The sequence below is a fragment of the Falco punctatus genome, assembly GCF_963210335.1.
Source record: "Falco punctatus genome assembly, chromosome: 6".
NCBI lineage: Eukaryota > Metazoa > Chordata > Aves > Falconiformes > Falconidae > Falco > Falco punctatus.
This window is the reverse complement of record NC_137585.1, coordinates 11397907-12551339: the sequence shown is the minus strand read 5'-3', so window position 1 is coordinate 12551339 and position 1153433 is coordinate 11397907. Positions and strand designations below refer to the sequence as shown.

Sequence of the window (1153433 nt, the reverse complement as noted above, 5' to 3'; positions counted from 1 at the left end):
CTTTGATGTATAACAATTGACATTTGAAAGGAAGAGACCTTTCAAGGAGGAAGTTACAGTTGTAGATCCTCACTTTGCCAACATAAACAGAAAAAAACAGCTAAATAAGTGATAAACAGCTAAGTAAGAATAGTTTGACTGTACTGAAAAGCAGTATCACCAGTTGGGACAAACATTAAGCACCCAGTAGAAACGCCTTACTTTGGTGGATGTAACAGGAAGATTTTTCTAAGTGTCCTTTGTAATTTAGTTAAGCAAAGATACATAAAAATGTGCTACTACTGGATACCTACTCCAATATCAGGCATGTTCCAGGCATAATATTAAGTAGGGGGTTTAATTTTTTTTTCCTTCAGACCTCTATCATATTTTTAAAGTTTTGGGATTTTGTGTTTTTTTTTAAAACCAAAACTGAACCGGAGACCACGCATGCCAATACTGAGTTATAACTATTTGCTCACATAGTGGGTTTGTGTAGCAACGTTTTGGCAGCAGGGGGGAGCTACAGGGGTGCTTCTGTGAAAAGCTGCTAGAAGCTTCCCCCATGTCAGACAGAGCCAATGCCAGCCAGCTCCAAGATGGACCCAGCACTGGACAAAGCTGAGCCCATCAGCAACGGCGGCAGCACCCTGGAGAGAACATATTTAAGAAGGGGGGGGGGGGGCAGAAATCTGCACAACATTTGCAGCAGCAGAGAGGAGTGAGAACACATGAGAGCAAAAACTCTGCAGCCACCCGGGTCAGTGGAGGAGGTGCTCCAAGCACAAGAGCAGAGATTCCTCTGCAGCCCATGGTGAAAACCATGGTGAGGCTGGCTGTGCCTCTGCAGCCCATGGAGGTCCACGGTGGAGAAGATATCCACCTGCAGCCCATGAGGGACTCCACACCGGAGCAAGCAGATGCATCTGAAAGAGGCTGTGACCCAGTGGGAAGCCCATGCTGGAGCAGGTTTGCTGGCAGAACTTGTGACCCCACGGGGAACCCATGCTAGAGCAGTCTGCTCCTGAAGGATTGCGCCCCATGGAAAGGACTGACACTGAAGCAGTTCATGGAGAACTGTGGCCTGTGGGAAGGACTCATATTGGAAAAGTTCATGGAGGACTGTCTGCCATGGGAGGGACCCCATGCTGGAGCAGGGGAAAAGTGTGAGGAGGAAGGAGCAGCAGAAACCGCGTGTGATGAACTGACTGTAACCCCCATTCCCTGTCCGCCTGCGCCACTTGGGGGATGAGGTAGAGAAATTGGGAGTGAAGTTAAGCCGAGGAACAAGGGAGGGGTGGAGGGAAGGTGGTTTAGGCTTTAGTTTCTATTTCTCATTCCTCATTATTCTATTTCTCATTATCCTACTCCAATTTGATTGGTAATAAATTAAGCTTATTTCCCCAAGTCTGTTTTGCCTGTGGTGGTTATTTCTCTCCCTCTCCTTATCTCAACCCATAAGCCTTTTGTTACATTTTCCCTCCCCTGTCCCGCTGAGGAGGGGAGTGATAGAGCAGCTTTGGTGGGCACCTGACATACAGCCAGGGTCAAGCCACCACAGCTGAGCATGTACACACACACAGAGTTAAATGCTCAACATCCCTCCCAAGTTAATCCATAAAGACTTAAATCATCAACACCATCTTGAATTATTTTTTTAAAATTATTCATCAAGCCATAAAAGCCATTTTTCTGCCAAGGTAGACAGCCTCTTCAAGGAAAAGAGGGAAAGGAAAAAAAAAAAAAGAAAATAAGAGGAAAAGCCACCATTGAAGGACTTGGCAGACTTTAAAAATTCCCAAAACAAACACTGCGTCTCCTTAAGCTAGCATTTGTTAATAGTGCCACTGCATTCAGCCTTTTTTGTGTGCCTGTCACTAAGCAGCACATACAAACTGATAGTCCTAAAGTTTCCTGAAAAGGACAAGACCTGAACCTTTTACCTGGATCAGTCCCCCCACCCACCCACCTCTCCTGCTGCATTACCTCCTTATCATTGACTGAAACAGTACACAGTCAGTGACTGAAAAGAACATTCTGCCTATTTTAATGCAAAATCTTGAAAATCCTCACTGCAGCTCAATAAGAACCATTAGATGATCACTGGTTGAACCCTCTCAAAATCCTGCAACTAAAAGGAAAAGATTTAGTGTTAAACAGCAGCTGTATTTTCACTTAGCTATGCAGACATTTCATAGCCACTTTGCCATACTGGCTTATGTCTGGACATTTGAATAAAAATAGCTAATGTTCTTGCTTCTTACGCCATTAAATAAAGTGCACAAAGGCATTGCCAGTACTGTTTTTGCCCATGAAAGGCAATGGTCATTAATAGCTTGTATTTGCAGAAGGCTGTCAGAGGAACAGCATGCTTGAGCTTCCTCCACAGCTTTCTATAGGTTTAACCATACATGAGGCAGCAGGGGGGAAAAAAGACACTACGTATTTCCTCTTTCCAGAACAGGTCACACCTGCAGGAGATTTGGCAAGTCATGCAAGCCTCAGTTGGAGAAAAAGATTGGATTCCTGTAAATTTGAGGGGGCAGAAGGATGTGGGTCTCTTCCTGGGAAGCGCATCTTGGAAAAATGTGCAATGGCAGCATTAGTATTAGAATTTTTACACTTTCTTGACTAGTATCTTGGAGATTTACACTTGTGTTGCTATTCTTTTTCATCCATTTTATGCTTGAAGGAGTTAACTCTTTCAGTAATATTTTGAGAGGAAACAGGCAACAAATGGGCTACTCATACATTCAAGTCCGTGCTGGATAAACAGATTTTTCAGGCATCTTCAAATTGGGTCTACCTGGAAATTAGAGCAGACAGGTGAAGTGAGCCACAATGAGGAAACAAGCTTTGTCAGCTGGATGGTATCCAAATGTGGATCACCTAACAAGCAGAACAGAGGACTGAGTAGCTGACAACATGCTCACAACATGTCAACCATGAGAAGTCAGGGATTTTCACCTGCTGGACAAGCGAACTCACTCCACTGACCAGGAAAAATACATCATGATATATATTCAGATGAAAAGTTACAAGCAAGAAAAACCACAAACCGAAAGAAAAAAAGGAGATGATGAGCAACAAACAAGGTAGCAGAGGAAATTACAAACAGCTTTATTAGTTTCTCTAGGTATGCCCTAAATAAGTCTCCTACCACCTAAAAGAACATGGCATTTGCCAGCTCTCATAAAGATAGTGCCCATTTCCCTTCAGCTGCCATGTCTTCCTGAGATACGGGACTATGAACCTACAGACCAGTCACTGTTGATTACCCCTCTGCAGTAAGGCTTCAGAGCACTTGCTGTGTAAAACTCGAGAGCTTTCAGGAAATTGAAATGACACAGTAGCAGCCCGGGAGAAAGGGGAAGGTGGTACTGGTTCTCTTGCTATCAGAAGCCACTTGCCATCAACACAAAACTCCAGACAGACTACAGGAAGAGAAATGTTCACAGCCCAGCCTCAGTCTGGAGCACACCTGCCTTGCACCCAGGGTCTTGGGATAGACAGTGGGAGCCCTACTAAATGGTGACACCATTTGCTTTCTGCTAATCTGAATTCAATCCAGCATGTAATTTCAGACTTATTTTGACCTAATAACATGGCAACCCAATGCACTAAGATTACTGCTGTACTTTTTTGCTGGAATGTTCTTTGTCCTTGTTTAAAAACTGGCAAAGCATTATGAAGCTTTGCTGAAGATGTTGATTTCAAGATGAAGTTCACTCTGTTTGCTCCCCAGGTGTTCCTAGTAAAGAGGCTCCTATCTAAATACTATTTTAGAAAGGCACTTCTGAGTATGATGGGGTTGGAAGAGAGACATGTAACAGAAAGTCTCTTTCCCCTCCAGCTCTCTTCCCTCCCAGTCTACCAGAGTCTGAACAGACTTCCATGAAACAGTCAGGGACAGCAGAGCTGGAAAGCAAGAGGAAACAACGAGTCCCAAGCATAATTTGTAAAGAAAGAAGGAATGAAATCCCAGCACCTAAGCAGGTTCCCACCTGTAACAAAATACTTGTGGGAACTGTATAAAAGAGAGGTGCTACACTTATTCCAGATAGCATTAATACAATGAGTGGAAAGCAATCTCACACCTGTTCTTCAGGCAAATGTTCTTGGTGCTTAAGACCCACCTTTGAAATTAAGGCTTGTTTCAGTAGCGGGACTGTATACTGAGAGAAGCCCTCTGAAGCGTTCAGACTCTTTGCATGTATTTGAAGTTGCTATTCAGATGTATGGCTTCCATGCTTGAAGGGACTGTATAAACTTAGTGAAATATGCACTATTGAGAAAGTCACTCCCCTGCAAGCACCATCTTGCAGGTAGAAACCCAAGTCCTGACACGGGATTTGAGTCTTTAAAGTTTGGAGTGAATGATTCTTACACCTAGCAATCAAGAAGTAAAAACAACACTCAGGCTATTAAAAGTGTGGTGTTTATATCCCTAACATTATGAATTATTCAGCCTTTAAACATGATTTACTACTGGTTCAGTAGGAGCAGAACGTAGTACCATATCAATTATATCCGGAACTGCAGAATACTGTGGGGGGGAGCAGGGGGAGATGCTTTCCTACTTCGAGAGCAACACATGCTACACATGCAGAGCCAAAGCCTTCTAATCCAGCAGGCTGAATACATACTAGTTATTCAAACTCAAGAACGTGTGCATAAAAGGCATTTCATACAATTAGCCTCTGTTGTCCTCCTTGTTTTATGCTCTCTGTAAATTTCTCATTCCCATGTTGCTACATTACACACTCAGACCCATCTTTTTGTCTACTACAACACCTTCAGTAATACAAAAAACATTAGACAAACAGGTAAGGATGTCTAAAAGGAGAGTATTTGTACAAGCCACTGATCTATCATTTACTCAACAAACAGGCTCAATTAATAGATTATTACAGTAAAGCAAAATTAAGTGAAGCACAATGAAAACTGCTAACATTGTTTTAGTCTCAATATCATAGCTTTCTGTGTCATAGTTTTCTGCCAAACTAATATAATGGAACACAGTTATGATTTTATGAAGAAAATTTTTTAGCAGACTATCACTGTGGATGGCACCTGGAAAGATCTTACAGAGGACAAAAAAATACATTTATCCTCAACTAATGGAAGCCTCTTCACACATCCATTTACGTATCTTTATTTGCTAAAGAACTGACATAAATTTGTAACTTAAGCCTGAAACCAAACGAGACCACCAATTTACCTGAAGAGGTCTGGGCAAGCAACTGATCCTAGTTTCTGAGAAACAGGCTGAAAACTTGTAATACACAGGGCAAAATTAGTTTCAAGAACACAGTAAAGAGAAGCTGTGTAAGTTACTGGCCACTTATGGCTCATATTGTGACCAAGAAAGAGCCGAGATAACTGACTACCTCTCAAAGAAGGACCTTGTTTCAGCAGTTACTTTCATATACTCATGCAGCATAAATGTTACAGCTTTGGACAGTGCAAGCACAGAAAAACAGCAGCATGGCAGCTTGGGAAGGTCCATGGCAGGAGAGATGATTCTGCATCCCCGTAGCCCCACAAGAAACCTCCCATCACTGAGGCAACACTCTTTCCCCTCTTTCCTAGGCTCTGCTGGAGCATTTCATAGGCACACAAGATGGAAAGCTGCCAGCCTTCCCACAGCCAACTCCGAGTAGGTCAGTCTTGGCTCAGCAGCTGACCGCACAGCGCAGCAAAAGGAAACACAAGGCCTTGAACTCATGCCCATCTTCCCTCTCGTCCTCCATACACACAACCCTAGACATGGATTTTCTTTGATTGCTGAGGAATAGTAATTCACTGGTGGTCAACATCATCTCCACTGGAGACCATGACAGCTGCCAACAGGCCCCATCCATAAGCAAACCAAGAACTGCTCAGATTAAAACTTTGCAAAACCTGAGGTTAAGATGCCAAACTTTACCATTAATGTGTATTTATGGCTTCCTTCAGGTTTTATGGGAAGTTACAGAGTAACTGTAAAGGAAATTTCCTATTTAGAGCTGCCAAACTAATACCAATCTAAAGACCAGGTCCCACTAAGGAGAGAAGTGGCAATACAAACTTCCCTGTTCCCACAGCCATCTTCAGATGGCAGCAACACTGCAACACTCTGCCTCTAGCCTTGCTCCAGAGCCAGTTTCATATCAATCAGCTTTGGCATCAGGATGGTAATACTATTGCACCAGTGATAAAGAAAACCCTGAGGACAGGGTCCCCCAAGTAACAACTAGGAAGTAGCCTGAAGTTACAGTGTTTGTTTCACCTTCACGCAAATGACTCGCAGTCTTCAGTTAATCATTGGCTTTAATCCAGGCTGACATCCTGATACACATCACCAGGCCACCCATCACCTATGGCTTTTGATTCATGCAGAAAGTAGAGGCCACGTATGCAACTGACAGGCCTAAAGCATGACGTGCTACCCTTTGTTTATGAAGGAGGAAACCAAATAAATCACAGAAATATTACTGATATTGATATGATATGTAGTTACTGATATTTAAAATATTCTACAGAAATCCTATGCTAAATCTGGAAGCAATCCTTATGGAACTGCAGGGAAAGTGAACATACCATTTGATGCATCAGGGACACGGCTACTTCCCTATTACCCAGAAAAATAGCTTCTTGATAATTCTTCTTAAATAATCTTGGATGTACTATTACACAACCATGCACAGAATAATACAAGATTGCAAGAAACATTTAGTCATTTGATCAGCTTAACAACAAATCTGTAGAGACAAATTCAAAGGATTCACAGGCCAAACCCATGTTTTTTCCTAGGGGTGAAACAAAAGCAAAAAAGAAAAAGGAAGGGATGTGCCAATCCTTCCACACCTCATCCTTTGACAGTAACTACTCTACGCCATCTGGCTATTAAGGATTGTCAGCACTTGAAGAATATCCATGATGCTTTCCTGACTGCTCTTACAGGAAAGGGGTGGGGGGAGACAAGAAAAAAAAAAGTCCTAGAAAATTAAACAGGCATACTATAAAGTGAAAACTATCACCCTGCCTATTTTTTCTTGAGGGAAAAAATGCTTCAACTGTGCTTACTGTATTTCTTAGAAGACTTGAATTTTGAAAATAGTGAATATTCCTGAATAGGTCTGGGGATTAAGGTGTTGAACCTTGAAAAGACAGGTGACTGAGCAAACTCTTACCGCACAACGCACTGGAGCAGAGCTCACATGAAGACCAATGCAAGTAACAGAAATCAATAGCTCATTTGTTTTTTCGGCATTTTTTACGGAGGTCTAGAAAAGAGTCTGAACTTGCCCTCTGAGGGCTTCTTAAGGCTTACATGAATCTCTCTTAAAGGCAGGAGAGCAGCTGGCCCGTCCCGCCATCCACTCTCTAGTAACTCCATACGACTTCGCTCACTCTGTCTCCAGCTGCTAGCTGTGAATAGAGGCACAGGACTCCCGGGGCACAGTCATTTTGCACCCAAGGAAGGTGCACAGGCACATGGCAGATACAACCACAACTCCTCCCACGGGCTAAGGGCTGGCATGGACCCCAGAGGAGCCAGAGCTCCTAGTGAAATCCATTTAACACATTCCTGCACAGCTTCTGCCGATACCGTTCCTATGGACAGTTGAAGCTATTCTAGCTGAAAACAAACATCAGCACCAGGCTAGTTGCCTTTGCTGGAAGAAGAGTGTGCATTTTACAGAAATAGAGACAAATTGAGCTCACTTTCTTCTACAAAAGCTTTTCTGGTGTGATTTTGTTCCCTTATATCTGCTTAGGTAGCTAACAAAACCAGAGCTTCAGTAGCAGGAATGTATTTTTGTATCTTTATATAACAAGTTGCATTTTTAAATGCCTGGTTGGGCTTTCTGGACTTTTCTATTAAACCATACAGCATTTTGCCGCTACCACCTCTAATTAGCACAGGAACTGGCACCTTCTCTGCTGCTTCTACTTATTTGTTCATTTAAAAAGAGACTTTGAAATTGCGTATTAGGATATACTGAAGCACTATTGTATTAAACAAGCATAATAACCAGAGTTTATTACACCTCAGACATTTTTTTATAGCTTCCTTCCTAAAAATATTAATAAGTATACTCAGTAAATGCAGGATTTACTTTTGAATATCACTATTCTATGTATCTTTTTGTCATTCAAAATTAGAGCTAAAAATACATGTACACCCCCCTGTTGCATACTTGCTCCACATTCAAATAGAAACCCCCAGACAACCAACATAAACAACTGTGATGAAGGCCTCAATCTCCAATGGGCAGTGGGATGAAGACCATAAAAAGAAATTAAGACTTACTATTTTTCCACCTCCTCTCAAAACACAAGAGTCTCAAACCAACTCCCGTTTGGTCAGTTGTGACTTTGTAAACTCTGTATCTACCTCACCGCATGCTGCCAGGAATAGCATAAATCTCAAAGCAAGGATTACAAAACCATTTGGGGGTTTCGGTAGGGGTTTTTTTCTTTTAAGAACCCCAACACACATCCTTAGGAGTTGCTCCTAGGAGAAAGAGTTCAATCTGCTTTTAGCTTTCAAAATTAGCACAGATCTGTTTATTCTGCTGGGTATAGTCCGAATGTTTGAACAAAAAAAGTTAGTCATAAGTCAGACAATACAACTCGCCATGACTACACCCTTCACACGAAGGAAAACCAAAAGATCGACTTTCTATTTCAACCAGCTGAAACGACCATAAAAGTAAGTAAATTCTCATGGCTTTTCTTTTCTAAAAAAAAAAAAAAAAACCAACAACCAACCACCAAAAAAAAAAAACCCAACAACAAACCAGCTTCCCATCTGACATGTCACCAAATGGGTTTTGGCCGCTGAAAAATCCTACCATTGGTCCGGCTTTGCAGCAGGCACATCCCATACACCTTGTCGGGCTCGCAGGGATGCGCGCTCCCTGCTCACCGCCGCCGCTGCGGCGGGGGGGGCGGGATAACGGCAGCCGCGGGTACCGGGCAGGCCGCCCCCCGCTGCCCGCCGCGCAGCTCGGCTTGGCGAGAGCGCAACGCCAGGTTAACGATTTGCAATTTGCTTCACTCCTGGACTCCACGGCACAGCCCTCCATTTTGTCAACTGCCTCAATTTAAACGTCTTGCAAGTTGACGGCAAAACTTCCAACATTTCTCCGGGAGCCTTTCGGGGCTTTAAAGCATCCTCGCCCATTTTAAGCAGGGGGAAGCCTACTCGGGGCCGGCACTGTTTACTAAGTTTAGCAAGGCAGGCGCGCACGCCAAAGCTGGTCCTCCGCCTCCCCAGGCATCCCCCGCAGACGGTTTCGGGGCGCGCTGGAGTCCGGGCGCTCCCGCTCATCCCCCGGCGGCGCGCTGCCCCCTCCCGCGCACACAGGGCGCCCCCCCCCCCCCCCCCCCCCCCCCCCCAGGAGAGGCAGGTGGATATCGGGAGGTGAGAAAGGAAGGGACGAGGAGGAGGAGGCAGGAGGCACCGCGGACGGCAGGGTGCCGGCCGCCCCGCAGCAGGTAGGGGGAGCGCGGGGCGGCCCGCCGGTGCCGGTGCCGGTACCGTACCCCCCTCCCTCTCACCCGCGGTCCTTACCACCTGCGGAGGCGGCCGGAGCCTGCCCGGGCCGGGGCAGCGACCTGTCCGCTGCGGGCGCGCTCCTCCGGAGGTGAGGGGGCGGCGGGGAAGGGCATGCGGGAGGAGGGAAGGAGGGAGGGAGGGCTCCCGCCGCCCGCCTCTCCCTCACCTCCCTCCTCCCCCTCCCCGCCCAGCCCGGCCCGGCCCGGCCCCGCCGCGGCCCCCCCAGCCCCGCGCCCCCCTCCCGGGCCGGCTTCACGGGGCGGCCCCGGGCCAGGGGTCCCTGCGCTCCTCCCGGCACTTACTGTGTCACCCCCTGCCTCTCTGTCCCCTCGGCAGGGATAAAAGTTGTTGCCACCAGCCTCGCCGCTGCCGCCTGAAACAACTTTGTCTCCTTCCAGCCTCTGGGAAAGCGCCTCTTTTTCCTTATTCTTCAATTAAAAAAAAAAACAAAACAAAACAGCAATTTCTAAAAAAGTAAAGAATGAAAACTATATTCGTCTCTTTTTTTAGGAGGGGGAAGCATGAAGGTGGGAGAGAAGAGGAGGAGAAGAAGGAAACATTTGGCGCTTTCCCCCCTTCTTCCCCCTTCCTTCCCCCCCCAAGATGGCTTGAGAAAATTAAAAGGGGACGGGGATGGGGGGGCGGGGGGGCACTGAAAAGCTCGGGAGGGGGGAGAAAGTTTTGGGGTTTGAGGCTTTTTTTGTATGTGGTAGGTTTTGGGCGGGGGGTTGTTGGGGTTTTTTTAAAGCTTTCGGCTCCCAGAAAGCCCCAAGCGATTACAAACAAACGGGCAGAGCAGGCAGGCACAAGGAGGGGAGCGAGCGAGAGAAAAAGAGTTTTTTTGCTGGTCAGTAAACTTCAAGCTGCTGGGATGAGGTCATTGGTGTAAAAATAAAGCGATGGCGTCATTTGAAACCAATCCCAGTGAATGAACTCAGCCGGGGGGTGAAGGTGGGGGGAGAGGGAGAAGGAGAAAGAGGAGGAGCGGGGAGAGAGGATCCCCGCGGGGAGACGGAGGCAGCCGCCACTGTCGCGCAGCCCCGGCCGCGGGCGGCGGAGTGGGGCTCAGGCCGCACCACGCTGTCACCGGGGGGGGACACGCGTCCGCTGCCCCCGGCCTCCCGCCGCAGCCGCCGCGCCGGCCCCTGGGAGGAGCCGGGGCCGCGGAGCGATTCAACCGAGCCGCCGCCGCGGCCCTTCCCCGCCCCTCGCCCGGCCGGGGGGGGCAGGCCCCGCCCGCCCTGCCCTCGCTCCCCGGCCCGGCCCGGCCCTCACCGCTGCCGGCCCCTCTCCAGGGAAAGCCGTCCCGCCTCACCGTCCCCTGCCATCACCGCCGCCTCCGGGCGGCCCCACACCGAGGCCCGGGGCGGACCCGTCGCCGCGGGCCTCGCCGGGCATGTGGCGCCGCACGACGCCGCGGCGAGCCCTGTCCCTCCGCGGCCTCCCCGAGCCCGGCCGCAGCCCGGTGGTGCCGCGGGCGGCGCGGGGGTGGCTCCGTCAATATGGGCCTTCTGACGGCCTGACGCAGAACCATGGAGTGCTGAGGTGCCAGACCCTCCTGAGGCACTGGGGACGGAGCGCCCTGGTAGCTGCAAGGCATGTTGAGGGCCTTCACCCTTTAAATTACCTTGTCTAATTAATAAAAAGAAAAGAAAATCTAAAACCAGTAACTTGAGAAAAGTGAAAGTTAAGTCTAAACATACACAGAAATACAATGACTTTTGTTGAACAGCCATCTGTTCTGGCTGGTACCATTGTTAACTAGCAAGGTACATCCCTCAGGGATTTGGTGGGTCCCGCCTGTCTTAGGCACCCCTCTTCCAGGTACACCAACACACTCCGCAGCCATCCCTCCTCGTCACCAGGCTGGCTGTGCAGAGTGTCTTACACAGCACAATCCAAACTCTTGTTGGTCGCCTCTGCCGGCCTTCAAGTCCACAAACCCTTGGAAGACAGCACAAGAAAGAGGATTAACCACATGGGTCCTTACACTCTTGGTGGCTGCCTCTTCAAACAAAGCGCCTTAGGAAAGGCACACAGCTGTCGCCCACCGTAAAACAGCTTGTGTGGTTGGTCTCTCAGGAAGCAGGCAGCTATGAACAAATTATACGGTGGTGGGATCTGTCCTGGCAAAATTGGCAAAGAACCACCTTGATGAAGGGCCCAGCATTAAGTATTTGCAAGCTGCCTCTCATGAGGAAGCCATGTCGGCACTCACACCACGCAGTCACATCCTCTGCAACGCAGAGTGTGCAGGGGGGAGCGACAAGTCCTGAGAGAAGCCCAGTCCCCATAAAGCAGTGACAGAAGAAAGATCAAAAGCAGTGAAGAAATTGTGGTAAAGCAGTTTACGTTGGTACATTTGCTGTTTTGCACGTCTGTCTTGTACCAGCTAAAGAACAGTTTTGCCTTTTTTGTCTCAATTAACCAGTGGCCTTGATGATACCTTTTGCAAACCCCCAAAGTGCTCCCAGTACTGAAAGTCTGCACAGTTAACTGCTGGTTACCAGAGCTAGAACTGACCCATTTTGACGAAGGGGATCAGACAGCGTGCCAGAGAAACTCAAGGTGACAGCCAGTGCCCCAGCTTATTCAGACCAGAGAAGTGCAGGAACAAATAGTTCCAGCACAGTTATCCTCACAAAGAGAAGTGGGGAGCACTGGAGAGGGGTGCGTGGTGAGGAGGAAAGACATTTCAATTCTCTCTTCCTTTTTGTTGTCTCAACTCTGTAACACCTTACATAACTGTTCTTTTTTTTTTTTCCTTAATTAGGAGACCGAAGAAGTTTCCTCACTATAAAACTGTAAGAAAAAAAAAGTACTTGTGATCTTTTTGGAATATTTTTATTTTTAGCTGGAAAAAAAAGGATATATACAGAAAAGTCTAGGACAGCAAGTTGTAAGCGTTTTCTATATTGAGTCAGGATATTTCTTTTTCCTAATGTAACAAAAGGTGCAACTAAACCACAGTGATATCACAATTAACTCCTGCGGGTTGAAGTTATTACCAAGAATAACTTCTTATTTTCAGCTGAGCTTGAGCTGAGAATGTGATCTGGGAGAGCACTGCAGGGTGAAACTCTACAAGTTTGTTGCTAACCTGAAGACACAAACAGAAGGAAACTGAAGGCTCAAACTCAGCAGCATCTGACCTCACTTCATTGAGATTAGCGGCCACGTCCTTTACCTCCTGTTTGCAATGGGCAAAGTGTGTGTGTGTTGGCAGCTGACATGCCTCAGCTGGCAGGTGGTCACTTGCAAAGAAGCAGAAACTCATTTGAGTGTCAGAGTCTTAAGTCCAGCGTACCTTTTTGGTCTATTTCCCCCCTTGAAAGCCTTTCATTCCTCCCTACCACTTGCACAGCAGGCTCCTGGAAACAATCTGAACTGCAGGCACAAACCAGGGAGAGAGTCAGGCTGTTGTCTGTTGAACACCTGAGCCGTACAGAAGAGGGGCTGCCTGGCTCGGCTGGTGTCCCTGGCTGCTGACCTTCCCTCCCCAAGTTTTCTGTTGATTCCATGTAATGTGTTTTGCTGTGTTTCTGGCAAAGGATTTTTTTGGCTTCAGTGCTCACTGCCCGTTTTTGGCAAAACAGTACCGAAAGAGTTAACGTTAGCATCCTTTTCTTGTGCCTCCTTATCAAGCTCATGAGATAAGAAGACCTGAAGTGTCTATATGGGGTAAAACAAGGGCAAAAGACGTTATGGTGGCTATCCAGCAGGCTATGCAACAGCACTCGAACTTTGACATTCCCCTATGTCCTACCAGTTCACGTCCTGCTTCTGGCAGGAGCAGCTGTAAATCTGTCACCCCTCACTGCCCCTGTTGCTGGGGGGCCAGGGAGAGGGAATAGGTGGGTACTTTCAAGAGCTGGAGGTCATGCACCTTGTTGACAAAGGTTTCTCTTTATTCGTAAAAGCTAGCATAGCTTTTTGTCCCTTTTCCAGCTAATAGATTTTGTGGCACTTCACTTGGTTAATCAGTTAGCAGTGATTAAACAGGGGAAAGATGAATGACAGCCTTAGTAACGTCATCATGTTTTCTGCGCAGTGGAAAGGAGTGGTTTGCCAGAGGAACCTCTTGCGAAATAAGTGAGAACTGAACTTAACGCACAGAGTTTACCATGCTTTAAAATCCCCTTGTGAGTGCTCACTTCCTCCACGGGCTGGAGAGGGCTTGTTGAAGAGGTTACCATTGCCAGACAGCCCCCAGTTGCCATCACAACCGTCTTCTGCCAAAGGTTACTGCCTCTCCTACCTACCTGCAAGCTGCTCGCACAACCCCTCCCAAACTTGTTTCCGTCAAAGTCAACCAGAGTAGCTTAAGCAGTTTAAATAGTAGATGTCAGCTGAACTGGTTTGTTTTGGCTGAAATGGATTAGGGGAAACCCAAGTCAGCAGATGGGAAGTGAGGTGATGACCTTTTCGTGGACAGCTTCAGGGGCATTGGGTAGTTTGGCCTAATCTGCTTTCAGAGCAGACTGCTGTACCGGACATAACTGCTACTGACAGCTCTTCAGAGTACTTAAAAATAGAAGGGTTGCTGAGATACCCACATTGAAACATTCATAGCATTTTTAGATACTACTAGCTTTGTTGGCATAGAGAGCAGGGTAGGGCAGTCAGAGCAGCACAGGTTTGTGGAGAGCAGCAATGGGAACATCAGGGTTTGGAAACCAGCAGGAATAGAAGATGTAAGACTGAGGGTGGAGAAAGAGCAGAAGAGAGAGAAAAAATTGTGGACGGAGATCAGTGGGACATCACAGAGTTCAGTCTAGAGAGGAGGAATTTGAGTAGTGTGAGAAATGCAGGCATCAGAGCCATAGGGTGCAGAGTAGCAATGCTCGAGGGGAAACAGTGAGTTAACAACAACCAGTATCTCCCCTTTTTCTCTTCCATGTGTGCCTCAGACCCTGAGAAGCTCTACCCCTCTGGAGAATGCTTAAATCAGAATAGCCTCACTGCACCTGTTGCTGCAGGTGGTTTCTTACCTCTTCTTCCCCATAGCTTCTCCAGGACTGCCAGATTCATAGCACATCAAACAAGCTGGGGTTAGTATACAAGTGACGTTTAGGTTCAATGCAGATATGGGTTTTTAAGCTGGGAGGAATGTAAGACAAGGTAGAGCAATATTCTGTTCTCTGTAGGACAACAGTGGATTAGTTGGAGCAGTGGAAGAGGAAGGGAGAATTACAGGAACCAGAGTATCAGAAAGTACAGAGAAAAAGGAAGGAGAGCATCAGCTGTCTGCTTCCCTGTATCTCCTTAGTTCATAAATCCTATATCCATTACTCAATAGGAATTTACATGACCCCTGTCTCTACAGTTTCTGAGTACCCTTTATTTTTGTAAGTCTTTTGTGGGACAAGAGTATTATGATACCATGTTTTATGGATATAAAAATGAGTTACTGAGCTAAAGAAGGTAGTATAGCAAGCCGGCTGCAGATCAGTGTGCTGCACCAAGTTAACTTAAATTCCCAATCTAGCCACTACCTCATCCTTCTCCCTCTCCTCTCTTCCATCTCTCAAAAGAAATAGTAACTTTTTTTTACTTATGAGTAGTAAATGAGCAGGCACATTTGGTAAAATTAAGCACTTGCACACATTTGTTAGCTTTGTTTACAATTAGAGAGAGACATACAGACACACAAAGACTGTGAGATGGACAGCAGAAAACAATAAGAAAAAACTAAGGAAGAAGTAATAATAGTTTCTGATTCTATGGATGGGCTTTATAAATTTTAGGGGCTTTTGATCAATCCTAATCATCTTAAACAGGAAAAAAGCAGCTATTTTGATGGTTAAGTCACTTCTGTATGAAACAGCAAGATTAAGTTTTGAGAAGGCATTTGAAACTGGAGATCATAATAATTATTTACAGAAAAGGAGCATAATAACATGTTGTCATCAGGAAACCGAATAATGAAATACTGTTCTCAAGAAAAAGCAAGTTCAGACAAATCTACAGCAACTGAGAAACTTACCGAGAAAAGATGTTACTAGTTATCTAAAGAGAAAATATTTAAATAACAACAACAAAAAAGTCATACATTAAAAAACCAAAATCATAAACACATTCCAGAAATTAAGATAATTGTCACAATAAACACTCCCCTCACCTTTCTTTTAGCTCTTACTCACTGCTAGTCACTTGTCTGTAGGCTGGTGTACTTGCATTGAAATCAACTTGTAATGAGCTGTAAGCACAGATGGTGTAAATCATCATTGCTCAACTAACACTTAAGTTGCTATGCTAATTTATACTATCTGGAGAGTAGCTTTGTATGTTCATGTTTTGTTTGTGGCCAATGATGAATCAGAACTGAAATGTACTTGTGTTTATTCTGAGGTCAACATAAAATGTATGAGGTCTTTGACTATTCATATCCTTCTTTTTAACTACTTGAGTACTTTAAATGATGTGAGAGTACAGTAATTACAACATTTTAGACTTTTTTTTTTTCTGATAAAGAAATATTTTCTTAAGAGTACCAAGGATACAATGGAAAAGGACAGCATCCATAAAATGCTTTTAAATTATATGTGAAATGTAATCTGGGTCAATATAAACCATTAAGTACAAAGTTACTGTCTTGATAGCATGCTAAAGTTCACCATCAGGAAATTTGTTTAAAAGTTTGAATGTAAAAAGTGAGTGAGTAACCTGTGGTATTAAAGATCAGTTTATTCTTATTTATATTTATTTATTTTAAAATATTTTTATTCTCAAGACATGTATACAGGAGAAGAAATTTTCTGACAGTTTTAGAGTCTTCAGCATTTCTCGCAATCCATGTTGTCGTTTCTGCCTACCTTAACAGCTCCTGACACCTACAGATATCCTAAGCCTTGTGGATTTGATAGATTGCTGTTTATTTTATTTCTGTTTCTAAGGTGCAATTTGATTGTTGCAGTAATATACAACTGAAACTGTTGTTAATCAAACAGATTGTAGAAGAGATGGATTTCTCTTCTGTGTAATCGTTAAAATGTACTTAATAGGTAAAAAGAGCCTCATATCAAAAAAGGAAAAGACAGACAAGCCCATAATGGAAAAGAAAAAATCTTGAGTTCTAAAAGGGAAAAGAAAACCGTGTTAATTACTGTTTGTTGTTGCTGTGGGAAAGAAGGGCACGAGCACCACAATGACCTGCATTTATAAGCTTTCATTCATATAAAACTTTTAAGTGGATAACACACAGAACATCACTATTTTGGCCTCACAGTAAAAACATTCATAGAAATAAAAAGACTGTTAACTCTGAAGAGTGTCTTGTTTTCCTGAATGCACTGGTCAGAAAATTGTCAGTCTGGTACTAGCCCAATTGTCAACAACAGACAGCAGAGTTTGTTGAGAAGGACAGGTGAAAATATCAGGTTACAGGGAGAAGCATGTGAAAATTTCAGAGCATGCCATTTTTAGATATTTTTTTAGGATGCAAGGTTAGAATATGCCTATTTCAGTAGCAATCTGAGTTCGAAACTCAAAGGTGGAGGTGAGTTGAAGGACTGCTTGTTTATTTTTATATTGCCTTTTTGACTACCTTCCTGATGCTCAGGAACAAGCTGGCTTGTCTGCATTAGGTATACGTACAACTCTTTTACGTCAGGGGCGGGGAGGGGGGGCTGAAAATCTTGCAAGAACATTTCTGCTTCAAAGCAGTTTGCTACTTAATCCTTGTACCCAGGGGAAGAATCACTAATACATTTAAAAAGTTTAAAATTCTGGTTTCTGCTCACTCTTCAAAAAGAAGGGTAGAAAATCAGTGAGAGTAAAGCACAGGGCTGCAAATCCAGTGTTTTATTTTCTACGTGAAGGTCTGCCTCAGACTTCTTATGACTTATTTGAAGCTGCACCCACTTACCTCAGATATAAATTTGGCTTGTTGACTCTCCAGTCATTAAAAAATTGTTTCAAGCCTCTGATCAAATGATGATGAGTTCCAGATAAACTTATGCTGAAGAATGTGCATCTTTATGACCAATTGAAATCTAAACAGGGTATTATGAAATCAAATGGGGGAGAAGGTTTTTTAACAGGGGGAATTTCAAGTACAGGACATGACTTTCGAAGATACTATTGCTTGGCAATGCATAAGCTCAGAAGAACTTCCTAGACAGGAACATATGAGGACAAATTCTTTTGTGAGCCAGTCAATGGAGACATTTATGGGAAAATGGTAGATGCAATTTGAGTTCCAGTATATAAAAGGAAAAAGAAGGCCTGTTAGAAGGGCCTATCTAATTACTAAGTTGCAGAAATTGTATGTTTATTCATCTGTTACTTTGTACTGGGACTTGCAATTAAATGATGTCAGCTACAGTTTAAGAAAAATGGTTATTATAACCAATGATTCATTTAAAATACCTTCTTACCATACAGTGCCAGCAGGAGATCAGGATGCAGTTGCACAAACGCTGTAAGATGGATGTCACTGAAAGAAGAGCTTGGTCTCCAATTTGCTTTACAGCATGTGAATGAAAAGGGAGGTTTGAACCACTGCAGAGGAGATGGCAACATAGAAACAAGGGTGCACAGCAATTAGCAGGAAAAGAGTTGAACCAACCTGTGTCAGTGGCAGTCCCTACTCACAGGAGTGTACAGAGCTTGAGAAAACGGAGGCAGATGCCTTGGTTGAGCCCATCTAACAGGTTGCTGATGCCAAAAGGAGATGCTCTAGCTAACAGTTTCCTACCCTCTGCTTCTAACTGTGAGCTCCTGCCATTTTCCTTGCTGTGGATCTGGCATTGTTGTGATGCAATATGAGTCAATTCAGCTTGCTAAGCCAGCAGAAGTACAGTTACTCTTTTGACAGTCATTAGGTTGATGTTTGCCATCTGATGGTATTAAAAAAGATCTATTTACTATGACGGTGGTCAAACACTGGAACAGGTACCTAGAGAGGCTGTGGCTTCTCCATCCTTGGAGAAAGTCAGTGCTGAAAGGCCCCGAGCAACCTGACCTAACTTTGGAGTTGGATTTACTGTTGAAGTTGGCTCTGCTGTGTAGAGGGAGTTAGATCAGCTGGCTTCCAGAGGTCCCTTCCAACCTAAATTATTATATGGTATGGAGGGTGCAGTCATGGCTCCCTTATCTTGTATCCTTATTTTACACTGAAAAATCTCAGTACATCAATATCCCTGACTGAAAATTTATCTGTCAAACATTAGGGCAGTCTTGTCACTATTACGAAACTTCAGTATATAAATTTCTATGTATAAATGTCTATGAGCAAAGCTATTTCAGGAGGAAGTTTGAATGGTATAAGTCAGTACTTTGAAAATACAGATATCATAGGGTTGATCTCATTATTGCTAAACCAAATATATAAAGCCACATTATTAAATGTGAATTTATACTGTAAAAATTACTGAAGTAATTTTAACTGTACACAGTTAAAGTTTATAAACAAGCTTACATTTGTGTTGAAGAGAGACTAAAATAATCATAACAGTAATGTATTTTAACTGGTCCAGATTAATCTCAGTGGATGTTAAAAACATACTCAGATTCTGTCTCTACTTCATCTTCCTGTGGCATGCCTGTGATGCACACGGCTCCTGGATTTTATTGGACCAATAAAAGTTGTTGTTGTGCTTAGAAATTGGACTTTATTATAGTAGCTAATTACATTTACATCAATTTAGAGGCCCTTTCAAATTGATAGGGGTGTGAAAAAATGCCCTGGAATAAAATGAGTCAAGGCCACTGAAGGGATGAAGATATGAAATCCTTCAACAACAATAACAAAATCCCTAAAATGCATATAGAAATATATCTTCAAAATATCCCAGAGTCTATTCTCAGTTCCATACCTCCCTCTCCATAGCTGTCCATAAGTCGACAGTGACATGCACAGGGTATATTTACTTCCAGTTAAATGTTCCTCAGCACTTCTAGAGCGGTTCAAAAGGGCTGTATTTTACCATTCTCTTGTTTCTTCTCAGTTGTGCAGTCAGATTATGAACTTTATAAGGCAAAAATATACAAAGACAAAGCAACAAAGCCATCTGAATTGTTCCTGAATTATTATCATTCCAAGGAGCTTTATGATTTTTTGAAATTTTTAGATTTTATGCAGACTGTCAGCAATATGGATTCAGGGGCATCTGTCTTTTCTGCATTTGAGGACAAGTCAGTACAGCCCTATCCTGGTGAGTAAGGCATCTATCTTGTTTTCAGTGGTTCACACAGGTATGCTCAAGTGGTTTGAGACTCTAGTTTTTCAAACAGACTTTTAAATAGGTATGTGCTTCCTATGGCACTTCAATGTATTTCATTGGGAACATGGCCATAGACTCAACATTGTGTTCAGAAAGGAGCGCAAGCACAAATGCGACCACACTGCAAATTGCCTGGCAGCAGGGGATTTGCACCTGAGATGTGCTCAACAGATCATGCCTGTGTTGCCCTACAGTGCCCACCAAATAAATGCGTTGCAGAAAAATTGCCTAAGGGTGCTTGCCTGCACAGATTGTTTCTACATGGTGAGAATCCGTACTACGCTGGCAGTGACTGCAATGTGTCTGGAACTGCATGTTAGAGATTTTTTTCTATATTTAACATCAAGTGAGTTGCTCCAGGTACATACACAGCAGCACTTTTCTAGGATTCCTGGATGCCCTGAGACACATAGTAGTCGGCTGCCAAAACTGATGCAAGAAAATCAGGAACTGAGACAGACGAGACCTCCAGTGTAACTCACAAATTCCAGTTTAATTCTTTGAATTGATGTGTAGGACACCAGTCACCAACTTAAGTGGTAAATCAACCATTCTTTCTTGAAACTAGAAATTCAAAAATTGCTTGTTTTGTTTGGACTTAATATTCAAAATCCCAATTGTCTCTACAACGTGCTGGGTCTGATTGCTAGTTTAGAGCAGCTATCTCATTCCCCAGAGGTGTGTCTGCACTGCCTCATAGCTTCTATACTCAGTTGAAAATTATGTCCAAGTAGGAGTCCAGAAAGCAGAAAATGGCAGCTTGGCTGTATTCTACATTTGTGAACCTCTCTTGTGTCTGGACAAAGCATGGGTGGAAAAGGAGTGAACTTGTAAGAGATTCTGCCTGTAAAATTCCACACGGAGCAGAGCTGGTAAGAATCAGGCTTGCTCTTTCAGTACATCTATCTGCAAATAACTACAGTATAGTACAAACAGACATAAGAATCCAGTTTATTTTGGATGATTGATTAATGGGAACATTACTCATATACTCAGTGCATGACATTTCCTATTACTTGTTCATATCATTTGAGAGTTAAAGGATATAAATACTTAGGAATTTGCCACCAGTTGGGTTGACACCTGTCTGCTGAACACATTAAAGGGGGAAAAGGGTGAGTTGTATTCCATTTAAGAATGCTGCAGCTATCTGAGTGACTCTGAATAACATTTCCAACACTGTCAGGGGAAAATTTTCCATAGCAGTCTAAACACAGAATTCAGCAATAGGGTCTCTTCTCCCTAACATAGCTAGTCATTTAAAGGATGTTAAGAAAGTTGGAGGTAGACAGAAGGGAATGATTTCACTGAAGCAACTTTACAGTGCTCTGGGGCTGATGCTTCTTTCAGTAACACATCACTAGACAGCTAAGGATTATATATATGCAATCAAAGTGAACATTTAGCAAACAGCTGTTGATCTGTGTACCGATTCATTGCTTCCTTGGTTAATGTTTATACCTGACATTGTAGCTGTTAGTTAATAAATATCTCATTTGCGTGAAGAACTGGAGATGGTAAAAAACCAAAAAAAAATTAATCTATAACAAACACACACGCAAATCCCCACCTGCATTTCTTTTTGTAAAATACCTGTCAAACTGATGGCAAAGCTATTCTGTAGCATGACATCACCGAGTCCTATAAAATGACCACTGATGGGTCTGTTCACAGCATCTATAATTAGCTTCTTACCTCTAAGTTTCAGTGATTTCGAGCAGCAGACTGATGTAAATGCTTTAAACCAGCCTCTGGAGATGCCTTTGAAACGAAGCAGAGTAACGCCTAACATGGGCATCAGCATCACATACATATGTCAGCCTTTCTCCTGCAGCTCAACCTGGGCCTTAAGATCATGGAAAATGCATGGGTGGATCTCAAGGGATCCTGGGGAGGATGAAAGTGCCTCTTGCTATAGGTTTACTACCCCTGAATTACCTCACAGCATCATTTAGCTCTTTTCTAGAGATATGCCCCACTAGACAGAAATGACTAATGGTCCCTTGTGGAGTGCTATAGAGAGGGCGCAATTCAGGAATTAATAAAGCTTTAATGCACGCTGCTCCCGGGATTGACAGCAAAACTGTCAGAGAACATGCAAGAGAGGGTGCCGCAGAGAGCTTCTGCTGCATGCAGAACCACAATGCAGAGTCTGACCATGAATGGTTTGTAACACAAGACGGCAGAGACACACATGGAGAAAGCTATTTTATACAGTTTTCTGAAACTCTAGTGTCAGTCCCCAGTTCTGAGGGGACAATATAGTCCCCAGCCCCAAACTCTTAAAGGAAATCTGAGGTACAAATTAAAAAGAGGCTACTTGCTAAAAATTCGGGTAGCTTGATTTCAGTGTCCATTAGTGTTTCACAGAGCCCATTTCCTCCTTGCCTTGGATCAATCTCATCTGAAGTTTAACAGTATTGTAACATTCAAAAGAAGAAGTTCACAATATGGTTTCTGATTTAAAATACAGTCCTTTTAGACACAGGCAATGCCCCCCCCCCCTCTATTTTGTACTTTAATGTTTTTTGAAAACTGGACAGTATTTTCTAATTTTGATCTTATAATTACAGTTAATCCTCCAAATCTTCAAACAGTCACCACAAATCAATTATGCTTTCACATCAGAGATAGTCTGGAGCTTACATTTATATATATATTTTTATATGTGAACAAGAAGGAGAAAATTAGTAGATATTTATGTGCATTTGTAGTAAATTTTCTGTAATAAATTTTGGCAAAGGTCAGTCAGCTCAGCCAGTTCAAGCAAAGGCTCATTCAGAGAAGTGGAGTAGATTGTTGGCTGAAGGGAAGGGCAGGAGAGGCAATGAATCATGTATCATAGAATCATAACATGGTTTGGGGTGGAAGGGACCTTAAAAATCGTCTAGTTACACCCCCCCTCATATGGGTAGGGACACCTTCCACCAGACCAGGTTGCTCAAAGTCCCAACCTGGCCTTGAACGCTTTCAGGGATGGGGCATCCACAGCTTTTCTGGGTGACTTGTTCCAGCGTCTCACCACCCTCACAGTGAAGACTTTCTTCCCAATATCTGATCTAAATCTACCCTCTTCCAGTTTACAGCCAGTAACCATTGTCCTATCACTACATACCCTGGTAAAAAGCCCCTCTCCAGCTTTCCTGTAGGTCCCCTTTAGGTACTGGAAGGCCACTGTAAGGTCTCCCCAAAGCCTTCTCTTCTCCAGCCTGCACAACCCCAAGTCTCTCAGCCTGTCTTCACAGGAGAGGTGTTCCAGCCCTCTGGTCATCTTTGTGTAGGTGTGGGCAAGGGAAGAGAAAACTAGGTGGTTTTTTTCAGGAGATATTGGTGGAGTGGGAGCTCTGAGACAAGTCAGGAAGATTTTGAGAGCCAGGGAGGAGGGAGATGATGGTAGGTTAAGGGTCTCTGTGCTTTGTTCTATATCTTTCTAAAACAGCATGGTTTTATTTCCCCTGTATGGATGGGCAAGGCAGGCAGTCTGCCAGCTCCCAATAACCTGCTGTTTATTTTGCCTGTTGCCTTGAAATAGCCCTATGAATGAGTTTGTGTTATCTAGGAGCGTGTTCTTGATTTACATCCAGTTAATAGAACACTTTTTGTGGTGCAGCCTTTGATCCTGAAAGTAACTTTTGTTCACATGAGCAGTCTCATTAAACACAAATCCCATTAAACACAAATACAAGGCTCATCAGCAGGTACAACAATACTAGGAAATCCAATATGCTTAAACACAGTTGCAAAACAGAAGTTAGCTGGTATGACGCTGACTTAAGATGGACTGAGCAGTGCAGATCAGGGCAAAGCACTGTATTTGACAACCTGACCCTTCACATGAAACACAACTTTTCTGAAAGTAGTCAAGATCATCATGGAAGTCCTCTGACCCAGTTTCAATGCAAATCCAGCTTGCCATGCAAGTCCTTCGTTTAGTGCTCCAGCTATGCAGAAACCTTGTTTGTGCCCTTGAACAAGACAACAGTGTTGGACATAGATCAGTAAACATTTTGAGTGTGAGCAGCCCATGCTATAGAATCTGGGTCTGGAAAAAAAAAAAAAAACATTTTAAATTATTTTAAGTGTTGTGGAAAGCAACCAGAAATACGTTTACCAGAATGGCCAGCTACAGGCAGCAGTTTTTGGCTGGGCCTAATAGGTATGCATATGCAGGCATATTTGTTTGCGTAGGCCAAAGGGGAGAAGCACGTTGCAAAATATCTTAAGAACAAAACATGACACTGAGCTGAAGTGGATTTTTAAACCTCTTGAGAATGAACAATATGCTTTTTTACTAAACCAGTTGTGCACAGAGATCAATGTACACAATTAAAAGAAAAAGACTAATCCTGCTGTAAGTTCACCTCAAGTATTTCATGAATTTCACATGATCCACCCACTTTTTTCTGTACCTCTGCAATTACCATATCAGCAGCAATAATTCTCTGTTGTTCAAGTGCCAGATACAACATGGCTCTCACATTCCTGAACGTGGCATATTGTGCTGCTCTGTTTGTTTGTTGTTTTGGAACAAGATTAAATTTTATTCACTCGCGCACCGCACTGAACTTTAACCCACTCTTCGTCATCATCTTAATCAGTGATTTGTTTGTCTTACTTTTTTATTCTCAGTTTTTTATATTTAGTTTAAATTTTGCATGAAATCCATGTTATTCAAATGCCTTTTTTTACCCATTCCTAGTTTTCCTCTCTTATCTTATTTGGAACTATCTATCATACGCATGAAGTATAGGAGCATCTAACATTTTTTGCTCCCTTCTACCAGCTAGAAATTATGAAATAGCTCCTTTCCAACTGCAGTCTGAGCATTTTCATGTGGTATTTTAATTTACAAATAGTCTATCCCTTCAGCAATATAAAAGCTTCGTGAGCACTGTTTCAAGATTTTGCTTACATGGAAAAGTTAGTTTGGCTAGATAAAGCTGTAACTTTTCTCTGTGTGTGTGTGTATGCACAGGACAAGAGCTGATTATTCCATATTAACTTATTTTGAGTCCACTTTACTTGAGAAGTTAATTTGTAATACCTAAACAGGAAGAACTCCCTTGTAGATGTGACTTCAAGCATTTGTAATTACAGAAGGTGCTCATCTTGTCACAAAGTAGAACATTTAGTAAATATGAAAGCAAACTCTTTATCAACATTTAGTTATTCAGTGTATACCAAGTAGTCACAGATCAGGCTCCCAATGTGCTGTGCTTTTTTCAAACACTGATTAGATTTTAAAATCAGCTTTCAAAGGGCTTTTATTTTAAATAGAATTTTCTTTTAATCATACCAACAAGGTAATCAATCTTCTGTACTTGTTAGCATGTGCTGTTCATGTGTTTACCAGGTCTTTCAGAGCTTTAGCATATATAGCTTCTTTCTCTAATGTAAAAAAAAAAAAATAAAAGGTATACTTTTATCATACCTATATAAGCCACAATAAGATACAGAACATTAGGTAAATAAACATTTTTTGTCACTCCCCAGTGGCAAGTAATTTTGCTGATGGATATAAATGACAATATAAATGACAAGTTGAGGGTGTTCTCTGTGTCAGTATCAACAGAGAGTAAAAACTAGAAGACGTAGTTTTTTCTTGTATTTCCAGAAACGTTTCTTGGGTATCAGATTAAAGGGTATAGGAAGATGCACTTTCTTTATGGGTTCTACAAAAAACCCCAAGGGATTGGAAGACAGGCTTCTTGCACAGTCTGTCCCCCACGGCAAATGAGTTAGGCATCTCTATTAAAGCAGTTGGCATCTTGGTACATTTGCAAAACAAACAAGAAAATATCTTAACTGCATCCTTGTTTTCCCATCCCTGAATGAACTGATCTCAAGGACTCTGAATCTGCAGATGCCACAAATGGACAGTGGAGCAATACTGAGTCTTGATACTGACAGGTTGCAAGATTTATTCTTATTTCAGGCAGGCTTTCACAGCAACCTATTTCCATTTACCCAAATTAAAACATTTACAGTTCTAGAAAGAATAAACACCTCTTTGGGACGTATTGACATCACTGCAAATAGAAGCACATGGTGCAACATCACTCTGTGAATTATGTCTCTTTTTTAGTCACACTGACATAAGCAATAGTTTTTAAACTATTGCCTGATCACCAAACCCAGTTTATTTATATACCTCAAAGACTCTCTGGATCTCAGAAGCACAACCCTTCTTTTAATAAATACAATTCATTTGAGCAGGGAACGGCCAATAGTTACTGTGTAAGACAATTTTTGACATTGGGTTTAATACAAGGTAGTGTTTCCTTGGTGTGCATCTTTATGGTTTAGCAATAAAACCATCAGGATGTCTCAGAGAATTATTTAGGAATGATTGCTTACTAGGAATAACAGTAACGTGCAGCTAGCGAGGATGAGTTGGTCTAGTACATAGATCATCTGCCTTTACCTCAACCAAGGAAGTTTTACTTACAAATCTTAATTCACTTGGTGATTCTTTGGGGGTCAAAATGGTGACCTGTTAGACAATTTGAATAAAAGAAAATTCCCACTGGGTCAGACCATGGGTCTTAATTCAGTATTCTGTCTCTGGGAGTGGCAGGAGGAGATGCTTTTTAGGGGGAATATGTGAACTTGGCCTTTTTCTGTGCTCTGCTCCTCTCATATATCCCCAGTATCCCAACTGTTACATTAGGGGTCGTGGAGAACACAACCCTTTAGTACCTCTTTATGATACATAAATCTGCCTAATCCTTTTTTGAACCTGCTGTACTCTCCACCTCACAGTGGCCTGTGGCAGTGAACTCTGGAAGTTCACTATTTGCTGTCTAAAGAAGCGCTTTCTTCTGGCTGTTAAAATCAGTTTAAGACATCATAAGCTCATGCACTATATATATGTGCATATATATATAACACTCAATTGCATTCACAACTGTTCTTTCTGACAGACTCCCATTCAACTTGCATGTTCATATTCATCCAGCAGGATGGCATAGCCATTGTGGGAAAAACAGACTGAAATGCATATTTTGAGTTGTTCCTTGCTCAAATATGGAAGCTCCTAAGTTTAGAGAGGGAACTTGTGCTTATCCTGGTCAGAAGCTGAGCGCTCTGCTTCTTAAGTGATACAAAGCAGAATGGGTAGTGTGGGGTAATCTGGTGGAAGGAAAAGATGCAGCTATAACTTTAATTTGCTGGTTAAAAGGATTCTGGCTTTTCTGAATCAGCATCAGGGCTCTGTCTAATCTCAGTCCTCCACTCATGTTGCAACAGAGGGTTGCCTAAGTGAGCTATGTTGGCTCTTTGCCACTCAATATTTCCCTTCACCAGGGAAACCCCCAACTGGCTTTTAAAGCCAGCTTTATGGCCCCAGGATAGTGCCAAAGGTGGTATGAGGCGCCTTACCACCTTCTTCAAGAATTTGAAGGCAAAGATGGGGGAGGAGATCACAGGAGATAACCTAGGCAAGCTCACAGTGAGCTATTCCTTCCACTTTATTACCTGATGCCTCTTGCTCAACATACTGATCATCCCTGCTTTATTATTATTATTATTATTATTATTATTATTATTATATTATTTTTAAAGGGCAGAGTTGCAAGAACTGATTCATCATTTTTAGACAGGCGAATAGGAAGCAGTGTGCAAGCTGTCTTGTCTTCCACAACTGAAAAGCATGTAAGTTGTTAGAAAAAAAGGCTTCTAAAAGTGCTTTGTCTCTGCTATCCAGAATGCATATTCCTCCAAGAGGAAGGTCTGTGATTCAGGGGGAAAATCCCATGACAAAGCCTTTAGCCCTAACAATTGCATGTAAGAGAGATTAAGTCATGGGAAACTTTTGTGAATAGAGTTGCACGAATAAAAAGAAACATGCAGCAACATGAAACATGCCTAGCTTTGGATTTTACAGCGAACTTGGAGCACAGACCACGTTTACAGGATTGTTCGCTGGGGTACATGCATCTTCTGAGTGAGCAGGGGCCTAATTTTAAGGGACCTGGGGGGAACACACGATGACACACAGCTTGGCTTTACATCAGGAGCATTCAACAGGAACCTTTTCTGGTACATGTCTACATGAAAAGGAGAGGAAACATGGTATTCCCAAGGGATTACAGGCAGTGTTGCTTCAGACCTGGAGTGGCTCAGGATCTCAGGCCCAGCACTCCACGCAGTGCCCGAGTGACCAGGAAGGCTCAGTTCTGACTTCAGGAACTCAAAGGGCAAAACAAGGCAAAGAGCAGAAAACTTAAATTTGTTGGGTTTTTAATGCTCAAGCCATTACACGGCTGGAATCTGATTAACTGTAGCCATCACCAGAGGCTGCAGCGGGGCAGGGCTGCAGTCAGGTCCACCGGCCACTGTGGACATGGCGGCAGCACTGGTGGTGGACACGGCAGCAGTAGGAAGGACTGGAAGTTAAAATGAGGCCTCAGAGCGCGAGAGAGTCTGTACGCCCGACAATCGCCCACACGGAGGGCTGGGGACAGGAGGGGACTGGCAGCAGCACCAGGTGCCTTGGGCCGGCCGCCCCCCAGCTCCTAACGCTGCGGCCGAGGCAGACACCGCCTCTGCGGGAGCGAGGGGTGGGGCGGCGCGGCGCGACGAGCCGGGCCGGCCCCGGGAGCCTTCTGGGAAACGTAGTTCGCGCTCCCGGCGGGGCGGGGACCAATCACGGCGCCGCGTCTCTCCTCACCCCACCCCCCCCCGCGGGCCTCTGGGAGTTGTAGTTTTTCCCGCCCCCATCTCGGCAGCGGCCAGGGGTGGCGGGGCCCGGCAAGACTGCTCTTCCCAGCGCGCACCGCTCTGCCGCGGCTCTCCGGCCCGCCCAGCGCGGGGCGGGGCGGGCGGCTGTAAACAAACAGGGCGGCGGGCCATGGCGGCGGCTGCGGGCCGCGCTGGGGGACTGTGAGTGCTGGTGTCTGTCGGGGCGGGCGGCTCCGGTGTGCTCGCCGTGTGGGGCTGGGCCGGGGCTGGCGGCACACATGGATGACAGCAAGGTAAGGGGCTGCGGGGCCTGGCAGGGCCTGGGCTCAGTGTGGAGCCGAGGGCAGGCGGTGAGGCGGCGCCTTGGTGCGGGGAGGCCGGGGAGCCCTCCTGCCGGTGGGTTCAGGCTCCAAGCGGTGTGATGTAAACCCCCACAAAGCCCCGTCACGGGTAATAGACAGGGAACTGCGAGTGAGGTGAGTGCTCCCGCTAAAGGCTTTGCAAGTAAACTTCTCTGAAATCTTCTCCGGAAGGCCTGTGGTTTCTGCCGGCAGGAAGGAGGGGTTGTCCCCAATCTATCCCGCTGCCCCAATGCAGCACAGTGCTTGGATGCTGCTTCGAGTTTTTCCTTAAAGCTCCAGACACAGGCCAAAGGCCAGATACAGACCAGTGCTCTGGTGTGGTGTGGTGGGCCATGCTCCTATAGCACCCTGAATTTCTTAGATAAATAGGCAGAGTGGACGTGTGGTAAGGTGCTAGGGTAGGAGCTTGGGTTGCAGCCTTGTAATGAGTGTTGGTGCTTTGATTCTTCCTGCATTTTCATTTGAGAACGGCACAGTGGCATCCCTGAAGGTACAGTCCTCCATTTAAGTAGAGCAAAACAGCAGGTACACAAGGAACACCTCTTCTGCCTGCTTGCACCAGGGTGCCCCTAAAGCAGCACCTACAGGACTGAGAAAATAACTGTTGTGTCTGTTCAGTGCAGTGTCTTGCATTGAAACTCCCAACTGTGTTTGGGTATTTTAGCTCATTAGGGTGGTGGTTATGGTAGTACCCTGGATTTTGTGCTAGAGATAGCTTAAGTTCCCAGGAGTGAGCTAGGTGAAACCACACTTGAGGTGCACTGTGAGGCAGCAGTCTTCTGACTCATAATAAATTATGAGCTTAGCTTGAATATTAAAACTGGTCATGTTGTGGTCATGTGCCTGTGGTACCTTATATGTTCTCAAGCTACCTGGGTTTCTTCCCACTCAGATTTTACTAAAACAAAATTGCAATGCCTGTGCTGATCTGCCTTAATTCAAAGAGGGGAAAAATACTTGTAATTTCTTAGGGAATAAACGTAAGAATCTTAGAAGTGATTGATACTTTGGCAGTACAAAGAGTCTACAGAATTGATTGTAAGTATATGAAAAGTTTATGATGATTTGCCAATTCAACATGTATACTTTTTGGTTTCATCGAGGTCTTGTCTGAAATCTGCAAAGGAGGGTGGGGGAAATCTGCATCACTGAAGTCAACCAAATGCTCATCAACCAAATACTCACAACTGTGAGAACTGTATCAAAGTTTATGTAATAAGGGCAGTAGTTTAGAAGATCCAGAAGATGTAATTCTAGAGGCATGTATTGTTCGTCAGTATTAGCTGATCTGTATCTCCTTTAGTGTTAAGTATGCTTTGTTTCTCCTGTATCAGAATTAACTTATTTGTAACAGATAACTTTTGGATTTTTCATTTTTAAAATAATTTTTGGTCTCTTGTTGTCTTGAGTTCTGATAATCTGCGGGTTTTTTTCTGAAACCTTTTTGGACACATTTAGTAAATAATTTTTTTTACCCAGTCCATAAGACAAGTCTTTGCTCTTAGAAAAATGGATGTCAAGTGAATAGAAAAAAAAAAAAAAAAGGCAGATTGGAATATTTACTTTCCTTATCTTCAGTCTCAACTAAAGTTTTTTAGTATGGCATTTTTATTTAAAACTTGCTGCTGCAATACTTGTGAGAACAGTGGCATTGAAATGGGTCTTGCCCTGAACTAACTGGGTGCGGCTGTACCTAAGGAAAACTTTAAAACTCTTTGTAATCTCAGCAGGTTTTTTGTTGGGTAGTAATATGGGGTGGTATGGGATCCTCATATGTTCTACTTAAAATAGATGATATTAGTCATTAAGTGCCTGCTGCTGTGGAAGGCTTTGCTGTAGTTGTTTTGAAGGGCTGTGATTCCTTTCAGAACAAGTTCATGAGGCTGCAGGTTGCCCTAAGGGTTTGGTGGCTCCATTTAAGAGATCCTATTTCTCTTAGGAGGGCTCTTCCCATTGCATGTTGTTCAGCCAGGGTGAGGCAAGCACTATTTATACTTCATTTTATAGCCAGAGTGGTCTTACAGCTTGAGCCAGAATGTCCTAGAAGTCTTCTAAAAGTTCCACCGAGTCACGTTTTCCCCCTTATTGAGAGGGTTGGCCTGCCTGATCAGTCTTATCTGTAAATTGCACAAGTGTGACTGTGAAAGGAGTTTCCCTGCAAAAGCTGAGATAACTGAATTGCATTAGCAGTGAAGTAACCATTCTATAGCTGCATACACCCAATTTCAGTGTTTTCCTTCATCTGTGTGACATAATGTAGAATTGGGCTTGCAGGCTGTAATGTTTTCCCTAATTCTTAGTGCACTATAATATAGCCTTACCCAATTTAAGAGAGCATTAGAAAAAAGGTTAATTGTAACATATTCCTCAAAATAGGAAGAATTAGTAAGAAATAAAGGGAGAGAGAGCATATCTGAGCATGAGATCTAGAAAATGTAGAATGCGTCATTCTTAATCTTAGCAGCGGAACATAGTAATTGATTACTTTTCTGAATCGGAATGAAAATTTAGTGAAGTGCACCCAACAACTTTTTAAAGTGCCTTGCCTATCTCAAGGCAGCTGCTCAACTAGTCTTACAAAGGAATGTAAGAAAGCAGGCTTAAGAAAACCTTTTGTTACCCAGTTCTGATGACAGTGAAACAGTCCACTCTTCAGATTTTTAAAAGAGTAGATGTCAATCTCTTATACTTGTTTTAATTCCAGGTTAGTTGCTCAATTTTGAACAGACTGGTTCTTGGTTCTCAGCTTTCTTTTGCTTGTAAATAGCTGCATCCTCTAAATGGAAGAAGCAAATTCCTTTATACTTTCATCCCCCCAGACACTGTGGCTGTCGAAAGCCAAGCTGAAAGCCAGGTCTCCAGCTCAGATCGTTTGCTTTTCATCAGGCTGGTCCCATGGCCTTGGGCAAGGATGTTAGTCTTGAGGTCTCACTACTTCTAAACTTCCACAAACTTGCAATGTGTGAAGTGAAAGAAAAGCCTTTAAATAGGTGAGGTCTGAGTGTTTCCAGGTGTAAACCGAGTTTGAAAAAGCAAGCCCTCAGGAAAACAGTTTGTATGGAGCATTTATATTTATGGATTGAGCATCTGTCAGTGTCTTGCTCTGGTGTTCATACAGCCTTTCCATTTCGGGGGAGCACTTGGTGTTAGGGGAAGGGAAATTCCACAGCAAAAGGCAGCACACAAGGAGTTGTGCTGCTTTCCGCACTGCCCAGCTTTGAACCATCAAATACCCAGTTGTGTGTGATCCCCAGTCATAATTATGGGGGTGCAGGTGTCCCTTGGAGGGAGTGTGGGAGCAAGTCAGATGTGAAATCTTGTGCTTAAAATAGAGAGCTTGGTGGGTCTTTATTAATGAGATGTCCTCTAGCACATCTCTGCCTGTGACCCTTGCTGTTGTAGGTGACCAGGACCACAAAGAGAGGGGCAATCTCCCAGCAATCCTGGAATCCACTCTGAGGAATGCTTTCAACACCACAGCAGGGACTGAGAGCTAGTGTGGAGAGCAAAGCACAGGATGTGTTTTCATAATGACCTCAGTTGTTACGGAGGTGGGTTACTATGTTTTCACCCTTCAGGGCTTTTTCACAATACGCAGGTTTGCACAGTGCTGGAGGAGTCTTCCACCCAGGATAGTGTCCAAATGTAAAGTGTTCTCGTTACTGCTTGCTTGGAAATATAAAATAGTTTTGGCTATAATTTGAGATGGGCAATTTCACATCATCAAATGTTTTAACAAGTTGCTGCTCAGCATCGCTCAGATGATATGTCTGGTTCCTCACATTTGCAATAAGGAAGTAAAATGGATAAGCTTAAATCCTATAGAAAAGCTAGAACAGTTTTATTTCGTTGTTGCAGTGAGCTAGGAGGATGTATGTGGTAGTGTTAGCTGACTATCCCTGTTGCCTGCTTCAAGCTCTAACAGAGATAGGTTTAAAGACACGCCTGGGTTCTGTTAGTGTAAGCCAGGAGAACACATGTGGATGTTGGTGGATGTGCTTCCACACATGAGTCTGAGTCCTTCCTGGTGGAAGAGGAGGACTCTTGCCGGTTGAGTGGTAAGGTGGCATCTGGGTGATTGCTGCACAGTCTTAAGTAGCAATGCTTGCCCTGAACCTTAACACTTATGCACTTGTGGATGCCTGTGTAACACTTCATGAAAACCTGATATTTATTCCTAGCTTATGTTTTTTTTTAAAATAGACATTTCAGCAAAGATAGTCTTCTTTACACATCTGTGCTAAAGATTACATTCTTGGTACATTAATCGCTTCATATGATTAGAGTTTTAGGATTAATTTCTGTTGACATATCTGCTTAAGACTTAGAAAATGTTTGTTCACTAAATAATAGCTTGCATTTTTGGATCATTATTGAAGGCATTTTGTCTTCCAGTGAAAGTTAACTAAATAATCTGTGTGAAGCATATAAAATGTCATTCAATGGAGGAATAACTGATATATTTTCTAGCTGGGTTTTATACTGCTGCTGTGAATGGTATGCTGTGGCTTAGCTGATAAGGTAACTTCCTTTTTATTAGGAGACCTGTGACTAACTTGATTTGATTACTGGTCTTGAGAAAATGTATGCAAGTGTGAACAAATTCCTTCCTCTACTGTAATAAATGCAGAACTTGGGCTTTATTTTTTGCTAATCACTTTTATAGTTTTATATCAATTCTGTAGATGATAGTCAGCTCCATGCTAAGTTAAATTCTGCATACCTGTACCTTCAGCCACTAATGTAACCAAGAGTCTGCTCAAGATGGTTCCTTGAGCTGGATCTTTGGTACTGGTTGATGGAGCACTTGAGAGCTACTTGTGTCAGTAAATGAACTGAGAGCTGCTGGATTCTGAACTGGTCAATGCGATCAGCGTTGATGATCAGTAGTGGTGAACTGTGCTTCAGATAGGCTTATTTTAATCTTCCAAGTTGATCAAAACCTGCAGATGTCACAGTGAGGCCACCTTTATCACAGTCTTCTGAGTGGCTCAGTTCCTTGTGATGTGAATCCTGGTAGCAGTATTATGTATGTGTCTCCTTCCTAAGGAGGTCCTCTCCATCACACAATCTGGCAGTGTTTTTGTAGAGAACTACTGAATCCCTCTAATCTGAGGGCTTTTTATACATCCGGGCAAGTAACTGCAGCTATTTCCAATTCCAGATCAAGTAATTTTGTACTGGAACACTGATGTCAGGCAAGAATGATGTTAAAGATCTAAGTACTGTATTAAAAAGGGAAGGAGTTATGTTCTTCTATTTTCTGAAGTCTGAGTGAACTGAAATAGGAGCTTGGTCAGATTTCTGACAAATGCATGTCATAATTAATATTTCTATGACATATTTTATGATTAATATTGTTCTGGGTCTTGATTAAATATGACTTCCTGAAAAAAACCAAATCCCTACTGCTGAATGCTAATAGATCACATCCCTTTATAAGTTCTGGAGGAATACAAAGGGAATTAAAAAATGTTTGCTTGCTTGTTTCTTTTCTTGGTCTGCTGCCATGTTCAACATCAGCTAGCACTTCTGCTTTGTCTTCTTTCTGTCACATCAGCATAGCAACTGAGTAGGCAAACATGACTAGAAGCCAGGCAGATAATGTGGGATGGTGGCTGTCCTGGTTTCAGCTGGCATAGAGTTGATTTTCTTCTTGGTAGCTGGTGTAGTGCTGTGTTTTGGATTTAATATGAGAATAATGTTGATAAAAGACTGATGTTTTTAGTTATTGCTAAGTACTGTTTATAGTAAGTCAAGGACTTTTCGGGTTTTTAGGCCCGGCCAGCAAGAAGGCTGGAAGGGCACAAGAAGCTGGGAGGGCACACAGCGAGGACAGCCGACCTGAACTAGTCGAAGGGGTGTTCCATACCGTAGAATGTCACACTGAGTATATAAACTGGGGGGAGTTGGCCGATGCCTGCCAATTGCTGCTTGGGGACTGGCATCGATCAGCGAGGAGTGAGCAACTGTATTGTGCATCACTTGAGTTTTGGTTTTTTCCCTGCTTTTGGGTTTTATTCCTTTCTCCCTCTCTCTCCTTTTCATTGCAATTGTCATTGTTATTTTATTTTGTTTCAGTTATTAAATTGTTTTTGTTTCACCTCATGAGTTCTACCTTTTTCCAGTTCTCCTCCCTATCCTGCTGCAGGGTGGGGGGAGTTAGCAAGTGGCTGCTTGGTACTTAGCTGCCAGCTGGCGTTGAAACATGACAGTGGCAAAGGATTTATCAGGCCTTTTTTTTTCCCCGGCTGGGTTGCTTGAGGTTACAGAAGGAGCTTGTAAATATTGGTGAGGAAAAACTTTTAAGGATGCAGATTCGATTAAATTGCTTACCAAACTAGCTGTGCAGGGTGATGCCTAACTCTATGGTGCACTCCACTTCAGAAGCCACAAAGACAGTATGAGCCTTTTGGGATGGTGTGAAGGCAGATTATTAGAGTCTTACCACTTAAAGTCTGAGTTAAAAGGGAAGGAAGCTTTTCATTATTTCCATAGTCCTGGTGGTTAGAGCATTGGAAAGCAATGACCCAAGAGGTACAAGCCATTTTCCTCCCATAAGAGAGCTTGCGTGCAGGGCTGCTGCAGTGGTAAAAGATCTTGAGGGAGAGAGAGCAATTAGCATACCAATCTGTAGAAAGCTCTCTAGAGTGACTAATTGATAATGGTGGATCCAGGGTGCATTTGCAATGTGCAGAGCAGTCTACACCAGCGTCTAGTTTCCTTACAGATTACAAAGTGCCTTTAACAGGTTTATGTCCACATCGCTAGATTTGTCTGTAAAAATACACTTTTAAACTCAGAGTTTTTGTGAGCTCACTTGATTTCTTACTGGCATAGAGATAGACTTTCTCGCCCTTTGTATGTTTTCTGTGTTGATGTGACCCCCTACCTTGAAAAAAAGGCACCAGCTGCATATAAACATACATGAGATGCTTTAAAATAACAGGTCCTTAAAAAGAAATTATTTTGTGAGGTTGTGGTGTTGGATGGATTTAACCGCTGTGAAGCTGTGCTGCTTGTGAGTGCTTTTCATTGCCAGTGCCTGCCCCAGATGCTGGCTGTGGAAAGGTTGGGTGCTCTTTGCCCGTGCTTTAACTTGCTGGTTGTGAGAAACAATGTGGTAGCAACTATTCACCTGCCTGATGTTCTGGTGAAAGAGGGTGGCAGTGACATGCTCCTGTGCAGGACTAAGTCTCAAGCTGTTATTTTGTCTTGGTGTGCTGGGGCTCTTGAGAGCTAGGTCACTCTTCTAGAGGGTCAGAACGGAGTTGCAAAGGTTTTTTAAGAGAGCTGGAGTGTATGTCTCTACAAGACCTCACCTAGCTCTTGAAGTCAAAGGTATACTTCAAACTACCTTGCATTGGCACAGAAAAGTCTCAGGCGGTAGAAGTCTTTGAGAACTGAAGTACTTTGGCTGTAGTGTATAATGTAATATTCAGAAATCTTTCAAGTGCAAGTAGTAATAGCAAATTGTGAGAGCCTACATCCCCTCCTAGGGAGACGATGTTTATTTCTGACTCCTGCTGAGCTAGGAGTTTAAATCACAGCACACATGAGTGTGGTTCCATGGGAGGACAGAGCTGTGCTTGTCATGCCTGCAAGGGGACAGGCACTTTCCTTTCTTCGGAGCTTATTTCCCTCTTGGCCATGGCTGGTTGGTTTTATCCTGCCTTGGTGAATATAGGGTCTGAACAAGAAGATCACACGGAGGCCACCTTGGTGGAGCGATTACTCAAACTGTATTAAGCAGTTCAAATGTAAGAGAGCTTGATATTTTTTTCTTTGCTCTTCTAACTATATTGTGCTCATTTCATTTCATTATCACTAGAAGTCCATTAAGTACTTTCTGTTCCTCAGTTTGCTTATGGTAGGCAGCTACACCTGAATAAACTAGGAGAGGCAATATAGAGAGGGTAAGATTATGTTGGCATGTGATTATTGACTCACTTTCCAAGGGAAAAAAATGGCTCAATTGTGTGATCTTTTTTTTTTTTTCCTTCATTCTAGCACATCAATTCACTATGTTATTGTTTTTAGCAGCCTGCTAAGTTTGTAGAACAAGTGGCTTTGATTGTCAAAGCTGACTTGGTAGCATCACACAGTAAAAAGTGCCTTTTTTACGATGAACTCTAGTTTGAACAGTGCCTGTTAGAAAGTCTCATCTACATACAGTATAGTGAAACACTAAGCCAGCAGTAAAAATTCTTGTACGTAGGTGTGTGTGTTAGGTGTGTTTCTCCACACCCCCTCCATTCAAACAGTGTGGTCAGAATGCAAATAAAGAGAAATCCTCACTTCAGAGGAGAGATGGGGTGTGTGGCTGATGTAATGCTTACAGGGCGATACACCAGCATGCTGAGTTTCAGGCTATGTTTAAGGCTTTCTTGTGCCATGCTCTCATGTTAAGAGTAAAATATTTGGGTTGGGAAGCACAGAGTAAACATTGAGGAAGCTATTCCTTTTTTATTATTATTATTTATTTGTAGTGAGAGAAGCTTTCAGATCTGTTTCTTTTTTTAAAAAAAAAGACACACAAAGAGGGGAAAATTATTGCAAAATCTGCACTTCATAGGAAAAGAAACTAGGGGGTTACATTTCTGCAAAGGAGATGTAAATTAGGCACAGGGAGAGTTGAACATCAGCATAGGTTGCATGAGGAGATGCAAGGAAACAGTTTTCCAGATTGTGTAATCATGTTTTGAAGGTAAACATGGCCAGAGTGGTTAGGTATAGCTGGAGCAGAAGCAGCAGAGGTAGGACTCAGTGTAACTGAGTTCCCTGTTTAGTAAAAGTCCTCAGAAGATTCCTTTGAAAGAAATTGGGACTGAAGAAGCTCAGATGGCTAGTGAATAATTCTGACAAGTTGCATCTTTACAGTAGGCTGAACCTGCTTGTTTTATTACAGCAAACTAAATTTTGGATGCCGTTGATATAAATAATTATTTTTTTTATTCCAAATCAGTGTTTAACTCCATAATATAATATTTCTAGGGCTGGCAAGAATTAGGGCAGGGGTTGTTGTTAGTATAAAACCAGTTTCACTACAAGTTGACTGTCATCTTGGTCCTCTCAATGTCCCAGATATCCTCCTAGATAGCTGAAGTACTGGGGAAGCCAGAACCAGACACACTACAAGAGAGAAATGGAGGCACTGGAGAGAGTTCAGCAACAGGCCACTAAGATGAAGAAGGGACTAGAGCATCTTTTCTATGAAGAAAGGCTGAGAAGGCTGGGATAGTCTAGTCTGGAGAAGAGAAGGCTCAGGAGATCTCATCAGTGTGTACAAATACCTGTATTTGTAGGGGAGGGTGTAAAGAAGACTGAGACAGGCTCTCTTCAGTAGTATCCATTGCCAGGACCAGAGGCACTGGGTACAGACTGGAATACAGGAGGGTCCATCTGAATATCAGGAAATGTTTTTTTTACTGTGAAGCTGACTGAGCACTGAGGTTGTCCAAGGGCTTGTGGAATCTCCCTCCTCTGAGATATTGAAAAGCCGTCTGGACACAGTCCTGGGCAGCCAGCTCTAGGTGACCCTACTTGAGCAGTGGAGGGTGGACCAGGTGACTTCCAGAAATCCCTGTCAACCTCGACCATTCTGTGGAGCTCCTCCAAACCAGATTAGTAGCATTTACAATAGGACTGCTTAAGCACTGACTTCACTATGAAATCATATCCCTCTCTTTTGTTTTTGATGCTTTCACTGAAAACTTCATACATCACCCCCCATATTTCTTCTGTGGCTCCAGAATCAGTGAAAGTATATGCAAGATTATCTGCTTGAGATACCTGGTAGGCACAATGACACGGTTATAGCATTAATTTTGCAGAACAGGATCTTTACTGTACCCTTGCTTTCCAGGTGGTTGGAGGCAAGGTAAAGAAACCAGGCAAGCGAGGTCGTAAACCAGCCAAAATAGACTTGAAGGCAAAACTTGAAAGAAGTCGTCAGAGTGCCAGAGAGTGCAGAGCCAGGAAGAAGCTGAGGTACCAGTACCTGGAAGAGCTGGTTTCAAGCAGAGAGCGAGCCATCTGTGCTCTCAGAGAAGAGCTTGAAATGGTAAGAAACTATCCTTTAACTTAACCCTCAGTATTATTTGGGACCTGTCCTCATGGATTCTTGAAATCACTGTGACTGAGAGTGGGACTTGGCTAGCTGTAAGGTATCAAAACATCAGTAACAGATGCATTCAGCTGTTTGCCTACTTTGCATGTTGAATATGAACTTCATGTTGCAAGTTATCTGCTGGTTTTGAACTGGAAGCAAGCAGAGCAAATGCCATTGCATAGGAGCCTGTTGTCTCTGAAATGGTTGTTTTGGAAAACCTCTGACAGAGGTAGAAAGAGGTAGAGGGTGGAGATGTATTAAAATATCAAGGGGAACATATATCCACTGTGTGTCACTGCTTCCCACAGACCTTTGTCTCTGTTGGGGAGGTTGATTCTTGTAGGATGTTCTCTGTGTAGATGGTTGCACAGCTGCCCTGTGTTCCAGCACGTATAAGGTGGGTATCTTGGCCAAATAAACTGCATTAACTGAAGAAGAACGTTTCATCTGCAAATAAAGACTCGACTCCTTGGTGGTACTGAGATGCCATTGAAATTTCACTGGAGTTGAGGATATTGCGTTGACCTTGCATTAAGTTTGTTTAAATAGTCAGGGCTAATCACCACAAGTGAATAAGATTAGGTTTGGGTGGAAAGTCAGCTAACTGACCACAGGTGTGTTGGTGTGCTTCAGGGTTTGCCAATGAAGAATATAAAATGAGGGAACTAGGAATAAGGCACATGTGCTGTAGCCATGCCTTGCACAATCAGAAAGGACGTCTTAATAGTCAGTCAGCCCGAGAGTCATGTGAAATATTTGTTTTTAAAAGGCCATGAACTGGAACGGTATTCTGGCATGCCAGCAGCGAGAAAATGCACAAAGTGTTCCATGTTGTTTAATAATTACAGTATTCTGTCTAGTACTGCCACTGAGTAGCAGTTTATTGACTGAAACAGGATTTACTGAAGCAGGTATGCAACCATGGACACGTGCTTAGCTCATTAGGGCTCTGCAGTTTTGCAAGAGGCTTCAGCCCAGTAAATTCAAACCTTAAATGAATATACCGGAAGGTAAAGATTACAGCTCTGTTTTGTCTGCTAATGTGATCCTGGCTGTTTGCTAATGCCTAATGTGTTTGCGTGTTTCAGTACAAGCAGTGGTGCATGGCGATGGACCAAGGGAAAATCCCCTCTGAAATAAAAGCCCTGCTAACTGGAGAGGAGCAAGGCAAAGCACAGCAGAACGCGACCAAACTTGCCAAGGCTGGGAAGACAGAAGCAAACAGCAGCAATCCCTGTAAGTATTCAGCTTATGGTTAGTTCCTATTTTATTACATCTTTTGTGGTGTAGGAGGATGGCTGTGGTGTAGGAAGAAACATAAGGATGTGCTTTTGGGCACAAATAGTTGATTGAAGTAGAGAGCTTAGTGGGTGGTACAAAGGCTCTGTGTAATGTTTACATGGACAACACAGAAATCGCACTAGCTAGGAAGCGGGACGGTTATTTTAAAAGACGACTCAATCCTTGTGTTTCACCAAGGCCTGTGGTGACCTGTCAAGACCTGAGACCTTAATCTTTTACAGCATTTTTTTTTCCTAATGCAAGGTAAATGGAGCACATAAAACATAATTGAATTTTTAAAACTCCATCAAGAAAACATTATTCTAGCAGCAAGCACTCAAAAGGGAGAAATGCTTGACTTGAGATTTCCTGTAGAGTCTTCTTCCTGCCTCATTTGTGCTTGTCCAGGGAATGTAATAAGTTTCTTCTAGGAATTGAAATGTGAAAAGATCATGTGATATAAAGTCATATTCCTGATATGTACATGCAAAGGAACAGGGTTAAGGTGTAGCATGGGCAACTCATTACCTTACATCTTCTAATCTTGTAATATTGCATGCTACAGGTTAAATTACACTTTACATTTTTTAAAAACAGCAATTCCTAGCTTTCTGTTTTTAGGAAACAGTGTGAAAACCACATTTGTAACTGTAACAGTCTTCCTCCATGGTGCATCATTCACAGGAGGCCAATGCAGAACCTTCTACACTGCAGCAGCAATAGCTTGGTAGCTAGCAGAAGAATGCTGTTGTGAGAGAAGTGGATGCATCCCCAGATGCAGGGGGAAGGATCCCAGTCCGCTGTCTTCTCTTTGCTCCTCCCCACATGAAACTCTTTGATTGCAGTATTCGTAAGCCTGCATGGAGTGGGGCTTTTGGGGTAACAGGTGTTTGTGTGAGTGGAGCCTTGTTCTTCCTTTCTCTACACCACCCTCCCCAAATACAGCTATGTCAGCTTTTGGTCATTCCAAATAAGAGACGGGGGCTGCTTTTGTGTCAGAGCCCAGAATTACACTGGCTTTGTGGTTGGTAACTGTCATGGGAGTCGGTGAAGTTCTGTAACGTAAAAGCAAAAGGAGGATCTTTTAACAGCTTGGCTAAAGCCAAATGGAGTATCGTAGGTCGAGGAGAAGGGACTGATTCAAAAGCTTTCAGTAAGTAAGTTTAAAGTAATGCAATTTGTAACCTAAATAAAGATCTCTGCATCCTTTTATAATGCAGCATGTCTTTTATGTGATTGGGACTCTTGAGAGAGGTACTAGATACATTCCCTGCTTTTGTCCATACTTCTTTTGCAGGATGTATCTCCTGCCCCCCATGCTCCTGGTAAGATAGTCAAAGCACGTCCCTCCACCTTGCTTCCAGCAGTGGAACAACTGCCATCTCCTCCCACCAATTGTGCTCTGCTATCTTTCTGTATCTACCTACACCTTGGGCCCTAGTATCTTTCTGTGTAACTTAATATGAATTCTGCTGTGCTATCCTGGTTTCCCAGCCAAAGATAATGCCAAAAAGAGGTAGCAAAGAAAACAAGTTGCATCAGGTTTTTTTTTTTATGATGAGAGGTGATGACAAAAGTCTTGCAGGCTGATTTACTCATCCCAGATATTGACAGATAACTTGTCGCTTTCCTTAAACCGCTCTTTCTCCTGAATATGCTTTTTGCATTTATGTGATGCAATGTGGAGAGTGGAGCTCTCATGATTTTCAGTGGGGGTTTTGCTTGCTTATTCCGTTTTGTTTGTGATAATGTCTTTCTCTGTATTTTATGAAATGCATGGAACATTTTTTAATATTATGTTTTCTTCGTTTCATAGAATAAATATTATAATGAATGACTTTGCTAGACTGAATGTTGCCATCTTTTTGAGCTAATTGGGTCTGTTTAGGCTTATGTCAATTCAAGGTTAGTTGAAAGCACTGAAAATAATAAAGTGCCATATTTCAGTGTACAGCACGGTTGTTTTCAGAATTCCATTCTGAGTGCTCATATATTAATCTTTAAGGCATAGTTTAAAGTTTATTCTATAGACCCTCCACTCATGTACTTGGCTAGCAATTGATAGTAATGTTGCATAGACATGGAAAAATAGGAAAGGTTAAGTAACACTAAAGCAGAGATGGGGAGGATACAAGGGTTGCCCCCCCCCCCTTCCTCCAGCCCCCCCTTCCCCCTTCCTTATAATCTCTGAACTGCAGTTTGTCCTAAAAAATAGAACAAAGCCAACCCATAAATTTTGGGATAGTTGTCACTGTTGAATGCTTGTGTGTCCTTTTTCTGAATTTTCTGGAGGAAAAACCACCCTAGGCCAAATGTGCAGAACTATAGTCTGTGAACCTTGCAGTTGGATTTTGTAACACAATCATGTCAGAAGTGTAATACATTATTTTTTGTTAGAATTAGACTTATGCATCTACTTTCAGATGTAAACTATGTATTGTAATTAAACATGTATTTCAAATGTTATGTTTATACTTTGTGTCTTTCTGAACTGGGGATGTAGAAAATGTGCAGAAGAGTTGTGTGACCAGAACAGTTCCACTCAGCACTAGGTAATGTGGCAAACACAGCTCTTATCTCGCCAGAAATCCTTTACTTGCTCTCCTCCTCCACTCTTTCTTTGTTTCACTTTCTGTGATGCCAAATGAGAAGCTTCTCAGGAGTTACGTTTTCTTTTATGGAGGAAATGGAGAGGTGGAATTTCTCATTGTGATGAGCAACAGTTTTCATCTGTTCCCCGTCATGGTGGCTTCTGCTTCTTGGCTTAGCCAGCTGTTGATGTTACAGGATTGTGTTTGGCAAGCCTGGGCCCAGCTCTGTGGCACAAATAGCGGCAATCATGTTGTAACAGGTTTTTTTGTGCTTCATGCAGATGGGACAGGAGGCATGTTACAGCCTACATCATCTTAAATGGTTTCCTTGTTTGTCCTGTAAGCCAAAATATGCGTGACACCTAGTTAGAGGCTCTAACTGCAAGTTTCCAACCTTCTCCAAATCCTGTAGTTTATTTTGAAATGTAGGATTCTCGGCAACAAGCATTTGCATCTGTGACTTCCATCACATGGCAGATTATGCTATGTTATAAATGTTGTGGCCTTAGATGGATCTCAGAGTCTTTTATTTTGGAGTTTGAAGTTTTGCAGTTCCCCTTGAAAACTAAGAAATATTTGTGATTCATTTGCTACTTTGATGCTTACAGCCTTCACGTCCACTGAGGTCGCTCGTAGAAGTGATACAGGCAGGTTCTCTGGCCAGGAGTTTCATATAGTACCCTAAATAATGGAGGATAGTTTAGTCTTATCCTCCCTCTGTGTAAGATGGGCACAGCCTTCCACTCATTTCTCCTGCAGTGAGTGTGTGCAGCTGGTTCTTTCTCTCAAACATCGAAGAAAGGAAAAAAGCCTGGAAATGCTTCATTTTCCCACTTGCCATGGAAATCTAATTGTCAGCTAGAACCTTTGCCCAGCTAAAGGTGGGTATCTCTTGGAAACTATCCATAGTCTTCAAAAAATGTTGTCTGTAGTAATTGGTGTTTATGACAACGCTAAAACTGTGTTACAGTAAGGTGTAATAAGACTGAACTCCGTGCTGATGGCACAAGCAGTGTACAGTTACACTTACTTTTGGAGAGTGTAACCTAAGCATTTACCAGATAGTGGAAACTTCATAACAAAACATGCAATAAGTCTTGTGGGTTTATATGCTATATGTATGCTTTGTGCATAGAATCCTGAAAAATGAAGTGGATACATTTAATTGAGTTGTCACTTAACTGAGAAAATGTTGTAATTCTATGAAAAAAAAGTCTGCTTTCATAATCTGATAATAAGTGTTTGTCAAAGAATCTATATTCCATTAGCTGCTTTTCAAAAGACTGTTAACTTACTGTTAACATTATTAACTGTTTTTAATGTATTAAATGAATTTCAGAAAGCTTTTTCTTTACAGCTGAAACCCAGCTAGCTTTGCAAAAGTGTCTGTGACTGACTTGTTTTTCCTTTTTTTCCCATTTGCCTTTTAGGGTGAAGATTAATCTACATCACTAATTATTCTAGTTCTTGCTGGCATCCCACGAAGAGGTGGAGATTTGGTATCATAGCTCCATTTGCTACTTTCCAAGAAATCATAATCTCTACAATTAGCTATAAAACTACTGTTAATGTAAGGACCAAATGTTTGAGACTAGTCTAAAAATGCAGAGGAATCAGAGGAAAAGCTGAAATAAGAACCCTAGTCTTAGTTATGCTGAAGAGTTACAGCATGAGTGACACAGGATCAGCTGATGTAAAAATCCCTGTTGTAGGTAGGCAAGTCAAAACACCAGCTTCTAAGTGTCCTGCTATTAGTACCACTGAGCATTAATTTCTGTGTAAGTTATGTCAATAACTGAATTTCTTGTATGACTGTTGTGAATTTGTGTGAGAAAACAGAAGCTTCTACTCCACAGTAAAATCTGAGGTATCCCGTAACGAGTAGTGCATCAGTGGACTAAAATTCAACTGATGCTATATTTATGGAATGTGTAGATTTGTGTATGTGGCTAAAGTAGTAGAATTTTTAGTGCCAGTTTTGCTGTTGCCTTAAGTAATTTCTGCAAAAGCTGGTGCTTGATATTATTTATACCATTATTTGTATTTTCTTTATCTTACTTTAAATTGTAACTAGAAAATGCTGTTGTTCAGCTAATGATTTTCAGCAACACTTCATTAAAAAAGAAACTTAAAAAAAACCAGACAAATGACTCTTGCTTTCTTTTTTCCTCCATAAAAAGCACTTGGGATGTGGAAACTTTGCTTCTTTAAGTAGTGCAAAGTTAGCCCTCCTTTTTTGTGTCTGCCTGTAATTCACAACTGGCTTAATCAATGCTGGTAACTGCTGCTTCAAGCAATTCTTGTGTATGATCTCTGTATGTTAGGGTGGGCAATGGTGACATTCCTAACTATGCTGCAGCTGATAGGTATTCTGATGATGAAATAAATACATGAATAAGTGGATTATAAAATGTGCATTTTCAGGGACTGTTTTCAATGTGAATAGAAGTAGCTTGCAATGAAAGGTGACCTTTCCATACCATCTTTCTCATGGCAACTTTCAAAATATATTTTGATGAATTTATACAGTGCTGGTGACAGCACTGCTGCATATTCCTATGGTAGAGCATACCAGCAGTGTCCTCCAACTTCAGCATCTCCTTAATGTGGCATGCTCTGAATGCCTGCTGGTGTAAGAACAATTTGTTCCTACTCACTATGGAACATAGATCCTGCTGTGTTGCTAGGTCAGTGTTTTCTGTTTTGCATTTCTGGGCTTTTTCTTTCCTCTCCCTGTTGAAATATACTTTTCAGTATGCATTCCTCTTTCTCTACAGAAAGAGAGTCTTCTGTGAATCTCCTTTCTTCCCCAAGTGGCCTGGCAGCTGTTTTCTAAAGCTGTCAAGGGTTCCCTTTCCAGAGGACTACATACAAGCTTGAGTTAGTTATTCTGCTGTTTCTCTGTGCCTCTGCACGCATGCTGTACCTCACCCACTGACTCACACTGAATACACCTTCTGCATTTTAAGCTTTCAGTAACGTTAAATACCCCTTCTGCACTGCAAGCTCTTGATAGTATCACCCTTTGTAGCTCAGGTCCCACTTGTTTCTCAGCCTAGCGGAAGCGGTGCTGCTATCTGCTCGCCCCAGAGCGATTTTTTGCTTGTTCAAAAGTTCTTCTGTTCAGCTGTATGATCAGGAGGAAAACTGTTAGCAGACAGCAGCAGCAGGTGGCAATGATGATGATGTTCAGTTGTAGGTGTTGAGCATGTGTTGAAACAGTTCTGCTACTCACAATGTTTTAAGTCTAGTTTGTTGTGTTGGTTTTTTTTTCACTTGGAAACACTGAGGTTTAGATTATTGTTACTTGTAAAATTTAACTTCTGTAAAATTCCAGGTTGTCCGGCATGTTCACCAGCAACAGTATTTTCAGACAAAGGGGTAAGTTCAGCTTGGGTTTAGGGACCCGAAACACTCTATCGAGCTAGGGGGGAATTAATTTGTGAGAAAGTTTTGGCCCAAAGGCCTTTATCTCACAAGCATTAGCCAGGTAAGGTTTCGTCAGAGTACATAGGATAACAGTGTTAGCTTTCCATTTAAACCTAGAAACCTGTCAGGGATCTCAGACAGAGAAAGGAGGAGGAGGTATCACCTAGATTTCTGATCAGCTAATTACTCTTGTGACAAGTATTTGTGCAAACCTTCAGAAAACTCTAGCTTGCTTACACTGCAGGGATCTGTGGATGAGAACAGAGAGTGTTACCATTCTCACTTCAGCAAGCTGCATTTCTTGTGACTTCGTTCTTAGGGTTTCTCGCCTTCCAAAATAAAATAGTAATTAGCTTTTTAATTACTAGTATATCAATAGAACCAAAGTGGATTGCTGCAGGTGTTTGAGAAACAGCCAATTAACTACTTCAGCTTTTGGGATTTACATAATCTTGTGTCTTTTTGCAGTAGCTCCTTAATGTTGTCATCTTTTCAATCCAATGCCACTGAAGGAGCGGCATTGTTAATTAAGCTAATACTGTCTACATGTGCTGGCAGATAAAAAAGGCTGACTGACAGCTAGGGAATGATGATGAAAGTTGTCTGTTTTAATCCTCTGCCATGGGTTTCTTGCGGAATGAGCAAATTGCAGTTCTGTGGATGTATTAATAAAAATACGTAGGCAGAATGATGAATGGCCCCTTGTGACTGCTTGTATTTACCTTGCATTTTTTTCTGAATCATGCTCTTTGCATGAATAAGACACACAATCAAAACAAATGTGCCTGTTATTAACACAGCTTTGCCTTGGTCTGGCAGAAGTACTACCATCCGCTGTAACTTTAAAGATCACCTGTTAATAAGGATTAAAATTATTTTCTTTGTTACTATAAAAACTTTTTCCCCGTCTTCATTAGTATATAACTGTTTTCAGACATCAGCGAGAATTTTATAAAGTAGCAATTTCAGGTTAATTAAACAGGTTGGAGAGAAGTGCAGAGATTATCAAGGATGCTTCTAAGTGTAATTTCTTCTATGTATGCTATTTTTCTATCATGCTTGATTTGAAGCTCTACACGGAGATGGTAAGATTGCAATGGAGGATGAATACTGATGCACTCCAGTTTTATTTTCTGTTGTGGGGAGCTGACTGCTAGCCTTCCAAGGAACATGAGCTTTTATGGTCACAACTTTACTATAGCAAGGAACAGGGAAAACTCCTAGTAGTGTTTCTCTTGTAGTGATCAGGCTACAAGAAAAAAATAGTGTGGGGCCTGTGCTTGGCAGCAATCATTTGTCCTGTGGGTAGGTGACATTTGGAAGCCTGGACCCCTGCAAACTCTTCTTCTGCCCTCCAAAGAAAAATGTAACTTGAGTTGCTTTTCATTAAACAATTAATCTAGGGTTTCAAGCTCTCTTCCTACCTGCACACCAGCTTTTCTATTCAAAACCATTTTGCAGAGATTTGTCACTTTAGCTCCCTCCTTTGAAGATTAAAATATTGTTACCTGTGTCAGAAAGTATTTTTGATATTGCTGGGGCCACTGAAGGATTGTTTTCACAAACTCATTTTCCTTTGGCTGCGATTGGACTGGACCTATTTCGAGTCAGTTTTTGTTTCTTATCTGAAAAGCAGAAACTTCTTAAACTGCTCCAACCTGATCACTTGTAACCATACACTGAAATGATACAGAAGCTCATAGCTAGCATCACTAGTATCCTTTTGTTTTGCTCCAGTGTTTGGATGAAGAATTAATATATAGCAGACTTGGGTTTTTACTTCTATTTTAGTTTTAATAATGCTAATATATTCTGTTGTGCTGCTTTCATACATGGAAATTACAGAAGTGTTTGCATGTTAAAATCTCATGGGAAGGGATTTTGTCTGATGAAGTCCCTGTGGTCTGATTTCCATTGTGATTTTTGCCTTACTGTTCCTTTTCCTTCACTCAGTAACTGCAGCTGCCCCATTTGTGACTCCCAGAACCCTGCTGATGGGTAGGGGACAGCTAGGCTGTGGCTGGCCTTCAGGGATGCTGGCAAATTGACTGGTGAGCAAGGACATGCGCTGGCTGGCTGGTGCACTGCTCTCGGAGTACAGAGTGATGGAGGTCTCTTTTGCTTTCACCTTCAAGTGGATAGGTTAGTCGAGTTAGCCCTGGATTTGTTAGTTGTCCAAACTGCATTAGCTTTGTGACTTCCCTTTCAAACTGAGTTGGAGTTGGCAAAGGGACTTGCAAGTTGCTGATGCTGACTGACTGCAAACACAATTGCGTAAGTCCTGGTTCCCCAGCAAACCAGGCTGGTGGTAAGTCCCAAAATGAGCTTGTGTGTACCCAAGCGTCTGAAGGATTCTTGGTTCCAGTTTTACATTTTGGATCACTTTTGACTGGAGTCTGTCTAAGAGAGAAGAATTCTGTGTAACCAGAGTGATTGAAGAGTCTGGAGATTGCTCTGTAAAGCTGAAATCAGCAGCTCACTTATGCTGGAATTTCAAAATTTGCAGCTGTGTTATGCTGATAAATGAAAAACCTTTTTCTTCAAGGAGTTTTATACATGTATGCACATGGTAAATTTCTCAACAAAGGAAAAATAGATTATTTCCTCAACTAGCTCTTCTGAGATACTCTTAAAATACCTAAACTGAGAAAGTGGTTTCTGAAAGTAGCCTTAATTAAAACCGAGTATGTGAATGGTAAAAGTAGTCAGGTGAACTTGAAACCCTAGTATTCAATTTTGATGACTTTGACTTGGAAATAGGAGCATTGCCAGTCATTTCTTACACAGCCTGTGCCCCTATAATATTTGGAAAAAATTCTCATATTCTGTCAGTTTTAAAGGTCAGACTTTTACCATCTAAAGATTGTACATAAATTTAATTAGGATCGTAGCCTCTTGGCATAAACTCTCCTGCTGCAAGTGTATGGCAGAAGGTTTGGCACCATGGAAGCACTTTACAGGTGCCTCCTAAGAGACACCTGTGAATAGGATGTCCAAATTAAGTTATGCTCTTACGTTTCTTTTAAACCGGAGGATTGTTATTTTAAGTTAAAAGCCATGAGAAATAAAGTGTGATTTTAGGGAAACTTAGAAGAAAGCCACCCTGAGAACTAAGGTGAGAATGCTACTGGTCTTGCAATCACAAGCAAGTTGCAGGGAAAAATACTGGATGCAAGGAACAAGTTACAGAGAGTGCTTTGTAAAGGGTGAGGAATGCTCTTATTTCTAGATCGGTGTGGTGGGTGGGTAGTTGGTCTCTGTGAGGAGTTTTTTCTCTGTACAGATCGTTGTTTCTCCCTTCGCCGAGCAGGACATTACCTGGGAAGACTAAAGAGAGGCAGCACCTCCGAGGAAGCTTTCTGCATGCTAATGATGAAGTTGCACCGACTTTGCCTCTGTGTATGTGCAGTATGAGCTGGATCTGTGCGAGGTTGGTGGTATCGTACATCCCATGCACGCTCTGCTCATACTGCAAAAGCCACTGCACTAAGTACATCCTTTACACTTTTGCCACTGCGCTAAATCTGCAGAGAGTTTTGGTAGACTGCCGAAAGGGTCATTTTCAATCAAAGATGTTCCTCTTGTGTCCTTTCTCATGCAGAACATCCATGTTTTGTTCATGTATTCCTCAAATACCTGAAATACAATACTCAAATATATTTCAAAGGTGTTTACTGGTGTGAAAAGATTTTCTCTAATGGGGGAAAGAGATTATTATTTCCCTTGAAGACAAAACTACAAATGCTTTGATACCTTGGTAGGAATTTCTCATGACAGTTAACATGATCAACAAGCAGGAACTGGTCTTTGAAGACACAGCTAGGTGACTTGGCCATCAAAAACATTGCCTGGCTGTCAGAAGCTGGCTAGTGTTGGCACATACAGGTGGCAGCCCCTGCACGGGGGTGATGGACAGTGGTGTGGAGCAGTAGTGGAAAGGCAGCATGTCTGCCATCGCACCCAGGATGGGACCTCTCAGGTGGGTCTTAGAAAGGTGCTGTTGTAGGCTCCAGAGCCACCTTGTACTGCATCATCCTCTCTTGAAATATTTTGAAACTGCTCTTTATATGTCTATCTGACTGTTTTCTGGCTTGTGCTGAGGTGGTGGCTGCCTTCCGCTGGTGTCCTAAGGTTATGCATGGTTGAGCTCTGAAAACTTGATGCTTTGTGCCATAGGCTGGTGCTGGCAGTGCAGCTTCTGGTATGAGGGCCAAGGGCCACATCCCCAACGTCCTCCTTCTTAAGGAAAAAAGTATACAACCTCAAGACTTCATTATGAGAAAGATGTCCTGGATTAATATGAAAGACCAAGTGAATAACGTGTCAAGAGCTGTTTCAAAGTCTGCAGAAAGCCTGATGGCAGATCAGATCCAGGCAGTGCTGTGGGTTGGTAAGAAAATCAGGGCTACTCCTGCTGCAGGTACAGCTAACTGGCAAATAACCTGAAAGCTCGCTAACTCTGCATATCATTTAATCGTTTTCCTTTCTGTATTTGGATCAATACAGAGAGGTACTCTGCAGAGTGTTCTGCAGAGTATGTACGGCACTGGAGATGGTAAATCTCCAGAGCTGAGGAGGAATGCTCTAGTGCCTCTGAAATAAGATAAGTAATTACACCCATCTGTATGTGGCCTCTGCTCTGTAATTCTACATAGTCTCAAAAAAATTAAAGTCCTTGATCAGTCCTTCCTCCCCAAACCATGGAAACAAAAGCGTCTCTCACTCTTGTACATGCAGTGAAAAAGCTAGTGTCTGGCCAGGCATGAGACAAGGACAAATTAAATTATTTGATGATGTAATTTATTTTTTTTCTATTCCCTTGCAAATGGAGGAACAAATCAAGAGCTGTTCTAAAATGGTTGAGATGCTGGACACAAAGAAATTACTGCTGTCTGTGCCACACCTGAATTTTATCCGGGAACTGGTTGCATGAGAAAACTAAAAGACAACTTTGTGTGTGTTAGCAGTAGTGCAGAATAAATCCGTATTTTAGTTCAGGCTGCTTACCAGAAGGTGACATTTATATAACAATCTTCCAGTAGGTGTGTTATGTTTTACTAGAAGCCAGTTCAAATAAAGCTTATGTAATTTATAATGGCCTATTCCACAACACTCGCTAGGTTGAAAAGAGCCAACTAATAAAGACATATTAACTTACAGAATCACTTAGGGGGCTAATAACCCTTCCTTTGAGTGTATGGGTCTGGTTTCAATAAACTTCAAATCTGCTTTTTGTTCTTTCAAACAGGAAGGATCTGATATTGAGAAAGGCTGAGCGCTCAGAATTTCAGCTAAAATCGATGGCGTGTGTTCAACACCTTGGAAAACCAACTCCTAAATCAATGTCAATTAATTCTGAAGTCAAACTGGTTCAGTAGAGGAGACTGAAAAAACTAGGGGGGTTCTTAACTGGGCATATGGAAACTCTTAAGTCCAATTATGGGCGGTAGCCAGCTCGCTATCACCTCTGGGAGGCTGGTTGAAAAATAGGTTCAAGCAGTGTGTGTCTTTGCTTCTCACTGACCCCCACCCCTCCGCTGGAAATTTTTAAAATATGTTTAACCAAAAATCCAACTTTCTGCTGAAATAAAAAGGGGGTATGTAATTTGACAATTTGTAGTAGTAATTCCCAGGTGAAAGCCACTTAATACTAAAAGTAAATGGCAGCGATGTAATTTCCACTTAAGGGGTGTCTGCTTAATGGAAAAAAAAATGTTTAATGGTTGCTGCTGTGTCGTGTTCTTACACAGAAAACATTTAAGACTAAGGGGTGGATGGGCTGGAGATCCAGGAGTCCTCTTTCCCAGAACTGCTCTCTCACGGACAGGGTTGAGATGTGTTTGTCAATCAGGAGGTTTTGTTTGCTGAGTGCCGACCCTGCCCTAATAACTTCTGCCAGCTTCAGCCCACACCTGCACGCTGGTTTCTTTGCTTATATACATGCTCAGGGACATGCATGCCTACCCATGCAGGAGCAGTGGTTGGCATCCTCAGCACCTAACCAGCCTTTCTGGGTTGCAGGGGTGTCTTGAGAGCTGTATGAAGCTCCAGGAGCAGTGGTTGGCATCCTCGGCACCTAACCAACCTTTCTGGGTTACAGGGGTGTCTCCAGGGGCAGTCACCGGCTGTTTCCACATTAAAGCATGTCTCTTCCAGATGCCTTTATTTGAGTAGTGTTGCTTGGTTTAGTTCTAAAATTTCCTCACTCCTCTGTATGAGCCAGCACAGGCAGGATGCAGGAACAACTGCAAACCCACAGATGAAATGCAAAGAGTAAATTTATTCTTGTTAGTCCACTAACTGGGGGATCTCCAAAGCAGCACCCAGACAGAGGCACACAAGCAGGGGTGCAGGCACCACAGAGCTCGGTCCGTGCCAGAGGATCATCAAACCTGCTGTTTCCACGTGTATTTCAGGGATTTGTGCAGGCGTAGTTTACCACTGTGCTTTGCTCTTTCCCACAGCAGGACAGGAATCTCAAGCCCATTTGATAGGGTGCCTCTACCACAGGCTTATGTTACCGAAACGCGGATGTTCTACTTGTCCAACATACAAGGCTAAACAACAGGATGATACGTGTGTTTTTCTACACCTCAGCTGCAGGTCACTTGAGTGTATTTATCATCCTCCTTGCCAACCTTCTGTTATTTTCCCACACCCTCATTAACCTCATTGTTGTGTTAGATATCTCACTGAAACAATCTGTTGGCAATGAGGAGTTGTGAGGGAGTGCGGAGAGATTTGTTGATACCGATCAGGCAAATCCTGCAGCATTTTCCATTTCTAGATAATCCATGATCTTCCTCCTGAATTTCTGGAACCTCTGGGGCCTTGGCAGACCAGGTGGTACATGGCAGTTGGCTCAATGAAACCCATCCATCACCTGTCCTAAAATGATGGAAGGAGTGGAAATACTTCTCCTTGCTCTGGTGCCAGGTCAAGTCTCCATCCATTTCATTACAGGTTTCCAAAGTCAACCCTAAGCGTGGTGTAGCTGCCATTTTGACTGTCAAGCTGCCAGATACTTTCCGTCTTCAGCACTGCTGTCTTCTTCGGCTGTCACGGTGGCAGCACCAAACTGCCAGTGGCCGAGCATCACCTGAAGGGCTGGAGCTGCCAGGGCAGCTCAGGCAGCCTTTTCTCAGACACCTCTCCAAGAAGCATGGTGTTCACCAAGGCAGAGCCTGCTCAGCAGCCATGGCCAATGGGGTAAAGGATAGAGAGGATGGCAGGACTTGGGGAAAAGGGAAAGGAAGGAGGCAGGAGCGAGCATGTACGCATGCACCTGATGTGCAGGCACATCACTGCTCCTTTCGCTTGTGCTGTGAGGCAGAGGCTGGCTTTTCAGGGCGAGGGATATGTAGGCTGGCTGGCAATTGCAGCGGTGGGTTTTGTTTGATTGCTCTGTGTAAAGCTTTTAACCATACCGACAGCTGCATCATATGAAAGTAGAAATCAGGCAGGTTTATCGATACGGCCACATAAAGGGACAGCTGCATGGGCGAATTCCTCCAAGTTCAAATTCAGCTTACGTTAGTGAGAGCATGTTTTTACGGGGATGGTTTTGGCTAAAAGATGCTATACAAGCAGAGTCAGGCTTACTCTGCTAGGACTGTGACTGGGCTTTTACTGATATGGAAGGGCGGTTTGAGAAAGCCAGCCTCCAGGCTTCACTCCCAGTGACAGGGCTGGTTGGGCTCGTGATTTCAGGTCAGAACTGCCAGCTGTTTCAGCCTGGGGACATTGTGTCCCTAGCTGTTGTGCCATGACAGTCCTGGACTTTTCCTGGCCAGCCTGTGTAGTTTTACAGCTTCTGGGATGTGGGGAACTGCGGTTGAGTTCACAACAGGGAAAGCTGGATAGAAGTCTGTGGTTTCACACCCGCTGGCATGTTCTTTGCGCTTTGTGTGTGAAATGACATCTGGCAGACCGCGGGTCTGCGACGCGGCGCAGGCACCGTAGGGGTGGGCTGCCTCTCGCCCTCCCTTCCCTTTTGGCAATGGAGCAGGCCCTGCACGTGTGCCTGCAGCAGTGCTTTCCTTCGGGATCCTTAGTGGTCTGAGACCTGCTCCTCACCTGCGGGCTGGAAGCCAGCTGTGCTCAGGCAACATCCACTGGAACAACACCTCCGGGGTCCGACTGCACCAGGACTCCCTGCCTACAGCCTCTCTGGATACACCTGGACAGGACAGTGACTGTTGCAGCCTGTCCTGTCCATGATGCCGGAATAACGAGGCTGCCTCATGCACTCCCATTCACACAGACTTGAAGGAACAAGTGTCCTGGGTCCCTCTGCAGTCCTGTGTGACCTCGGGATTCATTCTGTTCAGTCCTGTTTCTTTAATGAAACTACTAACCAAAAGAGCAACTGTTGGGTTTCAGTTTTGCAACCCAACATTAAAAATAATGTTGCAAAGTTGACCTGGCCTGCTTACCCTAGGTCTGATTTCACTGTATCAGAGGTAATTAAGTGGCAAATCAAAACTAAGCATATGGCGATGTTTCAGGGAGGAACAATCTGCTTGGAACATGAACCACACAGAAGATATTGGTGTTGCCTGATTTTCAAGGTTGTCTCTCCTCCCAGTTCATGGGAATTTTTGCTAATGGCTTTAATGAGAAGTGTCAGATCCTTATTTAATGGGGATTTCTAAATTTGTGAAATAGATACGGGAAGTGTTCCTGCAGTCAGTAAGGGTTCTTGCAACCAGACTTGGTGTGGTAGAGGAGAAGGAATGAAGTTTTCTACCATACGTGTGGGAATGTTTCTCAACAAAGGAGTTTCCCCACCCACACTGCTAATATGAGAGCCTCTTCAGAGGGTGGCAGCTTGGGGCTCCACCACACGTGTGCTTCTGCTCCCTGCTGACGGAAAAGGGAGATACTCCAGTGTGTTTCATACACCCTGTAGTACTAGCCACTCTTTTTCTATTAACTTTCATTACTGCATCACTTTCAGGCCCCAGGCATGAACAGGAACCCAGATGTGCCACATTGGCCCTGAAAGCAGAAGAAAAAGATAATCCTTCTCTGAGGACGTTGTGGCTGAGGGTGTCTCTTTCAAACACACAACCAGGAGCTTGAGATTTTGAAATACGAGTTTGTGGAGGGGTAGCTGACACCTGTGTGTCTTCCACTGGTGAGCTTAACACCTGGGGTCCAAGTGTCCACAACACCTTGAGGATGACCTGAGTGTGAAATGCCTGCTGATAGTCTGGGTTTGAGGATGCTTGGCCAGGCCCCGGCTGCTCCATTCAGGTGCTCCAAGCAGAGCCTGGTCTGGAGCTGATTCTGTGCAAGAAATGAGTGAGTAGGGCGACACTCTTCACTATGGGAAAGAAGTAACTGAGAGAACGCATGGTAGAGGTTTACAAACCCAACACTGGCACAGAGAGAGTGGGTGGGGATCAACTACTCACCACCTACTGACTTTGTTAGAACTAGTTGAGAAGAAAATAGAAACTAGGAAGAAAGTGTTTGAGATCCTCTCAACTGAAAAGAGGTGAAATCCTTGATTCTCAGGCAAAACGCTCCTGAAATCTGCTCGGATGGGGCCTGAACATGAAGGGTGGGGATGCTTGTCCCAGCTTTGGGCCTTTGTGACTAGGCCCATGCTGGACCTGCTCTGGATTTACAGAATGGCACCAGTTTTTGGCAGCTACCCTGGGAAGAGTCTTAATTCCTAGCAGTGACTGCCAGAGGCTGTAAGGAGGTGGTAGGAGACCTCTCTGTAGCTTTCCTGCTCCCTATGCTCTATCCTCAAGCACTCACTGGTAGCTGCAGTCAACGATAGGATACTGGGATGGATGGACCACTGGTATGAGCCCTGTGGGACACTCCAGTCAACACTGTAAGACAAAAAAGAAACCTTGATAGGTGAGGGGTGCAGCAGCCTGGGCTGGAGCTTCCACAGCTCAGACCCATGGGAGCACACTGGTTCAGCAGAGTGAGAGGAGTTCACCAGCTGGACGCTAGTGCTGACTTCATTTTGTGAAGAAATAGTAGTCTGTGTTTTGTGAGTGCATCCTACTGTACCTCTGGGCAATACTATGGGAATTAAAAAAATAAATCAATTTTCCAGAAAAAATTTCCAGGAAAAAAAAAAAAGAAAGAAAAAATAATATATATATACTGTCTGTTTCAATAAGTATGGATGGCTTTGGGTGGATTTGTGCATTGATACACCATGGCCAATGGACAGGGATTAAAAAATGCAGTGCTTTTCCTTTCCCTTTTTTCCCTACATACAGAGAGTGTAAGAGCTTTTCTGTTTTATAAAGAAGTAATGCTTGTGATTCAGGGAGAGTAGCTCCAAAGAGAAGAACAATAACTGAAATGAACTAGACTGGACACATTAAAATCAATGCATTTAATAAAATAAAACATCTTTTTTTCTTCCCTAAAAGTTGTGTTAAAAAGGTTTAAATATACAGGGGTTCAACCAGGAGAGAAAGCTCCTTGTTCTGGGGGTACCTAGTAAATATTCAAAGCAATGAAGCCAACTAGACGAACGTATTTGGAGGATTGGACTGAATAGGCCAGGCAATCTTCTTTTCCTTTGCTTCTCTGTTGAAAGCCTCATAGATGGAGTCTTTGGTGACCGTTTTGGCAGGAGCTGAGATTTCTGCGATCCCAACGTGATTTTTTTTGGCTATCCTCGAACTGGTGGTGATGGTGTACGCGTTGCTTCTGTAGCATTTCATGGAAGACATGCAAAAAGTTTCTTTCATCCCTCGTCTGAAGTTTGCATTATAGATGGAGTAGAGGGTTGGCTTGGAAGCTGAAGAACTGAAAGAGACCCAGGTGATGGCCAGGAAAACTAAGGAGCTCTTTCTGTAGTCTGTTTCTTGCGGATGCCACAGCTGTACCACGTAAAAAGGAAGCCAGGACAGGAGAAACATGGAGTTTAACATCAAGAACATTTTGATGGTTTTCACTTTTGTTCTTGGGACGATATTCATTGTCCTCCTGACGGTCCTGCCATCGGTGCCTATTCTCCAAATGTACTTGATGATCTTCAGGTAGAAGAAGATAATGAGGATAGATGGGATCAAAAACACCACCAAGAGGTGGACAATACCGTAGATGGCTCCGTCCCAAGAATTGGGGAGAAAAAAGTTGCAGTGGTTGTCGCTGTTGTTGGAGTCGTAGAAGAAGAAAGCCGGTGATGCGAATGCAGCATCGAGCAGCCAGGAGGCCAGGATCATCTTCTTGGCTTTCTCCCTGGACACTTTGAAGCTCAGGGGGTAGACAATAGTGTAGAATCGATCCACGCATATGGAGAGCAGCACATACATCTGGACTCCAGGGGTGAGGTACTGTATGTACCTTACCAGCTTGCACATCACGTTGCCCAGCGTCCACCTGCCGTGGGTAAACTGAAGCAGCATGAGGGGCACGCTGGCGACACTGAGGAGGAGGTCTGCACAAGCCATGGAGACAACAAAATAGTTGGTGGTGGACTGTGTTCTCCTGCTCCTGTGGATCACTAAGCAAACGAGGGAGTTTCCAAAGATGGAAACCAGCCACAACGCTGCAAAAAGCATGCTGGCGGCTGCAATTTCCCCCAGCCTCAGCTGATAGGGCAAGGCAGTGTGGTTGCTGCCTGAGCTGGATCCTGTGGGTGACTCCATCATCTCGTAGCCAGCAGGAGGGATGGAGGCTTCTTCAGGGTAGCTCTTGTCCTGAGGCAGGAGCAGCAAGGTAGGGAGAACAAAAAGACCGCTGTTGTTATCCATGCTGTGGGCAAGCATGGCCACATCTTTTGCTTGGGCTGTAGAAAGAGAGAAGAGAAAAGGTTCCCTTTAACAAGTGTGTGTAAAAAACCTACCTGAACCGATGAAAGATAATATGAAGTAGTAGCTGTCCTGCTGAAAATAGCAAATTTCAGAGGAACGGTCAGAAACAGATGGTGAGACTGCAGCAGAGGCCATTAACTCTCATGCAGGTTTCTATTAGTGGCCTAAGTATTTTAGGACAGGCATTTCTGTCCTCTGGAAGACCGATGTCCCTTTCAGCGATCGAGACTGGTGTGCAGTTTCATCAGTGCTGGTGACCTGCAAACTGAGCAAGTGGAATATGCCCCATTGATCCCAGAAATGAGCTGCACTTCCCAGTGTCCATGGAAGTAGCAAACCCCACACACCAACAGTGTCCCTGCCTCTTTGACTAGATGGGAATTGGTGAAGTATATAGACACAGGAGGTGTTTCTTTTAGGGCTCTGTTAGCTGCCAAAGAGCTCACTACTACGGACAGATAGTAGTTGAGCTTGGGGAGGCTCAGCATTTACTCCTCTAAGCAGCACAGAGCAGCCATCCAACGAGGACTCTCATTGCTGACTGTAACACCACCCCTCCTGCTAACACAATAATCTGTCTCATTTTTAGATGGTGTTTTTCACCTGCATGGATGCTAGTGTGACCTCTGCATTTTTGAGCGAGTACTGAAATACGCTTCTGGGATCAAACTGTTATTGATCCGTTGTGTAGATGTATTACACGCACCATGGTACATTATAGCTATGGCCTTCTGTTTTAAGGAGGAGTGAGACAAATATGGATATGTTGCTAGACAGAGTTTCCAATCTTGGATTTAGCCAGATGGTTGGGTTGCTCTTAGCCTGTTACAGGGATAAAATGAAAAAATAATTTAGTGGCTATGCATATACAAACACTTTGCTGGGGCCTGATGTTCAGAAATATGTCCTTTCAAGCATGGTGACGACATGCAAAGCCTCTTATTAGAAACAGAAAGTCTGTTTCTGCGGGTATGTTGTGTGAATGCTTAATTCCAAAGTCTTGGTAATGTGCAAGTTAGATCAGGATTCAATTAATGACCAGAAAATTAAAAAAGTTAATTCCAGAAGCCAAATGGACAAGTTCAAAATGCCACTACCATCCTCCTCAGCTTTCCAAGTGATACAAATTCTCAGCTTTGCTTTCTGAGGTTTTTGTCACTGTTTTGCTGATGGTTTTTGCACTGCCTACTCTAGCTCTGCATCTATCACCACTTACTTTCTCCTCGCTTGCCTACTCACAGTGGAGCCTGAAAGAGCAAAGCCACTCGATGAATTTGGGGTCTTGGCCCTTCTGCTGTTTTGCATGTCATCTTCAATAACATAAAGCAAAAAAAGTAGTCGGACGCGGAAGAGGAAAAGAGGTATTAATTGCTTGATGTGGTTAGAGAAGATTTTTTTTACTTTACCTTTTTACACCCTGTATTCATTAGCTGCACTTCATAAAACATTGTGTGTCTCACGTGAAGAGGCTTGATGTACAATCAGCTGTACAGCACTGCCATAAATTTAGTGTACTTGAAAATGCAGTGTGTTTGGGAGCAGCACGGCACAGCTGCACGGACACAGCTCGCCTGCGTGGCTGCAGCCGGGCTGCTGCAGGACCCCGCGGTGCCTCTTCCACGCCTCACGCCGAGCCCAGCCACTGACTCTGCATCACCAGAAAGTGGGTTGATGCATGTGTCACCAGCACTGCTCCCAAAGCAGCTGGCCTTATTTAGCAGCTTTCACAGGCAGGTAGAGTCTGGGAAGCTCAAAACATGACTCAGGTTAAGTTGGACTCATAGCTGAAGCAGTTTGAGGCTAGTAAAAACTGGATTTGTTCCAGGGAGGCATATTATTTTGCATGGCACCCTCTGGTGAAAATAACACTCTGGGATATCAACAGTGAGACCCAGAAGTGGTTGTCGTGGTGGCCGAGTTGCCAGCCGCCTGCAAGGCACACTGCCTGCAGATGATACGTTGCCCCTTGTCCCGTTGCCTGCTGGAGGGCTGTGGGTGCTGCCCAGCCTGGCCTTTGCTTTCCCTTCATCCTTAGTTGCTTTCCCTCATAATTTTATTAATAGCTTTGCCTGGCAGATTATTCCTGGTTTCTCAGATAGCTCCTGCTTGCCTTTCCCCACCCTCCCCTGGGTGCATCTGCTCCCCTGGAGATACCCTGCTGTCATCAGCTGTCTGCAGGGTATTTGGGCTGCTGTCTCTGGCAGAGTGGCAGGACGTATTAACAGTACAGCCCCCTAAATTACATGTTAGAATTATCTGTAATAGAATAATACATGCAGAGCCTATTAACCAGATAGAAAAGAACAGTATGGGCCAATTTTGTTCCTTAATTTCCCTTCTTGACATGCAAAAGTATGTGCCATTTAAAAATAGCCTGCTGCACAAATTAAGAACAATAAGCAGATGAAATTTCTTGACCAATCCTGAAAAGTGGTGGAAGTCAGGTACAAGAGTGAAATGACCTTCTTAAACTGTTAAAATGTGCAGGCTGGGTAATACCGTTCTCATGATATTTCTTCTGGTGAGCCAAATCTGCTGTCCGTGGCTGTTCAGACCTGAGACATTATTTATGCAGGTGGATAAACCCAAAATAGTTACAGGGCTGTAGCACTCATAGTACTTCTTTACTGTTGCATTTTTGCCTAAAAGTCAGCCCAACCAGCGTTTACCAGAGAACTCAGGTTACCTGCAAACATGCCTTTGAGAAGACAGGGATTCAGCAGTCCCAGCAGAGAACAGTGTGTGACACCCTCAGAGCCATGCATGGGAAGCTAACTGGTGGGTGCCTACCAAGGAAGAAGAATGGCAAAAGACATATCCAGCTGTCTTGTGTTGGAACTTTGCTAACAGAGAAGGCAGCGCCTGAATGGAAGAAGCATTCCTGTGTGCCACCCTTTTCCAGAGAACATATGCTTCTGTTCAGAGCTAGAGTATCTGGTTACGTGTCTCTGGTGGTGGTGGTTTCCTCACTGTGAGTAAAACACAAGAGGCATCAAACGCAGGTGCAAGTAATACTATATTTTGTGATTCTTTCTTCCCTGGAAAAATCCAAAGTCATGCAGCACGCTGCCCGCAAGGTCCAGGTGAAAATAATAAAAGTGCAATAATAGGGACTTTAACTACCCAGAGCATAGAATTGCTCTGGTTGAACAGCAATTACTTGGTTTATTTTTTTTAAAAAAACTAAATGCTGATTAACTAATTCCTGCATTCCTAATCATAGAAAATTTTCCCTTCTAATGGACCAGAAGCTGATTTTCTTTTCTATTAAAGGGCCTCTGTTCAATTCTGTTTTTCCTAAGTGGCACTGAGATCAGGATCATACCTTGATTTATGTGGTGGTGCGCTTCTCCCCCTTCTCTGGGCTGTTCTATTACCTGGGAGCTGCTGACTGGGGCTTGGCACCTTGAGTAATGAGTTGGCTGGTTAAGCACCCCTTGACCCTACCAGTAGCTTACTTGGCTAAGGCAGAGAGTGGCACTGTCCATACTTGAACTCCCATCAACTGGTTGAAGCTTGGAATGAGAATGGAGACGGTCAGACAGGTGACAGAATAGCTGTCAGACTGGAAGAGGAATGCTTCATCGATCTGAGTTTAATCAACATTAGAAGTGGGAGTAAATTGAATCAAAATGGGGGCACTTTTGTCTGAATGTACAATGCTAGCCTAAATTCAAATTAACTACCTTGTGTGTGTATTGTTTCAATGTAATAATCCTGTTATAGAAGAGCAGTCTTTTAACTGCTGTTTCTTGCTATGCAGAGATGACTCTGTGCATATTGAGGCCATTTATTACTTCTGCTTCCAGCAGAAGAATGCGGATGCACATGCTTTTGTAGGCCCCCAGCTTTGCTGCCAGTTCTTTTCTCTGGTCTAGTGCTCATAAAAATGCTCAGCTATCTGCCCTGGTCCTCTTACGAAGGCTTTTCTATTCTCTGGGCAGCTCTTCTGAGCCAAGCCTGAAAATCTCTTGAGGTAAAGTATGTTCTTCCTCACTCTCTGCATTCCAGTGCACGGGGATAGAAAACATCTGCCCGGTTTTATCAGGAGAGTAACATGTTTTGAATGCAATAAAGCTTTTGAGATCCATATCTCATATGCTGCTGCCTGCTCCCCTGGCTCTGCCCAGCTGGTGGAGATTCCTGTTCTGCAGCACGGTGGGTGAGTAGCTAAAGATGCCATCACTAGAAGTGTGGATAGGCTGTTTCATGGATGACACTTTCAGTGCTGGTACAATCACAGCTCAACTTATGGTAAAAGCTTCTGAACTGAACTGATGATGTAAGCTGATATACATTACTGCATCTTGTATCAGCATCTGAGAGCCTAGCCTGTACTGCAGCATGAGGTCATGGGAGCTCATGACGGGAAATATGGGTGGAATCAAATACAGGAAGGAAATGTTCTTCGTTTCCAGCACATCTGAAGAATAGATGTTATACTCGGGTACTGTGTGCGCATGAATCTAAAGATTTTTCTGCTGTATGCTTGAGGAAAGTAAGGGCAAATAGACACTCTCTTTGCCATCAACCTTCGTTGACTCTTCATGTTCTTTCCTGAATACTTCAAAAAGGTATTAAAGCTAAGAACAAGGATATAATGCTGCCACACCTGTTGGGAGTGGGGTCAATCTATATATCTTGTACTGGGTGCCTGGGGACAAATCCTTTTTCAGCTTTATTCTTTTAACTTAGCTTAGTAAGCAGTAAACCATGCAGCAAGTAACTAGACCAAGAACAGGGTGAATATATTCCTTCTGGGTCTAGGAGCTCACATCTGGAGTAGCTACTCTGCCTGCAGACCCATAGCACTGGGTTTGAGGTGTGGCCTGGAGCCCATCCATGGGCCATGATTTTGATGAACATTCAGGGTTCAAAACTATGCATAAGTCACAAGTTACTGCCTACTGGCTGAGTCTCCTCAAGAGACAGTGCCATCTTTTGAAGCTTATTGTGGTGTGAAATGTTCTGGGAGCAATAGCTTTTCCCTGCATCTGAAGTCAATGGATTTTTCTCCTGTATTTGCTGTGGGTTAAGGCTGACATGCAGGCGGTCATTGTAGGTCTATTAACCTGAGGTGAGTTGCTAAAACCCAGTAATTTATTCATGCACCTAAGCCCTAGGAGTGTGTTTATTCCCTGCTGGTGGTGGGAAGGAGCCGTTATAGTAACTGCAGATTCCATGTATACCCAACATCATGCTCTGGTTCAGGGACAGACAGTGGTAAAATGTGATCCAGATTTGTGCTCAATGCTACACAGGTAGACACCCTTACCTCCTGAGCATCTGCAGGGTGAGGGGACAGGTGTAAGTCTTCAACCAGCTCTATGCTGAAACACATGTGGAGTTTGCAACCCTCAGATCTGTAGAAAGGATGATCTTTCTGGAGACATAGGCAAGGTCACTTGCAGTGAGAAGTTAATCCTCCAGTAGCTGTAGGGTAGGGTCATTCGTAAGGCCCAGGGAGGACACAGCCCTCCTTGGCGACAGACCTGGGCTGTGCTGAATGAATTGTTGGGTTTGCCATGACCTTTGGACTATCTGTTTCCCCAATCTGCCCGCTCTTGCCCACAGCCCAGTCTGGCTAGTCATAGGAGACACACACGGCGTGGTGCTCTGGAAACTACCTTATCAGCATCATGCGTGCAACACAGTGTTTACAAACAGGGACACAGTGGTTATAAGTCTCCTGTTACAGGTGTAACTCTTCTTCTGCAAGGGAAAGACCCACAAGAGTTTTTAAGTGTCTCAGAGCTTTATTCTATCCTCCAGCTGCTGTGACTAGTAGGCAACACTCTAGATCAGCACTGTTCTAAAAATGATGGCAGAACCATATCTGTGCCCTGTGGAGGCATGAAAAGTGGGAGCAAGGAGGAGAGGGACCAACCTAGTTTCCAACTCTGCTGTCTGAATAGGTTCCACCCATTGGAGTTGTCCAAGAATTGTGTGGAGAAGCTTGAAATATACCTTTGCAGGCTGCTCACCTTCCTTAACAGGGTTGGAGTCTGTCCTTGGACATGGCTAGGCTGGACCCTTTCCTGATTCAGAGGTTAAAAAAAAATATGCTCTCTCCCACACACTTAAACTTATTTTGGGCAACAACAGGCCCTGCCCACAACAGGGCACACTCTTCTGCTTGACGAGGGGAGCACAGTGCTTACCAGGGCTGGTTTGCCATGGTGGGTGTTGACAGGTAAGCTGTGGTGAATCTCATACTTGGCTGATTTCTTTGCCCATCCCTTGGAAATTCTCACTCTCTCCCTGCCAAGTGTCCTCTCCCCTACAGGGAAAACATGCCATGTGTATAAAGGGAAAAAAGCAGCTTCAGTGAGGCCTCCAGCAGCTTAGCTCACCCTCTCACTAGCAGGGAGCACAAATTCTCCTCCTAGGAGAACCTTAGGGTGGGGGGGTTTTGTTGCTTCTATATGAAAAGGTCATGCAGAAATTAATTCTTTATAATAAATCTTGTGAAAGCTGCTTTCTCACCACGTAAGAATTTAATATGGTAACAGAAATTTTACACTGGTACAAGCATTTGTGCTGGGATGTGAAAGTGCCTGTCATATGGCTCTTGACCCTTCTCAGTAATGTATATCTGGTGCTCACACGACACAGGTCACCTGTGCCAGAGAGATACAGTGACAGCAAGTGGAGTGGGATTATTAGCACTGGTGGCTAATAATCATGCCAGGGATAGAGTTGCTAGAGGTCTTAAGATGCTTCCTTCCAGGAGTACTTATCTGATAGGAATGAGAAGACCTGAATGAGCAGTAGGAGAATGTTTCCATGGGCCTCTGTCACAGGATGTGGCCATTAGTGAGACCATTTCATAGCCTTCCTATACTAACTTTTCTGGAGAGGCTGGGAGGGCTGAAGGGCATGCAAACCCCATAGTTAGGCTGGAAGTGCCTGGTGCAGAGATAATTGATTGTTGGAAGCAATGTCCCAGCTGAGCTAGGCTCAGGGAGGACAAAAACAGGTTATGAGAAGTCACTGAGTCAAGGCGCTTGCCTGCTGATAACCCCTGAGCTGGAGATGTCTTCTTGGGCAGAGGGGCAGCTGCAAGAACTGTGTTGGCTGCCTGTCAGATGGAAAGTCTAGGGAATGATGGAAGCTACTGGAATGGAGAAATCCCAAACACACAAGCGCTGCATCATGTGTTGGTGTTGGGAGAACTGTGTGTGTGGTGGGGAGGGGGAGCAGGCTCTACCTGAGGATGTCAGTGGGTTATTTTGCATTGTCTGATTGAAATTGCTCTCTAAATTGTTAAACACCTGAGGGAGGATGCCTGGTGGAGCTGCAAAGGAAATGCAGATGGAGATCATATGGTGTGACCCAGATGAGGGAATTGTACTGCACAGCTTTGCAAACAGAGGCTTCACAGGAGAACTGCGGGGGAGTAAGAGTCTGCAAGCTCTTACTTTAAGCTAAGGAGCAGGCTCCCCAAACGTGTCTAAGGTATAGAAATCCCTCCCCTTATTGACTCATCTGAGACCAGGATGTTTAAAATTAACTCATAAATCAAGCTTCCATATTTAGATGCCCAAATACAGATTGGCTTCTAAGGATGCTTCTGGGTTGGCATCCAATTTTTCTGCAAATGAAGCCGCTTGTTCAAATGATTAACAGTGGCTTTAACAACAAATCTTACAGAGCCACATTTGAAAATCTTTGCCAAAAAGAACTGGCTATGATTCCAGCCTCATACACACAAATGGCCTTTTGAAAGCAGAAGGCAGTTCTACTTCTCCCTTACTCTGTGGAGCCAACATATTGTTTGACATGCTGGAAGCCAGCTGGATAAATGCGAAATATTGCTATGCATTCTTAGAGAGTATGTGCCTGAATTAGCAAAAACAGAATTGCCTTCTTGCCTCTGTTGGCTACAGATAAGCAAAGATTACTATGCCTGTGGTGTTTCCCTAAGTAGCTCCCACACAGAAAAAAAAAAAAAAAAGGAGACAACACTTTCAGGAAGGATGATTTCAAATTAATGACTGAAAAATACAAAAGCAGCTGTTTAGTGCAATAACACGAGGGTGGAAGAAGCTGTTTGAATGTACCTAGGGACAGAAAAAAACAGATGAGCAGATCAGTCTGCTCTGTCTCAGTAGAAGTCATTTTCTACTTTCATTGAACTGATCATGTCAGGGGATTGTTTTAAGACAAGTGATAAAATTTAAAAATAACGACTATAGATTCACAGAATGAATATTTGTGCAGAAAATATAGATAAGCTTTCCCCAGTAATTCTCCACACCTCTCTGCTTTCAGCAGAATCAGTTTAAAATTCAAGCCCCACAAGAGCATTTCCTCCTGAGGAATGAATCCTCCTTGCTAAAACCCAAGGAATTCAAACGCACAGAAGTAAATACAGATAAGAGAAATTACCGGAGAAGATCATCCTGCTCGTCTCTGCAAAGCGAACTCTCCCTTTAGGCACAGCAGTGTTCGGCACAGCAGCTGTCCATCCACATATCTGCTCCAAAGGATAATCCCAGAGGCGCTGGTCTCGTCCTGTCGCTGTTATGCCAAGTGAAGGCACCTCTGGCAAGGTGCCAGCCGCGCTGGAACCCCGGGGTGTGTCCGCGTCCTTAGCGACCTCTGCCCGGCTGCCTGTGGGCGGGGTTGCCAGGGGACGGTGGGCAACGCTGCTCCTCTTCTGTGGCGGAGGGAAAAACGACGTTCCGCAGGGCTGGCCGCTGCCAACGGTTTCTCCACGTGTCATGTGGGACGCGGATCACGTGGCTGTCCCTCCCCAGGACCCCGCCGCCCCCGGCCCTCCGCGCCCCCGCCCCCCTCCGCCCCCCACGCCGCCGGGCCCGTCAGCACCACGGACAGCGGCGCGCGCCCGCGCCCGCAGCCCCGGGCACCGCCCCCCCCCCCCCCCCGCGGGCCCCCGGGACAGGGGGCGGCCCCGGGGGCAGGGGGCGGCCCCGGGGGCAGGGGGCAGCCCCGGGGGCAGGGGGCAGGCCCGGGGGCAGGGGGCAGGCCCCGGGGGCAGGGGGCAGGCCCCGGGGCAGGGGGCAGTCCCGGGGGCAGGGGGCAGTCCCGGGGGCAGGGGGCAGGCCCCGGGGGCAGGGCCGCCCCATGGCCTGCGGCGGGGCTCGGCTGCCGGCGCTGACGTCCTGGTTGCCATGGCGAGGTGCGGCTGCTGAAGAGGATGCTTCTCTTCCACCATGGTCGCCATGGGACCCTGCCGATTGAAAGAAACGGAGCGAATGAATAAAGAGAGGAGGTGGAAAGAATATTTAATCAGCTTCCTCTGGGAATGTGTGTTCGTTTGTTTGTTTTTTTTTTTTTTTTAAATTCCCATGCAGATACTGGAACTCTTTAAGGAAAAAGAGAAACCCGACTCTCTGGTCTCCCCATTTAGCACTGGGCACTTTTTTATCCCATGTGGAATGGCACTGACACCATTTCCTGACATTCTTTGCCACAGACACTTTTTCCAAGCCAGGCAGCAGAGTAACGACCCTCCCCAAGTCTCAACGAGCCGTCTCTCGCAAACACTTCTCCTACAGAGAGGCAGCGGCTCCAGAAGTTGTATTACACTTTAAGTTTAAGGAAGGAATGTATCATCTGAGCCCTGACAAACTTTATGCCTGTGAGCTAGTCCAGAAAATCATTCCATGCATGGATTTCTGCTACTTCAGGATTTCTCATGAGGTGCATGGGTAAGCTGAACCAACAAGGCTGATCCCAAGGCTGGGTGTTTTCCTTGGTTTCCCTCATTTTTCAATGGAGAACCCCAAGTATATTTTTATAATTTTTTTACTAAAAAATTTACAAGGCAGTGAAGGAAAAATACGGTTGCTTATTAAAAAACTACTTTCAAGTAAGAACATTTAAATAAATGGGTGTTTTTTTTACAAGTAATTACTGCAGTATAGTTTGATTTCCTATATTTTATATTTTTAAGCTACATTACATGCAATGGAGAAGGTATCCTGGGAATTAAGTCAGAAATATGGAATAGCTTCTATTCAAAGAATGGCTCGAATAGACTAGGACTGTTTTGCCCAGTTAGAAATGGGTAAGGTGTGGGCAGATTTGATAGAGTCAATGACACGAACAGTGTGAATAGGGACTATCTGTTCATCTTCCAATAGAAGAACTTGCAAGGGGGCATCAGATGAAAGAACCTGGTCCAGAACACGCAGAAAAGGGGGGTTCCTGGAAGTGTGGGTGTAAATCCGTGGGGCTTCTTGCCAAAGGATGTTGTGGATGCAAAATTTCATGTGAATTTGATGGGAGCTTGAATAAATGTTTGGAAAAATGCTAAATAGCTCTAGACTGTCCTAAACTAATAAACCACATCACTTTCCAAAAAATCATCTGAGCTCAGAATACTTGGAGGTTGGGAGAATTCTTGAAGAAAGTATTGTTCTGAGGTTCAGTGAGAGGTACCTTTATAACCAAGCCAATAATTTTATAAAGTTTGGGGTGGGAGTGTGACTTTCCAAATATGTCTACAATATACCTTGCCCAGTTAAAGAATGGCAATGGTAATGCCAGCTTGACATACACCAGCTTCATTTCCAGTTGTTTCACACCCTATAGTTGAAACTTTGCTGATTTTCCCCAGCAAGTTTCTGTTTACTGTTTTCTTCCCCGGTGTCAGAGGAAGATAATCTTATTTTTCACCTTCTTTCAAACTTGGTTTCCCTGGCAGTGAAGGACGGTGAAAGAAAGTTACCTGACACTTGTGTTGATGAAGTTTTTGCACAGGAACATGGAAACCACTGGACTGACTCACACAATCATTCCTCTTGTTTAGGGTTGCAAACTTTGACAGTGGTAAATGCATAATGTTTTGGAAGAAGGCATAAAAAAACGACAGCTGTTTTGGGGGTTCACTTTCTCTTTCTTGCCACATAGACATAAGGATCAAGGCTTGAAACATGTAGTGATACTAGTTTTTCATAAGCTTAGTTAGCATTATCTGCTGTAGTGGCTGCCTGAATTATTGGGCCTTTGTAAAATCCAGGTGCGTCATTTCGGTATTGATAAACTGGAAGAGGCGTGAGGATGCACACCACATTCGGCATATCCAGAGAGCCTGAAACATTAGTTGTTCTTATTATTTGGAGACTTGCTTCTCTGACAAGACCTAAGTGATTCCTCAAGCTTGTGCTGAATGACCCAGTTTATCCCAAATCTGATGTCCGTTGTTGCCAGAGCTACAGTTGCTGTTGATTATTTTGAAACTGCTTTTGCAGGGCAAAAGTAATTTTTGCTCAGCGTTGATGTGTTTTGAATTGTGCACTTGTTTGACTGGAAGAAAATCTCAGATTCATTTTTTGACACCTGTCACATTCCTGGTGAATTAAAGAAGCTTTTATTCCTGCCAGTGAATCCAGCAACAAACCCGGACAGAGACGCCAGGTCCCCCAGCTGACACCTGACTGCAGACAAAAGGACATTCTGTGCACTCAATGCTAGAAAGTTTGCTGGGAGGGGGGCAGAAAAATAAATTATCCAAAGAGATATGAGTTAATAGGTGCAAATCAAAATACATGACACGTTGTGTCTTCTGTGTATTGGGACCGTTATGCCTGAGATACTCCACGTGATACGTACGGAGTCTGTGTTTGTACAGTCAGGCAGTGGGAAAGCAGCTGTGATTTATGCATGGGGCCAAACTCTGATCCATCCTGAACCTTTTCATTTCGTTTAGTGGGACCAGGCTCTGGAGCTTGGTACACAAGGGTCATTAGCCCTGCAGGACTGAAGGCAGGACTGGGGTTGCACAAGAAAAAGTCAGGTTTGAATTCCTGCCTTGATTGATGCCTCAGTGCATCAGGTGCAGTTTGGGATACATCGCTGAACTTTTCTGGACCAGCTCTGCTCAGGAGCACTGGATTCAACTCGGAGTAACTCCACTGAAGCCATGTTGCAAAGCCTAAGCTGTTACCAGTTAAACATGTCTCCACTGTTTGTCCTAGGGCTGAACTTGGCTCAGGGCTTTGAGAACTCAGACCAGTGCATGAATGACTCCACGTTCTCTAAGAACGCTGCATTTCAGCCTGGTTTGGTTTGAGGGATGGATGGGTGACTTGGTATACTTCAGGCAAGATTCATCAGGACTTTTAGGTCTGGTGTAAATTGTGCTCCTAAAGGGTAGTCCATCAAGGGTTGGGTGGTTTTTCGGTTTGTTTGTTGTTTTGACCTGTTTAAACCCCAACAATGGTTCAGAAAGTAGTAAGAAATGTCCCATAGCTGAGCTAAAGCCATAGCTTTGCTTAGCTGTGCTCAGACCCATGTAAGGTTTCAGCACAGGCCCACGAAAAGAAGGTGAAATTCTAGGTTAACAAGCTCTAGGGATGTCTTATACCTGCTTGGTGTAGGAAAGAATAAGTTGCCTGGAGGAAATATGACTCACTCTTATTTGTGTTCAGAAAAGTGGAGGAATGTCTAGGTTTCTGTTTAATCAAAGCTGAATATGAACTAGTTTTCTTTGTCTCCTCACCAAGCATTGCATGCAAAGCAGCATTTACTGGCCCTTGAAGTTAATATACTGCATTACACATTCTAATAGGTCACATTTCATGTGACCTACAGACACGGAGTGCAGCTGAGATGAGTCAGATTTCTGTGTCTGTGGCTGCCACATCTCCTACATTCTTAAATTAATGCATATATTTGAAAAGGGGGGTAAGACTGATGCTGAAGAATTCATTCAGAAGCAGCGGTAAGATCTGTATCTGCTTTAAAGAGGAACTCATTTCCCTGTGGATACTGATCCTGTGCCTCTTACTCAGAGACAGTTTCCAATCCCACGGTGATGTCAAAGTCAGGTCAGCAAGATCAGGAACGAAAGGATTTCTGGCAATGCCAGTCAGGGAACGCTAAACGGGGGGGGAACTGTAAAGAATGCTACGGGAAGCACAGGAAGCATGGATAATCCAGTGCAAAGGAAAACAGAGTCAGAACTGATTATTTTAATCTGATACATGCTCTTGATTGAATATGAGTGAATGGGAAATCTTTTTTGGGATGTTTGGGTACCTACCTTCTACTCAGCAGAGCATAAAAAGAGCTTTTACTTTTCTGCTGCAGAGCAATATTTTTTTCTTTGCATTAGTGGGAGAGAGGTGACAGAAATTATCTGTTGTAAATACAGTGAGTCAGAGAACCACAGCTTAGTTTGGGGGCCTTGTGTAGACCAGAATTGGTGATGTGAGCTTGCCTTAAACCAAATCAAAACAATCCACATCAGACCCTGAATCTATAAATTGCTTTGATCTGCCTACCTTCAGATAAGGAGACTGGCTTCCACAGATCTCCTTAGAAAAACTATTTCCATTATAAGTTTAACATGCTTACCAGGCAGGATTGGTTTCCCACGGGGTTAACCTGACTTTATAGCAGCATCACTCTGCTGGACTGCAGAAATGTGAACTGGCTATACAACAACACGATAAAATGTAATACTCCTGATAGCAGGCTAATTTTACATGGATATGGAAGGTGAAGAGGATGTGGCCTTTAGCTGCTGTGTTACACCCCCTGGCTGTACACCCCCTCAGTGAGACCAGGTTGTGTCCAATCCTGAATGCAGCACAGCAGCATAGGGGGCTGCCCGGTTCAGTGCTGTGAGCGGGTGCACAGGAAGGACAGGTATTTAAACAAGTAATCTTACTACAGAACTGCCTCTCATTGCAGCCACAAAAGTATCCTGCCACATCCTGCTGAACAGTAGCTCTTAGTCCTCAGCATCTTTGACCCAGCTAGAACTTTACCCAGTGAGCCAAAAACGAACTAGGGATCCAGGAGGCGACACCTTACAGGCAGGCAATACAGGTAATTAGTCCCTTCAGTGCTGAAGTGTCTCTTGAAAACGGAATGGTAGCTTTGCTTCCAGCGTAGGCTTGCTGTGTTGAAGAGAGCGATGCTTAAATGAATTTCCAAAATCTGGGCCAAATTCTGACGAGCTCTGTCTTGTGCTTGGGGAAGCAGAAGCAAAAGGAAATGCCAGACATTGGCAGAGCTGTCAAATGACCTCTTAACCTGGTTAACACAGAAAGCATGCTCCTTACATGGCCTAGGCAAATAAAGAAAAAGGACATTTTTTTGAATAATCACTAGCCTGAACTTCAGTTTTCTCAGGAAGGAAATATAAACTGGAAAGATTCCCCATATAAACCCTCCCATAGGCATTTTTACATGTTCACATTTAATGCATTGGCTGTTTTCAGATGTTTTTCATAAAATCCTTGCCTTGTTATAATCAGTGGCTTCTCTCTGCTTCAGTGAAAGAGGGCCAGGGACTTCCCCACACAGCTTGAACTCCCATGAGGTCCCAATGACCGTCTCATCTTACGTACTTCCTTCCTTATCCTGCCTTTTTAAACATGTAGACACTTGCCTGTGCTATGATGGAGTTCATTCAGCAAATCTGGCATAGGGCTTAGGAGTTCTGTATGCTCTGATTATCCCTGTTCACACCCCTCTGGTCAAGCCTGGCTTGACCATCTGTTCCCTCCAAAAGATGCAATCAAATGTTTTTAGTGCGGAAAATACACCCAAGAAGTGCTACAGACATGCTTGCTTTCAGCCTGATGGCAGTGTCATTAAAATCAAGAAAAAGACTCCCACTGACTTCAGTAAGGAAATAATTTCCTACTCTGGAATTGTCTGCTTGATTTAGGCAAAGGAAGCAAGGTCAGGCTTTATCTTAAAGTGACTTATATAAATAACTTATTACAGGGTTAGTAACTGATGACTCAATTCTCACAGAGCCCAAAAGGTCAAAGGGTCATTCACAACAACTGATAAAACACCCTTGACTGATGTTCTCACAGCACCCATGATAAATGCTGCTGATAGGCATATCACACTTACCCATCAGTCTTTTATGAACTACTTATACATGCTGTATTGTTATAAATCTCAACTAGCAAAACAAGTAACTTCTGTGTCAGCAAGCTGTGCACAAAGTTTGGAAACTCAAGTCATTTTTGATGTCTGCAGAACACTCCTTTGGTGGATTGAATGTTACTTCAGTTGTGAAATATATTTCTGGGAAAATATTAGATAAGAAGCCTATTGTGTCATTAGAAAGCCAATTTTATTTTATTTTTTGGTTTAGCTTCACCATTGTAAATAGAAAGGGGAACCGATTTCAAACAAAAATATAACAAATGACAGACAAGCCCTGAGAATGGACACTAGGTTTTGCCACATTATTAGCTGTTTCTTCCCCTTACCTCTCTATTTGCTCTTAAAAGTGAGTGTGAGGCTATTATGCGTGTCTATTATAAAAATAGCCATCATCTGTCACTCACTAGGGACACCAGATTTTCTTACTTGAACAGATATGGTAATTTCTTTCTCCCCACTGTGCAATAAACTCTGAGGTTATTTGTGAAGCACTCCAGCCCTTAGCTTGAATCCTATCTCACTGGGAAGAGCCTAAATGGAGTCACCCCTTTGAAGTGCCAACAGCAGCGCTGCTGGACTCAGGCCCTTTGTCTTCCCTGGGAGAAGCAGTAGCTGCATACCAAATCCCAGTGTTAAAGGGAGAATGGGGACCCTGCTGATCCAGGAAGCTGGGGGTGACCACGGGGACACCGGCTCTGACTCTGTACCAAGCTGAGGGGCAGCAAGGCTTTGGGAGGTGCTGAGAACCAGGATGACCGGTTCTGCTTGCCAGGCACCTGGGATGAATTTGGTGGGGAGGCACTTGTGTCAGGATGTAAATTCCTCTCTGGAGCATCAGTTCAGCACTCAGGTCATTAATGCGCCCTGGGACAGGTTCAGGTTTTACTCCTCGAGCCACTTTCTTAAGGCTGCTAGGAGCCGGGAGAGGTCACAGAAGCATGCGGCTCAGGAACGTCTCTAGCAGTGCCCTGGCAGCTCTTAGCTTGCCTTGGGAAAGGATGGGGAAGGATACACATTGGAGGCACTGCCACCTCTCCCCCATCTCCTCAACAGATTTTCATGGTCATGACATTATGCATAAAATACGAGAGAGAAATGTCCTCCAACGAGACACAGAAAACAGTGGCCACGGGTGGGTATCATTATTCACTGTCTATACTCAGCATGCTTTTGGGACAGTGAGGTTCAAAGGGACCTACCTGTCCCGCACCACAGCCCTCCGGCCAAGGCGGCTCGGCGGCCGTGAGCGTGACTTGGTTTGTAAAGCAGAACAGAGATGCTGCCAGAGATCTGCCAGGGCTGCACTCTGCCTTCTGGGTGATGCTGCCTCGTGACTTGTCACACTTTCACCATGACAAAACCCCACAAGCGCTTTGCATCATTGCTCTACAAAAAGCTCCCTCCCCGAAGGATCCGTTTGCCGGCGGTGCGGTGCAGGGGCCTCGGTAAGAGAACCGATGCTGCCCTCCCGCGGCGCCGGGCGCGCCGTGCCGGGACCGGGCTGCGCGGTCCCACCCGCCCCTCCACGGGGTGTTCTGCTCCGGAGGGAAAAGGGAGAGAGCCACCAGGCAGTGGGATTGCCACACTGGGGTTTTTCACACCTCCTCCCATTCTGACATCTAAATTAGGTGTTTGAATTTGAAGCCCTACCTAGTAAATCGACTAAATTCACTAACTCAGCTTAACCGAGTTGTCACTGCCCTGTGGAGGAATTTGCTTTCTTCCGTCGAGTGGGTGGTGAACGCTAGGCTGGCAGCGCAGAGTCAGGAGCCCAAAGAGCCATGGGTGCCCAGCAGCCTTTGGGCAGTGACAGTGATGACCCAACCAGGCTTTCCTGAATCCCATTTTTCATCTGCATTGCCTATCTAGGGCTTCTCAGTGTCTGGATGGAGAAGGTGGTGGCTCTTCAAGAGGCTTTGCTGTCTCATTTTTCTTCCCTATTTCATATAAATACACCCATTCCCTGTACTAAAAATCTCCAGACCATTTCTGATGACCTGCATCTGCTGGCCACCGAGGGCCAGAGATGCCTGCACTGCTATAATGAGACTTCAGCAAGGGAGGATTTTTAGTAAAGGAATGTCGAGACAACAGCAGTTGCAGATTAAACGAATGTGCTATGCTGGGTGACAGCTGGCAAGCTGGGGAGGTGGCGATGCATTAAACGGCTAAATTCTGTACTAAGTTTAAGTCTGGAGTAACCGTCCTGAAATAAATAAGGTAGCTTTGGACTGACTCTGTTGTATTGAAGACCAGAAGCTGGCCTTGCAGTTATGTGGAAAAGTTCAGCAGGTAAAGAGTTTCAGGAGAAGTTCAATCAAGACAGTGTGAAATCCAATAGTTCCGACCAACCCTTTCTCCTCTTTTCTAGTAGCATTTCTGGTGCTGGCTTCTTACACCACGTTTCTCTATTTTTAGAGGAATTTATGGATTTGCTTTTATAAAAGATGGCCAGACTCTGCTCTCATTTATACCTCGTACACCTGCCTGTTTCAATGTAGTTCAGCTCTACTTGAGCTTCTATAAGCAAGATAAAGAATATCACAGCTGGGCTTGTTGCAACTGAGCCGCAGGTGAATGAAGAGGCTTGCCTGTTTCAACAGAGACCTCGAATGCTGTGAACAGAAAGACACCAGGCTGACTTCTGTCCTCATACACAAATCCTGCTAACAACAACATCTGAGGGTAAAATTTGGCATCTCTTGCCTCATCCCCTCCCCCAGCTTCATAGTTGGGAAGGGGAGCCAAGAGTCACAAGGAATCACTCCAGAGGGCAAGGCTGTTCTTGCTGGAGCAGGTTTTCTATTTTATTTTTTTACTGGATTTTAATGTTTATCAGATGTGAAGTTCATAGGAGGAATAATGAAGCCCAAGCAAGGTATTACTTATGATGAGAAATGGCTGGGCATGTAATTATGTTGGTGCTGAGGGACTATACTTGCAGCAGATTAAAATGCATTATATATAGTTAGGGTTATAGTTAAGGCTGGTTAAGTGTTGCTACCTTTGAAATAAAAATGGCATGTCAGCCGCATGGCCACTGTGCATGCTCTGTATGCGCATACTGACTTTAAGGGCAGCGAACAAATCTATAATGCAGCTCGCTGCTGCAGATTTCTGCTGGAGCCGTGAGATGAATTACTTGCCCCACCTACAGCAAGCAGGTCTCATGCTACCTCTTCCTCCGGGGCCTACATAATCTGGTGAAGTTCAATGTATGTTTCATGATGACAATGCTATTTCTTTTCTTCCAAACCAGCATAATTCAAAAAATGTCTGCTGATACCAGTGTCCCCAGATCTGGTTTGCAAATGAACCAAAGTTTTGCTGAAATTGATGGTGCTGTGCTGGTTTGTGCTAGCTGGTGCTCTGTAGCAGTGAAGTTACAGGAATTTTTAAGTTCTCAGGAAAGGAAAATTGAGACAGATGTCTCCCCTGTTGTTGTTAATACAGTCTGACCTTTTTTCCTGTACTTTCTCCTGTGTATCATTTAGCATGTGAACACTTCAGGGAAGAGGAGAGGAAGGAAGTATCCTTAATGGGCTCTTTCATGAAATAAGGTGGATTAGGTGACTATTTTTTTGCTGTAGAAGACTAGTTTCAACACTGCAGACTTCACTCTTTTAAAGTCTTTATCCCTTCCTTAAACTGTGAATTTGGCTTAGAAAGGATTAAAAGGTAGGTATCGATTTATACCTTTTTTCCTCTTCCCTAGCATAGTCTAAATGCCTGGGTCAGGCAACCCTGACAGTGCTAAAAGCCCTCTTTCAGTCTTTTAAAAAAAAAGCAGCCACAGGATATCAGTAGCAGGACAACAGGACAACTGCCAGGTCTTGTGAGACCTGAGTTTAGAAAGTCCGAGCTGGCAAAGCTGCCCTCTCGCGTATGGGGCACTGGCTTGCCAGCAAAAGCACATCTGGCCACGGCAAATATAGGTGCCCGGCTGTCTCTTGGGATGACAGGGGTTACCTCGGCGAGAGTTGCCTCTGGGTTGTGCTGCTTATACCTGGGTGAGCGTTCTGCTTGTTTAAGGTTAAATCCTACCTTCCCACTTACACTGGATGGGTGTATTTTTTTCAGGTGCCATGCTTGAAATCTGTAGGTACACGTAGCCTGTTAGGTGTGAGTCTCTGTAGATGGGAATGATGAATAATGTTATTGGAAGGGACTGAAAATTATTTGCCTTTAGTGCTTCTGACGTGACAGAGATTGGTCCCAAGACACCAAAGAGCTGGGCTACCAAAATGTTGGGAATCAAGGAGAGAAGGGCTCCTGGATGCTAACGTACAGACATGGTCTTTGTAGCACTAGGGACTACTTAAGCAGTCTGTGTGTCCGCCGTTATGTGTAAAGTATAGCAGCACTTACCTGACAGGGGTGTGGAATCAGGCCCACGTACTGCCAGTGGCTTGGGGAAGATGCCTTTGGCCTGCAGTGCCTAAGAGGCTCTGTAAGGTAAGTAATTGGTGGTGGGACAGTGGTGTGAAAGGGACAGGAGTGTAAGAGGTGCCTACAGGGGGCTTCAGGAGGAGGAGAGCAGGTGTGGAGGGTCTGCAGTTACAGAAGAGCAAGGCACTGGGTGTCCATCAGCACGTCAGCCTTTCATGGCTGCTAATTTGGACCCTGTGAGGCTGTACATGTGAGATGCTCGTCAGTTCACAGGTGGGAAGTGCCTCACTGGCAGCGTTTGGCTCTGCTTGGTCTCTTGGCAGCCTGAAGCTGTGTCCTTCCTCTCCCTCGTCTCCTTCGCTCCCTCCTTTCTCCACACAGTCACAAACGGCTGAGGTTGGCAGGGGTCTCTGCAGGCTGTCTGCTCCAACCCCTTGCTCAGGCAGGGTCACCTTGAACAGGCTGTCGAGGGCCATGTCCAGTCAGGTTTTCCATATCCCCAGGGATGGAGACCCCAGAGCCTCCCCGGCAGCCTGGCCTTGCCACCCACGCCCACCCCTGTGCACTCCCCACTCGGGTCAGCAGCTCTCAGTGAGCCCCAGCCAATGCGCCCAGGGCCACCGGCCGGGCATCCCGTGGGGGAAATACGGGGAAATCCAGAGGAAATACGTGGCCAACAAATGAGTGCAAGGGAAGAAATGTGACAGAGAAGGGATGTTTGGGGAGTTTCCCCTTAGTGAGTCAGAGTAACCTCACTGACGCTGGCTGTGCGCCGGGGGAGTTCTGCGACTGGTTAAAACACACTGAGCCCCTAACTTATTTAGCACTCTAGACAAGCCCCCCAGGTGTTTTAGGAAATTCATCCCATCCTGACTTTGCTGATATAGTGCTGTCTTGGACAGATGGCCTCCTCTCATGGGCCTGAGTTTGCCCATCCGTACAACACAGCTGGTAATGGTCACCCCCCAGTGTCCCAGGGCTGCCGCACTCGTTGCTCCATTCAGACCTGACCCAAGCCATCAGACGCAGCAGGAATGTAGTTGTTATGCCCTGGGATGGGGACGTTTTTCCAGTGCCTGTGTCCTTATCCTCTTTGGATTTACCTGCAAAAATGACACCTTTGCCAGCTTGTAAAGGCAGCCGATAAGTATAATTAAGGAGTGATGCTGCTTTTTATAAACAAGCTGTGAAGCCCATGGTTGCTATCTTTCAAGATCCAGACTAAGTAATTGAACGGCGCAGGTATAATCAAATCGCCTTGCACAGCTGCGCTGCTCTGCCCTGGAGGTGGCTGCATGCAGCAGGTGATTGACATGATTCACTTGTGCAAAACCTAGTTTCTGAGGTGGTGAGTTAATGAAGCATCAGTGGCAGCGCCAGATCAAGTTAGAGGCAGATGAGATTTGTTATCTGGCCCTGCCAGTGCTCTCCATGTTACCTCTGGGGAATTACAGCTGCAGCTGCTGGGAGATGAGCTCTGGGATCTGGGCTAAAGGAGCAACGAGGGGGTCTCAGTTCCTGGTCTCCATGCAGGAGACAACTTTTTCATATGGTGAATGAGGTGTTGTGCTGTGACATAACACTCAAGCTCTGTTACCCCGAGAAGGGAACTGAGTACAACTCTGCTTCTGTTTAATGACTCGCAGGGAGTCAAGGTCTGGCAGCCCTGGGAACAGAAGGTCTAAATGTTCCTTCAGTCTTTTGAATTAGGCATCACAGAAATATAAGTCTCTTACAGATGCTACGGTAGGTGGTCTGACTATAGCCTTTAATCCCTCTGTGCCTCAGCTCCCTCTTTTTAAAGATCCGGATAGGGATACTTTGCAGCCATGCTGGCAGTATAAATATCTCGGGGACTGTGATATTTTCCGGTATCTTGTTGCTGTGATGGCAAAACACATAGGCAGAACGTTACTATTTACTATTAAATTTCCAGAGCTGGCTTTTCAAACAAGAGAGTGTGTGTTTTGGAAACAGAGGGAGGGAGGGCTAGAGAGAGGGGCTTGCTCAGTCTGGCTGCGGGGCAGGGAACAGGCAAAGAGGCTGCTCCCAACCTGCCTCTCCGGTTATGGAGCCATGTGGATGGATTTTTGGGGGAAGCCTGTCCAGCTTACAGACAGCCCGCTGCTACAGCACTGAACCGAGGTCTGGAGCTAGGGAACAGAGGTATCAGGGAGCCTGTCAAAAAATACCAGGAATCCATCGTCTGCTCAAGTAACCTTCATGAAATAATAAAAAAAAAACCCAATCAGATGTAGTTTGACATTTCTGAGCATGAGGGATGAGCACAGGCCGCAGAAACTTTGGGGTCCTGCAGCAGAGCTCTTACAGGCAGCGGTGCTTTGGAGCTTTACCCTGCTGTACCCTGCAGAAGGCATGTGATTAATCCACTTAACTTGTGGGCACCAAATGCTTGACTTAAGGAGAGAAAGGATCTAATAGGGGTCTTAACACCTCAAGTGGATTTCCTGGCAAACCTAGGCATGCGATTTTTCTTACAGGGATTAGTTAGATTACTTGGTAGAAATGGAAATCAGGAGACCCAGGCAGGGTTAAAGGAGGAAACAGGGAAGAGATGGCGTGACTGCAAGTTTTTTCAGGGGCTGTGAGAAGGTAAGAATGTATTTTGAGAGGTGGAAGACAGATACATACTTTTTTAGTGAGGAAAAAGTACTGCTTTTTGAAAAGCCATGATATAAGAGGAATGGAAATGGAAGATATGTAGAAATATAAGGTTCTGAGACCAGGAGAATACAGTTATGAAGAAGATGTATAGTCAAGTGAGGAATAATGTAGCAGTGAGAAAAAAGATCTCTGCATATACAACAGGTAATTCTTACTTTTTGTTTATTATTTTCCTGGTAGAACATGGAAGAATCACAAAGGTGGCCCAAAATAAAATTGCCAGTTCATACCATGTTTCAGCTTCCATCTGGGACAACACTTTTGTTCTGTACCTGATAAGAAGCCTGCAAAATCTGCTCTGAAACTGAGGGATCATTTGATCCCTGTCTCGGTCTTAGCATCTCCTGCAGTTCACTGTAGGAGTGTTTGAGCAGTTGCTGACAGTGCCTCAGCCCAGACCCTGAGGCTGACTGACCTAGTGTCCTTCCAGTGAAACGGCACCAATGATCTTTAACAGCAGTTTGGAGATGTGTAAGTGTTGCTGGTATAGTATACACACACACACACACACACACGTTTGTCTGAGGAAAATATTCCCCTGGAGTCGGTGCCGTCCTGTTCTGCACCTCCAGCTCTTTCTTCCCCAATGGTGGAGCAGGGCAAGAGGTCCTCCTCCGGCTCCTCCATGGCCTGCCAGCTGGCTAGAGGGTGAGATGAGATGAAGGTGTAGGAGACGGGAAGGTTTTGGAAACCACCTCGGTATGCTGGATCCAGCAGAGATCAGTTGTGTGGCGGGCTCAGCAGAGGGAGCCTTCTGTTCAGTCCTGGAGCAGAGGAAGGGCACAGGCTTAATGCAGCTCAGAAAGAAAAGGTTGCTTTCCTTTTCCTCCCTCCTCTGGGACCCTGAGCTTGCTGCTGGGACTGGAAATGGCTAGTCAACATCACACAGTTCCCCTATGTGTGTCTGTTTCAAGATTTTATGCTGCCCATGCAGTTTATGAAGCACTTAGAGCCTGCCCCAGTGATGCTGTGCTCCAAAACAGCTCTCCCACCACATCCCTGGGGCAGCTGTCATTCTTCTGGCTAAAGGAAGCAATGGAGGAGGAGAGCTCCATATCGAGTCGGTCTGTGTTGTCCAAACTTGCTTGTTATTCAGTGAAGTTATAGCACTTTGAAACTGTTCAAACATCCTGCTGCCTGGCATTGGCTTTGCCACCAAAGAGCTGCTGAGGAGGGAGGCGTTTCTATTACACAGCAGCTCCCAAACAGCCTCCCTGTGTTAACCATTAACCTATTGCTGCTGCTCTTACAGGTCATTTTACCGTATCTCCACCTCTCTTGACACACAAGGAGACTATTTGGAGTGTAATGTGCGTTTTCTATGTCTTGCTGTTTCACTGTTAATTTTATGATTGAAAACTCAGGCTTTCAGCTGGATAAGTATTTTTAGAAAACACCTGCTTCCCTCATAAAATATTTTTGGTCAAAACCTAACATTTCTTAACTTTCATCTGAAAGGATTTCGTTTTTGTGACAGTTGTGATGTGAAAACATTTGATCCTCAAGTTAACACATTTTTTTAATTTTTTTTTTAACAATCAGGATTTTATTTTGGAAACTTCCTGTTTTCCAAAGAGTTGTGTGTTTAAGCAGATGGTATACCCAGCCCTGGTTCAACAAAAGCTGTTGATGTGCCAGGCCAAGAGGCAGAGAAGACAGTTAGCAGTGGTGCCTTTATGTCTGCTCATTGTTCAGAAGAGTAAGAGGTAATCAAAGGTGTCTTTAAAACAAAACCAGCAAAGAACCATTTTCTTGGTGATCTATGTAGCAGAAAATTTTCCCTGCTTCTTCATCCCAGAACTTCAAGGTCTGAAATGTTTTCAGGTAGGTCTTTTTTGTTCGTTTATGTGTCCATGACTTAACTGAGATGAAGCAGTTATAAAAAAGCAGTGTCAGTAGGGGGCAGGAGGTTATGCCCCAGCCCGAGGCATCAGACATGGTGTTCCTGTGAGCTCCCTTTCTGTTTTCCTCACTTCTTCCCTCTTTTTCTCTTTGCAGTGAATGAGGAGTCTGTCCCCTATGTGGTCCCAAATGGAGTTTTGACGCAGTAACCCTGCATCTAAAACTGGTTTGCCTGTTCCAGCAGGTAGGAGTGAAGACAAGCCCTATGAGAAAACATATTGGCCTGTCTATGATTTTAAACACAGTTTGGCATGTAATTTGATTCTCTTTAAAACATGCCAGCTGGTAAAAGACTAGCTCTAACAAGGATTTGAGATGAATCTCAGCAAGTCAATATGTTTTGAACGCATCTTCCTCCATTGTTTATAAAGACCCGTTGTAGAACAAGCAATTGTGGTCTCTTATGGTGCTGCCTGGTCTGCTGGAACACATGGGACACTTCCCAGTCTCTGTCACCATCCCGTCTTGCAGAAACACAGAGTAATAAACCCAAGGAACAGCTTGTGAGCCTCTGTCTATTGTATAGCTACGACCTAATTGAATAGGACAGAGTTTCCACCCTTAAGTAACAGCATCCATGCAAGTGCAGCTGCTTTGATGGATAGATCTCCTTGCAGAGATTGTGCTTTTGATCAGAGCAAGTTACAGGCATGACCATCTTGGGCAATTGCTGTCCTTGGAACAAAGTATGTACTTCAAAATGCTAGTGGGAGGAAAGAGGGACCTTGAAGCCCCTTGCCTGGTTCCCTCTAGCATAATTAGTTTGATTTTCCCTGCAGGCACACCAGATATTCTCACCTGACCATGGCAGCTCTCTGAACTTGAACTGGCTGAGCCTATGGGCTAAAACCTGCATGGACACTCTTACCTGGGCTGGCAGGCAACTTATCCCTCCAACAGAGATGGCTTCATGGTGTTCCCTCATGAATATGGAGAACTACCGTGGATTTCTGCCACATAATGTGTAAAGTCAGCACACTGAGTCAGGCTGTATGAGAAACAGAAGAAATATAGAGGGGCTGTTTACATAAACGAGTGAACAGCATGTTTCCAAGTGCCTCCCAGGTGCCATGCTCCTTCGGCAGAGGGGCTGGTTGAGGCAGGGCGCATCTCCATCCATGCACTTCACGCACCTGTGCTTCTCCTGCTCTTCTGCCAACCCAGCCTACAGGCAGCTCAGAGATGCCTTTGAGTCCAAAATATGAATCCAAAAATAAAGTTCTGTATGACTGACTGGCACAAATGTGCACCCTTGACTTGACCCCTGATGACTTACACATCCTGTCCCATGCCTGCACTGGTGGGCAGACCCCCAGGGCCCTGCTGGCACGCTGGCTGGCAGCACAGTGGCTTCTGTTTTAAGAGCTCAGCGCAGATGCATCATAGTTTATTTCTTGTAGCAAAGAACCACAGACCTGTGTGGCATTTAATTAAGGCACACTAGCAAATCCTTCAAGCAAAGAAGGCCTCTACAGGCAATGCCTGCTACAGACAGTGCTCAGCGCTTCTGAATGGGCCAGACTTTAACCAGAGCTGGTGCAGAAACCATGTGGCCCTACTACTGCTTTGGTGTGAAGAGCATATCAAGTGATGTAAGTTTGGATCCAGGGCTATGGCAGTATGGTTGTCCAGCTCCCAAACTGACCCACAAATTGCACTCATGTAGATGAGTTGCTGTTGAAAACCCCTGCAGCTTTTGCCCTGAAGGAGAACAAACAACTCTCTGTTTCATGGAAAGTGTGAAGCTGTGACCAGCATTTCTAGGAGAAAGTCAGGAGCATTTCAAGGTGAATAGCAGTGTGTAACACCAGCCCAAATTAGCTTCTTTAGCCACGCTAGCTACTAAAGGTGAAGAGGATGGGCTTGAACCAGGGATGTATCCTCATATATCCCCAGCTGCCTGCAGCAAAAGCAGCCCCAGTGGGCACCCCCGTGGGCTGGCAGGGCTCTTTTTCAGCTCCCTGCCTCAGGAGAGAAGGCCCAGTGCTTTTGCTTGAAGGATGCTCGTGGTTGCATCCCAGCTGGCTGAGGACTGAGGAGGGAGCAGGAGTATTTCATGGCATCAGCAAGGGAAGAGGGAACAGCTGGGCGGTGGATGACACCTCTGAGGAGTGGTGAGGGGAAGCTGTGAGCCACTGAGGGTGTCTGGCCGAGAGCCTGGTGGCCGTGTTAAGTGTAGCCATTGGTAGGCCATTTATAACGTGTTCTGCAACCAGCCACCAATAACAGCACTTACTATTTTTTTACAGCTTCCAAAGTTAGTTGCAAGCTGTGTTTGTGTCATAACATAAAGAACAGATAGTTATAGGATGAAAAAAAAAAAAACCCAGAAGAAAGGTGTTCCAGGGGTTTTGTGCTTTTAAAGTTAACAGGTGTTCCTGGTCACCCTGCACCATCTCTGTGAAAATATCTGCATATACCCGCTGAAATGAAGCAACTCCAAACCAACGCCTGTGAAGAAAATCCCATCCTTTGCTTTTGTTTTGTAGAAATGAATAGGCAATAAAAGCTTCAACTACGGGTTTTCATAATGATAGAGCGGGAGCTTTCACCACCACCCCAGTTTTGGACTGCATCTGATGCAGGCGCATGGAGACAGGGGACTGTTATTAGAGCTGCGTGAATAATCTACAGCAAGTAACTGAATAGAAGCGTTTGGCCTTTTTTCTGTTTGCAAACTATCTGTGAGCCTGTCTGGATGTTCTTGAATGTGTTTGTTGTTTGAAATAATACTGCCCATAATTTCTGTGAATAATCATTTATTTGTAGCTTGCCTACGAGCATTTAGACAGTCAAAATGTCATTTCTGTTCCATGGTTACATGAGTGCAACCCTGAGATTTCCACCGAGAGTACCCACAGTCATCAGTGGTAAATTCACTTGCTGTAAAAACCTGCTGAGATCTTTTTGGGAAATGTATGTTCATCTGCAATATTCATGGAAAAAAAGAAAAAGGGGGAAATGCAGTTAAATAACAGTCCTTTGCAAAACATTAAAAAGTATTTCCTGTGATTCTTTCTATGGCTAAACGGATGACTTAGGTTTTTACACTTTGCAGTCTGGAACCACTCAATCAGAAGTAAGTTTGCTTAGAAGGTTTCTGCTTCAGCCAGACACAGTCCTCTGGCCCTGTGTCCCCAAAAGGCATGCTGTAGTCCAGATCTGAACCACCTCCGAACTCCAGAAGTTGTGTATGAAATACTCAGGTCTCCAGCGGTCCAAGGACTGTTCAAAAGTGAAGAGCTCACCATTTTGTTTCTGAGTGGGGCTATCCCTGGCATAAAGGACCACCGTGGCTGCCAGGGTGATGATGTCCTCAGCAGAGCCTGCTGCCTCCTTCCTTCCCCTAGCCACAGCTCTGGGCACCAGCACCACTGGCATGTCACTCAGCTCAGCTCAGCACAAACGACCACAGCTCACCGCTGCTTCTTGCCAAGCTTTCAAGAGAAGCGAGTGTACCCTTTCCAGGAGGAACCTGGTGTACCAGGGACGTTTGCCATGTGCTCATGGGGCCAAGGCAAAGACAAAGCAAATGTCTCGCCCATGTGCCGCACAAGCCACAGGAGCTTGTGGGAATGCACCTGAATCAGCTGGGCAGCCCAGCTGTGACAGGGGTTTGTAACCTCCTTGCCTTCCAAAAAATTGGTACATACTTGGTGCCTAGAGCACTCCAAGATCTGCCCTGTTGCAACCAGCTGGCTAGCAGCATCCAAGCCAGGTCTTTGACAGCGCCAAGCTCTGCTAGCAGATCCGTGAGGAGCTTCTGTGTCAGCAGTGTCAGACTGCTGCCCATCTGCCCTGGCAGGACTGAAGGAGCTTTACAGAGAAGGGGATAGGCTAGGAACAGCTCTTGTGTTTGTTTTCACCCATAGTCCTTCGGTTATCTGGCATGGTTGGATGGTTTTGTGATAAGGACTCCTTGAAGGATAAATTGTATAGCCGTCTTAAAAAAGAAATAGTCAATACTATACACAGACTAAGTGCCTCCACCGCAATTTGACATTTATTTTCAAGGGAAGAAGTGATATTTTGCAAACCAAACAGTGCATTAATCCATTCTGGGTCTCTGCACAATTTTCTTCAATTTCTTTAATACAGACTTGTTGCTTATCCATTGCTTTCTGAAAAAGATGTACTACAGAAAATGATTTTTTCATCCAAATATTTCCCAGCTCCTGAACCCTCTGTTTCCGAACAGCTCTTCTCTGAACTGTTGTATGTGGGTAGGCATTTTCAAAACACTAGGTTTCTCTTGGCACACCAAAAAGCAGTGTGAACTGCCAGCTTTCTGTATCTGTGTCATGAAAATGCTAGGCAGATCGGTGCTCAGAACCAACCGTCCTCTTTCTTGCATGCCAGACAGCCCCAGAGCAATGGATGTTGTAGCATTTTAAAACAATTCTTTCTGCTATCTTAGAACTTTCTCAAACACTGCAATGTTATATCCATTTCACTTAAAATTTTCAATGCCATTTCACTTAATATTTTCAATGCCATCACGTTATCTACAGGCTGCTTAGGAAGCTAACCGACAGCAGGAGATCAGTAAATGACAGTTAAACCTAAAGTAGCATGGACAAAGGTGTGGACTTGGGTTCAGGACATGAAATGGGCTGTGCCCTTGTACAGCTCTGCTCTGTTTCCCTTCCCAGCCTCTGTCTTTACCATTTAAACCATAAACATGTTGAGCTTCGTACAACAGATGAGGAAAAGAAAATTAAGCTTATTGTAATGGGAGGGAGGAGAAAAAAAATCCCTGTTCTTTTCCTTCAGCCATCCTGCTCCTTCCCTGGTGTTTTGCTGGGTACTTTCATCCTCTTTTCTTCTGGGACTCCTGTACTGCCCCTCTTCCTTCCATTCCTTTGTCTTGTTTTCCCTTTCCCAGGAAGGTTTTAGTGGAGGGGAGTTGTTGGAGGGAGAGAATATCTGCCCATGGATCTTGTGGCCAGTACAGACTGAAATGAGATTTGTACTGAAGACGAGGCTTTTTTGTGGAAATGAAAACAAAAATAACTTTTTCTCATATTATTGACATTTTTCAGAGGGTATTGTCATTTGTAAAGTGAACTAAAGCCAGAATTTAGGCTTTGGCTATTGAACTGTTTTGACAAAAATTTGCCAACCTCTAATTTATTTTTTCAATTCTCCAATTAAGGAAAAAAGAAAGATTATTTCAAAGACTCTTTCCCACACAGCTCCCCCCTCCCCCTGCTTTTTTTTTTTGGTCAAAGAACCAATTTTCCACTTGCACTAATTCAATACAATCTTTTTGTTTCAGCAGCCACATTGCAGTAATGTTGAAAAACGAGTCCAAAACCGGCTGATTTAACGCTTCACTCATGGCTGTTTGTACCCTTTTCATAGAATCATAGAATATCTCAAGTTGGAAGGGACCCATAAGGATTACCAAGTCCAACTCCCTGCTCCTCACAAGACTACCTAAAATGAAACCATATGACTAAGAGTGTCATCCAGATGCTCCTTGAACTCTGACAGGCTTGGTGCCATGACCACTTCCCTGGGAAGCCTGTTCCAGTGACCGACCACGCTCTCACTGAAGAACCTTTTCCTAATGTCCAATCTGAACTTCCCCTGGTGCAGCTTCATTCCATTTCTCCATGTGCTGTTACTGGTCACCAGAGAGAGGAGATCAGCACCTCTCCCTCCACTGCCCCTCTGCAGGTCACCCTTCAGCCTTTCCTTCTCCAGGCTGAACAAGCCGGGTAACCTCAGTCCTGCCCCTGAGACCAGACACCACCTTGGTGGCCCACCCCTGGGCACTGCCTCTTAACAGTTTGGTGTCCTTCTTGTACTGAGGCACCCAGAACTGCACACAGTACTCGCAGTGGGGCTGCACCAGTGCAGACTGGGACAACCACCTCCCTCAAGCAGCTAGTTATGGTGTGCTTGATGCACCCCGGGACATGGTTGACCCTTTTGGCTGCCAGGGAACACCATTGACTCATATTCAACTTGCCGTCAAACCAAACCCCCACATCTCTTTCTGTGGGGCAGCTCTCCAGCCTCTTGTCCCCCATTTTGTATGTATAATCAGGATTACCCCATCCCAGGTGGAGAATCCAGCACTTGCTCTTGTTGAATTTCATATGTTTGGGGATTGCCCGGCTCTCTAGTCCATCCAGATCTCTCTGGACAACCTCTCCATCCTCAAGGATAGAGCTTCTCCTCCACAGCTTCTACTAGTTTAGTATCATTGGCAAACTTACTTAACGTACTTTCAATTCCTGTGTCCACAACATTTATAAAAGCATTAAAGAGCACTGGCCCTAAAATTGAGCCTGGAGAACTCCACTGGTGACTGTCTGCCAGTCTGATGTAACCCCATTTATTACATAAATCATTTTGCTTCACCTTTTTGCATTTGGTGGGAAGCATTTTATATACTCGAGTATCCCAGGCACTCTACAATTCTGCTTCAATGCTATGCTGTACCACTGAGCTGGGGTGCATTGTGTGGTCACCCCCTTGCACAGCCAGTTAAGAGCTGATGGTGGAGGGTCATGTATACAGCTACTGTGTGATCCAGGCGGAGGAAAAATACTTTTAAAATTGTTCCCAGCCAGTTAGTCTGAATGACTGTCTGTGATTTTGGCCCCTGTATGATGCATGTGTGAAAGGTAACAGAGCGTTGGGATTGATTTAAGCCTTGAAAAAAAAAACAGCATGAAAGGGTTGTAGTGACATCTTGGACCACAAGACCAGTGTTTAAGCTGTGGGCAGATTCCCCAGACTTCACCCCTTCCCCTCCTGCAAAGGAAATTAATTAATGTAATTTACTTACAAAACCTAACATTCTGGTTTTTTTTAAGTAATAAAAGGGCTCAGGCCACGTTTGAAAGCCAAGACTGTAAAGGGATGTGGTGTGGGGGGGTTGTCTCTCATGAAGTTGTTGAAAAGGGATGCAGAGGACCCTTGAACACAATGTTTTTGTGAGGAAAGGGGAAGATATATTTAAAAGCAACACTGACTTGCACCTTAGACATGCTGCCGGTGCACAGTCCATCTGTGTTTGCCTTGCTTCATCACATCACAAGCTGTGCTGGGCAGGTTCCACCAGGGTGATTTGAGTCTCTGGGCTCTACCTTAGCCTTAAAATACAGACACAATGCACATGCCTCAAGAAAGATAAAGGACATCAGTTCTGGGCAAGGTGAGATGCAGCTTTCTTGGTCGTAAGCCTAAGGTGTTTGGGAAGGGAGATTTGACATGGTGCACTGAGTCTGGGAAGCAGGAGGATGCAGTGAGGATATAGCAGGGGCTCCCTAGCGGCATGTTTTTAACAGCTGGTGATATTTAACAGTTGTTTTGTCGAATTGGACTGAACTGTCTCCAGCACACTCCTCTTTACCCGAGTGAGTTAGGAATTGTGCTTGAATGAAGCTGGAGAGAGGTTACAGAGCTTTACCCAGTGCTTAAGGCATTAAGTCACCTCCATTTTCCAGTGAGGACAATTACGCCAGTGTCATTTTACGAAGAAATGAAATGCAAAGGATGAGGTGGCTGGTTGACCTCAGTGCCCTACAGCATTAAGTTACAAGACCTTGTTTTGTGATGATGCCATGATTAGGTCACCAAGGAAGGTTACATTCCACTTCTTGGGCGTGATGGAGATTTGGCCTGAGATGCGTGCAGGGTTCTGGCAGCACCCACAAAAACAAGTTAATGATGGAGCCGGCAAAGTGAATATCTGCTTCCTTTTCATTAATTAGGAGCAGTTGGTTGCAGTGGGGCAACTTGGGCCAGGCTAGGAGAGTTATCTGCAGAATAAGGTTTTTGACTGTAATCCCTGCTAAGAATGACTGTGTTTCCTTCACAAGGGGCTATACAAGACCAAGCAGATTTTTCATGCGTTCTGCAAGTGTTCTCCAACCTTGTAACCTTCAGGTTTTGTGGCATGATCTGGAAATATAATAAAAAGAGGCTCCGGGTCACTCTGTGCTCGCCTGACTCTGAAGCGGCATTTAAAACCTGCCCAGTTCCCGTGTACTGTCACTGACTCTAGCAACATCATAAACTTTCTTAATATAAATCCAAAGATCACAAACTTGTCTTAAGTGGTCACTGATTAGTTAGAGACACAGCCCTGGAGCAGAGTTTGAACAGATGGACAAGATGGTCAAGACCAAGATACTCAATAGTCCTCGTGGCTCTGTCTCCAAACTTGTCCCAGCCTGTCCCAGCAAGGGTGTTTGTCAAGTGGGAAGAATGGGGAAAATCCAGCTTAATTGTTCATGTTGCAGTCTTCCCACTGGATGTATTTACACCTGAACAACAAGCTTTGTTATCCTTTTGATCAAGATGAGTATTCGCATTAGTGTCTGACAAGCAAGAGTGAGGGAATTCAGGAGAAAAAAAATCTTCATCCAACCCCAAAAGGCAAAGCTTTGTCCAGGTAAGTGGGATCGGTTGCTTAGCATTTGTTATGACTGAACAGCCAAATAAAAGGAGTATGTTTTAACTTGTCCCCTCCCTCCTGAGGGCAGATGTGGGGTTAAATCAGTACAGTTGGACATGATGACAAACCAGAGGGCCAAGAAGGTGGTGATGATATAAGACATGCTCACACAGCAAAGGAATAGGTGTGATTTCCACATGTGCCAGCTTGAGCAATGAGAGCAGGGAAGGGACGGGCACTGAGCTTTGCTGTGTGGTTGGGATGGGAGTCAATGCTTCAAAACTTCAAAGTATTGTGCTCTGTGCAGTTGCCTGAACTAAAAAAGGCTGCGTGGCTCACCTTCACTCTTAGGGTTAACTGTAAACTAGCTAGGCTAGGCTATACAAACAAGCTTTTATGTGTCTGCAGTTATATCTCCTATACCATCATCTTTCAACTGCAGAGACAAAAATCAATTGCTGGAATGCTCTTCCTGAAGGCCATCTGGATCTCGTGTGTTGGCGCTTCATGATCCTAGAAACACCGTTGAGCTTGGCAGGACTGGCCTAAAAACAGCAGTGCCTCAGGCCAGGATGAAGGTTCATTGACCAAATAGTGTGGAAGAAATCTTGGCTGTGCTTTAATTTATTGTCTTGCTAGTAAAGCTAGATGCATAAATCATAAAGATTAATAAAGCTGTTATGTCCTCCTTTTTTCTTATTTGCAAACTGTCTGAGCAATTTTCTCAACTCCATTTGTTATTCAGAATTTTTCACTGAGTAATTTCTGGAGATAATTCTTGTGCTTTTATCTTGTCTGGGAAGTTATGCTGTATCTGACATTGGAGCTATTTTCATTAGAGACATATATCTTTTCTTTTGTTGTTTCAGAATCACATTTCCCATGCTACCATTTGCAATTACAGATATGAAACTTGCTTTGTTTGACTGCTCCTCAACATCCACTTAGCACTGGCCATTTCAGCTGCTGTTGAAATGCTAGTAAACTGTATCACCCTTACATTTGGGACTAAAGACTATACACAGAAGCATGAATATACTTGCAGAGAAATTAGAAGAGTGAATGAGCATCTGTGAAGTTCCCTTTTTTTGGATGGATTTGCTATAATTTGTGTATATAGTTTGTATTTTGTCTGAGGACCAAACTAATGTGCAACAGAAAGGTTGTACACGTGGTCTGGTATGTTGATGGCACGTGTCGAAGCATGCAGCATTGCCATCACCCCTTGCTATTTGCTTACCAGACACTAATGTGTCAGTCCCTAATCAAAATGGCCTGTACAGGCACAGCGTAGACCTGAGAGACTTCTCCACTAACTAGAAAAGGCAGAAAGAAATAATGCATTATGGCAGCGATTGTTCAAACAGGGCATGTGTAATATAGTCATTTGAGCAATGCTGGCCCGGGTTCAGCAGGAATGGTGAGGGACAAGGCTAGCTGGACATCTGGTCCCCAGCTGGGTGGCAGATGCTCCTCAAGGGCATCCCAGGAGACTGAATCCCTGCAGATGGAAAGAAGGGAAAATGGGTACCCATCTTTCCAGGCCAGTGCTCTAACCAACAGGGGTGTAAAGAAAAAGGAAAAAGGCAGGAAGGTGAACTTGGACCACTACTTAATTCTGTACTTTAAAAGGAAGTGCTGTCTGCCACAGCCTTTTAGACGGAGCAGAATCCTGAAAATATACTCTGAGAATGGTTACTAGGTCAAGAGCCCCAGGGAAAAGAGGAGGAGGAATATTTTTTCCTTGATCATAACTGGGCTTAGACACTAAGCTGCTCAGACATCTTTGGGCGTGCAGAAATGGAGGTTACTTGCCTCCAGTATCAGGCTCCAGCTGAGAAAATGTTTCTCCAGGACACAGTTTTTTGGAACTGGGTATCCAAATTCCCTTGAGGTCTCACTGGCTAAAGCCTCTTTGACCCCATCTGATGTCAGTGTAAGGCTTTGGGGCATACTGCTCCAATGTGAGCAGAGCATTTTCTATCATGAAAGGAGAGGCTGGGACAGAAAAGCTGTTTGCAGAAAAACATCTTAGTGGAGGAATTTTACCATTGTTGTGGGGATAGTATATTTTACTGGGGTAATAAAGGAGAAATTTTCTGACAAGCCTGAAGTCTGGAGCATTCACCTTGAATTAAGCAAAGGGTGGCAGTTGGTGTAATAAAAATATCTGAACTCAAAAGCAAGCCAATGCATGCATGCAAAAACATTTGGCAATTGTTTAGTAGAACAACGACAGCCTTAATAGCACAGCATTAGGCAGAGGGCCAAGAGGCAAAAATATTTGTAAATAGGGTTTGCTAATTTTTTCCACTGGCAAAGATAGCAAAGAAGGAGGGGGGAATTAGTGCTCTGAAGAGACAGGCCTGGGAGCACAGGTCCCTCAAGGTTTATGAACAGAATCCCTCTGTAATCCACATCCCAAATGCAAATAAGATGTTTGTCTGTGTGTGCGTGCGTGCATAGCAGAGGGATATAAAGAAGACGTGGTAAGGAGGCATCCTTCCAGTTCAGAAACAGGAGCTGCAGGATAATAAGAAATATAGAAGGAACCTTCTGGCTCCCCCAAAGGATGCCAAGGCCTAACTGCGAAACCAATGCTGGCAGGTGATGCTGAACCTTTCTGCCTATGGATCCGTCCTTTTGAAGGCTTCTGATGGTGTTGATGTTTGGGAGCTGATGGGGTGGCTGCACCTGTACCCCAGCTCTCCTCCAACCCCACCAGGGCTTCCTCCTGCTGTGGCTGTCATCTTAGAGATGTACGCTGAAGCACACTGACATTTGGGAGGTCTGTAACGGGACCAGTCAGCAACTGGGCTTGGATTTACCATCTCTCTCTCACACGTTATTCGGAGCTGTCTCTTCCCCAACTCCTTTTCACTTAAAAAAAAACAACCCTCCTGAGCAGGTCCTGTCTGTTCTGTGGCTGTGGCTGCTGCTCATGCCCACACGGTGAACCTGAGCGATGTGCTGCTGACAGAAAAACACATGGAAGTCATCGGGGATGTCACTTCTTTAGACATCAAGGTATTAACCAGTCTTTGATTACAAAATAACAGAGCTCTTCCAATTTGTTTCTGGGCACAAACAGAAGCGCTTTTTGCAGGAGTGTCAAAGTATGGGCTGAAATTTTGGAAGAGTGGTCACTTGTCTCCTTTCTGACATTTGTTCATCAGATTATGAGACCTACTTTTGGGCCCACCTTTTGATCCTTGCCGCAGTAAGAATAAACTTGACTGAGATGCAACTTTCCTACATAAGAGAGCAGGCCATAAGATATTTTTTTTTTTATTTATGCAGGTTAATTGAATGACCTCCTCAAATTCAGCATCATACTACTCAAGTTTCATCTTGACCCTGAAGCACAACAACTCTTCTTTCTAACCTACACACATTTCAGTAGCCAGGTAGGTGATACTTTATCTTGACTGGACTTAAACTGGAGCCTTCTGAGGTTCCCTTTTGAGACAGAGCTTACCTGTCTCAGTTTGGCTTCAGCTTAGCCAAAACCCAGCTCTGAATAATTTGTACCTAAATAGTGAAAAGAGTCTTGCAACACACACTGTTCATGTGAATAACATAAACTCTTACACAAACCCAAAGGTGATTAATGATAAACCTCCTGTTAGCATTTAGCTCACAAAAAGAAATAAAAAGGCATCTTAAAGGTGACAAGAAGGAGCTAATGGGTGTTCTACACAAATAATGCTGGTATTTCAGCATTACCCTCTAAATAATGGTCTGGTGTTCTTCCTCCCTCTGAAATAATCTGAGCATGTATAAATGGGGGAAAAAAGGACAAAAAAAGAAGTGTTCAAGGGAGAGCTTGCACACCTAGCAGCATTTTCAGAGGGGACTGAGAACAGAGTAAACACAAAATGTGTTAAGCTGAAATTGTAACATGATGGGTGATAACTTCCTGCTGGCATATTTAGTTTTTCTACAGAATGTTTTGCACCAGAGAGTTCTTACTTTCATGAGAGATAAGAAAATGAGTGACTGTGTAGAAAACCTTTGGGCGTCCATCCCGTTTAAAACCAAACAATGCGCTGTATCCTTGCTGATGTACAGAGGTGAGGAGTGCATTCTTAGGACCATCAGTCAGTGTGATGAAGGTCCAAGCACAGATTTTTACATTTCCTTCTAACTTCTTTGCTGCATGCTTGAGGATTTCATATTTTGCCCTTCTGGCTGCAGAAGGCTGAACACGATTCCTTCTCCGGTTCACTGATGCTGCACTGCAGCTTACTACTTAGCTGAGCGTGCAGCACCTTTGCACCTTCCTGACTTTGGAGGGGCTCTAGGAGCCATGCAGGAACCAGGAAAGATAGGTGAAACATCTTTGGCCTCCACCAGACCTCTCCCATCCCTCTTTCGGCACATATTAGCCCTGGGCCAGTGAGGTGGTGATGTAGAATCGGCAGCGAGCCATCCAGTTTGGTCAGGGGCTCTGTAGCTCGTGTTTGCCTGCAGACTTGGGCTGCAGGAGCCTAGAACTTGGTCCTGGGAGTTCAAGAAATGGTATTTATTTATTAATGTATTTAATAAATATTGAAAGAGCAAAAGGTCATGGGCTGACCCTCATGCAAAAGTTTTGCCTTTTGCAGAGAGTACAGAAAGTTGCTTACAGGGAGATCAAGAAGCAAGCCCCTCAGCTCACTGATTTTGTGGCTTGTGACTGAATCCTACTAAAAACAACTTGTGATTTATTTCAGCTGCATAATAATATTACAAAGTAATAAAAATAAAGGCATATTTAATTATGTCCTTCCATTAAATGGTATGCCCTGGCTCTCTACCAATGGCTCTACAGACCTACTGGCGCCTGTGTCAAGACTCTTTCCTTCAGTGTGGGGAGGGACATTAAATACCATGATAGAGTCCTATGTGCCACCAGGTTATGCTGCACAATTCATTTCCATTAGGCAAGTCATTTTTTCCTTTCCTTGGCCATTGCAGCTTTGTTATGCTAATAAATACACTTGTATAGTGGGACCCAATTTAAACAAAGACTTGATATAGCAACTTTGCTGGAGACATCCAGAATGGGAGGTCTGGGTCTCATCACAGTCAAAGGTCTCTTCACTCACCCTCTCATCTTCATAACGTATCACTGCTCTCAAGCATAGATCTCTTTCAAGTCTCCAGAATGCATTTTTAGCTGAAAAAAACCAAGCGATCCCTGTTCAGAAGAGGAAAGGAAGAAGAGTTTTCAATTGTATGGGGAACTGGAGAAAAAATGAGGAGGAGAGGAATTACAATGGTGAGATAGAAATAATTTATCAACATCCTCCTTCTTAAAGGATCCAGAAACATGTTACGAACTGGATACAGATCAATTCTCCAAAAACACAAAATGGTGCTATCTCTTGGGCAAAAGCACAGTGGCTGTGCTTGCTCTCCTGGTGTGCAAGGCAGGATGTGTGGTGGATACTACCCCAAACAGTAGCTCAGCAGGGGAGGGCTGAGCAGGCAGGATTACAGTCCACTGACGGTTCAGAGTCTCAAAAGTGTTTCTGTGAAAGCACAAAGGCACATGCTTGTTAGGATCTCCATCTTCTGTCCTTGCTGAGCTATTTGGGATAGGCTGGAAGCTGCTCTCAAGCAGCCAAAGTGAAGTGAGCAGCTTTTCCCCATATGTACTACGACGTGCTGATCTGCTGCGGAAAAAGAACAGTTGCATGTGCTTTCACATCACATCACAGCTGCTGTGTCCACCTTGGGTACCAGAAGAGCTGCCCAGGTCGATCTGCTTAACCAGCCTGCCATGTTCCTATATAGAAGCGGCACAAGCAGACAGGGACATGCCAGAGTGCCTGGATGTCAGGAACAGTGTCTGAGTGTGGTGATGCTGGACTTCCCCTGCTTGAACAAATGCCAAATACACAGAGGAGGAAGGTCAGGCAAGGCGGCTGGCTTCAGACACAAAACCAGAGTCTCCAGGGCCCAGAGCTGCTGTCAGGGGCTTGCAGTGCAGACGTTGTGCAGTGTGAGACTAAAGCTAATGACCAGGAACGACACCGCCACGAAGGTCCTCAGTGCTATGTAAAGGGCTCAGTTCATCGCTGTCTCAAGGATGGTTTCCCACAAACCGAGTCACCAGCACCACTCTCTGTAGTGCTTGTGTTTTCCTTGACAGTTTTCCATCCAAGGATCCAGTAATGTTGACCTTGGTTAATTATTCCCAGAGGGAATGTATACGCACAGCATCCTCCCACACAAAGCTGTGCTGCCAGATGAATCCCAACCTGTTCCAGAGGTGGAGGAAAAGGAGCCTGGGGGCAGGGAAGGCAGCTCTGCCCACTTGCTGCTCTCTCTGAACGACCCCCCCCTCCACTGTATCATCTTGGTTTCCCCTGTTGACAGATCAGCCCTCAAATGACTTACGCTTTTAGGCTAGAGAGCCAAGTGACTTTGACACCTGTCACTCTTCCATTCACAAATCTGTAGCCATCACTGAATGTTTTATTTATTGTTCATCCTTTTCTTAGAAGATATTATTTCTTTAGTCATAGAAACAAAGGATAAACAATGACAGCAAGGTTTCTGCCAAGCATTTTTGATGCACTTCAGAGGCTGCCACTTCTCATGCCATGGTCGGATTCCAGTCATCAGTAGTGGAGTTCCTTTTTTGACAGCAGAAAAAAAAACATTCTTGAAAGTGCTACTGTATTCTGGCTATTCTGCTCTTCAGCGATGGTCCTGAGTGACAAGGTCTGTCCCCTGGCAAGACCAGGAAGCAAAACCTCATGGCTGGCAGACGGGGCTGCCCCTCCTAACAAACCCAAAGTGTTCACAGCATCTGTGTGCTTAACCGAGACCTCATGCTCTCTTGCTTGATTTCTCATGACAGCCTGCTGCTACCTTCATCTGACATATTAGCACAATGAGCATTTAATAACATGTTACATAATTATTACATATTCTATAAAATACAACGTAATTGGACCGACTACTTTATACAGAATTGACATGTTGTTTTAGAGCAGCTTCCTTTGCAGCCATTCCCCAGTCACAGTGCACTTGGTAAAAGGATCAGATGGTAATAATGAACACATGCTGGAGCAAAATGTTTAATAGTTGATATTTTCTTTATAACTCATACATAAGTAAGAAGGGGAAGGGGAAGGGGAAGGGGGAGGGAAAGGAGAAGGAGGAGGAGGAGAAGGAGAAGAAGGAGAAAGGAGAAGGAGAAGGAGAAGGAGAAGGAGAAGGAGAAGGAGAAGGAGAAGGAGAAGGAGAAGGAGAAGGAGAAAGAAGGAGAAGGAGAAGGAGAAGGAGGAGAAGGAGAAGGAGAAGGAGGAGGAGAAGGAGAAGGAGAAGGAGAAGGAGGAGGAGAAGGAGAAGGAGAAGGAGAAGGAGAAGGAGAAGGAGAAGGAGAAGAAGGAAGGAGGAGAAGGAGGAGAAGACGGAGAAGGAGAAAGAAGGAGAGAAGGGGAAGGAAAAGGGGAAGGGGAAGGGGAAGGGGAAGGAGAAGGAGAAGAAGAAGGAGAAGGAGAAAGAAGGAGGAGAAGGGGAAGGGAAAGGGGAAGGGGAAGGAGGAGAAGGAGAAGAAGGAGGAGGAGGAAGAGGAGGGGGAGGAGGAGAAGGAGAGCCCAGCATTTTTGCCTTCCTATTTTGCTTGTTACTAAAATTGCAGGTCTAGCCAGTTTTGTGATAAAAATACAAACAAACTCCTGAGAGCTGGGGGGGGGGTGTATGTGTGACTCAAGGAGTTTGGCTGGCTAGGTGCAGGACCTAACCTTTAATCTGCTTTGACTGCTCCTCCAGGACCTCTTTCAAAAGCTCTTTTTCTGCACTCTAATGTTCTGCCAATCATAATTTGTATTTCTGAATGCATGAAAGAATTGTTTCCTGTCTCTGGTGGAAAAAGGGATAAAAAAATAAAATTAAAAGTCAAACCGAATTTTTTTCTTTTAAAGCCTACCATGGGGGAAAAAAAGAGCCATTTCCATCATGGGCACAGTTTGGGTGTCTCTTTAAAAGCAATCGCACACGGGAGGTGTTAACAAGCCATGTGCACGGGGTTACATTCTCTTTTCCATTCAAGTGTCAGTTTTGCTAGCTTGCAATCAGAGGCAAATCAGTGATCCATGGCTGAACACATCAGAAAGGTATGATGTAATGGGTCCTGCGCTCCATCCATCCCTCACGCGGGCGGCAGAGCTCCGTCCCGTCGAGTTAATCATTGACATGAAAGAGTCGCCTGGGCACTGACGTGGGAGGAAGCTGGGGAGAGCAACACGTAACCCCACCGAGCTGGAACGGTGGAAATTTTCCTCTTGCCCAGCCACCGGAGTCCTGAGGAGGTGCTTGGCACTGCCAGCGAAAAAGGCTCTTTGATGGGAATTGGATGCCAGGTCCCTGTTTGGAGGTGCTGGTTTATGCGTAGCAGCTCCCCACCACCACTCAGCTAATCTCTGTTACATATCTACAGACAAAACAGCTACTTGGCATTGTGTTGCGGATGTCTGCAACTTTTGCCAGGACGTTGAACAGAGGCCAGGAACTTGGGTGGAGACAGGAGCCAGAAGGTCATCTGGGGTTGCTGCTCTTTGTTAGAGCTAAGTAAAGTTGTGAATGTATTAAGCCCCTTTCCACGCACTGTTTTTATTTTTTTCCTCAATGCCCTCAATAGTCTTTTTTTTTTTTTTTTTCCACTGGGCTGGATTCATGTACAAATATGCAAGGCAGAGCAGTCTGCTCATTTGCACTTAGCATGAGACTGAGTTTGAGGGTTTTTTTGAGAAAAACAAACCAACATACTCCCTGCAAAGGTTTGCTTTGTCAGAACAAGAACCTGGGTGCTTTGTCATTTCCTCACTTTCAGACACCGATCAGACACTCACCTTCACAAAACTATCAGATGATCTCATTACTGCTCCCTAAGAGAAGTTGGTTGTTGTTTTTTTTTTTAAAAAAAAAAAAAAAGAAAAAAAGCTGGAAGTGGGCTGAAGCAAATTGTGGCATTCTGAACTGCAAAGTTGCTGCTGGATCCTACAGCCCTGCTGAGCATGGGCATGCTGCTGGGACTGGTGGGGATGGAAAAATGGCACGAGTAAGATTTGTGTTTTATACAACTGATGTTATTAAATGAGTTCTGTGACTGCATGGATGTATCTGCTTATTCTGACCTGTAAAATGCCAAAGTTTACATATTTATTACTGAGTCGTTAGCATGGATCTCCTTTGTAAAACAGGCTGCAGATGAAAGGAGGTTAATAACCTCAGCAATCCAAAGTATGGTTTCTTCCCATGTCAAATTACAGCAAAATAGTTACTGACATGGAACCAGTAAACAACTTGCTATCAAGAAAATCATGTTACAGTCTTCTTTTTGGCACCACGGCAAGTGCATGGCTGGATGAACATGTGAAGTTCAGGGATTCATGGCAAAGCCTCCACTTCTCTGCTGAGACTGATGCTCCTGTGGCTATAGCCAAGCGGCTTCCACTGGCTTTTTATTCAGGTATTCTGTTGCCCATGAACATGTACCGTCTATCGAATTCTACCCATCCCCTGCTCCACAGCCTGGGGTACAACAGTCGTAAGAGATGTGTGGCTGAAGTTGACATCACCAGGCTTTTTGGTGCTGGTGAACAACCTTATTCTTCTCCAGGTCAGAAAATTTAGATGAGAACATCCCCATTCTGTTTTTCTTTCAGCCCACGTTTTTTAGGCAGTCCTTCCCCTGACAGATCCCGCACAGTAAAATAGGAAGATCACAGCATGGCCCTAAAACATCACAGCTATTCCCTGCAGCCACCGCTGCTGACCCTGGCATGGTGTGTTTGGGACAGGGTGCTAGCACACACTGCTGGCCACCAGCAAATCCCATGTTACCTCAGGTGTTTCCCAGATAGTGTGCTGTGATGGACACCTTCCTGGTTCTTGGCAGTCCCAGGGGAATTTGTGACACATCCTTTGCAAGGCCCCTCTCTCAGGAAGAGCTTTCTGTCGCTTCCTTGTTCCATGAAAGGCAACATGAGTGTTATCTGTTACCCATCTGCTGCTCCAGTTCATCCCTGAACAGGATTGCTCTGTATTGGGCAAAAAAAGTCCTCGTGTCTAAGATGCAAATACACCTGTATCTGTGTATATTTATATAGCAATATATGTGTACATATACATAATAAATAATAACATATGCATAAACATTTTATTATTTATTTAACAATAAATACATGGGTTTATATCTAATTTTTTTCCCTAGAGTCTTGCTGGATAAAAGGTGTCATAACACAAAAATATTTTATTCATGGCTGTTTATCCAGACCATGGCACCATTTTCTAGAGACATTATCTAATTCTAACATCTGAGAGAATCTTAGACTTAAGATTTTGCGGTAACCACAAATAACAAAGGGAAAAAGACTGTGGAAAGGTAAAAAGGCTGATCTTGATTTGCAGCAGGCAAACTAAAAATTCCCTGCAGTCTCAGTCCTGCAACCCAGCCTCTTTGTGCTGCTTCACTGTTTAGTATGGCTTCTTTTTTTAAAAAAGGACAAGACAAATTGTCTAGCCACAAGAATTTAAACAATGTTTTTAATCTGAGGGAAGAAATGTGCTGTGCTGCTTGGCTGCCTTTAAAGTCTACTATTGCAATATCTCAGCAAAAGGTGTATTCATAGAAGGGGGAGCTGTAACTTAATGTAGCTGCACTGTAAAGCTTATTTTTCCCCACTGTGCTTGATTTACAGTTCTCAATAACTTCTTTGCCATTTTTTGGCTGAGAAACCTTCAGAGGTGGTGTCTGCCGTGGAGCTGGGGGAGGTACACTGCTCCCCCTGGCATTGCCCCACTGTCCCACAGCCAGACAAGCCAGCTGGTAATTGATTCAGGTTTTTAAATAACCTGTGTTTTAAGAAAAGGGAAATTTCACTGCAGCTTTTTAATCTAAAACCATGGGGAAATGCACTGAACCGCACATATTTTTCTTGAACAGAAGTAAACTTTTACTTCCCAAGGGCTGGTGACATCTTGGTGCTCTTTTTGCATGGCTCAAATGCCCGACGAGCCTCTCCACCCCTCATCTCCAACTCTATCCTTCCTCTCTTAGCCCAACATACTCTGTTCCACAGGGTCCCGATCTTGCTAGTGAGATTTTGTCTGCATGGATCTGCAGGGCCACAATGGCCACGCACGAGTGGGGTGTATAAAATCCTGTAAAAGAACAAATATTCAGACAGCACCTCTCGTTCCCCATTAGGGGAGGCAGCACCAGATGCTGCTGCTGACAAGAGCATCCCTGTGCTGCTCCAGGACACAACCCAGCCCTGTGTCCCAACAGACTGGTAGGAGCAAAGGGGAATTGCCAGTGTTTCCCATTAATTTCTGGAGTTTCCCACTTTCCTTGAAATGCAAAAATGTGCATCTTGTGGTTCTTGGCCATATTAAGAATTTGATATGTGGTTTGTAAATTCAGAAAGATTAGTCATTCCTGGGTGCACACATTTTCTTAACACACATTTGGGAGGGTCTGTGCACTATGTCAGTGAAAACAGCTCCACATACAGATATAAATCCATATATTGTAAAGAAGGAAGACAGATGGCCTCTATTACCCCGTGTAACAAAACACAGGATGCAGATGATCCGAAACAATTAGAATGGAAGGTTTCCTAGCACAGAATTTTAAAGAGATTTCATTCATCGTATACCTTAGTGCATGGCTCCAGCTCCAAGGACATATCCGAGACAGGGACTGAAAAATATTCGTAATGAAATTTTTCTGCTCACTATAATGTTATGATTTTAAAGTGTAAAATTGCTTGACTCTTTAAAACCAGAAGCAAACACTATACATCACCCAAATCCTGTGAGTTTCCCTTTTACAGTGGAATCATGAGTGTTTCTCCACTTTCTTCATGCCAAGGGATCACCACAATTTTTTGGAAAATGACTCAGACCATTTATATTACTGCTGCCACAGTGGTTTCATTTACAGCAAACACTGGGCTGATCTTTGCACATCTGCGTGTTCTCTCCATTTTGCCTTCTTGCTGCTATGCTGTGAGAATACGCATGTTTTTTTTTATTTTTGAAAACACTTTTTAATTGGTATGTGGATCCTCTCCTAAAGTTTCAGGGACCACTAGAGGTCCCCGGCCAGTGCTGCAAAACACTTGTCTGGGGCACTGCTTTCCCATCCCCAGCTTACCTTGGCCCATCAGCACTGCAGTGGGACAAACTACCGTCTCTGGCCTCTTACCAATGTAACTTTGTGGGAATAAATGTTATGTTTGTACCAACCTGGGTAAAATATTTGTTTAGCAGGTGCATACGTGTTGGTTTTACCCCATCCACTGAAGCTGCTCAGCGCTTTGGAATGCTCCTTGCCTTTATGGAGGGGATTAGTGGGCAGTGTGAAGGTTATTATGCTAGAAACACAGCTGATCACATGAACCCGCCACTTCTCAGCACCTCCTCATAAGAGAAAGGGATGAGTTTGGAAAAGATCATGTGAAAGAGAGACCTAGAGAATCAGACCTTTAACTCCACATTTAGTTCCTGAGCTGGCTTTTTTTCAGAAGTGCTGCTCCTAAGCAACTCCTCCAGTTCAGCAGAAGTCATCGTAATAAAAAAAATCTGTGTGTGTGCATGCCATGTATTATAAATCACTTCATCTCCTATCGAAGCATGGCCACTTCTGGGTAAAAACACAGCAGATGTTTAACATGTCATGTCACAGCAGCTCTCCGTACCAGATTTCAGCAGGACAGGAAGAACACCATGAAACTGCAAGAAGGATTTAGTTAGGCGAGACGTAATTACCAAAGTTGGACTATGTCCAGGACACTGGGGCAAACCCTCCTGCCTTTGCAAATTTGATTTTAACAACTTTAATTTTAAACACCTGATAGTCGTATTTCTTGCCAAGGGAACAGATTGCTGAAAGTAAGAGGCAGCTTTTCCTAAGCAGAAAAATCTCAGAAAATGAAGAAAGTAGAAGGGGGGAAAAAAGTTTCCTCCGATATGGTTTGTGATACATCAGTGGGAAACCATCAAATATCCATTGCAGAAACACATTTTTCTGGTCTGTAGGTCAGCTTACCTTATAGACCCCACAGCCTGAGCCACTATTTTGTGTGTGGAAGTGATGAATTGTAGAAAGTGGAACAGCACAGGGGGATCAGTGTAGGGAGGCCAGGTCAGAGCAGTGCGGAAACAAAACAAGAACCTGCCTAAAAAAGAAGAAAATTCAACTTGTTTTGATATTAAAACATATTTATGCCCCGACATTTATTGATAACGTTGCAAATATCTACATCCAACAACCAAATGGTTCAACACACCAACTTGCTTATGTGGAATTCAACTGCATCTACAGCATAGCAACACAACAAGCCATGCAGAATGAGTACCTGAAAGAAAATATCTTGTATAACACAGACCCTCTGAATCTTGGGAGAACAGTTGTTGATCTTGGCTGCCCCTGAGATTTGCACGTGAGCAGAGCAGATAATTTCTCAGAGCAGTCTGCAAGCTTTGGAATAACTGATCCTGCTTTAGTGCAGGGAGATGGAGTAGGTGACTTTCTAGGTTCCCTTCCAGCCAAACATTCTGTGATATTAAGACCTACCCCCAAATCCTATCAACAAGGATCCAAAAGATAATGGCAAAATAACAAAGCATCTACCCTAGCAGTTTGATAGCTTCCCCAGTAAACCAATACTACCCTACAGAAGGGTACTTCAGAATAGTTTGCAGAGGAGATGATTTAAGTAGAAGAAAGCTGTACTTGCATCACCATGAATATAACTAAAATCATGTGAAGAATCACTTTTCCTGCTTTTTCACCCAAGTGAAACAATGTCCTCCAGTTTCTGCTGAAAGGAATTTAATGAAATAATCAAGAAATGGAAATAATCTCTCAGGTATATACAAAACATAAAAAACATAAGACTTGCTCTGTCCCGTTTCCAGCTCAGGCTGTGTTGCACATGGCACACATTTCTCTCGGATGGAAAATAATCTGAACTACTGATTTCTCTAACGCACACACTGGCCACAGCGTGGTACCAGCGGAACTAGGCTGTGGCTCTTGAGTAACATATGGCCCAGAGTCACGCATACAGCTTATATTCAAAACCAGGGAAGGAGGAGGGCTCAGGTAGAGGTAGTTGTACCTACTCACCAGGAAGCTGAGGTTACAGCCATGCTGTGGGCTCCTGCTGCAGGCTCCCTTCTGCTGAGCATTGCCTCCCACAGCTGCACAAGCCCTTACACCAGTGCTGCTGCCCTATCTGTAATGCTCAAAGTCTGAGCACATCTCCTTGCTTCTCATTATGAGAAAGTGCCCTGTTGGGGTTGGATGGATGGCCACAGACCTTTGCAGCCCATCAAAGTCACAGGTCAGCAAATAAGCCCTCAGCAGCCTTGTTGCAGAATTAGGCTTGGTATGCTCAGTGCACTGTTTATGCCCAGGGAGCAAAGCAGACCAAAGCTTCGGTGCACTGCTTTTTCAACCAGTTCTGCTGCCTCATTTAAAGAATGGGAAGGTTTAGACGCACCTACTACTAAAAAAAATATTATCATTCTAGTTTGCTACATACTGGCATATTCCCTTGTGCATGCCGTGTTAAACAAGAAAATGTAATTGACAAGTTGAACAAAATAATGAAATATTCCATGTTTCACTGTTTCTTCATCAGCATGGTAATTCAACAGATATACTTTATCTACGCTGTCGATGATGAAGCTCAGACACAAATCAGAGGTTTGTTGTTATTTTTGGCTGTCGCTCACAAAAAACTACAGCAGTAACCATTTTTCTTTATCTTTTAAAACCCGTGTATGTAGAAAGGAGGCAGCGGCTTTACACAACTAGCTGCTTGTCCCCTTATTCTGTAGAGTAACTAAAAGGACTAGTGCAAAGCACCTCAGCCTTAGTTGTCCTTTGGCGTAAATCACGGCAGTTCCACCATAGATGAGTGGAGCTGTAATACAGTGTACGTCAGGGTAAGGGAGGACTGGGCTCTCTGGTACAAGTATAAGAATTTCTAATTGCAGAGACTGGAATAAACATAGTATTCCCCCTACTTCTTTTGTGCTACTGTATATCCTCTTCTCCATATTTTGTCACTTCAAATACCATTAACAAATGTATAATTGGCAAGCAGAAAGACATCACCTTGTCTAACCAGCAGAAAACTCTTTTCTACCCTAACCCTGAACTCCCAGTCACAATCACAGCTATAAACATGGCCAGGCCAAATGTTCACCCATGGTCTCCACCATTCAGTCTGAATATATTGAATTCCACTCTAAGGCCAGTATATGCACTGACATCCCAAACCTGTGTTATTGGTAATTTTAACAATTGTTTTACGAATTCCTGTGACATTACAGTGTCTTGATTACAATGCATTTAAGGCAGACACTGCCTTTTAAATGTATGCTTAAGCATTGAGCTGTTTTGGAATTAATACGAAAAAAAACCCCTAAACCCAAACCCCAAAACTTCCTTGTTTCTTTGGGACACCAGTACATTGGTAGCCATTATTTCTCCTAATAAAAAGAAGCATCCCTTCTCCCCTTGAAAGACAAAGACTCAGCTACTGCATGATAAAATCGTGCATGGCCAACTTTAGAGCTTTTATGCACAGCCCATGCCACGCTGGTCAGAAAGTAATTCTGCAAGTAACCTTGCTACAAACTGAACAGTGTCATTGGTCTGCATTAAAACCACAAACACATGGGAAAACAGTGGTGTGATTTTTTTTTAACTGGAGAAAATCACCATACTTTAAGAAAGCAAAATAGATTAGACTTCTAGTCACAAGCAAAGTTTAAAAATAAACCCAAATATAGAGAAAGCCCAGTTGCACCCCTTTATGCTACACCTCAACAGCCTGAAAAGCTTTAATGGACTGGCCTGGCCCACAAGCACACCGAAGGCTCTGCAAGCAGCAGTTCCCTTTGACATCAGCTGGAGCAAGGTTTGTTCCTAACCAAATCAAAAATTCAAAGAGAGAAAATCACAGCTCATGACTCTCGCATGTAGCTGGAAACCAGCTCCAACCGTGCAATTTGCTGAATACCTCTATCTTGGCATACAGAAACAGACTGAAACCACTGTCTTGCGCCAACTGTTTTGTATGTCTAAACACTTGCAACACTTAATGGAAAAAAAAATGAAGCACACTAAACTCACCTGATGTTGCATGTAATGCAGGGTGTATGACTTGCTTACACTTCTTGTGTATACACCTGACACACACACACACACACACACACACACACAGACAGACACACACACAGACACACACACATGTTAATTTTTACTACCGAAGAGAAACCTTAGTTTGTTTAGGTTTGAGACAAAAAGCAGCAGTCCATCATCTAAAGTCATTCTAAAAACCTGACATTTACAGAGCTCTTTCCAAACGAGTTCACTAAACACTGCATGCATCTTAAGGCCATATGCAGCAGTATAATTTAGAGCGTATATTTTATAGGTTTCTTTTTCTGGTTTACCCGCTGATTATTACGTGCTGTAAAATTTCAATTATCCCAACTAGTCAGGGGAATAAAAAAGGGAAATAAAAAGTAGGTGATGGAAAAGTGTATGTTAATAAATGCCAAAGAAAAGCAGTCCATGCAACACCAAGACTGTTGCACGTGTAACCTTTCAGCATTATTAATGCCCTTTCTCTTCTTATAGAAAGATTAATAGTATGAACAAAAAGCACACAATGGCAATTAAACAGTCTCCCTCCTTCCTACTATGTTCTTACAAGCAGCAGGCATTTTAAAACGCCGTGGACAAATGCAGAGCAAATTTTACCTTCCTTTTCACTCATAGACCTAGACGGAAGAGCACAACCCAAATGAAAGGCTGGATTTGGCCCAGCTGGGAACAGGAATGACTTGAAAGATACAATAATATATCTGCAAATTTCTCCTCATAACATACAAGTTTAACAACGTAATTCTTGTGTGTGGAGCAGATATAACAGGGCTAAAATGACTGCTGATATAAATGGAAATGTTCCCAAATAATGTCAGCTTTCACCATTTACATCTCAGCATTTGGTACCCAAGCACTGCTACTTATGCCCTGAATAGTTGCAAGCACAAATTCTGTACCTGGATAAAAATCATGGAAAGGGCTGGGAATTTTTTGTACGGAGTCAGACCTGTAAAGCTGAGATGGTGAAACTTGGTAAGCTGTCCCTGCTAAAACCAAAAAAGAGGGTATGTAAAGACATAACAATATGAAAGACTCCAACTGTACAGTGACTTGTTCAAGCATGTTATTACACTTACACAATTGTTTTAACTGTTTACCACTTTCTCCCGTACAGTAATTTTCAATGCACATTAAAATGCTACCTCAGCCCATTTCTGTAGTGTCCCTACTTGCTTACCAGTGGTTTTTAAGGCCCGTAATTTCTCATCAACGTGATTCCAGCTGATCTGGCCTGACCCCATCCCAATGAAAGTATTTTCTCTTTTCAATGCTGTTGTCAGGAATACATCTCTGTGGGATGCCCCTAAGTGTCCACAGCCTGCACACCCAGTTTTTGAAGGTTGAGGAAGCTTGGCAGATGTTTCCAATCTCTCTGGTGCAGAGCAATCCTCAACTTGCTTTCAAGCAGCTGATTTCTTTGCAGCAGCTTGCATATTTGTTTTGATTCGCTGCTTTGCCTAGCAGTAATCTGGAGAATGACACATAAACAGAATTGGGGCTACAACACTGATAAGGGCTGCCTTTCAAGAAATCTCTCAGATCTCATTCTCATGTTGAAGAAGTCATTTAGACTTCTCTACAGGTCCTGAATGAACAAACCAAATACCTTTAGCATGTTCCACATAAAGCTATGTAATACCAAGCAAAACCAAGGAAATGGGCTGGCTTTTATCCAGTTGAGATCAAAAGACTTTGGACCCTCTTACACAAGCTGAGCAATGTGACATTTCACTCCAACTTTTCGATCCACGGCTGCAGTGCTTTGCAGGCAAAAATAGTTTGGGTCTTTTTCCCCCTTAAAAGGAACAGAAAATACTCTGTAAAATAACATCAGAAGAACAAGATATATGGGGCACTTTATTTCTTCTAATTAGATCAAACTGCAGATTCAAGGAGGACTGCATAAAACCTTGCGCTATCACTGAGTATGTAACTAACTCTTTGCTGAGAGAGTAAGCACTGTGGCTCACAGCGAGAACATCCATTACATTTTCATACATGCATGAGGCTGAATTTTTGTTTCAGGTGCAATTGTAAATCGACCTTAACTACAGAACTGTGATTACAACACAGGAGTTTCCCTGTGAGTTCCTTCCCTGCCTCCCACCCTTGCACAAAAAAATACATACTTTTTTCAGGTCCTAGGGCAGAGTTAGGTGAAATGGAAGCTAGATGATTATTTACCTTTAGAGTTAGTGGGATTTACCTCGTGTAAATTGTTTGTATTCATAGCAATGAATTTGCTCCTATTTCAGTTGAGGATGTGGGCTCCTCGATATTTAAACCTGAGCCTTCTATACAGTCAAATTGGCAACAACTACCAAGTCCTCGCAGCATGAAGTCTTGCATTAATTTCCACGCAGAACTTTATTGGCGGGATGACTGGAATTCTGCAGGCTTTCACAGCCAAGTTTGTGCAATGAGATTCCTGCAGCCAACTTTCTTAAGGATACATCTGCATGGCACAGCGCAATGGAGTGCTGTGGTAGCTGAGCTAGCCCTAACTTAAACTTCTGGAGCGGGATGTGATCCCAAGGAAAGTGTATTCTCCCAGGCAGGAGCATGCACTGCTAACTCGGTAGAAAAGCAAATCCTGCTGTTACTAGAACCCACTGTAGTCTCTCAGTGGAGCAACAGAGGGAAGGAATAGCAGTAAGAAAAAAAAGCTTACATTACCAAATGTAATCCTTACTACATATTTCTTCCTTCTAAAAGACCTCTATATAGCTATCCGCCATCTCATATTGGGAGAAGAAATGCATTAGGAATTATGCTTAGTAGATGAAATTCAGAAAAAAACTTAAACAGTCAGTATTCCCATTTGTGCCAGTGAAGAATTTCAGCAAGAGCCCAGCTGCTCAGATGCCCACACAATGGAGCCTGGTTTCAAAACTGATAAAGGCCCTTAAAAGCCAGGATGATGCAGATTCCCCAGAGCCATATTCAGAAGGTCTAACTTCCATCTCAGATGCTAAACAGAGTCCACAGAAATTGGCTGGTTTGCCTAAGGGACTCTGAAGAGCACTTGCACTGGCATAAGTAAGGCACTGAGGAGGATGCTGTCTGCAGTCCATCAGTTGGAAAGCCTGGCCACAGGGACCTAGGAGGGAAAGATTTCTGTTGTTTAAATATACCTACCTAAATACCTGCTTTCCTGTCCTCCCCATTTTCTCCCGAGCCATCTTGCATGAGCTACCTGCTTCAGAAGTAAGACCAGCTAGCAAAACCACAGAATTTTGACCAATTTTCTCTCCTTGACCTTTAGCATAGGAGGCAAGGATTTCTGAATGTCTCTCAGGAGAGCCAAGGTCTAAGTGCATCAGACCGAGGCAAGCCAAAAAGTTTGGAAGAGAAGAGGAGGGAAGGGGAGGGGAGGAGAGGAGGGGAGGGGAGAGGAGAGGAGAGGAGAGGAGAGGAGAGGAGAGGAGAGGAGAGGAGAGGAGAGGAGAGGAGAGGAGAGGAGAGGAGAGGAGAGCTGACATGGTTCACCAGCTTGAGGGGGGGAGGAAAAATGCTTATAGCCTGTATTGGAGCTGCTTTTTGAATTTCAGAATCTCCCAGAAAACAGAGCAGAACACACTGGGTCTGCAATGGAAAAGAAAGAATGGAGACGGAATACGTCTACGTAAAAGGCTTCGGAGATCGAAGGAAAAATCTGCTTTTGTACTGGTTCACACTCTGCGTGTCTGAGGAGTCAAATGCCACAAGAAAATTTCTGATCCTTCTACTCTGGAGATGCCACCATCCGCAAACCTCCACGGTTGGTTTTTAATATATCGGTATTTTTCTAATGGGCCACAGCTGTCTTTGAAAGTCTAAATTAAACGCACATTGTTGGATGTTAACGTGAAGTGTTACAATGTTCTTGTTGGCCAAAGCAGAGTGCAGATAACCAGGTTCAAATGCAACCTCAGATCCTAATCATGAACTAACCTTTCATTAAAGGATGGCAGAAAATAAATAAAGGGGTAGAAGCTTGGGCTCACACTGTACCTGTAGGCATGACTTTCGCTGGCTCTGTTTTGCCTGAATTCAGCTGTGCCAAGAGGGACAAGGTTCCTGCAGCCACAGGGAAACTTCTCATGCATCCTGCAGCTGGCAGTAAGAAGTGTGTGTGTGTGGGGGGGTGTTGTGCCTTTGAGAGAAGAACTGAGACAGGGACTGATCTCCAAACCTCACCAAAAGAGAAGACTGCAAACTGTTTTTCTGGCCCATCTTGCACACCCAGATTCCTTGAAGAGAAGGGTACTGGGTTAAACTGAAGTGTTTTCTTTTACAAAAACACATGTGGGAAAGTGTTAAACTGCGCAGCATGGTATTTTGGTTTCCACATCCCCTGATGAAATGTTTCTTGCCTGGAGAAAACAAAACGGAAGGAAAATATCCCCTGGAAATATCTGCATAATTTACTCCCACACACCTAGTGAGAGATTTACAATTGAACAGCAGTTCCCTCAAACCATCACAACATTGTGCTCTGAATTACACTTCTGTACTCCTACCTGTAAATTATACTGTTAATTAGTTAATGGCTGTAAAGTGCTTTGGAGAAGAAAAGAGCACTCATTAAATAACATTGTTCTGTACTCCAGTGTACAATGTTCCACTCTTCATTAATCTCCAACCTCTTCCTGAACCTCTCGCTAGCAATTAAGTTTCAAAGCCTCAAATAGCAAATTAGTCTATTGTCTGACTTAACTGAGATCAACATCACTGTTCAGAAAGTGTTTCCTGAAACCTTAGCTTCAATTATCTTCTAGACAATTTCAAGCCGGTGTTTCACATCAGATTCCCAAAAGAAAATCCTTGGTCTACATCTTGAAAACTTCAGTCCTGGATAAACCAAAACCTCTGTATGGACAAGGGAAATCAAATATACAGGATTAGATTTTTCAAACAAGCTCAAATCCCATTGAGAAGAGAAAATGAGGCGCCAGGTGCTCAGAAGAGTTTAACATGCAGGATGCCGAGGACTTTCAAAAACCTAAATCCCTTTTATGGGTGCTGAAACCTGCTCCTGGCAGCAGGTCCTGGTGAGAGGCATTTGAAAACCCAGCCCTTTCTGCCACTTGGCCAAGTTTAAGATCAACTTGTCCTTACAATTCCTGGTTGCCTTCACCAAGTATAATATCCAAGCTGAAGTTAGCAGGAGACCTGGCTATGTTCTCTGGTTTCTGGTTCTCCTCCCAAGTCTTCGCTAGCTGAACAGTGTTCTTTGTTGCGCTTGGGAAGTGGTGCCCATGGTCAAACCTATAAGCAAGCAAAAAACCCAAGAACTCCCATCTGACGGGCAACCTGTTTTCCTGTTGGGCTCCTGCTTGAGAAATCACCTCACTACTTTTCCTACACTGCCTTTTTAAATGCCTATCCCCCCTAACCATCCCAACTGCCCTCCCAGGAGAAGTGGGTCATTACCTTACTGCTCTGTGACAAGTCCTAAACAGACCCCCAGGGTCAGGAGGGTAGTTGTGGCACAGGACTTTTGAAAAACACAAGCCTCATGCCCATAGATTTAGTGTGTGCCTTCTTCCTCTTGCAGATGCTTCTTTGAAGGGTTGCACTTTCTTAAAGTAGCTCTTATGGGTCCACCAGAGAATTTCTAAGCAGCTGCTGGGATCAGATCTGATCACCTGAGCCACACCAGGGTCTCACACATGTGTCAACGATGTCTGTCCTCTTTTCTTCCCCCCCCAGAGATCCTCTGGCCCCTGTTTTCATGGACATTTTGGGTTGCTCAGACAGTGCCACCTGGGCAAATTGGCAACTCTTGCCCTCCCTGCCCAGGGGCCTGTTCCAGTGCTGCAGTGGTCTCCAAGCAACTCCCACCACACGGCTGCAGAAGAAGGCAGAGGCAACTTGTGGCCCTCCAGCTCTTCCCACTGCAGGAGCCCCTCAGCTGGCTTGTCCCAGAGGAAATCAAAGTTCCACTTCTGCTGAGTCCTCTCGATGCTTTTGCTCAATGTGCACTGTAAGTCCCGCTACAGCTGCTCATGGTCTGCAGGGCCAAAGAGGTTCCTCCGAGCATGGGTCATCTTGCCCAGCCTCCACTCCATCTTTTCTCCTCAGCACTGCTCTCCGACAAGCATATACAGCAGTGACTCCCTGCCAAGGAGACCATCAGCCACCCTTTGCATGCTTAGTTTAGTGGGCGCTACATACTCTTTCAGGGGAGTGTGGCACTAAACCTAGATACTTTTGATACTGCTACAGGAAACTTATTTTGAAACAAATTTATCCTGGTCTCCAGTCCAGGGTGAGAATTCCTGTCTATAGGATATGTCTATAGAAGGATGAAAAGGGTGAAAAAAGAAGGGTGAAAAGCCTTCACCACTTTTGTGCATCCTTATTTTAGTGTACACTGGGTGAGGGTTTGCTCTAAGGGGACAGAGATGCACAAAGAAGTGGACAACATCCCTTGAAGCAGTGCAGCAAAAGAAGGCACAGAAATGGTACTTGGGGAAAATGACCATGAGTATCACCTTAAAATGGGAAAGGGCCTGAAAAAGGAAGACTTTCAGGACAACAAAGGCTGATGGCAACCAGTGAAGTACAGAAGACATGTTTAATTTTACTCTGGAAGTGGTACCTCCTTCCTGACAACTCTTACTGCCATTTGTTTTGCAGTGTCAGCCAAGTTGGAAGCTAAAGATGATCAGAGCAATCATCTGCTTCTTGCCTGACATTTTCATTCCCTTTTCTTGAACCAGTTACCTGACCAATGGTCCCAGTCACAGATAAAACCACTGTCTTCCCTAAAACAGCAAATGCAATGCAAGCATCAGCAGGTGGATTTCCCAATTGCGAGCCTGGCACGGGGACTGAGGAGACAGAGTTTTCACCCTCCTCTGGCAGGTAAGGTGGGGACACGGCAAGATGTAGGAGAAGTATCAGGCATTTTGCAGATTTCATAGGCAAGAAAGTCATAAATAAACCAAATACATTCACCCACTAATTTCTGTACCAGGTCTTTAATTTCTAGAAGAGCTTGAAAACAGATCTTAAAGGTCCTTCAATTCTTTCTCTCTGTGGATCCACAACACTCAGCCCCACTCACAAGCCGTGACGTGTAGCAGCGGACAGGCTAAAAAGAAACCTCAGAGAAATATTAGCAAACAGCCAAATTTTGGATCTGTTGCGCTACTGCATTCTGAAGGGCGCAAAGAGTTTGGGGACATAGCTAAGAGAGGTCAACTGGTAGTCTGTCTAGACCATGCAGATGATCACACCAGCAGAGCTCCTTCAGAACCTCAAGCTTCAGGCTTGGTCTCCAACATCCCAATGGGTGCTTCAGCAGCAGCTGACACAAACCCAGAAGCGACTGGTGCAATCCCCCCCTGTATTATCTTTGCAAGGTTGTATCTAATCCACCTGAACTCTGAGCATCCCCTGGCAATCATGCCCCAAGTGCCTACTCTGAGAATGTCACACGGTAGCTTTGGTATCAAGAGCCTTTTAGCAGCAGGGTGGTGCTGGCACTTCCATGGTTCTGCACCCAGCCTGCCACAGGAAGCTCAGATACGGATGGATGTGGTTACCCCCTCCGAGGTGGAAGCTGAATGTCAGTTCTGCAGCTCATAACGCACCAGAGCAGCAGTGGTCCAAAGAGATGGACCGGCTCCTCCATCTATTTATAAATCTTGTTCCCTGCCCTTAATGGCTCTGAACCGGGGTCCTCCAAATACATGGCCCACAGCCACAGGAAATTAACCCTGAGAGTGCCAGGTCTGGGTTGCCCTTATGGTGCAGGGATCGATTTCCAAATGTTGGGCGTGGTTCTCTGAAGGTTGATTATCTCCCATGGAGCTCCAGGATGGGAAACAGAGTAGCCTTGTTTGGTCTGGGACACCATCTGGGGCTGATTGTTACATCTGACAGGCCTGCAGTGCCTCCTGGGCCCCAGCCAGGTCCCACCAGTGGTGCTGTGCCATGCTGGTTACGCTGGCTCGTCTGGCTTGAGCTTTCAGCACCCGGCTGCCAACCCCAGCAAACCTGGCAGGTGCCCACCAGATGCTCCTTGCTCACTGCAGGGCCTGGGAAAGGTGGAAAAGCACTTTTCCTGGGGAAAAGCAGCCGAGAGCACAACAAAGGTAATCCTCTAGGTGGCATCCAGAATCCCCAAACTCCACACAGAACTTTGCCATTGGAATATTCAGTGCTGCGCGCTGTCACCAGAGCTGGTAACAATCACACCTCTGCAGCTTCTTCATCCGGTGCCAAGCCCTCAACAGCTTAAAATGAGTTTGTTCAAAGGCAATTGGGTCTTAGGAAAAGGTCTAAGGAAACGATATGCAGAGCCTTGCAAGAACATTCCTCTGTGTTAGAAACTTCCCTCATAGGTGCTAGGAACTGTGTGATATCAGTGAATCAGAGTTAGCAAGAAAGAAGGTATTTATCAAACAACTATGGCCCTTCCCAACAGCACATTTTAATATCACATAGAAATGAAGTAGAAAAGACTCTACCCCACTCTGTTAATAATTTGGCTACTCCAGTGCAGCTTGCGAATTCAGTGCCTTGTGTTTAAGACTAATTCCAGGTGTTTCCAAGGGAGATAAAAAGCCTGCAGAGAGGATAATCACAGAATAACCTTTCCCTATGGAAATTTTCCTCCTAATGAGCTTAGCTATGTCATGAATCACAAATGCTTCTAACTCTTAACTTCTGTCATGTGCATATACTGCCTGTTGTCATTCCCATTTTTCACGGATGCATCCAGGGTGAAATCCTGGCCCTACAGATGTCAGTGCGAGTTTGCTGCAGTAGAACCAGGATGCAGCCCCTCGCTTTTTTCAGGACTCTTTCCAGGTCTTGGCTCCAAAGCTGCACCGTCACTATTCCCACAGCTCAGTCTGAGTTGTGTGGCTGAATCAAAACACCCATAAAACGAGACCAAAATGTTTCTGAAATGCAGAAACATTACGGGTAGGATCCCTTTTTTCTTAACCCCTGTGTTCCGCGCCACCTAAGAACAAGCTGTGAGCCTGATGCTGTCAAGTTCACACCTGCCCACAGACACATCCTAAGCCGAGATGCAGGACAAGTGCTGAGCGCCGGAGCTCCACACTGGCAGCAGCCACATTCTGTTTTCTCCCCAGTTCTGCGCTAGCTTGGATGAGCTGGAAAGAAACACAAACTTCCCAGGCAGCTCAGCGCTTGCTGCTTGCGTGGAATTTTTGGAGCACCAGAGGAACGTCACCTTGCATCCCTGGATTTCCTACCTATGCACGAGTTAAGAAAAGCAGATGACAGCAAGTAACGAAGCGAATGGTGCAGATATTTCATTTTCATTCTTTCAGTGAAGGTCTGTTTCCTAAATAATGTTGATACCGAAAGTTGCCAGCTATAAATCTTATTTCCAGGCTCATCGCTTGCCTGTGGCAGATGCTCAGGTACCTTCAGCTCATGCCTTTTTAAAACTCGAGCTGAAAAAAAGCACCTCCCCGCCGCCCCGCGGCGCGGAGCAAGCCCCAGCCCCCACCCCCGCCTTTAACACCCCCCACACACACACTCCGCTGCCCGTCTCGGCCGCCCCCCGCGCGGGGCGGTGCGTGCTGGAGCGGCGTTTATTCGTTATAACGTGGAACATCACGGGGCGTGCGGGCGCCGCGGGGCTGCCCACCGCGGGGGAAGCGGGACCGGGGCGGGGAAGCGGGACGGGGGTGGCGGGCCGTTCCCAGCAGCACGGGCCACGGCGGGGACGGGGCTGGCACTGCCGGGCGAGCGCCGGGTGGCGGCGGGGACGGTGCGCCGCGCCTCCGGACTGCGCCCCGCCCCGCGCCTACACCCACGGCAGCGGCGGCTGCGCGCCCAGCGGCCCCTCGGGGGACCGGCGACCTCGCCCCCGGGGCTGTGCCGTGCCTCCCCGCTCCCTCTCGGCCCCGGGGGCTGGCGGTGGCGGCTCCCGACCGGAGCTCACGTACACGCGGGACGCGCCTAGTGCCGCCTCCCCGGCAGCGGCGGCCGGGGCCGTTCGGCACCTCCGGCCTCAGGGCGCGAAGCGCGGCCCCGCCTCACGTGCCGCCGGGGCAGGGCGGGGCGGGGCCCGGCGGGCGCCTCGCTGGGCGGCAGCGCACGTGGCGCCGCGACGTGATGGAACCGCCCCCGGCGCGGCCCGGCGGTGCGGGGGGGCTCGGCCCGGCGGTGCGGGGGGGCTCCGGGAGCGCCGCTTCGAGGCCCTCGGCTCTCGAGGTGGTGGCGGGGAGCGCTGCCCGTGCCCCGGAGCCTTTCGTCGCAGCGAGACCTGCGCTGGGGCCCCGGGGCCGGCCGGGGGTGGTGGCTGGTGGCGGCTGGCTCAGGGCAGCGGCCCGGCAGGCCCGGGAGGAGGGCGCCTCTGTGGGCAGGGCCCTGCGCTGAGGGGTGGTGGGCTCAGCCGGGCGGGACGGGAGGGCCAGCGGGGCCACTGCTCTGAGGTGACCGGTTCCCTCGCTCGGTGGGCTTGAGGTGGAGCGTTGGTGGCATTTCCTCAGCTGCAGGTGGAAAGGTGCTGAGGGAATGGCCCTGGATTTCGGTGGCAGCTGGGCTGGGGGCTGTGGAAGGTCTGGGCAGACCGAGGTGCCACAGGGGCACTGAGCCCCTCGGGTGTGGGTGTCTGGGGTGGGCCTGGGCGCCTGTGGGTGCTCGGTGTGGGTGACTGGGGTGGGCCTGGGCACCTGTGGGTGATGGCTCCTGTGGGGTGCTCAGTTCCACATCAGCTGAGGTACCAAGGAGGTGCTGCTGGGGTGAGCAGGTCTGTGGCAGTCGTGGCTGCACACGGTCACATATGTTTATATGTCATCATAATCAACACTATATTTTCCTGAGTTTTAGTAACCTAGCATTTCTACAGAAGTAAAGTGTTTTTCATGTTTCACTTCCCCAGTCCCTCTCAGAAGACTTGTGAAGCAGGCTGCACAGTCCCTGTGTGGGAAGGTAGGCCTGTATTATTTACTCCATTTTCCAGGTTATGATATGCAGACAGAAGTGGTCGGGGGTTTGTTAGCGTTGGGGGGACTCCACCTCTGGAGTTTCCATTTCTGAATTTGAAAGACCTGCTTGTTTTTATTCTTCTGGGTTTCTATGCTCAGATCCAAGAGCAGGAAGAGAGGAGAGAACTGGAGAAAGGCTGCAGTTTTCTTTAGCTTATTTACAAGCCAGGCAAAAATACCATTAATGATCAGAACGATGAAGATTTTGGCTGAGAAGGGGATAAAAATATTAATTCTATGAGGACATGAGTGTTGTTAAATTTGGGCAGCGGGTCCCTTTTTCCCGTATTCCTCCATCCCCAGCGTTGAAGATTTACACAGTACTTCCATATTCCACCCCTGCGCATTACTCCTGCTAAGGCAATGCCAAAACTTTCTGTTATATCTCCCCCTTCAAAACCATTTTTAAACTCTTGATGGGGGCGGGGCTGGGGTGTGTGTGAACCGGACACCACTTTTTGCATTTCCTTGTGGATTGTGACTGTTCCCAGGGTGAGAGAGCTCTTGCAGCAAAACTTAGAAGTGAGGAGGGCAGAGCCAAAACCAGTGGTGTTCCTCCGCATCTCCCCACCAAAGGGTGGGCTGCAGCGCTGCTGGTAGCACTGGTCACATTGTCACTTTGTCTGCCTTCCATTGCAGAAGCTGGCATGCTTCACTACATGGTGTGGGAACAGTGTTGAGCCTTTCCTGTCAGAGGAGCCAAGAACTTCTTCCAGCTTCCATATAACCCCTCCTTCAAGCCCCTGGTAGCATCTTTACATGCCCCCACCCACTGCTTCACATGCCCTTGCTGCACACCCAAACCCACCGGCAGTGAACCTTTATACCCCAGCACGGGGAACAGCTCCGTTGGGACTGTGCAGTGGGAGATGGAGCATTGGGGGCTGGTGGAGGGCTGAAATCCCCTCCTCAGCCCTCCCACCCGTGGGATGGGGAGGCCTTTTTTTGCTTGGTTTTCCCTTGCAGGTATTCCTGTGCTAGTCCAGCATTTCAATGTTGAGGCTGCAAAATTAGAACTTTCATTTTTAAGGTTTAAAGGTAGCTTCAGATGGTAAGAAAACTGGCCTAGCAAGATGTTGCTACATCTTGCAAAGTGTTTTTTGGTTGTCCTTTAACTTTTAAGAGAGCCTTGTGTTTTAGGCAATTTTTTCTTGAGATTGTTCCTTTGTCAGATCACAAGCTATGAAACCGTGTGTTTTTCTGGCAACATTTGTTTTTATTGTAGTCTAGGTAAAGTAATTTCCTACGGAAGTAGCAATGCCATTTATGCTGGGGCTCAGTTTGTTTCACAGAAAACTGAACTCTTTGGAAACAGAATTCCGGTTTTTCTTACTGGATTTTGTTTTGGAAGCTCAAATTAATAATACAGTTTCTGGCATAGCTGTGTGTAATCGTGCCTTATCTTAGGTACATGGATATATTTGTGCCAAATGCTGTGAATCATCTTTTTAGCCATTTCCAGTCACGATCTGAGGTTTCATAAGATTATAAAGGCAATTCATGTTTAAGCATCACCTCATCCTCAAGGTTCTGCTTTTGGTTTGCAGCATGCTTTTTACAGTGGATTACTCTTGGAAGGATTGTTCTCGTGAGTTAGGTTTGCCATCCGATCTGAATTTCTGATATCTCTCGTGCTTTGATGTCTCTTGCTCTCAACTTGATACACAGCTACTGCCTTACAATTCATTGACAGCAGGAGAGGGTGGTGGGATGATGCAAGGGATTGCAGCAGAAAGAAGGCTGTATGAGTGTGTCTCTCTTCCAGTTGTGTACTGGTTGCATCCTCTGTTCCCTTTGATCCATCAGGATTGGCACTTCGAGATGCAGTGCTGCCTTAGTTCTAGATGGGAAAAGTACGTTAAGAAAGGCAGGAGTACTGACAGAGTAGATCTTTACAAAGACACTTTTTTTCTCAGTTGTGGTTGTGAAGAGCTTTGCAACTTCCTATTTTGGTGCATACCAGTAAGAATTAAATAATAATAAAAAATACAGTGTTTGTATTCCTGGACATTGTGTGACTCGGACCAAAAACCAAGGAAAAATGAAGGATGATGGTGGGATGAGACTGTTAACTTGAGGCAAGTGTGATAAATGCAAAAAGTGACAGCTACGTGATTATTACATCAGTTCTGGTCTCTGTGCAAAGCTAAGGGCTTGTATTTTCTGTAACTTGTAGCCTTCATGAAGTGTCAGTGAACCAAAAGACAAATTGCTGCATGACACCAGTGCTCTCTGACACTGTGTGTGCCTTGAAAAATGTTACTGAGTAAGTTCCTATTTTCAATTAACTGTATAAGTGAAAAGATAAATGGAGGTAGAAGAATCACAGTGCCATTATCTATTCACCTGTTCACTGGAGATTAATTTTCAAATAGGCTTAGGAGTATTGACTATAACATAAAACCCAGACATAAACACAGGAGAAATTAAGGGCTAGATAATCTTTCACACTCCATTTATCCTCTTACGCGGCATTTAAAATTCAGTCACAGAAACTAGACCCTGTAAGATATTGAGGGCATGGGAAGACTCCAGACTTTTTTCTCCCCCTCCACCCCAGAAAACAGGTTTTCCATTAGTTTTTGTATCTGCAGTGTTCCTCGCCTACTGAAACAAAGCTACTTTTACTTTCTGAAGAGTGAGGAAGATACTCTGTGTAATTTAGTTGGCATATAGAAAATAAAACTAAGTAAATTTTTAGCAAGCATACCCCGTATTAGGGATGGAGCAGTTACATGGTCTTTTGCCTGTTGACATACCCCTGAGCAGATAGAGCAAGACCAAATACTAAAAAAGAAAGCGTACGTATAAAACAAAGAGGAAGGTTACAGCTATAAATAACAAAAATATGCAGGTATAATGTAGATGATTGTGCAGGGAAAGGTGACACTGTATGGAGGAAAGGAAAATATTTGGTTGTATGAAAAGCTGGTAAATGCAAAAGCATACCTAGGAGCCTGTGTTTTTGGAGGGAGGTGAGGAGAGCCCACGCTGCAGGGAGGAAAAAGGATGGTCACTGTGGGTCCTCTCTGAGGGGAAGCGTTGGTGTAAGTAGCTTCAGCCTGGGAGGGAGTGACTGCTTGTGAGATGATCAGGACCTCCAAACTGCAGTTGGTGGTGCCCAGAGCTGTATAGGTGAGACAGCCCTGTGCTCTAACTGAATTCACTACTGCATGATGGAGGATGAGGAGGGCTGGGAGAGCAGAAGAAACAGAGAAAGGGTGGGTTTCTGGTAGAGAAATGTGGTGTCAGCTGGCTGGTTCCTCTGTCAGCTCAGCACCCCCACCCTGCCAGTTTAGCACCAGCAGCTCAGGGAAGCAGTGATGTCCATGCTCACCCCTCCATGTTGGTGGAGAGGAGCAGGAGAAGGGCTGAGATACTCCATCTGCAAGAAGTTAGTGACAATGTGCTACCATGGTAGAGCTGCCCACCCTCAGGGGCAGGTTTTCTGGGCACAGGCAAAGCAGAACCTAGGTGAAAGATGTCAACCCAAATTGACATCTCCTTCTCTCCTCTGATTCTTTGCTAGTTCTGTGCTTGATGCTCCCTGGTGCCCTCCCATATGGTCTTGCAGGTTGGGAGAGCCAGAGAGGAGAGTTCATACACCAGCAGGAAAGGCAGGCAGAGAGCGCTGCCCGTCTTGATCCTGCCCTGCTCTCCCTGGCACTCTCTGGGAGGACAGCTGAGAATCAGGCAAATGAAGGCAAAGGTGCACGAGAATCTGCTGTTCATTTCTGGCTGTGGACACAGGGCTTCCCTGTTACTGTGTTTGAAGGGGATGCCTGGGGCTGCTCTGTGCCACCCCTGAATCAAATCTTGGCACTCGGTCTTTGGGCAGCAAAATTCAGTCGTGCCTGCCTTTTGGTCAGTTTTTTTCTCAAGTGACAAGCAGCGAGACTACAAAACAAAGCTCCGTAAATTAATAGCGTGCTTCTGGAGAGGGTTTCTTGAGCTGTATATTGTAATTCCATCTGCCTTCATTCACTCTCATGCAGAGATGTCAATGGTGTAGGCAGGAGACGGAAACACAGCGCTTCTGAGCCTTTGCTTTTCTTCTTTCCCTTTTTGGGCAGCAGGTACTATAGCTGACCTAGATCTAGGCATTACCTGTTAAGTATACAGTGTAATGGAGTGTGCAGCATCTTAGCCATTGTCAGACCAAGGAGCATGTGCATCGGGATTATATACAGTACTCAGGGAGGCCTGGGCAGTGGCATGACCTCTTGCTCCTCAAAGCTGGTGGATACTGAACTGCCAGATAAATGGCCTGACCGCTTAGGCCTTGTTTCCTCAGGAGACCAGGATAAAATGGCAGCAGGGGAGTGATGTCAGATGTACTTTTCATTTTGGTTCCTTTCTTAGAAATTATCTTATTTTTCCCTACATGTTTAATGTTCTAATCCAGGATTTAACTGGTTATTTAATGTGGAAGCTACTGTGTGATGTTCCCAGTGAGTTCTGGAGAGTCTCACGGACCCAGCAGATGATTTATATAAATCAGTTTTGTAAAGAAAGCTTTTGGGATGTCTGCAAGTCTAATCATTATGGAGATCCAAAGAGTCTCACTAAGCTGCAAAGGTCACTTTGGGGCCAATAGCATCAAGTGGTAGATGGAGGGAAATTTTGCCAGGCAGGTTTTGTCCTGTGTTTGTCCTGCAGCGAGAGGCAGTCCAGAGCTTCTGTCTCTTTCCAATCCGACATCCAAATTTACCCAGAGAAGATGTGGATGCCTCATCCCTGGAAGTGTTCAAGGTCAGGTTGGATGGGGCTTTGAGCAACCTGGTCTAGTGAAAGATGTCCCTGCCCCTGGCAGGGGGGGTTGGACTAGGTGATCTTCAAAGGTCCTTTTCAAACCAACCATTCTGTGATTCTGAATTTGGCAGTAGTTGTTTTTCCCCTTTTTTCCACTCTCCTAAAGCTGATAAAAGTCTTAAGGATGTGGGAAGACCAAAGGGTTTCAGTTATTTTCTCTCAGATGAACACCAGTGCAACCAGGGCTCCGTAAGTTTGCCCACTCTCTTGCCTAGCAAGCTGACACACACATGATCTGCAGCGAGGCGAAAGCTGCATGCCTTGCCTGACCAGCTGGATGCCACCAGAGTATGTGACTGAGCCCTATTTGCCTTCTGCACTGGCACTTTAGTTTGGGTGCATTTCCTTTATTCAGCTACCAGTTTTCGCAAAACTTGTGAAAACATAATTTTCTTTGATATTTCTTCCCTTCTACCAAATACCCAATAGATTCCAAAGCTGGGAGGAGAGGTTTGACAGCAGGGTGGATGAGGATAAATCTCATTCACTTTGCAGAGCAGGCAAAAATGACAGCTGATAAGGAATGTGATAAATGCAGCACGTTATGGCTGTTACCTGCTCCCCATGCCTCTTTTTTCTGATTCATCCTCTTTCATACACATTCATATGTGTATATATGAGCATGAAGCCATGAAAAATAGGATGTAAATTAGAGCATCTCAGTGTCTCTCATGTTTGTCTGGGAGGCCTTTGAGATCTGAGGAACACAAGGTGGCCAAGGCCTCCCTACTGGAGACACAAGTGGTCATGGTTATTCTAGATCTTCTACTGCTTACTCTCACAAACTGGGGTATGAACTGGTAATGTGTCACTCGTTCCTGGTCACCTCTAGTCCGCAAGTGTTAGCTTGTTCCCTGAATTGGCTTTAGTGTGGGCCAGATTGCACACGCTGAGGTGTTGTCCTGCTGTGGTTAGGGGGACCACGTGCCAAGGGCTGTTTGCAGTCAGCACTGTGGAGTGAGAGTGCGTGAAGTCTGGTGCCCTCCATGCAACACACTTCTTCAACAGGCTTTGGACCCTTATTCAGCTGTACTGTACGTGCTCTCATGACACGCTCCAGGATGTGCAGCACTTCCCACTTAGAACTGAAAAATAAATCAATCATATCTTATGAGTACGATACAGGGCTTAATGGGCCAAGTGCTGCACTGCAGGGATGTAGGCAGTGTGTGCTGCTTAGCCATGCAATCAGAGGATGGTCCCTGGCCCTGTTTCGCTTAATGTTGTAGATGTTGCCTGTCTCTCCACCTGTGTTTTGTTAGCGGAAAGGGTGGGCTGCACATATACTCCAAACTTCATTCAAAGCAAAATGAGGCAATTCAGCTGTGATTGTGGATTTGTAAGATTAAAGCGTGCTTGAGTAAACAGTTACCTGTAGAAGCACAAAAAAGCCTATCTAAACATTAATCAGAATTATTTAATTTTTTTTTTACAACCTCAACAGCTAAATAATTTTTCAGTTAAATAATAAGTAAGATACTGCATAGGGCAGTTTAGTCCAGCACTAATTTTCTGAATGGGGCTTTAAACCCTTGGTGATAAGGGTCCTCTGGGGAGAAGTTGACTCATCGTGAGGAAGATGTGCTGGGCTGCAAGCTGCCTTTGGAAAGGCATTTACTCAGGCCTACTCCATGGAGTAGGCCTACGTGAGAGAGCCTCGTGTGGGCTGTAAGTCAGACGTGAGCTGTGCACCCACGTTAGCATGGGCGGTGCAGATCTGAGGTGGTGGACTCTGTCTTGCAGCTGAACTTGTACAGGGTGGCCTGTCATGGGAGGTCTTCCACAGCTCCCTGAAGACTACAGAGAACAATTGAAGTTTTTAAGTGTGGCACAGCTTCCTGAGGAGGAAATGAACTTGACATGGAGTGGTGGACCTTGCCAGCTCCAACCTCCCCTCTGACCTAAAACTCTGGGAAATGTTCTCATTATAGTTATTACCCAGTTATTACGCATTTTCCTACTTGCTACACATAGTGCCAAGAAGACAAGGATCAGTGTTTGTTACACTGTAGAAAACATTGATTAAAAATACGGTATCTTCCCCAGCATGGGGTCTGGGTTCAAAGTCGTTGGTCAGTGTTTGTAGTTCTGCGTACACTTCTGTCTGTCATTATGTCTGCAGTTAAGAGCTGGACGTATTTTAACAGTTAGATGTGGTATCTCTCATCTATTGAGTTTCTGCTAAAAGGGCAGAGGGATTGTGAGATGGAGCGAAATATGCTATATGAACATAGGAAACAGCCTAAGTCCAAGAAAGGCCGTAGCTCAGAGTCTGTACTGCGCCCCATTTTTCACCCATTAGGACTTTGAGTCTTTGGGAATGAAACTGAATTCCCCAAAGCTGGTGTGGATGGGATGGGTCAGCATAAAAGGGACTGGAGGGGGAGGAGTACGTGGTGAAGAGGTGACCTGCTGTTTCTTACAAGCTAGGGACTGCAAGAGACAGAAAAGATCCAGCACAACAGACCAACCTTTCCAGTGTGGTGGTCTGTCTGGTGCCGGCAGCTGGGGACCGCAGGGGCCAGCTTGGATGGTCACTTAGCATCACCTGAGTCCTGATTGTGAGGGAGGGAACTCACAGTGCAGACCTTCATTTTGTTTTGTGATATTAAACCCCCTTTTTTCCTTGTGAAGGCACTCATTTTTCGTCAGTCAGAAGAGCAAAAGCTTCTGTAACCTCCCTACCTATCAAAGCAGTCCCATGTCTGCCAAGTTTTTGAAGGAAGACCTGGTACTCAGAGGTGCGTTGAGGCTCCCACTGGGGCCAGTACTGATGTCATTGGGAGAGCCTCTGCTCAATTTTTACCTTTTTCCAGCAACTTTGTTCATGCCTGGGGCCAGGTGGGCCTGTTTTTGGTCACCAGGCTGCATCTGTGGCTGCACTGGCCAGAGCAGGGGTCCTCAAACTACGGCCCATGGGCCGGATACGGCCCCCCAGGGTCCTCAATCGGGCCCCCGCTATTGACAGAACCACCCACCCCCCCACCCCCCCCCCCCGCTGGGGGTTGAGGGGGGAAACCAAGCAGCCGCAGATGACTGCCTGCCACTTCATCCGTGCGCTGGCCCCCTGGTTAAAAAGTTTGAGGACCCCTGGGCTACAGGGAGATCATCAGGGCTTGCAGTCTGCATGCCTTAGCACAGTGCCTGTTGGCCAGCAGGTGAAAGAGTGGAGCTTTCCTCCTTGTGTAATGCTATGCAATTAGGTATACAGTGGGTGTTTTATGCCTTCCTCCAGAGCATCTGGTGCTGGTCACTGAGACAGGACGCCGAGTGGGATGAAGCATCAGTCTGCCCTGGTGTTGCAATGCCGATGTTGTTGTCTCCCTGGTGGGCTATCATCCTGTGATACCCTTCCAGCTGGTAATGTGCCCAGGACAGAGTTTTAGCACCATCCGCCGCTTGAGCTGCTTGCAGCCTCAGTGTAGCGTTACCAAAAATAAAGCCGTTTGAATGAAACAAGTGTTTGGAAACAAGCTGTCTCTCTCCTGCTCTCTTTCTCTCTTCCCCCCAAGGGTGACAGAGTGTGCAAGAGCAGAGGGAGGGAAGCAGCTTTGTGAAGGCTGATCAGGGCATGAGCCCTCCCTCTTTTCCCTCCTTCTCCTTGGGGAAACAAACAATTATGCTTACTCTGCACAGAACATACTCACCAAAAAAATGCCCTAGTGCCTTCATCTGCAAAAACAGCTCTCGGGATCAGTTTCCCATTCCTTAACCCATCACCTGACACGTTGAAAGAAAAGAAGAGAGTCAGGGCCAAACACAACATTAATCAGATTAGGACCTTTCTTGGGACTTCTTTATTTTTATTGCAGTTTCCCAGTTTCAGTTACTTACCTCATTTCTCCTGAACACCAGGGGCGATAGCCCAGACAATGGCCTGCAACATCCTTAACAGGGTAGATTTTCTGGTCTTCAGCCCAAATGTTTACTCCTAGTTCTGGCTAGTCCCCAGCCGAAGCAGTTGGCCAATTGGCTGGACATCTCTTCATACAGCTTATGCTTTCATCAGGGGCTGAAGTGAGCCTGTACTGTCAAGGGAGACAGCAGATTTTTTTTTTTTTATCCTGTTTTCACATTATGCACTCTTGAAACAGCTCAGCTGGGACAAGTTAAGTCTTGGGGGCATGTGCATTGCTGTAGAAGTGTCAAGGAAGATTAAAACCAGGCACAGAGCTATGACTGCTAAACTAACCCTCAGAAAATGCTAGGAGGGGAGCTTTTTGTCTTGGTGCTAGGTAGAGGTTAGAAACTGTGAGCAAAGACACCATCTGCTGCCTTTTCATTCCTACAGTGTGTCTAGAGGTTATAGGCTGGGTATACATGCTCTGTAGTACAAGAGAGAAGCATAAGCCAATTTTTCTCCATAACATTCAGCTAACTCTTCAGGCTAGAAAACGTCGCAGCAGCAGTGGTGGTATCAGTTTATTAGCACAGGTATGTAATGGAAGTACCATACCAACACTTCTTTCAGTGTTGTCCCTGAGCTCCCTGTCCAACTGAGCAGAAGAGATGGATATGAAATGACATCAGCATCGCTTGGTTAAAAGATGATGGGCTGGAGAAGGGAGTAAGGGGAGGTGAGATTAGCCTGCTAGCATTTCAAGTGTATTAAGACAAAGGCAAAGGTTGGAGTGTTTCATGTGGCACATTGTGAGTAACGAGGAGCCAAAGACTGGGATATAGGATATACAAAAGGAAAGTTTAGTCTCAGTTTCAGGAGAGATGTTCTGTGAGCTGTTAGATTGTTGACTAGTTTCCCAGGGGAAAGCATGAGGACAGAATTTTTTAAAACCAAATGGGGCAAAGAATGAGAAAATTCACAAACAAAACCAGTCCCAAACTGCCTGCCCCCCCCACCAGCCGCGAACAGCCAAGGTCCTTTCCCTTTTTTTCTGCCCTCTGTTGCTCTTGCTCCCCAGTTAGTTCCTCTGCTTTAACCCTTGTTTATATGAACAGCCACAGTGTCTCGGATGCCTATTAACATGGCATGTCCTCTCTCACTTGTTCGGCTTTCCTCCTGCTCTGTCCTGTTATGTTCCCCTTCCTATGCTTGCTCTCTCCTCTGCTCCCACCCCACTACCTGCCCCCAGGGACCCATCTGGGACCCCTGCTGAAAGAAAGGTTCCATCTTTCCTCCAAATGTTTGTGCATTTCTTGCTGAGGAGGACTGCAGTGTGCCATGTTCCCACAGTAGTGGGTCACTAGCCAGGAGACAGTTTTTTATCCCTACAGCTTCATGCACCTGGCTAAGAGTGGGGAAGACTGTTATCTGTACTTTGCTTATATGAGGAAGCTGAGAGGCGGCCAAGAGAAGAGGTTTACTTGAAGTGGCATGCGAAGGCCAGGAATGGGCTGACTCAGTTCTCTGGTATCCCATCGCAAATCCTTTCCACTGGCCCGTGGTTCTCGCACTCCTGTCTGACCTATCTGTCAGGAAAGTCTGTAAATGCAAGAGCACTCCCAGTGTGTTAGGCAGCACAGAGGAAAAAACATGATATGGAGGGAGATTAGATTTAGGTGTGATCCTGCAAACTTCCCTCTGGATTAAGCATTTAAACCATTGTTGCCGTTTCTTTCAGCAAACAAACAAGGCAGATGTAGCTTTATTTACCAAGTAAGGAAGTCTCCATAAAACATTCCCTAGATTTGAAGTAATCATGTTTTTCAATGGAATAAAAAAAAAAAATTAAAATTGGCATGCAGCATCTTCTCTTAAGTCTAGGCAAGAGGCACACATTTATTTCCAGTAGCAGCACACAGCGTACTGACTGTAACTAGGTGAGAATGCTAAACAGACCCAGTTTCTTTGCTGGCGTCTGAAAACAGGGATAAATCCCTCCACAGACAAAAGACAGATGGTGCAGGCATTGCTAAAATCCTGCCTTCCTAGAGTCAGAAAGCTATGCAAATCCAAAGGTTCAGAGTGTGAAAGATTGTTAATTGATTATTATCTTTTTGGGGTTGTTGTCATACTTTGCCAGTGGCATTGAGGTCTGTCAGAAAGCTTAGCCCTACGGGCAGGCAGAGTATTTTTCTGACGGTCTTAATTTATCCTTCTCTGGATGAATAATGCGCTGTTTCTCATGCAGAGGAAGGGAAGCCAGGCTGTTGTTACAGAGGTAGGAGATGCAGAAAAAAAGACTGGAGAAGGGAGTGGGTCAGCTGTTGTCTCCTGATGCATTGACTAATTTGTAGGGAGAGTGTGGAAATGTCTGAATACAAAATTGTGGATTTTATCTTTGTAGTGTTGCATGATACACTGCCTCTGTTCTGTGAGCACTGCGTCTCTGCCACTGTACCTCGCAGTGAAGCTGCTCCAGTACTGACCATTCAGGATGGCCACACACACCACTTTCAAGTCCACACTTTGTTGTGGGCTTGGAGCTGTCTGTCTGTATTCATCCCATGGCTTCTTCTCCATCGCTGTACAGAGTGCGCTCCAGGTTTTCTTCTTGGCATGTGGTGGCAATCCCTACGAAGAAACAGACACTAAGGGACAGGCAAGGGGACACCCACAGGTTCTTGTGTGGGATCCGGCTTTTGCGCATCAGTGCTGCACTGTCAGAGCACGGATCAAGCAGCACGAAAGGGCTGTGGTGGTGAATATGAGCAGGTTGTTAAAATGAAGCTGAGTCAGTGGAAGGCTGACTGGTGGCCAGGCTGGGGAGGAAAGCAGACTGGAAGAAGACCAGTGAAAGCAGAAGCACAGAAGGAGAGTGGGAGTAGAGATAGGAGATCTGATTGTCTTGCTGGGAAACAGAGATGAAAGGTGTGCCTTAGATAACTGGAAACAAAAAAAAAAGGCCTGGAACGAGGAACCAGAAATATGGATGATACAAAACAGGACAGCACAGGAAGGGCGTCTTCTGTAATGGTTTGCAAGAAATATCTGTCCAAGGAGCACGGCCCCCTCAAACCTGGCAGGGAACCAGAGTTTCCAGTTCTCCCCTGCTGACAAGTCTCTGTGAAACTCAAGGGCAGCGTGTCCCATCTGGCTGTAGTACAGGGACATCTTTTCAACTACCTGATGCTTAGCTCAGGTCACAGAGGTGTCTTGGATATCAGTCTTGCTGATGAGCCAGTATGGTTTTGCCCAGCCCTACCCTCCTTGCCACTTTAGTCTGTCATTCACCTCTTAACTTTGTCAGCCGTGGTGTTTACATATCTAGTACTTAATGTTGCGTTTAACAATGTGCATTGTCCTTGTGCAATGATGCTGTGCCTTGGCTTATGTAGCTGGTTCTCATGTCATGCTTCTTCACAGCTCAGAGTACATCTCAGATAGTTCAGCACTGCAGGTTCTCTCCTGTTGCACAACCCCATATAGCATCTGCTGTGACCCCGTCCATGTAGCATGCATATGTGAACCCATAAATGTGGATTGCTGGGACCAGTGATCAGCAGTGTGTCCTGTGAAGGGATGTGGTGGACAGTGGCTGCAGCACTGCACCACAACTGAGGTGTTTGTTGTTACCTGCAGGTGTGTTACTGTCTTTGTGGTGGATATTGTCTGCCTTGACTTCAGGAAGGCTTTTGATACTGTCTTCCATAAGAACCTCTTAGAGAAGCTGGTGAACTGTGGGCTGGATGAGCAGTGAGGTGGGTTCAAAACTGGCTGAATGTCCAGGCCCACGGGTTGGTGATCAGTCACAAGAAATCTAGTTAGAGGCCAGTAAGTAGTGGAGTACTCCAGGGGCCAGCACTGGGCGCAACACTGTTCAATATAGTTAATGATCAGGATGATGGGGCACAGTGTACCCTCAGCACGTTAGCAGATGACACCAGACTGGGAGGAGTGGCTGATACACCAGAGGGTTGTGCTGCCATTCAGAGGGACCTGGACAGGCTGGAGAAATGGGCTGGCAGGAACCGTGTGAAGTACAACAAGGTGAAGTGCAAAGTCCTGCACCTGGGGAGGAACAACCCAGTGTATGCTGGGGGATGCACAGCTGGAAAGCAGCTTTGCAGAAAAGGACCTGGGGGTCCTGCTGAACAACAAGTTGAACATGAGCCAGCAACGTGCCTTGGCAGCTAAGAAGGCTAATGGGGCCCTGGGCTGCATTAGGAGGACTGTTGCCAGCAGGTTGAGCGAGGTGATACTTTCTCTTTATCCAGCCTTGATGAGGCCACACCTGGAGTGCTGTGTCCAGCTCTGGGCTCCCCAGTAGAAGACATGGACATGCTGGAGAGAATCCAGCAAAGGGCCAGTAAAATGATGAAGAGACTGGAGCATCTTTCTGATGAGGAAAGGCTGAGAGAGCTGGGACTGTTTAGCCTGGAGAAGAGAAGGGTCAGGGGACCTTAACAATGTGTATAACCACCTGAAGGGAAGGTGCAAAGGGGATCCAGGCTCCACCCAGGAACCAGAGGTAATGGGCACAACCTGCAACACAGGAGCGTCTGTGTGAACATAAGGAACATTGTTTTACTGTGAGGGTGACTGAACATTGACATAGGTGGAGTCTCCCTTCTTAGAAATATTCAAAAGCCATCTGGATGCCCTCCTGGACAACTGGTTGAGCAGGGGAGTTAGACCAAATGACTGCCAGAGATCACTTCCAACCTCAACCAGTCTGTGATTCTGGTGTTCCTGGGACGCTCTCCTCTTTGCACACTCCCCTCCCGCACTGTAGTTTTGTGGCCTCTCTCCATAGCATGACCTGTTAAACCAGCTGGCCCTCTTCCTCCCTTCTTTCCCACAGCTGGACATGGGAGACTGAAATACTGGAGAGCCCTGAGTATTGAGGAAGACCTGAGAAGTCTGTAGTGCAGACAGTTGAGCACCAGCAAGTGCAAGTGGATGTTTCCAGTTGTTTCTTTGTGTGGTCAGCAGTGTTTCTGGAAAGGCATGTTTTACTTCTGTGTTGACTGATAAAACACCATCCAATCCTGTTAAGCAGTGCATCTGGGAAAACATTAACCAAGCCAGCCAGGTGGCCAGTTTCAGTGACTGACAAGGGCTTCCCAAAAGTCTTCTAAGAGCACTTTTTTTATTACTGTGTGACGTCAAAATTCCTTTGATCCTCCCAGAAATTGTATTGTGATTTCTCCCTTGTTTGTTTTGAAATGAGCCTTTCCCTCATTTCTCATTAGTTCAGGTTTTTGGTGGTACTGATGTGTTATTTTACAATCAAAGTGCTGAAAATCTGTATGGGGCTCCCAAAATGTGTCCAGAGTACAGGATGGGGAAGGAAACAGAAGAAGAAAATGCATTCTTTCACTTCTGCTTCTGATGCTGGAGGCTTCTTTCCAGTCAAAACAAGGCAATGTCAGGTTTACTTATCTTGGGGATCTTAGACGCGTTGTGCTTCAATAGCCCACAGGCAAGAGACCTAACCCTCTTGGTGCTGTGCTGAACGGAGGCTTGGCCTGTCTGACTTTCTTGGAGCCTGGTGACTGTTGCTCCACTTGAGAGCCTTTACAGCATCAAAACATTGGCTTATTTGCCACCTGCTCCCTCCCAACCTATAAAGGAGGATTGTGGGTTACTGCTATGCATCAGTTTCGTGCAATGTGACCACTGCCTCACATGTCACTGTTGTGTTCTTAGTTCTTTCCCTCAGTGTCCTGAAAGCTCTTCCTTAGTCATCTGGGGGTGGTGGTGGGGGGAAACCTCAGCCCTCTCTATTCACATTCTAATGGTGAATTTTCCAGCCTGGATTTTTTTAAGACACAAGCTTTGGATCCACTCTTGAATTTTTTGCAGTCATGAACAACCAGGTCAGGAAACCATGACTTGTAAAAAAGTGGGTCATTTGGGCTTCCAGGTTTGTGGCTCACTTCATTTTGCTGGCAGCCTCTGTAGCACTCTATCTCGGCTCCGCTGGGTGAGCCACAGCTGCTCAGCACTCCTGGAAACTTGGGTTGCTTACTGTTGGGGGATCAATAAACAGATTTAGATTCCTGATTCCTAACCCTCTAAATTTAAAGAAGGTCTTTCTGCATTTTGTGCAGCCAACAGGCACTGAACAGTCCCTGCTATTTGTAGCAAAATCATAAGAATAGGGTAAAAACCTGGAGGTCCCCTTGAGGTTCTTTGGAAAATCCAGAATATCTAAACTGAGTTCTTCTTATTTGTCTCAAAGGGATCCTTACGTGGTCTTTTGCATGAAACCATAGAAGCTTAATCTCCATGGTATTTTGCATTTACTCTTATGATCCCCTAACACGATCTTAAGAGTCGGAGCTTGACATGGCATTGTTAGCCAAAGACCACCAGTTTTCCTCCCAGGCCATCAGTGGCCATTTTGCTGGACAAGTAGATGTGTAAGGGCAGAGACACCCAGCCCTGGAGGAGATCCTAAAGTCTGCCTGGATCCTTGTTTGTCTTTCAAGTAGACTGATTTCACACCTTCACAGGCGGTTGGTCATTAGAAATATTAAGTGTCGCGCATAAGGGGAGGTTGGGCTGGGCAGCTCAGACCCATGGTAGTCCCTGGCTCAGTAGAGTAGGGGTGTCCAACTCGGGCTCCTTTTGGTAGTCCCAGCCATGGAGCTCAAAGCAGCTGGAGAACCTTACCCATATAAGGTCCTGTTTGCACTTGCTGTGGTATTAGGCTATTCTGGTTATTGCTATTATTAGTGCTGTGGCCATCCTGCAAGGTGATTAGCTCATGTCTGAGTCCTTGCAATTGGCTAGCATGTCCTTTGGAGGTGGTTTGGTTTCCCATAGGGACTTCCAGAAAGGTGCTTGGGAATCAGCAGCACAGTTTGTGGGGCACAGGTCTGGGGTCAAGCAAAGAAAGCAGATTCACAGGCTCCTTTGTTGACTCTCACTTGGGTGTCACAACACAGAGGCTCAACTCTGTAGCTAGAACTAAGGGAGATTTTGTTGTTCTTGTTGCTGTTGTGGTCCTACTTTTTGACCAAAGGTACTCTGTGTCTGTTTCCCTGTTGTACCTTACGTTATACTCTTCAGCCCCTCTTACAACTCTCCTGTCTGGTTGGGATCTCCTCTGACTTGGTCTTGGCTTCACAAATACCATACTCAAAACTGCTGAGGTTTCAAAATAAGCAGCAAAAGGAGGGGTTGATCTCTGAGTGGCAAAATTTGCTATTGGGTTTTGGTTATCTTGGAACAGGTCAGCCAGGTTGCTGGTTAGCACCACCACAGATTTCCAGGTTTCCCCCCACATGGCCAAGTTTCTCCCTTCTCTGCATCCTCCCTCATTTTCTTGTATTTTATACCCTCCCTGTTTCCCCCTCAATCACCAAGGTCTGAGCAGGTGGTGCCACCCCATCATGGCAGCAAAGCTGAAAGTGGGTCAGGGGAGAGGAGGGCGCTGAGACCTGGTGCTGCTTACTCAGCCAGTCCAAGGGGTAACAATGGGAGCCAAGTCCTGTCTGTTTTAATGCCTGTGCTCCCCTTGCACTAGCCTGGCTGTGTTTGAGGTATGGAAGCCATACAGCTGTGTTCACACTGCGCTGTGCCTGCTTGGCATAGTGATATCTCATGAAATTGCCGCAGGCCACTTCTGGGGTCTCTGTGTCCTTTTATTTTTAGATTGCCCCCTCCCTGGGTGTTTGCAGATCACGTGGCCTTGGTATAACCGTGGCTTTCATTGTTTCAGGTTTTTATGTAGGGAAAGATTTCACAGAGTGGCTCACGTACTCTTTGTGGTAGGAGGGTGGTGGCCCTACAGTGAAGGTGTTTCCTTTCGGCCTCACCACGTTAAGCCCACCATACCCTCTTGTTGCCCATATGATTGAGTGGGGATTTTGTTGCAGGGATGAAGGTGCTCATTGTCTCTTAAAATGGGGCATATTGTAAGGGGGGAAAGAGGGAAAGAAAACCAGAAGTACTTACCTCCTAACCCTGCTAGCCATAGCACTGCAAAATACTCACCAGGAAAGTCCCCATTAAATGCTGGCAGTCATGCAGGGATTTATGTTGTTGGTGCAGGAAATGAATGGCAGAAGAGCATGTCTCTGCAGAAGACCTGACTGGTTGGTGTAATGTAAGGACGAAACACAGAGGAGTCCCAGCCCTCGTTGATTTCTTCTTAGAAGTATGCCCAGGAGGGAAAACCAGCCATCCCCATGACACAGCTTTTTTTCTGTAAGTGAATTCTTTTCTTATCCTTTGAGGTGACTGCTTAGCAATTGCAGTGTGTTTGAGCACACTCAGTATTTCCAAACCAAGCCTCTTGTGTTAGGCTCTGAAATCCATCCCCAAACATCCATGCAAAAAATGATCTCCTTTCTGCCTACAGCCCGAGACCAGATAGCGCAGGCGTGGAAGGAAGGAGAATTCATTACCCCAATTCCATAAGATGGTGTTTGTTTTTTTTTTAATTTTAAGCTTTTTAAATTCAGATTTCTGCATCCCCGTATGCATGTTTTTACCCAGTCCCAGCACCCCTGTGATCTGGTGAGCTGTGCCTGTGCTGCCTGGAGCCCCTCCCTGTGCCCTGCATGCACTGAGGGTATCTCGCCATGTTCTGGGGTAGAGCCCTTTCCACTTGTGCTAACTGCTCGAGGACAGGCTCGTCTACTTGGCCGTGCAAACCCCCTGCGTTTCCCTGGCCCGGGAGAGGTTGTCTGAGGCTGCTGCAGGTGCGGGAGTGCTGTGGAGGCATGGCCGTCTCCCAGGCAGACAGGGAGCTGTGCCTGGACCCCATCCACACTACGCTGAGCAGGGCAGGCAAGTGTGCAGCAGCACCCAGCTAGCGAGTGGGCCAGCCTGCATGCCCACTGCTGTGTGCCAGCTCGGGATCCTTCCTGTGGTTATCCAGTTCCTCACCACCGACGGCAAAACGCTGCTGGATCCCCTCATCTCCTGTCCTCCTACCCAGGACAAGGCTTGATGCCGGGTTATTCTACATGTGCATTAGAAACTGGGATATGAATATGCATGTGAACAGAAATTATCTGCATCTTCAGAGGCTTGTATGAACCCTCCTTGTAAACAAAAACATGAATCAAGATCAAAAGCAATTTACCTCTGAGAAATGAATGGGGGCTTCCGAACACCACGCTGCTTTGTCCGTAAGCCTGCAATGTATTTGCTGCTAGTTTAGGGCTTGTTCCTGAATGAATATGTAATTTCTCTGAGGCCCATGTGGCTTCCCTAGAAAGACAGCTGACTTACACGGCGTACCAGCAATGTAACAACAACTGGCTTTGTGTGGCGAAAAACAATAAAGCAACCCTCTTCCTCCCCCAGCTCCCAATGGGCGAGCGCTAGGAATTGGTACAAAAGCCTCTGGGCTTGTTGTTTGGCAAGGCCTTCCCTTGGCCTCTCTAGGTTTTGGGGAAATGGGAAGGAGGAAGAAGGCTCTGCTTATTTCACTGACGGGTCCCTGAGGATGGGTGCCTGCCATGCACTCCGTGGCATTCGGCTCAGGGAGGTCTGATGCCCTCACAGCCTGACCCCTTATCGCAGCTAGCAAGGCCCCAGGGTTGCAAAGCATCCCTATAGATGCGTCAATTGGAGTATGTGGGTAGTCTCCCTGACTTTGAGGAGACTGTGGTGTGTTTAAACACAGGCAAGCTGCTAACATGCTGGATGGCTTTGGGGCCCAAACAGTAAGCTGTGTCCTGCAGGATGCTGTGTGGTGGTGACTCCCACTGGAACCAGGGGTATTTGAGGGAGCTTAGTGCTCTGGAGGATGAGGTCTTGTCTCCTGTGGAAAGTCTAGAGGTTGCTTCCCCACTGCTGGGTTCACTCGAGGGACCCTGTTCAGACCCATTTCCACTTCCCTGAAGCCCGTAAGCTCGCACCGCAGAGACCATCCATCCCAGCTGGAGCAATGCAATGGGGACTCATGGCCAGGGTCTAAGAAGCAATGGGAAGCCCCTACATATTCTGGCTCTAAGCACCAATTGCTATACTATTCATTAGGCATACATCATGATAAGCTAAAGTCTTTACATGACTCAGAGGTAAAACATTTGTGATCTGAGTCTTTGGGAAAAGAAGGAAGGCAATCTCAAAGTCTGAAAAGAAAGCTAACTTTATTAACAGCCATCTTCAGGCTGAATTGTATTTAGTGTCATATTAAATGATAATACTGTGTACTATTGTAGCACATAGCTGCTTAGAAATAGATTTAAAGAAAAAAGGAGAATGAATTACAGAACCCAGGGTACAGACGTTCAGCCAGCAGAAATCATCTTTCCTACATGGAAGTCCACCGAGTTGAACACTTCTACATCTGCTGACCTTCTGACCATCTAAATTGACTAGCACAGAATTAAATAATAACAATACATTAGAATACTTAAGCAGATATTCAACTACACTTTACAGTTACAAATCTGTTAGTACAGTTAGAAATCTGTGGTGAAAATGGCCTAGAACAAGACCCCATCACCTGAAATTGGCATGAGAACTGTGGTTGCCAATAACTTTTTTTGAGAGTTAGGCACTCAGGTATAGTTCAGTGGGGTCTTTGCCCCCAGCTCCCTGGCATTGTAGGCTTTAAGAATTTCATAGGTTATGTAGCAAAGCTATAACAGCATTTGAATCCTAGGGACTACACTTTAATGGCCAGCGGCAAGTACAGTAACAGCAATGGTGAGTAACTTCATAGATCTGCAAAGATAAGTGCCTGTTCTTTACTAGAGACACATTATACATGGATGTAATATTTTATTGTTATGGAGATTTTAAAAAAAGAAAGGTATATTGGCATAACTCTTTCCACTGAAGTACAGAGACCGTTTTCCTGGACTTGGAAGAGAGCAGCTTTTGGCCAGTGCCGATTGCTGCTAAAAATCCCACCAAAGGGAAAAAGTTGTGCATAGCCATGTCCAGTCATCCATCATTGTATGGAGTACCGATGGCTTCACCCTGCATGAGGCTATCGCAGCTGAAACAAGAATGTACCAAATGCTGCTCTGGAGTTACCCGATGGATGACAGAAGTTAATGGGGATTTTGGCATCACCACCCGCACAGCCACAATTCTGTCCATGGTTTTAAAAAACACTGAGGAGCTTTGAAGTCACAGGAACTGACTTTTTATGTTGCATGGAAGGATTTACTTATGCTCAGTGGAAAAAGAGGAGAGTACAGTGGAAAAATGCATGGGCTACCTTCCTCTTCATTCCTGATTTTGAGAAAATCAGATTTCTTCTGGAAATCAGACCATCTCATTCGGTGTATCAGACTGTTTCATAGTGCCTGGTAACTTCTGTGTGCTGAGGGCTGACATGCTTATCATTAAACCATTTAGTTCTGTCTGAGCCCTGTTCTGTAGTAGTCTGAGTTTGTCTTTCAAGCTCAGCTACATAAACAGTGAGCTTTGCAGGGAGGGACAGAAGGTCTAAAGTTGCTGTGGTGGTCGATGGGAAGCCCATGGAGGTAGCCAGTGTGGGTTATATTCTTTCAGATCTAAAGGAAAGGAACCAAATTTGGCAGCTGTGTTAGCGATGCTGGATGGAGCAATGTGTAAGTGCCAGATCAACACGTTCCTCATACTGGCACAGAAGATAATGGCTTGGGCATTGCTGCTGCTGCAACAAGGGCAAGGCTGAATTTTGTATGTGCTATGGAAAAAACTTTTGATAAATGAAACAAAAGCAGGGAGGAGGAATCTGTTAGGTCCTGATGATTTGGCATGACAGAGAGGGTTAGAGTGGTTAGCTGCAGTGGAGAGCGGAAGGAGAGAGGTGAGTAAAGACAGGAGGGTTTGGGGGGAGGGAGGACACATTTGGTCTTAGCTATACTGAACTTGATTTGTCAGGGAGAAGTATACAAAGGACAGGCAGAGAAAGGAGCTGGCACTGAGACATGGAGATGGGATAGGGAAACCCGTCCATCTGTGGCCCGCCAGCTCCAGGAGGGCAGTGGGAGAGTGAGGGAGGTGACCCCGAGGGACAGTGTGGGGCCAAGGGCAGGGCTGTGCTCCTCCAGCTGTCCTCCTCCGGCCCCCTTCTTTCTACACCTGTGGCAGTCCCCAGCCTGGGGGAGGTGGATGTGGGTGGGTGGGTGTGTGCATGTGCATGTCTGTCTGTCTGTCTGTCTGACTCCTGGTGCCCCCTCCACAGCATTTGGCTTGGTCACCACCATCTCTGCTCACTGACCTCCCCACCACGGATGGAGCTGGAGGCGTTTGCCCAGCAGGCAGTGGTGCTTTTCAGGGGCCTCTACTGCCACAGGGGGGGTTCAGACCCTGGGAGTGTCCAGGCGTTCAGTTCCTGCCACCCCCCAGGAGCTCCGATCCTTATGGGGGTGCTGGGCCTCCCCTTTTGGGTGTGATATGGGTAAAGGGGAACAGTCTAGAGCAGGCTGAATGATTTGGTCAAAATCTCTCTCAGTTTGAAATTGAATTAGCAGGAGATCTGTGTTTTGCTTTGTTTCTTAAGTAGAAACAGCTGGGCCGAAGGGATGGTGGGGGGAACAAAAAGAAGCTGCTTAATCAGCCTTACTTTCGGACAACTGCTTGGAGATCTCCCCACGGGGCTGGGTTCCTGCTGCCCATACAAATCTACTAGCATGTCTTCCCCCAGTTTTTATTTTTCAGTTTGAAAATGTAGGTCAGCGATAGATCGTAAGTCGCAGCATGCTGGAATATGTAGGTCAGGCAAACTGTACCAAGAAAAGAAAAAAAAAAAGCAATTTTACAACTGCTTCCAGCAGGAAAAGGCCACACTGGGAATTGGGCTTTTGAATGGGATATCCTCTCCCGATCCAAGTGCCCCGGCTGGGACGCCCAACAGTTTGCAGCCAAGAATAACAGAGGATCAGAGAAGGAGAAGGAGGGAGAAGGGGAGGACAGGGGTCTGACCAGCTCATATGACCCTCCGTTAGAGACTTATAAAAGGGGCTGGTACAAGCTCATTTTTCATGAGTTTTAATCCCTCCTGCTTATGATGCTGAGCCAAGGGTTTTTCTGGAGAATCTGAGTCACAAGGCTTGCAGCTGGAAAGAGAGGATTGATAGCAGCAGCTCAGCAGGCACAACCACGTCTGGAGAGCTGGGAGGGGAGCAGCAAAGCCACCGGTTTTCAACAACACCACAGTTGTCTTTGAAGGAACGGGGGAAGGGTGGGAGGAACACACCAAAAATATTAGGAAGGGGAAGACAGTGGTTGTCCTTATGTCACTGTTTCTGCTGCTGCTCTCAGGAGCTCCTGGAGTAGAGGTTTTTCATGAGCAGGGTTGTGCATGTGTGCGTGCATGTAGGGGGAGTCTGCTTTGTGATTTCACGGTAGGCTTAGCCAGAGGCATGTTTGGGAGCAAGGAGATCTCTTAAGAAGTGTGGTGTTTCAGCTCGTGTTTGCCTGTCTTTGGTTTTATTTGGAAATTGAGGGAAATAAGAGTTGTTTTTTTAAAAAAAAATAAAATGTGTTTTCCGCCTTATTCCCTTAAAAAAAAAAGTATTTATGAAGGGTGGAGTAAAAGAGATTTGGGGGAGAAGAGAACTTGCCAGCCACGGAGGACTGAGGCAGACAAGCTTCTTTCCTCATCTCCAGACCGTGCAGTATTTTATATAGAAAGAGTTTTTTGCTAGAGCTTGACTGGAGTCCTGTCCCTTGTGCTGCCAAGTCTGATACCTGAGCAGGAGAAGGGCGTAGCAGGAGAGATGCTTTTGCTCTGGCTCAGCCTCAGTGCATTCCCTCACGGTATGGGCTGGGCTTCCTTTAGGCAGGAGAGCATTAAAACTGTTTGGTATTTTTATTTTCACAAGGCTCTTTCCCACTTCCCATTGGGTTTCCATGTCTGTCAGTCAGTACTTCATTAGCATGACTTGTAGCAGATGCTGACAGGGACAAGAAGTGCCTGTGTCCTGTTACATCTCTTTTCCTGCTCTTGCTGTCCAACAGTCCAGAGCCTTATTTCCTATTATCCTTTTCCCAGGATAAGTGGCAAGGAAGGCTGTTGGCATACTTAAATCTTGTTAACTCTTAACAGGAGTCACCTGCATGTCTTCACTATGTAAATGGGAAGAACAGCTCCTTGAGTGTTAATCAGAACATGCCTCTCCTCAGTCCTCACTGTGGACTGTTGTGTATAGCTGGTTCCTTTCTAATTAATTTTTAACAGAGGAATCCTATGAGGCATATCTCATGCTGTGCTGGGAAAGGGCAGTTACACACCGGCACAGACCTTTCTAGAGCCCTCTCTCTGGTGACCATTGTTTACAGTAAATGAGTCCCTGACAGCTACAGCACTTGGCTTCTGTGGTCATGGTTGCATTACTGTCACCTGAGCAGAGGAATATAACCAGTTTAGACAGAAAGAGGAAAGCACTGGCTGCAGCTGTTTGGCCATTTTCTGGTTGCTTCATTCTTTTCTGCCACTTAAAGGAATTTTAATTCATATGGAGGAAGGAATATAATTGTCTATGTCATTGTAAACAAGGTAAACTCCAGGCTGCAGCCTGCCTTCATTTCAGGGCAGGACCTGGGAATGCCTGTCAGTGCTTCCTGCACCCTGCTATCTCGGCAAAGGATGCCAGGGCTCGCAGGCTGCTGCTGCCTCCTCCAGCACATCCAGGCTGTCTGGGCTCCTGAAGGACCAGGGCTGTGAAACAGCAAGCATCTGTGCTGCAGTGTAAGATACAGTCAGAACGGCTGGACTGCACACGACAGTGGCTCGGCTCTTCCCATGAGCTCCTTGCCATCCCACGCCAGCACAGCTGACTTCCTTGAAGTACTCTCAGTCCTGCAACTCAGCTGTGGTGCTGTTCTTATGCTAGATCTTCCCCCCATCCGTACCTTACTGTCACCTCTGAGCTTCCACTGTAGCACTTCCGGATCTGCCCTGTAGCCCCACTGTCCCACCTCTCCTGGGCTTTGCATGCTTTCCTCTCTCCTTCCTCTTTTTCCCAGCCATCCCAGTCCTGAGGGACTCTCCCAGTCCCGAATGCCCACGGAGCTCTGTATGACCCTACAGCCCTCTTGCACTCCCCATTTTGAGCGCCCTGCCGCCCCCACTAGCCTCCGTCAGCCCTCACCTGCACGACATTCTCCGTTGCTGTTCCCATCGGGGCTGCCCCCGTGGCTTTTTTGGCACAATTCATGTCCTGTCCTGCTATTCATGCCTCTTGGTTAGGTCGACACAGAAATGCGATAGTTTGCCTCCCCGACAGAGTTTCATGGGGTGAGGAACCAGGTAGTGTTCAGACAAAGAGTGCTTTCCCAAGAGAGGGACAGCCGGTGTGCTCCAGCTAGAGCTGCTGGAGCGGTTCCTTTCGCATTTGTTGACTTGTAGTTCCCAGCGCTAGAAAGGATAAAGTAGTATTTTCGCCAGTCTTGGAGCTTTTAAAAGTTCAGTTGTAACCCACTCAGGATCCTGAACAAGCAGCCTGATTCCTTTGCTTCTGGTTCCTCCTGAACCAGGAGCAAAGGCAGCTGTGGCTGTGAGCTTATTGACGGATGTTTTGGACTAGCTGTCCCAAATATCAAGTCTGAAGAGCTCAAGCAGAGCTTTTATGCCTTATTGTCTCCTTACATAACTAAATCCCTTTAAAATGTGGACCCGAATCCCTTTAGAAAGTAGGACACAGGCACCTATATCACCGAGAAATTGTTTGGAAATGGTTACTTGTGGTCTTTGTTAGGAGTCTGCGGCTCAGTGAATCTGTCTTAAGATATGCAGAGCTGGTTTGCCTCTCAAGCCTATTTTGCAAGTCAGGGAGGAAAAGTGACCTGAAGGTGGTGGACTGATAATAGGATAAAGCTGAGGCAAAATGGAGTGAACTGATCCAAGCCTGCATCAATTTGCTTTTAGCACCTGCCTTTGCATTAAAAAGCATAACAAGCAGAAATATAATGAAGAAAAGAAATGCCAATTCTTGAACTCTGAAGAAGCTAAAGGCAATATGGGGGAAAAAACTCCAAACAGTATTATCTAAATATCCTAAAAATGCATTAAAATTGAAGCCACAGTCACCAAGTGCATATGCATTTGTATATTCATCTGCAAATACCTCTATCTTCCAATGCCGAGTGTGAAATGGTAGTGTTGCATTGAGGCTGGGCTGTCATGATACTCCAGCCACTTTATTGGCAGATCACCCTGAAAGACCCGATTTTGAACTCTTAGTTTTACCCAAGTGTCTTATGAATTTTGTGGAACCAATCATGTACTCATAAATTAACCACAAATATATGTCAGTGCTGGCAAACTTGGAGCCTGGTCATTTACCATAAGGAATGCAATTGTTTGGGGAAATCACGTTCAAACCAGAATTAATAACAAGGAACAGCTATTCTACACCTGCTTCATACAAAGGTGGAAGAGTCCTACAATGCAAAGCTGTGGAGAATCAAGTTGACTTGATTTTTCTCTGTTTAACTAAATCAGACTTCTCGGGTATCTTCAAGACCAGCAATGAAATACCATAAGATCACATGGCAGGGGGTGTCTGATGCTTCCAGCCGTGTGATACAAGCCGTGATGTGTCTTAGCTGGGAATCTTACCTTCTGGTATGGCTCTTTCCAGCATTATCTATAGTACCACTTATGTTTAATGCCGTTGTCATCTGCAGTTCATACAAGCTGTTATGGTATGGAAAGCCCCTGTTGTGCTACGCTGCCTAAAAGCACGAGCCATGTCGCTGGCTGTTGGGGAATGTGTGCCAACGTGTGAATGTCATGTCTGGGATCCTGTGCACTGAACCTAACCTCATATCCTTCAAGGGTAGTAAATACTGATTTATACTACTTGTAAAAGTGTGAAGAATTGGTTCACTCATCTAAGGGCTGCAAATGTCAAAACACAGTAATTGCAGTCAGCCTGGAAACACCATGATACAAACTTTCCTATAGCATTCTAGCATTTATAAAGCAAGTTTCCAGTTTATCAGTGCAAATTACTCTAACCTCTCTGGGTTTAAAAGCAGCTTCGTCTAGCAGAGTTTAGATCAGAGGTCTACTATTTTACACCAAGTGCTGAGGTAACTGTAAAAGTGGCAACTTTTTTCCAGATGCCAGAGAAATTGAGGTTTGGTCAGAGTCCTGCACAAAGCTTTGGGTTGATTTGACATAAACCAGGTTAATTGAAATGGTCTAAGCAGTGAGTCTTTCCTAGTCCCTGTCCTTTAGGCTGGAATGTGTTTGGAACTGCTCATGCTGCCACATAATCAGGCAGACCTGGGGGGCTGGCAGCCTTTGCCAGGGGACTGAAGAGCAGCTGTGGACAAGCTGTAATTTCTTTGACAAGCATGGCTGCAGCTACAAGAAAATGTGTGTAGACAGTCTAAGGGCTGCAGTTACTTAAGTATCCCAATATGTAGATAGTAGCATCCCTGTATGTCTAGTTGGCCCCTTCAGATGACTAAATAATGTTAGAAAAGTCGTCTAAAATTGCTCCTGACATCCATAGGTAAGGTGCAAGTGATGCTTATTTCTGCAGGCACACAGTTAGACTCCTCAGGAGGTGTTTGTGAGAGGGCAGAAGGTGTTAAGTGAGGAGAAACTTCTGTGGTTTGCACATGGTATTTTGCAGCCTTCAGCAGGAGTTCATGGGGAACCAAAACCTCATCCAGAGACTGATGCTACAGCCATGAGCTGCTCTCACCAGGCCGGGGGAGAGTTGAGAGGGAGCTCACCTCTTTCTGGTTTTGCCTCTCGGAACAGAGGAAAACTGAAAATACTTCTGCAAAGCAGCAGCCCGCAGCCTTCCTCTCTGCCCAGCTGGGCATACTCTTTCTCTTAAACTTCCGCTGGAACTTTCTGTCAGAGAGACCCTAAATCTCAACTCTTCCTAACTGATTCATATGTGAATTGTTCCATGGTAGAAATATCCTGATCTTTTTTACAGTTTTTTGGGGGATGCCCATGCCCTTCCCTTCCTATCTTCCCCAGGAGCCCTGTCACCACAGGTTAGCTCTGTCCTGCTTCCCCGTCCTTGGGGTAAAAGTTAATGAAAAGTGGCTTCATACCACTGTGTGAAGACCTTTGCAGAGCTTTGAGGGGTGCACACATGCTGCTTAGGCCAATGTGAGTCCCAAGCCTGCAGAATCGGCAATGCCACACCATGGGAAAGATGTGTCCTGTTACACCACCTTGCACTCCCCTCCAGACTGTGCAGCAGTCTGTTGCACTGCTAAAGTGAGCAGATAATGTGAGGTGTGTGACAGCAGCTGCCTCCTGGCATCCGTGAATGCTTGGATGTTGGAAACCAGCAGCCACTGGCCAGTGCTGCCATCCTTCTTTGCATTTCTCTGCATTGACTTCAGTTGGATTCTTCTATTTTGGTCAGTTCTGACTGTTTCCCCACCAGGAGCTCCTGGGGAAAATTTCCACCAGCAGCTGGAAAAGAGATTGAGAGTCTGTTAGCACAGGATGCAAAGCAAAGAGTTACACCTTCAACAGTGGTAACAGTGATGTAAGAAAACGCACTTATTTTCGGCTTCTCATCCTGCAATGAGCTCAAGGTTGCCCTTGTAGAGTATGTCTCTGCAAACACTCCTTTTTTTTTGATAACAGCAACACAGGAATTCAAATCCACTTGTCATCAGCTCTCAGACAAGGCATGTCTTTCTTTCCTTATATTTTCCCAACTCTGAAAGGAATGAGCTTGCCGAGAAGATGCAGACCCAGCTGCCTGCAGTGGAACAGGGCTGCTATGTAGGTGAGAATGGCCTGAAGCAATCTGCATGACTTCAGCTTGCATTTCTATCCAGGGAGGTGGGGTAGTCTCCTTTCATGTTCCTTCGATGAGATCAGTGGGCGTACAAAGTGTTCATTAACAGCCACCTGAAATGATTATGACATTTTTCCTTTATAAGGCAAATATTGAAACGTCCTGGGTCTGATATTTCTATATTTCTCATTAGTGTGAAAATTAGCTAAAAATGGGCATCTATTTTTTCTCTGCTGGTAGGTGGAATAACAAACAGGTTGAGATAGTAGCTGACAGGATGATGCCTAAATGCCATGCAAACCAAAATTTCCTTGGAAGTGAGTTCAGGTTGTTATGCATGAGTTTTTTGAGTACTGTCCTATGGAAAACAGGCTAATCCCATTTCAGGGACAGTGGGACATTAAAGGTGATGAAAGGATGTCCCCAGCAAAAGTGCTAGTGCCCAGGGAAGCTGGGAGCAGAGTGGGGAACTGAGCTGGGAAATGAGCCTTTGGACTAGACCTCAGCCATCCTCTGTTTGCCTAAAGGAGCTTGGAGGAGGATCTGGCCCTTCCATGTTATGTGTAAATTCAATAATTAGCAGCTTGTTTGGGAGCTGAAGGGATTTCTTGGTACCCATGAAGGGAGTGATTACATGATATTTCATATTTTCAAAACAATTACCCATCCTCTGCACTCACAATTTGTAATGTATATTGCGTTGTTTACAGCTCATCATTCGAAAGATAGCAAGTCCCTGGGGGATGGAAGTAGAGGGGGAAGGACAGAGGAAGACAATCTAAATTCTTATTCCTAGTGTCTATAAAGCTAATCCTGAGCTCCTTGGGATAGGGTTCCCTTGAAGTGAGGGAGTTTTGCTTCAGCAAGAGTTCAGATCCTTTATTTTGTGTAAATAAATACAGGGAGGAAGTTCCAGACTCAGCAGTAGCAGGCATTGTGGAGCTGAGCAGTTTTCTCTGTTAGGAAGATAATATCTAAATGCTCTAATTATAGCTACAGTGCAGCATACTAGGGAAATCCCCACCATTACTCTTTAGTAGCTGCTGCTGCAAAGTTTCATGGTCTGAACCATGACCTGCTTGTTAACTTATTACAAGCCTGTCAGACTACAAACTTTTCTTTTGGTGCAAAAAATCATCCCTTGCGGACCCGGGGAGGGTCCTGTCTTGTACTGAGAAAAGTCTGCATTAGGACCAGTCTGAAGCTAGCCATTTCCAGGGGTGCACCGGTGGCCTTGGGAAGCTAAGGACCACAGAAATACTGATGATCTTACTCATCCACTTGACAAACAGAAAGTCTTGAGATCTTCCTGGGGCAAACAGACTTCTAGGCCACGTGTATGGCAAGCAGTTCAGTGTCTCCATTGAGCTTTTCTTGCCTTCCTCAACTCCTCTTCCATTGGTGGATCACTTCAGTGGTAATGCCTGAAGAGTTTCCAAAGTGGAGTGAGCCACCACTTTGCATGGTGCCCAACTGCGTCTTTCTTTCTCATACGAAAGAGCGAGTAGAAGCTGGGATGTGGGGTGTGAGGTCAGTCAACCCTGTGTTAACCCTGGGAGAGGCTGTGGCTCCAGCTGGATGCATAATTCTGATGAAACCGTGACCCAGGGGATGCAGCCCAGCACAGCTTCCCCAGCTCCCACATGTGGCCTGCACCATGTCAATGTGCTGCTCTTCGGGATCTGCCACCTCCTGTCTTTGGCACCTGTGCTGGAGGCGGCTGGCTCGCTGTTGAAAAAGAGCCTTAGTTTCAGATAGTTTGCAAATAGGGCCTCTTCAGCTGACTTCAGGGAGGTGCTGCTCATGTCTGGAAGATTAATTCTTTCGGTTGCTGCTTCTGTTTGGTGTGTACCGTGATGCTGAGGTTCGAGCACCATAGCACTGGGATGTGGCATTCAGGTACATTATGTGTACATGGAGCATGGTACATACAGTAAGTAAGCAAAGCAGGTTTTGCTGCTGTCCTGTAATCATATGGGATGGGTTCCTAGTTAACCAGGGTCTTAGCAATAGGTCTGATGCAATTTATGACATCCATTTAAAAAGCCATGCTAGTCTTGTAAAGAAGCCTTATTACAGAAGAATTAACCATTTGGCTGCTCTGGCTAAGGAAACAAATTTCATTTTTTGTCACATGTATAAACGCTTACTGAGGGCTTGAAATGAAACGAATTGATTCCTTCCCCCAGCTGAAAAGTTTGCATGGAGAGGATTACAAAACTGGGAAAGATGTGTGCCAGACCCCCAAATGATTTAGGAGATTGTTCATTAATACAATTCAGTTTCTTAAATCTTAGATTTCGATCTAAATTCCTCCACCTCTTGTGCTTGCATCTTGTGCTGGATGCAAACATCTCTATTTGTACTGCAAATACAGCTATTGCCTGTCCAGTTTTCCCCAGAAATACCTTCTTTTCCCACCTGAAACACTTACCCAGGTGAAATCTGAGGACTTTGGACTAAGATTTCCAGATGCCTCTGGGCTTGGTTGGAGAAGTTGTTTGCTGCACATGACTGTCATTTGTGTGGTGCCTCTTCAGTAAGTTCAGTGTGTCAGAGATCTTCTGGTGTGCTGCTAACGGGACATGCACACGCATCTCTCAGCACAAATGTCTGAAAGCTCCCTAAACGATTGCCTTAATCTGAGATGCTTAATGGCCAACTCCTGCCTGAACTCCAACAGATCCAAAAATGAGGCAGAGTGGTATGGATACCTCACAAAATACAGCACACCTGGTTTTCAAACCTGTCAGCAATGGGAGCCTCCTCTGATAGTTCAGTGATTAGCACACTGGACACCAAATTAGTTCCGATTTGTCCTAAATTCAGAGAAACGTTAACTTTCAGGAGGACATCTCTTCTTAGAGCTACACTACCATGCACCGGAGGATGCCAGATTCCTGGAGACAAAAAAAAAAGAAGCTGGGTTCTGTAGCCTAATCCTTTGGGTAGTTGCTGGGGAAGGAAAGCCCTTGATCTGGTCTCTGCTCCTGTGTATTACTTCTACTTTACCCCTTATGTACTTTCCAATATATTTTTGGTGGATAAAAATCAGAGATAATCTTGGGGCTGGGACAAAGACCGTAAGATTCACCAGTCAGTACCCCAGAGTACTATTTCAGTTCTCAGCTCATTGATGGTTAAGTGAATGTTTTGACACCGTTGTTTTGGAGAGAAGAAGATGTATATCCAGAAAAGCCTGCAGAGGCTGGTGGTTAGAGCATTTCTGAAGGTGCAAGAGTTTTAACCCTGCCATGAAGACAGCCTGGGCGTCCTGTTTGGGAGGTGCTCCTACCACTCACGTTAGGATCTGCTGTCCTTCCTGTTAGAAAAGGCAGTTGCAGATGCCACACTGAGTGGAGACCCCGAGCTGGTGCACAGGTATCACATCCTTGCTGAGCAGATGCGGCAGTTCAGCCTCCCAGCCCAGGCTCTGGAGTTTGGCCGGACTTCAGGCTGGCACCTGGGGTTGCTCAGCCACCTGTCAAGGCCTGGGATCGCCGTGTCCTGGCCACAATCAGAAATGCAGATCACTGAGGAGCTCAGCTGCTGGATACCAGGTAGGGAAAAGGGGGAGTTCAGTGGTGTAAGAGCCCAGGGCCTAAATTCTGTCAGCATTGTGGGCTACCCTGTCTTTTCTGGTGTAAAGAGTCTACCATAGTTTTTGTCTATAGCATAAGCTATATCAAATATTTCCTGTAGAAATTATTGTATGGCTTTTCAATGTACTTGTCCTTCTAATTCAGGGGTCCTCAAACTTTTTAACCAGGGGGCCGGCGCGCGGATGAAGTGGCAGGCAGTCACCTGCGGCTGCTTGGTTTCCCCCCCAACCCCCGGCGGGGGCGGGGCGGGGGTGTTCTGTAAATACCGGGGCCGGATTGAGGACCCTGGGGGGCCGTATCCAGCCTGTGGGCCGTAGTTTGAGGATCCCTGTTCTAATTATTGGTTCTACGTGATCATGTTAGTTATATTTATCAAATGCATTGTCGCAGCATATATATACATATGCATGTACAAGGATGCGTACACACACACATATATATATATTTGCATGTACATTAGTGCAAACACACATGCATGCATACATATATATGTATGTATACATATGCGGGAAAAACTGGGAGTTACTGATTTAGGTTGAATCCTTTATTATTCCTCAGTGGCTGATCAGCGCAGACTGAAGGCTGGGGATCTCCTCAGCTGTAGACTCAGCTTTCTCACAACAGAAATTCCCTGCACTCTGGCAAACACAATTTCCCTGGAAAGCGCCCCATGATTTTCACCCCTGCAATCAATAACCTGTGGCCTGCTCCCATAGAGCACGTAACCATATTAAGGTTTTGTACTTCAGTTGCATTTGTATCTCCATTGGATTTAAAGTTTGCATGACCATGTGTAATATCCAAGCAAACACAAAAGCTAATGCTGTAAGCTCCACCTGGCCAGATTCAATATTCAATGCCTGTGTGAATAGTAGCATTATTGTGTCAAGCAGAGTTTACAATGGAAATTCAGAGCAGCTACAGGTGGTTTGAAGTCAAACAAAGAAAAGTCCGTTTACTCAGTGAGCTTACTAAAACGTGGTTGCAATTCAGTATCAGCTGATGATCAGTTCTCTGAGATAAGCAACCATCTGTCACCCACCATGTGCTTTCAGTAAATAGGAGTTCTCTGCAGGCAGCCCCTGTGCTTTGGGATTCTCCCTGGATGTCTGCTCTGCTCTTCTCCTGAGATACGTATGGCTGGTAGGTAGGCTGCAGTCTTGGCCCTGCTCTCAGGCTTTCCAGAGAAGAAGGGAAGCTGTGTGACACATCAGGAGGAAGGGGACGCTGTAACCGAGTGGTGTTGGTAGTGGAAAAGAAATTGACTTGGTTGATGCAGGACTCTCTGCCCTTATTTCACTGGTATATGAGTACCTAAGCTCCTGCACAGAAAAAGCGAAAGTGTGGTTTATTGGCATATATACAACAGACCTAAATATCAGAACTAGAGCTCCCTCTTCAAACCCTGACCTGGTTGTGACACACTGTTCTGACACCACGCAGGTGTGATGGCTCAGGAGCTCCAACCAAGTCTGCACTGCTGTGCTGCTGCCAAGCCGTGCTAACCTCTCCAGGAACCGTGGTGGAGGACCCCTGGCTAGAGACCTCGGTGCGTGCATGTGTACGTGCGTGCGTGTGTGTAGTTGACTTGAAGCAAAAGTGGTAGCAGTATGAGCAGCTGCTGATACCACTGCAGTATCACTGGTTAGGGGCAGGGCTATGCCCTGCAAGGTGCACATCAAGGCAGTGTGCTGCCCAGCTCTTCTGCACCTTTTCCTCCAGCCCTGCCCCTTCTTTGCGGGTCCCAGCTCTCTACAGGTTTTCTCTGTGTCAGCACTGGGGGGCTAAGCCTGGAGGCAGGCCACGGTCCCCTTGCTGTCCCCCTGCCTCACAGTGTTATTCTCTCCCTCTCTCCCCCTAACAGGATGCCAAAGCAGGGCAGCGCTGAGCTGTGGGACCACAATGCTACAGGCTTGAGGCTGGGGTAGGGGCTGTTGTGGGGATGGTGAAGTACCAGTTTGTCCAAGAGATGATTCAAGAGTCCCGCTTATGCACCAAGGTGCAGCTTCCACCATGAGATTAAGTCTCCCATAGACAGCAGCTGGCCTCACAGAGAGCGGGCTAAGTGTGGAGCAGAGGCTTGACTGAGGGAGAGGGAAAGACTGACTGCCTCATTTGGACACATGCCCAGACCCCACTGACGTTTCCTCCAGAAATCCTAACAGTATTCCTGTCCTTTGGGATCACGGTGCTTTCTGAGTATTCCTGTCCTAAAGAATTTTAATGCTACGGACCACCTTCCACTGCTCAGCTTTACCAGATAACGCGATACTTGTTCCGTGTTGAAAGATGACACTAATTTTACTGGTTAAATTCGGGATTGGGCAGAATGCTTCTGCAGTAGCTGATATTATACTCAGGCTTGCTTAACTATATTTCATTTTCAGCTGATGGATTACAGTCAACCTTTATACATGCTTGTTATGGAGCGTTTTAGGAACACAAGAGGTAGGTGCAGCCCAGCCTCTGGCCTGTCTGCAGGCAGCCCCAGCACCTGCAGCCCCCAAGACCTGCCTGCAGTGAGCTGCTCTTGGATGGCCGTTGTGGAGCTGTGCACAGCTGTGCTGCTGACATGCAGCAGTACTGCCTAGGGCAGGGGTCCTCAAACTATGGCCCGCAGGCTGGATACGGGCCCCCAGGGTCCTCAATCCAGCCTCCGGTATTTACAGAACCCCACCACCACCACCACCCCCCCACCCCCGGGGGTTGGGGGGGAAACCAGGCAGCCGCAGATGACTGCCTGCCACTTCATCCACGTGCCGGCCCCCTGGTTAAAAATTTTGAGGACCCCTGGGCTAGGGGGTCATAAGCAAAGGGTCTTAAGGCAGTCAGTGTGTAGAACCTGCTTAGTATTGATGGGTTAGGAAATAATGGTTGAATTTCAGCTGTGAGATCATAGCTCTGGTAAAATGTCTTCTGCCTGGGCTGCCTGTGGCTGGTAGCTGCTCTAGGCAGAAACAGGGTGTCTCCTGTTGCCAACAACCTTTGCATGGCACTTGCCTTGTACCTCCTGATTTTTGATCCCACCAGTCCACTGGGGATCCCTTTGGAGTAGCGATCCCAATAATAACAAATGCAAATCCAGAAGAACCTTTCAGCAAGGCTCTAGTTCTCAGACAAGTCATTTCTGTTCAGGAAGACTGGCTTTGCGTTGGTGAGTGCCTCAGCCCACACACAGTGCTGTACTTTGCTCCTGTTACCATCTGCTTGGTGTAGAACAGAAGTCTAAAACCTGAATGAGATGCAGGGAGATAACAGAGCCAGCATCACTCCTGTGTGAACTGGTTGATAGGAAGGTATCTGCACCCAGAATTTCCACTGGTAGAAGCACTGACTGAGGTCCTGTCGTTTGTGTGATTGTATGAGAGAAGCCTCTGCTTGTCTGCATTTGAAACTTACTCTAATGCAGCTGCAGTGGACAGGGAGGCGGTGGCGGGGGGGGGGGGGGGCGGGGGGGGAGGCAGCGGAGAAATCTCTTGTGTAGGCAAGAGGAAGGAAGGCATAGTTGCAAGAGCATTAGATCTGAAGAGTCACTGGGCAACCTTGAACATCTGAGTTTCTGTTCCCCACATGGTAATGGGTAAACAGGACTGCCCTGCCTCACAGGAGCGCTGTCAGGATAAATATGGCAGAGATGTGGGGGTGGCACAGCATGCCGGAGAAAGGCCTAAAATCCAGTGGCCACACAAACTCTTGAGTGCATCACGGTGCTTAGCTCTCCTACAGCATCTTTCTTGTGTGAATTCCAAATGACCTACCAGACATCACTTACTTTAACCTTCAAAATATTTCTGGGAGTTAGTTATTAGGCCCCTTGTATAGTGAGGATAACAGTGGAGCAGCGCTTTCCAAAGAAAGTGGGAGTGGATTCAGTTTTCCTGACTCTCGGTGTTGTCCTTTAAACAGAGGAATTGCCTTAAGCTTCAAACTCTTTGGTGTTTGTTGGGGCTTTTTTTGCTTATACCTTTTGAGGAGAGGGGAAACGGCCTGGGTAGAAGGGTTAAGCTCAAAGATTTTCTAAAGGGCAGTACAGCTTTTCGCCTTTAGGACTTTACTGCAGAGCTATCTCAAGCTCAAACCTAGATGCTGTCCTTAATGCTAAGGTTTCCATACATAAGCTCTACCGCCATCAGCCCTGTCTGGCTTCAGAGAGGCTGAGTTATTGCTCTCATTTGTACGTCTCCTATGTATATGGAAGATGAAGGCTTAATTACTAAAATCCTTAATAGGGCCTCACTGTCTTCTTTCAGTGTTCTGCTGCATGTGTGGAAAAGCAGGCATATTCCTTCCCCCTCTGCAAAGACCTTACCAAAAAACCCGTGAGTGGATTAGTGTATTGTGATGTGAAGAACCACAGGCCAAACCCATATCTAATTGAATGTTGTAGGAGAAAGAAATTTTAGGGACCCGCAAGCCTTGGAAGGCTGCTAGAGGGAACATGGTCCTGGGGGAGGCCGTGCACTGCCATAGACACACAAAATCAGAGGACTGATGAGGTTGGAAGGCACCTCTGGAGATCATCTGGTCCAACCACCCTGTTCAGAGCAGGGTCAGATAGAGCAGGTTGCTCAGGGCTGTGTCCGGTTGGGTTTTGAACATTTCAAAAGGATAAAGGCTTCTGGCTTTTTTGGGGAAAGTTTAAACTTCCGTGCTAATCAGATTACTTGAGCTACTTTTGCAGTGAAGCCCTATCTTAATTTAAATTCAGCACAAGATGATAGTGGGCAAAATAGTTTTGATATCTGACAGCTGTTAGGAGACTATCGAGTGAATGTTGTTTGGCTTAACCTGGTCTCCAGTGGATAACTGACTAGGTAGGATGACAATCCATGGACTAGCTGGGCAGGAAAAAGAAATTAGAACTTTATCTTAGGCCGAGGCAGGCAGGATGCTGAAGTGAGCAGCACTGCATTCTCCCTGGACACCCCCCTGGGGAAGGAGGAGCAGACCCTCATGATTCTGCTCACTGGAAGCTCTCACCAGGGCTGTAGTTATGCAACATGTCACAAGGAGAAGAAAAACAAACGACTTTTATATCTCCTCACCCATCTGCACTTCCTCCTTGTAGACCAGTACTGCAAACACAATTATCGGGAGCATCGTGTTGGCAGTATTTTTAGTAAACACAAGACTCATGTGAACTTGTTCCTCCTTCTCCTTGTCCTTGTCCCCTATACATATGATAGACTGGAGAGTTTTCTGAGCAGAACCTTTTGAGGTTCCCCTATTTCTGCCTTCCAGGCAAAACTGCTTGACTATAACACTGCAAGCCTAGAGCTGACTGAAGGAACAACTGATTTGAGATCGAAGGAATAATTTCCCCCTTGAGTGCTAAGTGCTTCGCCAGGTTGGGATTCCTGGAGTTCCAGGGATTGCCTTGCTGTTGGGTCATGAACGGCTCAATACACAATAGCTGGCAAAGGAAGATGAGGAAATTCACAGGGCTATACAGGGAAAAAAATATAAAGTGTGTTTATTAATAAGGAATGTTCCCAAAGGTTTCCAAACTATCCAAAAATAGGCGCACACATTCCTAAGGACAGTGCAAATGTGTGTGGCAAGATCCTCCTGCTACTGTTTGGGGAGAAATGGGGAGGGAGGTGGAAAACAAATTGGAAAAGGTATTTTCATTCAGTTCTCTGGCATGGCTTAAGTAAGCGAACGACTGTTCACTTTTATCCTGCACCATCCCAAGAGCATTGCTGCCAAAATTTGTGTTCAAAGACTGGTTTGCACTTTGCCATCATCTGAGGTCTCTCCCTCAACCCCACTGAAGGGAAAAGCTGTCCGGGCTGGTTCCTGCCTGGTGCTTCAGGAATACAGGCTCTGTCCATCCCCCTAACCTCACTTCTCTGTTTCCTAAAATTGCTTTTTTTCACCAGTTTGAGTTGCCACTTAAACAGCATCTCTGGTTTTAGGATTGCATCTGCACACCCAGTCATAAAGTTCGTGATGCAGAGGGTGGCTGCTCGCCTCCATCCCACCTGTACGATGGCGTACGTTGTCCTGGTGGTCATTTTCCTCCTGACCTTTTCCTTCCCGTTCCCCCCCAGTTCAGAGTGACACCTGGTGCCTGGGACAACTCCTGCAGGGCTTGGCTCCTTTTCTCCTCTCTCATGCCACAGGCACATACATGCTTTATATAAAGAAGTGCCATATTTTGACCCAAAAATGTGATACCTGGACAGGGCATGGCCTTGGTCTGGGGGAATCTATCAAGAGAGGCTGAAGGAGGACCTTTGTTTGCAGATCATTCTCATCTACTGTTCTACTTCCAGCTCTCTCTCAAGCTGATTGAGAGCTTTCCCTGATTTTAATGTGAGTCAGGCTAGTGCTTAAATAAAAAGATTTCCTCACCTTTTTGGTCATAGTTTTCGATGTGCGTCTTCCTGCATTTCACCAGGGAGGTTTTCTGGCATGAAATCTGTTGGTTTTGTTTTGCAGAGGTAGGAGGTGTTCATAAATAATGAACTTAGTCCAGCCTAAGTTCTTTGTTGCTGTTTGCTGTATTTTTCATGTTTTATGTTCCCTTTTTAGATGGTTTTGAAAAAAGCAAAACAAAACCGAAAAGTAATTACTGAGTGTTTCCCCACATTTCACAAACTTCCTTTTTGAGTCATTGTTTGTGTGCCCTCCCTGGGAACTGGATTCTGATCTCTTCTGCTGTCTGGCTGACGTGTCTGAAATATTTTGAAATCTGCAGGATAATTTAAGCAAAATACGTTTCTATCCCAGCCTTGCATTTGGTATCATAATAATTTTTAAAACATGCTATCAGTGAATCTCTTGGGTAAATTCTGAAATTATTGTTCAATTACCTTTATCTGTGAGTTCCAGAAATTAGCATGGAATTTTCAGGAAGGGACTGTTTTGCATTCTGTTGATATATTCTTCATGCACACTAATTAATTTAAAAATAAAGAAAAAAGCCCTGTTCATATGGATGGGGGCCGGGCCAGGGACGATTGTTTAAAGATATGTGTACTAATTAATTTTAAAATAAATAAAGAAAAAAGCCTTTTTCATAGGGGAGGGCATGGCGGGGGGGTGGGTGGGGGGAGGAGGCAGCAGGGACAGTTGTTTAGAGGCTGCTGTTCTTTATGACTGTGATCTCCAGAATTCTCAAAATTGCTGCAGACTGTGGCCTTATGCCTCATTTCTTTTTTTAATGGCCATCCTCACATCAAGTGGTCTTGCAAAGGTGTCTTCAAAGAACAGTTATGAGTTTATAGAATCATAGAATCATTTTGGTTGGAAAAGACCTGTGAGATTGAGTCCAACCATAAACCCAGCACTGCTAAGTCCACCACTAAACCATGTCCCTGGCCACCACATCTACCTTCTTTTAAGTATCTGCAGGGATGGTGACTCAGCCTCTTCCTCGGGCAGCCTGTTCCAGTGCTTGATAACCTTTTTGGTGAAGACATTTTCCCTAATATCCAATATAAACCTCCACTGGTTCAACCTGAGGACATTTCCTCTCATCCTATTGCTTGTTACTTGGGAAGAGACTGACACCTACCTCACTACAACCTCCTTTCGGGTAGTTGTAGCAAGTGATGAGGTCTCCCCTCCTTTTCTACAGACTAAACAACCCCAGTTCCCTCAGCCACTCCTCATAGGACTTGTTCATGTTATGAGGCCGTCTCTTTTCGTGCCACAAGTACTCCCCCTTGGCCCAAGAAAGAATTAAAGACAGTGGAAAGATCTCAGTCATCCTTCCCACTCAGGGGCTGTCCAGGTTTCTTGTAAGCAGGGTGAATAGTAATAAACACAGTTGTACTTGAAAATTGTTGGTCCAACCTTGCTGAGTGAGATCGGTGCAATGCTGGGAATGGGCCACAGCTGGAAGACAAGAAGTGTCCACCTGGAGAAGAGATCCCATTGGAAAGATGTCCCTGTGGAAAGCTGGTAGGGACAGGCAACCATCAGTTCTTGCCTGCAGTGGATCCTGTGACCTGATCAGCCCCATTGGCACAGTGCTGTGGGAGGACAGATATACCAGAGGTGTCTCTTTTCTGACAGCGTTGGGCCATTTGTCCTCACTGCACACTCCTGTCAGTGCCTCATTTCTTTTTGTTTCTTTTCCGGGTCCGCTTCAAGCACTGCAGCAGCAATTATCTTCCGTATTTTCCTCACTTGCATTATATGCCATGTGTTGGACACTGCTCTGCTTCATGCTGTCCTCTGGGCAAGGTCTTCAGTGGCCACCCAGAGCAACCAGTGAGCCTCTGGAGGCTTTACCTCTTCCTAAGGGCTTCTGACCCAACAGTTCAGTCATTTACTGATGCATGTGGTTACGTTTCTGGGCCATGGAAGCTTTCTTGGTTTCTTAGATTAGTTTTCTGTCATTCAAACACGTTTCACACTCTGTTACATGAGTGCCTTCAAGGGATGTTGTCAGCATCGGGCTAGCAATCAACCACAAGACTGTTGCTCATGACTTCTGGCTCTTCACAAAACTTGATGAGCCTAAATTGTTGCAAGTCACATTCTGCCACGTTTTTTCATACTGATTTCTCATCCAGGATGAAATTTCTCATTGTGAAGTGCATCTGAACTTGCACGAGGAAGGCAATCTAAGAATCTTTACAAACAGTTGAATTTTATCACCTTACTGTTAATCCCCCTCCTCCAGACTGACAATAAATGCATGGTGAAGCATAGGTCCTACTAATACAAATAGAAAAAATTACGTTAGCTCCTAATTTTTTTGTGTGGAGTATAGGTTGGTAGAGGACATGCAGGCATAAAGTGATTTATATTCTTGTCCCAAATTCCTTGGCTTTAACCTAGAGGCTTTAAGAAACAAGGGTGGTATTTGCTGCTAGTAAAGCCAATGAGAATTTGCTATTTGCAGCTGCATTTTTTTTCATCCTGCAGTTTAGCAATAAACTGATTTTCCAAGCTTACATTTTTTCCCCAAATCACTTTAACGACTTCATGAGTAGGGGTGGAAGGAGTGGTGGTGGGATTTTAATTTAATACAGATTTGTGTTCTGTTTGGCTTTTATCAGATTCACTTTGAAATTGTACAGATGAAATATCTTACAATATCTGGGTTTTCTTTCATTAATCATGTTTTACATTCACATAAAAATAGATCCTGTACCAAGTAGTTCATGTTTATGCGCACTGTAAAATTAACTGGGTAGTCACTCTACACATAAATAAAGCATGTGCCTATGACACAAATTAAAAACAAATCCCAAATACTTCAGGTCCTGTCCTAGTATCTCTTTTTGGCATGCCTAACCATGGAAATCTTGTTAAACATGTTAGATTTACCATATGTCTTAGAGTTCCAGTTTCTCTATAGAAGCCTTGCTATCTAAATGGGTTGAGGGAGGCAGATGATGATTCAGGTTTTATTGGCTCCTCAGCCCCTCTGGACCACACCTGGGGAGGCAAAGGCTACTCAGTGCTGTGCCATGCCCTACCTGGATCTTCCTCTTGATCCTTGGAGATGCATTGTGGACCTGCCCTCTTCACAGGTGACCAGAGGTATACCCCAGCCCTAATGCTCAAGAGCAAGAGAAGGAAAAACAGTTCCATCTTTCAGAGTCACTGGTGCTGGGGCTGTATGTGTGCTTAAAGAGTACAGCAGCAGCTGAACGGTGCTGAGCAGGGGTTATAGGAGCCCATCCAGGAGCTGGGTGGTCTCTTGTGCAGTCAGTTTGATTTTAATGGGTTCGCCATTTGACCCGAGGAGACAACAAGGAGTGCAAATGGCAAGAAAAATTATTAGTGTGTAATAAGAGTCATTTAAGTAAATTGGTGACCCAAATAGACAGAGTAATGGGATAAAGGTTGGAATATTGGGTTTCTAACCACTGCCGTTTGTTTCTTACAGCATGTGTTGGGGAGGAGGTAAGAGTCCATAAGCTGACAATTGCCTTTACGATTAAAAGTACAGGCTGTGGTCAGAAGTGGTTCATTTTGGCTTGGCTGTGAGGAGCAGGGATATGTGTAAAGGGTCAGGTAAGCGGGTTTCTGAGCCTGAGGTTCTGCCTGTACTTGACAGTTATCCTCACTCTTACCCCCCCAGGACTGGGCATATTGCCTCCTTGCCTCTGGCTCGATACCTAGATGAAAGCCACCTGTTCAAGTTTCAACTCTATTGCGTGCTCTGTGGCCAAAGTGAGAGTGAGCTGTGTAGGAGCACCGGGCTGAGAAGAGCGTACGCAAAAGCTGAAGAGCGGCAAGGAGCAGCTTAGGCTGAGTGGGCAGCGTGGATACATAATTAGTGTCACTGTGGATAAACACCGAGTGATACATATGGGGAAAAGCAGTCTTACCTCACATGGAAAACAACGGACTAAGTGCTCACCGCTGTCACAGAGGAATGCAGTCATGGGCTCTAATACAGAAAACCACCCCCAGGATCAGCAGGGGTCAAAGACCTCATCTCATTTTAGGGTGCGAATCAGAAACCGTCACTCTACCCCTGTACAAATCTGTGTATGTGTGCCCACATCCATGAGCAGTTCTGCGATTCCCACCCTTGGAAAAGCTGTGCAGAAATGGAAAACATTCAGAGAAAGATAACAAAGGTGATCCAAGGCATGGGACAGCTTGCTTATAAGCAACGATTAATTAAGCCACCTCTTTTAAACTTCCCTAATTTGTCAGCCTTGGAGAGGATTGATTGAGGACACCTAAATAGAAGCCTGTAAACTCATTTATGTCTTAGAGAGGGTGATTGTTCACTGTCTCTTCAAGTACAAAGCAAAGAAGCTGTCAAGGTGACAGTTCAGAGTAACCAAGGAGGAGCAGCTCTTCCCATCAGGCGTAGCGAAGCCCTCAGCCTCGTTGCCAGCGGAGGTGGGTGTTAAGAGTTTACATAGGCTTAAGTGGTGATTGAACAAGTTTGCAGAAGGGAAATCCATCCTGGGTTATTAAACACAAAACCACCAGGAAATTCCTGAGTTTCAAACCATTAGAGTTTGGGAGAATACTCTTGGGGAAACAGCATTACAGGCTTGTCCTGTTCCTACATTCCTCACTAGGCATTTGCTTTTAGCCAGTGTCAGAGACAGGAAATTTGGCTAGATGGACCTTTCAACTGGCTGGTACTCTGAGCCTCACTACAGTCATCATCAGCATGCCAGTGTATAAATGTTTGCTAGGAACTGCAACATTCATCACAGAAATTAGAAAAGTTTTCTGCGATTATAGTCAACACATTTGGTTAATTTGAAAGAGTTCAGACCCAAATGAGTTCAGAATTTCCAGGTGATGGTTTTTCATCTGCCCTGGCAAATCCTGTTGGAAAGCAGGGGAATCTAGCGGCCTTGTAGCAACAGCCTTGTTCCCTCAGTGAATCTTTCCAACCACTCCTTACCTAGCTAGATACCCCTAGCTCCTACAAGTGGAGCTACAAGATCTAATAAGCAAGTTAAGTCTCCCTGATGTGGGGTGTCCAGGAAGGTGGCTGCATCAGTTCCACACTGGCACCAACGATGGCCCGCTTTCTCCCCGTTGCCATCATTTCTCTTTTACTCTTTTTTTGCTTTCCAAGGGCAGCATTAAGCACATGCATCGTTCAGACATAATGTTATATGTCTGCTTGCTGTCGGTGGAAAGTTGAGCATATCCACAATTGTTATTCTTGATGCAGAATTGAAGGCTTTTATTCTGGGCTCAGGTATGGATCATAGCCCATTATACAGCCTTGTCACAAATCAGAAACAGAAATTGACTTTCCTTCCTTTACAGGAAATCTAACCTTTGTGAAAGTGCTGAATACTTATAAATGGAGAAAGCCTGTGAGCTTGGTCCAACACTCTTGACCCCTGGCAAAACTTTTATTTCATAATGGGACTCAAAGGATAAATTACTCTTAATAGGAGGTATGAAGGCAAATTAAAATAGGGATGTTAATTTGGAGTGGGTGTAAATGGGTGTGACTCTTTTGAAATGGATGAAACTGCCCTCCCTTTCACCAAGTCTGGATTTGCCCCCTTCTCCCTCGCCACGCCTGTGGAAGAGCAGGTGCCATGCTCAGCTCAGGAGCCTGGGTGTGTGTCCTCAGCTGTCAGTCCTGCCCTTACCCTTTCTCATTACCAAAACAAAAACAAGCCCAGAGGAATTTAAACCTGCTGGTTTTGTTCTGTTAACAAATACCAACTGCAAACCTGTTTTTCTTGCTCTCCTGATGAGGAGGGAAAGACAGTGTATGGGCAGGGAACTGAAGATGAGGAGCTGCATCGAATTGATGTTTGCACTTGTGGGGAAGGGCGATTGGAAGGGTTAATCATGCCTGGTTTTGAAAGTAGCGGAGAAAAGGAGTATGACAGCAAAAAATATATTAAAAATAAAGCCAAAACGTAAAAACTGGCTGCAAAGACAGGCTTGGGCAAAAGCATTTCATGTGAAGAGTCATGCACACATATGGGATAAATTACCAAGAAAGGGCATGGAAACAAAACATCTTAAATGTATATTTAAAAGCAAAATAGCAAGGGGGAGAAGAGACATGGGATGTTGCTAAAGAAAGATGATGAGAGAGATGGCATAGGAGCCGGCAGGAAATGGTAGCAAAACAGCTGCCAGCGAAAGGGCCTATGGGGCCGATGGCGTTCGGCTCCTTTTGTTTGTTGGAGGCCTTGGTAGGACTTTTCCTGCTGAATTTAACGTGGAGGCACAGTGTGGTGTGCAGGGCATACACATCTGAGGACACAGGGGAGGAGAAGAGTGGGGGAAATGAGGTTGGGACAATGGAAAAGAAAAGCAAAACACCTGATCTCTTGTTCCAGGAATCCCTGTGGACTGCAGAGCAGGAGGAAGAAGAGGAAGGGAGTGAGTACTCTGCAAAATATTCCCCTTGGCTGCTACCCAAGAACTCCTATGGGAAACTAAGGTACTTTTGGCATGTGTGGTGCTAAAACAAACCTTATCTACACCACAAAAATTAGAGCTGCGTTGGTTATCTGCTTGCTTTGCCGAGGGTAGCTGTACTCGGGACTGTTCTGGTTCATACCTGTTCTGCTCACCACGTTCGTCCATGTTTCCAGGGAGGTCCTCATCGTGGCTGCAGAAACAGTGCTGAACTTGGTTTGTCCTCGTCTACACTTGCAGCTAATTCACATTCAGCCTTGGTGCAGCCGCTTCTGTTGCTGACACCTGTTGTCAGCAGTCGGTAATTTCTTTTTTTAGGACAAGCCTACATTGCCCTGGAGCTCAGAAAGGGCCTTAAATTAGACTTAATTCTATTCAGATGTAGTTAGCGGTATTTAATTAGCACAGTCCTGAAGCAAAAGTCAGGCTATTCCTTGGATCACTGAAGTGGATTCTGGATACTTTCCATATTGCTGCAGGAGTCTGACCTTTATTTTTTTTATCTTTAGCCCAAGAAATGTGCTGGGGCTTTTCAAGCACTTTCAGAGTAGGGGCCACATCTTAATAGACAGATTCCTTTGCAGATGGCTTCCTGCTCGTTTGCAATTGCAAAACTGCACTGAGGCAATTACCATGATTGCAGACATGGGAATGTGACATTAGGAAAGCATTTAATGTATTCTCAGCATCTGTTACAGTACTGCTGCAAATGGAAACCATGGGGAGATGCCAGCACCATGGGTAGGACTCAGCTTGCTTAACTTTGACTGACTAGAAGTTTGCGTCCAGTCTGGACTAGACATACAGGTACTCTCTGTAGATAGTGAACATACACAGGCATTTCCAGAGGCTGATTCACCTATGGCAAGTTGGTATCCAAGGGAAGAGGGATGACTTGTCCTCTGATGGTTCTCTATTTTCTGGGGAAGACAGTACTTCAAGCTAGCAATCCCATATTAGGCAGCTAAAATTAGGTGATTTGAGTCCTGTCCTCTGTGACCATTATGATTTTCACAGACCCCTGGAAATCACCCCAGAAATAATGACCCAGTGCTAATTGTACCTCCATGGTCTGTTAGCTGACAAACTATGAGATCTTCTGCTTGCCAGAAGAGTTCAGTTTATTCCCAGAAAGTGATGCAGGAGCTGGCAAGAAGATACTCTAAGTAATAAGAAGAAGGAGGGGTGGGGGCAGTGTATCAGCAGTAATACAGACAACCCCCAGCCTTCAGATTAAAAGCCTTAGCTGTGTAAACCTAGAGACAGATGCTCTAGGAGCTATTTGTTTTAACTTTTCTGCTTTTTCATTCAGTTTTTTGCCCATTTTCTCCCTTGTTTCTATGGCGATGCCTACACTACATGGCTAGAACGTCATCTTCCTCAAAGCCATTTTTAAATGGAGGTTCAGACAAGGCTACTGAACTTCTTATCTTAAGAGTCTGTTAGTTCTTCTCTGGCGAAATACTTTCATTTTGCATGACGTAATGAAATAGGAAAACAAAGAAACAGAGAGAATTAGTAGCATCTATGTACATTTTTAAAATGCCTAATTTTCAGGCCCTAAACATGAAAGAACCCCAAAAGGCAATGAGGAAGCCCCAGGTGGGGTGACCCAGGAGAGCTTGTGGGCTAAGGTGCAGGTGGGATCTGAAATGGGGGTGCTGTATGAGCTCTGTGCTGTGGGAGGGGATCCAGCCATGATTAGAAAGGATTGATTCCTCCTCATTTCTGGAAAGGAAGAGTTTGGGCACCTTCATGGCTGTGGGTCTTGAGAGGAAATAAGCATCTATCTCCCTGCAGTCCAGAGCCAGCTGCTGAAACAGCACAGACTCACCTGACCGAGCTGGGTATCCCAAACGGGCTGGCCACTGTAACGTAGCAAGGTTTTACCTCCCTCGTCTCCTCCTCCGGTGGATTTTGAGGCTTGTGCAGAGCTTGGGTTTGTTGGAGTTTCATGGTTCCCAGGAGAGCCTGCAGCCACCCACTGGCCGTGACTATCACAGGCTGTGAGAGCGGTGGGTCTCAGGCCAGAGCTTTTCATCTCAGTCTTTCCTATTATTACCTGGTTGGATCCTTGCTCGGAGTATTGGCTTCAGTGGACCTCCTCCTTACACATCTACCCACATCATGGAGGGCAGTGGGATCCAGCACCCTCACAGCTAGTGAAAACATCTCATTAGCTTTGGGGGTATCTCCGTCTCCTGTTGCCTGGAAATAGCAGCTTGACCACTGTCTGCAATACGATCTGTGAGGCAGGGACCTATCAAGGCCAGCTGGGGACTGGGAATCCCCTCCACGGCTGAGCACCTAGGGCCACATCAGATGCTACAGTAGCCAGAAGAGTCAGTGCCTTCCCCTGCTCCACCATCTATTAACCTGTGGGTCCTGCCAACACAGTTGTTGGGGTTGCACTTTGAATAACACCTGCGAACTACACTATTAAAAACCACTTTCTGTCCTTCCATTATTACGAATTTAACCTGGGGCACTCCAGTGACCTAGCTCAAACCGTGGGTTGCCAGACAGCAGCATCCACTCCACTGAGGGGGAAGGTGAAATCAGGGGGAAAATGGGCAGCTGGAAATGGTAGTGGTGGAGAAAATATAACATTGAAGCAGATTGTAAGAGTTCTGGGGTTTTTTTAAACAGCTTATGCCTAGCTTTTAAGAAGTTAGCCTGAAGCCTGAACTAATGTGATTTGTTTCAAATCAGCTGTTAGGGGAGAATGTCCTGCTTCTTTGAATTTAAAGTATCCTTGAATACTCTTAACTACTCAAAGTACTTTAAGTATTTTTGAGCTTTTAAGTACATGAGTCTGTCAGTGGGGGTTTGGCCCCTACAAACACTCTGATGGGGCACTGCCACACAAATTACCCCACTGACCTACCCTCTTCTCCAAACCCTCCTTCTCCTTCATTGTCACAAGCATTAGCATGGCTGTGTGCTGAGACAGGCTGGAGAAGAAGTCCTGGGGCTACTTCTGAGTTTAGTATCTTCTTTCCTTCCTTTGGTAAAACCAGGTTTTGGCCTCCTTCTCCCTCTTCCTATATTGTGAAAGTGCAACTGTTTACAGCAGAGCTGCAAAATCATCTGGATTATTCTCCCCTGCAATCTTTTATTTTTTCCTTATTTTTCAGTTTCATTTTAAAGACTTTGCTTAAAGGTGAGGTGGGAATGAGTGGTCAATGGTGGCAAAGGGCAGAAACCCCTTAAATCATCTTTCTGACTGTAGTGACGTTGTGAAGGGATCATGCAGCAAATGGTAATGTTTAACCATGCCCTGTTGCAGCTGGAACCAGGAACTCAGCTGTGGGTTGCTGGGCTTTTGGGGCTGAAGACCGTCCCTTTGCAGCCCCCCTGAAGCTGAGGAGCACTGCGTGCCCATCTTCAGACTACACCATGCCATCCAGTTCTTCTCCAGGTTTTTGGGGAGCTCTGTCAGGCTGTGGGGCATGTGGCTTGCGACAACTCACTTATGCAATATAGGCTCTATCTGCTTGCTGCTGCCAGATTGTGGAAATCTGCAAATAATTGCAAAGTCTGCCAGTTTAATTGAATTGTGGTGTATTTGCACAGATGGATGAAGTCTTCCAGGCCAATATTTTCCAGAGTGACTTAGCAATCTCTCATCTTTAAGGTGCCCAGTATGAGACACCTTAAAAGCAATGAGTTTCTGCAGATTTTTTTAAGAGAAACACCCCCAAACTGAAGTAATCCAAACCACCAAACACCCAGAAACCCCTTGCCCTAGAGGCCTTGAGATGAAGGATCTTTCATAGTAGCTTGATGTAAGCCAAACTAAATTAATCAAAATAATACAAGACATCTTAACACATCCTTTGTTCAGCAGAAATATCCAGTGTGAATGTGTACGTGTGCAGGCATCTTTACAGAAATTATAATGAATAAATGAATATTTGTGTGTTAAGGGAAGGAGGAAAAGAAAGACATTTTATTTCATGTGACAGTTGACTGTTGTTGTTGTTTTTTTTTAATAAGGTACAAAATGTTTCTGTAGAAAAGTGTCCCTGTGTGCTCTGGCCCTTTTCCAGGCCTAGAGCTAAGTACTCCCTGGGGAAAAGAAAGCATCCTACTTGACTTTCTGAAGTATAGGCTGTTATCACTTGTAGAAGCTGAAAAGGAAAAGAATCAAATTACTTATTAACTAAATACAAACTCTGTAAAATTGCTCAGAAATAACCAGCCCTTGGGGCCCAAGCTACAGATACTCGATATTTGAATGTGCAAAAGAAAAACAGTTTATTAGCATTATCATCAGCTTTTTCTACCAATAATTTGCAGGGAGGCAATAAAGCTGTAGTAGATACTGCTGTTCTCACTGAAAGATTCCACTAAATCACCCTTGCAAAAATAAACAATTTGTAAGAAGAAATAAATGGCCATTGTAAAATGTTGTTAGGAGCATGCACTGAAGTAGTACCAACCTAAAATCAACTCAATTAAATCAAAACTGTTGTCACAGGCTGAAAAATCATGTAGCTACATGATCTTGCTGTAATTATTATTGAGAATGTGACCTTGGAAGCCTGCATGATTGTAACGAAGTTGAGGTGCCCTAGTGCTGAAGTAACTTTTGAAAATAGGACCTCAGTTAGCTCCAAACCAATGCTAGTTGGCTTTGCAAAGTCTTCCCAAATGCTTCTCCAGATCATACGTTCAGAGTTGAAGTCAGCCCTTCACCTGTGTGAACAAAGTGGACCTCGGTTTCCAGTGTGAGCACTGTTTTGCTGTGTCAGTTAGTTTTTTGTCTTCCAGCTGATGGTCCTGAAGCCATGCTACTGCTAGGGAGTTTTGAATCTTTCCTTTCCAGTAGAATGAGTTCCTGGTACCTGTGGATAAAGAGGAAGTCTCATTAAAAAGAACCCCAACACATTGTTTTGGAAACCTCAGCGTTATTAAAACCCTGAAGCGACCTTGCACCCTCAGAGCAGTGTACTCATTAGAGCCCAGCCTCCACCTTCTCACCAGGCACCCCGAGAAGGCTTATTGCCAACCATCTCTAGAGCATTAGAGACAGGTTTTCAAACGTATTTAGACACCTGAATGCCTTTGAGGACTTGGCCCTGAGTTTTCAGTAGGCTTAATTTGGCCTGGTGGGTGGCTGACTAGCCTCTTTTGATTGCCGAGTGCTGAGAGTTGGGGTTTTTTTTCTAACTCTGGGGCTGAGCAATTCAACCACGGCAGAGTAAGGCAACCCGAAGGAGGGGTCTAGCAAGGTTTAGTAGTTTGCTCTAGAGACTTGCAAGGAGCATGTGAGAATGGGTTCCCCACTGGCCTCAGAAGCTTTGGCTGTCCTGAGGTTCTTCAGGCTCTCTTGAAACGATGGGGAGCTGTAGGCTCAAAAAGTGCCAGATGAGGGCTTCGATAAATTTTTGGTGGTTTTGTAAGGGCAAAGGAGTTCTGAGAGGTTGCACATGGCTTATGAGTACTGGAGACCACCAGGAACATAATAACTTATTTTAGAACCTTGTTATAGGGATGCAAAGAGCAGTTACTGAGTCAGACTATAGCTTTTGCTGCTTCTGTGTTTTCCCACCTGACTGTTGTGGGGGGAAAACAGCAGAAAGGGAGACTTGCCTGGGCCTCTCATAGTATCAGCTATGTTTTGTATGTTGCTGTTAAAGTAAGCTATTAAGTATAAACTACAATATTTGCAATGCCAACTTTGTCCTTTGCAAAAGTTTTGAGTGGAAGTTGTTTTCAAAAAGCCTTTCAAACTAGAGATAACGAGGTGACAAATCCTTTAAAGTGATGCTTTCAGGTACTTGTCTTTGAATAGATGTCCCAGTTTAGCTGCTGGCAGCCAGAACAAAGGGAGTAACCAGACAGCTTGTTAGAGTCAAAAAACACAGCAGATTAGGCCTCTGCTCTGAGAAATGTTTAACTCCTTATGAGGGAAACCCAGAACACATGCTGGTAAATATGAGGGCTCTCTTTTTCCATCCTTCTCATAAGCAGCTGAGGTCATGGCCCCAGTGCATTTTGCAATAGACTGGCTTTGGTGAAATCATTTTTGCCTTTTGGCTTGCCAGCTTACTCAACTATTTTAGGCATAGCTGGTTTAGATCAGCCATGAACGGGATTAGGAACACTGATGTTGATAATGGGGCCCAGCAGGCTTTTGCCCTGGCAAGACTACCACTGGTGGGGATGGGTGGTGGTAGAGCACTTCTGGGGAGGAACAAGGAGTTGTAGGTTTGGCTACTGGCAACTGGGCTGCAAATTCTTAGAGGGCTGAGAAAAGGAGGGGATGCTTTTGAACCTGATATGCAGGTTGCTTATTAGAGGATCAACTTAGAGACAGTTCTTGAGTTGTTTTGGGGTGTTTTTTTCTCCAGGTAGTATCGCCCAAAAGGCCACGTTTGTGTGTGGGGTCACTAGGATGACAAGATTTATTTTGTCTTGAAGTGCCTGTCACCTACCTTGTAATGATTTTCTTGTTGCCAGATGCTTGCAGAATCTACTCTCAATATTTCTCTGTAATAACATCATGTTACTGTAGGTTAATGCCCTGGCTTTTGCATCCTGGAGCTGTACAGTTCCCTTGCTGGGTTAATTAACAGGAACAAGAAGTGGTAAGCTTGAAATGTAATGGGTACTGTTGTATTTGTAATTACTCTGGCACCTAGAGACCTTGACTGAGATTGAAGTCCCACTGTACCCGGTACTGTTCAAACAGAGCGTTTCCAACAGCTTAAAGTCTAAACAGATTAGGAGAAGGGTGAGGGGAGAAATATATAGGTGCCAAGAGTTGCAGCAATGTGCATAACATGACCCAGGGAAGCCAGAACCAGGACTCAGATCCCAAGCCTCCATAGTAGTCAGTTACTTAATGCCATCGTTTTGCTGTGTGAAATGGGTCATCTCCCTTAAAGGGTTTAGAAAGTAGCCAGACCAGTTCTTCTGTTTATATAAGGAAGATGTTTGTAGACCTCTTGATCCTAAGGCAATTAATATAGCATATTGAGTGGGAAAAAAAAGAAAGAAAAAAGAAGAAAAAAAAAAAGGTAGGCCAGATTCTCATGCAAATGGCACCCAAAATGCCTAAAATTCTTACAGATGCAGATGGTTTTGTGTTGGGTTATTTTTTTTGATGAGCGGCCTCTTTGTGGTCAGTTGTAAGCATCACATTTACATAGTTCTGTATTTCTGAAAAAGCCTATTGCATAAAGTTGGGATCCTACCAAATGAAAACAAAACACAACACTAATGAAAAATAACAAGCTCTTCCAACAATGTTCAGTAACTGAGTTAGAGGTTAGTGCTGCATTCTGGAAAGAAAAAAAAAAATCCAGGCACCGTATAATTTCATGCACTAAAAACTTTAAACATTTCAGAAGAACATAACATATGACATAGGGTGTTTTTATTTAATGAATGGCTTTAAGAAATGGGGCCAGTGTCCCTTCTCACAGATGAATGCCTTGTGCCAAGAGCGTTGCTGTACAGTGTGTCATCACTTGGGAACCTAAAGAATTGTACTTGAGAAAACATTGCTACAAAATATCATCCCCTTCCCAGAAAGGTTCACTTCAGGCTTTGTAGGAAAACAGAACAACTCATTTCCACTGAATATAATTCATCTGTTGAGAAACTTTCTTAAAGGCATAGGTCGCAGAGCAAGTGGCTGGAAAACTGTTCAATCTCGTAGTAACAATAATAGTTCATCATCATTATTACTGCTTCGCTCTTGCATCACACTTGCTGTGCTCAGCAGAATTTACAAACACAAAGCAGTTAATCCTCACCGTACCCTGGTGATGGGGTAAAGTGTTGGGTGCTTCAGGGGGTCTCTGCAGAGGCGCACTCCTAGAGCTGGAGCTCCCCGAAGCAATTAACCTGAGCCGGGCTTGTCTTCAGCCTGAGGTACAGCGGCTGCCGAGGCAAGGGCCTTTCCGTGTGCCATAAGGGTCAGCCACACCACGAACCAGAGGGCTTTGTCTCATTTATTTGTACCTGAGAGGGTTCTGTGTGGTTTGTGTTGTGATTGGAGGAAAGGAAAGCAAAGGGAAAGGGAAAGGGAAAAGGAAAAGGAAAGGGAAAGGGAAAGGGAAAGGGAAGGGGAAGGGGAAGGGGAAGGGGAAGGGGAAGGGGAAGGGGAAAGGGAAAAGCATGTTTAGCTGCCATGAGGAGCCTCCAGTTAAGATTCTCATGTCAAAAATTTGCTATTCTGACAAGGGATGTGTGATGTATTAGGTGTGAAGTCTTACACAGATGGAGTTACACTGGCTTGAAAATGCTTTTGTTCAAATGCTGTGTTTTGTTTGGGGAAATGTGGCCAGTTTACAGCAAGTAATCGTTTTACTGATTGAAGCCCCATGTACCTCCACAATAGCCTTGTTTTCTGCGATAGCTCAACATAAGTGTGTGTGTGTGTGTCTGTGTTTATTTTTAGGGACTGCATATGAACATCCTCTTCCTTGTCCCTGGTGTGAAAATGGAAGTTGATTACCCAGAAAGGTGCATCGTTGCTGGCTGTAGGACACTCCCAGCTTCACCTGCTTCAAAAGCAGTTTAAGCTCGCTCTAATATTGCACTGCAGGCAAAATGGAAAAAAAGGAGAAAGAAAGAAAGAAAGAAAGAAAAAAAAAATGGTGGTCTGAGCCATACCAGGAAATTCTTCCCTGAGATAAAATCAGGGTCGTTTAGAAGGGCTGCTCCTTTAGCAAGTGAAGGTGGTGGCAAGTGGAGAGCTTCAGAGAGAAAAGAACAGGTAACTTTTGGTGCTAATAATTTAACCTGTATCTTCCGCAGATATGACTGTTGGTATAACCTGCCCTAGGGCACGGTGATATGGTCCAGCCCCCTTGCGCTACTGCAGAGGCGCTCTGACGGATTACCTGCCTTTTAAAACAAATCCCACTAAGGACACCCCTAAGCAGTACCCCCAGCTTACAGCCCCCTCAGCCGGTCCTCGCACCCAGATCCCATCCAAGGCTTCTGCAGGTGTGTGCCGGCGCCCGCACCCCTGGGCACAACCGCTCTCCACCTGCAGCCAGGGAAACAGCCGAGCCCCCCAGAAGCGCAGGGCAGCAGGGGTGAGAGCAGGGGCCCTGCCTGCCTGGGGGGGATGCTGTCAGGAGGGAGGCCGGGTCCTGGCGCCGGCCTGATCTCTGTCCTTAGGCTCCCTCTAGAGTTTACATCAAATGAGCGAAAGGTCTTCGACTCCGCCGGGCTGTGCCCTCTCTGGCAGCCCACCTGCCCGCTCCCCGTGCTCAGCCCTGCTGCCTGCGGCCGGGGGTCAGGGCGGGCAGCGGGAGCGGCTGCATGCCAGGGAGGCTGCAGGGAGGCTGCTGCACCCTGCCCCTGCAGCGTGGCACCGAGCGGGGCAGGCATCTCCTCGCCCCCCTCGGCACTGCTCTGCGCCCCAGTGCTGCAGGGTGAGAGCCCAGGACCTTCGTAGGCTACAGTGGCTCTGGGCTCCCTGACGGTCTCTGCTGCTGAGCCTCAGCGGGCCCTGATCCTGCCCAGAAGGGAAGGGCTCCTGGCGAGCATGGTATGGGTATCCCCGGTGCGCTCAGGTGGATTCTCGAGGCCTACGCCTCCGGTCTCGTGACGGCCTCACCCCGTGTCTCTCGGAGAATTTAGTGTTTGGCCTGAAAAACTGGCGGTGTGGGGGAACAGCATCGGCTTAGCCACAGCTGAGGTGGGTGAGAAGCAAACATTCTCAAGCCTCTGGCTTTCAAATGGGTCACGCCGTGCCCCTGCCGCCTTCATCCGCCACTCTGGAAGACTCATCCTCAACTCGGGAAGACACTATTATTCCCAGTTTCCATGCTGTTTGCAAGGGAATATCGAAAATCCCAAACAACGCAGATGCTTTCTGTGCACAGTTCAGATGTGCTGGTTCACTTGACAACCTTGTGAAGTGCCGGGGAAGGCGGGTGGCCGAGGCGGGCCGGGCAGCTTGCCTGAGCGCTTCTGGGGGAAACAAAACCAGGGAGCACGCTGCCAGTGGAGAAGCCCAAATGAGAGAGGAGCAGGGTACTGGGAAGTGAGGGGACAGGGTGTTCAGAGGCTTAGAGGAGCCAGGACATTCCTCACACAGACCTCCCCACAAACACTCCTCCCTCCTTTCTGGTTCACTCCTCCAAGTTTTGGTTGGGGTTTGGGGTTGGGGTTTTTTTGTGTTGTTTTCCTTTCTTTCTCTAATCCTCTCTCCCGATCTTTGGCGGCATCTGCAGCTTAAACGGCACCAGAGCGCGCAGAACCCGGCTGTGGGAGGCAGGAGCTTCGGGGTCGCTCTCCGAGCTCGCCCCCCTCCTCACCCCGCCCTGCTGCGCGGCCGCGCAAACCCGCGCACGCCTCCCCTCCGCAGCCCGCTGCTGTGCGCATCTTCTGCAAGACGATGGCGCTCTGATCTTTCCAGATCTTTACTCCGGGGCTGTAGTATTTTTTTTTTTTGTGTGTGTGTGTATTTTTTTTTTCACGCTTCGCTGCTACTACGGGCGGGCGCCTGCCTCTCTCACGATTTGCTGCAGCCATCGGGGGTGCCTGACTGTAAACAAAACACTTTAGATCATGGCAAGGTCGCTGCAGACACAGCCTTTTTCTCCTTTGCAGCCGCAGCGATTTAAGGTGGATTGCGCAGACCGCATCGGGGGGGTGGGGGTGGGGGAGCGAAAGGGCCGCGGGGACCGTGTGGCCGCGCTCGGGGATCGCGCTCGGTCCCCGCGGCCGCGGATGCTCCGGCCGCTTCCCCCAACCCCGGGGAAGGGGGGGTGGGGTCCGCTCTGCTGTTTTTGCGTTTTCTTTTTTTTGTCTCCTTCATTTTATCCCCTTTCCTGATCGTTTGTCCCAGCGCGACCCCAGCGTTTTCGACCGCGCGGGTTGGGGGCTGCGCTGCCCGCGGAATGGCGCGGAGCTACCGCGGCTGCGGGGGTACACCCCCTGCCTCCCCCCAGCCCCTCGGAGAGCGGGGGGTGGATGGCGGAGAAGGAATAGAGGGATAAGCCAAGGCACTGACCACTCCCTCTTCATTTTCTCTTTTGCTTCCAACAGTGGCTTAAATTATTCGCGCCCCCCCCCCCCCCCCCCCGCCCCTTTGGCTTTAATTATTCGTTTTCAATATACTTGTACAGCATCCAGGGGCTCAGTCCCAGGCACTTGTGCTAGGGGAGGTGTAAACAGAACGGGGAGGGGGGGAGGGAGAAGGTTCTTGTCCTACAGTGACTTGTTTCTTCTTTTTCCAAAGGCTGCAGATAACTCGGTGCTCTTTTGCACTTCAGTCGTGTTCCTGGTTGTTTACCTGTGGGGCACCCCATATTCCCCCCCTTCCCCCCCCCCCCCCGGTATGTGTTTCTCCTCCAGCACAATGTCATAATCCTACCGATGAGGGGTTTACTTTTTTTTTTTTTTTTTTTGTGGACTCGGGAGACAAGCTGTGATTCCCAGGGAGCAGAGGCTGGGAACTCCTCATGGAAGGAGTCACCGGTGGGACATTCCGCAGGTTACCAGTTGGCAGGCCCCCATCAGCAGGGTGAGCCCTGGGCACCCTCAGGGAGTCCCTGGACATATTTTACAGATCACTTTCTTAGCCTACAATCACTGTCTTGTTAGATCAACAAAACCAAGTGTCCCACACCTGACAGAGAAGGTGAAGACAAGTTTCAAATGGGACTTCCTTGCTGGTGGCTATGGAAGTCAAAGACAGGAAAGGCTGGAGAAACAAAGATGGAATCCTGCAAATAAAGCAGATGAATAGGCCCCACTTTGCCAGCTGAGGCAGTTTTATCATGGACTTGAAACTTCAAAAAAAAGCCTCAACTCTTGCAGACATGAGAATGTCAGCTTTAATTTTCTGTAAGTGAATTGCTAGAACTTGCGGTTGCTGTGAGGAGTTGGAAAACAACTTCTGAGAGCTAAAAAACCCGGCAAACAAATAAAAATAACATGGGTAATATTTTATTTCAACCTTGTGGTTTTTAAACCGATCTCACTTGTATTCTTTCGGGGTTTTTTTTGCCTGTGCACATCATGTTTTTTGAACTTGGGTCTGGCCATACTGCGATTACTCGGGTGAGTGGTGTGAGTAAAGGCCAGGGGCTACTACCTTGGAGTTGATGAAGGCAAGCAGACTGCTGTAGCCTGGGCTTGAATGCTGTGTAATGGTTTTGTCCCCCTCCAGTGTGTGCCAAGTTTGGCATACCAGTTTGCAAGAGCAACTGCAAGAAAAATTTCAGTCACCCATCCAGAGTTAGACCTCAAACCAGAGTGAGGCTGTCTGTGTATGGCACAGGGTAAAAGCTCTACGTCTTCCAAGGCCAGATCAGTTGATTCTTGTCTCAGCCAGTGAAACCCAGTTGTGTTGACCCCTGCCTTGTTGAGATAGGTTGTCACTGCGGTGCCCCACCCCCCCAGAAGAAGAATTTGGAGAGTGTTGCTCTGCTCTCAGAGGAGAGCTGTCCAGATGGGTTGGCACCAAGAGCCTCCAACCTTCTAAGGATTCCGTTCCTGAGATGTGGCACCCCAGAAAAGTCAAAACTTTCAGCACCTGAGGGCACCCACAGTGTCCTGCAGCGTGCTGAGGGGCTGCCCTGCCTGGCGAGGGAAGATGGCCATGGAAGGGGCAGGAGGTGAGGAGGACACCGTTGCCCTTATCTCCACCGTACCTGCTGCAGCTGTCCGAGGAAGTTGCTTAGAAAAATCCCTGGCTGTGACTCTCGGCTCATCTAATCTTCCGAGCACACAGACAGGACAAAACCGAATGCTTTTGTTTTCTTTCCCCTGCTTGCCGAGATCGAAATCCCTGCACAGGGTTGGGTTGTTTTTTTTTTTTTTTTTAGAGCCATTTCTTCACATACTCCTTTCTCTGTTGGGAAGGGAGCAAGAGGTGACACCCCCCACCCACCCCCCCGCCCCGGGAGCCACCAGCCCGGCGCTGCAGCCAGCGGGGTTGGGCTGCCGGTGTCCCCTGCCCCCCCCCCCCCGCTAGCTCCGAGCTTGCCCCTAACCCCGGACTTCGGGGGGGCTGCGTCGCCAGAGCCCAGCCCAGGAAAATCAGGGCGGTGGGAGACCCCTGGCACAGGAACGATTGGAAACGTACCCAGCCGCCACCATTACCCGGGCCTCTCGGCCAAGCAACGGGACGGGGTGGGTTTTCTGGGGGGTGGCGGGCCCGAATCCTGCCGGGCCCGGGCTTGGCGGGGGGGGAGGCGGCGGGCGCGGTGCCCTCCTACCCCGTCGCCCCCCCAAGGCCCGGCCCCCGGCCCCCGCCTCCCCTGGCCCGGCCCGGCCCGCTCCCGGCCCGCAGGGGCGGCAGCCGAGCCCAGCCCACCTTTAGAGCCGGCGGCGGCGGCGAGGTAGGGCCGGGCCGACGGGGCGGTGCCCGCCGCCGTAACCAATGGCTCGGCCCGGCTGTTTAAATAGACTCGTCCTGTCAATCATTTTCTTCTTCGTCAGCCTCCCTTCAATCGCCATATTGGGCAACCGAGAAAAGGGCTCGTCTCCCCTTGTTTTTTTCCGTCTCGCTTTTACTACGCGGCGGCGGTGCGAGCGGCGGGGGCATCGCCGGCACCGGCGGGGCAGCGCGGAGCCGGGGCCGCGGAGGGCAGCGCCGCTCCCGCCTGCGCGCTCCCCCCGCGCAGCGCTCCTCCACCCGCCCGGGCTCCGCGGCGGCGGCGGCTCTGGGGCTCATCCCCGGGCCGTCGCTTATGCAAGGGCTGCTCCTCGCCCCTTCGCCGCGGGCCGAGGGCGAGCGGGGCCGGAGAGCGGGGCAGCGCGGCGCAGAGCCGCCGAGAGATAAATAAAAGGCGGAGGGGAGGAGGAGAAGGAGGAGGCGGCGGCCGGGGGGGGGGAGAACAGCGAGCAAAACAACCGCCGCCAGAAGAAAGAGGGTGGGGGGAGATGTCAAACGTCCGAATTTCTAATGGGAGCCCTACCCTGGAGCGCATGGAAGCCAGGCAGTCGGAGTACCCGAAGCCGTCAGCTTGCAGGAACCTCTTCGGGCCGGTGAATCATGAAGAGTTAAACAGGGACTTGAAGAAGCACCGCCAGGAGATGGAGGAGGCATGCCAGAGGAAGTGGAATTTCGATTTCCAGAATCACAAGCCACTGGAAGGCAGGTACGAGTGGCAAGCCGTGGAGAAGGGGAGCTCGCCCGACTTCTACTTCAGACCCCCCAGGCTACTGAAAACTGTCTGCAAGTCCGCCGGCCGCCAGAGCTTGGATGTAAACGGGAATTGCCAAACCGTGGTTTTTGTCGGTTCTCAGGGAATCTCAGAGGACACTCACTGTGTAGATCAAAAGACTGATGTTTCTGAAAATCAGACGGACTTTGCAGAGCAGTGCATTGGGCAGAGGAAAAGACCTGCCACCGATGGTAACGTACTCTCGCGAAAGCGGCAGCGCTGCTCCCCGCCGGTGGCCGCGCCGGGGCTCTCGGGCCCCCTCCCCCGTGCCGCTGCCTGGCCTGGCTGCGGTGGGCTGTGCCCCACGGGGCACCGGCGCGGTGTGTTACCTTCCCTTTCCCCCCCGCCTCCTTTCGCGTAAAAAAGCCCAGGTGCTGTTTGCGGTCCCGGGGCAGTCGCGTTATGGCAGCCGGTAGATGATTTGCCAAGGAGAAGCCCCTCGGCGCGGCGCACCCCCTGGTCCCCCCGCCGCCCCGCTGCGGGGACCCGGCCCGCTGCCCGGGCGGGAGGAGGTTAGAGCGCTCACGCCAAGCAGAGGACGGACAGGGATTGTAGCGCAAAACAGCAAACTTGCATCTCTCAGCTAGGGAGAAGCCCACCTCCCCTCCCCCTGCTCGCTCTCACGTAGCTCATAGCTGACATGGGGATCGGGAATATTTCCCTCGGTCCCATCTAACCACCACCCCTCCACCCCCCCCGTGGATGCCGAGCAAACATCTGGAAGGAAAATATTTCAATATCACCCACCCCCTCCCATGTTCTTAATTTTCCCCTCCTAGATTCCTGTCCTCAAAATAAAAGAGCCAACACAACAGAAGAAGAGGTTTCAGAAGACTCCCCCAGTGCCAGTTCAGTGGAGCAAACACCCAAGAAATCAAGCCCGAGAAGACATCAAACGTAAAGCGTTTAGGTAGGTTCCCTATAGGCGCTGGCATTAGGATGCAAATGAGAGAGAAAGGGTGACCGAGCGGGTATCCCGCTCCTGCGGGGGGCGGGGGGGCTTCGGGCCCTCTGGGGTCGCTGCGGGGCCTTTTCTGTGAGGAAGGGTCCTTTCCTCAGCCGCTGAGGGCTGGGGGTGTGTTGGAGGCTGGGGGTGGGTCCCATAGGGCTTGGAGAGAACAAAACAAGGGCCGCAGCGCAGCGCTGGGCTCCGCGGCATCGCCCGGGCCGGGGTCGGGGCTGTGGCCGGGGTCCCGGCCGCGGTGGGACCGAGCCTGCCGCAGCCCTTCCCTCCCTCCTCGGGGGGCCGGCCGGGAGGCAGGGAAGGACCTTTCCCAAGGACCGTGCGGGTGGAGGGACGGAGTTTGAAAGGCGGCTGGTGCATGATGTCAGATGGCGAGGGGTTTCGGGGGGCTTCCTTTCCTCTCTGGCGTCCCCCCCCGCCCCGATTTGCTTTTCCACCTACCATGTCAGCGTTGCGGTCGCACGTCGCGGCGACCTCCCGCCCCGGGAGAGATAAGCCAAGGAGCTGGGTCTGAGGGGAGCCCGGGCGCTTTCTTTAAAAAATCGAGCTAGGCAGGGTTGCTTTTTTTTTTTTTTTTTTTTTTTTTTTTTCCTCCCCCTCTTCTTTTCCCGGTTGTTTTGGTGGTGTTTTAGACACGGGCAAAGGGAAGAGAGCGGGTTAATGGGAGCTGCGTTGTGCGCTTTTTTTTTTTTTGCCCTCCCTCCCCCCCCCCCCCCCCCCCCCCCCCCCCCCGCCCTTGTTGTTGTTTTGTTTTAAGGCGAGGGCTGGGGCGGAGGGAGTTGGTAAATTGCGCCGGCGGTTGCGGAGCCGAGGTTAGGAGCGAGGTTTACAAACACGATTTGCGATTGTGCAGAAAGAGATTAAGCTGTAAAGTAGAAGTTGCAACAAATTAGTCCCGCTGGCGTGCGCCGTGGCGGAGCGCGGCAGCGTGCGCGGCCGTGCAAATGCCGCTGCTGCCGCCCGCCGGGGGGGGGGGGAGGGGCGGGCCGAGCCCCGCGCCCGAGGGGAGGGGTCCCGCCGGCCGCCGTTTCCCCGCCGGGGGGTGCCGAGGGCGGCTGGCGGGGCGGCCCCGGGCGTGCGGGGGAGCGCGGGGGCCCCGCCCGCCCCGGGGATGCGGTGTCGGTTTGAACCGGTTATGCCGTGGATCGCGTTTCGACGTTTTCTAATCGCCTTCTCCCTCCCCGTTGCAGAGCGGAGGATGTTGCGTGTCCTCGTTCATCGGGTGCGGCGGGGGGCGATGAAGCGAGGAAGATGTAAAGTTGTAGTGGCAACGAGAATACATACCGCCGGCCTCCGTGGGATGGAGGTCCTGTACAAGCACTGAAAAAACAGCAGCAGCAAAACAACAACAACAAAAACAATAACACTAAAATTTTTAGGCACTCTTAAAAGACCTGCCTCTAAAAGCATTGGATGTAGCATTGTGCAATTAGGTGTTTCCTTATTTGCTTCATTGTACTACCTGTGTATATAGTTTACCTTATGTAGCACATAAACCTTGTTGGGAGGGGGGAGGGAGTGAAAGAGGGTGACCGATTGGAACTTGCTTTCACAATCTAGCAAGCAAAGAAATGTATGAAGAGAAGCAGTGTAGGTTTTTTATTACTTAAAGATGTATTGTCCCTTTAAGTGGGTCCACCGTGTTTTTTCTCCCCTCTTTTTTTTTTTAAATATACCATCGTGCTAACCCTGCTCAGAGCAGATTATTATAGGCCGCTTGTGAAATTTCTTCCTCCTGCGTTAAGGTGGGAGCTGCGATGATTCCGTTATGCAGTAGCAAAAGTCATGTCTCCCGACCTCAAATCCATATAGCAGGTCTGAATGCCTGTAAAAGTTGTGTAAAATCATCCAGTTGTTACATTGCCTTATTTCCTTGGGGGGCGTTGTGTGGTTCTTTTATTTTTTTTTTTCTTCTTTTAACCTAATCTGGAGGGCTTTTGCTCTGAATCTTGAGTGTTGTTTTCTGATCTGACCCACTTCCCAAAGTGTGTGTGAGGGAAAAGGGATACTACATCTTTAAACAGTATTTCTACATTGCCTGTGTACCTGTATGTAAAAATAAAAAAAAGAAGTTTGAAGTGTACCTGTGTACATAACTCTGTAAAGACACTGAGAAATTATACTAACTTATTTATGTTAAAAGATTTTTTTTTTTAATCTAGAAGACAATATTTTCCCCCATAAAGCCAAAGTGGCATGTTCTTGTGCATTTGTAAATGCTCTATTTGGTAGACATTTTAGGGGTTTTTTTTTTTGTTTGGGTTTTTTTTGTTGGGTTTTTTTTTTCCTTTTCCTGATAATTAATATGGCTGTGCTTAAAAGATTGCAGACTGAGCCAATTTAATATTTTTTTTTTTTGTAATGTGTGGGGGAAAAAAAATCCAGATTGATATTGTTTCACATCAAGCAATCAATAAAGAAAACTGCCATATGTAAGAAATATGTTCTTCATTAGTGTGTGTTTCAACCTCCCTCAGCCTGGCACTGGAGGAAATAGGGCTCCTTCAAGAAATAACAGCAAGTTTCCTCCGGGTATCTCTTCCTGTGTCTCCAGCGTAGGTGAAAGTAAGGAATGCAGCTTGCTGGCCCTGCCCTTGGTGCCACACTGGCTTTTCTTCACCCAAAGGGTTGTCAAGCTCTGGAACCCGCTGCCCAGGAGGTGGTTGAGTCACTGTCCCTGGAGGTATTTGAAAGAGGTGTAGATGTGGCGCTTAGGGACGCAATTTAGTGGTGGGCTTGGCAGTGCTGGGATAACGGTTGGACTCGATCATCTTAAAGGTCTTTTCCAACTTAAACGACTCTATGATTCTGCCCTGTGAAAATTTGGAATAATGTGCCCTATTAATGCAAAAGAGTGGAATTTCCTCTGTCAGTTTTTTTTGAAATACGGAGCTCGAGGTCCTTCTTGCACTTGGTCGTTTGACTCGTAAGGCTTAAACTCGAACCCGAACGAACACCTCCCTGGGCCGGGGAGCGACTAAACCTCCGGGTCTGTCCCCCGCCCCCTCCCTCCCCCCCCCCCCCCCCCCCGCCCCACGGCAGCGCTCGGGGGCAGTGCCGGTAACAATCCTCCATCCCTCGGCGTCGCATGGCAGTCCGGTGGATCTTCTCCCACGGCAGCGTTTATTGCTAACAAAGATGGCGCCTCGCACACCCCTGTCCCAGCAGATGCTGGTGCAGGCACCGGCGCGGCAGCGGCCCCCCCGCCCCGCCGCCGGGGTCCCGGGAGGGACCGCACCGCCCCCGCGTTACCCCCCCGCGCCCCGTGCAGCGGCCGCCGGGCGGGGATGCGCGGGGGGGGGGGCGGTCACCGTCGGAGAGAGGGAATGGCATCGGGGTGTGTGGGTGTGTGCGGGGGGCTGCCTGGCCCCGCAGCCTGTGCATCGCCGTGCCGCCCTGCCCGCCACGCCCGGCCGGCAAGGTGCGGGCATCCCCCCAGCCCCAGCCGCCCTCCGCCCCCCACCCACCCCGGGTGATGCAGAGGAGAGGCGTCCTCATCACTGGGGCTTGCGAGAAATAAATAAATACGTAAATTAATAAAACGGGGGCGGGCGGGGGGGGGGGGGGGGGCACAACCCTCGTGCGAGTCTCGCCCAGCGCTCACCCGGGTCCTCCCCCCGCCCCGGTGCAACGCGATCCTGTTGTTTATCCCGGCCGCGCTGGGTTAGCCCTGTCTCGGAAACCTCCCCGCAAACGCGGGGCTGCGCTGGCCTCGTGCTGGGGAGGGGCGGGGGGCAACACCCCCGCCCGCCAGCCCCGCTCCAGTGCCGGTCCCCCGACTCGGGCCGCTGGCAGCCCGCGCTGGTGCCGGGGCCGAGGAGCGGGAACGGGCACGGCCGGGGCTTGCCACGGGCTTCCCCGCCGGCTGCCGAGGCTGCTGCCCGCCCAAGCATCGCGCCCCCCCGCCCCGGTTTGGCTCCAGGCCGCCCCACGGGTTGGGGTGCGGGAGGTGGGTGCAATCCAGGCCGGCAAACGTGGAAAACCCTCGCAAAAACTAAAAACGAAAAAATATTTTTTTCCCCCCCAGCACGAAGAAAGTGATGACGATGGAAAATAAACCAGCGGCGCCTGCCCGGGCCGGCCTATCCCCGCGGCCGCCCGGCTGGGGGCGTGGGAAGGCGGCGGGGGGTGCCCGGGGGGGGGGGGAGGGCGACCGGGGGCGGGGGGGGAGCCGCCTGGGCGAGAGGCGGCTGCGGCAAGGTCAGTGCCGGCGCTGGCACCCCCCGGGCCGGGGCCCAGCCCCCTGCGCCCCCATGTGGGGTTGGGCTCTGTCCCGAGCGCCCCGCCCCGCCCGGGCGGCTGCAAACACCGGTCGTTATTTTTAAAAAAAAATATTTTTTTTTCGGTCGCGGCCGCTGGGGTTTCTCACCCCGCTCCGCAGGCGGGGCCGCTCAGCCGCGATCGCGCCACCCCGGGGAGCGGCGCCGGTCGCCCGCCCCCCTCCGCGCCCCGCCCCCTCCCCCGGGGGAGCTCCCGGCGGCGCGCGGGGCCGACGGCAGCGCCCGCAGCGGGGCAGCCCCGCCCCCGGCCCGCCCCTCCCGCGGACAGGGCGCGCGCCCGGGCCCGCCCCGCGCCCCCTCCCCGGGGGGCCGAGGGCAGCGCCTTGTTCCCCTCCCCCGGGGCCGGGGCTTGTGGCGGCGGAGCCCAGCGAGCCGCCGCGGGAGGAAGCGGCGCGCAGCGCCGCCACCGGGGGAAGATTTAGGGTGGCACGGGGCTGCGGCGCGACCCGCTTTTTAAATTTTATGCGCCCCCGTCCTCCGCCTCCTCCGCCTCCGCCGCCCCCTCGCCGCAGCGTTTCCTCCTCGGGCGGCTGGAGGCAACCTTGCCCCGCCGCTCCCCGCGGGCCGGGCGGGGCGGGGCGGGGACGCGGGGCGAGCTGCCAGAGTGGGCTGGGCTCGCCCCGGCCCCGCCCCGCCCCGGCCCCGCCCCGCGCTGACGGCCGCGCCCGCCCCGACTGATGCAATAAGGCGCGGCCGCCCCGCGCACGGGGCAGCCGCGGGAGCGCGCGCAGAGACTTCCCTCCCCCCCCCCCCCCCCCCCCCCCCCCCCCCCCCCCGCCGGTCACACGTACACGCAGATGTGCGCACGCTTGCGCGCGCCCGCCCCCGCCAGCTACCGCGCGGGAGCCCGCGCTCACGCGCCGGGCCGGGGGCCGTTGCTGCGCGCCGGCCCTTCCCTTCCCCAGGCGGGCCTGCAGGCGCGCGCTTCCCGCGCGGGGTGGGGCGGCGGTGAGGAGCGGGCAGGGTCCCGGGGCGGCGGGGCCCCCCACGGGCGGGGGCGCAGGGCTGGGGCGCGGCCCCGCCTTCCCCCCGAGGGGTGGCTGACACGGCGGCGCGGGGACGGGCTCTTCGGCGCCGGCGTCCCCCCGCGCCACGCCGGGAGCGGGCTGGGGCAGGGCTGCGGCCTGCCCCCGGGGAGGGAGGGAGGGTGGGCTGCGGGGTAGGCGCCGGGGGCCCTGGCCCTGGCCCTGGCCCTGGCCCTGCGCTGTGCGTCCGGCTGCGCTGTGGGTCCGGGCACCGCGGCGGCTGCTAGGCCCGTCCATAGGCCTTCCCCGCGCAGCCCCCGCTTGGCCCCGCTCTGTAAGACTCTCGTTGATCTCCTCTACCTCGGGGTCTCGGCTTCCCCGGCGGCGGGCACCGGGCCGGGGGCACGGCCTGCCCCGCCGTTGGCCCGCCGCGGTCCCGGGGAAGCGGGCCGCAGGCCTGCTGGCCAAAGGTTTTGCTTTCCCTTACATAAAGCTGCGCATCCCCACGCCAGAGCAGGGCACGACCCGTTCCTTAGCCGGAATGCTTTGGATGTGGATCTGACCTTTTTTCACTAGAGACGTTTGGCTGGAAGAGAAAGTGCTAACAATGTGTCCTTAAAGTCAGAATCGACACCCACCGCTTTTCAGATGTGGAACCAGCCCACTCGCCCTCAAATGGGGAAATTAACTGGCAAATGAAGTTTTCCGATGTCCATACCCATCTGTACATCTGAGTAGCTTCGCCTGAAAAAAAATTTGAAGGAACACTGAATTTCATTTGCAAAAGAAAACATTCCACTTCAGAAACATCAACATGTTTTGTTTCAACATCTTCGTATGGTATTTTGGTATTTTCAGCTTTTCATTTTAAGATTTCTTTATTTTTTTTTAATTTTTTTTTCTCCTTTTACAAAGTAATCTACTATTCTCTTGTTTGATTTGGGATTTTTTTTTAATACCCACTGAAAGAAAATGTTCACAGTATAATGGCTTTACCAAAATATGTGTTCTGCAGTAAAATAATTAGCTTATATTGGTTTGCCCTGTCCCCAAGTAAGATCTTTTCTGCTTTGATTTTGCTGGAAAAAACTTTCTGTTCTTTTTTTTTAATACGGATTTTTTCTCCCCACCTCTGATGTTTTGTTTATTTACTGAGCTGAAAAAAGGCATTTTTCACACTGAGTGGGTAGTATCTGCGTTTGTGGTTTGCCATGTTTCACTCAGGCTCAGCCACCTCCTCCGTCCAGGGAGCTTGTGTGCCTTTCGTCTCCTTGCCTGCTTTCTGCCTTGCCCACATCAGTCATTGCAAGACTCAAAATTGGGCAAAAAATAGAAAGGAATGTGGTTTTTTTTTCTCTCTCTCTTTTAATTTTTTTTTTTAATTTTCATTAAAGAAAAATAAATTCCTAAATCATTTTACTTAGGCAAACACATAAATGTAACTTTACCTATAATATAAATAATATAAAAATAATATGACATTATATAATGATAACATAAAAAGTGCAACTAAAACCAAATCACCATCAGGCTATCCACTCTTAATCTGCTTCTACCTGAAGAAACAAACCAAAACTGACAGCAGCCACAAAAATTCTCCCAAAGGAGGTTACTAGTGATGCAAAACAAGCACTAATAAATGACAGGTGAAGGAGCCGTTCTCGCTGCAGAACTTTGCCCCTGCTCCTTCCTTGTTGTCTTCTCTGTGCTCGTTGGGTGCAGTGGCACAGGGGCTGCAGCCCAGATGTGGTGGGACGCCTGGGCATCCCCTGGGACTCCTGGGGAGGCAAAAGCAAGAAGAAAAAGTCTCGCTTTAGCAGTGTGGACAAAAATTACTGCTGAGGTGAAAACAAAGTTGGGAGCTGACCTGCTCCCAGGTGTCCCATCATAGACAGGGACCTTTGCTATTTGTTCCAGGGTCAGTTTCTGGCCCCAAGCTGCCATTGCAGCAGGTGCACAGTGTCCCGGCCTCAAAAGGTTTACAGCCTGCAGCTTTAAGGAGAGCTCCTTCTAGTTGGAGAAGCAATATGGAAGCATGATAGATTCAAAGGAATGGATGGGTGGAGAGGACCAGGGCAAAATACAAATGTTGTCCCACAGTTGGCATGTGTCCCAAAGTGGCTTTCCTTTTGCAGGACACCTTCAGACTCTAGGCCTAATTCACAGTCAAGATGGGATCTAACTGAACTTGCTTTCTTTCGCAAGGAGCCGGCACGTGTTCATGTATGTCTGTCTCCAATTGAGATATACTCGAGTTAAACAGATACAGCTGGATTGACTTTTTTTTTGCCCTCCCCCCCACCCCCCGCCCCCCGCCGCCCCGAAACCAGGGGTGCAGCTGTGCAGTGAAGCGCAGCTGCCCTGTGCATTGCTGCCGGCGTGGGGACGACAACAGCTCTGCCTCCTGCCCATTCCCTGCTGCTCCTGCGCTCTGTCGTCCCTGGGGAGCAGGCTGTGGGGTAAACCCTCAGGACTCCCCCTATTCCCCAGCTGAGCCTGTCTTCATGTACCCTTGCCGTTCCTAATAAACCTTGTGAATCCACAGGTTCTCTGCAAGCTGTAGGGTCCTGTGGGGGCCATATCCCAGCGCTCTGGGCTGGGGGGGGAGTTCTCCAGCTCTGGGTTTTGAATAGGGAGTGTTGCAGCTGCAGCTAGCGCATTATGTGGTGGGCTGCCGCAGGCAGTGACACTGGTACTGGTGTCACTGCAGTGGAAGATGTCAGTTCATGGCTCTGCTAAGCCAAGCTGACCTGAGCGAGTGCTTGTGGCAGGCTGTGCTGGCGGGGGGTGCCCTGCTGCCTCTCGGCATCTTGGCACCTGCCAGCCGGTGCTGGGTGGAAGCGAGGAGCAACACACCTTGTGGTTAAGCGTTCCCTATCCACAGACAGGCTGTGCCAGTTCAGGCTTTTATACCTGGCTGTCCTACTGTGCCTGCAGCTGTTTGGAGGAGCCAGCAGGCAGGAACATTAGTTTCATTCCAATTTTATCCTTGGCCTCACATCTGAGACTTTAAGCAAGGATTCCAGTCGTGGGCAGACGCCCCATTTTGTGTGCTCCAGACGCTACTCCCACAAAGACCAAGCAGTCTTACATGGAGGCCAAAAACCCAACCATTGCCTGATAAAGCCTTTCTGTCATGACTGGCTCTACCCAGACTGAAACCAGGGACCTACGGGTGCAGAAAGGGCTCCCTGTCGCCCTGCTACCTGGGCAGGCTGGAAGAGCTCTGGAAGCATGTGGCTGTGCTCCAGTAAGCACAGTCGCAGCTGTGGTCCTCACTTTCCTTAAGGAGAGCAGCTGGAGGTCTGGATTTGACCATACTGTAACCTGGAGTCAACGCTATAAGCTTGGTAACATTGTAGACCACAAGCTTTTTTTTTGCTTTTTTTTTTTTTCCTGGAGTGAAGTAGTAAGTTGTTCCCATCTGAGTTGCCAACTCCTGCTGTATTTATTTTATTCTAGTTGGGGACCAGGGATCAGAAGAGAAGGCACATGAGCAGGCAGACAAATATAGATATTTATTTATTTTTATTAGTGGATTAGTGGAAGAGAGACCTCTACTGGCTCAGCTTGCAGAGCCGCTGCTGTACCTCAGCTGTGTGGCCAGCCGCAGCCAAGGTCTGCTGCCGGTGGGGTTTCTTGCTTGCCTTCACTTCACCTGCTTCGGAAGTTTCCTCCTGGGTCACAGGCATTTGCCAAGAAAAGCTAAGAAGCAACCTTTCACATTTTCCCTTCTTTTTAAAAAATCCGGTATGTAGGGAGGCACTCAGTTGCAATTGCTAGCATGTGAGTTTGTGGCAGGGCTCAGTGTAAATAAAGTAGCTTTAGAAGGCGATGAACCTTGGGCACTGAAGGATGGCAGAGAATTAGAGGCTTATTGGTGCTGGGGGACAAGGCAGCAGCATGTTTTCATCCATTGTATTGATTTCAGTTGCCTTTTATTCTCTTTCTGTTCTTCCTCCCAGCTGGCTGTGTAGTACTGCAATGCGGGTGGCTTTAGAAAGCATCTGTCTTGTGTTGGTGCTGTTTAGCATCTTACCTCTGCTGTCAGGCAGTTGGGTAGATGTTGACTCCTACCTGGGCCACACCTGGGGTCAGTAATCAGTGGATGCCTATCTTCCTGGGTTGGGGAAAAATTAATATGTAGATGTTTTGGGTTTTTTTTCTAGCAAAGCTATCTTTATCTAAGCACAAGTAGTGTAAAGGAGGGCTTGGTGTTTGCAAACAGGTGGAACTGGGTAAGCCACCGTTGTTGTTCGTGGAGTGTAAAGCCTTTAAGTCCTGAGCTGCCAGTCTGGCTGAAAGCAACAGAGGCAGTAGTTTCACAGCTGAGTCTGTACTGCTCAAACACTGGCTTCCTTCCTCATCCAGTCCACTTATTCCTGCCCTTGGCATTGCTGGTGAAGTTACTTGAGGAACTGCATCGGGGAATGGATCTTGCAGACATTTCCCATCTTCTCTTCTTTGTTGCTGGTTTGTGTGTTGGTTTTTTTTTTTTTTTTTTTCCCAGCTGGATCCATTTCTGGTCTAGTTTATCATGTGGCTGCACTAACAACCCGACCAGCACAGTGGGTGGGAATGAGCAAGCTGACAGCACTACCATGAAATCGCAGCCTGCGAGCTGATAGTGTCTTCTTTGTGCTTTGCAGTAAAACAGAAACTAAAACCTTGTGCAGGACAGCTACTGTCTATTCTACAGTGATGAGGTTTGCTAGAAGGTGCTGGGTGATCTCTGATACTGCAGCCCAGGGCTCTGCCTTTCAGCTTTCACCTCACATCTCTGGCCATCAAAATCTGTTCCACAAATGACCTGAGAGGTGCTTAGCTAGGGAAATAGAGGCTAGTGCCAATGGCCTGAAGTTTCTGTGTTGTCAGCCGAGGGATCTCCATTATGGAGGTATTTTAGAGAGATCTACTGAGTCACAGTTGTTCATTTTTTATAGGAAAGTAACCTCGTGCACTGGATGCAAAGACAGAGAAAGGTGCATCAGTGGCTTCTGGAGCTGCAGATTGCCATCCCTGTGAAATCCTAGCTTGCAACACGAAGCTTCTGTGATCCCCTCTGTCCCATGGCCAGCTCCGTGCCTTGCTTGCCATGTACCCCACCAGTAAGAGGCCCCTCAGCTGATGGACCTGTGAGATGGTACAAGCTCTAGCTGTCACATGGTGTGGCAGCCCTTCCCCCTGCATGTCTTGGACAACTTGGTGTAGCAGGTGCTCTCACTGTATCTTTCCCGACAGATCTCTGTAGCAAAAGCACTTGCTTGCTTTCAAAAAACAGTGGAAGAAGTTGCTCCATGGCCACCTTCTATGCCTTTTCCTTTCACCCTCCTTGTCTGTTGCCCTTCAACCAGTCACTGAGTGGTGAGAACACCCACTATTGTAGACATCAATTCTCTCTTCTGCCTGGGGGGGACTAAAGTTTCTTTTCTCTCTGGAGAGTGTTCTGGGTGCTGGATTCTTGGCTTGCCTGAGTCCTGCTGTCCTTGTGAGCTGCTCCATTCTCCAAAAAAGAGTGAAAGATTCACTGTGTATGGCCCAGAAGTCTTTTGGGCAGGGGCTGGAACATGGGGCTCCTTGTTCTGAGTGTCCCAGATGCTAAGTACTGAAGCCCTTTATTATTTTTTTTTCTTTCCTTTCATCCTTCCTCTCTCTTTCCAAATCTTTGAGGTCCCAGTGGAAAGAAAAGCTTGACAGAGCTGATCAGTTCAGGTCCTAGGAGGTGGAAGGCTCTAAGCTCAGCTAACCACTATAGCAGGTTAAACCTTTGCTATACTCATTTAAAATCTGACCTAAAAGCATGCCCCTACTTTCAAGAATTTACTGGACATCACTCTTTCCTGGTGCCATTTACTGCCCCGTCTAATCTGTGTTTGGACTGCCCCATTTATTTGAAATAGCCCTTGGTGCCACCACATCAAGTCCTACTTGTCACTCTCCTTGAAGTTTGACTCTGGTCTGAAAACAACAATGCTGATGGTATTTTACTTAGCTAATCTGTTCAGCACAAATAAGAAATTGGGTCTTGGGGTTCTTTTCTTGGGCAGCAACGGAGCAGTGTGCATGTCCCTCATTCATTCCCTATGGTTAGCGAGGGCGTCGCAGAGGGATTTGCTGGCTGACCGTGTTGTATAGGTGGTTTAATGGGTTTTAAGGAATCACTGCTGCTTCTGACAGAAACCTGCCCTGTGGTTCTGATCTCAGTGGCTTGAAATAGGAGAGTTAGATCAAGCTCATGTCTTTTGTCTTTATGTTCCAGGTTCCTGGTGGCTTAAACATCTCCTGCCTATAAAAAACCTAAATTCCAGTCTGAGGATCATTTTCAAAACCCCTGTTTTTCAGACAGAATCCTAGAATCACAGAGTGGTTTGGATTGGAAGGGACCTTTAAAGGTCCTCTAGGCCACACCCCCCTGCAATGAGCAGGGACAACTTCAAATACGTCAAGTTGCACAGAACCCTGTCCAAACTGACCTTGAATGTTCCCAGTGGTGGGTCATCTACCACCTCTCTGGGCAGCCCTCATTGTAAAACATTTCAGATCGAGGGGAACTTATAACCTTGTCTTTCCAGGAGACAGAGGGTTTGCCAAGGACCTGTCCAAGACCAAATGGTAGAAATTCCTCCAAGGAGAATCACAGACTTAGTTACTTCTTTCTGCTCTCTGTTTAAGGTATATTTCCTGGTGGTGTTTTCTCTAGCAAACATCTAGAAGCACCTTAAAAATAAAAAGCCAAAGTGAGACAAGCCACTGAACATACAGACCTTCCCTGGGCAAAAGGATGAGAGCAAGCAAGCAAACCACATGTGACAGATGTTAGGTATGTTGCTGAATGCAATTCTGGAAGCTGCTCAGATGCTGTGGTCAGGTGGGTGGTATTACAAACCTATCTGAACTAGAAAAGAGAGATGTTTTTCTAGTTAATGAAACCTATCTGGTAGAGAAAGCATGGAGAGGTGATAAACATGCAGCAGAGAGCTGCTGTTTGGGGAAACACTTTTTGGGGTGAAGCTGCCTTGTTGTGGTGCTTTATAAGTAATTGCTCCATCACTTTGGAGCCTAGGAAGGACAAGATGCTCTGGTGGCAGTGCTACTGAGGCAGGGAGACGGGCATGTGAAAGCCAGACCTGCTGTACCTCCCAGTACAAACTGGGTCCTACTACCACAACAGCCTGCTTGTAACTGAGCAGCCAGATACTTCTGAGTGTTTTTTTTCCCCTGATTTCTGGATGTCCTGCATGGCTTTTGCATGAAGCCCTGAATGAGCGTTGTGAATGCTCGCTTTGAGTAAGAGTGCTTTGTGCTTGCTCTTTGGTTGGTCTCTTCGTTGGCTAAACAGTTCAGTGCACTGAATTCCTCTTTCTGTAGTCTCTTATGTGCCTTTTTAAAAAGAATAAAACAATTGTTTGGTGGACCAACATTTTGTAACTGTGGAGAAGTTATGGAGGATAAAACATACACAAATCAGTATTTTGTCTGATGAGATGAAAAACTGTGATGTTGCAGAAATCCCTTGGCTGTCAGGCCTTCCCTGGTACAATCTCAGTGCTGAGGATGCTGTGATGCTCTCTGGGAAAGTTCTGTAAACCAAAAAAGGTCTCTGTTCCCCTTGGCCCACTGAGAACATGATCACAGCACTTTGAACTGAGCCTATGATCCTCTGTGGTCATGAGGCTCTTCATTAGGGCATTTATTTGCAGAACACGGGTCCTAAGTAACCATACGGGAATGCAGTTGCTATTTTAGGTAGACTGTAAGAAAGGGTAGGAGCGTACAGGGAGAGAGGTGGTGGGACCATTAGAATTTGAAGTCTTTGATCAAAAGCAATTTTTTTGCAGGGAACAGTGAACAAAACCAGGGCAGGGAAGTTACAAAAAAACATATGAAATGTAAATAATTTTTTTTTGTTTGCATTGTTTTTGAAGCCTGATAAATGTAAAGTTTTCTCATGTATGACAAATGGTTTTTCAGTCATGTAAGACAGCGCACAGGATGATGGAGTTTTTCCAGGCTGCCAGAGTGTCTTTCTGTCTGGAGATAGGTATTGTCACGTATGACCTTTCAGGAATACTTGATGGTAACCCAGGGTGGCAATCTCAAAAGACCAAAAGAAACCGAGGACACCTGGATTATGCTGAAGAATCAGCACAAAGAATTGCAGCATTTCTTGGGTCAGATGAGGGGCAAAAAAGCAGTTTTCACTTTTTGATTAGTACCCCACCAGAGGCTGGATTTCTGTAATTTTACAGGGATGCTCAGATTTGACAGATGGGCATTGATATTTTCTGTGGGATGTCAGTGAAGGTAGATAACACTCCATCTTTAGTCTACACTGAAGTGGATTAGAAATGACAAATGGGGACATGTGAAGGTGCTCCTTTAAGAAAATGTACAAACAATCTGCTCTCCCTTCCCCCCTCCCCCCCCCTAAATTTGGGTTGCCTATGTTTGCAGTCTGGGCCAGGGCCCCTCCAAAGACTTGCAGGAGCTCTGGCCAAGGCTAGGGAAGCCACTGATACTCCACTTCACTGCAATTTGTTGCCTCTTTGAAGAGCAGCTGTTGCCTTTGAAGTGAACTTTTCTGGGCAAATGAGTATCAACGGATAGGGTGAGATTTTGGCTGCAGATGGGCAGCAGCAAATTCCCTTCACAGAGGGGACCCTGCTGGCAGAAGGCTTGCAAGCCGGAGGTTCAGCTGCTCCACCAGCCACTTCTCACTGAAAATACGAAACAAGTGGGGATGAAGCAGAGGCGTAACAGAGCTGCTCTGTGTTAACCTCCTCCTGGCCTGGAGTCCTTGGGAAGGGTCGACTTTGCTGCCCTGCCTGGCACCAACTCCTCAATCTTTTGCTACCCCTCTGAGCTGATCTGGAGCTCAAGTAAAGGCAGAGTTTCAAGTCTAGGCTAATCTGCCTCCAGCGTAGGATGGAGTGGCATGTTGTGTAGGTTTTGTCTGTGTTACAGAGAGCTTACTGGGCAGGGCTGAGTCATTCCAGAGAAGCAGCGAGTCCTGCAAATGCTCAAATGTCTTTGTATTACCCTTCTGCCAGCTTTTGTTCCTGGTCTTTTTTTCCCCTCATCCAGTATGTCTTCTGCAATATGTCCTTATTTTCTCTGTGCTTTTCATCCAGCCTGCAACTGATGTCTGAATCCAAAACCACTCTTGCTGCAGTTTGTGCTAATATTCAGGGCTATTCCCTGTCACTCCGGAGGATCTGGCATGCGTCCCCCCTGCACCTGAGTGGCTGCCTCTGGCTGGGAGGGAGGTGGCCCCATCACTGCAGGTAAATCTACGAGACTGAGAGCCAGAGCCTGGCTTGTCATGTTGAGTGCCTAACTCCCAAAGGCCTGTCCTTCAAACTCTGGGTCAAGTGCCTCAGTACCTACTTTATGTGTGATGGTGCTGAGGTGTCAAGGTCTGCCCAGGAGTTCTGAGCATGGCTGTCTCACTGCCATGAGATCCTCCTATAGGTATCCCTCTGCGTGTCTCCTGGGAGATGCTGGACTAGGCAGGCACTCTATCTGCACCGAGCTGTTGGAGACTCATAGGGTGCTGCCACTGCTGGCCACCTCCTCAAAAACAGCACACAGGGCTGCCTGCCTGCCTGCAAGGAGATGTCGTTCTGCAGGCCTGAATGCTGAAACAGGCAGGGTGAAATCATACCTTTCTCATGAGGATTTCTCTTTTACCTGGGTCAGGCAGCTTCATCCTCACCGTATCTGGGCTTTGCAGCTGCCATGTAAGCGTGTAATTCCTCTTACGGATTAATGTGAGAGTCCAGGTACCTGAGTCAGACATTGCAAATACTGCTTGAGGGGGTGGGAAAGAATGAGAATTCAGACACTCAGGAAGGGAAAGTGTCATCCTATTATTTAGTTTGGTAGGATCATAAATTACTGAAAACATGAGTCTATAATATGAACTTTCAGACAGGTTTGGGTATGGATGTATATAGCTCTATATCATACACCTTGCTGTGTATGGCAGCCCTTTGGAAAGTGAAACCTGGGACTGGCCAGGTGGCTTTACTGATTTTTGGGCCTGCTTTGTACAGGGCAATTGCTAAAACAGGCTTGTTTGTGGATGTCAGGCAGCTCACACTACTGTTTTTATGCAGTGTGTCACAAGCACTGGGCTAATAGAGAAATGCAGCGGTCTTTGTGACCCCTCGAATTTGTCCTGACTAAGCATACCATTGCTGAATAAAGTGTATACGTATTGTTTTCAGACAGCTGTAATCCCTCTGCAGGCTTTAAGGTAATTTAATCTCTTGACATGACTGTGCAACTCCTGTTATTTTTAGGCACATACATTAAGAGAAGAAAAGGTCCATTTAATCTGAAAACATATTAACGAGTTTTCCTGCTTTCACAAATCTGAACCAGATACTGCAGGGAATAAACTGAAAGTCGTTAACATATGATTGCTATTTGATGGCCAGAATGAAGCAGTTTCATACCCACTCCTTACTGGCAAATACTGCAAAGCCACTTGCTACTCTTGAAGATCATATCAGCAAAGATTAAAAACTCACTGCAAATTGTGCAGAATCATACCCAGATTCTTTGCTGATACCAGCTGTCTGCCATCTGTGGTGTGCAGTGGACTGCTGGGCATGTGAGTGAGCTGGTGGGGATGAGGGAAGGGCCTGAAATTCTTACATCGATGACGTGTGTGGTGTGTTAGTGCCCTTCCCAACGATGCCTGAGGATGCTGAACTCGGCTGGCTCCTGTCTCTGGTGTTGCAGCCCAGAGGACTTGTTGCTGCCTGCTCTCTTGCTCTCCTCCTCCTCCTCCCAGCCTCCCAAGTCACTCAGGACAAGTGACAGTGGATCCTGTCAGGCTATGGGATGAAATTGGTGGCTGTGAATGTGGCCCAGATGCTGGAGCTTAGGCTCTAAGTCACTTTGGCACAGCAGGGAGCTCCTGTATCGCTCACCATGGTCCCTGTGCAAAGCTCCTTCCTGCCCCACCTCTAAAGGGGAGATGGGGTTACCAAAATCAAAACAGTTTCCTGAAGGAGGTGAGGATTTAGTTTCCTTCTGAATATTCCTAGCAGCGTTATCCAACAGACTTTGGGACATGTGATGAAAACCAAGAATGATGTTGTTCAGGCCTCCAGAGACTCTTCCAGGCTTAGCTTGGGTGGGAAGGTGAGGTTATGCATGCCAGGCTGTGCTCATGACTGTCTTCTTTGAGAATGAATGGGGCAAGGCAAAGGCGAGGGACAAAGTGAGAAAAAACCTTAAAGTGCTGCATTTCATGGAGTGGACTGTTGCAGCTAGCAGGAGATTGTTGATTGTTTGTTGAAAAGCCTCGCTAGCTGTGTTTGCTTTGGATACCACAAGTCACTGGGTCATGACAGGGACTGAGTCATGCTCCTCCTTGCAACGGAAAACACGGATTCATCGCTGTGGTGCTGTGCTCCTTGCTCAGGCGCACGGCAGGGCAGGCTGTCCCTTGGGAAAGGAAGGTGGCACAAGGTGGGAAGTGTGGAGGCCTTCCCCTTCAAAGAGTTTAGAAAAGTGTTTCTGTAGTGTGTTTTGCTCTTCAGGCATCCGTCCTTGGTTCTGGGGAGAGCTTTGCTGGAGCCTTGAAAAAAGTGGCGCACTGGAGTTCTCAGTGTCTGATGTGCTTGTGTTGCTGTGGATACAGGGCTCTATTTTTGTGCCTTTTGCCTAAGTTTTGCTTGCATCTTGCAAATTCAATGCATTTTTAGGATTTGTGCTCCTGAGTAGCTCAAAGCCTTGAAGTCACATCTTCTGCAGTCTCAGCGGGAGTTTAGAGCAGGCTAGTCGAGATGCTGTTCCCTCTGCTGCCTCTTCCTCTGGCAGAACAAAACGAGGTGGTGGCTTCATTTGGTTTACAGACGAGTGAGTGAGGTTTATAGTCTTTGTGGGTGAGAGATGTTGCAGCTCCCTTTTTTTAGCTCACACGGAGAAGCCCTCGGTAGAAGACCAGAATAATGCCAATAGCTGTCGGAGGCACTGGAGGGCTAGCACACAGATCAGGGTGGATCTACACTGCCAGGATACTAGTGCTGATTTTGGCCCTGGGCGCACAAAGCACAACCAAACACCTTTGTCTCTTGATTTTCCTCGGACCACTCCAGATTTAACCCTTCACTTTCTTTCTGCTGAGAACATTGACCTGTGGTGGCTCCAGATGCCAGCGGGTAAGGACAGCCACTGGGCACACCTAGCAGGGGAGCATACCTCTGCCTTAGGTGGTGGTAAGCCATTAACTCCTTCCTTTACAGGAGGGACAAGAAATTCTTTCCTTGTTGAGGGACAAATAAGTCTTCCCAGCACTTTTGGTCTGCCACACATTAACACAAGACTTAGTGTTACCCAGTAAATGGTGGAATAATAATAATAATGTGGTTACAGACCATCTGAAATGAAGTTGTGGGCTGTACCTGTCCCCGTGGGCTGCAGGCTCCTGCCTCCTGTGAAAGAGCGTGGGGCTAGTAAAGCGGCTGTGTGTGGTAAGAGAATAGGTGTATATAAGGAAATGGGCTTTAAATGAGAATTTAATTACTCATTTTTGGCCTCATATCTGAGCAAGAATAACATGAAAACCTGAAATTATGTACTTGTTGCATTCCAATACAGGGAAGAATGCCTCCAGTATTTGAAAATAATTCGAAGATAAATAGAATTAATACTTAACATATAAAAGAGACAGCTAATGTTTTGACAGACAAGCCTCCTCCTCAGAGCCAAGAACATGCATTACCTAAAGGAGGAAAATCCTCATTTGTACTGAAGGTTGCCAGGAGTCATAATTAAAGAGCAAAATTAGTCAAGGTGAGGATGGAATGAAGAGTAAAAAGATTGTTACTTCTTAGATAACCACGCAGGCATTGCAGAAAGAGCGCACAGAGTTTCAGTGATTTTTTTTTCCTCTTGATCCGTCTCTGTGTCCGTCAAAACATTCACTGCAGATTCCCTTACACTAGAAATGAAAATAGAAATGTCCCACTGAGCAAGTTGTTCTGCCATAGGTGGAAATAAGCCTACTTGCCCTCTGTTGTGTAGAGTCTCTGATGTCTAAGTAGGGGTGAGACGTTTCTTTTCTATTTCAGCAAACCCGTCAGTAGGGGCATCATTAAAGTTTCTTTTCTCTCCTTTGCCATCCGCTTGCATAGAGCGTGAGGGTTCGTGCTAATGTGGATACAACTGCCCCTCTGTCACATTTGATGGAAATTTCCTAAGCAGCTGAAAAGCTCCAGGGAGGGCAAAGGGGAAGGACAGATAACCGGAGATGTACGGACCCACCCACGGGCTAAATGGTTGCATAAAGCTTCGTTTCTTCAGGAAACCAGCCTGAAATTTTGCAGAGGCTTGGACCTGTTTGTAGGAGATTTGTTATTCTCTTATTATGAATGCAGCATGCTGGCAGTGATGACCCAGATGTTCCCAAAAGGCAGGGAAGGATAGATAACAGCAGTGCCATGGCCAGGGAAACAGTTAACTGGAAAGGAAAAACTGAGGTATTTTTTCTGTCAGAGAAAATCAGCGTCTTGCTTGGATATATAAAACACACAGCCTTCTCCACCTTACGCGCCTTTCACAGCGGCAAACGTGTAAATCTTTTCTTCCAGAAAGGAATCCAGATGCTCATTTACTTTAATTCTGGTGAAGATAAAATGGCCAAATTTTCTCCGCCTGGAATGTCTGCAGAAATACCACTGAGGGATTTTGGCTTGTTGTTTTAGATAGAAAATTGCAGAAGTCCTCCCATTTTTTCCTCTTTAGAGGCTGGACCAAAAATACATTCAGCAGTCGTAAGCTGTGGCATATTAATAGAAACATTTTCTCTATAAAATGTCTACTACTTCTAGAGGCAGATTTATACTATATAATCCACCATTTCAAAGGCTAAGGTCACCACCAAACATGTCAGCCCACCAGGATATCATAACACATAAATTACACAATCAATAGCACATGTTTTCCTCCTTTCTTTACCAATTAATGGATTTTTAAAGTAGAGAGCTTGGCTTACGTTGTTCCAATCATGTTGGATGGGGAATCCTGTTAAAAGGAGGATTAAACAAAAAATCAGTGTTCAAATAACCAGTAGAAGGCTGGTTTAAGAAGCTGACATCAACTCTTTTTTGAGCAGTGTTCAGCAAGTGCACAGGAGCATCAGCTGTACTTCCAGTTCTGCTTCATGCCTTCTGACAATTTTATTAATTCTTTAGAAAAATGAATGTATGTACTATCAGAAGATATTCCAGCTATTTTTTTTTTACTTCATCTCAAATTTGTAACGTGTTTTCATGCCTATGTACTCCTCATAAAACCATCTCATTATCCTTTACCTTCCCCATTCTTCTTGCAGATTCTGATTAGAGCATTCTTCTAATTTTGAATGGGATTAGGGCCAGAGCATGAGATAGCGAGTGATTTATATCAGTTGATGGGATTGTTCCAGCTTTTACCATGATGTTTTTTTGATAAATTAGCTATTTCTTTGTCAAGGTAATGGGAGTTTGAACCTGGCTCAGCTCTTTACACTAATAATTATTCCTATCTATTTACTTACTGAAGTGTAGGTATTTTGGGCTGAATTATGAACCTCAGCGGTCACTTATAAGGGTAGTCCCTTTGAATTAGTAGGCATACTTACTTGAGTGGGGGCTTATCAGTGCAGCTTGGCTTAATTTCTGTTTGCTTGCAGTAAATATTGAGAGCAGCATAAGCAATATTTCATGATGTTGATACCTGATCACATCACATGAAAACACATTTTTAAAAGTGCATAGGAAAGAGGGCCAAGCACAAGCTTACTTTCATTCTGGATTTCTTACCTGTTGCAGGCTTGGCTTTGTCACCTTCATTTTCTGCTTAGGATTTCTTGGATATAGTTAGTATTCTTAAACTAGAAAAAGTGCAAGAGAAACCAAACTCCCCAAAGCGAACCATTTCTGGGTCTGTGTTATGTGAAGGACCTCCCCGAGTCCCAGACTGGTTCATCAGCCAGTTTCCCAGAATGTATTCCCTAAGGCAGCCAGGGAGGCATCGGGGCAGCTTTCTCCAGGCTAGCCTTTCTCTGGAGTGATCCCTTGAAGGAAACATACACCCCAGTAGGTTTTGCTGTCAGCGGAGGTGAGGCTCAAGCAACCTGTTCTCATTTCAGAGGGACATGTACTCTTAAGGGACAGTCCCATTCCTTCTGTGTTCTTGTAGCAAAGCTTGGCCACTGTTAATGGAAGAGGTGCTGTACAGTGCTTGACAAAAGCAGAGGCTAAGGGTGTGGGTAGGAGGGAGGTTGGTGGGCTTGAAGGCACTGCTTCTCCAGCAATGCCTGGTTGGCACCAACTAGACTTTTGTGAGCTAGGAGCTTTTGGAGAGCCCAGAGCTTGGGAAGACGGTCCCCTCATAGTTTGACCATTGCTTTCCCCCCACTCCCCAATTCAAATGAGACTTTTCCCTTCTTTCTCTCGTGGTCCAGGCTCATGGATGAAGAACATAGGTGGAGTTTTCAAACTCTAAACAGCCTGCACAGCCTGAGGTTTCTGGGAAGCTTACAACATGGCTGATTTGGACAAAATCACACAGAGGCAGCAGGAGGCCTGGTTTTAACTGCACAAATGCCATATACCTTTTCCAGTGTGTGGAGCCATTACAGGATCCCCTCAACAGCTCTCTTCATACGTATAGTCTGTAACAGGGGAAAAACGTGGTTCTCCCCTAGCCTTGTGCTCAAAAGTGACTGAACCATTTTGCTGAAGCGTTCACCAAAACCACTTAGCCTGGGGCAGACAGCACACCTGGAAAAAATCCAGCTCAAACAGCTGAAATTTGGCAGAGTAGAACGCAAACTGAAATAAATTCTTCTCGTGGAAAAGTGTTGGGTGAGCTCTGATAGGCAGGGTTCCCCACTCCACTTAGCTGAGACACACAGGCAAACTATGCAGCTTACCATCTGCACTCATCAGCTTGGGTGTAGGTACTCTGAACAGCAAATTTTATGTATAAAAATATACATTCTTCTCTATATACATGCTGCATAGCTCCCTGCTACACAGGATTCCTGGCTGTGGATCAGTTGCATCACTCCCCTGATGTCATCCTGGCATATACCACCTCCAGCATTCTTCTCTGCCTGGGTGAACAGTATAGTCCAAGACTGTTTTTTCTTGTCTTTTTTTTTTTTTTTTTTTCCTTTCATTCCCCTCGCCTCCCCACCCCCCCTGGCTGGTTGCTGCCACTGCAGAAAATCAAAGGCAGCCTCACACATTTGTCTCTGTTTTTCATTTTGTTTTGCTACAGAAGTTAAAAAGAAAAGCTTTGGAAGGACTTTCTTCAGCACAAGTGAGGAAGCAGCTGTTTACCATGAAAAAAAGCCCATAAGTTTTGTGCTTCCTGAGCTAGGAAATAGCTGCTGTCACCACCACTATGGTTTCTTTGGACATTTATTGTGGCCTGGGAGATGGCTTGCTCTGACACTGTGGCACACTAGGCTGGAGGATGACACCAGGGTGGGGATGGGAGACTAGGCAAAGTCATGTGGCTGTGACTCACTGAAAGTTATTTTTCAAAACCTTTATTGAGACTGCGTGTCCAACAGTCTCTGCCAAGCCCTGTAAGAAATCTACCCTGTGTTATAGTTTCCTTGAAAGAGGAATGGAAGAAGCAAATGCTGTGGGAATGTTGGTCAGCAAAGCCTGTGAAACTGGTGGCTATGCCACAAAGATGGGCTGTTTCTCTGTGCAAAAGTCAAGAGAATAAAACCACTGTGACCCACTATCAATGTCGGCACGCTGTCTGCATCCCTTTTCTAGATAAATGGTACTCAGCAAAAGCACCACAGGTGATCCTTGTGCTGCATGTACACAGGGAGAGTGTCCTCCTGGGCAGGACCTCCTGCAGTCAGGGGCAGGTCGTTCTGGGAAATGGGCTTTACAAACATCTCCTCCTCTTTGCACAAGTAGAAACACAACAACACAGGAAGGGTTGCTCTCGTTTCCCAATTATGCCTGCTTGCTTCCCCATCTGGGCATCAGTGCTGATGGGCTCCCACACCTCTCTGCCAGAACTCAGTGGGCTGTGGCACCGTTACATGGGGCAGTGTGGAGCAGGCACCAACACAGAGGACTTCTAAGAAGGTTGATTGTAGCACTAACTGGATCTCTTAGCCCATGATAGTGAGAGACAGGGGTATCAGCAATGGTGGACAGCCAGACCTTTTTGGTGCCTGAGGCATTCACTTGCTGTGATTTTGCAACAGGCATTGCTTCACTTCATGTGCTCATCCTCATGATAGTCCTTTGAGGTCTTTTTTTATAATGAAGGAGTACCACAAAACATAACCATTTGCCCCAGGCAGCTGGGAGCCAGTCGTGTGCAATACTGGCTTGTCCAGAGAGGAGAATCGTCCCCTTTCCTTACCATGGTCAGAGCGTACTCTGGAGCGTGGCATCCCCACAGCTGCCCAGGCTGGTCCCATCAGCCTTGCCTAGGATGCCATGGCGTCTTTCCTTGTCCTGGTCCAACACCACTGCTGAAGTGTGACTGTAGAAGACTGGGCAGGGAGGCTGGGGCAGGAGATACATACCTGCACTTTTAATGTATGGCCTAACATCATGGGTCTCCAAGTATGTGGGGGGGCTGTGAAACCCACGTCAAGAGCTGTGTGGGCATTTAAGGTGTCTCCATATATCTTCATATACCATGTGACCTCCATTCAGTGATGCTTTGTGGCAATGGGGAAGGCAGGCACATACCACAGTGGTGTGGGACCTGCTCTGAGGATGAAAGACCTGTTGCCTGTAGGTTATTTTTGAGGCTGTGGAAGAGGTGTGTTGCTGGATGAGAATTTGACGGCCAGTCTCACCTGCCCTAGGCTGGTGTTTTACCTGTAGCCTATTCTTCCTTCTTTCTCACGAGCAAGAAGCCCTTGCATGCAGTAGAGTATAAGAGAAAGGGGAGTATAAGTGCACATCTCAGAGACGTGATTTGGTGTATCCTGATTTATTAAGTCCATCACTGCCACACCTGGAAGCAGAAAAGCAAAGAGAATCAGCTGTTGTTTCCTCTCACTTTTCTTCTGCTCTGCCCATGGGACCTGACTTCCCTCAGAAGATGCTCTAGGTGTGCCAGGCTCAGCAGGGACAGTGGATGCATTTCACTTTGAGGTCTGGTGACCCACCTCTTGGGAAAATCTTGCCTTTTTCCATGGAAAATGAGGGAGCAGTGCTGGACAGTAACTGCCACAGAAGTGTCCCTGAGGGGCTTGGGATCACTGTCCCTGCCACACGAGGGTGGCACATGGCAGGGATCTTCTCCCCTGTGCGGTGCTGTATGTCAGCCAGGCCCATGTAACTGATGGGAGCCTGGAGAGGAATGAAGGCAGTGGGCTCGTTAACATTGATAACATGCAGCTGTGGCCTTGCCTCAGCGGCAGTGGTTTGATTTGCAGGGATGATGTGCAGGTGTAGCTCGTTCCTGCTCAGTGGCTAAATAGCCCTGAGGAATGTAGAAGTGGGATGGAGGGGGGAAGGAGATACAGCACAGACAGTAGGCCCTGACCAATGGTAAGGCATTGTTGTAGTCTACTAGGTTTGATTGTGCTGCAGCAACTGGTGCCCTGTGTGAGGCTGACTGAGTTGGACTCTGGCTACAACAGGAGCCATGCTGGCTTATGCCAGTTTGAAGTCCACCCCTGGAAGCAGCCCACCTGTGGCAGACACCTTGAACATCTTTCCAGCCATTGCTTGCACAAGGTACCAGGACACACAATGTGAGTGCTGTAGGCACCTGTGAGTGGCATGGCTGACATGATGCTTTGTTTCAGCTTCTGCTTCATTTCCTTCTTAGCAAGGAAATCTTTCTCTTGAAACTGAAGTTTCATAATGAATATATGTTTGCTGAGATAAGGTTTGTGGGAGAACTTTGTTTCGTATACTGTTGAAAATACAGCTAGCTGAGAATATTTCAGAGTATTTCCTTTCTCTCTTCAGTGGGGGCAAAGGGTTGAAGTGTTCTCTGTGGAAAAGAAACATAATGTACTTATATTTTTTTTCCTCCAGAAGCTCCTGGTGACAAGTCCTTGAAGGATGCAGAAGTAGCTGTGTGCCAAGGGAACACAGGAGACCAGGTTTGGGAAACCTAACCCAGAAGCCTTTTCTTCACAAAGGGGAGAATGCAGGAAGAAAAGGCTTTAATGTAGGAAGTAACAAATTAGCAGGACCAGAAGATTGTCTGGAGGGAGGGAGGGAGGAAGATGGGGTGGGGTGGGGGTTGTGAGGGGTGGCTGGTGCCTTTACAAGCTGCTCTGAACAAAGTGCTGAACTTCCTGGGAAGTTGTTTGGGGTTAGCCAGCGGTCCCATTGCAGCCGTGCCTCTGGCTTGGAGACAGCCTGGGTGCAGGAGGGATGATGCCCTTTCTCTGTAGGCAGTTCACACTCTTCCTCACCGGTTGGCCAGCTGACATTGCTGGCTGATTGGGAAGAGAAGTGGTTTCCTCCTTAGTTTCCCCTCACCATGCGCTTGCAGTGATGGTGGAAGTAGGGCACTGGGGTCCTTCCTTTCTTCTCAGGGCTGCGATCCTGGACCTGTGGGCTTGGGCTAAGTCCCTACAGCTCTTGATGCAGAAGTAGCTGGAGACAAATGAGGAAGTGGTGGATTGAGCAAAAACCTTGTGCTAGAGAAATATTTTTCCAGAAAATCAGGGAAGGGGGTGGGGTGGGGGAGGCAGGACACCAGCGTCCCTGTTGCAGCAGCAACCTGTTTTCATTGTGATGCAAATATCTTCATGTAATTTGGGTCAGGTTCAGGTTCACCCAGTTCTTGTGGCTAGAACTGAAACCAGGATGTCTTCACTTTTGCTCACAGCTCTCAGTGCTCTCCTCTCTCGCTGGGGCTCCCCTGTCTCTAGAGAGACATCTCGGAGCACATCACTGACCTTAGCTAGGTGGTTGCGATGCTCCTCTTCAGTGGCTTTTTTTGCTCTGAATGGCTTGCTTTCTCCAGAAAGGACTGGTGGGAAGTGCCCAGGAGCACATGGGTGTGCTGTGATGCTATGAGGTTCTGAAAACTGGTTTTGTTCAGAGTTGCTCACATAAAGCTAAGCTGACACTGTCTGCAGTGCCTGCAAATGTAGAAACCAGCCCCACGGCACCAGATTGCAGTCGCTGAGACACTGCCCTGTACACCAGTCCAGACAGCTTTGAAAATACCGGCTGTACTTCTGGGAAACACCATGTACAGATTTGAACAGGAAATTTACTGCCTTCTTGCACAAAACTTGACTTCTCCTCACCCCCTGCTTGCAGTGAGCCTGTAAATGTTTAAGTCACCTCACTGTTATCCTGTGTGGGGTCTTTGTTTCTCGCCTCTCCCGCTTATGTTGACCTAGCCCCACTTCTCTCGCCGCACAGCCGGCATTAAACTCTGGGGGCACAGGGCAAAGGCAGGGCTTGGTCACTTCTTGCCCACCCCCCTTGGAGGGGATGACTTTTGCTGCTGTCTAATGTGGATTAGTGGGGCTCCCCTCCAGTTTCAGGCCCTGGGCAGTCACCTTAGTTGCTCTCTCCTAAATCTAATTCTGTTCCGCTTTGTCCAGATTATAATGCTCCCTGGAATTCATTTTAAATGCAGAGCAGGGTCAGGGGAGGCTTCAGGGACAGCTTGGATGCTGTTAGGGCTAGAGCTGTGCTAAAGGTGCTTCAGGCCTGTTTTGTGGAATTGGCTGTTAAAATCATAGCAGTTTCCTGAGCTGGCTGTTAAAACATCACCTTCAGCAAGCTCGGCTCCCTGCAGTTGCTGTTGTCTCTCCTGGTACCCAGGCTCCCAGGCTGGGCTCTGTGCATGATTCCTCTGAACCACCTCAGCTCAGACCTAAAAATCTCTGTCCCCATCAGTGGAGGGTCCAGTCCTTGCTAGTTCTCCATCCTGTCCCTGTCTCTTGTGCTTCCTTGCCCTGGCCCTGACCGAGGTGGCAGCTCAACCTGCATGGGTTCAACTCTCATCAAGCTATTCTGGTACACTGAGTGGGGATGGAGGACAGTGGAAGGGGTGCAAGTCTCAGTCTTGCATTTCAAAATCACCCCTTGCTTTGAAGGATCTGATCCCACTTTATGGACTCTCATATTTCCATAAAGCAATTCAGTTTCCTTGCACTTAAATGTAGCTGCTTCATACTGCACAGGAGAACGCTTTGGCAAAGGAGACCTAATGATTGTGCTTGGCTGAGTCTGCAGAGGGAATTTAGGTAGAGGGAATGTAATTTTTGGAGTTTGGCCAAGATATTGTGAGAACACCTGTACTCATGACATGTGCTGTGAGATAATCATTTGCAGAAAAAGAAAGCTTACACAGTAAAGCAGTGAGCACTAGGTAGGCCACTATTCTGGATGTGCAGCATGGTGAGTAATGTTCTGCCCTCTTCATCCGTAGGGAATGGGGTTTTAATTCTTTGTACATGACAATTGCATTTCCCTTCACAGAAAGAGGTAGTGGTCTGCTCTAATTTTGTAGGGTCCATGGGGAAGCTGTTGGTAAGTTCTCCTGAAATAACTCTGGTTTTATGGGCTTTGGTTTCACATATAATTAGAGGAAAAAAAGCAAAACTGGAATCTTAGATCTGTACAGCCTGAATCGGTAGAGACAGAGGAATAAAGGTTTCTTCATTAGGACTGGCTGTCTTCCACCCTGCCCCAGCTGTGACCCTAGGAGGTAAGGGGCTGAGTTAAAGTTTTGAAGCTGCAGTGCTCAAGATCCTGAGGTTCTAGTGGATACGCTGTGAAATGAGCTGGTCCTGTGGCCAACCTGAGGCTAAAGTCGTGACAACAGCTTCTTTGGCTTCTCTGTTGTTTTGTATCATCCCTAGCTCTTAAGCAGTCCCAAACCCAACCAATGTGAGAATTTTGCCTTGTTGACCATTTTTAGCTCTTCACAGTTATAATTTTCATCTCTAAAGGGACCTTAAAATAAGCTCAACAAAGAGGGGAAAAAAAAGTTTTCCTGTTGTGTTTTAGCAGTGGCTAGCCTGAGAGGTGGTGAGATCTGTAACCTAACTTGTATGGATGTGACTCATATCACAGTACAAATTATAAATGAGTACAGCTGATATCAGTCCCACACCTGATGTAATTTTGATCAGCTTTAGGATTAGCTTTGCCTGACAACTTTCATTCTTGGAACTGGATGACTTCTCAAAGTGAACAATAGTGTTAAATAATCTCTTACTAAATACAAAAAAAAACCCCAACTCCTCCAGGCTTACTGACACCACTAAGAAAGCAATTACCTTTTTGACTGGACCATGGAATTGCTGTGGGAATGAGTGACTTTTTCTTTTGGATGAGGAATTGCTGCATTACTCAGAGGGCATGAGGATGCTACATGAAGTGGCACTGGTTCTTGGAAACAGCACTGCTGGTATTTTTCCCCAACAAATTCAGGAGAATTCAGGGGGATTTCCAAAGAGGAGAATTGTGGTTGTAAAGAACAGTGGCTGTTCCAAACAGATAAATCAATCTCTAAACACAGTGATCCTCAAGAGAAATCGTGCTGTTTTCTCCCAGCTAGTAGTGAGATAACTATTAACCCCAACAAGAAGGATAAGAGGAAGTTCTTGTGATGAAATATTTACAAACAGGAAAACCCTTTGGTTTGTCTTTTTAGTACCTAAAGAAAAGTCTAATTCTGCTGTGAGGGAGGTTGAAGGCATTCCTTAAACGAGGGGATGAGCCTCCAGGTTTGGTCCATTTTCTTGAGCTCTTGAGACCTTCAAGGGTTGGATGAGTAGGGGGCATCAGGAACCCCCCAGCCAGGGAGCTGGGATGTGGGATCCCTGCTGCATGTGGAGATGTTGCTCTGTGCTGTCAGCTCACAACTGGTTGATGTTATCTTTGTTCCTTCTTGGGGGAACCATTCTGATACCTGAAACATCCTGGAGGGGCAATAAAGCAAGTGCAGGTCTTTCATGTTTGCCTAGAAAACACAGAACAATAGCAGCTCGGACCTTCAACATTTCTTGGAAGCTGCTTTCAATTTCCAGGACTTCTTGTTTGTGGTGATCTGCTACATATCTCTGAGGCACACATCTCCTGTGCTGTATGTAAATCTGCATCAATACATCCTAGATTCCTGTAAGCTCATAACCCACCCCCCCATTCGATTAATAGAAACCCTGAGTTCCTTTTTTAGCTTCCTCTGCTGACCACAACTCGCGTCATGAGTAAAGTCCCGCCTGCCATGTTGCCTGCCAGTGTGTGTGCATATGGTCTGCAGAACGTGAATGCAGCAAACCACTTCACAGCATTGTTGTTTTCTTTTGCTTTTTTTTTTTTTCCCTCTCAGTGGAAACTATTAAAGACTGAAAGCCTTTGCTAATAAAATTCACACAGCTGCTGTTGCTGCAGATGAAATCCTAACACCACAATAGGGATTTCCAGGCAGGGCTGCCCCCTTGCAAAGTGCACTGAAGAGGGCAATGCGTTTCCAAAGTGTGGAAAGCCATTGCAAAGACATGTCACTATGTGTTTAGCCCCCAATCTATGCAATCTCGGCAGTCAATGCAGGCTTGTAATTTCCTCCATCACCCCTTTGCTGCCACTGAAGCTGCCCTTCCCCCAAGCACAGCTATGGTTTGGAGGAGTTAGGTTCAGGTGCCAGTTCTGCCCTGAAGGTGGGGATAACAGAGTTCACCAAAGGCTCACATTTGGCCTGTCAACAGCTGGGCATTTGTCTTCTAAGCTTCCAGTTGCCTGAAAATGAGGTATTGTAATGGGAGTGCTGACACTACAGTGTGGTTCTGCTGCAGGGTAAAGGGGGGGGGAAGATGACCTCCATTCTTGCTTTTCCCCCTCTCCTAAATGGAGTTGAAAATGCTGTTTATAAAACAACATACACATAAAAATTAGTTCACAGGTTTGAGAGTGGATCCATCCAGAATGAGTGTTTGGGAGGAGTGGCTGGCCATGCTACAGCAATAACATTTTCTGTTGGATCCAGCTGGGCCAGGCTGGATAGTCTTTGTAGGGTGGCAGGTACCTCATCTTGGGCAGGAATGCTTACAGGGCAGACGAAAGGTCAATTTCCATGGAAGTCTCCATCTCTGGATTTCCTTCCCCTTTTCAGTACAAGCCAGTATTTATCTGTAGGTTTCCAGAGAACAAGTCACTTCTGAACTAGTACCTTTTAGTGCAAATATAGTCTGAGTAGCAGCAGTAGAAACTTTTCTGTCAAGATACTCAAGCTGTCAACACGCAGACATACGTGTAAGATTTCCAGGCCACAGGACTTTCAGTTCTTGTGTGGGATGATTTGTGCTAATTGCAGTAGGAGTTGCTTTAGGTGGCTGCTTGTACTAAAAGAGTTGGGGCAAGAAGATCCCTTGGGAATGAGAGAAGCTGTTGCCCTATTTCAGGGCCACCTGAACTTCAGCAGAGCCTCCCTGAACTTCACCATGGCTGGTGGCCTGCTTGTTGCCCCAAGTGTGAGATGTGGCCTGGCTGAGCCATGAGGCAGGTCTGGATTTATGCTAGGCGTTCTCTGCTTCTCGTGGCTCAAAGCATGCTTTATCCTGGTGCCTGATTTTGTACCTGCTGGTGATGGAACAAGAACGAGCAAAGGCCGTTTGTACAAAAAAGTTTGTACCTGATTTTGGCAAGTCAAGATAAATGCGCTGCTTTGATCTAGCCTTTACCTGGGCCTGGTAAGAGGTGTGCAAGTGTGAGGTGGTGTTGTCTTTCCCAATATTTTGCCACCTTTTAGTGTTCTGGGACTAAGAGCCCTCCCACTCACCCTCTGGAGACAGCACCTGCCAAGGAGGCTGTAAGCACTCTGCTGAGCCATTCACACCCCTTCAGGGTTGTCTCTCAGTTTATGCCCCTCTAGTTTAATGCAGGTGATTTGCATGTCTCATTTTGCTGCAGGTGCCGATTTGCAAGAATAATTATTTGTTTGAAGTGTATTCATAATTTTCTGACGTAGTGCCCCTTTTCAGAAGAGCGCTGCACCCTGATGCAGCAGGGGAGCATGTTGTGGCACCACTTAGGGAGAGGAATGGTCTTTAAATCATGTCCCTCGTCCTGACTCTTTGTGATGTTAAAAAATAAATAACTCTAGGAAAAAAACGTACATACCCCCTCCTTCTCCTCAGTAGTGTTTCCTAATTGTTTCCAAATCTGGTCCCTGAGCATTTTGATCTGGCTGTTAGAAACCACACGTTCAGCAAGACACTCCTGCAAGGCTTAAGGCTTCTGCTCCTGAGACCCAGAACTGGGATATGCCAGCTGGGGCCTGGGAACGTGATCCTGCAGCTCTTGTTCACACAAAGATTTTAGGCTTGCACCTGTACGGGGTGCAGTGCAAGCTCCCATCCCATTCAAGCGTGATTTGAACAGGGCCTTATTCAATGCCTGGCTTTTCACGGGGTGTACGGATGAAGGGGTAAAGGGAAAAGAGGACTAAGTGAAAAGAGGTGTTAATTGTCTTCAGCAGGAGTAGGCTTTCTTGCTCGGTCGAAGGCTGCTTGTTCCCCTAACGACTGCCTCCCCACTTGTGAAGTTCATTGCATGAGTTCGAGCCAGTTCTGACAGGTCCTGTCACCATCTTTCATCTTTAGCACAAATCCCTCACGTACAACTTCAGACCAGCTGTTATTTATTTATTTATAAGCGTGTAGGCCTGGCTTAATAAAACTGGTTATTAACATTGGATATTATTATTATTAAAAATTAAAGCTGGCTCTGAGATTGCCTGTTCAAAGTTTCTGCCTGCAAGCTGTGTTCCCTGCCACTGCTGCTTTTTCACCAGAGGGATGGACCATATTTTCTTCTCTTGGCAAATGGTGTCTCTGTTCCCCAGCCTGGATGCAGGAGCCTGTGCTCCAGCTTTCTGGGCCCATCACAGGATACTGGCTCAGCCTGCTAATGCCCAAGCCCCTGACAGCCATGGACATTTTGATTCCCAGGGGCCAGTTTCTGTTTTCCCAAGAACAGAGGGCTGCTCAGGTCAAAACATCCGAGCTGAATGGAGAGATCTGCCACCTCTTTAGGCCTCAGTCTGCCATTGAAGAAGAGGGCAGAGGTTTATTGCATCTTCTTTTCAGTCTTTTAGACAGAAGCTTCAGGCTGCTGACGAAGTGCTATTTGGCTTACTGCAAATCTGGCAGAGAGCGAGCCCTGTATCTCTTATTTACAGCTGCACTCCTAATTAGTTAGCAACAAAAATACATAATAAAATACAGCTTGTACTCAGACGGGTTCTGGCGAAAGCTAAGCTGAGATATAGTAAGGTAAACCTCAAGACTCTGAGCCATGCTGAAGGTAAATCCCACAGAATACAGAAAATTACCTTCACCCTGGGAAAATCAGAAGTTTGAAGGTGTTCTCCATGCAGAAAGCTGTGAAGGTAACACATCAGAGCCAAGACTAGACAAACATGCATAATGTACACATAATGAAGCCTCTGGATATTGAACAGGCTGGAGCTTGAATCTTTCCCACTGTGGCAACTCCTGCCTAAAATACATAGTTGTGATGACAAAGTCAGAGGATGCTTTCTTTTCAAAGCATTACTTTAAGAGGAGATGTACATCTTTTCCCATGTTTAAAAATAAATGCATGTGATATACCACCCTTGGTCTTACTGTTCTCTCTGTTTTGCTGGGTGTTTGCTAGGAGGATGTAGGGAATGCAGAAGGACCCAAATGGTCATGCATGTTAATGTCACGCTTCTGTTTTGCTTGGAGACCCACAGGAGGTTTGTGCTGGTAACACCCCAGACACGTCCTACGGCTAGATACGTGCAATACTCACAGCACAAGGCTGTGAGCGTTCCTACCCATTTCTACTGAATCAGCTTTCTCCTGTCTGGCTTGCTGTGACTTGGCTTTCAGGACATCTCAGACCTTGTTTTTGCCGTCGTGAAGAACCCTCTTGAGATTTATCCTATAGCCTCACTGGGAAGGTGTTCGTGGAGGCTGTCAGAAATCCAGTGTCGAGTCTGTTTCTGCCTCAGGGGACTTTGGCCCATCTCTGCCAGGTGAATGTGGTCACACCTGGGCCTCTGGGTGCTCAAACCTGGTCTTCTCAGCCCCAGAAATCAAAGCACTTGTGTATCAGCCTTAGCTAGTCTTGAGACAGGGAACTGGATGCCAGTTGTCTCATTCCTAGATGAATGCCTGACATACTAGATTGCTGTTGGCACTTGCTTTCTTCTCCTCTCACTTTCTGTTCTCTTTCTCCATCCCTGCAAGCAGTGTGGACATGGTGAAGTCTCCATAACTCAGTGCTGTGAATCCCATCAGTCAAAAACTCGCTGCTAGGTTTTGCAGTTTGCTGCGGTGTGCTGGCCTGCCTCACAGGTCTGGCCCGCCTCGCTGAGTCCAGCTCACCAGCTTAAGAACAAAGACCTTATTTCTTCTTGAGGCCCTGCAGAATGTTGTCTAGGAGTCTGTAGGATGTGGTGACTTGTTGTGGTCTCTTTTATCCTTAATTTTTTAACAAATTCTTCTTCTTTTTTTATTCAAGCATTTTCCAAAACAAAACAGCCCCCCCCCCTTTTTTTTTTGAGTGAGTCGTGCTGATAGAGGAGCTCAAGGCCAGTGCCATGTCAGATACTTGCCCTCAACGTAAGCGCTGCATGCAGATGCTCCTTGTTGCTGTGAATGAGACTTATCCCCCCTTGCAGGTGAGCCAGAAGAAAATTGGTCATGAATACTGGGAAAAAAAATGTTTAAAAATCTTCTGCTGGCTGGATTCTTCCTGTAGCTGTGAAATGCAAGGCCTCCCTTTTCATTAAAACTGACTCTGTTTCCCAAGCAGTGCCTCCAGGCACCCCCCATACAGATAATCATGCAGAGAGCTGGGATGGTTTGAGGTCTCCAGATGGGAGAGTCTTTTGCTTGAAAGGTGCTGGGGCCAGGGCAGTCCAGCTGGTTGGCAATCAGAGGTCATTCCCACCTGATGGCAAGCCTTGCAAGTTTGTGTGAAACAGCTTGGTTCTTCCACAGGTTGTTTTCCGTAGATTCAGGTTTCCACACTGTAAAAGCCACAGTCAGTAACAGCAGTGTTTAGCATGGTTTGCGTTCTGGCTGGGCCCGAGAGCCAAGCTTTGCTGTCCTGCCTAAGCCAGGGTTGGGTTGACACATGGAGGCAGAGTGTCTTAGGGATGGCCTTTCTGGTGCAGAAGGCAGCACTGGTGTCAGACCAGAATCAGACCGTACACTTGTGTCTGCTGCAGTCTGACTCCAGCCTGCTCTGGCAGAGGAATAAGCATCAGCCGTGAGGGACTCCGGTGCAACTGCCCTGTTTTAGCTTTAGAGGGAAAAGGAAAAGGACTCTCTGTGAGGAGTCTGATGAAATTGCCTGTTTCAGGACCAGCAGAAATGCTGCACCCCCTGCTTGCCTTTGGGCTTTAACAGGTGCTGTGATTTGGGCAGAGATTTCACCCCTAATCTGGAGAGGTGCTGTGTCAGTGTGAATGCTGCCAGAAACAAAGCAAAGTTGCATATAATCCTCTTTCCTCCGGCTGAGGCCTCAGGAAGCAGGTGTGCTGTGAGGATGAGCAGGTCTGTGAGGGGGAAACTCCCCCCAAAATTACAGAGGAAAAATACATGGAGAGATGAGAAAGTGAGCAGGAGATTAATTAAATGACGAGCAAGTTAGGAAAACAGAAAAACCTAGAGCAATTAGAGTATTTTTTTCCTCCTGCTTTACAACAGCTATGTCAGTATCTCACCTTTCCTTCACAGCAGAGCAGCCTCCTCTGTGAGAGCTTCAGCGGCAGGCATTGCATCTCAGATGAGAAGAGTCATCAACAAGGAAGGCTAGAAATATCCTCTGCAGACTATAAGATTTCAAAGGGAATGGTGTAAAGATGGTCCCCAGACAGGGCAATCAGGCATGGCTGGGCTGGGCCACCCAGGGAGGACATCCACCCCCCTGCAGCCAGTCCAGGGCTGCCTCCAGTGGCTGCCTCCAAAAAGATGGATGAAAGAGTTGTAGACTTGATGTACCCATCACACAGAGTGACCGCTCATCCTAACAGGGCTGCTCCTGGCAAGACTTGGTTTTCCCCACCAGTGTGGAGAAGCAGCAGCAGCTGGGCAAAGGCATTTCTGCCTTTTGTCAGCCTCGGGCAGAGGTTGGCACTGAAGGACTCATCCTGGGATCTAGTGGTAATGTGGCATTGTTAGAAAGGGAGGCTTTCACAAAGGAGGTGTTAAGAAAAAAACCCCACCAAAATGGAGAAAACAACTAAAAACCCTAGTGAGAAAGGTTCTAGGAAGAAGCAGGGGCTTCCCCTGGGGAAACTTGCTTTGGCTCTTATTGTTTATAAGGCATGGGAGTGTTTCCTCTGCTGTAGCCCGTTGACTGACTGTAGAAAATGCCCTCTCCTGCAGCACAATGCGTCCATCCTGCTCACAGCCCTCCCCGCCCCTTCCCTGTCCTTCTGCAGGTCCCCCACTCATGCACAGCAAGTCTTCTGCATGGTTTTAACCACTCTCCTTTCTGCTGTTTACCTGTGAACCTCTCCTTCTGCTGATTGCTGCTGCCACTGCCTCCCCTTTCCCTTTGCAGCAGGACCCTCGCCACAGCCAGGAGCATCTGCAAACCAAAGGCCCTTTCTTCCTCTCTTCTGCCCTGGGATTTGTGGGGTGGAAGCATTCCCTACTGCTCGGTGTGCAAGGCATGGCCCAGGGTGCCTGGGTGAATGAGAGGAGACGGTAAGGGGGAACGTCACCCATCTGGAGGGTTTGCATGGGTCCACAGTGCTGGCATGAGCTCCAGCTGCCAAAGCCTTGCCACAAAGCTGTCTTCCCATTCCCTTCCACATCAGCTAGTGTCCTGAGGCTTTGAAATCTGAGTCCAAACCATTGGTTATTGAGTACCGTTCCTGCTACAGCTGCTACTCCCTCCCCTTCCCCAGTCTTTTATTTCTCCTTCCTGGCATGGGCTTAGGTGGGCATGCATGACTTACAAGTTTTAATTTCCTGTGGGAAGCATTTCTTATGGCCTGCAGGTAGGTGTTTTGTTATTTTTCTTCCCCTCCCCTGCCTCCCCCATTAGGCCCTTCCTTAGCTTTAGAGCTTTTCTGTGCCCCTAACTGCCCCTTTTGAGATCCTGAGTCCCTTTGGATCTCATTTACTCGGGGATGTAACTTGACTTGTTTCAATGGTGTTAGTGCTCATTCATATCTTGGATAAATGAGAGGAAAACCAAGAGCCCGTTGGCTGTGTTTTCCTTGGTAAGTGTGGAAGAGCCTGTCCATGTTGATATTTGCAGTTGGGAAACATTCCGTACCAGTGTGTCCCTGCGCACAGCAGTCCATCTGGTATGGGAGACTGTGTGGAGGGAGGGAGGTGACATGGTTGGGACAGTGAAAACTTCTACGTTATTATGTTCTGCTGAAGAACAAAATAAGCTATGGCTCGTGTCACAGATGACGCAGGCAGGGATGCACACATGGCAGTGGTGCTGCTGCCAGCCATCAGCAGGGCAGGATGGATATGATGAACACGAGGGGTGACAGCACTCTGGGACTGCGGTCTCTCAGCTTTGTGGCAAGCCTGGAGCTTCGGGGAGCAACAGGAGTGGAAGTTTGCTTTAAAAATAGCTCTGCTGTTTTGCAGCCTCTGCTTTCATTTCGTCCCTGTGTGTGCAGTCTTTTAATTGGTTTGGACAGCTGATTTCCCCAACAGGCTGAGTCTTGACCTTTCCAGGGGGGTCAGGGGCAGCGAACTGTAATGTGTCACTGGGCTGCACTTACCAAAGGGGGAATGGATGGACACGTGGGCATGTGCGTGTATGTGTGTGCACTGCGTGTTTGTGCACCTCAGTAATTAAGAGAGGTGTATGTATATACATACATACATAGAGACACATCTATAAATATATATACATAGCTTGAGCTTTGAAATATGTCTCTTCCCCACCCAAATTTTTCCATCTGGGATCCCAAATGATACTCCTTTTTAATTTCACTCCAACCCACAGATTCCCTTGGCCCTTAGGAGGTAGGGTAAGACTTCATAAACTCATCCTTCCCCAGGACTCTCAAGGTCCACAGGGCCTTCAAACATCGCTTGTAAAGAGAATGTGTAATCATGGCCATCTTCAACATGTGTCCTGCTGCCCGCAGGGTCCTTTCCAGCTGTCAGAGCTGAGCATGTGGGTGCTCAGGGGTCTTGATCTGTCCATCTGAGCCCTGACACTGGCCTCCCCACCTGTACAGATTGATTCCCCCGGCTTACCTCGGCATAGCGGTGAGAAACTACAGCAGGTCTGTGCCACAGCTTGCAGTGCTGGGGAGTGGCAGGAAAGGAAAGCGCAGCCCAGCACACAGCTCTGGCAAACCCGCAGGGATAGGATAGTCCAGTGGTGCAGCTATCAAGCAGGTGAGAAGGGCAACATGAGCTGAGCCAGCACTGATGTTAACTTTTTATGCAGTCCTCATCCTGACAACCCATGTATTTGGTTTGGTTTATTTAAGAACGGTTTGGAAACACCTGACCTAGGTTGAGTAAAAGGCTTTAAATAGCTGAGATTTCTAACCCTACACAGAACTCAGTGCTCTGCATTGGGAAGAGATGTGGAGGTTTTACTGAAAACTAAAGCTTTTCTTTTTCTTTCCTGTTCTCCCTTGCTCATTTATTAGCTGCCTCTGGCTTGGGTACCTGCACAGCCCCACGTTCTGTTATGCAGATGCTCTCCATGCTTAGCAGCCCTATAAAAAGCCTGATTTGCAAATGAGCCAAGCATCTGAGCAGGTTCCGCTGGCTTCACCTTATTATCACAGGGCTCCTGCTCTAACCTACCAGTCAGACCCGACAACATCAAAGGCATTGCGTAGAGTCACACCAGATAAAAGCCTGGCCCACCTCTCTTGGGATACACCCATTCCCTGCCCACATAATGCTGCTTTCCCACCTGGCCGGCTGTGGGGTAGGGTGGGACCATTGCTCAACATGGAAGCCTCTGCTCCCGTTCCCTCTTTGCTGGAGGCATCCAAAGGCTCAAACACTGCCTTTGCCCGGGGCCATGCCTACAAAGGGAATTTCACTTGCTGCTTTCTCCTTTGCAGGCAGCAGCTGCTGATGCTGCCATGGGTGCGGAGGCGCAGGCGTGCTCGGCTGCTATCGCTCCTGCCGATGCCCCCTCCGCTGGGGGCTGGCTGGGCAATAAATGCCATGTACTGTGGACAGGCGTAGCGGGGTCTTTTTCTGCATCCATACAGTGCACTTTTGCAGGGACTTTTTGGACAGTAACATTTTGCCTACGGATTTATTGGAATCCAGCATGAAATGTCTGAAGTCCACTTTGTTCAAGCCCATTTTTTAACCTCGGGGTTGGAAAATTCCCACAGCTCTGGTCCCTGGCTGCTTTGCGTCCTCCCCATTTCCTGGGGTAAGGCGACTTGCTCTGCTGCCCGCTGGGCTGCAGTTGTTTCAGAGAAAACTGAGAGCTTTGCTCTCTGGGTCTCCTTTCCTCAGCACAGGGCTCGTCTGGATGCAGCGTCCTGATTTTATTTAAGTGAATTGGTTTTAAAAGCCCGGACTCTGCTGGGTTTCCTGTGAAATTAAATCTTGAAAAAAAAACCTGGCTGCACCTTTTCCAAAAAGGCCCTGCTGTCAGCAAAATGCAGCTTGGGGTAGCGGGGCAGCATCTCTGTGTGGTGTAACAGGCTGCCTACAGGCTGGAAAGGTATGAGTTTGCACAGCTTAGCTTATATAAATTGAACAGCAAGTGCCAGCAAACTGCAGCCATACGAGAGAGCCCGAAAGGTTTGAAGTGTTGCAGAACAAAGCTACTTTTATGATTTATACACTTGCCAGACAACCATCAAATTCTTTGCTGAAACTGGAGCTTCCCTGGTAGCACCACGAGGGCTGGCTGGCCTGCGAGGAATTCTTGGCATCAGAGCAGCTGTCTCAGAGTGGTACAAAGGGCTTTGCCAGTGTGAGATGGAGCTATCAATAGGATGTCTATCAGGGCAGGCAACAAATGGGCCGCTGGTCTTGGCTTCCTCCACCTCACCAGCCCCAGTGTGTGTGACATACAGTGGTAACAACCCCCTTGACAACTGTCATAACATTTCTGCACAAGGTGTGGTAGCCCCTGAGCAGCTCCTGCACTTCATAACAAGGTCTTGATCGTAGGCTGCACAGAGACAAGTGGCTGGAGCAAAGGGAGAAACCTATGGGGGGTGATGCCTCTGTGCAGGCAGGCTTCAGGCTGCCCACAGGGCATGGTGTTCTCAGGGAGCAGGCAGGACACTGATGGCCACTGTTGGTCCTTCCTGGCAGGGCAGAGCCAGCTGGCATGTAAGCGGTTGAGAGCAGGAGGGCATCCCTATGGTCTGCCCCTAGCAGCTGTAATCCAGGGAGATGGTCTGGAAGTCAGGTTTATATAGGCTTCTGCTCATGTTGAGAGTCACATCAGACCCTCAGCTTTGTTGTACTCCTGTTCTCCTGTGTACCCAGTGAGGAGGCTCTTACCTATAACCTTTCTGAGGTACCATTTCCTCCTGTGTAAAATGGAGGTGATCACATTCAGTTACTTTATAGCCAGGTGAAGCATCATTATTAAGGCATCAGGAAAGGTGAGGACTCCTGAAATCTCACCTGTTGAGTGAACTTTGTTCACCCTGCCTTCCCGGGTGTATGGCTTAATGGTAGGAGCTTGTGCATCAGTGCTTCCCTGGAGATGAGTGAGAGCCTTCAGCCCAAGGTCTCTTTGCTAGTGCTAAGCTTGTATGCACGGAGACGTTATTTATTTAGAGAACAGCTCTTATTGCTGCTGTTTTGCCAGAAAACATCCTCTGGTTTCCGCTGGCCTCTGAGCCTGCAGTATTAGAGATTATTTTCCACATTTGTTTGCACATTGCTCTCATTAATGCTTCCAGCAGAAGTCTGTGGGCACTAAAGTGAGGAGACAGGGCGCAAAATCAATGGCAGGCAGGCAGAAGGATGTGGCATGTGAAAGCCCTGCAGGAATGTGGCTGAATATCACCATAGAAGAAGTTTCAGAGGTTTTGCAATGGTTGTAATGGTACACAACCATTGGGGGGGCTGTCCCATCGGCTGCTGTGGGCTGACTGTTCAGATGAGAGTATTTCACCTAAAGGAAGGAGGCTGAGGTGGCTTGAAAAGTTTTACAGAGTGGGACTCCAGTTTCAGGCTGGCAGTATTCAGGATCTCCTGTACCCAACAAGGTGTCACTGGAGAGCACCAGACAAATGCACAATGATATATAAATAGCTAACTTTCTTCGGGCATGGGCTTCGGTAAGCCTGGCCAGTTCCTTTCTTTAGCTTTTCCTTGCAAAATATGTCATCTGGGATTTCTGTATCAGCTGGAATGACCCATTTTGCAGGAGTGTGATGGTGATGATGGTCTGTAGTGGACAGGGAAGAGGTGAAACCCATGCCAGAACAGCAACATGTCAGGCTATTTTGGTAGGGGCCGAAGTGGCAGAGTGGTCCCTTTGAAATAAGAGATTTTGGCTCAGACTCCCAGTGCATCTATTTTATAGGGTGAGGCAAAGAGCGAGGCCAGTTAACACATGGTGGAAGAACTGGTCCTTCCCATTGGGAACTGTTGGTTTTGCCCTGCTCACTCTGTTTATTTGCAGGCAGCTGACTTGTCCTCTTCTTGGCTATCTCATCCCCCAGCTAACGTAGACTGGCCATCTCTTCCATTTAAACAGAATCCAGCAGCATTTTGATGCCAGGGAAAATACCAAAATGTTGCTCTGAAAGCCACAAAGGATTCAATTATTTCCTGGAGACGATATGAAGCCTATTGAATTGCAGGAGATGGTTATCGGCTCTTATTTGTGGAGGAAAAGGGCCGGGAGTGAGTGGAATAGAAATCATTGTGCTTCTTTTGCCTATGAAAGTCACCCAGCTCAGTTCATAAAATTAAGTTAATCACGGAGTGCAGGAAGAGAAAAGGGGGACTGAAAATCTTGGCACATTCTTATCCTTATCTCTTCTGTTCTGCAGTGGGCCTGGGCTCCAGGCAGTGATGGCTGTGCAAAAGAGGAGCACGCTCAGCTCTGGAGAGTGGGAGAGGCAGGGATGTATCCTGTAGTCCTGCTCTCCACTGCTCCTGGAAACCAGGAGCCTCTCAGTAGGGCAAAATGTGTTGACTGCAAGGATGAGAGGGAGCTAATTAGCTGTCTGGGTGTATTATTAGGTGGAGGAGAGATGGCCGTTCTGGGAGAACAAGAGAGGAGGGCACCAAGAAGTCATTTTTTATGCCACTTTTTTAGCCTGCTTGCTTGTTTTCCATAAGAGCTGTCATTTTCTGATGATGGTAAACAGGAGATGTGTCTGGGAGACCATCGGGGAACAGGCTTACATAGCATGGGTTATACTGGTGTACCTGGTAGTAAACAGGAGGCATGTGGAAGCATGTGTGCATAATGCCTGCTGTACCAGACTGTCTTTGTGTGGGATTTCAAAATAGTTCAGAGACTTAATTGTGGTAAAAAAAAAAATAATCTTCGGTGTGTGGTATGGAGGATCTGGGAGAACATGCAATCTGCTCTTTGAGACAGCCTCCTTAGCAAAGGCTAGGGAAGGAGGCTTGCATTTATTTCACCAGTTAAAGCACCTGCATTTGGCTGTTCAGTGACAAAGCAGCTGCTCTCCTAGAAACTCAGGTTTTATATATGGCATTTGTACAGTCAGCCAAAAATAGCATTTGTTAGGTAGCCCAGTAACAGAGCCTGGTGCAAAGAGATCATAGCTTCTACAAAGAAGCCCAGATAAGAAACAGCTGATTCCAGAAGCATTGCCTGAGATATAGCCCTTAATCCTATTACAGCAGGCAGTGGCCTCTCCAGGTCTCCTTCAGTTTGCTGCTGTTTTGTATTTTAAACAGGCAGGAATTTCAGCTTGCTGCTTGGGAAGACACCTTTCTTTTTTAAGGAAGGAGGGCGAAAACTGACTTGCATGGTATGTGCACGTAGGGGCTTCTGAATTCTAGCAGCTGTTGTGGTCATGGCAGGGTTAAGGAGAAAAAGGAAGGTTCCTTTGTGTGCCAATAGGTGGGGATTGGAGCTCATTTTTCAAATTAAGAGTAACTAAGGAGAGAAAGCAATACCCTGATAAAGAGTCCAATATGGTGGGAGAGTCCAAGAACAAGAGATGCTGGCTTGGCTCAGCCTCAAGGACTTGTTCTTGCAGGGGAATGCTTGCAGGGATGGAAAACAAAGCATGCCTCTGCTCCCAGCAGGGCTCTGAGGCCCAGAGAACCGCCCAGAGCAGCCAGTGTCCTGGCCCAGAGTGGATGAAGCACTGATGCGAAAGGGCTGGCTGCCACGCTTACCCTCTGTCGCTTTTAGCATGGCCTGAGTCCTGCAGTGAAGCCTTCACCTTTACTACTCAGAAACCAGTGGCATCAGGTAAATCCTGGTGATGCCAGCTTGAGGGGGGAGCTTTTTACCCAAACAGACCTGTGTGTCCTAGTCTGGCCCCTGGTGAATATGGTAAGGTGGCATTTTTCTTGCCATACTTGCAGCACAGCATGTGCAAGGAAGCATTATAATGCTTATACAGACTCCCCACTGGGCTTGACTCCCCAGACCGTAAGGTCTGTGGTATCCATGGTCACAGTGAATCAGACCAGGTCCTGCCTCTAGGGTGCCAGGCTGAGACTCTCCTGCCGGTCCAGAGTGGACCGTTAAGACCCCTTCATGTGCTATTTTGACCATCCAGTGGACACGGGTCTTCAGGAGCATCTCCAGGCTCTGGAGGTAGCTGTAGACAGAACTGTAGTCCCACCAAAACCAGGAGACTCTTCTGGCTATGTGGATGCACATGCTTCTCGATCTTGAGAGTTTATAACATAAAATCTTGATTTTATGTAGGCATTTGTGTAGAGCCATTATTTTAAGTTGATCCATCACCGTTTTAGATTAGCTAGACCAAGCTCTAAGCACAAGCTTTCCTCCCCAGTCAGATCCAGTCCCATGGATGTTTTGGGATCCCACAAGTGTCTGGAGCTACACTGTGCATTGTTAGTGGCAATTTCAGGCTTGGGGTGTAAATTTAAGCATTTCGTTCACCAAATCAAGCATTCCTTGTTTATGGCGGTGTCCATTCTTCATTTACCTTCCTACTTCAAGGCTTAACATAGCAAATGCTGAAAATGTATCAGTTGGTCTTCCTGCTGCCTACCTCCCCACCCTCACTTCCTCCAGCTATTTGCTTTGACTTATTTGCTCAGGATTTGTTTTCCCTCTGACTTTACAAGTTTGCCTTGCGCAGCAAAAAAACTGCTATTTTGTTCTCTCTGGTATTTGGCAGGAAAACAAAAAGAACACAAAGAAGCAAAAGATAATCATTGTTTTTTTCCTGATGATTTAACACACAAGTGTTCTTTTTAGTGCTACTGTTGCTGGTGTGTTAAAGCATCTTCTTTTCTTAGGCATGCCAAGAGCTACTGCAGAGAGAAGAAAACAGGGTGTCTCTTAACTGTTCTTTCCTGCGGCTGGCAGTGGGCTCTAAGCTGAGACCTGCCCATCCGCCTGGTGCTTGCTAGCAAGGCTCCTCCACATGTTATTTTGGTCCAGATGATTGAATTGGACAGAGAAGCTTTTGTGCAGGGATTTGCAAAACCCGTCTCTTTGCTCTTCTACTCCAGTGGAAGTTGAAACAGGTGTGCTGGAGCCACTGTATGCATTGCATTTTTGTCTTTTTTGTGGTTCATGTTCCCATGCATTATTTTATCATATGACATTCCTTATTTCAGGTTGGAGGTAACCTTCCTCTCCTCAGGACATACAAAACGGTCGGTGAAAGATCCCTAGTGGCTTCTTCCAGATAACTCCCTAAATAACTGGGGGAGGACTGGTCTGACAGCAGGGTTGGCAGTTGGTTCAGGAGTGTATGTGAGCAGTTTGAGCCTCTAATTTGGGATGCATGCTTTCTGGTTTCACCCATGAGACTAACCTCTCTCATGATCATGATGCTTTTGCTTTCTTCTCCCCCCACCAGCTGAGACCAGGTGATGTACAGGGCACGCCGAGTGAGAAGGCAAGCCAGCAAGGCCAGCACGATGACATCCCCTAAGGGAGTCTTCTGAGGGCTAGAAAGAAGAAGCCTGGGGGCACAGGCTATTTTCTCTACTTTCTTTCTATAAGTCTCTCAGTCCTTTCCTGCCCGCCTCCCCCTGTGTGACAGAAGACGAAGAGTCCCTCACCTTCCTCTTACTGCACAGTGGGTAGAAGAGGCTCGCTCACAGAATGAAAGAAGAAGCAGGAAGAGGAAAATAAACAGCTGAGTCATTACTGAAAAAAAAAAAAAAAAAAAAAACCAACGACCAAACACAAAACTTCAGGAAAGGGGAGGACTGGATGGGGCTGGCCATGAAACTTCAAGAGAAACCACAACTGCGGCAGTGGACGTTTACAAAGGCAGTCCCTCTCCATCTGCGGGGAGAGGGCTACAATGGCTCCCACAGACGACACGGAGGGCACCAGGCAGCCCTTGCCCAGGGACAGTAGCAGCATTCAGCGCGTTCCAGCTGCTGAGAAATATGTGGAAATTACATGCTGTAAGTCAGCTAAATAAACAAGGCGGAAAAATGGCTGAGTCAGAAAAAGTGGACTATTAAGTTCAAATGCGTTATTAATTGGAAAACTGCTTAACACAGCTGGAGATCCTATGGGTATGGGTAAACAAAAATATGGTGAGGAGAGAACCAATTAAAGCACTAATTAGTCCTTTTAGGAAATCTTCCAGGTCCATTAATGATAACCCTTAATCGTAAGCTATGGAAGAGACAACTTATCTGTATTGCTGCTGCTGCCTTGAGCATTAGTCCTGTGTGTGTGTGTCTTGTCTTTTGTGTGTCTATACATAAATCACCAACTTCAGAAACTGTACACTTTACAGTGGCAAGTGCAGATAAATGAAAAATTCAAGACTTGGTCTTCCAACTACCCCGTGGGTAGTTCACCAAAGAATTATTAGTGGGATAGAATTTATGCATGTCCATTTTCTGAAAGGAAGGACTACCAGTTCTTCCCTCTCATTCCCACAGCAGCAGAAATAAAGCAGCAGTGCTGGAGCTGGAATTGTTTGCAAGAGCTAAGTATTAAGTATTAATAACCAAGTAATTATCATACCAATAACTATAATGAAAACCACAAGGTAGTGTTTCCAGAAGATTATGCTTTGCAGAGCTGGAAAGAGGTTTCATGCTGTCCATTGCCCTGCCTGTATGGAATATAGTTTCTAGGCTAAGGAATTCAGCAATCACTGACTTGAACATTCACTTGATATCAGCCTTTGCAGCTCTGCCTTCACCAATAAAAGCAAGTGTGGAATGAGTAGGGTGAGGGAAAACACCCATGTGCTTGCAAATAAGAACACCAGCCTCCTCGATTTCTATGTGGAGCTGTTTTTCTCTTCAAGTGCATCTAGAAGAAACCTTCACATGTTTATGTCTTGGACTGTACATGCCTCCTGAAAATAATAGTTTTTCAAAGTATAGTAAATCTGAATGAGTATGTGCAAAGGGTCACTTCTCCTGCTCAGAGACTATAAAACTTCTACAACAAACAGAAACATTATCAAGACGCCAGAAGCCGCCTTCTATGTTCGTGAAAATTATCTCAGACGATCATGTTGGTCTTTTGTCTTTTCCCAAATCTCAGATTCCTAAGTTTCCTCTGAAACAGTTTTATACTCCAGAAACAAATACAGTTTTAGGTTGCCATCCAAGTGACTGGTCAGATTTTCATTAGTTTTTGAACTAAACTGCATGTGGACCTTTGTATGCACCCATTTAGTTTGCAAACCCCAGGGCAGGCAAGCAGCACCTTGCTTTAAATAGCTCTACTGGCTGGAGTCCTACTGCGTGGAAGTGAAAGGAATGCTCTGTTCATCCAATGACCGAGGCTCATTCCCCTCTTTCCATGCCTGTACAGTTGGATTTCTAGGTCCTTCTGATGTGCGAGGCTCAGCTAAACTGCACCATGTGTGCTTTAGCAGCTAAGTTTGCCGCGCAAAACATGAACTCTAGAGGTGTGCTTCAAAGTAGTTTTCTCATGCTGCCTCGTGTCTTCAATTTTGTATAAAGTTCTGTGGAGTCTGCCAGGATGAGAATTTTAGTCTGGATGTCACAGGTTTTTTGAGAGCTTTTTTGAATAGATCTTTGCATTAAAGCATTTGAAAAAAATTAAAACAAAAGTTGTTGCAAGTTTTGAAGAAGAGCTACAAAGATGCATTTTTCCCACTACAGACTGGGCAAAAATACTGCGTCTTTAAACTTTTCTCACATTACAGTTTTTACCTCCTCCTTGATGTCTCATCTATAATGATCCTCACCTGGAATGGCCATTACTGAGTAGTGCAGTCCTGATGGGGACTGGCCGTGCCTGGAAACAGCAGCTCCTCTTTTTGCTTTGCTCTGCATTCACATGCAAGGGTGCTAGACTCCCTAGTCTAAACTTCCAGTTGAAATCAGGTGGGATATGTCATCTCTCAAGAAGCATCTGTCTGTCAGTAGTGACTGAATTCTTAATTTAGAGAAGATGCCAACTTTTAAATAGATGGCTCAAATTAGGTGAGGCAAATCCCACCCACAGGGAAGGTTTCTGATTAGTTGAAGCTCGTGCAGGACTATGGAAATGTGTGTTAAATTTTGCATTGTTGAGATTTAAAAAATGTTAGGAAAATCAAATACCTAATAACTGTGTAAATTATAATAGCCTAAAACAACCTTGCAAACCACTGGCTCATTGAAAAAAACATCATCTTACTGTGGTGGAGATTGCTCTATTTGCTTTCCTTTCAAGATGCAGCTGCAATAACAAGGCATATGTGATTTTAATGTGACACCATAATCTGTCAACCCTGAGAACTAGGGAGCAGGCCCATATAAGATAACTAGCTCAACTTCACAATGATAAACATGTCAAGATACAAAAATCAGTTCTTCCCTTACAAATGAGAGAAAGATGTCGTGTAATTGGAGATGTCGTGCTATGCTGGGATGAGCTACATTCCCACAATTAATCATACCAAATACATTATGTAGTAGTTGTTGCTTGAAGACAAAGGAAGAATAAATACTTGTGTAAACATGCCAAATACGAACTCTCCACAGATGTTGATTGCTGTACCATATTTAGCATGAAGCACATTGGTACGTGGAAGATAAACTTTACATCCAAGCAGAAGGATAGCTTGGAAAAGGACTTTTGAACCTGTGTGGAGGCTGCAGGTAACGTGGCCAGTGTTTTTTCTATGGTTCTTAGGAAACTGGATGTCAGGAGCTCTGCTATTGGCAGCAAAGAAAAATTTGCTGTTTTCTTGAATTTGGACTGTGTTGGGACCCTGGTGAACAAGACATGTTTGGCTGACATGTCTTATTTCCAACAGTGGCTTAGAAACTGAAGGCGAGTTCAAAAGTTCCTAACAACACTTCCAAACAAGAACTTTGTGAATACAATGCAAAAGCGACCATGCATATTTGCTGGAATAAAAAACCAAATTAGCTTCAAGCTGGGTTTGTGATTCCTCCCTGACTTGCATGTTTACTTTTCATTAATATTGATTCCTTCTGACCTTCAAGTGCCTTTTCCTCATTGTACATGCTTCACAGTGAATAGCTTACTGGCAATAATATTAATAGCAACAGAAAACGTTAACAATAGAGACTACTTGCATGGAGAAATGTCACCTTGTAAATAAAGACTTTTATTTTTTTTTTGCATCAGAAAACCTCATTTAGGGACCCAAAATGATATACTGTGTGACCTCGTATATAGTGAAGCTGACTGGTATTGCATGAATTTTGATATCATAACAAATGGCTGACAAGCAGTGCAGAGACATGTGATCCATCCTGAAAATGGCTCAGACATGAGATCGATACATAAGATTAGGAAGCCATAACCTCTAGATGACCCATATGGAAACAAGAACAAGGCTAAATTCAATGAGTAAAATGCTTGCTTAGGTCTAGCCAAAATGAAGAGGTTTAGCACTGATCCAGTTTTTCCCTTTGACTTTTTTACTGCTTCTCTTTGATTGCCTTGTCAGCAGCAAAGTTTCTATTCCCATCACCACCAGTGATTTGGGAGAGTGGTTGGAGAGTGCTCCAGGAGACACTTCTCCCTTGGCATCTGTCAGGGTTTCTGTAACTGTGTTGGTCCCATCCAGTCCTTGGACTGGGTTTACTTCAGCTACCTCCCTCTGTCCTCATGGGAGAGACAGCCAGGCAATGGCAAAAATCTCTTCCACCCCTGTTTCTGAAGTACCTGTTCCGGGAAGGGAGGCATTGCCTTCAGGACCCAATGTTTTCCCCTAGGTGCAATTGGAACCCAGAGATCCAGCCTCCTGTGCTGGGTACACTGCACACCTGGAGTGATATTCAGTATATCCAGGTCTTGATGTTCCTTTGCTGATTGATTTCTGCTCCACGGGCTAGCCTGTTCAGTACGTGAAATTCTCCTAGAAGGAAAAAAAAAATGCCTTTGCTCTGTTTTCCATGGGGAGCTCTTGTAGAATGAGAGTGGAGCAGCTTACTCTAAAATAGCTGTGCTAGGAGTCCTCCTGCCCTTCTTCCCAGGATGAAATTTGTTTTTGTTTTAGTACTATGGAAAAAATCCTCTTTCCATAAGAAGCAGCTAAACACAGAAATCTTTTACAGTCCCCTCATAAAGCTGTAATAAAATTTGCATGAGAGAAGAATTTGTGCTTGTTTATTTGGTGCCCTTTATACCCCCTATTGCCTAAAGCTAGCACATCTGACAGCAATGATGGGCTGTGGATATGGGAATAACAGTGCTGTGAAATCTTCCCCAAAACAACAGTGCCTGTGGTCTGATTTGTAAATACAAATGCCACGGTGTGGCATCTATCGCATAGGAACTGACTTCAGGGTTTTAAAAAACTAAGGCTTAAGGTTAGACTTGTATCGAATGGGGCAATCCCTATTAGGTGTGATTTTTTGGAAAGTGTCAGGCCACGAGACAAAGTGTGATGGATGCCCCACTTCCTCGGGCTCCTCGGAAGAATCCTTGCCCTCAGCTGCAAAAGTAGCTACTGTGAGCTCTGAGCGTTTAGAAATCGTATCACTAAAGATGTGGATGGAGGGCTGAGATTTTCCAGAGCCTTTAAGAAGTGTTCTAATAGACACTTAGGTTCCTGTGTTATTAAGATGCTTTTGAAGCTTTTACCCAGGAGAGACTAACTTTAGGCACCCACTTTCGAAAATCTTAGCCAGAGGGAAAACAAACCACTGATAAAAGTTAGACACAGTCTGTGTTTTGGAAATCTTCCCACAGTTATTTACACATCTGTGTATTATCTTGTATTGGTGACTGGTTTTTGAATGTGTATGTGTGGTTTGTTTGGTTTTTTTTTTTTACCGTGCACCTACCACAAACCTCAATTCAAATACCACCCAAACAACTAGGCAGTCACTAGCATGTTGGGACCTTATCCAGGGTGCCTGTGTTGTAGGGGATGAGCACATACAATTTAAACAACAGTCTCTTGAAGCACAGATGCACAATGGGCTGTCAGACTTCACCTGGCTCAGTTCTCACCACGTTGCAAGGTTACAGTTGCTCTTTGGATGTTGAAAGTGATGTGGTGAGCGCTCAGCAACAAGAGACACTGAAGCCAGCGGAGAAATCTGCTGTTGCAGAAAAACTTGACTTTGACCTTTCCCCATAACTAAGCTTCTTTTTTTTTACTTTTCTTTCTTTTTTTTTTTTTTTTTTTTTTTTTTTTCTTCCTTTACATTCTTTCAAGAATTGTGAGGCCCCAGAGACTTGACGGAAAATTCATACAGCTCAGGTCATTTTACCAGTCTGTGCAGCCATTCAGTCAGTAATAAACACTCTAGCAGGGCAATGATTATTGCAATAGTAGGGGGCATTCTAGCCAGCAAGCCACATGAAAATGATAGACAGTTGCTGAAATCAAGAGAACTACAAAGCAAAGGAACAAAAGCATAAGTAAGTGAATCATTAGGCTGGTCTCAGAGACGTGACATACCAAGTGCTGTGCTTCCTATAAATTTGGTGAGTTGATGATTTACCATAGCAGGGCTTTTCAGTAAAGAAAATGAAAACTTCAGGAGGGCTCTTCAGTTCCAAGAAATAGCACCAAGAGAAACATACCCTTTGTGTCACAACAGCTGACTTGGTATTAAAAGCATTGATACACTGAATGAGGCTGGAAAGAGGCTTCAGACCCTCTCATTCCTATTAGGGTTTAAAAGCACTAGTGCCAGATCCTGCAGTTCTTACTCAAGCAAAGCTCCCATTGATGTGTTCTTAATCTGGAAAAAGTCAACATGGATATTTATGGAGCTGTAGTGCCTAGGGGCTCTAATAAAAACTGTGCTAGACATTGTACCTATATTTAGTAGCAGCCAGTTCATGTCTCATAGAACTTGTGGTCTGCATAGACAAGACTGATAAACCAGATATGGAGTAGGAATTGTTAGTCCTGTTTTACAGATGGGAAGTGAGGGTTAGAGATTGCAGGGGGATTTTCAAAGCTGCATAGTGATGCTGGGTATTTATTTCCCATGCATTCTACAGGAACTGGACGTACAGATGCCTTGGTTGTGTTGAAAGGCTGAGCCAAACACAGACATCCCAGTTTTGGTGGGATGACGAGAAGTCTGTGATGGATGAGTAATTAGTTTAGATCTAGACATTCCAGACTAGTTTGCTATGCCAAGAACATCCATTTTTGGAGAGAGTTTGCCTCAAGTTAGGGCTGCAGAATTCTGACCTATGGACAATGGCTGCCATCAACGTATGGATATAAAAATAAATAGGTAGAAAACAAAGTGAGAGGGAAATGTGAACCCACAGAACCCTGATTACTCTGAAACCTCCTTTGTCTTTGGTGCATGTGGCTGCCCCTTTTTGCCTTTTGTGGAAGCCACCTGAAACCCACCACGACTTGACTGGATCACAACTGGATACGTAAGCCCAGGATGGATTGCTGTAGAGAACGCTTTTGAGTGAAATTTGGCAGCTGTGCCTGGAGTGCCTAGGTCCATAGAAACCTAACCTGTCACAGGAATTTCCAGGCCAATGACAACCACCATGTCTTGGAAAGAGACCAACACGGTGTAGAAAACAGCTTGGAAAATTGGAAAGGGTTCAGAAAAAAAGTTCATCAAATGATCTGAACCCTAGGAAATCTGCCTAAAGTTAAGAGTCAGCAGAAGCTCGTGTGTTTTACTCGAGGGAAGACTGCAAGCTGGTTTTATAGGAATGTCTGTATGGGCAGTGACTTTTGAGAAGAAGCTATCTGACCCCCTCACTGTAAAATTCTATGACTGAAAAGTGCCCCTGAACAAATCTGGGCACAAAGTCTTATTTATTTCGAGAAGGATTAATTTCACCACTAGAACAGCAGATTTGCCATCACTGAAAGATCTGATGGCAAACCTGAAGCTTTTCTCAAAGCTGTGCCCTTAACTAGGCAGAAGTGTTCGGTTCGATCCAGGAGTTACTTTGTCAGGAGCAAAGGCCCATGCTTTGTAAGAGTGTGGCAAGGTCGTTGCTGCACTTTTTAAACTCACAAGCTGGGAGCTTCAAATAGAAAAAGAATTTTATTAGATACTGCCTTAAAAATTCCTATAGTATTTCTTTGAGGTTGCATATTTCTGGTCCTCATACCAAAGACTTTTTGGATTGAAGCTTTTGCAGTGTACTGCAAATTTATTAGCCAGCCATTTCAGGCTAATGAGATCAGTTAATGTAATGGATACAATGCATACCTAAATATAATCAAATTAAGAATGCAGGCTCTTTCCTAACTATGGATGAAATCTGGAGAGGCCCCAAACAGGATTGCCTAATATATTCGAGGTCACTGAGGGGCCTGATTTTCAGAAGCACTTAGTGTGTGGTCACCCCTCTTGTGCTATTTGTGTCCCAGCATCCTCTGCACCGCACTCTTGGGAAAGGTGGTCTTGTTTTTGGTCCTGGTCCCTCAAAAAAATGGTCTCATGATTTGCAGGTGCTCTTTCCCAATGGCATTCAACTCTTAACAAAAGTATTGCAACTTAGGTCTGCCAGTACTGAGCTTCCTCTTACTTGAATTTCCACATTTGAAGCACTAGGTCTTTAAAGACTCACTCATTTCTAGTTCTAGCTTGAACAGAAGTTTGTTTATATGTTAATATTCTATTTTTAAAAATCAGGTAAAACCAGCAGCAGAATAATAGTAATAAGAAAAGTCTGAGTTAACAAAAAAAAGGGATCAGATGCATGAGTGAAAATAGTGAATTACACTGGCTTGTGAATACAGAGCCACCGAACTTCCATTTTACTCTGCATTTCAATTCTCCAAAATTTCCCACTGTCTTTAGTGGAAAAGCTCTCAATACTATGCAAAGCACAAAGACCGTAACATGTCCTTTTAATGCCTTTTTTCACTCCCTCCCAATGGATCATGTGGAAGATTGAAGAAAGGCAGAGGTTTACTGTCGGGCAAGAGGGGGAAAAACCCCAGCATCTCCCAAAATACTCATCCAGCACCCCATGAATATCGAGGGACAAGCAGGGATGCTGCGCGCCACCAGCTGCTGGGTTCCCCTCTGCTTGCCTCCTCCCCACCTGTTCCCAGGCCCCTCTGCAAGTGGGAGATGGGATTTCAGCAAGCGGCGTCCTGGGGGGGCGAGCCGGGGAGGGGCAGCGGGAGGCAGAGCACGGCTGGCGGGGCTGACACATCCAGGATGAAATGTCCAGGTGCAGGGAGCTGGAACAAAAAAAAAAAAAAAAAACAAAACCCAAAAACCCGCTCTCGCACGCATGCACACAAATCAATAAAAAGTGTAATGCATCTTTCTTTAATTAAATCCCACCCTCGCATTCGCTGGGCAGCCTGGCCGGCGGCGACCTCTGCCCTGCTCCGGTTTGTTGACTGGCACAGCTGTTAGTAAATCACCTGCTGGTGCGGCTCTCCAGGGCTTTAAAGGTCATCTGTCAGCGGCTGCTGGGGAGAGATAAAGAAGAAAAACAGAACCAAAAGTTTTTTTGTTTTTTTTTTTTAAAAAAAGACCTTCATTTAAGCAAAGCCATTTGAGCGCACTGTGTCCAACCTTTCCACTGTTTACCTTGCTGGCACCTGGGGGTGGGGGGATTTTTATTCATCTGATTCCCCTATTCCTTTGTATGCATTTTTCCAAGTTTCCAACCACTTTTAAAATCCTTCTGTTTTAAGCTTTTCTTTCCTGCAGGGGAACCTGTAGCCCCGCTTCAGCAGCACTGCTGAGTCCCCCAGAGCTGAGCACAACCCTGTGGGGGAGGGGGTGATGCTGCTTGCGGGGGGGGGACGACAGCAGGGGATCCCCTGCCCCAGCACCCTGTCCCCATCACCCACCCCTGGCACCTGGTGCTGTGTCACAACGTGGCCGGGCGTGCAGGATGGTGATGGTGAGAAGGACACAGAACACATTACTCTCTTTTCCTGGAGTTTGGTTGACAGGAGCTGCAGCCAAGAGGGGCCTGGATGATGCCTCTACATCCCCTGGTTTGCTTGGGATCTACTTTTAAGCTCAGGGGATCTACCTGTTGGTGCCTGCCTGAGCTACGCTGCAGCTGCACTGCAGCCATGCCCATGCCCTGTACCCCACTGATCTGAAGCCTGAGCCCCTGCCTTGACTTCCCAGCTTGACCTCCCTCCTTCTTCACCACCATGGACTTGGCAGGTGGTTGAGACTTTTGGTTGAACCTGCTTTGCTGGTTTTGAGTTCTGTGGGACTGGGTCCTTGTTGATGAGACCATGGCCCCTGCTGGCCTTGTTATCACCCTGGGCATCCCCCCCCCCCCCTCACACAGAGAAGCCAACCCTCATACCCCCTCACTCCCTGCTCCAGGTTACTTTAGGAGAAGCCAGAAGAAGCTGTGCAGCCTCAGCTTGCTGTTTCATTTCCAGCGATCCGTGCCTCAAGGGCTGCAGTGCTTCTCCGAAGCAGTTGTGTAGATAAGGACGCCTGCTGAAGGCCAAACACATGACTTCACCCAAACCGCAGAGTCAGTTGGTGGAGGGGGAGTACACGGAGCAGCTTTGTCCCAGGGCACCAAAGAGCATGACTGTCATAGGTGATTCCTTGCCACAAACCACTCCTTCAGCTATTCATGCTTGAAGGGATAAGCTGGTTTTATGCTTATTCAACAGTTCCACTGTCACCTTAATTTTCAGCTTCATGCAAAATGATGTCAGTGAAAATGATGTAATTTTTACAAAATGGGTACATGGGCAAGGCCTAGATAATTTGGGAGCTTTTTTCCATCTGATAATTGCTGACATATTTTCAATTATTTACCATTTCAATTCAGCACCGAACATGCAGTAACCCTCTCAGACTTTGATCCCGAGTCAGGCAGAATGTGCAGGTTCTGGTGTGATTTCAGGTTTTTTTTTTGCTTTGGGTTCATTCATACGTTAAAATCAAAGGGAAGCTTAGGGATCTGAGAACCCACACAAAGCAATGCCATTCACAAAACTGATCAGTCATTGGACACCTCCATCATGTTTCCAAACACATATATTTTCCATGGAATTAAAGCTACTATCTGCCATTGTAGTACATGGGTTTTGCAGGCCACTGGAAAAATTTGACTGTAATTCAGAGCTCCAGTAAGGTTAATGAAATCTTCTTTTACCCTGCCAACTCTTTATTCAGGCACATTGTAAGAGATCTCAAGCCAAATTAAATCTGTGGTGTAAGTCCATTGACTCCATTAGATTCATACCTGCATTGAATTTAGCCTGTTTTGACCACAGACCCATCAAGTACGTAACCTGTCAGTGGCCTGTGTGTCTGCAGCAATTTTCTTCCTTGTCCCTGATGCTCTTTGTTGTTTGTATGTAAATATCCCATAGCTATGGAGAGGAATGACTGTAGGCTGTCAGCTGCAGCCCTTTCAACTAGTTCTTCATTGACACAGGAGTTTATTGCTCTCCTAATGCAATAGCCTTCCTAATCTGGAAGACTGACTTAATTGGAGTGTTGTGTGGGGAATAACATGATAACAAAGAGGAGAGGAAGCTTCAGGACAGTAAAATGGACGTAAGTGTCTCTGAGGATGGAGACTTTGTCAGTCTCTTCCTGCACTCTGCTAGTCCCTGACCAAAGCAGTAGCCTCCTGGGAGTTGGCCAGTGGGGTTGGTGGAATCCAAGAGTGATGACACTCATGGTGTAGCCAAACTGAAGAATTTGGCGCAGTACTGATGTGTCACAGGAGCTGTCCCTAGCTCTTCTTGGCCTCCTGACCTGCTATCAAAGAAAGGGAAAGTTGTACTTACAGTACCAACCATAAGAAGTAGAAAGGAGAAAAAATCAGTAGTTGGCAGAATAATTTGTTTAGCTTGGAAGAAATGAGCTGTTTACTGTTTTAGAAAGGGGAAAATTCTCAGCAAAGAAAAGAAAAAGAATGAGGACGCTGCATCAAGCAATTGCTCTTCTGCTGCAGGAACAGTGCACGGATGCTTCCCCTTCCTCCACACTTTGATATACAATCCAGCCCTTCTACCACAAAAAATAAGCTACTTGAAGGGCTCTACTGACCAGGTGTGGGATGGATCTATCCCTATCTCTGCATCAGGAAAGATAAGAGTTTCTATCCATAAGGAGGCTGGGGTTATTTGGATCAAAACACAGAAGCTACTTGCAAAGTCTCCCAAGTCACCAAACTTCAGGAGCAGGGTAGCTTCATGTCATACTGCAAGATGATGACAAAGGGCAAGCTGTAGGCAGAGAGGAACCGACACACTGCCTCTGCCTGCTGTCACATCACCCATGGTGTCAGAGATGGCTGAACGACAAGCTGGGCTAACCTTAAGCAAATTGTTGCTCACTTGACAATGCAGAGGCCAGGAGCTGTGGCCAGAGCTGGCTTCTGTCCCTCCTGCTGCTGCTCAAGGACTCTGAATGTCTTGGCAGCAAGCAAGTGGTACTCATGGACATCTAGTGCTGTGCTTATCCTGCTTTGAGCATTTCCATCTCTCAGTCCATGCTGTATTGAGCATTTTCTCATGCAAAGAAAGCAGCCTCTTAGACCTTTTTGGTGAGGGCTGTCTATAACCTGTGAGTTGGCCAGGGGGTGCTTCATTTGAAACACAAGGGACTTTGCTCCTCTGTAGCTTGGTCCTTAGGCAAGGTAGGTCTGAAATGCTACTCTGCTGTCTGGCTATGTTTAGAGTCTCCTAACAACAAACGTGACAACCTAAGGTACAGGGCGGTAAAGAAAAGCTGCATTTTAGCTATGCATAAGCCTGACAGGTATCATTGAAATGTGCATTTTCTTTCCCTTCTAAGGCTGAGGTAAGCCTCAGGCAAATGCTTAGCAGGCATTGTTCTTGAAAATTATGATTTTTTTTTTGGTTAAACAAAAACCAACCTTTGCCGGTCTGATTGGACAGATGAGCTACAGCAGTTACATTAATCACAGAGTTCAAAAATTGCCTTCCCTTCAGCACTCACGATGACGACTCGGTCCCTTCCACACAGCTACATCCACCCCAGGGGGAGATCAAATAACATCGTGAAGATAAGTTAAAATTCTGTTCACAAACCCACATGTACCAAATCCAAACCCCGAGACAAATGGGTGCTCAGCCAGGAATCTGAGCAGAGACATTGTACTTTTACAGAGTCACTCGGGAGCCACTGTAAACCATAATAAGGGCTAAACACAACATAGTAAGTATTTTGGCAAAACAGCTCGTTGTAGGGCAGACGCTCTTTGCTGTTTTACCCTTTCGTGTCTGACAGACACTGTTTACTGTATGACAGGGAGAGAGCAGGAGAGAGCACATGCACAACCCCAGCATTAATAAAATGAATATAATCGAGAGCTTAAGGTTCTCTGGAGGTTAGAAAAGCATGTGGTGTGTCGTGGGAAAAAGGATAATGACCATTAACAGGAGATTAAAAAAGTTAGTGAGACATTTTCCTCTCTTTCAGTGTTTAATATTTCCAGCTACCTTTGACTGTCCCTTGACTAAGAAAAGAAGTTGTTTTAACTAAGAGGTTGCTCTTCAAGCAGGCTGAGAGGAACTCAAACCTCTTCCCACCCCAGAGGTAGAACAGTACCATCTTGTTTAGTTTTGCTGGCTGGGCTCTGATTGAGCTAGAAATGATGCCTGAGAGAGGTCTCCACCCAGGCCCTTCACCATACTTCTCCTGGACCATTACAATGATTTTAGCATGTACTCCTTCAGAATACTAAAAAATGCCATTATGATGATTAAGATTCTTCACCCAATGCCATTTTAGACCCTAAAACATGCCTTTCTTTTTTAGACATGTTGTTCAGACTGTTGGGAAGAGTGCTGAACGAGCCCTGCTGTTCAGGGCTCCGTGAGATACAGCACGCCCTGAATACATTTATCAATGCAGATCCTTCATGGCTTAGGTTTGAAACGTCAGTGAGAAGAGAAAAACTACTTGAGGTACTGAGAAAAGAGGCACCAAAGGGATCCTGCTCATTCTCCATAGCTAGTGAGCTGGAAGCTTAGTCATGGCCCTACAGAGGTGGGAGGGACTTCCAGCAGGCTCCTCTGGTGATGCCAGGACCAGGCAGGTGGATGGAGAACCTCCAGTTTCTGAAATGGACAGCTGTGGCTGAAGAGTCTTTTCCCACTTTTTACTCTCCAGAGATGGAGAGAGTGTTCCAGATGAGGCAGATTTCTGGTCTGTGAGCCATAGCGGTTGTTTTGGGGGCACAGTCACCTTTTCTCAGGAGTGAAAGCCCCCAGCTGATGAAGCTGAACTTTTTATCTCCCTCACTGCTGCGGCCTTATCATAAGAAGTACTTTAATCCCACACAACACTCCAGAAATATCATCATTAGAGATCTGGATATACATTTTGAAGATAAGATTGGTTCATGATAATATTACTGACTGTGTAATTATGGAAATGAGAAAATAATTCCCTCAGGCTTTGTTGTAATGACTTCTGAGCATCTTGCATCATCATGGGCAGACAGCAGGCTTCAGGATGCCATGCATTATTGGAAGGAATGTGGAAAATCGTGTTTTGGTTGGTGTCAGTGTCTTTAGTAAGGGAGGACACCATGTATCTTCACAGTGAAATTGGATCAGGTAGAAAAACGTGATCTTTTTGAAAATAAATAGCTAATCTTCACTTGATCTCCTGTACTCCTGTCTTTTGATGCATTGGTAAACCGCATTCCTGACAGCCACCCCTGCTGATACTGTGGCCTTGAGAGACCTTGGCCACCTGGTCTGTGCCTCTGTTCTGACTTAAAAGACAATGTGGGACCATTGCAGACCTGGCTGCACAGTGCAGATAACTTCATTGGGCTACGTTAATTCATGGTGTTATTGTGAGAAGAGCTGCTGTAGGAATGAGCTTGCTGAATGTACTCTGGTCAGCAGCTGGGTGTGATGTGTCTGCTGGAATCCCGTCATGGAGAAGTTAATAGGATGAATATCAGTGCAGTAATGTTAGTAGAAATAGAAATGAAACCACACGAAGGGACTTCCCTGGCAATATTTTCTGTAATTTGGTGTCATGTTAGAGCCACCACTGAGAGTGAACACTTGATTTCACATCCACTTTTACAAAGGGAAATATGGAGGACCCTGAGAACTGCTGACCAGTCAGCCTCACCTTAGTGCCCAGTAAAATCATGGAACAGATTCTCCTGGAAGTTATATTGAAGCATACGGAAGACAAGGAGGAGGTTAGAGACAGCCAACGTGGCTTCACCAAGGGCAAATCATGCCTGACTAATCTAGTGGTCCTCTACAATGGAGGCTCCCCCATAACTTTCCTACCTGTAAATTGGAGAGATATGGATGGAATATTAGGATAAGGAATTGGCTGGATGGTTGCATCCAGAGTTTCAGTTAACAGCTCAATGTTGGAATGGAAATTGGTGATGAGTGATGTCCCTCAAGAGTCTGTATTGGGACCAATACTATTTAACATCTTCACTAATGACATAGTGGGATTGTGTGCACCCTTAGCAAGTTTGTGGATCACACCAGGGTTAGGGTTAGGGTTAGAGTTAGGGTTAGGGTTAGGGTTAGGGTGGTGCTGTTGATACGCTTGAAGGAAGGGATGCCATCCAGAAGGGTCTCGACAGGCTTGAGGAGTGGTCCCATGTGAACCTCATGAAGTCCACCAACGCCAAGTACAAGGTCCTGCACATGGATTGGGCTAATCCTCAGCACCAGTATGGACTGGGTGATGAATTGACTGAGACCAGCTCTGTGGAGAAGGACTTGGGCATACTGGTGCATGTAAAATTGGATGTGAGCCAGCACTGTGTGCTTGCAGCCCAGAAATTCTAGGCTGCATAAAAAGAAGCACAGCCAGCAGGTCAAGGGAGGTGATTCACCCTCTCTGCTCTGCTCTTCTGAGACCCCATCTGGAGTGCTGCATCTAGCACTGGGGCCCCCAGTACAAGAAAAATATGGACTAAGGTGAGTTCAGAGAAGGGCCACAAAAAATGGTCAGAGGGCTGGAGCACCTGTCCTATGGACAAAGTCTGAGAGAGTTGGGGTTGTTCAGCCTGGAGAAGAGAATTCTCCGGAAAGACCTTATTGTGGCCTTTCAGTATATAAAGGGGTCTTATAAGAAGCATGGGGACAGATTTTTACCAGGGCCCGTAGTGACAGGACAAGGGGTAATAGCTTTAAACTGAAAGAGGATAGATTTAGATTGTAAGGAAGTTGTGGATGCCCCATCATTGGAAGTGTTCAAAGTCAGGTTGGACAGGGCTTTCAGCAACCTGATCTAGTGAAAGATCTCCCTGCCTATGGCAGGGGTGTTGGATTAGATATCTTTAAAGGTCCTTGCCAACCAAACCGTTCTAGGGTTCTATGATAAAAATTTCAGAAAGATAATGCACAGGCAGAATTCTTCATGTAAATCCACCTTTGCTCTCTTCTTTTTAATGAACCTGAGAGAAGTCGGAGTTTTGGACAAGACCTTTGCTAATAATCTTCCAACAGGATTTCACATAACTGTTTAAATAATGGCACATGTAGGAGTCAAACTTTCCTCTGCAGCTATGCTGCATATTTATTCCCTGGAGGACTCCAGCCTGTCAGGGGAAGCTCAGGCAAGTCAGGCAGTTGGATCAAGGAAGTAAATTGTGGGAGCATGTAATTTTTATGGAAAATTAATTTTTTTTCCAATCACATGCAAGAATTATGAAAAGTTTCCCTTCGAACTCTTCCAGAAGACACTTTTGGTGGTGTTTCATCCAACAAATCCGTACTACCCTTAGCAAAGTTAACAAAACCTGATATGGTTCACCTGATGGTCTTCTGATGCTGTTCCTTGATGGACTAGATCATCGCATGACTTCACAGGACTTGTGATTGCAAGGGGACTCCTCAGCACTTTGGAGTTTCCTGAGGCTCATCCCTATGCTTCTTCCCTACTCTTTCCATTTCATTGTTGCTACATACACAATTATCTAGGTCTGATGCTATTACTGCTTGCTTAGCGGATGGTAATGCCTGACAAAAACATAGTAGAAGCCAGTTCTTGCCCTGGGAAATCGTAGCTTGCTGCTGAATGTTTGCTGATAGCACCTTGGTAGAGGGGCACTCAAAACACTCATGACATGCAAATGTATTAATATGCAGCCTGTTCACTGTGCAAAACTATCTCATCTCAGAAGAAGGGTCAGGTAGTATTACCACATGGTCACATCAGTGCTACTCCAGGATACTTTTATCCCTGGGCAACCAGAAAGATTTTGCTAGATGGCAAAACTTGTCTTAGCTGTGGGTGTGGAGGTTTACTTCAGCAAGACTGAGCTACATTGCTTTTATATTTTTACCATTAATCTCATCATGTGTATGAAAATGGGTGTCTCTCACCAGTCTTCTTCCTTCCTCACTGCAATTTGTTCAGGCCACACCCTTATCTCTCCGTTGTGGCAATAGCGAAGGTCGCAGTCACGTGTTGACGGTGCTGTCTCTACATGTTGTGCCGCACTGCAGTGTTTGCAGTGGCCAGCTGGGAAGTGGATGTATGGCCAGCACTGCTGGAATGTCAGACCCTTAAAGGCTTAGGCTCTGGCCTCACCAAAGTCTTCCTGGGGATACTTTGGCTTGTGTTTTTTAAAAAACAGACATGTGAACACACACACATTATTTTTTTCTAAAGGGACCACTATGTGCCTCCTCATCCTTTCCTCCTACCCACTCATCCCTTCTGACACTCTGTAGCTGAGACCACCTGTATTTTATTTAACTGAATTTTCTGGGGAAGGGTGTTTGGTGTGTTTTCCAGGCACTTCAGCGTAGTAGGTGTTAACTGTACGTGTAGTGCTTTAACACTGCTATTGAGATTCATTAGTAAGTAAAATACTGTTGCATTCCTTGGTTCACCAAAAGTGACCACGCATTCTCCTCACACAAACATCTGCAGTGTACAACAAGGAAGTTTCACCTTGTGTTGGCCACAGAAGTCCCTGAGCCCTTCTGGTGAAAGCTGCATGGCTTGTCTTCTGAACCTCTGTGGCAAGGGGATCTCCATGGAGATTTTTTACCTCTGGCTGATGAAACGGTACCTACCTTTGGTGTCCAGTTGTCCGTTTAGCTGTGAGTGGCCAGAGTCAGTGAGGACCATCACAGAAGCTCATGACCCTGACTGAAAGTCAGGAGCAACTCTGCTCTGACAATGATTATTTACCGTTTTCCCATGTTACATGCTGTATTTGGTCATGTTCAGTAACTCTGTAGTAATCAGACAAGATGGAACGGCGGCTTGTCAGCTGATTTAATTAAAACCACATTGCTTTTTTTTTTTTTTTATTGCCTCTCACACATCATTAATATTCTGTCTAAGACGCGCCTGCAATCTAAAGATTGGAATCAGTCTCATTGTGCTCTTTCCAAGCTTGAATTCCCAGACACACAAACCTGGGAAAGAATTTTAAAGGGACAGGTAATAGTTAGAAGCTAATTTGATTACATTGAAATGGACCAGTCATTGGTCGAAATAAATGCTTATTAAGGGACCAGTCTTTCAGGTTGCTTTTAAATGCAGTGCTTTTAAAATTTTAAATTCCATGGATATGAGTGGGAATAGAATATATTTAGGATTTCCCAGGAATCAGGTCTTCGCTCTGCAGAGTTCTGCTCATTCAAATGGTTGGTTATGCAAATATTTTAAAAAGATTTGAGTAAATAAAACTGCACCCTTTTTAGCTCGGTTTATTATTTACATATTTAGCAACAATGTTATATCATCCCTTTTCTGGAGTGCCAGGTAAGATCCATTTCACAGTGACAGTGTATCAGCCAGCATAGGCACTCAATTTACAACCAGATTACAAGTAAAAAAAACACACCCTAGCATTTAAAATTACATACAGCAGTTTATTTAAACAGCGATTAACTTTCATCAATGGTATGTGTATTTCTGTTTTCTTTAAGAAAGCTGCCATTCTCGATCACAGCTGCAGCCCTCCTGCAGCACCCAGTTACTCAGTGACTTGAACCGAGCTTTACAGATATTTCACAACCAATTACCGTGTGAGTTTCTTAGGTTAAAATTAAGGCAACTGCAGTCAACAACCACTGCTGAATGAAGGTAAAAGCTTGAGAACATTTTGCATAACAGTCATCAGCGTAGCTGATAGCTATTACAGTGTTCTTGTGCAGTAAGCCTACGCAGATACTATCTCTCTTGCCTGTCTGTTCCAACATGCATCTCATCTCATTTGCAACCCTTTGCTTTAATTAGCTGAAGTCTTTGCTTCAGTCTTTCATATGTCAACCAGCCTGTGTACACTTCCATATTTTTAATCAGTAGCCTGTTGTCTTTACTTTGTCATTCGCACTAGCATATAAATCTGCCCTTCTTATGATCCTCACTGCTTGGTAGAAGTCAAAACATGCTGTTTAATTTTCCTGTTCACTGATTTCCATTTGTTTCATGTTCAAATGCTGGCTCTTTTCCCCCTTTTGGGCATGCTGTGAGCATTAAACTTAGTGATTAAATGCCAAAAATCCAGTCCTTTTCCCCTTCTGTGCCCACGGATGGGTCATCCTAACCCCTGCTCGGATGCTTACCTCAACAGCACGCCCTGTGCGTGTGCAGCCAGCCTACATGGGGCTAGCTGCACGGGACCGCCAGAGGCTGGCAGAGGTTAGCTAATGATGGCTAATGAAACAGGTGCAAAACTTCTGTGCTCTCCTAGGGTTGGGGCTGGCTTCTCGCCGCTTGTCATTTTTTAATCTACTACAGCAGAATATTTCATTTCACCCATGACACTGTCAAATCCTGAGGCATCAAGGCTTGAAAATAATCGGACATAGAAGAATGAGAGAGGGACATGTGGCTGTCCTCTGGCTTTCAATTTTTCTGGTTCACTGGGGGGGAATCCGAGGTTGTCTGTAGCTGTCGGATGGGTGGGGTGGCTGGCCCTGACATCTGTGCGTGTGGCTGATCCCCAAACTGAGCCTGGAGGGTGTTCAGGATGTCATCTAGCTTCTGGTCCATCTGTGTGACCTGTTAAGGAATCAGAAAGCAGACGAGCTGTCAAATGGTTGTACATACTGCTGGTGAGAGGCATTCGCTGGCCAAAAGCTCCGGATGGATAAAGCCTGGCAGGGAGCATGGGCATCCAAGAACCACCAGCTCCACTGAGGTTTTTCCAGCCTGTTGCTCTGGAAAGATTGAATGACATTACGAAATCACAGGGAAAGGTGTAAAGCCATGTGAAGTGGCAGCAGGACAGGACACTGATGGCCCGAGGACTGGACTGCTTGAGTCAGCCATTTTGTCTCTCAGCCTCTTCTCAGGTTTGCCAGCTTCTTCCAGTGATGATACATCCTGTAAATATCTGCCCTGAAACTCCCTTTTACTCTTCGGTTTATCGTGAATGTTTTTTTCCCACTACCTCTCCCAGTGCTTCACCACCCTCAGTTGCAGGACATCATGCTTTCCATGACTGTCTTGGGAAATGAAACAGCTCCCCTCCCTTCGCACTGTAAATAGATGCCTCCATGATACATGTTACAGTCAGAGATCCCACCAGATATGGTGTTTATTCCCATGCATTGTTAGGAGGATAGCCTACTAAAAACCACATAATAATACCAATGACTTCGTTAAAAAAAAAGAACAACTGCTCTGTAGGAAGCTTGACATGTTAATCCCTCCTCTTGTTTCTTTGCTTTCCAGCTGAAATTTCTCAGGCATAGTCCCTCAGCAGAGTCGCCTGTCCTAGTTATTGTTATTTTTAAGCAGGGAAAGGCAAATCTGGATTTTTAAAGGGAGACTGCTCTCATACATCTTACTGCTTGTTTGAAATTCTGGCCTTTTCTAGGAGTGCTGAGCAGACATTATCCCACTGTGTGGGCAGGGCTTCCCTTCACTGCAAGTGGCATCCAGCTCCCCTTAGCATCAGGCTGCGGGACAGGCTGGGGTTGGCCGACTGCTCCAGCTTGCTCTAACGGCAAAACTATGGCCAGCATCATGTAAGCAACTGGGAACGCTTCTAATGATGCTTGAATACAGTGCAGCTTTGTGTAATAGATGAGCTCAAGAAAAATGAGCATTTTGAAGAACATTGGATGGTTCACTTTACAGTTATCTGCTGTGAAACTCTGAGCCTCTGAAAACTGTGATCTGTCCCAGTGGGTCTAATAAACTTTGATAGCAAACCTTTTAAAGTGATATCAGATCTAAACTGAGCTTTCATTAAAAAGGGAGACAGAGAGAATGAGAGAGAGAAGGATTTCAGCCTTTTTCTGTGCAAAGATAACCGAAAATAGTCATTGACAGCATGGACTGAAAGTTTAGCAAGCCGAGATTGCTTTAAAAACTAAGGCAAAGAAAATCCTTATCCGCTTTCCCCTCCTCTGCCTTTTCTCACTCCAAGTGTCGGCTCCTCTGGGGGCCCCTCAAACCTCAAGGTACCAGGAGCTTATTGAAGTTGTATCATTTTGGCAACCATTATTGTCTCCTGTATACAGCCTACTGGGGGGAAGGAGGAGTGGAGTATCTCTCCCAGCTCACGGTGTGCTCACCTCTCATTCCTACTTTCATGGCTACTGTCTTCTAGCAGAAAAGCCCTTCTCCCTGCCTCTGCTACGGAGTGGGTGCGGGTTATCTGAGGCAGTATTTTCAAGAAGCAAGGAGGGAGTATTTAGAGCATGAGTGAGGCAGCATAGCCCTTTACTATGATTTCTGCTTTCAAGTGCATGGCCGGCACTGCCTGAGCAGTGACCTGGTGTGTGGGCGCGGGAGGATGGAGGCTGCTCACTGCAGCCCACCCCGGTGTGGGACAGTGCTGCCAAGCCTGGTTTTGGGATGAGTCACAGCTGAACAGCAACTCGGGTAGATACTGATGCTCTTTGATCAAGCAGAAGGGAACTGGCAAAGGCTGTGTCTGGTAGAGATGCAGCCACCTCCCGGCCAGCCTGACCCCACGCTGCCAGGAACATCTCTGCCTTTTCCCATACCTGACGAGCTGCTGGGAGAGAGTGGTCGGTGCTGCTGGGGCAGGTCTCTGCCTCTGGTGTGGTCACAGACAGCAGCACTGACAGTGCTCTCATCTTGGGAACCACAGCTACATACTCTGCTCAGCATTAACTTGGTTGGAAGTCTGGAAGTCACTAGTGGTTTAAGGGTTAAGCAGCATGGAATTAATTTAAAAACCACAGCCTTTATTTTCGCCTCCATTCTTGAAAAGCCTGTTTGGCTGATGCTGGTAATGACTCAACAGAATCTTTCTTAAGCAGAAATGTTGCACGGAGCAGAAACTAAAGCAGAACTAATACATTAGAGTAGGGTAAAAAGAAGTGTAGGCAGGGAATTGGGATCAGGAAGATGAAAGATCTTCTGGGGCTTTCTTTTGTGAGGCTTTGTTGATTTTGATCTGCGTGCTTCATCTTAGATAAGCTATGCCTGCATATTCCATATCATATAAACTTGCTGTATTTCTCTGTATTTTGCCAGCTCGGTGAAAGAATGTAATGGGGAATAATTTTAGGCACTTTTCTTTCCAGGAGAAGAGGGGGGTGGAAAATATAAATATTCATTTGTAGGGAGGGAAAATGAGAAATTCATACATAAGGGAGTAGATTACACTTCTGTCACACCTGCCACACAGGGATCTGCAAACATTGCCTGAACATTAACAAACGAAGCTGCTCAGTTGTCCTGTGTCAACTGTGTACATGGGAAGGTTTTAAAGATAATTTTTGAAATTAGAAGCAGGATCCTGCAAAATTAAGCAGTCCAGAAGAAGATGTGGCCAGTGGCAGATCTCTCCTAATCCTTAGCTTTGTATTTTATACACAGGCTCAAGCCACCACTTTCTGGATTCAGGTGCTCTAAAAATATGCCTTACTTTCAACATGCAACTAGAATGGTAAAGCTTCAGTCAGAAAGACAAATTCTTAAGTACCTCGTCAAATCGGAGCCTATTAAAAAGGGGTCAGATTTAGAGGCTGGTTAGCTGTGATTAAGGAGTGACAAAAGGAGAGCTGTGGGCACTTCAAGGCTTCACTGAAGTCAGTAGGATGACTCGCAGGGTTAGAAGACTTTTCACATGGGTGAAAGCTTTTCACAAAACAGTCCTGGTTTTAGGTTTCTCCAAAACCACCCAGCAGCTATTACTTTCCTTAAGCCCAAACCGAACAAATTGCCCGTTTTGAGTAACGCACCCAGGCAAGCATGTGGGCAAAGGGTTAAATTGTGCAACGTGTTTTTCAGCTGAGTAAAGTGAGAAGCCATCCAGGGCTGGCTGCAGTTTCCAGAGAGATGTGATATGGCCCTCACAGGCTCAGTGGAGACAGGTGAGTTTGGCAGCTGTCCACGGGCAAATGGCAACAAAACTTCTGTTCTCCCACATCACAAAAGCGCTCCGGAGACAATCTATAAAATTGTTAAAATGCTTTTATATCCTTTCAACTGCCCTGTAGAAAGGAGACTTGCAAAAGCAGTTTAAAATATTACACTGTTGTTATTGGGGCTATGAGGTGAGCTGAAGGAGTGTTGAAATATATATTCATTTTAACATCCCCCCATGAAAGGGGGCTGGACTCCATGGTGACATGCAGGGCTGTTAGACAAAGAAAATGTCTTGCAGCCAGCTCCAGTGAGTCACAGCAAGCACGAAGGGGAACTGGGTCACTCAGCCTCTGGGATGCAGGGTATCCCTGCCCTTCACCTGGACCACCAGGTTGGCTTTCAGTACCTATGTGCTGTTTGATGTTGCTTTTGAGCCTCTGTTTGTGAAAGCCGGCATCTCTAAATACCTCTTTTTACCTCGGTGGGCTCCTTCCTCAGTGGGGAAGGGGACCCTAGGAGTGGGAGCAGCATGGGAGAGGAGGGCTGGATCGTGCTGGGGATTTGCCGCATGCTGGACAGATTCCTAGCTCCCCTGAGAGCTTTTTCCTGACATGTTTTGCACATGCACACCATAAACAAAATGCATGTGTGGAAAACTCAGTTGGTTAGCCACATGGTCTCCCCCAAATCCTCTTACTTTAAGCCAGAAAAACGCGCCGCCCCCCCCCCCCCCCCCCCCATTTTTGTCTATCTTTTTAATATGATTTCTGGAGGCTGGGAAAGCAAGTATCAATTATGTGCACAACACACTGACTTGGACTATTTCCAGAGGAGTAGCAGAACGGGAAGATGGTCTGCTGGAGCACTGAAGTAAATCTGTAAACCCACAAACATGCTCATATGTTGCTAAGTAGGTGGAGCTTTGTATCAAAAGCTAAACCCCATAAATCAAATAAAGTTGCTGTCACCTCCTTAAGGCTATGCCTATAGAGGTCCTACATAAACTGATCAAAATGGCTGAGCTGTACAGCCTTTGTGCAGTTGTCTGCAACATGTCTGGGCTGCTGGTACCAGGGATGCAGCACGAAATGGAGGAGGGAGAGAAGACAGCCCAAATTGTGTTACCAATCAAAATGTCATGGAGCAACAGCAAGTTCTGCTTTTGGTTAAGCTGGATTGACTTTGTCTTCCTGTTTGCTTCACTCAAGTGGGAAAAACTATGAAGCTGTGCCCACAGGACAGCCCAAGGTGTCATGGCAGGGTGGGGGACTGGGAAAAGCCACTGCATCTTTGAGCCCCTGCTATCAAAGTCACTGTACAATGGATGCTTTGATTCTGGAAGCCCCACAAGACATCCAGGCTTCCTCTCCTCGACATGTAGCCCTCATCCCACAACAAAGTGCACACCTAAGTACACATGACCAAAAGCCACCAAAGCATAGTGGGCCACCAGAGGCAAGCAAGGGCATTCATAGAGTCTCTGCAAGGTGTTATGTGATATTTTCCAGATATTTCCACTGACACTGCAAAGTCAACCACATCTGGGGCCAGAGCTGCCGTGGCCATACAAATATAACATCGCAGCCCAGGGTTTCCAAACCACCAGAGTCCTCAGCTCAGCCCACTGAACACTCCTTCTTGGTCCAACTCTGGGCTGACACGTTTACCACCACGTAGTCATACCCCCCCCCCCCCTCCAATTTCCTCTGTTTCCAGCCCTTGCTACAGGTCCTGGCTCCCAAGGTAGCTAAAATGAAGCAGGATCCACTCACTGCAGATCTGGCTTAGAAACACTTGATCTGAGGGCTTTAACACCAACTGCTTGAAAAAGAGTCATCTGATGGGTAGGATTTATTTTGTGTGGAGAGAAGAGTGCATGTGAACCTTTGTCTGCCATGAGCTGTTCTACCTGCACGTACTTATTTCCAAATATTCCCAGCTTGTTATCTGTGATAGGTCACCTAAGGTCTAGTTCATAGTAGAAAATGGTATTTAGTAAAATCAGATGTGCTGAACTAGTTGCAATCCATTTTATGGATGCGTCCATTTCTGGCTCGTGTAACATATTGATTTAGCTTTAAGCTTTTTATCCAGAAATTTGTGCCATTTTCTCCTGTTGACCAAGGCTGTCACATGATTTTTCTTCTCATACCAGATGGTGGACTGATTTGATTAGATCCTGTAAAGCCTATGTTTAGCTTTATATTGCACATCTGGTCTTGTAGCTTCTCTCTGCATACAGTTACACCCAATTATTCAAACTTAGTAATTGCCTAGCATACAGTTTGGTCTGAATTGTTTATTTTAGGAATAGTTTTATTTTTTAGCATGTCCCTGAGTGGATTTATTGCTGTCCAGGGACTGCTGATTCTGGGGAGGGAAATCTTTTCTCTACAGCACCGCATGCAAAGCTGGCTCCCTCTCACCTTGCTTGTCGCCTGGTAGAGAAATTTCACCAAGGTGAAATGCTGAAGCCACTGAATTTTTTTTTTTTTTTTTAGCATGGCCAGACAATGCACATGTTGATGTAGCCTGTTGGTAGCTGTCTGTGAGGAAGCAAATAGTCACACCAGCCATAGATACCGCAACTAGTTTGGAAAGATCTCTCTTGTGCAAGGTGCGGCTCTAGTGCAGCTTCTGTGAGCTTGGTCCAACAAAGTGCTTATGGATGTGTTAGCTTGAAGCACGTGAAGAGCCTTGCTGAGTTCACCAAATATTTAAGTGCTTTGCTGGACTGGAGCCAGAATGGTCAACAGTGTGCAAGACTATACCTTTCAGGATAAGCTTTTGGAGTCTCCTAAAGTACTCATACACGCATCTGCACAAAAATATACCTACACCAGCATTTTTTAAGTCTCTGAGGAGTCTCATGAAGTGACTTTGGCATTCACACTAACAGAGAACTAGCAGCTTCTCTTTCCTCTAAAAACAACAACAACAACAACAAGAGGGCTTTGATGAGCAGGCTTCCATTAACTGACTGGTGTTGGGATGAGTTGTAACAGATTTGGAATTGGCCTCAATCCTAAACCGATGCTGTATCCCAAAGCAAGGTTGCCAGGTGGCACGCACACAGGGAAACATCTCACTGTGGTATGTCAATGTCTCATAGCCAACTGCCAGCACTCCTTGCCCCAACACTGAGCCATGCAGCTCCTCGCTTCATTCTGCTGAGGGTGCAAACAGTGCAGAAAGACCAGCTTCCGTCAATGGGAGCTTTGGCCACTAACCTCAAAGGTCCAGTAAGCAGATACATGAGTAGAAGCTACACAAACCTCACCTCCATGACAGCCTGTTCTTCTGGCAGACCCAATTCTCCATGAACATCAAAATATATATAAACCAACAGCCTTGTTTGACTTATTCCGTGTAGCCCTTAGCAGATATCAGTTGTTTATTTTCATTCCATGAAACTTATCTAGATAAGTCCACAATTTTCCAGGCCTCCCTTCCTTTATCCCAAACATCCCCACCCATTCTTAGGTCAGGTGTTATAACCTTTGGTGGCCTAGTATATAGTAATCTTTATTTTAAGTATAGCTTCATTTATTTTGTTTTCCATCTACCTTTCCTGTTTAAATGAAAACACAAACGTCTATCCCTCTGCACTTAGTTCCCGGGGTATTTCCTGTCAGTACCCTTTTGGTGAGCATTATATTTTTATATTTCCCATGCCACAGTTGCACTGAGGAACCTCTGCAGCAAGACCCGTGTCCATGGTTGCTGCTTCTGGTGTAAGATGCCATTTGCTTAATTGCTAAGTAACTGTCAAGACTTCAGCCCTGGGTTGCTAAAGCAGGCCTGGTCAGTACGCAGATTATGTTAGCAGTGTCACTGCTTCAGGGAAGGTGTGATTTTATTTTATTTTTAAATGAATCCTGGCTTCCTAAACAAATGAGGTTTAGCTGATGGTGTATCTGTGTATACGTTGCCACAGCAGCTTTGGAGTAAGCTGGCCAGCTTCAGACACATTTACCAGAGAGACAGAGTCCATACAGATAAAAAGTTTGGACAAATTTCTGAAAGACCGGTACTTGTGCAGAAGACAGACATCCAAATTAGTGCCTCATTGAAGGAAGGGCAGAAGAGGAAGGTGAACTGTTTTATTAGACCCCGGAGAATCCACACAGGATGCCCTGACCACAGGAAAAGCTTTATTCAGCTCTTGCCCCTTATTAGCCTCGGATAATCAACCACAAAATACAGAGCCACAGGAAACCAGGCAGCATAATTTCTACTGCTCCCAGAAGTACTTGTTGCTAGTTGAAGAAATTAGCGTGGTGACACACTTTGAGTGGACACCACAGTAACTTTCCACAGCCACCGTGGTGCAGCAGCGCTTGGCTGCTGGCGGTGAGTAACTGCTGCTGGAGTTTGTCTCATTTTAGCTATTTGCACATGCACCTGTGTGTCTATTTGCAGCCGGTGCTTTGAAAGGTTTGGTTTTTCCCCCTGATTTTCCCCTGGTAGGTAAATCAGACTTTGCAGAACTCTCTTACTCCTGATTTACATACATAAATGGTTATTTTTGTTGTTGCAGGACGTTTCAGTCTTCACCCTCCTCCAGATCCTGCTCAGATCCTCCCTGTAATCTTGCCATCTCTCTTTGCGACATCGCTCCTCAGCCACACCCTGGATGACGCACTGCCATTTCTCAGCTCCTTATATTGTGTGGCTACAAGTCCTGCTGCAAAACCAGCATGGAAAGAAACAACACACAAAAATAACAAAGCTAGTCCAGCCTCAAAGGTGGATATGCAGCTACTGTGAGTCACACCCTAATTTCACAATAAAGCAGCCTTGGAGCTTACACTCCAAGATGCTGATTAATTTAATTTAATTTTTAAATCGCTAAACAATACTGGACAGAGAGAAACACAAAAAAGAAAATGCAGCACGGAGTATTTAAATGGTGCCAAAGGAACACTGAGAAAGAAGTGACCTTAGTCTTTACACTAGATGGATGTGATAAGCTCAGCGTTTCAGATGGGTGTGATGAACTCAGTGTTTGTGCCTCACCTAACCCTTTGAAGAGATGGTATCGAGCCTTCTATGCTCTGATTATTTTGCCTTTACTTTTGCTTTTTTGAGCTCTATTAAATCCTCCTCCATGAAAGCAAAATCTAACCCCACCAGCCTCACGGGTAGATAGGCTTCACCAGGTCCTGTAATGGGGAGGACACTTCGGACTGTGCTGCAGCTGGTTTGTTTCTCCTTGGCTTAGCTGCAAGGATTACTTACCGATACTGAAATCAGTGAGCGAATTCCCTTAATCCAAGCCCATTGACCTGGCACCTGGCTAAGGTAGCATCTAGTTAGCACAGCTGATAGACTGTGTACGACGAGGTAGCTTTGTATACTTTATTACAGGTACTGATACACAGCTGCCCTCCATTGACACTCACACACCCAAAGCTTTACTTCAATTTATCAGTCCATCTTATATAGATTGGCATGAAAGGCAAAGAGAAAGGGAGGGAGGGAGTGTTATTATTGGGAGGAGCGCTGGCATTATGGTGATGGTGATCTAGATAGCAAGACATGTAGGTACTAGAAAAGTTCCAGGCAGTTCTTGTAGGACTAGACCAGCACTTCATAAACCCAAGTCTCGTAAACCTGAATCCAGCCTACTCCCCAGCACAGCCTTCTTGCATTGAGGACAAGTCACCTCCTGGATGAGCCTCCTCAAAGTTTGTTAACCACAAGGATCAAATAATCGGCCATTTCTTATCTTTCTGACATGAAATCACAAGTTGGATAGATTTGAGTCTTGATACAAAAAGGGAAGACACAGACCTACAAAAGATAAGAGTAATCTAAAATAGGGACTGAAATGTTTGCTGTAGGAAGGAAGGATGCTGTACTGGAAAAAAGATCAGTCCCTGTTGGAAGCAGACAGGAGGAGAGAAGACGGTGGTGCTCCTTTGTCTTTCCTACCATTGGCTTTTTGAGGGTTGACGTGGACATGGCAGGGCAAGGCTGGAAGTGTGGAATGGTGGTCATGGCAGGGGAAAAAAATAGTTGGGAAGCAAAAAGATGATTGTCTGGAGATCAGAGGGTGTCACTGGGAGACCACCATCTGGGCTTCTGTTTTCAGCTCTGCAAGAGAATCTTCACAGCATTTCAGCCAGACCCTGTATGTAGCAAAACTAAGGGCTGGGCTGTGCACGAATTTGTGCTGATGTCAGGAAATGAAGCCTACGACACGCCTTTCGTTATTCCAGGCGAACCTGTGCCTGGTCACTCATTTTGATGTGCCCTATTTCAGTAAAAGTGATGAAGTAAGCTTGATAGGAGCTAACTATTCCCCTAAGGGAAAGTGAAAACCATACATTTGTACTGTGCACTGTTGAAAAGGGTGAATGAAAACTTCTGCCCTTATTTCTTCTCGACTCTGCATGGGACGAGTCTCTAGGGACACCTTTATGTAACAAGTTCACTGAAACTCTCACACCCTTTGAAGGATGCCGCAAGCCTTGCTTAACACACACCGTGCAGTTTGAGGAAGAAGCTACAGAAGCGCGATGTGGTGTTATGTATTTAAATCATGAGGATTACAAAACACCACTGTTTGCTCATTAAAATACAGAAACCCAGAGCAAGTAAAATATTATCAGGCAGTGCTGATCGGGGGTGTAGCAGTTCTTGACTGTTACTGATTGAAACATGCTTTGCTGAACCCTTTGGTTTTAGCCTGTCTGGCTTATCTGTCATTTGAGGGATTTTACTAGCTTGCTTGTGTATAGCAGACCTGATTAGCAGCACTAATACACGTATTTTTAATGAATTCTTGAAAGTCCCGGCGAGTGGGTGGACTCTGGACTGTCTTGTCCAGTTTTGCAGGCACAGTGACCTGACATTGAGGGTGTCTGTCTGTCTGTCTGTTCAGTCACACCAAGCCACAGCATTTGGTCCCAGATCAGCAAAAGCCACAGGCATAAATTGTGCAGGAAAAGCAACTGCTCAGCAAGAAATGGTTCGTGACTTGAGCTGAGATTGCTCAGCACCTGGAAAGGTCTGAGCAATACATGGGGTGTGACAATGTAAATCAGCGCGTAAACTGGCTATAGCTACAGTAACTGGATTCAGAACATCACAGGGAGAATGAATTTGGCTGGATTTATCTTCTTCTCCTTCCCAAGCTAGAGAATTAATTGCATAATATGCTCTGTACCTAAAGAGATGTCCATGGCACTTGAAACACTGTCTGAGAACAGGAGACTGAGTAAAGCAGATTTTCCAAATTCAGAATCTCAATGGTGTACATTTTGCATTTCTTTTGTGCTTGAAAAATAACAACGTATTTTGAAAAATCAGCATGGCTACATCCCCAGGGGAGACTCAAATAGAGCATTAATTAAAGTAAAGAAAGGGAGGTGTCTTATTTGAACTCTGCTGAGCTAGATGGATTACCTATGAAAGCTGGCATTGACAGGACAGCTGTATGAAGAAGCCTGTGGCAGAAGTACCGGTGTCTTATACAAACAACAGGAGACAGGGCGGGAGACACAAAGCCATAATTGCCAGATAGATTTCTTCCTCATGAGGCATATGCTAAGTCAGCATAAACCTGCTTCAGTTTTCTGTTGCAAAGCACTGCACTGTTAATTACAGGGAAAAAAAAAATAGTCGGTTATACCTACTATCACTCTTACAGCTCTTTAGCCTTATACTGCAGGGAATACTGCTGGGGAGAAGAGTATTTATAGATCTTGTTCAGAGAAACAATCGTTTGTCTCTTCCATGTCTCTTTTTCATATATCATTGCAGAGAAAAAACACAGCAATAAAAGGGGACATGTGTTAACATGAACGTTGAGGTGTAGGAATATGAGAATGGCCTGATGAGATTTCACTGTCCCAGCATTTAGTAAAACAATTTAAACTGGTGCTGCAGTTTAATTAAGATATGGGGTTACTGGCTTTTTTGAGGTTCTAGAGGTAGAACTGGGAAGCCATGGAGGTCTTTATGCAACTTTCTGCCATGGCAGAAAACATCTTTTTCAGGTCAATAAGCTAAAATTCATTAATAAAATAGGTACCTGTTGGGACTACTGAGAACCCCACAGGTTTAATTGTTTAGCTTCACATCTACTTGCTCTTTCATTACTTTTACTCACCATCAACTATGACTTTGATCTACTAACTCAATATAATCTCTAATACGTCTAAGCCATATTTAAAAATGCCCGGGTTATTTGTTATTCTGCAGTGTTCCTCATCCCTCCAGAGCAAGCTTGTTTAACTCCATATGGAACTAATTATCAGTGAGAAGGAAAAAAAGATATCTATCTTTTTGCTAATTAATACTTTAGAAAGCTTTCACTTTCCTGTTTTAATGCATATTACAAATCCCAGCTGTGACTGGGTGCTTGTCTTTCTGCACTGGTACAATGTAAACCAAAAATGACCATCACCGTGAATCCGTGACATTGAGGCTCTGGTTTTGGCTGCCTGACCACTGTGCTTGGCTTCCTTCACTGCATGCCCAGCCCTGAAACCAGGATGAAAGAGCGTGCTAAGCCCTGCTGCTGCTGAAAGGCATGGCCCTGCCCGCCCCAGCTGCACCCTCCTGCCCTCCCTGTGCTCCAAGGGTCCAGCCTTGGCGGAGCTCAGGAGAAAGCCTGGGAGAGCTGTGCAGCACAGCAAAGACTACCCACGTAGGAGAGCTGCCTCCAGCCTGGATCCCGGGGCCATGGCTGCCTCCTCCTCTGTGCTTAAATGACTCTTTTACTGTTTGCAGGTTACACGGGAAGAATTGGGGTCATATGCTGTGCCCCAGATGAGGCACTGTGCACTCCATCAAAAAAGCTGGGGTTCTTCACCCTGCTTTCCCTTACCTCTGGTAGAGCCAACCGAAATGCCTTACCAGGGGGTAGGGTGCACAACTGTTCTTTTCTAGGAATTTGAGTTAAGGTTTTAATTACTGTTGATAAGGAAGTGGATTTTCTATCATGCAAAAAGGTTCAAAATAAAAAAAATAATCCTCGAGACCCCCAGACCAGGCCAAAGCTGGGTAAAAGCTAATAATTTCTTTGCCATTAAATCTAAACTTTTCCCTTTATTATTTGCTAATAATTTGCAGAAGACTGCGAAATACATGCCCCCGCAACTTTTCATTTTGAAAACACTGAAATACCTCAATTCATATCTTCACTTGTTTTTACTTATTGTTCCTAAAAAGTTCATCAAAATCAATATGATTTTTAGTAATACAGCAGATCCTGCAAATTTTGCCAGGGAAGACATGCTTCAATGTAAAAGCCAGCTCTAGGTCAAACACTTGTGACTTATCACATGCCAAAAAGGCACGTGGTCCTGCACAGCCAGCTGGCACAGGAGCCCCGGGAGCCAGCCTCACTTGCACTTATGGAGGAGTTTGGGAGATCTGCAAGCCAGGAGCCAGGAGGTCACTGCTCCCCTGGGCCGCTGGGTGCTCTGGTAGGGGCGATGTGCCGAGCCCTGTAACAGGCACTGCTCTCCTCTCGCAGTGATGGAGGTGTCCGCACCTCTCCCCTCCTGCCCAAAGCAGCTGCCGTGCTTTGCACTGGCTGCCTGATGCCCTTTATCGCAGGCAGGGAGTGGAGGTGGCTTGATCCGCAATACTGCACGATGCATTTATTGGCAGCCAGCTATTTGAAAAGTTCTCTTACACCTTACTAGCCCCAGGTAGAGCCCCGTGTACATCTTCCAGGTGCAGGGAATCCCCCAGTCTGGGGAGGATGTTACTCTCTCTGCTTCTCTGATTTCAGCCCTGGTGACCCCACTTACCACCCTCAGGCTGCTTGGCCACGTAAGCATCATTGCTATTTTGGGTCTGAAGCCCTTCACCTCTACCCTCAGCCCTTATAAGAGAGGCAGAGGGAAGCAGGAACTGTGTGTGCAAGGGGGTGACAGTGAGGGGTGGCACGTCCATGCTACCAGCCAAAACACCGTGCCTCCCCCCAGACTCCTGCTCATTGCTTCCTTCCCGATGGCCTCCCCTTGGGCAAGCAAGGGAAGGGATTACTCAGCTGAAGGCCGTTGTGTTGCGATATCCCAGGGCAGAGCAAATGCCTCAGTACAGGATTTCAGATGCAGTTGTGTTTACCTGCAGCAGTTGAGCACCACCAGTGAACACGGCGATCTGAAATATGGTTTTAAAGCTGGCTGTGGTGCTCATAAGTGGGTCTGCACGGGCAGCCAGGGAAGATTAAATCCTCTTGTTAGCCACAGGGCAGCGTGGTGTGGCAATTAGTATGTTAAGCAGAGCTGAGAGAGACTTTTTAAATGAAACCGAAATCTTGGCTGGCCCCCAGAATCTGCAAAGGTTCAAGAACTTTTCAGTAAACCCGGATTGAGCCTTGGCAGATTTATAATTTCAAGGAGGAACCATTAAAAACACCCTGGTTTGTGCACGATTTTGAGCCCAGACCCGGCCACTCTTGGCACTTTGGGAGTTTTGCTTTGGGTTTTTTGCATACAAATCCAAAACACAATGTAGACTCAGCAGGGAGGAACCAATGCAAACCAAAACTGCTGAGTTTTGCACAGCTCTAATTATAATCTCTTCACAGTCCTGGTTTTATTTATTATTGTTTGTACTGTGGTAGCAGCACGGGGCTCTCCAACCGGCTTCGAGGCCGCGCTGTGGTAGGTGTTGTAAAAGCAGAAGAAGGAGACAGGATCCCCAGCCTGAAGAGTTTATAATCTAAATAAACAAAGAAGATAAAGAATGAGGGAAAGACATAAAACACGTAAGCAAAGTGATTAGGGGGTGTTGGCAAGACAACCGCTTTCGTACTGTCTTTCTCACCCACACATGAAATTGTGTCCATTTACCCCATAAACTCTTTGGGGTCAGGGCTGTGTTTTCCCGAATGCGAAGGCAGACGGGATGCAAGAAATGCGTGGAGAAATGAAGGTGCTGCGGGGCAGCAGAAGGATTGGCAGCCCACAGGGTGGCCCCGCTGGATTTGGGCAGTGAGGGTGGGAGCCAGAAGCAGGCGATGGGGAGAGCGGCAGGGGGGACAAAGGCACTCCCTAGCTTGGGCCAGGTCAGCAAACCCATCGTATGCACCATGACAACCTGGGACAAGTCACTGGGCTGCTCAATGCTGCACTTTCCTCTAGGGTTGAGCAGGGCTAAAAATGTTTCCCTATATGGCATAATTCTTCCTCGATGTAAACTGCTTTGAGATACTCAGGTGAAAGGTGCTAAAGGAATGCAAAGATTTATTTTTCATAAAACCTCCTCACATATTCTTTTCACTGCCAAGTCAAGGCCTGAAGCCAGGAATTTTAGAGATGCATACATCTCTCTCACTATATATATATGAATATAAAAATATATTTATGAAAGAGGCCAAGGTATATTTTTTAGCAATGAAACCTTAAGTTAGGTTTCCTCAATCTATATATAGGAACTTAAACGAATGGCCAGATTTAAAATCAGGACACTTACTTCTTTAAAACTAGGTTCAGCAGTCTAGCTATAAGTTCTTACTTGAAAATGTTTAGCCACAAACTAGCTGGAAATTTCATATCTTAAAAGAAGTTTGTAATGTCTGGATTTTTTTTTTTCTTCTAGGATTTAGGTGAAGGTTTGGGCCAGTTATTTTATCCCAATTATTCACCATTCTGCAACTATTAATTAAAACAAACAGCTCTCTGAAGCTATTTCTCACAACGGGGAAGATTTATATCTTGAAACTGAAGCTTGTTTGCTCACTGCGTCTATTTTCTACACTGCATAAACATCCAAGTTTGTTATTGCAGCAATCACCAGTGCTGGCTCTCAGAGCTCCTTGCCAGGCTTGTGATATTTATTGTTTGTTAAGCCTCAGCTCCTGGAGTGAAGTGATTAGATGAGAACCTCAGCTTGCAGTTAGAAAAAAAGATGTAACTTTGTGCTGGACCACAGGGTCGGTGAGAGAAACGGGAAAACACGAGCAGAATGTATAGTCAAAGGTCCAGACATCAAAAAGGCGGGCAAAAAAGAAAATCCCACATGTATTATCATTTTTAAAGCCTAAGGACTCCTAAGCTAACCTCCCTCTTATAATTTGGGAGCGGGGGGCTGACTCATGGCTTCTGACTGCCAAGGCATGGCCATGGCGGGGGTTACTCATAGCTGTGTAGCTGCCCAGAGGTTTCTCACCGAGGGGCTGCTCACCCCTCTGCTGAACTGCACGTGTTTGTTATCACTGGGTGCTGGGCTCCTGCCACTTTTTTTTTCTTTTTGTTGAAAGTTTGAAACAACTTTAGTGAGGTATTCGTTTATGAAAATATCCTGCGCAAGGAATTACACGGACTTGGCAAATAGAGACAATAGGTCAATTCCTGGCCCTTCCAAATCTGACAGGATCCCTTTAGCTTTCAAAAAATGAAGAAAAACAGAACTATTAAAAAGTCTGAGCTGCCAAATAGTCAGTAAGTCTATAACAATGTAAAGCAAATGTAAACATTATATGATGAAATGCATTTTTTGAAAAGCTCTCTTTTCTCAGCAGTTAGATGGGCTTTATATACAATGGGAAGATTCATTCCTGAAGGTAGCTCCAGTGTATGAATCAACCCCCTACCTATCACAGTCTAAAATATCTGTTTTACATGAAGCAGCAACTGAGGCATCACCTTTACCTTGGGAAAAGCTCATTCACCTCCTGATTGATGACGGCTGTAGTGCTCCCTGCTCTGCTCCCTGCCCCACTGTGCCCACAAACCCTCTGGGGAGAGAAGAAAAACATGTCTGCAGGGAAGGAACCATTACCAGTGTAACCAAAGGACATTAATAACAGAAAACCAATGCAAAAAAGCACAACAAAAACACAAGCAGGAGAAAAAAAGAGAATGTTTGTGTGTGGAAAAAAGTCATAAGACCTATACAAGGTAATGGTTTCAGTCATGTAGAGGTCTGGCATGCATTGATCACAAAGCTATGGATGGGAGCTGGGGACACAAGCAGGGGTCCATGGGCAGCTCTGGCCAGACCCTGTGCCCACCTGTGCCAAAAGCATGGGGGTGAGCACAACTGCCTCTGCTTTCTCACTGTTACAGCCCTGAGGAAAAGTCCTATTGACACCCAGGGTAATGCTATGGTGTTTGCTACCCAGTTTCCTATCCACGGGGTGGGATCTGGGCTGGACATACTGGTATTGGCTCTGAGTGAAGCACCTGCTTACAGGGGGTTGAGTGCTTGGCAGGATGGCGAGATGCTAAGAAAGATGTACACAACCCCCCGGTGACAGTAGTCACAGGTGAGTTGCGCTGCTCACATTTTTTTCCACAAAGGAAGCAGAGGAAAGAACAAATCACACTTGACTTTCCCTTTGAATGGATCCCTGCTGCAGAAAGTGCACTTGCCACACGCTTGCAGTAGGCCTGCAAACCAGCATAAGATTCAGCAAATTGCTGCTGGAGGTTCCCCCTTCCTTGCCACTGGGGATGCTATCTGCAGCACCGGGCAATAACCTTCATACCCAAAAGACAGAGTGGATCCCTGGAAAGGCAGTAGGGAGGAACATGGTCTTTTCAGCTGGCTGAATGTATGGTCTATAGCCATGTTGCGATTCATATGGCTTACATTTATTCATTTACATGGGTACAATACACACCTGTCTTTATGGTGCAGTTAAACCTGACTTCTAGTTCATGGTGTGGCTTCAGGAACCTGAACAGTTATAGACCAGCAACAGATGCAGACAGTTACAGCTTAGAGGAGGGATAAATCTCCCCTTACATGAGTGAATAAATGCCAGAATACCCTGAAATCCTACTGTTTACCAGAGAACCTTGCATGATAAATGTGGATCTCTACTGGGGCTAGGGTTCGGCATGCAATGGTGAATTGGTATTGTCCTTTCTGTTTCACACATACTTTGTGAGCTGGTGGAAGACAAATGTTGGACACACTAGTGCCTCAGCTGCTCCAGTACACTTCAGGAACATAATTCTTTCTATTCCTGCTGTTAATTCAGCAACACGCCTTGCCAATAAACCACAGCAATAGCTGCCTCACAGGTCATCATGGCTACACAAGAGGAAGCAGCTTGCCAACACCAGAAAACTTAGCCACCAACCATGGATGTTCTGGGACAGCCAAATTCTCATGGGCTGTGGCAGCCCTTGCTGAGCTGATGTCTGCTGTCCTGGGGCTGAAGGGTTAAGGCATGCTTCCCATATTTCTGGAACCACAGCTGATCAATGCAAGGGTAGGCTGTTATAGTCCTATGATTTTGTGTGTGGTGTTCTGGTCCAGGACGAGTCAGCACTGGGGTGTCCACAGCTGGTAAAACACATGTCAAGTATCTTTGGTCTGCCATGTCTCAGCCTGTGTGAACTGCTAGGCAAGGCCCATCATTTTCTTCTCAAGGTTAAAAGGTAGGGCTGAAGTGGCCTCCAGCCAAATCGTCACATAGCCAGTGCTCATGTCCAGAGAGATGTATGAAAGTAAACAGCTTGAACAACTGGGTGCTCACTGGAAGGAAGGACACATGGACATAGGCCTTTCTGTTTTATTACTCTTTTACAGACAAGTCAAGGGAAAAAGGCAAGTATCCCACATTAAGTCGGAAAATACCTGAGTACAATGCTCAAGGCTGTGGGATGTGCCCTTACAGAAAAGCCCATCACCTAATGCGGCCTTGTTGTTGTCAGAACCGTGTAATTAAACTAAAGAACCACTCAAAAATGTGGAGGCTTAAACTCAAGAATGCCGTGCCCAAATTCTGCTGTAAGGACAAAGTGACTTGGGCAGATTTGTAGATTAAAATGGAAATTCCCTCACTGTACTGATTACTTATGTCACTTTATTTTGTCCTTCACTTTTGAAGAGAACTGTTGTGCAAGCAAACAGAGCTTCAGTTTTCTTGTCGAACTTCTGACGCCAGTGATCTCCACTTACATGCGAAGCAGGGCTATGTGTAAGTCATAGGGTCAATTTGTTTACCTTGCCTGTGGCAAGAGTTGGGTTCATCAGGTTAATTTCAGTAGTTGTTAAAAGGTTTTGAAATTTTTTCTGGTGTCATATGGCTTTTGCTTTTTTTTTCAAAGCAGGGGGTAACCATGGACTGTTCAAAACATAATGAAATAAACAACATTTTTCTGCATCAAGCTCATCCTGCAAATTAATTCATTTGCATTTCTAGCCCTTTCAAGTGAAGGGAAGTCATACAGATGTGAGCAGTCATTTAAGGATTTTAAGGGTTATGGTTCACATCATCCAAAATTGATTCCAGGACTACTCATTCACAGAAAGGGGAAAAATGATGGTGGACATGCTGGTGTGTTGGGAAAAATGTGGGATTTTTGATTTTAAAAAATTATTTTACAGCTGCTATTATTTATTTAAGTTCAAAGCCTCTGGGCACATCCACACTGATCTGTTATGAACTCCTCTTTGGCTGATTCTAGCAAAGTTGATTTCAAATTGCTGATTCATCTAATGGGTTTGGACTACTCTTGTTATCCTTTCAGGTAACGGACCATTGAGCCTGCAAACAAGTTTGCTGTCTGCTACCATCAGCTGGTTTACTTCAGATTTCTAAAATTGAGTATTTCTTGTTCTTGGGGTTTGTGCATATGGAAAAAAGTGAGAACTCAATGGAAATTAGAGCAGCATAATACTCTTTTGGTTGACAACCAGCATGTCTGAAATGCAGTTAATGAGAACTAGTCCTGTATACAGGAACGAGTTAATCCTGAGATAAGTCTCTCAATAATTCACCATTAATCACAGCTATTGATTCTGCTGCCTGGCCTTTGGTGAAATCACTATGCAAAATACCCACAGTGGCAATAGCAACAAAGTACAGTGTTTTCTGGCAGACACTGCAAGCCCCTTCAATGCAGGAAGCAATAGATTATAAACAAGTTTTATTTTAATCCCTGCAGGACATACTGTGAGAGTCCAAGAACAAGACCTATTTTTCTCAAAGCCCTCCAGAGAAAAAAGTTCTTGAGATCCCAATACAATATCAAAGAGATCAGCCAGTAAAGAAAAACTATCTGTTCCTGGCAAGACATCAAAACATTTCCCACAAGTTTATAGTTGTCCAACTGATCATCAAAGGAAAGAGTTTTGGTTGGGTTCAAGACTTTTTAGTGCCAAGAGGTGTTATTGATTCTAAGACGCCTGGTATTTTCAAGTATGCCAGCCAAAGGACTGCTGAGGGAACATAAATGGTCCTTACTATGTGAAATGTGTTATCTCTGGGCTGTTTTATGCATAAACTGGTCTTTCTGTGACAAAAATGCTTAGTGGCAGGCCCAATGCAGACAGCTATTATGCACACAGAAGCTTCTATTTGCACATCCCACCGTGCACACAAAAAGTGAGCATGAATTTATTTCCTGTGAAAAAAGCTAATGTCTGATTCTTAGAAGTACATGGGTTCATTAATTTCTGCTGTGCTCACCATGAACGCATCACAATGGTTTATTTTCACACTTGTTTAGGTAGGGAAGTATCTTCCTCTGAAGCAGTGAGAGATTCAGTGGCAGAGATAATATACGGCTTAGCTGTGAAGGGATCCAGAAGCCAGCATTATAACCTGATTATAACATGATTTGTAACACTGTAAAGCAGAGGAGCTCAAGCCATGGGTCATGGTCTTCTTATGCCGTATACAAATGCAGAAAAAAAGCCCTACACTATATAACTGAATACTCCACAACATTAACTGAATCACTGAATGAATCTAAATTTGTAGCTATGCTAGTAAGCAGGATAGAAATTTATAATTTACAAAAATGCAGTGCTTTTGCTGATTTAGCGTCTGACACATTGATGAGGAAAATAGTGGTGAAACCGTGTTTATGCCCTTACTGATGGAGCTAACCGGAGAGGTTCTGGGAAGTGTGAACCTAAGGAAGCCAGCTTTTCCATGGCACTGATGGCTGGATATGTGGGTTCTCTCTCTCTTTTTTTCTGTTTCCATCTCCTGCTTCGTTCGCTTTGCTGTCCCCAGGCTAGTGACAAAGGGCTGATTGAGAGGCAGTGGCCAGGGGACAGCTGCAGGGGCGCAGCTCTGCTCTGCTCCCTGCGCCTAGCCACCCAGCAAGCCAGGGACAAATGCAGGCACCCCGTGGGTTTGCTCCCAGCCACTGCGCGTGCTGAGCTGGGAGCTGGGGTTCCACACCGAGTGGGGATTCAAAGAAAAGAAGCCACAAGCAGGAAGGCATCTTCTGGCTCTCTAAATTAAACCTTGATTTGGAAGGTCAGCTGGAAATGTTTCAGATCTCCTAGACAGTCATGAGGTCAAGCTGTGTCTGGGAAACCATCAGCCATGGCCAGGGCTGTGCAGGAGGGCTCAGGAGGGCTCTCTGCAGAAGAGTGCTCCTGCCTTTGAGAAAGACAGTGTCGCTGGGAGGACAAGCACAGGTATTTTGGCAAATCTTCCTTGATGTCAGCTTAAGCTTTAACTCAGATGAAGCTGTAAGGCTGTTTACCTCTTCACTCACAGCCTTGCCATGCAAGCTGAGATGATTTATGGTCCACATTTGCCCTTCACACAGGCTAGCAGTGTGTCTATTCCCCTGGGATGACCAAAGTGGTCACTTGAATGCTGGTAATTCCCTAGCCAGAAAGGCTGCAGGTCCTTCCCACTACCTCTCCTTCATCACTTCCCTCCAACTCTCCCACAAGTCATCAGGGGAGCACTTCAGTCCCCAGCAGCACAAAACAAGTGCTGTTTTGGCAATACATAGCTGTTAATGGAACACCATACAGAGGCTGAGACTTGCACATGGCTTTGCAGAGTTGCTGGAGTAACCATAACTCCTGGGCTAACTCTGCAGCAAACCCACTGCCACCACAGGGTGCCTGTTGCCCTCCTGTGTGTTCCCCACAGACCTTAGTCCTGGTCCTCATCCCTTCTGAGACCGAAGTGCTGATGCTAGATGGCTGTTTGGACTTCTGCATTGCTTAGCTGAGTGTGAGCAAGCCCCTGTGCAGCTGCACGGGGCAAGCCCACAGAAAAGCTGCTGCCAGTGCAGCTTGCTTAGCCACCGAGAAGGATCTGTCCCCATGACTGCTTTGTGCATGCTGGGCTTCTGGACCACCACCCAGCACAACCCACCCTAAATATGTCCTGGAAAAAATACTGGCGGTCTCAACGTTCAACACCTGTCACTTAAAGGTCATGCTCCTATAGAAACGATGTCCTTAGCAAGGCTGCAGCCCACCACCCTTCAGAAGAGAGGAGATTTCAGAACAGCTCAGCTCCGACAATAGGCAATGCTTACTTGAAGTGCTGCCAAAAATTTGACAAGTTATTATTTTTGCAAAGATCCGCCACCATAGCTGCCCCATCGACCTCTTAAATGCAAATGTTTCTGTCATCTGTCCCAAAGATCGCTGCCATTTTGCTGCAACGGTAGGAAGCCCAGGCTGTTGAGATAGGAGTCAGAGTTTGGCAGGAGATCTGTGTGAGTAGGGAGTGAAAAGAAATCCCAAGGTGGAAACATGCCAGCAGGAAAATTACACTGTACTGAGAAAACAGCAGTGCAAAATTTATGAAAGCAAGGGGGCAAGCCCTTTTCAAGTGTCCGCCCTTACCAGAGTAAGGTAAAGGCAGACGATTTACTGGGAAGTTAGCTTGCTTGGTGTGAAAGCCAGTTTGTGCTGGTCACTGCTGTTAGACATGGCAGGGAGTTTTGGATACGGCATGCAGCAAATTCCAGCTTCCAGAGCAGAGCATGTAGTTTTGCACATCGCTGTGAATGCTGACCCTCAAAACTGATTTTAACTGTATTTCATCCTCAGTCAGTCAATCTGCATTCCTCGTGACCAAATTCCTGGGAAATCAACACCATGGAGAAATTCAGCCAGTAATTTTCACAAAACTGTTTGCTATGCAAATAATGTCTTTGCAAGGTACTTCATCAGATCTGATTTTGCTGCACTATTTTTTTCATGTATGCTAGTCATTTGAAATGGTAAATTACGCAGCTCTAGATATACAATACTAAAATAATAGAAGGGTTGAAAAAATTTTCTGTAAATGATTTGACTGAACTACGTTGCTTACTGATTTGCTTTTAGTGATGGAAAAGGTATTCACAATTTTCTACTTTCCCTCTAAAAACAAAGTGCAGTTAATACTCTAAATTTCCAGCCTTTGATTTCTTTAAAACCTTTTACTGAAAGTGTGGCTATTTTAAACAAACACGTTTCTAAGAAATTAAAAAGTTAGTCTCATGTTTTTATTAAAAAGAAAAAAAAATTAAAAATGGATAAATTAAAAGACCCCTCCCCCTTCTGCTGTCCCATTCATAATTGCCGTTTTTTAAAAAATCAGTTCAGCACCAACAGCAAATAAAAGCCTGAATCCCAAGCATCTGTGAATTAAACCAACAACATGGCATGACAAAGTGTGCAATTACAATAGATTTGCGCACTTTTTAAAGAGGCAAAAACTCCTGGCCGTTTGCCATGTCTTAGAAGGCAGCAGAGGTGTCCAGGGACACCTTGGAGAGCCTGCTGGGGGCACTGCCCCACCTCTACCCACCTTGGTGGGCGCAGGCTCAAGTTGCTTGCCCTGCCTTTCTGCTTGTGCTTTTAACACTTGTGGCACATATATATATATATATTTTTCTCGTTTGCCTGGTTTAACAATGCAACTGGCTACAGTTTTCACACTTTTGTTCACGATTTGAAATGCCATTTCTATATGCCCAACAAAATTTTGGATGCGGCTTTATCCTTCCCTACCCCAGAGCTGCGTTCTCTCTAACAAGAATCATGTTTAGGATTCAGTGCTTACTCCACCAGGCAAATATAATCAAAGTCACTGCAGGCTGTGATACGGGGCGGGGAGGGGGCAGGGGGGGAACAAAAAACAAAGGGAAAAAAACGTAAACAAGCCACTCCCCACCTCCCAGCCCTTTCCTGGGACAGAACAGAGCACTTTGTACTCCGTTCAGCCTGTTTGGCTGCAGTACTGGTGGTGATTTTGTGTGCAGGTACGGCAACCTGCTGCTGCTGCTAAACAATTCGGGGGAGCCCCCAGGATTTTGGGGATGAAACTTCCCCCGGGAAGAGGGGATGGATGACTCTGCCTGGCTTAGCCCAGGGGGTTGGCTTCTCTCTGCCCCTGACCTGCAGCAGTGTTGCATGTAGGTGCATGCTGGTGTGTGTGTGTGTGTGTGTGTGTGTGTGTGTGTGTATTACTAGGGAAGTATTAAAAAAAAAGAGAAAAAAAAAAGGAAACATTTTCAGTGACTGCACAGAAAACGGTGCAAGAGTTGCTAGAGCAGTGTGCATACGCTCGAGAGGAATCCCTTTCAGTTCCCCTTTTCTTCAGCTTTATTTAAAAAGGGTTTGAAGGCTGGTTTAATTACGAAAACCAGCTCTCTAGACACCAAACAAAACGGCAGCCTAGCCTAAGTTGGCACCAGGACAGATGCATATTTTGCTCACTTCTCCATGCCAATCGGCTGTAGCTTATCCAGTATGTCAATCCAAGCTGGCTGTCTGAAATCCAAGTTTAGTGGCCTGAAAAAATCCCAGTCCAGCTTTGTTTCATGTGGTAAACAGCTTGCTCAGTCTATTTCTTCAATGTTCAAAACAAAAATCAAAACCCCCCAAAAGCCAGTTACTACATGTTATGGTAATCGCCTCTCTTTGCGTTTCACCCCACTGCAGGATTTCCCTTGTTTTCTCTGTACATGCTGACCATGAAACACTGGCAAAACACATTACTTTTTAAAAGATATGCCTGATTCTGCTGAGCACTGAGCTCCAGTGAAAGGGTTCAGAGTTAATATTGAAAAAAACGAGTCCTGCAACAAAAATGTTGAGGGGTGTTTAGCTCTTGCAGCCCTGCCAGCTCCTCCGAGCTGCCTGGCCATCTCCTAGATTCAGCTAAAATTGGTAACAGCCACCTGTGGGAGCAGGCAGGGCTCAGGGATGGTGGCTTTGCAAAGCTCGCTCTGCTCAGGGCTTTCTAGAGCTCGGCGGCTTCTTAGGGTTTGGTCCCCCCCCCCCCCAAGGGTTTGCAGGACAATGTGCATAAGGCAAGAATAGCAAGCAGTATCAGGGAGGGTTTATCGTGATTTACCATTGATGCAAATTCCCTCCCCTCCCTTTCCCCCCCTCTGCCATTTTAGTACAAATAAAGGGGCCCAGGCTTCCTAGTCAGCCAGCAGGATCGGGACTGCCAAAAGAAAACAAATCCAGTGCGGGGAGGCTGCCCACAAAGCACAGCTTAGTCAGTATTGCGGGGATGAGAAAAAACCAGCCAGCCTCCCGAATGCCAGTGGTTGAATATGGTTTCCTCGATAATTAAATTCAAGCAAGGACTCATCTCTCCTGGTTTCCTACTGGCTGTTTCCTCCCAAAGGAAACTGAACGTCTCTGAAAACCTGAAATTGGGTCTCTGCTTGCCAGCTTTCTAAGCAGAAGCAATGGCTTTCCACAGGGTACAGCTAAACCCTGTGGAGACGATTAGCCAGTCAGGCATCTAGTTTCCACCTTTCCTGATAGCTTGGCAATTGACCCCAGTGTTTCCCAGTATATTTAAGGGTCAATGGAGAAGAAAAAAAGATAGACAGAATGTGAAGGGATGAAACAGATACATAGTTTGTGGAAAAGAAGGTTAAAAATGCCAGGGAATCTGGAGAAATCTCTAGCAAATCAAGAAATATCCCCAGCTGCCACCTTTCTTCTCCCACCTTCCTAGGGAGAAGTTACATGGTAGTCAAACAAGGCAAGAGCACGCTGTCTTTTATTTATCATACTTATGTGCTTTATATGGGCACTTCATATAGTGGAAGTGCTGGGCAAATATTAACTCTGACTCATCTGAACCTTTAGTTTAAAACAAAGAAACCTGGGAGGTGTGGGGAAGCAAACACTGGTAGAAGAGACTTGGCTGTAACCACTGACCCCATCAGCGAGCCTGACTGCAGGAGAAGACACCATCGACCGTGGAGCTGAATTCAGCTGTGCTAATGACACTGCAAAGTCTTATTCACTATACTGCCGTGTGCATTTTCCCAGAGCCATCCCCTGCTTTATATTTGCACTTAGAGATCATAAGAACAGAAACTGAGTAACTGCAAGCTGCCTCTGTCCATCTGGGTCTGCAGTGTCTGGGCTTTTCTCAGGGAAATGGTGTGGGTATCGCATCTACCTCAGGGCAGCGTTTCTGTGAAACTTGGCCAGTTTGGTTTAAAGTGAATCACTAGCAACAGGGGATGGAGAGGTATGGACGCAGCATCGCTTGGGAATACGCCTTCCCATTCCCTGAGAACAGAGCCTTTCTGAGACCCAGGTTATCCATCCTGCTGCCGCACTGCAGAGGGGAGAGCGGGTTGTGAGCAGCAGCAGGGGACGGCAACCCAAGCGGCTCTGGGAAGCACAGTGCATGCACAGCCCAGGGGACCTGCCAACCCCACCATCCTGCAGAGCCCCGGGGCAGAGCGGGCAGGGTTAATCCTGACCACAGCACACACTTCCCCTTTCCCCTCCCCCAGCAAGGAAAAAACATATTTCCTGCAAGGGGATGGTGACTTTGCAGGGCTCTGGTGACTTTGCAGGGCTCTGAGCAGCTCTCCCGGTGGCTGGGGGATTTTCTAGGTATCTGGGCTAGGAGTCTTTGAAAGCACGTGTTTTTCCACTGAAAAAAAACACTATCTCGTGGGTTTGCATGCAGTTTAAATTGCTCCAGTGAGGAACATGCAGATTCACTGGGCTTCTGTACTAACAGAATAGAATAATGGCATGGAGGGTTGGCTCCCAAAGGGCATCTGCCTGTCTGCAGGCAATTGTCAGGAAATGCACAGCACCATGTACAGACACATGGGCGGATTGGGAAAATGCCCGGTCACTGGACGAGTCTGGTGGAGCTTTTATCTCTTGGGACAGATGATTCATGATACGCTGCTTGCTGAAACTCACAGGTGTTTTATTCCTTTGATGCTTTCCAGTAAAAAGAGCAGCATCATCTAATATTTGCGGAGGAAAGAGGAGATGGAAGAAGAGGAGGAAGAGGAGAGAAGTAGAAAAGCAAAGAAAGGAGAAAAGGAGGATGGGTGTTATTTGGCGGTGAAGTCTTAGCAGGGGGACTTTGTGTTATTTCACTGGAGCTGGAAATTCTCTGCTCCCACCTTCAGGGAGTGAATGGCAAAGACTGAGCAAGCAGAGATCAGCCCTGGGTGAGCAGGGGGGTTGCTGTGTCACTGCCTGGCAGCCCCACTGGCCCCGGACAGTGTAGGCAGCCTGAGTTTGGAGGGTCAGTCCTTGTCAGGAGGAGGGTGGCAATGGGAACATGTCTCCTGGAGGACCGTGGGACCCTCAGAGCTCAGAGATACAGATCCATCTTTGACACAGGAACTGTTTGATACTAATGGGAAACAAAGGCAAAGGTAACTTGCTGCCCGGGTGCAGAAATACAGCTTTATTTAACAAGATGCACAGGCATCCAGAGGACAGAGAGGCTTGCCAAACTGAAGCTTTTTCTTTCCCAGCAATACCTGGCAATTTTTTTTTGTCTGGATGCTGTCCATCCACAAAGGCTGGCCCCCTTCTATGCTCTCAAGTTTCCCCCCAGGATTCAAATCTTAACACCTCTAAATGTAACTTGGCTTCCTTCCTAGAAGGAGTGGGTCTATGGGAAAGGGGCTTCACAGTGGCAACACCTTGGTTCAGCATGCAGGACAACAAACCTGAGAACCTTTTCATGCCCAAACACCAGGGTGACAGGCATTTGCCATTATACAGGAGGGGGACTGTAGGAAGGTGGTGGGCAAACTCTGCCATCACCCATTGCAGGGGAGACAACGAAAACTTTGTATTGGGAGTAAACGCACAGTTTACTGTCACTGAAACTGCACTAGTCAGGTTGCAACCCAAAGGTTAACAGATTTTCATTAAGGTCTCTGAAACCATGAGAGGTTTTAGGTTTTGGTTTTTGTTTTTTTTTTTTTTTTTTTTTTTTTTTTGTTGCCTGCTTTTCAGGAGCATAACAAAAGAGCCCCTCCTGGTTTTGGAGCACTCAAGCCACAGAGCTTTTAGACTTTTCTCTGCAATTCTGTGGACAGGGAAGGTCCTTCTTATTTTGAAAGAAAGCTGAGATTCTTACACAACCGTTTCCCCCCAGGAGCTTCTGCCCTAGTCCCCACCCCCAGTCCCAACCCCAGTCCACCCAGTACCTCCAGACTTGCAATTAAGTCTGTTGACAATATAATTGTGATGGTTGGCAACCCAGTGTCAATGAAGGAGCTGCCACTCCTGCAGCTGAAGGATTTGGGCTCCCTCTCTATTTTACATCTGCACTGATGTAGAGGGCATAGTGTTCCTTCTTTGTATAATAATGTCTTATTTGCACAGTAATCTCAGCTGTGGGATGGAAATGTCTTCTCTGGCCCAAGTTGTGAGCTGTTAAAAATCTGGCAGATCCCATGCTAGTAGAGGTGGCTGCATTTCAGTGGTGGGAAAAGTGATTTTCATATTGTTCTGGCATGGTTCTTGTAAACTGAACTTCTATAACATTTCTCTTTGAGATCCATGGGAGTTTTTGCCTTCTCTAGGCCTGCGGTGCAGGGGCATCAGTTTGTAAAACACTAGAAGAATGACTGAGAGGAATGCTATAATGAGGTTTGTTTGTCAGAAATTTTTTTTTCTGTCCTTATGTTTGGTTTCCCTTGAGATAATCAGTTGACTTTTGCGTCCTTACACTTGAATCTTTTTCAAAACTATGGGCTCAACAGGACACAACTCACTTGTACAGTTATGGCACCAATGTGCATTTTTGATACATTTGCATGTGCAAACGGTTATTTTGTGATGGCTTTCTTGAGTAATTGCCAATGACTTTGCCTTCTAATTAGGTGTGTCACTGGGTGCAATTTAAAATCAGATCCTTTCCAAGACTGAAGCTGCAAACTTCAGCATGCAAACTTCATAAACCAACTTCAGCAGCTCTTTTCCCCTACTCCTGCACCTGTGGGCACTTATTTCTGCTTGCCGCACTTGGGCCTGCGTAGCTGTCTGTGTAGCTACACAGGAAACTGGTAAAGGAAACTGATGCAAGTGAAAGACAATACAGAAAAAAAAGAAAGATTTTTTTTCAGCAGGATCAGTTCCCCGACCTGCTTCATCGCACAGTCCCATGAACAGCTGTGCTGGCACAGTGCAGAAGATGGTGCAAGGGTGGGACGAGGTGGCCAAGGCTTCCTCTGCTGCTGCCTATGAAAATATAGCCTGAGATACTTCTTGGATGCTCCCCTGATTTATTTCTGATGGTCTGTTTGTAAGGTCTGTTCCAAGGAAAGATCTCAACATCAGTGATTTAAAAGAATATCAGAGGCAAAGCATTAACACACTTAGACATGTCCAAGGGCTGCAGCTCAGGCAGTCCTCAGGATGGTGCCCTGTTCTGGGCCCTCAACAGATTCTGGCAGAAAAAGGGAGATGAAGACCCTGTGGCAGCCTGTTTCATCTGGCTCTTGCTTGAACAAGTGAGACCACCAATGCCATTAAGGACAGGTTGTCCTGTAGTGGTCACACACAGTAATTTCCCAGTTGCTATGTGAGATCTACTGCACAACCTTGTAAGACCTCATGGGAAAACCATTTAGTTTCATTGAGCCTTTGCGCTCCATCTTGTCTCTCTTATACAATTCCAGTGAGAAGCTGAGTTTTTGCTGGTATAATAATAATAATAAAAAACTAAACCCAGAGGAAATGAAACCACAAACAACTATATTCAAAAAACAAAGGGTCTGGCTGGTGCCCAAGAAAACAAGGAAATTTAAAGATAAAGCAAACTGTCCTTACTTCACCCCGTTGCGCCTGAGGATGGCTGGCGTTTCCAAAGAAGGCAAGCCACGGCATGCCCTGCTCCACCAGGGAGCGGCCAGCAAAGGGCCGAGCTCTCCCAGCAGACAAGCTGGACTTTCTCCCCGACTCCTTAATGGGAAAGTCATGCAGCTACGTCAAAACCCAGACACTGAAATCTAAAAGCCCTCCTAGCCATGTGTGCGGCTGGGATGGATTAGGACTAAATGAAGCCCGGACTCGCTGACAGGACGTGGAATAGGGAAAGACCTGAAGGGGATGAACTTCCTTTGAACTCACTGATGGGTGCCCAGATCCCTGGGACTTCTGCCCGGCCGAGGAGAGGGAGTAGCAACTAGCCAGCCTACATTGGGGATGCTGGTCATGGTCTGGGAAGGGCAGACTGCATGTCTAAAAGCCAATGTCTTAAAATTATGAGGCTCTAGAGTGGCTGAGGCTTCAGCTTCAATATCTTGTCAAGTGAGATGGAGGAAAATGGAAAGCAGCAATGCCAAAATTGTTCAGAGATTTCCCATCCTGCGGCACTGCCATGGCCCACAACGGTCGATAGCCTGACCCAGCCTCCCAGCCTCAAGTGAGGGCTAATGGCAGGACAAGCTACACAAGCCAACAGTCACCTCTGCCTGTTCTGAGCCTGAAGTGGCTCGCAGTGCTCAGAGGGCAGGCAGAGCAGTGGGGGTAGAACTAGTGAGGAACACAATCCTGAATAAAGCAACCCACTTTGCATGATTATTTGTTAAGCAAATACTTGCCTTGATGAGTGTATTTGCTGGTTTCATTATGACAATGCTTGGCAGCACCGTTTGTGCTTGCAGCCCATGTTAATGGCCCCTTTCAACCTTGTAACATCTTGGAGTAGCAAGTTGTCCCTTTTAAATTTTATTCTTTTGTGATACCAGTTTTACTACTACCACAGGCCTCCAGAGAAGCTAACTCTTATAATTTCCATTCATAAGTCATCATTAATTTAACAAAATCTATTTTATTTATTCTTGGATACTTTGAATTTCAAAGGATTTCCTCTATCCTCCTTCTGAGCCTACGTGGCCCTGGTAAATGCCTGCACTTTAATTCACAATGAAATTAAAAGGCATAGGTGGTGGCCTATGTGAAAACGTGCCAGGCTATTGGGAAACAATATACCATACCCTGATGTGTGACTTCTGCATCCCTGAGAATGTTTCTTGCAGGTGCATATCCTAATACAGAGTAAAACACACACACCTGATTTAGATGTTCACTTTGCACACTGAAATCCCGTTAAACAAATGGGCTGCATGCTTTTCTTTTCTCTTCTCATTGTCGCATAAATTTAGGCTCTACTAATTCCTCTGTACTCACCTGAACCCCATCAATATATTCTACCACGAAGTGAAAGGCAAGCAAAAAAGCCATGGAATAACGAATCCTTTCAAATCTGCTATGTCTTAAAGACAGAAATTGTTTCCGAGCGATCAGAACATTTTGATGACATTTTGATAAGTACACCTTTTTCTAGTCCAGGAATCGGAGGTGGATTCAGGTCTAAAAGTCAACTGCATTTGTAACTACATTTCTTAAAGATGGTTGGGTGCAAAAGCTACCATCTCCTTGCAGCTCCATTGGTAGAGCCAGATGCCCTTAAATCCCAAGCTTTTTGGCAGTTTGCAGGGGAGCTGAGAACCCAGAGGCCAGCTCTGAGGAAGCATTCATTGCTTTAAAAAACCAAGCTCCCCCCTAGGTTACCAGCTAAGAACTAGTGGAGAACTTTGACTCCTAAGTGGGGTGGGGACATGGGGAGCTGAACTGGGGCTCCCATGTCCCAGCTGATAGCCTTAATTTCAGACCTGCTGATTATTCTGGGGTCTGTTTTTTGTTTTTGTTTTTGTTTTTGTTTTTTTTTTTGATGTGCGACATTTCAAAAGGTCTCAGTTTCAAATCAACATGAATGAGGAAAATTTGGGGAAGCTTGAAAAGACTTGGCAGGATGGAAAAGCTCTTTCTCACCCATCTAAAGTCTGTTTTCTCCTGGATGAGAGTATTGGTTTCCAAGCCTATCTAATTTTTCCCAGTGGAAGCGGAGACTCCCTCACAGTGAAGTCATGAGAATAGCTAGCTTTTCTGTTATCTTTTGTTGAGCCTTCAGAAGTTGTACATAGACCTCCCTGTGCTGGATACTGTTGAATGAGAGGGACAAATGCTAATATCTCATCTGGGGACTTCTATGTTCAATTCCTCCAGAGGCACTCTTTAGTGCGCTCTTCGAATCTCTATATTAACTTATTGCCAGTTATTTAAAACTACTCCTTTTCTGGTTTTGGCATGAATGAATCAATGCACCTACCACTACCAGGAGAATCAGTAGCACCATTGAAAACCCTCATAATCTGAGACACTGATGTGCAGACTCCTACCAGTTCTGACCAACTGCTAACTAAGAACACTTTTCCCATTGATTTCTAATCATATGATTCACTGAAAGTGTAGTGCTGCCCAAGCCATTTGGCAATTGGGCCCTAGTACATATTTTTCAGTGGTCAGGTCACACTGCAGGAAGCTACGAGAGAGTGAATTTCAACTCGATGCACACATAGATAACGCTGCTAAGAAGGGCTTCCTCTTGGAAGTCCTGGTGTCTGGTGCCACTGTTTGTGAGATAGTTTACAATGTGAACTTTCTCCAAGGAAGCCTCCTTCCAAGGTCTGTCTGTCTGTCTATGGAAGCTGGCAGATGACTTGGTAGGGAGCATGCACAACTGTGTGCATCACACCTCTACAGACTTCAGCTATGTGCTAGCTAACCAGCCTGCCAGCAATCATCTCAACTGTGTTTCCCCAAAGAACTAACAGGATGGGATCTTTGCATCTGTTTTACACTGATGTTAATACAACAGTCAGAGAGGCACAACTCCAGTGCGTAAACTCTCTGCTTTGAGCCAGGGCTCCAACTTGCTTCATTCATGATTCTGACTCACTGTCATGCAGTGCCTGGCCGCCTCTACAACTGGGTGGCGGCTGGCTGCTTGGGTTAGGAGTAGGCAACCACAGGTGGCACCACCGGCTGCAAAGCTGTCCTGCCTGGGTTTACTCTGCTAATGACTCCTAGACATTTAAGAGCCTGCTCAGTTGCTGAAGGGGAAGTGGCCAAGGGGACAATGGGCTCCTTGTAGTTGTTCAACAGTGTCACTTGACTTTACCATTGACTGGCATTTGGCATAGCGTGTTGGGCTAGATGCAAATGGTGTGAGCAGTTGGCTGTGCCTATCCAGAAAGGGGGCAGGAAGAGTTATATACACAGAGTGTAGCATTCTCTTTGCCGCAAAATCCACCCTTCAGACAGTGATATGAACTACTACAGGTTCTGTCACAGCCACTACAGGTCAATGGTGTATGGCTGCTGCTTTTCTTTACTCCTGTACTTTCCTTATTGTGCTTTCTGCTCATTTGGATGAAGTACCTAATGTTTCCTGTAGGAGACCCTAGACCCTCACTAGAGCAAAGCTGCTACTTAAAACTGCTGCCTTGCTACCTTTGCCTACAGCCTAGGATTTAAGCTACTAGAGCCACCTATTGATATAAAGCCACCAAGTGCCACTGTCACTGTCATTGATTACCACAAGTCCCAGGCCCATTTTGAACACATGAACTGGCTGTGGAGTCCAGTGCTCCCAGGTGACATCTCCAGAACCTGCAGCTCTGATGTCATTAGCATCTTCTGTGATGATAGATGGGAATTGCTTATTGCATTTATGAAAAATAAATCCCATGTGGAGGCTAATTAAAGTCTTAGAGTTTCAGCACAAAGCTCACCTATATAAGTTCACCCTTTGCACTCTCTTCCCTGCAATCCCTCAAGGCATACAAGAGATAGGAGGCCTCCAACCATATCACCTGAATATTACACCTTACCTGCCTGGCTGCTCTGCAGCAGAATCTGGATGTTCAGAGAACTAAGTGAACCTTTCATTTTTATTCTGATGCAGCTTCTTTGTATTTTTAACAAGGGTCCCACTGTCTCACGCAAATGAATGCTGTGTGCTTGCTTCCTGGTATGCTCCATAGGCATGTGCTGTATGGTTTGGTGTTAATACCAAATAAAGTAATTAAAAAACTAAAAGTGGATGTACCATCCTCTAGCCCATACGAAAGAGGTCACTACTACAGCTACATTTCTTCTCAGGTTAGGCCAAACTACTATCAGGAATGTCAGAAAGCCAGGTATCTGTAAACAGACCATAAAGCAAAGCACAAAATCTGTTCTAGTACATGACGGATCTAATTTCTTGTACTGTGCTATCCTACAGTACCAAAATTAAACCTGGTAAACCAAGATAAGACTGCTGCTGGTGGCAAGGGCCATTCAGTACCCACTTGAGAAGGTCCATAGTCAAGGTGTGGGGTACAAATATCTGAGAGTCTGATCCAGCTCCAGGGAACTGAGAAGCAGGCATCCCTCAGACTTCACGTGGAACAGGACCGACTGATAAATGTACCCATTAACCTCAAGCTTCATCTTCAATTAAAAGAAAGTTCAAGTGACTTTTATCCTACAACCACAAAATGAGAGGACTTTTCTAGTGCACATGTGTGCACACACACCAGTGAGAAACACTGTAGATACAATTTTTGAATCTAGTCCAAGGTAAGCAAGGGTTTTAAATTTTTGGAGGGCAATGTATGTTTGTTTACAAATTCCAAAGGGTCCTTAAATGCTGAATATTAAGAACTCGTTGTAATGCCGAAGTCCTTGTCAGAATGAGCAATCTGGCATCATTCCTCAGAGTCTGCAGTTTAGTTTACTTGTGATCAATTTGATTTCAGGTAAGCCAACTAAGAACAACTGAATTTCACCAACCCCCCACCTCTTGCTTTTAAATGATTACATGTTTTTTACAATAATAACTGCAACTGTTATGTTCCCTACAAGTCTATTTCTAAACAGAAGGACATTTTGATTTACTAACATACTTACTTGTGTGAATCTAGAGTTAGCTTCATCTTATGGGGCTGTTGTTCAGTTTTCTTCATTCCCTGAGAGCACATCCTGCAACAAATGCTCAAAACCTAAAAGCCTGATAACAGTAAATTCCCAAATTCATTTACTTCATGTGGTGGAAAGACGAGACAGACTTTCTTGCCTCTGGCCTAGTCCTCTCTTTATGATCTGAAGATGTCGGCATCGTTAAAGCATGTTGGCTTGACATTTGCTTTATCTCTTATTTGGAAAGATACTGTTCTGAATAGTACTTTCTTCTTTTGTGGTACCGAATGTCTCGATATTGAAAGCGAAAAAATACCAGTAGAAGAGGCATTTGTCTTTTCTGAAGAACAATAAACAGAACTAAATGTTGACCTACATCCCCCTCCAGCTGCCTAGTAGACTAGCTGTCCCAAGCTGCAGAATAGCCAGCCTTTCCGTAGCCAACGTCCCAACATTCCAAAGCATTCACATGCTGGTATATCAAACAACCTTGTACATTTCAATGCTGATTCTTCAGATTACTCAAAAGTACCCAGTGCAAATTAATGAAAATAGTGACGATATTTGTAGCCTTTGATTCAGCTATTCAGTTTCTTGTGCTGGTACTTACAAGTTCTCATACTTATCTGTACTTTAGTTTTTTTAAGAGTGCCACTAAATTAAAGGTGACAACAAATGTCAATCAGGGAGGCAAGAGGAGGAAGAAAAAGTTTCCACAATGACACAGCAGATTAAATAGCACAGAAACAATGCATGGCTTTTGAGTGCTCATATCCTTAATGCTGCATAACATTTTGATGTTCTTTCTTTAATACATGAGTTAAAAACTAAAGCTTCCTTAAAAACCCAGCCATCCCTTTGCTATCTTGTAGTTCAAACCACAAGAAGTCAGGAAAGAGAAACTTTGAGTTATGCAGCTTAATATGGTTATGTTGCACACCTGATATTAATCAGATTTTAAAAGTTAAACATTAGCTTTTTTATTTTTTCCTTTATTTATTTAAGAACCTGCAACTCTCCTGAAATCAGGTGGCAATCCTTTTTCATCTGAAGGACTTCATTAGGGCCACCTCTTTAGTCAGAGATGGCTGCACAGGAGCTCCTGGGTTGTGCAAGCGCCCAGTGGTTAAGGCAGCCTCTGAGAAGGGGTCAGTTTTCTCCTTTGCCCAAGGGATGGAAAATCACATCTGTAGTGGCAACTGCTTTCACAGCTGGGAAAGAAACTGTGCTCCCACTGACTCCAGCTAAATGCATCTTTCATTGTTGGAAGTCACGCGGACTAGGCTGAGCAGAAAGGCTGGAAATGACCTTACCCTCCCAGGATAGCCCAGCAAGTGTGACACTTGGAGAGGAGAAATATATGCCTGACGCTCCCCCCTGCTGCTCCCCAGGAGCCGAAGTCAGATCCCCTGTACCTGGAGGAATATAGTCATTGTTAAAGCAGGAGTCGTGCCAGTGCTGTCACCCTCTGGGATCCAAAGGAAAGCCACACTGACCACAGCATTTCATACAGAGCATCATTCAGTGGTCTTGCTCGGAGGCTGCTGAATGAATCAAGTTGTTTGTGTGAACTATATAGAAAAATGCCACACCTGTGGCCATGATATGGCTTAACTATGAGGCAGGCACTGAGCAGCACAGTCCTGCCAGGACAGAGGCACTGCTGGGCACACCCTGAAGACAGATGTAAATACATTTGTGTACTTCTGCATACAGAGCTGCGGGTGTTGGGTCTAAGTTTTAAGTGGGAGGTGCTAAAGTCTTATTATGGGTGCCTAAAGCCTTTTATAGCTCTAGATATGCCTACAAAAAGCTTATTTAGATCCAAAAAAGTATCTTTGTTAATGACAAGGTCAGGCTGCTAGTGCTGCACCAACCAGGGCTAGTACGGCCAGAGTGCTCAAGGAAGAAGTCTGAGAGAGGGACGGACTGCTGGTACTGCACCCTGCCTTGCCTGGGACAGGCCTGTCAGGCAGACAGGACACGATATAGAGCATGCCCTGTCCTCTCTTCACCTGACTGAAGGCGGTGACACAAGGGACAGGGGGCAATGGTGACAAGTTCCTGCCTGGTGCAGCAGGCACATCTCTGCGACTGCCCCACCTGCCCAGGTGCCCACGCATGATAGATGGGAGGCTCTGCAAGTGGAACGGAACAATGGTGAAGACGATGGTTTATCTAGCATGGAGGTGTCGCTGAGGTTAAGCTGGCCTGTGCCCTGTAACAAAACTGCTTCCATCAAGAGAAAAACATGGGTCACTGTCACAGGAGTCTCCCTTCTGAAGGGAACAGAAGGCCCGCTATGCAGACCAGACCCACTCCTTAGGGAAGCCTGCTGCCTCCCTGGGGCCTGGGTAAAAGATGCAACAAGAAAGCTTCCTACCTTGGTAAAGCCTTCAGATTATTATCCATTATTGCTTTTTCAGGTAGGCAGCAATGAAATTGCTACAAGAGATCCAAGGGAAATCAAGAGAGACTTCAGGGCCTTGGGACAACTGGTTAAGGGATCAGAAGCACAGGTGATGTTCTCTTCTATCCTTCCAGATGCAGGGAACGGTGAGGGAAGAAACAGGAAGAGCCAGCAGATCAATACCTGTCTCTGAGCGTCACTGGTAGAATTTTGGTTTTGATCATGGGTTGGTCTACACGACACCCAGCCTCCTGGCAACAGATGGGGTACACCTGTCTCAAATGGTGAAAAGGATCTTTGTGCAGGAGTTACCAGGGCTCATTGAAAGAGCTTTAAACTACATTCGAAATGTGGGAATGGGGCAAAACCAGGCTTGCTAAAGGCATGCCAGTGTCTGAGGGATGGCATGCTTGCAAGGCCCTTTGATCTGCCATGTCAGTGGAGGTAGAGAATGGAGATCCATGTGGCAGCAAAGATGCAAATGTTATTGATGTGTTAGAAACCACAGAAGCACTTGAGAATGATCATGTAAGAATTAGGGCTTCTCCCCCAAAAAGGCAGCAGAAACTGAAGTGCATCTACACCAATGAACGCAGCATGGGCAACAAGCAGGAGGAGTTGGGAGCTGTTGCGCAGTGGGAAAACCATGATATAGTTGCAATCATGGAAACATGGTGGGATGACTCACACAGCTGGAGTGCTGCCATGGATGGCTATAAACTCTTCAGAAGGGACAGGCAAGGAAGGAGAGGCAGTGGGTTAGCCCTGTATGTTAGAGAGTGTTTTGACTGTCTGTACAGCTTGATGATGGTAACGATCGGGTTGAGTGTTTATGGGTAAGAATCAGGGGGAAGGCCAACAATGCAGATATAGTGGGACTCTGTTACAGACCACCCAACCAGGATGAAGAGGCAGACAGATGAAATATTCTATAAGCAGCTCAGAGAAGTGTCACAATTGCTAGCCCTTGTTTTCATGGGGAACTTCAACTTACCAGATGTCTGCTGGAAATACAATACAGTGGAGGGGAAACAGTCCAGGATGTTCCTGGAGTGTGTGGAAGGTAACTTCCTGACACAGCTAGCAAGTGAGCCAACTAGGGAGGGTGCCCCATTAGACCTGCTGTTTGTAAACAGAGAAGGACTTGTAGGTGATGCGATGGTTGGAGGCCGTCTTGGGCACAGCAATTATGAAATGTCTGACCTTGGTGCTGGGGAAGGTCATGGAGCAGGTCACCCTGAGTGCCATCACATGGCACATACAGGACAACCAGGTGACGAAGCCCAGTCACTACAGGTTTATGAAAGGCAGGTCCTGCTTGATGAACCAGATGTCCTGCTATGACAAGGTTACTTGCTTAGTGGATGAGGGAGTGGCCATGGATGTTGTTTACCTGAATTTTAGTAAAGCTTTTGACACCATTTCCCACAGCATTCTTCTGGAGACATTGGGCACTCATGGCTTCGACAGGTGTACTTTACACTGGGTAAAAAGCTGGCTGGATAGCAGGGCCTGAGGAGTTACGGTGAATAGAGACATATTTAAATAGATAAATTTAAATAAATTTAAATTTAATTAGATTTAAATCCAATTGGTGGCTGGTCACAAGTGGTGTTCCCTAGGGCTCAGTACTGGGGCCAGTTCTGTTTAATATCTTCATCAATGATCTGGACAAGGGGATCAAGTGCACCCTCAGTAAGTTTGCAGATGACACCAAGTTGGGTGGAAGTGTTGATCTGCTTGAGCATAGGAAGGCTCTGCAGAGGGATCTGGACAGGCTGGACCGATGGGCTGAGGCCAGTTGTATGAGGTTCAACAAGGCTCAGTGCCATGTCCTGCACTTGGGTCACAACAACCCCAAGCAATGCTACAGGCTGGGGGAAGAGTGGCTGGAAAGCTGCCTGGTGGGAAAGGACCTGGGGGTGCTGGTTGAGAGCTGGCTAAACACAAGCCAGCAGTGTGCCCAGGTGGCCAAGAAGGCCAACAGCACCCTGGCTTGTGTCAGAAAGAGTGCGGCCAGCAGGACAAGGGATGTGATTGTCCCCATGTACTTGGCACTGGTGAGGCTCCACCTTGGATACTGTGTTCAGTTCTGGGCCCCTCACTAGAAGAAAGACATTGAGATGCTGGAGCGTGTCCAGAGAAGAGCAACAAAGCTTGTGGAGGGTCTAGAGAGCAAGTCTTATGAGGAGCGGCTGAGGGAACTGGGATTGTCTGGTCTGTAGAGGAGGAGGCTGAGGGGAGACCTTACTGCTCTCTACAACTACCTGAAAGGAGCTTGTAGTGAGGTGGGTCTCTTTTCCCAAGTAGCAAGTCCTAGGACGAGAGGAAATAGCCTGAGGTTGCACCAGGGGAGCTTTACACTGGATATTAGGAAAAAATTATTCACAGAAAGGGTTGTCAAGCATTGGAACAGGCTGCCTAGGGAAGTGGTTCAGTTACCACCCCTGGAGGTATTTAAAAAACCTGTAGCTGTGGCACTTAGGGACATGGTTTAGTGGTAGATTTGGCAGTGTTAGGTTTATAGTTGAACCTAATGATCTCAAAGGTCTTTTCCAACCTAAATTGTTCTATGAGTACTTATACAAATGCAGAAGCCCCAAACACAGTGTCCACACCATCATCAGCAATGGTGGCAGCAGCCCTCTGAGTCCTAGGATGTCTATTCATTCTCTTACATCCCATACCCCAGCTTTCAGCTAGCCCATGTAACCTTCTTTCTGCACAGCCTTCTGCAAACTAGAGCTGGAAATGCACACCCTTATCTTCCAAAATGCAAGCATCTCATTGCTCTTTCCAACCATGTTAACACATACCTAAAGCACATAGCATCTACAAAACCTCTGCTTCAGTCCTGCCTCTCAGACAACGGTTCACGCTCTTGGAAAGAACGGTACTAACATTGGCAGCAGTAAACCAGATAGATGCTCAGATGCCGGAAAACATTTTATATTTGTGTGTTCCTTTAAAATTTGCAAACCGGCAGAGTTGGAAGTGTTTGCTACCCTTCCCTATCAAAGCCCTAAGAAGTGGTTTATGTACTCATTAGTGAGATGGCAATCACGGATGGGACTCCCAGTGCTAATGATGAAATCACCCCCAGGATCAAATAGTACCAGCTGTCCAACAGTTCCCAGCAACACTCATGCAGGAGTGCAAGGCAGTAAATGAAGAGCGCTGTGTTCAACCGAAATTAAAGAGCTGATGTAGACATGCTGATATATCCAGCCACTAATACTGAATAAATTCAGTGTAATGCCTTGTAAAAATCTGTTTGTCACTTCCAGATGCTCGTGCTTGTAGCTAGTTACTGAGCTTGGGGGGCTCAGATGTAAGTAATTAACATCCCAGCCCTGTTAACATTCCACTTTCTTTCATTCTGATGAAGCATCACATTGTAAAGCAGACAACAATGAAAACCATGTCCATTTTCAAATTGTTTAAATATATTAATCATACAAGCCAGGATGGATTTTAATTAATAATTTTTTAACTTGTGTATGGGGGGAGGGATTAGCTGACAGCACTGCACAATGTCACTGCCAAAAGTCCTGGCTCTTTTAATAACTGTGTATGAAATTAGAGGAAAAAAAATCTTTAGCTTAGTGACCAGACCAAAATATATTTTTACAGCTGCCAAGGTTCTCATTGAAGATATAAACCAGAATCTAAAGGGATCCTGTGTATGTGTATGTTGCATTAAGATATCCTACTTACAACAGCACTAACATTAGTTTTGTCAGAGGCTGAATGGTGGAAGGGGAGGGCAAGGGCTTGGCAGCGATTGCAGTCTGGCCAGCGATATGTTAATACATTAAAAAAAAATAATTTAGGGAGACAAGTTTCATGTCACAAGTCGCTGTTTTATTTAGTGTATGTGTAATAGTTATGAAGGGGCTGGATTCCCACTTGTGTTCCTCAGGGGGTGGACAAGGCTGGGGCTGGCCTTGGAGGAGATGCTTCTCCTGTGAGCAAGCACAGAGACACTCCACGGTCTCTCAGCATCTGCCTCCTCCTTCCCACCTTACTCCAGTTAGTGCAGGTCAGATGAAGGGATAGGTTGGCTCTGCTGCAGTGATCCTCTCTCTAGATCTTTTAAAAGACTCCTTAAAAATCTTTTAAGGAGTCTCTTCTATCCCCACCAGTGTCCCAAGAATAATCTTTTGGTTGCTTGAAGAATGAGTGGGCACCCAGGAGCTCAGGCACAGGATAAAATTCAGTCTCCCGACTTGGCCGGTGGGCTGGTACAAGTTCAGTTTCAAGTGCTATGGGGAAACAGTGGAAAACTGAAACTCAGAGAACTCTGCTCTTGCTAACTGAAAGTGAAATATTTAATGTGGTGCCCAAACCTATGATCTGGAAGTGCCTTTGAGCTGGTGAGAGCTGCCAGATTGCTGGAACTGGGATCTGAAGCATCTTGTAAAGACTCAGCAACCCCCCTGCACCTGAGGGTGGGGTTTCATAGTCAGCTTGTGCTGATCTAAAACTGTGACAGAACTGAAGGAGGTTGTCCTGCCTTAGACCATGACACAGCACCCCAAATAATGTCATGTTCTCTGAGGTCCATGTACTTGCAGGGTGGGAGCCTTGGCGAACAGGATGGCAGACCCAGGGACACAGTAAATGTCCCCATGTCTAGCCCAATTGAACCTGAGGGGCTGCTCTTTGAGTAATGTTCCCCCCAGTATTTAACTATTTTATTTTTGTGCAGACAAATGTTGACTGACCTATCCCCTGCAGTCCCCATTGCAAAACAGAAGATGACTGTCAGTCTCTTAGATCACACTGATGCTGTTCAAAATTATCGAGGTCACTATTGCATACATGGCAGAGTTACCTTCTGTCTGCTGAAACCAATGCAGGCATTAACAGTGGAAGTACTTTAAAGTCTTGAAGCTGTTTGTCTTTTAGTAGCTGGACTTGATGCATTTACCCGTTGCTCACAGGTCTGTCATCATTGATATTCAGGCAGTAGCATTTTGTCCAAATCCCAACTTAATTGAAAGTTCTGACTTTCTATGGTCTGTCCCAACACCTCCACCTATAGAACAAATTTTCTTTTATTGAAGCATTTTCTTTCTTAGGGGCCATATTGCATTTTCATTCTGCCATACAGGCTCCAAGGATGATCAAAGTCTCAAATGGAATCCCAGATGAAAGTGGTTACAAGGAACTGGAGATAATAAAACAAATATTGTAAGACCCCTAATATGAGCAGCTCTCATAAAAAAATGAGCAATTGGGAAATATCTTTGCAAGTCCTCTTTTAAGTTCATTTAGTACATCTATTACATGAACTCTGAAGATCTAATGTCATAATTCTCCAAAAGTACCCTAATGCTGTTTCCACTTAATTTAGAGATTTTCAGCAAATTTTGCAAACTGCTTCATGACAGATATTAAATACAAACTGAACTAGATGAAGATACCAGAGCAAAACAAAGTACACAATAAAATAATACTTGCAGATTATAAATCAGTTTATAAATTGCAGATTATAAATCATAATTGTCCTTTGAAATCTCTCACCCAGAATTTAATTTTTTTTCCAATGCTGATGGCCTAATCAGTGCTCAAATTATCACTTGGCACTTGTAGTAAGTTCTTAAGATGAATGCGAAAAGAAATATTAAGTTTGCTCTGTCAACTATGTTAGAAAATGCTATGCAACATTTGAAATACAGCCTTTCAGATGATGGAAATCAAATGTAGCTCTGTTCCTTTAGTTTATTTCTCCTACTTTTAACCAAAAAGTTCAAAGAAATATGAAACAGCTCTGGGAGGGCAGCTAGTATTGTAACATATTTTCCTGGAGAAAGGAATAATTTGGAATTTTTTCTGCAGACTCAATCTGAAGCACGTTTGAAAAATGTTCAGGAGCCATATGTCTGAAATCTTCAAGGAATATTAGGGATAACAGGCTAAATGTCTGCCTCTGAGATGCTCTAGAGGATGCAGATTGGCTAAATGATGTCCAGCCTTTGAAAACCTGGATATACTCCAACCTGGTGCTCAGAGAAAAGGACCTTAATGAGTCTTTGGTATCTGCGTCTATTGTTCAATAGAACATCTTGAGCTGTGTAAAAGATGGATGTAATTTGTGAGGATCTAAACCTAAGGCAGCAGCTCTTGCCCCTATATATTGCGCTTCAAAGGCTTCCTGTGAAGCCTTGAAGATCAAGGAAAAAGGAAAGATCAAGGAGAAGGGAATGAACCATCTCAATTTGACCTGCCCTTTAGCCAAACTGTCTAGGGAGGTGGCACGTTAGGCCTTTTAAGCCATTTTGCTATCAAACCCAGCAAGGGAGCATGAAATCCATGGACCCATGAGTCTGGGTGGTATTGCTTCTGCCTCTGTCAACCTCATGAACTGTCCTATCACAGAGACCAGAGGATTTGGGAGGTCACATGCTGCTGCTACTGGGGAGTTGCAGTCTTTCTCTCCTACAAGGGAAAGGTGCTTGAAGGCTTACCTCTTTTTTACCATCTTGGCTGTAAGGGAATACCCAATAACTAAATGAAGATATAGTGCAGGACTCGGAACTAAGAAATAACTTGGAGGGACTCAGTCTAGGACAAGTTTCTGGAAGCCCTCAGCTCTATAAATTTGCAAACTTTGAAAGTAAACAGCCAAAAAAGCAATGTTGACAAATGTAGTCCATGGCCTCCTTAATGTCATGCAGTCTGTAAAGGGTTGTTTTAATCCCAGCAGCAGAGCCTCACCACTGCTGGCGGCCCCAGGTGTGTTTCTGCTGCCAGGGGAAAAATATGCCAGGGGAGAGGATGTAAAGCATAGGAAATTTTTAGTGAAATCTTCTGAAAGATAATTAGCTGGAACACATTACACAGATTCAGCAAATACCTAAAATTACCATCAGGTTGGATTTGATGATGAGAAGGTCACCTTGAGAAGTGACAGACTTAAACTCACAAAGTCCTAAGAAATTTTTAAAAGTATTGGTAAGCCTCAGTGAAGACAAGCAAGGAAACAAAAAGGCAGCTTTGCTCATCTCTCATGTCATGCCTCCAAGAGCACACTGTTCCTGACTACCTTACAAGTCTTTAGTGTGCCGCTCTTTGTTTCTATTTTGCTTCACAATTGCCACCAAAGTGAAAAGTACTTCAGATAAACCAGAAAAAAACTGATTAGCAAGCTCTACCCTGTGTGCAACATCCAGCCTCCCGATTTTAGACCAAGCCAAGAAACTTAATGGAAATTTTTACTGTGTATGAAAATGGTTATTGTCACAACTTCAAAGCTACTCAACCAGCTTTCTGCATACTTAATCTGCTTTTTACATTTTGCTAGTATACTCAAAATCTATTCCCAGTATGTCCAACCATTACAATAAACATGCAATGTTTGTGTTGGCATTTAAGGGACAATTATGCGTTTACTTGTTTGCTTTTTGAAGCACAAGTAAGCTATGCCAGTTTCCCCAATACTTGAAAATGAACAGAATGGACACTTCCGATTCAGTAAAATTTGATTAAGAGAGTTATGAACAACTAAACAGCTGTGTTCATAGATGACAGAACAGAAATTACATTCAGCGTTCATTGGTGTGATTTGCTGGTGTACAGCCATAACAAATCATTGTTAGTCAGCTTTGATGGAAGATGCAAGTCTGTTACTCTGATGGAGTCTGTGGTAATAATAAAAGTTGTGGAAGGATCCCCAGCATCCTTTCTGAACAGCACTGGCCCTCTAGTCTAAAATCTTTAAGACACCTCTAGTCTACAATCTTTAATGCAACCATAGGAAGTAACGGAAATGAAGGTACATGGCCAAAAATTCTACCCTGGCCTGGAAAAACATTTTGAGAAAGCTCACTATCTATGGGCAGCACTTGCTGGAATCCTGTCATAAAACAAATGAAGTCTGGGCTTATGGTAGCCCCAGATGCGCCAGACCTCCCGAAAGGAAAATGAGAGAGAAAGCAGGTTCTGTTTCCTTTAGGCAGGAAACATCAACAGCGAATTACCCAGTATAGAGCTGCGCTGCTTCTGGTACCCAAAGCAGTTCACATAAGGCCAGCGTGGGTCTCTTTGCCCTCTTCTGCAACTGATGGTCCCTTTGGGTCTCCCTTAAATGAACCAGAAAATCAGCCTGTACATTCTCAATCCTGATTTCCCTTCCACAAGGTGAAAGTTTAAGAGCCATTCAGGTCACATAGGCTGTATTTATTTGGCTATTTTATTTCATTGAAGGAGAGCTAGCATGGCAGGGGGGGTGCTGGGGTAGGTGCTGTGCAAGCAGAGTAAGGCACAGGTGCCTACCACAGGGTGATGGGGCAGTGCACAGCCCTGTAGCTCTGAGGATTGATGCTCTTTTGTTCCATCAAGGAAAGCCAGCTAGGTCTTGTTAGCATTTTGCCTTAGGAAGAAAGGGTTAATTGCCCCAGTTTTTGCCAGCTGAGGAGGCATTGAGCCAAGAGAAAATTGGGAGGGGAAGCAGGACAACCAGCTCTTTGGAGTGGGAGGGGAAAGAGGCTGCCAGGCCTTGCTGTTTATGTTTGTATTTCTGTTTTAAGTTCTGTTTTGAAATAAACCACATTATTACACCTCTGCAAACTACTGAGCTTTATAAGCCAGCCCCATGATACAGCCTACGATCTCACAGAAACAAAATCTATGGGCGCATGTAGGAATACAAAGGGAGAAGAAGATAGGCTGTGGTCTCAGCAGCTACTTGTGCTGGCAGGAGCAAGTATCTGCATAAAAGCAAAATTAGGAAAACATCCATTTGATATACTTTCCAAAGTGCAGCTTGAGTCAGTCAAGGCTCTTTTAATGCTCAGCTCCTTTGTTTCAGTCCTACTACTGCTTGTTTTTCAAATTGACTATTTGCTGCAGGAATTTTGTTTTAATTTAACAGGCAGCTGGAGCTTATTAAACACGATTTTCTGCAGTAGTATTTTATATCAGTACTTGATAATGGCACACCTGTAAACACCCTTTATAACGAGCACCTTTAGGCGCCCGTGGAATCCACCGACTGCAGTTGGTGTGGTGGGGATGCTGGGTAACAACAGTGCAGCAGCTTAAGCCCAAACTTTCTTCAATGCATTTTTTCCCTGCTTCCTAATTTCTCCTGACATAATGTTGAAAGTTATTACTTAGCTGCATAAAGAAAACCATCTGTCAATTATTTACCTGCTTACATGTGGGACCAGGTACCCAGAAGCTGTTATTGCAAGCCAAGGCAAATGCCCAGCTTCCAAGAAAGCAGAAATCCAATTGCAGTCATCTGATTTAACTGTTTATCTAGGGTAAGTCAATAAAAATCTGTTCTCTGTCAGAGAACAACTGAGATTCCTCCAAATACCATTTTTGACATCCAAGTCACGGCTGAGTAGCCCTTAAACTTCTTTTGAGAGCTCTCGGAAAATGAGATTTTTAGCAGCTGTAAGCAAGTATTTAAGTGCAGATCTTGCTGAATAGATGTATGGCGATTGTTCATGCTCATCTATGGAGTGTATCCTTCTTATGTTGTGTAACAAAAATGCTAACATCTGAGCTCCAGTCAGCATCCAGAGGGCTCCTGTCATAAGTTAAAAAATTTACTGCTTCTCCATTTTCCTGGCATGAAGACTGTGTCTGGTCCTGTTGGAGTCACTAGGAGTTTAACAATAATTTCAGTGGAAGTAGACTGTGAATAGAGGGCTTTGGCTATGTGTGCCTTGACTAAAATGCCCATTTTTTTCCATTCCATCCTGCAAATAACAGGAAATTGTACCAAAGGTTTTGTGCAACTGCTCAGAAAGATCATCTGCGAAAAAAGTCACTCTTGAAGAACCTTGTGCTTTCCTCTCTCATGACCTGTAAGCAGATTTTTGTTGATGTTACTTCACACTAGGTATTTTCTGCTGTGATTGGTAGACTCATTTGAGGTCTGTGGATTTCTTATTGGGCTCCTTGAAGCTTAAAAAGAGAAAACCAGGACTTCTTGTTTTACGCTTGTGTCCTTGAATTTGCTGTAGCATAGATTTAAGTGGATACTGCCCCCCTGGTTCACAGAACTGGAAAAAAAACCCCTGAAAGCCAGTGTTTTAGACTACTCTTGCTTAAAATTAAAAAGTACCTTTTGATAAACAGAGATTCTGCCATTTAAAAATCTGGCTCATATTGTTAGTATTTTCATTTTTGTTGTGATTTATTTTTTTCTCTGGTAATTTTTAAGGAGAAGCTAGCAGTCCTGAAACAGTTTTCTATATGGGTCTTTGCTGACACCCTGGATCCAAGCTGGGTGAATCTGGTCCATTTGGTGGGGGCGCCTTGTCTGAGACTTACTAAAAGAAAGAAAGCCTAATTCTCCAGGAATTTATGCTATATATTAGCAGCAATATTGCCAGATGTAGGGAGGGTTAAAACACTTGCTAATAGATAATTCCAGGCATATGTTACTCACTACCCTGCAGAAGGACTGAACGCTTCAGGAATATATTTTTCCTCCAACCCTCCAACCTGGATGGATTAATTGAACTGTTTCCTTGGATTACTTACTTGCAAATCATAGCTGTTATAACTTGAACTTCCAGAAGTAATGTGCTAAAGATTTTTTAGGAGATAAACTCAGATTATATTTGCTGTAAACAGTCAGCATTCATGTAGCAGTGTGTCAGCTACTGGAATAACTGTGTGCTGGCCTTAACTTTGCAGATGGTCTTTTGTTTGTGGATGCTCCATCTTTTCAAGAATAAAAAGAAGAGGAAAACAAAACACAGTGTTGGTTACAGTGAGATCAGTCAGGTCAGTGCTGACCATTTTCGGAAATCCCAGACAGTGAAAGCTAAAATGCTTATTGTGCTGGCTGGATTGGAAAAATGTGGAACCTATAGAAGCCAGAAGCAAAATGGCCAGCTTAAGGCAGCATTATCAGCAGCTGCTTTTCAGTCTTAAATAGAAAGTGCTTTTTAAGGAGGTCTGTTGGGAATACTCCTACAACTAAGTGAACCCGTAACAGTGTGCTGATGATGACTAAGTAAATGGAGATGGAGGAGGAGAGCTGAATGGTTCCCAAAGGAATTGCCATATTTCTTTCCAGGATTTCTTGGACAGAAGTATATGTCTGTAGCTGTTTGTGATGCCTTCATAGTAAGTATGGTCCTTGTGAGACCTAGTATGCACGCACCGCTCCGATGCTTTTGAGTGTGCAATGGGTCCAACACACTTGGCACACTTCAGGCGCAGTGGCTACACCTGTACTCATAACACAGGGCTAAGCCCTGGCACCTGATCATCCATATTGCTGAACTGCTACCATGCTGCTTGCTCTGTTTGGGCTAGCTGCTGCCCTCCCAGACAATATGTGAGTATGGAAATACTTCACTGTGTTGGAAGATAAAATAGGATGGGTGGGAACTGTGCTGAGTACATTGGCATAAAGTGCAGGAGAATGGGCCCTGTGCTGTTTTGTTTCATATTAAAAATATGACCACTGTGTACAGGCTGAGCTAGGATGCCTTTTGCTGCTTTACAGGGGGCCTGTCTGAGAGGATGTCCTAGACAGTTGTACAAAATCAGATTTTCCTGGGACAAAAACAGAAAATTGGAAGAATTTGCATAAAGGATATTTCAGGATTTATAACTTCCTTTCAGCATTTTTTTTAATGACAGTTTTGCCAGCATCCTGTGCTGCTCTTGCATACAAGATACTGCACAGTCAATGCATCGATGAAGAAATCACTGCTTTGCTATAACTTAAGCATAAACTCTACTTACAGCTCACAGTCCAAGGATGCTCAGACCTAACCGTAGATGTTAGCGAGATCTAGATCCTCCTCTTTTTGGCTCTCAAACCATCCCTCCCATTCAAGATGGGCTTTCTGTAAACCCATTTTGTTATCAGTTTATAATTTCTTTTTCAGAACACTTAATTTTTACCTGCAGTGGGAACAGCTTGACAGCACAGAGGACTACTGTCAGGGGCACACATGTTGCAAATGCCATTGGAGGCAAGTCAGCCCTTTCAAAGGCATTTTAAAAATATCATCTCCACAGCTTGTGTGGCCATTTGTTGAAAACAAATGGCATTTGGGGAGTCTGGAAACCAGGAGCAGCTATTAGGTGAATCTAAAATATGTGTCATCTGTTTAGTGTTGTATCCCTTTATGCACTGTCTCTTCTCAGGCCAGTCCCTCGAGATCTGTGAGATCTGAGGGAAACAGGAGACCCATCTGCAACCTGCTGATTAGCCAGTCATCAACAGATTATCTTGTACAAAGGGATGAGGGTAATGGGCTGAGGCCAGCTAAGTGCATATATGGTAGTGAAAGGACCAGTGCCACAAAAATAGGAAAGACCAGATGATGTGACTTCTGGGGAGGCCACCTTTAAACAGACAGAAAAAGAAGGGTGGGATTGTCGGGTGAGTCACTCCAGAATACTTGGCATCGATATCAAATCAATGGGTTCAGCCCGGTCTTGCGGTTTCCTTTCTTTCTGGGCACAGATCTCCAGAAGCCAGAGGAGCTGGTGGGTGTATGGTATTTGCAACCGCTTTATTTTCTCTGGGCTAAAAATACTCTGCAAACTTTGGTTTTATTTTCCATTCCTAACAGCTGAGCCCTGGTCTGGAGGGAATGAATGTGTTATCCCACTGTGAAAACATCTAAACAGGTGGAAAGGACAAGGGAGGGTAGAAAGAGAGGGTGGAGAGTCTGGTTTTAGACAGAAATCCTGTTTCCTTTCTAAAAACAGAGTGAAGGTCCTGTAGTTTATTTTAAAACTAAAACTTGCATTCCCATCCTCATCTATTTACTTATGTGAAGGAGCCTTGTGTTGGAGATACCAGGAAGGAAATAGTTATGGAGACACTGTCAGAGGAACTGTGGGCTCTGTGCTGGTGTTTCAGTCAGACCCAAGCATTCTTCCAATAAACTTCATTTTTCACCTGTAACTTCTGTTATTGCAGCTGGAGTCTCCCATTCAGCTTTACCAAAGTGCTTTCTTTTCTCTTCTTCTGAGAAAGCTCCTTATGAAAACTCTCCTAGTTCTGAGACAGCTCTGTTGTAGCATCTCAGTGCTGACTGGCGGTGTTGTTTCTGAAGCCATCCTTGTGCCTCAGCACAGAAAAGGCTATCAAGTAGGCTGAATTGTGCCAAATGTTATCTTTTCCATTTTTCAGTATGGAAATATTTTCCATTGAGAAGCATGATCCTGCCTGGTAAAACTCTTTTCATCCAAATCCTGTCTGGATCGCAAGTAAGTCTGCAAAGGCAAGGGCTAATGCACTAATCCATTCTGGTACTGTATGTCTTTATAGAAGCTTTTTAGAAAAGGAAAATAAGAATAAGGGTCCAGGGACTTGTACTATACAGAATGTAATCAATAAAGTTATTCAAAGTTTTACACAAAAGCACTCACACAGACCATTAAGGCAGAAACTTTAATCCACTGAGGTTTAGAAATGAGGAATTTCTTAAGTAGCACCTGAGATTTTTTTTTCTCCAAGTCTGTAGGGCTTTGTGGATTGTAAATCCTGCCAAAACACTTTTCAAATAAATATTGGGAAGGAAAAATAAAAAGAGGAGCAAAGGGAAGCCAAGCTGAAATCTGATAAACAGCCCCAAGATTTCAGCCCTTTCAGGAGTCACTTATTATTGCCCCAAATTCTCCCCTAGGTGATGGAAGTTAGTAAATAATCATAAACAGTGGGGAGGAAAAACAGTGCTAGTGAGAAGAACAAGGCCACGATGGTTTCACCTTCCCTACACCTGAGCCTTTGGGTGGGCTTTGAATTCCCTTAGACATGCCTTTTGCCATTTGTATTTTTTTGGCTTATCAACTAACAAGGGCTGGCTACACATCCCACCTGCCCTCACTGAATGACAGGCTGGGGCTGTGTGAGCCTTGGATTTGCCTTGCCTGTCCAACAGCAGTTCTCTTTCTTACAGCAAAGGCAGCCAGGCTAGAGGAAGGCCAATGGGTCAAGCATGAGAGGACAGGCGCTCTTCCTCTGGCAGGAGAGCACAGCTTGGAGAGGCCTCTTCCAGGTGCTGGGTCTTTCTCTCCAAGATCAGACTGGTAACACAGATGAGTGACGTGCTGGTCCACCAGCTCAGCCTCAAGGCTGTGCTTGTGCAGCCGGCAAATATAGCCGCAGGTTAGGCATGAGCCCCACAAGCCTCTGCAGCTGCTTCCCAGCACTTGGCACAAGGATGGCCTGTGAAAGCATCCTAGAGGTGGGTACCAGGCTGAGGTAGTTCCATGGCTCTCTGGTGCGCAGTGGTCTGACACAATACTCTTGGTCAAGGAGTCTGACCACATATCCTGTGTGACAGTTCATCTGATACAAAATATGAGTTGCCCTGGCGAACTGTGATTCCCCCCCCATTTCTGAAGAATGCATGAGATTTGCAGAGAAGCAGAGGGATTGTGGGGCCCTTGCAACAGATAACATTGGGACTGTATGTTGCTGCTGTGGCAGCTTCTACCACTGTTATCATTTGTGTGTCTTCTTGAGTCCAAAGCAGAGAGAGGAATGAGAGTTGAGCTAGCATGTGTGAACTACAGGATAAATGAATGAAAAGACACATCTACTCTCTATACTATACTCATATAATTCAGACTGTTGCACCTATCACCTATGCATTTATTGCATGTATATTACCTGCAGTATTGCTGGTATCAGACTGCTTGCTCATTTAAGTTGTCTGTATAATGCCTGCACAGTAGGTCTGGTGGAGCTGCAATGTGTGGTCCTCCCCCGCCACCAGAAGATCTGTGACCTCTATAGTGGAAACTTAGGTATTCTGCTGTTGTAGGCCAGTGGTTTTCAAACTGCTTGGTGAGGCAGGGTTCATGATCTACAGCTGTGTTCGATAGCAATATTAACCAAGGACTTTCAGATTCATTAGTTTTATGTGAGGCTAAGTTCAGTTCAGGACTGCCAAAGGCCCATTGGCTGGGAACGGCTGATCAGGGCTTGCTTGGGGTGCCATATCTGCTTGTGGGTAAGGGGTAATGTGGGCGAGAGTTCCTCAGAGGTTGCTTCTGCTTCATGTAAGCCACTGGAACAAAAGCAAGTTGGCAAGTGAGTGTTCCTGCCTTGAGCAGGTAAATGAAGATTGTCATGATTCATTCAGGCTCCACAACAGATCGGTTTTACTAATGGCCATTTAAAGGGATAAAGAATAAGATCAAAAAAACCATACAGGCAGAACAACTGTTTAGTTGTGTCACCACAACAGAAATATTTTTACTTCATCCTGATTACAAGTACTCACACTTAAATACTGAAAATACTGTAGATCCAGGGGCAGATGCTCTAGAGAGCACCCATGAATTGGATGCCAAGGGAATGCAGCATGGTCCAAGCCTGGTGTAACTAGTCATTCAGGGACAAACTGGGAGCAAGTGGCTGAGGGAGCAGAATGGAGAAAGACAACTGGAGAAAGAAAACATGAGGAGGGCAAAAATAATTTTGCTGCCTGACTGCTGGTTTCAAGGTTAAAGAGGAATGATGAAATCAAAGCGCCCATTAATTCTAACTATTCAATCTAACTTAGTTTGCTAATGCTGCAAACCCACTGGTTCACTTTTATCTAAAATTGAAAAAGCGTAATTCAAAGCCTGTTCAAAGAGAATAATGAGATAGCCTGGAAGACCATTACCTAAAAACCAGTTACAATTATATGTTATCTGTGTGGACTCAAGTTTTTATTAGCTTGCATTTGCCCTCCAGGGCATCAGACAAAGGCCATCTATTTGTTAGGCTTTGGAGGAGAGCTAAAATCAAGGCATTTTGGACAGGGTTGGGGGCAGGACTCTCATATCTCCCTCTGGGATTTCCTAGAGAGATGTAAGCATGCGTGACTTATGCAGTGACTTTACCTTGTGCATGTACTGCACCAGTGATTTGCAAATGTATGGCTAGACTTCTCTGGGGTTTGTAGATGCCCCTGTATGGGCTGTAGCAGTAGCTCTGACTTGGCTATAAGACTTAAAATCTTGTCCCAGACCAACGGTCAAAACCACTTTTTTCAGCTGAGCAAGATTTCTGGACAGAAAAACTGGAATCAGACATGAGGGGAAGATGGAGGGGTGTGTGTGGGGCTACTGTACCTCCTGTTGGTTAAATACTACTTGCTTTCATGTGCTGGTGGCTGTGTGATGATCTTGTCTGAGTTGCACATATAGTTACTGTCAGAGTACTTTATGGTTTGTGTAGAGGCAGTATAAGTACGTTAAATCCAAGTAAGTTCGTAATATGTTGGACAGTTAAAATGTGCTAATTCTTACTTTGCCCATCAGAAACCCAGTCTCTCCCTCTGCAGCTGTGATTTGGTAACAGGGTACTGTTTTGCAGTCTCAGATTACCAAGTCTTTGAGTACAAATTTAATCCCTTACATAACTCAGTTGAAATTAATGGATTGATTGATACTGATGATTTGATGTTATTCTATTAAACTGTTTTTGCAAAGACAGAAAAATGTGTCACGGTATGTTTATTTGTATGCTGTGGAGCATAAATGAAAGAGTCGATTGAACTGTTTTATGAAAAAAAAAGGAAAACAGTATCTCGGCTGTCAGTACTCCTTTGTATCTTTATTGTCTTTGACTCTTTATGGCCTTTACTGGTTTCGGCGGACTTTGGATCAGACAGTTACTAACTCATCTTCAAATCTTTATGCAAATGATGACAAGTTTACTATGTATGTGAATTCCTTAATCTTCCAGGAAAATTTTAAGTTTACATTGTAAATCAGACCTAACGGTAAGTTCTGAGGCTACTTCTGTCACCCCTATAAATTGATTGATTATCAACCATCTCATGTGTTTCCTTGCCAAACTGCTAATATGAGGAAAAGTAGGTTGTGTGTGATGCTGTGTAGAATTTTAGGTAGCCATTGGCAAACAGTGACTTTTAATAGACACTTTTAGAAGAGAAAAACATGTAAAATATTGTCTAGCAGAGGATGATGGCTAAAAACTAAAGACAAGGATACTCAGAGATGAAAAAGCTGTTACTTCAACGTCTAGTGATAACATACCACAAGTGAAATGAAGTTCAAGGTTCCCCTTATTTAAGCTGTTCAGGGCAAGTCGTGCTGCAGAGGTGGAGCACAGAAGGAAATACATATCTCTTTGCGTGCTCTCTAAGACTTGAAAAAAAGCTTTTAAGAAAAAAGGTGGAGAAGTAACTTCTCTAGTCTGGATTCATATCCAGATAAAGCTTAAGGTCCACGCTGAATAAATACAAATCCTCGGGCAGAGCTTTGTAGGTGACATGGAAGGAAATCTTACATGCTCTGGCTGATGTGATCAAATGAATACTTCTACTCAATTGCTTCTTCTCTGAAAGTATCAAGCCACAGTCTCTGGATTGAATGTAGAATTTTGCTCAGTATTATTACAGATTATTATAATTCCTGTGCCAGTCACTGGAAACCTGTCTGAACAGACATAGATCCCTGTGGAGCAACAGAAAGAACCTGGATCCCAAAATATCCCTCAAAAGGCTTCATGATGGTAAGTGCTGGGTCATGCTGAAGCACTCGCAAGCCACAACTGTTACTTTTCTCTGCTAAAAATCATAAAAAATCTCTGAGAAGGAGCACAAATAACAGGAATGAAAGCCTAATCTTTGTCAGAGATCCAGACACTGACTGTATTGTAGTTTCAGCACGGGCATGTGTCTGACATAAAATCAAGGAGGCAAATAAAATAGGAGCGCTCAATGCGGTCGTGCAAAACTGGGTTTTAACCCTTTTTCAGCCTAACCAGTCACAGCCTGGAGTGAATAGTGACCGTGTATTTTGTAAAGGAGGAGTTGTTTTTGGTTTTGTTTTGAAAAGAGCATTCAGATCAGCTGAGTTTGAGCCAATACTAAAAACAAAGCTGCCAAATTTATCATTGACCAGAAGATTTGTATGGGGCCAAAGGAGGTTGGTACAGAGAGATTAGAAGCAGATTATCAGCATGCTTTTAGCTTTATCTGTTTCTAGATGCAAATAATTAGCCTCAGACACAACCTCAGCATTGAATAAGTTTTAAAATATAAATTATTGGTGTGAAAAGACTGATAAAAATTACAGGAACTGTTATTTCTGCCAGAAGAAGTTAATTCCCAGAGGAATTAATTTCAATCAACGTGGTTCCCATAGCACTGCTACATTTTTGCCAGGAAAAGCCAATTTTGAGAAACTCATTTAATTCCTTATTTCAAATCCTCGGTGTAACCTGCCTGAAGAAAAAGGGGACGAAAGAGACAATTCTGCCATCAGAAGCTGGCTCGTTTACCTTCTGGATCTTTGTTACAAAACGGAGAAAATTGCTGGTAATGGCTTTATTGAGGAGATAAAGTGGATTGATTCATCCTGGTTTCTGAATTGCACATGACCCAAAACCCTGACCAAAGCAGAGCTGACCGGCTCCCAGCACGAGTGCTGTGAAACGTGCGCTGTGTAGCTGGGGCTTATCTTGCCCACAGAGAGATTGTCACCCAGGGAAATAAACGCAATGTAATTGAGAAACGGCATTCATTTGTGTGAGTGTCATGTGTGGTCCTAAATGTGGGTCGTTGATAACTCTGGAAATGAAGGGAACACCCATGGTTTGTCAGCAATATCCAGGTTTCTTTATGATCTTCTTGACGGCCTGGATAGATAATGTTACCTCTTTCAGCTTAAACATCCTTGTGGAAAGCATTGCAGGATTGTTCACAACCATGGGGAAAAAGTGGTTTGATTTTAAACCGTTTACATGTTTTTTCAAAGCAATGAAGATTCAAGTAGTTTCCTTATGCCCTGTTTCCCTGTGTTGCTTTGAAGACTTCAGTTACAGAAATAAAGGACCTTTCTGGAGAGTAGGGAGAAGTCCTTTCTCACATTCAAGAACTTATAAGCATTTATTGGAAAAATTAAAGTTTTTTAAAAAATATTGTCCATTATCTCAGCATAGGCAAAGTGATAAAGGCAAATGAGAAACCAAACAAAACTTTGTGCACTGGGCTAGACACTACAGATGACTTTTATAAGACAAAACTCCATGCTGCTGGTACCCTTACACTGCAGAATAAGAAAGCAGGCCTTTTCACCTGCCTGATGGGCTCTTTTGCCAAACTAGAAAACTGCTGACTGTGTCCAGCCTCCTGGGAAAACATCTTGTCCATATTGTGCCTCTAGCACTGTCCAGTTTTCTTCTACCTCCCCATTCGGGATGTCCCACCTGGTGAAATCTACACTGCCGGCTGAACACAAATCCTTAGGAGGCCAGACCAGAAGCTAAGACCAAGTTCTCCAGTACCTCTGTGCCAGGGGATCACCTCTGATCTTCCCTTTTGTCAGAGAGCACTGAAATCACCTTAAGTGACAAACCTTGCAGCAGGGGTAGGACTGGCAGATGGGGATGGGAACGCCTCTGCTGCAGGACATCCACAACCACGGCTTGTGATTTCCCACATGACAGTGTAGCTCCCTGTCCCCCTTTGGCAGCAAGGTCACATTTGGTGACACAACTTATCTACTGCTTCTTTCCTAGGTGGTTTTAAATGCAGAAGTTATGGGTTCAGTTGTTACCAGGACAACGCTGTGCTGAAAAAGGGCATTCTTCTCAACAAAATGCGAGTTAACCCACCAACTTTCTCCAAGTCATTTAATACATAAGAAGCTGCGTTTTTTTGCAAGGGCGTCTCGATTTATCTACTCAGTGCCATCATGACTCTGCTTCAGGGAAGGTGATGGTTACATGCTTGGTGAGATGAGGTCAGAGCGAAGGCATCAGCCCCACCAGCGGCTCCTGAAAGAGGGTGGCTGCTGGCTGGGCAGAGCAGCAGCGTCTGCAAGCGCTTGGTGCCTGCTCGGCTGGTGAGAGCTAACCCCGCTGCCGCACAGCATCCTAAAGAGAGAGGGCAATTGGTGCGAGCTACACAGATGCTCAGTGTGGCTTCCCCAAGGAGTGAAAATAAAACTGCATTTCTTATTTATGGTGAAAATGTTTACAAATCTATGCCCGAGTGGTGGTGGTGGGGAAAATTGACACAAATGGGGCCTGGCGTATGCCAAATATATGAGCTGTTCTAAAAGTACGATGTGTCATGGGCTCATTATTCATCAATGCTTCATCACACTGAGTTTATGGTGGCATTAAAACTGGAGAAAAAAAGACGTCATTTACATGAAACGCTGGAGACACTCCCTCCACCCTTTGATTCCTTCAGTAAGCTGGAAGGAGGTTTGTGTGCGCATGAGAAAGTGTGCTATACAATGCCAGCCTTTATTCTCTTCTTGAATTACTCATACTGTGCAGTATGTAGAAAAAAAAAAAAAAGTTTTGGGCTTATTTTGCTCTTAAGAAATAACAGTGAAACACTGAAGCAAAGCTACAATGTAAGCGAATGCACTGGTCACTTTTGAATTTATTTTTCTAGTGTGAGTTGTTTTTTTTTTTTTTTAATGCTAGTATCTCTGTGCTTCATGCTGAAGTTGTTACTTTCCTCTGTACACAGGACAAGACAAATTCCTTCCCCAGCCCCCTAAGTCCTGACCTCGACAAAGGAATGACTGTTGTCCCACTGCACAAAGTTCTGCAGGCTGTTAAGCAACTGAGGTGGAAAGCACTGGCCGGCCGAAGGGAGCTGGTGCTGGGGAAGGAGCTGGAGCTTTGGGCCCCATCAGTGTCAGGGACTGGGGCAAGGTGTAGGGCTTCGCATGAAAAATCAGCTCTTGTTGTAATGCAATTGTCTAATGGAGGACTTGTGAGTTTGATAGCTGACCTCCTCCCCCAGGTTTTTTGTTTTTTAAACCTTCTAGATTTTGGGTCATGACATAAACCGACGCATTTTAAAATCCCAGGCACTGCACAGAGCAAGGAGGAATATGGGAGGCTGAGTTCAGTGGCCTTCGAACAGGGCTGTCACATTCCTGCCTCACAGCCGGGGGACCATGTTCAAAGAGGGGCACGAGACCCGCTGGAAGGACATGGAGGCAGAGCGGGGGGTGCGCGCCTGCGCTTTACATCTCGTGCTGACGTCCACCCTAAAGAATTCGGATGGGTGTGTTTTGACTGAGTCGCCTGGCCATCAGCTAAGTTTTTAAGATCATTTGACCACTCATTTTGGAGGCTGTTTAGTTATTGAGGGTTCATCTCCTAATATAGGCAAAATACCAACCTTTTTTCTTTTCTTTTTCTTTTTTTATTTTTTTTCCTCTTTTTTTTTTTTTGTGAAGAGGGGAGACTCAGCTTTTACTATCTATGGCATTACCCATCTAAGATTTCTTCAAGCCCATGCTCCAGTCTAACATAACACAATAGACTGGACTGGCTCCAGAGGAGTTTGTTTAGTCCCATATATAATTATTACCTTGTAAACAGGATGCACCTTTAAGTTATAATTTAAATATGATAAATGGGCCAAACCCAAGAGTTTTATTATCCCAGGACACAGTTATTACCAACTTAACAGGAAACACCTGCAAGTTATTGTTATAATTAGAGATGGCTGAAAATGGGGAAATCATTTTGTGGAAAAAAAAATAGAAATATTGAAGTTATTTTCATTCTGAAAGGTTCAAATGCATCCATTTGGGCAGAATCTTATGCATCCCTTTTATTGAAATAATGCTTTAATATTCTTATTTGCAAAGAACCATTACACTTTTCTGCTGAGAACTAGCTTTTAGATAGAGTACTAGAAGGAATTTTAAAGCCATGTACATGTATAGTCTCATTGAAACAGTGACCAGAGGTTTTGTTTAATGATAAATGTAACAATGTGGGCAATATTTGGTCAACAATTTTTGTTCCCTAAAATAAGACCCTTTTCAATTGAAATAAGAAAATGTCAAGCTTTTCTGGTTATTGTTTTACTAAGAGTGTCTTAAGTTCTTCTTTCTGCCCAAAGCTTTTCAGCCCATGTGCTCTGGTGGTGGCAGCTAGCTGCCAGGGTCATTTCTGCCTCCTGCCCTTCAGCACTGCCTCTCTGGTTGGGTGTCACGGTTCCCTTTGCTATGCCGGCTGTGCCGCATTTGTGAGCATGCTTCAATGCACTGTGCCCAAAGCAATCTGCGTTAGCAAAGGTGTGCTGCTTACATGTTGTAGGCATGGGTCCTCAGCCTTCATCACCGCAGCCTGACTATCACCCTGAGCACTCGCAGTGCAGCTGCCTTCAACCCTTAGTCCTCGTTCCAAACCTCATTTGCACTCCCTGGTTTGGAAGCTGCTCAATCAGTTTTATTCCTCATCTTGAACACCGATCAGAGTGGGAACTCTGATGGGAGGCAAGAGTTAAGAGAGAAATCATAACTTTTTTGCAAGGGGCAGGGACAAAAGACCCATGAAATGACGTGGGAGTTGGATCTCAGTAAGCAAAGCGGTCTCAGCAGTGGGAGGCATAAACCTCACTGTAGAAGGTTTTGGGGATAGCCCCAGCACACTGGAGAAAGGTCAAGAAGTGTATAGCTTTAGTGTAGTCGCTGACTGAGGGAGCTTTTCCAGTAACTCAGGGCTGATGTGTTTTTTCAAGAAAGCGCTTCATTTCAGAAAGTTCTAGAAAATCAGCTGAAGGTTTTTACTTTATGGCTTTGAAACTGTTACTCTTTTACTTGATGCACTACTACTGATGTCATGAGAGCTGAAATAGACTATTTTATTTCAAAATTATGAAGTACATGGAGATCTATTATTCTTTTTTCAAGATTAAAATATCTACTATGTATGCCATGTCATAGGAGGGCACGATATGTGTTGTCTCAACATTCATTTTAAATGTTGCTGCTAAGTTAATGTGCCAGTCAGAAGTCTGTCAGATGTATAACCACAAATATGCATACATTTTAAATGACACCATTAGTCTAAACCTTACAGGGATGAAATGAAATATATAATTGAAACAGTTTTCCAATTTTTGAAATAAGGTTGCATTAGATTAAGGGAGCATTATTAAATTAACATTGAAAATGCCTAACTTTTAATGAATGACAATCAATCAGAATAGGTTATTGTAGAGGCAAACAGTTTACTTCTGACTTTTTAGTGATACAGGTTTTAGTGCTGCAAGATTTTGATTTTAATAATACTTTTTTCAGTAGGAAAATAACAGTAGGGACACAGTTGTTGACAGTTTAAAAAAATCTTTTAAAATAATGGAATATGCATGTAAGGGGTTCTTTTTGAAGGTCTGTGAGTCTCAGCAGACTTCCATAGGCCTGGGCTAGTAAATATGGGACTGGAGCTACCAAGTCAGCAGAAGGCTTTACAAATGTTAACAGTCTATTTAGTCTTCCTAGACTAGATTAGGAAAAGCATATTTTATAAATGCACTTTTAATGCAAAATGTTTTATACTAATTCAAAGCAGGATGCTGTTTGCACAAAAACACTTCTCCTTTTTGCGACACTAACAGAAAGACAAATGCCAAAAAGCCAAGCTGACTGGAAACTGTGGTAAAGAAAAATGAAATTATCTACATCCTTTACTTGCCATATTTAACTTGTCATTTCCCTTTAAATTCAGATTCACGTTCTAAATGTGCAAAGGTGAAATGTCTTATTACACGCTCTTGTTATATTATAATTATTGGCTTTTTAGTTTTGCTACAACTAAATGGTGAATAAGAGAAGTGACTTGAACACATGCTGCTTCTCTTTTCTCTGGTACCATCAGACTTTCCCATTGTGCATGCATAAGTAGGAGAGGACATGACTGAGTAATCAAAATGAGTCACTTTCTATCTTTAGTGAAATAACCCTCTGTTCAGCATTCCCCTTTGCCAAGTAGCAGGCAGCAATTGCAAGTAGGTAATTGCACTGCTAACACATGCCAAGGCTCAGATAAGAACCAATCTGGGTACACGCAGCGTATTAACAAATTCTCCAAGCACTGACTCTGTAGAATAAGATTCAGCATTTTCATCCAAGATAATATGCTCTAATTAACCAGTGCACGGTACTTTACACTAAATACAGGGCTTCAATAGAACTTTGGGAATGGGATAATGGAGGCTTATTAGGTTAATAAAGAATCATGTGTTCCAAGGCTGACTTAAAAACACGATTAGACTTCCCTTAAAATAGGCCAAAGTATTTCAGATTTAATCAGTCCCCTGGAGGTTATTGAAATTATGAAATAGGTTTGGCAATCGATAAGTGACATCATTTATGCTGTTCAGAAAATGAAAATGCTCTAAAGAAACACCAGGAGCTTTGGTGGCTAAAAGCCACCTTAAAACAGCCTCAGAGACTGGATGGGTTTTGTACAGCATTTGAACAGAAAACATTTTATTACAAAAGTGAGAACCAGTCTCTGATGCTGTGTAAGATTTCTGTAACAGAAAGGAAGCAATATGTATTGCCATCTGGCTTCATTAAGATTACTTGTTTCTATCTCCTGGGAAGACCTCCTCTCTAGGTCTTCCACTTGAATTTAGAAGCCATCTAAAATGACTTTGCTGAAAAATCTTACTCAAACTTAAGACATGTAATTTATGTACTAGGATAAGGTTCACTGGTTCACACTAGTTAAGCCTAGACATTCAGTCATGGGATGCTTTGCTCAAAGAAGGGGACTTCAGCTACTTGGATGAGTTAATGGCGTCTTGCAAAATTATTTCATGCCATGGTGCTCCTTTCTCATCAGACCTTGGAAATATTACATAGTTGTTTCACATAGTTCCATGAGCCAGTTTTGGATCATCTCAACTCTGTCTACAACTCAAATCAGTCTACAACTCTGAGTATCGTTAAGTGGTCCATTATCTGTGAACCACTGCCACAGTGGTCTCCCTACTGGCCTATCTTAAGCCCATGTGGCATCTACCTGACATCGCTGGAGTGCCTTTAGGTGGCCGCAGATGTCGGGACATAGATGTCCAGGCATAGAGAGCTGATTTCAGAGCTCTGTGCTAGATCTGTAGGTCTTCCTGCACAGACACAAATTCTTTGAGGACTCAGTCCTGTAGAATGTTGGAAATTTGCTTTCAGCAACTTGAAACAGTTGCTGGGCTGGTTTGACGTTTGACATCATTGTCTGAATCCCTCCTTGAGTTTTTTTCTTTTTTGTGCCTGCATGACACGGTAGCATACATAACAGTAATTGCCTTTCTGTTTAGTTTTTTTGAGGGAGCAATTCTTCTTACACATACACACTGAAATGTATTTGTTATGCCAGCATCTGTGCCATTATTCCTGCTTTTTATCAATTTAAATTTTTCTTAGCTGATTACATTGCAGCTGATGAGCCAAACACCCCACGGCTTGATCATTAGGCAAGAATCTCACCTGAAATCAAAGGGAGTTACAGCCTAGAGGGTGGTACTGTTGGTCATGAATATTGAAAATACATCATCAAAATGCATCACACCATCATGTACGGGTGATCAGAAAAGCCAAATGTGTTTTAGCCTTTTTAGTGGAAATTATATTTAAAAAGAAAAATACCGGAAGGGTGAGAACACATCTGAGGAAAGAGTCTGCAAGTAAAATTTAGCTCATGTGATTAATTTGGAATATTTACAGGGGATTATTTCTAGGACTGGAACTGGCAGAATTTAATCTTTCCTTTGCAGCCTTTCTCAGATTAATTTGAATTTTCTCACATTTAAAAAAATCAAATAATTACCCAGCTTTTTTTCAGGTTTTCTCCACTTATCACCCACTTTCCTCCATCTTGGCTGAAATTAAGGTCTAGTTGACCTATAATTAATACTTGAAAGGCTGTAGCTTTCAATGCCTGTGAACAAAATATCTTTAAAACATCCAGCCTGACAAGGCGCAAACTGTTCTCCTCCTAAACCCCAGTTATTCAGTGAGCATCACAGCATTTCATTGCTAGCTTCTCTAAAAAGCACTAGAGAGAGTACGTACATAGGACAAATCCAGACTTGCAGAAGGAGTTCCACATGCTTTACACTGAACGCTAATTTCACTGCACATCATAAAATACAACTATTTATATAGCCAGAGCAGTTCCAAAACTCTCAGCTAAGAGATATGCAGAAAATACGTGCAGAAGTGTCAGACAGCACCCGAATGCCAGGTGATTATTATCTGTGGATCTCTTTTTATCCCATTTTGCGACATAGGTCTGAACAAAGCTGTCCTTAGTCAGGACAGGCCGTTGGGAAAAGTATTTCCTGCATTATGTGCAATTTCTGGAATTATGTTAATAATTTGCAAGCCAGTAAGAGTTACGTTTAATCACACAGTGTGATCCTGCTCTATGTTGGCTGTACAGAATAATTAAGATAACAAAACCCATAGTTGTCTTTTATTTACCACAAATCACATTAGAATACAATAAGATAAGTAGAATACAATGAGATAAGCAAGCAAATCTTGCTTTCATGTTCTGGAAGTCTGTTTCCTGCTTCAAAGGGTATGTGCACTAGGAAACAGTAACTTAGGTATGTTTAGAAGGTCATCTGTCTGCCACTTTGTTCGTATAACAAACAGTTGTATAATATTTGCCTGGTGTGTGTGTGACTCTACCTGGCTTTTGCTGTTTTCCAAGGCATGCAAAAACATGGAGAAATACTATTGAGAGAAGGCACTGACCTTGCTTCCCTTTTTAGGCAAAAAAAAAAAAAAAAAGGTTTCTGCAACCAAGTCATATATATTAATAATGAAGGCAGAGATTTTTTTTTTATTTTTAATTCTCGTTAATATGCTTACTTGTGTCAAGAACAAATGCTTCTTTACATATCTCTCTTGGTTGCCTCCTTAGGTGTCTGTGTTTTGCAGGGGACAGTCATGAGGGATGAAGACCTTCACTTTAAGGCCAGTGGAGTGAGGCCAGTCCTGCTTAGCCAGTTCTGGAAGGGGCAGGTGCCTACATCTCAGGCCTGACCTCCATTAGCTGATGCTAGCCATGAGCTGCTACTACTCAAATTCTACTGGTAGTTATTTTCAAGGAACCCAAAAGGCCCTGGAAGTCTGTTCTGGCTGTGAGTGGTCAATGTGCCACTCATTTGTCATAAAAACACTAAGGAAGAATTTATCTTCTTCAGTGAATTTTAATTCAGTGAATTTTAACTTCAGTTCGAACCCTCTCATTGTTGGGTGCATGTAACTTAGCACACATTTCTCCGGTGGGACGCTGGTCCCTTTCGCTTCGAGAAGACCAGGCACGTCATCAAGGTTAGAGAAGCCAGGTGAGCTGATGAAAATGCAGTTGTTGGTACCCCAGTGATACTGTACTTTTTCACATGCTGTGTCACCAGCACATGGCCGGGCACTGTGTGGGATGACTTGCTTGGGTAACATAGCTCTTGCTCCTTCGACTGCTGTTCTTACAGCCAACAAGATCTGCAGGACAAGTGATCTTCCCCACTGTGGCAGAAGCGGGACTGCTGAAGGGAGCAGAGCTGTAACAAGCAGGAATGGCCCTAGCCAGGAAAGAAGGCAGGCCCTCAGATGGACAGCAGTAGATGGGGAGAGGAGGGAGGGTGAAGCAGTTTGGGGCATCAGATCTGACGGCAAGGCTAATGACACAAGTCGTGTCTGCAGGTAGTCAGTGTGGGCACACTGGCTGCACCTGCCCGGGGCTGCTGCAGGAAAGGCTGGTGTCACACCCCAGGGCTGATGCCGGTTCCTTGCCATGTCTGCCCCAGGATGCTCACAGCTTCTGCCCTGCCCACCCCAGGATGCTCACAGGTTCTGCCCTGTGCCCTGGGTCCCTCCAGCTCAAACTCAGTGGGTTCTCCTGATGTCAATGACCAGGGGTTGGAGAGGTCCCTGCCTGGAAGACAGTCATAGCACGCTCCCACCACCCCTCCAAAGGACAGTGACAGACCTGGATGTGAACTGTGGCAGTTACAGCTCAGAGTCCAATCTTAGTAGTTGTAAAGACAAATACACTTAAACTTAATCAAGACTTTTGGAGAGGCAAGATTTTACCCTTTTCCTGTCTGTAATTCTTCATCCTGACTCTTTTCAGCTGTGGCCAAGTCAAACATCCCTAAGATCCGAGATGGCTGCATTCAGCAAAGCCACATGCAGTAACTTCTTAAAGATACAACAAGCCTTTTGCCCTCTGTCTGTTGTGTGGCTACATTTGGGGCCCCCTTTGTTTTTGAAAAGGTTCAGTTCTGCACATCTGGAGTTGTGCAGTGCCCCACCAGGAAAAGAATATGTTTATGGCCAGTGTAAGAATAAATATTTACCAGAATTCATCTGTAACAACAGAACAGGAAAACTATTTAAAAACAACAACAACAACAATAAAGAAACCAGCCAAGAAATAATGGAGTGGTTAAACCCATTGGCCGGACTGATCTATTTTTACACTAGGAATAACAAACAGATTTGCAATGAGTTGCACTTTTTTTTTTTTTTTTAATACGGTAGCACTGAGGACCTCTGTTCAAGAATCAGTCTGCCACAGCATTGCTTGGTTTTATATTGAAAACTAAAGCATCATTTTTATAGCATATGTCAGTGTTCACAAAATAACAAAGTCCTGAGTCTTTACTTTCATTGAAGTGAATTGAAAGGCTCCCACTGACTTATGTGGGAGCTGGATCAGGACCCAGAGGAACTGCTTATGCCCAAATACAACGTATTGCTGCTGCAGATAGGGGCAAGCTTTAGGTTTGTATGATGATGATTATATTTTAAATCTTGTATCGGAACAGATATATATTGTTTGGTTTCAAACTGCTTTTATCTTTAAGTGTTACGATGAACTCTTACTAGGCTAAGCTAACACTCTGTAGGTTAAGGGAGAAGTGATTGCCACTAGTGCCTCTGCCGAGGAGCAGACTCGGCATTAATGGGTGCCTGTGTTTGGGTTGTACCAGGCTTAGGAAGAACAAAGGAGCAATGGCTCCCTGGTTAGAGCAATTCTTCTGGAACTTTTCTGTTGAGAACAAGGTGTCAAGGAAGCAAATGCCTCCCAGGAGGGAGGAGAAGGAATCAGGTGTTCATCTCAGCATGTAAATCTCAGAAGAACCTGCAGAGAAGGAAATCTTAGGGAGAGGATGGAAGACAAAAGAGGCATACGCCTTTAGGGAAGTATCGTGTTAAGGCTGCAAGAATCTCATTGCAAAACTCAAAGGTAGGTAATGTAAGCCATGTAAAACTGGGGTGACCTGAAATCTTGAGAAGACACTGGTGTAATACACAAGGAACACTAGCCACTAAAGAGGAAAAAGCAGCAGAGTGTGACTGTGTGTCTTAATTTACCCAGATCCATACATCCTTTTTGCTGCTTTTAAGAAAAGAATAATACATCACATGCCTTTTACAAGTTTAAAGATGATCCTTTTAAAGATGGAGAATATGCCACAAGAAAAGGAGGAGGAGGTGGAATGCAGTACAGAAGATCAAATGGCCACCTAGCATGTCTTCTGTTTCCAGCCGCGGCCAGCAGCAGATGTTTATGGGACAGTATAAAACTGAGGATGTGCAACATTATTCATTTCCTTGTTTGGCCTCCCATTTTGGGTAATCAGCTCTTCAGGGACTTCCTGAGCTGGATGTTCACTATGGACAGTCATGTCCTACTGATACAGCTTTCCGGTGTGAATTTGTCTAGTGTCTCTTTGAACCTATTTGAGTATCACTCTCTTCACTGTCCCATGGCAATAAGGTCTGCAAACTTACTATATGATGCCCAATAAAACATAGACCTTTTCCCCCCTTCAACCTGCTAATGTAATTTTCTGTGCCCTGTCATGTGTTGTAAAGCTTAGTGACTAACGGTTAATTGCTGTCTCTTTCTTCCCATTTGTGAATTTAGAGACTTCTCCCGTATCTCCCCTCAGTAATTTTTTTTTCTGGATTGAGGGCTTCTAGTCTATGCTGCTTGTGTGGTGGAACTGCATAGACCTTTGCCGGGCCTTCTATAGTTCTCCAGTCTCCTGAAATGGGTGGCAATCAGACCCGCGTACTGTAGTCACACTTTTGGAAAGGGTTTTTTAGCTGTTGATGAGTCTGGGGATGCTGGCAGTGACCTGATGGCTCAGATGGGAGAACCTGGAGGCTTAATTTACAGTTGCCCGAGTTGTACATCTAGAAATTTGAAGGAAGCACCTGGCAGTTTCTCAGGTTAGAAATTTTTTTGGGGGAAAAATTTGCTTGGAGACCCTAGACCTCCTTGATCAAAGTCCGAAACAATATGAAAGGCATCCCTGTCCAAACAATCCTAAACCACAAGGTTTGTTTCCCTGGAGAACCCTTGTAGGGCAGAGTGAGGATGAAATCTGTGTCATTCTCAAATCCATATGTTTGATCCTGGAATATACACTATGTTTCAGGTGGCATTAAAGGCCTCTGCTCCTGTTCTCCTTTCCTCTGTTTCTGTGCCTAAGGGGAGCTGCTAAAGAAAGACTTAAAGCATATTCTAAATTGCTTGTGACTTTTGTTTGTGCTGACATTTTCCATTTCACCTGGAGTTGTGAACTCTATGTAATTTTGCTCAAAACACCAGTAAGTTGAGAAATAGATCATCTTGATATACCTTATTTATTGTAAATTCTTTCCTTTCTTAGTAAACCTAAATTACGTTCCCAAGGATGAACAGGTACAATTAAGGTCCTTTGCCCCCAAAGGTACTTCTGGTTTCTTCAAGAAAGCAAGTGTCCATGTGAGCTGGAAAAAATCACCTAAGGAAAATCATAGCCCATATATTTGAAAATCCCAAATTCAGTCTTTGGGTGATTGTGGAAAGATCTGTAAGACACACATTCTTAAAAAAATAAGGAGGTAGTAAGTTTCAAACTAGGTGTTTAAAAATAATCCACTGGCTGCTAAACACTCACAACTTCCTTACTGTTTGGAACATAGTTATTAATTTACGTAAAGGCAGCAGACAATTCAAGTAATGGGAAGACTGCTCCTTCGCCACCCTTTACAGCTGATCCAGAACCACAGCCCTGTTTTCGTTCAACTCTCTAAATTCAATCTAAACCATTGACCGGATGCAGCATGGAAAAAAATATCTTGAAATAAACAGGCTTCTATATTTATACACATTCTGCTGTGCTTACGATAAAACTGATCAAGAAGATGCATGTTTCTGGGAATCAAATCATTCTTCACAGAAAATAAAGATTAAAACAAAAGAAAAAGGCAATCCAGTGTTACTGTGGAATCAGTGGTTGAAGGACGGGGGAGGGATGTAATCTGAATCTTGCTGAAAAGTTTGATAAGCTGTGGAAGAGTTCTGCAGGAGTAAAGCCCAGAAACCTGGCACTATCTGTCTGACAGTGGCAGAAGAGCACAGGGTACACATCGAATAAGCAAAAACTGACATAGTCTGCTGAGGCTGGTATCTTTTTCTTGTCACACTGACGTATTAATCTGCCCCACCGTCCTTCTCCTCCTACTCCTAATGCTAGGCATGTCTCAATAAGTTTACCTGTACTCAGGGGCTATGATGACATATAATACTTTCTCTGTTGTGACCAGTTTTAATTACATGTTTTAATTGAGCATATGGCTGCTCTGATGAAGGACACAGCCATATTGCGAGTTGGTGAGTAGCAGACCTGGTATTTGTGGCATTTATTTCAATGTAAGTCAGCTACCTGAGTCATGTCCACAGGGGGAGACTAGTTCTCAGGTGCTTTTTTGCAACCGTTTGTTTTAATTTTCTATAAAAATAAAAAGAGAAGAGCACTGGAAACAAAGCTTCTTTCATTGTTGCCTGGAATTTTGTCAGCATTATACAAATTTTTACTCACGGTTTATCATTTCTGACCAATAGAAAACACTGAGCAGAAGGCTTATTACCTACTAAATCTTATCTGAAACAGAAAGTCCTGGCAATATGCAAATCATCCAAGGCAAATTCTACTGCTATGTTATTTATAATATCCAGATTAAGTCAGTAGACATACTGATGAGGTATAATAAAGGCACTATAATTTTAAGGCTATTGCTGGTATCTTGACAATGTGGCAAACGAGATCCCATCTCATTTCACGCGGCAGTGTAACCTTACTGACTCCAGCAACAGTTGCACGAGTAATACTGGAGGGCAGAAACTGAGCCAATGTTAATGAAAAAGAATAATATCTCCCAAATTTAAGCTTATGCAATTGTGTGACAATGCAGATTGCCTAGAAATGGAGAGTGCCAAAGAAACATAAAACAGTAGGACTCCAAGTCCATGCAAATGATTTATAAGGGGGCTATTTTCCTTAATGAAATGATGTACCATTAACTGAATGGCTTCGTGCTGTTCCATTAAGTCCTAACTGTGGCCTGTTGTGTCTTGGCGATAGCCAGAAGTGACTCTGCTGAAGTCAAGAGAATAACCTCTGTATATAAGTGCTCCCTCAGAGTGAAGCAAAGACAGTGTACTTCTTTCTGAACAGGAGCAATGGTACTGTGACATGGTAGCTATTACATAACGCTATAATGGTTCTTTTAGAGTTGCTAGAATTTTTTGGCATGCCAAATGGGGGATATATGTTATATGATTTAATTTTCCAGCTTCTGATGTACTGCTTCTTACCTAGAAAGCAAACTAGTGTGTTTTCAGTATTGAGAACAGAAATTAGCTTTGCCATCTGGGATTGTAGAAAGTGGAGGAAAAACGTTACTGTGTGCCTGAACATGGGAAATGTAAGAGGCAATATACACAGACAGAAGCAAGTAAGGCAATATTCTATATACAGCAGTGTTTAGCACTGAGGATTTATTAAAAGAGAGAAGACAGAAGATGCCAGTTCAAACCCAAACTCCCTTAGAGGTCAGCTGCTTCAGGACCAAGCTCTTGACGCCTCTCAAGAAAAAAAGAATATCCCCAAACAAAGAAAATACAGTGAAAGCCAGTCTTGGACATATGTTAAATAACAGTGTTGCCTTGAGATAAAAGGGTATTGGGGAGAAATTGGAAAGGTCATCTCTCCTAGGGCTTTACTTCCATGGGGTCCCAAATTATTAAGTTTGTTTTAGCTAAAACTTATGTCACTCTCAGGTTATTTTTCTTAAAGGAAAAGCACAAGTTAGAAGAGTATAAGGTATAAGAGGGAAGGTATAAACAGATGGAATGGCACAGCCTCGTAAATAACAACAAGTAGTGATCCTAAAGGAATGGCTGCGGATTTCAAGGAGACATGGACTCATGCAGGATGTGAGTAACTCCCATAGACTTCCCATTATCTTTAAGTGGGCTCCCACTGACGTTATTGGTATCCTGTGGCAAGAGAATAGGACCAATATTTTTAGATTTGTGTATGCTAACTCTTTTCTGGAGTTGTTACAACACTAGTATATTTTTAGTGGTTCATTATATGAAGTCGAAGAACCTTTGCGTTGTGTTGTGTCATACACAGTGTGCAAACTTCCTGGAGCTCATCTGTTCCTTTGATCCCACCAGCCACAATAACAGCAGAACTGACTCATCAGCCACAACTATTTCTTCCTTAATAGGAGCTCCCCAGGTAGGCAGAAACCCGCCAAACAAGGGATGGTAACAACCATATTGACTTGGAGTCTGGCACTGATGTGATGTCCACTGCTGATGGGAAGAATCTGAGCAAGATCAGAAATACTGCAGATATTTCGTGTGTTCGCCCTCTGATATTCTGTAGTGATACTATGTCACTGTAACCTAAACATATATTGCATACTTTGAAATCATAGTAATGTCACACTACAGTAATGATTAATTTCTTGACTGCTATAGCTGTCTGCGCTTATTGTGTAGATGACAGGGTTTATTAGATAGACTACAAGGCCTGATGTACATTTAGAACTCATAATTGAATTTACCTTGACTAATAAGTTGATATAGAGAGGTCATTTCTAGGTGTTTTTTTCTGGTGTATGTTTCTAGGAAAGACTGAAGGTCAGTTTTCCTTTGTAAAGTTTCTTTGACTTTCCTGTTATGATTGTTACTCAAAATAACAAAAATATGATGTTCTGCTAAATCTATATTTTTCTTTCTGCTTTCCTTTTCATCAGTGAACACTTAATTTGTGTTGTCAGTAACACATGCTAGCTGTTAGAAAATCCAAATAAAATTATACACTACCCCATGACAGACATACTGTTTCCCCACTCCTCACTGCTATACACATGATCCTTCGTGACAGCTGTTTCAAATACATGGTACTGACTTTCTCCATAATGCCAGTATCTTATGTGAATTTGCTTGAAAAATAACACGGTATTACTTTTAATTCTGAAAATATGGGAGTAACTATATTCTTATGTACAATATTTTTAGAATAGTTATGTAGTTTAACTTTATGCATTTCACCAGAATTTGCAAAATACTTATATTTGAGTTACAGAATCATACAATGTATGCTAACATATTTTTGTCACAATTTTCTGTACTTGTGCTTCAGACCAATTCCCTTAACATGGTGTATCTCAAAGACTTTCAGTATTCTACGAAGCAATATGACTATTTTCTGAGAGTCTATTTTTTTTCCTCGTCTCTCCATTTTATTCTTTTCCTTGTCTCTCCACCTCTCACAGGTAGAAGCCTATGCAGCAATAATTTATTTTTTTTTATGTGTGTGTACATTGCACTTCAAATTTCTATTAGTGAAAGAAGAGCTGGAGAAGAGCACTTCTTTATACTTGGAGCAGAAACTAATGACATCTGAAATAATGCAACACACTAACTACAGTGCACAGACAGGAGGGCAGTAAGTTACCCTGGTTCAAAGTATGTTTAAGATAACATTTTGGTTGGCTTGCAGCAGCCACGCTGTGGAAGCTCACAAGCTAAGAAAGGCTGGGCCTTATTAATACTGGGATGGGAGATCTCCAGACAGCATTAAGATTTATTTCAGAAAGTTGCATTAGTGACTTTATAGCTGGCACTTTGAATTGGTGCTGCCTCAGTGTTTAGCATGTTCATAGGGACAGAATATTGTGAGAGAGAAGTAGCTGTATTTTCAACTACTTCACAGAGTCTTTACTTCACCATAAAAAAAATCAGATCCAAGAGAAAAGAGCAAGTGGTTTAGCACTAAAAGTGCACTGTTGCTGGTCATAAGTGTAAAGGAGGTTTAACTGGCATTGTTGGCCATGCCTCTGCTTGGGTGCTTTTTGCCCGTGATTGCATTTTCACATGGGGCTTGAGTCAATGTAAAACTACACTGCTGCTGTGACAGGAGTTGACCTGCTCTCCTTCGCCACTCCCAGGCACATGCTCCTTACCCTGGCCCGCTCTGGCTGAAAGGGAACTCTACAAAACGCAGAGCTAACGTAGAAATGACCAGAGGGATCAATGAGGGGATGCAGCTGCGTGATTTAATGATGCCAGCTCAAGGGATGTGGTGGGGACCTATGGCTTGGAACAAGGCAGGGCTGTTCTGCTGGCCACCCTCAAACAGTCTTGGGCAACTGCTAAAGCAGTACCCTGCAATCCCTTGGTAGTTTAGTTTTGAGAAGACATTCTGCTCGTTTTGCCCCAGGCCTTTCTGTGCAGGGTTATTTCCATGAGCTGTCACATCCCCCCAGAGGATGACTGCTGAGAGAATAACAGGGCTGCGTTTATCTTCTGCACAAAGGGTGCTGGCCTTCCACAAAATAAAAGACCTAAAGTTTTCAACTTCCTTTGTTTCCACAGAATCCAAATCTGCTGAGAGTAAAGAGCTCTCTGAAAATCTCCTGCAGCCTCTCTTAAGAGCACCACAGAGAGTACTGAGGCCCCGTTCACAACATGAGTATTTGGGTTGCCACCTAATTTTTTCAAAACATGTTAGGCTTCCCAAATGCTCATGATGCATGGGAATTGTCTGTTGAGAGATGTTTTCCTCCTTTGGTTAATATCCAGGGGAAAATCTGAAGTGTCCTAACCTAATACTTGTCATCACAGTATGTGTGTATCTGTGCAAACATGTATGTACATGCATGTATATGTAAACATAAACATGTACACACACAAAATTCTGGCAAGAAAGGAGGGATGAATTAATTACAGAATCAATTCTATCACTACATGAAATTTAAAACTTAGTGTCTTATTCAGAAAATTTTATTAAAATTTTGCTCTGCTGTGATAGATGGCAAACTCAATGAAAGGGAGGAAGAAAACCCAGAGCTGTGCACCAGCCAGTGATGGAATGGAAATATGTCCCTGTTCCTCCCAAATGTAATCTCCAGACCAGCCCTCCCTCACACTGCTCTTTCAGGCAGCAGCGATACGTTGGAAAGCATTTCACAGCTTCAACTGTTTTTTCTATGCATAGGAGAGATTCCTCGTCTCAGCTGTGTAAATGTTTTAACTGAGATTCATGCTTGGCTATTCAGGTCATTGCCTTGTCTTCCGGCCCACACAGGCCAAAATGCATCTATATAAGCAAAAAGTATCCAAAATCAACACAGTATTTTTCACTTGAACACACCCATGGCACGTGGCTCACTCAAAGTACAGGGTACAATGCCAAGCGGTAGATTTGTACATTTGCCTGATATGAACTTAGCATGATTTATAAAAAAAGATGCAATAGCTCTGTTGTGTGCTTTTGCAAATCTGACTTGGCAGAAACCCTCTCCAAAGTAGGAACCCAAGGAAACCGAACTCCCTTCTGTCTTAAGAAAAGACTAATCTAATGTAGGAAGTGTTTTCAAAATATGAAATACATATTCAGAATTACAATGTATTTCTTTCTGAATTCAAGTAACCCTCTAGCTCCTTCACTGGAAAAATAAAACAATTTTCCTTCTAATGTTTTGACTTTATTGTGTAAGGTTTTTAGGGACATCTTGAAACTCAACAGCAGTTAAATGATTTAAACACCTTTAGTTATAGAAAGACCTAGGTAGTTGTAGCTCAGAGACAGGTTTAATCAATGCACAAATTTGCAGGACTTTGTTCCCACATATTCTCATTCTGCCTGCAACTCTTGGCAATGTCAAATGAAGATAACAAAACCCAAGGCACATCCTCCTGTCATTCCTTTTGAGTCTCCTTTTGTGACACTTCCCTAGAGTTTTCTTTCTAAAATTCAGTGCAATCGTAAAATCAGAAACTTGAGTATTGTTTTTAGGAAATTTAATGAAGAGGTCATGAACGTTTTTGTGATCTAAACTTGAGGATCTCTGAACTCAGTACCTAGGTATTTTGCTGTTTGAAATGTCCCCTGAGGGGTGACAGAGGCCATGTTCTCAGCACCCAGGAACCGGTTTTGGTATTTCAGTAGCTAGTTCATTGCCACAAATGCTTATCCTTGTTGCTTGGGACTGCAAGGCTCAGTGATTGTGGGACGCCCAGAGAGGGGCTCCCACACAAATGTTGGTGAGGCCACTGTCTGCAGCTGGTGTGGCTCATGGGTTTCCCACAGTGCTGGGCTCACAGACACTTGCTGCTGGCATACGCAAGGCAAGCAGAAGGCTTTGCTACTGTCAGAGAGTCCTTGAGAAATAAAACCAGATAGCTGTGCCTTTGGTATAGGTGCATTTACCATTTTAAGTCTAAAAGAATATGTACGTAATAAAAATAACACAGTTCTGCAGCTGATCTTGAAAAGCAGGAGGAGGAGAGCTTGCATTGTTCCCTCAGCCTGGGAAAAAAACAAAAAAAGTGAAGGGTCTAGAGCTGAGAGGTTGCTGCAGCTGTCTTAAACCATCTCCATTTGTATGGTCATTGTCACCGTTGTCACAAACTCCCCCTTCTCTTTGCCAGCTGCAGTCTATGCAGGGAGCTGCTGCCTGCAGGCCTTACCACAGAAGGACCATCAACGTGTCTTGCCTACAGCAAGGGAATGCTCTAACCACAAAGCTATTTGGTAAGCTTCACGTTTTCTTTTTCCAGCTTTGTAAATCTATATCCCATGTTTAATCTTTGTACTTCTTTCCAATATTCTGGGACAACAAAGCCACCATTTTTGGTAAGTCAGTTTTGGCAGAGAAAAAAAAAAGTGAGTATTTCTGTGTTTTGTTCACAGCAAAGTTGCTCTGGCCTCTAGATATCCCAAACTGCAAATGCATTTCTGTGCATCACTGTGAGTAAATTAACTTACTGCAGGAGGTAGAATAACATTTATTTGTGCTGAAAAATGCTTAATCAATCTCCTGCTCAGGGACATGTTGCTCACTGTGTACCTTAGCAGCTGCACTTGTTACAAGTAGATATACCTGCTTCAGGCTTCACAGGCCATTTAAAAGGTGGCTCCCAGAAGACAAAAATTAAAAAAATACAGAAGTTGAAGATATTTCTTCCCATGAGTTGCTTTTCTCCCAACAAAATGAATGAAGATTTTATGCTGAAATTTTAGTCTTATTGCCTCAACCCCTTTAAAAATTGCCTCAATGTCTTTGGTTCACTATGTATTTGTAACAAGATATATTAATATGGCCTTAATGCTGGGATGGTTTCAAAGTCATACAGCAGTGCAGATTACCAGACTGATTGAAAAATACATTATGTTTCAACTCAAGGTTGAAATACAGAAGGGGAAGATTGTGTTAGTGAAACACAGATCATTGTAGGGCCAAATATTGTACTGTACTCAAATTCCTCAATTTCCACTTAGTTCCACTTGATTGCTTTTTTAACCTCATGTAGGTATCAGTTGCCAGTGCTGCTCCAGAAAGATGTGGTACCAGGACAACATGGAGCAGCCACAGGACAGGTTAGAGCTATACAGTGAAGTCCCTTTCACTATTTTGGCTAGCTTAAGGGAAAGCAATAAAGCCACCCAATGATGCATAAAGCGGAGCCCAGCTTGAATGAACAGGATCATTTTCACAGGCCAATTTGCCTCTGTGAGGACCTGAATAGGCATGCTGCCTGTGTGTCCACAACCAGTTACAGAAAGTTTAGAAGTGAAAACAAGCAAGTGATGGAAGCAGCTGTTGATATGCTCACGTGACACTAGGAGTAGTTGGGGGCTTGCCTGGAAACAGGCCACGTTCTTTCTGAGTGTCAGGCCTGGAGTGAAAGAAACACCCTCAGGTATTGCAGCTGGGTTCCAGGACACTGTCTCACCTGGTCAGTCAGTATTTCTCTGAAGGGGTTTGCTTGCCACCCTGTGCCTGGTACACTTTGTCACCTTTTGGCCTTAGCTGGCTTCACCCTATTTTCCCTCACGAGGTGCCTTTCCTGGGGCGTTAATCTATTCCTGTTTCCCCTGGACACCTCATCTTGCACTAACAAGGTATTTAAATTTCTACCTGAATGTTTTTGGAGTAGAGAAGTGTTGCAGCACTCTCAAAACCATCAAGCTGCAACAAGGTCTTTTACCATCTCATACCTGCATACTCTTCATACCAGTCCCTCTGCTGCCTTCTCCTCATCCTAGCCAGGGCACGTGTTCTCCCTCCTCTTGCTTCTTCCTCTCTCCCCTTCTTCCTCGGCTGCTCACTCTTCATTGGCTCTCTACCACTTAACAGAACCAGCCACAGCTGCAGCTTATCTACATCAGCCCACCTGCCACCTCTGAAGCCAGCCCACAGCTGTATGTTATCAATGCTAATTAACCCAGCTTCATTCCTCTACAGAGAAGAAATGTATTTTCTTCTAAGTTTTCAGCCATGTCCTATTAGTTTCTGAACAGTATGTGTAATGCTGCCTTGTAACAAGTGGCACAACAAGTCTTTTATTTTTCTATAATATATCTATTAGTTTTGCTTATGGTGGCAACCAGCACTCCATAAACACTGCTGGCTGCTGCAGAAACACTCACTTGTCCTAAACTTTTTACAGAGCCAAGATTAGTGAAGCGTAAAGGGAAACATGAGCAAGCACCCTTATTATTGATAGAAAATAAAAAATGAAGAGTTATTTAGAGTTTTCCCTAAGTACAGATGGGATTCCTGTGTTACACCTCCCATTCCCTTAACACCAGACCCACACTCTATTCACCAGAACTATCCTTCTATTAGTAAATTTTTAAATGTGGTGTCTTCTTCTTCAGCACAGGTCACTACCAGATGCTTCCAGTCTGAATGATGTAAATAAATACATTTTCTTGTTAGATGTGTCAGAAAAGGATGCAGATTATATCTGATCTCTAGTAAGTATATTTTAGTAACTTTGATTTTATAACCCTTTTAGAAGCATACAGTGAAGTGGTAAACTCAGGAGACATGGCTTGGTGGCAGCAGTAATGCAAGATATTCCAAGCCTGCACACTGCTTGTTCCTAACCCCTGAACTGTGCCAGCAAAACCCTTACTGAAGCCCAGCTGTGAAGGAGGTCAGGGAATTTGGTAAATCCTCCCCAAACCATAAAAAAAAAATAAAATATGGCAATTTATTCTCCTAGAGGTAGGAATGAGAGGTGTTATACTGGAAAACCTGAATCTGTGTTGCTGCTGAACAACTACTGAACTCTAATCTAAAACCTCTGATGCATAAAAAAAATAAGAGGAAATTTCATTTAATATCTGTGTTATATGTCCTGAAAAACACTATACCTGAAAAGGGTAAGTGAATATGCATCTTGAAAATGAGTCATATTTAATGAAACACACAGGCTGAATCCCCCCCAGCTCATTCCTCATGTTTTGTTGGGCTTTACCTTAAATTGAGCTGTGAATATTTCCATGCAACAAAACATCTGTGAAGACCCATGCTTTACTTATGATCCCAGGGGGAAAATGTAGGATTACTATGCTAATTTGGAGGAGAGGATGCCAGATGGATAGAACAGACTGCAGAATAATTTGAAGTTAGGAGAGCTGTCATCTTGTGTAGAATATACAATATAAACAATTCAAAACAAAGAGAAGAAAATGCCAAGCTGAGAGTAGCCTAAAGGTACTTTATCAGTCATATAGTGCATGTGAGTAAAATATTGTTAATTAATGAGGGTCAAAATATGCCTAAGGAGGAAGAAAGAATGTAAGTCTGGTATAGAAACTTCCACAGCCCACTCAACAAGCAATCACATTGCAAGCCTGTAGCAAATCCTAGAACTGCTGATAAAAAAGCCCGTGAGAGTTGCCAAAGATCTTAGTCCAGGAGAAAAATCTGAGAAAGAAAACACAACAGCACATCGTCTGTTACATAAAAGAATACCCCAGGTCCATCTATACATATGTCCTGTATCTGACAACATCCAGGAAAAGACAGTGAAAGAGTTTTCTTTCCCTATTTTATTTTCCCAGCAAACTGTGGCCAAAGGTTTTGACCACATTGCTAGAGCACTTGATGCACCTTCCTTTTGTTAATTTTCTACCTTACTATTTTGAACCTGTTAATGCATATCTAAACTATCTTGCAATGGCGAGTTCAATGTTAGCCACAAACATGTTATTTCCTTTAATTAAGTTGACACCTGCTGTTTTCATTTGCTCTTCTTTATTTCTTGTACAATTGGAAGGAGGGAGTGGCCATTGCTCCTTCTTCTTCTGTATGTTATGTTTGATCTGATGGACCCTCTCCAGTACCTCTTGTCCAAGTTGAAAAGTCCTAGTCTACTCAATTTAAAGTTGAACAGAAACTTCCCATGTTTCTGCTCCCCAGATATATTTTCTTTCCAGATCTATCATAGTCTTCCTAGAACTGCATGCAAGATCCACAGTGTGGGGTCACCAGGGATTTATACTGCACTATAATGCAATATATCTTTTCTATACTTTTAATTTTAATTTCTCTCCCAGTAATTCCCAAATGTCTTTTTCACTGCTGGCCTCAGGTGTTTTTTTTAGAGAACAGTAGAAAAGGACTCCAAGTTCCCCTTCATAAGTGCTACCTGCTTATGCAGAGACATAGTACAGAAATTCTTAGGTTTCTTTCTCCTCTCACTATGTGTTATATTGCATTTACTGACTCTGAACTCAGCCTACTGTTTTATTACCCTGTCAGCTGAAGCTCTTCACAGTCATTATAGTTCTGTGTACCTTGAATAATCTTGTAGCAACAGAAGACTGCCACCCATAAAATGCTAAATAATTCTAGATTACTGGCTTTTGGTGCCACTGCTCAGAAGAAAGAACAAGTCTCATTATCACTTTGATCTTAAATGTCTATCATATTAAGGGTATATTCAATCAATCCTTTATAATAATGCAGAGAAAGACAAGATAAACAGAAACCCAGACATAATGACAGAAGAACATGTCTGTACTGTGGAAGGGATTTGCCTATTGCAGCTCAAGTCTGTATGAAATGAAATAAAAAATGTAAAAGAGCCAATAGTGCTAGTCAATTGTATCAGCAAGTAGTAGTGAACTCCAGGAATCACTTTCTCTGCCTGCCACGGATGAGCCTGATGTCTCTACAGCCCCCGGGGCATTGCTTTGGTCCATGCATACAGAACTGCTGTCCCAAACTGAAGTTATAAACTACCGATATAACAATCGTCTTTAATTTGTAAGCCCAGTTGCTGGACTTTTCACGTGTATTATCCATTGCGCCAGAAGATAAACCTCTAACTATGTACCTGTGGCAGTCCTTCAGTGTTTCCACTCAGAAAATGTGTAAAAGAAGCTGTGTATGGTGTTTACCGCTGATTCTTTTATGTAGTTAAAATACGTGAGATTTATTCTCAGTTGTTGAACCAGCCCCCCTTTCTTAGCTTCCTGACGACTACTTGCAACATCTGTCAGTGCTTATTTAGGAGTGCACCAAGACACAAAGAACACCAGGACAATTACTCTGAGCTATGTACTCCATTGTCAGGATGCTCTTGTCTTGGCTTTGAAAAATTATGTTCAATGGGAATAAGATAAAACCATGTGACTTTTTTATGGTTTAGAAAGTATATGTTGGCAAAGGCTTGTCTCTAACAAACACTGTTTCTTCTTTAAATAACATCAGGGGAAAACCCCGTCATAACTCTTTTTAACTATTGTAAGACAATAAGCTACTCTACCCAAATAACATATGGCATCTTTCTCGTTTCAACCTGCAGTATATCTCTTTGACGGATTTCAGAAAGTCCTCATAGTCACAGGAGGACAACATTGACAGATACAGAACTCAGGAAAGTAAAATGAATTTTTTCCAATTGTTTCAAAGGGAACAGATCTTGTCAAAAGAAGGAAAAGGGTAAGACAACAGAATTTCAGCTAATGGGGATAGGTGGTCCTGCTGCCACAGAAAGCCTAATGTATCTGCTGACAACTGCAGAAAGATGTATTCCCTTCAGTTTGGTTTTTTTTTTTTAATTGGGTTTTTTTTGAATAATTGTATGTTTAGGGACAATTCTGTTTTAATGCCTGCTTAGTGTTGAAAAAAAAAGGAAGGGAAACGTGCTTCACTTCCAAACTGAAAGAAAATTGAATGCAAAACTTAATGGTTTTTTTTTGAAAGCAGCTCATTAAATAATGTGAAAAATAGCAATTAAAAGCACAAACACAAGCAAACAATTACTGTTGAGCATCACAAGAGCCCCAGTCCTGCACCATTTATGTGGCAACTTCTGGGACCACCTACTGAAATAACTAACTGGCAGGTTAGATGCCTCAAGCACATCTTTATATGGAAATATTTGCACGACCTGGGTGTGAATGCACATGTTTTCACAGAAGATGACATTTTTTTCACCTATCTAAGGCTTGATTAAAAACCCACTGGAGCTGATGGAAAGGGTCCACATGCCTGTAGAAGTTAAATCAAGTCCATAAGGAAAACTCGCCACCCTCAGGTGTTCAGTGTAACACCAATTTTCTGTTCTTTGGGTTGTCCTGTTTGGACAAATATGTCCAAATCATCAGACAAACGTCTGATGGTACTCAGGCAGGGCTATCTAGAGCCTGTAATCCAGAAAAATATTTCCACACTGAGTCTAAATAACTGATGCTGTGTTTGTGAAGCAATGTAGGGAGGTCATCTGCCTACACTCTGGTGGGGGTAGTTGTGGTGTGGGGAGAAAGAAGGGGAGGTTAAACCACCCATCACCACTGAATCGCTGCAGGGCCCTTACTCTGAGAGGTGAGAGGGAAGAGGGTACCCATCCTGGCTGCATCCAACTTCGATCCAAGTTTGCATTTGCAAAGGTAACTTGGGTATCAAGCAATTTGCAATACACATTTGCCTTTACATTGTTCTTTAAAGATCAGGATTTTCCCTTTTGCAGGCGCATATGTACAGCTCCAGAGAACCTTCCCTTCTTACAGACAAAACCCACATGAGACAAAACCACTGCAACTCACAACATCATGCTGAAAACTTATGCTGAACAGAAGCAAAACTGCTAATAATTATGGTTGCTCAGTAGGTATAAAATAATTCCTCCTCCTCCCCCTCCCTCCAACACCCTGAAGAATTAAAAGGAAGCACAAACACCACAGTGTAGTTTACATGAAAATATTACTAGTTGAATTAAATCTTTTGGATATTAAATTGCTTCACTTGCCCATTTTGTTAATTGACTGTAAGGAAGACTTGCTCAGTACTTGGCCAGGGCAGATTTCTGCTCAGACTTGTAATCTGGGTTGCTGTGAAAACCCTGTGTATACTTATGTGCATAAATAAAGGTATAATCATGTTGTGAAATCAGTGAGTAAAAGTTTCAGGCCTTTGTGACTGACTACCACCATGGGCAATCTGAGGCACCAGAAGTGTCCCCAGTATTACCTTAAATGCTACAAATCTGAGGTTATCCTAGCCACAGCACATTACATCTACAAGATTTAGAACATTTATGAAAAGGCTAGTACTACTGCTGGAGTCTTCTTGTGACACTTGGCATGACTGCGCAGTACTGCTAGAAGCAGTAAAATCATCTGTGAGAGACCACATCAAGATGATTCTGAGTAGGATAACTGCTCTGGAGAATGTTTGGGTCTATGACAACAAGTGTGGGACATGGGGATCACTGGCCCCATTCATGCAGGTCTGAACTTCCCTTTCCAGTGTCCCCAGGGATCCAAGCTCTAGGGCACTGCAAAGCATTTTGATGGGATGCTGTATATGGCAGACTGGTTCTAGAAACTACTGTGCACCCAAAACTAAACAGGAAATATTGCTTGTACTTACGGACAAGAATTCAGAGAAAAGGTTTATTTTCCAGTAACCAGAATACTCTGAAATAAGCTATTGATGTGTTCATAATAACTATGTAATAATCCTTCGAATAGCCTTAAAGGTCTCATAATATATTTTGCAGTTACAATGTGAGATATGTGTCTATTTTGTGAAATAACTAACAATTTAAATAGTTTTAAAAAATAGTCTTAAGTGTGGAAATCACTGTATGGTTCTGTAGAAATTCATGTGTAGAAAAATAATGCCAAATTTTGAGAAATTAATGAAACAGTAATTTTACTAAATGACTGGCTAGAACAATCATTTTGCAAAATAACTGGCATTTTTAGTCTTTTTGCAATGTGAATAGAGCACACTTAGGTGTTTGCAAGTGGATTTAATGCCCATGAAAACGAGGGAGTAACAAGCAATTGCTACTGCCTGGATTCACTCTCCAGTACTCTGAACTTCTCAGACTCAGCTCTAGCAACCCATCTGTCTTTTGAGCGAGCTGTCCCTGCCAGGTCAACTGTAGACTTGCTGCTAAGATGATTTTATTTTGGATGTTTACTAAACAGAAGTCCGTAACTCCGTTTCACTGCTGCTCCAAGTAAATGTAAGAAGATATGTCTCAGGGCTGAGAGAGTAATATGGCTTCTTGGCCATTTCTGCTAATCTGACCCAAATGTATCTGCGGTTTAAAAAATTAGCAGAACATCCGAATGCCAAAAATTCTACAACTAAATATGCAAGCAATTACCAGCCTTGTGTGAATGTGTGGGTGTGCGAGCCTGTGGGTGTACATGTGCACACCCACAGCAAATCCACACCCACATGGGCTGCCATTAATCACTCTGGGATATTTATTCCTGGCTCATGAGGATGCATTCAAAGAACAAATATTTGTTTTTGGAGTGCATTAAATGACATTTTAAAAAAACAATAATGGTGTTTCTTGAGGGAGGAGACCCTTGACAACCACACAATGGGTTTTCTCTTCTGTGGTGTTAAATAGGCTGATTGGTAGAAACTACCGAATATGACTGCCAAGCTGTAAACTGTGTGGGACGGAGGCCATCTCTTCTTACACATGCACATGACATGCAGAATCCAGTTTATGACCAGTGGCAGAGCCTTCGTTAAGGGCTTTTCCAAGAGCAGGGTCTTTAGTCTCCAGGCCTTTCCACTTGCCTTGTCCTCAGTCACGACACTAGCTTAGATCTCCTACGCCAGCTTGCTTAGTTCATCAATTGATGACATTATGAAAAAAATACAGAACATGTGGTGATCACTTGAAAACATTTATACTAAAAGTTCTGATTCTTTCTAGCAGGCTAGTCAAAATGAATATACACATCTGAAAATGAATATACATGTTGGCATCCAGTGTGCATTTCTTCTGTAGCAGCCCAAAGAAGCTAGAAGTTACTTCACGAAGGAAAAAAGCATAAGTCTCAGCTATGCTCAGAAATACCCTACATCTTCCTTTGGGTGTAGGGTATTAACTTCTGCATTCCCCTAACTCCTCATCACTGCCCCGCTGCAGCATACCTCTTTCTTAATCTGCAGCTAGCTGGAAAGTGCTCATCAGAGCTGCATAGGGGAATAGGCCAAGATTTATGGTAATGGGAGCAATGAAAAGTAGCCAGAGGCAGTAAGCTCTTTGGCTTTGAACAGTTGTAGCTGGAAGGAGATGTTTGCCTGCCATCTTGGTTGCTTTTTGTTTTGTTATTACATAAGCCCGAATAGCAAGAGAATTCAACTAATACCTATATAGGCAGAAAGAATAATTGAAGGGCATTGGGGACGTGCTTAAGCAAGGCTGGAAGAGAAGATGTTGTCAGATTTGTGAACCTTGTGTGATTTGTGGTCCATGATGCTATGGCTACATTTCTCAGATGAAATGACTGGTGATTGTCTCTTTACATGATGGCCCAGCTACCCAAAAGCAGAACTCTCGTTACGTTACTGCTGTCACATAGTGTCACCTCCCAGTTTTGTGTGGGAAATGTTCCAGGGACCAACTGAAAGAGTGACTGAACCTTCACTGACTGACAACATCTTCGTATTGTGGAGTTCTTCATCTGACTGCACTATCAAAGAGAAAAGAATCAGGCTTCAAGTAGGAACCCATAGAAGTTTCATTTCAACAAAATATATCCTTGTCTCCTAAAATATCATCCCTCTCCTCTTTTCAGTCCTTTTCTCCTTAGTCTGCACTTATGTTGCACTGAAAAAAAGTCCTTTTTTTGCAAGGCCAAGTTACCAAGTTCTCAGATCCTACCAGCAGTGTACAATCAATATCCTCTACATAAATTAAAATGATTAGATCAAATCCTTAAGAGAGGTGGTGAAACTTTTGTTATCCAAACACAGGTATGACTTAGTGAGTTTTCTGAAGCAAACCTGTACTTAAATTGTATGAGACACTCTGAACTAGAAATTAGTGCTATAAAGTGCCTTCCAAATATTTACTTTTAGGGAGAGGACAGTCCAGGGCTAGAGGAGATTGCTTTCATGAAAATGCAGTGGATAACACACATCAAGCATGAGTTAAACCAAACTTGATGAACCATGAAATCCACTGCCATTCTTTTCAGTCTGAATCATATTTTTTTTATGTATCATATCCATATGTATGTAATGTACACACCCACACCCATCCCTATATGTTTGAGCATAACAGTAGATAGCATATATGTGTATACATGAACTTCTTTGTACACGTGTCATAGCTGCCAAATAAAGAGAACTTTTGTCTGCTGATGTTAGCATGTTGACCTGGAAATAATGATACAACTAAAGCAGTAAATAAGCAATTTCTTCGGAGCAAATTTACTCAACAGCTAGAAAAATGAATATACAACATTGAACAAACTGAAAACAGTCTCAACCTTTGTTGTTTCCCATCCGCCATGACAATATTTGGAAACCACCTGTGAAACATACACAAGGACTGGCATAATTTCTTGGGTTTGCTGCTTGCTTTTTCCAAAAAAGGGACCTTCAGACCTGTGCACCTCGAGGACATCATATGCAGTAAAATAAACAAAAGGAAACTACTCAGAAATACTTTTTTGCCTCCAACCCTAACAACACTTCTTTGGGGATGTAAAAATTCAGTAATACTGAACAGCTGCTAGGGAAACCCAAATACAATACCCAGAATCCTTTTCCTGGCTTGTTATTTTATAATTTATCAAAATGTTTAAACGCTCCTTCACTTGGCTATTAAAAAAATATTATTAAATGGAAGAAAGACTCTTCAGAAGGCTTTGAGCTTTAATGCATTTCACAGAACACCCAGTCAGAGTGGAATGGAGGTGCAAAAATCCTGCCAAGGCCTCAGTGAATGGATAAAGTGTTAGAGGTGATACGTGTTTTCAGAAAACTTTAGACAGTATAATTTCAAAATCAGGACAGGACACTCCCCCCTTTTCAACGTGAAAGCCAAATGTTAAAGCGTACGGGCACACTGCACTGGATAGACTGCATTCTTAAAGTCTTACCCAGGTAAGATGTTCAAGCGATGAAATGGATGGGAAAGGGCAGATGCTCAGCTTGGGCTCCCTGAGGTCATAGAATCCTAGAATGTATTGGGTTGGAAGAGACCTTAAAGATCATCCAGTTCCAACCCCCTTGTCATGGGCAGGGACACCTTCCACTAGACCAGGTTGCTCAAAGCCCCATCCAGCCTGGCCTTGAACACTTCCAGTGATGGGGCATCCACAGTTCCTCTGGGCAACCTGTTCCAGCATCTCACCACCTGCACAATAAAACATTTCTTCCTAATATCTAATTTGAATCTACCTTCTTTCAGCTTAAAGCCATATATTAATACATTAAAGCTGAAAGTTGCTGTTTAGTACACATACTTCTCTTTAAATGCTAAATACTAGCCTATGTCTATCACAGTAAATAAGTATTATATTGACTTGTACACATTTCAGAGTTCCTATACATCTTGCTTAAAAGCAAGGACACAAATCCAAAACGAGGAGTCCATTCTCTGATACTGACAATATTAGCTAAAAGCTGATGGAGCTACACCCTTGGGAAATCAGAAACTCTACAAAGGAATGTGCTCAAACCCATATTTTGTGTACTTGAAAATTTGGAAGACTGGTGAGGAAGGAGCAAAGCCAAAATCTAGATGTGAGTTTGGCAAGTGGTACAAATCCCAGCTCAAACCACTTGGGAGCTTTAGAGACTCAAGTTCTGCTTCCAAATCTGCTGCTGGGCCTTGAGAGCATCTTGAATCTGAGGTTGGCAAATAAATCACAACACCAGGAGAATAATTTTTTAACTTCCCTTATATGCAGTGAGGTTGTTTTTATATTCAGTCATTCTTGATACCTGCCTTGCAGACAGGATTTATAGCGGTCTGTTTCTTGGAAACTCCTTTGGCAGTCCATTGCACTTGCTGTTTTCTTTCTAGCCAGCAGGGAATGCTGGTGTATGGAAGTAACTCTCCCTCTCCCTATCATATGCAGAAAAGTCTCTTCCGTAGTTAGCAAGGCATAGAAAACATTCCCTGCACAATAAGGAATTTATTTGTTTCTGGAACACTGGTGTTTGGACAAAATGCCAAACTAGTTTTCAAGTGCGGAATACTCTTACCTTAGTCTACCCTGCTTCACTAGGGTTTCTAGCAGTCTTAAAGTAGGATGTCCTATTTTACAGTACTTGCTGCTAGTGCTTCAGCCAAGAAGGATCTTCATGCTGCAGCCATAGAAAACCTAGCTCGCCTCCAGGCTGGAAGACACACTGGTCTTTAAGTTGCCAGCCTCTAAACATGTAAACGGTCCAAAGATTTCTCAGAGCTTGACATGGTATGACAAAGCAAAAGTATATTTGTGTTTCATGATTATTTTCCCTTCTCAGACTGAGTGAGGATAACATGCAGATGTACTTTAAGACCTTCAGTATTCTCAAGAGAGAAAGCCCTTTTGGCAAGCTTCCTTACTTTTTCAATAAACATAAGGTTTTTCTAGGCTTTAATTTATAGCACTGAAAGTTAGTATCTTTTCCATTCCGTAGTTGATGATACTGAAAGCTGGAAGTTAACAGTACCATAAAAAAAAAGGCCTAAAGCCTTATTTCCAAAACCTGTACACATTCTTTATGCTTTTTGAATTAGAGGATATTTGGGAGCAGATTCTCCAAAGTGGCTGATCTCCAAGATAAATTTCCATGGGGACATTCTCCACTTTGCACTCCAAAACCTCAATCCCCAAGAAAAAAGTTTCCCCACACTTACTGTGCCCCTCAAGAGTAACAAATGGAAATGTCTCCCAAAGGAGAGGGGAAAGAAGGATGATACTGTGCTTGGGTTGGGGTTGCAAACCTGCTGGGAGGGACAGGAGGCAGCGCAGTTGGGGCAGAGAAATACACAAGTTTTATCTGACTTGACTTCCCAAATCATAAAAGTGCTGAACTTGAGGAGCATCCTCATTCTTTGACAACCATTCACAAGCCTCTGGCAAGCAATAGCATAGGGATTGCTGCCGATATCTACAACAGCAAGGGCTATAGTTTGGCAGCTTGGCAAGGCACGCAGCATGGCAGAGTTTCTGCCACCCTGTGATTTTGTGCCTCTGTCTCAGCTATGGGTACTCCAAATGCCCAAGGAGAAGTGAACCAAATGAATAGTGGTCAGACTCAGATCTGGTGCAAGATGCAGTCTCATGAGACAGGCGACGTGGCTGCTACACAGGGCTGTATAACAGGGGAGGTGGCAGGATGTATGCCGTTAGGAAGGAGGTGCTGCAGCTGGGAGAAGAGAGCACTTTGTTTCCTGGGACTCCTGAGTCTGGGGTCCCATCAAGCGTCAGGCACTCCAGCTGTAATGCCACAGGGTCATTGTCCCTATCTAATACAAACACGTGTATACACACCTATACAAATGATATACTAGAACCAGACAGTGACTAAATTTTGTAGAGGTCAACCATCATCCTGGTACAGAAGACACCAATTGGGATGGTGAGACATAGTACACAGCTGCACATGGATAAAACTACACCTATCCATGGGGGAGACTAAGAAAAGTGTCAAGAAAGTGAGACAAAAATGTAAAAATGTGTGATAGTTTTGACTTACATCTGACAGGTTAAGCTCAGATAGATGAGTTCCTATCCTTCTATTTGAGTCTATCACTGCCTGTGGTAGGAGTGTCTGATCCACACATCAGCTGCTGTGATTTAAGCAGCTGAAGACATCTGAGTATAACTCACCTACATTTGTGAACCACCAGGCTATGTATAAAGCCTACCCAGATTTGAGCATCTGGTGCTGTGCACTGACTCTTACATTGCTGGGTGGGGAAGCAATTGCTGTAAGGGAGCCATTTCAGCTGACCCTCAGCAAGTTTGTGGATAGCAGCAAACTGGGAGGAATGGCTGATACACCAGGGGGTTGTTCTGCCATCCAGAGGGACCTGGACAGGCTGGAGAAATGGGCTGGCAGGAACCTTGTGCAGTTCAACACAGGGAAGTGCAAAGTCCTTGACCTAGGGGAGAACAACTCCATGCACCCGTAGATGCTGGGGGCTGCACAGCTGGAACGCAGCTTAGTGGGAAAGGACCTGGGGGTCCTGGCGGACAACAAGATGAACATGAGCCAACAGTGTGCCTTAGCAGCTAAAAGGGCCAATTGCATCCTGGGCTGCATTAGGAGGACTGTTGCCAGCAGGTTGAGCGAGGTGGATACTTTCCAGGAGTGCTGTGTCCAGCTTTGGGCTCCCCAGTACAAGAGTGCAAGAAAGATGTGAACATGCTAGAAACAGTCCAGCAAAGGCCACTAAAATGGTGAAGGGACTAGAGCATCTCTCCGATGAGAAAAGCCTGAGAGACCTGGGACTGTTTTGCCTGGAGAAGGGAAGGCTCAAGGGGATGTTATTGATGTATGTGGACACCTGAAGGAGGGGTGAAAGAGGATGGAGCCAGGCTCTTTTCAGAGGGGCCCAGTGACAGGACCAGAGGCAAAGGGCACAACCTGAAACACAGGACAGTCCATCTGAACATCAGGAAACACTTTTACTGTGAGTGTGACCAAGTGCTGGCCCAGAGAGGTGGTGGAGTCTCCTTGGAAATATTCAAAAGCCACCTGGACATAGTCCTGGGTGACTGGCTCAAGGTGGCCCTGCTTGAGCAGGGAGATGGACCAGATAACGTCCAGAGGTCCTTGCCAACCTCAGCCATTCTGTGATTCTGTCACCCTGTATTCTAGTGTTGTATCACATATTTTCAAACTGCATTCTGAGTATTGTTTTACTGAAGCATTGGCCCTTACAACTCAGTAAGATCCAAATATACAACAGCTGAATGAAATGTCATGAAAAACCCTCTCCGGTGCTGCTCACAAGATGACAACACATAGGAACATTTTATGAATAGAATGACAGGTGGCAATTGCTGCTCCAGTGGAGGACCTCTGTCTCTCTTCACAGACAAGGGAAACAGTCCCATGCTGGACCTCCTACCTTCTCCACTGCTGATGACCAGATATCAGGCCAAGGATACAGGCCAGCTGCTGCGGAAAAAAATATGAAGGCCAAATGCAAGGTCCTGCACCTGTGTTGGGGCAATTCCCAACATCAGTGCAGACTGTGTGATGAACTGATTGAAGGCAGCCCTGTGGAGAAGGACTTGGGCATACTGGTGCACGTAAAATTGGGTATGAGCCAGCAATGTGTGCTTGCAGCCCAGAAATTCTGGGATGTGTAAAATGAAGTGTGGCCAGCAGGTCGAGGGAGGTGATTCGCCCCCTCTACTCTGTTTTTGTGGGACCATCTGGAGTACTGATTCCAGCACTGGAACCCCCAGCATAAGAAGGACATAGACCTATTTGAGCAAGACCAGAGGAGGGCCACAAAGAGGGCTGAAGCACCTCTCGTAAGTGAGAGGTTGGGGTTGTTCAGCCTGGAGAAGAGAATTCTCTGGAGATACCATGTTGTGGCCTTTCAAAGCATAAAGGGGGCTTATAAAAATAATGGAGAAAGAGTTTTTACCGGGGTCTGTAGTGACAGGACAAGAGGTAATGGTTTTAAACCGAAAAAGGGTAGATTTAGGTTGGACATAAGGAAGATATTTTTTTTTTACGATGAAGGTGGTGAGACACTTGAACAGGTTGCCCAGAGAAGCTGTGGATGCCCCATCATTGGAAGTGTTCAGGGTCAGGTTGGATGAAGTTTTGAGCAACCTGGTCTAGTGGAAGATGTCCCTGCCCATGGCAGGGGAGTTGGACTAGATGACCTTTAAAGGTCTCTTCTGACCCAAGCCATTCAGTGATTCTATTTGTGATATCAAAAGTTTTACTTCATGACCAAATACCCATAACAACGATAACTCAACCAGTTTCACTATTAACTAAGCACCTTGCTGTTGGTTTCAGTGATGGTTCTGCTTTTTTTCTGAAACTCCTCACATTATCTGGGAAAGAAGCCAAACAGCATTGAAAGATCAGTTTATGACAAGACAGAGCTATTTATCAGCTTCATAACAGGACACCAGGACACACGCTGTCCTGGTGTTTCATTCCTTGCACTGCTTCCCCTCTGAGCCTCCATCCTGACAGTCCTCCCTGAGACTTCTGGAGCACCTTCCCTGCCACAGCCACAGGGGACCGACCTTCCTACAGGCAGGCTACCTTCCTCTTTTTTCAGACTGACCACCAGCAATGGGAGATCTAAGTGATAGATATGAAGGTTTCACAGGAGCTAAGGCTGGACTCGCTCCTGCCACAGAGAAGCTCCTGAACCAAAAGCAGAAAATGTTTGTTTGTTTGTTTGTTTGTTTGTTTGTTTGCTTTAAATTTCTGTCTCTGACTGGGCTACATTTGCAGAGAGAAGCAACGACCCAGAAAGAATATGATGATTGCTACTGCATATTGCTGTTTTTAAACACTAAGCTCCTACCATGATAGAGGCAAGCTAGGCAGAGATAGGCTGAAGAGCAGTTCCTGTGGAACCACAATCTTAATTTTTATAATAGGATACTGTGGAAAGAAGTGTTATTTTTAGAGACCTAGTTTATCTGGGAAATTTCAGCTTGCAGCTGAAATATTACTTTCATGATCCATACACATGGATTTTTATGAATGGATCTTAAGGGATATCTTTTGCTTCCAAGCCAGTGTTTGGTGACATTTAAAATTATAATAGCAGCATTATGAAGAATAACCTGGTCCAAGAACCCTTCGGAGCCATGAGCACACATAGCAGATGTGCAGGATCTGCACATAGCAATAGCTCTTCCATTCACCAGGGTGTGCAGGCTCTGCACAAAATCTCATAGACAAAGCTGCACAGGGGCATAGCCACCGCATTAGCTGGGCTGCTTGGGCTGCGTCTCTGCTGTTTCATGTCCTCACTGAGCAGACAAGAGTCTTTTTCGCTGCCCGTGGAGAGAGTGCCTCTCAAAGATTGCAAGCCTCCCCGGTACAGCTAAAACTTTTCAGCAGCTTTGCACCCTGACACTCCCATGCCCTCAGAAAAATGTACTTTATCCAGCAGTTGAGCATTGCCGACCACCAGTGTCTGTCTCTCAGTGGGAAACACCTGAAAAATTCAGTATCTTTTATGCCAGGTAATCAGCCTACAGTACGATCTGCACACATCCATCAGGACCATGGCTGAGTGCCCTGTGTATAGCTTCCAACAGCGAGACTCTCCCTATATCTTTTTTCTCTTTCCTTCTTTTTTCTTTGTTTACTTTCCAGGAATTGTCTGAAGTGTTTCCAGTCTGACTTTACCCAGCTTCAGTTGTGATCTAACTTTCTTTCTTTCTTTTTTAAATTTTTCCATGGGCAGCCTCACTTGAACCTCCCGGCAGCTTAATGGCTAAGTCTGCTGACTTGCAGCATCCCTGGGGAGTTGATTCAGTCAGCCTCTGTCTGTGGGTGTCTTCAAAGAGCTCCAGCTTGGAGCTGCAGCAAACTGGCAGCTTGCTCTGCTTTTAAATACAGAACCGAACAAACTGAATGTCAGCACAGGAGAGCTGGTGGGGTGGTGAACGAAGGACTGGATTTGTGAGGGAAGTCATGCAAGAGAGGAGAGAAGGAGCATGAAAAATCTCCTGGCAAAATTTATAGATATACTACAGGGAGCTACACAAGGTGGGGAGTGCAATCTGCACGGTATTGAGAATTTATGAATTTTGTAATGAATAGGGGAACTTTAAAATTTTCTTTTGGCTTTACCTGACATGTATCATTTTTCTTTGAGATGTTTATCCCTTTAAAGCACTCCTTCCATTGTTTTTAATGAAATATGCCTTGTTTTTTTTTAAGGATAATCTTGAAATAAAAGCAGGTTTCATTTCAGGATTGATGAAACACATTTCAGCTTTCCATAGGCAACATATTTCCATTTTTAAAAAGGCTGAATTGCTTTTTCTTGATATTTTCAAAACCCTTCCCTCATTACTTTTGCTGGGAGAGATGCCTAAATTTAAGTAGATTCATGAACAGTTTTGATTTCTCCAAAACTGTTTGTAGTTGGATTTACTGTCTGTCAAACACAGGAGCCATGTGGTGCCAATAGACCTTGTGCAGAAGAGCAGTCTCATGGCTAAGCCATCGCCCTGGGACTCAGGAGGCCTGGGTACAGATTCTGCCTCTGCCAACTGACTTCATGTTGGCCTCTACCCAAGGTCAAATTCTTAAAGGTATTTTGGCAGGGTATTTTTTTTAAAAAGTTGCCAAAATAGGCTAGGCATCTAATGCACATACTGACATAATTTTCTGGTAACTACAGCTAGTGAAAACCCTGCGATGATGTAGGATGATAGAGCTTCCCTTGCACTTCTTGTCTGTGTTGTGTTACGCTATATTCAGGGTGCAAAACTGTGCAAACAGGTCATCCAGGGGAGCTGCTGGGCTCTGGATCTGGCACCCAGATCAATGAGGCAATTCTAACCGGTCCCTGATCAGCTCATTACAATTAGTTGCTACACAACAAACTGGCAACCTAGTGCGCTAATTAGGGTGATAGCATAGAAAAAACATTGAGCTGTGGAAGGTATTACATAATTAAGAAATGTTTTGGGGAAATGAATTAAGAGCTAAGGAAAGGCCAAACTTCCAGAGCAAAGTTTCTGTGAGCCTCCCTGCATGGGATCTGCTTGGGAGAGCACTGGCAATCTTAATTCCAGCCAAATTCTCCTCATTCTCCCTGAGATACTGTACTCCTGGGGCATCCTATGGCACAAATAATTAACCCTTTGGAACAATTTCTTACATCCAGATAGTTCTGGGATGGTCTTTTTATACCTTAAATATGTTGCTCTGAGGGAAGGCACTTTCACTGCCACTGTACAGATGGGGAAGGTGAGGAAGATGTCAGCAGAGACATTTGTCCAGAATCACACTCGGCAGCAGGACAGGGAAGACACTGTCACACTATATCAAAATTATTTTTTTCTCTTTTCTGACCATGCATTTTGGGTCTTGGTGATATTCCACACCTTTGTAACAGGCTGTGAGCTCCTCAGAGCAGGAACTGGCCTGTTGGTATGTTCCCGTTGCAATCAGAGATATGACCACAGGTACAGACACATCCAAACTATCCCAAAACTGCCCCACTCATCACTGCAAGTGGAGCAGCACCGGCACGAAGTTCAGGGAGCACTAACTGCAAAGGTTCGCTGGAGGAAGAGGCACTGGGTCTTGGGCAAGGTCACAGATTTAGCTTAAAGTTAGCTCAGATGCTGCAGTCACGCCTCCAGATTACACCTTAGACCTAACCGTATGCACTTTACTGACTCCTTGTGTTGTTTAAAGCATTGTACACATATGTATTACTATACACATACAATACTTTATATACAGATTACATGAATTCATTGCCTAAAGTGACAGCCTGACTTTTGCATTGCAATTCCTGGGAATCACGAGTTAAAAGATGTGAAGAGATGATTAATATGGCTGAGCTCTGAACAGCTGGACTTTTCAGAGCTCACAAAATGCATACTCCTTTTATGCAAAACTCCCTTGTTGAATCAGTTACACTCACTTATGAACTACCTTCATTGTTAAGACCTTCTAATTTTTTTGTTCAATGATAGTAGCAAAGATGTTAAAAGTTCACATCTTTGTAAATGAAATCACATCTTTCTTAAACCAAGAACTCAAATGTGAGTTTTCCGCATCTCGAGGAGATGCTGCACCAGCTTGTCCCTCCCCTGGCACAAGGCTCATGCCAGGACAGGATGTAACCTGGAGATGCCCAGGTCATCTCTGCCAGGGCAGATCTTGCTCTCTTGAGCAAAAAACCTTCCCTGGACTTGGTGAAATCTTCCCCATTAAAGTTTCTGCCAGTGATAAATTCCCAAAAAAGATTATGTTTGCGGTAACTCAGTGTTTTGTTGAGCAGAGCATCTTTTGCTGAAAAATTATTTACCTGCTGCTGCCTCATCACTGTCCAGCCCTATAGTCCCCTGGCTCTGTGGAGGCTGGGACAGGAATGCAAGGAATTCACTCCACTGCTATGGCTGCGACCACAGCCTGCAGGTTACTGTATGGGTGCGCATAGCTGCATCCTTCTCTAGCAAAGAAAGGTAGGATATTTCAGCAGAGAGGCTTATAGAGGTGGAACTCCCTCCATGGCACCTGTGCCCTCACCAGCTTTTTCTCTTCACTGTGCTTTACAAGCAGCAAGGCAATGACACTGCTCATACAAAACACTAAGCTCCCATGCTGCCATAAAACCCCTCAAGATACGAGTTTTAAAGTGGAGTTTCCTATAAACCATTTAAGAAAGGATCCTTGGAGGATGTATCCCGTGTACACACAGTAGTGCTAGGGTGCTTGAGAAGAGGGTGAGTTCATAATGTAAATGCCTTTGTGAACAGTCCTTGTGAAATTGTCATCCATAAGAAACCTTCCTGCGTCAGATGGTTGTGCAGACAATTGTTATCTTTGCTGACACTGCATCTGTTTGAGCAGTTCTGTAAATAAGAAGATTAATTCAGTTTTCAGGCTGTGATCTTCCCACAAGCAGGCAGTTCTCACTGAAAATGCTCACAAACTCTCATAAAACAGACATAACAAATGAAGCATCTCTACTCTGACAGAGGAGCGGACCACACTGCCTTACAAAGTGCAATTTCTTAAGTCCAAAAAGAATTGAGAGAAAAGGGTGAGTAGAAACAAAGTACTCTGAATGCTAAGAAATCATCTGCATGTGAACAATAGAAATAAGCAAGTACTGCTCGTTTTGGAAATGGGAGGTGCAAGCCCGAGGGTTGTTTGCGCATTAACTTTTCATAGTGGCTTTACAAGTGTGTGCCTGCCTGTTTATTCATGGATGCAGCAAGAACAGTGTGCTTTCCACAGCAGAGTCTGTGCAGCAAGTAAGAAATATAACTCACAGATAAGTAGTATTGCGTGGAGTCAAAACACCCATCAAAAAACTGTGGGAACTTTGGTGTCTTTATAAAACATGTTTTGATGAGGAAAGACATGTATAACCACAAAGCCATCTTACTGGTAACAGTGTTTAACATTTCTCCTAATTTCATTAACACTTTAATTCTTACAGGAAGAAAGGCTGGCAAAGTTCATTTGGTTTTAATTAGAGGGGTGAAGTAATAGGTGACTAGAGTTTGCAAATCAGCCAAGTTGTTTTGAGAAACTAGTTTACAAGCTTTTTTCTCGTTATGAGTTGTTCTCTTAAAAAAGAAAAAGAAAAGAAAATCCATTTAAAATATGTTTCCTAGCTTAAATGAGGCTTGTGGTGAGTATTAGGGATGAAAGTGGAAATTCAGGTGTACTAGAAATAACAATTTTTAAATTGTTTTTCCCTGTCTCAAGTTTACATTCAGACTTTGTGAACTCTTTCCACTGCATGTCTTCAGTGCCTATTACCACCATATGCTTTCTCAAATACAGACCTGTTAAACTGACAGGGAGACAGGCAGTCACCCACTACATGATTTTCTTTAGCATGGTTTTTCACACTGCATGAGCCAAGAGCTGGGTTTCAGGAAGAGAAAAAAAGTGTTTGTTTTGCTGTTTGGGATCTATTTGCCTGAGGGGGAAAAAAAAAAAAAAAGCCAGAAGAAATTTGGATTCATTGCAATGGTCACAAAGGCGGCCATAAAGTGATTTTTACTAGAGTTCAACCCTTGGTCAATGAGATTCATGTTTGCATATATATCACTGAGCCGTCAGGGTCCTGCAGCAGGTGTTCTGTGGGGAAACACTCGGCACTACAATGGCACCTGTGCCCATAAAGTCATCACCTACCACCCGAGACGGACGCAGAAGTGCGGCGGGTCGCACAGCCTCTCTTGTTCCGACACCGCTGCACGGTCAGGGGCTGGGCTTCTTCGAGGGGTGAGCTGGCTGGGAAGGATTAATGGCAGAATTACTCTCTCCCCTTCTCAGGGCAACAACTGCCAGCGATCCGCTTCTCTCCTGACCCCCGCCAGCCCTGCTCAGAGACAATAGACAGATTTGGCTGCAGCTGGCTGGCGAGCCGACATAAAACTGAACACCTGTGGACCAAATATGCACAGCTGCAGCGTGCCAGGGCTGAACTACCTATTGTGCAAGCGACGCACGTGCCGCCTGCGAGTGCCTGTGAAATGACGCAAGTTCAAAGACAGAGCCATTGGGAGCCGGGGAAAGAGAAGTTTGCCAGAACCCAGTTATTTGCTTTTACTCAAATGCCCCCAAAAGTCCTTCTGCAGCACAGGGTGTTTCTTGGTGCTGTGCAATGTATGGATGAAACCACTTATATGCCTGAAATGTTAAAGGTCTGCTAAGGACACACTTGGCCATAGTTTGCAGTGCTGTTGCATTCAGTTTTTGTGTTATTGCTGTGATTCACAGAGAGTGATTCACAAGACCAAATAATTAATGTAACGGCCTATTCCATTACTGAATAGATACAGAAAATACCTAGAGAACCAGGGAGCTGCATTTTTGTGAATTAATTCCTGTACTGTACTCTGAATATGTAAAATAACATGTCTATTATTAGCCACAGTAAGTGAATGCAGAAACTTAGAGCAGATATTTCATGGAGCTGCTTTAGTTCATGAACCATATAAGTCTCTTTAGAGCAGTCTTCCTCTCTAAGGTTACACAAGTTTAGCAAAATAAGAAGTGGCTTTTTCCAAATCTGAAATACTAAACGGTAATAATCTGTTATCATGGATAGGGGATGGCTACTGTACTGAAATCCGTTTGCAGCTTTTCTGAAAAAAGACCACAATACAGAGAACCCGCTTGGATGGAGACTTCAGCTGAGGCAGAACATTGAAGGATGAGCTGTTGAACTAAGAAATGAGGATAGCGGCAGCTGCATGCTGAACACTTAATTCCAGCACGTTTGTGTTCCTAACACTGACCTGTTCACTAAATGTGTCATCTAACCCGACTAGACAGCACTTCGGCCTCAGAGCTTCTTTTAATTGTAGATGAAGACCCCTTCAGAAACTCCTTCACCTGTGTAACCACATGTACCCATGTATTTGCACATATGCCTGACCGCTTCCTAGAGACATGCTCAGTGTTCCCAGTTCTTCTGAAAAGTCTTAGGAAAGACAGTCAAAACAGGTTGTCACCTCCGAAACAGTTTATTCTGCCAGGCTTTGTTCTTAGGGATGCTTGGAGATATTCAGGGAATAGGCTGGAGGCCTGTCAGCATTCCCATGGACCCTGTGATGTCTTGCTGGGTATGTGAAAAGTTAGGGGCTCTCGAGCCCCAGGAAAAAGCCAAAGATGAGGCATAGGATGAATGAATTGTCTTGGTGACTACGTACATCCCAGGAATGTCAGCTGGACCGTGTGGGACTGTTTGTTTTTATACTGTTACTTCAGACTCTTGCATAAGTTGCATGGACTCGACTGCTCCAGGGCAGAAGCATGAGCACACTTTGTTTTCCTGGTGGGAAATTGGCTGTGGGACTTCCAAATTTTTAAGTTAGTCTGACAATGAAAATAATTGTTGTGGGTTTGTTCCAATTATTTATTTAATTATTAGTGTTCTCAGGAGAAAATGTCCATGAAGCTTTTTAATGGTGTAAGTTTTATATATTGAAAACAAAAGAAATTAAGAAGTTGAACTTCACATGACAATGTGCTCTGGAGTGCCTGTGTTTATTATGTTCTCCATATGGCAGTGTGGCTCAGCATGCTTCAGTAAGAATTTGTGGCTTCTGGGAAGCTGGCACTTTGAAAACCAAACACCTTTGTTTCCCAAACCAGTCAACAACATAAGGAATATCGCTATTCTGCCAATGTACCCCTACACTGATATGAAGAAAACTTCTAAAATGGAGATCCTGCACCAGTTTATGGGAGCTATTAAAAGGGTGTTGAGTTTTTTATGCTTACTGGGAAATGGACAGAGGCCACCAAACCCATTTCACAAAGGCTGCTACAAATCCTCCAGTCAGCAAAAAACTTTCAGTCATCCACGGCTGGATCTGAACTGGCAACCCCTATGTAAAAGCTGCTGTATCCCTTCATCACTCAACAATATCAACCTCTCTCCAGTTTTTATGGTCAGCAGGTGTGTGTGTAGGAGAGACTATGGGCTCTCATTTCATTTGTTTCTCCTGATTTATGACATAATATCAGTTAGGCAGGCTTCATAAATTTGGAGGCCAGGAGGGACAACTAGATCATCTACTCTGACCTCCTGTGTAGCACAGCCCATTAAGTTTCACCTGGACACCAGTATATTAAGCTCAAAGGCGAAAGTGAGACTACAGCACTTCAAGTACATAGGGGTTTAAACTATGTGCCACAGATGGAAAACAGGAGAGATGAAAAGTCATCACTGCTCAAGACCTCTGCAGTCTCAGAGAAGAAGAGAGTTGAGAGAAGTCCAGCTGATACCAGCAGACAAACCCATATCTGTCATGGAGAAAGAGGGCTGAGCCCTCAAATCAAAAACAGCAAAGCAAGAAAATCAAGATTGAGAGCAAAACTGCAGCCAGAAACTTCTGCCAATCTAATCTGGGGTCCTATTTTCAGTCCAGATATGGTGACCGGCAGAACCCTGGATATGACCAGGAGGAACAGCAGCAGGAATATAGTAAATAAAAGTCTGCCATCACAAGATCGCTCTTGTCTTTCCTTCTCCTTCAAGCACCTGAGGAAGGCCAAAGGAGGGGAAAATAGGTGGAAGGCTGCCTTGTATGGCTAATGTTAGAATTGTTTTTTATAAAGGTTTTTAAAGGCACCCAGAGACGTTGGGCATGTGATGCTGAGACATGATGAGTGTAATGTCATTTCAAGATGAAAAGCTAAAGCGTGGGGAAAACCAGTCCTTAGAACAAGCCATGACACTAGGGCAGCTCTCCTGAGCCCTGGCTTTCCTGACTAGGAAAATAATGACTAACAGGGATCATACATGGAATTAATTTACTGTCAGAGTGGCGGCAAAAATGATAGTTTTGTTTTGCAGGTTTTATCCCATCAGGGAAAAAACATCACTGGAGAAAAGCTAGTCCAAGCTCCATAGTTTTAACAAACTAAGAATGGGACAAGAGGAAGCATTGCAAGCGAATACAAAGATTAAAGCAATATTTGGTGTACTTTAACATCTTGTTTCTTTCAACTGTGTAAAAGTTTTAGGAAGAAAACTTAAAAACAGTGTCTTCCTCAGAATGATTAGGTGAAATACCTGTTTTTTAACAGGTCAAAATTCTCAGCCACCACCTTCCTGCCAATTTTATTCTTCCATTTTCCTATTAAAAGGCCGGGTGCCCCAGCAGCACTGACTGTTGCTGCCAAACAGCATGCCGTGACTTCACCTGTGCAACTAATTTTACTGATTGTAATGGGATTTATCAAGCGAGTAAAATTGTATACGTATTTAGGTATTTTTTACAAGATTCAGATTGGGGGGGGGAGGGGGCGGGGAAAGAAAGAGAGATTCTGTCTTACCTTACATTTGCTTTGTGCTTTCTTAAGTTTATCCCCATCATATTACTCTATGTGAATGAAGGGGGACTTCAAGAAGTAAACCCACAGTATATGGGGTGTATTGGGTAAGTATATACAAAGGAGTGTAAAGTATAATGTTGGGTGGCTGGTTCATATAGGTATCTGAACAGAATCATGTGCTAGGGAGGCATGTCCCACATATCAGCTTGTCCACTAGCCCTGAGTAACGCAGTAAGTAATTTTTCATCCAATATTTCCAAGTTTCTCCTAGTCATTTTCTGAATATCATGGATATAAGGAACAGAATTTTCTCCTCTTACTGTCTATCTAGCATATTTTTCTTTGTCTGCACTAACTTCAGGGAAAATACACTGTTGTGGACACTATCATCAACTAACTCTTGTATATTGAATAACTACAAGGGAAAAAAAAAACTTATTAAAAAAAGATAAAGGAGCAGGAGGAGGAGAAGAAGAAGTAGAAGAATAAGAAGAAAAAGAAAAAAACAAACCAGAAGGTGCTGGCATGAATTGAAGATTTTGCAATATTCTGGATGTAAGTATAAAACCAAATTTTCTTGTGCAACTATGTCACCTGCACATACAATGTGATTCATACAACCCTTTTCACACAAAACTCTTGGTATTTTTCTATGTACCACAGAGACTTTGGGGTCCCTCCACAAGCAATGGGAGGGAGCGAAAAAATTAAAGCTGTGGGGAGTGACTGGAAGGGAAAACAAGAAAATGCTGAAGGTTGTTTTAAAAAACTAAAAGAGACAAGGATGCAAAGTGCTGGAAAAAGTGCCTAGAAGGAAAAAGTGTAGAAATGGAAAGGAAAGGGAAAATTCAGCAAAATATGTACGAGTCAGAGACCAGCAAGCCAGGTTTTCAGCTGGGGTAAGCCAGTCAAACTCCACTAAAGTGAGTGGAACTGAAATGTTTTCTAGTAATTAAGGATCTATCCCATTTTGTTACATGAAAGAAAGAAAGAACAGGAAATTTACTTTACAGAGAAGCTAGAACTCATGAATTAAATGTGATTTAGCTGGCTCCCAGAAAAATTCAGCAAGAATGCTGCTAAGGCTCACTAGTCAATAAATGCTATCCAATTAGATTCACTATATCTTAGAAAGTTCAGTGTTCATACACTCAGGGCAGATCCTGAAGATTCCCAGGAAGATCCAAATGTGAAGCGTGGGGTTCTGGATGTGTCCAAGTACAACTTGCTGCATCTACACATTCAACACAGGTCACCCAGTTTTTCCTAAGCCTTCACGTTTGGATTGCACAGTCCTTGAGTTTATCACAATGGCAGAGAAGGCAGCGACACACGCAGTAAATCACAGCGTCTTGTTAACGATTGCTATGCCAGACCATTAGAAAGTTTTAGAGAGCTGCTAGCCCAGCTTTGGAGGACAGTCTATTTGATCTGACACAGAACAAATAATAAATCAAACAAATCCCCATAATTAAGCCTCATGTAAAGCTGCCCTTCTTGAAAAACTGTAATAGTCAAGGCTAAAGCCAGCCATGTCTTTTGGGGTGGCTGAGAGGACCCCAGAGTCCCCCTCCCACATGCAATCTCTCCTTGCTCCACTGTGGCAGCCCTCCATCCATCTGGAAATGCTCTGAAGTTCAGAGAAAGCTTGAGAGGAGCAATGTGCAGTGCTCCTTCTCAAAGCCTAGGGAGCTGTGCCAGGGACCAGGTTCAAGACCTGAACAATGCCCTGCTCGGCTAGTCGTTTGGATAGAAAAAATAATTTAGAGCCAAATTGTGGAGGAGGGGGGCCAAATTCCAAAGAGCACCGAAGTCTCTGGAAGCTTGGCTGAAAAATTAGTAGCACTGCCACAGCAGCTGAGATTTCCACTCGTTGCAAACCGGCAAAACTTAATGGCCACATACACAGGTAGCCCAAAGCGACCCGCACATCACGCTGTAAGCTGTCACCGAGGGCACCCAGCAGGAACGGAGTGTGCGGTGCAGCTTTTCCCCATGGCTAAAGTTAAAGTTAGGTCCTCTTGCTGATCTAAGAGGTGGTGTTCAAAATTAAGAAAACACTGAGATGCTAGGATGCTAGGAGCTGTAGAGCATTACATCTGTAACACGTGGAAACACTTCTTCGTATTAAACATTAAAATGGTTGCAAGCAGATTTTTCCTGGAGACTAAAATATTTTAAAGTTCTCCAGCTCCTGGAGAAGAGCCAGTATTTCTCCCAGGCAGGCAGGAGTGCCTGGTACTACCATATACCACATCTACATCTCAGTGTCTCACTGACTGCTCCATGTCAGTCCATTTAGACAGTAGAAGAATTGCTGAACTGCTACGCTCAGGAAGAAGTCTGTACCAGTCTGGAGGGAGGGGAACCATCCAGCACTGGTTTTAGTAATTCTGAAGTAGACTGTGACACCCAGCCCTCCACACTGAGACTAGGGCTACTCTGACTGAAGCACTGGGAGCAATGGGAGGGGAAGATGTTGTAGACAATTCCCCAAAGCAAGGGGAGATGTTAATGGTTTCCTGAGGGAAAGCGAGAGCTGTTTCAACAACAATAAAAAACCCGTTGGGATTTTAGAAAGGCGCAGCACAGATCACAGGCCTATTTACACTGTGTCCAGTGAATATTTCTGAAGAACTTCTAAAAACTTCAATATGCAGTTTTATCTGGTTTCTCTATTACCTTAGAGAAGATACATCTTTGGCAATAACATAGAGCACAATAGATGTTGCAAATTTAATCCGACTTCCTGTGTTTTCGGATAAAAGAAGAGGTTTTGAATCTTCCAAAGGTAAAAAAACCCAACACATTCTTCTCTCTGAGTGTATGGCAACTAAAAATAGATCCCCACTACCTACGTCATTCAGTGCTCAAAAGGTGGGGGCAGTGCACACGGCCATCACTTGTGAAAGGTGTGCCAAACCTGTTCAAAGGAAGAGGCTTATGAAATAAAACTTTACAGCTAAAAAGCTAAAAATAAATCTTCAGTTCTTCTCAAGTGCCTTGCTTAATATTCTCTCTGTTATTCTTCTTGTTCTGATGATTCTTCCTGTTATTTGTACAGCTGAGCCAATGTTTCCAGGCAATTCAGAAAGTTACTCGAAAAGCTCAAGTGGGACATGAGGTATTATAATACTGTAATTTTGATTCCTATTTACACTTCAGCTTCATTTATACCCAATTTTAAAGCCTCTTTACATTCAAAGAGGTATGAAGGGGCTTTTTTGTAGGAGGCTTTCTATATGTATCATTATACTATTATTATTAATCCAATTATAATCTCTCCTAATCAAGTTTTGGGGTTTTCCAAGAACTTAACTCTTGGAAAAAATCCACAGAAGTAAAGTGAATAATAAAAAGAATTATTTTGGGCACTCCTATAATTTGTAATAATTTTTGTACTACATGAAAGAAAACCTGAAGAGTGTTATGGTGCAAATTACATTACTTAAAATGGGTTATTTCTGAATTGTGTATGCAGGAATGCTATCAACTTTTGCCACCTTACAAAAAAAAAAAAAAAGTTCTCAATAATAGTGATTCACTTTACAATTCACTATTTAATCATATTTCTCTCAAATAAAGATAAGATGATTAAAAGGCTTTTCAGCATAATGGCAAGATATCTCTTCTTCAGAAACTGTAGGTTTTTTAAGGGCAGTCTTTTAGTTCTGTAGTTGCCAAATTAATCCAAACACCTTCTCATTACCCTTGACTCTCCCACACCTGGTTTCAGTTGACTAGAGTATCAGTTACTCTCTTGCCTTTCCTAACAATTGGGAAAATCACAGGAGAATAATGTTTAATGTAATTTTTTAATATATATACAAAATCTTGTAAATAAAATAATTTAATGCCATGTAAAGTATTTTTCTACTACAACACTGCACTAATATTTAATACTAAAACTTTACTACAGATTAAAAAAGGGAGATATTTGAAGCTGAGAAATGCTTCTTTTCTGCCCAATTTTCATAAGCATCCTTTTATTTCTTTGCCTTCTGCTCCATTCTGTCTTACCTCCCTCTGCCTTTTCTTGGCTGTTGCAAGTAAACATTCCCTTAACATGAGAATCTCTCTTAATGAAAGCTTATGAAGATTTTTCAAACTATTATTTTCATAGGGATAGATCAAGCCTAAGAAGCATGCCTGTACATGTGGAGATTTTTGTTTCAAGACATAGTACGAGACACGCTGTATATTTCAAGGTAGTCATAGGCTGAATTGAGCTCACCCCATATAATCCACTAACATTTTTGTTGTAGGGGATGACATCATTTAAAATGGGCTTTTGATACTGGGAGCAGGGCTGATTCAGAGCATGCTGAAATCAGTAGGAGTCTCTCTACTGACTGCAGTGAACTTATGATCAAGTCTTTTAGTACCAGCTGTAGAAAACAGTTTCAAGGCATTCCTTTCATTTAAAAAAACTCACAAACCCTCTGGTGCACAGCAAGGCTTTTAAGAAGCCTGCATATATCCAGTGGGCATGTCAGCCTACCTGCTCACTGCATGTTCCAAAGCCCTGTAAATTGCCCTCACTGTTTGTTTGTGTAAGAAATATCATAATAGTCATTGTACCATCTTGACAGCTGAATGCAGAGACCCCTTGAGTCAATAAAGTATTGCTGATGTGCCAGAGGCTGAAAAGCCTTTGCTTCACTTTGAATTTTTATTCTTACCAAATTGCCATTCACATTTCAGCAAAATTAAATATCCTTCTGTTTAGGTGCCAGCAACTGATGGGAGCACTAAAAGAAGTTAATTGAAAGCTATTGGCTGCAATACTCAAGCAAAATTAAAAAAAAAAAAAAAAAAGGAAAGAAAGAAAAAAGTCATGGTTTCCTAAAAGTCCTGTAGCTGTGACACAGAGTTACTTAGGACTATAAAATATAAACCCCTCATGTTCTATTCTTGGGATGTTCTGTTGCATTGAATCTTTTTTTCACTTAAACTACTCTTTTGACTTTATAGCAGTCTGTCTGAATCACTGTTTAGGTCAGGTGGCTCCTGATACTGTACAGTTCACTGCTCCTACTTTTCTTTCTCACACACAAACTAGTGCAGGGCCAGGTATTGTCCAACCTTACCCACAGCAGGAAAGCTCTTCCCTCCCAAGTATTCCGGTTTGTAGAACAGCTGATGGATCACTTTAGGAGAAAAGGAGACAGGGTCAGGCCCAGAGCTGTGCACAACCTCAATCTAAACAGCAGGCGGACGAGGGGGGAGATATAGGGCAGCTTGGGGTGGGGGTGCAGCTGGGGAGAGGTACACATGGCTCCCACCAGCACTGATGCTTCGTTCTGGCTCATTGCATCTGGCACGTGGGATGGAGGTGCTGGAGGAAAGCCATAGTGCTGTGGGGAAAAAATGTGAACCACATGGGAAGCAGGAGGCAGAAACTAGCTGGGGAGAAGGAAGAACAAAGCCCCTCTAACGCCCTCCCAGTAAAATGAGAGCTGTCAGGGCTTTAGGGTCCTATAATTAGCAGCATGTAGGCGGGCTGCTGCACCCTTGTGGAGCACCTCTGAAGCTGATTGTGCATAGTCAAGTCCAGGATCCAACCCTCAACTCTGCAGCCCACCAGACTAAACTTTTAAATCAGGAGAGCACTATGTTCACTAGCAAAAGTTTGCAAGGTCGGGTCCAAAGCATGCGATTTTACTAGAAACAGTTTTAAACTGCATGTGAGGAATGGGAGCAGGGAAGACAGCAGAATGGGAAGGCAAAGCATGGGACCCACACCTGTGTCCAAACCTATGAAGTTCTGGGATATCTAGCAGTTGAGCAGCAGGTGATTGCTTCCAGGCCTCTTGCTGCCTTTACTCACTGCTGGTGTGACTCACAGCTAAGGAAGACAGATGCTCACATTGATGGAGCCACCTCCTGTCTCTGCTCTGTGCTTTTGCTTCCCAATACAACCCTTTTGTCACCACAGTGTAGAAACAAAAACAACTTCTAAATCAAACTTACAATTTAAAATGGACAGTATTTGTGTCTTTCTTTGTTGCACTTCACTAATTACAAACTCAGGTGGACTTGATCCCTCCTTCTTCTCCACACCCACAAGACAGCGTGTTTGGGGTTTCCCTGTAAGGTCCACCTTACAGACTGGTCCATACAGGTCCTGCTCCTCCTAGACTGTCTTTGACACTAGTCAGCATGAAAGTGGTCTGAGGAGAGCTCCAGAAACGCAGAACGCAACTGTGCTCTGGCTTTTCTGCTCCTTTCACTTCTTAGTTCTGCCTACAGAAATTACGATGAGTCACATATATACGTACACACACTTGTCTCTTCTTTGAATAGTGCTAAATTCTCACCTCAAGAGCTTCCTGCAGCTGTGAATCCAGTAGTCTAATTACACACCCAGTGAGAAAGCGTTTCCTTTTATCAGTTTTGAATATGCTGCTTTTCAGTTTTATTGTCTCCTTTTTCTAATATTTTTAGACAGAAACTGATTCAGAGCAAATAACTTAAAAGCCCCAAATCAGCTCTTCACTTACAATATGTACATAGACCAAAGAAAGTTTTCTCTCTTTCTCCTCTGGGGCTTTCTTAGCATTTTAAGCAGTAAGTTCAAAATTGAATTTTGGCTTGTTCTGGCAGTGTCTGGTATGTGCTGGGCAACTTCTGCTCATTCAATCTGGACTATGTAAGAGGGATATTCTGTTTGTTTAGTTGTGGGGTTTTTTTTAATTCTATACTTGGCTAACTGAACAAACAGGTACCTGACATGGGATGGACTGATCTTGCTTCTAGCCACGTATCTGCAACATTCTGGTTTATATAAATACTGCAAAAGCTTGAGAGTCTCTTTGGCTTCCATACGGTGAAAACTCCTAGCTAGACTGGTGGTGAAAAAAACCCATGAATTTGCAAGTTTTGGATCAGAAACAGCCAGAGAAATAAGTTTTTCACATGCTGAAAGCTCTGATGCTGTCAAGCCCCAAGTCACTCAGCATATGCAGCTCCAGCTGCACCAGCCCTGCGGTCACATGGCCAAGTGGCTGCCCAGCTGGGTTGTTTCCTACCAACAGCTCATCCTGATGCTGGGCAGCCTTGCAGCTCAGCTTTAGCCCTACTTCGGGCCTTGCACGGCCACGTTTGGCTCCAGATGGTTGTAGCTGGAGGTAAAAGGCAGCAGCCCCTGATTGCTCATCCCTTCTGTCCATCCCACTTTTTGCCAGGTTAGAAAATCGTGGGTAGATGGAGGTGACAAAGTACCTCTCTGCTGGCTCTGGACCACCCTGGGGGGGACGGTTATGCTGTCTTTCTGGCCGTGTTGAGCTCTCTTGGCTAGGTAAAGTGGCAATAAGAACTACCAACTGAACAGATGCATGGTTTCAGAAATGTCACCTTCCTTCTCACTTCTCCCTTCCTATGTAGAGCTGATAAAGATAAACCAGAGGTTAGTAAACATTGTGACAGGCCCATAATTCAAAATGTATGGAGCTTGTGCAATGGCCACACAACACAGTTAAGTTCCTTGTGAATGACATGTAGCATTACTCATGAAAAATATTATGAATACTCTGCATTTGCTGTCATAAAAATAAACATACTGTGACTAGTCAAGCCAGTTGTGCTACTGTTATGTACTTTGCTATTATAATGCAAGACACGTCTGTCACCAGAACTGTCTTGTTGCTGAAGCACTTTATAATCTGGTCATTGAAGAAATACTGATTTCTGTTTGACAAGTATTCAGTCTGGTAGTTCAAGTTTTTTATTCTTTTGGACTGGGCTGCTGCTAAGCAGTTTTTTTGTTGAGGTTTTTGTTATTAAGGAAGAATTAAAGCCTAGAACATCTAGTTCCTGGTGTCACTACAAATTGTTAGGCAAAGCTGCTTCTGAATTGTGGACAATGAGTGTGATCTCCAAATATCTCTCAAAGGGCACTGCAATTTCTTTGTGAAATACGGAGGTTCTGTTAAAATGTAATGGGTTCCATCAACAACAGTTGCCAGAAGACCGGCAATTTCAGGTAAGAATCATAGATCTTATGTCTCCAAGGAAGCACAAGGCAAAGAGATTTGACACTAAAACATTCTTAGATCTCCAAATGAGCTTGTTAACATTTTACCCATGATACAAACCGTTAAAACCCCATATTAAAGTATTAAGGGCACATATCAATGAGATACCAACAAGAATTAGCCAACTTGCTACATAATTCCATTTTAAAATTATTACGAATATTTATCCATCTGTACTCCTATAGCTCCTGAGAGTCCAATACTATTTGATATCCTCCCAGGGGGCGCATTGAAATGTCCTATATTACGCTAAGAGTTAAGATGGATAAGCTCGTTACTCTAAGGTAAATTCAGGTGTGAACTTGCAGCAGTACAGTAACTGTTGTGCACATGTGGCAGCTTGTTTAGCTGTCCATACCTCAGATTACTGAAGGTCAGTCTAATTAAGTGAAGAACTTTTCCAAAAAACAAACTGCATAATCCTTTATACAGAATCAGCAGACATCATGGGTTTGTAAAATGATCCAAACAGCTATTTACAAACGATTAAGATGTTTATATCTTAATTCAATTTAACTCCTTTCAAAGAAGTTTGTTTTGAATAATGTTACACTCATTCAAGTACACTGCTACCTGCTTCCCTTTTTGAACGCAGCAAAGACAGGCTCAGGTCTGGATGGACTACTCTTGGGATTATAAAAGACAAAGACCCCCTTTTCTTCAAGATTGGTTTCTTAGGAAAGGGGGACAGGGAAGGGGAATTCACCATCTGTGACAATAGAAAAAAAACCCAAAAAACTTTAAATTATAAATCAAGGAGCAAGGGCTGGAGGACATATATGTGGTCTCCGTGCCTAGTCCTAGTCCACAGAGTGAATGTGATAAAGGGTATTACGGTAGCTGAGAGAACAAGGCAGAATAGATGGACAGAGCATAAGGATGAGAACAGCAGCCAAGCAGATGACAGTGATAGGTATGGTCAATGGGTAGTAGGAATGATTTTTTTTACAGAAAGACCAGAACATATCTTGAAATGAAGAAACCAGAACACCTGGTGCAGCACATCAAACATATCATTGCAGGAACAACCCAGACGTAGTCAGACTGGCTGGAACTGGGGTTATGATCAAAACAGTTGCTGGAAGTACTTGCTGTTCCACAAAACCACACATAATGATAAAAACCATGGGTAATTTTGTACATTAACAGAGAGATAACATGGATAAACAGAAACAGAACAGTGATTATCTGGTCACCATCATTTCAAATTTGAAAAAAATTGGGCTACAGGCTGGAGTCACATATTTATATGAATGAAGAACTATGTAATACTAGTAGAAATAGAAACATTTCTGAGCACTGTACTATGTAAAGATACTGTAACTTTCCAGAAAGGTGTTGGAGAACAAATTCTACCAGTAATGTTAGAGACTGGGGTTCATGGCAGGGGTATCTGACAGGTTTTTTCCACTGCTGCTCTCCTGGAACCAGCAAAAGCAGATATTATCTTAGATTTGGTTTTGGTGGGTGCTTGAGGAAATGGTAGACAAACCATTCGGAGAAGTAACCTTAGCTTGAATGCTCGTGATTCAAGCTAATCCACTTTAAACTTACAAGAAGGAAAAACAAACAAAAACTGTAAATAATGAAGGAAAAACTTCAATGAACTTAGGGAAACAGTGACACAAACTGGTCTTAACATTTCTAGGATTTGAACGTGGAGGAAACCTAGACTATCTTTGAATTCAGGCACACGAAATTATCTGGAATTTGTGTCAGACTGGTGTTTGTAGAAGGATTTCACAGCTAACCGTATTTCAAAACAGGATAGAAAAAATAATAAGAGATCTTCCTAATATTGAGAAAAGGATCCATCTTCAGATAAGATCTGTCAAAGAAAAACTGTCTTACAACTGGCGAATTGTAGGGCTACAGTGAAAATTTCCCAGTCAACTTCTTTCACAAAATTCAGCTACCTTAAAACAAATGGCTCCTTAGACATATAAATGGAAAAGAGGAAAGGGAAAATAAGTCTAAAACTTCCGTGCTTAAAAATAAAGTAGGTATACAATAAAACAGAACATCAGTAAGTACAATGGCATCTGCTGCAGTGTCAAAGGCAGGAGGGAAAATGGAGCGCAGATTTGGACAGTGTAAAGAACATGGAAGTATTTTCTAAATTTGCATGTTTGCTGTGTTTCTGCCTTTCAGTGTGCTGGATATGGGAACGAGTTAAAGTCCTGTCCTGGGTTGACAGACAAGAAATCTGGAGATATTTGAATCTCCTTGTTTTACTTGGAGCGAGTCAAACCTTCAGGATGGAATAACACACTACCTGATAGAAAACACTTTTCTTTAGAGGCAATGGCAGCATCATCCATTTGACATTAACCTTCAACAGTGTCTTCCTAGAGTACAGATAAAAGGAGCCACCTGAAAGACAAGTTAAGGAGAGAGCGGGGAGGAGGAGGAGAAGCAGAGAGGAGCTAGACAAGCACATGCAGAGAAGCTTGCACAGACGCTGACACTTGCTGGGATGATTTCTCCCCTGAGAACTCTGCATCTTTGCCAGATGACCAGCAAACATAACTCTATGGAGGAAAAGTTATCTGGCCTAGCTGCAACCTCATTCTGACTGCTGATCTGCCCTGAGGCGTCCATTTGGGTTTCTTTTCCGTGGGGCCATGGAAATAGCATGCTGTGACAATCACAGCACAAGTTGTCAGCCAGGCCCATAAGGACTGAAAGCCGCAGCCAACTTCAAGAGTTATGAGAGGAGGTTGCATCAGAGCTGATGGTCAAGAGAAAGATGTGTCTTTGTCACAAGCGCACAATAGGGATTACCACATCGGAGGTGGAAGCAAAAACATTCCTGTGCTCTAGTGAAAGGATTAGCTTTTGGACTGATCTCTTGAACTATTTTCATGAATGGTCTTGGCACAATAATAGGAATGCACAGGAATGCATTAATCAAACATTTTGATGAGAATTTGGGATATTGCCAGTACAGCAAAGGATCAAACTGTCATAGATGAGGAACTGAACTAACTATTAGAATAAGAGAAATGTAGTAGTCATGCACTTATGAACTAATGATAACAGTTTCTGAAAAAAACTGGGAACTCTCCATTCGGAAAAATTCAGGGAAAAAAAAAAGCTCAGGGAAGCTTGAAAAGATTGGTCCGTACAGCATGACCAGGAGCCACTTCGTGAGGCAGCTATGAAAAAGATTGCTGTAATCCCATGATAACTATTTCCACTCAAAACAGGAAAGTGTTCGTATCACTATAGAGGGCAGGGACAATTTTTTCCGGAAAACCTTGTACTGTTCTATTCACCCGTGCTTAAAAGAGAGGAATTCAAAATGGGACAAACACACAGACTCATTAATGATGCAGTTTCCATGTCATGGTCAACTGAGTCCCACTTGGTCTCACACCCTTTCTTGTGTTTACACAACTGTGTGGTGAACCACAAGAAGAGAGAAAAAAACTTTTGAGGCAGAGATTACCTTTATAAGTTCTTGTAGAGCACATAATACTTAAAGTCATGTTACTTAATTTCCTTTTTAAGAATTTAAATATATAAATGCATTTTTAGGGATGTCTAACTCTCATTCTTTTAGTAACAACTGTAAGTGTTCTAAATACTAAAAAAGCACCTTAACTGCCATTTTCCCAAACCTGCTTAGCAATTTAAATCATGGGCAAACTGTCAAAGAGCTGGACTTCCACCAAAGAACTGAAACCAGTTAGGCTTCCAGAAGTACCCTGTACCTCCTAAGTTTTGTCTTCCGATGGAGATGGAGCACTGGAAAGAGCTGAGCAGAGACAACCTCTGACACTCTGGCCACTTCAGGCAGCTGTGTTGTGTGCCTTTATGAAAAGCTGACTCTTTGTTACTAAACAGCCTGCATGGGAGCTCCTGGATGCTGATTTTGTATGAAAATTTGGTACTTTAATGGATCATCTGGGTTAATAAAAGTAGCAGTAGTTCTTAAGATGGGCTAACATGATGTCTGTCTTCATATGATGTACAGTAACATGTGCACAAATAAAACATGCATCAGTGAGGCTGAATATTGTAGCACTACAGAAAAGAACAGCTCAGTAAAATCTTGTCCATACAGAAGAACGGCAAGGATTTTTGCCAGGGATATTTATACTTGCATTAAGAAGAAGTGTAAAAAGGTTAATGCCTAGATTCATGTAGGAACTTAAGCATTACAAGTCCTTTGATTGGCAGTACGGTTGGGAGCTGGGTGCTCATGCTCCCTACAGGATATGCAGAGAATGTTGGGTTACAGCTCAGTGCATTATCAATGAGGAATACCAATTCTACTTCTCTGAGCATGGTCCCTTCCCTCAGGCGTTCCCTGCCTGAACGGAGGCCATGAGAGCCCTGTTGCTAGGATGCCATTCAAAATTGCCCAAACTGTCAAGTCATGGACCATTCTGGCAGGATTCACACTCCCAATCTGCCTTCTCATGAAGAGCACCTCAAAAACTGAGCAGGAGTCATTGTTGTCTTTGCAAACACAAATCAGGCTTGGGAGACTCCTTCTTTTATGCGATGTGATGGTGGTTGAAATGTCAAGCAAGAATTGGCAGGTCTATGATTGGTATCCGTTCGACTTGCTGCCTTTAAGAAGGATTGTCCACTGCCTCTCACTATGCAAGTGCAAGGGGACATGAAATGAAATAAATGATTTGCAGCATGGAAAGAGCACTCCAGGTGGCACACAGTTAGACTGTGGGACCCATTGCCACAAGTCACTCATGATGCCAAAAGTTAGGAGATGTTCAAAGGGTGATTGGACAAAGACATGGAAGAGAGGTCCAGCAAGAGCTTTGTATTTAATACAAAGATAGCATGTCTTTCTTGGGAAGTTCCCTGGGACAGGTTGCTGGAGGCTGGGAGAATACTGTGGGGAATAGCACTACATCTTTGTCATTCACCAACACTCTTCTCCAGTCATCTGCTACTGGACCCTGTCGGAGACAGGGTAGTGGCTTAGTTGGACTTTTGATCTGATGTAGAACTGCCATTCTCATGTTCCTCTGGAGAATAATGAAGTTAAATCATCGCAAGGAAAACAGTAAAAACTGTCTCTCTTTCATAGCCATTCAAAGCTCCTTTTCCTTCCAGGAAAACATTAGGCTGTATGGATGAATATGAACTTCAGACAACCAATAACATCAACATGTTAATGGGGAACTTGTAGCAACAATTCTTATGAGTAAATCAGTCACTCATAATGACTTCTAATTTCTTCAAGGAGATCAACAGGTTGCAAAAATTTAGACAGATATTTCCCCCCTAAAAGTAGGTTCCTACAGGTAGGCTCCTGATTCCATGTTTAAGCATCTGGCTTCTATTAAGAGGCAGCAAGAACCCAATTATTTCTATTTTCTTCACTTCTCCTGCCCAGTAGCTGGTCATTTGCAATCTGTATTAATAAAGTCTGGTCTATATTAGAAAATTCTGGAAAATTCTTGTCCCCTTAAGGATATCCTGTAGTTAAAATAATGGCTTATGTACCTCAAAATCAGAGATTTAAAAGTCTGGACAATACCTTCTAACCTGGAGATGGAGGATGAGCAAGGAGAAAAAAAAAAAAAAAAGACGGATATTAGTTATATTGCAGAAAAAAGTTGGATGCCTTTTTACCCCTCAAAACTGATAATGATTCAGCTGTTTTCTTCTCAAGTTGTGGAATAAAGCTGTTGCTTTAACACTGATTAGTTGTTTACAACTCGCTTTCTTTAGCCAGATTGCCGATGTGAACGTATTCATGGAAAATAAACCACACCTACAAATGGAATACAAATGAAATATTTATGAAAACGCTTCATAAATAGCGTATCATGCGAACAAGCACTGACAAGATAAAACAAGTGTCCATAAAAATTTTTGGCCTGGGAAAAACTCTGCTTCTGAATTTAAAAGCTACCTATTGTGACAGCTCTGGACACAGACTTTCTGAAGCACCGCTAGATGTACTTTCAAGACCACCATTAAGCACCCATGTTAATGACTGAATTTTTCAAGATAGTCCAACTCCAGTGTAAGCACCTGAGTAAGTGCTGAGCTCTTTGCAAATGCTGACAACAAGCTGGAGTTGCTAGTTGTTGGATAACATTTGAAAGTCTGTGGCTTAAAAGATAAGCAGAGATCATATAAAAGTGCAGTCCAGTTTATGGGTTTTAAACACTTTGAACGGTAGTTCTGTATATGAACATTAGTATGTGAGCACTCAGAATGCCTTTCTCTTCAGAGACATTTTGTAGGTGCAGCGATGGGGGTGTAAAGAATAAAGAGAACCAGTTTGGCTTGCTTGTGAGATGTTCTGTTGGATTTTTTTCCTCCCTTGTTTGTGTTTTTCCTACTTTCAGACTGCAACTTTTAAACGTTAGACAGCTTTGAAGTATGTATGTTGAGTCACAGTAAAGTTACCCCACATACGCTGACACATGCAATTTCTTTACCTTAAGCCATTTATTGTAGTACTCAATGGAGACACAGCAACTGCGGTCCAACAAGCTGGCAAAAGTTTCAGGTGCTGGACTATGCTGTGTTACCATAGCCTAAGTGCCTCCCTGCTGATGTAGCTTAAAGCAGGGTTTTCTCTAACACAGAGAGAACTTTGTTCCAGAGCCCTCTCGCAGTCACTCCTGTAGATACTGAGCATGGTAGTGTAAGCCTGTGGCATGCCTGAGGCTCGGCTAGATGACTACTGTATAAACAATAGCAACAGTAGTGCTATATGTTAGATATGACACCTGGTACTGCAGTGGGCCTATTCCCATTTTGTACATATAGACCAAGCAGGCTGCTGTAATCTGAGAAGAAACATCTGGTTCACAAGCCTTCGCTGGGTCTTTTCTAAACTGCAAAACCCCCACAACCCAAGCCCCTCCAAAACTCCACCCCTTCATATGCCCACGGAAATGTCCAATAATTATCTGCCTTTTCAAAATTAGCAAAGTATCACTTGGTTGTGATTAAGCTAATTTCAAACCTGTTCCTCAGGAAATGCCACTATTAAATTCCAAGCAATTCTTCGGGCAAACCCACTTAGCATACAATAATAGAAAAATACATTTGTTCCAGGTGCTTTCTTGGCAGAACCTGACATTCGAGTCTGTTTATTCTTTCCACTATCTCCCAAACTCCTTTCAGATTTTGCTGTTTTGTAATCCCCCAGGTTGCCGTGTCTCTCATGCAAGACATGGCTGTGGAGGGAAGGAGCTTTAATGAAAGAGACATGGATCAGAGCCACAAAATGAATCCAAATACGGCCTTTGTTTCCTTACTTTGCAGCTGACCCACATTTATTGTAAAACAGGCTTTTCCATAACCACTACCCCATTAAAAAGATATTTAGAGCCTCAAATACCCTGCATCTTTTAAATGGAATTTATTCTTTTGCTTGCATGCTTGTTTATTAACTAATATTGTGCAAAGTATTGTAATAAGCACAATGGAGAACATGCTATTTTCTTCAAAGAGAAGGACTTTCAGTCTAAGCAGACAGGCAAAGAGCAGAAACAATACTGCAGCCCATGAAATGCTGGAAATTATGGCCACAGCTCTCAGAGTAACTCAGACTTCTGTGTTTTTGTTTTCAGAAAAGGTCTGTATTGTGTTTGGCCATTTTCAGGGGGTGGGGATGGGATGACTGGCAGGTGCAGAAAATCAGGTGCATATAGGATGTCTTGAGAAGAACCACTAAAAGTAAATATACTGCAAATATTTGATCACACTTAAAAGTTTGATACTGGAACTTTTTATTTCTTGGTACATCTTTTGAGCTTCATTTGCCATGTTGATAATAGGTGTTCATAGTACTTTTATTGTATGGGCTGATATCTATGGAGCTTCAAAAGAAATAAGCTTTATCCAGAATCAGTTCTTATTAAAAATTAGCTTCCTTTCAACCCAAAAGTCAACACTAAAAAGGTTTACAGTTTTGGTTTTGTTTGGGTCTTTTTCCATCTCTGAGTTCGAAGAGAACTTTGGCAATGGCCAAAGAGTCCAATAAAAAGGGACTTGCTACAGAACACAAAAACATGCCGAGAGACATCCAGAGAGGAGAACCATATGTCATCTTATCAATCATGACTCTAGGATTTTATATTTGGGTAACAGTACAGGTCTCAAAGCCTGAGCCACTGGGCTAGCCTCTTATCTGCTATATATTTTATTCTACTTCTTACCTCATTTACCACTGAATCACTTCAGTCCAACCTTTCCACGTTACAGTTTATCAGATTAGGACATCTGCTTCATATTTATGGTAGGTTTTTATTAATAATGCACTTTTCTGAATTGAATTCAAATCTATAAGGTAATTTTATCTGGAAAGACAATACAGTGTATCTTCCTTCTGTTTTTCATTTCATTAATTTGTACTGTGGACAAAATTTTATGTGTAAAAACCCCCTTTCTTCCATAGTTTTGCTTGACTAATGCAGGCAGAGCTTTGCCCTGCAAAAGCAGCAATAATACCAATCACTTCTCAGGCTTTCAACCCTCAGAGCACTGTAAAAACATGTCACATCTGCTCCTTTACAATCGAGATGTGACTCTCCTGTCCTGCATGACAACCAAAAATCCACTGAACTTAGCATAAGGGACCATTTTAGAACACGGGCTGTTTCTAATCACATTTTTTCTTTACTTGTTTTAAAAATCTTGTAAACTCTAAAAGCAAGTGGGTATTTAAGGAGAGATCTATTTAGAGGAGAAATCTAAATTCCCTTCTATCTGTATAAGGGCTCCACAGTGCCCAACCTGGTCTTCCAGAGGCTGTGAGAGGCCTCCAGAGTAAACACATGCTGGTCATGCTGGATACCCCTGGCGTTTTTAATGTTGGAAATGTAGGAAGATACGGTACCCCAAAGAAAATAAAAGAAAAAAGTCTTCTTACAGATACCTTTCAGACCCTTACTCTGTGCAACACAACATTTAAGGGAGCACACAACCATTGAAAAAAAGAGTATTTTGCAGCTGTAGAAATTGTTACATACCATGAAATAAACTCTATGATCGTTATGGTTGAAAAGTGGTTTGCTGCTTCACAGCACAGTTGTCTCCCTAACCCTTTACTAGGAAACATGTTTTCAGGGCTAGGACTACATAGAAATGTCTTATGTGCACTAACAGATTGTGTGTCTACAGGCAAGCCAGATACTATTCTTCACAGCAGAAAAAACTTGAGTCCTAAATTAAATACTCATAGTTGTCTGCCTGTAGAAATGGTTTGCTTTCCTGAAGGGCTGACCAGGCAGAAGTTTCTACTGATTTTTTTAAAAGCTCGGGCCTCCTTTATTTAGTAACCTTGATGTAAAATTAGAAAGCTAACTTTAGATACTAGGGTTGGAAAAAGCTGGCGGCCTGTAAATATGATTACATGTCAGACAGTGCAATTAAAGTTCCAAGGAAATAATTTGTATGTTATCCATCATTCCATCCATCCACCTATCTCACTATACTTACACACTCCCACATCCCTGACTACTGCACCCAACACACGAAATTAGCACTGGGACCAAGAGATACATCTGCCTTCACTTGACTCTGGCTTGTTCTTTATGAATGTAGTTAGTTACCTAAGCATACTTCTTGCCTATCTACTTGCCTTGAAATTGGAAAATAAATGATATGTGATGCTATTTTGCCCATCCTTGGTTACCTCACCGGGAAGCTCCCCACCCATCTTGGCACCATCATTTCAAGACAGGAAGCACAAAATGGTGACCACATAGGGTAAAGGTGGTGCCCCAACAAAGCCACAAGGACTCTAAATTTAAGCCTGCCATAAAAGCTTTGAAAATGATGACACACAAAGAAGGAGAAACTATGGGTAATGAAACACCTTAATTTTGAAAAACCACAACGATCCACCCAGCACTTTTAGAGCTTTGAGCTCTGAGGCATGAATTAACCACAGGCAGAGGTTTAACCTACCAAACACAGGCACTCATTCCTTCTAGCTTTGCAGCTGCACTGCTTAAAATGGGATGGATGTGTCTTACAAACTTAAAGCGGGCTTTCAACGTGTCTATGTCTGTTTAAAAAAAAAAAAACAACACCCAAAACAATGCTCACAGTCCAGTAGGCTGGGCACTTGCTTCAACATATGCCTGGGATTCTGAAAGGTGAACTGGTAAGCTTTCATTCTGGAATGCAAAATTCAGGGTACCATACTGGTACCTGACTTAGAAAGCCCAGCGCACCCTTGTTCTGACAAGAAGTGCTCTACACTACTTCATCTTGAGCTTGGGTCCCCTCTCAAAAGATATCTGAAATAAGCAGTGTGAAAATCTTGGCCTGGAGCTTGTGATTTCAAAACTCCTGTGGGTTGGCCATGTTCCACAGAAAGGTGCTGACATTGTATTTAACCGTGACTGTAATGAAATCCATTTATTGCATCATTCATTATTCATTTGTATTCATTAGTCAATTATTATTAATTAAGTGTTCTCTGGGCTTTGCTTTCATTTGAATAACACTCTGTAATGGACAAGCAAACGGTATGAAGTGCCCTCTCAAACGTGACGCTATCCAGAACCAGCAGTGAGTGGGAAGCTGTTGCGCACATTAGGCTAAGCTCTTCCTTGACTTAGGGAAATGCTGACTAGTGTTTCCTCTGAATATATGTTTTTGGGGAAACTTTGTGTGCTGGTGAATGTGAATATCATATTAAACTGAAAATAAAACCCTACTCTCTGGAATCTACTTACCCTCAAATCCATCACAGTTTAATCACTGCTTTCCTTAGAGCAACACTGTGTTTTAGTTTTGGGTTAGGTTCTTTTTTTTTTGTTGTTTTGTTTTTTTTTGCACTTGCTCAAAAGATAGAGTGAAATTATAGGAATACAGGGACAGAGGAAATTCAAATAGAAATAAAACATGTGGCATGGCCAAGACACAGTTTATAGCCTTCTGCGGGTTACTGCACTTGCTCTTACAGCCAGGATTTGCCAAGGAGTGTGAGGTGTGTCTTTGCTGAAAAAAAACTGGGAGTCCACTGCCTGGAGCCAAAAGTTGAATTTAAAAATTTCACTCCTGAATCATTCCCAAATCTGTTACAGACACCAGCTCTGTGTCCCTAGCAACTCTGAAGCCCAGTTTTGAGGTGGTTTTAGCAACATCTGAGAAGAGTGGCTTCAGGCTAGGATCCAGAGGCATCCACGGGGGAGCACTGTGGTGTAACTGGGAGCCACGGCGCTGGTCCCACCTTCCCGCCTGCTGTACCCTCTCCCTCTGGTATGCTTTACATCTCATTTGATGTAGGTGAACTGAGGTGGGAGAGCCTTTCTTTCCCAGTCCTCTGCTGCTTGGGCAGGCCCCAGCAGGCTTCTAGGTCCCTGCAAGGCAGGACCCCAACCTGACAAGTGAGTGAGGCATTTCTGAGTGAGTCAGACGACAAGGATGACCGTAGCACGGGGTGTGCCTGGGGATGACAGCATCCACCAGACAGCGAGGCAAAGCCAGCCAGCAAAGCAAAGTGGCTGCACCCACTGCATCAGGCCATGGGGAGGGGAAGATGCCGTGGTGCAGGTGCAACACGTGGCTTTGTGCACCTACACACAAAGCAGGAGCAGAGTGCCTGTGTGTCAGATGTCTGGCCTGGATTGCTGTTGAACTTCACTGCCTAGGCAGGAGAGAAGCTCCTCTACATATTGAAAAGCACCCTAAAACTGGATTCTAGTATTTATAGAGGGTTTTTTCTTTTCATTAGAAGCTGCCAGTTTTATTCCTTCTGATATGACAAAATTTTAAATACTATGTGCTTTATAGAGACAATGCATCTACAACCAGACTGAGAACAAGATGGGACAAAACTCTAGTAGACATCACAGAAAAAAATATTGAGGGTTTCACTCCCACTTTCTTTATCTGCTCAAAACATTTTCTTTAATGCTTATCACCTTTTTACTGAAATAAACAGAGGAAGCTCTAGTCTAAAAGTTTTAAAGGGATTTTTCTGTATGCACTTCTATACATTATCATGGTTTAATCTGGCAGGCAGCTCAACTCTACAGCTGCTTGCCACCCCCACACTCCACCCAGCAGGATGGGGGAAAGAACTGGGAAAAAAAAAATTAATGGGGTGAGATAAAGACAGTTTAATAGGACAGAAAAGGAAGGCTTAATCATCATCATAATTGAATCATGGAATCATAGAATCATTTTGGTTGGAAAAGACCTTTGAGATTATCAAGTCCAACCATTAACCCAAGACTGCCAAGTCCACCACTAAACCATGTCACCAAGCACTGCATGTAGAGGCCTTTCAAATACCTCCAGGGACAGTGACTCAACAACCTCCCTGAGCAGCCTGTTCCAATGCTTGACAATCTTCTCAGTGAGGGAATGTTTCAAATATCCAATGGAAACCTCCTCTGGTGAAACTTGAGGCAACTCCCTCTTGTTCTATCACTTGTTATCTGGGAGAAGAGACCTACGCCCACCTGTCTACAACCTCCTTTCAGAGAGCTGTAGAGAGCAATAAGGACCCCCTGAGCCTCCTCCTCTCCAGACTAAACAACCCCAGTTCCCTCAGCTGCTCCTCACAGGACTTGTGCTCCAGACCCTTCACCAGCTCCATTGCCCATCTCTAGACATGCTTCAGCACTTCAATGTCCCTCTTGCAGTGAGGGGCCCAGAACCGAACACAGTGTTCGAGGTGCAGCCTCACCAGTGCCCAGTACAGGGGGACAATCACTTCCCTTGTCCTGCTGGCCATGCTGTTTTGGATACAAGCCAGGATGTTATTGGCCTTCTTGGCCACCTGGGCACACAGCTGGCTCATGTTCATCTGGCTCTAAACCAGCATGACCATGTCCTTTCCCACCAGGCAGCTTTCCAGTTGCTCTTCCCCCAGCCTGTAGCACTGCGTGGGGTTGTTGTGACCCAAGTGCAGGACCCAGCACTTCTTGTTGAGCCTCATACAATTGGCATTGGCCCATTGGCCCAGTGTATCCAGATCTCTCTGCAGAGCCTTCCTGCCCTCAAGTAGATCAACACCATCCCTCAATTTGGTGTCATCTGCAAACTTACTGAGGGTGCACTTGATCCCCTTGTCCAGATCATCAACAAAAATATCAAACAGGACTGGCCCTAATACTGAACCCTGGGAAACACCACTTGTGACTGGCCACCAACTGGATGTAACTCCATTCCACCACTGTTAGGGCTTGGCCATCCAGCCAACGTTTCATGCAGCGTAGAGTACACTCATCCAAGCTATGAGCAGCCAGTTTCTCCAGGAGAATACTGTGGGACATGGTGTCAAAGGCTTTACTAAGGTTCATGTAGACAACATCTACAGCCTTTCTCTCATCTACTAGGTGGGTCATCTTGTTGTATAAGGAGATCAGGTTCATCAAGCAGGACCTGCCTTTCATAAGCCCACACTGGCTGGGCATGATCCCCCAACTATCCTGCACATGCTGTGTGACAGCGCCCAGGATGATGTGCTCCATAACCTTCCCCAGCACCAAGGTCAGGTTAACAGGCCTGTAGTTTCCCAGATCTCCTTCCTTGCCCTTCTTGTAGATGGGCAGCACAGTGGCTAACCTCCAGGCTTCTGGGACCTTCCCAATTAGCCAGGACTGTTGATTATTGATGGAGAATGGCTTGGCAAGCTCTTCCACCAGCTCCCTAAGTACCCTTGAGTGGATCCCATTCCACCCCACAGACTTGTGCGGGTCTAAGTGGAGCAGCTGGTCACCAGTCGCTTCCTCCTGGGCTGTGGGGACTTCATTCTGCTTCTCATCCCTGTCCTCCAGCTCAGGGGGCTGAATACTCTGAGGGTAACTGGTCTTGCTATTAAAGGCAAAGAAGTCATTAAGTACCTCAGCCTGTTCCTCGTCCTTTGTGGCAATGTTCCCCGCTGCATCCAATAAAGGATGCAGATTATCCTTGACCCTTCTTTTGTTTCTAATCATTGTACAAGAACATTTTTTTGTTATATTTTACAGCGGTGGCCAGCCTGAGTTCCAGATAGGCTTTTACCTCTCTAATCTTCTCCCTGTATAACCTCGTGACATCCTTATAGTCCTCCTGAGTTGCCTGCTCCTTCTTCCAAAGGTTGTAAACTCTCCTTTTTCCCCCTGAGTTCCAGCCAAAGCTCTCTGCACAGACAGGCTAGTCTTCTCCACCCCCCACTTGTCTTTCAGCATATGGAGACAGCCTGCTTCTGTGCCTTTAAGGCTTCCTTCTTGAGGAATGTCCAGCCTTCCTGGACCCCTTGGCCCTTCAGGATTGCCTCCCAAGGAACTCTGTTGACCAGACCCCTAAACAGGTCAAAGGTAGCCCTCCAGAAGCCAAGGTGGCAGTTCTTATGACCCCGCTCCTTCCTTCTCTGAAAATTGAAAACTTGAAAACTCATCATTTCATAATTGTTATGCCCAATATGTTCTCTGACCACCACATCACCCACCAGTCCTTCCCTGTTTGTAAATGGCAGGTCCAGTGGGACATCTCCCACAGTTGGCTCACTGACCAGGTGGCTCAGGCAGTTATCTTCCACACACTCCAAGAACCTCCTAGACTGTTTCTTATCTGCTGTGCTGTATAACCAGCCGACATCCGGTAGGTTGAAGTTCCCCATGAAAACAAGGGTTAGCAATCTTGAGACATCTCCCAGTTGCATGTAGAATGTTTCATCTGTCTCTTTATCCTGGTTGGGTGGTCTATAACAGACTCCCACCAGGATATCTGCCTGGTTAGCCCTCACCCTCATTTTTATGTGTAATACTGATACTAATACTATTAATGTTAATAATACAAGAATTAGAATATATAAAACAAGTGATGCAAAATGCACTTGCTCACCACCTGCCACCCAGTGCCCAGCCAGTTCCTGAGCAGCAGCTCCCGGTTGCTTTCCCCCCCAGTTTATATACTGAGCATGATGTCACATAGTATAGACTATCCTTTTGGCCATTGGGGTAAGCTGTCCTGGCTGTGTCTCCTCCCAGCTTCTGCTACCTCCCTGCAGAGGAGTGAAGCTGGGTTAATTAGCATTGATAATATACAACTGTGGGCTGGTTTCAGCGGTGGCAGGTTGGCTGATGTAGATAAGGTGCAGCTGTGGCTGGTTCTGTTAAGTGGTTGAGAGCCAATGAAGAGTAAGCAGCCGAGGAAGAGAGAGGAGGAAGAAGCAGAAAGAAAACACACGTCCTGGATGAGGAGAGACTAGGAGAAGGCAGCAGAGGACTGGCATGAAGAGTAGGTTGGTATGAGATGGTAAAAGACCTTGTTGCAGCCAGCTAGTTTGGAGAGTGCTGTGACACCCCCCAGCCTACTTGCTGGTGGGGTGAGAAGCTGAAATGGCTATGACTTAGCGTAAGCACTGCTTAGCAACAACTAACACACCAATGTGTTATCAACGTTATTCTCATCCTAAATGTAGCACTATACTAGCTGCTAAGAAGAAAATGAACTCAATCCCAGCCAAAACCAGGAAAATATGCATGTGCAAACAAACCTTTTAAAGCAAATGACATCCAGAAACTACATTTATTACCTGCATGTGATGTTACTCCTGTCAATCTGACAACAGAAGCAGGACCTATAATCCATTAAAATCTCAAGACATCACCAACTTACTAAAATTCCTTTAAAATTACAGTAAAATAACATTTTTCATAGAAATGAGATGAGTGGATATCATTCAGTTCTCGACAAGGTTGAAGGAGTCTTATGGTTGCAATTAGCCCACTATACTTACAGGATTTGTCAAACTGCAGAGGATAAACTGAACCTAACTCTGCCAGAGGCAGAGAGACGCTTTTGAAAAGGTGGTCAGCAGCATGGACAGGGCTCCCATTACAGACCTCATTGCCAAGATGCAGTCTCTGCTTGAGATAATAAAGGAAGAAGATGGTGGTTTATTTTGCTTACTTTCAAATTTGGGACACTGTTGCTTCTTTAAGGTGTTTCTGTTCCCCAGGAGCTCATGACAAGAGCAGGTTTCTACTCCACAGGGGATGCCACAGATAGACAAGCCACCAGAAGCTTTCCAAGAGAGTGTAGTTCCTCGCTGCTCCTGGTTCTGCCTCGAAGCCTGAGTTCACAGGAGGTGGAAAGAAGTTGCTAGAGGAGGACAGATTGCCTGGCCTTAAAAGGAGATTTCCAGTATGGAAATGTTGTGCATAGCCTGACTTTGCTGGTTGCTAAATGAAGGGGAATATACAAATAGGCAGGCACACTCACTCAGACGTTCTTAAGGGAACTTTTACACCCCCCTCTTCTTTCTTCTAAAAACATATTTCCACTCCACCTTTCAATTACAGAGAAGTCCTCATTTCTGTGACCTCAAGAAATAATTATATTCTGAGACGGAAATGCAGAGTCCTCTCTGGTGAGGGGGATAGCTGAATCTTACACATCGCACTGGAGATGGACTATTTTTCCTCCGTGCAGTTTCTAAAGGCGGGGTATACTATTAAAAGGCTTGTCTGCAGGCATAAGGGCAATAATCTGACTGGAGCCAGTCGGTCCATGACCTGAAGTGCACCATTTAGAAACCACGCCTCAAGCCTTGCCCTCATACTTACTCCACCCTCCACAGAACAAATCACACCACTCCAGTTTCATAACTCTGGGAGGCTATTTACCCATTCTGGCTATGGTGCCGTCAGCAGCTTTCGGGAGAACTGGGCTAGACATTGTGGGATAGCTTTAAGACAAAAAAATATTTCTTCTGACTTTTCTTTTAGTATTACCTTGAGTGCCTCTCCTTGCTTTTCACGTTTCCCTTTCCTAGCTTGACAGCATGTCTGAATGAGTTTACAAGGAGTTTATCAAGAACAGCATTACGACTAATATATTTTCATGGGTCACAGAACAACATATCTATCCAGCTAATTAGCTTTTTTCTGTGGTACTTTTTTTACATGAAGTATTTATTCAGTTTTCTTATCTACTAGAATTTGTGATGTGCAGACAAAGTCATACCACAAAGCGATGTGTTATGAAAACCACAAGCCACTGATCTTTATTCGTTCACAAAAGCATTCAAAATTATTTTTTCCTAAGGGATAAAAGAGGGAGAGAGAAAAAACTGAAGGAAGATGAAGATAAGGCAGACTGAAAGAGACAGAGATAAGCTTTGCCCAACATCTGGATCTGGCACCTCACCCTACAGACAGCCATCTGATTTCTTCTCCTTTCAGCCTCTTTGTCACATTACTAGCATTTTATGCTGACTCCGGTCCATTTTCTGGCAGCTCAGAGAAGCCACAACCTGCCTGATGACACACGTTCTCCTGCCAAGTAAACCTCTGTCAGCCCTTGTGGGGCTGGGCAGGCGCTGGAGCTGGGCTGTGCTCTGTCACAGCCCCCCTGGCTGTTGGCTGCGAGCTGTGAATCACTGAGTATAACCTGGTGGCAGGACCACGGAGCTGGAAGGTCACCCAGCTCATCCCTTGCCCAAGGCAGGTCGGCTGCATCCCTGTTCTTCCTGCTATGTGCTTATCAAACCTGTTCTTAACTCTTCTTCAAGATCTCCACAACCCTCCAGGTTATCTAGTCCAGGTCTTTATTTTCTCTGTTATTAGAAAGTGAAAGTGTATTTTAACTGCATATTACATGCTCCAGTTTATCTCATCTAGCATGCAAATGGAGAACAGAGCATCCCTTTCCTTCTTTTAGCTGTCTTTTATTATTTATGGCATCATGTTCCTCCTTCAGTCTTCTCTTTTCAGACTAAATTACCAGAGATGAGTCATGTTTTTTGTAGGCTGTTTCTCCAAAACCTTTGATCATACCCTCTGCTCTTCTCTGCTTTCTCCAATACCCTGAACTACAGTACCCAGGACAACACTCAAGCTCTGATCTAGAGATTTATGAGTGCTAGAAGAAATAGAGTGGAATAATTGTTTTACATGTCAATCAATCTCTACTCCTGGTTACACATTCCAGGCTGGCATTTGCCTGTGTTGAAAATCATGATTTTTCTGGCATTGTTGTCAGCCTGGATCCAGTATAACACTTGTGAGATTTTCTCTGCAGAATTGCTGTCTTGCTAATTCATTCCCATTCCTCATGCCTGCAGCTGATTGCTGCTAAGTGTAGTTTCTGGCACTTGTTGTTGAAATGCATCCTATATTTTCAGCTTATTTCTATATAAGCAATTTAAATTCTAATCCTGTCCTTCAGCACAGTTCCAGTCTCTCCCAAATTGTCACCTGCAAATTCAAGAAATGTGTTCTCCTCCTCCGTCACCAGGATCATTAATGTAAACATTGCATGGTACGAGATCTCTTTGGAGCTCCCCATATAATTTTCCATTGAATACAGTTTTTCACCTAGATTTCCAGCCACACCTTCATAGACAACTCCAGGCCACATTTCCCTTGCCATGTTGCTGAGAACAGCCTGCGGGACAGAGTCAAAAGACTTGCTTATCGGCTACTTGTCCCCCAGGCACACAGTGTCAGGCTGGTGAGTTAACACATGGGACTGAAAACCACCGCTGCTGCCATTACTCCATTTGGATGCTGCCCTTTAAGGAGCTCAGCCAAACCAGAAAAGCAGAACCTTTGTGTTTCAGCACACTGCAAAACAAGTCTCAGAAGGAACATAGGAAATCAAAGCAGTTTCTACCTTTATGCTGGTTTTGGGTTGCAAGCAGGAGGCCAAAATTCAGCCCTCTGGACAGCGGTGTGCATTTCCCACTGTCACTGAGGGGGTGAAGCATGCAAGCATTTCAGGGCTAAATCTGAACATGTTACTTATGCACATGCTTTCTTTTTCTTGATCTCTACGATGCAGAGAACTGATATGATCCTGAAAAGCCGATTATTCAACACCCAGGGCCACAGAGCTCCAATTGTGGAACAAGGTTGTTTCTTGTAGTTGGCTTACATGTTCCTTCACCTATCACGCTTGTGATTTGAAATGTTGTTACAAAACCTGAAAAATACTATTCTAAAAGAACTGTTTGCATTTGAAATACTATAAACATTTTACTAGTCACAGATTTTCTTTAAAATATTTTTTTTACCTTTCTCTGCAGACAAGACTACTGATATTGAAAAAGATTTTGCCAGAAGGACTGATGTTGTATCCAGATCTTGCAAGTAAGACTTTATTATTTTGTTCTGCCCCTGGCTTGCCATTTATCTCAGTGGAATTCCCACCTGCTTCTTCCAGGTGCTGCCAACACAGATTCATAGGAGCTCTATTAACTTTTAAAGTGCTAGTTAACGTCATTCTAAAAAGCTGCTTGTTTTCATCTTACTGCCATCAGTCAAAAAAAAAAAGCAGCACTCCTCTTTTCAGCAGCTCATTAAATCTTATTAAAATACATGCCTGCAAAATAGGTAAATTAACTCCACAAATCTGCTGTGACAGTGTCCAGCCTGCCAGCCATTCTTTTTTCATTGTTTTTTTCTCTCTTTTCTTTCTTTCTTTTCTTTTCTTTTACTAGTGAGCTATCAGACTGGTAAGAATGGATACATAAGTGCCACTCTCGATCTGTCTTCCCCTCCAGCTTAATTTAATTTGAGACTTTACTAATTAATGCAAAAGAGATTTGGTTCTTCACTCCCTACATCAGGGTGGTTCCACTGACATTTTCCTTTACAACAGCTCACATAGAGGAAAATTAAGGCCCAGACTTGTTTATCTTGAGGCAAGGTATTTCTGTTAAACCCAGCTAATATATGCTAAATGTTTTTAGGTAATTTCACTTTCTTTCACTTTTCTTACATATAGATAGGTATTGCATATGTGTCAGCCAGCAGAACATTCACAAAAGAGCAGCTTGTGTGTCTCTAGCTTGCAAAGAACAAATAAGAAGCACTGATTTCCAAAGCAGCAGTTCCGATAAGAGTAGCTGATTAAGTGAAATACAGATGGAATAAAAGACTGCCATCTGCCTTCCTGTTTTAATTTTTGTGGTAAAAACTGAAAGCCTGTATCTCTCATTTATGCATATACACACTTATGAATCATAGCTGCAGGGTGAATGGGGAGTACATGAGCATTATTAATTTGATAAAACAAAACAAAACATGAAAAGAAAAATAATTCCTTGTGTTATTTTTGAAGGGACCTTTATCTTTCGTTTGAACTTCAAACAGAGCTAATACCAAGTAACCCAACCTTAATTTACCATGAAAGGCACTGATATCCAGTCCTTCACAGAAATGATCCACAATCAGCATTCCCTGAAGGATCTTTGCAACAGTCAGTGGAGATTGTTTTTGTTGCTGTTTCTTACTTGTGAATATGTGTTACAATAAATTATTCATCCTGTGTCTTCTACCTCTACCACTTTTCATTATTATCTCTGAAGAGGAAAACAAGATGAGAAATGGAATTGCTGCAAATTCATTACTTTGTAACTTTTACCCTCTTCGGTGACTTCGTTGACCAAATGAGCATTTCACTCGTTGCTGGGTGCTCCGTCGACTTGTAACTTTTAAAATATTTTTACTACCTAGCACTCAGTTAAAGTTCAGGCTTATCAGGAGAGGAAAGAAAAAAACAGACAGGGAGGCACCTGGGTTTAGTTCCAGCATGAGCACCAGTGCTGGTGCAAAAGCAGCCAGACCGTGACTCCTGGTCATGCTGATGTCCAGCATCCCACTTCCACTGGCACGGCACCTAGCTCCTCTGCCACCTCTGGTCTGGACTTTGGGAACAGCTGTGATTTAGGGGAGCAGGGAAACAGCTCTCCACCATGTAGAATCTGCTGTCTATAACATGATATCATAACATATCCATATCATGAATCATGACAGATCTGATTGCTCTAACTTTACTCCTATCACTGCCTATGCCTCAGTTTGCATAACTGCATAGTTACCAACTACTGCCCGCTAGCTATAAACAAGATGAAGCCTTGTTGTGAAACTCACTGTTTGCAGGCGAAGAAACACAGTGGTACAGAAAGGAATATTAAGGAGAATATCCCATATAATACTTCAAAATCATAAAGACCAGATTATTTTATTTTTATTTTATTTTTTTTTAATGCCTTAAAGTTTAGGGCATTGATATATTTTGGCCAGAACCTAACATTCGGTTTGAACGTTATTAAAAAACAGAAACAAGAATGTGTATTTCTGCAATGTTAAAGCTAAGAAGCAATTTGACACAATGCTAAGGAGTCTTTGTGAGTTACACCAATTCCCCAATTAAAAGGAGAAAAAGACCACAACTGAGAGCAACCCTTTGCAAGCTCCTTATGAAATGGCACCCAGCAAAGTGGTAACTGAGGATGAATAAGAAATCTGGAGCTGGATGAAATACCAAGTACCTTATGGTTAACGCCTGAACTCAGTTGAAGGGAATGAACATCTCTCCCACTACAAGAGCACAAGAGTCCATTATTGCTTTTCATCTTTTAACTCCCTAACATAACTAAGATTATAGACCAAACTTGCACAATCTTCCCTTAGATGGCAAATTAAGCGGCTCATGTTTCAAGCTATTCTCTTTGCTGCATCCAGTGCACAAAGGTCTTTCCTGGTAGCTGCTGTGGGTGGGTGTAACCTACTAAGCAAGATGAGAAAAAGAGGCTCGGGCTTGCCATGCTGTTTAAACTCCAGGTTTAATTGTATCTGGTTGCCGAGATGCGCATAGCTTTTTTAAAACGGTAAATAGAGACTGGCTACTCAAACAGTAGCTGCAGAAGCCTGCTGACAATTTCATCTGGTGACAGGAGCTAGTTTCAAAGCAGATTAGTCACTGCTATTGAGAATATTCATTGAGAACTCAGTCTTTCTGCCTGCAGATTACAAAGGTTTACCGGCAGTCCCGCTAACCTAAACAGACTGGGGTTGTTTTAACCATCCAGTTGCAGCAGTTTCCTGACGTCTTCTGGACCCAATTTACCACCAGCTTCTTTTAGCTGCAACAAGTTGTAGAAAGGAATACGACTCTTTTAAGACTGATTTTAGCCAAGAAAACTACGCTAAGGAAGAGCTACATCATACATTAACTGGGATTTCCATTCAGTTCTAATTAGGCTGCATAAAAATGTCTCCAAACATATTTAACTTGTATGCAGTGGCATAATGTTCAAGGCTTAAAATTTTAATTTATGGGTTTGGGTGGGTGCCTGATACTTCTAATGTTTAATGAAGCTGTCCTCACTTGGCAATTTGCCATTGGTGATCATAGAGTTTGTGCATGCCCCTAGATATTTATATCTGTAAAATTGATAGTGTGTGAAATGTCTTATATTTGACAAAACATGGCTGTTTTATTTTCTTCTGAAATGACATAATTACTCCTGCAGGATATGTGGTCAGCTGAAGATTTGCAATTTTTCATATTAAAGGGTTCTATATATTATTTCTGACAACCAGTGTTTTATTTTTATGAAAGATTCAGAGTCTGTTTAGTTAGGGGCTGTATTTTGTTTAAGTCTCACACTGGAAGCTCCCTGGGACAGAGGCTATCTTTGTGTAGTAACACAATTGAAACAATAACTTTAAAAAACTCTCTAAAAATGGGATTTTCCATTAATTGTACAGATGGTGATTTGCTAAAAATACACAGAGAAATTAAAGCAAAGTAGCACAAAAGCTAGTAAGAGTAAACACAACAAAAACCCTCTTAGTCTAAGTCCAAAAAGAAAGAGACAACAAAAAGCTCATGGATGTTAATAAGAACAAAAAAGTAATAATAATTCTTTTGCTATTAAAGCAGGTCTTCTAAAATACCTTTATCTTTTCCTTTCAAATACTACCAATGACATATTTAAGTAAAATTTCCACTCCCTTGCCAACAACTACTTAAAAACTACAGTGCTAAAAAAAGACATGAAAACAAAATCAGGAAGGCATGCATATATGAAAATAAAACCAATCTAAAGCCCTCTGGATAAAGTCTGAGGGTTCAACATTGGTAAAACAATAAGTCTTTTGAAGGCCTCCCAATTCAGTTACAGTTAAGAAAAATGATGGTGTTGTCAACCCTTCTGTACTGCTCTGGCTTTTGTGACGTAGGCCACCATAAAATTTCAAAGCACCTACACTTTCAGCGTCTGCCCAGGTTCACCCAGCTGTAAAAGTAAACTTGCATGTGTCCCTTCTAACACGGGACACTAACTGACAGATCTAGCAAATGCAAGTTATTATCTGTGCACTTAACAGCCTCCCTTGTATCCTCTAAGAAAGGAAAACAATAATTTGAAGGAGACACCTTTTAGAAATTGCATCTACCAGCCTATTTTTTTATGCTACTTGCTCACCCTTACACAGGGCTAGTCTGAGCTTGTCTCTGAATAATGAGCAGGTAAAAGGGCTAGTTTGTTCTGACGCTAATGTATAGCAGCAGTGACTTACATTGCAACAAATACCCATTCTTAGGTGTCCACAGTGCCTATTATTTTTGCTATGCTGAATCTCTCGTGTAAAACAGAGCAGCAATTAGTAGGTAGTGTCCTTCACTTGTCTTTAGAATGTCAGGAAAGGTTGTATAAAAAGGTTTAGAGCTGCTTTTTCTAACTTTGCCTTCCTTTCTAATGTGCTGCTTCCTGAGCATGATAGAGCCCTAGATATTTTTAACAACTACTTTCTGCTACATCTTCCTTCTCCATAGCTCCCATTCTCCAGGGATCCACCATCCTTCTAGATGAAGAATGGTCAAATTTGCTCAGAGCCTAGCAGTCATTTTTGCACATCAGTTTGAGGGAGAACTGCTGCCTGGTCTGAAACTCAGCTACACTGGCTGAGCAAACCAAGCTCGATGCCCTCACATGTGCAGGCATAAGAGCTTCTCTAAAGAAACGAGGCAACATTCATCAGTTTAGATCAGTGCTGACAACGTATTTTCCTACGGAGTAGGATTTTAATGGAATAAGTTTGGCTTGTTAAGAGGGGGACAGTTTGCAGGGTACGGTGGCTCCAGATAAACCTCTTGTTCTTAAATTTCTGTTGTAGAAAAGTTAGCATTTTTTATGTTTTGTTACAAACCACAGCAATTTTTCCTCCCAAAAAAGTGATTTCCTTTCCCCCGATGCAAACCTGTGTACACCACTCTACTTTTGACCTTGTCTGAAAGGTTTTTTGCACCAACCTTAACGTGCTTGTGGTCCCATACCATGGCTTACCCTTGCAGCTTTCCACCTTCAGTGTTATTACAAAAAGTTTGTTGTCCCCAGAATACCTCACACTTCACTTAACTTCAGTATTTAGTAATGGTGCAGATTCTTCCTGAACCTTTAAGGTTCAGAATAACTGAAATTACGATTGTGAATTTAACAACACTGTCATAATATCTGTCCACTGAAGTCAACAATCTGAATTAATTTGGCCTTTTTACCTATAAAATGTTTCTTCTTGAACAGGTTCAAATATTTGAGTTAAGCTTCCTCTTAGACCAACACAAAGGTGGTAGAGATTATCTGGCCTGACAGTTACAACTTATTTGGCCCACTGTGCCAGCTTGGTTACCTTGGCAGAAGAGAGACACATTTTGGCACTGCAAATGGGCTGTAGACGTTGTATAACATATTCAACTTCTGAGACAGTTGGGCCGTTTGAGCAGAGCTCAGAGGTACTGACAGCACACGCAGAAGGGGAAAATTCCCGGTGTTTTGAGGATGTTTCTCTTCAGTTACTAAATAAATGATTTAAAACTTCAAGGCTTTTTGTCAGATCAGGATTTCACCTAAGTTAAATAATTACGTGCAAAAAGAATATAAGAGAAAGAATGTATATAAACAGACATGCTTGGCATCAGAGCTTGAAAGAATCCTCCAGTGTGTTCACAAAAGCACATGCAGATAGAAAAACATGCACACGTGCAGACTTATGAGCATATGCACGCACACACTTCTTCAAGCTCCAACTGTCACGCACATTTGTTTGAGGTTTCTATGGGTCTGAGAAAATGCTACAAAATCAAATGAGAATACAGTGAAGACATTCACACTTTTCAGATATTATTTTCCTAAAGTGATATATTCACTTTTTGAATCAACATGCTTTCCATCCCAAGGGCCTATTGTGAGGGGGGAGAAGGAAGGGGAGAGAAAATAAAAAAAGCAGAGAAAAGGCACTGAAGGCTTCAGTACAACTAATTTAATTTGAAACTAAGTGATACTCAAATTGTGATGTTCATACATATTTCTGTGCAAATTAGACCACAATAGAAATATTAAATATACTGGAATAAGGATTATTTTTTAAAATTCTACTCTAAAGATTGGCTGCATGTTTGTGTCTCTCATAAACTCCTCTGACATAAAGTAACTACTGTTCCTGGAATATTTCAGTTCAGTAAAGATGTTTCACTGCTGAGCAAAGACTTTTTTCCTCCTGTTTTTTTCTCTTCCCTCCCCCCTCTTTCTTTTTGAGTCTGACGATAGGATAAAACCTCAGTGATTAGCTTCGTTGCCGGCAACAAGCCTCATTCTTTAATGTAGCTGCTCTGCTCCTTAGCTTTGTTTTCATTATTATTTGCATTGTGCAGCAGATGACTAAGAGATAGTAAAAAGATCAAAGGTTTCCTTTGATGGTTTATATCACGGATCCCTGCTGTATTAAAAAGGATCTCAGGTCAGGACATTCTTGTTCACACGCAGATCTGAACAAGGGGCTGCACGGGGTGATCAAACTGGATGAAGGCTGAACACATCCATCAAAGGGCTGACCACACTGGCCCAAACAGAAGAGGAGGTTCTACCTCCATAACCATGACATTAACTAGTGACAGATGTCTCCCCGTGACTGCTGCTTTGATGTGTCAGGACTAAGGAGAACCAGAGAACACGGAGAGGTTACACTTTCCACATTACTCTAGAACTGTTTTAAAAAAATATAAAATCGTTATTTGTAACAAGCAATTTCTAATATGAAAGGGGGTTTGTTCTTTACAGAAGACCACATAGGCCCATCTTGCATAGCCAAGTCACACATGTCAGGTCACAATGTATCTCTTACACATTGCATTTAAACTTGCAAAGATTTAGTAAAAAATAATAAACCGGTCATTGCAGCACCTCAGTGAAGTAAAGTACTAACATGCACAGAAGGGAGATGGAGATACTGACACCAAAAGGAAGGCCTTTTGCAGAAGATGGGCTAGTGCAGCTTCTCCACCTCCATATTTAAAACTCCTGGCTGTAGGCTAAACGATTTTGTGTGTTTGTGTTTGCAAGAGAGGGTGATGACTTTTGTATACCATTTAGGAGATATCAGGCAAATTGCCTTTGCAGCAGGCCTGTCAAAATCCCTGCACTAAGCGTGACACTTATTTAATGAGTGTTAGCACTCCTCTCTTGCTAGGTGTCTCACTGGTGTGCAGGACAGTGACCGCCGCTTTCCTCTGGGACCCCTATGCTGGACAGAGCAGCTCGCCCTGGTTTAGAAGCCACTACCCAGACGCACCTTGGTTGCAATTTCATGGAGCAGGGAAGAGACCGTGACCTGAATGGTGTCAAGGGGGTACAAAGCCAAGGAAATCCTGTGTGAAAGAGAGCCTACCCCAGTGCTAGGTATGGTCATTTCCCTACCCCGCAGGTCAGGGCAACATTTCCTGCAGGACATCACTTGCATGCTGCTGGGTTTCCCATCACTTCAGTGCAGGTGCCACTTTCCCCTGCACTGAAGAGACATTTACTCGGAAGAGGTGCCCAAACAACCTACACTCGTTTCCTGATTAAAATAGAAAAAAGCAACAACAAACCCCCACTTTTTATGCCCGCCAATTTTTGTTTCCATTAGGATTTTTGCCAGGGAATGTGCTGTCAAAAATAACCTCATGCCTCTAAAGAATTTTAACCTATCATTTAAAGCTTTAATTGTGGACTTGTCCTAAATTTTACAGACCAGCTCCAGCTGCCATTACTTGCAACAGCAACACGGCTACGTCTCGAGGGGTAGGATCCAGCTCTGAAAACATCATGTGAAGAGAGGTTTCTAACCTCAGTAAGTGCTGAAACCACCTGCCTCATGTTAGTTAGGCTTCTCTCATAGCAGCGAGACCATGGCACTTCCATAGCTCTTATAGCAGTCCCCAAGAGCAGTTCATTTTGCCTAGCCTACCATCTGTGTTGTGATGCTACAGAGGAAGCCCGGCTGGCAAATATCATTTGGTTGTTTAGACATCAAAAGTGAAGCAAAAGGAATCCCACTGTAATGCACAACGGCTTTCCACTGTGCAGCTGGTGTCAGAGCCGGGATTTTAGAGAGAATCTTGGCTTCTGGTTTTGTATTCCTTCAACTACTCATTCAGATTATCCTAAATTGGTTTCCTTATTAGAAATCCACTGGGCTGATGTCACATTTCAAGTGGTATGCATCTGACAGGGTCTTTGAGATGGCTTGTTCAATTGCGTTATGTTTTGTGCCTTAAAAACAACAATAACCCTTCTCCAACCCTCGGTGTAGTCAGCAAATGAAAAACGAGAAGAACTGGAAAATCAAAGAGGAAGTTTAAATAGAAAGCCTGTTGCTGAGTAGCTTTGTAGGTTTATGTATAAGGCGGCATACGTTCTTAAAAGTGTGACAAAACAACCTTCTCCATCTCTTGTCAGAGCTAGCTTCTCATATTGGACAACAGGGGATACTAAGTGGCAGAAACCTCATGATCTGAGTGTGCTTATGAAGTAGTGGAAGAATTAAACTCTTAATCTATACACTGCTTAAGGGAGCCTTTGCACAAATATCGGTATTACCTGATACTGATAGCCCCATAGATACTTGACTTCCAAAAACTTGACAGGCTTACTGCGTAGGTTTTAGCTGTCAGCTTCCTCTCTGCTGGGAAATTATCTACCACCATAACACACTTTTTTCTCTCTTCTCAGAATATCAGATACTGAGTTCCAGTAACAGAGTTATTTCTCTGTCAGTTCCAGTCTTTAGTTCTGTTTTGTTACCAGTGGACCTTTGCATATAGTGCCTTGCTTTCCAGAATGATAACTTTTTTTAGTGACAGTTAGGAATCATGTTTTGAAACACTTATTCACAGTGATGAATGTTTATGTAATAGTTTTAGTGGTGGTAGTGTGGGTACTTGTAAAGTGGAACACACGCCCCCCCCCCCCCCCCCCCAATTTAGTCTTGAAGACATGTTATTTTCAAAGGACAGTTTGTTGTAGATTTTCTATTCAATTTCTCATCTAAAATGGAAGCATTTACTTGATGACTGAATCTACTAGAAATTTTTAGGCTAATATTCTTTATTTTGTGATGATGTATTATGAAAAGTAATCAGGTTTTTCAGCAGTATTCTGGTACACAGTATTCTCATGAGCTGCTTTTTTTGTTGAATGTAGGCGCCAGAGTTACACTGCTGCTTGCAGAGAGAATGCCTGGCAAAAATGTGAGGGCAAAAGCACATTTGTGTATGCACAGGCTATATCCCAGCCTGTCAACGACTTGAAATAACATGCAAATAGGTGCCAGTACATCTATCATTCTCTTTATTGTCTTTACTCACTTTCAGTTTGACTTATACAATTCTGGCTCTAAGCAGTTGATAAACACCACTGGACCACTGGATTTTGTTTCCCACCAACATCACATCTTTATCTTTTGGAAAGGTTGATGAAATACAAACAGTATAAGAAAAACTTTACTGGCAACGGCCTCTGTGTCTTGCTATGCCAGAGCAATGTACTATGGTTGCTTTGTATCTGTTGCATAAAGTTTGTTTGAGTGACAGTCTGACAAATGGTCTTTTTAGCACTGAAACTTAAACAAGGAGTGGATTGAGTAAAATCACAACCTGGACTGACTCAAAATGACATATCAGGACCATTTTTCAGTGGTCAGTTTCCTGATGGTTGAATTAACTGCAGTTTTATCTTGCTCTGTATTAGCTGTTTTACCTCACTTTCACCAAATTGCTTTCTTATCATCATAAACACTACTGAATTACTATAAACTGCCAAAGTGGCAGAACTCTGCTATCCAGCCCATGGGTGCAATCACTGTATTTTCCTTTCTTAGTTGTCCATTGTGTTTGAAATCATCTCAAGAGAAACAAACCAACAAAACCATATTTTATCTTGAATACCACAAATACAATAACAACTCTATTTTCGTTTGCCAGCTTATGAATTTCATGGAGAAATATATGCCAGAGAAATATATGACAGAAAAATAACCTTACTCAATCTTTTGGCAGGTTTAGGTGGGTTATAAAAACAAACACATTTCCATGCAGGCCTCTCCATTCATTCTGTAGTTATCAAGATGACATCCAGGACGCTGAAGGAAAGGCATTGAGACTTTGACATGGGTGGGTTGGAGAACCTGGCAATTCCTCTCTTCTGAGGATACGAATTCTCAGTGATGTGAGGTGTCAAAGGACAGGATATAATATTCAGCAAGGTAGGGATGAACTGTATGTGTTAATCATTTCTTATTTCGAAGGAAGTACAAGGTACCTAGTCAAGATCCACCAAAATATGTCACTGGTCAGCAACATGTGAGGGAAAAAAACCTCTAAAGAACAAAATGAGTAGCCCAAAGTCAGCCCCACAGCTTCTAAGAAATGCAAAAACCCCTCTGATCTTTGAAAGGCCTGAAATTGTTAGCCTTTCCTCCTTAACTTCTTTGCAGGAGAAAGCAGGGTCCTTCTGTTCAGGAGACAGAAAACCAGTATCTAAAATTTATCTTGCCTTTTCATTAATTGAACTAACTGTGACCAGTATGCATAGATTGGTTTTCTGATAACCGCAGACCTATTAGCACTGAACCCATTTGCCACTGCTGTTACTGGGAACACAGAGAAAGACATGGGTAAGTCAAGACAGCCTGAAAAGTATGCTGTCATCTGATTGCACTGCATGCTCCTGAGCCCATCAAAACCTTTCTCCTGAAAACCTCCAGATTTTCCCAAATTGTCCCTTTCAAAGACAAAACAAGAGCCATAAAAAGTACCTAGGAGACAAAACTCTGCGTTGATTGGAAGCTGCCAGATTTTAGGAAATGGCAGTTTGTGTCCCCAGCTTCAATTCATTTCACTTGGCTTTAGCTGGAACACTGCTTCTGCCCCTTTCCCTTGCTGCAGAAGCTCAAGGCTAAGAGAAGAACATGTGTCCACAGGAAAATATCAGTTCTGCTTCTGTCAATAATATATTGGGACCTGGAAGGAATAACTAAGCAGGTGTGTGTGGATATGATTCATAAGCAGCTTATAAGAAGCTATCATTAAATATGTAATAATAGCACAGTGCTGGAAAAATGAGACAACTAGGTTGGTCAAGGATACAGGATTTATAGACTAGTGCTCTATGTAACATCCTTGAACTATGCTTTCTACGTTGGCTCTCCAACAATTTCATGTTTGTACTGGCAATTCTGTCATATGGTGCCCACATTTTCCTGGGATTTGAAAATACAAAGTCACCATAAAACCTCCAGTAGTGGATGGGGCAGGATGTTCTACACACAGCATTTGATATCTATCAGTGATCACTGGGACCAGAGAGGAAGTGGTTATTGAGAAATAGGGCTGCCTAGGCTGCTGATCTCCGCTTGGATTACAGCACTGGTGACAGGCAGTCTTTTTCAACACATTTGAGAGTCATCAGCAAACAAAAGAATTAGAAAGAGATCTTGTTCTTCTTGAGGGGCTTGTCCCAAGAGATAGCAGAGAGCGGGACTGTGGATCCTACATAGATGCCTTCTTTGTAACATTTCACAATGGTTCTTCCTGTGCGTTTTCTAGCAGCACCTGTTTTTGAGCAACAGAAACTAAAATCTGGCTGGTAAGGATCAATAGAGTGTTAGTAAAGCTGTGACATCGGTAGACGTGAAGACATGAACATACATTCTTAATAAAAGTTCCAGGTGTGACTCTTTATACCAGTAAAAGTTGAAACTGTGCTTAAAAATTAGTCAAGGAACTTTTGTATAGGTACTCAATTTACCTGTTCTGGTTCAAGTAGGAAAGGTTTAATATCATTTCTGTAGACTGTTTTCTTTCTATATGTGAGGCTTTCTAAGCTGCCTTTATCATCTTTTAAAACAGAGAGAAACAAGTTAGCATCTTCTTATTGTACTGATTTTAGAATGCAGGCACTTTATTGAGCTTCCACGCTTTCAAGAGTGGGGCCCCTGAATGCAACCCCTGCCAAGGGGCCTGGCCACCCGTGCAGAAGGCAGGCATGGTACGGTGCAGTCGTGCCGCCTTGGACCAAGCCTGTCTGGAGAAAGTGCCTGTCCCCCCTTGTCCAAGAGCTGCGCTTCCCCTCAGCCCCTTGCCCAGGGTCTTTGCCCGAGTTGTGCCGTGGCTTTCCTGCAGTGCTGCAGCTACCCCCACTCCTGCTGCTTCCTGACATCGACTCGCTTCTCCTGCTTTCCCTTTCTAGTTTCAACAATGCAGCTAATTAAACTATAGTCGTGCTACAATCAGACATCAGCCGATTTGCAGAGCAATCGAATCACATACTCTATGAACTGATGTATCTGCATCGTCATATTCATTCAGTGACCTTACCTCCTCGTCTCTCGTGTAGACTGCTAGTTCCAAACCCTTGCTGTCACAACTTTTTCCTCCTGACATATACTTAAGCAACTGCCTCCTCATCTGCCACCCTGAGACATTTGTTTCAATGCCCTTGTTGTACCCTGGGTTGCTGCTCTTCCTTGCCCCCTTACCCACTGTGCACAGTTAATAAGCCAAGAAAATCACCATAGCTTCATACCTTTTTCCTTTCATGGAAGCCTCACCTCCATTGAAGAAGCCTGTGCATCTCTGTAGTGAGGCCTGCCTTAGCACCTAAAAATCAGTGAGAGTGACCACAGTATTTTCTAAGGTGACTTAAATGAAAAATTAATATTCACGCTTTGAGAGTTATAAAGAAAATATAGGAAAAAAACCACGGCCCCAGCTACCCAAGTGGCAACCGCCAGCACACTGAGGACAGCATCTTTGGAAAGCTTTTCTGATGTACTCAGTGAGGCTCAACCATGTGGTGGGGTTCAAGCCACCATAGAGCCTTATTCATCCCTTTATTTAGCAAGACAGAAATTGGACTGGATGCAGAACAAGGAAAAGTGCTTGGTCCTTACAGTAGGTAATTTCTGAATTTATAATGTGCCATACACCTTGCACATAGCAAGACAAAAAAGTAACCATTGATAAGAAGGAAGGGTAGAAATAGTGGTACTGTACAATTTTTTAGATTCCAGTATGTGAAAGGAAATTTTTAATTGTTCACTTTTTCTTTTCCCTTCTGGAAAGCTGCGTGCCTGAATGGTTTCAATATGGATGAACGTTAAAAACAATGAGTCATCTATACCAGTTAATGTGCCCAACTGGGAGAGCCTGTGGCTGAAGCCAGGCATCCTGGTCTGTGCTAGACAGGTGGGATTTATGTCAGCTGTCTGGTGCAGAGTTGCATCAGGACCACAAAACATTGCCTGAGTTGAAATGTGTGGAATGAAGGCTCCCCACAGCAACACAGATGGGGCTGCAGGGGCTGTGGAGAGTAGTTCCAGGCAGACCCAAAACAGAGACACCAGGTGAAAAACTGTTTTTTTTTTTTTTAATTGCAGAAAATAACAGCTGAAAGGATCTTAAGGGTTTAAATGATTTCTAGATTATTGCAATGGCTGAACAAGTGTTTTTTGACTGAAGAAAGGCCAGAAAAGATGACCAAGTAACATCCAGCACTGGGATACTCATCTCAGGTTTTGGGTAAAATTCTGCCCAGAATAAGAGGCCATCTTAATATGTATCTACCTCTAACAGGCAGACCCTCTAGAGCTTCTTTAAATAAACCCAGGGTTATCAGGTTAATGCCCTTAAAAAAAGGTTTTGTTAAGAAAAAAGGAGAAGATTCTGCAGGATCTAAATGGAAAGTTTTGTTTGGGGCAGAAGTTCCAAGTATCAGAAAAGTATATTTTCTCAGTTATGTGTTTGTGGCAGCCTGCAGTTTAACCATGCCTTTGGCACCCCTAGTTAACCTATGAGAGCATACCCATCCCTTGGATATTATAGCTGTGCTCACTGGACAAGGATACAGTGATAATTCCTCTGTTTGATACTTAAAAAATGCCTATATGCACTATTAGCCAAATTATTGTCCCATTTAACTGTTTCTGCATGGCTTTGGCATTTTGTGCATTGTTTCTTTGGTTGATGTATATTACATCTGACTAGCTTTCAACGAATTGCAAGTTACTTTGTTTTTCTTTTAGTACCTACACCTTCAAAACCCAGATAGCTTGCTGACTCTCCTGCATTCTCTTATGCCTCTGTGTAGACTCCTTTCATGCTGCAAATACTGAGGGCAAACCCTCTTCTAATGTAGAAGTTAAGAAATCCTGAAAACACACCACAAGTGATGGGGTATGGCACAGAACACTGGAAACACTGCCTGGTTTGTATCTTGGAATGCATCCTGTGGTCTCCTGAACAGAATGTGAACTTGATGTATGCCTGAAAAAAACTGAATGGACTCTATAGAATCTATCAGATACAGTGAAAGTGTCACTGAAAGACAACATCTACTTTCCACAGGCTTGTTGTTAAAGCGTCTGCTTTAAGTATCTACACTTTAGGTTCTCAGCGCAATGTCATGTGGTGCTGCACCAGTAGTGTTTGCTGTTTTCTGCATTATCTCAAGAATATCTTTCTTTTTTTCATATATGCCTTCAAACAGTTGCCTCAAAACCTGGAAAATATTAGTAGTGAAAAGCTTCCCTTCCATTTTGCATATGTAAATCCATAGCCTTTTGTGGTTTTAGAGCATACATATTTGAAGATGGTTCTTACAGCTGTATTCAGAATGATAGCTAATTACATCCCCTCATCTCACAGGTATAATAGTCCTTGACTTAGCTATACTTTCAGAGAAAAAATCTGCAGAAGTAAATTAAAAAATGATACAGCAAGATCATTACTTCTGTTCATCCATCTAGAACATCCTGAGAGGATGACAAAAGATCTTGGAAGTCCATTAATTTGAAGGCACTGCTGATTTTCTCAGCACAAACAATTCATATTTCTATGAATACAGGAAAAAAAAAAAAAGATAGAATCATAGAATCATTTAGGTTGAAAAAGACTTTGAGATCACCAGGTCCAGCCATTAACCCAGGACTGCCAATTTCATCACTAAACCATGTCGCCAAGCCATCTACATATTTTTTTTAAATACCTCCAGTGATGGTGACTCAACCACCTCCCTGGGCAGCCTGTTCCAATGCTTGAACACCCTTTCAGTGCAGAAGGTTTCCCTAATATCCAATATAAACATCCCCTGAAGAAGGAGTGAATCACTTCTTGTAACTGCCTTAAGACTTCACAGGAGTTTGTGCTGGTGCAACATTTAATCTGCTTGTGAGAATCCCATGAGAAACAAAAAATGTACCTGAAGGGAGATGGTAAGCTTAGACACAGCTGCATAGCTTGCTGTATTTTGAGCATATATAGTTCAGAAATCAATAGGGGAAAATCTCTGTGACTTCTCATGCTTACTATAGACCATAAGCCAAAGTCAAACCAAAATGAACTCCATGGACTCAACAGGTTCTACTCAGAGCATTTCAAAACACAGGACATTTTCAGATTTGTAGTGGTTTGTGGCTATCTACCTAGTGACTTTCTGGTTCAACAAATTATGCCATATAAATAATCCAGTTTAAAAGTTCCAGCCTAATGCCATATGACCAACCCAATTTAAAAATCCATTTGTAATAACTTTGTAATTAATCAAATAGGTTTTTTAATTAAGAAATTAATTCAAATGTGATTACTGATTTATAAGCATTCTAACTCAGAGCCAACATATTTTTATTTTGTTTGCCTGAATTTATACTAGAGGTCAATTAATCCTGATCAAATTAAAGTCATTGTAATTTTGAGTAACAGCATGTATATGAGATCATGCCATTTAGCTTTAATGCAATTTAAACCGCTTTCATACTTCTTGTTAATTTGCATTATTTTTCTTCAGGGTCCATGTAGGTAAACCCTATACACAATTCTAAAGGTATTTACGCAGGATCTATGATTTATCTCAGTTTTGCCTAGAGGAGTGTGTGTGTGTGTGTGGGTGACACAGTATCAGAGCACTTACTCTTAAGTCAGAGAAAGGCAGAGGATGGAGATCTTTGTGTCTGGTTTTGGCATAGAAGAGGAGCTATGTTTTCACTGTCCTGCCTTTTATTTGCAGCTAGCATTTTTTTTTCCTTGCAGCTGAAGCCCCTAACAAAAGGAAAAGAATGAAATGAGACAAAAAAGCATCTGCTCTGCATGGAATTGGGCCAGTCCAGTCAAGTTTAAAGACTGAAACATTTGAGGGGTATGGAACTGGCAATTTACTAATGACTACAACTTATTAAAAAGGCATGAAAAGCTCCCTAATTACATATTTGGATGCTAAGTAGCCATTCTCAGCCTCAGAGACAGCATGACTTTCTCTTCCAGTCTTGTCCCAGACCACACATTAAAGAAAACAGGCATCATAAAGGGCCAGGCATTTTAGATGCTAGGAACTTAAATACTGTAAAAGAATTAACCGAACTCTTACTTGAGACTTTAGGCTACTCTCTCGTTTAACTCTTACTGAAGGCTGAAAAATTTTGGTCATCTTACAGTATATCCATTTATAAATCTGTAGTAAATTTCCCTGAAATTACCATATATCCTAAGCCGTTCAAAAACAACACAGTACATTAATGCCAGACACCTTGCCTACCCCACCAGACTAAGATCACTGGATTATTACTTTTAAACATCAATTATACTGAGAAACTCAAACAAACCCTGAAAAGCTCACGAACACAAAGTCATGTTGACCACAGCCTTAATTCAGCTTCCTTGTGGGTATTAATTATAAAAGAGTCTTTAATTACATGAGCATAGACTCTTTTTTTTTTTTTTTTTTTTTTTTTTTTCCCCCCACAGGAACCCTGTCTCATTTAGTGCAAAAGTACAATGGGGCTCAGCACAGGGAATTAATTCTATTTACAATTCCTATTATAAAAATTACTCAGTGCCTTTATTTACTGCATATCATCCAAAGCCAGGGCTAAATAGAAAATTACTAATTTCCTCATGAGGTTTTTTTTTCTTAAATAATGTATTGACCTGTTGTCAGACTGCTCCACAAACACTCTTGAATTCATGTGAAAAAGACACCTTTGAAAGATGGTATTAATGTTATTATCCCAGAATCCCAGAGTGGTCAGGGTTGGGAGGGACCTCTGGAGATCATCTAGTCCAACCCCCTGCTAGAGCAGGTTCACCTAGAGCAGGTTGCACAGGATCGTGTCCAGGAGGGTTTTGAATGTCTCCAGAGAAGACATTATAGGTCCCAGTTTTTCAGGATTTACTCTTTTCTGTCCCCAACCATGAAGTAACGCAAGTATTTTCTCTGGAAGTGATGGAGTCATTGTGTATGCACTGTACAGCTGAATCGTACAAAGCTGTGTATTACACAAAGTCCGGGATAACCTCCATGTTTTGGGTTTGCAGTGCGTGAGCAAACCACCTGCCTAAAGCACAGATACAACCCAGCCCTTTCAGACACATCCTACCCTAAGCAGAAGCACAGAGGCCCTGCATGCAGTGCACTGTTTTTCTCTGTTTCACAGGCAAGGAAATGATATACAGATAATAACACTGTCAGAAAAAGCGAGTCTATTCAGTGCATTGCTGCTGGTTACAAAATTTAAAATCCAAAATATCCTCACTAAGCAAGCACACAATTTAAATCAACCTCTGTCTCTGCAGCAAGTATTTAAATACAGTATATGTGTAAACCCCAAGCAAAATAAAGCTGATGCTGTATTTTTATGTCAACAGCTCCACATCTGTATGAGTATTTAATATACAACTATTTATTTTGCTAAAGCAACAGTTAGAGAACAGTAACGTCTTATGATAACTGCTAACCCTGTGTGTAAAATTCACACAAACCTGGCTGTGCTCTTTGAATGGACATACGCAAACTGGTAGCAGCCTTTCAAGGAAGAGAAACAGACAAGATTTCTGTGGCTAGTCATTCATATTCATCAACCAATATTTCAATGCAGCTGAAAACAGTACACATGAGACCCATCTCATGTAATCTCAGTCATCTGGAAGATAGGTGTCTAGCTGAAGTTATCCTTCCAGACTCCCTCCATCATCAGTGGGCATGGGAACTTCCCAGGAATGCTTCATCCCACCTGTTCTAGCTTAAATGCAGGCTATACTACAACCAGTCAAACTATATGAAACACAGTCTGTACAAGCTGACTACAGTCAATTAAATTAGGATCTGAAAAGTGGTTTCTGGCTTTTTTGAAACTACAGAATAGTGAGTGCCTACATTGCATATAATCCAGAAGAGCTCAGCTCTCCTACCAATGCAATTCCATTCACAAAGAAGATGGTGACACCACCAAGGCTGTTTGCTGCAGCATCATTTACCTTTAAAGTCTCCCATCAAAGGGAGACCCAGGCACACTTAAATCCTGAGATGAGGTTGCAAGCACAATTTGAAGCACGGTGGCTGCACTAGTACCTTATTTCATTTATAGCAAAAAAAGGACTGAGTAACCGAGCCTTTCCTTGCCACAGGGGTGACTACATTATGTAAAATAATAATAAAAAAAAAAATCTAAGACAATACTGAGAAAGGATACTTAACACAAGAATAAAATCTCAGTGCCATAACCCTTCCCCCTACACACATATCTCTAAGGATTCCTACATCCTCTTCCACAGAGACAACTTGGGAGCTGTAAAAGGAAAGGTAGATGGGTCAATTGGCAAGCAGTGCTCCTAATTTTGTTAGAAAAGCTGTCACTGAAGTTCAGGCATTTTGCACACAGTCTGCATACATTTTCAGTTTTCCCAGAAAATCCAGACTTTGTCAGTCATAGAAGACACATGACACAGAGGTGGAGCAATGACATGGGGCTAAGTTCCAGCTTAGTGCCTCCAAGTAGAGAGGGGTCAAATAAAAAACCCTAAGTCATTCACATATGGCCAGGCACAATCTGAAGACAACACTCATTTTCTGGAGAATGCTTCAATAAACCTGAACAAAAGCCATATACTATTAAACCAACAGAGGCATAAACACCAACTTCTGTTTCAGCTGATAGAAGGACAATGAAGAAATAATAGTACAACTCACAAGTGTTGTAGGGAAAAAGGCTAAAGATTATAAAGGTATTTTTATTCTTGGCTGACACTTCTATCAACTGGAGCCAAAAATCACAAGAAAAAGAATAGCTCCTTTCCTTTATCCACATAAAAGGATTCTGTGCTGAGCAGCACTTAAGAAAAATGATCAGATTGTGATTATATAACCCTAGAATGAACTTGGTGACCAGTATAGTCATGTCAAATTAGGATGCATTATTCAAGCAGCAGGGAAGGATGAAAGTGTTTACCATCAGATATAAAACCCCTGCATTTCCCTTTCTTCTAACCTGTTCTCTTCTCTTTCTTTTGCTGGCTATGTTGGTGGGCTGGCTCACTTACTGTACCAGATCTTCTTCAAAACAGAGAAATTATCAGTAACAGATGGTGATGGTAACTGAAAAGAACAGGAAAGACATCCAGTCATTATTTCTCCCATCTGCCTTTACTAGAAGCTTCCATCTTCTGCCCCTGTCAAGAAGCTGGTTTAACTCTTGCTCCTCTTGTCCCCAGACCTCTGCCTGTTCTTTCCTTCTTTCCTTCTTATCAGGGTTTCCATTCTGATTTTTTACCAGGGGCTCTTCCCCTGACCCCATTCTCAATTTCTCTGTCATCTTTTTTTAACTTCTTTTCATTAAAATGCATAGCATGGTGCCCATCAACGTCTAGACCACACCTTGTCACCCTTTTTTGTGTTGATTAGATTAAAAAAAAAAAAAAAAGGCAGTGTAATGGAAGAAATAGATGCCATTGCGCTGCATGAATGAAACACAAGATGAGGCTAAAGTGGTCATAAGCAGTGTAAGTTTTTAGATGCAACTTAACCACATCTAATTAGTATAATGCAAATCAATTGTTACATTATTCAGGTATATTTTGTGCCACAGTTATTCTTACTGTCTCAAAATTACTGACCATATCATGACAGCTAGCAAGTGTAATTTTTGACCACTTCACAGTTTTGAAAACCAAGAAAAACAAAATTTAAGGCCCACAAAACCAGAATGCAAAACACAGCTTTGGCTTTACTAAACTGAGCACCACAGCGCTTGTTCCCATCCCATATGAATTTTTTACTACAGTTTTTACCCTCCATCTGAAGATGTTCATTTAAATATTTTCAACAGTATTTAATTCCTCTGTCAAGTCAGTTTAGATCATCTTGTTCCTTTTCTCAATCAGTCATTAACAATTAAATATAATTAGACAGGTTATCTGCCTTGATACTAAGGAATTACACGAGGACTTTCAAACACATATACAGAGGAAAATCACCTTTTCACCTACTTTTTTGTAGTAAGAACTTGTCAGTAGAAATAAGCTTTTCAAGCCTTGGGTAAATATGTTTCTCAGATAACGTGATTGCTTGATTACAGAAGTGAGGTAAAAGACTTTCCACGGCACAGACCAGCTCCCTTTTGGACATCTTTAAAAGATTCACTGGCTGGCTTACCATTAATATATGATAGAAGCCACATTAAAAATTGCATCCTTCTTGAGGATAAGTAATTCAATGAACTGGTGAACATTACTGTGTTACCAGAGACCTGAAGCCACAGTCCTGTTAAAAATATTGCAATACAACCTTAGCTTTTCATTGCAAATAATCTTATTTTACCTGTATTTGCTTTTTAAAATATTCCATCCAGAAATCAGAACTACCCAAACAAAAGACTGTTGCTGGGATGAAAGCACATTTGTTTTTCCTCTCCTCTGCACTAAATTCTGCATTGACCCTAACTGTCCGGCTTCTCCCTATATACTCTCAAGGGAAAGAAATGGTTTTCTTTGGGGAATGATTTTGCACACTCAGCTTAGGATTCTGCTCAGAATGTTTCTGGGGAGGGGCATCCACCTTTCTCTTTGGACTCTGGCAAAGGTCTCAGTTCCTAACTCATTCACACTCTGTTGGCACAGTATGCCTTTTTCAAGGGGAAGTGGAATGCGTGGGGCCACACTAAACAATACGGAACATGCAGATATCTTGCTTCATTTTTAAAGACAGGGGATGCTTATAGGCAAACCACCCCCTCTTAACTCTGAATATGAAATTGTTTCTTTGAGAGGAAACCTACCTATGCCTGAATTATTCAGAATCTTTTCCCTAATATTAAACACCAACATTTAACATTTCAGCATATCCTTCTCCTTAGAACACCAGTAGAAACTGGCAACTGTTCCTCAACCCAGAAACAGTCTGCCATCTGTTTGGAAGACATTTCTCCTTCATGCATGCTTTTGTGTTGTCTTTTCTTTATTCTATAGAAGCTCTTTGTGCGGTCAGCAGCACACAGCACACTTGTGCAACAGTTGGCTGCTCCAGAGAGAAATCACACCCCACCAGTGACAGAAGGCAGTGCAATGCAATTTCAAGGAGTAAGCCTGAGCATTTCTAGCTGGAAAGGCAGCCACTTGTTGGCCAGGTCTAAACAAAATCTTACCCACAATCTCACCCTCCTCACTCCCACCTTCTTTTTTGTTTGTTTGTTTGTTTGTTTGTTTGTTTTTTGGTTTTTTTTGTTTTGTTTTTTTGCACTTGCAATGCTTTCCTTGGCACCTTCTGACATTCCACCAGACTGAGAGCTGAGCAGCACCTCACTAATGTATTACCTGATTACACTAAGTACTTTCACATGTGGAATTTTGCACAACCAGTATTCAACTAGTGACAGAAACAAATAGGGTATTAATTAACAACACAGTGATTAAAGACTTAGGATTCCGACATCTGTAATAAATGTTCCAAAGATAGTGTCTTTGCATGGGGGATCTGTAAATCAGGGTGCTTGCAAAATGAGCTCTGCTCTTTCTCAGCTCATTGCCATTCGCTGAGTACTAACGAGGTTAACAAGGCAGAGCTGAAGCATTTGAATCAACCCTTACTTTTTCAGAGGACTTAATGAATCATGAGCAGACCATTCATATCATGTGTTTTGCAGCAATAAGGGAAGTTGATTAAGCAGTTTACTTACCCCAGTGTATGAAAGTCACAGTATATCAGAGGGAACCCAATCAGTTACATGAGAGATATTTTTATTTCCTTCTCAACATCCAATTTGATTATCTCATTATGTTTCACCACACTTTGTCTAACTTAGCAATTTGCTTCTAGGTAATTTCATTCCTTTTTTTGCTCACTGTTAAAAAACAGTGACAGGTCAGATGGAAATTCTTTCTCCAACAGGCCTTCAGTTCAGAGATGTAGTTGATTAAAATGTCATATATGTAACAAAAATATTGGCATTCAGTCAAAATCTGACAAATTAGTTACGGCTCGTCTAATCCACATTCAACTATAAATCATGATTTACCAAATACGCTCACCTAACAAAAGGTATTTGATTTCTTAATGAATTCCCTCTATTTGGTGCTCTCATAATATACAGGCATATATGGATTTAAGTTTTTTCATTTCCTTCCTGAAAGAATATTTCAGCATGTTAATGTATACGCAAATCCTGGTAATCCTGAAAGCTGTTTGGGCTTTATTTTTCTTTCAAATTATATTTGCTCTAATTTGTCCCCATTTTCTTTATGTTATACACAGCTTGGTTCATGGATTTACAAGAACAGGCAAATAGTGAAAATGGCACATCATCTCAAAGAAAATAGTGGAAATAGGCAGAAGACCAAGACTGTAAAAAGATATTTTTAAAATCAAAGTTATTAACATCCTATTATTAACTTTAAGGGTCTTAAAGTTCCCTTGAGAAATAGTTAAAATAGACTCCTCATCAAGCCAATAAAGGTAAAGTTGGCAACGGTTAGGGACAATTACAGAGAGGTACTTCAGAGACTTTTTTTTCTAGTGCTTCTACCATGTGAAGACTGTATGAATCCTGGAATTGTAACCCCATAGAAACTCAAGTGCCTTTGCATCTGTTAGGACCACTTTCAGATTTGTGTCCTATGTACAATGGAGATGTGAAACTCAATCTGTAACGTTAATAGGATCAAATGGGGATGCTTAATCCTATGAAACAGGCAGTGACCATTTGAATACTCTCTTGAACCTTCATGGCTCTTGCTAAGGTCTTGACCTTTATCTTCTTACAATAAAGTCTGCTAACCAAAGGCATCTTGTTTCTCTCTCTATATATATTATATTAAACTAGATACATATTAGTTTCCCTATCAGGTGATATCAGAACCAAGAATGTGTGACAAGCAAAACGTGCCTCTTTTACCCAGAAATTCTGGTCTTTTTTGGTGCTACTAATTTTCCAAAGGAAAATTAACAACCACATAGCACTATTTTTCAAGATAAACCACGCCTGAAAACAGTTTTTTTCTAGCAGAACAGACATCTTGTGCCTGATGCCTTGACCAACTATATCCCTGAAAACATGGAGGGGGGGGGGGGGGTGTTGTGTGCAAAATGAAACAAAAACAACAGCAATTGAAGTGGTTATTTGGAGAAACCTGTTTATGGAACTCATACACTTGCCCTAATACAAGAAAACAAGTGATGAAAACGTGTGTAACAGAGAATGTGTCTTGCTGCAGCCTTTTCTGCTGGCAGTGCTCCTAGCGTGTACACACCAAAGACCATGGAAGGTATTAAGAGTTAACAACCGAACTTTGACTCAACAATAGGTTTGCTAAGGAAGTTGACTAAAGTTGATTAAAGATAACTCCTTCTCCAAATGTCTCTTTAGCGGGCAGATGTTTAGTGAATGGAAAATTCCTAGACACAAAATACCCAGACAGGAAGCTATGTGTGAGGGAAGAAAGGGGTCCAGAAGCACTGGGGTTTTCTGTTGAGGAGGGCAGAGAGGTTTGGATTATGTGAGGTACTTGCCAAAGTTAAGCTTAGCCAGAACATATCCATAGTTTGGAAGTCAAGAGAACACTGCAGAATAAAGATCATGAGCAATCTTTATCCAAATAATGCTGTCGAGCAGTGAGAAAAATGAATTAACTATCCTCTATAGTTTGTTATTTTTATGTCACAGAGAGAGAATAGCAGTTCAGAATCCTGGGCACAATCTGCTCATCATCAGCTATGGTCACTCCGGTGTCCCTGAAGAAGGATATTAGCCAGAGCAGCCATACACCTGCATTTCTGGAACAGGACATGTTTAAGCTCCTGGGGATACTTGGAGTCCAAATCAGTCTGGGGACCTAAGACAAACTGTCCTCGGCTGCAACTGCCCATTTCCAGAAAGTGATACCACAGAGGACACTCTGCCAAGGAAATGTGCCTGAGAAGCCTAGTAAAGAACCAGTGCTAAGGACCTCATGTGCTTCAGGGGAACTGATGGCACAGGTCTGACCTTGGTAGCGCTGGGGCCAAGGAATAAGGATTTTGAATTGCAAGCAGTGAGGACAAGGCAGTTGAGGACCTATAAGCAGTGATACATCAAGAGCTGGATTTGGGAAAAGTGGTTGTTCTCATTTCTTTGATTTTGATGCCAATAGACCTAAGAATTTCTTGTCTATCACATAGGCAATAAATGGCCCTATAGGTAGCAGACAATACATTGTCTATTTGAGAGACACCGAATGCTGCCAGGTTCTAGCTGAGTTTCCACCTGCATCAATAAGCTCTAACTTGAGAATTAAAAATATAAGCTGGCATACCCATGCTTGACAGGTGAGTCACTCCCATCTTAGTGTATGGAGGCTTGAGACCTAACAGCGTAGCAAGTGGCCAACTCTGCATCAACATTTTCTCACTCGTTTTTAAGCAAAAATAAATCAGCCGTCATTGTCTCCCTCTCCTTTGAGCCACATATTCCCAGTTATTTCCTTCCTATATCTCTTCTCCTCTTTGATGGCAATGTTAGTATGTTTTTCAACTCTTTTGCTCCATTTGGTGTTTCTTTTATGTACTCTCCAGTGCTTTCTTTTTCTGCCGCTATCCACTCCTCATTTTACCAGTTGCCTCTGTTGCATTCTGTTCTTCCTGACTCAACCTGTCAGTGCTACTGCCAGCTCCACAGATCTTTTTCTCAGAGAATGTCCAAAATACACACAGCCTTCTTGTAAATGTTATGCTCTTTTTTCATTTGGGTCTTTCTCTGACATCTACTTCTCTTTTTTTCTGGGGTGTTTTTCTAATCAAAGCAAAATGACTGTCTTGTTAAAAAAATTATCTCATCTTAGAATCTGAGCCATTTCAGGATAAAAATGAAATAAAGAAGAAAACAGCTTGAGGTCCCCAGGAGTCATAACAGGCCAAAAGCTTAAACAGAAACCTCATTTTTGTGCTGTGTGGTCTTTGTTCTCCCTTAAACTCCATGGGACAAACTCCCTGATGTGGCCGAAACACAGCATCTCATGATTGGCAGGTCAGAGCATCTTCTTGCAGAGTGCACCACACCCACAGAACTGGACAGCTGTCAAGTCACCTCTGGGAAACAGCCCAACTAACATCTTAGATTTAGGCCAGTGTTTTCCAGCTGCAGGTCATGACCTCACACAGGCTGGGGTCAAGACAGGGTTCACATGGGGTCAGAAAGTGTTAGAAAAAGCTAAAGAAATATTCAAGCTTAAGGATTTCTGTTCAGTTTTCTCCCAGTTGGGGGTGGGGTGGGTGGGGGGGGGGTGGGGGCGGGAAGGAGAAGATCTGTGCACAAACAAATGATCCAAGGAGGCTGATTGTTTCAGAAATTCTGACTTGAAATACTGAGAATTCCACACTTGAGAAAAATAAGATGGTTCTGTGCTCGTGTGCAGGAGGAATTCTTTGTCTGTGCACTTTTAAATTTTTTTTTTGCTTTTCTTTTTTAAAATATATTAGTTTGAAACTAGCCAGAAGTCTGGAAAGGTTTCAGTAACCTTAGAAGGCAGACTAGCAAGCAAACACAAGACACATCAGCCTGAGCATCCTAGTAATAATAGTACCTGGCTTTCATCAGAAGAATTTGAAAGGGTTCCCAATAGTGAAAGCATTTATACTTCCAGTAGAGTAAAAGGAGGTTTTCATTATCCACATGTTACAGAGAGCCTGGCTGGGTGACTTGCTCAATGACGTGCAAAAGTTCTGTGGCAGAGTTGAAAGCTGAGTCCAAAATCAAATCTTTACTAAGTTAATGCCCTTGCCGCAGGACTTTTCTGTGCTGAGTCCTGAAAAAATGCATTTTCAATCATATGGATATCACCAGCACCTATGTAATTAGAATTGTGCAATTACAGGAGCATTGCAACAGACCTTGGGGTCATGAAAGGTGTGAGAGGGATTAATCCAATGACTGATTTTTTTTTGATCTTGCACAAATAATACAGATACAGTCATAGACAGTGATTTGGAAATACAATTTCATCCCTAAAGGGAATACCTGCAAACTATTGCCCACGCTTGATTGTAAAGATCAAATTCGGTGGCTGCTTTTTGTCTTTCTGGAGCAGGTTGCCAGTCAAACCAAAAATGTTATTACAGACATTATCATTCCTACTAACAGCAACAGTAGTGAAATTGCCAAAACTCTTTCCTACATGGGCCACCCTGTAGCCCCTTTGCTGGTTACTGAAGCTTTTGCTAACCTAAGACAGACTGAAACTTGGGAACTGATGTGGCGTGGGGCAACAGACCATGCTGAGGAGCCGTCTTCCAGCCATGAAGCCAAGAGGGGCTTGTGAGCAGCTCCAGCATGGCCTTCCTTGTGTGTGCAACCCGGAGCAAGACGTGCAGCATGGACCTTGTCTACAAAAAGACAAAACCTCTTCAACAACATTTCTGAATTTGAGTAAACTGCAGTGACAGCAAGACTTACTATCCATAGGGGATCAGCTCACCACGACCACAGCTCCTTGGAGCAGGGACTAACCAGCACCAGAATGAGCCTGCATTGATTACAATACAAGATACTTTCAGTTAGCTGATATTTGGCACTGGTTCATCAACCCAGCTGCTGGCACAATCCTGTTTTCTTGTGTAGATAAGAACTTGGCCTCACCCATTACAGACTGACATGTTAGCTGGGAAAAGTTCATTTATTGCTTTCACATCGTTGCTTTAGCTATCCTTGGATAAACTGGCTACACAATTTAAGAGTTGATAGTTTTCTGCTTTCAGTATTTTCTTGATATCTGCATTCTTTGTACTTTCCTACTCACTTTAAATATTTCCTTATTTCCTTAAAAATTTTCTAAAAAGTGGGAACTTGTAGTAATTTTCTTCATGCCATTTCCTAGTGATGAAACAAATCATGCAAGTAGCTTTCTATGTAAGACTAAGCCTGTTACAAGCTCACAGATTCTCTCACTGTTTCCCCCCTTGAGTTTGGGAAGCTTATCTGTTTACAATCATCACCTCTGTTTCTGCAAGGGAAGGTTGGGAAGCCTGGGACTTGCCAAAAATATTTATGCATGTGCTGAGTGGGGTGGAGTAGGAATGGATAAATACTGGGAACATTTTGGTTACAGAGCTCTTAGAAAACTGTTAATAGGATGATGAAAACTTGATCTCATAGATCTGATACACTCTACTGGGCTATTTTGCAAGGTTTCTTTGTGTATGGCAATTATTAAGTCCCATCAAAATACCTGTAAAATTTTCACCTGCTAGAAACAAAGTCATGTTTCTTTGCCTAGACAACTACAATGATAAAGGTTCTTAAAAATATCTGCCTAGAGACACCCTAGACTCGCTTAGTATCTAAGATCTTTTACCCTGGTAGGCATGAAACAGGTTGTATTGAAGCCCTGTGCCCTTCTGGAAAACAGGCTAGAAGCCAGCTGAGGTGTCCCAGGGCATCTTAAATGGAACTACAAACCCTTTGTTTCTGTGGTAATTGAATCCCACATATATTTTTCTTGTTTGTTTGTTTGTTTTTTTCTTTTTCAATAACAGAATGAAGTATATTATGGCTCTTGAATTCATCATTGTAGGTTCTTGTCTGTGTGCACATTTATAAACAACATGAGGGCATTGCACAGCAGCAGCAGCTTGAAGAAAAATGATGGCATGTAGCACAGGCTTACCTGGCAATAGAGAAACTCATCAGACCTCTTAACTGTTCATTTTCCAAGATCTGGATTTTTTTAAATGTGAAAGTTTGTTTAGCATGTGTAATGTCAAGAGCTAGGTGTTTGAAAAAGACTTGATGTTGAGTTGTAGCTAACTGTTTGTTCTGGAAGGTACTAGTAACATATATATATGTATATAACTATATAATTTTATGTACTTTTATATATACATCACATATATTTAGATGTGGCAGCTCATCAGCTGAGTTGCACTCTTCTTCTAGAAGGGGGAGTTTGAGTAAGCACAAGCTCAAAGTTTCTGTTAAATATCAGACCTAGGTAGTCAAGACAGGGAAAAGTATAGTACAGAAATATAGAGATGGCAGGCACTATAAAAAGACACACTTGCAGCTCACGCCTCTCTCTCCTCTGTGACTATGTATGAAATCTCCACTGTTACTTAGCTGCATGCTACTTGGCTTCAGAAATCTGCAGCCAGAGCAAAAGGAGATTCCAGAGGTGCAGATACCTTCTGAGATACAGAAGCACCTTCGTTCAAGACCACTCCTAATGCTGAATGATATACAACAGGGTAACAAGCATGTGGTTGTAGGGAGCCATGAGCTGGGTAAAATACATAAGACTTCAGGATTTCTAGAGGAAGTAGTGAGTGGAATGATTTCAAGTTTTCTTCCAGTTTTTAAGCAAAATCATATTTGGAGAGAGATCTTGGCTCAGCATTTCTTTATTTTCCTTCATCTGGGAGGAAAGGGCAGCTCAACTATCTTGCTGGAATATAAACAGGATCTGAGAGGATAAATGGTCAGTTTTCCAGATGGGCTAATGGTTTTCTATGTTCCCTACCTACCTGATACACTCACAGGAATTAGGCCAAGAGGCAGGATCCTGAGTAAATTCTGTCCCCAGTGAAATCAAGGCAAAAGTTTTATAGGGTGGAGATATCAAAGGTAATCTCAAATTGTCTGGACAATGAGAGGATCTCCAGACTCAAGTGTGTTGTGAAGTCTGACTTCATGCAGCTGTAAATGAAGAAATAAAGAGGAGATGTACCCACTTGACAGAAGATAGTTTTGGTTTGTTTTTTTTTTTTTTTTTTGTTTTTTGTTTTTATAGGTCTGACAGCCTCATTTCTACAAAGAGCAGAGCTAACACAATTATAAACACAGAAAAAAGGCTTCTCAAACTATTCTAGCCAAAGCTACGTTTAAAAGGTATTACAATGGGTGTTAGGCTCAATCAGTAATTATCTGGATCTAGGCAATAAATAAATAGCAGTCCATTTAATTACAAATCTGTGATAGAACTCATGGAAAGAAAAGAAATATGTCTTGAGCTAAGTAATGCTCAAAAATTTACAAACAAGAGAAAGATAAGCAGAATCAGATCATCTTCAAGTACTATGAGGAGTTAAACTATGGTTTATTCCCTAGGCAGGGTTAAAAACAGTAACAAATCTAAACCCGTTTTCCTGGGAAACAAAAGTTTTTTGAAAAGCATATGAAATACATATTGCATAAACATTCCTGATACCTAATTGCAAAGAGCGCAATTGCCAGGCATGGTGATTTAAAATTGCTCAGTTTCCTTGTGTCAGCAGAATTCTCATAAACACAGGCATGCCCAATACATTGACTGTGTGATTTCATACAAAACCATGATTATCCTTGAGCTCTAAGTCTGTAAACAAGAGTTATATAAATGGCACAATTTCATGCAATGTTTTATCCGAAGCAGTTGGCAGCTGTGCACTTACCCACACCAGCCCATCTATCAACAAGTCTAAGCCTTTTCAAATACAAGACTTGCATTACAGAAAATATTTTAAACCTAAAATTATCTCTGTCTTCTCAGCTCTGTCCTTGGATTGGTCTGAGCAAGTGCTGGTCCTATGTCTTGTACTGTGAAGCATACAAGTAGGCATCGTCGCTATAGCACAGCTATCAAAAAGCATTGACTAATTCAGGTAGCGCTTGTCAACAGTATGTGTGTGTCTCAGCCCTGAATGTGGCTCTGGTGAGAGACATTCAATTGACACTTCACCTCTATTCATCCACAGGATGGGGAGTGGAGAGACACAGATAACATTTCTCCACAGTCTAATCTGTACCATCTCTGGAAATGACAATGTCCAGCGGCCACCAAAGTCTCAGGAAAATCTACCCCTGATTTCAGTGACCATTGGTTTGGTCTGCAGTCACTCAGTTGTTGAACCCTGCTGCTAGAAATGACAACAAAGGTACCAGGTGTGAAGATGGGTTTCATACCATCTTGCAGATGTGGGTCCAACAGGAACTCAAGTGAGGCTGTGACTACTTAATAATTCATTTCAGATAGGCTACTCTAGACCATTGCTTGTCCACGTGCTTAATTTGACAACTAAAACGCATTGATACTTGAAGGTTTCTCCATTTATTTTCAAGTACTCCAAACATGCACTATGCTTTCTCTTTCCCCCTTGTTTTTCTTCTTACTATGTGACCCATGGTTAATCTTAGTTTCTTAGTGAAGACAAGCCCAAATACTGCAGATTGCTGTGATGTTAAAACTGGCTCCACTGTGAACACTTGAAGTTACTAATAAAAATTCTAAGCCAATAAAATGTTGTTTAATTTAAGTAACTTAAAACTAAGCTCAAAACACAGAGAAGGGAGATTCCTCTCTTGCCTCCATAAAACTGTTCCACAGTTGTACTATCAAGGAAGATAAAGGGAAGATATTTCACTCCCTATGTCTTTACTCCAGTAGGTCTTTTTTTCTCTTACGGAGAAACACAAGTGAGCCTTTAATACCAGCCAAATCCAGCCATGAGGCAGCACAAGAAACTCTGGTTCATACTGCTGTCTCAGCAGAACTTTATCTGTTTAAAAATTTTCAGTTGAGCCTGCAGCAGGGCAAGAAATTATTTTTCTGTGAAAAAATGATCATAAAAATAATAAAAAAAAGGTTTTTAAATTAAAAAAAGCAAATTTATTTTCCAACAGCCAACCTCCCAACTGTCGAACCTGTGAGTGAAAAAACCAGAAAAAGGGTTTTCCACAGAGTTTTGACAAACATCAATAACAGTTTATACAGAAATATCTACTCTTGTAAAGAAAAGACAATAAAACACAGAAGATCTGGTTGTACATTAAAAATATTTCATAAGCTGTTCTTCAGATCTTTTTTGTGTCTCATTTCCATGTCTGTTAGAAACTTAAAAAGGAATGAGGAAGAAAGTGCTGTAAATTTTCAGAGAATTAAAGCCAAAAAGCCTTTAATGACAGCTAAGGCTGTGTGGTAGTTGTGCAGGTAGTGCGTGGTCTGTCCTGTTTTTTCCAAGATACAACCAGCACGTAACAGAAGAGGAAACTGGGGCAGCACTGGGGAAAGCCTAGAAGTAGCAGTCATACAGAACTTAAGAACTTCCCTGAATGTTGCTATTTTTCTTGCGTGGCTAAACCCACAGCTGGTGTAAATCACCTCCTCAGGGGAAGAGCAAGTATCACAGTGTATTTTAGTCTTACGGCAAAGACAAGCTCTTGCAGCAGAAAAAAAGTCAAATGTGTATAAAGCTTGTTTCACAACTCATCCTGCCATAGATTTCCAGTTTACTAAGTCAACTAATCTTTCTGTTCCTCGATTTTCCCTTTGAAATATTTGAAGGATGTTATATATATTATATATTAGCTCCTAGAAGTGAAACCAGGAAAAGCATAACTGTAAGATTTCTGACACTACCCAATACTAGGCAAGAGAGGCAAATGAGACTTGCATAAATCATCAGGCTCACTGGCTGGGAATGGGCCTTGGAGGGGGCTTTCTTCCTCAGGCAGAACAGCCATTTGCTCAGCACAGTCTTGGCTTGGCTACTTTTCTTCGGGCTTCGCATTGCTGGGCTATTGCATTCCTAGTCCTGGATCTCTTCCATAACAGAAATAGTTGATCATGCATAATTTGCAAAAGTACATCATGGTTTAGTCTTCCTGTCTACTAGGGACAGTGTCTGGCAAGCAAAAAGATCTGGAGGTGAGGATCTCTGGGTTGTGCGAATATGCACACATGTGCCGGAAGGAGAAGGGGCTTCAGAAAACGTCAGCTCTTGGGAGTAACTTCTGGAAAGATTTCCAGGACTTGGAATCTGTCATGATTAAAACCAGTTGTTCTCTTTCTTATCTTCTGTCAAACTTGAGAAGTGTAATGACAGCTCTTAAAGATCGCACTCTCCAAGGATTGGGAATGCTCAGAGTGGCACGTGAGCCAAAGAGAGTGAGGGAGATAAAAAAAAAACCAACAACCAAAAACCAGGAGCAAAGGTTCCTTTCTGAATATCACAGGACTGTGGGCATGCTTTGCTTTGCCCCCCAACTAATGATATAAAAATGTATTATCCTCGAACATGTTAGAGTGAAAATCTACAAGGCGTCTACTGATATTAATATCACAAACATTGCACTGTGCTCCAAAATTAACATTTTTGGCTCATACTGTGAAAAGTCAGCTTAGAAAATAGGAGTACTCCATTGTGGTAGCCTTTAATCGTCATAGGTGTCCATGCATTGCGCACATACACACTCCCACACAAACAAATCTGTTTAGTGACTGCCTCCAAAACAGGGTCTTTGGAAAGGTTACCACTCCACCATATGTAAGACTTTGATTTATAGTTATATTTTTCACAGCATGATACACATTGTTGGTGAACTGAGGCTGTGATAAAATCGTAGAGGTGTAAAGTTTCACTGGCTGGATGGTAAAGAGCGAGTCAGAGAGAGTGTAATGCGAGTTGAGAGCTGCTCTCCAAATGAATGAACTTGTATTGTGGATCTGGTTACAGCCGGCACACTGCCCTAATCCATCAACAGCAAGTTCACTTACAAACCAGCCTTTGTTTTTAATCCATGAGCCTTTGGGGATTCACTATAATCAAATGACCAATCAGAGGAACACATTAGAGGAAAAAAAGATTGCTACAGTGAAGTTTACTTTCAGCCACAAACTCTCCCTCAAAACCCCCCAGGTAATGCAGATAACAGTATAATGCACAGCATTAAGCTTACAGGCATTAAAAACTCCATGAGCTGAAAGTTAAGACATGGCAAACCAGATCTCGTTACTTTCTGGGGGTGCTTCTCCAAGGCTCAAGCAGGCTTTGATTTCTAACCATGGGTGCTCGTGGCACGGACACGTTACCGATGGAAGACAGCCACTGGGACTGTGATCGCTACGGCTCACTTGGAGTTTTCTCCTGTTTTGAACAAACGAAAAGAATGTCCTGGATTTTGCAATTAAAATGTGTCAAGCTGAAATAACATATGTTCCTTGGCAAGGGCGTGATATTAAGCTTTGGGGTGTGTCTATGTATACATAAACAAATGCTTTTATTTTAAAATGTCTCTGTGTGTTTTATTCTTTCTCAGCTTAGCATAAACAAAGAGTAACCTTTAGGCTATTTTTCCTTGCAGAAGACTAGGTCGAGCATCCACCACTGCCCGACAGCCCACATTAGGATGGCAGACACATCCATAAAGACGGAAAAGCGAACAGACCACAGTTCCCATGTTAGTACCATAATATTTTGTTTTCTACTCTTACGCCATACCTCTGGGCTACCTGGCTATCTAGCTACTGTTGCCTGCAGTCCCTCAAGATGGACCCAGAAGAAGACGTGCAGCGCAGCGTACGCAGCACCATATGGCTGAGCTCCTCAGTGGGTGTGTGTGTGCAGCGGGGGGGCACGGGGGTGGCAGGGGGAAGGTGGCAAGACGCGCACACCATGCCATTAAAGGAGTGACAGATGGTGATAAAAGTGCCATAAAACCGTAAGCACTGACAGCTCACGGCCGCGACTGGAGCAGCTGTTGAGGTATCACATTGTAAACAGCCCCCTGTTAGGGCACCCCCCCTTGCAGCGCCTATCACAGAAACTGTCATCTCTTGCAAACGCTGCCCTGTCCCACCACAAACCCACCTCACCCGTGTCTCCCTCTGGCAGGGGATGCCACGGGGTGAAAGGCAGGTGAAGGAGAGGGACTGTGAGAGGCTTACAGCAGGACTGGAAGAAACCCTCTTGCACACTTGGCAACTTGAGAAGAGCACAGAAATAGGAAGACAGCCACAAAGCCCCTCATGCCAGGGCACAGGCAGGACATTGGTGCCACCAAGCAGTCACTACACCGTTCTTGGTACTTCTCCCCAGCCTGGCCACCCAGCTGTGCAACCTGACTCCACATGCGGCCAGGTCTCATGCCCAAGAGCATTACCAGCATCTTCCGAATGGTGAATCAGCTGAGCAGCATAAGCCCTTGGCCTTCAGGTCTGCTGTCCAGCTACTGTGAGCTCCCAGCCTCCTTTAGAGATTTTCATCAGACCTCATGCAATCTCTCTTTACATCTTGTTCCCATCATGCTAAAGAGAGAACATACGGTGTTTCCCCTACATCACAACTCTGGATGGCCAGAAACCTGGAAACGAGCTCTCTGCTCTTGGGGAACTTTTCCTTTAACCCATAAGGAAGCTGAGATACTCCAGCCTCTGCTCAGAAAAAAATGACATTGGAGGTCAATGCTGCTGGAAGCTCATTTCAAATGTATTTTTTTCACCTATTTTTATTATTTATATACATACACACACTGAAGCAGGGCAGCTGTGACAACATATAAGTTCTGCTGAAATTCTGAAATTCCCAAGTCCCACTTCAACTCACCCACTCAGCTTCTGCAAAAATGCTGAGCTTTGATGCAGAGGGACATAGAAAGGGGACAGTCAGTTACTCCTTGTGTCTGATCTTTCCATACAGGTGGTATGGCTGCCCCCAGAGCAGTGAGCCAGCTCTAAGAGCGTTTCAGATTGCTCCTTTCAGAGCAGCCTCAGAGATCTTTTGCTCCTGGCAGAGCCCCGTGGCACAGTCCCACCCTGCTCAGAACCTTGTCAGTTGGGCGTCTCTGTGGACTGCAGTCCCTGTAAGGACACTGTCCCATGAGCTTTAAGTGGGTATCAGACTGGGCTGTGTCTGGTTTTGTCAAACCAAACACAATATCTGGGGTCTCCAGCACCTGGCAGAGAACGGGAAGCATTCAGAGGATCTGGGGTGTCTCTATTGGCTTTCTTTCCGGGTGCACTCTGACTGCTTAACACTAGAGCAACACACATCTGTGGGGTTTTACTTAACTCACCAAAGAATCTACATGCTCACTGCAAGACAGTTGGCCAGGGCTGCTGGCCTGGGAACCCTGCCCTCCTCCCTGACGTCTAGATCCCAGCGGCCTTGCTGTGCTCCTCCTAGGCTAAACCGTGCCCTGTGGGTCCTACCTGGGAATGCTGCTGTGAAGAAATGAGGCAGTTGGCTACCACAGTGCTGCTTGCTGGACCAAACGTAGATCCATGGGAGTATTGTAGGATTTTTTTGTATCGCTGTGAGCTTCCCACATGCAGACATGTTGGGGGTGTTAGCTTAAGGGCTATGAGAGCATCCCAACCCTGATTACTACTATAAGCACGTAGGTGACTGTGTTGTTTTTAGTGAGGACAGAAGGCAGGAGAGTCACTCCTGTCATCTACAGCCTGAACTGCCTGCAGCAGATGCTCCTCGCTAACCCAGCCTGAGCTCTGTGGAAGACAGATACAGAGCGAGTGTCTGCTCTCCTCTGCGCACTGGGAAAGGAACCAGGAGCTTCTTCACTGTGGAAATACTGTACAATGAGCAACACAGTCTTCTGGAAAAATTTAGCTGGAACACTTGTCATATGAAAAGATCTGTTCTTACCCAAACAAAAACTTAAAAATGTGCTGATTTCAAAAGATATAGTAAGAAACTATATTTTTTAAACACCCCTCCCCTTTTTTTTTAATTTTCCCCAGAAAGTAATTTTTTACCAGCTGGCTTTTGATTTTTCTTATTTTTTTATTCTTTCATGACATAGTAGGAGTAATTTACTAGTAATGTGTCATTAAAATAGTTAAACAATTTTATTTTAAGGCTTTTTTTCTGAAGTAGGCTTTAGTATGTAATGCTGAGGAAAACATCTTGTCTCCTTTTCTTGACCCGTTTGATGTAACAAATAGGCTTGAGGTGTAGATCAAAGCACAGCTTTGGAGGTGGGGGGGAACCAGTCAGGTGATGTCCACTCGTACATTTAATGAACAATTTAATTTTACCTCACTCCCTGCTTCCCACTCTGCTTCTTACCAGTACTGGAACTCTTGAAAAATCCTTTCACCCTGGTGTGCCCTTCCTTTCCTTACATTTACCTCATCTGGACTCTGTACAGATTAGCAGTTTATTCCAGCTTCCCTTTGGAGGGAACTCTACATGGCAAGCCTGAAGTTATTTTCCATTCGCACCAGAGGCAGTTTAACTGCAGCAAAACCCTGTCCAAGGCACTGTCTTTTTTAGCAGCACCAGTAAGCCCACGCAAATCTGCATGTGGCTGTTCCTTAGAAAGCATCCAGTATTTGAGGTTGTCATTTAAAGCCACTTGCGTTATATGTCAGTCTGCCAAGAGACGTACCCATGGCCTCTTCACCACCGAGTCTCTTGCAATCTGCTTGAATATGCCTCCCTTCTCTTCTATTTCCATATCCCTCTTTGGACCAAAGTTTTCAAACTTTGCCAATATATAAACCACCATTATTTTTTTTTTTTTTGTGTGGGTGTGGACTTATGTGTAAAGAATTTAAGACTCCTGACTACATACTTAGTATTCACCACTAGCTTCTGTGGCTACCTGATAAAGTCATCTATAGGGCCACAGATCACAAGCTGAAAACCACTGTTCTGTGGTACTTAGATACTTAGGTCTATACTTATTTATGAAAATGGTACTTATCTAGGAAAGCATAGATAATCAGACTGCAGTGTTAAAAATATTCACAATTTTCAACATCTCTGCTCCTGAACCATGGTGTCAGAACAAGATTCTGTTTTCTTCAGATTAAACGTAAGAGAAAGCTCTTACGAGTGCTGAGGAACGTTTCCCACAGGAACTCTGCACACTTCAGTGCCAGAAAACTTGTAGAAAGCAGAGAAATTCCTCTCCCCTTTCCCCTCATCCAAGCTCCTATAAGTATGTTCATTTTTAAAACTCATGCTTTTGGAGTGGCTTAGGCTTCAGAATAGCAAAGGAGAAAGGAGGAAAAAGCTTCAGGGTCATCATCACCATCAGGATATAGCAAATGGTCTGTCATCTACTGGAAAATGAGACTGAAGCTACGTGGTGGCAATGAAAAGACAGAGCCCTGGTGACAGTGCAGGCAGACATCAGTTCCTCAAGTGCTTCTGTCATGAATCCAGACATCTGGCAGAGGAACACTGCAGATTGATTTAGTATATTAAAGGATACATGCATATGTTACCAGAGGTTTGGACTTACTAATGGATTTATAAATTCTCTTTAGAGATTTCAGGGTTTTTTGATTAATTCATTTCTTGTTTTATTGATTTTTTTTGGTTAAATTGTATGCTCATTCATTGCCTGAACATGGATAAGCTAGATTAAAAAAATACACAAATATTTGACTTATGTTTAAGTATCATCACCAAGCCTAACAGAGAGCTGGTAATTACACAAAGCTCTCTCTCCTTGTGTATAGAAACCAAGCCTCAGCTTGACAAAGAACTAATATTTTGTTAAGGTAAGAAAACTGAAATCAGATAGCGTTGTTTTATTACCTTATTATTGATAAACATGGACTGCTAGAGTGTTTTAACAGTGATCTAGCCCAGCAATCCTTTACCCATACAGGCTCTGTGTCTAAGCTTAGGCCCTTAAATGGTTGAACTATTCTTAGCCTTATGTGGTGAATACCCAGGAATGTTCATGGGCAGAATATTAAGGACAGAAGATGTCCCTAACAGTGCTTGGCAAAGGAAGATGGGATTTACGGAAAATTTGCTTTGATGTTGTTGACTCCTAACTACTGCCTTCTGATGTTGCCCCAACATACAAAATGAGCATTAAATTTGCATTCCAGATACATGATGGAATGAAAACGGAAAGGGATTTCAGTTAAAGCCTGTCGAACTAGATTCAAGCTCAGGATCTGGCCAGGTTTATAACCAGGCTGGATGTCTCTAGCTGGGAATTCCCTGCCTGAGAAACTCTCTAGCCACTTTGTAAACAATATCCTTCCTCTTTAATTGCTTTATAGGAAACACAACATACCTGGTCCAAGCACTATTTGTGGCTGGCACAATTACCACTGCATGCCACTGGGTGCTTTAGAACTGCAGCCGCATTATATAGACATTTCACTTGGAGGATTCTCCTTTCAAATATGCTCAGTGAATACAGGAATCCTCTACAAATCTTGCCCTACAGTTGTGTTTGCTTGTTATCACCAAAGCAAGAGAGAAGCTTAGCCAAGCAAAATAAATACACTATTTAATTAAAATAATTTAAAAAAAAGACTTCTACAGCTATCCTAAGAAACCTAATCCAATGTTACATTACCGTGTAAAGTGAAGGCACGTGTAAATAATTATTACAACCAGATATTAATTTATAATGCGTAACAGCTATGAGAAGTGACTAAACTGCAATTGCATATGAATGTATTTTGGAAATGGATGGCAGGTATTTATGCATTGTTCTAGAGCTGTGTGACTACCAGACTGTATATTTCGAACAGAATATTATTTGTTTCATGGTAAGAATGAGTCTTTCCTGAACTTGCTTTTAAATCATTGTAATTACCACTGCACTACGTTAAACAATGCCTTTTGCAAGCTACAGATGAAGAATGACTCGGCCTGTGAGGGAGATACTTGACCTATCATTTTGCAGCCTTTCTGGGCTGGAATGGAGCAGCTATTAAAATAGCACCACATAAATAAGTGATCCTTTGAGGGCAGAATCTCAGTGCTCCCCCCTCAAACAAACTCGATCTACCGAGCAAAACCACCTCATCCATTTAAAGAGAGGCAAGGCAGGCTGCCTTTTGGTCTTGTGATCAGACTGTAAGAACCAGAAACCACCACTGCCAGGAGGGGTAACCAGTGGCCTGCAGTAATCACAACTGACACTCCGCCTCACATCTCTTTAGACCCCGAGTACCACGTACGAGTATTGATTTAGGAGTGACACAGAGGGAATAGTGCCACCTACTGAAGTAATTATTTTTTAGCACTCTAATTTTTGACCTAGCCTCTTTTCAGTTAAGGTCTAAAAATACTGCAGCATCTATATGGTATTAACCATATTAAATAGCTCCTCTTCCTCCCTAACCTTTTCAGGAACTGAAAACAGCATTGCACAGAACCCACAAACCCAACCCCTAGAATCCCCCCAAACAAGCAATAGACTACCATCAAAGGATATTATAAAGCTACTAATTTAAAAAATAAAACCTTGGTGTGAGGGTGTCTTTAAGCCTACAGAGACTTTGAAGCTAGATCAGAATTTTAGAACTGCTCTGATTCTATTTAGACAAATGAAAAAATGCAAAATTATTTAAGTGGGAGCAAGTTCACGCTGCCATTTTCTTCTAGACTAATTTATTTAGTGTTGGACCAACAGCTTTGAATTAAAAATCTGAAATTAGTTGCTACAGGGACCGAAGATGGATTTAAAAATCCTGACTTAAAAAGCTGAGGTTACCTTTCAAGCTCTCTCTCTGTCTCTTCCCTCCGCCCCCATTTTTGTGTGGTTTTGTTTTGTTTTGTTTTGTTTTTTTTAGGTTAGGATAAACACAACTCTTCCTAAAGCACTATGATTAAAAAAAACCCCAAACCCTACTCACTTATCAATGAATGTGTATAACAATGCCAGGCTGAAGAACAGCACTTTCTCTCTTCAGCAGGTGGAAGAAATACACCAAGGCTCTGTCTTCAGATATTGATGGGTGTTGTTATGCACCACCGAACAGCTATGTGGAGTCACTTCACGGGCAGCTACTTACCAGCAACAAGTGAAGTGGTCCCTACAGTTTCCCTTAACTACTGCATAGACTTAAATAGTTAATGCCTGCAAAGCGTAGTGAGAGGCCTGTTAAGAATGCTCTAGGAACACAGTGACGTAACAGTCACGCCATGTGCTGTAAACCAAATTTACCCGTAGAATTATTAATTAACAACCAAAGTCATAAATAACAACAATAAAATGTTGCAATTCACAAGTAATCTCAAGTGCCTTCCGCAGAAGTTCTAACCAACTCTGGATGCTGTTTCTGCTGACCCACCAGTAATTTTACTGCTGCAAAGGAAATGCAGCGTGCCATACCATGATAGATTTGGGCTTTTCCGACATCCAGATGCTGATTGTTATTGTTGGCTGTTGCTGAAGTACTGGAGATAATACAGGTGTTCTGTGCAGTTAGAGTTGACTGTGCTAGAGAGAAATCTGGGAGAAACACGGCATAAGGATATATCTGCTTTGTTGAGAGCAAGCAGCCAGATGGTACAGTTGAAAAATGTCAAATATGCTTCTTTTTGGTCCACCTCAAAATTAAGAGAGAACTATTTTATCTGGGTTCTCCTTATTAAACAGAGGAGGTGATCTATAAATAGAGATCTCTGTTAGCTGGCTCATTGTTTTTTATCTTATTTTTGCTGATCGGTAGAGTAACTGCTACTCAGTCTCATCGCGCATGCCAGAATAATTAGTACATATACAGTCATGTGTTTTGCAAGTTTAAAGCTAGTACCCATGTCTGGCTTGTGGCTAACACTCATCCTCAATCTACAGATGGGCAAACCGAGCTGTTGGCCAACTGACCATTGCTTCATCTAATGATGAAGCAATTTGTCCAAGGCTAAATGTTAAGTCTGGGAAAGAGCCTTAGTCATGACACAGGTGCTAAACACAAACTCAGGTGAGTGGTCTCTTTCCGGTATCAAGGAAGCAGTACAAAGCTAATCCAATGCCTCTGTTTTCATAAAAATACTGGACAAATATAATAAGTAAATAAACAGCTGCCTCTGAGTTATTTTCAGTGCTGTTAACCAGTATTTAGGCTTCAAAATTGATCACCACAGTCAACAAAGGGTTGAACAAACATATCTGTCGTTGAGTATTTGTATTTGAGATTAAGTACACATATATGACTGTGAATGCATGTGTTCAGCTAAACTATTGAGGTTAATTATGAAGAGACATCAGATTGTGCATTAAATGGCATTTTGGTGAAAAAGCAAACAAACTATTCACGCAACTAAGTCACGCTTGTCCTCATCTCCTTGAATCTAATCTAAACACTTAATTGGGACTCTTGTCAATACTTCATATTGAGCTTTGACCTGATAATTTTTTAATGAGCTGTTTTGGTTTCTCCATTTTAAATTCTTTCCCCTCTACCAAAGGTATCTTGCCTAAAACCTTAGTATCCTAAGGAGATACAGTAGTTCAATAGCAAAGGTTCCTTCCCCACAGCCCCATGCCCCTGGGAAAACAAGGAAATAGACAGTATACATCCTTGCTGCAGCTCTACTTGACCTCACGAGAGTAGCATCAGGAAAAAAAAATTGGTGAGGCCCTTTTCTATTTCAGGCTTAATTTTTCATACTGCAAATAAATTAAACACAAGTGCTTCAGGGGCTGAATCTGCTCCTCTGCAGCAGTGCAGAGTGCAAGTGAGCACATATTCAGATGGGCAGATACCACAACTTTTCAGTAGGGACTTGAATAAACAACAGAGCCAGAAATAAGTTGGTGGTAAACCGAAATAAAGGCAATCGGTTTGGCTTTTACATTTGCTTTTACCTTTTTTAACTGGCTTTTTCAAAACCTTCGGGGAGCCATAACAACCTGAGATCTGGTCTTTTCACAGTACATCCACCATCCAGGAACTGAAATACCAGCAGAAGATCAATTCTCCCAGTATTTGGGCTTTACAAATCACTCCCCTTAGACATTAAAAAAAGACTCTGAAAACAAATCACTCTAAATGTGAGAGATTTTGTGCACCTCTTGGCTTAGGAAGCTTTTACACATAAAGCAGTATCTTGTTTGGAAAAAAAAAAAGAGTTGTATCACACAGGGAACTTGGAGCAACATTACATTAGAAAAAGTTTTTATTCCTTTCTGTCAGCTCCCAGAGAGATAGATGACACTGCTCAAGTGGGGGTTAGCAGGGTAGATGCTCTGCTAGGCTAATCCAGGTTCCCAAATGCCGATGACTGTGTGGTAAAGGCAGACGCAGCGTGAAGAGGAGATGCCGACCTGCCTTCTGCCTACATCTGCCAGGCAGTGAGCAAACAGCCATGCAGGCTTCTGTGCTTGCACGTCCTTTGTAACCTTCTGACACCACCTGGGGTCCGGTCTAGGCTGTTAGCAACCCATATTTGCCTCCGTCTGGTAGATTTTTACATAGTCTACTTGGAAAGCTCTTGCCCTCCTGGTTTGACTAGCGTCACTCTGGAGTTAGCACCAAAATATACCTCCTACTGCTTGTTACGTTCTTGGACTGCAGCAAGGAGCCCATCAGGGGCAGCGGGTGGGTTTCCTGTGCTGCGAGACAGCGTGGTGGGTTCAGTCCTACTGACATCTTCTGCCCGGTGAGTATCACTGACACTGTTAGTACCACCAGCAGTAGCACAGCTGCTGGCGTGCTGGCTGCCTCACCACCGAGGCCAGGCACTGCACACTTCCCATGCAGCCTTCCCAGAGAGAAGAACAGGTGGGGAAGCTCACAGTGCCTGAACCAGGCTTATTTCTGATCAAAAAAAAAAAAAGCACCTCATTTTCCGCAGCTGCTAGTCTAGTACCTTTTGTCAGCACTAAATTTTCATGGGATGAAAAAAAAAAAAGAGATTAAACCCCAAATCATTCTTCTGCTCTGTGTAAGAGATTTCAGGTGCAGCGGTTTGTGTCCTGAATAATAAGCTACTTGACTAGACGGTGATTTTTAACAATGCCACGCTCTTCTACTGAAAAAAACCCAAAGCGGCATGCACTGCAGCTCCACACCCTGCTTCACTCTGGGTCTATTTTAACAGGGTTTTAAAGCTATTTCACCTGAGTGCCTGCTGATTAGCATGCTGAGTTTTTTAAACCAATCCATTGAATTCACTTCCTTTCTGTGTCCCCAGTGCCCATTCACCTATAGAAATATATAGACAAACAAGGCCACAGGTGCAGAAAATTGGGCCTTTCCTGCTGTTTATTACAATGTTGACCTCAGGGATTTGTTGAGGGAGGTGTGTGGGGGTGGCGGGGAGAAGGAAAGAAAGAGAAGTAATACATGCTTTGCAACAGGATTCTGCTAAAATCCTACCTTCCTTTTCTTGCAAAGTTAAAAAAAAAGCCTCCTAGCTGCCAACAAACACAGACATCAAATTATGAGGAGGTGGAGTGGGGGCAGGGGTGTTTCTTTCACATCTGTGAAGGGATTTTGGACAAATCGCTGCTGCCCAGAAAGCCAGCTCTTCCCTCAGCCCCCCTCCCTCTCTGCAGTTTGTCTTCTGGTTATTCTCGGGCACAAGAATTTGCTCTGCCTTGTGGTCACCGAGCCTGCTGCCTGGGTTCAGTCATGGAGCACAGGAAGAACCAGCCGCCTGCCTGCTGTGCCGGCCAGGTGCCTTGTGCTGAACAAGGCAAGCCCGGAGAGGTCTTCTCTCCCAAATGCATGGCCCCCATCCCAAACTGGACCGCTCCACGTGGTTGCCCTCCAGGAACAGGGTGGAGATCCCTAGGTGAATTAGGCTTTGCCCATAGGAAGAGTTATAACTTTTCTTTATGTAAACTGGAACAACCACTGAGCAGATCAGGTATTCAAAATCATGTTGCTGACTGGATAGGGATGGTGCATGGGCTAACGCCACCAGTACCTACCAGGGGTAACCCTTTGCTCAGAGCTAAGGCAAAGCAGCACACTGCGGGTGTAGCAGGAGGAGGATGGGCTGGAGTGTGAGCATATGTAAGGGTTCAGCTTCCTTCTCTGTCTACTAAGGTGTTTTGGATCAATTTTTATGGCTCAGTCTCAGTGGATTACAGGAACGCACCTAGCAAGGGCTAGACCCTGACTCAAAGAGCTTGGAGTTGATTTAAACAGCACAGACCATGGATAGGAGGAAGGATGTATTATTCCCAAATTGATTTAATAATGTGGATATGATGTTCAGAGAGAACAACCAGCTTGTTTGGGGTGGTCTTTCTCATTTGGAAACTGAACTCATTTCTGCTCAGCACCACTTCAGTGCCTTAATCGGATGACTGCTTTTCCTTGAAGAAAAGTGCTTCTCCTCAGGCTCACATAGATTTAGTCTGAGATTGACAAGGCTGTGTAGGTGCTTAGGCCCTTTGGAAACTAATGTGCATCTGGTCAGACTGACCTGGAGGTAAAGGCCACTGCTTGGGTTAGTGAATACAGGCACTCTGCGTTTCGCTGTACACCTAAGGTACAAAGCTGACCTGCAGTAAGTAACCTCCTCCTCCACAGATCGGTTTGAATTTCATCTGTCCTGTTTTTATAGGCATTTCAGAATGTGCATGAAGGTTTACAACAGGGGGACCCTTTTTATGTGCCTACTTAGGCATATCAATGAGGGCTCTATTATTTTGTTGGAAAATTGGTGCAAAAATCCCCTCTGAGAAACTTGGACTGCGAGTCCTGATGCAAAGCATTTTGAAGCACATTGCAAAATGTAACAAAAAGGTACAGACAGCAGCTTTGTAAGCCTTGCATAAGGCTGGTGTTCGGTGGGCTGCGATGACTATGTCGTGACAACAACGATCTCAGCTCCTGAGTCAAACTAAGTATTCTCATTGGTTGCTACTTGATCTTACACTTTACCAGTAAAAACTGGGAAAGGCTTAGAGCATGGCCCTGCATTTTTACAACTTCTTTCCTCTCTCAGCGCCATATTTCTGGGCCATGATTCATCACAGGATCTTTGGCCTGATGCTTTACTATCCTGCCCATGGTGTGCAGTGCTGCCATTCTACAGAAATGCTTATCTATGTTTTTGCCTTTAATAACTGTGACCAGAAACTCTAGGTAACAAACTCAGTTAACACAGCTGGCACAACACAGGATGGGTTCAAGTAATTTGAACTCTCTTCTGACAATGTAGAGGCACCCATCTTAAACAATACTTATGGCAGGGTGGACCACAAAACTAATCTCTCATTCAAGGTGCAGAGTCTCCTATGGCACTGCCGGTGGAAACAGACATCCATATTCTTTATCAAGGGCAGGCCCACATCCACGTTTGAGTCCAACTTCACCTGAGGACACAATCTGGTGCTGAAGCACAACCATAGGGTGAGCTTGGTGGAGTACTGAAGACAGAAAGAGAACTCGCTACTGGGGCCATTGAGGGGCCATAGCACTGGGTGACCACAGAGGCCCTCCTGGTGCCTGTCACAAGGATGGATAACGTCTGTGGAGTTTCTGAATTCATATTAACTTTATTTGGTGGGAAATGCTTGTCACCACGCCATGAGCATCCCACGGGAGATGGCTAGGGCTAGGCTAGGACAGCTGGGACCCCTGGATAAAGTGCAGGTTTTACCTAGAAGACATTATTAAGGCACTGTGCAGCCACAGATAAATGCCTGCATGATATTTTGATTTCCATTTGTTTCATTTTTCTGACATATGTCTTAGAATACAAGTCCTGAAATTTTAAGACTAATGATGTCAATGTGGCATGGTTAGTGTTAATTACTACTGTATTAAGAGATGTGTTTAAAAACAAGTAAAATACATATGAGTTGTAAGAGTTTCCCTCCACCTCCTAGTGTTTGCTTTGATGAGCTAACAAAAAACCAGTTTGTTTTGTTTGAGTTATGAACTTAGCTTATATTAGTTAACAAACCTCATGTCATGAAAATGAAGCAAGTCTTTTCTGTAATATACGCAGGACTTAATGTTAACTCCCAGTATGAAATTCAGCTTAGCTTTTTTTCATGTAAAACCAACTCTGTATTTCTTTTTTTTCATTTGCTCTATTTTCCAAATTGGAATAATTACTGTAACTGAAAAAGCATGCTAATAAAACAGTTATTACAAATAAACATGCTGGAACTTTCATTTTAGAATTCATCACTTCATTAAAACCATACGTCATAGAACCGGCCATTCTGGGCCAAACACATGATCCATATAACTGAGTGTCCTGGCTGTTACCATGATTAATAGGGGAAAGTGTAGAAGAAGATAAAAATGATCTTTTTCCCTGCTGTACTCTCCCACCTTCTAGTAATCAGTGGTTTACAGATCCAAAATGTTGTGTTGTAGTAACAGAAACGTAATGCTTCCAATAAATCAAAATTAAATTGCTGTTCACTTACATTAAGTCACTCAATCTGATTTTATCACGGTATTTGCTTTTTAAAATTTTGATTAATTTTTAGAAGCAAATGTATATCTTTATGCCAGCTCCAGACAACTAAGCTGGAAATATTCCATTCAAATTATACTACCCAGGAAGAAGCAAGATGGTTCACCTGGAAAAGCTAGTTTAACTAGGGACATGACCAAGTCCGGCAAGGTGGAGGCAGCTGAGAATTTGCTCCCATCCTACCCTGTAGAAAGTATCTGGATGTTAGATTTTTTTTCTCTTTTCTTTTTTTCCCTCCTTTTTTCCCCTGAGGGTCCCTCTGTTTTTTTTCATAGTCTTTCCTTATCCTCCTTCCTTTACGCTCCTTGTTATTAATTGTATTTTTAATTTCCACTGACTCTTTTCTTAGCTACTTTTTATGAAAATGGAAATACAAACCCAAATTAAAACTTCAAACCTATAGGTACGCATTTGATTAGAAAACATTCAGGGACATCCCCCCCACCCTCCCACCCCCCCCCACCCCCCCAAGTCCTTTTTAAACCCTTCTGCAAACAAACATGTCTATTTAGACAGTTTGTTTCTCTATCAATCTGTGAAAAGTTAATACAGTTTTGTGCCATTTTTGTTATGGAAACAGCCCTGTAAAAATACCATATGGTCCACTGAGGCCTGCCCTTATAACCCCAATAAATACAAATCACCCTAGAACTTATCATTGTAAGTTCAAATATGTAGCTAATGTAATCTCAAAAATCCTTCACAAAAAGAAAACAAACTAGCTCCTTTTAAACCCCTGACTTGTTGCTCTTGACTTCAGCTATTTGTTCAATATTTCAACAACACTAAATAAATGTGCCGGAAATACTTATCATTTCTGAGTCACCACTTTGCTATCCTAGATCCCAGACTCTTCAAATTAGTGACTATCTTAAAAAGATTAATGTGATTCATTCTCTTTGTTTCTTTCATTTCAGTATTGTCTTTGGTATACCTCTTGAGAGTCTCCTGTTATCAATGCTGCCTAATTCTGGCAAATCTTTCTTGATAATTCATTTCCCATCTCCCTATCGCAGGCTGTTTTGGCCATTCTGTTTTGTACCTTTTCTAACTCTGAAACATAGTATTATTAATGGCTCACAACACTGTATATTATATCCAGGTTATGCCTGATGTCCGGGTAGATTTTTCTGTAATTTATATTCTGTTTCTATACACCTATCAACAAAGTTTAAATGATATATGTCGCAGAAGAGCATTACCTTCCCTCACCTCCTCTGTAATCTATGGCAATTAATTTGCTCTTCATTACTTATTTATACATACGTATTTCAGACAATTAGAATCTTCCCTAATTCCTTGTGATTTATAATAAAATAGAATAATAAGCTTCAAGCAAAAAAATCTGTTCTCTGAACGCAAAAAAAAAAGAAGTACTCTGGGTATTATGGATATAGTGGGAAATATGATCAGACAAACTGTATAATTTTATTATTTATCAACAGTATTTCAATAGTGAGTATCTCAAACTATCTTCAAGTCAGAGGACATCGTAGAAAGTGTCCTGATTTCCAATATCACATTAAACTCTGGTTTTGAATTAAATGTTCTTTCAGAGATGCTCAAGAGTTTAGTTTTAAAAGTGAGCGGCAGTTTCGGTGCCTCTCTTTTTGAGATGCTGGTATGACATCTGTTTATTAGAGCATGTCTTTTCCTGTCAAGGACTTCCAACATAGAAATGTCAAAATAAAAATTAGAAAAAATCAGGTAGTTGTTTTTGAATAATTTCAGTCTTCATGGCTCCTCTGTCTTCCTGAAGTGTGTGTGAATGGGAAAGAACAAGCAATTCTTTACATGGTATTTTCAAGGACATGATCTTGGTTATTAACATACACTTTTTCTGGTTTTAATTCTGCTCTTGGAGCAGAATAAGAACAGTGGAAGTCAAACAACAGTAGCACAACAACAAGCTACACCTTGCTCTTCCCAAGGACCAGCTGATTCCTGCCTCTCTTTTAGGTTTGTCTTTCCCCCTGCACCTCTTCATCTGTTGGATTAGCATCGGCGAGACAAAATAACATAGATTTAACAACATTTGTAGAAAAAAGTCTTGTGCTTCTTTTCCCTTCATTTCCCATGTTGTACTAGCACCACAAAGGACAGAAAAACAACTTTGAAATGCATTTAGGAATTTATTCTGTGAGTGCTTCTACTCTCACCCTAAACTAAAGAATGGAAACGGTGTCAGATGATTCAGCTAATAAATGCCAATTTAAAAAAGTGCTATTTGGGATCAACTCACACAGTAAACGATCTGCTAACTGTAGGGTAAAGCAGAAGGCTGGAGATAGATATACATACATATATATATATATACACACACACATATGTAAAATCACTGTTTACTCAGAGATATCACACAAGTAAAAGGAAGATCAGAGAAGTTCACTGCAATGCTCCAAAGGAACTACAGGCTGCAAGATTCAGTCTACAGAGGCTTTTGGGAGAATCCCCAGATAGCCTGGGTGCCACACACCTGTCTCTATACATCCATCATGCTACTTGTGCAAAAAGCACACCCACACTGATGTTCAGAGTGAAAAAAGGCTGTGCCAGAGATTGTTAAGTGCTGAGGGAAGGGCTGGGGAGGGTTGCTTAATACTACTTTTGTCTCTGTTCTTGGAGCTGTCCTGAGTAGAGTTCTTAACGCGTGATGCAGCCCAGACTCCTAACACTCATGTGTTAAATACATTGTCCACTTTGGATTGTTCACTTAGCTGCAGCAAATACCTTGTATTTTTTCCTGTCTGAGTACAATTAAAATTGCAGGATATTTGCCAGACAGGCTGAGATTCTTTCACCACTCTAAGCATCCCTTGGCAGTATTGTGAAGAAAGATCAATCAAATCACTCTAAGTTTCACCTCTAAACAATGTATTTTAACTGTCTTTAAAGGTCTGTTTGGAGGCAGCTTAATACACAGACACGTGTAGTGAGCTATACTGTTATCTGTGCCAGACTGTACTTTCATTCACAAAGAAACCATACAGGAAAACTGGGGTAGAGTGAATGAATTTATCAGTCAGCTAAATATGGCATATGACAACAAATAAAACCAATCTATAAAAAGAACAAATGACTACTTAAGAATAGGAAAAAAAACATGTTCCTTGTACCCTTTTGTATGCTTTCACATGCAAGTCTTATGTTTTTTCCAGGTAGCATATCACCAAGTATGCATAGGAATACCTGAGAACAACAAACATGTAGCCTTCTTGCAAACTAATTGCAGACATCTCTAATTATAAAGATCTGATATACAGCTGATTATATTCCAGAGAGTTTCCTGAGTTGTGGTTTTTTAAAAAAAGCCTCTTTGCATTCAAAAACCCAGTGTAAACATGTCCCAGACACAGAAAATAAATAGATAAATAAATAAATAAAGAGGGAAAGAGAAATGCATTCATGCAGAGGCCAGAATAACAATATGCTTCATAAGGATATCTGTTATGAAAGCATCTAAGAAGTTATTTTCCCCAATAAGTTCATACTCAGCTTTCTGCACACTTATATTTGTGACCTTGTTCAAAAGAAACACCTTGTCTATACTATATACATCTATTCAAATACATGCCATTGTAAGAAACAATTTATATTTTACCAATAGCATCTTGGAGACAAAGTGGATAATACTTTTTCAAAAACATTACAAGATGCAACTTGCATTATTTTTCTCACTATATACCTATCTCCCAGTTTCAGGACAAATTTTGCTCTACACTAAGGGTTATGACCAAGTGCACTCCTTAGTTAAAAAATACTGCAAAACCTTTCTTGTTGGTACTGAATTGCAACTGTGTTATTTAGTGTAATGCCTGTCCTGTTCTTTTCTCATTATTTTTTTGCTCACAATTTGGCCTGTACTGTCTCTATGAAGCACTTTCAGTTGGTCTGAAACTAAATCCCCTAGTGCTGTAAAGCAGCGTGCCTATATTTATGAAAAGAAATGCACTAGGGGCCCTAATATTTGAAAGTCTATTTTAATATAACAAACCCCAGTTGATCACAGAATTGGATGCAGCCTAAAGTCACTATTATGCATTGTACAAAAAGTCGATCTAAAATCTACATGAATTTGGGAAAAAAAATGTTGTCTGGATATTTTAGTTGCATCAACTCCCGCTCTAACAGGTGCAAATCATTAACTCAGTGTCTTTTTATAGATTCTCATACTGGTGAGCAAGTCCTAGAATGTTTTTGTATCTGTGTGCATTTGTGCTTTCAGTGCATTCTTTTTGGTTCTCTGCATACTCCTCTCTGGGTTTGGTTCCTGAAAACTACCTTAGCAAGAAAGTCAAGAAATTAAGAGCAGGCTTATTTTGCCCTTACATTTTTTGGAAACCATACTTTTAGCGCTTGCATATATGAGCTTATGTGAGCCAGAACTACACCTGTACACAAGCAACTAACTAAATCATGTAATTTAGTCTGCCCAGTACAGCTCAGACAGAAAGTCCTTCGGAGTGAATGCACAGATTTTATGTTATCTGCCAAATAATACATACATAATTAAAAACTATTTTGTGTTCTGGAAACCTGAGGAGTTTCTTGATTTAAAAAAACCCAGATCTTCATGTGTATTCCTTATTTGTTAAAAGAAAACCCCCGGTGGTACGGCTGCAATGCACATCTAAAAAGGGAAGTTTAGAGCCCCTTCCCCGGCTTCCTCTTCCGCTATACACTCCTGGTCTCTGATTTCCTATAAGCTGCTCTCTTCTCTCTGAAAGGCTCCTCTGCCTCTGTCTCTGTCTCTGGTATCACATGGACTTACTTGTTACAGAGGAATACCTTTGATAACTTTCCTAGCAGATAATTTCTGTGACTTTTTGATTCACTGGTCACAGCTGAGAGTACCATGACAGCAGAGGGCATGTATCATCGACTAAAGGAAGGATTATTTTCTGAGGAAGTTATCCCAATATACACATTTGTTGGAAATGAAGACTTCTGACCCTGCAAAGCCTTCATGTGACAAGGACCCACCAAAACCCGTGAGAACTACACGTCCCAAAAGTTTGCTACCAGCGTGGGGTTGCTGCAAGTCAAAGTCCATCCTGAAGTACTTAGCAGGGACGGTGTGAAGCAGCTCTATCTCGGAGTCCTGTCGTGAAAACATCTCAAACATTCATATGTTTGTGACTGTGTTTACAGGCTGGTGAAAATGTATCTGCTGGACATACCAGAGTGCTGCTGGAGAAAAGAGCTTCCTGTGCACTTCCCACGTCTCTCGCCACTCCGGCTGGCTCCTGGGAACTGCCTGGTTATTACTCATGTGCCACGCTTGTGGCTGGAGGGGCACTGGTCCTGCACCCACTGGGCTAGGTGCTGTACAGATAAAGAACAAGAAGGCTATTTCTAATCTCAAGAGTTTATTGTCTAGCGTTTTTATCCTGCTGGCCGGTCTCCTCTTGAGCCTTTATACTGTAATGCCACAGTAAAGTCAAAGCTAAATTTATGACATTTGTCAGCAGTAGAGGAGCTGACAGCAAAAGTGTCCGATGGGAGTAAGGAGAGGGGGAGTATGGAGAGAGGGGAGAAGAGCTCCACAGTATGGTTTGCCTCTCATTCCCGAACCCTGAACCTTATAAGCAACATTGTATTTTTTGGCTTGTCAGAAAAAAGAAAAAAAAAAAAAAAAGAAAAAGAAAGAGTTTTAAAACAAGGGCTGAGCTTCAGGTAAAACATCTTTGTTCCCTGCCAGCTGGAAGGAGACTGTTATTGGGAGGTAAAATAAGGAAATTATAATCTGCTGCTTGTATACGATCCACTGGATTGACTACTTTCTCTAACAGAGAAAAAGCCCACATGTGAGTAACATTCCCTCTGCCTAACGATTCCATATACTGCAACTATTTGTTTGCTTTTTTTTCTTTTTAACAACTCCCTTTTCTGCTCCTTGTGCTGTGCAGTAAATGCCACCACTAATGAGATAATATCAGTGTGTTTGAGAGCAGACTGACCCCGCTGTTTTCAAGCAGTTTCAACTTCTCGACAGTCAGGAGCCTGCCTAATGTTTTGTGGCTGCCTCTGGTCATTGACATGGTACAAACTGCCTTATCTCCCTGTGGGAGGGAGGTCATTGCCAAACCCATGGCTACTTGACTGGGGAAGAAGGCAGTCTACAGTGATTCAAACACATAGCCTGAGCCAAGCAGAGGGCTTATAACAAATAGACTAAAATAGCTCCAGTCTGAATGTGTTTCAATTTTTCTCCGTATGTCAACAGATGACATGCATTGTCACGGCAGTATGTATGATTAAAGAGGCTTGCTTAAGTATTTTACAGTAAAAATCCCATTGTTTAGGATTTCTGCAACTTGGGCACTTTCTCAAATATCCTCCTTTTTACAAAGCCCTTTCAATGACCTTTTTTGTGTCAATGTAGAGCTCAGCTCACAAATCAATTGTTCTATTTTTATTTCCAATATTACGCTTCTTTCCAGTGTGCTCATAGGATGACACTGTGCATTTTGCCACCAGCTCTTGCAGAGCTCCCCAAGAACACCTTCACTTGGCAGGAAAGCAGGATTATCAGGAAAGTGGAGAAAGTAACAGGAGTTCAATCAGCGTTAGCCCTCTCACTATTAGAACTACTGGTGTAGAGCATTTGTTTGTGAGATGGGATGTCCACCAAACTGGAGTAATGCCTCTCAGCTGACCATCTGGGATGTCACAAAAACAAGCCCAGGAGAATTTGTGGCTTATGGAGTGGGGAGCACTGAGCCTCCCATACATGTAAACTAGATCTGGCCTGTTTTCCCAGGGAGTCCAGTTCATCCAGAGCTCCCCTGACTCTGCCCACACTTGGCAAGGTTCATCCGCCTGTGACTTCCCAGCCCCATGACTCACTGTGCGTGAGCAGCATGACTCAAATGCCAAATTTCTTTCCAGGATCTCCCATTAACAAGACTTTCTAGAGCACTGGACAAAGTCTCGGATACACATTGCCCACCCCCTCAATCGGCTGCTTCTACTACTGCTCAGCTCCTAGCTCTTTGTGGGAACAGAGGGTCCCTCTGTGGGACTGCTCGGAGAGGACAGAGACCTTCAGCATGAGTAAGGATGGCACAAGATGACCCTCCTCCTTTTTGCATTTTCCCATGTGTTAGTAGAGTATCTTGCTGTATAACTGGGGCTCTGATGTACTACTGCAGTACAATGAAGGAAAACACTAGAGAAAATACTAACTTGCCTCTGACCTCTGTGTAAGGGAGATATTTGCATTATGGACAACAAAAGCAGATCGAAACTTGCTGCAACAGACAAATTTTGTATATGGTATCAAACCCCAGACACTATTGTATTGTTTAAGACTGAAGTCTGTTCCTGAAGGAGCATCTTGCTTCCATTTAACTCACCTGGAGATACATGTTATTAACAGGGATATACACTGATCATATGTACAAGAATTTTTAAGCTCTTACTCTATTTGGAAAGCTTGAACTACAAAATTGTACCTTACTCGATTTTTTTCCTCCCTCATTACATTTCAATTTGTTTTCCCAGGAGCTGAATACCAGTGATGATCACTGCTTCAGCAACTGGAAACCAGGTATAAATGGAAATATTTATTATGAAAAGACAAAACAAACAAACAAAAGAGAGCAAAAGCAACTGTCACACCAAATTGCATAGAGTTATCACCATTGTAAAGCACACGTGTTTCACAAGCACTGAGAACTTCACCTCTGCCATGCCTGCAGAACTTAAAGGAAGAGACTTTATAGGCATGGATGGCACTGGGATATGGAGAAATTAAGAGGCTTGCTCATTGTATCATTATGTCCTTCTAGATCTCTCTGCCATTGTAATCCATGTGCTTTTACCAAAATACATTATTTTTCTCTTATGATGTTGGTTCAAAGGAATTGTTATGCTTTATTCAAAGGAATAGAAATCAGCCAGTGGAAGGCCACAGGATGGGGTGTGGATCAGGACACTGGTGCCAAGGACTAGAAGACTATGGTCCAAATCACTGCTCCAGTGCTGACCCCCTGTTTGCCTGTGGGCCAGTCGTCTGGGCTTGATAGAAAATGGGGATCATCATAATCCTGCACCTCACCGTCTCCTGTGAGGGTGCTCAGGCCTAAAATAAAGGGTGCAGGTATGTGCTCACCCCACAGCCTTGGCTATCTCTGGTCGTATTTCCTGGCACACCCATCCCTGGGACTGAGGCTTCTTGTGGTGGGGCAGGGCACCTGCAAGGTGGGACTCTGAAAGGAAGCACAAGGCCGTGTGTTTCCTGCTGGGGAGGAACAGTGAAACTGTTTTGAGTCAGCTTCAGGTGGGGACCTCCCTTTCTTCTCCTTCGGAGGCACCCGTAGCTGCTGCTCTGCTGCTTACAGTGCTCATGGACTTGCTGGGGAATCCCTACCAGCAGCTTCAGCTCACCATGGCAGAGAGGCACTTGCTGCTCTCCAGGGAGGGAGAGCTCCATCTTCTTTGTGATAATTTTGCCTTGTTCTTTGCCAAGCACAACTTGTTGATTTGGTGAGTGGTGCTTTGGTTCTCTCTTTCCCACTGGCACTGCTCTTCTTGAATTTCATAATTTAGGGCCAGACTCAATAAAACTCTGCCTATCTGCAGCAGTGGAGAAACCCAAGCCCTGAAAAAGAGGCTAAATATTGGGCCAGGGGTCCTCTGTGCTTAAATTTATGGAATCTCCCTGATTCTACAGCAGAAAAGCAGTCCTTAAACTGTCATGAGCAAAAAAGCATTATTGTCAATTCACATTTCTTGGGGACTCTGCTGAAACCCGTGTCTCAATACAGACAGATGATGCAAGTGAGGCGCAGTGTCTTCAAGACAATTGTGTTCCTTTGGGCAGTGTTCAAATGTTTTCTTTTCGCTAGTGTATCCCATGTAGGGAGCTTGATGAAGGGACATCAATTTTAAAAAGCCAACAATTTACTTCAAATGTTTTCATTTTTTTCTCCATCTTTGTACCAAAAATAGATTGTTTCCCTACAGAAAAGTGAGTAGGAAATACCACAAACAGTGATAAAGCACAACACCCTTTTCAGTATGACAGGCAAAGAGTAATTTTTACTGCCTTTCAGAGGTGCAGTACTACCAGCTGTTGAGATGATTGTAACCAACAAGAAAATGACTGCCTAGTTGGATATTTCTCCTCCTGTTTAAAGATTTCAAGTGAACCACTCTCATAAATAGCTTTAAAAACACATTTATGTCAACAAAATGAGAAGTTTACATCAAATCTCAAGTCAGAGCTTATCACAAATAAACTGGAGGAATTAAAAAAAAATCCATCAGCAGAATCAAAGCTGAATTAACATGATGGCACAGTCCTAAATAAATGTACTTCACAATACATTCTTCTTTGAAAGAGAAAGAGCAACAGAGAGTGCAAACTATGCATTTAGTGTGTGCTTAAGCAATTGTAACAGCATAGTAAGAGCTTGTATTTTTTCTGGCACTGCCCTCTGTCATAATCTCATTGCATACTTTCAAATGTATTTTTAAATTGCTCAGCTTCTGTCAACAGGTTCATTCAGGGCTGTGTTATTTAAAAGGTGAATGTAAAATTCACAGAGCTTGCAATGGCCACTCTGACACTTCTATAATGAAGGTTCACTAAATCACTCCTTTCCAAGTGAAAATAAAATTGGAAATAACAGATACCAAAAAAGGAAGATAGTCCCTGTGTTTAGCTGCAGCATGCCAAGATGATGACAAATATACTTGAGGACTAATTTCCATTAAAAAGACACTGACAAAAAAAAAAAAAAAAAAAAAAAAAAGTGTTTACCTTGCCTGACTTTGCATGAGTAAACATTCCTGCACCCAATGTAAGGAATTATATTTAGAAATGTATCCTTACCAGGAAACTAAGTAGGCTTCAGTGAAACCAGAACAGTCCTGGGCCTAACCCTGTCACCAGCGGGAGGCATGGAGTTACTGGGAGATCCACCACCCGCCTTGCTGAGCTCAGCATCAGACCCAGGCAAGCACCCTCTCTCGCCCCCTCCATGGAGTAAATCCTCCCTTCCAGGCTGCATGGATAGAGGAGGGCTTATGAAGCCATGTGAAGCCATACCAATTATTTAAAAAGGAACAGCATTATTGAAAAAATGTTATACAAGAAGTGGTAAACCTCAGTGGTCTGGGTTTGAGACAACAGAAAATCCCTTTGACGAATAGTAAACACACTAAAAATAGTACTGGGTTCTTTTTAAAGTCAGCTTAAAATAATTCTCTTTGCTTTATGTATCCTGTTTTGCAGTTTCATATGAAGGCGCCCAGCAATCTTTCACCAGCAATAAAAATGACTAAGGCTTTATTCCGCAGCGTGTTGTGGACGCTAATGCAGACAGAGAAGATCACAGGGCTATCAAATGAGGACCACATCTCAAGAGCAAAATTCCAGCCTGCGAGGCATGCCTACCTCTCATAGTGAGATTTTGATGCACCAAATGTATCTGGGAACAGAAAACTACTAACTTTAATGTCCTGAGCAACCAAGACAGAAAGGGTAAGGATTAATTAGACTGCAATGTTCTATAATTCTTCTCAGCAATAACTTGTCCAGGACATGCTGCGACCATATTCTGAATCATTTCCATATGGTTAAAGGCTGCCATCCCCCAGGCACCCTTCCCCTCTGGGTCTCAGCTGTCACCGGGAAGACATCACCCTCTGCTAATAAGAGAGAAAAAAGTGTATTGCTTCCTATACCAGGCATGAGGTACGGGACTGATCTCAACTCCTTTACGCTTGAGCTAGACATCGAGACTCCACTGGCAGTCAATGGAGAGAAACAAGTACTTCCAGAGAAAGTCTTGCCTGACCTGTGTCAGACACGTGCTTTAGGATGAATTATACCTCAAAAATGGATATTTTTTTTCCTACACTGATAATACAGGGGAGCTAGCTCAGGCTTAAATTTACATTTGACAAATTCTATCCTATGCCGACTAATTATCTGCCTTGCTCCAATAGGGGATGCCATCTGCAAAATAACTTATTTAATCACCTATGTTTATTAGGTGCTCAGAGCATGTATGAAATGAACTCCTGCCATGTATTGGTTGCAGAAGCCTAGACCAGTCACTGCTCAGGCCCTTCTCCTTCAGCTTTGGTGATGAGGGAAAAACTGTTCCTTTCCTGAGGCAACGGATCACACGCTTGCAAACTCCCCCCGAAATCTAACTTCTGGTTAGTTATAACTCAGTTTCTATACCTCCTTTCTGGTGTCAGTGGCTTAAATGAACATTACTTGTGTGCTTTTTAAAGTACTCCTTTCTTTGCATCCTGCTACCCCCTGCTTTCTGTCCCTGGTGGTGATCCACAGGGGAATGAATGACCTTTTTTCCTCACCAGGCTAGGCAATCTCTAGCCATCTCCAGGATGGAGAATTCTTCTCACTAGGAGAATTATTAGCTAACTGCAGGTTAAAAAATGCTTTCAAAAAAATTCTATTACTTTGTAACATACATTAGTACGTACACTGAATAAAACATCCCATATGTTTCAAAGGTTTAGCATAAGTAGTTCTCATTTTCCTTTCACTTTGAAGTTGTGTTTGGTTTTTTTTTAATAAATTCTGTAATTTTGATAAGAGTTTCCTTTTCATTTTGACTTAAGAAGGCACTCTACCACCACAAGAGATTCTGTGATCCTAATCTAATTTAGTTATTGGGTATCTCTAAAGTATACTTGCATTTCATTGCTGTATCTCCAGTATAGCTATACTTAGTTACCCCCATCTCTGATGTGTTCTTTAGTTTTCAGTTCATTAAGGTTCACTTTACCTTTTCTACTGAAACAAAAGCAAGGTTTCCATGGTCATAAAAGTAGTAGCTGGGGCGGGGTGGTGGTGGTGGTGGTGGTGGAGCCTTTGAACATTTGGCATAGTAGTTTGTTTTTTTAATATTCTCCTTGTGTATAAATTTAAAAGAAAAATATACTGTTTATAGGAGCCTTCAGTTAAGAAAGTAAACAAAACTTCTTTTAAAAATAGCTCCTCAGGCAACTACAATGCAGATTATGAAACAAGGATGGGAATTTACTAACATTATACTGAATGTGCAGTGTGCAATCATACATTTGAATAAACAGCAGAATTACTGTTAAAGCCAAGATCAGTGCCTTTATGGGATGCCTGATGTCATGGTCTGTCGCTCAGAGTTTCCCCGAATGATGAAAATACTTTGGAAATAACACTGGTTTCAACTACTGCATGTTGTGGCTGTAAAATACAAAACCTCAACCAGTTATTATATATGAATTTTCACCCCAAAACAGAAAATATGAAGAAAATTGTTTAGAAATAAATTATTCCTCTTAGCCAAGATTTCTCATTTCTATCTGACATGTTTACCTGCCTGAGCTTCATTCAAATTTCCTTTACATTTTGTATGAACAGACACAGATTTCTGCCATCCAAGATACTAAATGTAGCATGGAAAGATAAGATCTGAAGGGGAATAAACCCTGAAAATAATTACAATGCATTTTAGATGCCTGAAAGAAAAACTTATAAAGAATACTAGATATGCTTGGCTGGAGGCTCTCCAGCATTTTACGGATTGGTACTTTATCGATTAATAAAATCTCACAAAGTATATGTTGGAAATATGCTTTTTAAATGCCCTTTCATTAGCTTGAAAAGAAGAAATGGTACAGAGAGCTGGGTCCTTAGCTCAGACCTCCCATGTTTCTATCTGGGTGTGATAAGCAGTGAGCAAGAGAATCAGAGTCCTGCTCATCTTGCCCTCTTTGGTGTCCATTACACCTGCATCCCTCCGCAGCAGCTCACTTAGGGTGTCAATCACATTCAGGTTTCCTCTCCCCTGACCAGGGTCCAGGGGTCTCCCACTTTCTCCCGGCGTACTCTAAGCCCTGAAGTTTTCTGCAAAACGTGAGTATTGCCTCCCCCAGTTAGGCCTTGAGAGAAAATGGCCCTGGCTATTTTGTACTGAGCTCAGGGTTGTTGCTGTGGGGGAGGTATTCTCCAAGGACTCTGCTGGCACAGACCACAGGGTCTTAAGGAATTGGGAAGCCTATTCCTCCACAGATTCCAAGTTATTTTAGGCACTAGGGAGATGCTAGATGTTCAGCCTGGCCGAGGTAGCACTGTTGTCAACCACATACAGCAGCAGAATTTTGGGCATATGACTACATTTCATGATCAAATCAATGTGCTCTTGGTGGTAAAATATTATGTCTTACCTCTGCAGACCTCGTGGTCTGGACAAATTGAAGTTGCTGTTAACCCTAAACCACTGTTGTAATTTTTCAGCTAGGGATGTTGAATAACTTGCCTGGTTGAAGAAAAGGTGAGGGACAGAAGCAGCATGGGAAATCAATACCTCCTGATGCCAGCTTTCTGAATGACTAGTGGTGTGTAACTCTTGTCATGTATCCTCCTTTATAAGGAAACAAGGAAGGGCCCAGGCTGAGGTATCTGGATGTGTATCTTTTGGTAGAGCAACACACTAGCCCTAAAGTTGTTTCAACTTTCCTCCTCATCTAGCAGTTACTGAAGCACAAACATGTAATCACGGGAAATGCTATAATTACCTATAAATCTCTGCCTCAAATCAAAAGGGCACTGAGCTTTCATTTCAAACTGAAAGACTAGGACAAGAGCACAACTATTAGAGAATCTACCCCTGAAACAAATTCTGCTAGTGTGTGCTGGACTTGCTTTTGTGGTCTAACCCACAAATTTGTACCTGTATGGTTAGCCAAAAACGGTATATTATTTACCAACAACAGCATTAAAACTCAAGACTTTGGCAATGCTCCATCTTGGTACTAAAGTGCTGATATTGTACACTTACTTTGAGAAACATCATAACTGTGCCTATGAATACTGCTCCTTGTATAACTCCACATATAAGAAGTTGCGATGAAAGAAGAGTTTTCTTAAAGCTTTTTACTTTTTTTATCTATGAAATTATTCTGGGTTTGTGAGAAATTGAGTATTCTCAAAAACAAGGTCTGATTTTGCAAAATATTTTGCACCTCTGTTCCCACTGAGGTACCTACTGAGATTACTTTAAAGCTCTCCTTCACCATAGTATATGAACAATTAAATAATTTGAAGAAAATATAATAGTAACAGTATCACTTTCTTGCTTCGTGTTTTAACACAAGCAGACAGCAGGAGTAATGCTGATTGTAGCAGAATCCTGTTTTTACTGTAATTAAAGTAGGAAAGCACTAAAATTCAGGCTGAATTTGGGCTGATTTTTAAGTGCCTTAAAAAAATTGAGACTCATTTAGCTTTCACTGCAATTTGCTGGCATCATGGACAAGGTCAAAATAATCTGAAGAGGGTGCTCCCAAAATCCAGTCTTCACTCCAAATCAATTTCCCTCTTGCCCTGTCTTCAAAGGGGCAGGTTTGATTTATGTTTGGATTATTCTGAATGTTTCTGGGATTCAAATCACGGCTCAACTGTTCCTTACCTGACCTCACTGATTCCAGTGGCTGGAAAAGTAATGATAAAGCTACGATGGAAGCACTTAGTGTGTGAACACTCTTAGTCTAAATCAGATTGCAATGTGTATAAACACAACACTGGGGAAAGATTTCCAGCCAGCCTGTTGTGACAGATCCCGCATGGTTCAAGTGGCCTCGGAAGCTGAGCTGTAGCCAGTCCTGGAAAGCTCAATAAAAGACATAAGTGATGAATCTCAGGCAGATAGCTACAACCAGCTCCTGCTCAGGAATCTGGGGGTTTGCTGGGGAGATGTAATACATTTGCAAGAGGAGAGTGAGGTACATATGTGAATGCTCAGTGGAAGGCTGTTGGGGTGGGGGATCCGAGAGGAGGCAGGGCACAGAGTGGTGTGAAAACAGAGTGCAGCCCTGGGGAGGGACTCTTGAGGTTGGAAAGCTGGAGTGCAAATAGACCTGGTGGGAAACCGGAGGAAGATTCGGTGGCTGCTAAAGTTAGCAAGGAGCCTGCCAGTGCTGTATTCTTCCCTTTTGAGTGTACTAAGATCTAACAGACATGACAGGGAAAGGGGGAACTGTCTGAACTCCCAGAAATGCCAAGTCATACATTGCTACCGCATCAGGCAAAGAGCTGACTGCAATGAAAGAGAAAGGTGGCTAAAACATTTTTTTTCTAAAATCTATCCAAATACTCCTCTGACCCTGTTTAAAATACAGGAAATATACTGTCAAAAGCCCAAAGCAAAATAAAAACAAATGCAGATTGAAGCTTGCCTGCTGATAATGTATGCAGTCCTGGAGCATCAGGCTCAGTAAAACCTACTGCAGTGAACTCATCTGTTGAGCATGCCAGTAATTCCCAGGGACTGTGACTTCCAGTGGGTCACAGTTAAGGTTCTGCTGGTATATGCCAGGAGTCCTCATTTTCTGTGTTTTTTTTTAAGGTTTGAGTTTTGCTGAGCAAGGCATTTTGGAAAGGCATGAGAAACCACTGGGCAATTTTAACTCTGTGTTAACAAAGACTTTTTTGGTCATTGAATTATCTTACAGGGAATCTGCCCTAACTTTGTCAGAGTTCGTGTTGGAGAGGAGTTGCAGAGGGGAAACTATGCATTTCTGAGGGGAACTTTCACAGGCTGAAGCACTCTGCAGAATTAGAGATTGAGCTGTGTGATAAAGATAATACACAGAAGAGTTCAGATTCAGTGACTGCAGCTGCAGGTTTCTGTACCTGTCCACCCATCCTTCCATTTCTTTTTCTGGAGGAGGAGAAATACATGGGTAGAGAGGATCTCCACACTGTCTGGACCTCAGTTTTATACATAGAAATCTTGGATATTCACAGTGAACTCAGGATAGCTGCATATTTTCTTAACAGGATTCTTACAGCTATTATATCCCTCAGATCCCCACAAGCCACACATGAGTATGTCATCTGATTCTTTAGAAAAGCATGAAAAATCATTGACCAAACATATCTGCAACCTGGTTAACAATTTTGTTAAAATGGCTTAAAACGAGCTGTCTTTTTGATTAGGGTATTGTCCTCTAATACAAAAAGGCCGTGCCAGCAATATCTTTTTAAACAGAAACTTTTTTTTTTTCCTTTTAAATTTCAGTCTTCTGGATTACAAAAAACACAAAGGGCTGTTTTGATTATGCTGGTCTGGTTCTACTTTAGGGAGTTTCTTTAGCTGCTGAGCTACATACTAACTCGCCTGGAGCTCCCTCACCCTTTGCCACATTTTTACATTCATTGTTCTGTTGTTCAGAGACAGTTTTCAGTTACAGAGCATAAAGTTGGGGTATCTTGTCTTTAGCAGGTTTATCCTGAACTTAAGAGAAGTTTTAGTCTCGTGTCATTAAAGGGTTCTTGCTTGTCTTGTGGGGCATTTTTTTCAAAGGAAAACAGGGTCTAGCATCTGGGTCAGATAAAAAGATGTCTCAGAGAGGTGATGGCATTGTTAGTGGGCAGTTATAAGGGATGACCTGGCTATAGCAGAAATTTCTAAATCCGTCATGTAGTGGTTAGGCTGAGGCTCTGAGGCATGAAGAGGCATGAGGCATATGTCTGGTTCTAGAAAAATGCGTTCTAGCTACCCGTAAAGTATCTAATCCTGCAAAACTCTTCCACTGATAATTTATGCGGCACTGACTTCCACAGATGTGAGTAATGTTTATTTGAGGAAATAAAGAACATCCTTAAAATGTTTAAAACTGTATTTCTTACTTAATTTCACTGCATAACCACTTCAATCTATAAAAAGCTACAATTAATTATTTAAATGGGGTATTACTTGTTTGATTTTTTTAAAGATCATTTAATTTTGCTTCCAGGTAAGAGTCTGCTTCTCTAAAACACAAAACTCAGACTTGCTGCTGTGCCCTAACCCAAGCTAGAGATCCAAGTTACAGAAATGAAAATCTTCAGCTACAGAGGCATAGGAACTGAAAAACACATGTAAAATCATGTCACAAAACTTCTCACAACTGGATGTATGCAAATAAAAACAAAGCAACATTTACAGCAACATACACACTGAATAAAACAGAAAATGAACTACAAATGGAACTTGCCTTACTACACAAAATGTATACTCTATGGCTGTATGTATTTATAGCTACATGCATAGAATGTATATTTAGCAAAATTGTGTCTTACCAGAAGAAAGTGCTGACAGTCATTTCAACTTGAGATGTCTATTAAAAACTCAGAGAAAGAAAGCACTGTTCTGATGAAGTACTGAACACAGGATTTCTAAACTGCTTTTGCCATGCTGTCCCTGAGGTAAAGATCCTGGGATTATAGGTATTTATAGAGTGTTGGTTTACTATCATGAAAAATGTTACTCTTCTCTGGGTAAATCAGAGTATTTTTCATTTAAACTGGCCACATGTACAGACAATTAGCAACAAAAAAAAAAAAAAAAAAAAAAAAAAAAAAAAAAAGACCAAAAAAAAAAAGAAGAGTTTGGGAACTTTACCTCCACCCGGTTCTCATCAAATCTTAACATATCATTTTTGTTTTTTCCTGCAGACTATTCAGGAGAGACAAGTGTACTTTCTTTGCAGTTCCTGCCCATGACCCTGTACTGCCTCAGTCCTATTTCTTCTCCACAGTAGGAAAAACTTATAATACTTTTCAACACTGGTGCAGCTCTACTGGCTGTAGCAGTAATAGATTCTGAAACCCAAAAAGGTGAAGAGTTGTGTTACACAACACTGCACACCGTGTGTGCTACCAGACTTGCACTGGAGTGGAAACATGCAGCCGTATTTTTCCCAGGACTTGGCTGTGCCAGAAAATGACATCATGCTAGGACACATGAAGAAATAAGGCATCAAGCACTGTTTGGAGTCTGGTTACAGACAAGGTGGCTAGGATGCATCCCATTTGATGTCAGCTATATGAAAGCTGGGTGCCTAATTTAAACCAGTCATCTGGGCTTTTTCCACAGTTAATAGAAAGAGAGGTACCTTAAGGGGAGAGTCACCTTCTCCACTTCTGGATAGGCTGAACAGCATTTCCAAGGAAACTCTCCTGCTCGATCAACTGGTTTAACTGAGAGTTCTGACAGTTAGCAGTGAAACTTTTAACAGCCGCTCACAGGAGCTCAGCTCCATCAGCTGTGGACAGGAGCCTTCACAGACCTGCCAGGTTCTCAGCTCGGACCTCACCTAGGTGAGAGCCAGGCTCCAGGCCTATCTGGGCTCACACAGATGTCAACTGCTCTGTATTAGCTATTTATCTGAGGCACATTTAAATATCTGGAAATGTTATTCAGTAGTTTTAAATATCTGTAATTTTTCAGGCTGATAACATCTATCATACACACAAGATATAACACCTACTTATCCCAAAATCTAACTTTTTTTTTCAGTTACACCACTGAAATCTCCAGAGTTAGCTCTATGCATGTAAAAAGGCTAAACAGTCATTTTGCAAACATACCTGATCTCCCTACACCCTTTGCAAACACAAAAGTTATTTCCCAGGGGCTGTCATAGTCACTAATCGGTTAAATTTCAAGCTACTTCTTTCAGCAAAGGTCAGTAATAGTCAAAACGTTCACATGCAACAGAATAATTTTCCCTAAGCTTTGCAGTCTGCTTTTGGAAAGGGCAATGATTTTTCCCCTATATATGAGACACTTCTGAAAATTTGGGGTCAAACAGATTTCTTACTATGATCAAGGCTGAAACTGGCAATTCTGACAGCTTTACTGAGCAGAATGCAGCTTGCTACTAGCAAGGGGTTTTATGAGTAAAATTAGAATCTCACCAAATGTGCCTCTATGCAGCCCATAAAGGAAAGAGTCCAAAATACTTCATTGATATTAAACACACATAAAACCTTACGCTGCTTGTTGCATGCCCTGAAGACTATACAGAAGATAAGAATCAACAGCTGGAAGGTATCCTGCCTTCCTGCAAGGCTCTCCATCCTACATTAGCATGGTCAGGAAAGGGACTAAGGTGTTATTGTAATAAGGTACTGTTGGAAGGTAATTCTGCTATTTACAGTAGTCATTTACGTTCTCTGTCTCCCCCCTCCTTGGAGAACGAAGAATACAGATGCAGCAGAAATGCTGGCTGAACCGCAGCCCCTCCAGAAGCTGTGAGGTCATTTAAGAATGAAGAACAAAGTTTTAAATTTTCAGAGGAAAACATGAGTGGGCTGGCCAGGAATTGGCACACAGGCTTCTCGAGTTGGATACTCAGTTACCCTGAGATCTGCCCTTGAAGCCCAGGGTTGCAGACTAGTCCATGTCTTTGCACAGCAAAACATCCTAAAGCTTTACCATTGAAGCTATTTCACTGTTGATGCTTTGGAGACATTTCCCCCTTTCCTATACACTTTCTCAAGATGGAAGATCAAAAAGTATAGCCAGCTACCCAGTAAGTTTGCAGCTGATGTATGTGCAAGTTCTTTCAGAGTTATTCAGACAGATCATATTGCCACAACCTTACTGACTACTGAACCTGAAGACCATACTTTTTTTTAGCCGTCTGTACAGATCTGGTTAAAAATGAATTGCCTTTTTATTGTCTTTTATTTCAGACACTTAGTCTGACAGACCAGTGAAGCTTCCTATTTTGTCTTTCAATGTCATCATTGTTGCTCATTGGGGATCAAGATGAATGTTCTGGATGGGCCATGGGCAGACACCACAGTCTAAGCCAACCAGGAACCTCAGAACAAATGCCTCTGGGAAGGGAATGAATGAAACTACCACGCAGAGAACCGACTGATACTCTCCAAAAGACCAAAAAAAAAATAATAATCTCATACACAGGAAACTAAAAAGACAGGCTCATGGTATTCTAAGGCAAAACCCATCGATGGAGGGGAAGTCCATCTTTTAGCACAAACATCATAACCAAGAAATCCAAGTCAGAAGAGCTATCCTCTCCTCCCAATCTCTTTAAATAACAAAATCTTATGCAAGTCAAATTCTGCAGGAGAGTACACCTGTGTTATCATAAACTTGTAAGTGCAGAGAATTTCCTGCTTTGCTTTTGGAAACCCTACCATTCATCATCTAAAGAGCACATGGGATGCTTGTTTCCCTTCCCTCTAGTCTTATGTGGGATTTGGTTGAGGTATGTACAAAATTTTCCAGGCTTTTTACACCAAAAGTCTTTGACCAAGTTCCAGCTGACTCCCTTCATTTAAAATGCTTCCCTTCCTATATCTGTTCAGAGTTTGCTGAGGTTTTTCCCTGCCTGTTTGCAGAGTTTCTAGAGAGTGCCTGGTCATCACAGCTTGTCATCTGGAAAGGATTGGTATGGAGTTATCTGCCAGAAGAGGTATTGACCATCCTCAGAATTGCAGGGATTGTAATTTTTAAAAAGGATTGTTTTCAAAAATCACGAGATTTTCAATGGAACTCCCCCCCCCCCCCCCCGCCCCCAGATGACTGCAATAGAAATATAACGTTCTGACACATGCTCAAATAAAATCATCTGCCTTATAACTCCTTCTGAGCCTTTGCAAAATGACACATTTTATGGGAAGCACATGAAAGAATATTTTGGCATTTATTCTTGACATGAATTCAGTTGTTGCATGAAAAGGGCTGAGAGTTAACACCTTTGCTGAGTTGTCAAAAAAATGCCCAACAACCCTCATCGCAAAAATTCAACCAAGGAACCATTGTCTATCGTTCAAAATGCAGTGCTGGCAGACACATGCCCCTGCCACTCGTTAGTGGGTTGCATTTTTTCCAAAAGTGATGCACAGTGCCTCTTTTCTTTAGCATCTGTCACAGAAGTTTAACATGGTTACGAGGATGCTGGAAAATCTTCCACCCCTTCTAGTCTCTGTCTCCATATCACTCTTTAAAAATCCAACTGAACCCCAACTTTGTAACCAAAGAGCAAGACAAATAATAACGATAAACCTAAACCAACCCCAAAACATCAAAAAATGAAGAAACAGAACATCACCACCACATCCATAGTCCTTATTCCAAAAGGGAAAAGTGTCAAAAAGGATTTAATTACCACCACTAATATGAGAGGCAACCTGCTCAAACACTATTTCAGCTGTACGCAGCTATGAAAGAGAAAAAAAGAGGGAATGATATACTAAATGACATTAAATAATACACATTAACACTGTAACCAGCTTCACACAGAGACCTAGAGTCTGACAAGAGGGCCAATTTAAGCAAGGCAAAATGTAGGGGGGGCGGGGGGGGAAATCAAAAGATCTGCCGCATACTTTTTCCAGTTTATTTTTCCTCTTTTCCCTCTCTGCACTAACAATTTTTAAGAGGCCAGAGATATACAAAGTGAAATGTCACCATTCTTACAAGCTTAAATAAACTATTTATTAGTGGTAGACTAAGTACTCTGGAGAAATTTATTTGCCCTGGCAATAATATTTATAAATGACCTATGAAATATTATGACATTGTACCAGTAGCATTGCCGTTTGCCTGTGAGGATTTAGTTCCAATCAGCAAGTGCACTTAGAGGGAGGAAATATTTCTGTGCAGGGCCAGCGAAGTGTGCAGGCAACACTTGGGAGAAGATGAAAAGGCCGTAAGTACAATCTTTTCTTTGACACTGGCGATATATAAATATAGAAGTAATAAATAAATAAGTCGTTCAGCTCAAAAAGAATGCAGCCATTTTACGGTCCCCATCAACTGAGTCTCTGCTGCTTGTGATGGAGAGATCTAAATGCAGTGTGGCTAAAACAGGGAGCAGAGCTCCTCAGCCACAGGATGGTGAAGGCTGTGAGACTACCAGAGGGGGAACACAGGTACCTATTGAACATATGGACACATGGGCTGCTTTTTACAGTTCTGTATTGACCAATGTACCGAGGCAGGAACAACAACAGAAACCCAGCAATTAGGTATTTCAAACAGAACTGCTATTTTAAGAACAACAAACTTCATTAATGGTTTGGGGATGGAGTGTGGGGAGGGTTTAGAAATAAAACACATCTGTGCAGACAAAGGCATAAAATTCAGATTATTTAAATGCTTGCACATTTCCCCCAAATGACATAGAAGCCAAAATCTATTTTGCTGTAAACTAAGTAAGTGAGTCAATACATGCACAACAAAATACATTTTTTTCTTCCCCCGCCCTGTATCAGGTATACCACAGGGACAAATCACCAGAATATGCATACACCAGGAAACAGCACAAACACAAATATCACAGAAACCATAACTTGTAAGATCAACAGATCAACAGATGTCATGTAGAACCTATATTTCCAAACATCAACTCACTGAAATGACACATATGCTTAAGAGGTCACTCAAATTATATTTTGTTTGATTTACATATAATTTATTAGTTCACTTCCTACACTGCACTATTCTGCATTAGGGTATTTCCCCATAAAATCTGCATTACTTTATATAAATGCTGTTCCACAGTACTAGCCTAGCAATTATGGTGAACACTTATGTGTTCTTTCCAAGTTTTCCCTGTAGGTATCTCATGCACATAAGCCATGCAGGTTGAGATTTTTAGTTTTCAGACGTATAGTAACTTCCAAAGATACATTCAGTAAAATTCTACTTAGCATTCTTTATGAGAGCAAGGTGGTTGAATAAGGAGAAAAGGAGCAAAAGAAAATAATTTGAATGGCATTGTATGAAGTGTGAAAACTTTCCTTTTAAAATACCAAACTGGTACATCTACAGTCAATAATATCTACCTAAAAGACTGTACCTGAAGAAAGCTGGAAGAGAAAGAAAGTACCTGTAAAGCAGATGCTGAATTTTATTCTTTCCCTCTCATACAACGTTTGCTTTATCCCAACTCCATTGTGATAATGCTGCAGAGGCATAAGATTGACAGAATGACACAAAAAGCCCACAGACCCCAGCCCCTTTGGTACTCCTGTCGTAAGGTTACACTGATGCAGTAGACTTTAAACAACATGTTTTTAAGTTTTCTTTATGCTTAATTTTTTACGTTTGTTGTTTTTTTTTTTTAAATTTTTTACTGACCCCACACAAAATTTTAACATACAAAACGTACAAAGCTCTTCTGAGATGTGGTTAGGAGCAGGTCCCAACAACGTGCAAGTCATGGGGTGTGTCATGATTTTCATCTTGACAAGTATGTCGAGCTTTAGCTCTTCTAGGGAGTGGCCCTGGGCATGGACCTCTACAAACTTGGCCCAGGTTTCCTGTTTATAACCGAATAAGGTGTCTTCTGTCTAGTTTGCAAAACAAGCATAGAACTACTCACTGCTGATCTTTAACGTGTGCTTCTCAGACACACTTCTTGCAATGCACAGCTATCTGCCCTTCTGTGGTTGTCAGTCCCATGTGAGTGTAAGGAGGTGGGTACGGAAGAATTTTTTTTCTCCCCGGAGATAATGACGAGTGAAAATGCAGAAAGCAAAGCAAAGTATGAGACCATAGTGGCTAAGGCAGCAAAACAGACACTGAGAATCGTGGGACAGCCTACAAAATTTTGTTGGGATTCTTCTTGTTTGACTCCTTTGTTTTAAGCACTTGCGCTAAATTTCTGTGAGTATTCAGGATTTTCTCTGTGTAAGGTCTAGATACTGTCACACAACCACAAATCAGACTGTGGTGTAACCCTCTGAACTGGGTTTGGAGGAAAGCCCCAGCTGCAGGGGAGATGTGCGATGAACCAGCAACCATTCCACGCCATGTACCTGCGGCCCCAGGGTGGAAGGCTTTGCAGCAAAGCTGTCATCGGCCCACATCCAGCGCTCACAGATGCTGGGAGACACCAGCTGCGTGGTTTTGACCATCAGCATCATCCATATTTCAGAGCTGCTGCTGGTGAGTTCTGGCTGCCTGTGGGTGCCTCCCGGCAGGTGGGACCTGCATGCCAAGCTATCTGTGGGGGATGAAATGGGGAGCGCATATGGCATGGGGAAACAGTGCTGCCCAGTATGGCCCCACACAGCAGCATGCCCACACCTGCAGTGCAGGACCATGGCCTTTCTCCCACCGCTTGATGTCAAATGTAGATGTCAGTGGCCAGGAATTTAGAGATCAAACTGGCAGGGTACTGGCTCCGGTACCTGCAGCTTGGCAGAAGTCTCAACACAGTCCCAGAAATGAAGGCTCAGGCCAGGCTAGGGAGAACATGAGGTGATGTTTCAAGAGTCCAGTTTAACATCTGTAAGACTTGAGAGATCTCTCCTTAGTCCACACCAAGGGACAGGCAACAAAGGAGCAAAGAACTGTTTTCTCTGGAAAACAACAGGATTTTTTTGGCTAAATAAATTTCAACAGATCAATAGAAAACCCCTCCCAAAAGGAAGGTCCCAGTCTTCAAGAGATTGTGTCCCTCAGTTTCCTTCCTTTCTTCTCACTTTCCTCCCCACATGAGTCTCAACTTGCTGCCTAGCATCCTTCATATCTTTGTGCTGGGGCTGTGGGCATCTAGGAGGTGTAGGTACACCGTTACAATGAAGAAATGAAAGAGAACCATAAATGTAGGCTGATATATTAAAAGGTGCAATACAAGATATATTTTGTTCATTGCTGAATCCAACTTGGTCAACTCTGCTTGCTTATTCTAGTTAAATGCACATGTCAACATATAAAAAGTTATTTCAGACTGCAGCATTTCATTACTTGAGCCAAGCCAAATGAACACAGGAATAGCAACAGTACACACGCCAAGGAAAATGAACTTTTTTTTTCCTCCTACTGTGACATTTTTGGAGGCAGCCAATTATACATTAAAAAAATCATGAATGAGCAGTGTAATTTTGGAGCCATAACTTAAAGTGAAGTATTCCTTTAAATATGAAATTAATATAATCATGACATTTTAACAGTTTTTCATGGTTCTGCATTCTTCTACAAGGACTCATTCTAAGTAAACCTATATGCTATATAAAAAGACCACAATAATCTTTTCCCACTAGTAAAATTGCTACTCTTATGAGTGTTACATATATAGGAGTTTTTACATACATAAACAGAATGTGGTCACTTGTGGGATCTATAGATTACATTGGGGTCATATTAAGGGAGTAATGCGTGCTCCAAATTTGCTGGCGTGTTTTACAGTGTCTAGATTTTTCTGTCCTGTGCTATTTTGTATATTTCCTGCCCTAACATAAATGACCTCATTAACAAGAAATTCTAAGAAGTATACATAGGTTTGGGTTTGTTTTTTTTTTTTTTCTAAATCTGAACTTCGCTGGCTACAGCTTACTTCTATTTTGTGACCTCCCTCTGTGTGTATAGCCTTGGAGGAGAAGGGAGGGGGAAGAAACAAAATTCTGCTCACACAAGGGAGTTTTCTGCTGAATGACATAACCGGTACTCCCATCAGCCCGAGCTGTGGTCAGCCTGCCCAACCATCTAGCAAAATTAAGTAAATGCAGAAAAGATATTTTGGGGATTGAAAATTACCTTCCAAATACAAGCAGTTCATTTGTGCCTTCCAAGCCAAAGAAGGAAATCACACAGCAGCATGTGGAGTACTCTATTCCCTACGTATTAAAGTTGTGTTAGCTTTATAGCAGTTCCTGTCACCATTCAGTATCTTACCCCCCAAACAGGTATGTTTTACCCCAGGCTCAGAAGTCTATTTTTGCAATCTCAACTCAGGGTAAAACTTCACCGGGACTCTAGGATCTGATCCACTTGCAGCGATCCTTACGGTAATAATTACCCTGTAGCTGGGTTTGGAACTAAATGTTCATCTCAACATTGGAAACATTGTTTTGTTTTGTTGTTGGTTGGTGTGGTTTTTTTTCCTCTGGATAGCAAGTTCAGAATGTACTACAGAAAGGGAGCTGAGAGTACCTAGCAAAAGCTCCAGTCAGAGGTAATTACAACATTCAGTATTCATAGAGCACTGAAAATGCTTTTTAGAGTCTAAAAAATGGAGGCTGAAATACATAAATTGTAAAAACCAGGAAAAAAGAAGATATAGAAGCAAAACCACAAAATAAAAATCGGAGCTCTATATATGTATACACATCCATACAACTGCACACCCAGTTAACATAAACAATACAACAATACAGTGTTGACTAAGGTAGAGTGATGCATGGCTGCAGGACCAGGCTCAGATGAAATCTGTCCTGAAGCATGATTTGGAGGTCAGGCTCCAAAATTCTCTCAGAAAATCTAATTTGTCAATTTGTTTGTGGTTTCTACATCCAGAAAGAGTGACTCCATATTTCACGTCCATCCTTCCCTCTGTTGAACTACCGTTTCCGCAACCTCATCTTCCTGCCTGGACCTCATCTTCCAGCCATCTCCCCAGCCTCAAAACTGCCTTCCTCCCACCCTGCACACACACTGTTATCCCGGGGCGGTTGCCCACTGATTTAATGCTGAGGGTGAACGGACAGGTCAGAGCTAAGGGGGACCCAGAAATGCATATCCTCAGGGCATTACGGTGGTCTTGCCTACCTAGCCATGCAGTGCTGAAGAAGGATACGCCATTTATATGGGAATCATACTTGTAAATTCGGCTTTATGGTGAGCATACTCTTTGGATATAGCTCTTCTGCCCTTCAAAAAATGGTTTCTAACTGGTTTTCCTGGACTAATTTCAGGTATGTGTGCCAGCGCTGCACTTTACTTTCTAGGTACTCATCAAGAACCATCCTCCTTCTATGGTACTACAGATTTTTGAGAAAAGAAAGCAGCTATTTCTTCTGTTTGACTGCAAATACTGAGGCAAACTGAACACTGCACAAAGATGTTAATGCTCTTTGCATGGCACCCACTCAATCTTGTTATAGGTTGCAGGTTTAGCCTTTCACAGGCAAGACTTGCTGCTTGTGGCTTTAGAAACTCTCCAGATACACACGGCGACAAGTTGTGCAAAGCACGTAAATGCTGCAGCCACTAAGCACCTTGAAAGTCAGTAACAAACCCAACATTAATAGGGAGCTCACGGCAAGGCAGAGTAGGAAATTTTAAAGACGGCTGATGTGTTTTGAATTGCTGTGAAAGAACACGGGCTTCTGCTGCCTCCTAGGGTATGTCCTCGCGGCAGATACCTGAACTCATGTTAAACTTCCTAACGGCAGTGAGCTGGCAACGTGTTTGTGGTGGCGGAGAGGCCAGGGTGCTCTAGTTTTGAGCATTTACTTGGCTTTTCAGCTGGCTTCTCTGCCTCCCTTGGACAGTGTGTAGCAATATAAATCAGTGTCTGCTACAGCTATTTACTATCAGTACAACTAGTCTGTCTAGTAAAGCCTAACATTTTAAATACATGCTATGCATTTTATGTCCACCCCGGTTCTGTTTTAAGCTTTGAGGCTCCAGCATTCCTGCTTTTCACATGTATCTTCACAGTGAGGGCTAGAAACAAGCAGTTTTAAGAACGCTCACACATGTCTCCAGGTACTGAAGCCTTAAGAAACACAGAGTAGTAAGAGACTTGTGATATTTTCGCAGACCTGACAGCCTGCAGTCTCTGCTCCTGAAGAGGCAGGGAAGCTGTGTGAGCCAGATCCTGAATCCAGTTGGAGATCTGATCAGACATTTAGCCTGACCTGGCAGCACCAGCATGGCCCTGTACTAGCCCACATTTTAAATGACACTGTTTTGGCCACTTTCCATACCTGTTAAATTTGCTTTATGTGCCATTGCTGTATGCTTCACCTCTCGAAAAAAACCAGCATTTTTTATGCCAGTTATAGCCTCCAACTTTTGTTAGCATGCTTCAGAAGAGAAAATATGACAGCATTTTCAGTACTTCTAGTTACCATGTTTTGAAAACACTGAGGCCTAAGACACTGCCATGTTCTACACCTTCACTTTAACTGTAGGCTGCAAGTCTCAGAAATAAACATTGAACTACTAATTTGGTATTTAATGCTGCCCTTTAAACAGGAGCAAGGCCTTTCAGCACATTTTTAGTGATTATTTCTTCATCTACATGTGTCACAATATTACTGGAAAATGTGCTAGACCCACAGTAGAGATGGTGGGGTGCTGCAGTGAGTAATCATGCTCTTGAGGTCCCCTCCAAGCTGAATTACTCTGTGATTCCAACATATTGCATGGCACCACAACTACAGAATTGAGAATGTTGGCTATGGCCTGATGTGACAGCAGATAGTTTACTTCACGAGCAAAGACAGGCATTTTAAGTTCAAAGAAAGATTAAAGGAGAGATGCCTAGGATCGCTCAGCCCACAGAAGGGCATTGGACTCTTAAGAAAGCAGTATTTGAGGCTGTGAGGAATACCTCTAGATGCTGCATGACGTACTTCTAGATAAGGTATTTATACATCTCCCTGTATGATAATATCTCCATACCTTATAGTAACTGAAATAGCAAGGTATTGCTTTATAGAGGGGAGACTATGTCTTGTATGCATTTGGGCTGAGGTTCTCTGTCAGAGCACCCCGCGTTTCTGAAGCCAGAGCTCGGTGCATGAGCCAACAGACCCCACTTCCTTCATTTCAGTCTGTTCAGAGTCATAACCATTCCACGCAAAGGCATTTTAACCTGCAGAAAAAAACTTGCTGGTAATGAAAAAAGCGCAGTTCTTCAATTACAAGACTATAAATAAATCCTTGGATAAACTGCTTAGTAATGTAGTAGTATTAAATTGTATTCTGGCATTGTATAAAAAATGCACTTGAGGATCAAGCTTGTAATAAACTAGGCACTGTACCTACATGATCAGAAAAGATCTGAGGTACTATACATCACCTCCCCTCCTCAGACTCAGAACCCAGTCCCTCTCTGATCTCAAAGGACTGCAGTATGTAACAGACACATAGACTAACACGTGTTTTACTAAAACACCCCAAAACACAGCACTGAAATCAACCCCAAACTTCTAAACAAGAAAAATATGAATACAATTTGTAACATTATTTACTGGTAGGAAAAGTAATTATGTTGTAGAAGTGAGTAGGTATTATTGATCTGCTCACTATTTTCCTGCTGCATAAAATTTAAAGCCATGTGCTGCAAGTAACAAGCTGGTGGTAAATGTAGGGAGAAAAATGTTTCTCAGTTTCCTTACATTTTGTATCCCTGTCCCTTACCTCATAAGCCTTTATATGAAGTCTTTTATATGAATTTAATGTTTAGTGAAAATTTTCCTCCCTACATAGAGCCAACATGTCAGGGCAGGCCACCACAGTACTCCAGTGTATCTTGGTGGAGTTTTTTGGTGGTTGTTTTGTTGGTTTTTTTTTTCTTTTGCAGAGTTGTGTCATCCTGTAACTTGCCTTGTAAAGAAATATTCTTCATAACGCTTATTATATAACATATACTGAAAACACCCAGAGACTAGTTATAGCAATTTAGATTCAATCTATTCTTCTAGTCCTTCCCTTAGCATCCAATACCAGCCATCAGCAGCAACAGAATAGCTCCAGGACTAAACAGATGTTTGCTCTGGCTCACCATCACAGTTCTTGCATGAAACGTAAATCCAACTGCTAGTCCAGGAATCATCTGAATCATATAAATCTGGGTTTTTCCACTGTACTTCCCCTGATCAAGAGGAATTGGAGGTCAATATTATACTATATTCAAATAACATTAAAACTGCCCTTTAAGTTACTGATCTGAAAAATGTGGTAGGTGAAATAACCACAGTAATTCTGAGGTAAGGAGTACTAGATGAAAATTACTCTTTTTTTCTATAGGAAAATGTCTTTTTGTTCTTTGCGAATTCTTCATGATGTTGGAATGTCTTTCACTCAAAACCAGAATAAAATAATAACAATTTTAAACAAACGAATTAGAAATAAATTGGTTGAACTGAAATGCTCAGAAAAATCAGAGTATTTCACCCCAATTCTGATTTTTAGAAAGTCGCTCTGAAGTAGAAAATTAGAAACACTTTCTTTCAGTATATGATTTAAAATACAGATCCATAGAATGTGACACCTTTTCAAAAAATGTCCCACTGGAAAAAAAAAAATAAAGTCATTTTCAGATGGAGAAACATTCCAAAGGAAAATTCTCAATTTGTCTGTAGGGAGGGCAGCACTTGCAGCATACAGCCATAACCTACTAAGAACAGCTACAAAAACTATTTTTGAGAATAGTTTTCTAAATTAAATTGTTTAAGATTGGCAACAATAGAGGTCATAAAACTGTTCAAATGACATTTATTTTCATCAGAAAATAACAATTTTTGAAAAGCTGTTCATAAGAAGAAATAGGTTTAATGAATTTATATTTTTTTTTAATTTGAACAAGATAGAAGACTTGTTGAAATACACCATTTTCACACTTCTCAGTAAAGACATGGTTTTTTATGGACTAGGATGACTGACCATTTAGAAATTTATGTTAATTTAGAATAAACTGTTAAAAATGATAACAGGTAGAAGCAAAATACTTATAAATGATCTGTTTTCTGTTATTCTTCGGAAGTTCACATCAAAGCTCTTTGTGGGAAGATTTAATTTTTATGAGAATAAACAAATTTTTAAGATCCCCCAAATACTTTTAATGTAAAAAATGTATTTTTTTCAGCCAGCAATAGTAAATAAACTGCATTATTGCTTCATAAGCAACAGAACTATAACAGAGCTTTGTCCCCTATGCATTTATGGCTGGGCTTTCTGGCACCTGAGAAGAGCCACACTCACACTGCAGTGTTTTGTTCTGGGAGCAGGGGAATTAACAAAGTGTCTGTCCTCTACCCAGGCACTCATTTTCTCCAAAACTTACAGGAAATCAACATCTCTAATCTTATGACCCCCTTCTCAATTTCAGTTAAAACCAGTTGTGATGTGGAGAACAGGAAGAGGCAGACAGGCTCCCTCAACCACAGCCTTTGTGGTCAATGTTGCTGTTTCCAGGACCTTTTCCCTGCAGGTTAAACAGCCTGGGCACATCGATATGGATTAAATTTCCAATGTCGTAACAGCCTGTTAAGGATTCCCTTCCCTAAAGGCTCTGTTATTTACCAGCAGCCCTAAATCACTTTGCTCTTTCTATCTTCCCTGGTATTCACGATTAATGTGTGCTCTCCTCAAGGAGCATCAGTGTAGAGCAATACATCTGCAAGTGGCTCTCTTCGTTTCTTATCGAACATAAGGTAGCTGCATAATGATTTCAGGCTGCTATGCAACATATGGCCGGGAACCCCCGCCTCCCCCGCCCCAGCATGCTCCAAGGTGGCATGGGCAGCATTTGCTAGGTAGTTTTGGTTCCACCAGAATAGCTGCAGCCAAGAGAGCAGAAAAGCAACTGGATTGCACCAATTGCCTAATCAGAGCAATCCTTGAGACTGCTATAATGAGATCAGCCTATTCAAGCTGGATCCTGATCAACAGTCAGTGCAATCACTGGGGAGCAGACACTGCCATCTGCACGCTCATTTATTGGGCTTTGGAATTATTTAACGTTTGATTTATGGCGGTGAATTGCATCCTGGCAAATGTTCACTATGCAAAACTCTTTGCTCCCTTACCCATTAAAAATCAGGGCCTGATCCATGTGAAAGTCTCCTGCTGAGTTCACTATGTTTTGGATCAGGCCTCTGGGTCTCAAGAATGGCAGATAATATTCCATTTCTGTCCAGTTTTGTTGCTCAAATTTAGAAGAAGCTCAAGTGTTTTCCATCAAGTTTTTAATGTTTACTTTTGGGAGAATCTTCACAGTGGGTCAGGTTACTGTGATTTAGAAAGGATGACCCACACCGACATATAAATTTTCCAAAAAATCTTAGCCTGAGGCAGACATCTGCCTTGGAGAATTTCAGCCCAGATGGCTAAAGTTTGGCAAGGATGTAAGCAACTGAAAATAGAGTTCTATAATGGAAAGTGGTGTACAACCTCAATAATAGGAGGGTGCTACCAAGTACCACATCGGATAAGGCTCCATAACAAGAACCATAAGGGAAGAATTCAGCCAGGATTCTTTCAGATATGCTTCAGAATTTCTTCTTTTCTTTTGCTTGAAAGGCGTATCAGAGTTAGCTCTTATTTTTCCCTGGTCCTTCAGACGTTACCATCACATCTAGGCAGCTCAAAACCAGCCTTTCCCTCTCAACAGTATTAAACAAGGTTTATCTGAGAAGCATCAAACCATCCCAGACAGTCAAATGATGTCCGGGCTGCAATAGTTCCTCTTCCCATTGAGATGTCAGCTAGCAAAGTAGAAAAGCTTTGTGGCTGAGATCTAAGCTGTTAAATCAGCATTACCTGGTGTTCAGATTAAAAACCCATCTTGATGTTTCAGTACAAGAACACATGGACAACTTCAGTTCTATGGTACCTTAAATCCCCAGCATACTACAAAGATTCACTTGGACATAATAGATTAAAAACATGATTTCATTCAGATTAATTCTGAACTTTTTGAGTCCTCATTTCTGCTTTCACCTCATCTCTGTCAATTCGTTGAAGTTGAGCAGGATGTGAAGACATGAGCTGGAATCTTGTTAAATCTATGTAAGAAATTTGCTGCAATTTACACCTCTGTAAACCCCGAGTAAGTCCACTGGCATAAATGGAAGTACAGTTTGGCTTGAAGCAATAGGCTTTTTTTTTTTTTTTTTTTCATTAGGCAACAGCTTAAATATAAAAATATAACGACTTTAAGGGTATGGTGCAGAATCAATAGATTTGTGCTGGACTATTTTGGAGTAAATGAGGTTAGGCTTTGACTGTGCTTACTGGTATCCTATTCCAAATACACATTCATAGCATTTTTCCCTGAGAACCTCTTGTCCATCTCCTTGAACTGAACATGGCATGTTCCGAGAATGTGTACAACAAGCAATGCACCTTTTTCACAAGATATATACAAGTAATTGCAAGTCACATCAGCTATGTTAATTTTTGAATCACACACTTCTGTGTTGAGAAAAGATACTCCAAAAGTCAGCAATGTTCATGCATGTTTGCAAAACAGAGAAAGCCAGGATGAAATGTATTTTCTATTTACAAGAAGAAACAGCAATGCAACTTAGACAGCTACTTTTAAGAACTATCAGCCTGTTTTAGTAGCCAAGAAAATCCATATAACGCCCATTTGCAAAAAAACTTCTGAAAAGCTTTATATTATGGAATGACTCAATGTTTAAGGAGCTGGGTGCAAATGGCCCACAAACACCTTAGTGCCAAAATATGTTTTTGTTAATGAACACATTTGTTGGGTTTATTTCGGACATATTCTCGAAACCCCAAGTATGTAGCACACTCATTTTGCAACTGACTCATTGTGCACCAATTTTCCCTTTTTTTTTTTTTTTTTTAATGCAGTTCAGTTATTCCCATCACCCCACCCACAAATTAGGGGTTTATAATGGAAATTCTGACAGGGCCTTCACTATGATGACGCTTGAAGGCACTGTCATGATAAATAATTTACTAGTTAATGACTCCTGATGCAATCACAGCAGGAGTCAGATTCACTAACATCCACCTCTCCATTGTTATCTAGGAGGAACAGAGATAGTAGGGCAACACCACTCTTCCCTGAGCCCATCTTTTTTAGCTCCCAGATTTAAAATGAGTGTTTAAGTTGGTAGAGAGTTTACCACCACAATCCAACCTCTACATTTGTTTATGTTGGATGACACTTTTGTTCTGGCTCGCATTACTCAGATGGATAAAGCTCAGAAGGGTTCTGCTTTAATGCCCTGTTTTCTCTTAGTGTTTCTGCATTTTTTAAATGCTACCAAATGGTTGCTTTTGGCTCCCAGCATTATCACATGTTGTCTATAAGTATGGAAATAGTTATGGTAATATGGACGTAAATCATAACTGTAAATACCACATAAAGAAGACTGCCATATAATTATAAAAATACCTAATAGATTTCTTTTTCAAAGACAACACAGCTGTCCCTTCTAACCTTTCATTTGTAGATTCTTTTCTCTCCTGTTTTTATTTATAGGTTGCCGTGCAGTTTGACACACCATGATTTTTGTTTCTAATTTTGAAAAGAAAAGAAAAAGAAGGAATACTTGTTTCATCATAAAGAAGCATTAGTTTACAGTTTGGAAAAGAAAGCAATGCCAGCTCTAGAACATCATCTTGGAACCGATCTCCCTTTAAATACATTTCAAAATAATCTGTCAATAGCTACACACAGCAATTTAAAACTAAACCCTGCCATCGAACTAAAGCAAGGGTCGGCCAAATGGCACACATCATGTGTTGGGAAAGAAGCCTCATTCTTTCTCTAAAAATCACAGTGTTTTTATGAAAAGAACCACACTAGGTTATTACACTGACCACAACAAAATGAAATTTTTATACCCTGTTCGGGGAGAAAAACAGGTTGAAAAGTGTTATGGGTAAACTTAGACTATGCAACATGCCATGTTAATGAAAGAAGTAAAGACTTACACAGCATTAATGTTGCCAAAAAGGGTTTTACATATTGACTGGGAACTGCCAACATGTATTTTATCCATTTCTAGTCTGCTTTGCAACATGTGAAAGCAAAATGATACAATTGTATTTCAACTCCGCTTTATGCTGGACTCGGATTGTGCTTCATCCTACATAAATTTGCTCTTATTTCTTCCTTGCTACCTCAAACTCACAGTCGGAGCCAGGATGGTCACCAGAGCCTGCAGGCAATGCTACTCATGTCACATGAATGCAAGGCTGTCATCTTTGAATCTTCGAAACATTTTTGCCTCAAAGCTTTTAGAGCTTTTATTTATCACTAAGCAACCACTTCAGAGATCCGTGCCTATGGCCTTCTACACAGCAAATATCACATTTTAACTCAAACAGTAGCAAACCTCTCAAGGAAATGAAGTTCATCTCAGCCATCAGAAATGTACACTTCTCTCTCTCAATTTCTAAAGAGTAATTATGGCTTTATGCAGAACAATACACAGCTCTGAATGGTGAATTGCGTTCTGATTCCTTTTTGGAGAAACAACTAAAACAAATGAACTGGAAAATGCTGGTGGGAAAGATTAGTCTGGGCTAGAGGTGCTCTAATAGCTTATTGATACAGATTTTTAAGTAGACAAAATGTTCAAATCTGCACTGCATTTTTATCAGTCTACACCAACTGGCGTTTGTCCAAAAATGTGTCTTTTTATCAGATGTGTCACTTGGTTGGGAGGCTGCCATGACTATACTGGGTGACTGAATGTTAAAATAATTTCTCCAGGGGAAAGAGGCTGATCCCAAAGGTTTTCTGGTTCCAAGGGGGAGATCATTTTTCAACCACCAGCTGGAGCCTGATGTCAGACATGCCCTTGCTTCATTTATTCTCCTCAGAGGTTGAAACCCAGCTTGTCCTTCCTGACTCTAATATTGTTTCACATTTAGGCACATAGCAGCTACTACAAAGTAAACTATTAATGCAGGAGAGCCCAAGAGACATGGGAAAACAGTTTAGGGGAAGCTGTTTGACAGCAGGATATGGTTGTTTCTATTGTCCCATTAAAACAGAGTTATCTGGGAAGCTTAACTTTGTTTTCATTATGTAAACATATGTATTTTAGCCTAACATGTCAAAAAGATGCAAATACAAAAAAACCTTAACAAATCCACACCATCAAAACCCTGAACAAACCTACGCAATAAATGTTTGCTCTTTTTGTGCAGTTGTATCTACTTTCATAGCAGGAATATGAGAATGTACACCTGTACACCCTGTACAAAAGCAGGTTAATTTGTACTGAAAGAACAAATGCCCTGGATTCCATCAGACTCTGCTGTTTTATTTTACATTTGTAATTTGGTCTAAGAACAAAAAGGAAGCTGGAATGATTTAATGTCTTCTATAGAGTCACCTTATGAAAATACTGTGACATATTTTTATTCCCTTCTATTTGTTTTCTCCAGAACAATAAGTAGAGAGATAGAAATCACCAGTTCCTATACAGTATGCAGTCAGTTAAAGCACTAGTATTTCATTCTTCAAAGAAAATAACAGCTAGGTCTTGCCCAAACTAATGGTATGAGCTCACAACAACTATGTTTAGACCATGATGAAATGAAGTTAAGATGGTCATGCCATTGTTTTGGTTCGGTTTGTTTTTTAACTTGCATGACTGCTGTTCTGAGAACATTGTTGTGAATCCCTGCTACAGACTGGTTACCACATGCTTGCAATAGACATTTAACATGAGAAGGCGAAACCATGTGGCTTCATCATCTCTAAGCATTTACATTGAGGCAACGTTGATGAAAATGGTAACCTTTTTGAATCAACCAGACTTCAGTTTTCTAGCAGGTTTAAGCTGTAAAAGCAGATTATCTGCAACAGAGACCACTCACTGCAGCATTTACTGCATACATTGGCATCTCCTATAACGTTCCTCTTATTTTACCAAGATACCTCTGCAGTGCTCTAATTAAGGCTTAGAAATAAAAAGTTATCAAATCCACAGCATATTATGCTAAAGCTGGATTAGAGTCAAACGCATTAATAACTGTCTGGCCTCTCTTTTTCATAAATTTGGAGCATTCAGGAGACCACAAACAACTGCTTCCAGAAGTATTTACAATACTAGCAGTAATCTGTTATCACAGATACTTTAATTGCTGTATTTTCAAATCTGTATATATGCATATTCAAGAAATATGAACAAAGTAGTGGTGTGAATTGACAGAATATAGAGATGCTAGAAAGCAACATACTTCATTTTGAAGTGAATTAATGTAATCTGAATGAAAGCCATTTTCACTTTGAATGACTGTGTCTGCACAAGTAACCAATCCAATTGAAAACTTAAACTCAGATAATTTGTCTTCATCTGTGAAGCTGATTCTCTGACACTGTCCGAGAAAGCTAAAAGTCAAAGAAAATCTGTCCTTTGACATCACAGCATCCACTATTTCCAATATTGTCCTAGCAAAGATTGTTAGATATTAGGCAAGAGAGGGAGGAATTGCATTTGTTTGATTTCAATTTCTGCTTTTTTGGCAAAATGTACAGTTTTTCTTTAGAATAATGAGATATTTCCTTCCTTTTTCCTTCTCACCTCACTTCCCCAGACAAAAGTGAAAAGAAAATTTGCATGACAAATATGAGGAAGACAAGGATACAAATAGGCAATGAATATGTTAAATTCAAATGGACTTTTGTCTCAGCTGTTACATCATACCACATACCCAAGTTGCTGCGCTGCTACTGTCCACAAAAAGAACACTGTTCTAGGGGTACCAGTTTTTAGAGGTAGGTAAGGGAATTGACCAAAAACCCATTAGAGAAATAGATTCCTAGTTTTAAGCAAACTTATATTTTTGTTATCACTTGAGTGGGAAAAGCTCTTGAGGATGTTTGGAATCGATCTAAACCAACAGAGCCTCACTGAACTTTGGCCTTTAGGCATACTAAGCAACTCTAATTAATAACAAAGATGAACATATTCTTGGAGAGAATACAGTGGGGGAGGGGCAGAATTCATGCAAAGATGACTGTGCAGGGCTAAAAATTGCAGTAAACATTAAAGAACCTCAAGATTATTAGCTAAGATATCAACTGTTGCTATTTACAAAGACTCCTGATACTAGCCTTTCTGTTTAACTCACTAATTCTTGTATGACAAACACCTTGTCAGTTCACAGTACTTATCTTCAAGATGTGTGATTTGGCTTCAACATGAAAAGTAATCCCTTTTAAAATCAAGAACCAGATCTGTATGGCAGGTAAATGGTTAATGCTGAACAACATGCACACGATACTTCAACTCCCTTACAATAACTATGATATTATTCTTTATTATGGTGCCCTGTAATTGTAAAGTAAATCATGCCAAGATACTATCTTGCATGTCTGTAGATCAGATATCATTACTGAGAAAAAAAAAAAAAAAGCTTTCATGCTCTTACCTTATCCTCTAGCCGGATCAGTCTGGCTCCTACAGTATAGTATCCTTTGTCTACCCCTTTTTCTAAATAAAGAAGGATAAAAATGGGACATTCATTAGGTGGAAAATAAACTCAAAGAATTATATCTACAGTATTTAAAGCAAAAAGTTGGCAATAGTAGGTTAGTATAAATAATATGAACATAACAAGAAAGAATTTCTTTATGGTGTACAGAAGTGAAAGAGGGTCACTGGAGAGAAGGGAATTAGTTTGCCTAACTGACAAGATTAAGTTAGTCTAAAGGGCAACCTGGACCTTGGTAGAGGTAGTCTGTGAACATGAGGGACTATGGATAGTGTCTGAGGTAACTTGATTCCTTGTTTAATTATATCAGTTAACTGCATGTAGTTAGATGGAACAGGCATGGTCCCTAGCCATACTCCCCATTTTGAATATCATTGACATGATTGATGTATACTTTCTATACATTAAAAAAAAAATAATAAAAATATCAGTACAGTTTTCAACTGAGGTTGCTGTACCCAAGGGTTCAAGGGCGGGAGTGGCAGAGATCTATCTCCTCTCCATAAATGAAGGACACTGGGAAAAGTCCTTGCATCTTTATCCTCCTTTTCCCTCCTAACCTTCATGAGACCTGGTTATTAAAGCCCAGTTATGCAACATGTTTCAGTTGCACATGGCAAATGGTGTGATTGGGAGCCAAGATTGAAAACTGTGTAAAGTGGGGTCTATTATTTGTGTTTACATGGCCAAATGCAAAGGAATGCTATAGTTTGGGGGTGTTATTTCACAGGGAATGAAGCACAAAACCCCATCTACTATGAACTGAGAGAAAATAATCACAAGAAAAAACTCTACACCCCGATACTAAAGTAGCTTAAAGCCTATATCAATGGAAGCTGGACACATTTTTCTCTACTGAACTGTACTTCTGATACCAGGCTAGAGTAATTACTCCTTGTTTGTTCCATAAATTAGCCCACTTTTATGAATGGTTGAGCTTTGGGTTTTTCGCTCATTCTGCAAGGAACTCACATTCTTGCATTTCTCAGTGAATGGTACTTGCTTTACTATTACCATTCACAATGTATACATTTTCTAATGTGTTTTGTTTAGTGATATATTTACATCAAAGTTCATTGCAAGGTGACTGGTACTGTATGCTCCACAATCTTAGAGGAAGAACTTCAGAAAAAAGCAATGCTGGCAAGAGCACTCTTCTTCCTTGCTTTCTTCTCTACAGACCACCTAGAATATTAAAAAGGTCACAGACCCCTGGCAGTTCTGCATAGGTATTAGAAAGGAGAAGTGTCTCATCAGAGAACCTGAATGAGTAAATTCCATAAGGAGATAAAATTCAAGGATTGTTCAAGGACACTGTGGGGACAGAAAAACAAATGACATGGCTTGGCTCATACATGTGTGCTGTTCATCATTCATTAGTTTACAACCACAGAAACCTCTTAAAATATAAGTGAGGGAGGCTCAAGTTTATCTGTGTGTTTATCTCTGCCTAAAATGAAATAATTGACTCCACAGTCTACTTTCTAGTTAGTAAATCTGTAGACACTTGTCTTTTGAAGTATATCCCAGAAAAAAACGTGCCTTTGAGGATTTCTAAATTGTGATGTGATTTGAACAGCAGTAGGTAGGTAGTCTTTTTGTTTGGGTCTAAAACCAAAAAGCTCCCCAAACCTGAGGAAATATTCCAATAAACTTATTTATTTTTTTAAAAGAGTAATTTCCTCACCAGCTCTAATTACATCCTTCATATAATCACCAAGACATCCCAAAACAACCAAACCAAATAAATAATGTTTCCTGTTTTAATTATTCTCGAATGTGGGATGGAACAGAAAACAAGAAAATAGGAAGCAGATAAGCAGTAAGAAGCTATTTTGTGGCATGTGGCAATCCTATCAGATGAAGTGAAAAGAATTATATGCATGCATGTAGGGGTGTCATGTCCACCCCTTTATAGGCATGCAGGCTGTATAAGTCACAAAAGGCTGTGGTCTTTCCCAGTTCTGATTAGCCTCCATTTAAATCATCATTCAGCTCTAATTTACAAGCATTTTTCTCTAATAAACATCATCTTTAAAAGTAAATGGGTTGTGCATACAATGTGCAGAGCATCGTGGTAAGAAGGGTGGGCAGAAATTCAGATAATATTGCTCCAGCACGTTTGATTTCTATCGCATGTTTATGTTTTCTCTCTTGAGCATTTTCAAGATATATGATTTTAGACTTCCTACATTAGATTATTTGCCTTTACATAGTTGAAAAGTTTGAATGGCTAACAATAAATCTGAAATGCCTGAATTTTTACATTCTTTGCTTTTAAACCAAAGTAACTTTCTTTTAGTATTAAGTTTTGTCTATTCTTTGTGTTGGTCTGCCATAAAACAGATAGACCAGCTAAGCAATCCAGTAAATGTGTATGTATCTGTGAACAGCACAGTCACAAAGAAAACATGCATGGTCATCATGAAAGGAGGCACACATTCATAATTGGATGAAAATACATGTGGACCAACTTTAGCTCAGAAGAAAAAAAAAAAAGTATCTTGAAACAAGCTTGTATCATACGGTTGGTATGATAAAACCCTATCATTTTATATACTAGACTTCAATCAGAGAAAACATTAGTATAATACCTAAGAATACTGAATAGTTCTTGGGTCATTTAGTCCATTTCTCATCTTTATTACTATATAAATTTCCTCCCTGGAAGTCTTTGCCTTCCTGAGTATACATAGTACACTACTTTCAAAACATGACCCTGTATTTATTTCCTAATATTTTCACAAAGATGGCTCATCTCTTTTTCTAGTGAATGACAAGAGATGTTTCTTGTAAAAAAAAATATTTTTTTTTTTATATTCCCCACAGCACTTGAGAAAAAAAGAAAGGCAATCCTCAACTTTCCCCAAATGGAAGCACATGATATTAATTACATATTACTAATTAGTTTGTTTTCTTTTACAAGAAAACAGCAATTACCATCTGAAATGAGTAAAAGAGCAAATGAAATGAGGGACGGCACCATAATCTTAATTTTTTTACTCAGTTAGTGTGCTCCATCTCATTGGAATATAGCAAACTTTTTCAGAAAATAGATCTTTTTTCTTTGGTTAGAAAAAAATACAGTGATCATTAGGATAGTGAATGAATTGCAGACAGATGGTCTGAAAATGATAAAAGCTGGAAAAGATCTACTATGCTTTTACAGAGTAAGAGTCCTTCCTTGATTTTTACTTTTATATTGTGTACAGCTAGAAGGCAGCTAAGTCAAAAATCTTAAAATTTATCTCAGAGCCATCAATTTTTTAAAGCAGCAAATGAGGAATTTGAACACTGTGACACCCGGGATATTCCAGATTTTAAAGACATCTCAAAATCTCAGCAAATTCTATCCAGTTCAGTACTGGGACTACAGAAAGCAGGATAGCAAGAGATACAACTACCTTCTTTTGTCTAACCCAGTGCAGCTACAGCCTTCTGGACCTGTATTTGTTCCAGTTCTGTAAAAGGTCTATGTAGGGAAAACTGTGATGAGCTTATGGCAAGATCTAGATTCTTAGCCTTATAAACCAGGTACCTTTCTGAAACACAAGTCAGGATTGCCCTTTTAAACCCTGGATCCATAAAGTAGCAAATAACAAAGTTGCCTTAGGCATCATGACTTTTGACTTGAGTTTCTTTTCTTGTCAGTCAGAGCCTTTTACAATTGATACATAGAAGAAATTAAAAAGAGCTAAGACATAGCCCTATATCAGGCACTTGTGATTTCCCTTGGACAACCAAAACAAAATTAAAATAGTAAACTACCAAAATATTTTAGTTTAGGGGCTGTACTGCAACACAGAAAACTTTTTAAATAAAGGTAATGTTCCGCAATGAAGATTCAACAATATACACTGAAAGTAGAAATTTCTAGCTTTTTCATGTTGCAAAAATCCATCTGCAGTAAGTAACCTTCCAGGTTAAAGATGCACAATCACCTTTCAACAAATAAAAGAGCCCTAAACAAAAGGTCTGCCTGCCTACCTGTTTCATTTATCCAGCCTCTGAGATGACACAATTTGCTTCACTGGCTCATGAGGAGCAATATAATCAATTTTTCAGAGACAAGCCATATACACTGAATCTGGTGTGAACTACATCACATTTCTGTCCTTCCTCCAGAAGGTGCTGACAGCAGGATTTAGACACGCTATCATTATTCTATGTATAAAACAATCAATATACCAAATTCAAAATGAAATGCAAGCTTCTTGGTTAGTTTTTTATTGAATGCAATTCAAAACTGTTTGGATGACCTCGCTGAACAGTAAATTAGCTGCAGTTTCCAAGCCCTTGAAGTAGGATATACGTGACATTGCTGCTGTCTCTTTGCATTGAGGTAGATCAACCCCAGTAATGAAATGAACTTTCAGAGAAAAGATTGTGAATACCTGACAGCTACAGAAAATGTCTTAAGTGGTTTTATTTTTGACCAAGTTCCCCTTTTGTCTCCAGGAGGGGTGGAATAAGTCAGTTCTTAACAGAAACATGCATACCTCTTATTTCAAATATTAATTGACTCAAAAAGATAAAAATTAAACTAAGTGTATTTATTATGCTTTAAAAGACATTGTGACCCAATTTCTTCTTAACAGCTGGGAAGAAAATAGCATCAAAAAACTTAAGTTGCATTTAATGGGAAAAAAAGCAAACAACGGAACTGTCAAAATTTTACCAGAAAGCCTTTTTCTCCAGGGATTCCCACCTGTGTTATGCAGACCCAAGAGGTTCAGCTGAACTGCAGATAAGCATCAGCATTTTGCTTACTTTTCTGAACCCAAACACTGGATCTTTTGTTTTACATTGGCATTATTCCTCACCTTTGCCCCTGAAAAGCTATAGTAAATCTCAAAAATTGCATTCAAAAGCAATTAAGTCCATCAAGTATAGTAAAGGTCAAGTATTACACTCTTCTTATTTGTATCATTACATAAGTATCTGCTTGGTTAATTCAATACATTTTATTAACGTGCTCTGCCTCTTTATCAACACTTTCAATTATTAAGGAGTTTGTTTACTATTACAGGAATCTTTGTTTCACATTACAAAATTGTGTTTCCTGGAACAGGCTTTCAATGAAGCTAAAACACAGTCTTCTAGGTATACTCATAAAAATGGGATTCAAGTATTTGGAAAATGTAATCCTTATTAATGTTTTTAAATCCACTCCTGATACTAGGAGTTTCAAAGAAAGCTAGTAGATGCCAAGACCAAAACAAGCAAAAAAGGAGAATTCCTTATAATATGTGTATGCAAAAGCTAAATCACAAAAAATCTTGTCACAAAATATTACAGATGTTAAAAGTTTACAGGAGAAACTAGGTAAGCTTGCTGAGGACAGACCAGTTAGGACTACAAAATACACAGAAACCATGCCAGGAAATCTCTGATCTGCAAATGGCTGAAAGCTTACAGGAAGGTTAGAGGTTTATGCATGCCCTTTTTTGATACATTTCCCAAAGCACCTTGCTTTTGGCTCTGTCGGAGTCAGGACTGGTCTGACCCAGCGTGGCTTTTATTCTGTTCTTGTATCCTTATCTTGTTTTAACACAGCTTTTAGTGCTTTTAATCTTTGAGAAACTAACTTGAAAAATAACAGTAATTACTTCCAGTGAATTCAGATTCTGGATCTTTTATGACTTCATTCACTTTTGAAAGGTAATAATACTATAGACACGCTGCAATTACTTCACGTAATATTATCAGAGCTGACAACAGGGTTTCAGTAACAGTCTGATCCAAACCCCACTGAGGTCACTGGAAAGACTCCCATTCATTTCAACAGGCTTGGAATCAGACTCTTAAGATTCTTTGAATGGGAGTATAATAAAACAGGGAAAAAAAAGGGAGCTGGAAAGGAAAATACTTCTCATGTTTTTCTCTTTGGCGGTTTAATTTTCTTTGCATTGTCATTTCTCTTTTGCTTTCCATCAATACAAAAGCAACACAGTCTGGAGGAAACACCCACATTGTTTACAAATGAGGTTTTCAGCAATGCCTTTGAACTGGAAAAATATCATATTGAAAATACATTTTCGATGTAGAATAAGCCAACCTTTCTGAGGAACTCAGGAAGAGCTCTTTTTCCAGAGGAGGAGGACAGTGGAAGAGTCTGTTTCCACCCAAATCCGACCAATACTATAACCTCTCATCCTTGTTCATCACTTCATTATTGGTGGGTTGGTAAATACTGTGACTAATCATAAACTAACCCTAGTTTTAGTTCTGCAGACCATTTATCTGGAACCACTTATCTTATTTTTGAATTTGTGGAACATTTAGATAAAATAACTACTAGATCAAATGACTTTTGGTTTTGGTCTTGCAAACCCCTAACTGAGCTTACCAGGTTTTGCATCCCTGACAACCATCTTACCTTTCCCAGTAGTATTTATTCAGTCCATTTGAGGGCAGAGCCATATGTCTTTGCAAGAGATATGACTTTGTAGAGCTGGCATGGTGTGGAGGCAGACATCATTCTTAGCAGGGCCACCATGCTTTTGCATCTAAGATAGTGTCGCAAAGCAGCTATTCAGCAGGAACATTGCAAGAAAAGATTAACAAGGGAAGTAGTTGCATGGACATGCATGCCATAATCTTCAGAGCACAGATGGCAGCTTTCCTGAACATCTCTGAAATCCTATGATGCTCTCCACAGTAAGACTATCCATCATGAATTCTCAAGATGTGCCTAACCCAACCTATCCTTACCTCTGGAAGCCAGTGGTTTTTTCCCCCCACTTCTTATTAACTCAAAGAAGAAATTTTGATGAAAAATTATAATGAACAATAAAAAACATATGGCAGATTTTGACTTGAACTTCACCTGCCCCCGTAATCATCTGGGGCTTTACTTGCAGGCTGTCTCTCCGGGTCGTGACTGGTAAAGCAAGTTGCTGTGTAACCTCAGACCTACAGGTATATCATTCTTTTTGTTTCTGTTGTCCATTTTTCTAGTGTGGGTTTTGCACATGAGTTGCCCAGGACTGAATGAATTGTGGACACAACCTCATGGTTCTTTCTCAATACTTTAGACTCTTTAACAATTGAACAGCTTGAACGCTTGTTCAAACCCACAGACACACCTAAGATCCTCCCGATAGTTGCTATGACCTTTTTGACCCAGACTTGGTGAAACTAAACTTCATTAACATCTTCAGCTTCCCAAACTTCTCAGAACACTATTTCAAAATTAACTTCTTTGCATCCAGCACTTCAAATTACTCCTCACCTCTGAAACAAGAAGCTGTTTCATAAAAAGTGCCTCTAACACTAGTCTTTTTGAGCACAAGTTACAGTTCTAACTTGGTAAAGTTACATTTGAAATAAAATAATACATTCTTGGAGGTAAACAAAGTTTTTCCATAAATTTAGCTTGCACATTATGGAATGATTTCCTAAGCATAAATATTTATAGATGTATTCAAGCTGATGGATTCTTTTCCTGTGGTCCAAAACCAGCTCAGCTACAGGCAAAAAGGATTGTACTACTGAATCTTCTGCAGTATCAAATGTTAAAAATGTGTTTTGAGAGATGCTCCTCATTCTGATAGTATAAACCATTTTTACCATTGATACATCATTTTTTAAAGGCTCTGAAATAACTTTGGCACCCTCAGTTACACTTAGGCAATTTACAATTCAAATTGTAAATTTACAATTGCCTAAAATTACTCTTTGAGCAATGAGTGCTCAAAGTCACTTGGGGGTATAGGAATTCAGTTCCTAAATCACTTTTGAGCTTGTAGGGACAGAGAATGAGATGGAGCCTCTGGAAATTTGAAGTAAATTTCTTGCAATAAAAAATAAATACTTCTTTCAGTTCTTTCCATACAAGTGCTCAAGTTTCTGATCTCCACGATTCTTACCACAAGATTTTCCCAGAAAATCACCTCTGTGCATGGCCAGGGACTTCCCTCCAGCTTAAATGTATATGTGGCCAGTTCACAAATATTTGTTCTTCTGCTTGCACTGTCCTTTCCCTTAGATTTTTTTTTTTTTTTTTTTTTTTTGCCTCACAGGTAATTACTCCCCTTGCAGAATTAACAGACAACCCTTTCCAGCCCTTTGTTTTGCTAGGTTAAAAAGAACAAATTTCTGTTTCCCACTCATAGAGTAGATTCTCCTTTTCCCTAGTCATCCTAGTATTTCTACCCTGTTTTTTTGTTGCAGTGTCTTTCCTAAAGATGTGGAAGCAAATTTTTGCACAATGTGCCACATAAAGCCTTATCTGAGTTGTGTGCATAGACATGTATACTTCCTTCCTTGTATGTCTCAAAAATCTCTCTCCTGATCCTAAGATCAGACTAATTTTTTTCATGGGTATATCACAGCATTTTCTTATATTCTGTTGGTATTTGCTTACAATTAATTAGTGGACCAAGCCTTTTTTTTTTTTCAGACATGCCAGACAGATGGTTCACCACTATTATCATGTAGGATATTTTTTTATTACTTTCCCTGTGTCTGAGCTCGCACTTTTTGTGACTGAATTTCATACCACTTCTATCACTTTAGCTTTCAAGGCTACACCAGTTCTTCCTGAATGATACCGTTGATCTTTTGAGCTTTCCAAAACTGAAATCCATAGACTGTTCAGAAAGGAAGAAATCTTTTCCAGTGGAACCAACATATATTCTAAGCACAGAACAAAGGGTTTAGAAAGAATATTTTTGTGGAAAAAATTCCAGCAATATGTTTCCAACTCCTTGTGCACAGATACACATTTTTAACACTTATTCTTAATTTCCATTTACTCCACTACCATCTGAATGCAAGGTATTTATCTTTCCACAGTCGTTCCAGGGCTTATTGATGGAATTATATATTCATGCATAATTGGCTGGATAATAAATCCATATTACCATAGCCATAGGTATTTTCACAAAGATATGAAGCTAATAATTTTTCATAAAATGCAGACACTATACCTGGGAGGAAAAGGCCTGGCTTTCCCAAGGAATGGTCCAATCTGAAAAGCAGAGAATTACCAGCAGTGCAATTACAAGCAACTTTGTTGCTAGGAAAAGCATAGGAGCATGATTTACATGAGAATTTACAGTAGCTTGGATAGGAGCATAATTTACATGAGAATTTACAGTAGCTTTACACCTAAAACAAAGCAAGTAAGAACATGAATCTAGCATGATTTTCTGCACACACAGTCCAAAATCAAACCAAATTCTTATTTTCATGCATACTAATACTCTATTTCTAGACTTTCATGTTGTAACTAAAACATAGTTCCTCTGTGTCATCTGTAATCTAATAACAAAGACTATACAAACAGAATGGCTTAATAACATTTGCAACTATTCCTTGAATCTCATGCAGGCAGATTTAATATCTATATATGTTGACACAGTAGATTCCATTCAATAGGAATTTTTTTTTTCTTCATTTTGTTAAGGGCCAGAGGAGTTCAGTCTGGTGTCCTAGTCAGCAGTGTTAATTTGTAAAGAGAAAAGCACTTTGTGTTGAAACATAAGAGAATAGTTTTGTGGCAAAATATTTCAGCTGTGATCCCCAAACTCAGAGAAAGCATGTGCATGGAGGAATGTGGGAAGGGAAAAGTTCCAGATGGAGAGGGGAGCACAAGCAAACCAGATTTCTCTCAGTACTGGAGAATCACAAAGAGGGGACAGAAAGGTAAATTATTATTTGAATTTTTTTCCTTTTCTAAGACAGGGCAGAAAAGCTCAATTCATACTATAAACTTCACAGCATGCACCTTAAATTCTTTTACTTTCACGGAGAGGAAGATAAAGGATAATTGCAAACTTGGTCATAAAAAGGGTTAAAAATGACTCCAAGTTAAATCCTCTAGATATTGTGCTCCCTGTTGTGCTTGCAATTTTGGACAATTACTGTTCATTAAGTATACATCTCTCCTAAAGCCAGCTGGCACTAGAGAAAGCAAATATTTCATGAGGTAGAGAGGGCCTACCTTCTTTGAAGTTCTTTTATCCGGACCATCATATTGAGGTGTCCTTGTGAGTACTGTTCAATCACATCACGTACGTCATACGGTTTCCGAGCTTGCTGTGAAAGGAGTCATACATAAGATTGAAAGGTAAGTACAGTTTAAACTTGATTCTGATTTCACACAGGCCTTCATTCTATTTTTTATCTTCCAGAAGTTATTTGCTTGCCATTTTGCAACCGTTGTTGTAATGAATAAAAAATATATAGGCATTGTAGAAGTGCATATTTATTGTGCAGATGGGGCCAAGCGATTCTCATTCCTGTCAGTCAGAGTTGTGTCTTCACGTTACTCCATACTGAGCAAAATATTAGACTTTCAAAATGTATTTAAAAAGCACAAAACCAAGATATATAGTTTATCTAAGACTATCATGTGTGATATCTCTTGGCTCATTCCAAAACCATATGTTAATCATAATGTCAGAGGACTGAACCGCAGAGATAGGCCCAATTCATAACACTTGGACCCAGAATCAAATACTTCTGAAGACTAAATATGGCTGGTGACAGAAATGTTATTGCTTAAGTATCTGGGAAGACAGATGCTTTGTATAAATCTGAAGACTGCTGCACGTAGATTTTGTTTGTACTTCATCTTTAATGGTACCTACAAGGTCAGAAAAAAAGGTGCAATTTAAATAAATGAAAGAGGACAATGCAAGAGATGTAAAAACCTGCCATCTGCCCAGTTTTATTCCCATTCCAATGAGAATCCAGATGCTTCTGCCAAACTCTGGTTTCTTGCTATAAGCACTATAGCAGAATTTTGATACAAGTCTAGGGAATTTGCACAAAGTGATGTGAATATAAAAAGCACAGCATGGTAAAATTTTATCAAATAAAATTAGTGTATGTGTGTGGTGGAGTAAATGCAAATGATAGTCCTTTTGAAAATACCACAACTTTGAAAGCCATACGAACCACTATGGGAAATATGGGGCAAGATGTCTCCTTTTTTTGCTCTGACTCAAGAAAAGAAGAAAAAAAAGAAAGGTAAACTGCAAATCTAGTAATTGGAAATTACTGAAAACAGCTCATTAGTCATCTTGTTGTCTCTTTCCACTCTGTCACAGCTTCAGCCAGAGCCATTAGCATGCACCAGTGCACACATGCATTGAACACCTACAGTATGTGCTGGAGTCATGCTTGGAAGGCAGCCATAGGATCCTAGAAATTTCAAATGAAAGCATGGAACTGGAATGGAAACAAATCCTGTGAAATGAATGAAGAAGCAAAAGCTCTTTGTGATAAAATGCCTTCCTTGTGCTCAGCCGTCAGCACTTACCTGCATTATTACTTTCAGAAGTGTTCATGGCTTTGGTAGTGTGCATGCACATTTGTGTGCATTTGTGAGAAGAGATACTTTGCGGGGGAGGGAGGTTTCAGCTTTCAGTTTATCATGTTGTTTTTTTTTTTTTTTTTTTTTTTTTTTTTGCCTTGCCCAGCTTCACATTTTGCAGACGCTGACACATCACTATTTCTGGCCAGAAAAGCAGCCTATTGTCTTCACCCAAAGAAACAGTGCCAGTATCACTCTTTAGATTGACTAGCAGGGGTGCTTTGAGAGCATTTTGGCTAAATCCTCTGTCCTTTCCTTTGGACACTCTATTTAAACACGATGCATGGCGCAGAGCCTAGATGTGCTGGGGATTTTTCTCCACCTCCCTCTCCTCTCCCCCATGGGCTACTATGTGCATAATTAATTCTACTCATTCCCAATGAATTTCCTTTTCTCCTTCAAAAGAAGTCCTCTATCTGTTACCCCTTTTACCAAATCATCAGCTCCCCATTCTATAGTTGCAAAGTACTGTACACAGCAGTCTGCCTGAGTTGTCTCTAAAGCATAGCAAAAAAATCCTTCCAACTTTCATCATTTTTTTCTCCTCTTTTCCCATAAAGCTTTACATCTGATGATCTTCTGTCCTGCCAAACTTTGGTGCACTGTTTTGTCATGTTTTTATTAGGAAATGTTAGTACAATACAACTTAAGGCAGGAGATAATGGGCTTCCAGGGAGGTTTGATAAATGCAGGACTCAAAGAACTTCTTTAACTTTCATTCTGTCCATTCTGTCCATAATCCCAAATCCTGGCCATTTGGGCTCAGAATTCTACATCCAGCATGCTTACAACTCCTAATGCAAAACTTGAAATAATATTACCTGACTTTGAACTTCCAAAATCTCATTAACATGGGGAGTCCTACAAGCTATATTTCACAGCCCCAAGAAAGAACAAAACAAAAGATAATGCCTTTTTCTTCTTCCCTATCACTAACAGTAACTTGCAGAATCCTCTCCATAGATGGATCAAGTTAAATTTTTAAGGTTGGCTATGACTACTATTGGCTGACAGCTCCAGAATATTAGGTCTCTGGTGGCTTGAAATATCCTCATTTTTATCCCCATTTATATACTGATTTGATTTTCCAGGAATGATGTCTTTAATTTTCTTCCTTTTCTTCTTCTTCTTTTTTTTTTTTTTTTTTTTTTTTTTTCCAGATTTCCCATAGTGTTTATCACTCTGGTGTATTTACAATATAATCCTCTCTTTTTGTTGGCTGAGTTTAAAAATGACTTCACCTAGTCTTCTTTCATAAGGTAAGGTCATCTAGAGATACATTTCTGCATGAGCTTGGGAAATGTATGTGCTATTCTATCTGCCCTAGTTCAGTCTTCTGAGTGCTGTGATCTTATCTCAAGACTTCTACCTCTTGCAATTAAGTACTCAGCTCTGATCAAACTTGCTTGAAATTCAGGTTCTTTTTTAATCTTTTTAAAACCTCTTCAAAAATATTATGAGAGTTAATTAACTTGCAGTGGACCCTCTTGGACAAAAAAGCATGATCCTCCAGATGCAAATAACAGGGGCTTTGAAAATCAGGCCAAAAGTTAATTATTCATTTCCATGGCATTGCCAGCATATGGGTGATGAGAATGACGATACCAGAATCCCATTCCAAAAGATTTTATCATAATGGGCTTTAGTAAACAGGCAAAATAAGACAGTTTGTCCAGTGCAGCACATTTAGTTTGACCACTTTGTAACCTGATTGAGAAATTTAACTTAAGACTTCATAAAGACAGTAAATTTCCAGAGGGTAGGTGTTCCATAATTTTATAAAATACAGCCTCTCTGTGATGTTCCATTCTGGGGAAAAAATATGGAAATGTGGGCCACAAATGTGAAAGCAACTTCACACATCACAGTGCTCATGAGTAAAGCCTGTTGATCTGTCAGCCATACATAGCACGCAGTTAGAACATTCTCTAACCAGTTGTTAGATGATCATTATAAACAGTAACAGTGTTCTAGCAGACACTACAAGAGTCTTTTCTTCACTTCTACTAGATAGGTAAGTAGTTTATATGTCGGTCACTACAACAAAACAAACAAACAAACAGAATCCCAAGAAAACAAACACAGTAAGAAAGAGAAGTGAAAAATAACTGTGCTGACTGCACAAATCTAGAAGGTTTTCATATCGTACTGTACCCATGGGTAGTTGATATTTTTGCCCACACTATGAAAAAATCCACATAGGGCAAATATGAGGCTGAGAGCCTAAACACTACCTTTCACTTATTACAACCACATGCACAAAGACAAGTTCACTCTCAGAGCACTTTCAATGTCATATACTTAAGCTTACAAATGGTACTTATGGTTAATGGTGCTGCTTACCTGAAATTTTCTTCTGGCTACAAAATACTGCATTCTCCTGATGACTTTTACAGCTGTTCGATGTGCTTCAGTTAATCTGCCAAGAAAGACAAACATATACACCAGTAGGGAAAAAAGAAAAAAAAAAAAAAAAAAGGGCAGGAAAAAATCTTAATGGGAGATGCTGACTGTAAGCACCAAAATCTACAAATGTTTTATGTCTGTCATGCAACATTGCAGCATAACACAGTGTGTGCATGTATATTTTGTCCTGTTGCTTTACTCTCTTGTATATTGTGGGTCTAAGTATAAAAACCTGATAAGTGAGACAATGAAAGCAGGTGTACAAAGATAATACATGTGGAGGGGATTAGACAGGATTACTGTCAATGCACACAACTGGCATCAGTTTGAAGAATGTGAAATGTTTTCAGAACCATGACTGCATTCCCTATTTTGCATTTATTGAGTGGTTTGACCATGAGCTCCATTGCACAGAAATTAAGTCCTTTAAAAGATAATTTGAATTCTCTAGGAAGGAAGAAAAATTCAAGTATCACATCTAAAAAAAGAATAAAGTCAACACAACACACCCTTTCAGCACACTTGTGTGTGTGTGTCCATGTGGCTGTCTGTATTGGTACTCAAACACAGGACTGCGCATATTATAACTTAGAAATATTATTCCACCCAGAGGATATTGTATTTGCAGAACATTAATTGTGCCACCTGGCTGGCAATTATTACCACACCCCCTTATTTACGATGAATTTTGGAGGTGTAGAGAGGAGAAGCAGGAATACGGTAATTACAAGAACAAGTATTTTATTTAAGGACTGACTCCCTCTCCATGGACTGCTTCATTCATTCAAAATGAGTGAAATAAAGAAAACAAACTTTTCCTTCCAAGGAAGCCGCACTGTCAGGAAATCTATGTTCTATGCAGACATCATCTTTGACATGTGATGATAACCCTAGGAAAGCTTGCCAGCAAGTTCCTCAAGTCTCCTGAAAACACAATCTGCCATCTCTTCCCAGTATATCTGACCGGGGAAAAGGAAGTACTGGCTAGGCCACCTACTTGGATGCCACGGTTTAGAGATAAAGTCTTCAAACAGTGGAGAGATTACAGTGTATTTTTTCAAAGTGAAGTAAATAAAAGCTAAGCAAACAGGGACTGTATTTAAGAACTAGCATAGTTTTTCATTTTTATAATGGCTCTTTGATAAAAAAATGTTTCTGATTGGGTGAGATACCACAAACACAGGAACAAGGTTTTTAAAATAAGCTGTCAGTAGCTTTGTCTTGTTCCTTCTATTTCAAGTCCCAGTTTAATATTAAACACATGCACAAATATGTGTGAAACTCGGGTGTCTATACCACATATATCTTCACGCTTCATATATCTATGTATAGTAAGGCACATATCCATATATATATATACTCATACATGCAAACACACAGAAGACAATGCAGAGTGAGCACAATTCAAGAACCATCACTGCTGTATACCATCAACAGCATTGCTAAGTACGAATCTTTGCATTTGTGTAAGCCTATCAAAGGGATTTCAGAAGTGTCACTGACGGACTACCAGTAGTTTAGCCTACAGGACCTTTATTATGGTGAAAGAAAAGCTCTCAGCTTGACACTCAGGGCCCCAGCTGAGCTCCTGTGGCTGGTGACTAGAATGGAGACAACATTCCTCTTGTAAATGGCACTTACTTGATAGAGAAATCTTTGTCTGTCAGTCCATACAAGTTATATACATACATACATACATACATACATATATATATAAACCCAGAAAATTATCACAATTTAAGGTTTAGGGTTTAGCCTACCTCCTTTGTGTACCAGTTAAGATAAAAGCTTGAAATTATCCCCTAGCTTTAAAAGATGTGAGACTTCATATACATACTTAAGAGTTGTCTTTTTGCTAGGGTAATCCATATGAGCTTGTTGATGCATTGTTTAAACAGCCTCAAATAGATAAACTTAAAGAAGTCCGAGATGGAAACAAACCAAGGCAGTAATTTCATCCTAATTCCCTTCCTTCAGCAGCAATCAGAACTTTTTCCAATGTGTTATCAAGTTTAAGCATCGAAAACCATGAGACTAACTCTTGGAATCTGATGCACAGTTGAACAGGAAATACAGCAAAGAAAATCACCAGACTATAATCCAAAAGCACTTGATACCAACCTGTTCGAACTGGAAAATTTCACATCAATCTCATGGGGAACGATTTTTGAAAAAAAGTAAGTTACAGTTCAGATTTGATGGTCACTAGTATTAAACTGAGGGACAAAAATACATGAAACCTGGATTTAATGGAAAAAAGACAGCATGAAAAGGTGCAAATCCACAGACTCAGATATGTGCCACAATATATCCATAGAGTAGCATAGAAGCTCTAGATGTCAGAAAGCAGTTCTATATGAGTTAAACTGCCCTGCCCTGGGTAGTAAGCAGAGCTGTCCTCCTGATGGGAGGTGGAGAGGAGGGGGTGTGTGTGTGGTGGTGTGGCTGACTGTGATCCTAAACATTTTTGGAGATTTTAGCTGATTTTCATAGTTTCCTAGCACTGATGTCCAGAATGGATAATTACAGCTATTACTGGCCAGGTTACATTTATCCCTGTATTTATCCCAATACATTTATCCTGCTAAGCCTTATATTTTAGTCCAAAACCTTGGATTAGGAAAAATCTTTTCAGCCTTGAGGGTGTCAGTGTGTTACTTGCTGTAAGCATACAACAGGAGAGAACAAAAGGCCAGAGATGCTTTAGGTCATGCTTTAGTAATGCTCAATAGCAATACAACAGTGTTTGCAGTGAATCTCCTAGATATTTTGAAATATGCAACTCATGAAAGAGCAACCCTGGGGGTGGGGTGGGTGGGGGGGTGACAGGCACCATACTTGCACACTCTTTCTAGGTGGCATTTTCTACTGACAGAGGACAGAAATGGACAAATCTTCACAGGTATTAATGGCACCTAACTCCCATGGAGTGAAGATTTAACTATTTTCATAGCTTTAGCTCCCAAATGAAGTCAGTAGGACCTGAGCGCTTGCTTTAAGTAGGCAGATGGGTGGGTGGGTTGGTGACCAAACCTCTGCCCCTATGAAAGCAGCCACGTCCTGCCTCTGTGCAGCAGAGGGCAGTGACACACACACACTAGGAGATGCTTTCCGGTACCTTAAAAAACATATTTAAATTGTTTAAAAGCTTTACCCATAAACCCAAGCATAAACGCTAGACCTTGTAAAGATGGGGTCCACGCTGAGGTGGGGTGCTGCTGTTGAGTGGGTGTTTTGCCAGCTGACGGGTCAGCACAAAGGACACGGACACCAAGGTAAAGAAGTGAATTTATCTTTACTTACATTTAAAGCCATAGAATAGTAAGTGAAATAATATAGCAAGAATAAAACAAGACAAGGCAATGCATCTAATCTCTGCTACATGTGGCTAACTGTAGTGGTTAAGAAAGATACATCATTAATTGCCCTAATGTTTTACCATCATCCAGATCTGCAGCCACTGGGGAGTCCCGGCTACAGCGAGGATTTGGACAACCTTTCCTGGCAACTGGGAGATCCTATGCGGTGTGTCCTCCCATAGGTGAGGTCTCAAAAGTCGCTGCAAGCAGGTACAGCTTTCATATCGTTGAATAAACAAGCTTACATACCTGGGTTGTTTTTTCTGTATGTTTTGCTCAAAATAATATGATTAGAATTTTATTGACAGACAGTGGCTTACTTTCCCGTCTTTTAACCAAAATAACAGGTAAGATGGTTTTTGTTAAAATCTTCCCCCAAAAGACTGTAAAGGAGAACAAAATTACATTTGGGCAGAAGTGATCAGGGTTTTGGAAAGTTATGAGCACATAAAAAATTAATAAGGGAAGCTTGTAACATCTATAACTATAATGGATACCATGAAATGTCTACTGAAATAACATACACTTGGATCCATAAATGATACTGACATCATCTATAACTATGTCTTCCAGCAGGACCGAAGCCTTGGACCTATTTGCTAAACAGCATGTGTTCTCTGCCTTGCTGTTAAGTGATTGCTCAGCAGAATGCTCATTTTTAAAAGCAGTCAGACCTTTCCTTAATTACAATGAGTCTTTCCTAGGTTGGCTTACAGACTCCTGGGCTGTCATAGCACTGTGGTAGGGCAGGGAAAAGGAGGAGCGGGTGGAGGGCTGGGAACTGGGAACATCTACCTTAACAAGCAGTCCCCACCCCGACCCGATGCTGAGCAACTCTCCAGCAACTATTTTAGAGGGGGAGGGGGAAAGGGGCCCCGCTTTGCTGGCTGACTCGACCTTCCCCTCTGCAGGTTTGGAGTATGCCTGTATGGCTGCAGAGCCTGGTGGGAGGCTGCCTGCCAAGGAGGCTCTGCAGCCCCACGTTTGGTCCTCCGCTCATGGCTCAGAGAGCACTGTGAAAAGTCACTACTTTTAGCTTAAAACACTTGGATGCATTTAAGAATTTTTTTTTTTTTTTGGACTGCAGGAAGGCAGTAGCCTAAGCCAAAGAAGCCAAACGTTTTCAGTTGAAAACAATTCAACAAGAGGAGGAAAGAGAAATGATCAAATCCAAAGCAGCTCTGGAAACTATCCACAGGGATACTTTTTCTTTTATTTTTATATACCACTCTATGTTTGTTAAAAGCTTGTGTTGGCCAATTCAGACCTACTCTTTTTCTTCTTTTGTATGGAGTCTGATAGCTTTCAGCTTAACGTGCATTGGAACAGCCAAGGAATATTTTAAGTGAAAAACATGCATGGAAACGGACCATAAACCCAGGCAAAATTAGAACTATTCCAGGCCATGCTGAGGCACAGCTCAAGTCTCCAAACAAGCCTGTTATCAGTGTGATGCACTTTTTGGTCCAGAAGCATTTTTTAATCATTAGAGTTCAGTGGAGTGTAGAGACAAGGGGCAGGATGTTACTCAGGCTCTACTGCAGGATGGCTGCAGATAGTGGAACATGCATTCCCGGCTGGTTTTCCTGCCGTTTATTCAGGTGTCATGAATTAGAAGAGTTATTCAGTGTAACATAACTACTTTGATCATGAACTGTGGAAAATAAAGGCCACTTCACGAAGGTCAATTATAGCTCTCTGTCCCAATTTGCAAAACTGGTTTGAGGATACACACTTACATTTCTTGGATTACTGCTGAGCTTCATTCATTTGTTATGTTTTGATTGCTTAGCAGGAAAACACATATAAAGTCACACTATGGTAATACTGATCATTGGATAATGTTGCAACTCCTGCCCAGAGTAACATACAGCATCATCTGTTCTGGAGTTGTTCACTTGACATTAGGTTTTAAGCCAGCACAAACAGTGCCTAGGTTAGTGATGGCAACTGAAATGTAAAGCAGTTATTTGAGAAGCACAGCCTTCCATCTGACTTTTTGTTTTCCCATCACATTTGGTTGAGAGTATTCACTTTCAGGCTCTGTTTTTGGGAAAGAACCTTGATTTTCACTCATAACTTTAATTTTTCTCATGTACAGTTATCTCAAATGGTCTGCTTTTTTATTAAGTAAAATATAAAGAAAGCCTTATTTGCAATGAAAGCATTACCAGAATCAATACAAAACAAGAAACAGTGGTGTCACAGGGTCCTTTTTGTCTCCAGATGCATATAGCACAGGCTACTCATTTTCAGAGGTGAGATTTTTTCATTAATGTGCAGATTCCCACCAGTACTGAAGGGCAATATTTAGCAGGGATGACTATTATCTATATTCAAAAGTAGCTAAACTGTGTAATTATCCCATCATATGGATAGCGTCCAGCAATAAGTTGTTGGGGGAGAAAAAGGGTGGGAAAACAGAAATCATGAAGGACAAAAAATTAGATTCTATTACAGACAGGTGCAGCAGTTAGTCCATATGCATTCACACGCACTATGTGGACCTTCTATTAATGGAGAGAACTGGTGGAGAGATGGTTCTCATCACAAGAACTGTAAAGAAAAGAAGCTTAATGTGTTTAAAATACTGAGGGAAGTTAAAATATCCAAATGAAAAAATGAAAAAAAATATCCAAATGAAAAAAAAAATCTTCCCACCAATAAATGAAAATTAGTATTGCCTTCAGCTAAGCAAAGCCAGACAAAATGCCTTGAGCCTTTTAAACCACTAAAGTTAAGAGAATGTTGCAGGTTGAATCTGACATGCAAACACCTGGAAATGCCAGGCGATGACTCGGATTCCAGAGCTCATCTCAAGCCAAGAGCAGCAGAGAAGTACAACATAAATATAATTGGAGAGGTTTTCGGTCTTGTAACATTTTATCAAAGCCTTGTGAAGAACAGATACTTCTGGAGAACTTCCACCACTTAAACAATGGAAATCTTATAAGATGTCATTTGCACTGAGAGAACATTTCAGAAAATGTTGGCACAACTTTAATTTTCCCTTTGTTCTGAATCACAATCCCACTTTAAACCCGCCTCATCTCTATTCTAACCATATCTTTATCTGAACCTTTTCAAGCCCATGTTTGGCTCAAAACAATAAGTAAATTAGGATTGGCTTCTCCCAAAACAGAGCAGCCTGGAGGCCTATTTGGCTTCACCAAGCTTTGCTGACAGCCTCAATTTATGAAGGGATGCTGCAAATTCTACAAATCCCTCCTCAGCAGGTACAGTCTTAGGCAAAGGCTGCATTCTGGCATGTGGTTGTTTTGCTGAAGACCTTGTGGCATTTGCTATCTCCATCCATCCCCTGCCATACATGCTCTGAATTCATTACAGAATGCAGTTGCCTCTGCTTCTACTTGCCTTTCTAACCTGGCCTTCCCTGAAGGGAATGAGAAAGAAAGCAGATTTCCTGCAGCAGGGCTCCTAGGGATTGAGGCAGGGAAGACAGTGCAGGGACAAAAGAACAACTCTGAGGAGAAACTGTTAGAAGAGGAAGAACTAGGACATCATTTACAGGGAGCAACTGGCAAGACAATATATTGGCAGAGGAAACACAACCGGGTAAAGAAGCAGTGCAGGGTGTTTTCTTGATGTTGCCCATGAACAGAATAAAAAAAGTAGAAAGATCCTGAAAATAATCAGAGGTAGATGTAACCTGCTCACTGAATGTGATTTAATGAGGAAGAAAACCCCTTGAACTTTGCGTTGTTTTTCTCAACCCTAGACAGTTGGAGTTTTCAGTTACAAGTTTGTTCTGTAATATTACAAAGTGGGTTTATTGAGAAAGTGGGAGAAAAGCTCTGTGTTAGTCTCTTGCTAATTAAAATGCATAATTAAAATGAGTAATTAAGCTTACTACAGAATGCTCTTGTGTCTGGGAGCCCAACTGCCCTTGAACAACAATTCATCTGCTGAACTGTCTCTGAGAACTAAAGTAACCATTGGATATTTTAGTTACATCTTTCCTCTATGTTTTGTTGGCAGCAAAATAAAAGTGCCTGGTCTCTTTTCTGCCATTTTATTTTTACTATTCTTCCTGCAGTGTCAGAACAAACAAGATGATGTCATAGGGATGTCTTTTCAGCGTGGAAATGCAAACACAAAAAGATTATTTTTTTTCTGAGCAAACAACTTCTAGAAATTGCCACAATATCTTCATGTATTAGCACTGTACCATGACTACTACTCCTCATCCCAGGATGGGTGAAATGCTCTTGTCTTCATGCCATTTCTCATTTGCTTAGAAAACAGACTCTAGCTACAGCCACCTTCTTGGGAGGTGGACAAATGTTGGCAGAGAATGATGTATTTTTACCCCACATATTACAAGTCACCAGTCCTAGCAGATAAAGGTACTCATTCACTTCTCTCTCCTTAAGACTTGGTCTTCATCACTTCACCTTTTAAAAAATGTCAAAAGAAGTGAATGCCTAGCTAGGAAAAGGCACCGCAGAGACAGTCACCACCAAGCCCAAACAACCTCCCAGCAGAGGAGATGCCTTTCTGGAATCCGAATATCCTTCCCAGTGGTGCAGTGGGAACTAGAATGGTACAGCCTTTTTCCATGGGCTCTGGTTTGCTCACTTTAAAAAATGCCACAACACAAATTAATGAACTTTAAGACTTCATTTTCCTCTTCACTGTATTCAGCATTTATGGGAACAACGTGGTGTTGTTAATATACACCAATGACTGAGCGCTGTATTTATGCCTCAATGATTTTCTGTCATGAGAATATAATGCCTGGCAAAGACTGATTCTCTGAAATACCAGTTTGTTTGGGGTCATTAATCTTAATTCCTATCTTGCCTGAATAGGAACTGGATAACAGTCAAGTCAGGGAATAGTTCTGAGAATTAAAACTTCAATAGCTTTTGGGCTGCCCCAGGCTTTACAATTCTTTTTAAAAATAAGTAATTAATTAATCTGCACCAAGTACTAGGGAGAGACCCTGTGGAATTGAGCAAAACGCTTCTTGTGGTTTTAAGAAACAAAAAACAGTGGCTTTTGGCAGGATCTTTCCTTAGTAGCTCTTGTGATTTAGTAGTTACAGCAGGGGCTATGGAAACACAAGTCCTGGGTTCTTGAATTGATTGATTGAACTGGCCTCTGTCTCTCTGGGTGATCTTGTACGAGTCCTCTTACCTGGCTGTGCTCAGTGTATGTGTCTGTAAAGTACGTGTAAAAACTAAGCCATGGAGGTGTCATGTGGCTTAGTTCACTGAGGATTTTAAGGCAATTAGAGGTTCCAAATGAACACATATTTTATTTATAGAATGACTGAAGAGAAAAAAGAGTAGTGACAATATGTTTCTCCTTTAATGATGATAAGGAACTCGAGAGACTGATCTGCAGGCTTGGGATGAACATCCATGTCACTGCCCCCTAAGCAGAGGCTATTTCCCAAAGCATTCTCCCCCTCCACCTTCACAACTTCTGCTCCTCCTCTCCTGAGCACCTGAGCAATCTGTTTGGGATTTAGCTCCCCGTTCGCCAGATGCTCAGCAATGCAAGACATCCACAGCATCTGAAGGCAAACAGGACCATTAGATCATGAATGTGACCTGCTCAACAGTACAGGGGATTGCATTTCACACAGCTGCCCTTGCCCTGAGCCAAAAACCTTGTGTAGGACTAAAGTAACTTTCCAGAAAGGCATCTGGCCTTGATATAAAGACCTTTATATACTATTAAAAAGTGCCTTATTTTTTGTTTAAATTTGTCAGTATTCAGCTTCTAGGCTCCTCACTCCAACTGGAGTAGCAGCAATTTTAGCCTTTTCCAGCACTGTCTTTCTCCCAGGAACCTTCAGCAGTGCCAGATGTACTACTGCCTCTGGCCTGGCAGGGAGACCAGGAACTGGTGCAGGGAAGAGAGAACACTGCGCTCTGGGCACTTACAAGGAAAGACTGAAATCCTAAAACATTTTTATCGTTATTTTTCTGCCTGTGGTTAAATTTGTGAAATGCTTAGACTGGCAGGAATGGAGTATGAATGGGAAGGTCTTTGTGTGGAAGCGTCAGAAAAGGAAAAACAGCACAAAACCAAAAAGCCCTATGGGGATGGCAAGTGGTTGTGGGAACTAGACCATCAACATCACAGCACGTTTATGAGCAGCTTTTGAGGATACCCAGTTCAGGAAAACAAAGGAACAGGTATAGTCAGGCACTGCCTCTACCTAGACTGGAAAGGGACTCCAGCCACTAAGAGGTGATTGTGGGAAAACACGGAACAGGGCTGGAGTCTTAAGACACCATAATAAGGGGACAAAGTACAGAGAAGTTCTAATGATTCCCAGGTGTGGGAGAGCACAGAGATGTAAAAAATCCTCATCACTGTCAGCTCCCAAAACCGAAATGTTCAGTGGCACCTGGTTGCTATCCTGAGGAGATGCCAGCAGACACCATAGACTCAGTAGAGCATTACTTGGCCCTCCACGCAATTGCAAGAAGTCCTGGGCAGCCCACCTGGATCCGTGCAGCTGGGATACAGGCTTGGTGGGGGGCCTGCTTGGGTACACACATCTTTGTATTTGTAAGTGCATGAGAATGACGGTGTGACTCACCGAAACTAGCCATTTTAAAATAAAATCACCTTAATATCTTGCATTTTTTACTATACAATAACCAGTTGATACCAGCAGAAAAGATTCTTGAAAGCTAGCTGTAAAACTGACTTACTGCCTGATCCCCTTCAAAATTGCCTTTCAGAGGTCTTGTCAAAAGCACATATATTCTCACAATGGCCTTGCAAACTCCCATCACCAAGTCACAGCCCACTCTTGAATTCCAACACCAGTTTCTACAAACCCACATGCCAAGAGAATATCACATTGCTATTAAAGGAACGAGTATTTCAAAACCAGGAAAAGATCATAATCTTTCTTTTTCCTAAAATTTTAGTGTGCCTAAATATTTTGCAGACCACAGTGATCATACTCACAGAACCTCACAGGGAACTTTGTGTAGCCACAGACACTATTTTTCTACTCTGTTTTTCACGTACAAACACGCATAAAAATCTTAAAAGGCTTCACTTGACTGATACTGAAAATACGCAGTGCTTATCAATAGTTCACTACAAAAATAAATATCTTGCTAAAAGTTGCAAGCATTGCAAGCAAAACTATCACTGAAACCAGAAGTTTTGCTGAGCTACTTATTTCAAGACATTTCATTTGCTCATTGAGAAACCTACCTTCTGTTCAAAAATCGTGCATTTTTTCTTTACCTTCAGGAAAAGATGGTATGTCTTGGCATTTTTTTTCCTGGCAGATCTTCAGCTCAGCCAGTGGATGAACAAAGGGCAAGTGTTCATATACCAATTTCTTGTGACTTACTATTAAAGAACAGGAAAAATTATTTTTTTTTTTTAAAGTGAGGAAATCTGTGTCTTCGTGCTCTAGGGAATTCTGATTTTCCTGTCTTTGTTTCCATCCTAACTCACAGGAAAAATATTTTAAGAGTAATTATGAAACAAAAGATTCTGAAAACATTTGAGACGAAAATGATAATATGTTTCACTTTGTCCCATTACAATACACATTTGCTTCCAAAAAGGAAATATTTTATCTTCTTATAAAGTTAATGCATTTTATCTGGTTTATGCCCTTTCCTCTCCCAGTAACTGGGACTCTGCCCTGAAAACATATACTCTACACTGCATCATCTGGTGCAGAATGAAGACCACATGCCTTAGAGAAGATGTAAACCAGTTTACAGGTTACCGTTAAAGAATGGCCCATCCATGCTATGAATCCTATGAAACAGCAGACCATGCTGGGCAGATCCAGTTCAAATGTTGGTACAGACTTCGACAATTTTCCACTAAACGTGTTCTGAACTGTGTCTGCATCAAATTAATTTTGTTTTAACTCCTGTTACAAAATCAAATTAATAAGACTTCCTTCCATCCACAAAGTTTTCTCATGGAGAAATTAAAATGTAAAGATTTTTTTTCCCATTTGGAAGATTATCAGCTCTGTTTTCACTGAAAGTTATTAGCAAATCAAGATCTGATAGAAGCAAAAGATATCCATATAGTATTGAGTACATATGAGGTGATCTAATAAACAGGATAATAGCTATTAGCATCAGTGCTTCAAAGTCTCAACCTTTTGAATTTTGATTTTTTTGTGGGTTTGGTTTGATTTTTTTCAATTGGGCCTTGGGGATACCAGTACTGCAGTACACCGGTACATCAAGTGTTTCTAAATAATTATGCACTCATTTAGTTGGCTAACCTGAATTGCTGTAATTAGAACACTTAATACAAGCAATTAATTATGTCAGCAATGCTGAAGGCTGTTTTTAAGATGTAGATACAGAAATATGTTGAAACAAACAAACAAAAAAACACCACCAAAACCCCACCCAAACAAAACCAAAAGGATCTTTATTTCTTTAAACATATTTCCACTGACTGTCCTCTGACAACAATCTGAGATCTCCTCTGGGAAGTTCTGTGTAAGTATTGAATGAAAACTGTGAACAATGGTATCAAGCCTCCCGTTGAAGTGGATTTTATTTTTTTATGAAGGATCAGCCATATAGATGTTGCCTCAAATTAGCTTTGTCTTGCCCTTGAGCAACTGGCTTTATTCTGCATCTGAAACACCTTACTTACAGAGACAGGCAGCAGCTGAAGTATTCATATACTCAAGTCCAAAATTTCAGTGCTAAAAATGTGAAATGTCATGACCATCTGTCCATTTGAAGCTGAAATAAGGACATTTCTTCTATTCCAATATGCTTCTGCTATACAGAAGTTTCCCAGTATCCTTCCATCCTCCAACAAATCCTCATAATATTGAACTGGTTTGATAATGAATTACAGGCTTAGTTTTCTAAAAGGTCATACACCTATAAAATTCAACTCTATTCCAAAGGAGCCTGACACATTTTATCTTTTAGCTTGGAAATTATGCAAAAAGAAATTATGCAAAATCTGAGGTTTGGCATGAATTTGAAGCAAAACCACTTGAAACACTGCAATTCAAAGTGAATTTACTTTCATAATTTCAGTTTGCCCAAACCTGAAACTCAAAGCAAACCTCAGGGCAGAAGTGTAAACCAGAACAGATAGAAATCAACAAACGTTTGCACAACACTCCATAAATCAAAGATACTGAACTTCACAGGACGTGAAGCAGAGGCTGACGGACCAGGAATCAGACAGGAACATTTTTTGAACACAATCTACTTTGTTCACATTTAACAAAACAACAGTTCATCTCTCCTATCACCAACCTTCTCAACCATGAAGCCCCACTAATCTCAAGTTTTAAGCTTCTCTCCCCATCTCAAAATTCATATTATCATCACTTCAATCTTTCTCAAATTTTCAAGCCTCATGCTGTGAGAATTATAGAAGAATAAAGCCATTTTATACTACCTCAAAACTTCTTTAATTTTGTTCTCAGTAGAACAATCACATGCATCTAACAACCTGGTGAACCAGTTGAGTCTAAGTGATATCTGATAATTTCCCTGAATTATGTAGTGTCACAAGTGATAATCAACCTGATACTATCACTTATCTGAAGCAAAATACCTTTCTTCACGGGAACAGATCCAGTCAAATCATTCATAAATACCAATGTGGGGGTCTTTTTCTTTCTTTTTTTTTTTTTTCTTTTTTTTTTTTTTTTTATGTGGCTATTTTTGGTCAAGGAGATGAACAGTTTCAAGCACAGAGTCTTTAAAGCCGCTCTTTCTCTCACAGAGAGAGCGCTTGTCTTGTCTTCCCAGCGCATTGAGGGAAACATTCAGATTCGATCCACAGCACAACATAGTCTATTCCACCCCTGGGTACCAAACCTGGCCACATACACCTCAACAGCAGACACTCCTCAGGGCTCTTAACTTGTACAGACTACAGCAGAGAGCTAAGGACAGAATAAAGAACTAACTTCTAGTGTTCTCAAAGATTAATGGAAAATAAGAAAACAGCTCTTCAAAACCAGCATCCATACCCATTTGTATGTTAGCATACACCTACATCTGTTAGCATACATGCTACATCTGTTATTAGCTCCTATGCATTCTTATGCTAAAAACCATTTATGACATAATGAGCAATATTTTGCTCAGGACATTTACTAGAATTTAATTACATATTTTCAATGCACCATTAATTTTATAAAATAACATGAGTGAGCACAAACTATTTGCAAATTCAGAATGTAAGGAACTGGGATATAGCGGGGAAACCATTCACAGAACTGTGAAAGATTATTTTTATTTAACAAACCTGCACATAAAATACCCAAAGTAGACTCTCTCTCTCTCTCTCTCTCTATCTATCAGGAAACACATTTTTAATTTTGTGAAAAAATTGAAAAAATGTTCATTTTCATTCAAACCAAACAGTATTTTTTTCAAACATTTGGATCAGAAGATGCAATGGGAAAAAAACCCACCAATTTTCAGCTGAGCTCTGGTGGAAATACAAAGTCAAATGTGTATCATAGAGTCATACCAGCATCACCAAATCCAGTTTCTATTAAGCAAATGCAAATTAACCATTAATCTAAATTATGTGATAAATTGTCTGTGACACTCTTTAAATCAAGACTGCAGCATCCTGTTGAAGACTTTATTTCTGGCTGACCAGAGTGCAGCTCCAGTCTATGTTATGTCAAGACCTGAGATGGTCTAAAAAAATAAAAAGCTTTCAAACATTGAGCTTATGAACACAGTGTGGAGATGTTTCCTTCTGGCTTAGAGACTCCGAAGGAATTCATGTCTGCCTGACTTGAGGGAAGTTTTCAGAAATGGAAGTTTTCAGAAAGCTGCAGTGAAGACTGTTATTTCTGTCCAAAGCAACTCCCACCAACTCATGTTTCTATATGAAGCATCCTGGGGACACACCTATTACAGACTATGGAGACTCTTGAAAAGTCTTTTTGCATTTTTGAGGTACTAAAAATGCACAGGAGGTTTAAAATAATACAGTATTTCTGCATATTGTTTTTCAAATATCTCAGGTTGCATTTGGGAACTGCAGTTTTTCATTCCCAGCAGCCACAGCATTAAAACCTGAAAGTGTTTATGCACCTACACACCTCTCCTACACCTTCAAAAATAGCTTTTTAATGGAAGTGCCTAGAGAAGGAGGAACTAGCTAACTTCCCAAATGACTGATGAGAAATACCTGCAAAGGCTAAGATCTGATCAGAATTAATGAAGGGTTTGATTCTGTAAACCCACATCTAAGTAATGCTGTACAGGAGTTATTTCACTGAACCACATGGGCTGCAGACAGGTATCAAGTTTAAGGTTAAGGTTAAATTAAGGTTTGCAAAATGGTACCTTAAGTATGCAACATAACAGTGGTTTTGAGGGAACGTTCTTCAATTATTTATCCTCTATATTTGCATGTCTGTAAAGTGGGACAAATGTTGTCAACAATGTATGATGTCAGCAACACATGCTGCTTTGTCACGCCTCAGCTGCCAAACATAGATAGAGCTGATCCTGTACCCACGTAAGGACTGCAGAATCTTTCGAGCAGTAATAGGCAGCTGGCATCATCCTACAGGATTCTTACTGCTCCACTTTATCAGCTGTAACTTGCTGATCTATATTACATATATTCATTTTATTCACAAGAAAACCGGACATTTTGGAGATATGCATACATGGGTATAAATACACTTAATACACTTCCATGAATTAAACTCTTTTGTAACTTTCTGAGAATCATTAAACACACATTAAAGTATATGTATAGTTCTAGGTTGTGAGCATAAATATGGAAAAATACAAACCTGATTTATACAATCAGAATAATCTCAACAGTGATTTAGCTGTAGTTTTAATAGCATGAAAATGACTAATTTAAGTTCAAGAGTAATTTAGTTTTGACTGACTTGGCAATCCTTTGTTCTCTGGGTCATGTAAGTGTTGAGTAAATTATAAACCTGTATTTCTATCCTGAGGTCAAGAGACTTCAGAGCTGATTTGATATATTGGTCTCCTGGAAAGTTCTTCCAAGGCCAGTACCCCCTAAACTGTGTTTATGAGTTGACTGCATTAATAACTAATAGAGTCATATAATATTAGCAGATGTGAAATTAACCCTTTCATAGAAGAGTATGCTCAAATGCAGGATTTTTAAATGAGGGACAGAAAAATCAGATATATCTGTGAGAAGCCAAGTTTCTACAGTGTACTAAAAAAATAACAGGAATGTAAAAAGGTGTAGATATCTGACTTCAGAAACAAAATCAGACTGCATCATGAACATTATTTGGGATAATCTTGGGTTTGTGAAGCAAAACCTATTACCTTGATATCTTATATGGGGAGAAAATAAACAAACCAGCAAGTAATCTGACAGAGTGTGTAAGAAGCATAAATACACTAAAAAAATCAGCAGCTGCTCATTTAATGCAGGCTTTGCTCTGTCCCCTAACATTTGCCATTGAAAAACTGAGATGGGAAGTAAACAGAGATGTTTTCCATACAAGATTTAAGTGTGCTTTATGGCAGCACTTACTAATTTTAAACCTTTTAATGTTTCCAAATGGAAGTCATCACACTACTAAAAAAAAAATACACTGTGAAGCCCAGACACGCGGCCTGGACTATTCTTTCGTCACCAGGCAAACATTAAAGTTAATGGTCCTCAAAGTGTTTAGGGTTATTTCTTTTGCCCAGCGTCACAGTCCTGAACTCATTAGTAAGAGGTATATTCAGATTAGCCTGTTCAGTTCTGATTTGAAAGAAACTCAACAGTAATCACAATCTGAAATCTTGAAATAATTAGGAATAACCTAGTGTTACCCTTGAGCAGTCCTGTGAGAAATTAGAAGTAGGTTCCCCCCACCTTAAAGGCTGTAGATTTCAGGTGAATATGAATATTTCCTGGTATCTATGGAGTACCAGGAGCTGTTTGTCCTGGACAATCCTTGGTTATCTCCTTTCAAATTCCTAACAGGAACACTAACTTTGCTGTATGCTTTTAATCTTACAGTAATTCCTGTAAAAAAATTCAACAGTTGATTAGATTAATGATCAATAAACACATACCAAGGTTAAAGAAATATTAGCATCAGAATTAAAACTGCAACAGCTCCTACCATAATGGATGACAGCATTTGACCTGGTCACACAGTAGGAATCAATTTGTAAAAAACAAATCACAACTGCTTGGTAAATATAACACAACACAGGACCATACCCAAAGACCATCAAATGTCACAGAATACATTAAAGTAGCCTTTCTCTTGCAACCTCAAGGGAGCTTTGAATAGGTTTTTAATGGATATTAAAAGTACAAGACAAAACGAAGATGGGTGTTTCACGATCAGTTTAGGCCAAGCTTTGACCATGCCTCCTGAGAGGTCAGCGGATCTCACTGCGTATTTGCACCCGGGACTTCACAGCAGCACACTGACTCGGGTCAGGCCACTGGTTTATCAGAAAACTAACCCTGAAGGGGAGAAAAAAGTTGGACAGGTTCCCTGAGCAAAATCACCTTTGCAGGGCAAGTGACAGCAGTGGATGGCGGGGGATGGAGAGGGGAAGGAGTCGGTGGCAGTTTGCAATAGCTCAGATGCAGACTGGCGCAAGTGCTCAAGACATGTACGCACTGTCCTAGCACTCAGGGACCACCTGCCAGGTTTGGTGACAAAGGTTTTTTGTGTCCAATGTGCATTCCCAGACTGGGTAATTAAATAGAAAGAATGCTAGCACATAGAAAAAGCCTCTGAACTGACTGACTAGCCCCAATCAGCATCACATTATGAAGGCCAACACTGTTTCAGGGCCTGGAGGACCTGAGTAGCCCTGACTGGCCTCCCCTGGGCCTCCCCTCACCCCTGCCCAAGGGCTCTGGAGCCCCATTTCAGCCCAGGCTCTGCCAGAGCTATGCTGTAGGTGCGTTTCTCTCTGGTCCTGTCTCCTGGATGGACCTCGGACTCACATTGTAGCCTTGTCTAGAGTCCTGTTTCTGACCCTGTTTCCTTTGGGTCCTGGACCTGGCTCCTTGCCTATGGCTGTCAGTGGACCCATCATTAGCCCTCATATCTGCCCACTGTTTGGACCCCAAGGGTCTACACCCTGTTGGTGAGGGCACTGCTCACACCAGAGTCACCCATGGATCCCAGATTGCCCTCCGTTAGGGAGCCACCAGACCTTGCTGCTTTGTGACACGCTATACCAGTACAACCTAACTGGGTTGTGAGATGGAAGAGCATAAAATTTTTATGCTTGACTTTGTTAACACATTGTTCTTACTCTTTTTGCATATAGCCACGGTCCTGCTCATCCTCAGTCTTCTACTAGTTATGTACCAGAGTTATGTTAATACTCCACCAAAACTGGTTTTTCCTTTAAGAAAGGCAGTTGCCTCTCTCCTTCTCAGGCTCATTAAGCCAATTCACTGCACTGACCAGGCAGAAACAGTTCACAGGTTTTGTCAGACTGCTCTTGAGCTGATGTAGCTGTCTGAACTGGCTCTGGACAGAACAGCATCACACAGCGATCGGCAGAGGATGGCCACTGTCAGCAGCTGGCACAGCCTCAGGCTGAGTTACTGCTCCAACTCTGTGGCTCTGTATGTTACAACAGGCACTTGACAGTTTATGGAAAAGCAGGTAAGCTCAGCAGGTTTGAGAATGAAGTATTGTCTGGTAACGGCATCTGGCAGGGAAGGAGGGAAAATAAGCAGTGAAAACAGCCTGCACTCATCATTTGAGGATGAGGGTACATGAATTGGTTGTCTGTAAGCTAACTTATGTAGGTATTATCTACATTACACATAACTGTAAAGTAGGACTCATGGACTCATCTCCTTGTGCTGAACTCAAGGCTGCTGGCGAATTTCTAGTTGAGGGTCAGAGGGAGTTAAACTCAGGTTTAGGTTTTAACATCAGCAGGATATGGCGGAAGGCTTGAATCAAAGACTCAAAGTTGGGTTTAACTTGCATTGCAAACCTCCTCTCAAACACACAGTGAGTGGCTGCCTAGGACGGTTCACTGTGAAAAGCAATAGATTTGAATGGATTATGTGTGGGACAAGATTTAGTGACTAAAGGCAAAGGCTATCTATCCCCTGTAACACCTCTGTAACACCCCGAGTTCCTACAGTTGCAGTCACTGTGATGTTATCTAATCTCCATCAAAAACATTTCCTTAGTCTTATATCTGGTTTTCTTGGTTTATCAGTACTTCAAAATAAAATTTCTGTTTGCTAACATTTATCAGCTGCATTTTAACTGAAAGCTATTTTCTTGGAGATAGCGAAAGAAACTTCTCTCTTTCCCCATTTTAGATACTATATACTATATGGAGACTATATGCTGTATTGTATATTTTCTATAAAAACATTACATTTTTAACTTCCCTGGGACCATGTATATAAATATTTGTACATGAAATTATACGATAGGCTTTGAAATTTATGCCATACATTTCTGTTAATGTTCTGAAAATATTTGTTCAGGCAAATGAAATTGCAGTAAAATATTTTACTACAGATCAGTCAAAGGTTCTCAAAACTTTATCTTCCTAAAAAACAATATTTCAAGCTACAAAACAGAGTTACGTTTCAGATATCTAAAAGGCAAATTTAACCAGCTTGATTTGATTAATACCAAGCAGTTTAACATTTTTTTAAATGCTGAGGTTTAAGGTGAAATAAAGTCAAGATGTAAGCATTTTCTTTTCTTACATATATGATTTAATTTTGTTTTCTAGAAACTTATACTGTTAGAGGCAAATTGCCTAGGCAGTACACGGGGGGTTATGTGCATATTTCCTATTGCCATTAACAATAATGAGAGCAGGGTGTGTTGCCCACCACACAAAGCTTCAAGTATACAAATTGTTAATAAATCTGACTCCTCACAAAACAGAAAATTAATTCCGTATTCAGAATGATGTGTGGTCCAAGATATATTTTCAAACATACTCCTTCGGGTGTCCCAACACCTTAATCACAAGCTCGGCAGCCATCTGGCAACTCCCAATGGCTTACCACCCACTGTGGAAGCCTCCTGGGTAGCTGAGTAAGAGCCCTGTTCTGCACCACCATTTCTGCTTACACAAAAGTCCCTTCAAAGTCAGTAATTTTGCCTCAGGAAGGTTCCAAACAGCCCCCAAATCACAGGCACAATATCAACAGTTTTCCTAGGCAGTGCACAGGGGGAAAGCCTGTGTGTCTTCATGAAAAGCTGTTTCCCCCCGCTCTTCCTTCTCTAAATCCTCATCAGAAGGCCTACGGTCAGGTGAGCTTGAATCACTACCAGCCCACAGTTAGCATCCCCGCCTGCTCAGCACACCTGCAGACAGCGATTTAGCAAACCTCCCTCCTAACGCACAGCACTGCTCCGCCTGGCCAGGTCCCAGCTCCCCACCGCACATGTGCAGCCCCTGCTCCCTGCCCTGCTCACGCTGCCTGGCCTCGACCACCTCCCAGTGCCAGTGGCCAAAGCTTGTTCCCAAGTCTTCTCTGCAGGAATCCCTCACATCTGGCTGCTGATCTCCCTTCAAAGGTGCCAGTGGTGCAGACACTAAGGAGCTGCCTGGCAACGAGTGGATGTTTTAGACAACGGGTGCCAGGGGAACAGCACAGAGAAATCCATGGTCTGTGGGCATAGACTCAGGTTTAGGAATTTACACTAGCAATTTACTAATCCCCATGAATCTTTTAGATGTGCCCAAATACTTTTCCTCCTCAGAGCGTTAGCATGTTGCCCAGCAGATGGAAGTAGTTTTTATTCTTCTCATTCACATGTCAGCAGCAAGCAATAACTCCATGCATATTAGGCTAGTGTCAGTTTTAAATGTTTTTTTTGGTTTTTTTTTGTTGGTTTTTTTTTTTTTTTTTGGGGGGGTAGGGGGGCATAATTTTGTTCTCAGATCTTTTCACATTTAACACTCTTTTCTTGTACTTCACGTGCCATCTCTAAACACATCAATCTAAGGCTCATTTCAGCAGTTCCTCAAACCAAAATTATCAAGAACACCGGCAATCACACTTATATTGCCCAATTCTGAAACATATCTCTAAATAACAGATCTTTGCATAAAGTTCCCTGTTTTCCAAAACGATGGAGCCTGGTAAGCCAGGAAAGAGAAAAGACCATGATGTATTCAACAATAAATGTTTATCCACCTTTGATTTGGGCTGTATGAATCCTACCGATTTCCTGCACACACACCCTCGGTAGATAGGGGATTTTATTTGTTTGTTAATTTGTTTTATTTATGCACCTGGGAAATACAGACGTATCTCTGTCAGGGACTGTGAAGTCACAAAGACAGAGACGTAGGATTAGGAAGGAGGGGCTAGAGCCATCTGACAAATTAAACTAGACCAAGTCTGAGGCAGTCAGGATAGAGGAGGAACCAGCAGTGGGGAAGACACAAAAAGAAAACCCAGGAACAGAAGCTGGGGAAGTGGAGTGGAAAAAGCTGATAGAAAAGCTGGTTATATGGTATGTGTCTGGACCTCTTCTGGTGTTGGCCTACATAACAGTTTTACAGCTAAAGTCTCAAATCAAGGATAAGATGCCATAGTGTCACTACTGTTAGGGTATTATTTTTTTTACCGAATAACAACAAACACATTCCCAAAATAAAAATTATCAATAATTTTTAAAAAAATAATATCAGGATGGTAGCATCAATCAAGAAAGATTAAGAAATGCCATATGTTAGATACCTCAGTTTAAGCCTCTGTGCATACGCATTGTAATAGAATCACTTGAGTTTTCAGAATGAGTGAAAATTTATTCAGATATAAGCTACCACACTATATATGGCAGAGAATGGAGAAAGTTTACACATTACAATGTATTCATTAGTAATGTCTCCTTTACCTGATTTAGCTTCCCTTTTGCAATACATTTCAGGTGACTAAAAATTTTAGGGGGGTTTATGTAAAGAAAATACAGTGCAGTAAAATAGTATCACAGTATGGCAGCTTCAGTTATTTTATTCATACATAGAGACAAAAGCTAAAAGTGTACTGAAAAATGCAACAAGACGGCCAAGTTCAGAGTTGCTGTGGAAACACTACTGCTGAAACTTCTGACTTTTGTGCCTTTGACTTCTTGATCATAAGATTTCACTAAAGGAGTGTTTGAGTTGAATATATTTTATTTTCCTTTTTTGGAGGGCGGGGTGGATTTGCATGAGAATGGTATCTTTCTTTCCTGGGATTCCATCTGCTCCCACTGTTCATGACACACCTCAAGCCATAATCCTCTGTGTGAGTTTTTGGAAATGGTTATTGCAACACAAGGGCTTCAGGTGGGGACCATTCACCAGAGTAAGGTGAACCCTTCAGATAAAAAGGTCTCATTTTCATGCAAACTTTATTGATAATAAAGAATGACAGAGGGAAAAAAAGAACAGACTACCCGGCAGTGACAGAAGTGTTTCTGAAGAAAATGTTCTGAAGATTTTAATCAGAAAACTTCCTGCTTGCATGGGAAGCTGCCATGCCAGCATCATCTTATAAGTGAGCAAATGGGGAAGACTGCAACTGGTAGACAGCATACACTTTCCTCTACGTCAGGCATATAAATCTGCTGCATAGGTATGGCACCTCCTATGCAACATGTTTTCGAGTGCCTAAAGACAGGGTGAGGAACAGTGGTAAGCCTACCAGTACTCAGAGATGTGAGCAGTGTCACTGCTTCCTCTAAACTGCCAAAGAAAAACGGTTGTGGGTCTACCCAGCCAGTGAAGCTGACGGATTTGCCTTGGGTTTGCAGCTCTCTCTCAGGCATTCTTTATAGACAAAAAGGGCAAAGTGAAAACGTGGGTTAAGCTGCTTGTAGATGCTGTGTTGAAAGAATGGGTAACATTAAACTCCCTCAGAATTAGATGATTTTCTGCCAAAGCTATAAAAAAAGTGTGAGAATTAAGTGTCTTAGTCACCACTAAAAACAGAATCGTACAGTCATCCAGGCTAGAAGTACAATTCAATCCCTTGTTAGGACAGGGCTAATGTCAAAGTTAGGTCAGATTGCTCAAGTTTTGAAAATCTTTGGTACAGAATCTCCAGTTATCAGGTAATAATAACACCAGAGGCCCAGCAGGCTGGCAAGCTCTATTCCAGTATCACATAAACGAGCTGAAAATCACCAAAATTATCTACAATCTGTGCAATATCACAGCAATACACTACATGACCCTAGTAAAAAAACATACTCTCCTTAATTCCTCACTAGAATTCTTTTATAAAAACAAACAAAACAGTGAATAGCGTTGTACCTGTGACCAGCATAATCTTACTGGGGATGCTGGTGGATATTGAAGATGGTTCAAAATTAGATCATATGTGATATCAGTTAGCACTACAAGTTAGATGTGTTCAGGTCTATCACAGCTCAAGACATCCTAAAACAGTTAGGTCTTCTACCTGACCAAAACAATACCACTGGCCACATCTGTATGCAGTGAGTTTAGAGCAAGGACAGAAGGAGGAAGAGCTCAGTCAGCAGCACTATCTGGAAACTGTGCAACAGGTATGGTCAGTGGCAAAACATTATTATCTACAAGAAACAGTAATTTACAAAAGAAAGGCTTCCCTTTTGATGAAGCTGGATTCTTATGACAAAACTAATGTCACTTGCACTTTGTTAACAGTATACAAGAGCAGGGATCAGCGTTATGGCAAGCAAATCACCAGCACTCTACACACAAATCCAAGTAAGGGCAACATTGCAACTGTGTTTAAAAAAATTTCAATCACCATGTAAGAGGTGTATGTAAGAGATTTTGAAAAGGCTGCAGAAAGACCAGTTTCTTTCCCAACAACTACTAATGAACTGTTGTGTGACCTCAGGCGAAATCACTTCAGTGCTCCATGCTTCTGCTTCCTTTCCTACTGCGTCTATTTAGACTAGGAGTACTTTAGGGATAGGGACTGTCTCTCCCTTTGTATTTATACAGTGTCTAGCACAGTGAGCCCCTGATCTTGCATGAGATCTATAGATGCTATTGCATTACAAAAAATAACAATAGTAACAATGAAGATGTAACCAAATTAAAAATGAGAGGGATTAGATTTTCTTGTGAGAAGCTTTATTAAAGAGTCTATTACAACAGTCAGTTTCAATGCACAGTTAATACAGCAGGCAAAACCAACAACGAAAATGCATGTAGGTGAACAGTTACAGGAACTGAAGGCTGACTATCAACTCTGGGTCTGTACAAGGGATCTATAGTTAGCCTGTAGCTGAGTTTTGCTATATGTGATATAGCAGATTTTTTTCTATTATTTTCAAAATGGGAAGGTGTTTAACAGATTGGAGAGGGAGAAAAGAGTGATCGGTGGTTGTTAGTGCAATTTCACCCAGTTGGCCCTCGGAATACACCATTAACTTGCTTTATATTAACCCTTATCTTCAAGAGGATCCTCTTTATTTTTCAAACTCTAATGAAATGTCTTTAATAACTTCATCATTACTCTGGATTTCTTTTTAAAAGGGGTTCCCACTTCAATCCTATATGAAATACTTGTCTGCTGAAGTCCATGAGAATTTTGTTGTTGACTCCAGCAGAATTTTTAGCTCCCTCCAAGTGATGCTTCTGAGAAGGAAGAATCTACTGATTCCTGGAGAACCAGTCATTTATTTTTTCATGTCAGGGAAAAAAGCAGTCTCAGAAGGAGGTAGCCTAGAGTAAGCAAACAGATTAAGTGGCCTTGATGAAAATATTTATACGTTCTTCCTAAAATACATCTTAGAATGATATGATTTAGTATACAAACTAATATCACTTGAAATGAAAGGTAAAGAATGTCTTCTGTATTCCTCTATGGGGCAAGTTTCTGGAGACCTTACACCTGAGACAGTCTACTCCATTTCAAAGGCAAGTATTTGCTCTTTAGAATTAACCTCTGCTAATGGGTGCAAACCTAGCAAGGCAGCAAAATCACTTTGATCTGCCTTTCAAAATGTTTTTGGAATTTATCTATTGCAGGGAATGAATTTCTTCTGGAAAGCACTGAATCCTTGTATTGATTATACCACTTGATCAAGACAGCTACATCTTAAAATTTTAGATTTACAATATGATTTGTATTGATACAGCCCCTAATTATGCCTTCACCATCTAAATATTCCAAAGATTTCTAGATCTTCTTTGATTCTATTTTACAACAGAGAATTATTGACAGGAGTACTTCAGTCCCTAACATTAGTCACTTGCATCTCAATGTAAGTATTATAAAAAAAGAAACTGTGCAGAAACTGCACAATTAACAGGGCATAAAATCTTTAAAAATACTGTACATCACGTCAAAAGTTACAAGATCTTTGTTTACTTTTGTACAATGCAGTGTATGTGAGTGGATATTTGAAATGCTGAGTATCTGTATATCTTAATACCATTAGGTGATTTGCCCATGGAAAAAGTCCTGCATAATTTCAGATAAAAATAACTAGAACCCAGATAAATTCAAGTCTGAAATAATTTGGACTTTTAATACATTTTTTATAAGGAAGTTAATATTCCTTGCTATATGGAATTCTAAAATCTTAGGGAAAAAACCTCAAAAATTCCCCACTATTTGGAATTTGTTTACTTTGTATTTTTTATTAGAACCAATTATTTTTCTTGTACTACTGTTTTGCCTGTATTTACACAAGCTAGAACTGAAGAGCTATATTCAGTGAGCTTTTTATCTTTGTAAGATCTCTTGGTATAAATATTTTTTTCCCACAGATTTAATCTAGTGTACTGAATTTTTAAGGACTTAATGAAAGAACAAAAGCAATAAGGAAGAATACACATTTAAAAGGCAAGTGACAGCACGTTAAATACCTTGCACTAAAACAATTGCTTTATATCCATTGAAGAGCCAGTGAAAATCAGACTGCATTAAAAAAACTACAGCCCACAAGGCAGATGTAGAATATGAACTTTTGAGTCTGATCTCCTACTTTTATTTTGTTTACAAAGGTCATACGGAGCCCAAAAGGCAAGTGCACAAAATGAAGCATTGTACTAGCAGTGTAATAGGTGAGAATTCAGTGATGTTTTGTCTTTGTTTTGCTTTCCAGTCTTAAAGCTGTTATTAGCTTGTAACCCATGTATAATAACAAATACTCATCCAAGAGAAATATTAATAATAATACAGGATTACACAATAATTTGATTAATCCAATAAATAAACAAACTATAGCTATCCAATACACTGTGTATAATGACTTAAAAAGAAAGTAATTAAATTATATATTTTAATCATTACCAGATACATGACCAAGTCATACAATATACGTCAAGATGAAGGCCTGACTTTCCCTGTTCTTGATTCGAATTTTACCAACAGCATTATGCAAACAGAGAGTTTGACTTCAGAGCTGAATTTTGCTGAAAAGTGTAGATGCTAAATTCTGACTGAAGCCTGTTTTGACATATCACACAGACCAAGCTTTCTATCCTTGATGAATGATTTTGTTTATATTTAAAATACATTTTATTATTTGATCTAGACAGATGAAGTCACATTCATTCAACCTGGATTAAACGTATCTAATAGGTCTTCTTAAAGACGTAATGTCACCCAGGCACTGGCCAGAAGACTGACTAGTAGAAGCAAACCAGACCATGGCTTAATTTTGAATCATCACACTTATGCCTTTGAGCTAAACACTATATTTGCCAAGTTTGCTGAACAGGAAGGTAAATTCTAAGAAATGCCCACACAGATAATTGGGCACTATCAGACATGAATGTTTAAGGAATTTACCTTTGGGAAAAAAAATGGCAAAGTGAGCTCTCAACGTTAGGACTGTTAAAAAAAGAATATGAATAAACCACAAAGGAATATTATATTCCTTACTGTTTTGGAAGAAAAAAGGAAATAGAAAAAAAACTTAAGGTACAATATTTGATTTTTTTAAGTCAATAGAGCCAACATTCCTCAGAGAGTGGCTGAACACCTCCTTCAAAATAATGAACATCAGGAAAAGAAAAAGAAACCTCACAGCTTCTGCTAGCTAATGTTGCACAAAAAGAACTGCTTCCAAAACCTCCCCCTTCTCTAATGGGCGGGAAGCGGGACTACTACTGGATTTGCTGTTGCCCGCTGTGCACGCCACCATTTCCCGACGTGTGCAAGGGGAAACTTGCCTGTTCTAATCAATGACAGGAGCCCTATTGCTGCATGCACACAGTCTCCTAGCACCGACATATGTTGACTTCAACTGCAGAATGCCTTTCTACGACACTGTAGAGACACTTGACTTCCTATTGGGGAAGTGCAGCTTTCTTTCCTAACAATGGGCCAACTGGTTTTCATAACGGAGATAAACGCTCCCTGCTGTGAATTGTAATAGAAAAACATGTCAAACAACCAACAATAAAAAGAAGCACAGCCAAAAGACTGGCTTTTCCTGTTTTTATGTGCAGCACAGAGGAAACTAAGCACGTGAACTGCACTTGGCTCCTTACAAGTCAAAGTATCACTTCTTTTAAATGAGAAGAGGAAAAATACAACTAATTTCTGACCCCTTTTTCACTCTGAAGTGCAGACATAAAAACTGAACCCATTAGCACTTATTTGCCAGAGGTTATTATGAAACCTCTGAATGTGAATGTCAGATGCTTTTTAAAAAAGAGGAATGGTTATTCAGTTAGGGTTTTTTTCACCCTTTCAAAAGCTGTTATAGTTATGAGTGATAAGGGCAACCAGCTGTCATTCTGATGATCCCATGATATTCTCTAGTTCTATCTTGTCTGCTTTTGCTGACAAAAGACCACTTGCTTACTCCCTTCTCTTCCACCCCATCATCTGTTCACTTTCACCTGCCCTGCATGATTCTGTTCTTCATTGTCTTACTTTTCCCCCCACTACCTTTTATAGCCTGCTAGTTTTATTTTGATGTTTCTTATTAAGTAGTTCCGTGAAACTGCACTATAAGTCTTCAATGAAAATAACCATTTCTACATACCTTGTCTATTTGGCATGTTTGCAATGTATCTTTCCCTTTCTTGCTGTCCTCATCTGCTTAAACTGGAAGAAGCCAACAATGAGGACCTTTCAGGGAGCATGGATGATTCTGCAAATTAGTGGTTAAAATCTGATCTTATCACTTTGGGTTAGATTGTGCAGAAGGTGGCAAGATGATTGCTGTCATAGTTGTTTGATCTCTTTAACCTCAGATGCACACATTGCCATGGTTTAAGACAGCCCTAGTTCATGGTACACCTCTGGTAATGGCTGATGACCAAGTATCTTCAGTGACATCTGTAGACTGAACAGCTGCCTACAGAGCCTTGATACACTTGATAGGAGTGAGCTTTTGGCAGCCCTGCTTTGACAGGAGTGAACATGGCTGTTCATTAGCACCTTTGTTCTTTCCTCAAGCAGAGATTTTTTCTGCTTCTCTCATTTGTTATCTGTACCAGTTGCCTAGAAAGAAATATTGGTGCATTTGCCAGCACACTGAGATCCATATGCAGCAAACCTGCAGTATTTAACTTGTAAGCTTTTCAAGGAAGACCAGTGCACATACAGGAAACCTGATACATCCAGGTCTCAAAAGACTTAATTGAACATGCCTAGACTAACTACACAATTTGGATGTGTATTTGGATGAATCTGACTCACTGCACCTATAGAATGAATTTTGCTTGAGATCTGAGGAACTTGTAAGCCACAAGTGCTGGGAAGCTGAGCAAGTATCACCAAGTGCCTCTTCTCTTACTTTTCTCAAAGTATCTACACCACTGGCAGGTGACTAGACTGGATCAACTTCTGATCCAGTATGTTCTTAGGGCTTCAGCAGTCCTGTTGTGAATCATGCTGGTGAGAGATGGTGATAGAAAAACTAAATCCTCTTAGGTGCCTCAGATGTCTAACATCTCAGCCAGTCTGTGTGGTACTTTTTGTTAGCTGTGATTCTACTACAATGAGCTTATTGCTGTTTGATTTTAAACCAAGCATTTCAAAAGGGCAAAAATAACAGTGACTTCAGCTAAAGTTGCTGTTTGTGTACTTAATTTTAACACTCCCTTGCTCCACATATAAAGCCAGCACCTTACACTTGTTATTGTTACCTTAATCACAAACCCTAAATCTCCTCCAGTGTAGGAGGATTCCTTATTCACTGGCATGGTGGATGCCTGTGCTTTGGGAACAGAAGGCTCTGGACTCCGTTTCTGTTTATAAATGTGGCATTCTAGACAAGCGCAAATTGTGAGATTAGAAACAATAGATTAGAGAATGCAAGATGTTTGTTACTGTAATAAGGATGATTAGACTGTGGCTGGGTTGTGAGTGGAATGGGAGAGGTCACGGAAAAAGCAAGGGAGAAGAGTCACTATGAGAGGCCTCGAACGTGTGGTTATCAGGAAGGCTGCTTCCACCCTGCTCTGGTTTCTGTTAACAAGACCGCAGCTTGGAACCCATCTGAACACTCTGAAATATAAATGCATTAAGGTACATTATATAGCTTTAAAGAACCTTAGAGTCATGACATTATCAGATATGCAGGACAAAGAACAGATTCTCAGAGCAGCCAGGGAAAGCAAACAATTAATTACAAGTACAGTCTGCCCACATGTCGTTCTTCCCAGACTTGAGTCCGATACTAAATATTCAAAAGGCATACATTAGATTTTAAGATGCTCCTAACCAAGGGAGATGTTAAAACTTCCATTTGATACAGAATGAAGCATTCTACCAAGGACAGTCATATACCATTTGTGTAGGGTGTTGAAAAAAAAAGACAGTATATTTGGAAGTATAATGATAATCAGATTCTCTGTGGCATTGGAGAAGATCCAGGAAAGGGAGCAGATGCTGGAGGACCTCTTGAGCCAATATACTTTGGCAGGAGTGGGAAGAAGGACAAAAAGGGTGAAGAATAAAGCATAATTTATAGATGGTTGAAATTCTGTCTGTTCTCAGGAAACAACTGTCAAATATTCCATTTTGAATCTTAGAATTAATGTGATATCTAGGACAACATTTTTGCATCATTAGATCAAATGTTAGACTGCTAGTACTCTGAGTAGGCCTACCAGCACTCACAATTATATTGGTCAATATTAACTACCTTTTTGTCCACATACCAGATTTCTGACCTTTGGGATGAAAAAGAAACAGACACTGTCTTTCTGAGGGTTTATATCATGTCAGAAAGGTGGTGAGTGGTATGTTGTAATGGTTGGATACTTTCCATCTGCCATTAGTGAAGAGAGAGAAGATGTTTTTTCCAGGTAGAAATGAAGACTTTTTTGGTCCTACTGATCATCAGTCCTTATCACCACATTTTACTGAGTTGGGGCCAAACATGTGAGCTGTAAGAAATGGTATGAGTTCAATGTCATCTTCTATATCATGAAATTTAATTTGCAATTTTAAAATTCAGTGAATAGATGTAAATAAACATTGCTTTGCAAAGGAGTGGAAATAATAGAAATGGAAATCCAGTGAGAATAAAGACAAGGAGAACTTGTCTAATTCGGGTTGTCAATTCTTGAATGCCAACAAAGAAGAAAACTGAGACTTCAGATTTTTTAAATATACCAAACTTCTAATGGTCAAATTTAAGCACCTGCTTAGGACTGTATTATTAAGAAAACCTAAAGCTGAAGGTAGTGGAGACGTTTACTAACTCAGGTTGCCCAGGAGTCCCTTTTTGCTAGAGCTGGCCAGCAACGTACACGTCAGAGTTGAAATTAAGCACAATATTGGTGCGGTCTGCACCAGTGGGTATCTTCCACAGGACATGACCAGTGCCACATACACTGCTGCTGGACAAAAGAAAGAAGAGCCATTCAACCTGCCTTGAAACTGGCCCTAGGTTTATGCTTTGCAGAGCTGGTCCATGCAAGTCACAACAAGCTCTGGCTACTGGATAGAGCACTGAGGCTTAATATTTTGCCAATATCCATTACTTGCATACCTCTTAGTCGAAATTTAACGTAGATTCATGTTTGCAGACATTTTTCTTTCCCATCCTGTGTTTGAACAACTACACTCTTTCACAGTGTAAAAATGTACCTACAAAGGAAAAAGAGAGACGGCTCCAAGAGACAAATATATCATGTGGAGCCACGTGCTCAGGCTTGTGCCCAGGTTCATGCACACGAATAACATTATAGCCTTCAATGGTACTTCTTGCAAACGTAAAATTATTTTGATGGATAGAGGCCTAAGCCTTGTAACTATAAATTCCTTACCATTAGGAATAAAAGCCTTCTGAGCTTAAATAAATAAATAAATACATAAAATTCAAAGGATCCTGTAAATTCATAATTTTTTTTCCTCTTTTTTTAAGACAGACTTTTTTTTTTTTTTTTTATATGAATGTCTTAACTGTGGAAGAGCTCTGATGATTAATACTGCACTGATAAGCATCATTCCAATGGGTATAATTAGTTCTGTTACAAAACATGCTTGTTAGATGTTGAAAAGGATATAAAATATTTACAAAACATTTTACAATTTTTTTACAAAAGCCATGTAGAATATGTGGTCTTATTTTACTACATATCTACTCTTCTTTATTATTATTACTTATTCAAAATCTCAGTCTGTCAGTGTTGTGGTTCTATACCAATTTGACAACTGTGCAGTAACCCTGTCTGTATTTTGTTTCTTTTCACAGTGGAACCACAGGAAAAATGTTTATAATTGACCCTGCAGTGACACACAGTTGCCATGTCTTTGTTTTAGTTTGCATGAGTTATCTATGCTCTGTACTATTTCCTGTTATATGTATGTTTGCATTCTACTGTTTTCATCTCAGACCTCCTAAAAAAGTGCAGAATGTGTTAATACCTGTGCTGCAGGGACTACCTATAGCCCAGGGATATAGTCTGTAGTTCAGCAAAGCACTTGAGGACAAGAATAACCTCTTTGTTACTCAGCAAAGAAATTTATTTAAGTATGCAGTTAAGCATTATGCTGAAAACGGATGGAATGATTACTACTTGGTGTTAAAGCTGAGTTTAATTGTATTTTTTGCCTAGGCAATCAGGGAATTAAAGGATGACACTATAGCTTTAGCTATAATTAAAACTGTTGGTGAAAAATTGCAAAGAAACCAGTAGTTTTCTCAGCCGTATTTTATTCTGAATGGTGAGTACAATACACTGTGCTGTGACGGCAGACACAAACAACTGAAGGTAAATGTGTTTGTAACCCAGTACACCATTTTGTGTGTTCAAATGCAGACACACTTAATGTTTCAGCATGTGTTTATAAGCTGCCATTTTACAGCATTTTTAGTGAACCTGGTGATTATGAATGTATATTTAGCTTATTTAAACCAGTCCCTCATTAACAACACATATTCAAAATCAGAATCATTTCGTTTAATTGCATATCCTAATAAAAATGTTAATGCATTAGAACTATGCTGATGTTCCTCTTTCAGTGTTGTTAAATTTTATTTCCATCACAGATTGACCCTCTTTCTGCTCTTATAGTCTTCTGAACACAGGTCTGTCTTTGCAAGAAAGGTGCACACTCAAGTGACTTTCCATTTTCACTGTTACTCCTGCTACATGATCGTTTTTGCCATCCTACATGTCAACCCAGGCACTCAGTCTGCATGTGTTTCCAATAACACAGTTCACCAACATTTGCACTCTGTAAGTGATCCTGTACCCATCTGTTGGGATCCAATCTCACCTGCTGTATACGGTCTTCAACCATGCTTGTTTGAGAGAGATCAGTCAAGCTATGCCTAAACATCCCTATTGCAAGTACAGGATTGTGCAAGGGCAAAAGAGAAAGAGCCCCATGTAAAGACAGGGCTCCAATACCAAATATGATCCAGGATAAATCTGTATGGCTCACGCCTCTTTAGGGTAGAACCAGTAATCAGTAAAAGGAATACGACATTTTTATTGCTGTGAGTTATCACTAGAAGGATTCTGAGAAGCAAAGGCATCTGGTTGGATGTAAGTGAAAAGAGAAGGTTGGCAGCATGATGGAATAGGGGGGAGGTAGACAGCCCAGAAAGAAGCAGGTTATGCAAAAAAAAGAGTTGTTTTTGTAAAGAGAAATCAGCAAGGACAGGAAAGGCAACAAAAAACAGAAGAGATGTTATTTAGATGTTTTTCTCTTGAAGGTGAAGGAATTTGCACTGAAGTGTACAGGAAAGCAGAAGCAAGAGCTTCAAGCATGTATCACATGGTGCAAGTCATGAGAGAAGAGGGACTGTAAGCATTTTGATGAGCAAGGAGCAAAGTGAAATACAAAGAATATGTCAGCATATTAGACAACTGCAACGGGTGTACTTCTAAAACAAGTTGCCTAGTTTTGACATGTGGCTATGCCTAAAAAGAAGCCTATTCCAAGAGCCTCTCACATTTCTAGATGGAAAGAAATCATTTGGAGTGCATCAAGGAATATCTGCCAGACTACTGTATTTCTTCAGTTGCCACCTCAATGAAATATTTCGATGGGACCCTGTATATATGGGGCCCCTGTGGTAGGGTCCTGTGATGCATTTCAGCCAGCGAACTGGAGGAATTTGTGGTCTCTAGCAATTCATTTACATGCACACACTGACATTTGCAGTGCAACAGTTTATTGTTGATCGGAGTGAGTAGGAGAGGAAGGAAGGGAAACAATTCCACCCTGTGCACAATGCAAACCAGAAAATTTATGGAATGAAAAATCAGATACATCCCTGCAACAGGACAGAAGACCAGATTAGTCTATTTTTTTCTCTGTAACTTTTTAAAAAATCTAAATTTGGAGAAATAAGTTATTCCTTGTGCTAATGACACCAACTTAGTAACTTGAGATAAAATACTGCATTTAGCTATGCCCACAGATGGGCAGAGAATATGTTACATTACCTATTCCAACAGAGTAGTAATCTCAAATATATCCCCTCACTGGTCCAATGATGCCATTACTATTTCATATATATGCTGTTATTCTTACAGCAGATTGTTCACAAAATATTTAAAGCACCTATTGTTCATTAAAATTGGATTTCAGTATTTTAAGTATGGCAGGATATGATAGCATGCTTTTAACCCCTTAATGGATAAGTAAATAACTAATACATGGTAAAATATGTAGATTTCAGCAGACGTATACCAACTGTGAAGTTGCAGTTCTTTTTCCTTTTTATTCCTTACTATTCACATGAAATTAAATATTCCTGGGGGTAAATCTTTGCTACTGAACAAAGATGGAATCAATGCAATCTAGGAGAGTTTACTATAAAACTTGAATATTTCCCAAACTGTTTTTCTCAGGGGAAGGGGGGAAAAGGAGGAATTAGAAGGGGGAAATGATTTAACCAACTCCAGACCCAGCCTACAATTCTTAACTTTATTTCTTTTTAATTACATTCTCCCCTGAAGCTAATTTCTCATTTTATTCTGATGAGCAGCTCAGACAAATATTCACAAACTCCTGGTATTGCTGGAAGAAAATCTTCCTACAAGAAAAGGTAAACTTTATGCTGTCTTTAATGTATATTACTGGAAAGTGCAATGACCTCATTTAAGTACACGTGGGTAACCTCATAAATAGTGGAAACGCATTATTGTAAGAGTTAGGAGATTACAGCCTGATACCCAAGACCTCAGCCTGTTTATTAGCTATTGCTCTGAGCCCCGAGGGAACCTACACAGTGACTTCTTCTCCCGTCCTCTGCAGACTTTGCGGAGTCTCTTTAGCCTGGGAGTTTGGTAAAGGCAAACCTCTCAAGATCCTTTGAAATCTCAGTTTTTGCTTTGTTTTTAAATCTGTAATTATGGAACAAGACAAAATCTGATCACCATCGTAGTTTGCGGTATCACCTCTCTCCCATATGCAAAACGCCATTTTAAGACTGCAGAGGAGAAAGCTTTAGAAAGAATTATTTCCTGCATTTAGGGGTAAAGAGAGCACTCATCAAAGAGTAGGAGTAAACAGCATTTCAGCTCAAGCAAGGCAGGCTCTTCTGCACAACTTTCTCCCACGCATCCCTGCCAATGCCAATGACCTGTTTCACCTCCTGTTATTGCAGTCCCGGGCCTCTGCGTAACTCTGCCAAAACACCTCGGTCCTGACCTGTGATGCCCTTTGCTATTCCAGTCCTGGGGCTCCCAAAAGGTTCTGCCAAGACCTCCTTTCTGACCTGCCCCGAGCTCCCTGCTATTTCTCTCCCCGAGCCACCACACAGCTTTGTGCAAAGGCCACTCCGGTGCCCTGCAGTACCTCCTGCTATCTTTGCAGTCCTGGGCCCCTCCATAGCTCTGTAAATAAGCCTCCATCCTGACCCGCAGCAGCCCTTGCTATTAGGATCCAGGGGTCTCTTCTGAGCAGAGCCTGCCAATCATTCCAGACCACTGCCTAGGGGGACTGGGGGGATTTTTCTTCCTTTTTTTTTTTTTTTTTTTTTTTTTTTTGGTGGGGGTGTAGGGAGGAGAGAGGGAGGGAGAGGGAAAGGGCTGTTTTTAAAGCTTAATAGAATCAATGAAGAATTTAAAGAATACAGTTTAACATGTTATGAAAACAAAGGCTTTGCTCTGGTTCACTGCAGCAAAAGCACATGAAACGACACTTTTCTACTTGTGGGAACACAATGCAGACTGAAATAGAAGGAAAGAGCACATAGGAAAGGATTAGTCAGAAGCAATCAAAGATCCTGATAGACAAAAGAAAAACGTAAATTTCATTGTGTGTAATTGGAGGTGCAGCCCTGCACAACTCAGCTCGGCTTCCTTGTAACACTCACTACCGATTTCCCGTGTTCAGCATTTTTGCTCTCCCCCATCTTTTCATATCCTTGCTTGCGTGGGCTGTAACCCAGCAAAAGCTGATGTGTGCTGAGTCTCACTGAGTTCAGGGGGATTGGTTCACATATTTGACATTACTCGTGAGTGAAAGGACTGGCAAATTTTGAGGACTCAAACCATGAAGTGTTTGAGAGAGAGATTTTTAAGTTTTGCCTGTAGAACTTTAGACAAAAAGACACATCAACAGTAATACTGTTTTGAATCATATAAATGTACAAGATATTGTATGTCAAACTTTAAATGCATAAATCTACCTCTAGTAATGAGGCAACTTCTGTTACTCATAGTTTAGGATCCAGATGTGACTTTTTTTCCCCCCTCCTAAGTATTTTCTAAGTACTTGCCCTAAAATCTTAAAATCTTAGCTCTCACAATATGGACTTTTTTCCCCTCTGATCAGTATCAGTGTGTAGAATACTTATTATGTGTTATTTTCTTACATCTGTAGCATCCTCTTGTCTTGTTTCTGTAGCAATGCAGTCTTTTCACATCATCACTCCTCCCATTCCCCAACATGCTCAATGCTTTTGGCTTCTTCACATTACCAGGGAAATTTGTTTACTAATACTTGTTGGGGTTAGGGTGGGTTGTGTGGTTTTTTTTGTTTGTATGTTTGTGTTTTTTTAAAAAAAATCTCTAACTGTGTACATTTAGGAAAAGGGATGAAAGCTGTAACTTGTTTTGAGTTATTTCAGAATTCATTACATATTTGTACTTCCCAGATTTATGTCAAGACTGTAGGATGAGATTACTATGATGCATTTGCTGACTGGTCTGTTTGATGACTGGCTGGAAGCATCATCTCATAGTTTAGATAACAGCTACAAAATTAGAGACAAAAATGTTTATTCAGAAATGTCAAGGATTTTTAGGATAACTCTACAGCCTACAACATGATGCACTGGGTGGAAAGTCATTTCAGACATGAATATTGCTAGGCTGAGGGAAAAAGGAAAACATGTTTCATGTCTCTGTGAAATCACTCAAAAATAAAATTTACATATATTTCTAAATAGGAACTTGTTAAAAAATAAAGTCAAAATGTTCATGTTAGTACTGTTAAAATTAATTAATAAAACCCTTAAAGAAATAATCTTATTTGCTTTTAATTTAGCCAAAAGAAATAAATTCAACCTGATTTCAGGAACAACTTAAGTCCAACCAAAAAGACACATCATCTGAAATTTTCAATCAGACATAGCTACAGGTGATCTTCACAGTACTTGGGCCATAATTATAGCCTTGGCTTAGGTTCATTTTGAGTTCACAACTCATCCACATTGAAACCTCAGAGTCCCACATAAATCATCACTGAAAAAAATGGCCTCTGCCAGTCATTACTGAACACTAATTTGTTCCACCCTCAAATCCTGCTCTGCAGTGGTTGCTTGGGGAAAGCAGACATTCAATTTCCCCACCTGCTCCACACCTCAAATTGTCTTTCCTAGTGTGGCCAGAGCTGTGATGATCCCTTGGCCACCTGAGAAGCCCCCAGTGTGTCCCAAGGAAGAATCAGAAGAGAGAGGTTCATAGGACAGCCAGTCTCAACAGGCAGCTATATCATAAAGGTGTATGCTCAGCTAAATTCAGAAGAGGGAACTTAGTGCTGCAACTGTTTTGAGCCCTGGCCATCCACGGGGAAGGGCAACACCATAAAAATAAAACAGGATAGGAAAAGACTATTTCCTAGAAGCAAAATTTTAGAGACTTTCTAACTGTAGCTTGATGATTCTAACCTCCACGTTTCATTTTCAGCTACCATCTGTGACAAAGACTTTATTGTTTTTCAGCAAAATAAATCCCTGAGCAGCTTGTATTAAGTTTTATAAGGAAAACAGAACCGACACATAAAAAAGATTATTTTTTAAATGTATTGCAGGTAGGGGAAAATACATTCATTAAAAGAAATTGAAATCTTTATTGCATAAATCCCTAAAAAAAATTAAATGCAGAGACAGGTATGAAACAAATGTAGTCATGCATTATAAATGAATACTTTTAAGATGACCTAGTTCAATTAAATATACTCACTACATCTTAAATAGTATTTAGAGATTAGAAGTTTGCAAGAAGGGTGGCAAGAAAACAACACAGATATCAGGCTAGATAGGAGATATTTAGGACATATATTCTGAAACATAGTCCTGCAAATTCCCAGGTTTAGATTTTCATTTTACAGCCAGAGGCCCAACCAGGACAGGGTAACAAGGACCTAAGCTACAGCTGAGAAGGAACTCGAGCAAAGCCAGCTAGCCTAGCTTCAGGAGGAATGGATGATTTCTAACCCCAGTGACTTAGCTGCTGATGTCCTGTACACTGTCCCTCACCACAACACACCCAGCAGCTCTTGGCACATTTAATCAGCTTTCTGAGACAATTTCAGGGAGCTGGACTCCGAGTTGTATCAAATCCTTGCAGCATGAGGCAAAGAAGTATGGTATCTCACGTTCCCTCCTGCCTTCCTCCTGTATCATCAGGTACTGCCTGACCCACAGTTTGCAAACCAGAGAAAACAAATAACTCTGCTTTTATTCAGCTGGTTTTCATGAGGGTTTTATTTGCTAGAAGACTCTTCCTCTGTGCCTCAGTTCTCCTTCAGCACGTCAGCGATCTTCTTACAGTGGTCTCATGAGCTTGACACTGACCGTTGATTTGCAAAACCCCATCTGAGTTGGTTCTACCTCATTTCTGCTGCAGGAATAGTAACACAGCAGGGACTGGAGAAAGGCATTGCCTGCTGGGAGCTGCAGTTCCTGCAGACTGCACTACCACATTACCAAAGACAAGACTCTAAGTAACTTAATCTTCTTTATGCAAATTCAATGCATTTCAAAGGTCCCAGAAATTTGGTGACTGTAGAGATTCAGTGGTGAAAAACGTGACTATCTCTTGAGACTTACACTTCACAACACAAGTAAGGGGAAAAGAATAACGGTACGCAACTATTATAGGTGCACCTGAAGTAAAAAAAGTGATTTTACAGATGTTCATCACAACATTAACTTGACAGGGTCTTAAATCTGTCTTGCATTACCTTCCAAAAGTGCCCAGTGAGAATGTAGGTACAGAAATGTGTTTTATGTGTATGTATAAAAGGCTGGTTTTATACATACTAATGCTGTCTTTACTTTCCTCACCAGGGTTTGTAGTGGTCATAACATAAACCTTATTGAGCACAATTGACATGGGAGGAGAGGATGGGGGAAGGGAGGGGGAAAATCAGTCGTGCTAGGGATTGTGTGACTAAAATAAGGTATTGAATTTCTGGTTTTCACAATGAAACACTCCAGGACAAATGAGGTGCTGAAGCAGGATTTATAATTCATTGAGTAATAGGATTTTGTACTGTTTAGCAGGATTAGGCATGTTAAAGAAAGACCTATTTATTTCAGTCTGACAATGGATGAAAAAAGTGTATAGTGCTCTTCGTTGTTATTTTAAGCAATTTACAGGATTACTTAGTAGTGGAGGCCCTGTGCTCCCCCTATCTGTAATGTGTCACAGTAATGGTGATATTTGTATAATTGCGTTTTTTTCCATACAGTTTCAGAATCAAAGCAGTCGAGGGATCAAAGGTGTGAAGGCTGGTGGAGGGGAAGAGAGGGGGGAAAAGAGGGATGTCAGGGGAGAAAAAGTAGAAACCAATTAAAACACTCCCTTATTAGGACCATGACCTCGGTGACCTCAGCCCTCCAAGTCTTTGGGACAGCATGCTCTGTGACTTAATGGTTTGTTTCAGGGGTTTTATGCTGAAGTGCTGACTGTGCTTTCTCCAACGATGTCTGCCATTGACATGACAAGGGACTGAAACCTCTTTTGCAAAGTGGTTGGGGGGAGAAAGAAGTTGTTTTTCACTAACACTTAGGATGGGATTTCCAGTGACAGACATTATTATTTTGTTTCTTCCTGCTCCTCTCTTTCAAAAAAACCAAAACAAAACAAAACCCAAAAGCCCCAACAACAACAACAACAAAAAACCAAAACCCCAAAAAAAGGCAAAACAAAAAAGCTGTAGAGCTTTCTTATTTTTTACTTTCTTAATATTCTATGGTTTTCATACAGCTGTTTACTTCTGTTGGCAAATGTGGAAACAAAACTACCAGCACATCCAAGCTAAGTTTTCAGAGCAAAAAGCATGTGCAGAGAAAGTGGGACACTTCCCAGCAGTGTTCATTCTCAAGCACATGCATGAAACTGCAGCTCATGTCCAGAAAGTGCTCAGGTCAGGGAAGAGAAGGTGAAAGCCAGATTATTCCTTGGGAATCTGAAATACAGCTTAATTAAACCAGTATTACAGTATTTTTTATAGCAAAGTTGTTAATCATGGCCATTTATTTTCTAAATTTAAAACATCTAAGGCAGATCAAAAAAATTAAATCCTTTCTGTCCAGAAACTCAGATGGCCAAACTATACTGCCAATTTATTTAAAGAATTCCTCTGGAAATCTGCACAGGTTGCATAATGCACAGCTCTAGCTAATTTTAACCCAGAAAATAAGCCCCAGTGGCATGATCACTTTGCTCTCAAAACCCTAGAGCTCTGCTGTGAGCAACAGAATGACCATTTTCCTTCTGGCAACCCCATTATTACTGAAGAAACTTGGAAAACTAGGTGTCTAAATCGTGATTACTTTCTGTTGAATGCTGAATTATAGATATAACATGCTGAAAATTAATTTTTTTTTTAATTCTTCCTAGTAGATGAAAAATGAGTCTATTTACAGAAGGAAAAGATGGATAATGGAAAACAACAATCTTTAAAAACTTTGTCACATGCTCCTTTGCTGGACTGGGGTCTTTTCAACATTTAACTGGATATTCTGCTTGCAGAACAGAGTGCCAGCTGCAGTGGTTACCTCCTTAACTTCCCTTTCTACCTAAAGGAATGGGAAAACATATTGAAAAAATCCTCTGAAGAACAGAGTAGATTTTATGCATGTACCTATTTTAAGGAGCACCTGCAGGAAGTGATTACATTCTCATGGTCTCCACAGAAAGAACTGAATTACCATCACCAGGAACTCACTGGATTTATGGCAGCAATAACAAAAATCTGCAAGTTTAGTTCCTCTCACAATTTGAAAGCAGGTATTAAATAACTGACAATGCTAATCATCATGTGGCAGAATTAATGAAAAAACAATCTCTTGAAAATTGCTCATTAGCATAGGCAGAGACAAAACAGAGGGGGTTCAATAATCTAACAAAATAGTCATTAGCAGCAGTTTAATACTTGGATTTGACTGTATTCTTGCTAGGCTCCAAAACAATAGGTTACCCAGCAACGAACAGTAAAAATAAGATCGTAAAAATATACTCATGCTTTCTGGCAATAAACAGTAATTCAAAAGACAGGACAAATTATTTTGGACCACAACACTGATGGTCAGAATCATAATTTCTGCTCAGAAGACGTTTTACTGAGATGTGAAGCCCTTTTTCAAATTGGATTTATGCCTCAGAGAGTTCTTGGGAGGTGAATGTGCCAAATTTTAAAAAGTAATCTGTGTGCTACCCATGCTACATAGAGAAGTATATAAAATATTGAGGATAAAAAGCAAATTTGGGCACTCATTCTGAACATGATTGTTTACAGGCATAAGGTTATACCTCTGAAGTGACTAATGAACAATTTACTCTTGTGACTTCATGGAGAGTCTCATGATACTTCATGACTTTCCTCTCAGAACCTCATGCCACTGGCAGCAAGGGATTATGTAAGAATTAATGCTTTCATTTAGGGAAATGTCCAGTTCCCAGGGCTCTAGATAAACTTGCGGGCACGACGTCTGAGATTCAAAACTTGGAATGAAATACAGAAGAATTTTAAATTAATCATAATAAATGTAACGTTTTGTAATTTTTGAGGCTTCTGGCTTGCAGTTTTAGAATGTCTTGGAATGGCAATATTGGCTGAACTTTTGGCTGTGCTGCTCATTCGATACAAAAAGAGGTCCATAAGTAAATTACCAGAGACAGAAGAGCTGCAATTATTTACTTATCTACTGTTTCTGTTTATCAACTTCAAATTATATTTAGAATCCAAGCTTAAAAACAGCCCCACCATGCCATATTTCATTAAAGGTTATAGTTAAAACATCAGTTTAGAAGTTGAACTATGAGATTAGATTTTTAGACTTTAGATTTTTTTATCTATTTCAACTATTATTACTCTATGCTTGATGTTCTGAGAAACATCCTCATGTCATACTGTTTTATATTGACCCATTTTGACCAGTGACTAAAAACAGTTAACAAGCAGACAATGAAATCCATCAAAATTGTGTTTAAAAATAACCCTAAACAATTATTCATTTTAGCCCCATTTGTGCTGTCAGTGGTTGGTGCTCAGACTGAGAGGTCACATCTGAAATGTATTTCAATCCGACTGTTAGGAATAACAATTACAATGACACAGACTTATTCCATCACCTACAAAATAATGTAAGAATGCTGTGAAATGTGTTTTGAGGAGGAGTAAGGTGATTTTACATAGAGAATTTCATCAGAAATGACCTTATTTATGTATGTTAGCAACTGCACAAGAAATCTATTCACTCATGGTCTTTCCATTCATTGTCTCTTATATTATTATAGCTGGAACTATGTTTTAATGCACTGATTCTTTAACTTGCATTATATTATGATACTTTGGATAGTTATTTTATTTAAAAATTAGCTTTGGATACCAGTCCATGAAACTTTGTTCCTCCTCCTAATACACACATCATCAGCAATTCAAAGCCTACCAAAGCAACCTTCCTGGGACTAGAAGATAGACAGTGTTTCAGGTTTTCAAATTAACGAGTTTAGAACTCATTTTTGTGCTTTCTACTTTGTAGTCTTGTTGAGCTGATGTCACATATTTTTAAAAATTTCCCCCCTTCAGTCATTTTACCCGAAATACATTTGAAAAGACCACAAAAGCTGGAGCTACAATCTATTTATTCCCAGTATTCCTAATTTCTACCCATGTATTTCATTAGTAGAATATCAAACATTGCCCGGGTCATAATAAGATTAATATGCACCAAACACAACCACACACTGTAACCTGTGGAGTCTTTTAAATCAGTAATTTTCAGCCTGTGATATGCAAATACTTTGCTGTCCCTGAACTACTTCTGCAGAATCTGTAAAGGAAAGGAATCCTATTATCAGTAAATTTGAATTAATTTTGCAGAGCTCTGCCTCTCCACTAAAACAACCTACCAAGCAAACAAAGCCTCATACCCTCTAGAGTCTGCAAAACCATTGGGAATGAAAACCACCATGCCAGATTAGATTTGGATCTGATATGAAAACTAATGCATGGCTTTGCACTCTTCACCTTCCTCTGGAGAATGTAAATCTAATCCATTAAGACAAATATCTTTGAAACAAATTATTTGGAGGCCTTGTAAGAAGATTTCCTATTTTAGAAGAGTAGTATCTTCAGTTACTGCAAGTCAAACCTCAATCACAGAAGCAGGTTATTTTATTTTACTAGCACACAGCATGCGAGTAATGTTTGCAGGATTTGGCCAGTCCTCCATAAGAAAAGATTCTGTTATTTTTATGGTGTGCATGGGAAGATTTTTCAGTATTATTTTGGAGTAAGTAATCCATACACAATTGTCAAGCTCAGTGAAGTTCAGTATCAAATGCTTCTTTTTTTAATGATAAGCCGACAATGAAATAGGGTGCAAAAATAAGAATAACTGCAAATGTTTCAATTAGTGCTGCTTAGGTAATTTAACGTTCATATTCCTCTGAGCCACCAGTCCCCAAAGTTTAATTCTGATAGATACAAGTTGCAGTAATTGTTCAAAACATTTGTTAAAAACCATAGTGTTTCAGTTTTGCAAACTCAAAACACTTCTCTATACAGCCAAAGTAAATTCCTTACAAACTAAAATCCACTGCAAAGCAACATGAGGTTAAAATGCCGATTCAGAACAGTGTCTTTAGTTTTAGGAAGTAAACCAGGACAGGCTTCTGAAAAGAACATTGAACACAGATTAGAACAAAAGTAGAGTACAATTTAGATGTGGATATTAGGAAGGTATTTGTTACCACACAGCTGCTATGTTCTTTAAAACATGTAAAATATTAACTTTCCACTGCTGTTACCAGTAATGTAAAGTCTGACAATGATCCAAAGGATGTGTAAATTCTCTATCCCACTACTGTGGAAAAGGAATGAAAATAATGACACAGCCATGATAAACGAGCATAATCACACGTGTGCAATTTGCCATGACAACACGGTAATCCATGTCCTGCATGTTCTACAGCGGAGCTGAGAGTTCTGCAACAGCGTCAGCACTATTTTATCTTGTTCAAATACTGCAGTGTTAAAAAAATCCAGGTAGAAAAAGGCTCAGTTTTCTGATGATTTAAACACCTTAATTCTATCATTCTGGTCGGGGTTGGCATATGTTTGATAGGCAATTAATGTGGGCAGCTCTGGGATTGCAATAATGTACCCATGAGTCAATTCCTTTGCTGTGAAACAGAACTAATATTTAGTCTCTTGTGTCATTTATCAGACTTACACTCTTTGGTTTTCCATTATGCCTAGCACAATAATACCTTGGTGTCCAGTAGTCCAATTGATAAACAAATGAATATGATCTCTACTGAAGGGCATGTATTCATTATATTATTTTTTTCTCTGGCTACACAGTAGAGTTTGTTTAGAAGTGAAAATGTGAATACCTATGCACAGCTGAAACAGCCTTCTCCCAAAATCCAGTGACATGTTTGTTCTTTCCATCCCTTGGAAATGTAAAGTAGGGTATTTTTTTCTACTGATAGATGACCCACAGCTTCCAGACATAAAGTTTCTTTAAGATGCCAGCTTAGGTACCCAACATTGTTAGTAATTTTTTAAAACATTGGTTCTTTTCACTGTGGCACTGGATGCAGATGAGTCTACCTAGGAAGAAATCTGATTCCTTGTTTAAAATAAATATATTGTATTTCTGCAGTAAAGACATTGAATATTGGACTGACCTTCGTAAATGTAACAAATGCTTATCCATTTAGTAAAATTATAGTAAAAAAATTGACCTTCTTTATCCTCAGGAATCATAATTTCTTATTAGGTGACCAAGATACATTTCTATAGGCTGGCATTTAAAGAAAATGATTTGAAGAAAACTGTTGCAGTTTTGATATGATAGTATATTACAGCCTCTAGAAAAAAAAGAATGCTATGCATGCTGAAAAACACAGTCCCTACTTCACAGAGGTTATAGAGATAACACTACAAACTGGATTGCATGACAGCATTACTTGCAATGACAGAAAAGTAGATTTTGTGATCTGAGACAAATTTTTTGGCTTTGCCAAGGATAGCATTCATGCATCATAAGGATTGCACTCCTGCCAGTGAAATAATCAATATAACTGATTCAAATTCTGTAATCACTGTTACTGTTTTCTCTTTATCATGCTTAAAATCATTGAAACTATGATTATTATTTTTTTTGTGGAAAAGAGGCAGTTCAATTTCAAGTACTACTTTGAGGAAAAATACTGTACTAATGCATTATGTCAGATGTAATTTACTGTTTAAAACAATTCAATATAGAAATTCATACCAAAACAAAGGCATTACAATCAGGAAATAGAAAGGGTATGGTTATAAAAGATCACTTTCCTTTTATTGATTCAGATTTATTCCTAACTCTGATTGTGTTGTTATTTTCCAAAATGCAAAACCCACTTGTGTAATTCTGGTCTGTATTTCTGTTGGGGATGAATATCAAGAGAGATTTATTCTTACTACTTTTCATAATGTAACTAATCTGGCTAAGGATTAATATTTTTACTGAAATACTTACATGTGTATAGACCTTCACATAACCATAATAGTACCACTGTAAAGGTTGCTTGTACCATTAAAGTAGTAATTCCCTTACACATCTATGAACGTGCACATCTCTAAAATTACATAAGGATTATTTATACTACATTACTATATCAGCCAAGTTAAGCTACTTGACCACATGAATTAGGGCCATTGTTTCCTCCAATTTCATGGTATCAAACTAAATAGTCACAAGAGTGAGAGAATGAATTCATGTGTAACTTCTCAGTGATTCTTCTGAGCACTGCCCCTCCACCCCTCCAGATTGTTTTTACATTTGTGGTACTGCACGGAATACACCCTCCTGATACTGGGCTGCTTTTCATTTCAGACTTCAAGCACTAGTATTACTGTACTAAATTCAATTTATAGAGCTATGGACATTCATATTGCTAGGGCTAACGTGCCAACATGTGACAGAAGTTAGTCACATTGCATAGTGCGATCTGGCAGTGATGTGATGAGAGAACATGTACAGAATGGAAAACTGAAATTTTGTATTTTGCAACTACAGGAAAGTCCAGCTGAGGAAACAGCTATCAATCGAGAACAGAAAGATGTGAAATGACAGGCTTTTCTATTTCTTCTTCTTCTTTTCTCAACACTTCTAGACTCTCAGCTAACTGTTCAGTCATAATTTTAAAGCTATATTTATAAGAAATTATTAACATATTGCATTTTTTTAAAGTTGTCCACACACAGTAGTAGTGAACTACTATCTTAAATGTAGCAAAAACGTTTGAGGGGTTTTTTTTTTGTGTGTAATGATTTTCTGGTTTTAAATAAAAAAATTATATATGTGCAGATCGAATCTTTTGCCAGCTGTAGTTTATGTGTGTGCATGGGTAGGAGTGCAGCAGAAACTCATGCTGTGTCTCTGAACTGAGGAATACACAGAGCTCTTTGGGGGTATTGCTTTAGAAATTTGCAGGAGCCATACAAACTCCCCATGTAGCACTAAGTGTTGTTCCACAGCAGCACCTACCAGCCCCCTTTTGGTGTGAAGGCAAGGATGGATGCAACAGTGAAGGGATACAGTGGGTGTATAATTCTGCTCTCCAAAAGTGACTACAGAATCTTCCTGACTTTCTTCCTTATCCTAAAGGATGTATTTTCACAATGTGCCAAAGAACAAACTCAGAACCAGGTACCCTTGGGCTATCAGCTCTACACCTGAGTAACACCTTCTTTTGATTTGGTTCAGCAAACTAGAAACCTTTTGGCAGTCTGCTTTGCACTTTAAATAGCATGGTCTCTTTGTCTCCGTAATCTGTTTCACAGTATGGAGGTTAGGTGCTGACAGGCTTAACAAGTTACGGTTGGCCCTGTCTGCTGGTGCAGCAGGGAGCTGGTTTCATGCACTTAGCTGTGCTATTCTGGAGATAGGACCATATTTAATGTTACTTAGAATGAATGCAGGAAAATACTTCTTTGTCACTTTGAGCCATTTAAAGCTTGGCAGATACGAATCTCCTTGCAGTCACTTGGTTCTAAACCATTCCTTCACTGTTGCTTGCAAATCTAAAACGAAGCCAGATGATCCATCCTCCAAACCTGTCTTGTTATATGCGACCACATTTTTCTGATAAGGTAAATTACAGAACAAAGGGAAATGCACTGCTCCAGCCCTCCCTCCCCCCTTTAATTATCAGTGGCTGGAGACACAATTAATTTTGGAATTAAGACTGTCTGCTTTCATAAAAACATATCCTTCCTTGTCTGGCTATACTTTTTTTTTTTTTTTTTTTTTTTTTTTTTTTTTCCCCCAAGCAATGTTAGTAATTATCTTCTGGGTCGCCTCTGGGTTGTCAATAGGCTGTCTGTGTGCAGTACTGTTTCTGCAGTGGTTGTAACAACAGGCTGTTTGTGACACAATGTGGCATAGCCAGGAAGCTGACTGAGTGAGGGAGGGAAAAAAAAAATCTAAATACTTCAGCAGAGCTGCAGAAGCTGATATTACAGAGTAATTACAGATGTTATACAACCTAGTAACATCTTTGAAACATAGGGCCTCCTAATGAGCATGATAAAGCAATTGTTTCAAGTCTTGAATGTGGCACAATCATAAAAAACAAAATCCCACCTCCGAGCTAACTAAATACCTGACTAAGGGACATGGACTTCACAAGCCTCAAACAAGCCTTAGAAAATGTCATTGCTGCTCATTCTGCATGATCCTAAGGGAAGGCAGACAGAAGATTTGGGAACCTATGGTGACACAGATGCGGATAAAACTGCATTTGTCAGAAAGAGCGGGATATCCTGTTGCTAAAATGTGCTGTGTTGATAACTTCTGAAATTGGAGATCTCCCCATAAAATCTCTGCTCAGACTGGAAGGAACCACACCTAAGGCAGGTGGTGATAGGGTATTGTTGTCTCCGTATGATTAACTTTTGTCCTTGATCTCCCCTTGAGAGCACCCCCAAGGCTGACTGTCACAGTAGCCTGGCCTTGAGAATAAGGTTCAGAAAGGAAGACTGGGGCCTGAATCATAATAATCTGTTCAAGTAAATTGGAGGTGTGTTTTAAATTGGTAACATGGGATAGACTTAGACCAGGATGCTATCAATGAAAATGTAATAACCCACTACCACCGGCCAGCCAATCCCTTTCTCTCCTGTTTTAATCTCAGAAATGCCACTGCTATATCCTAATTGTGCTTCTCTGAATTATACCTTCAGTGGCAGTCTTTTACCTTTGAAACTGGACAGAGAGAGGAACATTTTATGAAAAGAGATAAATAAAAAGTACATCTTGCTCATGCTGGGAGCTGAAGCAATACAGGTCCCAAAATGAAAATTCCTCTTTTAGAAAATGAGCACTTGGCTGGCCCAGGAATCCCACAGATTTCTCAGTCAGAGTTCTCGTTAGGCAGTGCACGTTCTCTTACCAGGCTACAACATCAGAATATCATTCCTCAGTTTCAGTTTGTCATACTGTGATTAAGAGTAGTTCACTTGTCTGTAATACAAAGTTTCTAGAACTATTGGCTTATTCAATGCTGCTCATGATTTACGACCTCATTTTGCATCCTTTGTGCTTCTTCATATTTGAATTTCTAGCAGGCCATCTAATGAAACCCTCCAGTATTGATAGCACCATTTAAAATTAATGAGTTTCTCTCTCTTAGATGCTTATGTGCTGCAGAACAACCCAAGGGTGAGTTAAAAACATACAGAAATATGCTAATGTAAATGTATCTACTGTCCCCCTTCAGAAAGATCAAATTGTTTACCTTCCAAAGAACTTGTATTTACTTTTGGAGATACTCCATGTGACAGGCACTGCCCTTGCAAAGATGGCAGGTTGGGCCACCTGACGGTGACACCTGAAGCCTGGCTACACTAGGTGACAGCCAGCACAGAGGAACTGCCAGAATAAGGCTGGAGTGTTATGGCAACGCAAGCAATAAAATCAAATAAGTAATTTACGTTTCAGCTTCCCGCATCATCCCTTTAGTTGTGGAATTTCAGTCAGTTCTTGTGTTCTCAGTGATTTATATTACCTGTGGCCTGGTATTGCCGAAGAGGAGTGTAGTAGCTGTGTGTTAACTGCAGTGAGAACTTAGTTAAAGTTCAGTGACAGAAAGCGGAAGGTAGGCTTGTATGGCTGAAAAGAAGTTTGGGGTTTACTGCAGGGTGGACTGGGGTGAGCAGAGAGCTCCTCCACCGACATAACCCAGTCTGGCCCGGGGGCTCTCAGTCGCGTTAACTGTAAGGTGTTATACAACTCATGGAGACTACATATAGCGCTGTTCACGAATATGTAAAAATTGCAAATAAAGTTACTGCACTTTATATGGGGTTCGATATACTGATTCTTGACGCTACATTATGGCCAAAATCTTTCAAGATAATTTCCTTTTGATTTATCCCTTAAGTTACATTTCTATTCTAATCTGTCAAAATAAAACCACTGTCATTCAGTTTTCTTTAAAAAGTACACAGCTTTCGGTTCTATTTCTAGCCAACAATAATCATATTTGTCTTCAGACATTAAGGAAACAAAATTGGTAAGTGTTATTATCTCAACTTTTTATGTGAAAAAAGAGCTCACAAAACTTTTCCCAGAACAGGGATAGAACAAGGTCAAAGGTAGAAGCAATCTGTCTACATGTGATATAACCTCTTGACCACAGTAATGATATTTTTTAAAGGTACAGCAATATGTATACTGTCAAGAATGTATAAAACTCAGAACAGTATTAAGTACAATAGCAAATTCACACATCTCTGAAAGAACTCATCACAGGAGGAACCATAACTTCCTGATCTATGAGATGTATTTTCTTTTTAAACTTTCCCACCAAGCAATGCCTATGCAGGCAAAGATGACTGATGGTGTCATTAGTACTTCTACTTATAGATCTACCCTGTGACAAGTCAGATTATGAAGTTCAAATACTGAAAACCAATTATATTTTACAGGAACTATTTTCTGAGAACCTATCCAAATGAGAAATATTTTAATTTTCATCAAACCACATATGTTAAACAAACTGCTGAAAACAATGAATAAATTTTAAATATCTGATTTATTTTTTTTTTTTTAATAATGTGATGAAGCTAATTGTAAAAGCCAAAACCAGCAAGCACGAAGAATGGCTAAATATGTTATACTTAGAAGGACTAAGGAACACATATGATTAGAAGGACATATGCCACACATAAGTTCCTGCATGTAAAGGAAATGCAAAAAACTAGAATTATAACAAAATGCAATTTCATAACAGTCTGATGAACAGTTGAAGCAACTTGTGTTGGAAGAAACATTGCTACAAATGTGAGAGGGAAAAAGAGATTATCCTTCAGGATAGAAGTCTATGCAGAGTCACTGAAGGAACAGATAAACCAAAGGGTGAAACATGTTCAGCACATGGTGATGTGTGTTTGGGGGAAGGGAGGCAGATGGCCAGAAATAATTTATCAGAACAGACAGGTTTCAGTAGAGTATCTGGTAGATGAACATTTAACATATTTTAGAAGTATTGGTGAAGTAAATCCAGCAGTGTCTAAAGGGTACTGCTGATTTGGAATGGTTTTAGAACCCCATGGGAAGTGAAAACCAGGTACAGAACACACCTTTTGTAGTAAAACATCCACGCTGTAACTGCATTGCAACACTAGTTAAAGAGCATGGGGAAATTTGAAGAGAAATTTGCCTTGAGAAGGAAAGGCTTATCAATATGTATACATACCCGATGGGAGGGTATAAAGATAATAGAGCCATATCCTTCCCAGTGGTTTCCAGTGAAGGGATGAGAGGCAATGGGCACAAACTGAAATACAGGGCAGTCCATTTCAACACAAGTAAAAGCCCTTTTACTGTGGATGCTGGCACAGATTGTCCAGAGAAGTTGTAGAGTCTCCATCCTTGGTGATATTTACAACCCAACTGGAGAAGGGCCTGACCAGCCTCCTAGCTGACCCTACTTTGAGCGGGGGTTGGATTAGATTATTTTCTGAGGTTTCTTCCAGTCATAATAATTCTGTGATATCTCAATGAAGTGTAGATCTGAGGTAACTGTCTAAATAGGAGTCTGATGAGACAGCTGAATTTGATGTTTCCATCAGGAGCATCATGGAATTTTACGTACCCTACAAAGTTAAGGACTCAGTTCAGAAGCTATCCAACAGAAGCATCTGAAGCAGGTTGTTACATCCAGTACCCTACTGAATGGGGATTGCCTGATGAAAAGAAAGAATTCCAATCTCATTGAACCCCCAGTTTGCACAGCACCACTCTTTCCTCCAAAACCTGTGTATACAGGAGCTAGCCTTGTTAACATGAGATAGGTACCTTGTAAGTAATTCATGGCCCTTCTGGACTCCCCAGCCTAAGACAGGCATGGATCTGCTTGAGCAGGTCCAGAGGAGGGCCATGAAGATGGTTGGGGGTTGCTGCACCTCCCCTATGAGGACAGGCTGAGAGAGTTGGGGTTGTTCAGCCTGGAGAAGAGAAGGCTCTGGGAAGACCTTATAGAGACCTAAAGGGGTCCTACAGGAAAGATGGGGAGGGGCTTTTTATCTGGGACTGTAGTGACAGGGCAGAGGGTAACAGTTTTAAACAGAAAGAGGGTAGATTTAGATTAGCCATTAGGAAGAAATTCTTTACTGTGAAGGTGGTGAGACACTGGAACAGGTTGCCCAGAGAAGTTGTGGATGCCCCATCCCTGGAAGCATTCAATGCCAGGTTGGATGGGGCTTGGAGCAACCTGGTCTAGTGGAAGGTATTCCTACCTATGAAGGGGGTGTTGGACTAGATGATCTTTAAGGTCCCTTCCAACCCAAACCATTTGAGATTCTATAATTCTGTGATCATATTCTGTGTCATCTGTGGTGTCCATTGCCACTTGACATTTACCAAACATTTAAATCAAAGAAGGAATAGCTTTTCAATAAAAGAGCGTGCAGAAATCTAGAAAACAATGACATAATAAAAAAGTAAATAATTCAGTTTTCCTGTCTCTCTAAAAAGTGTACATTTCCATGAAACATCTCACTATGTTTCCTTATAAAAGGTATTATTTTCTAATACTTCCACATTTCCAATTTAAGCTTGCTTTTTGAAGCCACTAAGTCAGTGTTAACTTTCTGAGTTGCCATTCACCCACCCTCTTCTAACCATTTCCCAGAATCCAGCTGAACTGGCACCATCTTTGTCATGATCTTTGAAATGATGATTCCACTTGATTTTCACAAAAGTGCAATTATTACATTGCACAAATCTTTGCCTTGAATAATCCTAACTCATACTCTCATAAGGAAAAAAGAAGATAGCTGAAATGACTAGAATACATTGCTGTCAGAAAGCTTCTTTACCAGAATTATGAGGCTTTATTTCATTTTTTATTATGCACCTTCAATCAATGGTAGCCTGCTTCCCAAAAAGCTACCTGCAAGAAAGCAGTGGTGACACATCAAAAATTCCTCTACTTGGAATATGCCTTACAGACAAACTGAAAATAGCTGGCATGGAGTGCAAATGGTTCTAACAATTACACAGAGAAAAATATACACTCTCCATATCCTTGAGTAACCGTACACACATGTGTATAATTCCCAAAGTGTTTAACATTGCAATGTAAACACTTTCCAGTTGCATTCAATGATATAGTCCCCTTTTTAATCGTTCCAACCTGAAATTATTACTGTGGTGGATGGTAGTCATGCTTAACCTATAGCATCCTCTATTACATCACACCTCAAAATAAATGGAGGCTTATAAATGCCAAGCTGAAACGGAGTAATGCCTTGCCTTAAAATCAGAGCCTAATTAGCCCAAGGGAGAACAAACAATTAGGCAGATTCCTCCTGCAAGTGATGATTAGCTCTCATTATTTCAGGCTGTCTTCTAGGCCATGTAGCAGAGCAATGAAAGACAATCATGGGAAAGGTTTACTTCAATGAGAGCACCTAACAATGCAAATCTTGATTTAATTACATAGGACAGCACAGGTTATTTAAATTCCAGCATAGTAAGATGTCAAATGCAGACAGTGCAGGTCAAAGTAGTCAATTAAATAAAATGTAAGTGGAACTGGGCACTTTCAAAAAAGGGAGAGGAAGACTCTTACTGTGAGCAGCAATCGTCACAGCATTATAGAGCTCTATGCTTGTCCAAAATACTGTATTTGCTAATGTATGAAAACACTTTTCACAAAAAAGTATGTTTTTTAGGCGTAGAAATAGGCAGATGAGGAAAAAAGTTACTTTTATATATATAAATTCGTAAAAGTATCTGACTTGTACCTGTAGTAACAAAACCACATCTAGCCACCAGAGATGTTCTTTCTGATGAAGAAAATACAATACAACCACTCCTTTCATACAGGTAAAACTATTTGTTCTCTGTTATTCCAGTTATGTACTGATGTAACTCACTGCTATGACAGATTCTTGGAAACAGAGTTGAAAAAATGTAATCAAGTTAAAAGACTACATTTTAAGCAAAGGACACCCATTTGCCTAGCTAAGTGGGATTGTAAATTCCCAGCCTACAAGAGAGGAAAATAATTCTTCAGCATCAAGTCCCACGCAGTGAGCAACTGTTCGAGCACAGGAGAGATTCTCTAACTGGAGGGCCTGTGTACACATTACTGAAACAGAATTTCTGATAGTTGCAGTGGGAGGGTATATAAGTGATTTAGACTCTGCACATGAAGATCAGCTCATGAAGAAAGGAAGGCAAGCCCAGCGAAAGAGTCCCACTTTAGCTCCACTGGTATAGCAAAGTATGGAAGAACAGTTGCTATGCCACATCTACAGGTCCAAGGTAGAGTGTCTGAGCCTTGAATACATGAAGAACAATGAGGAAAGCAATGCAGTATTTTACAAAACTCAGCAACATTACAAAATTTTTAAGCTAGGAATGAATTTCAGAGCCAAATGCAGTTGCATCAGGGGTGAAGGAAAATCTACAATGCAATCATTCAAGCAGTAGTTTGGCCAGGCCACCAGGATTAACACCTTCAGCTTCTGCAAATACATCATAGGAACTTTAAGAACCACAAGTGCTCAGCATTTTGTTTTCATCTCTTGGGCAAACATCCTACTTTGTGAGTCAACAGCAGAGTTTTGAATAAATCAAGTTTACCTGTACTATCTTCTAGAAGACCAATAAACAAGAGTTGCAACAGTTAATCTTGGATGTTATCAAAGGAGTTTCAGTTCAGTTCAATCCTTTTAATTTGCAACCTTTGGCATTCAGCCAAATAGTTGTGACTTAATAGGATCTGCAAGTTAAAATTAAAATCCCGCATGCCTGTCTGTTCCAGTTCTTATCCCACACTTCCTCTCTGTGTAAACACTCCATTATTACTGCCTTACCCAGAGCCTGTATTTTGTCTCTGGTCTCCTTTAACTTGTGGCAACCCCTACTTAACAAAGACCCAAGCATACCATAATATAACTATTTCAAAATAGTTATATATTCTTTTAAATCTCCAAAGAACTTTGGTTCAGGACCTTAGAAGCAAAAAAGGCAATGAACAAGCCGAGCAGACACAGAGCCATGGCAAAACATGGAAGACGCTATATACTGTATGCCTGAATACACTAAAAAGCACCTTAGAGAAAGTAGGGCTGAAAGGTCCAATTTAGAAATTTTTTTTTGGTTTGAGATATTTAATTCCCTTACTTCAAGCAACAAATGTAGGGGATTCTGATACCTGTTCAACCAAGGGATTAGAAGTAATGAACAACTGCTGTGTTTGTGTGTTATTTTTACTACATGGAGAGGAAATAATTTATGTTATGTAACACATGACACAGAAAAAAACCCCCAACTTATATGCACTGTAACTACTGAGGACAACTCTGAAAGACATTAGCGATCATAATTTCAATCACAGATCAACTGTGAATTTTCCCTTCACTTTTTTTTATTTACATTCCTTTTCTTTTTTTCCAGGCTTTTTCTTTCCTTCATCTTCTTGCCCCTCACATTTCTATTCAAACAAGTTGGTCAAATGTTTTAAACAATAAAGTGTGTAGCAAATTCAGTATCTGGCAGTTCCTTGTCAGTTTGCACAATGAACATACACTGTGTTTTTCAATTCAACCTCAAGGCTTTGCAGACTTGGGAATCACTCTGCATTTATAAACCAATAAAAATAAATATACATGTATTTAAAAAAGGATCCAGTTGCTCTCAGAAGAGCTTATAACCAAAATACTTTCCTGCTTTATACACTCCAGTACACAAAACAAAGATCAAAGTTATAAACTGAGAAACGCTGAGACTGATGTTTCCAAGAATTTGCTATTGAATGGTTCTTAAGTACACACGTAACATTTATTATTGCCTGTGAATGCTGTATAAGGAAAAGTTCATTAAATGTGTTAGAAATTCTTATTTTAAGATGCACATGCTTCATACACCTCTGTTGATAACAAAACAATAGGGGTAAAGTTTTATCCTTGATTACTTTTCTGCTTTAGTGGAGTGCTCCCACTGTGATCTGCACAAGACGTTTCACAAGACATTTATCTACAAGAGAAAGGAACAGAAAGAAATTCAGGCAGAGTGATTAAACCTGATGTCTCCTTTCTACAGACACGTGCACAGGCTTAATCAATCTGACGCCAGCAGTCTCCACTTTCACATTGCCTGCTGGCTTCATGCCTGACAGATTCCACCTACTGTACATCTTTGTAGGCAGAATAAAGATGTGAGATAAAGAAAGCAAAGAGAGCCAGCAGAGCAGACTGCATAAATTGCATGCCACTAGCCTAAGCTGCATGAGGCTCTGATCCCTGCGACTATTGCTGTCTCAGCCACCCTGCAGTGCAAATAGAGTGTTTATGAAGAGTATATGTTTGCTCTTGAAAGCCAAAGCTTGCAAAAAGTTAGGCTTACTCTGTTTTTTTCCAAATTGTGAATGGTAATTCTTTCAACATTAAAGAGTCTGCCTCCTTTAAGTGTTGAGTTGTCCATCTACACATACTACATTAGTCAAATAGGAAACATATTGCGGTAATGGAGGTTCTTATGAAAATTTACCAATTCATCTTAGACACACTGACATAAGAGGATTTTTTTAAGTAACACCTATTAGGTTTGCAATATGAAAGCAATGACTGTTTCAGCCCAGAATTTTCCTAAGGGGCAAAAACCAAACAAAAACCTGTAACTAAATCCCTAGCATTACCTCTCTCCAATGAAAAACGCCAACAATGTTGCAATTTGAAATTCAGTAAGAAAAACAGTTAGCATAATAAATTGCTCTGGGCTTTATGTGTCCTTGCTGAGGGTAATATTGGGTTCTCCCCTAAATACAAACATCCCTTGAGGATGAACTGCTAGGACAGTAAATTTTACATTTTAAGAGGAGAAGAGGCAGACCTTCCAGCTGCCTTAAAATGCAATCCAGGGAAAAATCCCATTTCTTCCTCCTACGCATGTATAATTTAATATTTCAAAGCCCAAATGAGGGACCATATTTGTTCACAAGATGCAGCCAAAGGCACTGAAGAAAATGAATGACTGTGTGAAACTTTAAATAGCTCTGATAATATATTCTAGGATCAAAAAAGTGAAGAGCTTCTAGTGTCAGATTTATAACCTAAAAAGTTTACAATAACAAAATCGCAAAGAAAGAGATGAATAAGTAAATTACAACAGTAAGAGAAATTTCAAAAGTATATCTGAAATTAAAAATAATTCCTTTATAATGATATAAATTGCAGAGGTATGTTTCATTTATTGCAGTAAATCTCATTGCTATATTACAAGTCTGTTGGGAAAAAAATATAGGCAACAACAGATCACAAGACGAAGCTATTATAGGTCAGCCATACTCCCAGTGGCGTGGGCCAGCATGGGTATATTCTAATTCACTACAGTTCCATAATAAAAAACATAATAAAATACTGAATGAGAAAAGTTGTTTTCAAATAGATATGTACTACGTTGTAAATAACTTCTGTATGGCTGGAAATGTCCCTTTTGTTTCATCAGAGGATATGGTTATGTGAATGCCATTATTTTGATAATAAAACATATGGAGTGTCCTTAATTCAGGAAAAGAAGGATAAAGAAAAAGGCTCCTGAGAATTATAGACCTTCATTAACAATCCTGGTATAAAAAAGATTATTCATTCAAATGCAAGTAAAGAAAGATAAGAACAACAGGGTGTCTTGACCCCAGCATTTTCATACTGGTCATATGGAAAGAGCCAGATGGACAATCCTGTCCTCACAAAATGTTCATTTGAATTCTGTCTGTTAAGATGTAAAAAAATAAAATAAAATAAAATAAAATAAAATAAAATAAAATAAAATAAAAAATTAAGAAAAGGACAATGTGAAATTGGCTACTGTAGACTTGAAAAACAGACATCATGTCATCCATACCCCTGTGTTCTGCTTTCATGAGCAGGCAGTCAAGAGGATTCTTGAAAATACAAGTATTCTTCCTGTACTTATAGCAGAGAGAGGACAGACATCCCAGAAAAAATATTACCTGTAGAAGTCTATGGTTGAGTTGTCTGTCCACTGCCACAGAAAAACTCAAACATCCTCTGAGACGAAATTATCAGTGTCTTTCTAAATGTACCTTTCTAGAGTGCTGGTGTTTTATCTCACACTAAGAGAAATTAACTTTCAAAACTATGCCATTTTCAATAAAATATTATCATCACCCATTAGAGTTGAGTGATGTATATTCCAGCAGTCTAAAGAAAGCAGGAAGGCATAACATTTCACTTAAAATAATTTGAATTCCAAGTGGTGCTGTATGTAAACAAGAAATATAGCTAGATATATGCACAGCACATGATCTGCCAGGACATTTCCCAGGTCTCTTTTGAATCTTTTGGACACTGAGCAATATTTTTTTCAAAAAAGGAAAGAAAACCCCTCACATAAAAATTAGGGAAATCATGCTTTCCCCTACTTTTTTCTTAAGTCTCGGTTGACAGCCAAGTCCTACAATTTACAAACTTCTATTTCTGCCTTATCCTGTCATTGAGTAACGGGCCTGGATTTGAAGCACTGGAATCTGTTATGCATAAAATAACTGTACTAATGATATTGATTCAATTCAGAATTGCCACAATTGGATCAGGTAGGAAAGCATAAGCACCAAAAGAGACCTCCACGTTTCCACTGATGTTTTCCATCAGGTAAACAGAAAGCTAAATCCTGAAAACCAAACTAAACAATTTGTGTTTACAGAATGATGCTCTCGCCTCATTAACAGACCTTCAAAAAACTAATCATGTGTAAGGGGGAGGAGAGATTATTTTCTTTCTAGTCAAGAACTGGGGAGTCAGTCACCATTGCTGGGGCTGCCTAGAAATATTCACACTCGTCTTTCTGCTTTCTTCAAGGTTTATTTACACAGGAACATGTACTTCACAGACCTACTGCCCTTTGTACCTGAGATGCCCTTTTACCCACTATTCTTTTTGGTGGTCAAGTCTTTTTCTAACAGGCTTAAAAAACAGGATGGAAAATGCACAGATTTCCTCCTCTGAATCCCTCCAACCCCTTCTCGGTGGAATCAAGGCAGTTTCGCTCAGATCTGCATCACCCCACGGCAGCCAGGATTTACATCTGGCATGTCTGAAAGCTTTCTCGGGTATGAAAATCCTTCTTTAAAAAGAACGAAGAAGAAGGAGGAAGAAAGAAAGCTCACTGAGCAGTAGAAACTACCTAAGTAGAGCAGGCTCAAGGCTGAGGCATGTGATTTAATTGGGGATGTATTTAGGCTAACAGGAAATGCCACTGATAAGAAGTTAAGGACTAAATGGACAATGCCTTCTAAGGGATTTCAAATTCTTTGATGGGCCTATAAGGCAGAAGTCCTCTAACAGTCTGTGCTGCAACCAGAGTTAATTATGGATTTATGCATGTGGAGAAAAGGCTTGATAGTTATCTGTAATAAGCCTAAATTGGAGAGAGACAACCTGAGGTCAGAGAAGTTATTAGTCTGGCACAGAGAACTTGTAGTGAATCCTGGAAAATGGGCGGGTGGGGGAGGGGAGAAACCCCAAACCCACTCTCCCCTCCTTCCCAAATTGAAATAACACGGCCTTCATCATTCTCACTTCCCAGCTGACATGCAAAAATCAAGGCTTTCCCTTTCCATGGTATCTGTTACATTTACTTCACCATTTCCATGCAAAATACTTTAACAATCACTCTGTTACCATGCTGTCACAAATGAAGTAGCCAGCTGAAAACATAGCTGGTTTCTGGAACACAGGACCTTTTTGGGATATCACCTTGTTCTGAAGATGGTCTTCCTCATATACAGAAAAAAATGGTGCTTGCAGGCCAAAAGTAATTCTTCTCACCCATGGAAGCAGCCAGCATGCTACCTGGCTAAGCTCCTGCTGCTCAGCAAGAGCATGGACGTTGCCGTCTAAGAGAGTTCCAGCTGTGACAGAGCAGTGCTGCAAGAGCTCTGTAGGTGGAGGATTGAATGCCAGTTTTCTATGTTGTCATAAACATGAGGTATCTAAGAATGAACAAATTATTTGCCCCAGGGTGCTCTAACTTGATTTGCTATATGTAAGTCAAATTGAATTAAAAATCCTGCCTTTCCAAAAGTTCCTTTACTGCATTTTCAAAGATGCAGTTTGATCAGCTGTCAGCTGACTTTGATTTCACCAGAGGCCTACACGATACACATTGTGCCTGCCAAACCTTCACAAAAAAATGTATTTAAGTGCCTGTTCTAAAAGGGGGGGGAAAAACTTCAATATTCCTGGCTTCAAGGGTTTGATACTCTGCACATTCTGAAGTATATTTCACTTGTACACTGAGAGTTTTTAAATCCAAGCAGCACTCACAGATTTCGTGCAAATGGCTGAGAATACACAGATCCCGATCTGGAACCACACAGCTCTTGTTGCATACCAACACCACAGGAACCGAACGACTCCAGTTTCACCTGAGAGCACACCAGGAGGTGTTCTGAGCCATGCTGCTGTGCAAGCCACATGTGACTGCATGGCTGCTGCTTACTGTAGGAGCTGCACTCGCTGGAGTGTCTGCTTAGATGAAAATTTTTGTCTGTGAACTTTGAACAGAGAGGTGATGAGTAGTTATCAAGGGAGGAAGTTAAACAAAAATAGTAACAAAATTTTTGGGCTATTTGACCTGATATCTTTTTTTCTGGGTTTGGACAACTGTTTTTAAAAGGTTGCCCAGCACAGAGCAGAGAATACCTTCAATGATACAGATGTAACAAACCAAACGGTATTAAATTCTTTTTTGACATACAGTATTATTTTTGTTTCCAGATCTCACTGCTTTATTGCATCTCTGGTGTCTTCTTGAAACTCCAGGCTTTGGGACCATACCACTGTCTTCATGAAATACTAGAAAAGGTTGAAGATCAAATAATATATGTGCCATCAAGGTGCGTGCCACACAGCGGGGATGCCCACAGATGCTGGTTAAGTCTGCCCAGCCTCTCCGCTGTTAGGGTGCAAGTCAGCTCTGGTCTGAAAGCTCTTTGACCAATGTAATGCTGGACGGGACTGCACAATCCTGGCAGCTTGGCAGGGCTTGCAGGCTGGGCTTAACACTGTTCTTGCATTCCAGTGTATTGCATGTAGAATCTGTCCTACTTTCTTTCTACCAGTTTACAGTGATAGGAGCTCAGATCACATTGTGCTTTTGGTAGAGTAATAATCGTGGAAAATTCTGAAGTGCCAAGGCTTAGGTGACCTCTGAGCACTCAGGCAATACTAGGACCAAATTCTTACTCTTGCCTAAATAAAGAGAAACTCGAGGAGGCAGACCTCTGTGACGTGCTGAGCTTAGGGCAGTTTATGCCAAGGATAATGCCTCAGCTGCCCTGCCACAGGAACTGGACGCTGCCTGCATGTCCACCGCTGCAGGGCAGGCAGAAGTGTGATCACTGTGACTCATTCAGTCCTTTTTGTCTGTCCTGCATCTGTTCACAAGGATTTTTAATTATTGCCAACTGGAAGGACTGGTTTGGTTATAAACACAGGGTAGCACAGTATAAAGTTTTCCTTTGCAGATCCCTACTAATTGATCTTCAGAGCTTTCCTTTCCAACTGGAAAAGTGGTGCTCCTCTCTTCCTTTTTTAGCGAAGGCCATGATTTCAGTTTGAGTTATGAGTGGGATAAAATATATCTTTAAATAAGCAGGTGAGTAGAAATATCTGAAGAGCCTGGTTTTATGGATCAAAACTTTCAGAGCAGTGAGACGGCAAGAATATGTGCTTCCATTAGAAACATGTGTGCTGAATATTAGGCAAAATACTTTTGTTTCCAATACTGCCAGATACTTGAAATCAACCATCCATATTAAGGTCACTAAGCTAAATGAAGATGCTTAATAAAGACACCATTCCTAACATGAGAGAGTATTTTTTTGTAACCCATAAGCCCATGTCTTCATTTCCCTGTGGCTAGCTGTTTATATAATGAGGGAGAACTTCTTTTCATTTCAGGAAATATTCAGGCCTATACAAAGTCTTCATTTGAGACTCATATTGAATGTTGATTTCATCTGTCACTAAGAAATTATACCAAGGTTTGTACAAATCTATTTATAAACCTTGTAATTTTCATTATTAATAACATTTAAAACACAGTTAATTTAAGACCTTTCACATTTCTTGTGAAAGCTATGGTAAGAATGAATAATGGAAATCAAATATCTGCTTCAATCTTTGATTTAGAAAAATCAATGGCAAAGCGCAGGCGTGTTCTGTTGCATTTTGGACTGTGACACTTCTTTTTTTGATGAGATGCCAGCTGGACTGCAAAGACACTTAACACATTCGTAAAGATGTCTGGATTTTTTAGTGCCAGGAACCAACACCAGATTTTTACCATGTGCAGCACAAGTATATAAAATGTTGCTTCTGATCTTCTTATTGGATCAGTATTTCAAAACTCATCTGAACACTTCCAGTGCCAGTATGCACTTCTAATACTCAATCACAGTAACGGAACAAGCACAACTCAAAAGAAGGACATTTCAACCAAAAAATCTGTGCTACTTCCTGAAGCAAGTAGCATTTCCCTCATGATTTCTCAGTCAAGTAATAGTCAAGCTTAACTACACTTCACCTACAATACCTGATAAACCCCAGCCAATGGCACAGTAGTGATGTTAGATAAGGAAACTGTCTTGCTCTTTTCATAGGTTTTCTGGTGCAATGATTTCCTTTCCTTTAATTTATCAATGGCTACATAAGAAAAGAGCAAAACAAAGCAACAAAAAGTGTTTTACAGCTGGGTGAGAATGGAAATACTTAACCTCTAGCATACTGGTCTGGAAAAATGATAAACCACCACCAACAGATTGTACTAAATTCACAACAGCACTAATCTTAAGAGATAGTGACTACAGTTGTTGTAAACAAGAAACACTAAAAAGTAACACACACAAAAAATGAGTACGGAATAAAAATTACAGATTAATTTACAGAGTTTATTTGCCTCTGTGCTACCAAACACAGTTCTCTCACTTAATTCAGAAAAAAGAGTGCAGCTGGCGAGCCAAGTCTGTGACCTCATTTAAATCTTCAAGCTAATCTTGTGATTATGGTATTTCCTTATGACTGTTCTAATTTGTGAGTTATGATATTATTTTTCTATTTTAAGCTGCCCTTTCAAAACATGTATTTGGATTAACTACAATATATAAACATTTGTTCAAATTTAGGAAATGTCTTTGCAATTATAATGAAGCAGATTATTTCTAGCAGAAATATATTTCAATTTAAAAGGCAGTTATGTATAATTCAGCTCATCATAAGAAAGAATACAAAATGATTGGCATAGAGATATAAAATTTATCATTAAGATCTCCTGGTATTTACCATTACAATATCCTAATTTAATTTCCTTGCTGCTTTTCCAACTTTGCAAAAAGTGTGTAATAGTTTCTGAGAATTTCAGGAGAAAACAAGCATGTTCATGTCTATGTAATGAACAAAAGTACTTAAAAAAAATCCCCCCCATCCAGTCAGTAACAGTGTCAGTCAAAAGATCTAATAGTACTCTGCTTTAAAGCAATAAGCTAATGCTTGACAGAGGCTTCACTCTTGTCAGCAATGTGCTTTTTGCTGTTCCAAATAAATCACCCAAATTTGACCCAAATATAAGTCTCTGAAAGACTGGAGTTTACAGTTGCTCAGGAGAGATTTCTTACAGCTTGACAGCCCAATGATCTAATGATTTGATTTTTGCCAAGCAGACAGTATTTCCACAGAGCCTTTACGTGACGTCTGTACAGACACAGGACATGCTCAGGCTGAGGGCTGCAAGTGGAAATGGGAGTTTCTCTGTAATTGCTTCTTCCAGGTAATTGCAAGAGCTCCACTCTTGGGAATCAGCAATAAGAGCACAGAAGGATCTGCCGGTGCTGTTAGAAGACCCAGCCTTTACTGATAGCTAATCATACGGTAACTAACGTGGAGGAACACGGGTGCAGTAACGTTGTTATAATTACATGGACACATTGCAGGATGAGACCAAAATATGAGTTAATTTATAGTTTATATCCAAATGCTTTTACATTAATGTGGCAATTCTGTATGTTAAACAACTAGATGTTGCCCCCCAAATAAAAATAAATCAGTAGAACATTGTACTGGATATTTTTTATGATTAACAATACATTAATTGGCTTCTAGACAACGTTCTAGGCATTGGAACATTAAGGAAATGAGAAGGCTTTTATGACGGCTAACCTAGCAGAAACTTAATGATACACTATGCTGTTTCAGATTTATCGAATACAGGATAGGGATGTATACAGACACGGCAATAGTTATACAGGTATACAAGAAATATTTTAGAAACATAGAGTCTATAAAAAAAATAATATTTGCTATTCTTTGTACTTTTTCTCTCATAAAACCAACCTTCACTAATGCAGCTTAACCACACACAGCCATACGGCTCAATCCCATCAAAGCTGTCTAAATATGCAACTATTCCCTACATCATGTCTCAGCAACATGAACTACCTACTAGTGGTCCAGGTACTGCACTCAGTCATAACAATACAACATATGTATTATGTTACCATTAATAATTATCTAATTTATTTTGTAGATAGACATTTGTATTTTAACCTTCCTATAAAATCTTGTAAACAAGCAAACATCTCTTAAATTAATCATATTTAGTAGCTGCGTTGCTGAAGATTGAGCAACACATTGAGCTCTCCACTAAAAAAACAAACACACAGCTCCCACCTCCCCACCCCACCCCCCTAAAAAAAAATCCCCTACTGGAGAAACCATCCCTGTTTTATTCTAAAATATGATTGCATTTCCAAAATTTAAACCAGATTTTAGTTTACATGGAATGTAGACAAAATGGGGCTTATTAGCAGCTTGGTCACTTGTTTTGATGTTACCAGCATCTCCCCAGGACATGAATAATTAACAGTGGGACACTCAAAGAGGCTTGGATCATTTCCAAGTGTTTCTGTACTTCAATAAAGCCTGGATCCTTTTAGATATCCAAAATCATCATTATTCCCTTCTTCCTCCTAGTTTAATTGGTCTTAAGTTCCTAACAAAATGAACACAGTAGCTTAATTAGACTCAGATTTCAGAAAAAGAGCTTGATCAGTATTTATGCATTTAAATAGTGTGCTGAAACTTTTCAGATCACCTCCAACCTGGCATAATTTGTGAGCTGCAGCATGACAAATGTCACAATCAGGTAAGCATTATAAGACAGACTCAATGGCATCAATATTTGATTTTAAAGTTCTCCTCTAAATGCAAATTTTAATGAAATGTCAGAGCTATGGATTTATTTGTTACCAATGATTCAGAATTACAGCTTTAAAATGTTGAGGTCAGAAGACTGTATATTGCTTCCTATAGAAACTCAAACAGAATTTTTATTTTCTTTAGCTACACATGACAGGGTCACAAAATACTTCCAACAGCTACCTTTATAGATACAGTTTTGATCATACATTTCAATGACTTTATCTTGGCCATTAGGAGCTAGCTCATATTACTGTTAATTTCCAAGCTATAATGTAATGCATTTAAGAAGCTTAAATGCTTAATGCCGCAGTCTTTCACAGCTCCGTTTTTTGTCAATTACTGCATGCAGTTTTAATGCTTTTAGTGATACCATGCTCTTAATGAAAAATCATTTAAGCCTGTTGAACTGCAAATTCAGTTTTTCCTGATGGGGGTCACAATTCAGTACCCTTCTTGGAATTTTTTAATCTTTATCAAAAATAGTCCAGCGGTACAACTCCTAATGTATCTAGTTTTCATAGACTGCAGATTTCCTAGGGAATGGAATGCAAAGTATGTGGGGGCTTCTTACCCATAGAAGTATGACAAGAATCTCCAGTTTCCTCGCTGAAAAGCAGTGAGCTTTCAAAAAGAAAGTGTGATGTAAACAATGTGTTACTTCTGGGGTCCTGTTCCACTGTTACACGCAAGGGTGCCCCATCTGTTAATAGCGTGCTGGGAGTGTGGTTCCAGTGCTGTGATAGTGTTCTGTGGCAACCTGTACCTGCCATGCAGCCCAAACAGTAGGCAAAGCAGCCACACCAAGTGGCAATATGCAGAAATTCCTCAAAGGCTGGAAGAGAGGAGATCTCTGGAGGTTTCCCAGTCCAACCTCTCATTCAAATGACATCAAGTTTCTTGGGACCTTGCTCACTTGAGATATGACTATCTCTAGGAATGGAGATTACACGTCTTCTTTGGATGGCTGTCCCAGCACTTAATCACTCTCAATGTGAAGAGTTTTTTCCTTCTGGGTATTTGGAAATTCCCTTGGCTGCAAGTTGTCTGCTGCATCTTGGTTTTTTATTGTGCACCTCCAGTAAGTGTTTGGCTTTACACACAGTGATTTCTCTTAGTGTCCTGAACAACTGCTGGGCAGCAGTAAAACAGCCGTTTCATATCTAATGCTGTTTAAGTTACTACCAAGGCAGTCAACACACGTGTGTGCTATAAAATGCGATATTCAGTGATATTTGCACTATAGTCATGAAACCCAGATGCTGTAACCCATGAGGTTACTCTAATGATATCACTGGATACAGACACTACTTGGATTGAAAGCTCATCCTTTTAAATCAAGTTTCTCAAAAGTCTATTTGTTAATAAAACTGTTAGTGAAATTAGCTCAGTAAAAAAGTAACTGCTTAAATGTAACTTCCTTTGACACAAGCATATGTGGAGGTCATATATAGATCTCTCTTTCTAAATGTCTGCATGCTTGAGGGGTGTGAACACTAAGCTAAAGGAGTTTCAATAGTAATTGAAGAGTGACATAACTATTTATTATGAACATCAACTGTGTAGACAGATACAGCAATGTGGCTTTTGCACGCCCCGGAAAAGGAACTGCCAGTGTACCATTCTGAATATAAAACTGAAACTTCATTTGGAATAAGGGATGCCAGACCCACCATCAGCTTTGCTTTAGCTGATCTTCAGTCCCTTCCGTTAATGTCTGCTTATTTTTAGGGTTTATAAGTCTTCAGTGAGATGTTCCTTAGCTTTTTGACTTAACAGATGTATTGCTATCATTCCATCCATGTCTTATTTTGTATACGTAGTAACAAGAGGTCATAAGTGCACTGTAAAACAGAACCCTCAGGTGAGGAGGCCTTGAACAAAGGCAAATATTGCTAAAGGCAACATACCCTTATAACTTCTAAGTGAGGGGAACTAGAAAAACACCACATTGTCCTAATCAGAGTATTTTTGTCTCCAACAGCTGGAACTATTCAACTGAACTATTACTGGAAGAGAGTAGTATATAATGTTTTTATCAATTTACATGGATAGCTGCTCTTACAAGCCATGATCAGGCTGTTGCAGTGTAGGTGTGCTGGCAAGAGGATTAGTGGAAGCAGCTAGTATTTGGAAAAGAGCAGTCTCTTTAGCTAGTCTATGCCAGATTCGCTTCATTAAACAAACAAAACCCACAATGGTTTCTGTCAATGTTAAAAAAAATATCAAAATTATAATGAACTGTGATAGTTCATTTGATTAGCAAGAACTGGCTATAATGAAGGGTTAAAACACAGTTTATCTTCAGGAATGCTTAGTTACCCTAGAAGCAAAAAAAGAAAAGAACATTATATTCTTTTTGATTCTATCCAAATAAGTTTTCTGGGGAATCAAGCTATCTTGCTGTCTCCTACCACAGATGCAATTTTCTTAGGAATTTAGATTTATATTTAGTTTTGAACACCAAATATTTTCCAGAGAATTATAAATCAGGCACCCAATCAGCACTAACAAAAATACACTATTTATATATAGCAATTGTTTCCCTTTGAAACACTTTAGCCGCAGCAGATCTTACCCTAAGAGCACGCAAAGCAGGCAAGATTGTAGTCTCCTGGTCTGCAGTGCTAAAGGGATCATGCATATAGTTTCTTGTTTGTGTATAAAGGTCCAAAAGCTGTTCTGCACACTTCCTTCATAACTCTCAGAGTTGTAAGTCTAAGTGTCCATTCCTAAAGCCTTACCAAAAGCCATGCTGAAGATCCAATTTGATTACATCATATCAAAGAGTGATCCATTACTGCAAATGTATTCTTCTTCACATATGCGATTATGTTACTCTCTCTGGGATTAACTGGGTGGTGGAAATCAGTGTATTCAACTTCATCACTCCAGGCATGACTGAACATCTTTCTAGTCAGCATCAAAGCCTACTGATATGTCAAGACCGCAGTATTCAAATTACTAAATGTAAAATCACTAAATTACTGCTTTGTGCCATATCTGAAATTTGCTTTGACATTTTGAGAGAAAAAGATCACACTCTTATGCAGAAAACCACTTTATAATCCACTTAAGGACTTAAGATAGTCTAAAAGTTTTGTCCTATTGTAGTCAAGGATCAAATATCAAAACCATACACAATATGTAGGAAGAAGGCTAGCAGCTTAATTAGGTTATGTTCTGAGATTGCCATTAGGATGGATGTGCAATGTGATTTTGACATGACCCTTTCCAAAGGAAGTCATGACACTGAACTCACTAAGAACCCACAATGAGGTCAGAGCTGAAGGAAAACAGTATCAAAGTCCACTTGCTCTATTCAACAATGCAAAATGTGGTTTACTTGGAAGCATTAAGAATTTTAGCAGGACAATCCTGAGAGCCCTTGTAAAAGACAGGTCTGAACTATTGGCCTTTGAGGAATCTCAGCACCATAATTTATAAGTTAGAAGACCAGCCGAAATACCATGATAAAGCAATCATAATTCAAGACTGAATCACAAAAAATAAACCTTAGACTACATTCGTATCACATTGCGTAGGTGATTAATTTAGGTATCAGGGCAACCAAGATTTAGGCACTCAGCCCTAGCAAGATATTTCAAAGAAATGCTCAGAACAATCTGGAGACTTTTCATCACCTTTGACAGATACTATTCAGTCATTTGCCACAGGGGCTGAGTCTAGCAGCTCACCTAAAACTGAACACAGGTATTGCTGAACTGATTACTGTGCTTTCCTGTATGTAAAACACCCACTTTAAATACCTGCTGATTCTCATGAGTTCTTAAATGACATAAAGCCATTTGATTCTGGTAGGAGAGCTGATGCCAGAGTTTCAGCAAGTTCTGAAGATGACCATTACCATTACTTCAGCCAGCCAGTTCTACCTGTCCAGCTACAAATACCACGTGAAAGCTTTTTCCCCCTGCCACTTCCCCAATATGCAGGACAGATTGGTGCTTAGACGCGTGTGAAGTGGACCACAATCTACTCAGCAGAGCCACTGAGTCGCTCATTTCTTGCAGAGATATGATCCAGCAGGGACCGAGCCCTGAAGCAAAAGACACCTGTTTTTTGTCAAGTATTACCCACGTGTCTTAGAAGGGAAGGTTTTACAATGGAAAGACACAAAACCATGTCCAGCACAGATGTAGGAGTAGAATTCTTATGGATTTGTCATGTCTTAAGTACTGACATATTACCTACGCATCAAGTTGATAGAAGTTTCTTCCATTGTCTCTTTGAAGCTACTCACACAAGACCTGTGGGAGGTGACATTGATCTAATTGGCCCAGATCCAGCAGTGACTTACCAGCAGCCACATCCCCTGTCATTGCAGACACCAGGCTCACCTCTTCATTTTACTTCTGACGTACAAGGATTTGTTTATGCCTACTCATGTTTAGAAAAAAACGAGACCCTTGAAAACCAGAGGCAAATAACCCCAAAACAAAACCCCCAAAACCCAGCTGTTCTATTTTTTAAACCTTTAACTACAAATAAACACCAGCAAGTTTGCTGTGTTTCCGTGATTATCCTGAGAAGCAATGCCTGTGTTCCCGTATGTTTTCCCAAGCATCTGTATTGTAAAGATGTTTCCTTTGAATACACACACAGAGAGATCAGAAAGGCTGCTCCAGCATTCCCATGGGAAAGTTTAAACTTGTGAAACAAACGCTTTCATTGGCTGTACTAAATTGTAGTTTAATTATTTTTTTTTTAAACCAAGTGCAATTTACAGTCCGCATTATTACTGTTACTTTGTCAAAAACGTGGATTCAAGAGAGTAAAAATGGGATTGGTCTTAAGGGTTTGCAGTTAATGGCTGAGGGACATACAGCAGCATTGTTATTTGTTCACGGATAGCTGGAGCACTTACTGTAAATGCTAGAAGTGATTAAATGTTTAAACAAACGACTTCTAGAAGCAATTGACTGTTCAATCACTTTTACTTCTGGATAATATCAACTTTCTCATTTCCAGTATTTCTGTCTGTCTTCACAGACCCTGCTGGGTTTGTTCTTCTTAGAAATCCTGAGGCACTTGCATCCATTATTGTCAGTCTAACCATTTTTTTTATGGCTTTGATGGCAACCTGTTATTATGCTAAAGTATTATCTCCATCTTGTACACCATTATGTAAATACCAGTGCTGATTCATCTTTTACTTAGAAAGAAAGCAACATGATGCTTGAAAGGCTAACTCAGTTTTTAGCCCTGTGTCCTAAGGAAATTAAAAATTAAAATTAAAAATCATACACTCTGCATAATTTTGAATCTTTGTTGGCTTTCCATCTTAGTATGTCTGAGATGGACTCTTAAAACCAAGTCAAAGAGAAGTAGTGATCAAAATTATGTTTTGTTCTAATAAATTTAATGAAAGTAAGAGTCAAAGAAGATAAAAAAAGGAGCCCCCATTAGTGGTGCCCCGTGAACAGGAAAGACTGCAATATAAGCTCCCTTTTTATTAGACACTAGAGAATCCAGGCACACAAGAGGCTCTGTAAATATCCCAGCTGTGGGGAAAGCTTCAATTGGAGCAAATTTTACTGGACATCAGAGAGTCCAACCATGAAACTCAAATCCGTAGGAAACCAGGCTTCATTAGTTTCCCTGCTCACAAACAATCTGTTAATAAATGGAGACTGATCAGAAATGTAATTATATTTTTTCCCCACTCATGTGTACATGCAAATGCCAATAAATACAATCAGCTCACACACAGCCTGCAGGAGATAACTGTCTGTTTGCAAGAACAAAGCACTACAAATTAGGAAACTTTGGCACGCTTCCTATTTCTTTCACCAGGCTTCAATGTGTGATCTCAGGAAAAAATCAAACATTCCCATGGGTCAGGCTTCCTTTATCCATATATGTTTATACAGTACTTTCTGATTCCCAGCTAAAAGGTACTCTATGAAAGAGAGGAAGTTTGGGAGTGCTGCTAATATGACATTGCTCATTTTCCTACCAAACATCTGATTCTCAGATGCCTGTATAACAACATTGTCGTTTCTACAGTGGCTTAACTTCTTCAGCTATAGAAGGCCCCTCTCAAATACAAAACCAAACAATAATAACAACAACAACAACAAGAAATACTTTTTCCCACTCCAGTCTCCTCCTTTCAGGTTTCCCCTTCGGCTGACCTCTAGGCCAGAATATTTAAATCCCAAGATCCTTCCTACCCAGCTTTGTCCACCACTGCTTTATGTCCACCAGCTGCAGGTGCCCTAACCTTCACTGGTTCATGTCCTCCAAGCCCAGGCACCCTCTATACCAGAGCTTGTTTCAGGTCCTCAAGGCCCTGGTCTCCCCAAACCATGCACTTCTTGACTCCCTTCTTTACCTTTCACAGCCTGGGAGTCCCTTGTACTTCCCTTATTCACATCCAGTTCCTTTCCTCACCCTTCCTCTTCCTCCTGTCTCAGCTGTCCCTGCTATTTGCAAAGCCAGTCCAGCACACCAAAAAAGCCACCATTACTAGACAGGGTTAGGATGCAGCTTTTTCCATCCTCAACAGCCACAACATCACTCTGGAGATATGCAGCAGCCTCATGGTGGCCATTGACATCCTTTCTGCATCTGGGGAGGCATTTAGTTCCTGACAATCACCAGGGCAGCTGGTCCTTTTACACAGCCAGGTAATAGAAGCTGAGGATTTGTACATATGGACTGGTGGGCAGCCAGAGCTCCCCACCCAGATGCAATGGTACCTTTGAACTGGCATATTCTGGCAAAACAGCAGTTTAAATGGGTTTAGATACCAGCATCTTGTTTAACTAGGATTGCTGCCTTTTCTGCCATGGCCAAAAGCACTAGTTAGAAATTCTAAGAGATGTCCAGTGGATGCAAAGCCATGCTAAGCCTAAAACTTGTACTTCTGGCACACTTTTTTCTAGAAATAGCTGAAATAAAGGGAATGTGCCAAACGTCCTGAACCTGTAACTCTCTCCTACATGGAAGTAAAGAAGGATGCACATTAAATTACCTCTATACATCCCCAGAAGGCAGAAAAATCTATAGGCTGCAGATGCATATGTCAGAAGCTTCTGGTTATTTTTCCCTGACTAGGTATATGAAAGAACTGATTTACCAAACTATGGGGCTTCCCATTTTGGTTTCCAGACTGAGAAAGGATTAATTTTATTTGACATACTTTCAGTAGACCATGCCATGCCCAGCTAGAAAGATTATTGGAATCAAATTTATTGTCTATGGTAAAAGGCAAAGGTCACAGTGAATGCACCAGAAGAGTATTATTATTTAAAGAATGCATTATGTGACCCCTGCATTACCTAGTCAGTCAACTCTTATTTTAAATGACACAGGACTCAGGTTGCAAAAGAAAGCAAATAGTGTTTTCAGTGTTTGGACTTAAACCATCAATTCCTCTTCAACAATGCTCTCCAAACTACAGCAGCTAAACTGAATTTATACTTGGTACCACTGTATATTTATAATAGTGGAGTTTAACTTGGAAAAAGAGAATATTATGAAATGGAATGATGTTTCAAGCCTCCCCTTAGTTCCATCTGAGTCCATATCTTACAAAAAGCCCTTACAAACAAAAGAAAGGATGCAAATATTGGTGCAGTGAGCTAGAAGATTAAAGGAAAATAAGAAAGTTGGAAAGGTAAGTAGATAATTTTATTTTCAAATTGAATCTGTTATACGGAGTCCATAACTTCCTTACAAAATGAGTCCTAGATGTAAAATAAAAGCTTAATTCATTGCCAAATATTTATAGATTTTTTAAAAAAAGACATTATCTCTGGATTCTTAACAGTATTGCTATAATTCAAGTCTTCCAAGGCCTGCCTTAGTTGGAAGTTCAATGATCAAATAAGTAACTGAAATGCAAACAAAGTTTAGTTCAAAAATTAAAGCCAATGCAACTAGCAAAGAGAACTTTCAGACTCTCCTTGGTGAGGGCAATTTATCAAAATGTCCTTTTTTCATCCTTCTTTCAGCACAGTCAGTTACCAGGAAGAGCTCACTGTGAGGAAGAAAGTCTTTAGAGTTTGAAGTAGCATACGGTCTTGATTTCAGTTATTGGGCCTCGGCAGCACTGTACAGAGGCATCAAAACAGAAATAAGGAGGTCACATTCATTTTTTGATTAGTGATAAAATTAATTTTATTTTCCTCTTCTCATAAAACGCTACCCTGAAAAAACGTGGGGAGAATGCAGGCACAATCAGAGTATGCACAGAAACACAGAGACATGAATGTGGACACTCCATGTGGGATTTTGCTGTGCGATGCACAGCACAGTAGATCTATCACATCCAATTTCTGCCCACTGCATTGCAAGGCTGTTACCGAAACCCCTGTTCAAATGAGGGACTGCAGTTCACTGGCTTATGCCTTAAGACAGTATAGCTCATGTTGCTTCAAATGACAAGAAGAGTTCTTCATGAAAATCAAATAACAATGGACTTTGGAGTGAAAGAAATGATTGGTGTCCACTCTGAAAACACACTGAATTTTAATGTTTAGATAATACTTGATAGCAGAAATATGCAATCTTTTAATTTATTCTTTTTTTTTTTTTTTTTTTTGCTGTGAGTACTTCCAAGATGAACATTTAAAATTGTGTCTTTTGTTGCACTTCTTAATAAATGTAATGCTTCACAACGTTTACATAATGAAGATTATTATTATTATTAAAGAAGGAAATTATTTTAAAATGTCTGCATCTTGTTACTTTTATGACCAAACAATAACAAATAATCCACGTCAAAGAATAGAAGCAAAACAGAGTTCAAGAAATATTGTTCTCAAACTACCAAAGGGTAATTATAATGAACCACTAAACTAACAACATTATGACAGTATAATTTTTAAACAGACTGGCAAAACATTAAGTTACAAGATAAACTTTTGGTTTTGCAACTTAATTTTTTTTCTTGTTCTTTTGTTAAAGCTGTAGTCAAAATTCTCTGGAGTATCTGCAGGTAAGGCAAGGGAATTACAGCAGGGGGTATATTTAAGTTTTTCGCAAGTGATCCTTTCAAAAGTCATAATGTGACAACAGGAGTTTTACAAAGCTAAATCATTTAATGTCTGGAATGCCTTTCTCTACCAATCTTTCCAAGCCCAGTGAGGAGACCTACCCAATTAAAATGCAATGCAGTTTAACAGACTATAAAAGTGTAACAACATATTAAAAGTCACATAGAAAACTTTTATTAAGGGCAGAAAATTATACAAGAGCCAGATGAAAATAACACTGTTAAAAAAAAAAAAAGTCTTTTCAGAATTGTTTTCTTAAAAGATCTGCCGAAGCAGCCATCCAAGAGGAATAAATTCTACATCTCAAAAATCACTAAAGCAAAGGTTTTACCCTGCCAATCAAAGCTGTGAGACTCAAACCGTTTCAAAATGAATGCCATCTCAAAACTCTAAAAAAGCAGGTCTTGGATATCTTAAAACATCTCATTGTGCTAAAGACTCTTTTCTGAAAGGCCAATTTTAAAATCAAACCACTAGCTTTTTTTTCAGGGAGCCAACATAAAGAAGGCAGAGGGGTAATTTGATCACAGCTATTCAACCCAGCGAGGTAGGCGTGCGCTCTCGGCTCTCTCCAGCGCAGTGGTGGAGCCGAGCTGCAAGCCCAACTGAGAAAGAATTACAATAAGGGAGTCTTGTGGTCACCAGGGCAAATGTACCGCCTTCAAGAGGTCACCCCAGGATATACATGCGTGAAGTCTGTGCAAACGGCGGAGCTGAAAGAGGGATTTTTGCAGCACTGACACACGGTTTTCCATGGGAAGGGTGTGGTCAAGGATAACACCACATTTCTTAAGTTAGCTCACTGCCTTTTAGCATAACCCTTTCAAAAAGTGGGAAAAGGCAGGAAGCGAAAAGCAGCCGACTTGCTCCTGTTTCTCTTCCTCTGTTCCTTCAGACCCTACCTCTCTCTTGTCCAGTTCTGTAGCATTCCACTATCAGTAACACCAATTTATAACCTACACCAAGCACGAAGCCAGGAAATAGGCTTAGTGGCACGTCCACTTTGTCTGTCTGTTCTACAGGCACCGTTGATGGAAGCTCATAATTAACAGGAAGTGTTTCAGTGTTTTGACTGTGACAGAAAAAGCAAGGGTTTACCTAAAGTAACATTGGCAAAGCCACTATTAATATAGTGCATAGTCATTTAATGAGGTAATCTCTGCACCATCATAGCACTTTTCTGTTTGCCGAGACTGACGTCTGACCTCAGCAACCACCAGAGAGGAAAACAAAAAGTCCATGACAACACAGCTAATAATATACAAAACCCAACTGTTTGTGTTGGTCTTTTATTGACAAAGGTTGCACTGCAGCTGACTTCCACTACAGAAGTTACAACAACAAACCAAACATAACCTAGACACGGCCTGAATGGATGTTATGACAGAGTAATGGAACTGAATAATGACTTTAACAGTTCATCAAAATTATTCTTTCTGGCAGTGGTAATATATCTGCCCAAATCCAAACTAATGTTATGATTCTATATTGTTGGCTATTCGTGAATTGCCTATCACTGCCGTGTGAACAAAAGCCACAGTCTTTCCAATGTAATGCGTAAGCACCCTGCCCACTGATAGCTCTTTGTATAAAACTGATAATTGATGTGTTGAAACTTTTCCAAAGCCCTTCATTATATTTTACTGCATAGGGCCAACAGATAATCAGAGAAGAATTTTAACAAAACCCAAGAAGTCTGCTGGGGCAGTAAGTGCTAATGTAATTTTTTATGGTGACATATAAATAACCCCCTCCCCCAAGTTCCTCTGGTAAGCACATGCGGTAAAAGGAGCTTGCAAAGTTTTTTCACACAACTCTTCTGTTGCCTTAGAATAATTAATCAAATAAAAGGTTCCAGAGCTCTAGCTAATGAAAATCTGTACCCTACATTTGCTTTGGCAGGTGGACACCAATATTATGTTACTAAAGCAATTGAACGTTAATACAAAAGGAGTGAACTGAGGGAATCATGCTAAAAGATGAAAAAAAGATAAAACATGAGAGGAACAAGATGGTGTTAAATTTCCATAACATGATTAGAGAGATATACTGTATTGCCTTTCTTTTCAGGAAGGTCTCCAGATTTCTGTATCAATATGAGACCATCTGTGTGGAAATAAACGTAGTGCAGAAGTGCTTACAAACTAACATTTCATCTCCATCTTATCCAGCTATGTTTTTCTTCACTGAAGTTGCTGCTTTGACTTGACCACATGTAATTAATTTTTATCTCATATGACTTAATGAGCTAAGTCAGGTTACTTCCTCGTCTGGATTCACTACATTTGTTCTCCCAGGCATCCTCATCTAAACACTGCAGGTTTTGTGGCACCAGTGTAACTATTAAGCACATGTACAATACAGGAATAGGAATTGCATTGGAGGAGTGTAATAGTAGGCTATAAGGTAAGTGGTCGATTGTTGGCTTAAGCAAAAATCTCAGCTGACTCCCTACATTGCAACTGTGCTAACCATGCTGTACCAATATTTTAACACCCATTGTCATTTTTCAAAATAACATCAATACATCTTAAGGAGACTACTGCTTATGTCAAGTAAAGCTTATTTTCTTTGTCTCACACTTTTAGGGTGATCTTGGATACCAAGAAAACCAGAAAGAATTACAATTATGCATGGACAGTTTCTGGAGGCCAAAGGCAGTTTTATTTGCATTCCTATTACTATCCACATTCATATATTTCAGTGGTTTTTAAACAAAAGCATCTCATTTCAGTTTATTGAGCTGATACAAAACACTTCAGATTAATTAATCTCAACATTAAAAATGCATTTCCCAATGCCATAGAGGAGGTCCAGTTCAGATCCTATTTATGTTACACGTTCTACAGCTTTCATAATAAATTCCAGTTGTGTAACCCCATGATGCACTACAAAGATGACTGGTTAAAGTAGAAACTGTTATTTTATGGCAGAAAAAGACCTCTGGTCAGCTCAGACTTCAGGAGACATAGAGAGCTTGAATTTCAGGCCTCAGAGGGAAATGTGCTGGTTGGAAAATGCAGGTATAGTAAGTTGTTTTAAAATTAAATGTTTGCAATCCATTCAGCTAAATTCTGATGTGCACCAAACTGACCTGAAACAATATCCTGCAATTTGGGTTTCCTGCTGTGTTTTGGCAATATTTCAGACTTTGACATGGAAAAAGTAGACTTTGTAGGCATTGGATTTTCCACCAGGCAATGATTCTCCAGCAAGTCCTGTCAGTAACTGAAATGTATTCAGTATTTCAGTGTATATAATACACTTCACTCTCCCTCACTTCTCCACCCTCCCCCACCCTCCAAAAAAAAAAAAAAAAAAAAAAAGAACCAATACGGACAAATGATAAGGGTAAGAAGCATGTATTTTACATACACAGATTTCACATGGCTCCCTTGGATTTCCGAGTTCTATTTTCAAGGTCTCCCCTAATTTCTTCCTTCAGTTACTTAGCAGGCACAGACAATGACTGGTCCTATACAATCATTCATCACATCAGGCTGTGGCTCCAAGGCAATTTGCCAGACACCCATACTATTCTTCTAGAAATGTTTTCCTTTTCCCAGACATCTCACAAAGGACAGTGCTATATCACAGGTTAGCCTGAAAACTGGAAATACTGTTGGCCATGAAGAAACATGAGCCACGAGCTAATCAGGGTCAGTGTACTATTAACCTTAGCTTGATGGGAGTTGAGAGGATCTGGCCTTGACCAGCTCATAAAGTGATGTCTAAATTGAATTCAGCTTGTTAATATACGTGACAGCCCACAGAAAACACAAACATGACTATGCGTGGTGACATACCTCTAGACTTTTAATCCTTTCAGTTTGCAGCATAACGGCTGGCTATGTACTTTTTAGGAAAGACAGTACAGCAAGGAGAGGTGGTGAATTTGCTTTTTATATGAGGGAACAACTGGAATGTATTGAGCTGCCCCTTGGGGTGGATGCAGAACAAGTTGAGCTTATGAGTAAAGATTAAGGGGCAGGCCAACATGGGGGACACTGTTGTGGGTGTGTGCTACAGGTCAACTGATCAGGAAAGAAAGTCGATGAGGCCTTCTACAGGCAATTGGAAGTAGCCTCATGATCACAGACGCTGGATCTCATGAGGGTCTTCAACCTCCCTGACATCTGCTGGAAAGACAACACAGCTAGGCTCACGCAGTCTGGGAGGTTCCTGCAGAGCACTGATGATAACTTTTTGGTGCAGGTAGTGGAGAAGCCAATGAGGTGAGGTGTGCTCTTAGACCTTATATTGACAAACAAAGAGGGACTGGTTGGGGATGTGACGGCTGGGGGCAGCCTTGGCTGCAGTGACCATGAGATTATGGAATTCATGATCCTGTGTGGAGGAAACAGGGCAACAAGCAGGTCTGCAGCCTTGCACCTCAGGAACTTTGGCCCATTCCAGGACCTACTTGGGGGAAACCCATGAGTTAGAACTGTAGTAGATAGGGGAGTCCAAGAGAGCTGGCTAATATCAAGCATCACTTCCTCCAAGCTCAAGATAGGTTCATCCCTGTGATTAAGAAATCAAGCAAAGGGTGCAGGAGGCATGCATGGATGAGCAAGGAGTTTCTGGCAAACCTCAAACAGAAGAAATTTACAGGATATAGAAAAAGGGATAGGCCGCTTGGAAGAAATATAGGGATGTGGTCAGAAGATGCAGGAAGGTGATGAGGAATGCTGTTTTGTTTCCAAATGGAAAAGGTCCATTTGGAATTAGATCTGGTGAGGGAGGTCAAGGACAACAAGAAGGGCTTCTTCAAGTAAATCAGCAGGAAAATGATGACTAGGGAAAATGTGGGTCTGCTGTTGAGTGAGGTGGGTGCCCTCGTGACAGACATGGAGAAGGTGGAGTTACTGAATGACTTCTTTGCTTCAACCTTCACTGCCAAGGCTGGCTGTCCAGTTTCCCAGACCCTGGAGGCAAGAGAGGAAGTCTGAAGAAAGGACGACTTTCCCTTGGTCAAGGAGGATCATATTAGAGATCACTTAAGCAAACCTGACCTTCAGAAATTCATGGTCCCTGATGGGATGCACCCCCAAGTGCTGAGGGAGCTGTCAGAAGTTATTGCCAAGCCACTGTCCATCATCTTTGAAAGGGCATGGAAGACAGGAGGGGTACCTGAGGACAGGAGGAAAGCCAATGTCACTTCAGTCTTCAAAAAGGGCAAGAAGGAGGACCTAGAAAACTACAGATCGGTCAGATTTGTCTCCATCCCTGGAAAGGTGATGGAACAGCTCATTATGGAGAAAGATCTTTAAGCATGTGGAGGAAAAGAAGGTTGTCAGGCATAGTCAACACGGATTCACTAAGCGGAAATAATGTCTGACCAACCTGATACTGGTAGCTTTCTATGATGGAATGACTGGCTGGGTAGATGAGGAGAGACTGGTGGATGTTGTTTACCTTGACTTCAGCAAGGTTTTTGACATTGTCTCCTACAACATCCTCATATACAAAGCTGGGAAATGTGGTTTAGATGAGTGGACAGTGGGGTGGATTGAGAACTGGCTGTATGGCAGAGCTCAGAGGGCTGTGATCAGTGGTGCAGTCTAGTTGGAGGCCTGTAGCTGTGCTCCCCAGGGGTCAGTACTGTTCAACTTATTCATAAAGGGACCTGAATGAAGGGACAGAGTGTACACTCAGCAAGTTTGCTGATGATACCACACTGGGAGGAGTGGCTGGTACACCAGAAGGCTGCACTGCCATCCAGTGAGACCTGGACAGGTCTGAGAGCTGGGTCGAGAGGAACCTAACAAAATTCAGCAAAGGCAAGTATAAGGTCCTGCACCTGGGGAGGAACAACCCCACGCACCAGTACAGGCTGGGGACTGACCTGCTGGGAGGCAGCTCTGTGGAGAAGGACCTGGGAGTCCTGGTGAGCAGCAAGTTGCCCACAGGCCAGCAGTGTGCCCGTGTGGCCAAGAACGCCAATGGGATCCTGGGGGGCATTAGGAGGTGTGTGGCCAGCAGGTGAAGCTGCACCTGGAATGCTGTGTTCTGGGCTCCCCAGTTCAACAGAGACAGGGAACCACTGGAGAGACTCCAGCAGAGGACTACAAAGATGATGAGTGGATTGGAGCATCTCCAGTATGAGGAAAGGCTGAAAGAGCTGGGCCTGTGCAGCCCAGAGAAGAGAAGACTGAGAGGGGATCTCATCAATGTCTACAAATATCTTCAGGCTGAGTGTCCAGAGGATGGGGCCAGGCTCCTTTCAGTACAGCCCAGTGACAGGACAAGGGGCAACGGGCACAAACTGCAACACAGGAAATTCCATCTGAATATGAGGAAAAACTTCTTTCCTTTGAGGATGACAGAGCACTGGGACAGGGTGCCCAGATGCACTGTGGAGTCTCCTTCTCTGGAGACATTTAAAACCTGCCTGGACATGATCCCGTGCAGCCTCCTCTAGGTGAACTCGCTTTTAGCAGGGGGTTGGACTAGATGATCTCCAGAGGTCCCTTTCAACCGTGACCATTCTGTGATTTTGTGATAATGGGGCATCGGAAGCTCAGCTTCCCAATCATTAAGACAGCCTTCAAAATATGAAACAAATGTCACTGAAAGATCTAGTTCTTGCATCAACTGACTACATTAAATCTGTGTAAGTAAATATCCAAATCCTAGAGCACTGGCTCTAAATCCCAGTGACATTTTGTAGTAGTGGAATTGTTTCACTGCCCAGACAAATCTCGTTGCAGGTGGAAGGATGGGAGCAATCGGGCACACAGAGGCTAAGGTAAGAAAAAATAAATGGTACTTCTCTTTCCCTCTACTTTCCCTCCTATGCCTCCACTTTCATCACTTCCACACAGAGGTTTAAACTAACTTTTGCCCAGAAAAAAACAGAGAAAAAGGAGGTTCACCTCATTCACATTACCAAAAATCTATCAATAGTAAAAATTAAAAAAATAACAAAATCAAAACATCCTCATTTATCATGTAGGCTGCTCAAAACACCAACTAGCATCTCCTTACTATTAAAATCCTTGAGATTTACACAGATGTTCATTACATGGCAGCTGACTTTTCAACACAATAACTTGGAAGAGGCTAGAAGCCAAATTTTCAGCTTGGTAGAAAATAGAGCATAACAGCAAACACATAAGATTCAGTTATTATGCCAATCACTTCAAGGCAGAAGTGAAACATAAAATCCTTTAAGTAATTTTTTATCTCCTCTAAAGTGAGGTTCAGACTTCATCTCAAATCAACTTTAAACATCCTTTTAAACTTCTTTTTCTTCAATACCCCTACTAGACTTTACATCCAGCTTGCCTAACCCAAGGGAAAAATGTCCTAAGCCAATGCATTTATATGAAAATATGGTTACTAGCCCAGTTTCCCAGTGATATAAATTGGCAGTAGCAGTTGTGATTTTTGGAAATTTAAATAAAAAAATAAGCTTTATTGTGCCAAAACCCCCTTATGTCTGGAATAATAAAACAGATTTAGTTGTCTGAGAAGCCCTGGTCATTTAAGTGGAAACAGCACATTATACCAGTAGAGCTTGCAAATAAGCCATTTACAGGATAATTTCTGTATGAGCAAGACGTTTCACATCAAAAAGGAAGAATGGAAGATTTTCTTCTGTCTCAAGACACTACAGCACAATGTAAACAGTTTAGGTTACCTCAAAGGCTTTCAGATACTCCATTGATTGGAGTAGACCTGACATTGTCCCACTGACGCCAGTACATATAAAAACAAGCAGTTACAGCATGTTAGTATCCATGCGCAAACAAAAGGAGAAAATGATGCCCAAGGGTTCTAAAACATCACTGATTTGAGGTATTTTTGTTACTGAGTGCCCACCTGGGTACTCCCAAAACATGGCATGGCATCTGAAGTGTGCATATTCCTAAAGGTTGTGAAGCTTCACACTAGGGCACGTTACAACACAGATGTATACTTGTGAAGCAAATTGCCTTAAAGCACAGCCCTGCCTAGCAATTAATACTCTGTAATACAGCAGAAATAAAAAATTCTTTGTAGTTTGTATCCTTTTTGGGTACATGGTCGCTAGCCTAAAAAAACCCAAAACACACCACACACACAAAGGATAGACAGCAGAATGTTGAGATGGTTCTACTGGTGAATAACACTTTCCCCTCATAGTGACTTCCTCACCAAATGTCTGACAGGCTTTTTTTAAAAAAAAAAAAACAACAAACAAAAAAACAAAAAAAAAAAAACCCAAACAAAACCAAACCAACAACTAACATAAATGGGGTACTTGGTGAATTAGAGACACAAAATAGCTAAGCCAGAGAGAGAAGCAAAAAAAAGATTCTCCCCCATCTACTGTATTCTTGCTCCATTCTCAGTTTTAATGCAAGTGGTGACTTTAAGTGGCAGCAAACTCTACCCAGTCCCCCCAGATTACTACAGTGTCTGCTCCTTGCTCCTCATCACAATCTGTCCCTAAGCAGTCTTTCTGGCCACAACTCCCCCTTGTCACATCCCATGAGCTCTCAGATTTCAACATACTCATTAGCTTGAAGAAATACAAACCAGAGAATTCCTGTTTGCTGCTAGAGAAGTAGACTACAGTTTGCACCTACCAGTCAGTCTTTATCTTTCTGGAACACAAAAGAGGATTCAGATGACTTTGGACTTCAACTGTGTGAAACAGGAAGAAACCTCCCCACTGGCAATTCAAACCATATGTTCCTACTCAGCTAGAGTATCTTACATTAGGGAGGGAAGCTCTTTACCATCTATTGTCTTTCTCTTATCCTTCTTCTCTTCATATAATGGAAGAAGAGCTTCAACAAGAGTTGAAACATTACATTTCTGTCATGCAAATAAATCAGTCTTTGAGGCCAAGCTGAATGCAAAGGTTCCAGGACTGTGTTGGCTGGATTTATGAATATATCTGTCCTTCAAGGGTGCTTCCACACACGCACCTGCTTTGTGAGATTGGGGACCCCCTGCATGCCACCTGGGCAACACCAACAAACAGGCAGGTAGGCAGGTTCTACTCAGCGTTCCAAGGCATTACTGTGGAATGTGTTGTGAGTAGGCAGCTCCTCTGTTGTGTGGGGGTGGGTGGGAGGGTGGGGTGTTGTTTGTTTTTTTAAACTGTCCAGTTACCAACATCTGTTAGGAATCTGAAATTGCAGCATTGAAATAAATGGGAATTTGATCATGAGCTTTACAGAAGATTGATTGGGACATCATAGTTACTCAGAATTACATTTTTATCACACACTTATACAGAAGCACCTCTGTCAAGGGAATACTGCAGTGTCAAAGCCAAGCCTTTCAGAAATGAGTAAACACCTCTTAAGAATATGTGTTGTAATACAACCTGAGGCAAACATCCTATTGAAAAATATTAAGTGAAGTTGGACATAATGTGAAATTAAAGCTTCTGAATTATTATATTTGAACCAGAAACGTCCTTTTAATGTGATTTTTGATATGCAATAATCATGCATTTTCCAGCTACATGTGTATCAAAACATTTGTAAAGCACACACAAATAACTTTACTTTGATTCAGCTGCCCAGATTTACTGCACCAATAAAAAGTTAAAGTCCATGCAGTAAAGAGATTGGAAGAATTCAAAATTAAAAGAATTTGTTCACTTCATGCAAAAGAGTGGGTTTCCCCAAAATGAGGTGTATGAAGAAAGGCTTCTTAAGCAAGGTAGCATTTTTATGTATTTGTACAGTTTTGACTACAAATGTGACTACAAAAATATGACTCCACATACTGGAGTAGAGTGCAGCAATGTTAGAGCAAATAGGAATTACAGAAACAACAGAACATAACAGAAACAATAAATCATATCTGACTTGAATATGTTTTGTATTACACAATATACTCAAGAGATAGAAAGTTTTCACTTCAAATATAGTATTTCTGGGCAATATGCTGAAAAGAAGTGCACAGCATTTATAAGCACATAACTACATTTAAAAATTTGCTATCAGATCCCAAGGCAATTGTGAAAACAAGGTGAGAATCCTGGGAGGACACACTCTGCCGCTACAAAAAAAGAATCAAATACAGACAACTGATTTCTCTCATTTGAGTCTCTGCAGAACTTCTACGATGCAAAAGCTTATTTGAAAAAAAACCCAAAAATGGATTCAGGAAGTACTTGTACAGTATGAAAAAGAATTCATAATAAGGACAATATTAAAAATACTTGGTGAAACTGAGAAAATTAGTAGGTCACGTTCTGGAGGAATGACTTAGAAGTACTACAGTGGAACAGATAGAAATTCCTTCAGAATTCTTCATTTGTTTTTGCTCCCGCTCTGCAAGTGCAATTCTCAGGGACTTGGACAAAAGGCATGACATGGGCTGCAGATGTCAGGTCCTTGTGACAGGACTGTATTGTTTCACTGAGCATCAAAAGAAACTTCTGTTCAGTGATAGCAGCTTTGGCCCTGCCATTATTTCATATAGGGAACAGGACACCCTCTCCTTATTATACAAAATGTGTGTAACAACAAAGGGTCTATCGTGTTTTCGAAAGAACTATACCGACATGTTAGATAGTGTTACATCTAGATGCCTGTAACCTAGACTATACAACACAAATCTGAAGACTAAAGCATGTGGCAGTGAAATAAGCAGTTCTGACTTAGAAGCACTGTCAGGCTAAGAGACTGAGTTTACTACCAGTGGATAATAAAGTGCCTGATTCAGCACTCATAGTACTGAAAATGAATCACCAGGTTTGGTTTTCTGTATGTCCCTTACAAGTCAAGAAAATAATACATTACGTGAAAGGGAATTCAGTTCAGAAGGAAGACATCATCTAAATTGTTGGCAGGGGAAAAAAAGGCCACAGTTTCTTAGTGACAATAAGCTCTATTACTGACTTAACTTGTGACCTTTCCAAGGCCTTTGCCTCTTTTTATGAGCTTCACCTTGAAAAGGAAGAGGCAGTCATACAAGAGGGCCATGTACATAACTTTCAACGCATTCAAAGGTAAAAGCCTAAGTTATTACCAAAAAAACATGAAGATTTGAAAAGGACCCACAATTTTCTTTTATTCTCATATTTAGCCAAAACCAAACAACATTCATGTGAACCAAAAACTCTCCCATGACAATTCAACGTTTTCAATGCCTTTGGAAAGATCACGTTTGCAGGCTCCTACTTGGGCTGGGGTCATGCCCACTGAGAGCAGGACAGTGTTGTCCAAACTCCTTTGCAATAGGGCTGACCAACATGGGGAGGTGTGTGAGGTTCTCAAGTCTTCACTGCTGGACTTGCTTGGGGGAGTGACCAAAGGGACTGCAGCCGGACAAGCTGGAGGCAGTGATAGCTTCTTGGTGTCTGACCACCCTCAAGTGTCCCAACACTAAGCAGTAGCTGCACAAGGAAGATTGAAAGGCTCTGGCCAGAAGGGGTTTTAGCTGCTGGAGCTGCCATGAACATCAATTTGCAGTAACTACACTGTCAGGCTACCATGACCACTCATTCCTTCTGAGATAGTAACACCTCCTGCTGAGCTATGTTCTCTTAACTGATGTAAGTAGAAAGTATTCATCTCCTTAGTGTTAGGTCAGATGCAAAGAACCTGCAAGCTGGAATTTGCCAGTTGGAATCTGTGTCTAGTATAAATGATGAAATTTGCTTTTTATTGCAACAGAGTAAACAACTTAGGTGGGGGGAGAAGCATCTGTGTGTAATACCAGTGCCACAAAGGAGACTCCAACATCCTTGCGCTTTGAAGGAGAAATTGAGTTTTGAGACAGTACTGATGAAAGCAATCGCCATGCCCAGTCCCTGGAGACCCTCAACTTGCCATATCATTTTGGTTTTCCTGGTATTCCTACCCTTCTTGGTCTTCACTAAATTGATCATCAATGAAAGCATATGTGGATTAGGCAAATATAAGCGGAAAAAGAGTTTACCTCTTAATTTGTAGAATCTATCTTAAATTCAACTACATATGTTTTTATTTGGATTAAGAATGATCTAAGTGAATAAATTTGTTCCTGTGGTTTTCCAAGTTGATTGTGGTTGGCCATGGCTATGGCATGCAAACGTACTAGGTTCACATATAATAACTGGATTGAGCTGAACCTTCAGAAAACAGGAAGATTGGACTTTTAAGTTCTACCATATTCCTTATTATGTTTTGAGAGAAGGCTGGTTGTTCTCTGCATAAGTATTTTTTTTTTAAATCTGTCCACAATTTTCCTGTTGCTTCTTTTAATTAATGGCATCATTACCACTCCCTAAATAACTAGAAAATAAACACTCCAAACCCTGAAGAACATAATCACTTTCCTTATTCCAGAACAAGGTCTTTTGTTTTTGTGTTTCCAGGCCATCAAAATTATTTTTCCTGCAGTTCCTCACTAAAATACCACAAGCACCGCCATGATTCAGCTAGCAACTCAAGTGTCTTTCAAGAGGAAAAAAAAATAAAACTTCTGTCTCTGAGGTCTGACATTCCTTTAATCAAGATCTGTAAAGAAAACTAGTTATCTTCACGCTATGTCATTAATTTCTAATATTGATATTATAAAATAATTTATAGTATTATTCCCAGGGAGGCATGAATTGGTGAAACACTGATGATAGTGGTACTCCTGATAAAGTTCAAAATACTCTAGTGAAGTAAATATTAAACAGTTCATTGCAGAGTGTAACATTCAGTGCGGTACAATGTTATGGAACTAATTTATCTCTAATGAAAACTCTTACACTAATCTCAGTTAATTTGGAGATCTGTTTGGAAGAGAAGGGGATGTCAGTACAAATATCTAGAACCTGGAATCTTTATTCTTAGGTGGCTGATATTAATTAACTTGTCAGATATATCGCCAATATAGTAGACATGAAAAATTAAATACCAAAATACAGAAAACCATCAAAAGACACTGTTTAAATATATTTACTAATGTAATTTCAAATATGAGTCATGAAAGAAAAACAAATAAATAAACACACACAATGAATCAATAGAAGCAGTTGTTTCCTTGCTTTTTTCTAAATCACCAGTTAGAACATCAGAAACCCTTTTTTGATTCTTTTGAGACCATCGTTCACAGCAGTACTTAAAAAATAACAAAACATTCCCAGAGAGAAGCTCCCTTGCACATCTTTCTACAAGAATTTTGTATATGTCTTCATATAGGACAAAACCAAAGTGAAATATATTGCTAAACATGATGACAAAATGTTTTCCAAGACATTTTGAAAACCGTTACTCTTTCATTAAATTTCAGCCTTTTTGCTGGCACCAGACTCTGGATGTTATGCTAACATCTAACTGTCATAACTTTATTTCAAGCAGCTCCGACTAGCAATGCCACGTGTTGTAGTATTTGAGTTGACATGAAATAGGTATTGTACAAAAACTAGATATTAAATTGTTGGACTAAAACTACTTTGCCACCAAGGCACTCAATTTTCAATATCTTTTGACAGTATTTGGCAACAGAAATACTGGATGGGGAAGACCCATATAAATACCAGGCACTTAAACTCTGGATATCAGATACACTTAAATTTTTAAAGAGCCTTGATTGAAGCATACTGTTTTAAAAGCCTTTGTATTTAGAGTTTTTCCTCTCTGTTAGATTGACTAAAAAGAAAAAAAAAATTCCTACATCCCTCCTTCAGTCTCTAAGAGGAATATTCTCTTTATTCATCACTTAATGCTAAAAGTGAATTCAGCATGATAATGAGTTTCAAAGGCGATTTAAAGACAAATAATATGTGCAACTGAACGTCCAGACATATAGTAGCACGGGTTAGACACAAACAATGAGCCTGAGTTTCAGAAAGGATATTGATTTTCCAGCTTTGGTCATGAGCCAGATGACACACTGAGAATGGTTTGTTCTTGGGGTTTGATTATCACTCAGACTGCCCTCCTCAGTGTTTCTGCTTTGGAAGTCACACGGTTACTGGCAGAAATGGGACACTAGCCCAGAGAGACCACTGTTTTGAACTTGTGTGGCAAAATATCTGTATTCTTGTTCGTCTGGAAGAAGAGGAGAAAGGCCAAAGCATACATTTTGAACAGTGTTTGAATTAATATCTACAAGAGAACCCACAGTGAGGTTGCTAGAAGGGGAAGCAAAAACCAGAATTCAAAGGTTATAGGCGGGTAAACCAATGAAAGGAACTCTTTGCAATTTTCTAACATACATAAAGGTCAGGGAGAGGAAATCACATACTAAGAGCACAACTAAGAGCACAAGAGTGAACATGTGAATTGTTTAATCTATGAATGTTCTCTGCAGCATACTACTGCTATCACAGAAAAGGCATTAGATGAGACCACGTGAAGAAACAGTCAGCAGACATTGATGATAGGCCTCAACTTCTTCATTTAGAACAGCTTAATGGCACAACAGCTTTGAGAAACACTGGTTTAGACAGTAATGTACTATCTCAAAAAAGATAATGGTTCACCAGCCCAGACAAAAAGTACCTACTTCTTTGCTCATATCACTGTGTAGCTTTAAAATAAAAAACAAAACCCTCTACACACAAAAACCCACAAAGCAGAATTGCATACTGCGTACACGTGTCAGGAAGAGGTGGCATGATTACCAGATGTTTAGGTCCATCTTAGTAATCAGACACCGTGCAGACTTGAATAATAGGTAAAGGACCGTTTTCCCCATAATGACATATGCTTCCTTGAAAGACGACAGATCAGTTCAGCTTTGGTGAAAGTGATTCATCACTTTATAATGACAAAGTAGAAACCTCATGAGGAACACGCTGCCCTCCCTGTTCTTTATTTTTCCATGCATGAAGAACAAAGTGGCATCAATTAATTATTAATTACAAAGATCTTTTTACATGTAGGATGGTAAATTATTGTGCTTTGCTAACAATAGTTAATTTGTTTCTGAGCAAGGCTTCTGAAATATTTGAGTAATTTTCTTCATGTTATATACAAAGATTTGAGAGATTAATTGTCCAGATGTTTCCTTGGGTTTTGTTCTCTCTTTCTCACATAATAAAAATCTTTCAGCACATTTTTTTTCCTAATAAACCCACAGTCCATCTGTTATACTTTGCTGGAGACATAAACCAGCACTACATGTGTGTTACAATCATTCTGAAAAGTAAATCTTCACCATTTTCTTTTACAAATAAGGTGAAAGATTCCATTTTTATTTGTTAGGTAATGTCTCGATATGTTGCCCTTTGCCCTAAAACACTAGCTCTGTTCACTAATACCTTCACCTTTGCTTCTAATGTCATGGGCTAAAATATTGAAATCCCAAGTCAGACCATCAAGCATTTCTGTCTCTTTCACAACAGAAACTCTGGAAAAATACAGCAGAGCAAGTCTTTAACAGTTATCTCTTACTTAAATACAGCACAAGTCCTTTAGAACAGTTTAGAACTTACCTATCTCAGAACGTCATGAGTAAAGTGAATAATGATGGCATGCATTTTTATTTCTGTATGTATTACAAGCAGCATTTATTCTGTAAACTGAGCAAGTGAAAACACTGGTTAAAATGTAAGAAGTGTCAAAACCTGCTTCCTAGATTGGTGCTACAAAATGACAACGCTGAATTACAACTGATAAGGAATTTTTTGGCTGTAGTCATGGTAAATTGGTAGTTTTAAAGCTTGGTTTCCAAACATACTTTTGGGAAGCAAAATCTTAAAGCTGCTATTGACTTTACTTCAGTTGGTAATATTAAATAAAATTAAAATCCCAGAAACTCTCTCATCTCTAGTCCTTCAAAGTCCCACACCAAAGAAAAACAGGAGAACATTTAATAAAATAGTAAGGTAAGACCATGTCAAGAAGATCTATAGTCAGAAATTTCACAGATTTGAAGGAAATCTTTATGTAACAACAGTCTGACTAGGCAGATGAGAATTGAAGTGGGGTCTAATATTTGTTTAATTATTTCAGAGCTTTCAAGGTTTACTAAGTCTCAAACAGGTTTCACACAGGGCTAATTCAAAATTGCTAACAATTTTCAAAAGCATCGATGAATCTTTCCTAGAGGGCATTTCTGGGTTTCCTCAAGTCTTCCAAGAATCAAGAATCTTTGTTAAGCTACATGCTAGATGAAGCAATACTGTGAAGAAGGCCAGTGTGATGCATCACCGATGTTCCCCAGCTGAACAGTCTTTGCTGATAGCGAGGTACAAAGTCTGCTAAACATAATGGCCAGAACTGTTTTGGCTCCAATTGACTTTGAATTCCTCTGAAAGTGACCTCTGAAGTTGTAGGGGGAATCTGCATCAGGAGAATCTTGGAAGGGGGGATGCTAGATAGGGATTTGAAGCCAAAGGTATGAATGTGTACTGCATCCATTTTTTGGGCCCCCAGAGGAAAACTTTGATAAACTTGGGAGAGTTCAGCAGAGGGTTATTTAGATATGAGGTGGTGGTGTAGCGTGTGCCACTTGAGAAGAATCTGAGGAAACAGGCCTCCTGCCCAAAGTGCTGAAGTCCTTACCAGAAGTGGATGCTTAGAACCTAGTTTCTTCAAGGAAAAGCTAGGCAAAAGGTGTAGGAGAGGCTGACTGTAGTGGCCAAAAGGAAGATGTGAGTATCAGTAGCTTGCAGATGCATGATGTTGGTAAAACATCAGGAGCGGGAAGATGCAGAAGTACTTAGCAGCTGCAGTTGATGTGGGAGACTGAATTGAAAACTTTAGTGGGAGCAGACTTCTGGCAAGCTGTGAGACAAGGAAGTGGAAGAAAAAGGGCAGCAGATGTATGATGTATAAGGCTCAAGGTGAGAATGAACTGGGACTACTAAGAGCCACCTCTTCAAACCAACACTGTTAAGTAGGACCTTGAGTCACTGCTGGGCATAGGCACACATGCCCTGTAGGACCACATAACAAAGAAGACTTGAGGGTACTCCATTTTTCTTCTTTGCTGCTGTTGAAAATGCGTGGACCTGGGCTTGCTTACCAAATGAGAAAAGCCAGCCTTTCCCATACGTAAGAAATAGGTACTCTTCCCTAAAATAACAAACCATGCTCATCTAAGAAAAATAAACCATCTGCATTAATTAGTAAAAAAATAACAAGAGATAATTTATGCAAATGTTTATATAAATACTATTTCATGTGTGCCAAAAAGACCATAAAAACACAGTTAGCATTAAAAAGCACTTCAAAGAGTAGGCAATGAGTGAGCCATTTGGATTTTTATCTTAAAAGTCTAAGAGATTAGTTAAATTAGTTTATACCTTACCTTTCAAAACTACGTCTCATTCAAAAATGTTCATCCCAGCATCAGCTGTAACCTTTGAGAACACAGATACTCTTCTCTACAAAGTTATAAAACTGTTTTTTTCACATTTCATGATATGTAAATGGTGATCTTGTAGTCAATAAACAGCATCCTAATTTTCTTAAGATGCATCCCTTGCTAGATTGTTACTTCCACTGTTATGCCCTAACACCAGCTGGTTTCAGTCTCTATCCTCAGCATGGTAACAAAAGTGTACTTTCAGGTATCAAGGAAGACTTGACATTTCTTAAATATAGCCAGAATTTATCTCATGATTACCAGTTTAATATGTTTTGAACAATCATTTCTAAGAAGCCACTGTTTTAAGAGAAAGGTGTTTTAATTCAATCGAGCAGAACACTCAAATCCATAGCTCTTCTTGTCCAAAATGAAATACAGAGGTATTACTTGGTTTGCCAACTGTTGTCTGCACTGAAGAAACCTGGAGCCTGTAGACTCCAGGTATGTATAAGATGCTAAGAAATGTTGTACAGGAAAGCGAATGCATCTGTGCTGTGTGTATTTGTGAAATTTCTAAAGAGGTTTGCATACCCACCAAAAATGTTTAGGATCTGTAAAGTAAACAATATTGAAAAAACGCTATTCATATCATCATTTCCTGGAAATCTGGTGGTAACCACCTCTTGGAAAGTGAGAACACTGTTTCAGAATGGCATTTGTTTTCCTGGAAAGGCATGGGAGGAGCGTAAGGAACAAGGCAGGAAAAGAATTTTTTTAAAAAAATTACTTCCTCCTCTCAAGCACAGAGTTCCTCCTCTTGTTCTTAGGAGTCGGAAATGAAGAAAGGGTAAAAAAATGAGAAAGCAAGATGAAGCTGAGTTAAAGTCCAGAGTTCAACATTCATATGTAGCCTGGAGCTTAGGCTGATTCTCCTTTTGGAAAGCCAGTCCTTTGGAGTCATCATGACGTGTTTTAAATGGCCGTGTCAGCGTATTGTATCTACTCAAGACAACACCACAATGCAAACGCTGCAACCTGATACCAGGATTCCAGACTGACCATGACCACTTTGTGGCACTCAGCATTTTTAATCAACACAGCCAGTTCTCAATCTTTTCAAGGCTAAGTACTATTGTACATTTGAACATTACAAAAACAAACAAAAGAAACCACCCCAACCTAAAATAAAACCCCCCAAAAACTGACCCAAAAGTTTCAGTGAGCTGTAACTTTTTTTTTTTTTAAGTAACAAAGTCTATCATTCACATTTCCCCTCTTATCACTGTAAACTACTTATTATCTCAGCCAGCATGTGTGGAATTCACACAATCTTCATTCACAAAGGAAAGAACAAAGAAAGAAAAGTATATTTATGATAAAGCCATTTAAAATGACAAATGTCACCTGTTACTGCTGCCAGAATTTCTAAGTTGGCAGAAAAATCTTCGTTTATGTATACTGACACAAGTTCAATCTTTTTATGTTATTATAGAAATAACACTACATAAATGCCTATGAAAAGAGCAGTTGAAAGCTGGATATTGCCATCTCTGTAATCTTACCCTGTCTTTTGGTGTCTCTGAAGGGGTGGTGTAACATTAGCTTTTTAATAATGCTTAATAAACATTTAGCAACATCTATTATAAATGGTGGGTACCATATGCAGAGCTGGGTGGGGTCATTCTTTACAGCAACTCACCATATGGCATCCCTATGAATGTGGCCCTGATAAAAGTAATCTCTTGAACTTGAATGACTTACGCTGCTGCTGTAATATTAAATTACTTTCCTTCCTCTTTCCCCATTCACTTGCACTAGGAGTAAATAAAGTTGATTCACCTGCCTATCTCACACTGCAGCTACTATGTTCTCCAGCTGCTTGTATCACCAGGATTTAATAGACTCAGTTACGTTATTCTATTTGCATTTGGTTTGCAGAGCGTGAGCAGAGAAAGGAACAAAATGCATGGATTAGTGTTGAAAGTATCAAACTAAAGGACTGAATCCTGCCCTTCTTTCAGCTGCCACTACTATGAGGAAGCTATGGAACTTTTACCTGACTAAAGATTGCTGGGTCAGAGTGAATGATTAGAATTCAATCACCACTGCATTTCTCCATTTCCTTTTGTGTGTGTAGAGCATCTTATTTCACTGAAGAGGCACAATAAGGTGCTGCATCTGGCCTGAGATCATTGAAAATGAACAAAGGAACAAACAAATGACCTCTCTGTATATGATCTATTTGTAAAGCAGGTAATCTACTCCCCTTAAATTGGAGCTTACATACAACTACATGAAAACCACCTGTTTCATGGACATAATAAGGGCTCAATTCCTGTCTTCTATGCCCCATGTTCTCCTTTCCATTGTAACAATTTCTTGCCTTTAGAGGCTTTCTGTCAGCCAGGAGACACAACCATTGTGGCTGGTCCCGATCTACATATGCTTCTTGGGGACCATATGCCTGTATTGACTTGACTGGCTGACTCCTTTCAGACTGTTTAATAGCCACATTTTGCTTTTGTTCAGTAGAAGCCTTAACTCCAAGGTCCCTTTCCCACCAGTGGCAGGTCTGCACAAAATATGCGAGACTGTAGTTGTGTATGTCTATCAGTTTGGGCTGAAATTTACCATGGGTTTGAAATTTTGTGGAGAAAATACAAACTGGCAAAAGGCAGCGATTTCACCTCAGACTTATTGCCCTAGGAAGGCAGGCTAAAATATCATTATATTTGTAGTGGCCCAGGATATATTACCCAGGTGTATGTATTCTTTTCTCCCTATTTTTTTTTACTAGCTTTCATAAAGAAGGTTATAGAAAATGTTTAATCTTAATATACACACAAATAAAATAAATCCCTTGATAGTAAGTTTAATGGCTCTACTAAAAAAAAAAAAAAAAAAAAAGAAGACCGAAGAAAATCTATCAGGCCAAAGCCTCTTCTAAACTATGAGAAAAAGCTTAAACCATAGAGAGATAAAAATTTTCAGGTATCTAGGTATCTTCATTCTATACTTTATTAATAATAAAATTAACAAGGTGATATACAACAGCTGTATCATTGCTGTTCCTAGTACTTTTTTTCCCTCTGCCCACTAAATCTTACCATGTTCAGTCTTAGGTCCTCAACTTTTAAACATTTAAGTAGTGTATAATTTTATCTATCCAAGAGATTCCAATGAAATCAGTGAAGCCATTCACAGGAGCAAATCTGTGTATGTGGTTGGGTACCTGCAAGATCAGGGGCTTAGATAATGAGCATTTTATGGCAGAAACTTTGTGCTATTTATTTGGACTGCTCAGCCACTAGCATCTTTTGGGCACTTCAAGTTGTTAATCTGAATATATATTAAAAGATACTGGGAACCAGTGTCTGGATCACTGGGAAATTTTAGTTAACCGAAGTATAAACATAACACTTTTAGAACCATCACATTGGTCACATTGCTTGTATGTCAGAACCCTTTCTCTGGTATCTGCCTTGGTTGCAAGGCTAGTCATTTCTGGCCTGGGACTAACTTCTTTGTGCAATATGCAATATCAGTTGCTAAACATAATATTAACAAAAAAAATATTAGTATGTATTAGTGGAACGTTATTCTGTACATACAAGCTTCTTATGAACAATTTGATGAGTATTTAATATATATCTCATTGATATATCATCATTCTCATGGGTTTCAGGTTCAGAGCAAAAGATAATTTTTCATACAATGAACTCTTGCCTAGTATGCAGACTTTATATTTTTATAATGCATGAAAAACAAAGAACAGTCATAAGACCTCCTTACAGATATAATATATTTAGAGGAAAACCTTGTGCTGGAATATCCTTACAGATACAATATATTTAGAGGAAAACCTCGTGCTGGAATATGTAAGTTACAAGGAGTTATCAGGTCCCATAGAAAGGCTGCCTGCTGAATCCAATCACTTGGTTACCACTGAATTCCGTGGGGCAAGATATCACATAAAGAGGTTAGCAGAAGTAAGGCAGCATGTTTGACTGTTGCTTTGTGTCTTAACAAGGAAAAGAACAACAAGAAATACAAACCATGAAATTATCCCCACTGTCTGTGCGACATAAGCATGCAGGTACAAAGATGAGATGAAAGAACAAAACACACAGCACAGAAGACAGCAAAGCTGACTTGAAGCTGTGATTTCTAAGTGTCTGCCCCAGTATAAAAGGACTTTGAAGTGTTCACATTTGTGGTGGGCAAAGAGATAAAACAAAAATCAGCACAAATGTTGGAAACTACCTGACAAAGGATCCCTTTTGCTGGACCAGCAGAAGCAATAATGGGAATTTTTGCCACTTAAATTCTGCCATGTGGATGCAGATGAAGTCTCACACTAGAAATGAAGACAGGGCACACATGGGAAACAGAGAGGCAGCTGATGAAGGGAAAAAAGTGCTGAGCCACTGCTGTTTTAGCTGGAGCACTGACAGCAGAATTGTCCCTGGGAAGTTTGGCTGCTGTTTTTGCTATCTTTATTCTGAGAAAACAGGAACTGGGTTTATTGTATATTCAGGGTAATAGCTACATGATCCATGGGGGATGAATGATGCACTACAGACACTGCACTGATTCCTCTTTTCACATGAGTACAAGGGGCAATGAGAGAATTGCTATATGAGTGTTCACAGATATTATCTCCCATATCATCTGCTGGCAGCATACATGACCGCTCAATTTTTGACAGTGGTGCTGCAGTTTATGGCAGGGCTCATACACAGAATAAGATGACAACGAAAATGGTTAGGGATGCTGCAGGCTGCACCCAGGATGTACTCTGGTCCCTTCAACATTCTGTGCTTTGTTAATAGAACCAGTGCAAAAAGAATTGGCAAGAAAGAGAGTTTCATGCACAGTAGAAACTAATAAACAGTTTATTACATTTACTGTGGGCTTTTTCCATGCCACAGTGGTATGTTCAGAGAATCTCCTACACATTCCTTAATGCAGCATGTTTGTTGCATGACTAAACTCAAAGGGGCCTTTCTATCTTGCTTAGACCAAGAATTCTAGTTTCTGTTTCATCCAGCTTCAATGTAGATGCTAGAGATAAATGAAAACACAAGAGAAAATGGGCACTGCCTTAAAGAATTCACTAGGAAGTGCAAGTATGGATTAATACACACACACACGCAATAATAATACAGCTGTTTGCAGATTTGTGTGCATCTTGCCAATGTATCATATTAGAGAGGAAAGCCAGGAATGCATCAAAATTGCTTGATGCTGGTTTGATGTAGTGCATAGCATGAGCTATTTTCCCATTCTCCAGGCATTTCTTTGCAAAAAAGGAACTTCACATAGTTCAGCACCTCCTTCCTTCTCATCTGTCCTGCCTCATCCAAAAAAGAACAATCTTCTTTTCAGTATCTTTTTTTTTTTTTTCACTTCTAGAAATATAGCAAAATTGAGTTATACAGATGAAACAAAAAGATTACTCCCTGGCACACTGCACCTTAGAAATTTGTCATTAAAATTAAAATGGAATGACAGATTCTTTCAGCCAGACTTTTGAGGACATTCCTAGTGTCCATCTTGCCAGACTTAGGAAGCTTAACCAAAGCTTCAATACAGTGACAAAGACTCAGACATTTCTCACTCTAGTGGGAGTAGCAGCTGCACTACTGTTTGGTCCCAGACTTCTGCTCTCCCCAAAGAAGGTAAGTTAGAATGGACAAGAAGGTGTAACTATTTTTCACTGCCCAGGACTCCAGGTCTGCAAAGTCTTGACCTCTGAGTGTGAGACTTGCTCAGTCCCCCAGTTACTTTTCACTGGTCTTTTCTGTGAAATCTGCTGTGATCTACCAACCAGCTGATCCTGCCCCAGGGGATTATAAAAAGAGACAGAAGCTGTGTTACTGCACAGTGGACAGAAAATATGATCCTGAGATACTCAAATAGGTACCATAGCCTAGCAAGTGAACTCCTGTACATTGCCTGCCATGTGTCGTTTGCTACATTTGGGCTTTGAAACTTGCCCACTAGGTCACAGAGGTCTGGGAGTTGGAGCTGTAAGAGAGAACTACCTTTGATTTCATGAAGGGGGAAGCTGGCCATGCTCAATGATAAAATGGCCAATGCAACTCTGTACCAAAGTCCTAGAACAGGACAGGGGAATTTGAGTAAGCTGTGACTTGGACACCCAACTACTTGTACTGTTATTCACATCTTACGCAGCAGAATGTCAGATATCGAAAGCATATTCACAATAATTCCTGGGGGCAGCAGTCAAGAACATTTATTTAAGGTCAACGAATCCATAAAATTCAGTAGTCTGTAGAATTCTGTCTCCTCCTGAAAGAAGTATTGCTCTTTGTCTCTCCTGTTCAGCGCACTTACTGTTCAATTGCAGTCCACTGTGCTGCTGCACATGATAATTCATTGCTGCCTGAGATGAATTGACTTGCATCTTTTTCATTCACAGAAATGTGATGTTTTAGAAGGTGTAAAGTATCCAAGGATTTTAGGCAACCAAACCAGCACCTAACTAAAGCTCATGAAACAACCATCCGAAGCCTATCAAGGTCTAAACTGGACTATGAGAACAGAAACGTATTGGAAGATGTGCAGCACAAGCCTTTCAGCATTTTGAAACACCTGAAAGAAAAATAACTTCAGTATATGTCTTCTACTTCTATCTCCTGCCCAATATTTCTTCCCTTCTAGATGGCTAAAAACTAGAAGGAAAGACGGGATTTGGGTAATATCACTCTCAGTTTCAAGCCTGTAACTGATTCCTACTTGCTGTTTTTAAAACGGAGCTTGATGACATGCAGTCAGCTAAGAGCATGCATGACAGCATTTTTAGCTCAATAAGAAAACCAGCTGTACAAAAGAAGAGGGGAAAAAACCCAGAAGTAGTTTCCAACAGGATCACAGCACAGATTCCACTCACCACATCAGTCTTGGTATATGACTGAGGGAAGAGGAAGGAGGCAGAGTCAAAAGAGGGTAAGACAAGTCCGCTCCTTACAGCAACCACATGCTCTTAGTTTCACATCAATCACTCTGGATCTGTGCTATCAGTATGTTTTCTAAACCCTTTCCATTGACATAAATACAATAGTACAGCTAGACATGAGATTAAAAACAACCATCAATTGTTTTTAATAGAGAGGAAAAAGTCTGGTGAGAAAGAAGTATTTAAAGCATGGATTTAAGTAATAAATACATTAAAAAAAAATCTGTAATGGCGTTTACACAGCAGACTCCACTACAAATGAAGAAATTGAATGGGAAAGAAGCATCTGCTATAAAAGAATTTTGCCAGTTCTTCCTCTGATCACATTGTTATCTGCTTTCTTTCTCTTCTTCAACTGTAAGCCATTTGGGGTAGATTTTTATTTTACTGTGTGTTTCAATAATTTCTGACTCTGATGGGAGTATAGCATATGAATCATGAGCTCTAACCTCAAAAGCATTTTTCAAAATTTTTTTTTGAAAACTAAACAAATTCAAAAGCTGAAATGAAATTCTGAGTAGATCTAGTATAAATAAAATATAATAAAAAGGTAAATATTAAACCCTGAAAAATTCATTATACATTTTCTTGAAACAGATTGAAGAACTACTTAATATCAAAATACAGCAGTTATTGTAGGAATAAATGGATTACTACCAGCGCTCATTGATAAGTGAATACTTGTATATTAGTTGTCTATATCCCTCTTACGAGGTTCAGAGTGGAAAAGCTTAGCTTTATTTTGAAAATTCCTACTAAGTGCATTCTTCTCTTCTTCCTCTTCACACTTTCCCACACCACACTGAAGAAGATGAGTGCTATCCAGGCTGGGATCTCCCACACTTTCCCAGCCCCTTATCCCTCTCCCAAATATTCAAAACTTCTGCACCTAGTTTTCTTCCACAATACTTCTGCTGCAGGCCTACTCCTCCACATGCCTAGGACATACTGAACAAAGAGGAATGCAAACCAATTTTTGCAAAACTTGTTGGCAATACAAATAAACACAGTCAAAGTTTCCAGGCTCAAAAGTAGCAATTCAATTTCATGAAAGAAGAAGTAGCAAGCCCAGTCTGCAATTCACAGGGCTCTTTTGATAGTTCTATGAATCAGATCTACTCAAGTGTTTCATTTTTATAATTATTGCTTAAATGGAATTTACAAAAATAAACACCCAACTTCCAACCAAAGTCACAGGAAATCCATCAGCACATCCTGGTTTTCATCCTCTCTCTCACTGTTCTTCAATTTTGGAAAGAGTATGGATTTCATGGTTAAAGATAGAGCAATGGGAAATAGCAGATTTCTGTTTTACACCTACCTTTACTAAATCCCAACTTTCTGTTTACATTACTACTTAAATACAGAATTTCATAAAGTGACAATACTTAAGATGCACATTAATGTTGTAGTGGCATGAACCTACTGTACTTCAAAAGCAAAACAGTCTGGTAAGCATGACAGTAAACCACAGTCTAAAGTTTCAAAACAAATGGAGATTGATCCTATAAAGTAAATGAAGTATTTACATAGCAATGCATACTTTAATTAAAAATACACACACATTTAGACATATATTTTAAATTTATGTAATGTAAATACGTAAAATATTCCACAGAAAGTACAGGTATGATGTAAATAAGCAGCAGTGATTTAGATGTAAAGTAACTGCTAGTGGTATGCAGGATGATGTATTATTGCATTATGTTTTAGATTAGGCTTATTAAAAAAAAAACCAACTGTTGATAAATGAATATTTTTCTCTGTAGAGAAGTATTAGCATTCCACTGGAACAGGCTGCCCAGGAAGGTGGTGGAATCACCATCCCTGGAGGTGTTTAAAAAATGTGTATATGTGGTGCTTAGGGACATGGTTTAGTGATGGTGTTGGCAATCCTGGATTAGTGGTTGGACATAATGATCTCAAAGGTCTTTTTCAACCTAAATGATTCTGTGATTAGCATTCTGATTTGTTGGTTGCTTTTTTCAGTCAGGGCAAGGAGCTGAGCCAAGACTAAAAGTAGTGTTCCCTATTTATGTGTCCATACAAATACCTCTTAATGCTGTATCAGCATATTGGGCAAAACCACAGGTAATGATCAGTAAACAGACCTCACAAAATATTTAAAGCCAGTGAAGTATGCTAAACCAACCACATAAGCAGACTGAAGCCTTAGTACTAAGTCTTAGTACTAGTCAGGACCTAGAAAGTTGAGAAAGCTGTGGGCACTGGTGTCAGGTTCAGCATTGACAGGGGACTTGGGCTTTCTCAATGGCCATGGCAGCAAGAGTGACAAGAATTTTCTCAGAAGTCATCAGAAGAGTCCATCATCAGTCACTGACTTTGGGTGTAGAAGCCCATTGCTAAGAGAAAGCTCTAAGAGCTTGATTCGGGAATCAATGTTTTAGAGTGACAAGACTTCTGCTTATTGATCTCAGGGTTGATCTTTTGAAGACTAGATCCAGGCACCTGCAGTAGGTTTGGCTTGCACTGCTTATTCTCTCCCAAAATTTTGGACTTGAAATTGCTCTGTTCTTTCCCACACCAATCTCTGCACAAACAGTGGAAACATGGACAAGATGCAGGGGAAGCAGAACCCTGTAAAATACCAGAAAGCACTCATTCTTCACTGGACCAGTCTTCACAGAACAACAGAAAGGACTGTCAAACTGGTCAGGGACAGTGGATCACGTTACAGTCATATTTCTCTTCCACTCAGGCACGCTACAAATTGCTGCATTCCACTCACCTAAGTAGGAAACTGAGAACATCTGTGAAAAATTCACAACTAAAAGCTTTTTTTGTCAGTAGCATATTACAGTGAACTTCTTTCTAAATAACATTCAAGGCCTGAAATCACATTAAAGATGCTGGTATAATGTCACTTCAACATACCATAAGCTAAAAGAGGCACATAATCAGATTAAGAAAAGACTGTAATTTTTGATGGTAACATTGCATCTCCCTTAAATTAAAGTTTTAAATCTAAAATGACTTTCCAAAATTATTCCTTCTATCCAAATATTATAGTATTTGGCATGAAAATAGATACTTTCTGTTCTTTTGCACACCTCATGAAGAAGGGAAGCTGCGTTTCTGCCTTGTTTTGTTTAAAGTGCCAGCTATATTCCATTGCTCACACCTGAAAATCAAAGCACAGTGGTTTTGTACTTTTTGTATTGTGGCATGTAAAAGCATGACACATGGCTTTGCAAGCTGCTCTGTGTTCAGAAGATCTATGGATGGTTGATACCTTTTTACAAGCTTCCAAAGACCCTGATGACACCATCATACATCATTATAAACCTGACACAGCTCTTATTCCTCAACAAATTTAGTTATGTTTCTGAGGGGAAAGAAAACTACCATCTGGGTCAGACTTGGCTCAAAGTGATTAGTGAACAGACACTAAATTGGCAACCTCAGTCTTGAACAGCTCCAGCAGCAAGAACTCAGAGAATAAAAATGTGTGTCCTGAAACAGTGCCAGGTCAAGCTAAGTTTAAGCTGGCATGAAAATATGAGAGAAGTTGTACAATGTCTAAAAGTGCTTTCTTCAAGAATAGAAGTTGAAAATGACCAGTTGGACAAAAATCTATCCATTGACCACAGAGTGAAATTACTCTGTATTAACAAGCAATGAAAAGTATCTTGGATACATGCATGTGCATAAAAAAAAATGGTTCTTCGTCAGTACTGCAAGTGTTAAAGCAAAATTGCATTTCACAGTTTAAGTTAACAACACAAACAGCAGGCTGCTTCCAGTATCCTGGTACACACATTAAATTATTGTATCACAAATTTCTAATTTACCTAGTATCTTCAATATATTTATGTCTTGGTTATATATCAGCAGGGTAACCATTTGTGCCTTATTATTGGCACTGTGTAAGGAATCCTGGCACACATTTCTTTAGTAATAAGCACTTCATTTTGTCAATTACTTCACTTTAAAAAAAACCCCAACATAAAACAATCCTAGCTTTCCAAGATCTGCTTAATTCTACAGACCATGAAAATTAAATTAAAAACTCTACCTTATATAAATTCTTTTATCTGCTTGGAAAAAGTGTTGGTCCAAACTGTTGCACCATTTGTATGTCCCAGGTTTGGCTTCAGCTGTCTGTGGTTTGCATATTTGGACTCATGATATTTTTACTGCACTTCTCTTTGTCAATGCCAACTGTAAGCTATTTTCTTTGGTCAGCTGGGTAGTTCGACCAACAAATCTCCCTTCTTCTAGTACCAGTGAGATAGCTGTCAGTTAGAGGTTTGGCATGCTTAAGACTCTCCTTCACTACCCAAGATCCCAGAAAAATAAAAGATACAGAGACAGGCCCATAAATCATATGAAGAAAGAAAACATTTGTATTATATGAGGAGCCTAATAACACCACTGAACTTAAGGATCTGGCAGCCTTTATGTTACAACAGAATTTTCAGAGGCCATAAACATTCACACTGGACTGGAACTTGGCATGAAGTGATGCCATTTGACTGATCCACATTTTACCCTAAACTCTGTTTCTCATTCAAAGGCAGTGATGATACACAACACTCTCTATTCATAACAGATTTGTGAGGTTTGTGCCACTGTTACAGCAAACTCTAGTGGCTAGTTAAAAGCAGAGCTCTGGGGAAAGGACTTCTTGCGCTTCTGTAAGGAAAAATTACTATGATTTGCGGCAGGCTTTGCCATCCTCTTTTTCTTAATTACAGAAAAAACAGCCCCAAACTAAACAACCCTTATGCAACAACTCTTCCCTCTAGATGGACTCACATGTAACAGTGTGCACTAGATCAGTTTCTGGGCGTGCCCAGTTAGGTTTTACAAAGTGCTGTTTTTAACACCCTCTGATCGGCTCTAAGCTACTCTATGACGGTGGTACTGAATTTCAAGGTACAGGTGCCCGTCTAATATATAGTGTAGCACATGCAATTTAATAGACCTACATTACACATTTTGGAAGGTTAAGCAGTTACAAGCTCCTGAGCAGGACCCTGCTTCTACTCCAATAATTCAGTGTACTTTGAAGGCACAGGAGTATGGACTGTTTGACATTGCAGACTTAATCACAAAATACATAACCTGCCTCATTTTTAACAAGTATGATTTTTATGAAAGTGAACTTGGATCCATTATTTCTAACTATGAAGATTTCTGAAGCTTGATGAGACTATGTTTTGAAGTAAAAGTGACCTCAGGGACAGCAATTCCCCAAATATCTGATAAGTAGGATTTATTCCAAAATCAAAAGTGGCAAATGATTATTTTACCCGCCTTTTTCTGCCAACAGACCAATTGGGTCGGTGTAGTCTAAACAGCTCCCTCAAAAGTGAAGAGTGGGAAGCTTTCATGGCTTTTTTAAATATTTTTTTTTTAACCTTTTATAATCCAGAGATTGAAAATGTTTTCCTTCTTCCCTTCCTTGCTGTTTATTGATCTCTCTACTAGATAGAGCAAAAGTTTGAAGTCAAAGATAACCTTGACCAAAGGCATAATTTAGCTGTGTGAAACTCTAAACTGAGATGTTCATAAGTCTGCACAGGTTGATACACCAGGGCCATCAGATTCAACATATGGTCAAGACTGACACTCCACCCTGAGAGCTGGGATATGGGGAAAATACAAATTGCTAATTATGTTCTAAACAATATACTTTTATTTGAAGAGGTCCAAAACTTCCAGATACCTTCTACTAAACAGCTCCGATCTGTCAGCTTGATGCTTACCTATGGTATTATCTTAATGGACTTTAAAACAAAACTAAAGTTTCTGCTGCTCTGTGTAAATGAGACATCCACATTCGATGTGCCAGATAAGGCATCCACACTTCTGAAGTTTAAGGTCAGAAGTAGATCTTCACAGTATATCTGCATCCAGCACTGAGAGTGAAGGTGAGACCTTTGTGACTGAGCAAATGGAATTCAGATCATTTCAGGGTGAGTTGTAGTTTAGGATTCTATTGCACATTGCTCACTGTTAAATTGATGCTTAAAAATACCCACTCTTTAATCAAGTGTATAGGGAAGAAAATCTGCAAATGAAAAAGAATAGTATCATGCTTTCCCCAGAATATCTTAGTTTAGGATTTAGTGGATTTAGGAGGCTGAAGAAGTAAGAAATTAATACCCAGCTAGATATCACTGGAAGTATCAGCTGAGATGTAGAGGTATTGAAGAAAATTAAGAAAATACCTAAAATGCATATATGAATCTAGGATGTTGCTGTTTGGAGTGGAAGGTTATTGCCTAGAAAGCAGAGAGAGACCTGGTCATGCTAAGACAAACCTGGCTTCAGTGATAACTTTAAAGTCTTCCAGGATGTCAGACCAATGTGCTGGAAGCAACTCAGGATTAAGAGAGCACTAATCCCAACATTAAAAAGTCTGGAATGAGAGATAAGGTTTAAGGACCAACGTCAATAAAACATTTTGGAGAGAAAAATCACCACACTGTAATGAAAAATCAGAAGGTGGCAAGTAAAAAAGTGCCCATGGCTGGATGGTAAAATCATTTGCTACAAGACCGGTAGTTAGTTCTTGGCATAAGTAACTGAAGCCTTCAGTTCATATCAATGCTAGGAAATTAATGTAACAATATTAACAAATGTGTTAACTAAACTTGAGTAAGCTTTCATTACACTGAATAAAAATGGATTTAGTTTTATTTGGTAACTACATATCACACATTTACAGCCCTTCATGGATTTACCTTGGAACTTTACTTCCCCAAGACAAGGTATTGAAGCATAGACTGTGGCTGTAGAAAATCTGGAGGCTGGTTCAAAAAAAAACGTATTAAGCTATGAGTTTTCTTGATCCGTCCACACATTCAGAGTTTAAAGATGTCTCAATAAAATATTAACTTATGAAATGCTGGCCTACACTGCCTAAATGTCAGAGCAGTAAAGCCTCGGGGAGGGATGAAATGAGAGATTGGAAAAAGTGTTAATAAATGCAAGGACGGTGGGTTTCAGGGAGGGTCATTGTTCTGTTTTTTAATCTCAAGAATTTGGGTTCAGGTTCTGATTGAGAAAAAGTAATATTTTTAAACATTTTTTCTGTCAGTAAAGGCAATGTACAATAATACCATTATGTATATTTGTATAGAGAGAATGCCTCTCCAAGTACAACATACGACTATGCGTGTGTTACAGTTTTAAGCAGTTTGCAATGGACTGAAGCTAAGATTTCAAACTTAACTTTCTATTACCTTGCTTTTGGATGTCTGAACACCTATTCCTTACTTCTGTAAATTATTAATATTAAGAGTTTGACTAGATGTTGGCTTACTTATTAATGTTGTGTTTGGGGGCAGAATTTTATAAACAGCAGAGTCCTTTGCTTGCAAACATACAAGTTCACTTTTTTATTGTGGAATATGATTCAATTGAATTAAAAAGATTAAGGCTTTCCTTTAGGACCAAGGTTCCTTTTATAAACCAACAATATATAACACGAGTCTTTTCACACACTGAAATCTTGGTGGACGTTTTGTAACACCAGCGTCCAGAACACAATGATACTTCACAATGCCCACAGACAGTTGTAACAACCTAACATACCTATAAGTACAGTGTAAAATAAAATGTATTTCATTTGTGACTGCTATCTCATATTAAAAATCAGAATATAATTCAGACTGTGCAAAATCTATCTTTATCCTATTTATGTGAAATTACAAAAACAGACAGGAAACAAATAGTAACATATCGAACAGCTTGCCCATAATGGTGTATGACTTACACATAGCCATGATATATAAGGGGTAACATGACTTTAAATACACCCCTAAAATCTGTCATCTTAGAACTCAGTAAGCAGATTACTAGAAATTATTTTTTTTCCCAAACAAGCAAGCTTGAGGTAATGCCACAGATGAACTGAAGCAAGCAGAAAATCAGCAGAATAACAGACATGTCCCAAGACATTACATACAAATATGCAGACCTGGCCAGTCATGTTCTCGCAAGTCTAAGAATTAGAGGACCTATTCTGAGGTGTCAAAGCCATCTTTTTCATATTGCAAGCTACACGTAAGTCAGCTTGTTCCAGCTTTAAACCCAGTGCATGGCACTGGCTTGCAGAAAGCTGCAACTTCTTTGAGCTGAGGACTCAATAACAGCACCAATTGCTGCTGCAGTCCCATCTCATCATCTTTCCTCTGCTCTATGACTACCTGTGGTGTCAGAGCTGATGGCCGAGGAAAGAATTCACCAGCCATCTACATATGGGTATGGAGTGACACAAAGCTGGGGAGAGGATGCGGTCCTTTTGTGTAAAAGTACAAGATGACTGCTTACTCTGGTTCTTCTTATGTGAAGAAAAATAGTTTGCCTTTCAGCCTAGACAAGTGTGATTGGATACCGTTATTTGAAGTAACTTATTATCTGAAGCTCTGGACAATGATTGTCTGATTGTCAGAAAGAGAGATTTGAAGCAAGTTAACTGTATGTTCAGAAGACAAAAGAGATTTATCATCTGTCTCCCCAAAGGCCAAACTAAGGTTATTGAGTCTGTACAGAAAGTCAAATAATGGCAGTGACTTAAAACCTGACTTAATTATTACAAAAGACACAGAAGACTATGCTGGTTACTGATTAAGTGAAGTAAGCTATTACATATAAAGCACTCCAAAGGAAACTATATATAGTACTTTAAAACAGGAAAGGATTGAGAGCTGAAATACAGACAGAAGTGTTCTAATGGCAAATCCAAAAAAACCCACCAAAATTCTAGATCGAGAGATTTTATTTCTAAAGTTTATTTAATGTCCTGGCAGATGAAACAATACTTCCTTGCTAAGTCATGATTTTCAGCAAGCAAAAGGCAACAAATAAATATGAAGCTGACTAGGCTAATTCCATCTTCTAAGCTGAAATAAACCAAAAATGACCCAGAGAGCATCAATAGTGTAAAGAATATTGGTCAGCTAAAACCACCAGTTTCTTTTACAAAAGTCTTAGCTTTTCTTTTAATCCTGTTCCCTTTTTAAAAACAGAACAAAACAAAAAAAATAACATTAACATATGGCATGGAAATCATCTTACTACATAAATGGACTTCTACATTTAAAAGTAGTGATTCTAATGGTTTCTTTACCAGGACACATGTTCTAACTTACAGCACAGTGGGGAGGGTGGGTACCAGTGAAGAAAACATGACACCTGTGTGCTGAATTGAGTGGGAAAAAGGCTAAAACAGCTGACAACAACATTCTCGCCCACAAGAAAATGAGACCAGATAGACTACATGTTTTGGCCTCCAAGAAGGGAAGAAAAAATTACTTCCTAAAACAAAGGAAAAATAATACACACATACATATATAGGTATAGAAACTGTGTAGGTAATGAAATGTGTGTTCCCATGTACTTCAAATACTTGTTCGCTGACCTTGAACTGTTCTAGTTTGCCTCTGCTTAGCTACAAGAGGCAGGAAAGCTTCTGGCATCAATATTTTCTTTGTGGATATTTTTGTGCACATTTCAGGAAGAAACAACAATGTACAAACCAGTTTCATCACAGTAGAAAACTGGTTGAAAGTTTTTCAGCTATTCTGCAGATAGCCAACAACTTGGCATGCAGTATGTAGTACATCAGATGATACAATGAAGACTGACAACACAAAAAACATAAGACTAGCAGTTAGGTAGAGATTTAAATCAACACACACCTACTGGTGAAAAACCTGCTGTTGGCTTCTACCAAAGTTTTTTCAGCTGCAGTGTGAGCTTGCTTCAGCATTACTTGAAAATGGTTTCTTTTTGTGTGGTTTTAATTGCTATGAAACCTCTAAAATCTCAACTACCGTGTCTATACAAATATTAAATACACCATATACCTCTCCCTAATTACCCGATGTCCAAATAGATGGTAGATTCCTCCTCAGGACAGAATGGCTGTGTTTTCCTTTGATTTAACTTGTTAAGTCCTTGTCTAAACCCATAGCACAGCAACTTGATGCGCTGCAGCGGCAGCCAGCCTCTGACCCTTAAGCCACATAGGGTGGTGAGCAGTTGATCCACCCCTCTTGTACTGGAGCTGTGCTGGTTTCCAAGTAGCCCACAGTCCTTGCATGTTCAGAGCTAGGCCAGCACTGTAAGCTAAGGCTGACCTCCTGGGTGCACACCCAGCCAGCCCAGGACTATGGTAGAGCAGTGAAATCCTGGGGTGGTAAATGTAATTTCTCATCCCTGAAATGCTCAACAATTCCAAGGTATGTAGACTGCATCTCATGGTTCTCAGCCATGCAAAGAATATGTGCTTGTAGCCCTACGAAGGCTGGCTACAAGACTTGGGATAAACCACTGTGTTACACAAGAGACAACAAGTAGTAATGGAATTGCTTCTAATAAAGAAGCACTTTACAAGGGAAGAAAGCATGTAGTAGAAAAATAGCAAGTTGCAAATGTTTAGGCATTTCCATTACAGTGGTCTGAAACCAGTATAGCCACCACTTGCAATTGCAGAGTGCACACAATGAAAGAGACTAAAAGGCAGTCCTGAAAGTATACCATACAGCACAGGTATTCTATTTACATTCCTCCATTAGACACCTTTATTATTTTTTGGACCCGCTCCCTGCAGTGTAATGCTACAGGTTGCTGGGAAGCTGATACCAGCACTTGCTAAGTCTTTGACGGAGAGCACCAGTGAAGAATTTACTAGGTGTCCTAGGATGCAATGAAAAAGTGCCAAAATGCAATCAAAACCACTCCGGAGTAAAAAGCTGTGTGACAGCTAAACATAAAAAGGAGGAGCTGTTCAGGAATGGATTACAGTCCAGAATGAGAGAGTGGAAAAATACATGGCTAATTCTTTTCCTTTAAAACAGGCAAAATCTCCCACTTCAGACTGATTTAGTTCAACTATTTCTATTAGACAAAGTCCCACGTGGCTTCAAAACTGGCCATTTACCTCTTTCTGGGTCACCATGATGCAATTTCTCCAACATGTTATTTGGTAACATTTTAAAAAATGATCACTGAAGGGAAAGAATCAGCCTAAGAGTGGCCCTACCCTGAAACTCAGATATTGCTGGTGGTCTGTGTCTGCCTCTGCTGTGTCAGGGTAGCACTGATGTGCTCCTGTGGGTGGCTGGTGGGTGTCTCATCACAGGGCAACCAGTTGCTGGAATAAACCACTATCTAGCCTGGACTGGACATAAAGTATTTGTGTTCTTCTTCCTCACTAGATGCAACAACTGAGTCTTTAATAGATTTGTGACTACAGCTACCTTTGGCTCTGTTCCCCCCAGAAAAGAATAAGATTTAGTAATCATACAAGGAAAATGAACTCTCTCAAAACCTAAAGTTCCCCTTTACTCTTTTTGTGGTCAGGGCAGAAAAAATAGGGTAACTGGCCAGGGCAGTTCAAATGCCATGTAATGCCATGTTTAACAGAAGTCATTTTTTTATAAAATTGCATTATATGTATAAACACATAGAATTAAATTTCAAAACATTCATGGTTAGATGATTGATAATTTCTAAACAGAGCATAAGATATCTAAGAAAAAGCAGAAAAAAACCCTTTACACTTCAAAAATCTATGCAAAAGCCAGCCACAATCCCAATTAACAATATTTTTTGCACTAGTGTCATCCCATCCTAGACCTGGTTGGGACTTCAGAAACTTATCTAATCAATTCCTTTTCCTAAGGCAGAAGGCTTTATAGAAATGGCATTTCTGATATATAGCCTCTCTCAGCCTCCTTTCAAAGACTTTCAATACAGTCTGCTTTAGAGCATCTCCTATAAGCAGAAAGTTTCTCATTAATTTCTACTAAATCCACCTTGCTGTATTGTATGCCATATTTTAAATCTGTCTGTCAAGGAAATGGAGGGTGTATCAGTTCTTCTTATACAAGTTTTGTGTATATTCTAAAAACCTCACAGTCATTGTCCAGCTTCCCTTCTTGAGGTACAAGAATAGGTTTCTCACAGGTCATGTTGTCTAGCTTGCTGATAATTTTCATTGCTCTGTGTTAGTCTTTCTTAATCTGTTCATTTTTCTCTTGAAATATGTTGCCTAAAACTGGACACAGTACTCCCACTTTATGGATTATTTTATGTGTCTTCAAAGTTACGTTCCTGTTTATACATCCCAAGATGTTTTTTGCTTTCTTGCAATAGTGTGACATTGCTGACTAATGCTTTGCTTGTGTACTGAAATAACATCTGCATCTTTTTCTATATAACTGCTCCTGTTCCCCACCCTTTGCTTGTGCACTTCACTATTCTGGCATTTGAGCCCAAGTATACTGCTGTTAACCTGTCCATAATAATTCTCATCTTGTTTTCTTTCTAATAATTTTCCCCATTTTACAAAATAATTCAATCTTAAATCATAGTCTGTCCTACCCACAGCAGCCTACTCTCAAAGTATGATTTCCCAAGCAGTTTTTTCAGATTTGCACATTACCCTCCTGTGGATCACAATTCCTGGGGTTATCTATGTCACAAGAGTCGATGTCATGTCAAAGTGGGCTAAGATTGGAAGGCTGCAATTTTCCTTGTGTACTAAGAAAACCACTGGATCTTTTTTCTGAAGAGGTGTGCTCTTCCCTTGATGACTCTGAAATAATGTGAATCTGAGACAGCTATTTTCCCTCAATGATGTAAAAGTCACAAACCATTGCTCTTCTTTGCCCATTTGCATGGGGCACCGGGAGAAGTACCATTTTGACAAAGTCCTAACTCACTTTGCTGGATGCTTATTGCTGTTTGTCCACTGTCACTTTTGAAAAATTGCAATTAGCCTTAGAATGAAAGTTTTTTTTCCACCGCTAAAACTAATTAACACTGACAGTGATGAACAATGGTTTTGTTATCACTTGAACACATTTCTAACTGCATTGCCTCAATTGCCTTCTGATGTCACGCACAACACTAAATGAAAGTGGCCTGAATTTCAAAGAACTGATGGAAAGACTGGTACTCTTATTTCAGAACTGATGGAAATGTAACAGAGGAGTACATAATTATCGGTAGAAAATCAAATGGGATTCAGATCACATTACTTTTCACTCTGCAGAGGCCTAAAGCATACATAAGAAAATAATGGATTTATTTTTCAGGAGGAGAAATAAATAGGTAAATTATTATTCCCCTGATAATACTAGGATTTTCAAGAGGCCACTCTCTCATCATGTATACAGTCAAATGAATATATACATACCTGCTGGAAGCCTTTTCTAAAGTATTCTCTATAAAACCAAGAACTTTTAAGAAGAATGGCAAATATTTGAGTAGTCACATACTGACATAAGTGCTCTACATTCCTTTGCCCATTTTCAACAGTCAAAATCTTTTAGAATTAAAAATTTATGAAAGTAAAACTTATTCTTTTCAAAGAAGGCAAACATGCTATTGTAAAGTAACTGCAACTGTAGTAATATATTTCTGCACTCCATACATAAATAAAACATTCACTATCCAAAGAAACGTTATCATTTTTCTAATTAAATAAAGGAGTAAGGGTATGAAAGATAAACCCACCATTCAACAGTGTCATGTAATCATACTTGGAATAAAACTACGCTGTAGCATGAAAGCTTTAGTAAAAAGTCACTTTTGATGACAAAACCTGAATTCTAGCAGATAGCTTCATTCTTAAAGACAAAAATCTGTATCTCCATATATAGCATGCAGAATCCCCAAACAAAGTGTTCCTAACTAACATTAGACCATAAAGCTTCAGTTTTCAAACATCTTCCCCTTTGCTACCTTTCCAGGGCTATTCTATTTTAATGACGGAGTTGTCACTTGCATACAACTGGCCACAAAGGCTTTTCATTTTGTTGCAAGTAAAACCAAAACGATTGCATACTTTTTAACCAATATGTACAAAGACACACTTCCGTTTTGTGAGACCTGATATTTTTGCAAGGCAGCAAACCACAGCATACCACAGCCAAACTGAAGACAATGCATTGTCAATGCTTGTCCAGGAGCTAGACAAAAGATACAAGTAATGTAAAGAACCTAAATAAGCTAAAGAAAAAGAGAGTTTAATTAAACCAAACATCTCCCCCTAAAATAATTGTATTAATCAGCATTTTGTGTGTCTCAAATGCAAGGAAAAGACAGAGTTCAAAGCTGAAGGCACTGATATTAAAAATTAGTTTAAACTTCAAATCATGATCACGATCATAAAACTTCGCATTGCATAGTGGATTAAGAAAAGTGAATTTAATTAAATAAAAAGCACCACTGAACACACATTTAAAATGCAAAAGTCAAAATAAAACTAACTTGTTACTTGCAAGCCCAAATCTGGAGTTACATATTTTTCAAGTGCATCAACTACGTGTGCAACTTGGTAAAAGGTCAGATGCATATTTGAATAAGCTTAAAACAAAAAGAAAAATTCAATTTATCCTTTCAAAAAAAAAAAAAAGAAAAATCCTTAAAATTTAAACAGATACAGCAGGAAAAAAAAAATTAAAATCGTTTTTCTCTCTAGACACAGGTCCCTCTTTCATCCAGCTGGTGTGCTTACTACACTAATATATCGACACTTAACTGTACCACATATTAACTTACCATCAAATTGCTACAGTTGAGAGCTGGCTGAAATCACAACTAGATTCTAGACAGATGTAGTTCAAAGAAACTCAGCTCAACATTTTCTGCACTACCAATGAACTTAATTCTCTGGCTTACTTTGACTTAAACAGCAAATGCTTGAAATTAATGACCTAGTATGCAAATAGCCTTAACTGAAGGAGCAGTCCATGGCCTTGATCTTTGGGAATTAATTGATTTGCATACTCAATTTTCAAATTTCCAAATTCCAGCAGAACTTTGAAGGTGGAGTTCGGTCTCTCTGCTCAGAGTCTTACCCCATTCCCCCCTTTGAAAACATAATTTTTCTGGAGAATGTAACACTAACAACTCAGGAAACATCAGTTAACTACCTCTTTTTGTGCATATGGAGTATAAGGCAGTCATTAATTTTGCAGTCATGTATATCAAATGCAACATGTTGGAATTCTCCTCCCCCATCCAAAAAAAAAAAAAAAAAAAAAAGGAATGCTTTTCCTTTCTTGGCCTTGCATGGATATACAGATAGATTTTTCTTTTTTTTTTTTTTTTGACAGATGATAAATTACTCCCAACTCATAAAAAAGAATACAGAGCTCGACTATCAGAATTCCTGCAATGCTAAAACTGGAGGCCAGTGATAGAAACAAGTAAAAATCTTCCTTACGAGAGGAGGGCAAACTCCTGAAACTTGCTACTGTATGAAGCTCTGAAGGTTCAAAGTATCAGCAGGTTTAAAAATAGGTAACATAAAATAGGGAACTGGTTCATAAACAGATACAAAAGATACTTAAAAAAAACCCCATTACTAAAAAAGTATGCAGTACTTGTCTAACATTTTTAATTCAGCAGTTCTGAATGGTGGGGCAGTACAAAGGCAAAGGCCCACAGAAAGAGGCCAAGATACTCGTGTGCTGTCTAAATAAGCATCTCTTGTTGTGCTTGCCTTTCTCAGGAGGTGCAATGCTAGGCTGGATGGTCTTACCTACTAGGGAATTTCTAACGTTATGTACTACTCATTACTGACATCCTTTGTGGGAGAGGAGAAGAAAACTGAAAGGCACCTTGGAGACTTCAGGTTTTTCTTTCTGCTTGGAGGACCAATGCTGAATCGCCAACGACAATATGGCCTTTACTTTTTATTTGCACTGAACATACACTGTTAGAAAAATATCCATTCTTTCATTGTCTCTTGATACCAGCTTTCAGAAACCTTCGTGTCTTTACTCAGGCTGTGAAGTAATAATGGCATAAATGAAGGTGAGCAACCCTAGTGGCCCCCCCAGCCAGTCATCCAGTTTAGCTAGATTGGAGAAAAGCTGGGCAGCTACAGATCCCAAAGTTGGAAGGATGGGTCCATATCCTCACTAAAGAATGAAAATTTTTAGTGATCTACTGGGGTAGTAGATGATTGAAAAGATTATAGCAAAAGAGGCAGAATTTTTATTAGGGATATAGAAAGTGCATCTAAAGAGCATTCTTAAATCCATTCATCTCTCCTTCCCCTTGCCAATAGGACAGAGTAAGGCTGAGGTGGAAGGGGAAGGACTTAGCGCCAAGAGGTGCTTTTTCTCTACTGTAGAAGCTCTCAAGTGGAAGATCACATCTGGGAAATCCATGAAATTTCTGACTTCAGCCAATTACATGTACCTGGACCCTGCCCTGCTCTGCTAGAAGATAAAGCCTCAAGAGACATCATTGCATATGCATGTGGAAAAAGGCAGTTCTGGAAAACTCTTGTCCTTAGAGCCTTTTCTTGACATTTTGAATTTTAACTCCTGAATTTGCTTTGTTCACTGGCTCCTAGCTACTGCTCCCCACCATGGCTTTCTATGTGGGCAAAGCAAAACCATTTTTAAGGATTAAGCACAGTAAATGTCCCGATCAACAATTCAAGAGGACATATTTATGCACAGATGACCTCTGATCTGTCATGCACACATTCACCAACTTTTTTTCTGCCTCCAGCAGGTCATCATTTACTTCTGCAGTTCAGGCAAAGGTTTCTTCTTTGTTTGAGCTGGATATGGGGATAAGTTAAAGCTCAACAATAAAAAATGCTTGCAGAGAAAGCCAAGAAAATAGCAACTCTATAACTATTGTAAGAATGTGCAATCTTATTTGCAATAAAATGAAGAAAGAATGGGGGCAGGGGCAACCTGTACCATATGATTACCAGCTGGAAGTGTCAATCCAGAATGGCGTGCTGGAAAACAGCTTCCAACAACACTGTTGTTATTTATTGTTGTTTAAGGTTTTGTATTGAAGGTACACTTACCCTAGGAAAGTACTGCAATAACATCAAGGAAGGTGTCATTTGGGAAAATCCTTACTGTACCCACAAACATATATTATATTATATCAGATCACAAAGATTTGTAAGAAGAGAGACAAATGAGTAATTGCAGAAAGTGTCAAGTGTTGCTTTTGGCATGACCACTATGAACTGAATGTAATCTAATTTCACTCCTACTGCTTTGTAATATGCTCACAGCCCTGATTAGTGCTCTCTGAGTGACCTGACATGCTTCAGCATTCATAAAATTTTTAGTATGATGATTCATTTCTGAATGTTTCTGAGTTAGCTTTACTGCCCATTTGACTCAAAAACACACATATCATCTGTGTGAAAATCCTTTAAATGGTTTTCCCTCCCCATAAACAGATTCTAAATATTTTCAAAAGAAAAGAGCTTCTCTCCCAGCTGGTCACTGTTCTGTTTTCTCATGAATTATTTTAAGTATTAATTAATATATATTTTTTTTACTGTGTTCTCCCAGAAGGTGGAAGTTCTGGCTTACAACTTCTTCTGTCTGATAAAGGAACTAAAACCAGATCCTAATCCAGAAATCAGTAATCTGACATATAAAAAGTTTATACTGTTTTTTTCTCTTTCAACAGCAAAATGAGTAGGCAGTCTATTCTTCTGAAAACTCATCTTTTAGCATTTGATTGTAAAAGATTATTATAGACTGTGTTTGGTTGAAAATAAATGTATTCTTCTACATCAGAGTTAGGCCCAAAGTGCCCTGAGATACAAGTTTGTGCCTTGCCTTGTTCAGCCATATATTCATTCAGAGTGGCTGGATGTTATGAGTCTTATTTTGAGCCACAAAACTTCTGGTTTTTAGGAAGGGAGATCAAACACCTAATATACAGTTCTCCTATGGTGGTAGAGCTGGCCATCACGCTAGGGCACCAACTATTTCCTTTAGACACTGAGGCTTGCACAATTTGCCAGAAGACACTTCCATGGCAGAAGCTGCTGTCTTCAATACTGTCACTGCTTTCCTACCCCAACCCTTTCAAAGGAGAATTCAGTCAAAATTCATTTATCCGCAGCATGAAACTTCTCTGCATTTTTTGAATCCAAGCACTATTTTTCAAAGGACTAGTTTTCTCCACACGGAAAAAACAGCATGTTTTTCACCAACAATGCAATGACACTGTCCTTCAGGGAAGACGCTCTGTTTGCCATATAATGTGTTGCACAGTGTTATGTATACAACATTTACCTATTTCACTGAAAACTGGCTTTCTGCATTCTATAAGCTCATTACCACAATATTTTTCACGTTCTAAGTAAAACTAATAAAATTGCTTAGATAAATTTTACATTTTATTTTATTGCATCTAAATGCATTTTAAAAAGTAAAGACTCATCTACCAAAATACAAAAAGGAATGTATATAAACTGATAAGAAATATTTTATTCCATATATGTGGAAATCTCCGAGAGCCCTCATTCATTATTCAGTAGATGAAAGAGAAGGAAGAACCTGGAAAAGGATAAAGTATTATTACTTCACTGTTTTGTAAAATTAACTATTTCAAGCTGCTTAACCTTAGCTCAGAACACTCTGTTGGACTGGTGCTTTTATTAAAAGGGATCTGCTGCAAATTAAAATCTTGTCTGCTGCTTTTGAAAATGAAAAACTTGAGAATACTTATAAAGTGGAGCCACCTTCTTTCCCTTTATTGATTTGAGAATGAGTCACATTTCAAATGCTTCTTCCCATGTGTCATCCAGAGAAGACCACCCAAAGTTATTACATTTTGAGTAAACTTTCAGTTCTTCGAACCTTCAGTAGTCTGCACTCATCCCCTCCTGACCTAGTCTATTTGGCTCTCAATCACAAGTGTTAAGCAGGACAAAGAGCCACATGCCCCAGCTCCATTAAAAACACAAAAGGAAGGGGGAAAAGCCTCTATAATCTCAAGGTGCATTTATTAAAAAAGATCGGTACGAAGAGAATTTCTACCAAAAACAGACACCACCATTGCCCTACCCACCTCCCCCCACCTCAAAAAAAAAAAAAAAAAAAAAAAAAAAGATCCAGCATCATAAGCCCTGCCACAATGACAGAGGCCACAGGCTTCCTTCCGCTTTATCTAATCTCAACAGGTGGTATAACTCTGATGCAATAATGTTTTCAATTAATAGAGGTCATCAGATGACATGGGAACTAAATCTTAACACTTAAGCAGTTGCAAAACTGCAGTTATGTCTTATTCCTGAACTATTACTCTTTTAGAAATATATACATGACAACCAGGTGGTTAAGAAGAGTTAGACATTGGAAAACACAACTGAAAAATTACATTCCACTGTATTGTGGTTTTGCCTCAAATAAATGCCTACACTGTATTCCCAAACCTGCTCAGACAAAAAGATTTGTTTATGTTTTCTGCTTTCCCACTAGGACATAGGACTGAACTGCCAGTAAATTAATCAAAAGCCATTTCCTCTTTTTGTTGAGTTTTCTTCTTGACTCAGGTTTTCCCATTTGCTTGTATTCAGGGACAGCAGTTTAAAATAGATTTGGTACTTGAGAACTGTCACATATGGAAAGTGTCTTAAAACACAGAAGGAATTACTGGTTGGTAATTCCTGAAGTTGAAGTAAATTGATTTGTCTGAGGATACTCCTCTTTCATCTAATATATTCATCATGTTTATACCAGCCTTTTAGTTCTAAACACTGTTTACAGTAAGCTAAGAAAAAAAGCTGTGTGCAGCTTATCCCTTTAGAGTCAAAGAAGTTAGCAGCTGGCAATTTCAAAGATTTGTGATCCGATACATTCTATCTTCCCAAAATGGGATTGTTAGGATTGCTTTCTCTCTACTGTGAAGTGAGAAACTAGTTTTTCACTACTTGCTTCAGGTGACCTAGCAGAAATCAGACAGAACTTCTGTATCAGAAAAACCACAGATGTTAGAAATCAAAAAGTGCTACTGTGAAATTTAGACAACACTGCAAATTAAGCACTGCTCAGTGTAGTGAGAACACACAACCCTGTTAGCCAGCCACCCTTTACAAGTCAGAGACTTTAGAAGGGCTCTTATCTTCTGAGATCTTCTGTTTCAAGTTAAAAGAAACATTTCAACATAAACTTCCACTCAATTTCCAGAAAAATATACTATTGTTACGCTAACCTTAAAGCCCTGTTCACTCCAAGATCATGTATTACTCTTTAAATCTTCTCACATCTATATATTATGGGTTGTGGGTTTTTCTGTGTGTGTGTGTTGTGTCATACATGATACAAGACAAAGCAGCATAACCCCCGCACGCTGAATCCACCTGACACCTCTCCCACTTCATTCACAGAAATCTGATTAGCATTACTAATTAGAAGCATAAGTGATGATGGCAACAGGCACCACATATTTTTTTATGAGAGAATCTTTGAATTTATGGGAATACAACATAGGGGTGTATACTCACAACTGAAACGTTCCTTCCTACCATGGCTGTGGATCAGACAGAAAGCTACACTTTCAGCACACAAGGAAAGGAACATCATTGAATGTTGTGGTGGGAGTGTAATTATCTGTCTGGATTTTTATTTCTTAAATAAGAATACAGGAAATAAAAGTGCTGAAGGAAATAGACTCTAAATATCTTTGTACAGTATTTAAATAGGAGATCTTGTGATCCTGTAACAAGATCTTTAATAAATGAATATGTAATTCAAAACAATGTCAAAAGAATGTAGAAATGGGAAAGGAATTGAGTGGCAAGCTAAGGATGATGATGGGTAATGGAAATTGTTTATGTGTAAAAAGTAAAAACAGAGACTACAAAACAATGTGCTTCCTTACCTGGAAAGAAAGATGATAAGGTGTATACGATAGGTGTGTATAAAATCATAGACAGTCCTGAGCAAGCAGAGCAGCAGCAATGGTTCGGTGTTACGTACGCAACAAGATCAAGGAACAGTCAGTAAATTTGTCAAGCAGGGGTCCAACAAGATTGTGGAAGTCATTGCCATGAATGTTACTGGGGCAGGCCCAAACAGGAATGAAATATAAAGGGCAAATTTCAGAAAATAGCTCCATTATTAACATCAAACATTATTACACAGATATAAACTGGCTCAGGCAGTCATTTTTTATCTTTTATTTTGATGTTTATTAACATCAAACATTATTACACAGATACAAACTGATCAGCAGAAATTGCTGTTGCCAGTAGCAGTACAGGGAGAAGGATGACTTTTTACTCTCCCTGCTTCTTTGTTTTCCTAGAGGCCAGTTTGTGGTCATATTTGGAGACAGCATACTGGGCTAGTGGGGCCTTTGGTCTGATCCATTACAACCATTCCCAAGTTCTTAAATAACAAGGTTCTTAAGTTTGAGCCCACAACAAAAGGCTATTTTGCAACTCAAAGAGGAGGAATATCCTTTCCACTTCCCATATCATCTGTTGGAAAATCATGTGCGTATTCTTGATAGGGAGAACACCACACTGTGGTGACACAGGAATGCAGTGGTGCAGCATGCTAGGCAGCCAAGCCTTCACGGTGTGGCCTTCCTGAAGAATAGACTCTATTGGATGTGCCCATAGAAGAGAGAGCATTTAGGTCAAGCATTGGCTGATCTTTGCTCTACATGCAACAGTTTCATTGGAATTAAATCTCAATCAGCTGACAACTTTCTAGAACATGTTCATATTTCACTAGACATATTTGGACAGCTTGGCCCTCTAATGAGTTATTTCATCTATATAACCCATTAGGCATGGACTGTCCATTAACCATTCTTCCCTAATATGTTTCATGTGTTGGTTCACACACCCCCCTTCACTGTTGATGGTTCCCACTGTGAGCATAGCTAGTTGATCTGCTGCCTAAATATTTTTAGTTTTTCTCAGTCTAATCTAAAATATGTCTAGCACTGAGTGGGGGGAAGAGAGTTTATATATCTACATTTGTTACAACATTTAATTCATGAGTTCCTAAGTGATTACTCAAAAAAATTTAGAATCATCCCTACAGTCTATTATTACGGCCAAAAGTGATGATATGAAAAAAGTGTTTATTATATTCTGCTTAAAATATAAAGAAAATCAAGTACCCTTCAATCATTGCCTAGAGAGAGTATCACTACTCATTTAGATAGGACCACTGGAATGTGGCTTAGTACAATTAATAATGAAAATTCAATGCAAAAAATCAGAAACCTAAATATTAACAAATACCTACCTGCTAGTCCCATTGGCAAATAATTTGTTCTCCATTCTTGAAAATTAAATTGGATTCATGTAACCAAACTTCTGTGCCTCTCTGCACAGGCCAAAATCAGAATCCCATTGCAATCTGTTAAATTCTTCATCACATTATTTAGCAGGCCAGATAAAACAGTCTGAGATACTGCTTTGTAAAACTTGTGTGAAGAAGTGTCCTAGATGCATATGTTTTCAGAGAGAACACTTATCCACTTCAAGATTTTCTTCGCAACTCCCTTGTGTAGGCTTGAAGAAAGTTGCACTCATTGCCATCCTGCTCTGTATGACAATCTTTCTGTGTCATGGCAACAGTCCTGCATTTATGGGACTGTCTGCAGCTCTGCCTGCAGGAGAAGTGCCCTTTGACCCTATGGGACAGAGGCAGATTTGTAGGTCTCAGTCTTCACAGACTTTAAACTTTCTACAGCTGGTTTACTGTAGAGCTAGCTTTACTTGAAAAAAAAAAAAAAAAAAAAAAAAATCTCTGAAGTCCAGTGCATGATTAATGGCTCTTCATTTCAGCTTCTTTCGCCACACTCTCCTCCCCTCCCCTGCACACCGCATCACTTGCTACAGCTTAGTTTTAAAATGTTCTAGGAGCTGTGTTTTTCCTTTACCACACAACATGTTCAACAGCAAACTTTAATGTCCTTTTTTTAATGCTACAGGAGAAGGCACTCACCAAAACCCATGCATCATTTTTGCCTTAAATGTTCTGTATTCAGCTTCCAAGTGGGAGCTTGGCATGGCTAGTGATTCACATCCAAACAGAATGACAATGTGTGAGGAACTTTTCACACTTTCCAAAAACACATTACAACCCAATCCTTTGAAAACCTCATCAGAAATGTCAAGCAATTGCCAAACAATGTAATGCCAGGAATACCATATCAAATTTGCGGTCTTGCAGACTTAATAAAAGTTCTTTTAAATGGACAGCACTATACATTCATAAAGTCATAAAACTGACTGAAAATACAGAGAACTGAAAATCCACTGAACAGCATTTTCCACACTTGTTTACCCTGAATCACTTCCATTGTTGTTTTCTGAGAAGGTCACACATAACCATGACCTCAGAATTCAGTGTAAAACTGACATTTTAATATAGAGTGAATGGGATAAATTAACTATACATGAAATGTAATGGACTAAAAGTACTCCAAAGAGGACAATGCCTGAATTGTTTAACAACTTATCAGTCAACATTTTAACCTTTTATTAAGGCTTCCATAGATAATGTCTTATCAACTAATACTATATCTCCGTAGCAGGCAGAGATATAGTCCTATTAATCTCTCTAAGGAAAATATTACAGCAATACTTATTAAGCAAGTCATTTATAGATGCTAAACTTAGTTTAGATAAAAGAGGTAATGAACTACTTTACTGAGAAACCAAAACCTGAAATCAAGGGTTTTTTTAAATACTATCATAAAAATAAAAGTGGTGATAGTAATAGAAAACCAAGAATTTGATTTCAAGTTGATGTTAACAGATTTTCATTTTTTTGCAGTTTGTTAGATTATCCTGTGTTTTGGCAAATTTGGTAATGATGGGAGCAGATAATTTATTGCTCTGTTATAACCTATGGTAAGTGTCCTACCAAAAAGCAACTGTAAGCAGGGTTTCCATGGAAATGTATTCTTACACATGAAAGTTCAGAACGTTAATATTTACATTTAAATACATATCTATTATCATAGTGAATTACAGAGCATTTCAAGATAGCACATACTTAATGTGTACTTGACTTTCACAGAAATGGTTGAAAATGGTGATAATGTTTTGTTTACAAATTGATACTTTGAATTATTTTACTTTTATTTAAATGACTGTACTTACATGATAAGATAAAAGTACAAATGCCTTGTGAATTTAAGTCGTCTAGGTTACACAAATAGTCAACAGAAAAACAAGCAGAAGAAATTAAGGAAGAGCTGCACATCAGAAAGGGCTATACATATTTTTTCATATTAATTTTACTAGCTGAAGTCAGTCATAAAAAAAGAAAAATCTATACATTTTTTATAGTCACTGAAATGCTGTTATTTTCCAGATCTTTTCAATAGCGTGTATAGCAATAACTCTGTTAGCTGTAATGCAAATACTAACAATGAAAAGATCCATGCATATGTCATTCATGTTAGAGTAAAATAATGTAAAAACAACATAAATTTTGAGTTTCTTATTTATTCTTATTGTTTCTAACAGCCAGATGGCTAATTTCCCCTATTAGCTAAATAACAGTAACATCAAAGTGTTAGCTCACTGCAAACTAGAAGGAAAATAAGCAGATTACTTTAGTACCTCCAATCCCTGTTGTAATGGGAGAAAATAAACTCTATTTTTACTGCAAAAATGTCTATTTTGTGTCCATTTCTCATAAGCTATGGAATCTGCCTTTGTACTATTTAAATATATTGGTTAATATTACAAAGTTATTTAAATAAGACAGGAAAATGGACCGGCTTATATTTTTGTTCATTGAGTTTTCAGTTGTATCAGTTCTGGGTTCTGGGTTCACTGGGTGGCTGCATGAGTATTGCAGTCAACTTCAGGAAAAGAATAAGAACTAACAGAGCCAGGACAGTAGCAGCCCAGTAGCCGTAGCAGCAGTAGCATATTTATCTCAGTAGCAGCCTGTAGCAACAGGAAGCCTAAATTAGATATTGGTGACAGTTATCCATGTCAGACAGAACTTTTTCAAAGTGGGGTCGGGGGATAGAGAAGGGATTCAGAAATAAATTCCTTGGGCCACATAAGAACCTCAGGAGAGGAGACAGGAAGAAACAACCAGTTTTTAGTGTAGCAGTTACTGGAGTAACTGTGGAGCCACTCCAACTGTGAAAATACAAGGTAAGCTGGGAAGAGTCAACAATGCAGAAGACAAGCTACAGCCTTCAGGACAACAATACTGGAAAACCTCAAAAAACTGAATCCACCTAAAAAAGGTGCTAGACTGGTGACAAAACAACTAAAGGGAAGAACACGTAAGATTTGTTAGTGTTTGTCTAGATTTAGAGATTTCTATTGACTCAAGAACAATGTTGGTTTTGAGTCTAAGGGAAGTACACATATTTGTGCAAGAAAGTATGCGAAATGCTGTTTTCCATCACCTATTTTCTGAAGTAGAAAACTGCAAGTCAGAAGGCTAATATCCCATGCAGAAACTTTTCAGAGAAGTTTTACATTATCTTGAGATTCTGCATTGATCCCAAACAACCAAAGAAACTTCAGGCTGTGGGGCTGCCTTTTGAAAGGTGTAACACACAGAGTACCTAAGTCTAGGAAACTTGCTCAAAGGGCCGTGGGTATAATCACTAACATAACCTATCAAGACAGAAATCTTAGCACACACAGGTACCAAAGCTGTGATCAGACACAGCAGTGCAGTGGAAGTCCAGGACGGATATAGCTTGAGCAGTCTCTAACAGTGTTTTACAACTCAAGACTTGCATTTGTGTGTGTTCACATGTACTCAAGTGTACTTGAAAATTAAAACTTCTGTAAAAACAAAACTACCTGTGGCAATTAATTTCACTTTAACCAAGTAGAATTGAAAAGGAATAAACTCAACTAATCTAATAGAAGAGGAGGCATGCTTAAGTAGAAATCCGAACATTTCCAAGAAAAACTAAAAAATTCTAAAGTAGACTTTTATGGCATAGAAAAAAACCAAACCTGTTTCTAGTTCCCTGCCAGCCACCAGCAATCCTAATCTCAAAAAGTGCCTACTTAAAGCTCGGCAGTACAAAGCATGAGATGCCTTGTAAGCACAGGTGATGTGTTGAATGGTTTGAAACACATTCTTTGTCAAAACTTTGTCAAAACTTCATACACTTCACCATACTAACGACAATATTCACAACAGCATGGTCATTCTGGACTTGTAAAGGAGTTTTTGGCAAAAACTTATAGTTTTGAAAAAGCTTATAATTTTAAAACCACAGACATTTCTATTTAGGCACCTATAAGTAACTTGCTCATGTTGTAAACTCTCAATAAGCTATTTCAGGCTTGAGTTGCTGGTTTCCGAAATATTTTCTGTAACAACCCATCTGTTGTTAGTTCAGAAAATCTATTTCTCTGAAGTAGATAGGGGAGAGAAGGAGGAATCATCTCAGAAGAAAAACTTCCAGAGCTCCCTGGTGTTTCCCAACTTCCTTCTCAGGTAGCCGATTCAAAAATTGGAAGAGGTTTTTGCTACGTAAAAGCCTAAGTGTGCAGTCTTTTGATAGAAGAACATGTTAAATCACATCTACATTAGTGGGCCATTTGTGAAAATAATTAAGCTCAACTCAGGAAAACATCTTTTCTTCACCATAACTCAAAAAAAAGGCTAACATTTAAATGCATAAATTCCATTTCTGAATTGGGACCTAATGAGGATAAAGACCTAAACCATATTCTCAAAACAAGTTTTTAATAATGCTCATTTTAAAACTCAAGCAAAAAAAAAAAAGAGTTTCTGGTTTAATAGAGAGCAGATTCTATTAAAAAAAAAAAAAAGAGGTACTTCTTTAGTAAAATACATGAAAGTTCTTTGTGTTGGCTTTAGTTTATTTACCTTTGCTTCAGGAATTAACTTCAACAATCTTATATGACACATTGTTGTACAACTACTATTGAAATGGATTAGAAAAATAAACCCTTTATTATAATACTAATATTTTATTTGCTTCTTTCTGGACCTTTTCATGTAACTTAGTAAAAAATGTTCCACTGATATCAAAAAGCTGCTGAGTTACATATGGAAACACTTCCACACTTCATGTTGGAAAGCAACTTCCAAGTTAAAGTAGTAAATTAAAAATCTAGCTCAGCTTTTTGCATTCAGAAACCAGAGTGTATTGCCTGAGTGAGAAGTGAAACATCAAATTGTTATACACACTTATTAAGGAATGCTAAGTTTAGCATAGAAAAATCTGGTTTACACTTCAATTTATTTCTAATTTTACAATAAAATGGCCAAGCTTGCCTGAATTCACTCCCAGAAGAAAAGTCGTAGTAAGCTGGAAATAAGAGTGCCTGTAAAGTGAGCTTATTCAGGAGTAGTTTATTAAGAATAACTCCATGCACAGGTAGGAATCTCCAAGATGTCTGTTTACTCACACAGGTGGTCCTGCTGTTACATGAAACCTAAACAGTTCTGGAATCTGACTGAAATTTCTTTTGGAAGATATTGAGAATTATACTCTATCCTGAGGTAGTAATTAGTAGACATTTAAATTTGATCTAAATCAGAGGTACAACTCTGTAGATATGATTTGTGTCTCAAAGTATGAAAAAATGAGAAAGTTCAGAAATAATCCTCCATGTTTCAAGAAGAATGTCAATACTATCATTACTTAACATCAGTATAATTAACTCCACATGCAGGGACGATCCAGGAAAGATCCCTGTGGATTTGGGAGGGAAGAAATGTTCCAATGCAATTGCACCCAATCTTTGGTTGAGATAGATGAGTGTTATTGCAAAATAAACCACATTAATCATTGCTATGCAGAAAATTCTGAGCAATTTACTTCAGAAAATATGAGCAGTGGCTTTACAGGTTATCTTTTACAATAAACTAAAAGTTTTAACGGTCTTCCCAACCTGTAGGACTGAACCTTTGGCAAGCTAATATGCAAACACGGAACATTTGCAATCTGAAATCCCACTTCAGCATGAACACTGATTTCTACAAACACTTAACTTCTTTTTCTATACAGCTTGCACACATACTACTCTGAACAGAACAACCATATAAACTTCAATCAATTTTAGGAAATACACTAAAAAAAAATCATTTTATGTTCTAATATGAATTTTAGGCTTTCATAATCACAAATATGATAGTCTCAGAATGGTCACGGTTGAAAGGGACCTCTAGACATCATCTAGTCCAACCCCCTGCTAAAAGCGAGTTCACCTAGAACAGGTTGCACAGGATCATGTCCAGGCAGGTTTTAAATGTCTCCAGAGAAGGAGACTCCACAGTGCATCTGGGCACCCTGTCCCAGTGCTCTGTCATCCTCAAAGGAAAGAAGTTTTTCCTCATATTCAGATGGAATTTCCTGTGTTGCAGTTTGTGCCCGTTGCCCCTTGTCCTGTCACTGGGCTGTACTGAAAGGAGCCTGGCCCCATCCTCTGGACACTCAGCCTGAAGATATTTGTAGACATTGATGAGATCCCCTCTCAGTCTTCTCTTCTCTGGGCTACACAGGCCCAGCTCTTTCAGTCTTTCCTCACAAAGGAGATGCTCCAGTCCTCCATCAGAGCGATCACCAACAGACACTGACAGTACACCAGAGATGCACAATCTAGGTGATCAGCGCACACCAATCCAGTCCCACCACACACCACTTTCCTTCCACATTCATATGGATTCGGCAACTGCACAGACAACCCTTGATCTAATTTCCTTCCCACTCACTGTATTAACTCCCAAATCACCATTCAGCTTTCTTGGATACACTATAAAACTTCTTTTTTTCTCAAATTGTCTTTCTTTTCCTCATGAAGGACAAATGAATAATCTGGCAGAGGATCACGGTATATCTACTTTAAACCATAGTAACAACCTGTAGTGATCTATTTACAGTTTAAAGACAGTTCTAACTTCCTTTATGCACAACTGCTACATCCTGGGGAGGATAAAATCTAACATTACAAGCACCCCTAATTCTTGGCCAGTATACATATAGAAGACAGCTAACAAAATCTTCATGAAGAAAATATTCAGATCAGAGTAACAAAAATACTAATATTAATTAAGAGAATAAATTATACAGCAAAATTTATAATGCAAAAAAGAAACATAGGTCAAGAGAAAATGAAGAAGCATAACAGAGGTAACAATAAAATTAAAAAAAAAAAAATCTTCAGTGAAGTTATAGCTTTTTCTTCCTTCATGTCTCTTTCCAACATGGAAGTGTCTGCAGCCAGCATATACATCCACTCCCTGGGTCCTAGGATCATGCAGAATAAAAGCTTTTTGTGGCAACAGCACCCTTGCAGGTTTATAATGCAGCCAGGATTTGGGTATAGGATTGGTGAGAGGGGCAGCATGGGGAGGGATGAACCCTCTCCTATCCACTCTGTTTAAGCATCGCTATGTCAGACCTCACGCTGTGGGACTGTTCCCACGTTGTGGAGCTGCCTGGATGGGGAAGAGACAGCATGGCTCATCATCCACATGCAGCCTGATCACATCTCACTGCAGCTATTCCTTGCTTTGGGAACAGCCAGACAGAAAGTGTCAAGCTGCATAGCAGCTGGAAGGCTAAGTTTTGCTAGTGCCACAGAAAATGAGGCCTCAACACTCTCTTCATCCATCCTGCATCAGAATAATCTGCACTTAGCACAATGACAAGTGAGAGACTTCTGCTTGAATGTATTTCTAGGATTCCAGATCAAATGGAAATAATTTTCCTATTGGTAAACTCTGTCACTGATAGGAAAGTTATCAAGTTCAGAAACTCAAAATCTGCCTTAGAAAGAAAAAAAGGGTTGTAGTGTGATGTAGGATGACACGTAAGCTTAATTTTGAAATACACACATGCACCTGTATGTGTAAGCATCCTACGTTAAATATCACATAGCAATCACATATGATAGCAACATTATGTTTATTCACAGTTACATTTTTCTTAGTTATTGAACTAGCACAAGGAGGCAGAACTTTCAGACAGCTAGGTTTTGCTACTTCTCAAAACTAGTATTAGACTGAAAAGTCTAGTTGCAGTGGTGATGGAATGTAGTGTAAACTGTGAGGTATTATTAAACTTGGACTGAAGCAACCCAAAATTTCCATCCGTGACACACCACCAATTGTTAGACTATCATCAACCATGTAAAATATAGTGACCAACACCGTCCAGGGGACAAACTCTGCGGATTAGCACAGATGGGCCTTTCCTTCCTCAGGTTTAATTAAACACTGCTGAAATAATATAGTATGCCTCAAGCAACATTTTTGAAGGAATATAAACCTTTACATCAGTGTTCTGCATCTGGTACAACACTCTGTTTTGTGTTCCAGGCAGAATTAATGTCCTGAGAAATGCTGAGGTAAACATTTTTGTAGGATCTCTTTCAGCATTATAAACGTTCAGCTAAACTTCTGGCTACAAATGGTTTAAACTGAAAATCATTTCCACTGATGAATACATTTGGAAAGGTATTCTTCCCTGCTACACTTCGGATGTATTTACATTAGCAAGTAGGGTAGCAAAAAAGGATTAGGTCTGCAAAGACATTTTCTGCTAGGAAACTGACATGTGTACTATATGCACATCAAGTTTTTACCTCTGGTTAGATCTAGATTTGTGCACTAAATGTCTGTTCACAGCTAGGATATGTCTTCTTGTTTAACTTAATCAAAATAAATCAATCTGCATGCTCAGACCATGAATACTGAATGGAAATGCTAATGTAGAAACACCTTTTCTTACAGGGAGAAGATCCCACAGACTTATGAGGCATGGGACTGGTTAAATCTGCAATATTATTGATTACACTCTCTCTAGGTCAGCATGTTTCTTAGGCCTCCAAACAATGATTTCATATTTTTTTAAGAATTATTATTCTTAAGCACCTGTTGACTAGTAGCTAATTCATTGACCAGGTTACATAGATCACACCCACGTACATTAATTGGGTTGTTTTCATAAGTTGTATCAGGAAACACAGATAAGGCAGTTGCCAATGAGCTTTAAATTCACTCACTCTGTGTGACAGGTAAGCAAAGCTGCAAAAGTAGAATGAAATACCAGATGTGAAATATTCGTTTTCCTGCTAGACTTTCACGCCTCACTGAAATAACAGGCTAATGCACCACAGACACTCCCCAAAGCACTCATACTTTCTGATGAGGGCTGACAACCTATTGCTGCAAGCAAGTGCAGTAACAGAGGCAAGGCAAGGATCCAGTTTACTCATCACATAGGAAGATGGTGACTACGACACAAGTCTTTATACAACGGGAATGAAATGACTTAACCCATTGGGCTACAATATACTTGCGAGCAAGTAGAAATTCTGAAAAGAGGAATATAAAAGCCTAGGAAACAATTTCATGCAAAGACCAGGAAAAAGTTTCATAATAAGAAATAGTGATTATTGAGTTAGTCTAGGCAAATTTTTGAATTGTTTGATGAACTGAGAACGAAACCTATGATTTTCATGAAATGAAATGCTACAAATGCAGAATAGCTAATTTATGAACATGGAGTAAGAAAAAGGCAGTATCACCTTGAAATATCAAGATGAACATGCCAGCTGACTCTTGTTTATTTATCATACCAATTAACACAGACAGAAATCAGGGGGGAAAAAAGCACCTCATCCTCATAATCCTGTCTTTATTGAAAGAGCCAGTCACAGCATGCCGTTATCCCCAGTCTCATGATACTAATTTCCAACAAAAGGACCATGAAATTACAGAAATAAGTTTGCAGTTCGTTCAGGGTAGGTAGTAGAAAAGATAAACCTACAAGCCTTTTATCTGCAAAAGCTTCTATTTTAATCTGATTCAGGTCATGAAAGATACAAGCTTAGTGATTTCAATCAAATGTTCTAATCAATGAGGTACCATAGAGCTTAACCTAAAAGGCACAGACCAACAACTAGAACGCCAAAGTTTTTGACAGAATAACCAAAATGTTTTTATCAAGTTATCTGGAGAAACTCACATAGTGTTTCTGTGTTCTACCCTGTGCTTCTGACAGTAGTTTCAGATCCAGAGATACCTTCAATGCCTGCTGCTATAATGGTGAAGGTGTGCTCTGCCACGAGTCACTTTGAATCTCCATGGGCTGTCACCCATGTTTCTAATAGAGAAGTTTATATCAGAAGAAAGTCATAGAATTCTGATTGTCATTTTAGTCATCAATTTATCATTGGATTCTATAAATTCCATCCCACAGCACCATGTAATCACGCAGCGTCTGTAACTTCAATCACAACTTTTGCAGGCACAGGATTTTGCTGATGTGATCACAAGCAAAGGGCACAGGGCATTTTCTAAATTTGGAGGAGGCCTTCACAAGGCATTCTTTTGAAGACTACATCAATTTTTTTTGCCTGCTGTCATTTAGTGAAAACTGCTGATAGAAATAAGAATCTCTCTTAACGCTTTCTCAGAACTGTATTTAACAGTGAAAAGGGTGATGCTAGGAGACGCTTTTTTTAATTCTGAAAAGTTCTGTGAGTGTGAGAAGAAAATTAATGTATATTTATCTCAATTAACAAATAGAGTTAAACAGCAAAACAAGCTCCTTTTTCCCTGTATTCTAAATCTAAACCAAAATGAATACTAATGTAATAATGCTACATCAAACACTGTAATGAATTTACACTGGCAAAGGCTTGGTTGTATGATGACAGCAGTTCCCCAGTGAATAAGTGCACAGTGCATTGTCCCTTCTAGAGCTCAACTTCAAAGCCCTTGAAAATCTCCTTTGAGTTTTGAACCTTCCAGATCAAAGCCTTGGAGTTCATTTATACTTTTAGGATCAGATGAAGGCAGGCAGTAAGACAGCCATGATTTAAAGGATAAATCACTTCAGAACAATGTCTATGAACATTCTCTATGGCATTACGCTTGAAAATAGGTTTAGAAAGTAATACCACACAGGCACATATTCTGTTTCAGGAAAACTGAGGCAAAATAACATTACTTTATTTTTAAATTTTCCAGTAGAATTTACCTTTCTATTTTGCAAGTTTGTTTACAAAATAATTCCCCACATATGTCTAAGACCAATATCCTCATGGTGCACACCCATAACAATTTGTACATAGTTTGCGATTTAATGTATCTCTGTTACATTCGATTAAAATAAAGATTCCAGTGTTTCAAAAAAATGTACACAGAAATCTAAAAGAATAAGCCTCCGCCCATCAAACAAATAAACAAAAGCCTCTGGACCAAGCCTGTGGTTTGATGTACATACAAGCTAGATCAAAGCATGCCTTGTCCAATCCTGCTACATATGCATGGTTAGAAAGGACAAAAATAAGCCCTAAAGCAACTCCATTCACACTGAACAGTGAAATCAAAACACGAGTTCAAATCTATTATACATATTAATTCCGATATTTATACACTCTTCCGGTGTGCTTAAGCATCGTAAAGCAATAATCAACCCAGCATGCTATCCAGACTCAAAAACATTTGCATGGCTGATGAAAAGGAGTGGTCTAAAGCCTTGATTATTTTTCTTGATTGACCATATAAACGATTGAAGCCCATAGCAGCTGTAGACCATCGCCTTGAAGTAAGATACCCTGTAGTCTCAGCACAGTTCTAAGTGACTTGATATTAGGAAATCTGTAGCAGAGCTGAGAAGTACAGCCACAGCTCCAATCATCACCCCATCCTTTCCTCTTCCCTAATACAAATGTTGCGGTCATCTATAGAGCTTGTACACAAATAGATCACTGCTGCTTCTCTGTTCTTGCGATGTATGTTACCTTTGTACCTTCAGAAGGCAAATTATGCACTGATTTGTCAAATTCTTGAGACATCATTTCTCTTTCACAAATAGCAATGTTTTTCCTTTTACAAATACACTGAACAGTGTATCCTAGTCGGCACCGATCTGTAGGAACAGCAAATGCCCAGCATGAATACTGTACTGTGATTTAATTTTGTAGGAGGCACGCTACTGTAATTTTAAAGTCCTGCTAAATCAAAACTCTGTTTCTAACTGTATACCTATTTACAAAGTCAGTGGGAAAGAATTTTACATTTCTGGAGCCTCCTCTGGACATTTTGTGAACATCTGCACATAGGTGAAAATTGTCAAATGGAAACTTTTAAGACCTAAATAACCAACATTGGCAGGGCTTTCTGAGTTTAGATGTGTTGTGTTTTGTTTCCAGTCACAAAAAATTGGTGAAGGTGGGGTTGGGTAAAGACTGTATGAGAGTTCAAGGGATAGTCTGGAGGGAACTGTGAAGAGATAAATCAACACATCAGATTAAAAAAAACCCCAACATTTTGCATAGTGGTTTTAACTAATTCAACTTATATACTATAAAATCATTTAATAATGCCCAAAACATTCTATTCAAGTAAGACTTTTTGTTTCTTCTTACTGTCAATGAGGTCAATACAACCTACTGATATGCACCTCCCAGTAATAAACGTAAAATGCTCCATGTGTGCCTTGGGAAAGCCAGTGTGTTCAAAGTTTTAACTGCTCAATACAGAGAAACACTGTTGTACTCACAAAAAATCATGCTTCTGATTTGCTTCCTGTTGAATAAAAACACAACTTGGAAGAAGCCAAGGCACAGTTGAATAGAAAAAAATTATTTTACTTACTGCTTCACCTATTAAGTATTGTAAGGTGCTGGTTAAAAAATAGTATGCACAAATTGCTTCCATATAAACAAGACAAGGATTTAAAGAGACTTCATCTTTTGATATGACCAGCAAAAATATTGGAAACAGATGATGCTGTTAGACTGGAAAGTTTTGGGGATTTTTTGCTCTATGTTTTAATTATATGAGTTAGCTTAAGCAAAGAAACTACACTTCACTTACAAAGCTCACCTTAGAGAGTCTCTTAGTTACAACTACAATAGTGTGTGTATTCCATATAAATGAACTCTTTCCCTGCCCCCAATCAAGACTATAGAAATAAGTAAGTTACATTGGAGAGGCATTTTAGAAACGTTGACTGATATACAAAGATGGAAGCAGAGTTAGGCCAATGCAAAACTTGAATGTCTGAATCCAAGTTCTGCTAATAGCTGATGTTACATACTAGGACAAGATACTCCTTTCTGGAGGAAAGCAAACAGAATGTGAATCTATGAACACTGGTCACTTGAAATACATATTCTCTAAATAAGCATAAACGCTGTGAGCAGTGTCCACTTGGCTTAGCAACCTTTGTATAGCTCAGCTGCTCTGACTTTATCTGGTTTTTTGTTGTTGTTGTTGTTGTTATTTTTAAGGTTGTCCTTTCAGATGCAGGAATTCTGCAAAGATGCTGAAGGATTTATAAAACAAAAGCAGTACAGAAAATAAGGTACCTACCAGCAGTAGGTAGCTTGGGTAGCCATGAAAAAATGGCTTTTACATATTTCTGCTGCACTCTCCCAAGTCTTCTATTTGTAGAACACACTGTAGTCATCTAGCCCTGAGATTCAGACATGCAGTTGACAAGTTGTGACAAAACATTTTGACTTTTAGCTAGTCATTAAGATGTGTTGGTTAAGTAAATGAAGACTGGGAGTCAGTAACGAAGATACAGGGGAGTCCAGGAAGTAGCACAGACCTAACAAAGCAGACACAAAAATAAACTTTCCTAATGTCTTCTATTTCTACCCCTATCATTCCTGTGCAGAGCAACAATTTCTGCTGGATAGCATAGAAGCAAAAGCTGAATCATCTAGCCACAACCCTGAATTTATTCAAACTTCCATAATTATACAATCTGGAATTTGAAACAGCTCTGAAGAATCAGCCTCCTCAACAGCGTGGAATGAGGAGAAAGGAAAGGAGAGGAAAGGGCAAGAGGAATACTCATCCCTACAGTTGCCTACTTGGATTTCTTTGCAGGGAAGTTACATGTTTTTTTCCTGTGGACAACTAATAATGTTAGTTAAAATATTTTCCTAACAAACATTTATATCTTAACAAATTGCTTTCAATTAAAATTGTGTTGTAATTATTTAAATATTTTAAAGTAATCTAAACATGGATAAAAAAATCTGTATAAAAATCTATGGTCAGAGTTCCATGATTTCCAAAAAAGAAGAATTATTAATGACTATTTTATTACTAAATACTGTGGCACGCTCTGGCAAACTCTTCCTAAAATTTAATGGGAAAAGATACACATTGACCTTTGTCAGTAATTTTTTAATGGAAATCTAAACTAACCAAACAAATTGTATGTCAGCCGTGACAACAAACCATAAAAGGAGCACTCTTTTCTTGTATACTTGCCCCCCAAAACCTTTCCTGTTCTTAGTTGTTATACGCATATCTATACTTTCTGCTGCCCTTCACCGACCCCAAGGATAGGTCTGAGAGTCAGACATCCTTTGAGATTAACACTAGTATTTAAAATAATAGAATACCATGTAACAGGAAAATGGATGTCAATCACCTGAGAAGAATGCAGAAAGTCTCTACTTTATCAAAGGCCTTATATTTTATTGCAAGAATTAAGGAAAACATTGGAACTTCACTTAGATGATAGAAAATGTCAGGGTAAATACTGAACACACAGAAACAAATACTGATATGCTGGATTAGAAAAGAGCAAAGTTTCAAAGCATCACATCTTTTATTCTGTCATTTAATGCATACAGTATCTTATTTCAGAAAGGAATGGAAATCATCAACAATTCAAAGCCAGGGTCTCTGAAGAAAAAAAACCAACAAACCACACCACAAAAAACAAACCAAAAACCCCTCTATGGAATCTGGTTTTGGGGCAAAAAGGCTACTACTACCTGCTGAAAACAGCATTTACATTAACCTGTAATTCATTCAGAATAAGTGGGAAAGAAGGTACAGTGCAATTCTACCTATACAGAGGCCTTCATTGTCAGAATATAAAGGGAGCGCAAAATAAGGCACTACAAACTATAGTCCAAGAGAAATTTTGATCTCTGATAATGATAAGTGATTACTCAAAAGATTACCAGAAACCTCAATATCTTTTACTGTGTAAAATCAGAGCATTTAATCAAGTGCTAAACCAGAATTGTATTTGTTGATAGCCTATCTACTAGAAATGGTGATGGCTAAAGTAGTTCAAAATATATGGAGAGCTCCCCTACCCTTTCCCTTCTCTTATGTCAACAGGGATGAGGAAAAAAGAGACACATTTGGTGGAAGGTTTTAAAGTGAAAACATCTGAAGTAGGCAAAACTCCATCTGCTGAAAGGCAACATAACATCAGCATCTGAATTACCAAGCACAGAAATCTCATCCTACATACTTTCTTTTGCAGAAAACTGCATATGGTTTGTGTTCCTTGGTTTTGTGTTGGGTTTTTTTCCCCTCTCATGGTACATATAAAAAATCATGTAAGAACTTGATGGATTATCTATGTCCCTCTCTAGAGGCAGTGATTTTTGCAAATTAATTTTTTCTCTCAGTGACCTGAGGCAGGCATAGTTGCAAAATAGCAATTTTATTGAACAACATGATCTCATACCTAATAAGATGAGCTCTTACCCCTCCTGTATATTCTTATAATATAGGAGAATATAGAGGTTCCTGTTGAACCCATTTCAAATATTGGTAATTAATTAGCTGAACCAACAAGTTTAGCAGCTCAGCCTCAGACCAGCATACACAGACATCTGTACCAGAAGGCCAAAGAGATAAGGTTATGTAACTAGCATGGAGCAACTTGTCCCTGCAGGGAAGACAAAAGTCTGTAGTCAGTAATGAAAAGCTTTCCATGACTTGACCTCAGTGCTGCATGCTCGCACACTACTGCATTAATGACTTCAAAGAGGCCTTAGGATTTGAAATCAAATCTAACATACTGTTCATGAGTTGAAGATGTCCTGAAAGTCTGAGGTCTGCTGTACTGGTCTTCTATAGTCTGCTGATTAGTCAACTCCCAAAGCCCAGTGATTTAAAAAATAAAAAGTTTACAGATCAAAGAACCACAGATCTCACAGATGCCTTGCCCTGAAGGATGAAGGTGATGAACTGGCCTAAAACTCTCATCTCCCAAATACTAGATAAGCAAATTAGAGTTGCTATATAACTCCTTGTCTTCAAATTAGAAGGGTAGTTCTGAGAAGAATACAAACATGCAAACTCAACTCGTACTTTACCCAACAGGTTAATAATTACAATTCACAGATTTCAAGAAAATCTGTGTTTGGATATCACTCTGCAATAAATATATTTCAAGTAGTAACACTCCAAGAAATGTATTTTGACATATCTAAGACCTAGAAATGTTGACGTAGTATTTTATGCCATTGCTTGGGCATGAAATGGTGAATAGATAAAGAGGAAAAAAAAAAAAAAAAGAAAGAGGGGAAAAAAAGACTGAAAAGAAAACTTAGAAATCTTTTAACAGCTTTTTAAAAAGGCTTCTCCTTTCACCAAAAAAAGTATTGCTTTTTTTTTTTTTTTTTTTTAAGTATTAAAAATGAAACTAGCTCCATTGTCTGGTGGTAGATTGAGAAATACTGTACGAAAAGTTTTTGGGCAAATTATTATGAATTCTTTGTAGGTCCAAAACCAAATGCTGAAACGAGATAATAATATTCTGTTATCATCCTGAGAAGTTCATTAGCAAATCAAGAATTCCTATATATTTGATGGCAAAGTAGATAGTGGTCTTGGATGAAAAAATAGCAATTTAAAAAGTGCATGAATTCAAAGTAACTAGACTTATTCCTGAAGGATTCAGAATCCTAGTGAGAGCTTTTAAGTATAAAACATTGTACACTTATCTTTTTTTGATTGTTTTCTCTAAGCATCTGCTGCTGACCACAGATGGAGTCAGAAGCTGGATAGGCCTTTGGTTTATAACAGTATTGCCGCTGTTCTGTTCACGAGGGTGTTGACCTACATTATTTCACTATGTATGAGCCCGCATACCTCCCTGGGAGCCCAGAATCCACTTACATACATTTATGTACCGTGTTTTCCTCTTCCTGCTGCACGTCTTGTTCCATGTAACAAAATTTTGCAGTGCTAGACTACTTAAAGATGTTGACATCTGATATACAAGTGATCTGTTCTTATTTGGTTTAACATTAATAAGAGAAAATCTGCATATTAGTATTATTATACATACAACTCCACTTTAAAGACACTTCCCAGCTTGCAAAGTCAGTTAAATGTGGTTTTAACTGCTTATGTGTAAGCACTAGTGCCATTAGAGACACTATAAGGCATCAGAAATGTTTGCACAGGACTTAAAGCCAGGAGAAAAGATCGATTAAGGACTTGCACCCTTCAGAAATAACAGCCGGGAGCCAGGTGGGATACCTTAGCATCTCAAATGACAACAGATACTTACATGTAGGTAACCAGATCCCACCCTGAATGAGAAAACTACACAAGTTCAACATGCAAACAGCTTTCTTGTACATCTACTCCATACACATTAATGAAACTGTAGCCAGACAATTAAAGAACGCATTCCTAATTGCTACCAATTTGAAATAAGCAGTTTACTGAAACTGTGTTGTTTCAGTCTTGCCAAGGTACCACTTTGACAGGAAGAGAGATGTCTTTTTTAAAAATTTTTGCTAAGACATTTTATATTTCATTAAATATGTCATTACAGAATTCTAAAATATTTAATGCATTCTGAAGCATAAGCAAAACATGTTACTGAATTATCAACCAGCTCTGATTGTTGTGCTTATGTGTGTAGTGAATGAATTAATATCACAAAGACAATTATAAATTGCTCTGGTTTCCAAACACTTGCCTCTTCAAGTACATGACTTTAATGTGGTCTTTTTAAAGAATATTACTTATCTTTATAGCATCAATAGTGTTCTATTTACTTCATGGACAAGTTAAGTCGTGACCTCTGTCTGCTCCAGGCTGTCAATGGGAATGAGACCTGAAATATTAAATATCAAAAAGTACAGCTCTGTGCATAAAGGTCCTCCTTTTTAGCTCTGAGATAAAAACCAGACTGCACAGTAGGTGAGATCAGCTGCTAGTGAGTCATGATCACATAGCCAGGCTTTTTTATTATGGTTTGGTGAGGTACAGACAAGAGAAAACAGAAAACTTTAACACCACACAGTGGCAATTATTCTATACAGCTTGTTCAGTAAAATAGAAAATTTCATATATACGTGTGTGTACACATACATACAGCTGTAGTTATTTTGCAGTTCAGTTATTGTTTAATCCTACTTGGACCCTAAATATGGGCCTTTGAAAATCATGGAAGTGTGTCCCATTTTTTCCTATTTCAAGTACATAATTTCTCCTGCATTACTTTACATACTATCACCATCCTTACTAGTTCTGAATATCTAGCAGCCCATGTTGCAGGATATTCAGAACCTCTGAGCAAATAGCTACTGCGTACAGCCTAAGTGACTCCACTCTGCAGTGGTGTCTGTGGAGCCACCCTGGATGCATCCACTGATTCCCAGAGCCAAAGACACTGACAAGTGGAAATACAGCTCACTGTCAGCCAGGGCCTGTGCTTGCCATCACTGAATCATGTGGAGTATTATCAATGGTTTACATAGAAGGAGAGGCAAGTTTTCCTCCCATCTGTGAGAACAGAGGAAAATGTAGCATCTATATGCAGAAGATGCGTTTGGACTGCAAAAGCATTCGGTACCATAGCTATATTCCAAGGAGTAAGAGGCGTTCATAGTGAAACTTCCACCTTTTCAACACATCCTACTATACAGCTTTGTACAAATAGCTACTTTTCAAGTTAATACACCTTACTGTTTGTTTACAAGTAGAAACAGAAGGAAACAAAGGCAGTTGAGAGCTGACCTCTCAAAGCTCAGCCTGAATGGCTGCTGAAGACAGTGTGTAAGCATCTACCAGTTGGCTGGGTGTCACATACACAGGAAGCATGCAAATAAGTAAAGAAAATAAATTAATGTCTCACTGCAAAATGTTCCCATAAATTTCCCATACAACAGCACTTCTGTGATTAATCCTGATGCTATGTACAACATTTAGTAGTCTGAAACCAAACATATCTGCAAACAGTAGAACTCATGAAACAGTGTATTTGTTTAGAGCTGTCCCTGCATGGGTTATCTGCACTCTAACAAGGATTGCATTTACACTGTAAGCCTCTTCCTCCTTGAAGGGCAAATCCTTTGAGTTTCTCTCCACTACCTAACTGCCAGTATTTATGATACCTCTAGGAATTTAATACATTTCAGTCCTCTCCTCTAACAAACGTGACTGACCTTGGCCAGTAAGTTCAGAAGTTACTGGTGAGGACTGAGGAAGAAAGAGGGAGAGGGAAGGAAGAGGAGACTGACAAAAACGGAGACATAGAGGATGATCTCATAAACCTCATCTCCTTGGGAAACCACGAAAGTATGATCAGTGCAGTTCAACCATGATATGTGAGCTGGATTAGAGTAATGCCTTTTTCTCATTCTTTCACATGCCACAAATATGGAATATTCATTTAAACAAAATCCTTATTATAGCTTCTGGAAAAACTATGAAATAAACTTTAGTAACTAGAATATATACATATGGGCTGCAGAGCACAAAAGCAGACCACTCTCACCTTGCAGACTGTATCTGTCAGCTCAACAAACACAAATGAAAATCAACTCAGTTTACTTATATGCACAGGATCAATGGAACGGTGAGTGATCTTTGCAAAGACAAGATCAAAGAAGGGAGAAGTGTAAGAAAGGCCAGTGTGCACGCACAAACTGTTTTCATCAAACCCCTATAATGTAGTCATATCAAAACAGATTTTCTTAAGACATATGACTTGGTATTATGACCCTTTCAAAGCACCAAAATACCATGGGGTGAAAGACATTCAAAAGATATTTAAAAAAAATAAAGTAAAAAGCTAGCAACTTAAAATATACTATGTATGTATAATTTCTATGTATGCATAATATGGCAAAGTACTTTTCTCCGACAGAAAACCAAATTTAAACAGGTTTACATTTTGGGAAAGCACTGCTTCCACATAGCCATAGAAGTGGGCAGTTTCAAGCTATATGAAAACATTTTGCAAAGTATTAACCATTTAAAAAAATGAAAATTAGTGAGAATCTAATCCCTCTTCACTCTAGGCATTGCTCCATATACCATCTCTAATTATGCAGGCATATTCAACAGCAGAGTTTAAAAAAATTTACAACCAACAAGAAACAGCACAGATAACTGGAATTGGGAAAAGTAAAATTTTACATTTCAATGGCTGGTGAACAGAAAACAACAGATTTCTTAGTGCTGGATGCTGATCACATCTGAAAATCTGGCTTAAATAAATACATAAGACAAAGAAGTAAGAAAGCCAAGATACCTCTGTTTTGATCAAGCCAGGTTTTGAAGCTGAAATTTAAGAGAAGAAAGGAAAAAGACAGTTTTGATTATTACATGGGGATTTCGATGTACTGCAGACAGTTCTCAGGAAATCTTAGGCCACGTATAAATAGTTAAGCTGAGTTTTGGTTTTGTGTATCCAAATGCACAAACTTACCTAATTTTAAACATTTTATCAAAGGAACAATTGATATTTCCAAGCGTATCACTGTCACAATTTTAGATACAATATACCTAAGTAAGAATGGAATATTTTTGTTGGCTTTCACCCTGAAAATACCCTTCATCCATATTGCCATTTCTAGGGTTCAAGAAAGCACACTACCTTACATATTCTGTTGAGTAGCTTTCATTCTCAAAAAAAACCCCGCCGAAACAAAACAACAAACACCCTCCCCCCTCCGCAAATGCAAACAAACCCTACAAACACCATTTGCATCCTGTCTGGGGTTTACATAACATAAGAAAAAAGGATTTTCACTCAAGCGGATATACACCTTTAGCTGAAGGTGAACTCACTTGTTTAGTAATTTTAAATATAAAATACAAGACACTTTACAGAATGCCTTGGACAGAAATTAAGAGGCTTCAATACAGCACATATTCTTTTGGTGTCTGAGCGCCCTCTGCATCTTCTGAGGTGCATATTTCTTTAAATTTCTGCTTTAAACACACTCGATACTACATTTTTTCTTCTTGCCAGTCACCCCCAGACAGAATTTTTCTTTTTCTCTTTTGAGGAGTAGTAGAAAATAGGGAATGCAACTGCTTGCTTTCCCTGGGAGTGAAAGAGGTCAGTCAGTGCACGAGGCAAGAGAATGGAAGGGTGGGTTTTTCTTCTCTCCTTTGCCCTTCTATATGGAGTGATGTCTGTAAAGTGACCTGGTGGCAGTTTGTGACACTATTATATGGCAATGGCTAAACTTAACCCACAAACTCTCACACTGAACAGCCAAGCCTAGAACAGGGCAGGACAGAGGTATGTGACAGCCAGAGCTTTCACCTCAATGCATTAACAGAAGCTGTCTGTACAGTCAAGTTGCTGGCTGTTTTTATCTTCTGAGTCCTGCTTCAAATTAAATTGTGTGAGAGTAAAACTACTAGCTAGTAGATGGAAGTTTTGGCAAATTTTGGTGTGGGCTTGGTTGGTTTTTTTTTTTCAAGACAATTATATACATTAAGTAACTTTGTACGTTAATACAGTTAGAAGAGCAGAAAAGTACCTGCAATATACATTGCCTGCAAAATAGTTCAGCAGTCTGAACTGTTTACACAAGAGGGTTGGGTGGTTTTGGTGCTGAATACTTCAGGCCTGCTTTTGCTGAACAGTGTTGCAGCAGCTGCAGTTTCAGAAGCAGACACACACACAAGGATGAAAGAATCTGCCAGTGAGAACACAGTAAATCCAATAGGAACAGACTTGGTTGTTCTTAAAAGGTTTTAGCTAGCCTTAAAGGGCCACTGATAGTGTGTCACTCTGAGCATGCAGGGTTTCACCAGAGTTTAAGGAATAAGCAATATGAGGGTGTTGGGATCATAGAACAACAGGGTTACCTGCTGTCAACATTCAAACGAAATGGACAGCTGGGATGATTTTGATCTATGTCTCAGTTAATTTTACTTTACACCAGTTTCTAACTATGCCATTTATTCTAGGATGCGCAGCCTCCAATTGTAGAGACTGAGGAAAAGAAACAGTTATTCTGAGCTGCTTAGGATGATGCACTTATTCTTTCTGTTTTGAGATGCATCCATAGTACATATATACTAACCTATCCTCCACAAGCATCATCTCTAGAATAGAGCTTCAGAAAATATGTTTTTTGGTGGTTTTGTGAGAAACCATCATGAGCCAAAACCAAAAATCTCTAAAGGGTATGTTCACAGCAGCTGTGATATGAGAAGTTTTTTAGCCTCAGGAAGAATTCTCTGATAAAAATGAGAACATGTCCACTGTAATACTTTACCTGCTATGTCATTTACTGAGTATGTAATAGAGACCCAGGTTCAGCTGCATGCCCTGCTGACTGTGGTGGAGGAACTTGGAACTCAGTTTCCCACAGTCATGTAGAATAATATTCCTTGTTCAGAAAAAATTCATACATAGACATTTTTCTAACCAACAGTACTACTGCACCTTTTTCAGTCATCCAAAGTTCTCTTTGAGTCAATCTGCCTTCTGCATTTCTTATCAATCTTAGAAGCCAAGATACATTAAAGATTCATTCTTTCCTGCAGCTTATCTTGTCAACCATTTGGTCTGGTGATCTACTCTGGAGATCATAGTCCACTGTTTGCAAGGAGATCGTGGCACCATCATTAATTGAAGAACATAAGCGTTACATTTTGTTTTACCAACTACTTTGAAAATAAGAATCCTTTGGGTAAACCTTGCCATACTCCTCACAGCGTAACATTTAAGTAAAGTTTAAAGATGACTAGAGAACTACATGAAAAAATGCACATGGAGAAATTGTTATTATTAACTGATTTGCAGCTACAATATGAAATGTAATGGCAGCAGTAGATCAGGTGCACAACAGAAATCTCATCCAGCTGCTGCTTACACTTCCAGATTGGTTGCTTTAGAGCCTTCCTTCACCAGCAGAGCTTGGTGCACTGCAGCTGTTCAGCTGCTAATGTATCTGGGTCACAGTTCTGCTAAAGGGTTTTGGATTCAGATCAAGTTCTGTTGTGAACTGGGGCACACACATGGAAAGAGGGACTGGCTGGAGCATCCACAATTAAAGGTCTTCAACTGAGCTACTTAAACCAGTTAGGAACTAGAGGCATGATTCTGCTATGTCTCACTGGCAAAAGCACCTCAGCTCCTTCTGTCTTCCTCCCCTCCGATACTGTATCTCTCTTTTGATGTAGTAAGCCTCATTTTGAACCTCATTATAAGCTCTTTGAAGCAAGAACCATGTTTTCCTATAAGTTCATAAAGCACATAGTACAGCTGAACTTGCAGGGATGTTTCCAATAACAGTTCAGTCATTTAGATAATATTCTTCCAAAATGACTGAGAGTGATGCCAGCCATGTGTTGAGCAATGCTCTCTCTACCAGTAAATAAAGAACCCAGAGGTTGCATGAAGTCAACTTCCCAGAAAGCCCACAACAATCAAATTTGGTTTATTGGCTCCAAGGAGGCAAAGATCTGACATCTGCGCTATTAATATAGAAAAAAGCCTCCCCCTGTTTTATCTTGGAGTGCCTGTGGTCCACTTATGTTGCCACATATCAAAAGGGCAATAAACAGCAGAGCTTAGTGATTTTACTACTGCAGTATGTTATGGTGGGAGTTAACAAATAGGTAATAAGATAGGTTTCCAGTTGTAGTTTTTAGGGTACTGTTACACGCAACTCAGAGCAATGGTGACCCAAGAAACATTACTAAACACATTTGCACTTTTTATTGTTGTGCTTACATAGAGATTTATGTAGGTTTTTTACAAACCTAAAATGGTTGTGATAATTTATGACCACAAGATATTGCTTATAGAACAATTTTTAAACTTCTAGGTACAGACTGCCAAAAACTATAAAATCTAGTTCTGAAACCTTGAAGAAAAGAGCAAGAGGCTATTCAGTTTGTGCGTCAAACCACATCTGTGCTTAACATAAAGTACTTTAATGCTAAATGATTCCAAGATGAACAACCTGTACAAAAAAAAAAAAAAAGGAAAATATCCCTTTCCAAACTTCTGCATCTCATGCTTTATACCACATTGCAAGAAGCCTGCTCCAGACCTATAAAGTTATTGTTTAAATAAATCCAAGAACATTTCTCTTCTGAAAACCTCCTTATTGAACACCCACATCCAACCTCCAACCTCCAAAATATCTTACTGTCAGTAGGTATTATGGCAAGTCAGTAGCCTTTCCCAATTTTAAGGCAATGACTCTTTCTGTAGCAAGCCACACTTTCCACCAGACAGTAGCACATGAAAATCAGTCTCACAATGGGTAGCTGAGGTCTGGGAACAAAGATACAACACTTTACTGAACCATAAATGAGTTAGACTAACAGGATTTTCCAATGACAACATTCATAAAGATATTAAGATGGTATATAAAAACTGTATTTTAATTCTGATCCTTCCAAATGACATCAACAAAAGGCCAATAAAGATTTATGGCTTCATAACAAAATAAAATGCATGTATGTCATCTTCTCCTGCCTCTTGCAGACACAAGGAGAAAGGTCAATGGGAAAATATTTCTTATTCATAAGTATTAAAAACAAAAAAAATCAGTTAATCAGATGAATTATTTCTAAATTAGAACATCTAATAAAGGATGGCAGACATAGTGAAAAAAATTCCCCTCACTTATTTTTACTCTGATGGTCAGCAGAGCAGAGACAGTGGAAAACAGAGTCCAGCAAAGTGTGGCATTCCAACCTCATTCCTACCTTAATAGGCTTGTTGGGGCCCCCTGTTTGCAACTGGCAAAACTCCAGAAATTACCCCACAATATATGTCTTAGCAGGCTCAGCAGGAGATCTTGCAAATAGCCTTCACCCACTCAAAGCCTTAATTTCAGCTATCCCTGCCAGACCGAAGGGGGCTCCTAGAACTACGATATTTTCAGTACACAGCCTAGAAACACATCAGCTAACACACTAGTAGCTCTGAAGAGAAGATATAAATTTGAGTCTCTTCCACTTTACTGACTCTTCATTGCAGAAACACATCTTTTTTCCAGTAGAAGAGGTCAAAAAATTTTCTTTTACAGGGCTAATGATTATGTGTGTGTGTGTTGCGTTTACTCATGTAAAGCACTGTCTTATAAAAGCTTTAGAAGTACTAAATAAATAAATAAAAACTTGCTCAACAAGCTGCTTTTTTTCTTTATAAATATACAAAAAGCAGTCTTTACAAGAATTAAGAAAAAAAATAAGTAAATGTAGCAATAGTTATTTTTTCTTACGTTGTCAAATATTATGAATGCTTAGTTTTGAGAATAAGGTGGTGTGACACCTGCTATAAAATACTGTGTTTACCCTTTTTACACAGATTTTAGCCATCATAAAATCTATCTTGGGTTTCATTGCTCACAATTTTCAGTCTGGCTTGTTCCAAAAATAGGTAAAAGATTATAAATCAAAATGTAGAATCTGACATATCAAAATAGAATAGATATGAAAAATTTTACTGTGACAGACTTTACAGTGTTTCAGCAAAACATCATAACACTGAAGAGCTAAAAATGTTATTCTCAAATCATAAACTGTAAGTTAATTCCTAGAAATCAAGATTTCCTTGAGTGGAATACAAAGGAAATAGAAAGAGGAGAGAAAAGTGATGTGAGCAGTCCATGTAGAATCTCAATGTCACTAACATATAAGAGAAAAAAAACCTCTGATAGATTATCATCTTTACTTGATATTCATTATCACTTAACTCAGCTAAATCGTAGAAATGTCTGTATTTTGAAAGGGAAGAAAAAGAAGGAAAATCTTCCCCGAAAGGAATAAAGCAGACTGCAGGTACACATGAACAAGAGAAATGTTAATTACGCTCATGAGACAACAAATGTAATTATTTGCTGGTTAGTTAATTAAATTAGAAACCAGATTTACTTCTGCATAGAACTAGACCTTTTATATATAAAACGTTTATATAAATGGCAAACAATTTAGTGTCAAACTTTTGGGTTTACTGAGCCTGCACTTTGTATCTGTAAAGAAATCAAATGCAAGTACATTTGTAGATATGTCCTTGATGATCAGAAAGGAAATACGGGAGAACACTGTAGGATCCTTGTTTGACAAATCTCTGAGGAAGCAGCTGAAACTTTAGGTATCATTTTTCCTCCTACACATGAACACTTTGAAATAGCCCAGGCTCCTTTTAGTGTAAGCAACAATGAAAGTGCTGCTTCACTCCGCAAAATTTATATATATACATAATCTTTTAACATGGTATTATTTTGGCTGTTGAATTGGATTGTTGTAAAAATTCCTTCCTCTCTGAAGAAAACGGAAGCAAGTTTGGCATATAGTAAATTCATCCAATCCAACAGAGAGGAGTTACCCTGAAGTCAAAACCTTCAGTTACACCAAGCCCCAGCTCTCCAACAGCAGCAATGGGGGAACGAAGTTGAACCTGTTCACTTAACGCCAGTTCTCACTGAGGTTTGCTCGGTTTCACTTACATTGATTATGTTTATCAATGTGTTTCTGAAGCCCAGAGAAACAGTGATGATTGTTCTGTAATCATGCAAAAGACAGCACTTTGCATAGCAAAACAGCATGTGAAGAAACAGAGAAAATACGTAACAGATCAGAGCTACGCTCCTAATACAGGCGTGGGAATCGGTAACAGGCTGCTGCCCACAACAGCAATGCAGTTCCAGTTCTCCGCTTTACACTCCAGTAGTGCCCTGGTCTCACAAAACAGTAATCTCAGCTAGATACTATCATTTATACTGCTGTAAGAGCCGTGGACACAGTCCAAGTGGAAGACACGGCCGTTTATGGCCTGCAGGTCTTATAACTTGAAGGACAAAAGAGGAGGAACAAAGAGCAGGCCTAAGCGTTACAACGTGGAACGAGCACCGCCCGGACAATGGTTAGCACGTGCTCAGGTACAACCTTTCCTTAGGCACAGACAGCACCATTTCTCAGATATCTTCCTATTTCACAGGGCTGTGTAGCTAGCAGGAAGAGCAGTTGGTTCAGGATGCTGGTCAGATGCGCTGGTAGAAATGAGAAAATCTAACTTTGCCTTTTACTAGACCGCCGCTGGGTCCGCCCCCTTTGCCAGGGCGATGCTTTGCTTGTCTTTTAAGTCTGGAGGACTCATCACTGACTCCACATGTTCAAAGAACATGAAAAAAGTATCTTTTTTTTTCCCTCTTCCTTTCAGATCTACAGAACAATGTATGTATTTCCTTTCAGTTTCATCACTATGGTCTGTGGTTTTATCACCATAGCTCAGACTGTGATAACATTCTACCTAAAATGATACTTTTTACTATTGTCAGCACCAGGCACCCCAGCAGTGGAATCCTCTCCCCCTTCAGGTGATATTAAAAAGCCTCCACATTTGCTGAATCCAGAGGCCTGAGACAGGCAAAGCTGCTGGAGCTCCATGCCAGCAGGTTCAACTGGTAGGGCTGTACTCCCAGTAGACAGGCACACATATATATAGACAATAAATATATATACACACACAGCGCCAGCCACACAGATCAACACAAACAGAAATACTCAACACTCATGCAAACAGCACCAATGGCCTTATCTTGTTCCTTTCACTAGCTGATCAAGATGAAGGTCCGTTACAGGAAATCGTATAAGTATGTATACGATACGGATCTTTGCAGTAGCTGGCCTGGACATACAAGCCCTTGAGGTGCACAGCCCACTCCAGCTGCTGGTAGAAGTCACCCTTGCACATACCAACAGATGCACAGACAGACACACTGCAGATTCCTCCAGTAACTGGTGTCAGACACTCAGTCTACTCAGTAATCGGTCCTTGGGCCCTCTCATCTCCAGTTGTCTCACTCAGAGAGGCACATACACATACACTGACTTGACCCTCAAGCCCTGAAGTCTCCATCATAAATGGCTCGATCCCTACAGTTGCCAACTCACAGACCCTCAGGCCTCTACCTGGCTTCCCTAGTCTACTCGGTGGCTAGTCTGGCTTCATATTGGCTAGCAATCACACACTGATCTGCAAACCCTCACTCATTCCACTTGTGGGCTTCACAGATGTACAGCCCCTGCAACTCATGATCTGACTCCAGTTGCTGACCTCTACATGCACACTTGCCCACAGAATAAAAGAGTCCCTCAAAAAAGAGTGGAGTTTAATAAGGCAGCAGGACAGACTGTGCTGATCAGGCAGAGGCCATGGCCAGACAGGTGTGCTGAGAAGCAACTGCTTACACGTGACCAACCCATTTTCTCTCCTTTTCCCTCTACTTTCGATACCTCTTTCTCCCACAACTACTTTGATGTCTCGCCCCTCCCTTTCTCTACCTTTGTTTCCTCCACTAAAGAGCCCGCAGTAAATTTTGTACAATCCCAAAATGCTCTTCTCCTGCACTTCATAATAAATCCCATACCCCCAGGCAGTGACACCCTCGGTCTGTTACCCAGAGAGATGTTCTCACCTTGATGCTGGACCCACGAGGTTGATGTTTCCCTGTGACAGCCCTGGGACGGCCCAGGGTGGTGGCTCCTTCCTCTGCCTGGGTTATAGGGGTGCCCCTGCCTGCTGTGTCTGTTTGTGTGGAGCTGAGCCTTTTATCACATAACCTAAGAGGTATAAATGTTTACCAGCAATATCTGCTAAATGGTTTTAAATCTCCCTCCAAAATTGTAACAGGCAAATGCCTTAATATTTAAGATAAAACAGAAACTTCAGAGGGAGGGAGAACTGTTGTAGGAAGAAAGCCTTTTTTCCTTGAGTTTGACTACAGCTCCAGGAACAACAGAATTCCTTCTCAAGCCCCTCAGGGTGGCTTCAGTCCCCTTGCCTGCACAAACAAGCTAATGAGCACATTTAAAGCTTGAGCCTTACCTAGTCTTGGTGTTTGGAAATGTGGAATATGTAAAACTCCCCCAATAAACCCAGGTTCGAGTGCTGAGCGGTCTCAGCCCCCTAATCCCACTGCATTCAAAAGAAAGTTGCTCTGTTTACATAAATTTGGCTTTCAGAGCGTTTCACCAACAATCTGGTCAAACTTAAGTCAGTGGAACATTCAGGCAAAGATACATATTTCATTGCACAGAGAGCCTAATGTACAGCACCTCCTAACACACAACTGACATTTTTTAAACTTCAAACAAAGGCTAAAGGTTGTTTTGTGAAAAGAAATATCACTGCAATAGCTCAAGATTTTCTGGATAATGGGAGTCTTAACAGAATATGCAGCCACGGCTGCCTTGTCTGCCTGTAAGTGATGTTTGAGGTATCACTAGACACTGTAAAAAACAGGAGGAATGACTGAGGGAGTAGGTTGCTGGGCTGTAGCTGAGCAGCAGAGAGACTAAGCGTAGCCAGGACACTTAAATCTAGGCAAATGATTTCCAAACTCATAAGTCATAAGGTATCACAGTGTTCTAGGCAACTAGAAATGCAAGCAGAATATATAATTTTCTTGTCCCCAACAGCAAATGGAAGTGATAACTGACAGAACAGCAGCTTTTGCTATCAGTGACTTCCCAGTAAGCCAGATCCTTATTTCCTGAAGGATCTGTGCCTTTATTTCTCAGCAAGATGCTTGTGCAAATGTGCTTTTTCCTTCCCTCCTCCCCCATCCCAGCTTCCCCATGTTCCACCAGCCAAAAAATATCCAGCAACAGGATAAGGGCAAAAGGGGGGGTGCGGGCAGGGGGAGTTACAACGGAAAAAACCCTCCGGACTGCATTCTGTAATCAAATAACCTCCAGGTTCTGCTCCAGGCTAGCCCATTTTTTTTCTCTGGCTGTCGGCTATTCCACCCTGCAGAAAAGGGCTGTTATTGTGCTCCGCACAGGTGCATAGAAAGGCTCCTAAAGAGAACTCCCAATGAACACAAGGCATAAACAAACTCAAGTGTGGTCTTCTCTTCAAGAAAATAATTCAGCCAATGTGAAACTCCCTCCTTGTAATAAATTAGCTCCTAAGAGTATTCAAAAGCTAACCTTTGACCTCCTCCCGTATTATTCTCATGACCACCAGTGGGAAAGGAGGTCAAGTTGGTCAGTTCTTCTCACCAGTCACTGATGCCTCTTTAGTAAAGGAGGAGTGGGGGAGGAGGGAAAAGAGAAAGAAAAAGAGATGGGGAGGGGAGAAAAATCAAATTTGCTTCTCCATTGAAACATAGGCTTAGTAAGTAAACCAAGGAGGCCCAAGCCTCCCCCGGCAGGCGTCCAATTTTACAACACATTTGTAAGTGTGCTGCTGTCTAAATATACTCAACACAGAGAAATTCCACACCATGGCTACAGCAAACGGGCCAGCACTCCGCAGCCAGCTGCTGCAGGATTTTTCGGCGTTCGGTCTGCAAACTAAAATCATGGAAAGCTAATGGAAAGTCCACAACTGGCAGCTTGTTTTGGCCGCCTCACATACATAAGGCTCGTCTCCTGATTGAAAGCATATGAAGAAGGTTAGGGTACTAAAAATAGAATAATTTGTTAAGTGGCACATTCCACCTACTCGTGGCTGGCACATGCTAAGTTCATTCATACTCACAAGACATTCCTTGCCAATCTGTTCTGACATTCTTCACTTAGTGGGTAGTAATTTTTAGAATAACAATAACATGATAATATATAGTATTAGATAATCTTTGTTAATAAAACCACACATTAATTTGCTTCCCATGTCACACACAGTTTCATAGGAAACCCCTCTTTTGATAGTCTGGATAGTAACAGAACTCCTGGTAAATGGAGTTCTCTGGAAAGTATTCAGCTATCTGTATCTGGCCAGCACTTGATTTATTTTGCCAGCATATACATCAAGCTGGACTGTGAAAAGAACCCACTTTTATTTTTATTTGGAGCACAAAAGCTGTTCTGTAGTTTCAGTACCTCCCATTGCCTGGATACTTCTCTGTCACCTCTGCACTTTGTATTGCTGAGGGGGAAAGACTGGGACTTCAGCAGAGAAATACATTGAATATTTGCCATGTCAGAACAATATTCATCTGAAAGTCCATTTCATTGCTTCTCAGCAAAGATGAGTGTTTTTATCTCTGCATTCAACAGCATATAATACAACTACTTGGCAAATCATCACTGCTGTCTCCTAGTTCCTCCTTGTTAACTCCATGATAAAGTGTTCTGAGAAGCTGCTTTGCAATAATTCTATAAACTATAAACAAGTAAACACCTGTCCATAAAAATAAATCTAAATTATATAATTCCATTGCATTTAAAAGGATAGCACAGTTAACTGGAGATGAAAGCTGAACGCATAAAAGGTAAGAAAATAAAAGAGGCAAGAAATATTCATGCAGATAGAATGAATACAAATGTGGGTTTTTTTCCAACATTGTTAAAGTCATAATATAATTTATAAGGGAAATTATATCCTGGGGACCTAAAAAAACCCCAGCATGCCATCTTTTATTTCTGTTTTAAGTTCAACAAGTCTCGTAATGAGTTCATGTTAAATTTAAACAATTTTTTCTACTCTTGTTTTATACTCCACAGTTCTTTCCGGTTTTGTAGAACATCACTGTAAAAGACTAATTTGTAATCTTTCATCTATGAAAGCTATATAATTATTTTGATTTAACTACTGAAGTGTATGATACATACTCCTTTTAAGAAATTTCTTTTTCTATGAAATTAAAGTAATTTTTATTTTGGATCTTAGTAAATCAAATAATTTGGAACGAAAAATTGCAGTCATTAAAATATTAAATAGTACAGCTATTGTCTAATAGCTTTCAAATCTTGATTTCCATTTCTTTCTCTTTGAAAATAATGCAAGAACATAAACAGATACTGTTGACTCTGACAACAGACCCTGTTAACTCCAAACCAAACTCTGATGACTTTTCCAAGACAGGAAAGAAAAACTGATAGTGATGTCATACAACCAGCTACTATAAATGACCCACATGAGTTGCAATGGCAATCAATTAATGTAAAAAATACAATGTAAGTCACCACACAGAGTCCCAAACCACAGAATATCCTACTAAGGTGGCAAATGGTAGCCAGCTCAATTTTCAGAATCTCAGTATTTTGAAATAAACATGCAGCTGTGATAATTGAAACAGGACACTATTCCGGTGTAAGGCTATTGTTGATCTCATCGTTGCTTAATGATCTGTGTAAAGCAAGCAGCATGATCATGTATCAGCTCTCACTAGATAATACACAATAAAACATCATTGTAAGCGGCCATGCTTGTATCACACTGTCAAACAATACAGGTACTAAAATTTCATTTAGTATGACGTACCTAAGTTATTTCCTTGCTCAATGATTTTACTGCCAGGTTTCCTACAACTTTTCCCCAGGAGCGCACCTATCTGTTTTCACTAGCCTTACATGAGCAGGATGACTCCTGGTTAAAGCTGAGGCACTGAAGGATAACAGAACTGATGGAGTTTTGAGCAGTCCCTTGCCAGGCTGGATGAAAAGAGGCAAGCTTTCATGCTTTCCCACTTTGCAAGTACATTTTGGTGTTTGGCTGTGTTAAGGTGCATGGCAAAGAATGTGTACAGACACCCCTCAGCAAATACACAATCAGATTATTTTAAAATAGTTTTTGTCATTTTACAGTGTGGCTACTCACAGTCTGAGATAAAGTTTCCACACATGAGGAAGAGGAACTAGTATGATATGAGATGAGGCAATGCAGAGGGATCAGAATAGGCTGCAAAGTTTCTGCTAAACTTCAACCAGATATCCAATATGCTGAAAGCCTTCAGGACAATGTCTTTTACCAGCTGGACAAACGGTTCATGGCAAAGCACAATGATCAAATTGCACTACGGAAGGGAGACTCTGAAATCATGCCCAGATCTGTCTGGGCTGTAGACTGAATGTGAAAGCTGCCCAGTATTCACCCTTAATAAACTTACTAAGGAGAGGTACTGAGTTTCATAAAGTTCATGTGGAGAATGCTCTGTGCCTGCTGCTTCATGATAATAGATATTAATCATGAGATCTGTAAGGACATTAATCTCCTTTAATGTCACTGTAACCCAATGAGTGCCTGAACAGGACACTCTCAGCCAGTGCTATGGCCTTCTGTGGGAACAGTGTAAGCCTAAGAGCCAGGGTGGAATTGAGGGATTAGCTGAGTACCTACCCCCTTTTCTCTCTCACTGCACCTGAAAGCTGCTCATAAAACATTGCTTAATGCATAAGAAAAAGCAATAGTAAAAAAGTCCATAAAAATAAGTAAATTTTCACCCATTAAATTACAACAGAAAACTGTTATACACGCAAAGATGACATAGTCATTCATAGGAAGTCCGTGTGTCAGAAAAGGAGCCAAATAATAAGAAAATGGAGATGAAGAGCTCTGATAAATACACAGAAAGCTCAGGGCAGGAAAATCAGAGTGCTCTGATATTTATAAGATTTTTGGCAAAACAAGTGGAACAAAACTTGCCTACGTTGACACAATGAACTTTCTGGACTGTGACAGGCCTGAAGCTGGACAGTTGCCAGGCAGCCTCTCCTGTAGCCCAGCATTTTGATTTTGGGTTCAGAACCTTTGTTCTGTGCAGCTCCAGCATGAGCATGCTGCTGCTTTCAGGGAGTTGTTGGTTTTAATAAGTGCCTTAAAAAAAAAAAATCTAGCATGAAAAAGCATCAGATGCATTCCTGTAATGTTTTGAAAGCATTAAAAAGCAGTCCTGAATTCAGCCTGAAGTTATTCTTGGCTGATAGTACAGCATTTGGGGGGGGGCGGGGAACCAAACCAAAAAACAACCCAATAAAAAGAGGTGTTCAGTTAAGCTAGCTAATGTTCAAGCAGAATGAAACTTACCCATGTGGGGTAAGAGGGCCACCAATCTCCTCTAAGCCTCACTCAAGCCTTCAAAACAAAAGTGGAGCAGCACATAGCGATTTCATCGTACCAATTACCGATTTATTGTTTCCATATTCAGAAAACTGTATATTAAGGTTTTGGGGGTTTGGTGTGTGCCCGACATACAGGTGCAAGTCTTCTGCATCCTGTCCTGCCTGTGTTATGTCCAAGAAAGCTAACAGGATTAAGCCCTAGAAAACCGCTCAGATTTTGTCCAGAGATGTGAGGCACAGAAGTACAACTTGTACAAATCTGAGGTTTATTTCTAGTTCCACACTAGAAAGACAGACAAATCATTTCTTTAAGAGAACAGAATTCCTTGTGAATCCTTCTTCTGATCATAATTTAAGTAAATAGTTTAACTTAATTTACATTTAAATATTTTGTAAGTTCAATCTTCACGTGTTTCAGAGGCTGGTTAAAAAAATTTTGAATGGCTTTGCCCTGGATCTATAAAATTAAAACACTCTAAAAATTAAACACCTTTAAAAATTCAGTTTAGATTTGATAACAGATTCATAATTATTCATGCTTTGTATTTAAATTAGGAATAAAAGTATTTTTTCGTACTCTATTTATAGAAAATAAACTCACAAGAAAAACATTCAATTCACTTGTAGATAACCCATAGTAACTTCAGCAAATTGGTACTTTAAAAAGCATAGCTGTATATGATTAGTAGAGCATATTACATTGAACCACTGAAAGTTAATCTACACTGGCAAAATTACACAGCATATTTTAAGTTTTTTAAGGCACATTGTTAAAACTTCTTAGCTCTGCAGTGCAGAAATCATATGATTTTAGTGAACATGACCTGCTTTTACCTCCATGAGACCAATTCAGTAAAAATAAGGAAGTCTACCTGAAAGTAATTTAATGCTATAACTGTTATATATTATATTGATCCCAATCTATATTTTGCATAATTTTCAGATTAAATATTTTTGTAGTGATTTTTCAAATGGATAAATGAATATTACAGATTTTAAAGAATGCCATGGAATGAGTTGTCATCACTGACAAACTACCTGCCAGATCCAGCCCAAATTTGGTTGTACTTTTGGTTGCAGTGAAAGCGTAGGGGCTTTTTTTCAATTTTCTAAGCAAGTAGTCCTGATTACTTAGAGGCTAAGGTTAAGAAGCAGATGTTTTTCCAAAATGTGAAATTTTATGAATTTTATTTTGAAATCATAGAAAAACTGGAATAAAATCTCCAAAAGTGTTGTGAACTACAACTGGAAAAAAAATCAGAATATTTTGTTTATGCATTGACTTTCTTCTTCATTTATATTTGTTTACATTTTAAAATGTTTAAGTCAAAAATCATCAAATAAAAACTAGAATGTAGTTCTTGAACTATTTCAAACCATCTAAAAAAAAGTTGCTCCTTAATCCCTTTAAATATTAACAAGATTTAACAGTCTGTGAAGAAAAACAAAGTTAATGTATTAATTTTGCAGTCTATATTTTAGGGCTTATAACATGGTTTAGAAAAGCAAAATGAAGAGTAGATTTGCTTGATTTAAAGCTGCTCTAAGTCACAACTGGAGCATGCCATATTTTCATAAATACCATTACAGATGAAATTCAACCATAAATCCAGTATTCTCCCTCTGTTCACTCCCTCAGTAAAGATACTCAGATGAAGGACTGATCTTGTGATTAAAACCATTTTGCCTAAGACTGGGCCAGCTTTGTCACACATAGACAGATGTACTCCTGGTCAACTGAAGGAGCTGCACATACTCACTCCTCTGTCATGTAACACAGGGGCCCATTCCGTGCCAGCTGGTCTAATTCAGAAGCTTAAATCCTTCAGTTCCGGGTAAATTCAGACTTCTTGTCACACAGCTCCTTCATAATCTCAGGCAAGCTCCTTAATATCTTTGCATCTCAGGCTTTGAACTACATCTCGTCAGCTTCTGAAAGAGATAGTGCTTCTTTTCTCTGTTCTTTTATAACTACCTAGTCCTTTCAGGCAATCTGAACTTTGAGGAAAGAGCTCACTTCTCTCTCACTACAACAGCACTGGAACTAACCGAAGTGAATGGCACTTAGTGAAAGTGAAAAAAAATTATAAAAATATTCCATTTAGCCATTTCTCAAAATTGCACGTTATCTTTTTCAGAAGAAAATAAGCTATTTCTGAAATTTCCACCATACTTAGCTTTGCCAGTGTGCAATAGTAACACAGAGTTTTGTCTGGGTTTATAAGCAGTTTGTCAACCGCCTCTGCAACAGGGAACCAGGGCAAATATTTTCTGCTTTGAAGTATCAGTAAAGCCGTGTACTGTCCCTGTTTATGAATGAGTTTAGAATTCAGTGAACTAGAAAACAACTGTGCCGTAACAATTTGAACTAGAAAGAAGACAAATATGCTCTATTCTGGGTGACCATACCCTCCATATAATGTTATGCAGTGTTTAACTGCAACTATCTCTGTTACAATTAAGTATAAAGGCTGTTTTATTTTCTGAACTTCATAGGATTTTTATACACGTTTTTTTTCCAGTATGCAGTTGTTCTTTTTAGAAGTGTTTGTAGGCAATTGGTTTTAAAAGGGCTCCAGGGGGCTTTTCCCTACTGTGTTAAGTTGTTTTGATATTCTTTTACAAGCACAGTCTTAAAGTTGTTCTCCCAGATGCATTGTCTTACTAATCAGCTTTATGAGGTTCAAGGTCGCCATTCAGCATTAATTATTCATTGTACAATTCACAGCTGGTGATTATGCTTAAAATGGCAAATAATATGCACGTTCAAAAATACACTCATAAAGCATCTTCTCCATAAAGCTTCAGATCAGAAGAAATAAGAAATCGGAAGAAAAAAAAATAGATAAGATTAGCATGGCACTACGAAAAGCTTGCATTAAGATCCCCTCCAGAAACACCTGTGACGTTCCAGTCTTTATACAGATATTTTCAGTTATCTCAAAATTAACTACAATGGAAAAAGTCAGGGTATGGTCACTGGTATCAAAACAGTCCAATGTCTAAGCTAAGGTAGACGCCTTAAAAAAATCACAAAGAACAAACCTGATGTTTAAAATTCATTGTTGAAAGCTTTACAAAGTCAAAATGCTTGAAAAACTATCCTTGAATGAAAACTCATAGCACAGAAAGAGAGTATAATTTTTTTACATTTATAGTAGTCCTTGTATGTGTTTTAAATCTGTGCAGTGTCAATTTTAGAAAGGGTTTTTCTTCTTCTTTAGGCAAGCCAAGACCTTTCACACTGACAGTGGCAGGAATGATGTCATCAGCAAAAAATAAGCCTTTTTTTAAAGGGCTATTTAGATTTTGGCAAACTGGTGTGGGCAAGCTGCTACAACAGATTCTGCCTGCTCTCTCCTCTGCTTTACTCATTCCTTAACTTATTAAGGATTCAAGAACAGTTGAGGCTTTGAAACAGAGCGGAACCAGAGCCAAAAACTCCTATTATAAGTCTAATTATACTCAGTTCCTTCCATACACATTCTAACAAACATAGCACTTCTCTGTGTACAATATACTTGCTTAACCGAACTTTCTTTTAATGATAGTACCATATTAAAGACCTTATGTTTTCTTTTCTGATGTCCTGTTTTACAGTTAAAATACAAAATACTTGCTGCCTCCACTCAATCACACTTCTGCAATTACTTGGTGTCTCCTGATAGTACTTCAATTATTTTTATCTGCAGCTGGAAGGCTTTTCTTTCCTCTGCATCTTAATTTCTTGGTTTGTTTAGACAAAATATGTTAAGCTGATTTCAAAAATATGGTTTACAAAGTGCAGGTCACTGCCAGATGTTATTTAATACTTTCAGGCTGACGCTTTGTGTCCAGGGAAGTGGGTTCTGTGATGATTCTCTTGTCAATAACTGCTGAGCTGACATTTAACAAATGGATCTAATTCAACACAAATATTGAAACTGATACCTTAATTCTGGCACAAATGTATTGTTTAGGTTCTTTTCAAAAGCAAAAGACAGTTTGGTTAAGTTTTAAAGCACTATCAAATTCTAAATGCTTGCACTCATGCAGGTGTGAGTCAATAAGCATGTGCATTTGTAAAACCTTATTCAGTTATCAAGTATACTCTATTTCCTTTCATTAATGATTGTTTATGATAGCTTGGGATAAACTAAAGCAAGCTTTAACTACACAACTTATACTGGATGCATGTTATGTTGTGGGGTTTTTTTTAACTGAATACTTAAAGCACAAAAATTTATTCCCAACAAAACAGGCAGTCAAATTAACCATATAAATACATTTCTGAAAGAAACCAATTTTTATTTCCAGCTCTATTTTACGCAGGAATGAACCACACCAAAACACAATTTCCCTGAGTGGCCAGGCAGTAATTGTTTAAAAAAAATTAAATCATTAAGAATGTGACATATTATGTCTTTTTGTATCCATTGTAAACTCTGCATTTTTGAGCTTGTTTCATAATTTCATCAATTTCGTTTACTTTATAGGCAAAAATAACTATGGTATTACCATCCCTGAAATACAAATACTTTCAAAAGTCTATCTAGAAGGCATGTAGATAAGCTGCAAGGTAGCACATTTAAAATCTCAACTATGCAATTTTCTGGTTTTCTTTTCCTGTTTAGGGTTCTGTCCTTTGTTACATGGCATCTAATGGCATCACTAACTTTGTGTGTTACCCTTGTCAAGAAAACAAAGCCTGCATTTTAAGCAAAAAATGTAGACAAATAACGGCTGCTTCAGCATGTATTTTGAATGCAAACAGTGCTGATGACTCTAACGTATAGGAGAACAGCAGTGCCTTCATTTCAGGAGACCACATCTCTACCTCCGGGTCTTCCACTGCTTTTCACTTAAGAGATTTAAGAAAATGTGGTCTCCCTTACTCACAGACTTATACATTAGCCTGTGAATAGTTCCTGACCCTTTAGCGCTAGGGATCAGTTTCTCTGACATTAAATCGGAAACGAAAAAGGAAGCATTAAGTTGTAGCTTGCTCTTGCTAAGTATCTCTGCTCATGCAGTCACTCAGCAAAAGTCTTTCATTAAAAGAAGCAGCTTGAAAACTTTTCTGCATTTTTTGTACATTTGCACTGTATACTGGACTATGCCATGACCAATGTGCAACTTAACCTTTCTAGTTCAGTTCTCCAGTTTTCCCTTTGATTTCTGTTCACATAAAAGGCATTAAGTGTCTGACTTCAAAGAACAGCCAGCATGGATATTTGTTGTTCAGCATGGTGGTCTTTGCTTAAATGGCTGCTTCTTTTGTGTTTCTTTTTTCTTTAGTTGACTTGCTGTATAAACATTATGATCTTAGCCTCCCTGCCTCACTATTCACCCTTACAAAAAAATATACAACCTTGTATAAATTATTCTGGTAGCCAAATATAGTAAATTCCCAGAATATTTTCCATTTCTGTAAAAATGTAAAATCCTAATGTTTACAAAATTATTTATACTCATGTCAAACACTTTTTCTGAGAATTTACAAATAATTAAGACGTTATACTTGTACTAGCAATTATAATCTCAAACTTAGAAGGAAACGGAAAACATATAAAAAAAATTAATTTCTTTCCAAATTTTTCACCAGAGAATATCTCTCTAGATACGAAGAGAAACTCAGCTATTCTCTGATAATATTCAGTTAACTTTTTTACCATAGTGATTTTCTTCTATATTTATCATCCTCATATTAACTGTATTTAGGGCATACACGTCTAAAATATTGCTCCCTTGAGCAAAGCAAAGCAAAAAAAAGGCAGAAGCAACTTGATTGCAAAGGCTGAGGTAAAAAGCAGCTACAACTACTGCTAGCACAATGCTATGGGTGTAAACTGTCACTCATTCACACACTAGATCAGCTGGTGTAAATTAATGAAGCACTCCCAAACTTAACAGAGATGTATTAATTTACATCAGCTGAGAATCTGGGATAGAATTTTGGACCACCAAATACACAACAGCAAGCAGGTTCGCTGCAATAATTATAGTGAAACACTGGCCTGTGTTCAGGCTGACTGCACCTCGTGTAGTACAAAAAAGATTCCTCGCTGCTCCCTTCCACAAAATCAATATAATTTACACCCACAGCACAACCACCTGCATCAAGCTACTTGGGTCATAGTTTAAACATGATATCATGGTATTGCACTGCAACAAGGGTGAATATTTATCAAAGTTTCACCTCGAAGGGCACTAAGAAGAAAATCTATAGGCTGTACAAACACCTCTCCTGTTGCACGATTGTAGATCCAGGACATATTACTGATGTACTGGTGCCTGTTCTTCCACCATATGCATACAGCACTATGTGTTGGAAAGCTGACAGAATTGGGCATTCATCAACTGATGGTTTGAGTGGATAACGGTACTTATCCTGAAATTTGATTGTAAATTTCTCGAGAAGCTTATGCTGAAGGATATGATATTTTTTTTTTCACAATTTTTACTAAAAGAAGCAGTATAATATCACCAAGTACCATAAATGATCTTGCACTATGAAAAAGGAGCACACAGGACTTCCAAAAAGTTGAAGATGGGGCAAACCTTTTTTCCAGTTATTCCCACTTGTCAGCACACTTTCTACCTGCTGATAAACCAGAACAGGTCCCAGAATGCTTTACTGTTTGGATTACTGCTGTAGTGCAAAAAGGTACTTGCGGTTTGATACCATCTTCTCTTCCCTATCTTACCCTGGTGCCCAGTACAGCCCCTTCCCAATGTCACAGGTTCTTGCTGGCTTTTCAGCTGCAGCTGCAGTCCTCCTCCCTGCTGCTGCTACAGGAGAGACTAGGTAAGCAACAAGAAAAACAGGTAAGGCTACAGTGCAGCTGAACTCTGCGCAAGAGACACAGATTTTTGGCAAAGGGCCAGGACCATGACACCATAATACTACAGAAGTTCTCTGTGAAGATTTTGAAAGTACTGTCTGGTGCTGCTAGAAGTATTGGGAGATTTCATCAGAGGAAACAAAAGAGGAAAAAAGTAAATGCTGTGGACAGTGAAGGCAAGCATCCTAATTCACTGCAGCATCTTCATGGGAATCTGTTCCGTTGGTTTTTATAGATTAATTTTTAATTTCCCACAGGTATATCTAAGGAATCTGAAGAGCCGTGTGAAAAGAAAATAGTTGCTTTTCATGAGCTGATATGACTATCTGGTAAGAATGTTAATTGGATGATGTAGTACAAACCAGGACCAAGATAATATGTAGATGACATTGTACAAGCCTAATTTCATTGCCAGTTTTAGATCAATTTACAAGCAAAAGAAAAAGATAGAGGACCACTTTTGAAAATTAGAAAGGAAGGAACCTCCTTTATTTTTTTTTTCCACTGCTGAATAGCAGTCTCCTCACAGCAGGGGGAAAAGGAGGTGAGAAAAATAGAAAGAATGAACACAAGGGAAACTGCATGGTGAGTGAACATGGCCCTGTATCACCGCCACTGTGAGCTGGGAAGGCCAGAACTGCATTCCCTTTCCAGTCCTTCCACTAGGTGAATTATACTGGACACATCCCTTGGTGCACCAAATTCCACCTGCAAAATGCAAACCACATCAGCAGTCTCTTCTGTAAAGTGTTTTGAGATCTACTGGTGGGGGAAAAAAACCAAACCAACGCAAACCACAAAACGAACTAAGAAAACACAAGATTAGTTTATTTGAGTTTCATAAGAACAGTTCTTGTAAAGTTTGTGGCAGTGTCATACTGAACACTTTTGGTAGTTGGTTACTTTAGTAGTAGTAGTAGTAGTATACATGGTCAAGGTGATCTAAAATAGTAGTGTTGGTTTGCTTTTTTTTCCATAACAGTTCAACAGAATAGAACCAAAAGATCTCAACAGAAGAGACAGTTGATGTTATTTTTATTACAGACTGTTTTCCTTCTGCCCTCACCTCTGAGTGAACAGAAAGCTCAGGCTAAGCAAAAAGTCAGTGTCAAAGTCAGGAACAGAACCCAGGAACTGAGCAGCCTTATTTGCACTCTAACCAGAAGAGGAAACACTTCTCAAATTGAAAATTAACATGACTTTTTCCCTACTCCCTTTTAGGAATCAAGGCAGTAAAACTCATTTGTGTTTGGCCACAGGAACTTTCTGCTTCCCTGGGTCAGTTTTACAGTAGTATTTGCTACTTGCAACAGGTCTATAAAAAGATAATACTCAACACCATGTCCTATATTGCTTTTATTGTTGAATTTTAAAGGCAATATCTATATCCACAATAGCATAATAGAGAAGAAAACAAAAAAAAAAACAACCTGAAATTTAGGTTGGTAAAGAGAATTATCACCTACTACATATATAGCGAAAAGCAGATTTAGAATAAACCTAAGGTGAAAACACAAATTAACTTCCCAGTGAAGATATTCCCTGAAGATGAAATACAATAGCCTGTATAGAGTATGAGTGATCTATTGCATGAATCAGTACATAGATTTAATACGTGTGTGCAGGTGAACCTCAGGTATGGAAGGTTTACTAGATCATCCAATCCAAAGGCTTACATTCTGATTTATATGGCATTTAGAAACAAGAAAGAAAGAAAAACTGGGGTCTTGTTTTTTCTTGCGTACTTCTTTGCTACTGTCACTTCATTATAGTGATCAAGAAAAATACACAAACTATAAACTCTAGGACAGAAATCTTCCCTTCCTCCACCTATTTTTTTTCTGGTAGTCTTTTTATAATTTTGTACAGAATTGTACCCCACAAAATGAGTTGCTTTATGAAGTAATATTACAACTGTTCTAATTATTGAAGTGAAAAATTACCAAAACAAACATACTCAGTCTTCTAATTTTGCTCACAGTTTCTGAAGTGACATAATGCAGCTTCTTTTTAAAGCTTTGTTGAAAAAACAGCAATTTCCTGTGTTTACTTTATCTTCTTATTTCAGAAAAGTCTCTCTGATTTGTGGCAGCAGACGTGATCTATGTAATAGATTTTTACCAACAAGGGGGTTTAGTTGGTATAATCACTGGAGAAATAAAACCACTTGAGTATTACTGCCTTCATAGATTATTTTTTTTAATAAATATTGTCATGAGCCTTTCAAATAATTTTCATTCACTTTTTTTTTTAAAAGTCATCTCAATGTTTAATTACTAGGACCATCATATGATCTTACGATGTACTCTATGCCTTACAGTTCTGCCTTAAACTTGATCCATTTTATTCTGCTGAGGAGAATGAAAACTCATATGGTATTTGTTATCTTTCAAGAACTATGACAATATGTAGTAGGTCTTCATGTTTTTAAATTACAAGAGTAGTGAGAGTAGAACTTTTATATGCTCATCTTATTTGAAAAAGGATTTCATGAACAGCATGGAAGCCAGGTGGAGTAGATTGTAAGATAGACTTCAGTGTGCTTTTTTACTGCTTTAAGTCAGAATATGCTTATATATAAATGAAACAGCTATCTTTTTTCTATATTTTTTTAATGGGTTCTTGGCCAGGGGTACAGCCATTTTACTGGTAAAGAGATATTTTCAAGGGCAAATTCTAAGTAAACTGCAACAATCAAGTTACAAGCAATAAGAAGAAAAAGTAGAGAAATGCAGATATAAAAAAACCTGTCAAGTTGCATGAATTTGCTAATAGCAAAATTTTGTAATGAAACATAATGATTTGCCCTATAAGCATTAAATCCTGAAAAACAACTTTAAGAGTGGAGAATCATAGAAGGGAGCAGGAAAACTTTCTAGAATACAATCACAAAATCAAAACTAAAAGTATCAGAATTTCATGTTAGGAAATAGACTGTCACACTGTCAAGAAACAAGTAAGTATTGATGTAAAAGGAAAATATAGCTGCTACAGACCAAAACCTTAGTCACACACGTATCATAGAAAAATCTCAAAATCTTCAACACAGCTTTCTTGTGGAGTACATACTGTATTATTCTTTTCTTGAACTGCAAAGAATAGAATAGGGTTTGTTACAAGTCTTCAACAGAAATTTTCTTTACCTAATAAAGTTGATATCAAGATTATTACATAGGTTAAAACAAAAAAAAATATTCCAAGTGATCTTTAACAGATACTTGCATGGGGGAAGAGAAGAAGAAATGGCCTCAGTATAAAGTTGTTCTCCCATAAGAATGCTCCCAAGACTACAGTATCCTCCAGCCACAGCAGTAAGCATGAAGTCAGATCTCTGTCAAGTATCAGCTGGTAACATGCTATAGCTCCAACTATCTAAAGACCCATCAAATCACATTTAAGACATGAAGCCATAAATAAGGAAAAGAAAAAACATGTTCTAAGTAATCAAGACTCACTTATAAGAATAATAAATTTGAAAGCATAATGAGAGTCAATTTACTGCATTAAGTGAGCTCTGACCTGCTGTCATTAATCTGTCTCTAAAAGATGTAGCCATCTTTCCCTACTCTATGGTATGTAAACCCTAGTAATGTTGAGCAAGTATATAAGATGAGTAGATTACTCATATTTAGTACACCTAGCTTTATGACGTAAGGAAGACTATGTTTGCACCCTGAATAAGGCAGACATACCATCTTGGTTACATCTTTTTCCCCTACCTACACACTCAATGAACACAGAGTTCCACTATGAAAATTCTCAAGTTTCTGAACTAGTATTTTTTATTATTTTTTTTCCAAAATGTGCACAAGTTTGAAAGAGAAAACCCTCACAACCAGATAATTTGGAAAAGTAAAATGAAAGCATAAAAAACTTCCCTGTGCTTATTTTCCACTAGCAAGAAACCAGAAAAGAGATTCTACACACAACACTCCTCCAGTGTTCCGATTCCCACAAGAAACCACATTGTGTTCCCTTTTTTATTTATAAAGTTACAGTTAACTTGAGTGTCACCTACTCCAGGGAAAACAAGCTGTTCATTTATTACAAGGATCAAGCAACATAAATCTGCAGATGCTGCACTTACCACCCACAGACTCCTGAAACGTGTATACAGGTAAGCTCTCGTTAAACCAGTGCCTAGCGTTTAGAAAGCACATCAGCACTGGCAGTTTTACAGTACATAACAAGGCCCACAATCACTATATAAAGTCTATCAGGAAAAGTTCAAATTCTAACAATAATAGTGTTTAGGGAGGAAGATTCTCCTTTGATATGAACACCCCTTATTCTAAAGCCTTCAAATGCCTATAGGTTCTGTGATTTCTAAACAGAGAGCATAATTTACTTGACTTATTGTTTGGCTCCCTTCTTTTTAAATATACCGGTAGCCAGTTATTGACTGTTTTTGCTGGAAGTTCACTCTGCTCTTCTAGAGAAAATGCAAGGAAGTAATGCCTAGAATTATTTGTTACCATTGTGGGTCTACAGAGTCAAATTGCCTTCTCCACACACAAGCTCAGTACCTCTCTGCATTGTCTGCAGGAATCTCTCCTGTTCCACCAGCTCATAAAGCTTTGGAGCCTCTCCCTCAGAGAAGTACTCAAAATGGCTTTCCTGTGGGACTCATGGTCACAGAGGGCTAGGCTTTATCAAACCATGCATCAACGCCAATTCCATATTTCTACTTTGAAGTAAGAAAAAGAAAGGAAAATGTGGGTGGGGGGATGGCACAGGCAGGAATAGAGAGGAAAAAGGAAAAGGCATTTGTCTCACAGCCACACAAAACTGCAAAAAGGACTTCTGCAAAACCTGACATAGGAAACTCATCTGGGAACACTATGCTTTCACACAAAAGCAACAGATTCAGAATTAACTTAAACACAGTTTTGCCATGAAAGCTTTACAAATCTTCAGACACCAATATATTCTGTAAAGTTACATACTAACACCTTAATGTGCTTGAGTTCACTTGAAATTCAACATACCATAACACAAGAAAAATCCTATCCACGGGGGGGGGGGGGGGGGGGGAGGGAAGAAGAAGAAATATGCACACATTCTAACTTCAGAACAAAGCAACAATTTGGGCTTGCACACAGACACACTGAAATATAGTAAACAGAAACCAGTGGTGATGGTGGTTGAATGTCTGGTGAAATACTGGAGCTACAGGGATTTGTACTTTAAAGAGAAGTTAACGCTGCACATTGTTTTCTAATAGCTTCTGGTTTGAGACTCATGCAATATCTCTGTTTTTAATACCAACCATCTGTACTAAACTTGAAGTGTATCAGTGCTGCATATCTTTAAGATACAGGAAAAAAATGAATTATGTAATGACTGGTCACCAGCCCAATGTCCTTTCTGCCTTATAAGAAACACAAGTTTCTGCTACTGGAAAGATACTCAAACTGTAACATTTTGATTGGTGATGCAAAGGAGGAAACAATTTTCTGCAATCATATTAGAAACTATTAAATCATTTACAGATACCTTTGAAAACCTGCTGTGCCTTAATTTATATTTTCAAGGGATAAAAAGAGAGACATAACAAGGGTTCTGGTACATTTCAGATTTCTACTAGCATAAACAGAGCTTGCTCCTGCCTTTTGCTTATTAGTCTAAAAGTTATTCAACTTTTAGGGCAGAGGCAAGAGAAATCTAAATCCTACCTTTGCAAAACCTATGGACTCAAACTAAAAATAAATCCATTTCTTCCTTTTCCCTGAAATCCTTTTCTGCTTTTGTTTGTTCATTCTGGATTTTATCAGTCTCTTTTTTTTGTGCTGGTGAATCATGTCTCTGTCACAGCTGATTCCATTTATCTATCCTGGGAGAAAACAAAAGCTAAAAATAACTCTTTTGGGGTTTCTGCTGGGTTTTGCACGAGAAGGGACTGAGTATGTTCATTCCAAGCTTGTGTGTCAATGTTTTGCTTTATCTTTGCCAGGGTTGACTTAACTAGTACCGTGTTAGAAAAAGAAAAAAAGCTGTTTGCTGTCCATAAAATTCCAAGTTGGCTAAAATTTAACAACATCTGAGGCAAATGAAAAATAAAACTTTCTTAAGATCCAAGTTAGTACTGTTTTATTTGCAAGTGGAACTTTTTTTGCAAAAGGTCTTTGCCATTTCTTGTAATGAACAACGAAATACACAGGTTCTAGCAGGCTGCAGTCTTTATGTTTGAAAGTGGTTTTTTTCCTACTTTGAAAAATTCTAACTGTGTAGAGATCATTGCTGAATTCAAAATATCATTGCAAACAATAATCAGTCTCATACAGTGGAAGATATTTTGCCTGGGCTAGGCTGGAAATCTTGCAGGAACATTTATTACTATGATCTCTAGTGCTTCTTTCTCCAATTTGCATTAGACATATTGGACTAGCTCACCATGAATACAGCCCCATGAGAGGCATTTTGATGTCTGTGCCTTGCTCTATGCAATGTGGTGGGTACATCTACTTCTGGGCAGTGGGAAGTTTTTGGGCTAAACCTGGTATGTGTGCAGAGGGAAAGTTCGGGTCAGTATTACATTTCATTAGTTTCATCCACATAATTCTAAGCATAACAATGTTAATTGTTGTGTTACTCTGCTTATGCAGCAGCTGGGTTCAAGACAGATTTTGAGAAGAACTCACACTAGTTATAACCAAACCTCAGATTTTCACACAGTACCTGGCATGATCAGGGATGAGGACTTCAAGCTGTTTTCTCTACATGAAAGTGCCCTGAAAAGCTAGATTCTTAAAAAAAAAAAATAAAAAAAATATCAAGCTCAGTCCTTAGTCTGAAGAACATACATCCAAAATGAAATACACATTGTATGCACCGGGAAAGACTGTATTCTACCACATCTTACAGAAAATGTGGTGGTTAAAGTAAAAAGGACAAAGAACTTTAACAATATCTTCAGATGGTTTATGTATGCTAGTATGAGTCACTCGAGCAGGAGTGAAATGTATAGAGACACAAGATAAGTAATGGTACCAGGAGCTCAGTCCCAGTGTATCATTTGACAGACTTTTTATCCTAGTTTATTTGCTCCATGTTAACTGCTCATCCCAAGCACCACATTTGCTTATGGTGGAAACAGTGACACAGGCAGAATAAACTTCTTTAGGGCTGTGCAAACTCAGCACAGGAAGGTGAAGACACCGGGCAGGTAGCTACACTGACCCTTATGATACTACTGAAGCAGTACACAGATTTCTGGTTTTAACGTATGTGACAATGTGATCCAAACCACAGTTGTTGGCTAGCTTGCTGTAAAAGAGAAATGAAGCACCAGTGTGACTGAAAATATATTTAGGAAAAAAAATCTGTAGGTTTTTAAACATATGTGGGGAATGCAGTAGAAAGATGCTTCTGGGGAAAAAAATGGTGCTACATTTCAAATGACAGTCTAATTTTCTTTTTCAAAGTTCAACAACATTAGTGACTATGACATACACAATCATGTGCCAGAAGCAAGCAGATAAGCTCTAAGGAATCCAGCAAGAAACACAGATTGCCTAGCACCAAAATGGCCCATCGGCAAGAGGTATGTCTTTAGAAATCATTAAAAGACAATGTTTAAAAAGAGAAGGTGGTTTTGAATATTATACTTCAATTACGGTACTACTAGTAGTTGTCAGATTTTTTTGTTTTTCCTCTCTTTCTAGATCTTTCAAAAAATTCCAATTGAAAGTCACAGACAATGGCTGACAGCAAAACAAGTATACCAGCTTAGACCTTAGGAAAGAGTACCAGGGTGGCAGCATTTGTATGGTCTACAACCAAAATTTTGAGAGCTCTCTGTGCAGAGTACATCTAAAGGCAGTGTCATGAAGTATGAAAGTATTTCTGAAAATATTAATCAAACAACAAAAAGTTGCTTCTGTAAGTCACTTGGCAAAACTGCCCATGATATCACCACATTCCAGGCTTCTTACACTGACTGAGCTGGAAATATTTAAGTTCATGAACTCCAGCCTCTCATAGCCACTCCCAGTACAGTTATTCTAACTGGGGCCACAATGTGCTTTTCAGAATGTTCCAAATGTAACCTTGAAGTGAATGTGGGCTTCTCCTTGAGAAGGAATAGCTTGTTCTTCCTGCCATCTCCCAGTAACGCAATTGCTCTGTTTAATATTATATGTTACAATATATGAAGTAGCAGCTTTTTCAGATGTTTCATTGAACATGAATACAGTGGAGATGCAGTGACTACAGCTTCACTGAGTTGTGGTTGTTGTGGTTGTTCAGCTGCAAGCCATCTTATATTTCAAGATCAAAATGAATAGCAGAGGAAAAGGAAGAACAAAGTGTTACCTTGTAGAGACAGAAGTAGCAAAATATTGAAGAAATATATGAATTTATCACCACATCCTAATCAATCGCATTTATAAGGCAAGTACACTTAAAGAGTACTTGTTTAACAACACAAAAAGAATTACATGCATTTTCACGTTCCATTTTTTTAGACATATCTACTTTGGGTGAAAAGTTTTCAGTTGCATCACTGAATGTAACTAGGCAAAATAAGATCTTACTGAGTTTTGCCTTATGAATCATTTACAAGAATGATCTATAAACCTACTCTGCAAAATTTGTAAACAGCTACTGAAACCAGGAATCACTCATTTTTACTTCCAAAAGCCTAGTTAAGTTAGAAAGGCTGGTACTCTGAAGTTTTCTTTCAAAACACTCATACTTGATCTGCAAGATCTTTAAACAACATAACAATGCACCCATATTTCAGCTGGAGAACTTTTATAGAAGCTGTGCGGACGAGGTGTAAGAACCCATCCACAGTGTAGGATTCGGAACACAGCAGCTTCTACCACAGACAACATAGGAAACAACTGCCCAGGACTAGCAATATATTTAGATTTTAAAATTAAAAGTATGTCTATGCACATACATGAAAGCAGATTATAATTAGAAGCAAAAATAAAGCCTGACACTACTCAGTGACACACCTCCATGCCAACAGCTATCTGCAGATATGGGAACTGCATGATACAATCAGTAAAAATACATTCATTTCCTCTGTTGCCAGAAGAAGCAGAAGATTTTCCTCTGTTGCATTGGTCATAGCCAGTACAAGAAGATGTCATTAAAAAATTCAAATGTTCTTTTTCATCCCTGGAGAGAGCCACAGGTGGGACTGGAGAATTTACTACTGCTGAGTTATAGCAGGAAGGTACAGGAGAAAACCTTTTTTTTAATTCAACCAGACTTTTAAAAATACTTGTTCACTACAAAAGTAATGGATCCTTCTTACAGTCCTGAAATAACCAGAACCCTAAAAATGAATGCTTGTTTATACTGCAGTCTCTATCATAGTGGGAAGCAGCTGGCACAATGAAAGTATTAACAAGGCCAGGTGGCAAGTCCAAGTAAGCTGTGAAGAAGCACGGAACTGCCCAGACCTTTTGAGATTAAAAAAAAAAAAAACAAAAAAAAAACACCCAAAAAACCAAAAACGTGGCAGAGCAAAGCTTAAAGCTGTGTAGAAAATAAACAGCAATTCAAGAAGGAAGTTAATACTTTGAGGCAGGACTGAAGTACCTTGAAATTGCCTTGGAAAGCAGCTTCTCTCCCACTGCTGCTTAAAAGGAGGGATATTTAAGTCTAATAAAGATGCAGATTACTCCTTGTCACTCAGTGCATTGTTGAATGGGTCTTCCTCCTAACCTCTGGGTCTCCTCCTGCACACATGCTCTTCCTTAGCCCAGGCTCCTTGTCCAGTCAATCTTGGAAAATCCCCATTTGCTCACTCTTTTGAACAGCATTTCTATTTTGGCCAAATATCTGATTTAACTCTCTGAAACTGAACTTTTTTATTCTGGATTTTTCTCTTTAAAAGACCCTAGTCTGTGAATTTATAGAATAGTTTTATTGCTCTTGAATGCAGATAAATGTGATGCAGGATACTCTAGCTGAATGTATTATTTTGTTGCTTCTTTGTCTCCTACTCCTTCAGTGGATATAAAGTTATTTCCCTTAAAGCATGCACCGTACTTCAACATCTGCTGATGTTTAAGTGAAAATACAACAAGATGCTTTGGGATATATGCTTCAAATGCAACTGCTTATTTTCACGTTACTGTCCTCAAACAGAACTTTGTAGATAGCGAATAGGAAAATATATCAGTCTGAAGTTCATCTCAGTAGCATCCATTAACCAGTGCATTGTGACCTGGTTCAGCTGTAGACAGACAAATAAAAGGGCTGACCATAACATTAATGTGCTTATATGTAAAGTGAAATAAGAGGGCCAAGAGTTTTAAAAGTTGAAGTTAAGAAGAGTAGCTCCATAAACCTTGAAAGTCTACATGGAGGTGGCAGGGCAGGGGGAGGACTTGTCTTCATTATATTCTCCAAGTAAGGAACTGCCCCAAGCTAATGGAGGATTTTTTTTCTCCTTTTATACTCTCAGTCTGTTCTACTGGGTCTCTTGCAGGTATTTAACCAGATAAGCGACCAGTACAGTATCTAGTGCTGAGAAAAGGTATAAAAGTGGAAGCAGGGAGACAGCAGCTCAGAGGAAAGAGCCAAACTTTTTTGGAGGCATCACACTCTTAGATCACTTTATATTCATTGTGAAACCACAACCATGAAAGTGAGAGAGAGTCCGGATTTCTGCAATGTATCAGTAAGAAGACCAGGAAAGGAGCTAGTGAAAGAAAATGAAGCACTTAGTGAGAAACAAGGATTTACTCACAACTTTGGCAGTCTTGATAGTAGGTTCTTGCTTTAAATAGTGCTTCTAATTTATGTGATTTTTTTTTTAAAAATTAATTACTACATCAATATTCCCAGCAATTTTCTTCCTTAAGTTAATCAAGTGCTTTCAAAGACTCCACAAAGACGGTTCTTTTACCTGGAGAAACTAGATTTCTTGAGCCACATCTTCCACAAAACTAGACCTAGAGAAAACTTCACGTCTATTTTTCTTCTGAAGGACAAAAAGAAAACAGAAAAAACTGCTTCTGATTCATCTTTCTCATGTGAGTTCAAAAAAACCCCAACAAACATTCCCCCCAATAAGCACACCCACAGCTTATTATCCTTTGTCTGAGGTGTCCTACCTTCCATTTATCTCTACTATAATTCACCTGTAATTGCACTCCCTACTCTTTTTATTAAGACTCAACAGAATTTTCTTAAAAACTTTTTTGTTACCAGTTACTAAACACCTGATCTTTAACAGGTCACTTCCCTTCTCTGGTCCCATTTTAGTCCTCTTGCATAGTTTCTTACTTCAATTCTAAAAAAGAAAGTAGCAATATTAAAACGTATTTGGAAGCTACACTGGCCTATATAAGACCCATTATCTTTGTTAATTTCAGATTCCAGAGGAAGAGTATGCTCCAAAGCATAGTGCAGTTTGTGTTATCAATTGTCCTTTGCAATGGAAAAAAATTCATCTTCACACAGACAAATGACCAGTTGTATATGACTGGTAAAAACCTGCTGGTTTGCATTTTCTCTGGAGTATTATCCCGTGTTTGGTTTGGTTTTTTTGGTGTTTTTTTTTTTTTTTTTTTTTTTTAAAGTGTAATTTTTCATCTGAAAGCCTAAAAGTGTGTTGCAGAAATCTGGGAGCTTACAGCAAACTCACTGCAATTGAGATACACACTCTGTACTTTTATGAATGAGTAAAATGAAGCGGAGACTAAACTTCCCAACCATGGAATAATCAAGCTCAGTAGTATATTACATGAAGATCAGGAAGTATGCTACTTCTTTTAAAAGTGCAATTGCTGTAGCAGTTATAAAGTATTTGACATGATCATATGATAGGGCTTGTCTAAATGAACATGGTAATTTTAGAGGTAAGTAGAGAAGAAACATTAACCTCTGTGATAGATTGTAAGAACTGACATTCTTCTTTTAGTGTGGCTAAGGTAAGTGCATAGTATAGCTGAAGATATCACTAATTAGCTTAATTTTTTTCTTTAAGGAACTTAAAGAACGAAGCAAAGATACAGAATGCCTATAGGGCATTTCCTGGTATAGGAAAAGGAGAAAAGCACAAACAAAACCAGACTCATTTTCAGTCAAGTGGCCATATGTTCCTTCAGTTCACAAAGTTCACATCTCATTTTTGTTGGCAAATCAACAACAAACTTTTACCCTTCTCCAGTCATTCATTTGACTTTTTGCCAATGCATTAAAACATTTTTTCCCCAAAAGAAAACACATTGCCAGCATCATTTACAACTCCCCCTAAAAATACTTACAGCACAAAATTACATGCATACTTTTGACAATTGTGCTTTTGGAAAACACTCCTCTGTAGTAGATAGACAATAAAAGATTTTTCATGTCAGGGAGATACTGTTTTAAATATGTGCTACTGACCAAGAACAGACAGACCTAAACAAGAACCTTCCTTAAGATAACATTAATTTCTTGTTTTTATAATCATAAAAGATTTTACTGTATATAGGTACAAGTATGGGTAAACCCAGTCATCCACCCTAGTAATTCCCAGCCTCCCAAAATTTCTTGATAAATCAGTGTTTGAAAGTTCTCGAATTAGATCTATAAACAGAAAAGTAGAAAAACTGTTTCTCTAATACTTTATGACAGTTTTCCTCTTTTCTTGTTTTCTCAAACTAATAATTCTTTTAGCCAGAATTTAACTTTGATTTATATGTCAAACATTTTTGTAGATGATTGCCATGAAGGAACATAAGAAAAATCAGATGTCTAAAGTTAAAAAATAAGATAGTAACAGTATTATTGCTATGATTAGTACCAGAACAATTTTTACCATCTTTTGCTTTTAAAGACTGAAATTCTTTCACTTTGCTCCATAGATATTACGCAAAATGGTATGTGGAAAAGGGGAAAAAAGATGGGATCTGCAGAAAACGCAAGTTGACAGGATATTACAACAAACACAATAAGTATTATATGCTGAATTAGTGATCAAGCACTGTGTTTATATGTCCATAATCGTTTGAGTGAAATGATGTTAAGGTCTGTTGGTTTGTTATTCAAAACTAACAGATGGATTTTAAGACAGGGAAGATTAAACATGACTACCAGACTCTCTCATTGATAGACAAATGTTCACAGATCTCCGTCTCACTGAGGATTACAAAATGTATGTACTTCAAAAATCTCAAATGAGAAATTACACAACCCAAAACTTGTTTTTCATTTGTGATTTGGACTTTGTGGATTGTATTTGTACAAAAGGTGTTTTTCCACAGATTTCTGCGCAGCAGTCTCAATCCCTTTGCACAGCAATTCCTCTTTGAAGGAATATCTTTGTAGCAGATACAGGCAAACAGATGACCCTTGAGGTCTGCCTACACAGTAACTGCAACTAGCAGCTCATGGACTGCAGCTCACAGTCAGTCAAGCACAAGCTCATGTATAAACACAATGGTTTACAATTCAATTATTTGGGGCCAGAGCCTCCATGGAAAAGTTGCTCCATTGCACTCTGAGAACGAACCAATCTAATATCCCATGTCAAAGAGTTCCTCAGATTTCTCTCTGACTCCATAGATTTTCACTGCTAGCTTCAGCAGCATGACTACAGATTTCACCTGCCAGAGCACAGCTGGTTGCTAGTCCAAGACAGGCCAGCTGTGTTTAAATAAAAACTGAAATGAGAACTAAAAGCATAAACCAAAAGACCTTGAACTTAAATTGCTTCTTTTACTTTCCCACGAGCCAATAAACTGAGGCCTTTTAAAACAGGTAAGGCAGCTGTGGCTACTACTGGAAAGGATATTTCTGAAATAAAGGTGAAGTCACCCACCTGATTGTCAGACAACTCTACGCTATTTCTTCATTACCAAACAAGAATACTGAAACAAATGAACAAGCAGAAACCCCTTACCCAGAGATAAGAGTAACTGTCATCAAACTCTGATACTTACATTAACCTCGCTCAGATAGCACTAGAAGAAGAAAAGCCATCTCAGGCAAGTAGTGGTGAGGGGAATGGTGATGTCTTGAACAGCAGATTCTATAATGAGCTCATGCCTTTTCTATTTGTGAAAGAGATAAGCACTTACTGAACAAGGAACAGGCAAAGATAAGATAAAATAACCTTGGTCCCAGCTTCAGTTCCTCATTAGTTCATGTATTAAAGCATCACAATTCCTCTGCTGAAATCAGAGAATTTAGAAACATTCATTACTGGTGCTAAAATGATAAAATTAAAAAAAAGAGGACAACTTTGTCATACTACGAAGATTTTTTTTCCTCAGTGATTATCATTTTAGTTTGTGATACTTATCTAAGATAAAGATTGAATGGGTAAGGTAAGGGCATATATTTTGGTTTTGTTATTTCCACTTTGGTTAGAGGTATGAGATATAGGCTGTAGCAAAGTCTTTAATCCAAACATCAAAAGCAAGACTCATGTTTCGAGCAAGAGAGGAACCCTGAAATAGTCACAATATGCCAATGAAAACAAAATAATTTTAAAGTTTTACATTCATCTGTGGATTATTTGTTTCTCACATCAAATAAACCAACTAGTAAAATCTTCTAAACCATGGCTAGGTGTTTATCTATTCAAGGTGAAGAAAGCTGCCCTTGCGAACAAGCACTTAAATTTTATTTTACCCTAGGCCACCCACTGTCTGTTTACTCATCACACACACACACAGACTTGCTGTAAAGTAAACAGGAGGATAATTCTGACTTAATTTCCAGGTTTTAATACTATGCATGAGTGATAAAATTAAATGTAGACTCCAAGTAAATATGCAGGGGTTCAAGCACACAGGTTGGTCAAGAGTTTTCACAACTGGGCAAACAAATAATATAAGAAATCTAAAAAGGTGCAACATAATATCATAGAAAAAGAGGCCTCTGTAAGACAGTTACAGACTTTCACAGAAATCCAATAGTTACCTACATGATTATGTCTCTAAACTCATGTTTAATCAACTATACACAGAGCTAACTACTCATTTTAGGAAATCAGTACATGTGAAGGGAATGGGGATACCCCCCGCAGTCTAGATTATCGATTATATCTGTAGAGCAGGGACCTGCTGTGGTGTTGCTGAAGAGATGTGTTGATAACAAAAGATAAAGTCTTTTCTCCCAGCGTTCCAGATGCAAGGCATTTTTCCTGGGAAAAGTTTAAGGCTCTCTGAGGATGCATAAACTCAAATTCTTGACCAGCTAGAGGCACAAGACTCAGATGCCTGACCATTTAAATAGAAGTCAGAGCTCTTCAAGACTTCTCGAAGCAAGCAAAACCCCAGACACACACACACTACTCCCAACCATAAAGAGTAGAAGGAGAAACTGAAGGCTTTAATGAGATGTTGAGGTGGTTATGGATGATGAAGGGAGCTAAGAGGAGCCAGAACAAGCTCTGAAGTGGTCAACAAGATGTGCAAGGGAGCTCTGGGTAAGACTGAGAGTCCCTTTAATCTTTATCCAGGCTGCTACTGTTTTCCCCTGCATCTATTTTCCTCTCTTTTCAGGCACGAGCTCCCCATCTCCTGTCCACCTCTCTACCACAATCCACAGAACCCACGCTCACCACTTAACACTGCACCTAATCAATCCCCCAGTCCTCAGGAACAGCCATTATTCCTGTGCCTCCAGTACCGCGCCCATTCCTGCTGCTGAGCCATCAAAGTTCATGTCTCAAAATGATTCACCCTGACTGACAGCAGCAGTGCTGTATAGAAGCAGCAGGGATAACTAGCTTAATAAATTGTACCTCATTTCATTTAGAGCTGACCTTGGGTTTCCCTGCAAAAGGGGCCAAACAAAGGGCTTGCAGTCAGAACCCTCAAGGTCCCATAGCAGTTCCTTGGCTAGCAAGATCTCCTTGCCCAGTGCTTGTTTAACTTAAAAACTAACAGGCACATTTTCTAAATTAAAATTTAAGCAGAGCTTGGCAGGTGGATGACATGAGATTAATAGAAGCCTTTCACTCAAAATCAGACATGAAAGATTATGCATACAGATCAAATTAAAACTTTTCCTACATTAAAAAAACATTCTTTGTCAAGATGAGAAAGCATGCATACCTCCACAAATAAATTCTGAGATGAAGATGTACAAAATTTACTGCAGCCAAAGCCTAGAAAGAGGAAGAAAAGAACTAAATACAGTAAGAGTCATGCTTCATTTATCTGCAATGCACGGTGAATGTTGCAAGTTCCACACATTTCAGTTGTGTTTTTTTTTTAAATAACAAAATAGCTAAGTAATCACAGGAACATGTGGAAACCTCTAACAAAGCTCTGTCCAAAAAACCAAATACCAATTACATTGTATTATTGGATTTGCATTACTACAGAGATAAGTCACAGAACCCACTGGAAAGGTTCCTTCAGTAGCAACTGCTGAAGAGATATCAGCATAAGAACAACTTTATTAGCTCTTTCAGCTTTGTTTTCAGACATTTTTTAATACTAATGAGCACCACATATTGTAGACAGCTGACTAAATAAAAAAGGCCATCAAGATTATCTATTTTTGCTAGGCCATGGGTGTAGGCAGTCCAGCTAACGTAAACCAGAGGAGATAAGTATCAGTAACTTATGAAAAATGCCATTACAGCATGCTAGAAGCAAAACAGCTATGTGAAATGAGAGGAACAGAACTCAATATAGCGTGCAATGACTGTAAGCTTCAGTGCCCACATACTAAGCTTTCTGTACTGTAATGGTCTGATACATTCATTTTGACCCAGAGACCAGAGATAAATTGTCTTAGCAATACAAACAAACAGCTAAGCAATTAGGGCAAAGTTTTTGGAGAACATAGTGATAACATCTAAAAGCATTGTTGGGTGATGGGGAAAAACAGCTCTGGAGATAGGGCGGTTTAATCTGAAGTAAAAGAGAGTATAATTGCTTCTCCAAATTACAGTGCACTAAAAAAAAAAAGCAGACAAGCAACTGGCACCGGTATTTGTCTGGCATCTATTTCAGCGTATCCAACCTGAAAAGTAACTTTCATTGTCCCATTTGGAGTTAATCAAGTTTTGCCTATAAAAAGATAGATTTGAAATGTGCAGCCGTGAAAGTAGAGTAGATGAATCTGTGAGGAACCACCAGGTTTTAAAGAATTTCTATCATTTAAATTTCCTTAAAGTAACTTATTAAAATAAAGTTTCCAATCACAGAGGTTAACATAGTAGTCAAATGATCATAACAATTTTATCTATCGGGTTTTATGTATCAGCCCTATATAGAGGGTCAAATAGATGTACATTAGTTGCAATGCAGAACACTGGCTGAAACAATGTCTATTACTTTTGAGACACAGAAACAGAGGTAATAGCAGCTAACCTAAATTTTGTGTTGATTTAGCAATGAGCATTTGGTTACTGCTTTAGAAATTTGCACAAGATGTTAACTGCATTAACCTAAAGTATTATAAACATTTTAGAAGTCAGTGGAATATCAGGCCTAGAATACATTCCTTCTATGTAAAGAAATCTAAACCAAGTTTAGGTAGGGTTACGCAAGAAAATAGACATAAGGAGATAAAAGATAATCTCTGCGATTACTACTAATTTTTGTTGTTGTGAACACTTGTACACAATAAGATAGTTTTATTAGATGGAGATTCTTGCTTATTACAAAATACCTAAATTTTATTTTAGTGGAAAAGAATTGCAATATGGAAGATATAAACGCACATTGTACTTTTACTGTAGCTGAATTACCAGCTGTCTCATAGTATTCAGTGAGGGAATTATATTGGTATTGTTTTTAAATGCATAATGAAATGAAGATGAACACAGCATTTTTTTTACTGAAGAGCTTATTTTTCCTTGTAAGATTTTTCTTTGAAACTTATTTCAAAAAAAATCAGTAAGACATTTTAAAAGATACAGAATTCAAACACAGGTGTTTTTGGAGCTGTTATAAATGCTCCATAGTCTTAATTCCATCCCAGATAACAGAAGCAGCTTCAATAATTCGGCCATGTCATCTGAATTCCAATGTAATTTAAGGCATTGAAAGCCACCCAAATGAACATTTATATTTCAATAAGGAAAAGCACTTTACTAGTAATTCCAGAATAAGTTGTACACAGATTAGTAAGCAAGGCAAGACTGCAACACTCCTTGGTAAACACCAAATTCACACTTAGAAAAAGTCTTCATTCTTTTATCTTAGGGTAAATGGACAGTTTACCTGCTTTCTGAGTAGAAGTTAAAGGCCAATATTTTTTTTGGTTCAAACTTCACTATGAAGCATCATAACCAAATTACATCATTTTAATTTGTGATTGATATTATTTTACCAGTTATCTTAAATTTTAAATAAATTTTCATAATATTGCTAATTATGAAATACCAAAGAAATCACCCATAAAGAGCATTCTCTAACTACACAACTGTTCTCTACATCTGTAATAAAATTTTATTTCCATCTCTTTTCTTCCTCCAATCCTTTCATCAGAACCTATCAATTAACAACGCTGAGCTCCCTTAACTTTCACTTCCAGTCTCTGCATTTTTCTCTGCTTGATACTGCCCTAGAAATAATGGCTGTAGGAGGAACATGTTAGATAGCCAACATCACTTCTTAAGAAAGTAGGCTATGGAAATGAAAAGTCACTCTTTCAACTAGAAGGTGGATTCTGGCTTGCAAGGATGTGCTGTCAACACAATGGTCAGAAATAATGCTCAGATATTAAGGTAAAATGTATACCCCCTACCTTATAGAGAATGGTATTTTTTTTTTTATCCCAGCTCTCCCCTCCACTGCCAAAACTTGAACTCCTAGGAAAACAAATGGTGGTTTTATGCCCTGAAGTTTTTCTCCACTTTTTTCGCCCTAATTACTCATACACTCCCCACCAGGAGGGGTGGGCTTTTGGTTTGATAGCTGGGCTGCCTTATTTTCCATCACAGAAGCAGCCCAGGGAAGCAACTAAAGAAGGAAAAAGGACGGACAACTGGTATATGCAATTTCTAAAATATTTTTCTGTTGAATACTGCAAATACAAAACACATGCTGTGATATAGCTTGTGGGTGGAGCTAGACCAGATCAGGAATGACCTATGTATTTTAGTTGCAGACACCTTAAAGTCCTATCACTGTGCTTTTCATATACCCTCAATATACTTTACATAAGTGAACACAATGAAGGGCCTGTTACTAGAATAGGAATATGCAAGATTCATATACATCAAGTTTAGTCTTACATAAAAAGTGTTAAGCTTGAAACTATTGCAAAACCACAAGATCAAGATTAAAAAAAAATGTACGCTCATTCATTTCTACCTATACCATGATAAAGGACAAAGTTACACTTCTCTGTGCATTGCAATCATGGTTTTCCACCAAGGTTTGTGTTTGGTGGTTTTTTCCCCCCAGGAAAACAAATACCATGCTTGCACTTTGTGTTTTGTAAGAATGAGAGACTACAGTGATCTGATAAGAAGGGTTGTACTGTCATGTTCAGCAAAGAATACACTTTAATGTTGTCATTCAGACTTTTCTCAGATGCATATAAATGCAGTTATCAATATTGTCAAGTGTCACAGAGCTGGATTGGAACAGTTATGTGCACTGTAATATGAATCTTTAACTAAAAACCTCAACAAACTACGATGTCCAAACAAAGCCTTTATAAAATGATTCCTCCCTTTACTAGTTTCATACTCACACATACAGACCACACATGCCAATACTGAAGACTAGGTCTAGACCAGTCTAGCTCTTTGCAGCCTTTTTAGCAACAAACAAAAAAGAATTGCCTTATTTTCATTCTCTAACTTGCTACTGAGATAAATAATGATTTGAGTAAAACAAAGCCACAAAGGTCTTTTACTTTGATCTGAAAACGGAGACATTCTTTGTAAACTATTTCTTATACAAGACAGATATTTGCAGCCATACCCTCATCTCACCCCTTCATGAAAAATTTTATCCCTGCTCTAAAGTTCTGTAAAATAATTAGAAAACTCATTAAGAAACATTATATGAAACACCATGGTTTTGTAGAAGCTCCTGTTTCAAAACCAACCTTTTGTTTCAGACTTTACCTTCAGATCTGAACCATTTGTTCCATAGAGGCTTACATGATACATGCACTTAGTTATATTTTGACAACCTTCACTGGGCTGTTACAATAGTCTGTTCTCCAGAAAAAAAAAAAAAAAAAAGTATAAACCACAATACCAAGTAGAGCCCTTGGGGGTCAGTTAAGTTTCTCATTAAAGTGATGTTCAAGTACATGTAGCATTTTTCCATAGTGTGGCAATTTGCCAATTTAACATTTGGGAAATTCAGATGCTTATAAATTAAGTTTGTAAGTAAGTTTGTTCAAATAACAAATCGGATTTTGAAAACTGAAACAGGAGTTTCTGTCTCTCATTGTGTTATGGTGCAGTGCCCTCCACTGGCCAAATGTCCTCACAAAAACAGAAGCAAAAAACTCAAAAGTTGCTCTTCAGACTAAAACCAAACCAAACCAAACCCCCTCCAAAAAGCCCTCAGAAGCAGCGTCAGATTCTCTGAACGGTTATTACATAACGGCACCAGTTTATACTAATGCCAGCCTTGCTTTCATATCACATGGTAATGAAAAAACGTTGGGTACTGAAATAAATCCTGAAGCAGCCTTTTTAAAGAGTTTGAAATTAGAGGTGACAATACAAAAATAACTGCTGCTAAGAAGTCTAACTTAACATAAAGCCTTATAATGGTAAAAAGACTACCACCAGATTAGCAATTACTACTGTCTGTTGAATTTTACCTTTTCAGTTCAGTAATGACAGACCCTCATCTAAATTTCTCTTTGAAGCTATTAATAATGCTTTTGAGTTCAGTGGAAATAATTAGTTGCATCAGTACCACCTATATTTAATGTAATTGGGAGTGAGAGTTAGTAAGCATCGAGAGCCAACAGCACAATGAGAAAGCTGGAAACAAGATACAAATACATATGCAAACACCCTCCCTTCACGTTACTGTGTGGTTGCCTACTTACTAGTTTTTCATATCTGCCTCTCACTTTGTCTTATGTTTCAAAATTATGGATGAAATATAAATGCAGTGGTGGCAGGCAAACTGCAACATCTTCAGGAATATTCTGTACTCCGACCAACCTTGCTTCTGTTATTTGGCCAACCCGCTCCTCTTGGGTGATGTTACCATTCCCTTCACTAGCTGGTTGATGGCCAGTATTGCTTCACAACTTTCTCCAGTAACTATATTAGCCCAGTGACAACACTGGCAGTATTTACATGATACACCAAGTGCCTGATCATTCTTTCAAAATTTAAGAACAGAATTTTAAAATCATCTATGAACATGTGCAAAAGGACAACAGGTGGTACAAGAGATCTAGCTGATTATTAAGGACTCCAGGTACACTACCTTAGCAGTTAAAGTTATTAATAAGGTTTCAGTAGATTCAATTATCCTACAAAAGATTACTATTACTAGATCTAATTATATTCAGTGTGATTGATTTGCTGGTGATAATGTGAACTGTTTCTTTAATAAGACTAAAAGCAATAGGCTGTAGGAGGAAGTTACAATAAAAGCATAAAGATAAATGATTGCACAGGTAGATCAAAACCATAGAAAGATTGAAAATATGCTTGGTGTTAAGGGTTTCACATGTTGGATTTTCAAGCAGAGCCAAAGAAGGACACAAAAATATTCTTAAGTCCCTGGTAAAACCTTCACTGCCATCTACAGATCGAGGGGATAACTGGAAGGCTGAAATAAAGCTGATAGATTTAACATCAAGTGCTGACCAATAACTTAAAGCAAAATACAGCGCCATTTTATTTGAGCACATCTAATATAAACTTTAAGGCCTAACATAAGTTTTGGAGTTTTTTCTATTTGGTTTGTATAAATGTGCTGTGTTAGTGGGCAACAGATGAAACTAGTCATATTTCATATCTGTCAGTCCTATGATAAACTACTTCCAGTAGAAAAAAGAAAATCCAACACTGTTCCTAAACTTGTTTTTAAGGAGAAAAGCTAAATGCCAAAACTAATCATGAAGCATCTTCCTTTAACTATAGTTGCGTTGCATGGATTACTAACAATGGTGGGATTTTCCACTCCAGTGAAGAGCAGTGCTAAGCGTGTGTGTGTGTCCCCAATCTCTATAGACCCCTGTTCTGGTGAAGTGGGACCAGCTTTGGTGCTCTCTTCTTCCAGGCAGCCTGGAGCGAGCTGAAACACCAGACAAAAATAACTTCTTTACCTTATTAAGCCTCAGTCCTCACAGAAGATTCTGTTCCTCATTGAAGATTAATTTGTGATACTCCTTTTGTATCAGGATGCACCAGTGATAGAGCAAGGCATTCAGCCATCCTCACCCTCAGAGCCTCAGTTTCCCGTTTGAAAGACACATTACATTGTAGGCCTTGAGGTTTTGCAGCCATTGCTTTATGTCACATCTATCTTCTCACTCCTCCTCAGTGCTGTTATAAAGCTTTTGGCAATAAGCTATTTCCTCTTTTTAAGCAGATATTCCCACTTCCTGTGATTGTGCAATAACCACCTACTAACACTGAGTTGTTCTACTAATCATACTGCAGATCTCCCTTGTACAAACTAAAAGCTGTTTCTCATACTATGAGCTTGAAAAAAATAATTGGAGGTGGGAACAGTGGATCTCTCATTGCTTCCACATTCAGATCTCTATGCTTCTATTGCACCATTTTAAGACCTCAGACTGAAATAGTATGCCATTTTCACAGCCATGTTACATATCATTTAATACACAGGAATGTAGCAGAAGTACATAAATGTTTCTTGCATAGAATTGTTTTAGCCAGAATTGTATTAAGCCCCCAATTCCTTAACATGATTTAACTCTGTTATAGACAGGGCCTCAGAAAGAAGAACAACTGTTGGTCTCACTCTCAACCCATGAAAAGTAATTAAGACCCCACTTTCCCGTGGGGAACAGGTGTAGCTATCACTTCCCTGGCAGCCTGTTCCAGCTGAAGAGTTATTACTACAGCTGTTCAGCTGATGGCAATTACAACTGACGATGGTCATTGTATGTGGATCTCACCTTCTAAAGGTTTCCTCCCAAGAGAGCCGATGTGATGACTGCTGAACTGCAGCATTACACTACTTTCTGCTAGGAGACCAACTGACATTTACCTTTACGTGACCTTAGTGATCTACAAAACGCATACTCAACCACAGTTGCTTAACCATGCTGACATACAGAATTTCTAACTTTTGCTTTTCCTTACAGTGTAAAGAGCTTTAAACACCACAGCTTTAAACCACAGAACTCTGAAAAACAAAAACAGGATGTCTGCCTCAAAAGCTGGTGCTGTGTGTATTTTTCCTGAGACTGTGCTATCTGAGACCAGGTTGGTATAGTCTTTCAATACAGTCTGTTGGCCAACTTTCTCTTTCCTGCTGGAAGGTCAATTCTGGTATATATGAAGAAAATACTTTCATGGTCAAGGATTGTCATGCAGATTTTGACGACAACAATAGGACCAACTGAAGATTAAAAAAAAAAATAAATTAAGGCTGTGTTCAGTGGTCTCCTTTACTCTTGCAAAGCTCCAGTGCAGCTAGGGAGAGTCCAGAAAAGGGCAAACACCATTTGCACAATTCAACATAGGAACAACACTCTTGTTTATTCTTCTTCCTCAAGAGTGGGTTTTGATACTGCAAGAGTATGTTAGTGAAGGTCTACAGGACTTGTAGTTGAATAAACTACTTCAGCTGGAAGGGACCTACAATGATCATTTGGTCCAACTGCCTGAGCACCTCAGGGCTGACCAGAAGTTAAAGTACGTTAAGGGCATTATCCAAATGCCTCTTAAACACTGACAAGCTTTGTGGCATCTACCACTTCTCTAGGAAGCCTGTTCCAATGTTTGACCACTCTCTTGGTAAAGAACTGTTCCCTTATGCTTGGGTTAAACCTTCCCTGACACAGCTTTGAACCATTCCCATGCACCTTGTCACTGGATCCCAGGGAGAAGAGATCAGCACCTCCCTCCCCACTCCCCCTGCGCAGGAAGCTGTAGAGAGCAATGAGGCAACCCCTCAGCCTCCTTTTCTCCAAACTAACCAAGCCCAAATTCCTTAGCCACACCTTATAGGACATGCCTTTCAGCCCTTTCACTAGCTTTGTTGCCCTCCTTCGGACATATTCAAGAACCTTCACATCTTTGTTTGTCAATCAAGCCCCATAACCATCTCCAAAGGCTGTGCCACTTAGCACAGGTAAAGCACAACTGTAATTTCTGGTTTGAACTGTCATTAGGAGTGGCCAGCCTTAAATATTCTGACTAGGAAGAAGGAGCAAAAATCCACTAAGGCTTGTCCCTGCTTTCATTCTGATGTGTATTTCTCTTCCTTTCTTCCTGATGTCACTCACCAAATTCATACACACTTACGAGAGGTTTTATTTGCATTTTTGTTGCTTACAGACACAGTTGAAGAATTAGCAAACTTACAGCTTAGTCATTTTACAGACCTCAATAGCATCAGCTCTTTTGCTCAAAGACCTTGTGATATGCATGACAGGCTGCATCAGACAGATAAAATAGTCCTGCCAATAATGGACAGGAAACAAGATTTTAAAAGAAAAAAACAAACAAAAATCACAGACTGCTGCTTGCTTAATCAGTGCCATTTTGAGAAGCATCTCTTGCCTCTTTCAGTAGTAAATAACCTGTTATAGAGATGCAGGAATTTGCCAAGTATTATTTTTACAAGCAGGCCTAATTCTATACCAGATGCTCCCTTTTTCTGTCAGAACATCTGTGTGCATACAGCAGGAAATTAAAAAGAGGGGCTTCAAGACATAACATCATAGAGAAAGAAATGGCACTATGCACCATGTTGAACCAAGCTGAATGATGGGTCCATCTTCAAATTGTTTGATTTTACATATTCCACCAAAACATTGAGGCGATACAAAGAAAGTGCTACGGCAAGCAAGAAAGAGCAAAGTGATAAAAACGAAATTTCCAGCTCTAGAAGTAACTTTCTCAAGATTTCAACCTTCCCTAATGTTTAGCTTGATTTAGATAGGGTTATTCTGTGTATAGTGGTAACTAAGAACTTAAGCAAATGTGCTGTAAAGAGACAAACAATCTCCAGGTTTTTTTCTAGTTTCAAAGCACAAACCAAACATTATTTTGCAGTCTCTCTAAACACTGATGGAGTCATCTTCTGACTGTTTAGCAAGGAACTTGAATAATTGGGTGGATAAATACATCAGACAATGAAATAGTCTAACCATTTATTGTTAAAAACAGAACTACTCATCAACTGATTTAAATTAGCATATTTATTTCTGTCAGATTTGATTCATCTCTAACAACATCATTCTTATTCAACTTCAGGCACCTCAGAAGCAGCCAGTATAAAACAACATAGCTCCACTCAGGTCAGCAACACCACGTGATTTTTAACCCTCAGAGCCTGGGTCAGAGATACTCAGCAAGAACTTCATACAACCATGGCAATATATACTGAACAAGATGCTTTTGTTCCCTAACTCAGAACATTGAGTTTTTCTACATTTTTTCCCCAGATAACTGGAAACAAGCATCATCCCAACACTATCTGAAGGATCTATAATTCTACAGAAAGGTATGTTAAGCTCAATTTGCAAACTTGCTGTTTGGTTTTGGTTTTATTGACACCTTCTACCAGGACAGCTTACCCTTCTCCAAACTTGCATGGATCACTAACATCAGAAATCCAATATTGGATCTATTAACCACCGAAACCTGAGCAGTGGTGCAACTCACTGGTTTGCTTTCACTCAAGAAACATTCTTAAATGGTAGCATCGCCAGTTTCCAACTAGCCTGGTAGGTTTTGATGAACAACCACTTTTGTTACAGCGAGACTAACGCACATACAGATTGATGCAACAGATGATCGTCCAAGGTACTATGGCTCAAGGATAGGAACTTTGTTCCCCTGGGACAATATCTGCCTTCCCACACAATGAAGGGAGATTTGAGGACAGTATAGCCAAAAGTAAAGGTTCCTGTCACCAGAGAATGTCTCCTGTCATATGTGTAGCAGAATTTCAGAAGAATCAACTATTCATATTACAGAAAAAAACCCTCGAAACATTGCAGTTGTAGACCTGACATTTCATGTTTAATAACCAACATCTTGCAAAGTTTAGAAAATGACCAGTTATTTGCTTTGGAATAAAGGTACACTGTGTGATTGATTTTGTAACTCCTAACACTTGTTGAAGGCAAGGAAAACTTTGCCTTTTGGCAGCTTGACAAAGAAGCGTGCCATGTGAAACTGTCACCATCATAGCATACTGTCATTAACCGTTATGTGAAAGCCATGTTTTCACTTTGTAAACTGCAAGGGTTGATTGCATATACACACACACCTTTGGCTAAATTCTACTCTTGGAATAATTTTTGTCGAATTCATTGACTGCATTTTTACTCTAGGAGGAAGATTTGTTGCACTAGTTATCAAACGTGTTATTTCCAAATAAGATAAACCCACCTCCCATCACATAGTTCACTCCAAATCAAGGGGAGATTTCACTGGGATCTAACTGGTACGTAACTCCAGAGCATGAAATAACATATGTGAACAAACAGAATAACTTTCTTCTCGCCAGGTGAACAAGCAAAATAAAAATGGAACTTTTAACGGGGGGGTGGGGGTGGTGTGGTGTGTGTGTGTGGGTGAATCCCATTACAAATTCCAAGGCACAATAGTGTAGGGAATACACTACTAAGTAGAAAGCAAAAGCCATGCTGTTTTGGAAAGCTCACACACCAAAACAAGTATTACAGACATGAAGACTTACCTGCATATATTTCTGCTAAAACACAAGACAAATAATCATGCTAAGTATATCCAATATTCATGTAGAAGACATGCATATCAGGCAAATACAGTGTTAGTATCTTACTGTTTGCATTAAAAATGGCAGTTTAAATCCAAGATCCATAAATACATCATGTTCTTTGCTTGTTCAAAGTTCACAATTAGAATAATGAGATATTTCTACTCAGGAATTGGAACAACTCTTAAATGAATGCATCCTACTGAAGAAAATTACACACATACAAAATGAGATTATCAGTGATAAAGGTGGAAACTGGCATGCTTGACTTTAGAAGTGTAAAACTATATGAAATGGTGTTTTGTCTTTGCTTTTGCATAGTGCCTTTATAACTTAGAGTCTTATAAGTCTTAGAGTTTAATAATCCTTAATTTAGCAAAAAACAGTTGCAAGATCATTCTGTTTATAGGTTCCTGATATTCATATACTATTAATTCCTCTTAATGTGGCTTGAAATCATGTAGCATATTACTTCAAATACTCTCTGTATTTTAAATGTTTTTCATTTGTACATTTGGTTAGCTTTATATTATTCCTTTACTTACTTTCCACATGAGAAATGCATATCAGCTCTAACATGAGCTAGAAAAGCAGGTACAGTTTGCAAGGTACACTGTGCAGAACAACATAAAATAACACCATTTTTCATGCACTAAGTAGTAGAAATAAGATTTGCAAATGTAAAATCCTGTGCTTGCACTGTGCAAATTAAAAAAAAGAGACCAATTTGAATGGAACAATTTATAGTTCTCTGATTTCAAAGAAGGTCCAAAAGTTAGCATGTGGGGAAATAGAAGCACCAGGGTATCTTGTATAAAAGCATAGTATAGTTGCTATAGATATAGCAGACACATCATCTGTCAGAGTTACTTAGGCAGAAAGTAACCATATGATGTGAAATAACACATATTAAAAGCAATCAACACTATAGATTGGAATCATGTTGCTTTCAAATTCAGCCTGAAAAACACTGTATATGTTTTTCCCTATCTGAAGGTAAGCAACAATTTTTTTCTTTTCAATCTTAGATATTCACTAAAGGGTTTTTCCAATGACAGTTGCATTTTTTTCTCTTGCAAACACGAACTCAGGTGAGTTTTTCACCACCATTAACGTAATGTCTAAACAACTAGTTACACCTTCACGAGCTTGTGCCAGCTATACCATACTTTTAGGTCATATAACACTGCTAACTCAAGCATTCTATTAATCAGCATTGTTTGTATCAGTTTCTGCATGTGAGAAAACCTCAGTATGATACCTGGATGCTCTGGCCTATCCAGGCCTTGCTGTATGCTTTAACGCTCTGCTTCGCATTTGAAATTTACTCCAGAATCCCCATCCCCAACACTTGAACTGTACGTTATTGGACAAAAGCATGAAGGTTACTCAAGGTCATTTCAAAACACAACATGGAGGTGGTCCTGCATGAAGATACTATCGCTTATTTCAATAAATAGACATTTCCTAAACCAAATGCAAACAACAGGAAAGATCGTTCACAACTGCAGCAAACTCACCAATAATGGGGATTTTCTGTCCTGGTCAATCCAGGCACCTTCAGCATCTCCTGATTTTACTTTCATATTTTTGGAATGTTGTTTCCTTACAAGTGTGCATACTTTATCAAAATATCATACAGTGTAGCCTTTCTATTTTCAGGCTGTATCTATTAATGGCCATTTATGTTTGCAATCAATTCATAAGTTATTCATATTAGGAGTCCTTTAGAACTCTGATTCAGAATTCTACGAAGTATAAACCTACCTGTAAAACTCAATTTCAGGAACTGCGTCAGCTGCCTTTAAAAGTAAAACAACAAAGACAACAACACTGCAAGACACCCATCTCACAGAGCAATGCTTCTCTTTCCAAGCGTCTGACTGCTTTCATTAAACTTAAAGCTAAACTTGCATTTTCTAGAAATGTTCACATACAGTTAAATAACATCAAACTCATAATCACTTCAAGTGCAGCCAGCCAAAGAATAATTCTTTTATTCAGTGATAAGTCTCCCTTACCATTAATGAGTATTCAAATTATTAAAAGTTGTTCCACTTACTGTGCCACGTCGGATACAGCTGGCAGTGGTGACTCTTCTGATATAAGGTCAATGTCATCAGTAAAGCTGTGGGCCCGTGACATTTCTTGGGTATTCCCTTCTAAACGTGTTTTCACTGCACAAATAATTTAAAGAAGTCATAATAATTTAGAGAGACAACATATACAAGCTCTTTGCCTTGCTTAAGATATTGTGCAGTAGATAAACTGTTCTAATGAGATATGGCTTCCTTTTTTGTCAGAATCTGTGAAGCTGATGCTTATAACACATGCCATACAAAAATATATATGTGCATATATATATACACATGGCTCAAATACACAGGAACCTCTTGCAAGAAAGGATTGCCTTCTTCAGGCCAACCTCCCTGTAGGCAGAAATTCACCATACCCACAATGTCAATGGGAGCATGATGATAGAAACAATCTGACTTTTATTTCCTCAGTTAATACTATTTGATAGGTATACTTCAATTCCTCTAAAACCCTTTAGAAAAATGTTATTGCTATTAACATATAAACAGTACTTTTGTTTCAAATATTCTATTTGGTCACTATATTCACCAGTGTTCAAAAATTCTTCCATGGTCCAGGGAAAAGGCTCCAGCCTCAGGTGTTTGAATGCAGTCAGCTCAGCAGGGGAACCATGACACATACAAAGCTGTACTGTAGCTCAGCTTGTTTCAAGGGTAAGAAAGCTGCAGATTTCATTACGTATTGGGAAGACATATGAAGGCCAACAAATGAAGGAGTTCACTCAGAGACTGCAAAAACCAAAGTGCAGCTCTGCAACTGACAAAAAAATGTTTTAAAAAGCTCTATCCTCAAAACTCATTTTCATCAAATATAGGGCTGACTTCCACCATAAATGTGAAGTACACATGTACCTGCCTTTCTGAGTTTAGCTGAATCAGCATTCATAAACAATTTGTGCTTTAAGACCTTTTCAATATTTTTTTCACGTTTTGTCCAAAAGCTATTAAGTACATCTAGCTTAAATTGCTGTGACCTGAAATAGCAGGGTTTTTTTAATAACTACTAGTAATTTTAAGTTTCTAAGAAAGCTCCCTACCTATCTTAACTCTGACCATTCTTGAAAGCACATTCACTTATGAGCTGACAGTCTAATGTGGAAAATACACAGGATGACACAAATTCAAGGGAGGGAAAAATAAATGTTTGCAGGGGGAAGAAATCACTAAAATTGTGTCAAACAAAACATGTAAAAGACTAAGTAGCATCACTTGCATACACTGTGATGAGTAAGAAGGAAAACAGCCCACAACAAATGAGAAATTTGCCTCCTAGAAAACTGAGGTGTTAAAATCTCAAGCTAATTCTATAGCATCACATTGGCTGGACTACATTTCAAGCTAAACATTAAAAAGCATAAAAGAACAAAGCTTACTACTGGAAGAGCCATAGCATAAATCATATTCCTATCAGTTCCTACTACACAATGGACTGCTGAAATGGCAACAGAAGGACCTAGTTAATTCACAGGGGTTTGCCTTCTTTATAGCAAAGATAGATACTACAATTACTGCAATGCATTTGTCATCGTAAGAAAGAGGTTTCTTTCCAGCTTATGTAAGTATTAAGAGAAAGAAGAGCTTCTCCTAGAAGCACTGCTCTTAAATATCAAGTTAAAGCAGAAATCACAGCTCTGAGGCTCATAGTATTTGGGTGGTGGTAATTCCCTACTCCTCTCAGAGCCACTTGACTCAATTCAAAGTCAGTTCAGGTTCATGTTTTGTAGCATATTAATCCATCACAAAAGAATACCAGTTTTATCCTTATAACTTGAAAAATAAAACCTATTTAATACTAAAATCTCCTTATGCTTTTATCAGCCATTTATTCTGGGTGTTCCTACTTTAAAATATTAATCCATTAATAATGTTTTCTGGTCCACATGTCCCAACATTAGCATCAATGGTAAATGCAAGTAACATGTCCTCTGTTTAAATATTTTCTGTCCTTGAGGTGACTGTCAGAGTCACAAGCAGTTATCTTATTTGAAACACTGACATTAATTTTCACTTTCCTGGAGCGAAATTCCAAAACTCCTTCACACAGCAATGTTCAGCCATAAATCAAAAATTTCCAAAACCCACACAAAAAGGAACAAAAATTTTTTTCAACGTCAAGAAGCCATAAGCTTCTGAGCAATAAAGTAATTATTAATAATTCATGATAATGCTTTCATTTTGCGGAAATGTGGAGCATTAAAATACATTCAACACATGGCAGCAATACTTTCCAGAAATAAAACTCAAAGCTGTAATGCCCAGCTACCACATATGTTAAGTTTTTAACAGCTGCAGCTCAAGCCAGAAGAACTATATCTTCCCTCTCAATATTTATTTTAATAAGCTTTCCTTTTCCAAACTGAATTTATGGCAATTAATGCTTAATTTTTGTTGTTGCAGAGTAGCAAGGAGGGGACACAAAGAAATATGAAGGGGAAAGAAGAGAAACCATCCTTCCTTTCCACATCCTACTACTCATAATACAAAGCTGTACCTATTTAGTTATAAAATATTACATATTTTCTGACATCAAAAGTTGGAAGCAGCAAGTTGAAAATACAGAATAGTATCTACCACAGTACAACACATAGCAGTGAATACCACACACCTAGGAATCCATGGAACAGATCAACTCATTAAATGAAACAGCAAAAGGAAAGCTAAGTTTAATATACTTCTATTTTTTCCTTCAGTGTCCGTTTCTAAAATGGTAAGAATATATAATAAACACATCAAAACCTAACCTAGAGGTATTTTTGTAATGCTGCCTAGCTTTAACTTTAGATTTCTTATCTATATTACACTAACTTGTTTTTGTAGCGTGGGGAAAAGTGAATTCCCAATTTACAATTGCAGTAGAAAATATGCTTGCAAATGGGTTCCAGCACCATTGTCATCCTCAAATAGGCAATGCATACCAATACCAGGACAACATAGCCAGGAAGAATTTGCACTATTCTCAGAAAAAGGTGAAAAAAGTAGGTCTCCTCTATTGCAAATAATGGCAACTTACTGTTATAACAGTATTTTATATATATATAGTGTAAACTAACTGTTAGTTAGTTTTTTCCATATTGACCAAAAAATCCCAAACACAAATGTAAAGATAATCCATACTGCTCCCACACAGTCTATTATACAAAAGTCTCCAGAGAATTGCAGTGGCTGCTTATGTTATATAGAACAGTACCTGAAGTTGCTATTCCTAGGAATACAAACACCAAATAACTTGAATGAAAGGAGATATCTGGCAAATTAAACTGGGAAAACACAGTTACATGGATAGAAATGGATGGTAAATTTGTGTCAGTTTAACATAAAAGGGTACTTGTCCAGTGAATATTTATTCCTCAAATTGTTAAGCAATAGACTATTGTGAAGACAATGCCAAGTAACTGGTGACAGGGGAGAGCTCACAGAGCAGATGAAGATGACCAGGAAAGCTGTAGAGCTGCATGTAAAAACATAGGGCTGGAGAAAGTTCAGATGGGACATAAAAGGTAAGAAACTAAAGCAGTGTTCAAAGCAGTAAAAAGGTTAACATACAAAGAATGCTGATTAGGATAAAGTCTCCTCTACTAGATGAAAGTAAGGGTGGGGGCTTTTCTGTTTGGGTCTTTTGCTTGTTTGGTTGGTCGGTTTTAAAACAGACAACTCTAAAAAACAAGCTTGAGACCAAGTAAATTCCAATCTATTCTGTCAGTGCCACTGTCTTTTAGTCAGTCTCAGATGAGAAGTTGTTAAAACACTCTCTTATAACACCCCTCCTCTACTACTCAATGTAACATCTATGAAGTAAGCATGATTTTTTTTATTTTTATATGTAAGGCTGCACCTTGACAGAAAACTCATCAGATTGCTATGCTTATTTTACCAACAGGGAGGAACTACATGTGAGATCACAGCATTATTACTTGTTGTCTTTCTTGTGGCAGGAACTGATATCACCCCACTGCTCAAAATTCATTGTTTTTGAAGCTGTATAGAGTGTCATGGCACTCTGAGGCCTAGACCGATGCACTTTCAAATCCTTACTTTCCTCAGGAAAAAAGGAAACAATGGCTTATGAAAGCCAAAGCACCTATAAGTGTCTGACACCTGATCACCAGCCAGCCTTTCAAAACCTTTTCAACTTGCTATTATTATTCATCTCAGCAGACAAATGGTATTCTAGCTTATTTGAGCAGTCATACGGGAAGAATACAGAATTGGCAAAATATATCATTAGCATAGACTGAATAACTTCTTCATGAGTTATGAGAGCTTTTCTTCATTACTACTGTGGAACTAAAGTGTCGGAGTATACTAGATACGAAAGAGCTATTTTTATTTTCATTTTTTGGAAAAGTGTTAAAAATCTGAGCTTCTGAAGATGGGATTTTAAATCCTTAATAGGTATTCAAATGCAAGCCATCAGCAAATGATAAATACTCATATAGTCCCATACAAAACTCTATGAGCTACAAGTGCCCAGTACAGTTTTAAAAGTCAAGCCACTTTATGTACCTAATTTTAGGCATCTAAATTTATTGTCATTAGAGACATAGCTGATACTGCAATTCTTGTACATTCTCTCTGAATTTGATTTTGCTCCCAGAAGACCTGCAGAATAAGGCCAAAATGAATTAAACAGTAGTTTGCTAGCAGAATAGAAACAAAAGAGCATGTGAAAAAGGGAATTGAGGAACAAGAAAAAAATTGTTGTGCCGCAAACATATTGCTAAGTATATTCTAAAGCGTCATGCACTATTGCTGCTGTACTTAGTTACATTGCAAGTGTTTTAGATAAACTTCAACATCTGGTTTCCTGTGTATCTGATTTGTAACAATCAGCACTCAAAATGCACTAATGCTGACTTTATTTGTTGTACATTCTTTTGTTTAGATAAGCCTGCAGGACAAATTACATACTGACTTACACCCCATGGAACCACAACCACTCTTTACATCTATCAGGACGGCATGGAAATGTAAATGAATACCAACACAAAATTCAAAATCACAAAGGCATGTATTACTGGAAAACACGTAAAGAGAAAACAAGGAAACATACTTTTGAATATATAAGAAGATACTGTTACCTACTCAACTGCCTGAACATCTTTGTAAGACCTAGCAAAGAAGAAGGATGCAACACATTCACAAAAAAACCACCAAAAATTTTCTACAGTATCATAGTTATAGATCTACTTAAAAAATACATCCAGCACAAAATCAACATCTTTCCTTAAAACATATTAGCTTAGAACATTTAGCAGAATATTTTGTACAAAATAATTTGTAGAGCAAGCAAACATCCATACCACTGAACCTGCGTAATGTTTGGCATTAACTGACAAGCAGGTTTGTTGATAGATTCAGAAAAGTGGCCAGGGACCAATTGCACAAAGAGTTGTAAGTACCTACTCATAGACAGATATGACCTGCCAGAAGAGAACTGGAGATTAATGGAACATAGTAGAGAAGCATGCAGTGTTGGTGCCACTCACTATCTGTTCAGATAGCAAGCTATGATTTCCATTGCGCTTAGTTCAGTTCCTTTCAAAAGCATTAAGTTAAGACAGGATTTTCCTTGGCCAATTTAATCTGAGCAAATTATTTTTAAAGGTCTATTGATTGTGAGGTGATAAAAGCATTAATGAAAACATGGAGCTAAATGACAAAGAAAAGCTACTAATCTAGCAGTTTAACTTTTACATTTCTGGTTGTATTATACCCAGGATTGGTTTTCAGTTTTCCTCAGGGGAATGAGCCACAATAGAAAGCTAGAGGAAATGGTTTTTAGTTCCTTGTCAGAATAGCAAGCTAAAACTTGTTCCAAAAAAAAAAAAAAAAAAAAAAGTGTCAGATGTGACTTTTTTTTTTTTTTAAACTGTGCTAAATGCTGCTAGCTGTGAGTGAGCTGTAGTCATTCTGCTATCATAATTTAGTCATACTGCATGTTAGACTAATATGAATATTTACTTCATGGCTAGGTATGTGGTCCAACTGCCTGGATGCTTACTTCTGACCTCTTGCCTTTCACAGGAAAAAAGGACACCATATTTCAGGACTGCATACAACTGTCCAAACAAGATAGCTTTTTCCATGTGTGTGCGTAACAGTGGTTCTAAGTTATGCACATGCTATTTGTTGCAAAGTTTACCTCTATGGACTTTTTTCATCCATCTTACTGAGCCAAACAGACTAGAAGACCCCAAAGACAAGGAAGCCAGAGAAACAGGCAGCCAGAGACTGAACCCTAGAGGGGTTTCTCATTTTCAGCCTGAATCATGCATAAAAGTCTCCCTTCTTTTAAGATACAGGGTCTATACATGTGTATCTCAGGTAGTTAGCCAGGTTTCTACGTGCATATAGAAGTGAACATTGACATCTTTAAGATATCTTCTCTCTTGAGCTCTGTTCCTGAAAAATGTAATGCCTTCTTATGAAAGCTATTTCTCCTAAACGCAAAAAGCAGGCTTCCAAACTCATTGCCATCCATATCAACTGCATACATGTCACTAAGGGATAAGGTCTGGCAACAAGGTTGGAAAACAGATTTTCCTGGTTAGCTGGGGAAGAGGAATATTCAGAGAAACCCACAGAGGGAATTGCACAGCAGATACAGTTCAGCTATTAACTGTGGCACATGGCAGTAGTAGAAAAATTATGTCAGCAGGAAAAAAGCAGGAAGTGACATCAACAGGAAAAAGAACATTTGTGCAAAGCAAAGCACCTACCTATCCTATCTAAGACTTCTCAGACACTGAGGTTATCCTTTATGTGATGAGAGCAGGTACCTCATCTACTCAAACATCTCGCAAAAATCTGTCCTGGAACATATTTGAACATGTTTATGATGCCAACTCAACTTCATAATCAACAAGAAATCCTTCCATAACCTTCCTCTCCTGTTTCTTTTCTTCACCGGTTTGCTGGCTTAATACTACATAGCCTTGCATTAAACATGTCAATAATTGAGCAAATCTGCTACTTTCTGCAGAGTAACTCCAATTCTGCTGCAGCAGTTTGTTTGTCATTAACACTTGGTGCCTGAAACAGCGCAGAATAAATTGCTGACATCTATTGTCATCAATAAGCTACTTTTCAGCCTAATGTGCAGGAGATGCTGCCACAGCTGGTTCAGGAGGAATATGAACTGGACACCTTTGGAAAAAACATCTAACAAGACAAGTTGTATTCAAATGACATTAAAACAATGTTTCTCAGTATTCTATAACAATTTTTTTTTTTTACTTATTTCAACTTCAAAAATATCTTCTTTTTCTCTTAAGTAAAACTGAACCTTCATTCTATTTCTTATCTAATGATTCTTGCATATGTATTTTGAACACATTTTCTAAGTTGGAGATACCACCTACACCTTGTGAACGTGTTCAGAGGTCAACTCTCCAAGACTAAATTCAAATGACTAATATTAATGCATTTGACTTTTTAGGGCTAGCTCTTCTGAATATTGAACTAACAGTCAAGTATTGCAAAACATACAATAAGAACAGTCAAGAAAAAAAAACAGAAAAGAAAAATAGCTTTGAAAGCAATCCTTCTCCACTGCTTGCCTTTTTTATTTTTTTAAAAGGACAAGAACTTGACCTTAAAATGAAACAATTAATAGCCAGTGAAATTTAATTTGGCAGCTTGTTAGCTCTGCAAGGATAGAACTTAACACATACAAACACTTAGAATTAAACACAGGGAATGTATCGTGTAATATAAATATGGAGGGTTACTTTCCATTATAGGATTCAGAGATGCCATTATAATAAAAATGTTTATTTTAAAAAGGAAGTACAGTTTTAGTGTGGCTATTAGAGAAAATAAACCAGTCTGAAAACATTTTTATTTTTCATGACTGTTAATGGTCAAAGTACATAAATTGCAGTGACAGTAAAATTAGAAACATCTTCTGAATTGTTGTCAATGTTTTGACTCTGAAGAATACAAAACCCAGTTATTGTAATTATAGTGAAATATGCTACAATTATTTGCTGGTCAAATAAATTTCTTTGCATCACACAATTGAATCTTTGTACAACTATTTCCCATTGACTAGCAGTTAAGTATGAACTCAAGACATACATTGTTACCAATCTGCTTATTATGTCCTGACCAGAAAAATGCTGTAAATTGAAGTAAATCTTGATACTAGAGGAAATATTTGCCATATTTGTCCTAAAACTCAAAGCAAGTTCAGCAAAATAATCTGTAGCTATTGACTGCACTAAATCAAAACTATTCCTGCCTAAAGCTCCAGCAGTTATCCTGTACATTCCAGATGAAAAGAAACTTTATGGGAGTGCTCGCTTCCTATTTCAAATGCATTTGTTCTAAATACTTCTTTGTGAAATGTTGAATGTGAAGATATTTTAGGTAGGCAGTATTCTGCATAAAAGTCTGAGGTTCATCTATCTAAGAATTAAACTGCCATTGTTAGGTGTACCCAATATTGTATTTTTTCTGTTGGGTCTTCAGATGATAGAATTTGAACTGTAACACCTTATAAGCACCCCACCCCCCCCACCCCCCATAAATTATCTTCCTAGAAATGCTGCAAATGCACTGATTGCTTTTTATTTAAAATTCAGTTAATGGAGTCTTCAACTATTACTTCAGAGCTCAACCAGTATATGCATTCACTAATACTACTACATTCCTGCTTTCTCTGCTCATGCAGACTTTTCATTAGGAAATATTTAAAATATTTTTAAGCTCCTCTTAAAATTACTTATATTGCAAAGAAGTTGCTAAGCTTTTGCTTCTACAAATAAAACACAACTTTAATTCAATTTTTTGAGACTCAAATTACTATCTTTAGAAAGTTAGCATAGTTAGTATTCTACACTCCCAATAGCAACGAAAAAGTTTACACGACAAGGCAACATTGATGTTTATAACAGAGATACAACTCTGAGTTGACAGTCCCTCTGCTAGAGGCCTAAAATCTTTCATTTCTGATGATATTGTGGAAACACATTTGAATGTGTCCTGTAGCTCCTGAGGCTCAGAGTGACCTTGATTATCCTCTGGCAGCAGGCCACGATTTTTGCTTAGAAAAAAAAAAAATCAGTGATGGCAACAACCACACTGACAGATGTAACGAGACACACAGCTCCACTTAATGTCTCACCTTTCCTTTCACTAAAGGACCTGTGTGCAAGAGGATGAAGAAAGCTTACTCTTAAGCACATCGTGCACTTCCCAGTTTGACTGACCCTCTCCCCCCATAAAATGCATCTCCATAGAGCATAGTGTGCTCCTCTTGAAGAGATGTGCAATGAAGCCCTGAAAACCATAAACTGAGAAAAATCACTGCTAGTGCACAGACAGCCAAATACAAAGGTCAGTACATTATGAACTGGCTGTAGTTTCTGACAATCCCAGAAATCTGTATGAATGCTGAATTTGAGTGACTTGACTCCGATCAGCATCCTCAGAGAAAGTAGATACTATACAAATCACAGCAGATATATAATTTTTTACCCTATCAGTCCCATTACAAGACTTTTATTCCATCTGCACTTTATTAAGCCACATTACTGAGGAATGAGACACAAATTCATCTTTTCTATGTGTGAAAGCGACATAGCTCAGCTCTTAGTGCCATTATCTCATGATTTAGAATAAACATTTTTGTATACGCTCAGCTAGAGATGTATAACTAACAGAGGCAACAGGGGGCAACAAAAAACCCAGACTTCCATGTTACTGTCTTGATTTCCAAACAATTATTTTTCTTTTAACTGAAAAAAAAAAAAAGCAAGTGTAATTTGTTTTCTAAACATGACTAACTTTCAGATATATTGTCAAAAGGACAGAAACAGCAAACATGATTAGGACGGTGGTCTTTATGCTACTGAGTGAAGAAGTTCTGCTATTTGTTAGTAGGCAAACTAGACTTCCCTTGCAGAGCATTATTTTAACTTTTCTGTAGCATGAAAGATTCAGATATCACTCAGTGTCTTAATTCAGTTGAAGGATCCAAACAGCATTTCCCAGCTTCTATCTTTGGTCTTAAAACATGCTAGGATCTTATAATAACTGAAATAAAATTGTTTCTAGAATAACTTTGTTAGAGCCCTTGGGTAAATTTCTTCAGCTTGTAAGAACTGACAGAAAGTTATGTTGATTGTTAAGTAAACTAACAAACACATTTATAGCTGAAATTAAAAACATTGCTTAAGATTGAGTTTCTCTTGTAGGGAAAAAAAAAAAAAAAAAAAAAAAAAAATCAATCAGCCCTGGCAAAACTTTCCATCAGCAACACTGTTTTGTAAGATGTTTTAGACAGCTATGGAGTACTGTCTCCTTTTGAAGTAATGCAAACATTTGACAGTTTCATCAATACCTTGAAGGGTTCTCCTTAAATTACTTGAGCTTGATTTTCCTCACAATAGATTTCACTAGCCTTTGCTGCTGCCTAAGTGCCAAGAAGGACCTCTGAAGAAAGCACCATATTACTATTACTGTGTCCAGTGGATAGAGCCAAAAGCACACCTGACTTGAGTCAATAATCTGAGCATGGGTACTAGCTCCTTGCCATAGCAAGACTGGGTTTTGAAGACAAGTAAAGGGACTTTGTTCCAAAACAACTTCTATTTCATTCAGAGACTAGGTTGGAATAGAACAGGTAATTCTGCCTCTACCTTTACCTTCAGCAAACCAGATACAGTCTACATAAAGACTATTTAAGACTTCTCAAGTGTTGATTCAGGAATGGTTTGAAATTATAATCACTTTGCTTCATCCATTAAATCTGGACAAAATAAATTATTAATTATATCTTTTTTGTAAGTATACATGGAGGGGTAGAAGGATTCTATGGTCATTCAAAAGCCAACATATACATACCATCCTGGAATGGTTTCCACTTTTGAACAACTGCTGAAACAGAAAAACCAGCTGGATTTTCCTAATATCAGATAACAGCAAATCAGGACAAACTGTATCACGCACTGCCTTGTCTCCAACAGAGGTGAAGAGCAGATGCACAAGGACAGGGAAAATGTATAGTGCTAGCTTCACAGAGAACTTCTGGTGTTCTGCAGCTGTGGAACTTTCCAAGTCTGAGGTGGTACCCAAGAATTCTTGACAGGTCATCTCACCCATTAAATTTGTTCACGTGTAGTTCAGAATACATCAGAATTTGTTTACACTGATTATAGTACAGATCTGAATGTGCACTTGCCCAGTGAATGGAAAATTCATTCACTGGCCTCAAGGATTATTAATGTTGCTATGGGGAAAAAAAAATATGACACTAATCATGCCATGTCATACCCTACCTTTACAAGGTTGTAAGTAGAGTGAATATCATTCCAATAAATCTTTATAGGAACATATTACAGACTCTGGAATTAAGAAAGGCATAGCCCAACAGGCAAATTACTTCTTTTTAGAGGATAAAGGTAAACACCTATTACAATCCCAAAGCATTAAGACCCAATATTTACACTGCCATGTGGACTCTTAGCATCATAAAGGCTACCGGACTGTAGTACGCAAAGCTTTTGGAGATTTGCTTTCAGACCAGCAGGGAAAAATAACACCTTGTTCCCCAACACACACACACCCCACACCACCCTTTCCTTTTCAATGAGGCTCTTGTGACATTACTTCCTTGCTCTGAGCATTGATTATGTTCTTCTGTGGGGGAACCTGTCCCAAATGTTCCAAAAAAGTCCATGCCTTACAAGTTGGCTTTCAAGCTATAAATGCTTTAGTGTTCTCTTATCCAGATTTGGACACAGTTCTTTTTTCATCTCAAACAGTTTTAAATTAGGTTGAAGTCACAAGTGAAGGGAAGATCTTGCTGCTTGGTTCAAAGTACTGACCACTTCTGGCTTTGCAAACGTTATTATAATGATGATATTTGCTATCATGGCAAAGAGGCACTTACTTGACAAGGACCTGCTTGTGTTATGCCAAGGTGTAATCACTCTCATCCAATACTACAAGAGATTCACAGCTAAAACCTTAGCACTCTCCTGTTCCATTCTGAGGTCCTTATAGATAGGCAGCCAGCACAACATACTCTATTACTTGCAGTTCAACACAGGTTAAGTGAAAGCTGGCAGCGTGGAGACAAACTCAACACCCTTATTTACCCTGGAGTAGTTGTTCCGTTGCAAAAGCAACTGTTTAGATGAGATCACTGAACTTTAAGAGAATCTTTCTACAACAATTCCTTCATTTTTTCATGGCTAAGTCATCAATTTCTTTGGAGAGAGTCTCTTGGAAAAAAAGCTACATTTTCATCATTTGAGGTGGGACACATTTGCACTACACAAGGGAGGATGTGCAAGGCTAAGACATTCTATCTCCATGCAGCATGGTTTCTTCAGATGGTTGGCAGAGAAGCTAACAAGATAAACATTGAAAAAAATATCTCTGACAATTCCACCCCACATAGAAAAGAATTATATGATCCAGTCACAGCAGCATCTAAATGAAGGAAAAGACTGTAGATGTGTGATTGCATCCTATGAAAGGAGAACACTAACATCCATCCCACGTTGGAGAGGGAAGATACAGAGATGGAGGTAGAAGAGAGCATCAAAGATCTCCTTAATAAGCCTTACTCTGAATTCAATGCTTTAAACTATTAAACAGCAAACTTGTTAAAATTAATTTTTGGTGGTGTTTTTTTTTTTCTAGAAATTGCTACTGATGCAGATTTTAATGGACACCAACTTAAATTGCCTTGCTCTCTGTTTGTAAAGAGAGGTTCAAAAAGTATTTGTCCTCAAGACTGTTTCCACTCCAAGCAGAGCATGTCTGAGTTTGGCATATACTATATGCATTTATTTATCTAGCAAAAACATCTTTACCCTTTTAAGAAGACTGAAGCAGAAGACAGCAAATAATGTAAATTGAGGATCTCTACCAGGCAAACCAATTCCCCATAAAAACTGCCATCGTCATCTTATCCGAGTAAATCTCTATCATCTAAAACTGATGTCATTCATATGACATGTGAATAGGCCTACTGATTTATGGAAGTGATTTTACCTTATTAAAAACAGTGCAACTGCAGAACTTCCAGAGATACCATTTCTCCAGCAAGAAAAGGAAAAATATCGGTGTTAAGAAGTATTTTATTACTCTAAGGCAAGTCTCCACATACTATTGCATATATACCTTCTGCTCAGGCTGTCTAAATTCATCCCTGTAAACCTTAAGCTGCTGCCCCTCCCCCTGTACACCAAGATCTAGTGCAATCTCTTTATTTTACAAGGTTATAGAAACAGTAGCCAATCTAAACCCTTCAAATAAACAGCAAGAGAAACTTGTAGACTTCTATCTAGGGCTTCTGACACACACTTACTTCATGATACCTCACTCAGCACAAACTAATCTAGGATAGACTCAGGTCAATCTGACCTGAAATGGAACTTAATTGAGTTAATACAACGAGGTCTAGACTATCCCATTGCCATGGTCCGATTCACCCCATTAAAAACAGAATGAAAAAGCCACTGTCAACAAATACTGGCATTATGCTGCTTAAGAAATTTTTTTGACAACTGGAATCAAGTTCTGAGAACTCAGCATAATATAATACCTAAAGGAATACAAATGGATCCAAAGGGTCAGAGCAGTCACAGTTTATGTACCCATGAAGCAGATTCAGGACCAGATTGTGAGTAAGCCAGAATTCCTGGAATTAGTTATCAGAATTGTGTTACAGATGCTCTCCCCGTAATTCACCTCAAAGATGAAAAATATATTATTCTCCTTTCACAGAGGAGTTTAAGTCCATGCCAACTACACACAATGCTCCTGTTGGTGAGACCACATGCTACAGACCATAGTAAAAATGAAAGAGAAGAAACCCCAGGAGGTTTTTTTCCTTAATGGTGGATTGCCACTGCTGGAAGATGCTTAATAAAAAAATACATTATTAAACTACATAATTAAAAAAAACTGTGGTGTTACACATTTCCAGGGTGGGTACTTTTCTGCTGTATTGGGTAGCACCAATTGCATCTGTATTTTTTCATAATACAAGGCAGTAGGGTGCCATATAGGAGTCTTTCCTTCCATGCTAATGTCAATAAAGCAAAACAACTCCCTAACAGAAGTGCAAAGCAGAGAGGAAAGGATGTCCAAAGTATTTCATCACCCATTCCCCCTAATTCTGTGAGCCTTAGCCCTAGAGGAATTCCCATAGAAATTATTGCTAAGTCAGCTAGGATAGTCAGTGCAAATTTCTCTGCAGGATAATACTAAGGAAGATGTTTTCCCAGAGATATGTTTACTCCATTAAAGTTTCTAAAGAGGTTAATTTAAGTGTTCTTCCACAAGTGAACAGGATTGTTCAATATATTGAAAAAGAGTATACATTCCAGTTTTGCCAATTTCCCTTGTAAAGGAATGCATTGTCCACATGAAACATTGCTTAAACACATTAGTGATTTTTCCACATATCTCCCACTGAGTGGATTTTTAACAATGGTTAGCATTTTGTCCATTATTACTATCCAATTCAGTGATTTCTTTAGTTTTATTTAACAGAAAAGTCATCTGAAAAGCAGTTATCAATAGCTTACTATGGAAGTCCAACACCCTAGTCCTACAAGAAAGACTAAGAATTTTAAGGAACACCACTTGTAAGACCATAGGCAGCAGCTTTTTACATCCTCCAAGTTTGCTCATAATTCAACCCTGCACTCTAGCAAAAAAAGTAACAAGTCAAGCAATGCTAAAGAGTTCAGAATTTGGCCCAATTTTAATCAATTCAAATAAGCAGTGTTACTCACTTAGAAATTTATTAACTCTGATCAATAGATTTCATACAACAGTTGCACAAAATCAATGTACAATGCAACCTATACAGAGCATTGCAAATGTTTGCTCATTAGGAAATTACTCTTGCTTCCTCTTTTCTTTCCAAAAGATAACAGCATTGCAAAAGATTGTTTAGCCAAGTATTTTAATGCTAAAGGTGCACTAGTTGTACGTACACAGCAGATTACTGGACATTCCAAATCGAAGGGGAATCAGTTCCAGATGTTTTCTGCTGATTAAATTCAGCCCAAGCAAGGTTACGTAAATGACAAGCAACTGCTTTTCTTTTTTGCAATAATCATAAAAAATACTCTTAGAGTTCTTGACTGCCTCTAACTGGCAGAAAGATGGGGCAGCACCTATTTTCCCAGGTTTTCATGATTAAGGAAAGACTGTGGACAGCCTTTAGAGCAATTAATTCTTTTCACTTCTAGTCTGTCAGATCTTAGGCAGATCAGGATTAATAGGAAAGATAACAAAAACTAATCCTTGGAATGCCTTAATTATGTATATCGCTAAGACACAGACACTCTGATTGCATATACTACTTTCTACTGAAGTAGAAATAAAACAGGAAAACGTTAGTGTCACTAGAACCAATCACGGCAGGGTGCAATACTGGCACCACCCTAACGACCCATCACTCCATTTGAAAAGGATAGAAAAATACATTGGTTTCAGGTTCTCAGACATAAAATTCACAAGAACAGCAGAAAGAAAATCTTAGCCAGTAATAGATGCAGCAGGTATAAATTCAAAATTATTCAAGTGTGAAGACTCACGATGTAACAGCAATCAAGACCACTTTAAGTGTGGGGTTTGCCTAGCTATATCTGGCTAGCCCTCTGGAGAGTTTTTGAACATTCACTTGCAAACAGCAAAGATCATTGTCTGAGAGTGGAATGTGTCAGTTTTCACTGCATACAGAGGTTGAAGCAAAGTTTTATTAGACTTCTCTCCTCCTATACTCAGACATACAGAGTTTTTTTAATACCTGATAAGATTAAACTGACAGTAATGTATAGAAGTCACTCACACATGTATCTTTAAGCAAGTTGACAGGCCAGATTTTCCATCACAGCACTTATTCCAGGTGCTGCATAGAAGAATTTCCAAAGCACAGAAATAAAAGGAGAGATTTCCATAGATTTGTGGTTAGGAAAATCTAGAAAGAACACCATGAATCCCTGTATATCAAAATTATTTTTAAAACATCATCTGATATGAGACTGCAAACAGACATATCAACTTTCTAAACAATTTTAGTTTAGTAACACCTGGTTATTTAAACAGAGAGCTAAACCAAGAAAGAGAACACTTAATTTTTTCTTTTTGATTTAAGTAATGGCCAGTATTGCATATGTATCTATACACATACAAACACACCACACACACCCCAAAGAACCAGAGTTTATTTTACTTCTAGTTCTGGAGTCTTTTCAGCTTTTATACAAGGTACAATATGCCAAATACATGCTTTTCAAGACATTAACTCACACACTCAAGACAAAAAGTATATTAAAAAGAGTAGTAGAAGTATATTTACTATTCCACCCTTTAAGCAGAACTGGTTAAAAAAAAAAAATAGCTTTATAGCTTTTCTTTTTTAACACAATGCCCTGATCTCCCACAATAATGTTTTGTCATTCCCACCAGAAAGGACAAGTTTTGGTAACTAAGAAGTAGCTTTATATTCTGTATTAGATCATATATTTTCCCCACAAAGCATTCACTACATTTTCTGCAAAAATCAGCTTCTCTTCTTGCAGAAGCTGACATTCCTGATTACCACTCCTCCTTGTTTATGCTAACAATAAACAAACATGTAAGCCTATGTTTAATACTGCATTGACTAATAGCATTCTTCACTTCTGTAATGCTGTGTCAGTCTAAAAACACTTCATAAACAATTAAGACTCACAATATCTTTGTGACAGAGACAAGACTTATATTCATTTAACAGATGACGCAACTGAAGCACAGCGAGTTAATTGTCTGCCCAAGGTCACATAGCAAATCAGTAACAGAGCTAGCAACAGAATCCAGGAACACTGACTCATGCTGTGCTCCCTCCTCAACAGGACAGAAACCTTCTACAAACAGCCTCAAACACCAAAACAGGGTTTCCATTGCAGTCTAACAGCCCCTTACTACACATACTGGAGCTTTGTCATTGTCTTCCATTCTCATTTTAACAGTCTCTAGCCACCTCTGCTAATTTTGTGGAAAAAAGGAGTTTGACACAAAAGCTGTCAATCCTCTGCTTTTTACAAAACCAGTACACACACAGGCAAAAGAGGAGGCAATGCAAAAAGTTGCCCTTATTTCCATTTATAAGATGAAGCACCCACTTCTCACCTTCAGTGAGTAGGCCCTGAGGTGGTGCAAAAAGGCCTTCACTTCCATACAGTCACTAGTGAACTGCAATAGAAAATTTCAGTCTACAGTACTCAGTTGCTCTGTATGTCACTGCTGGCCTTAGCACTAGTTGGGTTTCCCCCTCCTTCCCTTTTGCTGTACCTTGCTATTTTGAAATTAAGTTACTGATGTTTGAAGTTTGGTCTGTGGCATGATGGACTATATATTTTGAGCTGCACTGGAGTGAGTCCGTTGCTACCTCACTGAAACATTTAACAAGATAACATTCTAAAGCAGCGGTGGTGAAAAAAACCCCGAGTTGTGTAGCACGTTTATCTGTGCTTTTAAAGGCAAGTTTCATAGACTGTTTCCCCAGGCAACCTTCATTTATATATTAGTTCCCCATTCCCTGATGCACAATCTGCATTATAATTCTTAATATTAAAAGTTACTTAACTGTTGCAGCACAATCAAACTAGCTGGCTGCAACAAGGCTTTACCGTTGGTCAGGTTCTACTGTCTGTGCTGTGTCTCCTTCCTCCAGAGGACAGACCACTGCTCCTCCTCCATCCCATCTCCTCTCCCACGCTCCTCAGGGCTATTTAACCACTAAGCAGGAACGAGCTACACCTGCACATCATCCTTGTCAATCAACCCACTGCCGCTGAGGCAAGGCCACAGCTGCATGTTATCAATGTTAACGAGCCCACTGCCTTCATTCCTCTACACTTAACTAATTAGAAAATTGTGGTCTTAACCAGAGTTTGAGCTCTCCGTAAGAGAACCCTTGAATCCCAAACTGCTTTCCCCTCCATCCCCCCCACCCCCTTCTCTCAAAGGCTGCCCTCACTTCCCCAAAATAATTTGGATCATATGACCTCAAGAAGGGCAGGTGCTGCACTGCTATGCCACAGCGGAAAAGGCTCTGCCTACAAGGGCTCATTTGAGCACAATGCATACCCCCCGTGCTATGCAGCGAGGAGGTTCTCTCTTCCACGCTGTGGCATCTGTACCATAAACAGCTGGTTAACAGACTAGAGATCGGGTCAAACAGCTGCCTTTGTACTCAGTATCAAAAGTGGAGACAGATCACTGCAGTAAATTAGTGAGATACAGGATTAGCAAGGGAACACGAGACAGGAGCCAATTGCCTGAGCATTGCTGCCTCTGTGGGAAGCTTACAGGCAGTCTCCCAAAGTGCTCTCAGCCACTTCTGAGTTAATACCAACTGCATATTGAATAAAAATTCCTCTAGTCCATGATCTCACTGATGGGCTTATTTGATAGCATCAGGCTCAGAAACCTCTCTAAATGTATTTCTCAGTTAAACAGTGAACCACTGGTAAATATTTCATGAAGTATCATACTCCCTCTTACAGTAGCCTGAGCTAATTTTCTAGGCCACAATCCAGATCATGTGTTTAGGTACATATAAGGATGAGACAGGAAAGTATGGCTCAAATCAGTGTGTAAACTGTCTTCTGCCTCTATCTACAGCACACATTGCCACATCACAGATAAATTTCCCCATGTGATTCAACGTGATTGCTCCTGACCAATTCATGTTTACTATTACTTGTTTCCTCATTACTGTCTGGGGTTTTTTGGGGGGTTGTTTGGGTTTTCTGTTGTTTGGTTTTTTTTACAGCTAGTTTGACCACCCCAGCATTGTTCCAGGAAATAAGCTTTCCTAGAAATGGAAATTTCTCATCCCTTCCAAAGCACAAATTGCATGCACTTTATAGACCCATGCATCTCACAAGCCTCTTCCAGTCCTATTAGTGGCTCTCAGGCGGTTTCTGATCACTCTTTAGCTGTTTATTTCACAAGCCCAGATAATTAGAAGTAAACTGGCTTCAGGGTATCTTTCCTAATCCTTTCTCTTCTGACTCAATTTGCTCCTCACTGAATCATTAGCCACATAATAGCAAATGACAAAATTTGTAGTGTCAGTTTTAGCAAACTCAGCGTTAATTTTGAGTCAAAAAAAAGCATTGACTATTTCCTGACATCATTACTGTATTTACACTTATCATTTAGGTTGGAAAAGACCTTTAAGATAATGATTGAGTCCAACTGTTCATCCATGACCACCAAGTCCACCACTAAACCATGTCCCTAAGCCCCACATCTTTTGAATACCTCCAGGAATGGCGACTCAAACACTTCCCTGAGCAACTTGTTCCAACAAAATTTTTATCTCAGGTTTAGGTCATTAAAGAAGCTCATCATTTACCCAGATTGTTCCCATCTTTCCTACATTTGAAAAAGTGACAGCTTGGGATATTCATGTGAGTTCACTAAGGAGTTCCTATTACTCCCAAACTCTGTGTTGTCCTGTATTAGCACTGCTAGTAACAGGGCCTAAGCTTTGTACTGAGTTTGCAAGACCTAGGGAATAAGGCTTGTCAGGCCTGATTTAGCTGTGACAGCAATTTCTCTAATTGACCAGGTGTGTATATCTAACTTTCATTTATCTGTGTGTTGTACAAGCATAGTTTCAGATCTACAGTAGTAACAGCAGTTCTAGTAGAATGAGAAATTTATAACTCAATAATGACAGTTTATAGAAATACAGGCTGGGTAGAACATTTCAGACCTTTAGAAGTGGAAACACAGCATGCAGTGTATAGAATACAGGCAGGAGATAAGAGACAGGTCACAGGCTTGGCACTGGAGACCTACAACTATAAGCAATTCAGTAACAGCTAAAGAAAAATGCAGTCCCGAAACAGGACAAAACTGGATTTAAGGGAAAAAAACAGGGAATACTATCTGTATACATGAAGGGGAACATACAGTATACATTCAGATGAAACATGGAGCTGCACACTGATTGAGGAATACATAAAAGTGTGTTAGGAAACATTTGTAAGTGACCCCAAGCAGATCCTCGGAGAGGAATGAGGAACTGTCACCACAATCATATACCTCCCTGTGAAGGACACTAGATTTGAACAAATTGTACCACTTCCCCTTGTCCCCCTGCAGCAAATGAAGCCTTAGGACCCAGAGAAGCATAAATGCTAGGAAATACATAGAAATTAAGTAGTATGTGTTACAGTTTAAATTGTGGTTTTATTATTGCAATTTTTAAAATATGCAAAAAGTTTATTGCATTTGATTTTTTGTAACGCTCTAGATCTGGACTAGTGATTAGATTAAGATTTCAGTTATACTAGCATTGTAGTCTAGTTTTACTTTTATAACATGTACTTCCTCTTGCTTAGAGAAGACTTTAGGCATGACACTTTAGTCTTGCTTCCTACTATACCTTATTAATTCTGAGTTTCCATTCTTGAACTCCAATAACTCCATTTCACTTCTCTCTTCTTGCCAAGGCTAGTGAAGTCTGTCATTTTATAGGTGTTCTCCACACAACTTTTATACATTCTAATCAAAATCTCTAGCAGTAAGACACAAAGGTAGAACAGTCCTTTACTTCCACCTTCTATACCAATGCACCAGAATAGTAGGCTTTTCCAACACATTCTTTCAGACAGATGTCAGGAAAACCCCACAAAATCCTCTATTGTGAGAAAATTCTGCTGGTTGCTCAAACGTAACAAAGAAAAAATTATTTCCTGCCTCTATGGTCAACAGTTGACTTCTCCCTTAACACCACTATGACAGGGTCTTGGATTTTATTCCTTCATTCTCCAGGGACTTACACAACAAGGCTGTCACAATGTATATTCTGAATTCAAAAGCAAAAATTATCAGGGCTATATCAATACTGTGAATTAGCTTACCAATTCACAACCTGCAATTTGTTAGGTTAATTTAATCTCACTGTAAAAACCTGCCTTTGTTTTATTATTAGGCAACATGTGGACTCATACACAATTTGTTTGCTTCTCTAATTTTCTAGATTAAGGTTTTAACAGCTACCTGAAAAACTTCTGGCAACAAAACATCCTATTCTGGGGTACGCCCCTCTTAGCAACTCAATTTTTTATTTCTTCCCCCCCTGCTTGCTGTGCATCAATAGGGTCTTATTTTCCAGTTCTAAAGAGTCAACTTTACCAGGAACACCACTACCACTACTGTGTGGTGGACTGGACTTCTGCTGTTCATTTGGGGTTTTAACTCTATAGCATGACCTTGTTATTCACCTTTTGCTTATCCTAAGCAAACATCATTATAATGTCTGACTAGAGACAGAAATTTTCTTTTGCTACTGAACAGTTAAATTCAGTTTTATATCATATCTGAAGTTAGCTGGAACATTTTCAACTAAATGAAGTTTCATCTAAAAGCATTGTCTTTGAAACAAAAATGTTTTCTGTATTACAAAAGTCAAACCTCAGTTTCACCGATATTACTAATCGGAAAAATTTGAGGGAGCTGCAAATACCTTCTTTCAGTATGCACTCCCATGGTCTCTGGGACCAACTGACAAAAAGTCCCTGCTCAGTCCAGTGTGACTAGCAATCTAAACTCTGGTCCTAAGTCAGGCAGATCAGGGAGCTGAATAAATGCAGAACAAAAATAATTTTTTAAGCATCAAAAGCTGCCAAATTTAATTAGAAGCAAGAGCGAGTTTGGCAGAGGCTTCCTCTCAGCCTCTCCTTCCCATCCCCAGTTCTACCATCCACTTTGGTCATGCAAGGTGAACCATGGAATACACCGAAAAGTTCTCACTCGGGACAGCCAGGACTGAAAGCTTTCTGGTAGAGGCATACAGGTATGCTTCCACAATTCTTACTCACAGGCAAGTACCACTACTACCTACAAGTCCTGAACTGACTGACAAATTTAGAAGTTAAACAGTGCTTAAGTATATGCTTACTATAGATTCTCACCACAAAACCACCAGCATCTGCTAAACTCCCCTTATTAAAGGCACAGCTTTTTCAGAAGCATGGTATCTGGATACTTTTTCTTGCTAATTTGGATCATATCTTTATATTTATGCTTTTCTGACTTACTGACAGTTACGCAGACCTTCAAAAGCTTTAGTGTTTGCTTTATTCTCTTAATTTCAGCCACATGTTTTTTCTCACCTTTCACTCAGCTTGTCAGCACTAGAATCTATGAATCCACTTCATTTAAAATGTTTGCTTCTTTACACGCACTGCAGATCATAACCCATCTACACCACTGAGGGAAAGCAGCCCTTTCCTTGCACCCCAATGGAAATACAACCAGTTTATAGGAACAACCAACCCATTACTAGATGGGTGAAATCTGTAATGTCAGCATCCAAACTAGCATTACAGACAGAATAAATCAACATTAACACTATTACAGAATTTATATAGAAAAACTTACAAAGGTATTACAGGGGTCATTGAAAATTAGTTCTCTCCCCACTCCTGATGAAAAGTTACTCTTGTGCAGTTTCACTTTAAATATGTGTGTGTGTGTAATACGAGGAATATGTCAGCATACAAGAAACTCCAAAAAAGCAAACAGAAAAGCACAGTGATAAATAGGTACATTTGTTTTTACCCCAGCAGAGATTTATCACAGAGTCCTGTGACTTTGACGAATCTTACAATAATGAGTTGTATATACAACCTACAGTAACTGACAGAATAATATATTCCATCTGCTGGAGATGTCCCAGAAGGCTGACCTTCAAGGTCCAAAAACTTTCACGTTTTTATAACTTTTTCCTCCCTAATAAAAAGCATTATGAAACAGCTATTCAGCTCATTTTAAGAAGCATACATTGCAGGGAATAGCCATTATCTGGAGATGAAACTCAAGTGAATGTAAAAGATTTTAGTTACATTCAAATGTTACTTTTATTTCTTCTATTTCCATCAGTCTTTACAACTTGCCACTCACTCTTTCTATCATAAGTAACTAACATCCTAATACTTTAATGTTCCTGGTAAGATTTAATGAAGGCACTTAAGACACCAGAGAGTTTATACATCTCTTGTCATCCTGATAACAGACCCCAACGCAGGGGAGCACGTATGCAACAGTTGACAGAAGTACAGGTAAAGATTTATTTCATGACTGTAGAGAACAGTTACAGCTATAATCTCAGGTGAGGATGAGATCACCGAGTGTTTTTAATCACTAAAAAAATTAAACTGTACACCTTGGTATGAAGAGTTCCTCAGTAGAAGCAATAGATATCCATAAAAGAGTATACTGCACTAAAGTATCTTCAGCATCAGTTATTTTCCAGAATTGTTTTTCCAAAAATCAATGTTTGCTTTAGAAAGAAATTGAGAGAACAGCTAAATAGCTTCCTCATTTTGAGAGGTTTGATTTCATACAAGGAAACAATGCAGAAGACGTCCAGCCTTTCCATTCCTGCAAGGATGCCAAGTTCTTAGTGTTAGAGCCCTACGTTAGTCACACACAAAACCCCATGCTTGGTGCAGAACTAAGTCAGGAACTGTTCTCCTTTGAAGTTATCAGTGTTTGTGTCAAGATTCCATCATTTATGGTATGTAAAGATTCAGTTCCTACATTCTGCACTGTTCAATACATGTTTATTATTACACATACACAAGTATCTCAGAAATCTTAATGCTGATCATATCTATAGCTTGGCTTTAAGGCTTCCCTCTTCTCAGACCCTCTTCAGATAGAAAGGAAAGCATTTTTTCCTAGCTTTGAAAGATATGCCTCTTAAGCAAGTTTTGAGCAAGCCAAGAGGATGCTGAGTGGACATGGACACACGAACAGAATATCCTAAGAAAAAAACATTTTAATGAAAAAAAGTGTGCTTACACAATCCAGTTCCTGAATTAAGGTAAACCTCTCCATCAAGGAAATTTTGACTTTATTTCAGTCTATTTCTGCCCAGAACAAGGAATTTTCTTAGTGGGACTGTTATTCTCTTGGCTGTGCTTGTCAAACATTTGTTTCAGGACTCCCTACAGTGTCTTTCATGTTTGATCACTGCAGCAGACTAGAAGAGCTGTTTTAAAGCAACAGCTCTGCTCCTCCTAGGTCAGGCCTGTAGAACTGATCTAATTCAACCTCGGTTTGCCATCATCTGTCAAACACCACCCCCACAACCAATGAATAAAATATTCCACTATAACACTGAAATAGAAACTGGTATTGCCCTTTTCAATTACTTTTTTTATTATTTTCTCTGCCTTTTCTACTTCCAGCTTTTTGAAAGAAAAAAATACCCCAATTTACAGGCTTGAAGCCTAGTACTTCCACTTCCCAAGAATAGAAGCCTATTAATTCTGGCAAGGAGAACTTCACAGAGAGAAATCAGGTTTAAACTTTTGAGGTGTCAAGAATGTTCAGTCAATTGAGCAATTAAGTTTGCCAACTACATTCCTGGAAGCTTTGTAGCAGAAGGAATGAATTGGAAAAATCAAATGAAGTGTGACTTACCCCTGACACTGGCTAAGGCAAAGTGTGAAAGAATTAAAAAAATAGATAAAACTTAATTGGTAAGGGAATAATATGCATGGCTGTCTCCAAACAAGAATGAATTAGACCAGCTATAGGTGTAACCAAAAGATATTTTCAGAAAAAGTGGAAAAAATTCTTTCATCTTCCTCTGTTACCAAACTGTCAGGCAAAAAAAGATACAGGCTTGTCTTTTTTATCTCCTCCCTCTGATGCACACAGCTTTGCTCAGATTAACTATGAACATTTAAGGAACATAGTTTAAGTGAATAAATGTGCACTGGCAGAGTCATGAATACAAACATAGTCCTTAGCATCTTAACTGACTTCAGAAATATTACAAGTTACACAACACTTCACAGCTTCTGTCCAACATCAACAGATACCACAGTATCAAAACATGCTCAGCAAAATCTGCTGTTACATGGTCAGCAGGGGAAGCTGCACAGCTTTAATAAACATGCTGAGAATGAACATAGTATTCTATTAAGAGGCATACAGTTAAGGTAGCAACTTTTTTTATATATCACACCCTTCACCCCCTTTCCCAGAACCCTATAAAAACACTGGAAATTACAAACAATACCACCACTGCTCAAAAGCATTCTGACCTCAAATTGGCAGATACAAGATCTATATAAGATTATAAAACATAAGGAAGAGCTTGAGGTAATGAAAACCTCCATCAGTGAAGGAAAGAAACTCTTCCTCCCACAATGGCAGTTCATAGCTATTAGTTGCATGAAGCAGAGGTTTGAAGGTCTTTTCAAATCCCTGTGAGAGCCAGGTGCTCCTACCCCTTACAGGATGTGTCTCAATATGCCACAGCTCTCAGATCCCTGGTATTCCATTTCTCTCTGCTCTAGCGTAGATTACAGAAGTTGCATTGACACTCCAATGTAGCAACTCTGTAAAGTCAGAGCAACCTAGTGAAACTCCTGCCTTTAATTGTGTTCAGTACAGAAGACACTGCATATGCCCTCTGGGAGAAAAAATATTTAGAGTACTTTTTATTAAAGAAACCATCACATCAAGGCTACAGCTATGCCCTCTCCAGGCTGAAATTTTCTGTTTCATTGTCACATGAGAGTAGCAATTTTATAGAGTTGATGTTCAGGTTTGTCAAAGACATGAAAACCTAGGTCAAAGCACCACATGAAAACATGCCTTTGACTAGAGACAGCACCTTTGGCTATCTCTGTTAACTTGGCAAGGCTTTGCACACCTCTAGGTCTGACGACTTATGTTCCATACTATGGGGAAACAATCTCCCTTTTATGCTAAAGACTTGGCAAATCCAGAACTAGCACAAGTGTACCCAACTCCATCAGACAAAGGAAAGGTGGGAAAACTAGCTTTCAAAAAACCTCACTTTATAGTAAACAATACTATTTCATACCCACATTTCCACTACAAACTTAATTAAAAAAACTTCAAACAAAGCAGTATCTTAGCCCAGCAGTGAAATTCAGCCAGTTTCCAGATCGAAATACTTATAGCAGCACACAACATTTCAAATTAAGAAAACCCACTTATCAAAACCTCTCAGTTGACTAGGAACAGGCATAAAAATTTAGCTATTACAATTTATTTTCACAATGTTTAAGGTGGTGCTGTCAACAAGTAGATATTTTCCCTGTTTTATTTTCCTTCCTTCAGGTTCTATGTGCAGTAAAGTTTAAAGGTGAGCTAGATCTGAAAAAGCTTTCCATCCACCTCTAAGATAATTTTTAAAAGTAGAATTAACAGTATATCAAACATCTTAATCAAGGTAACTTTTATAAACAAATAAAGCTTTGTTGATGTTCACACCATATGAATCTAAGGATTTCCTTTAATTTGTGTTCCCCCTGTTTTTGTTACGTAATTGTCCTTGGTTCGAGGCACCTTGCTTTCCCAATTAGTTTAAAATTTTTTCACTGAAATCTTCCCTTCATCAGTTCAATTCACTTTAACATTGTCTCTTTAAGAAAACGCTACCCTGAACATAAGTAAAAGTAAATTACCTTCTGGTTCATCGATGTAGAAAGAGACATCTTTTTTGTAGTCTCGTTCAATGTGATCATAAGTAATTTGTGGAACAGACAAGACATTCTCTCCTGGGTTTATTACAGGTGCAGAACCATTACCACAGCCTAGTTTCCCTTTTCTTTTGTATCTTCTAGCCTGTGGTAGCAGAAGAGGGATGATATGAGAAGATACTATCAAAAACCAGACAGCTACACATATGAACTTCACTATATAGTAAATTCATTTGAAATTGCATTTTTTTTAAAGAATGCATTTGAAATTCAGTGAAAATGTTACAATCTCGGCTGAAGTTTTCAGAGTCACTGATTCTGAATTATGAACTTAAATCTGTTAAGAATTTGATTCTTAGTAGAAGGTGCCTACCACAATCTGAAAATCTGGAAGTAAGATTTCTCAAACTGGATCCAAAATTCAAGGCACCCAAAATACTAATCACTTGAGTATACACAGCTTGGCTGTAACAGCTTTCTGAAGCTCTAATTAAACATAACCATAGACTTTGAATTATGAACTAGGCAATGTGCAGCCTTATCAACTAAAGAAAATTTCACTTTTTACCAAAAACGCCAGATTAGCCACATTCAAAGAAGATAAAACCTTCCTCCTGCCTCCAAAGTCAAGGATGTCCTGATTTTAGAAGCCTGAGACAACCTAATAGACACCTTACAATTGGTACATAAGAATAAAAAAAAAAAAATGAAAGTTTGGATTCATCTTGTTGCAACCAAGGCTGGCCTTCATCTACCTTTGTGATCAGCCTAGAAGTGATGAACTTAACAGCCAGTCATATACTGACTGCGTAGCTTGTGCTGCCTGCCTCCTGGATGCTTCCACTACCTAGCTATATAAATACTGCTTGTCACATCACCATTTATTTCCAGCCCTCATGACTACTTACCCTTTGACTCTAGTCCTACCTGGTTCTCCTACTCACACACTTCTAAACAAAGATGGAGTCATACTTAAATTCACCTGATGCTACAGTAACCTTCTGACAGGCAGCTGAGCCATAGGGTTACTGCACTCGATTCTGCAAAATACTCTGGCCTCTGGTGTGACCACTAAACAGTTAGCAGATAGAAACATCAGAGAGAACAAGTATTTACACATATCAACACAAACAGCTGCAGGCTCAAGATATTCACAAATGGGATAATGCTACTTGGTCTAAGTAACCCAATTCTTATTTTATTACAGCCTGCATTAAGTCTTTTCGAATTAATTCTTCTCTGCAGCTAAACAAAAACATGTTTGAATTTAATCAAACTGGACATGAAAAATGGTAGAAATGAGCATTTATTGTAGACAGTGGGTGCACTGCCACACATCAAAATGCTTCTAAAACCAAAGATCATGGGCTCTCATAGCAGGAAAAGAAACCAGGAATTCTCTAGGGAACAAAGTGCTACAACATGCACAAGATGATCAATACACAATTAAGTCTTTAAAATAAAGGACTAGGTAGAGAAAGAACTAGTCTCCTTTGAGTAGCAAAAATGATCCATTGGTAAGAAATGAAAGAACCACCACTATGTTCTTGAATCAGGGTTAACAGTTCACAAGGTAGTTCAGGTTAAATACATTAGGGAAGCCCCTCTCAGGAGAGAAACAGAGGGGAAAAAAAAACCAAACCACTAAGGGCACTAAAGCTTTTTTTTTTTTTAACCAGCTCTCCCACCATGGATTGCTTGCTCTTCAGCAACACATTCTTCCCAACTTTCTTCAGCTTTACCCCTTTCCTCCTGTTTTTTCTGCCTCCAGTTATGAAGTGGCTAGTCTCATGGCAAAGTCACACTCTGCTTAACACCGAGTAATTGCACTGCTGTAATACCAAAACTTATACATGCACACAGATCGTGCAGTTACATCTTTCTACACATGCTGTGGGAAAATGGTACTGCAATCCTCTGCTGGGCAACAGGCATCAGTGGGATTTCACTGCCCAAAACCAGGTGCATAACAACACTTTAGAAACCCTGGGTATCTGACCTAGACCTGCTATAGACCTGGGCCTTTTTAGAAGGGGTATCAAAGACCAGGCAAGCTTGCCAATGGAACTGCATGACTATGTTTAGGCAGCCCTATCTGTGTAGACAAACACTATTCCACTTGACTGCAGCCATAGCTCAGAAGTTTGCCCAAATAAAAGTACTATGGAGAAAAGTACTTAAGAACAGCATAGATACCATCAGCCACATGTTGAATGTGAGCACAAATTTTTAAGCTAGCTTTCCCCTTTCTTCCTGTATGAACACAAAACGAATGCAAACTGGGAAAGCATCATCATTGATTTACATTACCTTTTGAGAAGGTAGAGGAGACTTCAAAGGGGATAAACCAACAGACAATTGGCACCTGTCTGACCACCAGGGCAAATTTAAAATTAGAAGACATTTGTCCCTTGGGAATATTTTAACAAAAAACTAAATTAACCATGATGTGGCTCGAGGAAAACAATCAAGTGTCCCATTGTAAATGCCTTTCTGGTCTCCGAAGTCCTTGAACACTTCATAAGTATTTTGGCAAGTTACGTCAAATTAAAAGCAAGAACAGAAGACAGTTTCTGCCAACTCTGTTACCTGTTTTCTCAGACTAGGGCTAGATGGCGCTGGTGGTTTGGGGGTATTTTGCACCGGTGGTGTAACATAGATCTTCCATGTCGCTGTAGAACTGCAGGATTTCTCTGCTGCATAGCACCGCCACAAAGTCTATAACAAAACTCAAACCCAATAAACTCAGTGAATAAGCAGTCACTGTTGTCCTGCAGGACAGATAAGTCAGGTTTTGCTGACATAAAAATCTTCTTCAATCAATGTAAATATGCTGCAAAGAATTCCAGATGCAATCACTGTGCTATACCACACAACCATGCCTGATAAAATATACCCCTCCCTGTATATAACTGTGGTGAGTGTAAATTTGCACAAGGAATCGTACACTCAGCACACAGTGATCTTAAGTATGTTCTTTGTAATGTTTTCCTTAGGAGCCAGGTTCTAACCCTGCCCACAGATGTGTTTTTTTAAAAAACAAAACAACAACACAACCCTCAGAGTGAACCCCCACAAGCATCATAGAATGCTGATATTTCCCTTTTTCTGCAGTGTGCCACATTTCAGTATTTGTGCACCACGCTATTGCATTCTTTATATTATCATGTAGAATATTATGCTGGGATATTTTCCTAAGCTGAGGTGTATGTATCCGTATACATATTCATCACCTCAGGTTTTGGCAGATGCACAGGATCTAAGGAAATATAAAAAAAGCTAGGAATTAAAGATTATCACAACTTTTTTTACTATTTCCCCAAACAGACTCATTGCAACCAGTTAGTGTCATTATACCTGTGACTATCAGATTAGTAAAGCCTCTTATGCTCCCTCATAAGAGGGGGGACAGATAATTAGATAATTTCCTCTAGTGACTGAAGTGGATCAAAAAGACAAAGTGGTTAAACACAAGTTACAGAAGTCTAGCAACTGTGATTCTCAGTGCTTTAACTACTAGGTCATACTCCTTCACCAATAGTCTCCTAAGCATTTTACTGTTAGGGGCCTTACCTGAATCAAAGAGGCTGCAGCTGGGATTTGTCTATTGAAATGCTTCTGACGTTGCTTCTGCTGAACTTTAAGGGCAAAACCAGACCCCAGAATACCCTAAATATAACCAAAATTACTAGTCATACTCCAATATAGCTTCACATGCCTAAACCAAATACTTAGCGTATGAAATAGACATTTCATAAAAGACCCCCTTAGAAAAAGTTCCAAATTTTCAGACATCCACATTGACAGAATTCTATTTCAATAAATAAATTTGAGCATTTTGATATTGCCATCATGCAATTTCAATAAACAGCATGTGTTTATTGCTGTGATCTACAAGTAACAGAAGTCAGAGGCATTCACAGAGGTTGTCACATTCCAAAGGCAACCCTACACAACGGTAGAAGTAAATACCAGTGATACAAGTGATCTACAGCTATTCTTTGCACTTATTCCTAATTCCTTGCCACAAAAAACCCCACAACTAAAGTCAGAACCCAGTTTGATTTTCCAGGCAAATTAAGTAGTCAAATATATGTTTTTTCTTTTTTTTTAAAAAAATGGATTTTTAAAATGTTTCTTTAAAACTGATATTTACTGAAGAGATACTCTGTCTTTTCTAATTGTTTTGGTGTTTTCTTTATTTTCCCCCTATTCCAAAAAAGCCCCAAAATGCTTTATATTACCATACAGGAAATCAGATGCAGTTTCCTAGACCTCTGCTTTGTGGCAGTGTTCCTCGCCTTGCAGGACCCCAAATTGTTCTTGTATAATCACAGAACAGCAGAAAATAAGGCGGTTTCATCTCTGGCACCAACATGCCAGTAAAAAATGCATTTCTCTCTATCTCACAGAATAGCTTCAGTTCTCTGAGTAGTGAAATTCTTATCTCCTTTCCAGGCCACATCTCTAAAGTGATAGCAGTACGAATACAGTAGTTTCATTCATTTGAATATGTGTGCACAGACACACATACACTTGAGAACATGTGCATGAACATTCTGAAGCAACACCCAACCCCATTATTTCCTATCAAAAGTACCAATTTAAAGCTACCTAATTGTGAGCCCAAGGCAGACAGACACCTTAATAAAGTGATCCATGTTCTACTTACCGCTGGCAGAGCAAAGAAAGATATAGCAAATACTGAAAAACAGGAAGCTATTGTCTTTCCAATCCACGTCTGGGGAACTTTGTCACCATAACCAATTGTTGTGACCGTTACCTAGGCCAGAAAAAACATTTTATTCACTACAACACAGTACTCTTTTTTTTTTTTTTTTTTTTTTTTTCCCTCTCTTCCCCAAAAGCAGGCCAAAAAAAAAAAAAAAAAAAACAGCATTACAAGATACATATGTATCAAGAGTGTTTGAATTTATGCATAAAGAGACCACAGGTATATGCTAAACACTAAAGTGTTTTATCCTGGTTTTATATTCTTCTGCAAGCATTCGCATGGCCACTGTTTTGGATGCAACAGTAGTCTAGACCCAGTACAACTGTTTCACAGTTTGTAGCTGGCTGCTTCCATCCTCCCAAAACCACAAGGATTGGGCTTGTAGGCTTGAAACCATAGGCTTGCAATTTTTCCACTTTTGCTTTTAAAATGTAGTTTCACAGGGTTGAAAAGAAAGCCTTGAAAGTGCCAATTTGCACACAGCCCATGCACAGACATCAGCAAATCCTACAGTCAGGCAGAGACACTAGCTGTGGCAGGGTAAGTTATGCCCTACACCAACAAGAAGGAAAAGTGACAGAACGAACATCATCCAAGCTGAATCTTTGTAACAAGAGGAGAAACGCACAACTAGTCCAGAAGACATTACTTCCCAAAGTAAACATGCTAGACGACCAAAAGCTAAATAGAGCCAAACCCCATGCTCAGCTTCCCCCTGCCCCCCCAGTTTCTTGCCACTCAAAGTTATGTTTAAGCCACAGAATACATCATATTACTGTACCTGGATCGGCTCCTTGCTTATTAGGCTGCAGCAAGGGCCGGGTACTCCCTAAAGGACAAGGGGTCCAGACTCAAGGGAGATAACACAGCCAGCAAGGCAGTGCCTCCCCAGTTAAGACCCAGTCCTACAGCACCCAAGCAAAACATATACAGAAAGAGCAGCCAGCTCCAACCAACAGTCCAGATTGTAAGGCAATATCACAGCAGTGGGGCAGGTCTGACATCAAGCCAGAAAATTTACACACAGGTCAGGATTAGGATCAGGTCCAGTAACCAGCATGCATGTCCCCATGGAATAGGTAAAGCCAAGATGAGTTGAAGTCAAGATCAAGGAACTCCATAGCCAGACACCCCTACCATTGATGTAGAAACCAGCTCTCCTTCTCCAGAGTGGTGGGCTTAAACAGAACCCCTGGTGTGGGTGGAAGCCACAGGTGATGCTGCTCAGGGTCATTAAGCCAATTAGTGCCCCCAGGGCCATGGCAAAAGCCTCCCCACTCATCAAAGCATGTCCTTACACAGGTTTGGGAGCAGTAGGGACTTGCTCTTGAGGGACTAAATCACTGTGTGGGTGTCAAGTCATCCTTGAAAAGCCACATAGGCAAGGAGTGGGACAGAGGTTTGGGACAGAGGTTTGGGACTGTTGCTGATGAGCCTCAGCAGGTGGAAAGAGAATTCATTAGGAGCCCAGTGGTCAGTAAAGGGTTGGTGATGTGATGGGTATCATAGTCCAGGTGAAGGCTGGCCCATCAGAATGATTTGTAATGCAGCAAGGGACAGCTGCTCCCCAACAGAAGGTGATTCCAAGGAGGGACGCCAAGGCAACCCCACAGCTGGCCAGACAGGGGTATCATCACGCTGAGCCCAGCCCCAGAGCAGGACAGACTCACAGACAGCATCTGTGTCCAACAGAGAGTCTAAATCATATGGCATTATCATAGGTTAAATCTGAGGTGAAGTATGGAAGTCAGCCTATAGGTTGAGCTCTGGATGATCAGACCGTGGCTGAACTAGACACCAGCTCAGGCAGGAAATAAGTACCCAGGGCTGAGCCTGAATAGAGGTCCTGGGTCATGGGTGTTGGGGATTGTCCCAGGTGTGGCTGCTCAGAGTCATTAAAGCTGTTTAGCATACTCAGAGTCCTGACACTGTAATAAAATAGCACAAGAAAGATGACTTCTACCCCTAAGAAGTGGAATACTTCTGATGAGGAAATGAAGAATTCTGCTACCAATACCAGCTATGGGGGAAAGCTTTAAATAGAAAAAATGTACTTCTGTTTGGGGGCACCAACCCTAAACCTAGTCCCACTTCCTTCGCTTTGCCTTGAATGGTAGCAGAAATACAACCAGAACAGACTTAAAGGAATATGTAAATTTACACTAACTACAAAAAAGATGTGGAAATACTATCTTTTATGGGAAAAGTTGTGGACAAATGCTTTGATTATGCAAAAACAGGCTTCTCAGAAGAAGCTATCAGCAATAAAGATGCGGGAAGGATATATTTCCTTCTCTCAGAGCAGTTCTGGACAACTGGAAAGGAAATTTTCAGGGGGAAAAAATGACCAAATACTATTGAACTTAGTTTTTCCAAGTTAAAAAAAAAAAAAAAAAAGGCTTGTGTTTATTCATCATGAATTTCTCACTTGATTAAGTTAACTTTGTAGTATCTAGATCCTCTAATGGATATTATTTTGAACCGCAAACTGCTCTCAGCAGGAGCTCTGTCTTGCCAGGTGTTTGTCCAGATTTAATGTGGCTTGCCCATGAAGTGACTCCGTTGCTGTGTACTACCAGTGGTACAAACAGATGAGTTTTCCACCCCTCCAAAATTAAAATATACCCCCCAAATTTCAACTTTGAAATACAGTACGTGTTACTGGGGAGTGGAGGAAGTTAAAGCAGCATTTCTTTAACGGCACTTCAGCTCCTCAGTGCACCCAGATGACCCCTTAAAGTCTGGGATTTTTCCTTCCTTTTCCTCTCTGTTTTTTTCTAATGAAAGGCTTCTTGTTTTTTTGTGGGTTTGTTGGTTTTTTAGGTGGTTTGGTTTGTTGGGGGTTTTTTGAGTTCTCCAGCACTCAGGACTTAAAAACAAACTGCAGTAATGTTGAGCTGCCTTAGCGTTACTATGGAAGACAGCATGAAAGCTGTAACCACAGAAAAGATGATTTTCCATCTCTACAGCAGGCATTTGGCTGGCAGATTCCTGCAGGTGCCTGAACATGTCTCAGAAAGTTTCTCCCTGGCTACCTTAAGAGGGTGACTTCTTGGTAATCTAATTAGTGCATTGAAGTATGTGGAAAGGATTATAAATAATGTAATTCTCTGGCTTTCTTAATGACAACAGAATCTTTTTCTACCTGTATATCCAAAAGTTATTAGTTATCTGCTCAGAGAATGTTTAATAACTAGGCTTTGGAAAATGACACCTCCTTTGTAACACAGATTTGCCATGGCACATTCCAGCTGGTATGCAGATGCTCTAACAGGCTTTGAAAACATATATGTACACTTCAAAAAAGGAAGAACTCTAATATAGTACAAGTCAGCAGAGCTTCTCACATGCTTTGAGATAAGGCAGGTGTCCTGAAGTTTGAAGAGTCAGAACTGCACACCTCAAAAAATGTATGAAGTATAAAGGGGTTCAAACTGCTACCTCTGGCATGGAGATTTACTGCTGGAAATTGTCAGCAATTGCTCCCAAATACCTCTGCCAGATAACAGCAATTTACTGGAGTGACTATTTCACTCAAGTTCAATGGTACAGAATAGTCCAGTTTGCAGCAAAACCAATAAGCAAGAGACGAGCATGGAAGTGCCATGTCCAGAAGAGAAGTCTCCTACATGCCCTTCTTTCCTTAAGAAAAAATACCCAGAAAGAACAGAATAACTGCTGTGACATGGGCTGCAGTTCTGGCAGACTGACAATGCTGTTGGAAATGCTTTTGCATGTGTTCTAACATGCTATAACTTCTGAAAGTGGCTTCATATAAAATACCACAAGACTTTGATAGGTCTTTGCAGTTTAATCTGTGTGCCTGCCAAATCTAGGTGAAACAACCTTGGATTTAACTGGAGCGGGTGAATGTAGTTAGCATTTAATTCCAACTCTCATTCATTCTTTATTTTCCCTTTTCTTCATATTTAAAACTTTCAGGTCATTTGTATCAAGTTCAGCAAGCTTGCACTTTCTACTCAAAGCAAAATGTTACCCATAATACACTCTGTGGTTTTTGTCAGACACATAAGACGTTCAAATACTTGCTACCAAGACTTTTTTCCTATGGTTCAGTTTTGAAAGGCAAAAGTGAAATCAAATTTCACTCCCTAGTAACTCCACATCTGTGTTTCTATGTTACAGAAGATTTGAAAAGAAAAAGAAACTGATTCACTTTGTCCTTTGTCACTGTTCCCAGCTGTGAACTGCACCTGCACCGTGACTCACTAATGCTGAGGAGGCCTAGACGTCTGAAAAGCTTAAACAATTTAAACAGTGTTCTTCATGTGCCTCACACTGCTAGAGAAAAACAAAGCTGATTTTATCTTGCTATTACACAAAACAAGTCAAGTTTCAGAAAACAACAACAAAACCCATTGAACACTTCACAAGGCATATGCATACACTTTGAAATACAGATTCCAAGTAATCTCAGCAAGGTAATGTGCATTTTAAACTTATCTGTTGCCCTTCATAACTGAACTCCTTTTAAATTCCTGAAGCCCAAAATATTAACAAAATATGCTTATATAAACACATCCCGACTTTTTTGAACTTCATTTTTTATATTTTACTCAAATCAAGACTGTAGCTTCTAGCATTTAAAAATATTTTGTAATCTCTACCTAAACATTCAATGCATAAAGCAAGCTCTTGATAACTAGAGCTAAAAAAACAAGCAATAAAACCCCAAAAATAAGAGGGAAAGGCAGAAAAAGTACACTGGCTTCACACTGAAGTTTTATTACATGCATGAATAACACATGCATGAATATACATGGGTAGAACCGGATGCTAAAAATCATAGCTAGTTCCCAAACGGATTGCTGAAAATCCTTTTTTGTTTTCCACTCTACCTTACTCCACTCAGTTTGATAAGGGGCTCTTTTACCCTCCCATTCATGTTTGAATTTGGGTATTTCTAGCTTTTGCAGTTACAAGACTAGGAATTACTTTATGAAACACCAATGACATTGTGCAGATGAATCACATCCTCTAATGTTTTCATATTAAATTAAGATCTCCTTATTACAAACTATATGCTTTCCATTTCTTTCACTGGTGTAATTCTAATTCACATGTTACTACAAACTTTGGAACTTCACTATGCTAAAAAAATTTATGAGATATTTCTCATAGGTCTAGCTGAACTAGCACAAACTTTTATAGGAGCCCCTAAAGATGCTGAGCTTCCCGCAGGCAGCCCCACTTTTAGTTAGACATACATCACAGACTATTCAGCTAGACCATTAGTAAAAACAGAAACAGTAGCTGTGTTCCACTGTGTTCAGTCATTTAAATGTGTATTTGAGCTGCACTGCTCAAACAATAGCAGAGTAAGTGAGCCTGTGTACTGGTTTGTTTACTTAAAGCAGACATGGGGGGTATCTTTCACAACATCAATTACACCCTAAAATTACTTTTGCTTTTAAAATACAGCACAATCTGTGCTTCTGGGACATTTATTATTTCCTCCACTAGCTAGAGGTTATCTCATTACTATAATAATGAGATTTTATGTTCTGAAAATTTTACCATATGTCTATTGAGGACTTTAACAAGAGATTGTTGAATGGGCTAGTTCATGGTTTCTTCCCAGCACATTAGATAATCAGGTCCAACTGGCCATTTAGTTGATTTTTCTTATTTACTAGATTCTTCTTGGTTTGTACTGTTTTGCACAACCACAGGTGATGATTTAATACCTGACAACCTAATGACAGGAATTTATGTTTTAATATACTGAACCACTTAAAATGTAGTAACTCACGCTACGTGTAATATAGCTATATTTCTGTATACTTCATTGAAGTAGAGGCTTACACAACATCTAAGTTAAGGGTTAGACACATATATCTATTAGGAACTTCTTGTCTGCTTTCCCAGACTTACCAGTTTATTTGGATGCAGATAAAATTTGGTTTATGGCCCAATAAATATATTGGCATTTTTCAAGTCTATTATCTAAGAACAAATCCAGTTTATTGAGTTTCAAATCACTCTTGAAATATATACTTCTCTCTCTGGAGCTTGGTGGCTCTGCATCTGTTGTAGTCCTCTCATTTTTTCTTTGTCACTAACACTGATGTGATGGATCTCCTTGGGTTTGTCAGAATGAGACAGTCAACTCATAAAATATATGAAGTTCACTAGTGGGAAAAGGGGCCACAAGAGAAGAGATGATTCGTGCAACAACTAATAAGGAATGTGAGCATGAGTCACAGTGAGAAACATGATGAGAAGAGCCATATGAAGGGAGTGTGGAAACAATGTGGTCTCTTATTCTGTTCATAGCTGTCTATTCCTCTGTAAACTGATTCTGGGCATGCACACAATAATTACCACAATGTTCTCAAAATCCCACTTCCCCCTTAATGATGTTTTTTTCATTATTTCACCAAAGATTTGCACTGACTCTGACTGACGATTGATATCCAAAGTAGTTGATGAATCTGTGAAGCTTTTCCAGTTGCTTTTGATGGACCTATTTACCTTTAGGGTGAATCATAGAATTATTAAAAAAAACCAAACAAACAATAACCTGTAACCTCCATCAGGGTCTGCATTATTACTGAGAGAGTGAGCTTTACACAGAAAGATTTAAAAAAATAGAGTCATTAACTCAACTTCAACAAATATACTTCTTAAGTTATGCACCTTTTGCAGATAACTAAGTAGAGTTTAAAAGAAGTGGTATAGCTTTTGGAGTATATTTATACTCTTTTCGAAATGTTAATTTCTATGTGGACTTTTTATATCTGTAAACATTCAATGACCTTTTCTAAGGACTTGCTCTCATGCTTTCACAATAAAGTTTAATGCCAAAATAATTTAATTCTATTGATTATATTTTTCTTTCCTACAGTTTCCCTACAGAAATATGTTCTGCAAAAATAGAAAGGCCAGCTTTTTTTAAACAGATCATGACTTCAGCAGAAAATCTCGTGCACTAAGTTTGTGCATGTATTTTGATAGTAAAGACTTACCACACCCCACCAAAGGGCATCAGCGTAGCTAGAGAAACCTGTCTTTCCATCCTCATCAACTGCATCCTTCTCAGCAAGATAAACAAAATAGGATGAAAAAATTAATCCCAAAAATCCAATGTACAACGTGGTTATGAGTTCCTGTTAAAAGAGAAAGCAAACAAGTGCGTAAGGTTTACATCATATATATTCTATCATTGTAAAACGCTGTAAATATCTGGGGGGTTTTGCATTGGAGTAGACAAATTAGTAAATTATATTTCAGGTATGAAATTTCCTTCCAGTAAAACAGGTGGTTCAGTGACTTCCTTTCTATTCATACCAGACTAAAGAATTCAAGAAGCCATAATTTATACAAGATCATTTGGACAGCTAAATGTAGGGAGGTACATCTCTCCTGTTTCATGTCCTTTAATAGGGCTCATTCGATTTAGCTGTCCACTCAAATATCAAATGTTAATACATTTTTAAAATAGTAAAGCAGTTTTAGAAATTCACTTTATAAACAGTATGTTAAAATAACAGTTAAGAAATAGCAAAATGTGTATTGCGATTATGACTATATCTAAGCAATGAACTTGTGTATCTGATACTTAGGTTGCTTAAAACTGAATATTGATGCCTTAACAGTTTCACGATAAGATAAAATAAAATCTTAAGATAAAACCTCTACTTCTGTCCTAAAAAACAGACTGACTGAGGCTAGGCCAGTTTATTAGAAGGGCCTTCTGTTAGGGCATGATACAGTCCTCATGAATATACCAGTTTCTCTATAGGTTTTTGGATAGGAAAGTTGTATCAGAACTGATGTTACTTAGATACAGGATTGTCAGTTTTCAGGAAAAAATATGCTCGCGCATTTAAAAAAGCCAAAATGTGTGGTATCACAAACGCAAAACTGTATATAAGCTTACCAAAGCAGCACTATATCATAATCAAATGAGATATTCACCTACCCCTCAGGAAAATCCAATACCTCGTTATGAGGGAAAATAGCTTATTTTAATTACTTAATGCTTACAATGCTTCAATAGTTAACACATATTATTCCTTTATTTTCTTTGCACATATTTAACAACCTTTATCATGAAATATTGTTGTGCTACATCTTCATTGGCACCTTCCTTAAATTCTTGACAAGTTATTTTTCTTTCCTTGGATCAAAATCAATAGAGGAATTAAAATATTGTTATACAAAAAAATTTAAAATTGAAACCTGTCTAAGGATTACCTCCACTCATAAAGTATGTCAGGTTTTCACAGATTTTCTGTGACAGTCTACCAACATTTCTCAAACCATTTCTGAGGGAAGGTTTGGGTTTTATCATCAAACCTCCTTCAGATCTTTTATTTATTTATTAATTTATCTATTTATTTATCTATTTATTTATCTATTCATTTATTTATTTTATTTTCATTATAAGAGCTTTCGGGGAAAATGTAGTCCTGGAAGCTAGTAACTGCATTCAACAGCAGGAGCTATATATATCCTTCCTTCTGCTATAGCACTAATTAAAACTAGATTCAGAAAGTGGCTAAGCAATCTTGGCACAAAGCAAAGTAGGTAGTTTTTCTCTAATCATTTGATAATGACCTAAATAATGAAATTTGATAGTATTCAGTTTTGCCCATGGGCAAGTCTTTTAATCTAAGCCTTAACTTTTTGCAGACCTGTTTGCTAAACAAGACTTTTCAGTAGTTCAGATTTCTATGCTGGTCACCATTCTTTTCTCACTTTTTTCTCTAATGATGACGGTACACTCTGTATTTGTAGATATGACATAATTCCTCTGAAAAGTTCCTTGTGTTTACATTTATAGTTGAATATATGCATTTCTCTAATTTTTCACATTTTTTTTTTTGTTTGCTTACAAAATATTTTTTCAATGCAGGATGAAACTGATAACACCTGAGACTGTAAGTTCAATGATCCTTAGAAAGCTACAACAGAAATGGAGGCTAATTCTTGTTGTGTGCTTACAAAGAAAACATTCCGCTTTCACCTCTAGCAGATTTGTGACTTCCTGCCACATCAACAGCAATCTTTTAGTTACACTTGGTGTGTTGCTTACATCTCAGATATTAATAGATTTTACATGTTGAGGAATGTTAATTTCGTCTCAGAGGACAGAATTAGAGAGTAGATGATAATTGGAATATTTCTGTGTTGAGTGCTGGTTTTTTGAAAAGCGGGCAGAAAAATGTGCTTTTCAGAAGTGCTATGCATAGTCTTATGAGAACCTTTCAAAGTGGTTGAAACATCAACAGATCCACTTGACTTATTTCACCATTGGCACATTCAGCTCCAGCCTTATTCACCTAAAGACTGAACTCTTTAAGTAAAAACCAGATGAAAATGCAATTGCCTTATACTTATTCTAAATGTCAATCCATGTTACATATGTATTGAAAGATGAAAATATATACCTATATTTAATTATTAAGAATGGCAGTTATCTAATACATACTTCATGTAAGAGAGACTACAGATTTTAAAATAATACATGCTTCAAGAAATATGGATAGATTGGTGTCTACCAATGTCAAATAGTATTAATTGATACATGATCTCATAGGAAGGAGCATTTTGCAGAAATAAGGCCTTAAAACTTCACATTTGTATGATATTTTAATAGATAAGAGTTTAAGAATAAATAGTGCTGCCTAATAAGAATTAGTGTTTTCAGCAAGGACTTTCAGACACATATATGCAAAGGAAGCAGAAAAACAAAAACCAAATATACACAAAGGTAAATTTGAATATTGAGAGACTTGAGTCAACACATTTTTTTATCTTAGACAGATTTATATTTTCAGTTACAATAAGGACCACACAATATTAAATTCGACACTTGGGAAAAATACAAGAAAACCCCAGATCCACAATTCATCAGTAACAGACTCCTCAAAGGAGTAGAAGACCTCAAAAGCAAGGTGATGAATAAGTAAAACTAATTGAGAGGCTTACAAGCTCTAGCCGGATTGGCTAACTCCGTTTTTCAGTAAGTTGCATGAATTTTCCATGTCTTTCCATCACCACATATGATATTGACTCATGTTTTGTTGCTTTTGGCAAGAAATGCTTGCATAAGCTCAACCTGCTGAAAATAGAAGTGCATCCTAGCCAAATCGGGCCTGAATGAGCTAATAGAGCTATATGTAAAATTCCAAAACACATGGAAATCATTGGTGACAACTGTAGAAAGCTCTTCTGGGCCCACAGAGGACCAAGTGCTTGTTATTTTCACAGGTAACAAAGACATGAATTTATTTTCTGACATTGTTTAAGGATTTAGGGTCCCATTTTTTCTGAAAGAGTACCAAACTCAACAAATAAATTAAGGCCTTGTACTCTGCCTGGAAAGAAAAAACAGCTGAGGTGTTTTTGTTCTGTTTTGTTAATTTAAAACAAAAATTTCTTTAAGGGACTGGATAGGAATAAAGGTTCCATTTTCCCTTCCATGCTAGGATTTCAGTTACACTTGTCCAATGTCAATACAGAGCGGTGTGTTTGATTTTTTTTTTATTAATGTGTTAGTGGGTGATCTGCTTTGACAAGTACTACAGATCTGTAGAGTTTTATATCATCATAATCACTTCTTTGGATTAGCAGAACTTCAGATGCATTTATTCATAAAATCACTTCTCCAAAGGTATTTTTTTTTCCTTTTAAATCATTGAACTTATTTATGTTTATGACATTTAAAACTTAAGTGTTATATTTTGGAGACAGTATTTCCAGATTCTTGACTAAAACTCTTAACACCCACAGGAAAAAATTCTCTCAAACACCTCTGTCAGTGAGTTTAGTAAATGTTGAGAAAGTGTATTTGAATATCAGCTCTGCCCTAGCTAGATATCCAGGCCATAATAAATGAAGACCACACAGACTTGGAGCATTAAAAGTCATACTGTTGTACAGGCTGAAAGTAGGCTTTATACTGGAGCACTTCAGTGTGCATCAATGCTGCACAGCCATCATGACATAGAATTTCCTACAGTACTGGGGGAAAAAATAAAGGGAAGAAAAGTAACTTTTAATATTAAATTAATCTTTTGGATTACAAGACTTTTTTATGTTTCATTCTAGGAAATTAAATAATGTCTGTGTGGGAATCCATAAATATTCGTCAATATCTGGAGGAAAAATCTATACTCATAAAGAGCAGGTTAAAGAATCACACTTAGAAGTCTGATGTAAAGATTCATAGCACAGTATTAGCCCTCCACAATATGGTATGATATGCAAGATCTAAAGGCTAATGATAAACGTTTATTATTATGTTCACAAAGCTAATACAAGAGATTCCATGAAGCTTCAAAAAGAAGCCTTCAACTGGAAATTTTTAAAAGTCTGTGCTAAAATATTTGAGCTTTTCCTGCTTAATGAACCTTTATACAGAATAACTGTTTCAAAGCTTTAATGGACATATAACTACAGCCAAGTTTACCTCTATGACTACACCATTCAAAAAGTAACTTTTCTTGATACTATTATAACATAGTTAGCATTTTTATTTGTAGAATTGGTTAGAAAAGTCCTTATTTAAGCAAAGAAAATAGAACGATTTAAATAATTGACTTGCTTTACCAAGGCTTTTCCACTAATACTTGTTTTTCCACAGAACAACCAAGCTATGACCACATCTTCTGTGAAGACAGTGGACAAATTTTGCTGTATGAAAGGCACGCCACATAACTGCATTTAATAAATTATATTGAATAACATGAAAGAGTACAACAGTTAATTTCCAAAAATAATACTGATGCTGATATCCTGTTAGCCACTGACCTGAAGTAAAGAATAGTGTTCCCATTTTAAAAGCAGAAACACATGATAGACTTTTAGTTTTTCTTCTGCAACAGTAACTGTTCATCTAAATCAGACTATGATTTGAAGTCCATGAAAAGATTATACTAAAGTAAACAACGTGCTGGGGATTTTAAGGTCTAGTACCTGACGATGTATGAAAACAACTGATCCTAATAGTCGCCAGGTGCCACCCTGTCGATCCACATGAAGCATGCGAAGTATCTGGAGAAACCGGATCCCCCTGTGAGAAAAATAGGACATTAAATAAAACTAATGATTGAGAACAATACTGCTTTATCTATACATAGTTGACTCTATTCACTAACATCTGACGTATTAAAGAACTGTGATAGCATTGCCCCAGGCTAGGGTTGTTACATCTTAGGCTGGAGGCATCTCAGTAGTCAGTATGTTTAGATCACATTTCATTATATTCAAATATAGCAGAAGTTTTGACTAGCACAACCATTAGTTAAAAGAAAAACAAACCCAGAATGTCTAAAATACTTGTTTTCAACTCAGAAGAAACTTGCCTATTTTACTTGACTATGATTCTCATAACTTCAGTGACTGGGTATATGAACACTGTATCTCATTGGAATAATAATTTTAATTAGCTGGAAACTTTAAAATATCCACTTAAAACCTCTTAATTAGAACATGAGTCTAAGAAGAATTGTAAGACTACTAAATACATAAGCACCAATAAACTTATGTAATGCAATAGCTCATTGGTCACTTACGTCAGGGGAGGAGAGATCTACATGTAGCTCCCCTGTACAATTATTAGACACACCTCTCGATGCCTTGACCTAATGGCAGTTCTCGATTTTCCCATCTCTGTTGTATAAGAGATGGTCACAGCTATGTTACTGCCAAGCGCTGCATGCATGTTATAGGCTAGCAGTTTTAAAAATCAAGATAGTGAACAAGAAAATCCAGATATGCAGCCTCTGGATATGCACAACACATTTCCTCTGAAAAGAGAAAAGAAATTGGTTGGAAAGACCATTTTTACCAATGTAGTGAACTCATAACAGTAAGGACAGAAAGCTATCAGATTCTGCTATGAACTCTGTAGTTCACTCTGTGAACTAGGTTTCAGTCTCACTGGTTGCTGCAGTGATCAAAATGTCAACTTGTCATACCTAGTGGGTCTGGAGCTTGCAACTTTGTTCTACAAGAAAACAACCTGACATGCATGTACCCATGTTTTCTGGGATTGCTGGAATTTAAGGGAGGTCCAAAGAGGACCATAACATTTCACCTTAAAAGCAAAGGCAAGGATATGAGATTCATTCCTTCATAATTCAAAACCAGCCACTCACATCACAGCTCTAAGGAAACCTGATGGGAATAAGACTTGCCTGACCCAGATGGTTTTTCAATGGGGCCATAACAGCACTGCAGAGATGTGGGTTCAGTTTCTCTGGCAGAAAGCATTCTGAGTTGTAGGACAGTGACTGTATAATTAACACCAGGAAAGGTTGCATTGAGACAAAGCCACCTGGGTTCACATATAAACACGCAGCAGGCATTTTCATTAAAGTCCTTCCTACACTTCTAGTTAAATTAAACAACATCTTTGGAATTTTCACATTCACCCCGCTCTCCTACTAGATGAACTTATAAATCATATTCATGCTGCCTCTGTGAGTCTTTATCATCATGTAATGATTAATCTTCCAGGGTAATAGTTACCTTAAAAATACTTTATAATTGTAGTTCCCTCTACTGTTTATCTACACAGCTAGACATTTTAGAAAGTACTGTACATTCTCTCTTCCCAGTGATTAGACTGCATTGGAAACCAGAGGCTTGTAATAGAACACGTAAAACATCTTGCAAGTTTAGTTAGAATGAGTGGGAAGTACACCTACTCTGCTTATCATGCCTTTCTTCTATTTACCCACTTTACTTCCAAAATAAGCTTGCAGTATTTGATGCAAGCTGAACAAACACTGTAGACATCAAATGTTTCTGGTTCATGTATGTTATGAGTTACTTGTGCCAAACAAATCCACCAAAGCATAATTACTCTTTAAACAAAGTAATTACTCATACTCAAAAAGTACCAAGTTAAGTGCTGTCTGGATTACTTCTTAAATAAACTGATGTTCTGTAATGCTCTATTGTCTCAGAAAGAGACCTGTTTGATGTTTTCTATAGGACATAATGTTTATTTTTTTCCTCATGGCTTCAGCAGCTTCAGCATTCCCACTATTTTTCATATGCCTTGCTTCTACACTCTTGTTTCCCAACCAGTGATCATGCACAATAACACAGTCTTCCACTGTCCAGTGTTTCAATAAAATAACTTTTCCTATATTAGGAAAATTACATATACTTCAGAAACTGGGAAATTAGATATACATCTAATAAATTCTGTGGTTGCGAAGAGCTACAGTCACTAGAACATACCTTATTGCAGAGGTGGCAAACACCTGTCCATTAGATCCTATGCTCAGAACAATAATTGAAGCTACTACCACAATTAGATCTGTTTGGGGGGAAAAAAGAAACAGGAGAAAGAATGCATTAAATGTTAGTTCTCAACATTGCAACACACAACAAATACAGACTGAGGAAAGCAGTTTAAAACAAGAAATGAAGCTAGCTGAAATTTGGTGGGGAGGAAGTTAATGTAATAGTTTCACATCAAAAAAGCAATGACTACAGTTTCTTCCATGATTAATTTAATAATGGAAATTTTAAAGTTCCTGACAGATCAGGCAGCTTTAAACACAAAAACAACAAAAGCAAAGGCATATGCATACCCTAGAAATGAATCCACATCTTGGCTTAAGGCTCTTGATTTAAGCAGGAAAGTAAAGGTTTTCTTCGATCAACAATGAAATGCATAAATTCAAGTATCATATCCATATATACACACATACACAGTTTAAAAATTGTACCACAGCTGTAAAGCCAAGCTTTCAAAGTTTAGGGAACTGTCATAACAAAGTTACCTAAAAAGAATCGGAGTTGTTGGTTTACTTTGTGATACAGTCTTTAATTGTCTGAAAAAATAATTGTTTCCAGAGTTCCAATTTTTTTCCCACAGCTTCACAGTTTACACAGTTCCAGCATTATACAATGCAAATAATGGATTTTGCTCACAGTGCCAGCATCCCTTATTTTCTCTTATCCTAGTTCAGTGAACAGGTCTATTGCTTTGAATTATTGAACCCTATTCTAACATTATTCTGAGAAGATATTTTTCTGATTTCCTCATGGGCATTTCTGTGGTAATTCTCTTCAGAGCATCTCAATGCTTCACTTTCAAATTCTAACCAGAAAATAAAGGATAGTATTATAAATGGGTAGCAAATGTAGACAGAATGAGGAAAAGTTTTTTGTAAATTTGCCTTGCCAGTTTTAAACAGGCAGCACTTTACTCTTCAGAGCACTTAACATTATATAGCACTTCCAAAAAACCAGTGCCTGCTGACTTCTCTTGCAGCTGTGAGAGCTCAGAACCTTTGTAATCTAACTTCAAAGTTTTCATTTGGACATCCAGAAAATGAGGTACACTTGTGAAAACTGATTTAAATGACTGCCACATTTTCCATGTGATGCCTAGGCAAGATGCAGGATAGAATCCAACATCAGAGGGAACAACAGCTGCCTTCCACAAGAGTGACTTTTTTTACCCCTCTCCTTTAAACGTTCTGCTTCATTCGCAACCATGTAGTTGCTGCAGCAAATGTTGCAGCAGTTCTACAACCAACAGTATCCTTCACTCTCACTTGGATTAATTTCCAGTCCCAGTCTGATACTTGCTGTAAAAGCAGGGTTCCTCCCCAAGGGAGAGCACTCAGTCAGTTTAAAGACTGTAGTACAATAATTGTACATTTATGAAGATGAAAATACATATAGGGAGGGATAAGTTCAGGCTACAGAAAGAGCTTCCGTTTTAGGATACTCTTAAATTTTGAGTACCTGATCTTCCAATTTTTTATGCCATTCCTTTATAATGTACATTGTGAACATACGTTTGTAAACTCTCAGAATTCAGGGAGGTTTTTCTTCCCATTGTATCATAATACAGATCTTCACTCTTCAGCAAATGATGCACCAACGTCCTTACTAAATTATCAGACATACATATACATACCCATCTGCTGACCAGCAATGAAGGAGGACAAAACTGACACTTCTGAAGTGAGTTTCAATCAGGTAGTAACATAGATTCTTCATTTGTACTTCCTACTTTTTTGAAAGTGTGTTCTACATGGTAGAGATATTTCATTTTTTCAAAAAAAACAATCTGTTGTTCTGTCTTTGCTTCTTCTCTGTTCCTAGTTTTCATGCCACTTTCTAATCTTTAGGCTTCTCATACTAATCCCAGCTGACTGGTTCAAACATACTGGTCCTATTTTACACTTCTTCTGCCCTTACCTTGCCCCCTTTCAAACCCATGTATTTTTGTCCCCTACTTTTTTCCCTTTTTTTTCCTTCAACCTCCTGCTTGCTTGTCAGTCTCTTTATACAACCTTCTCCCAGACTCTTACATCACATCCATCCTTCTGTCATTTCACTGAGCCTGTATGTCCCATTCCACTCCCCCTATGACACCACTTCACCTCAGCATTTGAGCCTGGTATTTTCCCTTTCCACGTGCCCTGGGCAGTTTCAGGAAAAAACGTATAAAACCAAAATCAACAGATTTTCCACTTCCAGTCCCAGCACTACTGCTCACAGAAAACTGAAATTTGAATTGTGCAGGCTCACTTCAAATTGAATCTTTGAAGAATATAAAAGCATTCTTTATCATGGCATTTTAAGTACACATGAGCTACCAATTGTTCAGAGGCTTGTTGTCACCTAGGAGCTGATTTACAGTGACAGTCAAAAAAGCTATTTTCTCATTAAGTTTCAAGTGTCTGCTTCAAAGTGTGAAAGTGCTATTGCTTCTCCATAAGAAATTGTCAGAATTGCCTTTTTCAGGAACAGCTTAAATATTTTGCATGAAATGTCTCCACAAGACTCAAACTGAAGCAGAGACTTGGCATTGAAAATAACAGGACAAATAGCCGACATTTGTTTAAATAACTTTTTCAACTCTAATAAGAAATACTATTTAGAATAGCATTACATTAATATTCATGTTAGTTTTTTAAAAAGAAAGTGTTGGGAAGACTTGACAATTTTAAAAATTCAATTTCAGTAATTTATAAACAGCAACATGTGGATATCCTTCCCATTCTACCTACTTACATGTTTGCAAATATGTCTATATATACACACGAGGTGTAGAGAGACAAAAATGACAGCATCTTCTATATAATGTGCATTACATATGTAGATGACAGACCTACATAAATCCCTGTGATTTAGAATGTGCTTTGAAAACCTCGTCCACTGCTAGTCCACTGTCCTCGTGGCTTACTCTTATGTTCTGAATCCTTGAGAAATTCCAAATGGCTGCCATTTTTATCTATAATATCAGCTTGACACTGAAATATTACTTAGTTATGCACAAACTTCAGCATAGCGCATAGCAACACCTATAATGAAGCTTACCTGAGTAGTAGTTGTTTTGAGCAAATTGCTGGCTTGTTTCTAATGCTCTCACAAATTTACTTTCTAATATGCAATTCTCAGCTTTTTGATTAAAAATAATTCATCCTCATAGTAGATGAGGACCATACTCTTTAAACCTGCTCATTCTGTGAACTAGGGAATGAAGAAGCATGGAGAGACAAAGCAATTTTTCTAGGGATTCTTGGTATGCTGGGAATGAGTTCAATTATGTCTCCTGACAAGTTCTTTTCTCACATGTCATCAACCATGAACTGTCTGCTAACTTTAGAAAACCTACATAAAAAAATAAAAAAAAATGATTTACAAGTTGGAGATGTTGCATCATTTTCCATTTTAGATAAAATTTTAAAAGACCGTTCAAGAAACAGTGCGATCTATGTTAATGTTTTCCTTCCTCAGTCATAGAAGTGACTTATATATAGAAGTAACTATTAGTTAACATACTGTTTTATGCAGCATGGGCTGCAATAATATTAAACAAGTGTATAAAAGAAGTAATAACTAAGTTTGAATACTAAAGCTCTTTCCTGTAATAAGAATGAAAATATTTTTTATTTACAATTAGAGAGGGGGAAAAAAAAGAAGGAGAATGGGAGAAATTAAAGAACGTCAAAATTCCTACCCAAGCCAACCTTTCTAAGAATTAATCCAAATTTCAGCATGGACAAAAACCCATGAAAGAAATCTCTCTGATGTCAAAGACATTTCAGTGATATTTTCTGATTTTAAAATAGAATTTTAAAAAATATATTAATGTAAAAGTAAAATGAATACATTATTTCTTACATTCTGTTTTAATCCTTCAATTATTGTATTGTAATCCTTTAAATATTTTATTCTTATTGATTTGAAAATGATAGGATAAGTCAGTATGATTCTATCATTCACAGCAGATGTATTTCCCAAGTTTAGCTATTTGGCTTAATGTAGACACAGTTCCATCTGCAATTGATGTTTAAAAATAAATCTTGACTTTAAATGCATTGTATTCTTACAGGAATTTAAAATGTAAAACCAGTCCTGATACCTGTGAATGCACGGCCAGATGTAGTCATTCTTAGCTTTTCTTAACAAAAAACACTTTATCTTCTCCAAGGGCTATACAAACACATTGTGGTAGATGCACAATATCAGTATATAGAACCACTACCAAGTTGAAATCACAGTTTAATGGGACTTCCACATTTTCTCCTGCACCTGTGTACTCTAATATACCTTCCCAGGAAGCATTTTTTAATTGAAAGATAAGTCAAGAACATGATTAGAAGACTAAAAAAAGGCTTCATGGTTAGATCATGAAACAGGATCAGCTCTAGAAGGAGCTGAAGAATTTGTTTGTATGTAATGAAACACTTCCTTCTCAATAACCCAAAAATGAGTACAGTATCTCATCACATTACTCACTACCCACATCTAGATGTATAATAGAATATGTTGTTTCCTGAGTTTTTGCACGGTTTCATAAAATCACAGGTGGTTAAGAAAACATCAACTCATTCTTTTTTCACCTCTGAGTAATGTAAAATTCACAGCTCTGCTGGAATCTATATAGAATCACAGGCTTAAAACAGAAACACTGATTTTATGGTCTGCTACAGTTTTGTCCAAACATCACCTTTATTAATCCCTCACTGTCCCACAGTTTCTATTAGTTACCTCTCCCCCCTTAAACTCTCTACTCCAGTGATGCTACCCACAATAGTCCCTCAAACCATCTAAAACTGCTTTAGTACTATCCAGGGGTATTTTTCCAGAATTATACTTAACCCATTTCCATGTTTTTCCCAATTTATACTCACCTTTGTGTTTGCTCACTAAAGAAGACCTAAGGAAGGATTTTGTGTTCAAAATCTTGCCAACTTGATCCAATTACACAAGTAGGTTTAATAAAGATTTCTTCACTTTATCATTTTGCCTTTCTTAAGCTGATGTCTGCCTGTGTCTCACAGACATATTTTAAATGTTCAGTTCTAGCAATTCAAAAGAAGAAATAATTGCACAGGTTCACAAAGCAGACAAGTGCTTGAGTGATAGACATAGCTCAGAACTGCAATATGATGTCTGCAGTAACTGACATCTTTACTTTAAACCAGATGATAAAAGCAAAGTTAAAGAAAAAAAAAAAGAGAGAGAGAGAGTTTAAATCTTACCGATAACTGATATGGGCTTTCTGGCAAACCGTATTCTTCCCTGGAAGCCAACATACTTACTCCTGCAGCCTGCAGACCACAATCGGACGACATACTCAGCACCAAAAAACACAACCAGAACTATTTCCTATTAGAATTAAAAGGACAAAATTTAATTTAATTTTTTTTCATTAAAAGACAGACTACAGTTTGCACATCTAATTTATTCCTATGACAAATACAAATAAGTTTGTTGAGATGAAAGATGCTATAAAAAGCATTGTGCCTAGTCTGCTCACTTTTTATATGCATATGCCAGCCCATATGTAAAAGGGAGATATAACGTGTTCCTGAATGTGATTTGCATGAGTAAAAGGGTGGTTTAAACTTCATTACATCAGTAAATCATAGGGGAAAACACAATATTCTTTTGGTTCTTTCCAAAACTTAAACTTAAAAAAAAAAAAAAAAAAAAAGAAGAAATTAAAGGAGGCTACAAGCATATTATTCCTAAAACTAACAAACATATGAAACAATTCTACAATTCTAGATTGTGAAACAGAATTTATAAAGATCAAACCAAAAAGTGTAATACCAACTTTTTTATATTCCAAATAGAATTATAGAATTACTCAGTTTGGAAGGGACCCATAAGGATCATCAAGTCCAACTCCCTGCTCCTTGCAGGACTACCTAAAATGAAATCGTATTACTGGGGAGCCCATTCCAGTGACCAACCAACCTCCCAGTGAAGAACCTTTTCCTAATGTCCAATCTGAACTTCCCCTGATGCAGCTTCATTCCATTTCCTCATGCCACATCACTGGTCTCCAGAGAGAGGAGATCAGCACCTCTCCCTCCACTGCCCCTCTTGAGGAAGTTGTAGACTGTGATGAGGTCATCCCTCAGCCTTCTCTTCTCCAAGCTGAATAAAACAAATGACCCCAGCCCCTCCTTGTCAGTCCTGCCCTTGATGCTTTTCACCATCTTGGTTGCTCTCCTCCGGACACACTCCAATAGTATTATGCCCTTATATTGAGGAGTCCTAAACCACTCACGTTGGGGCTCCACCATTGCAGTGCAGAGTGGGACAACCACCTCCCTCAAGCAGCTAGCTCTGCTGTGCTTGATGCAGCCCAGGACACGGTTGGCCCTTTTGGCTGCCAGGGCCAACTCATATTAACTCATATTTAATTTGCCATCAACCAAAACCCCCAGATCTCTTTCCACAGGGCTACTCAATAGCTGCTCATCCCCTATTTTGTATGTATAACCAGGATTGCCCTGTCCCAAGTGGTGAATAAAGCACTTGCTTTTGTTGATTTTCATACAGTTGACGATTGTCCAGCTCTCTAGTCTATCCAGATCTCTCTGTAAGGCCTCTCTACCCTCAAGGGAGTCCACAGCTCCTCCTAGTTTAGTATCATTGCCAAACTTAATATACCTTTGATTCCTGTATCCAGATAATTTAGAAAAACATTAAGAGCGCTGGCCCTAAAACTGAACCCTGGGGAACCCCACTGGTGACTGACCGCCAGCCTGATGTAATCCCATTTACTATAACTGTTTCAGCCCAACCCATCAGCCTATTGCTCACCCAACGTATTATGGATTTGTCTAGCTGTGTGCTGGACAGCTTACCAGAAAGATATTGTGAAAGACTATCAAAAGCTTTGCTAAAATCCAAAACTACCACATCTACTGACTTCCCTTGGTCAACTTTGAGTGAGTTTGTCATAAGAGGGAATTAAGTTGGTTAAGCAGGAATTTCCCCTTGTGAACCCGTGCTGGCTATGACCAATGACTGTGTTGTCTCTCAACTGTTTTTCAGTAACTCCTAGAATAACCTTCTCCATAATTATATTAGGCACTGAAGTGAGACTGACAGGCCTGTAATTACTAGGGTCCTCCTTCTTATCCTTCTTGAAAACTGGGACAACATTTGACCAGCTTTCAGTCGACTGGGACATCTCCAGATTCCCAAGAGCATTGAAAAATAATGGAAAGAGGTCCTGCAATGACATTGGCCAGCTCTTTGAGTACCCTGGGATGAGCCCTATCAGGCCCCATAGATTTATGTGCATCCAGCTGGAGCAGCAAGTCTTGAAGTTCAGCATTGGCTGGGAGTTTATCTTCCCCACGCCACCACCCAGCCATGGTCTTCAACACAGGGCTCCAGGGTTCCCATGGCTCAACACAGGTCTTGAAGACAGGTGGAAAAGGCATTAAATGTCTCCACTTTGTCTGCATCCCTATTTGTGAGGTGACCAACCTCATCAAGCAACAGCCCAATGCTATCTCTGCTTCTCCTTTTGCTATTAACATATTTTTAAAAGTCTTTTTTGTTGTTCTTCACAGTGCTGGTCACCTTGAACTCTAAGCGTGCTTCAGCTGCACAAATGTTGTCCCTACTGTGGCTAACAGTATCTCTGTAGTCCTCTGTGTTGCCTGTCCCTGCTTCCAGTGTCCTTGTATTTCCTTTTCCATCTAAGTTCTAGAAGATCCCTGTTCAGCCAGGCTAGTCTTCTGCCCTGCTTGTTTGATTTCCAACACTTTGGAATTGCCTGTTCTGTACTCTTAAGAGATGGCTTCTAAAAAGTGACCAGCATTCATGGACCCCAATACCTTCAAAAGCAGCTTTCCAGGATACCTTACTAACTAACTAGCTCCTTCAGCAGCCTGAAGTCTGCTCTCCCCATATCCAGGATCAAACTTATGCTGGCAATTTTTCTATCACCAGCTTTTGAAACTCACCAGCTTCATAGTTACTGTGACTAACACAGCCATCAATCACTACTTCACACACAAATCACTCTCTGCTTATAAATAACAAATCTAGGAAGGTACCTTTCCTAGTCAGCTACCTGCACCAAGAAGTTATCTTCAAGGTGCTTCCAAAATCTCCTGGACCTGTTTGTGTCCACTGTACAATATTTCCAGTTAACATCTGGGAAGTTAAAATCACCCATAAGGATTGATTTTATTTTTTATGATGACCATGGTGTCATCGTCCTGGCTGGGTGGTTGATAGTAGACTCCCACAATGACTTCTGCTTTATTTGCTTTCCCCTTCTTCCTTACCCAGAGGCTCTCAACTGTGACAACACCAACAGCAAGTGTCATCCGATCCAACCCCTCCCTTACCTACAGCACCACCACCCCACCTTGCCTGCCTTGCCTACCCCTCCTGAAGACCTATGACCTCCATTGTGGCACCCCAGTCACAGGACTCATCCCAACAGGTTTCACTTATGCCAATGATGTCATAGCTCTGGGACTGGCCCAAAGTTTCTAGCTCCTCTTTTATATCCCTTATGCTTTGCATGTTAGTACGGAGACATTTCAAGTGTGCTCCAGTGTACTGAGCGCATCATAGAACAGACTGAAGGACCTTGATAGCACATCACCCCTCAAACACCCGCATATCATGACCAGGTTTACCTCTAGCACATCTGTTTTACCCCTTTTCCCCTTCAATTGCAGTTTAAAGCTCTTTCAATGAGCCCTGGTAACTCCTGCACAAAGATCCTTTTCGCCATTTGAGACAGGTGTACCCCATCTGTTGCCAGCAGGCCTGGTGTCGTGTAGGCCAACCCATGATCAAAAAACCCAAAATTTCTGCCAATGACACTAGGCTCAGAGCCAAGTGTTGATCTGCTGGCTCTTCCTTTTTCTTCCCTCACTGTTCCCTGCAGCTGGAAGGATAGAGGAGAACTTCACCTGTGCTTCTGATCCCTTAACCAGTTGCCCCAAGGCCCTGAAGTCTCTCTTGATTGTCTTTGGACTTCTTTACTGCAACTTCACCTCTGACTACATGAAAACTCAATAATGGATAATAATCTGAGGGCCATACCAGGGCAGGAGGCTTTCTCTTCTTATCTTTAACCCCGGCAGTGACTTCCCAAAGAAGTAGGTCCAGTCTGCATACTGGGCACCCTTCAGCCTGGCATCTAGGCAGCAGCATGTTCCAACCAGAGCTCTGCTGGGCAGCTGTGTCAGTTGTGGTGGTTGCAGAGTTTAGAGAGGACACGGCCTTCTGCCCAGTGGATACCACTGTCCCCAGTTGAGCTGACAGAGCCACAGTGCCCTTCTTGCATGTAAACTTTCACCCCACACCCTCTTTGCCCTTGTGGGTCACCAGTGCTCCCCAGAGGTTTTTTTCAGGGGGGTCTCAGCCACACCATGTCCTGTCAGCTGCTGTGGTGTGAGCTGGGCATCCCTAGCAGCTCTATCAGCTCCCCTGGAGGTTTCCCTCATTCAGGACACCCCTGTACACCATGCTGGAGCATTCCGCTGCACGTCGTGCCAGCACAGAGCTATTCACCTCAGCAAATTACACAGAAATCAAATAAATGAATGATCTATATTTTAATATTGCTTCCGTCTATAGCACTATATTGTAAAGCATTCATGCCTAACCAAGGATCAGTATGTTTTGAGATACTTCTAAAGAAAACAGATTAGTAAAGATCACAACACTGACAGATTTGTTGAAATCTTTGTTCCCTCCTTCCTTGTTTTCCTTTGCCATTGCAATATATTAGCACAACCAAAATACAGCTTCTAGGCTTTGTTCCAACCCAAACTGTATCCAGTAACTCAGAGTTACCAAACACCTACTACATAAATTACAGCTTTGGAAAATATTTGTATTTTAACTTAAACATGCTTGCAATCTGCACCTGGGGAATTCTAAAGCACCCAAAGAATGAACACACTTAAATCACGATTTTCACTGAATAACAATACTGACAGGTCTTCAAAACTGACATTCTGAGTGGTTGAAAAGAGACCAAAGTATTTCAAAGCTGAAAAGCAGATAAGAAAAACTCTAATATGTAAAATGTCACATCAGTTTTGATTTTTAACAAAGTTAGATTAATATTTCTGTATTCACTTCTACCTCCTTGTTTTGCCTGGAATGAGAACCAAGAAAATATGCACAGTCTTCGTCTGTTTTCATGGCATTTTCAGCCTGACTAAAACCAAGGATTAGTAGAAAGCTAGGAAAGTTTACAGCACAGTTTCAAGGCAGAAGCACAAGAAAATACACAGCAAAATATCTCCACAAGTTTGATTTCTTTAATCAATGCATTATCTAGAGCTTCCACAAGTAATATTTCTAAGTTTGTGCTCTGTCTGAAATCTAAATGCAAACATTTATTCAAACATAACAGTCAAAGCACAATTCAAGAACAATCTTCAAAGGAAAACAATTATTGCATTTTAGAACTCTTGCAAAATGTTCTCTCATTTATTAAATTGTCTACATTTTTACCAGGTTCCTGGTATCATCACTCAGTATCATTTTTTTCCAAGTCTCTTATTAAGGTTCTCTTATTTCCACCAAAGCACAACACTGTCTATATAGACCTGGCAGACCTGCTGGAGTAATAGTGCTGAACTTTTGCAGTAGCCTGTGAAGTCATGAGCACTTATTTCTGCAATTTGACAGAAAGCTAGTACTAAAGCTTGAACTGAAAGAGCATTTCTGAAGCAAATGGTTCCATGTCCTTATCTGTAGGCTAAAATGTAAAATGGCTGAGCTCCACTAAGCTCCACCTCAGAAATGCATGTGCTCCCAGTCTTAGAGGACGAAACACAATTAGAAAGCATATTTACATGATTTTGTTGACAATGTTAGCAACTTACCCTTTGACAAGGGAAGATATCTACAGCAATTCAAATAAAAAAAAAACCAAAAAACAAAAAACAAAAAACATGTCATCCAGCCACCTCAAAAGCATGCTTCTGCCACTCAGTAGCAGTTTATTCAATGTCAGTCTTAACAGACAGCACTGATGGCAGTGGAAGAATTATTTCTACAGAAACCACATATTAAAATCACTGGATCAGTTAGGTTAAAAAAATTGCATAGAAAGGAGAAAAGCAGATAAGTGCTGAGGAAGCAGAACTTTCTTAGGCTTAGGTTATTCCTTCATGATCCCCTGAAGGGACTTTTAAAAGCTGAAATCTGGGCTGAGGGTATTTTGTTCTCTAGAAAAATTCCAGAATCTATGATTTTATTTCAGCCATCAACAAGAACCCATCTTGGTTGTGTCCAGGAAACCCTGCTGAAATCAATAAGGTTGCACAGTCTATGGAAAGGAAAAGTATATTGTTGACAGGAAGGAGGAAGAAGGAACCTCATCGTCAATAAATCTGAAATTAATTACTGATCTCCATTCATTTTGTCCTGGACAGGTGTCCATATTACAAACACCACAGCAATTAACACATTTGTTGGCAGCTTCAGACAGGCCAAAGACCAAAAGAGCATGGAAACTGGAGAAACATCACAGCTCTATAGGTGGTCGCTTGGGGGGGGGGGGGAGGGGGGAGGGGAAGGAAGATTATGAAATTTACACTGTTGTGTATATTTTAATGAAAGATAGAAGACATCAATTTCCAGGGCTGTCGAGGCAGATCAAGCTTCACCTCACTAAATTCACCTTTAAAAAAGCCTAACCTGCCTCCTTTTCCTCCCATACACATAAACGCTTTTCAGAACCTTAAATTTATTGCCTCACATTTACCTTCTGGTAAAGAAAAAAAAAAAAAAAAAGAAAACAACCAGCAATTTTCTGGGAAGTCAGAAAAAATACTTGTTCTTAGTGAAATGGCAACAAAAGATGGTGAAGAGTTGTTCCAGATAAAACATGAACCAGAAAAAATCTGCAAAAAAAATCTGCAAATTAAATGGTATGCCAAATAGTCTCCTGACAATTTACATCCATCTGTATTTCAATTTCAGATTTTTCTTCAGATTTCTGAAACTTTCCAGAACTCTTACTCTCAAAATGGGATTATACTCACAAGGATCCCACAAAACTTTTTTTATTTAGGCTCCCAGCAGTGCTTCTTCCCTTCTGCAGGTAGTGAAGGAAAAAAAAAAACATGATGAAGGATTCTCAGCAGATGTCATTAACCTGGAAAGCTTTTTGGCATCAACAGAGAGCCAGGGATTAGCTCCTCTAATTACATCAAAACAAAAAATAGCAAGTAGGAACAAATTATTACCTCAAAAAAATAAGAGTCACATGAGTCTTGGTCAAAATAGAGCTAGTAAATAATCTTGGCTACTCTATATAGCAATTAGCTTTGAGTGCCAGCCTTCCATTTTTCTCCACAACCCTTCTCTGAACTCCTGTGAGGAAACCAAAGGAAAGCAAAGCGGCATATCCTTTGAACAGAACAGCTGTCATAAACTGTCAGGACATTTGCCATGACCCATTGAAGGATCACAGGACAGGTGTGGAAAAACACAGAGCATCATCCTTTGTCTGGGGCACTGAACCTACTCCAGAGGCACAGCCAGAGGCACACTATTGGCAAATGTACCAGTGGAGAGGGTCTTTAGGCAGCAGTGCAACTAGAATTATCTTCCAGGAAGTGGAGCACAGAGTAAGGAAACAGTATGGATCAGGTTCTTCACACTCACATTAGTCTCTTCCTGTTTTGTTAGTGGTAAAGGACACTCTTTTCAATTTGCCACAGAATACTTCGGAAAGCATTTAACATGAAGTAACTGCCTATTCACTGAAAAGAACTGACATATAATATAATTACAGATTTTAAACTGGATGGACTTGTACAATCAAATACATCTGCTAAAGTCAGTAGCAGCATTCCATTATTCTGTGCTTGTCCATGTTGTCTGGGGAAAAAAACAAACCCCAAACCAAAACCACACACCTATAATATTCATTGCCCAGTCAGGTGGAAGCCCTTAAACTCATTTCATCTTCATTTTTTTTTTCTTTTTCTGAAGTCTAGCCACCACAGAAGTTTCCGCTCCCCACCCACCCCACCCCCCCAAAAAAGCATAAAATAGTACATAGTAATGTTTATGCTGTTCTTAATATAACTTCATTTTATTAATTTTATTAAAAATATGAAAAAATAAGCTTAAGGGGGAATATGTATGCAAATAACTTCCATCCCTATCTAATCCAATCAGTCAAGTAAGAACCTCTTGTGGAAAAGCCATCAATTTTTATCCAAGAATGCCATTGATAACCAAATTAAAAAATGCTCACATTACCACAGAAAATCAACATTTTGTACTGAAGTGTGCGTAACTGAAATATATAGCCTGGAATTTACAATATGTTCCAGTACAGTTATGGATAACTGCACAGGGGAAGCAGGAGAAGGGAAGGAGTTCGGTTGGAGTGATTAAAGTGCACACATAAAAAAGACGAGTATTTTCTCAGCTGCAGCTGTGTTTTAGGTGGAGAGCACACACAAGGCTCTCTTCTCTTTTTTTATTGGAATATTTAGGTGCTCGGGTAAAAGGAGGAAGTGGGATGGCTAAATGAATAGTGTGTGCTCACGAAGATTCAATCAAGGAATGACAGCTCAAAACAATGAAGCCTCAGAAGCAGGCATAAAGGTTTAACAGTCCAAATGTTTGCACACGTGTACTTATGTCCAAAATTTAATCTGATAACCTGTCTTCAAGGTTTTCCAGTCCTTAGGGTTGAAAATGTCAATTTAGTGACCTGTTTAGCTAAATAGTTACCCAAATGCTATGAAAACCTACTGATACTGAAAATACTTACTTCCTACCATCATGCTTACTCTTATAAAGATGACAGACATCATATGTGGAAATATAACATCCAATATATGGAAAATGCCAAACACTGCTAAGTGTCCTATAGCATCGTTAGCTTATTCAGACTTATATCTCTTAGACAAAACCAGTGCACTTAATGTTTAAAAGTCTGAAGTCTTTTCTTCAAAAATTCTTTCCATGCATGCCTGATAAATATGCTGAATTTTCTGACTTCTTACCAGGAGCATCTTTATCTTTGAGATTATCAACATTTGCTATTTCCTGTACATAATGAAGTTGTGCGCTAATGAGGGAACCACATGGTGCTCCTGTCACATTACCTGTGACACCTACCATTCAAGTGAGTTGAGTGAGTTGGAGAGGAAGATTGAGGTTTTAATTCTGTTTATGCAAGCAACAATTTTTCTACAAAGAAAATGAACTACGGTCTCAATTATTTGTGAGCATGACTTTTTTCTAGACTTGCTTAATTCAGAAAGATACCGCTAAGGCAAACACAATCAAACAGTGATTCAAGAAGATTCAAGAAGTTAGTGCCTGAAGTTCTTCATTTCTCTATAGATCACCATTACTCCACAGGAGCCTTCCAGTTCCCCAACAGCATGCCTTGAAGTCTGACCTGAAGGGACCACCTCTGGTAGGAGGGGAAGGGTTTAGCTTTGCTCCTGGTGTGGAATATATCCAATATGAATATCCACTTCGGAACTGTAAATAATCACATTGATGTTTCTTTACCTTTTTATTTTGGGAGGGTCTCAAAATATTGAGGAGAGGAATAGGAAAAATCCTGCATGTACCTCTCCACCTTCCTCTCACTCCCAAGTCAGAAATGTTTCTCTAGTCTCTTTGGCCACGTTCTGAAACCACTTTGCACAAAAAAACCTCTATAGAGCTAGAGTAAGAACTGAGTAAAATTTGACTAAGGGCATGATGAGTTGGCCCTTTATTAGTTCATCTCAGCCATACTTAGTGCACAATGATTTCTATTTTAGGTAGCTGAAAAGCACACAGCAATCGTCCAACACAACATGTTCTGTACTGCGCAAGAGCAACCCACACAGTAATATAACCCACAAGAATAACTGTATTGCAATTCACAGTGAGAAGCTTGAAAGTTACATTTTATTCCAGAGAGACTATGGCAACTCAGCAAGATCATGTAGCAGATAAGCTTATAGAATATGTTGAAAGGCTTGTGGAATCATTTTTTTCTTAATATTTTTAATATATGAAACAATATTCCATATCTATTTTAATGATGTTTTATATTCTAATAATATAATACTCCTGATCTATTTTTTCATCTTCCCACATACCAATAAGAAGCTCAGAAAGAAACAGGGATTCTCCCTCTTGTTTTATCTCTTACAGGTTTACAAGAAGTAAAAGAATAGAGCAAAAGCTTTTGAGTCATGTGTTTATTTTTATTCAGATGTATTCTAAACTAATATAGTCTGACTCTTCCATAGTGTTAAAGAAATGGTGTGTTTTTTTCTACTGAAGCAGTTTACCGGTCAGTGCCTTTAAAGGATCAGACATCTCATTAACACCTGCTTTTACACAGGCAACATACACTACATTAATATTATAAAATGCCATTAAACATTAAGGGGCCTACTCTATATGCTATAATCTGTAGGAAATTCATTATCATCTGTAAGAAATGATCTGGTGAGGCCAGCAGAAGAAGTACCTGTGAATTTCATGTACTAGGCTATCAACATATCACTTTATTAAACAGACCTAGAGAAGGCCATAAGTGCTAGTGTCACATGGCAAAGCACAGATTCAGAATTATAAATTGGCACAAATAAATAGTCAATCAGTTTTACTTTCTAACACTGATTGCTTTGATGGGATGGAGAAAATGCCCTCAAACCTATTAGAATGCATACAGTTCACCATAAATCATAAGAAGACCAAATTAAGATTACATACCATGCAGCCTTTTTTCTACTCTGCTAACAGATTAAAGATGGCACAGCATTTTATGATATGACTACATAGATTAAGTGGGAGAAGGGACAAAAGTTGACACAAAAATAAAGGAATGGGAGAGCTCCTCCACTATAGACAAGAAAAGTGCATTCTCTTTTAAAAACATATTTGAAAATGGTGTCATTAATGCACTACTTCCAAAAATGAAAAGCCATCCTGAGGTTCAGTTCAGAAACAGAGCAGTTAAATACATACATGCCTTAGGTGGCTTAAGTCAACTATCACTAGCTGCTCTGAAGTTTGGGTACTTTGAGAAGTCTGTCCTACATATAGAACAGGAAGATGTATTCATGGCATTGATGCAGAAGAAATCATTATATAAAGCCAAAACCAAGCACTGACTTGAGGAAAGACACAGAACTGTGTGACTCTTCTACAGCCTAGCACTCTTCGATCAGATCCTCCCTTCAAGCCCTGACTCCTAAATACAGCCACAGCATGAGCTTCCATCCTGAAAAGCTTAAGCAGCAGCTGATTTGGGAGCTCCTAATCTTCCATCTCAGTTTATTCTCCGGAATTTTAGTAAAAGCTATTTGGTGAATGTAGTCACCACATGAGGACTGCTAGCAACCAAGCAATGTGAGAGGGCGGCGAGGGTTCGCAACAAGGGCAACAAGTGAGGACCCTGAAAAGAAAGTCTTTAAAAGCACTGTGTACCCTCTGTTACTGTAGCACTATGAACTACAAGTGTTAATGTATTTGGAAGATACATTGTTGTTTTTTTTCCAGCGAAGAAACCAGAGGAAAATGGACGTGTAAAGTCTGTCTCCCAAAGGATGAGGTACCACAGGAGCTGAGGTCATCTAGAAAAAACACTGGAATCCAGGATGCAGCCCTGCTGAAACAGGGAAGGTGATCACAGCTGAAACACTAAGACTATTCACCTTGTTTGTGGCTCTGCTGCAGAAAGCTTCTAGGACAGCACATGCCGTTTAAAGTCTTATCTTATAAGCCTGAGAAAACTACAGCAGGAAACCACTCATCAGGACTGTAGTGACCCCTGGTGAAAGAAAAAAAGACTCAGAAGTGCTTTACATATTTTAATAGATAATAGTTTTGTAAGAAAGTCTTCATTGTTTGCATTGAAAACAGACCACTATCAGAGATACAACACTGAAATAAATAAGCTTTGATCCAATTCAATATATCAACTCCTACACCGTTTTGCCATTACCACTTAGCCTGAAAATGTTGCAGTGATTCTGCATTCAGATATGTGCTCTGAACTGGAAAGCACATTAAGATAGACAGTACTTCCTATCCCTCCTTCATTTCCATTGCAATGACCACAACATTAAATACATCATGGCATACAAGTGGAAATTAAATTAACAAAGTTGAATCAGTATGATTTATAGCAAAATCATAATATTTTCTCGAAGTCAAGAAGACTCAGTATTCTTAAATTTTAAAAGTTAATATCAAAATATTACAAGAGTGAAAAATTTCCCTTTCACCTACAACGCTGTCATACAAATTGAAGATTTATTGCATTCTGTTACTCATAGTGTGTAAAAACATCATGTGTATGATAAAAATGTTTTGTTCTTGTTTTTAGAACAGCACAATTAGTTAATTTACTCCCACAAGCTAAGAACCCCTCTTTTTGCAAGATCATTTACAATAAAAGTAAAAATCTGTCTTTTGTAAACTACCATGGTGACCTCTCCTGGTAGAAAAATATATGACCTCTAACCATGAAAATAATCACATTAATCCTCAAAGGAGGAATTACACCTGGCCCACTTTAAAGTTTATTTTTTAACGCCGTATCCTTAAAGATTTAGATGCCACTTACAAATCAAAACTGACACAAAAACTACAAGATCATTAAGGAAACATTACATCCTCCTGCTGTATAGGCAAAAGCCTATACAAGAGGCTTTGGCAACTTTTAAAAATTAATTCTTCAATAGAACCATCTTAGAGTAAGATAAAATTATAACTATATATTAAGGAATTAACATTTGGGACAAAGTTGAAGGATAAAATGTTACCTAAAAGTGATACAATGAAGGAAACCTGAAAAGATAGATGAACATAAGCATATGAGCTATTTGCTGAAAACAGTAATTTTTTCCTTTTCTGGAATAAATTTTTAAAATAAAAACAATAATTTCCATAGGAACTTTAATAAAAAATTCTCCTAAACAATTTTTTTGTTTGTTTGTTTTAGTCTCAGTCACTTAGCTACTGTGGGGGAAAGGATTCTCCTCCTTTACTTTGCTCTCATGAGGATCTAAATGTACTATTGCATTCAGCTCTGGGGCCCCCAACATAAGAAGGACAGGGACATGTTTGAGCAAGTTCAGAGAAGGACCATAAAGAGGATCAGAGGGCTGGAGCACCTCTCATACGAAGGCAGGTGGAGAGAGTTCGTGTTGTTCAGCCTAGAGAAGAAAAGGCTCTGGGAAGACCTTGCAGCAGCATTCGAGTACCTAAAGAGGGCCTACAAGAAAGCTGGAGAGGGACTTTTAACAAGGGCATGTAGCAATAGGACAAGGGAGAATGCCTTTAAATTGAAAGAGGATAGATTTAGATTAGTTATTAGAAGGAAATTCTTTGTTGTGAGCATGGCGAGACACTGGAACAGGTTGCCCAGAGAAGTTATGGATGCCCCGTGTCTGGAAGTATCAAAGGCCAGGCTGGATGGGGCTTTAAGCAACCTGATTGAGTGGACGGTGTCCCTGCCCATGACAGGGGGATTGGAACTAGATGATCTTTAAGGTCCCTTCCAACCCAAACCATTCTATAATTCTATGAATCTAAAAACTTCAAGATTTGCGTGTGGTCAAGCAAAAAGTCTGTGCTAATACATCAGCAACTCTTTGAGAATAGTTCAAGATATTCCTTGCTTTAAACAACACCCAATAATACTACCTAGTGAAAATATATTAATTCGTTACATAGTATACACACACCTGAAATAAATCTTTATACATCAGGAAGCAGACATCCACATAAGTTTGATGACCTGCCACAGAAGAAAGTGGCTGAAGAAGAAGCGTAACTTCAATAAATAACCACAATAAATAAGATTTTAGAGGACAATTCTTAGAACAAGGAGTATGAAAGGGAGACTTACATACAAGTTACAAATGTTAAAAGTAAAAAATAACAGTTAAGCAAACAGAATTTTTGTCATGAAACACATAATAAGCAATCAACACTGATTTGATTGATCTGTTAAAGTCACAAGAAAAATTTCAACAAGTGAAAGCAAAAGCAAGTAAAATGGTCAGAATGCTGGGTAATATGGTCAATGGAAATTGAGTTGACCCGTGACAAGAATCCATGGTAATGATAAAAGTGCATATATTTATTTTAAGAACAAGTAGGTTAAAACCAACTCTAGTATTTAAAGGCTAACTTTTTCTTCTTTTAGTTATTTGTCACCAGACCATCTGTAAATATATCGGTGAAGGACTGAAGGATGAAACCACTTCAAACGGGTAGGTTTTTCAATTAAAAAGAAATAATACTATGCCTGTTATCTTAATTTCTCAGAATATGCATTTTGAAAGAATTTTACATTAAAAAATGAATTAAAAGATACAGATAAGGATGGTGGAACAAAGCAACAGCTGTCAGGTTTTGCCTTCTTCAAGGTGAACACTGTTCAGAAGCGAGGTTCCTGCCAGAAAAGTGCATGTGGATGCAGCTCGGCGGGTCGGGTAGGAATCACAAACTCATTCTGCACTCAGTCACACGTTATTTAAGGAGCACTTATGAAAACTATTGGGAAGGTAGCAAGTAAACACAAGTAATAATTAGAAGTCAATTTTATCAAAGACAGAAAGTGAACAGTATTGACTCAAGATTAAGTATTGACTGTAAAGAAATAATCACTGTTCTTGACTTTTATTTGGAAGAAGCTATTAAAAAGGCAAATGAATCCTGACAAAAATCTTCATGAGTACCAACAGTAATGAAGCAGGTTGGGGAGGACAACATGACACCTATTTAAGAGTTTTTTTCTTCCCTGTTTTTACCAAGAGTATTAATCCATTTTTTTAAAGGAATTTTAAACCAGTAAACCGGTTCCAAAATTCTGATGATCACATGCGTGTTGGGAACTGGCTTTACCATGTGGTCCACAAAAAGGCAAGAAAGCCACATTTGCTCCCCTACCCTCAAATTCTACTATTAGAACAAAATACACCCCCTGGTTACTCACCTTGTGCTACTTAGGCATGGCATGATAATTTGTGAGCTGTATCTCAAGTTCATAAACACTATCTTGGGCAGGATAATTTCAGAAACTTAGGTTTAGTATACAATAGAATAAGTCCTCTCAACAGTCCCAGTTACGGACCTGCCCATAGTCATCCCTCACACTGCTCTTTCAGCTCAGTACGCTGCTCGGTTTTGCAAATTTGTTCTGGTGATCAAAATGGAGGATTTTGTAAGAGAGTAACAGCCTGAATATTTAGGGCATGAGATACTGGAAAAAATGCACAGGGACATCAGATAGAGGACTTAAAAGACACATGACAGAATTCCTTCAGTAGTCAGGTATTATGAACTTAGTGCACTAGATCATAGTCTGACAACAGGCTACTAAATGTGACATCACGGTGGACGTTTGTCATAGACCACATGATCAAGATAAGAAGGCAAAATCTTCTTTAAAGAACTCAAGAAAGTTTCTACATCATGCCCTGGTTCTTATAGAGGACTTTAATTCAGCTAGCACCTATTCGAAGAGCAACACAGTGAGATGCAAGCAATTGGACAGATCTCTGAAGTGTTTCAGAAGTAACATTTAGATACAGGTATTAAGTGGGCATCTGGGAATGAAACAGCTGGATCTGCTGTTCAGATACACAAGGAAAAATTAGTTTGGGATATAATAATCAATGACAATGCCTTGGATGTAGCATCCAAGAAATAATGTGATTCAAGACCCTGAAGTACAGACCCTACCTTTCAGGAAAACAAACTTCCAAATATTCAGGGAACTGAAAGATGGGATCCCATGGGAGACAGGTCTGAAGTGTTAACAAGCTCACCATAGCCAGTAGATCTTTAAAGACAAGCTCCTATAAATGCAAGGAAGTGATGAAAGTTATCAGGATAACAAGGGAAGTGATTACCCCCCTTTACTATGCACGCATGAAATTGCACCTAGAATACTGCACCTGTTTTTTCCACCACTACAAGAAGCAAGTTCTGCATAGGGCCATCAAGGTGGTCAGGGTGTTGGGCAACATGTCCCATGAGGAGAGGTAGAGGAAAATGGACTTGTTCAGCCTGGAGAAATGAATGCATGGAGGACCTCTGAGATGCCTCTCAATACATCCAAGGAGTTAATTGAGAAGATGGAGCCAGGTTCTTAACAGCAGTACATGGCAGGAAGATGAAAGAAAACAGAAGAATGACAGAAGGACGAAAGACAACAAACCAAAATTGAAACAAGGAAGGTTCATACTGGATACAAGGAAAATTATCTTCATCATGAGGGATAGTCAGGCATTGGAACAGGCTTCCCTGAAAGGCTACACAATCTCCATCTTGGCAGGTTTTCAAGACCCGATGGAATAACGTCCTGAGCAACCTGGTCTGATCTTATCACTGATCCTGTTTTAAGCAGGAGGTTGGACTGGAGACCCGAATTATTTGTGACTGTATGAAAAGAAAAAACTACTAAGGCACATGGTTCCAGAGTTCTGTGAGATCTAGCATTTGCATACTATGCAGTATGACAAGTGGAGATGCTATTACCTCCCATTATGCAATCTGTAACTAGAATGGGCACAATCATTTTGGAAAAACCTGTTTGCCCTTCCTGGCTGGCAAATTCCATCTGCAGAGCTGAACAGAGGGGCAGACAGTGCAAGTTTAGAAAGCAGATAGCAATGTAGTATCACCGTAAGTGTTGCAAACACTTTATTCACAACTGTGGCCCATTCCATTGTGCTTGTTTCCCCAGACATTATACAAGAACTTTCTCATGTGGTAGATCCTAAATAATGATGAATAGACAACTGAAAAAGCTCCTAAGAGTACAGATCCAGGACCAAGGAAAGCAGGGGAAACTAAAAATTCCTTTTCATACCACACTTCATGTAGCTATCTGAATAAAAGCCAACTGCAGACTGTGGATTGTGAAATAAAATGTACATCGTTGTTCTACCTAGAAGTCTTGTGATCTTGTGATTTGAAACTCCAAGCTTCTCTCTGCAAGTATAAAAAAATTGGGAGGAATTATGTTCTTCACCATCTACTCTGTTGGTGTTTATCAGCATGATTCATTGTGCCAGCGCCACTGTCACTTTCCTCATTTGCTGGCTTGCTAAATAATCAGAGGAGAAAAAAAAACCCAACCAGGAATTAATGAAGATCACAAAATGTATGTATATGGAAAAATTAAATTAGATTATCTCAGACAGAGCTGGCAAAACCACTCTCAAGAGTGGTAGTGAATACACAAAATAATTGGTAGCATGAGAATAAAAACCTCCTTCAAATGACTGCATTTTCAAGTTCTAGACAAGCAACTTCACCAGTTCTACTGCCATGGAAGTAAACTGATTTTACCACAGTGATGATCAGATGGAGATATTTACATGTTGTGTTTTCTTCACAAATGCAGAGAACAGTAGTTTCCTTGAAGTCCAAGCAAGGACGTCAAATAGAGCAATTTCTGGCCTTTGGGGAGGCATAGCATCAGCCTATATCAGAAGCTGTGACTATGCAACGCCTCCAATAGTCTCAGAGATGACAGGTTTGCATTAACATTCAAATGCAGTGTCAAAGAGCGATATATTTTTCCTCCAGAATTCACTTAAATTTACACAGACTTGAAAACATGGCGGGGGGGTGGGGGTGGGGGTGGGGAGGTGTGAGCAGGGAGAGAGTGTAAGGGTTTGGGGCTTTTTTTACAATAAGTTCCAGCAACTGCTTGTTCAGTCTCCTTTTTCCCTTCAAACTACAAACACTGCTTTGGAGGGCCTTCTTGTTATGATATCCTCTCCTTGGTATACTCACATAGCTTGTCTAAATGATGATAGGCTTCACACTTGACTAGAAATTATCTTATGCCACCCAGATGTATTAAGAATATTAAAAAAATAAGTCTTTAAAATACAAGACTTTAGTGGTTTAGGACACATCTACAGTTACATCTGTTACTAATGTGCCATATTGACCCCAGTGACCCAAAATTGTATTTGGCACATCATATAACCCTCTCTAAAAAAATATAAAAACATTTAAATGTCTGCAAGTAGCAAATGCTGTCCTTCTTGTCAGCCCTTGCCAACTTTCAACATCACAATTTTGAAGTTCATCCTTCCCAACTGTTAATCTACCTCAATATAATGAAAAGCAGTTTTTCCAAAAGAGAGAAAATCCCACTAGCATCACGTACTAGTACTTATTTGCTATTGACACACTAACAGGGATATACAAAGAATTACAGGTTCCTTCAATCAGGAAAGAAAAAAATCAATTTCATTTTGAACTTGATCAAATGGATGCTTTGGTCCAATTTTGTTTCTTATGATACTGTCAGTCTGCACTGCTCTCAAACACTCTCAAGAGAGCAGAGTGGCATGGAAGGCAGAATGCATAGGCATGTGTTTTCATATTTTCATGAGAGAAGCTGTTTCTGGTTATATAAACAGTCAACTATGGTATGAAGTAGATCAGAGTAATAACCTACTACCAAGTAAAGAGAGCGATGATGTCCAGGCCTCTGCAGGGTTAGCATTCTCCTGGGTAAAATGAGACATGCAGTTCGAAATTCCTTCAGGTAAAGTTGGGGAAAAGTGCTCCGAGAGGAGTCTAACCATTTAGCTACTAGAAACAAGAACCCTTACAACTCTATGAAAAAATAAACTAAGTTAACTAGCTCTGAACAATTTTTCAAGTGTTGTAATTGAAGTGAATTTATTTCAGAGCAAACTCTAAGACTCACAGGTTCAAGGTAAATGCTTCCTAAGCACGTGAATCTACAGTAGCCAGCAGAACAGCTAACCTCTGTGCTGGCTGTTTCTAGGAAGGAAACTAAGAAAACAACAGGGAGGAAAATAAACTCAAGAGAGGTGTCCTCCAGGGTAAGGTTGTAACACAGTGTGGCCAAGAAATTGTTCTAGTGCTGCCACTGACTATGCATGATTCATTTATTAGATGAAAACATCACTTAAAAATAGTTAGCAATGCTATGTGGGCACTTTGTGAACCACACATCTGTCTTCATCTGGTTAGTTTTTGTCCAATTATTTGTGTCTGCCCATGCATATACTGCCTACATAAAAACAATCAGCTAAGCATTGAATCCTTGCCGATATTACTGTTTTGAGCGGTGGTTACCCAGACCTATAATCACTCTACATCTCTCAGTTAGTATGAGAGGACTACATATGACTGGCAGAACACTGCACTTTGTTTGACACTAAATATGGCTTAAAGGCCAAGCAACATTAGTTACAGGATTAACATTAATCCAAATCCCAAAATAACTCACGGATCCTGATGACTTAGTCAATTGCACACAAAAGCTGCATATACTTAATGTAGTCTAAGCTACAGGAAAACAAACAAGTAACCAATTTTTATTTTCAAACCAGATAGAAAACCAAAATCCATCACATTAGAAGTCACCACTTAGAAAAAAGAAGTTACAATAAGAATACTGAGATTGTCCCACACTGAGATCAGAGGATTTGAATGACTAAAATACAGATTTTGTGAGCACCTCTTTGAAAGTTATTTACTCCATTTTTATCAAGGATGTTTAGGCTCCATTCTTAACTTTCTACAGGTGCAAAGGGGCAGGGGGGAACAAAGGAGGAGCATTATGCAGAGTCCTCATGCAAATTATTTGTACTTTTATTTCCCACCTACTTCAAATTAACACTTAAAAATATTGTATACGTATTGCAAGTTTATAGATGGTTGCTGGATGTGATGTCACGTTTTTAAGAGACTTAATAGCTCAGGACTGGTAATACATTCAGGTACATTTTATCTGCAAATTAGCCACTCAGTCCGGCAACAACATTTTTACCTGGCCACTGTGAAAATAATAAGCATCCTCTGTAAATCTCCAAGTAAACAATTTCTTCTATCACAACACCTGTTATTACTTAAGATCCTAATAGCAAGAAAAGGACATTAGATAAGCAACACAATCTCTATGCTTTTGCAAAACACCAAGTACAAAACTTAATGTATGCTCAAGAACCTGACACCTTAGTGGATTTCTAACAGCTACAACAGTTAACAAGCACCAACTTCAAAGCCAAAACACTGATGTATAGAAGTGTGCTAGCTCTTCCTTCCTGTTCTATATACTGGCAAAGTAGTCTGACACTTACCATCAAGATGTACATACTTCTGAAAAGCATGGTTCTTGGTCATTTTTTTACCATAACACTTTGAAGAGATGTTGTAAAAATACATTCCTGCCTATAGAATACCCTGTTCCACACTGAACACCCATTGTCTACTATAAGAGCTACAGGTTAGTTTCATACCCTATGAAAAGCAAGTATTTAAGAACTGTTAATCTATCAAGTACCCTCTTAGTTTAAAGATATAGCAATCATCCACATCAAACTATGACCTTCCTTTAATGAAAGCAGGTACTATTTAAAACGTCCTGGTAGCATCTTTTGCACAAGTAATTTTAACAGTTATTTGCCTTGTTTACCTAAAGCAATTTAAATTTAGTCAAACTGATTAGAGTCTTTCCCAAAAAAGTTTACTTACCATCCAGAAAAGGGTTCCACTGGCAAATTCAGAATAATGCTCTATAGTAGATAATACACTGAATATTAAACAAATCAGCACCAAGAGAAATCTGTAAAAAGAAAAGAGTGCTTAGTGAGTCATCCAGTTGAATTGGAAATCTAGACCTAGTTTTAGCTCTCTCATTCACATAACTTTTTCATCACAAGTACTTTGTGTTTAATCAATTAATTCTTCCTAGTCAAGTGAATGTCATCATTTTTCATTCAATAACTTTCAAGAAACATGGAATAAAAATGACAGGAAGGATGAATTATGTCACATTATCCAGTATAATTTCCCAAAGAAACTTGTCATAGTGAAAGTTTCATTTTTCACTGATTGCTATATAACTTACATGCTGCAGTAGAAAGGTGTTACAATTGATAATGCATTAATTAAAGTAGAATTAGACATATGAGTGGAGTGAGGAACAGTAACTTCAATGAAAAATGTTCCATTAAATGCATTCCATAAATTCAAAACATACATAAATACAGAAGAAATATCTACTACCACAGTATTTCTAGTATCACCATTCAGACCAAGAAAAAAAAACTCAGAAGTCTCAAAATATATACTCCTGCCTCAAAAAAAAAGCAATTAATAAAAGTGGAATTGAAAAGTTATGAGAATTGGAAAACAAATGTGCAATTGGATCCTAGTTGATTAAACGCTTAAATGCTGGCAGAATACCCATTACTTTGATGTGTACAGTGTCTCAGCCATCTTTCCACCATTGGTAACATTAAATATTTAAACAACTGGTGAAAATAAGTGATGTATGACTAACTCTGATGGAGATACCAGGAAGACAAGACTTCTGATATGTTTGCACTATAGTTGTCACCATCTTTTAAGGTCACGTGTAAACAAGAGAAAAGTAAGAAAACTGAAAATTCTTCCACTAACAGCCAGAAACATTGCCTCTTGTGTACCAGCTCTTCCAGCTGTCATTTCCTCTGATTCCATGCCAAGAGGCTGTATCTAAACTCCTAATCTCCCAAACCAGCAATTAAAACCTCTTACAGTCCTGCATGTGATGAGATATTTTTCCAATGAGAAACCCATCTGAAGAAGACAAACACTACTGACGAGGCTAGTTGGAGAACTTGAAAACAAACGACAGACTAAAAAACAGCTCTGGTGGCTATACTATTAAAATTGTGAGACTTCAGCAAACAGAAATAAATATATGAACTATATTTAGTATACTTTTGGTAGCTTTTACATGAAAAACATAGGAGGAAGAGCTTAACAGGAAGGGGAAAGATTCATGTTCAACCTAGAGACCAGTGACAAGATGAGCTCCTTAGGAGTCTCTCCAGGGACTTGCCCTGGTAATTTTTATCAGTGTTCCAGAATAGGACATGAAATGCACCTGACCGAGTCCCACACATGACACCAAACCAGGGGTTCAGTCATTAAACCTGAGGGCAGAGACACCGGTTAGCGGTGCCTGGACAGGCTAAGGAACAAGCCTAAAGGATTCCCATAAAACACAACATGAACAAATGTCAAATCCTGCACACAGTATGGGGCAGGCCCAAATATACATCAGATGAAGACTGGCCATATCTTGGGCTGCATCATCTGTAACCCTACCAGCATGTGAAGGGCAGTGATGGTTCCATTTTGCCAGACTATACCTGGGGTGGTGCACACAGACAGGGCCCAGAGTACAGCAGAGAAGTGACAGACCGAAGGGAGCTTGGCAGAGGGCAAGAGCAGCATGTGGACAACCCTGACCCAGCATGAGGAGCGATGGGTGCCACCACTCTAATGGCAGAGGAAGCCCTGACTCTACTGCCCACCATGTATCCCACTTGCCCCAAAGTCCTGTGCATCTTCCAGTCACCTCATCTGTTTGCTTCACCTCTTTCTGTCCCTGGGAGTTGCCATTTTGTAAAACATTGTACACCACTTGTTCACAGCCTGCTCTGTGACTGGCTGATAGGACCAGCTGCCTCTTCCTGTCTACACCAGAAAGGTGTCAGAGTGTGACGCTCCTGCCTATGACATACCTGGAGACTCACATTTTTTTTATGTGATACTCCACATGTTTTCATACTTCTCTATGACTGGTTGGTTGCCATTTTTCTGAAAACATCCTACCCACATGATCTCAGACCACTCTTTGGCTGCTCATTTCCTGTGGACTATGAAGTGTTCATATTAATATATATGTGTGCATTTTTGTATATGCATAGTTTCTCTATATAGAAGTAGATATACATAATATATAGACTACATATAGACTATAGAATTGGGGTGGGCTGACCTTGGCTGGCTGCCAGATGCCCACCCAGCTGCTCTCTCACTCCCCTTCCTCAACAGAAGTGGAGAAAATAAGATTAAAAGGCTCATGAGGCAAGACAAAGACAAGGAGATTAACTTAAACTATTGGCAGTTAAAATAGATGTGGACAGTTAAAATAGATGTGGACAGTGAGAAACAAAGAAAATGAAAACTTTTCTGCCCCCAATTTCCTATCCCAGGCTCAGCTCCTCTTCTTCATTCCTAGCTCCTATGCCTCCTTCCCTCACACACGCCCTGAGTGACATGGGGGAGTGGGGAACGGGGGTTTGCGGTCTGTCCGTAACACTCTGTCTCTGCCCCTCCTTCCTCCTCTTCCTCACACTGTTCCTCTGTTCCACCATGGGCCCTTCCACAGGCTGCAGTCCTTCAGGACAAGCCGGCTCCAGCACTGGCTCTGCAGGGGTCACAGGGCAACCTCTGCTCGGGTGCCTGGAGCCCCTCCCGCCCCTCCTGCTCTCACCCTGGTGTCTGCAGGGCTCTTCCCCACGCTTTTTTTCCTCACTTTTCTCTGCCTATGTGTATTTCTGCCCTTCCTTAAGTGTGTTCCCCAGGACACAGCTCCACCTTGGCTGCCGGGCCCAGCCGTGCCCTGCAGCAGTCGGCTGGAGCCGGTTGGAACCGGCTGTGTCCAGCACGGGGCGGCCACAGCCTCTCCTCACAGAGCCGGCCCCTGCAGCCCCCGCTGCCGGCGCCTGGGCACCAAAGCCCAGTACAAGAATACATAATATAGAATATAGCATACAGAAAGTAAGTGTAAATACACGTATATAGATATAAAATAGATATAAAAATAGATATAGATATAAAATAGCTCATCTAAGACAATTCACCCCAATGCAAGCTGATGGTTTTCAATGGGCTGGAGGGGTAGCCATTGCCATAACGTGCCATCATGACTGAGCCCCCCCCCAAGAAAAGGGAGCAACGTATGACCCTGCAAGGCCATCATCTCTCCTCCCCACCAGCCTGGGCTCAGCTCCCTCAGGAAGCCCATTGTGGCTCAGTCAATATCTACCTGCAAGGCTGAGCATACCGTGCAGAAGAGGCAAAAGCCCTCTGATGGCTCTTGTCCACTGCCAGAACTGGGACAGTGGTGTCACCTGCATGACAGCTATTGCTCCTACTCCTCTTGCAACCCTTTAGGGGTCATTCAGGAAAGACAATGCACCTAGCGCAGGTCTTGGACAGTCATGGGAAACCATGATCATCTCACCTGACTTTCTTTCTGCACCACCTCTAGCTAATTTCACCCATTTATTTCCAATACAATGACAATTCAATTTCTATAGCATCCTCCCCCTGCATAGGTTTCTGACACCTAATTGCACTTTAAAAAGTTCTCTATGAGTTATTTATAGTTACAGTATAATTACTGTGTAGTTACTGAAGAGTTGGTCAAAGTACAAGTACTTTATAGTTACTGTTTTCTGTAAAGCAGAAAACCAAATCTGCACAGGAAAATTCTGTGATGCTCATCTCAGGAATTTGTGTGATTGGATCCTGTTGTTGGGCTATTTTTAACTATTTCTGTCATCTACAGGTGTGAAAGTTATTTAGTTGAACTCTTAGTCCTCCATCAAACCTTGCTTAAGCGATGGGTAGCGAGTGGTACATCTCCAATATGCTGAAACAGTAACACTGATTTGTAAATCAGTACTGTCAAACAGAAGGGGAAAAGATCATCTGGATAGATCTATTTAATATTTTATTTTTTTTGTGATGGGCTTGCAAAGGTAATGGTTCCTCTCTGTCTATTCTGAGCTGTGAGCTCTGCTGGGATAAGAATGGCTATCCACCGCTATGTATTCTGGTTCAGGCATTACTGTAAAGTAAATTTTTCAGATGCTTCTAAGTTAGGTGTGGTAGCATAATATTGTAAGATGATAACTAAAAGGAAAATAGCACTAGTAATTATCATACAAGTTTAGGGTTTCTACAGAAGTAGAGGACTAGCCAGCCTAAATTACTTGATTGGTAAAACTTAGGGATTCAGAAAATCAGACATGCAATTCCACTATGCATGCTACAGGAAACAGGAAGCAATAATAAATACCATTCTTTCCAGCTTTGTAATTCATAACTCACAGGGAATTCGACAGAATGTTGATGTTTATTATAATGCCTGAAGGTAATTCTCTACAGTATTTTTTTGTTTTCATCACCTTAATAAACATTTTAAATTGTTTCCATATCTTTAGCTAGCTGATTTATTTCAGTACAAATCAAAATTTACGATTTAAAACACTACTCCTATCTAACACAAAAGAGAAAATGGGCTTCCTTTTTTCTTTTAAAAAATATAATGGGAATATAATAGAAAAGGAACTGTATAAATTTTGTGAAGTCCATATGAAGAATGACTTTACCATGCTATATAATAGAAGAATGTTTAAGAAAACCAATGTCATAAAATGCATTATCTGTGAGCTCTTCTTGCAGGTAGCTTTTATTTCCAGTGCTCAGTTGCTACTACAAATCACAATAAATATGTGGTCAATTCGCAGTCCAACTTGTCTGGAGCTGCCAATGAGCCTTTTTATCAGCACCCTGCTCTGTCCGCTCTACTTGGATGCTGTGGTTTAAAGCAGCAGCCCTGTTGGTGAAAGCACTGTCCCTGCTTATGGTGGGGTCAGCCCCTGCTCCTGCTTTGCTCCATCTCATGGAGTAGCCCTGACCTTGTTGCATCCTGAAAAACCCATAGAAAAGAGCAGCAGAAAGAGATTTGTTAGGCAGAGTCACAGGAAAAAAATGGTCATATACTACCTCAACCTCTCACAATGCCCATCATGTTTATGGAAGAATTTTGATGGATTGAGTGTAACCTGTGCTGAATATACAGAAAGTTGAGATCAGACATAGGGGGGATGGGGGTTTAATGTGGTCTGATTGTTTGTGGCAGTCTCTTTTTTCAATAACCATATCGGGGGTCAGAAGTTTGTGCTGTTTGGCAACAAACCCCTCCGAATTCCCTGGCTTCAAGACTGTTCTGCAAGTGACTCTGGCCTCCCAGCCAGATTGCTAGGGTCTTGTCCTGGGAGGTGGAAGATGTGGGTATGAATCTCAGTCTCAGAAGGGTATTAAGCCCAAGCACATGCTTTAGCTCCGAAGCAGAAGGAGCTCGTCATTAGCACCAAGTAGAAAGACTTGGCCAGACATAGGGGAATGATTTTAGGCACCTTGTTGTAAGGAGACAGCTTCAGATTGCAAAATATGTTCTTACCCAGGCATAGAGTTCAGAGCTGTTGGTTCTATCCCAAGGGTCTAACTAACATTTTGATCTGTTGGTAGAATTAATAAATAAACATTACCCTGCATTGATTTTCAAAGGGGAATTTGAAACAGTTCAGTATTTTTTCTGAAATCTGCTCAAAGGAGACTAAGACATCTAAAAAGGCAAGATTTTGGAGGTTCCTAACTAATCCCTCAAAGGGCAACAATCTTCAGGATGCCTTCAGTAAGCCTCTCCTGATGCCTAGCTACTATCTGGTTGTCTTGAACTCTGTTCCTGAGCATGCCCTGCATTGGCCTTGTCTTAGCTGAGAGCCAGCTAGTAAAGGGCTAAGATTCAGCAGCACTGTGTAAAAGAACAAGCCAGACCTGCACTGCCAGGAGTAAAGGAGAGAAGGAGCCAATGGGGAAACATGTTTATCATGCTTACTGAAAATTAAAATCTGGTTTCTCAGAGTCTCTCATATTCAGGAAGCTGTTTCACCACTTTTGATGGTATTAACAAAGGAAAATGTGTTCACGGTAGGCATCTTAATGATTTCTAGTTCTTCATGAATGGCAAATACCTAGGGTTGAAATGTCTTTAGGAAAAATAAGGCTGAAAGGGAAAAATGTAGATAATGCATCTTAGTCAAGGCTAGCAGCACCTTTAGCACAGGACAGATAGTAGGCATGTTCTCATGATTCACTAGTTGCACAAACCATCACCCGGTCCTGCTACTTCTTTCACTTCAACATACACAAGTTGCCAAGCACATTATTCAGCAGTTTAACTTTCAGTCCTAAATTCTTCTGTCTCTGAAAATGGTGGTATGTTTAGAAGGTACAAAGATCTGCCCAAGTCATAATAAAACTGATGCATTGTTTTAATGAGCTGCTACACTGACCAAAGATGTCAGCCAGCAGAGGGGGCAGAAGTCCGGCTTTCTCCCTGCAGGCAGTATGACTAGAGAGTGATACTCAAAAAAAGAAAAAAAAAGGAGGGGGGATGGGGAAAGAAAGAAAAGAAAACCAGAGCAAAACGTTGAGAGGAGACATTGAAACACGAGCCAGCCTTTGTCAAATGGAAAAGAGAAAGCTGATAAGGAGTTTAGAGCAAAAGTGTATTGCCAGTGTCCGATACGATAAGAGTCTAGGCATAGGAATATGCACATCTCAAGCCTTTCTTTAACAGAGTAGCGCTGCTTTCCATATAACAAAAATGCAGGTATAAAAGTAAGGTGACCAGGGTTATAATATTCTCTTTTTCTTCATACATTTAATCTGAGAGAAGTACAATACTACACAGAAGCCCTCACAGTCACTGAGTACCCCACTCCGTTGGATGCTGTGCTGTATCACACAGTTTCTTATCCAGACAGCTTTTACTTTCAATTAGTAATTCCAGTGATGGGTAAACGGCGAAGATGCAAAGAGGTGAACAGACTTGTCCAACATCAGGACAGTGTCAAAAACATTCAGAACCTGGATCTCTTGAAACTTCAATAGTCATGGCAACATAGGAACTTTGCCAGTCCCTGAAATAACCACATCAAACTCCAGCATAAATTTACCAAACACTTCTTGAACCTAACCATTCTGTTGTTTCTCATCTTTTTTATGAGGCTTATGTACCATTCCTACCGTTGTTACATACCTTATTTCCAAGCAAAATGCATGTATAAAGGTATGGAAAGCTTCCTCTGAGTACAGCCCCTACATTTCTTCCAGATCCTTTTCGTTTCAGTTACCTCCTTTCCAAGTTCCTTTGTCTTCTTTTACTACCCTCACTATTAAAAAATAAAAACTCAAGGATAACTCACATTCTAAATATCAAGATACTGTGGATGACAGTGCTCTTTACACCTTTTCTCCTTTTCCACTCTAAGTTAAGCAAAGAGACGAACTGGATATTCTTACATACTCTGCAGACACTATCACTACATCTTCAACTACATCTTCAACTACATCTCCTATTAGGCCTCAGAAAAAGTAATTAAATCTGTAAACTTCAAAAAAAAAGAGGTTTACAAAATTTCGAGAAAAGGGTGATGCAAAGTACCAAGATGCATGTGTGTAACAATGTATACAAGAGGGCAGTTGGTGGCATTCATTTACTAAGGGACACAGCACTGTCCCTTAGTTTTTGTAACTTCCAGCTAGTCGTTGGTTCCCTCCTGTATTTATGTGTTGAGGATCTTTTCTCTCTCTCTTTTTCCATTTCCAAACCACACATTAAAACCATTCAAAGGACACTTAAAATTTATGGCACTATATATCCTGACCAGCGGGTGTCGCTCTTTCTCAATGAATAACAAAGGTATCACTGCTAGCACAGGATAGGCTGGACATGCTACAGATAAAGTACCATGTCCTCTATTAAATGCATTTATTTGAAATGTAGATTCACTGCTGATCACTTCTTGTCATAAAAGATCAAGACTTGCTTTTTGCAAGAGGGGAAGGGTTAGCTTCAGATCACCTCGATATATTCCAGTTACAATAATCTCCTTTCCCAAATCCAAACCATAATGTAAAATGTTTCTGGTAATGTCAAGCAGAAAGGTTTTCTCTTTTTACACTACACTATTAACAATTTGAGGCACTGAAATTCCCACATCTAGTGACCATGTTTGTCACTTCTGTCAACTGCATGACACAACAGCATGATACCTACAAAGCACACAAAAGTTAAAGTTATCGGTGAAGAACACTTGAGACCAGAATTCAGAGCAAGGCAGGCAAGGATGGTACCAGCTCTAAGCAGTACTAGACTACCATACTGTGCTATTCCAAGACAACTCAAAGTAGAGACCGGTGGGCTTGAGACTCTTGATCTTGATTCCAAAAAATGAATTATTACAGTCTGTTTATTGGGACCTGGAAGAATAACAAGCCTGGTATAGAAACATTAGGTAATGTCAGAAAGCCTGATATTTAGCCTGAATGCCAGAAAGCACAAGGAGACATTAGCAACTGACGTTATTATGGGGAAATGAGCAGATTCTTTGACCAAGTGATAAAAAGCTGTGCTAAGCAGTGACAAAAGCAACTGAACTACAAGCATGAGGGCAGCTCCCATAAGTACAGATTAAGTTGCAGTGAGGAAAAAGTCAAAGATAAATACAGATTAATGAGTAAGTGCATCAAGTTCCTCACTATTACCAATAACAAGAACAGCAACAACAAAAACAACAACAACAAAAAAAGCAAGCAAGTTCAGTTCAAAGGCAGTTCACCTAGTCAACCAGTAAGTCATGAACTGATAGCAAAGATGTTGTTCCAGTGATCTCTAATCACAGCAAAGCTCTGGCACAGAAACAATAGACTTTAGAAAAAGTCTGTGTAGAAAAGTTCAGAAAGTTTAGGAAAGAAGACTCTACAAGAATTCGTATGGAATTAGAGACGTGCTGCAGGTATCAGGCTATTGCACAGCTCAGCAGCAAACTGCAGGGGCAGCATTCTTGCAAGTAGTTTTGTCACTGGGGAAAGCTGTGTCCTATATATTAAAAAAAAGTTATCTTCTTACTGAGCCTACCTTGGCTGAAAGATACAGCCATCGAGTGTCCTCAATTGTAAAACCAATCCCAGTGATTTTTCCCTTTATGTGATGGGAAGACCATATTCACTTTCCAGTTAGGTAATTTATGTGGGGAGAAAATAAGTGTTAATAGACATTAAAACCGGTATTAATTACCAAGACAATTGTCAAGACCCTCTGTAGGCACTAATCTCAGCCTGTCCTAGTCCCCAGGGAGACTGCCCTGCACACACACACACCCTCACCCCGGCCCTGCTCCCCAGGTGGTGCTGTGTGATGGGTTCTGGCTGCAAGCTCCTGCCATGCTGGCCCTGGGGACCCCCCAATGCTTCCCATGCCCTGAGGAGCTGCTGGCCCCTGCAGAGCTCTGACAGCATCCAACCCTTCCTTGCAAGGCAGGGGAGGTCTAACTGCTCTTACTGAACCCTTTTCTGCAGTGTAGCATTGTGTTACTGCTTCAAAATGAAGCTTTCAAATTGTACTGAAACAGGTACTTTTGTAGAATTGGTTTGTAGAATATGGAAGCCTTTCAGTGAGATATGAAACTGTGCTTACTGAATGCTCACCTGCTGTTTTAGTCTGCAGCTTCTGTCTGTTACACCAAAGGTGAATCAAGTTTTCCTAAGTGAACAACAACAAAATGCTACAAAACTAAAGACATGATCTGGAATTGATTGTGTCCTCCTAGTTCCAAAGTATCTCATGGATTAATGAGGAGCCTCTTCCTAGGTTGCCTGGTAGAATCCATACTATTAGATAACAGAACCTAGAAATCACTTTTCACAGCTGTGATTTTACTGTAATGTAGGTTATTCTAAACCTTTTCTTGCTGAACAGTAGTTTTAATTGTTGACTCTCCAATTGTACTGATACCAAAGGATTTAGTGTTTAAAAAAAAAAAAAAATCTGAAGAGTATATGCAACCCTTTCTAATTAAAATAATACAAACTACCATGCACACAAAGGATAGAAGAGCCTTACATAGCGATCTTATATAAGGCTTTATAAAAATACTGCCTCTTTAGCTACCACTGGATTAAGGCATTTCTAAAATAGGTCGTAGCCCACAGGAGGAATGTATTTTCCTTCACACACAAAACCTGAGTGACTGCAGCACATCTACCTCCTGAACTGAATTAGGGAACATATTACCAGCAGATCACACAGACTGCTACAGATCATTTTGCTTCCTAATCTATTAGTGAGAGAAAGCACAAATCCCACGATCTGACTGTTTTGCCAATACTGTGTGTCTGCTAACATGTGATTAGTCATTCAATATGAGAATATTTTGAGGAATGTAAGACCGACAATCTGTTATAAATCAAGCCTGACTTAAGAAGATTCTTAAGAATTAAGAGTAGGGCTCAGACTGAAGAAAGCAGCTGGGGACTGTTCAGATCTCAGTACATTTATGATGGGAAAAAAGGCAAAAAGGAAAATAAGAGGTATGCCAGTTTTAGGTTTTGTAACCTGTGTAAGATGTTCTGCTTATATACAAGTAAAGGGTTCCCACCATGATGAATTTCCATTCAGAACTATTATTTGATGCCTTTTACAGCTTTCTAAGCATGTAATATACACTCAGCCAAAGGATTGGAGCACTATATTTTCCTCTATAAGAAAGGAGAGCAATTCCTGGAAAAGGGCTATGATGGAGGATTACAGGGAGAAGCTAATTTATGAAATGGCCATGGCCAAATAAAATCTCTGACTGAAGTGCCTGAAGCTGTTGATTGGGTTACTGCTCACTTGGTAATTTCTTGTTTCTGTTGTCCTGTTTTGATGATAAAGATAATTTTCTGTTCATGATGTGTTTTCTCATCTCATTTCCTTCCACAGTTTTTGTAGCTAAAATAGCTATTCTCTACAGAGACAGAAAATTCTGGACACCTTTTTAGACACCAAACAGGAGACAACAGGTACCTGTTTTGCAGGTAATACCTGTAGCTCACTTTAATTTCTGTTATAACCATAAATAGTCATCACTCCTGAAAATTAAGATTATAGAATAAATTGTTAAATATCATATTGCCAATTGTAAAAAAGATTCAAATTTTTGTCTTGAATATCAAGAAAAATAAATGTAAGAATCCCCAAATGGAACCATTGAAAGTGTTATTAGTTGTAAACAATTTGGATGATGAATACAAACACACTCAAGTATATCAAAATAAAGTTAAGCTTCTTACTAGCAAAGACAAAGGCATCTCGAGAAGCAGACGGCATTTATTGCTTTCTCTATCCAAAGCTCAACTTTTGTCCTCATGAAACCTCATACTCAAATTAAATGCTGTGTATTCTTACATACTATAAAAAAGTGAGAATTACCTGTCGACTTCCTGATGTGTAAAAAAATTAAAGTTTTTTACCTGTATATTGCAATGAACATTTCAGAAGCTGTAAAACATGCTGATTCCATGATAGCAGAATTTGTTCCTGGCTTCAGCTCTGCTCCATAACCTCCCACTTGAAAACATAACCTTAAAAATAATACACTATATGTTGTCATTGTCCATCTGTATCTACAGAGAACCCAAAATGATGGAAAGGATGTGTCAGTGTCTATTTGCCCTTAGATCCATAATCCTTATAATGCTAATGCCTTTTCACCCACTTTCCACCAGCAATCCACTCCTGGCCTGCAGTTAGGGTACAAGGGCAGCCAGAATACCATGGGAAGCAGACTTTGATGGCTAGATTATTTTGTGGAAAGCTTCAGTACCTCATCAACTGGCAGGCCTATGGACCAGATGAACATTCCTGGAAACTGGTGGGCAACATGCGTGAAGCTAAAAGGAGAGCTTTCTACAACTGCCCCTCCAAAACCAGACCTTTGCAAAGTGCAGGGACACACCTTGACAAGAAGTGGATTGCTCTTAGGGCTCTGAGTGTATCAACAGGCTGTATTTGCTCTGGTCAGCCTTTCCGTACACTCAGTGTTCTGGCAATATGCATGATTACTTCCCAAATTCACCTCAGGACATGACTACACAAAGCTGAAACAGGTACATCAGAGCTAGTTTTGAACTGGCTAGCCTGGGAACTGCTGATGGCAGAGTATCTCAGCACAGGTTAGCTGCCTAAAATGCTGGGTGTGCTTCCTGGTCTGCTCTGGGGGCAGTATCTGATCTAGCTAAACTGAGTGCATGTGCGCTGCCATGTCCTGGAGCAACATGTCTTCAGGGAGCAGCTCAGGAAACTTGTGGTCCAATTGCTGTTCAGTCTTGCCAGATGTTAAACAAAGCAGCATTTCTGCTCTCGAGTTTCTCTTCACATCTAGCACCTCCTTCCACAACCTCCTGCTGCTACCTGCCTGCAGCTGCATCCTGCTCTACCTTCCCTACCATCACAGGACCAGCACATTTCTTGCACTGTGTATTCCCTGTGCGCTCCCACAGAACCATACAGAGGAGCCAGAGCTACACGCCAGGTGGCAGGAAAAGCTGGCAGAACAGAGCAACAGGGAAGGCTAAGGGATGTACAAGACGATGTATTTATGCGGCATACAAGCTTCCTCCTTGGTCTATGCAGAGCAAAAGGAGATTCTGAGCCAGCACTCAGACAACAGCAGGATGACTTACAGAAGCTCAGTGGTGTTAGCTTGAGAAAATGAGAACAGCAGGATGCAAGCCTGAAAAATGATCCCTAACTGTATGGAAACTTCAGCAACAGTGCCATTTTTGCAGCTGTGTTTCACAGACCTTTGCATATGGAACAAAGCACTCTGCACTGACAAAAATTGTATTTTATTGTCCATTACATTTCAGGTATCACTGGGAAATACCGTACAAGATTATTTACATCTCATTCTTTCCAAGAATAACATGTTGTGCAGCAGGCATATACAGCATTAGTTATTACACAGAAGATCCAGAATACAGAAACAAGTATTTTTTCTGGTGTGTATAATGTCAGTTAAAAGCTCTGTCTTTTGAGTACTGTCAGTTGAAAATAGTGAACAAACCAAGACACGAAGACTCTTGGTTCTGCTGCTCAGGCATGCACTTTAACATGATCGTTTTCTGTTGGCTTTCTTCAGGCTCTGTGACAGCCTTATACCATACAGTTTTGAGTCCCAGAAGGTTCCTCTGAGTTGGGTGCCTAAACCCAACACCTTCCCAATACGAAGAGCTCCTTTTAGATAACAGCTCCCCAGAATGCTGGAAACCTCCCCCACTAGCAAAGTTTACTTTTCAGACATCTGTTCTTCTTTTTTTTCATGTAATCCCAAACAGAGGACCTGAGATGCTCTAATATTCTTGCTGTACAGTCTGTCATCTCCATGAGGACAGTAAAGCCTTTTGAAGTAAGGGAGAATGGTAAGGACGTAATTACTACTCCTCACAACCAACATGAAAGTAGAACTTCTCATTCCTTACTTGAAGTGTTTAGAAATTGAACTTAAAACAGATAAGGGATAGTTTCTGGTATTATCATCCAGAGTCAGATGGACTGAAAATGGCAAAAGTAACAAAAAGGAGCATTTGAAGGTAGATGTAAAAACATATACAAAAATCAAAATGGTGCTGTTCCAGTCATTGATCTTACAGTATGTAATTTCCCTTCCACTTAACACATGTAGCAGTTCATGGGTGGACACAACCTCAGTGTGAAGAAGCTGGGACTGCTCTCCCCTCTCACTAGATATGTGTGTCCTGGAGGGGGAGGCAGGTAAAGGGCTGGAGCTGAGACCCCTGAGGTGCCATTCAGGACCCAAGGTTTGCATAGCAGCCCCAGAGACAAATTTTAGCCATTGCTGGTGATGCCTCTGCCATAACAGTGGAACTGTTTATACTCTCTGTGCACACCACAGGCTTTGGAAAGAAGCCATGGGGTTGAGCTGGGTAAGTGAGTGATATCTGTGTTATGACAAAAGTGCTGGAGACAAGTAGTGGAAACAAAGGTCAAGTCCTCATCCCTGTACCCCAAGTAAATTCACTCCCATAGAAATAAGCAATTCTTTTGCACCTTTTTCTCTAATACAGTGGAATTTTCCCTCTCATATCTTTGAAACAGCAGTCAATGCACACTGCCTTCATATATTTTTAAGGTCACTATCTCTGTCATTGAGCCATGCACCAGAACATGAATAGCTTAATTAATTGCCAACTGACCTGCGGAATCCAGTAAGTTACTGCTCTGTTGCCTCTTAGGCAATCAGGAAACCTCCTTGTGGCCTGCTCCTGACAGCCTCTGGGATGCTAAACATAGCTCTATCCAACGACCTTTTTAAACAAAGTGGAGGAAAAAAACCTTGGTTGAGAGCCAAATTCCCTATAAAGAGCAGAACGATTGTTGAATGTGTGGTGCCACATACAAACCTTCAGCAAGACTCAGCACTAAATACCACTCGTTTGTCTTTAGGTCTCACTTTATGTTTCGGTTTGAGAAACAAACTGTTCCTCCAAATGCAATGGCAGTCTACCAATTTTAAGTTGTCAACAAGTGATAACCAGATCTTGGGTCTCCCTAAATATTTCTGATTAGATTTCTGGGATACTTATAGGTAGGTCAAGTGGGTGGGTGTGAGTTTAATACTGTTGGCTTGGGGTGAAAGTATTTAAAGCTTGTCATGTGGCAATTTCCCTTTCCCCACCAGCTGCCAGTTTGGCTTTCCCATGTTCCCTGTTATCCATACGGTCTCCTTCAAAGGGCAATGCTCTGCACTGCAAGGGAGTGAAAACAGGTTGTGATTGTTTACTTGCTTGGAAATAGTTATTTACATCAACAGATTACAGTCTCACTTGTTGGTGGCTGTTCAGTTCCTAAAGGGAAGGAATTGAAAAAGAGGAGACAAATAACTACAAACCAGTAGGGCTGGATCTACTCTCTCCTATCCTAAAATAAACTAGGTACTGCCTCCTGGTATCTTGTAGTCCTCTTTGAGTCCTCCTGTGATTCCCGAGGATGGCAAACCATAGTTTGAGCTATTACCTCAGCAAATACTGTTTTACTTTTCTGCCATATAGCTGCTAAAAATAGAGAAGTATTTCCTCTCAAAACATGTGGCTTTCTTTTCCTTCAATTTTTTACTTTTCTGAAGAAAGAAACTTACCCCAAATCACCTATTTGCAGAGTTTTCCTCACCCTCTCTTTAAAAAGGGGAAAAAAAAATAAGTTTTACTTATCAGAGGAAAGAGGATTACCTGAGAATTTCTTGTTTGGTTTTGGATTCTCACTTAACACAGTTCACACCAACAGAAGATGGAGTTGCCATGCTTTCCCCAGAGAGGTCTTGCTAATGTACACTAAATTTTAGTACTTCTTGGTTTCTCCTAAATACCTTAAGACTCATGCATACATAAAAATACAACTGCTTTTTTAATCAATATTTTTAAACCAGCACCCTTACATCTGTTCCATGTGTTAAAAAATTTAAATAGGCAGTACTGGTGCATTGGACAGTTGATCAGTTGGGGTTAAAGGTTACAAATCGGTGCCTCTCTGTGTCCTGATCTTCCCAAACATTGCTTCATTTTGGAGTAGCTAGTGCAACTTTAAACATGTTTCTGTTGTTATGGTAGCCAGGGACAACTTGCGTTTAAGAGATTAATTGGCCATGAACATGCCCTACTGAAGCCTATAAACACTTGGAACTAGTAGGTTAACTACAACATTGAGAGCAAAATCATGTCAAGTACTTTATCAAGGATGAACTCTTTCAAGGTCGTGCTATAACAATCTCATTTTCCATGGAAGACAACAAGCCTAATGAAAGCTCTTAAAGGAAAAGTACTAATCATTCCTCCTTTTGGTTTTGCATCAAATAATGCCATTTCTAGCAAAGACTATCTGTGCATGTGGGGTTTTGTGTTTATCTACTGCAGATAAGTGTACTTGAAGAGTTGATACGTTGCACGCTTGTGGGAATGTTATCTCCTGAACAACAAAAAAAGGGATGGGCAAGGAGGGGACAAACTTATAATCCATTAGACAGAGATATCCGCCTTGGCAACCAAATACAAAACAGTAGCTTTGTGGCCTTTGGGGTCTGTCAAACATAAGTGACTCTGAAAAGTTGTGTTTAGACAAGAAAACATTTCTAGAAAAATTATGAGCTTTATAGTGAAAGTTAACAAAAATTATTACAGAAAGGCCATTGAAATCTATGCTCTGTAATATTTAGATGCCTTGATCATGAGTCACTGATGTTTTTAACACAACCAGACATCTCCTGCTGTGCTCATTCCTCACAGCTGAGCTGCTGTGACTTTCTTCACCAGCTAGACCATCGCTGATGGCTTATATATGTCTCCAGTTTAAATTATATCCAAAACCTATTTTTTTTAGTTTCTTAGATTATTTTTTTATCCTATCTGCTGTTTGCTCCAGCAAGATTTGAAGCCAGAATGTTCTGTTCTACTAACACACTAGGACACAAGAAATCTGGTTGCTTCAGCTGGGGTTAAAGTACATGAAAGAAAGAATAGATTGAGGCTAATACGTCCAAGTAAATCTTTCTGCAACTACAGCCATTGCAGCTTCACCTTTTTTCTTGATTATAGACTACAGAGTTGTCCAGCAGAGACTGGTAGCTTTAAGACAGACTGTTGTTGGGGAGAATAAATTAGTTTAGCCAACAGAAAGTTCTTTGAAGGGCTCCAGAGACACAAGCTGCTCTTTATTTTAAGTGGTTGTTTTGTGGCATGAAAATTAAGGAAAGCATTTCCATTTTTTCATGCTATAATAGTGCAAGATACTCTCATTCCTGAGTGCATGAAGCACTTCACTTTCTTCTAAATGGGACTATGCTGTCTTATGTTGAATAGCCATGTGCTTCTAGAAAACATTCCTGCTAGTCTGAATAAAACCTCGTTTACGGTGCTTACAGATTTCTGTTATTCAAAGGAATTTCTGACTAAGCCATAAAGAGAAAGATGTCCCTGTGTCTTTGTAGGCAATTTTGATGTCCCTCAGTTCTCTCATAAATCTATTTCCAGGCTCCTGAGGCTTGACATTTTGTCGAAATGTCTTGTGCTTATACAAATGTGATCATACACAAATTAGAGTTGGTTGGAAATTTTGGTAAAGGAACAATTTTTTCTGCTGAAAATACCAATCTGTTAAAATTAGAAAGTAGTCTGGGAATGTGTTGGTTTCAGCAGAACTGGAGAAGGAGACCAGACAGGTTTTAATGGAAGCTTGCCTAGCTTTGGACTCTACTAACAGACAGCCTGCCTGGCAGGGAGTTTGGCCATATCTGCCTTTCTGTTTTGCCTCAGAATAAAGTATTTTCAGGGATTTAAAGCCTCAACCAAAGGAAAATTCCACCTACAACATGGGTATACTAAGGATATCTGTTTTCAGTTTTTTCTTTAGCTCATTCTAGATTGCATTCAGAAATGCTCGATAGCCTCACTGCATGTAAAATGAAGTTGTTCAGCTGGCTTCAGTCAGAACTAACTAACTAATATTTCCACAACACCTAGAAAATTTAAAAATTAATTTACAAATACACACTATTATTCTGCATTTTTCTTGAGACCTTTCATCTGCATATGTATAAACTATTACAAACCAGTTTTGAATCAATAGCTAATACCAATGCTGTTCAAATCAAAGCATGAGCCACATATCATACAAAAAGATCTCCCACTTCAAACCAACTTTCTGAATCAACTGCCTAAAGATGTTATTTTTAAAACATGCATAGCTCCTATTAGTAATGAGTGCTTCACATTTTTAAAGCATTTAACAGCCTAACATATTTTCTGCTTTTTAAAGAGCAGTAAGGTTTGGATTTTGCCTTTTATCTGAGTTTAGCTGGCAGTAGTCCGGAACTGACAAATTTCATTCATGCACTCACTACAATCTCCAGAAGCACTGATCTTGACAGAAACCTTTTTTTCAGTGCCCTGCCATTCCTGGGATTTAAGCTCCTGATTCAATTCGGTGTCTGTATCTGTATTAACATTTGTGCTGCTATGTTTGTCTTTTGTGCTCATCTCTACATGTCTTGTTACCAGAATGTCTGCATGTCCTCTCCTTCCCTGAGCACAGGAATTAAGCTTCCATTTTGATTCTATATCACTAAGACTTTCTAGAACAGATCTAATCAGTTCTTCAAACATTGACAGAAACAGTTCATCATCATGACTTCATGATCAGTGTTCATGATGCTGATACATGTATCATTGACCTTGACTGTGAGACAAAAAAATCAGTAGGTTTTGGCATGTGATCTATGACACTTCTACACAGGGACAGTAAATTGCTACCACCATTTACAAACACCAACCTCTTTGTAGTACTCACTAATGTTTCTTAGGTTCAGTATAAGAAAAAGGGGAAAGAATAAATGCATACAGTGACGCTGTGCAAATACAGCAAATGACAGCTTGATTATCATGAAGACAACCGAAACACTTTTCTTCTTGAATTTGATACCATCTGGAGTCTACAAGGAAACAAACAATTGTAATGTTAACATCAAGGAGTATTTTTATTTTGCTGGTTTCTGTAAGAACAGAGAGGTTTTGCACAGAAGTGTAACTGAATTCCATCAATAGCACCATATCAACGCCACACTACAGTATTTGTTTTCACTGTAGAAACAAATGGTTTCACTATAGAAACAACATTAGCCTGTGCAGACATTAATACATATTCATTGCACAGTCTATTACAAATTTGAGCTTCTAGAACAAGATGGATTGAATTTCTTACTTAAATGATGGAAAAAGTCATCAATAATTTCAAAAAATGAAAATAAAACTTACATAGCCTATGGCTTTGTGCCCTGTGGTTAGGTTATTCTGTGCCTAAAGTGAAGTATGCTCACATCAAAGTTCTTCCTTAGGAACTTTTGTAACATCTCTCTCCTGAAAAGACTCTTTGGTGCCAAACAATTTAATTGAGCTTGAAGTGAAGTGTTTTCATCTTTGGGGTTATTATTTTATCTCTCCTCTATCCAAATGCTTATTTTAACAAAACATGAAGAAACTTAGTATCTCTGACATGTCTCATCCTCTGTCAATGTTAGTTGAAATTTGCCAACTGGCTCAAAAGTTTTTGGTAAGGCGCTTTCAGACTGACATGCTCAGACAGTGTGGTTGCATAAACCTCATTTCCTTAGGAAAAGAGACTAAAAATTAATAACTGGCCCCATGTATTTTTAGAACAGCCAAATCCTGGAACTTTACAGAATGCTAAAGACAATTCTGTTTAATATTAATGCACCTCCATTAGCAACTTAAGTCATTCCACCATATCAGCCAGTTGAACTTGCAACCTTAAGCAGTAAGAGGAACATTCCACTTTAATAAAACAGTTCTTGAGTTTCTTCCCTTTAATATTGCTTATCTTTCGGTACCTGAAGTTTATATTCATAGACAAGACATCAGCTTAATACCTCTCTGTAGCTACTAAATAGATGAAAAGTAGCTACTGTAGTTCTAAACTGGAAAACTTGTCAGTTCAATTTCTGTACAAAATGTCCAAATAAGTAACAGTTATGCTGGTAAAAAATATCCTGAATCCAGTAATAATAACCATAATCATAATCATAATCCTTAACTTATCCTTTTGAAAGCACATAATGTCCAGACCTAAGCTGTGACATCAAGATCAAAATGAGAATCTCAAAAGCAGTCATAATTACTCTGAACTTTAGTTGTTGCTCACGCTGGTCATATTACAATCACATCACTGGAAAAAGCAAAATATCTGCTTGCATTCTAGAGATTTGTGAAAAGGACAAAAATGGGAATTTGATGGTCCCTTTGAGATAAACAGTTATAAATTATGGGCTATAGGTCCTATTTACAGATAAAAACAGAAGCAGAACACTATGCTAACTTACTTGCTATATATATTTAGTTTCACTGAGAGCTGCTACAGTCAATGAGCCAAAAGATAGGCAGGCAAGTGCCCCACAGTCATTAAAAGGAACCACCAGACCCTTGTCTTTTTGCCTTTTAATGTTCTTTACATCATCAGCAGCAGCTGTGTGCCAAACAAAAATGGAGTATCAGCCAGAACGGTGGCTCTTAACATCTTCAATTGCATTAACAGAACATGACTACTGCATTTTTTACATGAATTTGAGGGAAGTAAAAAAATATTGAGAAAGTAAAGCCCGAAGAGAAACAATACCAAGAGGAAACTGCAATTTTTCATCTATCCCAATAATATGAACTCTCTTCTTTTCGTGTTACTCGTGGTGACACAGACTTTAGTACATAGAATCTTTCCTAAAAGAAAAAACACTTAGCAGGCCAGCCCCCGTTTTACAAACATGTTCTTGATTTTTCTGTACTCTCCTCCCAAAGTCATAATTTAGCAGCATTATTGATATCATTCATATTTTTTGTAAGGATCACACACTTTTAAATTATTCAACAGGAATTCCTTAGATGAGTTCTTTTCAACAAGCTGCCAGGAACAGGTATGTGTGTGTGCCTGTGTGGCTCTCTGTGAAGGAGCTGTGGGAGTCTGTCCCAAGGAGGAGAGGGGTAACAAAGTAAGCTTAGGGCATGTTTTCATATGAAGCTGAGCTGACACCACAGTTGTCTGGTGGCAAAAAGGAGAGCTCGCCCTCATCCCGTTCCAGTTTTGGCCAACTGGTCAGTGCTGGTTCCAGCAATCAGACCATTCGTTGATATACTGTGACTCCTTGACGTATCCAAAGCTACTCGCTTTCTTGCTTGGCTAGATTTCTGCCATTAAAGTGAGTTGACTTTGCTTAGGAGGGCTACAGTGAGAGCCAGAGGCAGCACACATTACGCAGCAGAAATAGGTGTCCGGGACAGAAGAAGGGAAGGTGAGAGAGGGAATCTTAACTTTTTGGTCTTGGTAAACTATTATGCCAGATATAATGAAACCATACTCTAGGGAGGACATTCTCCCTATCTTTACCATGCAGTCACCAGACAGACATCGTCCCCTAGGAATGATTTGAAGCAACAGCCGTTACTCTCCCTGAGTCACCGTTTGGAGGAGTTCTTTCCCCATAAATCATACAGGAGCCTGGAGAGCAGACTTTGTTGCTAGGCAAACTCTGCATTTGTGAAATGTTTTGCCGTCAAGCCAGGTGGTCTGCAGTACTTGCCAGATGACTTGCTGTGTTACTTTGCAATTATTCTGTACAACTTTATATGAAATTCAACAGGTGATTATGATCCACTAGGAGCACTAAGAGAACAACTGGACAGTACTTCAAGATGCTGAATGTGTATTACTAACCTGACAGAAGACCATCGTCTTTCTCCTGCTAGCCTAGGTTTCTGGTGGCATAGCAAGTCGAACTGGCTATTCAGGGATATCCAAGGACAACTAGAACTGGCAGGAGCAAGCTGAATGGCTGAGGTGGATGAGGGGAGCAGAACTGGAGGTGGTTTGTTAGCAATGGGCTGTTAAATCAGCTCACCCCATCCCATGGGAGGTTAGGGGATATAAAGACTTGTCTAACTTTTAAATGAAAGCAAGGACTAACACTCATTTAACAAGTGGCCAAACCAGCACAAAGAAACCTGGAACAGCTGCAAGTTCTCACTTAAACTTTCATGGTGTTACACGACAAGAAAGTGGCAGGTCTGAGAACACAATCTAAGAGTCCCTCTCATGGGCCTCCCTCTTGCCTTAGACTTGCCTCCCTTTTCAGCCAGCCTGTGGTTTCTCTACTGACTGCCAACAAGCCTTCCAGCTGTGCTAACTCCAGCAGTGATGCTGACATCCGTTCGCTAAGAACTGGACTGAGACCAACAGCTCCTTTTGTATCTCCCCACAGTCATTACTTCTTCACTATTGACTTGGACAAGATTCAAACCAGTTGCCTACGGGTGAAAGGTTCCTTCTCCTGTCATGGATTCCACGCTCTCTCTTTCCCCTAGCTTCCAGCTGTCATCTCCTACCCCTTCTTCCTCCCAGTGGCTCTCTGAGCTTCTTGACCATTTTCAGCTGTCCCTCAGCTCCAGCCCTGTGTGCCTATATCCAGCTTTCTCATCTTCAAAAGCTGCTAGTCCTTTTTCCTTTGTCTTTCCTGCTTAAGGTTGCTTCCCTTTGTTCTTGAGCTAGCCTGATCTTGTATTGCTTTTCCTCCAGTTTCAGCATCAGTGGCACCAGTATCAGTTTCTATGACAATCCAATCTACCCTTCTGTCTTTCGGTCCCAGGGTCTCCTTTGTCCCTGTTTCATTAGACTTCACTTGTTCTGCTTCATCACTTCTTAGCCCAAGTGCTACCCACTCAGGTCCCCTCTAAGTTTCTGGGTTTTAACTGAAAAATTCAGCTACCCAGACAACAGCAGCTGAAAAGACCAAGATGAGAAGTCACTGGATGTTCCAGAGAAATGGGAAAGATAGGACAAGGCAGTTGGCCTGCAGTGAGTAAAAAACAACAGGGCATATCTGAGGGGAAAAGGTACTATGGATCCACCAGTGCAGACCTGTGCACATTCAGTTGTTTTATTTTCCTGGAATTTGAGCCGGTGCAGCTGTGCAGCACCGGGCTGCACTGTTATGTAGACATAGCCTTGGGCTGACACAAGGTGGCCTCTGTCACTCACAGAACAAAATAACATATGACAACAAGCAGTTACCTCTCCTCCCTGAACAGGAGTGAAACCAAACTGTTCTACTATTGGTCACCACTTCAGTGTGTATGTACATGTGGGTGCACATATAGTGATCTTCTTTCAATAGGCTTGAGTTATGTCTTCCTACTTCTGGTTCTTTGCTTCCACAAACATGGCAGAAAAGCCAGGGGATCTTCTCCACCCCTATTTGTACGGCCAAAGTGGCCTGCAGCGACTTCAAAGTGTAACATTCCCCAACACAATTACATTCTAGCACTTTGAGTACCTACACTGGATTCTGGTTTTGGTTTATGTTCATTGCTACCTGGTGTCTAAACAGGGGTCAAATATATTATCAGGATAACTGCCTGACTTCATCCCTCACCACTCAGTTCACACGTATGTGGACACAGTATTTTAGCCAAATGAATACAATATTCTGGACCATAATTCAGCCATTCCAGTTGTAACTAAATGTATACATGTTTCAGAAACATAAACTCATCACATAAATGAGGCTCCACTTAAAATTAAATTATTTAAACGTGTGGGTTTTCCAAGTAACTTCATTACCATACATAAAACTCATTACCAATACATATTATACTTTTCGTTCAAAAGATGAAATATGAGGGTTACACCCGAATATCTTGACATTTGGATGTGATTTAAGCAAGTGCATAGCCGAGTTTAGAAATCAAATTCAAGCCAGGCACATACTTCTTTTTCTGGACTGAGGACCATATGGCAAAGTGCTGGACTCTCACATATATTAATATCCAATACCTTAAGGCTCTTACATAGCCACAGGAATTGGTTGGTTAAGATCAATGTATTGCTATTGCATGTCACAGCTGTTTCTCAAGCCATCACCTCTTTCTAAGTTCTCAGTGAGATCTTCTACTCTGTTCTTGGAGATTTCAGGAGTTAAGTATTTCACAGTACCTCCAGTGAAGCTGAAAATTACCTAAGCGAAAATGTTTTCACAACTGGGAGGGGGAATTGTCAAGCAAACCCACTCACCCCTTCAAACGTTTTGTTTTCAACCTATAATTTTAGTCTAGAATAACTTTGCTAAAATAACACAAATTCCACATATAATTAGGCAAATATAATTCCCTTTTCTACCACACACTATGAAGTGCCTTAAGAAGCATGAGTTTACTCCCTTAAAAGAAACTTGAAGTATCAGGCACGCTACAAATGGTATAGGTAATGAGGCTGTCTTGGCAATTTCAGAATGCAAGAGGAAGGTCGCCTCCTGAAGCACTTGCTCTTCCCTCGCCTTGCCTGTTTCTGGAAAGTTAGGTTCTTTCTAGCAGAACTGGCTCTAGATCAGAACAGACTCCAGTCCCTCTTGGACAGAAACTTCCCACAAGTTTGTACATGAGTTATGTGGTCTTTCTGACATATGAAGGACGAAAGGACAATGAAGGGACTCTGCACATCCAGCTCCTTCAGGCTACACAAACATCAGCTACATACTTGGAAGATTTGATTTGTTATGAAACCAGTCATCATCATCATAGCAATGCTACATAAATTACTCCAAAACTGCAGATGTAACATGGGAAACTTTTTCACAATAAAATTAATTGTATTTTAGATTAGCATGTTATTGCTTCAACAATGTTTAATGACATTTAATATTGTAAAGTATGTTCTTTCCAAGACAGAAACTTCTTATGTAAATGAACACACCATGGAATTACCAGGATAACTATTAGCAAAAATATACTTAAGACAAAATGCTGCCCAAAACCTATGTTTAAAATGTTTCCTTTTAAGCAATCTCAAAGGAAAAGCTTTTAAAAGAGGTCAATTTATGTATTCTTACATGTAAATTTTAAATCCGTGTACTGTTAAAGAAATAAGTTTTCTGATAGTAATGCAAATATTTTCTCCAATTTTCTAGTACGTGTGGGAGTGAGTATAGATGTTTATTTTTTTATTTTATTTTAATGCCCATCACAGAATATAAGTACATATTAAATATCAGCCTTAGACTAAGATAAAAGCAACAGAGATGATGAAACAAATGCATTTTAGCAAAATTAGTAAGTCTTAACCTCAAATAGGCTTAAATCATGACTATTCACATATTTAAGTTTACACAAATTACATCTGTTTAAGCCTTAGGAATTATTATGTACTATAGGCATAGTCCTTGAAAGGGAGCCTAGGACTTTACTTGCCAAAATTTCATTAATCAAAAAATCCTTTTCAAATAATCCATACACAAAACTGAAGGGTGAAAGGAAGTAAATACTAATAAGACCATCTATTTTATGCCAAACAGAAGCATTATGATTAATTCTTATAATTCTCTGGGCAGTTCCTGACTGCAGTAAACGATAATGTTTTCTTCCAAAATGCTGTTAGGCCATAGAAAAGTTCATCTGAGATAAACAGGACAATTTCAACACTCTGCATTTCTTTAGGACATATGCTAATTTTATAATAAAAGCAAGGACTTTTGGCTTAGTTTGCACTCACTACAGCCAGTAAAACTTCCTTTTGCCTTAGTGAGAGCACAGCTGGACCCTTTCTACAGGTAAAATAACAAATTATCATTCTGTTAAGCAGCACTCAAAGCAGTAATTGAGGTCTTGCTAAACTTGACAGATACCATAAGCAGCTCAAAGAAAACAGTAACAGCTGTATTAATATACTAGCCACTGTTTTACAAAGGTAAATGAAAGCTTTAATTTCTTCCTTGTATGTACTACATACATGGTATAATGAAAAAGTTTTGCCAGATTTCTACTCATTTTATATTCAAGACTGTAAATGAATTCAAATCAGTAATGTTATGATTATATATATTTGTCCAAAAAATTACTTGTTTTGGCACTTCAGCGTAAGCAAAATGGACTTATAAAAAGGTGACATATCTGATCAGAGCTGAACCTTCCACATCGCATGGTAAAAACTGCAGTGTCCAAAGTTAGAATAATGTAAAGTAGCTAAGGCATCAATGAAAACTGCCACATATAGGACTTCTCCTCAGAAACATCAATTATACAGTGTACATCTTTGAGGACAGATGTCACGTGAAGAATAAAAACCCCTTCTCTAGAAATGTTAATGGATATAGCAGCTGATCCTTTGAGAAACTGGCATTTCCATTGCTTTCAGTGGGATTGCTCATGGAACAGGTTTTCAGCCCAGGAGCTCAAGTACTATGAGTTCTGGCTGATTAAATGGACAGTCTCAGATTTTTCTTACACAAAAGATTATGTGAAAATGCAGGTACTTACACTGTAAAATGATAGATAAAACACTTCCATCCACTGGGCCTCTCCAGGAAGTTGTAGACATCTCCCTGCATACTAGTTTTAGTTAAATAATGGCTAAGGAAACACTTTGTTGTACAGGCCCTGTGGACTTCACTTTCTGTCAAGGATGCAGCCTTTGTGTCTTCCTCAGAGTTGCGGGGAATCCCGGATCCATTATTCACCAGGGTTTCTGGATCCAGCGCCACGGAAGAGTACTGCATATTGCCTAAGTTCCCCCTGACTTCCAGCGATGTGGCAGATTTCTTATTTCCATTCAGACTGCTAAGCTGGGAAGCGGAGCCTTGAACCCATCCACAGCGGTTATACATGGAGTGCCCAACAGTTTCTCCACTATCACAGGACATTCTGTAACAATGCACAGGTATTACTAAGCCTGATCAATATTTAAAATCACGAAGACGGTATTGTGTGTCCTCCCTGCCCAGAGTGTTCTCCAGCAGCTGATGAGTTTCTGCTGTTATCACAGAGCCTCTCTGTGACACAAGTGTGAACTGTCAGCCTGTCACCTTCTGTCACTCACAGCCTCTGAAATTAAATCAGAAAAACGTATTAGACAATGACTCATGCTAGACACCAGAAGTAACTTGAGACTGGGAAAGGAAAGACGTTAAGGCTTCTGGAGGAAGGAAGTTACATTTGTTAAGAAGGAAGCTTAAAACTGTTTAAATAGTGCAACACCAGTACAGCTGCAGAGTTGTCCTGAGAGGTAATCCTATGATATTATTTTAAGCTGAGCAGTTCTTAAAGTGTCCTGATTAGAGGTGGAACTGTGAAAATTTCCTGGAATTTATAAACTTTCTATTGCCTGAAACCTCTATTGATTGAGGGTTTGAACTGTAACACCTACACCTTCAAGAGATCTTATCTGGAATGTTAATGTTACAGAAAGATTTTAAGCCTGGACTAAATTATTTCAGTCACCTCATGGATCTGATCTTGCAGTCCATGGTGCTCAGGAACATTTTTTCTCAAGTGCAAAAAGGAGGATGCCTTTATCTATAACTGTCACTGGAAGCCTAATATTGTTACAAGGGAAAAGATCAAAGACTCCTGGCCTGATTTTCTTCAGGCCATTTAATGTCTGCTGCTAACTTTGCTACTCTCAAGCAAGTACCTAGAGAAAACAGAAAATAAGGCTTTTGCAGATCAATATATATTTCATGAGGCAGACTTACATTGCTGCTAATACACAGATACTCAGCAGCAATAATTTTTGAGACTGACAGCAGCTAAGTGTCATTTTCTGCACTGCCTCATTTCTTACACAGTACCATGAAAAGCTTCCTTACTTGAAATGCTTATCTAAAATGAAAATACTGTGAAAATATGAGAATATGAAAAATATCATGAGAGGTGAATTTAACTTCAAAGCACTGCTGATGTTAATGTAAAAAGTATGTCTGTAATGTCATATTGTAATGTACTGTGTTATCCGCAATATAAATCCCACATGCCTAGGAGTTACAGCTGGCTGCTCCTCTCCTCAAGAGACTCACACCCACATTCCGAGTTACTTTAGCATTAGCAGAATAGAGTAATTTAGAGAGAATTTCAGCCTTCACCCCTTCTTTTTAAATGAAGCTTATTTTTTCTTGTTGCTTAAAGATCCTCATGTGTAGTGGATGAACTCCCATTGTAGTACATCTGGACAGAGCCCTCCGAGTTATTCCACAACACATTTACATGGAGCAGAGGAGTTGTTACAATGTGCTCATTTCTTAACACTGGTCATTGTAAGGTGGACTGATGCATTCCTACATTAGCGCTACAGCAGACAGAGAAATACTTCCTTTCCCTCATCAGTTCTCTTAACAATGAAAAGCTGGAAGGACCGAACATTAAAGTCAGAACACAAAGCCCTTCATCTGAGTCAATCTACAACAAGAGCATAACAAACCCTATGAGAAGTACGCTCCCTTTGTATCATTCATTTTACAGTGCTGAGGTTGCCTAGACAAGTGCTTGTAGCACCCAGCAGTTGCAAAGAAAGCTGCCTGAAACACATTTGTTAGCCTGCTTAATCAAAACAGGGCATCGTACACAGTCAGATATAAAGCACAGAAAAACCTGAAACCACCGGGCAAATACTACCTACTTTCTCTTGTCGCATGCCCTCCTGTGCCTTCTCTTTGCTGCTCCCTCAGCTCTGTACACCAGGCTCCCCAGATAGCTGCTGCCTGACTCTGCCCCCAACTTATCAAACCCCACCCTGAGTAAAGCAGGGTCCCTCCCTTTTATGTGCCTTATACGGCCGCCCTTGCAAAAGGCTGAGAAAGAGCTCTGGAACAGTTTTAGCAGTTTCAGAGAGGAGTTACTCCTGCTCCTTCCTGTTGTCAAAACCAGCAATCACAGGCAACAGCTCAGTCTTGCTGAGGATCATCCTCCTTTCCCTCAGTCCTTTTCTTATCTGCATACACTTCATTAAATGGGTTACCGCACAACTTTTAAAAAACTGAATTAGGTGTTGCTTGTAGGTAGCTGGAAGCTCTGCAGAAGGCGTTCATATTGAGTAAGTCTCAACAGGCAGCTTCAGTTGTTTGGGTTTTTTTCCATAAAAGTTTTGTCAAAACCAAAAGCAGCACTTCATTATGTCACGTTAGGTAATGGAAAAATCAGTGTCTATTGTTGTTGCCTTTCTGAACTATGGCTTGGGGGGTTTTGTATTAATTTGGGATGAAAAGAATCCTAAAGATAACCATTTCAGCATCAAATTCCTCATTTTATTGTTGCACTTTCTAAACAGAAAGGAGAAAGTCAATACTGCTGTTCCTCCCTTTTCTAACAGAAATCAGACTGTTGTCCACAACACCAGTGTTCTGAACATGAGTTGCTGCCCAGTTTTCCACAGTCATGGCCAAGAATGAAACAGAAGTAACCGTTTCATCTTTTGTTCTGGCAGTGGGGGAATGTTCCCATTGCACAAGGTCCTTAACTTTTATTATAATTGTTCAGGGGGCTAAGACCTCTCATTCCTTGGAAAAATTATCCCAGAAAGTTACTTCCTAGTTTCCCAGTTATATTTCCATACCACTGAAAAAAGATGTTCTTAGATCCTTTCTTTTTCTGATAAACATCAGTCTTGTGGTTTTACTTCGCTAAACACCAACCCCTCCAGAACATTGTCTTTGGATGCTGTGTGACTCAGTTTACACTGTGCACAGAATTGAATACAGTATTCCAGAGAGTACTACAGGTGAGCTATTGTGAAGGACTAATACCTGACTGGAGCCACAGAAATTCTTTCCAGGTTTTTCCTCATGCTTTTTCCTTGAAATGCTTTCTGCATCAGTTAATACTTTTATGCTTTATACTCTCTGATCTATTAACTTTTCCAGACAGCAGTTTCTTAAATGCAAAAGTTGCTGCCTGTTCTCACCCCTGACCTCTCCTGAATATAATTTCTCAAGCTCTAAATAACTAGCCAAAGTATGTAGGAAAAAAAGTATTTTTAAAAAACAAAAACAACCAACAACCAACCAACCAAACAATAATTATCTTGACTATTTTATGGTTTAAAATAAATGTCTTTTGAGGCAAAAGTAGTACCCAGCTTTCCTGCAAACACAGAAGCTCAACATAATAGCAGCACGTCTGAAACCACTGCAGAAATCTGACTCATATTTATTGATCAAGGAAAAGATGATTTAGTGTTAAGATTTTATTAGCCTGAACTGTGGAAGACATGAACTCAGTCCTTCACACACGCACACACACACACCCCCCAAACACAGTATATTGTACCTCTGAGTCAAACTCTCAAAAGGCAATTAGTCAGCTAACTAATTTATGACTCGTGAAATGGAAATGTATGATTTCAGAAGTGTCTAACTGCTGAAGTTTTCATTGGTAAAATTATATATGCATATAACACCCTGTAACTGCATATATACAAAAGTGTGGCTTTTATGGCTGGGCTCACTCCTCACCTTGTGTTTATTCTTGATGTGCCTATGCAGCCCACATGATCAGAGAGCACATCTGTCCCACCCTGACAGCACTCCCTGTGTTTAGCACTTGGCACAGCAAGCACGGTAACATAACCAAAGGCTAGGATGGGGAGGCACGGGGAAACGTCTGGTTTTGAGATGCACATTTGAACCTCTTCTTGAAAAGGAGACACATCTCAGGAAACTATCCTAAACACACAACCAAAATCATTTTCCATTATCACCATCACTCTCCTCCACAGGTTGGATTTTAGAAGAAAAGCATTGATCAGTCATGCAAGAAACATAAAGAAATAATACAGAACCCAAATGCCAGGGAAGATTTTTAACAGTAAATATTAGATGAGACTTGCAAAACGTTCCCATGCTCCTCTATTCATTTCAAATTCCATTCTTAGAAGCTAAGCTTTCTGCATACAGTGCTCTTGAACATCTGCTTCGGGTTTGTAAATTCCGCTTCCAGAACTGCATACCTAAAAGTTAGACACTGCTGAGTGCCATGTATTATTCTGGTTTATAGAATCTTTTCTTAGCAAATATCATGTTAGGGCATAAACTCAGAATGTTGCATGGCTTGAACTGGTTGCGCCCAGGCTGCCTCTAAGAGGCAAAATGCCAGTTCTTGCTTTCTGCTTAAGCTTCCCAGGCTGGTGAGCCAATGGTTTTACAAGGGACTGTAAACCAAAGCTTACTGTGGGAAACTGGAGATCTTGGAATGGGGTATAGGCCTGAAGTCCAAGTTCACATAACAGTACTCACTGTAATTCTCACTTTTGAACTGCAGACTGAAAAGGGGGTAATACCTGTCTTGCAAATACGTTACGTAGTTCAGTTGTCCATAGAGCACTTTGAAAACCATGTAATGTGCACTATCAATACCATTATTCTTCTTTGCAAGGATGTGCTGAAGATTAATAAAGATTATCATGACTTATGTACTATGATTTTGGAAGAATGGTACATAAAAACCCAGAAGATCATGACACTAGGCTTCCATTCACTCCCAAAAGCTCATCAAGGAAAATATACTGCAGCGTTTTGATACACAGGGGAAGATCTGAAATGGTAAATTGCCTTTTATGTGTGTTGGCACTGCTTCATTATCTTAGTATTGATATAGATAGTCTACAAGGCTGACTGACTCAGAGTAGACTCTAGCAGTTCTATAAATCTCACATTTCCATGACAGAATTGCTGTAAGGAATTAAGGCTACTCCTTCAGTTAGGCAGGTTTTTCTCTCTGTTCAAACTGACAATAAAATATTTTACTGGAAAAATGAAACAGAAAATGCAAGTTCTTCAAGAAAGGCCTGAAATCAGAAACAGCTGTGAAGAAAATGTCAGTCTCTTAGTATGATACATGTATCATATACGTATAGATTTTATACTAGAACTTAGTATAAGAGTTAAGCTAGATCTTATACTTTAAAATATGGTTGTTATGATGACTCTAATTAAAAACAGGAAAAAAAAAAAACAAAAAAAGCCAACCAAAAAAACCCCACCAACCAAACCCAAAACAAAACTAAACCAAAAAAAACCCACCTCTATCTGCCTAGTGGAAAGATTTTAATTATTTAATTAATTCACATGATCATTACAGGGGAACTAGTAGGAACTTCCAGAGCAGTTTGTCTGTCTGTTCCTACCACATCCACCCTTTTCATTTTTTTGAAATTTCACCAACATTGCAAGCATGTGGACTGAAATGTTCTTTTGGAAGTCTCTTAATTCTGGTTTTGACTGATTCGTTAAAAAGCTGTTCAGCAATGTTCGACCAAAAAGACAGAAAAACAGCCAGCTCTTTTAAAATAATAACCACTTACAGCAGGCATATTAGCAAGCCCAAACTGAAACTAACTATATGGTATTCCTCCTTTTGCTTATTCGGTTTCATTTTTTTTCTGTTACTCGAACCCTCCACTCTGTCCAGGCCAACTCTGCCATTTTGTGCAGTGAAAGCAGAAGAAGTTCTGGTTGCAGCAGCAGGTACAATAATGCTCTTAAATGTTCCATACTAAAGCACTGGCCAACATGGTAGAGATGCAGCCCAAATGGCAGGGTAAGAAGGATATTAATGTAAAACATCCACCGATAAAAACAGTGCCTTCATTTGAAGGTGCAGTTTTCAGTTTGGAAATAAGAAGAGCACTGGATACACCCAGTGGTACTGCCCACAGTCACGGCTCCTGCGGCTGTCCTCGGCCTGCAGGAATGACAAGAGGGGTGAATGCAGCCGCTTCATGCTGAAAGCACGGCTCGACCTCCTCCCGGCGCACGTTCCCCGGCGCGCCCGGCGTTCAGCACCCTGGAGAGTGCGGACAGCGCCCGCCCGGCACCCCCCCGCCGCCCACCCCGGCCGCGCCGGGCATCACACACAGCCCCCGGCAGCTAGCGAGCGGGAACCTGTACCAAAACCAAAGCATTTTCCATGCCGAAGAGCTGCCTGATCACAGCCCCCGCAAGTGAGCGAGGTGCGTGTATATAAGGTTTTCTTCAGTTAGTCCTGGTAAAAGAAGGGAAATCCTGTTTTCAAAATGGTTCTTCAGACTAGGTTGCCTGGGAAACTGAGCTGGCATCTGGACTAACACCTGTAAACTCCCATCCTTATTTCTATTTACTCTCAAACCAGTGATTTACATAATTAAAGCACTATGGGCTGCTGTGTCCTTATACAAGGTGAGCGCGTCTGAGATGTTGAATGTCACTATGGGGTGCATCTCTGATCCAAGGAAATGTGCATGTGAACGAGGTATAAAGGCAGCATGGGACAGCACAGGTAGCAGCACTGTGAGTGAAGGAGAACAGTACTCCCGAATGCTGACCCTGTAAAATGCTTAAATATTTAGTGTGATTCATTATTTCTAAATATGCCACCATTTATGAATACTAAAAACTGAAATGGAAATTCTGAAAAGTTATTCTTTAAATTGATGCTACCTGATGCTCATTCAGGGCTATGTGTGAAACCATCACTGTCAGAGAAGTCAGGCAGAAGACTGACATGAGACATTCGGATCAGGTGAGACACCCCCATCTCTTCAGGCCGTATCAGTTTGCCACCTGCACCCCCACAATCTGCCACAACAGGCAGGTGTCCATTCTGCTTTTTTTAATTTTTTTAAATTTAACCAAATTTAGCAACAATAAATCCATTCAAAGGCCAGCTGGGGCACCTATGATAGCAGTGCATGATGCCTTACAAGGTCTCTGTGCAGGAAGAACTGGTACAAACAGTTACACTTTTCACTCAGGGAGATGAAACCCAGAAATAAAATGTCACCTGTCTCCCTTTGGGCTAGTATTATGAAAAGCTGTCTTTTAAGGAAACATTTCCAAAGCAGACTTAAAAGATGTTAAAGTCATTGGCTATAAGCATCAGATAAATCCTTACATTATGAGAAGAGTGAATGCCTCCTAAGGGTATAAATTTTACCTCTTAACCTTGCCAAATCTATAAACGCTATATGGTTCAGGATGAGAAGTGATGAGCAACAGAAATAATTATTTTTATTCATTGTTTGTTGATGCGGAAGGCTCCAACACAACTTACACAACCAATGTGATCAAGTTGGTGCCACTTTATTAATAGACTCACAGCAATTTATACTCTACAGATGCTATTAATAGACTTACACCAATTTATACCACCAGCTAAAAATACACACACTATGCACGCTTTGTTATGTAAAAGGTGGCAGGTTAAAACTACTCATTCACACGCTTCCACCTACCCTATGACTGGTCCAGGTGTGGTGCCCACACGCTGCTCCCCCCTTGTGCAGGCATCCTGTTTTTTCTCATCTTTCTGTCCAACTCTCTTATCTCTCTGTGAATACACAGTTTCTTTGTCTCCCTTGGCCTTGCATGTGTCCTTCACAACACCTGCAGCTTGTTACAGCTTCGGCCTGCTCGGCCTGCTATTACAACCAAGTTATTTGGTCTGGATTGCTCATAATATGTCTGTTGTCTTCCAGCCATTCCACAATTTTCAGCTCTTTGGTTTTGTGCAATTGCTCTTGTATGTCAACACTTAAGAAAAAAAAATATCTATTTCCATGTCAAAGCTGTCCTTATTTCACAAAATACCTGAGTTATTAATTACCTTAAAAATCTTATATATTAATAGCCCTTACATAATCATATTATTTCTAGGCAAGATTTTATATTCCTTATACTTTAAAGAAAGAACATGGTGGTGGGAATGAATCTACCCATCCATTTGTTTTCACACAAAACATCTGAATTTTCAGAATCTTTACTTCCGAGTTTTTCCTCTCATTTTTATGAATTCTGCTGGTTCAAAAGCAGTCCAATGGTCATCTCTTAATAAATGCACACATTTTCATTTGTTTCTACTTCACTTTCAGCAAGGATGTCACGTGTTCAGCTTTTTTTATTTTTTGTGTGAAAAATCTCAGATAGGCAAAGTATTTGTGTGTCTTAACTATCATTCCACAATCTTTCAGATTATATATATTCTGTGCCTCAGCCTCTTAGCTTGGTATCCTGTTGCTACTTTATGTTGCTTCCCACTACAAGGAGGGGGGACATAAAAGCTGGAGAATCAGGGGAAAGAGCTCACAAAGGAGTAAGTTTTCCTCTGTAGGAAGGAACTCTGAAAAGCATTCAGTTCTCTGACTTTTGCATCATAGCTCAGATAAGTTTTAGCTGCACTAATTTCTATTAGATAGATGCTGTGCCAATTGTGGGCCTTATGTGCTATGGAAGTGTACATTGCTCTCATTTGCACAAAGCAAATTGTTAATAGATGTGTGTTAAAGGAAATGTTGGGCCCAGCAAAATGAGATCTGATAATCAAGAGTTCAACAGATCCATAGCAGAAAGGAAATAACTCTGGGATGTCATGGCTTCAGGAGTGGTGTTCTTTACCTCATAGGGCAAAGAAGAAATCATGCACGGTGATGAAACAAATGTGACAAAGCATGCAATGTTGCTAATTATATGGTTGTTTCAGTAGGCTTTTGAAAGAAGGGAATTGTTAAATTGAAATATTGAGAATAAGGAGAAGTTTATATCATGATAGTGCATTTTCTAACTTGGCATTACATGATAATTGAGAAAAATGTGTTTATTGAAAGCCAGCATCACAGGGTCCTGATCCTATTTGCTATTTTAGGCACTATGTAAATCAAGCAACAATTATAATGCATTCCATGTGAGTTATTTTTTACAACACTGAAGCCAAATTCTGCTGAACTTCTTATTTTATCTGAACAACAGAGAACAGCCTGATGTGCAGTTTAAGGTGTACTTGGTCTTTAAGTTTAGTCCTTTTCACTAGGTCAGCAGAATTCTTAAATTGATTATAATCATAGTATATTTCCATAGAAACCCATAGGACTTTCAATACCTGGATAAGTAAGAACACTAAATAAATGGTATGAAATAAAACAGACTGCTACCACATAGGGCAAAGTATCTGTTGATATGCTTACATTTCACAAAAGGAAGACAAAATTACTGCCTGAAATATTGTACCTATTCTAATTGATGAACAGGTATCAGATAGCAGTCATGGAAGGCTTCAAATAATAAGAGACAATATAAATTCTTGTAGAGTGAACTTCAGCTGTTACTTGATTCCTCTCTTCAATTATATTAAGTGTCCTAGCATTGTTTTATTGGGTTTGTTTAAATTATTAGTGATGCATTGGAGGAGAAGGAAACTGCTATTGGTACTGGGGTTGTAACAGAATACCATTGAAAGTGGATGGTTATTACAAGCATATTTGAAGAGATTGATCAAAATATAAGTATTACTTCAGGAGAGACTTTTTACAAGGAGCTGTGTGTTACAACTGAAGAGTCTAAAAAGATGGCAATGATCCTTTAAGGATGAGTGAAGTTGTACATTTTTACGTTTACCTGCATGAGTTTAGAAAGTTAATTAAGACATTCCATTAATTTTATTTAAGAATTTCCACAAAGCTTTTATTTCTGTAAGCTGTAGGCTCTTTTTTATAACCTTTAACTGATTACCAAGCTGATATTAAAGAGGAATGAACTGAACTTGAAATTCTTCATGTAACGGCTTCACGTTACCTTCTCTTTCTGTACTATCTGGAGTATAAGGCAGTAATTCTTCTGAAATAATATATATCATTCCCAAAATGTAAAATAACCTCAGCAAGAGATCTTCTATTTCTTACTTCCATCTCCCGTATTTTTTTTAAGACAACTGTCTATGACTTTCTCTGGTAGTTCCAAATTCTTTATTGCTTCTAGAGTATGTAACATGCAGTGCACATGTGCAACATGACCAGAAAGTCAGGCTTCAGTATCCATAATCTATTCTGCACAGATTTAAAGAGCACAACCGTGGGCAGGCTGGCCATGTGCTGTCCCACTGTGTTCCAAGAAAACAAATTAACCCAGGCTGACTCAGCTTTAGTACAGGCAGAAGGGCATACAGCTACCTGGTAATTACTGCACCACTGCTCTGCACACTCAGAATGTTAACCAGGGATGCGATTCGATCATAGAAGAAAACTCCCTCAATTCTTCCTTATTGAATGGTCAGTGTGAAATTGAATCTGACTGGAAAATTAGAGGAACCATAATTTCTCATTGAGAGAGATGACAGAGCCCTTGTAAATGCTGGCTTTTACACTAAGAAGATGAGAAATCACAAAAAAATGGAAAAAGGAAAATAGTAGCAACATAATCTATGATTTAACTATATACAGCGAACATGTACTTATCTAACCTCTCCAGTATCTTTCTGCTTATCTGAGTTTCTAAATAACATGTCTGTTCTCCAGACATGTCATATGTTCAGAAATGGTCTATACCACTTTTAAGCAAAATCATAGTTTCAGGTAAAAATGAAGTGGTTTCAGTTGCACTGTAACTGGAAATGCTTTGAAATATGTGTGTGCATCTCACAATAAAGGAACACTTGTATGCCAAAGAATACACAAAGAATGTATCCTGAAGTAAATTTTTAAGGCCAGTCTTGGTCTGTTGATTTCAAGTTAATGTAAGTTGATCGCTATAGCATTAGTATTATGAATATCTGTTTATTCTCAACTAGTTTCTTTGTACACATAATTAAGCTATTGCTCATGCAAAACCATTCAGATGAAGGATTTAATTATAAAAATACAGATTACAACTTTTTTTTTTTTTTTTTTTTTACATTTCTGGAAAAGTTTGCAAGGATGGAAAAAGATTAAATACGGAAAAGACTACTGACATGTATTAATTGAACAGTAACATCTGCTAAAAACAGAATTACCAATAGCACCTATAATAAATAGCAACAAAGTATTTTACCTGTATAGTAATTTTTAATAGTGATGGTGAATGAAAAACTGGAAAATACTGTATTTGTATCGCATCCTTCGTTTTGTCTCATGGTCACTTGTAGGAAAACTAGATCTTTATTATCTTCATCTATTTCTCCTTTTTTTTTCTTTCACTCTTCTATTTTAAAAATAACAAATCTTTTTCAAGTATTATAGGGCTAATAATGATGAGAAAAAATTACTTATGTCTTCGCAGAGAAAAAAAACAAACAGCAGAGGAAATACTGAAGAACTCAAATATCTTGTCATGCAAATACCATGTAATTCCAATCCAGAAAAGACCAAGATACATGTTATTTTAAACCATTTCCTTTGCACCTACTAATAACAGTGCTGGCAGGACTTTCCTCTGCTTTTCTTTTCTAAGAAATAATCTTTGACTGTACGGACTGGATTTTTTTACATCTGCATCTGTTGGAGAAGCCAGACAAGATGGAATGGAGAAAGAGTCCTGATGGGAGATTTTGAGCAAACCTTGATGACTGCAGAGACTCTTCTCATTCTAGCGCACTTCCTATTCACGTAATTCTTTAGTGCTGTAGCACCAGCAGTTTACAAACAAGTGATAACACATGGTGATTAATCAACTGAATATGATGAGTTCAGCAAAGACACACTGGACCTGAGGCACTTCAGTTTTGTCCACCTTTTGGAAATCTAGGACTATGTTTAGTTTGGCTGAGTCAAAGAAATCTATACCAAGATATCTGTGATAAGACACAACTTGATCTGTCTAAAACTTGTCTTGACAATAATGACTGGGGAAGAAGCTGCGATTCCTGAGAGCTGTTCATGCTAGCAACTAAAACATCCCATAAATGTTTCTTTAACAAATCCCTTCTGAAGTAGACAATTTGATGTTCACTTTCTTGAGTAAAACCTAACACAAACAGCAGTGTGTTGAACAAGGGCCACCCTACCGAAAGGTGACATTTAAACAATAATTGTGACTAAATGGATTCTTTTGATGAAAAGCATGGAAAATTTAAAGATTTTAAAATAAATTAGTAACTTTTGATACTAGAATCCAACATGTGCAATTGACCCACAGTGAAGTCATGAAATAGGAAGTCCTAGCTAACATGCAACACCTGCAGCTGGATCTTGTTCCGTTACCGGCTCTACATCCTTTCACAACAAAAGATCCCTTCTTGCTACCCTAATGTGGAAATGAAGATAAAATTCAGTGTCTTCTAAGTAAGAAAGTTCTAGTGAGAATATGCAGCAGAACTTCAGGTCAGTAAGGCTGCCCAAGTCATCACTTAGTGTTTCTAAAAATCACTAACTATATTAAGCTTTAATGTAAACAAAACATTATCAGATTTTATGTATTATCACCATTCTCCATTTTGTCTTCATGTGCATGAACTGACTTGCAAGGTTTCTGTCGTAAGGATACAGACAGGAATGTAGGTGTGCATAAACACAGTATTTCTTTCCACCTTGACACCGACAAATCTCTGTGGAAGCAATAGGCTGTGTGCGACAAATCTTCTGAAAGGAAGATGCAATAACATATTTATTTTTTTTTAATGGAAAAGCAGTTATTATTTATAAGGGCTATTTCTGAATGTATTATGAGATATTCAGTGCAATTTTACATATCTGATATGTATAGCATGAAGAATATACACATTCTGTCTCCAGAGGTGTGTCTGGGCATATTAGTAGTAGTAACATTCAATTTTGTTTCAGGATAGATTCAACTTCTTTGGACACTCAAGCCCAAATCCTGACTTGGATGCCTAGTTCTCTTTGACCTCTAGACATTTTAGCTTCAGAATTACCTTCCTCAGAATTTAAAGATTTATAGAATTCAATTAATTAATCTTAGTTTGTTAAAGAAAATGCATTTTGAATTAAGAAATTTTAAGTGCTGAAGCTGCTAAATGACAGAACCAGGCCTTGTCCCTTGTATAGCCCTAATCCAAGGCTGGTTTAAAATTTAGTCAAGTTAATCAGTAGGACAACAGAGAAACAATAGATGGTCAATCTGTATACACAGGTGCTCTCAGAAATGCAGGTGTTCTTAGAAAAATTAGCATATGTGAATAGGAATTGATTGTTCAAAGACCAAGCATGCTTGAAGGATTGTGTGAGTTAAAGCAGGCAGAAAGAAGATCATGATCTGAGGAGGAGGAGGCTGGAAACAAGGCAGAGACTTGAACAGAATAGATGAATCAACTGGGACAGTCAGGTGATGGATTTGCAGAACTGACAAAGACCAAAGGAAACTTCTAAAAAACTTGGGACATTGACTAATGACTTGGTAAGTGTATATAAACTGTGCTGCATCCCTTTGTTCTCTGCCACTCACTGAGGTGGTGGCCCAGCTCTGAGTTGTGGTTAAAGTCTGCCTAGTGGTACCCACGTCTGTGTGAATTTTTAAGTTTGATAAAATTATCAGACACTGCTATTGAGAATCTAAACACATCTTGTTTCAGCCTTTTTCCACCATTAACAATGGGATGGACATTCTGTAATTCAAAGTTTGTAAAATTAACAACAGTCTTGTGGAAAACTGTAACTGAAAGGTTTATATTGTAATTAGCACTAGGAATTAAGCGCTATCCACAATTCAAAAGCATGCATTCTGACCAATTGTGTTACAATGCATGAAATCATTGAGGGATGCTGTATTAATAATGAAAGGGTAAAATATATAACAGGTATATTGTAATTTGAAACAAATAGATTAAAACCAGCTACTCTTGCGAGCTGCCAGGGATAGAAGTACCTATCCAAAAACCTAACTGCTGCACCTAACAGGTTCTGAGAAGCAGAAAAAAGCTGAAATTTTAAGAAAAGCAGCGCTGCCTAGTCCAGATTTATACACATGACAGCATGATCATTTCAGCTCCATATGACAAAGCTGAAGCCATTTGCGTTTTGCTGAAGAAATCCACAGAGCTTTGCTTACAAGCTGAAACAGCCTGCCCCTCTTTCCGGGGCACAAAGAGCACACGGAAAAATTGTACAGCTACTTGTGAGGGGCAGAAAGTGGCCGGGGAAAAAGCCACCCGCAGAAACGCCCTCCCCAACCCCCCAGCCCTGGGCAGGCCCGGCAGCAGGTACGGACACTGAACCGGCGGGCCCAGGGCGATCCCCGCGCGGCCCCCCGCCCCTCCCCGCCCCGCTCTCAGGGCGGTGGGTTTCCGGCTGCGGTTCCGCCCCGCCCCGGCCGCCCCAGTCAGCTCCGCGCCGCGCCGCGCCGCGCCTCCCCGCTCCCCTCCTCCTCGAGGGCGGGGAGCTGCTGCGATTCGACTTCCCGCCTGGCTTGGCCCGAGCCGGCTGCCGTCCTGCCGGGGGGCGGTTCGCGGGGGGAGACTGCGCGCGGCAGGGCTGGAAGATGGCGCCCGTTAGCGGGGCGGTGCGGCTCGGGGCGGGTTATTGGGCCGCGCTGGGCCGGTGCTGCGGGAGGGCTCCGCTCGCACCTGCCTTCGGGGCGGCGCCTTATTCCTCCGTGCCTGCGGTGAGCAGCGGGGAAGGCCAGCAGAGGGAAGGTGAGAGCGGCCCGGGCGACTGTGGCGGCGGCAGGGGTGCAGCCGTCCGGGGGCGGGGGGCTCGGGCTGGCGGGGCGCTGAGGGCGGGCGGGGAGCTGAGGCCCGTGGCCCTACATCCTTCCCGGCTGCAGGCGGCCTTGAAAAAGTCGGATTTCTTTGCAAGTATTTGCTGAAGAGCTTTTGGTTTGTTTGCATTTTTAAATTTTGTGGTAAAGGTTACAGATTTTTTCTTTACTTTTGCTGTGGTAAAGGCAGCACAAATACTGTGAGTAGTCTGAAGAAATAAGTGAACAAACGCGTGTTTGCTAGACAGAATATTTAGGATTACAGCGGTACGGTGGACCTGCAGTGCATCGCCTGGCTTTAGGTATTACGAGTGAGAGTTTCATCGTTTGAGGCAGGTTAAGCATTTGCCGTCGTGTCTGGCCTCAAGCAGAGCTGTTCCGGGTGTTCTGAGTGCAAATGGAAACGGTTGGTCAGGCTTGTACCGATGTTTTTCTGAAGGCAGGGTTGGCGTTTGTCATCTGCAGGCTCAGGAGCAGGCTGGATTGCTGAAAAGGCCTTTAAGTGATGTCTGATGTTGGAGCCCCTGGCACTGCAGGAGTAAAAGGTTTCCTGACCTGGAATTGTAGATGTTTGTAACAAATTTAATAGGATTGGTATGACTGAAGTGTGTCTGAGAGCACCACAAAAATAGCAAATTAAGGAATAAAAGAATGCTGTGTATTAGTTGTTGCAGAGCCCCATATGTATTGTTCAGTTTGAATTTTTATGTAGCAAGAAGAGGAAGAACTGAATTTGGATAAAGAAAACAGAAGAACTGCAAAATACATAATTTTTCCAAGGCTTATGTGGGGTGGGGTTGTAAGACAAATTAATGAGGCAGAAAGAACCCAACTTCACTCTTAAATCCCATTCAGTGTTTTTTTGCTAATTATATTCTGTATTGTAATATGGCAACAATTAAAAGCAAGCAAAAAAAAACCCCAGGCTCAAACTAGATGCTTGAAAATAAATGTTACTGTATTCACTTTCATTTATCTGACTTTTATAAAGGCCGTGTTGTTTTGATGTTGTTTATTGGAGACAGAGCGTGGCTTGAAAGTATTTAGAGTTTGAGGAGGGAGACAGGGTGGCTTGAAAGTATTTAAAGTTTGAGGAGGAGGAGGAGGAAACAAAACCAAGAAAATGAAGATCTCACTTTAGATTGAAAATCAAGCGGTAATTGGTATCTTCATGCATCCCCAGGAGTCTCTCACCACAGCTCCAACTGAAGTTAGGTGGCTAAAAATTTGAGCCAAAAGGTGTCTCAGGCCTGCTGGAAGGGAGTAAACTCTTTCACTGTGTTGCATCTTGTCTGGGACTGCTCAATGAGCCAGATGAACATGGTAAAATGGCAGAAAACAAACCCATTGGTTTGTTCCCCAGCTCAAGAAGAAAAACAGTTTGATGTGCTTAACTCTTTAGACAGATATTAGATGAGCTTGAGTGGCATGGAAGAGGGTGTGAAGATGAGCTGTCAGAAGGAAGGGATGGAACCATGGGATTCTCCTTTGGGTAATAGTGAATTGTTAGATTTAGCTGTCTTGTGCTGCTGTTAGAAAGTGATTTGTGACAACAGCCGTGTGGGAAGGAGGAAAGGAAGCACAGTTATGAAAGCAAAAGTGTACTTTCTCCCATCTCGTTTTTTCTTTTCTCCTGCATCAAGCTGGAATAAATGATGCTAGCAAAATGCATTTAGGCATGTAACCACTAAATTATTGTTAACATGTTTCTAGGATAGACCCAGACAGAATGGCTTCCAAGCTTTTTTTAATCTTAAATTCCAAAAAATAAGCAAGCAATCTGCAGTATGAGTATCTGATCTTCCCCTTCTTCCATGTAAAGACTGGGAAGTATTAGTATATATTGTGTTTATAAAAGAAAAAAAAACCAAAATTTTGCTGCTTCCCCCCACAACCCATATAATAGTTTTTACTGATTTTTTTTTTTTTCCTTTCAGCTTCCACAAGGAGAAGAGGCAGGACACCACAGTTCGTAAGATCAGTAAGTACTGAAATTATTTGTGGTTAACTCGGGTGTTTGAAAAAGTTTTCTAAGTTATATGGCTTAACATTTTGTACAGGAACCCCTTCTGCAGTCAAAACCTGGTGAAACATTTCACCAGTGTAACTATTCTAGAACCCAGACCTAACTTTTTTCAGTCTCCCAGATGTTTTCAGTCTGTGTTCTCATAAAGGCAAAAGCATTAACGATAACAAGCTAACAGTTAGCTTGTATTGACACTGTGTATTGCAGGTCTTAAAAGTAATGTAAAGTTCATTTAAAAAACAGATAGACATTTTAATGTTGTTTTCAGTATGAGTTTACAGGATCTGTAGTGATTTCTTTCTGGCATAATAAAAAGCTGTGATATTGTGCGTAAGTGAAACTGTTCATGCACAGTGGAATTTAAAGTGATACCTGAACTTTTAATCACCGAGTATTTTCTTATTTATCCCACACATAAATTTCAAAAGCAGTACATCAGATGTTACAATTTTTAAAGGCAAATAGTAAAAGTGGACCTGGCATGTATTACATTTTTGTTTAACTTCCACTGTTAACTGGTGATATAATGATATACCAAAGCAGTGAGACCAACTGACTGCATATATTTGTTTTTTACCATTATAAAGTAAAAACTAAGGGTTTTTTTGAAAAAAACAGTGATTTGATTATTTTTTTGAAAGAGCATTTGACTGAAATCTTGGTCAGTTATTATGGAGGATATAAGCTATTTCTGCAATGTAGCAATGCATCATTCCTGTACTGGGATTTTTATAGCAAGTAATTTTGGAGTTATTAATATTTTTTTTTAATATTAACTTGTTCAGACTTTCAGAATTCCAGAATTTTGAAACTCATTTAGGCACTTTAGGAAACAGAATTTGCAATTAAATACTAGTTTGATTCTTCCCTCTGCCCCCCCCCTCCCCCCGCTGATCTATCATAATGCAGGAAATGGTGAGTTCTTTCTAAGCATTTCTGAAATAAAATGCAGTTGAAGATTGGGAAAGGCCTGTAACCTGAATTTGAGAGGCTATCTTTTAAAAATTCTGTTACAAAAGAGCACTAACTTTCTATGTAAAGGTGTCTGGAAATTTCTACCTGTGAGAATTTATTCCTGAAATAACGGTTGTGTGTTTTGCTCCTGCTTTGTCTCACCAAACAGTGTATCTTCCATCAAACTTTTTATACTTTTCAATTTATTAGGGTATACCTCCCAGAACTGAGAGGATGGCTGTTGATCAGGACTGGAGCAGTGTTTACCCGACAGCAGCAGTGTTTAAACCTGCCTCTGTGCCTCTCCCAGTTCGAATGGGTTACCCAGTGAAGGGAGGAGTACCTCCATCAAAGGAAGGCAACTTAGAACTTATGAAGGTAAGACACGTGCCATTGGTGTGTGGTAACTTTAAAAGTCATTATTCACTAAGGCTGCACTGCTTTGATTGGAATATTTGTATTGGATACAGTTTTCTATTATTAAATAGGGTAATACTCCATGAAATGGTAACAAATACAAATATAAGTAACAAATGAACCAAAGCAGATGTTTTTAGAATTGTCATGACTATGACTTTTGTAATGGGGCTAACTTAAGTCTTTTGCTAAATGAGACTTGAGAAGAGTCTTCTTATCTTAATATTTTATTAAGCGTATTGTACTACCTTAACAAATGTTAAAAATGTAGTCAGTTTTCAGTAATTCCCTTTTATTTATGAACAGACAGAAAGCTATTATTTTGGTAACTCTTAATGTGTCTGTTTCAGATTCCCAATTTTTTGCATCTTACTCCTCCTGCAATTAAGAAACACTGTGCAGCTCTTAAAGGTGAGGGGGGGTTTATTCTCTTTTGTCGGGTTTTTTCTTTTTTCTGTTTTTAAAAAAAAATCTCTCTTGAAGTTTTAAGACAATGCACAATGTACCTGTGTGATGAAGTAGAAGGTGAGGCACAGTCCACCTGTGAAGCTGGTTATTTGTCAGGCTTTGGCTTGGCTAGTATTGTATGCTTTCTTACTGCTGCATAGAGTCATATGGGTGGTAGGCTGATATGTCTTGGGGGATTTTCAGCACACCAGTAAGACTTTTACCTTTCAATTAGGCTCTGCTTGTACTGGAGAATTTATAGTTTAGCATCTTAAGGAAGATGAGTGATGAATGTGACTCAGTTCTCAGAAGATTATCTGTGATTAAACCAGGGTTCAATCAGTAAAGTGCTATTAATAAATGAAACCTGTGAGAGCAAGGTCTGCTGGGGAGACACAGCAAGCAAATAAGGAGAACCTAATGAGGTTAGCCATCAAAGAGTGGAGGTAGAAGGAGTCAGGGAGGAGACAGAATTATAGAATCTTTTAGGTTGGAAAAGACTCTTAAGATCATCAAGTCCAGCAGTTAACCTAACACTAAGTTCACCACTAAATCATGTCCCTAAGCGCCGCATTTACACATCTTTTGAATACCTCCAGGGATGGTGACTCAACTACTTCTCTGGGCAGCCTATTGCAGTGCTTGACAACCCTTTTGGTGAATAAACTTTTCCTAATATTCAATCGAACCCTCCCCTGGTGCAACTTGAGGCCGTTTCCTTTCCTCCTAATCACTTGCTACTCGGGAACAGAGATCAACACCCACTTTGTTACAGTCTCGGGTAGTTGTAGAGGGTATTAAGGTCTCCCCTCAACCTGCGTGATAAGAGGCCTGTGTTGAGTTGCCTGTATACAAATGCATGCAACATGGGAAACAGGAGGAATTTCAAAGTCTGAGGAGTCGCAGACATGCAGATTGAAAGCTTATATGATTGAGGTAGAGGCAAGGATGTTGTGGAGGAGCTGACCTGTAGCCAGAAGAAGAGCTCAGATACCGAGCTTTGCAATGAGATGTGTAGCAAGCTGGTTAAGAACTTGAGAGCTGGGATCAGAGGAAAAGCCAAAAAGGATCTTTTTGTGGGCATCTGCCGCAGACTGCATATTTGAGAAGAGGAAGTGGATGAACAGCTCAAAAAAGCCTCACAACTGCAAGCTTTGGTTTTCATGGGGACTGCAGTTATCTCAACATCTATTGGAAGCATAGCAGGATGTGATGGAAGCAATTTAGGAGATTTCTGGAGTGTGTTGCAGATAATTTCTTGATGGAAATGCTGTACAGACTGTCTGTAGGAAGGTGCTATGTTGCACCTGTTACTCACAAGTGTGGAAGGACTGGTTGGAGATGTCAAGTTTGCCGGCAGCCTTGGTTATGAAAAGATTGTGGTGTTTAAGATCTTCAGAGAAATGAGGAAGGCAATTTCTCAATGCAGATGATTGATGAGTTGACTAGAGGACTTTCTCTGTTGGATTTGTTGTTCAGAAACAAGGAAGAGTTGGTCAAGTATGTGAAGGTTAGTGGCATCCTTGGTAACAGTGGTGATGAAACTGGTGTTTAATATCTTGAGAGAAGTGAGCGAGACAGACAGTGGAACTGCAGTCTGGACTTTAGGAGAGTGGTTTTGGTTTTTTCAGGAATCTGCTTGGCAGATCTCATGGGGGAGTCTCCTAAGGAGTGAAGTGGCCTGTGAGAGCTGGTGGGTGTTTAAATTCAACCTCCTCAGAAGAGCAAGAATGATCCATTGCAGTGTGCAGAAAGTTGAACAGGTGTGGCAGAAGGACAGCATGGGTGTGCAGGGAACTCCTGAGTGACCAGAGATGCAAAAAGAAAGTACACAGTAGCTCAAAGCAGGTTAAGACTATGCAGGAGGAACAGGAAATTTTTGCCTGACCATCTTCAAGAAGGGCAAAAAAGAAGATGCAGGGAACTGCAGGTCAGTCAGCCTCACAGCATTCTCTGGAAGATTCTGAAGCAAACCTTCCTGGAAGGCATTTCCAAGCATGTGAACACATGCTTTATAACAGCCTGGATAATGGTGGAGAGCACAACCTCAGCAAGTCTTCAGATTATATGGAACTGGGGGGGAACAAGTGATACACTGGAGAGCAGAACTGCCATTCAGAGGGGAGGGGAAAAAATCTGCTGCAAGGACCCTCATGAAGTTAAAAAAAGGCAACTGCAAAGTCGTGCATCTGGGATGGAAAAACCCATGCAGTAGTACAAGCATGCGTGTGGCAGGGGGGGCAAACGGCTAGGAAGAAGCTTTGCAGAAAAGGCCACGTGGAGCCTGGTGGGCGTTTGAAAGTTGAACATAAGTCAGCAGTGTGCCCTTGTGGCAAGGAAGGCTACCTGCACACTGGGTTGCATTAACGAGTTTAGCAACCACATTCAGGAGGTTAATTATTTTCTCTCTATTGTGTATTGCATCCATTTCTGGGGTCCCCAGTACAAGAAAGATGTGGACCTGTCACATGAGAACTACACAGATAGGAGAGGTGTTCCAGCCCTCTGGTTGTGAAGAAAGGCTGGGAAAATTGAGGTTGTTTAGCTTGGAGAAGAGAAGGCTTCCGGGACGTCTAACTGTTGCCTTTCAGTATATAAAGAGAGCTTATTGGAAGGACAAGGAGAGACTTTTTTACCAAGGCCTGTAGTGACAGGTCAAGGGGCAATGGTTTCAAACTGAAAGAGGGTAGATACTTAGATTGAACACAAGGAATAAGTTTTTTGCGATGAGCGTGGTGAGACACTGGAAGAGCTTGCCGCAGAGAAGCTGTGGATGCCCCATCATGAAAGTATTCAAGGTCAGGTTGGATGGGGCTTTGAGCGGTTTGATCTAGTGAAAGATGTCCCTGATGTGGTGTTTGGAGTAGCTGATCTTTGAAGGTCCCTTCCAACCCAAACCATTCAGTGATTCTACTTGGAAGTTGTGAGATGGCATCTGGAGTACTGTATCCTGTTTTTGGGGAACCCAGTACAAAGAAACACATTGAAATATGTAGCAAGTCTAGTAGAGATCCTGCTGTTACCTAAATGAGGATGGTTTCTATAGATTGTACTTTAAAAAATATATATTGCAATAAATTTGGAAAAAAAAACAACCAACAAAACAACAGATACTAATTTGAATGTTTTCTCTTATTATACAGATTTCTGCACTGAATGGCCGAGTGCTTTGGACAGTGATGAGAAATGTGAACAGCATTTTCCTATTGAAATTGAAACGGTAGATTATGTTTCTTCAGGGACATCTATTCGTAATCCCAAAGCAAGAGTGGTGATTTTAAGAGTAAGTAGTATTTTTGTAAACAACCTTTGTTTCAAAAACCCAAATGCTTGGCTTTCTCGACAAAACGTGTGCAAGTATGACATGTTGCAAGGAAATGAGAGGGGAATGGTATACTGAATGTCTGAATAAAAAGCAGTGGATTTCCTTAAGTATATTACAGCATGTTAGAACTGAGGTTGTAATGTTACTAGCTTAATAGCTATCCTTTTAATACTTGATAAAAGGTGGATGTAACTATCTTTAAATATTTGCAGGGTGTAGAGATTGGATTTATACCAGTAATTAAAGGTGTTTTCTCTTGTACTTGAAGGTAAAACTTTCTAACCTGAATTTGGATGACCATGCCAAGAAGAAGCTCATTAAACTTGTAGGAGAGCGGTACTGTAAGGATACAGATACACTCACAATTACAACAGACAGGTACAGTTACAAGATGGCTGGGTGCCTTCCAGTAATATCAGTTATTGTCTTGGTGACTTACTATATTGTTAAGGCTAAAATATGACTTAAGAATACCAGTACTCCTGTTATTAACTGTTAAAATTGTAATGGACAAAACATATAAGGTCAAAAACCTAATACCTGTTAAATATTGTTGGTTATTGAAGCTCTGTATTTAGAAGTCTCAAATGTTATTTTAAAGTAGTTCTCATGTTTCCCAACAGAACCCATGGGTTCTGTTAGTTTTAAGAGTGTTCTGAAGAGTTTCAGGGAAGAAAAATGGCATTGGTAACCAGACATTTCTCAGTGTTTTGATTTTCTAGATATAAACAAATCACTGTAGTTATTCATAGTTATGTTCAGAAGACTGTGTTGGAGAAACCTGTTTTCTGTGTTGGAATCTGAAATGTTTTAAGAGCATACTTACGTATTCCTCAATTCATGATAAATTTTAATTCACAGCTGCTTTCAGCAGTAGGAAAAACTTTATTGACAGTCTTTTCTGTTCACATGTTTTTATTAGAATTATTTTTCGCCTCTTAAATTTCCTGTCCTCTTGTATGATGTACTGGTTTGTTTTACATAAAATAAATACAGAATTAATAAAATTGTGCATATCTTTTTCGATTAGACTGGGAAATCTGTGTAGTTTACTGGGACCACTTGTGCTATCAATAGTTTAATTTCCCTAGCAGGACTTTTTGGCTGAAGCATTAGGATAGCTGAAAGGAGCTTACCCTCTAGAGCATCTGTGAATGGTCTTATGCTGTGTTGCAGAAGAAACTCTTAAATGTGCCTCTTGGTTTTTAACTTTATTTTTAGTAAATTCTAAGGCCCAAGCTCTGAGGAGTATCCATTTCTTGGAGTATCCATTTCTTTAATATGGGATTTTTCCAGGCTGGTATTTTGATTAGTTTTAAAATGAGACTCTTTGACTATGCAACAAATAAAAGTCAAAAGCTTGAGTCCTTTTTAAAGTTTATTTGTAGAACAGCCATAGTTCATAGTCATTCAGATGAATGATTTTTTTAGTGTCTCAGATGTAGTCTTGCACGATTCAGTTTGTTCCACATCAGGAAGCAGGGTGAAGGAGCCTGCAGGAAGATGTGAGTGGGAGAAAGAGACAGGAAGGTGTGGTTGATCAGCATGAGGAAGAGATTAATGCCATTAAATTCTCAGCAGAAGGTTTTCGTGACTAGTTTTAAGAAAAAGAACTGGTTTTGCAGGACTGTGTCTTATCCCAACAAATCTTACTGGTGATCCTGTTCTGACTTACAGCTACATTGACTTAAACTTTTCTTCTGAAATCATTGGCTAGCTCTCCCGTTCTGAACTGCTATTTCATGGCTATTTTCACCAGTCATCCTCCTCCCTTCAAGTCCTGGGGGAGAAAATAAATTAGGTTTTAAGCAAGTTCAGACTTAATGTTTTGACTTAGAGGGCAAAGAAGTTTTTAATGTTTCCTGAAGATCTGTAAAATCTTGCATTTTGTACATTTTCCTACTGATTTGCAGATGCTCATTCGTCTGTGTTCTTAATACTCATGCCTTCATGATGATGTATTTTATTATGTGTAACTCAGAAATGCATGTGAATCAAACACACATTTTCCTAAGATTCGTTACATTACAAATCAGAAAATGCTGATGGCGAGTTTAACATTTTGTTCAAAAGTATATTACAGTGGCTTGATTTCAAAAAGACTAACTTTGTTTATGAATTTTCAGGTGTCCGCTAAGAAGACAGAACTATGATTATGGCATACACCTCCTCACAGTTTTGTACCATGAATCTTGGGTAAGCAATTGTGAATAACCTGTGTTCCTTAACATGTGTGTGGTTTCTAATGAGCTCTCTCACAATTTATAGAAAGTTCCATGACTGTGTGCAGCTTGAAGTAAATTATCTTAGATTCTTTTCCTCATCCACCTCACTTTTCTTGATAATTTCATCTAAGTTGCTTATGTTTGAATCTCAATTTCCTAGTCAAATTAGAGTGCATTTTTTTAACTTCACAAGTGCTGTTCTGTTGTTTGAATATAGAGATTTCCTCTTTTCAGAAGTTGTCTAGTTTTTGACCTTAGTAATGAGATTTTTTCCCAATACTTTTTCTCACAAGCCCAAAACTGACCCTCAGCCTAGCAGAAAACACGTTCATTCTCAGAATTCCTGAATGTGGCAGTGCTAGGTTAATGGTTTGACTGGTTGATCTTAAAGATCTTTTCCTACTTAGACGATTTTATGATTCTACCTTAAGTTTGGCAGCATGCTGGGCTTCCTATGCACAATATTCAAATATGAATTGAGTGCATCCAGAGGAATGGTGTATTCTGTGATTAACATCAGTTACTTATGCATCCTTAACAATAACCACATTTAAAGAAAAAAACTGTTCCAAAAAAACAGGGGGGTGTGTTACTGTCTTTTAAGTTGTGAAAACTAAGATACAGTACAGTATTTTGCCTGATTCCACACTCTTCTATGTTACTTAGAATCTGTATTTTCTTGTACTCTTCCTGGGCTCCAGTAAACCATGGCTGTAATTTGGAAATATTCTGCTGCTTAAATGCTTTCACAAATTTTGCCTCAAAATGGATGGTGTGAGGTCTTAGGCTGCTTTTCTGAGCTCCCTTTTGCTCAGGAAAGGAACATCCTCCCCATCTTCTGTTAGTTTTAGGGCTTCATTGCGTCAGAGTTAGTGTCCTGAAAAATATGTAAAGTTACTCTAACTCTTCAGATAAATGTTTCTGCCAAAGCAAGTGTAATGTAAACTTTTCTATAATGATTCAGGATGTGGCATATTTGAAAATTTTCCCAGTAGGTCATTTTGTGAATGGTTATACATGTGAAATATCCCAGATGAATGTATTAGAGATACTACTCCAATTTATTGATAATTTACTACAATTGTTTAGTCCTGTAAATATAGACCACTAATCTTTTCTTTTACAGTGAATTCTTCAGACTTCTGTATTTTTGTGGTTAATTGTATTGGTTATAAGTATTGCCTTCAACAATTTTACAAGTGTTTTTACAGAAAACAGGTTAGCAATCTGAAATGAAGTTATTGTTGAAACCCCATAGTTATGTTTTGGATATCTTAACTTTGTTTAAATGTAATTTGGTTTTAGTTATATTGTTTGAGACAGACAGTGAAAGCCTTCATCATCAGTGTATTTCCATAAATGTAGTCTTTTAAAGAAATAGTAGCTGATTAGCTACCAAAATTCATAGTTACTGTTTTCAGTTGTTCTCTAGTATTTAAATTAAATCTCTATATTTAGCATTTTAATGAATTTCAGTATTCTTGATTTTGATCATTGCATTGATGACATAAACATAAGGAGGATGAGCTGTATTTCCCTTTCATTGGAAGTTGCCTTGAAGGAGGTGTTTTGTAATTGTAGAGTGCATCAAATTAAATTCAGATATGTCTTAAAAGATACATTTACTTTAGATTTCAAGTGCTTTGTACACATGGATATTTTTCTCCCCAACAGCATTACATTGCATTACAGATCTTAAATTAATGACCGATCAGCTTCCAGTATTAAGCAATGACAAGAGCGCTAGACACCGTTTGCTTTATTAATTCCAAGCGAATGCTGCATCTGTCCTTTGCTCTAGCATTACTTAGTGATGGAAGACAGGGCTATACGATATTGCTGTGTGAGTGTTCAGTGTGTATTGAATATGCACAAGTCTCTTTCCCTTTTATTACCTTTCAACTTCCATGTTAATATTTGATGAGTTCATCAGTCAGTTGTAATTGTCTTTGATTTCCATGAAGAATTAATGGTCTCCTGAGACATGTTTTTTCATTTTGTGGTATGTTTTGTTTTGTGGTTGGTTTGTTTTTTCCCATGGTCAGTGGTAATGTCTTTTAATAACTTGCTGAAAGATAGTTTGGATATATTTTGTAAATGATAAGCAAACAATGTATGGTTTATTTTCATTTGTATGAACTTTAATATTGGAGGGGGATGGGCAGGAACAGGCCTTCCATGTAGACAGTAACATCAATCCTGTTTACAGAACTAATTGAATGATTGGGTGACTTTTCCAATGGAGTAGTGCCACACTGTGTTCTAATGTATGTGCATGATGGAATTCAATAAATGAGGGCAGTGTTCCACTTTTGCTAAGTGAAGGGAAAGCTGGCTACATGTAAATTTTGCCCTCAGTCCTGAAAACTCTGCCTTCTGTCTCTCTAAATATGGCATAACTCTAATTTATGTTAATCACTGCATTACTGAATTTTGTGAACCCACAAGCATGTGAATATATAAAAGGGAAGATTGTATGCAGATATACATCAGGAAATGTAATTTCAAGTGTAATTATATTTTAATTGTCAGTGATGTGTAATTACTTTCTTACAGTTACAAACTAGTGCATCCAAGTAGTTTATGAAACCTTTTTAAAAAAATGATAGTTCTTTGTGGTTTTGTAGTGAACTATGAGCTGTGAAGCTCCATTGTGTAGACATGCATTTTCAGCAGAACATTACTCTTGAATGAGCATGAAGAGGGTAATTCTGGCTCCTCTGGCTCTTTGTATGCATGCTTAGAAGACAAAATTTATCACTGTTTCAACAGCAGTCTCTGTATTACAGATTTTCTTGTATGCTTTTCTAGTCTCGGCATCCATAAAACCCCAGGGCATCCACAATTTACTAATTCTACTGCTATTGCAATTAGAGGGCTCAGGTGGAATTAATTTACAAGAATTCTTTTTGTAATGGAGTTACAATTGAAATACACAACAAGTGTGTGCAGAGAAAATATAAAGGAAAGGGGGGGGGGGGGGGAATTACCTACAGTTGGTACAGGTATAGCTCTGCCTCAAGGCTCTGAATATGTTGATAACAATGGATTTTTCTTGGATTGCAACGTGGGGAAGAGAGTTTGTTTGCATTTAGATAAATGAATAAAAGGTTGTCCAGATCAAACTTGGCAAACTCATTTCTGAAAGGTACCATGGTGAAAGTGAGGGAAGCATGTTGCTAGGTTAATGCACTGGCTAGCATTTTTATCTACTCTGACCTGCTAGCAGTGAATGGATCATGCAAGAAGACAGACTAGCCAAATTGTGAAAAGCTTTGAAGATATGTTGGAGGATTGAACCTGGTGTAGAGAAGCTTTCAGAGAAGTTCAGGTGTTTTTTATGATCATGTGTGTAAGAGCTCCCTTTTGTTGAATGCATGGGGAAATGAAGAAAAAGGGAAGGAACTGAAGGAACAAATTTATGTAATTTTTTTGTGTGTGCAGGGGGGGAAGCAGTAAATGAATGAATGTTTTGGTTTGGGTTTGTGAGTGTTAGAGGAGGAAGCAGAGTTTCCGCACTGTGGGAGGGAGGGACAGGGGAAAAGAGTTGTCAAGCTGTTGATAGACAGTCAGAATAAAGAGCTGAAGTGAAGAAAATGACAGAGGTGGCAGGAGCATGAAAAGTTAAATTAATGACTTGGGAAAGGAGAAAGTAGCTGAAGCTATTTGATTACTTACAGAAGTGGGATACTACGGGATAGGCTTTTGGCTACATAACCCCTACAAATTGGTAGTTAAAATAGTATTACATTTGAAACGATACTGTCTTTCCTGTCTTCTCATGTTCACGTAGAAATGTCGTTGGTGGACTTGACCATGCAAAATTCTGCAAAAGCTGAGGGCACTCAGAACCTTTCAGTATTGTGTTAGAATTTACCATAATACAGTACAGTGTTACCAGTTGGTATTTGATCTGTATTTAAAGAAAAAAAAACCACCTTTATTCTGAAGAAAGAAATGTGATTATTTTCTTTTGTCCTCTGGAATGCATTCCTGTAGCAGATAATGTTACCCTTGCTTTTGGAAAAGAGAATCTATAGTTCTTGTTGTTTTCTGGCAGAAAAAAACCAAACCTTGCTTGTTTGTTTTGATAGAGGAGGAAAAACGTTAATCCTGTGGTTCTTGATCCATCCTCTGTTATCACAGGCTCAAATGAGGTATACTACTGTAAAGCAGAACAGTTATGGGAAGCTGTTCAGAATACTGGCAGCATACTGGTGGACTGATAATAGTTGCTTGGTAAGACAGTATGCTGTTTCTTGAGATAGATTTGAACAGTGGGGAGCAGCGTTAATTGGGGGTCTACATATTGTGGTCTTGGTTCAACCTATTTGAACTACAGGTTGAGTAATGAGGCAGCTAAATCTAATGGAGAATTTGATTTAGTTAGTCTTTGTTATTTAACAGAGATGCATAAGAAGCAAGAAGTGTACTTTAAAAACCCAGACTGATGTATTTGGCACTTTAATTTTGATAAAAGCAGACAGATGTCAGGTCTCTTCGTCCAGTTATCTTTAAAACATTCAGTTTTTAAAACTCAAGAATACTCATTTATTCTCTTACTTTAAAATACCCGGAGATCTTTTACTTCCTGTTTAATAGTTTTAAGGTTGTCAATCAAATATTTGTGTTTTATTAGCTTTTAGAATGGATTCAGTAGATACCTGACTTGCACCATCTAGTAAGAATTGAACTGAACTTCCTTGAACTTCAGTGCTGTAACATCTCTCTAAACCTGAATGCATTTTTGTGGTACTAAGTGTTTTTTAAAGAGTAAGAGTTTGCTGCCCTCAAGTGGTTAAAACTATCATAAACCCATTTATTCACACGGCTCAGATTAATACTTAATCACTGAAAAGTAAAGTTCTGTTATGAGTTGAAAGCAGGAAGGAGAAACAAGTGGAAGAGAAAGTTAATTTTCCAGTAAGGAAAAACATTCAAAGTCATCCTAAAGGGGAGGAATCCGAAAAAGATAGAATGAGAAAATAACTTACAGTTGTTTTAAACCAGTCAAGACTACAAAAGGTGCAACAGTTTTACTTGCTCCAATTCCACTTGATTTTCAATGTACACAAATGCAAGATGATGGAGAGTGGAGGATGTCATTCTGTATGACACAGTTGAGATCTTGAAAGATGAGTGAAAAGCTGTCCTTTGCATTTTCTGTTCTCCAGTGTATTTCTTAAAGTAAAAGGTCTAATCTGACATACTAAGAATAACAGTAGAGTTAATGCTTTACACAATTTTGAACTTTCTCTTGCTTTTTCTAGTAGTGTAGTTCAGGAGTCTGATAAAAAAAGATTCAAGACTTAATAACAGTAGGGAAGAAGGAATATAGAGGTAGGGGTAAGTGGTAATTGGCTACTAAATATGTGCAGTAATAGCCAAAAGGTCTTCTAGGTGCCTCTCCTTGCATTGTGCTTGCACTTTAGATGTTAATAGTACTTGAAATGAAAGGACAGGGCAGTAGAAGCAGAGAGGTGAGAGAAGTAAAAAACTGAAGAATGGACAGACAGTGACAGAGGCTTAACTAAAATTTATCTATGAACCCCAAAGCTGTGGTCTGAATGCATTTGAGGAAAGTATCCCACATTGCTTTTGCATTCCTTTTTAAGTAGAACATTAAACAGCAAGGCACTGGTGGGGTGGGGAGTCTGTGTGCCTGCAGCTGAAGGAATATTTTTACATCACCATTGGTGGTAATCCTGAAGTCAGTTGTGTAGCTTTTCTCTGGACTTCATTTAGCACTTAAATTGTATTGTGTTTTTTTTCATCTACAATCATTTTAAGCCGTTACAAGTAAGCATACTTTTCATCACTTCAGGTCGTGCCAGTGGAACTTAGTTACAGAATTTTGCAGTTGTCATAGTAAGAGTTTACCTTGTAATTCAGCCTAAAATATATGAAAGGATATATATTCTGAAACCAAACAGGTCTCTGGATACTTCCATTTTGAAAGTATACTTTATGTTTTGGACACTCAGGGTGTTAAGACACATGGGTTGTAGGCTTAAAATGGGAGGTGGAGGGAGATGCTTAAGTCTTGCTGAAGCCGTCTCCCTGGGCAGAAGAAAATTCAGGATTCGTTTTGCTGAAAAAGGAGGGCCGTAGTGTAGTGGCTAGAGCATGTAATTGGGAGAGATATTTAAAGCTCTGGGCACCACTTAGTATAACTGAAGACTGCTTAGTGTAAATCTCCTGACTTTGAGATCTTAGAATAATGAAGTGTGATATGACTGTGCCCTCCATACAATAGTGTTCTTTCTCAGTATGTCATTATATATGGTTTAAGTAATGCAAACTGAGGCAGAAGTAAGGGTGGTCTCTGAATGTTGTAATATATACTTTGTTTTGAAGTATGTATTGCATTTCATTGTGCACTCACCAGTGCTCAAAATCTTAACAGCTTGAAAGAGTTTTCATCATTAATATGAGTCAGAAAAGATAAGTCTAAGTGGCATAGTAGGTGTTAAATTTAATAACTTTCTCTGAAGGTCTGAATGCAAACATTTAAAATCAAAGGGAAGAATTTTGCTGACAGGAAATGTGTATTGTAGTGAACGAAGGTTAAGTATCTTTGTACCTCTTGCTTGGAACCACAAAGGCTGAATATTCAAGCAAAAGATTTAATTAAAAATTGTCTTTATACTATTTCAGACTGTGGCATGCTTTTTGTGATACCTTGTTTTTAAGCCCTTTGTTTCTAGTTGCTGGAGTAACAAGGCTCCTTTTTGATGCATAAATACATATTTTTACATCTGTTTAATTTTACATCGAAATGTTGGAGTGAAATGAAATCCTGTGGGGCATAGATATTACCAAAATTAACAGAAAATCATGAAATATTTGGACCCTTAATATCACTTATCTTTCCTGATAAGATCAGAATCTTACCTGATTGGCATTCAGAAAACAAACTGTATTAGGTAAATACCTTACAAATGACCTTTGCAGAAGCCTGGATTTTCCAGAAAATATGTGCAGCTGCTTCAGCCCAGAGAAATTAGGTAGTGTCCTCATTTTTGAAAGAGGCATTCTAGATGATGGTGACTGCTAAGGACTCTTAGTTGCAGGGCCAGAGATTAAGCTTGTGAGTATCATTAAGTATGAAAGCATCTTTTGCATCCAATATTATTTTTTGAGGCAAAGGTCTCTTCTTTCTTCTCTGCTAGTTCTCCTTTTCTGTTTTACATTTGTACCTTACTGGAAATGTTTAGTCTTACCGGTCTTTCTCCTCATTTTCTGTTATCCTCTAGAGTCTTATCTGCCCTGTGCCATTGCTGTGTCCTAGAATAAATTTTTGCTTATTCAGAAGAATGTATTTTAACCTATTCTGCATCACCAAGCAATTAAAAATCTTGTATCCAATCTCGTCAGATACAAATATGTTTTGCCTCTGTACAAATTTATGTTGATACTTTCTTTAAGTTGCTAACTAAATAGTAAAGTTCAAAAGTGTAATACATTTAGAGAGGTAAGTACGTTATTGTTTTGGCAGCTCCTTTTTGGATTGAAGATACCAAATAATTTGGAAAATGTTAGCATAGCTGTCATTTATTACCTGAAAATCTGTAATTATTGTACCACACAGAGTATCTTTAATTTCAGTGCAGTACTAATAAATGGGGATATTTATTCCAGGCTATACAGAGTTTGACTTGCAACTTAAAAAACTCCCCTTCTCCTTCAAAAAACTCCCACTAAAATACTTGGTCTTTGCTAAAGAGCATTAATTTTTTAACTATTCAAACCACTGACAAGAAAGTTGACTAACATGAGTGATGTTTTTAATTGCCTTGAAGATTTCTGTGTGCCACTTACAAATCTTAGTTAAAATGTTTTCCCCAAAAGAAACACCAGAGAACTGACAAATCTAATTCTTTTCCATATTGCTGTGACCGCAAAATTATGAAAGTTAAGATGGCAGAAAAATGGTGAAAAGCTTGCTCAAGTGACCAGAAATGCTTTCCGTTCTTCTATACTTAAAGGTGCACTATAAGTTGAAGCTTTTTGTTAATGACATTTATGTCAAAAGCAGTTTCACTGGCCAGAGTACTATTTTACTATTTATACTGGGTTAGCATTTTAATTAAGCGCTCTAAAGGCTTGTAAACGTTCCAAAATACTGGCTTAAACTGTAGCATAAAAGATTTGCTTAGAAAAAAAAATCGTATTCATTTTTAATACCAAAAAAATATATTTCTTTATATTTGCTTTAGGAAGTGTAAAAAATAAAAATCACTCTTCTGTGGCTCTTTAGTAATAGGTTTAGATCCTTTGACTGTATGAACAGTTGTTTTCTGGTGGTGGGTTTTTGGTTCGCTTTTTTTTTCTTTTTGCGGTTCTTACTGGAAGCTTTGGTAAGAGAAATAGTTGGAATTATCAGCAGAGTACATCTTCAGCCAGGCTGGTTAATACTCAGATTGTGTCTTATGTATGATAGAATGAAGTAATTGTTTTTAGTGAATTCATTGAAGAAATATATTTTGAATATTTTGATTGATTTTTACATCATTCACTAAGTGGGAATTGTAGAAAAATGTTACACACTGCCACAATTTTATTCAACTTTTCACAATTTTATTGTTATTTGTAGGACTCTTACTGCAGTGTTTACTTTAAGTTTGCAGGGGACAAAAATAATCAACTAAAAAAAATCTTTGATTGATTAAGACCTCATTTTTGAAGTTTCTCTCATTGTGTCATAGTTTTCTTATCACTTTAAACTAAGACTACAACACTTGTAACGTTTTCGCTATTCAGACTTCGTGGCTGCTTGTGAACCTAGGGTACTTTTTCAAATGAATATATAATTACAGATTCACTTTCGCAGTAAAAACTGGTTGGAAAGGTATTTACTTTTCACTCAATACAGTCAGTTTGCAAAAATCTGGTTTCTGTTCAGTTTCCTGTTTGTGATGTATGTCTGGACCTGTGTACAGTAGGATAACTTTTCATTCTGAGGCACGGCCACCAACATTGCAGCGATAGATACTGGCTTCTTGTAGCAGTGCTGAGTAATGGATTTTGCAGTCTCCTCCTACTGTCAAATCCCTTCCTGCCTCTCTACCCCCAGAAGTAAAATTTCATTTTAAAATCCATTTTGACACACCATTCTGCTGGGAAGGATTCCAAGAAAGGAATACCTAACAGTTTCTTTGGCCTCCTTAAAATCTTGCTCTGTATAGCTTAAAAGAAATAGGGAAATCTTAATCTGTTTATCAGTATACATCTCCAAAATCTTGTAAGTTAATGTGTGCAGAGAAGGATTTTCCTGAAGAGATAACTGTAATAACTGTCATTAGTTCTTCTTGTCTCTGCTATAACTTAAATGAGCTTAAAAGCCTCACAGTGATCTTTTGTTTGAACTTTAAATGTTACTTTGATCCAGGGAATGACCAAGGGCAAAACCCATATTCCCTTACACTTCAGAAACCCTATCCCTGTGAGAGAAGCTTTTTCTTTAGAGTTCTTTTGGTGTTTAGGAAAAAATGTTTTGGACAGCCATTATACAGATAAGCAAAAGTTATGTAAAATAGGATGATGTACATTAATTTTAAACTATGTAAATCTCCACAGTGAATTGTCATATTTTTCAAACATACTTTACCTGCTTGTCCTCTACTGTTTTAGCAATAAAGGTTATGGTCTGTCATCCTTGTCCAACCCCACCTGCCCCTGAAACTGAATGAGGTTCTTTTACTTCTGTGTTGTGTTGTGTCCAGGTTTTAATGTCAGTCATATGAGCCCTTTAGCAGTGTTAATCACTGTTTCTGACTAAACATTTGGACTCAGAGATTTAAAAGGCAAGAGATTCCATTTACCGGGTGCAGGATGCAGCATTTGTTAAAGTACTTTTACATTCAGATAGATGGACCCAAGCACACAGGGATTGGGGTGGGGGGAATCTTGGGTTTTAATTAAAGTTTATTAAATATTGTGGTTTGACTGCAGCAACCTTTTAGACTAGTGGGCAGAATGTTTTAAAATAAATGAAAAAACAATATTACCCATGCTCCCTCTGCCCCAAACAAAACAAAACAGGCAAAACAAAGACACCAACAGAAAACCCAACCCTCTCATGATTGCCATTTTTTTTTGGATTCTGCATAGCATAGCTAAAATTTACTGAAGAGCTCTTTCTGGCAAGGGATTAAAAAAAAAAATCAAAACCCCCCATATGTTATAAATGCTTTACTATAAAGTTTCTTTGAACTTACTCCCAGACAAATACAAGTTTTATTTAGACATTTCTACAACAGTTGTAAATAAATCAATAAAAAAAACCAAACACCAAAAATAGACCAAAAATGCTTCAAATTGTTATTCTTACACAGTTGAAATAATACAAGGACACTGTGTATTGTTTTCATCAGTAAAGTACTAAATAATTATAAATCTATTGTAGTTTGTATATTTATTTGCATGTTTGTTTGTGTGTAAAACCACAGATATATCTACAAAGCATATGTATTTACCAGAGTACAATAAAAATTACATCTATAAAAATACCAGGTTATAACATTTGAAATATCCCTTAAACAGTCTGTGAAGCTAGAGGAAGGCCTGCTGAATCAGGGAAATGTTCAAAGAGAAAATTTATAAACAACTGCACAAGCCAGGTATTTACAGGCACTGGGATGATGTCTTCTGTCTGTGTTCAACTTCTGATCCTATCTAATCCTGCAACGCTAATTAGGTAAAAATTAGCACCTTATGGATAGAGATTCTTTTGAGGAGCAATTTGTTTTGCAGGAAGAGGGAATGGATTAATTGATGGTGCTTTTCCATATGAGTCACACAACATTTCCCAAATGGTGAAGGATTGTTGTCTCTCATAGGTTACTTGGTATAAGCTGTCTCACTTTGTGTCTTTCAGCCAATGTAAACATACCAAAATCATATGCTAGGGGCATAATAGCTAGGTCACTACTTCCAAAGCTTGAGCATTTAGGGTTATTTAAAATGACTACTTTTACAAGGCTTTTTGTTGTGTTTAGTCTATAAGCTTTTTTCCCATTCTGATTTGCCTAGTTATATCTGCCAGATACCTAAAGAACTTGGTAAGTGGGAGGAAGGAAACTCATTCTGCACAGAAAATGTATGGCGTACAGGCACCTTTTGAACTCTGAGGCTTGAGTTACAAGCCTTGTACTTTAGAGGAGGGGAAATATCTTCCACGATGATTGTAATTGTTAAAGTTAATTGGTATGGGAGACAAGTTTCTTCATATTACTGTAGTTTTGTTTCAGTCTTGAGCGGTTTTCCAGACTATGTATGTTTTCTTTCAGAAAACTGAGATATGGGAGAGCGAGAAGACTGAGGAAGATATGGAAGAATATATATGGGAAAATAGCTGTTCTCAGAAAAATGCCTTGGATACACTACTTCGAATAAAAGCCTCGGAGAATGACAGTAATGTAACTGAGGAAGAGCTGCTTGCATCTGAAGTGGTTAAGAATTACAGAAACTCTGTAACTGCACTTAAAAATGAAGAAACAGAAGATAACATGTCTCAGTATAAGGAATCCGTGAAGAAACTATTGAATATACAAGCATTACCATGAGAGCAGGCTCTGCAGGTACACCCAATTATTATGGAAATATTAAACTACTGTGTTAATATTTCTGTATGATACTGATGTATAATTATTCAGAACTTTAACCAAAAGTATGAAACTTGATGATGAGTTAATTTCAATAGCAATCAGATTTTTGTTTACCTCTGGATTTTCTTGTAAACATAATTTCCCTGTCCATTAATACTGTCCTTTGAATAAAGTATGTTTTGAGTCATACGAGTGACTTGGACGTTCTATTCTGTGCTTTCTTAGCTTGGGAGATCCTGGTTCAGTCCTCTGCTTAATCACATTCTGACTTCTCACACAACTTCTTTCAGCGTATAATTTAGAGCAACAGTGTCAAAACCAATGAAATTACTTAAGCTCCCAGTTGTGTTAATTAAGGGCCTGAATGGCAAGCGCTCTAAAGTTTCTTAATGCTTTTCAGATGTCACTTGGATTTTTCTCTATATGAACTTTGTATGTAAAATGAAGTAAATGTTGCTTAAGTAGTTTAACTTTTAGATAAGTGTTGAAGCACACTGAACAGTATGAGACTTTCCCAGTTGTCATCATGAGGCCTAACAAATACCCTAAGTAAAAATACCTATCTCTAAAATGGTGGAATAAAATAAGGTAGAAAGTGGGATGGTAGTGGGAAGGTGAACTAGCAGTTATTGACAGGGTACTAAAGTACATGGGAAAGGAGGAACAATGAGAGTTGCTGAAAGTGAGAGCTGGTGAGCAGTGAGATGCATATATAGCTTAAATAACAATGGACTGAGTCTTGGTACCATGAGGCTTGCTGAGTGTTCTCTTGAATGTACTCCGGCTTTTCAAGTTAGAAAAAAAAGTATTTGTAGCATCCAGTTTACTGCTGTGAAGCTCAGAGAAAGAAGTTAAATGGATGTTTACCTTATATTTTATAATTTGTATTTGAAAGGAATTGATTTAAAACACTGGAATTGCACACAACTTTTATTGCCCTCTCATGGTTTAAGAAAAACCCCCAACCTTTAAATATTATCTTGAAAGGACATAAATAGCTATTCTTGCTTTTATTATACCTTCCTGGCTTTTCTAACACTTCAGCTTAGAGAGAGTTGCCTTCATCTTCTAGAAGGGGCAGAGGGAGTTATTCATCAGATGTAAGGATTCTGCACACCTATAAAAAAAATAGGTGACATGTGGCCCTGCCAGCAAATCGTTGAGAGGAAACAGCATAAGAATAAGGACATTGAAAACTGAAGGGAATTGATTTCTGCAGAGTGTTCTGTGTGGCTCGACTTACTCACTGCTCTAGGGTTTCTCATTGTTTTGTGTTTATGTACAGCCAAAGACTGTGTATTTGCATTTCCAAAACACTGTCAATTTTGGAAGGATTCTTCTTAGAGATTGTTTTCATATGTCAGGAGAGTGAGTTTGATGCAGCTTTGTACTCCTTATGAGAATTTGTGAGAGCTATAGCCAAGACTGAAAATGCTTTCCCTGTAATTCCAATTTTGCACATACCAAGTTGGTTATTTTGTGGTCCTTCCTTTTAGATTTGTGTAAGTGTGAAGTTTTAGTAGAAGTTTAATATGGGGAAAGTTTTAGTTGTTATCAGGTTGTTCCTTTATTCAGGGATAACGAAGGTAAATTTAGAATTCTCATTTGAAATACTATATCTGTGTAATTCCTGATCTTTTTTAAAGAGCCATGAAACCAAAATTACTGAGGAAGTAACTACAATTTAACTCAGAGAATGGCATGGGTGGTGGAGTTGTGCCTGGCTTTATTCCAAAGGTGGTTTGGTTCTACTATGTACACAAGAGAAATTTGTTTCCTTGATTGGCTTTGTCAGTGCTTGCATAGGGACTGATGTTACTAGTAAGCACATGTAACTAACTGACTTAGGTTTTGCTGTGACATGTCTTGCACAAGACTGTTATGAGTAATGTCCTTAAATGTTTTCAAAAACCCAAAACTCCAGAAGTTTGCTTTCCTGCATAAAATTGTCCTTACATACACAGGGCATATGAGCAACAGAGGGCGATTCAGTTTTCCTTTGCTCTTCACAAATTTAAACGGACCTAGGCAGAATTCTGTGTGAAAGTTGTAGTTTATAATAACAATTTGACTTTACTAAGAATGGCTAGTAGAAAAAACAGCACAGCAAGGGAAATTGATTTTTCAGTTGATTGTATTAGCATTTCATTAGCTTCACAGCTAATTTATTGAAAACCTAAAATGCATAGGCTTCTAGAGTTTCCTCAGAAGTGTTCAAGCGTAGCTTTTGTGTACGTTCTGTGAATGTTCAAGAAATACAGGCAGGGTAAAAGGTAGCCATCTCCTGAGTGCCGGGACACTCAAATGTCTCTACCAACAATAGATTAAACCTGTATTATATAAATATATATATACCAGATATAACCTGCTGGTATAATACTGGAACTAATTCACTGTGTTCCCTAGCCATATCCAACACTTACCATCAGAAATTGACTGGCAAACTGGTGCCTTTGACAATTATATCTGGCTTAATGACTGTATGGCTATAGAACACTTGGCCAGCTGGCTTTAGGAATCTACAAGATTGACCTCCAACCCTGGTTTTCAGTGTCATCTTCAGTTCCTCTCCTTGCTAAGAAAAATGTGAACAAAATTAAAAACCTTTATAATCCTGTAAGTGCCCAGTCAAGCTGCTAGAATCAAAGGCAATATAAAATTCAGAGTTACACTTGTGATTTTTACTAATGGTTTATATGTTACAGTACAGAACTTGCATAATGCAGCGGACTGGATCAAAGGTAGCCTGGATGGTGTTTTGAGCTTTTTGTCATCTTGGGTATTTCTCTTTCTGTTTTTCTGTTCTCCCTCTAAACTGTTCATGTTTGAGGGTGGCAGTATTTCTCTGTGATTATGTAGAATACCTAGAACACCAGGACCTTATCTCCAGAGGGAGTCTTCCCAACCTTGGTGATGTATAATACAGCACGTGTTTTTTTATGGACTAAACTACACGTCTTTATTTTCCTATGTAGTACTTTTGCAGACCATCTCACTGGAAACCTGCACTGAAGTTTAACTGTCAAGAGTTAGTAACAGATTTACAGGTTAAGTAACTCTACAACACAGGAATAAGTGTGCCCTTAGCAACGGTCACTTATTAATGTATCCATGTGTGTTATAATGTAAATGCATGACTCTAAGGTCTGTATCCCTCTCTGCATACCTATGTGTATGCACATTCTTATTACATGGAAGTGCTTATGTTCCTTCTAAATAGAAACATAGATAGATAACATTTAAATTAAGAAACAGGCTAAGCCCCCCCTGTGCATAAATACAAAGGGGAAGAGGTGCAAAAACCCACACGTAATATCTAGAGGTATTGGCTGTCTCCATAGGTAATTCAACTGGTATTTACTGGCCAAGAGGAACATGGACCTAGTTCATGACAGCCCTGACCTCAGGCAACCCTGTCCATCACAAATTGAAACTTGCGCTTCTTTGTGGTCACCGTTCTAACCTCCAAGTAGCAGATGTCTCATTTAAAATCCAAACACTTGCCCCCACAAACTGGAAAAGTAAGTTCCTTATAGCAAGGAAAAATAAGCTGTCTCCAATGGAAAAAAACTCACATGAATTAAGTTCTTGGCCATGTGGAGTAGTTGTGACGCATAGTTTTGCTGGTGCTGTTGAGGAGACTAACTTTTCTTTTATCTCCCATATAAACGTTCCAAAGAAAGGTTGGGATCTAGCGCTTGGTGAAACTGGGAAAGGACTTGTTTTGTCAGTACTCCAGCTAATATTTTTTTTGCATCTAGAAACTACTGGAATCGCTGGCATAAGATGCCTTTAGTAAAGAGTGTGCTGGAAGTTGTGCAGTGAAATGTTCAAGATGTCGCTGAAATAGTTTCTTGAGGTTGTCTGTGTTCTACCACGCTTCTGCCCTTTAAAGAAGGGCTTTGGACACTGAGCATAACCTTATGCTCAGATTAGACAAGAAGGCCTGTACAAAGACATAATTCAGTCTTTGGCAAGGATAGCAGATGTTACAACTACTTGTAACTTCACTAAGCTTCCCTGAGACCTGAATGTGACTGGCTGGCTGTGAAGAGTTGGTAAACCCCTACAGATAATCTCATGGTCTTCAGGGAACTAGTTTATACTCCTGACCACAGCTGACACTTTTTGCCCTGTTTTCATGCATAGCATTGCTACAAGCACAGGTAGGGGATAAAGGGACAGTTGCCTAAAAAGGGATGTGCTGTCTGGACAGACCATCTTTCTACCCATTTCTTGTTTTCCCTTATACTTAAAATGTATGTATTTATTTTGTTGTGACCCTCCTAGTGTATAATAAGAGTCCTACTGTGCTTTATATAACCCTTTTCCTGCCTATTTTTTTCTCTGTATGACAACAAACCAAGACTAGAGCATGATCTCATTATATATTCGAGTCATTCCATTGTGCCCTAGAAGCATTTGTGCATGGGACAGATATGTTTTTTCAGTTCTTCTTCTGGTGAGTATAGATTGTATGATTCTACAGAACGTAATATTGAGGGCAAGTTTCAGAAAAGCATCAAGGTGCTATTAAGTGACTATGCAGGCACTAATCTGGTGACGATGAAACTATGGACACCAGGGATGACTGTGACTTGCTGCAGATCACACAACTGATCAATCAGATAGAAGCTACTTTTGTAAAGGAGGTGGGAAAACCACCTGTTTGAAGGCAAATAGTTATTACCTGTGGTTTCTATTTAAAACTAATGCCTTCTTGCAGAGATTTGTGTTTCTGGCATGTTGGATTGTATCCTGTCTAGTGAAAGGATTTCTTTGCTAGTCTTTGCATTTGTAGGTATATGTCATCCTTGGTGTAAGAATAGCAAGTTTTAGCTTTTTCAGTAGTTGATTTCCTTTTTTAACAAAAATCTATTAGTATCCGTCCCTTAAAAATAGCTTTTCTTCTTTGTTCTTCAATCAAGCTGCCGTGGAGGATCACTTATAGCGGAAGAAGACTTAAACAAGCTGGAGCAGGCCAAACACTACTGAGTTTGCAGCACTGCAGACCATCAGCAGGTGTTTTGTGGGACATTTAGGTAGCAGCCCAGCCTGAACAGGAAAAGTCAGGATAAGAATGGATACTAAGGACTTGAGGACAATGAAATTAGTGCAAGGCTTGTATAATGAAGGTATTACAATATGTTAGGACCTGTCAGTTTTCAGTTGAATTGCATAATATTTATCTGAGAACAGTAATATCTTGATGGTACAGGAAGAAGAGAGCGGGGATGTCCCGTGTTCACGTTTACTTCTGTTTCCTGTCTTGAATGTTTCCAGTGCTGATACTGCAAGAGCTTTGTTGCCTTAGACATACAATGATCTTGCTTCTGTGGCTTCAAGTTCAACAGTAGATTAGAAATATATATATATATTACAGATTTAAGCATCTTCCCCTATTTTATGTGCATGATTAAATATTAAGTTAAATCAAAAATGCGTTGTTCTCAGTATGATAAATTAATGTATAAAGGGCATTGTGTTACAATGTGGCTGCCTCAAACTGTTAAAAAGTTCTGCAGACCTTAACTATGAGAAGCAGGGAGAAGGAGCTGCTGTGCACTATCGTGTCTTAAAACTACAAAATAAATTTATATTCAAATAAAAAAAATGGACAGTATGAAACAACTAACTGTAACACACAATGTGGATCCTTCTGTAATTGCAGATAACCAATATTCAGCAATGCCTGGCAAAACCCTAGGCCAAGAAAACTGAAACATGTTATCCAGCTGAAACTATGGGGCGATTTTTATGCAAACAGAACATAATTTTTCTACCTGAATTGGACTGAGCTGCCTGCATGTGAATTCTGTATCCTAAAAACTATATGCAGTTATGTAGCAATAATAACTTTAGTATGCTCTGATTTTCAGGAGAAACTATATTTGGAATTCACTGCTACAGGGTCTTGAAAGTTTGTGCAGTTTGAAATGCCTTACTTTCTCAAGTAACATCTCCTTGGGTGCAATTGAGTCTATAAAGTGAACACAAGCAGAATTTTAATGGCTCTGTTCAGCCTGAAGAAAGTCATCACAGAGCGCAGATCTAGTTCTCATGTAAAGCATTTTTCTGAGTTTAGTTTTAGGCTTTTTAGCTCTTTGTCATATAAAAAAATGCAATGTTCTTCAAAGTGCGTTTTTAGCTGAGCTTTTCTTTGGCAGCAAACTTACACTTTACGGCATTGATAGTTTTGACCATTGCAAACAATGAGACAATTTCATAAGACACTTCTGTATTACTGCATTACATGGGATGTTTATTCATGTAGTAGTAAGTAGACAAGCAGTCAGGTAACTAGCTGGATTTTAGATTGGCTTTTGATATATCTTTACATTTTAAGTGTAAGTTGGTTTTAAAATGTGTTTTTCTTGACTACATGACTTTAAAAATTATTGGGAAAAAAATAATTTAAAAAGCACTTTAACTGCAAATTGATGCGACAATGCTAGCTAGTGTTTTGTGGGAGAATCCTATGACAAAATGTGCCCGTTACCAATATGAGTGAGAGGAAAAGTATCACACCTTTGACTTGGAGCATGTGGTTAATGAGTTTGGTTTATGTATTTGATTTGATTGTCATAATTGTGAAGAATCTGTATGTTATCTGTGGTAGAGATCAGAATATGAACTTGCAAACTTTTTATTTTCTGGTTAAGACTTTATAAATGGAGTTGTGCTTGCATGTGTCTTGAACAGAAGGATGGCTCACTTGGCCATGAACATTTCCTTCACAATTTGACAGACAATGGTTGGTACAGTACTGTACAAAGACAACCCACATGTTCTGCAGCTTCTAGTCTAAAAAAGAGCGTACTGACAGTCTCAGTGCACATCACCATTTGCAGTGTATGTGGAGAAAGGATGTAAAGCGCGTCACAGTCATCTACAGGTTGAGGAACTGAGTTCCTCCTCTGATATACATGTGCCTTTGTTTCCTAATGAAATGCTAGACCCTAGACTTTTCCATTCTGGAGGCAGATCCATGAAGATTACCCTAAGATGATGAGCACATCACATGAGACATACATTAATTTACAATATCACCACATTCATCCTCTGATACAATATAGTGTATCTTGGTTCCTTTCTCCTAGTTCCTTTCCTTTTCATGTTAAAAACCTGGAGAAGAATACCTGCCAACTTCCTCTAACGCAGAAGAGCCGTTGGGGTCTCGTCATTCTTAGTTGAAATTTTTAGTGACAGTTAAACTGTGTGCTAGATTCAGCCACATGATTAATTGGGAGAATGCAATTTGATGATAGAATTTGGCTTGTTTAGATTTAAAGTACTTCGTGCAGTGAGTAAATCTCTGGAATTTGTATCACTTCACATATAAGCATAGAACTGCCCTTAAAAACAAAGCATACCTAATGCTAATTTTTCCAGCTAAAATAGAAGGAATTTCTTTTGTGTAATTTCAACTGATTAAATAACCCCACTCTTTTAAAGTGTTACCTTGTGTCAGTTGGTCTTCTATTACATACAAATTAGCATACAAGGTCAATCAAATACTATAAACAAGGGGGGGTGTTAAAGTTCAGTTTTCTGAGCTACGGTGCTGATCAATGTGGGTTAAATATAATTTTAGAGAGCTCTTTTCCTCTGAAACCAACCTGCTCAACTGTAATTAGATATTCATGTGGCCTTACAACCTCATCACTGTAGTCTTTGAACACTGCATGGATCTTACTAGTTTTAAAATAATTTCCTGCCACATAGACGTGACAATCAGTTTTATTTTTTTATTGTTTCCTTTTATAACATTTACACTTGTGTGGGAAATAGAAACTTCTTACAGCAATGAAGAAAGTGAGAAACTGAGACATCAACAAGTTTAAAAGAGGAAGAACAATCCTGGTACTGTTGGAAATGTTTGCTTTGCTAAGCAAACTTCCTGAGCAAGGTAAGGCAAGGAAATACCTTGCTACTTTGTTGATCTAGTCACTTGATTTATATTCAGGAGGAGCACTTTTATGAATAAGAGTATACAGGATGAGGAAACAAAAAAAGGGTTTTATTATAAAGCTAGCTTACAGAGCTTTCAAAACCCTTTTTGTGTATTCCTGTGCAACATACGTTAAATGGGTGTCACTATTTTAAAAAGCTAATGATGTAAATGATAAATATGAGTAGGTTAGGAAAAAGCAAGTCAAAGCGGACAGCACAGAGTGATGCTAATTGCAAGGCATGAACAAATATTAGCTGCATTTGTATTTTCCTTAGCCAATAACAGAATAGATTTGTCAGTGTCAATATAGAGCAAGTGACCTTACAAAAGCAGCTGAAGTCTGAAGGTGCTTCTGGAGGGGCCTGAAAAACATTTGAAGTGATTGTTACCAGAAGAGTACAGTGAGAAGTGGGGTAAAAGCAAAGCGTAAAGATTGAATGTTCAGATATTTGGGTATGAGTTAATGGAATTCAGTAGGTTTGGGGACTTGCGATCTTTTGAATGTTTTTATTTGAAGTAAAAAGTGCTGGCTAAATTGTTTTGTCTCAGTATTAGGGATAATTGGAGGAAAAGGGAGATACAGAACTTAGTTGAAGAAAAATAGTTTTTATAGAAACAGTGAGATCTGAGGCAATTAAAGGATGATTAGAGTTAAATGATTTTGTGATAGTATAAAACTTCGGTCAGTTTTGCTGATTACACCTACACTTAATTTTCTCAGGTTAGTTCGAAGTCAGGAGAGGATGAGTACAGCTGCAGTGAATCTGCTCTAAGTTAAGGAAAGTGTATGTTTGTTAGGCATTAGTCTGGGGCAGGTTATGAACCAAAATGTGCTTGAACACCTCTGAGCATGCAGCAGGAGCTAGGAGTGTGAACTTCTTACCCAAAGAGATGGGAATTGTTTTTCAGCTGTCAAGAATTAAAAGAACTGAAAGGTTCTGAAACCATCAGTGAAAAAAAATTATCTTTGGTTCTGTAAAAGAAACAAGCTGGTATGTACAGTTAATTTTTAAGAAGCTATTTGTTCCAAAACAAGGATGATGACAGTATTTTACAAATTACCTTTGACAGCAGTATATTTTATGAAGTGTCGCAACATGGTGGTTCTTCTCCTTATGGGCTTATACTGACCCCTCCTATTTCTGCAGCGCCCTGCTGTGAAAGCAACGGTGCAACAGCAAAGGAAGATGAGAGAAGAGCAGAGAACAATGGGAATCAACCAGACACCCAAAGGTGCAGCTTCCCAAGCAGGTGCATCGTTATCTGAAGTATAGTTCCTACCGCTGTAGCCTTTGGTTTCATTTAAGTGTTGCTTACTGCCGTTCAGACGAGGAGGAGTGGGCATGTGGGATAATACCTCGGCAGACTTGGGTATCAAAGTTGAGTATGCAGTCTGCTTGTCTGAGCTGGTGATTGATCTAGTCCTTACCAAAGTTGTGCTTGTTCCCTTAGCAAAATGATCAGTTGGTGAAAAAGTTTCTGCCCTGGAATAAGTAGTAACTTCAGTTTTTTGGACCATCAGGCTTGTGCTGGAGGTGTAAGTGTTTGCTGTTAAGCCATGGCGAGTGGTAGAAGATGGAGCTTGGAGCAGAAGAGAACTTGATGTGGCATTATGATGCTGGCATCTTTCCCACTCGGTGGTCTTTGTCCCATTTTGCCTTTCATATTTACTTGGTGAGGTGTGAGTATTTGGCTCTTTGGATGTCAGTTTTTCAAAAATAAGAAGATCTGGATCAATCCCTATTAAATCATAACAAAAGGTTAGTTTATGTGATAAAAGTTCATCTGCACACCCACAAAAGGAGCACATGGAGACAATGGCAGATCAGGGACCTGACACATCAGTACCCATCAACACCTTATTATGGGATGCTTAGGGAGGGAACCAAAGGTGAGGAAAGGGAGGGATCTAGGCTACTGGGGAGTAGGGGAGTCCTGGCAAGCTCTGTGTGTGTGTGTGACAGTCTGTAGCAGCAACTGGAGGGAGGCTGCACCCTCAGAGACTCGTACATCTAGGTGACAGCAACTGGGGAGGCTGGGGTCTGGACTGGGCAGACTGAGTAAGCATCTGAGCCCAGCTGCTAGGGGGATCTGCATGGTACCTATGTGTGTATATCTATTTTTACTAGTAGGTCTCCATCCTGTGCAGTCAGAAAAAGCAGGATGAGGCTCTTGTTGCTGCCTGTGATTGTGTGTCTGCTTTATGCATTTGTGTTACCTGTGTTTTCTTTGTTCATGTGCCTAATGAGAATAAATTTTCAGCCTTGCTACTGTTTGGATTTGGGGACACGGAGCAGTGGCAGCCTCGCCTCAGTCTCTCAGATCTGGTGCAGTATTTTGCCCAAGCATAGTGTTGGTTAGGTACTCAGAGCATGAATCTTAGAGCAGGGTTTATCTTCCAGGTCCTTTCTTATATACTGAATGGAAGAAAGGAGGGAAGTATTCTCAGAAGTAGGTGCATTGATGAAAAAGGAAAAAAAAAAAAATCTTATGCTTTTTTAGCATTGCATGTTACTTCAGGACAGCGCTTCTAGCACAGTAACTGACCTAGTATAATTCTAAAATTTCCTACAGTGGCTATGTTTTCAGCCTTTATAAATGAAATTCTTAATTACCTTTTGTGATGTTGTACAAAATGACATTGATTCTAGCCTTTAGTATGCAACTTTCCAATGCTGGGCAAGACATGTGCAGGCAATTCATATTCTCATTAATGGCTCCATGGTAAAACACTGCTAGATTGCAGGAAACTGTAATACAAAAGGAAAGAAGTTGAGCTTATCAGTCTAATGACCATTGCATTTTGCATTTTATTATGTTATTTAACATCAGAAAATCATTAATACTGGGCAGCTCTGTGGTTCTCTCATTATCATGCAAACTAACTAAGCATTTGGTCAGAAATGTAGAACTACATATAATTATATTGTTATTTTACATCTGGAGAAAAGGAATAGAATGGCTGTATGAATTCTAAATGTGTCTCTGATCAAATAAAATATACTTTAGCTTGCAGTCCTCCTACTAGTTGCCTTCCTTCATGTCTCAGATACAGTGATTGGACCATTTCTAAAAGCCAAGTTATTAAGAAAGACAATTTTGGGGTCTTTGCTCCTGTGCAATATACCTGTCTACTTGAAACTGGACTGCAACCATTCATTTCAGCCAGACTATTTAAAAAAAACACCCTGAACTACAATAAGTACATGACATCCTGCCCTGCTGCCAGTTCCTATTCGTTTTCCTTGATTGCCTTTGGGCTATTGTATTTCTGTGAATAGAGTAGTTTAGCCATTTGTTTATGTGTGGAGGTTCACTTTTATTTTCCTTCATCAGAAATCAGGACTAAAGTAATAATGAAAAAATACCTGAACAACTTGTCACTGAAACACAACTTTCTAAGGTATGTAGATGCATGAATCCTAGTGGTTTAAGATTTAGATAGAACATATATGCTAAAATACTTACAGTTAAAGTCACACTATATGAAAAGCAGGCAAGATTCTTCTTTCAGAGTCTTACAGTACATCAAAATCTCAAGTCAAAATGTCAAGTAAACAATGTATTTTGTTTTATTATATTAATATGCTTGGAGCAGGATCAACGTTAGTTTTTCGTTTAGTTGTACAAAGGTTTTGGGTTTGTGTTTATTTCATTTTACCTGCCTTGAATGTAACCTCCATACCTGAACTAATATGGCTACCTGCAATCAAAAATGTATTGGCAAGGCTTTATAAATGTATTCTATTTACGTAGGTATTAATTCTGAACATTTTTCTCACATCTGTAAGTAATGAAAATAATAATACTTCTGCAACAAAAAACAGAAAAAGTCATGCAACTCTTTCCATTTTATTTGTAAGTAAAAAAAAAAATAAAATCCCTGACCTATCTACAAATGGGGAAAGGAAGAAAATACATTAAACCTGTGCTTACTATCTTTTCTTTGTTAGTTTTTTTTCGTCTAGTAGCCTCAATATGCATCATAGATTTAACACAGCAGACACACGCCTTGAAATGCTTTTTTTCCATTATAATGAACTTACCTGCCCAAAGAGAGAAGCATTATTTTCAAAAAATTGTATAAAATTAATTAAAAAAAAATTTGCAATGAAAATACACCCTGTCTGAAGAGTAGAAATTCAGCAGCTCTATGGAAGAAAAAAATCATGGCAGAAGTGCTGTTACAGAATATATATCGTCTTGCATTTTTTGGCTGCTTAACTGTAAAGATCAAGGTTGTCTGCCTCGCTGAAATGAAAATAGTAATATTTACAAGTAAAACTGGGATCCTAAATCCTAATAATAGCAAGGTAAAGATAGATTTTGTCATCAAAGGTAAATCAAAGATGATATCAGCAATTTTCCTTTCACTGATATCATTTTCATGTACTATATCTTCCTCTAATTAGGCTTCATCAGTTTCCACTTCTGTGTCACGGGAACTTTAGCTTGAACTAGGTATTTATGGAAGTAAGACTAGTTATGATTATCAAAACAATAGAAGAACATACCTTGTGGAAGACAGAAAGATAAGCTTACAGGGATTATAGAATGTTCTGGATTTACTGTATATCAATTGGTTTACATTTTTGTTTGGAAGATTAGAAATATTATATAGTGCTACAGAAGCATATTTAGCCAGCACATAATTATTCCGATGTATTTCCTGAGGACCACAGGCATTTCTACAGGTGATATATTAAAAACATTGGCTTCTATGGATAAATAAAATTTTAAATCCAGTTACTATTTTTAAGAAATTCTGAATGTATAAATATTTCTAAGCATGAGTAAATATTTTGCACCATTTTTAGCATAAGTTAACAGTTTAGAAGACAAAACCCTTCAAATATTTCTGTGAAATATCTATATAGTACTTGCTTTTCTGTGGTATCTTTTGTTCAAGGATTCTGAAACACTCTGCAAACACTAGCAGTGGGGTATTATTGAAGTCATTGTCTGAAAAATCACTCTTTTCATATATTTGTTCACATTGATGTTTTTTCTTCAAACAGAAAGCTGTTCATCACTTGCATCACACGTAGCAGTATGTACCTTTGCCTTCAGACCCCGTGTACAATGTTCTGGGTTTTGTCAAAGAATGGATGTTTTGTGCTAATATTATATTTTATGTTTCTTTTCCAGTGTGATACATGAATACTATGCAGGTTTCTGATATAGAGGCTATGTTATTTAAGAATAGATAAACACCTGAAAATACATATATTTGTTTGAAGGGAGGAGTGAAATCTTTGAAACCTTTCCAATCTTCCAAGTTTGTGCGAAGTTTTGTTGTCATTAGAAACTCTACTTTCTAGCATAACGTAATTATAAATGTTTTTCATTTTAATGATTATCGCATACTTTATGAAAACATTATGAAATAGTAGGGAAAAAAATCTCATCTGAAAAACTTGGCTTCTGTGGACATATTCTCTTCAGGATCTGTGGTTGATGTTATTGCATAAAATCAGGTAAGAAAAATGTCACAAGTCAATTTTTTTGTAAGGAAGGATAGCTCTTTGATCAGGAAAAATACTTCAAAAGCATGCTATAAGACATTTTGTATTGGTTTGAGGAAATATAAACAACATACTTGATTTCTTGTTTTTAAATTATTTCAAAATTTCTTTGTTTCTTCTAAGATTAGCTTTCAGTAACTGTGCTATTACTGAGAATCCAGCAAAGAAAATTCTCTTTTCAAACTTCTTATCAACATTTCTTGAAATCTCAATTAGGACATTTATTGGCAATAGTATTTTTGTTCATGACTACGTCTGTCACTTTGGGATTATAAGGAAACCACAAGCTTATTTAAAGCACGTCTTTGAAATGCCATCTAATGTCTTGATTCTAGTTAAGACTGTAACAAATTTGTGCTTCACTGTGTAACATTATAAAAATGAGATTCCAGGTTACCATTACGTATCTTGGTAAGGTATCCAGTCCCATGTTCTGTGAGAAAAAAGTTTGTTGTCCAAATAGGAAAAACATGGCTGAAACATATAAAATTGTTCTTTCCTTACAATACTTAAGAGAGAAGTTGCCTCTTCCCAGGAACACTGCTAGCAGTTACATCAGTTATGTCAGCGTCAGGTTGTCAAGGTCGTAATTCAAAACGTCATCAAAATCTATACTGACTGTTTTTAGTAACTGGTACCTCACTTTCATCCTTCGTATCCAAAATTTCTCAAGTCTTGTGAGTTTTACAGTCAAATTTAGGCACCAGAGACCCACACTTCACATACACGCCTAAAATACACTCCTATAGTGTACCAATGCAGTGTGATACAGAGAAAGTGAAGTCTTGGGCTTAAATCAAGGAACGATATTTCTTATTTTTATTCTGAGTCTGAGTTTACATGTCTAGGGAAAAGGGGTTGCAAGCTAAATAGCTGCTATTATTTATTGCTGTAACTTTATTGTTCATATTAACAATATACCTGGGTTGCTCCAGAAACATGGTGTAAACGTGGAGTAAGAGAGTGCTCTCTCCAAGAAGATTAATATTGTTCTATTTCAGAGAAGGACAAATTGTGTGTTTCCTCCTCTTTCCCCCTCACCATGTCCTAGTCTAGTTCCCTACACCATGAAGAAGAGTTCTGTTAGAACTGATTTTTCTCTACAGGAGTAGATGGTGATGGATACTGAAGAGTTACTGTTTTAATCGTGGCATTGCCCACAAGTTTTGTAAGAGAGATGTAAAATTTCAAAGCAGACCCTAAGATTTTAATGTGTTTCTAGGGTAGTCTTCTAAAATACTCAGATTATCAAATTCTTTTCTGTGGGTCTGAAGATGGAGGAACATTACAATGTGCCTCTGCTTTCCTGCCTCAAAAAAATACGTTTTTTGGGGGTTAGTTTTGGTTGTTGTTTTTTTTTTTTTTTCTTTTTTTGGGGGGGTAGGGGCATTATTTCTTCAAATAAAGGAATGTTTATATAAAAATTACCCAAAATATTTTCCCTGATATGTTGTGATGTACGTTTTAGTGTATGCCACAATCTTGTTAATCAACACTCACCATTCCTCAGAAGGCAGCAGGTTCTGCTGCACTGTTGGGGTGAGACTTCTGCGTAAATCTTCAGCACCTGGGCTCCCCTCTTCTGTGATTCCTGCAGGTCAACCAGAAGACCTGGGAAGCGTCGGATCCAGCAGTTCTTGTAAAAGGTAGTGGGTGAGCAGAGGGAGTCTGACTCCATAGCCAGACCCAGAACCAACAGCACTTCTGCTATTGCCGCCAGCAGAACCATTTCTTCGATGTAAGAGGCTTAGTCAGCACGCTTGCTCCTCCATGGCTGCACTAAAGTTTGGACCAGCATTTTAAGAGACAACCTCCTGAGTGGTGAGGATGCTGCCAATTCTGCCAGGGACATGAGCCAAGGAATGTTTTTTCCTAACAATTCCCATGATACTGTTTGAGCAGTGCTGGAAGGAAGCAGCTATTTTATGATTTACGTATGATTATAATAGTTATTATTGTTATTCCCTAACATAATTATTTGGAGAAAGTTTTTAAGAGAGAAAAGGCACAGGTTGTTTTTAGTCATTCAGAGAACTTGTTCCTTTGGTCCCGAGTTTGTGTTTCTTGTCCTTCTAAGCCCAGACTAGGCAGACAGCCTTAACCTGTGGTGAATAATGGTAAACTCAGCGTATGGTTTGACTCATGCTATGAAAGTATGGAGTACAGTCACCTGAGAGCAGTTAGGTCTGCCACTCGGGTCAGGCACGCTATTACACTCAATGCAGAAGAAACAGCTCAGTGTAGTTTCTTAACACTGAATTATCTGGTGGCTGCAAACGCAGGTTCCTTCTTTACTAACAAATGGAACTATCTGTCTGCCAGACAAGGGTGGAAATTTGTGCCCCTTCCCTATTCTGTTTTGATAACAAGAAAAAATGATTTTATTTGCAAAGATCTGGGAATAGTTGAATATGACTGGAGAAGGCTGTAACCTACTTTCATCTATGGACCAGGCAGGTAATCAAAGTCCTGCCTCTGACAGGTGTAAGAATATTGAGCAGTCTGTATGGGTTTCTCTGCTTATGTTTACCCTTGGAAAAGGCCTGTGAGAATGAAAGAAAGAAAATATAGTTGGCATATAGGGAGGCAAATTTTCAAGCACCTGGTCTGAAACCTGAAACTCCCCAAGTGTTTTGTTTCTTAAAAGGACCCAGTCTGATCTGTGATTCCCACTTCTGTATGCCTTTTGTACAGAAAGGCTTTAAAATATTACAGTGCATGAGTTGATTTAAACTGAATAGAGTTTAACTCTCACTATACGGTGAGCTTGAGAGAATTAGGTAGAAATATGGTTGCAATAAAAGTTGTGTTTTGAATATATGAAAACATTTTAGGCTGCATTTTTTTCCTTCAAGATTAGAATCATGGAATTTCCCTAGTTCTTCCTGAAGTATAGATCAGTTGCATAGAGGTGGGGAGCCTCCAGCTCATTGTAATTCTTTAGTCATTATAGATGGCGGTTGTTTTGCCAAACAAGGCCCCCAGTTTGGAAATGAGCCAGCATGGATACGATTTTGTTCCTTACAGGGCTCCTTAGGAGGCAGTAAAGCTCAGAGCAGGTTAGCTCCTGTAGATCCAATTGCAAGACCAATGCATTTATATATTCAGTGGAACTGCTGGCTATAAGTAGGAGGATTCCAAACAAATGTCTGTTTTTATGCATCCTGCATGTCTGTTATGGGGAATACATGAATTGTAAGGACAAGCGTTAAGCAGGTAATTCTTTAAAGACTCTGTCCTGAAAACCAGCTGTTGGTACTTTTGTCATTCTGTTTTCTTTCAGTAGCTTGATGTGTTTTATTTTCATCTCTGTGAAAATCACTACTTAAAACCTTAAATATGTTTCGTTACACCTTTCGTTTGCATTCAGTGGACTGCACAGGGATGTTTTTAGGCATTTATCAACCATTGCCTCAAGCGCTATTGACAGTATTTTTCTAAATTTTTTGTTTCAGCTCTCCAAATATTCCAAAGCATCATTTGATATGGGACATGCTTAGAATTTTGAAAGCTATACCTGTATTTTGGCATTACCTACAGCATTAGTATGAATTATGGATCTATCTCCAAGAAATCTAGAAGATTCTGAATAATTTGGGGGGAAGCATTTAACAAGGAGATCGAACTGGTACAAAACAATTATTTCTATTGGATAAAGCTGAGTATGTCTTGAGCCCGTTTAAATAAATAGAATTATTTCCATAAGCAAAAAATTAGATGTAATGAGTAGCTTTAATGGTATATGTATTTGTAGTTACACAAAGATACGCTGTCTCATTGCCTCTGCTTTTGTATGTTTGATGCCTTGCAAAGTGTAGATGACAAATATGTTTACTTCTTCCTTTTCAGGAAAAAAAAAAAGACTAGCCCTGTGACCTACTTCAGTTAGTTGGACCTGAGATACCATACGATTTGTTTCATTTCAGTGGGGCTCTGTCCAGACATTAAGATAAAGTGTGAGACTGGATGTGAACATGCCTGAGCATCTAAATGTCTTTCAGACCATTCAGTAAGACTTTCTCTGGCATCACGTTTGGAATAAAGTAACAAAATCTCAAGTACCTGTTACTTCCATTGAGGCAGTCACCACACACAGTAAGAGAGAGTACTCACTATGCATAATATCTATTTGCAAATAGTTATGTATTTGCAAAAATAGGCTTGGGTAACCACTCCTATTGTGTACAGACCTATGTGTTCTGAAGGTATTTTTAAAATAGGGGTTTTTTGTTTGTTTGCCACTGTTTGCCAGTAGACACATTGCTAGTCTTAATACCATCATGTTTTTATTCTGTTCTGCTGTGTGCTTTAACCAAGCAGCTGTTTTTCCTTTTCATTACTTGTCATTCTTTCTCCTTTCTCTGTTTCTGAATAAAATTAAAGAGTGGGAGTAGCTGCAGGGAAACTTTTTATTTAATGAAACATAAAGAGATTGAAATAAATAAGTAAATAAATGGCAGCTTTGGGCAATTTCCTTTAAAAACTGAAAAGTTCTATATATTAAATTTCAGTCTTCTTCCAGTTTCCCCAAAGTTTCACTTTGACTTTTCTATGGGAAATGCATATATATAATTTAATGCTGAACTTTAAAATCACAAACATTTTGCAAGAAGGAAATACTCACGTCTTACCTGCAAACCAGTGACCGACTGTTCCATGTGCTCTGTGAGGAGGGATCAAGAGACTTTTACTGTTAGTGAGGAGTCTGTGGCCAGTATCAGACCAGTACTTCAGGTTATTCAGTAGTTTTTTTCATTGGTCTTCTCAAATTTCTTCCTGGAAAACCGAAAGCCAGTTGCCTGATTTCTGTGAGAACATGGTTGTCTTTTCAGACCTTTCAGTAAAAGATACAAATACACCTGCCACAAAGGAAGAGAATGATCTTTTTAATGATTCTTCTTGTAAACAGAAACGATACCTGAAGTTTTCTACCTGGGCTGGCAGTGATAATGGCACAATCCAAAAGCTCCCTAGCACAATGGATTCATCATTGGTCATTAACTCTTTTTTTGCCAAATAGCAAACACTTTTTTTTTTTTTTTTTTTTTTTTGCCAAAACACTTTTCCCATATAAAGTAACAGATACATATTGATATTTGGAACTATATTTAGTTTATACGGAATCAATGGTTCTAGTACTCAGAATATATAAAGACCAGAAAGAAGATCTGTATAGTACAGGAAAGCTTTCCTGAAAAGGACTAAAAATGCCAAGGCTTTGATTCTGCACTCAGATCAGCGCATCTAAAACTACACTGTACATTGGCTTTGTTCATGGGCGCCCTGTTGTCCACTTGTTATCATCCTGTGCTTCTTTGCTGACTGTCTTGAAGTCCCCTCTCAGCCCTAATGGGGGAGGACAGGCAATGTCCTGGGTCAAGCAGTAGCTTAGGAATTTATGCTGGTGGAACAGCTATGGGAGACGGTGGTGTCAGCTGCTATGTCCCAGCCCAGACTAGTGCCTGCTGTTGGTAGTTTCTCCTTTCTTCTGCTCTGTGAGTGGTGGTTTTGCCCGTATGAGCAGAGAGGGACGCAGACTAGACAACAGAGGGCAGTTGGGCCTCCTGTCTGCATCTTCCCTTTCCCAAGTAGATTATAGGAGAGAAGTGAGAGAAAGCCCCTGATATGGCTGCCAGATGTGGCAATGCTCCTTGATGCTGCCATGAAGATGCAGAAGTACGTAGTGAACAATTGCTGCTAGGACAGACCCAGCCTGTCTCTGGGGTGGGAAAACGCTAGTGCTAACTGTGTAAAGCACTTCTCTGCTACAGTTAAAGTCAAACATGTTAGCTGCCATCAACTATGGTTTAGGTTGTCTGTGACAGAACAATGGAAAGACAGCAACTACCAGCTGAGAAGTGAGCCCAAAGCCTGCAGTTTCCCAGGTGAGGTACGAACCTGCCTGTGCCCTCCTTTGAACATCATTAAGCTTATTTAATCAAATGTGCAACGTCAGCCTCAATAATCTCTGAAGTCAGTGGAGCTCTGTGCCTGTGTTGCGCTCCATGTGCATAAATTGAATTGGAGCCCTGTGTTGAAATCGTCCTTATCTCATTTTTCTTAGATATGTACATGTGTATAGTGTTAAGTGTTAAGCTCAGAATTTTACCCAAGCTATTTTGATAGTATTTTGATAGTGCCAGAATATGTCACTGGAACTCTATTATAGCATAAAGGTTATAAAATGCTAATATAATGAATCATGAATAATGAAATATAAGTACTTTAAAAAAAATCAAAGCAAATCTTTTTGATGTTATTGAAATACTGTGCTCGCTTCCTTTCTCCTTTAAAATTTCCTTGAAATCAAAACATTCTTGCAAAATGTCTTACGTCCAACAAAACGGCATTTTTTGAGAGAACCGTTTTGTCAAAAACAGCTATTAGTGGTCAGATTTTGGTTTGGAGCAATATATCAAATTTTTAATGAATCTGACCTTCTCCAAGGTTTGGGACAGTTGAGTCCAGGATTCTGGTTTCAGCCCCATCCCAGCAACATGGTAAAAAGAGGTGAAATATTACAGTTTCTGTTCCTGGGACTTTGTGCAAACCATTTTTCAAACCCTCATTTCGAAGGGGCTGCCAGGCCCTAAGATTCTCTCGGAGCTTGGCTTCAGACTAATTCTGGTAAAACCTCTGCACGAAGGCTGGAATCTGTGTGTTCAAAAAAAGAGCAACAGAAGTCTTAGCCAGATTAGATTTATACAAATATAAATCTACTGGCATACGTATAAACTTGAGCCAAGGCTTATGACAAAAGGCACAATGTTTAGCAAACACTAATGAATGAATGCTGATTTATGACAGAACTTGAACCTAGGCAAAGGGGATGGAGTTTCAGTGTTGTGATGAATTTTATACAGCTGGATACTTAGTGAAAGTCTTCCATGTGGATTACAATTCATTTAACCAAGCTATTATGTACTAAGATTCAGCTCTGCCTGTCTGCACCAGGATTTAAAAATACATGCTGTTCTAAAAGCACCCAGTTTACTCTCATCTAGACAGAGCTACACAAGAAGATTCTGGCTGGGGATGCATGGTGCGTTTGTGCAGAGCAAACATCCCAAACAAGAGGTTCAGCAGCAGGTAGAGCACTCCAGCAGCCTGACCCCTATTCAGGTTGTGTCAGGGAACACTTATTTCACCTAAGAGAGTTTCAAGGAAATTTCTTACTGGGTCTTTGGCATTAAAAATGGAACAGATTGAACACCATTGTAACAATCTACACGCTCATGCCTGCATTCTGCTCTCGAGTGACTGAACTTTCTCATGATCCATAGAGAATGCCCACTAGCACACAGACTATTGAAACAGCCTTTTTGCGGCCCAGAACAAGCTCAGTGGCACTCACTTTAGTATTTATCACTCATTTAATTTGACTCAAGCAGAGTGAAGGTAAGTACTTGACAATAAAAGATCAGTATTAAAAAAAATATGCCACTCCAAGTATTTTTTCAGTAGTGTTGCAACATATGCTTGTTGCAAGGAATATATGTGAAATAGTACATCAAAAGCAGAAAAATTCAACAGAAAATAATAGGGAATAAAATCTAAACAAATGCTATTGGAAAAAGAAGTGCTTTTTCTTGGAATAGCACTGCTAACGGAATTGGGTAAGAAGTGCTTTGTTTGGCTGCAAATCTGAAGAAAGAAATTACCTTTATTTAGCAGCTCATCCTTCACAAATGATAGAGATTTCAGTTGAAATAAAATTATACTCCAGTCAGTTCCTCTCAGAAATGCCAAGATCCTTTAGAACACTGATATTTTTAATACAGAAATACGGCCGGATATTTCCTATGTTCCACAGATGCTTACTTTGTATCCTGTGACAAGGAAAATACTAAACAATGGCAGCAGTTAGGGAATCCTTTCCAAAAGACTAATTCCTCTCTTGAGTAATTCCACTATTACTCAATGCACAGTTCCCTGGCAGTATAGTACAATTCGCTGGCATCTCTGAGGGAAGAATGTGGCACTTTATCTTTTATATTAGATAGTATATATATTTTAAATACTCCCTGATTCAGTTCCATTTCACATTTTGGATTAATAAGGCTGAAACTTTTCTTTCCCCCCCTCCCCTCTTTGTGGTCCTTTCCTTAGAGCATTCAGGTGGTGTTGCTTTCTGGTTCTCATGTATTATCCAGTGTCTCTGTGTTGAATCAAGAGAAGGTTTGCCTAAAACAAACACAAAACCGCAGCAGTCTTCCTTTAGGCACCACACTGGTGCTTAAGGGTTTGGTTCTCCTCTGCTGCAGATTTTTTGTGTGATTTTGGGTTAGACCCACAAAGCAATTCAGGCTATATTTCATGTATATGTAAACCACGTTTCCTGCCAAGAAAAGCATTTGTCATTCTGATTCCCACTCACTGGTACTTCTGTTACCCTCCCTTGCTGTGTCTTGTGACCTTACCAGCCTGGAAACCTATCCGGCTTACCCACACAAACCCACTGAGTGGTTCGCGGAGGAAAAACGAGTGGCCATGGTTTTCTAAGTAAACCTAAGCAGTGTTAAGTACTTGAAGTGAATCTAAAGTGTAAGCAGGCTTCCGTCTTAGCACACAGAGCAGGCTTGCACCAGCCCTACGGACATCCCTTGCCAGTCAGGAAGCATCAGCCGAGTTCCATGCAAAACAGAAAGAGCGCTACTTCTGGCTAGTTATCTCTGGCTTTGGTTTTCCTGTCTTTGTAGCAGTAGCTCCTCCTGACTCTCTGTGTTTTCTTGCTTTAGCTGTGCTGGAAAAGTCAGAGAGCTATAGAAATAACATGCCCAGGCAGAGGAAGGGTCAGCAGCTTAGGTTTTCCTTATCATGGTTGAATAGTCTATTACAATGTAGCTGCTGTATGAAAGAGCTTCTACCATTGCCAAGCCTTACTAAAAGAAAAGAGTGATCTCTCTTCAGCCTTGGAAATAGTTCAGGCATTAACTACAAGAAAAGAGTTCAGGCATCAAGCACAGGAAAAAGTGTCTAGACTGCGAATCCCAAGCAGAAATGGCCATCTCGACTCTCGAGCAAGAGAGCCCTTATTGACACTCTCTGGTGTCTTCCTGCTCCATTTGTTGGCACTTGAGAACCCTTTTCCTTGAGATAAATTTGTCTCTTAGGCACTGTAAAGAGAGACCTAAACTATCTAAAACAGCTTGAAGATTTTGCTCCAGAAGCCAAACTCTAAAAGCCAGGTATCGGAAAGCTAAGCATAGTTACCCTTCTCTTCCTCTGTGTGTAAATGTCTTGTTTTTCAGGGCATGTTCTTTGACCAAAGACTCATTTAATATCTGCCATAATGCAAACTTATTTTTATGAGGTTTCATGCTTCAGCATGTTCTTATAGAGTGATAGATTGTCTTTCTTATTTGTCTCAAAGATAATGCAAGTCTTTTATGGCTTTTAACTACAGATTTTGACTTTGTAGCTGTAGCACTAGAGTCCCATTTTTAACTCTGGAAAATACATTTCTTAGTATCATAAGATCAAACAAGATGATTGGTGGTGAAACAGCAAGATCTTTTCATTGATTCCAGTATAACATGTATTATTGATCCTAGCATAAAACAGTATAGCTGTAGACTGGGAGACAGATGAAATTATCTCTACAAAACCAGAAAATGTAGTCCTTGCCTTGGTGCTTTTGCAGTGTAAGTACTATATAAGCACACCATACAGACTGATTAGCATAGCAAAAAAACCCCAAGCAAACTGCCCTGTCAGCATGCTCTGACTTAACACAATTGCCCAGCCCGAAGCCTGGATAAAGCATAGATAGCTGACAATCAGCCTAGTAAAAGCAGTTGGTTAAGGAAACAGATTTAGGCTTTTTGCAACAGTGGCCATTCAACAAAGAGTACTGCTGACCCCTTGTGTGTATGACAGCTCCTGATGACAGCTGTGTAAGTCAGTGCTCTCGAAAGTTTGCTGGCAGGAAGAAAATTCTTATTAGTACATGGCAGAATTGATCCAGTCTATTAAAAACTTAATGGACTGTGAGGACAATGGACTTGAAATCCTTGGCAGGTGTGGGCACATAGGCAACAGGAAGGCACAAAAGGCAACAGAAGAAATTGTCTGTCTGTCCAGGCTGCTGTGTCAGCACTTTGAGGGAACAGAATTTATCATAACTGACTACACGGAAAAAATCACTCACCAGTTAGGATCTAACTTACGAATACATCAAGCACACAAGACTCCAAAACAGATGTCTAAAGATGGCAATCATACCACTGTGTTGGCAATCATACTGTATTCCAGCGGGGCAGCTTAATGGCCACGACAAACACGAGCTCTCTGTTTACCTCTGGAGTGTGAATGATTACAATTGCTTGAAATGTCTGCCTATGGGAATTACGGCACAAGAAGGAAAGGTGGGTTGGACTCCTACTGAAATGGTAAGACACTCGTGTGTGTTGACGACCTTTCCCAGGCTGAACCTGAGGCAGAGAAAAAAACCAGCCAGTGCTGAAACTGAAGCTTCAGCTCAGTGCAAGAAACCTGAAAAGGCAAATGATGCCGTGTGTCATCAAGAGCAGAAGACAGGAGACTGGAATTTGAAAATTAATTAAATATTGAGGGAGAATGAAAGAAATCTGCAAAATAAGCAAACAGTGGAAGTAGGAAAGAGACAGTGAGAGGTAATAGTGAGCTAGCTATGGCCTGAGGCAGCTGAAGGGAGCCCTTTGCAACTGGTTAAAATATTATATGAAAGGATTTCAGAACATGAAATGGGCCCTTCAAAAGCAAAATGATGAAAATGCTTTGAAGTGAGGTGGGAAGGAAAATGTACAGAGATCTACCTCCCCTCAACAAATGTTTTTATGAAAGCAGAAAAGAACACCTGTAACTCTTGAGGTTGACATTCATGTCATGGCTAGAGTTAAGGTGAAGATCAACAAAACAGTGAGAGAGGATCATTTCACAGATGAAATGCTAAAAAAGCAAAAAACCCTGTCTTCTTTAGAAAAAAAAAAAAAAAAAAAAAAAAAGGCAGGGTGGGGGTGGGGTGGGGGGAAAAGAAACAGTCTAATGCCAGTCCAAAGAGTTTTAGTTGTTGGGGGAAATGATCCCTTCTGACTAGTGGAAACAGGGAGTTGTCTGAAAACTAAGCAACCTGCAATAACTGGAGATGAGTCACATCACTGCTGAAGGGAAAGATTTTCTATGGTCTGCAATATATGAGGTGAAGGAAATATCTTTATAAAGATTAAAAATATAAAATATATTTTTAAAGTCTTTATATTAAGCATCATCATATAGGAATAGGATTGCAGACTTCCTCATCTGTGTTAACAGGAATTTTTGTTTGTTTGTTTTGGTTGGTTTGTTTGGTTTTTTTTCTGGTTTGGGGTGTTTGTTTTTGTTTTTCCAGAAAGTGTTATGTTTCAAGAATGTAACAAGGCAAAACCCAAACCAGACACTTTATCTGTGCCCAAGATGCTCAGTTGTTAATTTGTTGTTTCCTTATTCATGTCAAACAAACCCAGGTCCCTGGTATGCAGGTCACTCTCACGAGTAACACTAATGTCCTATTCCGGGAACTTGGTTTAAATAGAAAAGACAGAGTAGCAGACAGGTTATATGGTAACTTTATACACCAAACGAGGCGCTGAGGGGACTTGGGAAGAATCAGGAAGGTCGTAACAGAACTATGGTTCGTCCTCGCCACTGGTAAATCCCGCTGCTGCCCTGCCGTGCGCGGTGATCCTTAATGTTGCGGTTTTTTAGGGAATGCCACCGCGTGAGGATGCCACGGCGGCAGGCTGGCCGCAGCGCTCCCTCCCCCTCTCTGGCGAGGCACCAGTACATGCACACGTTCCGTATTTTGTTTTTATTTTTTTCCCCTGCGTGCGTGGTTCGAGAATATTCCCCCTCTGCAGGGATGCAGCCGGACATTTATGGCAAGGGGTTAGAGCCAGCTCAGGCAGCGTCGGGGCTGGCGGGGGGTGGTCGGGCCGCCCCTTGTGACTGTCACTGCGCCCTGAGCTGAGCCCCCATCCCGCCGCCCCCCGGCCCAGCACCCCGACTGCACCCCCATAGCACCCCGACTGCACCCCCTGCCCAGCACCCCGACTGCCCCTCCCCCCAGCCCGGCGCGGCGGGCGGCCGGGGGTGCCCCGCTCCGCCGTTGCAGGGCTGGCCGCGCCGGGCAGCGCCGAGGCCGGGCCGTGGCGCCGCGCTCAGCTTTGCCTTTTTAGGGCTTATTCTTTCCTCTGTTCTGGTTTGGGGGGGGCTGTTTTCTCCTTTTTTTTTTTTTTTTTTTTTTTTTTTTTTTTCCTTCCCCTTCTCGTATCCTTGCAGGGACGGAGCGGCGGCGGGGCCCGGGGGCGGTGCCTCCCCCCCTCCCCCGGCGGGGCCCGGCCTGGCCCGGCCCGGCGCGGCGCCGCTCCGCTCCGCTCCGCTCCTCCCACCGGCGGGGCGGAGGAGGCGGCAGCCCGCAGCCGGCAGCGGCCGGGCCCCAGCGCGGTCGGGGGAGGGGGCGAGCGATGTCCCTGGCAGAGCGGCGGCGGCAGGAGGAAGAGGAGGGGGAAGCGGGCGAAGGGGATGGGGCCGGTGCGGGGGAGGAGGTGGTGCAGATCCGGCTGGGGGACAAGTGCTACCCGGTGTGCAAGAGGAAGCTGATCGAGCAGAGTGACTATTTCCGAGCCCTCTACCGCTCGGGCATGCGGGAGGCCGGGCAGGGCCAGGAGGAGCAGCTGCTGCGCGGGGGGCTGAGCGCCCTGGGGCTGGAGCTGGTGCTGGACTTCATCAACACCTCCTGCCTGGCCAGGCTGGAGCAGGAGGAGGGGGGCGATGAGGAGCCCCCTTTGCTGGAGGAGCTGGTGGAGGCCGCGTCCTACCTGCAGGTCACCCCCTTGCTCCGCCTGCTCCTCTCCCAGGTGAGGCTGGGCAACTGCTTCGAGCTGCACCGCCTGGCGCAGGTCTACGGGCTGCAGGACTTGCACGACGCCTGTCTAGACTTCATGGCTGCCCATTACCACCAGGTGCTGCGGAGGCCCGATGCTCGGCCACATCTCCTCCTGCCCCATGCTCTCCAGCAGCACTTGAAGGAAAGGCGGATGAGGGGCACCGCCACCCTCGTGGCCATCGGGGACTTCATGGGTGCCTCCTCCCTGGGCCTGCCTCCGGGCAGCCACCCTCAGGTGGAAGCCCCCTGGTCCATGCTGAGGTATGATGAGGAAGCGCAGAGGTGGCTGCCCCTGGCCAGCAACCTGCCCCCTGATCTGGTGAACGTCCGAGGCTACGGGTCAGCAATGCTGGACAACTACCTGTTCATTGTTGGGGGCTACAGGATCACCAGCCAGGAGATCTCGGCTGCCCATTGTTACAACCCTTGCCTAAACGAGTGGAGTCAGCTGGCTTCCATGAACCAGAAGAGGTAACCCTTGCTCCCTCAAATACACGTGTGTCCATGTATGTTGTCAAAATAGACCCTGTTGAGTCACGTGGCGTTGACAGGACTCTGTTACGAGAAGTGATTCAAACCTGTCTCGGTGCCCTGAATCACCTGCATCTCTTGGATGGTGTGGTGGGAAGGACCACAGTGCTTGGTGGTGGCCTGGCAAACCTGGGCTTTGCCAGCAAGAGTCATCCCACCGCAGCACAGCGCTGCTGCCTCTCCTGCTCAGGGACACCCTGCACGGCACAGGGAGCTGCTGTGGCCCGGGATGGGTGAGGAGGACAGGACTTTGTTGTGTGGTTGAGGCCTCAGCTGTGGGAGAACACGAGGTAGATGTCAGTGGAGGAGGACTGTGCTATGGCCCTCCACCATGTGTGACCATTCACCTCGGTGTGAAGTGGTAGTAGGCTCCCACTTCTCCTTTAAATTGTAGCATACAAGGTGCCAGCCTTTCCAAATAGCTGTCTTGCTGGTAATAGAGATTCTCTTTGAAATAACAAAGATTTTTTTTTAAAAAAAAAAGTGGTTTTTTTTCCTACTTTCTTTGTGGCATATTTTAACTCCAGTACTGTATTTGACAAGTTTTCCTGCTCTTGGTGGGGATGTCCAGTGTCAGTTAGGGCTGTAGATGGCTGAAAAAAAAAATAGTTGGAGCAGTTCTTGTACTTTGGTTGTAGTTTCATAAAAAACTGAATGTTTTGTAGGCCTGCGTTTCAGTGCAGTCTTCACCAGAAAAATGTCAGGAAGATTGTGAGAAATTTCTCACTCTGTAAGAATATTTGGATCTGGCAATCATTCATAATTTTGATCGTTTTGCTTTTTTCCTTTATCCTTTTGAATTGTTTGCTTGACATTTATGTTGAAGTTAGTATTCAGAAACACTTGTATAATTTACATTTGAAAGAATAAAAGAGAGCTGGCCTTGAGGGGGACTCGGAGAGAGAGGCCATCTCCCTGACCAAGGGTATGGCTGCTCTACCTTAATCATCAAAACAAAGCCTTTTGCTTCACTGAAACAAATGTTTCTGTTATCCAAACCAAACTTCCTCATTGTTTCCATTTTAGAAGAAGAGTTTAATTTTTTATCTTCTCTGTCTGTAAAAGAACAAGTGAGGAGGCCAAAATTCACTGTAGAATGGAAATTCTCGTCATCCAGTAAATTGAAAGAGCATGCAGAGACCCAAACCATTGGCATAAAGGCATAAATGCTTTGTGTCTGGGCAGCAAAACTGCAGTCTCTATTCCAGTCTCGATTTAGCTCTTGCCAGCTAAACCCCCTCAAAACAGGAATTTGAACTAAAATTAGTTCTTTTACCATTTCACCATTTTTTTCACTTCCTGTGGTGTTGTGAGAACTTCACTGAAATGATTGGCTCATAGTCAGTCCTTGGAATTGGTCAGAAACAGTGGTTTTTTTCAGTATTTCTGGCTTCTTGGAATGGTGTTCTGAAAAATTTCATTTTAAAATTAATGTTTAGGTTTTAGATACTGCAAACACCTTTTCCTGCAGACATATTTCTTAGAGACTCAACCTATAAGCAGTCACCACCGGGGCACCTGTGGGAACTGAGATGATGTAGCCGGCCTCGCTTCGACAGTCCTGCCTACATGAGGGTGTTGGCCTCGATAGGAAAAGATAACGGGGTCAGCCCACACAGCCTCTCCTTTGGAAATTAACTCAAACACAAGAGTCCCACGTTGATCAAGTTAGGAGGTTTTGGCATTTTGTGATGTGTATAGTAAGAGGGATGTTACTCTCTACGATGATTCTGCAGCATGGCAAGTGAGGGCTTTTAAAAAAATGCTTTCTCGAGGCCCTTTTTTCACCATACAATCTAGCTGTTCAAACTCTAGATCAGCCCTTTTTTCTCCCACACTTTCCCTTTTTTCTAGGATATATAATAATCATATCTGAAATAAACACATGGGTATTTTCTCCTTATATTAATGTTTTCAACTGCACTGCCATACAATTTTTGCCATTAATTTTGAAGCCTGTCACAGGTGACAGCAAGGGATTCCTTAGCAAACACATTGGCCATTTACTGCAGAAAAGTATCATACAAGTGGATATTTTTGGAGTAGTGTCTATTCCTACATTTTGTGGTAGTTATTGCAGGCCAAAAAGAGCCCAGAATTACGTCTGCCTCCAGACTGCAAGGTAGCAGCAAGTGAGTATGTTGCTCCCTGAGTCATAAACGGGAATTTTTGGTTTTTTTATGGATACTCTGCTGACTCCTTCACAAAACACGTTTTTGATTTTAACAGCTTCATGAGGTCTCAACTCTGAAGTTATTAATTATTTTTTATATCTGACATAACATTTTAGCTTTCTGGTGACCTGCTTGACATTTTGTGGCCAGAATACGCAAAGTACATTCTGTGCCATAGGAGCCAAGAGCAGGGTGATTTTTAGGATCAGGGATCTTGCATTCAACAGGAACAGCACTGATGCCCGTCTGCTGCACAGATGCGCTGCAGTTAGATCTGCAGTTTGCTCAGTGTTGTATTTTTAGTTTGTTACGCTGTAGTAAAATAAGCAGGGTGGTTGCCCAACGTGCTGCTTTGGAATTACAGTCATGTGACTGTCTGCCAAATGAATTTGTCAGCTGATATATTACATCCCGTGGATGAAATTTTTACATACCTTGAGGGAGGGTTCTAGTTCCCATTGAAGTTGGTTTGACTTCAGACAATAGAATATCTGGATTTGGCCTATATGAATGGATGCATATGTTGGCCTCAAGAGAAGGCTGAGGAGTTACAGAAATAATTGTGCTGATTTGCTTTTAATGTAATAACTTCTTTTCCCTCAACAAACCTTGTAAATTCTATAATATTTTTATCTTTAATAATTTCCATTATTGTTATATAGAATTCCAGGATGTTGGCATTCTTCACATATGCGTAGATGAAATAATCTCAATTTACTTCTAAGTAGAAAACAAAAGCCATCGGATGTGTACTGAATTCTTACACAACAAAGTTGTTCTGCTTTAGGTTATAGCTGTTAGCTTTCTTTCTGGATGCAGAGGTCCTATTACTGTAGTTTCACATTTGTTCACAACAGATAACTACTGTATATTATTCCTGTGATGCCCACATAAGCTTGAGAAAGTGTTATTCCCAGTTTGTGCCTACAAAAGGGAGGTAAAATAATTTGTTCAGGTTCATATAGGAAGCCTGTGACTGAGCCTGAAATTTCTCATCATCCAAGGGCTAAATCTAGTGCTGGTCACAAATAGTCCATAACAGATCACATTTTCTAGATCTTTTAATTCTAGAGGTAGTGCTGTATTTGGAATACTGTCAACTACTCGAACTTTTCATGGAAGAAACTTCATGTAAGCATTGCCCAAGACCACTTGTGATCTTTGGGGACAGGAAGGTAACAAAGTGCATTGAGGACTGTTCAAGAAATACCATTGAATATCTTTCCATACTTTTCTTTAAATTGATGTTGTCAGTTAAAATTTGTGGTTTGAAAATAATATACTCATAGGTTTTCTACTGCATGTGCCAGATAGAGCTGTATATTCCACTTCTATTTTCCTTCAGAACCTTCCTACTCATGGCAGGTGTATCTTCCAGGCTTGGAAGACCCTTGTAAACCCCTGGCTGGGATTATACACATGCACGTGGAACGTGGTTTTTGTGAGCAATCTGTGCCTGAACTGCTGCCACTCTGAGGACTGTTACAGGAATGTAGGAGAGGGTGCTCCTGGGGAATGGTAGTGGTTTATGAGATCTTCTCTTTCTGCATTTTGAAATATTTTTTTATTCAAAATTCTTCTGTGTTGGGGGGAAAACAGACCTTTCAAAATTTTTTGAAAATAAAAATTTTGTGCATGTAGTGCTTTGCGCTTGTCTTCACTGAATGAATAATGTATTTTGAAGTAAAACCCCAGAACTTGCTTTTGCTTGTGTTCCTGGGGTTGCTTTCAGAGGAAATGAAGGATGTCAGAGGAGAGCTCATACCTGGTCTTGTCACAACAAGAAGGGTATGCACTAGGCCTGGCATTTGGATCCCCCAAGTTTAGATAACTCACTAATTTGAGCAGAGTTATATCGCAGATGAATCTGACCGGCTGCTCAGCTTTGCTGTTTCCAAGCTGTAGTCCATGGAACAACTGTTAGTTGTGGAGAGCTGGCTGGTTGCTCAATGTTTGCTTTCCTTATTTCCAGCTGCTCCAGCACATTACAAGAGTGTAAAAATACACTAAATATTTCCTAATGTTCACTCTCCATAAAAACACCTGCTGTTATTGGCACGGAAAGGTGAATGGCAGAAGTTTTTCATAACATATTGAGCCATTGTCCAGACTTCCATATAAAGTGTGCTGATGGATACTTACAGCTACTTTAGAGTAAAACGAAACTTATAGTTAATGTGTCCCATAAATCTTGAGATACTTCCACTGAATGTTACCCATTTTAACAAGTGTTGGAAGTGGTTAATTGACTGGCACAAACTACGTGGCCTCCTTCTAGAATAATTGAAGTTGAAAGTTGTGCCATAGTTTTGCCTGTGCTGCAAGAAACAATTCAGTGATACAAAGGTCATCAAGCAAAAACTGGATTAGTTTCCTCCATTCAGACAAAACAGTAAGAGGCTACAATTAGAGGGTAACTAGAGAAGCACGTGTAAATTAGGAAACCTGAATTCTTTAATGTTCTGACAATACACACTTGTTTAGTTAATTCACGTCCTCTGTTCAAGAACTTTTAGCATGTTTAAAAAGTGGCTAGGGGATCTCAGAATAGGGAAACGCTCTGTGTGTGTGTGTGAACTCTAAAGTAAAAAATTCTACACCATCTCCATCACAGGCACAGAGATACAGGCTTTGCAACATAGTTCAGATTTTAAAGGATTGCTTGGAAAATGCATTTACATTTTGTGGTTTTGTCACTTTGTTAATTTGTGGATTTTTTCCCCACCATAACTTTTAGAATAGGTACATTGTTTTGAAAATCATAATGTTTTGCAAGTAATTATCCTCATTTCATACACGCTATTGATTGCCATGTTATTCTGGATTCTCTAAGATGGAAAACATAATTGCTGTAGAGGGGAGATGAACAGAGTGACCTAATAGTAAATGTCAGCAAAAAATGAATAAAAAGCAATTAATTCCTTCAAAGGAGCATTTTAGTTTCCAAAGCTGTATCGAGATGACAAGAACAAAATGATTCCATCTGGAAACAAATTCTTTTTCCAAATATATTTAATAAAAAGAAATTGCAGGGCAGTCTGCTGCTAGGCAGGGTTCATTTTGTCCAGACAAAACCCTGCAAAACTACTTAGCGGTAAATTTTGAATCTTGGATTAATGCTGAGTGAACCTCACTTTACTGCTCAGCAGGCCAACATGTGTCTAAAGCACCACTTCAGTTTTACAGACATAACGCAGTTCCCCGCTTGGCATGATGCTGAGCTGGTGCACTCCAATGGCTTTCACACATCTAGGTAATTGGGATACTGCACAGTAAAATCTCAGTTTGGCTCAGCAGTAGAGGAGGGACAACCCTTCCAGGTAATGAGACTGTTTCTGAGGAGAGCTCATCTTCTATTAGACCAGCTTCCATAGCTGGGAGGAACAGCTGAGCATTCATTCCCTCTCTCTTCAAGTCCTCCGATTTCTTCCTACAGACTTGCACCTGTAATATCCATAGACCATTTGTTTCTCCCTGTATTATCTTAAAAGTATAAGGAATAAAGTTTCCTGTGCTTCAGTAATTAGAAAGTTGCCCTTTTCCCATGTGTGACATGTAACAGCATAATGGAACAGAATAAGAAATAAAAGAACAGGGCATTGCCTGTGGAGTACAATGCATTTTGTTCAGCTTTTTAATTTTTATTAATTTATTTTATTATTTTATTAATTTAATTTACATATATATCTTGCTTCAGTGGGGCAGAGGATGTATTTAGTAATTTAATTCTGAATAAGGTACAGGAGATTGTCTCTTCTTTTGCAGACATGATTCAGTGTGTAGTTTTAAATTTCTGTTTATTAGGGTTATTAAAGAGATTCTATGTTACAGACTGAGATGAGTACACATTCTTAAGCATTCATCAAGCCTTGTCTGAAATTTCTGCAATTTAACTAAAATAATATCTTTAACTCTGTGTTTATATGTTTTTCTCTACTGAAGGTACTTTACTAAAAGCCCAGTAAAAATGAGACATCTACAGAACACATTAGTTAACTAAACATTTAGAGGTCAAACTGTGACACATTGAAATCTGAGATGAAATATTTGTCAGTCTCAGCATCAACGTCATTAACATGGAGAATGTCACTGGTTACTGTCCAGCATAATTACAGTGTAATTACAGAATTTTGGCCATACACAGAACAGTTCAGATGCTGTAATATATGAAGTGATGGTACAAGTTGGAAGTGATGATGGGTATGTTGGAGCCTGGATAGGAAGAACTTTCTTTCCTATATTTTTCTGTGCATCTGTGCAACCTGTTTCAATGCTGCAATCTTCTCTTTCAGGTCCAATTTTAAGCTTTTGGCTGTGAATGGAAAGCTCTATGCCATCGGGGGTCAATCTCTTTCCAACGTGGAGTGCTATAACCCAGAAAATGACTGGTGGACTTTCGTAGCATCCATGCCAAACCCTCTTGCAGAATTTTCAGCTTGTGAATGTAAAGGCAAGATCTATGTTATTGGAGGATACACCACACGAGGTAGAAAGTTTGCCTTTACCCTTTTTTTTTAAAAAAAAAACATGATTGCTTCTAAAGCCCAGATAATTTTATTTTTCAGGAAATCTTTTGAACTGTTGTAGAAAGCTGCATAATATTCACTAAAACATATAGAAATAAGTCACTGGTAGAAAATAATTGACAAATGATACAACAAAAGCAATATTAACTCTGTCATAGAGGATTCAGGTATTTATTTTTTTTTCAGGGCCTACATGGATCTAGGGCTCTGTTATTGTGAGGGAACAGACTGATGTGTACATCAGCACCCAGCTCAGCCCTCCTGTTTTTAGATTGTGATCACACAGTAGAGAGTTCTCAACAGATACACTTTGTTTATTTTTTAAATACCTGGTTTAGACTGTCAGACGGGAAAATATGAAGAAATATCTGCCTGCATTACTGTTTCTCATGTATTAATAAATGTCATGGTCCTTTCACTATAGCATTTCAGTGATTCACAGGCAAATTCAGGCTGTAGCTAAGATGTTCAGTCCTGAAATAATTGAATTATTAATCAAAAGCTTAAGCAAGAACCAACATTTTAAACTTACTTCCTTTCTATACCTTGTTTTCTGAGGATACTGTAGAGAGGGAAGGATTTGAAATTGCATTCTTTCCTGACAATTACTTTTTCTTTATCCAGTAGAAAAACAAGCCATTTAAAAAGAACTCCCATTTGTTCATTTGTTAAGCATGTAGTGCTGTTCTTTGAGAGGAATACCATTTTCTCAGAGTTTTAGAAGTACTTTTTTTTTCCACATGCCAAATGTTCAGTATTTACCAGGATTTCCTAAATTTACATTCCTTTCTCTAGGACTTTGCCCACTTCATTTAACCACAGCAGGGTTTGGTGGTTTTTTTTCTCCAAATGGAGAATAAAATTAGAAGAGAGATTAACTTTTACAGAAAGTACTGCAAGCAAAGCTAAACTGACATTAGAACAAGCTTTCCCTTCTAGTGTCTGAGCAGATTTTAGGTCTGAGTCATTATAAAGTTTGTAAAAGACACTCTTCCACCCTTCATGGTCCTTGTGGTAGTAATAACCTTCAAGAGCGTTTTTTCTGGTCTATTCTGACCCAGAACCTGGTGGCTTCACTGAGGAAAACAAAAGATATCAGCGTGCCTGTGTCCATATGGAGGGCCATGCTGTGGTGTGCCCTGCAGTCCCAGTCCTCTAGTCACCCCTACTAAAGGACCTGTTGGGGTACGTGGTGCTCCTTGATGTTTGGCACTGGGACTGAAAAATGTCTGGCACATACCACTGTGTGCTGAAAAGTCAGACCCAAAGGGAAACATCCTTTGAGAAAAGAGAGCTGACAACAAGGAGGAGAGACTGAAACAGAGTAAAGGGAGGACTTTCTCTAGAGACCAGAGTTACGAGTTTTGCCATTTTTATCTAGAGTCAGAGAAAGAAGAGGTAAGAAGAAAATGCTCTGATTTGATTACTAGTGCTACAAGATTATGGGAGTACCGGCTTTCCTCCTACATCCTCTGCGCTTTGCAAGTTCCTTTTCTGGTGCTCATGCTGTTCTTTCTTCAGGCTGCCTACTCCTGGTGTCATGGATAAGAAGACCAGCATGTTGCTGATGCAAATCCCATTCCCTTAAAATTCACTAACAAAGCGCGCATAGTCAGGATTGCTGCCCTGTGTCAGGCTCCTTATTTGGTACTACCTGTGGTTTCAGCTGAAGGAGGATAGTAAATAAGTTACCTCTTGCTTCTTCCACACCTCTGGGGATTGCTGCTGACCTTACGGCTTCTGTCTTTTCCTAGATCTTTTCTTAAAATTTTCCTTTTTTAATGGATACAGGGTACTAGAATGGTATAAAGTCGTGAGCAGTGGATAACTAGCACATTTAAGCTTATGCTTAAATCCAGGACTGTTCAGGACAACAAACACCTGTGCTTGTTATAAATGAAGATTCTTTCCTGAATGAGGGTCTAGGACCAGTTTTTCTGTGACGGATTGGCTTAGGACAACTATCAGGCCTAGAATCCAGAATTGCTGCAGTTATACTAGTGTAGTGTAAAAAAAAAAAAATCAGAATAACTTCCAAGTTATGCAGATGTTGGAGAGTGTTAAGGCCTAACTGTCTGGGAAATACTGAGGTTCATTCGCTGTTTTACTACGTTCACTACATAAAACACATGCAGCAATGAATATGTAAATTTTTTTATTGTACTTTATTTTTAGTATTTCTGCATATACTTCGGTTGTAGTAGGTTTTGTAGACTATTTTTTTGATCTGTGTAGAGCTTTCTCCTGAGATTGCACTTTCCAAAAGACGGTAGGATCTGGAATTCCCTACTGTAAACTATAAGACACTTCTTGAATAAAGACCCTCCTTCCAATTCTCAGCTCTCACTTGTCCACCTAGATCCTAATAGAAACTCCATGTCAGGCACTATAATGTTCATGGTTTGTAGTTTTGTTTTGTTTTGTTTCAGTGGATCCAAGCTCTGGACGGAGCAAATGAGGGCCATATCACAATAGACTTCCATGTCATGTGCCCCCTCTCAAACCATAGCACTTTTTACCTGGGAAGATTACTGCTATACATAGAGAAACTTAATTGGGATTTCCACGCCCCCCTCCAATGAGTCAGAGAATGATACATTGTTTGTAGACAAAGATCATCTAAAAAGCTTTGCTCAGCAATTTCATAGAGCATTGACATGATACTTTCCCTCTTTTTTTTCCCTGTATTTAAAGTGGGTTAGGTGTTCAAGAAGGCAATGTAAAGTAATAGGCAATGACTGAAAATCATCAGAGTGCAAGCAAATGCTATAGCAGCACCTCGCTAATCATGCTGCTAATGCACTTCATTCATGGCAATCCAGTTATATTTATGGCTATTTATACCTGTGCCCTTACATAACTTGTCAGTATGTCACCGTCTGCTGTTCCACTTGGGAGCTCATCTGGAGATCGTCATGCAGGATAGGCTGGTAATATGGAGCAGGTTTTATTAAAAGGCCAGGCTGGAGTATGCAAACCTGTTGCTGCTTGTCACTCGAGTTTGGATTTAAGCTCAGGTCTCCGGAGATTGAAACTGAATTTACTAGCTAACGAGTCCTGTGCATTCTGTGTTAATTTAGTGAAGCTTTGGACACAGCCAAGGCCTCCTCTGCACCATAAATCAGGGTGGTATTGTAGCAATTTCGTAGAATAACAGTATTGCAAACACATGCATCCGCTGAGTTGTAACTGAGGTATAGATATGGCTTCAGTTTTTTTCTGTGCCTGTCTGATGCTGGAGCATGGGGTTCCTGGTTCTTAAATGATTTTGACGATGTGTGTTTCTCTTTTTTTATAAGGTACTGAACATGTGCTCTTAAGTCATCCGTGCCACTTGCTGAAATGTAACTAGCTTTATGAATTTCATTCCATAAAACTTTTGATTTATGGAGTGAAATGCAAAGTATCGAAGTTAAGCTTATATGATTAATCATCACTTGACAGCCATTAATGAAGCATACTGTCTTCATGATAATTTGATTCATCTGTGATCACTGTTGGAGAACAGAATATTGCTCCATTTCTGTTTTCATAAAAAATTCTTACATATCAATCAGAGGCAAAATTAAAAGCATAAGTTAGAAGGTAGGGATTATTCTGCTAAAAGCTGCATCTCCAGACCATTTACGTTGTGTAATATGCCAGAAGTAGCTTAATTTTTTCCTCTGTGAAGGAACAGAACATTCAGACTTTATTGTCAAGGACAAAGAGTTGCAGTTCTCAATAATCAATATTTCTTCCCTGGTCTGCTATGCTTTTGCACTGTAATTCATTAGCAATCTTTAATAATGGGCTGACACAGTTTGTAGTGTCTTCTAATGTATTTATTTATTTGTAAATGTCTCTCCTCTGTTTCAGATAGGAATATGAACATTTTGCAGTACTGTCCCACTTCTGATTCCTGGACCACCTTTGAACTTTGTGATGTCCATGTTCGCAAACAACAGATGCTCTCTGTTGAAGAAACTATATATCTGGTAGGGGGTTGTATTCATGAGCTTGGACCAAACCAAAAATCCAGCCAAAGTGAGGATGTGTTAACTGTGCAATCTTACAACATTGCTACCAAAGAATGGCTCTACCTCAAAGAGAACACATCAAAATCGGGTCTTAACTTGACTTGCACTCTCCACAACGATGGAGTTTATATATTAAGTAGGGATATTACTCTATCTACAAGCTTGGAGCACCGTGTTTTTCTTAAGTATAATATATTTACGGACAGTTGGGAGTCACTAAGACGCTTTCCAGCCTTTGGACAAAACATGCTGATCTGTTCTATGTATTTGCCTGATGTGCAAGAAGTGTAACAGCATCAGGGTTTTTTTCAGTTCATTAATCACTCTTGGAAGAAATACTGCTCCCTCTAAATAATTCCAGTTTAAGTATGTAATGTGGCTGTATAACAGACATAAGATACTGATTATGTTCTTTAAAAATTTGCAAAATCCAGTGTTAAGAGAAATGGTTCCAGAAACAGTTTTAAGATTTCAGTGTACAAATTTTATTGTTTTGGTTTAAAATTTCAGCAGGTATTTTTTGCAATTTAAACATAAAATTATTGTATTGGTAACTGATAAAGGAATTCCAAAGGCAAAACTGTTCAGTCTAGTTTTATTCTCCATCTTAATAGACAGTGTAGGAGATGAGCAAGAAGCATACATGGTAAAAGTGGAAATAATTCAATGAAATAAACAGGAAGTATAATTAAAATCACAACAGGAATTATTTCTTTTAAAATACAGGTTTTACTGAAGCTACGTTCCATCAAATGCACAATGTTTAAAATTGTTTATACTATCACATTTTTATCTCCTCTATGGTAACAAGTGAGATTCTCAAAGTTGCTGGAAATTGGGGTACCATCAAGAAGTAAAAACTTCCTCTGAATTATTTGTGATGAAATGCTTTGCCAGGGACCGGGAGGAATTGCCTAGAGGCTTACGGTTGCTGGTTGGGTGCTAGATGCCTCTTTAATGGAAGTTGGCAGCATTTATTGCTACCACTAAGAAAGAGGTAAAAAGGCTCTAAATTCAAATGGAGACATTTGCTCATCTTCAGAAAGGTTTTAAGTTTTAGTTACCTTGCTGTATTCTCTAGTACTAAGTGTTAAAGATAAAATTATAGTTGGCAACAGGCTGCATGTTAGGAAAACATGCATGAGTGCATGCCATGGTGATTCTGCACCAGGCACATCCTGCTTGATAGCAGTCATCCAGGGCACCCATCACTTGGTATGGAAGGGTTGATTTGTGTAAATGACCTCCTGCCAACACCACCCAAAGAAGGTGCACACGAATGTTGGCTCTTTCTTGTGTTACCAGGAGCTTGATAGAGATTACTTCAAGTTCGCCACCCAAAGTTGTTAGTTTCTACAAAGAACACTGTAAAATTGTCACCATGAATACTCCTTTGTGAGGATTCGGAAACAGATACTCTGGGAGCCTCTCCCAGTTCCTGCTTGTTGCCTGAGCAAATTATAGTCATGATTGGCCCCTTTTCTTTTTGTAGCTGACAAGTTCATAAGCATCTTCTGAAGGCACCTGCCCAGGTACGGAATGTGTGTCCTTGCAACAAGAAAAGGAGAAGGTCTTGTCACCATGGGAAGGTTTCACGTCAGCTCCCTTTAGGGAAGAGGTAACTGGATTTGACACTTGTGGAACACATTGCAGGGATGCTGTTTCTGCACCATCTGTTTCTGCACATGAGAAGATGAGATTTAATGCACCTGAATGGGTTCCTAATATGTGGGGATGCCTTTTCTTTTTCTTTTTTTTTTTTTTTTTTATTGGATTTCAGGAATCTGAACCTTCTTTTGAAGATAGGTGCCTGTGTACAGAAGAGAAGAAGGCAGCAATAGTTCCCGCAAGGTCCTTTTAACCCTCTTTTTTTCCATGGTTTTGAGTGAAATCAGTGCTGACTAAAAGAGCTATCAGACTTGAAGTGCCTTGACAGTTACCTCTCACACATTCAGTACTTAAACACATAATTTTGGTGCTTCCAATCCTGCATAGCAACCCAAACAGAAAGTCCCAGGAACCTCATCCAGAATGCAGATATTTGGGGTTGAACACTTTTAGGAATCAGGTGGACATGAAGCAAGGCATTTTGGATATCCAAGATTTACCTTTGGTGGATTTTTTGCAACCTGGAGGAGCATGGTATGCTTCAGCCCAAACTAGTGTCTACAATTCAGCTGTATGCATGAATTTAGTGAGTTAAGTCCATGTCTATGTGTTAGTGTTTATTCCTTTGAAAACACAATGCGTTGAGCAGTTGCTTTGTTTTGACAACAGTATCAGACCAAACAATGGCTCTTCTGCAATGAAGAAATAAGATGACTTTCATAGAATCTTCTTTTTAGAATAAATATAAGCAATATGTCATTGTCTTGTGATAAATTATGTTTATCACATTATGTTACCTGCTTGCTTTCATTTCTTTTCAGCTCCAGGTTCAGAACCCTATAGTCATCCATAAGTCAGCTCAGATCAATACTGGTGGAGGGAGTCACACCTGAGTTGCAGCATTCTCTTGCCTAGCGAATTAACTCTAAAAACTCATCACTTCCAGGTTTTCAGTGTGGTATATCTAATCAAGTCCTTTCAAACCCATTCATTTCTTAGTGCAGTCATCATTCCAAAAGCTATGACATCATCTTTTAGGTGTGATTATGCTTTTTCACACTGGGTTTCTCTACATGTTGGATTCCAGTCGTCAAGTGACCACCTTGAAAATCTGGAGAACCTGCTGAAACGTAGAAGAGAAAGATGGCTTAGACTGTAAATACAGTCAGACCCTTCTGTCAATCCATGGTGCAAATTCCTCATATACTGACATCTAACAGTACTACAGTCACAAATCAAACCTGGTGTTGAATTTAGTGGTAGCATCAGACTGTAATAGGTTAAATGGACTGTATTACTACAGGCTGAAATAAATATTTTTTTAAAACAAAATTCATTATAGAAAAATATGCAGTGTGGGTGGCCCCCATTCCTCAGGTAAAACCCCACTGTAATGACTGTCTCATTCTGTTTTCATTTTCTTTCTATCACTAATGTTTCACATAAGGCATTGTTGGGCAGCTTCTGCTCTTTGGGGCAAGGAAAACAGGTTGAGAGTCATCAACAGAGAATAATCAAAAAGCTGCTTTTTAGCCATGGAACTGTTGTTCAGTGATCCAGCGTATTGTCTTTTCTCTGGTGGTGGGGGGAAAATGGTCCTTAACTTAAGGACAAATAAGCTTCTTTTGAATGGCAATGATACAAACGTAAACCAAGGGGCCTTGCAGCCTGATCAGCTGGAAATTCCTGTGTTATCCTGATGTTGCTTCTAACTTACTGTGCGGGCTTGGAGACATCACTTCACTTTGCATCTTCATCCCCAAATGTAGCACATGAGGAAGAATGTTCATCTTGTGCAAACAGAAATGCTTTGTCTGGTGTAGTAGTGTAGTGTTTTTAAGACATCTTGAGTGTGGGAGGAAGTACCTGTATTCTCATTGTTGTAACCGTTTACTTGGTTATTCAAATTCCTACATGACAAGTGGCAGGACAGAAGGCAGGTAGTAATCTCATTGTGGTCTCTGCAAATTACCTTCACTCCTTTTTTTTTTTTTTTTTTTTTTTTTTTTTTTTTTTGTGTGTGTGACCTAAGTTTCTTAGTCTTGGTGTTCTGAAGTCTGTATCCAAATTCAAAACCGCTGCTTTCCTGCTGTCTTTCCTGCTATGTCTGGGTTATCCAGTGCTTACATATCCACTATTTGTGTCTGTCTCGTGGACTGATTCCACTTGATACTGACCAGCAAAAGCTGACTGCGAAGGGATGATCCCATGATCCCAGGTCAAAAGAAAGAACAACAGCCTCCCAAGTTCTGAGGAAAGAGTAAATGGAAAACTCTGGGAACTTGGTCCTTTCTCATAAAACAGAGAAGCATTTAAGAAAGTTGCTCACATCAAGGCTAAGAGAGAACATAACAGTTTCTTCCTTTCTGGGAATGGTTTGTGGTTTTCAATGTGAAATAAGAGTTGTGTGGGGCTTAACTAATCTCCCTGGCTGGTTTCCATAGGTTTCCCTTTCTGCCCTGTCAGTTGACCTTTCTTGGCCTTAATATCTGTGTTTTCCATTCTATGAGGATTTTGCCTTGCTACCTCAGTGTTCAGCCTGTTTTGCTGAAATTATATGGTAGCAGTTTGTTAAGTCTTTTCTATGTGTTAGTCTGCTTTTCACACTGACCCATGACTCTTACTTACCATGGTGAAAAAGTAAAGGAATTTGTAATTTGGGTTGAACCTTTTTATTTATTCAATTTGGGGCTCTTGGAGGAGAAGACTACAAAGCTACAAGTGTTTTGTTTCATTTAATCCTCATTCTACTGAGATTCAGTCTGTGGAAATTAATCTGCGTCAGTAATGTGGTAGAGAATGGAAGGCACAGAGTGTAATGGCAACATTTGGCACGTAAAATGCACAAAGCCCTGCACAAGCAGAGATTCCTCATCCCTATCGCCCCTGTAAGGTAAGATACATACTGTAAATGGTGTTAAACCAGAGATTATCCTTGGAGTATCTGTCAGTATGGTCAATGGATTTATAGGTGGTTACAAAGAACCCTCCTGACAGGGCAAAAGCCGTCTGCATGTGTGGTACCTTATATTGATTTTGCATTTACAATAATGACCAAAGGGTGGCTCCCCATCCCCACAGTAAGTCTTAGGAACCAGAGCAAATATTGTAAGATAGAGAAAGTTTAAACATCTTTCTTTACAGTATTAACACTGGCATTCTCAGAGTATGTTTTCTATCTAATGAACTCAGAGCGTGTTTTAGTAATCTCCATCTTTTTTTCCCCCCAAAGGAGAGTGGAGTTTGGAAAAGGAGTCTGGATTTTTTGAACTGATAGGGATCACGCATTCACAGTTGTAAAATTGCTATCCCATCTATATATGATACGTGGATTTTTTTCTAAGAGCATTGATATTACCAGTAAACATATGTTGTTATGTCCTATGAATATCAGTAGTTTCAAAATAAGTTTCAGTTTCTCTGTTGTAATTAGAAGAGTAAAATGTTTTGTTTCTGAAATACAAATTGTCTCATTAAAAAAACCCAAAGGAATCACTGCAATTACTTTATATTTTTCTAGTAGAAGGCAAATTAGATAGTGTCCAGTTTTAGAGTATCCAATTATATGGAGTGCTGCAGATCTTCAACTCATATATGCTTCAGCAGGACAGAATGTCACTTGAGCTGAGGCATTTCCTATTTGTCGGTACATATACCATTATTTAAGATTCAGCAGTGAAGCCAAACACTCTGAATCCTCCTTCCCTCACTCCATTTGTTGGTCAAAATTTATGGTTATTTGATCTGTTGTTGATTTTCCACTCTCTGATATTTTCCAGATGTTTTTAAGGGTGTGCTTTGTGATGACACCCTTTATAAATAATTTTCAGAAATCGAAGTAGTTTACTGTTACTTAGTATCTTTGCCTACGAAGATTTTACCCAGCCACAGGTCTGTCATTTTTCTGCCAACATGCTGCTCTAATGCTGCCCCATATTTGCCCTGATCACAATATTATCCTCTGTGACCAAACTGGTAGCACTCCTGGATAAGGTGATCGTATAGCAGCTTACGTTGTACTACAAGTCTCAAGTTCCTTTTCCAGGACAAACCTTTAACACAGTGCTTCTACTTTACAGGAACTCAACTTTGGCTTATGAGATACTGTCAGTCCACAAAACACTACAAAAATCAGTTTTCTGATGCATCTATCAACCTCCTCTGTGCTGGAAGCTGCTTGGCTCTTTTGGAGTTACATCCACCCCTTCTTGTTCAAGATTCCTGTAAACAAGTGCAAGTCAAGTGATACAGACCCCTACTGTAGGGAGTTTCTGGGAATATTACACTTGAAAATTAAGATTAACTGCTACGTAGGTTTTGATCTTCCCATTCCTCTCCTTTGTGGTACCCCATCGACTTCTCCAAGAATACACAGATCCATCCATGTCTTCCATGTGCTGTTTTTTCCTCAGAGAATGTTTTCCAAGGAAAGATACCTTCTTTCTCCATTCAACTTCTGTAATTAGAAAAACATAAAATCCTCTTTCCAAGAATCTTCTTAATTTTAATTCATTGCATCTTCAAAATGACTTGGCCTATAAACTTCCTGGTTTGCTTTTAGTGCTCATGCTTTGAAAAACAATTCTGTAGAATTTTGAGTACTTCTTGTACTTAGTGGGTATTCACAATATAAAGGATTTACGCAGTGTGAGGGTAGGGAAATCTTATCTGTAGCTCTTCAAGGATGCGACTTCAGCTGTGCAAGGTTTGAAATGTTAAAAGTGCATTACTTAGTCTCCTTTGGAACTTAAACAAATATCAAGATTTACACTATTCACTGAGATTAAAAAAACATGTAACTAAACAGTGGTTTGGGAGGTAATGTTAGAAGGGCTCTGTTTTCATCTTTGGATATAATTATTACAGTTTCTTTTTTCTGCTAGGGATATTATACACATCTGGTATCTCATTGTATTGCCTTTTTAGTTGGTTCTATGGGAAATTTTGCCCTTTTACAGGTAGGGTCTTGATTTACTGTGAAGACCAGAACTGTGTCATTTGAGAATGTGTATTTTTCAGTTGTAGATTATTGATTGATGATAAGTACTCTGAAGCCCATAAAAACATAATTTTGGGTGGTAGGGGTGGAGATAAAGTCAGAAAACAGATGCTTAGGAACAGCCATTCTCTAACCTCCAGGCATAAGCAATTTTCAAATGCAGAAGCAGGCAGAAGGAGTTTTAAATGGTTTTAAAATAACAGCTCCTTTTCTCTCTTCCCATCTCTCCCCCTACAACTCAAACCCTTTCAACCACAATAATTTGTGGCAAGGCATCTGTGCATTTGGAAGAAAATGTTAGTGGTGAGGTAGGAATGCACTGCTTGGGCAGGTGATCCCTTATCAGAACTACTACTTGGCAGACCAAGAAACCTTCCTTCAGCTTTTCTGGATGACTCTCTGACTGACATTTATGACTCTTTAATGACATGTTATCTGCTAACGTATGCATAATGATAGGTGAGGCAGGGAAAGGAGTCACAGAAGCCCTATTGTGTACCTAATAGCAAATGCACAATAGGCTTGTAGAAACACTTTTTTTTTTTTTTTTTTCCCCAATAGGGCCTTATCCAAAGCCTTTTGATGTTAATAAAAAGAACCAGCTTTGAATTAGGCACGTATTTCAGTGAATTAGATAATTCTGAAAGAATCTGAAGAGATGTTAACTGTACAATTGGCTGATGAAAGAAGAGGCATAGACTGAAGACCTGGAGAATCTTATTACAGTGGGATCTCTGATATGCCCCATCTGTGTTTTTTTGCGTTGAATTTCAATGTGTAGTTGTCCATCTCTGTTAACACAAGTCTTTCAAATATACTGGCTCTAAAGTAGTCAGGAGAATGATGTTTTCCTAAGGATATCTGGGGAGAAGGTGAACATCTCTGCATCTGTGCTGTCGGGGAGTCACTCAGAAAACATTGCTGATACTTCATGACTTTGAACAGCAAAGCACTGTTGCCTGTCCTAGTGTATGTTTACTTGTACCAAGAAATGTGGTATGGGAGGTTGAAATGTTTTACTTTAGATCATGGTGCTATGAGATTTTTGTTTGTTCCCACAATGTCCTCTGAAAAAACACCTTTTATATAGACATTTGGATCCTTCTCTCACATGCTGTAGTAATGCCACACCCAACATAATGCAAAATATAATCATGTGGAACAGACAGACATCATTCCTCTTACATTGTCAATATATACAAATACAGAAAAATTATTTGCACAAGGATTGGAACTTTGGCTGATATTCCATGCAAGGTGAAACAGCTCCAGGAACAGTTCGAGAGCAAAGTAAACCACCTCAGGGCTATACCTTTACAGGGAAGATAAGGGTGTGTCCCAAGTAGTGAGTTTAAATCCTTGAGGAAGAGGATGGACTTGAACCTAAATCTCTTATGTCTTGGCAGATTTCCCAGTAAAGATAGTCCCTTCTCTCTTCAGTTAGTATGTGTAACTAGTTTTTGTTATTTGCTTAAGCAAAAAAAGTTTTATCAGGCTCTATCTGGGATAATCAAACTGGGTTTTTTTTCAGAAAATATTTAGCCCAAGATTTCTTCATATAACACCCCAAAACCAGAGTGTTTAGGCTTGCATTTCCTATGTGTTAATTTCCATTTTTTCTCTAAATCTGTTTTTGCTACTAGAGTATTCAAATGAATCTTGTTAATGCTCTGTCCTCTGAGTATTTGCAAAACAGCTCATGAAAGAAGAGTGTCTCGCTGTCCATCAACCTGGTGTAATTGTACCAGTCTGTGGGGAATTGGGCATGGACTTTACTGTCACCATGGCCACATTAAGGCAGTGGGTTAGAGTGAGGCTGAACCAGCTGTTCAATACTAGTTGTAAAGACTGTCTGTGACTCTGAGGAATGATTGTTGTTGGCCAGTGTGGCTGTAATGCCCTAGAACATCCCCATTCCAAGCAGTAATAGTAACTCTGACATTGTTTCCTTCTGGATTTTTGGTTGATCCGTCTACTCTCCAACACCTTCAAATCAGAGATACCTTCTTCTGCCAGCTGCATTGCATAAAAAGTTCCACTCTCTATGTGGCCCCTGAAGTCCAAAACAAACATACAGGAACATAAACTCTTTCACCTTTGCTGGGCCCAGCACTCAGCAGACTCCTCACCCCTCCAATGATCAATAGAAGTGGGTGGGGAAAGCAAATACTTCCATCCCACCTGGGATCAGGGACCCCTAAGTCACTGGCAGCCAGAAAAATCACTCATTTTCTGCCAGGCCTTCTTCACCAAAGGGAAAAGCTTTAATTGGGAGCAGTCTCCCGTGGCTTCGGGCCTCTCAGTTAGTCACCATTAACAGCTGGATACTCAACCTGTCAAGCTCTTCCCTGCCAGCCTAACACCTCCTGCCTTCAGGTGCTGTAGGGTGGGACATATTAGGAACTCAGCAGCCCATTAATTCTTTCCTGATTTCTGTGGGAGGTCTTAAGAGAAGTTCAAGATTTTCTTCAGAGGCAGCAAGTCTGGGACTTGAGTTCCACCCTCTGTAGCAAGCATGGACCGTGCATAGCAATACTAGAATCTACTTGTCTTTTTATCAGAGCTAAAATGCACTTGTGCTTTAGAATTAAATGAAGGCAAGAGTCAAGAAAATGTGCTGGTGCAATGAATATGTGAATTGGGGTCTACAGGTATGTGCAGCGATGGCAACTCAGTAGACACAGACATGGATTTAGAAAAAAGGAGTAAAGATTTTCAGTACAGTCTACAATGCCTTAAGCATTGGGGCATTAAATTTCAGGCACTTCGAAATGGACTATGATGTTGTAAGTTCAGTGCTTAAGTGCTTTCTGAAAGTGTTTCTAATTAGGCATCTAGGAGTTATAGTCAATCACTCTGAGCTGTTTCTGTAAATTTTATTGAGCAGCTTTCTGTATCTTCCTCTTCTGACTGCTTTGCAACTTGAAAAGCACTGTTTGCTCCATGGAACCAATTAAATTGGGTAGGCTTCCCTCAAGCCATGTTATCTGGACAGAAATAGCGAGGCTCTGGCCTCACTTCCTGTACAAGTGCAGTTCTTCCAGTTCAAATCTCCATGGTTTTTGTGCGATGTATTCTAGATAAGAGATTGCAAAATATATTGTATTTGTAGTGTCCATTAAGAGCTATTGAACCATGCTCAGTGAACAAGAATTGCATGATGCAGGAAAATGACTCAGTGTTGATTTAGTTAAGCATTAAGCTAAGCAACGGAGAGGGAGTGCGTACTCAAAGGAAGAGACAGACAGAGGAACAGAAGTGCCTGGAAATAAAGGGTCTATATCTGTACAAGAAAGTGATAAACAGACTTGGGTTTGATGCACACTGCTTTTGTACAGGTATCTGTCTATCAAACCACCCATTTTTGTACTTCCTTTAAGCCAGAGTTTGTTTTTTCAAATGCTGAGAGATGTTTTTTCTTTTTTTTCACTGCCATTTCCTCTCCCATCTCTTGTGTTTTCTGTGGCAGGGAAATTCCTTGCATGTTATAGATGACTTTGGGAAGAGGGGGCAGCCTTGCACTTCACTCTCTCTATTATTTTCTGACAGCAGTATCTGTCAGGGAATATTTAGGACTCAAAGTTCTTTACCACACTTTTTAGCATTATTCCCTTAAAACTACCATTCTGATGCAAGGAATAATCTATTAATTTGTGACTCAAATTTGCAGAACAAATATCAGTTTTGATGTCGTGTGTTACGATGCTGATGGAATCCCAGAACTGCCAACAACTGTGAAAGTCATGTAGCTGATAGCTTGCTATGAAGACCTGGCAGGGTTGTAGAATACTGCAGAGTACTTTTTTGGTGACCTCGGAAAAGCCATTTCCCAGGCTTTGCCATCACAGGTCTCCATGGTTTGCGGATGAGCTATATGAATAAGGAGCCAGTACAGAGTACCCACAGAAGAAGTCTCAGGCTGAAACATACTGATTTGCACCACACAGTGTTTTTATTTAAAGTAGTAAGGGATGGCTGGATGGGGGAGGCAAAGATGTATTTCCTTTCCTTTAACCCTGTAAGTGTTTCACAGTGGACTCATTCCAGGTTTAATCTGTTGACAGTTTAATCTGTGCTGGGTCAAATGGGTTGCATAGTGCTCAGGGGTTTTTGTATGAAGAAATGTTACTCAGCAGGCTCAGATAGGAATTAATCTGCCTTAGTGGAAGCAGCCCAGTGAAGTTAGGAGTGAAAGCTCCCTTTTATGTATGTGTATCAACCAGTTCTGCTCAACCATGGCACCAGGTTACCTTTTGTGTCAGTCTGTGGTATCTTCAGTTGTCCAGCTGGTGAGAGTCTGTAGGAAGGCTGTGGTTTCATTGCATTTGGACTCTGTGTGTGTGTATAACTGAGTGTGTGCACACATTCATCCAGGTCCTTGCTCCAAAAATCTTTACACTGTTATCTCTGCAAAGCTTGTTCTTCAACTTTATGGAAAGTTTAATCTGAAAGAGATCCATTTCCACATAGACCCTTTCACTCAAGCTGATTTTGAATGCCTAATCCAAAACTTAACACTTTCAGAACATAAAAATAAAAAGAAGCTAAAATAATCTTATCATTTGAAATATAATAACTTATGGATTCTCAAATTTTATGTCTCTACACCCTAGATAAGAGGAATATGACTTCTTAATGGTGCATGTATTTTGCCCCACACAAACCTACAATGTCAAATGTGGTTTGACACAAACTCCCATTTGTCAGATGTTATAAGAATGTCATACTTTACATTGTTTAAGAACATTTCAAAAAGTAAAATCTATACAGGTAGGATAAACGAAATGCACTTATTCCACAGTTTTAGTCTGCTGCTTTTGAGAAGCATGCCATGCATTCTATAAACATTCATCATATAATACATTTCCTTTAGTAAATATTTAAGTAGTTATCTAACCTATTCCAACACAGATGTAGCCTTCCCCATGGCTGGTGGGAGAAGATGTTGCTGGGTGTTGCTATACTAAGTGCTATATCAGGTACCCAACCTGCTTTTGCAATAGCAGTGCATCTGTTATCTAGAATAAATACATGGGTTTGAGTCTGTTAAAAGATTATTTGTACGAAATAAAAAGCTTCAATGAGTGGAAACCTATTTTAATTGTGTTTATGCAGCTCTTGATGATGATGGAAATCTCTTTTCCTAGGCTTTTCAGTGACAGTAGTAATTCCATGTTTAAGGAGAGAGGCAAACTGCACTAAAACACACCAGCAGGGTTGGAAGATGCAGATTTGCTGAACACAGTATGACCTAGCTTCTCAAATCCCATGTTCCCAAGGGCAACATGTTATTGGCATTTTTGGCATTTGTGTTAGGAATATTGTGACTGTATCCTGGGTTTAGCTGTATGTCTGTTCCCCCTGTCCTACGCTTCATTTCACCTCTTTATGTTTAAAGATAGTAAAGATACAGGTATTGCATGAAGCGTGTTTATTGGTGGACTGCACAGTCTTCAAAGGAAATTCAGAGAAGGTCAGTTCTTGTTAGCTGTGGAAGATGGGAGATCGACTTTGCTTTCCCCTCTAGTCAAAATATTCCAGAGACTAGAGATCGCTTACAAAAATGTGATGCGTTTGCCTGCGGTTTTATCATGATGTCATTATAGGCTTCATAACAGCACTCCAGTAAGACACAATAATAACACACTTATGCATGGTCACACTCTGTTTAACTTTCAAGTTTATTCTGATTTTGCCTCCAGCACTTCTTCTGTCTGATGCTGTATGATTTGAAAGCATTCCCAATGGGCCAAGAGCAAAGCCCCAGGCTCTGGCATCCCTGGTGCTCTCTGTTCCCTTACTGGCTTGCTGGTGGTGTCTCTTTAAAGTGAAGCTGATCATGTTCTTTTGATCTGTTTATGACAACAAATTGGACGTGAAATAATAAACATTGGCAGCTCTTTACAATAATAAAGGTATCCCAGAACTGACACAAGGTCCTATTGGTTTCTTGAAAAAAGGGCTTTCCTGTGTAACCTTTTAAAGCAATTTGTCTGTGAGTAAGCATGTTAAGAAATTCTCCTTGCATCTTCCAGGGCTCTCAGGCTTTTTTATGTATTAAAGGGCCTGAGAAGCTTTGCTTTGTTTTTTTTCAAATTCAGAAAAACTTTCAAGAAAGGTAAAAATACCACCACTTTGACTAATTATTTGATATCTAGTAACAGTGTGCGGTTAACTGAGTCTGCACAGGAAAAGTATCTTCACTTTCTTGCTTCAATTTTGAAAGAGATTATTTCTTTGCATCTCCTTCCCCGATGGTTGCAGAAATTCACTTTTAACTTATCCACTGACAAAAACACTCAGATACAGTATGAAAAGCAATATCAATGCCTAATGAATATACATGGAACAAGACTGATGTTATTTTTTAAAGTAGAAATTTGGGCTCTTAAGCAGCTCAAAGGGCTTGCATACCCTAGAAAACTTTGTGGTGCTTAAACAGCTGGAGAATGTGGTTAATTCCAGCCTATTTCTTCCTTTTGTCTCATGACTTGTGTTTTCACGGTTTTCTCATGAATACAATGATTACAACAAGTTGCTGCAAACAACATGTCCTGCCACCATTACATTGTAGTGAAACTGTGATGTTGTTTGGCACACTTCAACTTTTGGTACATAAGCCAAGATTCTGAAGCAGGTGAATATTGTCTCACAGTGGGATTTGAGTTGGCTGAAGATTATGTTAAATATCAATTTGGAACATGCCCCAAATTCTGATCTTTTCCTTACTGCTTAGGGGATTATTTTTTCCCCCTCACTAGCATTTTTAACACATTTCAAATTATTCCCAAATCCAGGTAATACAAGAGCATTTATGATAACTGTACAAATAATACATCCTGCAATAACCTATTGAAGATTTTCACTTTGACGTATGAAGTGGTTTAGAGAGATTCTGTTAAGATACAGATGTAAGGATGGACTTTATTTTAATGGAAATGCGGGCTTTTCTTTGTTTTGCTGCTTCTTTATCATTGGGACAGCAACACATACAAAACAATATCGATGATGGGATGAAAATATTGAAGAACAGTACCGACAAAATGAAAGGTATCCCAAATGTCATCATGATAGTAGCTTCTCAGTAAATATATAGCTCTAGGATGTACACTGCAACCAGCACATTAAGAAGCAGCATCTTTATTAGAGAGGCTCTTTGGGTGTTTCTGTAACTCAACAAGAGTATCATGGGACTTTTGTGCAAGAAAAGAACTAGCCAGATGCAGCTGAAAGTAATCGCCGTGACTGGGATCAAATAGAGAATAAGCTGCATAAGAATTGGATGGTGTTGCTGATAGAGCTCTCACTAGCAGGATGTTCTGTTTTGATTGTGGCATGGATTCACAGTGATAAACTGATGACCAAGCTATTGCAAAACCACAGTCAGTGGTACTGTCATAAGTGGCACTTATGGGAACTCTGTAAGGTGTCGTGATTCTGGCTGTCCCATATAGCAAAAGGAGTCACATGTAGGAAGAGGAGTAACATGAGAAGGCAGAATTATCAGTTCCTGGATCTCTAAAGGTTTCCGGCGATAATCAGATTTGTGAGAAGAGAGATGACTTGTGATCCTGCTATAGGGCACAATGACCAGTGAAGAAGAGCAGAAGTATGTGAAAAAATGTTCATGGATGTAACATGCTGAGCTTACTCTTTCTGTGTTTTGGAAAGTGTTAGCCATAAACGTGCTTCTGTGGTGAGGATTGCATGGTTGCTTCCAAATCATCCCTGACTGCCATCACTCTCATGGTGTCACGAGTCAATTCAGATTTGGAAAATGCCTGGCTGCCAGCACTAGAAAGGCTGTGATGCTGGGGCATGACTGGGTGCTCGAGTGCGGTCTGCCGAAGTCCAGGTTGCAGTCAAGTGTGGTGGTCCTGGCTTATGGCCCTCACCGCACGTGTTTGCCTCTGCACCACAGCACACTACCTACCCTGTCGTGCCGAGAAATCACTTCCATAGCCATGCTGTAAACCCCGACAGAGAATCTTAAAAAGGGACTGCCAAGAAAAAAGGGTGTGTGAAGAGGCTGATGATTTGAAAGATGGCTAGCTAGCTTTGTCTGAGACTGTAGCCCTCTGAGATAAAGTCTGGCAGGAAAACTGGCTTGATAATTTTCACCTCTCCACATTTCCCACCTCACAACTCTTCTGCACTCATTCTGTGGTGCCCTGTCCCCTCGGTTGTGCCAGCTCAGCCCTTCATGCAGCCGAGCCTGCCAGCTGGAGTGCAGGCTTCCTTAATGCTCAGGATTTACAAAAAACAGTGATGAAATGAGAGAGCTGGCATTTGCTAATGGTTCCCCATTGGAACAAAAAGTGTTGGTCTCTCCTATGAAACCACAGGGCAATTGGAGATCTTTGTCCTGTTGGTTTGGACTGTGTGGAGAAGCCCTACCTTGCATCTGCTCCTGACCAAACTGAGTGTCAGGACCCTGCCAGTCTGCTGGCAGACCTTCCCCTCCTGTTTCTCACTGCTGCACAGCAGAAGCAGGATGGTGTGCTGATGTTGTGGTACCGAGGACTGGTATCCAGACCCCTACGCTGCAGTGGGGGCTTCGGTCACAGCAGAGCCAGGGCAGTAGGTGTGGAGTGTGCCTAGTTTGTGTTTGCGAGTCAGGTATGGATTGTGCCATGGACTCACCCAGTTAAAACCTGGGTATTTAGTTGGCAAATGTCCTGCTTTGCTTCCATTGACTTAAGTGGTGCAGCCCCCGTGGGCAGCGCTGGTACAGGTGAGGGTCCGACCCTGTGTGCCACCCACTGCTTGATTCAATTGCTCAGTTCACGGCGCCTTGTTTTTCTCGCTCCAGCTTTCCGCCTCCAGTTTTATGCTTTCTCTGAAGGCAGTGCTGCAGTCTGCCCCACACATTTCCAGGTTTATTCCTGGTTGCAGTTGGTCTCACCAAGTAGGAAAGTATGAATTTGCAACCTTGTGGTTATTTTTATATAAGAATGTCTTAATACATGGTGGATGTTTGAGTCTAGCTTTCGATGTTTTTCAAACGGTGTCTGTATTTTGATTTTTAATTTGCCTCTGAGCAAGACTGTCTACAAACACTGGCCAAATCTACCTATCTGGGACCTGGAAGGGGTCCCTGGAGAAAGCACTTCAAGTCATTTATTCAGCTCTGGCTGCTTTTACGTTTGGCTTGAAGTCTGACAACTTTCCACCAGACCTGCAGCGTAGTAAAGCACATCCTCTCTATGACAGCAGTAGAGCCAAGGAACTAGCAGGTTGCAGGAGTGAATGCTATAAAACAGATGTTATTAGTGGGCTTCACCAAGGGTGGGAGGCTGAGTACAGTAGCCCTATTACAGCCTCCAAGGTGGGCCACAAGATTGCTGTCTTATGAGCAAGCTGTGCCTGCAGTATTTGGCTCAGCATCGCATCCTGAAAATTCCAATGCTGAGAAGCACTTTTGCGCTATGAGTAAACTGTAAGCTAGATTTGAAAGGAAAGATTTTGATTAAAATCAGCATTTCAGAGCCTTCAGCTGGCAGCTGGTGTGGTGTTAAGGATGGACATCGTTGGAGACTCCTGCTGTAAAGAGGCCCCATGTCTGAGTGTTTAAAACCAGGTTCCATCCAGTTGTGATGGTGGTTTTTAACAGTCAGAGGAAAAAAAATATTGCTGCATATTTACACATAGGGACAGATTCTGCTCCCATTAAAGCCAATGGCAGAGTTCCCGTTGATTTCCATGGGTGCCTGCCTCAAAATGTTTGAACAGTAAATATATTCTGGGTGGGAAACCAGGATAGAAATCCCTCTCACAGCCTGCTCCGAGCACTGCAAATGTCAGGGTTTTTCAGTGCTAGGCTCAGAAACACTACTAATTTTAAAATCCTTTTAAACTTCAACCACTGTATGTGGCCTTACTTCACAGCTGTCAATCAGAATCAACAGCTGGTATTATATTAGTCTATATTTACCTCTATTCTCCCTGTATGTAGAAGTATTTCATTTTTATAAATATCAAATACATCAGAGTAATTGAGAATTGTAATATTAGATACAAGCATTTGCTCCCCAAGTGCTTTTAATAAAATAATAAATCTTGATGTGCTTTAGTTTCATTGACACTAGATGAACTGATCTGGTATGGATTTTTTAGTGCTATGGCTTATGCTCTATATGCATTTCCCAAAGTGTGTGCATCGCTGTGGGCATGTAATTTTTGTCTCTGTCTCCACCTCTGGTTTGATTGAAAGCTTTAGAAGTCCATGATCATCTGGAATTTTTAGGGATATAACATACAAAATTTACAGAAAATGATTTATTAAAAAAAAAAAAATCCCTAGCTTATCCCTAGAAATTTGAGACAAAAGCCTTTCTTTAACATCTCTGAAAGCTCTTTAATGCAGAGCATTCCTTCATAAACTGTTGGCTTTGTGTTAAACCTGTAATGTATATATAGATTTCTGTTTCCAATAGTTTTCAGAGCTGTGTACAGTCAACTCAAATTATCCAGAGCCAAAACTTCTGGCAAATTACTGTCAACCTGTATCAACATTTGCATCAATAACATTTGGTATTGCTTGATGGATGGTCTACATCCAAGCTTTGGAAATGGGTATGGCGTCTGTGTGTTCACTGTGCTGTTAACTGTGCTGTCTACTAAAGACTGCTTCTCTTTGGCAGTCAATGCTTCCTAAGGGTATGGTTGCATGATGCACAACCTGCATATCCCAAAGTTCTTAGTCCAAGTAAACTATAGATATTTTCTATGTTCTGAAATACATGGTAAGAGGACAAAACGACTGTCCAAAAAGGACAGAGAAATAGATGAGCAATGGTCTTTGATTACCAAGGTAATCAGAGAAAAAAAGACAGAGAAAAAGAGTGGGGATATTAAAAAGAAAGTAAAAGAGAGGAAGAATCAGAGAAACAAAAGGAAAGTACAAAAAGCAGGTAACCAGTTCAGTTGACGTTCCTGTGCTTCTAATACCACTTAGGTATCAACCCATTCTTAAGCCACACACAGCTGATAGTAAATTGCACCACCTGGAAATAGCTTTGAAAATGCTCCTCACTCTTTTTTTTTTTTTTTTTTTTTTTTTTTGTGCTAATGGAATATTAAACAAAGTTGTGAGCCTGTGCAGACGTTCTTAAATAGCCTGTGCCCATTACTTGTAGAGTAAAATCAAACACCTACACAAATCCATGATTTCACAAGCCTTTTCTGGTTCACTGCAATTAATTTGCCTACTAGATCTTATGTCTGATGGAGCCACTCTGTTAAAATAACAGGATTGTTGGGGGTGTACCTACATTTATGTGTTATTCTCTTGTGAGAGAGGAGTTTCACATGCTGAAAGATAATGGATCTTATGGAAACCTCCCAAAAAGAAAGAGTGAAGAATAGAAGAAATCAGAACAGAGGAGCAGAGGCTTTCGTTGCCCACTGCGTCTTCCAAGTCAGCTTTTACTCATGTTGGGATAGCTGCATTGTGTGCAAGGATGATTGCAGCCAAAGTAGAGACAGTGAAACCTGTTTCTCCCAGGTTTTGGTGTCCTAAAGGGCAGAGGGTTCCCCCCGTGGGGGCTCACGCACTCCTGCCCTGCTCATTCACAAAAGGGAGACCAGTGACACTGGCCCCCGCTTGTTTTCTCAATACAGACATGAAGGAAAATTTATGTTTCTCTGCAACTCTAGTGCTTTTACAATGAACTGATGAAGTAAAGAACTCACCTAATTTGCAATGCATAAGCAATGATCTACTAAACATACACTTTGTGTTAGGGATGGCCCCTTTTACAATTCAACTCATGAGACCGGTGTCTTCAAATGTTTTTTCAGTATTTTGCAGAGTCACATTCAAATTTTCTTCCATCAGTAACTGCGTGCTGTCAGTAAAAATAACAAGATAACCTAGAAGGAAGAACAGCTCACATTTATTTCCTTACTTTGGCACAAATTACTCACTAGTCAGAATTTTTGAATCTCTTCACCTTTCTGAGGTAAATAAATTGAGTGCCATGCGTCTTAATATGTATGGGTCTTTCATATAAGATGTTAAAAACTGCATTGTGTAGATAATAAGTCCATTGATGAGGGACCAGACTGGGAATTGGCTGAGCTGGGTTCTCGTGTAGGTTCTCTCTCTGAGAGGCTGTGTGGGGTTAAGAAAATTGCTGAGCCTTGGAGCCCCCATTTGTGACAGCCCCTCTCCCAGTAAAGAACTTGAAGGGTGTAGAGGTAAAAATCGCCACATACAGAGGTTGTCAATGACAGTGACCTGTCCTCCTGTGTCACTGTACAAGAAAACAAGGCAGGATTTGGGGGGATTTTTTTGCTTTCTGCTTGTCTTGGTCTTTCTTCTTTTTAATCCTGATTTCTAATCAGTGTATTGGTTTATAAGTGTACTGTACTCATTTCCTAGTGTCCTTGTTTCTGTGGGTGGTGGCAACTTGATGTGAGAGCCACTGAGGTGGCAATCAGTATATCAGTCTGTTGCTGTTTTATTACGGCTGACAATCTGATAGCTAAAATAAAAGGTATGTGTTAAGCTATAGAAATAATGGGGGGTTTGGTTTGAGGTGATACTGAAAATGAGATCCAGTTTTAGGTCTGCCTGATTTTTTTTACTTTTAACTTCTTTTTATCCAATTTTGCTTTTTTAAAAGTGAAAAAGTTTGGTTTGAAATTAAACTTAATGTTTCAATTGGCGTTAGTGCAAAACATTTCAACTTTCCTACATTTAATTTTTTTTTTAATCAAAAGTGTTTGTGAAATTCAGCACAACTTCATGAATGGTTTCAGCCTTCCCAGAACTGCACAGTTCTGTGAACGAGCAATTTGCCAAAAAGCAAAGAAATTGATCTACTCGGTTCTATTTATAAACCAAAACTTTAAGAATTCATCATTGTTTTACAAAAGCTTATTTTGCAGACCTGTCTCTCACTGAATAAATTGGATTAATTTTCAACCTTGTACTGTGTCTGTTCAAAATAACAAAACCAAAAATCCTGAATGTTTCTCATAGTTTTGAATTTGTTTTCAGCTGTGGTAATTACATGTCATGCTACTTGTTGTCTGTGTTGATGTGAATATTTTCTACGCTCTGTATGGTCCTTCATAAGTGAAAGGGCTTTAGGCTTATGTAACATAGCTTCAGATTTTGCTTCCCTGTTTTCCCTTTCTCAAGCATTTAGCTTTTCTGACTGTGCCCACAAAATGGCGACAATGCTGCAAGGTCACCAGGGAACACTAAAAAATCTCCTAGGGAAAGGCAATTGGATTAATACTATGGATTAGAATATATTTGTGCTTGACTGATTTTCCAATATCTTCATTAACAGTGATGTTGATAACATGGCTTTTAATAGCTTTTATAACCACAAATGCAGCATGGAATGAAGCAAATAGGTCATTAATCCCTTAAAAGTACAATTTAATGCAATGCTTCATGACAGGAAGTGAACAGGATAATAAAACCTTTACTGTTTTAAGCCACACTTAATATTTTTATGGCACAGTTGGCTTGACAAAATACTCTTTGTGAGTCATCACTTCAAAGCCAGGTCCTGGGGACCAATTAAAGTTGTGTCTGCAACCCTCATGCATAACTGCGTGTAAGCGTGAGGTATTTCAAAATATCTCTTTCAAGTAATAAGAGTTGTACCAAGATGAAGTAAAAGGGACCTTTTGCTTCAAGCGTTTTAATTTAATATGCCCATGTGTGGAAACACCCTTGGGGAATGAGAAATGGATTTTCATTCTTTGCATGGATCCTACAGTAATTTGCACTGTCAAAATAGTCCATGGAATTTGTCTTCCAAAAATGATATCCTTGACAGACAAACAACAGCAGGAGAGATTGTCCTTCATTTCAAGATTTATCTTGAAAGAGACCAAAATGCCCCTGTAATGGCTGATTAAAAAGTGAAAAACACAAAAGTAACAGCCTGGCCATCCAGTTTGGAGTTTCTGGGCCAACAAAACCAAATAGATTAAGGACAAATCTGAGGATCTGAGAATTTTCTACTCCAATTTGGTCTGTGCCAATAACCTGCTGTTTGACCAGGCAAGGGCAAGGTGTTTAACCTCCCTTTGGTTGATTTCCACTTTGAATGAGCTGGAAATGTCTGTGGTGATGTGGTGGTGTGGATATTACCATATACCTAATGTGGATGTTCTCATCTGAATGGCATAGTGAGCGTTTTTGCATAAGTTTTATAGGTTTCTGGAGAATCAGATTGGGTGGAAACTCTTTATAAGTAACATGATGGCTTTCACACTGGAAAAAGTTACATCTGCACTTTTTTTTCTTGAGGATCATCTGGATAGAATCCTATTCGTTGCTTTGCAAACAGTGGGCATATAATAATAATTTGTTGTTGGAGGAATGAGAAAGCAAATCTAGTACTTCCATGTAAGTAGAGAATAAATATTAGATGAGGTGTGTTTTCTGACAGAGACCATGAGTTTGTGGAAAGATGCTCTCTGCTATAGTTGGATTTAATAGTTTTATTGTGTTTATTCTGCAAACAAAATAGCAAGAGAGAAGCTGTGCTTCAACAATCTTTTAATAAAATACTGATTGTCATTATAACAAATATTGCTGACAGACAAAAATAGGGGAATGAGAGGCAGAAAGTGACATAAAGAACCAGAAGAGAGAATAAGATCTGTATTTCCTGGGTTCTAGTCTAGAGCTGTGTTTGTGGGACTGTAACATCTTAAGCAGTATGGTTTCTTTTTAAAAAAATCTACATTATCTGAAAAAAACCAACAAAAAAACCAACAAAATATTGAACTCTTTTGAGATTCATCCACTTCTCCCCACCAGATCATAATTTCTCAGCCACTGATATTTCTTCCTTTTTCTTCCAGAATTTCCTTGGATTTTGATTGTGCAGTTCGTTTGTGAGATGGGTTGGTGTATGAGGACTGAAGAACTGACTTACTACTGTAACAGATTATAGGATTTTTATGTGTTAGTATCCTGACAGGTTTGTAAGAAATGTGCTGTGGGGAAGGAATAGAGGTACAAAGAAATGGTACCTGCATGAGTGATAGAAATTTGGGGTGCAGATGCAAATGAGAGTTCACATGACACTCTTTAGGTGTCTGTTTTCTATCTAGGAAGCATTTTTGCAAGAGTTTTTTTATGAATAACCAATATTTTTTTCTCACCTTCCTTCTCCTTACATTTTCTAATTATCTAACCCTTCCATTCCTTTATCCTGTATCTCCATTTAAGGCCCTAGGAAGATCCTGAGAGCTTGAAAGTAGACAGTTTTGGTAAATGTTTAGCAATGGCTCGTGCAGATTTCTGAATCCGAGGAGGTTCAACCCGTGGGAAAGTTTCAAGTCCCATTTTAGGACTAAGCTCCAAGTATTGTTAAATGGCTGAGGTTAGAAATAGTGGGAAAAGAGTAAATAGATGCAGAGCTGCAAGTCAAAACTTTACACCCTTTCTTTTCCCTCTCCCCACAACCTTGCCTCATGCACTGTTGTTATATGAGTCAGTCTGTTTCTCCCTCTGCAACCCCCCTCTAAGTGGGAAAGTGGATCTATAAAAACTAATAGAAATGAGAGGGGGAAAAAAAAATCCCAACCAACTTTTGATCTTCAGACTCAGAAACTTTGACCGAGAGCCAAATATTTCAAACAGCAGCCCTTTCATAACCGGGAGAGCTAGTGCTAGATCTGCTGGGTATGCAGCGTGACCACATAACGCTCAGCACATGTCAACGTAACTGATAACCAAATTGTACCTCTCAACCTCCCATACAGCATAACTTTGGCAGGCTGCCAGTCTCTCAGTCCTAATTAACACGCTGCCATGCTATGACTGGAAGGTTGAAGCCACAGCTTTATTTACTGCACAATTAACGGGTAAACATGACTTAATCATAACTTAAACATTCAGCATTTACAAGAAAATTTCAAAATCCTTTTAGGAGCCCTTTTGACCTCAAGTCTCCAAGCAGACCTCTTGTAATGTGGAATTAAACCGCCTGCTCCACCAAGGGACATCGGGGCTCTCTGTGACACTATTGCTTTCCATGCTTGAACAAGTTAAAATCAACATCATCTTAATAGACATTCTTGTGTGTGGCTCATCCCAGTGTCAGGGTTCTTCTGAGCTAAATCTGCATCTGATGGCATTGGAAAACTGACTTCAGCGAGGATCCCTGAGTAGCAGGAGATCTCTGTATTGTTCTTGGATCTCAGTAACTCTACTGTGGCCCACGCTGGCTCCTCAGCTTTGACTGAGATGCAGAAGCTTAGTCCTGATCCTGCAGAGACGTGGACACATGCTTAATTTTACATCTTGTGAACAAGCATGTTAACTGTAATAAACTAATAACTCATAAAATTTGGCATCTATGTACTGTTTGTTTATCATGTTTGGAGCTTTAGAAGATAGCTGGCTTACTCAGTTTTAGTTTTGAAGTAGCGTAGAACCCACCAATATAAAGTGACTTCAGCAGCAAAATTCTGTTTGCTTAAGACAACTGGTGCCTCAGTACCCAATTTATGGTTTGTCTGACATCCAAACAGACACGTAATCCTCTCAAGTAGTCTAGATATTATACCAGGGGTGGGGACCAGTCTTAATCTCTGTGGAACCACCACACTATAAAATTGTATTGTAACATGGTGGCCCACCAGCAGCACCTGCTCCGTGCTGGACCATTCACATGCTCAGAGTTAGGTAGCTATTCCTCATCTCCAGAATGAAGCAGTTTACATATCACTAGGTGTACAGACACCACATTTTGAGAACACCCCACCGCTACCACTGCTAGATGTACAGCCATCTCACTGGTATGTGCATAGAAACATATCCCTAAAAAGGACGGGAGAGGAAAAAAGCTTTCCTCTTCTGAAAGCAGAATGACTTGTTGTAAGTAAGTACTATCTACTGAAATTTATTACTTTTCAATATGGTGGTATTTTTGAGTGTTGTGCAGAGAAACACATGGTCATTGTTCACTGTGAAAAATACTAACCCTTTTCCACCTGAACTCCTGATCTTCTAATATTATCTTTACTACCAGCACACTGGTTCTGCCATTGCGGTAAATGCTGAGCTGGCCGTTTTACCTCTCCTGACCCTGATTCTGACTGCAGTGCAGAGGAGGTTCTTTGGGAGGAAAGGAGGTCTACTAAAGAAGGAGTTGCTGATGTCAACTAGAGTGGGACAATAAAGAATTTTAAACATCCATTTAGAATTTATTACTGCATTTTACAATCTTTAAATTGTGATACAGAATAAAACCAATCAAGAGAGAAAGAAAATTTTTCATATTTTGCTGCTGGAAAGTGCCGTTTGTTAAAAGTCTTGGTGCTGTTGCTAATACCTGATTTTTTCATAGTCATATGCATTTCTCCTAGATACCAAAAATGCCACCTCTTCTGCCGTGCAAGACTTACGTAAGGGCGTGTGAGAAGAAAAGTAGATGAATAGAAGCTTCCAGCGCAGTGTGAGGGGAGAGAGCAGAGTACAGTTACTGTAAACTGTCAGGAAGCGGTGCAGTTTAGATGGGCAGAGCTGATCAAAGTGCTCCCTGCATGTAGGGACCTTCCTTCTCCATCCCCCTCCCTGATCCTGAGCTTCTCCCAACCCTTTGAGAGGTGTTTCCTCTTCCAGTTCAGCCCGTGCTAGAAGCTGATATACAGTGGGAGGAACTGAAGAATAAAGGAAGCTTTGTGGATTCGGGAGTGGACAATTCATTGGCAAATCTCCTGTGCCCTTCTGCTCACTACTCCTGGTGCTGCCTGTGGTGTTTACCACCTGTTTGGGGATGCTCTGTGACATAGCAGGTAACCATTGTGCACTACACTTCTTCAGATCTGAATACAGAGCTAGTCATGTAAGACTGTCCTGTAGGGGATGAGGTTAAATGAAGAATTAGTAGTCTGGTCTTCTCTTTCCAGCACTGCCATTGACTTGCTTGCACTGAGATGGAAACCAGTTACCCTGACTTCCGTGCTCCTCAGCTTGCTTGTCTGTACAATGGAGCCAGTGGTGCTTATCAAGAAAACATGAGTGACTTGAAGCATTCGTTGTGTTTGGAGAAAGCTTTGGTTTCTTGGATTCAAGGTCCTGTTGGAAGTGTCAAGTAATATTAATGTAAAGAGAATATAGTGGTTTTTTGCTTCTTCTTAATGTGTTATTCACTTCTTGGCTTCAGGAATAATGTGCACATCCTCATGTGTGTCTGTGCCAACACTCCATATTGTGTGTGCCAAGATACGTTATAGTGTCTGTATTTACTATGTACAGCCTACATACCGCCTTTCTGAGTAAGTATAGCAGCAATGTAGTAGGGGAAAGGGGGGAGTATCTGTGTGTCTGTATATAAGATCATATATTTGTACAAAGTGTGTGTCTGTGGGCTTCAGAGACTGAGGGGAGTCTGTGGTTCAGACAGTCTGCCTGTTTTTTTCTTTTTTTCTCTGAAGGCAGCAAAATATGTTGATATGGATTTTTTTTTTACAGGAGCTTTTTGTGTTTTGAGTTAATATATTTCCCTCACATCAGATCTTGGCAAACATCATTTACTTACTAGTACTGTGAAAGCTGGTTACCCAAAGGCAGCACCATTCCCTGTTGTTTCCTCTTCTTCCAAACTGCTCAGAGACATACTGTAATAAGACTCCTAGTTAAAAACAACAAAATACCAGCATGAGCAGAAAAGTTGAGCAAAAACGCCTGTGCTTATGCCACATGTGTGCTTAAGCATTTAGCTGAACCAGTGAGTTTATACAGCAGAAACACTGCCACTGATGTGCTTGGTGTAACTGTGACCCAGTCATTTCATTTGTGAATTGTGTCCAGTGTGATATTTCTTTTTGATATTCCCACTGGTAAAATGAGGCTTTAATCACGGTGCATATGAAAGAGAGAAGCTTCATACAGACCAGCCTACAACAAAGTACAGATTTTTCATTCATAAGAATAGTGTTTGTGATTTTTTTTCTCACAGAAATGAAATGCCTGCAGTAAAAAAGTACAGTACAAAGGCAGTGAAATCTTCTTGACTGTTGGAAGTTGCAAGGAATGACCTCTTTCTTCCCCTCTCTTTTTCTTTTTTTGTTGTTACCAACTAGCAAGATTTCTCAGTGGAAATAAGCTATTTAGTCTATGTGTAGATCGTTCATCAGAGGGATTGAAATACATTCTTCACAAGCATGCTGAACATACCCAGCCATTAATAACAAAATTTTTAGTGGTGAATAAAACAAAGGATATTAGACATTGCCAGTAGGGAAATTGATTTATCTTGCTTTGGTTGGTTGTCTGCATGAAGAAATGTCACACATATTCAAAGTGTTTTGCATAGCTAGTGTCTTGCGTTTTGCCATACCAAAATCTCTGCTAGACTGTATTTTGACATCTTTGACCTCATGTCAGCAAGGAAACTGCTACTTTCAATGAAGTATGTTTAGCCAATATGTGCTTTTTAGATGTATATACACATATAAATATATATAGTTTTGTGTGTGTTTAGATATTTTTATGAATTAGACTGAAAATCTTACTTGCTTTTCCAAAAGGACCATACTGAGGTGTGTATACACCGACTTTGTATACAATCATCAAGAATGAATTATTGACATGTGAGAAGGCTTTCTGCTTCTCAGCGTAGGGCTTAGAACTTGCACTACTGGACTTTACCTTTTACCATTGAAATTAGTGGCTTTAAGATAGTTAAAGTCAGGTTTATGGACTTACAAGACAGCTTGCAGACCAGTGCAGATGAAGCACAGCCCCTACGAGAGGAATTCAGTTTGCCTAAGTCCATAAGACTGGTTGGCACGCTCTCAGGTAAGTTTAACTCAACTGGTTATAAAAAATGTGCAGCCTATGATAAACCCATACAGGTGTGTGTATATATATATATATATATATATAAAATATAAGGCATATTATGCTAATAGACACTTTTTAAACCTCCTTTCAGAGCTCTGTTAACATATCCAATAAGGATCACTAGGCCAATAGTGATGGTGCCATTCCAAGTACTTATAAATTTTCCCACTACATCTTGAAAGACAAAAAGTACTTAAGTTACATCCTGATAATGAAATTTAAAAGCCTTATAAAACTGAATTTGTTAATAACCAGATTTAGCTTGAGGTTTTTGTGTTTGTTTGTTGTTATTTTTTCCCCCTAAACTTATTGAGATCAATGATACATACAAGCAAAATTTGGAAATTCCTTACTGCAGCTGATTTTGAGTTCATTGAGCAGAAAATATCTGATCAGAACATACATGGAAAAAAATTTTGTGTGGCTTTTTTTGTTTTCAGTGCTAACATAAATAAACTGTTTAACTGATTTTGTATAAACTTTCCAAAAAAAATCTCAAGCATGGAAAATTTCAGCCCAAAATGGAGTTTATTTGAGAAAATTACAAGCAACAGAAAAAGAGGGTTAGAATGGAAATCTGAACTCCTCATTAACTAGAGTTAAGTGCCAACTTAAATGCCAGGGTTTTTTTTTTTTTTCTGTTAATATTTGGTTTAAAGTTACATACAGGTTTGGAAGAGTTTAGCTCTTTTTAACCCCTTTTTTATTGCTGTCACTGACTTAGTTTTGTTTCAAAGTGATGGCATGTGTTCAGGACTCAATAGCTATCTCCACCGCAGCAGGAGACATACTTTTTAACTTCTTGTTTCAGATCATCGCTTGAGACAGCATTCACAGCCTTAAATTCCACATCAGTCCCCCTCCCTAGTATTTATTATTGGCTGGCTGTAAACATTTAGTGGCACAAGCCAATGGGGATCATTAGGCTGAGACGGGCCTTGGGCTGTTGGGTTGTGGCTTCTGGTTTCCATTACAGGTCTGGGCAGTGCGAGAGGACAGGAGGTCTACCTAATGCAGCGAGAAGGTATGCATCAAACTCCGTGAAGTACAACGCAGCCAAAACAATGGTGCACTGTGTTTTTAATCCTTAGCTGGGGCAGAAACCTGCACAGCTTCATCTCTGAAAACAACAGCGAGTAATGTTTTGAGCACATGTCATACTTTTCATCTGGAAATCTCCGCACCTTTAGGAGAGTGAGGAGATGGATGTTATTTGACTGCTTTTACTCTTGGTCTAACTAAATATGGAGATTGCTGTGGTCTAATGGACAGGACCTGCATCTAACTTCTTAGCAAGCAGCTAAATCCATTCCTGGCTCTGCCGCAAATTCCCTATGTAACCTCTGGCAAACTTTCTCTTCCTCTGCTCTTTCCTTTGGAAAATTCCTCTGAATTCAGGGGGGCATTTTGTTGGGGGAATGCAGGATGAGGAGTCACTTTACCAGATTTGGACTCTCTTTTGCTTCTTGAAGGGTGGCCAATTCAGTTCTGAGACCAACAACAATGAACGTCTCCAGTGCAGTTCTTAAGAGAATTGTCTCTTTTTCCAGTGATGTAAATTTTGTTTACATTTTATGCTTTCTACTTTTAAAAACCTCCCTGGTCTGTCTTTGTTCCCAATTTTTTAGTCCAAAAGATCTTTATTAGATATGCAGGAGAAGGGATCCAAGTATGTATTAAAAGCAATTATAACTACGCTTAATTTAAAAAGTGCCCATTGCAGATTTTCAGAAAACATTTGAGCGGTCAGTGATACAGCACTGAGTGTGGGAGTGTGCACTTCTCTTATTTCACATTATGAAAATGATTAACTTTTCTATAACTGTGGGGAAGCAACTGACAACCCAGGCACCTGGAAGAGCAGGGCTACAACTCCAGTACGGCAGCCCTGACCCAGAGGTCCCTGACACTTGAAAGAAGGCAATGAAGAGGACTTCTGTCAGGCATTGATGGTCTGCAGGAACATGCATGCAAACTGAAGGGCAAGGTGCCCACGCACTGAGGCTGGAATCTGCAGCCTAAATCCCATGAGTGCCCATTCCTAACTTTTCCTGTCTCCATCCTTGGCTTATTTCAGCCCTCTGAACCGTACTTTGGAAGTGCTGGGCTTTCTCCACTGTGTAAGCATACGGACTCAAGTGGGTTATAGACCGTCTGCATGTGGTCCTTGGTTCTCACTGATGACATCAAATCCTTCACTGTCATCACTGAAAGCTGAAGTGGACTCTGATCTGTCCATAGCAACAGTTATTAGTTAAAAATTAAAAAAAAACATTGCTATTGATTGACATTTCCGAATAAATTCAGATTATTTAGCCTGACAGTTCCACCACTGGTTAAATATATTTCTAGATTTCTGAAAATTTCAGCCATTTCATCACTAGCATAACTCTCTTCAAGGAGATCTAATTACGCAGAAAGCTTGAAAGTGTTGTAACAAGCTACATTTTGCTGTTTCCATTTTTCAGTAACATGAACAAAAACACAATCTAATGAGCAAAACATTTATTTTGGTACAAGATTCTTCCTGCTGCTTAATGCTATTTCCTTCTGCGTTTTTCTAGAGTACACGGTTTTTCACACTGGCAGGATGTGTGTGGACATGAGCTGAATAGATATTTAATCTTAAATTCGGTAACAAGCAATAAGTTATCGAACAACAATGCCTCCATGAAAACAAAATTATGTCAGCCCAGTAGGGACTTAGGATAAGGTAGTTACTTACTTTCTTGAGTAGCCTGGGGCCTGCTTTCAAATAAATGGGGTCCATCATTTTCTGAAGTAGCAGTAACTTCTGATACGAACACTTAGTTTACAACTCAGACTACAGCCTTTCTTGTGAAGCAGATACAAAACCCCCGTAATTAAAATACGTTTTCTGATCTTTTTTCTTTCTAATAGCAACTGCTTGAGCATGCTCAGTGCTGTCACAGCATGTCATGATGGTAAAAGTAACTTGTATTAGGATGTGAAGTGGCAATTCAGTGCTGCAAGGCTTGTGCTGATTATGGTGGACCCAGAATAAAAATAAAGAGACAAGCTCAGTCTAACCATTTATTGCTTAAGCACTTAAAGGGACAACAGCATGTCCCTTCCTGATGCCAACACAATCCTTATGTTCCTTTTTTTCCCTGCAGGAAGCCCTCAGGCTAGTGTTTGTTAGCAGGGAGCTGTTTGCAGCTGGGAGAAATGCTGCTCTCAGAAATGCTCCTGAATTCCAGCTAGCACAATATTGTTCTGTGACAGGCACTATGCAACTTCTACATCTGAGATACTTCTGTGCTCTGACCAGAAAACTCCCAGCTGAACCCACTTCTTGATCTTCATGGAAGGGCCCCTCACAAAGGTACTCCACCTACTTTGAGGTCCACCTGGACACCAGCTTCTTTGGTGCCAATTTATGCCACCTGATACGTTTACTCCACTGCTGATATTTCCTTCCAGTGATGAAAATAGCTGTGTGGCAGAGAGCTTCTTTTCTTTCTCACAGTTTCTTCTTTTTCGCCCTCTAGGAGATGCTGATGTCATCTGTCAGCTTGGAGCTTCATCCTCCCATCAGTTAGCTACCGGTCCTGCTGCTGCTTCAGCCTCCTGCAGTCAGTGACCCCCTGTGTCACAGCAACTGGAAGGCAGAAAGGAAAGAGGTGACGTTGCAGGAGCTCAAGAATGAGGTGGGATCTGGCGATGAAACTCTTATGGATGATTTCAAGTTTGTAAGCTGGGGCTGGGCTCTGTGCTGTAGGTCAAGGAGCAGGGAATGGCTCAATGTCTTTTCTTTTCCTCCCTGACATTCCTAGCCCTCTACTCCAAAGTTATGCTGCTCTGAGGTTGAGAAGTTAAGTCTACTGGTTTTTCAAACAGTGTTGTCCTTCCACACAACTACTCTCCAGTTTTGGCTTGGAAGAGCGGGAAGCTGTGATGAAAGTGCTTTGGCCTTCACAAGCTTTTAGCAACAGTTTTTGCTCATTCTTTCATTGCCCTCAGTCTTTCCCAGATGAGTGGACAAGCCCCAAGGCACAATTACAGGTGGTCTGAAGAAAAGGAACAGTTACACAGGAAGAACATTCGCAAGTAACCAAGCTCTTAGGCTTATTTAATGGTATCTTCCATTTCTTAAAGGGGACCAGATTTTTAAAAGCTTTTGGATCATTAAAAATCTAGTAATTTAAAAATCCTGGTGTATGTCTGCCTGCTTATTCAGATGCTTAATTACTTTTAAAAATCTGGTCATCAAAGCTTTCTTCCCATACAGATTTTGGGGCAATTTTTCCTGTGTTGAAACTGTCATCAGCCATTGTTTTGCTGTCACCTGTAAGAGAAGGATATATCCACTGCTCATAAGTGCCAGATAACCTTTCAGAAAGCATAAGTAAAGATGAAGAAAAATAATATGTGGTTAAAAAATGGCTACAATATTGCTGTTAATGTGGGTGACCAAATGCCTGAAACCAAAATGTGAAATGCCTGTTTTTCCTAGTGAGGCTCTGAAGCTGATACTCCATCGGTGTAAGAACGAAGCCAAGTAATATGACAAGTGAAATGTTGTGGTTCCGGGAATTTCTAGCAGGCTTATGGCTCACATGTGTACTTCATGTGAAAGCATGTCATGTGCCTGTCCTGGCTGATCTTGTATACAGCTGTTGAACAGAAGTATGTGGAAGAAAGCTTGCATGCAAATCACTTTTATGTGTGCCAAATAGAGGTGTTTTCTTTTCAGTCCAGGAGATCTTAAATATTGGGGCTGGGCAAAGAAGTACTTTCAGCAAAGTACTTTTGCTCTGAAGAATGGCAGGTTTTCCCACTTAGAAAAATTAATTTTTCATATGTCTTTTGGTTCTACAGTTTATAGGGCAATTTTTAATGTATATTACTACTAACTAGTGTAGAGATACTATCAGAAAGCTAGGAAGAAGGAAACAGCATCCTTTTCTAAGAGAAAGAGAGGCTAAAAGTTTTGCAAGGCATATTGGAATTTCATTTGTGTGTATCAGTTTCGTAGGTTAGAAAGAGGTAATAACAGGACTATCACTAAAAGAAAAACAATTCAGCCTTTAATTGTTGTAATGTGCTTTCGTTACCTGCAATTTAGCATGCCAATCATGATATTCTGCTCTCTACCTGTAAACTTGTTCTTTTCTCCATTATCAACATTTCTCAGAAGTGAGTCATTGAAACTGCAGACACATTTAGACACTGCAATTTATTGCTTACTTTACTTATAAGGAATGGCTGATCCTTGATGTGATATAGATTATATATAGAATTGCAAATGTAGTATTCAAGAGACTGCCAGAGTTTCTGTGTCTGCACAGCTTCAGACCATCAGTGTGGCTTGAACCCTTGAACTCTTAATAGTGAAAGCATGAATCCTGTCAGATGGAAATAAAGAGCTAGACTTGTAATAAGGTAGTTTATAGTTCAAGCTTTTTTGCTGAATCTGCAAAACGGTCAGGAAAAGATGCGAATAAGACATTATTGAAATGGGGATCATGCTGTTTCTTTGAGCTGCAAAGGTCAGCAAGTACATGGAGATTTGAACTATTGCTCGTCTATGACTGGTTGATTTCAGGGAGAGAAGGTGGTGTTTCGAAAGCTCGTCAAAAACATCTGTGCTTACACTGGCTTCAAATGGTGACAAAAGTGTTGAGAAGCTGGTTTTATGGGAAGTTTGAGGAGGGAAGTCAGAAATAATGGATAGGGAAGAACATACCAGTGGATTTGATAGTTTGGTAAACATCCTTAAACAAATATTCCATTCTAATAATTTTGAGCTGTTATCTTAGTTAAAAAACAAAAGGATTCTTCCTTGATCAGATGAACGTTGAAAAGCCTTGGTTTCTTATGTTAAATTCTTCCATTACTTCTCACTTGCAAGGTTTTCCTGGTTTTTGAAGTCAACTGATAATCATAATTCAAGAGTGGCTCAGCTGTGCTGATCAGGGAGATGGATTAAGATGATGTTTCTCTCAGCCAACAAATGTGACAGTTTGTTGTAATACAGAGTCATTTTTAAGTAGTTTTACTTAAGAAAACAGAAAGAACAACTGAGGAGAAGTTTAGTCCATGACATTTCCTTCCTTCATCCCCTAAATTTGTACTGTATAAACACTCCCTGAAATCATTGCTTGAAGTGACCTTGAATGGGTTCTCAGCCTTTGATGAATTACTTTCAGGTTTTATTTCCGAGAGGCTTGCACAATTAAAAAAAAATTCAAAAAAAATATTCCTAGGGGATTCCCTAGGAAGATCTGTCTCTCTTATTGTGGGATACATTTGTTGTACTGTTACGAGATGAAATGAGGGGCTCCCCTGACAAATATAAAAGTTATGTGACAACCCATCTATTTTTAGATGATTTAAATCAGTGAAAAGGGAAAAACATTTGTTTCCGAGACTGTAATTTTCCAGATTACAGCATTTTATTGCATGGTGCCATACCATGAGAAAGAGCATTCTTGTGGCTTTTGAACTGGAAATCCTGTAGGAATGCTATTTCTGGCATTTATTTGCTGTGAAGCCAGGCACACATGGAGAGCAGACAGACTGACCAGATAGTTTATGGTATTAAGGCATTCAGAAAAGTTCCCTGCTGCACAGGCCTTTTCCACTATAGGAGGTGTTGATTGAAGTTGAAAAATTATCAGTGAAGATCAAATCTGAAAGCCATGATCTGATCAGACAGCCAGACTTTCACACTATTAATATATTCCTTCCTCTTGCAAAAATGCTATTTTGAAAATTCAGCTTTTCTGTCTTCATAAATTGGTGCTTATAAAATAATTCTTTGTATCAAAATCTTGTTCATTACCAAGTGGGAGTGAAGGCTGAATGCACACTTTAAAGAAAAACCAAACGCCAGCACTCCAGTTTAACTGGGAAGATTTTTTTTTTTATTTAAATGAGTACCACATGTGACCATTAAAAAAAAGAAGGAAAAAAAAAAGTTGATTGAAGAATGAACACAAGAGTAGACAACATAGGCTCATTCTTTGGTAACCTTCAGTTGTGGACAGTCATGGTGAATTCAGTATAGCTACCCCTGCAAGAAGATTCTTCGCATGGGTAAGTGCTTATGGGAGGTAGCCCCTGATAGCTTAAGAATTTCTGTCTTCAGATACTTTCTGTATTCAGTTAAATAGAGTAGGCTGGATTTTTAATTTAAAAAAAAATAATGGTATACTCTGAATTTTTTCTTGAATATAGTTGTGTCCCTCCACAGCCTCTCTCATAGGAACAGCTCTAAAATGATAGTCTGCCTAAACAGAGCAAAAACTCTAATAAATATGGTGCATTCCTCTTTAAAAAGTATATTTATTTAGTAAGTTTAGAAACCACTCTGAGGTTAGGTTACAGCTATGGGGATTAGAGGGCGTCTCGTGGGCAGTTCAGACATCAAGCTATAGGTCCGTGGAGCGAAGCTGAGCTGTTTCTAGCCTGATGTCTGAATTATGAATTAGGTTCATTCTAATTCCAATGGGGTAAACCTCAGAGCAGTTTATATACTTATGGCTAAGTGCTCCTAAAATACAGGCTATTTATTTAAAACATACATGTAAAATGTAATATCTAAAAAAGATGCCCTGCCTAACGATGCTGGAGTACAGCAACCTGGCCAGATAAAATCTGAATTCCAACTTTGGAGCCCTACAGAAGGGGATGGCACAGCTGGCTTTATGCCACATGCTGATACTCCCAGCTAGGCCAGATCCCCGCTTGGCTCAGGGTGAACTGGAACAGCCACAAGACTAAATTAATTTGCCTCGGCCCAAGGCACTTGCCTCTTCCTCAGCCATGCCTGTCATGCCTGTCATGCCAAGGCTGGGAGAGCCTTGGGTCACAATGCCCTCCCTTGCCATTCAGGAAAGTTCCTTAGGCCAAGAATACTGCAGGGTTGGCTCCTCTCACTTTCTATCGCCGGAGCCGTGCGAAGAAGCCCAAATCTACTTTTTAGTCTAGTTGGATATTTGGAGAGTAGAATGAAGCTGGAGGGCTGGGCAGAAAGCACAGGATTTATTAATAGCACCAGCAAGTACTTCCATCTGGAGCCACCCTGGTCTCTGAGTTCATTCTAGCATCAGTGCCAGCTGGTGAACCTCTCACCTTAATCATAGGTCTTTGACCCCTGCTGCTAGCAGTCAGGTAGCTGTGCCAAGCTGCAGTCTACAGCTGGCTTTTCACAGGATGCTTCTGACTGGCTGCCTTGTGGGGAAGAGCAGGCAGTGAGGGTTTCTGCAGGAGCCTAAGCCATCCCTTCTTCTACTCATCTTGCTCATGCTACCAGAGAATCTAAAGGAGAGACAGCATCTGATGTTATTTTCCTGGGATGGGAGTGGAAAAGAAACTACCTGCTATTTTAGGACAACTTAGCTGGCTCCATCACTATACAAAAAAATGAGTCAGTTTACACTCTGGTTCTCTCTTCCCTTCTCACTATCCTCCTCTAATTTCCATTCCAAGAAATAAATGGAATAAAATACCTCTCAAGTAATTACTTCTGCCTTGGCATTGAGTGAGATGTAGAGAAACCTTCTGGAAACTGCCATTCCTAGGTTTGGTCAGAAAGTGAAGATCTGTTGCAGATGCAGAAGCAGCAGCTGTGGACACAAAGGGCAGATTTCTTTGGGCACTGAAGAATAGTCATAGGGCTGAAGGAGTGCATAATTAATTCATGTGGGGATCCTGGGGCCAAAGATCATTTTATACAAATTTGCAGGAGTTGACAAAATGAAATGTCACAAGCAAGCTAGTGGGAGTTAAAAACTGAACATGGACAAAACCCACTGTTGTTGTTTTCTATTTTCAAAGAAACTAAATCTCACCATTTTGTGTGGCAGCAGAGTGCTTACTCATAGTTCTTGGATGCCTGAGGCTGACCAGGCTAAAAATGCGTGAGTGTAACAAGAGTATTGGAATAACCCCTCTCCCCCAGCTGCCTAAATCCATTCAGGGACACTTGGGAGACAATACTTCATCTGGCATGACTGAACTTTGGACTGGGCTCTACTCAGTACAGGAACAAGAAGTGAAGTGCTTTCAGTGGACTGTTGGGATATCAGCAAACTTCCCACACCATTGATAAGCATGAAGGTAGCTCTAATGAAAAGTTTTGGAGGGTGAGATAAAAGCAATGAAAGGTCTGAAGAGTGGATCTCCATCTAGCCCTGCTGCTGTCATTCGGTCTGCGATTCTATCATCCCTCTCTGGGCATTGTCAAATGTGTCTGTATTATCAACAATCTTTGCCTAGGCTGTAGTGTTCAACCAGGTGGGTAGTAACAGCAAGATCATACTAAAGCCTTTTACTCAGGTGCACTCCAAGTGCAGCAGAAAGATCGTGTCCAGGATTGCTTGACTTTTTGCATGCTCTTTACCAAGAGTATTTAGGCAAAAAGATTTGGTCAGATAAATGTGTCTTTTTCTTCCACTGTGTTTTGATAGGCTACTCATCAGTCCTCAGAGCTATCTGGATTAACATCTGGGTTATTTTGGAGGAGGTAGAGCAGGTCCAAGAGGTACGATGTCACTACAGAACAGACATGATGACTTGGAAAGGGCTCAGATGTTGTGCCTGAGTGTGTTAGAGTGAGCTGCATGCCTAGACTGTTATTTTCTTTACTGATGACCGATACATATAGCCAGAGGAAAAATTCTCCAGGAAAGTGTCATAGGAGAATATGCATCAGTCAGTAAAAGCAGAATTACAGAAAAAAAATAAAATAAAATCCTGTTGTAACAGATTAAGTACCTATCAAGTGACAACAGCAGTTTATTTTCCTTGAGCAAAAGTAATGGATATACTTAGATATAATCCTACCCTCAAGTGTTTTAATTCTGATTGTACTTCTTATTAAGGAGAGTTGCCAAAATGGAAAAGTTGCACACTCTAATGGAAACAGTGTCATAAAGTTGACAGCATGTCTACAAGGTAGGTTGCCACCTAAATTAGCTAAGAAGTCTTGAAACAAGAAGGAAAGAAATTAAAATGAAAAGGAAAGAAAAAGATTTTCTATGAGTCAGTGTTTTTATGATTTGATGAGCGTTTTGCAGTCTGTGTTTTTACAGCCAATTAAGATACAAAGGGTAAGAGGATTAGGCCTTGTTTGTTTTATTCTACCTTCCCGGTCTATTGACTAGTTGATGAAGAAAGCTCCAGGCCCAGGTGGGAGTTCACACCCACTTGTGATTTCTATTTGCCTCCATGTTTTACCTGAAAATGTACTTTTTAAAATTCACAACTCATCCTATACCCTTGAAACAAAAAAGGCAAATGTAATGGATTCAAGCTTCCACATCTCTTGGCCTCTTGGTGTTGACGTTGTAGGCATTGCTAATCTGTACAGGATAGGGAATATGCTTGTACACTTATTTATCCCATGCAAATAACCCAAATCACAACTGTATGCCAATCTATGGAATGCCAATATGGCCAGACTTGCTTGTATATGTCCTTAATCTCATTGGTAAGGAGAAAATTTTTTTCCTAATTAAAAATTTGCAGGTTATTAAAATCACCCAGCAGGCTAATGAGGCCTACAGTGTGTTTCTATGTGATTCCTAGTTTATTTTCCCAACCTAAGCAAAACCAAAGTTGTGTAACTCCAGGAGCACCTGAGGGGAAAAAATGCATGCTTTAAAGAGGCACAGTTCTTTTGTGCTGTTGTCTTGCTGCTGGTGGAGAAAGTATTACTTTTGTACTAGTGCACACTATCAGCAGATTACTTTGCAGCTCTCCCTGCAGAATGTGGCATGCTGTAAAGAAAGCTGCCTATGTGCAAACTGAACTTTTGTTCATCGTAAGTCAGGCTATGTTATATTTCAAGTCTATGGATTTAATAAAACAAGCAACTTCAAGGTTGGAGATCATTCTGGAGAGCTCAGCTTAAGTTCTTGAAATGTGTTTTTCCTTCTCTACCCATATGAGAGTTTCTTTGCCTGTATTATATGGTGCAAGAGGTATGATTTGATTCTGTCTTCAAGGAAGGAGGAGGAAGTTATGTGGAAGAACTAGAGGACAATCATACACACACAAAACCAAAACAACAAAAAAACCCCACAAAATAAAAGGCATAACTGTGAACATGTTGGTTAGAATGAAGTTCGTTCAGGTTCTCTCATGACATTCAGACTTTCAGTCTCCTCCATTCAAAAACTTAACATGACAGGTAGACCAACATGATATAGTTTTGGGGTAATGAATCTAAAATTGAAACCACCTCTATATGAAATAACAGAAAACCTCTCTGATATCTCTGTCAGCATGTCTAATGTTTTGAGACAGTCCGGAAGACATTTCATAAAACAAACTTCCATGGCTCGTTGCTATAGGTTGATTACTCGTATTTTCCCTTTGTAGTAATGTTTTTCTAAATGCATTTCATTCAACACAGTGTTTCTCTGGCAACAAATGGCAGCTCATTGTTGAATAGCTAGCATTGCTTTGATGATTTTATTACTTCAATGCCCATTTGCATAGCAGAATCCTCTACAGAATTAACACAGCCAGTTCCTTGTGTCAAAATTTTCAGAAGGTTGAGCTTTAAAGTGCACAGCTTTCAACAGCAGAAAGATGAGTGCTTCATCCCATGAAAGTGTTTGAGGTTCAAGAAAGTTACTTGTACAGTAGTGAGGCCAAGGAAAACTAAAAGACCTTGTAAAATATTTTCACACACATGTGCAAAGACACCTTGGGACAGCTAAGAGCTGTCTACTTAGGGCACTTGTGTGGGTTGGCAGAGAATGACTTAGAAGAGGTTTAAATCCCTGTTTTTTATATCCCAGCTGACAGCTGCAGTCCGTAGGCTATCATCTACACTGGCTGTTTGGTCACCCTCTTCTGTGTCTCCTGTCTCCTATCAATGTGTTCCTTAGTTTTCCTCCTTCCCAATCAGCATAAGCTCTGAAATGTGGCAAGAGGATTTCCATTGTTAATTTTTTTTGCACAAAGAAAGGAGAACTTCTACCAAGCTTTAAAATGGAATAATTTTAACTTGTTTTAGGCTCCCTCTCAGGTCCTGACTATACAGTGCCTGGCTAGACCTACCACTCCACTGGAGTTTTTGGTCTGCTTTATCGAGACTTGGACACTTATAGTTTATTTTGGATCATTGCTGGCTGTTAATCTATTGGAAGATCTGTAGCTTAGTCTTTCTGTCATCTCAGAGCAGTCCCACTTATTTAAATAAAATAAGTATTTTTAAAATGAAACAACATTTTGACCTGTAGCCCAGGTGAGTGTCAAATTACTGAAACTTTTCAGAAAATTCCATTCAAAATATAGATGTGATTTTGTGATACAAGATTATTCTAAATTAACATGTTCCCATTTAGAATTAAGAATTAAGTTTTTATAGAACTTCTATTTTTGACATTAAAATGTATGATGAAGCATACTAATGGATGCTTGTGGTTTTCTGCAGATTCATGTGAGGTGAACATCCTGACCTGAGCAAAGAAGGAGCAAGAGCTGTGGTACTGAAGAACTTGACATACTGATTCTAAGTTTTAAACCACCATTGCAATGCTCCTTCTTAGCCAAATAGGTCCAGCTATAATGATTATTGTGGGAGCAGACTCGCCTCTGAAAGAAAGATACATTTATAACAGTATCCTAACTTGTTTTTAATAGGAGGAATGAACTTCTGGATTTCAGGTGTTAATTAAAGTGAGGATTCTTCCAATATATCACTGTGCTCCTACTAAGCGAAGTCATAAAATTTCTCTGGGAAGAGGGTAGGCCACTTCAGAAAACCCAGCCTCACATTCCTTGTCATTTCTCATATCCATCTAAGATGGCTGGAACCTCAACCCTTACCTCTTTAGTTTAAGAACGTCCTTGCCATTAGGAAGTTGTGGTTACCTGGCCAGTTCTCGTTCTACTGCGATGAGAGCTGACTGGGTTGTAATTAACTGGACACCTCCATTTATCTCTTGGTGCTGCATGACAGGGTAAAATGAAGACTACGTGTTTAAACACTTCAAAGGCAGTAAACTTTAAAGTGGCATCTAATCAACCTGTGGAATTTGTTGCTGTGGGACATGGAGGCAAACAGTTTGAGAGTCAGGGTAGGATTAAGCACTTGAATAGGAATAATACCTGCAGTTAACTTATGAGGTTGAAGTCTTATAAGGTTTATCAGCTCCTTTGCTTCTGGGCATAAACTGCCATCTCAGCTTGTGAAAGAACTCGTTTCTGCTTTCACTTATTGCTCCGAGCTGTTTGTGCGATGCTTTCACAGGGTGTGGGGCACCCGAGCAAGTTGGTGCCGGAGGGGAGGACAGCAAACCAGAACGGTCAATAGCCCTACTGTGAAGCAGGGGCTGCCGCGCTGGTTTTGATCCCCCTGCTTCTGAGGGATTCCACAGCCCATGTGGGAGGCAAGCAGCACAGCCAGTGGGCTGCCTTATATTAAATCTTGTTCACAGAAAATTGTCAAGGCTGGAAAGTGATTTATCATCCAGTCACTGCATGGCCACTTTCCCGTACAAAACAGAAGCCCGCCGTTATGTACATGTGTCTTCTGACACATGAATATATTAAAAAGGAATTAAATCCTCTCGCTATTTGGTCTGAGATCACACTTATCTGCACATTCTCTTTCTGTCTTTTTGGTAAAGAAAAGCTAAAAGAAGGTGGCTTGAACATTCCTGTTCTTTTAAAACTTCTTCCGTAATGTCTCTTCACAGACAGAGATTATACATATGCATGTTATGGCTAGAAGTAAATGTGCAGGCATTAGCTACAGCAGCAGGTGTTTGGGGGATTGTTCTCCATAGAATTTTTGCACTCCACCATTTAAACAGTTAGCTGTTTGCCCTCAAGGACTAGGGTTTATAAAATGGAACACTTTACAGCAAGGGTGGTTCTGCCTAAAAATGACACCAGTTAGATAAGGGGTTTTGTTCTCAGACTTGAAGATTAAGATTAAAACTTTAAATGCCTGGTTGCACCAAAGTGGAACTTCAGATTTAGACTGCAAAACTATATTTAGGCTGCAGGAGAGCAGAGACAGTACTGTTGGTAAAGTACGTTAGAAAACAAGGTTAGGAGTGACTCTCTTCAGGCAGAGATACAGTGTCTTCATATAGGCTTGCAGGAGCATCTGAGGGTCTTTTCAAAAAAAAAAAAAAAAAGAACATTTTGACTGCTTTGAATGATTAATGCAACCACAAGTGTTACTGAGAGGTCTAGCTGAACCCAAACAAAAGCAAGTGATGCTTTTCCTCCAGTTGGCTTAAAGGAGCCAGTCAAGGTGTTAGATATGCTGATCTCAAAGACCAGGATAAAGGGTGGAAGAACCCAATTTAAATGCTTCTTTTATTTCCAGACTTCTTCAAATTTCTGTACTCCATTCACAGCTTTATTCTTCAAGAGGGCAAGGTATTGGAGATGCCATGAAATGAGCTGTATCTCCCTATTGATCTGGGTGTCTGTGTAAGGCTGCTAGATTCTTCCATTTGCACTACTGGACTCTTGGGTGGATGCAACTGCACAAGTACTAGCTATCTGCATGACAACTACTATCTGGAAATTTAATATATGGATCTACCGACCTTACTGATCAATGAGGGACCATCCCTTTAAGATTCTGCATGTGGAAGTGAGTTGAGCAATGGGACACAGCACTACTAGATTACTAAAGACCATAACTGCCTTGTGTTACAAACTCTGTTGCCAAGTTACAGCAGTCAAGCCCTGAGTGCCCCAAAAACCCTTAGCTGCCCTGATCAGCCTTACCCAGGGCCTCCACACAGGCAGTGCCTATGGGTCCATGGGCTCTGTTAAGTTCAGTCCTGCAAGGTGCTGCAGATGTGCCTGTCTCTTGCTGTCCTGAGTTGTTCACTGGTTTTCCAGGATGGACACCACACCTGTACTGCAGCCCTGTTTCTGATCCTGTCTCTGATCTGAGCTACAATGTTGGTAGACTTGTCTCTGGTTCTTTCTCCTATCTTGACTAGATGCCTTGTCGTCCTGGATGGACCCCAGACCATGTAGGTAGCCTTGTCTCCAGGTCTGTCTCCAGAGACTGTTGATTATGCAGTAAACGTGGAGTAATCCAAAGTACATTTGGCATTGTGTTGTAGCTGTGAGGGTATTACCTGGCATAGTCAAAGTCAGGGGGGAAGGGAGAGAGAACTGCAGCTGTGGTGATGTGGCAGTTAATGTACTGTAGGATAATTTACTCGTTGTGAACCACCCAATGGCATCCAGCTTCATTGTGCCTACTCCTCTAGTTCAGACATGTAGCTAAACAATGTCCTGATTCTAGTTCTGTGCCAGAAGGGCAGCTTATAAACCCTTCTCAGACAATGTACAACCTCCTTCTTCCTTCCTGTGAAACCTCCTGGGGCTTAGCATGTGCAGGGGTGGTGGGAAAAGGGAGGGAGAAAAGGAGGAACGGTGAGAGGAGGAGCAAATATCCGTTGCCAGCCGTTCCCGATGGAGAAAAAGGCTGTGATAGTAAATGATGCATTTTATGGCAGAGAGGAAATGCCTTCATCCCATGAGCTGTGGCTGCTTATGAGCACCCTGGCCAGGGTTCTGGCTACCTGAGGAGGAGGGGGTAGGTCCCTGACTGTATTCAACCAGATGAGAAGTCTGCAAGTTGGGAGGTGTTGTCCCTGGTGGATGTAAAATACTTACAGGTGCTTCCTGCTGCCGGGCTCCAGCTCCAGCTCTATGTCAGGAGGCGGGAGAGCCGTGAGCAGATGATGTAGTTGTGTCTGGAAGTTCTCAGGTGGCAGATCACCCCTTAGAGACTGTCACAGCAAGTGTAGATCAGCACAGTGAACTGAGTCCGAGCTGTGGAACACAGAACTATAATAGGCTGTACTTTTCTGTCCTGGAAAAAAGGACACAGGCAAGGAATGGTTGCAGGTTTTTGTTTGTGGAGTTTCTTGCCATTGTCATTTCATTTATCTGAAATTCACTTGGAGTCTTTTCTTGAAATGAAACCTTTTGACACTCATTTGGTGGCATGCCCAAGGGATGGTCTAAAAGCTCTACAGGAAAGATCTGTGTCATGATAGCTCTTATGAAGTCTGAAGAAAAAGAGGCCTATACTAGGTCTAGCAAAGTTTGTAAGCAGAGCTTTAACACTTTCACAAGGAAGAATATTTTCTCTCAACCATCAGGGCATTTTTCCCCTCAGTTTTCTTCTTCTTCATTCTATTTATATCCTGCTCTAGTTTAATTTTTCTTGGCCATCAGACAAATAAGCAAGTCTTTTCTCTGCTGATCTTAAGGTGGAGTTTGTTTATACGTATACAAGATCTGTAATTACATAGCAGTATGATTCCCCACAAAACACCCCCTAGACTCCACTCCCCAAATTCATATATGACTGCCTTTCTGCAAGGCCAAACACACTTCTAGAGTTTCTAGACGAAGCTATTTTCTGTATATATGATTTTCCCTCCCATCTCAACCCTTCCTTCACAAAAAAAAAAAAAAAAAAAAAAAAGAGAGAGAAGACAGGGCAGCTGGGAAATCTTAGACTAGAGGGCAGATCACATTTCAAAACATTGTGATCTAAAAATAATAATTCCGATTTTCCCTTCCCCGTCCCTCTCTTTCTCTCACCCTTTCCCTTCTTCTCAATATAACTCGTTTTCTCTAAAGATAATTCCCATCCTGCAAATAAAAGAACCATGTAACACTACAGTGAGATTGATTTTATTTGCAAGATGCAGCTGTGGTTTAAAAGATTGGGAACTGGGATAAAAGTAAGCCTGAGACTATTGAGACTTGTGCAACTTTATGTAATACCATATATACATGCAAACACATGCATGTGTGGTAACAGGAGTAATAAGGCTAGAATTCATATCCATTTCCATTTATGCCAGGAATCAGATATTTTTATAGATTTCACATTAATTATTAGATATTTTGGCTTTGTGGACTTCTGTCTTTCAAAGGACCATTCCTACTGAAGTTTGTGGGTCTACCCTTCTTGTATGAAGATCAGAGTTTTTCAGCAGTGTGAATTAGACTGGAGGGTTTGGGTTGTTGGTGCGGTTTTTTGTTTTTTGTTTTTGAGGGTTTTTTTAACTTTCATTGGTGTTTTCAAAAGCAAGGAAGAATTTTGCACCTTTTTGAATGCCACTCTGCTGCAGGTAAAGAATGTAACAGCTTGTGAGAGTGCAGCTAGAGCCAATAATAATTTGACTGACATGTCTTGGCACTGAAATGCCTATTAAAACTCACTCTGTCCTTTCAAGATGGAGAATTTAATGCTGGGTATTTGTTTGAGCTGAAAATTCACTCTCTTTACAGATCCAAAGAGCCTACATCCATGAAAGATTCTCAGTGGGATCTAGTATTTCTATTGATGATAGAATAAATCCTTCAGTGTCACAAAGTTTCCAAGCCATGGAAGTTTCCAAGCCCGGTATGTACTGCAAACATGCTTCCATATGTAACACACCGTACTTCTCCATAAAGGATCCCAAAGATTCCTTGGAAAACTACAAAGGACAGTTGACTATGATAACGTAGTAACAGTTTTAGGGAAAAATATCTTTACTTCTAAGAATTTATAGGAAATAAAGTAATTCTCAGTAGGGGTAAACTGTGAATTCTAGGGATAACAAAGTTCACAGGAACAAACGTCTTCAGGTATTTGACGGGCATGATTTCAGTGACAAATAATCAGCTCTGTTTGGAAAAGTTTGACAATATATATACTTTTGTTTCCCAGAAAGGCAACTTCTTTAATTTTATGTAAGAAATGCATGCTTTTAAAGCCAGTTCCAAAGTAAAATCACTGATATTCTTTCCATGGATTTGAGACAGTTCCAGTAGGTGGGAGGTTAGCTCTTACCTACACTGCCAGTAACCAGAAGAGGTTTTTTAAAGAGCTGTTTATTACTTGGTATGGCAGAACAAAATTTTTCAATACAACCCCCTGTCTCCTGCAGCTTACAGTGCTAACACAGGTTTGTGGTGCCTGCTGGAATCTGCCTGGATTTTAAGGCAGAATTTTAAATACGCTATCTGTTTGTTTCCCTCTTTACACACAATGCAATAGTAGTTTGCCTTAGCATTTAGAAATTCTGCACGTGTAAGAGATCATGGCATTTGTTTGACACAAATTCCCATGTTGACTTTCTGCAGAATTGAAGATACTTTGTCACAGAAGGTACAGTACATGTGTAGGTGAATGCCTGTATGTAAGCATAAGTATTAGAAAGAGATTGATAGCCCAAGTACTATTACTAATGTCATTATCTGCTCTGTGGATATAGCTTTTTACCTGTAATTGAACATCATCATCATCTCAATGGTGAATCTTAAGGTTTCTACAAGTGCTTTCCAATCCAAGATCAGCAAGGATTAGTAAATCCATTAATCCTGGTATCTGCAATACCTACGTGCTTTTTTTCAGAATCCTGGGACGTGCAGAAATGTGGGATGAGATCTTGTCTTCCTGTATCACTCTCTGCTGCAAATGTCTTGAAAGAGAGATGAAATGGCACTATGGTGAACAGTCAGATCCTTATAGATCACCAGAAAATTGGCACCTTACAGCTGTGTAACAACTTTTATTCCTCTCCTTGCTGAGAAGTCAAATTAAATTATTTAGGAGAGTTCAGTTTTAACATCCAGTTTTAGGAACTGAGCTGAGCTGGCTGTTAGCTGTATCCCTGGACTCCTTGTATAGACAAGGGTGACAGGGTTCTTCTGAGGCTGATGGAAGGGGGGCATAACTACCTCCAGCAGCACCTGTATAAGGACCCCAGGGGAACTGGGTGCCTGGAATCGGGTAGTACAATGGGTGATACTGCTATCAAAATCCCACGTTTGTGAGGGCTTCTCATTGATCCTCTGTGGAGCCTACTGACGACTTTCCTTCTCACAATGGAATGTTGGGATGGCTGTAACTCTGAATCATAAATGGTCAGGCATGAAAGACAGCACAAATCTCTTCGAACAGGGAACCTGGATTTTCCATAGTCCCCCAGTTTGTCAAAACCCACATCTATGGAGCAGAGAACAGCAATTGTTCTCCCACAGCAGCCCACGGGAGAAGCAGTAGCCAAATACAAGCTACCTCACTGCCCTGCAATTTGCTGTAGAATAGCTGCATAAAGAACAGTGAAACAGTCTTTGTGGTGTCCATGAATTTCATTAATTTTTCATGTAGTTATAGTTCTACTTGTACTCTGGCATTTCTGTATGTTTGTGCCATAAGCAAAAATCAGTTTGTCCTAAAGCAATAATAATAACTTTCGAAATTCATTGTGTCTAAACAAGCCTCCCTTGAGGAAAATATTATCTTACTTTTCCTTTCCAACACACAATTTAGCAGAGATTTACAAACAAGTATGTACACTGTATACCATACAGATTTGTTTGGATTACAAATCTTGTTCATTAGGCATGTAGTTTTAAAAATATTTCCTTGAATGAGCAAAAAGTGCATTTATATAAGGAAAAGAGGAAAATGTAATATAATGAAAGTTAGGCTGAACTAGGAAAAAAAAATTAAGATGCCACAGATAATATGAAGTTTATTTTTTTTTCAGAATTCAGGCTAGATTTCTCCAAAAACATTCTGAACTTCAGGCTGTTTTGTCCTTGTGGAGGTCTGTAGGGTCTCAGATGTTCCAGCTCAGTCACCCCATATATTTTTTTTTTCAGAATTCAGGCTACATTTCTCCAAAAACAATCTGAACTTCAGGCTGTTTTGTCCTTGTGGAGGTCTGTAGGGTCTCAGATGTTCCAGCTCAGTCACCCCATACTTTGGTTATAACTGGTCCTACTTACACACCTTTCACAGTTTCACAGGATAGGTGAGACTATATCGTGACATAAGTTTTCAGGAAAGGTGCTAGAAACCTATCAGCATAATGTTGTCCCACTGCATTTCCACTGCATGACCACTTTTTTCCGTTGGTGATTGTTGGTGGTTGTGTTTGGAACAATCTCTGAGGTTTGATCAGTGTGAACAAGGGCAAAACTTGGGCTTCATCATGCATGAAACTCGTTACCTGTCATTTAATTTTACAATAAAATTAAAAGTTGTGTGAGTCTGCAGCTGGCAGCACTGTGAGGACTACAGCTCCCTTGCTTCAAGTATGAAAGGGCAAGCTCATCCAGGTGCACCTGGCCGCAGTATCGAATCCCATATCTGAACTGGTCACACTGGGGTCCATTTACAGTCAGGAGCAAATCAGTGTGCTTAATGGTAGGTGCCTACAGCATAATCTATCCTATTCCAAGCTAGACAACTAAGATGGGTTTCTGAAAGTGCCACTTTATCTTCATTGTTTGTCAAGGGAGCTTGGGGTGACTCATTCGGCTATAGCGTGAAATCTACTTTGTAAAGGCTCAAACTGAGGGGAGATGAGCCCCACCTAAATTCTGCTGCCACTGACAGGAACAGTGAATGTGAATTGCAAAATTCAGCTCCTATGTCGCTCCCTAATATAGAGCACATGCTAGCAAAAATAGAGTTGATAGCATTTATTGTGACAGCTGGTGTTGATGGTTTGATTTCTTCCATTAAATAGATGACTAATCTACAATTTGTTTTTAGATTGTCTAGATTATGTGTACTTAAAATCCTTTGGGGATTTTAATTCTGCATTTCATTTGAGACAAGGAGGGCAGGCATGTTGAGCACAGGAAGATGCAAAAAGGAAACCTGCAGGTTTCCCAAGCTCTGTGAAACCGTCAGATGCCCTAAGAAACCAGGTGACACAGATATATAGATTCTTCTTTGGTGTCAGGGGTCTGTTTTCTAAACCAGCCGTAGGAATATGTAGGTGGCATTGCCAGCACTGCTGCTGAGGTGAGGGCAGCTGCAGACTGCGTGTGTTGGGCTCGCTTCCTGAGAAGAGAGAGGGAAAGAACGCGTATGCTTTCTGGTAGGATCAGGTGCTGGAGGAAGACTTCCTCAAGACACTTCAGTTTTAGGATCAGAAATTCGTAAGGAAACTCACCACATGACAGCCAGTATGCAAACTTTTCTCTTTGCTTAAACACCTGTTGGTTATTCAGACATAAACTACATCCTGGGTGCTGAGTCCTCCTCAGTATTATTTCTGTGGTTTAAAAAATTTCACTTTTCCTGCAGCAGTGTGTGCTAGAGACTGGATCACATCACTGTCCCTCCAGAGACGTACCTCTCTTTAGGGAGGGGAGGGGGGAAGGGGGGATGGGAAAAGAAGAAAAACACTGAACCTTCTTTCTTCCACACTAAAAGACCTTTGTCCCAAACCACACATGTAGATTTTAAACAGAAAATAATATGAAAGCACAGTGCTTCCTTTATAGCAGACCTTATGTGCCTTATGCAGCTTTCTGAGTTCCTGTGTCCATGGATTTATGATGTGCTCTACACTTTCCACATTCTCAGTGTTGTTTTCCCACATTTGAAGGAGAAATGATCAAGAGATTTGTGCTGGAGTGAAATTTATTCTGTCTTAAGCTATGTACAGGTTCCAAATTCACCACAGCATGGAAAATAGAAATGCTGTAAGCATCTTGGGTCCTTCCCAGGCATGCAGACACCGTGCCTTCTGTAGAAGTGAACATTACATTCTTGTAATTACTGTTCTTGTCAGAACCGATTTTGCCTCTAATAGATCAGGTAAATATGAACTGAGCATATGTTATAATGCCCAGAGGGTCATTTCTGCATGGGAAAATGGCCCCCAACCCAATGAAAAGCTGCACCTCTCTGCAGAGGGGGGAGCCTGAGTGGCCTCTCTGGTCATTTAGACTGAATTGCAAAGGTGAACCATCAGCGCTCCAAGGGGATCCTTTGTTTTGGGGCAGGAAGCTGTAACTTAATCTTTTTAAAAATGCTTTACAAACCATTTTAGGACTGTAGTAAATGGGGCCATGCCATCCAGTATCCTCTGAGTGTCCATCAAGGCTCAGGTGCTGAAGCCACTGCCCCGCTGTGTGGACAGCCTGGTAAGGCCCCCACTTCCACAGCAATTCCTAGTAACAGCACTGCCAGACTTGCCTCCATACTGCTTAGCGAGGAACCGCCTCACTACCTCCTCAGTAACCTCGAGTATTCCTTGGAAACGCTGGTCATTACAGCTGCGGTCCTGTCCCCCTTGTTGAGGAATACGCTAATTCTGCTGAACTTCCTCAGTGGTTTGCCAGCTGCCCTTTCCATGGAACAAAAAAAACCCCAAGCGAAAAGTAAAGGCTGAATTTCTTCTTACTCCAAGATTAACAAAACAGACACACAGAAATGAAATAAAACCACACTTACAATTACCCTTTCCTTAGATCACCTATTAACCAGCTAACCAGCTCTTAAAACACTTATATAGCTGGGATCGGTCCTTACTCAAGATTCCTGGGCATTACTTATATAGAAAGGAATTGAAACTCGATGAAGAACTTCTCCTTATATATCTATTTGGTCTTTGGGCAAGTAGGTCCAGCTTGAAAAGCCTTTTGTAATTCATAACTTAATTAGGATGCCGATTTTTAACAGTGCTATTAAAAGATTACTGACCTCTCCCTAATTTTAGAAGTATCGATGTCTTTTTGGCATTGCTAGGTCAATCTATTTTCTAATCAGAGAATAAACATAACTTGTTAATGATTGTGCTGGTGCTTAACAGGCTACAGACCTATTTATAGAATGAAGGAAATCTTCCTGCCTGGAATTGTTGAACATACCCTAATGATCAAACATTTGTATATGACCAGTGTACACAGAAGCCTATAATTTAAAGAAACATATAAATAGATAACCATACTTCATTCTCCTTTCTGTGTTTGTATAACATGTGTAATTCATTATTATCTCTCAAATCCAGCCAAAACATGACAGCAATCAATCAAATCTGAGGTGAGAACTGGTCTGGGGAATAAACATACCTTACTTTGGCTTGGAGGGATATTGTGATTTGCAGCCTAATATTTTCCCCATTCTGTTCCATTTCTTTTCCTTTTTGTTATTCTACAGGGAGTTTTAGACTACAATTACTGGCAGCTGCAGTGAAGAGCATTCAGTTTAAATCTAGCCAGATTCTAGGCAAGCACTAGGTAAGTGCCTCTCTGGCACTCACTGGTCAAAGATTAAGCTCCCTTGATCGATCCATCAACAGAACTATGCAGGACAGAATAATTGCCTGGGAGTAGCTGGAGTTTGCTGATATAAAATACTAAATTTTTGATACTGGTTTTATTCTAACACTGAGTAAAACTAATAAGCTGTTGAGATATTGAAGAAACTTTTATTCCAAATATGGGTTTGATTTGTCAGCTGGTTAATTGTTATCATGTTAACTGATAAACATGTCTTACTGTGTCTCACTGTGCCCTAAAAATTCCCGTAGAACAAGAACAAATCCTGAAAAATCACATCATCACAGAGTGTTAGCCCAAGGCTTCCACAGCCCACGTGCATCCCACTTAAACATTGGGCTTCCAAATTTTACCTTAATGGAACAACTCACAGTGTCAAAGGAAAAAGCATCACTCTTGTGACCCTTAGTTGCTTTGATCCTTGCTAAGCAATGAGCTGTGCCAGGCCATGCTCAAATTGCCAGTCAGCACAGGCTCTGCTCTATTGCTCTCAAACTGAGCAGTGGTATATTTCTTTCTCCTGATCGCTTGCTTCCAAGGCCAGTAGAAGCTGCAGAGACAGCACATTTGGCTCCCTCCGGAAGGATGTTAGTGCTTGCTTTGGTTTGAATCTCTCACCTCACCCTCTAGCTGATGAACAATCATCGTGGGCAGCCTCCAAAGGGAATTTTCTCGAGGTCTTCGTGAAGGAAAGATGATGCCAGTGATCTGGCAAGGGGGGGCAGTCATGCCTCAGAAACCAACATGGCTCTACCACACTCACCCACAAAAAAAAAAATAAATCATATGAATGGTAAAATTACGATTGGAAATAAGTAGTGCAATGCCTTGACCACAAGCACAGCACAAGAGAGAGCCAGAGAACCTGGCATGGCAACAAAATGTGCAGAAGGGCCGTGCAGGGATCTGAGCAGAAGGAAAAGAGACCTTGGAACAACTCAGGAAGGTCAGAGCTACTGCAAAAAGCCCCGCGCTGCAGTATCAGTTATTCTAGCACCTTGCAGTAGATGGCGCTGTGGAATTCCCATGGGCCACTACGGTTTATGAAACTGAAGCAGGAGCAATTGAAAAATCTTTTCCTCTTCAAGGGATGTGATCAAGGACATTAGAAGTAAAATTAACCTAATAAGAACTGATAGAAAATAAGGTAGAAAATGTGTACTTTAAAAAAACCCAAACATACAAACAGAAAATATTAAAGGGATGAAGCCTTAAAAGCAGAAAGTGAATGGGAAGCAGGGATTTTTTTATCTATCATATAGGTACTAAAGGTTCTGATTTCTACACGGAACAGAAAATTAATGTATTGTAATTCAGATCAAAAGATAAATAACAGATTCAGAAAGCAGCATAAAAAAAATAACATCCCTTCTTTATCTTGACAATGGATTTTTGAACGGCAGAGACAGGCAAAGCTGGGCAAAACAACTCCATGATGGGTTTCCAAGTGGCCCACAGTGCTGCAGTCTCGGGTCCATGGGGTTCTGGAGCCCAAGGAAACATCATTCAGAAGACATTAGGGCTTTCCAAAGCCTAGTAGGAAAAGTACAGTTCAGATAGCTCAGACAGAGCTGGCAGAGCTACCTGTTGGTATAAGACCCTACTTTCAGTGGACTTTGAATTTATTGAATTGCAGTAATTTCAATTGACATCTTCCACACCACGGGTCTGGCTCAATGCACATGATTATTTCTGAGTTTTATTGTATCCTCAGTGACCAGTAAATACAGGGAATAAGGAAGATGTGCAAGGTTGGCTTTTCCATAATGCCCAGCGCCTTACCGAGTGCCTTATTTTGGTATGTCACTGCGATTCCCCTTACAAATATTCCTTTGTATGTACGAATGCTCTAATTGTGCATGCAAATCAAGGACACGTAATCACCCTGGCATTTTCAAAAGCTAAGTCTTAATGCAGAATTTTAATTTGCTCAGTGTAATCAATCTGGTTTTAAAGGCCTGTGCAACAGATTCCCTGCAATGTCCGTAAGAATCTTTTCTGCAGCTTGATTATTTGATTGCCATGATTTTTTCCTTACCTGTATTTATGAAAATGAAATGTCACCTTAAAAATTAAGTACTCTGATTTGTTTCTGACTGGCTTGACACCAGAGGTGATATGTTTGCTAGCTGAGAACATAATCTCTACTGCAAAGGACTTGGCATGTCAGAGCACACAACGTGATGCTTTTACGTACAGATGCATATGCACAGGATTCCACTTCTGACAAAATGGGCATTTCTTTACCAGGAAGACACAGGGCATTTTTAATTGGTCTTATGGTAAATTAATGAATTATTGTGGTAAGGCAGAGTTGGAGTTTTCAAAAAACACGCAGTTGATCAAGCATGCTCTAGACTCTGCTATTTTTTTACAGCACAGAATATGAAGGAGGAACAACCAGTGCTAAGACTTTTGGCTGGATCAATTAAGCCTTCAGTGTCCTGGCTGAATAAAAAGAACTAAAAAATTAAAAAAAAATGCAAGGAAGAAAACTCAGTGTCCCTTTGCAAAACTCATCTTCTACTTGAACAAGTGCAGTTGGAATAGGATGAATAGACTGATCATTGCTTTTTAAGGAAATCATCATCTGTCTGAAATCTCTGTCCATGCCGTAATAGCTATTAACAGCATCTCTTACTGTAAACACTATTTTTAAATCTTTATTTCTTGCTTGTAAATTTTGTATAAATAGAAGTTCTGGTGTATAATTAGCTGTAGTGTACCCCGAGACACTCGACCACTTTTTTGTAGTGGTTCTGTGACCAGGCATTCGAAGTAGCAATAGAAAGATTTCTTTCTCCCAATTCCTCTTTTTTTTTTTTTTTTTTTTTTTTGAGGAATGTTCACCACAGGACCAAGGGCAACTCCTCTGGCAAGTTTGCCTGTGCTCTCTGAATATTTATTTAGTATCATTGTTTAATACTGAATTCTCTGATTAATCTTCAGTGACAGTAACTTCAAGAAAAAATTACACAGCCTCAATAAGTGTGTGGGCAAATTCATGGCAGAAAAATCTACTAAGACTATTAAATACAAAACCAGAAAGTCCCTAAACTGCAAATTGCTGGAAGTTGGAAGAGCGTTCCAAGGAAGTATCACTGTATCTTTTGCTTATAATTTTCCCTGGGCATCTGCTTTTGGCCAGACTCAGAGACAGGGTACTGAGCCAGGCGGATCTTTGGTCTGACTCAGTACTGTTACAATTTTACAGAAGTGTCACGAGAAAGATATGACAGATGCAGGTGAAAGTGCTTCCCCCCCCCCCCCCCCCCCCACCTCTTACAGGCAACACATCTTTTTTTTCCTCCTTTTCTTTCTTGTCTTTTTTCTTTCTTTTGTTTTTGATTCCCCCCCCTCCAATTAATATGCTATGTTTTGCTGTGAGAAGCCATTTAGCTTCAGTCATTGTTTTGCCAGAGCTGGCCTTTGCAAATTCAGCCCAACTGCAAATGTTGTGGGGAAGGAGAAATCTCTCTATCCCTAGAGGAATTAAAGCTCTCGGTGAGAATTCACTGGTCTGATCCTTTGTGTAACCACAGTGTTGTTGCTGAGCTCCTGCTCTCTATTAGCCTCCCGTGCAGTCTAGGGTTTAACTTGGCAGAACTCAAGGTTTTCAGAGAAATTGGTTCAGCTCTTTAACCATCACGTTTACCAGCCCACATACAAAATCCCTAAATATCAAAAGTCACAGATACTTTGAAAGCACATGAAAATCCATGACTCACATGACAGCTGTGACAAAAATGCAGTCTTTCTTATTGCCCTTCTGTTTATAGTCTTTCAGCCAACTTCCAGTCTGACAGCATCAAAGTTCAAGTCAATTTTCAAATAAATGAATAAATTTCAATAGCAATACCTTGAAACTTTTGCAGACACTCAGGTACAGTTTTCACTGTGTTTGCTTCATCTGTAGCTCTTTTAAAGTACAGAATTTTTTCAAAAAATGTATATTGCTTGCCTGAAAAGACTTTATATTTATTGTATTGTTAAGGGTTCTCTTTGCACATCTTGTAGTCAAGCATTTGTATATATATATATATTTTAACATTCTTACTTTTAAATACATTACTATCAATGTCAGCCATTGCTAAAAGGGAGAAGTCTTCAATCAGTTGCGTGATGGTGGATTAAAAGAAAATTGCAAAGGCTGTCAACATTTTCATAAAGCTTGAGAATACATCAGTTCATGAACAAATTCAACAACCACAGGTCTTGAGATCTCACCCACTTACTAAATCATCACTTCAATTTGGCATAAATCTATGTAGCCAAAAGAGGCATCTCTGCTGCCCTGCCCTCCCCTCCATCGCACCCTTGGGTACCATTGCAGCACAATCAAACTAGCTGGCTGCAACAAGGCTTTACCATTGGTCAGGTTCTACTGTCTGTGCTGTGTCTCCTTCCTCCAGAGGACAGACCACTGCTCCTCCTCCATCCCACATACTCTCCTACACTCCTCAGGGCTATTTAGCCACTGAGCAGGAACGAGCTACACCTGCACATCATCCTTGTCAATCAACCCGCTGCCGCTGAGGCAAGGCCACAGCTGCATGTTATCAATGTTAACGAGCCCACTGCCTTCATTCCTCTACAGGGTACCACCATTTTCTGCCCCTCCTGTGCTGGCACAAGCACTGTTCTTCAGCCTGATCTTTCTGCCACATGGCTGCATAAACTGTCCTAGTGGAACAAGGATGAGTGTGGGCAGGACTGTCCTTGGATACAGCACAGACGGGTGTCTCGTTAAAGTGGGCACATAACCACAGGCCCAGCCCTTGGCTCCTCCATCAAGCATCATGTGCTGAACAGTTTATCTGGGTTGTTTCTGTTTCAGATGAGGGAGGTTACACAGGGCAGGAGACAGACTTTAAGACATGGATGACAGCCAGCCCCATGGCACGGGCCCTACGCCCAGGCTGAGCTGAAGCTGCTGGCTGCCCCACGGGCGGCAGGTAGCTTGGCAGTACATGCAGCATGGCGTGCTATGCCTGGGTGCTAATGAAATCACCCAACGAGCAATTTGCTGGTAGCTGCAGTCAATTCAGTATTTAAATTTCTGCCAAGGAGCATCACTGGACAATAATCTGAGCCTGACAAGGCCAGTTGCAGCTGTTATCATGAAAGGGGGTGAGAGCAGTAAGTGAAGGCCTCCTAGTACATGCTGTGCTGGGAGGTTATAGCTGTGGGCTGTTGCCTTCTTTTATCCCCAGCTTCTGCTGTCAATGAACACTCACCAGGGAAGAGAAAGGGCTGGTGACCTCTCAGCAGGTTTACCAGCCCCAGGAAAGCAAGGACTGTGAGGAAGAAAGAGGATGCCCATCCAGACAGCGGTGCTAATTCAGGAGCTGCCATTGGCTCCTCAAACCAAAGTACAGTCCCTCGCAAAAGGAAGGATGAGACATGGCTCCTGGTGGTGACTCCACATCTTTCCACCTGCACCATCTCCAGCTTGGTCTAACAGCTGTCATTTTGAACTACTCCTCTGGAAGCAATGGCAGGACTAGATCTTACCCAGAAACAATGGTTAGATATACTGGACCTTCAAATGTAGCCCACAGCATCATAGGACCCTCCCTAAGCTCACACAAACACACAGATAAAAGATGGGTGGTCAAATGAAAACCTACGTGCTCCTGTGAAACAGATCTGCTGTAGTGGGAGAGGAACCTTCCAAGCTCATGGAGGATTAAATTACTCTGTTGAGCTCAGCCTTAATAATAATAGCAATAGTCATGATCATCCCCTGCCTCTGAACACAGGCCAGTTAATAGTATCTCAAGAGTAGGGGCATAAAAGGCAGTTATGACCGTGGAGGGATGAACATGGTCTACAACAAGCTTTCAGTAATGCAAGTGACAGAATCCTTACGGGTGAATGGATGGATTAAAATGTGGTGGTCTAGAAAGTACAAAAGCTGCCTTCCCTTTAAAGGGAAAGACTTGGCATCAGAAAATACTTAGCCAGAAACAAACTGGGAGCCATGCTTCTCACTCCTGATTCACTTACCAGCCTCTAAATGCTGAGGATGCTTTTCTGAGCATTTACAGTTTTGTTTTAATTACAAGCTGAAATTATATTTCCTGGCTGTTGATTGGTGACGTTTTTCCATCCTTCCTCTCTGTTTAAATAGCACTATTGATTTTATACTTGTTTCTATTACATCTCCTAATTACTACAAAGTATAGATGTTATCAGTTCAGTCTGTTCACTAGCAAACTTGCTTCCACAGCCAATAATGGCTGCTGTGTGCTGCCTGTGAGGAACAGGTGATGGGTTTGTTTTCTTGTTATTTCTATATTTACACTTGCTTTTTGCCATGGTTTCCAACTTTATCGTTTACTTGTCATGTTCTTATTAAACAGGTTTGAAAGGTCAGTTTGGACATTTCACCTCCACCTCAAGAGTAATGCTTCTTAACTTCTGTTTTTGAAGTTTATTTACTTCCATTTTGGGGTTGCTGTAGTTTTCTTCCTCTTCTGACTTTTTTCCCCTCATTTTGTGTCTAGGTGAAATGTTCTTATCCGCAAGAGAAATGAAGGAAGAATGCAATTTTCCTGTTTCCATTACAATGTATTTTAGAATCACATCTTTGAGCAATCCTTCCTGAAGACCTGTTGGCTGGTTTCTGGTTATGACTTCTTTTTTGGAGAAATTGTAACCTGTTGGGCCTTAATTATAATGACTCCAAGATTCTCCAGCTGCCTTGGATTTTACTATTTCCTTTTGCTATACTTCTTCCACTACTCCACCTCTTCTTTGCCTCCAACTCTTCTGCCCTTCTTCTGATGAACTGAATTAAAACTTTCACTAGCAGAAATTATGGTGTGCAGCTGTGCACACCATTTGCTGATTCCAGATTCTTTCCCTCTGTTTATGCTTTCCACACAGATTGTTGCTGCCACTGGAAAAACAAATTAAATAAAACTGGCACCCGGCTTACTGGTGAGACTAGCAGTAAACAAGCTGGGGAATGCTGGAGCTGTGTGATAGCCTTAAAAAAAAAAAAAAAAAAGAAATTAAATAGAAAGTCCAGCTGCAATAAACCGTTTAGCACAAATGCCTAGAAAGTGTCACGAAGGTGAGGTGTCCCAAAGGGGGATGATGTGGGTTGGTTTTCACTGAGCCTAATAAGCTTTGGTGTCTTTCCCCAGGTTAGGGAGCTAACAGGATGACTTGGAGGCCCTGGGAAAAATAACTTGCTCTTTCTAAAAGGCCAGGATTTCTAAGTAAAGGATTTATTTTCATTCTGCTATTCTCAGCAAACCATTTTGCTTGCTTATTAGTTAATGAGTATGGAGAATAAGGGGAAACATTCTCTGCTCGGTGTTAAGATACACATATCGGTCTGCTGAGATATTTCAAGTCTGGAACCTAACTGGCAAAATCTTCCAACGTGTGTCGCCAGCTGCATGTGAATATGCATCCCTGAAATGCTAGCATTTGGCAGCCATCACGATCTGCAAATATTAAAGTATTCATTCTTGGATCTACCTATATGTTTATAACTTGCCTCCCCCAACTATGTCCAAAACCAAAGAATCCCCAAATACCCTTTATATGCTCTCTGGCTCTCACTTCCACACACACTCATACATGCATGTGCATGTATGGATAGTTATTAGTCAAAAATACACGCAGGCATACACAAAAAACAAGGCAGAAAGGAAAGGTGCTCTTGAAGGGACATCATACGCAAGATATAGCGTTTGCAGATTCATTTTTATTCGTTTATTTGATAGAAGATATTTCACTTTTCTTCTGCTTTGATAAGGTATTCTGTGCTGAATATGGAATTACCAGAAACTTGTGGAGGGTAACAGGGTTGATTAAGGGTACGGCAGAAACTGGCCTGAGAGAGAGACTGTGGGGCAGAAAGGAACCTGCAGGCTAAAGAGGGGGCCTCTGACGGGCAAAAATAAAGCTTGCATAGCTTTTTGGATTCTTATCCCAAATGAACTTGCAAACCTCTTCTCCTGTGGGTCCAGCCAAGTGATTTCAGCCATTGCAAGTGATGATTGCTGTGCATACCTCTGTCACAGAGGCAGCAGGCATTGCTGGAGAAACGTGGGATTTAACAGCTGGCGGGGGGAAGGGTGGAAAAAGCAGAAAATGACCCCCTACACTTGAAAGGCGTGATGTTTCTTGCCTTGTTCCCCTCACCCCCACCATGCTTCCTTCCCTCCCTCCTACACATGCATTAATAATGCGAATAAGGATTTCAAGCTATGCAGTTCTTGGAAATAAGTTGGAGAGCCTGCAGCGCTGTAGCCGATGTGTGATTCTCCTTTTAGGAATGAGTCCCATGTGCTGTGTACAGGGCTGGGGCACAAAAGCCTTGCTGCCAGCTGGGGCAGAGGCGAAGCATCTGCAGCCTTTGGTTAAAGCTCCCTCGGTGCTGGGAAAAACAGCATTTCTGAAAGCAAAATGGTAATATATATGTAAGATATAACGTAACTTTGTTTTTTACAAAAGCCCTTATTCAGCGCAGCGTGGAGCTGGGAGGTTCTGAGCAGGGCAGGACACTTCACAGTCAGCTTGAGGACAGTAAACATATGCAGGAGATAAAAGCTTGAGATTCTTTGGAGGAAAACCTGGTCAGAATTCAAGTTTTTGATGTGGACATGAGTCTCGTCTCCTGCCTTGCTTCTGCAGCCAGTGCTTCCAAGTTCCAGTAAAGCCAGACTGGAGATGCAGTCTCTTCTTTAGCCCTTTCAGCCCCCACCGCCACCACCACCACCTCAAAAGGGTGGCTGGTGCATTGGAGGTCCTGCTTTCATCTGACTTCTTCTCCTTTTCTGTCACAGTGACCTCCAGTGGTTCTCTTCATTTATGTCCTGCATGCTGTGTCCTCCTAAAGAAACTGGGTTAATTTTTAACTTTTTCTTTTCCTTTAAACATCCGCAGAGCAAAACCTGTTGAAGGGAAGGAATCAGAACTCATCAGTTTTTTAATCAGATTATTATTGTTGCTTGTGTGGGCACTGGATTCCTCCTCGCTGAACGTGCAGGAAAGGCATGCATCTGTGAGACTGGTGAAATAATTAGCTGATGAAACAGAACCATTATTTGTGACTATTAAAAGAATGAGTAAAACTGTTCTGAGATCTGCCAAAATGCTCACATAGAAAAATCAGACTGCTCAAGGGGAGGGAGGGGGTAGGAGGCTTGGAAAAACTGATTTGCTCAAGTTTGAAGCAGGTCAGGGAAGACTGGGGGAGGGGAAGGGACTAACTTCATCTCTGAGGTGGTCCCACTTTCAAGAACTTTGTGAGCCCTCTTTCTGGAAGTGGTTCTCTTTATACATTCAGACTTGGCTGGCAGCAGTCACCTTGCTTGGCCTTCCCTTATTTAAAGAAACAGCTGCATATGTCAGTGTTTTTGTTGCTTTTACTTTGTACCTTGTGCCAGAAGCTCTGTAGCTATAAGCCTGCTCACCTTATATGTACAGCTTATAAATCTGTACTCTAAAGAGGGCTGACGGGACAGTCCTGGAGGACGGGAATGAAAGGGAAGGGCATCAGAGGCTAAGACTGAGACACCTCTGTACGCAAAGAATAGACAGACCATTTTAGACTGGAAGAGGAATTGTGTTGAAAATGAGTCAAACACTGTCAAATTCTGAGGGGCCCTCGGGAATATTTTTTACGCAGGCAAAACTACCAGTGAACTCAACAGAAAGTTTGTCTGAATATATTGCTAGAATATCCTTCCCCCCACCTGCCCAAGCCCAACAAGAAAAATCAGAAGTCTGGGTGTCAAAGAAAGTGGCCATGAATGAATTTGTAGGCTGTTGTTGAAAACAGTATCAGGGAAAATTTGCACACACGTTTCATAGCTTGGAAGACACTAATGTGTTCACTTTTGTTCTGAGATAGCTACGCATATCACCTGCTGTGAGATCTTCCTCATTCTTGCTAGTCCTGTCTAGTGGCAGAAGGGAAAACACTGGTGAAATGCAGGATGACTCCCAAGGATAGAGTGTGAGATCAACCTCTGGTTTATGTGCTAGCTACTGATTTTTCCAGCTGGATGAAGAGCCTGCCCCCAGACAAACCGAGTCCACCTGTTCACATGAGGCAGACGACAAGCGAGTGAGCGCAGCCTGCAGCACAACGTCTGATGCATGTCCGCTGGTCCCAGGGATAGCTCCCGCTAACATCAACAAAAGCTCTGCAGGGTGTTTATAGCACACCCAGACAAGCATTCCTTTCACAATACCTAGCATACATTGTATATAGCACTGTAGGTTGTTCCATATAATCCTACCTAGGATCTGACAAATGAGACCACATCCTGGACTGCTCTTCCCCAGTTTCAGGCAACTTGCCATTGTGTACTTTTTCCTTTTAATGTGTTAAAATCACCTAGAAGAAGCCACACATTTTCCTGAGGCCTTTTTTTAAAGAAAATTTTAATTAGATCCCTGTAGTTGTTTTTCATTATGCGTGCATATATTACTACAGTGCTGTTTAAATAATATCATGCACAATAAATTGTTCATGTGTGTTCTAAATTTACTGGTGATTTTGGACTGTGAGACTAACTGTTGTTATGTCTGTCTCTGTTGATCTCTGGCTGCTGGCTTTTTTTATAAGTGTAACTATTAATGGCCCCAGTGGGTTGATCTTCATCTGATAAAAAAGTCCCTTAAATGGATTAAATATAAATGACGGATCATCTGTCGTTAGAGTTGCTTTTCACTCCAAGTATTTACCCCATGTCATCTTATCATTATCTGAATAACTCAAATACAGTCATAGTGATTGTGACATATTTATTTAAAGTTTTCATCTCCTGCCAATAGTGAGCTTCTGAAACTGAGCAAAGCTGAGAGCTCTGGATCTGCTTAGCCCTATGGAGTCCTGATGCAAGAGTCAGTGCAATGTGGAAAAAAATATATCAGTGGATGTCATCTGCATTTCATTAATGTCGATAGTATTTTCTGCATCTTATTTCATGATCTGGTGTTTCAAATATAAACAAGTCTAGTTTGTCCTGTAAGGAACTTCCTGTAGCCATTGCACAACAGCTAGGCTACTTGAAGAGAAACCTTTTACAGAATAGCTTCTCTGTATCTTTCATGTTTAAAAAAAACCAGGGTTCTGTCAAGTTTTTGTACTATTTTTTTACTATTATACTATACAGTTCCTCACAGCACATCATTTGGAACTGGCTGTCATCCAAATGATTGTCAGTAATGCTGTCCTGTGCTGCCCAGTTGTACTGGGAGATGAACCTTCAGATCTTCCCAGCTGCTGATGGTGGCTCTGCCCCTGCTCTTCGCAGGAGTATGTTGGCTTTGCAAAGTCTGTGCATTGTCACACTATTGCCGTGTGTGACTGATCGGTACTACATGCAAAAAACATGTAGGACCTCTCCCTCTGTGATCAGTGCTTGCAATACCGAGTGCTCATGTATGCGAACAGCCCCTCTATGGTCAAGGAGACCATGCAATCCCTGCTTATTAATTGATTGTAAACAATCACGTGGGACTCATATTGGTGTATTAGACTCAAACTGCTTGAGGCTGTCAAGCAAACCTGTCAACCCAAGGTACATTTAAACTAATTTCTCGTACAGTTAGTGAATTACAAGGAGGCTTGTCCTTCACCTTTTGTAATTTCATATGTGTGAGTGGAATGTCATCACTACACAATGAGATTTAGTCATTACCCCCAAAAGCACGATAAGCCCATTTTGTCTTACAAAAAATGTATTAAGTCTATGTGCTTTCCTGGTAAATCTCTCTTGATTATTACTGGAGCAGGAACTGGAGCAATGCAAAAGGTAGAAAGGAAAAGAATCTGTTTACACTTCTTGCCTGCTGGCATTGGAAACTGTAGACATTTTAAGTGGGTACAGCAAAGCACTAAATCTTCCCTGTGTTGTCTCAGAATTGCAAAAGCAGACTGGCCTAAAAGCCTGACGGAGGAATTGGTTACTAATACCCCCACTTCTCATGTAGATAGGTCACCACTGCTGTGAGCCCCAGCCTGGATGAGAGGAGCCTTGGGGCAGTTCGTGTTTCACACTGAGGGTTTATCTGGTTGCAGGACCAAACCATTCCCAAAGTGGTATGCAACCACTTTTTCTTCTTCTTGGAAAAAGAATTGGTCTTGTTTGGCCCAGAGTTTAGCTCCACTCAGTGATTTACTCTGACATGTTTGTGTGTTTCCTTTCAGCTACTGGAGGGTGAAAGAGGGCAAGAATAAGTTTCTGGACACAGGTGAAGTAACTAACAGTGTGAAAACTTGAAACATATCAGAGAAGGCCCTCCTCACTCCTCCCATGCAGAGACAAAATTAAAAATTTGGAGACATGCTGGAAAACTCAGGTTACAAGGTGGGATATTTTCTCCCTTTTTCATGCCCTAGTTTTCTGTTTGAGTGATCCAGATCTTATAAAATGTAGTTCTAATGCATTAAACCACATAAATCCCTCCCACCTCTAACATGCTTGTACATGCACAGTCATGACAAGAAAGGCTGTTCCAATATCTTGCTGCTAATGAAGGATTTTCATTATATGCATTATATGCATACATAAAGCTTACCTTGTAATTCCACTGGGAAAAAAAAAAAATCTTCACATTTTCTGAAGTTTTTCTTAAAGGAAGCTTGTCCACAATATGTAGGATGCTTTTGAACATGCTTTCTGAAGTCCAGACACGTACTCCAGTGTAGCGGTGCACACAGTAAGGTGCAGAGGATGCTCACCTGTATTGTCAAAGAACAGGATCCAGCCACTGGAAAAGGACAGTCTATTGCATATGCATTGCAAACCACTCTGTTGGATCAAACTCCTTCAGAAGGAGAGGGATGGAGAGGGTTAGATGATAGATATTTTCCACAGCAAATTAGTTACCACTATAGGAAAAAATTATTTGTCAGAAGAGTCCAGGAAACCTATTAAAAGAGAGGACTCTAGGGATGTGAAGTTCCATGCATATCTTCCTCTGAAGTTGCTATCTAGAGGGACACCGTGGTGGATGGGTAATGAGAAACTATCTTTAAGCGTGGTCACCTTTAGCTGAGTGAATACTGAAATACATGACTTACTATCTGATGCCTGTATTCATAGCCTGAGTGAAAGAACTGGGCTAACCGTGAAAAACAAAGCCCAAACCCCCAAAAATGGGGGGGTGGGGGGGTGGGGGGGGTGGAGAGGAGGGGAGGCTATACAATACTGTTTTGCCCCTCTGCACCAAGCTTTCAGTAGAGCTCAAAACAATCTAGAAAAGTGGGCAAGTCTGACCCCATTTTGAATAATAACTGCGATAAAGAAGTAAAACAACTTCTCCAAGAAGTCCCAGTGCTCCTGTTGTTAAAAGTGGGGGTGAATGCATGTACCTCTTTCCCTGCTTTGTTCTTGAAGCCCTTAGGAGAAACTGGCAGTGGCCTAATAGAGCACGAGATGTATACTTTTTAATGAGTTTGTTGCTCACATGACCTGACTCCTCATGCTGATAGTTTCTGGTTTATTGTGGGAGGTATCGTGGTGTGGTGCTTAAAAGGGAGTTTGTGCTTCCACTACTTGTATCTATTTTGTAATTAAATAAAGACCTTCAGACTCCACTATTCCAGTACCTTTCTATCTGCAGTAAATTACGACCAAATAACAAAACGTTTTAAACTCTCAAAGACTGTAACTAAATACAGCCAGCATTCCCCTCCTTTCTGAATTACTGCAAGAGAGCCAAATTCTCTGTGGTGGCTCAGGAGATCAAGGGCACTTACTCATAAGTGAACATGCATGCTTACTACACTGTAGGTGCATTGTATTGGGAATAGTGCTGTCCACATGTTGAGATGGTGAATGCCTAAAACTAAGCCAAATATTTCCTGTGCCTAAAATCCCTTCCTTGAGAGCATAGAGTCATTTCATAATATAGGCATAAACTACATTGGGTTTTTTTGTGTGTCTTGAATGCCAAATGAATGTCTGTATTTACAAAGGACCACGAAACAAACCCTGTGAGTGGAACTCTTCTGTTAGTGAGCTACCGCTGCCAAGTGCACAGAGCCTAAAATGGTCTGTTATTGAGGTCCAGCACAGGGTAGCTGCTGTGAAGAGCTGTCATCATCTGATGTCTCTTAACAGCTTTTAAGTTCTGTAGTAAACGTGGTGACTACTTTAAAACCAGAGCAGTAGTGGGGTGCCAAATGTAGGCTCCCCTTGGAGGTGTTGGGCAGGAACAACGTTTTTGACTGTGTTAGCTGGATCTGAGAGGCAGGAGAGCTGTGCAGTGCATTTCTGAGGTAGTCCACCATCTCCTAGTACGACACCCTGACTTCATTTCTTTGTAATTCTGACTCATCTTTGACCTCTGAAGCTGAAAACTTGAAAACTGCCTTTTAGAAAATTTCAGCCAAAATAGGCATGCCATTTTTAAATGCAAAACGAGGAAAACCGATTGTAATCTCCATGTTAAAAATATTCTGGAATTTATTCTGGGAAGCCCTGGCACCTTTATGGCTCAGAGAGGGGAATGGAAATTTGGAAATGCATCCTCTGCATTGGGGATGCTCTTTTATCACCTTGAAGAGCACCTGGACATGTTGTAACCCCCTGAAAAATCACACTAATTTAATGACATTTCCTTCAGCAGCCCAAGTCTTCATCACTGATTATGGTCCAACTCCTGTGCGTGACTGGACTTGGAGTGCACATCCCTTAGCAAACAACCAAAGGTACCCCACCACCCTCCCGCTCCCATGTTCTGCCAGGAGCAGAGATGCTGTTGTCTGAGCATGCTCAAGCTCAGAAGCTGTGAGGGCAAAGGCAGACTTTCCCCACAATGCCTGCTTAGCCTGGAGATTGGGAAGAGGCACTAGGACAGGGCAGTGTAAAACAACAGTGAGGAGGAAGCCTCCCTGCTCTGTCCTGGTTGGTTTTCCTGCTGGCAGGTGGGTAGAAAGCAGGGGGAAGCTGGTGTGGCTGCTGAGGGGAGAGCATAACCACCAGGAGAAAAGCTGGGACAAAGAGCTTAGAGAAACACAAGATCGGTGACTGTGAGCCAGGATGTGGAAGAAGGACACGGTGATCCAGGGGAATGGTGAAGGAAGCTGACATGGGTGAGGTGAGGTCTGGGATAAGCTGGCCAAAGAGGGGTGAAGAGGGAGTGTTGCTGGGGATGGTGTGGACCAGGAGAAACAGAACTAAAAGGACTTGGGTTGTGGAGAGGGAAGGAGGAGTGGGTAGGTCAATGGTGACAGGAATGGTGAGAGCAGGAACGGTGAGCCGAGGAAAGCACAGGGCAGCTGATGTCAAACGAAAAGACAGGGGCTGGATTTTGGTTTCAGCAGAGGAAAAGGAATGAGGCATGGATGGGGAGGCACCGGTGGGAGGAGAGAAGGAAGAGAAGGTAGGTGGCAGAAGCAAGAACTGCAAGGTCTGATTGTGTAATCCTACCTCTGACTGTAATGTGGGAGCGAAGAGGCCAAATGAAAACTGAGCAAACAATCTCCCCTTTGGTACTTCCAAACTCTTGGAGTGCCTCCTTACGCATAAATGCTGTCCATTTTAGGTATTTTTAGGCATGCACATGCCATATAGAACATCAAGTGGGTAGTCATACATGAATGTAGAAGTGTAGTTTTCCAAGGGGTCATACAATGCAAATGTTGAAGCTCTAGTACCATTTTTTTTCTCCTTTTACATTTGACATCATGTACATCAGAAAATATCAGGGTAAGTCCTAATTACTTGCTGCAGGGTCTTTCAGGCATGTTGTATCACTTGGGTTGAACTGTCAGAGAAACTGAAGTCTCTGCAAAATTTTAGTCCCCCACAGGAAGGCAAAGCTGCTGCAGATTGTCTCAGAAATACAGGTCTTCAGGATTTATTTTCCTGTGAAGCTGAGAGCTTAAAAAACGTTGCTTTCAGCTCTGCAGGGTTAAATCCAACAGTCTGCAGCAGTGACTTTCAAACTAGAGTCTGTGGACCACAGGATTCATAGACAGCTTTTGTAAGGGCTGTGTAAAGATCTTTAAGGAAAACAGGACTTTTGCTTAGATTTGCTACAATTGCAAATTTGACGTGTAGAAACTAGGAAAAAATTGCAAGTCCTTAAGAGAGAGTGGAAAGCTATGGGGGAAACCAGAGGCATATCCAATCAGACCTCCTCTCATGAAGTGGCCAGTCTACAGAGCCAAGGTTTAGTGTTTGGGTATATGGGGGGGTTATGCTCTTTGGCCTCCCTGTCTGCCAAGGGTCATCCTTTCTGACAAAGATGAATTGCCTCTGCCCACCGTAGCTTTATGTTTTAGTTCCAGCTGGGATATGCTGGTAATCTTGAGATACAAAATCGTCTTCTGAATATATTGCAGTTAACTTCAGTTGTATAAATCCAAACATTAGCTGGATACTATAAATAGGCAGGATGTGCAAGGAGGCCAAGCTGAAAATGTGCAGGAACCATGCCTTTTTTGTTTAATGCAACCCTGAAGTTGTGCTACATTTCATCATGTATATTTTTCATCTGAAAAAGAAAAGCATATGCTTTGGGGCTATACTAATTAACCGGACACAATGAAGCGTTGAATTTCACACTTCAGAGAAATGGATGGGGAAGGATGGGTAAATTTTTCTCAAGTTTTCTTGCTTTTAGTGCTTGCTTGGAGGTAGTTTTCTGCAAGATTGGGTAGAGGCAGAAATACATCTGTTTTATATTATATGATGGCTGTACTTTGGCAATGGAAAAAGATGGCACTTAAAAAAAAAGAAAGAAGAATAAAAAAGAAAAGCTTGGCAACTACAGAATGGAGCAACAATTACAAGAACAATCTTAAAATTCCCAGGATTTGTAATTTATTTTTCCACGCTTGCATTTTTCTGATGTTGCTGATGTTAAGGGAGTGAGACAGAGGAAGTTCAGTAGGATTTTACAAAGTACAGATATCTCCATGAAACAATCTCTTTTATTCAGGTTGCCTGCACAGCAGCTGCTGTGATTAACATGTGGGTGGTAGCGAAGAGAGTAGGAAGTAGGACTCATGTTCACTTTAAAAAAAGTGACAGATCATTTTTTTTTCTTCAGCCAGTGGCCATGAAGTAATGAAGGTGGTCTCCCCTTAACTGCAAGTATCTATGGGTATAAGGCAGAAGTAATGCAAATGCTTTTCAGAAATATCCATGTGAGGCATCTTTGTGGCAGTGCACCAGTACCTAGCGATATGTCACCTTCTGTGGTTACTATTTTTTCTTTCCTTTATATATTCACCCAGAAAATGGACTTCCCTGCCCCCCCCCCACACACACATTAACATGAGGTGGTCCCAAAATACAAAGAGCTGAAACTCCACTCATGTGGGAGACATTTGCATCTTTGAGTAAAGTTGGTGGGAGCCGAGGACACTGAGCATCTGTCTGTTTTTCAACAGGACTACAGGGTGTGACATGTGAGCACCTTCCAAAAGTGATGCATTCCCTAGAGCTGCTTTACACATGCTCTCATTTGGAGAGTGTAATGCTTCAGCCTTTGCAGGGCTGGGGGCTGGAAAGGCTGGGAATCATGTTTTCCCTGCAGCATGGTCTAAGCTAGATGACAGTACCCCCAGGTTGTTCAGCAACTTAGCTGACTTGAAATAGAACACTGGAACAAAATATGTTCTGAGCGATTTTTAAGTAAAAGCTAATGTGAAAATGTGGGAGTATGAACCAATGTAAACACATTAAATTTAAAATTATTTTCAAATGTAGTAAAAAAAAAAGTATTCCTGCTCTTGAAATTCCTAAAGGACACATTTTTCCTTCTGAGTCATGATTTAATTAGATTATATTTTATTAGACATTCTTTACAAATTTTAAAATACTGCTATTATACATGCACAAAGGAAAATCAGTTTGAACAATTGTATGTAGGCATTCACTGAAGTCAACCACAAAACAGGAACATTTTATGTCAGTTATCCATGTTACTCGATATGTATATCTAAAGTGCATTATGTTACAAAAAATATAGAAAGTCAGCAGCACCAAGATACGTTCACAAAATAAATACACCGGTCAACAAAATAAATTATGGTAAATGTGACAATAATAATTGTCTTAGCCTTAGCCAAAAAAAAAAAAAAAAAAAAGGAAAAACAAAAAGGTAAATTCACAATAACCAAATGTGCAGTTTCAGAGAGCAATGGGGGAAAAAGGTTTTATTCTGAGCATTTACAATATATACAGGTAATAAATATTTTAATACTTCCCATATGTTCACTATTACAGAATACTGCAATATGTCTTCCAAAAATCTCTTGCTGAAAATGTCAGCGCCTCCTGCAAAGAAAAAAAAAGACAGAAAAAATTGAAAAATTAATTTTCATTTCAAGTACATGGATATAAAATCAATAGCAAGAGTACCACAGATGATAACAGGTATACCTTGCTAGTAAACATTTGAAATAATAAAGCCTGTTTAACAATGTTATACTTTTAGACATCTTTTCAAGACCTCTGTGCTATTTTCTTCAATGCAACTCAGCTAGCAGTATGAAGACCCACAGTTTGTCATGACTTTGACATGAGATGGGGCCATCTATTCCACTATATTGTACACTCAGAGAAAAAATAACAGGCTTTAGTTTTCTTTAGAGTCTTATGCAAGAAGATTCTTGCGTGCTACAGGTAGAAAAATTGTATCAACCTGTAATAAATATGCCAAGTGCTAAAAAGAAAAAAATACAGTTGGAGAAATGAGAAATTTGTTTGAGGATAAGAAAAAGACAGTCCTTATTGAACACTGTGGCAATCATGCCCCTGCTGTGTTAACCACCTGGGGATGATGCCAGGCTTCTGATTAAAACAGTCACACAGGGCTGATTTGGTTTATCTTTCCCAGTGATAGACCACCTGTTAGACAAAGGTCTGTTCATCTCAGAGGTATCCATTTCTGGGGTGTCATGCACATGGGAATATGCAATACTCATGCAGTAAAGGCTGCTCAGGTCTTGAAGTGACTGGATCCTTGATAGTGTGTATCTTTAAGTGCCTGAGTGAATGAAAAGGCTATAATCCTGAAACTTTCCCTCTGTGAGCCAGAGAGCTTGGTCCTGAAAGAAAACGAGCATCTCGTCGTGTTAAGCCCCAACTCCTGTTGCATTCAGTCCAAGCTGAAACAGTCAGCTGTATACAGTCCTAAGATTTGGGAGTTTTCTAAGGGGTGCTGGCAGCCTGGGTGAGCTCTCTGCTCCTCCCTTCCTTGTGAAGGCGTGAGAACAAATGCAGAACCTGCTCCTATCCTGTCAGTATACTACTTACATTACAATATCATTTTAAGTGACTTTTTAGCATTGCTGCAGGAAATGCTGAAGGGATGGGCTTTTTTCCCTTCTGTTCCTGTGAACAGCACATTTCTGTAATGCATGTTGGTTCCCTGGGAAACAGCTATAGGGTGGAATGTGAAGCTATAGGATGGAGTGGGATTCACTCTGTTGCTGGACTGATCACCAAAGCTGCGGGTAGCGTTCCACATGGCAGACGTGTGTGGGCGTGAGACACACAAAAAAAGCAAATCCTTCAGAGTTTAAGAGGGGATTTTTATGTGCACATTGAAAGTGAGACTACATTTAACGTTAGGGAGTTTACTCATTTGAAAGGTTTCTTAGGAAATTAGGTAATAACAGCTTTAATTTAATTGGAATGGGAATATAGCTGAAATGTCCATGAGAAAGAATTTTTTAAGTGCCCGGAATGGTAATGCTAGCATGAAGCTCCATAATAATTAACTAGTAATATTAGGGTGTATTCAAGCTATACTACAATAGATATAATAATGGCACGTAATTCATACAGCATGACTGTGTATGTGTGTCTGCACTACATAAGCCTATTTTTAAGAGGGTGACATTTTCAGTTTGGCTTGGATTTTAAGCTTTGTTTTCAAGTTTAAGCTAAGCCACATCTTGACAATGGGTTCTGTACTAATGACTACTTGCAAGCTGCCTTCTGTGATTTGGTCCCAGATTTTGCAAGACGAGCTTTTTTTTATGAGATACTTCCTGTAGTAAGCCAAAAGATCTAGAAAGCATATTATTTTGGGTCTTTTTTTCTGACCTAAACTCAAAATCTTGGAATCAAGGGAGTTGTCATGAGGATTTCAATTCAATGCATTGAGCAGAAAAGAAGGACAAAGACACAGTGAAAAGTATGCTTAAACTTAATCTTTGCATTTCCTTGAAATTTACCTTGATGCATTATTCATATCCACTTCTTCACCATTAAGTATGGATGCTTCTCCTAGGTTGCAGCTAGCCTTAGGGGTGCTGCAAAAGCAGCTTCCACTGGTGTAGCATATGGAAATCCTGTCTACACACACCTCCCTTGTGCACCACCAGCAGATAGAGTAGAAGTTCCTGATTCAGTCAGTATAGCTGAGGAATCAACCTCACTCAGATGTGATCATCCCTCCATCTAAAATGTGCTTGCCCAGCATGTGCTAACAACTGCATAGACAACTGCATCGAACATGACTCCCCCTATCCAAAGGACATGTCAGGGATTTGGGACTTGCTTTCATTTAACGTTTAGAGATTACATCTTTTGCCGGCCTACTGGGATATCTACAAGCTCATACACTGGCAGTTTCTTAAGAGCTGAACCAGCATATTATGCTCTATAGTTGTGAAGGAGGAATTTAATTTTTCCTATTTTATGGCTTCTCTTTGTTTAATCATCTTCAATTAAGTATCTAAAATACAGGTCCTCTTTAGGAATCTTGCCCTGGAGAAATACTGCATCTTGGGCAATAATATCAGTAAGGTAAAGCTGGACTGCCTTCAGCCATCCAACCATACATCAAACAGAAAGACTGAACTAGGAAAATCGACAGGGTTGCACCTGTAATTCTTTTACATATACCATTGGGTATACAACAAAAGAAAGAGGAGTAAGAAAAAGAAATAACAGTTGAAATGCCCTAGGATATTTTTTTTTCCCTCTACATTCAAGATTTCTATGTGCCAAAGACAGGTGTTATTTATTGGCCACCACAGTTCTTAACATCTGTTGAAATGTCAGGCATCTCCTGACCAGAGTCCCACAGCATGCCTTTCTTCAGGCGCTGAGACAAACCAGCCTCTTTTACTTCACTACTGACTGCTACAGCCATGCTTACCGGTTTATGGCCCAGGACACTGAATGCCTAGCCCCAAATGCCGATAACTCCTGTAAATACCATCAGACATTGAGGCGATGGAGCATGTTGCAAACTGTGGCCTGTAAATCTTAACCCCAAACTGGATTTTAGCAAATCCCACAGCTGGCGTCTCTTTCTAAGAGATTTACTGTAAGCAAGTGGCACTTCTCTTATGTCTCTATTCTGCCAAAGTGAAGGGGAGGAGGAGAGAAAAGGGTGGGTTTTTTCCTGTTGAAAATGCAAACCTTTGAGGAGAACTGAGGAGTGGACCCCTTGGCTTTGTCTGCAAGTGTGCCAGCTTCCACTCAAGCTGAGATGACTGCAAGCAAATGAGTCACTTGGGGTACCTAGGCTGAAGTCTCCACCACTGCCCTGAAAACCCTTCATTGTCATACATGAGTGAAGCACGTCTCTCTCCAAAAGCAATGCTCAACATTTTTCAGCAGCAACGTAATTGTTTCACGAGCTGGCAAAAAGATGGAGCTGAATTAAAAAGTCCTAATGGCAGGGAAAATTTTATGGTGAAAGGCTGGTCTGCGTTGTTTGCAGATATTACTAAGAGAGAAATTTTCCATGTTCTCCCCTAAGGTTAAACAGTAAAATGAAAAACTGTAAAGTAAGGGTAGGAAAGTTGCCAAAAAGGGGAGGCGTTGAGAAGGAGGAAAGAAAACTTCGCCATTTTATAGATGCAGAGCCTTAAATAAAACTCGAAGCTTTCAATCTGCTGAGGCCCAAGTGTGGGCCCAAGATCTGACATAAGAGACACTACGGTGAAAACTGGAAAGGAAATTTTGATGGTTATGATGTGCTTTCTTTTTGCAGAAATAACTTGCTACTCAGCCTCAGGAAGTTCATTTTGGCAATAAGTAATTTACCTGAATTGTTTGTCATAGGAAAGAAAGACTTCCTCACCAGTGGAAAGTGGAAAGGGTACTTACCTCCAGAAAGCACCCTGAGACTGTGCACAGCTTGAAAAGCCACTGCCCAGTTATGAGCGTAACGGTGTGGTACTACTCCAGGTTTGAGTGAGGCCTTGGCTTCTCACACCAAAGGATAACAATTTCAGTAAATATATGGGATGCCCCCCAAAAGAATATAGCAGAATTACCTTAAAGTGTGATTATGTGTAGTAAAAGAGTTGTCCAAGAGCGGGCTCTCGGTCACACTGCTTCCGTACATGCCAGTATTTAGCCAAGCCGAGCGGGTTCGCCTTTTTTTCTTCTCTTGCTCCTTACGTTTTCCAGGCTTTGCTTTCTTTTTCTTCCCTGATACCTTCAGGGGCTGCTCCTTGTAGGTCTGTGATTTGTTTGTCTCCTGAGTTAGGTATCTGCCCTCATCTTCGCTACCAAATCGGACAGGGTAGTTCTTCGTGTTGGTAGCAGGCTTAGGGTTAGGTGAAACCTCCGAAGTTGCACGGATTTCTGCAGTGTTGACACCTTCAATTAAATTTTGAAGGAATATTCTTCTTCGTAAGTCTTGGATTGACTTGCCTTTGTCATGTAATAGCTGGTGCTCTGATACAGCCCGTTTGCTAAAGAAAGAGAAGAGAGGAGGGGGAAAAAACATTTAGGATTTGATTATTGCCCAGTACTTGGCAGAGCTCCTTTCTCCTTTGACAGTGGTGGCCACAGTGACTGCGTACCAGCTCTCAGGCTTGGAGACATCCAGTTAAGTCAGACTGCTGGAGCAAGTCCTACATCTCAGAGTAGCTGCTCCCTACAGAGAAGGAAAAGACCTAAGCGGGTAATAATTCTTAGCTAACCGATCACACACCACTGGACCTGGAGCTGGATTAGTCACTGCTCTGTTCTAGGAAAGCATTACAACTCTTAATATATCACACTTCAGTTGTCAGATAGAGGAAAACTAAAGGGTCAGATAATGGAGCACTGCAGTCAAGCACGAGAGGGAATAACAAGTACTTGTACTGAAGCCGGAAACGGTGTTTATACAGCATCGTTCTAATAATTTTCTTCTGCTCAGTCATCTACTTCAAAAAACGAAATAAATACATAAAAGTGCATTTCATTTCTAAATTTAAATAAGTGCAATTGCAGGAGTGTAATGGAAAAATGTTCGAATTAGGGTGCTTAAAACACAGGCGCTTCAGCCCATAATGAGCTATCCAGAGAGGCAGTCTGAGCATCAGCAGAGATGAGCCTCAGATGCTCCTGTTGATTTTACTACTTGGCCACTTGTGTCTAATTATGGCTTTAGATGCCTTTCCTTTAAGCATGAGCTTCTGGGGCCAAATTTCTCGTCTGCTGTGCTCTCTGAGTTTTACACTAGCCCTCTTCACTGGATCTTCTTCAAGAGCATGCTGGTTTGTTTGGGTCTCTGGTACTTTTCCAGAGTTCATGACCTTTTAGTTCGCTAACCTCTGTCTTGTTTTCAAGGAACTGGGAGATGGTTGGCTATCTATCTCTTAGAGACGTTGTACTGGCAAAGAAAGTATGAAACATCTGAGGAAAGAAGATACAAATGGCACCTGGATAATAAATAACCGTGAGAAAATACATGCTTTTTCCTTGATGTGGGATAGACGCACAGCTGCACTGTGAACCACAGAAAGAGCACAAGCTGGGATTTTAGCTATGTTCCCATGAATGCTATAATACAGTTTATCCTTCCAATTGTCCTACTTCAGTGTGCAGAGATTGGCTATGTATCCTCTCATCTTGCATCAGGGCACTGCATGTGACTGGATTCTTACTGCCCAAAGAAAACGAGTTCGCTGCCTTGCCTGTCGTATAATCATTTGGTCAGCTAGCTGGATAAGAAGTTGTTTCTGCATGTGGGTGAAATGGGAGAAGACACATAACTGTGAGTGAATATTCCTTCCTTCCGTCCCATCCCTAATTATCCTGCTATGTTACCGGGATTCAAACTGTGGTGGACAAAGATAGTATGCTAAATGATTGGCAGTGTTCTGCAATAGATCTTTCTCAGTCCCTTCAGTCAAACTCTTTAGATTTGTGATGTGATCAACAGTAGAGCTATTTGAAATTGTCAGCTTCAATTAGCATTGGTTTAAGAGCACCCTCTTCACTTCTTGTCTTTGTAGAGCTGCACTTTTTGACTATTGGGTTCAAGTGATGGGTTCAAGTGATACTACACCTCTATTATTCAGCATAAAATTCAAACAGCAGCTTTCCCCCATTCCACAGTAAGACTGAAAGATGACCGTTGGTTTTGCATGAAGTTATACAGCAGGGGTACTTGCTCAAAATCAGACCTAGATATACTCAGGCTTGTGAGCACACATTTGATCAAACATTGTCTATGTTTTAAGCATCCCAAAATCAGTTTTGGATGACCTTGGACTTTAGGGCAAATATTTTATACACTTCAACTCGATGCCCCTAAGCAAAACCGCAATGTGATAATACTGATCTGAACCCATATTGTTTCTCTTCAGTGCAGCTGTGACCATTAACACAAGCTCAAGATCTCCCCCAGGAGATTTTTTTTGACCAGTGCACTCCCTGAAGCTCTCCAATAGCCATCTCTAACAATAGTCTCATTAAGATCAATCTGATTTGCAAGTACGCTAATAAAACTAGCACCTTGGACCCCTCTGAATGGCATACTGCTGTGCTGCTTGTCAAGCTGTCCATTGTGGCTCACATTACATTCCTAGCTTCAGTAATCTATTTTTCCCAGAATATTTGCATGGGAAATGTGGTTCTCCTTTCACTCTTCCAGTTTATAAAAAGCATACAAAATCTCAGTGCTTTACTGCAGTCTAAAACAGCATGTCTCATGTGAATGAGCAAAGCTTTCCTACTGCCTCTTGTAAACTACCAAGGATAATGCCTTTTATCACAGACAACCTAAAGCTGCCTTAATCCTGTAATGTGTATTTGGTCAATTTACCCACTGTGACAAAATCTTGACTCTCTAAAGCCTGTTATTAAAGTACTCTTGACTGAAAAGCTATTCCATTTTACAGAGTTGAAACCTAAAGATTGGGTTCCAGTACACACAAGGCAGTCAAAGAGCATTACAAGATCTGCATCTTGAGTGAGTATACATTTCCAAAATAATGCAGGGATTGATGTGTGAGGGGTTAGGGTGCCAAAGAGGGTGGGTTTCTCTTTAAATGTCTGTATGATATTTAGCATCAAGGCTGGCCCCAAATAACATTCTGCTATTCCAGATGATTGTATAACGTTACGTAGTGTTACATTTCACATGACTTTTATTACTCAGCCAGACTTAAGGATTACATTTTGCCTATCAGCTTCCTTTGTATGCCCTAGATCAAAAATCTCCTCAAAACAAAGACGTGGCAGATACATATCTCTTTGACCTTCTGCCTCAGTTATTCAAACAACTCCTATGTTTGTAAATCAGGAAGAAATACTAGCCCAAGAAGGCTGATGTAAGAAGTGCTTCATAATGGAGATATCAACAATATCTCACCCACACACACACAGAGTAGGAAGGCAATGGAAACTGGAATGAGTGCATTCATATGTCGGGTACAATATGTAAAAAATTATTAGGCTGTTAGGGTTAAGATGACCCACTAGAGGTCCCTTCCATCCTTCTATAAAATGCACCTCTTATTCAAGGAAAAAGTCTGTACCCAAACCAAGTGCAGCAAATGCTAAGCTTACATGTGGTAGGCACTTTTGAGAGAAGGATGTCGATGGTTTGCATTTGACTGGAGCTAATTACTGCATCCAAGTACACTATACACATATGAGACAATGTCTCATTATGGGGAAAACAGTAGAAATCCATTTCTTGTGGCTCTGCTGACTTCACATACTTCCAGATAAGCTGTTCTTCTCAGGCACATTCCTTCTCCATTATTTTGCCTAGCTATCTAGCGTCACTAAGAGGCAACATTCTTCAAGTGACAACTTTCTGTCTCAGAGAGTTGCTCTTATTTAATCATTATTATCCTTGACTATTCACATTGGGTCAGATTATAAATTCAGCAAAATTACTGGAAAGGGTTCAGTCAACTCTCTGTCTGGATTTTGCAAGACCGAGTGCCCTTGCCACTGGCTCCAAGGGGAGTGAAAGCTGCTCAACCTATCTCAGGGTTAGGAAAAATATTTTGAACAGATCTGGGGACACGATGCTGCAGTGTCTGGGCATGCTGATAAAAATATCTAATTTCACTTTGAGGCATTACAGGGTTTCTCAGAAGTTCTTTAGCAGCTAAATTGTTTCTATAACAAATAATATGTCTGGCAGTCTTTTCTTGGGACAATTTGCTATTGCTTTCCATGGGAGATTTGCCTCAGTAAAGTCTGTAGAACCAGGCCTATGTCATTTTGATTATTTTTGCATGGATGTAATAGCGTGCTTCAGTATTTTCATCCGTTACTGGTTTAAGACTTTGACTGAAAAAAAAATATCTCTAGGCTTAAGTGAGTTATTAACCATTAACTCTAGGAATGGTTTGTGGTGATATTAAAACAGGACACATGTTTGAGTGTGGTGTCTGTGTTTGTGCTGTACCCACAAACAAAACTACGTGAATGCCGCTAACTGACAGCTAACTGGTTTCTTGTGTGTTTTTTACATGCCATAGCGAAGAGGGAGCTGAGAAATGCATTTTGACTGCTTAGCTTCTACTTTTTTCCCCCTTGTCAGGACAGAATGGGGATGTTGGGAAGAACTCCAACCCTGACCTTTAAAAACAAGTGTTAGAACAATGCTAACTTCAAAAAGAGAGAGAATATTTCTTAGCAAATTAACATTTTTAAAAAACAAATTTGGCTTGGATCCACTTAGAGTTTCCTAGCCAAGAAAATAACAGCATTTGACTGTACTTCAATTATTTTCGTTTTTTTTATTTCTGAAACTGAAGTTAGGTTTCTCTATATCCAAAGAGACAAAAATAGTCTCAAATGAAAGAAATAGTTCAAGAATAGTCTTCAGGAGTACAAAAGCTAGGCATTAATGGACTGGGAAGAATATGCTGCAGCATTATCAGCAATAACATGTTCTACATAATTTACTGTAGGAGATTTGTGATAGCTGTCTGCCTGGTGCCAAAGTTTAGGTGTGTCTGAAGTCACTTCACCTGAGGGATTTTTTTATTTTTTGTTGTTGTTGTTGTTGCTTAAATGGCAGAGGAAGCACTATTTGGAGATCTTGTCCTTATGTATGTAATAAAACATTTACAAGGAAACCCATCTGAAATTGTTTGCTGTGTCATGTTTCCCTATAACTTGTGATTGGATTTTCCAGCCCTCTTTCTCCAACCTGACTTCCTTTTGAACTTCATAACAATACAGCCCTCCACAGCATGACTGAGGTGTTTCTTCCTTAGAAAATCTGATGCAAGTCCAATGAAAGCCAGTGAATTAGATGTGTGAGACAGCTGCTCCTACATCAGCCCAGTGGCTTCTCTTCTACACTTTGCGTAGGGGTATTAGTATAAACCACGCTGATTATTTTGGAAGGAGCAAAAAGGTCATTTCCTGAACAGACTCTCTTAAGTTACATTATCATTTATCAAAAAATATGCTTCTGCCTCCAAGTCAGATACTGGACTCCCTTTGGAATTATTTTTTTTCTTTCTTTCTTTTTCTGAAGTGGCAGAAACCCAAAGAAATTGTTCAGTACTTCAGTTTCATGATAGCCCTCACTACTGCGTGTTTCCCCTACCCTTATCAATATTGGCTCCATGCCAGTGCCGAAGGAGTATATGTTATTTAATGTAACACATAGCAGTTTGATAACACGGGATGCTCCCTGCTAGGGCTGGAGAGGTTCATGGGCAGCAGCACATGCTGGGCGAGCACCCAGCTGCGTTGCTGCTCCCCTCGGCAGAAGAGACCCCCCGCTTTTAACATCCCCTCCCCAAAAGCGTTACGAGGCCAGGCATCTGGAAGCGCCCCTTCCCTGCCCCCCACGCCCCCTGCCCCCGCCCCGAGCACCTGGGGCAGGTACCGCGGAGCCGCTCCCGGCAGAGCCGCGCCGGCAGCGCTGCGGGGGGCTGCGACCCCCCGGGCTGCTCCTGCCGCCGGCACCGGAGCTGCCGGCCCGGGGGCACCCGCCACCTCCCTCCCCACCCGCACCGTCACCGAAGCGAGGGGGGAAAATAAAAAATAATTTTAAAAAAATTAGAAACTCACAGTCTGCGGCTGATCCCCTCTGCTGATCTCCCGTAGGAGGGCACGGCATAACTCAGCAGAAACACTGCGAAACTCCACTGCTGGAAGAGTTTAGTGAACATTGTATCCTCCGGGTCTTAAAACCTGTAAGGAAAGGAAGATCAGTCCCGAGGGACACATGCGCCAGCACCGTCCTCAGGCTGTCCCCGCTTTCGGCTCTACCAGCTCCGAGGCTGGGAAGGAAAAACAAACTTTCTGAGCTCTCGGCAGCGGCTCACTTCTTCCAAACTTCGCTCCGTCTCTCTCCCTTCCCTGCTGTCTGCCTCTCCCTCCCTCCCTCCCTCCCTCCCTCCTTCCCTCCCTCCCTCCCTCTGTCTCTTGCTGCCCGGAGGCAAGATCTCTCTCAATATTAGTTAAAAAAATCATCTGGCTCATACTTGAACCGGGTTAGGGAGCGCGTCCATTTGCCTCCCGGAGCTCTGCTCAATTCTAGTCCGCTAAGCCGCCGTCTCAGGGCTTTATGTTAGAGGAGAAGCCCTCTTTGCAGATAAGGAAAGGTTCCCCAAAGTCAGCTCAGCCACCCTCCTGTCTGTGCACACACGCGCAGACACGCACCCCCAGGCAGAGATTCAAGCGGGGGGTGGGAGGCGGGAGGGGATGCATCTATACATCTGTCTTTAAGTATACCTCCGCAAAAAAAGGGTCAAGTTCACGTCCTCTGCTTCCGGAAAGTTGGGTCCACAACTGTGACAAGGAAAGGGAACACAAGCAAGGCTTGCTGCCTAGCTGGAGAGCCCGAGAGGACTAAGAGGAGCGGTAGCCCGGGAAGGCTCAGGGGCTGGGAGGCATGCTTGGCTCCGCAGGTTGGACTGAGCTGGAGCCTGCGATGTTCACACGCTCCGAAGCAGCCTCTGGGAGACCTGCGGGAGGACGGAGGGTTTTGCAAAGAGATGGCGCCCTAGGAACATGTGCCGAGAGAGCGAGAGCCCGGGCGGGATACCCACAGCCAAAAAGGAGACTGGAAATCGGCGCTTCCCGGGACAGGAATCAAAAAAGGAGCGAAGGGAAACACCCGACAGCACATGCACTCAGCAGACCCTAAGGACTCCGGCCAAGCTCTTCGCATCTTCTGCAGCTCCTCTTTCTCTGCCTCTCTCCCCCCTCCACCTCTCCCTTTTTGTGTTTACCCCCAGGTCAGCGCCTCCCCTATCGTAGCACAGTGGAAAGGACGATTCCCCCCACACCCCCAGCCCCTATCAGTGGGGGCACTTGTTAGATCAGCCTAAAAGCCCAGCCTGGGGTCGTCGCCACCTTTCCTTTCACGCACCTACCGTTGTTCGTCGCAGTTCCCCTATTAGCTGGAGGGTTGATTCCTAATGATGTTAATTGTACGCTAGTAAAAGGGGAGGGGGGGCTAAGGGGGAGGGCTGGGGGAAGGACTCGCAGTCTATGAACACAGGCGCTCCTGGCCAAAAAAGTAAATTAGTGGAAAGTTTTCTCCTCCTCTCCCTCTTTCGCCTTCCACTTCGCCCTCCGCCAGCCCGGGCGGGGCGTTGCAGATATCTGTGTCAGGTTGCGCTGCCGTGCGAGGCGGGCAGCCGGGATGCGGGGCGGCGGGGCCGTGCCCGGAGCGGGGGAGGGCGGCCAGCCCCCCGCGCACCCCCGGCGGCCCCCAACCCCCGACGGAGGGACCAGATTTTTCCATCACAGGAAAACACTTATGTAAAAACCAAAGGTAACACAATCCACCCCTTCATACAGCCTCCCTGCGCACGAAGCTGCCCGCGGCTGTTAGGAAGTAAGGTGCAGGGCTAAAGCCGGGGGGGGCTCGGTGCGCCCCTCGCCCCCACCCCCGGCGGCTCCGCGGGAGGGGAACACTTCGCAAGCAGCCTCCTCCTTGCGGCAGAGGATGGGCGCTCCCGCACGCTGGCCCTGCCCAGGCGGGCAGCAACGAGCACCTGCGGACGCCGATTCCGTCCCGGCAGCATCCCGGCAGCGTCCCGGCAGCCCTCGGCTATCCGCGGCCACGCACCCTCCGCGGGGCTCCGCTCCGCGCCCCGCCGAAACCTCCCCGGAGAGCCCTGACCGCGGGCACCGCCGCCGCTCCCGAGCCCGGGGAGGTCGCTGGTTTCTGCCGCTGACAGCCTGATTTACAGCAAATGCTTTCCCAACACCCTCACAAGCCGCAACAAAACACCGAGGTGTGCCGGCTGGCTGCTCCTTCTCATCCTCTTCTCGGACTGAGGAACGCTTTCGGGAGAAAGTTTAGGTGCAAAGCAAACCGCTTCTCTACCTGCAAGTTATTTTACGTTCAACGACGCTTGCTGCCACAGTTTAAAAGCCCGGCTCCTTAGCCAAATTTCATACCACACAGGCAAATAAAACCGAAAACGTAAGAGCTGAAATAGAAATCATGCTGAAAACATTAAATCGTTGACGCTGTAAATAAATTCCCTGAACACCTGGTAGGCTATAAATTAAAATGTATAGCTAATAGGCTTCTTTGATTTACACTGCCCTTTCGACTAATTAAAAATAATTGTGAGATCCCCTGAAAAGAGCCCCCCCACACTCATAGGTCCATTGCACGTGTTAAAGGTAAAACGTCCATCAAACATTTTTAGAATTTCCTCCCCTCTAAAAAAAAAAATAAAAAAATAAAAAAAAAAGAAAAAACACCCCAACCCTTACAGACTCAGGAAAAATAGATAGCCTTTATAAACTTGGAATACTGAAGTTTCTTCACAATTTATTACTTCACCTTTTCCTCGAGTTACAGCCCTCTGTGCCTCTCAGAGATCACCCTGGCAAAACAGTGGTTGATCTTCTCAGCAATCGCTTCCAAAACTATATTTTATGCTTAAGAAAAAGAAAAAAAAAGAAGTTAAATAAATGAAAAAAAAGGTAATACTTTTCAAAAGAAATACATCTCTACAGAGTTTTTAATCTGTCTGCAACAGATTAGTGCTAAATAAAGGTGTTAAAAGCAGGTGTTTTTCTCCCTTGCTGCTCTTTTTATTATGAAGAACAGAAGCTTCTCCTAATATATATAGGGAGGGAGACCCTTCTCTATTGCTTTTATTGAAAAGACCAAACTTGTGACATCACTAACCACCTTCCTATGGCTGTTTGCCTCATCTCTGCCTCAGTGGGCTTGGAAAAAAAAAAAAAAAAAAAAGAGAGAGAGAGAGAAAAAAAAAAGAGAGAAAAAAAATGCAACCCAACTATGGCTTTACTAATATGGCAGGAACTGAGCAGTGCCAAACCCGTTTAAGAGACTTACTATCATACCATGATACCGTACCCTCCCCCTAGCCACCCCTCTCCTCCACCCCCACCCCCCGATGAAGACTGTCATCTACAACATCCCAAGCAGCGCTTTTTCTCCTGCCACCTACACAAATGCTTAACCCGTGAGCAAACTCCTGCTACCTAGCCTCACCGCAAGCCTGAGCCCTCCTCCGTGGCAAGATGGGGCAAAAAAGAAATAGCAATCCCCTTTACCAGGGATTAAGTCCCCTTTCCCTGCGGGATGGAGCCCGGCCGGCTGCGCGGAGAGGGAGATGCGCACCCGGGGAAACACCTGTAGCATCTCACCCCGCCGGCTCCGACCGCTCCTTTCTGCCAGCTCCGGGTGTCCCCTGGCCTCATGGAGGGTGGGGAGGGGAGAGGATGAGGCTGGACGAGAGGAAGCACCGGCAGAACGATGCTTTGGTGCAGGTGTGTGGCCGGCCGGCGCGAATCCCGTCCCAACACCTGCACCAAAGCATCGTTCCGCGCATGGGGCACCGCCGGGCACAGCTGGCCCCGTGTCTGGGAGCGGGGAAAAGCCACAGTTTTGTTGGGATTTCACCTGCCGGGGCCTCGGTTAGGGCAGGGCTCCACGCCAAGGCGAGGCGCTTGAGGCGGAGGGTTGTTTTCCCAGCCGGGACGCACGGAGGGGACCGGTCGTTTTGTCGGAGCTGAGAAAGATTTCAGCTGCGGGGAGGTGAGGCAAAGCCCTGTGTTTGCCTTTCTGGTCAATCCCTCCCTGCCGCGACAAGGCAAACCTTATCATTTTAGGTTTTCTGCCTCCCCTTTCTTCCCTCTTCCCGCCTCAAAGACAATGAGATTTTGGAGAGATGCCGCGCTTGGCTTCTGCCTCCTTTTTCCATACGTATAAACAGGCATAAATCAGCTTTCCTACGAGGAAGTTGACCTGGGAGCTTGGCTAGGAAGAGAAGTCCCTGTTCCAGGTTTGGCACGTTATTCCTGAGCAGGGAATAGGGCCAGGGGGCTGTGGACGGGTATGTGACCGGTCTCCCCCCAAAAAAAGCGGCTCAGGAGCGAAATCTTCCCAAAAGGCGACAAGTGGGACAGGTTCAGCTAACTGGGGAGGAGGTGCCATTGCAGCCTCAGAGAGGCAGCAGAAAATAATGGCTAACACCCCACCCCCCCCCACCCCCCCCCACCTGGTGCTCAGAGACAGGCTAACCCCTAAGCTCTGCAAACTTCCCATCCTTCACCTTTGTGAAGTTCCGCGTCTCCCTCCTCCCTCTTGTTCTATTCACAATAAAGCATTTTCGTCATTTCCCCTCCCGGATTTCTATAACCTCAGTTGCACTCGTCCAAGGCTTCGGTTCAGACGGGGAGTTTAACCTCCCCACTCTTCCCAGGGTGGAAAAAATGGTGTTCAGCAAAAAAACACACGGGCGGGCTGACTGCTTGGGAGTCTGGCGGGGAAGGGAGCGGCAGAACAGCGATTGCTGGACCCATCCTGCGAGGAGCAGAGCCCCCCACGGGGCTTGCACAGCCCCGTCACCAAGCGAGGCTCCCAGCCAACGAGGTGCGAAGTCCCCGTGTGCTTCCCAAAGCTCCCAGGGTGGTCCTGGGGGCAGGGCTGGTTTGCAGCTGGTAGCAGACGCGATCGCCTGCAGATTCAGGCGGATTTTCTCGCACATACTCATTCTTGCCCGCAACCTTAGCCCTGTTGCGCTCGGCTGTCCCCTGTTGTCATAAAGGTTGCCTTCCTCCCCTTTGGCTCGCCCGTGGCTGTCAGGGATGATAAACTCCTTAGTCCACGTCTGACATGGGGGAATCTTCTAAATGGGTGAAAATGCCTCGGGAGAAGGAGAAAACCGTTTTTTTTCCCTCCCCATCAGCAAGACCCAGACGTTCCGTGGCACTCCATCCCCGCACACTAATCTCCTTTATTAGACAATGATAGAGTAGCGGAGCAGAGCTGCCTCTCCCTCCCGAGAGCTCCCCCAGTTCAGCTACTGACACAATGCGCGGTTTATTTAGACAATATGCATTTGATTTTATGCTCTCGAGAAAGAAAAAAAAGAAAGAAAGAAAATAAAAGGAAAAAAAAAAAAAAGCGGTGTGGAACTGCAGAGGGCTTTGCCAAATCTTCTGTCTGGTTCCTAGAATCCAGTAGACACCGAAAGGAATAATTTTCAAATTTGAGGGCAAAGAGTCAGTTATTAATTCATAAAGCCTGTCCCTACTATGTATAGCTGCGCGGTGCCGGCGGCTGGCACCCCGCGGCGGGCAGGCGGCGGAGCGTGGGCGGGCTGCGGCGGGCGGCGGCCCCAGTGAGCTGTCCATGGTGGTGCGGCCCGGCCGCGCTCCGCCCGCCGCCGGCCACCTGCCCCGGGCGCCCCCGCCCCGCCCCGGCCACCTGCCCCGGGCGCCCCCGCCCCGCCCCGGCCACCTGCCCCGGGCGCCCCCGCCGCCCGCCCCACCCCACCCCGGCCCGGCCCGGCCCGCGGGGCGCTTCGCCGTGGCTGGGTGCGGAGCGGGGGCGCCCGGTGCTACCGGCCCCCGGCCCTGCCTCCCCGCAGGCACAGCCCGGCTGCGGCGTCTTTGCCTCGTAAAGGCTCCGCTGGGAGCCTGACCTGTGGGTGGGGGGCCCGAGGGCAACGGGCAGCTCTTGCAGCCCCTGCTGAAGGGAGACTGGCAAAGGCACCCGCTCCAGATGTTCATGGCCCATGGCATGCTGGCGGTAACATGCTTTCAGCCGTGCATGTATTTATTTGCATTTAGCGCTCTGAAACCTTAAGCTGTTAAGCTGCCTCTCTCTAGGTCTGGTCTTGACTTCAGCTTTAAATATCTCTTAACGTAGATTGGGCTGGTTTGTTTTGTTCCATTTTTTTGGTGACTGGATATCTATTAAATACCAACAGGAACAAACGTGTCTGGTCTATTTAACTTACACAAAACTATTACCAAGCTGGGCTGGCTGGAGAACAAGAATTCAATTTATGGGGGGGTGGGTGGGGGGAAGCTTTGCAATTTGTTTTTGTGCTGTGTTGGAACAAAATCCAGCCCTTCAGACATTTTTGTGAGAGGAGACAGCCTCACCTCCTTCCTTGGAATAGCTTAGTGGTTAGTGTACTCATCCGAGATGTGGGACACCAGAGTTCAAGTCCTTCCCTTTCTCTGATTCAGAGCCTTAATCCCTGGACTGTTGGCTTCTTTCAGTTCCATCCCAGACCTAAAAACCTTTCCAATGACATTTGTGATGAACTGATATTTTCCAATGGGTGAAAAATGAATGTTTAGTTAGGGAAAAATTCCCATCTAACAGTTATGCTGAGCAGCCTGGGATTTTTGGTTAAACTAGAAGTCCAGACTGCCATCACACAACAATGTAAGGGAATTGCAAGCTGTGAAAAGAAGTGGTGTGCTAGGAAAAAAGCAGGCGTCTCCTCTGATGGCACACAAGGCTAGTGTGGTTAAGATATACTTTCTTTAGCTTTAGGTTTGCAGATTATTTTGAAAAAAGGAAGATGCTGTCCTTCCCCATGGGCACACGGGGATAGTGTGGTTAAGGTATGCTTTCCCCATATACAGTTTTGTTTGATTTTTTTTCCCCCCATTTCTTTAGCAAATGGAACACAAGAGAAAGTTGCGCTTAGGACCATATCTAGTCTTGTTTGCCTTCCCAGATCAGAAGACAGGCTGCCTTTCCACTCTTGGGCTGATGGAAATAACTTGGTTTTGTGAAGCTTGAACTCATGCCTGTGAATCTGGACAGCCAGGTACTGTAAATGCTCTACATAGCCTTTATTTGCTAGCATTTCTTCTTTGTTTGATGTGTTTTGGTTTTACTAATCTAATTATTTTGGTAATCCCCAGCCTGCCTTCCAGGAACTTTGTTGCTTCTTGCTGTTTGTTTTAAAACATAGAGCTGACTGGGCATCCTCTGCTTTGACTCAGATGTGTTTTGCTCCTTCCTTTGCTCCTAAGGTAAAATGATCCTTCATTCTCTCCTTTCATACCATCTTAATTATCCATTTTCACATCCCTAATTCCCAGTGGAACGAACTGCATCTTTTAACTTTTCCCAGAAGTCATGGGATCTGGTCCAGCTCTCACTGAAGCCAAACCAATTCTCTTCACTCACTTTAATTGGATGGTGGTCAGCAACTTACATGGCCATCCCTTCTCCAAATTTTGAGTGTCCTTTGATCTTGCAGTATAGTTACTTTCTCAGACCTGATGTCCCATAGGGTGTGAAGCCTAAGCTGTAATAAGCGAAGTGGAATGACCACCTGACTTGCCTTAAACAAGGCCATGCATAGTGAAATGTAGCCCATAGAGTTGCCTGTGACATGCCGCATAATCAGCTTGGACAGCAGGAGATGTGAGCAAGCATATTTTCAGATGAGCTTCAATTAACCCTTGCAGGTTAGGGTTCTAAATTTACTAGCTTATCAAATGTGAAATTCAATTAACCTGAAGAAATAAATAAGGATCAACTATAAAAGTTGTATATTAGCTGTTATTTGTTTATCCCAAGATAATTAAACCATTTCTTATATCACTCCATCACCTTGTCTTACACTGAGATTAAGTTAATTCTCCTTCATCTCCAGATTTCATCTCTCAAAACCAGAAACAATGGTGCTCTCCAAAAGCTGCTTTTTGTTTCTTAGCAATAGTGACTACTTTATTTCTGCAAACCACTTGAAGCAATTTCAGTGGCTGTGTGAGATGGAAGTGTAAAGGGGCCAAAAAGCTGTTAAAGCAATATTTGGCTTTAACAAACCCAGGTGGCAAGGTCTAATTTTCTGCCAAAAATCAAAATGTAGTTAGAGTTTTGGCGCTGATCAGGACTGGACATTAACAGCCAGAGTTCCTGGGTTCTCACATGTTTACTGAAATCACTCCATCTTCTGAGTCTTTGAGATGACTTGAGTCTTATACAGGTTCTTGAGCTGGCAGATGAGGGAATGACACATAGGAGAGTTTACATGAAAGCAGCCTGTATGACTCAGGGGTGGCCCCTGTAGTTGTAAAGCATGTAAAAACAAAGCAAGCTATACTTAGTGCAGGCTGAGGAGAACTCTAGGAGGGACTTGTAGGTTGCTATGCTGGCAGGACTGAGATCCAAGTTTGCAATACACAGCTTTGACAAAAGGAGGCTGTAGTCATCATTTCTACCTGTAGATCAGAATAGCAGCAAGGGATTGGCTTCTGTTTAATTGGAATTATTTCAATTTCTCAATTGCCTCGCATACTACCAGGTTAGAAACAAAATCTTTAAGTGGTTTTCCCATCTTTGTCCTGTTCGAGTACTAAACTTGCTGTCCAGCTAACTGTACCTTCTTCAATAAGCCATGACCCTGCAGTACGACAAGCATGCCTAAAGTAACCAAAACATTCTGCTTGATGTTGCTTTCTGGGAAAGGCCAGTAGCTGGGCATGGAAATGTGGTAAGCTTCTCAATTCCAGCCCTGAGTGATGTATTCATTTCAAAATTATGCATACACACAGACAGAAAAGGCTCCTGAGTTTCCCACAAAGAGTTAAGTCATTCAGGGCATGTGGCTATGCTAGTCCTTTCCAGAGACTGTCTCAGACCCCAGTTATTGCAGCAATCCCTTGTGTGTGTCCAAACTTGACAAAACTCTTCCTCACTTTATTATTTTCCATCTTTGAAAGCACAGCAGTGAAATTCCTACAAGAACCTTGCACCCGGGCCAGCAGACAAGAAAAACTGACATTAGAATTAAGGGATCCCATTTGTATGGAGAGAAAGAGCTTGCAGGACTCAAGGGGGAATGTCAGACCTGTCAAATCTGTATGGGTTTTTTTGTTAACAGTCCATGGAGTCACAGGCATGAATAGAGAAAAATTGTGCAACAGGCTTATCAGATGGTTGCTTATCACTAATTACCTCTGGGATGCCTTTATCCTCTTTTCACCAAATATCACTGTTTTTGCAGTGTCAGACCAAAAGGTAATTGGTGATAACAACAGCCTGTCCTGTCACAAAGGCAGGGTTTGTTAGACTCATCATTTGTGTGGTTGCAGTCACTGTCAGGCTGTGTCAGACTCTCTCTCAGCCACCTCTTTGAGGGCAGACTCATAAACTCCTTTCATGAAACCAGCCAGCGTAAAGGGCTGGGTCCGTGTGTGGGAGGAAGGGAAACAAATGCTATTTCAGTGACTGCAGATATGAGGAATATCAGCAACCCGTGCTGTGAAGACCATCTGCACGCTGTGCAATCTGTCCTTCCAACAGCTCCAGAGCAGGTGGTTTTTCATCAAGGTCTCCAGGTGCTTGTTTATGAAATACTTGGTTTCCAGGGACACATGCGCAGTTTGAGGAGGAGCGTGATATCTGTGCAGTCCTCTGGAATCCTGTACTCATTAGTAAGTAGTGATGATGTACTTGTCAACACTTATAGGAAAGCCAATTTGTACTAAATTATTTAAACCCTACTCAAACAATGATGATCTTATTTAAGTTGCAGGTGCTCAGCTTCAGGCCCAGGCTTGTGTAAGCTGTTTACTTGTTATGTCTTAAAATGCATTTACTGGGGGTGGGGGTGGGGGGCACGGAGAAAGAAAAACCATGCATGTAAAAATGCACAAAACAACATCCTCATGAAATTTCAGGGCCTTTTCCCATAAACACAGAAAAACTGAACTACCACAGTCTTGTTAAGCTTTGCCAAGCACTGGGGCTTCCCATATCCCATGTATGTTCTACAGAGCTTTTGCACAATAGATAGCATCTACAAGCTGCAAATGAGCATAAGGGTTCTGCTGTGTTTGGTGCTATACTGTCCTGTGGTACAAAAATAGCTTCTGCTTAACAACCCAGTGTAAGCACAAGTTGCAACATAGAAACAAAACACGCAAACAGGGAGAGGAAAAATGGGATAACAATAAACGCCCAAACATTTCAGGTAGCTCTGTACGAGTGCAGCCCACATTCTATAAGGCAGTAACTGCTATATATTAAGGCAGAAGTAAAACTCTGGGTGGAATTTGAAAGTGTGTAAGGAAATGCCTTAATGGCATAAGGGACACAAAGAGAGAAAGTACAGGGAGGTGAGGGAGATGCGGATGAACAGGCATGGAAAACTGGCATTCGTAGTAGAGTGAAGATGGGAATAGGGCAAGAACTGAACAGGCAGGTAAGGTGCAGTTCAGCTGTGAAAGGATTTAAAGGGAGAGATAAACGGTAGTGTTTGGGGTTTAGTTTGGTTTGGTTTTTTGTAATTTTAGGGAAGAAGGAGAGAGGAAGCAGAAGGCCATGAATGCTATAAATTGTAGAACTGAAACAACTAGCAAAGAGGATGATTTGGGCAATGCTTTGAGCAGACCAGGTGGTGAACAGCTTGTAATGGCTGAGGGTTAAGATGCAGGGGTGAAGCACCCAAGTGAAAGCTTTTGTATTCAGGATACATTCTGGAGACGTTGAAGGAAGAAAATACTTGAGTGTAAGTCAAGTGATGGAAGCATCAAAATCTCTCCCCCCTTCCTGAAATCAAAATCCATAACCATGGATGCAAGGGACAGCATGTTTGAGAGGACTCTTATCAATGGTGGGAAATAGTAAAAAGAGTGTGGGTTTGGAGAAGAGCTCAGCTGTAAATCTTCACCAAGTTTAGCTTAAACTCAAGCCTGTACAAGTGAAAGATGGAATAAGGGATGGAATTGGATGGAGGCAATTTCATGTGTCATCATCTTAAAGATAGTTTGAGGGTGAATAAAGGTTCTGTGTTTAGGGAGGCCTCATACTGTGGGCCTTGGTCCATAGTTAAGCTCTTAGCTGTTACCCTAATGCAAACACATAATCACCGTAAAGGAAGGCTTCAACAATGGCACAGTATAAAGCCCAAGGAAAGGGAAGGGGGTGGGGGTGGGGTGGGGGGAAGAGGAAAGGTCATCTGGATGAGCTTCCAAATGGCCAAGTAAAGAAACTTAATGAAACACAATGCGCAGTGCAATGTAGAATTTAAACAGGCCGTTGCTGAACAGAAGAACTGAACAGGTTATGAGGATGTGGATAGAGGAGGAGATTTGGGACTTAGCTAAGTGAAAAAGGTTAGAAACTTATTTGAGCGCCTCATTAGTCAAAAGAAGAGGCTAGAAGTCAAACTAGAGACAGATGTGAATAGTATTAGTGAAAAGGATTCTAGGGTTTTTTTCGGTGTTGCAAAAGGCATGCCTTCTCCTTTGAGGACAGAAAATGGGAATGTTGTCAAGTATGGGTTGTTTAAAGACAGGAAGAATTACAGCATGTTTAAAACAGTGCTGTGGCTTTCTCTGTCTTATTTTGTCCCATTAGTGTAGGACAGGAATATTTTGCCAAGTGCAAAGTTCACAGGTATGTAATTTTGCTTGTATACTGTAGTTCTTATAATGAGCTTCAATCAGCTTCAGTTGGGTTACAGCATAGCATATTTCAGTCTTCCTGTTCCTGAACTTTTACCTTAATAAGAAAAGTATGTCTTTTCTCTCTCTCTCTTTCTTTTTTTTTTTTTTTTTTAATCCTTCAGGTCCATCATTGACCTTTGCTGATGTGTCAATTTTGTAATAAATTTAGCTCCTACAGTTGGTTTACACCCTGATCCCCAAGCTTTTCTATCCTGGTTTATTTGTTTTTGTGTACCCCTCTGCTGTCATAGCTATTTTAGAAAAATCTTGAGTTTTGCATTACCTCCTCAAGTAATTCATATGGAAGGTATTGAGATTTTCAAGTTGCTCCAAAGAACCAAAGCAAGCCAGACAGTTCACTGACCTGAAACCATTCTCTCAAATCTCGGTTAAAGCTGATTGCCTAATCTATCCTATGTAGTGGAAGGTTCCCTATGAATATTGGCCAGGGGACATATCTGAAGCTGTTCTGCATTTCTGTCATTATTTCCAGGGTCTTGCTGTAAGTACTTCATAAATTATGTAATCACACCTTTAGGTGCAAAACCTACATGTACACAGTTCCATGAAAACACTGCTGGGTGAGGAAATACTGGGTTTTCTTTCCAGTCCCTTTTGCAGAAGTTTCATTATAAGTTTCATTATGTTGTGACAAAGCATGTGAATGCAGTGCTCAGCATAAACACATAGAAAGGCAAAATGTCTTAATTTTGATTTATTTATATAATCTTGTTTATCTTGCTTTATCCATCATGCTACTGTGTTTTTCATTCTTATGCCATCACAGCACAGGTAAGGTCCATCTTTCAGTGATGTTTATGAATGTTTACTGAAACGAATGGTAAGTGTAGCTGGCCTTCTTAGAATAAATAATTAGATCATATATTTTGTGTGAAAGATAAACAAAAACATTCTGAATGTCAGCCCTTGCTTTACTTCACAAGTTCTCGGTCTCCCTGAGAGTACTACAGAGTAAAGCACAGACAGCATGATTGTAGCTCTGTGATTAAAAAGCTTTCCCCAAGACTACTTTTGATTTTAACAGTTGAAATCTGTTTTTATTTATCATACAAAAGCTTATTTCTGTAACAGAGGCTGTTTTAAAAGATGAAGCTATGTCTACTTAGATCAAGAAAGAGACATGATTTCATTATTATGTATAGTATTGTCAACAGTTTGATTATTTAATCAAAACAAGCTATTTAGTAATGATAGGAAATACAGCAAGGGTCACAGTAAAGTACAGTAAATGTTTAGCTAGAAAGACAGAAATCTATTGAGATGGTTTCCTTGTTAACCAGAAGCATGGCAAACTTTTAGGCTCAGGGAGTCAATTTAGGTTGCAACAAAGCAACAGTATATAGACATATTGTTCAGTTTACTTTTTTTTCCTCAAGCAGTAACAGAATCTTCAGTTGCAGTATGGCAGAATGAGAGGATGAGAGAAAATGACTGTACAAATCCCTGCAACCAGAAACCTATTTATGATTAACTTTTACACATTTAGAATTTAAGAACATTTTTTCTAAGTCTTCTATGTGACTCCCTGTTTGTGAAGTAATGTAAAGTGTTTGGAGATGTATCGCTTGAGCTGCTGACATAATTAATGATTTCATTAAAAGCATGAAAGGAGTCTCTTGTATTTCTCTGGCATTAGCAAGCCAAGTTCATGTCCAAACTCTAATAACCAAAGTCGCTTTTGCCGATCCAGACTGTTGGTCCTCTTGTTGCAAAATAAAGATTTGAAAGCCAAATATTATACTGGGCTGTGATACTTCCCAGCATGTCAGGAGTGTGACATGTTTTAAATATAAGCAGCTACTATGGACTACAGGCTGGCAGAAAACTTACCAACATTTCACATAACAATGCAAATGGGAAGAATGTAAGCAGAATAATGTGCTTCCAGAAGTTCAAAGGAAACTAATTTAAAAATTAATGTATCCCTCCTAGTTTTCCTATAAGATCCTTGCTTAGGTAATCTGCACTCCAGAAGTAATGTTGACCCTTGAAAATTTATGGCAATCCTAAGAAAGCTGCAGTAGGATTTTTTAGGAATAAATTATGAATTTGGGACAGTGCCCTTTTATTTATGCCTTGACGGATTTTTCATCTCATGAGACTTGGGCTAACATCCTGAGTAAGTTGACATGAGTTTGGTTTCTTCATCTTGATTCCTAATGAATAATAAAGATACAGCTGCTACAAAATCCATTCTTTGAAGTAATCCAGAGAAGTGGAACAGAAAGAGTGCTGAAAGCCAGATTTGTGCACTAGACCTATGAGAAAACAAAGCACGTAGGAAGTACAAATAGCCAAACTGACTTCACGGAGACTACCCAAGTGCTTAAGTTAAGGAAAGGCTGCTGAGCTTTTCTGGTTCAGGACCAAGCACAACAGGGGCTAAAATACTAAGAGGGCTGAAACCTGTGTCAGGATTGAGAGGCATTGCAGGACTACATGGGAAACTTCTAGGGCATGCCTGGCCTCAGACAGGATTAGCTTCTTCAACGAACATTAAAGTCGCAGAATGCCCTGCATCAGTCTGTACCATATGTTTGTTAATTTTACAAAAATCTAACTCTCTGATGATGATACAGTTATGAAATCAATGATACAAACTGGCCTAAGCATACACTTGGCATTAAGTCTGCAAGTAGTCTTTTTAAAATCAGCATTCACACACTAAAATATGCATACATATCAAAAGTAAGGAAATTGTGAAACTACATGGACATTAAGGGGAAAAGATGACCCTGTATCATATGTTGGGAAGTCTTTTGCTGATTCATGTTAACATGTATGGTAGCTTCATCTCTTCGTCAATTTGAGGACATTATATTGCAATTAAAATGAAAGGAAAATATAGTTCTCTGGTTATGTGTATTGTTCCATAGGACCTAGACTTACACAAGCCTTGATATCTCAAGGTTTCAGGGAGGCTAAGACCAACCATATTAGGTCAGAACCACGGTGCAGCTATCCCATTGGATTGCCTGTGGCAGGGGCCAGCAGCAGATGCCTAGGCTGATATAAAGTGAATCATCTCCAGTGAAATTCTCCCGTCTGTCGGTAATCGTCGATTTAGAGTGACTGGCCAATGCACTGTACCATCATGTTGAATAGCCGCCGATAGACTTATTCTTCCTGAGTTTTGCTAAAACCTTTTCTGACCTTGGTTACAGTGCTGGCCTCCACAACATCCTGTGGCGGACTTCCACAGTTTAATTATTACGTTGTGCGAAAAAGTACTTCCTTTTGTTTGTTTTTAATGCAGAGGGAACTGAATTCTCCCTAATTTTTTATGTTATGAGAAATAGGGAATAGTCATTTTCTGCTTATCTTCTCTTTGCCATTCATAATTTTGTAGACCCTATTATATTTCTCCTCTGTCATCTCTTTTTCCATCAGGGAAGTTGTAACCCATTTCATTTCTCTTCCTGTGCAAGCCTTTCCTTAATTTGTTTTTCTCAGAATAGTTATGCTCTGTATCTTTTCCACTTCTACTGTACCATTATCAACAAAAGACAATGAGGATTAAGAAATTATGCAGAAGTGTACAAACACACCATGTAGACTTCAGACTGCTTTTCCCTCACACATTTATAGTATTCCAAGTATTCCATTTCCATGGTCATGTCCAGTTACTCACTGTTCTGCAGCTTTTGTGTGCAGCTTTAGTGCTTCTTGTCCTGAACGGTTTCTGTGTATTCTGTCCTACTGGAGTATTTATAAAGACAACACCAAATAAGAGAAGGGGGGGCTGGGAAAGAGGAAGTATAAAGTAAGTCTGCCAATTCTTTTTGCAATTTTCAAAGCTCTGGAAGAACCATCATCAGGCATTACCTTTAGAAAAAAGTGTAGATTCCAAAATCCATGTTTTGTTACTTTCCCTTGGAAGTCCTGTTCCTAAAAGTCTGACTCTCAGCTTTTGCTTGGCTGTTTGGTTGCATGTGTATATGCTTGTGTGTGTGCATGCTGCTGTGTGTGTGAGCTCATTCACTTTGTGCTCGGGTTAATAAGATATGAGGTCATTCTTTCTTGAGAAATGGTTTTGTGGTCTGGCGAGAGAAAAAAAGCCATGTTCAGCATTTTAAGCTGTCTCTTGTTGGGGAAAAGCTCAACTTTCTTGAGGAGCCCACTTATCACAGAGAATGAAGTGCTATGCTTCAGGTTGTTCAGTCTTAATCCTCTGAATTTATGGGACCAATATATAAAAAAAGAAAATGTGATTATCTGTATATAAATATATATGTGTCTGGATAGGTTGTGCTTTATATATAATAGAAAAATATGTTTAATAAGTATTTTACATGTATATAGTATACATATGCATATATGTACATATACCTATACTTGATATATACATTATATATGTATGTTTATGTAGACCTACCTATTTGCAAACAGCAGCCATTCTGGATAGTATCAGGAAGCTACTCTGTCTAGGGACACTCTCTGAGGTAAACGACTGAGGTATGGTATTTAAGTTCACTTTTGAGTACCTGACTTAAATTCACATGTTGCTCAATAGAGGTGTGCTTTGGTGCCTAGTGCGTTGTAGTCCTGGACTATATCAGTTCTCTCTCTTTTCTCTTTTTAGGTACTTTTCCCCTGATTTAGGGTATTCTTTTATTCCTAGCTTCCAGCTCGTTACAGTGGACATCAGTTACACCCTTTACTTGTATTTACGTCCCATTAAATTTGTAGCATTATTTGGTAGCATTATTCATGTCAGTAGGAGATGCAGGAACCTTTACATGTATCCACATGGAAAAGTTACAGCTTTGGTTGTGAATTTTAGCTATGTGGGTGCAAGACCTTACTTGGAACATATGGGAAGCATGTGAGTTGAGAGTGCAGATATACACAAATAAAATTTGCTCAGACTGAACCTAAGCTAAAGAAGAAATCGCCTTCTGGTAGAAAGTGGGTGAGGGGTGTTTCATTCCAAAGTGAATTGGTTTGGGAAAGTTTTAAGCAACTGAGAATCCAAGATTAAAAATGCGTATAGAAGGAGGAGACTCGGGACTGATCTGGTTAGTGAGAAAGGGTTGGCAAGGGATTATGAAACCTCATGTCTGGGACTGCATCTTGTGGTAGGGAAACATTTACCACAGCAACCAGTATGTTACTGGAGGGAGCTGAAAGTCCTTTCCCCCTCCTGCTTTTCTCTCGGTAAATCCACTTTAAATGAACTTTAGCTTTTACTATCCAAAAATGCTAAACTGTACTTCTATAAATTGCACATCTGCACCTATAAAGCATCCATTGTGAGGTTTTCCTTGCTTCTCCCAGTATACCACACAACTAGCAGTATATAGTACTGGTAAGTGAGAATATTAATGGGGGTGGCTATAAGGTACGATTAAATAATAAAATCTTAAAACAAACCCAACATTTAATAAGGTAGACTGGCAGAAAAAAAAAAAAAAAAAAAGGTTGTTACCGACATCATCGGGTTCTGACTACGTGCTTCTTTCCATTTACTCTGACTGCAGAGCTGTGCTGCAGTTGCATAGGCTCCCTTTGCAGCCGACACATCCAAGCAGGAACACCTCATACAACCGCACGCTGAGTCAGTACTAATGTTTAATAGGAAAATAGTGGTTGTCACCCTTTAGGTATTAAAACAATAGCTGAAGTATTAATCATTCTACATTTAATGCAGAGATGAACAAATCTTTTCCCTAAAGTTAAGTATATTTATTTAAGCATTATTTCCGCGTCATAACTGATTCAGTTCTCCTGCTATGTTCTGACTGCCAAATGGAAAGAATTAATTTAAAATTACAAAACCAACCATTTTGTTATGTTGTAAAACTATGCCCAATGTGTATTTCAACAAACTGTTTCTTTGGGGTTTTTATTTGGTGAGTTTAGGGTTTATTTTATTTTTTGTACACAGTTCTGTAAGGATTACATTATATACTCTATTCTTGAAGAATAACTTATCCTGTAGGAACAGGTACACCTTACAATGATTTTTCATCTTCCCAGAACACCCTTCTTCCAGGAACTTTCAAAATACTGTGCAAACTTAAAATATGACTTGCAAATCTTCATATTAATTTGATTTAAAGCCCAAGGAATTGCTTCCATTAGCTCTGATGGCTCTGTCTCAGACACTATAACTTTACTTCACATTAAAATGGGATGGAATAGAAAAGCATTTCAACACTGCGTGGCAGTACTCGGTAATATTTCAAGAAATACACACAGAAAAGGAATACAATACCCCTCAAAAGCTGCAGTGCAATTAAAATGTAGTACCTCAAGAGGAGTTCAAGTAGGACATGAACATTATCTTCTCCTCATCTCCTTGTGAGTGCTGCGGTATTTTATATACCAAAAGAGCTTTCCTCTACATTGTCAAATCTTTGCTCAGCTTTTGTCTGGCATATACTGACCGAAAGAGTAGTTCAGGAAGGTTATATTAACATAGCCCTTGGGAAAAAAAATTGGAACGTTGCTTTGAAATAATTAATATGTGAGCATCGCTGGGAAATGAACAAACAGTAATTCCAGAGGTAATCCTAATAGTCTCAGCCTGGATGGGAACTGTTAATTTCCACACTCTTATTTGCAGAATTCTTCCCTTTTGTTAGATAGACCGAGGAAGCTCCGAAGGCCTCACAAGGTTTGTTTGAATCTCTGCTTGTACAGAATGCTGAGTTTGAGATTTTTATAAAAATGGGTCTAGAGATGACATGGAAATCATAGGAAAAGAGATTTCCTTTCCCCTGCCAAAGCAGGCCACTCTTACTTCTGCCTTGCTGGAATGCTTTGTGTTCAGCCCCTGCTGAACAACTGCAAAAATCTTACTGCAGGCTATCATCGTATCTAGAAAGCTTCACTAAGCCAGATGTAGCACTCAATTGCTATAACTTCTGTTACAACAGCTCCATAACTGACTCTGCAGTTGGAAACATACAGCTGAAGTCCTGGAGCTCACGAATTTTGAAGACAGTAGCAGACAAGCAGTGCGTGCCAGAGTGCTGGGGCTGGGAGCACTCTGAGCACAACCACAGTGCCTGTTCGGATGTTGGGAAGACAAAGGCTAGAAAACAGCATGTAGGCTGAAGGTGAATGTGAGTCCCCAGGGCTGTGCTAGGATGCTCAACTACATGGCTAATTGAGCTAAAAGCAGCGGTTCTGACTAGTTCAGAGCAGACCAGATTTCAACCCTGCTTCCCATTTTCTTGAGTGGAGGGGTTGGTTGTGCCTGGTTCATGATGCCTTGAGGGTTTGCCATTGCCTCTGCCTTCGATCAGACAATGTGACAGCCTCACAGTTCACTGCTTTCTAGTAAACATTTGCTCTTCTCTTCCTCCCCATCACTCTCTGTTGCCGTTTTGGGGTCTACCATTAAGCAAAAATAATCTAAACCAATGAAGGGAATCATGATCACATACATGACCTAAGGAGATATGCTGTATTTCCTTAATCTATTTTCTTTTCTTGTATTTCCTTTCCTTCGCCCCTGCCCAGCCCCAGCACTTGGTGTATTAGGTCCAAATTTATTTGGTGTATTACGTTCAAGTTACCACATCTTCAGGGTGATTAGGAGCTAACTTGTTTTCCAGATTGACACAGGGTTCCTGTGAGAAAATATAAAGTTTTTCCTGTCATCAAGGTCTGCAATACAGAAAGCAATTGTAAATTTGTTGTTTCTCTACCTTTGGAAGCCTTTAGATGACAATTAAAGCAACAGTCTTCTTTTACATAATGTGAAATTGCATATTTCACATTAGTAGTGAGCTTTTAATCAATAAACCCCAGAAAAACTCTACTCTTAAACAGGCATTTATCATTCTCCACTGATAAAATTTGACCTCCAGGCATAACACCACAAGCAATTTCAAGCAAGTGTCATCAGAGAGAAACAGGTTATTCAGTTTATTAAAGAAAGGTCATTCCCTGTGTGAACTGGACATCTTAGGGAAATGTACAGCAAATTCTATTTCTTTGAGTTAATTTTGCTTTAAAGTGATGTCTTCACCACATCTTAGCCCATAACACTCTCTCTTCCTTTCATTTGATCCCTTTTCTTTGTTAGCTGCTCCCACACTCCAGATCTCTCATCCCAGTGACTAGTTCTTCCTGCCTTGTTTCCTGATGTAGCTGCCACCGTAATGGCCATTGTAATCCTGTGCCTGTCACACTGAGTTCACTTGGCGGACTGGCAGAACTGTTTTGCCTGTACCAGCCCCAGACAGCCATTCATGGGTTTGTTAGGTGCAGCATGAAGGCAGTTCATGGGGGTTTTAGCTGGTTGCCAAAATAACTCTGGGTTCTGGAAAATACGGTTAAAAAAGGGTGATTTTCAACACCTCTATTACTTGTCCAAATCCGTATTTATTAACAATACCAGGGAAAGGCATGACACTGGCCCTAAGGCAATCCTCGCTTCTGCTGGATTTCAAAGAAGACAAACAATAGAGGTGTTAATGTTATTCAAAAATTGATTGCAATATTCTTATAATGGAAAGCATTAGGCAGCTTGCCTACAGGGGCTGGTGCCAGCGCTCACTACAATAACAGTCTCCTCTGTCTCACCATGCCCAGGCACTATAGGATCAGATTCAGGGCAAAGTGTCAATTACAGTCTGATTTTTATTTTTATTTCAGATTTTCTCATGAGCTCACTTTGCTTAATCAAGCAGTCTAACCCCCAGGGAGGAAAGTGGGGAGGCAGGCACGGGGAGGACAGTTTCAGGTCAGCATCTCAGAAGAGTGGGCACCAGTGTGGTGTGTGGGATGGGATACCCTTGTAGAGAACACAGCTCTGAAGACCTTGTAGGCTGCTTGGTGTTTCTCATTGTGAATGTTTTCTCCTCTCTGGCCTCATTAGGACAGGATGACCATTGTGTTTCATTGAAATGTCATTAATTCTTCTCACTTGTGCTGTGTGACTGGATTCTCTTCTCATTTATTTAAAAACCTGCCAGGTGTCTAGAAGTACTTCCTATCAGGTGTACGACTGGGATGCCTGTCTGGGACGAATGGGGTTAAGAGATTAGGAAAAGCAATCCTACTGACCTTGGGCACCTCCACAATGAACAAAAAAGACCCCACAGCACATAAAGTGAACAACCAGGATCTCTCCACAGTTTTGTTTGGGGATGAGTTTCACTGGAGAGCTGAATTTGGCTGACTGTCTTTTGGTTTCTATTTATTGATCTCATCTAAATTAATGACAGGAAATGAGTAATGGAATTCAGCAGTGACAGGCTGCTTATTTAGGCCAAGCAATTTGCATCTGAACAGACAGAGGCTCAGACCATTACTTTACCAAGAGATTTGTTCTGCTGATTTCTAATACACATTCAAAAGATAAAATGTAAAAGTTTTTATGACAACTTTAAAGCACTACTGGGAGGCAATACTGGAAAGTGCTAGCTCTTTAGAGCCTGTTGTAGTGGGTTCTGATAGCTACACCCACTGCCACCAGTGCCAATGGGATGCTGCATATAAGCTGGCCAGAAAGATTTTGCGGCAAGATGGGCAGAGCTGAGTTAGAAGTATTTACTACTTCTCATAAATTCCAAGTAAAACATGCACACCTGCTGGGATAATGTTTAAAATAGTGATTTTAAGTTTGTTTCCATACTGCTTCATCTGTTGTATGTCATTCCCAAGCTACAATGAGGGGGAAGGAGGAACAGAAGAAGCCAGATGAAGTGAGATATTTTTTTAATTTAAATGTGAAGGTATTGCCTGGAGGTATTTTCAGCTACAACCCGAGGTTTCAGAATAGAAGTTTAATTGATGTGATGTCATAAAATAAATAGAATAAATTTATGAATTGATGGTCTCTCAGTCTGGCTCTCAGTGGGTGGCATTACAAAGACCCATCAAGACTGGCACCTTTCTTGGCAGTGTCAGCTAGGAACCTAAACATTAATTTGGCATGGGGGTCACACTGTTCTTCAAGGTGGTCTCTCCAGGTGATGGCTTCAGCACCAGGTTGTATTCATGAGGGGAGGTCTGAGGGGTGGCACAGGAGGCAAAAAGGACTATCAGTGTCTAACCAGAACCTGTATGTGTATCCCTGAAAACTCTCTTCTCCAGTGGTGTCAATCTGACAACTTTCACCACCACAAAGTGAGCTATTAAAATTTCAAGGAAGATATTTTTTTTTGTGCTTTTAATGTCAGGGTGTTTTTCAAGTGCTAAAGGACCCCTTGTTAAGAAAGTGATGGTTGGGACCAGAGGGGTTCGTTCTGCCATACTAAACATGGTCCCCACGCTGGAGAACCATGCTGTCTGCTGTCACTGTGGAATGAGTTAGTAGCAGAGGGATGGAGGACATCAGGGAGGATAGCAAAGCAAGATACCAAAAGAGGCTTGGAGCCACAGAGAAGGGGGAATACTAAGGAAATAAGCTGGTATGGGAAGGTGGACTGTCTAAAATGAGAGCTGGCAAGGAAGTTGCTGAAGTTACAGTTAAGCCTCGAAAGGGACAGGGCTTTGTCTAGAAGGACTTTTGCCAGAACATAATCTGGAAATGTAAGCCGTGCAGACGTCTACAGACACAATCATACAGGTAATAGGGCTTATCCCCATTTTTGTAAGGTGAAACTGTCTCTGTGTGGGTGGGATCAGATGTTGTGAAAGCTGAAGTGCTGTAACCAAACGCAAATCAGCATTTCCCTTTATGGTGTTACATTATTACACCAAATTAGGGTCTGTAGTTCCAGCTGTTGTGTATATAATAGCAGGCTACTGGTGCTCTGCGTGCCTGTGAAGCATCTGCCAATATCCTCAACCCAGATGTACAGAGTGAGGTCCGAAGCTGCTTTTTTCTTCTTTATTTTTTTTTTTTTTTTTAATTTTATTTTATTTGGCAGGGACTGAAATCTACATCTTCAACGGGAGGGATATTTTCCAGCAGTACTCCTCAGTCTGCTGGGTTTTAGGTTATAGAAATGCTGTGATAACAGGTGGTGTGTCTGGGGAGGGAAACCATTTCCAACTAACTCTTGGTGTCTTAATAAGGGTATGTTTGAAAATATCTACCTACGCATGCCATCTCCTCTATGCTGAAAAAAACTGATTTTCAAGCAACATGTAGCACAAGAATTTTATGTAGCTTTATTACATTCAGGTTCTTTGCCCAGGCAAGCATGATTGTGGGGGAAAACTATGTCTGCCCATGTTCATTCATGGATTCCTGTGACTATATACATCATTATTGCTAAATATAAACTATGTCCTAACAGAAATCTTGATCTAAAGAGGTGATGGAGACAGAGGATTTGTATGGTCTGGGATATTACTCACTGTTAAAAAAAAAAAAAAGCCTTATGAAAAGCCTCAGAATTAATACTTGACTGAAGAAACACAATTGTCATAATTATACAGGTCTGCACTATTATTTTATGTCTTCTCAATACAATGGGAAATTATAAGATACCAGTGAATGCTGCCATGACAGCACAGAAGTACATGCCAGTTGCCAGCTTCATTTATTTTTGGTATGATCACTGTTCCCCACATTCTGAATAAAAGAAAGTTATTAGGAGTGGGAGACAGTAACTCCTAGGTCTTAGCTGTACAGGTCTCACTTCCCTGCCTCCTTCCCACCATCTCATGTCTTTGTATGATTAATTTGTGAAGAATCCTCTTGAAATGCCAGTTATAACTTCCTTTAACATTTGCACAATTTAAATAAAATCTATCAAATTATCAGCAGGAAAAGAAAACCAGGATATGAATGATAGTCTTGTTAAACCATACTATTGCTAAAGTTTGTATGGCTAGGTCAATGGATGCATGCTGAGTCTTGACTTCTGTTAAGGTACTTATTTACTTTCAGAAGGTGTTTTTTTCTTTTTCTTCTTTTTTTTTTTTTTTAGGTGGAAATGGGGTGCCTCTGGCCATGGTCCACCCACATGAAAGTCTGGGAGAATTATTTTATTTATTCCTTTTTGCCACACCTCTTCTGAATTCTGCTTTTTTCTTCTCAAGTCCTAATCTTTGCATCAACTAATTGCTCTTGAAACTCTGCTTTGTGGTCACAATTAAAAATTAATCAATGTGTATTTCCTTTCATGTTCTGGCATTTGCTGAAGTTATAAATATTTGTGCATTTGCATGTATATATGAAGATACATATATGAAGGAAACCCTTTTATAAATAATATATTTTAAATATAGTGGAATGAACGACTAGCACCGAGAGAGGAAGTCAGAATAAGGCTCATCCAACACCTGAGTCTCAAAAACAGTCTTAAGGTAGAATTTAAGTGAGATTTAACAATATAAATGTATAATAAAAACACAGAGTTATATCTTTGCTTACAATTAGTTGTACTGGGATAATCAGGACTCCTAAATTGTCTGGCAGGTTATATTCTAAGCCAACACTCTGTAGAAAGATGTGATAAAAGAAATGATTTCTTCTACATCACCATGGAAGGCTAAATGAGGACTCCCCTTTACGTCCGGCCTTCACCAGTAAAACCATGCATGATACTTAATTGACTGAGGAAAAACGAAGGAGGTGCCTACCTGCTATTTGTATTCTAGGCAGAAGCTCTGCTGTCAAAATGGCATCTTGTTTTTGCAGTCCCCTTTCCTTGGTGACTGGTAAGGGCTTTACATTTCATTTTGACTTCTAGACAGTACAATGCCTCAGTATGTGTACTGATTTTAAAAGGATGAGGAACTGGTGCACTAGAGAAAAGAGCAGTCAGGATCTACAGATACACAAAAGTATTAAAACAGGTGAGACCTGAAGCTGCACAGATTTGCATCTCACCTTGACTGGAACTCCAGTCATGCATTTGCTTCCCCAGTCTTTCTCCCTCCTTCCATTTTCCCCCCTCTCCCTTTCTTTTCCTCTACCACTTTTCTTCCTTTTCCCACTTTCTTTCTTCCCTCTTTCCTTTTCACCCCTTTTCTCAAAATTTTTCATCCTTCATCCTTTTCCCTGCCTTATTCTCCATTTCTCCCACTTTTCCCTCTTTTTATCATTTACAATTTTACCTTTTAATCCCCTTTCTTCTATTCCTTTTCACATTTATTTTTGAATTTCAGCATGAGTTCAGACCAGTTCAGGATTGTCAAGTTTTAGGAGATTGTGCCCAGTTCCCCCTTCCCTTGATAACACTTTACTGCCCTTTCTGCAGAGGGGAAAATGTCAGAATTCAAAGGAAATGGTCAGTGAACACTCCCCTCAAGGTGACAGCACTCACTCTGATTTACATGGACATACAAGCAGACTTGAAAAAAGGAAGCATTTAGCTCCATGTCTCAGGGGAAGGGTGGAGCAGTCATGTTTCACGTAGTTCAGAGTGTGATCAAATGCAAAATTTAGGATGCTGGAAAAGTGTCCTGCTGAGTTTTCTTGGTTCCTAGAGAAGGTCTGCCACTGCCAAGCTTCAGCCTTTCCAGTGAGCAGGGGAAAGAACTACTAACACCTATCTTCTGTGAAAAGGTGTTGCCTATTTCGAACCTAGAAGACAAATACAGAGAAATTTTTGGAAGCAAAGCTTTTCACTGCTGTTAAATCTGTAGTGCTGAAAAATACCTAAGTATGTGTGTCCCAAGTTATGACAATGAGAGAGTCCAAAGCACCACATCATGAGGCAGATCATCTTGGGTGCCATCAGACAGCACATACAGGGCAACCAGATGATCAGGCCCAGTCAGCATGGGTTTATGAAAGGCAGGTCCTTCTTGACTAACTTGATCTCCTTCTATGACAAGATGACCCACTTAGTGGATGAGGGAAAGGCTGTACATGTTGTTTGCTGGGCCTTCAGTAAAGCCTTTGACACCATTTCCCAGGGCATTTTCCTGGAGAAATTGGTTGATTTGGCTTGGACAGGTGTACTCTTCACTGGGTAAAAACCTGGCAGGATGGCCAGGCCCAAGGAGTTGTGGTGAACTGAGTTAAATCCGGTTGGTGGCTGGTCGCCAGTGGTGTTCCCCAGGGCTTAGTACTGGGGCCAGTTCTGTTTAATATCTTTATCAATGATCTAGACAAGGGGATTGAGTGCATCCACAGTAAATTTGCAGATGACACCAAGTTGGGCAGGAGTACCGATCCACTTGAAGGTAGAAAGGCTTTACAGAGGGATCTGGACAGGCTTGATTGATGAGCCGAGGCCAATTGTATGAGGTTCCACAAGGAGAAGTGCCAGGTCCTGCACTTGGGTCACAACAACCCCAAGCAATGCTACAGGCTTGGGGAAGGGTGGCTGGAAAGCTGCCTGGTAGGAAAGGACATGGGGGTCCTGGTTTGCAGCCAGCTGAATATGAGGCACCAGTGTGCCCAGGTGGCCAAGAAGGCCAACAGCATCCTGGCTCATGTCAGAAAGAGTGTGGCCAGCAGGGCAAGGAACGTGATTCTCCTCCTGTACTTAGCACTGGTGAGGCTCCACCGTGGATACTGTGTTCAGTTCTGGGCCCCTTACTACAAGAGGGATGTAGGGGTGCTGGAGTGTGTCCACAGAAAGGCAGCAAAGCTGGTGAAGGGTCTGAATCACAAGTTTTATGAGGAGCAGCTGAGGAAACTGGGGTTGTTTGGTCTGGAGAAAAGGAGGCTGAGGGGAGACCTTACTGCTCTCTACAACTACCTGAAAGGAGCTTGTAGTGAGGTGTGTGTCGGTCTCTTTTCCTAAGTAACAAACAATAGGATGAGAGGCAACAATCTCAAGTTGCACCAGGGAAGGTTTAGACCAGATATGAGGAAACATTTCTTTACTGAAAGAGTTGTGAAGCAGTGGAACAGGCTGCCCCGGGAAGCAATTGAGTGTCAATCACTGGAGGTATTTAAAAGACATGTAGATGTGACACTCAGGGACATGGTTTAGTGGTGGATTTGCTCGTGTTAGTTTAATGGTTAGACTCAACGATCTTAAGGGTCTTTTCCAACCCAAATTATTCTATTCTAGTAGAAAGTAAAGGCATTAGAAAGGATGTGTATGTGGTAGCCCCACTCACTGTAGGATAACCAGGAGCAGATCCATTGAAGGGTGCTAAGGGAGCTGTCCACTACCCTTTAACGCCCTTCGGCAGAAGACGCCCATTGTAAGCTATACAATGCTGAAATAATTAACGACATTTTGCTAAGGCTGAGGGGTTTGCATTCCTTTTGAAATCTCTTTACTTTCATTAATAGTCAGAGGAAATTAGTAAAATGTGTGTATGTGTGTAAGGGAACGTGTTGAAGGTCATCTACAGCTGCCTTTCATTGTTTCCATTTCAGAAGGTCCTATCAACTTCAATACAGTTGTTACTATTAGTTATAATTAAGTCTTACTGGATTTTCCCCCTTCTTAAAGAGCTTTATTAGTTGTCAGTTGATTTTTATTGGTTTAATTCTCAAATATTTTAAATTAATATTTTTTTCTTCATACACCATGTATTTCTTTCTAAGATTGCATAGAAACATATGAAGACTAGTGATTTAATTTAAAGTAAGTGATGGGAAAATAACTCATTGCCTTACAGCCTACTATGACAATGGGAAAAAGCATCATTCACTCACGTATGCGTTCACGTGTGTGCACAGACAAGTCCACATGCACTTTTACCCTCTTTGGAGGCTTTCTGCAAGGGTGTAGACAGGCGTACTGTTACATTTGTGACCCTGGGGGCACCCATAGCACCTTGTGAAATATTTATTTTCTACAGTTGAAAGAAACAGTAGGACCCACCAAATTAGAGACAGCAGTAATAAAGATAATGAAATCTGGTCCTTGCTAATGACACTAAAAATATTTTGGAAAAAGAAGGGAAAGGGAACACATAAGCAAAAACTTTAGCTGATTGTCCAAGTCAGGTTTATGTTTCCTGTAGTGGTTTGCCTTAGCAGTTCTTGTTTAAGTCCCTACATAGAGGGCACATTAAGTAAATATCATTTCTGTTCATACTGGATTTGAATATTTAATGGAACCTCAGTGGATTATGTTGGCCCATTGCACAAGCATGCATTTCATCCTAGTTTTGTTGGATCATTTTTGCTAAACTGAAATATAATTTGATGACATTTACCAGATTTCTAGAACCAATGTGTATTACTTTGGCTTTGTGATGCAAAAAATTATCATTACTGTGTTACAGATGTATGGTCATATTTGGCTTTCAGATACATAATGGCTAACTTAAAATAACTTTAAAAAGTATGGATATTGCTTTATGTAACTGAGAAGAGACTTTGTTCCTGTCAAGCATTACTATGGCAGTGCGCCACGGTCATGGCAGAGACGTGAGTGTGGTCATTTTAAACTCGAGAAGCTGGGGTCAAAAGAAGCCTTACTTTGCAAAGAGGGATTTGGGTCAGTTGCTTCTATGTGAAGGCTCTGGTCATGCTCCCATTGCAGTTTCACTAACTGAGACGTACCATCTACTGTAATAGACACTTTCCCAGGGATTAAATGTGTTTACATCTGTGGTTACTTTGAAAGCACTATGAAGCCTTTTTAGTTAATTAAATTAACATTTATTCCCTTTAGTGAAACATAATGTGCATTCTCCCTTTATATTTATTCTTTGCCTTAGGCAATTTTGATAACATTGTTAGGTTGTTAGAAAAGATTAACTTCACATAGGATTGTGCTAGCTTTGTGAAATGTATTCTCTCATATCTTTTCAACTCTTGAGTTTGTTTGGTAGGGAATGAATAAAACATATCATCGTGTAGGCTAGAATACATCTAATTGCCATCTATCATGTTTCAAGAGAGCTCAATCAAATAAGTTATTTCCTTATGCATTAAATATGTTGCTTAACCTTTTAATTCCTTAAAACAAAATAAGTATCCTAACTGTACATTGTGGTATAAATAAAATAAAAACTTATTCTTGTTTCACGCCCCCTATCTTTTCATTTTTCCTCCATGAGAATGTGCTGATAAAGTATTAATAGGTGCTCAGACATCATCAATCTGGTACATGGTGAACTTAACAGAGTGGAAGTAAAAATTGAAAAAAAGGCTTAATGGATACTTTTATTAGGCAGAGTTCAGAACTGTTCTGATTTATTGCAGGTTTGTTATCCTTTTTGTATTTTATGTTTTCCATTTCCCACCATATAAAAAGGAGGCTAGCAATACAGGTTTGGTGTCACTGTTTCACTTAATTTCAGTCAGAGAAAATGGAGTTGCCTATTTCCTCTAATGAATAAAATGATTAATCTATTTTTCACACTATGCTTCATCAAGCATACTTCTGTGCAGTATCAAGGAGGAGACCAGCTGCAGGAACTGAAACTTAGAGCAACTTTATTTTTCCTGTAGCTAATGGTTGAGCAAGCTAAGTGACAGAACTGAGTAACAGTGTGTATGAATGTTTCCTAGAGATTGATAACTGGGAGAACACAACTAACGCTGTGGCCAGGCATAGAGCGCCTGTTAAAATAAAGGCTTGAAAACTGTTTTTATTCTCTAGCTTCATCAGTGCTCAAGTGGCTGTAATACTGATTGAAGAGTTAATATGTTTTTAAATAATCCAGTTCCCCTTTAAATCTACCACTGTGAAAGGAGGCTTCAAAAATCTCTTGTCAGTTTTTAAATATCACGGTGGCTGTTTCTTAAGACATGGCTGAAGTCATTCCTGTTCTGAGTGAGTACGTGATAGTGGTTTGTAACTGATGCAAATTCACTTTGGTATGTGCAATAAATAGGATTTCTAGGTAATACATTTCCTGTACTATTAGGTAAGTCCTGCTCAGAACTGGATGAATAAAATCACAAGGATTTGGTGTCCTTCCCAGATTTCCTGCTTTCCTTCCTCCCCTGACACTGCTACTGCCTCTTGTCTGCCTGTGTATCAAGAAAACCCAAACAACTCCACTTCTCTTCACCTGTATATTTGCCCTTTGTTGCTACCTCACCCTTCTGCATGGCATTTGTAGGCAGAAGAAGAGATGTTTCCTTGTGGCGGTGTTCAAGTTGTGGAGAAAGAACAAATTTTGGAGCTTGACTTGTTGGTTAATGAAGACACTGTTAATCCTGAGGTGTAGCCGTATTATTTCAGAGAAGCAAGGAGTTTGCTGCAGACTTTCCACTCAGCTACAAGGGCCAAATTCTCCCATACTCCAACTAACTGCATGAACCAAACACAGGCTTCTCTACAAGGACTCACAGGGAGAATATCTTCTATCCAAGAAGAGATTTCAGGAGAAACATATGGAGAGCTAGCAGAGAATTATCTGACACTTGCTGACTTGCTGAAGTTAATCTTTCCAGGAACTACATCAGTTGTGAGGAAGTCTGAGTCAGGAAAAAATTCCCAGAAACTAAAAGAGTAATAGAAAAAAGGATTGGAAGGATGAGACTCCATGGACCACACAGCTCCTACCTCAGACAGATGATCCACACTCAAGAGCTTGATCTGAAGTAGGCATAGCAGGGATTTGCTCCTGGATCTTGCAGTCTCTCTGTGAAATGCATCACCACTGAGCAAAGCAGTTTGTTTTCAAAACCTATTGGAGAAGTTCCCAGCTCTATCCTATTGAAGCCTGGAACAAGAAAGGAAGCAAAGGAAAGGGGAAGGGAGGGAAAGAAGAGGGAAGATTGATTAATATGCAGGACAGATTAGATGTTTCCTACTCTGCTTTCTATGTGTGTATCTCTCAGTAAGGGTTTAAGCTTGGAGTCACGTAAACTTTCTTGATTCCCACTTCTCTGACCTTTAAAATCATCTTCTGAGGATAGGTTTCTTTTCTAGGAGTGAATGAAGCTACACATCAAACACAATGTTTATCAGGATAGCAAAAGTTGTGCATCTCCTTTCCATCTGAAAGGTTTCTGGAGATGCCCTTGAGCAACTGTTTGCTAAACTTGCTCTACCATAATTAATTCTTTCTGTTATTGACCCTAAATGTCCTTTGTACTGAAAAGAGCAAACTGTTACTGAACTCATTTATCAGCACCATACTAAAACACTTTTAAAGACAAAACAGCTGATTTGCATCACTGGTATTTGCCAAGGTTCAGATAAATTATCCTCATAGTTGTATTTTTTCTCTATTTGCACCTTTCTCTGACATTAGTCTCAAAACAAAAGAGCCAGGCTAACAGTTTTTCCAGTCTCTGAAAGGAGGTACTGAACAGAAAGACATTAATAACTTCAGTCCTGCTCCTTAAACACAGGTAGTGGAGATGTCAGAGCTTAGAGAAAATTTACTGTGATCCTGTTCTTTGTTTTATTCTTTATCTTTGTTTTGTCACTGAAAGTTGCAAGCAATTCAGCACATTCTTCTCATGCTGAAGGTCTGATTTTACTCTCATCTCTTCTGCTTTCCCCTCACATCCTTTCTGACTCATGTGTAAAAAGAAAAAAAAGAGACTAACCAGTTGCCTGAGATGAGTTAAAGTCCATGAATATGTCTTACGGGACTGTGAAATATGCTCAGTTGCATATTGAAATCTGTGGGTGCTAACCTGTTGCAAAGTGTAATTACTACACAGTTACTTTGTTATAGTCTGTTCTTCCAAAAGGTGAAGATGCATTGCTCTGAAGAAATCTTTTCTTGTTGAAGAATCCCATTCTTTAGTATAATTTAATAACTAATACTAATACAAAGCAGTTGGAAATTCTTAGTTTTACTGTATGAATTGCTAAAATTACATGGAAGGAAAGAGAGGTAGAAAGTAAAGATTTAAAATGCCACCGAGGAAAAGATCAGATCAATACTGAGTTAGAATGTGATTGCTAATTATTTTCATACCTGGATGAATAAAAGCTCATGCATGAGCGACACAGGCCTTACTGAACTGCAGGTTTGCAAATGGCAGTTGTGAAAATGGTATACCAGAGAAATGGGAAACGTTTTCTACCTAGTCTAGCACAAGGCAGATCGAAAGATTGAAACTTATATATATTTAGTTGTAGTATTTCCAGAAGAATCAGTCCCCAGAGAAATGCTACTGGAGTTTGCACATGTTGGAACTTATTGTATTATGTTTTCAAAATACTCAACGTTTCATGTTTCAGCACTTCAGAAAATGTCACCCATAGCAAATCAGTTTCCTGTAAATGAATTTTATGTATGAATATCTATGTAAAGTATTTGCATATATGCTATGATCAAGTACATGGGTAAATCTAAGGTTGGATCAGGGAGAATGGGTAATGGTAAGTGTATAGATAATCTCAGTGGAGTAATTAAAAAAATCCATAAATATGTGCACAAATCAAAAAAAGATCTTTTACAAAGCTTTGAAATATATACTTTTTTCTTTTATTTTGAGCATTAGATACTCTAGCTATTGTAAATATGTATGCAACTCAAGAGCAGAATAAAATAACACAGCTCTTTCAGTCTAGGCTATTTTTTAATTTTTTTTTTTTATTTTTAAGAGGAATTTTACTTACATTGGGCTTACTCTTTAATTAGTTTTATTTTGGGCCCTTAAATAGCTAGAAGCAACAGTCGTGTGTTTCACTGGGATGCTGGGAAATTCCCTCTTCCAAAAGATATAAAGTTCCCTTATCTAACCCTGGAGGGCTTTAATTTATCAAACTTTAAGATAATTAAATGTTTATATGTATATATATACATACATGTAGGTACAAAAGCTGTAGCCTGTGACAGAAACTTGCTGAAGCTGAGCCTCCTGCAAGAATATCAGATTTTTTTGTGGTTTCCATCTCCTATATTGAAGAAGATGGATTAGCAAGATGGAAGCATATTATGTGGCTGAAAATAAATTAGTATATGTAGTGCAACGCCTTTCAAAATAGAGGAGAAAATTCTTCAGAATTTTTTCTGAAGGATGAAATGAAGTTGGCATTTAAAAGGATCACAGAGTCACTGTAGATAATAGGTTACAGGCTGAAAATAACTCAATAATAATCTAATTGTAAAAAAAGCCAAAAGTCCTACAAGGCTGTGTGAATAGTGTGTTATACATCCTGCTCTCCTTGACTCTGCACAGACAGAGAAAGTCAATGGGACAGGAGCAAAAATGATGGGAACTTTAAAAAAAATGTCAGGTAAAGAAAAATTGAATGAATGGTGGATGAATAGTCTACAGAAAAAAAAATGAGGCAGCTCATCTAAATACATAAAAAGGTTTCTGCAGCAGCAAAGGGAATAATTTATTTTCTTATGTCTGTGAGGGATAGAATTAAAAGTAATAGGCCAAACTGAAGGGAGGAGTGTTTATTCTGGACACTAGGAAAAATCTTTCCTATTTAGGAAATTAAGAAGTGTTGCTTGTGGAGAATACAGGCTATGAGAAGAGATTGGAGACACCTTGGTCAAGGTTAAGTTGGTTGGTCTTGTATTGGGCAGCAGGGTAGGCTACATAACCCCCTGCGACTTCTTCCAGGATTATTTTGGTAGGACTTTACTAATGTTTTGATGTGTAATCCCCTGACAACTTTTCTATAAATTGCTTTATAATAAGTTGGTCCCAGCTAGTGAAAGGTATCTATAGGAAGTCACTCATTTATGACTTATTTTTAACATGCCAGAACTACGCAAATTTCCATGCACAGACCTATTGTGTTTTCTTCACAGAAGATTCAGTGTACTTGAAAACAGCATTAATAAATGTGCTTATTCAGAGGACAAAATCAGGGGGTGAAGTCAGCTAAGATGCTGTCTTAATCATAAAACTTTGGCTAAAGTATAGTCAGAGAGTTTATAGCTATAATACCGTGTTCCTGTGCATCTAACCATAGGTAAGTGCTTCCATTGACTTCACTGATGTTTCCCTGAGCTTCAGCTGAGTTAAGCTTTGTGACACGACTGTCTGTGAATACGTCTCCATGCATGCATGGTTTTGTTAGCACTCAGAAATTTGATAGTAACTTGCTCTTTTTTCTTGCCTATGGGACATGAATATTGTCCCTACAGCTCAGGACATTGTCATACCTAGTTTCTGGCCCCAGAGATTCATGATTATGAGTTTTCTTGAGCTGGAATAACATAAAAACATAAAGAAGAAATATTACCTTTTCATTTTATTTCATGGAGAACATCCAAAAGTTTTCCTTTGGAAGACAGCATTGAAATGGCTAGTTTTGGCTAATAAATTTTTAGGACTGAAAAATAAGTCTTCACCTCTTCTGTGTGAGCAAGAAGAGATACTGAAACTTTTCTTTCCTAATTCTTTAATGTAAGAATGTCCTTCTGGTATCACGTCTTAACAGAATTCCACATTATTTTCAGATCAGAAAGTTATGAGCATAGATAGCCTGCACAACTGAGATCCAGACTGTGAAAAAGTCACTGATTCACTGGTTCACTGAGTGTGTCCAGAGCTGTGTGCTAGTATTTTAAACACCGTCCGTAGTAGGAAATGGGTAACTGCTGGAGCCAGGACAGAGTTCAGATGGCTGGAGTGACTTGGTTTGAATCATGTGCTGGATTCTTTGGAGGTACAGGTGGCATGTAAGGGCCCTGTTCCTCTGCCTGTAATCACATACATTTCTTGCCTTCTTCGAAAGCCACACTGAGTTATCTATGTGGTATTTTCCAGGCTGACTAGAGTCTGCTTGAGCCATTCTGTGAGCCACCATGAAGCTTCCATTAGCTCAGCTGGGAGAGAAGCGTTATTAGCTTTGGCACAGCAGTGTTAGCTCCAGCTCAGCACTGACCACATTCTGGTCACTGACTGCTTCTGGTCTGGGCAGTGCAGAGAGCAAGCAAGCTGGGCTGGCAGTTGGTCAAGGCACATGCAATCCTGGATCTTGTTTGCATGGTAAAAGTCATGTCGGCATTCCCACCATGTTAGGCTAGGGCACTGGAGGAAAAAAAAAAAGATTGCTCAAAGGCTTAAAGTAGTTGACTTTGTGTAACGCTTGGTGTGAAAAGGCACAGAAGGTGAACGCATGGTTTCACAGTCTGAGTAAGAGTTTACTGAAGTGTGCCTAAAAGCTAGGGTGGATTTGTGTAACTACAAGCTTACCCTTTAGATCTTGTCCTCCTTCACTTGGGAAGATTTCCTCAGAGGGGAAAAGATCTGAGTTTGGTAAGAAAGCTATTGTTCATTGTGTGGTTTCTTTATTGTCTGTTGGCATGAACCAGAGCCAAGCTTCCTCAGGTTTGCTGGGCAACCAATGACTATGCTGCTGTGCTTTCACCAGTCAAGGAGGATTTTCATAACCCTTGGTGTGCTAGATATCTATGTGTGAAATCCAGTTTTAATCTGTCTCTATAAACACACTAACATATCTCTAGCTAGCCCTTAGGGCATTAATGCCTGAGGTAATGTCTGGATTTGTTGCCCCTCCCCTTCATTGCTCCCTGCTTCCTCTTCCACACAAAAGAGGCTCAGCAACAAGTCTAGTCCCTCATCCTCACAAGGTTTTTTATTCTCAGGTGAGCTTCTATTTCTTTTTACTTGTGCACAGTGAACACCACCAATGCGCCTGCAGAAGGAGCAGATGTATATGTGACCTGATTTTCTTTTTCTGTTCTGACTTTGTGGCCCCATGGTGGCATCTCTACCAGAGAAGAGCCTTTAGGGTACCTCATAAAATTCCAGCATGTTAAGCCCTAGTGCTCTGCCTAGACTACCTGACAATAGAAGCTGCTGTTGAATCAAGCTTCATGTCCATAAAAGGTTTAATCAGCCCTCTGAAAATGATACAAGTAGGCTGATTGGCATTAAGGAGTCAGGTGTTTGGCAAAGCTAATCACAGTGAGAAAACAGAGCAAAATTTACCATCATAGGTCTACTATACCTCCAAAGTAGCACCTGTTGGTAAATACTGTTTTTGAAAAGCCAGCTCCAAGGACCATAGTACGGTTGGATCCAATGCTACTAATCCTTTGTTGAATCCTGTGAAAAGTAAGAAACAAAATGTTCCCTCACCTGCCCACACATCTTATTCCAGCTGAAATACATTCCAGTTCATTTTTTATCTCTTGTTGAACACAAAGACAAGCACATGGACAGACAAACTCTGCTTCCAGATGACAAAAACAATGGATCTCAAGGTAATTCTGGTCATTTTGTACTACATATTTTCTTTTTTGGCCAATACACAGGTGGTATCACTTTGTTACATTACCCAGCTTGCAAGCTTGGCTCTTTAATTACTGCTGTACCTGCACAGGCATCAGGCTCTGTAAATCTACAAGGTGATGACGGATACTTGGGCATATCATGCTAATTAAGTGCTTGCTCTTCTTGTAGGGAGAGGTTAGAGCGTTTCTAATGAATCTAGTTAGTCCTTCTGTCGTAACAGTGCCCAGTCTTGCACATGTATGTTGTAATACCTTATCATCACCCTCTCATTAATGTATGAAAATCATAGAATGTAGAAAGGTTTATCAGGCTTCTGTTGTGTAACTCAACATTGATGAGCAGAAGTGCGTTTCATCACCATTCTTTAGGGAGGGCAGCAGAGAGGAGCTGCTGTTGAGATAGTTGAATTTGGGCCATCTCTCCAGACATAAAGTCTCCTCTGTTTTAAATCAGGTAGACTATAAAATCTTAACTCTTTCAATGAATAACTGAATGTTAGAAATATAATCAGCAAAGTGCAGCACATAAGAACCAAAAGTTAGATGTCGTTGCTTTTCCCTGACCCACAATAAAAGGCATCAAAACTGCATTATGAGCCACGGAGAGGTTCAAATATGCTTCAGGAGCAAAAATACCGTGAAGATAATTAGCCATCTTTAAGTCCTCTGAGGTCATGTTTCCTGCTTGACTCAGGTTAGGAAAGACACAAGTTTGCATACGTGTGTAATGGTAAGGGATGGTACTTGAAGAGTTACCATACACAAAGTAATAGCTTTTGCAGCTGATGAAGGATCTCGTCTCTTTCTCATTGAAGTCTGAAGAATTCCCCATTGATTTGAGTGGAAGCAGAATTTGGCTCTAACTACTGAAGCAAGGCCGAGACATTTAAGAACCACAAGATCACTTGGTGTAAGACACTCTTTATTATAATAATTACTGTGTTGCTTAATGGCATCTGAATAGTATTGACTCTTACAAAATGTGTTTTTCTTTGGAAATGTTTATATTATCATCCAGAAAGGGGTTTGCAACAAAGATCTGTCCCACATCTGTTGGAATTTCTTAAACTTAACAGTACTTTATTGTGCAGCAGTGTATAAACCCGAGCATAATTGTATGCATTATAAAACAATATCTACATTGATTGTAAATTTAGTTGTACAATAGGAAAAGACACTTAATATAGCCACTTTCATCACGCTTTCTTTCAAATAAGAAAAAAAAAAAGGTAAAATAATATATATTTCATCCACAAGCACACAGGATGGTTCACATAAATGAAGCGGGTCTTCAGAGTGGAATTTCCTGAAGGTGAACTCCTTAGCTACAGTCTACAATGGCAGTGTAAGTAAAAAGAGCCCTTGACGCCTCCATATCAGTGGTGACCTGCAATATGAAGTGGGAACAGGACTTCATAGATGCAAAACACAGTACTAGACTGCCTAGGGGCAAATTAATCTGTTCGACTTTTGAAGCAATTCAGAGCAACTAGAAAAGCAGTTTTCATAGAAGGGACTTTCATGGAGCACGTGACCTTGCCTCACTGGTGCTTTCATCAGACCATGTACAGAAGTTGCACTGATTTGCAGAGGTATTTACTACTACTCACTAAAGAATTTAACAACTGCTGAGATAAACTTGTGAATCCCTGAGGCTGCAGGTGTTATGTAGGGAAAGTTGTTAAAATATGTCTTAACTAAATTTACAGAGATATCATGGTAACGTGGATTGCTGAGTTCACAGCAGTCCTTTGCACTAAATCCTATAAACTAGCTCTACTGAGAAAATGTTCTAGAGGTCTAGGACTCCCTGCAGCTGTACCATTTAGAGCTGTGAGCATCCACATTGGTAAGTATGAAGTGATGCAGTCTCCCTGCCCCAACTTGTGATATTAGAGCTGAGAAAAAGTGGAGCTCCTCTGCTGTTTGAATTTGAGAGGCACATGAAAACTGGGTTCTCAGGAGTGCAGGAGCTGTTCCAGGTCTTTTGAAACTTACTTGAGGACTGGCAGAGGTAGGTGGACCTGCCACTAGTGGCTGCTGCCCATGAAATCAAGGATCTACCAGGCAGGGAATGCCTCTAGAGACTGTCCACTCTCTCTCAGGGGAAATAAATTAATTCTGAGGAAACCTAGTTTTCATTGAAAAAAAACCAATAAACACAAATGCAGGTCTAACTGTGCAACAGAAAATACATTCAAAATATTCATGTTTACCACTTAGTTTTCAAACAAGAAGTAAAGTTAATTAATATTCAAGTTCTATGTGACTGAGAAACAGGAAGACATCATCGTCTGGAATGACTTAATTATCTGGCAGATACATAAGATGTTACCTACCTTGTGGCATGCTGAACAAGAAGAACCATAGTCCTTCCTTCCCTTATCCATGGTTAGGACTTGCAAGAAGGCATGTCTGAAAGAACTACACTGGCGGTATAGCCAAATGGTGTGTGTGTGGCAATGTGATGTTCTCTCAGCTGGGGATGGCAACAAGAAGCAAATCTTCTCCAGTTTTATTCAAGTAATAAAGAGTCTAGAAGATGGCAAGCATTTTTCAAACCAGGAAGAATTTTGATGGAGAAAGTGTGAGACTCTGGCATGAGCAGTACAACCAGCCTGCTTCCCAACATCATGGCAATGGAGAAGGGAGTACGGAGAAACTTAGGGAAATTTGCTGGAGGGAGGGAGAAGGAGAGAAAAGACTCTAGAGGTGAAGCAGAGCCAAGTTATGGGGCTATGACAGAAAGGTGGAGGCAAGCCCACCAGCACATACAGGACATGCTGCAAAACCCTTTCTTGAGCAGAGATACATTTACTGAGGACTACGTACCCAGGGGCTCGCCAGCAGGTTTAAAGGTCTCCATAGCACTCAGAGTTCCAGTATTTGCTTGGATTGGACAGGTTTGCTATCCTCATGTGGATTAGAGAGACAAGATAAACAGGTCACTGTGATCCTACCAGTGCTCTCCATGCTGATGTCAAAAAGTTGCAAGGGATTGACAGCCATACAGGTACCTCTAACCACAGAATTTAGGCATGATACCAACAGTGGGGGCTGGATTTTCTTGTAAAATAGATACTGGACTTTTTTTGGAAGGAAATGCCCTATAAAAGGTGAGTCAGCTTGCTGTGGCTGAGAAGCTAGATTGTTGAGATGCATGGACTCTGAAGTAAGATGGCATCATTAGAACAGTTAGAATAATTTGAGGAGCTCTCTGACATACAGCAAATAGGAATTGTTTAAGGCTGCTGCAGAGGTAAGTGTGCTGAATGGCAGGATGCTCTCTTGATGGGCAGACCTGCCAGCATGTGACCACCAAAACTTCCACAACGATTACAACAAAATGGACTGTCAATGCCCAGCTGCCATACCTCTGCTCTGTATCAGGGGTTATATCTACCCCCTCTGCCTCCGGGGTTATATCCACATGCTAGATATTTAACTACAACCACTGGGACATGGTGAATGTCAACCCAGCGGTAGCACCTAGAACAACCTAGTTGTGCTTTTGACATATGAGAGAGTGCTCTTTGAAGAGGCCAGGCCAGCACAGTATTTGAGATGCTTGTACCCCTGTCTGACCTTCTGTGAAGCATCTAACTTCTTTCTCAGTGCTGGTATCCTGTTGCAGTATACTGAGGTACTGAGCACTGATGCAAAGGGCTGTGCAGGAGGTCTAGCAGCTGAAGACAAAGCTGGCTACTAAGTACAGGTGCCAGAAGGTCTGTGTTCAGTGTATTGCAAGGACTTACTGGGCTGTAGGTATTCCCAAGGGTAACTCAGCTTTGATGCAGTGTTGTCGTGCCTGAGGCTTGCAGGGGGACAGAGGCCACCAGAAGCATGTTGGAAACATTCCCTAAGGCAGTTCCAGCTGAGGAGGCCAGACACAGCCACTATGTCCGGGCCAGAAATAAAAAATTGGTCTGATAAATCAGATGGTCCAGAGAAGAGTGAGAAAAATGACAAATGGTAAATAGAAAGGATCTCATATTGCTCAGTTTACTGAAAAGAATGATATGGAAAGACTTGTTAACAGGTTGTACACATCTACATGGAGAGAAGAAATTTGCTAATAGAAAGAGCATGCTCCTGAAGACAGCACTTTAATGTGATGAAGCTGAATATGAATGAAGGCTGGAAATTGAGTGTGACTTTTGGAAACAGTATATCAAAGACTTCCGTGGATGGAATTGTGTAAATCATTGGATAGCAATCCGTCAAAAGTCCTTTAGAAAGAGCGACCGAGCTGGATATTGCTTTCTCATTCCTCACTTTGCATGGCTATTTGAAATACCAGTATTACAGCGTCTCTGTGCTTATCAGTTCAATACAAAGAAGCAGAATCTGCTTGCTAAACTTGTCTAAAGATTTATGTTCTTATTAATTTCACATAAGCAGTGCCACTAATGGGAAGAGAATGCCTTTTCCAGACGTGTTTCCTTCAGTATACCCCCCGTAGGAAATTTAAGTCTCTACTCCAAAAGAATTCATAATTTATAGAAGCAGCTGATTGCTTTACAGTATGAAACTGAAAGCTACATTTCATTAAAACAAGTTGGCTGTTCTGGGAATGGGACTGTTACTGTTATAAATCATAAAAACCCGTAGTAGCAGTGGTCTACTCTAACAGCTACTAACTACTAAACAGTGAAGTTTTACAGTATTTACAGGTAACATTTGCCACTGATTAAAACAGAGGCTTGTATGATGCCACCGTTTTCACTCATCTGATCGTTAACTTGAAAATTCTGATTAGCCAGAACTATTTCAGAACGCTTGCATTCTGTAACAGTGAAGGATTATGCCCCTAGATGACACATGACAGGCTTTGCATCAGGGTAACATTTATTAATCTTAAGAATGGTTCAAGTAGAATCAAGATGTATTCCTATGTTCCGTATCTTATCCACAGACTAGTGAGATATGACATGAAACACATTGAAAAATTGTCTTGTTTCTTAGAAGTAGATCTGATCATATGATTGCATTCTTTATCAAGTGTTTTCTTTGTCTGCACAGCCCTATTAACTAGAATGGCAAAGCCACTTTTCCATACCCCGCCCCCCCCCCCCCCCCCCCCCCCAAGGCATATCAAGAGCACTTAGCCAGCTGCATAGATCTGATTGCAGGACTGGGATCTTGGTTCAGCCACTTGTATTTACATTTTCTAAAATGAAGGTTCATTATTTCACATTCCAGTCTTTTCAAACTTCTGACAAGTATACAACCTGTTAATAGGTATATCAGCCTGTAATCACTTCAGACCAGTTACAAGACTTCCCCAGTTAAAGAAAAAAAATTTGTAGGCAGGGAGGAAAGAAATGTTTTTACCATTCCTATAAAACTTCTGAGGAATTATCATCTGGGACATAATCACAAACAAAAACTACTTTTCCCTTTGAGAATCTAAATTGGTTATGCTGACACATAAAATCAGGTTTTGTGACTGTTACTGTTTGTGTTGTACCATATGGAAATATATATTGTATCTTATATAGGATTCTATTCTATATTTCTGTTGTTCCATATGTTTTTAAAGCAGAAGAAAGAACCACAGCCTTTTCAGGTAGTTAATCTGTGCCAGTCAATCTGTTGATCTTCCAGCCCATATATTTCTTGTTCCACAACAATAAGCATAATTACTGGACCAAACTGTGGCTGGTATAGATGGCAGCTATAACACACCGAGAGTAACATAAGGAAAAAGCAATACAGATGAAAAGTAATGCCAAAGTAAGTAAACCTAAGAAATACATAAATAAATACTACACAATCTTTTCTCTTTGATCCAATTCCAATGCAGATTGCCTCCCTATGCGAGAATGTACTTGTCCCAAATAAACAAAATCCATGCCATATGCAATACACATCTTGAAGAAAACCTGCCTCAACTGAAAGTAACTGAGAGTATGCTGAAAGCTGTTTCACTAAATAAATAATGTCTCAATTATGCCTATTAGCATCAAAGGATAAAGCAAATTACTAGACAATTTTAAAAACAATTCTAACACCTTACCTTACATTATTATTTTGTTGTCATTTTAGCGATGAAAGCAAGCAGCACCTTTACAAAAGAGGTTTTGTGTACAAATAAATTAAAAAAAAAAAACAAACCAAACACAACAATTTAAAGTGGCTTTTTAAGACATATGATAATGTATCAGAAAATTTTTGTTTGCAGTGCAGTTTGGGTCTATTTCCATTGTTTCATAAGTGGAAATCAAGCATAGTGGCTCTTTATCCATTGAGGGTCCTCTTTGGATTTATCACAATAATAAGACCTTTATATGTCTTATCTATATATTCCCTGAAGACCGATGGCTTTGTTATGTATTTCCACTAACATTAAGCAAGAGTATTTTAGCATCTATGTTTTCTACAAAATATAGTTTAGTAAGCAACATTGACAAATTATGAATTTAGCTCCTTTGACGTCTCTATTATGTCCATCTTCCTACTACTTGTCCATCTTCCTGTCTTCTCTTTATCTTTTTTTTTCCCTCTGAGCACTTCTCAGGATCCACTGGAATTTAAATGGCAAAAAAATGGTACCTCTTCACAACAGCTGAGTGCATTCAAACAAGCTGAACAAGCCTTCCTTATCCCAAAGCTATGGAACAAAGAAACTTGAAAATGGCCATGCGGTCAGGATTTCTAGCCAGCAGCTTTTGAAATGCTAGGCAAACAAATGCAATGTCTAATGTCAGAGCTGATGTTGCATCAGAAATCATTGGGAAGCTATTTAGTGCTTTTTTTCCATTATATTTGTTGTTTAAAAGAGTGGTATTTACTGTTGCATCTTCATGCATGCAGGCATACATAAACTCATCTTTTTTTATTATCCTAATATTTCTATCATTCACAGTATGATTGAAAATTTCCTGGAAGGATAAATCTGGACTTAGGGAGGTGCCTTTTGTGGGTTCCAAAAATGTCAGTTTATATTTGGTTGATTTATAATTGTGGAACAGGCATTTTTCAGCCCACAGTTTGAATAGTATAGGAAGTTTGGTGTTTTTTGGTTGGTTGTTTTTTTTTTTTTTTTTCCAGGGGTTGGGAGTGGGGGGGTGGGGAGGACTGGAAACATGCCAAAACCCTTCTGTGCTACATTTGGTAGGACTAAGCATGCCCTGTTGCGGTGTTTCACATCCCCATCTTAGCAAGAGTCTAGACTCTGTGGCTACATGAAAAATGGCCCCTCCATTTCCCCCTGTGTGTATGCACCGCGGAGTGCTGACAAGTATTCAGCCGTAGAGATGACACTGAGTTTCCATCTTGGTGTGTGAGTGGAAGAGTGATGAGAGAAGTAGGCTGTGCTGGCACTTGGGCTCAGAAGCCTCTTAAGAAGTTAATGGTGCCGCCTGCCTATCTCACCTCAGCTAGCTGAGAGGCGAGAACGAGACTTTTACAGATGTATCTTCTGAGAAAAAACCCCACCTTTTTGCTGGGGTATGTTGCCCAGAGAGAAAAGAACAGCTGTTTGAAGGTGCTGAGAGGTACAGAATGGTAGAAATAGTCACAGAAGAGGCAGGTTAGCAGGGAAAGGCCAGATGAGGTCTTCAGAGGCACATAATAAATTGTGAAGCCATGCCATAAATATTATTTAGTGCATGGTTCTGGAGTTTATCTAATGATTCTAAGCTTACTGTGAGGATAAAACCATCCATATATTTATGCATATGCTGTATATAATATTTACACGAACACATAAAATACTTATGTAAATAGGAACCTATTTATACATAAATATCCTGCTGTGTTTTGAAATACTCCTGACTTTTTTGGTATTATTGGTATAATCATAATAGTGGAATGAATAAATGTTCCTTGGCATTGGAACAGCTTAATCTTTGGTTGTTTACAAGTGTTGCACACTTGTGTAAACCTGCTGGTATCAAGTTTAAAAGGAAATCGTATCAATAACTGAGAAAAATCAAAACAGATGCTCATTACATTTGTCTAAGATAAAATTAACTGAACCTGTCATATTTTGTGGGCAATTCTTCTAACATCTGCAGAATAAAGCAAATACACTTAATTCACTACAGCCTTTAGTTTATAGGTCAGACATGGCCTCTCAGGGCTATTGTGTTTGTATTTAAAAAGCTCAGATTAAGTTTGAAAACAAAAAAGCTGGAAATGTTTATTTTTGTGGCCTGAGATAATCATCCTTCCTGGGTTTCAGTTATTCTAATTTCAGGTTTACACTTGGATGGAATAACCAGACTCGGCACAAATAATTCATATGCAGCTGGATGGGGGAAAGGGAACTCATGCAGGGAATTAATGAATTTAGCTGTTACCTCCTGAGACTGGAGAGGAACCTCTGTCTCAAATAGATCTGTCTCAGAAGAAAGACATGCCTATGTGTCTCCAGAGAAGGCATCTATCTTCACAGCGATACAGTTTGTTGTGATTGGAGAAACTGATATTTCTGCCATACAAGAGAAAGGTCCAGCGGCAGGTCTGTACCAAAGCCCGCTGTTAGTTATTCTTCACGTCTCAGATTTTCTAAGCAATAGAATAGCTCAAATGTTTATGTCTTATTAGCTATCTAACCCCTCCCTCTCACCCCCATACCAAACCTGGGGCGGTATAGCTGTGGCTGAGTTCACACAGGGAACTTGAAAACGTTGAGATGAAACAACAGAAGATGAAACCTTGAATTCAGCGAGGCTTTCCATAAAGCCTTCCACAGCAGGTGTGTCAGTGAACTGCAGCAGAGGCTACTGGGTATGTAGACTACAAGGTGGGTGAAAATCTGCCTGGACTGTTATACTGGAAGGGCAGCGGTGAGAGGTTTGAAAATCAACTGGTAGCTGGTTGCTGGGGCTGATGCTGTTCCACATGTCATCACCAACCAGGCTGAGACAGGATGGAGTGTGGCCACAGGAAGCCCAGATGATGGCACCAACCTGGAGGAGTGGGTAACGTGCTGGAGGGGAGGGCTGCCGCTCAGGACCATGTCCATAGGCTGGAGAAAACAGCAGCCAGAAACCTGATGAAGCCCAACAAAGGCAAAAGAAAAGCCTTGCACGTGGGACAGGGTAAGTCCATGTCCCAATACAGGCTGGGGCTCACTGGCTGGAAAGCTGCTCTGCAGAAAAAGTGTGCGATGTCCTGGTGGTAAGTTGAACCTGAGTCAGCAGTGTGTCCTTGTGATGATGAAGGCCAAACACATCCAGGGCTGTATTAGCAGAAGTGCTGCCAGTGGGCCAGCAGAAGTGATTCCTCCCCCTGCCCAGCCCCTGTGAGGCCAGGTCTCGTGATGGGCTTCCCCTGCCAGAAAGCGTGGTGGCACAGTAGAGTCAGTCCATGGAGCACATGATGTATGAGAGTGGCTAAGTGGAGGGTGGGAGAGGATCTCATTTTTGTCTTCAGTTACCCGAGGAAGGAAAACAGAGAGAACAGAACCAGACTTCTCAAACTTGTGCAGTGAAATGCAACACATTTCAGTGAAGGACGTTCTGGTTAGACATCAGAAAAATGTATTCATTTGAGAGAGGTGCAGCACTGAAAAAGGTACTCACAGAGGCTGTTGCATTTCCTTGCATTTTAAAAACTCAGTCAGACAAGGCCCTGAACAACTGGATCTAACCTCAGAACAGTCCCTGCTTTGAGCAGGTTAGTCTAGAGACTTCCAGAGGTTCCTTCCAAGAACAGTCAGAGCTGTGAACTTGTAATTCCCACGTGTGCCTGGAAACCTGGGAAGGAATCCCCCTCCCAGGATGGCAAGGCAGCGCCTAATGGAGTCTGCTAAACTTTTGCTGCTATTGTCCACATTTTCTTTCACCGTGTCCTCATTTGTGGGAGTTTCAAGGAATTCTGTAGGTGCTTACAATGTTGAAGCTGATGATTTAACTTGCTGTGGGATATGCTTGGCTAAACTCTTTCACCTTACTGAATCCTTGTGGTTGAGTAGTAGCACCCGTGGACAGAGGTTTTCAGGAGCAGGACCTATCCATAAACCTTCAACACATTTGAAGCTGAATAGACCTTTAAGGACTTTTATTTCATAAGAAGTATCAGTGAATTTTTTATATATATATATTTTGCATAAGGTAGATTCCTAATATGAAATAAGTGTAAATAAAATTATTCTTTAAGTACAATCTATACTAGCTATGGGATATTGTTCCATTTTTGTGGTGTTCTTAGTTTTGAAACAGAATGATTGGGGTTTATTAAACACACAGGTCTTCAGGGCTCTTTTCTGGTAATTAGACGTATAACTTAAATCCATAAAAGTGCTTTCTTGGAACCACTGTTGCTAAAAGGGTGACACAATTTACTTTTGTGCTTGGCTTGAGTTTTTGAAGCAATATATACCATTTCATTTCAGGTTGTATAAACTACACATTATTGTCAACAGTATAAACAATTATAACTAGACTTGCTTATTTATGATAACCCATAACATTGTTATAGAATGATTTGAGGTTAAAGCTAAGAATACTAAAAAAATACATTTTTTTTTACAGAATCCATAATAAATACTGCCACAAAAATCTCTGCAAAGAGTCAATAGAAAAATTTAATAGGGAAGGGCAAATTTATGTGTGCAACCAGAAATACCAGATTTGCTATATACTATGGTTTGAAAGGGAATGGTAAAATTTGTTATTTATGAGAAAGGAAAGAACACCTTCAGTTTCTTTCTACTAGTTGTTGTTAGTCCTAGCAGTTGAAAGCTTTTACCACAGCTTCTGGCGATAATGTCAGCCCTGAAATCCCTGTGTTGGAATGATCAACAACAGTTTTCCAAGAATGACTGTGCCTCGCTTATCTCCCAGGTCATGTGGCTAGAGGATCATAATTCAAGATAAAGCAAGGAGGATTTTGCCGTGTTACCCTTTTGAACCAGCATTTTATAAACACTGAACTGTACCTTGTAAATGCCAATACTCAAATTCATGTCACATCTAAGTGCAGAGAGATCTTGACTTCTAACCAGTTACAGACCAATTCTGCTAGTGCTTGGCCATTACTTCTTGTGAATGACTTTTCTTTCCTAAGGCAGGTAAACAAAGACAGGTGTCTGAGTCAAATCGGTTTTCTAGAAGCTTGTGAAACCATTGCAAAGACACTGAGCACTGTACACTTAAAGAAGACATAGACTTGGCACTCCTGGGTTAACAGTTGGACTTGATGACCTCAAAGGTCTTTTCCAACCTAAATGATACTATGTTTCTATGATTCTAAGATAACTGAAATATTTCAGATTTGGGCAATCCAATTTAGGATGTCAATCTAATTTAGGAACCAGCAGTGGGATCAGGAATTGAAGGAGGAAAGGAATGTAAAACAGCATTTAAAGGCATCTATTAGAAAATAATGCATTATTATGTCTGGCAAAAAACCAGAGAGCTTTCACCTGCTTTGATACTTCCAGTCTTATATCAAGCACTGCTTCACAACTATTTGGGAGCCTGCAAGAGTCACTCAAGTTCTAGCAGAAGGTTGTCTGTACTATAAATAAAATGATCCATGCTGAAATCGGTTAGTTTCTCCACAGGCAGCCTCAGAGAAAACAACAATTTAATGAGCAAGAGGAATAAATGATGCTTTTACTCTTTGGATGTGGTCTGTCACAGCAAATTTCAGGTGCATTGTCAAAATAATGGTGTGGGAATAAAGGAGTATATGCTTCTGCTCACACAGCTCCTGTGAACAAATAGATATGTTCCCTATTGGGACTTCTCGGATTGCCTTCTTTCACTGGGGAATCAGCTTCATTTTTCTTTGGAGGAAACCATGGAAATATCAGTGCTTAAACTGCCCATGTCTGTTCCCTAAATTGGGTAGTATTGCTGAAAGATCCTCCCTAAGGCACTCTGGGGCACAGTCCCACTGTTTCTCTGCTTAGGGGATATCTGTGCGAAAATACAGCCTGAGCCTGTTCCCACTGCTGAACCAGAGTGCTTCAGCCCATCGTTTACCGCGGCAAACGGAGTGCTTTTCCAAGGCTCCTGGCAAACACTGAAGCACTGGTATGAAATATTAAAAGTCTTGCATACAGTCGTCACCTGAATGGTGAAATAAGTAGAAATAAGTCATGAAAGGAAGAAGAACCCTTTAATTCACAATATCTAGGGTCAGAGTCAAAGCAGAATTAGGAAATGGAACAAACGAAGCAGGAATCAGAAAACAGCGAAGTCTGGTGTCAAAACATGAAGTCTGAAAGTACAGGAGTATTCAAAAGCTACCGATAAAGGCTTGAAGCACCAGCTAGCTAGGGAGCAACGTGGGCTGCTCCACAGGTTACCTGTGGCTAGGCTGTGGCTACCAGAGCTCAGGCTGAAAAGAGCAGTGCTTTGATCATGCCTAACCAACTCCAGCTAGCGAGAACTGAGGCCAAACTCAGCTGCCTGAAAGCAAGCCACAGGAGAGCAGGCTCCTAGCTTAAGGGCGTAGCTTAATCCACCATTTGAGGTAAACTGCAGAATTTGAGGGGCTGAGTCAATGGCTAGACAGCTGCACTCTGCTGTGGTGCAGTATTCTGTTCAAGTATTTTGCTATTCTGTTTCTCCAGTAAGAACCAGATATTGAAGAGGATGTGAATACCAATTCTGTACTTCCCATCCAGCAAGTCATGGAAAGGGTTTTGCTCCTTTCCATGGACTTTGGACCAGGTTCATGAGGCCTTTAGAAGCTCACTTTGTTTGGTTATCATGAATCATTTTCTTTCTGATCCTCTACATCCTCTACGTTGGCAGACTGACTGCTGCTGTTTTTCAAAGATCTTGAGAAACTGAATGAAAGGAAGTAAGCATTAGACAGGGTAATTTCCCTGTGATGAATTAGGGCTGGGCATTCAATTGTTCCTTTGAGAAATCTTTGATCTGGCTTTATATCTTAGGTGTCTTTGATGGGAAACAAACTGAGCCATTGTCAGGTAGTCACGAGTGGGATAATACCTGTAACTTAGGTTGCTTACCTACTTCCAGTAGGCTTAACGATCATCTGCCTTCCTCAGACTCCTGAGAACTTCTAGAACATGCCGTCGGGGGGAAAAGAAGGGAGCAAGAATATTATAGATCAGCACTTTACGCCATGTTATAAACTATGTGGTAATTTGGACTGCTGCATTTACAGCTAAGTTCTACCAGATGACACACACAGAATGAATCATAACATGCCTGTCTGCACACCCTTCTGACTGCAGTGAGCTCAGGGCAAGAAGGGGCAAAGGGATTAAGCACTCTGTTGTCTCCTTCCTCAAGAGGCCAAATCAAAGACCTGCCTCCTGCTTTCTGGATATCTGGTTGTTGCCACAGCTCACACCAGTCCAAAATTCAGCATCATTAGTTTTACATATATATTTACTCATGTAAGTATTACATATATTTGAATATTTATACACACACATTCTTACAGAAACAATATCTACATACTAACTTGCATGGTTTCAACATTGCATGTCAGATGTGTGACTGGTGTTATAAGGAATACTTCTGTATGACCGCAAGGGAGTGAGTTGCCATTGCTGCAAGTAAGCTGCTGGTGAAAGCTGCCTCTTCCCTTCCCAAAAGCTTAAGTCATGAAATGATAGCAAGGAGGACAAAGCTCAGCAGACTTTTCTGAAACTACACCATTGCACTTTTGCTGACCTCTCTGCTGTAGTTGGGTAAGTGGCAGCACTAAGCTACTAAGAAACAGGGCACGCACGTTGCACCCCAAAATCATAAACACTCATCTGTCACAGCTTCTCAGGAGGAAAATGTACTTTTGCCATTGCTCCTGGCATCTTGGAACAACACTGTGCACCATTTCGTTCTCTGACCTTATCAGCTGAGTCTAGCTGCATGTAGAGCTTAGTAAAAACAGAACACAGCTCAGTCTAGAGCATTTCCAATGGGATCTTTTTTTTTTTTCCTCTTTGTGAACTGTTACTGACAGTGTCTTTCCATGAGTAAACGTTTTCAGCATTCCAACAGTCTCATTCAGCTTTTTCCTGTAGGTCTTGTTGAGACAGGAGGGTGAAAATAAACACAATTCTGGTTGGTGAAGGGATGTCTCAGAAATTTGTAGTAGGATGTAAGAGATTTCTTTTTTCTTCCCTGTTTTCAGTCGTGGCTAGACTTCTGTTGCATATGTTTGCATATGAAGCAATTGACTTCTGCATAAGGAGATGACACTAGTGTTCAAGAAGCAATTTTTTTTTTTTTTTTTTTTTTATCTCACAGCCTACAGAACACACTTTGTATATTCTTTCAAAAACACAAACTCCAGTCTTTGAGTTACACTGAATGAAAGCCTGGGAATTATGAGGCTTATTCCCTTCAGCTGAAAAAAAGAGCACTGGGGTGAAAAGCTGAAGTCTTGATCTTAGCAAAAGTGCATCACACACCCTCTGAAGGAGCTGCTTCTGCATTCTGCCTCTTCCCCCCTGCTACTGCCAGCTGCCCTTGGGTGATGATTGCAACGGGCAATTACAGCTTCTCCTGGAGAAGGAAGGGGTAATTCAGAGAGTTCAGTGAGCTCAGTTTATACCCTCTCGTACTCCCAGAAAGGCCTGCCTGGGGCCATTTTGCAAGGGCTTAGTCTAGCCCAGTGACAGCTGTTTCTTTCGTCATCTGTTTTTCATATGTTACATTTCTATGTAACATTGCTCCTTGTCAGGTCTAATCACTCTTTTCTTTAGAGGGGCTGCTTTCTGAAAGGGACTAAAGAATTTATTCTCCAGGCTAAAAAAACCCTGCACTGCAAAAGAGCTAGTGAGAAGTATGTTAACCTGAGAGCAAATTTTATTTTGGCTCTAATGCTTGGAAATGGGGTAGCAGAAATAGAGGTAGATACCTTATTGGAATTAGTCATTAGCCTCTTCACTTCCCCTCTTGTAAGAAAACAGAAAGCTCGGGGTAAGTCCCTGGCAGCAGTTGCAAAGTTGGGTGGGGATTCCCTTCCACAGTAGAATGAGCAATTATTCGCTATCATTAGTTGATCCTTCTTAATTAGCCTTTGGACATCTATTTTGCAACTCAGTTTCTCTCCAATGAGTAAAGTTGAGGTCACATGAGCGCCAATGTTCCTTCTCTCTTATCTTTTCCTCTGAAAGGCCACTGACTCCCACACAGAGTGTCATCGACCAGTCAGGCTAGAATAATTCTCCCCCCAAAAAAGTTAACACTAATGACATGTGTACTAAATTCTAAAGTAAACATTTTGTGCTGGAAATGTAAGACAGTACCTGAGCAGAATAGGTTCACACACAAGACTTTCTAGCTGTTCAATGCTATTCAATTCTATACCAACAGAAACTGTGTTCAATTTCTGTACCGACAGAAAAACAGGAAAGTTGAGGAGAAAAACAAGAGGCCGGGAAATCTTCTGTGAGAAGTCAGTAGGGGCAGAGGTAGCTAACAAGAAGATAAGAATCTAGTGCAAGGTTTCACTAAGGTTTGATATATTGGTTTTATTTGTAAAGGCAGGCTAATTTTGTGTCAGAATGACCCAGAACTACAGAAACGTTTCCAGTTATGTACTAAGGGGCTATATTTCATGCAATTTTTATGTATTAGAGTTCTCATATCTCATTTCACTACCTCCTCCCGCATACAATAAATGTTATGCGAAGAAATGCTTGAGATTTCTGGATAGCTTTACGTTTTCAAAGGTCTGACAATGCACTAATCATTAGAAGAAAGTAACAGTCTCTCAAAACAGTTTTTCTACATCATCATTCAGAAAAAGTCCCAGTAAAATTCACAGATCTGACCTAATTAAAACCAGCATCAATCACATGCCTCTCCAGTTTGGATTCAAAACGCAAATCGGATTCTGATTTCTGAATATAAATAAGAAGCTGATTCCATAATCATGAAGCATAAATACAAAAAGGCTCTAGCTGCCAAACGGTTTTAATTTTTATTTAGGACAAACTAATAAATCAGAGTCTGACCTCAAAGTATAACTGGAAACATAAAATGAAAGTCAGTTGTGAGAATATTCTGGACTAATGTGAAGAACCGGATAGGTGAACAGAAATACTTTAAAAATATCAGTATAAAATATTACTGCTAAGTGATGAAAGGTTTTCAGCTTCAGGGTGTTTTATTCCAAGACTTTTCCAGTGGTTTTTTTTGTTTGTTTGTTTTTTGGTTTTTTGGGTTTTTTTTGTTTTTTTTTTACATTACAGTAAAACAGCTGTACTTACTTATGCGATCTAGCAGGCTACAGTATTGTATCAGTAAATGAACTGAAAATATTTGCAGGGTACCAGTTGTGAGAATTTTCTTAAACCAGCACACAGAGATTTGAGGTCTAAATGCTACTGATAGTGTCTGTGCTTAGTGGTCACAAAATGCAACTAGAGACCTGTCCCAACAGTGTCATTATAAAAATTGCAGGGTGATCCTTTATGGATGGCACGTGCTGTGATGTCCATACATCCTGTGCCAGAAATAGATTTTTAATCTATTTAAAAATCCATTTCCAACCTTAGCTCAACCAAGCAGAGTATCTTCATCTAGAACTCCTCTGTGGTCATTCTTGTATCTCAGGGGTAGAATTTACCCTTGTTTTTCCATTGTTCACTGACAATGAAAAAAACCCTCCGCTTTAACTTCATTTTTCCTTTACAGTTCTCCAAAGAGAAAGAAGAGTCTCTTGCCAAGCACTGCTGTCAGTCTGACATAATTGTGGGCTTGATCACATGAAAATCGAAAGTGTTTCTCTTCAATTGATGAAAGGATTGAGTACTGACTTCTTTAACAGAGCAGTCAGCATAACTCATCCATAAACTCAGCATGGAGCACTGTGTTCACCGTGCTCTAAATTGATGACAAACAGTTTATGGTTTGTCACATTTGGCAATCTCTGTACAGAGAAAAAAAAAGCCAGTCAAGCTGAAATAAAAATAGGTGCTTCAACCAGAACTTGGAAACTACTGGTAGTAAGAGAGGTTGTGCAAATATATATCAAAAACATTCAGCTTTTCATTTCTTACTTTACTAGCTTTAGTTTTATACATCATCATAACTGTCCTTTCCTTACCAAGTTGCCATCTGTAAACAATGCAACATAAACAATGTTAAGATTTTGTATCACATAATTAGATAACGTTTCTAACATATTCAGTTGATGATGGGCATTAGTGAAATAGGATGGTAGCTAAAGGAGTGAGGAAGGTGAACTTGGAAAATCTTGAGTCTGTTACCTTACTCATAAATCTTCTTGTCCCAGGTAACACAGACCTTAGAGTGTGTTTCTGGCAACATTTTGAAAATGTGAATTTGTTTAGAAAATGTTTTGGTTTGAGTTTCTGCAAACGTCTAGTATTAAAAAAAAAAATAATAATGCCCAATATTTTTAACTGTTTGGACAGATATATGGTTCCATTTCCATAACCCCTTGGTTTTGCACTGCTGCAGCTGCTGGAGAAACCTGTAGAATCAGGATGTCAACTTGTCGTGTGTTTTACAGTCTTCCATGAAAAGATACATCTCATGCAAAGCTCTTATGTACTTCTCAGCCTCATCTCCTCTAAGATGATCTAGATGAACAGGTCTTAATGGCAACACAAAGCTCTGCTGAGATTAGTCAAGCCGCAGCTGGGCACGTGGGACCGTGCACTTAAAGTAGTTCACTGAATCATAAACCAAATGGCAGCCAGCAGCAAAACCAAAGTACAGAAAAAAGCAGTAGTAACATGGGTGGCATATGTATGTAGTTTGTGCATGGTTTTCCTTCATAATGGAAGAAAGAGCCATTTGAGAATCCGCAGGTGGTATCTGACTCTTCAATAACAGCTAATGTATCTGTTGGTTAGAATTATGGCACTCTAGGAAAGCCACGTGAGGACTGAAGATTAGAATAGCAGAAGTCACAGATCAGAATTCAGCAGCTTCTTTATATACTAGACATACCTTGAAAAGACAAAATATCCTTGACCTCATTAAATCTGATCTCTAAAAAGCACTGAAAATCTGCATGGCATAAAACTGCCCCAAGAAAAATGTTTCTGGAAAGCCTTCTCTCTACCTAAGTAGAGTATAGATTCAGGGCAGGATTACTGATTTTATTTTTCTCAGTTTATTTAAAGAAATTACTGTAAAGGTTGGTTATTATAAACACTACCTTTCAGTTTCTGTGACCAGATGACCAGGATTAAGCAGCATTACCTACCCTGGAACACGAGCTGTCCCTGCAGTGTACCTCGCCATGAGCTGATACAAGGAGCTCACAGCCTGGATGAAGTTCTTCAGGAGCTGATAGACATTCACAGCTGTATTGAGGATGAAAGCTGACAGGTGATGAAGTCAGGAGCCAAGACAGGACAAGGAAAGGTCTTCAGTATTTCTGCTAGCCTCTTTGCTACCTTTAAATGCAGAGAAACTCTTTTGCAGGGATGACTGCCCTTTTGGTGTTTAGATGCATACCAGAGAGCTGTGGATTTCCGAGGCTAAGGGGCCTACCAAAGCCATCTTGTTATACTTTCTGGTTTACCTTTGATGTGCCAGTAGCTGTAGATTTCTTGTTATCTTGCTGCATTGGGAATATACAACCAAACATATAAACGGCTCGATATTTCAAGGATCTGAATAGTACAGTAATATTTACAAAATGCTTCCTCCTTCAGAAGCTCCTATGGTCCTGAAATGTGCCATAGTGCAGAATCACAAACAGTAATTAAACTAATTTTGCTGCTGTTGTTCATAGTGAACTGGCCCTTATTTATTCTGTTTAGTAGAACTTGTCCAACTAGTCACAAGGAAATCACTCTCTGTACTGTAATCCCTGATTCCAGAATATTACGATGTCTTTGCTTTTTAAAGCCTTTGATTCCATCTACGCCTCACACATGTCAATAAAACACTTCTTAACATAGAAATACATTCTTTTCTTCTGACATAAAGAATGAGAAGAAAAGCTCCATAAGTGACCGTTTTCCTTACATCATTTATTTTTAAAGCATTTTATAGATGCTAATAGAGTGCTATGGGTGTCATCCAAATTTTAGTGACATAAGTGAAAAAACTCCCACCATTTCACTGACTTCAGCGAGTTTTGGATGATACATGAGTAGGCATTCATTGCATAAATCTGGACAGCTTTCATTCAGAGAGCATTTTTAGATTTTAAACTTCACTCTTCTCCAGTAATCGTTTTTATAGTTGTATCTGTTTCATTTGATGGGTGGCAAAATAAGAAAGCATATCACTGTGGTAGCTTGACCTTGGCTGGCTGCAAGATGCCCATCCAGCTGCCCTCCCACTACCCATCCTCAACAGACAGGAGGGGTAAATAAGATGAAAAAGCTTATCGGTTGAGATAAATACAGAGCACTTTCCAGTTATTGCCAATAGGCAAAACAGCCTCAATGGAGATAATTAATTTAATTTATTGCAAATAAAAATTGAGTTGGATGGTGAGAAACAAAGACAAAAGTTACACTGCCACCACCAGTCTTTTTTTCCCCAGGCTCAACTTCACTCCTTCAGTCCCACCTTCCCTACATTCTCTCCCTCAGCCCTCAGGGTGGGTCAGGAGGATGGGGATGGGGGGTTACCTTTGTGCTGCTCCTTCCTTCTCACACTTACAGGCTGTAGTCCTTCACGATAAGCCTGCACCAGCATGGGTTGCAGGTGGATATCTGCTCTGACTTGGTCCTCTCCATCAGCTGCAGGGGAATATCTGCTCCACTGTGGTGTCTTCCACAGGCTGCAGGGGAATCTCTCTGCTCTGGTGCCTAGAGCACCTCCTCCACCTTCTTCTTCTCTGACCTTGCTATTCACAGGGTTGGTTCTCACACTCGTTTTCCTTACTTTTCACACTGCCATGAGTGATTTTTGGCCTTTTGAAGATATGTTTTCCCAGCTGGTGCCACTAGCTTGGCTGATGGGCTCAGCTGTATACTGTGGCGGGCAGCCCCTGGTCCCTTCACAGACAGACCACTCCTGCAGCTCCCCTGTTGTCCAAACCTTGCCATGTAAACCCAATGGAATTACAAAGACCAAGAAAGATCACTGTAGTTTAGAAAAGGTGGAGTTCCTCACTCATCCTCAATTCTTCCTACTTGCAAGTTACACATAGGAAGATTCCTTTCAAGCCAGAGGTTACAAGCTGCCCTCACACTGCACTTCCCCATTCCTCTGAATCACTCATGTATTGTTTTACAAGTGAAGTACCTGAAGGAGAAAGGCAGGAAGGCATAAGCCAACAGGGACCTTTGGGAAAGTGGTCATTATAAACTGTCTTAGCCCAAGAAACTTCCAAGCAGAATTGCTATATGAAACATCTGTTTGCTGTTCATTAATATTCAGGAAAGTGAGAAAATCTAGTTGAAAATCCCATAAGAATCAAACATTCTGGGGAGAGGGACAGCATGAACTGACTCTCTGCTCACCTGATTTTCCTGACATACCCCCACAGAAAAAACAGAGCCACGTGAAACCACACTGGATGTCTCTGACAACTCCTCAGACTCTATTTAAGCTGAAAGAGCAATCCTACTATGTGTAAAAAGCGTGTAACAGACAGAACTGCTTTCTGAAGACTGACAATCTTCTGTAGCCATTTAAAGCATCCAGGTAAGAATAGTGATGGTACTTATCCTTGTTACAGCTCCTGTCATCTTGCTTCTCTGAATGGAGTGAAATTGTGCAACAGCTGTGACAAGAGGTTGCTGTGCATCCCCTTACCTCATTTCAGATTCCTGTTCAGGTACTTGTTTTCCCATTTCATACCTCCTCCTGTTTCATGTCTTCTGAGCAATGGCTTCTTCTGGAGTCTTTCCTCAGCTTTCCTCATCTCTCCAGTTCTTGGTCCAGCAATTTCCTGGGTTCTTTTATGTGGTCTTGTCTTTGTTTTGTGCCCTGGCTCCTTCACAGGCATTATTCTGCTCTTGCTCTTATTTGACAACTTTCTGGCAAATCTTTTCTCTTTTCCAGCCCTATCACTACCTTATCCAGCCTCCACTACCTGCTTGACTTGGCAGTGGCAGGGGCAGCAGTAGATGAAAAACAGGCATCAGACATACTTACCCCTATATGGTATCCCTGGTGTGATGGTCATGATGTTTATCCCACCCCTGTGTGGACTGGTTGGCATATGTGTTTACCCTGGCCAGTTGCTCTAATAAAAAAACAACAAAAAAACCCCCCACAAACCCCAGGCACTGTAAATCAGATTAATACAACAGCAGTGTTTCTAATCTTATGTCAGTTGTAGAAAACTGATGTAAGTGTGATCACTCCTGGTTTACCGGGTTGTTTGTGCAATTTGAGTAAATAGCTGCGAAAATGAATTGTCATGGAAGAATAAGGTGAATTTGTGCTTAAATCCCAACTCCAGAATTACACCAGTATACTGCCTTTGAGATCAGTGGCATTGCTTTAGCATAAAACTGTAATAAGCTGCGGGGAATGAAATCCTGTTTTGTTGCCTCTGACAATTTTCGGAGTCTGCCTGATATGGCATGAGTCAAAAATATTTTGTTATTCACTGCTTTTTCTAATTATCAGATTTGTCTCCAGTCCATTTTGTGGTGTTGGCCAGGCACTTGATCTGAGTCAAATTTTCCATACAATCCACACTGCTTTATGTTTCAGTGTGTTTTTTTACTTCTGCCTTAAAACCAGAACAGAAGAGCTGGCTAAGCATGTATAAACCTGCCTGATGAAAAGGCTTGTTTTTCCTTTTTCCTCACCCCTTCTTTTCCATTTAATGTTAGTACAAAGATGAAACACAATTTAGGTAGCATAGTGGTTAGAATTACGAATTAGGGGAAGTGATTAGCAGATCATCAATCTCTTTACTGTCCAGTGGACCACTTCATCCACACAGATCAACTTAATTAAAAAATCCAATCTCTTGGAGATAGCATTAATTTTTATAATAAGAAACTCTGATATATATCTGGTACTGTTTTGAGAATGCTTGTTCCAGCATCCCTCTGCTGCTAGACTTAGTCTATGGAAATTTATTTAGAGTTGAAAACCATCTCTAGTTGCATAAAAGTGTATGAGAAATGCAAACAACTGGAATGAATAATACACAAATCCTCCTGTTCCTCATCACTGAGGGATCTCATCACTTGGACCAAGTTCCTACTCATGTTCTTCTCATTATGTACTTGATGCTGGCAGTGCTTTCCCCACCCATTTCTGCATTTGGAGGAAGGATGTTCACTGTGGAAGTTTAGGTGAAATTTCATGTGTCAAGCTGCTTGTTGTCAATTTTATGCACTACGATCTGAATCTGACAGTCACTTTGGTGGAAGAAGGGGATTACTTGGTCTGGGTAACATGATAGTTTCACTGAATTTTCTGAGCACAGGATAGACTGAAGATGCATCATTGCAAGTATTGATTCAGAAAAACCTATTGCCTACTGAAGAGCAGAGCCATAATTATGTGGCTCCCAGGCTCATTGTTGTCTTGCTTAGTGAAAACATGCATAAAAAGCTACTTTCAAGCCACGGCTGAAGGAGCTCCATTGATGAAACTGTAGCTTTTGGACAAAAAGGAAGTGGTGTCCTGCTTTTATACATGATTAAAAAAAAAATGCAGTGTTGTTGGTTTTGCTAGAAAATTCCCAGTGGCATTGGCTTTGCACATCAGAGATTATCAGCAGCCTGGCTTAAAACCCCACTGTTATAAACTGGCTTTTCCTGAAATTTTCAGCTCGCCAGAAATAAAAGAACCTAGTAGCTGCTCTTGCACTTTAGTTCCTTTTATTTTCCTGAGTGTGTCTTGAGTTGTGTGCTGCCTTTGTCTTATCCAGAGTCAAAGACATCAAAACAAACCAAACGTTTCTGAAGTTAAAAAAGAACATTAAACTTCTGGTCCAGGTGGAACCTAATTTTTTTCAAGGCACCAAATAGATCTGAGTGTTACATCCGGCCTTAAATGCTCTGTTTTAGCTTTACACTTTTGAACTAAAATCTTTTTCTTACCCTGACTGATGTCAGCTAAAAGAAAGTTCCAAGTAAAACGCCCTTTACAGTGCTATTTTAGGGCTGAGGCCATTCTTTCTCTCTTCTCTTCGTCTTTCCATTTTCCTGATGCAATCTTTAGTCTGGCCTTGGGCTCACCTCACAGACATTAAAAACAAAACCAAAAACGAGTAAAACCAGAGGGACCCTTCAAACCTCAACATTTTGCTTTCAGAACCTAGTGATTAGCTTCCTCTGAAATAGCTTTTCTGATTCCCAAGCTTAGAAAAATTGGAATTGTCAGAAGGCCTGGTGGCAGATATGCACCTTTTTTTTCATTGAGCCTGTAACTCAATCTGGCAATGAAGAAGTCTAGAAGAGAAACACTGCAGAGAAAGGAAGTAGCTCAGTAGGGCTTGGCAAATACCTTCAAAGAAAAACTATTCTTCCAAGTTTGATCACTACAGACACAAGCAAACACATATTCACATATTGTCTTATCTAGGATTTTTCCGACGAGCAGAAGGGGCTTCAGGGGTTCTATCCTACCAAAATGACTCAGTTCTTTTTGCAGCAATTAATCTTCCATGTTTGGTTTTACACTGCTTTAAAGTTGGCTTCACCACAGTGCCAGAAGGTCAGATTGCTTGTCCAAGGTCACCGAATTACTCAGTAGATGAAGTGAAAACTGAGCTCAGAGGACCACCCTGCTTTCTAGCTTTTATTTTAGGGATTCAATCTACACAGTTTCTCTGGCATTTCATACATTCCTTAATCCCATTGGCTATCAGCCATAAAGATATTGCAGAAAGATTCAATACATATACATGTACACAGTGATATATAACTTTAAGCTGATGAAAAATACATTGGACAAGCATGATTTTGTTCCTCTGCATTAAAAATACCCTTTAGGCCCATGGCTCGAAAATAAAAGAATTTGAGAATACTATTTGTGGCTTTCCTTGCATTTATTAAGATGAATAAGATGAATCTTTCATCTTATTTCACCCTTGCACTAACCACACATACTCAAAATCCCGTGTTTTTGTATCTGACGTCTCAATTTACTCCTATCTGAAAATGAAATTAGTAGCTTAACTGTTATGACTGCTTTCCTGTTGATGTCCTTTGGATGCAGAAAAGATAAAGTCCAAATTTCAGGATAAGGTACTTATTTATCGTTTTCCCATTTGTAAAAACAGAGAACTAGAGATGTGATAAAGTTTTCCGTCCATCAATAGAGCAAGCAAGGCAAACTTTAATCTAAGAACTTGTTCTCTAGCCAGTTCTGAAGGTCTTGTAAAAGTGAGCAACTGCTTCATTCTAAAGCACAGCTTATTATAAAGAAACTGGATTTGGACATGGAAGAGTTAACAAGCAGCTATCTGTTATTACATTTCAGTAAGGAGCTACAGTACTAACTGACCCTTGTGAAACTGTAATAGGATAAAGCCCTACACTGAGGTAGCAAGGTTTGCAAGGATGCCCAGAACGTTGTGAGATGGTCAAGTAGCAAGAAAATAACCTTCCTATAATTTCCTTCTTCATGACAGCATCCTTTGACTTCTTAACATAAGCACAAAGTGTCTCTCTGACCTGTCAGTTTGCATAAACTCTCAAAATAGTCATTATATCATTTGGATTAAAGAAATCTGTCTCCTGTCTGAGGTTCTGTATGTTTCACGTCACACATCTCTCTGCAAAACCAAGTCCAACCTCATTGGTAAGTCTCTTCCTTTTGGAAACTTTGGTGAGAATCTCCCAAGATTGGGCTTTCTACTGTCACTTCCAGTATTTTTAGCCTTTTTGCTCTGGTTTCTGTGTGAGTTCCTGAAAAAGGTACTGGTTGGTTGAGATTTTTTCTGAGCCAATTTTCTGCTTCCTTCCCTAAGAAATAGTCCCATCAGCCAACGGCAGTTATCAACTTCTGGAGACAGGTTCACTGAATTTTTCTCACCTTAGTGTGTCTTTGTTGTGTGGTGAGACGGCAAGGAAAATAGTACAAAAGCTTTTCAAATATTTGGAAGGGAATTAAGGTGGCTACTTGCTAGTCAGAAAAGGGAGTCTCTATGTGGTGCATGAGTACTCGACATCTATACAAATACGATAGATAAGTTGCCAGTAGATGGTGGTCAGGATTGGTAGCAGAGTTTTCAAGTTTTATAGTACCATTAAAATGTGTGTAAATTGTTTCCTCCGATTTATGTCAGCTATTAGTATACAGCATGCCTTCTTGGAAACCCCACGGCTTCCCACATCTCCATGAAGAAACACTGCCTCTTCCCTGAAAATCTCAGTATCTACACACCAGCTTCATCTGGAAGTCAGATGTGCCTAGAGGGCCACAGGCAAAGCTCCAGGGAGGAACAGACTTGCAGAAAATTCTGCTGTGAATTCTGTGATCCTCCTTACATATGGATCAAAAAAATATGTGCAGAAGTGCTGCGGGAATGTGGTGTGCAGTGAAAGCCCCACTGTCAGAAGTGCACGGGAACTTGTGTGGATCTGTCATCAACGCTGCACCTTTCATAGCTCTTTGTGGGAATGGTAGAGTACAGCCTGCCACGTGATGTCAGTCAAAGAGAGCAAATTTGAGTGTAGTCGCTGTCATGGAGCCCTGGCTAGGAATTCACTAAGAGGGGACAGAACCTTGATCTTCAGTACTGTGGATCCCAATTCTCTGCTCCATTCATTCTCTCTGCCCCTTTCTACCCCTTCTGTCTTTTTAGCAGCTATGTGGCTTGAGAGACACTTAGGTGATCACCTGCTTGGTACAAACATTTATTTTTAAATGGAGCCAGTTACACAATCAAAAGGTGAATTACAGTGACTTTCTTGAGCACATGAAAGTGAAAAAACCACTTGCTTAGAGACAGTCTTTCCAGGACAGCTAAGAGCTTAATAGAAATAGCATGGCTGAAAAAAAGCCATGTAAGAAGAGTTGGGTTTACCTACATGTGGAGGTTTCCATATTTGCTGGGAAAGAGTACCACAGTATTTATCCATTATGGCTTTATTTGACTTGATTAGGTTCTATTTCTTGGTAGCTCTGGAAAAATGTTTTAGTAGCCAAAAAATCTGTACTCAATTAGACACACAAAACCCAGCAGACAGGAAATCTATTTCCTCACAGAGATACTGCGGTTTATATATTCCGCCCTAATATGAACAAGTCGAACAGTATTTTTTGATGTCCATCTTGTTTAAGATGCTCTGAGTAACATGAAAGGTCTTTTCTTCAACACCAATCACAGATGACTTGCCAAGATACAGGCATCCTAGACATTTCAGTATAGATGGTTCCTAATTCCATTTGAAAAAAAAAAAAAACCCAGAAACAAAACCAAAAACAAAACCAAACCCTTCTGTCTGATTTTATTTTATAGAAGCTTATCTCATTTAAAAGTGTTTAATTGTAACCATGGATATGTGTGTAGGCTTAAGGGCAAAATCTTCATAATGACTCTATACCAGTGCTCCCACCCTGAATGTCATCAGTGCACTAAGTGGTGGTTTTATTTCCTTGTTACTTGGGATTAGTCCAAATTTCCAGTGATGGGAAGCTGTTTAGGACAAAGGCTTTGTGTTCATGAAATATCTCACAGAAAGGGCCATCAGAGAGCTTCTGTAATAGAATAACTCATGAATAATAATAATATCTGCAGCCAAAACAAGAGGTGACTTCTTATAAGGGGTGTTGATTCTCCTCACTTAAATTTATAAGTTGTGTGGCATAAGTAAAATTTGTACCCCAAAAAGTGGTTAAGGTTACCTTAGGACTCTTAGCAAATACCAGAAAATTTCTGAATGTCACTGTATCTTTTGATTCCGTTTAGAAGGTGTTCAGATTGTAGGTGATGAGTGCCCATACAATGCCTACCCCCTTTGAGCAAAGGACAAAATTATTTGGGTTAGAAACTACCACTATTTCTTAAATATTAAATGAAAATTAGGGTATGCAGCATGACTTACATGGCATGACAGCTATAAATAACCTACACTATGATTCTGGTCCTTGCTTTTTTTTTTTTTTTTTTTTTTTTTTGAGGGGGAGAGTTTGATGCTGGGGGGTTTTCCCACCATCTGGGCTTGTTTTCCTTAGGCTAATTATTTGAACATAATCTGCAATGTTTTTGAATATCTCAAACTTGTTTTATTTTGAAATCCTTCCTTGTGATTCCACAGACTTTCACACTCCACAGTGAAGGTTTCTTGCATCCTTTTTCTCCTCACTCTGTCCTAGCATTACGTCCCTGTTACTATAACCTTTCAGTCTTTATTGTTCTGATTTCACTCTAACTCCCACAGAGCTGAGATAGAGCGACTAGTATATTCCATGAACACGGACTAGAAAAACTTGAAGATGAGGGCAGTGTTGACAGTGCTGGAACAGGAACTCATGAAAACCTGATCCATGCCAGGAGATGTGGAAACAAAGATGAGTCTCTTACCCAGATATCATCCTACTCCATCACTATTATAAACATATCTGAACTAGACCTGGAGTTAAAACTACCCCCCCACAGCCCCCACCCCGAAATCACTGCACTGCATTGCTTGCAATGCTTCTCAAGAACAATCTCCTTCAAACTAAAATCACCTATTTGGTATTTCCCACCTGAAATCACAGCTTTAGGTATGTCCAAAGCAAGTCCTCTAGAGCATGTGGGACCCCTCTATACCCCATGTCCAAATGCCCAAATACATTAATTTGCCAACAGATGTTGGCTGTCTATGAGGTAGTCATGTGGCTGGAAAATAGCAAGGACCTGGAGAACACCTATATTCATTGTACCTCTGCAAGTCATCCTTTCATTGGGTAGCCAGCAAGACTGGAAAACAAATAATTAGTGAAGGAGTTACAGTCTTGTGTCTTCTTTCATCTTACACCTGCCTGATGTGGCCAAGGGGAGATCTCTACCAGATATGGAGTAGAAAGAATCTGTATGTGGAAAAGTTCTGGTTTCTCAATGGTTCTTGTCAGACCCACTTGGGATAGATGCCATCAATTCTGAGAGACACTAATTCTTCTTAATATATATTCCTTCAGGTAGGAAAAAAATAGTTAAGCCCATTTACTAAGTTACATTCATTGATATCAGAAGAAAGCTACGCTCTCACCTACTGGTGAGCTAGCCCTCTGCAAGGCAGCAGATAAGTCTGGCAATGTTTGGCCTGACTAATGCCCTCTCTCCATCTGTTTTTTAGATCCAGTGTGGGGTATGCCTGAGGAGACCTTCAGTACTACAAAAGTATTTAGGCTTTCTTAATCTCTCCAATTTTCACCATCTTCCTTTTCCAGGAAAAGAGCTCACGCTATTGATAGCATATGAAAACATAATCACTATCTTGACTGAGCACCTTGGATCCCCCCGTGCTCTTTTATCATCAGTGAAAGAAAGATGGGAGAAACGTGGAACTTTTAACCACATTGTTTTGGACAAAGGAAAAAATATAGCTATCAAAATGCCAGAGGGCTCTACAGTCCTTCACTTGATAAAGACAGCAAAGACAAATGATGCTTTTCTCCAAAAAGAAGCATGCTCTAAAGTAATCGCTCAAGATAATTTTGTGACTTAACGTACTGCAAGCTGCTCTGAGAGACCTACCTCTGTGGTATGTCTAAATTCTAGTATATTCTTTGCTACAGGTGAGATAAATGACATGGAAAAACCAGTGCCAGTAGTAACATTATTGGAAAGCAGATTCCTGTTCAAACAAGCTAGAGATTAATAAGATAAATTTCTAGTGACTAGACTCATCCCTGGCTTTTGTCTTCCTTCAGTGTAAAACAGAAGACAGATAATTTGATAGAGGAAAATCTGGCGAAGGTAAACAGTAACGATGGCGCAAAGGAGTTATAACTTTCTCCTGACGAAGCCTGGATGCCTGAATAGTGAAATACAGAGGAACGTTGGTTAAGATGACTGTCAAGATTCCTATAGGCTGCCAGCAGAGCTATAGTATCCTCCCAAAAACATACAATGAAGGCAGTTCAGATCTTTCCTTTCTCTGCACAAAATTTTCTAAAATGCAATTATCCTTTCTCACAGAAGGATGTTCCATTTTAATTCCTCTTTGCCAGGTGGTGTGAATGTCACCTGCTTCCCCAAGTTTTGCAAAGGAAAAGGTACGTTACTCATGACTATTTCTTAAGGCTAAAGGTTTCGCTAGGAATTTCCACATTTCACAGTCCTCCTGAGAAACCTAAACCTATATTTTAATGACAATACCATTCTCTGCCTTTACAATAGATAGATAGATAATTAATTAATTAATTAATTAATAAAAATAAATAAATACATGGAATTATAACCTCTCTGTGTCTGGGCTTCAAAATAATCTAACAAAGTGTTGGTTTGTTTTTTTTTTTTTTTTCTATTTTAAATAAGCAGTAGATTGCTTATTTGCAGTTAAATATAATATACAGTAATTGGAGGAATGTAGATTGCACAATTGTCTTTCCTAAGGATATCTTCAGGTAGAGAGTTAAAGCACTAGAAGATGCAAAGCACTAGTTCACTGTTTTGCAAAGCCAAATTGTGCAATTTTTACAGCTATAAACAAAAGAGATTTAAAATTTATTAATGCATTTTCTGGAGAAAACAAAATATACATTTAATATTGGACAACTTAGGAAGAGATAAGGATTAGTAATTCAGAATCCATTTTCAGAGGAAAAAAACAATATATTTGGAACACCTCGACTTGATCTTCAAATGGCATATTAGGTAACATGTTTTTTTTCTTGTTGATAGACATTTGTAATGTGAGGGGGAGGATATTTCCCTAGCTAAGTCATTTATATGAGCTTAAGAGTCATGTTGTGCCATAGATTAGACTGACTCAGCACTAATACGGATTTAAAAAGACATTTTTTCCCTTGCCTTGTCAAAGGCATTCTTGTTCTAAAGCTGCCAATCCCGTTGTCATGTGTATTTTAATACATTCAGTTATCAAAAGAAGCAAATATGGAGAATACTCCTTTTAGGCTGACTAGCAAGCAGGGTATTCCTCCTCAAGTGACCTGTTACATGGATCGATTAATACAACTAGTGCTTAACATTAAGCAAAAGCACAGAGAGCAGGAGTTGTTAACCTTTTTATGTGGAACCTTTGAATTAAAATTTGAAATCTGTTTGTCAGAGCTACAACCGAATGATGTTGCTTCTGTCTGCGAGGATCACATCACACTTTAAGAAGGCTGCAAGTGAAACTGTAACTTCCCTCCACCCCCACCCCAATCCTTTAAATATTATTTTATTTTGGGAAAATAAGACTCCTGACCTGCAAATATTTGTATATTTGCATAAACCTCTGAGTTTCTAGATGTGGGGTCAGGTCACATAAATGAATGAATTCATGTGCTTAAAGCTGAGCACATGCGGAAATATTTACAGCCCCAAAGTCTAAGATATCAGTGCTTTATTATAAGTGGTGTAATTACCCAAAATTTCAGAGAGACATGCTGGGGAGTACAAAAGGGACCAAAGTACGTAACTTCCATTGACTCACAGTACTGGAATACCTTTAAAGACATAGGGGGAAAGAGAAAATTCCTGATGCCCTTTTATTCACACTGAGCCATACCTTATTTTGCAGTAGTTCCCCTGACTTCTCAGTATCAGGGTTATAGAACATAGCTTGGAGTGGCATTCTCTTCAGCACATAAGGAAGAAACAGGAATGAGATCTTTGTGCCCCTTGACCTATATATTAACCTCTGCAAGAACATCTCTAGTGGATGAATTCTCTTATATTATTCCAATTGGCCAGTATCAGAGAGTTTGGTGGTTTAGTTCAGGAAAGTACTTAAGCAAGTGCACATTTCCCAAATTTCTTGGGCATGCAGTTTTGAAATTCTAGGGGGGAAAAAATTACAGTGGTATTTCTAGACAAATTTGAATGATTTCCTCTGAGATGTTTTCAGTATTTCTGCTTCCAATATTAGATGAAACCAGGCAGCACAGATGCTTGCAAAAATAGGGATCTACAAGAGAAATATGGAAATTAATTGCCCAGAGCTCATAGGAGAACTGAGGCTGTGCTCAAACCTCAGGACAATTGGCTGATACTCAAATAACATGTGTAACATACATGTGGCTCCGGGCATTTTTTCCACTGGAGTAAAAATAGTAGTGCATTCAAAGGGTAGTTGTAAATTTTGATGTTATATTAACAGAAAGCTTTTGACGTCAATAAACATGGAGCAACTTTCTATACGGTATACCTTAACATTGCACCAGTTTCACAAGAGGTTTATGATTTGCTCTCAGCTTGCAGGCACCAGCATGGCTTTCTTTTCAGCCACGCATCTAATAACTTACAAACATGTTCGATAAGCTAAAAGGCAAGTGATCAGTGAAAAAAAGAGAAAAAGAAAACTTTGTTCAAAACATAAAATGAAAACGTCATCTGAAACAGATTTAAGTACATGCAAGTTACAACAGACTCCCTTAGGCATATATAACTTGTATGCTTACAACAAAAGATAACTTAAACTGATGTTCAGTTTGCCAGTTTATTGCAAGGGTGCCATTTTGACTAGTATTAAACAGTCTTGACTGATGACCTTTCTAATTTGTTTGGTGCAAACACTTTCTTTCAACATCAGACACTTATTTTTTTTAAACATCTACTTATTTGAGAGAAAAATCTATTGTGGCCTGTGCAGACAATCATGCTTTTTAATTGTGTTCAGGTTTTTCTGCATCTGCTAGACAATGCATAAGAGCATTTGATGATGAGAGCATTGATTAACCTTGAAATATATAATCTGGTTCTCAGGCTTGGTTCTAAAGGGTTTTTGGCTCTCCTTTCAAACCTAATTTGCCAAAAAGCAATTACTCAGGAGTTGCAAAAAAAACTTGCCTTCTGGATTTTGAATTCACTTTCTTCCTTAATGTATTAGGAATCTGAGCATGCTGCCTCCTGCTTCTTATCAGTTAAATATATGTAGTGGTACCAGAAAAAGAAACTGTGAATGCTGCAATTCTAATTCATTAGAATCGTCATATAGGGAACATCTATAAAAGCAAACGGTGCCAAGCAAACAGCCAAGGCTGTTCATCAACTCTGGATGTAATAACTACTTTATTTATATCCCACATGCTAGGAAAAATAATGTAATTGGGGTGAATTATGTAGAACATGAGTAGTGGAATAATTAATGGAATAATTAAAAAAACCCACCAGTCTGCTTTCCTTCTAAGCTGTTTTTTTGAGACTGGTTGATTCAGTGGTAACAATGGAATACCATCACCATCCAATTCCTTCTACTTTCTATGTGATATTAGTGTTCAGGTCTTTGCAGAGACAACTTTTTAATGGAGGACAACATCAGCAGATATTTTCTTTTGTCTTGCTTGTAGTCAACAAGAGGCCTTCCCAGATTGCTCAAGATTTTTGTCACAGAGTGCCTCTCTCAGTGGCTGGCTTACAGCAGGGCAACCCAGAACACGTGCACTATCACTCATGCCTTGCCCCAACACCCTAAAACTCTCTGGGAGCATCTGTGCAGCAAAGCAGCACAGGAGGGTGATGTCCTGACTTCCACATTTCATCCTGTCTGGGTTTTGCAGGTTAAGGGAATTTCTGAGTCCCTGACTGTCAGTGAGCCATCTTTTGTCAGCACTAATCAACCCTGGAAACAATGGGAAGTATACAGTGTGTTAAGACTTGCACAGCTATCTGATGCAATCTAAATGTGAGACAGTCCTGTTGCATTACCTAATATGTCTAAATGAATGTCCCATAACCCATATTTTTAGGCTGGAGAACTGCTGATTGCCATAGCTGTTCATTACATACACCTTTATGTCTCCAGATGACAATCCAGCAATTGAAGGACGTTTTTAAACTGACATATTTAATATACATCGTTCTTATTTAAGGACAACAAGAATACTGTGTGGTGTTCTCACAAAGAGGGACTTGTCCTGAAGTTCAAAGGGTGAATTTCAGCAGAGTGGGGATGAACCTTGCACTGTCAGTATCCTTTGCCTTGCAAAAGTGCTTTTACTGGTTTCAGCATAAATAAGGACCAATTCTTTGAGTGTTAGCTGAGGAGGGCACAAGATTTTTGGTAGCCTAAAATAAAACTAATCAAAATATTTTGCACATTTTGAATGATTTCCTTGGTATTTTTGTTTTGATTTTAAAGATGAGAATGGATATAGTAGGGTTTTTTAAAAAACATGTGGATATACATGGCTGTGCAATGAAATACTTAAAACATTCACTGACCCTTTATTAACATGCTTATCAAAGATCTACATTTTGTAATGCTCCTATCTGGAATCAGTGCTTCTTGTTGTAGACAGACTATTTTAAAAAGGGCCAACAAATTATGCATTTGATCATGGAGACAAAAAGCAAAGTAGTGTGTGTGCACATTACAATTATATTATCAAGGCTTTCTGTAATGTTATTACAGGCTGTTTCAAGTTACCATGCATGAAAACAAACCACACTGATTCCAAGCCCCAAAATGAGAGAAGTTAGGGAAATATAATCAGTGCAGCTGTGGCAACAATACTATTGTTAAAGTACAGGGAAATTTCATAAACAGTGAGTAAGAAGTCAAGAAGGAAATAGTCGTAGACAAAATCATTGCTAGAAAACATGAAAGCAACTCTTTTTTCCCATCCCATCCCATCCCCTCTCCACCCTGTGAGAAGATTATCCATGGAAAGGGAAAAAAGGGTGAGGTTGTGGGTGGTGTCCTACATAAGGCCATAACACACAAAAAGTATGTGTGTTTTTTTTCTCTTGGAAGAAGATGAGGAAAAAAAATGAGCCTGGAATTTCTTTTGGAACAGTTACTGTACTTTCAGGTGCCATCTGTGGGCCAGGCTTTGTATTAAATAAGTCTATGTTAAAACAAGAATAAAAGAGATAAAGGGCATTCCACAATCCATCATAGCTGTTGCTTGCAGCACGACATCGATATTCCCAAACTGGTTTTAAACTGCCTAGATGTAAGAACTAGTGGCACTTCAGCTTCTGTGCCAGCAATGTGTAACAGAGAGCAACAAATATGTCAACAAATGCTAATTTATCCTGCTTCTCATTGACAAAGCTACAGATGCCTAAGTTAAAAAAAAAAAAAAAAAAAAAAAAAGTCATGAAATGCCACTGAGTCAACAGCTGTGCTTTGCAGTGGTTTTCATTCACTTTGCTTTGGCATTATGTTAAGAACTTCAGCGGCATTGCTCCTGCTTGACATCACTGCAGACAAATCACTCAAAGTCTGATTCCCTGATAAATACCGTTTCAAAAAGAATTGGTAGTGCAACTCTCCTTAGCACAAGAGGGGCCAGGCTTTAACCCACACGTTTTAAACTGCTTCCATGAGCCATTCAGTGATGTGATAGATGAAACCAAAAGAGATGAAACTTGAGTAGTGTATCACCCAATTTTACATTATATAAAAGATAATTTCCCCTTTGCAGGGAAATTTACTTAATGTGAACTGTAAACATATGAAATGTGAGAGCAGGTGTTTCCCCCTATCACCAGAACTACAGGTATTTGAAAAGAGGTTTCCAGTCTCGCCAATTTTCACCTTACAATTTCTAATAGTGTTTGGATCATACACTTCAGTTTAAAGCATTTCCAGGTCATAGCTCAGGAGTATGGCAGTGCTGCTGTTCTTCCCTGCCAAGACAAGAGGGAGATTTTCATCATTCTTCGGAAGATTAGACTCTCTTACGCAGCAATATAAATTCACATTTTGGAAAAAAAGGTTCTCCTGAACTGGCAGGAAGTATAACATGACTTGCTGGTAACTATTTCCATGAGATTAAGCTATTCTCTTTTGAGGTTCTTAGAATAAATGTATTAGGTGCAGTTAGGACAGTTTGTTGAGCAAATGCGCATACTGACGGTTGACAATGAAATTTTAAAAGAAAAACTGTGACTGTTTCTTTACATCACTTTGATGAGAGCTGGTATTCCAGGCCACATCCTTGAGGTGAGATGTGCAATGTCAATTTAATACTGGAAGCTGAAAGGCTGGGTGGAACTCAGTCCTGTAGATATTAAGAGGTATTCTCCATAAATATTACTATATGTCTTAGCAATAAAGATCATACCATGATCCTTATCTAGTGTCTTATCTTTTGCAGAATCAGGTTACTTCCCCTCCCCCCCAGTCAATTTAGAAACTATAACAAAATAATTTCAGCCCTTTGTGATTGTGCTTTCTCTCTACTACCTTCAACATGTTCCCTGTCTTCTCGCTGCCAGAAATATTTCCTGTCCCCCAGACACATAAACCTGGCAGTGAAGAGGTTAGGTCAGCTGTGAGAGGATTTCCATGGAATCAGTTAAAGCTTTCTGGCAGCAGGAAGGCAGACAGTGTGGGATGTGATGGGACTCAGTTCACACAGAGTTTCGACCTCATCCAGTTTCTAAAAGTGCTCTTTGACCTCCAGCCCAGCACCTCCATTGCTACCACCGCCCAGAACTTCTGCACACACAGTTGCCAGACAGACCAGGTGTGCGGGGAGAGCCTGGTGCCTCCCTTCGTACCGGAAACTGGTTGGGGTTCAGTGGAATCCCAGAGCAACAATTAACGCTACTAATTCTTCTGACACGAATATAAATGGCTTAGGGCCAGACATAGCATCAATACACTTATTGCCAACTACTAAAACCAAATAAATCAGCCACAATTTACTGGCATTCCTGACTCTTTTATTGAATTAGATTAGTACATTTTGAGAGGTTTCAGAGAACATTTGAGAGAATTCAGCTGGACGAGGAACAAGAGCTGTTTCGCCGGCATTATTTATTTGGATTTTTAAAGCACTTATGACAGTATAATTCACAAGAGGCTCGTAAGGAATGTAAGAAGTTGTAAGGTGGGAGGTGTAGTTGTGTTTTGATCAGAAAATGGCTAAAAGAAAACAGAACAGAATAAAACGGTCGGTTGTCAATATGGCAGTGGTTAGCAGCAGACCACTGTAAGACTAACAAAACTTCACTATATTCATTAATGTTCTGGAAAAGGGCTTAATCAGCATGGTGGCAATATATGCCATGGAATTATTTTTTTAACAAGTCGCAATTATTCAACTAAGCACTTATTCTAGTCAAGACAAACCTAAGCAATTAAGCAGCACAATGGCAGAGGAAGTTCATGATGGAAAATTCAAAATAAGGTGTGTTGGAAGGATATTACTAATACACATTGTTGGATTTTGAATTAACAGTAACCACCCAAGAAAATGACCTGTGTGTCACCTTGGAGAGCTTAATAAAAACATCTGCTTAACGTGGAAAGGCAATCAAAAGCAAATGAAATGTTACCATGAGTAAAGAAAGGGGTGGGGTCCCCCAGAACCTCTTCTGGCCAAGACTGCCCAGGATGTATGGTGAATCAGTACACTTTCTCACTCTGCTGCACAATTTCTAGGATGGGTTGGCTGGTCCTCTAGAAAAGAGGAAACTGTTGAGTACCTTTGACACTGCTTTCTGTCCTCTGCCCCCAGCTTTGTCCAAAAGGTCTTCCTGTGGCTGAGAACCAGCTGTTCACAGACTTTTGCTCTTGGAAAGAAACTGTGTTCACAAAGCTAGCCCACTGAAATGTAGCCATTTCAAAACATACAGCATTTCAAAACAGATTAATACTACTACGTTTACTTTAAAAAAAGGAGGTAAGGAGAGTTAATCACTTCAAATGTGTTGAAAATTGGTCTAAATGCAATGGCTAATGTTCCCAATTACAGAGTCCAACATTTATTTTGTTTTAATTCTCAAATGAAACCATAATTAGAGTAGTATATAGGCTCAAAAGCTAGGAATACTTCCTACTTTGTGATGAAGAAAGACTATTTACCACAGGGCGGCAGGGTTTACTAATCTCTAAATGCCTAAATTAAAAACATCAAGCACTCACAATACCCAATTAATCACCAGGTTTTGTGTGTGGGAGTTCTTTGTATCTCTGTATAAACATAATCCCGTAATGACAAAACATTCCATTGCCTCTAACTTAACACGCTATTCTTCAGCATGTAAAATCTAATTCTTTTTGCAGTAAAGTGATACAGGGTGGGTACTAGAGGGACTGATAGAACCAGCCCTGCTCAAACTTCCTGCATGAGGCAGAAATCATACTTTGATTATATCTAATTGACAATGTATTTTTATTCCATGAAATATCCAGTTTAACAGTATAGTAAGAGTTCTGTATATGTCTGAAAACAGATAAACCAAAATGGTGCTGACCTGTAGTGAAACAAGAAAGCAGCTAATCAAAATGCGGGGCGGGGGGGTGGGTGGGGGTGGGGGAAAGCCACCTAAGATTACCCATTTACAGATCTTGTGGGAAGCAGAGAAGCACTGGGAAGAAAACCAGTGGCCAGACTCCTTCATTTGCCAGGACTGCTCTATGCTAGACATACAGGTCAGGTTCAGTTATCTGTAGAGACACTTTGAAATACTTTGTCCCTTGAGCAAGGAAACACGGGGAGAGGGAAGGAGGATGTTTGAATACATGTGGAGGAGAACAGGGGTTACGTTGTGAGAGACTGGGGGAAGGAGTAGAATTGAACTGGCCTTTGGCAGGGAGGAAAGAGACACTGGGAGATACTGGTGAGATCTGGGCAGGGGAGAAGAAACTGATAAGCAGTTATGCTCATCAGCTTGGAAATGAAACAACCTGAAGCTACAACTACAGTGCTTAACAGGAAAGCTGGGCTCAGACACTCCCAGTCTGTTGCATGCAGACAAGCAAGAGTGAGGGGAGAAAAAAGAGCTGGACAACTGTCCAGTGAATATCAGCTGGGTCTTTCAGTAGCCATGCAAGAAAACAGTCTGGGATAAAAAAAATCCCAGGGGAGGGCAAAGAGACTGTGATTGGAAAAAAGAAACTGAAGAATGCAGCCCTGAGTGGAACCAGGAATTACGAGACATCATGTAGTTACTTTGGTAGAAAAACATATTATTTCTGGTTGTGTTGGTTCACCTAGACAATGGTTAGTCATCCTGCAATCAATTACTCTGTCAGTTTATGTAGGACAAAGCAGTACAGTGGATCTAGATTCCAGTCCTGCTGACCTTTTACATGCTGCCAGAATACAGTACTTTTTTTTTCCCAGTTCACTTTTTAAAAACTTAGGAAGAAATAAAACATTACATGAGAATTATCCATTCTCATAAAGTCAAATGTTAACATTTATGAAAAGCCCAAACTAGAATTATTTATGCAACCTTAACTTGGCCACAAATACATAGTCATAATATCATTTTTATTTACATAGTTGAAGAGTTATTTATACACAAGAATCCAGGTTTTTTTCAGTATAATGAAGGAAACTTTAGCAACAGCAGAAGTCCAAGGCAAAGGGAGTTATAAGGCAGAGAACACAGTGTAAGAGAAAGGATGTTTTCACAGCTATTAGATACTGACCTGGAGGATTCTCTCCTAAACTCTACTACTTCCCATGTAATAACAGACAGCTGACTTAAATTTGGCTTTCCCAGATGATCAGTAAGCATATTGTCCATTCTCTAGGTGTCTGCCTTAGGCCTAATCTATGGAAAAGCATAAAGCTCAGGACCATATTTGACATGTATGGGACCTGAGCTTTGAACATATTGACCGGTAGATAATTCTTTATGTTCTGACAAGATCTTCACCCAGGTATGCAAGACCTGACCCACACAACAAGTGAAAACTTTTGACGTTGAGAAATTTGTGCTTCTGTTCTCTACCAACAACACTGTGTTCCCTGAGATTGCCTTGTGAAAATAATACCACATATATCTGTGAAGCATTCATAAACTGTAGACATGAATAGTAAACATAAAGCCAGAGGAAAATGAACAATTCTGTTTTTACATCATGGATCCAGTAGTTTGCAATAAACAGGACATGAAATTATATACTGAAAAAAAAAGGTATAGATGCTCCATGCCTGTTCATGAACTAAGACTGTCTGTCCTGTGTACTCAATGAGACAGAGATTCCCCTGGAGAAAATAAAAAGCAATCTGGTCTTTAATCTCATCTCAATGGATATGCAAAAGATGATCCAAAATTCTGACAGTCCCTTACTTTGAGTACTTTATGATTTTTCAATCCTACAGATCTTTTAAGCCTTTTAACTCAATTTTACATGTATGAGATATATGTAATAACTGTTTTTGTAACAAAGAACAATGGACACTTGATGCTGAATGACTGGATTAACTATAAACCCATTATTTGCATTCAATTTTTCATTAAAAACACAGCAGAGCCTGTGGCAAAGAGAATTTCCAAAGATCTACTTATCTCAGAGCTTCTTGATCCTTCTCAGTCTTTTTATTTGCATGGGTATGGGATGGAAATTGCACTGGTTCCATTGATCTGAGAATGAATTATGACCATATGTCTATGATAATACTGCTATTCACTAACTTTATTATTACACAACAGTCATGAACACTGCTTTTGAATTGCTGTTTTCTCTTCTAATTTGGTTTCCCAGAATGTCTTGTTGAAATTCACCTCCTTCCCCTTGAGGCACTTTGATGGGGGACTACATTGTAGACCTGCCTTGCCATCTTTCCTGTTCAATGTGTATTTGAGACTGTTGGGTGAGTGGGAGTAATAGGATCCAGGTATTGTTTCTAGGATGTTATCACAATTTTATCACTCCTTTAACAATCAGTGCAAAAGTGTCTTGCCAAAAATCTGGGGAAATTGCAGAAGGATGAAAACTTGCTGATTCATCCAGTGCAACTGGGATTAAACTGGACTGGTGGCATGGCTGGGTGTAGTAACTGAATTGTAAAACCACAAGATCCTTCATTGCTTCACTCTTTTTCACATTTGCAAATCTGCAGTTATGTTGGATACCAGCTGCTCTCTGATCATGCAGCAGAAGCTACCAAAAATGCTGTACTGTCTGTGCTTGAAACCTTTGCCTATGAAATTTGCTGTCAGGATCCTTGCTTTCATACTCCAGGACTGGATTATTCAAAGTGAACTAGACAGGGTGCAATCCAGAATCCTACAAACCACAGAATACCAAAAGAAGAGCTGCTGTTAGCAGTAATATATGCCCCTGGTGTTCTGTGCTGTTGAATGGTTCCTAATTGAAATACAAGAAATTGGTTTTGGCTCTAAGGTGCTGGTAGTGAGTCCTGAGTGCCTGGGTTCTTGTGGCCTGACTGAATGCATTGTCTCTTTGTGCCAATTCACCAAAGGCTGTCTCAGTGGAAATTCTCTAAGTCCTTCTTGACTTGAAAGACAGAAACCTAGCCACAGAGCATCCTCTGTCAGCATGCTGCAGCTTTGGAATGACCCCTTTTCCTCTTCTACTGACCTCCATTGTATGCTAGAAGGAGTATGCAGCTTGCAGCTGGCTGCCACAGGAGTGGAATTCCGAGGGAGATTTGGGACTTCACTTTTATTTGTATAATATATGGCAGGGATAGTCAGAGACTTTAGATATTTCCTCTTCTGCTTTTCTATAAATCTCATTAAACACAAATGTTACAGATATCTGTGCAATGGAAGACTTCTGGCCTGTGCCACCACATGAGCATCCTCAGGCAATGGAAGGCGCAAAACCAGCTTCATGTTGCAACCCCATGGTTAAAAAAAAATAAAATAGGTGAAAGAAATCCTTCTATAGGGACGGAACATGACTATAGAGATTTTTTTTTTTCTCTTCTGTCATTTCTTCCTTTGGATCAATAAAACCCTGTGTAGTTATGAGAAACTGTACTTGTTATTTTGTCACATGAGCAATATCACAATTCCAAACTCATGTTTATAAAACTGTTATATCCTTTCAACATCTGTTTCCAATATATATGAGAACTAGGTTTGTCTTCATTGTCTAGTGCAGTCTGGCAATTTTACTTAGGATTAAAATCTCTATTGAATATACTGACCTGCTCTGAAATTTTGGACCAATACAATGAAGTTCACCTGGACATGACAAGTTCTTGTTTTATAGATGAGGAAGATACACATCTTTTTGAACTTAGTAAAGGTCATTACACTGATACCTGAATATTTAACTATCATCCTTTCCACCCCTTTGTCTTCTGCTGTTTTCTTCTATTATGATTATAGGGTCAGAATCCATTTTATGGTGGCTGAGTAAGGTGTCTTAACTATATTTTTTACAACACTATGAATCAGCCATTTTAACCGTGTACAAATATGTAAGTACAGATTTGTTGATTTCTGTAGATTTATTTCAAAGTAAATGATAAGTTGTAGAAATTAATGCAGGCAGGATGATCTGAGGTAAATTGAACGGGTCTGATCATGTGAGATTTTATGCTACTGAAAGTTAAAAGAAAAAAAGCCATTTTGCCTTTGGATACTGACAGCTTGCATCGTACTGATGGTTACTACTTCCAAAAATGTCCAAAAATTGCATTAATTTTAGCACTAGTTTTCTCTACCCAAGTAAAGTTTTAAAATAATATATTCATATGGGTATATCCTTCCTTTCCTATCCCATCCTTTCATATTTCTTTTCTTACTAGCCACATTGTTGCTGTGTGTTTGTCAGGTTGGTTAGGCTTATGATTCTATGGGACAAATCAGCAGAAAGGAAAGAGCATTTGCTTCAACATGACTTGTACCTGCCAGCACAAATATGGGCCTGAGATTGAAAAGACAGTTTATGTAATTTCTAAAAATCAGTCAAGGACAACCAACATGTGATTTGATGACAGTTGCATGAGAAGCTCCAAAAAGCAGATGATCAGAGAAAAAAGACGGAATTTAATTTAACATTCTGTAGCATACTGACATGATTACTTTTGTACCTGTGAACCTGTGATAAGTTCTGATATCTTTTCATAGTTTTTATTCACTGCTTACTCAGGCAAAACTCCCACCAACTTCTCTCCCATGGTATTTTTTCTGACTTAATATTTAAGTACATTATCTTTATGTTGTCTTGTATGGATCACACAGAACATCATCTTACTCATTTAGCTTCAGGAGACAATGTATTTCACATTCAGAGACAAGCTGAGCTGTTGCAGCCTAAACATGAAAAAGGATTAGAAACTTTATTACAGTCATTACTACTTCACTGTGCAACTTTATACTTCGTTACATAACAATGTTTCTTTTAAAATGGAGAACTGCTTTCATTATACCACTCTGACAAATAAGTATATAACCATATGATGGCAGCAAGATGCTTAAATATGTGGATTCCAATAGGCAATATGCTTTAACTTGTTTAAAAAAGAAATATATGACTCAAACCAGCGTTCTGAAGAGTAAGACTTGCAGCAGTCAAATATCACATGCAAACTGAAGCTTTCACAATTTTTGAATACAAAATAAAGACCACCCAAGATTTTAGTTGCTGAGTACAATTCTAATGATGCCGGTCATTCATTCCAAGGCCATCTTTAGCTCTTTACATGAGGTGATAAGCATTTAACATAAAAAATTGCCTTGCATATATGCATTTCCTAGAGATCTTTGGGGAAGTCATGTATATGCAGGAAAGGCCTAGTAATTTTATTTCTTCAATATTAGATGCACACTGTTACCACGGTACATGTACTAGATGACATGGAACTACCTATGCACTTCCCCCTCCAGTGCAACAGTACTAAGGTGAGATGATCTAGAGTGAGGAGATGCTGGAAATTTTAATAGAATTTACCTGGTTGACCTAGACCTTTTCAAAATTGATTTTTTAACAGCTGATGAAAGCGAATGAATACTACATACAAGCCAGAATGGAAGGGGATTTCATAAACATGCTATGTTGGATAAATTGGTTGCAAGTAATTGATACAGAATTCTTAAATTACAGATGGCATGAAAAACAGTGGTATGTAAAATCTGTGTGGACATACAATCATGTCAATAAGGGTTGGATAAATAATTACAGTGTTGCTATAGAAGAACTTTCGTTGTCATTAACTGAAACTATAGGGTTTTCTCAGCTTGTGAAGTATTGAATTGGCTTATTCAGTAGCTGGATTGTGGTTATTTAGCCTGTACACAAGAGAGATATTTTAAGAATGAAAGTATAAAAAATAATGGAGATACTATCTGGCAGTATAAGAGGACACTGCAAACATGTTCTCTTACCCCTCTGATAGTAATTTCTATTAAGAACGTTCCTGGGGTGTTTTGCTGAAAATTTAGTGGGCATACATTTCTGTCCAGTGAATCTGAGTGCCTAGGTTTCATGGGGGAAAACACTGCAGGGAAAGGAACAGGCATGCCTGTAACTTGGACAATGAGATATACTTCAGATAAATACAGATAGGGTCAATCAAGATAATGTCTAAAGTCTAGGGCTCCCCCTAGACTTTAGGTTAGACTAGAGGTTAGCGTAAATGAGAAGCCAAGGGGTCAATCCTCTCTAGTACCTGTTGTATAAATCCAAAGAGATCTAAAGGGGCATAACAGTGTTTAAACAAATTTAAGAAAATTGGGCTATATAACTTTACACCTCTTTCTTTGTTGTTTGTTTTGTTGTTGTTGTTGTTTTTTTACTTGTTTTCTCAACCTTTTTTGACTAATCCATTACCAGTTTGTGGTACTATTAAACAAGAGTATTATTTAAAAAACAAACCAAAACAAAATAAAACATACTTTCACTGATTTGATTTCTAGACAGAGGAAAGAAGCAATTTTTAATCAACAGGTTAAACAGATTACAATAGATTTTAGTACCTAAAGAATGTTAGAACACTATTTTTAATCCAGAGATCCTAACTTTTTCTGGAAACATCTTTGTATCTAAGTTTAATCTATTTCTGGTAGGAGATGCTATATGGAGCATGTCAAAAGTGTTTTAAAAAAGGACGAATATCCATGTGGTTTGTATGGGCCTGTGAATTAAGTAAACTAAACATTTTACTTTGGAGCTTACTAGATATAATTATAATCCAAAAAATTCCTGAAGACCATGCTGTTTCTTGCTTTTTACAAGCATGCTTTTATGTATTTATCAGCAACTGAACAGAGTGTATATTGAATGCTAAAGATGTCTAGGCACTGACAATAGGTTCCACCAAATGAAAAATACTAAAATAATATGATTTTCTTAGAAATGAGTAGTGACTTTCAAAGAACTGAAATGATTTCCAGTGAACCTTCAAAAATGTATTTGTCTAGGTTTTACAAATTAATGTTTAGCATCAATATGAGGTTGCAAGCAAACAGAAAATCAGTTAAGTCCAGTGAACTTTCTCATTTCATTAATCTCTTCCACATTAATGCTTCTTTATAAAAGCAATACATATATGTCATATTTTTCACTTCCCATACTTCTTGAACTACTTGCTGATTTGATTCTGCAAGTTGCAACTCAAAAGATCAGAGCTCAAAGTCTTTCTAAATGAGCTGTACTTGCATAGAATAAATACTTTGAAGGAAATGTGGTCTTATGGATTCACACCCCAGTTATGCCTAAACCTCACCTATCAGCATCCTCACCTTCTTTTCATGAGCCTTATCACTTCATTTGAAAAATACAGGCAGCATTTTCTTAACTTACAGAATGTTCTGAGAACAGATCTTGAATATGATCAGATTCCATGGAGATAATCTTTCTTTAAAAAATTTAAATAAATAAATCTGTAAGCTGCACCTAAGCAATTTCCTGTTATTATCACAGTCCCATTTTTTTCATATCTCAAAGCTACCAGCATGAGTAGTGTCTGATCAACAAGTGCTTTGTCAGAGAATACTGTGTATGAAATAAAACTGGAAAAGGCAGGAGTGGCAAATCTGCAGACAATCCAGGTGACCAGACTGCAGCAATGCCTGGCTTGCTTTCTTCCATGAGCTCTTCAGTCATTCATTCTAGATTGTCAGCTAATACTCCCAGCTTCTCCAAATCTTCACTTTTGCCTGTTTAGAAATCACAGAGTTGATAGCTAGCCCATAGACATTGTTGGTCTTTGGGTCAGGGCTCATGCATAAAGGAAATCTGTTTAAACAGTTGCCAGTAGTACCATCAGAACTGAATACTTACATAATAATGTATAGCAATTTTACTGATACGTTAGCAAACATTCACTTCCACACTTAACTAATACTTAATGGGTGCTTCCACTGTATTCAAATTTTTCCTTTGTGTCTTGACCTTTACTTCTTAGACTATTACTTCCAATTTTCAGTCATTTACCATATGAGATAAAATCCACATAGAGTTCATACAAGACTCAAACAGAGTTTCTGCTGCTTCTGTTTTCATTTTATTTAGGTTTATTTTTCTAAACCACATGTTACCTTATACCTTGCCAATATAACTCGTTTGGAAATAACATATTAATTCAAACAATGTTTGTTTGGAGGAACTCTCTGATAGCTTTCAGCTGGCTAAACACACTTAGATAGCATCCTGTTGGTTTCTAAGACAGAAGTGAAAGGCTGATATGCTTACCAAGTGACAGCTTTGATGCAATATACTTACTGTATGTGAGTACTTACAGTCCTATATTACTAGTGATAGCTTTTTCTCAGGAGTCCTTCAAGTGCCAAAGTTCATGCAGTTCATGTTTATGTTCAATTAAAACCTCGGCTAAAATATTTGCAGACAAATGCTGCATTCTCAAGCTCTATGGAAGCCACTCAGATGCATCTTCGACACAGATAACAGGGTGGGCTAAGTGGATAATTCTACAGCAAATTAGCTGTACTGATGTTTATTTTGGTAGAAAGTCGTTGCTAAAAGTGTTTTCATGCATCCAAAATGAAATGTAACTTGATAACATACCCACTGAAAATATAAAACAGGTTCAGAAAAGGAAACTGCAGTTCAGATTTGTTTTAAAGCATTTAATAAACTGCCTGATTATTTTGTTTTCCAGGGGAAACAAAAAGCTAAATGTGCCAGATGCAAAACCCAGTGAAATGCAGGGTGCTTCTAAAAGTAACTCGAAATCCTAGTACTTAAATATAATGATTCATAACCATGTTTTGATAGTGTTTTTCTCTTTTACTGCTCCCTGAAAGACTTGTAGAAGCTATCAAGGAAAGTAATTACATACAAACGAATGTTAAATGCACTATGAATAACAGTACACCTCTTTACTATAACAGCCTTTCCCCTCCCTTTGAAAAAAATGAAGTTATTTAACTAGAGTTGCAGTAGCATATTTTATTATCCATTTTAACTAAGTTCAAAACTCAGAGTTTAGTTAGAGAATGGTCTAATAATATAAAATATCTTTATTATAGCACACCCACACCCAGACACCAAATGTGTGCTTTGCTAGCTGTTTACAAGAATAGCACTCTTAAAGTAATTTGTAAGGGAAACATATCTAAAAGTAAATAAATGTTTTAAAGTGTATGTAGATATAATCATCATTACAGCACTATGTTATTTGTTGCTAAACCATTGATAGTTCAGGTTGATTAAAGCAGTATAAAATCAGCTGGTCACTAATTAATCATAATTAATGTTATCTGGGTTCCAGGCAGTTAAGACAAACTAATTACAGAAAAAACAGCTGTTCTACTATCTTTAGCCACCACTTGTCTGTCTTACAAATGTCTTATCCTACTCATAAGTTCTACATGGAAGAAGCACATCTTTTGTAGGATTATGGGCAGGGTATTTGCTTTCCTGTAAAGAGAAAGGCCTCTTTCAATTTACGCAGTTCTATAATGATTAAAAAAAGAAAAAGTTAAATTTTACATAAGTAGTGCAAACAATACAGATGAGTGATCTGAAGAATCTTCAGTTTCAGTAGATTAAGATTACTACCCATTTCTGGAAATCGTATGCAATTTCTCACTAAAAAGACCGGCCTTATGCCTTTGACAGTTATCTGGGAACATCCACGGTATGACTATCATGACTTGTTAATTCCTTTCTTTTCAAAACCCTGATGAAAGGCCATAATTGCCACTGACAGTCTTTCACAACCAGACACTGTCTACACTTACACATAATTCATGAGGGTTCTCTCATTTCATCTTTCAGTTTACAAAAGAATCATAACTGGCAGTGTTGATATAGTCTCATAATTTGTTTCAAAATAATATGGTTAATGAATACCTTTTTTTTTTAAAATGTAAATTCTGACTAAAGAGAAACTTCAGACAAACCTCAGGATATTTATTGGAGTAAAGCCAAAACCAACCTACCCTAAACAAAATGGAATCCCTGAGAACGAATCCCTTCCCAAAACTAAGAACAGGTTTGGTCCTGTGTTCCTGAAGCTGGATAGATTCTATCAGTACCATATAATTACTCTCATGGCTTCTTACAATACCTGCTATGACAAAGCAATAGGTCTGAAATGTGTCAGTGGACGTCAGAATGACAGTTGTCTCCTGAATAAAGGATGTTTTCTGTCAGTAGCCTCTTCTCTGGAGCATAAACTTTCCTGGTTCCTCAGGACACATCTGCACTGTCATGTTTGCACAACCTCAAGCTTAAAATTTAGTTCCTTTATTATCTACATGTTAATGCATGTTGAGACTCAACTTCAGCACATGCCAGCTTGCTCACTGGCAGAGAAACTGTGTTGGAGAAGAAACAAGAATAAAGGATTGGGATCTGATTTATGCTTCAGCCCTATTGTTACAGAAGGTAATGGGCATGTCTGAATTAAGTTGTCCCTGGCTTCAGTCCTCTGCAAGCGTACCAGCTTGTCATGTCTTTCTGCCATGACTCAATATCAACATAATCTCAGTGTTTTACTAAAAATCTGTTAGGTGAAACACACCTTTGCTTCCTGGGGGAGTCTTTATATAATTACAGAGCTATTACATGGAGTGGGCTAGTAAATAACAATATAGAAGGGAACTATATTGGCCTAGGAGAAAAATAACATTTCTGGAAATATTTAAAGCAAGAAAATGTTTTCTTCTAGCAAATCCCTAACCAGCATACAAAGGCCACAGAGGGAATATGACTCCAGTCTGGATTCAACAGGAGAATACAACTACAAAATTAAAAAACAAAGATAAATTCAGAACCTCAACCAGCCCCACAGGGACACACCTGCCTCTTCCATGATAAGCAGACTGGATGTAACCTACATGACATAATTCTGGAGCACCTATGATTCCCTCACACGACCAAGTGAAACAGGCAGGTTAGGCCACAGCCTCCATAAGGCATTCAAGGTGTGAGGCCGTAGGGCACCAGACCCGATCCTACCAGCCAGATGGCTGATTTTGGAACTCCCCTTGCCACAGATGTGTATCTTATACATGCTTCAGTTGCAGACCTTAACTGAAGGTCCTGTGGATCAAATCTGGCTGACTACACAGGCGTAAGTTTTGTGTTTGCAGTGGTGAGCACAAGATGGAGGGTCTGTCATGAAAGGTGTGGCACGTGGAATAACTGGTAAATTCAAGTTCTTACTGTGAAAATTCTCTAACTGTCTGAGCCTAGGATGAGTCTAAACATAAGCTAGCAGGGCAATCTGTGCACAACTCCAGAGGTTGCACTTTTGCAGATCTTTCATATATCTAAAAACCCCACAACGATATACACATTCAAAGTAAATGTCTATATTAGACATTTATATAGAGACGTATTAGAAGAGAATAGGCATCATACTATAGAAAACAGGTATTTAAACAACTACCTGATAAAAATTCCTATCTTATACGTCATTGCTAATTTTCTTGTTATGGGCCCTGATGGGATGCACCTCCAAGTGCTGAGGGAGCTGGCAGATGTTACTGCTAAGCCACTCCCCATCATCTTTGAAAGGGCATAGAGAACAGGAGAGGTGCCTGAGGACTGGAGAAAATACAGTGCCTCTCCAGTCTTCAAAAAGGGCATGAAGGAGGACCCAGGAAACTACAGACCAGTCAGCCTCACCTGCATCCCTGGAAAAGTGATGGAACAGCTCATCCTGGAAATAATCTCTAAGCATGTGGAAGAAAAGAAAGTTATCAGAGCAGTCAACATGGATTCACTAAGGGGAAACCATGGCTGAGCAACCTAATAGCCTTCTACGGTGGAATGACTGACTGGGTATATGAGGGGAAAGCACTGGATGTTGTCTACTTTGACCTCAGCAAGGCTTTTGACATTGTCTATCATAACATCCTCATAGGTAAGCTCCAGAAATATGGGTTAGATGAATGGACAGTGGGGTGGATTGAGAACTGGCTGTATGGCAGAGCTCAGAGGGCTGTGATCAGTGGTGCAGTCTAGTTGAAGGCCTGTAGCTGTGCTCCCCAATGGTCAGTACTCAGTCCAATCTTGTTCAACTTACTCACCAAGGACCTGAATGAAGGGACAGAGTGTACCCTCAGCAAGTTTGCTGATGATACCACACTGGGAGGAGTGGCTGGTACACCAGAAGGCTGCACTGCCATCCAGTGAGACCTGGACAGGCCTGAGAGTTGGGTAGAGAGGAACCTGATGAAGTTCAACAAAGGCAAGCTTAAGGTCCAGCACCTCAGGAGGAACACCACCACACACCAGTACAGGCTGGGAGTGGATCTGCTGGAAGGCAGCTCTGTGGAGAAGGACCTGGGAGTTTTGGTGGGTAGCAAGTTGCCCATGAGCCAGCCTTGTGGCCAAGGTGGTCAATGGTATCACAGGCTGCCTTAGGAGAAGCATGGCAAGTGAGTCGAGGGAGGTGATCCTCCCCCTCTACTCTGCCCTGGTGAGGCCACATCTGGAGTATGTCCAGTTCTGGGCTCCCCAGTTCAACAGAGACAGGGAACCACTGCAGAGGGTCCACCAGAGGGCTACAAAGATGATGAGGGGACTGCAGCATCTCCCATATGAGGAAAAACTGAGAAAGCTGGGCCTGCGTAGCCCAGAGAAGAGAAGACTGAGAGGGGATCTCATCAATGTCTACAAATACCTTCAGGGTGAGTGTCCAGAGGATGGGGCCAGGCTCCTTTCAGTACAGCCCAGTGACAGGACGAGGGGCAATGGGCACAAACTGCAACACAGTAAGTTCCATCTGAATATGAGGAAAAACTTCGCTACTTTGAGGATGACAGAACACTGGAACAGGCTGCCCAGAGAGGCCGTGGAGTCTCCTTCTCTGGAGACATTCCAAAGCTGCCTGGATGTGATTCTGTGCAACCTGCTCTAGGTGAACCTGCTTTAGCAGGGGTTTGGACTAGGTGATCTCCAAAGGTCTCTTCCAACCCTGACCATTCTGTGATTCTGCGTTTGAAAATTAATTTTCTATACTTCTAGTTAGAATACCATTATTAAATAAAAACCCTCACAAAGTAAACCTGAGTGAATAGAAAATGTGCATAAAAATGGAAGTTACATTTTGCCTTATAAATAGATGTTTAAACTATGTAGAAGAAAATTTATAATATTGTTATAAGTATTTGAAAATGTACAGGCACGCTTATTAGTTTGAATGAGGTTTATCCACACCATGTTGATGGAATGTGAAAAGTTAGGTGGTGGCAAGTCTTACAGCCTGTGGGGTCAATCTTGCCCCTAGACACACGTGTCTGTGTCATTTATCTGCTACAATGCTAGCCAACACTTGCTGATTTTAGAAAGTATGTGCACACAACTGTGGGCAAGACTGAACAGTGACTTTTCAATTTGAAGTTTCTTCACACAAATGCAAACATTTTTTGCAATCTGATTCTAATTAACAATAGAGTCATTCATTCATTCTCTAAAAAATGAGCAGAAATCCCCTTCCTTTAGCAATACACAGACATTTGATAGTAACAAAATATTTGAGGTGATTATGTGTTACAAGATCTGATTCTGTTCTACTTAAGTCCTGTTTCAATCTCAGCTACAGGCCACAAAACCACTGTGCTGCACGACTTGCTCAGAGGTATTGGAAGAAGAAATCTTCCATGTACAACTGCAAAGAAAGCAGTGCAGCCATTTTTTCACAATGATGAAAACTTCAGGGTTTGCCTACTTAGCTCACAAACTACGTAACAGACAAGTACATGTTGAATCTCAGCAGTAGCAGCTAGTGTAGTCTTTTTATGGTCTGAGTTCACTATTATATGAAACTTCTTATTGATTCCAATAATCCCAATTAATAAAATCAGATCTGTGTAAAAGTGCCCCTCAATCTACTGGTACTCTCTTGCTAATACAGCCCAGCACGCAGTTGGCTTTTTTCCCCACAAGAGCCTACTGTTGAGTTATGTTCGACTTGTTGTCCACCAGGACTCCCAGGTCCTTTCCAGCACAACTGCTTCTATGAGACTCTTGTTTAAGACTAAAGGCAAGAGGTGCAAATCCATTTTTTTTCACAGAGCTACTACCAGGGTGTTTACTTTGTGCTGGAGAGCATCCAAAGATGAGCAACAAAGCTGGTGAAGAGTCTAGAAAACAAGTCTTATGAAGAGCGGCTGAGGGAACTGGGGTTGATGAGTCTGGAGAAAAGGAGGCTAAGAGACCTTATCACTCTCTACAACTACCTGAAAGGAGGTTGTAATGAGGCTGGCGTTGGTTTCTTCACCCAAGTAACAAGTGATAGGATGAGAGGAAATGGCCTCAGATTGTGCCAGCAGGAGGTTTAGATTGGATATTAGGAAAAATATTTTCACTGAAAAGGTTATCAAGCATTGGAACAGGCTGCCCAGAAATGTGGTTGACTCACCATGCCTGAAGGTATTTAAAAGATGTGTAGATGTGGCATTTAGGGACAGGGTTTAGTGGTGGACTTAGCAGTGCTAGGTTAATGGTTGTACTCAATGACCTTAAGGATTTATTCCAAGCTAAATAATTCTGTGATTTTATGACTGGTTCTACCTGGTCTTATTCACCAAACAATTATTAACAACTGGGGATATTAGGTGCACCAAGTGGCATGTGACTTAATGTGGGGACAATTGAGAGATTCACTTCAAAAGCACACTCCTGATTTAAACTAAAATGCTAATATGGACACACCTGTAAGATCCTTCTCAGAATCTTGAGGGAAGTCCTATGATCTTGACCAGGTGCTGGAAGAAAACCCTATCACTTGAAATGCATTCCATGAGACTCATGAAGGCCTGAAAAATATGAATAGTATCTCAGAGGTTAGTATGGAAAACCCCAAAAGTTATTTTTGTCCCTAGCAAAGGACTATCTCGGTAACAATACAACTCTAAAATTCCATTCAAGTCAGAAGTGGAAGAAAAATATTCTGGATCTTGGTGTTCTAAATAGGAATCTGGTGACTGTAAAGCTGTTTAAGGTACCATGACTGATGGATGGTCTTTTGCACAAGGTATCAACAGCATCAGTACTTAGAAGCATATAATCATAGAATAGTTTGGGTTGGAAGTGACCTTTTAAGGCCATCTAGTCCAACCCCTCTGCAATAAGCAGGAACATCTTCATCTAGACCAGGTTGCTCAGAGATAGATGACATTTGTTGTTCTTCCCTTGTCCACTGATGTAGTCACTCCATCACAGAACGCCACTAGGTTGGTCAGGCAAGATTTTCCCCCAGTGAAGCCATGGTGGCTGTCTTGAAGAACCTCTCTGTCCTCCATGTACCTTAAGATGCTTCTAGGAGGATCTGTTCCATGGCCTTCCCAGGAAGAAAGATGTGTCTGACAGGTCATTAGTTCCCGGGGTCCTCCTTCTACCCTTTTTAAAAATGGGTTTCCCTTTTTCCAGTCACTGAATACATAACCTGCAAATGTTGACAGAACCATTGTCAACAGAAGGGTCATTCGTGTTCTGGAAGTCTGCGCTGCACAAGCTAGCACTGCAGTAACTCGCCCTGACTCCCTTGAAACAATCTGACTAACACGGGGCAGTCATTGAAATGGTTTTGTATGAGATACAGAAGCTGTTTAACCAATACATAGGTGATACTGGGAAAGTCCTGAGGTTCTTATCCTGCCCTTCTACCCGGGCACTCTAGAAGTCTTGAGGATGTCACTATGTCACCATTACCTCTGCATCATGCAGTTAGATTTTTTATATGTATAGGTAATCTGTCAATACTAAAGCACCTCCTATAGAAATATCTGGTTATGGAGATAAAATAAATAACAGTAATATCAAACAATAGAAAAGAGAAAGAGTCCTGAAAGAACAATAAAAGAATCTAAGAGAAATATAAAACCCGAAGGAAATTGAAATTTGAAGAATGGCTGTGGCATCTATGTATGAGATGTAGCCGGGGAAATGCACGGTATGCAAATTTATCCTCATATTAATGCTGTTGTGTAGTGTGAAGAAGACCGCTTGAATTTTGTGATCAATCAGCTTTGTTGTTTCAGAAGATGAGTGACATCTCTGCACAATGCTCCGATTGCCGCCTTCTCTGTTTCTTGTGCAACAGACTCCTGGCTCCCCTCCTGCTACTTCCACCTACTCTTGCCTGTCTGTTCTTGGGTAGGAAGGACACTCTGCAGCTCTCACAGGAGGAAAAAAAGTCTTTGGTGATGTGGCATTATTGTAAGAAGGCTGTGACTTGGTATAGGACAGATCAGATTGGACTCTGTTCTCCTTGGCAATGAGTGGCTTGCACCGATCTTAGACTGCACTAGCAGGAGAAAACTGAGAATGCAGCTCAGTTCATTATGTTCTAATGACTGCAGCAATGCTCTATCTCAGTTGTTTTATAAATTTTATCTTCTCTGGTGCACCTTTTTTAAAAGCCTATCTGCTCAAACAGGATTTTCAAGACTATAAAGCTGACAGATGAAGACTAAAAAGAACAGAGTTTCCCAGAGCTTTATGGCAAAACAGTAGAAAACAAGGGGACAGAGAACGCATTGAAACACGTTGTGGAATCTCTGTCCTTGGAGGTTTCAAGGTCAGGTCTGATAAAGTTCTGGGCTACTTGCCCTGAAATCAATGTTAATCCTGAGACGAGCAGGAGATTGGACTAGGTGATCTCCTGAGGTCCTTTTCAACCAATTTTCCAATCAATTATTCTGATAACTGAGGAAAAATTCCTAAAGTTTCTCTAAGTTAGCTTTCCCCACGTAGTACCAGAAAGGCCAGGTTTGTAGACAATTTCGAATGATGGAATTGACAGTAGTGGGAGTATGATATTGATGACAATGAGCCTCACTACAGACAAAAGTTGTGCGGTGACAAGAATGACTCTTGACTTGACCACAGATGCATAAAATGAGTTATTTTTTTTTCCTGAGGCTATGCAATGATACAGTAACGGCTCCACAGTACAGAATAACAGTCAAGTCAAACTGATTGAAAACAGAGGGATTTAAACTCCATGGTAGCAACTGAAAGGTGTTTTGCTTATGCTCTGCTCCACTCTGTGGGTAAGGAATTGAAATTCAGATGGGAAAAAACTGAAAGATAGTATTTTCAGATATCAAAAAAGTTGCTCATCAGATACTTTATACAAATTATCTCCTCTTTACTCTATACCTAATCTAGCAATTAGTCACATAAATAAATTACACAAAGTGCAATATTTAAAAAGTACAAACTTTAAATCCAAATACAAAAGATATTTAGCAACACGGTCTGGTTGAAATCTACATGGTGTGAGGGCTGTCACAACCTGTTTAGTGGCATTTTGACAAAAGAATTTGAAAGATCATGTCTGTATATGACCTATGCTTGTCAGAACATTCCTGTAATACCTACTGTATAGCTGGTCTGGTTTTTCAGCTATGGAAACTGTTGGTCTGTCTTTGCTTATTAAATGAAAATTACATTATCAAGATATGCCTCAAAATAATCTCAAAAACCCCTTCCTTTTCTGTATTACACCGATCTTGAATTGATTAAAAGTGAAAATGTTTTAGAACTAAATTACTTGCCACTACTTAGATGGTTTGGGATTTATTACTTATTTAGTTAAACTGGAATCAGAGTAAACTTTTATTTTTGTCTTATTGACAAGCATTTTGTCTTACTAACAGATTATTTTGGTTTCCCTACCAAGATAAATACAAAATGTGATAATTGCTTAAAATATTTTCTATTGTTTAATTTTAAAAATACTTCCAGTAATTAGGTATTGGAAATGCATGAGACTCACTCTCCTAAAATGTTAACATATTCATTGTATTATTTTTCAAAAATTTTGTGCTACTAGCTTGAGTGTATACCTACCACGTTATAGGAAGCTGCCTTGGCCAAACAATTTCCTCAACTCAGCAAGAGAGAGATTACATAGAATTTTACCAGATACTTTGTGCTTGTTCCAACTGCTCATAAAAGGCATCAGTCCAACAGTAATCTGCTACTTTTGGTCCAAGAAGTAGTTAGAAAACTCTTTTCACTTCAATTTATTATTTCATCTTTGAAAACCATGTAATGGAATAGAATCATAGGATCATTCAGATTGGAAAAGGCCTTTAAGATCATCAAGTCCAACTGTAAACCTAACACTGTCAGTTCCACCACTACTAAACCATGTCCCTAAGTGCCACATCTACACACCTTTTACCTACCTCCAGGGATGGTGACTCAACTCCCTCCCTGGGCAGCCTGTTCCAGTGCTTGACAACCCTTTCGGTGAAGATTGTTTTCCTTATATCCAATCTCAGCCTTCCCTGGTGCAACTTGAATTGGTTTCCTCTTATCCTATCTCTTGCTGCTTGGGAAAAGAGACTGACCCCCCTCACCACAACCTCCTTTCAGGTTGCTCTAGAGACCTTGTCAGAAACAAAGGGATAATTTTTGTACCTAACGTACATGACAACTTCCTCTAATAAATCTATGATACAGGCTACTACATAATTTAAAAATGCTTTCCAAGATCTTCCGTTTAAATTATTCCAGTTTAAGATTAATTCTGTGTGCACTGAAGTACATGGAAAAGATTTAATTGATTTTAAAACAATTGTATTGATTTGATTTAGCATTGGATGATGCCAGTTATCACCAGACCATAGTTTAGAACTTTTTATTCTACCTCTCTGTTTGAATGCCATGAAAAGAAGATAACGGCAATACAGTGTTATTATCAATCAAAAAGGGAAAAACATCATTCAGGATCAGGCATCTTAAATCCTAATGTCTGGCTAATAAAAGAGATTAAAATTGAATTAAAAATGTAATTTAGCATGTTTACCAGTTCTTCCAGACTATTACTTTTTTTTGTCTTAATACTTCTTTGCTGACCGTTGTGTAAAAGATCCATACAAACATTAAGATGAATTTCTGAGGATAATAAAACTGATCAGGTAATGAATTTTATCAAGTCCACAAAATACACAAAATTAGAAAACTGAAAACTAGCTTCCTTTTAATTTCTGCCATAATAATATGTCATGTTGTATTGGGACTATGTAAATTTACTTTCACAAGTACAGTCCTCTAAGTGCTTTTTTTTCCTTTTTTTTCTTTGTGTTTTTTTCCAAAATGAGTATCTTTAAAAGTTACCTGTAGTATATAAATTAACTTTTCAAAATATTTACATTGAGTATAAATGTCAGTTTACTGTTCTACCAAGTAGAAGTACTATTTCTAAACAAATAAGCAATCTGGAAAAGAAAGTAAATACAGGCCTTATTTCTCCATCTTTAATAAATGTACATACTTGTCTAAATTATTTCAGTGTAAAACCCGTTACTCTTCCTCATACATAGTAACTCACAATAAATCAAAAAATCTTCAGGTTTGGAATTATGTTTTTGCTTTCTTCACTCATGCAAATAATATACTGTTGTGATATTCCATTATGATATGCTAATAAATAATGTTATTTTAAATGTATATGTTATACTAAAATGTGGATCAATGGATTAAGGTAAAAATTCTGAGTAATTTTGTGAATGTTCATCTAATTTGTTCAACATATGGATGCATTTCTTAATACATATTTTCAAAGGACAGATGTTTCCACTACTTTAAAGGTTTAATAATAGTCTGCACAACTGAGAAATGCAAATTTTGTATTATGCATAAGTTGTTTCACAAGCAACTTGCAAGTCAAGTCTTGGAGTCTGTAACATTTCAGGCCATACCAGGCATTCAGTACTTTCTCTTAAGTTCCTTGATTGCCCAAAGCAATTCTAGGCAATTTTAATGGGTATGATAACACAAACTATTGGGACTTAACTTTCTGGTGCTGTGAATGTATTTGCGGTGTGAATGTTCCTTTGCTTATTAATTAAATGAAAATGTTAGTTAAGAAAAACCACCAACAGTCGTGGCCATCAATTTTTGCTAACTGAAACATCTCACCGAAAGCCCATTTTTTAGTTGCTTGTTTTGGTAAAAATAATTGCCAAGCATGTAAAGTGTCATTAGCAGTTTATAAGTAGAGGTTTATATCTGATGTTCTATTGGCATTTTTTAAGGATAAGATGCAAGTAGTCTTAATTTATAGTGTAACAAACATTTTATCTTGTCTTTGTAATTAAAATACTTGCTAAATGGTCAACAGGCGTATTTTTGGAGGCAATAGCTTGACAGCTGCATCAAAAGAAGTGTGGCTGGCAGGCTGAGGGGGGTGATTCTCCCCACCTACTTGGCTCTTGTGAGACCCCACCTGGAGTACTGTGTTCGGCTCTGCGGTCCTCAACATAAGAAAGACACAGACCTGCTTGAGCAGGTTCAGAGGAGGGTCATGAAGATGATTGGGGCTGGAGCACTTCCCCTATGAGGACAGGCTGGGAGAGTTGGGGTTGTTCAGTGTAGAGAAAAGAAGGCTCCAGGGAGACCTTATAGCAGCCTCCCAGTACCTGAAGGGGACAACAGGAAAGATGGGGAGGGACTCTATCAGGGAGTGTAGTGACAGGGCAGAGGGTAATCGTTTTAAACTGAACGAGGGTATATTTAGATTAAACATTAGGAAGAAATTCTTTACTGTGAGGGTGGTGAGGCACTGGAATGGGTTGCCCAGAGAAGTTATGGATGCCCCATCCCTGGTTCAAGGCCAGGCTGGATGGGGATCTGAGCAACCTGGTCTAGTGGATGATGTCCTTGTCCATGGTGGGGGGGTTGGACTAGATAATCTTTAAGGTCCCTTCCAACCCAAACCATTCTATGATTCTATTCTATGATTTGAGGAAAAAAGGGCAAATTATATAGGAAAACTAATAATAATTAATTATTATAACACCTGAATTATACCTGATCTTAATGTGTTTAACAGCCGACTGATCCACTGAAAGCATTGAGTTGGGAGCACTTAGAACCTGCTCATCAACTTCCTAGGTTTGCCCAATGAACTTTTTTTTTAAAGAAAAATAAGGGATATCTTCTTGTAATAACTTCCCCAATGTGACAATGTATTTTATGAATGTCAAAAGTCTTCAACATTACTCGTATACCTTTGCTTGTCAGCTGCTTTGCCACACTTTAGCAAACATTCGATGGTTTATCTATTGTCAATAAAAATATCCAGTCAAACTACCATTTTATGGTTTTAATTAAATTTTTCTATAGCAGCTGGATTACTTGGGAGTGTTTCTGATGGAAAATAAAGCTCCAGTAGATGGATAAATAATCAGGGTTTGGATAGTAATTGCCTATTTGCTTGATGATTGTTAGTACAATGCTATCCCAAAGAAGGGCCTATCATGCAGTTGCATGTGATGCAATTTATACAAATTTATACAAAGCATTTCCTATGTGCATCTCATGAATTTTCCTTATCAGACTTTAATGTAAGAAATTACTATTATTTCAGGTGTTCATTCTGCATTTTTTTTCCTTCCATAATGAAATACAACTGCATGTGTTACAGTTCTTGGCTATATCAATTAGCAGCATTAAAACTGCTTTACTATATAGACTAGAGATTAATTTATCTAGGACTGAAAGAGAAATGTAATTGCCCGTTGCTACATTTCAGCTACCTGTGTTTCTGTGTCTAATAGTAATGAATCTCTACTGTAGCTATTTTGCAAGTGGTCAATCAGCAAAAGTGATTGATTGCTTCTAATTCCAGAGACAGATCATTCTCCCTCAACTTTAGTGTGAAGAAATGGAAAAGAATATGTCTTCATTCGGGAAACAGGAGTGGAACAGAAATCTGTGTTCCTTTTAGTACTGTAATTTCAAACTCAGTTTTTGACTATATCTAGACATAGATACATAAAAGCAGACTGGAATTCCTTCAGGGCTCCCATTTGGTGAAATTGTCTGACACTGTTGGATTACTGCTGAAGAAAGGAATGGTCAGTCCCCTCTGACTGCTGGTGGAAAGAATGCCATTCCCTATGTAATAGCTGTCCAACTATAATGGGTGCAGCCACCATTGCCTGACAAAATCCAGGGCTCAGGAAAGGATGTACACTTTTTACAAAGAGAACTAATTGAGGAATTTTTGTTCCAGAACATTTCTGGATGTTTGCCTTCATCCGTCTCAAGCATAACAAAGTCATACTAAATTATAAATAACTCCAGGACTGTAAAGAGACCGCTCTGAAGATTTTAATGTGAGACAGTAAGGAATTTTCTTGGAATATTTTTTGGAGTTCATCTGCAGTAAAATTAGGTCTTATGGTGAGCTATTTTTAAAGAGTGGGCATTGAATTACGCATAAGGAATGATATGCTAATATGCTGACCAATGTGATGCAGTACCTGATTCCAACAAATCTGGTGAGAGGATTCCAGGACTGACTAAAGTGGTACTGCATCTGGTTCAACTATTGTACTAGAGTCATGCTTTGCACCATAGGACATGAAATTCCAAGTAGCCATTCCAAATACAACAGTATTTGTCCTTCTTTGGTGCTCAGATGATGACTGTGTTTACAGAATCCTGTCTTTGCTCACTTGCAGCCTTCCAGCTCAGCCTCTGAGTCGGTAATTGGGACAGTTACTCAAGTTGTCTGAAAAATTCTGCACCCTGTTTTTAGTTGTTTGACCATCCACCTGAGATTTCTGAGATTCTACCAACTAAAATTTTGCAGACTGTTTCTATGGTTTGGGGTAGGGGGCAATGAGATATCAAATCTTGCCAGAATCTAAGGTCAATAATGATTATAGGCTAGATACTGCGTGTCATTTAAGGAAGTGCTTGATACCGTAAAGCAATACTTGTACCATGTTACGTAAATGATTCTGAAGGCTATATTCTTTTCATATTCTTCAATCCTAAGGCCAGAATTTAAACACATGGTAAAACTGCAAGCAAAATTAAATTTCCCACATGCCTCATAGGACACATTTGTTTACGCTGTCAGCTCTGGAGACTTCCATAGTCAGTTCCTGCTTAAGGGAAGTTCAGGGCTGACTGCATGACTTCCTAGATTACTTAATGTCTGTATCACGTCATTGCTGTCAATACAGAAAATGTATTATCATAAATTTTCTCAGTAATTTTGGCAAAACGTAAAGAAAATCCTTGTGATAAAGCTCTACCTTTCAAATAGTGGTACTCCAAGCAGAGGTACTAAAAGTACATGAAGTGGCATGATTTCACTGTTCTCCCACTCTTTGAGGTAGTCTCCACAAAACAATGTTAATGGGCTAAATCCAGTAGGTCTGCAAAGCCTGTCATTTCCTTTTAACATATTTATTAAAAATTTAAATAAAACCAGAAAAACAACAACACAGCAAAAACTTAGGAAGAGGACCAAAAGCTTTAGGAAAGCCTTTGCCCCATTGAATGTATCTCCTACTGGGGTAAACCCACAACATACGCTTAACTTTATGTTCTTTGGCAACATTGAGGAGAGGGTACTGATTACATTAGGAATAAAATTATGTTTTAGAATGATCCATAGAAGTCTTGAATACTGAAGTTCTAAGAAAGCCAAGTGGAAAAATGGAATTATTTTCAAATGGCAACACTTTTGTCCTTAGAACAATTTTTTTTGGGTAAATTTCAAAGTTCTTGAACTTGGTGTTGAGAGAATTTATGGACCTTCTTTGTCCACTTTTTCAAATCCCCACAAAATGTGTGTACATTAGCTACCAGCTGAAGAATACAGCCCTAGTTCTTGTTGATGAGGTCTGACTGATTTAAAATGCGGCAAGTATGCTTGTAATGGCTTTAAAAAGGACTGCTTGGACATTTCCTTCACAGTTTAACCAAACTCCCAGCACTTGTGCAGTTTTCCATGATTAACTAAGTGATTTCTTTATGCAATATTGTTTTCTCTAGAATTTCTATGAACTCAAATATTTATTTATTTTAACATTAAATAAGGGAAACTAAAATACTGTAGGAAAATACCACTTGAAGAGAACTGTTCATAAATTGCTCTTGCAGATGTATGCAAAAACTGATTTAAAAAGATTTGCTCTTATGAATGAAAAAGTTGTTTTAAAACTTGTAACATGATTTCACCAAGAAGTCTCCAGTGTAGCATTTCTGCTTATACAAATGCACTTAACATACAAATCAATTAAACCTGGGAAAAGGCAGCTGAAAAATAGATAACTGACTGCAAATTCAAAAGTACTTCCATAGGATTTAAAAAAGCAGCAGGACTTAGCATTTGAAACAAAAACACCCAACCCAGAAAAACACCTAGTAATCTAGTAAAGTGTCTATTTAGATGCATAAAAGCTGTAAAAATTGGAGCAGGTTAGTGAAGTGGATACTACTAACTCACTGCAAATGCAGGATTGCATGGCTTGAGATGGCAGGTACAGTATGATACTTTATCAGAATGACTACTTGATGAATCTGGGGAAAACTATAATTCTGACTATAACTGCCTAAGGAGTTTGCCAATAGACAGATATTATAAATGAGAAAAAATAACTTTAGAACTTGGCCTCTGGGTTCTGCTACTGTCACCCAAAAGGAGAAAAGTATTACAATCAGCTGAGGGGAAAACGGTACTCTATTGCAAGCTTTTTGTTTAATAGCAGGAGTTTAAAGTGTCTATTTTTTGGTAGATTTTCTTGAAAGGAAATTTTAATGATTTCTGTACCATGATTTTTCCTGTAAAACCTTATAAGGCAAACAAGTATGGTATGCTTGGACTGTGATTTGTTTTGTTTTGTTTTGTTTTGTGGGTAGAAAAGGGTGGCAGAATTTTTCTAACCAGGCAGATTGTGGTCTAGCAACAAACATACTTTTTTGCTTTATTACCAGTTGTGGTAATACCAGTGAGGACTGAACTAGGTGGTGATGTGGGTAGTGACCTCAATATTGGAGAAATCAAAGACTTAAGTTGATGAAATATTATAAATTATTCTACATGTCAGCTAGTTTGAGGGCTGACAGTATTTTCTTCTCCTCCCCATTCAAACTATTTAACTGATTGTATCTTGCTCCTAATACTGACCACAAGAAAGAGAACGTATGTTGGTTCTTATAATGGAAATAACAGTTGAAACAAGCCGAACATGGTTGATTCTTTCCTGCTGGTGACCAAACAGCAGATCATAAAGACTTTAGATGCTACAAGCCTTGACTATATTTGAAAATGTTGAATGGCACACTATTAGAATAGTGGTAACCTCTCACAAAGCAGCTTACTGTCCTATGTCCCATTCTGCCTCAGAATAAGAAAAGTGAGTACTTGATTTTGTCATCAGTTACATCACCTACTCCCCTCAGTAAGGAAGTCAGTTCTTTAAGTTAATGATGCCATTTAACAGTGGTAAATCAATCCATATCTACTTTATAAATCATGCTTGTTCAACAGAGTTTTTCTTATTTCTCTACAAAGATTTAAAAAAGCATCCAGTCCAATAACATTACAAACACTGTTTGATTTGGAAAACCCACAAATATGACTGGCTTCATACCACACAAACTGCTATACTGAAGGGTGGTATTACCCACTTATTTATAACCACCTAACGTTACCATGTAACGCTGAATCAATTAAAAGAAAAAGTTCCAGAACTGACAGGAATCTCTATAAACTTTGCTCTCTAGGAGACATAACAATAACATTCAGCCCAAATTAAGACATTTTTGGTCTTAGATTGGTTCAAACTATTTTGGGTGCAATTATACTGGACTTTCTGTTTTTCAGTAATCTAAGTATTCTGAAAGGTTTTCTTACGTATTTCAGAAAACTCTAGAGAGAAACACAGTTTAGAGTAGACTACAGCTACCAAACATAAACAATCAACCTTTTGCTAATTGCTACATTCAATCTTAAGTAAAAATGTAAGACTGCTACACAACTTCTGCTGCCAGATTCCTTTTAAAAACTGTAACCAGCGTATAGCTTGCAATGTTTCCTCCTCTTGCTTTTCCTTTAGTTGCTGAATTTATATTTATTAAATTGTCCATTTCAGGCTTCAGGGAATGAGTTTGAGAGCGAGACAAATGGACTTTGTTTCTTTTGTTTCTTCATTCTTTAGTTTCCCAAAATACAGTGGCTATCAAGAATCAGTACTACCTTGGAAGAATGCCAAAAATTTATACTGATGGTCTGTCCAAATTGGGGTATACAATGAACTGCAGTGTTGGACAATAAGAAAATTTGTGTTCTATTTCCTTGTGGTGCATTACAATAGGAAATACTCTTAATATATAAGGGGCATTATCTAGGGAGATTTTCAAAATTAACTGATAGGAGCTTTGAGACAGATCAGCTGAAGTGAAAGTTGAAGTAGATTCACCAATAGCAGCATATTTCAAGGGCTACAGTGTGGCAACTCAGCAGGGAAGATGATTATCAAGACAAAGCCACATCAGACCCGAAGGAAACCATAAAATACAGATATTTAGAAAATTATAGACTTAAAGAACTTTTCCCACTTGGGTTAATTTGGGGAAAAAAAAGAAACAACCAAAGATAGAGGCTTGTGTCACAAAAATCTATATTATGCAGAATTGATGTTGAAACTGATTTTTGGACAAACTAAACATTATCATACATGAAAAACCTTAACATTTGATTTCTTTTTGGAACTGTTTTAGTATACTACAGACGCTTTCCTCTTTTGTGATGCTGATACATGAATACAAGATACTTCTGCATATTGTTTCAAGAAATTTTTTAACACTTTACATTAAGGAAACATACATTTAGTAGTTCATGAATTTGTTTTCTAGACCAATATTAGTTTACGATACATGCACACAGAAGTTGCATACCCAATTTTTACAGGCACTAAAATGTCTTAGAATATTAGTGACTATTTAGATTGTAGGCTTCAAGGCACTCCGTAAGATACTGTAATCTTACTGCACAGCCGCTTCACAAAATCAGAGCATAATTTTTATCAGTCTTTTTCAGTTACAGAGAGAATAGCATTAGTGGCATCATTTTCTTAGCACAGAGAAAAATTGAGTAACTGTATGTCACCTTTAAATGATACCTGTTACCTGTCATTAAAACAGTATTGAAAAGTATCGAGATACAATAATAGTGTAATCTTTTTAGTGCAAAACCAAAACAAAAGTGATTTCATTTTTTTTCTCATCTATCAAATTCTGACACAAAAAAAAGGTAAGAGACTCTGATAATGGTCACTATAAGCCATTAAACTCAGTAAAAGTAAAATAATAAAAAAAATTAAAGTAAGCAATGCATTTACTTTTACTGATTTTCAAAATAGAGAAAATGAGCTAATTAGACAAGCCTGCATTTTGAAGGGACATTTTCCCTTACATAAGAAGAAAAGTATAAAGTTATTATATACCAATTCTCATAACCCAAAAGATACAGCTGTGCTTTAAAAACACAGTGAAAATGTAATTACCTAATTTAGCTTGGTAAGAGCTACTTTTTCTTGGCTTTTTGCCCAGAATATACTTATTCCTTCTGCAATAACAGTATGGCAAACTCTAAAAAAGAAAAGGAACATGTTGTAGAGAGGCAAAGCAGAATATGTGTATTATAAACATGACATACTTCAGGGTTACTGCCTTCAATAACGAGCAATACAAATTTGCATTAATCTGTACCAAAAGAATAATTCCTTGATAGTATAAAAAGTGAAATCTTCAGTTTATTGACAAAACAGGAGCAGGGAGTCCTGGCTCGAGAGTGTGTTTGAACATCATTCTGGAAAGGATCTCCTGAAGTCCTGAGAATGTGAATTTTCACTTTCAGTATTCCAGAAAGCAATGAGATTAACTACTGACTAGAACCTTACAGAATTTCTTGAATGTCCACATATTAATATATAATATTCAAAAGGTTCTCTTAAGAATATTTTTCTCTCCTGGTACAACAAAGAAGAAACACTACCATCTGACCGACCTATATAATGGCCTTCAGCTGAGATAATACTGCAGTGGAAGATTAACTAATACAGAAAACAAAAGCATTTAGAATTACTGGTTTTGTCTGCTGAGGATGAATGTTTCAGAAACTATCATCAAACTTTAATCTTTTATAGTGGTTCAGGCACAAGCTTGTTTGCCTTTTTTTTTTTTTTTTTTTTTTTTTAAATCCACGGCATAACATGTAAAAAGACTGATAAAGGTGCATATGTTATTTACAAAATAAATTCATGTTCTAGCGCCACCTTTGGGAACACTGCAGTCAAGTGTAATGAGACATATAGCCGAAACCATCATGTTTTCAGTTTCTTCATGTAGTATGGAATATGACCATTACTGCAGTGTACTGTTCTAGTGCTGTAATGCTAAATCTTTTTCATTCTATGTCTTTTAATACACTGTTCATAAAATACTATTAGATACTGAAACTGCTTTGTCTACAGAATAGGTTCAGTAGTGAAAACAACCAGGTAAGTTTCCCCAGTTCTTCACACTATGGTAAGCCATTCACAACTGGGATTCTCTGCCTCAGCCGTCACCACAGCTCGCCATGTCCCCTCAGCACCTCACAGCACCCGCTGCCCGGGAACTTTCCTCCGTCTGCCCAGACCAGGAGGTGGTTTGATCTTCACTGTCCAGTCAGTTCTTGAATCATTTTCTGTGATGACGCAGAAGGGTGGCAGCTGATGTTAACTAAACACGCTGCTGCTGTTTGAGGACAACGCTAGAGGCGACGAGCCCAAGGTCACCACGCAGGCGGGCGAACCACCGCCTTCTGACTGCAGAGCCGAAGGCCAAGAGGCTGCATCCCGGGACCGGGGCTGCTCCGACACGGGCGCCAGCCGGTGACTCCAGCGGCTTCGGGCTTCCGTGACTGGCCCCGTAAGGCGCAGCACGGCGCCGTGGCGGCCGGGGAGCCGCTCCCCGAGGCACCCCCGGCGCGGGGTCCCGGGCGATGCTGGCGGTACCGGTACCGGTACCTCGCCCCCTCCGGCCCCCTCCCGCCCCCTCCCGCCTCAGGCGGCGGCGCCCGCGCGGGCCCTCGGCGCCACCCAATCAGCGACCGCCGGCTCGCAACGCGCGCGTGCGGGGCCGGCACCACGTGACTGGCGGGCTGGCGGCGCGGGGTGGGGGGGAGGGAGCGGCGTGACATCCACATCCGGGTGAGGCCGCGCTGCCCGGGCCCGGCTCGCGCGCGCGGGGGCGGTTTTCCCTCGGCGGGGGTGGCGGCGCGCGCTGCTGGCGCGGGAGCGAGGCGCGGCGGGCTCGGAGCGCCAACGGGGCCCGCCGGCCGCGGGGTCTCTGGCAGCGGCGGCCGCGGAGCGGGCTGAAGCGAAGGGGGCAGCCGCCTCCCGCCCCCCACTGTGGCGGCTGCCCGCCTGCGCCGAGTAAGCCTCGCAGGGGCCGGCAGGCGCCGTTCCCAGCCGCTCCACCGCCCTCCCTTCACCGGGGTTCCGGGGCGAGAGCCGGCGGCCTGGTACTGACGGCGGGGAGCCTGGCGGCAGCGGTGCCTTCAGGTGATGGCCTGTGCCAGGCCTGCCCTGGTCTGCCTGACTCCTCCCCCGGTGCTGCCTCCGGGCCGAGCCCTACCTGTGCCCCCGCTGTGGCCCACCGGCACTGGTAACCGTGTGCGGCGGTGGCCGTGCTGAGCGGGGTGCCTGAAGGGTTGCTGCAGAAAAGGGGGTTTTAGGAGTAGTGTAGGGGAGCCACAGCAACCTTCCTTCCTTGCACCAGAAAATTGATACCCCTGTCAACAGGAAGGAGAACCTTGTGAGTAGTTCTCTAGCCCAGAGGTTTGGAAATCTTGGCTACGACTTTTCTGCTCCTCTGCTTCTGAGGCCAAGCTGTGCGTGGCTGAGTTGTCAGGCACGGTCCGGAATCTTAAGTTGTGGTGAAATATCCAGTCTGATTTTTCAGAGGCACCTGTGTGCCTAATATCCGTTACTATAAATGTCAAAGTACTTCTGGAAAACTAGCTGAATCTTCAGGCATCTGAAACATTTTCTATACATTTCTATAAATTCTGTAATTCTGGTCTTTGAACATCTTGGTTTGAGGGTTCTCATATTTTTAATAGGGTTGACTATATCCTCTTGATACCTCAGCGCCTGAGCTTAACCTCTTGCTCTGGGATACTCCCTTGATGAACTCTCTCTGCAGCTTTGGTTCTTCTCAGGAGGCTATACTTTATCTTCTAAGCACTTTTCCTATGTTAGCAATTCTTTTTGCCGATCAACTACACATCATGAATGCCTTTCTTGCCCTCTTACAGCAGTATTTTAGTGGCGCTTTGGGTAGTTTTGTCATAGTGCTTGAGCACCTGTTTCTGTTTTTGTTCTCGATGTTTTCTGGCTGGTTTCATTTCTCCTGCTCTTCAGATTTTGCTTTTCTGCATGCGTTTCTTAAACTTGTTCTGATTGCCTCCATGTCCATGGCTTGAATGTCTAAGTAACTTGGTACTAGTGTTCAAGTACTTCATTGCTTTTTCTGCAGGGATCTCAGTTTCTCAGTCACTAATACAGGCAGCAGACTGCTGACAGTTCTCAGAGTTTTCAGGGTAGATGATATCTGTTAATGAGCACCGTAGTGAACTCTATGCTGCTAAGATTTGAAAGAAAAAAACGCAGCAGTGTTCAAACAGGTAATGCCTGGATGCTCAATGTATAGTAGATAACCCCAGAGCCTTTTTCCGAACCTTTTAAAGAGATTCTTCATAATGTGGTGCAAATTTATTTTACGGTACTTTGAAAACAAGACAAACACAGGAGGCTAGGAGAGTAGCTTCTGTGCTGTGTGCCTCAACATGTCTTTGTGAATAGCATCATCAGTAATGCCTTCTGCTGTTAGTCTAGGACGTCACAGCCTCCATGTTCTGGTTCTACCTTAAAGCTGAGATGGTGTTTTATTGTAGCTCATCTGAGGAGGTATGTGGATTTTATGCACACCAGATTGAGACAGTGGACATCAAAGTAGTCTGTCACCTTTGGACATGCTTTTATCCAACTCTTTATTCTGACCATTGCTATAATTAAGTTTAAGGATTCCTTCCGTTTAATTCAACATAGAGATAGAAATGGTTGAAAGCTGAGTATACCCGGTGACACATTTACATCTGTGATGTTCATACATAAACTTCCCCAAGGATTTTGAGACATACTGATCAGTCAGTGACTCACTAGAGCTCTCAATGCGATTTAAGTACTTTTCCATTTAATTACATGTTCCTTGATTGTTTTCTGCATGTCTTTGAACTCCACGGAACATTAGACCAGCTCCTTTGCGTTTCTTTCCAAGTGATACAACTACTGCCAGAACCTGGTAAAGAATATATGTTCTCTAAACAATGTTAGCTGTTTATGTGCTGTGAGGCTGATGTTCAGGATGATGATAGCTACATAGATTTGTAGGTGCCAAAATACAAATGCTATAATGCATATTTCTGGTCCAGAGGAACAATTGGGTCACAATCCTAAGGGCAATAACTGGCACTCTCCAAATGTATGCAGAACTGCTAAGACATCCAAGTATGGTGTGTATCTGAGCGGTTGGCTTGATTCCTTCTGGCATACCGAAAACCAACTTCCAGGAAAGCTTGCAACACCAAATGGAAAAAAAGTTTGTGGTATGATGGAAACAAGCTTTTTTGTAACTCTGAATATAAAGTTCGCAATACCTTCTTGCCCATGTTCATTTGAGTCAATTCAGGTTCACAGGGTGGTTGTTTCAGTCTGCAAGTGGTATACTCATGTGTTTTGTAATCTGCTAGTGTCCATTTGTGCGGTTTTGGACGCTTAAATGCTCTTACAAGAGAAGTTTCTTTCTGCTTATGTAAAACTAATTTGATCATAATAGTGAAGGAAAAAACTTGTTAAACGACTCTTGATACTTCTTCAGCTGTGTTTTTTTCTTTTGTGTAGGGCTTTTTCCCTAGCACTCTGTAGAGGTTTCAGGCTGCAGATAGTGTAAATTTTAAGTCATGCAGACTAAACCTACCTTTACATGTGTTGTAAGTGGGAGATTATTTACAAAGTGTTGCAGTGTGACTTTCAGATGTTATATTTTAATATCTGTTAACATTGCGCTTCGTCGTTACTTTGATATTTGTAATCATAAGAATGCATCAGAAATTCAAGGTGGGGCATATTTTTCCATTTTGTCTATCTCACACTTCTAAAGACGTGAAGATTTATGTGGAAATAACACTTGCTTGTGTTGGTAAAAATAACTACCTTAGATTTTGAAGTTGAATCTAGCTTTTCTGATAAGGCCTATTGCAACCTTAATCATCTTCCTTTATTCCTTCGTGCCCCTTAAGCAGTGGTACCTGCTCTCCAGACCTGAGTCTCCAGGCGTGGTGCTGTTTTTACAGAAAGGGATTAAGTGATTTGTAATTTTCTTAATGCAGAATAACATAGTATCTAGGCTTTCTTGAGGTACAGTAGGATTCATGTTCTTTTGTCCTAAAGAGCTTGGAATTGACCAATGTGAACAATTTTGGTTTTGTGACGTAGCATGCTTTTTTTCCTTTACATTGTTCAGTTGACAGATTATTTTTTTTTGCGTGACCAAAATGAATTCTGGGGGTTCTGTCCACTCTTTCAAGGAAACCAAGGCTTAAAACTGTTAATTCCAGCGTAGGGTATGACTGGAGAAGCAGAATTGTGTACCCATAAATTTATTTTTAAGCAATTAGAGAGGAATTTTGAATTAAAGTGAATTAAATTTATTACTTTACATATACCTGTTTGTTAAAGTGATAATGAATAGTCCTAAAGAGATCTTTAGGGATGACATTTTTATAGACTTATTCTGCAGTTTTTCAGCAGCTGGATGTGGCACCTGTTTGCCTTTCTTTGTGTACATAAGGCTAATATTTCCTGTTGATACATTGTTACAGGTGCTGTCTAGTAAACATTTCAAGCCTTTGAAACAGCTAGAATGAACATAATATGTGTTTTGGATCCTCAGAAAGAAAAATGTTTCTCGTGCCGATATAATGCCTATGCAACAAAATTAGTTTTTTCTGTTTGTCATTAAAGTGGTCACAATTCAGGTTTTGTATGTCTTTCAGAGAAGAATCTAGAAATAGCTTTAGTTTAAGTTGCTAATTTTAGTCAATATAAAATTTATCTTCTGTTAAATTTGCAGAGTTCTAAGTTTTAGTTTTAAGAAAATCAAGCATGTCCAAACTACAGTGCTAACTTGGTAAAAAAAAAAAAATCTAAAATCTGAGGCAGTTTATGGAACACTGGCTTTAAAAACCTCCACTTAATGAAAACTACAGAGGATTAAATTCTGATTTTTAAGGTCCCCACCAGCAGCTCTGGTAATAGTTTTAGAATGTAAAGTTTTCACCTGTTCAGCAGTTTTTTTGATCAAAGAACCAAATTTGAATGTTTTAGATAATTTTTGTGAATCTCCTTTTTTGATAACAATATGGCATTGTAATACTTCTATATTAACTAGTCAGGCAAATTTCCCAGTCCAGTGAAACTTAATTCGGGTCTTGTCCAATTCTTTCACCTTTACACTCCAGGAATGTTGCTTCTCTTATTTTAGTGCAGTCCTTCTGGAAAAGATGGCAGGTTTTTGTGCACATATGCAAACTAATTTTAGGTGACTATGCAGCATTAATGGCTGAGGATTTTTGTTTGGTTGTTTCAGGAAAAAAAAGTTTAAACAATTATTCTGGTAGCAGTACTGTTTTCAAATTACGACTTTTGCTTCTGTTCATCTTCCTGCTGGTTTATAAGGCTGTAGCAGATACTGTACAGGAGAAAGCAATCGGTACTGGAGAGCAGGTTGCCTGTAGTCCATGGAATACTGTTGGAAACTGGCACCAAGGGCTGACAATATTAAAAAATATTTTCATTGGAAACAAATGATATAGGGTGTGCAAGCACATGTTAAGGTACAAAGCATCCAAACCCAAATTCTTCCAGTTGGAAAATTACTAATTTCAAGGCTATAGCCCTGCATGTATTAGAGCTGTTGCTTTTACTTCAACAGGGGACTTAAAAAGGTGTTTAATGTGATGTGTTATTTCTATAAAAGCAGTTCACAGAACATTACCGCAGAGAATATCAATGTTTGAGTATGCTTATTGGTTGTATTTCAGTTTTTGTATGTATTGAAGAATTGTACTCTGATTATGTAGTATTGCATTCTTAACTGTTAAGTGACAACACAACCATGCCAAGGCGCTGTAGTCTTTTGATCTGAATAGAAACAGAAAAATATACAATGTGCAATCTGTTTCAAGTGACGATAAATATGTATGAAAGTGTAATGAAAATTCAATACTTCAGTATGTATATTATGAGCTGGGAGGCATGTCCTCTGAGGGGTGGCCAAGGACTTTGGGCTTGGCTAGTTCTGAGAAAAGGAGGCTGAGGGGTGGCCTCATCGCTCTTTACAGCTTCCTGAGGAGGGGCACTGGAGAGGGAGGTGCTGATTTCTTCTTCCTGGTATCCAGTGATAGGATATGTGGGAATGGTTCAAAGTTACACCAGGGAGGGTTTGGGCTGGATGTTAGAAAGCATTTCTTTGCTGAGAGGGTGGCTGGGCACTGGAACAGGCTTCCAAGAGAGGTGGTTGATTTCTCAAGCCTGTCAATGTTTAAGAGGCATTTATTTAGATAATGCCCTTAATAACATGCTCTAACTTTTTGTCAGCTAGTTGGACTGCACGATAGTTGTGTAGGTCCCTCCCAAGCGAAATATTCTATTCAATTCTGTGAACGCTCTGGGGAAGAGATGCAGCTGTGGATGAAGGTACTGAATAAATGTGAGCTGAAATGGATGAGAAATATTTGCTCTAAGCTATAGACTTTTCAAGAAAATAACTGCTGTAGACATACTTGCTGTTGCACATGTTCTTTTGGGCACACTGAATGAAGCTGGGAGAAATCTGTAAGAAGATGAGGAGGTTTAGAGGTGCTTCATCTATTGTTACTTACCCAGAATAAGTACCTGCTTTCTGGGAAAATCTCATCATTAATCCTTGCTGAGGTTGGGGTCCACATTCCCCTGGTACTGTTTGGGGCTTTTCATTATGTCCGGGGGATCTCTCTGTCAAGAACTGCCCTCTGAGCCTGGCTGTAGAGGATTACTGTTACAGTCTGTAAAGGCTATTTTTCAAGTACTGGGAATTGCTCAGGGATTGCCCTTGTGCCTTCATTGAGCACAGTGTATTCTTAAAGATTATGGTATATAGGTGCCTCCTACAAATGAAGAATGGGGCTTCTGAATTCTCTGTCCCCACATTTACATGTGGTATCTTCTGTAATGCTGAGGAAAGCTTAAAGCTTTGGAAGTTTCAATGGATAAATGGGGTTTCTTCTGGCTTTAAGTCATCATCTAAAGGGAGCAGTAACATCAGGGCAAGATGATTCTGCAGTATATGATTATATAAACTAGTTCCCTTTTGATTTCAGGCTCTATGGTAAAGCATTAGGAAAAGTGTGAAGGGGGCAGAATGTATTTAATTTTTTATTTTTCAGACACATTCATTCTGAGGTGGGCTGACTCCCTTTTAGAAATGGGTTGTGGAGTCCCACAGTTAGTGGTTGGTCCCTGAGAGTCTGGTGAGTTTCAGTTTGTTATTACAGAATTTGTACTGATCATCACTGTTTCCAGTATGCTTTGCTGAAGTTTTTATGTATCATTAATGTTACTAATAATGAATTAATGAAATGTGAACCCAACAAATTTAAACATTTTTTTTTTATTTTTTAAAATGTTTATTTATAAAGCTAAATATAAATAATTTAAAAGTAATTTGCCAATTGACAAACTCATTAGAACTCACAGGACCACTCATGTTAGAAAGGCACAGGATATGGGCTGTTTCTGTTTAACAGACTGTGGAGGTATGGAAAAGCATTAGTAGGATCATGTCATCATTGTGTGTGTGCAGATCTTGTTCTGAAAAATAACTTAAGGGACTTAAGTCTTTCTAATAGTCTTTGTTTTCTAAGTTTTCATTCGTTTTCCACATTCGATTTGCAATTACTGTCTGAGTAGTAGTAAGAAAATGGACAGGATGTAATCAGTGAGTTGCAGGAGCTTGTGGCCAGTGACAGTCCTGTTTAAAAAAAATAATTTGTAGAAAAAAACTTCCTGTGCCTTACTTCTAGAGGAATTGCAGACTGACTTTAGAGAGAAGTGTTTGGTAAGACAGTGGTGGCTTTAGGAAGTATCTTCAGTAGTAAAAAAGCTTACTATTTTTTAAGTCAAAATCTGTAAGTGATAATTAATGTACAGTTCCTTATTAATAAAGAAAAAGGCAAAACAGACTACATGCATTTCTGATCTGTTAGCACAAACCACTGATTTTTATTTGATGTCCATCTGAAGCTTTCTAGAAGTGTTGCAGCTTGTATGTTTTTTACTAAAAATGTTTATAATGTCCTTCTTAAGGGATGAGGGTAGGGCAGATCAGAATTCCTTGGAGGGATAGTGATGGGGGTCCAGAATCTATCACCTCAACATCAGTGGTCCGTTCAGTCCAACTTGTTGGTGGACAAATAATTTTGTGTGAAATGAGCTGGGGAGCTAGCCAGGTCATACACACCTATGATTTCCATTTGTGTTAAGATCAAACTGCTGCTTTATCAGTAGCTGTAAGATAAATGTAAAACTTCAGGACTGGCTGTTCAATGTTCTTTATCTTTGGGTGATTTTTTTTGTTTGGTTTTTTTTTTTTTTTTTTTTTTTTTTAGGGTGTTATTTAGGGTATTCATTTCTTTATGGCCAAGATGTCAGAGCTGGGTACACGTTTAATTGGATGGAAATGATAATAGCGGCTGGGACTAAGACTTTATATTTTTGATGTCTTTTTGTGTGTATTTTTGGTTAAGAATTCAAGCCACACCTAATGTAGGACTTAAAATACAAAAGCAACTGAAAGTGCTAACAAAAGGAAGATGGTGGTGTTTGGTGGTTTTTTGTAATTATTTTTTTTTGTAAGATAAAGATCCTGTGTCTGCAGACATCTTGAGACATGAGGGAAGAAATACATTGCCTGGTTTTCTCTGACCAGAGAAAACTGAGGACAATTGATGCCCCTTTGAAATGTGTCTTATTCCTTAAGCAGCAGCAGACTTCAGTTTTGGTTAGTGGTAGCTGCTTTCTTAAGCCGGTTGTGAAAAGTTTACATAATCCCCTAAACCATTTAAATGCTGAGTGAAACAGGTTGGTTAACCTAGCTCTGAAAGTAGTTTATTGTTTAAAATAAACGAACAGACCCCTTTCATCTGAGAAGCAGGAACTAACAATCCATTGCAGCAACTCATTAAAAAATTTGAACTCAATATACAAGGTATGAAGGGATTCTCTGTAACAATGTGTTACAAGCCTTAAAAACATAATTTCATAAGCAAATTTTTATCTTCTTCCCTGGGGATTATATTAAAATTAAATAATTCAAGATAAAACTAGTCTTTGTTGCAGTGGTACATTGCTTAGACTTCTGTTTTCTATTGGGGTGTAAAGTTAGTTGGAAAAGAAGCTGTCAGAAAACAATCCTAATCTTCTACATATGGTTTTGGCTATAATGGATAAAACCTAGGAATCTGAATTCATTGACTGAATTCATAGGCCTATTAGGAAAATAAAATGAAACTGTATATGGTAGAAATAGGTAACTATTGACCTAAGCTGGGGGGGATGACATAAAAATAAAATAGAAATAAAATTGAGTGGTTCATCTAACACTTTTGTTTGCATGGCATGCTCTATTTCTCTACAGCAATTTCCTGTTAGTTTGTGCAAGGGACTGTCAGCGTCTTCAGTTAATTTGTGCTAAGCCAGGCAGCAGATTTTGTTGGGTATTAGGCTGCAGTTAAGCCTGGACACAGGTCGTTGGTCAACAGGTAGTACCACTGCTGCAATTGCAACTTTTTTTTCATGTTCTTCTCTTCTGAGAAGTTTGTCCAAGGAGCAAACTTCTTTTCCGTTTTTCTTTCTGCGTATTCAGGCTGAATTTGTGAGTGTTATTTTTCTGACTGCTGGCCCCTGCAGTAAGAGGAAGGGACTAAAAGTTTGCTGATCTAATATGCTTCTCATTGTGATGGTATCTGCAACATATAGGCTGTGAAGAACAGTATAACTAATTGAAGTTACTGTTTATTGTGCTTTGCTATCTACTTCCTACAGGTGTTTGTGTCTGATCGCAGTCCATTGAAAGGCACATGAAAGCCATTCCTTGATGTAAGTGTAGCTTATATTTAAAAGACACTGTTACTGAGTGACACTGTTACAAAATAAATTTTGTAGGTTTTGAATAGATGAACAGTTGATTGTTTGCTGTAAGCCATCCCTTGATGTAATAGTTGGTGAATTTTATATTCAGAGTGCCAACTAGATCAGAGAGTAAGTGGATTTGGATGTTAAGTAAGTATTATCTGTGAGAATTAATGCGTGTGAGAGAATAGGTAGTAAAGTAGTAGATTACACTGAGCTAGGCTGCAGGTAAAGTTTGAAGGTTCAAAATCCCAAACTTCCAGAGGTTTGGAAATGGTTTTGTGATGCTAGGTTGTTGTAGATGAGGGACCAAATGAATCTGAACTTCAAATAGGGCACATGAAAATAGTACCTATTCATTGCTAGTCAATTTTTTTCTCTTCCAGGCTATCAAAAAGGTAGCTTTTTATACAAAGGAAAATAGCACTGGCTGTGCTTTCCTGTTAATATTTCTGGAAAACCTCTGAAACAGTTTGCTCTGAGAGGTTATTTAGTGAATGTGACAATGAGTCCTTAGCACAATTTGCAGTAGTAATGGCAAACTTAGATTAAGGTACAAAACTGGTGCTTTGAATATTGATTTAAAGTCCATACTAACTATACTTTTGAAATATTGTGGTGTCTATGTAAACAGGTATAGATGTCCTTTACAAGTAAAGACAAATACTAAATTCCCTCTTAAGCCAGTCCTCTTTGTTTTTTGTTAGAGGTTCTATGGAATGTTTATTTTCACGTTTCAGAGCCAAAGAAGTCAGTTGATGACTAATACATTGTGCTTGTTCTTTATTGTATTTGCTTTAGTTTTTGCTACAATGTAATTTCTTGCAGGGAATGATAAATAAGAAAGTTGTGAAACATGCTGCCAATGCAAGAGCTTACTTTTAATCAGAAGAATTATTTGGCTGTAAATTAGTTTTGAATAGAGCAAATTGTAAGGAGAAGAATAAGAAAAAAAAAGTCTTTCCTTATTTTAATTACAGTTGAAGTCTTCATAGAATAGGAGACACCAATAAGTACATATAAAAAGTAATTAGGAAAACATTGATTATAGAGTTTGATCTGTTTGAAACCTGTCATCTAGTACCAGGTAAACGTTGTGCTGCATACAGTGCTTTCTGTACATGCTCTAGATTCTGAAGTCCTGTTTTGCTTGTAAGTAAATAATTATACTAAATAACTACTAAATGTGCTAAATAATTGTAGCTTTATTCCATGTCTCTTTTAACTTTCTGAATAAAGTGAATGTACATAAAAGCTATCTGATATTCTGTGTACTGCTGCAAAACTTGGTCTTGTAGTTCTTTACAGTTGAATTTTTCCTTGTTTGCCAGAACACAGTGCTAGAATTGATTTCATTTATCTTGAGGTAGGCTTGAAAGAGAGATTGGAATGGCATTACTTTGATTTTTTTTTTAGTATACTTTTATACTAGAATTTCTTCTAATATGCTTTAATTTTATACATTTATAAAATACGTAGGTGTTAAGTGAATACCTACATTTTCACTTAAATATCTTTTATTTATCGCAAAACACAAGACAGTGATTTTTTTTATTTTTAGCTTTTAATTTCTGAAGAGACCTGCAGTCAACTCCTTTGCACTAGGCTTACTCTTTTTTCAAAACTTAAAACACTTTCCTATGTTACAATTCTTGAGTTTAGTGTGTGTGTATAGAGAGAAATAAACTGGAAATCCTGTCTCTGAGGATTGGAATTTAGTGTAGTTTTAGATGGAAAACAAAATATTTTAGCATACACTTGCCAGTTAAGCTTTTAAAAGGACTTTCCATGGAGTGCAACTTCTGAAATAATGCAGTGCTTCTAAAAGGTTTCCATGTGATACACATGCCACAGTTGACCTGCTTTTAGTTTACAAGCTGCAGGAGTGAAATTAACAGCATCTTGGCCTGATCAAGTATAGAATGAAGTAAAGTTGTACTTAGTTTGCTGGCTTTCAGTGAAGTCTTGTGACCTGTGATATGTTCTGCTGGTGGGCTCTCCAGTTTTTCTCATGTTTCTTTCTGTTACATGGGAAACTTTAAACAGTTTACTTTTTTTTTTTTATGGGCAAGTTTTTGCACACTTGATTAGCACTAATGTATAGTAACATTGTAAAATGACTGTGGAAAGAGTCTCAGAGGTTGAATTTAAAACCATTTTTGTTTAAAAGTTACAGTTTCCCTAAAAATGTTTCATAAATTTAATACTAATTACAATATGATGAATGATAAAATGAAATATTGGTACTCCAGAATCAGATTAATTTTATTATTGGAAGATAGAAAATACTGTTTGCTTTAGGGTTTTTGTGAATACTTTTTTTCTAGTTAATGAATGCTTACAAAAATGTGTGCTACAGCTATCTATCAGTATTGAAGGTATTTGAGATTTGGTGGAGTTATCCTTATAATTGCGTGCATGATCTGCCTTTAATGTTTATGAAGAGGCCTGACCTACCCTTTGTTGGAGTTGAAAGAGCAATACTGCTGTGTGCACAGCTGAGAAAAGTTATGAGTTGCTTTTTGGTTTTGTTTTGTTGTGGTTTTTTTTTTGTTGTTTTGTTGTTTGTTGGTTTTTTTTTTTTTACATTGTAGCAAGCAAAAAATACATAATATAAATCCTTAATATTTCCAGTGCACAGTTTTAAAAGTAAACCACCTTTGTCATGCATTTGAATGGGGCCAAGGTAATACTGTTAGAAAGTGAATTTAAAAGGTTTCGAAATGTTTTTACAAGGGTAAAGATACTGACCTGCTGGATTGCCTTAATGTATTCCAGTGTGTGTTTAAGAAGGATTTAGGAAGCTAATTGATCCAGTTATTGTGATTTGAACTGTATTAAAGACATGTAGTAAAATAGATGCATGTCAGGGCTCAGTGAAGAACACTTAGCAAGAATGCTCAAAAATAAAGTGACTTGAATTCTTTTTATATTACTGGTGGTCTGCATGGTATATGTAGACAACACACTTGGAAATGAAGTGATTATCTTTCTAATATACCTGAATCATTTCTCTTAAAAAAAAAAAAAAATAAAGAAAGAAAAAAAAGAAAAAGGTTAACAAAGTTGTTGCAAAACATACACATTTTTATTTTAAATGGTTGACTTCAGGTAGCAGCTATGCTTAAATTGTTCAGATTTCCTCATAGTGTAACATACACTGTCATCTGATTACAGTGTCTAGTTTAGGAGTCTAGAAAATAAATAAGTTTTTATTTTAAAAATAAAAGATTATTCAATTGTATCTCAACATTGGATTACATGGAAAATTGCACACATCTATTTAACCTGGTTTAACTATAAATGACTATGGAGCATCTGGAATTAGTAAAACCAATGAAGGATAAACACTGGCAGTATCTTTGTTACAGGAGGGGCTACTGTGTAGTTTTTGTTTTATTAATGCAATCCTGGTTCCTCCACTAGATTTGAGTTATAGAACCACACGCTAAATAAAAGAGTGAGGGAAGGGTGAAGGAAGACCAGTAGTTTGTAGAGTTGAATTTAGTTATAGTCTTCTGGCAACTGCACCTCCTGTTCAGTATCCTGGTGACAGCCAGCCAGGCTGATTTCTGAGCTGCTCTCATTGAATGCACTAGGCTTGAATTCCTTTAAATTATTTTGGCATTTTTGATTTAAAAAAAAGATTTTCTTTGTTCTTATTTTGTGAAATGTTTTATATAACAATTTTTTGTGTAAGTTGTGCACTCAGCAATAGTTGTCCTGGGAAAATAGTGGTTTGATTATAGAAAAAGCCTAACGTATTATGCATAAATGAAGGAAAAAACTTGTGATTTTTCTGTTAATATTATTTTTAACAATCTGATATTATAGAAAATGACTGGATTACCTGAAGTTGTCCACTCACATAAAATTTTTTCTTAAATTTTCTACAGAAAATTATGGCAATTACCTGAAACTTTTAATTGTTAAATGCATTGGTTTTTTTGTTATTATTGTGTAAGCATAGTGTATTAATCATTATTCTTCAAATATTCAAGCTTTTTCTTGCTGACTTTAGTCAAGCAGAACTTGGCTTCATTGGGAATTCTGCTGACTAAAGACTATGTAATTGCCCAGCAATTTATGTAGTTAAAAGATACCACTCCACACATAGTTTATGCTTTTGAACCTGAATGTTCTGCTTTTTTTCTCAGTGTTGCCAGAAGGGATCACTTCTGCATAGTAATTTATGGATAAATTTCAGTAGTTCTCTTTAAACAGTGCTGGTTTCAAAAGCTGTTAGTTCTGTGAATATGTAAGATCCTTGTTAACTTAAATAATTCCATGAATTCTCAAGTATATTATATACAAGTTCGCTATATACATATATAAATAAATAAATGTATGCTACAGTTTGTTATTATTTTGTTCTTGTATATGTGTTCTACATGCATGGTAGTTTTATACTTTAGGATTAGCATCTGTTGCATATGCATTTATTTCCAGCTTAACAAAGGGCAGAAAGAAAAGTTAGTTTCCATTATATTGGGAAAATGTAGAGTGTGACCAATTCAAAATGCTCCTCATGAGCAGAGGTGTGTCAACATATATTTCCTATACTTCATAAACTTTGTGCATCCAGTTTATTCTTTGTCGCAGCTGTGAGGCAGCGTATGTTTTATGAATTACCTGGTTTCTCTGTGTGCATGCTAGTGTAATACGGGGGTGGATATCCTTACTCCTGTAATACCACGTTGCCATCAATGCCATCATTGCTGTGAAGAGAGGTACCGTAGAAGGCAGAGGCACTGTGAAGGTGATCAGTGTCTGCTTAATGGCACAGCAGAACATAAGGAGCGGGGGTGTTTCTATTTCTGGAAGGATCTGCTTGCTAAGCGTTATATGTATGTAATTATATGATGATATTTTATCTGCTAATAGAATTGAGGAGGAGTTGTGCAGATAGTTGAAAAGAAAATCGTTGGATTTGTGCTTTGCAGGTCATGCCTGGCATGCTCCCTGCCTAGGCTAGCTGGGCAAGGAGACAAAATTGTATGGATTATAGGATGGGTGGAGGATCTGGCTGGTATTTTGTTCTCTGTTTATTTGGGGGCAGGGGGAGTTTACCTCCTCTTGAATGACAAATAATTTTTGCTTAATTGTTAACTGGTGAGTAATATTCTTGATATCAGTGCCCTTATCATGTATAGGGTGCTTGAATTACTTAAATGTCCTGTTAACTTCCTGGATATGGGACCTCTTAGAAAATGTGGTCTTCTGTCTGAAATGGGCGTGTTAGTGCCTACCCAGCTCTGTGAAAAGCTTTGGGACTAGAGAAGAGTATTCCAGAAATGCATAGTTGGTATAAAAAAATCAACTTGGAGAAAGAAATTAAGTAAAAGCATTGTATTCTGACTGAAAAAGACTTTGGTGTTGAGCCCTAGTCCTGTTTTCATTCTGGCCTGATCTGTGATCTCTGCTTCAGCTTCCTTGTCGTATTACAAAGGCATCACTGGCAATCAACCTTTTCTTTGAGAAGTAAATATATTTTTCTTGGTTGCAACGGAGAACATACAATTATGATAATATCCCATTGGTCAAAGGTCACATGATGTAAGAGTTGTGCTACATGCTTATGAGTAGACCAAAATGAAGTAAAAAGGAAAGATAACATATGCACAGACATTCTGGCAGCAATGTTTTCTGTTGGAAGGCAAATCAGCATTTTTATTTTACTTGTTTAAGTATTGGGTTAGACAATGTGAAACCTTTCCGGTTTGCTTCAGAAAAGTCATATGAAAATGAACTTAAAATCTCATGTTGAGTTGCTTCTCTGTAAATTGAACCTTCTCTTTAGGAGAGTATGAAAAATTGAATTCACCTGCTTGACGTGTAAACGAAAAGTCATCAAGTCTTCTTTTCAAGTATTAGTAAAAGGAGAAAAAAGTGCAATGATTATGCATTCTTTCTGTGTGGGAGAACTAATGCCTGGTCTTTTCTGCTTCAAACAGTATATCCAGAGCTTGTAAAACAAAGGATTAATTTTTTTTTAAATGACCAGTCGTGTTTTATTTCAGTCTTTGGATTAAACATTCATAGTATCTGAATTTGCAGTAGGTGGTTAGGGGCGGGGCAGGGGGGGAAGAATATTATTACAGTTAAAGTGTTTTGGTTCAAGACTAGCAGCTGAGGCATGTCAAATCACTAAGTTGAAAATCCTGAGCCATTATTCTTATTCTTTTTGATAATGTCATGTAATGTCAGAGAAATAGGTTAGTATCTTTTTCTTGCCTCAAATTAGTACAATGTCCCTATGAGAAGAACCGTACTTCCAGGGCTTGAAGGAAGCAGAGGGGATAAGTGTTATTAATTGGAATAGTGAGGTTTTCTATCTGAGACATACAGTAGTAATAAAGGAATACTATTTATTTTTATTGAGTATAATTGGTATCACATCCTGGTTTGCATAATAGAGTTACCATGTGCTAGTGATTTTTTTTTTTTTTTTTTCATATATTCATGGTCATGGTCACCTTTGAGCTTTTCTAATATAAAGACAGAATCATATTCTGTAAGCTTTTGATATTTTGTGGGTTTTGCAAATTGTCTACACAAGTCAAAGGTAAACGTTATCTCTTTCATAAATATTTAACATCTGTTTTACTGGGCATCCTTTATATTTGGACCTTTACTATTTCTCTGTTTTAGACCTTTACTATTTTACTTTATTTTTAAATAAGGGAAAAAGCCTCATTTTAACTACATATCAAGGTCACCTACTTAATTCTTAAGCTTTTTTTTTTTTTTTTTTAATGTGAAAGTTTCTTTTTCCAGTGCAATTAGTGTTGGTATTTAGAATCAGTGACTCACTCAGCACCAAATTTTCCTAGGCATAGCATCATGCAAAAAATCTAGTATTATCCAATTTCTTCGTTGTTGTTTTTTTTTTAATAATTTTTTTTCTTATAAAGCATATATTCCTTCTTAGTATGCAAGGACTTGAACACTCTTATATTGTCTTTATTGGCATACATTTGTACAAGTTACCACACATCCTTATGAACATGTATTCAGAGATATGTTTTTGTTTGAGATGTTATATTAAATTGTGTTGCTATGATGCTCTGTTACTAAGACTATGTCAAGCCTTCTCTGTGACAAAGTTCCCTTGAGGCAGAACTGGGTGTTTTTTGCTCCTTGAAGGCTTTTCCCTTCATGGTACAGACACCTCTTTCTAAGTCCTAGTAAAACAGATCAGTGTGATTTGCATGTAAAAAGAACTGTTTGCATTTAGGAACACTGGATATTAACAGAAAAGGATGGAGAAGCAGAAGTATTTCAGTTGTTAGAGTTCTTGAAGCTTAACATTTTAAGTGGAAATGCATTTGAAATACCTATGACCCTTCTATTTTACTTTTAAACCTTCCATTTCTTATCAAACATGGACTATAGAAGAAAGACCACTGTTTGTCCTAACATTCCCAAACCCTTAACAGTGGATGCTTCTGTACCATTAAATTCTTTGCTTCTAAGTAAAAAGATTGTGTTATATGAATATGCACTTTACAAAAATTAAGTACAGTTGGAGTGTCCAGTTGCATGAACTGTCTGGAACTGATACCCAGCTTTCCTCTTGAGAGAGAAGCACTAAATAGCAGAACATTGTATGTATCAAGGCCAAGAGGAAGGTGCAGACTGAGGCTACTAAACCTGGCTCAAAAAGCCATTCATTCACCATTCATTCATTATGAAATGTTAGACTTTTTTCTTTTTGAAAAAAATAATTGTTTGTAGATGTCTTGCCGTATTCACAGACAGATCGTGCAATTTAATAATTTTTACAGGCAGTTTTGAACAAATCAGTTAATTGAAAACATTTCCTATTACTTCTAGAGAAGAAACATCCCCACGCGATTTTTTCTTGTAAAGATTTTTTTTTCTTAATGCTGAAAGTTCATGTCAGCCACCTTCAAGAAACACCTCTGAGTTCAGAGATATATGTAAGACCTTTTTTCTTTGAACTCACGATGAAAATATTTTTTAGGTTTTTGCTACTTTTGTCCCTTCTACAACAGTGAAGATTTCTAGAGGTGCTCTTTCTCTTCCATGCTGATCTCTTGAAGTTGGTTCATTTGTCATTAGCAAACCCAGTCCTAAAATTATCCTCGACAGATTGGTAGTTATTAGTACAGTTCAACTGGAGAACAATCTTGAATGTGGATTCACCTTTTTTTACTGCCTCTGCTACTATGATTCTGAAGTTCTTTGGTTGTTGGTTGCTTGTTGGTTTTTTTTTTACTATACTACTCTGGATAAAACTGTGTGCAAAACAAAAAAGACCATGCGTGGAAGGGACATGTGGAGGTTTTCTAGTCCAAACCTCTGCTTAAAGATCTGGTTGGAGCAGATGGCTCAGAGCCCTGTCCAGTTGAGTTCTGAATATCTTCAGGGATGAAGACCACACCATGTCTGTGGGAGCTTGTTCCATATCTGGTCAGAATTTTCACTATTCTGACTTCTGTCCTGTGGATCTTGTCCTAATCTCCCTGTGCAACTCTGAGAACAGCCTGCCTCTATCTTTTAGAGGACTGTTTATAGTACAAGAAGTATACTTTAAGTATGAGAATTTTTAGCCTACTGTGGTCACTTTTGCGCAGGCATGTGCAGGACCATTGATGTCTGATCTTTGTGACCTAGTTTGTAGATAACTAATCATACTGTTCTTAACTCTTTTTGTAGAATACAAACTAATTTCCAGGGTTTCTGATTAGCATTAAATTGAATCATGGTTACAGAGATTGTTGATCTGCACTTGATGTTGATTAATTACAGGTATATTGTATTGCCTAGCTATGCGTAACAAAGTTTTAATTCATGCTGCGTTCTGGGGTTTTTTGAGGGGCAGATGGGGAGAAAGCTTGGTGAGAGGAGAGGTTTTTCCTTCAGAAAGCACACGTGTTGATTGTATCAGCTTTGTCAGACTTCTCGCAGAAGTTCAGGTACACGTTGTAGAAGTGCGTGGCTTTTGAAGTAAAAATGTATTTGTGATAGAGAAAGCTTATAGAGGGACATTACAGAAATTTGAAAGTTTAACTGCATGATTCTTTATTTTCATAGTAAAACCAAACCTAGTCTTTTCGTGTTCTGGTCCCAAGAAACCAATTATGGTGAAGGCTGGAGACCTCGGAAGAACTTTCTATAAAATCTTGAGTTACTGAAGCTGTGAGAATTAACTCTTGAAAAAGTTTCTGTAGATTCTGGAGGCAAAGAAAGAAGCTGAATAGTATTGTAATATACTTTAGATGATAAGGTTTTATTTGAACGCATCTTTGACTTTCAAGAGTGAAAAAGTTGGTATTTTCTAAGTGGGAAATTCTTGAAGTTGGGAGAAGCTGACAAAGAATCATGGGCAAAAATATAAAAAAGATCCTCAATTAAGAAATACATGTGTAATTATAGATGTATATATATACACACATAGATATGTATATATGTAAAATATAATTACTCATGTCAATAGGTAACCCTCTGGAATTAATTCCATATTTGTCTTATTATAGGTAATAGGGGTTTGGGTTTTTTTGGTGTGGTTTTTTTTGTTTTGTTTTTTTTTTTTCCCCCGACCATAGAAAGTTTTCAGTGATAAAGACATTTGGAAGGCAAAGTATACAGACCTTTTCTGTCTAGAGCCTTTCAATTGAAAATATGTGCTAAAAGTACCACTGTGATACTTGCAAAGTCTTGTCTTCTGAATGATGCTGTCCTCTGAGTACTTAACGGTTACACATGGAATCCCCATGTGGTTCATGGGTTGTGGTCTGGTAGAGAGACAAAACTGGTACATGCATGTGGTAGATCTCTATCTCAGGAAATACTCTAAAGTCAACCTCAGCAATTATTTCTGAATCACAAGCAGAGTAGTATTTTAGACGTTGGCCTAGGCTTCACACCATTTTACTGATCTAGGAGAAAGCACGTCTCTCCTGATACATATTATTCCTTTCCTGTATATAAATGCTCACCATGTATTTGGTGATTTTACATGTACGTAGAACAGTGAGTGAAAGGTAGGCAGTATCTATCTAATATTAAGCCCTTTTTTCCCCCACTAGTAATTTCTTTTGCATAGAGTCTATATTTATATGTTGTCACTTACAGAATACTATTCTAAATTACTTCAGTGTATCATACCTTTTACAAATACTTTTCTTAATAGCTCTTCAGGGATCAGTTTTCACAGAACATTGTTTTGCTGGTTTTCTGATGTTACTTTCTTCTAGGATATAATAGGAATTGCCAGTTCTTGAATGCATTTTCCATGTGAGGCTGTGGTGGGTTTTTTCCCACTCCTTTGTCTTAAATGAATTTGAAAACCCATACCTGCTTTCTCTGTGGGAGCTATCAGAGCCCCTATTCTGCTTGTAGGTAAACATGGAACCTGCACTTTCTTTTTTGTGAAGCTGTGTCTGATCTACAGAAGTGAAATGGACTTGGAATTTGCACATTATTTATTTATTTATTATTGCTTTTTGCTGTTTTAAGCACTGTTTAAAAAAACCCCAAACTGTATGCTGAGGAAAAGGACCTACAAGTTCTACAACACAAATCTTTGTGGAATTGATTTTTGCAGATTATCTTAATACCTATTTTTGTGGAATTGATTTTTGCAGATTATCTTAATACCTATTTTTGTGGAATTTCAGGGATTTTTTTTTTCTCATGTCAGTTCAGTACCTTTCAGATGATAATATGATCCATATGATGGAGAACATTGGCATTTTTGTGTTGCCTGACTTTCACTATCTAATGATAGGGGTAGGGAGTACAGCCCTTGAACAACTTTGTATGGGTTGGTATTGCCTGATTGGAAGATAAAAGGGCAGTTGAGTAAAGAAGTGAAATAACTTGTTTCAATCTAAGCTTTGCGTCTTAGATGTTGCAGGTTCTCAGTTCCCTCATTTAACCATCTTGTTTTAACAGTTGGCATGTACAGACAGACATAAGTTTGTATGCCTACAGGGATTTAGATGCTCTACTTCAAGAAAAAAAAAAAAGTAACCTTTCTTTTTCCTGATATAGTATAAAATCAACGTTTACATCTCTTAATATAGAGATGTGAATGCTGTATACTTTTGGCAACAGTTGATTGGTTCAAGTATTAAATTATACTTTCCAAATTAGTTAATTTTCTAATTTTTCTTAAAACTTTGAAATTGTGTTTGTCTTTCATTTTGGTTAAAAAGGCCCATCCCCACCCACCCCCTGAACAACCCAACCCAAAAGTTGAGACCATACACCCCACCCCCTTTCTAAAAGTAGAAAACTTAAAACTGAATTTCCAGGTTTATTAGGGCATTTCATTCTCTGAAATTATAAAAAGCTTGTATTTCTATTTCTTCTTAAAAGATCTTCCTAATGTTTACCTTTGGTTCTACCCAGAATTCTCACAGATATCTCATTAAAAAATAATAGCTTATCCAATTAATAAGCACTCCACTTGAAGTAGCATATTTCTTAATAGCCGAAGAATTTAAAGTGTCTCTGAGTAAATTTTGTTTCTTCAAAGATTTTTTTCTTTTTAAGACCATGTTTGTTGTAATTACTAATGCAGTCTAATTTTCCAAATTGAGAGACAGTCCTAAATTTCCCTCTGGTCTCATGTCCTCATGGTCTTGTGATATTAGCCTTTGCTCAATTACATACTTTCCTTGTTAGATACAGATGATAAATGCTGAAAATTTAATGCAGAATAAGAGCTGTTAAGAGTTTTCCTGTTAAAAAACAATACAGAATACCAGATTACTCTTTTTTTCCTTACACACACACACACCCTTTCTGTAACAAGAGTGTGAACTCCATTCATTAAATAACTAAGCACTAACTGAATGTTAGCTACATGGATCATGGTATCTTTGTAGGAAATTTTTGCATTCAATTTTATTATATAGTCAGATGCTTTAATAATAAAAAGAAGTCCACGGAAGCTTTTCATTGCAAACAAGATATTGCCATGAGGCAAATTACAGAATTGGAAGTAAGAAAAATAAAATACTGAAAGGATTGAATTTTCCATTTATTTGAAGGATTGAGAATTACTGCATCATATTGTTTCATTCTTTTTGAAGAAAAAAAAACCCAGAAAAATCACCTACATTTCAGTATCTCATTACAGCTCCTATTTTTAGAAATTGATACATGACAGATATGCTAGAAGAATTTAGCCTTACTGCTACAAAGGGAAGTTAAATTCCTCAATGTAAAAAAAGAATTAAAACAAAATAAATATTGGCCAGTAGTTATTATTTAATTTTTGTTTTGACAGTGATCTTTGGTAATGTTTATATAGTTTTTTGTGCCACCAGATTCCATAATAAATGAAAAGTATTCCTCTGATTATGGTCTAAGTGTTATCAAACAGCTTACTTTTAATGCTGAGATCTCAAGCAGGAGTGAAGAGAGAAATCTAAGTTTTTAGTTTGAGTTTTTTAGAAAATTTTACAGCTGCTCTAAATTTATTTTATTTGCCATGATGCTATACGTTCATAGTCTGGTCCTGGGCTCTGTACCCTTTGGGATATGTGTATTGTGTAATCAAGCATTTCTAATTCATGACTTAGTAGGTACTGTAAGTTGTTAAGATGCCGCATGCTTATCCTGTGGCTGTAATTGGTATAGATCAGGAGAAAAGTCTGTATTGGCTGCATAGAAAGAAGACATTTTATTCCTGTTTTAAAATTGCTAAAAGGTGCTTGGAGGCTTGGCTGAAGATCCATGAGAAAAAGTCCATGTGAGCTGGCTAGAACTTTGTGATACAGATTTATCATCTGTTCTGCTCTTTATCACAGAGGTATTGCCAGTATATATGCTTTCAAAATGACTACTTTTTTTTTTTTTAATACTAATCTTGGATAGGCTTTTTGGAGCCTGCAGTTTCAGCCAAAGATTTATTCTTCAAATAATGCAGTCTGTTATGTCTGCTGAAGAAACAGCTAATTGATTGAACACGTTGAATGAGTCATTTATTAAGCATAAACTTGCATGTAAAACTGATAGGTTGTCATAGGTAGGGGTTAAATCACCAACTGTCTTTGCCAGAAATACAAATGCAGCATCCCCACCCTCAGCCAGCTCCACACATCCTGTTCTGACAAAACAAATGGCGATATGCTCTAGAAGTTTTGCCTTTAAGATGTGCAAAATTCTGCAAGTTAGTTACATACTGAAAATTAGAGGCCAAGTAATATAGCATCCAGTTGAATGTACCTGGCAAATCAGTTGTCTTTACAGATACATACAAAGATAAATTGATAATCAAATTTATATTTGGTTTATCAAGTAATAGATCAAGTCGGGATAAATTTGAATTCTCACTAACCAGAGGTAAACTTTTAAGTGAATGAAGAATCCTTCTTAATCCACTGTTTGATGTTTTTACCACTTTTCCTTTTGGAGATGAAGAATATCAGGATTTCTGGTGGGCTTACAACATTCCTTCTCCTCCTAACCGTTGCAATGGGGAAGAGGGGCTTCGTTCCAAGCTTATTCTTTTTGTTTTATTCCTTGTGAATGGCTCTTGATCTTTCTGCATATAAAAAGATTTTGTAATGTGTGTTAGGGAACTGCATTTCACAAAGTTCTCATGGCCTATGTAAAGCTGATGGTCAGGCTTTGGTGACTGCATTTTGTATAGGAAAGCTTGCTACTCTCTTGGATATGCAGAGCTATCTGTGTGTGGATACATTGGCCACCCGTAATCAGTCCCGGAGAAGGCAGTCTTGGGCAACCTGATCTGAAAGCAGTGCTGACCTTGCTTTTGAGCAGGACCTTGGACTGGATGGCCTGCTTGTCTTAATTCTGGCCTAAATTATTGTAGGATTTGATGAATACAAATTGTTGATAAAATCTACTGAAAATGCAGGGGCTTACATATTTTGTAATCCATGGAAAGTTTCCTTCTTTTCACAGGAGTGTGACTGGAGAGCTTCTGAAGCCTTTTAGGGCATGACTCTCTCGAACTGTAATGTTTTGGGAATGGCCTGGATGGATGATCTACTGTGTCTTTTCCAACCATAATTTCTATGAATCTGTAATTTTGAGGTTGACTTCTTGTTGCCCAACTTTACAGTTACTTAATTCCAGTATCAGGCATATTTTAAGACACCACATTTAGTCATGGCAAGACTGTGTGGGCTGTTTCATCTTTTTGTGTTGTTTTTTAAAACCTTCTGAAGATTGTCAGCACTTAATGTATTCTTTCCTATTCCGGTGCCACAAATAATGTTCCTAGCCTATGAGGAAAGAGAAGTCTTATTGCCCATTTTGGAATAGATGATTGATTTAAAAAAGCTGCTCTCAAAACTGTTGAGTTATATGTGAGGTGTTAGGCTAATTCTGCTGTTTATTTATACCAGAAGTGCATTTCCATCACCAGAATAAGGGGTAGAATTGAAAAATTGTGTATTTGGTCATATTTTCAGTATTGTTATCAGTTAAGTTTATAACGTATTATTCAAACATTTTTTAGAGCTAAATGGCATGTGTACTTTTGAGGGCTATGAAAGACTTGTAGCTAAAAATAGGCTTGATTCATTTCTTTCTAAACAGTTCTTGAAACACTGGTGTGGCCCTGTTCCCTTCTCCTTGCTGAAAGTCACCCTTTTTATGCAAGAAGAGGTATCTTTTTGGAAAGACATCTTCTAGGAAGAGCTCTTTCACAAACACTCTTTGAAGAGAGCACCTCACCCTTTGAGTTTTTGAAGTGGATGCTTTCTGTCCTAATTTGCTGCCTGCTTACTTATGATAAATGCAAAGTTTGCTAGTTTCTGATATTTTTATAATTTTTTTTTCCTACAGCAAACAAAGCATGTAAACAAATCAGGATTTCTTTCTGGTGGACTAGAAACTTAGCTTTGTCTCTGAAAACAGAGGCATGTATGAATGTATATTATACATACACAAATAGCAAACAGTCTTTCCTAGGTGGCTGAGAATCACTTAGCCTAGAATTCCTGTGGGTTCTCCAAAGAACTGGAAACTGGAGGATTGGTAGTTAGGCATGAAAACACCATTGATACTACTGGGACTTGCTTGGAGTCTGTTTCTCTTTTTTTCCATTTAAATGATGTGTGGAATAATTCATAGATCAATCATGCTGTTACAGCCATGAAATGTCTGTGTTAAAATTTGTGGAGTAAGGTAATCTATAAGTCAAAATAGTATTGTGATCATTACCAGATTACGAAAACTGTATATGAAATGTGGCAACAAAGATGGTAGATTCAATAAGATGTTTCTCCATTTATTTTTTTTTTCTTCTGCACTACATCCTTTTTCTGTATCAAAAGTTACTTCTGTTTTATGTGTACATAGGTTCTTACAAATTTCTTGTTGGGGTTTATGTTGCATCCTCGCTAGTGTTTAACACAGTTTTGCCTATAGAGGCTTCTGTCCTTTACTCCCTTATAAGTAGTTAATCACATCTTAGCATGCTTTTTTTCATATTTGATAGGTATTTTTGTTTGCCTTTTAATTTTTTTTTTTTTAAATAAGACTCTCCATTTTAGTGTGTCTTTCCAAAATGGCTTTAATTCCTGTTGCACTCCTCTGAACTTGTTCTAGTTTGTCTTTTTGAAACAGTGCTGACTATGGAGTGCACTTTCTCCATCCAAGACAATCAGTTCTGAGACAATGGGAATAATGTCTTTTGCTTTTCGGGAGAAAATCTGGTGGGCTCTTTTGAAGTAATTATTTTGAAGTAACTTGGGTAGAGCCTGTAGGACCTGTTGATATGATACATAGTGTATTCATAGAACACCAGTTTGCCTTTCTAAAGCCTCTCTTTCTCCAGCTGACTGCTCTGATTGCTACTTGAATGCTGCATTTTGCAGTACCTATATAAATCACCTATATAAATCAGTCTGGTTTGGGTGGCGTTTAATAATAGGTAGCATGAATACATTGACATTCCCAGTTTGTGCATTGCTGACTGCTTCAGCAGTGGTGTTCTATCTATACAACTTCCATTGCTTTAATTTCTGTGTGTATGTGTTATATTTTTGAGTTAATATATTAAAGCTCTGATTGTTAATGGAATGCATGAATGTTTGACTGGTTAAGGTTAGCATTGATGGAAAAAATACCCAACTACCTTCTTTCTCTCTTAAAAAATAAATCAGCACAAAACCTAACAAACACAAAACCATTAAAACTCCTTGCAGTCCCTAAAAAGATACTTACTACTTATAGCACATGTGAATACTGGATAATATACTTTAACCAAATCTGTCTGCTTACACTGTGACCGTGGTGATTTAAACTATTTGAATTGGAGTCTTTCTTGGTAGTGATTTTCAGCAGTGGATATAAACGGAAAGTGTCCCCTTCTGACATTCTAGTACTTTAATTTGAAGATTTCCTCCAAACCCTTTGAATTCTTCTGTTTCTGAGCATGTGCTTGCACAGTAATAAAAGTTTCTCCAGCCTATAGTCTATTTTGACTGAAGTCAATTCACTTTACAAACATTTTGACATTCTATAAAGACCCTAAAGGTTATTTGGCTCATCATTCGCATATCAGAATTACATATATATATTTTTAAGTAGGTAATATGCCATTCTTTGAACACCCGTGTATATCTTGAGTTACTTTCATTAGCTGAGTAACTTAGCCTGCATTTTTGTAAAAAGAACAGCAGTTTAACTATAAATATATCAAAATGCCACAGAATTCAGGGCTACAACTCAAAAATGCTGATCAGTTTGTAAAATCTAAATCAGCCCCTCCATGAAACCTAGGGAAGGACCTCTGTGGTAGCAGAAAAATTTCCAGAAATTCACCACAGTCTTTTTCTAAGTTGCAGTTTGTGCTGACGTTGCCAGACAGCTAAGAAGAGATGGGAAAAGCAGGAAATCTTTTTGGATTTAATCTCAGTGATTTGAAAATGGAAAATGTTTTATTTTAAATTATAAACAAAAAACCTATAAAATACATGATATATAGTGATCACTTTAAATTGCATCATCTTCATTACTAATTAAGAAAATTCTTCATTTTGGAATCTGATGGTCAGAATTCCTACTTCCTGGACTGTTTTGGTTTTTTTGTTTTGTTTGTTTGCTGTTTGTTTGTTTTTTAAAATACATATCCAGACTAGGTTATTTGCTGTTTTCAGTTCATTTGTTGAGGTATTGGGGACTTGACTGCTGTATTTGAGAGCAATAGATACAGCTTTTAAAGTACCATCTTTCTGTTTTCTCATCTTGGAAAGCTTTTTCTGCATCCTTGCTTTCAGAAGTTGTTTGACAATATTGATGGGCAGTGCTTATCTTTTCCCTTGAAGCTATTCAAATTCCTTCATTTTTTTCATTTATCTTGATCAATAAAAAATTACTTATTGAGAGATCTTGCAGTTCTAGCCCTTGAATCCTGTATCTGAAAAAAGTTTTGATTTAGGTCCTTTGATCTTTTGTAGAACTTGTAAGTTAGGAAGACTTCAGGTAACCTGTGGCGATGAGTACTTGGATGAAGGACTGAATACTCATTTCTAAATGAGGAGGTGATGAGGTTATGAAGAGCACATAGATAAGCTAGGGAGCAGTTGTATCCAAGTGAAGGTCTCTACTCATCTGTCATGTAACTGAAGTACAGATACATGAGTCATTTTGTCTTTTGACTTCTAGTTGATCAGAAAGTCCAACACCTTCCTCTTATGAGACTGGCGAATGAAATACACCCATTTTCCTGTACCGTAGAACGTTGTATTACTCCAAACTGCTGGGCTTTCAAGGTTTGACCACAGTGACTTGCTCTACCCAAGTCTGTCCTTTAAAACTAAGAAATACCTTTGGTTTTATGAAGTTTTTATTGTTATTTTAAGGTAAAGGAAATATAATAATTCAGCAGCTGTGTTTTTGTTTTTAAATCAAGATTTCTGCTGTATTCTAGTACCATTTGAAGGATGGATGACGATGACTTTGGAGGATTTGAGGTATGTTATTCAGATGACTTAATTTTGAAATTTAACTTTTTAACTATTATAGGAATTTATAGCATTTTGTAAAATGCTATGTGTTACAATAATACTTTTTTTGTGTTTCTAGGCAGCAGAGAGTTATGAGTTTGGAGATGGTGAAAAGCAGACTATATCCCCTGCTATTGCTTGGGCAGCATTTCCTACAGGTATTGGTAAAATCACTATAAAAAGTCTTAATAATGTATTGCTGTCCTTATGTATTCACTATAAATACTAGTACCCAAAAGGGTGTATATGCACAATAAAAGAATGGACAGCAGTGAAATCTAGTATAAGAATATTCCTGAATAATTTTGGGAAGTTGCCCTTCTCAAAGTTAAACTTTTTTGAGGAATGAAAGGGAAGTATGGTTTGTCCAGGTCAAAGCCTGATTGGCTTCTCATGGGAAGAAGAAATGGAGCTTCTTCATTCGAAGGATATTCTTACTTTTGAGTGTGGAATGTCTCTTGCAAACGATGGGGAAATGTACAAAAAGTAAACCTAAAAATAAGACTTGAACATGTTGCTTCCTCCATTAGATTTCGTTGACTCTGATAGTGTCTTTTAGGTGCTTTGTGGGAGGGGGGAATGATCTTTTTTTACTTAAGCAGTTTTTAAAAGTAGAAAATACATGACACATCCTTTATCTTAAGCAGAAGCTGAAACATCATGGAGCTACTTTTATTCATTTATACAAATGCCCGGTGCGTGTCTGGATTTTAAGAAATTGAAAAAAGCTCATTGATAGTGGATAAATGTGCAATAGCAGAGCAACTAAAAGATTAAAGAGGTGTAACTGGCAGTTGATTTTGTTGTGGGATTTTAGTTTAGATTTCACTGTTTTCATAAACAGAAACATCACTTTAGCAGCATTAGGAAGAAAAAAGCAAGCTCTATTTTAACCTTTGGTCAGGAACTAAAGACTTCTGCTTGTTGTTATATTATTATGCTAAATAAATTATGCAAACTAATTATATTTTTAAACATAAGAAAGGTATTTTTCTCATTATGAGCTCTCCATAAATCATATTTTTCGAATGTTTTTATTTGTTTATTTCTGGTGCTACTGGCTTTTATCCATTACTGAATAATTTATTTTATTTGTCATTGAAATAAAGGAAAACAAATAATAAGGAAACTATATTTTCCCAAATAAATTTATTATTAATTTTGACTGCTAGTAAAAAATACTGCTTCAATTCATTAGCATATTTGAATGTGTTTAAATTAAATCCAATACAGCTATGTGGTATGTATCTCATGAAGTCTAATTTAAACCTAACAAGCTGTGTAGAATTTAAATTATTTGTAAGTAACACGAAAGTTTTTTGTATGATTTAAGTGACACAGAAGTTTTAGGGTAGTTTATACCAAGGTATTTTAAGTCTTTCAAAATTAAAATAATTTGAATTTGGAAATAATTCCTTGCATTTGGAATATTTTGTTATTGTAAAAATCTTTAGGTGACTTTTTCATGCAAATGTTGCGGTGAACAAATGAACTTATTTAAAGAGGCGAGTTTTTAATAGGATCAATCAAAATGCTTGTTAGGCATTGACTTGTAACTTAATGTTTTTAGTAACAGAAATAACAGAGTTTTCTGCCTACTGTTATTTATATAAGTTGTTCTTGTCTTACCCTAGAAATTGGTCAGTCAGTAAGTTTTGCTGAAAAATGTCAGAAATGTATTTTAGTGCTATTGAGATTATTTTCATAAATTTCAAGTGTGATACAGTTATATACAACCAAGATTCGGTGAACTTTATGGAAGGAGGACTATGTTACCCATCTCATTGATTTCCTGCATATCTGATGTTTTTAAGATCTAAAAAGTTATAAAACAAAACACTGAAGCCTGTTGCCGTATTTCTTAGCATGCAGGAATAAATCAGAAATTATTTCTAAGGCTCCAGTGTTCATTACAGTGATCAATTTTGCCCTTGAAACTTGTCTTGGGCTTCTTACTATCGTTTTGAACATTGATTTAATTTTTTCGGTAGACAACATTGTGATGAAATGTTTATTGGTATGTGCAAATAGTCTTTTCTATGCAGGACTTCAAATTGGAAATTGTTTATTAGCTGTGTTTGCTGGTTCAGAAAGGGAGAAAAGTAAGAATTTGTACAGCAGAAATACTATACTCTTCTTTCTCCTTCCATCGGGACAGTTAACAGAGAACATGCATCTCTTTCTGCTAGGCTTCTCTAGCAGTGTCACCTGATAGGAAAAGACTAGTTTTATTCTGAATGGCAAAAGTGGTAACAAATTTGTTTGGTTTTTATCTCTTATGGTTGCAGGTTTGAATTAGAACCCATCATAGCAGGTGCTTTTTAAACATGGAAATAGAGCATAGGGCAGGTCTGAAGACCTTAGCTCTGTGAAAGTATGCATTATGAGTATGAAGAAGTTAGCAGTAGTGAAGAAAAATAACATGCATTTGTGCAGTCCTGTTACTTAGATGTCTTTGCTACTACTGTTAGCAAAGTCCAAAGAACCACCTGTTGTATTGGGTCTGTTCCTTCTGATTGTTTAACTGAGGTAGAAAAAAGTCCTTCTTAATTAGTGTCATTGTATATGTGATGGATTTCTTTTTTCCTTTCCAGCCTTAACATGAAGTACTAAAAAGAATCACTACAGTATGCCCAGTGCCTGGGCTTTTGGAGAGATGTGAGGGAACTACTCAAACATCAGTGTTTTCTTAGCTTGGATTCGGTAAATGCATTTGTAAAGTTGGAGAGGCAAATGTTAAAAAAACAATGACCACAAAACGAAAACACTTTGGGAATAAAAAGTAGTTCTTTGGAAAGATGAGATCTCTCTAATTTGATTTTTTAAGAACTCTAAGATAAATTATGGAATATTCTAGTGCCTTATCTCTAGTCCACCTAGTTCCCAGAAGATATTCAGAGAGGCTGACTGTAATAATTATTATGGCTGGCCAGAAAACTCATGATATTTTCTTGGTTTGTTAGTGTAAGGTGTGTTTCAGGGGTTTTTGCTCTTTGGATTCATAAGCTAACTTTTTTGAGAAAAAGAATGTAACACTTATGCTGTTATCAAATAATTTCATTTATTGAACATTAATATTAAACAAACTGAGCTATTTTTCATACAGTGGTCAAATCTAACTGCAAATGCGGTATTATTGACTTAGGTGTTTGGGGGTAACTTTACATACTTTTTATCTAAGAAAGTAACTCTGAAGTATTTTAGACTCTAATATGGTCCTTACAACTGATAAACAAGAGTCTTCAATGAAATAATTATTAGTAAGTTAGTTTTGCTTTGTTTTGTCTTTAGATGCTTAGCAGTAGAAACACGTTGTTATGCAACTTAATAAAAATAAGGTTTTAAGAGCAATGTCAATTTGCAGTTCAGTAAATGTGTCCTGGAACACTGAAGTGCCTACTTTTGTTGTTGTTGGTATGTTTTAGGGTTTTTTTTCTTCCTCAAGTTGTATAAACTGTCAGTTTTCTTGCACTTCTGTGGGTGTCAGGTTGTCTACCTTTATGCCTGCAAGGAGAATCTTGAAATTTAGCACTGTGCTTGCATGTCGACAGAGTCTGGGTTTAGCTCTGCTTTTCTAAGGTTATGAAGAATATGTTTGTTGCTTATAGTGAATAGTAGGAACAGGATCTGGGTCTCTACATGTTGTGTCAGCGTTTCATTTTGGCAGGAATTCTTTGGATATCAGAAGGAGCTCATGTGATGAAGCAGGTGGTAAAACCAAGCAGATGTTCAGCAAAGGACTTTTTTGGAGCCTTGTGAATCTATCTGTTGCAGATTGTTCTAAGTAAAACAAAAGTTCCTAAAAAAAAAAAGTAAAAACAAAACAGAGGGAGCGGTGCTTTTTCAGTGAAATTAAGACAGAATTCCCATCTGGGAATGAGATGGAAGTACAGTCTGAGCAGGTGTTTCTGATTAAAGCTGTGCAGATTCAGAATGATTTTGTTTACAAGCATTAGGTTAAACCAGATTCATGGCAGTGTTAACAGTGGGTGAGGTGGAGAGTTTTTTGTTTGGTTTTTTTTGGCTTCATTTGGTGAGGAGATGAGGCTTATGCTATTGTTTTTTCTACCTGTTCTTCCAGTAAAGATTTTGAATATGTTGCTTAGTTTTAATGAAATTGTTTATAGTCTCAGTTAATTACACTTTTCTTTTTTTTTAATCAGGATTTGAGTAATGATCCAGCTTGACCTGGTGCTTCACCAGAGAAAAGGAAGGTTGAGTCCAGTCACTGTAGATTCTATAGTGTTGGAATATATTTGGAGATTTAGAAGAGCTATAACCTATAGCTGCCATCTAGGACTGTGGGAGATGGTCGAACTGAAAGAACTAAGACACAAGAACACACCTGTATGCAAACCAGCACTAGAGTATAAACATCTGAATTTCACTGTTTTGCATGACGTAGGTGACCTCCATTTGTTTAATGGAAATGTAATCAGTTCACTCCATGAACTGGAGCGCTGTTCAGATGCCCAAAAGCTGGGTTCACCTTTTAGGGGGAGCTTGAGTAGCTAGCTGCTTTGTGTCCATCAGTTGTATTGACCAAGTATCTACTAACTGTAATGCTCACATAGCCATATAAGTTTACGTGCCTTAATGTGGAGCCATATTGCATTCCCAAGTTTCATTGGTTTAGCTTCTTACAGGGTAAGATTTTTCTTTAATTTTCTTCTATCCTTTGGCCACATACATTAGAAAAATTGCTAGTTTTTATATGTGGCCTCCAGTCTGTATTGATCCAAGGTTGTTTTACTTATTAATTTTGGACTGAAACATTATTTCTGTACTTCCTGTCACAAAGGTGTTTGAGGAACTCTATTTATTTATTTTATTTATTAAGTTATTTTGGGAATCTTTTTGAATCTTTTCTGTGCTTTGTGTCATGTCAATATGTTTACCTTCCTTAAGAAGAACTAGAGGTAGCTTATGTAATTTTGAAGCTCTTTATTTACCCTTTGATTTAATTTGGCCAAGTATTAGGTTTGGTCGTATAGTGAGAATTCTTAGTGCCTGCTTTGAATAACAGAACATCCTCCAAATTCCTGGAGAAGATTTTTCTCCTTGTTCTAATACTCTTTTATTAACAATGCACGTGGACTGTATATATGCAAAGCATATTTTTCATGTTTCAACTAAGCATTCAGTAGTTCTGATGGTCTTGTTTGTAGCATTGAAAAAAGATGTTTTAAGTCTATATGACAAGTGATGGGGTGATGTGTGCTGGTGTGCAGCCGTGTAAGAAGAGATCTGCATTGCTTGGAAGGTGCTGTTTTCAGCTGTTGTGTTGAAATGGTTGTTTTCAGTTGTTTCTTTTCATGTTAAATTCTGTGTTTCTGCAGAATACTAACATCTTGACTTGGGAAGGGTGGTGGAGGGGTAAATAGTAGCAGGACAGTATTATATCCCTAAAAAAGATTGGAGGGAATTGGCTTTATTCCTTGCCATGATTGGACAGGGTTTAAAGGTCTTTGCTGATAATGGTATAAAGCCTCATTTAACTCTGGAATGGTCTTGGTTTTTGTTTGCTAATATTTCCTTTACCTGGGTTATGCTGCTTTGGAAATGAGTCATATAACTTTTCAGATTTGATTATCTGAAATTAACATATGGTTAAAAGATTGTCTTGTTGCATGTCTATTAGATTACATAACACCTCCTCTCTCTCTTCCTTAACGGTTGCCACACTGCTTTAAAAGACAGTCATATTGACTGAATATTTTGCCAGGTTTCTGGAAGCCTTTGAAATAAAACTAAACAAAACTGATGGGAATGAGTTCTCAGTTTTCTTAAGTTGTGTAGTCATTGAATACTGAAAGATTTGTTTCTGAGGTTCAACTAAATGGTTACAGTGTTGTAAACTTTTGGTAGCTGTATATAAATTTTGCTTAAATAAGAAGTTAGAAAATAAATCAGTATTTCCATATGGCCTGGGATTTAAGCTGTTGGAATAGTGTTACTTATTTTCTAGAGTAGTTTGGCTTTGAAAGGATAAAATGTGGGGAAGAGCTTTCTGCTGTGAACTAAAAGAAATCATCTTGAAAGTACATTAGAGTCGGTTTTCTTCCTCTCTATATGTTGATGTATGACTGTAAACTGGTATGTGTAGAGAAGCAGCGAAGTGTTTCCTGTTGATAGGAGGACATTCATGCTCATTGAAGCCGACAGAGAAATTGCTGTCAAGCTCAGTGTTACGTAGACATTTACCTGTTGATCCTAACTCTGATACCCCAGTGGATGTGGAAATACACCTCATTCTGGTGAACTGGTGATCTGCAAATACAGTGATTAAAAGTATTGGTTTTGGAAAGGGAGAAATTGGGAAGTGTGTTAAGGAAAAAAAAAAAAAAAAAAAAAAAAAAAAAAAAAAAAAAAAACCAACACCCTGAAAATTGCTAAGGTAACTACTAAAACTTACAGTTTTGCCAGTAGTATGCATGCCATCTGAGAACCTTATGACATTTATTATGGCCCTATTGGGTGTCAATTGATATCTATTGTTGTACCCTTCTACTCATTCTTTAAGCAGTATAAACTTTTTTAATAGTTATCCATATACATTGAGGTAAAACCAGTGTAAACACAGGAAATACTTTGTTTTGAATTAAATTTATTAATTCTTGCTTCTTGTTTTGTGGGAAAAGAATTTTTTGTAATACATATTTTGGAACAGATTCTATTCTTTCATAAACTAAGTTTTTCACAAACAATGATAAGCTCATTTTATTGGGTGTTTGTTACTTATGTATTTTAGAATGCATTTGACATATGCTGTTGTGTGCTAGTTTGCCGTGTATTGGCAAAAGTAAATTGGTTGAGTTATGTAAATACAATAGTTTTCAATTTATTTTTCCCTAAGCTGCTTATTCAGCATCGTGCAGCTGTAAATACCTGTATTCTGCCTCCGATGATACAGTTGACAGAGATTCCTGCCTTGTAGGATACTGTTTTCCTGTCCCTTACAGTTGTGCTTGAGCAACCGTATGTGGGTCCTTCAAAGGAGATCACTGAAATTTGGACACATAAAACCAGGCTTAAACTTTCTATCTGAATGTTACTTTTAACTAAAAATGCTCAGTGTATACAAGATCATTTAAAGGGTCATTGGATTGTATGATTGAAGACATGAGTAGTTGAGCATGAAAATTTAGGGTGTTTTGTAAATTTTTTTTTTAACAGCTGAAACCCACACGTAGGGTGACTGTGCTGCAAATAGTTTGCACCGTTCTACAAAAGTATGTCAAAGAATTATTATATGGTCTTTTGTCAGAGCCCTCTGACATATCATCTCTTAATTGCGGGATGTAAATAATATCCAATTAGTAAATGTTACTCTTTATTTTTTCAGTGGTGTATTTCTTATCTAATGTATTTACTCTGAAGCTCAGTATGAAGTGTATGACATATAAAATGTTGATTTAACAGTTCATGTTAATCCCCTTTGTTTTGTTTTCAGAATTTCTGATCCCCCAGTGATTTTAATAATTGTTTGAGCCTCGTTACTAGGATAAAGATAGAGAATTTTTCTTCTGTGAGCAAGATTACAGGCTGTTACAGATCTCCACTTCTGTTAACAAACTGCATGGTTTTGTCAGTTCTTATGTACAAACTTGTGATATAATATTCTTCATATTGGAAAGTCAAGGGTTCAGAAACTATCAGTTTTTTAAGTACAGTTCTGGCAATAACTTGTATCTGCATCTTATTTCAGCCTTCTTAGGCTTGTGACTTTTGATATAACTGTAATTGGGTACATGCTACTTTTCTTTATAATACTGCAGCTTTAATCAATACGTTTATTTGGAAATTTGTCAGGACTATTAACCTGCCTTGCTTACTGAAGAAGTTAGAGGAGATATATTGCATCAGGGCAGGATGCTGTGGAAGAATATTTTGTCATTATCAGAATGACTGTGTATCGTAGCAGGTGGTGGTAGTTGAGAGGATCTGTGAAGTGGTGCTGAAAAGCCATTATCCATACTAGATGTTCTTCAGGAGTTTTCCTTCAGACTACCATTAGCCTGGTCCTGTGGACTCGAACGTCCATTAGCTGTTGTCCATTACCAGTCAGGTAGTTTTACCAGAGTCAAGTTTTTGTTTCAGAGGTTCTGAAACTGTTCATTATGTTAACTGAGGTATGGTAAGCAGCAATGATTGAGGGGTCATCTTCATAAGTGAATTCTGAGCTGTACTAAAATGCTAATGCAATTTCACCAGTGTATACACAAGAGGAATGAATTAAGAGAGCTTGAATTACAGACATAGACATTCCTAGAATTACATGTGCTGATTTATGAATCTTTACCATTGCTGAAAGTGAAAAGAAGGTTTTGTAAAAAAGGTGTTTCAGTGATACCTTGGAGAGTTGCCACCTTTTCTCGTCTTCTGCAAGGTCATGTATTTAGTTGAATAATTTTAAACCACAGTGTTCAGAGGTGGTCACCAGTTGTTACTCCTCATTTCCTAGGCTTTATTTTGGTCACTTAAGAGGTGGGGGTTTGGTTTCAGTTTTTTCTTCCCCTTCAAAATGCTAAGCATTCATTGCTGTAACTAGAATCGCTGGAAGCTCGATTTGATTGTAGAAGGTTCCACATAAAACTGTATTATCTGAAAAATTAAGTCTTGTATCTAGTATTGGATGCCCCAAAATATGTGAATACATTAAGCTTTAATCTCTGTGAGTCTCCATTCCTTATCTGTATCCAGATTCAGTTTCTGTTTTTACTTTTGTGATAAATTATTTATATGTGGACTATGCCTGTACTATGGTGATCATCACTAAAGGCTGAACACTAACAGTACAAGGATCATTGTCATGTTAGGTTTTTCCTTGTGAGTTGACTGTTTTAGTAAGAGAAACAGCTTGTCTGCTCAGTCACAATTGCCTGGTACATTATTTTGGTTGTTTTTCATTCTGTTGGAAACTGATTTCCAACTGAAATTCAGAATATTAAGTGATCGCATAGAACAGAGACTTCACTGTTTTTTTAGAAGCAAAGAGGTCATTTTCTTTGTCATCTCACTGTCATTTGACTAACAGAGTAGATAATGGGTTATAGGAAGCGGCCTTTGTAAGCAGACATGGAAAGGGGAAGAGGGGGAGTGGGGATTCACAGGTGTGGTACATATGATACATAAAGGAAGCCTAAAAAATCCCATTTCCAATTCTGGAGAAGAGCTTACTGTTAAAGATACAGCTGTATCTCAGTCCTTTGTTTTGTTAGTACTGTCCTCTAGGCTTTTCATCCTAGCTTCCATTTTTTGCGTAGCTGTTCGTGTTTGGCTCCCCCCCCCCCCCCCCCCATGTCCAAATCTACTATTGCTGCAGTTAGCATCCTTGTCTCATGGGCTGTTTTCTTTCTTCTTTTCGTTGCATGAGGTTTGCGTGTTCCTCTGTGTTAACCTGAATTGTAGAAATGGGAGGTAGAGAAGATGGGACACAGAACGCTTGGTTTCATGGTTTATTTTGTCCTTTTGAATGCCTTCAGGCCAATGTATACACTTGTTTGCACTGTGAATGCATATTTGTGCAGTATTTAACAGTGATATTGAGAGGCTGAGCCTTGCTCCAGGCTAGTGGCATCTTTTACATTTTACCAGATCTGTAACAAAAATGTGAGTTGCTTTTTCTAAAGCAATTGTATATACTTTCTTACCTACTGCAAAGTCCTACCTGTAGCTGACTGTAACAAAGCTCGCAGGGCTTTGCTGTTAAATTAAAAATGTATGCAAAGCTCTTCTCCTTTTTATTTAGTTTGTCTGAATCTTTCGTAAAAGCGGTCAAGTTTCTATTGTGCTGGATTTGATAATGATGATCCCCAGTTCAGAATTTTTATGGCATAACTGGAAATTGCTATGGAAGAGCTCTCAGTCCAGTATTGGTTACACTTAAGTTTTGTTAGCTAGAAAGTTATTTACTTTGTTATCTTTTTATCTCTTATACAATGTAAAACTGCTTTTATCATGTGTCTTGGTAAGCTGTTTCTGTAAGTCTTCTAAGACTGTTGAGGACTTTTTTATCTTTAAAATTAAAAACCATAAAACTTAGGAAATTATAAGTACGCTTTTACAGTTGACTTAAACTGATTAAAGATCATGCTGAAGCTGAAAGGTTATGTGAATGGAAGAGACAAAAGTTAACACAGCTGCTTTTGATGGCAGCTGTCTCCTGAAACCTCTGCCTAAGGCAGTCTAAATTTAGTGAGTTAGAAGTCTAAATTTAGTGTGACCATACAATTTTTAATGTCCTGAAGTTGATAGTACTCAAAATGCATGTACGGAGTTATTATTTGGTGCAATTAGATTTTAAGAGGTACATAACCTTGCATTAGTATGACTAAACTTGTTGCTACTGTGTGACAGGTTTTGCTAGCTATAGATTTCAGAAACAGAATTAATTTTTGAATGCTTCTTTGTATTGTATGTGTGTTCTCTGTTTCTCACATTAGTATCTGAAGTCCATATATCCCCTGATGTTCTTCTGGAGCACTCTGTGCCTTCTTCCTGCCTGGTTCCTTCTGACTCATTCAGTTTATCAAGTGATAATGTGACAACAGCTATTCAAACAGCCAACAATGTTACAGACCCAACTGTTCTTGAAGAACAGGTAAACCCACAGTTTTTTTGTTTCAGTATGGGAACCTGATGTATTAAATATCTTAGCATTGCATCTTTTCTGTGCAAATTTAGATTGAATTGCTTTTGAGAATGAAATGTCCTTGGATTTCTGTGATATGAACTTTGAAGTAAAATAATTTTAAAATTGTGTTTAAATCCTATAACTGGGAGACAGCATACTACTTTGGTATGGACTGTAAGAGAGATAAGTGTGTTAAAGAGTTATTAAAAGTTAAAGGCATGCTGATAGTGCTAGGCATGAAGGTAGGAACAATACCAGGAAGTTTCTTAAAAAAAAGTTGTTATTGTTAAAGCTGTAAAGATTATGGCTGTGCATATAGTCTTTAATTAAATTATTTTTATTTTATTTTTTCCCCCATTACTTTTAAAGATTTTTTTTTTATTATTATTTTGTGGTCTGACACTGTCCTTGTTGTGTGTGTCCTTGTGGTTGCAATACAGCTGAGAACTGATCGTAGCATGGGGTTTTTTGTTGGTGAAAGTTTTTCCTTTTTACTTAAACAATTAGGTGAGCAAGGGAGCGGAAAGAATTTCTGCCTGGAGATTAGCACAAGAATGCTGAATTGCGGTGGATGAGGGTTAAATAGATTTACCCTCCCAAGTGAATTTTCATTGCCATTGATTGCATTGACACCTATTTGAACAAGTTTATTGATTGTAAATTCCCTTGTTTCAGGATGCATAGTAGTATATAGGTGAATTAGAAAGTGCTCTTGCCTTTCTCTGCAACAGTCAATAGTTTGCAACCCTCCTGTTTTCACTTACTTGGTTTCTTCAGCTAGTCTCATCAAATCCTAGGGTTACTCATGGTGAAAATTGAATTTCATGATCGAGTCACGTTTCTATAATCTGAGCATTTTTCTAGAGCTATTTAAACAACTTTCACAAAATACTTGTGATTAAACTGACTCTCATTGGTTTTCCTCTGAGCAGCATCTGTATGCCCACACTTCCAGGAAGACTGGCTAGTGCAGCTTTAATAGTTCAGTCTTAGTAATGAATTAGTTAATATCTTGTATTTATTCCAAGCCTAATGTTCTGGAGAAAGCCTATAAAAAGTGAAGAGGAGATGTGCCCAGATGCAAATGATAGCAAAGAAATTTTCTTAGAAATCAAAAGTTGTGGGTTTTTTTCTTGATGGGGGAGTGTTTGTTTTCTTTTTTGACTGATGCCAGCCAGGGTAATTTTTTGTGTTGAAAGGTCTTCATCTGCGTCTCTGACAATATTTTGATAAGTAAATTTCTATTACTGGCAGGATGATCAAAATATGCTTTTCTTCAGCCACAACAGATCCTACACTTTGATTTTGGCTAACAGTGAAATGTGAATAACATGTATCCTTTCTTGTTTGTGCTATGCCAGCACCTTTAGCTTGTGTGTTCCCTGAAAGAGCACATCGGATATTCCAGAATATTAAGGCTTAGGTCTGTTTTTTAAAACTAAAAAGTCATTTGGTTAGGTAATCTTACTAAAAATAAGAAATACACTTTGTTACTTCCTGAATAATTATGTATGCAAATTCTAGTTATAGGCCGTGTTTCAGTTTTTCACATCTTGTTCTGGTCAGGTACTGACAGACCCGTGATTTCATAAACTCTTTTTAATGCAGGAAATAATACAAACTAAACCATACAGCATTAGCAAGTGTTACTAAAGGGAGAAAGGAAGTTGAGAGGAGGTCCTCAACATTATTTTGAAATGGAGATCAAACTTTGCACTTTTGGATAATACTAAAGGAAATTGGTGGACATAAAACTATAATAAAATACTCACAACTATTAGAGAAGGACGTCAGGAGAACTGTATTCTTCTATAGTTATATCTCCAGAGCCTCTTGAGGTTTCATGTTAAAAAAACTTTGTTTCAGGTTCCAACATTGCATTTTTTGGCAGTGCCAGACTAATCTTGAGTAGTACTCAGAAGTAGAATCAACACATGTAGCTTCTCTTTGCTTCTTACAGAAGGGGAATTCAGAGCACAAACTGCAGTTTTCTTTCTGGCATTTTTGTCTACTGGATCTTACATACCCACATACAGTCAAGATCTCAGCTGTTTTTGATTGTTTCTTTCTTTGAATCCTTTGAGAGATACTTATTTATTGAAAAGTCAATCTATTATTTGAGTGTGTGTTTGGAATGAAAGGTGTTAAAGGAATGGATTAAATCAGATCAGTCAAACCTCTCAATAAGCACATTGAGATGTTCCTTTCACCACCCTCCCCAAATCTCAAGTGCTCTTGGCTTTCAAATTGTTGTTGAAAAAGTGGCAGCTGAAATTGATTTACCAGCTTTTTCCTTTGAAGTTCCTTTGCTGCAATATAAACAAGTTTTTTTCTTTTTTTTTTAAAGAAGGGAAAAAAAAATTTGGCTTTTGTTAATTATACCACAAAATATTTTAAACCTCACCTAATTTATTTTTGTGCTTTTCTGAAAATACAGGCTTATTATCAGTGTTTCATCTGTTTTGGGTTGTGTATTCTAAAAGACTGTTTCAGTTTTTGTACTTTTATAGTTCACTGAAATAGCATTAACTAAATGTTGTAGACATGTCCCAATTACTCTTATTCTCTTGGTCCAGCCTCAAGATGAGATACTTATTTTAGTACAAAAGTATCGCATTCCTTTTCCATGACTACTGTTTGCAGTCTGCATTGGGTGAAAACATTGAGTGACTAATCCAAGGAGAGTTTATTTCCCTGTAAGCATGTTGCTTTGAGATAGATGATTCAGTTTCACTTCTGTATTTTTTCACGTCTTTCGAGTATTTTGACCTCATTGGAACTGTGCCATCCTTCTTAAAGCCTTGTCCTAAAGTGTTCTTGAAAAGCAGTTGAGGGGATTGGAAGGATTGATGTGCATCTGTCTAGAATTCCTAGCTACAGTTCCATTGTTGGAGCTTTCTTTTTGGCCAGCACATCATACATATGACTGTGCACGGCCAATTTCAGAGAAGGGTGGTTTCAAAAAAGTAACCTTCGTATTTACAGTTCTTAATTTCTGTAATGTCATCTGGAAATTAAAGTTGACTTGACTGGAATGTTAAATTACCTTTACCATTTCGTTTAACATTTTGTTTCTCATATGAATTAGACTCAAGCAGATACTCCAGTTGCCTCTTTGAATGTAGTTGAAGACAAGACTTTAGTTACATCAACTGTTGCTTTGGTTGATGCTGAGACACAGAGAACAAATGAACCTAAGAGCTACCTTCAACAAGCTGTTGCAAACCTAGAAATCAAGCTTTGCACTGCTGAAGAAGAAAAATTAAAAATTAAAAAGGTATGAATGTTTTTTTAATGAAAATCTTTGGCATTTATACAGGATTCAAATATAGCTGGAGCTGGCAGAGAAATACAATGCATTAGGCAAATTCCAAATAAAACAGTATAATTTAGCCAAAATACTTCAATACCTTCCCCCCCCCATCCCTCGTCTGTTTGTCTCTTTTAGGTCTTTTAGGCTGAATTTTTCTAAAATTTTCCTGGAGGGGAAAAAAAGAAAAGTTTTCTTAGCATGGAGCTCTGCAGTTAGAATGCGTAGTCCTTTCCCCATGTTTTGGGAGTGTGTTGTCACTGAAGTTGATAGTATCTTTGGTTATGTTTATGGACGTAAACCATAACACTTTCTTCTTCTTTTCTGGGAGCTCTGGTAATTTAAGTTCTTCTTATTCCTTCTGATCTCAATATGAAAGAATACCAAGCAGTGCTATACTTGCAGTTATGCATCTGAGTTAGCAAAAGGTCACTGAAGCATGGGGGAGAGTAAGTTTAATTGCTGCTATTCTTAATACTCTTCCGTGACGGCTCTCAAGGTGTGCCAGGGAAAGAGGAAATTGCTTGTTGGAAATGAAAATGAGCATGGATAACTAGAGCCAAAGATGAGGAGGTCTGGAATGGGTTGATTTTGCTAGGAAATAAGTGTATAGAGGAGTGGTGGAAGGGACTGTAAGAGGAGACAGGTTGAGAGCTAGGCTCCAGGTTGGTGTTGCACAATCAGTTTCTGTCTCTTAAGCTGAATCTAAAACTTTGAATCTCTAGACTGTTTTGATTATTTTATCCAAAAGCAAGACTGAACTCAGCAGACCTGCTCTTTCTGTCCTCCTTATGACCTTCTCATTTGTGCCTTTGTTTGAATAGCTGTGCAGTGATCTGGCAGGTCATTTGTTTCTATACTGGCTTCCTGCATGGCTGCAGAAATAGTTGTTCTTGAGCGACTGAAAGGGTGCCAACAGCTTATGTGTAGTAGGAATGAGTTTGGTAGGAGCAACAGCTGCATTAAGAAAAAAATAAAAAACTTTAGCTCTTTGTATATCAAATAATTTTTGAGTAGTGTCATTCTTATTGCTCTCTATTGGTTCATGTTGGGAGGATTTTAGACTGGCTCACTGCAAGATCAAAAAGTTTTGATCAGTTTGGAGATGTAGGTAGAGATCATTAGGGCTGTATGTAATGGGATTTCTGCCTTCTTTAATGAAACCATTTGCTAAAAGTACATTTAATGTGCTGCTTTTCAAATGCAGAAAGACAGGACAAGCTATTAAAAATATGGAAATAATTAGAATAGAATAGTTCCAGTTGGAAGGTACCTGCACAATCATCCAGCCTAACTGTCTGAGCACTTCAGGGCTCACCAAAAGTTAAAGGATATTAAAGGCATTGTCCAAATGAGTCGTAACACTGACAGGCTTGGGGCATTGACCACCTCTCTAGGAAACCCATTCCAATGTTTGAGCACCCTCTTGGTAAAGAAATGTTTCCTGACGTGCAGTCTGAACCTCTCCTGATGCAGCTTTGAACCATTCCCATCGTGTGAGTGGATACCAGGGAGATCAGCACCTCCCCCTCTGCTGCCTCTCCTCAGGAAGCTGTAGAGAGCAATGAGGTTGTCCCTCAGCCTCCCTTTCTCCAGACTAGACAAACCCAGTGACCTTGGCTTCTTTTTGTAGGATATGCCTTCTGGGACATGCCTTTTATTTTAAATACCTTACACTTTTTGAAAACAGTGTCTCAACTTAAAGACTGCAGTCCAGGCTTTCTTGCATAACCCTTTATCTCTGTGTGTATTATGATAGAAAATGTCATAGTCTTCAGAAATGAAATTAGCTAGAATGATTAACTGAATCTGTGTTTTCACAATTAACAATTGTTTGTAACTTCACACGTTTTATTTTTGTAAACTTTATAGGAATTAGAACATTTACTGGAAAAGCACAGTATTCTAGAAATGGATTTCTTGAAGGAAAAAAAAGAAAAAGTAATTTCACATCAAGATCATTACAAGATGCTCCAGGTAATTTATTTCTTGTGGTGTCTCTATTTTTAGAGTATATTTGTGTCCACCAAATACTCTGTTAAATATCTATAGGACTGCTCCAAAGCCTGTTGAATTTAAAGAATTTCGGAGGTCTGCAGATCAAAGCCTGACTTTTAACATTAGCGGAAATATTGGTTTAATAGCCCCCTTGCCCAGGTATGTTATTACAACTCGGATCACTCATCCTTATAATGATTTATTTCATAGAACAGATGAAAAACACTTTGCAGAGTAGATGTGTGTTTAACAGTATGACTTAGCATGTTCTAGAGCCAATTATTTGTAAAGTATTAGCTGGCTTGAATATGGAATAGTTTGCATTGTAGAAGAAGAATCTTTAAAGTGTAATTAGATGCTATACAATGGAATTAAAAATGGTTCCACTGCAAAAATTAACATTATTCATTAAATACATACATGAAGTTTCACATACAAGACAAATTTTTCATTGAAGCTTTCCGTCTTCTTCCAGTGTTATAACAGGACAAACTAAATATTATAGACTTAAACATTTCAAAAGTTTCTTGTTGGTAATTCCGCTTCACTTAATTTTTTATATTTTTTTTTTTATTTTTCGCTGCTGTGGATGGTTTTTAAGTAGCTACTGCATTTTTTCCCATTTGTATTTAAGGGTTTCTGTAATAATTTGTATTGAATTCCTGGCCGCAGTAATTTCTAGAATTTACAGTAATATAATAATCTATTTTTTTTTCTTTGTATGTAATGTCCTACTCAATGAAAGAAATTTTGCATAGCTATGTTTCAAAAATAAGTTTTGCTTAAAAAACTTATGATTTATGGAGTATCATACGGGTTAAAGTTAGTGGTCATCATCAACTCTTGACAATAGAATTAGTGGATCTTATTTTTTAATACTTTCACAATACTTTTCAAGCAAAATTATTTTAGTGGAAATACTACTAACGTTTGAAAGTATCAGTCTGTCTGTATCATACCTCTTTGAATCAGATACTACAGTTTTCAAGAATGGCAATGAAAGGGTCGTAACCTTTAACTTACTTTGTAGGAAAACTCATGTACTTCCTCATGTTGTCTTCTGTGTATGGCCAAAATCAAATCAGAGAAGAAATACTTCTAAGAGCTGACAGTCAAAAATACTTTAATGAAGTTTGAATATTGGATGCCTTCTGTTAAGCTTTTGATGCCAGTTCCTTTTGTCTTTCTTCTTTGGCTCCTACAGCATTAGGGTCAACACCTGTGGCCACACACTGAGTAAATCTGGCAGCTACACAGTACACATACCTGTCTCGCTAGCGTTTCTTTTTCCAGTAGAAACAGCTACTTATTAGTGCTGTTGACTGGAAAAGCTTGAAAGCAGACTATAGTGGTGACTCTGGGATAGCTTTAGCAGCTCGCAGGATAAGACCTGCAACTGAACTGATTCTGATATCCCAAGTTGTAGGCGTGCATTGACTTAATTTCTCTTACGTTAAATTTCTGTGTTAATATTTGAGTATAAAACAAATGCCCCGTGAGATGGTTCTAACTGCTTTTTACATGTACATGCATTGTTTCATGAACCTTTATATTAACTCACTCACTTCTGGCACTTGTGACAGGGAATTCTCAAAAGCGCGTTTGGGGACAACACAACTAGTCTGTTAGTCAGATCTTTAACAAGGTGATATTTAGTTTAGATTCTTTTTTTTTTTTTTTTTTTTGGTGAAGTTATTGTGCTTAGTTCCAAGAGATTTCATTAATCTTTGACAACTAAGCCAGTAAATTTTTTTTTCCATTCATCTTTTCCTATTGATTTCTGCATCTGTCAAGGGTGACAGTTATGTCACCACAGTTTTGTTGTCACAAAATTGTTTCAATAAAATATGCTTTCAGGCTTTTTGGTATTAAAAAATATATTGAAAGACAAGATAGGATACAAAGATCGATTACATAGGAGATATTATATAGGGTATAAAGCATATTACGATGTTTTGTCTGAGTTGGGTTAGCATGCTGATGAAGTGAATTGTGTTCTGGACTAGTCACAAACTTTCTTCATAGTATGTGTGAAAAACCTGATACTTAATTTTAGTAGTACTAAAACTGGAAGAACTGAAGGAGAGTTATAATCCCTCTTCCTAATCAGGGAAGACAGAATTCCAAGTCTTTACTATAGTGTTAGTATTTAACCAATGGATGACAACTGAGTGTTGCTGCATTTATGCTTGTGTAAAAGAGAAAAGTAAAAAGTGCTTCATCTAAATAAAACTTCATTTTAAAAAATCAAGATTTAACACTGTGTATGGTATTTTTACACTCATAATGTTGTTTCTATATGTTACTAAAGCAACCAGAGACAGTAAAGGAGCAGCAGTGGGTTCATAAACAGAATAAACAAATTGCTATTAACTAGTATTATAGAGCTATTTGGATATTTCATGCAATGGTCTCTTGGAGATCTTGAATTCATACAAGCTGGTAAAATGAGAGTTATGACTCCCACATTCCCACTTTGGTGTTTGTAGTATTTAAGAGGCAGAATAACATACTGTAATTCTAACTTCTTTGCATACAAAAATGTAGCTGAGTTAAAATTGCTGTGGGAAGTGTAATTTTAGTTTTCTTGACTTGTGTGCAGTGTTGCAACCATAAAGCTGCATAAATGCAATGTGAGCCTTATAATTCCTTGCTTATTTAGATAGGAAGGAAGCAGGTGCAAAACTATGTCTGATTTTTATATTTTTTTCAATGTCAGACTTTTTTCTTTTTTTTATCACATAGTTACAAATATCACCTCAACTTTTTTAACACCTCACCTCTTTTTAAATGTGAGATGCTGCATATTTTAAAGGCCTTTAGTGCTAGTAATACATGTTGTTGACTATAATGACTGTTAGTGGTCATTTTAATCCTATAAATCTAAAATTTTGCTGCAGCCCCATTGCAATATGTTGTAGAAATGACTACTGCGTTTTAAAACTACCAAACCCCAATTTGTACTATAGTGAAAATCCATCAACAGTGAAATGAATACTTTTAGTAGGTGTATTACTTTTAAAATCGGAGAGGGAACATTTAATTTGAGAGGGGAGAATAGTGTCTGGGTTCTAGTGCTTGGAGTAGGAATTTAATTATTTGGACAGGCGTTTTAGCTGATAAGACTTCTGATGTTTGGTCTATCTACAGAAAACTGTTTTTGATGGTTCACTAAGAACTGGATTGTACTTTTCCTCTGCTATTTTTTTGATTTACCACACAGTCACATTTGAAGTAATACTTCACTGCTGCTGGAAAATTCTAGTTGAGGTTATACACATATTTTTCCCATCATCAACCCTTTATGGACATTAAGCAAGCCAGGTTTTTTTTGAAGAAAAATATCATTGATGTGGTGTGATCTGTCTTTTTGAAGTAGACTTTTTTTTTTTTTTATGTTGGCAACTGACAGTGATTCTTCTAACTTAAATCTATAGTTGTTTAGAAAGCACCAAAAATGTTTTTGTTTGGAATCCTTTATTTCTGTTCTGCCTTTTTTTTTTCTTGGGAATATCTTTTAAATTTTTAGTGAAAAAGTGACTGTAATGTGCTTATTTTATTTAGCAATATTCCTGTTGTTGCAGGAAGTCATGATTAAAAATGAATTAGCTTACTACTGTCATTTAATTTTGAAATATATTTTTGTGCATAAGAAAGCAGGTCAGATAAACTCCCTCTTTAAGTGATGTTTTAGAAAGGTAAGAGAGGAAGCTTATACCAAAGAAAATATTGACAGATCAACATGTAATAATCCAAAGAAACTACTAGGTCAAGCAGTAACATCTAGCTGGGATTGAATAGCCTGGTAATCTAAGAGCAGTCATTGCTGGTATTAGATGTTGTTTTAATTATTTATTTCTGTAACTGTTGATGTTTGGGCGATTTTTCATTTGAGTGCCTGTACAGTTGTCACTTTTAAATTATAAAGCCTCAAATTATGAGGAAAAGTCTTGAAGTGAGTTAAAAAGTGAATAGAAGTTGCTAATAAGGATTGAGGAGTGGGAAGTTAGTCGTAGGTATCATTCCTCCTCGTTAGTCCCAATGTCATCGTGTCCAAGGGCTAGCACTTCTCCTAAGGGACCTTGTCCTGTAACAGCGATGCTGTGTGGCACTGATCTGGACGCAGAATGGCTGGGGTATGTAGGGCACAGCTGACTGTGGGTTAGGGGTAATTCTTCTGGGTTGTGCCTTTTCTAAGGCACCTTTTCCTTCCCAGTTCCCTGCATCATTGGGGTTGGTTTTGTTCTGTTCCTCCACTTGTTCCCAACCTTGCTTACGTAATGGATAAACTCGGCCCTTCGGTGCCTTCCGTCTCCCTTCCCCTTTTCCTTTTTTATCCATTGTTGACAGCTGGGGAGTATAATTTTGCCTGTAATATGGGTACTTCCCAGCATTTGAGAGAAGAACAAACTGGAGTCTCTAACTTCCCCAGCTGCTGCTTTGTTGTTGTTACAGGAATGCTGCCCATTTCTAGCCAGTGCTAGACCTACAACGTGTGATCCATCTTGTGATGGTGGTCTAGTGATGATGGAATATGTGGTCCATATTATGAAGAGTCTCAGTGGCTGAAACCTGAGGACACATGAGGGAAATCTGAAATGCACATCTTCCTAGAATAATAAGTCTGTTGATGTTGACCATAAGAAGGTGGCAAATTTTGTGTATTTGGAATGAACACAGATTATCCCAGAAAGCAAGCTTCCTGTTCTGGAAGACCCCTGTATTATGCTTTTAATGTACATAAAAAATCCTGGCCTTGTATGAACATTCATTTCGTAAAGTAATTTCAAGAAGCAATCTTGCAGTTGGATGTCCAGCAAGACAAGCTCTTGGAAGCACTTGCCGTTGAAGTGACAGGGTGAAGTGGCCATGTTTCCTAATGCTGGTTGACCATATGATTAATAAATGTTGTATCTTCTAGTGGAAGATACAACTTTCTCTGGAGGAGGTATTCCCTGTGTGTTAATACTGTAGTTAATACCATATACCCCATGCAAACAGGTATGTCTTTATCCTGCTTTGACAGACCAGTTTTCCTGTTTGGGGGCGTAGCTCTTGTGGGGAAAAAAGAATAATGATAGTGATAGAAGATAACATCCAAGAATTTGTCTGTTGCCATTATACAGAACCTAAAATAAAGTACAGCTTGAGTAACTGTGCTCTTTCTTCAAACTGCAGTTCACCTTTGAAATTAATTTTGTATAATTTTGACTGCAACGGTTATCTCCATTCCAGAGAAACTGATGAAGGGGCTGACAGATTTACTTCTGTTTGCAAGCTAAGGTATACCTTGTGTTCATTATAACAAATTTGTGAACTTTGTAATGGAAAAGAAGAAATTACTTATGCTTTCTGAGGTATTTCCCCTCCCAACATCTCTATATGAATTTAAGAAAAAAGTTATTGTTTTATGTTACTGAAATGTGATATTGTGTAAGAACACTTATAGCAAAAAAAGCATAGCTGTAGCCTGTTTTGTGCTACAGTTTCAATTAGATTTTAAATAATTCCACCTTAACTTCGGCTCAGATTGGGGAAGGAGTGTTGAAAGTATGTACTCAACCATAGGTTGTGAAACAGATTTTCTCTTCTTGAGTTGGCTCTGGAGATTTAGGGATGCTGACATATCTGGATCACTTAAACAGCAAAAATACCATACTGTTTTGCTGTCTTTCCTCTTTCTGTTTCTGAGGTTTTGAAGTAGGTTAAACATAACTGCATCTGTGCTTGTACACTAGCTGTGTTGAATTGGGTTAATGACTGTTTCAGTTTTGTCACACATGGACACTAGGAATAACGTATGCAATTTTAGTATAATCTACCTAGGGTTTTAACTGGAAATTGGTTAATAATTCACGTAAGAATCTTCATAAATCTCTCTAATTTGAAAATGTGTTGTATTTCTTAATAGCAGCAGCAGGCTTATGGTTGATTCGGAGTCTTGGCCTGGAGTAAATGATACTGAGTGTATCACTGTGCTGCTTTTAATTGCAGCATTATTAGTAAACCACATATGAAAGCTCAGTGCTGCTTTGTTTAACTAATATCAGTCAAAGGGTTGGTGATCGCAGAAAACATCTGATAGTGTTTGACAGTTATGACAACGTTATATTTTAGCTGTGATGGTTATAGTGAGCTTTTTATTACCCTATATTTCAGTTCTTAATTTGAGAAATAATGTTCTAAAAATAATTGTGATAAAGTAGAAAAATTCCATCTCAAATATTCATTTTATTCACAGAGTCATTGCAGTTGGAAGGGACCTCCTGAAATATGTTTCCTACAACATTCTTGCCTCTAAATTGGAGAGATACAGATTTAATGGATGAACTATTAGATGAATAAGGCTGGATTGCTGTATCCAGTTACAGCCGACAGCTCAATTTCCAAATGGAAACCAGTAACACGTGGTTGTGGGAGAGGAGGATAGAGAATATCTAAAGGGAGATGTCTGAGAGGAATACGGAGAAAGTCTGACCATTACTGATGGGAGATAAGAGAGAGGAGGATAGAGAAGGTCTGAAGAGAGATATACGAGAGGAGGATAGAGAATGTCTGATCTGGCAGGAGATGAGAGGACAGCTGGGTTTTGTGAAGGAGAGTAAGAAAGATAAACATGGTTATCTAGTAGCAAAAAGGTGTCTGCATGCTTGTAGTGATATATAGCTATGTAACTGTATGGATGGTTTCTGCCCTGAGCCTGGTTGTACATCCAGCTGGAATTTGTATCCAGGCTCAGAGATATAAATATGAGCTTCTCTGTACAATAAAGTGTCTCTGGTTGCACCACAACTGGAGTCTGTGCCTTTATACGCTACAAATAGTGCCCAACATGGAGCTTGAGTAGGAGGCTCACGGAGCCCAAACCGGTGGCTAGCCCAACTGACCCAGGATCCACAGAAAATTTTGTGCACCCATCACCTACAAAAAAGGTGAGCAGTCAGGAACAATGAGAGGGAAGTTATTCCGAGATCAACAGCGCAGCCTGGACGTATTGCGACGGCTGCTTTCAGCTCAGCAATGAGCTGTGACAGGTCCGCAGCTAGTGACTCTGTTTGAATGGATCCGTGACGTGGTGCCAGACTTTCCACCTGATGGCACTTTGCAAATTCCTGCCTGGCAAGCAGTCGGCAGATGATTGTATGATGCTGCTGCTGCGGAGGACTGTGGCAGGAATGCATTTAGCAACTTGGTGACAAATTCTGACTACTCTTTGCCAAGTGTCGACTAATTCTACTAACAGTGCTAAACCAGGGGAGGCTGTAAATTGCACTGACAGCGTGACTCTTCTCAACACACCGTCAACGATGGCGATTCTGTCCATACCTCCTCTCCCCCTAAAGCTCCTGTCGCCAGTTGCAGCGACCTCACAACACAGGACCAAGTGCAGGAACAGGACAACTCGGGCAATGATTCATTGACATCGAGAAACTTTTTGTTTCAGGTCCTATAGATCCAGAAAAGGAACCAGACCTTTTTCCTCACGCACACACACACACATGATGACTTGACTGTGTTTTTGGGGAGGGTAAAAGGGGGTCCGGGGGATCAGTGGCGGGAATGCAAGTGGGAAGCGCTTCAGAGGGGATTTAGGAGTCACTATGGCATCTCCAGTGTTGTATCAGCCAAATTAGCCTCCAGAGTGGCAGCCTGTGCAATATGAGGCCGTTAAAGAGTTCAAAAAAAAAGCAGTGTGGGAAGGGAGGTTTCATAGTACATTCGCTATGTCCCTTCTTGAAGTGATGGCAGAGTCTTAAACACTCGCACCACATGATTGGAAGTCATTGCTTTGCATGGTATGAACTCCGACACAGTACATGATGTGGTTATCTGATTTTCGTGAGCTATGTGTAGTGGCCTCGATTGACGTGCCCTTAACTTGCTTAGTAAATCAGGCTGCTAGCTTGCTAAAGAAAGTAATACTACAAACGCTACTCTTTTCTGGCTTTATTAGCAGATGTTGATTCTGTCCGTCATGCGTCGCTACAGAACCGAGCTGCTATTGATTTTTTTATTGTTAGCAGAGGGACATGGGCGTGAAGACTTTGATGGGATGTATTGCATGAGTGACCCCTCTGAATCAATTCACAGAAGCATACAAAACTTAAAAGCCTTAAACAAAGATGTGCAGCAGAGCCAGGGGTGGTATGCCTTTGGTCTCTTCTCATGGCTGGGAAACTTTGGGCCGTGGATCAAAAGTATTACAGGATTTATTGTAATTGCCATAACCGCCTTATTGATGTTTGCCTTATGTCTCCCATGTCTTTTTTCCTGTATTCAGCATTTAGTTGTCCTTAACATAAATTGAGTCATGGTCACCCAGCTACACAAAACCTTTTGCCTTGTCGCAATTAACAAACAAAAAAGAGGGAGATGTGGGAGAGGATAGAGAATGTCTAGAGAGGTGTATGAAGAGGAGTATGGAAAAGATCTGACCATCACTGATGGGAGATAAGAGAGAGGAGGATAGAGAGGGTCTGAAGAGAGATGTATGAGAAGAGGATGGAGAATATCTGATCTGGTAGGAGGTGAGAGAACAGCTGGGTATTGTGAAGGACAGTAAGAAAGATAAACATGGTTATCTAGTAGCAAAAAGGTGTCTGCATGCTTGTAGTGGTACATAGCTATGTAACTGCATGGATGGTTTCTGCCCTGAGCCTGGTTGTACATCCAGCTGGAATTTGTATCCGGGCTCAGAGATATAGATATGAGCTTTTCTGTACAATAAAGTGTCTCTGGTTGCACCACAACTGGAGTCCGTGCCTTCATATGCCACAAGTGTTTGCCCCTCAAGGGTTCATACTCGGACCAATACTATTTATTATCTTCATTAATGAGATAATGTGATTGAGTACACCCTCAGAAAGTTTGCAGTGGACACCAAGATGAGTGGTGTAGTCAATACACTAGTGGACTAGTTGTCCACCATTGCCCACAGGTGGTTCTCTGCAAAACTACTTTCCTGCCATTTGACCCTCTGTGTACTGGTGCATGGGGTTATTCCTGCCCAGGAGCAGGACTTAGCTTGGTTAAACTCTAGCCTGTCAAGGAGCCACTGAGTGACAGGGTGATCGGGTGTATCACCAGTTCCTCCCAGCAAACTTGCTGAGGGTGCATTCTGCCCTGTCATTGAGGTCATTAAAGAAAAAGTTAGACAGTACTGACCCCAGTATCAATGCATGGGGTACTCCACTTGTCACCAGGTGGACCTTCTGCCACTGATCATAACCCTCTGTACACAGGCATTCACCAGGTTTGAAGTCCACCTCACTGTCCGCTTATCTAACCCATGCTTTATGAGCTTTTTCTATAAGGATGTTGTGGGAGACAGTGTCAAAAGCCTTGCTAAAGTAGAGATATCATACCACCACTTACCATAGAAGGCTATTGAGTTGGTTAACCAAGATTTTCCTTTCATAAATCCATGCTGACTACACCTTCTTGTATTCATGTGTCCAGAAACAGTTTCCCGGATCAGTTGCTCCATCATCTTCCTGGGGATCGAGGTGAGGCTGATGGGTCTGTAGAGCCCCTCCCCAGATCCTCTTTCCAGCCCTTGTTTAGGACAGGCGTGATATTTACATTTTTCCAGTCTTTAGGAACCTCTCCTGATCACCATGATCTTTTGAAGATAATTGGAAGATTGTGAGTGGCCTCACAATGACATCAGCCAACTCCCTCAGCACTTGCAGCTGCATCCTATTAAGGCAGCATTAACTGGTTTAAGTCCACTTTTTTTTGGTGTTCCCTAACTTGATCATCTTTTGCTGAGGATTTAAGTCTTTTCTGCAGACTTTCCCTTGGGTCTTGGCAGGGAGGCTGGAATTCCTGAAGGCCAGTCCTACCAACAAAAACTGAGGCAAAGAAGAGATTTTTTGTGTCCTTTGTCACCAGGGTCCCTGCCCCACTCAGCAACGGTTTTGTGTTTTCTGCAGTCTTCCTTCAGTGGTTAACACACTTGTGGAGTCCTTTCTGTCCTTTCATGTCCCTAGCCAGATTCAAAACCAGGTGGACTTTGGTTTTCCTAACCCCATCCCTACACAATTGGAAAGCAGCTCTGTGTTCCTACTGGGTCACCTGCTTCTTCTTCCACATCCTGTACATTTCCTTTCTATGCCAAAGTTGAGTGAGGAGCTTCTTGTTATCCATACTGGCCTCCTGCTGCTTTTGCTCGATTTCCTGCTTGTCACAATGGACCATTCTTGAGCTTGGAGGATATAATCCTTGAATAGCCACCAGCTGTCTTGGAGCCTTCTTTCTATGGTTGTATCCCATGGGATTCTTCCAAACAGTTCCCCAAAGAAACCAAAGTCATCGTTCTCTACTGAAGTCCAGTTTGTGATCCTGTTTTTTGCCCTGCTCCTTCTCTGAACTCCCCCATCTCATGGTCACTGCAGCCAAGGCACATCTTCACATCCCCAGACAATCCTTCCATGTTTTTAAGTATTGGGTCCGACAGTGCCTTGGCGATTACTTCTCAGTCACCTTTGTTGGGAAGTTGTTATCAATGTGGCCCAGGAATCTCCTGGATTGCTCTGTTGTCCCTCCAGAAAATACAGGGGATGCATAATGTCCCTTATGAGGACCAGGACCTGTGAACGTGAGGCTTCTTCCTCTTGTCCTGTTGTCTGAAAAAGGTCTTGTCTACATCATCTTCCTGTAGACCATCTGGTCTGTAGCAGGCATGTCCAGCAGTGTCTGCTATGCTCATCTGCCTGCTAGCCCTGACCCGTAAGTCCATCACTGATCGTGTACCCCAAATGAGAGCTCCATGGATTCCAACTCCTCTCTCACATAAAAGGCAACACCCTGTAATCACCTTCCTGGTCTTTCCTTCCAGTAGAATGCATTTATGATTCTGGAAAAGGTGTTCTGGAGGAGATTGGAAACAGGTCTTGAAGGCAGTGCTTTTTGTGGCTGCAGTACCAGAAAATGTATGTTTTCTTACAAAACTAATATATGACTTACATCGTGTTAAATACCATCTTCTAAGAAAATATTTAGGTTGGTTTTAGGTGCAGACATTGAGGAGACGGAATGCTAATAATGAAAAATAGGTGTGAAAAAAGTTACCTACTGTACCTGCAACCAAATTTATAAATGAGATTCCAGGAAATTTCACAGGTCACAGCAGGGTTTAAAATTATGGAACAATGAAAATGGGGGATTTCAGAAAAGGCACTTTCACAGATAGTAATGCATCCTTTTGCTCAACTGTTAAAAGTATTTATGGATATGGCAACAATCCCTTGCCCATCTCTTTCTCAAGTGTGTGCCAGATACCTCACGTTTATTTCTTCACCTTTTAAAGTTTTTTTAATGTTACTCTACGTAGTGTTCTTTCAGACATTCATTTTTATTCAAAGTCTCTATTTTATTAATAATTTCAGAGCTGTTTGTCTTTTGGCCTGTTTCCTCCCCTCCCCCCAGTTTTGATGTCTTCTTTCCTCTACATTATTTTTCCACAGTATAAGGAAAAATAGCTTCTTTTTTTTTTCTGTTAGGAAAAGATTCTGCTCCCTTTTTTTTATGTTTTCATCTTAAACTTAATTTTTTTGGTCTTGTTTCAGAATGATTAATTGGAACAGTGGATATAATATTAAGCATGCTAGTTTTGTTTTAAAAATATGGTCTGTTCAAATATACCTCTTATTACATTATTGTACATTATTAACAGCTTGGAATGCGTAACTTGCCTTGTACTTTAGTATACAGTTACAGTCATATAGCTTGCTTAGCATTTATTCTTTTACAGTTATGTGCCTCCTTTGGTTCTCTAATTTTAAAGATATGCAAGAAATTGTGCTTAGAAAACTTTCATTTTTCTAGTGTGTAAGTATGTGGAAGTTTACATATTTTTTTGGACCCAAGATTCCTGTCCTGACTGCTTTCTAACTGGCCTGACCTGTTTTGTGCCAGTGTATCCTAGATTTATTTGAATGCATTGACTAATTTATGTTTAGTGTGTCACAGGTCCATTGTAGCTACTGTACATCTCCATTTGTGCATTCATGGTGAATGTGTTCAGGATGATTATTTTTTTTCCATTTAATATGGAAATTCTAATTGAGACAGTTGTGAAATGACCAAATATATTTAACACTGATAAATTGGAGTTCATTACCACCAAGCTTGTGCCATCAAGATTTTCACTGGATCTAGCTTTTGTAGAAATACTATCTTGTTGGATTATTGGGGCGGATAATAGAAATGTGCAAAATGTACTCAAAATTAAGAAACCTGTGAACTTGAATAACTGTACTGTTAAGGCAATGCTTCTAAGTCAGTTATCTGTTACTTGGCATGCAGTTTCTTAAAAAAAATTGGGGAACAGTGCCAAAGCAACTCCATGTCTGTGGATCCACTTGAGTCCTGTTTGTCTTCAATGTAAGGCATCTGAGACAGTGTAATTATTGTGAGTACTTGACCATTCTCACTATCAAAATACGAAGTCTTAGCCAATATTAGTCAAAATTAGACAATAGTTTTAGCAGCATTTTTGTATTTCATGTTTATATACTTGGGAGAAATAAGATGTACAGCAAATATTAGAATGATATTTTGGGAACAGTTTTGAAGAATTGCTCCTTCATTGCCCTTTAACTGCTAAATCATCTTCTTTGGTTCATAGTTCATTAATAAACTACGAATGACTGCAGAATATAGTTTACTACATGCTGAAAATTTTATTGCCTAATTAACCTATTACTTAAACACCTTTAAATTTACTTCTTCAATCTGTGTTAAATTTCATTTATATATAGTACACACTTGATGCTGGAACAGTTTGATCAGTTGAAATCTATAATTTGTCAAGTATTAAACAACTTTATTTCTATAAAGTATTCTAATTTATTAATTCATACACTGGAGGTTAATACATAACTAAGAAAAACTCACGACTTACATGTCAAAGTCAAATTTATTCATGCATTCTCTGTTTACTTGAAAACTTCCTTATTAATTATGCCTTTAAGACTTAGGGTTTTTTTTACTTGAGTAAACTGCCAAAATTTAAAAATGTAGGCAAAATGCGTAGCACCTTAATTTCAACAAATAAGTAGTGTAGTAAACTGCTACAAAGGTGTGTAACAGCTCATTTCTATAGAGCTCCTGATATTGGGAAAGCAGTTAGAGTGGTAAAAGATTAGTCATTGAAATAATCACAATAGAATATAAATGTAGCAACTTAATATCATCAAGGTTTTAAGACCACCATCTGATTATGAGAAACTTTAAAAGGTAAAATAATTATTGGGAGGTAGAGGAGATAGAGGAAGGTAAAAGTCAGCTCTAATTATATACCAGCATAACATATATACCATATAATTGCCGTTCTATTTTTTTTTCTTCAAATAAAAATGATTTTTTTATAAGGTTAAAGCAGTTTTAAAGTGTATATTCTTAACCTGATTATTTTTGGTACTGCTTGTAGATAACTAGTGACAATAATTACTTTTAATTACCTCACTGTCATTGTTCTTAAAAAACCAATAAAATAAAAAAAACCCGAAGAAACAACAACAACAAAAAACCCCACCCCATGTTGTGTTGCTGAGACTTGTAGAATTTTTTTCCTCATTAAAGGCTTAAAGGCTCCAGAGCTGCATGTGACATTTTAAATAATCATGTACTTAAACTACTGAGAACTCTTTTATACTTTTCTTGGCTAAAGTTTTATCATTTAAAGAAAAATGATGCTAATGAAAACTAGAACATCTGTTCTTAAACCTGAAAGATGTTGAGATAAAACAGTCTTCCCTAATCATATGCAGTTCCCTAAAAATAAACCTATTACTTAAATGTATTGCTAAACAGACAATATTTTGGTTTTGGAAATGCATTGCAAATTTAAGCATCCTCAGGCAAATAATTGTTTAGGATGATCAATGTTAATTACCAGAAATAAATGCAAATCTGATTAATGCTTAAAAAATAATCCAAGATACAATGATAAAGGACTGAGAGCATTTTTTAATTTCTTCATCTATTATAATATTTATTTCTATAATAAGAATAATTTCAGCTAGTAATTCCGCACTTAATGTAGTTCCTTTTTATGTAGGGAAAACAATCCAAGCTCCTGTGCTAGGTTTTCAAAGGGCTGAGGGTGTAGTCTGAGTTTTGAGATAAGTATATGGAAAGAAGCAAGTGTGTCACTGAAATGCAAATTTCAATTAGTCTTCTAGGTAAAGACTTTGGAATAAGGCTAGGAAACTTCAGAGAGGCTAAGAAGGAAAATTGTAGTTTGAGCTCATAAGCAAGAAATAAGGAAAAGTATTCTGGATCTCCCTTGTATTCAAACTGTGTAATTGGAAAGAATTTTTATGAGCGAAGAGCATTTCTGTTAGTAATAAAGGAGAAAAGGAAATGCCCATTTCCATCTTTGTGAACTAAACCATGGTTTCCGCCAGCTTTTCAGTTTGTTGCCTGCTTTTGTGGCACTAGTATTTTTGGGTTTAAAACAAAATATTTCAAAAAAAACCCAAACCCAAAAACCATACCCCAAACCCCTCCAAACCCAGAAGCAACAAACTCTTTGTACTATTTAGCGACTACTACTTAGAACTCTAAGAGGATATCCTTGTTATTACAGTTCTACGATAATGTAAATTTTGCAATTACTTATTTTGTAAGTAAGCAGAGACTTGATGCCTGTGTCCATTAAGGAATATTTAGTCTTATGCTTTTTATTTTTATATAGCAGTTGCAATTTTCATTGATGGCTTTAATAGTGAGTTGTGCTAAATGCTTCAGCTTGAACTCAAGAAAATCTACTAGATCATGATAATTTAGCTGCTTCTAGGGAGACTGTGCTCTCCTTCCTTCCTTGAGTCTTCCAGTGTTTATCAGGTATTTTTCAATATTATGATTTCCATTGAATTGGCTTCATCTGGGAACTTCCCCCTTGTAAGCAGAGACGAATCTCATTTTGGTCACTAGGGGAGAACAATTCCAGGGTTTCATATGGAGTGTGATCATATCTCTGCCACCTGGGAATTCCATGACCTGCACGGAATCCCCTGATGACCAGCCAGAACACAGCTGTGTCCAGCTGGAGAGGCGAGAGGTGCTTCCGTGTACGGGACTTGACCTATTGCTTATTTAGCCATGTATCACTTCACCACATTCAGTGTTACTGTTTTAAACTAGATTTAGTAGGTCTTAGATCTTCTATACTGTTGTTATTTACTAAGAATATAGTGACATTTTTAACTGCGGAAAATTATTCTGGCCTTTTTGGTATTCATTCAAAGATGCAGTGGACATCTGGCATGCAGGGGGAAAGAGGGTGTTGTAGGTATCCTGCAACAGAGACTACAAGAGTACTCTGAAGATATCTCCTATTTTGCATTATATTTTCATGAGATAGTTCTCGCATGGATGAGGGTCTAGTGGCACTTTTCCCCCATCTCACATTGAGGTTGTCTGTTTTGCACGTTTTTGAGAACTGAATATTTATTAAATAAAAATAGCAGCTCTTTGAGACATGTTGCAATTCCTATAACAGTATTTAATAAACTTGCAATGCATTCCTATTCAGTTGCCACTAATTAAGTTATCTTGTCATGTACTAATCACTGCCATAGCTGATGAATCTTCCATTGCATAATAGAAACCCAATAATATTTTTCTGAGGAAGAAACAACTTTTTTATTCATTTTTTGATATTTTGGATTTTTAATCTCTGCTGCACTACTTTAGGTTTTTCAGTGTGGCCTTTTAAATACCTTTACATATGCTTAATAAATCTGCACTCATCCAGTTGAGAAAGGCTGTATTCCAGCAGGATTTGCTTTCATTTTTTGAGAAGACCTTTAGCCAAGAGCCTGTAAGCAATATTTGTGCCCCTGTGAAGAGGGGAGCTGCTTACAACAAGAATATGTCTTAATCCTGATTTTTTGCATCTGGATTAGCCAATTTGTGGGAGGTCTGACATAGTGTAAAATACCAAAAAGTTTCAAAAAAAGTTAAAATACAGCTAAAGCTTTCTGTCAAATTCAGTCCTAATGCCACAGCCTTTTAAAATCTTTACATTTTAATTTATTTTATACAATAAAGCAAGCATGAGCTTCTTTCTGCATCCTTGCCAGCTGGCTTGTAGAAAGGAACTGAGGGATGCTTGAAAGGGGTGGTGTATGTATGGTCTTAGTTTGTAGAGTTGGATGAAGTGATATTTGTGTCCAAGTTAGAATCCCTTCACTTCTCGCTCTGACTTTTTCAGCAACAGGAGGCTTCTTGCTGTTATTATTTTGTCCAACTCTTGATGTTTTGGGAGGAAAACTGTGATCTCTGTTTCCCCCTTCCCCCCCATGTATGTGGGTTTGGGTGGTTTTTTTGGTGGAGTTTTTGTTTTTAAAATGCAGCATATTGAATAGATTAAAGAACAGAGCTATGGGGAGAGTTACTGTTGTCCAAAGAAAAAATTCCAAAGATGAGAACTATGGTTTTACTGTTGTTGGAGGGAAGGATGGTGGTGTGGGTGGGAAGAGTGTATTCAAGAAACAATATAATGGCAAAATGAAAAAGATCTAGAGAATGAATGAGTGTTAGATACAGTAATGGAAAAGTCAGTCACTGCCTCAAAGGTATGCAAGTGCAAGTCTTGGACAGGAGTGCAGTTCTCAAACTGAGACAATGGGAAAATTAAAAACTCTAAGACAAAAATTAAATTTTATCCATGTTAATTCTGTTCTTGTCACTTAATCTCTATTCCTTGTTTGGGCAGGAGAGAGGTTGCTAGGCAAGTTTTGGGGATTTTTTTCCCCCAATTCTTTTCCTGTTGCAGACTTCCTATAGTGGGAATGTTCTTTGCATATTCACATACAGCTTCAACTGAAGTGAATGAAAGTTTCAGCTGAAAGCCAGATTTCACTTAAATATTTTTTTTCTTCTATTGTTCCCAACTTCATGTTTTATCCTTCGATTAATACTCTGCTCGTTTGCTTTTAAAAAGATTGACTTCTTGCAAAAGAAATGGTATTTTTCCCAAAGAATCTTTCTTACAATTTCTTTTTAAAGCTTTGATATCATCAAAATTGAGAACTAAATGGAGTGTGTAAAATAAATAAAACAGCCACATCACTGTCAAGATTCTTGAGGTTTATTCCTCTCCTTTGAAAAGTAGAATATATTGTCTATTTTTGTTGTTTTCACTATAGATTATAGAAGTTTTGAATATTTATCTGTATGAATCCATTTGCCTTTTGTGGTCAATTTCTACAATAGTAACATTTTAAAAAATGGATTAGATGACATAGCTTGATGATAAGTAGTTTTAAAAAACTACCAGGTCTGTGTGTTTTTCAATTTGCAATTAAATTTAAAGAAAGAAAAACCACAAACCCAAAACCAATTAAAACCCAGCATAGTTTTTAGTTATTTATAAGTAACTTAAGGTGGTATCAATCATTGCTGACTTTTCCAGAATGTTACATCTGATGTGTTTTAGCTTAAATAAAAAAAAATATTACTGATTTTTGGTGATTTAAGTGAATTCTTTGATTAGAGAAAAATAATAGATTAAGTATATAATCTTTTTAATAGATTACTTAGATTTTCTACCCACCCCAACCCCAGAAATGTAACTTTTCTCCCCTGGAGTAAGTAGTTTTGGTTTTAGTTCAATGACATCAGTGTTTCACAGTAAGTGAAACAGAGAAATAAAGAAATGCATGGAACAGTTCTCACATAGGAATGCTCTTCAAATGTCTAGGTCTGTATCTAGGCCCTGAACTATGGGGGTTTCTGGTAGAAGGGAGTGTTGGTGGGTTTTTGTTTGTTTGTTTTTCACAGGTACCCTGCAACTGGAATCACATTGATGACGGGCAACTAGAGGTTGGCATCATCTTTGCTAATCAAGCTGAGTTCTTAAACACAGACTTAGGAACTAAATACCGTCATCTCTTTTTGTCCATCTTGTGTGTTGCTTGCAAAGGGAAGCAAGACTTATTCCTTCTCTTCACATATGAGTTTAACATCTATTTAAGAAGTGTGGGTTTAGTCACCTCAGACGTGGGAGGTGGTAAAAGAAATAACTAAAACCACATTCCCGCTCATCAAGCAACACAAAAATTAAATTGATTTTTAGGGGCCCATGTCAAATGTGCATATGCAAACACATGCATTCTGGGAAGCAAGCAGGAGGAGCTAGAGCTCCATGTGATGAGGCTGAACTATGATGATACTGCTGAAATAACTGCAGTGTGCGGGGGTAGTTTGTGTGGCTGGATCTCTAGTGTGGGTGATGGATATGAGCTCATTAGAAAGGCAGGGAAGAAGAACAGGTGAGGCTGTCATGAAAACAAGCAGCTTCATACCCTGGAGTTCCGGAGAGCTGTCTGGTTTAATTAGGTGGTGGGAGATCTGGCTGTCACTATGGGAGAGTTCTGTATTGACTCAGAGACTGAGGAAGGTCTGATTATTGGGGGGGGGGGGGAGGGGAAAAGAAGGTTGGGGTATGGATCGGGGTGTGATAGCTTTTTGGTCCTTGGAAAAATCATGGCTCAGGTGCTCTTGACAGCCATTTCTGGGCACATGTAGAAGGTGATTGGAAATAGCCAACATGGATTTACCAAAACGTAAATTATACCTGACCAACCTGATTGCCTTCTGTGATGAAACACCTAGACTGTGGATGAGAGGAATGCAATGGAAATTGTGTATCTTGACCAACCTGGAGAAGAGAAGGCTTAGGGGGAACCTAGTAGCAGATGTCCAATACCTACAAGGTTGTCAGAAAAATGGAGCTAGGCAGGCTCTGCAGAGATGTATAGCAGGAGGACAAGTGGAAATGATGATAAATTGAAACATGGGAAGTTGCAACTTGATATAAGAAAAAAAAAATTGTGATGAAGATAAACATTGGGATGTTTTACCCAGCGATGTTGTGAAACCTCCATCCTCAGAGGCTTTGGAGGTCTGACTGGACAAGAATCTGGACTATCTGGTCTGAATTCAGTGTTGATCTTGCTCTCAGTAGGAGGTTCAACTAGATGACCTCCAGAGGTCCCTTCCAACCTGAATGATTGTGTGATTTTTGTGATTTAATACTGTGGTCATAAACTGAGAAAAATAAATAGCCCACTCCCAGTCAGTAAAGTTATAACTCAAATCCAGGGAATACTCCCCAGGCTGAATTGTTTGGAATATTTTACTCCGATCTGGCCTACCTCATTGCCAGCAAAAAGACATTAGCAATTAAGGGCAGGGCCAGGAATGCCTGAACCAAAAATCTTATTAATGCAGTATTTGAAATGTTAAACTAATCAGAATATCAGTTACTGTAAACTTAAATCACTGTTTTATGAAATATAACGGGTTTGGTGCTTTTAAATAGATCTGCCTTGTTACAACAGGAGCTTGTACCATACAACACATCTATGTTCTGTGTGAGGTTTTACAGTAAGCAAATCCAGAATGTGGAACTGCATGACTAGTTCCCTGACATACACAATAAGAAGCGAGGAGGACTTATAAAATCTGTGTATCTGTGATTTGGGTACCTTTTTCTGGTCTGTGGAAGGTGCTTCCTTCTAGATGTAATTTTTCTGAGGTTAGGTAACAAATCTTTTCGTTCAGCGACCACAGTAGTACTATAGTCTCTTCAAATAATGGAGAAGTAAGTTCTGCTTTCTTGATTTACTTTTTTATTGTCCCTGGTGAAGGTGTAATTTGTGTTTCTTTGAATTTTTTTTCTTCCCCTTATGTGCTAGATTATTTATGAATTTGCCAGAGATGTAAAACAAATGACCAGCAACTTAATGTAGAAGCTTACAATTTGATAGCAGTTCTCTGGATGCAAGGAAAACGTTGGTCTAAGTTGCAGATGCAGTTTGCATTCTGGGTTGTGCAATATGGTCTAACTGACAAGTGTGCAATTTTTATTTCATAAACCTTATTTCTCTTAAACAACAAGGTCAAGAGAAGCTTGTCTTGCAGACCTGCAGATGAGAAAGTCTATATAGGGCTTTTCTGTTTTCTTCAGTACCTGTTTTTCCTGGCATTTGTATTATCTGAAACACCTTGATCTGATGCTCAGGTTCCCAAGCCGTTCTTCATTTTGTCTACTGATATAAATTCTTGTCACCTAATAAAACAGATACGACAGCTTGATGAAAAGATATTTACTTGTGTCTCCGGTTGTCCTGCAAGTTCCGTCATTTTTGTTCAACTTGTACATCATACCCTTTATCCGTTGTCTTCAGGAAACAAACAGGGAAGCTTTTGTAGCCCTGAATAAATATGGCAACCGCTTTGTGCTGGAGCTGCTTTGCTTGTACTTTGATGGGAAAATAGCTGTTGATCAGCTGGTTTCCAGATAGTCCATCTGCTTTGGAATGTTTTTAGTATTCCAAAATGTATTTACAAATCAGAAAACTAGTTAAGATTGGAAGAAGAGGCAAGTATATCACCATTGTTTGCTTTCTGAGCTTTGTATCAAGAGGCAGCCAAAGAAAATTGTTCACATACTGAAAATGAAGGGAAGATTTAAATATAAAAATGTACCTTTTTCTGTTGAGTTTTGTAGTAAATAGGATTGTTTACATTATACTTCGATTTATTTTCTATACTAGAAATAAGGAAGGAAGAAACAATTTGTTTTTTTATTACATTGCAGAAACTTCAAAGATATCTTAATCTTAGTCTTTACATGCAATGATTGTTACTTTATACCTTCTGGAATTAAATCTTAAAAAGTTTTTATTCATGCTTAAGTGGCATTTATGCCTGCATGCTTTTGAAGCTATTGGACTGACATTCAAGTGTCTTTGTAGTCATCTTGGGTTTTTAAACATACTTGAAAAGACTACAAGCTATCCTCTAGGAATGTTCTATGAACGTCATTATGTCTTATGAATAGTACAACTATGGAAATTCAATATGCATTGTTTTGATTAGTTATTTCTAAAATGTATGTTGATAACCTTTGAGAAGTAAACAAAGCTGCAGATGGAAATGTTGACAATTTTTGGCACAGAAAGTATCTTTAGTTCAATTATAGTTTTGTTAATATAAATGGTGGGTTTGCTTACTAGGTCAGGGTGAGTTTTGAAGTTTTGTATGTTTGAAACAAGGAATAAAAAGTTGTATCCAGAATAAATCTTGGAAAATAGTATATATGCTGTAGTGAACTGTAGATAACGGATCCTTTGGAAGAGTTCACATGTGATAGGTCTATAAATATGCAGCACTCCACTCTGCTTTGCTTTGTAATACAACAGCAAGTTCTTTTTAGTACTTTCTGTGGAAAAGTTTTGAGGAAAAACAAGTAACCTTTTGGTTAATACCTAGTAGATTAGGGCTTGGTAAGTATGACTGTGGTTCATGGAATGAATGTCTGAGGTTGGAAGGGTTCTCTGGAGGTCACTTACTCCAACCCTCCTGCTCAGGCAGGGATACCTAAAGCCAGTTGCCCAGGACCGTGTCCAGACAGCTTTTGGATATCTCTAGGAAGGGAGACTCCACCACCTCTCTGGGCAGCCTGTACTGGTGCTTGATCACCCTCACCACAAAAAAAGCACTTCCTGGTGTTCAGATAGAGCCTCCTGTGTTTCAGTTTGTGCCCATTGCCTCTTGTCCTGTCATTTGCTCTGCAGAAGAGAGCCTGGCTTTGATCTCTTTGCACCCTCCATTCAGCTATTTATATACATTGGTAAGATCTCCCTGAGCCTTCTCCTCTAGGTTAAACAGTCCCAGCTTTCTCTCTCTCCTTCTGTGAAAGATACTCCAGTCCCACCATCCTTTTGATCCTTTGGACTTTCTTCAGTACCTCCGAGTGGGTTTTTTTGTACTGGGGAGCCCAGAGGTTGACACAATACTCCAGGTGTGGCCTCTCCAGTGCTGAGCAGGGGGGAAGGATCCCCTTCCTTGACCTGGGGCAACAGCGGCACCTAATGCAGCTCAGGATACAGTTGGCCGCCTTTGTGGCAAAGGCACATTCCTGGGTCACGTTTAGCTTCTTGTCCACTGGGACCCCTCAGGTTCTTTTCTGCCAAGCTGCTTCCAGACTGGGTGGCCCCTTCGCTTGTACTGGTGCATGGGGTTTTTCCTCCCCAGGTGCAGGACTTTGCATTTCCTCTGTTGAACTTCATGAGGTTCCTGCCAGGCTGTTTCTCCAGCCTGCCGAGTCTCTCCAAATGGCAGCCTGACTGTCTTGGCATATTGGTCACTATTCCTAGTTTTGTGTCATCTGCGAACCTGCTGAGGGTACACTCTGCCCCATCATGTAGATCGTTAATGAAGGTCTTAAAGAGGATCAGACCCAGCATTTGCCTCTGGGTTACACTGCTAGTTTCTGGCCTCCAGCTATAGACTTAGGCTACTGATTGCCACACTTCTGGGCCTGGCAGTTTTCAATCCGTCTCACTTTTTGCTTATGCAGCCCATACTTCAACAGCTTCTCTATGAGGATCTTGCAGGAGAGAGTGTCAAAGGCTTTACTGGAGTTCAGGTAGAAAATGTCCGCTGCTTTTGCCTCTTCTTCCAAGTCAGTCATGGCACAATAGAATGTAATAAAGTTGGTCAAGCATGACCTCCCCTTGGTGAAACCATGCTGACTACTCCTGGTACTTCCCTGCCTTCTGGTGCCTTGAGATGGTTTCCAGGATTATCTGCTCCATCACTGTCATGGCTTAACCCCAGCTGGCAATGAAGCACCACCCAGCTGCATACTCACTCCCCCCTGGTGGGATGGGGGAGAGAATCAGAAGGGAAAAAAACTTGTGGGTTGACATAAAGACAATATAATAAGTAAAGCAAAAGTTACCCATCAGCAGGCAGGTGTTCAGGCATCTCCAGGAAAGCAGGGCTCCATCATACATAATGGTTACTTGGGAAGACAAAGACCTTAAGTCTGAACGTCCCACCTCTTCCTCCTCCTTCCCCCGGCTTTATATGTCGAGCATGATGCTATATGGTGTGGAATATCCATTTGGCTAGTTGGGGTCAGCTGTCCCAGCTGTGTCCCCTCCCAGCTCCCTGTGCCCCCCCAGCCTGCTCGTGCTGGGGTGTGGTGAGCAGCAGAAAAGCCCTTGGCTCTGTGCAAGCACTGCTCAGCAGGAACTAAACCATCCCTGCATTAGAAAGCCTGTTTTCAGCACAAATCCAGAACACAGACCCATATTAGCTGCTATGAAGGAAGTGAACTCTACCCCAGACAAAACCAGCACAATCACTTTCCCAGTACTGAGGTGAGGTTGACCAGCCTGTAGTTCCTTGGGGTTTTTTTTTTCCTGCCCTTTTGAAGACAGGAGTGATGTTTTCTTACCTTGAGTTCTGAGACATTTCTCCCAGTCACCATGATCAGTCTAAGAGTATCGAGAGGGGCCTTGCAATGACATCTGGCACTTGTGGGCGCATCCTGTCAGGCCTCATGCACTTAATTGTGTCCAGTTTGCCTAAGTATTTGCTGACATGATCCTCTTGCAATAAGTCATCCTCACTCCAGACTTTCCCCTGGTCTTTAGGATTCCTGATTCTTGCATTCAGGACCACAACCTTTTCCGTGTCCTCTGTGACCACCATCTCCTTCAGCAGTGAGCACACGTTTTCCCTAGCCTTCCTTTTGTCATCTCTAGTTATAGAAACCCTTCTTGTTGTCTTTGACATCCCTTGCCAGATTCAATTTCAGCTGGGCATTTGCTTTTCTTACCTCATTCATGCATGCTCGGACAATGTCTTTGTAGTCCTCCCCAGGTTACATGTCCTTGCTTCAAAGGTGTGTATGCTCCTTGTTTGGGTTTGAGTTTGGGTTTTGCCAGGAGCTCCTTATTCATCCATGCAGGCCTCCTGGCAGTTTTGTTTGGCTTCCTACTCATTGGGTTAGTCTAATCTTCTGCAGTCATTTTTTGTCTCTCTGCAGTCTGCAGGTCAGTTTCCTATCTAAAGAAAGAAGGAAAACTCTTCTTGTGTAGTTTATTCATACATATTTATATATAGTAGTATAGTACATATGGTAGAGTAATACATAAATACTGATTTTTTTAATATATGTAGTATATAAAATTGTGTCGGGTATTGTAACTTGCTTCAGTATCAATAGCTATGGATGACAGCTGGCAACACTTTCCAAGTTAATATTTTGTTCTTTATGAACAATGGTGGAATTTAATTTAATGTGAAGACTGATGCTTTTGAGATAAAAGACATGAGAATGTCCTAATGAAGGTAAGAATTCCTTTCATGCTTACTGTGTTGTTTAGTGGAAGTATTCTCTTCTTTCAGCTTCCCTGGAATTGTTCTCCTGTTTGTCTGTCTTCTTTGTCTTGCTATTATGTCCCATCATTCAGAGTACGTGGGGAAGTAGGAAAGCATCCGTGGCATAAGATGCCCTGGCACAGTGTAGCTCCATCCCAAGGAAGTATCTATATAATGGTTTAGAAAATGGCTTTCTGAGTCAAACATACTGTGCTTTTTACTGTATTATACAGTTTTACTAGCAAAATATATATTAATACTAAGAACCCTCAGTATTAGTTAACAGATTGTTCTGCACAAGCATTAGCTCTTGTTTTTCTTGTTTAATGTCCTACTCAGTAGAGAGTCTCTGTATTTACATCCTGTAGAATAAATAGCAGATATAAACTATAGTTGCTCTTCACAAAATATTAATGGCTTAAATGTGACAGGGTAGAGATCCATGCTTATGGAGTTATATGCTGCAAATACTTGAAGAGTTTAGTTACATGTGGTATGGGAACTAGAATTATGTTTCAGTTTTGGGCATGTACAGCTCTTCCATACTATTTCCTTTACATAGTTTTTCACATTCAATCAGTCATAATGTCTCCCAGCAGACGGGTCCATTCGCACTCACTTCGCTCTGGCTCAGCTCAGTTCTAACTCAGCAGGAAATGTTCTCACCACTATATTAGGAAGTTGCTCATGTAAGTTCTCACTTCATTATTCACTTAAAGTCTTCTGTTGTTGGATACTCCAGGTAGCAATGATATTTAATAATAATAAAATAAATGACGGTATCTCCTTGGTTCCTGTAGTGAGCTCAAGGTTGTGCATACTGCATATTCTTTTGGTTATATAGGGAAATCTGATTTTTTTCATTCCTTCTATAAAAATGTTTGTCCTTATCTTTGGGTTCTCAACTGTATCTTTCACTAGAATGTTGGTGATATGACAAAAGTGAAAATACTTGGTTTGCTATAGACCTGGAGGCAGTCCTATGTCTTAGTTCTGGAGGGCTCATTATTCTTATTTCACATGAACAGAAATAGCAACCAATCTGTATTTTATATACAATAGCACACTCTAGTGTGTATGTTAATTAGCCATTATAGACTGATTCTCATCATGCTAACTCATTTTTCCAGTCATTTTTTTCTGTTGTATTCAGTAATATTTCTTTCTCCGTACTTGGGTGAATTGGAGCAAATGTGTACCATCAAATGAGAAGTTACCAGTTCCATAACAGAATTATTGTGATACTAAATGTTTTTTGGTTGTTTTTGTTTTTTGTTTTTGTTTTTTTTTTAAATGATGCTTTAAAGAAAAAAGAGCTGATAATTTTTGTGGAGAGGAAACTCTTGATGTAATGGAGGAATTGAGTCCATTTTGAAGAGTCTTAATGATGTAATTGTATGCAGCAAAACCGTGTAAGATGGTTTTGAAGAGTCTTCTAACCTGGTTGCCTGCAGGGAACTACAGTTTGCCTTTTTGCGTTAGTACAGAAATGAGGAGGTAAGAGAGTACATCACTTGCTAAGATGTTGGCTCAGACTTGCAGCTAATTCTGAAGATACAACAGCCTTACAGTAGATAGGTTGTCAGCATCAAATCAGATAACTATTTTTCATGTTATGTATAGTAACATAAGACTCTCAACGGCTGTTACAAAAACATTTGTACAGTTAAAACGCGGGTGCTTTAGTTAGTTAACTTACCATTTTATTGGCTCATTTTTCCTGACTTTTTTTAAACGGGGTTTATGAATTACGTTGTAAAATGTAAAAAGTACATAATACCAGTTGAACTCAAAGTAAAGGATTTTATTTTATGGAGCTTATTTGATAATTTGTTTACATGGGTGAAAATTCAGGATCTTTTCCTGAATTGATTTTATTTTTTCTATCATTTTTTCTGCATATAAATGTGATCTCATAGTGCTTCTTTGCAGTATTGGCTTTTGCTTTATTTGTGTGTTACTACTCTGATATTTTTTAATGTTATAAATGGTGATTATTGATAACCTAATAAAAAAAGAGTAAGAAATTAAATTTCTTTTGCTCTGATCACAAGAGGATAGTCAGTGGGGGGAAAAAAACAACCATGGAGTAAATGTCATAAATTCAATAGGGACGATATTTTTTTTCAGTTATTTCAGTAACTTTGGTGTTTTTTTGGTGTTAGTTATGCCCACTATAGAAGTGGGATTGTGAAATTGCTGTGGTGTTTACTGTTGTGGGCTGATTTTTATCAAAAGATGCTTTGATATGTAGCCATTTGCTTCCTTTTCAGGTGGCTGTGTTTGGTGACCCTAATTTTCAGTTTCAAGTCTCTTTTTTTTTGATGCTGTTTTCCATATGTATTAGGAGCACTACACAAAATATTTTTTCTGAGCATCCGTTTTTGATAATGAGAACTGCGGTTGCTTTGAATTAGATAAGAAAGTGAGATTGAGAGTATCTTTTTCTTCCTTTTTTGTATATGCTTTCACTTATTGCTGTTACAATATGTGTGATATGCAGGCGTCCTAGAATGGAAGGTTAGTAGGGAGTCTGTGGGTGGCATACATTTTTCCCCACCACTTCAAGACAGTCTGCCTCTTCGAAAGTTAGCGGAAAAATGTATCAACTTAAGGGTAATTAAATATAACAAAATAAGTTTCAGGTCTTTACTCTCTCTTCTTGCCCCATCAGAAGGATTCTCTCACTGTGGATCTTACATAGTACTGCGAGAAGTGTTACCCTTATGGTTCCCAGTGTGCGCGAACACATGCCCTTGCTTTCTGTTCAAATGCTGTGTCATCAAAGAAGCCTGTTTAAACTGTTTATGCTAACGATGGTTCAGGGAGACTGAAATTATTTAGGAAGCAATTCAGCTAAAAGATCTAAAAGAACTGCAAATGCAGTTGGCAGGCAGTGACAAGCAGCTGGATGGCGGGTGGTCAGTAACCTTTCCCGCTGCCACAGCCACTTCAGAAGGCTTTTCTGCCCAGTGTGTCCTTGGGAACCCCACCTCTCAGAAGCTTACGAGGCATTTGGATCCATCTGCCTCTACAGAGTGGTTTGATTCACAGGGGTCTAACGGAAGAAAAGGGGAGTTACTTGGGTTTTAGTTTGGAAGACAACTTTCAAAGTTCAATCCTGTTCTCTTGTCCCTATCATCCAAGTTTTATTTGATATATTTCTGAAGGCACATACATTTGGTAGTGTTAAAGCATGTATTCTTATGATTAAATTGTTATCAATTAGATGTTTCCTCATATAAGAGTCACAAAACAGGAAAAAAATGAAACATTGGTGACCACTGAGTTGCCTTTTACTTTCACGCTGTGTTCACAAAGAATGCTTCATGCTCTCTGGAATGATTGTCAAGATTTTAATGACAAAAATCCTCTGTCTTCCAAGTTTACGTTTAATCTCTGTCAGCATTCTGGTGTGAGATTCTCTCCATCACAATGCACAAGGAGAGGCAGTGAAGGTCCTCTGAAGATGATTTTACTTAAATTTCAAACTTCTCAACTCATTTTCGCTTCCTTTCTTAAAAGCATTTATTAAATAAAGGAAGAGAACAGCAACATTCTTTAAAAACCACTCTGAAGTCATGCAAACCATGCAAGGGGATTCTACAAGAGCTGGAAAACACAATATTCTTCTCTCTTTTGTAGTATATCAGAATATTACATTTTAATTTCAGGTCTATACCATTCAAAATCTTTCATAGAGCTTCCCTTTTTTTTCTTACAAGCAGAGTCATAATTCTGAGGGTAGTTATGTCACTTCATTAAACTCATTTTCATATGGAAAGTACACATTTTATTGAAGATTTGTGAAGAACTAACATGACTGTTGTTCATCAAATGAGTATGCTACTGTTCTTGGAATGTTTCTGTTGTGCTCATAGATCAAAGTTCCTGAGTTTCATGATTTGGCTATCTTCATTGTTAGACAGTAAATCAGTGCCTACACTTACAAAATGTGTTCCTCGAAGTGACTTTGGGTCTTCTTATTGGATATACAAGGACTAAGCACACATTCCTTTGAGTGATAGAAGCTTTTGAAACACTATTTTACAGTTTCAGAAGAAAAGGCCAGCCATCCTCAAAAGAATTGAAATGCACCCTTACAAGTTAAAAGAAATAAACTTAAAGGCCTGCTGTCTTAGCTGAAAAATATTGCAAATAGAGAAAAAGGAAGTGTAGTGTTCATCCGATTAGATGAAACCCTTGCTTTGAGGGAGCGTTGCAAAGTGACCTTAAACTTTTCATCTGTGTGCTTGTGGCCTTTCATTTCCTCTTCTACCTCTGCTCTTGAAATTGCTAGACCTGACCCAAGCAAAACTGATGCCTTACTATTAGTTCTTTACTAATGACTTTTTTATACTTTAGGAGCTATTTTAAGGAAGTATGTACTCTGAAATGTAGTGGATGGAATGAATCTTCATGTTGGGAGTTATACTTTGGTGTTGATGCTTCAGCTTGTGTTACCAGTTCACATTTAGTACATGACTTAGAACAAGTCACTAACTGAAAAAACTGAGAGGCTTATTGTAAGAGGACAAACTGCGTTGTTTTTTTTTTTTGCTTTGTGTCTTGATTTGCATGGTAATGCTAGCGAGAGGCGTTTTACTTAGTAGAATGAAATACGCTGCTTGCTCGGTCAACACGCTTCATCCATGATGTCTCACTCTTACGTTCAAGGTGATTCTGACAGATCTTAGATGGGAATCTTACTTTTAACTTTCCTCAACATGGAATACATTCTCTTCGGTTTTGGTTTTGTTTTGGGTTGTTTTCAGCTAGCATAATTAATGACCATTAGCTTCCTCTTTCTATATAATTGTTTTTTCATATTTGTCAATCCAAGGTAAGTTACTATAGTAATTACATGTTTCTCTCTCTCTCTCTGTCACACACACAGACCCCTGCCATTTTTGCTTTTCACAGGGAAGATATTTGTTAAGCATTTGTGAAGTTCTGGAGTTAAGCACTGGATCACATTTTTCTTCCTTATATCAATTCTGTAATTTTGTACTGCAAAAATATTTCTAGCTCAGTTTTGGGTGTTTTGTTTTTAAACATCTATAACATCAGACTTGAACTACTTTGTGGTGTCAATGTCACCTATCTATCACAATGTGATTAGACTGATGTGCCCAGGTGTTGTGCATTGTTATCTGACGTAGTAGTTTATTTACACATCCAAATATTTCCATCTTCAATTCTTCTGCTTCATATCAGTTGTTCTTGCATGCCTTCACAACACCCCCGGTTCTATTCAAGAGAATCTGAATGTCTCATTATTTTTGGGCCAATGATAAGTTTTTATAGCTATAATTTCAAACTTTTTGCTAAGGTGGTCCTTTCAGCTTCTAATCAAATACAGAGTTACAGACCAATTAATTTTAATGGTGTTATATCGCCTTTCATAATAAAATTGAACATGCTTTGTTAGATGCTAGGTTTTCTTTATTTCAAACATACAGATCTTAGAAAACATATAATTTTATTAATTAATCTCAACTTGAATTACATCCAAAAAAATTAGTTAATATGTAGTGTAAGTTTTGCATGGTCTTGCCCTGTAATCACTGCAAGGTAATATTTGTGATGAATGCTTTTCTGCTCTCTGCACCAGTTTCCCCAGGTGATTTAAAGCACCTGTGACCTGCTGCACTAGCTTATTTAAGAACAGATCCCTGAAGCAAAGAAGGAGGGAGGAGGGAAAGTTTTTAATACTTACCAATTTCTGATTTGGAAAAGTGGTGCTGCTCACTGATAGGCATGAAATGCTGATGAGAATTTAATGAGGTGTTCACATTGCAGACTAAGATAGCAAACCACAGGCAACCATTTTTATGTAAAGGCAAAAATATTAGAATGTTCCTGTCCCTTTTACTTCCACATGATACTGTGAATAAAATAAAAACTGAACAGTACAGCTTTGTTTGAAAAACATATTCAGGATGTTCTTATGAGGAACACTTTCCTGGGAAACTTAAGAATAAGGAAAGATAAAAAAGGAGCTATGTAATGAGTAGGAGAAGAGTGTGCTTTTCTGAGGAAGCTGAATCTGATACTCATCCATCTCAACATTTTTATTAATACAGGCAGTAAATAACTTTTACTAAAAGAGTGGTTTGGAAGTCCTGCCACCCACAGGTATACCAAGAAACCAGAAAAATCAGAGCATCAAAGAAAAACTAAAAAAACTGGAGAACCATTGAGAAATATCTGGGGACTAATAAAATAAAGAAATAAAAATATGTTTAATAGTAGGACTAACTTGGCTTGTCAGATATTATATATATGCTCAATATAAGATGTGTGCATTTCTTTATAAAAGTTACTCAAAATGAAGAAAATAATTGGTCTTTACTCCCCTAATTAAAATTGTTATGTTGAGTGCCTATGTTATATATAAACTTTCCACGTGTTTTTGTACAGGAAAAGCATAAGCAGGAGTTAGAAGACATGAGGAAAGCTGGACATGAAGCCTTGAGTATTATTGTTGAAGAATTCAAGGTAAATGAGTTGCCAAGATAACACAATTTCTAAATTATATTGTTGTAATAGTATATAATAAGTGCACTACAGGCAGCCTTTTTGGTACTGATTGTGCTGGTTGCTCAATGTCTTTCACTTTAAGTCTGTCTTTTCTCTTGCTTCCAATTTAGACTGTTTAGCCTGAAATTTTGCATGGCATGTTTTCTCATTTTGCACTTTGGGAAACTTAAGATAAACTTAAAACGTGAAAAAAACAAAAATGCTCGGTTAATTGTGGTAAACTTTTGGTTTGAGTTTGCTGCAGAAAAGCAGCATCACAGAGCAATTCAGCAGGTTTTTATTTACACGGCACTAAGTGAAGAAGTTAAATATGAAATAAGGTTGAATCTCTAATTCTTCTCTCATGTTGTTCCTAGTTCCTCCCAGCTGATAAGATGAAAGTACTGGATCTTGCCATGGAGGATAAATCTGTGTCTTTTGTACTGTTATGGAAACTTTCTAGTAAGAAATGCGCAGAGGACAAAACCTGAACCACGTTAGGAGAAGGAGTAGGTAAAGCTAAGAATACTAATTAGACTTAAGGAGGTAAAGAAGATCTGGCAGGGAAAAAAACAACCCTGATAATGGGAAATGGAAAAGAAGACTATTTTTGAAAATGAGAAGGGAGATATAAGACCTGGCAGGCAACTGTGAGCTGGGAACACAAATTTGACAGTGTAGTTATTGAAGGGGAAATTCAAACTGTAACTGTTCAACAATGGTAATTCATGCCCAAGGAATGATCTGGCATAGAGGGCAGGAAGACCCAACTGCAGAATGGTTTAAACTTGCTGGAAGCAGGATTGCCAGAGACAGCGGGAGTGAGGTTTCCCTTGGTAATGAGATATGAAATGTCACAGCATCGTCTTGTTAGCAGTCCATCCTAAAATGTGAGTGCTCGGGCCACAGTCAACAGAGCTGGCACTGGGGGATGAACTGAACACAAGGCTAAGGTGCCCCATGCCAGTGCTTCATGATTGATGCTGGTGCAAATGTGTATAAGGAATTGTCTCATATTATATCTTTGCAGACTCCTTGTAGAGCTGCTTATGGAGGTAGGACTGTCCAATCCATTGTTCATTACATCTTTTTACACTTAAGCACAAATTTGCCTCAAGGGGTGTAATGAAATTTTTCCAATGTTATTAGGGTTGGAATGGAACTGACAAGGTAAGAAGAATAGGATTGAAGTTGGGTCTTGGGATTCAGGTAATAAGCTGAAAGCCTGAGTCTAAGGCCTGCTGGTTAAGAAGCCTGCAATACTTTGTGGGTGAATGTAGGCAGGTTGGTTGGTTTGGTTTTAGGAAATACCTGAAACTTACTTGTGATGTATGCTTCTTTCTGGTGGTCTCAGGATCTGCAGCTCAAGGAGAACTGTCTGTGCCAGATTCCAAGTCTGCTGCAAAATTTGGGATCTTAATATTGTGCAAAATTGGGTTTTTAGTTAGATTCTGTGGGGCTCGTAGACTGTTCCTTATATGTAAGGCAGGCTACTAAATTCCAGGTCTGAGAAAGCACCACTCTGGAGGAGACCTGATGATGCTTTTAGGACCCTCTGCTTGAAGGCAGCCCATGTCATAGGCTGCAAAAAAGTATAAAGTAATTCTAGTCATCGTACATGTTTGCAACGATTCATAATAAGAAAGTATTTTAATAATTTTGCTAATAACTGTTAGTAGTATTCTAGCTAATATCAAAATTGGACTCCCTGTAGAAATAAGTCTGTCTCATCAATACAACTTACACTAATTTAAAGGGAACCTATCCAGAAAAAAGTTTCCATTCCTGAGAAAAGCTCAGCATGGCCACTGGTGATGTCCCATTTCTCCATACCTCCTTCATTTCACTTCTGGAGGAGAATTACTGTTTCTTTTCCCTTACTGCTTTGAGAACCACTTTGCAATAGAAGTTCTCAAATGGGAATTTTCTTTGGACTGTCTCACTTTGGATGGGCCACTGAACATAACGTATATCAGTACTTTTCATTTCTGTTTTGTGCCAGATGCATATAAACTAGCTTGCTGTTTCTGTGTGAAATTATATTTTGAAAAACCTGGTGAGCTATTGGTAATTCCTGTACTTATGTTTCCTTCTTTGTATTTCTGAAAATATAAACAAACTGTGAAATGCAACAATTTTATAGTATGGAGCGAAAAATTTAAATATTTTCTAGATACAATTTTTTCACCATTTTAATGCCTTATGTGAGCTAAAGGAGAATTTTGCATGGATGATGTTGTCTAAGGAATCATTTTTTCAGGTATTGTTGGGTAAAAGAATATACTCGTGCCACATTGATTTTTGGAAAATATTTTATGAGTCTACAGCAGCTGGGAAGATCTGATATGCCATCTAGAAAAGATGATCTGTGTTTATCGGTTTCTATGATTTGGCACAGAAGATTAGGGATTTAATTGAATACTAATACTGTGATTCTAATTAATATTTATATTTAGCATATTATTTCTCATCAGATGTTTATAGTCAAGTTATATAAAGGCATTCTTTAATATCAGGGAACCATGGCATGAACATACTTCCCACAAGCTTACCTGTTGCCTCATGTGGTTAGTTGGCATATTTTTGTCAATGAGATCACAGTACTCTGAGAATTGACATCAGATGTACCAGCCTCCGAATAAAATACTGTAGCCAACCTTCTATGCAAACAAGCAGTGTGTTATTTTTCAGGGTAGCAGGAAAACTGGGAAAAAAAAAAAAAAAGGTTACTAGGTTTAAACAAAAAATCTTATTTTGTTTTTTTATAGCTTAAATGCCTTTCTAGTAACCCTTTACTGTGTACTTAAACAAAAAGTTATAACAGTGAATCAACAGAGTTCAGTGAAGGCAAAAACTGTTCTGTAGTTTTGTTTGAAAAAATAATCTCATAGATTCTTGTAAAACATTAATTCATGGTTAATATTTCAATATGGAACAGGGTTAAGATTTTTTTTTCTTAAGTAAATGAATCAGATGTGGTTTTGTAATTATAAAAGTAGTATTTTACATTTTGGGGACTTCTTAACTACTCATACCTTTAGGAATTTTATACCTGTCAGACATGTTGGCAGTTAGTAGTCAGATAAACAAATGAGGAGTCTTACATATAGCATTTTTTTAAGAATGTAAAGTAAATCTGATTAGTCCTTTTAGTGAAATACAGAATTGTGAAATTCACTGACCCTTTTAATTCACTTATGATTGGCCATGTTAATTTTGTGCTGAAATATATCTTCTTTAGGATTTAAATTGTTACACTAACGCATATCATTTATATGCAGAAATTATTTCCATTTTCAGTGGATGTTGTAAGTACTATCTAATTAATCCTCAAATTACCTTGAGTGTGGAAATTCACTTAAACGTCTACTGAGTTGTTTAAAAGGCATAGGAAGGAAAATCTTTCTTACAATGAAATTGTCCTGTTTTGCATTCCTTGGGCTTTAATAAAACAAAGTGATGCAGATTATTCCAATCAAGTGCTTGCTTGTGACCCAAATTAGGTTTTGTTGCAGTTATGACTGTTGGAATTGTGACTAATCCTATATGGTGCCAGCCGATCATAATTATGGAATGCCACTCCCAGCACAGTTGTAGCATCAGTGAATGTCATGCACAACATTTGTGTGTGTGTGTGTTTTAAGGATAGCTATGTAAAAATATGAACCGTTCATCAGTAGCCCCAGAAAATAATCCCCACAATCCCTCAAGATCAAATCCTCTAAATTAGGTATCGAAACTCTGGGTTGAACAACAATGGAAAGGAGTTGACTGCTTGTCTTTTCTGTATTGCTGGCACAGGTAAGTCTTCAAACTGGTAGATTTGTGAAAGTGCCTTTCTTTTGGCATACAAGGAACAGAGAGTTGCCATTTTTTCACTTCTATCTACAAGGTCACCAACTTAGTAACCAAAAGATCACATATTTTTTACATTGAGGGCTAATTGTTACTCCTTGCAGACTTACTGCAGCAGTCTTTTTGTTGTTGTATCTTTCTATGCTTGAAAATGGGTTACACTTTCTGATAATCGCTCTCCTGTATTTGGGGGAACCACTTGTTGTAGAAGGGACAATATTTCTCCACGTTGATCTTGCATTAGTATGTTGTCCCCAGGCAGGCCAGGCACTCAAGTTGAAGACCAAACCCTTTCAATTCCTACCCTTGGTTGTGACAACAACCCTTGTTGACTGGTCCTTTTTAATATGGCAAGTGTTGAACGGAGCTTACAGACGTCAAATATTATATGATCTAATTTCAAGGACCTGAATATACCAAAGCCCTTAGAATTATTGCAGTTGTCTATGGCATATTAGCTTGCCAAATGTGCTGGGTAATCTGTAAACAGAGACCATTAGACACTTTGTAGCACAAACCCTCAAAAACTTTGGCCATTGTTAAGCATCTCACATTCTTATCTTCCTTTCATGAAATAAACCATCCAACACAGTCATGAAATTTGTATTAAAAAAATGGGGAAACAAATAAAAAATTAACTTAGTGTTCTGTGTAGGCCATTTCCCCTTTTTATGTTTACCTATTTTATTTTAATTTCTGTCTTTCATGTCATTTTTTTTTAAGCTTTTATCCCTGGTAATTAACTATAGTAAAGAAAAGTAAATGTAGATCTTGGAAATAATGCTTGTGGGATCATGCCATATTTTAAGATATTTACCTCAAGCAACATAAGGATTTTTCTTCTGCTTGTTTAATCAAGCTTTTGTTCCAAAATTTTCATAGTTCTGTAAATAGACGAGTTAAGATTTTTAATCTGTTTTGTTTATATTTCTCACCATATAAAATATCCTTTAATGTAAGGTTTAAGGAATATGAGGTTACAGGCAGGTGTATTTATTTGATGGTATTTATTGACTTAGATTATTTTATGCAATTATTAGTCTTTTAGAAGCCTTGTGTGTTTCCTTTTATGGAAATTAACTTCAACATCCTTTCCAGCCGTTCCTACACTGACAGGTTTGTCTGTCAGTTTTCAGTGTTAGGTAGTTGGGTTTTTTTTCAGCTTTCCAGAATTTAAGAACAAACCGATTTGCAAAGTACAAAATATGTGGAGGCCATCAAGCTGTCTTTCAAAAACATTTGTGTCAATAATAGACCTCTGAACTGAAAGGTTACCTCCTAATAAACAAAGGAAAGTTTAAAAGACTTAATTACAAAAGATGTTAATTTAGAATCAGGATATCTTTTTTTAGACATAGTTTATCCCTAGTGGGGAGGGTAAACTCTTGAAATGTGGCCAGTTCTCAGCTCTTTAAAACACCAGCTTAGCTTATTAAGTTTCCAAATCGACATGCTGGCTCAAAAAGGCCTGACACATGAATAAAAGGATAAATTAAAAAATTGTTGCAAGGGCTTGTATTTCCATTCCAGCTTTTATACTTGTCCATGTCTATGTTGCACTAGAATTCAAGTGGGCCTTGAATATAATACAGTATTGGGTTTTGTCCTGAAGAGCTGATGGCTAGAAAAGGAGAGATTCCTTGTCATTTTTACAGTTTAGGAGACTCACGTGCAACAGTGGTGCTAATGCAGAAATCTTTCTGTGAAATTCTATGATAAAAGCAAGGCACAATCAGGTCTCAATCTTCCGAAGATCTGGCTGTCAAAAATACGTTGTTATTATTGATTAAAGCATCTCAATATTTAAAAGTAACTAAAAATTAGAAGGTATCTCTCCCTCCATTTTTAGTAAGGGTGACCTTTTATATGTCGTTCTGACTATAGGACAGTAAATACCGTCTTAAATGTTGTAATAATTGAAGGGTTTGATTAAAAGTGACTTTGCAGTTTGTTTCTGGCAGGAGTCTGGGAGAACAGTGTTTTGTGGAAAATAAATTAAACCTCACATACCAGTAAAACCGAGATACCTAGATAAACTGGGCGTAGTATTCAAACTGTAAGTAGTAGATCATTACTGGTATACCAAAATCAGTTGAAAATGAAACTGAAGTTGTTATACCACTTTATTATAAACATGCCCTATTCTTGTATTTGTTTCAAATGTCTTTTACATTGTGTCTTTGGAACACCTGACTAAAAAACAGGTCATGCCGTAAACAAAACAGTGGTTAGTGAAACCGTGCAGCTTCTTCATACCTTGTTGCACACCTAAATGTGTTGTTGACCTTTTGCAAAGAATAACTTGTGAGGAAATACTTTTTGATTTGATACGTAAAATTTCACAGCACAAGCTTTTTTTAAAGCTTTGGTAGCACACTATGAGTGTAAACAATTCAGGAAATTAAACTCATTGGTTTATTTCATTTAGAACCTACTTCATTGTAAATTGCAAGTTGTCTCTGACTTAAGCAGGAGTTTAATTGCTTTCATTTTGGTTAATATTCACTTGTAAAAACAAAAACAAAACCAAAAACATTTATTCCATAGTACCTAAATGGATGTGTTCCATTTTCACTTAGAGAGGCTTACCTAAAAATAGCCTGATCATGAACATATGCAGTGTCTTGGGCTGAAGTGGGTAAGGTGGATTCTGTTGAAAAAGAAGTTTTCAAAAATTTCTAAATAGTTTTATTTATAAAGTATGTGTACTAGCTAGTAACATAGTTACAACACAACCAGTCAAATAGTACATTTTATTGAGTTAATGTATCTTCTCCAAGGGTCAGGAAAGAATTTTGATTGTGTCCTCTGCTCTGCTCTATAATTCAACAATTGGTTAATTATAGTTTGTCCTTAAATAAAGCAATAGAAATTAAGGAATGGTGGAGACAGGATGCTGAATTAGATGAATCACTGTCTAGTGCTACGAAGCATGGAAGTTCTTACATACTATTGCTGAAATCAATGCTCGTATTTAATATGTTTGAAGTAGTATGGTAGTGTTACTAGGTAACTATTTTTAAAGATAACTTGTTTTGGACATCCTGACTCAGCAGTTCTGAGGTAAAGATGATGCTTCTTATACTGACTTGTATTTAGTTATTTAAGGAAGTTAATGATGCTTGAGCACGGGAAAGAAACCAAAGAGGATATTCTTTTTGGAGTGACTATGGGTTTTGATGCAGTGCTTTTAAATAACATTACAGAACATTATGGAGCAGCCTGTACATCATGATGCACGTTACATACCGATGTTTCATGTGAGTTTGTTTAACATTCTCAAACAATGCTACCCATCTAAGAAGCCTGTTTTTTGCACAGATTGGAAGTGCTTTTATATTGTTTTTCAGAAGAGATGAGAGAGGATAGTAAACCCAGGTTTTTTTTTCCTCTTTTTTTTTTTTTTTTTTTTTTTTTTGTCTGACTACTTTTTAAATCTCTCCTATAAAAAGATGACATTGAGAGAAAGAAGAGATTTGCCAATTTATGAGTGTTAGGGAACTTGGGATGAATTTGGGGATAGCAGTCTATATTTTGGCTATGTAATTCAAGAAGAATTCTTATAAATTCTAGCTTTTTGCCATGCAATAAATCCTGTTCTGGGCAAGCAGTTGTGGTTTCTATTGTCAGTAGAATGAAGACAATATGCACTAGGGTTGCAGAAATAGGTTTGTATTAAAAATGGGCTGGAATGTCTGAGCTATGGTTTTGGTGAAACCATAATCATTGCAATTTTGCCTTTCGAAGGATGAGGACAAGTTTTGTAAAGCAACTAATACTCTATACATAACAAAACACAGTATAAAATTTTGTGATCATTTTTATTTTCTAACCTTCGAGCTTTTCTTTCTCAGATTGGATGCAGTACAGATTTTCAGTCTCTAGTCTGTATGCAGTGATGCAGTTCTCTATTGTTCCCACCATCCATGTAGTGTGCTGTTAATTATATTTCAGGACTACTTAATTCTTTGACCATTGCTAAAGCATATAATAGAGTAATTAAGATGTGTATTCCCTTAATTAATAATATCCTGAAATGATAATGGATGAAGTTCTTATTATAATGTTTGGATATTGTTCCAACTCAGGGTCTTCCAAAATTATTCTGATGTATGAAACTTGAAGCTAAAGTTTGTTCTTTATCTGAGCTTAAAGTGGGGTTTGGACTAATTTAGTTAAGTTTTATTTTGTTTTGGTAAAATTCCCATTTATAAATTCAAGATGGATTCACATTTAATCTTTCTGCAAACTAATTTTAAAAATTTTTGTACTGTTATTTAGATGTGTGAAGGTTTTGGTAATGGTTTGAGGAAATAATAGTTTCTGTGATTTTTATTACCTGTCATGTATAAAACTAAAATGGATATAAAGAGACTTTAGAGAACTTGTTCTTAAGGGTTTTCATTCTCTTTTGTTCCAGGCATTTTTGGTTAGTGGAAGAAAAGTAGGCTCAATTCTCTGATAGCATTTTTGGGTTAGGAGAATGATTAGAAAGTAGGGAGGAAGCAGTATTTCTTGAATTGTTTGGAAGTTTTCTGATAGTTTAACATTCAGACGAAGACTTGCTTTGCTGTCATTGTCATCCTATAAGTCCTGTTATTTGAAGCATCCATTTGGAGTAGCCACAATTTGTATAGATACTGTTAAATGTGACCATACGTGTTACTCTTTAGCTTTCCCATTAACGATGTGAATTTGTTCTTTAAAAGCCTCCCCAAAGTTGTTCATGTCCAGAAACAATGAAGAGAAAACCTAAGAGAGTTTGGAGTATAATGTGCATTGGGAAAATGCATTATTTCCAAGTGGCAAAATAGCAAGTGCAAGACAGAACTTCTCCCAAATGTATTCTAACATTTAAACTACCTTATCATACAATTAAACTGTATAGTTTACAGACACCAGAATGTGTTCCACCCAACTCCGCTGCAAGATTCTACAAAATTTTAGGACATTCTAGAATTCTGCCATTATTTTGTTACTCCTTGTGCTGCACAGGCAGCTTTACTAACAAGAATCCAGAGATAGAGATACTAGAATAAGAGCTATAATCAACAAATCTTTGAAATTTTAGAACTGAGAAAATTTAGCTTAGCTGTAGTGGTTCAAGAGCCGTTGCTCTATTCTCTGGGGAAAGAAAATCAGGACTGAGGCAGTGTGCGGACTCCTAATTTTTCTTTTTGCTTAAATTCCACTGGTTTTAGTCCTGATAAGATGAGAGGGGCATATATGATTTCTTTCATTTGTTTTTGAAAAGAGGAAAATACAACTGTACATCAAACTAATCCATCTGATACCGGATAGATTTTGGAAGGGGACCTAAAGATTTGCTGTTCCATATCTGACTCTGATAGTTTCTTGTCGCTTCTTTGAGTCATCTTAATTCCTATTCTGAAACCGGGTATACCGAGCTAGGTAAAGTGTTAAAATATGAGGTATTTTATTCTTGTCCCATTATTATTTTTTATTTTTTTTTACCAGATAAAACCCACTGGGTACCATAAGTCAATGTAATTTTTTGAAGTAGTTCTGGGTTTTGAGGAATTAGTTTATAGACGTGTTAATTTGGCACCTTTTTCTTCCCCTAACAACTTTCTCAATGCTACTTTCTACTCTGATTTTCTTTTTCTGATCTACAAGCCAAAACAGCTATAGAATAATGTCTGAGGCTTAAAACTTGACCAGATTTTCGCTTTGATTAGCTAATGCCATGTTGAAAATGAATTACAACTGAACCAAACCTAATAAAACAATGTCAGTGTAGACATTAATTCTTGGGTTTGTCAGTTAATGGCTTTTTTTGTCCAGTTTAGTAATGGCAAATGTGTAGTATGAGACATGGGGAAGAAGGAGATGATAAAAGGCCATTTATATATCTTTGTCTGATTACTTGAAGCTGTGGTGATATGTTTTCAGGAGTCAGAGGAAAGATGTTCTCATTCTTATTTTATTGTACTTAAATATAGTTTGATTATTTAGCACATAAGCCTTGTAAATTCTGGCTTTGTTTGATTAGTGGATATGCATCAGTTCAAGTGGTGATGTACCTGCAATCATCACTATGGTTATACAGCCAATATAGTGGCTGCAGTTTGTTCTTATATTCATGCATTGTTTTGTATTTTAATTTCAAGCAAACTGCTTTAAGTATTTGTTTATTTAAAGTACCACGGTCTTTTAAACTATTCCCTAATCCAACAACTTACATAAAGAGTGGGGAGGCAGATTTTTGAAAGCCTTGGAAATTGCAAATGGGAAAAGAAGATCTAGTAACTGCCTGAAAAAGATGACTGTTTATTTGGCTTGCAGTAAAGACCTTAAGCAACCTCACTTTTGGTTAAAGGCAGATGTAGTTAGGGCTGGTGAAGTGTGTGTGTTGAGGAAGGAAGGGGGGGAAAAGTAAACAAAGAAGGCAAGAAGCAGTAAGTACTAGTTGATAAATGTAAAGAAATCCTGAAAATCTGAACCCACTGCTTTCTTTACGAATATAACAAGTGTAGACTGAGGCAACAAATGTGACAGGAGTGTAAAAACAGATCTGCATCAATACTTACGCCTCTTGCCGTCACAGTCCTGAAGCTGGCTGTTGGTACAGCGTGACCCCTGCCACCCTGTGCCAAGGAAGTTCCCTACACAATATACAGAAGGAGAAATGAATTACCAAGGGCACCAAGGGCATATTGAAATCCTACCCTTTGACGCCCTGCAACAGATGCCATAGGCTATGTTCTGCTGTAACCTTGCTTGAAATGATTCAGCGAGCTATTAAAAGGAGACTGCTTCAAGAATACCGGCTTGATATTAGGTCCATGGCCACAGATTTATGAAACATCAGCCCACCAGGATAATTGCATAATTAATTAAGGAGGAAAGAGGTGTTGCAGCAGTGATAAGCAGTTGCCCAGAACAGCAATTGGTCAAAAGACTTTCAGTATCATTTTACTGAAGGAAATATGTAAGTCTAAGAGTTAGACATGCCTATCATCAAGTAGCAGAATGTATGTTTTAGTTTTGTAAATTAATTATTTAGTAATTTAGGTTTTTTTAAATAAGTAATTTCAGTAGTTGATTATCTTGATTATCTTGAAATTTGCAAAAGATTTGGATAGATATCATGCATCTCTGCTGTATTTACCCAATCCAGAAACCTTAAATGGTGGTTGTCATCAGACAAAGAAGAAAATGAGGTCATTTTTGAACTCTGTGTTCTCTTTTTTTTTTTTTTTCTTCCTTTTTTTATAGTCTTGGAAAGACATTGCTTTATGACATCTTTATGTTCATATTTACTTTTTATAGTCAGCTGGAGCCAGGCAGATGTAGGATATATGCAATGAACATAGTAGTGTCCTAGGCAACAACTGCACGCTAGGTTAGAATTAAAGGAAATTGTCAAGTTTGGCTTTTATTATATTTTTTAAATTATCTTATTTCTCATAATATATTAAATATGGGAATGATTTCAATGATAAATGAAGAATAATGAAAGACTTAATTTAAAGGGGCAAGATCCATTTGTCTAGTCCTGTCAGTTCTCTGACACTTCTCTGTTCGTTTTTCAGAAGTGATAGAAGTGCCATATCTGACAGTGCTGACAATTACGATCAGTCCTAGGCATAAAAATTTTCTCATGAGAATAAAAATATTCTGCACTTTAAAATAAATCAGAGCTCAGCATTCTGCTTTGATTGTAAGCAATCTTAAAACCATAAGGTTCTGAAAATTTTCAGATTCCTCTTGAAAGGGGAAATCTTATTTTCCTAATAGTTATTGCTATTTCAAGGTATTACATGACACACCTCATCTTCTTTTAAGTGACTTGAAAAGATTTGTGCCTTGGCATAAGTAATTTCTTCTGTATTTTAGAGGCTTGTTTGACTAGCTGATATGCTGAAATATGTCCATAGAAAATAAAGACTTTTGTCTGGACATTTTTTTTATGGCACAAGATGGAAGCTCTCTCTGAAGTACTGTGCCCACATAGGAGGATTTTTCTGTCTCCTTGCTTGGCCCACTAGTGGAATAGTCAAATACAGGATCAATTCTGTGGTACTATTTAACCTGTATTAGTAGTGCGTATGATAGAAAAGGAAGGCTTTTGTTTCTGAGTGTGGAATTTTACGTATTTTTCTGAAGAAAATAATAAAAGAAAATAAATTGAAAATTTAGCAACCTCTGCATGACATCTAATGAATAATAATTATTTCCTGAAAAACTGAAAGTTTTTTATACCATTTAATAGGAATTTGACAGTCACTAGTCAAGTTTGCATAGCAAAGTGCATAAAGTGACTCAGCCCTTGGCCTGAGAAAGAAGCTATTTGACAAAAGGCATTGCAACTTAATGGCCATTTTGTTAGTGTTTTCCCTAAGATGGGAATGTGATTTTTTTCTTTTTTATACCAGTTACATGAAACGATTCTTGCCACAACAGTGTAGACAAAAAAAACCCCACCATACTCCAGTACAGACAATTTTTGCCAGTGATTCATGGCAATTCTAGGTTATACACAAAAGGATTTAGTGTATGAAGTTTCACTTACAGAAGTTATACTTTGAGAGTTAAGTTTTTGTGATTGCCTGATTTATATCAATAAAATTACTAAATTTAGTTGGAAGGAAATTTGCTTTTTTGGAGGTAAACTTATGGCTAGCTAAACCCTCTGCAAACACCAGTAGATATATTCTTACACTTTGATTAACGTATACGTTGTCATTTTTACGTTTTAAATCTCTGAACCTGTGCTGAAAGCTACTACCATGCTATAGCATTAATGAAGAGCACTGATTTTGGCGTAAGAGGCTAATTAGTGGAAAATTTGGAAAGGTAGTTTAAAAATTTTCAGACAAATCTTTTTTTTTTAATACATTTTTGGGGTTTTTTAGAAGTATTCAAAATTGTATTTAATGTGTTATATTCCATGAAGTATGTATATCTCTGAAATAGATTGTTTGAAAGATGGGATTTTTTTTTCCTTTGTCTGTATTTGGGCCAAAGGTCTGTTTTCTGTAAAACTTACGTCTGTTTTAACTTACACAGTAATTTCAACTACTTCACTGTATTGATTACTAGTTAAAAATAGTTTGCTACATTGTGTATAAATAGCCCAAAGAATATTTGGAAGGTGACATATATAATATATAATATGAGGGGGAAAAGACCTGAATAGCATGAGTTAAGTAAATCCTGCATTAAAATACCATCGTTGTTTAAAGAAGCCTGAGTGTAATATGGTTTTTCACATATCTTAAGATTTTTATTTTTTTTTTGTGTGTGTTCAGATGCTGGAAATTCTGCAGAGTTTAGTCAAGTGCATGTGAATACACACATGTGCATGCACACATGCTCTCACACAGAGAGTTCCTAATTTTGGCATCTTTTCGTTACTGTTTTGGTAGTTTGACTTTCCACACTTTGACTTCCACTGCTTCACATTTGAGTGTGAACTTCCGGGGGGGGGGGGCGGGGGGGGGGGGGGGGGGGGGGCAGGATGTTCTTTTATGTTTTAAATTACTCAGAATTTCCATCTGCTTTTACTTGACTTGTGGTTGTGAAGATCATGCTTGGCCCATGGGATCTTACACTGTGCCGAGAGGATGTGGAGTTTTGTCAGCCAGGGAAATATGTCTGGCTGCCTTTTCTTTTTCTCTCCTTTTTTTTCCTTTTTTTTCTCTTTTTTTTTTTTTTTTTTTTTTCAGCAGCTTTCATATGCTCCTCTTCTTGTGTGGTCCCTCACTAAACTGACTATATTTTACAGAAATTCTCTCCCTATCTTCTGTGTGCTGCTGTCTTTTAAGCAGACTGTGTATAAGAAATCTGAGATCCAAAAAATTTTAGTCCTGACTGAAAACAAGGTAGTGTTACATAGAAAGGTACTTTAATAGTTGCACATTCCAAATTTATAACAGCATTCCACATTCTGGTTATACACAAGTACTAGTAGATGCAGTTACCAATAAACATCCCAGTTATATCTTTGTTGAATATTTTGTGCTTTCTTTTTGCAGGCACTGCTACAATCTACAGTTCAACAGCAAGAAGCAGCTATTGAAAAACAGTATATACTAGCAATTGAAAAACATTCTCACAAATGTGAAGAACTTCTTAATGTTCAGGTATTAATGTGCACATGCCAAAAAAATTTTCATGATTTTCTTTTAGTTTCAACTTCTTTGTTTTATAAAAATATTAATATATATTATCACCAAAAAAATAATATTTCACCTTGTGTCCTAAGGATAACAGTGAACACAAGTACTTAAAAATGCAAAACAAACAATGACTCTTCATCTGTTGGGATCAAAGGTCTTTTATAACATTTTAACTTGCTTAGAACAGTTTTAGGAAGAGTGTAGCACTGAGAAAAGTCTCAGAGCAATTCAACACTTACTTCTTTAACAGCTGCCATTTTCTGCAGTCTCACAGAAAACTCACAATTTTTTTTTTAGTTTACGTAGTTAAGTGTAGGATTTTATTTTATGGGATTTGCACAATTTTTTTGTCCAAATTTTTTCATGCTTCTTAGGCGGTAGACACAAGTATCTGTTGTCCAAACCTATTTTTATTTCATAAAAATTTGACATAGAAAATATAAAACTAGCTATGAGGAATTACATAACATTCAGAAAAAAAATATATAAATAGGCCTACGTTGGTTCATTTAACATGACAATGAGTAAAAGCACACTGCATAGCAAGTATTTGGAATCCCATGAATTACTGATGAGTATCTGAACAGCGTAAATCTGGTTTGTTATTGAAAATATCTTTGTTTGACTCAGTTACAGCTCTTGGATCAAAATAATAATGAACATTAGTATGTTTGTTTTTTTTAAAGAAAGCTAATTTGTTAACAGCTTCCTGGAGTTGTTTACATTGCAATTAACAGTATTAAGTTGCCTTTTTAAGTACTGTTAGCAACAATTCTATTAAAAATACAAAGGATAATAGTTTATTTAATTTTCTTGGTGTATATTAGAGCTAAATACATCAAAAGTCCACTTGAAGTATTTCACCATTTCCAAAAGTGTTTTATGATCATTTCACTGTTCTGACCATATCAACTAACACTTTAGCGCAAACATATTAAATATATAAACATCTGTATGAACAGGATGAAGGAAAGATGTAATAGTTTGGAGAAATCATTTCCACCATGAATGAACTGTTTATTGCACAGAACTACAGTTATTTAATACTTACCATAAAGTTCTGCCTAAAAAGCAAGTAAAAATTAAATTTAACAAAATGTTTTGTGTTTCTGAAATCAACATGTTGTTTATTGACTTGGTACCATTTTCTGAACGTTAAAAAATAGTGAATCTCATGAAATCTGGAAGCATTATGGGAAGATTTTTGAGGATATACTTTCAGATTGAGCAAAAATACTGCTCGCGTGATCTGTGACATTTGCATCACAAACCAAAAGGTGGGGACAGAAATGTGAAAACATGTTTGAGAGATTCAGATTTACCTGGGGAGAACCCAGGTTCGTAAGGGACCTATTCTCAGTTGTAGGACAGAAGAGTACTTACGACATAAGACAGTGCCCAGTTCACATCACGTCTACATTTAACACAATTGAACCCACCATTTGGATCCCAGAAAAGGTTTACATTTTGTTCACAAACATCTGAGTCATTTGTCAGTCAAGGTTTATCAGCTTTAATTGTAACAGATAACTGGGATTTTGAAGCCTAATAAGTAGACAAGTGGGAGTGTTTATGGTAGAACTACCAGGTTTAATAAAACGGATTTATACTGGCAAATTTTGTTCACTCATAAATCTTTGTGGGAATCTGAGAAATGTGTAGTATGTTTTTATTCTTTTTGAGTACATCTATTCTTAAATGTATGCCTTGGTGTTTTAACTTTTTGGTTTTGTTCAAATTATTTTATTCTGTAATAACAGTTGAGATTGCTGAAATGTTTGCTAATGATTGTACACCAAGTTGATTGATGTTCTGTGTTACGGGATTGTACATGCATATCCACCTTTACATGGAAAGTTATAAGTATATCACTGTATTTTTTTTTTTTTTGTGGCAGTAGTCACACAGTGCAAGTATGTTCTGTATATGAACATAGCTTTTTGTTGTTGTTGTTCTCTTCCATTATTCTTGTCTTACAAGCAGTATTTTACCTGCAAACTTTTAAAGCCATGTAAAACTTTGTCAACCCACATAATTTTCTCTCCTCATTTGCCATTCCTTCTAAATTTTCTGCTGTTTTATTTCAAGTTCCACAAAATCAAGATTATCTCATAGAATAACTCTCATGCTTTATCCTAATTCCATTTCCCCCCTAAATTTCCATACCCCTCCCTCCCAAAAATGTCTCTTTGAGAAGTAACGGCTGTTTTTCTCTGCTAAAATACAAAGACAATACAGCTTAAAAATCAGAAACTTAAATGTACTGTATGAAAATAAATACTGAAAAACATGATCAACAAATTTTTGGATAGATTACTCAGAAAATGAAGGGACATATAACAGGAAGTTAATAAATGTCCTTCAGTATAGTCAGGTATTGGTCAGTGCTAGAAGTGAGATGCCACAATGGCTAGAACAATATGTATCTTGTGAAGTATGAATATTAAAAAAATCCTCAAGCAAAACCCAAAACCAACTCACACATCAGAATAAAATGTATCTCTGTAAGATTACTGACAAATTTAGATCATAGTTCTACCTTCTTTGCTAGCTTTTACTGATCTTTTATGATAAATGAGGCATGAGAGAGGTCTACAGGCAATGCATACTTTGGTTTAATAGGTATATATAATTTAAATTCATTGTATCTCATACATTTGGAGAAATACGGTTTCATCTCTGAGACTGTATAACTAAGCAATTGCCTGGGCTGGATGCTTGATGCAGAGGCAGGCTATTTGTTTATTTATGGCAATATTCTGCTGTCCATACCTCAGTATGTGGAATAGAGTGTCTTTCAGCCATCTTTATTTTCCAGCGTTTGAATCAAAGTAGGTTTTTCTTTTGAACATAGAGGAGGCATAGAGACTGAGTAACTTTAAAAAGCACAGACGATAAAAGGCACCATGAAAAGATGGAGTAAGCAAGCTTCTGTTATTTAAAAATATTTACCATGTAGGACTAGGATATTCTAAGGAATTTTCTTGTTAAGGTTGCTAGACCATGAGCATGGTAGTGTAAGAGGAATGACTAGTTTCACTGGAAGTCCTAGAAATGATGACGTATCACAAATTTCTCACTATTCAGAGTTGGTGTTAAAAATGTAAACTATATTGAGGTTGATTTTTGTATTCTCTTTAAAACAGTCAATGATCTGTGTGTTAAGGTAAAGTAAAATCTTAAATACCTGCAGCAAATCACTTTGCATTTATGAGAAATCATTTTCCCTCTACTTATCTTGCACTTTTCTTTCCTTACCTTGATGGTCTCCTTCAGTGTGAAACGCGTTCTTGCATAGGGAGGGATTAAAGCATATTTGAAGTGAGGCTCAGATTACACATTTCCATTTCTAAATTACAACTTGATACCTCTTTTTCTCTATGTCTTCCTGAGGAAACAGTATAAATCAGAGACATACAACTGGATATCCTGTGTAGTGTTTTCATGCTTGGATATAGCTAAGGGAGATGTCTTTTTACTGTGGTCCTTAGTTATGTTAGTCTGCCTATTTTCTGTTTTGATTCACATAAAAGATTAATAAAGACAGACAAGGAATAGAAGTCTTTATTTCTGGAGTTCAATTGCATGCATATTCCTTTCCTAGGCTGGACTTCTTTTCTCCTACTCAGTAAATCCTTAAGGATGTGCCTTAAGGATGTGTGGCCTGCGGTTTTCCTTTGTATAGAGTACGTTATGTTGAAATTTTTGCCATAGTTTAAGAAGCCAGTGGAGCTGCTAGTGTAATTGCTGAGACAGAACAGTACTGGAAGTGTCACACAAAAAAATCAAAGAACTCCATTAAATGCTTCCTCTGCACTTTTGTATGTTGATACTTGTCGTGATGATTTTATGTGAAGCTATGAAACAAGCCTTGCATTTGTAGATGCAACAACACTTGAAATAAGTAGTGTTAGTCGCATGTCCTTAATTCTTTTTCTACTTTGCTTTATCGTGGTATTGGCTGTCATTTGTATGATAAATAGTAGTTGAAAATCTGTTGGATGGTGCATGAAATCTTGTGCCCTTTTTTGAAACACTCTCAGAGAGGTACTGATTTAGCTTCAATTTGAAAACATTTTGCTGAAAGGTCAGTCAGAATAGAAGTTCCATTTGCTAGAACTCATTTTTTTAAGTTCTAAGAACAGCTTGTGGACAAGCAGAAAGCTGATGTGACAATGGTAGTGAGCTGCAGGAATGTGACAGATACCTTCTCCAGTATTTGGATGATGCATTTTGTTTTGCATAGCCTTCTGTGAAGAGTCCCAGTAAACTCCCCCAAAAAATCCTAAAATGTCAAGTGTAAAAAGTACTTGTCTTGTATTAGCAAGTCATTCTTTATATGCTAGACAAAGTGTTTCTTTCATTCAGCAACTTAATTCTGCAGTCAGGAAGTATAAGTTTCTACTATTTCAAATCTTGGTTTTATATCTACTCATTATGTGCACCATGTTTCTATAACAGTGCTTATTTTATGAATTTTGATTATTTATTTCCCCTCCCTTTGTAAACAAAATAGGTTCTATTTTTTTCCCATCTAATGTTAGTAATTGTGAAATCTCTTTAATGCCTGATCTGGAAGGGAGCATATGCAGACTAGATTCTTAGAGAATTCTGAATATTTGGTTTTTTAGGACACATTAGCCAATTTTTGCAGTAAGACCAGTAGGTACTTGAATAACCCTGAAGACAAGACTTGCAGACTGAAAAAACGAAGGCTGAAGTTGACATAACCTTTCTGGTTCATTAATTCCAACTAAGATAGGTTTGGAAATTCTTGAGAGTATTTAACATGTTCTCTTCTTTAGACGTTTCCTCTCAGTTCTCAGAAATCTTGCAGTTTGCTGCTGTGGGAATAATTGTTTATTCATTCCCTCCAAAATGAAGTACTTCCTGTCACTCATTCCCATTATGTTTTCATCAAATTCACTTTGCACCTGACTTCTGTCATCCTTAAACATAGTTCATCTAGATGTGTCTTTTCAGGTTTGCTGCTCTTCTGCCAAGAGTAAAGTTAGACTCAGAACTTCTTTATTCTCTGGTAGTTCCTGGTTATGTAAAGTTGAAAAAAAGTATTTATTAGAATCCTGTTTTCAATTTGACTTATTTATTCCTAACTTCATAATACCTCCTTGATTTCTGCATGTATAGAAAGAATTGGAGTAAAAAGATCAAGAATCAGCTCTTCCTGTGCTGGGAAGGCTTGTTTGTTTGTTTGTTTGTTTTCCTTAAGTCCTGAAAAGGTTTGATTTATCATCACTCTGTGTTTTGATTTTGTATGTGTTGTCTTTGTATCCAGTATTGCTTAGCATTTACATCCCAAAAGAAAAGTTACATTGCTAAGACCCAAAAAGGCATATCTTTTTTTTTAAAAAAAAATAAAAATGTAAATACTTACCAGCGTCTTCTAACTGCATTTGAATCTGCCCACTATCACAGGGTAGTTGAAAGATAATTTTGCAGTCCCTTTGCACTGTTAATCCAGCCAGGATACTTTCAGAGTCTCAACCAAAAATCCTATTTGGAAATTGCATTTGCTTCCGTGGATTTGTCAAGTTCCAGTTGAACATAGCTCTTTAGTGTGATTTTTGCTTTCTGCCTTTTGCTTATATAACGTTTTCTTAAAATCTTCATTGCTTGTTATGAATTTATATCATCAACCCTTGTTAATAATGAACAACTAAGTAATACAGTGTGATTTTTCTCCTTAATTATTTTTCTGTCAGCTATTGTTGAAATATTTTTTTCCTCTATTTTGCTATATTCCATTACTGAACATTCTACTGTTTATATCACTCATATTTTAGGAGTTCATTTCCTTTTATTTTTTGTGATAGATAGAGCGATTCTGTGAGAACTCATACAGCCTGTGAAATGAATCAGATCACAAAAACAGAAGGGCTAATTAATACTTTTTTTTTTCCTTCATATTTTTACTGAAGTTCCTTATCTCTGTATCCTTAGGACCTCGAAGTCTGTGGTTTTTTTAATAGTCTCTATTACTATATATGCTTTCTGAGAAAAGTATTTTTGTATTTACATGACTTTGTATAGCTTATTACTTTATTTATTAAAAAAATGAAACACATACGCAGCAAAATGTTTTAAGGTTAATTTCACCCTCTGATGTACCTCAAATTATACAGTTTACATAGTCTGTATACTGCTGAGTGGAACCCTGAGTATGAGTATAGGATTAGGTATTTTATTACTGCTAGTGTATTTTTTCTTTTTTTTTTTTCATTTTTTTAACTTTTCTGGTTGTATAATGTTGTGCTGATTCCTGAGCTTTCTCTTAGAAAAGTTTTGCTGCTTTCTTAGCCACTTGGACCTCAAACTGGCAAAAAGATACAGTTCAACCATGCAGCAATAAGTTATAATTTGAGGAAGTGGAAATATGTAACAGATGTTGGAACTCTTCAGACAGATTTTCCACCTTGTGCTGCCAAACACTCAGATGCCACAGATAGTGAGGATAGTGTAGGAAACCAGTTATGATTACCAGGTCTTGTCATTTGACTTAGGCATATTTTAGTAGTGGTGAAGAAAAGGTGCAGTATAAAAGAATATGCTGTTAAATATCGTTAGCCTTTCTGCAGGAGCAGAAGACTATTATTAGTGTTTTAATAAGTTTGCCTTTTTCCTCAGAATAATATTTTGAATAGGGTGTAGAAATGGGCATATTTTTATAACATTACAAAATCATGATGCTGTGACTGTATTTTTGTTATGTCATCTCCCTCTTACACAGAGATAATGTTTCCCATGACCTGCGTTATTTCTTCCTACTGTTAGATTCCTTCAGGAGAGACAGAAATAAAAGTAGAACTTTGTGAGTTAAGAAGGTTTCTTGTTAAAGTAGGTGAACAAATTTGAAATGGTGAATTCTTAAAAAGTCTTATCCAGTGCTTTATTATTCCTGCTGATGAATGAAGTACTGAAATATTTGCTAAATTTTTCTGAAGATATTTTTTCTCAAATCTTAAGGGACAGATATTGCTCTTTGTCCATATGTAAAGAAGGTACAAAAAAACCCCAACATACTAGAGATGAGAGATAAAGTCTTATTATGGCTATGCTTTTTTCTATTAAACTACAAACTACAATGCAGTTTAGTTAGATTAAAAAATTCAGTAGATTTTTGTTACACAAAAAACTGATCATTCGCTGAGGGTGAATTAGGCATACATATGTCTTAATATATTGTTTTTCAGAATGATGTCATTAAAACAAGGTGCCAAGTGTCATTTCATTAGTGTTTGAATATTGTTTCCTCAGATTAAAAATCTGAGAAAGTGTGAAGTGGCATTATTTTGTCACAGTAATGCTACAAATAATGCAAGTTTTGTTTTTTTGTTTGTGGGGTTTTTTTTAAGTATTAGGATATTCATATTAACTTGGTGATGTTATTTGCTGTTTTGTTTTTGAATGATTATCTGACTATTCTTACATAAACTATGAATAACAGCTAACAAAATTAATTTAGCTATACTGAATTTGTTGATCTCTCCATAATGATTTACTTAATATTGTGAAGGGCTCAATCTGCAGAAATATAAATTGGATGCCTGTTAGTTACAGCAAAATAATTCATCCTCATTTGTGGATGAAATCCTGCATTCATTTTCTTCAAAATGAAACAGTATAGGGCCCAGGAAGAAACCATCTATGTTTTTAAAAATCATTTCAGTTTATGCAAGATACTCTATTATTTCCTTTTTCTTTAAATTTGCAGTTTAGGATTAATAGAGATATGCAAGGAATCTTAAGTGTGCTAAAATGGAATTAGTTATTAATAGTTTTAATACAGTGTTTTACCTGTAAAATAGTTCATACCCTGCATTATTTCACTCACTCCATGAATGTACTATGTAATCCTTCACAAGATGCTTACCTGAAATGATAATGTCATGATTCCTCAGAAATAAATTTAATATATAAAAATAACAAAAAAGACTGCCTAGTTGCTATTGTGATTAAATCTGTTTACAGTGCCTTCTGTGACTCACATTCCAGGAAAAAAAGAAAGATTCTTTTGATTTCTTTTTTACAGGAATCAAGAAAAACCACAGGACCTCTGTATTTATATTTGAATCTACATCAAACAATTTTCATTTGGAACCATTGCCTAGAGAAGTTCTTGCAGGGAGGAAAACATTATAACCTATTTTTGAATGCCTTTTGTTTTAAGATGATTTTCAGAAGACACTTCTTGACCCTCTCTTGCTACTTTCCACACAGTAGGGTAGAAATACTAGTATTTCTCTCCACTTTGAAATACCATTTTTCTAAAAAGTATGGTTTTTTTTTACTTTTATTGGAAAATACTTTCTTGTGTCTCATTGTGCCATCACATCCCACTACAATTTGCTTTTCAGAATTTTTGCACATCAGAAAATTGCACTATTAACCCTATACTCCCTGTCTATGGAATAATAGGAATATTATAATTATATAGATATACATAATATATAATATAATAAATAGGAAAATAATAGGAAGCAAACCGTAGCATTGTCAGAAAGAGGGCTAGGTAAGGGCTCTGGGCTATGGAAATCATTTCAGGCAAAGCACTGAAGAGCTATACTATTTGTGGTACCTAAGCTAAAGGTTTTTAGATCTGGCTGAGTATCTCTGCTGTATTGGACTGTCTACTGTGCCTTATAGATAACATGCATAACGTGAATGTGCAGCCTAGCAAGCTATCTGTCTGAAAAATTTCTTGTTGCACTAAAGTGGAGTTTTCACTGAGATTTATTTTGGCCTCACACTGATTCATCCACCATATTTCCAGTTCAGGACATCTTTTTCTTTTTTGTAAGATTCTCTGTAGCTATAACTTTCCATCAGTTTCCATTTTTGCACTTTAGTTCAGGGAGTCAGTAAGGTATATTTGTTTAATAACAGCTAGATAATTGGATTCAAAGCCCCAACATGTTTAGAATTTTCTTACTGGTTTTCTGGTTCTTGGATTGTTGATTAATAAAGGAAACCCTCACTGCCAACTTCCATTTAAAAACTTCATGGACACTGTCTTACAGTCTACAGGTTAGGTGCTTTTTTCCAGACATAAGGCTCCATTAGTGGGTCTCCATCATAACTTTCACAGGAAAACTGGAACAGATGGGATTATTTTTCATAGGACTGTTAGATCTGATGAATTCATTAGCTTACTTACAGGAGGCTGATCACTTCTTATTGAAAGCTTTTATTAGGTTTACTTGTTGAAGCATGGGCAGTATCCTCTCAGGTACAATTGACCAGGAGACCTGCAACTTTGACATCCCAATAAGCATAAGAGAAAGTGGCATCTACAATGCTTGGGAATCCAACTTCAGTGTGTGTGTGTGTATATATATATATATATATATATATATATATCAGGGTGGTGCCTTAAGTCACAACGCTCTTTCTTTATTCCTTTAATACTTTAACAGATTGGGGAACATGCTCATAATTCTTGCCTGTTGAAGCTGGAAATGCTGAATGAAATTCTTTCAGCTTGCATAATTTCTATAGCTTTTATTTCTGTTGAGAAGGTGAGGGTTTTATAAGATAAGTTTGCTTAGCTGTAGGCATTTATCTCAGTGTATATGACCTTTAATTCAGTAATGGTCTGTATTAGAAGACCTTTGTTATAGTTGTACAAAAAATCTGCAAGCCAAGTAAATGAACCTAAAACATCCTGTTAATTCCTGTTAGATAAAAATACAAGAGCAGTTGAAAGCTCTCAAATGTGTAAGTGCTGAAGTGAAACCTTCACCCTTTATATGCTTTTAACCTTCAGCTCCTTTAATAACCTCATCTGAAAGACCAGCCGAGGAAGCAGTGACTGTATATAGAGTTCAGCATCGCCATTAAGTAACAAAGTCCAAAGTCATTCTGCATGTGTCTAGAAAATTAATGTATCTAATGCTTCTATATAGTAACTTCTACTTAGAATTTATATGGATCATTTTTAAATCTGAAGTACAAAGCTAGTTGCCCTAATTTAAAGACTGGTTACAGAGGGGTTACAATATCTTGCTGTGCAGAGACATTTAAACTAACAGCTTGGAATTCTATTCATAGATTCATTAATCATTTCCTTTGCATTACTGCTTTTTATCAAAGTCTGTCAGATTGCTGTCATTATACAGAAGTAGCTAAAATTTACTTGATTGCTGTCAGAAGGAGGAATGTACAGAAACTGTTACTATCCATAACATCCCACATTTTCTGCACAAGTATTATGCATAACCTAGATACCCAAGTATACCTTTGAAAGATCTGTGCTTCTGTAAAAAGGAATTCAGATGACAAGGTGGTACATTCTTTTCTAAAAATGGGTTAATAATGCCACTGAGCTTGCTTTACATCACAGTAATAAGCATAGCTTTCAAAGAGATTCCATGACTCCATATCATGCTTAATACTACTGTGGAGCACTGTACCTTAGAAAAAGTAAAAGTTCTTGATAAGTAATTAGATTGCTTATTAACTACCTGAAGAATGGAAACTTTCATCCTCTTTGTTGTATCTATGCTAAGTATGCAATATGGGCTTTCTGGACTCAAGACCTGTTTCAAGAAGCAGTTCACGTAATATTTCACTCTTTGTCTATTCCCAGTTACTTTTTTTCATATAATTTATGTAATTTAATAGCTTAAGGTACATTTCTTTCTGAAAAAGAAAACTATTTGGCCAAATATAAATTCTGAAGCCAAATAAACAGTTCTTCAAGGTATTTCTCTAGAACTAGTACAAGAGAATTTGCTTTACTGAGTTGTATGGACAGCTGTTGCAACATTTGTGATGATATATGAACTTTTGGAAGTTCAGATATGAAGGTAACCATTTATGGAAGGATTATTCCACGTGAGTAAACATTTACATTATAATAAGAAAGGACATGCCAAGCTATTCACAAGAGGCTTACGTTCTTGAAATTATAAATTTTATGTTTCCATGAGAAATGGGGATGCTATATAATGTAAAAGAAGTAGCACTGAAATATGCCAGAAGTCATTAGTTTTTATTCTGAAAGCATTCTAAATGTGCTCACATATAGTTACTTCTAGAATGTTGAAAAATAGGAACTAGTGTGTTTTTATACACCGATACAATTCTTAATACAGTTCTTACTGAATTTCTGTGAATTCTGTAAAACTCAAAATGTAATACTGTATAGATTTTCTAGTCCACCAAGGAGATAGGAGATCCTAAGCTTAATCAAAGTAATCGTACTGCAAAGGCAGTCACAGCAGCCTTTATTTTTATGGTAATTGTTTACTTATTAAGCAACCTTTTTTTGTAAAGTGGCAAGCAAAAGCAGCATATTGTATTTTAAAGGTTTCCCTTTCTGCTTCCAGAAGCAGCAAACTGATTTATCTTATGCTGCTGTCTATATTTCTATTTGTTTGATATGCTGTATCTCGATGGATCTGATAGATCCAGCTGTTGTTAAACTCCTTATTACTGTAACAACCAACTGGAGTAACATTTTCTTTTTTTTTGTTTTGTACAAAGGGTTGATCTCTGGATTTAGTTGTGCACTCTGCAGTGAAGGAGATACGTTTTCACTTCAGAGATGTATTAAAGATCAGAACTTTTCAGGTTTCTGTATGATAAAAATTTTGATCCCGATGTCTGTAGTTTTCAAGATTTTAGGTCTGCCACAGGTTTATGTCAAGTAAACTGCTGTGTAGGGTGGTTAGGGACATGCAGAATGCTGTGGTAATTAAATTATTTTATCTACAGGGAGAATAGACAGTAATTGTCTCCATTGGCCATATATACATGTTGTATATTGTAATAATGGAAATGTCTGCATTGTTTCAGGACTTCTAGGATGCACGTGCATGTTGTCTTTATACATATATGTAAAATAAAATTTCTGAAGTGGCCCTGAAGTTTAAAGGCTGAAAATTGTAATGCCATGGAAAACGTTGTAGAGTAATTCTGGTAGCTGGCCTACTATGGCAACTTGAATTATGCATACAAAGTCTTCATACCTAACCTAGAAATCTGGTGGTCAGAGTCAAGCTGAAATTAACTGCCTGCAAGTCTTATACTAGAAATTCTAATCTGGCTGAACAAGTTAACTACTATTCTGTTGTAGGTGTTTTAAACATAGAGGTGATTTTCTCTAATGAGCTTTCCTTAGAAAGTCCCTCGCTGATTCTTGACTGAAGTAAATAAAATTTCAGTCTTTTAACTGACATTGGTAGACTTTGGTGTGTGTCATATATGCAAATATTTTATCAGACATGTTTGTCTTCTATTGTGTCATTCTTTCAAATGAAAGTGAAATAATAGATCTGAGCTTGTACAGTCAGTCAAGTGAAGAGTCATGGAGATCATTTAACTAATAAAATATATTTATTGTTTCATCTTTGAGTTACTGGCAAAAAATAATTTCTATAAATGCCCTGATAGTTAAAGCTCATTTCTGAAAATACTAAGTCCATAAGAAAAGTTAGTTACACATCATTAAGTATAACCATGATGTGAATTTCACCACTCCTCCCACAGGTGTTTTCCATTAGAATATGTCTGCTTCATTCAGACCTATTTTAAGTAAATTCATAAGGAAATGCCTCTTTATATGTTTATCCTGGAAAGGCAGATAGGTGTTTTATTTTATAAAGCTGTCTGAAAGTTTTCTATTTTATTCTTCAAATTAAAAAATATTTTTCAAAATATAGTATTGCAGTTTAGTAATGTATTTCTAGCTGCCGTTAGAGACACTTTTAATTAAAACATAATAAAGTTCATGAAACAGAAATGAGTGTTTCTTAGAAATGCTGGTGAAAGGGGTATTTGCCTGCATAAGTGTTTGTGTAAAAATTTTATGTTCGTTATACACACTTCTATTAATATAAACCTCTACTGTTACACTTTCCTTTTGGTCATCTTTATAATACAGTATCTCTTAAATAATATGTTAAAAAGTGTACTCTACTTGCTAGCAATTACCTCGCAACAAATTCCCAACCTCAATAATTTCCAGTACTTTCAGTTTTGGAAAGCAGCTAACCTCTTACAGACAAAACCCACATCTTTCAAATGCTTTATTTGGTTTAGTGAAAAACAGATAAATGGGTTGTGATTAAGAACAGTGACAGATTATACATCTAAATGCAGGCTACATGGTCATTTTTTTTCAGTGTTCATTTTCTCCCTGAAAAAAATGTTCCGGTTTACAAGAAAGCTGGGAGAAAACGGCATTCTCGTTTGCTCTCATTTACTGGATTTCAAAGTTCATGGTATCACAAATGGTTGGAAAAAATAAATTAGCCTTCTGCCCTTTGTACGTATAACTGAGAGGTAGTACAAGCATCATTTAAATTCTGCAGCTGTTTAAATGAAATGTTTAAAGTGTGGTGTTACTTAGACCATCTTTATAAATTTTCTAATTGTTGCTTTTATGTAGTGATTTTTTTTCCAACTTGTTTTCAAATTCTCTTCAGACTGAGAGGAAATAGTAAATAATTAGGAAGGTAATTATTTCTTGTTATTGGTTGCTTTTTTTTTTCCATGACATGAAGTCAATTAACAGAGTGCTGTAGATATCGCTATACTGAATCTACATTTGAAGTAATTTTGTAAGCAGCTGACAAACCTGAGTGTCTTGAGTGAGTTCTTTTTGTCTGTTTTACTAGCAGACTGTGGTTACAATGATATAGCAGACTGTGGTTACAATAATATGAATGTTTTCTCCCAATAGCATCAGCGACTTCTCGACATTTTGGAAGCAGAGAAGGAAGTGCTATCAGAAAAGATAGAAGAAGCTTTGATGCAGCAGTCACAAAAACACAAGGTATTTCTTTTATTTACCAAAAAAAAGGGAGTTTGATCTGCACCATGAAGTTCATTGGGAATGATCCTGTCACAGTTACTGACAGGAAGAGGAAGCTTTCTCAAGCACTTTGACTGAAATTAATTTTAGCCACTCCTCTATTGTGTATTGCTTTTTAATTTTTCATAATTAATTTCACTTACAGGATGTGCTTGACAGATGTTTGGATGAAGAAAGACAAAGAAGTAAGGAGGCTGTGGCAGCTGCTGCAAAGGTATCTCTTGTTGAGTAGTAGGCATGCAACATGATTCCATGTGTATCATTACTAAAGCCCATTCAGCAACTCACTCATATAGATTTGTCAAGCTCTGTCTTCTCATCTGTATGTAAAAGAAGCCGTTCTATAGATCACGGATATATGTCCTATATCCTGTGCCTTGATACCGATAGTCTATGTAACTGGTATCGAAGATAGCCTCTGAATTAGTTTATAACAAAAAGTGACAATATGACTGTTCATTTGTTGGCATTACCTAAATACCTGCTTTCGTGGTCTTTCGGTTAGCGACAAGAACACATCTTAATTTGAAGAGCTAGGTAGCAGGGTCAACTGATGATCTTAATAAGACAATTACATTGTGTCTGATTTAACTTTTGTTATGGTCACATGGTCGTTTTCAGTGAGGACAGACCATTTTATAAATGGTGTAAAAGTCTGGACATTCTAACAGCTTTCAATTACTTTATTTAAGATGATTGACTAAAAGTGAGCATCTGCTTTTTAAGATATGTCTTCTGTCTCTTTCATTTTTAAGTGCATTGGGTTAGGACAGTAATTTTGTAAATGTTAAGCTATCTTTCATTTCTAATACTGATTATACAAGAGTTCAGTAGCGTGTAGTGATCTGGGAAGACTAGCCATGCATGGTACCTAGCACAGTTGGTTAGGCTATATTATAATTTCCTTTTTATCTTCATAATGTAATATATGCATGCTAGGTAAGCGCCTCTGAATAACATTCAGTAATACAAGAATCATCTGTTACATGGTTGATCCTAGGGGAAATGTGTGCTTAATAAAATATCTTAATTATATAGGGCATTTTTTTAACTTGATTTTCATTATATTTTATAAATGTCTAAATAAAGCATCAAGCCCCAATGAACTGCAAGAAACAGCTTTATAGGTGTAGGCATTTGAGGAACCCAGTGTTTTTTGCCATTTACAACTGTGCCTGACCAGTTCCATAACCACCACCAAGGGCACTGGGAAGACCTGTAAGCTTGTTAAACCTGAAGGGGCTGTGGGTATTGTTTGTCAGCCTGTGGTTTTTTTTTAATTTTGAACTTCAGTCTGCCATTATTTATTTGTAGATATTTAGCAATGATTGTCTTGCTGGTAAATATATTTGTGTGGCTCAGTGGGTGTAGAGCTCTCCTTGTTACTTCAAATTCCATATGTGTCTTCTGATGATTTCATGTATTGGAAAATAACCCAAACTAACCAGTTCTTGTAGGATGCATAGCTAAGGAGCTTTGGGAGGGAAGACACATTGGTTTTAAGTATGTCTTGGCTACTTACAGAAAACAGACTGTTTTTGGACATTAGACAGCTGTAGATAAGCGCAGGAGTATCACATGTATGTGATTATCAGGCACTGTAGGGAAGGCCCATGACGGACCTACTCTTACATGGTTTCTGCTGCATGGTTGTTTTTCTTTGTCGTGGCATTAAACAAACTAGTTATGATATATTGTTTTTTTCAGCAGATGGGGATTTAAGACCCTTGCTTGTAACTTTCTTTTTCTTTCTGTAACTACAAAGTCATTGTCCAGTGGTAATACGTGCTTGATAGCACCATAATGTAATTGTAAGTTCATAGTTCAGAAGTGAAAATATTCACATCCCATATCTTGTCAGCTCATAGATCTCATTAGAAGTAATATATATGAGTTAGGCACCCATGTTGGGTATTTTGGTTGTTTATTTGTGCTTGATTTGTTGCAAAGGCTGAAAAAGAAGTAGTGCGGGAGGCTGTTCTGAAAGCAGTAGAGGAGGAGAGGAGAAATATGGAGAAGATTCATGCAGAAGAAAGAAAAATGTGGGAAGCAGAATGTGACAGACATAAAGAGAAAATTGCTCAGGCTGTTTGCGAAGCCATGCAAGAGCAAAGAAAACACAATCAGGTTAGTATATTTTTACCCTTCCATGGACCTGCTTTGTATATTTTATTTTTTCTTTTGAATGTCTACCTAATGTTATGGTACATTGTTTTTTGTGACATCTATCATTCTTCACTGCACCTGGTTGATATTTCAGTGCACAGCAATCTTCTCAGTTTGTTTTTCTAGACTATGTGTATGGAAAGAATTTGGCAGATACAGAACAAAATTCCTGCAACCCTTTCAGGTACATATATTGAAATGAGATGAATCATGCCCTTTAAGTGGCTGGGTTTGCTCACTGACTTCAGAAGATGCCCAAGATGACTAGCTCAGATAGTGGCATTTATGTTGTAGACAGTTCAGGTGACTTTTTCTTTTTTATACCTAGGAAAATATGTTAGATTTGTTCCTTATTCTGCTGGAATTCCATTATCTCTCTTAGTAAAAAAGGTGTTTTTCTAAGACAATAATACAGAATAGGTACAAAGTAAAAAGAGGGTTATAAAGATTGGAAACCTCTAAACCCGTAATGAACCAGAAATGTTTCTGGAGTTGCTTTCTAGCGGTGCTTCTATAAGTATAATTGTATGTCACTTCACACAAATTGAGAAGGACGTTTCCAATATTGCTTTTAACAATTGTAGGAATTGCAAATTAAATATGTTGTGATAGCAGTTATATTACTCTTTCAAAAGTTGAATTTTGTAGTTTCTGACGCTGGAAATATTGGGGGGAACACCCTGTTAATTCACTGATTTCTTGGTGGCATACTTGAATGTTATAGGCTGAAGAATTTTAAATAAGATGTGTTTCTTTTAGGTGATTGAATTTCATATGACTTTATTTTCTGCATGTCCTGAATGACAACAACATAGAAAGGACCTTTAGAATTTGAAGTAAAATAGTGTATCACGGCAGTTTAAAAATCAACTCTTTGGAGACAGATCCCATTTCCCTTTTCAGCATTAAACAGAATTATTAACCTCATACCTAATCAACTACACGAAGTTTTTTTTGATGCCATGCCATTATTATACTACGTGTTGCTTACATTTCTAGTGTAAATAAAATGATTTTACTTTGTATATAGCTTGGTTATGTCTTCTGAACATAAAGTTATCAAGTAGTAATATATACATTTTCAAGCTGGTAATATTACTGTACCGATAAGCCTTCAGGCACTCAAAGCCTTTATAACAAAAGATAAGCAGCTGACTTCAAAGCTAAATTCAAGCTGAGAACTGTTGCTTGGGATTTAGATACAAATCATTTAGAGTATCCAGAATGAGAACTGGTACTAGTGCTGTAAAAGAATCTGTTAATAGATGAGAGAACAATAATAGAGTAGCTGTTTACTTCAGTAAAGAAAAACACAACAGTTTTAGAGCTTGTGGAACGTGAAGAGATACATAGGAGGATGACTATGGTGATGAAGTTCAAGGAGAGATCTGATAAATCCTGAGGGTTTTTGGTGAAGGAGTCTTGTAGCTGGATGCACAAGGTCAGCCAGGTTTCTGTATTTATGGATTTCAGGAGCTTGTGAAATGCCCCGTGGGTGGTGGATTAAGTTGATGTAGTGACTCAGGGTACATTTACCTTCCCTGTGGAGTGTACTGCCAGAGTTTCTTGTTGCTGATGTTGCCTTTGAAGTTGTCACAAGACAGGATATTAGAAGAATTTTAATATTGATGGATGTGTTCATTCAAAGTCTTAAATATACTGAGCTGTCAGTGCTTTTCTGGTGAAGAAATTCAAGCCTTTCAACAGGACAGGTTTTTCAGCTCAAGCTGCTATTTGATCAAGCAGTTGGTAGTTGTTGGAGAGTCTAGTGTTGTAGTTGTGATGGTGAGTAGCACTGAGGTATTGGAGTGTGTTGTGATTAATTCTCCTATAAATATGTCTTGCTCTTGATGTAGTCATGTGGCATTAGTTAATTACATCTTTTTTAATACCGAATAGCTCTGACAATTTTGATAGTACAGGTATAATACATCTTATCCAGTTATAATATGTGATGATTTCTCCTTTGAATTCGATTGATTTTTCAAATACCTAATCTATTTTCCTAATTAAGGAAAATGCAGATTTTTCTTGAGATTTCCAATATTCTGTGACAGTAATGTATAGCATATTTGAAGTCACACTCTTTATTCTCCAATTAACCAGTACAAATTCTTCGGAAGGATGGACTTTCATGTAGCAATCTATTTCTTGCAGGAATTTTCACTTGTTACCTCTGCCAAGAACTTGCCTGCCTCCTTTAGGCCATTGCTGTTACAAACACAACTACAAAAATTCTCTTGAGGACAAAAGAAGTCCTGCAGCGCTGATGTGCCAACTGATAGCTTATATACAGGTTGTCAGATGTTATGTTGGTTTAGCAAAGAAAAACATTTGGGACTACAGGCGGTTTGTCTGCAGACATTATTTTTTTTTAAGTAGAGCCTTCCACTCAGAGTTGTTTCTTGTTTGTATTTTTTTTTACTATAAGATTTCTCTTTCAAGAGCTGTAACTGCACTATTGACTTTCTTGTGCAGTTACTGTTTAGAAAACATAATCTGTCAAGTCAGCTCTGTAATGGCCAAAAGACATACTGTAACATTTTAGACAACGAAATGTAAAATTGTGGCTGTGTAACACTTGCCTCATTTAATTCCTTATTCTGTGCTGTATAATTCTTTATGCTTCCTGCTTCAAAATTGTCACTTGATACTATTATTATGTTTAGTACCAAGTAATGAAATAACTGAGCATAGCTGAATGTAGGGGAACATGCAAAATAACCTTTTGGTATCAGACATAAAAAGAGCTTTAAGAGCAGTACTCTTCTTTCAAGAAAGAAAACTTCCGTGCTGACTAGCACATGATTTTGGAACATAATACTAGGAAAGAGAAGCCTGACTTGTTTTTAACAAAATCGCTCTTCTCTTAGTTTATCTTCTTCAGTGTATCACCAGAGGAAATAATCTGTGTGTGAGAAAGAAAAGATATATTTATATTTATTTCTTCATCTTTTTTAATCTTGTGTCATACCAATAATTGACATAGAAATCTAGATTAAAATTTAATTTCATTCTGCTCTAAGTTAATTTGAAGATATTTGCTTTACTGATTTGATCTAAAACTAAGAAATTAAACATCATATAAAAGAGAAGGAATTTTTCTTCACTAATACTGTAAATCTACAAAAGTTCTGCAAATATGTGAGGCAAAATGAATTCCAGTCATGGCATCCATAAGTAAATCTAGGAATAACGAATGGGAAAATTTGAAGACATTCAACTTTGTATAATTTTCTTTGAGATACAAACCCAATTTATAATCTGTGTGGCTTAAGTATATTTTGGTCTATGTCACAGCTAAATAAGAACAAAAGAGGAGAAATTGAGACCCCAAATTTGACAGCCAGACAGGACCTCAACAGAATTGTGAATGTGGTAGTAGAAGCTCGTTACACTGTCAGCAGACACTGAGAGTCATAACCAAGAACCCGCAACTCTGTCCTTCAGATAAAAAATTTCTGTGAAATGGCTGTAAATTAAGAACAGAAAAGAAGCACATCAATGTAAAACACTGAAAATCACAACTAGACGAACTATTGGGGAAAAAGACACTGTCATATGCATGGGCCAGGAATTGATAAATTAGATGGGAAAGACATATTTTAAAAACGACAGCAGCATTGTGTATCTGTGAAATATTTAAGTGATGAAACTGAGGGAAAATAAATTTCTGTGTCATAGTGATATGAATTGTTTGCTTCTTTACCTTCTAGATCAGAAAATATGTTTAGGAATTTTGATTCTGTGTTTTAATTGAGGAATTTCTTATCCACTAGTTTTCTTTATAAAATAAAATGTCATTTTTTTTTCACCAGGTTTTAAATACATGCACTAGAAGAACCTTGTAGAACATGGTTATGTATGAGAAAGCAATTGGGAAAAAACTTGAAGTACACAAGTTAACATTTCTTTGGTCAGGCAATTTTAGCAGAAGAACAATAAAGCTCTGAAGATCATTTATATCAATATCTATTTGTTAGATATTCATGCCTGACAAAACTTTGTCCTAAAAAAATGGTTTGTCCGCAATCAGGTAAATATTGAGTCTGCAGATAAAGGAGATGCTACTTCCATGTAAGATTTACTTTATTAATTTAACATTCTCAGAGAAAAATCTGGGGACTTAGGGACATTTTAATAAAAATAACTCATGATTAATATAAAATATTTTGTTATCAAGTATGAAACAGCAGAGTAAACTTACAGTGGAAGTAAGAACCGAGAATTACTGAGTTAACATCTCACCTTGATGGAGCAACCTTGACGTACCCCCTTCTCTTTTGTTTGTTGGGGTTTTGTTTTTTTTTCTTTGTTTGATTGTTCATTTGTGGTTTTTTTTTAAGAAATTAAAGGATTAAAGTAACACGAATATTGCATTTGTTTTCATGAAAGCTTTGACTGTTCCAGTGACTTGCGTCTTAACTTAGAAACATGGGATTTTTAATTAAATTGAAGATACTGTTCTTTGAAGCCTTATAACTCTGAAGGGACAAATGAGATAGATTACATCACCACAGAAATGGTAAAAGTTTTTCTAGGGCACTGGCTCAAGAGGCTGTAAGATATTAGAAGTCCAAAAGGCTTTCCATTTGGTTGAAACTAGCAGCATCTTCAGGTTTTATGTGTGTTATCCAGGTGAATAGTGCTTTTATAAGATATTTTTAATTATTTTGGTTTTATTCAGAAGAGGGAGGGTGGGCTTGCATCTGAAATCAGGGAAAATAAGCTCTCCGTGAAAGAAATGAGTGGTCTTTTGATTTAAGATAATGTTCATTTGCACAGTGACATCATAATCCTTTTACAACACATTGAAAAGTCATTATAGATGAGGAACTCATATATTTTAGCAGGCTAGATGTAGCCTGGCAAGTCTCCAGTATTTTCTTTTCTATTTTTGATACATTATATAGCATTTTTTACAGTGGCAACTTCTCTGCAAGGACAGTGTAATATATTTGGTAGTTGTCAGTGGTGAAAGGAATGCTTGGTGAAATTCTTCTGCTAGAATGATTCTTCTAGAACACTTATTTGAATAAAGAAGGATTACACTCTAGATAAGGAGAAACTGTAGGAGGTAATTTGGCTGAAGAAGAAGGTTTCTGCCCAGAATTCAAAACTGCAGTGCAGCTCCTGATGTACAGCTATAAACTTCAGTGAAAAAAACAAAGGACAGTGCTCTCCATTGTCATCGTCTTTCCACTTATTTTTACTCTAAAAAACCTGAAATCCAGAAATTCTTTGGGGATATAAGATGATGAGATGCATAAAGTTTTCAGTAAAATAGAAAGATGGTATACTGTATTTGTAATTAGTGGGCAATGCAGAGTACTATACCAGTATCTACTGTAGCTATAATGCTATCACACGCAGAGATCTCAGCATGGTAGTTGTTATCATTTTACAAAGCTAAATACTCAGTTACATAATGAGGTGAAATCAGGGTGGGGGAGAGAAGTAGCAAAAGAAGCTAAAGAGAATTTATGTACCACATTTTTTGTTTTAAAGAAAATTCATTACAAGTGAAGTGAAAGCTGGCAGCTGCAGAGTGAGCCATGGAAATTTAGGTCCATGTCATAGTTTGAAATTAATAACTCTCCTAAAGCACTCAAAGCAAAGAATCACCTTTGTCGTTTCCTGAAGGCTTAAATTTAAAATACTGTGAATAACTTACTGTAGTTTACCCTAATTCTCAAGGGTAAAAGAGCCTGAGTTCATCACTGCCATAATTCACACAGCAGATACATTAGAGACTCAAGTGTTCTGAAGGCTGCAAATAATTAAGGGAAAAAAAAAAAAGCCTTTACTTTATTAAAAGAACTGACATAAACTCTGCTTCCTCTTGGACATGAGCAAAAGCACTAAGGCAAAATGATCTTACCAATGGGAAAGTATTTCAGGAAAACTGAGGCTGCAGTGCTTCATTCAGCCAAGCCACAACTGAGATATACTAAGATATACAAAGAGAAAATATTTTTGCAAGAAAAGTTAGCTAAAAGGCTTATGGAAAAAAATTGTGAACTTCCCAATAGTCTTTGCTGAGTAAATCTCTAAGTATTCAAGACAATTATGTTCACACTCCTGAGGGTTCATGTGGTGGTGTTCTTGCAGAACAAGAAATTTGTAATTTATGATCTTGGAATGCATTAATATAATTTTACTGGCAAACATCTAGATAGTTGAAAACAAATTTATTCTTCTGTACTGTGTGGGCTTTAAAGTATGTTTAATGTTTTTCCATTAATTTATGAATGCCAGTATATGCCATTGCTTAGAAGGTAAAGGCAAAACGTCTAGAACACACGGTGCTTAATTCTAGAAAATGAATGGCTACTTACTTGTGATATTATTAAAACTATTTTGGTATTCATGCTCATCAAACTGCCTTTTGTTTCTTTTTTAGTATTGCTTAACTTAAATGTTAAATTTTTTTTGAGAATTATTATTTGTCTAAATATTTTTCCTTATTGGCCAGTATTTGAGAAGGTTGGAAGAATTAATAAATAAAAAAGTTTGTCTATAAAGTTATTTCCCGCTCTAGCTTTGTCAGATTTATTAGCTGTAGAATAGCCCTTTCTTAGCCCTATAACCTGTTAGAAACAGCTTTTTTTCTCATGTGTCAAATCAGTAGGTGTATAATGAAAGAAAAAATATGGGCATTATACATTTGTCTTATCTTTTTATTGTCCAGTAAGACTACTTTTGCAGATAGATCCCCTGATGTGTCCTTTTTTAGGTGTCAAAACTATGGGATTTTGTTTATTGGCACCAGTTTCCTTACCTTAAAAAAATACAGAACACTGAGTGCAAGTGTGCGCCCCTTTCCCGATTTTAAAATCTATGAATGAGTTTCATATTGTGAATCTACTTATCTGTCTTTATTGTCTTTCTTTGTTGTACACAGTATTTTCAGGGTTGTCCTTGCAGAAGTTCTCTCCTTTGATCTCCTGTAATCTTTCTAGCCTGTCTGTTCATCTCCTTCATGGATACACTTCTCCTGAACTGCTTATGTGTAAAAATACATTCAACTGCTGTTCCCATGATGCTGCTGCAAAAATCTGTTTCTTCTACCACTTCAAGTGAGGTGCTACATGGTATTATGATATTTCCTACAACTTTATTATTCTGAAATCATCATACTGTTTGTAAGACAGAGCTGTTTTCCAATGACCTGTGCCTCCTGTAACTTGCAGAACTTGTGTCTTGGTTCTGTGTGATGCCACAGGTGATACGGTAATTTTATTAAGGAGGCTAGTTTTGGAACCCCTATGTTGCAGAGGGGCAAGACATTAATGGGTAGCGCTTGGCAGTAGTTTCCTGTGGTACTTCGTGATATTAAGCTTCTTTAGCAGTATCGGGAACTATTGCCTTCCTAGGTTAGATAGTTGCTTAATGCTTTCTGTGCAAGTTTTCGTCTTCGTTCAGGTGGAATTTGGAAGCTTAACTCACTTTTTCCTCCATGCCCACTTTGAGTGCTATTTCTGTCTGCACTAAAATCACTGATAAATCTCTTTGGTATCACTTTATTGAATACATCATTTGAAGTTAAACAGGTCTCTTAATCTTTTTTCTTTCCCACTCGCCAAATTTTTTCTCGTACCTGCAACACCAACCATGTTACTTGTTACTGAGGACTGTATCATGGTTTTATTTCAGAACCGGTTGTAAATATATTTGTTTACAGGTTGCTGGTCATTTAGACATCATATCTGTAAGAGATGATATAATATATCTAACAAATCTAGGTTCAATCTTTATGCAAGCTCCCACTTTCCCTCTATTTTTATTAATGCATCTTTTTTTTTTTTTTTTGTCCTAACAATAGCATGTCCTTTCAGAATATTGCCATAATATTCATTTTCCAGCCCTTTACCTTGGGCTTTCCATCACACTTTCTTTGTTAAATAGGCTATAAACTGCTTTTTATCTCTTCCTCAGAGTTTGGTTTTCTCTCTTTCTTATCATTATTTACTCTGTTTATAGTATTTGTTACTAGGAGATCAACTTTTACCTATAAAACATTCATTAAATTGGTATCGCATTCCCTGCTTTTATGATGCTTTTGTACTTGGGAGGATTTCCATGTGGCGTCTAATATTCATTTACTTACATGCATCCTCAAAACTCTTCTCATATATATAAAGATATACAGAACATTGAGTGTCTTGCCAATTAAGGGACTACAAAATAGTATCAGTTTATCAATCTTCCTTTGTCCATTTGTTGCTTCATCTTATACATAGGTTACAGAATCCCATGGGGGAGGCAGAGTTTGCAATACTCCATTTCTTCTGTGTTTCTGAAGTACCCAGCAAAACCGACATATTTGCTACTGCAATTCCCGGAATAACTTTGTTAGACTTTGTAGGGTTTTGATAGGGTGGGAAATTGTTAATCTTTGGAAGAAAAAAAAAAATATTTTTTCAGCAACAGGCTTGGACTATCATAACATTTCTGTTCATATTCAATATCTTGTGGATTCATACAAGAAGTTGTTGGTTTTTTGCTGCAATATCATGATTCCTATCCAGACAGACTATTGACAATGTAGTATCATGTAATGTGCTGGAGAACAACTTGCTTTTCAAAGGACTTTTTATCCAGTTTCTATGGCCTTTACCATATTGTTCAACTTTTAGTGGTAGTGTTTGCTTGCATTTCTCTAGGAGAGGATACCCAACTATTATTTTCAGTTTTACTTCTGTTTTACTTGTTTTTCAGTTATTTTCAGTTTTGCTTTTTTTTTTACTTACGTTTTTCCACCTTCTTGCAGAAACATTAGTGTGTCCAGTGTTTATGGAGATGATGGTGGTTCCATAAGGACACAGAAAAGCATTTTTCATTAAAAGGAAATGTTCTGTAACTTTGAGTGTGTAAAGGAGCACACAACTTGGCGGCACTGAGTTAAAAGAGATCCCTGCTATTAGATCAGTTTATTTTTAATACACTTGCAAAGTCTGAAAGAGGAGTAGTCCACTCATGCAGACTTTAACCATGTCTGCCTTCAGAAGTAGTTTGTAGTAGTTTATAACCACAGACATTATAATTTGAGGGTTACTATTTCCTGAAAAACCACTAGCATTGCAGTCTGTGGCTGCATTTCCTAGATAAAATTTAGTACTGCCACCTGATCCTTGTGTGGAAACAAAAGAATTTTCCTATAAAATTGCAAGCCATTATATGGCTTGCTTTTTTTTTTTTTTTTTTTTTTTTAAAGCTGACTGGATTTCTCTGGTATATACAGTACACTGTGGGTTTTTTCTTTCTGTCTTCCTGCAGATACATATTTTGTAATTACCTGGTTGTGATTCCTAATATATGATTGAATGTGGTTTGTCAATTTAATACTTGACTATCTTATTTTTTATTAGGTATTCTCATCTTCTAACTGGTGTCAAGCACACTTACATGAAGTCCTATAAGGAAGCTAGCTTTGTGACTATAATGTAGTCCTTCAGCCCCTGATCAGACTTTTTTTTTCTAAAAAAAAAAAAAAAGGAGGGGGAGGAGGAGGAGTTGTACATCAAGTACAATTTGTGGAGTACTCTTCCTCAGCTTCCTGTGGGAAACTGGGCTTTCCCATTTGCTATATCTATTAAAATAACACTAAAAGCCTCAAATAACGCTGTATTCTTTTAAGCCAAAGATGAAATAAGGGCCAGTTTTTACCTTTGCAACCAAAATCTAAATTAGAATAAAATTTAAAGGTAGATATAGCATAACAAGAAAGAGCAAAGAAAGAGATGAAGGAAAAGTGAGCACATATACCGACAGGAGGTACATGCAGCTGAGTCTTTAAAACAGTAGCAATAGGTAATACCAGAATTTATATATTCTTTATATCAGATGATAATTTACTGTAATGACTGACAAAAAGAGCAAAGACAGACAGTGACTTTGAGAACTTAAGTGGAGAGACACTGGAACAGGCTTCCTAGAGAGGTGGTCGATGCCCCACGCCTGTCAGTGTTTAAGACTCGTTTAGACAATGTCCTTAATAACATGCTCTAACTTTTGGTGAGCACTGAAGTGCTCAGGCAGTTGGACCAAATGATCATTGTAGGTCCCTTCTAACCAAAATAGTCTATTGTATTAATAGCAACTTGTACATCCCTGCTTCTGTTGGAGTGTAATACCTGTATTGCTTCCTTTTCTTCTGCTCTCAGGGAACATCATGTATCTATGAACATAGCTTTAAAGTGATTATTTTTCTCGTCTTTAGGCCCTTCAGTGATTGAAGTACTGAATTTAAGAAAGGTTGTAAAGGTATTTCATACATTTCAGGTAACTATAGTTGAGAAAGGAGTGTGGTCATGATAAAATTTTAGTAGGAGGGAAAGGGATGACCTGTATTACATTTGTGAAATACTTTTAATGTTTACACTTGCATGTTTTCCTTTTAAAAAGGAAATTGTCAAGGAAGCATTAATGGAGGAGCAAAAAAGAAGTGAAAAGGCAATTGAAGAAGCAGTGAAAAAGACAAGAGAGGAACTGATGGAATATATTAAAGAGCAGAAAAGGGTGAGTTACCAGTGGCTAATGGGTTTCGCTTCATGCAGTGAGAAATTCGTGAAGTTTATTAATCCTGCAACCTGTCTTAAAATGCACAAGAAAATGGAATCAGGAGGTATGTCTTCAGATTTATCACTCCTTTTTTTAAACAATTTGTTACTGTGATATATTTCTTCATATGTATTTATAGCATGTTAAGTTCATCACAAACAAAAAAGCAGAAAAGCAGAAATGAATACATGGAATGAAGTTTGCAGTATTTCTTACTGCAGTAACTTAAAGATGAGGTATAAATGCAGTCTGTCAAATTCAAATTATGGTCTGAGTTCAGTTCATTGAAAGCATTTCAGGATCAATAACAGATGCTGGGTTATGTTCACAAATAAGCTTTATTGTGCAGTTTGCATGCACACAGAGGTCATTAACTATTCCTCTCAACCCATATTATGTGACAGCCTGAAAGGGTATTGGTATTCTATTGACCATGATTTATAGCCAGTGGACTGGTCTTGTTATGAAATGTTGTAATGTTCTGAAACTTGATTTCAGGTATTGTGTCAATGCTATATACTTGCAGGTTATTGCTGCTGTATAAACAATAAAATATAACTTAAAAGACAGTTCAATTCACTCTCAGTAGGAGAATTAAAAATTATCACACTTCTTCCCTTTGAAGCTCTTTAAAAAATTTCTTCCATATGGCAGTAGCAGCCTGAGATCAAATTCAGTGATTTCAGTATTCTCAATAAACAAAATCACTAAGCTTGAATATAATTGGTATTGTTTCCTGAGAAGAAAGTAGAAATAATGTTTGACCTCTTTTATTCCCTGTTTTTATGGGCTGAATAATGTTTTGGGAAATAGGATTTAACTTCAAAAGTTTCACTGTACTACTGGTTAAGATTACTATTAGATGAGCTGTCTTCCATTAGGCTGTGCGTGGAGAAGTTTCCATTTATCAATATGGGGTCATATTGGAAAAAACCATTTAAATAGACAGTTAGGGCAAAACACAATCCATGAGGGTGTTTGTGCTTGTTTGTATCTGAAGTTGGTCATTTACAAAGGATAAGCTGTGGGGAAAGTGGAAATAGATCTACTATTAAAATAGCTTGCATCAGAAATAAATTGGTCAATAGGATCATTAATGAAGATCATCTAGTCCATCTAGTGCAGACTCATCACTGTTGACAGCTAGATGATGCCATTTGGAATTGACTGCAGGCACTTCAATAGCAACTCATCTGTCCTTAATCTCTTAGATTTCCATTTTCATCAGGAATGGAAACTTCCATTTTCTTTCCACCTACACACACAGAATTCATTGTCATTATTCCATTGCCTGACTACTGTAAATCTGTCTTGTCCTTGTGAATTTTGCACTAATCAGTGGAACAGTATCTTCAAAGACACAAAATCCTCTTTGGTTTATCTAGTAGGAGCATCATTTCTGTTAATGTCATAGAGTTCTTGAATATCCAAGTATTTTAGTCAACTTTTTTTCCCATGTAAAGCAATTGACACACATCCATTCATTTAAAAAATATATGTATGTAAGGAAGGATAACTTTTCCTGTTGTAAGATTTATAAAGTCTGTCTGTATTCAAGTTGAGAATGGAAGATGTTTCTCTTCCAAATCATTTGGATAATAGCTTTTATATGATAACATAAGAGGCAGAGTAAATGGACATTGGTCAAAGCCCATGCACCTGTCAGAGTAAGAAATATACTTTATGGACTATACTAAAAAGTAGCAGCTTAAGGAAGGAATTCCTAGAAAAACTCAGAGAAAGTGCCTCACTTTCCTAGCTGAGATTCAGTGATGTGTTTTTTTTTCTTTGAGGGACACCCAGTTGCACACTTGCAAAGGTAGTGTACACCATATATGTTTCATAGTTATTTTGAAAATAAGTTTGTAGAATCCCTCAAACCATGAGACATGAGCACAATGGTATTTAGTTAGCAGTGGTTAAGTGCTTCAGGAAAACACTTATAAACAGATTCTTATCCAGCTTATTCTGTAATACTACGAAGTACATTTCATCAATCATGGCAATTGTAGTATATACCTATTTTCACAGTAGCTTGTAACTTTCTTAGTAATTTATTTGATTAAAACTTTCATTTAGTAAAAGTATAATAGTTTTTATATCAGTTTAAGAAAATTAATTGCATATTTGGCCAGTTACATAGTTGCTACAAATATATGAAAATATTATGAGCAATTAAAGCTGCATTTGTGCTTTGATTCTTAGAATATTTTCTATAACAGTTTACAAAAATTGGATCCGGCAGTCCCACAAGTTTTGCAGTACATTATAAATGTAGTCCAGCATTATACTGTACTATATATAATAATGAATACTTACTTGTAGTTAGAAAGAATTGATTGTGAATGAGCCTCTGAAAAAAATAGAATGATTTGATAATTATTTGTAGAAATAATTTGTGCCAACATAACGTATATATTGAAATTAAACCATAGAGATCAGTTGCCGTTCCAAAATTGGCTTCTGTTGTATTCTAGCTATGCTAGTCTTAAAATAGTTGTTACTTTTGAGAGCCAAAACACTATATGATTTAAATGTTTAGAGGCTTAACCATAAATCCAGCGTAACAGTTATCTGTCATATGCATTTTTTTTTTTTCCATACCTAGAGTGGTTTTAGATCCACCATATTTCAAAGTATTTCACAGGAAAATAACTTGGGGTTAAACTAGTTTTACACATAATAGGTTTGACATTGTTACCCACAAGCTAGTCACCTTAAGTATCAGTGAAACAAAAAGTGATTTATAGTCTCTTTGTTCATATTTTTTCATGTGCAAACAAGCAAATTTTTTGCCTTTTTTTTAATACTAAAAATGAGAGGTTGGTAAGATTAAAATTAAGAGGAGGAAATGCAAAGTAATGCAAACATACCATCATGCTAAAAATGCCCAACATACTTGCTCTGTATTCAAGCCAAGGTGTCTAAAGCTAGAGGAGAATTTGTGGGTGATTCTTCACCTTTGATTAAAGGACGCTGCAAGCTAAGACAAAAAAAAAACTGATGGCAACATATATTTTCATGCAATAAATGACAGATGGGAAATGCATTATAGTTATGCCTTTTTCATACTTCAAATAAAATCCCACGCTTTTAAAGCTGTATAGCACTTTATTGGCAACAGTTTAATTTATATACTGTGATTTTTGTTTTATTTCCTCTGTTCTATATTGAATGAAGAGTTTTACATTAGAATATTTTTTTTATGTTGCCACAGATAACATCTTAAGAATGTGGATATCTAAGGTGTGAAGGAAACACCTTGAAAAATTCTTCTAAATTTGAATACACTTGCTAGAACTGTTAGCTAGACTTGCTTTCTCCAGCAAAGGTACATACATATTATGTCCAGAAAGTAATCTTATTATAAATTGCCTAAGAATATATTTGGCCATGTAGTATTGAAATGTCTGTGTTTGCATAGAAGTATCAGGAAGGCAAACCAATGCTTTACCTTCCTGCTGGTGGGGTGGGAAATGAGGGGAGAGAGCGAAGTGTAGCACACAGGTACAAAGAAAATAGGCACTGAAGTACGATTAAGTGGCATGCTACTACTTTCACTTTTGTCACAAAAATAAATGTTATTCTTGGTTTGTATCCAGTGCATAGATACAGCACGGTATTGTGTGCCACCTATATCTGTGAGACATGGATGTAGAGGCAAGCAAAATCTTTCAGTTTGGTTGGAGTGAGTTGAGTACAGAGCAAGGAATGCTTGCCTATGGGCATCCAAAGTCTGTCCATTTTGATGTGAGCTCAAGATTCACTAACTTATTTGTCAGTATTGTCTTTCGTTGCCTGATGTCCATAATCCTGTAACCTCTGGCCCTACATTATGGTCTTTGGTCATCTGTCAGCTCTGAAAATGACCAGCACAGTGACAGACCCCAGCACATCAGGTGCCCCAAGATACAGTAAATCACAGGCCAGCCACTGAGGCTCACTGCGTAACTGGGAAGCGTTTACCAGCTTTTTGCATTAATTCTTGAAAAATTATTGTGTCTGTCTTTGTACTGCATGTGTGTGAAGGGGTTCCCTGTAATTACGTGGAATCTCAGGGGGTTTTAAGGGTTAGCAGTTTTGTTTTGATAAAATATCACACTGATGTCTGTGCGTAGGCTCTTACATGTATGTGTCTATATACATTCATATTTGTGTTTATCACCTGGACATCAGGGCAAGAAGTAGAGTCTAATGCCATGTGAACTATGGCCTAGTGTTAGAGTTCCCAAACTGCTGGCCTGAGGCAGAGCCATAGCAGCGCCCTGCCACTGGCCTGTCGGGCGGTATTGCTTTTGTAATACTTCTGGTTACAGGCTTATGAATGGGTACACACTGCCTGGCCAGGAACATAGACCAGCTAGGCCCATCCCTGCTCCATCTGCATGGTTGTCATGTGGGCCTTTGGCCCGTTCACTGAACACTCTGCTTCAGTTTGCTAGCGCTGAATCTAATTATAAAAATCGCTTTGTCCCAAAGTGCAAGATTTGTAAGCAGTTTCAAGGAGCTTTCACGTTTGTTATTGGCTCCTGTGTGCAATGCAATTACAAGATTGACTGAAATTTTGGAGATACATTGAAAGTATTCCAAATACGTGAGTGGAAGAACAAGAGAAGTACATTAGCGTCCTGTGTAATGCTTGGACGATACCTTTGCCCTAGTCGTTTGCTTCCACTGGGTCTCCTTGCACTGATCCAAGGTGTGGAGAAGACGAGGTGCAGCCTGCACCAGGCACAACAGCCCACAAAGCTGCAGGGTGGAAGACAGGAATTGTTATAAGGTAGTAAAGGTGAATTTTTGGAATCCTTTGGTCTGACAGAAGCCCAGCCAGCTGATTTACAGGAGTAATGGTTAATTTCTGAACAAGAAACAAGCTTGAATTAAATTGTAAAATAGCAGAAACGTAGTATCTGAATAAAATAAAGTCACTACTGGTGTCTATTAATCTCTCCTGCTTCTTAATCTTATTTTGAAGTAGTGTTAGTATTCCTAAAGGCTATGGTTTGGCCGTTTGTTTGTAGTCTCAATGTGAAACTACAGATCTTTCTTTTTATGCAATTGAGTTTACTGTCTGCTGTTCTATGAAGACAATTCCTGAAAGATATTTACATTTTAAATGACTGGCAGAGATGATCTTTTTTAAATAAATTTGCAGATAGAAAGCAAGAAAAGCAACTTAATAAAAACAATTTTAAAATAATTTTAAAAATCTGTGAAAAGATTGAATTCAGTCAGTATTGGTCTATTAAGTGTTTTCAAATTAAATTGAGATCTTCAATGCCAACAGCTAACAACTGAGGATTTATTTTTTTTTAATATTTTCCCTAGGTAGTCACACAACTTTGTTTCTAGCAGGTGCAATGGGGCATGGATCTACCTGCACTCTAGCAGTAAAACGTACTGGAAGTAAAAATTTGCATATGAATTATAGAATACAATATTTCAGTTGGAAGGGGTCATCTAGTCCAACCAATCCCCTCTAGTCCAAGTGCCTGTAAATTTAATTACAAATTTCTGTGAGGCTTTTTATACCGTAAGTGCATATAGAATGAAGAAAATACGGGAATTTGGTATACTATTAATATTTACACTTATATCGTCTCTGTGTATTTTTTGGTTTTATTTCCTGTTGATTGCATATATACTAGTATCATTAAACTTATTATGAACCAAAGGTCTGCTATACAGTAGCAAGGAAGAAACTCATGCTATATTTCCCTACAATAAATGAGAAAGAAAAGTAAATTACCAGTTACCGTTTGTTCTAGTTGTCCAAATGGACTATCCAGTGTAAAATATCGTTGTAGACCTGATCCTGCAAAAATATGTTTACATACTTTATTTTGTGCACTGTAATTATTTCTGTTTACTTCACATGGCAGGAATTGTAAAATTTTGCCATAAAAATTCTTTCAGTATCAGACAAAGAAAATCTAGAAGTGGTCTCACAATCAATTCACTGCTATATATTTAATATTTAAATTGCTGCTTTCAGTTCAATCTCAAACTATGAATGTAAACTTGGTGAGTTCTAGGAAAAGACCAGTTATAGTTTTCTATGCAGGTATGTTACAATTATTGTTAAATTTATTATTTCTAAGGAGGATGTATCCCGTCTTAAGATTCACAACTGAAGTGCTTCTTAGGCTTCATTTTTCTGGCAGTATTGTATATTTAAAAAAAGAAAAAAACAAACAAACAAGACCGCTTAAGTTGTTTCTCAAAATCAGGAAGTACCAAATAAGTCCAGTAAAAAAAGTCAGTGGTAAAACTATTGCCAGTATGTCTACTTTCCCACCACCACCACCACTACTACACATTCCTGATGAAGAGTAGTAAACTTAAAATCTTGTAGGGGAGCAGAGGGAACTTCAAAATATGGAGTTTGATTTTTAAGGTCAAATTCAAACCATCTATTCTGACAGGTATGAAGTACATGTTCTGAAACAGTCCTGCATGTCAGGGTTCAAAAAATAACTTAAAAGTTTCTGTCACAGTCTCTCATTACTCTTTCATCAGTGAGAACTGAAGCAAGAGTGCGTAGCTTAGATATATACCACAAATATTACCCCAGCAATTTAGTAATTATTGACTAAAATACAGTATTTCACAAATCCAGGGTTTGTTTAATAAACATACAGTGATGGTTGTGGGGGTTCTGTTTATTTTGTGTCAGATTCTCTGATTTTGCACATTGCCTGCTGAAAGCACTTTTATTTATAATTAGATTTTCTGGAATAGGAAGGTTATAAGACTGTAATGGACTTCTGGGTTATCTAAACCAATCTTTTGCCATTATATATAATTCCTTTCCCAAGTGGTCATAGAAGTGTCATTTTCAAGCACTTAGAGTAATCCTTTCCCAATTTATGGCATGAGCTGTATTAGTAATCAGTCAGTTCGTGAATTTGCCATTGAGATGGAGATACAGTAGGGGCCGGGATGATCTTTGGCAGTGTGGGTCTTCTTTTCCCTAACTTGTTTCCTAGCCTAGTCCTCTGGTCACAAGGTCAACCACTTTTCACTACTGCTTTCTTCAGTAGAGGGTTATACAGTCCTAGCACTGCAGGTACTGCTTTCCAAATAGTATTTCTGTCCATTGTGTATATCTGTAAAAGTATTAGGAAACAAAATAATACTGTAGCAATGATTTTGTGTTAGTTTGTTCTGCATCCATACAGAGCGATTAAAATGTGGTCACAAATTTGAGAAGTTTTTGCCCTTCTAATTCTTGTTCTCTCTGTACTGTGGCATTAGTGTAATTGTTCGTCATTTTTGCATATGGAATTGTTTGGGAATTCTTTCATCTATGAAGAGTTTTATAACCCTTTTTGTGTAAGGCGCTTTATCCAGTATCCCTGTAAATAAACGGTAAAATTTCCATCTGATTTTAGTGTGACTACAAGTGCCTCAAAAATTTCAGCTTTATCCTGGAATGTAGAACTTTAATGGAATTTTCCTATTTATTTTACAGGCATTATTACCCTTTCAGTTATCTGTTTGGTGGGTTTTACTGTGGGGTCATTTGACATTTTAATTAATTTAATTACTTGGATATATTTTTTTTCTCTTTATGGTTACTTATACTAGATCTTGTTCAAGGCATTTATGCACTGTTATTTAATATTTTTTTTCTCCATTCCTGTGGATGACTTTTTAATGTATACAGTCCTATAAATTTTGTGTTTTAAAAGAATGATTTGCAGTAGTGTCAAATAAATAATTGAATTAAGTTCTGAAAATGTGACTGTACATTAATATGGAATAGATTAGATCCAGTGTGATCGGAAATATCATCTTGGTGCAGAAATTTTTATTTCCTGTAGTTTTTCAGATTTCTTTCATATGACCTTTTCTACCAACTTTTCATGTTAGTCTAGAATTTTCTGTTCCAATATCTACATTTTCTAGGAGAATTTTATTGAGAGAAATTTGATAAATTAGAATGGGTATATAGATCTACTGGATCTGCTGTCTTGGACACTAAAGGTTGAAATAAGTAGAAGTAAGAGCATGAAGATGTGTTGTGCTGAGCATCTGACAACCACAATTAGTTTTTTATGGTTAAGATTTAAAATGCAAATGATTAATCTTTAAAGTACCAGTGTTTTGCCAGAAACATAAAGAGCTAGTTTTATAAAAACTGATTCATGCACTAGGGCAACATCGTTAAATATTTAACGTAACTGAAGCCAATCTCAAAAATAATAGCAGATCCTGTCCTTCAATGTATTTTACTCCCCAAGTTGTTTAGTCCCTGTTATTTAATCCCTCAACAATTTTAGTCCCCAACTCCATGGATAAAGCTGGCTTTCAGAGAATGTTCAAGTAGAAAATTAATTAAATTACATTCTAGCATTAAGTTAACTGTGAATGATTTTTAATCTTTCCCTTGCCTTCAACATACCGACCATATACTAAGGAATTTAGTGTTTACAAATTTGCAGCATCTCTTTGTTATGGATATTTTGTTCTGTTTCCTCTTTTTCTACGTCATGAGAGGAACTTGATTTAGTTTTATTTAATATTCAAAATGCTCAAATTCTCATTCACTTCATTTTGGTACCTGTTGGATCATTTTAACCAACATGGCTGCTGCAGAGAAGAATAAGCAAAAACATGAGGTGTTCAGTGAAAAAAATAATCATTTAAAACTAGAATATGAGTGTTTTTTTGAAGACAGGTTGAAAATTAACTGCTACCATTTCTGTTTCTTAAAATATGGAAATACTAGGTATATCTCAGTTTCTTTATAAAGTGTTAATAAAGCGATTATTGCTTGATACTGATTTTCACATTTAAAGATACACTATCAGAATTAGCATTGTTATATTGATAATTCATAACTCTTACAACATTTGTGGTACTTCCAGCATATTTATAACTTTTTTTCCTATCTTATTTGGAAGACATTGTTTGAATACTTCAGAGGGGATTACTTTGAAATGAATGTGTGGTACTTGCAAAGATGCAAGTTAGTATTTTGCATTATTTTCAATTTTATTGGAATTTCTTGTTTTAAAAAAAAAAAAGTATCATCAAAGTATCATCACTTGGTTTTGTTTTCTGCATACATCATGAAAAGACAGTACATAAGAGAGTGTCCTGGGTTTCCCCCTCACTTTGTATTTGACCTGATCTTTTGTGCAGTTGAAACAATTACTTAAGTTATAAATTTTTTTTAGTTGCTTTGTGGACAGGGTTGACTTTTCCTTCACCGTGTTGATGGTTTTTGTTTAGCTATCATATTGTAAAAATGTTCACCAGAAGTCTCAAAACTGTTATCTTGTAACTTGGTCAGTACAAGAGTGTTCTGATCACACAATTCATTCTGTTTGCATGCATGCATTTCAACACTGCATCATACAATTAATTCATGAAGTCTTGCACTTAACAATACGTAAAATATTTTATTAGTGGTCTAGTGAATACAGTTAGAATATGTCACCTGCAAAACAAGCAGGAAGATACACTTTTTCCCATAATATGGAATTCCTTTCCACCAGATGTAGACACTAAAAGCCTAAAGGATTCTTAAAAAAAAAAAAAAGAAAAGAAAAAGAAAGCCTAATTTATTGGAAGAAATTTCCATCAAGAGCTGTTAAATGCAAACATACTTTGCTCTGGCTAAGACAGAAACTGCATCAGCGCATGCTTCTCCTGTTACACAGTTTTCTAGGTGCTTGCTGTTTGCCTCTGGTAAAAGACAGGCGCTGTGCTAGGTGGACATCGGTCTGACATGTAATGACATGTTGCATACAGCCAATTCTTATGTTCTTGTTATGAAAACAATTTGAACAGTGGATAAAAATAATTTACACAACTATATCTCTTTTTTTAAAAAAAGCAAGGTAATGTCTGTAAGAAATGCCAAATCCACTGACTCTGTGCTACATCATGGGGAAGTACAAGGGGAGGCACTTCATTGTTTTCCATTTTCTCAAGGGGACCAGTGAAGAAGCAGCAGCTACCACATTTGTAGGACCTACCTGTGGCTCTTGTACCATTTGTTGCCTCAGTACTAAATATGGACGTTTCTGGTTTAAGTTCTTATTTTGGCATATGTGCAATCAACTCTTCTGTGTCTACCAGAAAAGGGAAAATAACCCCACCACATTTGTGGAAAGTGGTAGGATGGAAAAAATTAAATTGCGACTCAAGGTCTAATTCCAAATATTTCTGTGGTTAATTGTCTCAGGACTTGGAGAACCAAGCTCTTAATAAGTCCGTTATGCTTCCATGTCATGAAGTAATAGATACATGTACTTCATTAAGACTTTTTAAAAATTAAATTATGAAATTAAAACCTGGTACTTAGAACCTACTTGTAATATGCGTGCTTTTGGCACATCATCCATGGCAGGACAGTGAAATGTTACTTTAAAGCATTTCTGTAATCATTTTTTGGGAATGAAAACAAATAACACTGTCAAAAGCTTATCAGTTTGACAACCTGTTTTAGATACTGTATTTTACTGGAATACATTTTTTAGTGAAACATACATCTTGTTAGCAATGTAAATGAGATTTACTTTGAAAAATAAGATAATATATGAACAACTCTGTGAGCCTCTGTTTGGAAGGATTACCGTAAGTGTTCCCACAAATTCAGTAATTTTACTGTCCATATACTCTGTGTATTTTAAGTGGAAGATACAGAGCCATAGCAAGATTAGATGAATAAATGCACTTGGTTTTATTCCAAGTGGTCAGCCTCACCACTGTCGTCTTTTTTTTTGTCCAGCAGCTGCAGCAGCAAATAGAGTTTGCTGTAGTGTTATCCCTGTCTTGTTCTCTGTTCATGCTACCCATGCTGTGGATCCCACAAGCTATGTAGCTGTTGTGTGTTGCACAGTTTTTATTCGTGGAAAATAATGAGGATTTTTTTTAGGGAAAAAAATATGTCCCAGGAGTCATTTTCAAAATTACTTTCATTATAAGCTTATAGCCACAACTGAAAAAATGCAGTTCCTTTCTGAGGTGCAAAAGTTGCAGAAAAGGCACCCTTACTCAGAGGAAGATACACAGTGCTGCATTGAGCTTTCCTTAGAAAGAACAAGGAAAAGAAATAAAAGCAGTGAAATTATTTTATTATGGCAGCAGAAGATGGACTCAAGGAATATTTATGATCCTAAAGGATGTCTTCCCTCTGGAGAGCAGTCACTCAAGGAATCTCTTCCTATAGGCTCCTAACTCAGAACATCAGATCTTTTAAATATTAGTGATTTCAAACTGCTGTGTAATCCTGACTTAAGCAAGTACATGTCTGTTTGTCAGAGGAGACATTTATTCAGAGCTAGAATGCCACCCAGAATGTTCAGGCTGAGTTTTGGTCCCCCCTGATTTCTAGCATTCTGTTGCATGAAAAAGTTCTAGGATATCACCATCGTACTTGCCTCCTGCCTGTTTTGTGTATGCCTGCCTCTCTGCCAGTGGCTGCCTCAGAGTAAGTAAGGTCTCACAGCTTCTATGGTACCTGACTTGTCGAGGAAGATGTAGAGCTGGAAGAGGAGGAATTTAACTCATGTGTTGTACAGCAGCTAGCCACTCTTAACTCATGCTGAACTGAGGAAAGTAAGACAATTCCCCTTGCAGTCTCCTATTGTTCCTCCACTCCTATGTTCAGTAAGTGAAAAGGAGACAAACTGGAGGAATAGCATAGTGTTTGGAGTTGTTTTTTACAAATGCACTTCATTTTTAGTCACCTTAGGGGTTATTTACAAGTAGGTATGAAACTTTCAGACAGAAATGTGATTTTTCATGTTGACAGTGTCCTGGTAAACTGTCCAGAAACTGGGGAAGGCTGAAGTCAATGAAAATAAAAACCAGCATATTACCAGGTGTCTTCTAAATTCTAATGATCAAAGCAGGTAATTGGTCACTACTGTACCTCAAACTACGATCTGTTTCCAATTATTTGTTGTTGGAAAGGTCAGGAAATTATTTGCTCTGCTTCATATTTTTGTTCAGACTTGGACAGTGTTCAGGCTGCTTCTAACATAATCTGCAAATGTCATTTGCCTTTTGTTAAAAACTAGGAATTTTTAACTCTTAAAATCACACAAATGTTAGGAAGGTTTGTGGAATGGCGGTCTACAAAAGTATTCTGTTCTCCAATTCCAGTATTTTTGTTGTCAGTTCTACAGATTGAAAGTTGTTTATAAATGTCATAGTTCAGTAATTTACTGCCTATTCATTGCTGTTGAGTGCTTAAAAAAATATTCATTCGATATGTTATAGTTTGCATATTTATAGCAGACAAAAATGTAGTGGGATGCATGGGAGGTTACCTCTGTGGGGTGTTGGTATGTGCTAGGGCAGTCTTACCATACTTACCATATAACTAGAAGAACTGGAAATAATTTTGCTCTTTTCCAAAAAAGACTTGGAATATTTGGAAAATACTAGAGCTTATCTTATTAATACACATTTATAGAGGGGCAGTTGATCTTGGGCTGTACCTTAAAGTGCAAGTGATACATTTTCCCAGTTTTTTTCAGCTTATTCTGAAAAGAAACAAGTATTTAATATTTGGAGAGGGAGTTGTGCATATAATTCTGTGCACAGATGAATTTTAGTCACAATGATTTTGAGGGAAGAAAAATATTGATCAAGTTATACCCAAGACAGCAGGAAATATCTGTAAATCAGATTAATGCCGCTCATTTCCTCCATGGCTGTTCTTGTGTATCAGTGTGACTTTTAATAATGTATTACATTTCTGGAATATATTTTTGATGTTTATTTTGTCTGAAGAAAACAACTAGATCTTTGTTTTGGCCTTTGAGTAGTCTTCTGTCTGGTACACTGGTTGTTGGGTTTGGTTATGGTACGAAATCCCATTTCAGTTTTTTTGAAGTTCCGTGTGTAACATTTCTTTATTTCATAGTCTCATACAGGTCTGATTTGTTTTGAATGCACTTCTAGAACTGATTTTATTTTATTTTTCTTACTTTTGATTTTGTAGATCAGCTACAAAGCCTATAAAATCTATCTTGAAAGCACTTCTAGCAGTATAGGTTGTGGAAGATGATGTATGTTACAATTGCTATAACCATCATTATCTACCTGGATTTTTTCCTAATATGTGAAGTATTTTCTTTGCAGTGTTTACAGAGAATATCTTTATTATATTCTTTCAAATCAGGAATACGTGGGTGGCTGGATATTCTGCAAAGCTATCTTCTTTCTCACCTCCCATCACTTGGCTATTGGTAGAGTCATATGCTTCTAAAAGAGAGAGTAATAATAGTTTATGTTCAATACTTGTTTGCTGGCACCACAGATAATTCTTTTTATTGATTGTAGATCACAATTTTTTTTTTAAAAATATGGAGTCCTAGAGGAGTCTAGTGTTGAGAAGTACCTAATATTTTCAAAACAAAACTGAATTATTGTATAAAAAAATAATCTAAATCCAAGGATCAATTACATAGTTTTATTAATGATTCTCAGGTATACTGTTAACATCATGTAACTGTTCTAAAATCTGATCAAGGTTATTATAGCAGGTAATTCTATTAGTAATGTGTCTGGAACTACAAGTCTTATTTTTACTGCTTAACACACAGAATTTCCCCAACAAATAAAATTGTCTGACAGTGCAGAAATGAGAATGAACAAGAAGGAATAGGATTTCTTCATAAAAGCAATAAAGGAAACAGACAAACTAAGAGTAATAAAGATCATAGAAATGGATGCGGACAAACTCTCCATGCAGAGAAGTTACCATGTATCTAGTGTTCAGACCAAGATTTCCAGTTGAGATTTCAGTTTCTGAAGTCAGAAACTTGGTTAAATGTTTAACTTTATTAACAGTTAACAAAAAGAATTGGGCCTTTTTCTAAAAGTGATGTTTGTTGCTGTCCTGAATCATCAGTCAGTTGAAAAAAGTATGGTCTATTAAGATTAGTGATACGCTAAAGAATGTATAAACTTTAGTCTAATGTCAAACATGAATGGCCAGATATTGTCATCGTTATGTCAATCATAATCTTGTTTTAGGTTTATACTGTTTTCTTCTATTGCAAAAAGTAACTTCCTCTGTGGGTTAGGGTTACTTTATGTGGCTTTTATTTAACAATTGTCCAACAAAGCAAGAGAGTGAATATTTTTCTGCCTTTATTATGTAAAATTTGCCCATTTTGGGGGTTCCTTTTACTATAAAACAAGTTATTACAAGTATTTTCAATTCTTATTTTGTATTTTTAGCTTTATTTAGACTCAGGACTAAAGAATTAACCAAAGTAAATTCACTTTTATTAGTACAGTAAAATAATAAAAATGGAAAAAGGTAATGAAAGGACTTTAAACTGAAAAGAAGGGCTGGTATTTCTCCTGATAGTAAACAAATGATACCTTACACACAAGTCACTCTCAAAATAATCTTCAGAGATGTTAAGTATGAATGCCAGCTCATTCATTATTTGTAAATTAGATTTTCAGATTTGCTTACCTCCTGTCTCAGTTGATACTCCCTGGAGGAGTGGCTCTTCCTTATCAGCACATTTTATGGAGGAGTGGCTCTTCCTTATCAGCACATTTTACTAATACTGGCACAGACCAGAGTTTGTTAGGGAATATTCTAAGGACTAAGCTGTATTTTGAAATAACATTTATCAGTTAAAAAAAAAAATAATTTGAGATAGTGTAGATGATAACATTTTTACAAGACATCTCAAACTTTTATAGAAAGAGGTAGTTTTGAAAGATATGGAGGATTCCTCTGTCTACAAGGTTCATAATCCTTTAATATTTTAAGAGAATCTTTTGTGATGAGAACTAGTATGTTGCATTCAGTTATTGAAAGTAAAGACTGCAAAAGAATACTTGAAGTTCAGGGTGAATGTTCACATCTGGCTTTACCCACCCTGTTGAGGAGAGGCAGCAAATTCCTTTGGGTTATTCAAATTGGCTGAGGACCTGTCTGTAATTCAGTACTAAAGGGTGGCCATGTGAGAAGATACGTGGCCTCTATATAGTCGCTCTGTTACTAATCCATCAAAATCACCACAGAAAATGGTCAATGAAGTTTTTCTTAAACAAATCAGACTAAAAGCACTCTTTATATATCTTAGTGCTGCAGTTGAAATATTTTAGTTCTTCACAATACTGGCAAAAATGCCTTAGTTAGCATATAGATCATATAGTCTTAATAACGACCTTGTAGTTTATAAAGCTGTGTATGGTAAGCATTAGATTAAATTAATGGGAATTTTCAGCACAGTAGAAGAGAAACAAGGTATCTGTCTGGCAGCTGAAACTGTGATTGTAAAAAGTAATTTGAAAACAATATTACAACCAAAAACCACCTCCAAGCATCATTTTAATAGAAAATAACAGTGGCTTATTGGGCCCTGTTATCAGACAGATAAAAGTCTATGTTTTTTCTTGTTATTGATGTTTAATTTTCTACTTTCAAAGGTGATATTATTTCTCTAGAAGAATCTATATATGTAAGTGGTGTTTCTGTCATTGAGGAAATGTCACGAGGCTGGAACTTTTTTCATCTTGGCCATACATCAGTCTTCAAGTTTATTGTCATAATTGTTGCACATTGCAATTAAAACTTTTTTATTATTTTTATAGCATTTTGGCTTTCTCTCCAACTGAGAGTTGACATAAGTTCAGCTATTCCTTATCTTTATTTTGTCTTTCCTGAAATTGTAAAATTGGTTGCTTTTAAAATGTTTATTATACAAGTAATATCTTTCAGCTTTATTTAGTTGTGAATCACCTTCTGTCATTGACTGCACCTTTGCTTTCTTCTCTGTGCTTCTATACGTGCATGATGGAATCTAGTTTGTGATACATCTATTTGCAGTAACCATTGCAACTCAGCAAAATCTCCTTTTGAAATCTAAATCCTAATGTAGCTTTAAATACATAATTACATGGTAAGAGCTCAGATTCTTGGGGTGTTAATCATGTTTAGATTATAAATCAATTCTTTTACTTTATATTGCTTAAACTTCTCAACTGTGCCCATCCAGTCTTTTTTTTTCTTTTTTCTTTTTTACTTTTAAGTAAACTTGCAGATTTATTCACTATTTCTAAGAAAGTATATATTTATACAACTGGCTGGCATAATGATGAATGGAAGTAAAAGAAGAAACCCTTTGCCTGCCTTTCAGAAATGTACTGTTTGTGAATGTGAAATTATGTGCGTTAAAAGGCTTCTAAAATAACTACTAATTTATTGGATTGAACAGAAAAAAAATGTTACCATAAACTACTACTTCAGTAACTTCAGTAACTAGATTGTACATATATAATCTGAAGATTTTCAAAAGATGTAGTTGACTTTATGGTTTCAAGAAGAGTGCTGATGCGGTTCATGTTGAGTGCTGATGTGCTTGCACAGTTAAAAAGCATTTGGTGCCAATCCTTTTCAGCTGTAGTTTAGAACAGTATTAAGGATCCAGCACTCTGCCTTCTTTCCTATTCCTTCAGGAAGGGCATAATAAACCAGAAAAAAAAATATCCAGGAAGTTTGCAAATACAAGTTGGGGGTTTCTACACAGTCATGTAGGCTGGGCCATGAATTAACACCTACTTTGTCACTTTGTCACTCATATTGCGGAGGTGATTTTAATGATTACTTTTCAAAATGAAGACAAAAAACTCCCCATGGAGTCCACTTGGCATATTGGGTAGAAGTCTGGAGTATGGCATAATCTCATATTCTTCAAGTGACCGCTGTGCGTTAGCAGTGGAATGAGTCCAGTCAGGAGTCCTGGCACACGTTTTCTCTGTCTCCTTGGTAAAATGGTAACTTCACATTCTTCAAATTTTCCATTTCTCCCATGGCAGGTAAGCTATCTTTAATCACTGTTTTGAGTCACAGTAGCAATCTACTCTTTAAATCAGATTAATTTGCCACCCAGATTCCCATCTGGGAGAAGTGTGTTAGAGCAGTGGTTATAGAAGATGCTCCATACCTCCCATGTCAATCTGGATAGCAATTTTTCTCATATAGGGCGTAGTATCTGTGTGTCATGTGACATTACAGAAGCTGGGGGGTAGGATAGGCAGGGCTGACGATTCCCATCTTGGGCAAGAGATCCTAATTCCTTACCTGGGACAGAGGATAAATCTTACATTTCAGCTGGTACTCTCAGTCCATCTGCATTGTAAGATTACAGGAGGCTACTGCTAGTCTCAGAAGAGAGAGAGGGGAAAATTTAATAGCTGGAGCAGCACACTCTCACCTGGAATACAGTGTATTTAGGGAAAAAAAGGTAGGAATAAGAGAGAGAACTTAAAACAGATGCTGGTATGATATGTTTCAGTAACAGAGTTATGATGTTAGTATCTTTTATCACTGCACATAGAAAGGACCCTTCTTGAAAAACTTGTGTTACAGATCGGTGATTTTCATTTATTGATCCATTTGTGTCAATTCTCTTGCAAAATCATGCATCAAAACCAGAGAATTTATTTTTCAACATTTGTAGGTAAAACTTATGCCCTTCAGTGTTAGCCAGTTATCAGAATTTTGATCTGTTGTCATTTTGCAAGTATACTTGATTTCAAGCATCAACCACAGCTTTCTTCTCAAAGTTTATTATTTGAAGACAAGTGCAAGTGGGAGAGGTTATGAAAATCAATTTCTTTTAAGTTATTAATCTCAAATGAGTGATTTTTTTTAAAAAAATACTTGCTATATTTTAATATGACTTAGAACAAAGTAGGGTGTCATTACCATTCTTGTTCCTGAATGTTTGGCTTGGCATTTGATGCAAGGCCTCAATTGCAGGCTAAAGTGCCAGCAGCTGAAGCTGAAAACAAGACTGCGGTGGGCAAACTCAAGATTTAATTTCAGAAAGAGTGTTTATATTTTCCCTGGGGCCACATTAATGAGAGTTCAAACCCTAAATGTTACCACCAACACATTTTAACAGACCAGTTTCCCAGTTTTTAAAGTGTGGTGTCACCTTGAGTATTTTTCTTTTAACTTTTTCCCCCTTCTTCTGACTTTAAAAGAAAAGCAATAAAGCTGTATCATTTTTGGCTGAATTCAATGTCATGTTTGGGGAACATAAAGTTCTGTGTAATGCAACAAAGTCACACTTAAAAACATTCAATCCTATCTTCTGTTTCTGCATCAACTATTTGAATAATTCAGCTTTGTTACCAATGCAAAACTTCACGTTACCACAAAAGACACCACCGTCTGGCATGTGCGTATGTGTTGTAGGGGTCCACATCTTGATGTCCTGAATCAGCCTGATGTCAGGACATCTGTGCCATGCCTAGGATGAACTTGTGACCAACAGGTCAGTGCCAAGAGAGACAGTAGTGATGGGGTCACTGAGAGTTCCTTAGCTCAGTTTCCTGCTCCGTCAGCTGGGCCTGTTTTGTGGCTTTAATAGGATTAAAGAAACATTTACATTGAGGCTTTAGGAGCATTTTCACACTGCTCCTTTACCCAACTCAAAGAGCAGTATAAGTCCAAAGGATTAAGTAAGGGATTTATGTAAAGTTGTAGTGTAAGATGAGTTGGTGCACCTGGCTCTCCTTTTTCTTCTCTGTGAATAAGGCGTACTGAAGCAGTGTACAGCATGTGATCCAGAAACGAGCTTAACATTTTGTCCTGAACTTTTAAGTCTCTATAAGCTTTGAAATGATTGTTTCTAAACAGTAAAATGAAATAGTAGTTTCTGATGGATGAATATAGTATTTCAATCTGTAGGTCCTATTAGACATTTCTCTTCAGAGGGTCTTATTGCATTTTCCTCCCACTTTTCAATACTGAAACTTTGTGCGTTTAAGAGAATTTTAATTTCCTGGAAATGATAGGGCTTTGTCTTTAACAATGGAAGGGGGTGGTGTGGTGAGTGGGGTGAATACAATTCTCTGCCACATACTTGGGCTCATTAAAATCCAAAGGAAGTTATTAAATAACCAAAATCATAATTTTCAAACTCCTCGAGTAATCTTCTGTGCTGATGAGAGCATTTTAGTTGAAACTCATACATAACCTATTGTATGTGTTGTGCAATTACATTAGAGTAAAATTGCCAGAGCTTGAAATTCTTTAACTTAAACTGTTTCATATATCCTTTTGTGCCTCACTGTATAAATCTACAAAGACCAAGATTATGCCTGTACTCTTTAGTCAGGCGAGGTTCCAGTTGAAACTGAATTCAAGTGGTTTTATTGCTGAGAAAATATTGTGCCGTCAAAGCCAAAAGGGGAAAAAATAACAGGACGAATTATAAAGTTCAGCAGTGAGACGGCTGGTTACTATACTACTTCAAAACTATTCTTGTGATTTAAATGTATGGTGTTTTTAATCCAGTGTGCATCTTTGGATTAAAACTGGAGGTATTTCAACTTTGGAATTGGTCTGCAATCACATAATCATTCAACCTGCTCTGTGGATACAGACGGATACAGACATTAATAAAGATTTGCAGTGCACACTGTACTAATGTCACCCAGATGTGTTCATCAGTGGATAGTGGCAGTGGTTTTCACATCATTAGGTGATTAAGTAACACCTGAGGTCCAGGGAAATGCACCATCTGTCATCCAGGGTCCCTCTTTTCTGCATGTATTTGATAAAGAAGCAGAAGAGGCTTCCCCATTTCTTTCTGTTGTTCATTAGGAAGGCTGTATGTGACAGGAGGAACTGACGCATCCTTACACACCTCCTGTCCCCAGCAAATGAGGCTTTCCTGTATTATTTCTGATTCATCCTTCAGAGTTATAATTGAACAATATTTTATACTGTACTTCTGGGAATCTGAGAATCATAACCAGGTCATTTCTTTTGAGATTAGTTATTTTGCATTCTGTACAACTTTCTCAAAATCTCTTTTGAGATTAAGTAGAGAAAAAATCCCAAATTCTTAATCAGACGTGTGGAATTACTTATTTTTAATGCAACTCCTGACTTGTCATAGGCATGAAGCATCGTGAAGCTTTAAATTGACTAAGAGGAGCTAATAAAAACAAACAAACAAACAAAAAAAGAAAAACCTACAGATCCTTGTGGATGAATGAACAAGAATACCCTATTTTACCATTCTAGTGAGAAAGTTAGGTCAGCTGAGTTTTGAAAGTTAGACATTTAGTATTCTATTAGACTGAATGAGTAAATGCTTTGAGGAGGAACACTTGGTGAATATTTTGTAATTCCTATTAAAATAAAATTTTTATTAATTTGCTCTTTTTCTTTCAAATTCATCTATATGGTTGTAACTAAATTTATATTCCAATTATTTGCATGTCACTGGCATCTTTTGTTTCAGAATTTTCGAGTATATATAAGTAGGTATTTTGTTAACACAGCAGCAGTTATAAATTTTCTTTTTTAAGTCAGTGTACTCCACATTACTTTGTACTAGGTGCAAAGTTTAATCAGTTCAATATGATCAACTTGGATTAATTAAAGCTCAGCAAATCATCTGCCATTTTGTTTTCTTAGTCATAGGCCAGCTTCTTGGCTTTTTGTAAGTCCCTGTTGTACCATTCTCTTGGCACCAAGGGGATCCTAAAGTCTTAGAAAGTTTATGATGGACGTGCTCAGCAAAGGCATTTTGGCATGCATCTGCAAGGCTGTCACATTGCCAGAGAGAAGAGGCAATTGTTCCCCTCTGACGTTACTGTGAGTTCTCAGTGTAAAGATCAGAAGTTGGATCAAGGTCTGTTCTATCCCTAGATCTCTGTGATACCATTTTAATTACATTAGAGTTGAGCCCCAAAGAGGCATGGATAGAATATAGAAGGTCCTTTTTTCCATTGTGTTTCCATGGTACATAAGGACACTCTTGTGGTCTCCAGATTTATGCTATGAAGATCCAGAACTCACATACATCTTAATTAAAATAAATTAAAAAAAAAAATCACAACAACAGCAGAAAGTTGTCGTCTGTAGAACTTCTCTGTCCACATACCAGATAGGATAAGCTTATAGTAAACAGTTTCTCTTGGCTGTACAGTTTTGAAAGGGAATTAATTTTTACTTTTGTTCACTGCACAAATAAAATGAATACATAACTTTGTACATAAGGATGTTTTTTTCTGTTAGTAAATGTCTTTTGCTACAGCTGAGGAATACTCAGAGTTCAGTGTTTGTTTGGGGTTTTTTTTACAGCTTCTCATATACACCCAAGTCCTTTTATGTGGAGATACTTTAACCTCAGTAGTTTTATCTCTTACTTTTTTTGTTGGGTTTTTTAGCTGTGAAATTATTGGAAACATTTTAGAACTGGTTATATGCAGAAACTTTCAGGCTATTTTTATCCCAAATCTTGTAGCTGCTTTGCTCTACTTTTCAGGTGTGTCTTTTTCTTTAACTATTTTTACCCTTCTGATGACCTTTGATTTTAAAAAAGTAAATGGGAAAGTTGGCCTTACCATATGGGTTTTGATGAATCTTTCATATGATTGTTTCCTGCAATTGGATTCCTGCAGCAAATCCAGTGGGATCAAATTTGAGACTTAAGTTGTCTGTGAAGCTAGAGAAACATGTAAAGAAGTACATTTTCTTACCTACAGCAATAGTAAGATTAGAGAGGTGAAGCAACATGATGTGATTTCCTATTTACTTTTTGTATTCAAGTCCACGTGAATAATAAAGAGACTTTACCCATGTGTTAGAAATCTAGCAAGATGTTTCAATGGCTTTTATGTATGTATATAGGTAGATAATAATACATGTATGTTATTTTTCTGCTTTGGCAGCAGACTACTGACTCATCATTTGGTCGAGTGTATTTTGTCCTCCTATGCCCCCTCCCCCCAAAGCCCTACCCTCCTTAGCAACAGCTTCTTGTCTTTTTTTTTTTTTTTTAATAACATCAAGTAAGATATTGCCAAGGTAAAAAGCCTACTATTCTGTTTGCAGTTGTATGTCCTTGTTGTTGTAATTTCACTCCACACAGCCTTAATACAAATCTGCATCTGGAAAAGAAGCAGAATAGCTGGTCTAGTCACCAAAGGAGAAGCTGTTGTGGGGAATGTCTGTACTCGTGTTGTTGAGAATTCTCCACTGAGTGGCACTTGCTGAAGTAATTTGACATTGTGCAGAGCTTAACGCCTACAGATTATTAGGTTTTGCTGCTGATTTTTTCATCTGCCTTTAGAATCTTCTGCTTGTGGTTTTGTAAGTGATGACCTGCTGAGCCATGGGTACTCAATCTGTCTCTGTTTTGAAACAAGGAGGTCTCGTCTTTGATGACATTGTTGTAGCTGCAGCTTTATGAGTGCTTCTTCAGCAGCTGTCCTGAATTTTGTTGCAGTAGTTTGGCTTCAAATTCCAAACTGAGGTTTCCAGTAAAGTGTGTCTATCAGTAAAAGGCAATAGTAAAGCTGCAGTCCTCTCAATACTGAAAGAGAAGCATAAGCATGGTCTCAAATATGTGTATCTGAGTAGTAGAAAATTAATTTTCTGTTCCCTGAACCTTAATGCTTAATTACTTATTATAATGTTTATATATGCTTACCACTGACTTAGCGCTAAATGTATCACAGATTCACTGCAGGCTGGTTTTTCATGTTGAATTTCTTTGTGTGAATCCATCAGCTTTATTCTGCCATGGTAATTTTAGGAAGATACCTGTGTTTTATCCGATATCATCTTTGCCTATACCTTCAAGTATATACTGTTTCATCCTGTCATGTCTTATAATTAAAGTTTCATTAAAATGAAAAATGAAAACCTGACCATTAAATCAGGTGTTCCTCAAAATTAAGGGGTAGGAATTTTCTCATGCTGCTTCAGTATGTACTAAACTACGGTGTATTGTTAGAGGGCACTTTGCTTTAGAGTTAGCTAGTGGCATATGGTATCATGATTTCACAAGAACCTTCAGATAATCATGATATATTTCCAGACTCCTTGATACCTAAGTAGAATAACTACAGTCTGACACCTTACGTTATCTGTAGTTTCAGCTTTGTATATGAAATAGTTTTTCACCTCCCAGTCTAAAGCAGTGATTCTCCATGATGTGTATTATTAATCACCTGTTATATTTCTTCTCAGAGATAAGGAAATTGCGCTCCTGGTGAATATGCTATTAATGAAGAATTACATTAGATATAGTTATTTAGAAAGCACTCATGGCAATTAAATAGCAGTTACACAACTGTGAAAAGATTTACCCTATGGCTGCCCAGTCATGCACATTATTAGGGTAGTTTTTTCAGTTTGTATCCAATGCAAACGCTTGTGATGTGATGATTATTTCTGTTTTACATACTAATTTTCTGACAGTGTAAAATACATTCTCACCATAATAAAAAAAATTTTTATTAATGCCAGTATTTGCTGTTTGCTTTTCAGTTAAGCTTAATTAATCCAGTTCAGTAGATATCATCTTAATACTGCAAGGCATTTCTGTGAGCACGACTCACCACGAGTCCATCAGATAACATGCTTTTATTTGGTTTGATAACAATAGCAATTCTTGTATGTAGGAAGCTGGCTGTTGCTTTTGACCAAATGCATTTACCCTGGACTAATTCACAACATGTATGCGTACTGACAAATGAAGCACATCTTTGGTTCTCGATCTAGCACCCGACCCTGCACTCAGCATGGAGAGATGATTTTTGGTTATGAAATTCCACAGAAGCCCTGTGCAACCTCTGCCAAGTCATTTGTGGCCATACTAAAACAGCATGTGATGGTGCCTAACACTGACTTGGGTACTTAAAACAGTTCAAGATTAAAAAAAAACAATCACAAAACAACTAAGAACTTCTGCTCTTTATGAGGACTTAAGATCTGACAAGCCTGGGTAGAAAGCAGTCTGACTTGCTTACAAGTCCTTTATTTTGGTGCTGTTGTATATCTCTAGTTCTGTCATCCATACCAGAGGAGGTGATCTGATGAACTTGGCCCTTAGTTACATTGTGATTACTCTTCTGCTTTGTGCCTGCCTTGTGGGGACTGTAATCTGATGTGTATCAGAAGCTATACAGACACTTGCCAGAACCAAACGCTAACCATCTATCATTCAGAGATTCTGCAGACACGGAGTTCCATGCTGTGTAGAATCAGATCTTGCTCAGGACATACAGCAGAGATGAATTCACGTAGCTCCATTTGTAAAACAATCAAAATAGCATTCACAGAAGTACAATGAGAGTTAAGATGCTGACTGTTGATAGGGGTAACATAAAAGCATTTTGAATAAATAGAGGATGATCAGTATCTCTGTGATTTGGGTCAGTCTCAAACAATTTCTTGCCTTTCTTTTTTGTTCTCACAACCAGTAGAAAATATCTTGCCCAGAGGAAAATATGAATTGGTCCTCTGTGGCATAACATGTGGGAAGCTGAGTTTACTTGGAACCAGCCCAGTCTAAGCCAGTGTTATTCAGCCTGTACTGTATAAAACATTAGAAGCAGTCTGCAAAATAATTCCCTGCTCTACTCTTTTATTAATTCAAATATATGCATTTTTCATCTAATGTACAGGTCCCAAATATAATTGTTTTGTTATTTGTTTTAGTAGTGGAACTGATCTTTGCTTTCCTGTTTCTTAAGTAGTCTATTTAGTACCTTCAGTCATGAAACAGGAGAAGGGTACAAGGTGCTGATATAGGGGTTTGGGGATTTTAATTTAGAAAGAGAAGCAGGACATATTGACACTGAAGATAGTGTGACTTTTAGTAGAGGTTTCCTCATAAAAGGGAACCAGAAATGTCACAGTGCACTTTGTTTCCTTGCCTGTAAATAGAAATTAATTTTAACAACTTCACAATTCCTTGTAGCTTTCATGTCAGAATTATAAAATCCTATGATCTTGGAAAGAACAGTCAAAGGCTGTGTATATTGATGGATGCACAGTGGAATGTCACTCCTTAACGATGAGGAGGAAGGGAAACATGAGTATTAAAAAAATAATTGACTTCCTTCTTATATTTAATCAGCATTTTCCAGGCAACTTATATTAAGTTGTAAGGAAGACACTTGTTTTCTACAAGTTCAGCATGGTTTTGTGGAAGCTTTTTGTTTTGGAAACCTTTAAAAATCAATGAGACTTCTGTCCATATAGGATACACGGTTTACTTTAATAGTGGGAGAGGCCCTACTGTGGCCAAACGTTTTGCCTACATCCCAAAGTTTCCACCTTCAAGTCCTCAATTTGTAAGATTCTACAGGTGCATTTCATCCTATAAGATACTCGGATGCTGAAGTACTATTTGCATGTATTTCTGTATGTTTACGTATGTTGCATCTGATTGCTACACACATCAGCAATTACAGTAGCAGTTATGGTAACTCTATTTAGTTATTAGTGTATGGCAATAGTCCATAAATAACTTGGTCAAGGAATCTTATGTTCCTAATCTGTTAAGTAGGTAGGACATCCCAGAGGTTGCTCATGTGTTCCTACACATAGTAATTCCATTCCCAGGACAAGGGGCAGCGAACACAAACTGAAACACAAGAAGTTCCTTCTAAGTATGAGGAAGAACTTACTTTGGGGGTGACAGAGCACTGGAACAGGCTGCCCAGAGAGGCTGTGGGGTCTCCTTCTCTGGAGATATAAAACCACCTGGACATGACTCTGTGCAGCCTCCTCTAGGTGAACCCGCTGTAGCAGGGGGTTGGACTAGATGATCTCCAGAGGTCTGTCCCAACGCTAATCATTCTGGGATTGTTTCTGTGCTTTTAGATCATGCCTATTTTTCACCTTCTACAGTAGTCTGAGGAGGTGCTGCAACCATTTTTACTTTATTTTTATGCACTCGATCTAGTTTCCTTGATTGAAAGCAAATTTCCTTCTCTTAATTTATATGAAGGAAAGTTAGTATTTTGTTGCATTCCTGTGTCCATCTGGGAGACAGTGGAGATTCAGAGAGGGTTGACAGATTGTTTTTCCACCACCTTCAGCAAAGTAGGCAAATCTGTTTTAAAGATGTGTCCAACATATGGTATTATTTTAATGGTTTCAGTGATCAAGTTCAGAGCATAAAATGCTTAAAGTTTAGAAGTTGCAGCATTATTTATTTGAAGAGAAAGAAGCATTTTCACATGGCAATATAATTTATTAAACATCACCCTTTCTTAGAGGTTCATTCTTCTAATGTGTAGCAGATACTGCATAAATTACAGCCATGAAGAACCTTGGTTTTATATATTTAGTAAGTGTTATCAATAGTAGAAATTCACAGGTGGACAGACAAAAATGTCCTGTTCTGGGATTAACTCTAAAATGAGCTCTGCTACACATATGTACCATATGGATCTGTTTTCTTTCTCATCCATTACAGAAATGAGAGGAAGTAGTTCATTGTTTCCTCCTCCAACTCTCAGATTTGCAGGTTCCTCAAGGTAATTTTTTTTTTATATGGTCTATTTAATGTGCTAGGGAATTTTTTAAAGCCTTCTGTTGAATCTTTGGGGAGAAGTTCATGTTAGTGCACTGGAAAAGAGTTCTAAGCCCACAGGTTTACTAGAAAATACAACCATGTTGTTGAACTGCAACTACAGAATTTTTCAGACTCATGTCAGGCTCATTGCTAGCGTGGGTTACTTTGGGGAGGGGGGGGTATACATCATAAATTTGTACCAAATAAACCCCTCGTCTTTGACTTTTCCTCAAAGACGGACATCTACCGATCAAAATATGAGAAGACATTTATGAGTCTGTAATTATACTGTAATGTTCTGCGGAACTGGTTTGTTAGCCAATATCCAGTACGGTATATGCAAAGATTCCTAACGCAAAGTTGCAATGGTCCATTTCATTGGATTATTGCACACCGTGAGTAGGGGAGGGAGAAGTCTGCAAAAGCTAAGGTTTTAGTCATGGAAGTAAACCCACAATTTTTCAGAAATAATTTTTCTCTAAAAATGTTTAGAACATGACTACAGATTTAAAATGCATTTTTAAAAGTGGATAAAGTAATTTATCCACTTAGCGCTAAAGTTCAGACTGTTGTTCAGAAAGACCATAACTGTATTTCATAATGCAGACTTGATGCTAAAATGATTTAAAGGAAATATTACATGTTATTACAGATGTACATATAATTATGCCAAACAGAAATACCTAAATGTGAATTCAGTTGCAACATTAATGGTTGACTCTACGCAAGTGGTTGCATTACGTCCGGATTAACTGCTCCATGAGCAGCCCATTATATTTTTAACATCTTGTTGGTTATGTAGAATGAGTCCCTGCACAGAGGAAAGAGTGCCACTGACAGAATTTTTTAGTAAATTATTTGCATGCATGAACAAATAAGAGTTGTAAGAACTTCCTTAACTGAAGTATATTCCTGATTCCACTGATTTCAAAAAGACTTGAATTTTTTCCTCTAGTTTCTTTTCTATAATTTCCACTTAATTAAGTACATAAATATTTAGAACAGCCGTCTTACATCATCAATGCTTTTGACTAGTATTCTATTCTCCATGAACACATCCATCTAACTGTTGATCAAACAATGCTAAGTTAGAACTGTAGAATAAAATGAAAAATTATTCCAGAGATTTTTCATGGAAGAATGTAAATTTACTTTACTAATAGTTTAGGCTTATGTTAGTTTTCTGCAAAGATGAGGACAGTCAATGAAATTATCACAAAATCATAACCTGAAGTATGTTTGTCATCATTCTTCAATTTATATGTACTGGATTTTTTTACAAAGTTCCTTAGTTAGTAAATTCATATAATACAAACCCACATAGAAAAATAAGAAAAAGAAACTGTATTTAGTCTGCAAACAGTGAATAGAGAAAGCTTTGATATATTTATCAATAATGAAAATATGTAGTGAAATGTAGACTAAATAAAAGAAGATAAACTTTGACAGATATTACAACAAAATCTTGGTTGCTTTTACCCACAAATTTAGAATGTCCTCTTTCTACTGAACATGACTTAGAAAAGGGACAGGAAATATGTAGCATTACTCTTACTAGTAGTCCTTTGAAAAAAATGTAATGATGCCATGATGATGTAAAAAAAATAATTACTTGTAGCTAATCAACATTCAGTTTAAAAGAGTTACCTTGGCAATGAGTCCTATTCAACAGCTAACAAGCAGCTGCTGGTAAACACTAAATAAATGGAAAGCCTTATCTGCAGCCTCGCTAATCCAGATCTGCCAGACTCAATCTGCAGAACATGTGCTCTTGCACATCAACCTCTGTGTTTTCAATTCCCCAAAACATTAGTTTTGCATTTGAGATTTCCTGTCTTTGCATGAACACTGTTTTCTTTGATTGACAAGGATACCTTTCAGAATTTGAAATCTTTCCTCACCAATAGCCTCCCCCTACCTGTCAAATAATTAATTAATTCCATTAATATAAACATACTAATCACTGTGTGTAGAATGGTTTCTTGATGTACTTCTTTGCATGAGTTTCCTAAGAAATGAGCAGGACTCAAAAGCTGATTTCTGATTTTATGATCTTTAAGAGAAACTGCTCTGCTTCATTACGTTATAATGGCATGATTTTTATTTATTTTACAGTCTACATATGTGTGAATAACTAAGAAAAATACCAATAATAAAAGTAAAATCAAAAACTTTTTACTTAACTTCTTTGCTTACTTTTGATCTCTGGTCATTATATTTGTTGAATCTCATGATAAAAAGAAGATTGCAACTATTAGTTGTGTTAGTATTACAGAGCCAGAACAACAAGCTGAACTGCGTTGGAATACATTAATCATCAGATTGTCATTTGAAGTACAAGTAAATTGTTCAATACATGTTTGTATAAATGTACTTACCATTTTCTACAGCTACAAAAAAAATATTTGGCATTGGGAAACAATATTATCTGAGAAATAGTTTTGAAAAATACACTTTTAAATATCTTAATGTTTATAAAAAAAATGGATAGTGGAAGACCCATGTGTAACATTAATTTTTCTTTCTTCACTTTTCAGACCACAGTGAGATTAATACAAAAACATATCTTTACTTTTATCCTTAAATCTTCAGTGCTAAACCTGAAATTATATTTTGCATAAGATCACAGCATCACAGAACGGTCAGGGTTGGAAGAGACCTTTGGAGATCACCTAGTCCAAACCCCTGCTAAAGCAGGTTCACCTAGAGCAGGTTGCACAGAATCACATCCAGGCAGCTTTGGAATGTCTCCAGAGAAGGAGACTCCACGGCCTCTCTGGGCAGCCTGTTCCAGTGTTCTGTCATCCTCAAAGTAGCGAAGTTTTTCCTCATATTCAGATGGAACTTATTGTGTTGCAGTTTGTGCCCGTTGCCCCTCGTCCTGTCACTGGGCTGTACTGAAAGGAGCCTGTCCCCATCCTCTGGACACTCACCCTGAAGATATTTGTAGACATTGATGAGGTCCCCTCTCAGTCTTCTCTTCTCTGGGCTACGCAGGCCCAGCTTTCTCAGTTTTTCCTCATATGGGAGATGTTCCAGTCCCCTCATCATCTTTGTAGCCCTCTGGTGGACCCTCTGCAGTGGTTCCCTGTCTCTGTTGAACTGGGGAGCCCAGAACTGGACATACTCCAGATGTGGCCTCACCAGGGCAGAGTAGAGGGGGAGGATCACCTCCCTCGACTCACTTGCCATGCTTCTCCTAAGGCAGCCCATGATACCATTGACCACCTTGGCCACAAGGCTGGCTCATGGGCAACTTGCTACCCACCAAAACTCCCAGGTCCTTCTCCACAGAGCTGCCTTCCAGCAGGTCAGTCCCCAGCCTGTACTGGTGCAGAGGGTTGTTCCTCCTGAGGTGCAGGACCCTACACTTGCCTTTGCTGAACTTCATCAGGTTCCTCTCTACCCAACTCTCAGGCCTGTCCAGGTCTTACTAGATGGCATTGCAGCTTTCTGGTGTATCAGATAGATCAGAAGACATTTTATTAGTTACTAGTAATGGATAATATAATTCTGACACCTAGTAGTTATAGAGTTCTGACTGGGTTCCCCTTCTAGCAGTTTGAAATGTTTAATGGGTTGGAGAATATTCAGCAGAGAAAGCTAAGCACATATGCCGTGTAAATATATCTATTTGCAGGTAGATGTTACAAGGGGAAAATGGCGGAGGATGTGTGTGCTCATTTATTTGTGTAAGAAAGTATTTTCTACTTTAAGCATTGGCTGTGTAGACTTACATTTTACAGAAAATTTGAGCTATATGATAAAAGCTAAGAATAATTATTAACTTCAGTTTGAGCTATGGATCTGTGAAGTGATACAGGGGAAGGTGGATTGACTTAAAGTAAAATAGAGAAGCCTGGGATTAATGCAGTCATCTAGCGATGCACGGCTATGTGTGGGCCTTTCTTTTTATTTCCTAAGTCAAATTCTTGCATCTAGTGATAGAAGTTCTGCTGAAGCTTATGCCTCCCTTCAGGGCATGCCTCGCATGGTTCAAAGGCACATCATTCTGGGTGGTCTAGGGATATGACTAAGGCAGGACACCAGAGGGGGTCTCATCCAGTCATCTTTGGGCAGAAGGATGACAGACAAATCGTATAGACCTCAAAAGTGGACGGAAGGTTTAAACAGAAGGGAAAGAACAGCAGTGAATGTGTTAGAATGTCCTGCAAGAATCAGCTCGTTTTTTGGAAAATGAGTATCTCAATGATTGTGGGAATTTCAGGAGTGGTATAGACCCTATGGAGTTCAGGAACCACTTTTCCAAATTACACATAGCCAGTTCCTCAGTAAGTTCTATACTAGTACACAGAGATACAACCTCTGATTCTTAAAAAACCATAAATCTGTACAGAGTTATAAAGATACTGTTGAGTAATTTACAATAATAGAGTTCAGGAACATTAAAACTTTGAGCTAGGTAAAGCTGTGCCGATAGGACACAATGTACAGGATTGGGAACTTTGAACGGGATGTATTTCATATGATGGAAGAGAAACATTGATTGGTGTTGGGGTCTGCAGCGGGTCTGCAGACAAGTTAGTTGACTTCAAAGACTTAGCCGTGTACCTTTAAGACAGCCACAAATTGTCAGGTATGTAAACAGGGTGTGAAGAACCGGAACTTAAAACTGCAGCATACAGGCACCTACAGCAACAGCAAATAGCAAGCAAGAAGGAGGACACAAAAACCTATCAGGGTCTAACACCTGTACTGTCTAAGATATATAAATAGTTTGTATAAACAATAAAGGCCATTTTGTCCAAACCCAGCCACGCAGACATAGTGTTTCTTTTCAGTCCGCCTCAACTTGCGTCACTACAGATTGGTAGTAATGTTGATGGTTTGATGTAAAAAATTGCCCTCTTGTGGTAGATCTGGACCAAGATAGTGTATTTTTTCAGTATCTATAGAATTAGAACAGTTGGGTTAGGTTGGTTATGTGAATGCTTCATCTCTAATATGTTATTCATACTGATCACATTTGCATATGAGTCACATTGAGTCTGAATTTGCCAGATGTCCGTTTATGTTTGTTTAAATAATGAGATCATTCCATGAAGTGAGCAGGACCTAAAAATACAGAGGGAGGACTGTAGAAAAACAAGATTTAAAATTCCTTACTTACATATTTTCATATCTCATGGTACATTATGCAAGCAGAAGCACGGCAGTGTTGAGGCACTGTTCAAAATAAATGTGTCCATTGCTAACACTTCATTAAACAATATATTATATAAAAAAACTTCAATGGATTTGTTTCTATTTCCCAGTCAATTTCCTTCCTCAGAAGGAAACCATTCAATAATGGGAATGGTTTCCTTCTGAGTGTATTCAAATGTACCATTTTCAAAGCCAGCATCATTTTGCGGCTTCTTATTTTGTTATGTGAAGGTCCCAAGTCTTTTCAGGGTGTTTTGTCATTTACGGCAGCATGGAAGAATTTTAAGATATCCTGTTCAAGGCAAAGCTTATACATAAACTGAGCAGGCAAGGGGTAACTGAATTCTGAATTTTATGTTATTGAATTTACATAAACTTTTAACAAGCAATAAACTTTTCTTACGCACAAAGGGACACTACCAACTAACCCCTTGAGTTCCACAAAGACTCCTGAAATGTGTACCTAATTCATCTGAGACTTTTAAAATCTTTCTCAAGCATGAAGAAATTCTGTTTTGTTCGTCTTGCAGCCAATCACTACGCACATTAAACATTTACATTAGTACTTGGTGAAAGAAATTTAACCATGTACAATTTGAGATGGCTGCTTTGGTAAAGAGAGTTAAAAACAGCATATCAGAACACACATCTGGTGAGCTACTTTGATCTCTTTAAAACAGAATCTGCAAGGAAAGGCTGCAAGAAAAGAAAATGGAGAGTTTAGCCAAAGCTCTCGGTCAAAGCTTAATTAAAGAACTGCCTAGGAGTATAGATGGAATAATATGCAATAAAAGGAAATCATTGAAAATCATTTTCATGATAAGCTTCTCCAACTGATATACCTACCAGAAGCAACAGAACGTGATGACATAATATGTTTAGAGATAGAGGCTTCTCATGTTCTTTCTTAAGACGTAACAGATGCTATTATGTGCATTGCGCTGTATCTGCCTGTCCCCCAGAGAAATACGGGTCACAAGCACAAAAGCATCTGCAAGCTTCCCCATGCAAAATGTTCTTTATAAATTGGAACAGAGAAGAAGAAGGAGGCAAGATCCCTTTCAAGTCAGAAGAAATGCACATCACAACAATGTGTTTATGTTGTTCATTTGTTCCAGACTGTCTTTCCAGATACAGCTTCTTTAAAGCTTAGTTTGCTGTTTGTATGTCTTTCATTTTCTTGTCAGTAGTAACTGTTACTTAAATATATCAAGACCAGACTTTTCTGAAACTTGTTTGAACTAGACCTGCTTTAAAATCTGTTGTAAATCAGTGAGCTAGGTTCACATCAGGCTATGTATGGAACGGTAGTGTCTGCTTTTGCTAAGAGATGCAAGAATTTGCACAACAGTTGGAAATTTGCAGAAGCAGTATAAGCAGACATATTACTGAAGGAGAGTTTTATGGTTGTTTGGCTTCTAGAAAATATGTGTGTATTCTGCTTCTGACTAGATTTGACACATTCATCTCTGTTGAAACAAAATGCCAAAATATGCAAACTAACAGAGCCTGGTTTTGCCCATTAGAGGAACTTAAAGAGCAGCAAAGGACAGGGTCATAAAAATGTTTCCCTTTGTGTATTCAGTCACAGCGCTGCAGCAATACCCTGAGTGCGTTTTCAAAGTGGGAAGGTATCACTAACTTTGCCTTGCATTCTGTTTTAATATTAAAAAAAAAAATATCTATTATAAAACAGAATGTCCATTCAAACAGTTGTTGAAGCAACTGTCCAAACTGTCCAGACTGCTGAATGATGAGCATATCTGTGCAGAGAGATACCGCAGGATCAGAATTTTTGTTGAAAGCTGTAATTAAAGCTATGAGTGCTAGATACGTGAGGCACGATATAGTTTTTTTGAAAAATACAGCTACACACAGACGATTACCGCCAGACTGTGAGACTAGTTGCTTTTGTCTGCTAGGGCCACATGGCCTCACATTAGCATTTTGCTGGTGTTACAGAGTTCAAGACATTGCTCATGGACTTGTGCATAGCAGTTTGACAGAGGTGCAGAGCTGGACTTCTTCCAAATTCCATTGCTTCCTTTCTCTGAAGTGGCATGACTTTTATTTCCTATTAGCCTTGTACCACTATGTGATTGTTACATATGTATTTAGTTTAATTTGTGGCTGATTAAAGGATAGTCAAGTTGAAAACATTTCTCAATTGTGATATTAATTTGACATTTGAACTTTAAAGTTCAAATGAAAGGAATTCTGCAGTGCATTTTATTTATTAATGTTATGACATTAAGAAAATTCAAAATACCTTTCAGTAAACCACATTTTTATGTCAGTTGTATGACATAACCTACCAAGTCTTCTTATTGTGTTCTTATCTGGTTTGGTGGGGAAGAAAGGGCCATTGTCTTTACTGTGAGTAACTGTATAGTTCACATTGGCAGTAGGGGACCCCAATAAAATGCTGGAATAAACAAAGTAGGCAGAAAATATTACCACTTTTCCTCTGGGAACTATTTAAACGTGCTTCTATTTAAATTAACAGTTGACTTAGCATTTTTGAATATGCAGTTGTACGTAGTGTTCATTTTAAAGCAGAAGCAGTATCTTTTGTAAAAGCAACAGCTGCAATTTTAAAAGATGCTGTGGGAATTTTTCTAGTGTGGCAGCTGGGCTGTTTAGCTTTTTCAAATTTCTTGTGTAGAATTTGACAGCTGTTGGAAAGTTACTTTTAGTCTTCTGTACATTTTGAAGAAATGCAAATACTTCATTAAAAAGTTGTTACTAAATTGCATGTATAGAAGTTACGTAGGTTCTTTTGTTGTTATCACATTTGGTTGTTGAATTTTTGTTGTTGAATATGGTTGAATTTTTGCTGACAAACCTTGACATTTATTTCCAGGTCTTTCTAAAGTTGATCTACCTTTTTTATTGTTTCAACAGCTTGATCAAGTTGTCCGTCAGAGAAGTCTGCATAGTTTGGAACTTTTCCTCTCATGTGCACAGAAACAGTTAAGCATTTTATTAAAGGATGAGCCAGCCACTACAGAGGAAAACAGAGACTGACATTCTCAGTACTGCTGATAAAGTCTGATTTGTGAAGCTGCAAATGATGAATATTTTCTAATATTTTTGAGATTGTATCATTGATTCAAGATTGATCTGAAACAACACTTCATAGAAGTATTTGTGGATTATGTTCTTTTATTTATTTATTTTACTACTACCATCAGATTGGAAATATGGGAGGGAAAAAATTCCTGGAAAATTTTTGTTTTATTTGTGATTTGCTTTCATTACATTTTCTTCTAGCCCATGATTGAAGTTCTGGGTAACTGCAGCAATGATGAAAACATTTCCACTGTTATGTCTGTTTTACATTTGGCATTGTGTGTTGGTGTAATCTATCAGTATTTCTGATATATTAAAAAATGGAGAAAAATATTTAATTGACTATAGAAACAAATCCATCTCTATTTCCAAAGTATATGCCCAAGGGCATTGCCTCAGGTGAGCCTGAGGATCTTATTATTTCTTGGTACTTTTGATGTGTAACAGAAAAATCAGTACATAAACGTTAGAACATTGACAGGCATTTCTTTAGTCACTTATAAAGAACTCCAGCTCTAGTAATATAAAAGTTTAAAAACTAAACCGTGCATCTTTTAAGAGTAGGGCAAAACATTGCCATAACCGATGTATAGTATGTATTTTATTTCTGTTTTACAAGGCTAGTTTGATTCCAAAAGTTGTTTTCTCATGAAAGTACGATTAATGTGACTGACCTCTGTTTCAGGAAGATGTATGTAATTATGTGGAGATTGATACTGCACTGCCTCAGTGGAATTTCTGACAGAATGAGGAGTGCAGCTTGGTGATGTTGGGTGCCCTTTCTAAACCCATTGAAGGAAGTAGGAAAAATCCCCACTGGCACTATTGGGCTTTGGATCAAGTCATAGGTCTTTCTAGTCCTGCTAATGTGAGCATGGAGGGGAATTTCTGTGCCTAGACTCTTTTGATTGTAGATTTGGGGCCTTAGTTGTAAAAAACTTCTGAATGAAATAAGAGAAAATTAAATGTTCATGCTTAGGGATGTAAATAAACTGAGAATGATATCTCTTATGGTGAGCTTGTGATTTAGTGGAGGACTCTACGGGCATTTTTTAGTGTGGTTCTCATTATTCAGTGATGTTTTCAGTTTCTTGTTTGGCTGTTTTTTTGCATCAGCAGTCAGTTTTCATAAATTGCTTTTTTATAGCAATAAGGAAACACCAAATGGTGGCAGCGTGAAATACATATTGCAAGATTTTTATTTAAATCTTTTTCTGTGCTTCATTTTTGTAATCAAAACCAAAGGGTTTGTCCTGTGTATGCAAAGGTTCACTGAAGAAGTAAATAATGCTGCTTTTACTAGATGATGACCTCACCCTACATACAGATGAAAATCTAGTTGTCTTTTGGATATTTCTTGACTGATCAGTTTCCTTTTCTTCTGGCAGACAAAAAATACTTCAGTGTTAATGAGTCGCCTACTTATTTATTGTTCCTAAACCAGTGAAATTCTTGTCTTTGTCAACCGCACCGAAGATGACACAGATGTCCATGTGGGTTTTTTTGGAAAGCAGAGGCAATGTAAAATGAAATTGATTGTCTAGTGCTGTCTCACAATCGATGTTTAATTGTGGAAATGTGGTATGAGCAGGTTCCTAGATGAACTTCAGCATTCTTGGTTTTACTTCTAGGCCTGTACATTCAATAGTATTCCTTTTACTAAAGACATCAAAGTGTTCCCCATGGAAGCTAAAGCCTTAGTGTTATATGAGTGTTCTCCTACTAAAGTTTTAAATTCTGACATGCAGCCAGATGTAAAAGCATTTGTTGGAGAAGCTTATGATTGGTGTCAATAAGAATTCACTGACAACTATCGTGTATCTTTCCCATTAGAACATCACGTCTTGTTTAATCTCAGCTCTTGAATATTGTGATTATCACAGAGAAATATAGGTATCTTTTTCTTACCTTTGACAGTCCTTTAATCTTTCTCTTTACCCTGACCTTTGACAGTTAGTCCTTTAATCTTTCTCTTTACCCTGCAAGCAAATGTGCAGAATTAGACCACAGACATACAAGATCAGATTGGGAGCTTGGATTATGTTCAAAACTACAAGTCTCAGAAAATGATTTTTTTTAGGCTTAGGTTTTTAATTTATAAAGCTTAGGGGTTTTCATTATTTCTGCCTAATCATGTATAATACATTTTGTGGAAATTTGGAAGGAGGAAAGGCAGAGAGAAGTTTGCAAACCCAATCTAGGTCCTAGAAGGTGACATCACAATTTTGGGGGTTTTATTCATACAGATTGAAGAATGACATATAAGAGAAAATAGTATGTTCAAGGCCTACAGGGTAGAACTTTGTCAGCCTCTGTGGCATGGCTGCTAGTGTAACAATGTTGGCAGGACTTATGTAATGGGAGGAACAAGAAGCCTGAGAACTAATCATTAGAATCAAAAGCAAGGACTAAAACGTTCAAGCTAGTGAGCCTTCAGTCTAGAACATCACCAGAGCTCATATAATATACAACCTTTATATATACATATATATATGATTATGTACCCTATATTAGAAATAAGCCATAAATCTTGTCATATAAAGAAGTGTTTTAAACAATTGCTGTGTATATCAAAAGTTACTGAAGAGACAGTGTAACAGTAGATCCATTGGTGTCTTTCGTTGGTGTCAGTTAGGCCCATCCTGTTTTAACACTTCTACCTGATGGTCTAGAACAGAGACGATCAGAACAGTGGGTTTTGTACCTAATAGTTTACTAAGTTAATACTGAATATTTTGATATCATATAGTCCTACACATTTGTGTTGTATTTATGTTTCTGTTGGATCCCTACCTGCTTCCATTACAGAATACTAATTAGCTCTGAGACTGTATGTGTACAAGTTGTTAACAAAGAAGAAATCATTTACCCCACACATCTTGTACGCTGTCTGTTGTTAAGATATGGGAATATCTGAATTTTTGCCTTGCTTTGAGAATCTCATTGACAAATGACACTTGAATTCCTGGAAGCATTGAATTCCTTCACTCCATCATAAGAAGGCAGAAGAAAAGTAAGTAAAAGTAAGCAAAGTAAGAAAAGTAAGTAGTCATTCCAGAGGCTGAGGGTGCATTAGTGTTTTGAGACTTTTGTGCATCTTTACATTGGCATCTGATGAAAAGTTGCCTCATGTCCTGCCAGCTCAGTAAATGCCAATGTTAATTCCCGACTGTCTGAAATTATCCATGCAGACATGACATTAAAGACCCCAATTCCTGTTCACATTGAAACTCCCTTATAGCACCCTAGACCCTACTCTTCCACTGTGTATTTTCTATGTCCACATATTT

At 40.5% G+C, this 1153433-nt stretch overlaps 12 protein-coding genes and 2 long non-coding RNA genes across 58 annotated transcripts in view; 7 read left to right on the top strand and 7 right to left on the bottom strand.

Annotated features, from left to right (window-relative positions):
- The window catches only part of DUSP16 (dual specificity phosphatase 16), an 87463-nt gene extending 60175 nt beyond the window's left edge, over positions 1 to 27288 (bottom strand). For 5 of the 12 annotated variants that reach the window (XM_080392407.1, XM_080392416.1, XM_080392413.1 and 2 more), the window contains exon 1: positions 9545 to 9791. The gene's annotated coding sequence lies outside the window, so the exon portion shown is untranslated. Of the gene's footprint in view, positions 1 to 9544; positions 9792 to 9831; positions 10739 to 15650 lie in introns of those variants that run through there. The other 7 variants (XM_080392412.1, XM_080392418.1, XM_080392414.1 and 4 more) reach the window with 2 other exon arrangements.
- Positions 1 to 174355, bottom strand: part of MANSC1 (MANSC domain containing 1) — a 342189-nt gene extending 167834 nt beyond the window's left edge. Inside the window, exon 1 of the mRNA XM_080392420.1 lies at positions 170427 to 174355. The gene's annotated coding sequence lies outside the window, so the exon portion shown is untranslated. The remainder of the gene's footprint in view (positions 1 to 170426) is intronic.
- Positions 28557 to 44929, top strand: CREBL2 (cAMP responsive element binding protein like 2). Of its 6 annotated transcripts, XM_080392462.1 has the most exons (6): positions 28562 to 28730; positions 32202 to 32350; positions 38665 to 38862; positions 39999 to 40146; positions 43542 to 43663; positions 44213 to 44929. In XM_080392462.1, the coding sequence occupies exons 2-5, from the start codon at positions 32330 to 32332 to the stop codon at positions 43631 to 43633; spliced, it is 459 nt and encodes a 152-aa protein (XP_080248588.1). In that variant the 5' UTR covers positions 28562 to 28730; positions 32202 to 32329; the 3' UTR covers positions 43634 to 43663; positions 44213 to 44929. The 6 variants fall into 6 exon arrangements, with proteins under 6 accessions (XP_080248590.1, XP_080248591.1, XP_080248588.1 ...); XM_080392464.1 differs by lacking the exons at positions 43542 to 43663; positions 44213 to 44929 and adding an exon at positions 40849 to 42029 and having other exon boundaries at positions 28557 to 28730; XM_080392465.1 differs by lacking the exons at positions 43542 to 43663; positions 44213 to 44929 and adding an exon at positions 40799 to 42029 and having other exon boundaries at positions 28561 to 28730.
- GPR19 (G protein-coupled receptor 19) lies at positions 51781 to 67041 on the bottom strand. The gene is made up of 2 exons (XM_080392421.1): positions 66401 to 67041; positions 51781 to 57984 (listed from the first exon to the last, which is right to left on the bottom strand). The coding sequence occupies exons 1-2, from the start codon at positions 66735 to 66737 to the stop codon at positions 56714 to 56716; spliced, it is 1608 nt and encodes a 535-aa protein (XP_080248547.1). The 5' UTR covers positions 66738 to 67041; the 3' UTR covers positions 51781 to 56713.
- LOC308065864 (uncharacterized protein) lies at positions 109959 to 170420 on the top strand. 11 transcript variants are annotated; one of them, XM_080392438.1, is made up of 4 exons: positions 109959 to 117390; positions 125494 to 159223; positions 161158 to 161261; positions 169656 to 170420. In XM_080392438.1, exon 1 carries the CDS (start codon positions 115800 to 115802, stop codon positions 116919 to 116921), a length of 1122 nt encoding a protein of 373 aa, XP_080248564.1. In that variant the 5' UTR covers positions 109959 to 115799; the 3' UTR covers positions 116922 to 117390; positions 125494 to 159223; positions 161158 to 161261; positions 169656 to 170420. The 11 variants fall into 11 exon arrangements, with proteins under 11 accessions (XP_080248564.1, XP_080248557.1, XP_080248561.1 ...); XM_080392431.1 differs by having other exon boundaries at positions 109959 to 116962; positions 117341 to 117390; positions 158448 to 170420; XM_080392435.1 differs by having other exon boundaries at positions 125494 to 129857; positions 130961 to 170420.
- A 319-nt stretch (positions 174356 to 174674) lies between the features above and the next one.
- CDKN1B (cyclin dependent kinase inhibitor 1B) lies at positions 174675 to 178436 on the top strand. The gene is made up of 3 exons (XM_080392461.1): positions 174675 to 175580; positions 176169 to 176299; positions 177544 to 178436. Exons 1-2 carry the CDS (start codon positions 175106 to 175108, stop codon positions 176288 to 176290), a joined length of 597 nt encoding a protein of 198 aa, XP_080248587.1. The 5' UTR covers positions 174675 to 175105; the 3' UTR covers positions 176291 to 176299; positions 177544 to 178436.
- Positions 178437 to 205245: 26809 nt separating this feature from the next.
- LOC308065856 lies at positions 205246 to 219573 on the bottom strand. The gene is made up of 2 exons (XR_013928945.1): positions 210306 to 219573; positions 205246 to 209606 (listed from the first exon to the last, which is right to left on the bottom strand). It is a non-coding gene; the product is annotated as an uncharacterized lncRNA (long non-coding RNA).
- A 15059-nt stretch (positions 219574 to 234632) lies between these two features.
- Positions 234633 to 755540, bottom strand: LOC308065854 (potassium voltage-gated channel subfamily KQT member 1-like). The gene is made up of 16 exons (XM_080392405.1): positions 748452 to 755540; positions 722592 to 722682; positions 702317 to 702443; positions 697041 to 697119; positions 694764 to 694860; positions 689807 to 689947; positions 682755 to 682865; positions 681656 to 681751; positions 680672 to 680800; positions 678068 to 678227; positions 651542 to 651656; positions 462839 to 462914; positions 459119 to 459213; positions 458103 to 458143; positions 449107 to 449168; positions 234633 to 239079 (listed from the first exon to the last, which is right to left on the bottom strand). Exons 1-16 carry the CDS (start codon positions 748832 to 748834, stop codon positions 238924 to 238926), a joined length of 1959 nt encoding a protein of 652 aa, XP_080248531.1. The 5' UTR covers positions 748835 to 755540; the 3' UTR covers positions 234633 to 238923.
- On the top strand, positions 382910 to 457788 carry LOC308065855. Of its 2 annotated transcripts, none has more exons than XR_013928943.1 (2): positions 382910 to 419935; positions 421689 to 457788. It is a non-coding gene; the product is annotated as an uncharacterized lncRNA (long non-coding RNA). The 2 variants fall into 2 exon arrangements; XR_013928944.1 differs by having other exon boundaries at positions 382910 to 421409.
- Positions 755541 to 763079: 7539 nt separating the features above from the next.
- Positions 763080 to 784528, top strand: MRPS35 (mitochondrial ribosomal protein S35). Its single transcript, XM_080392394.1, has 8 exons — positions 763080 to 763271; positions 765274 to 765317; positions 766527 to 766694; positions 767084 to 767144; positions 770324 to 770463; positions 770774 to 770883; positions 772632 to 772701; positions 784022 to 784528. Exons 1-8 carry the CDS (start codon positions 763118 to 763120, stop codon positions 784295 to 784297), a joined length of 1023 nt encoding a protein of 340 aa, XP_080248520.1. The 5' UTR covers positions 763080 to 763117; the 3' UTR covers positions 784298 to 784528.
- A 141-nt stretch (positions 784529 to 784669) lies between these two features.
- Positions 784670 to 799549, bottom strand: MANSC4 (MANSC domain containing 4). Its single transcript, XM_080392393.1, has 3 exons — positions 799319 to 799549; positions 794909 to 795043; positions 784670 to 794033 (listed from the first exon to the last, which is right to left on the bottom strand). The coding sequence occupies exons 1-3, from the start codon at positions 799545 to 799547 to the stop codon at positions 793345 to 793347; spliced, it is 1053 nt and encodes a 350-aa protein (XP_080248519.1). The 5' UTR covers positions 799548 to 799549; the 3' UTR covers positions 784670 to 793344.
- Positions 799550 to 808804: 9255 nt separating this feature from the next.
- Positions 808805 to 848419, top strand: KLHL42 (kelch like family member 42). 2 transcript variants are annotated; one of them, XM_080392384.1, is made up of 4 exons: positions 808805 to 811193; positions 817720 to 817913; positions 821812 to 821930; positions 823465 to 848419. In XM_080392384.1, exons 1-4 carry the CDS (start codon positions 810301 to 810303, stop codon positions 823477 to 823479), a joined length of 1221 nt encoding a protein of 406 aa, XP_080248510.1. In that variant the 5' UTR covers positions 808805 to 810300; the 3' UTR covers positions 823480 to 848419. The 2 variants fall into 2 exon arrangements, with proteins under 2 accessions (XP_080248510.1, XP_080248509.1); XM_080392383.1 differs by lacking the exon at positions 823465 to 848419 and having other exon boundaries at positions 808806 to 811193; positions 821812 to 823458.
- A 40815-nt stretch (positions 848420 to 889234) lies between these two features.
- PTHLH (parathyroid hormone like hormone) lies at positions 889235 to 903260 on the bottom strand. Of its 10 annotated transcripts, XM_080392400.1 has the most exons (5): positions 900690 to 901010; positions 900373 to 900605; positions 899707 to 899829; positions 893712 to 894134; positions 889235 to 889746 (listed from the first exon to the last, which is right to left on the bottom strand). In XM_080392400.1, the coding sequence occupies exons 3-5, from the start codon at positions 899805 to 899807 to the stop codon at positions 889737 to 889739; spliced, it is 534 nt and encodes a 177-aa protein (XP_080248526.1). In that variant the 5' UTR covers positions 899808 to 899829; positions 900373 to 900605; positions 900690 to 901010; the 3' UTR covers positions 889235 to 889736. The 10 variants fall into 10 exon arrangements, with proteins under 10 accessions (XP_080248526.1, XP_080248528.1, XP_080248524.1 ...); XM_080392402.1 differs by lacking the exons at positions 900373 to 900605; positions 900690 to 901010 and adding an exon at positions 902447 to 903260; XM_080392398.1 differs by lacking the exons at positions 900373 to 900605; positions 900690 to 901010 and adding an exon at positions 901017 to 902440.
- An 81665-nt stretch (positions 903261 to 984925) lies between these two features.
- Positions 984926 to 1151147, top strand: CCDC91 (coiled-coil domain containing 91). Of its 8 annotated transcripts, none has more exons than XM_080392391.1 (13): positions 984926 to 1001295; positions 1028264 to 1028306; positions 1028419 to 1028497; positions 1038785 to 1038942; positions 1042064 to 1042252; positions 1044158 to 1044262; positions 1074905 to 1074982; positions 1088860 to 1088967; positions 1102709 to 1102801; positions 1102986 to 1103054; positions 1104791 to 1104967; positions 1115414 to 1115527; positions 1149976 to 1151147. In XM_080392391.1, exons 2-13 carry the CDS (start codon positions 1028277 to 1028279, stop codon positions 1150096 to 1150098), a joined length of 1323 nt encoding a protein of 440 aa, XP_080248517.1. In that variant the 5' UTR covers positions 984926 to 1001295; positions 1028264 to 1028276; the 3' UTR covers positions 1150099 to 1151147. The 8 variants fall into 8 exon arrangements, with proteins under 8 accessions (XP_080248517.1, XP_080248513.1, XP_080248516.1 ...); XM_080392387.1 differs by having other exon boundaries at positions 1028246 to 1028306; XM_080392390.1 differs by lacking the exon at positions 984926 to 1001295 and adding an exon at positions 1001313 to 1001649.
- Positions 1151148 to 1153433: the final 2286 nt, after the last annotated feature.

Excerpts from the sequence above, each read along its gene's own strand:
- LOC308065854 (XM_080392405.1), bottom strand. The coding sequence starts at position 748,834 with ATGTCCTGTGATAGTGGAGAAACTGTTGGGCACTCCATGTATAACCGC. Across the intron at positions 694,861-697,040 it reads TTTGCCACCTCTGCAATAAG|GGGGATCCGGTTTCTCCAGA; the intron begins GTATGTTCTAGT and ends TTTTTCTCACAG. Across the intron at positions 680,801-681,655 it reads CTGCAGCCTCTTTGATTCAG|ACTTTGTGGCGGTGCTATGC; the intron begins GTAAGGCCCCTA and ends GTTTTGTTATAG.
- KLHL42 (XM_080392383.1), top strand. The coding sequence starts at position 810,301 with ATGTCCCTGGCAGAGCGGCGGCGGCAGGAGGAAGAGGAGGGGGAAGCG. Across the intron at positions 811,194-817,719 it reads GCTTCCATGAACCAGAAGAG|GTCCAATTTTAAGCTTTTGG; the intron begins GTAACCCTTGCT and ends CTTCTCTTTCAG. Across the intron at positions 817,914-821,811 it reads TGGAGGATACACCACACGAG|ATAGGAATATGAACATTTTG; the intron begins GTAGAAAGTTTG and ends CCTCTGTTTCAG.
- PTHLH (XM_080392402.1), bottom strand. The coding sequence starts at position 899,807 with ATGTTCACTAAACTCTTCCAGCAGTGGAGTTTCGCAGTGTTTCTGCTG. Across the intron at positions 894,135-899,706 it reads GAGGGGATCAGCCGCAGACT|CAAACGGGCTGTATCAGAGC; the intron begins GTGAGTTTCTAA and ends CTCTTTCTTTAG.
- MRPS35 (XM_080392394.1), top strand. The coding sequence starts at position 763,118 with ATGGCGCCCGTTAGCGGGGCGGTGCGGCTCGGGGCGGGTTATTGGGCC. Across the intron at positions 767,145-770,323 it reads ACACTGTGCAGCTCTTAAAG|ATTTCTGCACTGAATGGCCG; the intron begins GTGAGGGGGGGT and ends CTTATTATACAG. Across the intron at positions 770,884-772,631 it reads CTCACAATTACAACAGACAG|GTGTCCGCTAAGAAGACAGA; the intron begins GTACAGTTACAA and ends ATGAATTTTCAG.
- LOC308065864 (XM_080392431.1), top strand. The coding sequence starts at position 115,800 with ATGTTGATACCGAAAGTTGCCAGCTATAAATCTTATTTCCAGGCTCAT.
- MANSC4 (XM_080392393.1), bottom strand. The coding sequence starts at position 799,547 with ATGGTTCTGCTGGCGGCAATAGCAGAAGTGCTGTTGGTTCTGGGTCTG. Across the intron at positions 795,044-799,318 it reads CTGCTGCCTTCTGAGGAATG|TTTCCTGCAATCTAGCAGTG; the intron begins GTGAGTGTTGAT and ends TTTGTATTACAG. Across the intron at positions 794,034-794,908 it reads TTTGTACAACATCACAAAAG|GGATTGATCCAGATCTTCTT; the intron begins GTAATTAAGAAT and ends ATGATTTAATAG.
- GPR19 (XM_080392421.1), bottom strand. The coding sequence starts at position 66,737 with ATGACACGTGGAGAAACCGTTGGCAGCGGCCAGCCCTGCGGAACGTCG. Across the intron at positions 57,985-66,400 it reads GAGCAGGATGATCTTCTCCG|CCCAAGCAAAAGATGTGGCC; the intron begins GTAATTTCTCTT and ends CTCTTTCTACAG.
- CREBL2 (XM_080392462.1), top strand. The coding sequence starts at position 32,330 with ATGACCTCAGTTGTTACGGAG. Across the intron at positions 38,863-39,998 it reads TCAGAGAAGAGCTTGAAATG|TACAAGCAGTGGTGCATGGC; the intron begins GTAAGAAACTAT and ends TGCGTGTTTCAG. Across the intron at positions 40,147-43,541 it reads AGCAAACAGCAGCAATCCCT|TGAGTGTGTGCAGCTGGTTC; the intron begins GTAAGTATTCAG and ends TTTCTCCTGCAG.
- CCDC91 (XM_080392391.1), top strand. The coding sequence starts at position 1,028,277 with ATGGATGACGATGACTTTGGAGGATTTGAG. Across the intron at positions 1,102,802-1,102,985 it reads AGCAGTCACAAAAACACAAG|GATGTGCTTGACAGATGTTT; the intron begins GTATTTCTTTTA and ends TTTCACTTACAG. Across the intron at positions 1,115,528-1,149,975 it reads ATATTAAAGAGCAGAAAAGG|CTTGATCAAGTTGTCCGTCA; the intron begins GTGAGTTACCAG and ends TTGTTTCAACAG.
- CDKN1B (XM_080392461.1), top strand. The coding sequence starts at position 175,106 with ATGTCAAACGTCCGAATTTCTAATGGGAGCCCTACCCTGGAGCGCATG. Across the intron at positions 175,581-176,168 it reads GAAAAGACCTGCCACCGATG|ATTCCTGTCCTCAAAATAAA; the intron begins GTAACGTACTCT and ends TTCCCCTCCTAG.